Raw genomic sequence first — 1153433 nt, 5'->3', positions numbered from 1 at the left:
ACCTTGATAAAATATTTGGCCATCTTGCCCAGCCCTAGGATGATATGAAAATTGATTTACACACTTGTTTTACATACTGTCTGTTACTGGACACTGCAACATAAATAATATAAAACTCTCACTTTCGGTACAAACACCAGTCCCATGTACATGAGCAGCCAGAAAATATCATCTAAGCATTTATAAGCTTTAAACTGCTCACATGTATCAAGACATGATGTTAACTAGATAGTTGACAGTGTCATAATACTTCAGGTCATGCTGCAGCACTGCAGATGGATCGTGTAAACCAGCCTTGTTGAGTTTTTGTTAACATCTAGTATTACTTGAGATTTATAAGTCAGATAGATAAAGGAAGATCACCATCAACCACAGGTGTGTCACTGTTTCAATTTTGCAATTTTTTTGACCAGCTGGCATTATGGCATTTTGGCACTGGCATTATGGGAACAGTGACGTAGGTCGAAATCCTCAATAGCCTAGTGTTGTTCCCTGTGCCGCTTGGGATAGGCTTCAGACCTCTCTGCAACCCTGACCAGGATTGAGTCTTTTGCACATTGATGGATCCGAGATCCCAAAGTTTGACACCCAATTCCCCCTCATGACATTGTACCATAATATAAATCTGAGTCAAGGTACTGCACCCTACACCAGTACCAAACAAGCACTATCACTGAGCCCAGGTCTTAGAGCTCAGCCGTACCGTGAGAATGGAAACAAAACCACTCTCCGGTCTCCATTAGGGCTGGTATTCTGCCCATTGTGTGTCCAGCACAGATTGAAACGCTCCAACTCCTCACCGCACACGATGAGCAAACACAGTGAAGAGAACGCCAAGACTGGAGTACACGTCTGTCATAAATTAGGTGTTAAATGGTGCTCGAAACAAATGGTTATAATAGCGTAACTAGGCAAGCTGGGTCCTGTGTTTGGAAGGGTATTGCCTTTCAGCTCTGGCTCGTTATCTCTGTGTGACTGCATACAGACAGGAACCCTGCCACTGTGGCCTTGGATCCATGGGCTGGCAAGCTACTCTTGGGTGACAACCTTGGAGCTTTGGCATGGATGCTATGAAGGGCAGTCGGTGCATGGGGTTGTTGCTCCTCCTCTCCCGGGATTCCCTACACTTTGATCTTCTCAGCATTCCTGCTTAGTATAGACTAATCCCCAGATCAACCAGTGTTAACCATTAACTACAATGACTATGATAAGCACCAGTATGCCGCAGGATTAGCAAATGGCTTGAGCAAAGGGCGGAATACCTGGTGCACTTGCTCCCAACACATCGAGCGGAATGACAAGCACAAGGGCACATTTGACCGGGAAGCCCGTTGTGTCAAGCACTGAATCGCAATTTGTTTCCGCCAGTAACAGAACCTACCCTGCATATCAATTACCGTTCCACCACTAGCTCTCCTCACACCTGTGAAGGCATTCAGCATAACTGCCTCCTGGATCCCTTCCTGCTCACCTTGCTGATTTATGTACTTGGCCCTGTGACAGTGTTCTGAGATGGCGATGCTTTTCTCGCAGCAGACACTTAGCTTGATGTCTTTCCTTTATTTTAATTGCCCCGTCCTGCTCTTAGCGCCAGACGAGAATGTCTAATGTAAAAACACTATGAGATAAATAAATGGATTTTGGAAGGCCAGAAAACTCTACCCGCCCACAATCCCCATTCTTCCTCTGAGAGAGAAGGAGAAACAGCGGAGGGGGGGGTGGGGGGTGTAACTGATTCTCACCTATCCGGTACGGCCCATTTGCCGTAGCCTGGTGGTTTCCCCCTGAACAGAGACAAGCTTGCACACCCCCATCCCAGTAATGGAGGAAGCGGATAACTGCTAAGCACTCCGGGTCACGGACAGTTTCCCACCCAAATGGCATGCGAGGTTTTGACAATGCTTAAGGTTGCTGTTCGACATCAAAGGGGACCCAGTGCAGGCATCCACTCACCCAGCAGGTGGCTCAGGATGACTTTCAGTCTGAGCGCAGTCTGTCACCATTGTTTATATGCATATTTACCCACAGACATCACAGCAGAAGTATAGGGGTCAAAGCAACCAATCACCTTTGTCTAAACTTTCCAACGGTCACGTCCACAACAGTACAAGAACCACAGTGACCAATCACCACTGTTTAGACTTGCCTACAGCCATCTCTGCAACAGTATATCTGCTAAGACGACCAATCACTATTGTTTATATTTTGCCCCAGCAATAGTATATAGATCAAGGCTACTAATCAACAGTATTTACATTCATCCACATTCATCTCCACAGCAGCAGTAGCATATGGACTGAGGCTACAAATTAAGCCAGTTGGATATCCGAGAGCAATGCCTTATGCTTGCTGTTCAGGCCTGAGGCACGCCAATGGTGCGCCGTCAGAAGGCAGGGATAACTGCACACGGCGTCTTTCTTAACACACTCCACCCGATGACAATGTGTTTAAATGATCGGTTTGAATTCTCCCTCAGCTCTCCGCTCCCACTGTCCCGGCTTGAGTCGGAAAAGGTCTGCTTAAGCTGATTGATGGGGACGCAGTAAAAAGTGAATGCTAAAATGGTATCCGACAACCACGCAAGGGCCACTCAATTTGTTCTGTCTGCACCTCGACCTTGCTGGCCGGCTTTGCAGAGCCAGACCTTGGTGTCATCATTACAAAATTCACCTACTTGGGCTCTACTCCCTCTACACCCCATATTTCTTTTTGTGTGTTTCATTCGCCACTTTTTCGTCCCACCCACCATTCACCAATGGCTCTTCTGCATATCCTCCATATACTCTCGTCGTATCCCTGTGCCGTGACTCCAGTTCTCCCTCCTGTCAGGCAATGGAGTAACCTGAGCTTGCAAGTTTCAGCAAGTTTCCCCGAGCAATAACTTAACCCTGGCTCCCGACCACCAGCCCAAGATTAACGTCCATCAAGACTTCATTCGGAGAAGACGGGGGCAGTTCTCTGTTCAGATCTCCCCTGTTGCTTCTGTCTTCCTGTGTAACTAGACCGTTCGTCCAGCTGGGCTTCAACCGGGAGGAGTTTCAGATGCTGAGGTTCCAGCTCAGCATCACCCAGAGGCTGAACCTCAATCTCAGAGCACTTCTCACATTCTACATCACATGGAGCCCGTCTATACCTCACTCCCCCACTTGTTGTGTCTCGTTCTACAAGTGTGGAAACGTCTGTTTCATTTCAGCAACCACCACCACCACCGCCCCCCCCTTCCAGAGTTGCAAAGTAACTCGATCTTTGAAATTTCTCTAGATTTCCTGAATAACCAAATCCCCCCCCCCGCCACCACCACCTCATCTCAGCCCCCGCAGTGTGTGAAGATTAATGTCCAGGAAGGAGTCAGCCAAGCTTTGTCATCAATTATGAGAAGAGGGGTATTAAAGGGCAGTAGGAGGTATCTGAGCACCGGCCTGGCATTCTATCACTTGGGCCTCCACCGCCATGCCGCCAGCAGCTGACCTGGCCCATCACCAAAGCCTTTGCCGCTAATGCACACAAACACATGCGACTTTGATTGGCTGTACTCCAGTTGAGACCCCTGCGATTGGGCTGCAGGTACTATCTGCTCCAGCAACACCCTATGTGGGAGAAGGGGTGTCACACTGCGCTGCCCGGGCTGTCTGCACGTCGCCCAGCTAGTATCTTCTCGAATCCGCCTTCCCCGGTTTCATGCGGCTTCTCACATCCTACGCCAGCCTTTTATTCGCCGACCATCAGCTGGGAAACTGGCCTCAGATGCACAGAGGCAGCAGTGAAGCTTGGCCCATTTGCAGGTTTTGTTTTGTTAGCGTCAGCAATTGTTAGAAACCCATTTCAATCACAAGAATAGCACCACTCTATCCCTGGGAACTGCCTTGTCATATTGGGGTTCATATGGGCAGTCAATGATTCCGAGGCTCTCATTCTCAGTAGGAAATGCATGCCACAAACTGGAGTCCCGTGTAAGAGTCCCCACCTTGAATATGGGGTGTAGAGGGAGGAGAGCCGTATCTGACATAGATAAAAATGCCCTGCCGTTGAAATTTCCACACACCATAATACTCAGCATGATTTTCACTAGCTAACATTCTGCACACACCTCGCCCAAGACCTAAATGACCTAAGAGAGGAAATGGTTACTCCTTGCATAAAGCCACTCAATCCAAAATCTCGAGATACAAAGGCACCCCTCCCCCCTCCCCGCCCCCAAAAATACTTCATGCATTTTGGTCTGGGCTCTTCCATAGTGGTTGACATTTCCCCTCCCAGTAAATCCCAGCTAAGTTCAGGCACTTGCATAGTCAGGTTTGGACATTATCTGTTATTGATATTCAGACCCCCTTTAACTGCAGGGGGAGGGCTCATGAGATAATTGCTTGATGGAGCATGGAATAAGAGGGCAGGTGATAATCCGGTGCGATTAAAATGGGGGTGTTTTCATTGGCAGGCATTACCGGGTGGGGCATTGTAAGTAACCCCAGGGGTACATAATCAGGGCTTTGGCAGCATGCACTTTCAAGAGGGCATAGCCTCTTAGCATTCCTGGACCTCCATACCACCATGCCAGTCTTGCCCAACTCACAGATCCCTCATTCACTGGGGAATCTGCTGATATGTCGAAGAAGTCAAAACTTCTCCAACAGGAGATGGACAAGCCTGTTCCACACAAATGCTGCTCATATGTTCCAGGGCGGGCACAAGTGCATGCTCAACAGTTTGCGCTTGCACACGGTTCACAAGGCGTTAAGGAAGCACTCCGAAGGAGGTACACAAAACTACCATGCTGCAAAGTTCTGGGCCCCAAGCCAAGGGTGAATTGATCAGATGACCTCTGTGGTCTGCCGTGTGAACATGAGCTCCCTGGCCTTCTCGTTACCAAGCGCTGGCAGGGCTGCACTCCCTCCCACCCCCACCCTGCTCACGCTATACTCCAGGGTGCCCTTCTCCCACTGTCTCGCACCTTCTTTAGGGATTACTCCCTGGCCTCTTCCTGCTAGAAGAGTAGGAGCTCGCCAGCATTCCTTGGCTGGGGTGAGCTGATGTTAGAGGTAGGGCTAAAGACTGGGATCTGATTAAGGGGGGGGAGGTGTGAGCAAAGCTGGAGGGCTGGGGTATGGGTGAGGCAGTGGGGGGGGGGGGGAGGGGAGCGTCAACACATAGAGAAGCGGAGCCCAAGGAAGCTACTCAACACTTGGGAGGGCCGCTTTCCTGTGCTGGGCCGTGGAGAGCACGGGCACCATGGCGACGGAGCATAAACAAACAGGTCCCATGGTGAAACCGGAGAGGCGCGCCCGCGCTGCGCCAGATGTTTCCAGACTCCACCAGTCGCGGGCGGGTTTCACATGCTCCAGAAGGCCCGAGGTCTGCAGGTCTCCTGGCTCGTAGCTGTCCGCACGCCGCACCCCCCCCCCCCCCCCGCTCCAGCCGCCCGTGTCGTCCGATTTAGCGCGTGTCTGGTTCTGTTTGTCTTATTGTCATAAAATGATTTCTCACATTACTAGAACGCACATCTTTGAAAGGCCCCTTTAATGGCCAGATCGGGTTCCTCCAGCGAGTGGAGCGACACCATGAGCTGCCAAGGCATCCGGGCGCCAGTGGCCAAGGCTTCTGCGTGGATTTTTATGTCTTATTTTGGCAGTGTCATGGTTCTCTTTTTTAGGTGTGGATGCATCACTGGGAACAGAAGCAGAAGTACTCTAAAGTCCCGCAGTCAGTTTTAAAATCTATTTTCAGATAGATCTTAATGATTAATGGGACTTAAAAAAAAAAAAAAAAAAAAAAACCTTTTTGAAATAAAAATGATCTGAGGCATTAATGTGTGCAGTGGCAGTCCAGTGCTCATAACCTCCATGTGGCGTTTGTCAGTGGGAGTAGCTGTATTTATTCATGAAATTCTCCTCCCTAACCCCAGTCAGTCAGTTTAATTGGACACACCTTTTCTTTTTTTTAAGAATATGCTGGCATAAGTTGTTCAAACAACAAACCAGATTCTTTTACAAGAAGGCAAATATTTTACAAATCAGGTATTTATTTAGAAGGGAGCCTCTGCCAAGTGTGATGATATTTGCATGATTGAAAAGCCTGTTTCTGACTCTGTCCTGGGGCTTTCAAGTCGGGCCATATTTAAGTAAATATGGAAAACTGCCCCAGCTTTAAATCGCAAACACGTGAGCAGTCCGCTGCGAAAATCACACTCCCGGCAAAGCCCCCGCGAACAGAATATAAATGGGATCCTTAATTAATGACGACTGGCACTTGCGGTCGACTTTTTTGGTTGATCTCAATTAGGGGGAGTCCAGGAAACGGTGAAAAATTATCTCGGGAAAAGAGTTTGACTTGCTGGTAGGTACAGGGTGTGCACCGGCTTTTTCAGAAATAAAATGTACGCTGGTAGATCTGATTACACTCTGCGGTGATTTTCCTCCCATTTAGGGCTCAGCTAACTGCAAACAATCTGTCTGAGTGCGGAAATCAGATCCAGAACTCGGGAAAAGTTCAGAAAAAGGCCCTTGGAACACCGTCGCAATCAGTCAGTGGCGGAAACAAATTCTAGGTTTCGCAAAACATTAGAGCGGAATGGTGGAAAAAAATGAGCCAGATAGCCTGTAGTTACGAAAGAAAATTACTGGACTGTTTGGGTTAACTAATAAAAGTAATTAAATACAATACATACATATGATAAAACATTGATAATAAAATATTGCTAAAAACTCAAAATCACAATCATTGTAGCTTCTCAGGTACACATGAGTGACAGAAGTGTAATTTAATGTCCTTTATTAACACTCCTACCTCTGTACAGGTGTGACAGTGAGTTACTGTATGAGAATAAGCAGGTTGTTTGATCATAATTGAATTAAACTTAAGCATAAGCAAGATAGCGTCAAAATAATAAAAGTAAACACATCATGAAGCTGCTTTAAAATTGTACATTTTCAAGTGTATTTAATAACGTTTACTCCAAGAAGGATTCATTAATCCTCTTTGGGCTCCACTTGCCTTGAGAGTGGCAAATCTTTTAAGAAAAATAGCTATAAAATAAGAAAGTAGTATGTAAATAGGAGAATGAGGTTGCACCACAAGACCTCACGGCGCGCTAACTTGCGAGCGTTAACTGGAGATGTCTTCAGCCATCAGGGCTAACACGCGGTCTGTCCGGGGGATGTTAATTAGTGGGCTGCAGCACAAGGTGCGGCTTGGTACGAGATTCTGAAAAAATGTATGCCATGTTCGGTAAAAAAAGAAAGAGACGGCGCTGTCATTAACTTTGGGATAAAGGACGCGAGACGTTAATTAAAGCGCCTCTGACAGGCTTTGCACAGCGTCCGCGCATCGGTGACAGGAAGCTAACAGACGGGTGTGGGTCATGCTGTGTGAGCTCTATTTCTGGGTGGAGAAACATCCTTGCCGTTTTAATTGGTGGGGGGGGAGGGGACAGAGATAAGGTGCCCCCCCCCCCCATATGAAGCTGTGCTTTCAGATAAGAACTGAAAGTTTGCGGTCTGGTGCCACACGTGATCGTCTTGTCACGGAGCAGTACACACACGCACACACATGCATAATTCTGAAGGAACATCCCTGCCACACTCACATATACATACAATCCTGAAGTGACATCACGCTCATATGAAAAGGACCACCGCACACACATGCACACGCACTGGTGAACGCACCTGGAGGCACGCACACACGCGCCGAGACGAATGGACAAACGCATGTTGCTGAAGATGGGCCGGGCTGGACCCCTGCCATAAGTAGGTAATGAGCTCTCCCCGGGCCTGCGGTGCCTTCGTCGCCGCCAAATTCCTCCATCATCCAGACCTGGTTCAACGGTGCCCCCCCCCCCCCCCCCATCACTACACCCCAATTCATGATTCAGCTTAGGGTGACCAAACCTTGCCAGGTCTGGGCTAACACAGCTCAGGATGTCTCCTGGCAAAACACCCATTGACTTTATTCATTAAATTTCGCCGCTCCTCCCTCCCTGACCTGGAGATCTGAACAAGAAACAGGCACCACGGGGCCAGTGGATTTCCAAAGACTGCCCCCCACCCCCCAAAAAAAAAAAAGAAAACCTCAGAAAAATACAAAAAATCTGCAGATCCCAAATCTCGCCAGGCGACGGTCACCCGCGGTGATGGCGGCGTGAACCAGGTGCCTCCGTTTCCTCTTTGTCATGCTCATGTGGAATCAATAAGTGATGCCAGGGCAGCCTGATACCATGGCTGACAACGGGCAGAGTTCTGGAAGTGAGAGTGGGAGAGAGGTAAGCTGCACAGTAATGCTGCAAGAAGCAAACCCAAAAAATGGTTGTGTCATCTGTTCATCACGCAAACACATCTGCAGGAATCGACCCATTTCTGAATGCATGTCAAAGGGCGTGATACTGAAAGATGATCATGATTTGCCATAAATAGTACAATGGATGACGTACAGCCTGTCCCACAAAGGCTTCATCCCGCTGTGAGTTATTTAACATCGGCAGGAATTAAAATGCGAAACCGGAAAATATATTAAATGTGAAATGAATAAATAAACTGCCAGCATCGACTGAAACGACAGACCTTAAATTGCTCCGAATTGCCGCTAATGAGTAATGAATCTTTTCCATTGCCGCCATTTGGAAATAAACAGGCAGCTGTTGTTAATTACATGTATTTTCAATAATGAATATTCCGGAAATGCAACAATTAAGCATGGGCTTTCATTATAGCCCCACCCTTTGAAAAAAAAAGTACAATTTAACGATTCACGTTCATGAGCTCACATCGTGGAAACCCGGGGGTGGGTGGGTAGACCTTGCGATCAGCCTGGAGAAACTGAACCAAGCCCAACTTGACTACAAAAAGCACGGCGGCAGTGATGGGAGCCCTCCCCGCCAAAATGCAATTACCGTATGCCCAGGGTCCACAAGGCGAGGCCAGGCTGATTGCCTAATTATTATTTTTACTTTAATATTTGGCACCGGTAAAAACAAATAGCTACACAGAGTCAGGGAAGGCGGAGGAGAAGGAGGGTGAGTCTTTCTGAACGAGTCCAGGCCTTTGTAAGAAAGAAAATGCAGTCCCAGAACACCTGAACGCAATTCCTCAGATTGGCGAGGATGAAAGCAGCACGCCTCCATGCCAGCGGAAAGCCGATCTCCCGGCAGCTGGTTCGCCCATTTCTCAGGTCAGAAATTCTATCCATCTGCCGCCCGCCTTCCCCCGTCATGAGCTCAGGGGCCCTGCCGCGACCCGCGCCCACACCGTCCAATCCAGGGCCGAGGCCGGGGAGGGAGGGGGCGGGCTCTGTCTGTCTGATCTTGACCGGAGAGGCAGAAGTCGATAAATAACGGGAACGCAGAGCGATTCTTGCTCTCTTAAGTGCACTTGCCTGACTGGTCTTCTGGCTCTTAAGCTGCCTCCTCCAGCGAGGGATTTTAAACCCAAACGCCCCCCATGTCTGACACCACCAGCACCCCTCCCCTTAACCCCCCCCCCCCCAAGCCCTGAACACAACCAAGACCGAGAGTTGTCTGTGCTAAGCTACTGCGCCTCTTCAAAGCCCGGTCTGTTTGTTCCTCCGCTGCCGGAGGAAATAGCCAAGCAGCCTGAGAGAGCTGTCAGGACGGCGGCCCGACCGGCTGCTTCTCAACACCAGCACTGACAGCATCGCAGCCCGTTTACAAAGCTGTAGCTGAATGGTACAAAGAACAAGAACCTTACTTTCGGCACCACAGCTATATGGGCTATTAAGTACAGTATGTGAATACTGGGCCAAGCAATATCACTCCATATACATATTTGTATTTAGTGGTTCTATCATTATCAGAATATTTATTTGATTACTTTAACGTTCAGATTTACAAAATGATGATAAAAATTGGGTCTCTGCTTATCCTCTTGGCTTCTTGAGTTATGTGACCTTTTCTCACCTCGAGGGCTGTCCATTTTTGCCCTCCTGCTGGGAACCAAACTCACAAACAGCTCCATACCACAGTTTTGCACTGGAGCAGGGAGGTCTTGAGGACAACCCAGTGGACCAAAAGCGTGTTAAACCTGTCAACTTGAAGCTTGTAGGATGGATTTGGGACAGATGTTCTACCCACCCAAGTCGGGGCTACAATCCTCAGACAAGTTCCATCCCTGTGGGACCCTCACATTTGAATATCTCTGCGCTTAGCATACAAAGAGTGACTATGCCTCTAGCTTATCTAGCTTTAAATAGGCATTCTGTCCCCGTGAAGTCACAACAGGCCACTTAAACGAGCCAAGTGATCCGACAGCCATTCCTCTAGGAAGGAGGGTGGTGCGCAAGGTGTTTGGGCAACTGTCCATGGCAGTAAAGTGGAGATGCGACCTGTGGGAACAGTGAACCGACACGGGGCTTTCGAACTAAAACAAACAATCAAGTAGCATTGTCAGGAACCCCTCCTGCTGGCTGGTAATATCTCGATAGTGTTTTTCGGCATTCCTTGGGGGGTGGGGGGGCATTGAAGAGGTCATGCCCTCTCTCAGGGTGTCTGAAGCAGCATGACGATCTGGTCCACATTAGGGTTTACTCACGCTGGAGCAGACGGTGCAGTTTTACACCCTTATAAATTACCAGCATAATTATGGCATGTTCACACGCACATCCCAAGGAGGGCAGACTGAGCCCCCACATGAATATTCAAAACAGTCCCCCGTTAGATCGTATACCCTCGGAGCTACATGTGTGCACCTTACAAACAGCATCCAGTCCTCTGCCAAGCACATCGCAGATCGAGAGTGGCTCCAGTGAAACACCACACCCCAAGTTCTCGCGTTTCTCCCGAAATAACCAAGCGACCCCATTTGGACTTAACCACAGGCACGGATGATGATGGACCTTTGATCTCAGTGGTGGGAAGAGCTCCGATCACGCCGCAGTCCTCCGGCTACGTAAATCATAGTGTTTTTAGTTGCCATCACTCACAGGGTTTACCCCCCCACCCCACCCCACCCCACCCCACCCTTTACCTGAAACTGTGACCAAGGAACGGCATGACGTAATGCAACACGAGAGTGCTGACATATGGAATTTGCATTTCCGTGAAGGCATCTTGATGGTTCCTGGCTTGTCCAGTTAGGAACCCAGCAGGACGAACATACTGCCTGATAGTTGTGGCTACAACTGAGCCACTTCTCTGGCAGTCATTACCTCCCCCATTTTTGCAGATTTATCACCTAGTATTGACTACAGAATCCTTACCAATTCATTATCTTAGAGGGAGATGCTGCAATGTCCCCCAGCCACACATCAGGTCCTACGCTGCTCCTGGGCCTCTGTTTCAGGCTCCAAAGTACAGTTGATTATTCCAGTCAATGTAAGATATGCATTACAGATCATGGTCAGGGCCCTAATAAATCACAAGACCCTCTGAGGTCATCGCAGAAGCCAGCCTCACTGCAGGGCCACTGCTCTCAGGAGCTCAGTAGAACAAAGACTCTTTTATGTCCATTACAGGTGAAGCAGCCCAGCTTCACCTAAACATCCTACTGGTTCATTTCAACAGCTGACTATCATTTCCCGCTTCCTGATTTACTCATTAACGTGTAACAGAGGCCCTGCTTCTTCAAAGAAAAAGAACGATTCACATTGATGTCCAGACGCGACGGGAGGAGCACACATCCCCTTTGCTCTTTTGCCGTGAAGTTCAGTCAACATTTGGAAACCCGTGGTGGGGAGTGGGCCCCCCTTCTTACCCCCGGCAACGATGTGCAATTGCACCTCTTCAAAGAGGTGCTGCCGGACTCCTAACCAGTCTGCGGTTGCTGGTGGCTTGCAGGAGTTTCACCTACACATGCATTATTAACAGCATGGGGGGGCGGCATTGTGCGTCTCCGAGAGGCATGTTTACGCCTGTTTGTACGCAAACACAGGAGGCTCCCTTGGCCGGGTGTGGGACTCAACGCAAGGCCCTCACAGCTGCTTGGGGGGCAGGGTTCGGCTGCCCCATCTGCCTAGCAGTTCCTTGTGGGGGATGGGGGGTGGGTGTTGGCAGCTCCCCTACTGTAACAATCAGTAGGGGGGCATGATTACTCTACCATGAGACTGTGGTACCAGAATGTTCTACTGCAAAGGGCTTCTGTTTACCAAGTTGACAAAGACAAGAGGGAGAGTGCTAGTAGAAGGGAGCGGAAAGACACACAAACCTTTGTCATGTATAACTGCTGCTTTTATCCAGCCTCTCAAGATACCAAAAATGGTTTATTGCTTAGTTGCAGTTCGGTTCCCAGCGTTGGTACAGCTGGCGTGGGATATGCCAGCCATAAGGGTCATGGGTCAGACGGAGACGCCATCCTCCCGTAGGGAGAACCGCCAAATTTACAACTGAAATCTTACAAGATCGTCCCTAAGCGCTCGTCTCCCCCCAGCCCTTTCAGCATCACCTCAATATTCTTTCACTCCTGATGCCTCTCGCGCTCAGATTTTCTGCTTTTCTGGTCTTTTTCAGTTTTCTGGGGCGTCAGCACCTGCTAGGAGGCAATAAAGGGGACAATCGCTTTGGACTGGGAGCACTGGGCAGGGCCTGTGGAGCTTTGAAGGGGGGGGCGGCGGGTATGTAAACATCTTGTCTGTCCGGACAAGGCGTTCTGACAGGTCCCGGGTAGTCAAACGGCAATTGTTGCCTCTCTCACATCTCAGGGAAAGTCATGGCTGAGCGGCTTCACCCGTGGCTCTCTGGGTAATGGTAGCCTTTTGAGGTTATCAAATCGCTCCTGGATAAAATTCAATAAGAGAAACTGCTTTGAATCAAGGCGCTGGAATGCCGCCAGCTGTGTTACAATACAATGCATCTACAGAGAGAAAGAGAGAGAGAGCTATAGAGAGAGGGGCGAAAAAAAGGCATGGGGGGGGGGAGGTTGGTTTTGGACTTATTCTTCAGCATCTAACCCACTTCCAAGGGTGTCCTGCATTTTCTCTACACTATGTGAAGACGGCCACGTGCTCCTTGACCTTTGGAGAATAGTACTGTGGCAGATATTAAAACTAATATTGCAGGGTTTATAAGGGATGAAAACTAAAGCCGATCCTCTTTAATGTCCACTCAATCTTTTCTATTACCTATTTTTAACTTTTTTTTTTTATACAGACCTTTGGGACAAAAGAGAGGGGAGGGGGGGTAAGTGGGGTGTAGCATGGGTTTGTTGTCACTGGAGGTGGCAATCCCCCGTTTTTTATTTAACGAGTGTTATATCCTCACGCTGCCTGGGCTTCCTCTTTCACGAAAGGCGCCTTTAAAAGGAGCGAGTGAAGAGCATGAGGAACTTATTACTGTCTGGCTGATTGAATTCCTTCCTCTGGATCCATGCGACGTTACTCCTGCTGCCCAGGTTCGTCGCCGCTTTGTTGTGCAGATGTGAGGTTCACCAGCATGGGTCCAGCAACTGAAAGTACTTACCCCTGAACCGACGCGACCGGATCGCTGTGCAGTGCTGGACAGCTGCACTGCCCCAGGGGACCCGACACGTGGTCGAAGTGTGTGAGGTCACAGGACTTTCAGACCCTTCTGTCAGAGGCCCTTGTGGCATGGAGTTTGTTCCATTACAAAAGGAATGACTGGTTGATCTTAGCTTAACTGGTCTAGATTCAGAAGGCTCCAAATTAACCCGCTGCATGGGTTAACTACCTGCCACAGCCTCAAACACTGAGATTTTTGTGTGATATATTCCACATCTTTCAGGGTTTTCATAATAAGCAGTCTGCTCATGTTCATCCATGTGATCTGGTATAAGCGCGCAAGCGTCCGGTTCTGATCCAGTTCAATGTGTCTGTGAGTCCAGAATCTTCATGGAAAACCCTCCAGGCTCCAACAGCAGCCAGGGAGCAGGTCCGGTAGGACGAGCACGTCTCAGTGGCCGACAGCTGATTCTCCTCCAAGGTGGTGTCACCACAGGAGGTCAGCGTGCGGAAACACAAGCCGCCCGCCGGGTCGCCGGGCTCGTTTGCCCTCAGACGTGTTGCTGATGAAAAACACCCGCTGAGGACTAGACAAGCTGCAGCGGGTTCAAATCCCCAGTCCTCTCAAAGGCTCTGACGGCTCAAAAGAAACGCACAGGAAACTGTGTTTGTGCAAAGACCTAGAACAACACGGCACCGCAAAGCAGTCCCATGGAAACACGGGCTCCCGGAAGCAGACACTCCAGTAAGGTGACAGGAACCGACTAAATTTTTATGGCTCTTTCCAAAGCAAATCCCCCTCCAGCCCCAAGCTGCTCTCACCATCTCATCTTCGTACATCAACATTGTATTCCTCTCCTGAATGGTCCCACATAAAAAGCTATAAAAAAAAAAAAAAAAGCTCAACTGAGTCCTCATCTAATGCTAACAATGGATATGTATCTCCTTCAATTTGCTGGCAACTTGATCTGTCATCTTTCATGTCGGGCTTCTTTGGGTGGGCTACATCAGCGTGGATTTTTACGTTTCTGGGGGGTGACACAAATACCCACTCACACAACGCAGGGGGAGGAAAAACGCCCTTTTAAAGCAAGTGTCAGCAGGGGGTTATGTTTAAAAGAGTCTCTTTTAAGTCCCCCGACGTTTTCGTACCACTGACATTCTCATTTTACCTTATACCCTGCCGGGTCGCTTGACGGAGCTGAACATGACACAAGAGATATTTCTGCGAGAATGAGCACCAGCGGGGAGAGGCAGGGTTCGGTAACGATGAGCGATCCTAATTGGAATGTAACAGGACCCAGCGAGTGACATGATTTTCACAGTTAGATCCCTGGATCCTGCTCCACCCCAGACAGGACGTTCTCAAAACGTTCTCGATTTTTAAAAATAAGCTCACTCCAAGCCACTTGTCTGTACGTCCTCCTAATTATGCTACCCTGTGCTTTATAAGCGCCAATGATGACCGAGTGAAAGTAAAGCCGCTGGTCCTGCCTCTCATTTCAGGCATACAGAAATGTCTCTTTACTCCTGCCGTTACTCGACACCGTTTATCGAGCTTGATAGTCGGACAAATTGGGGCCCGTCGTGAATCGATGCAAACAGCCTGTTACGGAAATGAATGACTCATTCAGCAAAAGCAAAAACGGTTCTGCGCATTTGTCTTCATCCGTGAGACAGACGGTGTGTGCATTCATCACGGTTAACGCAATGGCAGATCCGGACTCTACATTTACTTCACGGATTTAGTAAGCACTTGCTACAATCCCACAGAACCACTTAAAAGGTAACATACTTGAATAAAGATGTTTTTCTTTTATTCAGCTCTGCACATTCTGCTTTAAAGAAATCTGGCATAGTCAGACTCTCCTGGGTTTGCGTGAGTAAATCGGGACACATGGCGCTGCATTGGTGGATGGATGGGAGGGGATATGGAGTAGAGGGGTAGACTGAGCTCGCCCACCCATCTGTGGGGCAGGTGCAGGCCAGCAAGGCCATGGCGGGACAGCTCAGGCTCAAAGGAAGCCAACAGCCCCCCCCATGCGCCCGCCAGAAGTCAGAGGTAAGCAGTGACTCGCTGTCGCCCCCTACGGTGCCCAGCCGGTAGTTCCTGCTATCTGCGTTCCAGTGACGTGCCTCAGTGGTCAAGCTGACCAGGCCAGACTGCCTCTTATCTGCATGTTATTTGTCTCTCCCATTTACTGAGATTTCCTCGCCGCTGTATCAGTTGCCTGACAGAGTTTAAATAGGACAGATTGATGGCTTCCCTTAGCATTTTTTGGAGATTCAGTACGAGCTGAAAAAGATGAGAAAAATTACATAAAGGATGATCAATGACCGCCAGCAGCAGGTGTGGCGGAATCTCAGTCTCAGGGGCACTGCAAGAGCTAAGTGAAACTTTCTGGCTTGATTGCAAAAAGAATCAGTTCAGCAGGAGTCCTGCCTCACACACTCCCCTAACAGACCGTGGACACGTGACGCCCCTCAGAGATAACGACAGTCCGTCTGCCTGTTCCCAGGCCCCACCATCGATCCCTGTGTCACCGCCTGATTGTTAGCCATGGGCTAGCTGGCCTTGTCTGCTCCCACAGCTGAGACAAATCCCCAGAATCTGAGAAAAACAACACTGCTGAGAACAGGGATTGGAGGGATAACAGGTCTCTGTCGCCTGCACCGGCCCGTTCCTGTCCTTGTCCTCGACCCTGTCCCCTTTGGCTGGTCTGGAGCTGCAACAGGACCACCTCTCAGGAATGTTTACCCAAACCGCCCCTTTAAAACTTTAACTGGTAGCTGCAGAGCACTGAAACACCCACGGGAGCAGCGCTAAGGTAAACACAGAGGGGAAGCTATGGATCCATGGCGTTCCGAAGTCACCCCCCCTGCCCTCGCCTCCTGTGACAAGGGCAGAGGAAGCATGCCTGCCGGAGTGAGAGAGGAGCGACTGCAGGGGAGGCCAGGGGAAGGGGGGGGTGCGGTATCGAGTTCCTGGCGACCTCTCCTCATTTGACAGAAACAGCTTGGCCCTGACGAGGTCGGTGCCACCGGTGCCCGCCTTTGTGAAGCGGTGCGTCACGGACGCCGTGCAGCCATCCTGACAGGCTGGCATGAGGCCGCTGTCGGGGGTAGAGTGCGGTGGGGGGGGGGGGATTGACCGCATTCTGCCGGGGTGTCAATTAGGCAGCAGGAACAGGGGTCACACCTGCAGGTGTCTCGCGGGGTGATAAATGATGTTTCTTTAACTTCAGGAGCTGTCATTTCGAGCCCCGCTGGCTGCGTCCTTTTTGAAGTATAATAAAGTCCTTTCAGCAGGCGGGGGTGGCGGGGGGGGGGGTGATGCTCGATACCACGGTTGCCAAAAACACCAAAATACCTCCCAATTAGTTAATGATACATTCCGTTTCAGCTAGATGTAACAGGATTTAACGGGCTATCATTAGAGACTTGGCCTCTTCTACAAACTGTGCCCCCCCCCACTGGTTTTATTACACAGACCATGGCCCACCCACCCCCCACCCTGCTGCCCACCTGGAACACTAACTCACCATCAGGTGGGGAAACTGAAGCAAAGTCCTTTGGAGAGATGTACTTGTAGACTGGCAGGATCGCGATGCAGTGCAGTGCAGTGGAGCGCCTGCACACGGATCGCATTTCAGCTGCTGAAGCCGCATGCACGCATGGTGTAGGTCAGCATGGCTGCAGGAGGTGTGGTGGTTAAGAACATGGACTCAGAATCCAAAGGCTTCCAGTTGAAATCCAAGTAGCACTATTAACGAAGTGCTGAATCACCACATTAAAATATACAGCTATATAAAGACATAGATTCACTAACTGTATGCTGCATGGATAAGGAAGTAAATCCAAGCATCTTCCACCTGCTTATCCTGGTTAGGATCACGGGAGCCTGGAACTCGCCGTGGTCAGCATAGAGCACCAAGCTGGGATAGATGATGGATGGGGTGCCAGTCAGGCAAGAAAATGCAGTGATTGAAGAGCAATTTTGCAAAATTCAGTCCATTGGATACATTTTTGAGGAAATTTCTATGGACTGAGTTTTGGAAATTAAAAGTTTTTCGTCGGATTACATGAGGACTGAGTGACTTTTGGTTCCCAATACCATAAAGAAGCGTGAACTTACTGGTCTCATCTCAAAATGAGAAAAAAACGGGCTGAACTTGCTCCTAAATTGTCAGGTTTAATGAGATCCAAGTGTCATCCAGTTAATTTTATTAGCATAAATGTTATTCTTTCTTACGAGAGGCTTCTATCGAGAGCGACTTGTAAAAATTACAACTTCGCCTTTTACAGCTAAGGGCTGTGGCTTGAGGCCCACAAACACCAGGCTGTAGCTAAGCTCATAACCCACCACCTAGACTGCAGAGGCAAATGAGACTCAGAATGTGCTGCCCGTGCCATTTGTACACGAGGTGGAAATCGCTGAGGATGGAGAATGTAAAGAATTGGGGGGGGGGGGGGGGGTGTTGCCTTGACTCCAGCTCCCGGGGGGGGTGTACAGTGCAGCACCTGTGGCAGATCACATGACCTCAGCAGCAGGACGACCCCGCGACAGCTGGACAGATGGCTGTGCACCCGCCCACATCTCAGATCCGGCAGATCACGCTCTCCTATTCCAAGGCTGCACTCCTCCAAAGGTGCTTTTTCCACGTCTGGATCCCAAGTCGACCACCGCGGTTTGTCTGCTCCGCACGCCGGCAAACCCATGAGGCTCAGCACTCTGCTTCAGGCTAGTGGCGGCCGACCCGGATTGCAGCTGCGTCCGGTTCTGGCCGACCCGCTCCCAGCCCCGGCGGTGCTGACGGTGCTCTATTCCTCTGGCGGGCTGCCACGTGCTCTGTGTTACAGCCGCCCAGGGGAAACTCGAGGCCCCTGGACCGGCTCACAGGAGCAAGCGCCGAGAGATCAAACGCGCTCTCTCTCTTGGCTCGAGTTAGCCGCATGCTAATTCCTATCTCCTACGCAACAGCACCGAGAGCAAATTTATCGGAGCCTTTCCAGCTCGCAGGGGATGGGGCCCAGTCAATTGGGCAGGGACATCCCAGGCTGGAGAGGCCGGCCCAGTACTCGAGAAGCGAAAAAAAGCAACAAACGTATCACTATGTCCTCCACATTTTCACCCATGCTGGTAAACTGTGATACCAGGGCTAGGATGTCTACAAATGCTCAGACAATCAATCCTTGTGTTGTGACAGAGCTTTCAGCCCACAGTTAGCACCAGCGATGTAACTAGATGTAGACACAATCGTGGTGGTACAGTGCTTGCAGGTTTCTGGTAAAACCCGCAAGAAACTCTGGAACCAAACAAATTTGATGAAAGTCCTTCAAAATTTGGAAAACATTCAATTATAGCATCATTTATCGTATTTACCTTTTTGGTCAAATTTATATTCCAAGAAACCACCTTTGCAGCCATGTTCAAGCAATTAGAGTATTCTGGTTACACAACTCCAGAGTTCCAGATTTCGCTGAGAGCTTGGAGGAGAATGCGTGTTCTCCAGAGCCCCAAGCATCCACGCACAGCCCTGACACACAGGCGGAAACTCAGCAGTGGAGACGAATCCATATCTCCCTCTAATTGCTCATCAGCAAAAAAACATTTGTTGTTCCACATAATATATGGGCGTCGACTCTATGTTGGCTCTGTCACAGAGAGGACAAAGGGTTCATATTCACCCTCCTCTGGTACTTACTGCCACAGATACTCTGCCAAGAGCCATCCGCTTCCACAAGGTCAACGGGGACAAAGGAAACACACGTGTAAACACTGGTAACCTCCACAAAGCCCCTATTAAATAGATACATGTGTAGGAAATGGCTGACAACAGGAGTGGGGGATGGAAGCGAGGGGGTCAGGTCCCTCCCTTGAGCGCCGAATATCTTGTATGTCTGATTACATCGAGGCAGAAGGGTCAGCATGTGAATGTGTCAGAGTGTGATCATACCCACATTCATGGTGCAACGTTTACACATGTGTGTGCGTGAAGAATTCAGTGACACGTGGTACAGCTACCAGACTGTGGTGACGGCCTGGAGGACACGCGGCTTCCGATATAACACCTCTGGCCGGGCCCCCCCCTGACTGACGGATGGCAAAAAGGCTAGGATATGGTTTTATCCTCCACAACTGTGGGCAGGCAGGCAGGAAGGAACCCCCCCCCCCCACAAAGAAAAAAAAAACTTGCTGGCAACGATGGGGTCATTTCCAACTCACTCCCATGCATAAAAAAAAAAATCAGGTGTTCTTGGATTCGGCCATATTAACGAAGTAAGCAAAGTAAAGGAACCTCAACGCAACAGGGGTTGAGACGCACAGACAGCAAAGACGTCTGCATTAAGGCAGTGAGCAAAACTGCTCTGGCAGTGTCTATGAACCTGGGACTCCGGATGCTTCTTCCCAGTCTCTATATGGAACAAAAAAAAAAAAAAAACACAGAACTACGTGTGTGTGAGAGACAGAAAGAGAAAATATAATCACCTTAGAAGAATGCAGTGGGTTTGCAGACCACAGTGGCTATACCTGGCTCACTAATGTTTGCACACACCTCTGGTGGAAGCCATGGTTACCGCAGCCCCCCCCCCCATAAAGATTCACTAAAAATTACCCGTGCTGACTGCCCCCCGTTGGAAGGGGCATGGGTTCAACTCAACTCCTCAACAGCAGATCGCCCTTAGGGCGTAGTAGTTAAAGAACTGGTCTAGCAACAGTCTCATTGATACAACCCATCAGAAGCACCTAGGAAAGATGGTCAGATTCAACTGTCTTGTTGAGTCTAACAAAACTATTTACTCTGCTCCCCAACCTCACTGTTTGTTCCCTGAGATTTAGTACAAAATGGCAGCTGATCATCCCACAATTGGCCCCGAAGCAGGCTGGGAACTAAAGCTTCCATTTTATTGAAGGGTTTAAAGCTCACAATCCATTCTCTTCCTTCAGTATGTTTTTAGATTTTTGAACCCGCTGTCACAAGTGTCACATTCGTTTTAACCCGTATTGAAAATGGGCTCCGGCTGACCCAGCCCTCCGTCTTCTACACATTGTGATGGTCCAGAGTTTGGTAGAAAATGGAGGCCAATCATCCTACAATCAGCGGTGAAGGAGGCTGAGAGCACCAGCATCTGTTTGTTTTATTGAGGGGTTTAAAGAGCGTGATCCATTCTCTCTTTCTGACATCTTTTTAAGAATATTCTCCCAAATTGGTGAGGGACACAAAGCACAATGGATGGAACCAAAACAGATATTTTAAGCAGTGTTATCTGCAATTGTATTCAATTTTATGCTAATTACGTTTCCTGATGGATATCACCACTTTGCTAAACCCCTCAGGGGCTTTCAGGAACCATTACAGACTATTTACCAAAGTGCTATCAAAGTAAGTGGTGCCTTGCTCAAACCGCCTGATACAGGCCACAATTTCACAATCGCACTATGGGCAAGAAGGCACATTGTTTCATGTGTGTTACAGCTCTATGGTACTTTCAAACCGATTACTGCGGTCATAATCACTGTTATCATGGTTGTCTCCTCGGTGTGATAAGAGTGATTATCAGGACAAGCGAGTGCTTATCTGCTTTGATCTCTCAGTGGGAAAACAACATTAGCCTAGCTTCTGCCCGTAGCGGCTTCCTAGACAGCAGAAGGTGGAGCTGTCATTTGCTGCCATCTAGTGGAACGATCAAGAACAGACAACTAAAAAAAAAAGAAAAGGACTGCAAAAACATTCATGTTTCCAAATATTTTTCAGATATTTTGATTTACTACTATTTACAGTCTATATAAAACAAACAAAAAACCTCACAATTATAGTGTTTGATCTTCTACTCCTTTGAATGGCAACACGATGGCACCATCCTGTCCCAGTTGGTGTACTAGCAGAAGGCGAAAGACGGTGAAGCGTAAAGGTGTGGCGAGTGTTAATCCTCCCCTAGGGAGGACGGGCTGTCAGAGAGAAAGCTGGGTCCTCCTGGTTACCTCAACGACACCAGTAACTTTACGGACCGTCGCCGCTTTCCACGTAAAACCGAGAGGGAGAGACGGCGCGAGCGGGAACCTCTCAAACGGTCAGCTGTCGGGGATTCAGATGCTCCGTCTTCCCACTCTTTCACACCCTTCAGTTAATCCCAAAAAGGGAAATTGAGCATGCTAACACCACCAGCCTTACAAGACTTCCTCACCACGCAGATGAACGCGTGACATTGTACGATAAATGCTCCATGTAATCACGGTAAAAACCCGGGGTGCGTGACTGACATATTTAGGACGCGTGTGATTAGTGGGAGCTGCTAGCACGCGAGAAACGCTCGCTCCCCGGCTGGTGAAGAAGGGTGCCTACTGTGACAGCGGCAACAGCCAGACCCGGAAACTTGTCAAAACAGGAGATCTTCCGCCCATTCACATCTTCCTGCCAGCTGTTGGCAGCACCCCCACTTCACCCCTAGCAAAAGCAGAGCCAGAGTGATCCTGACCCCAAACCAACACCACACCCCCCCCCACCTCTATCCCAGACCAGAAATCCCCTCCGTGGTCTTTAAATGGGTTATCAAAACAGTGTACATAAATGTACTCCAGGAAGGTGGGGGGGGGGATGGGTGCTGATATTAAAACCAAGATTCATCTTTTGAGGGTGGGGGACAAAAGAGCATTTGAGGCCTTTGGCTGCAAAGCATCAACATTCCTTGGAAAATATATAGGCAGACAGCTGTGTTGCCCCCTGCCCCCACCCACTAGTGAATACACCACTGTCTGACAAATTATGGGAAGGCTGTAATCCATTACACACCTCCCTCGCGTCTTAACACTCTCAGGGGAAGGTGGTGTCTTAGGCTGTAAAGTCTGGGGGGTGCTTCCTGTGCGTGATTAAAATGCGCCAGCTAAGTCACATATCCCCCCCCCCATTTTTTTTGTCCAACGCCTCCCCATTCCCCCCCCCCAATCTGTGCTCCCGGGTTGCGAACAGGGCCTGACACTTCATACACAAGCCCTCACACCCCTTCACAACTCCTGACTAAACCCTCAAAACAAACCCCCTCCCATCTCTACAGCCAGTTGGGGGGGGGGGGCTCTTATCTTGATGAATCTATCCATTTGTTAGACAAGGTGAATGCAAGGTGGCGCACGGACACGGAGCAAACCACCTCAGGGGTTGTCCCCATGCAGGCAAACTTCTCCCCAAACTTATATGCCTGCCAGCTCTACTTGGGAAACTGATTTGGGGGGGGGAGTGCAGGGGCAGACAGAGGGGTGGTCTGGATGGAGGCAAGGTACCCCCCTACCCTTACCCCATTCTTTGTCATAGGCATGCACACAGCGCCGGTCACCGGTCACAAATGCATGGGCGGAGAACGCAGAGATCCTGGGACTCTAGGGCTCCTTAACTGGGTCACCCAAGGCAGACGCCCGTCTACAAGCAAAGAGCCCTGGGACACACTAGGGCTCCCTCGCACCAACCAGCCACAAAATGAGAAAAATGCGCCTTGGAAACAAAATTTTAGATATATATAAACACACACACATACATACACAAATATCAGAGAGCGAGCAAGAAGCTATAAAATCCAGGCCACGGATCTGGACGCACTCTGCCGTTTGGCCGCGACGCTTGGCAATAACTTACCGCATCAGAGACCCTGCCAGAGACCGCCATTAATCTTCCCCAGCCCGGGGTCAGAAAAAACAGTAATATTTTGCCGGTCCCAGCCTCAGCTAGGGAATTCTCGCATTCTAATCGGGGAAAAGGCATATTGTTCACTTTGGCTCCGGATGGGGGACATTTAATAGGCCACGGGCAATATAAAGCAACTGTTACAACTCCGGAGCAGACCCCTTCTGTCCCCCCCCCCAACCGAAATGATAACGCCCGCTAGCTAAGGTGTCTGCATGAAGGACAAATTAGCGACCTCTACGCCATGAACCCAGCCGAGTCCAGCTTCAGCCGGTTGTTAGCCACACGCTAACCAATACTGCCACAACAGCCACAGGACAGGAGGCTCCAGGAGGTGCAGTCTGGGGGATGAGAGCTCCTGGGATGTACAGGAGGCTCCAGGAGGTGCAGTCTAGGGGATGAGAGCTCCTGGGATGTACAGGAGGCTCCAGGAGGTGCAGTCTGGGGGATGTGAGCTCCTGGGATGTACAGGAGGCTCCAGCAGGTGCAGTCTGGGGGATGAGAGCTCCTGGGATGTACAGGAGGCTCCAGGAGGTGCAGTCTGGGGGATGAGAGCTCCTGGGATGTACAGGAGGCTCCAGGAGGTGCAGTCTGGGGGATGAGAGCTCCTGGGATGTACAGGAGGCTCCAGGAGGTGCAGTCTGGGGGATGAGAGCTCCTGGGATGTACAGGAGGTGCAGTCTGGGGGATGAGAGCTCCTGGGATGTACAGGAGGTGCAGTCTGGGGGATGAGAGCTCCTGCTATCCCAGCATTCAGCGAGAGTGTGAAGAGTCAGCCCCAGTCACGCTGCGGCAGAGAGGAGGATTTCCCAAAGTATGCCTGGACTTTACCTGTTTATAGGAATGGGACATTCTGAATGCCGTCTTGGACAAAGGCAACATTACCTATTTGTTGTGGGACTCCTGCGAGTTTGTAGCGGTCACCAGAATTGCCGCAGGCGACACCCCCTGCCATATTCCATCAGCCTCAACAAAATCCACCAAGCTGGCCTCAGGACAAGCTATTTCAGGCAGGTTTCTTTACCGTCTGCCAGGCCACAGCGTTGCTCGAGTCCCGTTCGCATACTTGAATCTGAAGCACCCAAAAGCTTAGTGACCTCATCCGAATCTCTCATACCCATCAGCTCGCACCCACCCACATATGAAAGTGAGGCTTCACCCCCACCACTTCCCATTTCCTCCTCTGAAAAGTCTTCAAAGCCGCTGACCAACATCCACCACCACCCTATGACGTGCCTGAGAAGAGCAGGGGGGAGGGGGTCTGCACGATGGACATGCTACATCAACACCATCCGGACCCCAGGCTCAAAGCGGAGCCTTAAGATCACATGCCGGGATTTTCAACCACAGCACTTCGAACACACAAGAGAAAACAATTAATTGGAGGCTGCCGGAGAAGCCGCACGTTAATTAATATAATTAGCCAGTATCTCAATTGACAGGAGCGTGCAAAAGCTGGGAATGAAGGCAGTGATGTGCAAGAGATTGATGAGTAATTAGACCCCCCAGCACTGCCCACAATAGCCAGGCTGCTCTGGAGCAATATTTTAATTAGTCCCTCCCATTCCCTTGCTTGGCACAGGCCTAAATCCCCCTCGCAAACACATCTGGAGTCATCCAGCTGCAGGTTTTGTGTAAAAGGAAACGCTGATATCTGCGATACTCCTTAAGGTTCAGATATTACAGTCCGACAGCGTTGGGCAGACCCTCCCTCCACTGAGATCCGCAGCCAAAGACCCCAATGCCTGCAGACGGAGTAACGCTACGGTCGCTAGACGGCTCCCGGATACTCGCAGTGGGGGACCTGATTTGTCTGCGGTGACAGCGGGTGGCCTAGTTAGCAGGTGATCGACTGGAAGGGAAGGCTCGGGTCTTCCCAGTCCTCCCATAATCGGTGACAAGACCAGCGGAAAGCAGGAGCACAGAGCTCATGCAACGTGCCACTTTGCATACAAGAGGAAAAGGCGAAACATTTGCAAAAGACCCGTTACAAGATACCGCTGGCGGCCCGAGCTGACAGATACCTCCATGTTTCCTGCGAAACGCTGACGAGCATGTGACCAGCACCAGGAGACAGACCAAACACACCACACTCAAACACAAGCCCACCTCCTCAGGCAGGAGAAACATCAGGTAAAAACAAAATGAAGATGAGGAGCAAAGAACTTAGTGTAATGCTTCAATAAAAATCAAAGTCCAAAAAGAATGAACATTTTAATCATTTCATTACTCGACACCAACACTGATGCACAACAAACGTCCAATAACCAGATGTTCTCCTTTTAAAATCTCCATGATGCTCCGATCGTAACTTTGCGGCGCATGTCACCCCCGACATCCGCAGACGAGCACCCCCTCGGTGACGCCCGCCCAGTCACGACGTCCGCTCCGCCCCCTCACTTCCGGCTCGGCTCCTTGCGCTCCTTCGCCTGGGAGCCTCCCGGCGTGGCGTTGGCCTTTTCCTGTCCCGGCTCCCACAGCGCGCTGCGCATAAACCTGGATGCCGCCGCTTTGTCCAGACGGGCCGCCGTCTTCCTGTCCGCGATCTCGCGCACCTTGTTCATGTACGTCCGGATTCTCTCCTGTGCGACAGGGACGGGTTAGAATCCACCTCGGCCACCAGTTACGTCAGGCAACCCTTTCCCAGGATGCTCTGCTTTTAAGCTGGTGAGACAGCACCTGCTGTATGTAAATATATGAGGTTTATCCCACCCCATCATGCCACCCCCCCCCCAAGTCCCAGGAGGCCAATTTTAAGCAGCTTAAATGAAAGCTTGCAGATGTAGTTACACAACAGGCCAGCGCTTCAAGGAAAATATCAACCTTACTTAGAAAAACAGACTTTTAAAACGACAAAACAAGAGGGAGGGCACATGGGAATTCTGGGAAAAAAGAAAGGGTTAGATAAGTGTGCTTACAGACAATAGTTTCCAGTTCACTTTCTGAGAGCATAATTGCACATATCAAAAAGGAATGCTGAAAGGAGAATTATTAAGGCATAAATTACAAAACAGTACTCTGGAGTAGACACATCCTTGTCTCCAGGGCCAAAAAAGCTTTTATCTCAGAGTTTTGAAAGCTCAGATGGAGGGGGGAGGAGAAATTAACTCAAGGCATCAGCCCCCATTTTTTCCGCCAGTCTCCTTCTTGGCACTGAAGAAGCACTTGATCCTCCACAAATCCCACTCTGTCATTCAACGATACGTATTAATCTTATGTGAAAGCAAAAATTACGGCAGAGTCCTTTTAATGTGGCCAATGCACAGCTGTCCTTCATTCCTAACTAATTGTTAGCACAGCTCTATTACTTGAGAAGCAGAGGACTTCAATGGTGGGGGAGATGACTGCGGGTGAACTGTCTGATGGAGTTTAAAAGATAAATTTAAAGACAGCTTGTGTCACATCAGAGAATGTTTCATTAAATATCAATTAAGTAACTATTTACTTACATAAATTTCAACCATAGTACGGTGTTGAAACAATATTGCGCATTAAAGAAATATCCCTTTAATAGAGTTTAAAGGTCACCCAAAGCGGCTCAGTGATTGGACTGTCAGGGACACTTACCGCTCACCTTGCTTTTGCACTGAGTGTTAATGTGGATGTGGATTTTTTTCCACTTCTGTGATGTAGCCAGTTGTATGTCAGCAGATGAGTTAACTCTAAACGCAAACATTCCTGCACACACACACAGGACCACCACAGAGACTAGACGTGTGTGCGCGCAAATTCAAAATGACAAAACCGTAACCATTACACAACGAGCATCCAGTTGCCTATTTATGGTTTACTTTTTCCAAGTGTGACTGTCAGAAGCAGTGTTCTGATGTTATTTACACAATGAATGACTTTAATGAAGAAAAATGTAACAAAGAATGGCAACAGAAGCAGTGAACCCAGTATCACTGTCAGATTGTTTGCTGAAGCAAGAAGCAGAATGAGCTGAAATCAGCAGCAGTTAAAAACAGCATGTGTGAATTGTCAGATGAAGAATGTTTAAAATGTATTGCCTTTATAGAATAAATATGTGGTTAAATCCAAGCAAAAAAAGTAACTGAAGTACTCACCAACTCTTGCTTGACTCCATGCTCCTTTGGGTTTACACCTTGTGTAACCAAGTATGCTGCCATGGGGAAAAATAGCAGGTAAAGCTATAGTACACACTAGCACAGGGTTTCCCACTAGCACAGGGTCCACATTTTTGCTCCCTCCCAGCTCCCGGTAGAGAGCAAAAATGTGGACTGTCTGGGAGGGAGCAAAAACATGGACCAGGTTGGGAAACACTACACTAGCATGTCAGGAAAACCCCCTACCTTATAAATATGTAGCAACATTCACATTATAAATTTTTTTTTCCCCTCAAAATCCAATTTGAAAACAAATAGGTTGCTAACAGAAAACACTTCATTGCACAACCCACTATCCAGGGACTTATTTTGGTAGGAGAACCTATGGCAGGGTAATTGTTCACCTCAGGCTACATTAACTAATTACTATGCACTTGAAAGTTACGCACATTATCCCCCACGGAGAGGGCAGTGCCAATCATATTTTAAGATTAACAACGCTGCACTTACTCCAATATAACGAATTTAGGGCATAAGCAGACATCAGGTCCAGCTTGGCTTGTTCAAGGGGATCCAGCTGGAAGAAAGAAAAAAACAATATAAGATGAGCATAAGTCCTAACCACGGTTTGCTGGAGACTGTTCAATCTTTCTTTGTAAAGACACACGCAATACCCAGATTTGCTTTTGAAACGTTACACCAAGGCCACGTCTTGCACTGAGACATGGTCGTTTTTGCTGCATCCTCAGGTAAAACTCGTAGCGGTCTTACTTTTTGAACGAGCTCATTTTTCGACACAGACACCATGGTCTTCACCATGTTGTGCAGGGAGTCCACAGAGGAGTCGAACTCCGTCAGATACTCTTCGATCTCGGCTGGGTATTCCTCGGCGGGTACATCTTCATCTGCCATTTCCTGTAGTTACGTCGATGAAAGTTATCCAGCCGTTGCTTAAAACCCTTAACCCCACTGATCTCCGACAGAGTATGTGGCAAGCTAGCTTATAATATCAGTACCATTGACTAACTAGTTGCATTGTAATTATAGCATAGTCGGGTGTTCCTACTAGAAGCTTCAATCACAGTTCCATCATTTCCTTTTACGACCACTAACCACGTTCGTACACACAGGAAAAACACAAAAAGGAAATACTTATAAACGTACACACACCTGCACCCAAACACGTTTTATAAGTTTACTTCCTCGCGTGACGAAATTCCCGGAAACGGAAGCAGAAATATGCAATCTGGGAAATGTAGTTTTACAGCTGACAGCTATATTTTACTGTCATTATGAATGTCAGTTTTAACACTGAACACCAACAATAGTGCGTATAATCAGTTAAAATTAGATCCATTGCTGTCGTTATCCGTATATATTTTAATAATTTCTGTGTGCTTTAAATATTTTGTTTTGTTAAATTATCTTGTTTCTATAGTGACAGCGTCGTGGGGTTGAACCTAGGTACAAAAATCAGAGAAGTTTACCACTTTCGTGCGGAAACTTCTGTGGTCCGTCTGGATCGTAAAATAATACTATGGACAACTGTGATTTGGAGAAGATCACAATTTCAGTCGGAACATTAGAACCCCCTTTCCAACCATCTATCACGCGATACAAAGTTACTGTCCCGAGTAATATTAACCAAGTGACACTGAACCTACAAACCAGTGACTGTGGCGCCTCGTACAGAATCGTGAGTACTATCCCCTCGTTATCTAGGCACAGGTATTTGGTTCAAGCCTCTGCAAACCCCATATTTCCTTTTCAGCGTTTTGGAAATGGCTCAAATGTATTAAAAGTAGATGATGGAATGAATCAGGTGGATATAGAGGTAGTCGCTGAAGATGGTACATCGCAGATTTACAGCATAGAAGTGATAAAGCTGTCGGCCAGCACAGCGAAACTGGAGGACCTAATAGTGTCGCCGGACACAAAGCTGCAGCCTACATTTTCCGCAAACATGTATGAATATTCATGTAAGTCTGCTATGTAATCAGCATTTCAATACGCCGCCGCACTTCAAACGGCGTGCTGTAATGCAATTAGTAAATTCATTTTCTTAGGTATGGCTAATTTCGATTGCGACGCAATAACTATTCTGCCAAAAATACCGGATGAAAACATGCGAGTTTCGGTCAACGGGACTGATATGCCAGGACTCATCCACTTAGCAGTAGGTGACACTCGGATTGAGACCAAGGTTTGCTCGGCAGATGGCACCAAATCCCAAGTAAGAGATCACAATTCTACCAAATTTTGTTAAAACAATCAACTGAAAATATTTGCTGTTCTTTTTTCTTGTGTCATTTTCAAAGCAAACGAGGCTATTATTTTTTTTTTTGAAATCACATTGAGTAGGTTTGCTGTGCTTGCAGAAAGATACTGCTTGCAAGTGCATCATCTCTTGCAGGTTTACACAGTACTGGTGACACGGAGGGAAATTCCCTTGGCTTTTACGTTTAATGACGTGAAGGACCGGTTGGAATATGAATGTCCCGTTTCTCTAACAGCCTTTTACCGTCCTGTTTCAATCAGTCCCAGGTGAGGTGACACCTTTAATGCTGCCTGCTTACTGCTACCCAAGCCCACAATGATGACTTATCTGTGCGGCTTATGTGATCCCTTCCACAGCGAGCCTAAGCATATCTTCTCTTCACCATACATTGACATGCTCACCCGGAGGTCAAAGGTGAACCCTCTGAATGAGCTTCCCCTGACGGAAAGCTGGCGGGCACCAGAACTTGATCTGGACAAGAGAATGTCAGCTGCTCTAGTCCAGTGTCCCTTCCACTATCGTGGTAGGTTCTGGTCAGCAAACCCTGAAACGTACCCACAAACCCCCAGTGTACCCACTTCGCATATCCTCTTCCAGGTGACTTGGTTGGCCGTTTACAGATTTGCACAACCCGCAAGCAACATTGTTTCCTTTTCCAGGTCTCGAAGTAGAGCGGTGTGCACGACAGAGCTTTTTATGTTTACTCCTGCTATTTGTTTATAAAATTTATTTGAGGTCAAGTGGGTTGTTCAGGGACTCACCTGCACTGTTGCTCCTGGGATGCACTAATCAGACATCCAGCACTAAGCGCTGCTGCTCCAGGATGCAGACACACTAATCACAAGATAAATTGTAACTCTAATTAAGCAAGCGGGGTCTGACAGAGACAGAAGGTGTTTCTGTCCAACAGTCTGTTTGTGTGTGCCTCTTCTGCCTCTGAGGCATCCGCGCAGTCCATTAGTGCACAGGGAGTGACCTTGCCTCTACCCCTTGGGAAGGATGTGAGAGTCTGCTGAGGTTGTCCGAAGCTGGGTCACATGCCAAAGGATGTCCGTGCAGGCCGCCCCAAAAGCTGGACCCAAAGGTCAGTGTGGAAGCCTCAAACGGAAGCTCAGGTTGCAGGTCACGTGTCCGTCATGTGAATATGCGTGATTGTCCTTGCAGGAAGTCACTGGGACAGAGTGGTATAAGAAGCACTTTGCATTCTCCAATAAACTGGAAATCGAGACGAAACACACCTTGGAGGTAGAAGCTGTGCTATGTTTGCCTGTATCTATACTGTCAAGTGATTTGTTACAGTCAGTTTTGCATCGATAAAAGTACACAAAGAATGAAATATTTAACTATTTAGACGTGCTTTGGAACCTGTATTACTGTATTGAGATTAAGGTGCACAATATGACTCAAAAACACTAATTAAAACAACACACCTAGTCTTATAAGCATAGTCTTCATTTGACTAACTTTTTCTGCAAATCAAATATGGTACGGTCCCCAAGGAACTGCTCAAGAAAGACTAGATCAATGAACAGAGAGCTCGCTCTTTCCCCCCGAGATGCGAAGCTGGGAGATGCGTCTCCAGACGGCGATAGGGGGAGACGACGTCGGCGAGCTGTGCCGTCACGCTGATGCTCAGCTCAGACTCTACCGAGAGAGGCTTCCTGAGGCAGGTTTGTGAGACCTCTCCATGGAACTATCCAGCTATGATTAGAGAAGCTTCCGGGTTAGCCCTCTGCTACAGACAGCATAGTCAGACCAGAAAAAAACACACTAAACATGTAGTCACTTGGAATTTTCATTCATCTGCTTCCGCAATCAGAATGAATGGTTGTGGAACCTCACTGAAAGGTGATAATGAAACTGGACCCACTGTTCTGTTGCTGCGAAGGTAAAGCTCAAGTAAAAGACAACATAACCTCAGGCAAGATTTAGGCAGAAAGGAGTTATCTGGGGAAATCTGGGCAGGACATAGAGTTGTACAACTTGGTGATGTTCTTGGCTTGGCTGCTCGCACGAGCCCCCTTGTCCAGTGGCGTCCCAAAGCTCATATGTCTCCTACACTCTCCGTGCGGCACCAGCTACTGTTGAGCTCCCCATGTGGATCTGTGATACTCTGGCCCAGAGACTGCAGTGAAGCCCAAAAAGCCCCAAAAAACAACATGTCTGCCCACACTTAAAAAAAAAAAGAACCACTGGAGAGATCGATACGGGCTCCGGCGGTTCAGGTATTTGAAAGCTGCCCTCTGACCGGAAGCACCCACACGCTCTTCTCCGCTTTCTATAAAAGCCAGACGGGTCCGGGGTCCGCCCACGTAGGCACTTCCTCATGCAGAAATGGACCTGCTTTGAATTTAATCCTGTTGCTGTGAGCCCTTATCTGGGAAGTTATGCACTGAGCAATTATTTAATAGGAAACTATAACTATGAAGTTGGAAGCAGTGATGCTCATGGATGCTATAGGTTTGACATCTATCCATCCATCCATCCATCCATCCATCTTCCCTAAACACTTATCCAGTATTGGGTCACAGGGATCCTATCCCAGTAGACAGAGGGAACAAAGCAGGGGAATACCCCAGATAGGGTGGCAGTCCATCACAAATCACATAAAACACACACATGCACTCATACAAACAATCTCCAAGTGTAGGTAACTTTAGAGATGGAGTACCCAGAGGAAAGTATAAGGAGCATGCACTGATCCTCCTTACCCAGAGGAAACCTGTCATTATATTGTCTATCTTTTGTCTGACTTTCTAGAAACATCTGTTTTAATTGCACTTAAGTATAAGACACTTTGTAACTGATAACTGAGGAACACTAGGAGTAAACTGAGAGGCCCTCAGCATGGCTGCTGTTTGGCAGTACGGGCTCTGCGTGTGAACCCAGGTCACCTGATCCGGTACGAGGACGGCCGGGTCCTGCTGGACTGCCTGGAGCGGGCGGCCGTCCACTACGCTTCGGCTATAAGGCTCAAGCCTCGCGACCCCAAGCTGCACCTCCTGCTGGGCCGGGTGCTGGAGCAGCTGCACTACGCCGCCGAGATGCACGGCCTCAGCCGGCAGGTTAGACTTCAGGAACAACCCCACCCTCTGCATCCAGGCCCATAGGAGGGGTGGGGGGACAGGCTTTCAGAGCTGTTGCAACTGGGATCCAGTCTGGATAGAGGGGGTGAGACAATGACCCCTGGGCAGCAGTAAAGGCAGCATGCCAACTGTCCATGACCCGCAGTCGGGTTGGTGACCGCATCTTGTCCCCGGGCCTGGATTCCCGGCTTTCCCTCTGCTTTTGTGCTTTGCCTCTTATTGTCTGCTTGGTTCTGAAGGGATCCAGACTCCCACTGGCGGGAACCAAACTAGCATTTTCCCCACATCCGCTCCAAAGCTGAGGAAGCCCCCCATGCAACCTTTCCACAAACTTCCCAGTCTGGAAAAACATCCCCCTGACCCTCCCACCCCAAGGGGCCTGATGCTGCCTGTGCAGTAAATGTGGTAATTTATGCCTGTCTGATCCCTATGATGTTGTACTTGGTACGGTCTGCTTCTCTAGCAGGCTGAAGAAGATGCCCAGGACCTGGATGGCGCCCAGGTGGCAGGGAAGGACGATGAGGTCCTGGCCATCTGCAAGCTCCACGGCTTCTCCAGCCGGCCCACCCTGGAGGAGCAGCTGAAAGCCCTGGACACAGAGTACCGGCAACTGAGGGAGCAGGGCCTGCCGACCAAAGCCGATTACATCCAGACCCTTTTCATCTGGCTGTCAAAGAGAGCAGGAAAGGTGCCCCCCCCCCCCCCGCCGGCTCGGTGCCTCTGAGGTTTCAAAGGGTCCCGGGTGATGACCTTCAGAAAGCAGAGCTCTCAGATGTGGGCCGACCGCCTGTGTGGCAGCTTGGCTGGTCCATGGGGCTGTGCTGCTCACTGGTCCTTCTCAATGAAGTAACAAATAACACAAATCTAACATAAAACCATGACTTTTCAAACCCACTTCTAGATTAGTTCCTCACATTTGCATTATTCAGAAATTTGATTACTTTTAAGAAAAAACACCTGCAATTTTTTTTTTTAACAAGAGTTTGTTAATTACGCTGGCCAGCAAAGAATTTGTCACAGAATGACTAAGCGTTGTTTGTTATGTGCTTTCTACGATTTCAGAGATACACTCAGAATTATGCTGTCACCCATAGTCTTTGAGTGATATCATTTGTAGCTTATATCGATAGTACATAATTCCTTATTAAGAATGTATGGGTATATTAAAGTTTAATTAATTAATTTATTTACTTATTTTATTTTTGTTTGTGAACAAGGGTCACAAAGTACTGTAAGCCAGAGTTTACAGGCTGTAACATGTTGACATGTTGAGAGAGGATCTTGTTCCCTCTATGATATGGAAAGACGGTACCAAGTGGAACTCGCTGTGCCTGCTGACTTCTGCTGGACCCTTAAGAGGGATGTTCCTGAGGCCAAGTACAGCAGGAAATCATAATATATACCATAAGTGTGTGTGTGTGTATATATATATATATATATATAGCGTAATGTTTAATTGTGTGTAAAGGTAAATTCTGATCAGATACTTGAATTCAGCACAAAAATACATCTATTTTTCTTTGTGTGACAAAAAGAAAGAGAAAGCACGTGTTGACCAGTATTAGTGGATATAGGATTTAGCACAGGAGCCCCTTACTGTACCAATGCTCCTCACTGCTGCATAAGCAGCTACAATCAGTAGCCTGACTGCGTGCTGCTGCCCCAGGGAGCCGGAGCCGGAGCCGGCAGCCTGGGTGCGGAGAGCCCTCTGCAGCAGGCCCTGCTGAAGTTCCTGGATGCCTGGTCCCTGAGCCCTGATGACTGGGAGCTCAACCTGCACGCGGGGCGCCTGCTGCTACTACAGGGTCATGCCCGCGAGGCGCTGCAGCATCTCCGTACAGGCCTGGCCCTGCGGCCCTCGCACGCCCCCCTCAGGTACCCCCCTCAGCACACACCTGTGACCTCTCTGCCCTTGGCTACCTTGCTCCTATTGTTTGCTCATGTATGATGGCACTGAGGAGACAGTTAAACACCTTAGCCATCTGCACAGCTGGCTATGTCAGCTGAATGACTTTACAGTACTTAGCTCAAGGGTATAACGGCAAGGAATCTCCGGTGACATGAATCTGTTTATAAATTCATGTTTTTGGCTACTATCTTGCATGTTTGGATCGTTCATGGTTCTGCTGTATACTTTATAATTCTGGAGCGTGTTGCCGGAACTCTGTGCCTCTGATCTTGATAGGTTCTACACAGGACTGGCTATGCTAGAGCAAGACAGGGATCCAGAGAGCAAGGTAGAGGCAGCACTGTATCTCCAGCAAGGCCTGGAGCATTTCATCACCCTGAGCTGCAACCCAGATGGCCTGACCAGGTAGGTGAGGGGGGGGGGAGGGTTTGCTGTGATCAGCCTACTTTAAAGCCCAAGCAACCATGACAGAAATTAGTGTGCATGCAGTTCATCAAATACGATTAAAAATTGTGAAGTTATGGAGCAGGACTATTCTTAGAATCATCAGGTTTTTTTTCCCCCACCCACCAGTGCTGACAAGCAGGACACAGCGGACCTGCTGTCCCTAAGAAACACACAGTTCCTCCAAGGCTGCTTCAGTCTGGGAACGTTGCTGAGGGACTGTAAACATCCTGGGAATGCCATGAGCCCAGATCAGGTCTTTCACGCGTAAGTGTCTCCAAAAGTGTCGCCTGCCAGCATTTATGGTGCATTCTAAGTAACGGTGAGAACCTCACACACATTTAGCACGTTTAAATCGAGAGAGACCGCATTGAGTGTCAGGAAAAATGATCAGTCATGGACTCGGTTAAAAGGTTTGCCACCTTCTTTGACATAACTCTTCCGGCACTCGGTCCTCTTTCCTGGAGCACGGCGGTTTTGGCTGCACGCGGCCTGTGTGGGTGCATGTGTCGGGGAGAGGTGGCGCGGCAGATGGACTGGGTCCTGCTAGACGCCCACTTCGCCCTGCTCCAGGCCCTCATTCAGGCCCAGGTTCCTGGCAGGGAGGCCTGGGTGGCCAGGAGGTGCCAGGCCCTGAATTCCCTTATTCGGCTCACCACCATCGCCCCCTGCAGGGAACTCCTCGACTTGCAGGAGAAGGTGACTTTTACGCTCTTACTCCACACCCTCTGCCTTTATGATTCAGGGACATTGGTATCGTGCCTTAAGAACAAACCCTGAAAAATATGGATAGATGGAAAAGATAGATTTTTTAATATAAAATACTGAATAATCAGAAAGTGGATGTTTTAGAGCATTTACATAAAGATCTGGATTTTTCTCTATGCCTTATCTTATTGGCCAGGTGTGCCAGATTGGAGTGGTGGCCACGCCCCGCAGCAGCCACGCCCTCTGCCTGCTCGGTCAAGTTCAGCTGGCCCAGTACGACCATGAGCCAGACTCAGGGATCGTGCGGAGCTCCCTGGCTGACTGCCTCCTCAGCTTCCAGGCCAGCATCGAGCTGGAGGACACCATCCAGTCTGGACCCACACCCAGGCAGCTGGCCGGTGAGCAGGGAGAATCCCCTGCATCTTCCCAGCCCTGAGAGCTACAAGCTCCTGCTTAAACTTCTGGCATTGCCTTGCAGTGGCGAGTAATATCGCTGTAGAGAAACGTGTCTCTGGATACTTCAGATTGTAGCAACAAAAAAAATCTCCCATCCCAAAATGCAGCTTGTGGTGACATCCATCCATCTTTCAACTGCTTATCCTGACCAGGGTTCCAGGCATCAAAGGGCCCAATGCAATGTTGCACCTCAGACAGGATGCCAGTCTGACGCATTAATTAATGCATCCAAAAATGGTACACTGCATTCATCTGCTTCAAGTTGATTTGTATGGATTTTTTATTCCTTTTCTCCTTCAGGTCAGAAGTGGTGGCAGGATCATCAGGCCAAAAAGGAGATGGAGAAGTCTGCCAATCAGACAGCCCCTCCACTAGGGGGCACTCACCATGGCTCAGGAGCGAGAATTGCTGGAGAGGGGTTCAGCTGTGCCAGGATGCTAGGCAGAGGGTGTGCTACAGCCCCTACACCCAGCCAAAGAACTGGAAAACCTGCTTCCCTGTCAGCCAAACCTACCCCACCTGTGGCAAGGTGCTGTGAGTTTGCCTTATAAGGCGACTTCATCATGGCCTTAGTTGAACCCTGCTTTGCCCCAGAAGGTTGCATAGTAAATAATAACATGGACTTTCAAGTCCAAGGGTAGTTGTAGCAACCTTGAGCACAACCGTTGACCTGAGACACTACAGTAAATCATGGGTAAAACTTGGCACTCTGCCCAGCTCTGCCATACAACAAAGCTAGGCCCACTTTCTTTACTGACTCGGAAGTGTGTAAATGGGTATTACACTTCATGTTTATCAAATTAATCTACAAAGTAACTGCACTACAGCGGTATCATTTGTTTTTTTATTGTTGTCCAGCAGAGGGTGCACTGGAGCCAAGCGAAAGTGCGCAAAGACACTTTGCAAAACAACCTCAAAATCCAAGCCTGCTTCCATGGCTCCCAAATCAGCCTGCCAGTCATCTGAGGAGAAGCTGCAGCCTCGAGGTTAATGATGGTACCATAATGACAAATCATTTATTGACCATTGGCCATTTAAGTACAAATGCAGGTGCTTTGGAATTCGTCTCGTCGCCTGCCCACCTTGCTGTCCATAGCTTGGGGGTCACAGCACAGGGTCAGCCAACGTGCGGCGGGGAGCTGGGGGTTAAGGGCCTTGCTTAAGGGCCCACAGACATGTGACCGCTGAGCCAATCAGCACCCTCAACCACCCCCCACCTCTATCAGGATGAGGGTCTGCAAGACATAAACTTGTGCACCTAAGTTAGTGAAAAGCTGTGTTAAAAGTATTGGTGGACATTTCAGATCCAGAAGATAAAAATCCAAAGCAGGATTTTGTTTCAACCAACTAGGTGATTACTCTGTGACTTGTGACTCTTTATACTCAACTTCTTGGACCTGAAATGTCCACCTCTGGTCATAACTCAAGCTTCTGAGTAAGGCACCACCTCAGCACTGACTTGTAAACATCTTTGTCCCCATCTCTGTGTCAGCTCCAAAGGCTGGCCAGCTTGCACTGGATCACATTAGTAGTGGAGATAACATGATGCGCAACTGCTGGTCCCATGTCCCACGCCTAGGCCTGGCTCGGGCCCTGTCCCGCCTACCCAGCACCAGAGAGAAGGCATGCGCTCTCTACCAAGAGGTCATCGCCGTGGCACCAGAGGCCAGTGTAACACGCTCGAGGAAATGTTTTGTTCCATTTCAGGGCGTTGTTTGCCCTAAATAGAGAGTAGCGGGCAACTGTCACACTGACCTTCCACTGCAGGTCCACGATGCTTACATCGAGCTTGCCGATTTGCTGGTTAAGTCTGACCCCCTGGCTGCTGTGGATGTTTATTGCAAGTTCCCGCTCAGGCCCGTCAGTGAGCAGAACTTCGACGATGCCTTTATAAGGGGAGAAATCGTCCGCATCCTCATGAAGGAGGAGCAGTTTGACCACCCGCAGCTGGGCCCCAATCTAATCGCCTACGGGAAGGTCATGGGACTTGGTATGTATTCCCCCTGAGAAGCAGAACAAAGTCCCTCAAATGATCATCAGATATGTCCAAGTCAACATAATTAACATTTATTGAGCCGTTACTAACAATCATTAACTATGCGCTACTGGTCAAAAGTTTGGACACGCCAAGCCGCCTACAAAGCAGAGTGATTGTGTCACATCACATGACCTGGCCGCCTGACCTAAATACAGCAGAAATGGTTTTGGAGGAGTTTGACCAGAGAGTGAAGGAAAAGCAGCCAATGAGGGCTCAGCATATGTGGGACCTCCTCAAGGGCAGCTGGAAAAGCATCACAGGAGGCCAACTCATGGAACTGGCATGGCGGAACAAGCAGCGTCAGCCAGTCACTGGAGCAATTGGGGTTAAGGGCCTCGCTTGGGGGCCTAATGGTGGCATCACTCTGCCAACCATGGGAATTTGAACCAGCAACCTTCTGAGATCCAATCCACAGAGTTGCCCCCTCAATAAATATTTTTTAATACTTTTTTTGATCAGTGCATAATTCCATATATATTGTTTTATAGCTGTGATATCTATGATTATTCTAAAATGATGAGAAAAGTACAAATAAACCTTTCTATGGGTAGGTGTGTCCAACCTTTTGACAAGTGCAGTACATCCTGCATGTCTAATATCCACCTTTCATTTCTATAGGTGGTCTGGAAAAATACATTGATATTCTTGAAGGGAAATTCAAAACAAATCTCTTGAAGACTGTGTATGCTGGAGTCCACGATAAATCAGTTGAAGATAAAGATCTGCAGGACTTTTTCAGTTTTAAATGCTGGATATAACCTGTTTTTCCCCTTAAGGGCAAACTCATTTTTTTTTAAAGATGTGTGTGTGAATTTAATAATGTAATTACATCCTATCATGCTGGCATTTGAAAATTTATACATTTCTGAAATGCATGTTTTTAGAATAATTTTCTCTCTGTACCAAAGAACATTCTTTTAAATAACCTTGTTCTGTTGCCTGAATACTTGGAAAGTTACATATCAGGCTTCTGGATATTTCCACGTATGGATGTCATTAAAACTGAAGTTTGTTAGAACTGCTACTCCATTGAACTATCTTGTATCAGATGGTTATTCGACCAAAATTCAAGTCAGCAGAAAGAAGTTATGCAGGGTAAATTTATAAAAATAAAACTGGAGTTAGAGTGAAAACAAAACAAAGAGGGCAAATCTTGCTCTATTCCTTAGAACGAGAGGCTTCTGAACAGGGGACACCTTCAGCAGGTCAGGCCCCCTGAGGACACGGCCGCAGAACGAGGTGCCCTTCACACGCGGTTGAGTTTGGTGACGATGAGGACGCGGACGGCCTGGTCGAAGGCCGAGCAGACGCACAAGCCCTGCTTGTCGGGACTCCAGTCCAGGCTGGCGATGGGTTGTGTGGACAAGGTGATGTTCTGCAGCAGGTTCAGTGTGCCGGCCACCCCCATGTCCACATCCTCGGCATCCTTCCTGCTCCTCTGAGCTGGATACTCGCTGGACAAGAATCAGAAGGACCACTGAATGACATGGAACCCCATCCGTCTCGCACCTGCACTTCAAGCCATATATGGTGGACAAGGTCAACTAAGATGCAGGTCACAAGCCTCATGCTCAGGCTCTGGCTACCCAGCTGCAGCAGAAGACACCATATAAGAAAAATAAATGAACTTACTACTTCCACAGATGTAGGTTTCCTGCTCCACCTGTGGTCATGAAGACGTCTCTGTTTTGTGGCAAGTGTCTCACCTGCCAAACTGTGGACTTGTGGGCCTGAAGAAGGACAAGATTTGCTGTCAGGAACTCAGTTCCAGCCACTGGCTTTTAAACAGTTTACTACAGGCATTGCCCATTTATAAATTTGTGGCATATCCTAGCATACAGTGGCATGCAAAAGTTCAGGCACCTCTGGTCAAAATTTGTTAGTATGAATAGCTAAGATGACCTGATTTTCAAAAGGGATAGAGTTAAAGATGCATTTCTGTAATATTTTGAGCAATATTACGTTTTATTTCCATCTGTTAGTTTCAAAATATCAAAAAAAGTAGAAGGGCCCAAAGCAAAAGTGATCGCTGTTTGTATCCAACTGAGAGCCTTCCAGCTGTCTGGGGATTTTCGCCCAGTCCTCCTTGCAGAAAGCCACCATGGGAGATTCTTGGGCCGTCTTGCACGCTCTGCTCTTCTGAGGTCTACCCACAGATCTTTGATGATGTTTAGGTCCAGCGACTGAAGGCCATGCCAAAACGTTCAGCCTGCACCTCTTGAGGTGGCCCGTCGTGCATTTTGATGGTGTGATGTTTGCTTCTAGAATTTGCTGGTATTTAATTGAATTCATTCTTCCCTCTAGCAGTGAAATGTTCTCCGTGCCCCTGTCTGCAACACAAGCCCAAAGCATGATCGATCCACCCCCGGGCGTAACAGTTGGAGAGACGTTCTTTTCATTTCTCCAAACATACCTTTGTGCTTTGTGGCCAAAAAGTTCTATTTTAACTACCTCAGTCCACAGGACTGGTTTCCAAAAAATCAGGCTTGACCTTCCATGAAGGTCATATTTGGCAGGTGTTGTTACACAGAACAGTGCACCACTGCTCCAGAATCTGCTAAATCTTCCTGAACGTCTGTTTCAGTCAAGTGGAAATCCTGAGCTGCCTTTCTAGCAACCCTAAGAGAAATTCTCTTAGTCCTTCAGTCCTCAACTTGACCTCCACTGTTCCTGTTAACTGCCATTAAATCACCGACTGAGAAAACAGCTACCTGAAAATACTCTGCTATCTTCTTATAGTCTTCTCCAGCTTTGTGGGAATCGTTTTTTTTTTTTCATTTTCAGAGTGCTAGGCATCTGCTTAGAGGAGCCCATGTTTGCTGGTTGTTGGGAGACGGTTTGAGGAGTCAGAGTACTTATAAAGCTTTGAAATTCGCATCGCCTGGCCTTTCCTAACAATGATTATGAACAAGCCATGGCCCTAACAAGCTAATTAAGGTCTGAGACCTTGGTAAAAGTTATGAGAGCTCAGATCTCTTGGGTGCCCAGATTTTTGGTTCCTTCCTTTTTCCCCCCCACTCTAAAATGATAAAACAAAAATAAGACTTGGATCTTGTCGAAAAGTAATTTTGACCAGGGTTCCCAAACTTCTGCATGAAAAGCATTAGAAAGAAGAAAAGTCAGGATATAATTAGCCTAGTGTTGTACATGTCATGCTTAAACATGCTTCATATGAGTCACACACACACAGCATATCTTCTGAAGTTCTCACCACGATGGAAAAAAACTGCAAACAAATTTATGCTGCAGTCTTTGCCTCGAATGAGTGCAAGGCCTGGTCAAACAGCCAAAAACAGGATAAACACCATTCAGGGGGTGTCCCCAGAATCTGCAAAGGCTGACTCTGATGATTATACATCCACAAAATAAGCGCAGAAGAGGAGCTGCCTTTCCCTACAGTGCACATGGCCATGAACTCAGCTTTGCCAAACGGCCTCACTCCATGACTCAAACAAGGCCGCTGAGAACTCTCTTAAAAGGGAGCTTTGTGGGGGTTATGAAATGATGAAAACAGCCTTTGATGCACATCCCAGGCATAAACGTCATATTAAAAAGGATGCTAGTAGATCAGCACGCTTCACTTAGCTGGAATCAGTTCAGGTTCACAAAACCCAGGCTGTGTGGATGGAGCTGTAACAGACACCTGTAACAAAATGCCCATTTCAGGGCCACGGGGTGGAGGCCGGGCTGTTTCCACGGTTACCTTTTCTGAAACCGATGCGAAGCCTTTGGTCGGGTGCTGGGTTCGCATGTCGAATACGTGAAAGTTGCCCTCCAGCGATGTAGCCACCAGTTTGTTCATGCTGATGTCTTTCCGGTCAAACTCCACGCAGCATACCTACAGAGCAAATAAACATCACAAAAAAACTAACATGAGCCACGGAACAAAGTGCCCTTACTTTAAAAAATTTAAAGCAGGTTAATATTTATCATCTCGGAAAGATGTGCATTAAGATAGTTCAGATATTTAAGAGCTTGAGCATTTATTATACTAAACAAAAGCATCCGATGCTGGGTCTCGGAGGAACCAGAAGAGCAGACGACAGAGGAACACCCTGGATGGTGAGCCGGTTTCTCACCCACACATAGTATGGGTGATTTTAAAGAACTCGCCCATCTGTAAGGAACCAGGGTACTCAAAGGACACAATGCACCATACAGGAAGAACATGCAAATTCTACACACACAGCAGAAGCAGGATTCAAACCCCCAACAACGGAGGTGGGTAGAAACGGTTCTTAAACGTCACACTGACCGTACACCTCAAACGACATCCATACAAAACTAAAAATCAAACACGTCGACGCAATCAGCCGCATATTTAACGCCACCACCATATTCTCTCTGTCATGCCACGTCCCTAGAGGGTGCAGAATGTTTTCGATGCAGCAGACCCACGTAGAGAGCGCAAATAAACGGATTGGGGCAAGTGAGTGAGTCACTTTAATAATGGATATGGCTGCTCTTAAAATGGAAGGTGCTCTCGTTATTAACACCCACTGTTGGTTTAATGCTAGCAATGGCAGACAGGGAAACCAACAATTTACAGTCACGCTTACATGCTAACGAAAAACACACATTCCATGCGAACATTACACGGTTATGACATTTACCTTTAACACAAACATAAAATACACATATTAATTATATACACTATTGAAGAATGCTTGTGGTGCAGGGTACAGCATGCTGGCAACTGCAAAATCTGTCCTGCTGACCAACCTCGCGGTGTCACATTTATGTCAGCCAATCGTGGACAGTGGGCGGGATCAGAGCAAACGTAAATGTTCACCTCAGGGACCATGCACAGGTGGTGTGCCGAAATGGTGATCACCGCGGCGATTACATGTCATACAGTGCCATATTACTAACATGATTCTGGGAGTTTTGTCTAAAAGTATACAGCCTCCTATAGACTGACTATGCACTAGGCACTGTGTGGTACACAATCAGAACCGCTTACCCCATTTTTAATGTTCTTTTCCCATCGCAGGGACATGTTTCGGAGATCAAAGAGCTTGATATCTCCATTGTCATAGCCAGCACACACACACCGGTCCTGATCATTGAAGGCGTGGCCTGGACGAGAGGTAGAAAGGAGATCAATGTGTGACTCGGCTTAGAGTAAGTTACAGATCTCACCGTGCAAACTTACACTATATATTCATCTGCATACCAAAAGCCACCGTCCAGCAGTCTCTCCTGGCTTCCCCCTCGACTGGCTCCATGTTAGCAACAGGCAAATCCTTTTGCCTGGGGTCCCAAACCTTTACTGTCCCTGAAAAGTACAAAATGAGGGGCAAAAAAGCAGAAACCGATGAGCACATCTTGGTTGGACACCTTAGTAAAACTTTGCATGTCGAATCCATTATATTCACCGTCTCTGCTTCCTGTCACAATCTCAGGGGCTCCGTCTCCAATTCCCAAACCTCCCACGCCATCAATGCAGTTCACGATCTCCTTGTGCGCCTTCACAGAGTACACTGGGACGTCAGGTACTTCCAAGTTCCTGTAGATATTTATATTTGCATAACTTGGTCACATGACATCACGTATACAAGAGATATTAGTTAAAATAAATCACGACTGTCCGATTTTTCTACAGCTACTTTCCAAGGAAAGGTAGCTAAATAAACAGAAAACATAATAGATTTCACCGACCATATGTGGAGGTTCCCGTCAAAGTCTCCCGTAGCTATGTGTCTTTGCTGCAGTGAAGTAGCACCAAAAGTCCCACATTTTATAGGCTTGGCTTTTTCAATCTGTAACGAAGAAAAATGACGAATTACAAACGATGTTTAAGCCACAGCAAGTAGCAACACTTTGCTGTCTTAGAGGTGGACAGTGACATTTACATGCTTTTCAGTTTGTAGCACATTGACACTGTAACAGATGCATACATTTAAAGAAGGGGACGTTTGTTGCCATGGTTACCAATTACTTTTGAGATTTCTGGAATAGTTAGGTCCGTAGTTAACCAAACGTTGTCTAAATTAGGCATTATTACCTCCTTAACGAGATGCACCTCTCCACGTTCAACTTCATAAATCTGCATCACTCCCGTTCCTCTGGCGAAGTTGCCCATGCAAACGAACTTGGCGCTGCATGGGATCCATTTGCTGTCAAACACTGTATAATTCAGGCTTTTGTGAATGTGTGAGATAATCTGAGGCTTTTCAGAAGGTGTGGACATTTTCATAAACGCGAACACGACAGGTGTAGCTAAATATCGAAACAAACACTTGTGAACCCAGTGCAGACTTTAATTCTATTCGAGCCCTAACAGCATTCAGAAGGATAGTTGTGGAAACTGCGGCTTTCATTGCATCCAAAACACATTTGAAGGACCCCGATCGCTATGAGGCTGTTTAGTGAGATGCCTGATTTTTTTTTCCAGAGAGAGGTTGACAGTTCTACTGTACCGTTATTACTAAATAATTATTTTATGTCTAAAATAACTGTAGTCGTTTTAGTTGTAATAATATATTTTTCTGTAACTATATATTTTTATGATTTCCAGAAAAGAACATTTGTAACAAGGGTCCTCAGTGACGGTTGGTTGTTTGAGTGCTCTGGTAGGTTGAAGCGCCTCGGCATGGTGTGTGATAAGTAGTGGGAGTATTTTGTGTGAGGGCTTTTTAAAAATAAGATTTCCTTGCATGTATAACAAGTTTCTTCGAGAGGTGTTATGTGGAGCAGTGCACTATCAAAAAAAGTAATATCTGCGCGTAACACGTATGTGTGTCATAGGGCTTTTCAACATTTACACCTTGTATGTTTAAACTGCGCGCAGTTGTGTTTATTTCCAGGTTTGGGGGTACCTGGCTTGTGTAACCGAATTATTGCATATTAGTAATCGAATCCTGTGTTTTATTTCCGTGTAACTGCACCGTCATATAACCACTTATTCTGTGAAAACGCTGGGATTCCCGTGTAACTGTCCCTACAACCCTACGAGGACAATCGTGAGTGAGTTACGCATGACGCTTTATCACTTCAGTATTGTAGTAGAAGGGACGGATGGCCTTAACGTTTTCATTAGCTGCAAATTAACTCATACCTACCATTGACTTATAGACAACGGGCTGCTTCTCACACAGGAAGGCAGCATAGTTGGTCGTCTGTAACGGGTATTTTAAATGTGTGGTTGCATATGCTTTTTTTAAATAAAGCATACTTGGGAATTATGAGTTTTAAGAATAAGGGGTGAGGATAGGAAAAAAATGCACTTGGCTAATAATCAGGATGCATAGGTCGTCAGCTGTTTGATTACAAGGTGAAACAATATAATTAAGGTGAGAATTCTATCTGTATAGTATTAACTGAATTATCTTTCCAGGAGTAGGTACATGTTGATAGGTAAGATGCCATAATTGTGTGCCGTAACAACTAAGGATGTGTGGATCGATACTGAAGTATCAAATTCTTTCTATCTGAAGGTTTCATTGTAAGAATCAATTCTATATATATTATAACATTTTTACCCAGTAATTTGAATGTTTAAATTGTTTTAGAGATCAGGACGTGAACTTCTACCAGACTAGGCTGCCTATGAGGGGGGAAGGGGAAGACTAAGGGGTCCACACACTAATGATTAGAGAAGCTGAATGATCACCCCCCACACATGGAAAAGCATGGTACGTTAGCCATTTACTCCCATATCGTGGGAAAGCCCATTGCGCAGCATATCGTCATGGCAGTTCTCTGGGTCTAATGATTACCGACTCAGAAACAAGAATATTTAAGGAATGTTTGAGCCTGGGGAGATCGTAGCGGCTTGATCTCAACGTACATCTCAAACCCAATGAGGAAATGGTCTGGAGAGGTGTAACCCAATTGGCCAGACATGCCGGAATATACGTCTCGTTAAATTACATACCTGTCAGTTCTGGCAAGAAGTTTGTACTAGTGTGCAGTGGTGATGTGAAGCCTGCATTATCTAATTATGGGGAACTATACATGCTGTTAAAATTCAAACAGCAATCGAATAAAAGTTTCCATGGAAATACAATGTAATCTTTAGATGCAATTTTATGACACCTTGAAGCTGTAAACGAATGGACCGATAGACATCCTTCCTTTGTGATGCCCGCTTTTGTGGTTAAAAAAAAAAAAGTCCTCAGTTTCAAAGTGCTGTTTGAAAGTTTATTTTTTTCCATTTTCATACAGTATGAAGTTTCCAATATTTCCCACAGCACAGGATGCAGCATGCAGAAAAATAATAAAAAAAGCAAAGGGAAAAAAAATTGACCTTGAACCATCATTTTCCTTATCACAAAGTAAATACTCATTCCTCCGGAGAGACGGAACAGTCGCGTTAAAAGTCTTACAGCATTAGCCACACAGAAGGGAAAGTGCAAAACCGTGTTTATAACATACTTCTGTACAAAAAGAATATTTATATATATATATATATTTTTAAAAATCACAACTGGTTTCCCCTTGAAGCAGAGCAGGTGGCTGTCGGAGCCATGCCTGACCCGAAGCTTTGGTGGAATATAAGTGACACGTCATTCCCAAGGATTTTAAAAAACTCCCATGTAGTGAAGCATCCTCAGCAATCGCGGTCGATCTCACGTTAGCATTCACCAGAGTTTGGCAACATCTATATCATACTGTGATTCTGTATAATGTTAACATTTACATCTCATATGTAAACAAGAGGAACGTCTCAGAAAATGGATCTACATGCATGGGGAAGGGGAGGGAGGGGTGGGGCAAAAAAAAATATCATGCAAGCACATTGAGAGCCGGTGGGGGAGCAGCGTGCAAAACCTTTCTGAAAGACATCCTGAAAGGGAACGACTTGCAGTGAGACACCTGCTGGGATGAGCTCCCAGCCCAGCTGAAGCAGGGTTCACGCTGAGATGAGCTTCAAGAATATATTTTTAAACCACTTTAAGTCCCAATGTAACCCTTCACCCTGCCCCCCCTCCTCCTCAGTTTTCTCTCAAAGCACAAAAAAGATGCGGTGGGGAGGGAGCGATAAGCTTTTTTTTTTTTTTTTTTTAATTTCAAAAATGCACACCCTCATGAAATGTAATCCATTGAGTATTTATCACTCTGACACATTAACGAGGAGTTAAATCTTAACTTCGAGAGTAAAATTTATGAGGAAAGAAAACAACCGTTAATGGGGGCACTGTGTAACAAAGACATGGAGAGGGGAAATCTGGTTGAAAGCAAAAGCAATCCCTGTTTAAAACCAAAAAAGACAACAAATATGGAATCCCTCATTTGCCTAATATACATATATTTGTTAAGGAAAAAAAAGAACAAAGCCTGCACTAGTTCATCATTGTAACACACTATTAAGCAAGATGCAATTCTCGCCTATATTTACAAAAGATTATAAACTATCTGCGTTTTCAGAACTTTTGGAGCACATTCGAATGCAGTAGCTTGATTTTACCTTAACCGCTGTTTAAAAGGTAATAAAATACAAAAATACGTTAAAACGTTACAGCCGTTTCCAATAGAAATGTTTCATTAGCTGTGATGTAATCTTTTTAAATTTCCTGGAAGTAGGGAGGTGATGTGATGGACGCCGTTCACAAAAGTTACCGCAATAAAACGAAGCCCGGACGCTGACGTAAACTGCAGTTCTGCTTGCAATAGACACGTTCACCTTGGCATCTATCTCTATGCTCACTACTACAACTCAGAAAGCAAGACAAGGAATAGAGATTAGCTCCCCAACAATACAAATATACAAACATGGTTGAATCAAGCAATCCCTCACCATACAAAAAAAACCCAACAAAAACAAGCATTATATTTCTGGTATTCTGTGTGTTCATTCTTTTCTTTTTCTTGGAAGCGAAATGTTCAAAATAAACCAGACTTATAGTGTGTGAAACAGAGACAAGGGGAGAAAAAAAAATTAATATATATGGGATAGAGATTGCATCGATCACACAGTGCTTCATGTTCTCTAACCAGTTCTCCCAAAATTAATATGATGGTAAATGACCAGAACTTAATCTAGCTCATTATGTTAATAGGTTCTGCTTGGCACATCAAACCCTACTGTTATGTTGTGAAGAAATCAAGTATATTTAAATCGCAACACAGTTCACTACACTGTTTCCCCCAACAGAGCTATAGATACACCTCCTTGTTAAAAAATAAACAAGACCAAAATAAATATTAAAAAAAAAACAAAATAAAAACAAGCCAGCCCTATCTTCCTCTATCGCCTGCGATGCTCTTTTCCATAAACAATCTTTTAGCCGTTTAAAGTGCTACACTGAGTTACAAAGAGAAACAAAGTTCAATAACACTTTAGAGTTGGCTTGATGAGGCTTGTTCTGGGTGGGTGGGGGGGGGGGGGGGATAAAGGAAGAGTGAAAAAGGTGGCTTCACAGAGAAAAAAAAATACTTCCATTGAAATACACAGAGAGCATCGCCGGGGGCATCTGGGAGCAAATCTTCAGGGGTGGAGAGGAGAGGGCGCCGGTGGATCCATCACACATCCACCACCATCTTTTTGTGTATGTCTAGTCCTCCCACCACCTGCCGGGGCGGACGAAAGGGACACGCACCGTAAAACAGACGTCGTGCACAGATGGGCGTACACCCACATGCTCGGCAGGCAAAAACAATGCGGACGGAGACCCGCATCACGTGATGTTTTTAACATCCTCTCACCATTTAATGGGACCATACAGCTAGGTGCGCAGCTGCTGCAAAGAATGCACCGGAATGACCTTGAGATGTGTTGGCAATGCTGACAACACCCCGCCCCGCCGCCCCATCCTGGCACAGTTTTGGATGCCATGACTCAGACTGCAAGCTCAGCATCCACGTAGCTGCATTTTAATCTGGCTGGGGGTGCATCTTCAGCACTGGCATCATAATGAAAGGAAGCCTATATGTGGGATTAACCTGCAGAATATCACCTTGAGGAGCACGACGGCAACTCGGCCCAAAGACACGCCGTTCTGGGTCTTAAGAAAGGCCGTTCTCAGAGAACGGGGGCAAAGATGGCCGCCGGCTGTTCCAGAAACTGCCAGAGAGGACGACAGCCTCATTTTTCATCACCCACGTTCGTTCACTCACCGCGCAGAACTCCTCGAAGGATATTCTCCCATCGCCGTCCTTGTCTGCATTGATGATGGTTTTGTCGACTATCTGCTGCAGCTGGGTGTCCTTCAGGTTGTTGCCCACCATCATCTTCAGGACCTGGAAGAGCTCGCCGTTGGAGATGTAGCCGTCCTTGTCCATGTCGTAGATGCGGAAGGCGACTGGAGGGTTGAGCAAGAGAGTTGGGGATCACTAACTGAAGAAAACATCAACCAAAGGGAAAGATCTACCAATTGCAGATGTACATATAAGAAACGGCACAGTGGGGAAAAAAATACAGAGCAGATGAGCACCATATTTTATAATTATGCAGAATATAGTTATAATTTCAAATTAAAATAAAAAAAAAAACCTTCAACCTTCCAAAACATATTAATGTTAACAGAATATACTCACATCGCAGCTTCTGTTCCTTGTCACCTTTGACACTAAATTGTGAGACTCCCTCTATAAACTCTACAGGATAGAAGAGATGCATTCAGATGACATTTTATGGGAAATACTTAGCAGGAAAACAGGTCGATTTTAGACTAATCGGATAAGATTCTCTTTCAGTCCACCAACATGTTTGATTGTGCAAAGCAGCGTATTGGGAGGACATGGAACATGATCAGTGCCTAGATGTGACACCCCCAGAGATTGAAATGCCTCTGCCCATTAGGCCAGAATAAAGAACAAGAAACTTGGGAAGAGGGTTTGAGTAGTATTTGAAGTAGCGAAGAACAGTACTAAAAATAATGAATAAATAATTAATTGTCCAACTTGAGCAGCTGTGCGACACGCAAGCAGAGAGGCTAGTTCACCGAGAGCGATGCTTTTGTCCAGCTGGACCTGCCTGGTGTTATGTTACAAGGGCAAGTAAACCAGAGTTGGTCACCGCTATGGTGAGGCCAAAGTCCCAAACCCCTATAGCGGCTGCTAACTGTCAAGTGCGGAATGTGACTGACGTTCTGGAAAAGCTGCACTTCGCTTACGGATGTTTCAGGACAGGCCTGTTTACGTAGGGCATTTCTGTAAAACGTCACCGCTGATGTCACCGCTCGGTGTGTGGTGGCCAGTTGACAGAGATGCTCACTAACACACAGGTCAAGGCAACCAAAACGCGAATGCATTGGAAATCTAAACCAATCTATGTGTCCTGTGAGCGGACGCCATACATATTACATACATAACATGATATATGAGCCCAAATCAGTCCAGTACAGTAAAATAACTCATAATAATTACCTAGGGCTACAAGAACATGACAAAGCGGTAACTCACCTTTGAAGTCGACTTCCCCGTTTCCATCAGTGTCGAATATGTCGATGACTCTCTGCACCAGAGGATTCTGCTGTAACTCCGGCAGCGACATGAACTCTTCAACGCTCAGGGAGCCCGAGTTATCGAGGTCGAGTTTCTTAAACCTCTTCCCTAGTCTCTTAATCTCGTCAGCATCAACTGAAAGGGGGGGAGGGGGGGGGTGGGAGAGGACAAGTCAGGATGAACGGATTCACGTGGGAGGGGGTATGGTCTCAGCTCAGGCACAAAAAAGTCCACCCCCTGCACCTGATGACCGTGTAACTGCAGGGCTTGGATGTGGGGGGGAAAGAAAGAAATAGAAAAAATACCGACACACAGACTGAAATGTGGTAAAATGAGAGTAAATCCTGCCCGCAAACTTACGTCTGGTGACCACTGCCGTTGCTGATGGCGGGAAGCCGCGGGTTGCCTCAGACGGGAGCTTATCCAGCGTCCTCCGCGCGCTGGCCATAGCGGTTCCGAGCCGCGGCTCTCCGGCGCAACTGTACTGCCGAGCCATAGGGCAGTGCGCCGTGTTGCTAAACCCCGAGCTTACTCACTGCGTCACGTGACCAGCCGCGGCTCCGCCTCCGTCCGCGCTAATCAGTTTGGCAGAATGATAAATTAATCTTTACATGGGCCCGCCAGCGAGCGAAGGGGGAGGGGGGCAAGGCAGAACAAGCGGCTGTTCCGTGCCGGGTCGCGGATGGCCGGGTGCGCGTGCGGGGAGCCGCAGGGCTCGTCTGCCTGCTGCCTTTGTGGTGCCGCGGTAACTCACCGCGTCCCTCTGACTAACCGGGAACAAAAGGACATGCGTGGTGGACAAGTAGCAGGTATCTGCTCTGGAGGGGTGGGGGGGGGGGCACTCATCGCTAGAGATCTGGATATTTTTATGAACACAGAAACACATTACGGTTGCATAACTCATCTTTTTATGCAGGGAAAAAAACACCATGAAAATGACAGGACTATGGAAGATACATGGATATATCTGTATGGTCAACAGCAGGGACTAGACTTGTTTAGCTACTTTTGGCTCACCTTCCTAATCCTGGGCTCTTTTATTCAATAACAAGCACAACTCATCTGAAAATCGGTACATTTGCTGTACTCCCACCTTCTGCCAGAGGATAAATGAAGGCCATATTGAGGAAATATGGGCAAGTAGCTGTAGAAATATACACAAATTGAAATTCAAAGATTTGAGGGACCTTGTGAGAACTAAAACAGAACCTTACAGCATTTCAAAAAAGTAACTCCAGTGCATAGTGTTTTTTTTTTTTTCATTATTACTTGCAATTAGGGAATAGGCAACATTCACTGGTTGTTATATCACAGTTCTGCCACTAGGTGTGGCACTGGCCATACGAGCAGTGGCTGCAGTCGCTCTTTATATTAACTGCCCTTATAACGACGCCATGACCTGCGCAGTAACCTGGCAGGAGCCTCTGCGACCGGCTGGGTTTTCCTGGAAAGCCTGGCGCCATGTGAACAGGGCATCTTATCCTGACTGTAAACAAACGCTCCCAGGTCCGAGGAACTTCCTGCTGGGGCCCTCCGACGCTGCCTGTGGGTTTCCCTGGAGACCGCAGTGCGCCGTGCGAGGGTAATCTGAACTGAGCGGCTTTGCCAGCCTCCCCCAGCTGAACACGGACAGTGAGGCGCCGTCAACTGAACCCGGCCCTGATGTGACTTAACATTTTATCATCAGTCAAGCACAAGCTGACGCACTGAGCGGTTTCACGCACCAATTCAATGAAACCTACTTAAAACCATACAAAAATCAGTACTACACTTCAACACATATTTGCATCCAACATGTCGGTCTGTTACACATTTTACTTAAGTTTCTATATTAAAACTCATTGTAATATTGCACATTTAGCAGGAGAAACGTGTTCTGTCACTGCTACAACGTGCAGAGTGTCTTAAAACGTCGAGTCAGTGCCGTATTTTTCCAACGCCACCTCGCTCGCGGGATGCTGGGGAGCCCCCACGCCGTTAAACAACAGACTTTAGCAAGACAGAGAGCTGATAATCGCTGCCCCATGCCAGCTAGCTTAAAAATCCAGGCAGCGGCCGTAACAAATGGATTCAGCCTACGAATCCGCCACAATCATACCTCCCAGAAACAGAGAGGCGGCTCATTTTGCATAATGGTCTTGGCCGACGGGTCGCGAGAAGCTTCGATTATCTCTGTGTGACAGCAGTCTGGCAGCAAGGGGGAGGGCCACAACACCATTATACCGCTCGCCACCCCCGCTAAAGGGTGCCTGTCGCTTTAAGAGAGAGCACGTCTCGCAGGCTGTTGCCCACCACAAGGTGGCAGTGGCACAGCCCTAGCGCATTGCAACATCACCCACGCACTTCCATTAGCGCTAGCGGGATGCGTATTAAGCCTGATGTGTGTGTGTACGTGCTTGGTGGGGGAGAAAAGGGACTGCAGGCTGTATTTATATTTATAGCCAAGAGACTGGAGATCCCCTGTGCCGTGCCCCCACCCTCCCCGGGAAACCCCTAGCAACATGGAAACCCGGCGAACAGGCAGGGTTATTTCTGGGTGGCCAAAGACACCTAGAGTCAGACAAGCCGGACAGCGAATGAGCGGTGATCCCCGGTTGGCCGCTGACCCACGACAGCAAGGCGCGGCTAAGTTACCGACGGTTACCAACAACCGGTACCATGATTCACAAGCACGCCCTTCGCCCTCCCTGTGTGTGGCCGCTTCGGCATTTTTTTAAACCCGAATCACTTGATTGCGAATGAAATAAGGTATCAATTATTGATTGGCCAACCAGCTCCCACGATCAATAAGTAACAAGCCTTGAAAAACAGAACAGAAAAAGAAAAAACAAAAACAGATATATCAGTTTTCAGGGGTGTGTGTGCGACACCTGTGTGACTGCTAGATTGGGGTAGCGAGCCGTGTTTCCGAGCGGGTCTACATCACAGATGGCTGGCCAGGTGCCAAAAACAAAGCTCCTCCCATCCCAATGGGGCATTAACTGACCAATCAACTGTCACATAGGGGCGGGAAACTAACAGCGACTTAAATGGCCCTCTCCGTTTGTGGGGCCGTCCCTGTCCTGGTATTTGGTTATCACTGTGTATGAACGCAATATTAGATATGAAACGCACAGGCGTATTTACACGTGTGGCTCTGTGGCTGGAAGGATGTACGCAAGATGCTGGAATTGTAGAACCAGGCAAGGCGGCAGGCCTGGTATGAAAGCTCAACACAGGCACTGCGGCAGTCAGCTATAATAGACAGTTAGACAGATGATGCACTTTATTGATCCCTAGGGAGAAGTTCACTATGAGTAGTAACTCATTATAATGCAGAACGTGGGTATAAATGAGGAGCAAAGCTTAGTGGATGTAGGCATCTATCACAGCGAAAGGGAAGTTGGTCCACTGGCTAAGTAGGCTAATGCTAAGGAGTACCAGTGCAAACAACTGAGTGTACTGGTGCTTTCAGTCTCTGCCTGAAGAAGAGCATCATGGGTCTAACAATCAGTGTGACTAAATCGGGGAAGGAGATCACAAGCCAACATGGGAGAAAAGAACAGGGGCACATTTACTGTACTTACATTTCACAACCACCCCCCTCCTACCCCCACCCCCATACTTACACACACACCATCACTCCCCCATTTAAGGAGGAAACAAACGAACAACAAACAAGCAGTGCAGATAAAAGGATGCAGGTCGCCACGCTATTGGCCTGTTAGTGACATGTGACCCAGGCCAGGCGACCACCGCGATGCTATGCAGCCATCTTGACTCACTCCTAATTAAGTATCGGGAATGCAAGACAACGACACCCTGGCAACGGGATTCAGCATCACACAGGAGCCAAGACCACGATATCGACAGGCACATCCTACAGCAGCTATGTCGCTCAGGATTTATTACTGCCGACTATTTATACTTTTTTATTCTTTAAAGAAACATTATGGTATCTGCCAGTAGGGAGATGAGAGAAGCGAAATGCCAGATACTCACAGTGCGAGCACATTTCCAGAGGATAACTGGCTTCATTTCCCTGCGGAGGAAAAAAGAAGAGAAAAAAGAAAATTGGTTGAGGACTTATTTTTGCATTCATGAGGAACACAGGTTAGCCAAAACAACAACAAACGAAATCTGTCAACGGATCGTGAGACGCAGGCCTCCAATGTTAAGACAGAAATATCGATTTCAGGGCAAACTGATTTAGAAGAAAACCTTGATAGTAGGACAAATTGGGGGACACACGGAGAGAGAAGCTCTGCTGGGAGGGCGCGGAGGGTGGGGCTCGTGTCAGCGGCCATAGAAGGAGATGTGCCGTGCAAACTGGGCGAGGGGCGGGTTTAGAGAGCATGCCACCGGCGCCGCACTTCGACATCCCGCGAGTGCTCCTCCAAGTCTCATCGCTGGTTAATTATGCAAGAAAAGGACAAAATGCACAGGGAGGTGGGGAATCGGAGGGGGAGGGTTGGATGAGGCCTGGATCTTTCCAGCATCAGTAAATCTAGGGCAGCCGCACCGGGACAGGCAGGCCTGAGATCTGAAGGCAGCACAGGCCCACCAGTGAACAGCAGAGTGGCTAGGGCAAGGCCAACTACGGTGCCACACGTGGGCCAGAAAGCAGGCAAACGAAAAGAGAAAAGAAAAATAAGCAAGAAAAGTGTGCCAGGTATACGGCAGCGGCTAGATGGCTAGAATACATGTAACTGTGTGCAACCCCCCACACCTCGAGGACAATGCTGGGAGGGGCTTCAGCTGGTCTTCTCTTTTCCCTCCTGGCTTTACACCCCCCCCCCCCCAAGGTGTATGGCAGCCACTGAGAGCAGAACAAGAGGGATTACAGGATGGACATTTTAAAGGGCGGAGGGGGCACTGATTGTGGGAGCCCGCACATCCCCCAGCCACAGGATGGTAGACAGCACCCTGACACCCATGGAGTTGCATTACATGCACCCCCCCCCCCCCCCCACCTTTCATTCAGGAAAGCCGCTCTAACCTTTGAAATGCACAACTTACACGTCATTTCGTTTCATTCCAATACAGATAGAATGGGGCAGGGATCCTCGAAGCAGGCAGACAGTCTGCCACTCACCGTGCACACATATCTCCATCACACTGTCCTGTCCGCTAGCAAGAGAGTCAATGTACAGGCCGTGGGAAACGCCGCAGATGGCACACAGCCAACCCGGCGGGAGCCGACCACGCCTGGGAGCTGCTGTGGCAACGTGCTCACAAGCACAAGGCCCAAAGGGAGTGGATGCATTACTAAGACACACTCCGGCATGGTGGCCTGACCCGCAAATGTTGGCGGATAAAGGTTCTGGAGCTGTACCTTTGAATTTATTGCAGAAACATGTTAGACTACAAGACATTTTGTATTAAGCCATCCTTCTATAATTCCTCCATCCATCTTTCTTCCAACTGTGTATCCTGGTCAATAACACTTATAAGAACACCACCAGCGCCATAGTTCTGAGCCTGCAGAACATCTCATTTCCTGGGTGAGTCCACCAGCTGTCCACAGATAACATGCTCAGGTGCCCCCTCATAGCACAGAGAGAGAGGCTGCCCTGACAAATCATGGCAGTACCATCACAAGGTCTTCTGGGTACCAGAACACCAACTTCCTCTTAATCGCCTCAACCACCGTTCTTGGACTTTTAAGACCTAAAGAGTTATTTTCTGTGACATTCTCAACTGGCTCGGGCCTGACGCTCAGGTATGTGAAACCGCGCCTTACCGTGTCATTGCGTATTCGGCACTCTGGGCCCCAACGCCTTGTCCCGGCCCACGCCACGGCCTGTTCCAACTCGCCGCAGCCCGGCAGACATCATAAAGTTGAAAAAAAGTCAGGCAAGGGGAAAAAAAAAAAAAAAAAGCCAGGCCTTGAAGAGGGGGTCAACTTCCCAGAGAGACGTGCTTGGTGGCTCAGACACCACAGGCTGTGTGACTAGGACCAAGACCACAACGCTTGAATTAACTCAGACGGGAAGCCAAACATTTTTTTTAGGATGTTGATGTCAGATGCCCCCTCCATATTAATCACGAGTGTGGGGCTTAGGCATTAAAGCACATGGTCCTTCCCACTTTGCATTTGCCAGGGCTTTGCGTAGCACCTGGTCCTTCAAGATGCAAAGAGTATGACATCACTTTTCAGTCACCAGGCTTCCTTCAAGGTGTGAAATGACGGGTATATCCCAAGCCATGTTGTCATATGGACTGAAACTTAAAGAGACAGTACAGCTGAGTAGTAAGAGGTCATAAGGGGCATATGTATCAGCCGTAATAATGTCATCAGATACAACTAGAGTCATGGTGATTGGGGAAAGAGCCATCCAAAAAAAGCACCAAAAGATGTAGAATTCTTGAAAGTGTAGATACTGATGACATTAACAATTTTCAAGATTCGAAATGAAATCTGTTTTCAATCAGCCCTTCCTATCCTATCTTAGAGGCATCAAGTGCTCGTACCCTAAGCAAAGCACCATGTCTTCAACCCATCTTAAGACCACTTATGCAATACCTGGTTGGGAGCAATCTGGAATCCATCCCAGAAAGCACTGGTACAAGGCAGGGAATCACCCAGAAGGGGGTGCCAATCCAGCACAGGGCCACAGTCAGACTCCATGGGAAATGTAAAGACGCCACTTTGCATAACTGCATGTTTTTGGCCGGCATGAGGAAAACGAGAACATGCCCCAAATAAAACATAGTAGAGATGGGATTCAAACCCCTAACCCTGTCAATGTGAGGTCATGCTGCCGATAGTGAACTGTGCAAAGGTTCTGACAACCCCCAAGAACTACTCCTTTCCTGATTCAACATAACATTAGCCAAAAAACACAAAAGCCTTGTTTTGTGGTACCACTTATGGCCCTAGCAACAGTAACCAGAATGCAACAGGGTCACCATACTCCTGCTCTCATGGAGATGAAGAGACATCCCCCACCTAAATCAAAGGCTACTTCTAAGAGACTAGACTTTGGAGAAAACGTGTAAGAGTGGATTGTGGAAACCATAGGAAGGAATGGAACCCGCAACCCAGAGATATATTAGAATGATTGTTTGTGGAGTATTACTATGATTTTCATCAGAAGCTTTAATCCAGAGCATTTCTGGATTTGCTCTTTTTTTGGATTTTATTTGCAATCACAGAGCTGGATCATTATTGAAGCAATTCAGGTTAAGTACTCAAATCAAGGGTTCCCATAGTTCTCTTGGTCTGCTTCTTCGCTGGTCCCACCTGCTACCTTCACACTGCAGGATGGCTCCATACCACATTCAGTTAGATTCTCCAAAGGTCAAAGGTCAGGACTTGAAAAACACCACGTGACCCAGGCAGAAAGTTGGCTACAGGGGGGCGCCGCGCGCAGGACAATGGCCGCATACGTGTGGAGCCAGCAGATGGACAGGAATAACCCCTTACCCGGTGAATGGGTTCGAGGGGACATCCATGCTAGGAGTGCCCTAGTGTGCTTAACCCCGGTTAGATCCCTCCTGCCACTGCTTAGCATTTGTCATCAGAGGCGTTAAGCTTCTAGCTCATCTCATTTCGGCAGACGTACACCTTGGACGGCCGCTTGGGTTGGGGTGTCAGCTTGATTTATAAAAAGCAAGAAATCCTTCCTAGATTAGCCAACGTGTGGACTGTCACGCTTTTCGTTTAATTTTAACTCCCTGCAAAAGCCAATAATCAAAAAGGGGACAGGAACAAGCCTGCCACTAGAGCTAACTCGGGACCTGGGCCCGTTGCCGGGGGCCGACTGGCAGCAGTGGTTGTGATGACTGCTGCTCATTCAGGATTAGGATGCACAATGAAGACTTAGAAGGGACGCTTGCCTAAGATTCATTTACGCTTTCTCAGTCAGGTTGGGTTTATGGTTGGCGTTTGACCTACATTAAGACTGTAAACATGCGTCACAGTACCACTGCCACTTTCATCAGATTCTCCTAAGTTTCTGGGTGTGGTCTACTCTCAACTCCCGATACGCCCCTTTCTGACGTGTGCATTTTGGTTCTTGGGAGACCTCACAGGATTATCCTTAGACAGCTTGACCTCGACGTGTGACCGTCCCCTGGATTGTTATAGCTTCTTTGTATAGTTTGTTGCCCTGTTTGCTCACAACTCTTATAATGACAGATTGCCAAGACAACAAAAGACCTCTGACAAGCACTATGAGCCACGCATAGATCCTTGGGTAAATTTAATCCACAGAGATAGCAAATAACAGCAGCAAAAGGGGCAGAGGGTTCAGGATTAGCACGTTGCTAACTTAGATCAAATCTGCAACAGTGAAGTGGGGCCCACAAATGTAAGTTCGAAGTGCAATTCATTTTTAAGGTAAAGCGCTTGGGCTGGACCATTCTGGCAGGGTAGGGGTGAACTTTAATGGAGTAGTGAAAGCAAAATTACAACCACAATGGCACAGCAGAGTCAAAAACCAAAGACGGTCGTCAAGATGAGGGGTAACTCCAGATGTAAATAAACTGTGTGCGGTAGGTAGAAGCGAGGTTTGGACAAGGTGGGGGGGGGGGGGGAGTGTTCAAGCATTCTGCGGCACTTGTGAATAATTCATCCATCATTCAGAATCAATTAGACCCTGTTGAATAAAACATGCTTTGTACAACAGAGACTGTGGCGTTGAACTGAACAGCTGCCCGCCCAACGTCTTCACGGTGCACCGTGGCAGAAAGCAAGGGCAAACCTTGGACTCCTTCGCTCGCTTTCCCACTTTTTCTGGAAGATATGTTCTTCGGGGGGGGGGGGGGGGGAACGCATCTGTGTGCCTGCCTTGCTGCTTCCAAGTTCTGAGGAACCGACCCATGTTGGACGACCTTTATCTTTGGCCCCAGAGGTCTGGAAGTTAATTTTTGGCTGGTCAAGGCTGGACTTGGGGAAAAAACAGCTAAATGGCAGCTGATCGCATTCCTTTTCCAGAGTACCACAGGCGCAGCAACTGGTGCGTTTGCATGATTTTTATTTGTGGGTGCATGCGTGAGTGTCTCCATCCTTACACTCAGGTATGAGCGTTCCTGTATAAAGCTGGGCTTAGTAAATAAGCCACAACTTTCATAGTCATTTACATTATCTGATTCTGCGAGAATATTGGGACAAGTGACTAAACATTAAATTGGCATTCATTGGGACAGTATGGTAACATGGTGAATGCTTCGAATCACCCCAGGCTTTGTGTGTGTGCAGTTTTCACGTTCTCCCCATGTCTGTCTGCGCTCTCTCTTGGTAGTCTGGTTACGTCCCATGATTTAAATGGATATGTGGCTATAAATTGCCCCAAGATTCTCTGGCATCCAGGGTGTACCCTGAAGTTTATGGAACACCCTCCAAGTCCACCATGACCTTGAACTGGGGAAAAAAAATCCGGAAGGTGGACAGATGTATAGATGATTAAGGTGGTGTGAAAGTACATCAAGTGTCCCACTATATATATTTCTATAATATGTTTTTAAATTATGATGAAAAAAGTATTTTCCCATGTTGTATTTTAAATCACGCATCATGCAAACAAATGCTTTTCTGATATAACTGGAGCTAGAAATTCGTGGTTGCATCTGTACAGCTTCTAAAAGGTTCATGAAGCTGACATGAATCTCAAGAATCGTCTCAGCAATGAATCCACATAATGCATTCTGATAGACCAAGAGGCACCAAACCCTGTATGTGTGAGACTTTTCTGTTATAACCATTATGACCAAGCAATTTAAATTATTCAATATTTTCCTTTTTTGACAATCAGTCTGAGAAACACTACAATGCTGCTGCAATTTATAAAATAATGCAAGGGGGTAGGTGACACAGATAATTAAACCAGAGCAATGAACAAAATCCACCACATGAATGGTTGACCAGTACTAGAATCCTTGGAATTTAACACACATTCCTTGTTTGCATGGAATTGCTCGTTCTAACTGTAACATTTACTCTGTCCTCCTTAATAGATCTAAGACATATGAGAAAGAGGTATGTTACAATAAATACTCATTTTTAACACACACTGGTTTTTGACTGGGCCCTGAAATGTAATACTTATTACATTAAAAAAAAACTTATATATGGATACAGTACAATGCAGTTTGACCGAATTTTAAAGAGATGAACAAACTATGCTTTCTTAAAACAATATCAATTGAACTGTTACTTACACGAGCATAGTGTCCTGTTTTAGCCCTACTAAACGATCACAGAGTAAAGAAACTTGACATTGCAATGAACCAGTTTTGAAATTTAGAGTGCCTGAAAGACAGACTTTTAAATGGTTCAATTTTGGTCTAAAATTGATCTAACAAATACTAGGGCATCAGTGGAATGAGAGGGACTTCACACCAGACAAAACAGGCCGTAGGCCCAAAAATCACCACCTTTCAAATTGGGTGCATCTGAAGAAACTGATCAAGCAGCCATCTGAGATTTCACAGTTCTGGCAGATCAGCTTGAAGGCCAGGCCAGGAGGCTGTCAGGCGAGACGCTGGACCAAGCCCACAAGATCAGGTTCCGTCAAATCCGTTTTCCAGCTACTCATCACTAACGTAACACACCAGTTTTTCTGCTGCATGCCTGGTCTACTGGAATTTCATAGTTTACTGTAAGTGGGGCTGAATCTCCACACATCACTTCCGCATGTCTCCTGAGATAAGCTCTAGATCTGGAACGTTCCTGAAGGTGCTGGCTGAGCTGGAGCAGAATCAGCATAATAAACCACAATGATGCTGCTTCGAACAAAAAAAGGTGTTGGACCAGCCAGGGACAAAAGGCACATCACTGCAACTTGCCAAACTTCCAAGGTAAGATCAGAGTCCACTAAACTGAAGACCTGAGTTCCTGCAATGTTAAGGACCAGCATGACAGTCACAGCCGACTCATGGAGACACCTGCTCAGGGAAAACACCTGCAGCGACCTCGTGGATTACGATTCTGGAGTACCAGTGTCAAGGAGCCTGTACATCAAGTGTGGCACTGACCCAGGGAACACAGTCCAATCACTACAACAGAGACAATTGCCAGGCAACAAGATTAACCCTTTGAGACTCAACTGCCCAGCTCAGAGAATTGACCGACTCCAAGGGATTACAGCACCATCTCTACCAATTTTTTTCAGCAATGATCACAACCAAACAAATTGCAGATTGATGTCTTCCATGCACTGCCTTAATCGAAGTACAAATTAATTTCGAAACAGCTTCGGAACAGCAGCGAATTCAGTTTAAACTGTGGGATTTCATTTCAATAATACTAGCCAACTACCCCGAAAGGCAAAGTGTAAAATTCAAGAGGATTATACACAAAAATATTAAAATAATCTCAGTAGGGTAAATATCCCGTCTAACCCAGTTCCTACATTTTATTTAACCCTCATATGCACACAGTTGCAACCTTCTCTATAACTATTAAAGTCACTAAATAGCAAACCACAGGCACCGAATCAATGCCTACTTGAATGTTAGGCTTCTATTTCCTGGTAACATACTCAATACTGCGGAGTACATGGAAGGTAGACAGAATGATACTGAACAGGGTTCTGAAGAGACATCATTTAATAAAGAGGTTGTGTTAGTGTAATTAAGGCACTACTGCAATCCATTCTACAATCACTGTAATTCACCTGATGCTATTGTCCAGCCAAGCCAACCTACCCTTAACTATCCCTAGCAGAGTGGCCTGGAAATGGCTTTGAATCCCGAGCTAAAACATACTTTAGACTATAGGGACACATTTAGATTTTTTTATGAGGAAAATGACCCGTTCCCAGCCTGAAAATCAGGAATGCCTGTTTAGAAAAGTTAGAGATTATGAAGATAATGATGGGGAAGGTGGGTTGCAGTTTTCATGTTCTTCCTTCCAATAAGAGAATTTCGAAATCTCAAGTTACCTCATCACTGGATTCTCATCACTGGAATCAAAACAGATGGATGGTTTGCAGTAAGCAGCTTAATTTAGACGTTTTGGGAGACTGATGTGACGCATATTACTGTACAAAAAACTAAAATTAAAATTGAGATTACTGTGTCAGGGTCCTAAAGTAATGGTTTTAGAGAATAGTTACAATGTTTTGTAAAAATCTGGTTGCCTAGAAGACAGCTGCTAATCTGGAAGGAAAACAGAGTCGCTGAAAAACTCAATTTAAATCAGGAAAATGGTTAAAACCATCCAAGAATCAACAGGCGGAATATGTCTGTCATTAATTCCTTCTCAATGTTTTTGGAGTGAGTTCTGCTTATTTCTGGTTATCTGCCCACTAAACACTATATATTCAAAATGAGGCAAGCTGGACAGACGATGACTACAAACATGCAGTACCTGCCAAAGGTCTGGACACACTATGCTATGTTATTCAAGTTATAGTAAAAGGCCTCGTGGTAATGATGTAATACATATCAAATACTTCAAGATCAAGAGAAGTGTTCCACATATCAAAATTTTCTGGACTCAAAATAGCCCCCTTTTGCCCCGATGACATCATTGCAGACTCTTGCCGTTCTTTCAACCAGCTTCCAGATGTAGCCACCTGGAATGCTTCTCCAGTCCTGAAGGAGTTTCCACAAGTTCTGACCACAAGTTGGCTACCTTGCTCTTATTCTTCGATCCAACTCATCCCAAACCAGCTCTACAGGATTTAAGATGGGGGGGATTGGGGGGCCAGGTCATCTGTCACAGGACTCCATCTCTGTCCTTGTTCACAAGATAATACAGTACTTACATAACCTCAAGATGTGCCTGGTGTCTAGTGGAAAAACAAGTGATTATAAAGTAGGTGTGTCCAGACTTTTGACTGGTTCCATATGTACGTGTAAAGAAAGTGCTTATTTTATTCATGTACTGAATGTGCTGAATGTTATTTTTTATCATTTGTGTTGTTGTGGGGAATTGGCTGTGATGCACATGGGAAGGGTGTGGTTGTAAGCCTGAGCACAAGGTTTATGTCTTCGAGAGATTCTGAGAACTGGGGGACAAATGAGTAACAATTCAAACACTGACAGCAGAGTTTGGCATGGGGTGTTGTTATATCAGCAAGAGGGTCAGAAATTGTGACAGTGAAAGTTGGGGGAGTGAGGGGCTATAGGCCAGAATGGATATTGATAACTTAAAATATTAAGTTAAACAAAATAATACGGATAATGGTAATTATGGAGACAGGGTGCTTGTATAACATACTGGCCAAATGGCCGCGCGTTATGCTCGGTTCTCCACCGCCACTGATGCTCGAATCCCCGCAGCTTTAAGCTACCTTTGCGCCTCATCGCTAAAACAAACGGCACACGACCAGATTAAATATATTATGCGCTAATTTAACTTAAATTACATGCATGCAACTAGCGTGGTTATCCGAGAATATGACGTGAGATTAGAGGAACCCTGAATGCCAAAAAAGAACATAAGGAAATGCAGAGAATCGTTTGACAACCGGATAAAGACAGAAATAAGTAAATAGGCGGCATATATGAAAATAAGGATTAAAGATGCATTATTTACTGCGAAATGAATCGCACCCAGTGTGACGAGTCCGCCGCCGAACAGGTTGGCTTCACCTGCTCGTGCTCGACACGGTGACACTCGATTAATTTTCCCTAAACATTGGGGACATAATGGTGGCAGGAAGCTGCATTTAAAACAGGAAAAACAAATTACACAGCCCTCACTCCACTCTGATATAATGCAATATTAAAAATTCAGATGATTTAGGGCTGGCGCGACTCTAATAGCACTGTGCACGTAATCGCCCTACAGTAAGTGTCGCTTTGGAGCAAACAGCTCAACATTCAACAGCAATCCCGGAGCAATATTACAATATCACTTTGGAAAATCACTCCCACAATCCTCAAAGTATGGATAAACGTTACACAAACTGGGGATTTTTCCAGTCGAAAACCCTTATAGGGATAGAGTAGGCGTTAATGAAGATACGTTGCTCGACCGAAATGCAGACGCTCGTTTCCAAGATTAAACCAGCCGTCAGTTTCTCATCTGAAAAGATCGGGCTGTTTATACGGAACACGGAGTTACGAGGCGGCAGCACAACTACAGCCGTAATCAGGTGCTTATAAAAAAAAAGGGTAAATGGGCCAAGTCGAGAAGTCGCGGAGGTATTAAAATGATCAGGAAACCTGCCCGGTTGCAGGATTTCATTTCACCAATGCAATAACCAGTACCGATGTCTAATAAATATATGATGGGGGGGAACCTTAATCTGCGGCGTTACGTATATTAGCTGGTATGTGGTGCCGCAGATATTGCATTTACAGAGGCGTGTCCGCCGATAACTGGCCCAGGCTGGTAATAATAGCAGCGACAGTCTTACCATTTTGCCGGCTGGTGGCTGAAACGCTCCTTCCCGTAGAGGCGATGCGAGGGGGTTTGCGCGACAGGAGGGGGAGCGGACCGAGCGGTGAGCCTGCGCAACAGCGTGCTTTTTATTTTTATTATTACTATTTTGCAAGGAGGCACCTGTTCTTATAACACACTATCCTGTATGCTTTCTGGTGTTCCTCTGCAGCGGTTTCGGGAGACCCAAAAGAGAGGGGGATGAACAGCGAAGGAGGACTCTGTCGGTGCTCGGAGAAAGAGGCTGAAGGAAGAAAAGGGGTGGAGGAGGGGGAGGTGCAACAGTACAGCACATCCGGGAACCTGCGCCTTTTCCTTTTTTCTAGGTTACAGCTTATGCATAAGGATAATTTTCTTTACATATATTATATACACTCTGCGTTATCCTTTACGTAATATTGATTAGGATGCACCAGATTTTTTTATCCTTATATTTCTGTATTTCCCCATTCCATTGATTTTCATCTTTCCTTCCAATAGGCATGATGAAGCCAAAAAGCGTAGATTGATTACCCTGAACTGCAGGCATATAGACCGTTTTATTTAAAAAGTTCTAAGACATAGTTGTGTTAATTTGTCTGTATGAAATCAGAAGGAGAGAAACTACCCAAACTATACCTATATATCAAATGAACATTATCTAGCAGCTGAGGTGACATTTCCTCGTCTTTGTTTTAACTTTTTTTCATAAAAAATTATATATTGTGGAAGTTTCTCGTTATCAGTTACGTCAACAAATATCAGTATTGCATTAATAGAACACTGTTATTACGCAAAGGCACCGGCCGGTATCCAGTTGTGTCGATTGAACAATGGAGGGCGCTATTTTCACTTTACTCTGAATAATGTACTGAACGACGTAGCTCTGTATGATATTAATTCACTATGATGAATTCTTTGCCATTTTATTTTTCAACTGCAGTCATTTTCGCCGTGAGTGTGCCCCCCGCCCCAGACACGCCGTCACTATTAATAAATTTAAGATGCTTTTAGCACCGCAGTAACAATCATTGCTGCAGTTTCTTGAAATGCATAAATTATATTAATAAGTTAATATAAATAAGCAAATAATTATAAATTAATAACTGGAAGTACCATGACAGATATGAAATGTGCTGCCTGTTAACCTTAAACTTGGCCGAAACAATTTCCATATAAATTTAATTGCACTTAACCCGATCTACCTGCTTTACAAGCTCACGATAGACTTTCAGCGTACATAAGAAAATCTACTGAAAGCACATAGAAGTGTTTTCCTACACCATGCAACACGATCGTTAAATGCATTAAATGCCGATCTCCGCCCTTTGGTTAGCTGTGAATCATGTAACGGTCACAGGCCAGGTAACCGTAGCTACAGACTTTATATATAGAGCCTTCTACATATATGGGCCCGATACTGTGCTATATTCTCCTGGCGTGGTTTAAAAATGCTTTTAGGTCAGATGCGATGCATCTCAGATGAGACTCAAAGTTCACTCGAACACGTTTGCACATAACGCATGAACACATGCAAGATCCTACTTAGTCAATTTCCTTTTCATGACATAGGGACTCCTTCCCGATTAGGTGACCTTGAATTATAAATAATTTGACAAAGATAAAAGGGCTTTAGGGGGGGGGGGGGGAATGCGAGTTTGCGCACCTGTAAATGGACAATCTGCAGTGAAACCAGGGGCACAGTTAGAGATTAATGGGTATGATGGCTCAGGCTTTATTAGGGGAGGCTGATGGCAAACTATTCATGACTTCAGCTAGTAAATACACATTTACTTGAGGGGGCTAAAAAGCATTTTAGGGTGGCTAACCTCCCCGCTAAAATAGGTCTAATGATGCCCATGAGTAAAACCATCACCCTGTGTGGCAACAAAGACATTTTGCGGCAAATTGCACCACATCCCATGGCAACCTGAGCAACTGTTACCTAAAATGTTGTCTACTGGCATACAGGACAGGCTGACTTATGCTCTACCATGACTGATGTCCCCCCCCCCCCCACACACACACACACTTTTCAGAGAGAATAGGTTAATGTAGACTAGCACTGGGGGGACAAGGCACCTCGAAAGGCCAGGCATTCGTGGGGGAGGGAGTGTCCCATTTGCCCACCTCTTATCTGAGCCGCTGTAACCTTTCATGGCCTCCTAAATAAAGCATGTGACCACAGGGGTTGTCAGTACGATTTGATTAACAGCTGTCTGTTGCAGGAGAGGGGGCGGTCACATGACATGGTGTTGACCTGCTCATGTGTGAATCCACTTATCTGTAGTGTGCTTATATCTCCGGTGCATGGGTGACTATGGATTCATAACATGTGTAACAGCTAACACGCATTTAATCAGCAACAGGCACGTCTGTGAGATGCACCATTAAAAAAAATGGTTCCCATTTCTTTGAAAATATTTCTTTTACAGTTTCATGAAATCACATTCATTGTATATCAGTGTATTGGAATATAATTAAGCAATTAAATTTATATGTACATGGATCAGGCGTAACATTAAAGCCACTGACAGGTGTAGTGAATGACTTTGATTATCCCGTTACAGTGGCCCCTGTCAAGGGCGGCATTATATATTTGGCAAGTGAACAGTCACTTCTTGAAGTTGATGTGTTGAGAGCAGGAAAATGGGCAAGTGTAAGGATCTGAGCAACTTTAACAAGGACTAAATTGTCATGATTATAAGACTGGGTCAGAGCATCTCCAAACCTGAAGATCTTGTGGGGAGTTCCAGGTATGCAGTGCCCAGTACCTACCAATAGTGGTGAATGGAAGGCCAACCAATGAACCAGCAATGATGTCATGGGCACCCGAGACTCATTGATCCCACAGGAGAGCTACTGTAGCACAAATTCCTGAAAAGTTAATGCTGGCTATAATAGAAAGGTGTCAGAACACACAGTGCATCATAGCTTGGTGCGTATAGAGGCTGCGTAGCCGCAGACCAATCAGAGTGCCCATGCCGATTCCTGTCTATTGCCAAAGGCGTCTACAATGGGCATGTGAGCATCAGAATTGGACCATGGAGGAATGGAAGAAGGTGTCCTGGTCTGATGACCCACGTTTTCTGTTACATCATGTGGACGGCTGGGTGCGTGTGCATCATTTACCAGGGGAAGAGATGGAACCAGGGTGCACTATGGGAAGAAGGCAAGCCAGAGGAGGCAGTGTGATGCTCTGGGTGATGTTCTGCTGGGAAACCTGGGTCCTGGCCTTCATATGGATGTTACTTTGACACGTACCACACCATAAACACTGTTGAAGACCAGGAACACCCCTTTATGGCAACGGTATTCCATGATGGCTGCTTTCAGCAGGACAATACGCCCTGCCACAGTGCAAAACGAGTTCAGGAATGGCTTAAGGACATTGAAAAAGTGTTCAAGATAATGACTTGGCCTTCAAATTCCCTAGATCTCGATCCAATTGAGCATCTGTGGGATGTGCTGGACAAACAAGTCCAGTCCACGGAGGCCCCACCTCGCAACCTAGAGGACTTCAAGGATCTGCTGCCAACATCTTGGTGGAAGATGCCACAGGACACCTTCAGAGGTCTTGTGGAGTCCATGCCTCGGTGGGTCAGAGCTGTTTTGGTGGTGAAGGGGCACCTACACCATACTAGGCAGGTGGTTGTAACGTTATGGTTGATCGGTGTATATTGAATAGCTGAGATTGAAGAAAATCTGAGTTATTGTAATCCTCAAGATAAACCTTTAAGCTGTGAATGAAGGAATTCCTACTTAGGCTATTCACCATAGAACTGACACCCAAAGCTGGAAAAAAAATTTAATTGGGAGAGCCAGCCTCCAAGTATTAAGTAAATAGTCACAATTTAGTATATACTATAAATAAGTGTCCAAAAAGATGTTTAAAAATAGTGAACCAAAGAATATTTGCTGGAAAGCTACAAAGCAGAGTGCTGTGTAAACATGAGTTTATCTTAAGGGTAGGACCTGTTTATATTGAGGAACTGAGATGCATTTAAATTGTTGGTCGCCGACACAGCGCCACCTACCGTGAAAAACGAGTAATATATATTTAAAAATGTTACTTCAGTCAGATCCATTACATAATATTAGGTGTTATCCTGTATTTTTAATATATCAAAATAAGACATGAATTATGGCAAACACACAGAAGGTGAGATAGCATGAACACTCTTGTGAAGAATTTAATGAACAAAAAGACAGCAAGAGAATCAAATAGCCTGTTTTATTGAACTGAGTTGTTTGCAGTTATGCTTTGCCAGCATTTTCACATCTTGTCTCTGATGAGTTTTTCGTTGCCTTTCAAAACTGTCTAATAATTTAATAAGTATGAATAATTTCACTACAAAAAAAAAATCACAACTACAATACACATTGGCTGTTACCCTGTTAATATCAGTATATATTTTTGTGATATAGGTCTGGAAACAATTCACAACAGAGCAACACTAATTGAGTAAAAGCTGCCAGGCTGCCATCCTGTGACCCCAAAGTATCATTAATAAATAAGTCACCTAACAAAAGAACTTGTCTGACACTTTCTTTTTTGTCTGCCGCAGCTTCCATTCTGCTTCTGCTGTTCGTAAGCAGATAAAGGAGGATAATATTTCATAAGAATAATAAATAATCATACACAAAGTTTACAGAACACAAGTACTGAACCACTGAGCGGAAAAAAACTAAAACACAGTGTCCACTCACACAACAGGTCAACTGATAAACGTCCCCAGTCGGTTAGCTGTGAACTCAGCTCTGCCAAAGACAGGAGACAGGCGATAACTTTATTGGTTCCACGTGTGCACCGTTGGATAAGGCTTCATGCTGGCGTGTGCTGGCGTTTCCGCTGGGGTTCAGATGCTGGTGGTACCCTTGCCGAGCGTGGCTTGGTCGGGTACCCACCCTCATACAAACATCTCCTTGTTGATCCACATCAAACTGCGGGTTTCGTTGGGCTTGCACTCGTACTCTATGTTAGAGAAGCTGTTTCCCCATTGGCAGTGGTCCCGCTTGTGGTAATTGTAGTACTTGACCTGCCACACGGTCTCAAACGTGCCCGCCTCCGGGAACTAATACAGGACAAGACAGACAGAGACATACAAAGTCAGTCGGTGACCTGCACAATTTGTCAGCCACTGCAACGAAATATAAACATTCCGATCTGATGCGTATAGATCCAACTCAGTTACTCATTCGGCTATAACAGTTAAAAGAAATCCTGATCTTAAGTATAACCAATTCAGTTGTGACCAAAATAACTGAAATGATCTCTGGCCAAGCAATATTTCATTAGGGTTCTGTTAACAATTAAATGCCTAAACTACCTTAAAATAATTAAATTGACCAGAGAACAAAAAAAAATCATAATAAAAACGTGTAAAAACATCTAAGGCTATTCTGTAAAATACAATATTGACGTGAGAATGTTTGCAAAGCGCTTTACAGGTGTATTTAAATCGCTTTTATTATCACACGACTAAACTGCCTCATTTTAATGTGCACACGTAGTAATGTTCAAATGTCACCTCATCTTAAAATAGGGGAAACTTTACAATAAAGCGCTCGCTTTATTTTTGGTGAGCTAAGTATGATTTCATACGGACGAATGATTTCTGCCAGATACCGATCGTACAAATATACTGATTGTGACACTAATTGCGATCAATATTTCTCCCTCGGAGCTGGTATTCGGGGTGTGGGTAGGGTAAAACACGCCAGCTCCTTTTCACGCCGCTCATTACACATATGAATATATGAAAATTCAATCAGCACACTTCGGCAATTACGTCCTCGGATGCAGATGGGTATTACCTGTATGCTGACCTGGACAGGCTGCCTCTCCCCGCTTTTGGTGTGCGTCACTCCCTCGGTGTCATAGGTCCCGTTATAAACCACCGACTGGGGGTCTTTGGACTGCTGCTCCAGAGGGAAACTTATCCCGCCTATGCTCATGGTGCTGCAAAAGCACAATGCAAAACCAGCGTTTGACATTGGCATTGATTTCCAGCTGGTCTGCATCTCAAAGGGTTCAACACGCACGGTTCATGAAACATGTCTACGCAAAAAAATGTAAATTAAAAAAAAATCCATGAATTAAAGCGTCAGTATTTCCGCCATGATATGGGACTATATTTTTTTACTTTACCGTTCGGTGTAAAGATAATATTTAACTCAAAATGTGAAAATGAGGTCATCGCCGGCCTAAATGACGGATTTATCACCTGCTGTGGATTTGGAAAGCTATGCCCAGGATCAATCTGCGCCTCCTGTCATGCATTCGCGATATAAATGACAGACTCACACCGATGAATAGGTATCACAGTCGATCATTAAATTAAAAACAGTGCTTTTACCATCTTGGCCGGTTCTTATGCACGAGATGGCTTTGGTTGAGAGAAAATACGGGAATCGCGATTAGTTTTTTCCCCGGGGGGTGGGCTGACAGAACACACCCTTTTCTTTATTACCGTATATTTTACACGTCAGACCAAAGTCCACGAACGCTCCGATTAACCCAGATCCGTGAACATGCATATATCAGGATTAGGCCTATTATATTAGGAAAACAAATTGCACAATCCTGATAAATCTAGGACTGGATGCATGTTACGGGCCTTGAGAATATTAGATTACGGTGGATGTGGAGGGCAGTGAATGAACATGATGCGGCTGCAAGTCATCAGAATAAACGGATAAATGTTGTGTGTGCAACATTAACGAAGCGTGCATGAGCAGAGCCGATAGCCGATTCACGGGTCCGATCGCGATGTGACTTACGTTGCCTCCACGGCCCCAGGCTTCACCACCACCTCGATTTTGTACTTTGATCCAGTTAGCAGCTTGATCGTCCTGTTCTGTCCGAATCTCGACCCGTCCACTTTAAAAAACACCGGCCCGTCGTTGGGCTGTATTTTAAGGGCGACGGCGATTCTGATCAGCTGCGGAATGTCGCCCATTATTGCCCGCGATAGGACCGCTGCTCGGCCGAATGTCTTTCCGAGGAGACGCCAAAAGGAGGGGCAAGCTGAGGATTCCTAGCGGCAATACTGGCTAGATAGGTACAATATTATGACGTACCCCTTCTAGGCAAAAAAACGTGGAAAAACATTGCCGGCGGATGTTCATAATAAAATTTTACATCTCCCTCGCCATAATCCTTCCCCTGACAAAGAGATAATCCCTGCAATGCTCCTGTAGTCATTAACTACAGACACGTGGGCTGTTTAAGGTGCGACACTATTCCCTTGGTTGTATTGCAATCCCATATTCTTTTCCAGTTTCTCATATATACCTATGTTTATTGATTTCCCACACATACGTCGTTAGACTGTATAACATTTCGTTCATGGCATGTTTTCTCTTTTAAGTTTATGGCAATATAGGAACATATAAATTTCACATTTGTGGTGTTGCTTAGGCCTGATACAATTCAGGTTAAGAAGTTTATGTCATCATCTACTAATTAGATTTTTGAAGAATCGTTTTTCAGGACCTCAGTTCTGCAGGGTCGAATTGATTACTGAATTTGACTGGTTTTCTCTGTCCTTAGTGCTGAAAGCGAAGCGCTTTATGTTCGCATACTGAGGCAGGCAGTGCACGTTATAGGCGTTGTATTTAGCTGAATGTCTTTATACTGAAAAAAAAAACAATTTAGGGGAGGTAGAGAGCTTGAACTTTTGTATTTTTATGAGTATTTTTGTCATATAAAAGTCTTCTAAACTAATGGGAAACAATTATGTGAAATCTACATTTATACTTAAACTCTTTTTTAGATCTACTTGGTGTACAGTTATAAATCTTTGGTAATTATATACTGGAATTTAAAGTATGTATTATTTTCTATTGCAATGTATTTGAAAGCGTTAAATACAGAAAAATAATACTACCAGCAGAGGGCAGCCTATGTACTTATTTCACCACAGTATTGAGTACTGATGCTTATTCTTGACTATACTATTCATCCACTCTCTTAACCGCTGAATTCATTGTCTTGAGCTTTTCCCAGAAAGGATGTGGCATGAATCAGGGCACAATGGATGGCATTTCAGCCCATCGCAGGACACGCTGTAACATGCTCCATCATACACTGTGGGCCGTTTAGAGACACCTAACAGTAATGTTTTTGGGCTGCGTGATGAGGGATGTGTAAACAGGGAGAATATGCAAACTCCACAGACCCCAGGAATGCAAACCACCGGCCTGGAGGAGTGAGGTTGCAGTGCTATCCTTTTGTGCCACATGAGTTAAAAAAAAAAAAAAAACAGTGCCCACCAATAGGGCTACGTTCTGGTTTGCATGCATATATTTCTCATGTAGCAGCCACTTAGTGTGAAGGGAAGTGGTGAATGCATATGAACTTCAACCATGAAATAATAGAACCAAACCTACCAAAGCAGAAAAACTCTTTGTGCCAGGATATCATGCCTTTTCCTGCATGCACCCAGGAGATAAGCTATTGCATATAAACACCAGCTTACTCAGCACAACCCATGTCAGTTTGTGGCTCTTTGATAAGGTTCCCATTCTCTAGCATCCCAGTGCTATATAATCTATCTATCTTCCTATCTTATTTCCCCACAGTCATCAAAGCTACTATGACCAACGTACATCAATGTGCATTATTCCTCATATAAAGAGATGGTTAGTAGAACTGTACTACTTCTGAGTAAACGTAGGGACTAAAGCAAGCAGAGTCCAACACACTTGCGGAGGGTACGCCCACGAGACTTCGGCATGCTGCAGAATCACAAAGACGGCAGCTCCAGCCTCAGATGGCCGTTACTTTCACTTTCCCCTGTGTAGACGTTCAAAGCTGTGCGATCTTCGACAAACATGCAAAGAAGTTTGATTTTTCGTAAAACATGCGCAATAGTAGTAGCTGGCCTACTGTAATATCTCAGGGAGCGTAGAGTATTTGCTAGGAAAGGGTGTGATGATGCTATCATCAAAAAGCAGTCAGAGGTATTACTGAAGATGAACAGTGCAGAAGTTTATTTGACCTAAAGGTTAGTAACCAGAAACATGTGTCCTTGAGCTTTTGCTCCTAAAGGAGTAGCTCAGAATTCTACAGCAACATTTCATATGACATAGTTGTTAGTCATTGTGACACTGTGTAGGAAGCATAAAAAAACCGTAAAGGGAGCCCTTTGGTTGGCAAGCAGAGAGGGGAGGAAGTAGCAGAAACCTCACTGACTTCGGCACGACGAGTCCAGCTGCAGAATCTTCCTCCTTCTGAGGCAGCCCACCCTCCCTGTTCTGCCGAGAGCTGGTCCCCCAAGCTCTGCACTTCGAGATCAATGGAGCCTGAGCAGATTAGAGAAGGCTACCTCGTCAAAAAGGTACGAGCGGTATGAGTGGAGACAAGACAGCGGCAGGCCAGATGGGGAAATGATGGACAGTCCATCTCCGTAACAGAAAAGGCAATGGGGAAGAAGTCCGTATCGGGGCATAGTCAAGTAACATCATTTGGCCATTGTTGTGAATGTAAAATCTGTAAAGTAATAGTACAAAGCAAATATAGACAGTTTTAAGGTAAAGTTGGACTTAAAATATAGTTGTATTAATAGATCATTAATAACAAAGTTCTTACGTGCGTGGTGTGACATGCAACTCCTTGAAAATTTAACTGAAAGTAAAATATGATTTGGAACAGTTATTTTATAATGCAATTGAAATGAGCACTTAAATCCGTGTTGATGTCGGTTTTTGGTTATTTCTATTGAATAAGAGTGAGGAGTAGCAAAACAAACACAGGAGGTGATGCATTTATAAGACATTCACCAATAACCCACATCTGTTTAGGACAGAAGGGTGATGTACAGTATTGGTCAGAAACTTTCTTGTACTCATAACTGCAGGTACCCAATGGGCACTTGAATCAGTGTGTTACCTTACAGCCACTCATTGCCAAGCTAAAAATATGTATAACCGGAATGGTAACACTTTGCTTGTGATGGACCAAACAAAGTAGTGTTATGTTCTTACTTATGTATTAAATAATCCCAAAGGCCTACTAAGTTTTAGTTACATACTGATCTGTTCATTTATCATTTATGAATCGTAATGCCTCTTCTATCTCAAGCAATTACTATATTTGTTACTATACTGGTTAAAGTTGTAAACCTGTGTGAATGACTGAAGGAACTAATGAAGGAACAAGTCGTGGATAACATAAGGGAAAGGAAATACTGATCTCAGGTTTGATCATCATTAATGATGGCAGCTCTCTTATATCTGAAGTAGCAACTACATTTGCTATATTTCATTTGTACTTCAGTAGTAACTGAGTACCTACTAAGTATTTGTGCCCTGATAGGTAAACTCTTAATCTGGATGCCACATAGATTAACACATTAGGAAGTTTGTGTTCCATGTGATTCTTCTAATTAGATTATATTAGATAAACTTTATTGGACCCAGGGGGAAATTCTTGGTATTGCACAGCCAATTGCACTGCACGAGTATTGTGTTACATAAAAATTGTCTTCCGTGAGGCTGCGTGTGGCACTTTTGCGACTGGTGTTCTTGAACAAGTCTAGTCAACCGACCCTGACGCAAACGAACCACGGTGGTTTCAGTGGGAGTCTGTCGAACTGCACTATTTGCGTCACCATCCACTGACCTGACCCAGTCAAACACGCCAGCTTCACACTCATGGAAAACATATGTGGACCTTTAAACTGTGCGACACCTCCCACACGGACCAACACCCGCCCTCTGGTCACCAAAAACGAAAAAATATATAAGGGCGGGGACAAAACTGGTCTATATATATATTTCTGTCACAAAGACATGATCTTGTGACCACATCACTGGCAGTTCCTCTGGCTAAATTTAAAAGCTCAACAGCGTAGTTGCAAAATAATTCAATGTGCTGGATTTGCAAACTGAAAAAAAAGCAACAGGAATTATGAAATAGCATTCCAGCAGGAGCAAAACAAGACTATGCTGTCATCCTCCCAGTTTTTGTTGGGCATATTTAGCAACATATAAAATATTTTTGCCTGTCATGCTTTAAAAGTTGGGCTGAATTCTCTGAAACTGGTAAGTGAATTCTACATGCTGTCTACTTATTGTAGGTAGACATTGTATTAATTAATTGCCTGACGAAATTCTCCCACAAGAGAAGAGTGCAGAAACATTTTATTGTTCTGAGGAACTACAAACTGCAAAACAGGTTAAACTGTTTAAACTTTTAATGAGAACCAACCAGACTAGAACATAAGAACATAATAAATTTACAAACAAGAGGCAGCCATTCAGCCCATCAAGCTGACTGATATCTCTGGCTAGGGTTGGTTGGATGATTCAATTTGCATTAAGCATATGACAAATCACAAACGAACCGGATCAAACTGGAGTGTGGTCATAGCAAGCAGGACGTGGCTGTTAAGTTGTTGCTTCCCCTTGTTCCATCCCCCAAAGTCATAAAACGTGCTTTTCCTATGGTGTAGGTAAAAGTGTTATTATTATTATTAGTATTATTATGTGATCAAAATTTATTAAAGGAAAAACACAATAATGGGAAAAAAATGTACTTTTACAAAACTGACTAGCCAGAAGTAATTTTGATGCTGCTTCACTTGATTGTCAGTTGAGTACATCACTGCCCATTATTGGGAAAGCTGTATTGCGTCGATATTGTGGTGTCTCAGTAGTTAGTGAAGTGTGTTTGTAATTCAAAGATTGCAGGGTTGAATCCCCGACCAGCAAGGCACCACTGAGATACCCTGAGCAAGGTACCGCCCCCAAGCACTGCTCCCCGGGCGCTGAATTAGCTGCCCCCTGCTATGTCACATTGTCACATATGGGTTAAATACAGGCGACGTGTTTTGTTGTGGTGTGTCACCACTGACCACTGATCACCTAATTCTAAAAAAATAAATTAAAATAATAATAATAATCTGATGGTCAGAATAATTTGCTTATTGTTTTATTCAGTCACAGGAGGCCACACTGAACTCTGGGGGGCTCCAGTGGCCTGCAGGCTGCACATTGAAGACCACTGTCCTAGTTCATCTGAATAGTCTATTATGTCAGAAAGAGTAACCTGGGGATGTTGCTTTGAATGAAAGAGGTTTCAAAGCATGTGAGCACTGTGATGTCATACTGAACAGCAGATTTTATCAGTGGTGTCATTCACAGGAAACACAGGGAGGTGACCATACCTGTCCGTCTTTATTTTCTACACTAAGATTTGGCGCCTCTTTGTGTATATTGATGTGTGAGTGCATTGGCTGAGTTAATGAGTATGTGGCTCAGTGGGCTAATCCTCTGTGCCTGGCATTGGAAGGTTACTGGTTTGGGCCAAACCCCAGCAGAATAATCTGTGGACCCTTGAGCGAGGCCCTTAACCCCCAGCTCCATGGGTGCCACTACAGGTGACTGCCCCTCACAGCCAAGCTTACTGTCACCTACGTGTGTGTCATGGAGAGCAAGATGGAGTAGGTGAAAAGAGAATTTCCCCATGGGAATCAATGACGTACCATTATTATCTTTATAACACTGAAAGGCAGCTCTTACCCATATTGCTTGTCTTTCCACAACTGATCCTGCCTCAGGGAACAGTGCTGAACTCCTGGAAGGTGGTATGGGTGGTGCTTTCAGAAGATGGACTGGAATTCTACAAGAAGAAGACGGATCGCAGTCCCAAGGGTATGATCCCCCTGAATGGTGCAACGCTCATGTGCCCATGTCAGGACTTCAGCAAGAGGATGGTACGTGCCAGATACCAGGATGCCCCCCTTCACTCAGAACTTATATGCTGCCTCCTAGTCTTGACTTACGATTCTAGTTGGTTACATTGAAGGTCTACTGATGATCAGACAATGCAAATATTTCATAATATTAAGTGATAAGTAATGATAACCAAAACACTTGTTTAAAAACATTACAAAGGGCAGTGATGCAGAGTCTCCAATACACTATCGACTTGATGTCGATTTATGTAGCTTTGTTTGGGTTTCATTTTGTCTCTCCTTCATACAGCTGGTATTTAAGGTCAGTTCCGCAAAAAAACAGGATCACTTCTTCCAAGCCTCCCATTTGGAAGATAGAGAATTCTGGGTCAAGGATATCAAGAGGGCCATCAATTGTTTGAATGGGGGAAAGAAGTTTGCCAGGAAGTCGACGCGGAAGTCCATAAAATTGCCGGAAACGGTCAACCTGAGGTATAAGCCGGCTAGCTGAAAGCCTGCGGTGATGGAGAATGGGCAGGCTGAGAAATGCCTCTCTCTTAAGGCTGCAGTCCCCTCCTCCAGCTGCTTCCACCCAACATCATCTCATTACGCAGTATCCCAATTGCTGAAGAGTGCACACCTGTTCCTTCTTACCCTACAGTCAGCTGTACACCCAGATGAGAGACCAGGAGACTGGAATCAAAGAGCTGAAACTCGAAAAGGAGAATAAAATATTTAATTATTGCTTCACAGGTACAAATACAAATTTCTTATACCATGATCTAATAACACCCTAATACATAATTTACACTTACCACCAATCATCCATTCATCTTCTTTACTGCATATCCGGTATGAGACACGTTTAGTCATAAATGAATAAAACATAAATAAACAAAAGATGCATTTCAGTGGTGAGGTTAAACGGGGGGTCAGTTCTCTTGTCTGTGAAGTGTCACCTTCCTCTATCTGACATGACTACCCATCATCCCTTGGCAGGAAACTCGGTCATCGACTGGCTAATTTACAATGAGAAGGTTAGAAACCGACAGGAGGGACTGATGCTGGCCACAGGCCTGCTTACTGAGGGTTTCCTACAAGCAGCTGGGGATATATCCAAGGAGGGCGCTGAGGGCACAGCAGAATCCTCCTTGTTGGACCAGTCCGATGCCTTTTACTACTTTGTGAGTAGCTCCGCCTACTGTGGGGGTAATGTTTAACACTGACTTTGTGACATGGAGTGACAATCACAGAACCCATATAACAACAATCCCTGCACTTTGGGGTCATTCCTGCAAGATCAGACTATTATATATTAACAATTTACATTAGTATATTCCTCTCGTTTCAAGATGATATTTCCAAAAAATTCTTAAACTGCTGTGAAAAACATTGCAGTCGATGATATTAATCAACAAAAAATAAAATTGCCTATGGCTCCCATGCTTTTTATCAGGATGTTCAGTGTGTCATAGAGATGTTCCACAAAGAATCCTGTAAAGAAATAGGGATAGTAAATGTAAGCTGGGAATCGTCCAATAATGTTCACATAACCAGAAAAATTTTACATAAGCCCATTCAACAATAAGGGAACGATGTAGAATATTCGAAAAATATTAGAAAATTCTTCTGAATATGCTGAAGCAATTTATTCTAAAAAAGAAGGAAAGAATAAAAATTAAACCTGATAGCAGTTAGACGGGTTAATAAAGGGGACTGATTCTTCAGCTGAGTAAAGACAGCAGAAGACATCATACCTATACATGAATGCGAGTATGTATCTCAAAATGGTTCTTTTACTTAAGAAGAGACACATTTGTGGTTTAATGGCAGGCTGACAGCGGCTTCTTCTGCGAGGGGTATTCAAGCGATGAGGACGCCATTGTGAAAGAGCAGTTCAGAGGAAACATCATCAAACAAGGCTGTTTGGTGAAGCAGGTACGACCCTGTCGGACCAACACAAACTTAAGTAGCCATCTTGGGTATGAAGGATTTACCAGTACAGCCTTCTTGGGTTATAGGAGTATATTAAGTTATGTTTAATTAACAGACAAGATCATCTGAATGCAAAAGACATCTTCATATGAATGGAACCATTTGTAAATATTCAGATAGTTCTCTTGCATCCCATGTTTAGTTTTTGAGTCTGGTGGCCAAAGAGGAAATGAAAGAGCTTCACACAGGTCCTTATAAAGACATGGCCGCACTCAGCAGTTCTGGGCTTGTCTGTTACTCCCTCTAGGGCCATCGAAGGAAGAACTGGAAGGTGCGAAAATTTGTCCTCCGAGACGACCCCGCGTACCTCCATTACTATGACCCCACAAAGGTACACCTGTCCAACTTTTTGGATGACATTTGGCCACGATGACAGCAGACACTGCACTTTTCCATGGGCAAAATAATGACTTTGCCAAATGGCTAATGGTTTGACAAAGTCATTATCTGTCCAGCATCAGTGGCTGGGTATGTTTAAGTTGAAATTCCATGTTGCCTTGCCAAAATATGCTCTAAATATATTTTTCTGCAAACATCAAATATTGCTGTAAAATATAGCTAGAAATGGAAAAAAAAACAATATATCCATTCCTAACTGAAATTAACTATCTAATGTAGTTTGCTTTTTAAAATTTGATTTTATCTTTTCATTTTAAAGTATTTCAGACATTGTCCACTGCTTCCTTGATTCTTTTGTGAATATAACCTCAAAAAAGTTAATTCTCTTTAGCAGTTTAATAGGTCTGTGTGTGTCTAGTAGCAAAAGCCATTATTCTCGGAAGCTTTTTTACGGGATACTAATATGGAAGCCTAAGGTAAAACACAGATGATGGCATCATTTCTTGTCTGGAGAACAGACATGATGCTCCCTCCCCCCACCCCCGCACACTCGCCAAATTTTAATGCCAAGATTTCAAACTAACATGGTATGCCCCAAAAAAACGCAGACCGCTACTACAAACCATCGATAATTCCTTGCCCTCCTGCATTCTTTATTTTACAAACATCTGAAACACTTTACTTTAGGGGGCACAGATGCTTAGTATTAACTCAGTTCCTACTGAAATACAAATCATGAATGAATTTAGTAGCTACTTGAAATAAAAGATGCGTCATAATTCATTAATGAACATTTGACATCAGTATCACACGTGTTACTCATCACTTGCTTCTTCAACAGTTCCTTCATTAAGTAACATGAGGTTTGCAGACCTAACAAATACAGTAACTGTTTCAGATAAAAGATGCATCATTATTCATTAATGATGAATGAACAGATCAGTATGTAACTAAACCTTAGTAGGCCTTTGTGGTTAATTAATACACAAGTAAGAGCAAAACCACTGCTTTATTTGTGCCCCCACTAGTGAAGCGTTTCCCAAAAATCTAACTTTAAGTTAAAGGCAAGAGGTCAATCTCAGGAGTAGGACCTTGTGAGGTTTATGTAATTTATGCCCCATGTCTGTCCTCCCCCCCCCCCCCACCAGGGTGATGAGGACCCACTGGGCTCCGTCCACTTGCGTGGGTCTGTGGTTACGGCCGTGGAGCACATTCCGGAGGGTAAGATGCTCCGCAGTGATTCCCAAGACTCGCCGCTATGGGAAAATGCTACATTAACCCACCACCCCCCCCCTCCCCCCCACAGCTAAGAAGTATGACATAGAGGGGAACCTTTTTGAGATCATCACATCAGACGAAAAGCATTACTTCCTGCAAGCTGCCTCAACAGAGGAACGCAAGGAGTGGATCAACAGCATTCAGATTGTGGCCAAGTCCGGAAAATAGTGTCAGGGGCAGGACTGGGGTGTCATACGTGTCTGAAACCAATTAGACAGCTTAACCTACTAAGTCAGAAGAACTGGGCGATAAGGCACTGTCAAAAAAACAGAAATACTAACAGCCTCACTCTTTATTATTATTTTCACGAAAATGCTTTTGTTTTCGTCATTTATGAAGCTGATGTAAGAGATTACATCTTTACTTCCAGTTGAGTACAAGCACTGTGTCGGTTTTCATGATTAAAGAGTATGTTTTTGTGGTAGAGTTGCCTTATTTCAGTGACAACAGCAACACTTTTTTGGACCAAGATGTGAGCAGGAAATAAGAAAAAAAAGGGTGTGATTGTGGTGGGAAATCCTTCGGAACTCTTCGCGTTTTTGAGACAATCGTTATTGATTCCGTGCCACATAAAGACATTTTGCAGTCTTAGCTCAGTAGACTAGCAGACACAGAGAAGCTCACATTTGCACGTCGAGACAATTAACTTATTTTGTTGTTGTTTCTTTTCTTTATTTAATCTTTTGAGCTGTTTTTGTTAAGTAACCACTCGACTGGCGTGTGGCTGTTTGGTGACCACAGGGTCTGAATGCAGTTGCCAGATAGCAGCGCGGTCTCTGTCATTATCTGCTCTTGAGGATTCGCCATCAGGCCAGTTTTCACATTTACAATCATTTTATTTTCCACTGACAGCAGCCTTATTAGGCTCGAGTTGAATTCTAAATAACCATCTTTAAGCATTAGTAATCGTATCAATGAAGCAGGAAATAACTGAACGGGTAAATCCCTAAGATGAACAAAAGTCAGTGTAATTAGTTTATTATACACCGAAGGGTCGTACATAGCGTTGTCTGGTTATGCTCAATGGACATAGCTTGAGAAATCTTGTGGGGAAAAAGAAGTAAAAAAAAATAGCAACCAGCTTGTTTCCTGTCACTGACACATATTGCGTACCCCCCCCCCCACCCCCGCCCTGCTGCCACCACCCTAAACAGAAGCTTGAGAAATTCCCCTTGCTGCAACCGTATGTGACAAGCTTTTCTCCTTTCTGTTTACACTGTAAGTTTAATTTCCCTTCCCTGTCTCGACCGGCAATTGTCACTCCTACATAGGCCCCTTAACAATGAACGGGCAACACCGAGGAAGCGGTTCTCACTGAATTGCTATTTCACTTTCACAAAGGAAAACATGGCTGCAACTTATGGACCAAACCATTTCCTTTGGCAAATAGGGCTTACTTAGTTACTCAAGAACCAGAAAACCCAAGGCGGAGCTGACACCTTATAAAGTTACATCGCAAGAGTCAGTTGAATTCAAAAAGAAGCAAGTGTTTTTAGAAGCATAACAACTTCTCAGGTGCTGGTTGATTATATGTCTTGTGTTTTTACAGCAATATCAACACCATTGAATGACATGCTTGTCTCAAAAGTTTCTTTTACATGTGGTTTTTACCACAAGGTGTCGCTGTTACACAAATTTGAAACCACCCTTTCTGAAGAAGTAATTGACTGTTTAGAGAGTTGTCTGCAGCATGCGTTAAAAATCCGGAGGACCCCCATGAAAACTTTTGCTAAATTTTGCCGACGGGAGGGAGGAGGAGCCCCCCATGATAGATGTTGCTGGCCCACGTGTACCTACCTATCACCCCACCAGGAAAATGCCAGGTGTGCCAGATGCCCAGTCCAGCCCTGGCGCTTGTCCCAGGAAGCACAGGGCATAACGCACGATGGGACAGTCACCTACCCAGTCCCATACTCTGGGCAATTTAGAGACACCAGTATCCTCAAACTGCAAGTCTTTTTTACTTCAAGACTTCAAGACCTTTTATTGTAATTGTACAGTTGCCTGGACAACGAAATTAGCTGGCAAGACCACGAAGATGCAAGAAAAGTGACAGTGTCAGTACAAGATATAAGAACAATATAAAAACATAATATACACAATGTATAAGTGCAAGAGACATTAGTGGGGGGGGGGGGATATGCAAGGGTATCATAAATATATGGTAGGAAACGCAAATAAACATGACTCACAAGAAGGGTGACCACTGGCATGGCACTATAAAGGAGGACTACGTCTTAAAAAGGAGGGCGCCCATGAAAGGTTTTTGAGCAGGGTGGGGGGGGGGGGGGGATTATGTCGTGCACATACCATGGAAGCCGTGAACCATATATCTATCGGGATAATTATCTCGTTATCGCGATAGAAAGGCATAAGAAATACTTCCAAGCGCAGCAGTTCCTGACGTCTATAGTATGTGTGTACAGGTGTTTCACGCTTAAGGGTGGAAGACAGTGGCACTAGTTGTTTACAGGGAGGTGGGTTAGGGGGATGGAAAGATGACGACAAGAGGACAGAAGGCATCTGGACAGGATGATGGAAAACCAGCTCAAGGGAGTAACTTTGGTTTTAACACTGGGGGGAGTGGAGGTCTCCATCCATTTAGGGGGAGACATGATTATTGGGGGGGTTGTATTGGCCGGTTTTGATTATTGGGGGGTTAAAGCCACCCCCCTGTAATTTATGCCCATGGTCCAGCCACAATGTAGATGTATAAAGTTAAAGTAGGCATTTATGGTTTTATGTAACCTCGCACATTCCCGATCATTAAAGTGTTTGCAGCAAACCCTTTTAAACAAATTCTATCCAACATGCATGAAAATGTTCATATGTGAATAATTCCTCTTTCCTGGAATTTGGAGCAAAATTCTGTTGCCTCGCATCGCCTGATTGGCAGATGCAAGCTGGCCAATCAGGCCACCTGGAGCAGAGAGCATGTTGCTTGGAGGTCCATTGTTTTTGGTGTGAATAGAATGACCGGCTGAGTCAGATGATAAGGCTTACAAAGGATTTTTTGATGACGGCATCATTGCTATTCCTATTCTGAGGACACCGACTCTCATTTCTGCATTTCACCATTCACAGCCATTTTAATCCATTGCAGTGTTCAGGACCTGAAGGGCACATGGGAAAACAAAGCCATGGCCAGACAAGCAGCGTCTGTCTTCCAGGCATTAGCTGCGCGCAGCCTTACTCAGGAGGCATATATTATACTGCTGTGCAGGACTGTGAACATGCAGGTGGAAATCAGAGATAAAGGAGCTATGATGAAGGAAAAGAGACCAGGTTTTGGTCATTTCAGTCCATCATAAACGCTAGCTGGTGAGGGGGGCTCGTTTTGGACTATAGTTCCAGGCCTCATACTTGGTTGCTACAATTTTTGCTTACCCTTCCAGCTTGAAATATAAGCAGATTGGGATCAATTCTTCTGTTTCAAATGATACACCACAAGGGACTAATGTGCAGTTATTCTGATTTTGATATACTCATTGATCAGACACCACCTATCCATGCTCCAATTTCATACTTGCCCCTATGATGTCCTTGAAGGCTGGGCTCAGTCTTCCTTTTCAGGGGCTCTAGGTGCAGTTTTACTTTATACTCTGCCTATGGCTACAGTTGACCTTGGATGAACCTGTTTCTGTGGCTGAGAATATCTGGAATCTTTGAGTCATTGTTGGCTTTGATTACTTCAACTTCAGCCACTTGCTGCCTAATGTGTGTGGAATTGAGAACCATTGAGGTTGGAGTTGTAGTTGCCGTGAGGCGAGTTCTTCAAAGTTAGACCTAAGAGCAGGATTCTTAAAACCCATAAACGAGTAAGTCAAGTAGGGTGACTTTCAAAAATGAAAGTTACCAAAGAAATGAAAGAAGATCAGATTGGTAAGAAAGAGGAATCAAACTGGCAAACAAAACTAAAATATCATGAGACAGTTGATAGCATTCACAAGGAACTGAGCAGGTATAAAAAAGAACATGGATTTGAAACTACAGCTGTAAGAGTGAGGAACTGTTCTTTTGCACGTTTTCTTTGGAATCTACAAGACAGCTGTGAGTATTCATGATCTTCTGGTTTGCCACAATCAAGTTGAGGGGTTTGCCACCAGCAAGTCAGAACGACAGTGACAAGAACAGCGTGTACTACTCTTCCTGTTCTACATGAGTGGTTAGGATGGAAGACTACAGGAGAAGTGGAATTTAAATGTATATCCCTGTAAAAAATCAGATGGCCCAGGTTGAGCCTGAAGATATCATTGATCCATGACGTGCATCACAAGCTAGAGAGGTCTCTTGTAGCCTGTATTTAGTTTTACTCTGGGCTGTTTGGCAGATTTAAGCCTTGTCTGGGAACCTAGAGTGATCAAGCAAGGCAAAGAGGTAAGTGAACCAGGACAGGAGACGTGCATTTCATGGAAGGCCACAACTACCTTATATGGCCATTAATAAAACAAAAGCTTGACATTCAGCACTTTATCGTTATGGAAAGGTGCTGCTGCTGTCTGGTACAGGTCACTACTCGTACATTGTTGCCCAGCAACCAAAGAACACAATGACTTCAGTGGTAATTTGGCGCAACCTCCTCCTAAGGAGAGCACTCTACCCATGGAGAAGGAACTAACTGTCTTGAGGAATAGTCCTTTCTAATGATGTTTCTGCTTGATGCCAATTCCACAATGGTTGTTCTGGTACCGGAACTCCTGCAAGCAGCACTCTTCAAGGGAATTGGCAAGCCCACCTGATGGGTGGATTCGGCTTTGCTCAGAGTGGGAGTGACAGGAGTGATACAGGACTATAAAGAATGTCACACAAAGGTAGCCAAAAGGAGTGCCCAGGTTCGCGAAAGATAAAGACAAATGACTGAAGGAAATAATTCATTAACTGAGATATTCCTGAATAAACCATAAAAGCAAACATTCAATGAGAATAGAAAACAGAGGACGAACACAGACAAGCCACTCCAAAAGCCATACCACTGTTCAACTCTCAAGAACTACCTGATTCCTGCTATGTTAGATTAAGACAAAGCATGTGGTAACAAACAATGGGCACTTGGAAAATGAATGTAACAAGCCACAAGTAAGGTCAGTGGAACAATGATCATGAGTCATAATCCTATATAATTTTCTAAAGGGATGTTAAATCTTTTGGAGGACTTAAACAATTCCCTCTGGTCCCCTCTAGTGGCCATCCTGAGTATTCCTTTCATAGAGCGATGAACGCAGCTCATAAAATTCAGCTTCAATCTTAGAATGTCTTGCAAAGACATTTTTGTTACACTGCGAAAAAAATAGCCGATATTAAGTTTTCCAGCTGTAATGTGTTTTGACAAAAGCAAGCGAAGCAGTTTTTAATCACTGATTCTTGTTGTCCAATACACGGACAATGATGTACACCAATATGTTTTTTTCAATTCAAGCCTTTTCATTATTTGTGTTTAATCTTCTTATTAGCTACTAAAATAGGCTATTTCAGCAGTAACGAGATGTTGGTTCAGCACTTACAGTGATTGGAAACTTGCACACCCCTTGTCTTTCCAGATTTGTGAAATTGTAATTAATTTTTGAATGTTGGCATGTGCACTTCACATTCACTTAAAGTCAGGTGCCCTGATCAGAATGTCCATTCATAACACAAAGGGTGTAACAACTGTTAAAAAACTCCAAAACAACATGAGACAGAGACATCTAGTAAAGTTTGCTTTTAACAGTTGACTGTATGGGATCCCTGTTGGATTTTCAGATTATGTATTTCCACATATAATTATTCCTAGTTATACTCTGTACATTCAGTGTGCATTGGAATAAATAAATGGACTAATAACTCTAAAACTAAATAAGACACGTCAAATATATTGTGCTCTAAGCACTTCATTATGGGACCATACACAACATTAAATGGTCATTTATTGCACAATGGAAATAATCAAAGTATATCTTCAGAAGCACAATGTTGTGAGCACAGTATATTTATCTTGTACAAACGAGATAATTATCTTGTGCAAACTTGTATACACAATATGATTATCTTGTGCGAACAAGATAATATCTTGTGAAATCAAGATAAAACAATACAATTTTTCTGGACTTCACGAGCATGGGCAGGCACCATTTCAAAACCACACACAAGACATGAAAAATGCATAAGCACAAATATTAATGTTCTTGAAGCTTTATATCACTATTATACATTCAAACATGTCCAGCCTACCTTGTTACTGCCTCTAAGATGTGAGTTGTGAATGTCTAGATGTGACAGTCATTGATGATGTATAGAGTCATTGGTAGAAGATGAGAATGATGAGGGATGGGGGAGGGGATTAAGAGATATTATCTAATGGAAGAATCCAGTGCCAGTGGTCAGATAACAATGACTGCAAATTTAATGACATGCTGGTCACAGTCATTGTAGACGCCGGGTTGGGGCCATTCTGGAATGCATTGGTCAATTCCAATCCAAATCAGGAAATGGAGCTGGAGTTGGAATTTAAATCTCCTTGAAATTCTAATTCAAAGTTCCATTTCCTGATTTGGATTGGAATTGATCAATGCATTCCGGAATGGCCCCAACTCTGATAGGCATGTTATTGGACAACTGAAAAAGCAATTTATATTGTACATATTTACAAAATACTGGATAGACACCTAAACCGAGTCTCATGCCACTGATTAAAATCATCATGTAATAATTCTCGGAGTCATTCTGAGACATTATAATACATTTAATTTAATATCACAATATGAACGTTAATTTTTCTGCCCATTATTGCTACTTCTAGTTAGTGAGCACCGTTCACTCTGGCCAGAGTGAACAACACTCACATTTACATGCATTAGTTGCAAACTGATTCATTCAATTCACCGAAAAAAAGATTGTGTTCAATGAACGGTGCTGAATTAGCAACATTCATCCTCAGAGTGTTCTCCATGGCTGCCGTATTTCAGCATGCTAATTCGCTAACCACAATGAAAGCCTACTAAATTATAGCAGAAGTCAAATACAGTGCTAATCTCACCATGTTTTGACAGAGCCTCGGGTTTCAGTCAATGATGTTTTGCAGATTTCCATGACATATAGACCCAGTAATAGCACTAACTACACATTCCACATCTCAGACCTATTAGTCATTTTATTTGGATCCTTGAAGAGTTCTTTAAATTTATTTTTGTGTCAAATAAGTAATATTGGGGCCTAGTTCTTTGTGGTATCCAAACTTTGATTTGATGGAAAGATAAAACAAAAACATGCTTATTTTTCCCAAGAAAAACACTATTTCTTTTTACGTCATACAAATAAAAGTCGGATTGCAGAAAGAGAAATGTATTTTTTTATTGTCCTGTCCTCTGATCTGATCCCTCTTTCCGAACCAGTGATTAGAGGCTTGGTGGAGTGTGCATAGAGGGTGGACCAGGTCAAGAGAGAATACCCATGAAGCGCTACGGCTTTGTTCTGAAATGGCGGGTTTTTGACATGAAGTGCTCTTGACTTTGTATGGGGTCTGTATGAGTTCTCCACTGATTATCTTTCCATTCTGAAAGTGTCTGCCCCCCTGCAACGTCTCACAATTAGGATCCCAGCAAAGTTTCCCCTGGAGCTGAAAGCAGATAAGGTCCACGGGATTGTGAGTCAACCAGCCGCCCACTACTGGCCAAGTCAGCAGACCCAAGGGGTATCGCATGTTAGCCAGGCTGTTTTCCAGCCAGCTCCTCCCATTAGGCCTCCAGCATGGATGAATCTCCACATTATTTAAGCGAAATTGCTGCTCAGACGAGGCCCGCTTTTGCTAAGCCTTTCATTTAACATTGATCCCCGTCGAGGAAATGGGATTTGTGCAATTAACGTTTGTCTCTGTCAATTAGATTCTAAGCTGTTGCTTAAAGCTACAAAAGGACATTCTATTCTTACAAACATCAATTTTATTTGACAATTTCTGTATACACTGTGAAGCATGCTTCAATGCTTCAGTCATGTGTAATAAATGATAAATCCATGTGTGTTCCTACTATTTCATTTTGTATTTGTTTATCTCCTCACGGTTTTCCAGAGGTAATTAATTTGAGGAGACCTACTCTATATTTCATACCACTGCTTCCCAATCTGGGCCTCGGGCCCCCACAGCAGGTCTAGGTTTTTGCTCCCTCCAAGCTCCCTGTCAGACAGTCCACATTTTTGCTCAGTTTTTCAAAAACGGTCTGTGGGTCCCCAAGGACCGGATTGGGAAACACTGTTTTATAGAAATATACCCCATGTCAGTGGGTCTCCAACCTGTTTTTTTACAGTGAAAGCTACTTTTACAAAGAAAACAATCTGGGGAGCTACTGAGGTGAGATAGGGGGGTGGGTAGGGGGTTCGTGATCGCGACCGACTGGATGGCGACCACTGCGTTCTGTGAACATATGCATATAATTCAGCGCTAGAGTTAGTGTTAAACATCGTTGTTGCCATTTTTACTGCTGACTTGCAAAATCTTTTCTTTTGCAACAGGTAGATAAAAAACAGGCAGGCCGAGTGATGTCAGCGAAACATTTGCATTCTAACTACTGGACAGCACTACAAGCTGCAGCCCTGCAAAGACAATGTCCAGAAATATCAGCTGGAGGAAGCATTGATGCATAAACCTAAAAGAGGATAATGAATTGAATATTAGCAATTGTTTAAAATAAGCATGTACCCCATCCTAGTTTTGCACAGGATAGCAACAGAACTAAACTAATGCGTTGATTTAAATACAGCCACCCTCACAAAAAGACTGTACTTGCTTTCGACCAATGACAGGGCTGTGAGCAAAGCTATGAAACTACCACATTCACGACTCTCAAACTAAAGTGAATGCTTTCTCTGACCTTCACTTTTCTTTGCATCGAGCAGGCTCTCTGAGAGGGAGGGGCGGAGCCGCAGGACTCGGGCAGGAATGACACGGAAGCTGGTGATGTTGCTTAAACTACATCTGCTTCTCTCACTGCTACCGGGTCTCCCAGCTGGCCGGCTGAAGCCTGTTTATCCACCCGGACAGGGCTGCTCGGCTGCTTGCGGCTGTTTGGCTCCTCCGGTCCAGCTCCCGGTAAAACTAAAGCTCTTGGAGGTTTCGGTGGAACTGAGGACGGAAAGGTGCCATCGGGAATGAAAGCCTGCAGGTAAAACAGGCCTTCAGATACCAGGAGAAACAAACCTGATTCCCAGCATCTGCTATTTAAATAAATGTAAATGTAATATATTTAAACCTAAAATGAGTGTCTTTCCAGTTTTTAATTACACTTTCATTGGTTGTCAGGCTTCTGTTTTTAGAGCTATTTGCCGAACAAATTTTCAATTTAGATTTTACTTCTGTTTTAAGAGCAGTGTCATAAACTGATTAAAAATGCCGTTGGTATACGCAGTGACGTGAAAGAGCCCTATGTTGAGGCTGTTTTATTGGATCTTTGTACCACAGATACAGGCCTGGCTATAGTTTATTTTTGTCCTTGATATCTCAGATGTGGTTTTGACTTAAAATTCAAACTTTTAGATGTAGTTTCTCCTCATGTCACCTACCTGCTTTTGACCTCTCATGGTCCCTTTTGTTTTGTGTTTGAGTTCCCTGTTTGTCAGTAAGCTGCACTGTGGATCATCCCTCCAACACGCCCCACCACGATGTGTGCACACACACACACACACACACACACACACACACACACCATATCTAAATACTCTGCCCGGCCAAAAAAAAGTCACCATTTGAATTTTTCGTTGGACCGCCCTTAGCTTTGATTATGGCGCACATTTGTCATGGCATTGCTTCCACAAGCTTATGCAACATCTCACCCTTTATTTCCATCAATATTTGCATTCATTCCTCACCGTGATCCTGTATTAACAAGTGAGTTGAACCGCTCCATAAAGCCTCCTTCAGCACATCCCAAAGACCTTCAACGAGGTTAAGGTCACAACTCTGTGGTGACCAAGTCATGCGTGAAAATGATTCCTCATGCTCCCTGAACCACTCTGACAATTTGAACCCAAGGAATCTTGGCATTCTTGTCCTGGAATATGCCCATGCCAACAGAGAAGAAAAAAATCCATTGATGATGGATGGAGGTGTAACCTGGCCATTCAGTAGATTCAGGTACTCAGCTGACTTCACTTTATTGGTGCATAACGTTGATGAGCTGTAATAATGATCCAGTCATTGGCTCTTAAGTATTTGCTGATATAGATTCAAATGGTGATTCTTTTTTTGGCCGGGCAGTGTATATACAGTATGTTGCTATTCTGCCTAACTATATCGAGATATGGATTTTGATCCATATTACCCTCCTTGAGAATCTGGGGGCAGTCTGTCAGGTTTGTTCTGGCGCTGGCACTGAAATTAAAAAAATCGCGATGCACTGACATCAGCCAGGGAAATCAGTATTGGACGTGACTTATGCACTTTGATTTCTTGCAAGAATGTGGTATAGTTAAAGGCAGGGTGTCTGGGGAGGAGGGGGGGGGGGGGGGAATAGAATTCACCGGAACACCCAGGAGTAACAAAGTAATAACATATTTAAAACAGATGTGTTTACCTATCTTAATAACCTGTAAATGGGTGACATTCTCAGCAAAGTGAATTTCACGAGCAGGAGAATGGCCTGGCCAGAATCATTCCTTTCGCTCCCCCTGATGTATAAAAGCAATAAAATACATTTACGCTTCCAGAGACTAATGTGGGACATTGAGGTAGAAGTTCTCTGCTGGCCAAAGGAAGATGAACAGCCGTGTGACACCATACATTTACAGATGGAGCTAGCCAACATGTAGATGTAGCTGACATTTTCTGCCGCGAAGATAAATTCTGGTGTCGGACTTTGTGGCTTTAATACTGGGCTAACGCGATGGTTGTAGCGGGTGTGTTTATGATCTGATTTCCCAAGTCAATTTTCTGCTGCCCGACTTTGTTGCTGTTGGCTTTAGCATATTAAAGTCACCATGCGCTGTTTACAGGGTCAACCTGCCACCGGCGGTGCTGTGAATGTAAATCATCCATGATTAACCCTGTGCTTGTAAATCCTTCATCATGGGACCAGGAAGGAGAATTCAGGCGGGGCTTCTCAGATGCGGTGGAGATCGTTACTCTTGAATATGTCTATACAGAATCATAACTCAACAGAGGTACAATTCTCACATTGTTTGGTCTGGTACCAGGGAAACAAATTCAGTGAGTGAAGCTAAGCAGCTGTCTCTTAAGAGAGTTAGGCCTTTAGTGAAGGCCTAACTCTTTCTTTCATTGTTTGCATTTTAAAGCTGTTCTTATGGGGAACAGTATGGATAACACCTACTGTAGGAGTTACACGTCTAGGAAAGTATTTGAGATTAAGGCTGATTGTAACATCAGTTGTCATGCACCCCATCCTTAGTGTTCCTTAACTGCTCTATGCTTTCTTTGGGATAGGCTCTAGGTTCACTTCTATCCTGTACTGGGGCCTGTCTATCATGATGCTGGTTTTTTTGGGTTAGTAAGATAACTTGATGGATTTAAGGTAGTCCGGGGTAAATATATTATTTTTAAATCCTTTTGAACTGGGGTACCCTAAATCCGCTTCTTTCTAGCTAACCAACAAATCTTGCTTCGTGATACAGGGCCTTGGGTAAGTGTTTGTGGAAGATGCATGTATGGACGGACATGTGTAAGAGGATTGCATTATCCTTGGGTTTGGTGCATTTAAGGTATTTACCAGGGTGCCTCTTTGTGGGGTATTGAACCGGCCAGCCAACAGAAACACATGTAGCTGACAAGATGGATCAACGTTCCACGACAATGACGCGAGTGCCCTGGGCAGCAGCAAAGTGTATTTATGGAGACTGATTAGGGGACATTGAGACAGAGACCTGCCTGCGGATTGGATGTTCTGAGGAGAACGTCCTGTGGGATTAATATGTATGTTTTGCATTTGTTTCTGTAGCAGATAATTTTATTCAAAGTGACATAAAAGTCACTGCATGCATTAAACAGAGGGCATCAGCGCAGAATCAATGAGTGGAGTGAGAGTTGGCTCTGTGCTATAGCCTCCTGAGACCCCACCCCTTCATTTATGTCCATTGTAGTGGACATTTTGTTTTTGCATCTATCTTTTCACTGATGTTGGGAAACGTATTTATTCCTGTTGTGCACTAAAGAGGACATGCTGTGAAATTAAAAATAAAAATAAATTTGAAAAAATCCAAATTGTAAGATGTCTTATTTCCTCCAAAGACAAATAACCTAAAATTGAAGGACACTTTTTTCCTTGGGTCTCAGGAGGCTAGTGTGGCTCAAAGTTCTCATAGAAAATGCAAGAGGGTTTTTGATACGGTTAAGAGCGATTGGTAGGCTGGTCAGGCAGCGTTTGCAGCAAGCAGTGAGGGTTTTGCACCGGGTCAGACACTTATCACTCAATCATGAGCATGAATCTGATACAGTTGCAGTGCGTCGGCACTGAGAAGAGCACATTTCTGAGACGGTTGCCCAATGCCCAGCTGCCACTGGGAACAGACTGGGGTAAAATGACAAGCCGCTTAGGTGGGAGTTACAGGCTGTTTTAGTGAAGGTGGACACGGTGCACAGTAAATCAGCAGGAGAGCAGCAGTCCCTGATGCAGCATAAACACTTTAACGGCACCCGAGCTGAACGAAGGCCTGCAGAGTCCTCCCGGTCTCACAAAGCTTAGCACCTTAAGGGAACCCTAATAACCAGATTTTCCAGAGGATTTCTGGACATGAGAAGAAAAGTCTCTGAAAGGAAAAACAAAAAGCCCAATTAAATAGACAGAAATTGATTTTTTTAAATGAAACACTGCCTAGCTACTGTACTTACTATACTGTAATTTGCTCTGTTAGTGAAAATTATATATCTGCACATACAGTATATATCATGTGATATAAAACATAACTTCTTTTTTATGGCTAATGTAAATCCTGCTCTGGTGATTTTTTGAGGTAAGGAGTGCATATTTGTAAGACTACGAGGTGATAGATAAAATAGATAAAAACTGGGATTGTAATCACAGCTTCAGCTTTATATCTTTTGCTTTATTTCTGCTTTCCTGTTATATTGAAAAATGCTGTAAATATCAAAATGCCAACTTGCAGAATATAAAATGGGATTAATGGTCTGTTAATTTGGCATGAAACGGTTTAGTGGGAAATGTGTGAAAATGGTGGCAATTGATGAAAATATAAACTTAAATATTTTATTGGTACAATTTATTTATTAGCAGTGTCACCATTTATGCATAATAGTTTATTGTAACTGCTTAAAAATGTTTATTCAATTTAATTTACAGGCAAACCATCCAGGGCAGAGCCTGTCATAGCCAGCTGAAAGCAATATCCAGCCAACGGGGCTATTTGTACTGGATCATTAGCAGGAATAAAGTCAAATGTTCAAATCTATAAAGATGAAAAGACTTTGGTCCACATATATTTCTTTTTTAATTAATGAAAATATAACGTTAAACAAAAATGAAGTGGATTTATTGATTTCTGCATTCATTTAAAAAAAAAAAAAAAGGAAATTGAAAATGTAACAAGTCTGTAATTGTAGCTTTCATGGGACATAAAAAATGGGCATTAAAATGGCCCTTCTTGACATGGTAGAGTTCGGATTTAGCCCATGATTCTTCCTCGAATTGACTTATGCTTACAAGACCCCGAATAACCCCTTAGGTACAACTTTGGCGCAAATGCATTTCACGCCTTAAGACCGGATGCGAATGTCATGCTTGGTCACATGATCACCAACGGATGGTGCACACCGAGATACAAGAACGTACCGTGAGCTTCCCCATTTGCACAAGCTGAAATAAACATGCAAAATCATTTAAGTTAGGCTACCCATGTACCCCAAGATACACTTCCCTCCGAGGCGGGTGAGTCCATGCGATGTCTTTCAATCAGCCTCAGAATTCAAAAGAAGAAGCATACATACAAAGTACCACTAATGAGACCATGCTCACTGGAAGGGGAACTTCTATCAAGCACCTGGCACAACAAAAGGAAAAAATCTCTTCAAAAGATAGCATTGTCAGTTTGAATATACCTCAATCAACTCTTCACTAAGGAATGTTTGGTCTTATCTATGGACTGACAAATGGCGCCCCCTTGTGGATAGTATTGTCATAGTACTTGGACCATAACAATCTCCAGAGCAGCTGCAGGCAAGATCAGCTGGACTGCGTGATGCTGAAGAGGATGTACCTTGGCGGTTTTGGTTATTTTCGTTCTAAGACTTGCGTTGCACTGCAAGGGCCAGTGTCCGGATTTCATAAAAGCAGGTTTTAAATCTGACAGTAATATACGGGGATGTATCTATGAATGCTTTGAAATGTAATTTAGCAGTTAAATCTCGCGTTAAATCAACAACCAGTCTGTCGCGAAAAGTTACATCGCGTTCCCTAGAATCTGACATAGCTCACAATAGTTTTACGATCTTACATGGTAGATCACTTACGGCAAGGTGGAAGAATTCACTCTTCCAGTTTTGAAACGGTACCAGTCTCCAGTTCCCCAAATCCACATGTGCATTGACTTTGAAATTTATCTCGCGAGTAGACGCAGATGTGTGACGCGTGGCTACGACTGTCCGCACGCTTGGGCTCACTGTCAGGTGATCCTCACTGTAACTGCTTGTGCGTGTATGAGGCCGTTGGGTGGTATTGGGCACAATGTACCCTACTTGTTACAGCTGGCTGACCTGCAGGTGTTCAATCATATCTAACTGTATCTGAATATCGGAAGGTGTGGCTCTGTGGGTCACGTGACGTGCACTTGGTTTATGAGCGGAAAGTTTTGTGGAAGCTGAAGAGGGCTGCAGGAAAAGGCCCCCATGATAAATAAGCACGCACGATACGTTTGTAAAGAATTTTATTGGTGCAAAGTACTATTACAAAGGTGCTCAGATTGTAGAATAGTGCGATTTGGAAATAAAACATTCTGAATTGTAATAGTTACTCTGATCAATCGTCTCACCTCTATCAAAGAGCACATCATATGGAATTAATTGAAGACTAAACTTAAACATTGGTTTCAGTTGTTAGGCTGCAAATAATGGCTTGATGTCATTATGTTCTAATTATTAGTGTATTATTTATATACTATTACTATAAAGTTCCAACCAGTTGCTAAGCTTTGCACTAGCCTTGAGTTTCCAGTGTTGAGTTAAATGGTGTTAAATTGAGACTTAAATGGTGGTTTTTGGAGAAATTGCCGCCTGGCACATGGTGATAAAGATTAAGCCCTGTGGGGAAACGGGGCCGTACCTCTGGATGAATCGTTCTCAGTGCACATTTCTGCTGGGGGCCTGTTTCTCCTCTATCTAGGAGGTGTTTAACAGGGCTGTGCAGGGGGGCTGGGGTGTTTGAGCACCGGCCCCTTCCCCCTGAATGAATGACAGTGCGACTTCTTTGATGCCCAAGTGCCCCCCGCCCCCACCTGATCATGTACCAAGCCCCCCCCCCCCCCCCCCATATTCTACTGTTTGAGCACCTGCCTGAAAGGTCTGCACACATCACTGGTGATAAAGGCCAGATTTGCAAATTAAACTGATCTGACTAAATATCAATGGTCTTTTTTTTTTTTTACAACATTTGCACTTATTGCTTTTTTATGCAATACAAAAGCAGTTCATTGCATTGTTTTAATATTCATTTAACAGGATAAGGAAGCTTACATTTTCAGTCATGGTTAAGTTCAATTCACATATCATTGTTTTGGGATATAGGCCTAACCTTTTCATTAATTAATGAGAGGTTTCAGGTTTTTTATTTTCTTTTATTTTCTTTTTGAGCAGTTGTTCAGTTTAGATAAAATTTCGGATGCTAATAATTATGAGGGCTAGACTGGAGAGTTCAGCTCAGTCGACAACGGATGTACAGGCAAAAACATGAAGCCATTCAAACGCAGACTGATGACACTGATGCAGATTTATAAAAGACTTGGAAAAAAGGCTCCATAATTGCAAGCGAAACTGTAGGTTTACGTGCCTTTTCTTAGCTGTCGTCACTCGTAACTGTCATTTAAAGTGTGTAATCCCAGACGTTGGGGTGATTTACAACATCTATTTCTTACGCTCTCAAATTCTGTCACGTTGTACAATTGACCTCATCGCCTGCGGCTTTGAATCCTGGTATTTTTTTTTTTTTTACTAGCCTGATAGTAAATGAAGCATGTTACCCTTTTATGGCCGACCTTTTACAGAACAAACACTGCGAATTTATTTTGCCCGGCTTGTCCATGAACCGCAGAAGTCACTAAACTGATAACTGCAGGTAGCCGTGAAGGTAGGCCTTCCTACAGCAAATCAACAGGGTGTCACTGATAGCTGATCCCCGGACCAGTTCTGGGGTAGATCCTTTGACAGCTCTACAAATCACTATCCTTGTGAGACTTAATATTTCTATTGTAGTGCTCAATGATTCTGGCCAAAACTGATTTGCATCAAGGTTCCTGCTTGTTTATCTGCATGTGACTACAGTTTGAAATGAATGAGTAGGCCATTTTTTATATACTTCCATGCTACAACCCTATACTGCATAAGTAGCTTTAGCAGAATAGCATGCTCGTTCTTGCTGCTACAGCCACGTTCCACGAATTGATGGGTGGATCAGTGCTTCTCACAGTAACAATTAAGGAGAAGGCAGTGATGACACTGATTAAATGAATCTTAATAAGCAGTCATTAATGTAAATTCTGCGCTCACTCACACTTGAATGGGTCCATCCTTGCCTCTGCTGAAAGATTTCTTGAGAGGCAAGTTTTGAAGGTTCTTGAATGAGTGAATGAGACATGACAACATTGCCGTACAGTGATGGCAAGTGTGTAAGTTAGCTCTAATTTTTTTTTAGCCCTGGATGGTGAGAGACTGGAGTGGACAATAACCAGTCACGGCCTGCAAAAATGATCGTACATGAATAAAGAGAGTAAAAAGCATGAATAGAGCCTAAAAGATGTCAAACTATGGCAGCTAAGGGAAGGATGACACACACCCAGACAAAATATAGATGACAGAGTTGCACTGAGTTACAAAACAAGGGTTGAATTGGATATGACAGGTCAAAAGCCGCATGCATGTTGATGTACATGGGCTCCTACTGAGTCACTTTAAGAGAGCTATGGATAACAGCAATCCTACCCATAATCCTCTCCGACCAGGTTGGGCTTTGCCATTGCCTGGGGCCCAGCAAGCCCCTCGAGGTTTTCAAGGAAGTTTCGGTACAGCCGTTTGCCACTCGTCTCGTCACCTACACAACACGTGCGAAGCTCATTCTGAAGTCTTTTGAAGCACTTAAGTGGAACCCTTTGAAGCTGACGTGCCAAGGCACCTGTCAGGAGCTATTTGAATCTGAATCTGAGGTCGAATGCTTCAAGTGCTATACGCTGTAACTATGCTGCTTTCCAGCTGCTATGCTCACTGCCTCCAGGTCATAACTTGCATAAATTGCAAGGTCAAGTGTCAGATTCCTGCATCACAACAGTATGTGTGTATTGTGATTTTGCTTTGAATTGCAAATGCATTCCGCTAATAGCTACACAAACACTGCTGGGTTGCAAAGGTCACATAATACTTTCCAGGGTATAAATGTCTGTCAGATATGATCACAGTTGTGTGCTGCCATTGCTAATTCAATTCCATAGATATTGGCTATCTGCTTCTGAGAGCGTGCTGAATTATATTTTTATTGGTTTATTTACAGCAGGAAATGCAGTGAAAGGAAAAGTCCATATTAGTGCCTGGATGGTTTTTGTGGGTCTCTGTGGACTTGTGATCTTTCTCCATCTTATAACTTTTGTTGCGCTTGGCATCTGTCCATTCTGAATTGACTCTCTGGACACTCCCTGGGTCACGATGGTCCGTGTTATGAAATTTCAACTTTACGATGGGCATAAATATGATGTTCAACACTTTATTATAGAATAGGCTTTGTGTTAATGATTTTGCCCAACTGTTGATATTTTTATCATATTTTTGCCTTATGATATTTTTGCCTTAAGATTTAGGTTTGTCGGAATGTATCCCCATCGTAACCTGGGAAGCGACTGTATTGTATTTTCTGTATGATACACTGAGATGAAACATCAATCCCACTGGTCATACTGCAAAAGAAAAAGTGCTACATAGAGTGTAAAGATGTAAGACATATAAACAAATCATATTAAGCCATGGAAATTACATAAGAAGAAGAAATACAGTTAAATTTATGAATTGGAGAGAGAGATTATTCCAATGGGTATTGAATTGAAAGAACATGAATGTGCAATGAACATAGAAAATAAATTTTAGTTTTAGTGTCATGAGACCGGTCCAGAGAGGGGGAAAGTCTTTTTCATGGTATATTAGTACATGGACAACCTTGAAATTGGTCGGCAGCATTATTTCAAATAATTCAATTGCTAAGGAGATGGAGAAAGTAATATCCAGAGCATAAAAGCCCAGGCAAGAGGCACCATGACATGAGATGGTTTGGAAAGAGAGGATTAGTAGAGAGAAATGGTACTGGAGACCTTTGCGACATAACCAGTATTTAAGCTGATGAAGTGTGACATAGAGAAGCGGATTCTCTGTGGTGTTTCCCAATCCAGTTTTGTCTAACAATTTCTGGGCCATCCAGGGCCTTACGTTGTATTTAAATAGCAGATACTATTTCCATTTTTTTTTTATAATGCAGGATCAGATGGTTCCTGGAGTAATCAGGGGTTAAGGGCCTTGCTGAAGGGCCCAACAGCAAAATCACACTACTGGGTATGGGATTTGAACCCACGACCTTCCAAACAGAGGTATAGTACGCTAACCCACTGACTCACTACTTTAGTGAGTTATTGCAATCATCAGGTAGGTAAAGGTAGACTTTTAAATGCAATATCTTTGGTTAGTCAATACACGTTACACTTGAGTGAATGAAGAGTGCATGGTGTTCGGAACACAGATTTCTAGCAGTTAGCCACCAGTCTGCTTCCACAAACAGCACATGCGACATGTGGCTTTCTTTTTGCATCATTGTGCCCTTTTCCATGTCGTTAGCACACTTAAGGCCTGCGGTAGGGGAAATGGACCATTTAAGGGTCTGGGAGAGTAGTGGGTAATGATTCCCCCTCTAGATGCCCAGCAGTGTGGCACCAGCAGCAAAAAGATGGCTCATCTTGTTTTCCAACATAGCGTGTGGCACATTTAAACGGAATAACAGCTGTTTCCACTGTGGGACATCAGCATTCCAGCACTGTGGGACAAATACTGATGAGAAGGACTCCCATTTAGTGCCTCAGCAAACAGTACTATGAAACATTAAAATATTTATAGCATTTTAGCTAATGATTCACCTCCAGCCTGTTCATTCCCAGATCAGAATACTGGCACAGTTTATAAATAAATATTGCACTTCATATATGTAGCGGTGGGGGGGGAGGGTCTCACTGCATTATGTTACTGAGGTTGGAACAGTCTGTGATGTATCCAGCCAATCGAGAGACAGCCAGAGGTCTAGCTACATTGCTGAGATTTGCTGTGATGAAAATCTACAGCTGGATCACATGGGTTTTTGCAGGCAAGACCATCTGGTTGGTGTGAAGAATGATTCCCAGTGGGGGGAAACAAAACAAACTACATGATGTGCATGAGTGCTGAAATATCAAATTAAATAGCTTAGGCAGATAAAGCTAAGAAGATGGTGTTAGAGCACCACTGTAGCAATCAGCGGGCATCTATTGGGCCACTAGGGGTCCTGAGAGCAGGCATATGTGCAGACACCTTGGGTCCTTAGGATAGTTGCTGCTGCGTTGAGATGTTGTGGTGCTTGGGCAGTGCATCCCTGGGAAGGGAAAATTGGTAAATATCCGGAGATTGTGACTCTTGAAGGTCATAAGGTCGTCATGCAAGGGTTACGGGGAATGTGTCAGGGTCCGTGGCTGTCTAGCCCTGCCCCTGTGTGCCCTTTTCCTGTTATGGTCGGCAGTTCCTGCTGTCCACCTTGTTTGGTGTTTCCCTTCCTTAATGTCACAGCTGTTGTGTGACTTAGCGGGCTGAGTGTGCGGCTTTGGTGGCTGAAATCTCTTTAGTTGTGGGTCCAAGGCCAGCCTCAAGTTTTGCCATTTTGTCTCAGTTTATACCTGCTTTGGTGGTTCTCTGTCTTTGTTTTTGTTCTTGTGTTTGGTTTGCCCTGCTTCTTCCTTGACTTATTGCGTTCTACTTATATGTTGGGTACCTGCCCCTTTTCCAGTGTTAGCATCATCTGTTTATTTGAATTGATTAGTGTTCTTAGTCTTTGTGATTGTTAGAATTCCCTGGTTCTGTGTTCATTAGTATACTGTAAGTTCCTCCACATGTTGCTTGTTGTCTTGCATCTCCTATGATTCGTTAATTGTCTCAGTGGTTCCCACCAACCCTGTGTCATGTCTCATTAGTTTTGTATATTAGCGTGTGTCCTCTTTCTGTTCTTTGCTGAGTCATTGTGCTTCTGTTACCATGTGGTGCTACTCTGCCCATTTACCTCGTTCTGGTCCCTGTGTTGCTTGTAGGTCTATTTATGGTTCTGTTAGTTGTGTTTTACCCTGTTTAGTTTCGGACCCCTCGTTTGGTGTTTTTCCTCAGTGTGTTTTAGTTGTATTCAATAAAGCCCTGTTGTTTCGGAGCTGCTCTATGGATTGTCGCCTTCGTTTCCTTGCCTTCGTCTTTTTTTCCGTTTTCCTGCAGTGCAGTCAGCAGTCCCCACGGCTCAGCATGCTTTGTGACACTGGAAGAAGATTGAGGCCATTCTGAATGCCTCCAAGCCTTTCAAGGTTAATGGTCATGGAAGATCTTTAGTTTGCATTGGGTCTGGTACCCTGTCAATGATTCCAGCTATATGTCCCCAGCTGCAGGATTCAACAGATGTTCTTTTGGAGCCTTTGGGCTTCGAAGATGGACACCTTCCAGAAAGTCTGCTTATGTCCCCTACTGTTGATTCTGCAAAGACAGGTCTTCTGTATACCCCTGTTGTTAATGTCAGTAGCTCTGATCTATGGCTTCCCCTGCGCCATGCAATTGGTACCCAGCAAGCAGTGGTAGCGGCTTCAGCGGGAGCAGCCACACCTATTTCTGATGATCCTTCTTCGGAGGATCGTCTGGCGTATGTGTCCACGCAAGAAACAACCTTGGGTACTGGGGTTTCTAATTGCATCATACCTGACCTTGACGGGCTGACAGAACAGCAAGTTTTACCAACCAAGGGTCTTTTTTTCCAAGGAAAAACAGTGTCTGCCAGAGGAGAAGGAGATTTGGGTTGCGCCAATTTAATTACTCATGAGATTCCATTACTGGATGAAGTTGCAGTGCAACAGCCCTATCGATAGAGCCATCCCTCGCAACGGTGAAGGTGCTCTTGAATAGTTAGGTTATTAGAGAAATCCGTAGCTCTTACTCTTCTTACAGATTTGGTGACCAAGAAAGCCTTCGACTTTGTGTGGATTGTCGACAGTTAAATTGCACGACCTGATGTAATGTGTTTCCTCTTCCCAGAATAAGAGTCCTTGGATCAGAACAGTGGTGCGAACAGTGCTCAAGATCCATGCGTACTGGGGCACGTTGCAGGCCACCCACCCAAAGGAGATCCTGGCCATTGATTTCATGGTCTTGGAACCTGCAAATGACGGTCAAAGAAGTCTTTTAATTCTTACTGACATTTTCACCAAGTATATCTAAGCTATTCCTACCGAAGATCAATGAGCATGTATTCATATTGATTCTGAGCAGGGCTGAAACTTTGAAAATATGATGATTCGGCAGATTTCAAGATTTATGGCATTCAGAAGCACAGAACCACACCTTACTATCCCTAGTGGAATGGGTAGTGTGAACGATTCAACTGTACTCTGCACGACAAATCGCAAACGTTGCTGTTGGCTGGAAAGAGACACTGGCCATGCCACTTGCCCCAAGCTGACCTTTGCATATAACACAACCCCTCACCGGACTACTGGGCAGACTCCTTGTTTGCCTGCTTGTTTACTGGAGGAATCATGCACTAAGTTGGAATAAAATTCATGACTACTGGAACTGTTTACTGGGTAGCTCAAAGTCCATAAGGAACTTCTCTGTAGTTTCTGCCTATGAAGATGGTCCAGTTCGACAGGTACCCCAGTCTGGTTTGAGGGCAATTCCAGAAGGGCAACAGAATGGGATGGGGAGAGCCACCCCCGTGGCACGTAGGAAAGACCCACCAAGTTCCCTAGTCGCTGAAAAGGACATGTCAGGAGATCCAGGGGTCCTGTGTTTTGAGGAGAAGCCCCAAGTCACTGACGGCTGCTATCGCTACGGAAGTGGAGGTGCACATTTTGAGTGCCATGCAGTGTAAGAAAGGTAAGAAAATTAACATTGTTTCTGTATAGCAGAGAAAAACAAAAACAAAGTCACAACTCTAAAACTTTAACACGTTCCAAGTAAGGCAGTGCGAGAGAATGTCAATATTTGAAGATTACTGTTGTTGTCCAGGTGGAAAATTTTAGTGTACTAACCTGTCTATATTTATTGTGGCCTTTCCCCTTAATATTTGTTAACTGTCATCCTTTTTGAGTTCTTACCATTTCCCAGTACTCCACTGGGAAGTGAGTGGGGGAAAAAACATAATTTTTGCTATGTTTTTGTTGAAAATAATGATGTTTACACACAAGTCACATTTCCAAAGCACTTAGCCTGGTTTATGAGGATCATAGTAATTCAGTAATCTCATAGGGTGCTGGGCAGGGGATCATAGGGTGCTGGGCAGGGGACACCCCTATGGGCAGGGGACACCCCTATGGGCAGGGGACACCCCTGTAAAGGTGTCAGCTCATCACAGGACACACACCTGGCCAGTTTAGCATCTACAATTCACAGAAACTCACACAAGCACAGGGAGAACATAGAAACTCCACCCAGACAAGATTTTAGGTATAAATTCTGGCACTGAGAGGTATGAGTGTTAAACACTGCACTACTGATCAGCTACAATACCACACTGCTCAACTCAATAGTGATTTACCAAATCAGAACATTATTACTGAGAGTCGTCTCGCTTCCATTCCTTTCACATGGAGACAGTCCCATGAAAAATCCAACCTAATAACGGACCGTACAGTAAATTCCTATAATGATTTTTATGACTAAACTGACAGTCTAGGTTAGTTGCTAAACCAGCAGAATGGAACACTACACTGGTATTTCATAGAATGTTTAAAAACTGTAATATGTTTGTAAGTACAATGGGAAAAGTTTATCACACAAACCACGTAATGAGAGCACAACTGGAGCCCAGTGCATGGAAAAAGAACCAAACCAGCATGCAGATACAAAGCAAGAGAGACAGAGAGCAGTCTGAAAGAATGTTTTAGAATGTTTTTCTTGTGAAAGTAACCAAAACCTTTTAATCCACAGATATACTTGAAAGAAGGTAATGTTCTGTGACAGTATTCAGGAAAATGCTGTTGTGGGTTATATTTTTATGCGGTTATTTTGTATATTTGCTCTCAGTTTTAGTCATGTTCTGCTGAGTTTAAATAAATCCTTTCCCCCCCCCCCCCCAATCGTTTTAATTTTGTGAAATATTATTTTCTAGAAAAGACATTTGAAGTGATGGTATTAATGACACTTGACCAAAGTTGGGGTATTTTATTATTGCTTATTTATTTTTAAGTATTATTTGAATTATTTGAAAAGTATGTTTGTATTTTGCACAAAATTCACTAGTCACTGCATTGTTCAGTCATGCTTAGTGTTCTTTTATGACAATTATTATTATTGTCTAGTCAGGTTTTGTGTTTTTTTTCTTTAATATTGTGAAAGGTGATTTCTCTTAAAACGACATTTGGATGTATATTAATACAAGATTGGATCTGTATGCATTATTTATTTTTAAACAAGACACTACTGGCGTTTTCTACTGTGGAAATAAATTCATATATAAACATATCACAGTACTTTATCTGTGGAATCTCACATTTTTCACAATAACTTTTAAACTTTTAAGTGCTTTTAGTTTTCCATTCTTAATAATGGGGAGGAAGCACAGAAGCCGTGAAGTCAGGGAAAAAGGGATTTATTTGGAGAAAATCACCAAACACAGAACAAATGCATGAACAAACGTCAATGACCGGACAGGGGTAAGACAGACTTGGAAGCACTAAATACTAGAATCAATTAACAACAACTAGACACAGCTGAGAACACTGGGATTCCACACGAGGTAACAAGGGGGCGTGGCACACAGGGGGATCGGACGAGCAGGTTGTGACAGATGGTCTATCTTTTATATAAAAAGGTCTAAAAAGGATGAGCATTTTGACATGCAATTGTGCAGTGCAGTACTGTTTGTTTAGAAACTGGTAATATTTAGTAGACTGGTGTGGGTTAAGGTCAAGGGAGCCCGAATATTATTCACAAATTTTCATATTTGGCAGGATCTTCCGCCCCTAACCCTTGTGAATGTGAAGGGGTTACTGTATATTTATTTGATTTTATCCAAAGCAACACATAATTTCCAACCATATATACACCTGGATTACTGAGAAGATATTTATACTTACCAAACAAATACCTTGAGCATTACTGTTTGAACCTTTTGTCTTCCTTAATTATTAAGAAAAAATTCAAGAATCCAGCAATATCCCAAAGAAAATAAATACAATTTTGCAAAAATGAATAAATGATGGCATTGACATTTTCCAAGGGAACATTTTCTAAATCACAATTGTAGAGCATCCACAGAGAGTGCCAGTACACAGAGACCTTTGGGGCCAGAACGAGCGATTGTGGGCTGTCTTCCCATGGAGAGCTCTGAGTAAGTGCCACAAGACTGAGTGAAGCAAATGACTGTCCGTGAGCTTGTGTGCCATTTGAGGGACAGCATTTTGCTGGATTCGCTTAGAAGCCAAGGGCTTGAAATTGTACATGGGGGGGGAATCGAATCTATTATATTGAAATGGCAACTGAATCTAAGTAACTGTCATTATCCAGGCTGTGCAATTGCTTCCATCATCTGGCTATTGTCCTCAAGTATTCTTGAGCATGCAGTAAGAGAATACATTCAGCTTTTATTGGCAGTGCAAAATTTCTGCATCTTATGTAGTTGCCTTGCAACACTGATTCGGCCCGGAGAGGAGGAAGCAATCAGAGAAGGAACGAGAAACCACGAGAACTGCTAGAACATTCTTGGCGGGTCTGAGCGCTGCTAGTCGTAACATCGTATTTCACTCTGGAGCAGCTGACATTCACCAGTGAAATGTGAAATCCAGGCTTCCTTATCAAAGAGCTAGGAAGGTTCACCCAGAGGGTATATAGCGATAGCTACTGTGAGCAGGAGGTCAGGAACTGTGTACCACCTAGATAAGTCTCCTCAGTTCGCAAGGTATGGAAAGCATAGAGATGACCGCCATACCGTTTCAGGGCCATGTTCACATTTTCCGCTTCACAGATTAGCAGCGGTGTAACCAGATTATCGTGTGGGCAGACGTGCACCGGACCACTGCAAGGACCATGTGTCCAAGCCAAGGAGATGAGGGACAGAAGCAAATGCTAGTGGTGAGTGAAAATGGGAGGAGGGACTCAATTGGGAAGGGGCTTGTTTGTTTGTATTGCAGCCCAGCACAGATGCAATATGGGAAGACTGGACTCCATTTCAAAATTCTCAAGTTCTCAGGTAAAGCTTTGGCAAAATGTGCTTGGTAGTATGTCACACCTGAAGGGCTGACTTTAAACAGCCATAACAATGAATCAATAACTCAAAAAACTCTGAACACTGCTGCTAATGCTGATATGTATGCATGTATGTACATATATGTATGTGTGTGTGTGTGTGTATGTGTGTGAGAGAGAGAGAGAGAGAGACACTTTTTTTTTTGAAAAAAGACTCCTGAGCCGCTCCAGCTTCCTCCTTCCTGCTCCTAATGCTGTGAAGAGGATGTTCATGCACCACTGCTCTTACGCTGAGCCAGTTTGGTCCCAAGAGAGGAGTCTTTAATTGCCAGGCAACAGTCTCGTGACATCAGATGCTGAAACGGAGATAGAGCACTTAATAGGGAAACCTGGCTGTTCATGTTTAGTGTCTCGCTACGAGGGCGCTGTTTGCTCGTTTTGTTTTCGTCGCTTGTTTTGGGTTTGTGTTCCTTTGGGGGTGGGTTAGTGGGGGTGAGGGCAAGAAGAACCTGGTTCAGGGCCTGAGTGAGATTCACCATTCCTGCTCAGAAACCGGCAACGCGAAGGTTTTATGAAGTTTTTTTTTTTTTTTGCGACTAACAACAGAAGTAGAAAAATAAAATCAGTAGCAAAAAATAGGACAGAGCCTCCCTGTAAGATGCTGGAAATCTCAGTCAAAATGACAATAACAATATTTCACACAAAAACAAGTTTTTGCATCAGAAAAGAGGAAATAACAAAACTGTTTCAAAATACCAATATATATATATGATACAAAACGACAAAAATTAAGATATCGCTCATAAACCTGAGACATCTCTCATTTCATAAACATTTGCATAATTTTGTATTGTCTGTGGTCTCTGGAAGCCTAGGGATTTCAAAATGAAGCAGCCCATCTTCTGAGTCGGATAAGTATTCACGGCCTGTCATCACAGTTTAGCTTTCTGGGGAGACACGTGCCCCTAGTTTCTGCTCAATTCCCGGAGAGCAGCATGAAGCTCCTCCCGACAGTTTAAATGGGCTTCGTTAATAATTGCCTGTTGTTTGCAGAACGAGTGTGTCAGAGTGAAACGGCTTTTCCTAATTCATCTGTATTTAGGCCAAGCGAAAACATACCAGCCAATCAGCATAAGCGATCAAGCAGGAGCCTGAGGTCTGTGCTTTAAGTGGAGGACGGAGCTGGGAAAAATGTGGCGATGAGGCAACTGCCAATCCACTCATTCCTCTCAGATCCTGCTCCTGTTTCCCCTTCTGGGCACATTTACATTTTATATATTTAGCACTTACTTTTATTTGAAGGGGCCACATTTTTTTGTAGGTTGTTCCCTGGCACAATTTTATATTAGGGGCCTCGCTCAGGGACCCAACAGTGAAATGACTCTGCTGACTCTGGGATTTAAAATGACAACCTTCCAATCAGAAGCACAGCATCCTGCACTGCCGGGTCAACTACCCCCCCCCCCCTCCCGTACCCCGTACATGTTTAAAAATGCTGGCTTAGAAACACCTTGTGCATTTACTGGCATCTCTTGTTCAAAGAAATGGTTGCATTTGATTGAGGTTGGAAGGCAGATCCAGAGGGGGGCAGGGGGGGGGGGGAGACGGCCTGCATTTGTCAGTCGATGTGAATGAGACACACGGCCTGCCGGCTTGGTGCTGGCGGCTCACGGCTTCCTCCCGCTCACTCCGCTCGCGTTCCAGCAACATCCCAAAGAGGGCGAACAAAACCAGCATGCTCCCTATAGGCAAAGAAACATAAAAGAAGTGCTTCATTTCTCACCGGCATCCCAGTGCTAAAAGCCAACGGCTATTGAAATTGTGTATCTGGTAGTACACACAGAGGCAAAAAAAAAAAATAATCTATTTCAAAGGTACCATTAAACACACAGAAATTACAGCATAGTTGCATTGATGCAACTATGCTGTAAGGAGCTGTGCAGTTCTTGTACAAAGTTGTTGTATCCCAAACTCACTCCTGAACAACCGTAATGCAGCCCTACAGTAAGTCTAACATCCATTTCTTTGAAAGAAAAGAGGGGGAATGGATTTTATTCAGTTTTGTTGAATGGCATGCCCACACACGGCAATGTGAAAATGCAAACTGAGATCAGTCAAACAGAAATATTTTTGGAGATTGCTGAAACATCGCAGGAACTCGCAGACGACACGTAAGCCAAATAAAAAATACTGAAAAACATTCAGATCACATAAAATATTAGGAATACATATAGGTTATTGTAAGTGCACACTATGTTTTTAATATTGACGGCCTTGGTTTGGATACGCCGCACATCTTCGTCCCGGTAACCAGCCTCACTCACCTTAACTGCCTTTGTCACCATGGACTCTTGCATTTCTTGCAGTAACTTTTAAAATTTTCTGCAATGTTAGTTTGACATTTTTAATAATGAGTAAAAACGTAGTGCTCCCATTGCATACAATAGTAACTTTGTACATACGGGGGCATAATTTAGATAGTCTGGGTTCATAGGAAATGGCTAAGAAGTTTGACATGCAAACTGTACAGTACAGTGATCGGTGATAATCAGACTTTTTACATTATCATTCAGGCTAGCAGACTGTTATAGGTTGAGGTTAGTGGGGGGCCAAGTACTATTCATGAATTTTCATATTTTTGGGAGTCTTCTGCCCCAACCTTCGGGACTGTGAAGGGGTGACTGTATAACTCATGCTTTCTGAACTAAGCAGACTCCAGGCCTAAACGGCCATAGACTCTGTTGTGACGGCAAATCACTGGCCTCCAGGACACAGGGTATGATAGATTGCTTACAAGGCAGATGAGTAGTACCTTTTTGCATTGCAATTGGTCATGAATTGCACCTTAAGACATATTTAGGCCTGGACCAGCCCTTCCAGGGATGATGTCATTCCTGTTTCCACCACCTTTGTCTCCTTAGTGTCCACTGCGTTATTTGTCGTGTGCTAATCCCTGGCATTCACTCGTATCACATAGCTTTCCAGTATCACCAGTCATGAAGAAATTAAACCCTGTGTTTTACTTGTTCTAGTTGTAAAACAACATGCTTTTTCTCCTCCTCAGACCTACTGTAAATACAACCGCTCCTCTTTTAGCGACTAAATTCCTATGACTAGGTCATTAAGCAAAATGGCCGCTAACTGAAAGTCAGGGTAGCCTATGTATGACCTTGACTGCATTTACAACTTTATTTCAGCCTTCCATACTCAATTTCTTTTATCCTTCATTATATGCACATTTTTTTATCAACATTTTATACATTCTACTTCAAAATTTTCTCTTTCCCTGGCATATGTTGTCAAGTATACGAATTTTGGTTGTAAATCCACACATGGGTCGGAAATTTTTTTATTACCATCGTATTTGTAAATGGTCGCTAACTGAGGTAGTCACTAAACTTTGGAGGGGTTGTAGCACTAAAAGATTTAGTACTAATGTATCTTTTCCCAAAGTTTGTCCTTGAAAACATGACATCTGCTAATGGGTCCTGAAAGGGTCCATATTGGAGCTTTTTTGGTGCCTTTGGGCCGAGGATCTTTATCGATCTTGGCATCAATTATTAGCCCTGTTGAGTCGCAGTCATTCAGTGATGATGTGTCCTTTGTATGGTCCATATAATGCATTAATGATTATTTAGGCAATTCATTTATTACTATAAGCAGTAGCTGTAATTGTAGCCATGGTCTGCAGTATGGGGGGGCACCCGGGTAACTTTTGGAGCATCATTAAGAAGCCGGCGGTAAACAATAATGAAAAATTACCTACAAATAATTTGATGCAAACTGATAAAGCTGAGCTAATATAAGCCTAAATTACATCCACGTTTTTTTTAAAACAAATGTATGATTTTCAGGTAAGGCGAGCAATGCTGATGACTCACTGAGTGCTTCGATTTGCTACAGTATCTGTCAATCAGCTGTATCTTTAGACATCGGCAGTGTAAATTGCCAAATCCCCACGTGCATTGCGAGCCTAAAAAGTGTATTATGAGGTGAGCAGGGTTGCGAAAGTGCAGGAAGAAAATGAGGCGGAAGGTTATATCCGAGTTTTGAAAAGCAAACAGACAAGTGGGGATGAATATATGTCCCCCCCTACCCCCCACTGATTCATATGTGTTCCCAGATTGCAGAAGTAGCAGCAGTAGTACATATATATATATTATTTGAATGGAGTCTCAGTTATTCAGTTTGATTGTTTAATGATCCAGACGCAGGTTTGGTTGTAACTCAGTGTACAGTTTTCTTTCCCGTCACAATCCCATTGCTCATTACTAATCTCTTTTGGACTTGGAGGTGGTAACAATGTGAACAATATGGTTGAGCTGTATTTTTTGGGTTTGCTGGCAGGTACACGGTGCCTCTTACTTCTGGACTGAACCTTCACCCCCATAAATGGGAAACTACAGGAGGAAACGCCGTCATCACCTTTAGCCAAAGATGAAACTATCGGAAGAAAGGACACATCAAAGGGCACTGCAGTAGGACACAATTGCAGTAAATCATAATTTTTCTACTGAGGGATAATAAAATCACAAGAGTACTTCAACATAAATGTGTTTCCATAACTATGAATGCCTTCTCAGAAGTCTTTGATTTTTAATGATTAAAATTTCTATTTTGAGCATTGTGAATTGTGATATAGCGTACAGCAAGTCTTTCATAAAAGGGGGCAGGAATATTTCGACATAGTCATGGGCAGAAATGCATGTTTACAACAGGAATAACTGCATTTAGCGAAAGATCATCTTGCTGAGCAGCCAAATGCTCATGTGATTGATGCTTCAGGATTGTTCCAGAACAGCAACCGGATCCCAGGACAGCATGTCCCCAAGAAGCACCGCAAGCCTGAAGATCTGCAAGGCCCAAACTCTGAACCAGCCTACCACACTGCATGTGCCACAGATTTACTCCCACAAAGCCATTTTCTCTCTAGATGAAGGGATTTGCCACCTGTATTGTTTTATTGTTGAAAAGAACTGCAGAATTTCAGGATATCACCGTCGTGTAACTCAGTGCAACACTAAAACACCAAACTAATGAATATTGCTTCCCTCATCAGCCACACTCCATTTTAATTTTCCATGACTAATTGCTACTAATCTCAGCCATCAGTTTTGAAGTACACCCCTCCCCAGATTACTCTATACCACATTGAACAGGCAGGTAAGTGAAGGGGGGAGTCGTCAGTCGTAATGCATCTCTGAAATCGTAGCAGGAAAGGGGCCTTTTGGAAATAGATCGAAAGTAAGTGTTGCATAAAACAGCCTAACAAGTACTACTAAAATCTGAAAAGGATAATACCTCAACGGAAATACAAGACATAACCTGAGGAAATAGAGTTAAAACCTGTTATTTTCCTTAAATGCCCCCAGAAAGGAAAAACACATGTAGGCCTCACATTAACCACAACATAAAGTTGAGAATGACCATTAAATAGCCAAGTGTGCTCATTAATAAAACTAAAGAGCAACTTAGCTTCATTGTAAAGAGACACCAGCTGCTGACAAAACTCTATAAAAGCCTCAGAGTTCCCATCTTTGGGAACAAAATTAGATTATACTTTTAACTACTTTTAAAACTGAAATGGTTCCATCTTTATTCTAGGACTGTCGGAATGGGAGCATAGCTTATAATTGGTGCCACCACTGGAAAAAATATGTGGGAAATAAAATAAGCCATTGAACGGATTGTGGAAAAATGTAATGAGTTGCTAAGAAACTGTTTAGATATGACATATATCACAAAAAAGTCTTTCATGATCATTTATCAGCTTCTTTCACATTCTCAGCAAAATTAGAGCTTTGTTCTACTTTTGTATTATGTGGGTATTATATGTTATTTTTTGACAGGAGCAGTTACATTGAAATATTACAGGGTTACATTATATCTTTTCACTGTTTATATAACAGTGTTAATTTATTGCGGTTCAATAGGCCCATTGCTGCTGCTGGTTTGCGTCATAGATGCAAATATGCAAAAATCACAAAAATTAGGCCATGAAATTACATCTGCTTAAGTCAAGTTAAACTCCCAGACCACCATCACAAGCTGATAAAAGTATGTTAGAAATACTTAAACCAGACAATCTTATATTTAAAATAATAATACAAATAAGCAAAAGAAATGACATAGGATATATTTTAACACACAGTAACCCCTTCATACTTGTGAGGGTCAGGGGTGCAAGATCCTCGAGAATGTGAAAATTTGCAAGTAATATTTCTGCATCCCTAACCTTAACTGATAACAGTCTGCTACCGTCAAATTGCTTTGTGATTTCCTTACTATACCTTTTAATATGGGATAGAAACCATCTAAATTATGTCCCTGAATGTGCAAAGTAACTAAAGTATTATACGCACTGGAAGGCTACCTTTCAGACCCAGTATTAAAAATGCAAAACTAGCAGCGCTGAAAAGTTTAAAGGTTACGGCGAGAAATTGTGAACCTCCACAGTCACAATTACAGCTAAGAAGTGAGTGAGACCGGTTACTGAGACAAGGATGTGCAGCATACCCAAGCCAAGACTTTATATATTAATAAATAATATGCACTACACTAACAAATAGTATGTATCACTAAAACATATATATGATTTTATGTGACCCGAATCATTTTCAGTATTGTTTTTGGCCAGTTTCTGCGTTATTTCAGCAAGCTCCAAAAATATTCATGTTTAATTGTGCATGGCCAACTTTCATATAACCAAAACTGCGAATGTCAAGCTTGTGAATGTGAAATGGTTACTGTATTGCATGTATTGCATATTCTATATGTTTACTTGATACCCCATGACCCTTTCTAGGATAAGCAAGTGCAATATGAATGGTTGGATGTTTTTTGATGTATAAAGCTGTGTACTGTGTTGAGCGTAATCTGTTTTGGATACACTGTTGCATACCATGTCTGCACATTGTGTGCATAGAGGGAAAAGCCACTTGCGGAAACATCCGCATGGTTAATGTACAGCCAGACTAGGCACTACCAAGATTAATTTGACAGTTTCAGCAACTGTAACCAAGGCACATAAATATCCAGTAATCTGGCAACACGTCATCTATTCCACTGGAATAAATTAAAAGGAGCGAAGCGTGACATTCGCTGCCGAGGGATAGATGGCCTGAAGTCAGAAATAGGAAATATTTGGAAATTTGAGAAGTTCCAGCATATCAGCCCCCAAAAGTGCCAATTCTCCAGTAGAATTTACCCAGTCCTCCAGCAACCTGGCAGAACACCACGGGCAGGTCTGCAGATTACTAATCAATATTTCTGTATTTTTTAAACGCAAGCGTTATTGTGTATTTTCCTTTTGCTACTATTTCACTGCTGTATCAGAATGCTATGATGAATTTAAGTTTTTATTTACAGAAAATACAGACGCTCCTCTACTTACGAATGAGATACGTTCTGAACGGCCGTTCCTAACTTGAAATGTTCGTAAGTCGTTATTCGACATCATTTTAAGGATATACGCGAGTACAAAGAACTAGGATGCTGGGAGTACGTACGCTACGTTGCGCGGCGGGAGTAGCGGCCAAAAGTCGTACTACCCAGAATTGGTGCGCAGAAAAAAAAAATGATGTTGCGGACAGGAAACGAGAGCCCAATGAACACAATTTGTACTTACAGTGCTCTTCGTTCGTATATCTGAAAGTTCGTAAATTGACAGTTCGTAAGTAGAGGAGCGTCTGTAATGACATGAGCTGTGAGGTGACAAACAAATTCATCTCCTTCTTAGGACCCTAACCCACATTAAAATTATTATAGCAAATCTTTTTGCTTCACAAAACTTTTCAAAAATCGAAATGTTTGTCATCAATCAAAATACAAAAACAACAGTATGGCAAAGCGTGCCTGATGGTTTCTGGCAAGCAGAATAAATCCTTTCACACATGCACACCATCCAAAAGCCATAGTTTACAGCAGTGTTTCCCAACCCAGTCCTCGGGGAACCCCAGACAGTCCACATTTTTGCTCCCTCCCAACACACCTGTACCCAGTATTCTGTGTTCTTGTTTGTTTGATGGTCCGGTTCAGGCAGCAAAAATGTGGACTGTCTGGGGTTTCCCGAGGACTGGGTTGGGAAACACTGGTTTACAGTACATATCATTGCTGACCTTCAATCCTACATTGGGTTTCTGCAGTGTGGCTTTGATCATCACTGACCTGAGCTGGACAGATATCAGGAAAGAATAAAAGGCGTCATTATTGTCAGATGTCAGATAACTCAAGTTTAAAGGTCGAAATGACAGTAAAATGACAGTTTAATCTTAGGTTGGACTAACCAAGCCCAAATTCTAATGAGTTACATCAGATTCAGTCATCTTGGTGGTGAAAATTACACTTTGTGAGACCACTGCAGTAATCCCACAGTAGAAATCCGAATGTGCTGGCATAGTACTAATTAATGACGCACTGGAATTCAGATCCTGACACATCTGTTGAAGTTCTTAAGGCAACTACAGCTCTTCCTGCAAAGATGGACCTCGGCATGTCAGGGAGATCGCTTTGCTAATTTGAGGACAAGGTGTACGTCAAGGTCTGCGATTCCCAAAGATCCTCATTAGTGCACATTAGAAAGCACAACTGTCACGGTATCTTAGGATGGCCCCTATCCAGGGTGAGTATTGCAGGTAAACCATTCAGAGAAGGTAGTTTCAAGGAACATTGCATGCAAGGTAAGAGCACACAGCGCTTGTGTACATTCAGTACAGACGAAACCATTCAGTACATGACGAGTCTTTTCCCATTTCGAGATGTAATGAGTCTCGCCTGTGTTTCTCCTCTAAACCATATTTTCCATCCAAAATATGAAATCGCTACAAGATGTCCATCTCCTTGATGATCAAAACATTTTTTTTAAGAACTGGGCAACATACAATGGACATCTGGAGGTATGTGTCTAAAATATGTTTAATGTTACATTGTTAGATACATGTGATTTTCATGACAATTTGTATTTCAATATTTTGATGCTACTCTTAAGTTTTTAAAAATACTACTTTGCATTTCTTAAGTCCATTACGAGACACCATGATTATGCACCATCATTTTCTGAAATGTAAAGCTAAAGACTTACTTTAAAGCTTTTGCTTTGCTTTTTTACAGTCACTGTAAATACATCCTATCTATAATTTGTCCATTTCTGACATAAACAATGATCCCGACGTTACATGAGAAATCATTTTAATACTGGAACATTCAACAGCAAATGCTAAATGAAGACCAGCTGGAGAGCAAACCAGAGTAGTGTACCAAAATTCTACTGTCATGCTTATTTTAACTTGCTAAGTGCTACAAATTTAAATACCTTTCTCTGACAACCTCCCTCCAATCAGAATGACCGGTGGGGAAATAAGTTTGAGTTTCAATTACTTGAAACAAACACATGGAAATATATTTAAAATGAATTGTAAGAAGTCACACAGAGCAAACATCACAAGCTAACTCCAGTTACGCAGAAAGGCTAACACAATTACCTAAGTACGCATAAGTGACAGGTAACCATTAGCAGCAGACCACTAATATTATAAATTATTTGAATCACCCTCAGTGTGTGTAATGAGATCAGCTCATTCAACATTATTACCCTACCAATTTTTTTCTAGTCCAACAGTACATTTTCACAGAGAAAATTCCGTATATAATTCACTAGAGAAATCATGAAGAATAAAACTGTTTTTCTTGTATTGTTGTTCTTATGACAGAAACGCCCACTGACTGTAATGAACAGAGATGGCTGCTTGTTTCTGCTATCCACATAAACAATAAATATGCACAGTACTCAAAATACATTGCAGCTGTTTTATTTCCAGACTCAACATATTGTCAACATATTGAACGATAAAACACATGAAGCACAACTACATCTACTGAGAAAACACAAAAGACTTTGCAATTTTTAGAGAAAAGTATAAACTGAAGCATTAACTCTCCTTTGTTTTTACACCGCCGTCAACACTACACCTGCTGCAGGGCCATCTACTCCAAACAGAGACCGTGTGCAGTTAAGGAGTTAAGGTGCTCCACCTCTTTGCAAATACAAGATGACCGCTTTTTGTTCCGCCCGCTGTCCTTTTCTATGTTCTGTTTCATAGTCGCTACCATGGTGACAGAGCTTTCCACTTGCATCCGTCTATTTGAATGTGTCCAGTCTGACATTGGAATGAAGTCTTCAGTCCTACTTCAGGCGAATGCAGTCGATCTCTGTCACTGGCATGGAGGAGGTCCGGAGGTCCGTGTCCTCGGCAGTCTTGCCGGGCACGTAGGTGGACCTCCATCGAAGCAGCACGATCCTCCTCAAGTGCTTGACTGTGTTGTTCCTGACACTGACAAAGCAGAGGGTGTTGATCATGCCGTTGCTCATGGCGATGCATTCGATGATGTAGAACGCCACCAGGGAGTTCTTCTCCCGCGAGATGACCGTGGGGTAGAAGTCACGCAGGATTGCAAAGCCGTAGTACGGGGCCCAGCAGAGGATGTAGGCCGTCAAGATGCCTATCAGCACCACGACGGTCTTCCGGCGCCCCCGCAACCGCCTCCGGATCTGCTCTGTCTGATAGCCCGGCACGGTCTTGAACCACAGCTCCTGGGAGATTCGCAAGTAGCAGAGCGTCATGGTCAGCACGGGGCCTACGAACTCCACGCCAAAGATGAACAGGAAGTAGGAGCGGTAATATAGCTGCTTGTCCACAGGCCAGATCTGGGCGCAGAACACCTTGCTGGTCTGGGAGGAACCGTGCGGGTATGTGGTCTCTGAGGCAAAGTAGGCAGAGGGGATGGAGATGAGGACTGGGACGATCCACACGCCTACAATCAGGCAATAGGCCGTCTGGTGCTTCATTCGCGGCCTCAGGGGATGGACGATGGCCATATACCTGAGCATTGAAACAAGTGCATCACGTTCACTACCTAACACTGCTTGAGCACTGCTAGTAAATCACATAGCTTGTGAATGATTCTGATAACTTATCTGAGATATATAACTAGGGTTTTTGTTCCCTATTTACCTGTTGACAGCAATTTCAGTAGTGACCCAATTAAATTCCATTTCCTCACTCATCTCTTCATGTTTTTCTTTGCATTAAAGGGAATAATCCGATCAGAAGGTGTTCATTGTAAATTCACCAGATCTCTCCAACTCATTGAAGCACAGGAAAAAAAAATTTAAAATTAAAAAGATTTTATCTAACCGTACTGAGCACCCAGTAAAATACAAAGAGTTTTTATTACAGAAATTTTGGACAGTTAGATGAGAAGGTGTCAACTTGCTCCATTGTTCTACTCCGTAGTAATATTTGATTATTGTGTATCAATGGTTACAGTTATTGGCAAAATGATTCTAAAATCACTTGGAAACGTCTTCCAGTTGGCACTCGTATTCCAACCAGTCAAAACAGTTATCTATTAATAGATAATATACATGTATATTGCAATTAAGCAAAATATTGTAAAATATCGTAATAGAATCCATATGGAAGAAGTTATTGATTTTATAGACACCAGTTTAACGATTATTGTTATTTTATAGTTTTAAAACTTTTGCATTTTAAGTCAGGAAAATTCATCGTCTCTCCAGGAGTGTAAGTCCTTCCTCACTTAAGCAGTGAGCAGTTATTAATTCCTAAGTTTTCAATACAATTTTATTGCATTTGAACCAAAATATTCACATTTATTTTTCACATCAAAGGTGCACAGAATTTATAAAGGAAATGTTATAATCGCCCTGTTGAAATTAAAACGTTTTCACATATGGTCCAAGAATACCTACTACAATGTGATTTAAACAAGAATTTTAAAACCTTTGAAGAATCTGGGCAGGTACCCTTTATCTCCCATGAATGCAGTACAAAGTGAGTCCTCCATAAATGTTTGTGCGCTTTCAAGCACATCATAAAAATATTATCCTCAAGTACAAGCTGTATGTTGTTAGAGATACCCACGAGGCACTACCTAGCTAAAGTAATTTGAAAATGAGACCACAGATGATTAAAGATCAAATGACTTGTGGTTTCCATAAATGACCTACATTTTTTCACGTGTTTCGCTTTAGCCGTCAGTTTTATAAGCACTTCACTCTTTTACTGAGGTTTCAGGCGCTCGGAATTAAGACGAATATGTTTATTTGGATCGAGAAGTGCGAGCTGTTCTTTCCTTTGTATAAATCAAAAGTTGCAGAGAGTCACCCATCAGCATCCTTAATGTTGCTGGAAGGTGTTGAGCATGACTCACCTGTCCACTGCAATGGCCAGCAGGGCGTTGGTGGACACATACAGGGAGACCGTTTGGAGGTAGCTGACGGAGGCGCAAAGCAGGAGCCCATGGTCCCAGGAGAGCTGCTTCACCACGTAGTAGTCCACCAGGAAGGGGCAGCAGACCACGGCCACTAGGAAGTCTGACACAGCCAGGTTGGCGATCAAGAGGTTGGTGAGGTTTCTCAGCTTCTTATACCGCGCCAGGGTGGCGATAAACAGGAAGTTGCCCACGCCGCAGACCAGCATGATGGAGACGAGCACCACACCGATGACGATGGTGGCTACGAAGAAGGCGCAGCCCTGTGTGGTGTCGGGGATCTCATCCTCCGGCACCCCGTAGTCCATGTTGTAGCTGTCCGTGAAGGGATCGGCCAGGAATCCCGGCAGATAGCCATTTGTGCCTGTGTGCGCTGTCGACAGCTGACTCCCGTTGGACTCGCCCATAGCTGGGACTCTTGCACTTTGTACCTCTGCTCACTTGTCCCTTCTCCGGGGTCTTAGATATTCCTACAGGCAAAGGAATCACAGGTTAGTGATCATAGTGCTGCTTGTTGGAGAACGAGGACGGGGACTTGGTGTCACTGCCTGTTTATTTCTTGTGAGCATCTATGGAACATACAGCTCAGTTTGCAAGACTGGGTCTGCTTGAAGGACACCCCTCTCTATATTGAACTCATAACACGGAAAATAAAATCTGTTTAATTTATTTACTGCAATTCCAGCTCATTCAATTCAACGACAATCTGCACAACCTTTCCCTACAAAAGCAAATGTTTGCATTTGTTTTGTCTTATGTCTTAATATTGTCTTGTTCATATGTCTTGGATATATTAAATCCATGTATTACTTTTTCTTTTGCACCAGCCAAGAACAATATTTCATTTCAGTGAATGACCTGTGTATCATATAGCTGAAGATGACAATATTGAATTTGGAGGAACAAACAAAGTTTGGATTCTTAAAGGAGGCATTGGGTACTCCTATTGAGTATGCAAGGTACATCCTAAAAATGTAACGCTAGCATCTGCGGAGAACACAAAAGATGACGTTTCCACTAGGACTAGGGGATACTTCAGTCTGAGACCTGATTAATGAGCCCTGATAGGCACGCGGTCTTAATTTAATGTGGCTGTTGCTCTAGGGTCTTACGAGGTCAGTGGTGAGTTTGTATCTCTTGCAGATGCCTTCTAGTGGAGGCCACCGTTAAATTAATGAGCTATAATAAATATTTATTTAAATTTAAATACCCTTATTTTATGAGGCAACCTTAGGGAGAAGGTGAGATGATACAATGTAATACAGTCATCATTAATACTGTATCAATTACAGTTTAATTCCCGAGATATTTTAAAGGTCAGTGTTGTTCACACACATTATTCGTCCCATTATTTAGCCATCAAGCTACCTTACATGAGAATAAATACGCTCGTGTGTTCGTGTTAGTGCTTTTCGTTCACGAAAACGTGGAACAGCAACTGTGCGTAAAAAAAGATTCTCCGTTTTCTGTTGTCATACGACGTCAGTAAAGATCTCAAGAAACCGAAGACTTATTTTAAAACACCCCAAAAATATAGCATTGCATACAAAATGTGATTACGCGCCAAGCACACGGCAGTTCTTCTCCATATGAAGGATAAAACTCTGTTCCTAATGTACTTAAAACTTTCTGAATAAAGCACCTCCCCTTCAAATAGCTTTTTCCGTGATCTGAATCCAGCAAAACTAATTGCCGTTAAGCAGAAGGAACCGGATTTGTTGGTGTAAGGCTTGATGGTCCATATTGTAGGAACAATAATCTACTGGTTACTGAACGGAATCATAATTCCTGTCTCTGTCGATACAATCTCAGTATTTAATTACAGTATTTATTTTTTTTCCACTGAGCCTGTTTACAGAGATATACAATTTTGGCCAAAAAAGCAACATGCAAATGTTTTGCTAGAAAAATTATCATGCATAAAATAACTATGTAAGGATTTGTAATTGACAGTTCTTATTGTTCATTATGCAAAAGTGACACGCTTACGTAATAATCATGCTTAATAATTCAGACGTCATTTGAAGGTATCTGTTAGGTGATTTAAGTCAATTAGTCAATTAAACAAGTGGAACAGACTATACAACATTTAAAACTAGAATTCACAATAGAGGCAGCAAGGCTAAAGACTTTATACCGACAGCACCATCCATGAACAATGTTGATAAGAATACAACGATTATACAACTCAACTAACCCAGAACAAACAGCACTTACCGGTAGTTATGAAATGCCATTTATTGTCATGAATGCCGCCTTTTCCCAGTCATGCGGCGCACACCCTTAGCAAAGAGCGCACTATGCTTCAGCGCTATGAAGCTGAGCGGTACGGCTCGGCAATGCGGCTCAGCGGTCAGGAGACCCTCCCTGTACTGAGCGCTGCGCCGGTGTTCCGTGGCACTCAAGGCAATTACGTCCGCAATTTAAAATCCCAATTTCTGACGCGGATTCTCCGTTCGCCTAACGCTTCTTTGTTGATACACAAAATGTATGCATTTAAACGCGCAAATTACCAAGCGCAGAAAGTCTACTGTTGCAGTAACCGTTTAAACCACTACGCGAATTTCACTTAAAGTTACATTATTTTGAAGAAAGCCCCTTTTTTATCGTGTTTGCATGTTTGTTGGGTCTGTGAAGGTTGAATAATTCTGGTTTGTTTTTGCGCCCTTATGAAATATTTATGACATCGGCTTTTACTATATAGTGTTTACTATGGAAGAGATGAACCAGAATATTTAATTGACAAGTGAGTCATGCTTACTTGCGACGCTCACCTCTGGAGGAGCGCCTGCTTGGGGAGATGCCACGGCAAGCTCTTCATCGCGTAGTCAGGCAGGATTGTTTGGGTGAATGACAGCTCTCTGGTCTCTTGGTTACCATGTTGCATTCTCCTCTGAAACAACCCGTTACGGCACAATTTTACAATTATTCCAATCAATTTTGGATTCACACACTTATTTTTGGTGTATCTTTGCGATTACTTGGAATTTCATCAGAAACAATTAACATGACAAAAACATTAAAATACCTGTAATATAACACGACCAGTGGCACTTTTTTAAAAAAACACTGAATACGTAAAGGGATGTCAGTCTGGCGGCTCCGATTGTGGCACTGTGACCTCACAGCTACAGGGTCGTGCCCCCGCCCCAGCCCTGTGTTTACACAGGTCAGCTGAGGTCAGGTGGGGGTGCATGCGCTAGTACAGCCCGTTGCCATGCCCACCACATAACGAAATACCTTGAGATCCTGGCTGCCCCCCCCCCCCTTCCCCCAGGCCGACATGTGGTCCAGTCCCACCCTCCGGAAATGCCTGTCTATCTGCTGCAGGTAGGTCTTACGTGGGCGTCCCCTTGGCCTGGTCCAGCTGCTCGGGTCCTCAGCCATTAGGATCCTGCGAGCCGGTTCACCCTCAGGGAAACGCGCCTCATGGCTGTAGTGCCGTAACTGACGCTCCCTCACAATGCAGGTAATGTGCCTCATTCAGGACTCCCTGAGCAACCACTTGTTGAACACAAAGGCAAACCAGCGATACTCAAGGATTCTCCAAAGAGACACAGTACCAAAGGAGTCCAGTCTTTGTCTCAGCTCACTGGATATTATCCATATCTCACAGCCATACAGCAAGACAGGAAGCACCAGGAGTCTAAAGACTTACAAAGATTGCCACAAACCCCTTTCCAGCGACCTCATGACCCCTACAATCCGTCTACAGACTTCTTAGAAGAGTCACTACAGACTTGAATGTCACTGCCGAGGTAAGTGAACCTCTGGACATGGTTGACATTCTCTCTGCAGACAGACACAGCAATGATGGCCGCGCCTAAGAAGTCATTGAAGGCCTGGATCTTGATTGTCATCCAGGATAGTCACAGTTGTCCCCATTTTCACACTTTTCGAATTTTCACACTGGTTTCTTCTGGGTTTACGGGTTTCCTCATAAGAACATAAGAACACAAGAAATTTACAAACGAGAGGAGGCCATTCGGCCCATCAAGCTCGTTTGGGGAGAACTTAAGTAATAGCTCAGAGTTGTTAAAATCTTATCTAGCTCTGATTTGAAGGAACCCAGGGTTTTAGCTTCCGCTACACTAGCAGGAAGACTATTCCATACTCTAACTACACTCTGTGTAAAGAAGTGCTTCCTCAAATTTGTTTTAAAATGTTCTCCCGCTAATTTCCACTTATGGCCACGAGTTCTAGTATTTAGACTAATATTGAAATAGTCATTTGGCTGAACAGCATCCAGACCCGTTAGAATCTTATAGACCTGAATGCAGTCCAAAATATGCAATGTTTGTCTCCAAATGATGCTGTCTGTGCCCCGCCCCCTCCCTTGTGACCTTCCTGGGACAGACTCTAGATTCACTGTGACTGTAAACTATAGAAAATGGATAGACAGTCCAATAGTAACATGGGAAAACATGCACTGTGTGTTACTTTCCATCTGCTCCCGTTATGTACCAGTAAGCTGTGGCTTTTCTGGGTCCACGCTCTAAAAGTCACTTCAGGGTTTCCCATCCTTCCAGTAGTGACCGTTTACAACCAGTAAGGGGCCCCAACCTTGAGTGGGGGGGCGGGGGGCTATGCAAGCACATAGTGGTGGTAAATACCGCTGCTGGGTACATGTGTCCCACCTAGATCTCATATCGATTAAATGCAGCCCATTTCACTCACAGCTGGTGTGCTAAGCTCCACAACAAGGAAAACTTGTATTCAGCTTAAACTCTCATGTGAATTTAAACCCGGAGCACTTTGCTGGTTGGCTGGTGATGGACAATGACCCTGCACTGACTGGAAGCTCTCAGGATTGATTTGGCAAGGTGCCCGTAAAAGTGACTGAAAACAACAAAGAAATTTCACCCACATGGCTTAAAAGACAGTCTGGGTGCCAGTAGAAATGTAAGGTACTTAAGCTGTTGGATGTATTTTCCGGTTTTGGTTTAATACTCTACCCTACTGATGTGATATTACCATCAGTGGAAAATAGAAGGAAATTGAAGGATGGAAATTGCTGTTTTTAAAAGCATAAAACAAACAAAAAATAAAAGAAAAAATGAAATATCACCTTTTGTGAATGCAAACACAAAGGCAGCAGATGCTCGGCCCATGGGCCCTCTGTCCTTCTCCTTAGATTCACAGAGCCAGTGCCCACAGTAATCCCAGCCAGGGGCATCCTGCAAACCACATTTGTGTGTATGCACCTTTTCAAAACCACACATGAGTCGAAAAAAATGCTGTAATAACCAGCAGACCCAGGCAATGCAGATGCAGGATGCAGGCGAAACAGCTTCAATTAACCAGCAGCGCTCTTTATTAACAGTTCTTAAGTGGACCGAGCAAGAGCAATAACCACCACTGCTCCCAACCCCCAATGCCCACTGGGCTGGCCTTCCCAACTACTCCAACAACACACGGTGGGCCCACACACGCACCACTATTTACAACACATAACATGGAACACTATACACAACATCACAATACGCACGCTAACAGTACAATGCATGACAAACACACTGAACTATTTATGTTATTTACAAGGCTGGCACCAGTCCCAGCCTGGCGCACTGCCTGATGGGTACTGCCAGCACTGCAATTCTCACACAGATATTAATGTTTTTGAAACTTTATGTAACTATTATATGCAAAAGTTAGATGAAGTAAGCAGTGTTACATTTAGTTAGATGACTAGTTAGTTAATGTTCTAAATACATGACAGGGAGATGGAAGAGGCTGTTGTGTTTGTGGCTAGCTAGCAAATACTGAGACAGTATAATTTGTACGGGCTAAACTACAAACTTAGCTGATCTGCCGTCTACGTTGATGGCTAATGTTAACTAACTATTTATCCATCCATCCATTTTCTGAAACCACTTGTCCCATTCAGGGTCGCAGGAGCTCTGGAGGGTATCCTGGGGGCTACAGTCGCAAGGCAAAGAACAACTCAGGATGAGCCGCCAAACCATCACTGGTTAGCTAACTAACATTAACATAAGTTCAAAACGCAGCTTCACAGTATGTTTGTGCTCACACATTGATTACATAGCTACCCAGGCAGAAATGTGCATGTTATATTTTGACAGTTTTAAGCTAATGTAGCACATGTATGTGGGACAACAGCAGAAAGTAGCACAATTACTTGGCTAGCTATTATAAACAGCTTAATTACTGCTGCTAAGAAGTGAGTAGTGAATGTCACAATCATTGATGATGTGTAGAGGGATAGGGGAGAGGATTTAGAGATGTGATCTGATGGAGGAAGTTAACTCTTTGGCCAGGTTTCACTGCAAGTTTAACGACGTGTTATTCACAGTCAATGTAGGCACATTATAGATTGACTGAATAATTTTATACGCTACATTTTTACGGAATATTGGGTAGACATGTGCCGATTGGCACATCGCCTCTGATCTCAACCATCCGCCTCAGGAAGCCGCAATCACAGCGGGAGGCTGCGCTTGCACAGGCCGGAGGGGAGTACTGCTGCAGCCGGGATGAATATCCCAAACGCTATAGCTCATTCCATGCCTGCAACTCATCCCCCAGGTTTACTGATACATGCTTAAATAAAGACGGAGGCCCTGACAGTGAACTCTGTCAACACATGTTAGACAAGCAAGGGCTGCACACTCTGTGACGCAATCTTATGTATCGCGTGGTACTTCTGTGATAGTAAGAAAACACCCACAGTGTCCTGCATCAGCAATTTCTGGCAGATTGAATTTACCAACAATTTACCAATTGATGATTAATTTTACCCAATGATTAGTCTTTTGGGAGTTCCACTAAGTATGTTTTTGAGCGTACAAATGAGTGGAAATGGAAATTAATACAGTGCTTGTTTTTTTTTTTTACAGGATATAAATCTGAGGTGCTCACTCCTCCAAACGAAACTACAGACCACATTACTTTTCATTCATTCATTATCACTGACAAATCTGCTAGATAAATGTATTAATTATATTTTGTAAATAATGTTGTGTCCTGCTGGAATTCTGAGTGGAGTGACTACTGGGACCAGGGGTGCTGTAAATGGGGGGATGTTAAGATGATTCCGAGGGTCCCATGAGTGTCTGGTTGCGAGCCCAGTATGATACTGTATACTTTTATGGGGCCCAAAACCTCTAGTGATGCCCCCAACTGGTGCACAATATGGACCAGCATGATGGCTACATTGAGTTCTATACAACATCCCTATGATCCCAGTAAGTTCTTAGCTTTTTATTATATTATTTAAAGATGAGATACATTCAATGGCTGAAGCTATTAACATTCTTCATGTTGCTTTGAAAGTCTGTATGTTTGGCGCTTGAACTCTCCAGTGATTCCAGACCGATCTGGCATGATGTTGTCGATGTGCATGCAGAGAGAGCACACAGCAGGAACTGTACCTGCAGACTCATACCTGCAGATGTATTCACGTCCACCATATATGCACGGCCTAACGCTGCACACCAGCGTTCGTGACATCCAGATGATTTGACAGATTATCACATACAGAGCACCTCTGAGACTTAAACTATTTTAAAAAAATACATGTTTTATTGTTAGGCTAACTGAAGCTCACAGCATATTGGTTAGAAATTGTCTCAGACTGGAGAAGAAGACAGACTGCTAAATTACTTTACTGACCTTCTGTGTCTCAGTATGTATTCAATGAGTATCAATCAATGGATATTAAGCAAGAATAAAGTACACAAAACTCACGGAGAGCTTCAAAGGCAGTAAATTGAAAAGCTATATAGCACTATGTGTTATTGGGTGTAGAAAGGGTTAATGCCACATTAGGGGATTTATATGTAATGTGTTTCTTAACCCTCTCCATATAAAACATTTTTTAAAAATCCAGGGTTTTGAAGCTGTTTTTGTTCCTTTTCCTGCACATTTAAACTGTATTTCAATAATTGCCAAATCTTTTGCTGAAAACAGTGGCATTCTGCAATTTGTCTCTCATGAGGGTTTTTTTTCTCAAGGGTTTGTCAGTCAGGTATTTCTGGATCATATCAAAACTGTATTGGGGCTATTTACATGGTTTGTGAGCATGCCGGGAAATATTAATAGGTTCCACTATGCAGAGCCATCTCACTGGTACTACACTGCCCCCCCACAATGGTCAGCCGTCTCAGCAACCTCCACGCCCAGTTCCCATCTCAATTCTGAAAGAAGTCCCAGTGATCTGGTGGCAGCTGCAGGTGTGCCAGCTCTCGACCTCTGGCGTGGCTTAGAAGTCCAGGAGGCTGTCAGGTGTAGGCACTGCAAGCTCCCCCAGGTGCCAACCCTTCCCCTTACGCAGCTTAGAGGGAACCTGCTGCCCCTTCTGCTCCCCAGATTGGGTGGCCTCAAGCATTCACTCCAGGTCCCAATGGTACTGGCCATTCTGCTTCTCCAGCTCACAGTGGTCCTAAGTCTGCTGGGCCTTCAGAGCAAGCCATGCCCCCTCGTGGCTGAGCAGCACAGCCTCTGCGGTCTCAGCAGCCTTGGCCTCCTGCTCCAGGCAGCTCCAGGGTGTGCTGTTTCTTTTCCATGTCTTCCCACAGTTGCCCCTTATCCTAGTCCTGCTCACAGCACTCTTGGGCAATGTGGGCCTCTAAGATACGACACACCTCCTCATGGCTGAGCAGTTCTGCTTCCGCAGACAGGGCCCGTTGCCTCTGGCTGTCGCCCTCTTGCTCCCCGCTGGCCAGCTCACCACGCCGCTGCTCCAACTCGCACCACTCCTGTCACACCTGAGCCAGCCAAGCCTCCCGGCTACAACATGCCTCCTCCCGACCAAACAGAACCTGCGCCTGCTGGGAGGGAACACCATTAGTATTTACAATGACACAACACAGGGGCTATTTATATGGCCTGTGAACATGCTGGGCAATATACAGCAGAGCCATCTCACCGGCACTACAGTCCACTTTTATAGGTTTTTCCATCACTTTTCTTTGCATCCTTTATGTTAATAGTAACGCTAAGCATGTAGCAGTTATGCCTGTTTGGTTGACTGAGTGTAACTGATATAGTAATAGGTCTTGTATGACTGACTGTCCTTTACCTTTGGTGGAGTCATGGGTGATTTGAATTAGAGCAACCCGGTGCCAGTATTCTTTGAGTTTGCTTGAATACAAGTTTTACTACAATCAAACCTGCATCAAATAGTTGTTTGTGGCTCCTTTGCCAGCCATGGGGTTCAGTGCATCGGCTGTGTTCTTCTTCAAGATTGAGCATACGGTTTACTGACGGTACCTCAGAATGGGATTTCAACAGCAATGCAGTGAAAATGATACACTTTAGATAACATTTTCTTAGCCTTTTTATTGTCCACTAAATTTACCATTTGGTGGATTGATGGTTATTTTCTTTGGAAATGTTCTTCGATGGAGTGAGACGCTGCTGGGCAGCTATATAAGCAGAAGGGCTCAACGTGTGGAGCTGACAGGACCCTAATCTCTCCCAGCCAATGCATTTATCGTCTGGTGATTGATGGTGGAGGAGATGCAGCTCTGAGCCCAGCGTTGGGAGATTTTCACTCCAATATTCCAGCCTATTCCAGCACAAGCAAGGTGGAGCCAAGCCAGAGAAACGGGATTCTACACTCACTGCAGTAGCTTCCAGATAGTAAAGGATGAACAAAAATAAAAAGTTCATAACACTTTATTTAAAGCAGTCATCATAATGCATTACACATACCTTCATAGTGCATTATAATGCATTTTCAAAGCATTATAAACATAGCTATAAATATTTATAAAAAGGCATAAGACATTATAGCCACCCATAATGCATTACAATGGTCAGTATAAGTCATATGCCTTTTTATAAATTGCTATAGCCCTGTGTATAATATTTTATGAATACATTATAATGCATTAGAATGGTATCTATAATGCATTATGATGACTGAGGGTGCTTTACGTAAAGTGTCCAAAGTTCTGCCGTCAGTGTGATGTTTACTCTGTTTTAAAACATTCCCCAGAAAAAAATCAATGAAAGAAACAGACACATATAGCAGCCATGTCTTATTTACAAGACTTTCCTCACTTTTCGAAACATTCTATCTATCTTCCACCTATTGAATGTGCAAGACATCACAAAAAACAATTATGTAACATGCATCTGATACAGTAATAACAGTGATACTATTTCTAGTTTATTACAGTTGTAGTATGATGACAGGAAAGTCAGGATAATAGTTTCATTTAAAATTATTGTAAAGTAATAATGCAGAAATACTTAAATACTTGTTCATTTTCACCAGTACAAACCTTTCATTTCAACAGTTAGTATAAATATAATTATGCGCAAACTTTTGAGTGTTTGGCCTCTGTTTAAGATTTATAGTAAACTACATTAAAACCTTCAGAGCATAGCTAGCAGATAAATATATAACCCTTTGGCAGGTGGCTTCTCCTGTTTTCTGTATTCCTAAGACTGAGTCACACATTGATGGAAGATTGCCATCTTCGTAGGGGCTCTTTAATAGGTTGGGAGTCATCCGTGAGTCTAATCCTGCGCTGGAATTAAAGCCTGGCTTGGTGTGATAATCCTTGATTACTGCCATTTTGCACGAACTCACCTACTTGTTCTGTACTGCTGCTCTCAACTTGAATTGTCATGTTGTTCTGGCCGCAATCTCATTTTTAATTTTGGCGTGAAAAGCTGCTTATCTGTATATTAGCGTGACTGCAGATGCAGCTGAAAGTAAAGCCCTTCAGCTGCTTAGGTCATGAAGATGGCACTGCTGTTCATCTTGCTCCATGATTCTGTCCATTTTTGGTGAGGAGGAAAATTGAGAAAGCAAGCTCATACCCCCGTTTACCCCTCAAGCCTCTGTAATGACACCTCCTTCCCAAAGGACCTGATAAACGTTCAATATGATGCAGCTGACCTTTCTGGGACCCTTATGAGACGAGCGTTTCGAAAGAGTCTCTGCACTGGTCATAATTAACAAAGCTCACACGAATCCATCCGTCACTCGCGAATGACTGTCACCAAGGAGTGTCACTGCCATTTTAATGTCGTGATTACTTTTTAATTAATGATATATGCAAATACTTTATGTCACTTTTCTTAGAGATCACAGCTTTCTGATTTTATGCCTGGTTTCACAAAAATCATTTCAGGGCATTCCTCAATGCACTTACACGCTCGAATTTAAGATGCCCTTGTGTTCTACATCGGAGGCTGCTTTGACAAATTGGATGTTAGCCTGTGTAATTCAATTTCCTTTACGCTCATCTGTCCTGTTGATGAAAATGTCTGCTGTTCCATTTCTTTTTCTTAACCACAGTGTTTCTAAAGAATAATGGTCAACGTAAGAGAGTGAGCGTGGGCAGTTGGGATGGCTTATTTGTTCGGTGAGGACTGTTAACACGCCCAGCATCAGAAGTAGGTAAGGGGTGTAAACTTCAAAGAGGTGCTATTCTTTATTTAACTGTGCATTTGATCGACCAATGAGTTTGCCTCTTACAGAATGACCAATGATCTTGCCTCTTACAGAACAAAGGCCTGCATACAATTTGTTTTCATATCTTCGTTGGGATTCAAAATGAATATACTTTTGAAATTAGTTTTTTTGCACCAAACCAGTAGTATTTGTGTAGTTCTTAATTTATTGAGATCACAAAAGCGTAGGAATCTGGACATCCTTTTCATGCCCCCTATTTTTATATGAAAGTGTTTCCCTTAGGTTATGTGCAAATGTAGCAAAAACATTTTCATGGTTCTTCACTGTAAATGTGAATGGGCCTTTGATAGGCAAGCATTAAAGAAAAAGAAGAGAGATGTAAAATTGGAGGGTGTTTCAGTCTGCAGATAGAAGTGCTGTGCAGACCGCCAAAGGCGCGTTTGAAAGAGGAGAGGAGCCAGCAGAGCACGATTGACTGAGACCGAAAATGGCGAAACGTTTCCTGTCATTTTCTGTAGCTGGATGAACAGCACAGCTGGAATCCACAATTGAGTCATTCATCTATCAATCCATCTATCATCTAACCATTTACCCTTATTTGGGTCGAAGGAGGCCTGGAGCTTATCTCATGTGACACAGGGCACAGGGTTTGGGTGCACGCTGTCCAGGACGTGGTAGGAAATAACAATTTGAACAGTCATGCTTCTCTCTCTCCTTTGATCTTTCTTCTGGCTTCAAAATTGGAACTGATTCTGAGGACAGGTCTTACCTTGCTGAGGTGGTCAGGGGTGGGGGGGGGGGACACATAGCATAAATCACTGCAGCTGTTGCTGATATTCACACTTATTTCTGTACCTGGGGGGTGGGAGGGGACACATAGCATAAATTGTGATGCAGTGGACGGAATGTGTGGTGTGATTGGACACCGCACAGCAGTTCACCCTATCAAGAGCCAATTAAACTATATTTACAGACTCATACAAGACACATCCGCACCTTGAAAGCATGTGATCTGCTCTACACTTACTATGTATTTGTACTGTAGGCCTCAGTTCCACCTCGCTACATGTTCTACTCCATCTGTGTATCCATCTTATATTTGCTAATCTTGAACAGGAATGTTCTTGACAGTGCACAAGACATGCTTCCTATTGGAGTGGTAATTAACAGAAAAGCAATTAGAGCAGCAGTGCTCTTTTAATTAGAATCTGGACGGGGCCTGATTATCCTGCCGTACTACAAACATGTGCGCCGTAATTTGGAAAACAGCCAAGGCATCGGAAATAAGCAGTCCGTCAACAAACAAGGTTGTTGGGGATTCGACACCCCTGACGCCGGTATGTGATGGGATGAGCCGCTGGAGGGCTCCGGTCAGAGAGCACTGAGTCGCCAGACAGAGTTTAGAACTTTACTACTGAGCAGATTCGATCCCACATACAAATGCAGCATTCAAGTTACAGGATTGCAACTTAGACTGATCTGAAGACAGAATTATCTATAATAGACAAACAGAATAAAGACATTGAGGCGCATGACACTATTACAACAATACATTCAGCACTGAAGCACAAATCACTATAATTATAAATAAACATCACCTACACGAACAGCCCGTATCTATCAACTTATACAACATTAACAGACCCGTTCATTAGGATATCGGCGTATCTAACATTAAATGTGTCTAACCGGCGAACGCAGCCGGGTTATATTTACTCGCCAAGCGAACTCGCGGCAAGCGATTATACAACTTTATAATCTCCGCTAACCCATATAAACACCGCATAGGCGATCGTGTAACACTCATATAATTTGAACATTAAGTGCTTACTTCAGCAGTGACTTCTGCTTCAGCTCGACGCTGCAGGGAGAAAGAAAGAAAAATGGCAATCCACTTTACCCGACAGCCTCCGGTCTACCCAGCAACCTCCCGTTTTACCCGACAACCTCTAAATTAATGCGTACTGCAACAGAGGTCCCGTACGAAACAACACAGCCATCCGAACAAAAGTCCCAAATTGAAAGAATTCACAACAGCCGCCCCCACATTTGAGCAGCAAATGTGCAATCAGGGAATTCTTCCAGTGTCATCATCAAGGTTCTCCAAGACTGGAAGAGGTATTAGGCGTGCAACGGGCCTGGTGTACACTTTGCCCTTCACCAGGACTTCAGCCGTTCTCACACAGCCATCTTGACTGGCTACTGCCCTGGTGACCTTACCAATGGGCCAATGAGCCCTAGGCTGTTGCGGGTCGACGATTAGGACCGCGGAGCCCTCAGTCAGGTTAGCTGATGGCCTATGCCACTTCTGGCGGGTCTGAAGTGTGGGCAGGTAGTTCCGTGTGAACTGAACCCAAAACTGATCTGTAAGGGTTTGACAGTGGCGCCATCGCCGCCGCCCCATGACCGCCGGTGAATAAGCTACCTGAGGTAAGGTAGCATCCCGCCGCCCCATGAGAAGGATGTTAGGTGTGATGGGGTCAGGATCGGCCACGTCAGCTGATACATACCCTAAGGGTTTCGAGTTCATGATCCCCTCCACCTCCGTGAGGACCGTATAGAGGACATCTTCTGGGATGGTCTGATGTCCTATCGCCACCCGAAGGGCACTCTTGATAGAACGCACCTCTCTCTCCCACACACCTCCGAAGTGTGGAGCGTTAGGTGGGTTGAACTTGAACTGGATCTGATAGTCCGTCAGCTGTGTCTGCAGATGCGGTGCCATGACCGCGAAAGCTTCACGCAACTCACGCTCCGCTCCCCGGAAGTTGGTACCACAGTCTGACAGTATCTCTTTCGGTCGTCCTCGCCGGGCTATGAAGCGACGAAGAGCAAGCAGGAACGCATCCGCATCCATGGAGCTAAGAAGCTCAACATGTACTGCTCGAGTTGTAAGGCATTTGAAGATTATGGCCCAGCGCTTCTCCGTCCTCCTGCCCATCCTAACCAGGTAAGGTCCAAAACAATCCACACCTGTCGAATAGAAGGGAGGACAGAGGAGTCTGAGACGCTCTGGGGGCAGATCTGCCATCTGTGGAATCTTAGGCTGGGCTCTCCATCTCTGACAGGAAGGGCAGTTGTGCTGATGATGTCTTACTGCCTGACGTCCCCGGAGGATCCAGTACTGCCTTCTCATTTCTGCGTACACGCGCTCTGTACCAGGATGCAGGAGTCGCTCGTCAAAGTCTTGAATGAGTAGCTTTGTAGCTGGATGTTGTGGATCCAGGACAATGGGATGGATCTCTTCCTGGTCTGAATTCTGCATCCTCCGCAATCTCCCCCCGACTCGGATAACATCCAGTGAAGAATCCCATTCTGGGGCCAGACTGACTAGCCGACTATGGCTTGGTAATGCTTTGTGCGCTCTGAGAACTGCGACCTCTTCTGGGAAGCTCTGAGCTTGACATCCACTCAGTACTAAAGCTTCTACTTCACGATAATCGATGGGTTGACTACCTACAGTCTCAGTCGTATCCCCTTGATATGCCTGTCGGGTAGCTTTCACCAATTCCTTCCATGAACTGAATTGGGTAGCATCAGGGAGGACCCTGGTTGATTTAGTTGCAGCTAGTCCGCAGAATACAACGCCTTTGAGTTCGGTTGTGTTGTCGGGAGACAGACGCTTCGGCTTGCTTGGCCAGAGGTCGGCAGTCTGCTTGAGAAACGCGGGCCCTTGGCTCCAACGGCTGGGTTCTGCCAGGGTAAGAAGAGACTTACCCCTCGTTATGTCGTCGGCGGGGTTGTTCAGGGTATCAACATACCGCCAGGCATGCCTGTCAGTTAACTCCTGAATCTCTGACACACGCGTACCCACAAATACCTTGAATCTGCAGGAGTCTGATTGGAGCCACTCCAAGACCGTGGTGGAGTCGGACCACAATGTTGTCTGCATGATGGTAAGGCTCAGCTCGTGCTGTATGAGTTTCGCCAGCTGAGCTCCGGCCAGCGCAGCACAGAGCTCTAGTCGTGGCATAGACTGTTGTCTCTTGGGGGCTACCCGAGACCGAGCCATCACGAAGGAAGTATGGATGGTGCCAGCAGTATTCACTCTCAGGTAGGCGACCGCTCCATATGCTCTTTCCGATGCATCACAGAACACATGGAGGTCGTAGTTGTGATTGCCATCAGAAGAGTCAGGTGAGTAGCAGCGGGGTATTATTACCTTGTCGAGGTTCCTCAGTTCGTTCTCCCACTTGGCCCATGCCTGTTGGAGGACTGCAGGTAAGTTAGGATCGTCCCAGTCTCGCTTCTGAGACCACAATTGCTGGATGAGTACTTTAGCCCGCGTCGTGTAGGGCACAATGAACCCCAGGGGGTCGTACTGGCTGGCAAGTACCTGATAGGCTGTCCGCATCGTCAGCGCTGGGTGTTCAATGGGCCGGTGATGGTAACCTAGGGAATCAGCCGCACAGTTCCATCTTAGGCCTAAGGTGGGCTCCATGGGGTCTGATCGGTTCTGACAAAGCCACTGTTCTGTTGCTGGGGACCTTGCTTCAGCTGGTAGGTGGGCCACCACTGTCGACTGATTACTTGCCCATTGTCTGAGATTGAATCCTCCTCCAGCCAGTAGAGCACGCAGTTGGTCCACTCTCTGTTTTGCAGCAGATATGCTGGGAAAACTCTCAAGACAGTTATCCACATAAAAGCTCCGTTGTATTGACTGCAGAGTTTCAGGGAAGTCTTCTTGGTGTACACGAGTATGCTGCTGCAGAGCAAAGATGGCGCAGCAAGGACTGCTCGTAGTACCGAAAGGCAGTACCTGCCACTCATACACGTCTGGAGGATTGATGCAACGCATGTCCCTCCAGATAAATCGAAGTAACGGTCGGTCCTCTGGCAGAAGGTGGACCTGATGAAACATGGAGCGGATATCTCCACTCACTGCGACCGGGTATTGTCTGAACCGCAGGAGAACACCCAGCAGTGATGGGCCTAATGCTGGACCAGGTAGGAGTTGCTCATTGAGTGAGGTGCCCTGGTACCTGAATGAACAATTGAAGACCAGTCGTGGTTTGCTATTGTGGAACACCAGGTGATGTGGAAGGTACCATGCCTTGGCTGATCGGGCCTGCTCGTCGGGTGGAATTGCAGTGATGCATCCTTCTCGAGCCAGCCTTTCAATCTCCGCTGAGTAAACCTTAGCCTTCTCTGGATCTGTCCTGAGCCTTCTCTCAGTGCTCCTCAAATTCGGCATGACTGATTGTATAGAACCATCTAGCTGGGGGGCGCCCTTCCTCCAGAGGAGGGGCGTGGCATAGTGACAAACCCCCTCGACGCTGATTATCCGGGTTTTCGCCTCCAGAAGGTCTAAGGCCTCCTGGTCTTCACGGGACCGGATGGCTAACTTCTCGTTCCTGAACGGCAGAACATCGAGTTGCCAGAGTTTCTCGACATTCCGAAAGAGGAGATCATCTGAGTTCGTGACAGAGATGAAAAGACACTGCGGGGTGGAAACGTGCTCAGTGCTGTATCCCTCGGCACCTTGTAGTGCCCACCCAAGGACAGTGTGGATTGCCACTGGGCCGCCTTTAGTTCCCCCACGCACTGGCTCAGTAGCTGTGATTAGCTGGACGTGATCTGATCCGATTAGTACCAATGGCTGTACATTGGAAAAGGACTGTAGGGGGATGCCCCGTAGGTGTGGGTGACGTTTCTGGAGCTTATGAACTGGGTAGGTCTGCTCAACTAAGTCCAGACCTGAAGCAGTAAAAGCTCCCCGGATCATGTAGCGCTGACGTGGATTACCTTTCGGGGAGATCTCAAAGTTGACCTTCAGGCCCCGGAGGTGCGTGACATCGGACCGCACAGTGCGAAGGGCAAGCGTCTCACCTTCGCCATCTAGCTGAAGCTGATGTATGGCCTTAGGCAGGATCATAGATCGCTGGGCTCCATCATCTAGAATAGCGAAGGCCTCCATAGACCTGGTTTCACCGTGCAGCAGAACCGGAACTATTTTCAGGAGCACCTTGCCTGATCCAGTATCAGGGGTTAAGTAGATTCTACTCTCTGTAGCTCCAGATAAGGAGGACGTCGACCGACTCTGAGCTGCGCCATGTAGAACCTGGAGATGTAGGCCACCGCAATCGCTGCAGGGTTTCTTAAGATTACATGACTCGGGCGAGTGTAAACGAGCACATTTCCAACATCGCCGTCCCTCGTTAATCCACCTTGCCAGCTCCGTGGCAGACCTCCCTCTAATGCTGTTGCATCGGCTGATAAAGTGTTCGTTGCTGTCACAGAAGAGACAGTGTACCTTGGGAGGTTTCTTGATTGCGGGTGATACAGGCTTCCCATACACTATAGGTTTGGCTTGCTCCGTCTCATGGTAAACAGCTACGCTCGGATTCCGGCCTCTAGCTGATATATGTTCCTTCCCACGATCTGGTGGTCTCTCGCGCTGATAGCGCTGTACCAGCCTACTGGACAGCCGTTGCTGTTGAGCCTTAACCTGGAGCCAGCTCGCAAGGTCTTGAAGGTTGTAGGGGTTGAGACTGGCAGTATTAAGCTTCCCCTGGAGCTGCAGGAATTCTATAAAGCCATCTCTGTAGTACTTAGGTAGCTTGCTGAGCAGACGATCGACGTGTGAACAGCAGTTGAGCTCCATACCTCGTGGGCCCTCCAAGGAGAAGAGCATGCTGACTAGAAGGTGGACTTTCAGAGCAAAGTTCTGGAAGCTATTAGCATCGTTTGGTTTCACATCCGGGGCTGTTAAGATGGCCGCTATTTCACTCTGAGCTAGTTGATGTGGTTGTCCGTATTGGAATTGGAGGGCTTGCATAGCTGCTGAGTATGGTAAGGGATGATGGCGGCAAGATTGCCCGATCATCTGGGCTTCAGGCAGTTTGAGGTGTTCAAGAAGAATGTGATATTTATACTTCTCGGTAAGCTCTGGGTGTGGCTCTAAAAGGTTATCTAGTGCTAACTTCAGATTGGCAAACTCTCTCTCGCTATCTGTCATGAAGTCAGGAATCCTAGGTTTTGGTGGGCCATAGGATGGCCGATAGGTGGGGTTAGCCAGGCAGGGTGGAGCAGCTAGAGGCGGTCCACCCACGGCTGAGGCTGAGAATGGATGTAGAGGGACCACAGGAAGGCGAGGTAGGGAGTGACAGCCTATGGGGGCGTGATACACCGATGGTGGCAATGAGTAGCTCGGTTTAGCTGAATAATTTTCAGGCACGATGGCAGGGCGGAGAGCACTGAGAGGAGTCACTGGGTGATATGGCGTCCCACCCAGGTAAGGTGCTGCTACTTCGCGTGGTAGCAGGGGTTCAGGTTCAGTGATCTGTCGATGAAATGGTTCTGGGGTAGCTGGTCCAGATGAAATAGTTGAAGAAGGGGTGCTTGGACATTTTGCGTTAGCTGTTCTTGATGGTGAGCTTGTTCGACACTGATGCATTACCCCTGCTGTAGATGGGGGTTCCCCAATCTCTGTTTCCTTCGACTGCCTTGCGGGGGAGCTTGCAGTGTTCTGCCTGCTAATCTGATAGGTCACATGGTCAGGGGGAGTGACTAGTGTTTCTTGGTTTGGTGCAGCTGTGAGAGCCTCTGCTCCCTGGTGCTCCCTTTCACCCTCTTCTTCCATAAGGAAGGAGGAGATGTGCTCCAGAAGCGCCTGGCGACGACGCTGCCGTTTCTCGCATTGCGATATCTTGTTGGTGAGATGCGCGATCTCCGCTGCCTGTTCCCTTTCACCGTGGGATATAGATTCAATGAACCGACGTAGTGGGATTACGTTTTGGAATTCGTCTGAATTCAGACTGTGTGAGGTTGCGCGTCCACTCTGAATGGAGGTTGCGTCTGCTTGACATACGTCTTCAGCGAACGCGGCTCCCCTATGTCCCTCAGTTGCTGTCTCGGCTAGGTGACGAGGGGCTGACCGCTGATGACTGTGGTCAAGGATGTAGTCTCCCAGATGAGTGGGTGTGCGATGATGCCTCACGGGGCGCTCTGAAACCTCAGGAGGAGGGTGACGGTTTGCTCTGTCCGTGAACGACATGTTCTCCAGAAGCCTATCGCATCCGGCTCGAAGGACCGCTGTGTTGGGGATTCGACACCCCTGACGCCGGTATGTGATGGGATGAGCCGCTGGAGGGCTCCGGTCAGAGAGCACTGAGTCGCCAGACAGAGTTTAGAACTTTACTACTGAGCAGATTCGATCCCACATACAAATGCAGCATTCAAGTTACAGGATTGCAACTTAGACTGATCTGAAGACAGAATTATCTATAATAGACAAACAGAATAAAGACATTGAGGCGCATGACACTATTACAACAATACATTCAGCACTGAAGCACAAATCACTATAATTATAAATAAACATCACCTACACGAACAGCCCGTATCTATCAACTTATACAACATTAACAGACCCGTTCATTAGGATATCGGCGTATCTAACATTAAATGTGTCTAACCGGCGAACGCAGCCGGGTTATATTTACTCGCCAAGCGAACTCGCGGCAAGCGATTATACAACTTTATAATCTCCGCTAACCCATATAAACACCGCATAGGCGATCGTGTAACACTCATATAATTTGAACATTAAGTGCTTACTTCAGCAGTGACTTCTGCTTCAGCTCGACGCTGCAGGGAGAAAGAAAGAAAAATGGCAATCCACTTTACCCGACAGCCTCCGGTCTACCCAGCAACCTCCCGTTTTACCCGACAACCTCTAAATTAATGCGTACTGCAACAGAGGTCCCGTACGAAACAACACAGCCATCCGAACAAAAGTCCCAAATTGAAAGAATTCACAACAAAGGTGCTTACCAATGGGATACTTGAAAACAATACCTTTTGCTCACTTAACTGGGGATGCAATGACAGGGTGATTTCGTGCTTTTGAACTCTGGTGGCTTTTAAATGATGCTTTCCGACTCTTTGAGCCTAACCTCCTCGTGTCCTGTGAGGACTCAGGAATCACAGCTGATTTTCAAAGTAGCACAATCACTCAACTAGTGCTTTTGAAAAATGCCGTGCGTTTTATTTTGAGTTCATGCTCATTCAAAACACAGACAAAAACAAACCTCTTCTTCCCTTGCTTGACCAATCCAATGAACAGCCTTCCACTCATGTGGAAGACATAGACAGGTCACCTGACCATAACTCTGCCTGCTGATTACCGAGTAGAGAAATGACACAGCAGGCCTGAAAAATGCCTGTGGGTCTTACAATCACATAACAATCTCTATGCTTTCTGCCACGGGTTTGCTGAAAGGCATGTAGTGTGAGTAGAACCCCATTTCTCCAGTGTCTATAGCACTCACTGTGATTTCAAAAGTACTGTTTTCATCCCTTTGTGGGCGTAATTATGACGTGCTTGACATTCTATTATGTAGCTTTCGCCGTTCAGATTGAACTGACTCAATAGGTGCCAGGAACATATTTTTTTTTGTACAGCATTGAGAACAACGCAGGTCCAAGAAGAGTCAGGTTGCTCTAGCAGACGATCTTCTGTGATGTTGTTGGACAACGGTAAAAAAAAATTAAATATTGTGTCGTTCATTTTTCGGAGATGTCACATGGGAGATTAAGAATAAGAATACCAGAGCCCCCCCCCCCACTCTAACCCCACCAGCTCAGGGCCAAACACAATATATAATGCAGAAAAGGCGCTGAGTGGACACTTTTGGCCTGGCTGTACTTTATTGATTTTCGCAGCGTCATCTACCACAGAGTTTCTGTGCCCTTGGCCACAATGAGCAGCTGGACTCTGGAAAGTCCGAGCGGGCCAACTGGGGCATTGTAAAAGGGGGGGGTGGGATATTTGTTGGCGGGGGGTGCGGCGAGCAGCGCTCAGTGTGGCCCGCAACAGCGCAGGACGAACACCCTGGCTATCAGGCTCTAAGAGCACTGGGGAGACACCAAGCAAGATGTACATGACCAGCTACCGACGCAAAGTGTGTAAGGAACAGTATGAGCGCTCTGACGTCTTTGAAGACCCAGAAGATCCCCAGGTTCTACTTCCGGAACATTCCAGGGGCCCAGGTCTGGCAGGCATCCCCGTCCAAGGCATGGAGAACCTGCAGGGACTGAATGAGCGTTTCGCCAGATACATCGGGCGGGCGCGCATGCTGGAGCAGCGCAACACCGTCTTCCGCAAGCAGCTGGAGATGCTGCAGCACATGGAGGAGGTGTCGGGCCTGGGGGAGGCCTTCAGCGAGCAGATCAGCCTGCACCGGCAACGCCTCCGTGAGCTGTTCTCCGAGCGAGCCAGGCTGGACCGGGAGAGGGACGAGGCCGAACGCAAGCTGGATGACTTCAGCAACAGGTGAGCAGTAGCGGGTTTAGATGCTCAGTTTAGCTATGGTTATGGGATAGTTCATCTTTGTGCAGTCTGAGGCCAAACATAGATCATGCTTTGTCATGCAGCTCCCTTATAAAGCAGACATCCTCGATTCCCTGTGGTAATTGCAGAATGTTGCTCTGGCTTTTCCCCCATCCATGCTGTCCGGATAAGTGCTTGGTTGTACAGAATAATATATGTAACCAGATATTACAAATACATCACAGGTTTTTGGCAGAGGTGGGGCTGTGTTACTCAGCAAGCTAAAATCTGCTTGAAGAACTCTGACAGGAGGAACCTATGAATACAGGGTGACTTACCATGTTTCACCACACATCCATCTGGTTTTACTCTGTGCCCCCCCCCCCCCCCCCCACCACCACCCAGGTACAGAAATGAGTGTGAATGCCAACAACACCAACGGGGCGTCCTTGAGCACCTCAACAAGGTAAGACTGGAGACATCTTTGAACAGATTTCGGTGTGATGGGGCTGCTGTCACGGCAGTCTGCCACGGCAGTCTGTCACGGCAGTCGCTCATCATGGGCAGGTGGTCACTGAGTCTGAGTGTCATCGAGGCCTGGCTGTGACTGGGGCCACCTGTCAGTGGGGGTAATGCAAGGCTGGACAGTCACCCTAGCAGTCTGTCACCGGGCCGGACATCTGGGCAAAGTAATAGAGGCAGTGGTGACTGGGGGTGGTTCTCCGCAGGCCAACCTGTCACCCAGACACAGAGAGATGAAGAGGGGGCTTCTTCAAACATTAAATGAATAGATGTACTTTCTGCAGGAGTGACAGAAAGACAGATTTGAAACTGAAATTAAGTGAAGAAATCGGCTTCAGTGCGGAGACAGATTTGCAGGATCATCAAAGACCTGCGGGGCAGATGAAGAGCCGACACACCTGTGGCATCGCCAATCTCTGACTCCGCGCCTGAAGCACCTTTGTGTTGATCCCCCCCCCCTCCCTCCCAGGAGGCTGACGCAGCTCTCTTGGGGAACCTTGAGTACCAGGTACAATCCCAGTTCCTGCAGGACGACATTAACTCAACCAGAGACAGAAACAAAAAGGTAAGATGTCAGTCAGAAATGTCCCCTTTCTGGCCTTGCAGATACGACACATCATTGATGTTTATGACTGTTGTCATAATGTGTCATTCAGTTCCAAAAACCGAATGACACATTATGACAACAGTCATAAACATCAATAATGTGTCATTAATGTGCATGAGATGTGTCATGTCATTCTTACGTCATTCTTATGACGGTTACATGTCACCCATATGTAGACTGCTTCATGTAAAGTGTTGCCCTCCAAACTAGTCACGCCCACCCTAAAAGGGAGTGTAACCAGTAGCTATATTCAGCTTGTGCCAAGGGTTTGTAAAATGGATCATTTAAGACAAGTTTTATCACTCAAAGCAACAATAGACTGCAGTGGCATTTATTTAATTAAGGAGTTTAATCAATGAAAGTGAATTGTTTTGAATGGCTCTCGAGCCATATAAACACCAATGACTATTTTTATCATGTCTGTTTTCAACTAAATATAAATATAAGATTACCTTATTGCTAAATTTTATTACATTTCTGCGCAGTACCGGTCAACCCATTTATAACATAGGAGGCCACCATCTTCTGGGGGGGGGGGGCTTGTTAACTTAGCGAGCCAGTGCTCTCCTTTCCCCTCGTGCTGGGGGGATGGTGAAGCTTGTCTGAAGGTCTCCACATGGGCTCCGACCAGCACCGTTACTGCATTCAGATTGAGTCCCTATATCAGGTGTCAACCGTAAGGACTCTCATGGAACATTCCAGCATAGTGGCAGAGAGACAGAGCGCCACATGGTTATAAAATGGCCCCGGCTTGCCAGCGCCCATGGGGGAACGTTCCACAAGTGCCTGTGTTTCACACAGCCAACAAAAAACTTTGAGGGAACTATGCTGAAATGGAATTGGACGTGACCCTGCATTGTGGCATTTCAAAGGAGCACAATGCAGACTCTCCATTACAAAACCAATTTGTCAGACAGGGGGGGAAGAACTCATGAACCCAGAGAGGGTATTAAAAGGAACGAATCAGAAACAAACCATACCAATCATTGCTCTGTGCCCCATGCAACAGAAAGGGTACTAAAATGCTTAATAACATACTTAGGAAAAGCATGGAACGTTTTCTGCTGGTCAACAAATTGCTGAACATCGTAGTTTTATAGGGTTTCTGCTTTATATTAACACCCATTACTTGCTCAAGTCACGAATGGCTGAACTGTTAACTACACTGAATATAATTGCCCAACAGGGTATGAAATTGATTGCATTTTTGAACAATATTTTAAAAGTCTGACAACACATGACTGGCTTGTCAATAGCAGTACAGTATGTGAATCAATCAGGTAGGGATTTTATGCAAATCAATGATATTTGGAAAAACTGCAAAGATTAGACCAAATAAGAGGACCCTTACACATGATGCCACATTTTAATTGACCCAGTGGTTGATTGATCCATTTTCTTTGACCCTACAGAACCTGGCAGAGATCCAGACTTATGTAAAAATTCTAAACCAGATCACCCAGGTGCCCCAGCAATTACACAGTGATTCCCAGAAGCCGTCTGAGGTGAGGCGTCCCTTATGCCTCGACACAAAACTACCCTGCATTTCGTCTGACACGATAGAGAAGGATTTGGGCAGCCCGGACAAGTATTTCCAAAAATACTCCCATGTAGGCCATTATACTTGTCAGTGGTCAAATTTACTTGGTTATTTAACAGCAAATTCGCCCTCAATTCAATTGCAAAAATGGCAGAAAGAGGTTCTTCTAACAGCACACATGCTGCTTTGGTGCTTCTATTTATCTTCCAGTGCCAGATATTATCACAGAAACAACTGTTTGCAAGTGAAACGCCACCCACAGAACCACCGACTCAGTGTTGTGGTCGTTTTTGGCCTGTTAATCGCTGAGTGAGGCTATACTGTAACTGGTGCACATATGAGACCTGGGGTTGGACCCCTTTCCTCTGTGTGGTCTTTCCGGTCCTGGAGCAGGAGCGGCCATTTGGCCAGAGCTGCGTTCCCTCGCTGCAGAGTCAGCTAGATGAGTACAAGACTGCCCTCTGCCAGCTGGAACCTGAGAAGCAATGGCTGCAGGATGAGGTGCGTAGCCACGGCAACCAGAACTGAATCGCTCCCTGCTGCCCCCTATAGGCACACATTCACGCAATTGTCATCCACCTGTAATTCCAGGAAGTGCTCATTCCTAATAGTGTTTAAAATATATGTTTTACATGTACGGTGGGTGCCGATTTTCAAACTAATCCTTAACATCGATATATTTTCAGTTTCTTTCAGCTCACCTACTCCTAGGTTGTGGAATAGGAAATAACCAATAAAATAGCCTTATCAAAATATTCTGCAAACTGTTGGTACTTTAGTTTAATGGCAGGATATGAAGTCCTTGAAATGGGCCATTGACTGCACCAGTCTTGATTTTTGTTTACATACTGAGCACAGTCAGTTGGTAGTAAGACTTGAGTTATCGTCATAAAAGGGGCACCCAGTGCTGCCCAGACGAGACGCTCGTTTCCTTTTCAGACTTCAGCGCTTGAGCAGGCGGTGAAGACCACGCAGGAGAGCTACGACGAGGAGATCCGGCTGTTTGGCGAGCGGATCGAGGCGTTACGGAAAGAGATCGAGGAGGCCGAGCGCTCACTGGAGAAGTACACCAATAAGTGCCGCCACCTGGCCATGTACCAGACGTCCCTGGAGAACAAACTGGAATGCTACAGGACAATCATCGAGAATGAAGACACAAGGTACCAGCACCTTCCAGGAACATGATTTAGCTATGGATTTTCTTCATATCATTTCTTTAAACTAATTAAATAAATAGTCATGTTATATTTAGGGATCAACTTACCTTTCGTATCAGGAAGTCAATGTAAATCAGTTAGTTACTAATGGGTAACTGTGACTGTGTAGCCACCCATTATGGAAGTTAACCTGTCCTGGTAGTCAGATCATTTTCTGGGACTAGCCACTAGATGGCAGTGTTTCCCTACAACTGGGGTTGTATACGTTTGAGACAGTACAAACAGGGATGAGGAAATTTTATGCAGAATTTTCTTTAGCCTGGTAGGGCTGCTGAACATCAGTGAGGCATACAAAGACACTGGGACAGTGCATGGTGCAAGAGATTGCCCACGAATCACTTTACTCCATTGCTTGTAGGCTGAATTCAGTGATTGTTGAGACCCCCATCGCCCTGCTCAGAGGTGAGGGAACAATTATTGGTTCTGTATGTGCCCCCGCAGGCTTAAAACCTTGAATAAACCTTTTGGCAATGGGCACAAGTAACTCTAACCAGCTAAATACTAAAGTCAGAAAGCAGTAAAAACAAAAAACATGTTTTGACAAGAAGGTGACATTGTTAGTATAGTGCCATCACCCCCATCAGCTTCATTCACTCTACTGACACCTATATTCCTGTATTGATCAAGTTGATATCTTACATTTTTACCTATTTATGCAGCAGGATACAGCCAATGTGAGTGTAATTTGTTACATTTCATCACCCTGTCACCTCCAACTTGTGAGTGCCTTCAGAAATGGGGCTGTCTGCAGATACGCATCCGTTACCTTGTAAATAAAAGTAATTCTGAAGTTTTGTTTTATGCCATCCGTGCATTTAATTTTGGAATATGGTCAGTCTGCACAGAACATGGTGTCTGACTGTAATTATCTGTCCACATTAAGTTTTACACTTCGAAGAGGATTTTTTTTTGTATATTTTTGTACTTGAAATTGTATATATATTCTTTCTGTGTCATGCCTTTAGTTTTTCAGCTTTATACTGGTTGTTTAATTTCCTTTATAGAATATCTCTTTCCATCACATACTGGCCTGACCTCATTGTAGTTTATTAAACATGGGCCACGATTTTTCTTTTGGATATGAGACATTGTGTTGTCCTCTCTTTGCAGACATCACTCAGGCTGTGCAGGACATCACCAATGTCAAACCTCGCCAGAAGAACCTGGCCAAGAAAGTGCTGAAGATGCAGGAAATCAGCCCCAAGAACGTGAGGAACAGCGAAGTAGAGGAGAAGGCTGGAGTGGAGCTGGAGGATGTGGCAGAAGACAGCGAGGAACGAGTCACGGGTGTGGGACAGCCGTTCATGTCCCCGACTGAGGATGTCCCCGATGGAACCCAGATCAGCAAGGCCATCGACACACTGTGCAACATCATTCAGGAGCGCATGCATCAGCACAGAAGGCAGGAGCCAATCGCCGACTTCTACACCAAGGGCCACTACGTGCTGGTTTCAGGAGAGTCCAGCTACATGGATCCAAGATTTTGTTCCTCCTCCTCGTCCGGGGGACACGTGTTTGTCACCATCTGTGATGGCAGAATGTTCCCTAACCACAGGGAGAAGACACCCATCCCCATTCCTGCCCCCGTGTCCCCGACCTGCCCCGAGGATGGAGAGAAAGTTCAGGGTAGTGCCAGGCGGCAGAGTGACCATGAGGACAATGGCGTGGAGACCAATGAGAAAGGGGACCTTGGAGAAAAGTACAGTACAGGGGCTCCCAGCCAAGACCAAAGCACCCCAGGAACAAGACCCCAGATAAGAGTAGCTGCCACAGGGGGCATGACACCACTGAGACCTGGAACACCCCTCCATCTGTCCCATCCATGAGCTACGAAAAGGTGGAGGTGGTTGAGTCTGTGGAGAAGATCTCCAGGGACAACAAAGTTAGTGATTACGAGGAGACGGCCACCATCGTGGAGACCACCATGGAGAAGACCAGCAAGAAGAAGCCCACGGGCTAGTCGCCTTGAACCTCCCAACTGGCAGAGTCCTGCTGCTTTTGTACGCCGTGCCTTTAATGTTTGAAAACTTGGGAGAGAGAGTTCCCACAGAAACAAACCATTAAAATAAGAACGCGCAGAACCTGAAGCGTTGAAAGTGAATGCGAGCCAAGTAAGGGCTGCTCTCGGGGATGTTAACTCATCGGGGTCCCTGCCTCCCCCCAAAGTAATCGCACAACTATTGATTTTGCATATATAGTTTTTAATATCACTTCAATTGGCTGCCAGCTATTGCCCTGTCTAAACATATGTACGCTAATTGATTTCCTAATAAAACAATCATCCTTCAGAGAACGCCTGGTCCTTTTCTACCCAATGCCTAAGCGTAAAAATAAACTCATCAGTATATATGTTGTATTTGTCATTTAATTTACATGTGGATTGTTTGGGAATTCTCTCTTTTATAGATTAGTTCTAACGCCTTTTTAATGCTAAACATTTTGCATTACATAATGATAAAAGATACACATAAAAACAAGAAAAATGTTTTTTTTTTTCCACACAAAGTGATTTTCATAGGTGCTAAGATGCATTATTCATCAGTGCCGTGGAGAATTCCTGGATGTGAATGGATGTAGGCCACATTTTTGAAATCAGATGTCCACGCACGAATCACAGACTCAGATGTTCGATCTTCTGGGTAACACAGTGAGGGCTGTTCTTAGAGGATGTAGGAAAAAAACTCACAGATACCTGTTTCAAAAATACTGCTGTAAAAATCTAAGGAGGTGCCTTTTTCCCAGTCTGTATTTCATATGCTTCAAACATTGTTAGCAATGAAATACTGGTGGATCTTTCCTTCACTTCCTGCTGTAGGAGGATCTTATTTGCTCGATAGTTAGTGAAGGGATCTTTACAGGAGACAAACCATAGCCAGGATTGGACAGAGACAGCAGGACAGACGAGCGCAGCCAATCAGGACTCTGGTCACAGTGGTGGGTGTGACACACAGCTGATCTGTACCAATCGGGTGCAGAATACTCGTAAACAAATACAGCCCATTTCTAAGTAAGAAATGTAGGCAGCTCTGTATGCAGAACAACACATGATCAGTTAAATATTTGTGAGTCTGAAAAATGTCAACAATAAAAAAATAATTTTTAAGGTAAATAATCAATCGCCAGAGTCACCGGTCTGGTGCTTCTTCCAAAAATGAAATTAGAAATCTAAATAATTTGGTAATTAACAATGTGATGTCAAGCCTGTTTCAATTGGTCAAGTGCTTTAGCAAAAAAAAAAAAAAAAAACCTCAGTACATTTATTCTTTTATACGTAGAAGGAAATAAATATTTTAAAATACTCTCGGAGACCACAGGCGGCAAAACTGATGACACATTCCTTTCCATTTTTTTATATAAACAACATTTGTCACAAAAATATAATGGAAAGAAACTGCTCTGTTTGCAAGATATTAAACTTTAAGTCGAATCACACAGAAAATCATTTACAGTCACAAACTGTACAGTGGGGACTTCATTTCAGAAGAACCAGGGTAGCTAATACATACAACATAATATAGTATATATATTCTACATATATATAAGGCAAAGTGTAAAAAAAAAAAAAACAGAAAACAGAAGTATTTTCTCCCTTTATAACAGATCGTTTGGAAATGACACATTGTTTTAATCTGGTTACAGGAAACATTCATGGAAGGAGAGCTAATTAACACAGAAAAGAGCTCAAAGTTGCAGGCTTTGGGGGTGGGATTAGAGTGGGTGGGGTTTTGTAGAGGCGGGGCTGGATTGTGATTGGATAGGAAGGGAAGAGGCGGGGCAACATGCAAATTGCTAGTTTTTACTCAGCAGGCTTTTGAGGCTCTTCTCCACTGCCTCGTCCAGTTCTTCCTCTAGTTCCTCCTTTTTGGACATGGCCAGTTTGGACTGGTAGTCGCGGACGATCTGATCGATGTAGGGCGCGCTCTGCGTCCCATGCAGCATCAGAGTCCACTCCTTCAGGACGCCCCTCTGGGGGACCTCGCCCTGGAAGCCTACCTCCAGCAGCCAGGTCCCCCGGGGGTCCTCGCCCCAGGTGTGGGTAGTCATGAAGGGCCACTTGTCGAAGCCCACCTTGGTGTCGTCGTCACGGGGCCTCCGGCTCAGCAGGATGGACTTGGTGCCCATGGGCGAGGTCATGTTGATGTTGAGGTCACCGCGCCTGCTGGCATTCACCGTCACCACGGCCTGCACGTGTTCCAGGTAGCGGACGAAGTTGTCCTTCCCCTGGCAGGCGTCGGTGTCGATGGCCAACAGGAGCTTGCTGCTGGAGTGGAACGAGCTGCAGGAGGATGGGGAAAGAGGACCGTCACACCGTCGCGTCACGACATCACGGCTTCCCGCTCGTCACCTCAGCCTCCCGCTCAGATAGTCTAAACAGACTCGGAAACTGCAAACAGCGACAGTTTGCACAAACTGCTGTATCTATCACGTAGTTTTCACTCCTCTCCGTTGCGTATCTCATGTCTTGTATTTACTTTCTGTTTCGTTGTGCCCTGTTAGTTGTCTATTGTCATGGCGTCCCCAGTAGCAACAAGCTGTGCCAACAGAAATTTCCACCCCACCAGACTGGATGTGTTTGAGATGAAATTTTACAGGACAATATTGCAACTGGCGAGGAAAAAAAAAAACAAACGAAAAAATACGTAACGACCGGGGAAAACAACAGATAGCGAGTGGGAAACTGGGATTGTTTGGACACTTATGTGGAATGAGAGGCGACAGACTGGAAGATGACAAAAAGGAAGTGAGGATGACCAGCGAGGAGGTGGAAATATGATATTATGGGATGGTGTGACAGACATACAGAGAGCAGTGAGGTTAGCGCAGAAAAAGGCTTATGGAGGAAGCTGAAAGCGGGATGTTAGCAAAAACATCCTCGACGGTTCCCTCTGTGGACTATACAGGTACACAGATAGAGCCGTGCAGGAACAAAGATTCTGATTCTGATGTATGATAATGTAGATGTCACATTATATGCGAAAGGAACATCTTTATCGCTTTGAATATGTTGCTACGTTTTTGCCCATTGCGCAGAGGGCAATCTGCTTATATCCTTTTTATTATAAAGCCAGCAAGATGGAAGGAAAAGGCCAACTAACTTTCTACCCCTTGGTCGATTCATCATTTTACACTTTCTGAGGCCTGACAGGACAGGCAGGCTCTGGGTAATCCCACACCATAACTGTAAAGTAAAGCCAGAGTACAGTCACAGTAAAGTCAGAATAAATGTGCCTCTAGTGTTTCCCAATCCAATCATTTAGGACCCCAGACAGTCCACATTTTTGCTCACTTCCAGCACGCAGCCAATCTACAACGTTGACTACTGGTATATGAGTGTTGGAAGGTGGGAGGGAGCAAAAATGTGGTCTGAGGACTGTAATGGGAAACAGGGATGCAGGCCTGTTTGTTACGTTGTGCAGCCAAGGAACAGGCGAACCCCGTAATGCAGGAGACAGGTTTATTCGGAAAGCCGGGTACAATCAGAGCCAAAGGGAGAATCCAAACGGGTAGTCGTAAAACGGGCCGATGTCGATAACCAGGAGAGTCAGTCCTACACGGAGAGACGGGACGGGGAAATGACGAAGGAAGCGGGGTTGGATCGTCAGGGCAGAAGGGCAGGTCGGACGGGATCGGGCAGGTCGAAGAGGGACGAGAAGCAGGCAGGGTAGATGAAACAGCAGGGCAGGACACAGCAGGTAGGATGAACAGGGGAAACAAGAGACGGTCAAAACGCTTAGTAAGGCACATTCAAAAAAATGGCAACAATACCTCGCAACTTCCAGGAAGTTGCGATTGGCTTAAGTAGGTAACGGATCGTCCTGCTGATTAAGCGGCGATTGTCTACCATTGTGTCGCCCTGCCCCTGTGGGCGTGACACAGTTTGTGGTTCTTCGGGTATTAAATGTACTGTCGAATTTTCCCTGGAGCTGTCAGAGTAAACACCAGTAATGTCATCTTTAATGAGTGAGCCAGCAATGTGCAGCATTACCATCCGATAGATACAGTGGCAAAAGGTGTTTGCTGGGCAAAAATAATTACAAGACCCTGAAATATGAGACTGGATGCCTGGCGCTAGTCCTTTAGCAGTAAGAACAGGACAATTTCATGCCAATTTCTTATATCTAACACAATTTTTTCTTCAAAAGCAATGTAATTCTCATCGGTGTCTCTTTGGCTCTGTCGAGGCAGACTCATGAGTATTTTATGATCACAGGAGAATTCCATTTGAATAGCTAAAACTGACGTTTTTATTGCCATAATTTGTTTTATTTTTTTTCCTACTTGGGCAGAGGATCTTATATTCGGCCTTGAAGGCAGAACAATTTGTGACCCGGAAAAAATGCATTAAAAAAAAAAAGAAAAGGCAAAATGGAACGTTGGGGTGCAGCAAAATGGGAGGGAATTTTACAAATGCATGTAATTAGCGGGAATTGCGGAAACCCCCCGTGAGCAGTTTAGCCAAGTCCATGACGTCAGGCCCGGTGCCGGTGCCGGTGCCCGTCTCTTCACCCTGCCACAACATCACGTGGCGTCAGAAACACGGCCGAGCTGTAGAATTAACGAGAGGAATCGCAAGTGCCATCCCTGTACGCCTGTTTCTGTGGAAAATGTCACGGGATCGCCGTGTACCGGGGCTGTCAGAGAGACGGGCACGTCTGATGATTCTGGCATCAAAAAACCGGCAGGGGTGGGGTGGGGTGTAGTGAGGGGGGGGGGGGGGCGATCTGCGGTGCGCGGAAATTCAATTCTCACACAGATGGCGTCTCAACCGGCAGCTTCAGCGATACGGCCTTGGCGTTCCTTGAAAGTAATTAAGGCACTCGGTCATAAACCAGCCCAGTAATTGATCTTCGGTGAATAGGGTTGTTCGTGGTGGGCGGATGGTGCGGGGTGGGGGGGGGGGGGGGTGATAATGATTAAAAAAAAAAAATACAAACACCTACTGAGACCATAAATCATCAGAGGTAATACTGGGGAGTTCTGACCCAGAGCTGGGGACAAAAAGGAGCCACGTCACACGGACTGATGGCTTTTTTTAGCGAGCGAGGTTGTCTGCCTAAGCGATGAGAAGCAGCCCCCCCCGCCCACATCCCCTCCCCCCAACACGTGGGCTGTAATTACGGCCCCACTGCAGAAGGATGTGACCTATATTGGAGCATCACTGTAAATGGCCATGAAAGCCAGAGAGACATTCTGTGCTGCTGTCCATCTACAGCCATCTGTGGAAGTGAGAAAAGTGCCGCATTATGTAATTTACGTGTCTATACACTCACACACAAATATACACACCTACACACACGCGCGCACAGATCTACCCATTTTCAGGGCCGCAAAAGTGGGATCTATCTGATGATGCCTGGTTAAGCTGTGGGCATGGGACTGGCAGGGAACAGGCATCGAACTCCAACAGGCAGCCTGCCCTCTACAGGCAGAAGGTGGAATCGTGTTTCTCAAGAGCAACACAGACACCGTTGGTGACTGAACCCAGAAGTCAGGGTCGCGTTAAAGGTTGCGCGCTGTACTCGACTATGACGCCGTGCGGCGTGACGACGTTGACGAGCACTAATGTCGAGCTCCCGGACAGTGTGACTGGAGAGCCGATTCGCCCAGTTCCACAGACATGAGGTCAGAGGCTGCCATTGGAGGGTTCCGGTTAGGCTTTGTGTCTGCGGCGATGGCTTCCCCTCTCTGCAGTGCAATCTCTGGCAGATCTGTTTGCATCGCGACATTGCAGATGAAAGTGCAGCTATTTTATGTGAATACAACCCAAAGAATCGGCCAGACTGTGAAGCGGATATGTGAGCTGGGTAAGTCAGAAGCAATTATCCTGAAAACGAGAATCTCCACATCTCCTGCCTGCCGCGATGCCCAGGGGGGCCTCGGGAGAAAAACAAGCCTGTTTCCTGTCTTTTTCTTTTGATATCTTAGCTATTTTGGGGGGGAAAAAACACCCCAGGACCACCTTGCAGTAAGCAGGGTTAGACCTGAGTGGTGCCCAACACGTCTGGCCTTCTTAGGATCTGGTGGTGGGTCCCTCTCCGAGTACCTAGTTAATTCCCATTGTTGCCTGCAGTTTTTCCGGCACCCCCTGCCTCATTCCTGCACCGCTCGCAGTTATGTAAGTGGGCACAGGGAACGGCGCGCGGTCAGTGGGGGTTTTCACACCGCTGAGCTCACTGCTTCTCTGCCACTCGCTCGGTCTAATTGACATTGTTGCTATGGTACAGTACGCCCAGAAGCATAAGGAGGGCACTAATTATAGCCAAACCGAACAGCTACACACTGGCTTCGCAGACCAAGCGTGACTCCAGCAAGTCGAGGTTACATCCAGACTGTCAAAGCCAGGTTCTCCCTGAGCAGAACAGGTTGTCCCTGAACTGAATTATTATAACCTTTGCGGCAGGGTGCTGGCAAATCTAACACAATGCAGAAATATATATGTTACATTATAGTGGCCTGTTATACCAGTAAATCTTGGAATTGGTTTTATAGAAGCATTTACAGTAAATCAATTTTGTGTAGACTGTCTATACAAACCATACATGAATCACAATACAGCTTGTATTGTACAGTAATATGGAAATAATGAACATAAAAATGGATTTGTAAGGCGGTTGTTTTTTTGGGTCTCCACCAGGGGGCGCTCCCTCTTACTTACTGTGTCTCCTGCACAGATCCGGCTACACAGTGAAAGCGCTCTGGCACTGTCTTCCACTCCTGGGCCATCTTGACCATGCCGCCTGCATCCAGCACGCCGTAGCCAAAGAGGTGGTTGAACTCCAAGCCCACGCCGTTGCGACGCCACTGGTGCACTTCGTCGTGCAGCTGGTTCCGCTTGGAAGTGAGCACTGTCAGGTGCTGCAGGTCCCTCCACGTCAGGGCAGGGCTGCATGGGCCGCAGACCGGGAGTCAGGCGCCTGGAGGAGTCTATCTGCCCGGCACACGCTCCGGCTCCCTCCGTAACAGATCCCCGATCGGCGTGCCCACCCCGAGTCCCGGTGCCGTCCAAACAAATTTGTCAAATAACCAAATGTTTACAAAATGCTCTGCCGGCTGCCTCCAGCTTCCCATCAGTTAACTGGCACAATCAGGTTGATATTTTGCAACAGCACTGCAGTAAATGTGGAGGACACACTTATTAATGCCCTGTTATGTAGTACGAAAGTATGAACAGCCATATTAAGGGATGATTGAACAGATTAAACTATAGGGATGGAGACCTAGAAGACACATGGCAGTTCGGATAATGAGCCTAAGACCAATTTCACCATAAACCCGGCAGGTTAAACGGTGACTGGAAATCAGTTACTAAAGGCTAAACTCTCCTCACTGCCTGGCCCAACCACGACTAACGCAGAGCCCATCTATTCTACTCGGACTAAATTAAGTCTTCATTAAGAAGTCAGAATGCGGCGATACATCTGGCATTTCAATAGTTAAACTGTGAGCGATGGAATTGTCTGGGGGGGGGGGGGGGGGGGATCAATATCGCCACAATGGGGAGAAGCCTTGAGAAAAACCAGATGAGGGGCATCTATAACGCAAATAAATAGGGTTTGGGGAAATTGAAGCACCTGCCTTGTGTCAAGCAGGTAAATAATGGCGGCTCTTCCCTCAGATCATCCGCAAATGATGCTATTGGGTCTCGGCCCCATCTCTCCGATGGTCCTTCTGGAAAAATCCACAGCTGGATCCGCTGGCTCGCGGGCGAGAGGAAGCTGGCGAACCGCTGTTTACTTTGTGTCGTTCTTCCCCCTCTGACCCCTCCCGGCCCTAACATAATTATTCCTCGCTAACCAAACAGTGGGTACTTCACAGAGCATCCCATGCCCCCCCCCCCCCCCCCCCAAACATCCTCCCACCACGCTTTTCACAACGACACACGGCGCTGGGCGGGGGAACTGAGCTGAAAAAAGCAGCCGATGGAGCCGCATCCGGGGGGGCCGGGGGGGTTTACCACCTGCGACGCCTCTGGCCCTGTTTCTCAGAGCCTTCATCACACAGTGACACGTGACTCTTCTTCTTCGCCAAGGATTCCATTCTTATGTGGACGGCGTTTTCCATGAATCGTATCAGCGATCTTTTAAAGGTCACTGACAGCGCAATCTAATCTTTAAACAGCCCGCTGGGGAGAGAAAACAAACGCTAACGACGCATAATCATTTGCATTGTTACTAAACCTCAACACAAACTGAAATTTCACCACTGCGCTGATGTTTCTAGGCTATCCACGCAATGCCCCTTCTGCTTCTTAGTAAATTAGCATTTCTCCCCGGCGTAAATAAAACAACCAGCAAAAAGGGTGCGTCTGCGGCTGTTCCGTTTTCAGATCGCCGTCCGAGAATCACATTCAGTCGGTGGTGACAATGTGCTTTTTCGTGTGTGTAATTCCAGAACCCGTTCGTTGAGACTAACGATCGTGTCACACACGCGGTAACAAGGTAAAGATAGCGGGCAAATGCAGACCACAATCTGCTCGTTGATGGAACACACAGTCACTTTCAATGTCCTCTCCACTCTAATCCTTCTGCCAGTTTTTAAATAACGATGCAAATCCCCCACACGTGCTACAGAACATTTAAATCATAGCAACAAAACGAATTTCACATGCGTAACATATTAAAAACATAATTAACTGTCCGGCCTGAAAGCCTAACATTATAACATGTCAGCCTCTATTCTGGGTCATATTTTAATATATATCGTTATTATTAGTATTATTATTATGATTATTATTAGGTGTTGTCAATTTGATGTTAACTTCTGCTGACCACATGGACCTTATTCCCAAAGGCATATCCATTGCTATGAAATTATGTATCATATGTAATTATACATTGTGTATTTATGTGTGCTAAAATAGTGAACCCGAAAACAAACAAGTATATACAATTGAGATTTAGCGCAATCCTTCTCCAGAAAAGAGCCTTTCATAAATGAGAATGTTATGCGCGTTCATATTTCTTTGAGGATCTTGCAGTTAAGGCTATAATTAGCAAGAGTAATGAGAATTAGCATAACATGTAGATGTTGCCATTAACACACTAAATCTGGGGGTGGCAGTGCTCCTACTGCTGGTCCACCTCCCCCCAACATTTCTGCCACCCTTTCCACCCCCTCTTCATGTGCTAGAAAATCTTCGGAGTATCCCTGTTTCCACACCTGAGCTCCTCATCACCAGATAACTACATGGCCAAAACTACGAGGACGCCAATTTTAATTAGATTAAGTGGCTAGATAAGCCACACCCATTCCTGAGACAGGTGTATAACTACAGTCATGTAATCTCCTGCAACAATCATTGCAGAACGCATGGTTTCACAGGAGAGGTTCCACTTGGCATCATCGTAGGAAGCCATCTTTCCAACAAGCTGGTTCGACACATTTCAGCCCCGCTAGAGCCGCTCTAGCCAACTGTAAGTGACGAGATCGTGAAGGTCGCAACGTCTGGAAGCAAGTTCAGCCACGCAAGCTTACAGACAGAGAGCTGATAACCCAACATCAATACCCAACCTGAATGGCAGCAAACCCCGGCAGCAACCTTCCGGAATGCTTTCCCAGAGGAGTAGAAGCTACTACAGCAGTAATGGGCCCATCGACTCCATATTATGGACAAACTGGTATCACCTAATTCTGGCCATATAGGCTACAGTTTCCCAATCCCTGGTACTGGTTGTGATCAGTAGTCCACTGGGTGACAGAACATAATGGTGGGTCAACTTTGTGTAGTCAACTCCATGAACATCAAAAGACTGGGAAGCCCTAACATCGTGTGCTATGGACTTAAACCGTGATGCCCCTCCCCTCACTAGACCTATTAAAAACAGGTCAGCATATAAGGGCGCCAGTCACGTGTTCCTCGTGTGCACCAGGTACATACTTGGCCTCCAGAGCCAGGGCGAAGACGCCGGCTGCTTCGGGAGCCGCGGCCGAGGTCCCCGAGTGACGGAGCGTGCAGTTCCCGTACAGATCCGTCGTGGCCTGCAAGAGAGACACCAAGGGTCTTACCAACCATCAAAGGGAAAAACACAAGGCACGCATAGAACCGGAGCCTGCAAAAAACCTAAAACAGCCGTCCTGTTTATTTAACTTTTATAAAATCTTGCCCTTGCCATTGGAGGGAGCTTAAAGGGTGGCCAACCGATTATTCTGTCTGCTCGTGTGCTGGCCCTCCTGAAGATTACCTCCTTTATGTTGAGCAAGCTAGATGTGACCTCCATTGAGAGCCACCACCGGCAAGTCATGACAGCAGTTCCAGTCATTTTGGGGGAGCAATGGGTAAATTTGAAACATTTGGAAAAACACGGCAATCGTCAAAGTGAAAAGGGAAAGGTCTGTCTGGTGATACTGACGGTGTTTTTCGTGAGTCATTTCATTCAGGGAAAAATTCAGCAGAACAGAAAAGGCGGTACCTGGCCATTTGTCCAGCACGTTAAGGCTGGACATGAAGCAGATCCAAGTCTTTGTTGATCTATTCATTGCAATTACTGTCATTTAGGGTGACCTAGAAACCAACAGATCCCCTTTGTTTACTGTGTCTTAAAGAAACACTGCACACTTAAAAGAAAAACTCCGGGATTTTCCACTTTGTACTACCAAAAAATCTGGAACTCCAGCAAGCCAAAATAACGTCTTATTTTACTAAAAAATAAGTGAATGAAATGACAAGTACAATGGAATGGAATATAATTGTAAAGTTATTATCATTATGCTATGAATAGCTAATTGCCATGTTTCTTCATTAAGTGTTTTTCAAAAGTTTTCAGCGAACAAGCATGTTCTGTCCCAAACTTGTGGACAGTACGGATCTGTCTGTCATGGTACACCTCTCGCCCCAGGAACAGTCCTGACATTTATGCACTGGACTTATTCCATTTAACTGGCCTAAACAGGCCGAATACCTTGATCAAATACTGTCCTAATCTTTGATTATTATAGTTAAAACTTGTGCTTCTGTTCACAAACATCATTTGCTATGTTTTTGAAAACATTTCACCACTGCCTCTAGAGGAAAAAAAATAAAATCTGAACAAGCTGTTGATGATCTAGTAGTAGGTCATCAGAACTATTAGGTACCTACAAGGCCATTAAACATCAGGTGGACCCAAAAATATCCTTCGGTCTTGCAATTCTTAGAAGTACTTGAAGAATATTGTGTTTAGTTTATAAAAGCCGGTATATTATTTTGCGCAGCCTGCTTTCGGGGACGGGAGGGAAGAACGTGGGCCAAAATATACTCTGCATTCTCGGGGGCATTCAAAGAATGCTGGCAGGATGTAGGGACAATTAGCAGCACATCCTTCAGGCATCCCTTTTCCGGGAGAGACAGGGAGGTTTCAGCTGAGTAGTCCCAATGCGTGTTCACGTATGTGTGTCTCATGCAATGACGTCCAGATCACCCATTAAAATGGGGAATTTCTTCGTATCTTACTATTTATTTTTGGATTACGCTTAAGTACTAATATTTGTATTGTACAACAGTTACATCCGTGTCTATCTATAGGGCGGAGTGTAGCTCAGTGGTTCAGGACACTGTACTTTGGTTGAAATCCAATGGCCGGCACAGTGATTTCACCGCTGGGCCCTTGAGCAAGGTCTGTAACCCGCAACTACTCCAGGGGCTGGCTTACCCTGTGTTCTCAATCATACATCGCTTTGGAAGCATCTGCATCAGCAGAAGCTTTTGACAAAAGCGACGTACAAGTGAAAAAATCTTTGGAGGCAGAGGGCTGGGTCAGCCCGGCTTACGTCCTTGCAGAAGAGTTAAGGGCCTCGATAATGCACCCAGCAGTGATGTGATTACCCTACCCGCCCCAGGATTTGAACTCACAAACAATCACCATCAGGCAGACAGAGAGCCCCAACAGGGAATCAGGGGAATTCAATAGTGGAGCTCGCATGAAATCTGTGAAATACATGCTGTTATTTCAGAGCCCCTCCTGAAACTCCATCCGATCTAAAACACGACCAGCGTGACAGAAAGGAGTTACTTTTCTCCAGTCAATGCTGCAATCAGTGCAAAAATATGGAGCTCGAAAGGAAACTGGGGCTGCCGTTCCGATTTACATTTCTCCAAAGCGTTCCCGCTCATGCAACAATGGAGATCTGTGCTCATCTTCTTGGCTAAAACATCACTTGAATAACAGAAAACTGTAAGTAAATGCAGTTTCAAAGAAAAAATAAGATTCTTGGAAAAACTGACTTCGTAAGTACTGTTTCTGATGTGCAAAAACAAAATCAAGTTGATTGAGAGAACTTTGATAGTAATGTGAAACTTAGATCCAGTATTGATGTTTCCCTGACCATTTGGGCAGGTGTATTACTCAGAGGTGGACAGTTCAGGTCCAGAAAGCAAAAATCCATACCAGGATCTTGTTTCAACCAACCAGTGGAGAATAAAGAGTCACAGTGACAGAGTACTCAAATGATTGGTTGAAGCAAAATCTTGGTATGGATTTTTAATTTATGGACCGGAACAATCCGCCTCTGTCTTTGCTGTAGACTGCGTGTCATCGTCTGCACTCACCACTCCCGCCTCTGGGTTCCTCTTCCTGCCGTTGCTGAATGTGGATGCTAGGGTGGAGGAGCAGCTTTCGTCATACAGCGCCGTGCGCCCGTCGTTGATGGCCGAGTTGATGGAGATGGTCCACATGCTGGAGGCGTAGCCATCACAGTTGCAGTCGTCGTAGCTGCCGCCGTCGCCTGACGCCCAGACGAAGATGCTGCCCTTTCCCCCGCGACCCTGGCAAAGCGCCCATGTCAAGACAGTATGGTCACAGGTAGGTGGACTTATGAGAACCAGACACCTGCAGCTCTCTCAGCAATGGTCACCGTCTCTGTCTGAAACATCTCCGTTTAATCTTGGCCAAACATTGTTAAGTACCAGTCAAAAGTTTGGACACACCCCTAAGGACACTTCGAGGCTATGTAAATGCTGCATTACAGTGCTGGTTCTAGCTGGCATGGCGCCCTAGGTGAACCCCCCCTTCAGCCCCTGCCCCCCCCTCCCCAAACAAAAATTGTGTTTATCTTATGAGATGTTAAATACTACTCTTGGTTGTGCAAAATTTGGTATGCATAACTTCATTGCCTTGAGGCCTTTTACTATAAGGTGAGTAGCACAGCTAAGAGAGACACATGCATTAAAAGCAGGTGTGTCCAAACTTTTGACAGGCACTGTACATTCAGAGCTGAGCAGGTAAACCCTTCCTGGCTGGATATCATGCCCATGTCGATTAAAAACATTACACATCATTTTCAATGACTTTGGACATTATAAACAACATTATATTATATTCTCCCCATGAAAAACCATGTGACCATGAAAAAAAGAATTTTCACATTTACCTATTTTGTCCTTTCAGAAGGCAAGACTCCTAAAGCTAATCAACACTTATTATTGATATTTTGAACCTGTGTGAACACAGGAAAAGTGGCTCATTCATTTAAGACGTTTTTCCGGATCATGGCTGAAATCTAAGCAGAGTCATTTGCCCACGGAGACCGGAAGCCTTTCATTTTGAGGCACCAGTTTTCCTGGCATCGTCTTGCTCTGGGCAAGGAGACTAGGATGGTTGTAAAAATGCAGCTCTGTGAACCTAACAGACGCCCGGGAGTCTCTGGGCTACGGGTCGCCAATGTAGTTTTGCTCCTCGAACAAGCAGCTATGTCTCCCAGATGATAACTGGAGGTTCGTCTGCACAGGACAGTAGGATTATGAATCTTCAGTCCTGTCATCTGCTTCCTAGTTGGCAGGCATGTTTGCAAAAGCCTTGGGGTGATACAGAAGTGGTGCTGAGAGAGAGAGACCAGGGCTATGAGCCAAAAAAAGTAACCGAGTGATTCGATGTGATAAAATCACATCAGCCTATTTTTTCCATGACATACTGAACACCTTTCTTTGGCTAAATTCTCCTTCGACAGGGATGTTGTTCCCCTTTCCTTCAAACAATAGTGAATAAGGTAATATGTTGCAAGCAACAGCTACCACATCTACCTATATTAGCACAATGCATCAGTGAAGGAAATCTCAAACAAAACAGCTTCTGCTGAAGGGGAGCCGCTGTAGCCTTGGCTCATTCTTCAGCAGAGCTCTTGCCAAGGCCGAATCTCAGCTGTGCTTTGAACCACTTTCAAACACCCCCCCCCCCATCCATAAGCTGATGATAAGCTCCTAACCCACAATAATGCTTTTCTCTTCAATCTCCTCTCCCTTGTACCGTAGGGCTCTTCGCTCCATAACCACGTCTATTCATCTGACAGGCGGACAAAGCTGATGGTCAGTTTTCAAAGACAAATTGGCGTTGAGGCTAAAACTGACAATTAAGGGTAATTTTATTCCTGCGACCCATGCATTAATTACTTTAATAATACACCATGCTGGGCATTTTTCAGTGGGGTGTAATTATGCAAAATTAATTGACTAGCCTCCCAAAATTCACATTTTTTAATACCTGTGCATTTTTTATGGGTTATAATCCTTGTCTTATAAGCAGCATCCCAGAGTAAAGCCAATGACACAAATCCTTAAAGGCCAGGCAGTACAATATCTTTCTGAGTCTGTTTCTTCCTGTGTGATACACTCACCAGAAGCTTTTTTAACAAAATAATGTATAGATTAAACGCGACAACATGGTCACTGCGAATAAGAACTGAAAGCCAATTACAGGCCAATTATGGACCAGCATAGGCTGCAGCAGGTGTTTGTCTCTCTGACACTGATGTAATAGGCCAAGGAAGGGAAAAACCGTAAACTGAATTATTATAAATGAAACAACCTTGAGTGAAAGGGAAACTAAATTATGCATAGAAGAAGAATTCAGCTCAGATTAGATTTTAGTAAACATGCCTTAGAAACGAGATTTGACTGGTAAGATAGACTTCTTTGGCAGTCATCTGCTTAATGGCGGGTGGAAGGTGAAAACACCAACATCACACAAGGTCCCGTCGATACCTTGTTGACGCCATCTGCCATAGCCTGGAGAGTCAGCTCGCGGGGGCCGTCCACCGTCTTGCCGTCATCGGTGGGGCCCCAGCTGGCACTGTAGATGTCAATAACCTGAGGCATGTGGCTAATGGATGATGCCTCAATGATGTCAGTCATGAATGGCTGGTCCAGCATCCGGATGCCTGATCAAGAGGAAAGGATGAGAGGGTTTATTATCAAAGAAACAGATATGAAAACCCAGATCTAAGTTCAAGACTACGAGTCCAGGATTAGATCCTTTCAGTAAGACCACAGAACAGCAAGTGGTTCCATCACTGCTTCCAAAAGAGTTGATTCAGGGTGTATGGTACCAGTCAAAGGTGTGGGAACACTTACTGAAAAACATTTGTTTTTCAACAAGGTAAGTACCCTAAGCGCACCTCGAGGTTATGTAAGTACTGCATGGGCGTCGCCGCCATTAAATCTGAGGGGGACACATTTCATAATTATTCGTCTGGACCCCCCCACATTTAATATAAAATATTAGTTCACCCAGTGCTGTTTCTATTGCTTCGCGAAAGAATCCATTCCACTTGATGGATATGAGAATACACATACCACTGAAACACCACTCCGGGTTTTGCAGGAAATGGCATCTAAATTCATTAAAAAATTTCTAGGGGAGGGTTCCCAAACCCCCCGCCAGTGTGCCCCCCCCCCCACATTCAAAATCCTTCTGACGTCCCTGAAGTACTGTATTATCTGATATGGTTCCCACTTGATCAAAACCCTGGCTGGACCAAAGAGCAAGAGCAAAGTAGTATATACTTCTGGCCGGAACTTTCCTTTAGGACTGTCGAAAAAAACTTTCCTGGTGGCTACATCTGGAAGCAGGTTGATAAAATGCCAAGAGTCTGCAATGCTGTCACTGAAGCAAAAGGGGGCTCTTTTGGAGAGCCTAAAGTTTAAGAAAATTTTGAGATTTTGAAAACTTTGCTTGGTATTTGCAAAATACCTCAAGGCATTTTACTATGTTAGATAACAGCTAAAATAGAGACAGATGCATTAAAAGCAGGCGTGTCCAGACTTTTGACTGGTACTGTAACTAAAACCAGTTAAAAGTCCAACCAGAGCCTTAGCTCAGCTTCTAAGTTACAGTGAGAGAGTACCAGGAAATAATAAAAATAAACTAAAGGATAATTTATTGATCTCAGTGGAGAAAATTCTCTTTACACCTCCCCCAACTTACTCTCTGCACATGACAGCAAGCTTGCCAGGGAAGGGCAGCCACCTGCAGGGGCAACCTGGGATGAAGGGCCATGCTCAAGGACCCACAGAAAGGCTGAGGCAAGCCTTGAACCAGCAACCTTTGGATCACAGGTACAGAGGCCTGACTCTCTGAGCCACACACTGCGCCCCAAGATTTCAGCTAAATCCCTGGGCAGCATTAGCAGGCAACAGCTGAGGCCTCTTTGGACAGTTGCCAATCCAGGACTCAGGCACTTTAATGCCCACAATAAGCAAAGTCTCTATTCTCACCCACCTTGTATACTGCTTTTGTGTGTATTAGTGCTATGCCCCTTTTCCAAGGAAATCCTAGAGGAAAGTGCTGCGGAGAGCACTGCAGAAATTGAGTTGTCACTTCTTTTTTTTATCATAATTGCAGAATCTGGGGCCAAAGCCAGCAGGCGTAATAACTGCGGTATTGTCTCCTGCGCTGTTGAGGTAATGCTCTAACACCTGGGTGTACCACTGCCTGCGTTATTTACTTATAACACATAAAAGGTGGTGTGACCGTGCAGTGTAAGTAACCACGCTGGGGGAGCGGGGCTGCGGAATCGCAGGGCGGGCTGCGGTAGCCGCATGAGCCAAGATTACCTGCGACCTTGGAGTTGTATGCCACACCCACGCCACAGATGTTGTTGTTGGCTGCCGCAGAGACCTCACCAGCACACCTGGTTCCATGGCTGCAAGTCACAGATGGATACGCCAAAATGTCAGAACAGGAGATGCAACAACCCTTCTGCATGCATTTGATGCGCGCGTTGATGCGGGGGCAGGCCCTAGCCTCTTCCCTCGATCTAGCAGGTGCTTTCGCCGGCCTGGCACTTAGGGCCTCTATCGATCTGCCGTCTTGCCAAAATATCTGAGTCGCCCATTTTGCCAGGCCCCCTCGGAGCTGCGACGCCGGCTTGGGCCAAGAATAGAGAAATCGCCAGGAGCTGCGGCTGTAACTTCCCCTGCCGTTCGGATCTAATTAAGCAGAGGGTGATTGATTTATCTGCAGATGCGGTTAGCTAACATGCTAAAACAAAAGCACAATGGAGCGGGCCGAATCAACCGAATCAACCGTGACCACAGACGGTATGCTATTTATAAACAATCAGCTGATTAGCTCATTCCCCACACACACACCTGCACACACACACACGCTCGAATGCTGAGCCAGACCCACTATTAATCAGCCTCAAATCGCTCTCCTGGGGGTTCTGGAGGCATAAAGGCATGGGTCACGAGAGGGGGGGTTCAAAGCCTCGGCCCTGGGCTGCCTTTGAGCATCAGTTCCTTCTTTTACCGTGTGCTAACTTGATCGTGTTTCAGGTGCCAGAAGGTCACAAACTGTAGAGCGTGGCAGGTTCTGCTGTGGCACCAGACAACTGGCGGTCGACGCCCGCCATGACGTGGTCATCGTGTGCCAGTCTTCATGGCAATGGTGAAGCTAACATGACTACCACTAGCCAAGAACACGAGATGAAGCAACCAATCATAATAGGGTTTTCAAGAGGGGGGGCGGGATTGCTCTACTCCAAAAACAGGTAGCACAGTCCTTGATTGTGTCCTTACTTAATCATGCCTTAATTTTAAAGTGATCCACCTTGTTTGTTTAGTACTACCTGGGACCCCAGCCTCACCCCCATTCCAGAGACTGCTGGATGTAGCAGTTCAGGTGCTGAGAGCCCTGAGGCAGATCTCCACAGCGCTACGTGGACAGAAAGGCAAACACGAGGCTCTGAGCGGCTCCCCTCTAAGGTTCGTCACGAATGCTACGCTACACTAGATGCCAGACAGCAGGGATACGTAAGGGAATAGGTGGTCTGGCACAGGACGGGTATCGCTGACCTTTTTCTGGGTACCTTCTAACGACCTGCCAACAGCCACGGCACGCACACCCGACCTTTACCTGTTAAACCAGTCATCCGTGTAGCGGGGGTAGGGATAGGGGTCATTGCTGCTAAAGTCATAGCTGGCCTCGGCATTCTGAAAGGAGAAGGGCCATAAAAGGAGAGTTACGGGACAAAATCTGCAAAAATAAAACATAAAAATAACTATGTGGAAACACATAAAGTCCTCAAAGAAAGCTCAGCTGTCACAGCCGAAGCGGCAGATCAACAAATCGAGGAGTCAGTGGCTGAGAGCAAATTCATCTCCCCCAACTGGGCCCAGGTCTGCCTCGTAAATGAGCTGGCAACTGCCCGGAGGATTTAGCATAGTGCCCGGGACGTCCATTTTTTAAGGTATGTCATTTCAGTCAGCGCTGGAATTGAAATTGGACAAATGGGGAAAACGGATGCGGGGGGGGCTTTAAAAGCCTGTCGGCCGAACCATCGATTAGCTGAAGCATAACGAGGCAATGGCTCGCAGAGAGTTCGGGCTTGGCATGCAACCTCCGACTGCTTATGCAATTCGCCCGTAATCTCTGGTGATAGCCTCAGCCTGTTGCGGTATATGATGTGCCCAGTCGGCTTGCTGCGGTGACCTGTACTGAGCTACACATACATGTACATAGCGTGTTTCGTGTCACTCAGCATCTGCTTTGATACCTTTGGCACCTCTGTGGTTGTGCACATTGATTCTGGCTCCATCAGACCAAACAGACCACTGGTGCAGAAAACACAATAGTTAACTTGTGTGGCAAGGTGCTGATAAGTGACTGACGCATGGGTGTTTTATGACCACCAGCTAGCATTTGAATTAGCCATCTTACTGCCCATCTGATGCTCTCTGGGAAATATGCACAAAAGCATATTGGATCGGTGTCCTATAGAAAACCAAATGAGGTCATGAACAACCGAGTTCGCTTGGCTCCTGCAGAAACCATTGCTTAAGAGACAGGGGCTTTGTTTTCAGGAAACGGCCTTCAGGAGAAAGTGATTACAGAAAATATAAGCTGAACAACAATCCCTTGAATGTTCGTGCCAAAACTCACTATATTTTGAACCCAGAAAAGTAAATTCCACACTGGAATTTACGCTAAGATCCTGTTTGGAATTGATCCTGTTTACGGATTCATGCAGAACTGGAATTTACACTAAGATCCTCTTTGGAATTGACCCTGTTCACGGATTCATGCATAAATCAAGGTCCTCTCAGTTCTATTTGCCTGGCAAACAGGTTCCACAGATCAGGTGTGTGAGGACTGTGGTTCTCTCCTCGCAGGTGTCCGGTTCATTTCACGATATCCTGGAAATACCCCAGATAAGGTGGGGGGGAGACGCTTTGCTGGCAGGCCGACTAAAAATACCAGGCACTGTCCACGGGGACAGCAGAGCCACAGAGCCACCTTTCAGGAGTGCCAGGTGTGGGTACAAGAGGCGCCGTACAAAGAGGGCCTGTCGACCGCAGGGATACAGCCACTTCACAGAAACGTCGCAGGCAAATCTGACATTTTGAAAAGGGGTACATCTAAGGAAATGTCGAGCGGGCTGCGGGCTTCGTCTGGAAAATTGCCTGCAAGGTTTTCTCCGTGTCTGAGCTGCCATCCGAGCCTCAGACAAAGACCCTCCCTCCCCCAACCACACCTCTAATTCTTTTATTAATTAAAAAATATGAAAACCAAGGAGTCTGTAACTGCAGTGCAGCGAGCAAGTGGACATCAGAACAGGAACGACGAATAGCAATTAGCAAATTCAGTTACGGATTTTAATGGTGAACCGTGCCAAGAATATAGGAGAAAACTGTTTATCGTGAGCGGGCTCATTCTTAAAGACAAAACAAATCACAACATTAAAAATTAATGAATACAATGTAAAATGTAAGAAAAAAAAATTATTTGTTCAATTAATTAACTGAATTACCCTCACACTCTGTGTAACGTATGAGTAAATAATGAGTCCTAAGATGTGTAATATTCTCTTTCAAACCATACTTGCCTTTATACTGCATGCTGTTTGATAAGTTTAATGAGCCCCAGGTCACAAAATCTTTTCATGTTATTCTGAACAAATTCAGATATTCCATAAAAAAGCCTTCATCCAGATGTTTTGGGGCCTAGTTTTCAGTCAAACAAAGGAACTTCTCACATCAGGTCATCAGGTCTGCCTCAGGAAGAGATGCATTATTTATTGGTGGTGGGGGTGGGGGGGATGCTACAATCTTCTCCAGCATCGCATTATATTTTCATGAGTCTGCATAAGACACGAGCCCCGTGGTGAAGTGACGTCGGTGGGTTGCCACGGTAACATGATGGAGAACGGGACTCCTGTTTCCTCCCCCAGTATAAAGACACTGTTTCGGAGGCATGTGGTGGCAGGTTGTGCTGCCTTGCCAGCATTCGCCATGATACACAGCCCCTGGCCGGCATCCATCAGTCTCCTGCCCCCTCCCCACTGACTCAAGCAAAATCAGTAACAAAATAGCCGCTAATCAGTTAATAACTGAGGGACATTTCTTCTTTTCTCATGCTGCTTCTCATCGAATTTTCTCTAATTCTCACAGAGAACAGCTCTTGGGTGACAGCCTTTAAGTGTGTCTCGTAAATGCTTGGTGACTGTTTAGTCTGAAGCGACCCAGGATACACAGACATATGCATACAGTACGACGCTCAAACACGTGGCGACATGTCAACGCAAGAGCACCATTAAAATATCGGAATAATGCACCATCGAGAAAAGACACCCTATTGAATCCTCCCTGCAATGCTTTGTTTTGTTGCGGCAGAAATGTGAGCCTAGCTAAAGTTATTTTTGTCTCCGTTTTCATCTCATGCTGCCTTGTGTCACATCTGAAACCCTCAGCGGCTGAAGGACACATGAAGGGCACCCTCCCTAGTTATTTTTCGAGATTAAAAGGCATGTCGGAGTGTTCTGGGGGAAACGAGTGCTGATCTCAGGCTGTGCTCTGGTTCGAGGCTCTCTCCTCTGCCTTCCTCTCCCTTCTCTGCTGTAACATCTCCTGGCTCGAAAAGTCCACTCAGACAAATTCGGCGAGGCCTCTTTGCGCCTCTGCCAAGGCACATCCCACTCCCATCGCAGCAGGGGATCTCGTTCCCTCATCAGATCTCAGGCTGTGAGCTGTGTCTCCATGCAAAGCATGGGCAGCATCTCTGTTTGGGCACAAAAGCAAAAAATGCACATGCACGCAGCTTGTTTGTGGTTTTTTTTAGATGCTACAATGTCCGTTTGACGCGAACCCTCGTATTTTCGCATCATCGTCCGAGATCAAGGGCCTCGTTTGGCGCCTACAGGCCGGCCGGCTGAGCGCCTTAATCACCGGCATGCTTGGCGGAGTCTCTCGTCTCATCTTCGGAATTTCGAGCTGGGAGCCGCAGTCATGTGAGTGATTCCTCCCGACAAGCCCAGCTGGGCCGCAGCCAGAAGCTCAGAACACAGCAAAAGCTGGCAGCTGGGCGGCCGCCGGACCCCATAACCGCCCGTGAACACATGAGTGCGTTGGTTCCCAAGGTATGACGGCAAAACGAAGGACGGAATGCAAGCTTCCAAAACAGGCCATACGGCTTACTTACATAATTCAAGGCAAGATCCGGGTGCAAGTAGTCAATACCTGTGGGGGGGGGGGGGGGGGGGACACACAGAGGCATCTGCTATTGTTATTGCCTGTATATTGCACTTCTGTCCTGTATACTATACAAAGACATTCACATTTTGTCATTCATAATTAATTAGTTATGTTTCAGGATTTCTGTTAATCCTGAATAAACGATCATGCTAGTTTATGAAAATCATGTATTTTTCCTATTTGTTATTAACCCAATAAATATTAAAGCCTGTATTAATTAATGCACTAATACATGTTAACTCTCTTGTTGATTTTGCAAGAACAAGGCTCTGTTTAGTCGCACGGTGCATTATTCTAAGCCCATTGTTTAAACACAATGCGAGCGCAGCCGCAGCCCTCGCAGCAACACGCGCATCTCAAGCTCATAGCATCTGCAGCACGAACAGGCCGCCCACCGTCGTCCATGATGGCGATGGTGACTCCTTTCCCGGTGTATCCCAGCTGCCAGGCTTCCGCCACGTTGAGATCCAGTCCCGGGGTGCCGTCCGCCTGGCCCGTGTTTATCTAATCAGTCACACAATATGGGGGCGTCATGTGGGGGCGGGTGCAAATCAGCCCCAAGGGCCCAAAACACAAATGTCACCATTACAAATGTTCGCCTTGTCAGTCCAGTGGGGGGCGCACTTAGAATGACAAGTTAAATAAAAGCATGTCTTGTAAATAAAAAGTTGTGATCGACTACACAGCAAGGTGCACGAGAAAATGTTTTAAAACAAAAAAAGAGGGTGACCTTTGTGGCACAGACTATTAAAGCGGCACATCAAATAAAAACGAATTAAAATGAATTACAATTATTATAATTATACCCACAACAACAATGGCCTGAAATTAAAATCAAAAACTTACCAGATACCACTGCTTTGTGAACAAGGGGTCGTTTATGTTGACATCGATGTTATTGATGTCTCTGTAGCCTCGCTTCGTCCGGCCAAATCCCTCCTGCGGAAACACTTGCATCACCTGGAGGAGGACACCAGAAAAAGGAAATAACAGTCAGCCAACATGGAAAAATAAAATATTCTAAAAACATCAAGAAAAATCACTTTATATACAAAGCTTGTACAGAATAAACCTTGTGAACCCCCCGCATTGTCTGTCATATTTTATTGATAATTTTGACAAATCCAGGGACTTTGCAATTCAATGATGCAGAGCATCAGCCAGTGAACCAGCTTTTTGATCCAATTCACAAGGTCTGCTGGAGATTTGCTCTCTTTCGAAAATATGGAAACGTATACTATTCCAAACATCTCACGGCAAGAACAACTCGCTTCCCATGTAATCCATCTTCCCCTGCCGCTGTTCTGCTGATGGCCGTGCATAAATCACACGCCCTTCCCAATGCCTCAGCAATTCCTCCACCAGGCCCCAGCTGTGCTTTCACACGGCTTGGCAGCTGCTCCCTCACATGTTCCTGGGTACCTCCTCTTTCTCCACCAAGGAGTCTGCTCCTCACCTTCACCCAACATTTAGGAACTACACAGGAGCCTCATTTAAACCTGGCTTCTGTGGACAAGATTTATCATTTAGTCTAAAGATTCACAAACCTTGACTAATAAAATAAAGAGGACGTCATTTTGGATACCTAAGATTTAGTATTAAAATACAGCAGATGCAGAAGATTTGAATTTAGAATTCAAGGCCATCGGAGGTACAATCCAATGCTTTCTTGTGAGGTATAGATACCATAAATGTATAAATTCTTCCTAAATGTAATTACTGCAGAACAAAAACAAGTTCAATTGTGTTGTTTTGAAGGCCGATAAAAAATTATAACCATGTTTTTTTTTTGTGATTATTACATTGTGGGGACCAGATTTCCCCACAATGTGATAAAAACCTGTAACTTTTTATCAACCTTCAAAAGCTTAGTCACCTGACTTTTTCATTACGGTTATACGTATCATATTACTCCTAATTCAGTCTAAGAACATACAGGTAGTAAAGAGTATCATCAGTTCAAAGACACGTCCGATGAGTGCACACGACTATTTTCCATATGGGCCATTATTCAATCGACACTAATTTCTGAGATACGGTTGACCTTAATCTTCGGTGTCAAACAGGTGGAGAGGTACCGGGGAGCATGACTGCCTGTCGCAGAGCTCTCCCCAGGCTATCCATCATGAACCACCATCCTGGATGCCTGAGAGCGTCTGGCCCTGTGCCTCAGTGCCATGGAAGCTTTAGAAGACCAACACAAAATGTCAGTGTATCCAAGGCCAAAGCCAACCTCAACCATGTCGAACAGAAATTGTGACAACGCACCCAAAAATATCTTGATCACACTTATAGTCAAAGGCCATTTATTCCAAGAGTTCAACTTCTAAAAGGCGGCAGATTTACTTGTTCCACAAACCACAGGCTTCCGAAGGACATTTCCTGAGCTAGTTAAGAGTATCGCTGAAATTCCTTCCATTCTTAAATGAGACTGAATAAATGGTCAGAAAACTAGCATTAGCATGACAGCTACAAGATATCCTGTCTGGGATAAAAATTGGTTCCACCACTCTCTCCTGGATTCCTCATAAAGCCCACGTGGGAGGAGCAGTTCAGTCACGGATTGATATAATGTTACTCACTTTGACAAGTCAATCGCATGGTGGGATAATTCTACAGCACTCACTGGATGCCTGTTAGCATGTCGTTACTTGATATGTATTACTGTTGTGCCGACTCCAGCTGTAGCAGCTCTATTAAGTGTAAGTAACGTGAATCTTGCTTTTATGCTATCATCAAACCAGCCTGGATAAGAAAATTGCTAACAAAATTGATCATAATAAAGCCAACAGTTTCCTAACATTCTCCGAGAGGCATCTGGCCATCTGTAAATAGTTATTTTAAAACCACATCTGTCTAAGTATCTAGATGTGTTCCAGCTGAGAGCCAGGGCTCTGCATCGTACAAGACCGGAAAGCTACACTGGCATAATAGTAGCCGAGACTTAACATCAAGGATGGCAGACAAGCAGCTAAGGTAACAAACCAACTCTGCAGAGGGTACACAAATACAGGGAAATATAGTAGGTGCAGCAGTAGCATGTAACCAACCAGTAGCATGCGGTCTTGGTGACAATGACACAACGTGCAATCAAAAAAACTGTTTTGTGCTGACTTTGTAAATAGGATGTTCTCAAATCATCCTAACTCCATCCATGTAATCCTAGTCAGGACTTGTGCCTAATAAAAGTAAATCTACACAACCAACTAAGTGTCAGTGTTCAAGAGATATGAGTCTGGAAGCATGACGTTCTGCGTGGCTCGTCTGACACCATGAAATGGAGTCTCCCTCGACTGGTGTGTGAGTGTCACGGTAAATGCACATCAGCTGTTGTTGAGTGATGGATTCGTCCTATTGGACGGCACACATTTACTGAAACGGGGTTTAGAACCGATACAGAAAGCTGAGCTACCATTGCAGGCAAAACATGTCCATGTCCTCTTCTAGCTAAATGGCATTCTTGGTCTTGGATTCTCAAACTTCTGCACGGTCATGGCACCTGTCGCCTACAGCGCCACCTATGGTCAGATGGTTACCCTCAAAGTTCTGGTGAAGAGCAAAATGCTCCTTATGCTAACTGGTGCTAATCACCACATAGCACTGTACTTATTCCGCTATGCAAGGCTAGCTATAGGCTTGGAGGACAGTCAGTTGGTGGAACACCCATCCTGCCCCCCCGAAACATATAGCCATGTGTTCGGATAGAGAGAATAGAGTCTAATCAACCATGAAATAAATGTACGTAAGAGTGAACTTAAAAAACAAAAATTAAATCTGTCACTTGAGTCTTTCAAGCTTTTTGGCTTAAAAGAACATAAGTGAAAGGTCAGGTTTTCTCTCTGTCAGAGCATCTATATGGGGCAACAACGTACCCCTCCCAAAACTGAGTTTATCATTACAATCAGAGATGATTCATTCTGGATGTGTGTCTTTGAGGTAAGCCGGAATAAACACAGAAAGACCTGGGTTACAAAACACATTTGATTTACACTTGATAGAGATCACCGATTAAGCACACCTCACTCAAGGCCAACAATACGAGTTGGTGACTATACAATGGGGGCGAAAAAACCCCACAAACACCCCCCCCAAACCTCCTTCTTTCTCTACGCCCGAATGTTTGGATTATTTACAGCAGCCTGTGGTGTCAGCCAGTTCAAAAGGCAAGAAAATCATCGCGACCCGACAGAGTTTTCTCTTGGGAGCGGTAGATGATGATGATGATGATGATGATGCTACTGAAAAGTGCAGTACTCTCCCCTGTTTCTGCAAAGACCTTATTGCTTTTGTTGTTCCGTGATGCCAAAATAAAAGAGGCTCAAATTATCCCTGAACCATAAAAAGGAAGCTCACAAGCCCAAATAAAGACACATGAAAAATAGTTTTCATTACTGTCGCAACTATATATCGAAAACATTTCAAACGGTAGCAACACTGGGCCTGACTTCACTGCTCCCACAGTCCCACCAGAAACATCCATGACCTATAACTGGGGACCCGTCATGGAGCTCATTTTAGCTCGTCCCACGGGATTCAGTAACTCCGGATAGTCACAAACATTTCCGAGTAAATCTGAAGGCACTGCGCAGCCGCTGGGTCTGTAACAACCCTGATTCCGTCTCTGTGGCATTCCTGCGTCCATGTTAAAGATCTCTGTTACCCTTTGAAGCTAATGGATGTTTCATTCAACAGCTGAAAGGACAGAGAAGACAGATCATGTCTATGTGGAGATAAGAGCAAACAAGTGCAAGCAGCTCTAGATAAACAAAGCAGGCCTCTCCGTATGAATATTACTCAGCAGTGGAAGTAAATGGGAATTTAATCAATACTCTCTGTAACTCCACTAAATGCTGTTTTGGAAATGGGGTGCTGAAGGACAAAAACCATTTCTTACTTCTTCTTAACCTGACTGGTAAAAGCTCACTCCTGGCAATCAGGTAGCAGAAGTAACAGCACACTGTGTGACGGACTAGCGAGTGCTGGATTATTTCACTCACATATAATGAGAAGTTTAATTAGGTATGCTGCTCTGTTTACATACATAATAAACTGTGATAATAACAATATGTGATTGTGTGTGTGTGTGTGTGTGTGTATGTGTGTGTGCCCTTAGATGTACTGGCACCCAATCCAGGGTGGCCCCCCCTGCCCTGTGCTCCAAACTGTCTGGAATAGACTGCTTCCCTTCCCCCATCCTTGTACTGGATGGATCGATGGAGCTCATTGGAGTTTTACTTACAGAAAAATGTTCTGAGAGCAAAAGGAAAAATGATTGGTTCAGAGGAAGGAGGAGGAGGGTCCCAGCAACTAGAGGAGGCAAGACCAAGACATCTGATTGGTTGGTCCCATCTCCTCTAGTTGCTTGGAACCACCTCCTGTACAATCTGATTGGTTATCTCTCTGAACCAATCATTTTTCCTTCTGCCATTTTTGTGTAAGTAAAACTCCCATGGGCATGGATGGATGGATGATAACCATAAACATATATATATATGTATGAAGGCAGCTTTTTAAATAGCCAAACACCTAAACAAAACTAAGTGAATAATTTTTACAAAGCACATCCAGACAAATGAACGTTTTTCTTCATCTAAATGGACTCCCCTGCATAAATCTCCTGCATAAATCTTAAAAATAGACTCTTCAATGCGCGACACGTATCAAATTCACTGCAACCAAAACCATAACAACGAAAGCGTGATAAAAACAAGGCAGAGAGCTGCACTCCATTCGACTCGTGTGGCAGGTCAGGGAGAGGCCGTGTCAGATCAATAACTGCCAAGGTACATATGGCCATATCAGATTATTCATTAAACACGGGCAGCCGACACTTTCCTCTGCCAGACCCCCTCTTGTTTATTTTGCTTTATATCCATTAAACATATTAGCACTGAAAAGTGGATTACATTTATTTTCATTAACGCCATGCTAGTGGCGAACTTGGGCTGCAGGAGGCTTGCAGCACAAGTGCTTCTGCCTGTACTCGATCCAGCTCTCAAAGGGCCTAGCTGGTCGAAAGGAGATGGATGCTGGATGCTTCCATTATGCCCATATAAACAAACAGACTTCTCTCTTTTAATAGCGCGAGGGAATAAAATCAAAATTTTCAACAACGTGTCAAAAGTTACAATTCATATGTGAATGTGATATCCACTGATAGACAATAAAATTCTTTAGCTCTGTAGGTTACTGGTACTGATGGCGATAGTTTTTTATAATTGACACAGACCTGCTGGTATTAGATGAAGTGAATTGTATTGCAATTTTTATTGTGTGTTCTTTCTGTGAAAATAAAACTTAAGAAACATCCATTTGAGAAATAGTGAAAACGGGCTTATAAATAATTTGATTTCATTGTGAGCACAGATTTGAACAAATAAAGATTATTTATGCCAATAATCGCAATGTGATTTCCCATCTGCCCGAGTATGCTTGTTGACTCTAATATCAAAATTCAATGGCAAATTTAATAAATATTGAACTATGGGTTGAGTGTATTCATCCCGAGAACCCATTCCTTAAAACATTTCTTAAAGGAAAACACACTGAATTCCGCAGCAGAAACTACACACATATTCATGTCCTCCTGGAGTTTATTTTTTTTAAATAATAAAGAACAATAGAACATTTTCAAATCACTCAAAGCAACAAAACCTTCGACAGTTTAAGAAAACGTAATAATAAAAAGCCAGAATTTAAACAGCCATGTCAAACATACAGACTTGCCACAACAAACTCACACATTTTAACCTTAATTTATCATGTGCTTCCAAAAGTGGTGAAGACAGAGACGTCTCAAATTAGCCATTGTCTTCCCCCTGACTACATATCAGTCCGTTTCTATGGAAACCGAAGTGTGAGCGTAGAGGCTTACCCTGTGGTCCTTCTCCAACTGATGCTGGAGCCGGAGGCTACGTCGTCTCCTGACCTGGGCTGTGTCCCGTGGATAGAAGTGGTACAGTCCCTCACCAAAGGACACCTGTGACAAGGACAGCGCGTGGGACATGTTAACGGCGTCTTACACTAACGTGGCACAGAGGCAGCGCAGCAATTCATAGTCAGCAAGAATAAATCACAGGGCTTTTTTACGCAGATCAAACATCTCCTCACCTTGCTGCAGAAAGGGGTGCAGGGTCTCGATTCATAGTATAAAATGCAAAAATCTCATGTCACGTTGATGCAAATGTATGGCCCATTTACAAGAAGCGGTGACATATTATAATTTCATTGTGATGCCATTAGATTATTCATCTGGGGCCCTTAGCTACTGGATGCTTTACATCAGTTATAACTGAAATATGACACAGGAAGGAAAGGGTCGATATGGTGCTTGGTTATTTTAAAAATTAAGGTGCCAACATAATGCAAAACAGGAGCTTCTGAGACTAAAAAACTATCAGTTAAATGATCTATTCCACCATTATATTCTGAATGCACACAATTCCAGAAAACATTTTGGATTTCCTGTCAGTTGTTCAAGACATCCCACCTCCACCGTATCTCCGCCTCTCTTTCCAGTTTATGAAGCCTCCTCACTATAGTCTCCTAAATTATTTTAAGAAATAGGTTCTTCAATAGGTTGAAACACTGGGACAGTAAATCGTGCAAGGATGGGGCTTTTCGCTTTGGTAGGTGAAAGAGTGGAAGGATGTGCACTAGTTATAGTGGAAGTCTAGAAAAAACATTTTGAGAGAGGCAAACATGAAATGACAGAAAGCTATGCATTTAGCGGGTATTAGCAGGCAACGAACAAGAAAGGAAAACGGCTGGAAGATTCTGAATTTTGCACCAGCTGTAGAGAATGAGGGCAACCAGACTAGCTCAAGCTCCATCTGTAATCACCGTTTGAAACTCTCCGTTTAGACCGTTACACTTCAGTGGATGAAACAATTCATTGCATCCATTACAAATGTTTTGACATCTAACAGTTCAGGTTTGTCAAACAGATTGTTTCCACATCCACTGACTAATAGGTCTTCATGGGTTAGGGGCAGGTAGAGGAATAGTGTTTCACGCACATTTCGTCATGCCTGAGCTGTTAGATAAATGCATTTTATCTACCATTTTTTAAATTTATACTAAATCATTGGCTTCGCCAGTAGCCTTAGACTAGCTCATGTGCATAGCAAACACGTTTAATCACAATGTTGACTCTTCCGCCAGGACGACGGAGTAAGCAACAGAATTGTTTTTATAAATTGCAGCGATAGGAAACGATCCCCCTTCCAGATTGTCGACCTGAGCTTCAAAGAGGGAATTAAGGAAACCCATGAAATGTGGGCATTATCACAAAAGGTCGCAACACCCTACGTACTGTTAGACGGTGTTTATTAGCTGGTTAGTTGAAAAACAAACCAAACGTTATTTATAATATGCACCTCAACAAAAAGCATTACATAATAATGCCAATAATAACAACATCAACAACTAAAGCAGTAAAAAGTATAATTGTTGTTGTTATTATTATTATTATTACTTTTATTATTACTGTATATTAAAGGTATTTCTGTTTCTTCCTGCATGGCAGATGCTTTGAGCTCCCTTGCACTGTAACTTTCCCCTGGGATTCCTATCACCTTCTTTGAACAGACGGTTGCTTTTCTCCACAGGACAGATACTGCGCGACCCCTCTTGTTTGCAGGACAATTCGGTCACGAGCCTAACTTGCAGATACGTTTCGTTAGAAGCCTTTTTTTTTTGGACAGGAACACTGTACAGCCTGCGGTAATGTGGGCGACTATGCCAGCCTAATTAAACCAATATCACTTTACTTCTCAACATGAGTACTGGGTTTGTGTCTAAGTCAGAATTACTCCATATTAATATATTTATTGATAATGCTTTTCAAAATTGGCAATGACGTCATTGATAAAAGCCTTAGGAAACCTTAATATATATTTCCAACCTGGACAAATTTATTAAATAATTCATAAATTGCCAATGATGATTTATTGACACAGAGCAGGTTACTCTGGTGTAATATAAGTTCCACGTAAAAACGGTAAACGCAAATAGAACAGGATCTACAAAAGCAGACAAGAGTACATATTGTTCATATGAGGGGGACCAAATTTAAAATGTAACAAATATTGCAAGTATTTATGTACCGTATGTTTGAATTTTGGATAATAGTAGGGATTTGTAGTATATTAACTGTATTATTAAAGCTAATAAAATTAGTTATTTTTAGACCAAATGCATCTTTATAAAGTACTTGCCCTGTGAGAATCAGTCCGCGCAAAACGGAGCATCCGCAACGTTGTCATTGCAAATAACAACATGTCAGTTTACTCATTTGATTTGTTCGAGTTGCTGCTAGTACTGTGCCTACCTTTCGTGCACCGTCGAACCCGTGTTCCGCGGCAAGTTGGTGGGCTTCATCTTCTGACCCCCCCTGCAACTGAACCAAGAAATGCTCCGTAATAATCCCTTCGTCTGCGGCTCGCGCTAAAACAACAAGCGCGTGGAGTACTAAAAGCACGAGCGACGTCCCATCCTTGGCAGGTCCCAGCATCGTGCCGCGGTTTGTGTCAAGAGTGGTAATGCAAGTTAATTTTGCGAACGGGATGCCTATGTTTACGAATTCACTTGAATAGACGGATTTCGGGACACATCTCAGCAGGGATCGAAGCCGGAGTGAAGTTGTACCGTTATGTCAGCTCAGTGCTGTGCGTATAGCAAGGGAACAGGGCTTGTTTGGTATCAAATCTGCATTTCAGCCACCCTTTCATCTATAATTTAGCACGTTCCTGTTGGTCTTCGTGTGACGTTCCGCTTTACACTGCCCAATAAGCTGTGGCGGGTGTGGCCGCACGGCATCCCCCCCCCCAACTCCACAAATCCCCCGGTTCAACCTAACCCGTCATATACAGATAGATCCTCCACTTGCAGATGCCGCGCCGAGAGTAGTTTCAGCACCCTGGAGAATTCCTCCATTTCCCGTCAACTGCCTTACTGGTTCGGCGGACGTATAGCGGGAATAAATAATGTTTACAAAACACCATGTGGAAAACCAAGCAGCAATTATTGGTGTGTTGCTTCAGTAATCAGAAATTAAACGAGATATACGATGGTTCCTTCGATCTTATTCTGTTGTCTGGGTAGACATGTTTTAAAAACCTAGAAAATGCAGAAATAACACAAATATCTGTAGTAAAATAATCTAACAAATGCAAAGTTAATGCACAAAAATAACAACAATAATAGTTATTATTATGGTATGGGTGGTATTATTATTATTGTAATTATTATTATAGATAATTATGTTATTGTTATTGCTGCATTACATATATTATGGTTGCACAGATGGTTTGTCAACCTTCTGGGCACAACTATGAATCATTAATATGAGCAAAGCTCAGGTATAGAGTTAAAAGGATGTGAGGAGGCGGTTTATCAGTCACAGTGGGGATCGCCTCCGGTCTATTTGCCAGTGTTCCCTCACTCTACCCAGCACACCACATACTGTATGCCCAGTGAACGTCACCATAGATGTGGCTGTGGCTGGTGCTGGTCGGTGCCTGGGCAGTGCCTGCTACCGGATGCGGAGCTGCAGGTTGTCAATGTTCGAATTAAAAAATAGCAGCCGTACATGAAGGGAAGCTCTACTTTCACAGTGCAGCTCCTGGATTCCTTCCTGGAGCAGTCGTGACTACAACTACACTGCACTTTTGGGGTTATCACAAACACAGATTGCACAATGATGGTTAGTGATCTCAAAGCTGGTGCACCTGATCCTCAGGTAGGACAGTACCCGCACACTTAACGATCCATAAACAGGGAGCTGTCACAAAGCACTGTCCTACGTTTAGGGACCTTAAAGACAAATGTAGGGCATTACCTTCTGCGTGACCCTTTTAAACTAGGGTGCAGACCGGGAATTTGTACCAGTGACAGCTACAATTGTAGCCCGAAACGCTACGCCCACACAGGCTGGATCTGAGACAGCATGCAGCCAGCTGCAGCGCGCCTGGGGATGGCCTCATCCACGAGCTGCGCTGCTGTCGCTTATGCAAATGAAAAATGCGCCGCACGCTCAGTCACTGCTCATCTGAGCGTGGAGTGGAAAACGGGGGCTACGCGGGGAAAAGCGGCCACTTTTTATGCCCGGCTCTGCTCTCTGACAATGCAACAGTTCCCCATTGCTCCCTTTTCAGGCACACAATTTGCAGAACTAATGTACACTCACTGGCCACTTTATTAGGTACACCTTGCTAGTACCGGGTTGGACCCCCCTTTTGCCTTCAGATCTGCCTTAATTCTTTGTGGCATAGATTCAACAAGGTGCTTGAAATATTCCTCAGAGACATTGGTCCATGTTGACATGATAGCATCACGCAGTTGCTGCAGATTTGTCAGTTGTGTCTTTATGATGTGAATCTCCGGGATTGATTACAACCCATAGATGCTATTTGGGATGGAAAACTGATGATCGTGGAGGCCATTCGAGTGCAGTGAACTCAGTGTCATGTTTAGAAAACCAGAGAAAACCAGCCTGAGATGATATGAGCTTTGTGACACGGTTACGTTATCCTGCTGGAAGGAGCCATTAGAAGCTGGGTACACTGTGGCCATAAAGGGACGGATACAGTCAGCAACAATGCTCAGGTAGGCTGTGGCATTTAAACGATGTTCAGTTGGTGCTAAGGGGCCAAAGCGTGCTAAGTAGAGATCCCCCGCACCTGCAGCCTGAATTGTTGATACCAGGCAGGATGAATCCATGCTTTCAGGTTTTTTATGCCAAAGTCTGACCCTACCATCTGAATGCCGCAGGAGAAATCGAGACTAATGTGACCAGGCAGACAATTTTCCATTGTCGAATTTTGCTGAGCTGTGCCCACCGTCGGCCCAGTCTTCCTGTTCTTAGCTGACAGGAGTGGCACCAGGGGTGGTCTTCTGCTGCTGTAGCCCATCTGCTTCAATGTAACAACGCGTTGCGCATTCAGAGACTCTCTTTTGCATACCTCAGTTGTATCGAGTAGTTATTTGACTGTCTATCAGCTTGAAGCAGTCTGGCCATTCTTCTCTGACCTCTGCCATCAACGAGGCATTTTCACCTTTCGCCCCTCAGTGGATGTTTTCTCTTTTTCAGCCCATTCTCTGTAAACCCTAGAGATGGTTGTGCGTGAAAATCTCAATAGATCAACAGTTTCTGAAATGCTTACGCTAGCACATCTGCCACCAGCAACCGTGCCACGATTAAAGTCACTTAAATCACGTCCCTTCCCATTCTGGTGTTTCATGTGAACAATAAGTGAAGGTCTTGGCCTGTATCTGCATGATTTTATACTTTGTGCTGCTGACATATGCTTGGCTGATGAAAAAACAGTTGCACAGGTGTACCTAATACAGTGGCCAGTGAAAATACAATAGCGATTGCATTCGGCCTGTATGCGTTTGATTCTTCCATTGTATTGCTTATCTTTTCCTTCAGTCAAACCAAGAATCTGATTTTGTTCATGAACAAACAAAAATGCACATAAATAATGTTATTCCGTCAAGCTGTCTGTCTCAGCCAAAGTTCACTGTAATTGTAAAATAACTGCTGGGATAGAACAGCCCGGTAAACAGAGAGGAAGATTTGGACCTGCTACACAATTTCAAATGACCTGTGAAATTAAATTTTCCTGGACTGCAAAGGTTTGGAGACCACGAGAGGTGCAGTGTTAGACCGCTCTTACTACATGCACAAATGATATGTGTCATATTGAGTAATTTCTTTTTTCCCCTCATATGAAAAAGAGGAAATTGCTGGTGGTGGAAAATCATGTTGCCCTGCGCTGGAATCTCATTATAGCTAGTTATTTATAATTCATATATACAACAAAATGTATAACTTTTAGGATTGGTAGCTATAGAAACCTCAGGAAAGTATTTAGGTAAAAAAACAGTCTGAAAGTTATAGAAGACGTTAATTTGTATTCTGAGATTTTTGGACATGCCTAGCACAAAAATATAATAAGCATATCTTTTGTATGGTTGTTATGTTCCCAGGAACATATGATGCATCTTTTGATATTAGGAAGCAGAAATGTGTTTTCATTCCTGCCTGATAGTCTGTTACACAGTAAGCAGTCAAGATTTATAGCTGCCCTCTAATCAAGCTGTGACTTGACCGCCATTTTTCTGAAATTAAATTTTCCTGTTTCTAAATTATTTGTGCTCATTTCATTGATCTTTTGCAGGGAATAAGATGAAATAAGTCCTAGTGCTGGACTCAATAAAACCACTCGAGTCCTGTGTTAGTCTGCGTTGTTTTCATTCATAAATGACCCAGTGAAGACTCACAGATTAAATCGCATTTTGTCTGATGCAGCTGTGGCACGTTTTGTTTGTACACCGGAGTCAGTATGAGTCTGAAAGTTAATTATTAAACCAAATATTGAATATGGTGCAAAATCTGAATGTAGGATTATGTGGGTTAACTGATTCAATGTTATCCATCTAGGCATCATTAGTGCATCGGCAATGAATGGTGGCAGTGAAAATGGTGTAATATAAACAATCACAAAGGGGGTGGAATGATTCAGAGGTACCATTAGTTTTTGTGATACCAGGACATGAACAAACTAATGGTTCCAACGTAGTGTTGTAAATATGGTAGGTCATGTGTATCTGTTCATTGTACAGTACCAGTGTTCACTTTGATGTGTCTGACTATATACAAATATGCTAACTGCATATTTGTATATTTACAGAACAAGAATCTTCATCTTTCCTTTGCTTGCATCTGTTGTATTTGTGAAATGTTGCCTTGCATCTGGAGAAGATTGTATCTGAGGAAAGCGTGTTGAGGGAGACAAGCTGGGATTGGCAGTGTCCAGTCAGTGACTGAGGTCATAGGGTAAACGCATCTCAATTACGCTACTTGGGGCAAAGCTCTCCAGGATGAGCAGGCAGTCGAGCCTTAGCGTTTCCTCTCCACCCAGGCCTGTCAGTCGATATGAAGGAGTCGTCCATCAATCCTCCGAGCCATGACGCCACGCTGGACTGGACGTCTCCCACTCCCAACTCACACGCAAGCTCCATCCCACAGAAACCTTCATACTGGGAACCCTGTGCTGATCCATTGTACAACAAAAGTTGACTTGTCATATTACATACAGTATGTCATATTTCCACAATAAATCCAGCTTTCGTTTCCGCACGCACTGCCATAAAAGAGTGTGTGGAATTTCATTAGAATGGATAGACAGGATTTTATTTAAAAAAATACTCATGATTAGTTAATGCCAGAGGAATGCCTGATTTTACAACTAATGAAGTTCAGCTAATGAGCCCCATGGGGGCTGTATCTTTATCTTCTGCTCTAACTGGCTTTACATTTTTATTAAATTGCTCTACTGCTGACCTTTTTCCAGTGTGACTCACAGAGCAGGACTGTGTATCAGCTAAAACCAACCTGTTAAAGTATTCCAGTGTAATTACAGTCCCCTGTAACCATAATCTTCCATAACCAGTCTGGCTCCTAAACCATTGCTCCACCTGCTGGCCGCCGATGGCTTCTTTGACCTTCTTCTGTGGGGCCACGAATCATTCTGTCTTGTACATAATGCCCTTCTCCTGGCACTAGCTGAACCCTGCCATCAAAGCTCAGAAGCACAGAAACCCATCTGCCAGGGTCTGTACCTTGACGGCCTTAAAGGTCCGAGTCCACTTCTCTAGGATTTATGACGTGAAACGTGTGAATCACCCAGAGGTTGCCAGTTGAAAGCTTTACCGTGTTACAAAACAAATGTCTCACTGGGAAACATATACGATGGGGTGCCTTTTTTTTATTGAGATCCACTAAAGTAAACAAAGGACATCTCTCCTTTCATCTACTGTACAATAGCTGCTCCGGAGTGGAAAATCCATCAGCGGGCTCAGCGTCCATTAGCAATCGCAATGCATTCATCCTTGACAAGGCTGGCAATATCCCCCTCTGTAATGAGTAGTTGACCTATTAGATCTATACAAACCAAAATGATTGTAAACACAGAGCAAACTATAAATTCATCAAGATTCTCATTCTTCTTTTTAATGAAAAAGATATTGATAATGAAATCTCAGGTCCTGTCATAGTCCTATATGATACATTTAAATAGCAAAAAAAATAACAATGCTTTTTTTACAACATCAATTTTGAATCCTGTGTTTGGTAATTTGTTGCCAGAAAACATGCACAAACAGACATAAATGAGATCATTTCCTGTGCAGTGTATCACTTTGTTGCGGTGCTTTGACTGTGGCTCAGGGTGTGTAGAGTCCCTCCGTATCACCCCTGTCTTCACTGTTTTGAGCTTGAGGGGTATTCAAAACGAGACTTCTTGCACTGAGGAAGATTCAACAATTGGTTTTCCGTTGCCTGGGAAACAAGTATACCCTAAAAATAAAACATCGTTCGGGCCCAACGATAAAGTGGGATCTTCCATTCAGCTAAACAAAGAGCAAACAATCTAGAGGGACTTCTCTCTCCCTCTAAGCTCCTGGAGCTCAGACTGGGAGGCTCTCTCGTTTCTCCAACTGGTGACAACTCCTCAGGCACTGCCCTTACTGCCCCGGGCGAGCAGGTAATAACAGCCATCGCATCAGTATCGATTGCAGTGGTGGATCCTTCTGATCCGGCTCTCCGGTGCCGCCACAGGCAAGTCCGGGTTTTGTTTTCATTATAAACATTGACACACAAGCACACAGCGCAATACCTGAATTTATCGACTCAGGAGACCGTAAGAGGCTTTGGATGAATCCATCCACCTTCTCATCTGGCTGGTGTCTGTCTTTCCTGTGTTATTGTCCTTATGTGCCTCTGAGGGTCCAGCATCTCCCCTGATGAGCCATAAGGAGCTCCGGCAGGCATGCTTTCCCTCTTCAAAGAGAAAGCCCACCATCATAGATAGCCATTCCCTCCAGCAGATTTTCAAGGACCTTAGAACCGTCATTCTACCAGCTAGGGAACTCAAGACCCCAACTGTGTCAATATCAGGGACGGGGGATTGATCAATTCCAATTCATATCAGGAAATAGAACTGGAGTTGGAATTTAAATCTCCCTGAAATTTGAATTCAATTCTAATTCGGATCCCCATAGTTTTTTTTTACCAATCCCAACTCCGGTTCCATTTCCAGATTTGGATTGGAATTGATCAATGCATTCCAGAATGGCCCCAACTCCTGGTTCATAAGATACTAAGCCTTCTCACAAACATAGGACCAGGGAGGCCCAAGTTAACGCATGCTCTGGTGCACAGGGAACGCCTTTTGTTTTCCGTGTAGCCACCAAATGGTGCATAGACTTTGTTAAACAAACTGGGGTACAAATAATTCCCGCAAGAACTGCACGGAAAACCCAAAATCTTCCTCTATGCCAACTGTCGGGGATCCCATGAGTGAAATTAGTCACGGTGGTTTAATGTGGAAATAAAACAGGATTACCGCCAGCTAGGAGTCTCATGGTCGTTGAACAGTGTGATGTGAGCTGCAAAGCGTGCAGTCGGCACGCTGGGTGGATGTGGGTTCGGAGGCCCCTGTCGCTCCTTTCCTGGACATAACTCTCGCCTTCGCATTTATGTGGCATCATCCACGTTCCTGGTAAGATGGGAGCCTGGAGTATGTTAACAAAGACTTTCAGCACGCCTGTTGTTCCTGACTGATGTCCCTGATTATCCTGAGTGGATTCATTGTGCTTTAAGCGAAGCTAGGACCTGTGGAATAACTGAACTCTCATTCCCATGTATTTAAAAAAAAAAGCCTAGGAAAAGTGCCTATTACGTTTTGGCCTATCGGGTTAGGGTTAGGGTTAGGGTTAGGCTAATGTCTTTGACCGCGGAATGCCACAGTGATTCCGTTGCACTGCGCCGTAACCGTGGAGTCTTTCACGGGGCAGTTTGGCACCTTGCGTGCCCAGTTAAGTCACCCATCAAATGTCAAAAAGGGGCCACAATGTGGGGTGCAGAGCAACACGTTGGCAAGAGCCGGATCTGACAAATAATTGCTCGGATGATATGTGGCTCTTTACGTCCCACGCCAAAAGTTGGTCATTGAATATTCGCCCCAATTCAGGCCAGGTGCCCCTTCACCAGCCTGTCAGACTCTGTTCCTCCCCAAGCCTCAAATTATCTCATCAGGGTGAGAGTGGCTGACTGGATATTTTCCACATCCTCCTTTTCACAATAAAGCTCCATTGTCCTCCAGGGGGTGGGATCTGTTACAGATCACAGTGCAAACTAAACTGAAAGCCTCATGTCATCTCCATGAAGTTCATGGTGAAGATCTGCTTCACCCCCCAGCCCCTCAAACCCGGCTCCCGTTATTCCTTTCACAAACACACTGCAAATGAAATGTAAACTCGGGGCACTCAACAAATAAGTAGAATTCCTGCAAGACCATTAACATTCCGGAATCGGAATCTGTCAGGCTGTAATCTGCATTATTGAAGATCCTTCGGGATGAGCGAGCATCCTCGTGACACGATCTTGCCATTGTTATTCCATTCATGCCATAGAAGGGAAGTTTAAGGCAAATCAAACACAGACTGCAGGAAAGGGCATTTTTACATTTAGATAGGGCTGCACAATACATCCTTTTAGTATTGTCATTGCGATGTGTGCATGCGCAATAATCACGTCGCAGGACATGCAATGTAAAGACCAGGCAAATTAAATTGAACACATCATGCTACGACTTTTTTTTGGTACGAAAGGAAAACTTGCACAGCTCTCATTTTCCATGATTAATCTACAAGAGACGTCTATCTGATATAATTTACTCCAATTTCAGGGTTTTTTGATGCACAGACTTTATTGTTAGCGAGTTAGGCCTGCACGATCAGCGATATTAATATCAACATTGCATATTATGCACATACACTTGTCACTTTGCAAGGGCCATAAAAGTCAGTTGGGTTGACACTATCAGTAACTTACACTAAAGCATTTTCACTCGGTTATAGAAAACAACACTTAACATGTTTTGCAATTTTAATTATTGTTCATATTCAAGATTATCTAGTACATGTTACAAAATTAACCTGAAGTTTTCCACTGAGGCTTTTGCATTGAGCTCTGCATGCCCTCTCTAAACCAATCATAATCACTTTCATCCTTGTTGTCATACTCACTGATAGATAGTGTGGTGAGTTTGCGAGACATTTAACTAAAATGACTGAGGAGGAGAAAAGTAACTGTCACTGTTTTTTGCTTGCTAGCACTCATGGCAATACCGCCATCTTATTTGTTGGACTCAGTTGTTTTATAAATATTGCAAAATTTCAAATATCACAATGTGAATTTTTTCCATTATTGTGGCCATTTATAGAAAGTAGCTTACAGTGGAGGAAAGATTGCAGTTTTATTTTTTAATACACACTCCCTGGCATTCAAACCTACAACCTCTGTGGTTTTAGCGTAACACTCTACATGTTGAGCAATGGGGGAGTGTTCAGTCAGGCTGCCTCCACCTACTCTATCCAGAGGCACATCGACACAGTCCAGGGCTCCTGGGCTATTTGAGTCATCAGAGTCCCCCCTACTATTTTCAGCTGTAGCTATCGACCAGGGAGGGGAGGGGGGCTGTTAGAGTTTTATTGAACAAGGTCGGTTGAGGCTTTATTCCAGGTAAGCCCATGCATTCAGGCACCCTTGACTGCATCCGGTTTCCGCCGGATTGCTCTTTGTGCACCACCAGGCTTGAGGCAGAATGATCTGATGTCAGCACCAAAGGGGGCTGGGAAAGACAGACATGGACGGCAGATGGAAGAGCAGCAGAAGATCTGTCTGACAAAGACAAATTATAGGTGACAGATGTGTTGAATATGAGATTATGGGTCCTTCATGTCATCTTGACTGGTGACAAGTCTTCTTTCTGCTATGCTACCAAGCCTCTCTCCATAAAATTGCGACTGTTTACCAGTATCGTCCTGGTCTATCGGCTTCCAGCGGTGGCTCTTAATGGGCTCCCCACTGATCCTTCCACCCTGCATCCAGCTGACACTTCCCTCTGTCTCATCTGGTCTGGTGAGCTGGACTGGGTCACCAGCTGATAGGCCAAAAGGAGCGGCTGGTGTTTCGTGGCTTGCGTTGGAAGCCCAGTCAGATTCGAGAACAGAATTACGCAATCAGAAGACAGAATGTTCTATGGTTCTATAGAATGGCCGTATGGTCCTCATTCAACACTCCTAACTGTGTGTGTGGAGGGTCGGAACCATCGACTTCTTTCACCTACTGAACCACAGAAACACATGGCCACAGAGACGTACCGGCTTTTTCCCATCTCCTGTTATTAAATTAAGGAACTACACTCTGAATATTGTGAATTATGTCTCTGCTTAATTGAAAGCTGCACCTTGATATCACCCCATGTCACTTTGAATAATGACAGTCGGCCATCAAAGTAACTGCGGTCAGTAAATCAATTAATTCCTATTTAGCTGTCACACGTCCATTGATTTAAGGGAGACTTCCTTGCTTGTTTATTTACCATGAAAGAACCTGTAAAAGGTTATTAATTTTTCAATTTGCATCTCTTGTGTTTCACCTGTATTCAAACTGGAATTCTTGACACAGATAAACTGGAAACCTGACCTTGGAGTGTGTGAGATGTTGTCTTTAGTGTGTAAGATTCTGATAGGCTGCCCCATTGTCTTGTCCAGTCTGTATCTCGTCTTAATCCCTGTGTTTCCTGATAATGGGCACAGGATCGCCTTAACACTGACTGGATGAGAAGCTGTTTAAAATAATTGGATTCCTGTTCACTGGCAGCTAATCCAAGCACGGAACAGGACAGTAAAATATCAGTGTGCAAACATGCGACTCTAACAGATGACAAAGCAGTGACCCTAAGCTGTATACCTCTGTAATTCATGTGGCGTAACCGAATAGCGCCATATGACAAGATGTTAAAAGAAGCACCGACTCACACACTTGGTTTTTAAAATTAGGCGCAGATTTTAAAATGTCACATTAGCAAATTCAAGACGTGTGACTAATACCACCCGTGATTCAGGGGATTTTGCAGTCGTGACTTGGGAGGGGGCTGTCACCCCCCCCCAAAAACACCAGCTTTTGCCAGAGGGCAACAGAGAAGCAGCAGATCATGACCTAACTTCATTACCAGAGACACCAGCAAGACCAGTTAATTCCGTAATCCAATTCCAATGGTGCCTCCAGTGATGATTTTTATAAGCGTCTCACAGACGTGATGCTGCTAATAATTTTATGAATATTAAAGAAGTGTAATTTTCCTAATGTATTTAGTTCACATCAAATAACACAGCATTAGTATTGTTTTATTAATATTGCATCAGATATTGCTAGTAATATTTTATAATAAATAATATTTTTATTTTTTATAATTCATTCTCTTCTTGGTGAGGCAGACTGGGAGGCAAGTGACATGTTCTTCTAGAAGGTGATGGGAGGTAAAAATAAAAAAATGGCGTCTTATTCCCCCCCTCTGCAGTACCAGTGTCCTTTAAAGGCCTTGTGCTTTGGAAGCAAGGCATCATGGGATAGGTCCTTGAACGGACATTTAAATGTAAAGATAAACAACAGGCAGAATCCGTTGTTAAGAACAGCAACATCAGGGGTGGTGTCTGCTTTTCTCTTGGCGTCTGAGAGCTTCATGAAATGCAGAGGCGAGAATGTCTCCCTTCTGTCTGGGTGCAGAGGATGGACCAGGTGGCCGGTTCTGGAGGGCAGCCACAGAAGGTCTGCGTCCGACCGCGTGTACCTGCCCCACCAGCACTCACTCCACCAACCTTTAAAAGGAAAAAGCCCAGAAACTGAAGAAGGTCAGGGGGTCTGAAGCAGCACAATAAACAAAAAACCTGCATCCAGTTCCCAGTGAGTCCTTCAATAATTCACCTTGAAATAATATTGAAATAATGCAGATACTGAGCTCTCTCAATAACAATAACGACATTTTGAATTTGAGATACAATATCTTTGTGCGCCTCTGAGGTGCAGACCATCGACCACCCATTAAAACTGGGGAATTTAAACAGAATGGCACAAGAAATGGTTAATGCAGTTTACCCAAAAATAACAGTGAACCCCAACACTGACAACACCCAGATCCTGAAATGTAGTTACTGGTCATGGTCTTTGAAAGCCTGTGCTAGGAAGGAGTGAGGAACAGGTGACAAGTTTTCAATTCTGCAAAAAGAGAGAAATTCAGCTTGTATTAGCAGCAGGCACTTTGTTAGATGCCCTCCTCCTTCAGCTGACCGGTTCTATGGACCCCACAGTGCAGTTGCAACCTTTTTGGGTGGCTACCCACAGCTTCTCAGAAAGGGGGGTCCTTTGGAAGCTTCCTGGCAGCTGACCCTCTGCAAGACAAGTTTTGCCTTTTGCCTCCTTGTGGATCAGGTGCACAGAGCACACCTGAGCCTGCTTCACAGTCTATTAACCACTGCTGTTGGCTACCTAAATGAAAACAGCACTCGAAACTAAGTGTTGTAAAGGGGGTAATGTTGCTGAAGGAGACCTAAAAGATGCTCGGTGTCAGATAAACATGCTCGCTCGGGCCGGGCTGGAGACCGGTGCTTTTCCACTTTAAAATCACATTACCACTAATGCTAACAGGGGCAACGCCTGATCTTCCGGGCTGCCACTCACCCCCTCATGGGGAGGGTGGCATACAAGCCGGCGCTGGGAGCAGAGTCCATTAAAAAAGCAAACAGTCTTTTGTCGAAAAGGGCAAAAGGGCGAGCCTGGTTTTCCAACCCCCCCCCCCAATGCGGTGAGCCTGTGAATCAATCAGAAGCCCCCTTCAGAGATACACATCCAGTAGACTTGCTGGAGAACCCTGAACTGGAGGTACACAGTGAACATGGGTGTTACGGCTGGGAGAACGAGGTGGGTTGGAGGGGGGGGGGGTAACACATAGTGTTGCTGGTTAAATGAGGCAAAAATGCTTGACGTTTCGGGGGGGGGGCTTGAAACTCCGGACTTGTAGCCACCTACTGATAAGCAATCGGCAGCCGCAATCTCTGGGATGATCCGGCACATCCGCGGCAGCCCGTCTTCTGCTCCATCTGCGCCGAGGTGTGAGCACAGCCCCATGCGGGCGGGCGGGCGGACTCAGCCGGTGCCGGAACAGAGTCTCGCCAGGAGAGGACGCTGTATCTCAAACAACGTATCATTGATCTTCCAACTATAGAGCAAGGAAAATGAACCGATATTGATTTCAACAGCAGCAGACGGTAGGGGCCCTTTCGCCCCCCCCACCTCCCCGAGGGCTCTGAACGATCTGCTGGACTATAAACCCATGCATCAGAGAAAACCTGCTGCCATAGCACACAACATCGCACTACATTAATATCTAGATCAGGGAGCCGCGACGCGAGAGCTCCGATGTTGGAGGAACAGCTCGGTTGTCAAGTTAGATCTCCACTCAAAAGCTAATTACGCTCTCCTTTGTTTACGAGACAGATGGATGTTTGCCTGGCAAATCTAGACCTTTATTTTTCAATGGCTGTGTCCATTCTTACATCTGGCCCCGCGAGCACTTTACAATGGTCTCGAACAATGGCCTTGAAAAAAAACAGGAACAACCTTTAAAGGTCTGAGTCGCTAGCAGTTGGTGTTTTTCCACTACCTGGCATTAATGGATTAATGGCCGTCTCCAATTTGCCACAGTGTAACGGCGTGAAAATTGAACTCGGTCACGTCCTTTGTGGCCAGTGACGCTCAGGGGCCCCCGGCAGCTTCCTCGCGGGTGGGTGTGAAGCCTAGATGCCGCGGATCGCCGCGGATCGCGGGCCGATCAGCCAGGCCGACTCCAACGCTGCACGTCACCTTGATTTCATGTTTCCGTTCCGTGACCAGCAGCAGCAGCAGCAGCAGCAGCGTGAGCATCGCATGTGACGTCGCCGTGCGTCGCATTACGGGATGCAGTCACTGTCGGGAAAGGAGCATTTTGCACAATGATGCAGTTTCCTAAAAGGATTAATTTTTGCGAATAACCATTAGGGCACTAAGTCATATTAAAGAGAAACATTCCTCAAAAAAGCACCAAAATAGTAGGAGGAGCAGAGTCAGTTGAAATAGATACAAATATGTATCTGACACAAATAATGTTTGTACGCTTTTCACAGCATTATTAACAAATTTAATATTTGTTATATTTTGTTAAATATTGGTAGAGGGAGGCCAGTCCATCCAAGTGGGGAACATGACCAGCGGGACGAGGGGGATTCGGTTCTCTAACAAGCCCAGAAACAATTGTCATTCTTAATTAAAGCAATGAGCGGAGCTAAGCATTGATGGCCCAAAAATGCTTTAAAGGGAATTCAATGACACCCCAATGTAGCCATGCGTTAGGAATTATTACTGAGGGGCAATAAACCAGCCGGCAGCTGATCTAGGCGGTGCTTTCCGATACTGAACCAGCCATGTGCTGGTATGCACTGTTCAATCAATAAAGACCCCATTAAGGTTAACAAAGCTCAGCAATCCATGTCTCACAGATTGACTCCAATTGCCCTCAGATCCACCATATTGTTGTGCGAAAGGAAGAACTTTCTTTGTTTTTCTTCTTTTTTTTTGAGTTTGGCTCCAAGCAAGAAGCGCTTCTCTATACCCCAAGCTAATTTTTTTGGGGGTGGAACCAAAAAACAAACAAGAATGAATCTACTAAACAATGAAAGAATCATATAAACTCCACAAAAAAGTCACACATCTTATTGTTAAAAGTCACAAAGATTCCACACCCATCTGTAGAAAGATGGGAGGGGTTGTGTGGCTGAGCACGCAAGGCCTTCATGCCAGTCATCAGAAGGTCACCAGTTCAAATCCTGGGGCCACCTAACCAATTGAGCCCTTGAACAAGGCCCTTAACCTGCGGTTACTCCAGGAGTGTTGGATAAATGGAAAATCCTGTGGCAGAACCACAAATCTCATTCTCACCTGTTTTTGCATGTATGCCTCAATAAGGAGAGCAAGATGGGAGAAGCATCCCAATGAACCTGCACTTGTGCCAACAGCAAGCAAATAGTCATTTCATTTTTCTCAGTCAAGGGAAGTAGATCTTCCAGTGACTTCTCCCAGTGTGTCAGGAGAAAGTCCCGCCTTCCCCGTCACCTCCTCAGTGCCTGAGAGACGGTGACGTGGAAAGACAATGCGGGTAATGAGGCGCTGTTATCTGCATGGTTAGCGGGGAAACAGCGGAAAAGTGCCACGATAAGGCCAATAATATGGTGTGCGTCATTTCAAAGGTATGAAAATTAGACATTCAAATGAGGTTTTTTGTGTGTGTAGGTGGGGAGGGGGGTGTCAACTAAGACATATCCATGGCTCACAGAGGAAAATCTCAATAAAACAGCCGGTAAATAAAAAACCAAGGAAATGAAAGAGTCTGTGGGATTATCTACATTTTATCACTTTCTAGAAAATATTGACAACATTTATGAAATGAAGTTTAATTTATTTGCCAAAAAAGTAAAGCAAGTTACTTTTATTTTAAGAGGTTGTGACTATGAATATAAAACAGTTAAAGCTCAGATTAAAAATAAATGTATTAAAATTTAGAAACTATTTTAGTGGAAGAGAAAGAGGGTGGAGTAACCACAAAATGATCAAATAGCCTTTGTTTTGCTGTGACTGCTTGACAAGTAGGAGTACAAATGGGATGTCACATGCTCACACAGCCACAGGAACGGGATATGACACGTCTGCGCAGGAACAGGATATCACTCGCCCGCACAGCCACAGGAACAGGATGTCACATGCCCATACAGCCACAGGAACGGGATATCACACGCCCGCGCAGCCACAGGAACGGGATATCACACACCCGCGCAGCCACAGGAACGGGATATCACACGCCTGCACAGCCACAGGAACGGAATATCACATGTTCACACAGCCACAGGAACGGGATATCATACGCCTGCGCAGCCACAGGAATGGGATATCACTCGCCCGCACAGCCACAGGAACAGGATGTCACATGCCCACACAGCCACAGGAACGGGATATGACATGTCTGCGCAGGCAAAGGAACTAGATATCACTCATCCACACAGCCACAGGAACAGGATGTCACATGCCCACACAGCCACAGGAACGGGATATGACATGCCTGCGCAGCCAAAGGAACGGGATATCACATGTTCGCACAGCCACAGAAACGGGATATCACATGCCCGCGCAGCCACAGGAACAGGATATGACACACCTGCACAGCCACAGGAACGGGATATCACACGCCTGCACAGCCACATGAGTCACACATCATTTAATTGTCTTACTTAGCCATGTTCTTTGTGCAATGGATAATTGGTTGCCAAGATGAAGGCGTCACACCAAGGTAACTGGTCTGAAAGACACAGATGGCAAAATGGTGTCTCCGACAACGCCAGGTGACTGCCAGCCACAACATTCATAATTCTTATCCGGAAAGATCGGTTTGGACATGAGACCTTTTCCAACAAGTGATGTCAAAAAAGAGGAACTCGCCTGGGTCATCTCAGCCTTGGACGAGACAGCTGTGACTAACAGCTATCGTTTGTGACTGTCAGGCGTTCGTCGCGGTTGTAGAGACGGCTCCACCTTCCCAGGCTGCCTTGTAGAGCTTCATCGTACGACGCGAAGGGCTTCCAGATGCTCCTAAAAGGATGCGTTGGCTTCATTTATCCATATTCATGGCTGATTGCTCATTATATTTCCACTGCAGTCACTGAATGCCATATACAAGTTGGCAGCAATGACCAGCTTGTGAGGTCTTTTGGAATCCCGGTGTGACTCTGCCATTAATATACTATTATATGACCAAGATTCAAGTGAAGCTTTATGAATTTCAGTCTGGTGATAAATCAATAAAATGCATTTACACAATTATTAAAGCCACACAGAAAACATGAATTTTATTAACACAAATACAGTCCTCTGGACAGATACTAGCACTGTATACATTTGTTGCAGATGCTTCTTCCATTCATGTTCACACCTTGAGGTCGGTTTCAAAGAAGTCTTTCAGGTGTAGAGGTTGAGTTAAGACTTGCCATGTTTGATGTTTTTTGAAGCCAGACTTGCCATGTTTGATGTTTTTTGAAGCCACCGCTTATAATTTGTTGTGTTCACAGTTGATCCTGAGTACATTACATTAGTAAAATTACAGTGTATATTTTTTATTTATGTTTCATTTAAAAAAAAAAAAAAAAAACCTGCAACACAGTGGTTTTACACTGTAAAATAATTTGTACTTCTCATCATACAGATTGTGGGTTTCCTGAGAGAGGTCACAGTATTTGATGATAACTATATCGTTAAATTCTGTAATCCCAATGGCCTGAGGATGTCTCCATCTTACTTGTATCTGCTGATTTTATCTGCCTGGGAAAAGGTGAAAAAGTACTTATTATATCAGCAGAGCCAACTGCAGCCCATTCTTTTTAACCTCAATCAAAAGAAGAGCTCTGCACTCTTTTGAGTCTAATCCAGTAAAATTGTTTAGACGAGTAAGCCCGTCTATTAAGTATAATCAATGAATATGAATTAGTCACATATAACCCGTCTCACATTTTCCATTTCAGGTTTCATTCTCAAATACAAATAAACCTTTTTTTCGGGAAAATAAATGGTTGAAAATGATCCGGACGGAGGCAGTGATTTGGGAATTAACGCCTGTGGTGGAGGAGCGCTGTCTTTGCAGAGGGTAGGGGAGTCCCAGACGGACGCGGATGGCTGACCGGCAGCCGGGAGAGGTGCTGGCAGGGGACCCGGGGAACATCCAGCTGAACGGGGGGGGGGGGGGGGGGTGAAAGAGTGAGCTGCGTCAGCCTCGCTACATGGGGGAATCATTCGACCTATTTTTTAAAACCTCAGATAGAACAAGGAGCATAGCATGAACACCCTGCACGCAAGAAAACCCACTTAGATTCATATAATCGTCAAGCTGAAGATGAAGGTGATGGCAGATGAATAATGGTCATGACACTGACTCCTGAAGGCTCCGTGAGGAATTCTGATGACCCCCCCCGTGCCCACACTGGATATTTATTCCAGTACTTTCTGACAAGCGCACGGCCGGCTTAATACGTCAAACGAAGCATCAATCATATGGACTTTGTGACCTCAGCGCTGAGCTCTTCAATATCTCATTGCTACCCATCTGTGACGCACTATCTACCGCCGATCGGTCAGTCCGAGGTTAAATTATTCACGTGTGCCCTGTGTGGAGGGTTATTTTTTTTATTTTTCCCCGGCAGCTGCTCCGATAATTTCCACACTTCATTTATGTAGGTGCGTTACGGGAGACAGATAAAACCCTCTTTCCTACCGTCTAATCCACGCGATTCTCCGGATTCATTACTTCATGAGGATGCAACTTGTTGTCCTCTTGGCCTGACTATAATAATATCATTGATATCTGTTTTCTCAGCCTTGGACGGTATTGATCGTGTCCAGGATTATCAGTAGGTATCAAATTAAATTTATCCCCTTTTCCGTCAGCAAGGCACATTTTCTCAAAAAAAGAAAAGAAAGAAAAGCTTTTCCTGACGATTTTGGAAAACAAAAGTACAGTTTTCCAGTATGGCAAAGGCCAAAAACCATGGATACTCTGGAAACTTTGGAAGGTCCAGCACTTTTTAGGGGCCCAGGGGGGAACTTATGGTGTTATTTTGTCATGGGTCACATAATTTGTAGGTACTCCCCTGGGGGTGGGGGGACAGGCTAAGAGGCTAATCTTTTTTAGCACAGGCTAATCTTTTTTAGCACAGGCTAATCTTTTTTAGCACCTTCGGGTGAGTAGTTTTGAGGGGCAGGTGGTCATTTGGGAGGGCAGCACCTCCCCCCCGAGTCATTGGGCCGGCACTGGCAGTAACACTAAAACACCCTCTTTCATGTCACTGTGGGATAAGAGCCCCCACTGACGCATGGCGGGCTGCGACACGGGGCCAATTGACTGCAACGTGGCTTGCCTCTGGGCTGTCGCATCCCCCGGAGCGTGTTTAGCCTGACGTGTGGTGCCTATAAATATCGCACAGCCAATGGTGAAAAGATTAGGCGTGAACGAGAGAGGCCCCGATCGAGCGTAACAGGTGAGGAGCAAAGCAGGTTGTTTTGCGTTTTAAAGTGAAGGCGGGTGACAGGCTAACAACACCAACGTCACATGTCGGCAGACGGCCGCAGGAAGCTCAGTTAGAGTCGGTGGGGGGGTTAATGGCACAGAAAGGACACCCGTACTGACTCGTAAGCAACTCACGTTGCTCACTTACGCAAACCGGGAGACTGGGGAACGAGCAGCAGGAGGCCCCTCACATGCAACAAATGCTGCGTCATTTAGCTGAAAGCTAAACTAAGGTGGGGTGAAAACAAACAGGCGGTTGAATAGACGGCCTGGCATGGGGATGCCCAGCACTGAGGACCCAGGGGATACCAATGAGTAAAAGGTGCCACACGGGTTCTCCATCCTCTGTCATATGATTTGCCCTTCGCTGCTGGTTCAAATGACTCATGGGGGCATGTCATTAACATCCTGGTCAAGCACGTAAAAGGCGATATGGGAAACCTGGGGGTGCGCAAATAAGGTACCAGGAAATGAGACACTCCTGTCCCCTCGAGCCTAGCAAATACTCCAGCTGTTTAGAGAAATGATTAGTAGCACTGCAAGCTAATTATATGACCTGTAGCCTGTAGTTCTCAGTGTTATTATAATCATTCCTAGAATATATGACACACGGCGTCTCACTCCATAGGCCAGGCCAGCCTACGAGGTCTGCATTTCAGCAGGAGACAAGTACCCATGCACTCTGCACTGGGCTGACAACACACAAAGTTTTGCGTAAGAAGTCCCTTTCTGTACAGGGAGCAGGGGTTTACCTCCCTATCTTCCTGCCCGACCAGGTTCAGACCATTCCAGGTTCAGACCATTGGTAACCATGGCGGTAACCATGGCGGTGAAACAGCACTGGGAACTGGAATTGAGGGGGTTTATTCAGGTGTGACACGGCTCTTTTGTATGGAAACAGTTCTGTGGCATAAAAAATACTGTGGAAAAAATTGGGTCCCGCTGTTTGGAAATAGGAGTCCAAATAAGGTCTTCATTAGGCCATTGTGCATTGATTATAATGGTATCTATCATTGTTCGGTCAATGAGAAAAGCTGTGCAGTGATTCAACTCAGATACTCCTCAATGCAATAAACACCTCAGTTCGCTCCTTTTCTATAACGACTCACATAAAAGCAAACCATTTATTACAAATAATAATAATTATAACAAGCATGTAAAATAGAGAAAATCACAGCACATTGAATGTTTTTCCCAGAAAGCCAGAATTCAAGTAGCAGCTTAAAAAAAAAAATGCATGTTTAATAGGGGATAATCATATGTATCGGATATTTTAAGTTTGTGAAAATAACAAAGGCAAATTAATTGCTGTAATTTAAGAGCTTGTGTTAATTAGCAGCAATTTTTGTCTCGGTCTTCTGCAAGGACATCCATTCTCCCAGATCGTTAAATTCAGTAGAAGGTGATAGTTTCTCAGATCTGCCTGTGCGCCTCTGCTTAACTAACCTCAATAAGGTGGGAAAACAGGCAGTAATTTTCCAAACGAGGGGAGCTTAAGTGGAACACATGGCGATGATCCTCACCACTAAAGGACCCTACAGTGAGGCTGGGAGAAGACAGAACCAACTCCGCCGCTAGGCAACACGCCCCCCCTCGGTCATTCTATTTCCCAGCATGCCATGGGGGCTCATGGAATTTATTCTTTTGCTCATCTACCATGAGGGGAAAAAAGCTGTGTGTTCCCCAGGAAATCAATGGGGGGGCGGGGGGCAGGGTTTAATCTGCTATCTCTGCTGAAAAGCCCTCTTTAGCGTACCATACCTCCATTCCTCCGTCTGCCATTGGATCAGGCTTTGCAGCGCATCGATCCGTTCATCCAAGGAGCAGCGGACTCTGCGGAAAGAGAACGGCTGCCGTGGGCCTTCGGCTGGGAGACTGCCCCTGTAACCGGAAGGCTGTGGGCTCAGATCCAGGGGGTGGGGCTTCGCTCTCGGTACCTGTGAGGCAATCAGCCAAAATGTCCAGCTCTAAAATTAGCAACTGCTAGACAAAAGCTGTGGCCCCATGCTGAATTAAAGAGACTAATTTAATAATGACAAACCAAGTCCAACGACACTTCGATACATTCAGAAAACATCCCTGAGAGCAATTCCGGTTAAATAAATTGCCCAGAAATATGAAAATGGCAGCTGTCATTCCCAGCTCTGCGGCCTGTTAGCCCCAAAGCCCGTTCCCTAAACATTATGGCTATGGTTGACCCTGCTTGTGGCCTACATGGTCCTCATCAGTTGGAGAATAAAGAGCTCTCCATTCCTGAGTAAACATCTCCCACAACAAATCAAGTGCTGGCCTTGTTTGCCGGTGGGGTGTGATGAACTGTCCCCAGTGATCAAACACTCCGCCGGCTCCGTGCTTTTCTTCCAGAAACTGTCTGCTACGCCCAGGTTACTATATCAGCAGACGAAGACAAGGTTGGATTTTTCATAGTGGATTTTTTTCTTTTTTTTCAAATGCAGCTTCAGATGCACATACTGCAGGACAATGGGCACATGCAAATATGAAAGGGTACATACTTTATCAGGAAACATAAACCAGAAATATATTTGCATTACAAGAGAACAAAAGTAGTCAATGGGACTGTCTTTCAGGCAAATTTAATTTGCATACCATGAACACCAATAAAATCTCAAACCCCAAAACACCTCCTGACAAACCAATAGGATTATCACTCTACCATGATAATGTGGCAACCAAACTTACGTTTGACAGGAGGGTCTATGTACACGGGTTGGTCTACAGTGCTGACAGGGAGGGCAAATGCTGCACCTTGAAACGTCCAAACCATGGATCCTCTGGTCACCCGACCAAGGTCACCCGCGTGTCTGGCTTTGTGTTCGCTGTTCCACGCCGCCGTTTCACAGAATCGCACCCTGGACTCCAGCTTCTGCGTGGCCTCCCTACATGACGTCCCCAAACAGATGCTCTCACCTTTGGCGTCTTTCCCCCTTAATCGGCCGCACCCCTCCCTGAAGCACCTGCGTCTTTGCCACCCGTGCCACCCTGTCCATTCGGTGACATATCCCTTGGGATTTATTGTATTTATAAATAAATTAACACAAGCGGTATAACGAGTATGAAGCCCACACCGTCTTCCAGTTATAAGACCAAGGTCGGATTTTTCCTTCACCCTTTGTACTGGTGCTGAATCACTCAAGGGGAATTAAAAATATGAATCGTGTTTCTTTTCCCTTGCATTTCATGTTCATCAGAAAACAGTCTCCTTATACGAGTAACAGGCCCAACACTGCTCCCAGTAATGATAGCGGTAATGTCAGAAGGTCAGTCATTTTTTAATTACAATAATCCAAATATGTCACATATTATCCCATACCACATAAAAAATAGATTAAATTTAAACTTTATTATTTTATTATTCAACGCATTAGAGGAACTTTTGAAAATGTATTAATATAAAATATAAATATGAAATCAGTTTTGTTCTGTAGATCTATTTTTTTTCTGTATGCTGTGGAAAGGCATCATTTGGACACACTGTACATTCTTAAAATGAGTACAGTGCAACACTGTGGAAAAACACCCCCCCCTCCCCACACACACACACACACACACACACCCATCCACCACACAGCTGGTGCCCACAGAGGTCTGCCCATCACTCTGTGTCAGTCATGCACACAGAGCAGCCCTGCCAGTAGCCATGGAAACCCCTCTCAGGGATGGTGGCGCCCTATTGGTGCGCCATGGAGACCGAATCCAGGCCCGTCTGAGGGCTTTGGGGGGGGGGGGGTCTCACTGTAACAGACTGTGTGGGTAACGAGCTCCGAAGCACACAGCCGCCCGCAGAGCCCAAACTTACTCACGGACACGAAGGCCGTGCAGCCGGCCTTGTCATCTTTTGTCTGAGAACACCTGCTTTTCACTAGGAAAAAGGTACAAACACCACAGACAAAAAAAATTACAGTCAGTGAGAGTGACATTAATCATGTGAGAAAAATTACCACGGCTGCAAAAAATATTCAGCGTAATTATCCAGCTCTGTTCCAAAGGGGACACAAGCACTCGCGACACTCCAAAACTATTCACTTAAAGCTTGCCGACGCTCCTCATTAGCACATTCTTACATGCTGCATGTCTTGTTGAGCCTACCAGATATTTGGACGGGAACTGTCTGGCAGTGCAGCAGGCACTCGGAGTTTTCTGGTCGACACACTGTTCTAGTAAAGGTGTCACCAAAACATAGAAATCGACATCCCAGAAAACACGAGCCCCAACATGTGCAGCAGTGTTAATTTAATGTCCTGTGGGCAGAAAATGTAGCCTACTCTGATGTTACTTAATGCATGTCTCCCTCTCACACTGTTCTCTGGAAATGATGAGAATCGCTGTCACTTTAACATACCCTCCTATATTTTCTGCCCATAGACTGTACTTCGCTCATGCTGTAATTATTCAAAAAAGCGGAATATGTTTAAACTTACTTTAATTAATTAATTTTAACACAAAATTAATTTTTAAACTTTCTAAATTATTTCCTATTCATGGGTGTCACAGACAAGATATCTTGGAAAGATTATTCTCATAAACCAATTGCATTAATTGTCTTGAAAAACAGCATAGGGGGTTGCTGAACAATGCTGCCCTCCAGTGGTACATTTTAGTAATTTTATAAGGCCACTTCGATTAAACAGAAATGATTACGCGGTTTGTTTTTGAGGAGCGTTGCGGCGGCGCAGCAGCGGCTGCCGTTTTGCGTCCCGCTTCTGGAACCAGGCTTTCAGTCGCCCACCCTGACCCTGTGTGTGCAGTTTGCATGTTCACTCCGTATCATTGTGGAGGTTCTGTTGGGCGCTGTGGTTTCCCCACCATCCAAATACATACTGTAGCGAATCGGCACCACCACATGGTCTGTGCGCCCCGCATTGGGTTGCGTCCCCATCCTGGGTTATTCCCTGCCTTGCACCCATAACCTCTGGGATGGGCTCCGGACCCCCCATGATCCTGCATAGGACAAGAAAACAGATAGTTTACATCTGAATCAGGAAAAACACCAAAAGGAAATGTGACACCCCCAAAAATGTCAGATTTTCTTGACATTGGGAATATAAAAATGAAAAAAAAAAAAGTTTTCTTTTCGACCTAGTTTTAACAGTGAATCTTCTGGAAGGTTTAAAGCAAAACTGCCAAACATTTCACTCCTCATTTTTAAAATTTTATAATGAATGCATATCTGACTATAAATTAATTAAGAAATTGGGTGAGAGAACAAGGGAACACCATCCAACCGTGACCTGCAGTATTTTCTCAGAGTATCCCCATAATCTGCTGGTCCTCTATACAGCTAGTTCCAACCTGACTTCCTTTCATGGAGAGGAAGCCACCCTCCTCAATTCACAACCTCCCCTAAAGTCATCTCCATGTGCTTGTCTCTCCCACCTCCCCCTTCCCTGAAGGTTCTCTTAAATGGCAGCCATATGCAAAAGCAGCTGAAAAAGTAGGGTGAAGCCTAACATTTTCCCATAATCCTCAGTACCAGTTTTTTCACGGTATGCAACCAGCTGGTCAGCTGACTTTGGCTCCAAAGCCCCTCTACCCGCAAGCCATGTTGTCATCTGTTACCTCCGTCCAAATGCCAGTTTCTGCATAGTGGTGTGGAAAACGTCATACCATGCTGAGTTTTGTCCTCAAGGGAGGATCAACCTCTACTTATTCCCGGAACAAGTTGTATTCAAACACGATCACTGGGACAGTGCGAATGGTTTTAAGGTCAAGACAGACACACATTCCCGCTGCATGGACATTGAATGTTCAGTGAAGACCAGTAACTAAATGAATCATTGCAGATGATCACCCCCATCTGTCATACTTGTTCCTGCGTATCAGCCAAAATAATATTTCTGTGTCTTTAGCACCTGCTTTGTTTTTGTATACGCATTGTAGATACAACATACTAACCACAAAGTAAGGATGGTAATGACCTAATTGACCTTACAGAAACACCATTTTTAGTTATTTTCTGCTTTTTGTCAAAACATCCTTCTCATTTCTTTCTTTTTTTTTGTCTTGTCCAGGTGTCTGCATGCTTAAAACTAGGGAGAATAAAAGTGAAACAATCGCTGACGTCTGTGTTGAAAATATCAGTATGCTCGACGCACTTTCCACAAAAGCAAGAAAACAGGGAAGCGTCGGCGATGCGACTTTGGTGCTAATTAAAGTAGATAAACGATACGGATGATAACAGCACATATTGCGTCAGACCAATTAAGATGGCAGCCTTGGCGAGGTCGTCTGTCACGAAACCTGTACGAAGCCGGCACCTTTAAATTGATTTGGCAAGGAAAGACGATGAAGGAGAATAAGGAAGACAACGGTCGGGGCGAGGACGTGCAAAGTGACGGCCTTGATGCAGCCCCGCGGAGAGAGCGTGACGTCGGAAAGGAAATGCGGCTTAATGCATGCAGATGCATGTGCTTCGGACCCCCGGTCCATGAATCACACTACAGCGCCGCTGATGCTGGTAATCAAGCCTCATATTACCCTACTAGCATGCGCCCGCACGTTTCTGATCATTAACCGATATCCAGCTGCCTTCGTGTCCCCGTACTTTAATAAAAGCTGGATTATATCAGAGCCACTGTGGGCTTCATGGTTCCTTTTGCTCGGGAGAATTGTGGTACCTGTTTTTTTTTATTACGGCTTTGTGTTGGAGTGCCGCTTGGATCGAACAGGAAATTTGTGCCTTGGATAGCTTCTCATCTTCTGAAACCCTCAGAATGCATTTTTATACTCATTTCTGCAGAATTGTGTTGACTCATGTCCTCCAGACCGACCAGATGTTAGCAATTCTTTAATAATTGGTGCAATTAGTAAATCAGAGCACAGTGTTTCCCAAAGGACTGACTCCAGCAGATTATATATATATTGCAAACTCCAGCCTGGCTCTTCCCTGCTTCTCATTGATGCAGGGCTTCTTCCTTGCTTTATAGGACTTCAGGCCTGCCTCTAGGATACTAATATGAACTGTCCTAGCAGTGCACTTCTCACCACTTAATGTTTCCCATTCCTTTTGAAGGTCACCTGATGACATCTTCCGATTCATGAGAAACTGTCGGATAAGTTGATGATCATCTCCGGCATTAGAAAGTCACTGCTGCCCTTTACCTGGCTGGTTTTTGGTCATTGACAGTGTCTCCCGTTTCACCTTGTTCTTGCGTACTGTTGTCTTAGACACTTTGAGCTTGGAAGTAACCTGCCGTGTAGCTTACTGCCAGGATTAAACCAGGATTAAACCAGGATTTAAAAATGCAGACTTTTTCTTTAAATATGGAGTGGTCTCGTATTTTTTTCCAGAGTAGTATGTACTCAGTAAATAATTTGCAAGCCTAAAAATATGCAATTAATTATTTTCCCTCATTCTATACAGAAAGGGAGCCTATGACTGCGATACAGCCCCTAACCCTAAGTCGCTATACAGTATATTAACAAGGTGCTGTAATTGATTTCAGATAATGTCTCACCATGAACTCACATGAAAGACCTTCATCATCCAACAGGGTGAAGCTCCTCACCACAGCAACACAACAAGAGCTGAAAGAGTCAGACAGCCAACCATGAATACAGAAAAGGGTTTGGAAAGAGATTCGCTCTCAGGTATGTGGGCGGCAGCCGGCAATGTAAGGAACCTCAAAGTGCACCTCGGCGGCTCTCGACCGTCACGAACCGTGTGTCACTTTGCAGATACGGTTCCCTACGGATTCATATCCGGCATCATCATACAAAAGTCTTGCCTGTTCACCTTTGCATATTCATGAAGGTGTACTGCCACCATTAACTCCCCCCCCCTCCGAGACTGCCACTACCATTGTCTCAAGGTTAAACTGTGCCGCTCCCCTCGGGGGCAGCTGGAACATTTGCATAGCTCAGCAGTTCGGCCACCTCAACACCCGACAGACCAGGAGTTGTGTGACCAGTGTGAACCTACAGTGCTTCAGGCCAGCCTCTATCATTTTATAGCACCCATGAATAGCAATTCCTCCAATACATATCACAGGCCTATAAAATATCCCCCTATTCCATTTTTTCCCAGTATTTTGCCTATTAAATAAAAAATATCACTAACATTCAACTTATCTTACTCAAAATAATAAATAAGCTAGATATATATTGGCTTACTTTACCTTATTATTTGAGTGTTATTGCAGGTTTGACACTTGGAAAATAAACACGCTATTTGTTTAAAACTGCATGTTGCACCAATACTTCTATAGGGGGCAGGGGGAACATGCGCTCGCCTAGGTAATTACCTCCTCCTGCAGCTATTCCACTCCATCTTACACCCACGGCGACGGCTGCAACCCCAACAGAAATTAATCAACACCAAAACAAAGTGACAATGGCACACAATCTCTGACGAGCAAACAAAGCTGGAGCCTCATCAGTCTCCCCCTGCAGTCCATTGTAACGTGGCATTTCAGAAAGGTTGCCGGCTGAATACCGTCTTAGCAATTTCCTCGAACCGGATTATCTTAAGGTAGGTATAAATTATAAATTAGGTATAAATTATACTGAGAGACTGTGTTTTATTTGCATCTGGAGCTCTTGTGGTGGTGTGTGGCCATGACTAACTGGGGAATTCAGTGCGGGTGAAAGTACAGGAAGTAGATCTTTCACAAAACGTGTAATGACTGTACATAGGGCTGTGGGGTTTGAAATTGGCAGACTGCTAGGTTCTTCAGTCATTTCAACATGATTTGGCAAAACAAATAGCACAGAATGAACAAGAGTGGAGTCGACCCCCGACTGCTGCTTTGGACGTTGCGAATGAATCATAAATAATGGAATAACAGTTTTACCTTCATTGACCAGGCAACACGAGGCCTGGATCTGGTTCAGTTGTTAATCCTCAACCCTGGAGACGTCCATCATAGAACTTTACCTTGGGCCAAACCCAAACCCCTGAAGCCATTTCCCACCCTAAAGGGGTCATGTATGCAAGCAACAAAAGGTGTCTGACGGGGAGTCAAACTCCACTACCTTCCCAGCAAGACATCTATAACTCTTATTGTCTTCGCAGAGTCAAAAGTGTGCTCACACCCTGCATGCAAGCAAATGGTGTTCACACCCTCAACACCATTTGTTTGAACTGTCATCATCCAGTAGAAGGTACAGGGCAGTCACAGCAGAACACTACCGGAACAATCTTTACTCCAGTGTGGTAACCAGGCTGAACTGGGCACTGAAGGACTTTCAACCCCACCACCATATACTATTTATCCAATGTACTTTGCACATATTTATTGATTTCCATTTATTCATTGACTGTTCTGTATTTTGTACATATTGTTAAATGTCACATGTCTTGTTCTGCCCATTCTTGTGTTTTGTTTTCTGCACTCGGGAATCTGCCGCCTCAGTCTTGTTGTGCTGTCATGTACAATGATTAAAAAAAAAATTGAATCTTGAATTTTTAGTCTTGAGAGTGACAGCAGGTAACGGTTAGGGTACAGTAATGTAGTCCGCTGGCTGTCGATGATGCTGTTCTCTGTATATACCATATCATCCATGCCCTGTTGCACCTGATGTGAGACAGAAAAGAGACTTCAATGCCTCAGATTAGACCCACCACCCCTCCGCCCCCTCACCCCCATCTCCTTTGAGAATTTACCAAGTACGATTCACAACCGAACAAGAGCTAAACTCCATAGCAACCACTCAGCTTCCTCCAAGGTTGGGGAGAGAGAGAGAGAGATAGAGAGAGAGAGAGAGAGAGAGAGAGAGAGAGAGAGAGAGCATGCGCGTGTGGGGAAAACCTATTTCAATTTCAATGGACCAACTCGAAGGACACCTTTTCCAACAAGCCAGGCTAGATTGTGCTAAAGAGAGCACATCGTGTAACAATCTTTACATTATCAACAATGGTGCCCCTGTCATTCTGAGCATAGTATGCTGCTGTAAGCAGATCCATTCCCGGGGGTGGGAAGAGGGAGGGGGCAGGAGATACATGTCAGACCAAGGAACTCATTTCTTTTCTTTTTTTTTTGGAAAGCAGTGGGTTTACTGCTGTTTTTGCCAGAATTGTATTTTACTCTGTGAGATTTCCAGAACTGGCACAACCGTAATGCTATAAAATGATGCACTTTAGGTAATTGCATCAGCATGAATGATAGCCAACGTGTCTAATGAACAGACAAAATCATATCTACACCGCAGTTTGGAGCTATTGCGAGACACAGTTATTTAGTCACAGATTTGAATTTGTTATTGTATGGACTGAACTATTTATTAGTTAGGTAACAGGAGGTAAAAAGACATTAGAACACTCGCTTGAAGTTTTCAATTTACATCTCTGGTTATAATGAAATGGTACTTTAACTGAACGACATTCTTCTCGGAGCGCAGCTCTTCTCTAGCGTTATTTTATCGCCCTCTACTGGACAATCAGTGGTCATACCACTTTCTCACCCATTGCATCTGAATAACCTAAACATGATAATTAAGGAACAGAATATGGGAGAAGAATAGAACAACATAACAGTATAACAAACTCAGATTGTCATTTTAGATTTTTCTATTTACAGACAATGGATGGATGGATGTGTCCTCAGCCAATAATTTCCCAGTACTTTATTGCTTCCTTTTTATACTGTTATTGTTTATGATTGAACCCAATACCCAGGGGTGCTGCTAGAGATTTTGGGCCCTCAGTTCAGACCAATCTACTTATGTTTGAACATTTATGGGGCCCCAGTCATTCAGGGGCCCCTGGAATCACCCTAACTTCCCTCCCTTCCTTTATGGGGCCCAGGTCATTCAGGGACCCTTGGAATCGTCCTACACCCCCCCCCCCTTCCTTTATGGGGCCCCTGCCTATATCTCCATCTTGTACCAGGCTTCCAGAGAAACTAGTTTCATTTCATTACCTTGTCTTTTACAAGCCATATGTAAATCTAATTTTATCTCGTTTCCTGTTAATGTGATGTTTCATCCTTGGCCAGTAGGGGGCAGCCTGTGGTTCAGTGAGCTAAGCCTCTGTGCCTGTAATTGGAAGGTCGGCGGTTGAAGCCCAGCCCCAGCAGAATTGTCCCATGTCTGTGAGCCCTTGAGCGAGGCCCTTAACCCCGAGCTCATTGGGCGCCGCTACAGGTGGCTGCCCCTCACTCCCAAGCTTGCTGGCACCTACATGCGTGTCTGTGTGTCATGAGAAACAAGATGGGGGAGGCGGAAAGAGAATTACCCCAAAAGGGGTTAGTTACGTATTATCATCATTATTAATAATAAGAGTGCTAATGGATGATTGGACATTGCGGAACTCCATAATTTAATTATATTTCTAACAGTCGAAATATAAAAACATAAAAATGATAGTATGATTGTTCGGTTTGCTTTTTTTTGTCTACCCACTTTTCTTTATTTAATTCAAATCTACCGTACAACATTTCCAAATGGGCAACACATTTTATTGGAGAAAAAAACAGTCACGCTATATATTTATATGAATGCGGGATATATATCAAAGCAAGACGAGATGCATGTCGGAGACAGACGCCTGGTTTCAGGTTTCTCCTTCTTTTGAGCACTTCCCCTTTCCCAAGGCAGATTAAAGGAAATACAAGAGGAGAAGGAATACAATATGAATGTAAGGCAGTTTCTCGTTACTTCCTCCTTTGAGATTCAAATACAGTAGAAGTCAACACCCTGTGAAGAAAGAAACATTTGAATGAACAAAGGGGATGTTCCATCCATCCAGCCATCCACATTCCTTAATAACATGTGCACAGTAATTAAAACGAACTGGTGTTTGTCATGGTTTCTTTTATCTCTCATTCCAAAAGCTTCTGCACTGGAAGCCTACCTGAGTGGGAAGCTCGACCTCTGCCTTCTCAAACACATGCATCTCTTTCACCAGGTTGCTGGGGAAGTAGCCGACAATTCCCATCTGCTCCACATACCTGTCACTGTAGACCTGCCACACATTGGGGAGAGTCTCCTTCAGAGGTACGCCAGGGGAACTAATAGAAAACAGAACCGGCGCTGACAGTTCCTTGAGCCGGAAGCAACTACACTGGCCTGGCCCCAGTACAACCACAATAGTCACAATGGGGACCTACCCTGCACCAACAACCCCCTCATGGCCAAAATGTAAAATTGCTTCCAGCTGCAACAGAACAAGACTGATCAAAGTATCACTGTTGGTTACTGAAGGGATTCAGGGTGTGTCTGTTTGCGTTCAGCGTCGCAGGCAGCTGGAAAATGTCTGGACATGAATCCTACCCTAGATTGCTGTAAGCTAACAGGTAAATCAGTTCAAGGAAGGGGTTTTGCAGGGTTGTCTGCTACTCCCTGATTTCTGCAAGCTAGATTTCCAAATTATCCATACAGAGATGTAGTTAAGAGGCCTTTATAATGACTAAAGACCCCCAACATTACATGATAAAATATAGTTACATACACTTCCAGACCAGAAGACACCTGCACCCTCTTCTGCCACCAGCTTGGAATAGACATACACTGTTTGACCCTGCCTGAGGTTGATGAACCTGCAATCCGGAGCAATGAAGTCCTCGATGACCCTCGCCACGGATATAGTACCTGAGAGCCAGAATTAAGACAAGATCTTAATGACAAGCGAGGACCCAGAATGATACAGAGAACTCACAGATCGATGGTATTTTCATGTTTGTCTCCACGACCACTTACGCGAGCATTCCTCATCCACGCAGAGCTTGGCGTCAGCCAGCTTATCCATAGCGAAGGCGAAGGAGAGCCGGCACACAGCGCACAGCGTGAGCAGCACAATCGCGAGGCGGCTCAGTTGGGCCATTCTGGCGGAACTAAGTGGGTGAGACGGATGGTCATGAAACTCTTTGTCAAAGTCCTCAGTCTTACTACAAAAATGGGTGAAATATAGGCAACAAAACCAACCCCCTTTCCAATGAAGACACACCCCCCACATTCCAGGCTGCTACTTTCATAAGTCAGGCTGTCCGCTCCACATTAAAACCCCACCTATGTTTTGGATCCCACACTGTTCTCCTCCACATTTTCCTGACACCACATAAATCAGTGGCAGTCCTTTTACGAGGCAAGGATTCCGCACCCCTTGTCAGTTCATTGGCGGGATTGAAAAACAACTTTCTGATGGTTCTATACATTTAGGCCTCTGGAATAATGTCGCGCGTCTCATTACAGCAAACCACAAAAACTTCAGTCTGTTACTTTCACAATCTCCACAAGTTATTCTAAGTCCATCCTGTCTGTAAGGGCATCATGAGCTTGCAAAACCTAATGACATGATCACCGATGTACAGAACAGCAAAGAAATGGCAGGTTCCCTTTTTGCATAAGAATAGAAGACGAGTAACGGAAGCAAAAATGCTTGCAAAGTCTCCAGATGTTTCTCTGCACGATATTTGCGTGGTAATGTGCTGGTACAGCATTAATAAATGACATAATGAGCTTAAGAGCCGATAAAAGTTGCCAGAACAGAACCTGGGGACTATGGAAGAGAGCCGAGATGCAATTAAAAGGAACGTCAAACAAAACGGGAATTAAAAAAGTCAAAAGAAGCTTAATATGTACACGGCCAATTTGTACCGTTCATATGCTTTAATGAATCACTGAACTATCAAGACAAAAACCCACATTTAAGCAAAAAAAAGTGTGAGGATAACAGGGACACATTAAAAAGAAAATATATATTCTAGGTGTATTGCAGGCATATTTGCCGGAGCTGAACAGGCATGCCGATTCTTGTTGGTTAGAGTCTGGCATTTCCACTATCCCACTGAAGTTATGTATCAGCAAAAACAGTAGATGTTACATAAGGATCAGTCCCATGTTAGAATGGCATTACATGGCAACAAATCATATATATAAAAAAAGTCCTTTATTTGAGTTTTGAACAACATGTTCAAAAAGCCCCACTCTATTCAAAACACAAATTCACTTTTTCTAGAAAAGAAAAAAAAAATAGATATAAAATAGAAATCTGCTTCCACAGTCCATGGAGTAGCATCCAGCCAGACTTCGGGCTACTTCTTGGCGTAGGTGATCTTCATTGCACAGGTGGAAGTGATGCGGAAGCCCTGGAGGGCATCCCTGGCTGTGCCAGCCTGCCCTTCAGTCTCAAATTCCACAAAGGCGATGTCATGCCTTCCTGGCACTAGTCGTACCTCTTTGAAACCAGGGAACCTGGGCACAGAACGGCTTGTTTAAACACCAGTAAACTAAGGCTTTTGCCTGTATGAAATACAAATTTAACACTTAATTTTAAAAAGATTGCCTTTAATACATTTTAAATAGTGTTGTCTTCCTAGGCTAGAGACAGTTTATATTTTTGATTACTATAGGTTAACAAGAGTTATAGCTAGAACATATATTTTAAAAACACAATCCACTAGGTAATGAACCATTACTGGCAATCCTGGTGGACGGAGGTTTCTACTTACTGGTTGAACAGCATTGAGAGCATCATCTCATTTGTTTCTTCAGGGAGGTTATTGAGGAACAAAATGTAGTTAGGTGGATTATCGGGAACCTGAAATAAGGAAGAGGGTGGTTTACAGTAAAGTACCATGAACAGTCACTTTACAGGTTAGAAAAACAGATCAGCTTCCTCAAATCGGTACAAAACATATCAAGCATGCATATCAGCACTATTTTCCACTCATAAAACAGATTATTTCCGGATACCCTAGCGACACAGACCTTCTAGATTTGTTACTTCTGATGTACACAAATGAGCTACTGGCATTTAGTGTTTCAGACACCAACCTGCTGGGATGGGGCTGCATTCGCCTGTGGGTTAGCAGATCCCTACAAGAAACAAAACAGACAGATTAATAAATAAATAAATTCAATAATCCCACTTTGGTGATGTGTTCTGCTGGACAGGCCCAAAATGAAAAACATCCGAGTCTTGTTCCAACTGAATAAATGCATTCCCTTTCCATATATGTTGCACCAAGATATCACCAAAGATGACTTTAATCGCAATAGCAGACATTTATTTACCGATGCAGGTTTCTTGGCTGCATTCAGCGCCTGTTCTTGTGTCTTTTTCTTCTTGTCTTTCTTCTTCTCTTTCTCACCAAATGTGCCACGCGTTTTTGAAATAATTTCTGAATCTGTCTTTGCATACTGGATCCGCTGCACAGAGATGTGAACACATGAGAACGTGACCATTTACCTATAAAAATGAATCAACTCTCTGAATGGTCTAATTCAGGGTTATTCAAATCACGGTCATCGAGGCCAGAGCACTGCCGGTTTTCCAGCCTTCCTTTACCTGTCAGTCAGGTGTGAAGCCCCTGACCAATCAGAATCAGTCATTATTAAACTAACTACCTGGGAAAACTGAAAACAAGGCCTGGATTTGGAATCGAGGTCCAGATTTGAAGAACCCTGGTCTAGTTTATATGAGTTTGCTGCAAACAGCAAAGTCAAGTGCGAAAAGTTGTTCTATGTTCCCTTTTCTTTTCCCTTTTTCTCCTTTCTCTTGCTTTTTTATCACTTATTCTTGTGGTATCTCTGTCCTGTATATGCCTTCTGACATTGACAGAATGACAATAAAAATATAACCACAAAAAAAAAGAATCAACGGGAAATAAAATGAAAATCACAGCGTACCATGGGTTTGTTGTAGAAGGGGAAGCCCTGCAGCTGCCGAAGAGCATTGGTGGCAGCAGTCAGCTCTTTGAAAACCACGAATGCTTGTCCTCTCATCTTCATGGTCTTAAGCGCTACAATGTCGAGGATTTGCCCAAACTGGGAGAACAACGCATAAAGCGACCTCTTCAACTCTGTAACAAGATCATCCAAAAATAACCCATTAATGACCCATTAGTGTGTCATTCATTCATTCCACACAGCCACTTGTCTGATATTGGGTTGCGGGGTACGGAGCCTGTCCCAGAAGCAGTGGGTGCAAGGCAGGTAATAACCCTGGACAGGGGCCAACCCACTGCAGGGAACACACCATTCTAACCCACAGAGTGTCTGGCAATTCAGATTCTCCTTAGCTTGTTTTTGAACTGTTGGGGCGGGGGATGCAGAGAACCCCGAGGAAACCCCACAAGAACCCGGGGAGAACATGCAAACTCCACACACACAGAGCCGAGCTGGATACTCGAACCCTTGACTCCGCGAGGTGACTGTTTAACATGGCGCTGCTGTGACACTCCTAAGAGCGTCATAATTATAAAAACAATTCCGCGGTCTCCGACAATGAACTGACAGGATATTAATTATATACTGATAAGGTATGAAGACTATGGCAAGTGTGATTAATCACTGACCGATTTTAGGGGGGGAAAAGGCACAAAGAACCATTAGAAAAGTTATAGCGCGTACCTTCTTTCTTAATTTTATCGTTTACATTATTTATGTAGATGGTGTGATTGGGCCGTATATCCATGATTGGTGTTCTGGATCCTCCTTCTGTAAAAAGTAAAGCACTTTAATCAACTAGCATAATCATGTTACTTAACACATACATGAATGCTGAATGGTGCTATTTGAAAATTGAGAAACTGAACAAACCACGTCACTATAGTTAACATTATAGATTAACAAATAAGAATACTTTTTGATTGTTTATTTTTAATAAAACAACAGCTAACAAAACACTAACACGTGAATGCTCAAATACGGTACATAGAAAATGACAATGAGCGTAGGTTAATTTAGCGGGCAAAATAAAAAGATAGGCAAATGGCTAAACATGAAACAAATAAAACAAACAATACAACTGGAACTACATACTCGCATTGCTTAAATAAACCTAACGTAATACAAGAAAAAGAAACATTATTAAACAAGAAAAAACTCACGCCGCTGTGTTTGAACGTAGCACCACAATCAGGAAACTCACGCCTAAGCGCACTTCCTGTGTGCAACACGAATAGTTGCTAATAAATACGAAAGCCGTTATAATCAGTTCCTGTTCCTACCTAATTTCGTGCACAACCAAACGTGGACATTATCTTATATAATTCATTTTCAATGAATTCCATTATTTATTTGAAATTATCCAGTGGAAAATGTTATTATATCAGTGAAAATACAAGTTCTGTGTTATTTATTTGTCTTTATACTCAGAAATAAATGGTATAATAATGGAATCCTGTTTTCTGTAATTTAGTAAATTTTATTCTTTATTCTTTATACAGATACACTAATTCCAAGATATGTTTATTATCACAGCGCCACACACCCTCATTATCTGCAATGAAACAGGCATTATTCCCAAACGCGTTTCTGCGCCGGTGCTGTTTGTCCTTCCCGCGAGCGAGAACCGGCTTTGTATTTTGCCTGATGACGATGCTCGGCGAAGTTTGTCACCCCTTTGCGGGAAAAGTAATCAAGTATAGTTAGCTAGTAAAGCCTTAACGCGATGGGAAGTGAGCTACGATCAACGACAGATAGACTCCTCGCTTCAGTTTATCAGTAGAGGGAAAGACAGACATCACGCCAAACCTGTTCTGCCAGCGGCGAAAGGGGCTTTAACAGATCCGTGTTGACGGGGCAGTGCTCCGGGATTTCGGGCTGTTTGGGAAGCCGCTGCGTGAAGCAGGTGACGCTGACAGGACCTCAGGGATGTGCAATGGCATCGGTGCGGGTCGCCGTCCGCGTCAGGCCCATGAACAGACGGTAGGTTGTGTCCCGGACTGATCAGTGCCAGTTTCAACGATTGTATGCGATCATCTTTATGAAGTTTGCCGTTAGGCGATAGGTCGGTAGCTAATGGAGCAGCTAATAACAGAGTCAAGCATGTATGCCCTGTGATGGTAAACAGACAAAACCACGATCGACACCTTGCGCCTGTTAAATGAAGCACCAAACCCCCAAACTTGTAATAAAACAGTCACTGTCCCACGTACCGATTTCATCATTGCCGTATTTATGCCATACATTTTGAGTGCTGCAATAGGTAGTTGTCATTCCTTTATAATATTACTTTGGCGATAATTAGCTGCCGTGTGTATAATTATTTTGGGTAATAGAATTTTTTCATCTTAAAAGACATGGTCAGCTTGCATTAGTTGACGATTGCCGATATTAATGCATCATTCAAGTAACCAGGACTAATCCGGTTGTTCATAGTTGTTGACAGTTTAGCAGGACTGACTGAACAAAGTAAAGAGCAGGAAAGGGGTAAATCTATGCTGAGGTGATTTTATTTAGGAGTTAAAGCACCTGGTTCTGTTTTTTCTCTGCCAGACTGTACAGTGTTGCAGATACAGGGGAGATTTAGTTGGGAATGCGGTCTTCAGAATTTCACCTTATTGTACCCCTTGAAGTCTTTGGGCTACTCTCTGTTGTGCAAACATGTTCCGATCTGGGATCACATACTGTAGCCTCTGGAGCTGAGAATGGCAGTCCCAGGAAGTGCAGCCGATGATCGCATTCGGCCACGTGATTCTGTGATTCATGTGATTCTCCTTTTGGCAAAAAGAACAATTACAGTGTTACTGGAAGCAACCTGTTTGTCTATTTGGTTTGGGGAAACAGCTCTTTAACATATTAAACAGTGTTATATGTTCCCCATCTTCTGGCTGATCTTGCCTCTTTTGTGACACCGCTGTGACATGCAGGGAGACGGACTGCGTTAAGTGACGTGGTCAGTTTGGGGGCTCCTCTTTAAGGCACGCTAGGTCCCCTCGGTATGCAGGTTTAATGTCTCAATGTTCAGTGAAATCAAAGTACAGAACAACTAAACAATAGAAAATAAAAATCAAGAAATCATTTAGTTTACAAAGTTTTATTTACATTTTTAATAAAACACTGACACTCGGATTTTCTTTGCAATTTTTCTAAGTGAAAGCCTTACGCTTCTAATGGTTATAATGTTCTGTCTCATTTAATTTGTTAATTGCTGTTTTCACGCCATTCATAACACATCTTCCTGCAGTGCAGTATTGTCCAAGAACTGCTTCATAGTTTGTAGTAACACAACATTACTTTAATATAGACAGAGGGTCTGGAAGTTTTCAACAGAAGTTAGGACACGTGCAAATTCTGTGCTTCAACTTGCAAGGCTTTGTTTACTTTAATAGCTACAGAACAGCTGTAAGTTGCTAACCTATCACGTGCCCCTGAAAAAGGCCCTATTTACAATGCTCCTTTCAGTTTTTGCTTATTTAAACTTTTTTTTAACCTCTGATAGTTTACTGCTTACCTCGTCATTTCCGGTCATTTGTTGGATTGAAACTGGTTAAATTCGAAGAAAAAATGTGGCGCTCTAAAACCTTTGACCGGTAATGCATAAGGTGGCACGTTGAGGGGCTTTCGGGATGATGGGGAAATCGCAGCAGTTACAGTTTCACTTAATATCCCTGAAGTTACACTCTGCTTGGTGAAGAGCCTTTTTCGAGCTTCATGACTTAATTTGGTAGATTAGGTGAAAGGAAATCAAAAGAAAAAAAATCAAAACAAATGCATGTTAAGGTCATTTTGCATCCTTCATGACAGTACTAATTGACTTTGCACCTCTGTACAGAAAACAAATTGTAAATCTGGTCATTACTATTTAATTCTTCCTAAAGTTCTCTTGGTTTCTGTTTTATGACTATTGTCTTTTTAGTGAACTGTAAAGATCCTTTTGCACACACAGGAAAAACAGTCTGTGCTTTAATTGTGGTACATACAAGTAAATAATTAAAATCACAGGAGGTAAAAGTTATCTGCAAGTTTGTTCTTTGTTCTGTTCAATTTACTAGAATCTAATGCCAGTATCAGATGCAACTCAAATTATTTATTGTGAGAAGTAGTTGATTCGTACCCGTTATTTCAAAAGAGACAGACTGTTTTTCAGTACTGGATTTCAGGATCCATCCATCCATCCATCGTCCAACCCGATGCTGGCCAAAATAAATCATAGCGCACGATATGCAAGAATGTAGCGCTTACAGCTTCTGGAGTAGCTTGGCATGCAGGGTGTCCCCTGCCTTGGGCCCTGCGCTGGCCAGCTTAGGCTCCCGTTTCCGCAATGACCCTCTACTGGATGATCTATTGGACGACAGATGGCTGGATGGACCTTCTGTGGATCTGATGTTTCCATCTTTGCAATGTGCTGTGAAGTACCTTCTCTCCCTTTATTCTACTGGCAGCATGGTAGCTGAGGGCCTCTCTGATGTTATAATGCTTTTTCTTTTTGTATGTCTCTCTGTCTTACAGGGAAAAGGATTTATCTGCCAAAGTCATCATTCACATGGAGGGGAACAAGACGTCTGTAACCAACATAAAGGTGAGATTCTGCTGACGAGTTATGCCCACATCCGGGAGTCATAAGGGCCTCGAGGCCCTTGGAAATTGACTCGTTTCCGCACATATTCCCGCCCCGGGAGGCCAGATGTCCCTTGTCCTGCTACATCACCGGTTATCTCCTTCCACAGATTCCCGAAGGCATGTCAGGCGATTCCGTACGGGAACGGGTCAAGACCTTCACGTATGACTTCTCCTATGATTCCGGTGACGGAAGAAGTGCTACCTTTGTGTCTCAGGAGAAGGTACAAGCATAGACTTTCTTAGCTTTTGATGCCTCCTGATATGACACTTTAAATAACGGAGGCATTTAAAATCGGCTAACTAGCCTGATAAAGGTGTGTGCACAGTTGGCATGTACCGTAATCCCTGTGTTTATGTAGGTTTCCACTAACTTTCTTCCCACAGTCCGACAACATGCTGATCAGGTGACTGTAAAGCGCCCTTTGTGATTGTGGTTGTTTGTGTCTGTTTGTGCATGTGACTGGCTTGCTTTCTGTGTTGTCTCTATGGGCTGTGAATCACTTCCGCCCTAAATTATGCAGATTAATGATTATTATATATATCTCTTAATCTCTTTATCTTGAAAATCAAGTTTGACTGTTTCCCCCTAATGAAGCTCGAGTTTGCGTGCTTGTGGTTTCAAAGTCTGGAACATTCCTTCAGAGCTGGGTGTAGAGAGAGTTGGTTGGTTAGGGTTGTCTGGAATCAGATTATACTTTAAGCTACAGCCTTGTCCCAGATTAAGCTGAATGTTTCGTTCCAGGCTGACACATGTTACTGGGTCAGGTGAAAAGGGTTACTTGTTGTTTTGGTCTAATTTAGGGATCGGCTTATTACTGGTAAAAATATGCCAGAATGAGTGCTATTTCCTTGTTAAGCCATGTTTAGTGAGTATTTTTTTCTCTGCAGGTTATTCTCATGAAGAAGCAGAACTGCAGTATTTTCAATTTATTAGGTGAAAGATGTAATTTGTTGGTTTTCATTCCTAGGGCACCACCTAGTGGGCAGTGGTGGGTTGACCCTTCACAATATTCTTTTCCCTTAGTACAGGGAGTTTTGCTGAGCCCTGACAGAAAAGCATAATGAATATGACGACTGTTTCCATCAGAGTGTGTCAGTAGCTCATCACTGGTTGAGATTAGCAGTCGAGTAACATTTGGCAGGGTTTCTTTTTGTGCAGATTTAATCTTTGCCCTTTCTTTTAATGTAGCTGATACAGCAGTTTTGGTTTATTGGTAGTGTATTGTGTAGCAGAGTTGGGAGTTTGAATCCCATCTTTGTTTCTTGTGTGTGGACTTTGCATGTTCTGCTTGTGTGTTCTTTTTTTTGTGCTAGGTGCTCTGCTTGTTTCCCACAGTCGAAAGACAGACAGACAGGCAGACTAATTGGTGACTCTAAATTGCAGTGTGATTGTGTATGTGAATTTGTATATAACCCGCAAAGGACTGGAATGGTGTTTTCCTGCATCATACTGCATGGGAAAGACTCAGGATAACAGCGGGTTGATACTGTGTGAGTCTCCAGCTTGTTTCCCGGGGGGCCCACTACTCGAGAGTTGATTGCGAGAGTTGATCACCAAGCGGTTTCCACAATTAGCAGATTAATGCATTAATCGCAGGTTCAGACAATCGCCCAGCTTATGCAGTCCGAGCTCTCAATAGCACCGTGTGCTCTGCTGCTAAAACTGCGAACTACAAACTTCCAAATATGCCCCAATTATAAGGCTTACACCTTATTACTGGATACAAATAGTATTGGAAAGTTGCCTGCTTCCTTCTCTCTGCTGTTGAAAATATGATATTAAATAGTTTTTTAAAATAATAGATCAATATGGCTTTGAAACTTCATGACATAACAAAACATTAGGTTCAAGACCAAATAATTTTTTTTACCCTAATAACAAAAAGTAAAGATAATAGCTACATAACTGTTTTCTGTTTTATTTTGTTTGTTTGTTTGTTTGTTTATTTGCAAAGATGTGGATGCATTTACTGAACTTTCAGCAAAACAGATTTTACATTCTGGTTCTGAAGTACGATTGAACAATATTAAGTGCTATAATGTTAAAGGCCTGAGTGTGAATAAAATGAGTTTTAACTTTATTTTTATTTATTTTTTTTTACATTTTTTCCCCCCAGTGTTTTTCTGGATCATGGCTTTAGCGTGTCTTATACAGTATAAAAAAAATAAGCTTCCACTGCTGCAACATTAGTAACTGGTTATTATAACTGCCAGTCGGCTGTTTCCTAATGTGCAGTGATTTCAGGGGATTCACTGTAAATGTTTAATTATCTGTCATAGCAAAGGGGATCCGCATTATTCAATTATTCAATATTAAGCCGTCCCTGTAAGAATATTTGGTATGTTCAGCAGACTGTCACCTAAGACCCAGACAGCTGCAGTATTATTTTTCCGGATGAAAAATCACAGCTTGTGAGAAAGACCAGAGCCCTTCCTGAAAACCAGAGAAAGGTTTCTGTCAGCTTTTGCCGAGCTGCTGTTGGAGGGGTTCGTTGAGGCCTGGCGTGTCTGGTGTCTGTTCAGTAGATGTGTGACGTGTGAGGCCTTCTGATGTGGATCATATCAGCAATTCTCCTGAGGAATGGTGGTATTTTTATGCAGTTATTAAAAGTCACGGGTCCGTAGACAGATAACCAAGCTGTCAGTTGCATGAGATGAAGAATAATATATGTGTTCTTTTGCTCGCTTTCTCACTGTTGATTAAAGGGATGTTTTTTCTTTTCTTTTCTTAACTTGGACATTGGCTTTGATTAAAAGGAGACTCTCCAGGCAATGCGACTGTCCTGAAGCATCAGATTTATGGTGTCTGTTAAATATCTCTGCGCTAATTGACGATCCGAGCTCTGCTTCCCGTCACGAGGGTGAGGGGAGTGGGAGATTTGATCTCTGTTTGGGGATGAGTCGGGAGGGGTCGGTACTTCCCTGGGAAGCGTATCCGCACGGGGATGGCCGGCTGTCACCGATGTTCGCCCACGTTTCCCCCAGGGAACATCAGGAAACCTGCTCTGCTTTCATCTCCCTCCGCAAAGAGGAAGCGATGCACACTCCTGCAAAAGGATAGACGCGGGTCGCCTTTAAATTGGGCCTTTAAAAGACGATGTGAGAAGGAGAAATGGCTGCCGCTCGCTTAAAATGGTACGACGGCTGCTTAAGGTCGACGCCGACGCCCTAGTTCTTTTTAAGAGCCCTGCTTGCCTCCCCTGGCAGAGTCTGGAAGGTAGATGCCAGGTGGAAGTTTCCGGACATCTGTCAGTACCCACGGTGCTTGCCGGCCCTTTAATCCCTCCCCAAGGCCGAGTCCGCAGAAGGATAAATGAAAGCAAACTCTGAATCTCATCACAATATCGATGCATAACGGCTTCTGGCACGCAGTGGTGGGCTAGTGCCATGTGAATGTCATTAGTATTAAGTGGCTGTTTTTTTTAATGACATGTTTACTTAACATATACCGTAATCCAGAGCACCAAGTCACATAGACAGTTTTACGCTTTCTTAATGTACGCCGGGGTTTCTGGGAAAGCCGCAGATGAAGTTCAGAAGCATCCGTGCGCCGTCATTTCTGGGTTTTCATTATGTAATTGATGGGCCCGTGTTCCCCCGTATCATTGACTCTTTGCTGCATGGTCCCTCCTGCCTGATATGGGTGATAAAGGGGAGCAGAGGTGAGTCATGTGACGCAGTTTGCCAGCTGTTGAATTTGCAGCAGACAGGCGCGTTGGAGGTGACGCCGCCACTTTAAATGATGTGTGTTTAATCACATTAGGACGGCTGTAGGTGCCCTGTAGCTGCCGACTGGGTTGTCTGCAGCCTCCTTCTCCTCACTGCCTGGACTATCGTATACTGTCCACCTCAATGTTTGTTCATCTGGTGATGGCACTGTCGACGCTTCCACCAAAGCCAGGGGGCGCTCTTGAGTTTAGCCCAAGAATTTGTTCACAGGCCTACTGTCTATGAAATTACTTGATGTTATTGCTAAGGGACAGAGGCAACCCAGTCTCCTGCTGCTCTTGATTTTCTCCTGGTCTGGGGGTTTCCCAGTCTCACCCTGATTGGCTCTTGTGTCACTGCAGGTCTTCAAGGACTTGGGTTCCGATGTCCTCAAGGCTGCTTTCGAGGGTTACAATGCCTGCATTTTCGCCTATGGTCAGACAGGCTCTGGGAAGTCCTACACCATGATGGGAAACCCGGTAGGATCCCTGAGGCTCCTTCTCCGCTTTGCTTTCTCTGACTGATGCCATCAGCACCATAAGTTTGGTCCGGCCCACCACTGCAGCTGTCATTGGGTCAATGTAATAAATAATCAGTTAAACACATTCACACCTCAAAACTGTAATATCAGAAAATTGTTATAAGACATGGAAAATGTGTGTATGCTCGCAGTGTGTAAAAGAGAAAACATGCATTTTAGTGAGCGAAATAATCGCCAATCTCAAGATTTTTATTTGGTGTGTAGCAAATGCTATGATTAGCATGCAGGGGCTAATAGTATATTTAAAGAAACAGTACTGTTTTAAGGTACTAAGGTATCAATCAATCGCTTAACTAATTATCAAAATAGTTTTTTTAAAAATCAATTAGATATTGATTAGCCACACTAGGTAGGGTAGTGGTCGAGTCAAAAAAAAATACATGGATGTACTGAATGGTTGCCTCAAATCCTGGAGTGAGTTTCGAAATGGTTACGTTAACACCCTTTAACAGGCATAATATCATAGTTTTATATGCAACACGAAGATCATGTAAACATCTCCATTGACGGCAAAGAATTTTGCATAGCACTGCATATAGTAACTCATATAGCTTCCCAACGATAAGATCTGCTCAGAGGCTGACTTTCATTATGCATTTTGGAGGGGGAAAATCTTCACAGGTCTCAAGATTTTTATTTGGTGTATAGCTAATGTCATTGTTAGTATACAGGAGCTAATTGTTTATTAGAAGAAACATTATTGTTTAATATGGCAACCCATATAACCTGTCAACCAGCTGAGAGACTGACCTTCACTGTGCTCAAAGTCTCCTCTCCTCTGTGTGTGACCAGGATGGGCAGAGATGCAGTGATAATGTTGCATGAAGAGACCTGCGGGCGCAGCGGCTAGCCACTGTACGCCGAGCAGCGGGAGGAAGGGGAGCTAACAGACTTAATAAACACATTTCCGCTAATCGCAGATTGTTCTGCGGTCTCACATTTCCCGGCCCACGCGCAGGAAACGCGAGCGGCTGTTAATTACATTTCCACGACTCCGCGTGCCGCCATCCTCGCAAGGTCACTTTGGGGAACCTTGTTGACATGCGTGATAATCGTATCTCCAGCTTTAATATTCATGGTCCGCTGCCGAAATCCGCGATCGCCGAGAATGTTTATGGAAGCCGCGGTAACTTTAGAAGTCGCCACACCTGTTCTCATGAAGGTGGCGTACACGCGCAGGGTCTTATACAGGCACCGGGCCTTTAAAACCCGACTCGCGGCTCAGCTTCTCTCACATGACATCAGGTGGGTTTCTCTTGGCTTGGTCTTCAGTAGCGACTTTGTCAGGCTGCCACTTTTTACGACGTTGATCTAGTCCTATTTCCAGCTGTAAAGATGTCGCGATGCTCGCTTGGGCTTTTATTGCGACATTTGCGAGAAGCACAGTATGCTTAAACTGCCCGTCACGGCGTCCCCCCCCCCCCCCCCCGTGAAACAGAGCGATTAGCGCAGCCTCTGTCAGTGTATTTCTGTCAAGAGGCCGAGGGGATGGCAGGAAGTGCAGTGATGTTAAGCTGGTGAGGAAAGGTGGCAGGTGAGTGTGTCTCTCCATCTCTCCAGGGTGACGTGGGCCTCATCCCCCGGATCTGCGAGGGCTTGTTCAGCCGCATCTCCGACATGAGCCGCTGGGACGAGGCCTCCTTCCGCACCGAGGTCAGGTAAGGGACAGACTCTGCTCCCATAATGGGTGTAGTGGAGCTGCACAGCCTGGTGGGGGCACCAGTTGGGTGGAGTGAGTTGGTTGGTGGTGGTGCAGGGCGAAGAGGGGCGACCTCACAGTGTTATGACAGTACACAGCGCGTGTGTAGTCCTGACTTCGTACATCTTCTGTCTCTGAAAAAGTGAGCCATTTTCTGTCGATGAGGTCATTTTTTTTCTCAAAAATAGCCCTCGAGATGTCATTAATTGCGCAGGTAGCCCGGTTCCTTCTGGCTGTGAGGTTGATCAGTGTTGTACACTGCACTACCTGTCCTGGATTGATCTTTTTATTCATGCACTTTATACGGCACCAGGGCCTTTGTGGGGAGGGGCGAGAGGATTTTTGAGATAAAGTTCTCTGTTCGGTGCCGGAGATCCATAATCTCAGGTACTCAGCGGGACCCCTGGAAGCTAGGCTTGGTTGTTAATTATCCCGCTCGTCAGGCAGGAAGTGTCTGTCCGCCCGGGGGGGGCCGGCCTCATTTAGGAGCCGTCTAATGAGTTATAAACGCTTTGGAAGGTCGGCGCCAAAGCCAGCACGGGCCGCTCGAGGTCACCGGTGGGTGAGGGCCAAGCCAGACTGGCATCACCGGCAGGGGGGGGGGGGGGGGGGATGGGTTATGCGAGCATTACTGATGATGGAGGGGGGGTACTGAACGCCATATTACCTACACAGAGAGACGTCCGTTTTCTGGACTCTGTGAGCTAGGAGTCATTGCGTGGTGTCCTGAAAAGTCCCGATGATTAGTGCTGTCTGCACCATTAATGTTTCCACCTCGCATATTACTCGCCCCCCCCCCCCCCCCCCCATGTTCTCTATCATGTAAGCGGACATTAAGGCGGCCACGGGGAGCATTAGCCCTCCATTTGCACTTGTGTTCATTATTTCGTTTGTCAAAGACACAGCGAATTAGGGATCCGCTCTAGGATCACATCAGCAACTGAATGCAATTAATCAGCGTCGCGTCCGGCGCTAATAGCTGGTGACTCTGTGGTAGCTGCTTCATTAAAAAATTTCCATGGAATGTTTTTGAAAGGCTACTTCTAATCTCTATGCCGATATGCAAATATGACGAGAATAGTCCCATGTCTGATGCGCTTGTGAGCCGTTTCCTGCTCTGTGATTGGTTAGTTTTGATGTTGACATGTATCTTGGTGCATTTGTCGCTCTGCAAAGCTTCAGGAACTTTGTATTTATTTTCCCGTTGCCGCGCTTTGGTCCATGCCATTCAGCGTTTGACGGGCACATATTTTTTTGTTGAGATTTTGAACCATGGGATTTGCGGCAATGAACAACACCCGTTTTCTTTTTTTAGTTTTGAAGGTGTTCTCTGTCCTCAGCTACTTGGAGATCTACAACGAGCGGGTTCGGGACCTTCTGCGGAGGAAGTCCACCAAGACGTTCAACCTGCGGGTTAGAGAGCATCCCAAGGATGGCCCCTACGTGGAAGGTAAGCTGGCTGGGTGACCCATGATGCCGAGGGGCTGGCTGTCCTTCACCGTGCCTGATATCAGGTGTGACATTCCTCAGATCCTGCGTTTGGGAATGATTTCTGGTTTCACCCAGTCATTCCAGTGAGCCACAATAACCTGCCATTTACATTGATTTTGCAGATACTTTTATGCAAAGCAACATACATGTGTGAAAGCAGGGTCACATCAGCCAATCTCTGGAGCAACTGAGGATAAGGGCCCATTCTGTGCAACATGGGATTGGAACTAGTGACCTTCCGATTACAAATACAGGATCTTAACCCACTGAGCCACATGCTGCCCTGGTTTAGGGTTTAATCTTACTATTTTGGTGGGCAACTTCGAGAGAGGTGGCACTTCACGCTAAAGAAGCTATGATGGTGCTTGAGGTGTTCGTCACCTCTTATCGAAAGGGCAAGAGGCATAAATTTAGCTGTAAGGGGCATTTTTACCATCACTTTCTGTGTACATTGCCGCCCTCCCCCCCCCCACCTCAGACCTATCGAAACACCTGGTGCAGAACTACGGTGACGTGGAGGATCTGATGGAGGCCGGCAACATCAACCGCACCACGGCGAGCACGGGCATGAATGACGTCAGCAGCCGCTCGCACGCCATCTTCACCATCAACTTCACGCAGGCAAGCGTGGTGATCCGGGGCGCTGCTCTCGCGGGACATGGCCTTACAGCCCCCTGCAGTGAACCCCTCTTATGTTCTCGTGGGTGTCTCGCGGGGGTGCACAACGACTTTCTCCTCATTGACAAATATAATAAAATAGCAAAACGGTGTGAGTCATATTTTGACTTGCTGAACATCATTTAAAGAAAATACGCTTCAGTAAATGTACTCGCCGTTACTTTAAAGCCGCGTTTTTTAAGTGTGTGGAACTGAAATGCTCCTCATTAGCAGATTTGTTAGTGATGTTTACCCTGAGCTCAGACACACCATTATGGTCATCCCAGAATGCTATCTGCTTTTTTTCCCGGTTTGTCTTAAACCCGATGCCTTTATTGACACATGGCTTTTTCCGTTAGGAAACCTGTCTGCATTGTGCACTTCTAAATCAATTATTCAATTAATGAATCAATTAAGTAATCAGTTGAAGGGCGGTGCAGCTCTTTTTACAGTCGCCTTGTGCGATGAATGAACTTTCCCCTTGTCTGTGGCGACCCCGGTTCGATCGTTCCTCGCTGTTCGTCCGCAGGCTAAGTTCGACGCGGAGATGCCCTGCGAGACCGTGAGCAAGATCCACCTGGTGGACCTGGCGGGCAGCGAGCGGGCAGACGCCACAGGGGCCACTGGTGTCAGACTGAAGGAGGGCGGCAACATCAACAAGTCCTTGGTCACTCTAGGCAATGTCATCTCGGCGCTGGGTGAGGACGCTGCGCGTCATGTGACCTGGGACTGTTGGCTCAGCAGTACTTACCACAGAAAGACATATGGCCTTCATGCAAATTGGTCATATATACTGCTTGTTAGAGCTAAGTACCATGGAGAATAAACTTATGAAAGCTTTTATTTGCGATTAATGGAAAAAAATTAAACGAACAACAGTCATTAATCAGACATGGGATTTTAGGGCATCCTTGTAGGATATATTATGTGTTTATAAATATTCAAAGGGGATGTTTTTTTTTTCTTTTAGAAGATGCTTAGGCTTGAAAACACCGCAGCCAGGGTGTCTTTGCCAGGCTTGAGTAACGTTCGCTCTCCTCTCCTGCCTCCAAGCTGACCTTTCTCAGGACAGCAGTGGGGGCTCCTGTGGCAAGAAGAAGCAGGTGTTTGTGCCGTACAGAGATTCTGTGCTGACGTGGCTGTTGAAGGACAGCCTGGGTGGGAACTCCAAGACCATAATGATTGCCAGTGAGTCTCCCTGGGTCAGAAGCCTGAGATCTCGCCCTGAGGGAGATCTCGTCCTCAGAAAGATCTCGTCCTCAGAAAGATCTCGTCCTCAGAAAGATCTCGTCCTCAGAAAGATCTCGTCCTAAGAGAGATCTTGTTTTAATTCTCACACAGTACCAACTACTTTATCAGAGATCCCTAGGCAGCTCCAGTCATTTTATTGTATCTGGACTAGTGTCTAAATATTAAAGAGCTTCTGCAGTTGCATCACATTATGGCTTCTTTTTTTAAAATCTATTTAAGGGCTTCATGAAGGACTTTAATCTTTGTTAATGACTTAGAACTGAAATGTAGCTTCACTTCTGCTGTCACTGCCATCTTGTTGCCCGACAGCCATCTCGCCCGCCGACGTGAACTACGGCGAGACACTAAGCACGCTCCGCTACGCGAACCGGGCCAAGAATATCATCAACAAGCCCACGATCAACGAGGACAGCAACGTGAAGCTGATCCGTGAGCTGAGGGCGGAGATCGCCCGTCTGAAGGCACTACTCGCCCAGGGCAACCAGGTCAGCCCCCGGCCCCCGTCGCCGCTGGGCAGTGCAGGTCAGGCCGCAGGGGTCCTGCTCTCTCTTTTGATGTTTTCCGTGGTGCTACCTACCGCCTCTCACCTTCTCAGATTGCGCTGCTGGACTCGCCCACGGCCCTCAGCATGGAGGAGAAGCTTCATCAGAACGAGGCCAGAGTAAGCCCATCATTGTTTCTTGCCCCCAAATGTGTGGCGGTCCCAAAGCTGCTTCTTCACCCAGAAATCCCCGAGCTACCTCTATCCATGCCCCGTCCCACTGATCCCTGTAATGTGCTTCACCTGATGGTTCAGTGAAGACCACCTATCTTCCTTGGGGTGGGTGGTTCGTGCCATCAGCGTCTAGCCAATCTGATATTGATCCCTTCAATGTCTTCCAGGTCATTGAACTGACCAAGGAATGGACGAACAAATGGAATGAAACCCAGAACATACTGAAGGTAAGTCGACATTCCAAACCTGCCGGGGAATACCTACTTATCCAGTGGGATTCCCTGTTAGGCCTTCTTGCAGCCGCGAGCCTGGTCCTTTTAACACACACCACTCTGTGCCAGTGTTATATTTTGGGGCCATATGGGAGTGTCTGTTGGGTCGCTTCCTCTCCTCCGTCATGTGACAGGGGTGTGTGGTGGGAGCCTGCCTGAATGGGGGCCTCCTCCACCCCAGTGTGCCATTATGAAGTGATGCTGCTCCTCAGCCAGTTTTAATAAACTTGTATTTCTTTTTCTTTCGGCTGTTTGCACATGGCAGTATTTTTTGGTGACACTGGCTTAGCAACTATAGCATCATAGGTTACTAGGCAACCATCCTCGCACATGCCAGTCAGTGGCGATCAGCACGCAAAGTGGGCGGGGCTTAAGGAGCGTTTGTCTCGCCGGTGACCTCTGCAGGCGAGGCCGGGCGCCCCCATCCACTTCTCACCGACAGAGCAGAGAGTGTCCAGCGAGGGGGGCTTCGGACATTAGCATGCAGCCCCCGTTCTGGTTGCCCTCGACGCCGCGGCCCTCCACACCCCTGGCTTCGCCCGTGGGGAGTCGCTCAGAGCTGCAGAAGGCTCTCACCCCCCCTCCCCACCAGCCCGCGTTGGGGTGACAACAAACAAACCTGACAGATGGCCCGGCGCTGCTTCAGAGTTCGGCATCCGTTCCACCCTGAACTGGGCCCCGAAATGGCACCTGTGTTATATATATATATATATATATATATTTTATTTAGCTGGCACCTTGTATGTTGTCGAGGGTGTTTATTATTTTTTTTCCACATCCAGACGTCGAGGGACCAATTTGTTGTTGGCCCCAGATATTTCCAGGAACCCAGACAGCACTGCGCTGTCTCCTGCATTCTAATTGGTCGCCTTTGTATAGACTGGAGTTTCCGAGAGGCTTACCGCTTCCATTGTGACTTTTTTGGCATGCCTGGCAGATTTATTCTTGCTAAATAATGAGCGTTTTAGCAGGCTTTTAATTGATTTTGATTTATTTTTTTAACTGATCGTTTTCCAAATCCATCTCGCCAACGAGCTGGAGAAGGGAGCCAGATTAACGTAGCTTCTGTGGTGACGCTGATCTCCGGACAGTCCAGCTCATTTGCCTCCCGCACCCCACGCCATCCGGAATGTTCTGCTCCCCATCAGAAGAGAGGGTGCATTCTAGCCCCACATGGGATAGTCTCTCAGGAAAATAGCTGGAATATATTGGCAGGGTTGTGTAGAATGTAAATCGGAGACAGATGTGAGGGTTTTGGTCTCTGTGGCCGGCCGGCAGCTGATGAAAGGAAAAAATGTCTTGGAGCTCCTTGACACGTTTTTCGAGACTGTCGCCAAAACTTTGAGTTCGGGTGGTTTGGGACCCGGCACATTTGTGTCATGGCTGCAGATGGTGCCATTGCCTAGGGGTCAAACGGTCAGAGCTGCCAGTGGGACCCGCCATAGGCCTGACCCTCAGCAGCAGCAGCGGTAGAGATCGTTCGGCCTTGTCCTGCATCCGACTCCTTGCAGTTCACCCGCACGGCCACTAGGTGCCTCTGCAGAACCACCGAAGATGCTTGCCGGGGAGCCCCATTGTGGGATGCAGACGGAACGAGTCCGTCCGGCGTCTCCGTCACATTTTTCAGTTATTTACAGCGGAATTGCAACCAACAGCCATTAAACCAATTTAATGATCCTGAAGTCTATATCTGACAGTGTGAACAGAGTGAGAGGAGTGGAATCAGATCAGAGGGACGAGTGCGAGCCCTCCCCATATGGCGGATCGCTGCTTATTCCTCTGAAGTTTACTGTACTGTTTGTCAGAGCGGGATCCAGGCATCATTAGGAGGCTGACGGGGAAGCGGTCCGTGGTCGTGCTTAAACGCTCTCCTGGCGTGAGGGGGCAGATATTAATGCACATCGCGTCTGCGTGTGTTCTGTAAAATGTATTTTTAAATTTTATTATCAGGTGAAATGTTTTGGATAATGTGTGTCTGTGTGCGTACTGTGAGATAAAGCCGGTGGGGGGGGGGGGGAGGGGGGGGGACAGCCATCGCTGTCGCCTTCCTAATGGTCGGTTTGTTGGATGAGTCCCGTGGCGAAGGTATGGGGAGTCCCAGGAGTCCTGTCAGGGGGCCGCGCTGGTTTGGCAGTTAAAGGGGGTCTCCGTTTCTCCTCCCATCCCATCCCAGGAAACCCCCATCCCCCACCCACCACACCCCCACAGCAGCCGTCCAGGATTCCCAACACCCTGGCAGTGTAGTTTGGTTGCTGGTGGGTCGTGCTTTTTTTTTTTTTTGCTGTCTGCAAAGCCCTCTTTGCTACGGGGTCGGGGGGGCATCTTCGCCTCTGGTTTCAAGCGTTGCTTAAGAAGCAGAGCCGTAGCGGTTGGCAGGCGCATAGGGGACTGGGCCTTCGCCAGCAGCCGCGGCCATTGTTCGGCGCTAATGGGAAAACAACCCAACAAGTTGTCCTACACGCTATCGGCAAGAGGGCCCCCACTGGCAGAGACTGGGGGGGGGGGGGGGTGTGCCGGCTGGACGGCGGGACCTGTTCATCGTTGAGTTTGCATGCAGGAACACCGTCGAGGTTACTTATTGTGTTAGCGTTGAGCCTCAGTATCACGGGAAGCTAATCGCCAGATGATTAGAGTAAAGAAATGGCGGCCAGATCAGGAGTAGCTGCTCGGAAAATTACCCAAGATAAGAGCGTTTGCCAGTGAAATTGAGGAGAGCGGCAGGGAGTCCTTGTTGAAGAAGTCTTTGATGGACTCTGCAGGAATGCCGAACTGTGCCGGTGTATTAGTTCCAGTGTACTTCTGCATCCAGAAGGGTTTAAATGGGTAGCTGCTAATATCGGCCAAGGGGTTAGGAGGTGGTGCTTAGAAAGCAAGCAGGAGGGTGTCCAGCGACTGCCTGATTAAAAAGAGGCCCAACTCTCACTCAACGGGCACAACATTGGCCACCTGTCTGATCCTGAAGTTTGAAATGCACAGGGGAGGCTCTGTATATATTACAGATGTGAGGCCCTGGTTTGGACTTTCATCATGAAGAACCAGCCATCATCTCTTTTGCCTCTGCCATCCTTTGGGGGTGGGGATGCTCAGGTTTAGCAGGAAGATGTTTCTCTCCCCGCTTCCCTGCCCGGAGGCACAGATATGGGCTTTGCATTCATTTCATGTAGCCTTATCTGCAAAACCATTTTCCCCGCCGTGGGAAATAGTTTAAGATGATTAGGGAAAATAATGGCCGATGACTTAGACGTGCCACAGAGGCAATGCGCTGTGGCTCTTAGACCGAAACAACACAGCTGCTCTCGATAAGTCTGCATAGAAGAAACGGGGGAGCGATAGAAAAGAAAAATCAGGCTGCATCAGACTTTTATTTAGCCTTAATTTTAATTTGTACGTATGACATCCATCGCTGGTGTGCTGTTTACACAATTTCTGAATGTCTGGATGCATATTTAGATGACCCGCTAAAAGACGCTCTGCCTGATTGGTCAGGCTGAAGGGTGGGCCGAGGTCATGGGGTGGGATTAGCCCTCGGGGCAAAACAAATGGGACGGCCACCAGGGGTCAGTGGTAGCAAAGTAGTCAAGCTCGTGGGCACAGAAAGCTGCCCGTAGGTTAAATTCCTTTGATGAAGATCTTCACCAGAATTGCATCAAATTGCTTCAAGATCATTTTCAGTATGAAAGCTTTGGTTTAAAAAGTTATAATGTGCTTAAAGTCTTCCTCTGTCTCTGCTGGTGCTGCTGCTGACTCCCCCTGCTGTGAGAGGGACTCCTCTGGATCAGTACGCCCCCCTTTGGATTAGCTCGCCCAGGGACAGCCTCCCTCTGAAATCCACGTGGCGAAGCTTTAGCCGCAGCGCCAGGACCGGCTGATCGGAAGACAAACGTGGGCCGCAGCTTTTGTCGGAGGCTGGAGCTTTTCATGTGTAAACAGAGTTTTAATTTAGCATCCGAGGCGACGGGGAAGAAATATGAAATGCAAAGTGATGTGGCTGTGGTCCCCCCCATGTATAATTCACACTAAAACATGGCGTAATCTAGAAATGTGCGTACGCACAAAAAAATTCAGATGCCTAAAAGTCTGCGTAAATAAAGTTCTGTGCACTTTCCATTTATAAATCCAAATCAACGTGAAATTTAGCGCACATGCATGAGTCTACAACCCCACCCCCGACTCCCCCCAGAATTACGCCTATTTGAATATGCAAATCAATATAAATAATCTCTTCTGTTCGGTGTTTTCTTAAAAGACAGTGGTAAAAGCACAGGGAAAGAAAGAATAATTCTAGCGAATGCAAATGGAGGTGCTGCTCAGTAAAGTGGAGGCAAGGAAAAATATACTATTTGGTGGCTAAAGCAGTGGAAGAAGCAACAAAAGAAAATTGATTGAGTGGCACAGTGTGGCACTGAAAAGTTAAAGTTCAGAAAATCACACAGTGCCTGAAATAAAAAAAGAAGTGGTCAGATATTAAAGTCGACGTGAAAAGGCGAGTCGCAGCCCACTGTCACAGTGTCCACACTGCAGGAGGTGGCGGAATTGCGGGGTTCACACAGTGAGCGGCAAGTTGCTGCAGTTTTTGGGGATACAGTATTAACTGGCATTTTGCCAGAGGGTGAAGATGAGTTATTTTCCACTTAATATTATCAATAGTCGTTTAAATAAGCTGCATGTTAAGACAAACAAGCAGGCAGCAGATGCGATATTACAGTTTATTCTGCTTCAGACAATATTAGGAAAGCTCTCCCTGTGCCGGGGATGCGACTCCAGGCGATGCTGGTGCCCCAGTGCCGGGGACGCGACTGCAGGCAATGATGGTGCTTCTCTGCCTAGCACATCTTCTGGTGCTGGCTGCGCCACACTCACTTTATAGCAATGCGCGTGCTGTCGATCGCTCCGATCACCTTTGGAAAAGCGAACGTTACTGCGAATCGCACTCTGATGTTTGTTTGTTCAACCACACTTTAAGGAAATCTCCTATATCTGGATGACAAGCAGATAATACCTTCCCATACAGCATGATGTGACCAGAGGTGGCAATTTCAGGTCCAGAAAGTAAATATCCAGACCATGATTTACTTTCAACCAACCAGTTGAGTACTCTGTGACTGTGACTCTTTATGGTCAACTGGTTGGTTGAAAGTAAATCATGGTCTGGATTTTAACTTTCTGGACCTGAAATTGCCACCTCTGGAAGTGACTCAGTGATGGCTCAGAAATACCCGATCTGTCTGCCAATTTATGTTGTAAAGTTCCTGCCAGCCCCAGTTCAGCACACAGCTCCAAAAGGATAGCTCTTTGAAATCAAAATCGACTTAGAAGCCAGTCATCATCATGGGACAAGAAATCGGTATGACCTCTAAACAGAATCTCTTCTAATTCAAGCATTTGCGATGTCTTCTAACAACACTAAAGCAGTCACAGTAGCTGGAATAGTTTGGCCATTCTATTGCTACAGATTGATTACAGTCAAGGGCCTTATTTTTGTTAACGATATGCGTATTTGATAAAGTCGTCATGGATGCGAATATAAAAACGAAAGGAAACCACACAGGGACAGTATCACTGCTCTGATGCTGGATGCCGCCCGTTTACAAAACCAAGCAGGAACGTGCGTACGCATGATCTGAGACTGGTGTGGAAAAATCTCAACGTGAGCGTAGAAACGGGCGTACGCAACATTTTTGTGCGTATGTAACCTTTATATATGAGGCCCTGCGAGCGTATGTGATGTGGTAGCAGGTGGGGGGGGGGGGGGGTGGCTTTTTGGGAGACGCCATTGACTTGATTGCCCCTAATAATAATGTTTTTCTGCACACATTCTTCTCTCTTTTTCGGAGTGGAGTTACTCTCAGGAATGTGGTGTCCTTGTGTATCCAAAGGACGTTGTATTGCATGAACTGACTTGGTTTCCTGAATTGGTTTCACCCTGTAATGTCACCAGAATGAAGGAGAGCAGAGACTCATCAATATCTCCTGACCTCTGTGTCAGCCCTTGCTTGAGTCTGACAAGTGAGACATTTGTGTTCTTAAAGCGTCCAGTACTGTGATGTGTACATCAGTGGACACAGTCCCCCTCCCCAGTCTGTTATTCACTCTAAATTAAATATGAGCAGTGGTGTATGAAATTATTAAACTTAGGCAGAATTCCTCTTTAACCACTGATGTGGTTCGGAGCAGTCATCAATTACTGACCAGAGGTTTGCACATACGTGTCCGGCCCTGTGGGGGGCGTAGTAAAGACAGTGCCTTAGGGAGTGAATGGAAGCAGCTGTTCACTTGTTGAAACCCTTCAAAATATTGCCAGCTTTACTCAACCATAATGCACTGTTTCTTGAAACAGTCACATTTTAACCCAAAATGCAGTGCAGTGTGCCACTGTTAAGTGTGTGCCTGTTAGGATCTTCAGTCTTCAGCTTGGATACTTGGATGCTGGCACGGTCGGCTCACATTCTTGGCAGTTGCCCAGCGGCCGTTGTTGGAGGCTAACTGTTGTGTTTTCTAGCTAGCAGGCAGTCTCCTGCAACACATGTTTCCCGTGGAATCTTGCTTAGGAGGTTGGTGTGGCTGCGGCAGACTTCCCCGGGTATCGCCCCCTTGTGGTGACATTTCGATCTGACGCTTCCGAAGCGGTGCAACGCTGAACACATCCTAGGGCCTGAGGCTTAAGGAAAAGGTGTGACTGTGGAGATGCCTGTCTGGCCGTCTGCCTGTCCATGCCAACGTCTGCTGTGACTTGAAAGGTGTCTCTGAGAAGCCAAGCTGATTTGATGTTGCTAACATCTGGATTAGAAAGCAAAGACCCGCAGTCGACGGCCGTGGAAGATGCCGTTGTTTTGATGTTACCTGCAGATGTGTTAGAATCGGTGTCAAAACCGCAGACGGCGGGTTTTAACGTCAGCACCGTGACCCTAAGCGAGAGCGTCAGCAGAGCTGACAGGGTAAAGCGTTAGGTTTGTTTATCCAAAGACTGTCTGTATTTATTTATATCTGTAGGCCTGTTATAATGAAACCATATCTAGTCACCTATAAAGAAACAAAAAAAGGAACCTGCAATTTTATTTTGCTGGTACGTTTTTAGACATCGAGGGGAATCACTTTCCTCTGCCCGTCGATGTTCGTATCCAGCGCCATGCCAACATTTGATGGGCAGCTTCATGCCATCGAGCTGCCTTGCGTGGGCCGTACGATCGCATTCTTCTCTTCTTGTGTTCCTCATGAAGATGATTGCTGTCCAAAGGCTTCATCCATGTTGTTTAAATAACCAATAGCTGCGATGGCGATAAAATAACGTTTTTTATTTCATAATTTGAAAGTGCGTCATATCTGTGTTATGCAATAATGTTAAAAAAAAAAACAGAACTAAAAGCATTTTACTCTTATCTGGTTGTTTTGTGAGTTGGTTTGTTATTGCTGGAGCTTAATAGGTGTGGAGAAAAAATCTGAATGTGATGTTTTTTTTTTTTGTTTTTTTTTTAAAGTTGCTGTTGATTTTGCACCAATTTTAGAGGCTTGTCATCTGCGTCTTGGCTTCCAGACCCTGGTGGGTGGGAAGAGTCGGAGAGTCACTGAGGACCAGGTTGCTGTATCAGCGGAGAGGTGTTAATGTGGTGTTAGCTGTTCCTGTTAGAAACACACTCCCTTGGCTGCCTCCACGCAGCCAGAGTTCTGGGCCATGCAGGCAAACCAGAATATTAAAAAAAAAATCACCTGTTAAGAAATGCAATGGTAGCCTTCCTGTCTAGCATTCACAACATTTAGAGCCTGTTATTTTAAATGTATTTTTAAGTTAATGAATGTGTTTCTCTTCCTTGTAGTTTTAAGGTGATTGTTGCTGGATTGACTGTAAGGGACAGGTGATGTTGTGTGGGATGTAGGGTGGTCAGACCTCCCCTGGTCTCTTTCGTCTGTCCCGGAGCCCGAGATCTGAGGCTCATCTCTGGTCCCTGCTTGTCACCACTTTGTCACGTTCCCTGTCATTACTTCTGACCAGGTTCTCTCGTTATCTGCACGCTGCCTTTCCTATGTGACCTGGAGGTGATGCAAGTGTGTTTTATCACGATGGTGCACTGGGAGTGTCTGGTGGTTTCAAAGCTCGATCCCAACTCCATTAATCAACACTCTGTGTTTGCACTGCCTTATTTCGATGTGCTTAGACCCCTCATTGTGAAATCTGGGTACCTGTTAATTAATTGAGGTACCAATTCCCTTAGTCAGTATTTAAAATAGAACATTGGCGATTTTTTTTCCCACAGACTTCGAATTGCCTTTCTGATGAGTGTAATGAGATCGATAGTGGATTCCAGCAAGTCAGCTGAAGATAATTACCTTTTTTGTGAGTTTTCTGCTTTATACAGGGTTTTCTTAATTGTGTGTAACCAGAAGGGTTATTTCATAGATTTGTAGGAGTGTGAGTGTGAAGGTGTCTCCATGCGTGAATAGTGGCTTTCAAAAGCCTTTAATAGCGGCGGTCGTTAAGGGTTGTCGTTCTCACATTGGTTCCTTTTAGCGGAGCGAGGAGTATGTAGCCTTCTTGACGTAGCACTGAAGTTTCCGGACGATCTTCAGGACTCCGTCATCTCGGCAGTTCTGCTTTAATTAGCCCGCTGCGGACATCCGCGGCGGCCCCCGCTGTTTTTAATTACCGTTTCGCCTCTGTTCTGCTTCATCCACCGTTGCCCCTGATGCATCATTGTCACTTCGTATACGTGTGACCTCTTGGTGGTCGGCGAAGGAAAGGACGATCCCTAGAGTGGTCATTTCATCTATTTTTTTTTCCTCTGGCGGCTTCATGTGGTGCTGCAAGCGGACGGGGACCTCGATCTTTTCTCGCCTGCCTTCCTCAGAAAGTCCATGTTGCCCCGCCTACCTTCCCTGGGTTTGCGGACGCTGATGCTTCGCATCGTATTTGAGATCTGGGTCTCGTTACATTCATTGTCAACGGAAACGTTTTCAGTTTATCTATGCAATTAGCTCACTAGGCCCCCGAGTTCCATCCTTACACTTGGTTCAACCCAAGGACAGTTTGGAGGTACAGCAGATGAGAGTGCTCTAAACTCTGTGCTGTTTCCTTGGCTAATCGTGTCCAAATCTGACAAAAAAAATGGCAACAAAATCAAAATAATGCGTCTTGATTCTGAGATACTGGCGTGCAGCAGTCGTGCTCCAAACGCCGCATTAAAGGGGTAGGTCACCCCAAAACTGAAAAAGATGTTTAAAAGGGCTTTAGTGCTGCCTGTCCATCTAGGTTGTTTTGTGTAGAGTTGCCTAGTTTTGGAGATGTTGCCTATAGAAATGTTTTGGAAAATCTCAGCAAAATTCAGCAGAACAACCGTGATGGATAGTTAGGCCTAAAGCCACTCTTGGGGTGAACTGCCCCTTTAACGCTTAATGAATAGCCAGTTTCTGCAGCCGAGGTTTGACTCGTTAATGATGCATCCAGCATGTGCGTGACAGGAAGTGAGTACAGTGAGTGTCGCGATGGTGACTAATTTGAAACGTCATTGGAATACAGACCAAAGCTTAATCCCTTGGACTCTGAGATATCTCAGAAGGGGTTGATCATTTGGGGGGGCGGTTTCTCCAAACTTGATAATTGAATCTGGTCGGACTTTGACTGACTTCCTACATGTTGTTTAACTCCTTGGCACCTCTTTCTCTGCTGTTCTGTCCCTATTGAAACATAGGGACAGACATTCGTATCGCTACATGGTGAGTCTCTCTCGCAGTCCTCCGCTAGTTTCACTTACTTTTCTGATAAATTGTGATACGACTGATGATGCTAATTAGAGAGCTTGTCAGATCCGGCCCACGTGAGCCATGTTTCCTGCAGATGTAATTAAAAGCCCTCCCCCCCATCTCCCTTAGCCAAGTACAGGCATCGGCTGAGGATGGCTGTCCTGGCCGATGCGAAAAGGCCAGCTGGGCTCTGCTTGATCGTCAATCAGTTTATGATCCTGCGCCGCTGGAAAAAGTGCTCCTGACAACTAAGGTTATTGACCGAAAACAACGGCGATGGATGAAGATTTGGCGTCTTGTTCTTAACCTTGAGTTCAAAGCAAGTGGGCTCTGAATTTGGAAACTGGAAGCCATCTGCTAGTTCAACATGGTGGAAGTATTTTAATAAGTATTTTCCTGTGGATGGGGTAGATGTATTAATCATTATACAAGTATATATAACCTGTATATATAATATATCATATGCAGGGGCGACTTTAACCATGAATACTAAGTGGGCATCAGTAGTGATGATGGATTTAAACGGGATGGAAAGCTTTGATATTCGTCAAGAGCAAAGTTTGCCAGCTGATCTTGGAAAAGAGGAGCAGGGAGGCTTGATCTCCCTTTCCGTGGTGCGTCTCCTCGTGAGTGTGCGCGTGCACGTGCCCTCGGAACGTCGATAGTTCGTAAAACAAACGGTGTGGCATAAAAGTGACACGCCACATTAATCTGGGACTGTGCCGATCTGCCGCTAATGAAGTCTTTGAAGGATTCCTTTAATTAGACACGGGATCGCAGTCAGTGTCTCTCAGTCAGAGTCTGCGGGGGGTGGGTTGGGTGTATGGGGGGGGGGGGGGGGGGTTGGGGGACTTTGCTTCTTTTAACTTTGAAAGGAAGGGTTTGGTGGAAGTAGAAGCATCATTCATCGGATTCGCCAAATCCGGTGTCAACCTGCGAGACAAGAAGAGAGAGAAGGAACAAGTCAGAGAGAGAGAGAGACAGGGAGAGAGAGAGAGACAGACAGGGAGAGAGAGAGAGAGAGAGAGAGAGAGAGACAGACAGGGAGAGAGAGAGACAGAGAGACAGACCGACAGACCCACCGACCCTCTTCCATCCACAATATTGACTTTTCTCCGGTATATTTTCCCTTAGCCATGGGAGGTCTGGGGAAATACTTAATACTCCATAGAAATGTGATGCAAGTGTCCTGTGGCTTAATGCGGAGAGATATGCTTGAGGAGTCGGCCGCACACGTTGCTGGGGTAATTTAATTGGGGCAGCGGAGGAGGAGCAGAGCGGGAAAGGCAGAGCCCCTCCCCAGCATCGCTGCTTTAAAATAGGCCGATTAGCGTTGATGCTATTCCCTTTCCCGTAATCCCATCTCCGTCTGGGGGGTGTTTCCTTTGCCCCCTTCCCATCTGCACCCCCTCCCCGGCCACATCTGCATCCTACCCTTGCCCCCAATAACCCGTCCTTTGGCCATTTTCCTGCCCTCAGGTTCTCTTTCTTGGGGTTTTGGAAACCTGTTTTCAGCAGCCCAAACGGCCTTAAATTTGTTTTTTTTTTAACTTCAGATATTCCCTGTCTACATCCTGTCTGGGGTGTACCCCACCTTGTGCCTCGAGAAGGCTGCAGGCCCATCTGTGACCCTGACTGGTTTAAGTCTTTTGAATATGGATGGATGGATAGATTGATGGACATGTCTTGCTTATTTACTTACATTTACCAAGCATGTGCATAGGGGGTTTGGGGGGCAAACTGGCCTGGACTGAATTGCGTTTCAGACTTTTATGCGGCCAATACCATGTAGAACTGCGAGTCTCACTCCTCAAAGGAGCCTTTTCTTATGCTCTGCTAAGGACTTATTGCTTTGTGATGATTAATGGAGAAAAAGAAACGTATAAAAACAGTCCCGCGGGCAGATGGCCTCCGGTGGCTTTGTCAGGGGCTGCAGACCTGTGTGTGGAGCGTGTGACTTTAATGGGACTTGTGATTAACTGGCGCACTCGTGCCGCACGGCCCAGATACCTTACCTGGGGCGGCTTTTTAGGCTGAGAATTCCACAAAGGTGTCAGGGAAGCACCCAGAGGCCCAGCACTCGCAGATCTGGGGCTCAGGCATGTGATTTAGGATATTTGCCCTCTGGAATTTATTAAAGAACACTCTTGTGTGTTTCGCGAGGCCATGCTGACGGTCTATGCTGGGGTGGACCATGGGGGGGTGGGGGGGAGTCCCTCGGCCATTTTGTTTCCCGTCAAGGCAGGCCTCCTAATTCCTGACATACTTGTTATGGGAGATGTGTATTAAGGACACACTAATCCCAGAGTGCGTGAGTTGCCAGCCTCTCGCGGCGGCTTGATGGACTACCCAGAGCCTCGGGGGCACAGCCACATGCCGGTTATGGTGGCAGTTAACGATTCAAGGCACGTTATGTCCTGGGGCTGTGTGTGTGTAAGGAAATCCAAGATGGCCACTGCTCATTAGCCTTAACTAGGCAGCCCCCGAAACCATTATAGGGACCTCGCTGGTGTCCTTTGTGGCCTTTGAAGGGTGTAAATAATCTGCTAATCATTCCTCTGCTTTTCTGGTCACAGAATTATGAAGATTAAAAATGAAAAAACACATATAGGGCCCTAAGTACCTATTTACCTTTCGCATTTTCCACCTGCCCATTGATTCTTAGTGCAATGTTTATATTATGGTAATATTTTTGGTGTAATCGGCCGTTTTATAAAATCTTGGCCTGCCGGGCAGAATTATCTCCTCGTGTACAGATCACAGAGCCTCAAATCCCGTATATTATTTGCGTCTTTGACATCCAGCATTTGTGTACACGAAATGCCGCTTTTCGGGGGAACGCGGTGGCAGCGGCTGCAGCGCATTGGGCGCTATTCAGGCGCGCTGTCATGTTTTATTGCAGGTTGCGTGTTTGTTTGCACAAAGCACGCTTGCTCTTTGGCAGGCAGACAAACGGCGAATGGAGCGAGGGAGCCGACCGCATTGTTTTTGTTATAGCAGATGCTATTATCCGCCATGTCAAAGGACGTTGAATAAATGATGAGTTCTGAATTATTTCTCTAATTTATTGTTGCTCAGTTGTGAAACACAAGCGCGGTAGACATATAGCAAGCAATGCATGTCCTTTCTGTTAGGTTCTGTGTTCTGTTTCAGTGGTTTTTAGCCCGGTATTGCTGGACCGCTCAGGAGCATGGGAGGTGCCGTACATTTACAGTCCAAAAAGTGTTCAATCCATCCATCCATCCATCAGTCAGTTTTCCAAATATCCAATACGTGCACTCTATGATTCTGAAGAGTACCCCAGGAAGCACTGGGCAGAAGGCAGGGTTTGCCCTATATGGGCAAACGAAGAAATGTTATTGAGCATATGCTGAATGCTGTGCTATTTCAGGACCTTCAGACCTTCAGATTCAGGACCTTCTGGTCTATACGGGCAGGTTTTCTTTGGGTGCCTTCATCAGAAACTGTAAATGACTCCTTCCCAGATCTCTTGTACGTTACCTGCATGTCAACCAAAAAAAATGTTATTTGCTGCTGTTTCTGGTCATAGAGGAGACTGCAGACATTCACCTCGATATCTGTGGAGTTTGCCTGGGTTAAGCATGTTCCATGGAGTAGGGCTCCGCTCGACATGAGCATGGTACAGACCCTGGAGATCCGCGTGGTGGTAAATCCAGAATCGGCTTATTTGGTGGAATACATTCACACACTGGGAATCTGTCCGTGGTCAGTTGTCACATAAACATACAGTAAAAACAAGACCCAAAGATCCCAAGTAGGGAAAAGATCCCACTTGGAGTCCAAGGCTGACTGGCTGCCCAAGGAGGGGAAAGTAAAATTGTGCCATGTCTCCTGGCCAGTGATTTGGCAGCGCAGACCCTGACTGTGGATGATCGTGCAGGATTAAATAAACCTGTAATGAGCAGGCTGGAATGAGGTCGTTCCCCCCTCCGCTGACAGGTGCTTTAGTCCTCGTAAACCATGGCTCCGGTTCTTTGTCTTTGTTCCCACTCTTCTGTGAGTGGCGGACAAATCAGAGCGGGTGGCTGCTTGATGCATCCACCACTCTTGCGTGTCGAGCTACAGAGAAGTTGACAGACGCAACAAATACTCAACTCCGAGGAGACAAACGATACACACGACGGTACCCAGCACAGGCACAGATTTGATCCTGGGTGCCGCTGTTACTTACAAGTCAATGTGAGAGTGGAACATTAGGCCGGATGAGTGGTTCACTGGTTCAACACCTAGAAAACACCTCTGAGGAGAGTCTCCCAAGACTCCAGAGTGTTCCCGTTTCAGGGGGTACCGTCCTGATCTTCAGCTTCCCCTGTAGACTGTAGATTTTCAGCTTCCACCTTAGACTCGTATTAGTCACCGCGGGACAGTACTACTGGTTCTCGGCCCTGCGGGGTAGGCGGTACATATTTTATTGAGGAACTTCCTTGGGGCAATAGGAAGCAGCAAGTAAATATGATGATAAACATGGGATATGGTGGGGGCTGTTTCAGGGGCCCGGAAAGGAATCGATGGTCTGGGATTATGGAGCCTAAACGAAACAGAACACATCGCTTTATACATGTTGTTTTTTTTGGTGAATAAAGGACAGGTGGAATGAATCAGCATATGACCCAGGTCACATGACCTTCTCTCCACAAATAGCAGAAAACAGAAATAGGTTACTGTTTTATGCATCCAATGACAAGCAGCTGGTTCACAGTTGTCCTCAAAGCCATGAATGAAATGGTTCTCCTATGATTTTGCTATAAAAAGTGTTTCATGTTAGCATTTACCTTCACAGAAAACATTATATGTGTGTTAGCATCTCACGCTGTGGGTTTTTTGTCTTTTGTAGGAGGAGACCCTTGCTTTAAGGAAGGAGGGGATCGGGGTGGTCCTGGACTCTGAATTGCCTCACTTAATTGGCATTGATGATGACCTTCTCAGTACTGGAATCATCCTGTATCATCTGAAGGTGAGCAGGAGAGAGACTGTTCTCTCTTTTTTTTGAGGAAAGTGTGGTAACAGTGTTTTATTAATGTGAATGTAAAAATATGCGGCCAAGAATCATATCAGATGTGGTGCATCAGAAGGAGTTTCTGTGATTTTCTCTGGCTGGGGAAGACTTTGTTTGGTCTGGGCCTATAATGTACCTTTTTGTTTGTCCCTTTAGGAAGGAAGGACCTACGTTGGCCGTGAAGATGCCACGACTGAGCAGGACATTGGTGAGGGCAAGATATATATTGATCCCCCCCCCAAAGTCCCATTCATATAACTTTACTAGAACATACTGTTAAGTCCTGCTATTTCTCTCTGAACTCTGAAGTTTCCATATCTAATCATCTCTGGATGCTTGGCCAGTTTACACTCTCATGCTCTTCTTTTTCTCTGCCAGTTCTTCACGGCCTGGACCTGGAGAGCGAACATTGCGTCTTCGAGAACCTCAGCGGCACCGTGACCCTGGTCCCGCTGGATGGAGCCCAGTGTTCCGTTAATGGGGTGCAGGTTGTAGAACCCTGCCAGCTGAACCAAGGTGATCAAACCCCCCCTCCACCATGTGTCTGTGCACCCTCCGCACCATCACCGTGTATATTGCAGGTCTTCCAGCCTTTTGGCCCCACACATCTGGACTTTAACCGTATGCCGATCCAGTGGGATGCTCGTCGGCATGAGATAATGTGCCAAAAAAGCTTCAAACAAGAACCGGCAGCCAGATATGAGGAACTTCAGCCAATTTGTGTGTCGGGCATTCGAACCCGCCCCCCCCCCCCCCCCCCCCCCCATTTTTTTGACTTAACGTTGATCACAGCGGAAGAAAACAGTCCGTTCCCTGCAGGGTCACGTGTGCCTGTTGATAAATCACATTAACAGATTGCCCCTCATGCCCACGCGTACACACCTCTCCCCCCCCCCAGAGAGATACTCCCTGTATACGATCTTGAAGGATTGGAGTGGTCTGGAGTATCCTCGAATCCGTCTCCGCTAGTCGACGTCCGCTGGGGCGGGAGGCGGGCGAGGAGAAGCGGCTCGGCCATGTGGTTAATTGTCAGATAGAGCCGATAGCAGCCTGGAGTTCAGGTGGGAAGAGGATTAACCTTTTATAAAGGGGGGGGGCTGAAACTTTGGATATCCTGGGAGAATGGCATCGTGTCTGCTGGCCGCATAATCTATTCTCTGCAGGTCCCCGCGAGATAAAGAGTGGGAGGGGTGGGAATCAGAAAGTCAAGCCGTGCCAGGTTGCTTTATAACAATTTCAATTTAGCCAATATCCCATTTAGATGGCGGCGCCGCCACTGTGCCCAGCAGCCATTTCTCACCCCGGCTGCGGAAATCCATCACGTCCCCGGCTCGGCCTGCTTTGTCACTCCCGCGAAGTCATTAACGGCACTGGGATTGAAGTAATATGTGCATGGGAGAGGAAGTGGGTACTGAAAGGGATTCTGGGTACAGGTTGAATCCAAATGTATATTTTTTCACGTTTTGCGGTCAGCTAGTTTGTTCGACTTACAGTGGCGCAGTACTTTGTTTCACTTTCCGTTAAAATAGTCAGTCCAGGTAAAAGCGTTTAATACAGCTTATGCAGTTAACAGCTAGCTATACCTGTGCTTTGAGGTCCGATGGGGTTTTGGTGAGTTTTAAAACAGTCATATATTCATGCTAGCTGAGAGTATTCCCAGCTTCATGGCAGGTGCGCGATCGGCCGCGTGTCTCAATGCCATACATCTGTAATTGGCTCGCCGGATTTGTTCTGACAGGTGCTGTCATATTACTGGGGCGGACCAACATGTTCCGGTTTAATCACCCCACGGAGGCTGCCGAGCTCCGGGAGAAGAGGAAGGTATGGCCATCGCCGCTGGCTCTGCACCCAGATCTGGCTTCTTAGCCCCCGTTAACTGTGCGCCCCCAAAGCCATCTGTGGAGAAGGGATCCCAAGGGTGCTGGGTGCGACTTTCCGATGACGTGCGATTTTTCTCAGAGGAAATACGGCTTATTTGATTGGATTGATTTGCCTCAAAACCTTTCTTAAAATATCATTTTTGTTTGTTTTTGTTGTCTTATTTTTGGAAGAGCAGAAGATTTGTTTTTCAGTGAGGAGCGTTCTTCCTCATGTGAGGGCTGGGAAGCTGTCAGGCCTCAGAGTTTTGTTTTATGAGCCGGTAGCCAGATGCTGTTAGTTTTGCAGGTAATTAGATACCTGCAGGGGGTCCCTGCATATTTAGGAGGCTTCCTCGCTGCCTGTTCTCTCCTGTCACCTTCAGACCGGCCTTTTCCTTGATGGTGGCGTGACTCGGCACTTTGTCTGTCTGGTGAGATGTGGAGCGATTCTTCTGGAAAGGCTTTTATCCTGAGGAGCTTACAGTTTTTATCAGGGACATGTGTGAAATGAACATTACTATGTGAAAAATAGAGAAATGCCTTCAAGACCATTTCTCTGTAATGTTGTCATTAATGTTAATTAGGCTGCATTTTTACACACACAATACACGTGCATATATGTGTATGTATGGTTTATGTACATAGACGCACACTCACGTGTGTGTGTGTGTGTGTGAGTATCATTTCTCCTGGTTCTTCTTCTAATTATCTTTTCAGCCTTTTCTGCTTTAATAGATATGACAGTCTTGCCATAAACTAAGATGACGTAAGATATGATGAACTTGATTGATCATGGGGGAAATTCTGCGTACAACAGCACGGTACATAAAGTGCAAAACATAGTACAAGTACAGCACACGGTGTGAAATGCCAGACAGCAGCGGCGACTGTCATTTGGGGTAAAGCCATTTAAATTCCACACATGTTCAGTGGTGGCCTTTCTCCCCCCCCCCCCCCCCATGTAATAAATGCAGTTATCTGTATTAAGTGTGTCTGGGGAAGGCCATGATACTTTCTCTTCATTTCCTGGACACATGACTGGGCTCGGTTTTGAAGCAAGGCCTCATTTCGCTGCCAGCTGTCTGCCGAAAGGTCACACGTGCGTCATTGTCGTTCATGCCGACTGAAAACACCTCCGGCATGCGAAATTGTCTCGAGTCGGCCTTCCGGCGTCTTGTAGGAGGCAGTGAAATTTGATTCGTGGGCCCTCGTCACACTCTGTCCCTCATGCCTCTGGTCTGAAATGGGACATTTGTCACCCGTGATCCGGCGATTTTCACCGATGGCTCCATCCTGTCGCGTGAAGGTCCCCTGTCTCGCTTGCTGTTTCAGAGCGGGCTCCTGTCCACTCTCAGCCTGTCCATGACGGACCTCTCCAAGTCCTGCGAGAACCTGTCAGCGGTCATGCTCTACAACCCGGGGTAAGTGAGGCAGGCACCCTGTGCTTCAACGTGCATGGCCCCGCCTATTCCCAAGCAGCCCCTCCGCACTCGCTGTGCTCTGGCCCCGCCCCTACCCCTCCACCTGGCTGCCCAAGCCCCTCCCACTTCCCCCCACTGCAAACCCTGAGTTTGGTCTCTCAGCGCTCCTTCCTCTTTCATCTTCCTCACAGCCTTGACACTGTGAAAAATGACCATTTTATTTTAGCTGTAAGTTCTGCATATACATGCATACATCGCCAAGTTATGATGTGGTGAGGTGACATTTGTACTTGTATATATTATAGAAGCTTTCTTTGATATGACTCTGTCCGTGTGTGTGTGTGTGTGTGTGTGTGTGTGTGTGTGTGTGTGTGCGTGCGTGCGTGCGTGTGTGTGTCTGTGTGTGCGCGTGTGCTTGAGAGGAAAAACCAGAGGCAAGTGAGCCTGTCACGTTGAGTTTATCGAGGCTGGCTTCATGTGCTTTAGGTAATTCTGATTCCTGCCACTCCTCACACAAGGCTCCGTGCATCAGGGGACAGGAATAGATTGGAAGTCTTAATTCAAAGCACCGGCGAGCATCCGATCGAACAACCTTCTCTGCCGAAAGCCTCCTTTCTGTACACCGGCCTTGATTTAAGGCTGCAGCTGCCGGACAACCTTGAGAGTGGCGCGTGGTCACGCGTATCTGTCAACCTGCAGTGGACCGGGGCGGGGGGGAATAAACACCGACGGGGCGATGTGGAGAAGTGCGGGCCGAGAAACCCCGATAAAATAATAAGTTTCAGCCACAGATCCTGGTCGGGATTCTCACCCTCTAGTGTTTACGGCTCTGACCTGACCTGACCCTTGGGTGTGTATGCTCATGCTGTGTGAGACTCAAATGATAACAGTCGCTTTGTCTTGCTTTGATTGAACATATTTTTACGGAGCATCTGATTCTTGGTTGTTTGCTGTTCAGCTGTGTTTGGCTTTCCATCTCCTGAATCACTTTTGTGTGATTTCTTTTGAATGTTTTATTTGTGACTTTACTATGTTTTCTGTTTATTTTTTATTACTATTTTTTTTATCTGAATTTCTAACTGTTCTAGCAGCTTGTTGGCAGCTGCTACTGGTAAACAGATTATTAATAAACAATAAAACCAATTATAATAATTAGTTCAGGGCAGTATTTCCTCCAGAGTCTACGAGGCTACTGCACTGCACATTCTATTAGTGCTTTAATTTTGAGCCGAAAGTCCCGAAAGTAATAAACGGGGTAACAGAGCGTGCCGGCTTACGAGGCGAGTGTGTAAACAGTGCACATCTCCTCGCTTTTACTGAGCGCTTGAAAGCTGTGCGAATTGGCCAATCAGACTCGACGGTATTAAGCTTGCCTGGTGTTAATACTGAGGGGGGGTCACATCTCTGACTGGAAATGTCTGCCTCCTATTTGTAGTCCTTCCTCCGGGCCAGTAGGAGGAGCACTAATATGAGCAGCACAGTGTTAGCGAGCGACTCCCCAAACAAAGCGTACTGACACAGCGCTGGCCACCTGATTTCCTCCCCTAGGGCCTTGACACCTCTGCAACCATCCTGTTAATTCTGTAATAATTCCTTTGACCTCAGCAGAGCTTATGGCCTTTCAGCATCTGTAATTCCAAATGTCTGGGATAAAATGCGGGATGATTTTGCACCTAAGTGCCTGGAAGTTCTGGACACCCTGTGGGAGTCGATGGAGACTGTGCCAGGACCCCATTTCCGAGCCTGGCCTCCTTCGGTGTCTCAGTAATCGCCTCACCAGGATCTAGATCGGCACCTCCTTCAGGTGTGCGTGGGAGGCCTTGTCCTTCTCCCTGGAGTCCCACTAGAGCTTCTTCTTCATGAAACTTTCATGAGAAGATATAATATATATATATTCCCCACTCCTCCTGTCCTCCTCCTGTCCAGAATTTACATTTTCAACAGCTATGTCTGTTCGCCTGACGTGCCAAAAGAAATCGCGTTCCCCCGCTTAACCGTCATCGGAATCGTCGGAATAAATAACAGGACTGATGCATTCCAGCTAATCTGGTTCAGCTCACTCCGCTCTGCCGACGGGAGCGTTTCATAGGATCGGGCCCTCTCTGCATATATTGATTTAATTATGGTAATCTTTTAACTGTCAGAAATCCTGCTAAGTGCTGCCAATCAGATTGAAGCAGGGGGTCGGCTTCGGTGCGAGACACTTAAAAAACAAATAGCAAAATAAAGGCCGGAGCAGATAGTCCGGGCACATATCAGATGACCCGTCAAATGGTAAGTTAACCGACATGCTCCTCGGAACAAAAGACCCCAACGAGATTAGAGTGAGGTCAGCCCCGCATTCCCAGCGGAGATCGGTTAAACCTCAGGACAGGTTCCCATTTCAGTCCGAAATACAATTTCTGGATTGGGGGGTGTCTGCAAAACTGCCCTCTTCCCGGAAAAGGAGAGCGGGAGAAACAAATGTATGAGAAAAACGTACGAGAAGCTGCACAAGATTAATATCCCCCTGGGGGGGGGGGGGGGGGGGAATGGAGGCAGATAGCTGGGCAAGTGAGTGATTCATCTTTGGTCAGGTACTGATAATGCCTTATCCTGTCCTACCATTTACCTTTTTTTTTTTTGGTGACAAATTGTTAATAAATTGGCTTTTCTTTTCAATTTAAAACAATTTTCCTACTGTTTTATTTTTTTTTTCTGTGGTGTGCTGATTGTGGCCGGCTGGGTGCCGGTCATTTTGCCCTGGTGTTCGCCGTCACCGGATGCACTGAGGTTTCCCACAGGCCTTGGGGACCTCTAGAGCAGATTGAGTTTTTATGGGGTCAGACTGGGCTCACCTTTTTTAATTGTGCATTTTTCTTTCACCCCGGGGTTCGGCATAAATCGCGGCTCCGTGTTTACAAGTGAGCTAGAGAAAGTAATATAAACTCGGACAGCGCTATATATTTTAAAAATTTAATTTTTAACATAAAAAAAGTTTTTGCCCACAGGAGGTTAAACTTGTTAAAAAGGTTAAACTTTTTTTTTTATTATTATTATTTGAGAGGTATTCTGGTACAATCCAGTGCAAGGTTAATGGCGTATCCAAGCAAAGATTTATTAGACTTTTGAGATTAATGTGATGACCTGGTGTGGTATAATTTCACTGGAAATGGACCTGAGTGTGTAGAAGCAATGCTGGCTGTCAACCTTCTGCTTAACTTGTGGGACCTGGAGGTTTGCTAATTTTGGACATATCCTGCGAACGGCATCTCCCGGGGCTGAAACACAGTGGGTTTTAAATTCTGCGAATGTTCTGTGAAATTTTGTTGACAGAATGGAGACCTAATTGAGACCCGAGTGAGGGAGAGGTTAGTTTGTCTTGTATTTCTAGAGACGAACCTGGCAGTCTGCTTTTAGTTAAGTGAGACGTTGTAGGCCGCATGTCGGACTGTTTATTTAACTTCCCGAAATGATCCTGGGTAATTGCTTCTGCCTCCGGAGCACAGCTGCGGTGCAGTTTCCTGAAGACCCCAGGATCTCTGTCAATGAGGACGTTGGTTGTGGGACAGGCTCTCAATAAGCTCGTGGGCGTGGCTCCCACAATTAAAGCCTGATGTTAATGTGCCTTTTGCCCTATTGAGCTGTGAGGTAGGCCTGATAATTACAAAGCCATTTAATAAACAGTAATTATGGGCAAAATAGTTGCTTGTAAGGCCATCTGGGCTTCCGTACCACAGCTTACCCATAATTGATGGCTGTCACAAGCAGGACTTGATTTTGTCGAAATTGAAAACCTTGTTGCCTTAATGGGCCAACATTCATTTATTGGATGCAAGGTCTCAGGAGTCTGGAGCCTAATCCTGGATGCTACGGGTGCGGGTTTACCCACAAAAGCATGCCGAACCCATCGCAGGGCACTCGCATCATTCAAACACGCAGTCGCATCTACAGGCATCTCTCTAACAGGCCCCGTTGCAGTTTCTTATGTGTGCACTTGGTGGTGCTTCTGTAGATGATGTTACCTTATGGCAGTATCTCAGCAAAGCCTACTGCCGTGATCTGTGTTATCTGCTGTATCTTTTTTTTTGGGGGGGGGGGGGGGCTGGCTGGCTGTAGGGGGGGGCAGGATGGAGGTGACCCCCTACTGCGCATACGCGATGGCTAACTGGGTGTCTCTGCTCTCTCCGGGCCTGCGGCGGCAGACTCTTCGGCGTAAAGGGGCCCGTCTGTCTCAGGTAGAGCGTCCCCACCATGCTAATGCAGCTGCCGCTTTGCGCCGCATGCTAACCCGCCATTGACTCTGTCGTGCCTTTCTGTGTTTGCCTGTATTTCATCGCCTTCCCTCTTACTGCAATCCTTATTTCTCCTTAACCTCCATCATAGCCAGCTAAAAAAAGAATGCGGCTGATGGCAAGGATTGATAAGTGGCTTGAGAGTGGTTGCACGACCCCCCCCCCCCCCTGTTTTATTTGTCAGCTTGGGCCTTTGTGGTCAGCATGCGCTCAACACCCATTGTCGACATGGGGTCGGTTCTGCCTGACTGACGACATGCCTCTCGACCGTCCACAGGCTAGAATTCGAAAGGCAGCAGCGCGAGGAGCTGGAGAAACTAGAGAATAAACGGTATGTCAAAGAAAGGCTGTTCTTCCTGAGATGACCTGCAGGGGGCGCTCTTGAGCGATCACCTTGCTTGTTTAGCCTGATATGTTATCTTCCTAACGTTTCACATTCTCTCCGATGGCCAGGCGTTTGATTAAGGAGATGGAGGAGAAGCAGAGGTGCGAGAAGGCGGAGCTGGAGCGCATTCAGCAGGAGGTGGAGTCCCAGCGCAAGGAGTCGGAGCAGGTGCAGCTGCGCATCCGCTGGCAGGAGGAGAGCCTGATGCGCCGCAGTCGCGACATCGAGAGCCGGCTGCGCGACCTCCTGGCCGAGAAGGAGCGCTTCGAGGAGGAGCGTCTGAGCCGTGCCCAGGAGGAGCAGGACCGGCTGCATGAGGCCCATTGCAAGGAGCGTGCCGAGAAGACCGAGATCTTCCGTGAGCTGGAGAAGCTGCGGCGGGAGCGTGACGAGCAGGCCATGCGAATGGAGGCGGAGAAGCGGCGGCTGGAGGAACAGGAGCTAGAACAGCGCCGCCTGGTGGGCCGGCTGGAGGAGCAGCTACGTGAGAAGCAGGAGAGCATGGGTCTCTTGCGCATGGATGATGTGCAGAGGGCCGAGGACGAGCGTGCTGTCCTGGAGGGCATTAGGGGTGCCCTGCTGGAGGCCAAGGAGGCGCGGCCTGACGGCAATGAGGAGCACCCAGAGGTGCGGATTGCCAAGGCCCGCTACGTGGACTTCAAGGTGGCGCAGCTGGCACAGCTGGAGCGGCTGCGGGCTGGGCTCCTGCGGCAAAAGGAGCGTCTGGAGACGGACGTGCAGAGCGAGCGGAAGGCCCTGGGTGTGCTCCTTCACGCCCATGAGGAGCACCAACGGCAGGAGGCAGGCGCCCAGGACGTGGCCAGGCTGGCGCAGGAAAAGGAGCGCATCTCGCAGGCGGATCAGTGGCTCCGCTACAAGGAGCGGCAGCTGGAGCGCCTGTCACAGACGCGACTACCTGCTTTAGAGGAGGAGCGCCGCTCCGTGGCGGAGATCTTGGAGCGGGGCCCTCCGGGCCTGGACAACGCCCTCTACCAGGTGGAGAAGGAGCTGGAGGAGAAGGAGGAGCAGCTGTCGCTCTACCTGGCCAGTGCAGACCAGCTGCAGCAGCTGCGGGAGACCTACGAGTTCACGGCCAACGTGGCCCGACAGGAGGAGAAGGTGCGCCGCAAGGAGAAGGAGATCCTGGAGTGCCGCGAGAAGCAGCAGCGCGAGGCCCTGCAGGAGGCGGTGGCACGCCTCGAGAGACGGCACTCCGCCCTGCAGCTCAGCTCCACGTTGGAGCTGGAGCTGGAGGAACAGAAGCGCAAGCTCTCCGGCCTGGACCTTTCCCACAGCCAGGCGGGGCTTCAGGCCAGCTTGGAGGCGGAGCACAGGACCATAGAGCTGGACAGGGAGAGGTGGGTCTACGTCATTGGATGAGTGGAAACTGTCCAGACCCTGGGGGGACCGTGTAAAAACTCACATCTGAAAAGGCAGCAGAAAAATGTGTATTTACATTTACATTTAGATATTTAGCTGATGCTTTCATCCAAAGTGAGGCAAATAGCACATTACAAACATGCTGTTGAGGAGTCAGTGAGGCATAAGTGCAGCTAGGCTGAGTTTCCAGTGAAAGCCCAGGTACAGCTAGGCTGAGCTTCCAGTGAAAGCCCAGGTACAGCTAGACTGAGCTTCCAGTGAAAGCCCAGGTACAGCTAGACTGAGCTTCCAGTGAAAGCCCAGGTACGGCTAGGATGAGCTTCCAGTGAAAGCCCAGGTACGGCTAGGCTGAGCTTCCAGTGAAAGCCCAGGTACGGCTAGGCTGAGCTTCCAGTGAAAGCCCAGGTACGGCTAGGCTGAGCTTCCAGTGAAAGCCCAGGTACGGCTAGGCTGAGCTTCCAGTGAAAGCCCAGGTACGGCTAGGCTGAGCTTCCAGTGAAAGCCCAGGGACGGCTAGGCTGAGCTTCCAGTGAAAGCCCAGGTACGAGTGTAAGCAGGATTGGAGCAGGAGCGACACAACAACAGGTAACAAAGCAAGAACCTAATAAGACTATTTAAGGACCAGAAGTGCAACATAAGAACATTCAGGTAACGTAAAAAAGCATGAGGCTCATAGAGGACTTTGTATTGTACCATTTGATCTCCGGCTTCAGTGTTTCCCAACCCGGTCCTCGTTTTTGCTCCCTGCCAGACGTTCCACGTTTTTTAAAAAATGTGGACTACCTGGCGGTCCCCGAGGCCCGGGTTGGGAAACACCACTCTAGCAGTCTGCGTTTCTCCACAGATCATTCGGTCTTCAGTCTAGGTCTTCAGGCTTGCCAATGGCATATTCACTGTGGTGATGATGGAGTTTGTGCTTGCTGCTGCTATTGGTTGCTGCTCTGGAAGCTTTCACGGCACTCCATATTCACACGTTTAACAGCTGAACATGCGCTAGTGCAGCAGAGGTTAACGGGCTTCCCCAAGGCGGTGCGAGTAAAGGCCGCAACGGCGTCGCACCTGAACCGTGTGATTTCCTGAACCGCTTGGCCTCACCGTGTGCATTAAGTAACGCTCAGAGCTGATTTGCTGCTTAGTCAAGGGCCTGTTTATTTGTTTGTTTTTTTTTTTGGCCAGCTCTCCCTTGGGCCAGCTGCAGAGTCGACGACCCGGTGCCCCATGTTGTCGGGGGGGGGGGGGGGGGGGGAATGCTAATTAACTTTACGGTTATCGACTTTCCTCAGGTATCCGCTGACTTAATGCGGCGTAACTCGAGAAAATCGGCGGGAAGAATCATTTCCTCTGAGTTCCAATTTAGCTGAACGTACAAGTATGAAATTTCGGCAGTGCGAGGTTTTGCCTAATTTACCTTGTCGGCTTCTAATTGGAATACAGTTTAAATTGAGCTCCCTGTAGAGTTTGAGTTTTTTCTCCTTTCTCCTTCATCCTTTATTGCCCGAACAGGCAGAGGAAATCACTCCGCGCGGAGAGAATAGCCGCTAAGGCACAGGTCGCCGTTGCATGTCTGTTTCGACGGGCCAATGCTGCCTAATCGATTGTGACCGATTGTGAATATGGGTCCGCAGAGATCGGTCTCTCAGAATCGAATCCCGTCCACTACACCAGAAGGTGGGGGTTCAGATGACACCAACTCCCCCGGCTGGTCATTTCGCACACGACTGCCCGTTTGAAAAGGAGTTCAGCCCCCTCCTTCCACTATCCCCCCCCCCCCCCCCCATTGCTCACCATCTTTTTTTTGTTCTCTCTCATTTCTCATTTTTTCATTTTCCCTGCTGGATTTCCTCTCTCACTCTCCCCTCTCCCTCTTGCCCTCCTCTTCTTTTGGTCTTTCTGCCCCCCCCCCTCCCCCCCCCAAGGCTAGAGAGAGAGATCCAGCAGCTAAAGCAGAGGATCCGGGAGAGCGAGGGCAGCCCGCGGAGCCGGCACAGCAGCGGGGACGAGAAGGCTGGCCTGGGCACATCCCCGGTCAGCCCCGGGAGACCTGGCATGCTGCCCATCGCCGACGACAGGTGGGCGGCCGGACGCGGACGGGGGGGTGAAGCCTGGAGGGGGGGCCCCCTTTTCTGCCCAGACCCCAAACTATTTGAAAATCCATAAACCCGCCAACATACACATTCGGTTTAATTTCACAGCTACTTGGGAGCCTCTGATCTCGCAGAGATATTTCACTATTTGAGTCTAATAGATGGTTTTGGGAGGAAAAGCATTTAACAGCCAGCAAACAGCAAGAAAGTCTCCAGTGTCAGCCCATGCCAAATAATTAAAATTGCCTTTCAAATGAGAGGATAGAGCCTTCCGGTGTACATTTGAATACAAACCTAATTGCTTTGCTTTGCTCTTCTCCTCTGTAAATATCATTAAAAAGAAATGTGCTTTTTTGTTTTTTTTTTCCCTTCCCTTCCTACTTCTAACGCGGTAATAGAATTACAAATGTATGGTGGTGTTTTCCTTGTGGTTTGATGGCTGTCCCTCTTCTGTGGGCAGGATCAGCGCATACATCGAGGAGGAGGTACAGAGGAGGCTGCACAAGATGAATCTCTTCAATGGTGGGGCCGGCATCGAGCTCTCGCTCCCCTGCGAAGCCCTGAAGGTGTGTCTGCCCGCCGGCTTCGGTGTCGCCGTACCTTTAAGGTCCAGCCCAAGGCCAGGAAGGACCCGTGAAGATTTGATCCAGTTATAAAGCGGGTCTCCAATGGCTCTGGAGGGGACGGGTTTGCAGGCATAAAAGAAAGCGGAGTGGATCGCACCTCGGTTAAGCAGGCCGTCCTTGGAGGGAAGAGCAGCACTGCCGAGTTTAATCACACGGGGGCATAATTCATTCTCTTTCAGCTGATCATGCAGAACATTGGGTTCCTGGGAGCCAGAAATTAAACTGAGGGTTGAAATAGAAAGTAGTTTGTGGCTTTTTCTGGGTTATGCTGCCCGCTTGTGTGTTACATGAATAATAATCGTAGTCAGGTCAGCACCACCTACCATTGTCCCAACGACCCGCTAGGTCGTCCATTCTAGCCTCAGGAAATGTAATTGCAGAATGTGGGGAGCGTTTAATGGCGTGAACTGTGTTTCTGTATCTGTGACCCTTCTCTCCCTCAACCACCAGCCCCCCCTTTTGGGCGCAAAGTTGTTTGAGTTTGCCAGGTTGTCAATATAATGCCCTGTCTCTCGGACTGTACCATAATAATGGGGGGGTAGGTTGCCAGGGAAAGTGACCCTTCTCCTGTTCTGCAGGGGGGACAGGCATCTAATAGTGAGTGTAGAGAGACAGACGAGGTAAGTAGGAGGGGGGATCTGGTCTTGGGGGGCGCAGGCTTATAAAGCATGGATCACAACTGCATGTGCTGCCTACCCCCGGCCCGGATGGAAGGTCTCGCTCATCCTGGGGCTGCGCTTGTCGCAATGTGCATAACAGCCCAGTTTGCCCTCCCCTGCCCTGGTTAGAGAAGGAGCAGCCAATCAGGTGGCTGTTAGTAATGGCTGCTTTGCGTTGATCCGGCCTGGAGTTTATGGCCCAATGTGATTTGTTGGTGGTTATTGTTATCATTTTGATTGCTGGGCTAAGAGTACCCCTCTCTTTCCCTCTCTCCCCCTTTTTCTCCCTTTCTCTCTCTCTCTCTCTCTCTCTCTCTCCCCCCCCCGCCCCACATACAGGAAGAGGAGAAACCTCAAAACGGGATTGATCTGCGTAAGCTGAAGTATGAGGTAAGCTCTGTAGCTGATGGGCTTTCCCCCCCCCAGAGGAAGAGGTGTGGTGGGTGAAGGAAGTATTAATTATTGGTGATGATGAGGCAGTGCAGTCTAAACCTCCCAGTCCTGCCTGCACTGAATCTCCGCATGCCTCAATCTGGGGCCAGTATCATGCACGTTCCACAGTTTTGTCCCTCCACCCAATCACATGTCTATCCAGAGTTACTTGTGGTGTTTTTCATTAATATTTTCCTGGAGAGCTACAATACTGAAAGGTACAACAGCTGAGTTCTTCCTGGTGAAGTGGCAGGTTCCTGGCCCGTGTCGTTCACCTACGGTTGTTACCCTCCTCCGACCTTCACACAGACCTCAGCTCATATGGGTCACCCTCCTCCCTTACCAGTCCCCTGAACAAAGCCAGGGTCTTTTATTAGAGTGAACTCTAGCAGTAAAACCCTCACCTCCCCCCCCCCCCAGCCTTTGCATCACCACAGGTAGCAGAGGCTGTAGACTGCATCCAAGCTGGCTGGGGTTATGCTGGTTGACTCCAAACTGTTTAATGTCAATGCTTATCGCCATTTACCAAGTAACAGTCTGGTATGGGAGACTCTGATAACAAGGAGCATTAAATCCTTACAGCCCCCCCCCCCCCCCCCCCCTGCAGGGAGCAGGACTCTGGCGTGAATAATAAGAGTCGCTGACGTGTAACCCATAATCCATCACCGTAATCACAAATGCTGAGGTTTGTTTGTATACACCAGATTTCATTAAAAAAATAAATTAAGGGAAAGGGTGAGGGTCAGGTACTAGCAGGATAGATGGATGATCCTGGCTCCGTTCCACACTTCATTTTGGCCCCATCCATCCACCCCGTGGGCTTTATAGGCATGTCCTCCCAAAAGCGCGTTCTGATTGGTTACCTCGCAGCTTTGCAATGCCCTTCGACATTCTGTTTATTTTCATTTTATTCGTAGAAGTGTGTCGTGTTCCGCAATCACGAGGCAATCACGGACAGGCAGATTTTAAGGGTGTAATTGTTGTGTGTTTCTTATCTTGTTTGTTCTAGTTTCTCAAAATTAGTAACTGCATGGAAAGCCCTAGAAAAACAGATGTTATAATACTTATTTTTTTATGTTGTTCAGCTTCTCCCTCTTCTTGTCTGTGATCTATAGCAGCTTTTTTTTCGAGGAAAAAAAAAAGAAATCGAAGGCATGGAAATTTAGGCATGCTGGGTGCAAACAGATGATGATGTAGTGGTGTAAATTAAATCGCTCTTATTTTTTTTATGGCCGCTGTTTATAGGATGATTTTTTTTTCCCTTTCCAGAAACACTTTCCTTAATGGCCATTTTGCAGCTGTAAAATACTGGTCTCATGGAAAGTACGTAATTATGAGAAAATGTGAAGGAATTTCAGTAAAAGAAACAGTAAAAGGGTAAAATGGCCTAAAACTTGGTTGCCGGTAACTTTTTTACCAAAAAAATAAAAGAAACTCTGCAAAATAAGTTACACAGTGGTGATTAAATTAGGCAAATTTCTTGCGGAGTGAAATGTTAGAAAAGCGGTTACAGAAGTCGCCTCTCACCTTTTTGTCAGCTAGAGACGGAGTCCGAGGCTCGGCGGGGACGTCAAAGGGAGTGATTTATGGCTTCTCCTTCGGGAGGCCCGATAAGCGGGACGGATGTCGCTCGCTCGCCCCTGACTGTCATCGGCTAGGTTCTCGGGGGACCAAACTCTCGGAGGGGGGACCTGAAGTTGTCCCCTGCGTCAAGGGTCTTGTCGTTTTCTGCAAACCATGGTCGGCTGCTTTGAAGTGATACGCGGCCAAGCGTTGAAAACACAAAATAATCTTGCTGGAGCGTTGCCCAGAATTCACAGTACGTCCCTCTGGTATCCACGCGCAAGCAGAAGTAGCCATATTTTGCGCTAATGCCCAGTTATTGAATTGCATTTTTATTTCCTTGCGTAGGTAATCCTTAAAAGGCTGCGTCTTTCTAAACATCAACGGGGGGGGGGGGGGGGGGGGAGTTAAATTGGATACAATTTTATCCTTTTATCTCCTCTTCAAGCATTAATTTCCCCCTTCTGAAATTATTTCCTCTTCAGTTAATCTCTGTCTCGATTTGTATTCCTTAAACTTGTCCTCAAATATTGTGTGATTCTCATAACCGTAGTGGACGGTTAAAGAAAAGAATTATCGCTTCAAAGTATCTAAATTCTGATCCATATAATGATGATTGCTGAAGAATTATACATAAATAATAAATACTGGTTAAGTCATGTCCACTCCCCCCCCCCCCCCGACAAACTCCATCCATCCATTTTTCTACACAGAGAAGACCTGAATGTTTGCCACACCCTAGCTTCCTGCATCCTCTCGAACTGGAGCCTGCTCTGTTTCTGGACTGTAATATGGGACAGAGCTCTGAAGAACGAGGAGAGAAGTGGCACTTTAAGGAGCCTTGTTGTCTGGAGGACTGTGACAAGGGAGAGGGTCACATTGGCAGAGACTGGGGATCTACAGTGCAATTCCATGCTGACCAGGAAGGTGCAGATTTTGCTCCTCATAAATCAAGGAAGTGCAGGGCGGTGGGGAAGCGGAGAGAGGGAACACGCCCGGATGGCTCTTGTCAGATTGGGGGTGGGTCTGGGGATGATGGCGCTGAGATGCCAGCTAACAAGGGCCCCCACGTCTGCAGTGGCTCCCATCCCGGACCTGGGGGGACCTTATTAGATCGGGCCTCCATCTCACTCGTCTTTCAGCCCACGGAGGAGCCGTGAATTTGACAATGCCCTCTAGGGCCAGCGCTCGACCTGGAATCCACTCGCAGAGAACCCGTCGAAGGAGGGAATACATATGCAGTCGCATCTCCATTGTGAGATCCGCTGCAAAGGACCAATGAGTTGCCTTCTAAAGCCTGACCTGCGCCCCAGAATCTCACGGCAGGCTGTTATGACCTGCCGACCTTGGCAAGTAGATTGTCCTGGATGTTGAAAGACGCCGCAGATTGTCTGGAGAGTCCTCGCAGGGTCTTCCGACAGGCCAGACTTCCAACAAGGAAGCAGCTGGCTCAACCAAATGTGCTCCGCTATCAAGGAGCTACTGTTGATACATCGCATACAGCTTGGAGTGACCTTCAAACCAGACGATTGCGAGAGGGGCGGTTCTGCAGATGTACCCACTCTTTCCCCTTCCCTTGTTGTGGAGTCGGCCTTGACTCTCTCAGGGGAGACTGGGTCCTTGCAGAGCTCTGCAGTTAAATATCAAAGGGATGGCATTCAGGTGTTTTGCCGGAGGCTTGTGGAGTTTCCTGAAGACCTGCAGCAGCTGCAGTCCCTCTCTCTCTTGCTGGACTCTGTGATACCTCAAGAGGTATTCTCCTCCCATAAGGCACTCTATGTGTTCTGGCTCATGGATAGCAATAGTTTACATTCTTCCCCACAGCCTGCCCTCTTACAATTTGTTTGAATGTATTTTGTATGTGTTGACTTACGGTAGTCGTAGCAACCGATCACCTTTGACCAGATTTCACCAGCTACCCTTGCAACAGCTTAACGAGATCAATGTGGGCTTTGCCGGCCAGAGCGCCCAGTTCTCGGACTCCACAGAGGATGGAGTCAAGATACATGGACCATCCCTTCTCCAGGAGGACCTGCTGCAGCTGTCTTTAGACCTCCTATTGGATGACGGGTGTCGCCTCAGCTGCCAATTGAAAAATAACTTGGCCGACCTTGTCTACCTTATCCATGGCAACATGGGTCAAGACCAGCCCTACCATGCTGACATTCAGCTACTCTTATACACCAGCGTGAGTACATTGGTGACCCTCTGCTCATGCCCAAATGCTCTCTGCCAGTTTATTCACACAAAGACACTTGTGGGTCTGGTCCAGGAGGTGCCCCAGTGCCCCAGCATGCCCGCATCAAGGGGATTACCGTTCGCCGGCACTCGGATGTCCGTTGCTTGACCGCCAAGGATGCACCTGACAGACTGGACATTATCTTTTCCCGGGGAAAAGATAGACGCAGGAGTCACCCTGAGCTGCGGGTCCAGCAGGAATCCTGCTTGGCAGTTGTCCCGTTTCCCCAGGTTGTAATTCATCCCTTCAGTCTGAAGTGTGGAAATTAACTTTCGCCTGTGCTGCTGAGGCCCAGCTTCTTCATTTATAACTCAAATGTCTGATCAAAGAACTCAGTACCTCGTAATTAATACCAACTAAAAAAATAGGGGGTTGAGACTGAGCACAGATTTCTTAAATTATAATGTAATAAAGAGTATATCTATAAATATATTTGGTCAAGCTACCTATGTTTATTGAAATCATAGTAGTCCCGCAGTTATGGATTTCCTCCTTTTATCTTCTGTTTTCAGGCTTTTAAAAAATGATTTGATCATTTATTCAATGTTGTGTGGATCTGTTTCCATTGTTTTGGTAACTGGGTGTAATGTAATGGTCAGTTCTCACCTAACCTTTTCTTATCTGTTTAATTTTGAATACATGCCTTGTTCACATTGTCGACGAATTAGGAGGAGCTGCGTTGTCTCGCTCCCCGGAGCCTGATTTTTGCCAGTAGGAGAGGAGTTCGTGCACCATCCTCTGTCTGATTAGGCTCTAGCAGAGATTCCCCAGCTGGACTTCTCTGTTTGTGTTTGTCTTCTCTCCAGAGAAGATCAGGCCCGAAACGCTGGTTCCGAATCGCTTTGTTTTGTTAACATTGGAGTGGAGATCACTTAGTTAATAGTCTTTCTATTTAAAAAAGAACAGCCATTACATCAAAATGGTTGTGCTGTGACATAAGGAATGAGTATAACGTAGCATAACGAGACAGTGTCTTACTGTTTTTATTTCGTACTACTATATAGCAAGAGTAAAGTAAACTAAACTGGGACAATCATGACATGGCTTTATTCTGTAGGTAAAATAATTTCCAGGTCTTTACCCTTAAATACGGTTTTGTGACTGCTGTTGGCTTTAAGCATTTTTGCTTGGCTTTTTATCATCTACTTCATTTGAGCTATTTGACAGAATGGTAACTTTTGGTTTCTTTGTATGAAACCGTAGTGAAGCATAACCTCAGTTTGCTTTTCCAGACTTGCTTACATACGTCTCTTGTTGCATCATCAGAATAACTGAATTTGGCAGGAAAACTGGGTTATTTAATTATATTTTAAATTTTTTTTAACATTGATTTGGGGTTTATCTCAAAAGCAACAGAATGGTTTATTCGGATTTTCCCATTAAAATTCAGCTGATAAATGTCTATTAACATATGATAATTATCAACGGAGGCTTATCAAGCATTGATGTAGCACGTCACATGCACAGTCTTGATTCTGTAAAAAGTGTGGCTTTATCTCATGAAATCCCTGACTGCAATATTACCTGGAGCAAACAGCCTGATGCCACTGAGACTGTGATTTGATCTGACAGCAGACGTTGTGCTTTGGAAATTAAACTCATGGGACAGTTTGAATATTTTGACCATGACGGGACACGGTTGGAATAATGACAGCAATGTTTGATGCGTATGGATGAGCGATCACAGTCCGTGTCTTGCGTGTCACGGATGCTGCATACAGTAAGACAAATCTAATCAATTTTTCTGCTAGAGAAATTTGATGCAGTGGCTGTACTTGTTTAATCCCTCTCAGCGTTTCCCGGAGCTCCACAGGATGCTCTGGCCAAGGCTTTCCACTTTAGATGCGGAATCGCGGGCTTCCAACCGTCGGCCTGACGTTCTGATCAAAGCTGCATCCGGCCGCCGATGTCCGCCGACACGTTCATGTTTAATGCATATGCTGTTTGGATTCGGGGGTGGGGGGGGTTGGTGTCAGACACATCGGTTCCCAGGGTGTCAGTGAGTTCATGCTCTCTGGTCTTTTACGTAGGTTGGATGTCTAACTTATTATACTTAATAACAATAATAATAATAGGTACCGTCAGGTGAACACTGACTCCTGGTGACCATATAGATGGAATTATAGAATATTCTGTCTTTCTGGACCAGCAGGCTTCAGAATGGCACGTCCATTATGACGATTGACCCCCACCCACCTGGATTTTCTTCCTCTTTTACCCTTAACAGCTCTCCAAACCTAACGGCCCAGTGCAGTAAGACTGCATCAGTCTAGTCATTTAAACTAAAAGTGAAAGTTCAAGAACTTTCTCATTCTTCTCAAATTTAATGGTTACCACCGGCTTATGTGGCAGTAGAGACCTTACTAGGGATTTTCAAAACAAGCAACTCTGAAAAATACGCTCAATATTCCTGGTCCCTGATGGACAAGTAGAGTCTATTTATACATAAACTGCCATTGTTTGAATAACCTTGGGTAGTTTTCGGGAAACACTGGTCGATTGCAGTGTTTACCCTCTTTGCCGTATTTGTGTATGTTTGCATCTCCTAAGCATCTGTGTACTTGCTGCATGTTTCTCCTATATAGCGCCTCATTTCCCGCTCTCTCGGACCCTGCCGAGTGGATATGAAGAACCCGGTGAAGATCAGCATTCCTCGCTATGTTCTGCGCGGTCAAGGCAAAGACGAGCACTACGAGTTCGAGGTCAAGGTGAGTGGCTTCTCAAAGCTCTCCCATCATCAAGGAAAAAGACCCACACACACTTGATGCACGTTACCGGATCTCTGCCATCTTTATTTCATATGAATTCTCATTGCTGATGAGCATCAGGAGGTGGGTAGACCTGCAGTCGAGAGGCAAAGTGCTCAAGGCCGGTTCAGACCTCTAGGCCTGTCCAGAATGAGTGCCTCTGTCCAGCGCTGAAATCACAGGGTTCCATACCATGCGGTCAGTTCCCGCTGCTCTGTGAGGTGTGAGGGAGAGCGCTCCTCTGAATGGAGCTGAGGTACCTTTCTGAGAAATCAAATTATTTTATCTCCGGAAAAAGCCCCCACTGTGTAAAAGGTTCCCTTCTCTTTCCAATATACTTTCCTGGGTTGACGACATTTAATTAGCGTTTGTGTCACCGGCTGTGAATCTTGTCATCTCAGGCAGTTGAATTAAAAAAAGATGAGAAGTCATAATTTAATGCCGTCATTTTCAAAAGCGCGGCCGGCACAGATGTGTAGCCTAGAGATTGGATTTATGTTTTAATTCTTCTTCTTTTTTTGTCACTCCGCTTCTGGAGTTCAAAAATGATATCACGGCTAATATAGTACAAATATTTCCACTGATTATTTAACGGTGCTTAATTCGGAGATGGGCAGGGAAAGGAGACCCATTCCCCCGGCTCTTGGCCGATAACGGCACCATAATTAAAAACACACACTTTTGATTTATCCGGGCTTGTGAAGCACATCCTCCCCCCCCCACCCCCCCCCCTTCTCACAGGCACGGACCACGCGATGCACATGTTTTATTTTTAATGGGGGAAATGTTCCTTTTCGTATTGTTAAACACACTCCTGCACGTTCAGCCTGCACAGTTTAAATGTCTGCCTCATTAACCAGATGCGGCTCTTTTTATATATATATATATATATATATATATATATATAGGTGTCACAGGTCAACGTTTCCACCTCCCTGTGGGGCTCAGGTACCCTGTTTCGGGCGGGTGTTTGGTTTGTAGGAGCTCAGTCTGGCTTTCATCGCTTATTTTTGTACAGAAATCCAGCACCCATATACCAAGGACACAAAGCACATTGAAAGGAAGTCTCTTTTTGGAAAGGGTTTATACGTATTCATAAAATAACGCTGAATAGTCTCCCCATACATGCTGTTTCACGGTTATATGTATTCGCCCTTTCATATAGGGTAAAAGTTAAGAAAGTAACTTTTCCTTTGTCTTTTTATGAGGATGAAGTCCTGTATTAGCTGGTTTGTTGATGTCTGTTTTTGTTGCATAATCTCCTCTTTAACATGCATTTGGTCTCATCCATGCATTCTGTTTGTGTTCATTTTCAAACTGCCACTTCCGGGCGGCCTTGGAACACAGAGGCGGTTTGCCGAAAAGAGGCTGCCAGTCAGCCTGTATCCTGTTCCCCTGCTCTAATAGATCACAGTCCTGGACGAGACGTGGGCGGTGTTCAGGAGATACAGCCGCTTCCGCGAAATGCACAAGACCCTGAAGATGAAATATCCTGAGGTGAGCCTTTAGATTCTACGTGCCTGTTATTGCTGCGGTTTATTTGTTTGATATCCGTATTCGGTGCGCGCTTTGTTTTGGTCCAATTTTTCCAGCCGTTGCTCCAGTCGTGCTTTCAACCATTTTAGCCGTTTGCCCCTAGTGGTTTGTATGTAGGCCAATCGCATATCCATTTTCTTGGAATTCACTTCTAATCTTGTAAATGGAAAAGCAGTTTTCCCAGGTCAGGTTTCGATATCCTCAGGCCCATTACTGTTACTGTTATTCCATTTTACCAGAGGTGGAAAGTTCAGATCCATAAAGTACAAATCCAGACCAAGTATTTGTTTCAACCAACCAGTTGAGTATAAGGAGCCACAGTCAGTCTGGCTGATTGAAACAAAACCTTGGTCTGGATTTGTTCTTTATGGACCTGAACTCTCCACCTCTACATTTCACTAATGTTATTACTGTACTGTAATTTAGACATTTTTATCCAAAGCCATATACATTTTTCTGAGAAAGCAGAGTCAGACAGTCCTTGGAACATTTGGGGGTTAAGGGTCTTGGTCAGGGGTCATACAGTAAAATCGCTGTTCCGACACTGGGATTTGAACCAGCAACCTCCTGATTACAGGCATGGCATCCTAACCCAGTGAGCCACACAGTGTCCTTTATCCTGTAATATAACTGGCCTTTGAAATCCCTCCAGCCTGACTTCAGATGGTTTCCTATGTATTTTAAATGTGACGACGACATTATTCCCCCAAGTTGGCTGAGCTGTGCCACCGGAACGTGGACCGATTAAGGGAGAAACAGTGAGGATGCTTATAATGGTCTCTCGTCACTTTAATGTCACCAGGCCAACTAGGGTCACACGCTCTGCCAGGCCTCGGCTTACCAGGGACCCCAGAAGCACAGAAACAGCACCGCAGGTCGAGAAGATAATTAGCCTTTTCACAGGAACTTTTTTGCACATTCTCTAATCCTCTTGAGTGATCTTCTTCCTGGTCCCCTTTATCACCCAGACTTCTGTGCGGAGCGGGAAGATAACGAACCGGAGTATGTAATGGGTCCTCTGCCAATCATTATCCGACATGTTTACAGCATCTCCATCTGCTGCCGTTAATAAGCTCGTATTACTCCTTGCCCAAGCTCCTGCGAACTGCCCCGCTCGCTCCCATCTTGCTGGCGTATTCGCTGTCGATACGGGAGGTTAAATGGGAGATATTACACCTACAGGAACTTTCATGGCATCCCATTCTAAATCCATAGGCATTAATATGGAGCTGGTCCCCCCTTTGCAGCTATAACAGCTGCCACTCTTCTGGGAAGGCTTTCCAGAAAATTTTGTCTGTGGGAATTTTTGCCCAGAAGAGCATTTGTGAGGCGCTGATGTTGGACGTGAAGGCTTGGCTCACAGTCTGCATTCCATTTCATCCCAATGGTGTCCAGTGCGGTTGAGGCTTAGGGTTCTGTGTGGGCCAGTCAAGTTCTTCCACACCCAACTCCCACAGCCATGTCTTTGTGCACTGGGGCACAGTCATACTGGAACTGGAAAGGACCTTCCCCAAACTGTTCCCACAAAGTTGGAAGCTTAGAATTGTCCAAAATGTCTTGCTATGCTGAAGCGTTAAGATTTCCCTTCACTGGAATTAAGGGGTCTAGCTAAACTCCTGCAAAATAACCCCATACCATTATTCCTCCTCCACCAAACTACAGTTGGCACAATGCAGTCAGGCAGGTAACATTCTCCTGGCATTTGTCAAACCCAGACTCGTCCATTAGACTGTCTGACAGAGAAGTGAGATTCATCACTCCACAGAACACATTTCCACCACTCCAAAGTCCAGAGGTGGCGCTTTACGCCACTGCATCTAAGGCTTTGTGCTTGGTGATGTGAGGCTTGCATACAGCTGCTCGGCCATGGAAGCATATTGCAGGAATCTCCTGGTGCACAAGTTTGTAAATTATATTATCTATAGTAAAATTTAATAATAAATATATCAATTGTGAGGCAGGTGAATGCATGGATACAATTTTTTTGCTTGAGAAAATTAAATATTTCGAGAAGAGAAAAATGATTCTTGAAAAGCAAGTGTTCTTGCCTCGTTCTCCTTAATTATAGCATGATGCGCATATCCACAACATAATTTCTGTGCGGTTAAATCTTTGGCCTGCCTTTCTAACAACAAAAGGAATAGATTTTGTTAATTGTTTGGCTGCAGTGTTTCCAAGCTAATTTTTGAAGCCCATTATGCTCAGAACAAAGGCATGAATCCTTATTAGTTAAGGTTGAGGGTTTAAGTTTTATTTTTAGCTCATTATATGCTAAACAAAATAAATGCGATAAACCCTCGGTGTAAAATAACGTAACTGTTAATTCGCGAAAAGCTGCAATTCAGTCATTTATCTTTTGCTTATGTTTAGCGGTTATGGAAACAACATGGTGTGAAACACATGGAGTCCTTTGGGCTGTAAACTCGAGAAGACAGTATTTTCCAAAAAAAAATTCAAATCATTTAGCAGTTGTAAGTACGGGTATCAAAAAAAATTCTAGAATCTTCCAGATGATTTTTGACTTGGGGAGTAATAGTATAAACCAGGGTTCTTCAAATCTGGACCTCGATTCCAAATCCAGGCCTTGTTTTCAGTTCTCCCAGGTAGTTAGTTTAATAATGACTGATTCTGATTGGTCGTGCTCGGACCTCGAGCACCGTAATTTGAATAACCCTGGTGTAAACCCTTGGATTTATTCTCTCTGGCATCACTGCTCACTCTGCCATGGTTTCATGACGTACCAGAACAGGACTAACATCATGGTTGCATGATTGGAACAGATGGTACTGTAGTAGCCCTGCACCTCAGCTCTTCTAAGGTGTGCTGTCATCGACATTAGTTGTTTTGGTTTGACAGCTTACGCCAGGGCAACCAATGTCATCTTGGTTTGGTTACATTCTGAGGCTTTTATTAACTTATTTATTTTGGGGAGGGAAAAGGTATGACTGACAGAATGGGCCCACCCCCGAATGGGATGTGAGCATCTCCAGCTCAATAGGAAGAGTTGCGATTAAGCTGTTTGATGTCCACAGGTGGGCTATCAGGCTCTGAGGTTCTCCTCAAACTTCTCACGAATGATGTTGCCCTTTACAGCCCTTCTGAGGTTCTTCTCAGGTGCTGTTATCTTGCATTATTAATCGCCAGAGAAACAAATTCTAAATCCCCCGTGCAAATAAGCAGATAGTGAAGGATGATCGTTTAGGGATCCGGTCTCTGTCATGGAAAATAGATGAAACGTTCCCCCATTTCTCTGTCTTTAATCCTTCTTGTGTATGTCTGTGTGTGTATGTGTGTATTAGTGTGTCTGTGTGCATCAACCATTTATGTTGATTTTCTTGCTTTTCTTATTTCTTTATTTTTTTTTGTCTTGGGCCTTGTGGCAAGGACATATTTTGAAGGAAAAAGCACGGCGTGTGAAAATGGGCCCTTCAAAGTGCCGTAGCGCCTTCCAATTCATTTTGCTCGAAACTGGCAATGTCGTCCGTCTCCTTTTTTTTTTAACTTCCCAATTTTCTCCTCTGTTATTTCCCTTTAATGAAAGCCGGCCCGTGCCAGCAGAAGCCGTTTTTATCGGATCCTCTGATGGAATTTGTCCTGGGCCCTGCCTCAAAGGGGACTCGCACAATGGACCCCCAATGTCACTCATAGAAGCCTGTTCTGCTGTGTCTCAGTTCCCTTCACAGAGAAAATTTATCATATTAAAATATAATTAACAGACAAAACCGTCCTTCCCTTTTCACGAAAGAAGCAGCTCATCAAGATTTTTGTTCAAGGTTGACAGGCCTTAGAAAATCCAATTTTACTACCTGCCCTTAGTGGTTTTCCAATTAACACAAAAACAAGGTATTTACATGTTAAGATTTACATGACCTGAAACTGGTCTAGATGGACCAGATGGACAAGCAATTAAACCCCCCGCCCCTAAAAGGGAAATAAGGGTGGTCGATGTGTTTTCAGGTACCGGCAGGACTGAATGGTCTCAGGGGAACGGCAGTCTACTTTCGGGTAATTATTCTGCAGAGGCGGCTATGATAAAGTTGTTTTGTCTAAGAGGTTGTCTTGTGGGAGTGGTGGTTGTAGATGATGGAACGGCACCCAGTAAGTTTTCATTTCTTCTGATCAGCTCTCTTCGCCCTCTAAGAGGAGTTCGAGTCACCTGTAGCACCGAGCCTGGTTCATTAGGGGGCAGTGTTGTGGCTGTTGGCGAAGGCCAACCTCAGATCCTGTGGAACTGTCACATGTGCTCATATTGTCCTCACAAGTTTCCTTTCAATCCTCATGCGTGAACCAGAAAATTCTTAGCCGACAGCAAATACAGTAGCTGAATTTGAAACTGCAGACAAATACTAAATAATTTTGGAGTTATTTTTTTCTTTTTGCCCCTCAACATTGATGTCTTTTTTCCTGTTTACTTACATTGTAATACTCCTACTAACTTGAAAGAACGGCTTAATCCTCCTGAAAGCGCCTCAAACATCTTCCTGCTTCCCTGTTCTGTGTGGGTGCACCTTTTGTGTGCCTTTGTCTGGCCCGCAATGAAGAAACTCTGATGAAAGGCACGACAGTATTTAATTTTCGTCTCCATTTACTTATTAAAAACAAGCACTAATTAGAGCATCTTAGCTTAAAGCAGCTTGTGTTTGTTTCCTAGTTTTTTTTTCCCCTGTTCTCAACCAGTGAGTAATTGAAGGTAAGTAGATAAAAGGCTTTAGTAAGTAAACATTGTGCTTCAAAAAATAATGAACTTTGGAGGAGGGACAATGGGTGAATGCATCACTATATTGAAAAATATTGCAAATGTGACAGGGTACCTTGAATGGGTTGGGTCAGCCAAAAAGCATAGCGTCAAGATGAACGCAGAAGCTCTTCTGGCTTAATGAAAACATATTCTACACACTGTTGGCGTCAATTTAGGCAACCTGCCCCTTGTTTGATGTTAGACACCTACGGGTCGTGGTCTTTGATGGCGTCGAGGCTACTTCGTTTTCAGGGGACACACTAGGTGTCGCTCTTGTGGACAACAGTCGTCTACCGGACGTTCTGGAAAACCAGGCAAGAGTGACAAGAAAAGGCCTCCAGAGATGGAGACATCTCTGCACAAGTTTGTAAATTATATTTTCCTTTCACTTGAATCCTGGCTTGCCGTTTTTCCCACCTCCATTTGATCCTTTTTAGCTAAGACCGCAGGATTCGGAGGTAACAAAATCCGGCCTCCTCAAGTGTCTTGCCGCGTATCGCCGCACTTCTTACGGTAAGATCGGCCACTCAAGTTAATTAGTGCAGCTTTCTGCCTGGAAGCACGGCCGTATTTTGCCCTGTAACTGACTATCATGCTCATTCACGCTCTTTTATCCACGGAATGGTTCTTTTTATCCCAGCTAAATTGAAAACGGTTTTATTTAGATATTATTTATAATCCATCTGCCTGCTCGGCCGCGACAGCAGTGCGGAGGGTCTCGTACCCCTTCCAGTGCCTGGGAACATTCACCGACTGACAAAGGATACTGGTCACGATAGGTCTGTTGGTGACACACGAGCTGATAAGCAGAGGTACTGGAACATACTTTATGGAACTGGTGCCACCTGGAACTACATGAACGTGATCCAATGGAAGAAAGTTTTTCTTGACTGTCCTACCCCCCCCTCACCCCCCCCAGCAGCACCACTACCGCCCAACTCCCTCCGGCTTTAATATGACAGCATTAATCACACCGCCAAAGCTAAGTGTTACTTCAGGCGACGCAGTGTTATAAATTGCACAGGAAAATGCATAATTAGCTCGCAACAGATTTCTTTTACAGCTTTGCTCCTCCGAGTCACGCGGCTTTTCTTAGGGTTGCCGCATAATGAGAGCGTCTTCTCACAAATGGCACGCGAGTAACGGGGTCATCGCTACTTTTAAAGTCAAACCAGTCCCAACTAGCTGTCGTCTTGAGCCGGCCCCCATCGCCGGCCCCCATCGCCGGCCCCCATCCCCGGCCCCGTGCTTTGAAGGACGTCCCTTTTTCTTGAACCCGGTCAGCAGCCAGTTCTTTTTCTTACTGTGCCTGTGCTTCCCAGACTCTCTGACACGCGCTGCAGTGTGTTGCAGCTCAGTCATATGCTCTGCTTGGCTGCCTCCGTAGGGGTCGACGTGCTTTGATCTTCGATCTTAACTTTGATTTTGCCTGCAGTCGCAGATGATGCTTTATTCGCCATTTGTACAAGTATCAGTACAGATGCATTCGAATTCTTCCCTTCATATATGTTTTCCTGCTATCCTATACATACACATGCACATTTAGGTTCAAGCACAAGGTCAGCTATTTGTCCGGTGTCCTTGGAGCATTTTGGGGGATTAAGGACCTCGTCCAAGGCCCCTTGGCAATGTGATTATTCTGCTGTGGATGGGATTCAAACCGGTAACCTTCTGGTCACATGCACAGAGGCTGAACCCATTGAGCCACACGGCGCCCCCTGCAGGATTGCCATCCACTTGCATTACAGTAAGTTTGTAGGACTGAGGTCTAACATTGACGCTGGAGACCCCGAAAATTCTGTCGGCTGCCAGCCCGAGTTTTAGCGTGGTCCACTTTTCCAGTCGTCCACAGAGGAGAACAGCTGCAGCCAGAAGTAGAAAGAGGAGAGAGTGCTGCCCTTTCATTTGGAATCGTCCCAGAATGATGATGATGATGATGATGACGGTGGTGGTGGTGGTGATGATGATGATGATGATGATGGTGTTGATGTGCTGAGTTCTGATGCCCTTTTCCCCAGGTGCCATAGCACCCACTGTGTCTGAACCAAACACAAAGTGAATGGGAGATATCATCAATTTTTTTTTTTTTTTCCTGCTATGCATAATGCACATCTGTGCGAGCCGTTCATGAAATTCATAAAACCTCGAGGCGCTGCGCTTTGGGAATGTACGTCTTTGGCTTCCTGTCACGCCGCTCACTAGGGGGCGTGGCTCCTCTCACTCCACAGACATCCCTCCCCCCAGGTGACCTTTTGTGCCCTGTCTGCTGGGTCACATGACAGGCTGCGATAGCTGCGGCGTCGTCTGCGGGGAATCTCTCACGCCAAAACATGTTAAAATCGGGGCTCACTGATAAGCGGAGAGTGTGTCCGATTCGTTTTATCGTGAACTGATGCTCCCTCGCCCAAGAGATTGAGTTCCTTTCCTCTCATCAGAATCCTTATCAAGTTGCGACTGAATGAATTCGACACGTGTATTGTGTCAGAGAATATATATTTAGAAGTGAGTCGCTTCCTTTTGGAAAAGACCATCTCCCCCAAAAAAAAAAAAAAAAAATACACAATACCATGTTTTTGTCAACGCCTTTTTTTTTTATATATGGGTATGTTTCAGGTTTGGATTACTTCAGCAGGAGTGAGGAATATTTTACTGTCATCCTATATCCTGATGCCAAATTGTCCAGATTAGGCCAATCGGGTACGTCACAGTCAACAGCTGCTCATTTTCTATTGGCCAGAGGGATCGCCAATAGGCCAGCATCCTCTGTGTTCTACTTGGCCAACGAGTGAAGCATTGAGTGGTAGAAATGGTAGCACTCATAGGGCTTCTCCATACTAACCCCCTGGGCTTCCATGGTAGCTAGCGACAGTCGAGTTAGGACAGCGTAAGGAACCTGCGAGACGTACCTGGGGAACAGTACCTACGCGCTTAATGGCCCATCTGAGCCGTGCACTAATCTTCGGGGGGGAGTTACCCCAGCCACCAAGGAGGGTGCTCCTTTCCTCCCCTCTTCCTTTCTGGAGACAGTTATGCTAATCCAAGGTGATAGGCTTCCTCACTCTGTTTACTATACCTCTGCTTTGTCCTCTGGGGGTTCTCCTCCAATTACTCAGGCTGCTTTCCCCTGCAGGGTGTTTCGAGCGGCGCCCCCTTTCCTCTCTCCCCGGATATGCAGGTCCTCGCCTGGGGCTGCGCGGTTAGCGGTGAACCCCGGTTAGCATCGCGCGCTCGCCGTCCCGCCGGATCAGTTCGTCCCACTTTTCCGCGATGTGTTTACGACGCACGACTGTCGGCGTGTTGCGAAACGTATCAATGATTGGCGGTAAAAAACTAATGGAAAAATATGTCAGGTAGTTTTTGGTGGGGCCAGAGCGTCAGTGTCGCTGTTCTCTGAAGGCGCCCCACACAGGTGGAACATGGTGGTGCACCATCAGTCTGGACTGACAGTGCTGTATGTCTGTGGCCCATTTAACCCAGAGCTAGGGGCACCCCCCCCCCCCCCACAACCCCCTGCTGCTTACACTTACTGCTGTCTTTTGTACCCTGCCTCTCCCCTACTTGTTATCCAGTTATGAGGTCCACCCCCCCCCCCCCACACCCCCAGCTCTTTCTGATTCTTCCTTCACCCTTAACACAGATTTTTTTTTGCTGTTCTCTCCTGTCCCCCCTGCAGCTGAGCTCCCTGGAGTTCCCACCGAAGAAGTTGTTCGGAAACCGGGATGAAAGAGTGGTCGCCGAGCGGAGGAGTCACCTGGAGGTATGTTCTGGAAGTGCGGTTTTGCCGGAGGCGGGGCTCTTCGTCCTGGGTAAGGCCTCTTGAGCCGCCTGTCTGGCTCGCTGTCTGCCTCTAATCCTCCATCACATCTTGACACTGTGCCTGCCTTCAAAAAAGTCCTTCCATAGCCTTTACAGCTGCCATTCGCCATCTGTTTACGTACTCGTTCGTTTGCCCCTTCGTCTGCACGTTTGCCTGCTTCCTCACACGCAGTGTAGCCTCGTTCAGGGGTCTTGGCTGTCCACGCGAAAAATCTCCACAATCAATTACTTTTCAAACTGGCGGCACGGGAGATGCAGCACATGGCTCGTGGGGGGATCACGCTGGCGTAATACGGTGACGTGCAGCCATCTGCGGCTGATCAGGCGGATTCGTGGTTCCTGTGACGTTCGGAGATCTCTGTGCTGCACCCCCGTAGGGATGTGTAACACTGGGAGAGGAGAGGAATCCATGTGTCTTTTACTCCATTCATCTTTTGTTTCAATTCCTCTTTTGGTTAGTTGGTTTTGATTGCAGCCCCCACTTTGCAACTGTTTTGCAACTTGACAACTGTTGCTGTGGGACACGGGTGCTCTGGGTCAATTCACCACGCCTGCAGGTCCGGTCCAGTCCGGTCCAATCTGGTTTTTTGGGCTGCTAAGCCCTGCCACGACCCTGCCCCCCCCCCCCCCCGGCTGCTCATGTGGCATATGGACCTGGCTGGCTATATCAGCCCAATCTGCCCAATTAAAGCGCTGGGTTCCCAGAAACCCCCCTCCCCCAGACCTCACAGTCGCCACTTCATTTTGCCCACAATGCCGAGCTCTAAACAGCAGGAAGTGATGACCAGCGTGCTGTTGACTGTGTCTAGTCTCACTCTCGGCGGCGCTGAGAAACTGTAGCATCTCCTGGTTTCAGAAAGGGCCTGACATGGCTACGGTCTCTGTGTGATGTGGCACTGGAGGTTGGGTGTGTGTTATGCATCTGCCGGTAGATGTGTGTGCACACAGTGATACGTGTCTGGGTGACTGGCAGTGGACAGGTAAGTGTGAGCGCTAATCTGCCTCCCTGTCTCTGTTCAGTAGGGGTCCCGGCGTCAGCTTGCCTGGGAGCACCTAGTGTACAAAGAGATTTGGATCAATGTCCGCGAGGTTGTGGGGGGGAGGATGCATTCTTGGGGGACTTGGGAACTGGCTCGTGTGTCATCGTCGTGAGGGTGGAGCGCATCCAGCAGAATGCCCCCCCCCCCCCACCACGACTGATCAATTGCTTTGCAGGCCTCAGGTGCTGGGGGAAAGGTTTGCATTCTAGCGAAGCCCCTTTCTGTGCTTCTTTAAGATAAATGTCAATGCAGTAGGGATTTCCGCGTTGGTCTTTGTGTTCCACAGTCCCCTCTTAGACCCTGAACACGTTTGCCATTTGCAAATGGATACGTCAGCTAGGAGTGTGAAGAAGCCAGCGGTTGATTAAACATTTTCCAGTTTCAGTGTACTTCAATGAGAAGGCCGTTGCTCCCCATCGTGTGTTTAAGAACAACAGAACATACGCAGTGACTCATTGCTGTAGTTACCTCCACAGCTAGAGGAAATGGCACGAGGGGGGGGCAGGCCAAAATCCACCACCTGGTTTTGTGATGTTAATTAAAATGTCTGACTATCTCTGACTCGTGAGAACAAAGGCAGTGAGGAACTTTCCACAAACTTTCCATGTGAAATCGCATACTTACACAGTACGTACTAAGCCTAGCACTCGACCGTACTGCAGTACGTACAGTATGTATGTACGTTTCAGACTTCCGTCGCTGTCTTGCATATTGCCTGACCCAGATATTTACCAATGACATGGCATTATTTTCCACTTAAATTTGTACAGAAATGGCGCTTCCTCCTCGATCTTGACACAAATTTCTGGCAGGCAATGTCCTTCTTTGCCGCTGCAGCGGCCTTCTGGGATAGTGTAGCGTCTATAGGTGGCACATTTCGGAATTTCGCAGAATGTAGTATATCAGCCAGCGACCATTCTCCTACTGTCATCCATACTGAAGGAAAAATGACCCTGTGACGGCTGAGGAGGGGGGCCAGTCCCAAAATTTTGTTTCCCTCCTGGTGGATATTTTCTTCTCTGCCCACATTTACCTTGTTTCTTCCTAACGATGTGTCTTGCTTAGAGAAAGATTGAGCTGTGGGCTGGATCCCCGTCACAGCAGAGCCCCCCCGGCTCCCCTCACCTCATTCTCCCTCTCCTGCCATTCTCTGGCAATCTATCATCCCTCTGGCATCAGCCTCAGCAAAGGGACGACACGTCCCGTCTCGGGGAAGGCGACAGGGTAGCTCGTCGGGGAGACTGAGACGGGCGGGCGGGTGTCGAGTCTCGTCAACTCACCCGGTTTCACCCCCCTCTGCCCACAACCCAGGGGGAGGATGGTGCGGGGGGTGCGAATCAGCATTCATCATTCACAGCCAGGACGACGTGTTGCGTGCCGGCTGGTGGAAAGATTTAATTGGCTTCGCTCTCTTTCGGTTCCCCTCACCCAGGCACATCTCTCCGTCCGTCATCCTGCGGAGGCCCATCCGAGAGCCTGGGGAGACAGATTAGAGGAGCGTGCCGTGTACCGCTGGCAGCCCCTGGAGTGACGTACGGATAGGAGCTGCCATGGGGGGGGGGCTCGATGGGAATTCAGCACACTTATGCGCATTTCAATATCGGCTAATAGTACGGGACAGCCGTAGATATTAGGACAAATGGTACCGTGCCAGGTGGAGGCAGCCGGATGATGGATGTTTATGGCGGACGAAAGAGGACGTAAACAGCCCTGCGGAACCTCAGGCAGCCGGGCGTTTGGCGAGAAACGGGAGCCGGCGGACAGCTGGGAGCGCTGCAGACATCCTCAGCTTCCGCTCACGTATCCGCTTAATCAGAGCCTAGGAAATTATACTTTTAGCAGATACTCAGATATGTAAATGCTGCTGTGTTTACGCTTTTCCCTTACCGTTCAGAAGCACGCTAAGCCGTCTACGCGGCAGAGCTTTAAAGTGGTGGTTTGCAGATAAAAAAAATAAATAAATAAAAATCTCGATTGAAATTGGAATAATAACAGAATAATGCTTGTTTGAAAACCCACATCAGTGGAACGGTAATCCTTCGTAAATTAAACAGCAAACAAATACAGAGTGTTATGAAGCTGACGGCACAGAAAAGCAGCTTTCGGAATGTCCTGCCAGGGTGCGGGTGGTAAATCGATGGCCCTTCGATACAATCTGCATCTGTCTATCTTTCTGTCTATCTACCTTTCCCGCCATCTATCTATCGTCTCACCGGTCGACTCAGTCAATCTGGCTGTCAGGTTCTTACAGGGGGTGTCTGACCTTTGATAGGCAGTATTTGAACCCCCACCCTTTTCCATTAGGTTGTTGGCAGGTCTGTTGACCTCTGCTACCCCCCCCTTAAACTTTGCTTTTCAAGGTTCCAACCCGGCCCTTGGTCTGTAGATGCCGAGAGTCGCATTAGACGAACCGCTCGGAGATTGTAACGATTCCCGTCTTCCTCTTCTGATCTTTAGCGCCTCTCCAGGCTCCTGCACTTGACAGTGATGCTAAATTAATCACACAAATTAATTAATTGCAGCTGTGGTGATTATGCACCTGGAAATCGAAACGGCGGCCCTCGCTTCCTCGCGTCATTACTTTCTGTGGCTTGGGGGTGTCCGGACATTAATTAATGCAGGGTTCTGGTTCCCCATTAGTTCCTTTAGGGGCCTTGACCCGTGGTACTGGGACCTCATGGGTGGCACTTGTGGGAGGAGCCTGAGTGGAAATGTCAGGAATAATGCAGGCTGTCCACAATGTGCCGATGGCCGAAGAGCCCTGTGTTCCCAGTCTTCCTCATCCTCCTTCCTCATCATCTTCCACACCCTCCTGACTGCAGGAACCCAGATGCCCACGCTCTGTGCTGCAGGAGAGCTCGGTGACGAGTTCCGTCACGGAAACCCGACTCGCATTAATTTCAGGCAGCGGGAGCGCAGGATGCAGGGTAATGAGGCTCGCTGAGCGGCAGCCTCGACCCTTCATCTTCTGTTTACGCATTAATAAATGCGTTTATGCTAGAAGCTGCACCATGGGGTGCGCTTCTCTGCAGCGTGAGTCCGTGAAGCCTCGTCCATAGAGTGCTGGCTTGTCTGCGTCCCTCGGAGGAAGTCTGTCTCCTATGGGCCTGAGGGAAACAGACAGTTACCATTAATTCCAATCATTTCCCACAAGCCAGGAGGCACCGTAAGATGATGAAAACATGGCAAACACAGGGACTCTACGGCTTGCATATTAGCGAAGGATCTATGCTTATGAACCCAAAATTTCTACACCCATGGGGGTCACCTGATGTTGTATACGCACCCCGGGACTTCAGTTACAGTTGTATTTAATTTTGCTCTAGCCTACTTTTTGTTAATGGTAAATAATGAGAAGACTGTAATGACATTAGCTTTTTAAGATCTGTATAAACACATCTGTTGAGCACCAAAAATGATGATAACAGTTGATGGACTCTCATTGTCACCAGGCTAATTTGAATACTAAATATGAGGAGCCGCAGTCCATTATTTTTGTAGATTTTTACCAGATTATTTAAATTTCCTGGCAGCATTTATTACGATTATTCCCCAGTGCATCGCTTGCCCTTTTTGTCACAATTTGCATAATTTACAATACATTTTTACCCAGCACACACCCCCCCCCCCCCACCCCAAAGACATTCAGCAGCAGATTAGTTTTAGAAATTATGCAGCTGGCTTTCAGGACGCAACAAAAAAAAAACAGTCCTCCTTGTATAGTTGCTCATTTGAATTGGCACTCGGAGTTACAAATAAGCAGGATTTATAGATTTTCTTTTTAAACTGCACGCCTCGGTGACCTTCATGCTAAACGCCATTCACTCCCAGGTTCTGTAAACATCTTGGCATTAGCATGTGAAACCATGAATCGTAAATGAATTGGTATCCCTCCGTCTTTCTCGGGGGGGACTGAGATCCCCCTCCGATTGGCTCCCTGAGGGGACTGCAACCCTGTGCAAGACGGGATGGTGACGTCACCCCCGGGACACTAGCTTTGATATCACGGGCCTGTATGCTATCCATTGCTGAGCGTGACAGGAAGTCGCTTTGCACACGGCTCCTCTTATTGCCGGCTGGTGTACAATAAAGCTGCATTCGCACGAGGTGGAGGCTGCCTGCGAGGTACAGGGGGGTGAGATTGCAGTGGAATTACATTACAGCATCTTCTTATGAAACAATTACTCATGTAAATATGTAAATGTGATGCAGCTATTCCCATGAACAATAATCCGCCAATTATGAAAGTAGCCCAGATTGGAGGGGGTCGTAAGCAGTGGTACCTTTATGAAATATGATAAATAATTTTGTCTGGGAAATTAAGGTGCAGATTGGAACTTTTAGGGACCCCTCCCAGCATGCTCTGCTTCGATGGGAGACATTTATTTGCCTTCTGAGCCAGCAAGTTCAGTTTAATTGGCTGGTGCAGGCAATGCCTCCCCCCCCCCAGCCCTTAAATCAAATGGGAGGAGGGGTGTTGAAAAGCTTGACAAACTCATTTATAAACCTCTATAAACCATAAAGATGTTTTTGGGCTCCTTTGAAATATTTATCAAAACAATCACTTGGATTGGTCCTCATTTGTCTTTTTTAATATATATCCCCTAATTCAGTCACTTCCGTGCCTCCTTCCTCCTCCCATAAATAATATATCTATCTCTTGTGTGATTTTGGTTCACTACCCATTTATGGTGAACTTACATATTCATTGGCATGTGGTACTACTGTTCTCTAGTGGGAGAGATTCAATAGTTCCTCAATAGTTCCCATCCTCAGAATTTGAGTTGAGTATTGAAGGTGGTTGACCTTGTTTTTCCCATCCGCAGAGGTACCTGAAGAACTTCTTCCAGGTGATGCTGGACTCGAGGGACTCCCCGCTGCACGCAGAGCGCTCCGGCTTCCGGCTGTCTAAGCACGCCATCTGCGAGTTCTCCCCATTCTTCAGGAAGGGCGTGTTCGACTACAGCAGCCATGGTACAGGCTGAGGGCAGGGCGGTGGACTTTCAGGAGAGTGTTTCTGCACAGCCTTGCTCAGATTACCGCAGCTCGACACTTAGGAGTCCGGATCATACGCCTGAAACCAGGTTCCGTGCTGATCCGGAACTGTTCCGAGTATTTTCACAGAGAGAACGGGCAGCCGACACCCTCCCAAGAAAACAGACAAATAAAGCATTATCCTGTTAAATCTTCTTGATGCATTATGTCCACCACTGTACATTGGGCTGCGGTTTTTTCTACAGTGTTTCGCTGTAGCTGACGGGGGCGTCTTTGAGCTGTTTTTTTCATCGCTCTCTCGCTTCCCTTTCTCCATGGCAAGGTCCCTGCCTCTGGGTTTGGTCAGACGCAACCAACCTCAGAAACAAAGGCGAAAGTTTAGCCTCCCGCCTCCTGGCAGCGCCTCAGGGCTGCTGTCTTTTGAATTTCCATGGGCCAATAAATTAATAACAAAATGAGCCTGAAACTGGTAATTGAGTTTTGAAGGCATCCAAGAGGAACCGGCCATAGTCTGCAAAGCAACTGCAGTAGAACTTTCTACCCAAGTTAATCATCCGTAGTTTTCAATTATGCCTCACCCTTCTGTGAGTCTGCGTGCGGTTTCAAGTATCTGGCTGGGGTATAGCGCATTCAAACAACATCCATGGCAGCATTTTTCATTTGGGTCTCGTCCTCCATGGCCTTGTGCCGCCTGGATTCAGTAGTATGCCTTGGATCTCATCTTCTTCTGCCCGTTGCTGCGGCAACCACCCGCAAAGGTGACGGCAGAATGGTGAAAAGGCAGAGGCTGTCGGATACTCTTCGGGCCATTAAGCTTAGCGTTAAATCAGCGGCGCACTGTTTTGAGGAACAGGTGTGCCATAACCTCTGTTGACCCCTCCCCCATTAAACATTGAACGTGAAGGTGGGCCGGGACATTTACTGTCTTTATTTCAGTTAAATAAAGATAAATCTCCAGGGTATGACAAGCAGGGGAGCAGGAAAAGGGTGCCTCAGTTTTATGGGAGATGTGAAAATCCAGAAAATTCAGATACCGGATCTCCGTGCGCTATTGAAGCTGCACCTCATTGTGAAGTTCGCCACAAAGACTCTTTGTACTCCGGGCTGCTAAAGGCTTCCTATATGATTCCCGGGCAACAATGTTTCTGTCAGTCTCTGCGATTTGTTTAGAATAGATTAGCATATTCATGCCGAGTGCCACATACCGAAACAATGCATTAAAGCGCTACCAAGGCATCTATTAATTTCCAGTAAAAGCCGCACGACTTTCAAGAATTGTTAATTTTTCATTTTCCTTCATTGCACATTCAGTTTAGGCCGAATGTTCAAAAATAAACACAGAAATGGAATCTTTTCGGAAGAAACACTAATAAACAGAAGAAGCTCTTTATCTGCCCCATTTAAATATTTTAGGGTGATAATTAACATTTAAAAAGAGCATTATAAGAGCAAATTTAAATGTTTCATTTGGCTTATCTGGTCCCAGGTGATGGGTGGATTCATAATATAATGTCCCGCAAACTAAAAGCTTTGACATATTTCAAAATGGGATATGAAAAAGGTGGAATTAAATGTGTCCGGAAAGACAAAATGCCACCTCTCTGTGCTCCATGGTACCGTCACGGCACAGCTCAGCTGTGGCATTTAAACCCTCAGGGTTTTTGTCACTGGTGGGCGGAGCTTTCTGCGGTTTGTCGAAGGTCAGCTGGCTTCCTTCAGAGCACGCCTTTAGGAGATGCAGTTCCTGATGATGACTTACAGGAGTGACGGTTCTGGCAGAGATCTGTTGCGCACTGGAAAATCTCCTTGCCTTGAGCATGAGGCTTCCTCCCCACGCGGCGTCCAACTCCTGCTCAGGTCCATTTTGCAACCGAAGTCTTCCAGCGTAGGAACGCTAACAGAAGACACGCTGTGTCTCCTCAGGGACTCGGGTCCCCAAGCCTGGCCCATTCACTGTGTAGAACTGCCCACTACTTAATACTCACTACTAATTAATGACCGACCTCAAACTGCACTCCAGCTTACCTATCCTGCCTTCTGGTTAATGATATTGGCCAACTTCCTGATTATCTCTTGCAAGCCATAGAAAACAGAATGTATCTATGTAACCACATTGTTAGCAAACAGCAAAATGGTTGTATTTACATATAAACACACGTGTAATGAATGTCACGAAGGGAATGTAAATCAGACATTCAAATCGACATTTCCTCTATTGTGTGTTGCCATGTATTTATTTGCATCCCAACAAGACGAAGAAGCCCACCATTTTGTCCTTGTGACAATCAGACTTTTCACTACTATATGATTGTTCATCGTGTTTTGATGTCTCAGAGCGACTCTGAGCTGGATTACGACGTTAAGCTGGTCTGTCTGTGGATGACTAATGTATGTGATGCAGGAAATTGTTCAGATCTTGTTTTGGGAGAAATATTGCAGTTTGTTTTGAGAGTCTTTGTTTCATGTATATTCTTCATGTACAAAGACCAGTCCAAGCTGATTTTGATTTTTAGTCACACTGGCTAAATAAATTGCTCACTTTGACATGCTGTAGTGTTGCTTGTGTTCTTGTGTTGTTGTCTTCTCATTTTTCTCATTTCTCCTATCGCTCATGTATCATGAAGCTCATAGTAGTTTATTTTATTGGAGTAGCATTTGATTCACTCATTGACCACTAGTAGTGTCCAAATTCAAGGGCTGCAGCCTTCATAGGACAAGGTCTAGGAAGGCACAGTCTTTGCAAGCTGCATTCTTCAAAGGTTGAACTGAAAGCGTTGACAAATGGGATGGGATGGCCATCACCGGCTGTTTCCAGCCTTACCCTTGAGTCAAGCTAGGACACACCCACTTCTCCTCTGCACAGTGAATCTTGGGGTATGTCTCCAAGTCTTGACTTGTCGGAAGGATGCATTTCTAGACCGCATTTGAAGGAGCCTTCTAAACGGGACAGCCTTGTCATGCCACTGCAATGCATTTGGTCTTCGAATGCAACCCCCAAATTTGGAAGCAACCACTGCACCTTTGCACCTGGACTGTTGAAATCTGTGCTTTTCCCCAGTTTACAGTCAGTCAGCGCTACTATCATGAGAATGATGGCCAGCTTTCACCTGGGCTATTTGAAACGATAGTGTTTGCAGCCCACAGAGTGATACTTAAGCCTACGGTATGTAGGAATCAAATAGCTCAGGAGCAGGTGAGTATAAGATCTGGGTGCAGTGAGAGAATCCATCTCGTTTGACCATTAGGGACTCTATTACTAGAGAAGACCCAGCTCCAGGCCAAAGACCAGCTGACTGACATGATAATTCATTATAGTCCTTTATAAAAATGTTATAAAGGATATGAGTGTGTCAACAGCAGCAGGAACCATGTCAAAATTGATGGTGACTTTGGGAAAAGGCAAAGAAGGACAGGGAGACCAGTGCTGGTAAAAACTCTATTATTTCTACATCATGCTGTTTGCACATCCAAGCTCAACAGCCCGATTGCTTCCATTTTTGTAAATCAAAATTGTTCACAGTTACTTATTTTTCATTTCCAGCATTCATCCAGTGCTTACCAATGAGTGATGGGTGTTGTTGCAGTTTGGAGATGTACAGATATCACAGTGTGGGCAGTTTTCACATATCAGTTATTGTAAGCCTTGTATCTTGGAGGGATGTTTTGCAGAATTTCAGTGTACATTGAAAATACTCGGATGGATGAATTTTGTGTTATTGTGACATTTGTGACAGATTTTTGTATTTAAGCAAGAGATAGAGGAAATAGGGTTTAGTGATTGGAGCCTGTAGATGTCAGTGCTCTGCCTGTCATGAGCAGCTTGGGAGAAGGTAATATCCTTACATATTTTGTAGGCCAACAGTGTGACAGTGATAATGAAGCTGAGAAGATGCTGGGCTGGTCTCCAAACTGATTCTACCCGAGTGCTACCAGTGAGGCCATTTGCATTAAACCGCTTGCCCACTTGAGCTTTTTGGATGCACGTTCTTGATAGCTTTTCAGTCTGATTCGGTTACCATGGTTTCCCTGAGAAAAAAACTTTGTTCAGGGCAGCTGTTCTGTGCACAACCTGCGACTTCCTGTATATGTATGTAGTCTGCCAGAGTTTGGGCATTTCACCTACCCACAATAAATCACAATTAAATGTCGTGCTCAGCCCAAGGATATGCAGCTGTAATTGCAAAGGGTTTTAGATCTGCCGCACCAGCGAAATGTCTATTTGGAATGAGCCACATTCCAATCACATAGGTTGGCAAGCTTAATACGGCTTTTTTCAATGAAACAAAGGTGAGATGTGTTTTAAAGTAACGTTTAAATTACGGCTCGGGACAGCCGGTAAATGTTCTGTGACGGACCTTGTCTCTGGGCAATGAATATGCAGTAGGGGATCTATGGATCATTATTAGTTGGCAACAGATGAAAACCTGCGGTGCCTTTTATAAGAGATGGACGCTGCATCCTCAATTTGCACTTCACTTGATTAATAATTAGTGTGCAGTGCTCACTTTTGGGGTTAACGCTGCTAATGCAGTCCTGCGTTGATTTGAGATTCATCCAAGAGGCTGTTGGCATGAATTTAACAAGGATTTACTGCCCAAAGGACTGTACTGTGCTTTGGTGTCTGTTGTGGCATTAAACTTCGCTAATTGTTCACTTGTTCTGGGAAAACTTTTTTTTTTAACATTCAGTCTGACAGCATCCTATCTTCCGGCTCAATGAAGCTATGAATGAAAACAAAATTTTCTCTGGTTATTTTATTGTGCTTAATCTTTTTTTTTTTCTCTCACCACCTATTCTGTTCTCATCGCTTTGTAGACCTGAATATTTTAACTCAGTTAATTCAGCAGGCCTTGCTGGAGATGACATCACCATCCTCGTGGGATCTGAACTGGCACACTTCAGGTTCGATTTTCACAGGCTTCAACACCATGCAGCCGCCAGCCCCCCCTCCCTCCCCCTCAGAAATCTGGGCTACTCTAATGAAGAAAAAGTGCTGAAAGTAGAGTCATTCTTAATGGACCAGGTGTAACTTCAAAGCAGCTCAGCGTGAAACAGCCATTAGGGAAGCAGGCTTTAGTGAGGGACTTGGGCTCCTGCACAGAAGAAGCCATCAGTCATCCATCTTCCAACCTCTTAACCTGGTCAGCGTTGCAGGGATGAAGCCGTCAGAATCTGATCATTCTCATAAGCACAGCTTCTCCTGAAGGCAACTAAGTCCCAAGCCTCTATTTTAAACGGACTATCCAAATTTTGAACCAATTTCAAAGATTAGGATTCCACACCCAAAAATGAATAATTATAATTTCGATTACAGATCTATGCTTATCTCAGTGCTTATCTTGTGATTTTTTTTTATCATAATGTTAAGAGGCATTCATTTGTATGAATGCAGAGTTCAAAGACTGTTTCCAATAGTAGGGGCAATCAAATGTTACCTGATTAGTACATTTTTATTTTTTTTCCTAGTTCAAATAATCACACCATGCCATACAAACCCAGCATTCTGGATAAGTTCAGTTTGTAGCTTTGAAGTGTGTCTGTAAAGTGAAGCATACATGTTGAATTCATCCAAGTGTGTCTATTTGGTTTGGCTGCAGTACTGTTATTAGGGAAAAGTGATATTTAAATGATTTCTAAAATGTTTTCTGTTGAAATGGGTGTTATGGTCACAATGATTGCTGTTATGATTCAGGAGATTGGGAACATTGTCCATATACCCTCAAACAAATTAGGTCCACTGCATCATCTGTGCTGTTAAAATTTTGCTTTGCAAAATGAAACAGAAATGCATGCAGTTTAATTGCTTTTGCCCTATCTTTCTACTTCAGATCTTTGTGCTCTTGATTTTTCAAGTTGTAAATGGGAGATTATATTCAAAGTCTGCAAACTGGAAAGTCCGTTTCTATCACTCATTTCAATAGCTCCCCTGTCTTTGAACTGATGGCAGATAATGAATGTCATCACTTTTCATCCCAATTAAGTGTTTATCGCAGCCAAGTTCACCTATAGTGGTTCCTTTGCTTATGAGAGTTGATGAATTTTCATGAAAGGCAAACTCTACCCCAGTTAAAGGGGGAAATATATAATACCCAGAGATGGGAATTAGGCTCTGAAGCTGGAATTAATTTCTCCAATTTGTTTAGCTTGTCAAAAATGTTGGTCACTTGAGTAAGTTGAGCCTCTGGGCAATTTTTAACCCACTGAGAGGAAGACATTCTCATACAAAAACAGACATTAACATAGCTTTGAAAAAGGTTTTATTGAAATTCCATACATCCAACACTGGAATAGCTGTTCCTTGTACATTTATGAAAATTGACTTAGAGTGAGGAGTTTAATAAATAAGATTTTTGTTTGTTTTTACAGCAGATATTAGTCGGTTTTTATATCTTAGCATATTATTTTTATATTATGTCAACTCCTATCAAACTTCAATTTATAATACATTTGCATGTGTTTTATTGAAGCTTAGTGTGTTTTTCTGTCCAAATGGAATCGATAAATTCTTTTTGAAATCCAATGTATTTTAACAATGCAGCTTTGTGTTGCTTAGCAAACACAAAGCCCTCGACAGGAGCTGTAGTAAGTCATGTAGGAATCAATTACCATTCTGGGTTTGGAGCTCGTCTTAAATGAAACTTGCTGAGATTATAACTAACAGCAAAACAATGGAGCAGAGGGACATGCTGTGACCTTATTAATGGGATATTCTAACTATTGTTTAGTTGTGGACATTAATTGTATATTTCATTGCGATGTTAGTGCTCCAAAATCAAAGTGATGTAACCCTTTAAATTTCATACAGCATTTCTGCCGTAACAAATGGTTTCATTTCATATACTTTTGGTCTCCAACCTCTCAAAACAGAAATAACTATTAAAGACACTAAATCAAATATACCTCACCAGTGTTTATTTTTGCAATTGTTTATAGCATTGCGCTTCAGCCTAAATAGTCTTTCTGGCAACTTACTAGTGAAAATCCCACATAAACATAAGCAAGTTGTTCAGTAATTGAAACATACACATTACACATATGTGGCCTGCTGAGCCCAGTATTAAAGCTTGTATCTGAAAATCAGAAATGTTTTGAAACTATATAATTTGTTGCTCTATCTATCTATCTGAATGAATTTCATCAGTATGTTGAGACTCCCTTCCCGTGGTGCCTCCCAGGTTAACTACAACCCAGAATGATCTGGAAGGTTAATCTCATGCCCTGTATGTCTCCTGAAAAGACCAATCGTCGTTTGGTGCATAGCTTTCCATCAATAGCAAAAACTTGTAGGAACTATTTTCTTCTACCGAACTCCACACCAATCGTATCACTGCGTACTCGTATCTTCGGCGCAGTGATACGATTGGTGTGTGGCGTTCGGTAAAAGAAATTTGATGAAAGTATTTCGTACGTCAAACTGCTTACTCCAAAGTCTGTGGATTATCTCCAATAACAGTTTCATAATTCCTGGTAAGAGACGCTGCTGTTGAATTTTTTAAATGTATATATTTGGCTCTTAATCACCACAGAAAGAATGCCATTCACTTCCATTATTTTTGAGAGAAGCCCGACATTTCTACGGCCGTTATCTCCAAAAATAGGCAACTCCCAACAGAACAACCTAGATGGATAAACGGGCGCCCCTCTAAAACATCTTTTTCAGTTTTAGGGGTGAACTGCCCCTTTAATATCTTTAATTGTGTAGATGAAGGTAGGGGCATATATCCCCTATTATATTTTTGTAAGATTAATTAGCTAACGGCTGCCTTGGGTTAAGAGCTTAGGTTCACGTTTATTTGAACTTGATCCGCGCACGGATACTTACGGGGGGGCGAGATGGTAAGTAGATAAGTAGATGGTAAGTAGGTCGTCAGATCAATGCGCGCGACCTTGGCGTCGTAGGCCCCGCCGACCGGAAGTGTCCTACTTCTCTCACACATCAATTTTAACGTTTCGTCAAATTTCACATCCAGTTGAGAGCATCTCGGTAATGACAACTGTGGGGAAAACAATCATAAACTCGTCTATAATTTTCTGCTTGCATTTGAACGAATGTATCAAAAGTTGGTCTAATAAAGTGGCGTAAAAATACAAAAGTCCGCATCGCCGACGTACCTACCCTGTAAGCTAGCTCGGTGTATCAGGCCAATTCTCCAGTTTTAATTAACCTTGCACATGGTTGGCGATAACTTCCGTTCTTAATTACAGTTTTTACACGCTGCAGGCAACAAGTTGGCTATATATTTTTCCTTAAACGCTCATTCGGCGCTATTTAGGTTATTCGCCATGACTTTTTAAATAAGAAAATACTATAAACAATTCCTCTTAATCTAAAATTCCATTTGTCATTTTAATGATTTTCTTCCTTCCCTTATGTGCGATAATGTATTAGAGTCAAACGCAATTATAGCAACCCACTGGCTAGATTTTTTTTAATTATTATTATTTCCAGAAAAATGGATGTGTTGGTCTTGCTAATCAAAATCCACTTAGCAGTGAACGGGAATGACCCATACTTTGTCTCAAGTACAAGTGTAAACATGAGAACCTAGCAAATGGATAAACAGTTCATTACGGTTCAATTAAGATCGGAAGAAGAAGATGGGTTTATTTCCTGCCTGTTCTCGCTTGCCTCCTTTAATCAAATAACAGGGGCAAGGAATTGGCCAACAAAAGAAAAACGCCCGTATGTGGTAATATTTGTCAGGTCATTCTTATTGTTTTAATTTCATAAACTGAAACTGTATCCAGAATGAATTAATCAGAGTCAATATTTTAACTTGATATATCTTGAAAGCATATACACATTTCCCGCATTTCATCATGTGACTCCGTTAACAATGTGTTGTTTTGTGTGTATATGTGTTTAAAATGCATAATGATCTTGAACCTTTCTATAGTTAAGTAAATCTTTGTGTAGTTGTAGAATTGCTTGTATGTCAATGCCAGTGACAGTTAAGAATTTTCTGTTCATTTTTTATTGAACGTCCAAAATATGCTAGAATAACCTCTTTTGTAATCTGCACACATTTCATTCTAAATTGGTGTTTATATATAGGTAATAAGTATCTGTGCACATGGATTATTTTTGCATACACAAGGAATATGGATTAGTTGTAGACTTGTTCAATTTCTATATGTTCCTATCCCTGAATGCACTTCAGTGCACTTACTGAAGCTACTCTGTGTTATTACACATTATCTAGATAAAAAATGCTGGAAATTACCAAAAAATCGTAAATTAGACTGCCTTCTAATGTTAGAATGCTCTGTCCTTTTACTGTGCATAAAAAACTCTTTGTTTTGTTCACATTGACTTTCAGGAGGCAAGGGTGATTTGACAAATATGAATAAGGCCATAAAATTGGGTGACACTAAGGAGATGAACTACTTTTCTTTTCCAAATTTTCTGGCAGTCAGCTGAAAGCCCTCTATAACTTGCCTGCCATTTGGTTACCATTGCCTTGTGAGAGAAGCTTGACAGATTCAGGAGCTGAAGCACTGGGGACATACGTCTGAGCTCTCTGAAGTTTACCACAAATGTCGGTAGAGAATCTGCCATATTTTCAGAATATGGGAGCTTTTTGGTTTTTGTTTGTAATTCTGTTAAGGTCATGCTGATTGTAATTCAGAAATGTGGTCGTCGAATGATGCTTGTTAAAGTGTAATGCTTTGCTTTCTAATACCCTTCATAAAACCATTTTAATGCAACATGCTAAAGAAATGTTTGCCTGAGAGTTACCGGTGGTCATCACAATCTGATGTACATGAGTCTCTGAACACTGATATTTAGGTGTGTGAACACGACTGGATTTTGGTCTTCAGAGAAATTTGCGCACTTATCCAAGCTTTAAATTATCCAGACATTTTCTTTCCAGGGCTAATTTCAGAATAAATTAGTGGTGTTGTAAATTCTCTCTCTTTTTAGCAAAGGCCCAAAAATGACCCGTAACTACCAAAAATTTTATTTTGAATTTTAAAAGAATAATAAGGCCCCCATAATGGAGCTTGGAAACTTGGCAGTGCAGTCAGTCCCAGATCCACTGGAGGCCCCTGACCTCATAGCTCAGGAATGCACCTGATTGTTTCCCATAGTAGGTGTGACTTTATAAGGCAAACTGATCTCTTCATTCCGTCAGGAGCAAAGATTGTTGCAAGCTGAGGGGAGTTTTTTGTGTTTTTGTCTTTTTTGCACAGCTGCCAGACTCCTACTGGGTTTCCAGGAGAACATACATGCCATCCTCTGACACAAACCAGCATAACACTGTTTAATATGGTAGATGTGGGTTGACTGGCTCATCTACTAAACAAGAATTAAAAATGACAAATTTCTGTTTTTAATAATAAAAATGAAAGCACTCTTGGTAGGGGATTAGATCCTACTGAGGCTATCGCAACATTCCTCTTATAAAGCTTAGTGGCAGAATCTCATGTCCAGTCAGTAATCTGCACTTGGCTGTTGATAGCAGACATCTGTTGTGACACGTGAAGGCTTCTATATAACTCTGTAATTAACATATATGTGACCATTAACATGCAATAGTCACAGAAAAAGCTAAACCTGTCACAGTTGATCAAACCTAGTTCTACCAATCCTGGGTGAACAATAGGTTTTATAGCGCCTTAAGAAATCAAAAGAACCACAAATGTTCATAGTTGTGTCAGCTTGCTGTTGATAAAGATTATCCTCCAATGCTGTCATGCCTAAATGGTAGTCATATAAATTTCTCGAGTCCCCAGCTGTCTTCCAATATCCATCCATCCAACCATTTTTGTTATTCAGCACTGCCTCCTGCAGGCACCTTGAAATTCCAGATATTGGACCCATTGCGCTGGCAATTCAGCCTTCAAGATGAAGCATGTACATATTTAAGTGCTTGTGCTTTACTGCAAAGCAACATGGTGTTGAAATGTAGATGTTACAATTATATGAAGTGTTTTAATGTTGAAATGTTCCTTGAGTTCAAGTTCCCTATTTTAATAATTCTTGCTGCGCAGTCTGCAATAAAGTAGATTAAATCGTTTTTTTTCCTCCTTGTATGATTTGATGTGTTCAAATGGTTGTAAAGGGGCAATTCTGTCCGCTGAACTGAAATGACATCATCGGAAGAGATTGGCCTCACATGGTTGGAGGGTCCTTGCGCCTTCCGACATCAGTGCTAATTTAGCAGGAGAGTTGCCAACTGCAGCAGCGCTTTGTGGGCGAAACATCGAGCAGAAAAGCCAAGATGAATAAGTACAAACCTTGAATGACATTCTTAAAAGCTTACATACTTTAGTAGCTTTTTTTGGTGGAGGCAGCGGATGGCATAGCTGTTAAGATACTCAAAGTTGCAGGTTCTGGAATCGGGCTGAAATTGCTATGATAGCATTGAGCAAGGTACCTGAGGAGTCACTGTCACAAAGTAACACATTTTTGGAAGATGAAGGTTACACAGGTTCTCAGGGTTGATAAATGAAGGAGCAATGTCATGTCTTTTTTGTCCTCCATCTTCCACTCATTTGCCATAACCTGCTGACTTGATCAGAATTTTAGGCTACATTTTCCGGGAGGGCAGTTGGGCTGCCAGTGTGCATATTTGTTGTTGGCTTATGTCTTAATATGGATAGATGCTTTTGGTATAGATGCAATCAGAAAAGTTTTTTTTTCGCCTGTATTTCTGTATATCTCTGATTGTCATCTGCCATTTTCCCAAAAATGTATTCCGTATGTGAATATTTTAAACATAATTTTTTATGACACAGAGTAAGACTCAGAATGTATTCCTTCAAAACCTTTAATTCCACATAATTCCTCCAATTCATCCATCCTGTTTGTTTCATTCGGTCAGTATTTCTGTGGTGTACCTGTGGGGAGATGTACAGGAAGAACGTCTTCCCTCTCATGTTGGGAAGAAAGGTCACCCTAAAAATGCATGAGACAAACAGGCTTAGTTAAAAATTTATAACAACCAGAACCATGACCTGGTGACATCTGGTCATCCGTTTTTCTTGCATTTTTTTGAGTCACCCCTGCTGGGAGTATTGTCTGTGTCAGGCAGCTAGGTGCTTGGTCCCTTTGCCCACATGGGAGAAAGAATGCTTGTCTGTTGTTGTTTTTGTTGTTGATATTATTATTCAACAGATGGTGTGTTAAATGTTTGGAAGTATAGAGGATAGATTTTCAGCAGAAGTTTCATACATGTCTCATACATCGCCCCCGGGGATTTCGCTGGTGGGGGCTGAATCGCTGCTGCTACCACAGAACATTCTGGCCTTTTTGATAGTGCTGCCATGCTAAATACTGATGGCATTTCCAAAACGCCAACAACTACAAATCGCTTGGTCAATTTCGTTGCGCCAAACCCTCTGTGGGTTTTGGTCCATGTGTCTATGATCCATCCTCATGTGTCTCTCTGTTTACTGTAAATATAATAAGAACATATGGTAACTTGTTAGCTTTTCTCTCACGTTGTGACTTTAGCCTGTACATTTGGCATAAGTTTTGAGATCTAGAACCTGTTCTGTCATGTTTTAATACTTCTGCTAGTGTTTTTTTATTCATAGGTGCTGTGCGTTTAGGCAGCATGTAAATGGTACTGTGAATACTTTTTCATCTCACTCCTGTGCAAAGTCAGTAGGTTTTAAGATATTTAAAATTGTTTGAAATGTTGGATTAATCTGCAGTTTACAGGAAAAAATAGCGCCGCTTTTTTGTGCTAAATATAAACATACCGTAGTATTAACTGTATAGGCTGGATGTCACTGCAGGGCCAGGAATGCACAGGCACACAGCTGTACTGTATGGGCAGTTCTCAGACAGCAGTTAGGCTAAGTGCTTGTCTTCGGTACTGGTGGATGCTGGAGGACAGACGCGGGGAGGGCAGGCAAACTACAAATATGGCGTCACATCAAAGTCAAAACACACGCGTAGATATGCCACTCGCGAGTGCAAAAGTGAAACTCGCAGGCACAGGACGAAGAGCTGCGTGTGTGTTCCTCATAATATCACCTTCTCTAATGTATTTTTCTCCTCCTGACGTCGTGGTTGCGCTCGCGCGCAAAGCGCATTTCTTTCGGCCGCTGTCTGCACCCAAGGCAAATTTCTACGCTCGCATTCTGCCGGGGGGAGGTTCTGACAGTTTGGGGGTGGAGTCATGTCGTTTCTGACAGCGAACGCTATTGGCGGATCAAGTATGGTTTATCTATGTTATAAGTATAATTTCACCGATTCTGATTGCCCCCTTGCCAGTTTCCCCATCAATATAAAACAGATACAGTTACAGAATGCAGTGACACACGTTATCGAGATGCTGAGGCAGGCATTAGCTTCGGCATCTCCATACGGTAAAGTAACGTTATCATGTGTTACGAGTTTCCATACACCATACATAATTTCTACACCTTGTCATGCAACCACTTACGTTGAGTATTACTAAGGTAGTTGTAGCATTTTGTATTGAAGCTTTCAGTAGCTGTTTGGACGTTGTGGGTTAGTTAAACTATTCTGTTCTATAGTACTTAAATCTGCAATGTAATGCCCCTTTGGGAATTGACTTACAAAAAATATCTTCACATGGGGACACACTGAGTTGTCTCCAAGGTGTCAGGTATTATAAACTAGTTCCAGATAAAGACTTTCGTGTAATGTTTTTAGTACTGACTTTATCCCTCACCCCCCTGTTTAATTGAAACAGAAGTAATTATAAATTCAATTGTTAGGAGACAAGTAACTGAAATTTATACACCTATACAAGCTGTGAACACAAGATTAACTAAGTGATCTGTAACATTGCTCTCAGCACTGCAAAAAAATGCTCTATGATTTGTTCTTATGTATGTGTACTGCGCTTTGCGCGTGAGCACAACCCCGACGTTGGGAGGAGAAAAATACATTATAGAAGGTGATATTATGATGAACACACATGCATTGTCCTGTGCTCGTGAGTTTCACTTTTGCATTCGCAAGAGGCATATTTACGCGTGTGAGTTTTGACTCACGCCAGATACAAATACGCACAGGGAGGAGGTGGGGTTCATACCCCCTGACTCTGCAGCTGTGAGGCAGCAGTCTATTACCATTTAATTTAATATGGAGCCTCATTTTAGACAATGTACCATGTACAGTTGTGGCCAAAAGTTTTGAGAAAGACACAAGTATTAGTTTTCACAAAGTTTGCTGCTTCAGTGTTTGTAGATCTTTTTTGTCAGATGTTCCTATGGTATACTGAAGTATAATTACAAGCATTTCATAAGTGTCAAAGGCTTCTTTTGACAGTTACATTAAGTTTATGCAAAGAGTCAATATTTGCAGTGTTGGCCCTTCTTTTACAAGACCTCTGCAATTTGCCCTGGCATGCTGTAAATCAACTTCTGAGCCAAATCCTGACTGATGGCAGCCCATTCTTGCATAATCAATGCTTGGAGTTTGTCAGAATTTGTGGGTTTTTGTTTGTCCACCCACCTCTTGAGGATTGACCACGAGTTCTCAATGGGATTAAGGTCTGGGGGGGACCCAAAATGTCGATGTTTTATTCCCTGAGCCCCTTAATCATTAATGTTTTATTCCCTGAGCCCCTTATGGCACGGTGCTCCATCATGCTGGAAAAGGCATTGTTCTTCACCAAACTGTTCTTGGATGGTTGGGAGATGTTGCTCTCGGAGGATGTTTTGGTACCATTCTTTATTCATGGTTGTGTTCTTAGGTAGAATTGTGAGTGAGAAGCAAACCCACACATGAATGGTCTCAGGATACTTTACTGTTGGCATGACACAGGACTGATGGTAGCGCACACCTTTTCTACTCCGGACAATCTTTTTTCCGGATGCCCCAAACAATTGGAAAGGGGATTCATCAGAGGAAATGACTTTACCCCAGTCCTCTATAGTCCAATCACAGTACCTTTTGCAGAAAATCAGTCTGTCCCTGATGCTTTTCTTGGAGAGAAGTGGCTTCTTTGCGGCCCTTCTTGACACCACGCCATTCTCCAAAATTCTTCACCTCACTGTGCATGCAGATGCACTCATACCTGCCTGCTGCCATTCTTGAGCCAGTTCTGCACTGGTGGTGCCCTGATCCCACAGCTGAATCAACTTTCTGAGATGGTCCTGGCACTTGCTGGACTTTCTTGGGCGCCCTGAAGCCTTCTTCACAACAATTGAACCTCTCTCCTTGAAGTTCTTGATGATCTGTTAAATAGTTCGGTGCAGTCTTACTAGCAGCAATATCCTTGCCTATGAAGCCCTTTTTGTGCAAAGCAATGATGACTGCATGTGTATCCTTGCAGGTAACCATGGTTAACAGAGGAAGAACAATGATTACAAGAACCACCCTCCTTTTAAAGCATCCAGTCTGCTATTTTAACTCAGTCAGCCAGAGTGATCTCCAGCCTTGTCCTTGTCAACACTCTCACCTGTGTTAATGAGGGAATCACTGAAATTATGTCAGCAGGTCCTTTTGTGGCAGGACTGAAATGCAGTGGAAATGTGTTTTAGGGATCATGTTCATTTTCATGGCAAAGAGGGACTGCAATTAATTGCAATTCGTCTGATCGCTCTTCATGACATTCTGGAGTATATGCAGATTGACACTGCATAAACACTGAGGCAGCAGACTTTGTGAAAAGCAATACGTGTGTCATTCTCAAAGTTTTTGGCCACAGCTGCAGTAATGTTATGTCACCGTTACCCATCTGTGCATGTTTCTATTTCCAGGAAGTAAAAGTGATTAATTTACTGTACTTTCTACTATAATTAACATCTGATATGGTTGAATGGTGGTAGAAATCGCCTTTATGGATATGAATCACGTCACCAATGATTTGCACTTGTTAAAATGGGGGTATGAACACCAGGCCAGTGATGGCACCTGTGCTCAGGACCCCCCCTACAAATGAGACAGTTTAAATCTAGTAACAAATGAGTAGATTCTTCAGGGTGCTCAGGCCAAGCCACACCGCTCATTCATATCAGTCATTACTTTGGCAGAGGTGGGTGTATGTTAGGGCGAGCTAATGAAGACATGCAAAGGCACAGCGTCCACCTGTCATCCTGACTCTTCTCGAGGGGTGGGGGCAGAATTCTGTGTTAGAGCTGGCAGACTGTAATGTGGGTGCCAGGGAGTGGGCCGGGATTGTCATTTATTTTCTCTCAGCAGCGGTTTTGACCTTTCCCAGTTGCGCTCTTCTGTTAACTTACAATCATCCCCGGTGCTTGCTGGGCCAGACCTTTTCCCTTCCAACCCACTACTTCCAGCTGCATTTTAACAATGAAAATCTGGTGTAAAATATAACGCAATGGGGCTGGTGGCATGCCACACAGTTTAAAAAAATATATTTTTATTATTTTGAAACCTGTGTTGTTGTTGTGTTAAAACAGTAAACTTAGCTGAATTAGTAATGTGATTGGCTTCCAGTGGGATATCTCCTTTATTCATTAGTTTAAGCTTGTGTTTTGCCTTTTGTCAAGAATCTTAGTAACAATATACAGAAATGCACTGAGTTTTCTTCTAAACTTGTAGGCGGTGGGGGTGTCTGAATTTAGCAATATTCAAAAACCTCCATGAAAACAAATTTCAGCCTGAAATTTTATTACGGCTGACGTATCCTTGCATAGCTGCTGGGAATTGTATTATGTGCACTGTGAATGGGAAAACGTGTCACGTGTGATTTTTGCAGTGGAAGATTGAAATTTTGTGCTTTGCAGAATGTCAGTATTCTTTGTGTCACTTGCTTGCTCATTGTACTCCCAGTTGTCTGCTACTACTTTATTGAAATATTTTGAGCTTTGCTACATTTCAGTATTTACATTTAACAAGACAGGCTATCTCCATCCTTTTCTGGCATCTAAACCTCAGATTTCCCATGAATCTTTAGTGTGGGTATGAAAAGTGTTAAAGTAGGGGATAATGGTGAACTTCTCACTGGGAACAGTGAATCTGTGAAGTACAGACCATGGTCCAAATGCCAGGAAGAAAACTTCAGAGATGTAAGACCTATTATGAATTCCTCCAACCATATATGAGAATGTATGAAATTTTCCAGGTTTAATGTAATCCTCCTTCAATCAGTTTAATAAGTATGCTCTCCAAGCGATTAGAGTGTTTCTTACCTTGGGGCAGGGGATTAGAAATTTCCGGATACTAAGCTCAGTCAGTCCTGGTCTCATTTGTGCAAATTCCAAACTATTTCCTACCTACATAAAATTGTGTTTTCACAGGATTATATGCAGTTTATACAGCATTGCAGTCAATAGAACAAAAACACACTGAATGTCTTTGCTATGGATCATCATAATGTAGTTTTTTTTTTGCTGCATAAAATACCTCAATATTTCTGCCTGGTGAACATTTCCAGGTTTACCTACTTGGTCTCGGGAATGTTAACCGGTCCAACAGCACTATGTTGTACTATAATAAGATTTGTATTGAAGACATTCGTTCATCTGTGAGTTGACATATGTGTGTGCGTGCGCATATATGAATATTTGATCATGGCGGTGTGGTGTCTGCCCGTGGGGTGGATGACATGTCTTGGGAAGTTTTCTGAAGACAGAGGGGGTGCAGTGGAACTGGAAAGCGCTCCTACTGTACTCCTGTGTTCCTTTTTGTTGGCGAGTTCTTAAATATAGCCCAGGGGGCATATTGTGTAGTGTACTTAATGTGCTATCATTCAAGGCTGAAGCACGGATGGGCTGAGTAAAGGGTCAGATCTGCATATTTATACACACGGTTAGGTTCACAGTGACATGGTAGAAGGGCTGAGTGCTTTAGATTTAGAGCAGAGGTTAGGTTTGGAGTGCAGCTCAGCTGAGGATATGATGTAATTAGAGATTGACTTTGGTGGTTTGTCTAAAATGTTAGAATGGTCTGAGGTTAGCGTAGTGGAATGTCACACAAAGTAAGGGTTAGATGGGTTATGTGTGATTGTCTGAAGGTTTTTGTTAAATTGTGTTTATAGATAAACCTCTTGGGACTCAATAGTACCTTGCAAAAGAAATGTCTCTAAAGGCACTCAATCAGGTGAAGTTCTTGCCCTGTGTCATTAGAGCACATATTAATGCTGAGCTATTTCATTTGCTAATTTAGCCCAGAACTCCTGTACTGATTAAATGTAATTTGTTGTATTCCTCTGGAGAGAATAAGGGCTTTGGCAAGGGCATCTCACTTACCTCTAAGGGCAATTGCCTAAGATACGCTTTATATTAGCTCTCGTGTTCCTATTGGTCTCAGAGTAACAGATGTGAAGCAATCTGACAGAGTACCAGTCAGAAGTTTCAGTATTTTTGCTCTGGACTAGGTTTTTTTTTTTCCTTGACTTCTCATTATTAGACAAAAAGCACTTTGCAAAATACAAAAAAGACAAAACGTATATTTCAGCAGTGTCCAAGAAAGTAGGAAATTCTCTTAATTTTGAATTCTTCAAAATAGGCAGAATATGCCCTGATAAGAGCTTCAGTTTATGGGTTTCATCGGGAAATTGCTTGACAGTGATGCAGTGCTTCTGTAGCACTTTCCAGTGATGCAGTGCTTCTGTAGCACTTTCCAGTGATGCAGGGTTCTTGTGGTTTCCTTTGCTTTGACTCATCCGTTCATTTTCTCCCATTCAAATGCTGTGGACTGACTTCCACTATTATTGATAGACGACTGGATGCCCTTTCAGATCTGCCAGCTGGGGGGGGGGGGGGGGGGAGGAATCTGTCATGCAGCCAGTCGTGCTTTGGTCTGGATGCAGCCAGCAGCTGGTGACCACTGGTACAAACTGATGTACAATGCTTCACTAATGGTATGTTGTCTTTACCATCTTTGACATGTTAGCGAAGGGTGCTGCTTTCCTGTGTGGGCAGCAGATATTTACAGGCGTGGCGCTGTGCTTTACAGTGACTTAGGAAACACAAGAATAACTTGGCATTGACTTGGACATGTGCTGCATCACCTTTTATGTATCAATCATCCAGTATGTCTGCACGTTGCATTATGGAAACAATCAATCCAATAACATGCGTCATGCTCTGGTGCTTTCAAGATGACAACGCTTCTGAATCAGAATCAGCAAATCAATGAAGCATTTCATTTTTCTTACATAATGGAAATCACATATGACCTTCTGTCATTGCATGTCTTTGCACAGTCCTTAAACTGGTGCAGACAGCCAGTCACACTTGGTTTGTTTTACAGTTTCAGGGGGAACTGAGACCCTGGTGTGGGAAGCTGGAGCATTCTGTACCCACAGAACCCGAACCACACCTAAAAATTCTCATGAGTCTTGGAAAGTGGTACTTTCTCTTGAAATACAACATATGACAGTCAATCTCCTGGCTAATTCATTCTGGTTCAGTTTTCTCTGACCTGTGACAAAATCAAAGGGATTTAACTCTGCAATCCGCAACATATTTTTTTAAATGCTTTTCCCACAATGTGAAGTGTCCTGCTTCCTTGGTAATCGCTTTGTCTCCTGCAGTCCAGAGTGTAGGCCAGGCCTGATTCCATTAACTTCCCATCTTCAATTCAGTGTTTCAATAATTAGGGGTCACCAACCTCTGATACCCTGGGCAGCTCCCTATGGAGCTTATAGTGTTCAAGAGAGGAATCGGATCAGAAATCATTTATCATGGAAGCCCTTCCCCATAATGTAGGCCCTTGAGCACTGATATCCAAGAAAGTAATTACAGTGACTGTATGGAGTCACTTTGCAAAACATACCTGATTTTGTTATCCTGTTTCGATTTCGATTTGTCACAGAGATGGTGAGGTATAGTTTCGACCTTTGGTGAACTACTGGCAATAGTGAAGGTTTAAGATTTAAATTGTAAATATATCAATATATGCTTTAAGCACATTTGTGTTTTTGGGACTAAGGCAATAAGAAAAAAAACATGGGGGGGAAAAAGCTGACGTTTCGTATCGCAGGTTACTGAGGGACATCTCCTCTCCAGTGAAGGCACCTTGATGAGCTGCTGCAGTATTCATAATGGGGACATCAATCCATCAGCAGCCGTCAGCAGCAGAGCAAGTATCAGTCGGATCAGAAATTCATTGATATCAGATTCTGAATTCTTTGATTTCTCTTTTTTCTCCCTTCATTGTTGCGTGCGCATTTGTCAGGATGGAACTGACAGAAACGTGTTAGTTTAAGCAAAATTTGATGTGATTTACTTGGCATACATGCTTCTCCAAATCCTTGCGCAAGGTGCGTGTGTGTTTTTCTGGATTTACCCCTTTGGCATGGTGGCTGGCTGAGATGACTGTAAAGGGCTGAGATGACTGTAAAGCTTGTATAATGAATTCAGTCTGTTGTTTCCAGGTCCTTGTTTTTCAGTCCAATTAATATGAGCAGCACGTGGGGCCACGTTTGGTTCATTACTGTTATGAATTGAACATAGAAGTAATTGCTTCTGAGGTCTAGTTTTGTTGTTGTCATTTATTAGCTAACCAGCTTATTGTTGGCTGCGAAGCCTCTTAATTGCTGTAAAGCATAGTATTGTTAGCAGACGCGATAAAACGGTTACATCCAGATGAATGTTGGTGATATCCTTGAACGAGGAAAAAGAACAAAGGATAAAATCAAAAGGGAATCAAAGAAGGCTGTTAGTTTTGTAAAAAAAAGAAAGGCATGGGCTTGTGAGAATATTAAGGTGCACTGATGTGGATTCCATAGGTTGATTACAATCGCCGGGAAAAGTAAATGGATTACAGGTGTCAACCTTACTAGCCAAGCAGTAGTGGACAAGTCACATATACGAAAATGCTTCATTATACAGATGCTTGTGTCAAGATGGGGTGATGAAAGAAATAATAGAATGTAAAGTGTTTTTTAGGCCAGTTGTCATTACCTGTTTTTATCTGTGTTTAATTAAATGACTGAAAGGCAAATTGACCTCACTAAAATCACCAGTGTGAGGTGACTTAGCACAAAGTTCCAGCTGTACGTGTGTCCGAGTCATGTAGCGACTACCCATTTAACCCAAGATTAAATGAGTTTTTAAAATGTTCCTGCCAGTGATTGATCTAAGTATTACAGATTTTTCTATGGTCTCAATTCAACATCTCTCATCAAAAATTCAGTCTGCTGATGAATGCTGTTCCATTTTTAATGAGTTATCTGCAGCTGTTGCCATGGCTGAAGTATCGCACGTCCCGCAGTTTGGAACCCTTGCACTGTGTAAACTTAATGCAGGCCTGAGATGTGTGTTCAGTTGACCACAGGCTGGATTTCAAGTCTAGTTTAATGAGTATGTGCTGTAGGATGTAGCATGTATGGTGGAAAGTGACATGTTTCCAACAAACGCATTCATTTGAGAGGAGGCTGATTTATTGTGAAAACAAGCAAACTGTGTGCTTGTTAAGGACCTAAGGGCCCCGATGCCTGTTACACAGACCCCAACTGGCGTGTACAGTGATGATCAAAAAGTGGCGGTAACATTGACAACACTTTTTAAGGATAAGAAAAAATATTACTGGTAAACTATGAAAAGCCCTTGTGGGGATTATTAATGTTAGTATATCAGCAATTCAGTATGTTCAGTGGATCAAGAGGTTTGAAATAATGCAGAAATCAAACGCTCGTCATACATTTTTGTTTATTGTTCCCTCAGTTCATGGAGGTAAACAAACACTTAATACTTATATGAATACTTACAGGTTACTTCTCTGAGTGCCTTTGTAGCGGTTGCTAAATTAAGTCTTCAACAGTTTGCCCATCTCCAGTGCTTCACTCAATATTGTAAAAGCCTAACTGCACTGCATTGTATTAACTCTAACTTAGTGGGTTTGTTGTGGGAAGTGAGTAACGGATGTCCTGATACTCCCAACTCCTCCCCCCCCCCACGTTTCAGTGTGTATGTGAAAAGCGTATAAGGGAGCAAGAAGAGAGATGCATCATCGCCCCCCCCCCACTCCCCCATCCCCCAAACTAACTAAATGTCTATTCTGTTTACCTACCTCTTCTTGCTTTTTTTCCTTGAGAAAACCCAAGTAAGCTTATTCTATAAGAGCTTTATAAGAGTGTGTGCTAAATGACAGTGTAATGTAGGCTGTTAGTGCCGTTAACCAGCTGAAATCAGGCTTCCCGGGTGAGTCACCAAGGCCTTGGATTACATGATTGATTGGATAGATGTGTTTTTAACCGTGGCGGTACAGATTTTGGTATGGCAGGCTGTCATAGGTTATATATTATTACATATATTACCAGTGGAAACCACTGTACTTGTAATTATTCTCTGAAGTTAACACTCAGGAAAATATGCAATATATTCAGAGTGATATGGTGTCTTAGTGTTGTACTGGATGTCCTTGAAATGGCCTCCTGTGTACAGTATTTGTCAGGCAGGCATGTCTTTGTACATAACATCCATTGTCATGGAAATAAATATTATTTAAGTCTCAGGTGTGTTAGTTTTTGTAGAACAGCACTGTGGTCAAAAAAGATTGTAGGCAAATACTCTTGTTGAATTAAAGCCAAATTCCATATTGAGAGAGAAATGGTTCAGAATGTAGTCTAAAGTTAATCAAAGATTAGACAAGTTCCTCATTTGTTTTCTAGGCAAATAATTGCAAGTATATTTGTGTAATTAGGCAAAATGTTTCTGGAAGGACTAAATCTGAATTTCATCAACTGAATTTCATCCCTTTTGTTATTGGTTACTCATTTAAAGGGCATTGTCCGGCTCACCTCGCCATTAAAGAACACTTTCATGTATGTCAGGTGCCCGTGCAAAACAACATAATAGATTGATGTGTATTTGGCCACTTGCTAAATCCTTTATTGTAAATTGGAGAATTGGCTTTTCCCATTCAGTGTAACAAACAATTATTAATCAATCAGAGAACTTGCTCCTTTCGAGGCTGGAAGGTTTTCTTTTTTTTACTGGAGTTAAACCTAAAGTTTTTGTATACTAAAAGTTTTGTGTTAAGTATCTTTCATTTGGAAATCTTCTACTTTGAAATGTGCCCCAATGACCTCCTGGAGACTTTAAGCCAGTCCTAGTTTCAAAGCAAAGGGGGAGAGTGACCACTCGCATCTAAAATGAAGAGCTGAAACAGTAAGATTCTCAAATGGTGAGAAAAAAATCCGGATGTTTGAAATTTTAAGATGGTTGAAAAGCACTAATCTAAAATTTCTGAACTTTCATGTACATGTACATTTTTAAATTCTTGAAAAACAGAAAGCTTTTTAAATCTACCTATTTCATGAACTTTTGAATGTTTGGTAAAATATGTCATCTGAGTTTCTAACTTGATTCTGTACAATTAGTTTATCTGTATTGTGCGGTGTGTAGATAGTGCCCTATAACCTAATGGTGTGTGATCTTTGTTTCTTCAACTATGACACAATAAGGGCAAAAAAGGGGAGCAGGGGTTAGGGTTGGAGGTAGTGTTAGGTTTACTTTTTAGCATTGAACTTTTAGTACTTGTTTTGAAAGTATTACAGGTGCATTACATTACTGTGTACTGCATACATATATCTACTATATACATCTGAGCAAACTTTTACCTTAATATGGAAGTGGTAAATCTAGTCAGTCACCAGTCACGATATAATATCTTACTTCCTTGTAAATATGATACAAGGCAGAAGAGATTGTATTGTATACTGAGTCACATATTTGTTTTTATTTTCTGGTACACACACCTGTATCAGTCCGCATATATTTTAAAGGCATCCTCAGGCAAGCCCTGATAACAGGACTGCTTAGATCCCAACCAGGTACGTGTGACCTGCCTTCCTTGTCTTTCTTAAAGCAAGGCTGGCCATGAATGACCATATCCTTTACTGCCAGCCTTTTACATCGAGAGCGCTACTTTCAATGGGAATCTCTCTTGTTAAATGCACTAGCCCAGCTGAAGTGTTGAACTGGACTCGATTGAATTAACAGCAGTAATTTAGCAAAATCTCTGGAAAGCAAGGCTCTCTTTAGTGTATATAATGATCCAATATTCTGCATGTATGTTATTTATAAGACCATTACCCAAGGCGTTGTACTTCAACTCTCTCTGTACCTCGTGATTTTTAATTTTTTTGTGTCAACAATGTTGCAAACTATGGGGCTGTATTTCTATCATGCAGTAATGGATGGAGAACAAAGAGTTTGAAAACCAGTACAAAAACGGTGCAGGTTTTTTCAAGGTTTTAACGGCCACAGTGTGCTTTTGTTGAAATGAGTCACATATGTAAAACACACAAGCTGAAGGCAGAGAAATGGATTCCGCATACATTAGAGAATCCCTGATTTTTCCATAATGAAAATTGTACAGAATAGATGTTATTCAGGCATTGATTAAACGTTTATTTTTTGTCATTGTTTAGCAAAGCAAACATCAAAGTATGAAGGCATTTCATTGAGTAAAATATGACATGGCACAGATGAAAGGAACTAATTGATTTCTGTTGGAAAAAAAAGTACTTAGGGGAAAAAACTTCCCATTGTGTTCCTTATAAATTAGAAAGGAAAGGAAACACAGGCATCAGCCACCACATTATGTACTAACAAATACAACTTGTATGCAGAACAATGCACCACTAAATATTTGCATTTACACCTTCACTTTTTTCTGTATGGTCATGTATGCCAAACAAGGCAGATCCTTTAAATGCTAAGAGAGAAAGTCAGAGGACAAAGTGAGTTTTATGTTTTGGAAGTTTAAAGCAAAGCTGCCATGCACAGAAAATTGCCAAAATAATTGAATCTCCTCACACAGATAGGCAACTAAACTCAATTGTCTTTTCAAATTAATGAACTCTTTCTTTTAATAAGCCCCACTAAACACACCACAGGTATGTGGATCAAAACTAATTGATGTGGTTAAGGGAGATGATGCTGAATTGTGACGCTTTGCCATTTGGTCGCTGGCTTTTCAAATGTGTTCTCAAGACTTATGAAAAATGCTGAAGCCGCGAAGTGCTGGATTTGTAGCAGTGTCGATGCATCAAAAGGAATTAGTGATTTTACTTTTATTTTCCTGGGCTTCTGCGACGTTTTCAAGCTCAGTCTCAAGTACAAAACGCAGGATTAACCTACAGAATAACCACATTTCTGGTGCCTTTAGAAAACAAAGCTGCACTGCCCTGTAGTGTTTGAATTGCTGGGGGGGGGGGGTGTCTTATGTAGCAGGAAACTGGAATGAGGATGGTTGGTGAGTTTCAGCTTTCAGACATTGCAGACCAAAGGACCATTAATGTTAGGCCTCAGTTACCAGCTCCCAGATGGGTAGGTATGCTTTGCCCCCAGGGCGCCCCATCAGCTCAGGGCGGAACCTTACCTACCAGCTATCACTGCCAATTCACACACTCGTCACCTTGAGAAATCTTTTGATATGTTTTCCCCATTTCATTTTTGAATATATTTTATAATTTGCTTTTTAATATATATATATTTTTATACATTTCTATATATTTCATATATAGTTCTATGAAAGAAAGCGATTAGTAAAAAATCAAAAGCGTAAAAGTTAATGAACTTTGTTCTACTCTTCCTAGAACATCTAGTTCTCCCAGTGGACAATGTCAGTGTGATGGTGCCTTTGCACAGTCTTGCTGTCTTCCCATGATGAGGCTGATTGTCTCTTCACTCCTCATGGGTCTGTGGGGGGATGAAGAAGACAAAATGTTTTGACCATGGAAGGAGTATCAGAAGTGCAAGTGACTCCCCTATGGAATTTAATTATTTCTATTTCTTCTACAGTGGATGGAAGAGGAGCCTCTGACAAGGTGTTAAGTGGGAATGTGAGGAATTTGATAATCCAGTGTTTCAGTAATTTATTCATGTGTGCTTGTGAATGTTGTAATGCATTATGTTACTACTATGCACACAAAAGGGGAGTCTGATACACTGAAAACTTCAGACAAGGCTACCACTGCCGTGTTTCCGCTTACAGGGTTTACAAAACGCCATTGGAGCTTTATATCATGGCTTAATGTCAAATGCTGGTTCTAGCACTCTATGGCTAGATGTATAAGGAGTATGTTTGACAGTCAAGAGACACACCCAGGGTTTAAAGTGCACGAGTAGCCTTGACGAGATCCCCAGGGCCTGCCTGTGTGTTTTTGTGCTTTCTTGTGCTCTCTCACCTTTGGACTGATTTCTGTCAGGCTGCATTACTTCAGATTCTTCAGATTCCTCACCCTGAGTACTTGGTTCAGCTGGAGGACCTGAGAATGGAGAAAAGGGCCACAAAAGTCTGACTGCAGTGTCAGTGTCTGTCTGGCACTCTGCCAGGTAATGGACTTCATTTGGTCTCTGGGCCCTGAGGTATCATGAGAGCTTTAAGAGTGCATTATGCAATACACATTTCTTTATATTTTATAACTTGGTTATTGACATACAGTACTGTGCAGAAGTCTTAGGCAGTCAGAAAACTCGATGTTTAAATGATCTTAATGTTGGTGTAAAACTCTGATGTTTGTCAAAGTATGCCAGCCATTTCAAAACCATCCAGTATACCCATGTTATGCTGAATCGACCAGAACCCCACCTTGTTTGGCTAATCAACATCTCATTGACTTTTTAAACTAATTTAATTAATTAAGTGATCTGGTTGTGAAATGTGACGAATACATGGAATGTCTGAGGTGCCCCTGAGGAGAGGTTTGGAAGCCAAAGCGGTGTTCATCTAGCCATCCAACGTATCAGTACCTTTTTGGAGAACATGACATATGTTAATTTGCATACGCTCTAATGATAAATTGTGCACTTGCTACCCAGATAAATAGCTTTAAACATTCCTTTTGACTGCCTAAGACTTTTGCACAAGACTATTTTGTTGAACATAAATGGGCACTTCATGATGCGGTTGTTAGGTGGCAGGTAGGATGGGGTCTGGGGTAAAGGGGACCACGGCAAATCATTATCTGACATGCTTTATAAATATGCTTAGTAACAAGTTACTAATGCAGTCACTCAGAAAATGTACTTCAAAGGTTTCACGTGGAAGACTTAGGTGGGTCCCTGCGTTCATCTTGTAAAAATATGTAAAGCTGTTTAAGAGAAGAGGTGAGGTGTTTTAACACTGCATTACTGCAGAGAAAGTACAAGGCGGCAGTACATGTACTACTGTTTGCATGGTGTTACTCATAGCACAGGGGACACTGGTTATTACATGACCGTACAGAGTAGTTCCTGCAGACACACACTGGAAGTAGCAGCTTCGCTGCACAAAGACAAGTCATAAGTGCATGAGTCTAACAAGGAGACTATATGACTGAGGCTTCAGCCATTCCGCTACCTCCTGTCTCCTGCCCCACACAGGAACCGCTGCTGACAGCACAATCCCTGCTCTTAGCGCAGTGACTGCTTAATCCATCACACAGGGCCTTGGAGTTACTGTTCTGTCAGAGAACATGCCTGTCTTGGCTATTCACCATGGCGACCCATCCATGGGAAACACAGGGCCGCCGTGCAGGTATACCGTGCAGTTCCAGCTACCCTCCTGTGCCTCTTCTCTGCCCGAAAAGCTGGCCTTTCGGCCACGTTTCACCCGTCATCTGAAGCCCTCATTATTGCACATGTATGATACAATATCGATATATCGCCCAGCCCTAGTCACCAACGCCCTTGTCACTGCTTGGATGTGTCATTCATCTGCACCACAGTTCCCAGTCACACAGGCTCTACCTATTGCTGAACTTCCTTGGCCTTCATAAGCAAGAAAGCACAAAACAACTCATTCTTGTATGTCCAAGCAACTGCTGTATATCCCAGTTGCCACTGACCCACCAGCATACAAACCCAATTACGTGTCTTCTCTCCTGTTTTCCTCCAGCCATCTCATTATTTAACTCCTCCAGGCCAGCTCGACCCTACCAGTCCACATAACATGAGCAGCCAGGGTGTGCAGATGCCTCTCCTGCACCACCTGGGCATGTGTGTTGTTCCTTCCAGCCACGCCTTCACCTAGCGTACTGATATAATACCAAGGCTTCCAACTCCAGCCCTTTTTGGTAATGCACTGCCATCTAAAGTAAAGACTTAAATCATCCATCCATCCATCATCTAGCTGCTTGTCCCAAGCTTCTGAAATCACATTTTTCCTTTACTTTTAGATAACGGCAGGTTGGTTTGTCAATCGATAAAAAATAAACGGTGTGAAAACAAACCTAAACTAGACTCTTTTGAATTAAGCATTCTGTACATTCACCTTTGGCAGTTAACAGATGTCCAACAGCTAGCCTCATCTTTATATTCACATATTTAGAATAGAAAATATATTTAATTATAGAGCTGCATCATCTCCTCACCTTTAAAAGCACTGGTGTCTTCACCCTGAGCAGCTGCTTGACCATGGTGGGCCCCCCCCTCATCTGCTGGAGCTGCAACATGTCACAAATCGTCAGTCTTGGCTTCCTTGCTGATGTAGGGTCTTTACTGATTGTGGATTAGGCTTCTCTGCTGCGATACAGACCCCTGCGGCCCATCACCCAGAGGCACTACTCCATAATTTTACAGGAATCAAAAGTGAGGGAGCTTTACAGGCTGCCAGTGCTGAAAACACCTAAAAAAACTAACTTTTACCTCTCATTTTTCCAGTTCTGAAATGCATTAAAAGCAGCCTGCAAGGTGTGTTTGCCAGATAAAATGATCAGTCCAGTTTCCTGCATGAGCATGTCAGCATTACATTTTTCATTTAGATTTGCTTGACATGTATTCTCATGGTAATATGACATTGATAAGAGGCACCGTATTTCTAACCTTACATATGGTGACATGGCTCTTTCGAAGTATATCTAAACAAATTTTAAGTTACCCCAGCAACAGTACACCACCTGGCATCTGAAACAATAACCCTAGGATAACAATTAATTAAAACCCCTCATTATGCCAACACAGCCGCAACGGCTCAAGACATAATGTCTTGGCCATATGGTGTTTGGACTATATGGTCAGGGCATTGAGAAGACTTCCTCAATGCCACCAGCACGGTCTGGAAACACAGCACTGTCTCTAACTCCAGTCAGTAATCTGAGACGACCAGAAACTAATGATGAAATTCCCACCACTTGTTGCTAGATATTCAGTTTCTGCCTGAAGAACCAAAACGAATACAAGGAGGAAAAGAAAAGAATCACACAAAATCAGTCTGAGGTCGTCTTCAGTCTGCAACATGTTACTCTGTATTGCGCTGAATGTTTTATCAGCATCATTTTTATACTCTTATCTCTTTTATTCATACTCTTCAGCAGCCTAAAGCAAACTCACTGATAAAGAATACCTTTCTAGGCTTGCTGGTCTTAAAAATTAAACACAAATACAGCTTTTAAAAATTATTTTGATTAAGGCAGGAAAAATAATGCAAAATAAAATTCCCAGTTCTCAAAAGGTCTTTACATTCTACATGATTACTATGCAAAAACATGGAAATTTGGCATCGTTTGGACTTAATATGGAAATGTGCTTTATTAATCTCGCATTAATTTTCAGATCTGAAACTTCCTGCCAAAAATGACCCTGTAATTATTTTCCTAATATGTGTTTTGTTTTTACCCTTCATTTGCAAGTTAATTTCTCCTCTTTGACTGATATCATTTCCTACATTTAAATGACGTTTTTTTCCTCATTGCTGAGAGAGGACTTCACTAAGTACTGAAGCATGTGATTCTCAACAGAAAACTGGGGCCTAAGTGGCTCCCTGCTGGACAGTTACCCTTTCAATCAGCAGCATCTCCATCATCAGAGACTGCATTCAGTCCCACTGACATTTGAGAAACAGCCAAATGTAATGCGCTTTCCTGGTAGAAACAAACAGTATTGGAATTGTAACAATCGTGAAACAAGTTTGGCTAATGACAATCTTGGAGGGGGAGGGCGTCTCCCAGTGGACAGTAGGTGAAGTCAACCAGGTGTGACGGCTCCTGATTATGGCCCAAGAAACCCCGTTATCTCCGCTTGATATTGCAACAGTGAGGAAATGGAACCAGCCAAGTTAAATTTCTAAAAGTTATTGTCCATCACAACCCACCCTGCCCCCCCCCTGGAAGATACAGTTTTTTTACCTTATTAATTTTGGCAAATCGAGGCCTCAGCCAGCCACGTAAACAAGGCAGGGAATTTGGAGGTTTTTTTAAAGAATGATATACTTGGGCTCAGAACCTTGTTAACTGGCTTGGGGTCAGCACTTGAATGTTTAAATTTGATGTTTAATAGTAACGTTAGACATCAGAAAGCAATACTATAGTTTGACAGTAAAGTCTTCTGCACCCTTCAGAAAGCTTTCTAATTGAGAAGTAATAGTAGGACCCCAGCCCTTTTTGTTTCTACACTGCTATTCTAATACCAGCACCACAAAGCTGAGGTGTTGAGGTGGACTGGCACTGCCCTGTTCTTTATGTCCCCGCGTACTCGGGCAGTAGACTGGCTGGAATGACGGGATATCAAACAAGCAGAAAGCGCGACAGGAGGCCAGCAGCCTGGCTGGAGATCCACCCCGCGGAGGTAGGCAGTGTTACTCCTCAGCCGCAGGCAAAGGCCTGCATGATGCTTCTCAAACTCTGACAGTCATTAAGGCATAACATTCACGCATTAGCAGGTCTGAAAGGAAAACACCAAGTCTTCAACATGGAGGTGCTGCAGACGGCAGCATGTTCAGGGCAAAGCTTCTGTGCGATTATTCTGTTGTTTGTCCCCCTTTGCATTATGGGTACTGGAATACATGTGTTACCTGTGCGCATGGTTCCCTGACTAAAAGTGGCCCCGATATGTGATGGAATGAGAGTTTACCATGAGCCTCCCCAGTCCCACCCCCAACCCCCTGCAGCAATCTCATTCAGGATCACGCTGAAGTTTTATAATGGCCTCGCAGCATGGGCGTCATCCTCTACTCATTTCAACCTTGCACTGAGCGATAGCGAAAACCTGGGAAGCCGGCTCCCATCTCAGGCATGCCAGCAGGGAAGCGCAGCCAGCACAGGGTTTGTTTATATTCAGACAGGCAGAGAATTACACACCCCCACCAACCTGACCCTCCTCACACGTGCCAGGAGATACTTATGTACATTTACCAGACAACAAAAAACGCATTGGAGATGCATAATACTGGACAGAAGCTTCATCTGCCTAACAATGGTGGGAGGAAGAGGGAAATGGGAATCAGAGTGGAAGATGTCTGCGTATGGAGAACATTGTGAGAGTGAGCTACCAGCATGGATTGGCTTGCACTACGGAGCTGGTTAAGTGTGGGATTTGTTAAATTATTTCTAGAACATTACATTTTCTATTTTTACTCTATTTCAAGTCTACATTATCACTTCTTACCACGGTGCTTTTATAGTTTTACAATGTGGTACCCCAGCCTTCCCACATAGTTTTCATATACGTGTTTTTGTCTGTGTCCCCCCCCCCCCCCCGGAAAGCAGACTCGCCACACATTAGTGCCACAGACAGCCGGACAAGCTGGTCATATGGAGAGTAGCGATGTCACAGTCCACTCATACTTTCCCACCTGTCTACATCTACACTCCCTCAAACAAAAGGTGTTTGCCTGCTTTCTGCAGTGCATGGTTGCCCTTTTACAAGCCTCACTAGTAGAAGGATGTATCAACCACAAACTCATTTTGGATTCCCATTTTTCTGTAATCTGTAATAATAGCAAATATACTGTCAGCGAATATGATGATGATTATGGTTTGAAGGAAGTATCTTTCCACAAAGGAGAAAAGAAAATTCATACAAATGGGAAAGACAGGATGTGACTGCTGATTGACACAGTAATCGGATTTGGATTGCATACAACACACACGTGAACCAATCTAACTTAGCAAGTGCACAGTCAATTTCAGAGATATTAAAACCACAGCTGGTTGCAAATCAACGGAACAGAGACGGACCCTTCCTGAAGCCTTGTGATTCATTTGTACATATTTATTTCATCAGTAATGCCTTGGACTGTGTTACTGAATTACTGCTATAACCATTAAAGAAGTTCTTTTTGGATATGGATTACTTTACTTTCCAGTTTCTTCTATTTTACTCCCTCCCTTTAGCATTGTATTTACGATAATGAATATGGGGTTAAATGCCTGCCAGGTAATAAGGCTGGCATCTAAAGCAGTCTGTGTCACATGTCTTCAGTCTCACACCTCATTAAAACATGTCCCTACTGAGATGATGACTGTTATCCTGCTATTGTCTGTCTGCTCAGTGACAATTTTTCATTTACATTGCAGTCCGTGATAAAGCACTACAAATATCTGTGGCATCTTAATAGAAATGTAATAGTCTGGCGTACCCCTTGCAGGCTTGAAGAAGGGTATTAAGGGGCAGGAAGGTTAAGAAAGGTAACTGGCACGTGGCAGGGTGTATTGATTTGGTAAGATAGCATATTATCAATCATATTAGCATAAAAGCATAACAACACTGACTCTTCACATAAAAACCTGTTTTTCTGGAGGCTATGATGGTGGTTAGCTTACATATTGGCCTGACACGGCAGTGTATATTTCAAGCATGGCAGGTCTCAAAACAAGAGGTATGGGAACTGTGAAGAGATACAGCCGGGTGGGATCCGTCTCCGAGACCATTATGCCTCATTTAGGAACTCTGTGCTGCCCCTACTGACGTGATGCAATATTAATTACCCACATGGCAGTTCCCTAACATACAAAATCTCCTTCATGTTATGTAAACAAAACACCTGATGCTTTAAATAAATAGATTTGAAATAAAATATAAATTATGCTGTTAAAATACCATTAGCTAATTTGACTAACTGCACACACTATTTCTTAGCCAAACGGTTGACAGGATCATTTGGCCCATTAAAACACAGCAACAGCTGTTCTACAGTTCAGCTGACAGCCGGAACCTGTTTCTGGAACCTTTTTAAAATGTGACCCAGTTTACTCTCCCCTCAGTTTCAAAATGACCAATGAATTTCCTCCTTCCTTTTTAAAGTGTAAATAAACTAAATTCAACCACACAGACTCATCCCATCCCACTGTCATCAGAGATCCAGCCTTCATTGGGCATCACATTTCCACAGTGCAGGTGAATATGGAGGAAAGCGGAGAACCTCTAACTCTGTACCCAATCATCAACCTAACAGATGCGAGGGATAAGTAGTTTTCTAGCGCTCAGAATTCCTGTTGGCTGACTGCAAACAGTCCCTGGCTGTCACTTTCAGTAAAGAAAGACATCAGCTTTGAGAGATGTCTGTCTGCTCAACAGAAACACGGTTTAAAAATTGTTTCTTTTAAAACCTGGACAATAGAAGAGCCCTCCCCTTTCATGTGTAAATGGGACGGGACCGGGCCTGACCGAAAAGACTAATGACGTGTTAAATTTGGAAAGCAAACCATTTTCATATGTAAATGCTCCAAAGTTTGTAGCTCTGGAGAGCAAGAAGCTGTGCCTTAGTGGGCCTCAGTGCAAAACACTCGATTGTGAATGGAGTTTTTATTGCAGCGAGATAATGTGGTGTCTTGTGACCTAAACCAATTAAAACATACCGAACTGTGACCTCTTCAGCATAAAGGAGTGCCGGTTTGGGTCCACCCCAACCAGTGCCAACATGCACTTGAAATGAAAGGCAGAAGTTCTCATAAATATTCTGCCCTTGGAAGATGGAGGGGGTCCTAGAGACTAAGTGGTATTGTACCACGCCATTGATTTGCCTAACCTTACAAGCCTCGCTTTACAAATCGTACATTGAAATGGCTCAGGCTTCTGTAGTGATCCCCAGCCTTGTCTGAATGGGCTTGAGGTAATTAAACGGGGGGGTGGGAGATATGCTTGATGCGATGGGAAAAACAGTGGACTCTTTGAAGGGGTGAAAAGAGAAACTCAAACCATCTGGTAATGGTGGGCTTAGTAAAGGCACAATGAGGCAGACAGGCTTTGGTGGGAGTGGGGGGAGCCAGACAAAGGTACAGAATGCATTTAATTGGCTGGTCAAAGAGAGCCATCCACATGTGGAGGGCAGAGCAGGAACGTCGCCCCCCACTGCCAAACAGCTGCACCTGAATAGCAGATTGTGACCCATTCGCAAAACGGCCTCTGAAAGTGTTTTCATTTCAGCGCATACAAGCCTTGCCAGACACTTCCCTGAACACCTGGTTTTCATCTTGCCGACTATTCACACCCGATTTTACATGCCTTGCCTTTTGTTGTGAACTTTCCTTAAAACTTGATTTATGCTAAAGCCACAGAGACCTCTCACCTATGATGTGATGTTCTTGACGTGTTAAACAGGAACCTGTTAAAACCGTATGGAACCTCCTTGCTTAAAAAAGGCAGAACTATTAAAATTCACTAACGAATTCTCAATTAAGGTTGGCCTTGAAAATGTTACAAGCCTTGAGGAGAAAAAAAATCACAAAATCCACTAAATTTCCTTAAAGAGGAGATCTGGCAGACCCGCTCTCATGCCTCAGTGTCACATATGAAGAGGTTGGGTTTGCATTAAAAAACCCAGAAGACAACTAGACACACAGGAAATTGTACAGATGAAAGGCCGCAAAGACCCAAGCTGATCAACTAAATAAGTACGATACCATATGAAGCGGTGAGCAGAAACTCAGAAAGGAGACACCAGCTAACTTGACCTAAATACCTTCCGAACCCACTTGTCAGTGGAAACCCAGTCTCTTCCCTTCACTTGCTGAAATACTCTGCAGAATTCTCAGCTTCTTTTGCAAGAAAAAACATCTAATAATTTGCAGTACATTTTGGCTAACGCATGCATCAAATCTGCAGCACTGTTTAGTCCTGGGTTACAGCCAGCATTCAGGTGACAGTATCAGTAAACACCCACCATCGGAGGAAAAAATGGGAGCACAATCTGGGGAAACTAGGACAGGTGACTTGATTATACTTCTAAAACAAGACGTCACATTGTCGGGTGGCAGTTACCATATCAGCCCTTCATATAACCCTGCGCTCTGTGTTGTAAATTTGAATAGTATTGTATGTGTTTTGTCCTATAAATACAAAGTGAAATATTTTAGTGGTCTGTTTCTATACAGTAACAACACTTGCAGGCAATGCTTGCTTACAATGGGAAGAATTGAATTCAGCGGATAAGCTAAAACCCAAGCTAACTGGTTAACATCGGCTAACCCCGGCCAATTAAACCAAGCCATTCCATGCTACCTTTCTGTATTACCTTTAATAAAAAGTGCGGTATAAGTGGTAGTGATACGACAAGGTTATACAAACTTTCTTCCAGATACCTCTAACCGTAGTAGTACTTTATCTTTAATTAATGAATTTTTGAATGAATTAATTTCAAATCAGCATGATAGTACTGATGCTGACTAATTTATTTCTGCCCCTGGTCAAATGAGAGGACTGGAGTTTTTGATTAGGTACTTACCGTCACTGTCGCTGACAGGCTTTTGGGAGTCACCACTGCTCTCTCCTTCTGCAGTAAGGTAGGGGACAAAATGTTACATTTTATACTATAGACATGTAAGCATATGTAGCCACCATCACACATTCTCATTGGTTGGGCTGGTGCTACAATGCATAATGAAGATGAGCACATTCTTGGCTGTACACCTTGGCAGGTCTGTCCCATGCCAAATAACTGGTGAGAAGCACTTCAGTATTTCTTCAGCAAACCAAAGGAGCATGTCTTTCTGCCTTCCCCATGGAAGAACAACCCTTTAAGACAAAGACCCCCCCTCTACAATAAAGGTGTGCCCTGTCACTGCTGACTGGTCACCTCTTATCTTCTGCTATGCTGCCGTCTTGAAGCCATCACACAATGTAAAAGGAGCAAAAGGCACAAAGATGCTGATCAAAAGAGAACCTTCAAAGCCATGTTGAAAGTATCCCTTCCGGCTTGCTGCAGGCCCGTCCGCAAAATTTCCCTTTGATGCCAGAAAATGCCGGGCAAAGCATGACCCAATAACTGAAAGCAAGCCTTTTGGTTCCTGCAGTGGTGTAGAACTGCCGTCCAGGTGCCGTCCAGTTTTTGACTGACTATATGGATACGATTATTGAATGTTCAGTTTTCATCCAGGTAAAAACCACTTACTCCACACACGTCAAAGACCCAAAACCACAAGTGTTTTTATGGTTGTGTGAATCCAGCCTACTGATAGCCACACAGTTTTACTTCTACTGGGACCTAAAACAGAATAAAAAACAGCTCAATGCACTGGGCACAAAGTGCATCAAGGACTGGCAGATGCGCCAAACCCAGGGCAACTGGTTAATTGTGTTCAGGCGGCACTAAACCACAGGCCATTTCTGCAGAGTTCTAAGAAATTACCTTCACATCAGAGGTGTCCCATTGTGCACAACAGACATGCTGAATGTAGCACAAAATAGTCAATTAGCGACGTCCAGCAGCCCCATGTCAGTCACAGGGAACGGGCAAGTCTCTGGCTAATGGGGTGGGGTGGCATCAACACAAATGACAAATACTAGGACAGGGCTTGAAATGAGAGAGTCCAGAACTTTCCTACAATCAATCTATTCCTTTATACCTCCAACACTTCTATCCAGCTACTGAACCAAATGTAAAAGGCAGTGCGGGGGAGAAGGTGTTTACCCACTGATGGGTCCTGTAAGCAGAGGAGGAGTGTAACAATTTTGCAATTCTGACCATAAATAGTTGACAGACAGACCCACCCCCCCGTGAGCTCAATACAGACAAGTAAGCAAGTAAGTAAATGAAGAAGCTGTGAAATGAAATGAAAACATGGTTTGCCGATGAAATGAAAACATGGTTTGCCATTCTAAAAGTTCAAGTGAAGTTAAGCATCTGCGAAGTGAGTCCACAGGGTGCTGTGCCCCCCCAGGCCAGATCACATCAAACTGGCTATTTTATTTTTTTCCCTCTGCTCAAACAAATAATATTACAGTGAAATGGCTTTTGTTGAGTAGCATACACATTATAACCACTATAGAAATGACTGTTCTCATGCATAGCCATTTATGGAATTAATTTTAAAGTGAAGTCAAATTTGCAATATACTCCAAGCAGAACTTCACAGCACAAAAGCCATGATTAATGATGAAATTAAATTCCCAAAAGTGGTATGCCAGTCTCATTCATTTAGCAAGATTTGTCATATATCCAAGTTCTGCTATGCTAATCCGTTGCAGTATCAACAACCTTCAAAAGAGCAGTAGGACTTTATGGAAGTTGCTCCCTGAGGGGGAACATGTTACATATAGAATCTCGGTGTTAAAATCTCCTTGGCTAACTATGGGATGCAGCGGCCTCTTTCAAAGACAAATGTTCTATTAACCAACTGTGTGACAGGTTAACACAGTTACTATTTGTTCTTCTGCTTGTGATGTATAAATAAAGCACACCCAGAAACTCAGTCTGAGCAAAGACTGAGAGATGAAAGCACAGAATACAAAGGACTCCATATTGTACGTCTGTTACTGTCTCTCTTTGTGAATGACTAAAGATCTGATCACATGCTGTTCTCAGTGCACTCTTGCCTGTGGCTCTTCCCATAGACCGGGCCCCTCTCCACAGACCTAGGATGTTGGACTGCAGGCTGACAGGCAGAAACCCTTTCCAAATTCTTTAAATATACAATGTTCAGTAAATTAGTGATGAATTTTAGATCTGCAATATTTCATATTTCATTGTCATGGTTAATCATGTATGTACTACAATTAAGTTAAAGGCATTTCTATTTCTGCTTTGCTGTCTTCAATAAATATGGAATATTGCACAGTTACTGCTCTGAGGAACCTTTATAAACGGTTTAAAGTTTCACAGAATAATTGCATTATATGGAACTGCAGTTTGGCCTTTGTTCCAATGGAATAATAGTGCATTGTAATGTCATATTTTGGCTCATATTCAAATCAATTATTTAACATACTAAAAGACATCAATAGTTGCGAAATACTTTTAAGATTACTCACTAAATGTAAGGATAATGTTTATTAAAGTAATGTTTCACATGAAGCAGATTTCTTTATCATGTTCTGGACTTCAGTTCTGTGAAATAAAGAAGCCAGTCTTCATTAATTCAGTTTGGGGCTTTTTTTTTTTTTTTTTACCTGCAGAGGAAATTCAATATCGATTTCATGCAAGAAGAATTCTCATAGAATGAAGGGGAAAAACAATTTCCATTTGCAAACCTGGATTTATTTATGTGTTGCTTAAGGCGAGACTTTGCTGTAATTTATTAAGGGCTCACAAGGATATTGACCCGATTGGTGAAAAGTGTCAGGTCCATGTCGATAAAATAAAGGTCACGGTGCAGTCATGACAGAGAAATTGAGCAGCAGAACACCTTTTTGGAAGAGGGAGAACGTGTTTAATGGTTTGTTAATGGAAACTGAGCATGGTGTGTCCATAGACGCTCATACTTCATCAACAGCATCTCTATTTCTGTTAATTCATTCATTTTTATATCCAATGATTCATTCATTTTTATATCCAAATGCTAACGTGCATAATTAGGGCAGGGTTCAATGCTGCCTCCTACTGGCCGGTGTTTCTGCACTATAACATGCATTGTTAGGAGAAGTGTCTATAGATGTGCATGTGGCCAGGGATCCTCCCATCTTTGTGTGTGTGTGTGTGTGTGTGTGTGTGTGTGTTTATTAAAGGCCCTCCAGGCCCTAGCAGAATGACCTGTATCCCTCATACCTGTATCTGTGTCCAGACTCCTCACCACCTGTGCTGCGGCCATTTCTGCTGATGGGCATTTAGACCCATCTGCGCTTGGGCTGCTTTGGCTCTCTGTTGTCATGGCGGCTTGGACTAAAAGCACAGATAAATAAATAATGATTTAAATAAATAAACAGACACGTATCAATAGACCATTTCATGTAACAAACCATTTTATTCATTATTAATCCCTTTCGTGGCCTCTTGCTTTTTGTTACACTTTCTTCCATTTCTTTTAGTGGGGTGAGAACTAGCAAGTCTAACTTCCAAGTATTACCTTTATAAATGGAAGCTTTAAGACCTTTCTTGCCTTCTTTTTTTTCTCACCATGCAGCAGAGAGCTCCGTCTGCAGACGGTGTAATCTGTCTTGGAGTTACACCAGCTGAGTCTCTGTTCTCAGCTCTAACACCCTGACTCTGCCAACATATGCTGCAGTCTTTGTTTAGTGCCATGCGTTCTGCAAATCCATTCACTTTGGTGTCACACTGCCAATTACTGATAACAGGAAAAAAGGGGGGAGTTCGTTATCTTTTCTTCCTCTGCCTTGGTACACTCGTGTCATTCCTTGCCCTTCTTTATTTTTAAAGGGAAACACACCATTTGTGGGGATAAAGCTATACTTGTATGACCTTTCCATTGTAAAAGGGACCTGGAAGGTTCAGGAGAAACCTATGGTTGTAATTGAGCTGAAATGTAATTAAATGCTATTCAGGCAATTGGACATATAAACATATGAAGTCTTGCGGTTCCAATTCTTCTAATGGCCCATTTAATTAAAGCTGCATTTTTTTAGGCCAGGGGGTGAGTTTAGTACAGCCTGACAATACCCCAGGGGGATTATTCCTCATTAAGGGCATGGTTGGTGAGTCTGAGCCCAGCTGGGGGGCAATGACTGCTGTAAACAGAGGACCATGCCAACGGGGCTGTCCAACCCAGAAGCCTTTCAGTGAGTGGAAGTAGCGTTTGCTAAGTGGGTTTACCTGCAGTATCTGCAGCACAGTCCATACCCTCCTCTTTGAGTTGCCCCCCCATTGGGTACTTCTCCTCCGACTTGCCTGGAGGTAGAGAGAACATGTGCACCGATTGTTCTGAAGTGAAACGAGTGGATATTACAGTACAGCGAGATTATGCTGATGTCTTTCTAATGAAACACAATGGGTCCGCAGGCAGTTTATCTGAGCCTGTCCAAACCTTCAGATGCATACCAAGGTACATATATGGACAGGTGTCCATGCAAAATTGTTTCCAGGGTTGGTCTAAATGCTTATTATACAAGCTGTTTTTATTTGCATTCATAACTTCAAAGGGAGCTTTTTAGCTTTTAATTCCATTTTCATTAGTACAAAAAAACAGACCTCAAAGACCATGGCTTCCAGTCAAATATGCTTGGAATCAGGAAAAACCAGGCAGCTGTAAGCTAAAAACTCCCAGTTCCTGGCCATCGTTACCCAGTCTCCTGCCAAAGCAGGGTATTCTGGGTACAGAGACCATATCAGTATGTGCTAAGGATTAGGCCTTTCACTGTGGGATGGATTGCTTTGGTAAACTGGAGGGACACGTCTTGCTGTCATGCCACTGGGCACTCTGCTAGCCTGCAACCCTACGCTATGCAATCTCATTTCACATTCTCCCATTTTATGAGATCACAGCATTCTTTTGAGTGGTTTATCATTGTTCAGGGAGGCTCTTGGAAATGTACAGTCTTCCTGCAAAACCCCATTCAGCACGACATAATCAGACTACAAGGAAACCTGGCAGCACCATTGCAGGCTTCTCATGGCTGCAGGTTTCTTTACCTGCTCTCGGGTCTTTTTGGGATCAAAGGTTCTTTCAACATAAAACACCTTCATTTTGAAGCCAGGAGAAATGTGGGCAACTAGAGTAATAAGTAGAGAAAACATTCATAAAGAAAGATATTTGCCAATACTCTTGTAACTTAAATCTGGCAAGGCTTTGCTCCACAGCTGAACTTGGGAATGTAGAGAAAATCACATCAAGCTTTAATCTTTCTGTGTTTGTGGGCAAACTGTGTGGCGGGTTGGACCTGAATCCACATCCACAGTAGTTCTGTGATCAGCTCCATTTGACATGGACACATCCTATATCAAAATCAATGCCAAAGTCGGATGTAAACTATTGATTTTGTGACAAAAGGTGCTGATAAAATGCAGGACTGACTCCCTCACATCCATCATACTTGTCAGGATCAATCATTAAATTAGTGGCATTGGTTATTCACTGATTGGGGTGCAGCGAGAGGGAGGGAGAGTGGATTGAGGCTTGGGTAGCCTTCAGGAATCATAAAGCAGAAATATGGTGCACAACAACATGTAGCAGATGTCAAGAAACTATACATAATGCAAGCTGTAGTTAATACCATCGTAAACCTGACTCAGTGCAGGGAGAAACAGTTACCTGAGGTCATGTCTTTGTCTTTCACATCCTTATTATCCATGCTATACTCTGGACTCTTCTCTTGTTCATCTGAAGGAAAAATGACAACAGGATATAATGTCTGTCACTAGACATTATTATAGTCCTTTAGATGTTGATTGGCACGATATACTGTTATGCCTAGCTATTAAACTGGTACCGCTTATTTAACAAAAAAAATGTACAGACGCTCCTCTACTTACAAACTTTCAACTTACGAAGTTTCAGACATGTGAACGAAGAGGACTGCAAGTCCAAATGTTATTTCTTAGGCTCCCGTTTCCTGTCCGCAACATATATACAGTATATCCTCCTGAGACCCCACCCATTCATTTATGTCCATTGTAGTGGACATTTTGTTTTTGCATCTTTTCACTCATGTAAGGAAACGTATTTATTCATGTTGTACACTAAAGAGGACATGCTGTGAAATTAAAAATAAAAATAAATTTGAAAAAATCTAAATTGTATGATGTCTTATTTCCTCCAAAGACAAATAACCTAAAATTGAAGGACACTTTTTCCTCGGGTCTCAGGAGGATTTATTTTTTTTCCCCTGAGCGCCAATTCCAGGTAGTACGACTTCTGGCCGCTACTCCCGCCGCGCAGCAGCGTAGCGTGCGTACTCCCAGCATCCTAGTTCTTGGTACTTGCGTATACCCTTAAAATTATGCTGAATAACGACTTATGGACATTTCAAGGGACGTAACCCACTCGTAAGTAGAGGAGCGTCTGCATATGGTTGTTTGTGTGTGACTTAAGAGAGTCGACGCTGATGAAATGTTTGTTTTAGAAAACATACATTGCGATGCACAGAAGGCCAGCTTGTAACATTTTGGGCTCTTTCTACATATTAAAATCAGTCAGTGGGGGAGGGGCGGAGTTTAAAAAAAAAAAACATTGAGAACAACTGAGAAGCATTTCAAAGTGGGTGAATGAGCTTGGTAGTAAGCATATGTAAATGAGCATGTATGCTCCCTAATTGCTTTCGCGTTCCCAGGGAGAATCACTTAACACGCCGACCTGCCAGCTCTTCACCCTTTCTGTCTGCCTTTGGCTACCAGCGTGTCCTTGACATGCCACATCAATAGGTTGTATTTGCAGAGGTCAAAGGACAGAGACTGTGTCATTATGGGATCGGGGGCTTTCTGTGTGCAGGCAGACAGCAGACATCGTTGACATGCCTGCATGGCTGTTTGTGTTTCCTCATCACCAGGGGCCATGTTGCCACGCTTTAGCCAAACATAAGGCTAGAGACTTCCAGAACTGTTTTGGACAGACCGGCTGGCTGATTTGACAGAGGATTTTTTAGTTTCATTTGCCATGCTGTGGAGCTTTTTAACGAGATGTTTTCCTATATTGTTAATATGACAGACTACGACTCGCACCACGGATGTGAAAAGTTCATTGTGCCTCTTTACTGCCAGCGTGCGCCGTGACACAAAGGAGAGGGACGTGCCCTGAATCATACCGTAAGCCTGACTCGACATCTCTACGTCCCCATCAAAGGTGCTGTCAGCGCATTCTTTGAGCAAGAAAACAACATGGTGCAGAAGGAAATATCACATTTTCATAAGACATCTCAATGCACAATAAACATAAAGCAGTTTCAATATTTCAGGAAACTATCTGCAATTATACACATCCATCATTATACATTCGTCTGCTTATCCAATACACATACAACATATAAAATAATACAGATGTTATGGTACAGGCAGCTTTTTGTCAAAAATATAACAATGTTTCTGTATAGGGCTCATACACAGGATAAGGAGATGCTATTTTATAATCATGATACGAACATTTTGCTTTTAAACTACAAAGACAGTAAGGGACACAATCTTTTTTCAGATCATGGAAAATTACCCTCCTTCCAGGATAACATGAAAAACAAATGTCTCATGGAGATGAGAAATTTTTCTGAATCCAAAATGAGAACAGCGCTACCTGTCTGGCTCTCCATCTGAATATCTTCAACCTCTCCTTTCTCCTGCTCCCTCTCTGGAAAAAAACACACATTAAACAAAACTATCCGGGATATCAGACGGCAAGTGCCACCCTGAGGGCCTAATTCCGGCCGTCCCGGGCTCATGAACTGGTGCGAATCCGAGCCAGTCAGAGGAAATACATAGAATGGAACAGGTGCAACAGTGTAGCAGTCTGTGAAGATCAGCCGTCCCTTTTTGGCAGCTCCAAAAAGTGCCAGTGCTTAACTCCGTGGGGTGATGACCTGACCATCTACACCACTATACACTGCTTACCTTTGAGTCACAATGGCCACCAGAAGCTTATTCCAATTAATTCAGGGCATTAACACACTTACCTGTATAACAATCATCACTGTGCAACATGACCTTTTTAAGCCGTCAGGAAGGAATAATTCACTGCATAAATGTACTTTCACTTGCACTACATGTCAAGAGAGACTTTATAAGGGGGCTACCTCAGTGTCTCCCAAGCAAGGTTGCCATTTAGTATCTTGTATTTGAGGTGAGTAAGAGCTTTTTCCAAATCAGTTAGCCCAGATGGATATAAGCACATGGCTAAAGCTAATCCTTTACATGCTCTTGGAGTGATTGATTTCTCTAATTTTGCTTAAAGGTTATGATTTCAAGAGGCAACTTTTCTCCTTAATATAATGGGCAATCACTTAGAGTCTCTCAACTACGCATCCACTACGTCTTCGAGGTGAGCTGACACGCACAAAATCCGGCCGGCATCACAGGCATGGGCGGCAGACTCCGTCCGAAACCATTTATTTTCCACTCCGCAGAACAGAACGTGCCTCTTTGATCCTGCTCGTCTGTGAGATTATAATGGCCAATTGGATTACAGCTTGCTCAAGGCCTCCCTCAGGCCTGGGCAAAGGACAGAAAGAACAGCCTTATTCATCTGTTTGTGTTATCAGAAAGAAGGGACATTAGAACAGGATGTATAAGCCTCTTCTTAGCAGTGAAAGGGGAAATTGAAAACACATTTGCCTGGTCGTGAGTAGTAAAAACATTTCAATTTAAAGTTTAAAAGCTAGACTGAAACACTTGTCCACTTTCCGCACCGATGTCAGATCGATGTGAATTATAAGTGACCATGAGTACTTTAAGCAGCATTTTATGGAAACAAACCTATTCAGATGTCAGAAATAGATATGTAAAGAATTGCATTTCAGTTTGTCCTCTTTTTGAAAAGAGCATCCAATTCATAAAAATGAGTCTGAGGAATTACCCTACACTAGAAGTCATACTGCGATATGCATTCCTTTATTCGTGTTGAGTGTCGAGCACTGCAGTTTTGTTGGTGTCTGAATATCCCTGTAAAATGATAGGATGAGAGGGTAAGTACCATTTTTAAAACAGATTATTGTTTTATCAGAACACTGTCATAACTTTTTCCCCCACAATGGGCCAAAACTGTTATTGAATGTGAGTGTATGCCAGACAAAGAGAGAAGCCATCATTTTAAAACCACAGCAGCAGACACCATTACACTCCACATCCTTCGATATGAGTGAAGAGCTCATGAATTTACAGCCAGAAGGTGGCGCCAACGTAACAGGGTTTTCACAGCAAGCTCTCTAATTAACCATACTTACGGACTGATGCACTCCAGGTCACACAGAAACTATAGCTGTTCCGGTCATCGCAGGTATTGGGTTTGTTTAAGTCCTGCATAGCTCCTTTCCAAAAAGGCATCTAGCTATAACAAGCATCATTTTACCCGTTAAGTCAGAAACTACACAAAACAATTCCAGCCAGCTACCCGAGGCTTCCCAGCACGCTCACCCCCCGCGCATGCCAATGAGCAAACCTCGCGTTGCCACCCCTCACTCCCCACCCACGCTGATGAACTAACCCCCCCCCTTCACAGCCACCTCCTGCCAGTCTGTATTCACTCATCATTTCACGTCGGGCCAGCCGGCTGGAGCAGAACTTCTGAAAGATGTATGAGACGTTTGTGGAATAAAAGCGGCTCCCCCGGCGAGGGGACCAACAGCTGTCGCTCAGGGCCGCTGTGCGCGGGACAGCGGGTGTGCGTCGCCCAGGACACCGCTGATCTGGGAGAGACAGCCCTTTGATTCCCAGCATGGCCCACAGCTGGCTGCGTTCGTGGATCCGCACGGCCCTTCCTCTCCTTCCACCCTCTCTCTCTCACACACACTTCCTCTCCTTCTCTCTATCAGCCCCATTTTGCCTTCAGTCTGTCTTGCTCAGTCACTTGATGATAATAATAACAAAATCGGCATGAAACTCTCTTTGACTCGTTGGTTCCACGTTAAAACCAAGCAGAAATAAGGAAGGTGCACACTGCCGTCGCCTTCACCTGCTGTGCTATTTTAAGGATTCCCTGTCAGACCAAATTTCATTGGCTCATGCTCGCACTTCTGTTGTTTTGTTTCTGTTTTTCCTTCCCGATCCCCAGCTTCTCCGGGATTTCGCACAGGTTACATCACTGGGTGGCGCGTGGGCACACCGGCGGGAAACCCGGGGGCCATCCTCGGAGTGGGACCCCCCCTGCCCTGCTCCAGAGCCACAGCCCACTGGTTCAGAGACACGCCGTGCTGGTTCACTGGTTCAAATGGGCTTCTCTGTTTTGCAGACACCGGGGATTCGGCAGCTGAATAGATTGCTACAGGTAAGATAAATGCATGTGCCTATAGGCCAGGCACTGCTCCTAAGCTCGGCACACTGCGGCACCCGACACACTGTAGATCACAGTCTCACACTGCACTGCATTAATATGGCTACGATCCCACCAGGGCTAAGTGAAGAGAGATAATGGGATTCTTTATCTGTATGAATTTTACCTTAGGGGAGGGGAAAAAAACAAGGAAACTTAAACACACAAAAGCAATTTTCCCTTGATTAGTACCGTTCCTGCGCAAGCTTTGATCACACTGCAAATCAGGACAGCACTGTAACCTTACACCACAAGCAATACAGATACGACGAGGTGGGAGAGGGGCTGCCGACTGTAAGCGGACCCATGTAGAGCGCACGGCACCCCTCCCCCTTGCTGACATATGGACTGCTTTGCGAGACTTTCCATCAGTCTTGGGGTCAGCGTGCTCGACCTGGCCCACAGGGGCAGGGGCCAGATGGCGGCTCATTTAGTCCCACCTGCACACGGACGGTCGTGGCCCCTTTAAGGGGGCTCCGTCTGGCGCCTGCATGCCCTGCATAGGCAGCAGGGCTAACGGGCTGTCCAGGACTGCTCTGAGAAGCAGGGCCCCCACCAGGCCTGCTGTATGAGGCAGGGCCATCGTCAGGCCAGCTTTCTGAGGCAGGGCCCCCACCAGGCCTGCTGTATGAGGCAGGGCCATCGTCAGGCCAGCTTTCTGAGGCAGGGCCTCCGCCATATAGATATATATATAAATATATAGATATAGATATATACATGAAGTGCTGCCAATTCAGAAAGCAAAGCCTCCAAGCACAGGTTTGAAAGTCATAGGTTTCCAGTCACTGGTAAATGATGGCTTTGCATTTGCTAGCCGCCACCTCTGTCAGACTTATTGGGACTGGGACGGGCGACTGTGCAAAGATGGGCACCGGGCTTCATGGCGGGTCCCTGCCTTTGAAACCGCCTCCCATTCCTTTTCTTATAAGCTCCACTTAATCTTGTGGTTGGAGGGAACGCTGTCAGTTCTGTGCACACGTATACAGAGCTGTGGCTATATTCACCCGCAGAGGCTTGTGTGAGAGGCTGAGCATACATACCCATTTGGATTTTCTGAGCTAGCCAGGGTTCTTTTGTGTGCGGATTAACCATCGGCCTGGAAGCCACACACACACACACACACACACACACACACACACACACACACCCCACACACACACACACACTCAATCGATTCACAAAGCATATTGAATCATATCTAGAAAAGTGAATTACGTGCCTTGAAACCTCATTCAGAGATGCATTTCTGTTTAGTTCACTTGCAGGAAATGCATTTTCTCCATCAGACTTCCTGCGCTATCTGTTCCCGTCTTTCCAGGCAGCGCTGTGATGGAGTGTATGTTAATGTCTGAGGGCTATTTCCCAGACGGCCTGTGGAACTTAAAAATGCCCCCCCCACAACCTTAAAGCCCAAAAGACAAATGGCAGGTGTGCGATGTTAATCGGCGGGTTTCACCTCCTGCACTGGAATCTAATTATCTTTGGTCCATCTTATTGGAGCACCGGCATAATTGTTCCAGCATTACACATCAGAAGGGGCTGAAATTGCAGAATGGCTATTTAATGGGCTCTCAGACAAGTGGAGCTCAGGCGAATTGTAGGAATCCGTGCTCCGCTGGTCCCCGTCTCAAGCCACCCCCCGTCTCAAGCCACCCCCCACCAATGGAGGCCTGCATTGAGCTTTTGAGGGTGCAGATGGAACACAGACACAAGCAACTTCTCACCTTCTACATTCTCTTCATCACTTCCTTGTTTCTTGTTTTTGTACTTCTTAGATGGAGGTGTGTCCATTTTACCTGCCACACGAAAGGTACTAAAGTTAAAGGTCTTTAATGAAGAAAGGTTGGGAAGATTAGGAAGCTGTTATTCCACACAGTGAATGTCCCGCAATAGAGACTAGGGGCATTTTTCCACCGCACCAGGTACCATACTTTTGGCAGGCTATTTGCATAACCAGTCGACAAAGTACCTAAGTACCAAAGACGTACCCCAGGTCAACCATCTCCCATAAAACTGACAAGAGGTGCAATTTTATATAAACTCATATCTACATAAAACCTGGACAGTAACCTGGACTTTGAAAGGATTTAAAAAAAAAAACTGACACACTAATCTTGTAGCCAAACACAAGGTGCTGTATACTTGTGACCAAAAAGTAGGTGTTTTTAAAATGAACAATTATTATTTTCATCAAATTTATGATAAACTACCACCCATGTTAAATATGCAACATGCAGTAGGAAAGCAATTTGTAATTGATATTTCTTCACTTACAAATTACAATATTAATCTAATCAGATTGTTTCTGTATTTTTCAGTATGGATGGCTCTTTTTATTATAAGCACTGTGAATAATAATGCATATTTTGCTCTGTTATTAATTTGCAGCTAATGCAGAAAAAGAGCAAATGGTCCTTTTCTGAAATAACTAAAATGTCTCTGAATTTAATCTCTGATGAAATTCTATGACCTGTGACATTAGAATCCACTTTGATGAAGACAGTGAGCTGGTTTAAATTTATTTTAGTCTTTAAACATTTTAAGCAAGTTTTATTTTCCATAAAGCTTCACAGAGCTCTATTGAGTTCATCTGTATTCTTGGAAATAAAGAACAGAGAAGGTGTGGAATGTATCATTAACCATAAAAAAATTCATAAAAGCTTAATGGCATGCATCTGTGTTCCTGGAAAACAGGAGAAGAGTCACAGCAAGAATGAAAGATAAATACACCTCTGGTTATTTGCTGAAGCCAGCAGCTTTAACTGCAGATGGACCGGGCATTTTGGAAACAGTCCATCAATTGTCCCAGCATGACAATAAGGTGCACTATTGTCTTACTGCACCTGGGTCAGCTGTGATAGGGAGGATGAGCCATAGGCTGCTATAAGGAGATAAAGCCACTTAGATGGTCTAGGTGCAGTCAGAAATAGGATTTCCCTCTATGCTCTTCAAAATTACAGCTATTTTTGCTTCCAAACAAAAGCCCCTTGATTAAAGAAGTCTTTGAAGTGTGTCTTCATATGCCTGTTTGAAGTTCAGAATCAGGTATATATTAAAGTCTTTGTGTGCTTATTACATATATTACTAATTCTGTTTATATATGCACATGCTCTTTAATGTTGGCAGACTGCTGGCATTTGCAGAAAGGTGAGGGCAGAACACCCTGATCATCACTCACCTTCATCCACTGCTCCCTCCTCATCTACGTCCTCGTGCTTGTCTGCCAGGAGATAAAAACAAGATGGCCAGTTACTGCTCGCCTACGATAAGACCTTGGGCGCTTGTCAAGCTGACCTGTTGTCCATTGGCCATCAGATAGACAGTGGATTTGGGCGGAACAGCATAATGTCTGGATTTACTGCGTCCTGAGTAGTGGCAGATCCCTAAAGAAGGCTGATCGCTATGTTCCGTCTGGAATATTACAGTAACATAAGCTTCCAGGAAATTGAATGCAGAGGTGGTTGCTCCCATCATGGAAGAGAATGACAGCTCTGCGGCTTCCCTTACGTCCTGCGCCTAGCGCAACAATGCGCAGATGCAGGAGAGCCTGCGCAGCTGACTGAACAGAACCGTGTGACACAGGGTTTTTTGAGTCGGACAGGAGTTATGAAGAGAACAACGCATCAGGAATCCTTCTGCATAGATAAATGTGGAAGATGGATGGATGAATGGAGGTAAAACATTGCCAATACAAACGGCTCACTGCAGGGATGCTTGGGTCAGACATAAAGAGGGATTTAGAACCTGGATTAATGTCTAAACAAAAGCAACAGTACAGAACAAGGCAACAGTGCAAACGTCTCTTGACTCTTCCTGCCCAGACGGGCCACGTGGTGCCCCCCTCCACTGACATCATTTACATGTACACTTATTTTATTTAGCAGAAGCTTTTGTCTAAATGTGACGTACACCTGAGCTAAACATACCTGCTGTAAAGGGGTCAAGTGCCACTCAAGTGAATGGCCAGCTACAAGTGTAAGTAGTATTGGAACAAGAGCTATGTTATCTTCGAAACAAGAAAGTCTAACATTTGGAGAGGTATTAGACTAGCAGAGGAACAGATGGGTCTCTCTGGAGGTGTTTCTTGAAGGCAGAGAGGGAATCTGATGACCAGATTTAATGAGGCAGCTCAATCCACCTCGCAAGAGCACAGCCTAGAGTGACACTCCTCACGTGGTGGAAGGAGCTCCGAGCGGTGAGATGGGACATAGGTCTTAAGGAGCCGACGCATCTGCACTGCAGTCTGGGGCTTCTATCCATCCATTTTCCGTAACCGCTTGTCCTATTCAAGGTCACAGAGGATCCTGAGCTTATCCCGACGGCTGCGGGCAAAAGGATGGAGCCCCAGGATGGCTGATCAGCAATGTTACAGATGCAAGTCACATGGGGGAGCCCAGTCACATGGGGGAGCCCAGTCACATGGGGGAGCCCAGTCACATGGTGGGGCCCAGTCACATGGGGGAGCCCAGTCACATGGGGGAGCCCAGTCACATGGTGGGGCCCAGTCACATGGTGGGGCCCAGTCACATGGGGGAGCCCAGTCACATGGGGGAGCCCAGTCACATGGTGGGGCCCAGTCACATGGGGGAGCCCAGTGACATGGGGGAGCCTAGTCACATGGGGGAGCCCAGTGACATGGGGGAGCCCAGTCCCAGCAGCTCACGCCGGCGTCCCCGAGCCACACACCAGGCTCATCACCCACGGGGAGTCTTCCTCAGCACCAGTCCATTAGCTGCCCTCTCTTAGCTGTTCTTGACATTTTGAGGAATTACTGATGATTATGGAGGTCTGTAAGCATGAGACATTCTTCACCCATTAGTCACAGTCTGGCAGTCCTGCCGCATATGAAATAAAATCTTCTGTTTTCACAAAGCATTTAAAATTTCGACACAAGTTATTTCAGTTCCTTTTGGGGAAACCGTGTTCTTTTTTTTTTTGGTAAAATAACAGGAATTAATTAGATTCAATTTTATTCTTGACTTTATTCTTGTTTTGGCACAGAAGGCAAGGTACAGCAGTGCAGAGTGTAAGTGTAACCCGCACTGAGCGTCATGCAAAGTGGAGTTTGAAGAACGGGAATTGGAGGAGCAGACGGTGGGCTAAGGCATGCGCAGGCCCGGGGCCATCCGGCAGAAGGATGAGAGAAGTCACTGGCAGCCCCAAGCACCAGTTTGAGTCGAATGCATGTGGAAATGCTTGCCTCAGCACCCTTTAATGTCCATCCTGCCATTTGTGCCGCCGTGCAGGAGAGTTTACCTCTGATGAAGTGCTGTTGTCATCTATTCCGCAAAAGTCGCGCCACCAGAAACTCCCAGCGGGAAAGAGAAGGCAACGTGCTTTACACATTAAAATAAATCTATGCAGCAAGGTGATACGAGCCGCTGGATGGGACTTGAGTGAAACTAGGAAGTCTCTTCGTGTGTTGGACGATGTGAACATCACGCAAAGCACCATAAAAACAAAGCCTTATTGCGCTGTTAACCCCTCGAGCCAGACGCACATTTCTGCACGTGTTTATGAATAGCAAACATTAAAGAGGAATCAGTTGGAAGCTTTGCCGAGTCCTTGTTCTTAACACAAAAACCTACCTTACTCTGCCCGTCAAAGGTCCTCATCAGCCCTGCCAGCTCAGGAAGTTAGTGGCCCAACAATCAGTAACCAAGTAAGAGGACGACCACCTGATATACCGCATATCTTACATAGTTCAAAACAGACAGACCTACTTAATGTTTTAACTGATAAATTGCGCTGATATAGAATATATAATGAAATATATCATTTGTTATCTTATTCAGCATTTATGTGTTTAAGCCAAGTCATACTGGTTATGAGCTCGTGGAATTAAGATGGAGAAAAGTAGACAAAAAAGCATAAGGCTTAACACAGAACATGTCCGTCTCCCAAAAACGTTATAAAACTTTATTAATCCTGATGTCCCGACAGACTGAATAACGTCTTGGCTTAATTAATTTCCCTTCCTACCGGGGCTCTTGGTGTCCTTACAGGTGTCTGAATAGCCATGATGACTCATAATAAACACAGCTAAGCAAATTACTACCTTTAAACATCACAATGAGTAATGCCAGTAGGGACAGGGAAAATCCCACAGCAAAGGCCTTTCTCATTCAAAGCGGAAAGCGGCATTTGAGCCCCGCGTAATATAGGAGACATGGGTAACCCATTGAGCCCAGAACAAACGAGCGGAAATGCAGCCCGCTAACATCCAGATCTCTCTACCTGCATGTATCTTGCCACGCATATGGGCTTCGTCACAAGTCATAGCGACACGTTGCTGCGAACAGTACCGACCGACGGCAGGCTAATCCTGCTTAACCAAAGCCATTCCTCCTGGACGGGAACCGGAGCGGTGATGTTTCGACACTGCAAACTGTGAAGTGCCAGTCAGAGAAATTTCACGAGGTATGTATCATTAAAAGCCGATCTCAAGAGTGCTGCAACGTCTAATGAATCCCCAGTGTTCTCTTTTTAAAGACATGTTGCTGGAGGAGGATTTTACGACTGCTACATGGCGGCAATGAAGGCTTCGCTGCTGCTAAATGGAGTCGACAGGTTCATAAATCTGGCAGTATGTTTAAAGGCTTCACTTCTCTCGTTGAGCCCTTATCCATATTGACAAAGCAGGCTGTGTATGAACCTTCTTGGAGTCCTGTCACGTGTCCCCTGCATTCAGATCCATGCAGCCCACCCCCACCCCTGGGTGGGGGGAGCATGCACTCCTCTGTCTATAATTCTCACAGCATGAGGGGTGGAACGAGTGGAGGGAAAACAGGAAATGCTACATGCAAATACCCTGTTTGACATTGGCCCGATGGAGTCTGTCCTGTGCATATGCCCCCCCCCAGCCCCCCGTCACCTCAGCCTGAAATGTTACATTAACAGTAGAGACTAAGTAATTAAAACAGAGAAATTGAGCATAATTACATCTGTGTAATGTGTAGAAACATTTAGCTTTGAGGCATTCGGTTCCCTATAAGGAAACCAGCAAAAGATACGCAAACAACTGTCTCTGAAATGAATGTCTGCTATATGTACTGCAAGCATACAATAGGAAGAAGAAAATTATGGAAATTAACCAACCCAAGGAATTTCACGGGAACGAGAACCAATTATAATTATTACATATATTAATAACTGACAGCACATGTTTTTGTCATTCTTCAGTTAGATACTCATACAATAATTCGAAGTCACAACCAGAGAAAAGCTAGAGAAACATTATAGCATTTAATAACGAATTTAGAGGCAGTTATAGAAGTTAAAATGTACATGGCCTATAAGTTATATCCTCAGATGCAGTCTTCTATATTTTGCTTTGACATTCCAGCTTAGAGCGCAATTCATTGGTTTCTAATACTATATTTGAGGATATAAGTGAAATTACAGCTAACTCCACCAAGAGATGTTTTTCCACCATACAGAATAATCTCAGGCTGAGACTTTCACACCACAGCTTGGGAGAGAAACACTGCATCTATAGAAAGGTCCAAAATGCCAAGAATGAACAATGAAATAACTCAGGGCCTTTTTGTAACCAAGCGAATTCGGGTGTACTTTTGAGGTCTGTGAAATGTATTGAAAATCCCACTTCAAACATAGGAGGCCGATGGACCAATCAAGTCCTGTTACTGGCCAGCATTTACAGTGTGAGTCATGACCAGAACACAGACATATTCTGAAGGTGACTAGACAGTTTCCCATAAGTCCAACGACTGGCCAAAGGCAAAAAAAAAGAACGACTGCTATCAAATGGTACAAGTAATTATTCCACAGTTCATTTGAGAGAAAAAAAAAAGAATTTTGTTGAATCCACAAAATCAGGATCCTTATCTGAATAGTTTCAGGAGAATATTCAATGTGCCAAACCTGTACACGTTCTCTTTTATTTTATAGCTTTTTTTTATAGATGAAAACAAACAAAAACCTATAAAACCTGCAGCAGCCCATGAAATGATTTCTTATTTTTTATATATGCAATAAACTGCCTCATGGTCACAATGACTACAGTGAAGGGCCAGGGGGCATGCAGGACGCAGATTATGAGCAAACGGCAAAGGCAGAAGTTAAACTCTGTCACACAGCTTTAGAGCTGGGTGCAGAATCTCTACAAGCATGTCTTTGCACCTGGATGTGAGAATGCTACCTTCCCAGCAAATGACCATCCAGGCCCTTTCGTATATTTACAGTTTTCAAAGCCTGGGAGAATCTGAGATGAATAGCCTTGACCTGATAGGTCAAAAAGCAAATTTAACTTCTGTAATAAAAACAAGGCATGGCGCAGCAGCAGCGCAAATGTCGCTAGCTCTCGCTAGCCTTGGTAGCCTTGTAATGTCGCACCCTCGAGACTACGCCTGCAACAACACTTGTACCACACACTGCCTGGGATGATCTAGAACTTTTGATTAATGTTTTAATGCCACAAAAGAAACTAACAACTATAAAATATTTGCTCCTCTGCAACGGATGTAATGGTAAACTGCACATGTAGGTAAATATTAGAAATGACTGTGAAAATAGGGCCAACAGAAGCTCTTCTAACAGCACAGGCACAGAACAAAATAGTGGCACAAACAATTTGTTGGCAGTGCACAGAGGCCTGCAAACCGAGGCCTGCAACATAATTAGAGGTCTTACAGTCAGGACCATCCTTTACTAAGACAGCGGGCCGACAGGGGCTGGGGGCAGGTGGAGAGATAAAATAGTCCCACATGGGAAAAGAAGGTTCAACAGTTTGTTATCCACTGCGGCGCGATGTTAAGTGAATGCAGTGCCCTACCAGCATTGGTAGTAATACCTCCTTTCCAGGTCTGGTCCCTATTACCACTTTGTCAGGAGACGTTGCCCCCACCAATGCATTACAATTAAGTTCAGTTCTTCCACACTTGAACTTGTTAGAGCAGGAATATCACTGAGAAAGTGATTACCACTGCCGTTTCCAAAGATAGTTACTTCAGAAGGCTGGTAGTTGACTTCAATATATAACAAAACAACATTATATATGCAAACTCTTCCATCTTCCACATCTACGGTTACTACCATTCTCAAAGTACTGCAATCATCAATCATCAGCACTAATCCTCTGCATTTTTTGGTGACCTCATTACAGTATTCTCCCAGTCTTCACAAACCGCTGTTTTCCAGGTGATGTGTTCACTGAAACATTGCCAGACTCTATCTGGTATTTCGATACATTTGTGTTGGGGTCAGTGGTGTAACTGATTTTTTTTTTCTAGCCATGAATGTATAGTTCTTCTCACCTCTTACTTAATGGAGGACCTTCACTTAACACCTTTCCTAGCTGGTAGCTCTGCCAACGTGGATGCCTTTCTTGAGAGGAGCTAAATGAACCGCAGACAGCTGTTTAAGCCCCATCCAGGCTGGCATGACAGGTACAGACTCAGCAGTTAGCAGCTGAAACAAGCCTCCAACCTTCATTTTGGGGTCAGACTGCAGCAACTCTGAAACTGATGAGAGTGCCTTCTCACAGTGAACGGGCAGTCCCTCCTTAACCTTAAATCTATCACACCCTGGAAGATGAGCAGCCAATCAGCATTGCTCAAGCGTCAGGCTGAGAAACAGCAGAAAGCAAGTACCTTTTGAGAAGAAACGAGTCATCTTTTCTTTGTAGATCTTGAAGTCGGTCTCCAGGAAGACACAGAAAATGACGCGATCGATCTGTGAACACACAAGAGAGATCCCCGCATCATGACAGTTGCATCATCAGATAACAAATAATTTAGTTAACACCTCATTATTTGTGGCTAAATTGGATTGAGGTTGCTCAACTCAGCTTATTCTTTAATTTTCACAATAGACATTCAATGTTAGTTTAATACAAGTAGTAACTGAATGAGTGGTATTAGGGCAGATCATTATGCTGTAAAGGAAAAAAGTAGTGCTTCAGACATGATATCACTTAACATGCATGTGAGAAGCTAAACCTGAGCCCATGTAAGTACATTACAGGGTACGTGGGGCAGTCTGGGTCACAAGAACCTCACCATCCTCCTTAATAATTTTATGACTTGTGGTTTCTCTGGCCCGGTCTAATTTAATTGTCCTATTTCCTGCTTGTTAGGGGAAGATTCCTTTTAATTATACCATGTCAGGTGCTGGATGAGGGCCATTACAAATGAGACTCAATGGTATCTTTGAAAACCTAGGAGCAGGCGAATTAAGAAGGTCAAAGGGACAGCTCAAAGAGGAGTATTGATACAACTGGAAAGTCTGTGCTTTCAGCTGCCATTAGGATGGAGTCCTGGTGGTGACGTCCAATGTTTGTTTTCTCCTTCCAGGGAATAACAAACATACTAAAACTTAATCTAATAATTGGGCACAGTGATGATTTCCTCACTTAGGACCACCCAAAACACGCTCACTTCACTTAAACTCACTCCTATGGACATTGTAGTATCACAACGTCACACAACATTCTTTTTTAAGCTGTAGGGTGTTAAAGTCAGCAATATTTTTTAGATCCTTTGTTGCCACCATAATACCCCAATAATATGATAACCAGTGAAATGGGTATTAAGTGAGACTGAGTCATCTGTGCTTCTGAAGGAATATCCAGCAGTTTGATCTGAATGTGAAGGGGGTGCTCTCTCTTTTCCTCGCTTGAGATTATTCTTACTCATGTGTTAGTATCCTTCCCTCTCTATAGCCCTAGGCATACGCGCCCAAACCACACAGGGGATGATATTTTACTCAGCGGGACGAAAGAAAATTGCCCCCCGTATATTGCAATTTCACGAAACAGGCAAGTGATGCCCACCTCCACAATCTGCAATAGAAGTTATGCACTTGCAGACAAAAGCACAACCTTTGAAAATGGCCACTGCATGGCTGATTAGCACATACACACATTTAAATCTAACACAGAATCTCTGGTGGGTAAACAGACAAACCTTGTCAGGGTTTCTGCAGTTTAGCCTGGCTGAGTTTGTCCCCCGTTTCCCAAGGCTTTTATCCAAAACATGTGGCATCTCTCACTGCTGTAATAATACTACATATTCTATATAAGGGGCCACATGAAGGACCCCCACCACTGGGAGAATGCATAAACTTTGGATCCACTGAGAGATGAGAGAAGTATGAAATTCAAGTCCTGCTTTGGTAGATTTTCATATGGGGGACGGGGGGGGGGGGGGGTGGGCGGGTGGTTTTGTGTCCATCACAGAATAGCCACTTCCCTCCAACCCAGCAGAAAGGGGGGGGGGGGGTCACTGTGGGGCTCAGCTTCTCAGGAGATGACATTGTGACATGTGTCTGGGCCTACCAGAAGCAAGGCAGAAACTTCCTGTCTGCAGGAGGGTGGAGTTCATAACGGCGTGGATGTTTTAAAGAGGCCCATAAATATGACAGGCGGGAAATGGGCACACATCTGTGGCTCATTGCGAATTCCATTGTGGGCCTGTGCACCGATACGTCTGGCAAAAGCTCAACACTAGCAGCGCAGCAAAGCTGGAGAGAGAGACCGGCCATCTGTGTTACTACAGGCAGCGTGAATCGTAACCCTTAATCAGTGCAAATCTGGTGGATGCCTTGCCATTAGAATAGTGCTTTTAGCAGAAATATCTAAAGAGTTTTGTTGACATTGATTCCATGCCTCATGCCTCCCAAGCTTTCACTCCCACTAAATGGCCCCATACATTTGTTTTACTGCTGTTAAGTAGAGCATGTTTATATTATCTACATGTAGAATATACATTCCCATATTTCTTCAAAATGTAATGTTGTCTATAGTGATAAATAAACAGTGAATCGGAGAGATTTGTGTGCTCCCCTCCACCAGTGAGACAAATGGTACCTCCGCCCACACTTATAAACAAATCGATGGGCTGGCGCTGCTCGGTGGTGGGTCCGAGCACCAGTGTTACTCTCCTGTGATGAATGGATGTTGAGCTGATCCTGACCCTCCTCTTAAATCCATGATATAAGTGCAGCAGCCCACTCTAGAAACCTCAAACACTCCCAGGAGCTCCAAAGGCTAAACCTGTCTTCTGACCCATACAAATGTCACTGGACAGAGACAACGGCAATTTCCTGCTCACAGAGCAGACCTCAGATTCTTCTTGCAAGGATTCGTAGGGAAAGCAGACAGAAACTGTCAAGCCAGGAGCTACTTAAGCGCAGTTATGCTTGGAGTGAGAAAGTGCACACAGTGGAGTAGCCTTTAATGTTACACACAAGCTATGGACGGACACGTACTGATGCGGCACACTTACTGCCCCCGCAGCCCTCACCGGGGGCAGGATCTTCCAGAGCAGCTGCTCGCGTCCATTTGATGCTGCTGCCACTATGGCCATATTGTGTGCGCGCAATTCGGCGAGGAGCTCACGGAAAACGGGCAAAGAGACTTCGTTCCTCATGTTAATTATCATGCTTATTTGCATATTAAATATTTACGCTCGGGGATGTAACTGTTCGGTGCTGTGTTTCACGTTCATTTTCTCTCTCATTAAACATCCCACCTCAGACATTAATTACTATAATGGCATGCAGCTGTCCTGTATTCCTGTGTTTATTCTCATCTGGAGATTTCAATGTGAGGCCATTCTGATATTTTTTCCACAGAAATGGAATAACCTCACAGGCGCCTCATCCCTGTCAGTTTTGAAGATTTCTCTAACATCACAGTGCTGTAAACATCCTATAGAATGTCCAACTTGGGGCATGGAACCATTGCCTTGAATAAATTTTTTAAAAAATTACTATGACTATAATTATTGCTGCATGTGTCATCTGGCTTTTATGTTCGAATAAGTGCAATGAATGGGGTTATTTTCTTGGACATTACTACAGCATCACATAGTCTCCAAAGGCTCAGGAGAACGGCAGATGTCGGTTATCATGCCGATGGTGAGGAACCGTGTGTGATGACTGTGCGTTTTATGAGAGCCAAGGTTGGGGAAGTTAATGGAAGAATAATTAGAAAGCTGGAATCGCTGTGTGTTGGGCATCATGGTCATTACTCATCCCTGATTGGAGGGGATGGTGCCAAAGAGAAGGTGCTAGACTGCGGGGTCTTTCAGCACAGGCGGGTGGGGTCAAAGGGAACCAGAGGGACAGGAGGCGGCAGAGGCTGCACAGTGATGAAAGCTAGGCATGCGATTGAGAGTTCACTCTGTGGCTCGCTGGGGTTCATTTAAAACAGAGTTGACCGCCATGAGGCACAAAACACTGGTTTTCAGCAGCTCTGTAAGCCTGCAGCAAGATACATGGCTGTTACAGCAGACAAACAAGTGAGCCCAAAGTGCAAGCAGACTCCGTTTTCCTTATTTTTTTGACTTGGTTGAGAAGACGGTGAAGCGGGACCCCAGAAAGCGTGTCCTGTTAATCTGAGAGCGGTTTGGCACAGTAACCCACGGCCGCATATGCGACATGATTGCATCTTGAACCCAAATTATCGGCAGAGTGCTCACCAGCCGGAGAAGGGGAGCATCCACAATGAACAGAGAGGTCTGGTAACAGATGATCCATCATCACTGGGCACCCAAGCTTGTAATTACATTCAGGGCACTGCCAGAACTCTGACACAGTGGAGCCACGCACACACACACAGGATTGTAATTATATCTTTGTGGGGACTCTCCATTCATTTCTATGGGGAAAGCTTTAATCCCAACATCGCAACCTTATCCACTACCCAGACCAAACCTTAACCATAAGTAACCAAACAAAATACGAGACTTTTGTGGTCCCCACAATGTAAAAAAAAAAACAACAGGATTTTATGACATTGTGGGGTACATTTGGTCCTCAATATGTAATGTAAACATAATCCATTCACACACACAATCACGCAACGTCTGACACATTACCATGAATCAGAAAAATATTACAATACGCTGCATTTGCACACGTCTGATTGCTTTTATGGGTCTGTCAACCGTAGATAGTCCAATGAGGACACACTCCAGAAAGATGCCATTTCACTTACTGCCTAAATGAAAATGCAGGACAAAGGCAAAATTGTGTTAAAAAAAAAATCTGATCGGTGTTATGAACGAAACGCTTGAAAATGTAAATGATCACACAATGGAAAGTAGGAATAAGCCAGCAGAGAATGGATTTTTTTAATGTATGTTATCCTGAGTGAGCTTTAAAAATACATAATGCAGAGAATGCAGCATTATATAGGAAAATAAAACAGAAGATGACCCAGAAAGATTAGCAGTTAATTTGATAAAAAGTATTCACTATAGAGCTCATTTAAAATTCATGCCAAGCACTGCAGCTGTAATAAAGGGCACATGAACTCCAGTCTGATGTGCTTTCAGAGACCATCAGGCCTAAATAAAAGAGAAAGCCTGCATTCTCCCAGGCGCTCAGCAAAGGCGAGGCAGAGCAACGGTGCCTGCAGGGCCCCCGCCGAGAGTCAGGCGGCCCTTTTCCAGCTCTGATTATGGCGTAATTACACACACCTGAGCCTGCACCACATGAGCGGAGAGTAATTAAAAGGCCCCGAACGTGGGGGGGGCACAGAACTCATGGGGAGCGGGGGAGAGGGATGACACGCCTAGCAGAGGTGCGTGAGGCACTGCTGACGGCGAGGACACCGACTGGAGGAGGACGGCATACAAACGGGAGCTGATTCTTCAGAGGGCACCAATGTGATGCCCCAAGCGCCGCAATAATGGATTGGCTTAAATGGAAGAGACAGCACTAAATTTATCCTACATGCATCTCCATGTGTTCTTGTGCTTCGTCTTTGTGGCCTGTCCGCACTTTATGTTGCACAGTACATAGCATGTGAAGTATATCATCTAGTCCAGGGGTCTCCAACTCCGGTCCTGGAGAGCTACCGTCCAGCAGGTTTTCTATCATACCCGGCTTCTGATGAGCCACACCTGTTCTCAGGTAAATACCAGGAGCAGGTGTGGCTCATCAGAAGCCAAGAGGGACAGAAAACCTACTGGATAGTAGCTCTCCAGGACCGGAGTTGGAGACCCCTGATCTAGTCAATATGCAAATGTTAGTACGTCATAGTATATTGTTCAGCAAATGTGTAAATGTAACACCCTGAGGCTCAGGGAGACTATATTTCATCCCGGATGTAAACATGCATATTGATGGACTGAGAACAAAGATCTCTTGAATGGTGAATCACGCCAGCTCATTGCTAACAATTAGGGCCGATAAGATTCACCGATTCGCATCAGTGCACCGGCATAAAAGCTCAGGATGCGATTGCTTTGATTAAAAACCAGATACAATTTGGGATGAACTCGGGATGCATCTAGAATTTCTAGCATCTTTGTATACATCGGAAAAATCTAATTAGGTAAAATATCATTTTTAGTGGAGACCCTATGCCTTTATTATTTAGAAATGTGACAAATTATTTGACCAATAATTTTATATTTATACTGAATCCCTCTCTCTAAACTGTTTCTGAAGCATGCTCTCCCATCTCAGTTTTTCAGCAGTGGAGAACCTATCTGTACTATCACACTGAATTGCACAGTGTCGCATTCTTTTGAATCGCACTGTATCGTGCTGAACCACTGGCAAGATTTCGGGATGTGTAAAGCATTGACCCCAGTAACGGAGATGCACAGCTGGAGATGTCCAGCTGACAATACACCAGTGGTATGGGAGTGTCACTGGCTGTCCTAAGTACTGGCCAATCAGCTGGCCAACACTGCAACAACACCATTATGTTGGTTTTTGTGTTACAAGCATAAAAACAATATATGTTGCTGCATTTCATAAGCTTTGTACTGGACTCTACTATATTTTCTATGAGTAATAAAAGTCCCACCTGTAACATTCTTGTAATGATGAGGACCCGGGGAATAAATTATGCAACAGTAAGTCTTGCACTTCTGTACACTGTAATGGTTTTAAAACATTTTTTTTCAGAGCTGTGGATAATGGTGTCTGGCCATTAAATAATTACAATAATTGCCTGTAAGTTTATAATAATCCCTTTAGGAGGATTAGCATAAAGAACAGAAAATACACAGCCCCCTCCCCGACCACCACCACCAGCAGAGCGAAGACACATTAATGGAAGAATATTACATGCCCATATAAAATTACACTCAATGCTGATAGTTTTAGGGATGAGATGCTGACTGTCGATTTCAGTCTGATGGGATTTTTAACCAAGCACTGGGAATCACAAATGCAGCTGGTGCATCTGACTGCTGGTCAAGCTTCTGTTTTACAGTCCAAACAGAAAATCCATCGATTTGAGAATTAAGGAGAGAATGTTTTAAAATGGCGGTTCCTCGAGAGGATAATAATGTACTGCATAAGGAAGCATCATTCATACCAAGCAAAGTAAGCATTCAATAGATAAATATTTAATATTTATTCATATCGATTGGACTTTGTCGTCTCACCAATGGACCATTACTCCATTTCTAATTATTAAAAATTTATATCACTACAACAACACAGAAAGATCACTCCTTAATTCCATTTCAAATGCTAATATCCTGAGTAAATGGATTCATTAATCTCCGCCGTTAAATTAGCAAAGGCTTAAAACACTATTCTTGCCGGTGAGTATGTTGTGAAACCGGTCCCTACATCAGGGTGTGGCCTTCTGCTGTTGCATATCACATAACTGCACTTCTGTCCAGAGGCCACATCTGAGAAGGAAAAGATGCTTTGTGACAGGGACTGGATGGAGACACACGCCTGTAATCAGGAACATCGTGCCTCGTGAAAGCGAGGTGCCCAAGCGACAGCAAGCCCTTCATCATTTCAAAGTCCACCTAACAAAAGCTCACCACTTAGAACAAAAATACTTTAATCTGGAAATCAAAAGGTGGCCAGGAAACATTCTGGAAGCCATTCCTGTGCTCTGCAGTACTACAAAGCATGGAAGACTAAAAGCCTTCATTCTTTCATGGTTCAGCCATAAGAAGGATCACTTAATATTGAGAAGTACGATTCTAGAGACGCTTGTGTATATATTTCTATGCTACAGATGCCCTAATTCAAACATCGCTGAAGAATCTGTGACATTATTATGTAAACTAATGACGTATGTCTCAAGATGCCAGCTTGTATGTTGAATGTTATCAGTTCAGGTCCCTAAATGCACCTGCAGATACTGATACTACCTTACATAAGGTATATATATTGACAAGTTTTTTTATATATATATATATATATATATATATATATATATATATATATATATATATATATATATATATATATATATATAAACTTGTCAATACAAGTCATTTTGACAAGATACTCTATGTGTTAAGAAGATATTCAGAAGTAATGTTTCTGCTTGACGCTTTACCCTGAAAGAAATTACAGTCAAACTCGTGAGCGGACTTGGCAGAAAAGGCCAAATCTACAGGGAGCAGTTGCACTCCTAAAAGCAATGTAAAAAGTTGTGTTTACAATATGTATGCGAGCAGACTGCAAACCATTCAGCTGTTCTCTGCAAATTAAACGGTCCAATCCTGCAGTTGGGCAAATTAAATGCTACCCAATTATCCATGACAACGCTAAAACGAGCAGATAAGGACTAATACTTCTGTCACAAGCGTACAATACAGCCATGAGTTGTCAAAGTTGTTTGTTTTGTAGCCTACATGACTTTAACTACTCGGTTCAGCTGACGACCCTTCCATTATTCTAGCCAATTAATATAGAAAATGTGTTTGTCTGTCAAGGCTTATAGCTGTCCAAGTTTATTCCTGGCACAAGCTTTACTTATACTGCAAGCTTTTATCTTCAGTTTCAAGGCCATTAACATTTTTTACGGCTCTGTCGTAAAAATGTGATTCAGCTTAATAAAATCTCACATCTTAAACTCCTCATATGTATCTTTTTAAAACCCCCGTCGACTGACTCAAATAAAGTGCACTGCACCTTTAAGAAGACCGGTCAAACTTTTACAAGGTATGCAAAGTTGCTTGAATAATTGGGTGAGTAGAGGAGGAAAAAATCCGGAACATTTAGTATGTGTCCAAATGCCACAACACAACAGTGGGCCTCTCAGGATTCCTTGAAAGCTCCATTTGCAGTGCAATCAGTATGTAAATGTCAACCACAACAGAACGTCTTTCTGAAGAGCCACGGAGGAGCATGGGCCACTGCCGGAGTAAGCACTCAACAACTTATTTTAATTGACAATAATGGAAGGACAGCCTTCCCAGACTAACCCCCAGCTGCGGGGAGCTTTGATGAGGTGCAGGATCTGAAAGAGAATGAAATAAATTAAAAGGAAAACCCTTTCAGATGCATGTTAGGGACACAATGCTGTTTATGAATCACGGAGCTGAGTAAATTGTCAGCTAATGCTGCCGGCCAGGTAATTACAGTGATGAAAGGTTTTCCAATGAATTGCGTCTATGGGGAGAGGAGAGGATGGAGAAAAGGAGTTCATTACCCCCAAAAAAACAAGAAAATAAATAAATTAAAAAGGGGCAACTGCGGCCGGGATAAAATGCTGACGCCAAGCTGATGTGCTTAATGGCATTTTTCAGAAATGCGTTCATTTCAAGGCGTGAGGCTTTGCTAGGAGCTGATTTAATTCTGCCATCCCACTATATTGCAGGGGGCTGACAAACACAAAGAAACTCCGGAAGGAAGGTATAGATGTCACACCAGAATCTACTGCGACACGTTTAAGCTTTTTTCCCATAATACCGTGCAGGTATCTGGACCACTCCATTTCAGCCCTATGGGACATGCGTCCATATGTGTGGGAAGGCAGTGAAGAAACCCCTGTTTTAAGCCCCCTACTGCATAGACTGTGAGACACAGAGCAGCAGGGGTGGGCGGGGATATCTGTTTGCACTGGGTTTTAGATCTAATTTTAAGGTGCCTTATGGTGGAACATGCATGTGATGAACAATGAGTTATACATGACAGTGTGGTAAGTACTGTGGAACACAGAACGTATTCACTATCGCTTTAACAGCAATCAGACTTTCTGGAACTGGAGAAGTCATACTTTTGGTATGCAGTCACACCAATATGAGGCACACTGGTTAACCACAAACACAAAGAGGCTTCCGGTTCTCTTTCAGGACACAGAATGACTTCTATGAGTAGGAGTGAGAAAGGCAGAAAGGGAAAAATCTTGCCTATTGTTTCAACCAGCTTTTTTTTTTTAAACAGCATGTTCCAAACATAAATTTCAACTGTTCGAAATAGTCATTATAGTATTAATAAAAATTTTATACTAAGCCAGAATTTCCCCCTGGGAACTATAAAGTTAATCTTAATCTTATGTAAAATCTTAATCTTATGTAAAATCTTAATCTTATGTAAAATTTCAGAGTTGCTTATCGCAGGGTGGAAATGAGTGACGTGAGATGATAGACAATAATACAGCAACAAATGAGTCTGCGATGGTATCAAGTTTCAGCTCCTCTGCCCCTCAGAATTCCTCTGCAAATCACTGCAGGAGCAACATGGGAGGCAGAGTCGGTGACAGCTGAGAAACATATTGAGTGACGTGGGCTCCCATATGCCCGATTTCCCACGATTCTGACAGAAAAGCCCGTCAGGTAGCCATTGCGATTGCCGCTCTCCCTCACCGTCACCCTTCCCCCTGGATGCCCGGCCGGATGCCCCAGAGAGGCGACTTTAAGTTGCAGTCATCATTTGGGAGTGCTAAGGCACTGCATCCTGGGCACTGGGCTGTCCCGCCTGCTGCCGGCTCTGTGCGCACAGGAGGTAAACTCAGCACAGCGTCGAGCCCCCCTCCCCATGTCACAGCCAGGAAGGACGATGGACGCCGAGGGCTGCAAACACAACACTGTGGCTTTGGGATGGGGAAGCACAGTATTTGCCGTTTAATTCCATTGGCTGTAACAGACCGGATTGGGTGGATGTGTATTACAACACAACGGAGAGAAGGAGCGCTGGAGGAGCAGCCAAACAAGCCTGCTGCTCAGTTGAGGGTCACTGCAACTCACTGCCTCACGTGCAGCTGCAGTGAACCAGTGAATTACAGGATGTCAGGAACTAATGGGGCTGGGGGGTCCTGAGGCCAAAAAACAGATGTCATCACCGCATGAAGCAGCTTCTCTAACCTAAGCATAAAGCTAAATCGTTTTGTTTTTTTTTTCTTTCAGATCCTACTCCATTTTCCTTTTACATAGATCAGTGGCCCTTTTTACATTAATCCATTTTAACTGTCAGCATTTGCAAAACTATAAATCTGTTTTAACAAATGGAGAGAGCCAATGATTAATATCAGTGTTTTTTGGGTAAGCTGAAACACCACAACACACAAAACCAGAGGAGTGAGGGTCACATGGGAATAATCAGCATGTTATACCCCGATCATGTGACTGTCCCACCCACTACACTCCCCAGGCCACTCCCCTCAACCCCAAGCTGCACATTCTAATGCAGATACTGAAAAAAAGCATCTCTGCCACATACTTCATATTTCTCTGCCTGCTGTAACATCCCAGCCTCCTGCTGGCTCACCTTCCCCTTGGACTCCTCCCTTGAGCAGTTCAGGGCACTGCAGTGAGAGGAGTTTGAGGGTCAGCTGAGTTGTAACACATTCCTCTTGTCCCAAATCCCTTCATTGACTGCCCACTAAGTAGCATTAAATGTCAAGTTGAATAACTGGTGTGCTTGTACTCACACACTCCAGACCGTGCTTATCTCTGTAGCGCTGTGGGTCTGAGTGATCCCGCTTTGTCTGTGCATTCTCAAAGAGTTCTCTGCGACAGACCCAAGGATTCGGCCAAGACTCCCTCCAAACCCAATGACTTCTGGCAGGAATCGCTCACAAAATCACGGGGCAAATGTTCCTCCTCTTACTACCTCCCTGCATTTCCGCCAGTTTCCACATGTGGGTTACAGCATAAACTGAAGAGAAATCTGTTCGATATCAGCACTTTTGAAGGACAGCCAGTTATATGTAGATCCTGCTACATGCCAAACAAACTCCCAATCAAGGGGATACAGATTATACATTTAAACATAGTTATCAAGAAAATGTTCTATTCTTCCCTCACCTATAAATGTTTAGATCCAACTGTAGGGGGACACTGCTAGGGTGCCCCCAAGATCTGGTGGTTGGACCATAAGATTTATATTTTCATACAACAGGCACAACAACCTCGGCTGAAAAATAACAGAAAAGTAATGGAAGTAGTAAAACTTTAAATATGAATTATGCTCGTCTGTTTTGACTTCTTTCGTCCATTAAAACTAGGGAGGATGCACACATGATAAAGTTGTAAAATGTTGAGTAACGAGAGGCAGAAAATGGACTTTGGTGCTTCTCTGATGCCTCTCAAACTGGGCTGGGGGCATTTAAAGATCACAGGCCAGGCCTTCAGGACAGCGTTTCCTCCTTCACATCTGAATCGTCCTCAGAAGGCATCTGCCTTCCCACAGCTAGAGCCGAGATCTGAAGGCAAGGGGCAGGAAGGACAGCCTCGGGCGATTTCTGTTAAGTTTCCGGTAAGGCGTGGATTTGTCTATTAAAAATAGAATAATCCAGGTCAAAGGATTATTTCTGCGGAAAGGAAAAGCGTCCCGGAAGAGGATCCCCCACACCACTGACATATCACACAACGCTGCGGAGAAATCAAACTTACAGCAACCCAGGGATTTATGCTGAATATTTCACCTTAAAAATGCAAGAACAACTACAACAACCACCAAGTTTCTTGCACATAAAAGCAATATCTCAGAGCCTCCTCATGCTGTTTCTGCTCAATGTAAAGCTCGGTCACGAGTCATTTCCCTAAGCTGAGGGTAAAGCTGAAATATGTGTTGTGCCGCGGAACAGCTCCTACAGTTCTTGAATATTAAAGCATTACTTTGCCCTGAGTAGAACCAGCTCAAATGAAGGAGGGGCTCCATCTCTCTAGCGGAGCCTGTCTCAAGGCCAAGCGTGGATGGGAGTGACGGATGCGAGCAGATAAATTGAGGGGACCCCTGAAAGCGGGCCAAGCCTCAAGAACACAAGGAGAAGGAGCTGGCTCTTCTGAGCGCATGGCATTTTAATGCGACTCGCTTGTTCCTGCTCCCAGTTTACTGCGGCAGAGATCTGCATATGCTCTATAATATCTCAACTTAGCTCCTGGCTTCTGCCAGACAGCTAATAATACACTGGAATCATAGGACCGCGTTGTGCCCCCGGGGTCGTGGCCCGGCCCCACAATGCGGATTATTTCCCTGAATCTTACGAGATTTACTCAAACATGCAATTTCTTCCATACAGTTTAATTTGGAGGGAAGGGGAGGGGAGGGGGCAACAGAAAACTCATTAAACTGCATTCAACTCGCACGCATCCTTTGGTAAATCTATTACGCGCTGGTTTTTATGAGGGTGCATAAGCGCCAACTGGAGGCAAACACGACGCCATCTGAAATAATAACTGTTATTATATCTGCAGTCTCGTCAGTCCAATGGCGGAAATAATTGGGACTTAAAGTCTTAAAATGTAAGCGATTTGCAAAAAGTTGCCCATGTTCCCTGAGGAATCTGCAGACAGATTTAGTGGGAAGAGCAGCTGTGTAGGTACTGTATTCACACCCTCTTCCACTGGCTTATCTAATGCAGGCGCCGTATTCAGGCCGCGCCTCAGCATTTAGAGTCTGATGAGAGATATGCATCACATTTCATTTTCTGGCTTGCAGAAAGGTCACTTAATTTCCAAAAGCTTGACTGTCTTTCATACGAGAAGGGCCGTTGCAGCTTCACCCAGCCGGCAGGATCCTTGCCAGGAGATTTTAAACTTCGCCAGACCCTTTTTATCCACGGTGCACATGCCAAGTGAAAAAGAACATTTTATGTGCCATATAGGAGATTTTAGTATTAACCATATTAAAGGTCTCTCCTGACAATTGGGTTCCTAGAACAAAGACCTAATGTAACCGTTATGAAGTTCATCTTGCAGAGTAACATAGCAGCGGCACCCAGTGGGGCAGTTTTAGATGGAGAGCAGGAAGGCAGTGATTTGATCTTCTGAAAAGTAGATCTTTATTACTGTCAGCGCCATCACCCTGTGTCCTTTCTCCAGACACTGTTTGCCTTGTAGAGCCCCCAAGGCAAAGGCACAAAGACAGATGAAGAACACGATATTCAGTCCAATTACCATGGAAATTCACTCGTAGTGCTTGTAAGCCGTTTAACAGAGGGTCACAAATCAAACGGAATTCTGGAGGGTACACCAGAGCTGCCCATGTTTTTGCTTTTTCTCAGTTCACATGACCATCTAGTGCATCCAATCAATGAAGGAATATATAAACTGTTCGTATAGAAATTGCCAGCTTGATTCAATTGTTTTGTTGGTATAAAATGAGGGTTTTTGACCATAACATACGAGTACATGCTGAGTTCTCTACCAGGACAGAGGGCATTTCTACAATAACATGTCCCTGAACTTGCTGTTCACTTCGCCACTGATAGCTAAGCCGCTAGAATTGCTGAAAGAGCTTCCAGAAGTTTCTGCAGTGCACTTTCTGTCATCGGGGCATGCTACAGTTTTGCACACACTCATGTGTCTTTAATTCCCTGGAGCAAAGCATCCAGAAACACCCAGCTATCTAATGGTGAAAAATGGAGGACCTCCCCCTCAGTCACACACCATATCCCCAGGCGAGACCGCTTTGGGCAGGCCCGTCACTTCCCACCCCATGGGTTCTGGGGGGGGGGGGGGGGGGGGGGAGGCTGAAAGTGGTGGTGGTTCAGGGGCCTTTTTCAGAGCAGAGCCATTTTCCTTCTGAATCCCTAACACCCTTCATACCTATCGATGGACTAATCTGCAAACTTCAGCTGCTAACCAATATTCCTGCTGGAGCGATTTGTGTGGCCCGGAAATGGCAGCGAGACGAGCGATGGTGATAAGTGAGGCAGACAAACAGGGAGTGCCATACAGAATGAGGCATGATAAGACGGGAGAGGAGCACACAAAGCATAACCCATACAGCACACAACAGACACCCGCAGTTCAGCTCCTTTTAAGAAGTAAAACTCATGAGCATATTTTTACTTCCACAGGCACACCTGAGAACAAACACGTCGCCTCAATTTACTGCACTAAGGCTTTTGCAGCCTTGCATGCAAAAAGAGGCTGTTGCTGAAACGAAACCTCTCTCTCAGATCCAGATTTTCCCAGATCGTCGCATTACTGGTTGCAGCGTTGAGGACACAGTTTGTCGGCAGTAAACCTGATTTAGCCACCGGTTTTCTTCAGACATCACGGCTTCCTGTTCATTCGAAGAAGTCACCCTTGCGTGGATGACTGTATTCACCTTTGACATATTCTGGCCCAAAACGCCATGGCTGGAATGACTGGTGGAAAATGGAAAAACAGAGAATTTCCATTTTCAACTTGGCTGAATAGAGTTGTGTTGTATCTAAGCAAGGGATCCCGCAGAGTGAAGCCTACACACACCTACACGTTTTGCATTACCTTGCCGCTTTGCATGCTGGGAGTGTCCCAAGACCCAGCTTTCCATAGCTCAAATCTGAACACGAGCTGCCTAAGTAACTTCTTCCCTGCACTTTGCTTCCCAGCATGCACCTTGTCTTATGATCGCCCCCTCAAAAATCCATCATAGCTGGGCGTTGAAAGCTCATCAATGCACATCTGGTGCCCCCAATGATCCGGCCAATCAGAAGGAATTTCCAGGGTCCCACTACCAAGAGCAGGGGCTATAAACAGGGGTGCTACTAGAAATTTTGGGCCCCATTAAAGCTTAGCACTCTGGACCCCCACTCTAGACCAATCCAATTATGATTCAGATCTTTTTGGGTATCTGTCACTCTTGGAATCATCCCAACCCCCCCCCCCACCCCCGCCCTTTACGACACCCAATTAGTATGACTAATTAATGATGGGGTAAAACAGAGCTTTAAGCAGCTGTTTATGTGCACCATCACAGGACAGCTTAATAAAGTTTATCGGAGTTTCGGTATGCCACAAAGATGATGAAATGCTAGCTTTTTCTGTACTGCATTTGTTAAAACTACGGTAAACAGGGTCATCCGCTATTTTCAAAGTGATTCATGTACTCAGGGTGTTAATTAACGTTCCTAATAAATACACAGTCTTAAAGGAGTGTCGTGAGACTAATTACAGCAGCTTCGGAGAGCGGGCCCAGCAAGGCGTCCCTACACGGGGGGACAGGAAGAGAAACGCTAGAGCACACATGCGGCAGAGCGTGGACGAATGGAAATATGTGGAAATCCACAGAGGGAAAACCACAGACTTACTCAATACCTTGAGTATCCATAAGTGGGACCCATGTTCATATATCAGTGGTGATATAATTTAGTGCAATTTATCTTTACCTGGCAATTTGCCAGTGAAAACAGTGTCTGGGTGTCTGAGGAGAGTGGAAGAACAACAGGGTGGTAGCTCAGGTTCAGGATAGCCTTCTGCCAAACTGTCCCTGAGCTGATGATCATCCCCAGGACCAAAACACAGGCTCAGGCACAACACACTGATCTCAAAGTACTTCCCGTCAGCCATATTGATGTATGTTCGATCAAGATCTACTGTATACATTCAAAGGGCGTATTTATATCAGTTCACATTGCCTTTATAACATACCCTTATCCCTTTGACTATGTGCTACTAGAAACAATTACACCACGTTAAACTCTATGTATGCATGCATACCTGGCTAATAAAACTGATCACTTGGTACAAACAGTGTATGACTTAAAAACACATGGACACACACACACACACACGTTGCTCTACCTATCTAAATGGGGACCGTCCTTTCCTTTCTATGGGAAAAACCCTAATCCCAATCATGACACCCTTAACCCCTACCCATCCCTAACCTTAACCATAAGTAACCAACCCAAATACAAGATTTGACATTTTTAGTTTTTTGACTGCAGTCACACACAGTCCCCACAGCATCAAAACAACAGGTTTGTATCACATTTAAGAGTAATATGTACATAAACCCCCCCCCCCACACACACACACACACTTACACAGCCAAAGGCACACATAACAGTCATAACAAAAAAGCAAAAAAGACGACAGTACAGGTGGAACAGCACTCAACAGGGAGGGGGAAAATGCCGTTTGATCCCCTTCACTTCTGGAAATGTATTCTTTCATTACACTTCTGAGATGTGGTGATTTGACCTTTCAGAATCACTTTAAAGGCTGGATATTTAGACCTCCGTGGCTTGTTGGAGCACTCCAAGAAAAACATCCAAGAATTAGCTTATTTTTCCCTGCAGAAAAATAAACCGCACAGCTATTGTTGAAAGGGCCAGAATAATGTGTATTTACATCTGAAATTCATGCCTATTTCAGCCTTTAGTTTTACATCTCCTCACCTCCTTTCAAGGTCTAAATATTTCTCTTTAACCTTGGGGCCTCCTAGCATTATGTACTCCCCACTGGATCAAAACATTTAGCTGAATCAGTCATTTGAAAAAAGACAAAACAGCCGTTAATCACATAGTGGCAAAGCTCTGAATACATGGCTAATAGCATTAAATTAAAGTACGGATGTCCTGAGGTAGGGCACGGGCAGGTGACCAGCCCATTAATTCACTTCACCAGTGGCTTAACACCAAATACCTGAGACCTGGTTCTGTTTGAAGGCCCAGGCCCTGAACCCAAACCCCCATTTCAGGACCAACACCCATTTTCCTTCTCCGTGTTGCTGTTGTGTTGAAGCCAAAAGGGGCTGTCATTTATCATCACTCTTCTCCAATGTCTGGTCAAAATATCTGCCTTTCCAGTCGCTCCTTCCTCCCATCCGCACTGTTCCTTACATCATCCCACCTGGCATCTGTAGTTTGTCATGCGTCCTTGGGATGTTAGAGAAAATATATCTATACCCACAGGAATCACCAAGACAGCAAGAATTCAGCCTGAGAATATTACCAGAAAGCAACCCATAAAGGATCCATATCCTAAAATCATTGGTATGCATAAGTACTTACTCAGGATAGGGTCACCGTAAGCCTTAGAGCCTCTCCCCAAAAACAGAGGGTGTATTGAAGGGGAAGGATGTGAGTCTGCAGGGCACACACTTACAATCAAACGATTCAATTCGCAGGGCACGATTCAATAGGATTCAAACACCAATCCTGATCGTGTGAAGCCGCAGCGCTCACTACAGAACCACCATGTTGTGCATTATTCGCACCACAAAAACTATTATACCCAAAATTTCTGTTCTCCCTCAGGTCAAATATTTGCCCTTCCTGTCTGATATTTAGCTTCTGTATCACCCTCAGGATTTCAAGAAAAAAAATCTTTTCACTAGTGCTAATAAAATCCCTCCCTCTGTCTCATGCCGACAAGTGTCGAAAATTAAAAAACACTAATTACACCAGGTAGAGGCAGACCCATTTGCTGGGTAATTCTTCCTCACAATTAACTTTGGTGCAGGTCTAGGGAGATGTGTATTCAGGCCCCTATGTTTCATTCTCGGGGGCCATGGGTCATGCCAGGGCTGATGTAACCAGGGCCCCAGGCACAACAATCTCAAGGCTTCTACTGACAGCCTACGCAGTCCTGCTGCACTCAGAGCCCCATAGACCCTGCTCTTAGATGACTTCTGGGTCCTGCTTGTAATGGCTTGGTTTTTTGGGAGAAGATGATCACGGCTGTAAGTCATCATCCTGTGGTGTGTGCCCGAAGGTGAAGATAGTACGGCACGAAAAAACGCAAGTGTACCACAGAGTAAATGCGAGCTGCTTGGATGTGAAAGGTCTCCACTGCGACGCGGCAAGCTGTCTGCTACACTCACGCCCCCTTCCACCATGTGTCATTTATCAGACGACGGCGAGACGTGGGCTTGTCTGCGTTCCCCTGCTCTCCACCTCGCTTTTATCTCAGCATGCAGCAAACCTGCAACTGTTTACACGAACGAATGATCGCTCAGTTGGCAATACAGACATATTTTGCTTTCATTCATCTATCTCCTCTGGCAATCTTGCGCAAATATATTTTTGATGGGATAACAATGCCAATTCCACAAAAAAAATAAAGCTTCTGGAAATATTAATACACGGCAGCTGGATATCACAGAATGACGACTATCTCCAACTCAGACATCGCTAACTTCAACCTAACTTCCGAGTTTCCACCGGATTAGACAGAACCGAGCTGAGAACAAACCAAAAATGGCTCTGCTCCTCTATTCCCCTCCTTCGTGGCCCGATTTCTGGCCCACGGTCAGACTCCACGGCCGGCAACATCCGCCTCGTCTACCTGAAGACCTTCAAAGCACGACGCGCACTTCCTCTGGGTGCTCTCTGCCAAACCATCTGCTTCCTTTACACATGGCAGGTCACGCGCTGTCGTGCAGCAGGGCCGGGGCAGATTAAAAACGCAGCATGGGGCCCGTTGTTGGCAAACAGGAATCGGCATGCTTCGATCTTTCCCTGCAATGTTCAGTCGCCGTGCTCAGTCACAGTTGATGGATGACACGCCTCAAACTATCGCAGTTTAAACTGCTGTACTGAGCGAAGACAGCGTCTAACAGCTGACCCAATTGGGAGCCCATCTGCTCATCTTTTGACCCAAATTGCACCCCCTGGACCGCGCTCTGCTACGGAGTCCTAATGGCATTTCATGCTGCCGAAACGGCCACCTCCGGGTGTCTCGCAAACCTGTGCCCAGCACCCTGCCAGCCGGATGCTTCTCCTCCATTCAGGAGCCCCCACCACCCTTTCACCATTTCTCCCTCCCCCACCCCCTACTCCGCCCATGGCATCATTCTGAATGAGCGATGCCAGACCACGACAACAGAATCGGAAGGCGTGCGGTGGGGTCAGAGGCAGGTGGGGGGAGATGCCTCTGGACCAGCTTTCCTTCCACCCCTTTTTCTTCCCACCTGTCAGACTAAACACGTCCCTCCTTGATCTTTCAGAGCTGCACAGGACTTCAGCCTATCACGCTCCATCCAGATATTTTCCAGCCACTTATCCAGCTGTTTATAGTAAGCTAGATAACGCAGCGCCGTTTCAGGGATCCTGCAGAGAATACATTAAGCTACTCGTGACATAAAAAAAAATTCAAACAAAAGGAATGCAGAAAAGCAATGAAGGCTGAATTAGTCAAAACACATACACATGCGTTGGTCTCTGCTTTAAAGTAAGCCAAATATTTGGGAATCCCGTTTGGGATCCCAGCAGACCCCATCATGGTGTATCTTCCCACACCCACTGGTAGGTGCACACATTTCTGAGAGCCTATGATCCCTTCAGGATTTTAATTAGACACTGGATAAACATTGATACAGCGCCTTTATGGGAGAGAAGCATAGCCACTCTCATTTTAATTACATGGTTTATGATCAAATTAAGCGCAGACCCACTTTAATGGCAAATGAGGAAAACGTGTGGTGACCACGCCCCCCACAGACGGTGAGGGGCGAGCTCGCGTTGCCCTTTCTCCGCGGAAACGGTAAAAAGCGTTTCAGGCGTCTGGTGGCCGCGGCAAACCCTCATCGCCAGCCGCGCTCCGAGACGGATCGCTGGGCTACATCTGAAAAGAATTTGCCAGCCGCTCTACTGATGTCATGGACACAGTCGCTAAAACATCCAGGGTTACGGCGTGTGCAAAAAATCAGCGGCCTGCCAGCTGTCAGGAGACATTTACTGTGGTCCCCGGGGCACCGTGGAGGAAAAAACAAGGGTTCGGAAACCATATGAAAATGATGACGAAACTGATTGTGTGAAGGACTCAGAAACAAGGATTAAGGTTCAAGCTCCACATGTGTGCAAGACTTCAGGCAGGGCAACTTAGCAGGCAATTAAAATCCCTTAAAAACCTTATAAAAATGCCATCACATCACAGCTTTTGCTTAACCTCTTCCAGAACGAGCTGACGGGATCGCCCCCAGTCTGCATAAAAGTCGAAATCGACACAAAATCCACCGAAAATCCACGAAATCCACCCAGTTTATTCTGATTTATTTCTTTATGACCCACAGCTCTTAGTTTGACCCTAGTCTAATCAGTTTTGGCAGGTAACCATACAGAAGTGCTTAAGCCTACGATCTTTTCTTTATTTTGCCCAGACGGATGAGATAAACAGGTACATTTTTTAATTCCTGAGACATATTGCTTTAAAACTTAGCCCTGGCATATTTCGACTCTTTAATACTTTCCTTAATGCTGAAAAAGGTATTAATAAAGCATATCTTTAAATTCATCAGAGTGCAGGAGGACAGGATTTCTAGCCCAGGACGGCCCCCGATCTGCGACTCTCACCAGACCCCTAACACGACACCAGGGACCTTATTAAGAGATGTTCTCATGTTTTACTGGAGCTGGAGATTGCTGCACTGCGCTAAGAGGTGTCTTGCCGTCCGGTGACACTGGACGCCTTGACCGCAGTGGCTGGGCGCCGTGCTGAGTACCTGGAGACAATCCTGTTCTGGAGATCAGAGACCAAGAGATGGCGCTCCTCCAGGACATACCGGCGACTGTCAGTTTATCAGAAAGAACTATGACTTATTTTCACATTTATCACAAGGTGGACATAGAGTTCACCTGACTTCTGGGCATCCAAGGCAGACAAAGGTGACACGTGTGAATTTAAATCTGTTGCGATCAGCAGGGTTGACACTGCCGAGGATGAGAGAGAGGCAAAGTTTAACAGAAAAGCATCATTTATGCTTTAGATCTGCTGAAGGACACGGGGACAAGGCAGCAGGCAGTCAAAGGGACACCCAACCGGATGGACACCACGGGCTATGGCTCACTGACGGAAAACTAAGAAAAATGACAGGCCCCTGCCCCCCAACACCGGGACAGCTGTCTTTAAGGGAGAATCACTGTCAAAAGGCACCTGTAAAAAGAAAAGGAAACAAATGAAACAGAACGAACGCAGCTGGCCTGTCATGTGTTTCCACTCACGCAGCGGCGCCCTGTAGGGGCTCTCTGAGTGGCGCTGTTAGTTAGCGCTCCAGTGCAAATAAATCCCGCCTGTTTCACGTGGCTCATTCGGTGGGCGGTGGGAAGGGGGTTCAATCAGGCTCCATCAACTGGCATGAATTAGAAGTGAGGATGAGGGGACAGGGGAGAACTTTGTCTCTATTCTTTTCGCCGGCGTTCACAGCCAGAGTTTAGCAGGGAATCCATAACAGACAAGCACCCATGTGGTGAAGAAAATCCCAACATGCTCCCCTCCACATTTAACCACCTGCTATTTTACACTTTAAAGCCATATTTCCACCTGTCTCATAATTATTATGATCCCCCTTTTAACTGTAAACCGCAAATAAATATATGCATTACTAAAATTTTCTTGGAAATTACTTTTTTCCCCCCCACTGTGTTCTTATAAATCTGATACAAAGTACAGAAATTAGCACCCATGCAATTTTGCTATGCGATTTAAAATGTCAAAAATGGCTAGATGACAAAGTCACAAAGACCAGTGTGTCCGGCCTCCATGTATTTACAGATTTAGAATCAATAGGTGGACTTAATCACCCAAAGCTCTTCAGTTATCTGAAACAGAAAAATAACGTGCTTAGCTTCACAGATTAAGTCTGAGTGCCAACTCTGGCAATATTTCTCCTTTGCTGTTTGGGGACACACTTTTACTTTGCAATAGACTTTAATGCTTTAAATATTCTCTTTAATATATTCCATAATTCCAGCACTTATAATTACCTTAAAAGCCTACAAATAAAGCAGAGGATGTGCAGCTTGTGGAGAAAAACAATTTTACAAGGTGAAATTCTGCAGAAAAGGCGGACGGATATACAGTAACTGAAGATTTGAGACGCCATTAAAGTATGTTCTCATTAAACTAGGTGCTTAACAACTTGTCAGGAAAAAAGCCCAGTAGGATTTTTGACTACCCAGAAAAATAAGTGTAAGTTTAATTATGAATACTCCCATTTTCTGAGCCAACACAGGCATCGGTCTCACTGGTATGCTTATACGCAGAAGACAATTACAAACTCATTCGCTTCCTCTAACCAACTGCCTTCAATATTTCATTAACATCAAAGGCCACAATTTCTGATAGACGTCTGAAGGTAGATAAGTATGACGTCCCTAATTGCCTGCAGCTTAGCGGAGTAAATGCAGTGGAAAATAACAAGACCATTTGATCTTGAAGGTCAGAGGCGACTGCAAGAACAACCAAAAAAGGAAAACAGCCCCACTCCAAATAAATAAATAAATAGAAACCATGCATGGCATCTAAATCATGCCACACAAAGACCTTTAGAATAAAACAGCTAAACAAGTTGACAAACACCTGAACACACTGCTTGGTTACACGTTACCCCGATTTATTATTCTGTATGTCACATATTTACAGAAAACTTATTCATCATTACCTGTATCCCTTGCGTGGGTGACTGTCTATGTGTGCACGCACACAACTTCAAAGGCTGATTCCAGACTTTGAATAATTGCTGACACGAATTGTCCTAGACCTAGAATCTAAAGCCAAATACAATGATTATGCTTCTTTTACCCTAAACATTTTAAATTCAATAAATCCCTTATACTGATTAAATAACAGGAAAGGCCAGAGGCTTAAATAACTTTGTTTCCCTTCTGCAGAGGCCCTAATATCATATTTCCAAATTTCAGAGTTTTTTTTTAAGTAATCTCATCCCTTCCAGGAGCAAATCTACGTTTCACCCAGATTTGTGCGCCACGGGCTGACTGCGCTAACACGCGCCACATGGGTCTTGGCTGTAGAGGAAAGACACATCATGGCAAGAAAAAAATGCATTTGCATCAGTTATCTTGCAGATCAATTTCACACTGTTATTTACCAAAAGAACACATTAAAAATCAATTCACGGATAAGATTGTTATCCTCAAGATAAATATACACTATTCATGAAATTACCGAACAACTTCTGATGGCTGAAGATACTGGCGTACTTAGGAAATCGATATCCTTGTACATGGCTACACAGTTTACAATTCTAAGCTCTACCAGCTCCTCGGATAGAGAGAAAAATTATAATAAAAAAATATATATCCCTGTCACGCCACACAAACACGTCCCAATTACACACTGTTTCAAAATCCATCTAGAATATAATCTTTTTTGCATGGTTATATCCACACAACACACTATCAGTATACTGTAAAAATTAACTGCTGAGCAGCTTTATGAAAGGATTGCAGTAAAACACTGCGCTGGAGTCAACAAAATTATATTTGCTGGGGAGGGCATTAACAGGCAGCGCAAATCAAAAATGCGAACGCATTCGGCATTGCTCGCTGCACGCCATAGGAAGAAGCGGCACGCGAGCAGGCAGACTCGGAAATGATTCCGTCACGCTGCGCTGGCTGCTAAATCGCAGGGCACGTTAAATGGGGCTCGCCGCGGGTCGCCCTCTCCGTGTCTGCCGGCTCGCTCTCCTCTCTGACGACACGCGAAGGGAGCGCAGCGAGAAAGCGCTAATTAGCAGCAAAACGCGGGGGACGCGCTCCGCCAAGAGTGCCGGCTGATGCGGCAGCGGCTGCATCCCTCCCAGGCAGGCAGGCAGCAAGCTGCGCGGGTAAACCGATCCCCCTTCCCGGCGATGGTGACGATCAGGGGAGCCGGATGCGATTCGGTCGATAAAATGCCAAAACGTCCGGATAAATGAGGGAAAATGAAACAGCATCCGCATCTGCTGCACTCCTCCTTACCAACTCTGCCCCTGTCATGAAAATTTGTGTCTTGGACAACTGTAACAACTTTCCCCCTCCATTTTTACTGTCAACTCGGCTGTTTTGCCTTCAGCTTGATGGCAGGTTCCTTGCTTAACCCACGTTAACCTCTGACTCGGCCGTGACCGCATCCTTCCAGAAGCAGAACATCGCAGGCGCTGGTGCAATTCTAATTTCACTTGCAATCTGCCAGCCCTTTATGTCTGATGGGTCATTATCATTGTTTAACATCCTGCTTTGCATATCGTCTCTCATTAATTCATCCCAAATCCCAGAGTAATGCTATAAATACTATTCCCAGAGCTGTTTTCACTGTTTAAAGTTGCAGAATTCTAACGTGGGGCTGTAGCAGTCTAAGCACAGGTCAGAGGCATGATCAAAGACAAAATTTGATAAACTAGTCAGCGGGGCGGTTTATTTCAGCAGTATAGTGGCCAAGTTTAACCACTGTTTTACAACACAAAGCTACAAATGTCACTGATAAGCTCTGCCAGGACGCTGCCATGCCAGACAATGACTGAAACAGCTAGTAGTTTAGGTGCCATTCTCCCTTGGAGTCTCGCTGCTGGCGTTTCCAGCCTTTCCCATCAGTGTTTCGGTAGCGGGCAGCACCAGCAGTCGGTCCGTTTTAAAGTGGACCCGCCCTCCGGCTCGGCGTTCGGCAGACACTGCAGAGATCAGAGCCCAGACACGGGACTTCCTTTAACACATTGTGGTATATGGAGCCCAAGACCATGCTGCATTTCATGAAGGTTAACTTACATTATTGATAGCACTTTATTACTTAAAGATGTATTTCCTGGGGGAAGGTACATTTGATCCGTGTCCCCCCCCCCCCCCCCCTTTCCCCCAACTCTGTTTCCAGGACAACAATGAGAGCGGCTACATGGCGCGTGCACACTCCCGCTCTGCCGGGGGGGAGGGGCGTGCCGCTTCTCTTCCCAGTTCTCGTGCGTTTGCTGCGCTGGTACTAAATCACACGGCTGTTAGAAACAGCAGATTTGTGAAACAGGGTTTGGTTAAGGTGCAATTCGGGGATGAAATGTCTGTCTAATGCTCTCCCAATTGCTAACATCTGCAGCTGTTCTACAGACATAGGGTTTGTTATTATAGAACAGTAGGTGGGAGGACCTGACAGTAAATGGCTACTCTGATATTCAATCTCGGAGGCAGACACGAAACTCAGAGAAAGTAATACAGGCTCAGTATGAATCTTATTCCCCTTCAAACTGACATCTATTTGCAAAGAAATAAATACGACAGGTATTAAGGTGTTTGCACTGTGATAATCCATCCGAGGAACTCCACAGTACACTGAAGACATATGGTGCCTTGAGCTTGTAGAATTCATAGTGTGTTCTGTTTATTTGTCATCGCCGATACTTTCTGTTCCTTCTATTTTCGGCCTGCGTCACATTTTCAACGTCCGTTTGGTCTCAGCGTGTGATTCCAGATGAAAAGAAAGCCTGTCACAGTCTGTGCCGGCCGTTTACAAGCAGAAACAGCTCATCAACTGAAAGTTAGGAGTTAGAGCCAGGAATTACACCTCTCGATGCCAACCATCATCAGAAGCAGGCAAGATCTACGGATGAGGTCCGCATGTCAAGCTGTACACAAGTGGATGCAGAAACCTTCTATGAAAACCACACCGAATGGCTGGGTCCTGAAGATTAGAGATTCCCAGGGCAGATAGCACTGATCTATCCACGAACGTATTTAAAGGGCCGAGAGTTTCAATCTTCAACCAGAGAATCTAGTTCCGCAAGGAGAGGTGAAGATGGGAACCTTAAAAGACAGGGCAGCTGGTATGCGTGAGGGCTCTTAGCATGGCGCATCTGTGGCGATCACATGGACAGCAAGGACCGCATGCATGCATCACACATCGCACATATCTTAACCTCCCTTTGCAGAATCGACGGTTCCGTATGCCTTTTTTTTTTTCTTCGAGCTACATCAATCTGAACTCAGCTGAAGGGGAAGCATTCATTTGCCTGGCTCAGGTGGAAAGGCAGCGCTGAGACTGCCCACACGGAGTCGGCTGCCAGAGTTTCACGTGGGGGGGGGGGGGGGGGGGGCGGCGGGCGGCTCCAGCAGATGGGGCATGTGATGGAAAAGCAGAAAGCAGCTTCAGTTACATCCTGCTAAAGAAATCCAGAGATCTGCCAAAGCACTCCACGACCTCCTGCTCTCCATGCAGGAAATCTGCACACGATCGGCTTTCATCTTCCACGTCTTAAACTCGTTTTGCTCACCATTTATTCATTTGCAAATTTTTCTGTAATTCTTGTTTTTTGGAATATTAGTGATGTACCAAAATAATATATTCCTCTGACATTTAAATTATCAAGCTTAACATCATGTCCTTCGGCAAAAGAAAAACTGATCCATAAACATGATGTTCATTCAGATTTACTTATCCGTGTACCCAGTGGAAAGTTACAGTGGACCAATCACCAGCAGTACAGGGCACAAGGCAGGGGACAACCTGAACAGGATGCCAGTCCATCACAAATCACTTGGAGACAGAAATTTATCTAATTGGGTGTTTTTTTCTAGGAGGAAATTTGCCTGAACTGCACACACAAAGAGGCAGGAACTAAAAGCCGGCCGCCATTCCTGAAGCTGTGGGGCTGCAGCCATACTCAGTGAGCCACATAAAGTAACACCCCGCTCACCCATAACTGCTATTTATGTACCGTCTTTCCCCAGCTGAAAACATAACCCTTACGTTTGAACTGCATCACTTGTTACGAACCTGTGGCAGGTGGGCATGGCGGGGCACTGTGAAAGCAAGCTGCTCCAGTAATTGGTGAGGCTGATTAATGACCCCCCCCTCCCCCAACTCCACCCCCAGGGTTAAGGGCAGCACATTTACAGCAGGACTGTGCATCAATCCTCAGCTAGGAGCCACTGTGGGCACTCGCCACGATGTGGGTGGCGTTGGTATGCCAAGAACAGAGATGCCATGTGTACCCTGTTCACACCTCTGTGTGCTCTCCCCCTCCACACACACGCACACACACACGAGAACAAGCTGTGACTAAAGAAATGAAGTAACAAAATCTACGGCAGCTAGTTTTCTTTTTAAAAATCCTTTTAATATGCATCTGAACTAATAATCATACCGACTGCAAAATGTCTGGATTTTTTGCTCTGCGTATGTTCTGGGAAACATGCTGAGAAGTCTCCACGTTTTTTTTTCTTTGTTTTTTTATATATGTATATAACCACATGCTCCAAAAGTTGCTGAATTAGTGCATGCAGCCATCTGTGCCAACTGTCTGACCTTCATAGCAATTAAGCTAGAATCGTGTGTATTCAAAATTCAAAGCCGTTTATCGGCTGCTTTTCACAAGATTCACACTAATATAATCGACGCTTTTAGAACCTAAAAGAGCAATGTTAAGAATTCTTTTTCCACCTCTCTACAGTAACAAACCTGAAGTGACCCTGACATTGAAACCCAAGAAAACGCTATCAATCCATAAACGTTAAGAAGCTTTTGTAGTCCTAGTATAAATGACTTAATTTAAAAAATAATCCTACAGGAACTAGATAATCACACATTTACAAACTGCCACAGTTTTTAAAGAACAAGTATAATTAGCTAGATTAACAGAACTACCTTTTTCTCCTTAAATATACCAGGTGATATATTCCATTAATAAATTAGATAAAGAATATTCTCCAAATGGTTTCTGATATACACAGTACTGTACACGTTGGTCTAGTTTTGTAGCCATAGTCACAAGACAGAAATGATTCACAATCAGTACCCGAAACAGAGTCACCAGATTGTGACAGATGATCCTGGGTGACATTGTAACGGTCACCAAAAGTACATTACGATCTCATTGGGTATAACTATTAATATTTGAGAGGAGGATTAATACATTTCTGGGCAGTGGTTAGCATCTAAGCCATGTGGATGATACTTTGATTAATGATTTTACGGAAGGAACCAGAGAGGGAAATGTATGGCTATTACTCTGGTATTACATGAACATTGATATGAACATTCATTTCTGTTTCAGTAGGTTCTGGAACAGATGGATAAAAGCACTGTGCTTATTTTTCTATTCAGCCATTTTCTCTGAGGGAATACGACACAGATGAAAAGGACTGTCTATGGTAATGCCTGGCTTGGAGAACATTCTGTGCAGATGAATGAAAACAGGGGGCCCAGTATGCGACCGCTAAGCTGAAACCAGTTTGACCTCCCAATTTGGACTTTGGCTCTACATAGGCAAAGCTGCCCATCGACAGATACAGACACAATTCACAAAGCACATTAAGATCCAAGGGCACGGAGAAAGACGGCCCCCCCCTAAGCCCAAAACAAAGACCTTCTCTGTTGCCCACTGATGAATAACCTTCAGCCAGGAACTGCATTGTATTGACCATTTGTAGGAATACATCCTGTTTAGGCTCATTTTCCCCAGTATGCCTGTCTTCGGCATTGAAGATCCCTTTAAAAGCTGTCATGCCTTTAAAAATGCATACATTAAAGACAATGGATCGCCATTATTTAATTTTCATCTTTAGAATGGCCGTATATCAGGTGGCCCGACTTTCCCACTGTCTCTGCCCCGTTTCCAGTTGAGCGAGGCAGGTGCCATAGACCCGGCAGCTCGGCACGGTACCTGGAGCATGGTGACACCAGGATCCGCTCTCCCGCGGGGCAGGCCCAGGCCGTCACAAAGGCCCATCCCGCTGGGACTCACGCCTGAGTGCTGATGGTGAATTAGGCCACTATGCTTCGCGTGACACAGACTGCACACTGGGGACGACAGGCCTCAGACCACTAAGAGCACTAGATGCAGAGCCCTGCTACACGCTTCCATTGTATTATGGTCTGTCTAAGGCTGTCCAATGCCAACCATAATGACACGCTTCATTAAATGCAACCCTGTAAGAGATCTCCTCGTCTAAACCTGCGGCAGCCAATATGACTCAGGTTTTATGAGATGTGTCATCTGTATAAGTATGCCCCCATCATAACAATGTCATACTATACAGAAATGTCCACTATAAATTCATACTATACATGATTGGGAATGCAGAAGAGAGGTTTAGCGTATTATAGACCAGTACACAATTCATGCACGGCAGGTATATTGAGAGAAGTCAAAAAAAAAATACCTCTGTATGTAGTATTTGTCATGGGCCTCCTTGTCTAAAACATTAATGCTACAGTATAATTGTGCAAACTGAGGTGTGCAATGTGCGACTTCCGGAAAAGTACACAGGTAATTTCTGAAGTCCTTCCAAAACTTTGTAGAAGCAGAACCGATTCCCCTTTACAGCACCAGGTGCCTTAATGCGGTACTGTGTTGAAAATGAGGAAATTTTGAGTGGAAATATCCCTTTGCCGCAAAGCAGGCACTGGAACGGACACTGTCAGAGTGGCCAAATCACATTTTTGCATGCTCAACATTTATTTACCACCACAAATAAAAGGAAATGGAGCAGTCTGCTCTGACCTTGGTCGGGCTGCCTGGCATCACGTACTCCTTGGTCTCCGTCAATAACGGGCCGATGGACGCCCTCCGGAACCGGCTGCAGATCCAGCCCCGGCCTCGCCATGGACTGCTGAGACCCATCAATCACATCAGCATCTAATTCATCCCACCGCACACTGATCGACTCTCATTTGTTACTGCCGACCTTGACGCTGTGAAATGTTCTTACCGTCATCTCTTTCTGTTCCCATTTGTATAGCAGGTTCATTTTTTTCCCCACAAGCCCAGCAGCTGTGCGGTAACTCTTCCTCGCCACCATTTCATTACCCAAGCACAACTTTTCGTGGCAAAGGCGACGTACAGATACGCATCTCGTGCGTCAATCGTTAATTACGCCTTGCCGCTGTGTGCCGACGCTGATGCCACCATGGGCATCAGTTTGAGGTGTTTGGGGGGAGATTCAGAAAGCTAAGATTTCTTTAAGGTGGTTTTTCGCTGCACCTCTGCAGAGGCAATGGGCTCCTGGAAGGAAGGTAACGGCTGCTTTGTGGTACATCTGAAGCCTCTGAGCCGAGGCTCCATGTCGGGAATGCTAGTGCTGAACGAGATCATACCACTGTGAGCAGGCCCAGGGGGGCACAGGCAACACAAGCAACAACAAATCATTGACTGCTACTAGGAACGCTACTCACTTCAGAAACACAGCAGTACCTGCAGACCTTGCTTTTTATTATTTATTAAGTTATTAGTAGGAAGCTGTCTAAGGGCTCATCCTCGACTGCCGCTTCTTGCCAAGATAATAGTCTTTATGTTCCCGTTCGGGTGGAAGTTGCCGCCTTTCACCTAAAGGCATGCTATCTACATTAACAGGGTGCTCGAGATGGGGTGGCTTTCATCGCTCTGTTATACTAATGGCATGATGATGAAGCTTACCTTGCAGAGCAATCGACCCCGTATTGAGCAGTGCAGTGTCTCTACACTGCTACACATTAAGCACTCCAGCAATGAACAGGACCGACTGCCCAGAAAAGTGGCAAACAGGTTCTCTATAATCGATTAAAGTTCTTCCATGAAGTCACCTCGCATAATTGACAAAATGATTAGGTGTCCGAAAAGCATGCTTAAATGAGATCTTTAAACATCCTTACACACTCAGAAAAGCACCAGAATGTCTCATCTGCAATTCTGAATCAGCATTCATTCCATCTGTCATTTAAAGGCAAGATTTCATATTCTTCCGAGTTATGTGCTGAGTAATAAACTTACGGAGCAGTTCACCAAGCTTGCATATGTATGACATTTTAATTAAAATTGTGTGAAATGGGTTGTACTGTTCTGAGACTTTATCATTAGCTCTAGCCTGTTAAGGCAGAGAGCGTCTCCAGAGCTCTTGGTAAGAAGAAAGCTATGGGTTCGACCTTAGAGTAAAGCATAACAACACTAGCGACTGCTACCCCACCTGATGAAATGGTCAGGGAAGCACTACCAGCAGCGTCGAGAAGAATATCAAACATACTATTAATCACAATTACAGTGCAGTCAAGCAGAAGGCAAGGACTCCACCATGCTTCCTGCAGCTCTAGTTCTGATAGAACTAAATTGTGGAGAGCAGAAGAATCTAATGTGCGTGCGGCCATTTGCAAATCGGCCGGCTCACTCAAGCTTACGCCTGTGACTGCCAACACTCAACCGGTTAATCCCTCCAATTTCAACAGCTGGTCCAAGCCTGGGATTTAATTAGTGATTCAATTATGTATTTCGCACCTGTCAGCTGTTACCACCAATCGCACCACCATTTAAGAGGGAAAAAGAATATCGGAAATACAAATACAAGAGCAGATTCAATACTCGTCTTATTAAATAGGGTCTGGGTTCTCTAAAGACTGTTACATTTTACTTCCAGTGAGGGCAGTTAGGGCACTGAAGGCACAAAGACAGCTCAAGTGTGTGTGTCAACAACCGGCTGAATGTGACACGTCACAGATGCCGGTGGTGACACTTTCTGACCTTCTTCAAGAAGTCTATCCCCCATTTGGCAATCTAACAGGGAATCCTGTGAGGCATTATTGTTTTGAATGGCTTCATATATACTGATATCCTGGAATAGATGATTCTAAATTGGCAGTTATTACTTGTACCCCATTCTTACCAACAACTGTTTACCTGCAGTAATTCTTTAAGAATTCTGGTGTTGACAAAGGTTACGAATTACATACACATTGAAAAGAATATGCAATCTTACATGCACGCAAAGCTGTGTATATGTACTTGTTGCCGTATACTACAAAACAGCTCACCTTGCTCAAGGGTAGGGCACCCAGCAGGAATCCATAACCCTAATCCTAACCCTAACCCTAACCCACAATTCAGGGCTCAGACTAACACTTGAAATCCTGCCCTTGCAAGACTGTCCAGTACAGATCCAGAAGTCTTGGACGTAGCATCTACCGACTGAGGAAAGTTATTCACTGTGACCAATTCCAGCACCATCCGACTTTTAATAACCCACTAGGTTATCCATGCATTGCCTTCACTGATAATTGAAAAATTTGAAGTTCAGCACTGAGATTGATTGCTCAGGATCAGACACGGAGCAGCACTGCGTTCTACAGGACAGACACGAGACAAACAGACCATGCAAAATGAGCCGTAACGTTACCCGCATTGTAACAATTCAAGTTAAAGCATGGGAATGATATCAAAGACATGGAACTGAACAAGGGGGTTTGACAATTTACCATCATTCGTAGTTATTGATTTTTTTTTTATTCAGATGACTATGGATACAAAGTCAAAGTGGCCAAGGCAATTTTCAGCAGTTAGCGCTTTCGATTCGCTCATGCAGAGTACAACACATCCAATAATCTGAAAAAGAGGACTGGGAAAAGAAAGAGAATATGAGTGGAGTTACATGATCAACAGAAGGCTAATTAGGTTTAGTGCCTCCTTCAACTCCTAAAATTCCCCCAAATTGAAAATCCCGCACCTCCTATAAAGCACGCTTGGTTATGTTGCTCCAGAGGCGGCAGCTATATTACTCAGGTAATGAAGCGGAAAGGCTGTACCGGCCTCTCTGCCAGAGGAAGACGGCAGCAAAGACATGCCAGCTCTGGTTACTGCAGATGCCCTGCTATATGCAACTGAGAGGGGATACCTCTACTCCCAGGAGCGAATGTGGGATGAAAGACAAGTGATAGGGATGCAAAGCAGTCCGTGCAACAGCTCCAGCACCTGACACACTCCCCCACAACAGGCCTCATTGGAAATTCATAACTGCATCACCCGCATCCAGGGTGAGGACCATTTTTTTTATTTTCACTTAAAATGATGAAAAATGATCACACTTGACATAAATGAACACAAATATCAATGTATATTACTTGTGTTTGCACCTTTTGCTCAGACTGTTTATCATTTTGTTATGTGGTCCACCTAGACCTGTCTATGCTTGTTGTTGATTTCTGCTCCATACATAGTTTTTATGCTGAACAGCAGCAGTACAAGGCCCTACACAGATTACAGTGCATCCATCCTGCCTGGTATCCATCTCTCGTGCAGAAGATTCTCATCTCAAACACACTGCAGTCCACCCAGGGTTTCGCCAAGACCAGAAAACTACAACAACGATGATATCAGCAACTCACACACAAGTACTTCAGTCAAACTTCCGCAAAGCTGTAACTGATTAACTGTACTGTTGCTCTGCTTTCCAGGAAGCATAACTCACAATGTCTAACAGATATGGGCCACAATGTCAGTTGACTAATGCAAATTTGATGCAATGCAAATTAATGTTTGAATCAACTGGACCACAAAATTAAACGCAAGCGTGTAGCCCCCTAGTTCCCTCCCCCATCTTGATCACGATAAACTTTAGCAGTGCTAATGGTGACCAGAATCGCCTACATTTATTGGTTCTGAATGTCAGTTCGCAAAACTAGTAGCATACGTATAACAAGGAAACAAAAGTTTTCCACAAAACATCAAAATCGTCTAAGGGTCAAATAAAAAAATCTATTTCCTACTTTTGTAGTGTTGTTATATGATGAGTTTCACTTTTTGAGCCAGGCTTTTTCAAATATTAAATCTCTGAAGGTAGATAAAGAAGCTGGATGTAGGTGTTCAACCTGACAAAGTTCACTACATCTGCAATGCTCATCTTAAGCTCCTGATGACCTATAAACATTGCTCTAAGCCTAATCTCTTTTGAGGAAAGTTCGGCTATGCGGTTTGCAGTTAATAATACTTTCAGGCATTAAGCTTTGGAAAGGGAAAGGGGCTTAGCAGTCTCCTATTTTTTTGTGCATGTGCATATCAATGCGATTTAATGATACATCGATTTCCTGTGGCACTGCAATGAACGGCTTGGTAGTTGGGTCCTGGCCTCCGACTTCAATACTCATCAGCTGTGTCTAGGGCAACTTCGATGTGGCAATAAGCGAAACATTACGCAATATCCATCTGTGCACATTTATCAAAAACAGCACCTTTCAACAAGCTACCAACGCTAATACGAATTCAGAGTGTTCTCTAACAGGCAACATTTTAGAATATAATTATTTTTGTTGTTCTTCAAGATGAATCCGGGGGCATGTAACAGAGGTACAGATTCAGATTTGACGGCTTGCTGACTGTCACGACTCCTCCACCCTTCTCGAAATGGAACACTGTGTTCAGTAATTTATTTCACCTGCTGCCACATCCGCACAGCACACACACCACCATCATATGAAAGTGACTTCAAGGAGCATTAGCTATGCTTACGGCCTTGCTGCTGGGCCCATGAGAGGGGAAGAAGAGACTTAGTTTACATATTGTACACTGTCTCCAGAAGCCTGACATTTTAAAGTTAATCCAGCAGATGTTGCATCCGGTTCAGCAGACTGGTTCTTCACAGCTCATTTTCATTAGGGAGGTGATGGTCTTCCTGTGTACAGAGCCACCATGACAAATGTTAAGCAAACTGCGGGTGTGTGGCCGAAGTTGGGGTTTTTAACGCAATTAGCAGTCAGGGTCCTTCTACAGTCCCGAAAGATGATGAAAGACCTCGGATGAGCAGGCTGTTTGTATAACCCCCTCTCCACCCCACCAGCATTGGCGTGTGATCAAACAGAAATATCTGAGGCAAAAACAAACTAAAGAAACTGGTGACCTGCGTCATGAACAAGACACCTTCAGGAGATGCAGTTTACGGAACCAGACTGAAGCAGCGCAGGTTTTGTCCTCCCCAAGACCTGGGTCTGGAACAGGCTTTGAAACACAAATGAGAACTCAGCTCTCTCACACAGCTACCAAGAGGCTGGAGAACAACAGAACTGACTGATCACTCCATACCGGTGCTGTCTACCTGCACTAAGGCATCAACAAACATCTCTGCATGTGCATTAATAAACCTCTGATTGGCTTATTCAACTGCACATTAAATGGAGAAAAAGTCATTTATGCCAAGTGTAACTTCTGTTTTACTAGCTTAATAGAGTAATTGACATAAGAGGAATGCCATTCAGCCCATCAAAGCCTAATCCAATCCCATTAGGAAGGGAAAGCCCTCATATTCAAGGGACTACAGTTATTATTTGTGTATTAATCTCAAGTAGAACTTTTTCTCCCCCAAAATGTTATTTTAAAAAGCACACCCTTGTCTCAGAAATCCCAAACAATAATTTCTTCTTTCCAGTGACAGGACAGAATAAAAATAAAGGATCTTCAGAGAGACAGATTCAATTTGTTATAATATCTTTGAATAGATTTGTATACATAAACATTAAACAGCTGTATATTGCATGTTTTATATGCAGTTTATATTATTAATTTGAAACAATTTCCTTTCTAACCTGCTCATCACACATGCTGTGTTTTAAAGCACCTTCTTTCAAAAAAGGGTTCTGTGTATTTGTTCCCGGCAGGAGAAGAGCTTCCATTTATCCTCCTTTATTTGCCTTTTATTTCTAAGTACTGATATATTCAGGCTCTCTGGCCGATGCAGAGCTCCAAACAAACAGATTAGGAAACCCTCTCTGCAGAGAAACAGATAAGACAGGGGAGGAGAACATGGAGGTTTGTGCTGAACTGTGGGCCGACTGCAGCACCGGCTATGTGCTCCTCCTCCTCCTCCTCCTCCCCCCCAAGTGAGCCACTAGACCGTGGCACCTCACTGGGGATCAGCACAACTAATCAAAATCAGCAGCGGCTAAAATCAGCCGGCACAAACAGTGATGCAAAGAAGCGGAGCGGACAGAGCGCGCTGGGGTGGAAGCGGGCCGAACAGCAGGTGGCGCTGTGGTGAGCGGGATTCACACATCCTGCTGTCCTGCTGAAGGCCTGAAGGCTGCTCCAACGCAAAGCATACAGGCAAGTGCTGAAGGTGAGTAGATGAAATAGGAACACAAACCAAAATGAAACGTTTCATGTTCGGGACTTACTGGTTTTACCAGTACACGCCTGTCTATAGGGAATAATTCGGTATATTGGAATTCTCAGCAAGCCTCTGTCCTTTACAAATGTGTGAGGAAAGAGAGGAAAGCTGGAATATAAGACCTTCTGCAGAAACTCACTATGACAGTATAATAATAATAAGGAAAATGGCATTTCCCCCCTACCTTGCACTTAATTACAGCCTCACCGTGGGAGTTAAACTCACATGTGTCATCTTCAACTTGCCACCACCCAGAACATGCCCCCCCCCCCCCCAATCCCCTCCAACCCTGAAATTCACGCAGACCTGACAAGGGGGAATGAACGAGATGCTCACCTTTGACCCATCTCCTTATCTTAAGACTGAAGCAGCTTGCAGTTCGCTCAGTCAGCCATAATGAAACGACAGATTAAATGGCGAATGCATTAAATCATTAAATACAGGAACACAAGGAACATAAACACAGAAAATGATACAGTCTGGAAAACTGAAACTTGTCAGCATGAGGCACATTGATACACTTAGTCTAACATCTTTGAATGAGGAAAAAAATCTCTTGTAATCAAAATTCATTCTGAGCTTTGATTACTGATCTGTATCACTGAAAAAATCAACATTACAATATCCAATTAAAAAAAAAACCACATTACCATATACTGTTACTGCCAGTGTTCTCTCCTAATCATAATTATTGCAGGACACAGTAATGAATGTTTTAGAAATATAAGCTACTGTATACCCTTAAGCAATTCACGATTTTGTGATTGCAGTGCTTGGCTCTTTAATACAATGTTGTCCTAAAAACCTTAAATTTAAAGCCATTAGAAAAACCAAACACTCTTGTTTAGAATAGACAGCAGAGGACCTGAAGTGGAGCAAACAAAGACTAAATTCATATGAAATCTAGCAGCAAGCTATTACAGAGCAACACACATAAGATTAATGAATTGCTGATCTAATGAAATGGCCCTTTTACCTGATGCCTTCTGATAGATGCTAGAAGTATGTGATGAGTCATAGGACTTTGTTCCCACGAGCCGCTACATTAGCAAGCTCCACTAAGAGGTTTGCTTTTTTAAATCACATAAGGACAATCTAATTGTGAGGTCAGTGTGTTCTGAGCCGGTTTCTGAGGTTCAGCAAGGGCTTCTGCTTGAATCGGAACAAATCTGACGGTGACTCTGCATAACGGCGTCACCCCGCATATGAAATAGCCCACGTGTGACACGTGGTATAAGAGGAGGCCCTCAGATTGCTATGTGAGGTCCGGCTTACTGACGTTTGGCTGCTTCCGCACTGTATACTGACAGGGAAACATGTTACGGCATGGGAAACGGTCCCAAAATGGCCCTCCAGCCCGTTTAACAGAACGCCAGCCGTAGGTATTACTGCCTGTACACCTCGATTTAACACATGCACTAGCTCCTTAAAGAACTTCAATAAATAAATAAATGTACAATTCCCCACCCAACTCCCCCACCCCCCACACACGCACTGCCAGTTCCGCCGAGCGCCATGTGACCCCCATTGGCCCCACATCACGTCAGCCCCGGCCCGGCACCTGAGAGGCTATTAGCCAGAGATATGCTGTCTGACAGTGCTAAGTGGATCTGCGAGCCCATTGCCACTGGGCAGCCGGGCTCTCCGCGTGCCGCCAGATCCCTGGCCGCTGCCCCCTGCTCAGACAACCGTGGCCTCTGAACTTTCCCTCTGTCAGTCTCCCCTCAGGCAGGAGGGACGGGGGGGCTGGAAGTGGCTACCAGAAAGCCACACAGGTCCAGCACAGCCTGTGCTGTTCACAGTCTGCTTACCTCCTAAGGTAAAGTGTTGGAGTCACAGACTCAGTTTTGCTTAATTAAATAATCGGACTCCATCCACATGGCATTTCATGTCCAAACCCAGCTGTACAAAAAATTCAGTTAAATCCTCAAGATTATGTTTCTGATGCGAAAGAAAACAATGGTTAAGAACACATTAGCCTTCAGATAGGGATTTGTTCTCTGAACACACATCTACAGGTACAGTACATATTCAAACAAAAAAAAAAAAAGCAGACAGACAAGTTTTGGGCAAACATGCCAGGCTATTAGATACACATCAAAGCCAAAATGAGATGCATGCTCCCACAAGGTAAACTACAAGAATGTCCTGCCTGTAGGGACGCTGATATAGGCGTGCGTGAAACATCAGCACGGGATCGTAACGTGACGGTCCTGACTACATAATGGCTCTACTGTCACCCATTGATACAAAGAGCAGGCTCAGAGACATCCCACCTAAATTACTGGTGCAGACTAATATGGTCCCCCTTATACTTTGGCTGATAAACACAGTATTCTGTCTGCAAATGCGTTGAATGAGCGACATTACAGGGCCTTTGTGGTTACACTGCACCTAATACGGCTGTAATGAAAGCCCACGTCTGAGACCTCCGCAGGATCCGTGGCACAATATTCCATCTGCATTTCCCCTGATTTGCATCTAGATTGCTTTAATTATTAGTGAGAGACTACTTTTTTGATGACAATTTGTCAATAGTGGGAGAGAAAATGATGATAAAAGGCCGAGGCACCTGGTTATCGCAGCATCCTAACAACGTCGCAGGAGAATATTGACTCTTGTCATGAGCTCATCACACAGATTGGAAAGAACACGTCCATGTTTCAAGATACAGAACTTAAATCACAGCTGAAACTTATTTTGAAAAAACATTAATGATAATGATACCAATCAAATGGTTATTCTGTTCAGTATATTGAGGGGGCTTGGAACCTAAACCAGGCCGCATAAGGCATAAGGCTAAGGTACACCCTTGATGGGATTCCTGTCTATTGCAGGACACACACACACACACACCCACCCTATGGGCAGTTCAGAGATACCAGTTAGCCTAACTGTGGGGGGGATACCAGAGCAAGCATAAGAAACCTGTGACTCACGGGGAAAACATACAAACTGTACACACACAGAGCAGAGGTGTCATTCGAACCCCTGTCCCTGGGGGTGCCCGTCGGGTCACCATGCTGCCTTAGCCAGCATGAGCTAATTCCCAATATGCTTCAAAAATAAATATCCCCATTCTTGCCTTTACCAGCCGAGAGCTGAGAGTGAGGGTTACAGTCCTGCCTAGCTAGTCTCAAAACACGAAGCGTGTGGAAACTGAATGATGCCGCTGCAAAATATGAAGCAGGATGCTTAATGCAATCTTGTGAAGTTTCTGTCTGACCCTGTCTAGGCAAGGTCAGGTGGAAATAATGGCCAGCGAACATCCATGCTCATGCTCGCGCGCCGTCTCCTCGCTCCTCAGCTTCTCTTTGCTTTGTTTAAGGTCACGTCTGTCACAAAATGCTGTCATTTTCCCCCCAGAAGCCCTGGGAATTTTATACTGCCAGTAATCATGGGGGAACCACAGCTACACCTTCACAAATAATAACAAACACACTGACAGGTGAGCTATTTTCCCCCTAACAGACTTTGACTGCCTGAGCTGTAATGGAGATGGTGGTAATGATGATGATGATGATGACGATGATGAAGAAAGACACCTTGTCTGCCAGGGGTACTAGGGGTAAAAGAAAAATACACTGCACTTCCAAAACCTGCATCCATGTCAAGATTTTTACTCAGACTCAGCGCACTGGCAGAGGAACATACCTGACTAGAGCTTGTCTACACACAACCACGTGGTTTTAAACGAAGGCTGATGAGCAACACTGAGTCATATAAGGCTTATGTGTTAAACCGAGGCACTTTGAAAAGCTCACAAGCAAATGTGTGCTCATACAAGACCAATATTCCATGACATCAGTGACAAACACAAAGCCACAAAAACAGAGGATCAAGACTTATGGATTCCAACAGTGAGAGAACCTCATAACAAAGTCCCCGACTTTTATAGAACAAAATACTAATGCCATACATGCAAGGAGCCCTGCTTTTCTTCAGATGTCATTTGCTTCTTGTGCAGGAGGTTCATATAAACACTGCATCATATGTCTTGCATCGGAGGAGGAAAGCTACAACAAAGCCGAAGCAAGCGTCACGGGAGAGGCCAAGGAGCGGACCGCTTAGGATAGCCTTTCAAATCAGGCAGCTGCACTGGAGACCAGCCCAGCAGCCGGAGGACGTCACACAAGCACATGGACAGAAGTGCTAAGGTACAAACTTACACAGCTGCCATGAAGCGATCAACCTAAGCTTGTATTGCAAAGAACAGACCATCATAAAGTTTATTTTTTGACAGATCTGCCACACAGTGCTGCCACTCGTCCAGGTAAAAGAAAAAAAAAAACACCTGTGGTTTAATTGGACACCATTCCCCGCTGTCTTAATGAGCCATGCTTCCAGCTCCACGATTGCCCATTCTTACAAGTTCTGCATCTTGCTTATACAATTAATTAAATGCGTCTGTGATTTCAAAGTGCTGTAAGTCATGTTTCAAACAAGAATCATTTCAATGACCTTATAATGAGACTTTGGCCATTTAAATCAGTATTTCCCAATCCAGTCCTAGGGGACCTGCAGACAAGTCTATGTTTTTGCTCCCTAGCTAGCCAGGAGGGAGCAAAAATGTGGACTGTCTGCAGGCCCCCAGGCCCACCTTGGGAAACACTGATTTACTGAGTTGCTCCTTTGGCTTTCAGGGAACCTGAAGTAAAATATACCACCTGCTAAATGACATTGCACATGTTGAAGGTTTGCATCCCAGGAGAAGAATTTGATCTCATAAAAAACTTTAATATTTGTATGAAGTTCCAAAGAGGTTATTAGATTAAAAGATTAGAAGGCCTTTATTGTCATTGTAAAAATGACACCGAAATTATGAAAGCAAAGAGCAGCTGCACCCATGCACACTGCCATCAAATATTTGAGTAAGGCAACACATTTTGACATCTAGGGAAAGATGTCAGTGAAATCAGCTCAAATTCTCTCTAGAATTTTGCATGCAATAGAGCTAAATGTCATATGAGTGAGTGAAACACAACTAAGTCACCTGAACAAAAATTTCCAGTGACATACTTTCACGGGAGTTTTTTTGTTCATCACATCATATTATGATTTGACTAGTAACTTGAACAGATCGGTACACTTTATACAAATATGAATTTAAGCACCCAGATACAACGGTCTGCATGAACAATGATAAAAAGGAAATTCTGTGTAAATACAATTATGAGAGGAATGCACTGGCATGTTATCCAGCAAGAATCACACTGATCTGCATTATACTTCCAACTCTCTATAGATATACTGGATGTTTATAATCTATCATAGACTAATCTGAGCTGAGCAAATTCAATTTAAACATTTAAATGTGACAGATAAACAACACCTATGCCGTCTTTTTGTCAGTGGTGCCCGATTATTCCATTAAATTTTAAAATGTTAAAGGTCATAATTTTTCCGCCTTGGCACTAGTTATACACTGCTGTCCCACTTATTATAATCAATATTCGACATAGACAATCCAACAGGAATCAGAATACAGAATCCTCTACTTACGAACTTTCAACTTACGAACTTTCAGAGATACGAACGAAGACGACTGTAAATTGTGTTTGGTGGGCTCCCGTTTCCTGTCCGCAACATTTTTTTTTTTTTATGCACGCCAATTCCGCTTAGTATGACTTCTGGCCGCTACCCCCCATGCAGCAGCGTAGCGTGCGTACTCCCAGCATCCTAGTTCTTTGTACTTGCGTATACCCTTAGAATGATGTTGAATAACGACTTACGAACATTTCATATACTGTTTATCACAAGATCTCACACATCCAGCCTCCTCATGATCTCCTCGTACCGCCGTATGATCTCCCCGCACCACTGCATGATCTCCCCATACCACTGCATGATCTCCCTGCGCCTCCATATAATCTCCCCATGCCTCCACATGATCTCCCCCCGCCTCCGGATAATCTCCCCCCACCACTGCATGATCTCCCCCTGCCTCCGCATGATCTCCCCGCACCACTGCATGATCTCCCCCTGCCTCCGCATGATCTCCCCCCACCACTGCATGATCTCCCTGCACCACTGCATGATCTCCCTGTGCCATGTGGGTTTCCTCTGGGAATTCCTGCCTTTCTCCGATGCAGTCAGGCTAACTGGCTTCGTTAAACTGTCCTTTGTGTGTGTATGTATAAAATATTACAAGTAAACAAATGAAAGAATGGCCTTTATCACAACGTGGAAAAAAATAACTTAGGTGTAAAATTTATGAATTGAATAAACCATTAGAAGGTTATAAGGAAGTTAAAACGAATAGGCAGATGGCATAACTTGCAATCAATGTCAATCAATAATAATATTATTATATGCCATCCCCAGACTCAACTAATTTTTTTCAGGTGACAATATCTCTAGATGGGATTTGACTTTTAAGGAACTTGGTTTTTTTTTTCTTCTTCAAGTCCAAACAGCATACTGGAAAAATGCCTTTAATAACCTCAGGAGGCGACGGTCCCGCAGAAATGACAAATGGCACATACAGCAGGCCATCGGCACCTGCTGCAAGGATCCAGGCCTTTAGGCAGCATACAGGATACGGTATGGGGGGGGCAGAGGAGCAGGCACTAGGAAATGCCAAACATGGACAGCTAATAAGCACGAGAGTCAGGTACCATTCGGGTTCTTCACACATCAACCCTCCGCAAGAAGCAGGAGTATGACAGGGCATTAACAAGTACACACATCCCAGAAAAGCTGTGAAAACCAAGCAAACTACAATTGAAAATGAGGGACTGTTTGTGAAAGTTAGGCTTAGAATGATAGCTTATCTAACAGGGTCACGGTTACAGCCCAAGGGTTACAAGGTTTGGCTAAACGGATAATCCTCGGGTAAAGCGTCAGTTTACCACCGGGTTGCACTGCATTGCAAAGTGACATTTCATAGACTTTCTCTATGCCGACATCATACCTTCTGGTGCGAAAGCAGGGCACTTGTTTCAATGCCTTGATTTTTAGAAAACATTTTTTTTTTTTAGCTATAATCCTCCTCAGGCTTCTGAACTCTCTGGAAAGATGACGTAAATGCCAGGGGCAAAAATGTTGAAGCTGATGGGCTCTCTGCTGGACGGCCTGGCTTTCTTTGTGTGCTTTCATATCTCTCCTCAGCTTTGGTCCAACGAGCCAGACCTTGCGACTGGATGCCGAGGATGAAAACGAATCCCCCATGTGAGGACGGGCAGCCGTCCCAGGGGACTTAAATGTCATCTTAAACACTTCTGCCACAAGCCCAACCTCTGGCCTCTTAGGGATTTTGAATTTCTTTCTTCTCCACCACACAAAGGAATATGATACATCCCTGGCAACACAGCACTGCATGAGGTGTTACAGTGGGGATGGTTTGTGTTTGATCCTACAGGGAAGACCCCAGTCCTAAATGCATGTGTCAGCAAAAGCCACAAGTCAGATAAACTTCAATCTAACCTCCTGCATCCATGCAATTAGCACTAAATTCACGCCAGGTGAGATGAAACCAGCTTTGAATTGATTTTATTCCCCCTTAATCAAAATCAATACTTGCCTGAGGAACGCGATAATGTACAGTCCGCCCATACCTTACACGCATGTATATCGAACAGCTGGGCCGTGATGCAGAAACACATATATTGCTTTTGATATTACAGGATATCCTTCTCCAGCAACATCCATCTACACATGCAATTCTTATCCTTCTATATTTCCCAGATAACATCTCATCACAAGCGCCATGCAGTATGACAGGCTGCATTTGTCAAGTCGCACCTTCCTGCATATCGAAGTCTTTTCGGGTCTCAATAAAGGGCTGTGGGAGAATCTTATCTGGTGCTTCAATGTGCACAAGTCAAAGCAAGAGGCGCCGCAGATTTAAAGGGCATAATCAGTATCTCATATTGCAGCTAAATGTGGCGAGTCAAAAACAAGCGGGGCGACGCGATCAAGCAGCTACCCTGCATCGATATCAGCCGAGCGCAGCCTTGATAAAGCAGACCAATCCCATCACCAGATGCACTTAGGCTACAGGAGCACGTCTGGCGTTATTTTATAGGCTGAGTGCCTTCTGCATGTATGAGCAAAGCCACTGACAGCACGTACCAAAATGCCTAAGTGTATAGGTGAATAGCTGGCTTCTCTGAAGATCTTTGGATTCTCTCTTAGTCCAAACAAGGCAAGGGATTCTTGTTAAAAATTGGTTTTAAATGCAATAGTTTGCCAAAAATTTCCATAAGGAACCATGAAAGCAGAAGAAAATGAACCTCTTCTACCTTCATAGATGAGCATCACTCACTCTCAGAACTTCATAAGCCTGAGGACACGCGGTACCTGCAGGACACGAGGCTCAGATTTATACGGCTGCCACTGTTCCCTCGCTTAAGTCCGACTGGGATGTATCACTTCCCACAACAAATTAAGTGAAGGTGATCCTTTTTAGGGGACATATCTAAACCACAAGCCTTATTTATTTAAAAATGATATAGTGAAACTAAGGAAACGCACTTTGTCACAAGTGTGTTGTGGACACTGCTTCCTTTTCCAGGAGTGGACACAGCACTGTAAGATACCTCAGTAACAGGCCAACGCCCAGCTGTCTGGTATATAAGCCTCAAATCAAACATCAGCTGTCAGAGTCTCGTTCTCTGACGACACGAAGCCATCTGACATATCGTATGGTGAGAATAACAAACTGCAACATGACATATTTTTAAGCATATCATTCAAACACTGCGTGTATAGACAACAAGAAATACAGAAAACGCAACATGACACATTGCACTGAAGTCTTGTTTGACACACAAACAGCACTGAGTAATTTCAAGTTTTCCCTCCTTGTGATATGTTACGCTAATAAAGATGCTACAATGCGGAGACTGGACCTTCTACTTCCTAAGTAAATCTCAATAGACTAGGGCGTCCCTGCGGCCTAACTGCTTTTATGTTCTTATTAGAAGAAAACGTCCAGCAATAGCATCACTAAGTGCCTAAACAACTACACAATGTAAATGAAAAGTGTCCTTCTTGTAAATAAAGTTTTACTAAAACATCATCGTAAAGACTTTTAATGGGCGTGTTACATTAAACTCTCTATTTTCTGGGGCTTATGCATGAAAGTAACTGGATTTAACAAAAAAAAATGCAAAACCATCATATTTTTAGTGGCTCATTTTTTGTTCACTGTAGAAAAATCCTATAAATAAAGCATGAAGCACTTAAAAATAGGGAAATATATATATATATAAGATATTCAAGGCATAGTGTTTATGCTGTGGGAACAGCGCCATACTGAACATACAATATTAATCGGCAGGAGACTGCTGGACGATATGAGGGGCTTTGCTATCGATCGGCTTGGCGGACGCCTTTATCTGAAGCAAATTACCCAGCTTGCACTTTCACCCCTCCTTACAGCTAAATATTTCACTAAAGCAAATCAGCTTTGTTTTCCATCCAAGCTGTACGAATTCCATAAGTCTGAATCCCCGAGTTCTGCTGACATTTTGCTTCTGAACTTCTGCTGCATGCGAGTTTGTTTCACATCTTCAGCTGGGGGACCAACATGTACACTTCAGCCGATGAACTCTTGTGTTATTCCAGACTTCCCAAGGTGAAACATGGGAGGCAACTAAGATTTCAAAGCGTTTCCTTCCAACAACTGCAATAGCTGGCCTCGTATCACCAGCCTTCCTCCTAGCATGCCGTGTGACAACAACCTCCGTCTAATCTCAGGAAAGGACTCAGAGAGGCTGCAGATGTCTTCCTGGCACCTGTGCTTGGAGATGTTACATGATAAGATGAGATTTTGGTGAGGGGGGGGGCAACAGTGAAGGCTGCTAAGCAGAGACAGTGTGGGGTGTCAAAATGTCACCATGTAACCACACACTCTTAGGAAAACAAAATAAAAGAAAAATGCCCTTAGTCCTACTGATTAATAGCTGGAGTGTGTCAGATGTTTATAACCCATTCAAATAACTAATGTTTCCAAGTTATTTTTAAGTGCTGTTAACATCCAGGTCGTTTAAAAGATCTCTGGCCTCTTTAAACACATGATTGGCTCAGTGAGCCGTACAAAACAGCCATGATTTTCACTGCTGTTCCTTTAAACGGGTGAAAAACCCAGTTGTCTGTCAAAGCGCACTCCCAACAAGGACGGAGGCAACACTAATAAACATACAGAAAAAAGCAGAGTCACGAACAAAGAGAACACTGTCTGCGGAGGCATCCCATGGCAATCACAAAGGGAGCCTGTTCAGTCGCTAAAGCCTATTCCTGTCACAGTCTCCCCTTTGCATGACAAAATGGCAGAAGCGCAGCACTGAGTGAGAGATCAGCCCTACGTGGGTCTGATAAATGCTATGGGCAACCGGGTCAGAGAGGGTCCGGTGCCAGCGAAGTCCCACATGCCCCCACAAATTGATGGCACCATGTACAGGGGGTTCCAGAGGTGGAGGGAGGTCAGATTCGGCCTGGAGAAAACACTGGCCCGCTGTTGCCATTCAGACGGAAACCGCGAGAAAAGTGCAAATAATACCTGACAGGTTAATTCCCCAAATCTGTCGTTTCGCATTGGTTTGCACGTGGGTTGGATGAAAACGTGCGCCGCCGATCGTGGATTCACCAGGGAAAGCTGTGTGATGCCTCATGGTTGAGTTGAAAACAAGGTCAAGGAGAAAAAGGGCACCTTGACGGAAGAGGAACACCCCGCTGCCCCTGTGGCTCCCCCGCCGCCCCTGTGGCTCCCCCGCAGCCAGCCACCTGCTGTCTCCTGTCCAGCCCCTGGACAAGGCTGTGCTATCGCCCCCCCCCCCTGATTCTCTTGGCCACATCCCCTGTGACAAAAGGCCGTTGGGTGCATGTTTTCGGACACGGTTCGGTGTAAAAGCGAGATGATAAATTACAAACCTCAAGCAGGGGCCAGTCATACGTCATGCCGCAAAGTTACGATCAACATTCAGAAATGCAAACAGTCTCAGGCGAAATGAGGACAGTATCACCCCCCTCCCGAAATCCACAGGGTGCACTTTCACAATATAAATACGCTTTTCACCTCAAGCTGCAACAACAAGGATAAAGGAAGCTGCAGCTGGGGCGGGGGCGGGGGCGGGGGTGGGGTTGGAGGGTTCACTCTTTCAAACTACCCCACAAATACCTCATAAATTATTTTAGTTTGTAACCTCTGATCAATTTTGCATTTGTGTGCCTCAGTTTTCCTTATTTCTATCTAATTAATAATAACATGGGATTTTCTCCGGGACAGATTTTCTACAGTCCCATAATTCACAGCCTCATCATCTTAATTCATCCAGAGTATTGGTATTGTCACGGATGATCTCAGAATCATTTGTGCCTGTACTGTGGAAACCGATCACACCCAGTTAATCTTTGGATCAGTTTTGGTCCAGCTGACATTCAGTTAAGACTGCAATGTCAAAGAGAAACCAGCGAAAATCCAATGTACAAGAAGTCTTTTCAGTAAAGTGTGTATATGTGTTTCTGAATGGTTGTACAAAACAAGAAAGATACAGAGCCAGGCTGGGATATGAAATGGTTTTCTTTAAACAATAGCTGTCAAAACAGCTAGGACATTCCTTTCTATGAAAATCCACTCTGAAGTGTCAAGACTGCCTGATGGATTGACACCTCAGAAGGCGGGGCAGCAAAGCCTTATACGGAGACAACGGCATTGTAGAGGAAGCCAGGGCTGAATTAGATTAACAATCAGCTCCAGAGCAGTGAAACACATCCAGACCAAACACAGGAAAGCTCTTCATCCTATTTCTTCTTCTATTTCATCCTGATACTACAAAGTTGGGGGAAAGAAATGTTGCAGAACTACTTCAAGTACTCTGGCTGACTAGAGCCTATTGATAAGAGGACACGCCGGACACCTTCTCATCCTGTGCCTGCTGTTCTGTAGCTCTTAACATCCTCTTTAATCACGTTTGCTTTCCTCGGATACAATGACTTCCCCGAATGCATCAATCTCAATGAGGAGAAGCTCGCCTGCAGCTCGCCAGGCAGGAAGCCGCGTGGGATATATGGGTAGCGCATTAGCATCCACGCTGTGTGGCGAAGCCCTACTCTTCACGGGGATGGCCTACCTGTCAATCACTGCCACAGAGCTTGAAGAGTCTGCCATTAAGGCTACGGTATGGATTATGGCGCCGGGGGCAGGTGGGGCAGGTAGAGCAGGTGCAGGACAAGCCCATGTTGTGCCGCTCCAGACTCCACGAAAAGGAAGCCCAGATACTACAGCCCAAAGCAGCTGACTGGCATGGAAGGGGGATTCTAAACAACGAACCAAGTCTTGTGTGAGGCAGACTGTACGAACTATCAGACCGTAAAACTGGAAAAACAAGCTCCAGGACGACATCTGCAGCTGTACCCTTGATTAAGGAATTGCGCTTGTTTCAGCAAATATCACAGCTGTGTAAACTGGTGAAATTTTCAGGCAAAGAGTGATATTAGCAAAAGACGCCAGTGCATATAGGGAGTCATTTAATACGTCCCATAGCCAGGCTTCCTCTGAAAATGATTTTACTGCTGCTCACATGCCGTTCAGATGGCAGATTTTGAGAAATTAGGCTCTGCGGGGTCTCGGCTCTGCGGGGTCTCGGCTCCGCAGCGGTCTTACTGAAGCTCTCTCCCCACCAACGGTGACGCCTCACTTTACACAGGCACGTCACAGCAGAGATGCGAATACGCTACTTAAAAACCCCCAGATCCAGTGCGTTTTGTCAGAAGGCGCCAGTGGCGACTCGTACCCTCGGCGAAATTAAAAAGCTGAGCTGGGGCCGGGGCGAGCCCTTCGCAGAAAAGTGGTAGAAAGCGCAGTGCAGCTTGGCCGGTTTAACACTCGAGCTGCTCCCATTTTTACTGTGCACACACCAAGCAGCTCAGAGGGGGCCTCTGCCAAAGGCAGGCCGACTGGGACGACCACAGAGACGGAGTTACACGCTCTCTTCCGCCCGCAATGACTGGAAAGGCCGCGGCAGATTAAATAAGCACAGCGAGGAAGGCATGCCTCTCTCTCTTACACCCCGCCGCATCAAAGGCAAGCTAATGATCCCCCCACTCACTCAGGCACAGTGGGAGTCCTCCTGACCCGGAGCTCGAGAGCAGTGTTAGTCAGACTGAATTAGGTCCGTGGTGACTGCCGGGCTTGGAGCAGGAGGGGTACACTTTTTAACAAAGCTTTGTTAGTCCACACATCATTGACCTTTGGAGCTCACGCTGAATGCTAATGACAGAGGAGCAGTGGTAAACAGGCAGCGAGTCTCTCAGCACTCTCCAAACTCTGGGAGTCAGGGAGAGGCCCACAGCATCCAGGTCCTGCTAGCATCTCACACGAGGAGCTGGCAAGTGTAAGACTGAAGGTCTTAGCAGAGCAGCTGCAGTTAGCTGGCTACTAGACTCTGCCCTGCCACTGCAGATCAATGGGGGGCCGTGGGAGAAAACTGACGGGAGGTTCACACCGGGAGAGGGTAGGACTCCTGGTACAGACTGAGTCAGAGTGCTGAGGCCAAGCAATGAGTCCCAGTAAGCTGCTTTCAGGGCATTTGGGATTTCAGACGATTTCAGACAAGGCTATACTCAAAGCAAACATGGCAGCTGCCCAGATGCACACTATCCATCTGCCAAGCACCTTCATAACTGCCAAATTAGTAGTGCAAAATGTTAGTTAGTTAATAGTGAGTAATGTTTATTAGTTATCAGTGTGTAAGGTCATTGAAATGTTTCACTTTCTCAGAATGATACCAGCAAAAGGTCATTAACAGGAAGACCAAAATACTTTGTCACTATGACTACTTTAGAGGTCTGGCTAGACATAACTCGTTATGTACAGCATGCATAAGACAACGCGGCCACATACCTGTTACCAGCCACATCCAACACGCATGGCTTCTCAGAGAGGATTTCGTTCTCACCTACCGAGGTCGACGATGCCGTGAAAATTATTTTTTTTTGCGTGGAGAAGAGACTATAATCCAGCGAGGTCAACAAGCTGATCGGCGCTGATCCAACCTCATTTTCAAAAGGTTAATAATGCGGGCTACAATAACGTAAAAATCCAAACTATTTACGATAATATGGATGTCTTCTAGACAAATTCAAATAAGATCTATTTTTATATCATCCCAGTCACCGAGATACACAACAGTGCCTGAATAATGATGGTCCAGTTTTACTGGTAAGAATTGCTGACGAAGTCTGCTTTGAGGCACAGGGTTTACGGCTTAATCCATATTAATATGAGAATCTCAAGGAAAAAAAAAACGCAAAGTGGTTATTACATTTTTCATAATCTCCATGTTCCTGCAAGCCATAGATAGTGCACATAATTAATACCCCTGATAAATGGCCAAATGACGGACGGGCCCTCTGCTCTGAGTTTTTATATCTTTTTTTTTTTTTTTTTTTTATTTCTTTTCAGTTTCGTCCTTTTGTTTTAAATGAGCTTATGCGAGAGCAGTAGCACGACAGCCATCTTCCTGATAATGGGTTTGAGCATCTCAGAGTGGGAAAGTCCAGAGGCATTTTGCTTGAGAGTAGTGGCAATATGACATAGTGGGTCCACACGTCTACCACTGTCTCACCTCCTGTCTAAACTTGGACCCTCTTTCGCTCTGGTTTTATCACAGAACACCAGCCAGCCCACCGATTAGACGCTGCCTAATTAATTAGCAGGCAGCTACAGATAGTTTGGTGCCACATAATTCCCCCAAATCCCCACGAATAAAAATATATTTGGTAGACAGAAGGCAGCGGGAACGGCATTCAGATTTTTTTTTTTTTTAATCTATAGCAAAGACCTGTCCACACATCTTCTCATATCTTGTGAAGGCATATGGAAATACAAAACAACTAAAAAAAACCCACCAAAAATAGACTAAAAAAAATCCAGTAACGCATGGCAAAGAGTTTTCTCCAAACATTGCTTGCTTTAAATAAAGGAGAAGACTTTAATCGAGGAACTATGAGGCTTGCCTTTGTGGTTGTTGCCATTAGGAAGGAGATACTTCAGGCAACAGGAAGGTTGACAAGGTAATCTCAATCATGTGTTTCTCCTCAGACTTAAAAGCTGCTGGTCAGAAACCCTTAGAAGTTTATTTGTTTAAAGTTAGCTCAGCACGCTTTGCTGGAGTATTTCCTGGTGAGATGTATTTAATTCAAACCTATTGTGGACAGAACTCTTGTAAGATTTACATCTTTGACTTATTGATAGAGGAGGGAGGACAGTAAAGTCAACACTATCACTTCAAGAAACAGTATAAGGAGAGATGTTTTCACAAGGAGATGAGGATCAATCTGTTTTTTCTTCGGAGCAGACAGCCTATCATCCCATTGAGTTTTTTTTTTTTTTGAAGCGATTCCACTGACAAGTTACACTACTTACATAACTGTTATGTCGCAACATGGTTGCAAACCCCTCACTGAGACACTGACCTGTCGCTTCAGTCACATACTCCGGTGTTTATGATTCCTTGGTGGTCTGAGCATTTTATTATTGATACTTGAAATAAATATTTCATTTCTCTTATTCACAGTCAGCCTGTCAGGCATGCACAACATATCTAGCTCCAGTTTAGGGCTACAGGTATTTTATGAATAAGGTATTTAAATTATTTATGGACGATTTAGCTGTTGTGTCATTGTTACACTTAAAAAACAAATGAATGTTGATGTTGTGTAATGGTGGATGAACATTCAGTGGCCAGGCAAAACTGCTTCACAATACAAACAGCCTGCTTCTCCAAGCAATAAATTGTGGGGCTGCAGCCAAATATACTATTTCACATGAAGACAGGATCAAAAGGTTCACTTGCTGTGCAGCTAAGCACTGAATGGCTAAGATGTGTGATCTAAGTGATTTGAAACGTGGTGTGGATTGCTGCTGCTTGACGTGGCAGCTCCTGCATCACAGAAACGGCTTCACTCCTGAGATTTTCATGTACGTTACAGTGCCTACTGTTTACAAGGATGTAGTGATAAACAAACAAACATACAGGTATAGGTCCGCAGCAGTTCTTTTGCTGAAAAACCTGTGCTAATGAGAGAGTTCAGAGGATGATGGCCGCAGGTGCAAAAATAACACATGTGCAGAAATCATCTTTGAGTGTACAACTCGTCAACCTGTGATGTAGCTCTGGAGAAAGAAGGGGTCTTACCCGCTACTACATAGGAGGAACTAATATAGTGGCGACTGAGTGTACAACCTACCATTTTAAATTGATAAAACTGCACTGTGCCATTTTGTTTTTGTGCTTTGTGTTCTTTTATTCCAAGAGCAACAACCGCACAACAATAATATCAATAATTTGAAGTTTACTGATATCAAGACCAGGATGCTTGATTGCCAGTGTCTGATGGTACCATGCTCCGCTCCTCTCCAGTCTCCTTGATCATACTGGCAAGCGCACTGTGAGCGTTTAGTCATGCCTAGAGCTTCAGGTCAACTTTGTCTGCCTGATGATCATCCTCAGTTCATTTCATTCATAGGATGAACACTATCGGAAGAAAAATATCAGATTTTTCTGTTGCTTGCAAAGTTTTTACCATGAGATACGGTGGGTCTCCAGCTGCTCCCAGAGGAATCTGCTATTCAAGCAGCCAGTTTCACTTTCTCCGTTTTTCGGGATGATGAACATTAGTTATTTTGGCCACGTAGGCATTTTCTGCACTCCCGGGAGCTGTCAGCATGTGCTTATGATCTACTTGCTCACTTATTGCATGTTGCGTGGCCGAAGCTACAAACCCTACTGCCATTTTTAATCTATCATAAATCAGAGGAAACCGGTGCAAGCGTTAGCAATTTATAAGCATAATAAAGCGGGGGCTGCAAAGCACGGAATTCAGCATTCAAATAAACAAATATTACAGGCCATTGCCAAAATCATTACTCATTCTCATTATACAAAAAATAACGTGTTTCAGTATTTCAAGAACAGAAAAAAATGCACTAAAATTAAAGGAATGCATGCATAGATCCTAGTGAAATAAAAACAACCAGCTTCTATAGTTCCGGACACCCTTAAATAACAGTGTCCCTTCCCCCATCTGAACAGGGCACTGCTTATTACAAACCTCCAATTTGTTTGATGTATTCAAACTCAGCACCGAATCTGGCCTGTCGGAGTTGGTTCGAAACACTTTATTAAAACGTCCCTGAACCACAAACAGATCCTGTGGCCGTTAAATAAACTGTCACGCTGAGTTTTTCATCAATAGATTAAACCTGCACAAGCCCAAATTAAACAAAATTAGATGTGAAGTGGAAAAAACAGACAGGATGAAGGAAAGGTTTCCCAGGGAGGAGCGATACGTCAATAACATACTGGAGGTGGAATGACTTCTTAATCTAATTCTTTCCATAAAGGAAATTCCCGTGTATGAGGTTATTCATACCAAGTCATAACCAAAGCTGCAATTCCTTTATCCCACAGCTACATGCAGACAAAAAAGAAACAATTTGTGCACTTCGATGGCGTTGGATAACAAAGGTGGCGAATGAACGGAAGGTAAATTCCACCAAGTCCTTATAGACGCCTTTTTTTTATAAACGATGTCCACGCTGGGTGCTGGGAATTTTCTGGTCAGCTTAAATCATACCAGGCTATAGCATGCTGGCTCAGGAGACAGCGGATCCATAAATCAATCACAGCCACCTCGGCACACTGGGCATGGATGTTCTTTGTTTTTTTAGTTTTAAATCTAACAATAGCCACCAGATCTCTGCCACCTTAGACTGCCTTTGTCTGCGCTCAGTGCGATGGCACATATCACAGAAACGCAGGTTAAGAAAAAGGGGGCGGATGCATGGGAGGGGCTTGGCGGGAGCTGACACCTGTCACGGGAAAGCTCGCGACGCCCCCACTTCACCGCGTGCCCCCCCCAATAAAACAGCCCTATGTCAGATCCTCCGCCAGGCCATTGTGTGCTATGATTTATCACGCTCGCACCTGAATAGCACAATGGAACAATATCACCTCCGCAGCGGCTCGCTTATCGAGCCCATGAAATGACTTGTCTGCTGGGGACGCCGGCTACGGCGGGCCTTTGGGGCTCTTTGTCAGCGCGCCGCGAGGCTGCCATGGAGGGAGAACTCGGAGCAATTTATTCACACTGAATTGCATTACATGGGTCGCATAAATAGCCTTTACACTCCCCAGAACGCAGAGCGATAAGGGAGTTATTACAAACTTGTGTGACGTATAAGAACTCAGTATCATTCTGCCCAATCTATCCATTCATTCTTCGAAGCGCCTGCCTCACTCAAAACTTTTTTCTGAGAAAGGGGGTAATAAGACAGAATCTGTTGGACTAGATGTACCTATGACTGCATGTTCCACTAGAAATATAATGATGTATTACTTTTACCCATCAAATTAGTTCTTTTTGAGCTTTTTCATGAGACATGAGGAGCACATGGACTTCACAATAAAATGAGGCAAGTGATGCTAACCTTTTCAGGCAATAAACCATTACTTCTGACACTCCAGTGGAGTTCAGGAAGTCCATGGCCTTTGGGCAGTGAGTGGACTCCTATGAAAATCACACATGGTAGGCATGACCTCCACACCCCTCGTGACAGCCAAACATTAACTCTCCTTTGGGGACTCATTCTCTTGACATTTGCCACTATTCTGCTTTCAAACACATGCTACAGGGCTTAGGGCTTGACCCTTTCTTCTCAGCGCACTGTTTAAGTGGAAACCTCAACATGAGAAGCTTCCTACCTCATTACATTATATACACAGCTCAGCCGTGGGACGGTGAACATCAGTCATCCCTCACAGATGTGGCTGTGATCACCGCTGGCCGCTGTAACGCGTATGAAAGGAGAAAGTGCAGAAGGGCCACAAGCTTTACCTACTGCCACGTGCCAGCTTTAGTGTCGGTCACATTTTGCAAGAACTGTCCCTAGTCTCACAGTATTTTTAAAAATATATACTTTTACAATTCTTTTAAATTATTTAATATATATATATATATATATATATATATATATATATATATATATATATATATATATATATATATATATATATATATATTAGAGCTGTCAAAATTAACGGGTTAACGCGGATTAATCTGATAAAAAATAATTTACGCAATTAACCCATCTGCAGCACAGACTGACTCAAAATCCCTGAAATGTCTCTGTCAACCCATTTTGGGCAGTTTTGGTCCATTCCATTTGCCCTGGGAACTCGTATTCCGAGTCGAATTCCGAGTTTTGAAGCCGGAAGAGACTACATGCGCGCTCCTGTTTCTCGGAGACCCGAGAGATATCTCAGAGCAGCACAGAGGATCCCGAGTTCAGAACTTACTGTCCAACTTATCTGTGGACGTGTTGCCACGGAGTTTTATACGTGAAGCACCGCGCGTAATGTGTTATCAACTGATATTGCTAACAATGGCAATTAACCGGGCTAGAATTGGATTTCATGATTAGTCGGAGTATTTGTCGGATATACGGTAGCTTGGGCTAATTGTAAGTGAACAAAGATAAAGATCATTTAAACTGAGGTACCTTAAATATGACAAGTTGTGCGGCTAAGCAAAAAATCTTGCTTTTTGATATGGGTCCATGGTATTGCACTTCTGTGGCAGATGTAATGCATCCGACTCGTGTTCAAGATGTTCAATAAACATGTTAAGTGAATATATATTCCTAGCTTATATCCCAATCACGATACCCTTAACCTCTACCCATCCCTAACCTTAACCATAAGTAACCAACCCAAATACAAGATTTTTGGCATTTTTACTTTTTTGATTGCATTCACAGATTTTTTATAAAACTGAGGTTTTCCAAATGGGGACCTCAAAAGAATTTCAGGTTTTAGTACACTTTGGGGACAATTTGGTCCTCAAATCTGATCTGTGCAAACCCACACACACACACATACATGCATGTTGGGTACACATTGCTTTATGGGGAATGCTCATTCATTTCTCTGGGGAAAATGCTAACGCTAACTATGACAACCTTAACCCCCACCCAGCCCTAACCATAACCATAAGTAACCAAGCAAAATATTTTTTCATTTTTAGTTTTTTCATTGCGGTCACAGATTTGTATTAAATTGACGGGTATTCATAACGTTGTGGGGACATTGTGTCCCCATAAGGTAAGGTTTACCTGCTCACACGCACACACACACGCAATCTCTCATTGGTAAACACAGCCCTGGGCCTCCTTCAGCTTCAGCGGCTTACAGTGCTGGACAGCCATCACACTGCTCTGTGTCAGCCTTTCTAAAGCACACCGTCGGTCAGTTCTCACACAGTAAATTACCTCCCAGTCTCATGTGGCCACCCAGCCTCTTTCTGCCGTGACAAGGAAACCATCTGCATCCAGCAAGATCAGGGAGTTACAACATTAAACCTTCGCAAGAATAATGTCGTTTAATTCTGTTTAAGTTATATTACAACAACTATTAAAACAAATGCGAAGCAGACAGCTGATAGTGAATCCTGAAGATCAATATTACTTCTGATACAACAAATCCACAGCTGCCTGCAGACACTCCCATCACTTCAGAGGTGGGGCTGAAGCTGAAGCTGACACTGCATGTCAGATAAATGGCACTTTAATTAAGGCTAAAGTAACAATGTACCTAATTAATGAAGCAGTGCATGTCACAGGCCACCTCAGTCAAGTCAGGTCTTTCAGATATAAACACTTTTAAACACTCAGTTACACCTTTAATTGCGTGGAGCTTCTTTTCGGAATGATGACAGCCAGCATGGAGATGGGGCGATGTGTGCGATTCCCAAAACTCCGAAAGAATTTTGAACACCCCGATTCACTTTGTTTTAACGAGCTGAACAGCAGATCGCCATCCTCTAACAAGCACCCTGGGAATAACTGTCTTCTCAGCCTTGATCATGTCCAGAAATGACTTTCATTTGATGGGGGTTTCGAAAACAAACATTCTAAATGCCAGCTATTTATTTTTCTAATCTCTCCTTCATGAATAGGTTGTCACAGTAGAGTCCCCAAGGTTGCTACATAATATCCTGGCCTATCAGGTAAACAGATAAGAGAGCGTGTCTAATTAAATCATGCATTGCACTGCTTCTTTTGCACAGTCAAAGGTGCAAAAAGAAAATGAAAAGCAAGCAGAGATATCTATTATGATTCAAGCAATTCAGCTAATGGCATTTTAAACCTTTGAGAGGGTATTGCCCATGCCCTGCTATGACACTGCATAGCCAATGGAAGGCTAACACAAGTGCCACACATGCTCTCCGGCTTTCAGAATACAGGGTTACCATTAGGTTTTAGGTCAAAGTGATGGCCCCCTCTGCGATGTCTCCCCTTCCCGCACTGACACTGGCTTTCTACCTCGATCGCTCTCAGTTCATTCCGCTCATCTCCATCGTCTGACTGACCTTGTGACAGCACCGCGAGCCTCCGCCATCAGAAGAGGCGTTTCGTTTGTTTAGTGGGTTGAAAGGGTGAATCTATCAAATGTCCAACAAGCTGGGTCAGCTTCTGGGGGCTGACAGATGACGACCTTCACATTACCCAGAAAAGCCAACACTCCAGGTTAATATCACTCTTGATATTACTGCCTGCTAGCTTTCGACAAATAGTGCCACTCAGTGAAAAACAACATGAAAGTGCCTTGATAAAAATGTGCTGTAAGTGGTCACAACTCAAGCCTTCATTTCAGCATCGTTAAACGGAACGTAACAAACGCAAGACAAACAAATGGTGGGTTCTCCGCAGAACATTAAATATAAAGGATGATGGAATATGATTTTGGAGCTCATGCTGTAGCAGATTAACAAAGTAAAGAGAAGCAACAATGTTACAAAATGTTGGCTGGTCACATGTAGATTAATGCTAACAGAGTCCAGACCCACAATGACCTAACTCTGTGTTACAGAATCTCATGTTCTGTACCAGAAGACAAATAGAAGCAGGAAACACAACGCGAGAGCCTGAGCGAGAGTGTCCACCCACACCAGGAGACCCCACTCTTTAGGAGACACACCTTATCGCAGCTCAATTCCTGGCCTAGGGGCCCAGTGCATCCCCATGTCTTAAAGCGCCTGTGGTCGATTAATCACAGCCGCCTGACTTCCTGCCCCATGACACTGCCTGCATGGCCTCCCATAACCGACGTGCAAAAAGACTGAACTTCTGCACTCTGAAAGTTTCTCAGCTGTCCACTGAGGAAAATGAAAAATAACCATGCAGCATTTAGAAAGTCTGGTAATCTACTGTTTTATCTTCTGGAAAAAACCTTTTAAAGTAATTCAACTATAATTATTTGACACATATATATCATAATGATTCAAATGAAGGAGAGCCTTTCAGCCAAACTTACTGAATCAGACATCTGAGTGTCACTAGAATTCTACTAGTTCTTGAGATAATCTAATGACTGTACCTTTGCTATACTGCTAAGAAGCTTATTCCAAACCCCTATTACCCTTTGTGTAAAGAAATCTTTCCTTTGCTCCGATCTAAACAGGTCACTGTAACCAGTTTCCATCTGCAGTCATTGGGGTCGACCTTGTCTAGATTGTCCACAGGTGACTCTCAGCCCCCATTATTCCCGGAGCTCTCTGCTGAACTTGCTCTAAAACTTAAAATTTCTTTCATGGTTTGGTGCGTAAAGCTGTACACAGGAATGGCGCTACGACTAATGCAACTGTGTGCCTCTCCATAACTTCCCATGCCCAGGTGTTGTCAATACGCTTTCTTATAGTTGTGTGATCTCTAGCATACAGAGAACATTCCAGAATCCTGCAAACTTCCAGTTGGACTCATAAGCAGCACCTCTTCTCTCCCCTTTCTCACTCCTGCTCGCCCACACATGCGTACGAGCAAAGCACTTCCACCTACCTCAGTGTTCTTCTTTAGCCAGGTCTTGACAGTGCTGAGGGCAATTTCAGCTGCAGGCTCATTCGGAAATCCTGGACACAAAATACATAAACATCAGAAACTGACACTGAGGCAAACTGGAGCATGTGATGCTGATGAAACAAGAATGTGGTTTCTGGTCATTTACTGGAAGTGCATGCAAATGTGCTGACAAAGATTTTTATGGGACAAGACCTCTTACTGAGCTAACAATTAAAATATACCTGTAAATATCCTTCAGCGGCATTCCTGACAGAATTTTTATTTGACATAACTGCATTCAATCATTGGCAAAGTTCACTTCGAACTTCAACCTTAATAAGTTGGTCTTGGCAACTAATTTCAAAAAGTAATAAGTTCCGACAACCAATAAAGAAATAAATCTTGCAAAACTAAAATGTAGTTCGCTTGATCGTAAGAAATATATCCTCAGCACTGTCCAACAGTTTATAGAAAATGGCAGAGAAACCACGACCCTGGATATTATGCATGGATCACAGCATCACACTCAGCTCTGCATCACATCCTTTTTTGGTAACAGATCTGCGATTTACAGATCCAGCTACATGAATATACTATCATTTGCGCAGTGTATTCCGTACCAAACCACCATGTAGTGCATAATAAAAAGGTAAAGACGCATTGAGCGGGTATGAGGCGGGAGCTGTGCCACTAAATGCTGTATTAATCACTAGAGCCACGCTGAACAGAGGCGGGAAGGGCAGCCTCTGTGTTAACACAACATATCGATTGGGAATAAATCCATATCGGCTGGATGCATTTTCAATAAGGCTTCCGAGGAATGGCCACGCAAAGACCCGGTTCAGCGTTAACAACAAGATGTTTTCTCCAAGTCAGTACTCAGGAGCTGGGAGATGGAAGAACTTAGGCTTTTGCACTTCGTAAAAGTGCTGATGTCAGGCCCTAGGGCCTCTCCAATCTCCTGACACCACCTCTCAACACAATCCAATTTATTGACACAAGGGGGGCTCAGATTATATTACAGCGACTCTCTCACGCCCCTCCCCCATTCCCTCCGCACCCAATAGCCTTTGATTCTTTTTTTCCCCCACCTCTGCATTTGTCTTAAAGTACTCCCTTCCTCTGTCAGCTTTCCATATCCCATGTGTGTCAGACCCTCAAGCGTCAGGTAGTGGCTGCCCAGATTCGGAAAATCTTGGCTCTGGGAGGGAACAGAACTCTGGAGAGGCCTGGATCAGGGGAGTGTGTTCTCCAACAGTAAGCCAAGACCTCCAAGGGCATGTCAATGACCCAGTATCAGTGCACGACACTTACTGGGAATACTTGCCTGTCCAGTTTAGAATATTCTAATCAAATTTCAAGATCTTTTTAAAATGTGAATTAAGGAAATACACTGTCTCCATCAAAGTATTTTTGAAAATCAGGGTCACAAGAATTTTTCTATCATACTCAAAATAAATCTATACTTTCACGTGTAGTACGTCCAATGAGATTCAGGCACAGAAGAACAGAAGATTAATTCAGCAAAATTCAAAATATATTTCCATGCCCTCTGCTTGTCAGCCTCCCGTGGTCCCCATTCTGCAGTCCTACTCCATTCTGTTCTGTAGAGGCAGTCGACGATCACAATGTGCGGCTTATACGTGAGCAGCAGGGGGGTGGGACATCCCTGGGGAGCGAGGGCTGTTATCTGCCCGCTGTCACTGATAAAATGTGCCTATGACTGCACCTCCGGCTTCTATCATGGTGGAATTCAAAGACACAACTGGGCAGAGGCGGCAGACAGAAAGCCGTGGTCATGCATCACGGCACCGACAGAAAGTCAAAGGCAACAGAAAACCTGGCTGACGGCAAGTGGCCAGAATAAATACATAAGTAACAAATAATTCCGTTAGCAAAAGCTGGGCAGTTCCATCTGCCTTGAGGGGGAGCTCCGCTGCAGTAAAAAGCAGCAAATCTCCTACGTTGAACTAGCCTTAATCATAAAGGATAGGGCAATTCTGGCCAAAAGTAGCGAGCGGACTGCTCTGCGTACAATTAATCTGTTTAGTGTACAATTTGTACAAATGCAGTATTGATTTACCTTCACAGGCATTAATCATGCCAGGCTCGACTACAAAGGTCTGGACCGGATCCGGACAGGAGCATGTAACGCTCTGCACTGCTGCCGACACTGGAGCGCAAAGCTCTGCCTGGTCTTTCCTCGGTGACTCTTGCTGACCCGTGGGCACGCAGCTTGCCAAGTGGCCCCAAAGGGTCCGGCTGGCTGCAGCGACCACTATTTTAAGACAGTATCACTAGAATGTTGTTTCGCCATGTCACAGGTGTAAGTGCAGCGAAGCTTAAAGCCAGGCCTTCACTTTGCAACAGGAAAATTCATTCTGACATGTAATTTACAGAGGAAGGCAAATCATAACATACCAATTAATATATATATTATTTAAAAAAAAAACAATAAAAGTGGTTATTTTAAAATTTACTGAAAAATATTAAATGAAACCCTTTGGATATTTTAATGTTTTATGGTCTCCTATATTGTGGAAATGGATTATTCTTTGAAAACCAGGCGTGGTGAGACACTGAGCTGTAACTTGCATGGTTCCATATCTTCTTTTCTTCCTATTAACAGCTTCCAAGTTCTGCCTTAGCCCCATGAGAGGGAATGTCTTTACACAGACAGAGGAAATTAAAAAAAAAAAAAAAAGTTTAGGCTTCAAACTTTCAAAGAATCTTCAAAGAAAAGTGGAGAAATCCGCTGTCACTTTCACTCCATATGCAGCCTGGGTTCACCGAAACCCAATCTGTCAAGCGGCACGGTTCTGGAGCTGGCCGCCGGGCCTAACGCAGCGATCGGGCTGCCTCACGGGCCCCTTCCCATTTTATCCTATGCTGGGAATACCGCGGGCCCAGGAAGATTTGTCTTAGCGAGGCGCGGTGATGGGATTTCGGCACGGCAGAGCCACTGATGAGCACCCAGGTGACGGTGTGTTATTTCTGCTGCCAGCCCGGCACTCCATCACGGGACGGGTTCGCAGCAGAGAGCGCAGCACGCCGCGTCACCCTGACCCCCTCCCTGCTGCGCCGGCTGCTGCACCCAGGGGGCAGCACTTTGTGGGAGTCAAGGGCAAAACTGCCTTTGGCTGCAGGGCCTGGCAGACATGGAAACTGGGCCAGCAGGGTTTGCAATTAAATAAAAAAAAAGAGTTAAAAGAGGTGGATTTTATATGTCTAATTATTATTTTTAATTAATTTTTTAAACTCATTTTTTATCATTGTAATGGCTCACCAGGAAAATGTGACCCATAAGCCCAGAAATTAATTGTGTAATAAACTTCAATCGTCCTCAGTGATGCATTCTGGGAAAAATGAAGTATTCTCTCGAACCAGGGGTGAGACAGCCGGGGTTTCAGATGGTCAGTCCTGCTTTCCATTCCCCCACCACCCTGGAACTTTCTGAGACTGATGCCAGAGGACTGCTGGCGGGTGTGTGCTAGAGGAGGCTCTGAGTGTCCGGGAGGCCACGTTGTGGGCGGGGGAGGGGTTAGTCAGACAACAGGCTGGGGACAACCTCTGTGTGTGTGTGTGTGTGTGTGTGTGTATGGCCGCCTCTTCGGGAGCAAGCGGTTGTGTGAAGGAGAGTTTCTTGCCGGGGTCGCTTCCATTCAACCCGGCCTTCTTTCCGGCCTGAGAGGAGCGGCGTGCGTGCGGGCGGGTGGGTGGCCAGGTCGGGCCACGCCACGCTCCGTTTCTCTCTTCCGGCCGTTAGACAGCCTCAGGCGGTCCATCGGTTCCCATGGCGCCCACACAATGACCTTGGCAGCCTTCCAGAAAGGGCGGCACACACCTGTCCTACATGGGTAGATTCGCTGTTCAATTTTTTCTCCTTTAGACGCAGTGCTCGCTTGAGCGAAAAAAAAGATATTATATATATATATATATATATATAAAATATATTTTCTATGACCTTGTTTTAAATAGCCTATTCCATGTATATAAAAACAGATACAAAAGAGCTTTTGTTATGTATATCCAGCACAAAAATATACTCAAGCAATAGCTAAAAGAATATTTTCTGCCATTTTCACTGATGTGAATAATGAACATTATTTAGCACTCTGGGGGTCTGCGGTACATCCTGAAGATACGGTCTGAAAAAAAAATTACATCAGAGACTTACAAGTGATTCAAGCCAAACTCTTGTTTATTTTAAACCGACGTAGGCAAAAGAAGGAAAAAAAAAATGTAAATCCAGATATATGTAGACAGGAGTTTGTAGCGTGTTATGATATCATACTGGAAATACAATTGTCATGCAGAGCTGAGGCTGCACAGAGAGATGATGCCTCCCTTACTTCACATAGCAACATTTCTAGAACATCTCCCAACACCCGTTCTGAGCCGAACGCCTTCTTAAGAGCTGCGTGTTGTTTGCTGCTCCTGCTCAGTGGGAGGGCGACCTCTGACCTGCGAGCAGGACCCGCAGTCATTACCTGCTGACGAGGCCCCCAGCACACGACGCCTCGCGTTAGCAGAAAACACTTCAGGACTCAGAAGACTCCACGCCATGCGGCAGGGACACAGCGACAATATGCTTGCTCATTATCTCCACCGCGGCTGACAGCCCTGATTAGAAAGGGACCTCTGAGCGTAATGAAGGTTTATTAAATGAATCTGCTGGCTACCAGTAAATTACGTCCCTGACGAGAGGCAGGGTTCGCAGGCTGCACTGTACAGACAAAAGTGATGCAGTCACAGACAGTGAATTTAACAAGCACAATACACAAGGGTTGTGCTAAGAGTTTTTTTTTGTTGTTGTTGTCATTGTCATTATGTGAGGTGAAGCACAGAGCTTTTTTTCATTGCTACATTTTGTTTATCTGTTGCTCACCTGCATAATAATCCACCTTTTGTTACATTCTCAATAAAGCAAAATCAAAGTGCGCTATTCAAAACAAAATATATAAAAAATAAGTGAAAACACGGATTCATGAGCTGAGAGATGTGAATTATTAAACGGGACAGAACTCAGATTCTTTGTTTCAGAATCACAAATCGAATTTTCTCTCTTATTTTAGGCGGTGAGAACAGGAGACGCATATGAACGAGAGGAGTGAGAAGCAGAGCTCGTCTTGGAAGACAGCAAAAGGTGTCTCCTCCTTGGAAGGAATAATCCGCTTGAACCCGGGTCGCGTGGCGTTGATTGATGGGCTACAAGCGGGGCACTTAATAACCTTTATCATGTCGTCCGACCTCGTGGCCCACAGTGGACGGCAGTTTGTTTATGGGTGGTAGCGCCAACACGCTAACCGTGCAGAAATTCCGCGGCGCTAATGGACTAGTCTGAGGGATTGGACTGTCAGCCGGCACCGAGGCCTCATTTTTCTCCATGGCAGCCCCAGGTTACCCTTTCCGCGCCCTGCCCCCAACTCTCCGATAATTTGTCAGTGATGACTGAGCCCTTGTGAAATTGAGGAGAAAAAGCGACTTTCAATTAATGTTATTTATTCTGAGATACTTATGTCATTCTCATTTTCTATTCATCAGATGTCATTAGCTGCTTAATCTTCGATAAAAAAGTAGGCGTGTTTTCGCGTGTTACAGTACGTCTTACCAGTGATGGAAAGGCAGCCGTGTAAGGTGACTTTAGTGTCAGTAAGATAGTTGATTATACTCTAAGAGCAATTTTTGTAAAAAAAAAAAAAAAAATTATTTCATGACTCAGTAATAATGACATACTAAAGATGCTACTGTAGCTCCTGTAACATGTGGATCTTGCAAATAAATAAATAAAGTCCCTGGCATGTGGACCAGTCACATGAGACGCCAGAACGCTATACTGTTACTGACCGACCACGTCACAGAATCAAAGACTCATAGATTCTTGGGTCTTACAAACAGGGTACGGCTGGGGGACCCTGTCGTTTCTCTTTTGTCACTATATCACAGGGATGGTATAAAAAGTGTGATTCATTCATAAGCAGCTGTAAATAACCCTCCGAACTGACACTGAATAGATAAGGAAAATACTGACAATTTAGCACATAAATTCCACTTTGCAAAAAGTAAAGAAATGGTTTAAGGGAAAGAAAAATATTATTATTAATAATGCTTCCTGTATAAGGTAAACACAAAGTTCTTTGTGTTATTCGTAACTACTAAAATCCACTGGGGGGGGGGGGGATTGACACATAAAAACATACTGCTATCCATCCATCCATCCATCCATCCATAATCAAAAACTATGCAATATATTGCACATATCTCCATGCTGTAACAAAGCTCTCAGCTCTCAGGTGTTTCAGTAGAAAACTGGATGTAGATCATTCTTATGGATGGTGCAAAGGGTCAGAGGGCCCTCTGAGGATAGCTGCTAACACCAGGATAACAAAGATCAAGTGGCAAATCTATCATGTATATTAGTTACGATGTTTAGTTTTAGCCTAAACATAATATGCAAAGTAACAAAACTTGCAAGAAGTTAAGTAAGCTTTGGACTACAGCAAGTTCTGCATGTTCTGTAGGGAATGCGTGGATTATTTTTTGATAATGAAGCAGTTTTATTTTTATATCTCTACTGTTACTGTGTAAGATGTCATATGAAATATGTATGTCAAAGCTGAAGAGGTACAGGAAATGAAAACTGCTTACCGTAAATACCAGTGGATATACAGGGGAAGGCCTGCAAAGACAAAGCACAGTCAGTTTATCATTGCGCATCTTTTATCGAACAATTTCCAGGAAGATTATAGCAAGACTGACCCATAGTACCCAACACTCAATAATAAGTCAGCCCACGGCGATATCCAGTGCGAATAAACTTTCAATAAGGGACCAAACTTACTCTTCTCAAAAGCTGGCAAACTAAACTGTATTTACTCTTCTATACACCTGTCTCGTTTTCATTTCCTGCCAATATCGAGGCTTAAAACCCACTATAATATATTAAATCTAGAAAGTTTTCAGAGACTGGGAATTCACAGATGCACATGGAGTCCTGTGGTGTTTGCAAACACTGGCCACTTGCCCTGTATTGGCAGTAAAATGAGAGCCAATTCTACTGACGCTGTGCCATTTTCCAGTGTTTTTATTTACTCATTTAACTCTGAAGTTACATAAAAATGCAAAACAGTTGGATGTAGAAACTGGAAACAGAATTTAGGGATCACATTCTATTAACACAAATTCTGATGTCATGCAATGAGGGGAAATCAAGGACATCAAGACCTAAAGTACAGTAAACATTTCAGATCACGTAAGATATTAACATATTGAAGAACAAATTGTTTCCAAGCATCTAGATGTAATTAATGTGATTTTTAACTTTAATTGCATGCAGAGAAATCATGCTCAGTCAGTAGATAATCTACTATATGCTACTGTAGCATCATTACTTTTGTCAGCCCTAGAAAGCCAGGAATGCGGGATGCTTCACAGTGAGTGAACAAGAGGGGTCGTCAGTGTGGGATACAGATAATTTTCTCATATTTCTGTGCATCATTAGCAATGCTCGTCCCCATAGCTTGCCCTACATACGGAAAATGGAAGACTGTGCCCTTTTTGTTCCCTGCAGGCCACCGTACAGATGCTGGGTCAGTTATGTAGCAGTGCAGTGGATGACATGGTGCCCAGCTCTTAGATGGAGTGTGTGAAATGAACAGAACTGCATCTGACCCAAGCCAGCTCTGTGTGCGTCTGTTCAGGTTGCCTTGCCAGTGATGCCCATTCCCCTAAGTGAACGTTTAACTGCCACCATAGACTAACAGCAGGGGACGATCTGCTCCGCACCACAGCCTATATGATTTCCAATTCTCCAATTATCATTTAACAGAGGCCATGGGATTTGCTTACCATGATTAAGCAAATATGAGCAGCTGGTGGTTTAGCTCTTACAGGCCGATTAAATCTGGCTTGCAATTGGCAAATTGTGTGAATAATACTATTAATGTCCTAATGTGGTCACAGTAAAGGCTTCAGATTTTAAATGTGTGCTGACATAATGAAAATTTCTTATTTGCACATGGTTATTAAACTGGAGGAAATTACATACACACTTGGTGTCATGTTTGCAGGAAAACTTAAATATGTGGCTTATTAACCAAGAATAATTAATGATATTTTATAAAGTAACACATTAAAGGAAGTAGGGTGATGATACATTTACAGCCAGTTTGCAGCAACATGACAGCACATCTGGAGCATGTTTACCAATGACTAAAGTTAAACACTACAATGATACGAGTTCAGTCAGAAACAGAGTAACACCCTTTGCAATGGTTTGGTTTATATCTACAACGATGGATTAAGTTTGTTTCAGTCACTCAACCTGAAAAACACATTTAATTATATGAAGACATTAACGTGTCTATAGTATATTATTCGCCGACACTGACACTATTGATAAGGTGACACGTACAGCCATAAATAACACACGGAAGCTGCAGTACGGATGGATAAATAGAGTAATTAAGACCAGGAGATTTATCCAATCACAAACTGCTACACAGTGCCCATTTGGGGAGGGGCAGCTGCATGCACACTTTGGTTACCCAGTAAGCTTTGACTCTCCCTTTGCAGGCAAGGAAGAGCCCCAAACAGGCAAAATGTAACCCCTCATTTTTAGATCCATTCTGGACCAAAAGCAATTATGACACCCACCGTCGCTCTCTGGTTCCCAGAAAACCACCACTGCCACTTCATCTCTGTTTCTTGTTTCACATCTTGATACAAATTACCCACATTGCTGGATTCCCTGACCTCTACCAGGGAAAATATTTTTTTTAATTCCCACTTTATTCGCAGTGTATGACTGACCCCTGGACTGCTTTATGGTAGAATGCTGGCAAGCAACACCAAGCCAGCTTTGAAAATAACTGTCTGGAGTCATCTTATATCTGTCAGGAGAGTTAATCGAACTTTGGGTCCCCCCCCCCCGCCTTTTAATCAAGAATGGCCAGCGCACACCATGATTCCTGTCATGTTTTTGCTTAGGAATCAGGAAGGAAGCAGGCAAATGGCCACTAATTTGAGTCACATGACTCTAGTGGGTGGTGACCCCTAAATAGAGTGTTTGGATGAGGAGGTGTGTCCAGGGGAGGGGGAGAGTCAGGTGACTTGGGCAGACGGGCTGTCACACCTTCCCTCTTTCCTGTATTAGGTATAAATTGGTGTGTTCTGTTATTTTGGCCTTAGTAAAGCAATCTGGAGGAAACCCCAAAAACACGTGACCACCCACATCCAGGAAAAATCTCACCCCCGTTTGCTTTTCCTCTCAGTCCCGGCGAAAAAATACTGTGTGTGCCACCTGCCCCGTCCCAATTAAACCATTTCCCCTGAAAAGCATGCAGTTTCCCCCCCACAGAGACCCCATTTGCTGACCACTGTCATGCAGTTGTCTGAAGCCCCAACCAGTGAGTGTTTCACATACTGATTCAAACGACTGTATCAGGACAAACTCACAATGTCTGCTATAGCTAAGCGATCCACTTTACCAAAACCAAAACGCTGTTTCTGGTGCACAATGTGGCATCGTCTCTGCTAAGCCTGGTACTTTGACAGGAAACGCGGAGAGACTGGCAGTCCTGCCTAATACTTAGCATGTTGTAATGCAATAGGGGATAAAACAAAAAGATAAATTGCTCACAGTTGATATTTAACAGCATCTTTTCAAGATTAAATGGTTATCAAACACTTCAATTTATTATGCGTATTGCTATTTCAATCTCATAGCTAGTCACATTATTCAAATACTCCTGTTCCACCTAAATATTAACTCATTTTTTCTTTACCACGGCAAGCAACTTCCCCCTTGGGTTTAATGCTTCAAACTAACTTAATAAACAGCGATGATAAATCATTCCTGTTACTCTTTCTTTTCCTGAAAACGAGGCACGTCTGCTTGATTTCCATTGATCATTAAGAGACATGTCCCCAAACTGTCTTTCAGGGAAACAACATTTCCACACAAAATCTTCAAATAAAAAACAGCCATTTTATCCTGGAAAGTGAATGATACATCTTGATGAGAAAGTCATGAGACTGAGTTTAACAGACCAAAGATGCAGATGTCATAAGAACACACCTTGCTTGGCTGAATGCGGTAGGGGGGTCATGGACCCAACAGCACACAGCCATGTGAAAGTTTCTGCCCTCTCTGAGCCCAGTCACCCATCCGCTAGCAGACCTAAGAACAGAGTCACATGCTCGCCTGTGTCTTTCGAATTCCACAAAGGAAACGTCTACGGTAATCGTTTCAGAAATCATTGCAAAGCACATCTGAGATTCCTTCCTCGCCTTTCAGCCCCTCTGTTCTCTTTACTCCTAAATTTTCTCAGAAAGCTGTCAAGGTTAATATATCAAGTGCCGACTGTTTTCAATCTGTTAGCGAAATTTTGACCTTTCCGGCTGTATGTTCTGGGAAGAAAACAAATAACATTGCATGACCTGCAAAACAGACAGGCGGATAGAGCTTACCATAAAAAAAAAATTAAGAAATAAACGAAGGAAACCCCAGATTGCTGTTGTGTAGGCAGCCAGCTCAATCTCAACCCCCTGATACACAAATAAATATTTTTCTATTTTTTTCCCCCTGACTTTCAGTTGGCCCACAGATCACTGCAGTGAAGCCTGCCTTTGGAAATCGATATGTGAAATGAAAATACAGTTTTGTACAGAATGACTCTGTAAATTATGACCAGAAGGATCTTCATGGCAATGGCCATTCAAGCCGCTCTACAACAGACACTATTCATGCCGAGTATCGATTAAATGACAGAGACCCCAGAGAGCTGTGTGGGAGGTGAAAAACGAAGAAAACAAAAAAAAAAAAAAAACAGGGAGAAACTGAACTAAGGAAGAGGATGAAAAATGAAGTGAAATAAATCGGTTATTAAATAATCAAAAGCCTAAAAATGAGATAAAAGGTCCTATATTGTCAGTTTACATGTAATAGAGAACAGCCATTTTAAACCTCAGACAGAAGGCCAGCAACAAAATATGTTACCCTTGTAGTTTACTGAGCCAGGAGAAAGCCTTTGTGTTACACCGCCAACGATAGTGTCATTCGGAAGCCCAAATCCTCCTGGCGGCTCAATTTTTTAGTTAATTGTTCATTGCAAATTTACCGCCTTCATTCAACGCATTGGCCCTAAACCCATTAGCGAGACGTAATTCCAGTTTAACCACTGCTACCCTTGGCATGTCAGTCGCTCGCCAGCTTAATGCCACCGAGCGCCTTCCTCTTCCGACAGTAAAATAAATGAGTTACCGGCAACACATAAAAGCCTTTTTTTGTCTTTTCTTACAAAAGCCCAAGTCATTTTCCCCCAGACTTAGTATGTGAAATCTATTATCTGTTGTAATTTATTCAAGTGCAAAAATAAATGACACAGTAATCTGTAGTTAAAGCAAGCTTCAGCCCCCTCAGCTTCCTGGTATAATTAAAAGCGGCTGCCCGTGTTACTGATACACGCAGCACAGTCATGCCGTCTTCAACTGCAGCATCTTTCCAGACTTAAACATTCAAAACATGCAAATTCATCCTCTAGGAGAGACCATGTCCCTAAATACCCTGGAAGAAGAAAAAAATGAATAAAATAACATTGCTGTGTTAGGTGCCCTGCGATGGACAGGCCCCCCATGGAGGGCGTGACCTTCCTTGTGTCCTATGCTGCCTGGGATAGGCTCCAGCCTACCCCAACACACACACACACACACACACAGACACACACAGACACACACGCACACACTCCCCATCATCCCCCATGGCCCTGACTAGGAGACCAGCTAGAAAAAGGACTGTAAACAATCAACACGCCTATTCTGAAATAGAAAAGTGACATATTTGATCATATGTTATAGAGAGGAGGCAGTTTAAAAAAAATAAAATAAAAATAAAAATAAAAAAATGGCATACCAGCATTTACATCTGTGGCCCACACACATCTATCACATGTCCACCTTTGCACGCACACAAAAACCGAACATGCTGCCATCCTGAATCCGTCTGTACGTCCAAGGAGCTGTGAGTGATGGCTTTTACGGGAGCACCGTCTCTTTTCCGTCTCTTTTATCCTGTCAAGCGAATCCATAAATATAGGGAAATAAATAAGTGATGGAACTTAAATGCTCCACCCTATTAACCAGCCAGCCATTCATCAATAACTGAGAACTATAGGTGAACCCATGTTTCAGAAAAAAGACTCTTCACAGAACAGGCACCGTTGTGGGCTCAGTTTTACACTAAATGTTAAAGTGACTTTTGATTGGGCCAGGCCCGGGGTATGCATAAGCTCACCAGCTCCAACTGTCTCTTTAAAATGACTGACAACACATCCAGCCTCTTAGGAAAGAGAGTATCGTGTCATGCTATCCTGTAAGGATGTGGTCCAATTAACCAGTGACGGATCACTGCTTTTAGTTTCACTTTCAGTTACCATCACAGTATCTCTGGTAACACATACAAAACTGTAAACAAATCCAACTGATATATCCCATGCCCAAATTCTATATGTGCACACTCCAGTCTACACTCCAACCATAGGCATGTTTCGGCAACGCAAAACTATGTGTCTTTGTAAGCCAAGAATGATGAAACCAGTACAGTAAGCAGCACAACATGTGCAGCTAAATTCTGCCTGACACAGTTGTGTCACTGCAAATGCCATCATGTGATCAACCTATTTAACACCAAGAGTGTATATTTACAACAAGGCCATTGCTAATTAACAGCTGACACCATCCACTGCAGCCCTGACTTACGACTTAATATTTTGGTGTTATTTCTGATCCATTGGCTAATTAAAAGGGACTCGCTTGTCCTTCATGATCCTTTGACATGCATCCTGTTCCTATTTGTGTATTTTCCATCTCCTTGTGGTGCATTCGAAAATTAGGCTATGGGGAATTGATTTTGTTAGTGTTGCTCTCTGCTAATCAATCACATTCGAACCTGCACATTCCGCCTTTTAAGTAGAGCACCGTGTCCTTCGCTAAATTTCGTGGGAGTTTTTAGCACAAGCAGGCCGACTTCCGAAGGGATCCTTGCCTGACAAAAGCAGTACATGTGGCTGCAAAACGACAGCTCGAAAAAGAGTTATAGCTACTGTCGTAACTATATCAAAACTGAAACGGCATGATAAAGCGGTTACCGAGTCCACCTGAAGGGCACCGAGGTAAATTTGACAAATTTCCCATGCTGCACGTCAGATGTACCTTTTTGGACGTGCTGGTGTCCACCTGCTCTTTATAATTTGTTACCTGCTGACAACCTCAAGATGCCTCCACCAGTACTGCTGCTGCCTCACCATGGTGACCGTCGGCTGACGGGCCCCAGGCAGGGCAGGCTGACAGTGGAAAGCGCTCCCGCAACCGCAGCAGTGTCACCGTGACTGCTGTTATCCCGCAGCCCCAAAAGCCCTCAACAGCATCTCAGTCAGCAGGCGAGCGCCATTCTGACAGCTCTGCACGCGGCGGACGGCCCGGGATCCTGACCTGCCAGTTCGCAGAGTCGAGCTGCTAATGGAACCAGACTCTTATAAATCACACCAGTGGGAAAAGACCTTGTGCAAATGAGGCCAAAGGCATGATGACTACATCAGGTGGTACAATCATGGCTGCATTTCCTCTGGTGCTCAGGATGCATTCATGGTTTCCCCGGGATGTAGCTCGTGTTCTGGTGCAGGGTGATCACGGCTGGGGTTGCGAGTTTGAGTCCTGGTCATGGGGGTTTCCATGGATTCTCCAGCTACGTCCAAAGGTTTGAAAACATACACCTCATACACCGAAGACTTTAAACCTCCCTTAAAAAAACACTTTCTGTGGAAAATGTTATGAAACTTTAATATTAAAAAGGTTATTAAATATTGATTGAAAAAAGTCACACTGTATGAGACCATTTCACAGGAAAATAAAGAGTGGCGGTAATTTAATTTCATTATAAGGTAGGTCATCTTAGCATAACCTTAGCGGTATTAATGAGCAGGGTGTCCTTCATCACTACACACCACTTGATCAGAGAAAGAGCCACCTGCACAATTCACAAGTGGAGTATAATTCCGTGTCAGACCTACGTGTCAAAGGAACTTGATACATTAACACTCTGCACAAATGACACACTGTGGAAGATTGGTTAACAAGCCCAATTGTGAGTCATTTAAAAAAGATATATTACCCTCATGAAACTGATGTTTCAGTATTCTAGACTGTGAACTGTGACTGATTGTTTTTTTATTTGCAGTGAGTGATTCTTATGCTTATAAGCTGTTTCTATGGAGTTGAATTGTATAAACGGATAAGAGAAGAAAAAAAACATTGATACTGGATAAAAAAATAATAATAATTAAAACAAGACTCAGATTATTTGGCTTTCCGGTATGAATCATACATTAATTCTAGACCCTGCAAGTATATTTTTCTAAGATATATATGTCTAAAATATATTTATATACACCATTTGCCTTTGGCTGAAAAATAAATTAGTCAATTTAAATAATTTATCATCAAAAGTAAATATGCTTATGGTGTTTACAGCGATTGCCTGATTTATTAATTCTGTTCGATGGGGTAGGAGGGGGGCAAAGACATTTTCCCCTCACACCTGAGCTTCATGAAATGTAAATTGAGCAGGAGAGCGTATAATCACACCGCCATGAGCAAGCGTAAATTTCCCAGCTTAAAATAACCAGTCACTGGCAGCCACGTCTACGTGACTGCCACCCTCGCCCGAGTGAGATCCTGGAGCGATACCTCGATCAGGTGATCCGACGGAAGCCGAGGAGGCATCGGCAGCGCCCACGATGTCACCTGCGGGCAAGTGACAACGCGGCACCTTGACGACTGCTGATAAGACTGACAAGTCACGCACCCCGGGGCTTTGGGCAGAGAGCCTCCTTGGGGAGAAGTCAGCTGGGCTGGGGAGCCCACACCCAGAGCCAGCTCCTGGAACTAAATGGCCTTTTAACAGCATAACGCAAAATCTAAACGAGAGAACTGAGGTGTTCTTGAAAAAAAAGCATAAACCTTCAGCCAACATGGGCCCTGCTGACTCTACATTACAATTTAATCAATGAGACAACACAACAGATCAAAACTACAACAAAACAGATCACACCGACATCACCTATATATAGACAAGCATAACAGTCTGAAGCAAATCTCAAGGCTACTAAAAGCTATTGTGTACAATCTGTTATTCTCCAGTGAACACAAAGAGTCCCATTTTGATTTTCCTTATGACAATAGATTGTATATTATAGGCAGAAATCAGCTGAGGTATGTTATTGAGAAGAATTGGATTTGGAGGTAGGCTTATTAAATCTTAGTTTCCTTTGGGGAAATTGCCAGATTTGGGATAGTTGTTCCACATGGCAGGACAATTTGCCCACTGTGAGGGTTGACCCCTCAGTCATCTCTGGAAGTAATCAAATAATGTGTATGTGCAGTGTGGGGGAGGGGGGAGGTGTCACAGCTAAGTTTAAGAAGAATGTGGGCTCATAAGTAAATCAAAGGAAATGTGTAAAAAGACGGTAATTTCCTGATCTGGCCTTATGGATCGGAGACTGTTTTGACTGGTGATTAGGTGTGATTAAGGCAGTTGTGGCTAGAGGGAGACAGCAGAGAGCTTTCAAGGGAAAAATCACTGGCTGGATCCAAACAATGGGAAAATGAAAAGGTGACATCTGGGAATCTATAAAAGACAGCTTGTCTCTCATCGGAAATAAGGCAACAATCAGCAGAGGTGAAACTGCTAGCATTACTTATTTATGCACTGGTTACTATTTATTTAAAAGAATCAAATCATACTAGACAAAGGTTTCCCCAAAATACTACCATCATAATTTCTTTTTCATTAATTCAGCTGTCATCCACTCTTTTCCCCTATTTAAGATGCATTTCTCATTGACTGGTTAATGTTATAGTATTTTCGTCCTCTGTAATTCAAAAGGGAATCAGTTGATTTTGTCTTTTTATGCAAAGTTGCATTGTGAAATTTGCAGTCGCTTATGTCAAAATGAAACTATATTGTGTCTTCTGGTTGCCTTCATCAGGTATTAATTTGTGAATGTGTGCACACCTCCCCACTGTTTAACCCAGTAACAAACACCCTCTTTGACATCATAATGATTAAAGACGCAAAAGAGTAATTTCTCTCACTTAAGTACCGTACCATTGAGTAAAGGAGTATTCACTTGCTGTCTTTTAAAATATAAACGAATAGGAAGTTTAGGGGAAGCCAGGAGCCCTAACACTTTGATAAAGCATTTTTTAAGGTAGTAAATAAAAGCACTTATACACATACACAGCACATACCTTTGTATACGTGCAGGGGAAGGGGGGTCAGGGCGAACGGGAGGGGGCAATAAAAATGTTGTTGAATGCAAAATAGATAATTGACCGGCAGCTGTTCCAATGGCCCCGATTAACAGGTAATGGCAGGTTTTAAAGCCAAGCGGCTAAATTTAATTATGCACGGCACACAAAGCACTGTATCTTCGGCCGCCATCATTGTGCAGGAATGGCTTTGTGTTTGTATTTTCGGGAAAGCATGACACATGAATATAATGAAGAAAAAATTCTACTCAGCAGGCAAGATTCCTCCTTTGCCAATGACACTCTGCAGAGCATCGACACACTAAGACACAGCAGAATACAAACTGCAAAATCACACTTTAGGTATGTTTAAAATAAACAGTCTGGTCTATTTGTGCATTATAAACAAAGACTGTAAAAAGATTTCAGTGAAAATGGGCACCGTTTTACTTTCTCTTTCATACAGTACATACCAGCTATGATATGATGTTTATTGCATTGGCAAAGCACATTTCAGTACGTGTCACATGACCCCTCCTTGTGCAAAGTGGTGTGGCATGTGTTCGGTTGGGAGCTAAGAGTGCTAATTGTGAAAGTTTGAGACAGTTCAGAAAAGTTTGGTAAAATAAAATTAACAATCCATTTGTTCTCTTTTTCCAAAACTTTAACCAGTGGTGGAGGTAACACACCCAAGAAGCTGGGATTTGCATAGCGGCGATACAACAATGTGGTCAAAAAAAATGAGACCGGCATGAATGACTCCCCGAGTTCCACCACCACAATTTTGAAATGAACTATATCGATTTCTCCATGTTAGTAGGATGAAGCCTTTTCTGCGAATGCTTAGTAATGCGTTTATCTGGCAGTCCCACGAGACAAAGCTTCATGTTGACAGTCTGAGTAATGGATCAGTTCTCATGCTATCTGCTTCACAATCTAGCCTTTATAATAAAATGTCCAAATCAATTTCTTTAAAGCCTTGAACTTTACATTGATTAAGATCTCGACTCTGACACGTGGGTAATGGTCTTATTAAATGTTTTATTGTATTTATCATGAGAGGTATGACATTATAAATTGAAAAAGGCGTCTGGTTCAGGCTTTTGTGTTCTGCCGTTACAGAACGGAATGGAAATCTTAAAATCAGTCAGAAGAAAGTAAATGCACATTACATAAAAGAAGAATGCGATATCCTTCAGGTAAGGTGATGTTCAGAAACATACTCGTATTTGTTACAGAATTTTAAAAAGCTAACTGATGCAAATATGAATGACATGGCTATACCTGTCTTTACCAATTACATATTTACAATATAGGTAATATAGGACATCTGTATTACAAAGCGAATGACATTCATTACCTCTTCAAACAAACATATGTAATAAAACACAAATATATATACATACGCACATACATATATACACACACTAAGGATTTCTCTAAAAATTAGAATCAAACATCAGTTTTGTTGAGTACTATGTAACATTTATAAAATGTCATCTTATGATTGAGGTAATTTTAGACAAATCTGGACAAACTAGTCAACCCTATACAGTGTCATGTACTGTATGTTACAGTTATAAACAGATACTGATAGCAGGGATTAATAATAAAAGTCACCTAAAGAATAACAGGGGGCTGCTGTTGACGTCACTCACATCATGCATTTACAAACGGCTTCCATTTGGCTGCTGTGCGTTTGTCCTCTAAGCATGAAAAACAGGTATCAAGCACGGTGGATTCCCCTCTCTTAGGGACATTTTGTCATACATTATCCTCTGTAAGGTAACAGGAACGTTTTAGTGGTTAATCTAAATGAAGTGTTAAATAATAATGTGATGCTTTTTTTCCCCCAAATGACACAGCTTTCATTTCCATCTATATATCAAACCTAATAGCATATTTTATCAAGTGGGAGACAGAAGCCTAAGCATATTCCACACTGACATTGGGGTCTCTTTCAACCTTACCAAAAAAGCTCTTCTTCCTCCCCGACAAAGAATAAGGGAACCAATTAGATGTTTTTCCCCCTTCTTTCAAGACAAGTCCTTCAAAAGTTCAAAGGCTAGAAATCGAAGTAGGTTCAAAGGCAGGCTAAAATCTAAATCATCAAGTGCTTGAATAATGCAAATATCAAAAAGAAGAAACTTGCAATACATTTTTCTTTACACAAGAAACCTTCGGAATGCCTTTGTGCAATCTTATCCAAAAGCAATAATTTATCTGTCTGGGTGCTGTGGCATCACAAAGGAAAAAGCAGAGATAGTCCACGGTCACTCTCCATACGGCTTGAAAATACCTAAAATCGTTATGCAAATTCTAGGGGTGGAGATGGGGGAAGGCAATTCCAGTCTATCTTAATTTACGCTCATTATGATATACACCCTAAGCAGAGATAATGATTCCGGCTCCCTTTCGACACAGAATCCGTGAACGTAAACAGACTGCGAAAATAACTTGCAATAGAGTAGCCTGGACTCCATCTCTGCCTCATTAAAATTTTAATGAAATGGCATCATTATGTAGGTGTTCTTTTTGTTCCCCACGAGGCTCCGTTTGTATAGATACATGACGATTGCTAGGTGACTCGAGACCACCATAAATACATGCCATTACATGCCATGGGAAAAGGCCCCGGAGCACACATGCATTCACACACACAACACAACGAGAACAACAAACAGACTCAACTCGGTAAAATCACAAATAAGCACACATGGTTTAGGTCAAAGCCGGAAAGAAAACAAGGATTAAAAGGTGTCGCTGGCCCTTGGAAAGTCGACAAGGAAGATGCATATTAGCTGTGAGGCACTGGGATATACGGGGAAGGGCAATGAAAGGAGATCAATGTTAAAAGGAGAACGGCTTTGATAAATAACTTGCGTGGGCTGCAGGATCTATCTTTGGCCTGAAGCCCTGTGACACTGCAGGACAGAGACTCTCAACTGCCACGGGGGTGGGGGTAGTGGGGGGTGCCTCTCTCAGGAGGCATGACGCTTGTCCCACATACAGTACAGTACAAGGCCCAGCAGGGGGCGGATCAGAGACATCCACCCCTGGCTGTCTAGTCCTCAGTCTGCCTTCTACTTCCATTTCACCACATAAGATTACATTATTTCTGTATGCCTTTGTGTTTCTCACACTTATAAGATGTGACTGGTGCCATGGCAGCCCTACTGCAAGACCCTACCGTCTGACGGGGCAAAATCCCGCCTCCATGCCACAGTGCATCGACATTTCACAGTGGTAACTATTTACAGCAATGGAGCCTAGCTGAGAAACAGGGCCATTACCGAAAAGAAGGCTTTCAAAATCAGAATTATATACGCGAGTAGCTTTGCAAGGGCGACACGTACAGTATAAAGGTGATTAAGACAGTAGCTTCCACAGAAAATCTGAAGCTTTTAATAGAAGGTTCCCGTTGACTTTTAATATCTCACGGTGTTTAATTAAGGCCTTCATTTTATCTTTGTTATAAAAGTGGACTTATATGTTCCTAAATTAATCAAATTCAAAACAGCGAATGGAGAACTATCCGTATATGAGTGATTAACTGATTTAATGACATTAAAATCCAAAAGTCAAGGGAAAGTTTCATAAATGAATCAGTCTCTCTGGAAATAGTATTTTTTATCTCTTTACAGTTTACAGCGATCCAATAATGAGCATATGCTATTCAAAATTATTTTATACATGACAAAAGGAGTATTCATTGTGTAAAATATAAGTAACCCCTAATTATGGCAAACGCAGTCTGCTCTGCTGGAACAACCAAGTAACTGCTTTTTGTTTTCCAATTTTCACACCAATACGATGCTTTGTTGACTCAACTGAAGAAGCAGCATGGGATAAGGCTGGTATCGTAAAAGTGACACACTGAACAGAGACTGCAGGGAAGACAGGCCGGGTCGGGGAAGCGCTTGCATGGTCCCTGCCTCCTGGATGCCGTCCGGACGGGTCACTCGCAGATTGATGGTTGTCGTTTTTGCACATCCAGCAGAAGTCTATTTAAACTCCCAAGGTGATGCAAGGGGACGCAGAAGTGAAAAATAAATGCCAGAACGACTGGTGTAACAAACAGGGAAGCATGTGGAGAGAGTGAGGAAGAATGCATGGGTGAGGTACGAGTGCCTGTTCCAGTAAATCCCACTTCATTTCGCCGCCTTCGTGTACAAACATGAGGCTCCCTTTCAGAAGAAGGCTAACTGCTGTCCCACCTGACAACATAAACACATAAATCTATGACTGCCCCAGGGCCCCTGGTGGCATTAATTCACTGTAGTAGGATTATGGGTCAGCACCAGAGTAATAATAGCATTAATATGGGTGACCATTCCAATTACTCAGGGCAATTTCTGTGCATGTAATACGACAATCTGAACAGCGTCACAGTTCCTGCTATAACTCTTAAATCCCTCCGTGTGGTCATGTTTTTGGTTAATTAACATGGCTGAGCTTGCACGGGCAGATTAGTGGAATGACGTTACATTTTTTTTTTATTATGTAGAAAACGACTGATCTGCGAGCTTGATTTAAATAAGTGGTGGGTGAGCCAACAAAATCCCTTGTCCTCCGCTACAGAAAATGGCTGATCATCCAATGCAATTATCTCCATTATTTTAGCAGTTGTTTAGCTCTGGTGTTCTAACTTAGCACAAGGGCTATCTTAACCATTAGTGAGAACACTCGATGCCACAAAACAGGAACGAGGGTCCCAAAAGCATCTTAGCAAAAATATCATCAGGTGGTGCTTCCTTCATGAATATTAATGAGCCTTCTCCTGACATCACACGTTTCAGAAAGCAAGGTTCCAGTGTGGCTACTTTGTGGGTCTACCTGCACCATGTGAGTACGAGGGGACGTAATCCGAAACTAAGAGTATCTTTAAGGAGGATCCCAAAAATCGATCATAACTGATTCTGATGTTACAGATCGATGCAGTTGAATCGCCACCTTAATAACAGATTCATCACAATGCATCTTTATAACTCTTTAAGTTAATTACCTGTATAACCAAGTCTGTTCCACAAAAATCTGGTACAGTACGAAATAGGAGCCATCAGCGGTCCAGATTTCAGCTGCAGTGCGCCTTCCCATATAAAGACTATCTTGTCAGCACCACTGTTTGGACAATTCCTCATACTGCATTGAGGGTGAAAACCTAACATGGTAACCAAGCACATCAATGACCAGGGGCCTGTTTCACAAAGCAGGATTTCTTGCTTCACCAGATACCTTGTCGGAGTTAAGGCACCCCAGTTTAAATGGACTTTATCTTCTTTCACTGCGTTTAGTCTAGACTACCTTCAACTGACCAGTTATCCAACTACTGTACAGTATGTAAGATATACTGCTAGGTGAAGCAGGCCCCAGGTAAACAGGAGTCTACGTAAGAGCAAGGGAGCTGTTTAGCTGAGGAAACTCTGTGGAACTACTGAAGGTGCCCCATATTGTTGAGGCAGAACAGCACAATTAGAAATAAGAAGCATTCCATAGAGTAACCCATGCTATTATGAGTACTATTGGCTGATTGCCTCATTTGCATACACTATTATGTTTACCACCTGCATTTTTCCCCCTGGACAGCAGCGACGCAGGGTCCAATTGTGTCATGATATCAACATCTACAAAGGATGACAAAGGCTCCTTATTGCTCATTGTGCATGAAATAAATGGCATTTACCAGGCGGGTCTCAGAGCCCATGAAAGTTTCAGCTGTGAGGATTCGGCTTTGATTGACTTCCTCCTCTCGTCTGCTTTAAGCACTGTCAGGCTGAAATACTGCTTGTTGCTGTAGTTGACGGTCTTACAAACTAGCCTTCTATATTTCAAAAGGTTTTGAAAGGAAAATTAATTTCAAAACAGAAATGCTGGAAGTTACTGGAAAGACATGTGCTTTTAGGCACTTAATTTGAGAGGCTTTCATATAAGACATAAAACAGCTATATGACAGCTGATATAAACATTAACTTTCATGAGTTTACTAGAAATTCTGCAGCATTTGTGGATGCTTATCCCACCTGACATCACCCACTATGTCAAATGATTCAGCTTTCGCCTGTTTTAGGAGTGACGCCTGTCATTCCAGGGGTGAAGACGACACATTGCAGTAAAATAAGCTCTTTTTCTGTCACTGGCAATTTTATTTCCATATTTACTTATTTAGTTGATTTTTCCTAAATGGCATTTGTTTTATTAAGATGTCAATTGGCAATTAAGATGTCAATTTGTATCAACTGACACAAATAGTGCTCCTCATTATGTCAAAATTAAAGTATGACTCACAGCTAGTTAAATATGTGTGCAGCTTATGAGAGGCAGAAATTGTAAATATTCAGGAAAGCAAATGTCACTGCAGATTGTAATAAATTCTCTGCAGTCTTCAGAATCACAACAGTTCTTCTAAATGTTTTATCATCCATTATCGACCATAACTGGAGTGATTCTTTAGCACAAAAATAAACTTTCATACCACCCAAGAGTCAATGAAGTTCACTGAAATCCCACCCACCCCAGTTTATCTCCCCTCCCCTTCTCCGCCCCCTTGTTTGCACTCTGGCAGGGAAGGGAGCTATTATTGACACATGAATGCACTTACAGAAAAGACCGGCTTCCCTTTATTTAATAATAATAACAGCAACAATAATAATAACAATAATAGAAATAACAACAATAAAACAATAAATAATAATAATAATAATAATGGCACTTTATTGATCCCTTGTGGGGAAATTCTCGTTTCACCTACCCCATCCTGCTCTCCATGACACACAGACACATACGTACGTGACAGCGAGCTTGGCAGTGAGGGGCAGCCACTGGCCCTGGCGCTCATGGAGTTTGGGGTTAAGGGCCTCGCTCAAGGGCCCACAGACGTGACTATTCTGCTGAGGGTGAGCTTGAACTAGGGACTTTCTGACCACAAGCATAGAGGCTTAGCCTGCTGAGCCACAAGCTGCATTGTATTTTAATCACATTCTAATTCTCAATGCTGAGAATATATGCACAAATTTCTCCGCAAAATTTATGATTATGTTGGATTCACAGGAAATAATATCTAAAGAGCATTGTTTACTAACTGATCTCCTGAATACTCACTTGTTGACCTCATGTAAGACTGTATTCCAGTTATAAATAATGTCATTCTGTTGCAATGAACGCAGCAATGGAGCATTAATTGGAATAAATGGTATAAATGTCATTTTGACACTGGAAGTGCCGCTCTGCACTGCCAGAACTGCTTGTGTCATTTGACAGCTGTGTAATTTTAAATATGGTGAGATGTGACTTCCATGTCAAAAGTGACATAATAAACCATCGAAAGCTGGTGGAAATGTTCTGGAACGGTAAAGGGAGCTTAAGTCAGCCATGTGCATATTAGTGGCTGTGCGGCTTATACCGTTATACTGTTAGCCCTCTAGAATGCTGGGAAAACATCCAGCTATGAAAACAGGCAAAATTTTAAGTCACTCTGGGGGAGGAAAAAAAGGGTTGGCTCGACAATTCTAAAACAAAAACAGAGGATAGGGTCATCATCTTTTTGGGAAGATGAATGGAGAAAGCAGTGGGCCAGGTGAAGCACAGGTCTAGAGGAGGCGTGTAACGCTGCTATATTTGCTTATGTAAATAAGGGCAGCCTGGGCCACTGCTGCCGACTGCGTTAAAGCAGGACAGAGACACACATGCAGACGCGCTGTAGGCGTGACGGGGTCTCGGTGATTATAATTGGACCGCGTGGTTGAGTCAGGGGGGGTGCAGGCACTCTCATATCCCCCTGCGTGTCCCCATTCTCACACCTGAAAGAAAGCCTCATAAATATGCATCTCTGTTCTCCCTCTTCTGAGTTTAACGATCCAGGGCCGCCCCTAAAGCCCCTCCTGGAGGAGACGCCCAGCATCTGCGATCCCTTTCAGGAAACCCTTTTGTTCGACACGAGGTCTGCCGGCAGAGGCTGATGGGACAATGCGGGCAAGCTCCTGACATTTCCAAGCGTCCACCAAGCCCCCCACCTCTACGTAGAGTGCCCGGGGACCGCCGTGTGCCACTCACAGGGGATTCATCAGCAGTGTCTTTCAGACAGGTACCAATCCCAACTACACCTTCACGCTCTCTCTTTTCGCCGATAATCCAGGGCATGCGAGCACTGACATCACATGGCCATGGAGTAATCTGTAACTCCAGGAGCTGAAGGACAGGAAATCGCTCCCCCCACCCCATTCCCTCCTCCATCCAAAAGCAGCCATAATTAAATCGACTAACCAAGTGTACCTTGTTAGGACCCAGCTAAAGCTGTGCTCATGGGCCAAGTTGATGGTCACTCTCACAAATGCAGGCCTGAGAATGACAACAGTCCCCACCCCTTAGCACCGTACATGACCAAAGCATACATCTCCATTGCCAGAAGAGATTCAGAACTCCCAAAGTGACCGACTCGATGCTGACCTTTGCAACAGTGGTTAAAGGGTTAGAAGAAACTAACTCAGTCCTCCTTTTTCCTGACAACCATCTGGGTTGATCCTGAAGTTCAACTGACACCAACACTCCAAACCAAGCAGCTGCAAAAGTTTGTTTTTTTGTTGTATTCAGTTTTCAATTACAGTCGTCCCTCGTTTATCGCGGTTAATCCGTTCCAGACTCTACCGCGTTAAATGAATTTCCGCGAAGTAGGATTCTTTATTTCTTTATTATTCGGCTGCACCTGGCGTTGAAGGATTTGCGGGGGTGCTCGAATACATAGGCCTACAGTCCATACGTACAGTAATTTTAATTTTAATTGTAATACAGAGGTGTATAATTGACTCAGACAACCGAGCGCGCGCTGTATCATTTTCACTGTCTATCAACTTTTTAATGAATAAATGTATTTGAAAAAACTGCGATAGAGTGAAGCCGTGAAAGTCGAGGCGCAAAATGGCGACGGACGGCTGTATCCATTAAGAGTCTTGTGGCAGGAAGGATAGCAAAGAGGTTCAAGGATTAGGTCTCCAAATCTAATAGAAAACATGCTTTGAGTTTTTAAGGTTTTGTGGAAAATACTGCTTTTTACTATAAGGTCCTTATATTAATATTTAGCAATGAACAGGACAGGCGTGTATAGAAAATGGATGTATGGATGGTACTTGGTATGGACCTTATTGGCAGCAGTGGTGCATTAAAGCCGACAGAAACCTGCGTTTCTCTCAAATGTGCACTGAGGCATATCTAACTTCAGTGTCCCTCAAGACCCGAACACGACAGTCACAGGGTGACTTGAAATATGCTTCTTGGAAACTTTCACGGCACAAGCAATTAAGAGCATTTGGTGATTATAGGCTGTCAGGTACTGCCATTACCTCACCAAATAAGTACTGAATTTAACAACAGAAAGAATTAAAGTGTCAAGACAGGTGTAAATCTAAGTTAGAAACAGATGTAAAAAAAGCTTTGTTCCTTTCATAACAGTGTTCTGGCACCCAGCAGAGGAGGACACGACTGCATCTGCTTAGCAATCTGAGCACTGTCCTCAGCAAAGCACAAGACCACCAACACAGAGTTGAAATATTTAAAATATTGAAAGGAATAACCGAAGAGGACATGGTGACGTCCAGAAAATTCCAGACCTTATGGCGCAGTGTGGAAAAAGTGTTTGATGGGCACGTTCTTCAAGAAATACAAGAACAATGACTACTGTAGATCTATTCAATGGTAACAAATACCTGCATTATGTAAAAACCCATAGCTATGTGACTGTCAGCAGACTAGTCATTTTAATTGACTCCAAAGTAAAACAAAAGAAACAGAAAAAAACGATGGTATAAAGAGCACTAAACGTTTGCAAATTCTTCAGGAATGGTTGGTTATGAGAACAGTCTCCCTGGGCATATAACAGGAACAACACCATATTCACTTGACTGAAATTTGTATTACCGCCAAGCACAATTAATGTCAGCTCCATCTTCTTTATGAGTTGGTGATTGCTGGGGCTCTCTGGATCAGAAGGGGACAAACACGTTTCACAGGCTCGCTGGAATTCCAAAATGGGCTTAGGGATCTCGTTATCAGGGGCTAGGCACAGGTGCAGCTTCAAATGAGAAACGGCGAGAAGAATAAAGGAATTACAAGCTCACTTCACAGCTGAGAATATGACACAAGGTCACAGTCAATAATTTTTGCGCCACAGTATGATTGGCTGCATGGCCGAAAGCGGGCGGAGCAAACTGGCAGGTGCCAGGGGAATCACAAAGTGCTTTCAACAAATCGGGGGACTTCGGCGGTGGTCCAGTCCACGTCCGCTTCTGAGTGGTGCCTGGAGTGACCACATACATCCACATACATCCCTGGGGTGTTGAGTGACACTGTCTCTCAAAAATCTAAGTACATCTGTGAACTGCCTGATCCAATACAGGGCAGCACACATTCTATAAATGTTCACATGTAGTTCAGATTTATTTTATATAAAGTACAAATAAGCCTCACAACATTATAGACACTGTATGTTCTCTGCTAATGAATGTTGTAATTAGTTTCTACTGTAATGTGAATTTCAAGTATTGAGGCCCTAGGATTTTCTTTTTATCTTCATGAATATTGATCACATATTAATTAGCTTCTAAATTTACCAACTGCCTTTCTAATTGCAGTGCTTATTTTGCATGGCAGCCAACACATATGGTAATGTGCTGTAAAAATGTCCTGTTTTCATTTTACACCACTGCACTGTGCAGTTGTGCCTTGCAGTGTGAGTCAGGAGAAAGGCATTCCTGTAACAGCCACAGGAGGAGGAGTGGGAGAGACAAAATACAGTAAAGCGTCGCCTTTACAGGTTATCCTGAACAGCAGCCTCTGTCCAGAGTGAATAGTGCGACTGTGTTGTTTGATTGCAAACTCTTAGTATTGCAGTATGATTTGTCTCTTCTCAACACAATAATATTGCCCCTCATATATCCTTAATGAATTTAATGCCAACCTAGTGAACTATTACCTATACCAAGGTTATTCAAATCACGGTCCTCAAGGTCCAAGCACTGCTGGTTTTCCAGTCTTCCTTTACCTGTCAGTCAGGTGTACAGCCTCTGACCAATCAGAATCAGTAATTATTAAACTAACTACCTGGGAGAACTGAAAATAAGACCTGGATTTGGAGTCGAGGTCCAGATTTGGAGAACCCTGACCTATACTGTAGCTAACAACAGAGGATTGTCTTGAATCTGTTTCATGCAAGTTCCTAGTGTTGCTCAAAATAAGCCATTCACCTTCAGACAAACAAGAAAAGGGCTTTAGACTAACCAATAACACAATAATATCCAACCTTCAACAGGCAGAAATTCTTTGACAAGGTAAACAAAGCATGAACCCTTTGTGCCCAAGAATGATTTTTTTTAGGTATTTATTTCAGAATGATGGACCAGCTTCCAGGAAATTTCCAAAGGGTACATCTGAGAAAGAGCCAACTCTCACAATCAGCCGCTACAGCAGGGTTATTCAACTCACGGTCCTCGAGGTCCGAGCACTGCTGGTTTTCCAGCCTTCCTTTACCTGTCAGTCAGGTGTGAAGCCTCTGACCAATCAGAATCAGTCATTATTAAACAACTACCTGGGAGAACTGAAAACACGACCTGGATTTGGAATCGAGGTCCAGAGTTGAAGAACCCTGCGCTACAGCATCACTGACGATGCCCATGACGATCACAACAAGGACTCTCTATAAAGCATCCGAGCGGGTCTGCAAAGAACCTGGTCACAGCGAAGCTGAGCTAAAATTAGCCTACTAGCACACAGCTCGCATCTGCGGCCTGGGTCTCTTTGCTAACAGCAGAACGAAACTCGCCTGGCATGCGAGCTGACCTCAGAAACCTTTCAGCTCCATTACGGTACATAATGAAGGCATTTGGAAGTTGAAAGCTTCGCCGTTGGGAGTACGGCACGTGGAACGCCATGCCGATTTCCCTTAAAATGCGTGAAGGGCTTTGTTTGCACAAGGCTTGGAGTACAACACCACCCCCCTTGCCATGGCCAATACAGTGTTAGAAATCCCTTGGTAATCTTTTTTACATTACATCCAAATCTAGCTGACATCTGCTGACAGGTTAGTAGACCGACATAAACACAGATTCATGTGCGCAGAAACACACCTTACGATGCCCAAAGTCCTGCACATCTTTTGCCTATATCTCACGCCACCTGCCACACTGTTTTTATTGACATGCTTGTGGATGAGTTTTGCAATATTTTAAGTTATTCAAAAATAATGAATTTTGCATCAGCCTAGGATGTGTCACAGGTATAAAAATAAAACTGAATTAAAATTTCAATATGAAATCAGTTAATATTTTGTGCTGCACTCTGAGCTACTCCCATAAAGACCTAGATAATGATGTCATGCTTGATTAAATCAAACAAGAAATTATAATTGTTATTAAGCTCATACTATTAGCAAAAACAATTATAGGAAGCAGCAAAGTGATGGAAAAAAATTATAAGAGTTCACCTCTGAGCTGATCTCAGGTTGGAGCAAAAGTCGCTAACGATGATTCAGCATTAAACTCTCCTACAAGAAGGCAGGAAGGACTTAAATGCCGAACGGTCAGATGCTGAGCTGAGCTCTTCTCGCTGTGAGCTGACATTAATAGCTGCTTTACCACAGAGGAGGGACAGTGTGCAGGACACAAAGCTGGTGATGCATCCGATTCCCTCCCCATCTAGTTTTATTACAGTTTTATTTCACATGTAGGGTTATGGGTTTATCTGAATGTGTTTCTGTGGCATGTAAATTGCACTGGTTGTATGTAGTGCATTTGTTAAACTGTCTGTTTTAGTGATTACTAAGCCCCATCTAAAAAGTCCATGCATTTTATGAATCAATAAAACATGTGACTTTACAACCCATACAGTTATATCATTATACTAAACATCTGTTCAGTGGATGCTTTCCATTTAAAGGGAACCACACAGCTTCCAGTTACATTCTGATTCATTCCTGATATGCGTATTTATACAGCTGACCAAGTTTGATATTCAAGCCAACAACAGCAAGACCTGTTCTGGGATTTGCGCTTGCAGCAGAACCTTAACCACTACTCCATCTTCTGGCTCTTTTGGGACTGGGACTCTTTGTGTATATGAATTTGCCATTTATGAAAGTTGATACAGCTTATCGCACACTGCAGTCTGATTTTCTATTATTCTCTTGACAGAATTTATTTAGTGCAGAGACGACGTGCAGTCAAGTGAATTCCAGTATGGCAGAGAGCAGTAGAACAGAGGGAAAATGGGAAAACACCGGGCCTTTTCCACACGGACCAGAACATAGTTCTCCCACGCATGTTTCACACCCAGTCTCAGCGCTCAATACCTGAGGTCTCCTGACATCAATGAAACCAAGGTCATCATGTAACAACCTGAAGCACGCACTTAAGTCATAAATTTACTCCTGAAAATAATTACTCAAGGACTTAATAATGACTTCATGCTAACATGCCACATCATTTTTAATTACCTCTAAAAAAAAATATATGGAGGTGAAAGGAAAATGGCACCTCAAGGACCAGCAGTCAATTAAGTGGAGACTACTGCTTGGAACAGGCTCTCAAATCAATGTTTGTCATTTCCAGAAAGAAAAATATAACTATCACAGGAGTAATGGATGTGCATGACTGTAAGTGCATAAGGAGGCTAAACTGAAATTAAAGCTTTAAACACGTGTGTAAATAGATACGGAAACGACTCCATCAGTGCCATATCAGGTTGTGAACATCTGCAGCACCAAGCCGAGCCCACACCATCAAGAGAGCCAGTCTGGGAGGGGGGTCAGCTAGCTGCTGTTTCCACAGCACTCCAGGAATCTGCGCTGGAGGCTCGGTCATTAATTATGACACAGACAACGAGATGTAGATTGGTCTTCAAGACGTGTGTGGATGCCCAAGTCAGTTTCCATGCGAGCGTCTCTGAGGAAATCTGAAGGCAGGGGTAGGTACTACTGGGGCCAACTACTTCCAAAAGGCTAAGAAGAAACAGCAAGTAAAAATTCACCTTTTTAGTTATTCATTTATGTATTAGCCTGGCAAGGTGGCTCACTGGGCGGTGCAGCTCTCGGGCGAAGGCTCCGAATCCCACCTTCGCCCAATGTGTGGAGAGATGTTCTCTCTCTGGGTTGTGTGGGTTTTCCTCCAGCAATCCGAATACATGCAGTAAGGCTACCTGGTATATCTAAACTTCCCATAGTGTGTAAGTATGCGCCCTGCGATGGATTGGCATCCCATCCTGGGTGTATCCCAGCCGGGGAGCGTCCCGCTCTACCTAGAATGACGCCTCATGCTGTATGTGGCAGACAAACAGCACCGCTACACATGATCGTTGGCGACCTGTTCTGGCAGACGGACTGGCAGTCTCACTCTGTTCATCAAATCGAGCATTGATATCACTGTCTCGCCAGGAATGGAGAGGGCTCTGCGATGGGCATTGTGGGCTGAGCGTGCGAGAGACAGCTTTCGTTTGCCGTAACCTTGAGATGTAATCATGGCACCGGAAATGGGCCGCGGGGCGGAACAGGCCCCTGATTAGAGAATTACGCAGGGATGTGTTAACATGCCTTACCTCCCAACGAGCAGCTTCTCCGGCAAATGTTCATTTTTCACACTGATAGTCTTACAGCACACTCATGTAGTAATGAGGAATTTAACCAACAATATGTGGAGAGTGAATACGGAGTGTAAAATAATGACCAAGCTGGGAGCAGATCTCATCAGCCTCAAACAGGTTGCTGAGGAAAAAAAAAAAAAAAAAACATAAGCTGTTCCTGGCTGGCCACTCTCTGAATAATTGGCTGGAAAAGATACAACCGTCAGAGATGGCAGCTAGTCCTGGCATCTGTAATTATACGCGATTAATAATCATCCGTCTCTAATGAAATTAAATGACGCTCGTTTACAACCTGCACAAGGTGTTTTGTGTAAACGGAAAGCCATCCCCACCCCACCTCGACGCACCAGAAACTCACAGCAGCAGGAAATACAGGAAACAATGAACTACTTGTGAAGGCGAGATGAGAAAGTCCCCCCCCCCCCAGAGAGTAAGGATGCTTCTGCGCGGTTGAGAGGAGCCCCAGCATGACTTCGGCATCACGGATTATAAGATACCACCTGGCTAAACACGTTCAGAGTCTATTAGAAGATAAAGCACAAACTTTTCTAATGGAATTATTAAACATGAAATTTTAAATATTGCCCGTTCAATAGGGATAACATGCAGGAAGTGAATTTCCAAACCAAATGAACCCATTTGCTGAATTTAAAATTCATTGAAGTTCCATAAATAATAAATACTCTTAACAAGATGATTGTCCTTAAAAAAATGATAGCTGATCCAGTCTAAGGGAGCACTGGTTACATGAAAACATGTTTCATAAAGCATTAACAGACAATGGATTCATATCCACGTAAATGCCAGAGACTTCGCTGCATGAGGTACAGACAACAATGGAGCTCCATTCTTCTCCAGAACCCTGTCCCTCATCCCCTCACTCCCAAGATCACCAGTGCCACAAAGTGGTGGGTCAAAATTCAGCACAGCAACGCTAAGCCCCCAACCCAGCTGTCACCCACCCTAAATAAATAATATGCTGCTAATTGTATCGAGCAGTTGCAATTACCTGGCTGTTATTGAATATGATTAACATTTTATTTCTTTACAGCATAGGGAAATTTAATACTGGAGCAGTTTCCGCTGTGACTCATTTCGTGCGCCTGTGCCGTGTGCCGTGTGCATGCAGCACATTACTCTCACACTGGGGATAGAGCTAACAAACATACCAGTTAATGCACCCAAAATGGCAACCACAGGCTGGCACCATCACCTGAGTCTGATTCACCTTTCCAGTATTCAGTATTCTGGGCCTTTGCACACCCAGGGTATTGCGAAAGGGGTTAAATCATCAGGACAGAACAGAGATGCTCTTAGGTGAGATATCTTGTAAAATAAACTTCAATCAATACTCTCGTAATATTACGGGTATACATTTTAGAGGATTTTTTACTTCCAACTTCAAACAGGTCAAGTGAAATACCTGAAAGATATGTAGGGTGTTTTTGGATGAAAGCAATGCGTTATCAGCCATCCCTAGATCATCAGGCAAAACTTTGCCGAACTGATATTGTCATTTCAAAACACAGAGCCCTCAAAAACATTCTTCAGGCAGCCTAAGCTGTTTATCGCAGAGCTCTCCTGTAAAGGTGGAAAGGCATTCATTACGAATTGGTGTCTGGCTTGGCTGAACTAATATCTTTTCTGTTCTGGTCTTGGACAAGATGTGAACAGAATATAAAATGAAAAGGTCACAGATGTATCCAGTTTATTATACAGGCAACTGAAAAAGTAAAATATCCACTGCCACACAGATGATGAGATTTTAAAAAGTGGAGATAATTAATCACAGAGTTGCAGATATTAATGCTCAGTCCACCCAGGTCATTTTGCTTTCAATGGGTAGGATCCTGCCAGTTGCAATGCTTGGGTAACTGCATCTGCTCACACCAACAAGCAGATTTTAAGCAGCTCTCCCTAGTCTCCAGGTCCCTATTTATTCGACCAATACTTAGAGCAGTAATTGGATCTTTAGGCACCATGTCCCCTCACTAGCTTTGCATTATGGTGAAAAAACAGAAACCCTGGTCCCTCCAGAACAAGAGAAAAGCTCTTGCCAAGATGATCCTGCATAGTTTATCTATTGGGCTCCACCTCTCGTGTCTGCTCACTGCTGCGTCACAGCCTGAAAGGCTGCAGGCCAGCATTAGGCTAAAATCTGCACACCCTGCGGATAAAAAGGCCTTATGTTGGAAAGAAGAAGTGTGGCCTTTCGTCACATGACACCAATTTCCATCTACAAACTGAGAACACGAGAAAACCCTGTTAATAGTTTTGAAAAATGCAACATAACAAAATAGAATGGAATAGGAAAAGACCCCATCAAACAGAAACTGCCAATTTGCTTTGTTCACGACCATTAACAGTGGGTAGAGAAAAGAAGGCCGCAACATCCATAATGATGCGTCTTTCATATTGCCCAACAAAGCATGAACTGAGAATGCGGAGATAATTCAGACAAGCACCTTGCTCAGGGGCATCGAAGTAAACAATGCCAAACAGTCAGTTTAATTTAATAATTCAGTACGTAAATTATGATAAGCGCAATGCAAATAATACTTTAAAATCTGTAAAGTGCATATTTATTCATCAGCAATAAAAAAAAATTACAAGCAGTATACTGTTAACACAGCTATGCACAGTAAATGATGACAACCTGTGACAGAGGAACCAACAGCCAAAAAACAGATCGTCCTGGCTCTCGACACAGCTTTTGGCAGGCGAATGACGCGGGGTGTCCTACAAGCGTGTCTGAGACATGACGCAGCACTCCCTGGCAGCGTGGCAATCACGTGTGATTTATAATGAAACACCCAAATGACAGCACTGTCCGGCACTGTCTGTGGAAAAACTCCCCGCTGGACACATCTTGCTCGTTAATTAACGGTAATGATGTAAACACAATCTCAGCCCGAGGAATCCTACTGCCATGAGAAATCAATCTGCTCGAACAATCACTGTGGAAGCATGCAACAAGTGCATGTCCTCTGCCGACGTAACAAAGTAACACTAATGATGTTATTAACAGCAACAACAGACAGATGAGATTTACTGTTATAGTTGTTGCATTAAAACTTTTAAGCAGCTGCTGTTAATTCGTTCTGAATAAAAGATGCCGAGTGACAATTAAAGGGCAAGAATAAAACACGTCAATATAACATATCCCAAGATGAATCATCTTCCATAGGTCTACAGTGAGAACATCAAATGGATATAATGTGATTGTGTGTGACCCATGACACATGGAACCTGGCATCTCACACTAGCAGAGTGGCGCTAGGTGTGGCTTTTGTGTGCCGTCTTGTAAAGTATTGCCTGTTGGGCCCTTTCTGTAGCTTTAACCTCTTCATTCTCAGCTGGACAGGCCAGATATTCACAAACTAAATCTACTTGTTGTAAACAACAGCTCAGACTAACTGTGCACATCAGCAGCAATCAAATGACCACAGAGACACTTCAAAAATCCGCATCTGAAACGAGGACTTTCTGTCTCCTGCTGGTTTGGAGTTGTGGCGGCAGAAACCTGGAAATGCATTGGCTCAATTGCATACACGACTTTCAGTGCTTGATTTTTCCTTTACAGAAGATATGGCAGTTCAGAAAGGCTTATTTTGTACTCTGTACTTAAATATATGAATATAACAATCAAAATTCCTTTTAACTTAAATTCTTAACTTCATTTCATTATTCAAAACGAGGAAATTAGCCACTACTCTGAGAAGTGGTACCGTTTCCTCTCACAGAGAAAACTTTCACACTTATTGGTGTTCATTTGCTAAAATTCTGTATTCACCACATTTTATTAATAAGCATCTAACCGCCTCCCCAGAAGACAGGCAATTTCAAGGTTGGGCTGCAAGGCAAACACATTATTCACACACTGAGGCACAGGGCCATTTCCTGTACCACCCCCAGGAACTGCAACTGCCCCTGCTCCCTGCCCCCCCACCCCCCATGACTTAATTATAAATCACTGTAAAGGAATCTGCATATTTCCACAAAGGGCACAGTTGCAATAACAAGCACAACACTGTTGTAATTTGATTGAATAAAAAGGAGCCAATCATGACTAATTATCACAGACAAAAAGTCACCCTGAAGAGTTTGGCTGGAATATTTCTTTGCTTTTCACTTACCCCCCCATCCCACCCCCACCACTCATTTTTTATTCTGTAATAGTCAGTTCAAGTCAATAGTTCAAGTGCTGAGAACTGAATTTAAAAGGAAGCCATCTACTAGTGCCCCCCCTCCCCAAAAGGTCAGTGCAAATCTCTAGCCATGGGGAAAGCGATACTTTTGTTGTAGAATGTTCTCCATTTTCCAGGCAGGTTTAATTGATGCACATCCATGTCAGGAAGGGCTTGGTTCAGTTGGCCCGGCTAAGCCTGTCATTGGATAAATCAACAGCTTTCAGCAGACGCTTGTCTACAGCTTCTATAGCTGGTGCCACAGAGAAAAACTGACATAATTAAAATTCACTTGCCTCAACCCATTTCCAACCCAATGGCTCATTTCCGTAAGGAAAAAAAGGAGAGAGAGAGAGAGAAACTTGAGAGGAATTCACAAACGAGTGTGGGACATTGGGAGATCTTATTAACGGCTACACCTGTACCAGTTCACCAACACTCCTCCATCTCACTGGTGCTGTGGCTTTAAGTGGGCCCAAATGTCACGCTTTACATACGCTAATATTTCACACGACAAATAAATTTGAACGTAGTTCATGGAAATGTCAAGAGGTGCGAAACCAACATCCTAATTTACTGCCTTACATTTCTGTTTCTTCAAAAAAATTTAAAAATAACTGAGTGGATAATTAGTGTCTTTTCCTTATTACTTGGTAAAAAGTGGCACATCGCCGCATTCCTAATTGAAGTTAATTGACCACTGGTGCCCATGTTCCAAATCAAACAAACAAGAACGGCGAGAGTGGCGAGGTGACCTTTCAAAAGCATTAGACTAATTAACCTTTGGGGTGTACTCGCAGGCACCTGAAAGTGGGCCACAGACAGAGCTTTGCAAGGCCTCTGTGATAAAAGGCACAAGCACACCATTTATCGGGAGGCCAGAACTGGCCATGATGAGAAGGGGAAACTGGAGCACCTTCACCACTGCAGAGAAAACCAACAAACACACATACAGACTCAAAAATGTATTCAGAAAACAGAGAACATAAAACTCAATTAATTACACATATAATCACGGAGCAATGCTGCAGATACTGAAGGTTCTACAAAAACGCCCATTATAATGGACACCATGGTTATCCTCTCTACAATTGTCCAATCTCCGAGTAGCAAGCCACATCACAAAACACCTCAAAATCTGGGTGCATGTTTATCAGTCACATCTATTTCAGGCATTTTTTACAGCCTTTTTGTGAGTAAGCCTGAAACTCCACTGAGAATCAAAAAAGTTTAGACTTGGAGCTTGAAATTAATGAAGCAGGGAAGTGATGTTACTGAAAAGCAACCCTATGGCTAACAAAATAAGGCAGGCAAAACGATTTAATGACACAGTTCGGAAAAGGTGCCACTAGAAAGGCTGTTTGTCTTTGTGTACAAGGGGCAAGTTATCGGTGTTAAGACAAAAGAAAAAAAAAAAACTGGAACTGAGAGGTTAACCAGTACAGTGCATGACCAGTCCAGCTGCCTGCTACCCTGTATCATTCCCAGGATTCACAATCCAGAACCAGCCTCATGCTGGACACGGCAGACTAATACCAGTCTACAAGACTCAACTGAGCCACAAGCATCCAATTTAGCAACCAAACAGCAGTGTCCTTTTAACTGTGGCCACTTCCAAGAAGCATGCGAGAAAACACAATTATTCTCTTTTTCATGCATGACTTTGAATCTCCTATATTCTTATTCTTCTGTATGAATGCATGATAGTATTAATGCTGAAGCTTCCCCTTAGGCCAACATGAATAAATATCAGCAAATTGAAAACTGGCAAATAATGCATAAAAGAATAAGACTAAGGAAAGGCATATTACAAATCTCATAAAAAAATATTTGCTTGTAAAATGTTCAGAAGCCAAACCTTTTTCAGTCAACATATTTATGCTCATTTTCTGTAATCTTTGTAATTAAAGTGGGGATGCATACATATTAAAATAAAGGCATTATGTTTTTTCGCAGCCGTTAAATTAATGAATTTGCGCCTCTCACTTTCAGGGCCACAAATTAATGAGCAAGAAAAATGGCAAAAAAAGTGTGTGAAGTGTTAAGCATATAAATGTAAATTAATTAGTCACATGGGAAATTAACAATCTTTACAAAACAGAGGCTAAAAGCAGCCATGTCATAAAATTTTCGCACAGCAGTGTTTAAACACATAAATAATGATGCAGTGCAAAGCATATAACAAGTGTGTTAAACTGCTGACAGACTTTTCAGCTGCATTTAGTATTCGTTATTACGATTTCTTAAATGCTAAATTACCATATTAAAACATCTCCTGACAACTCAAATTCAATTATGTACAAGAACACATATCTTTGCTCTGCCTCTAACTGTATATTGTTATGTTTTGTTATTGTTTTATCTGTACAACGAGAGCTAGACCATGACAATTTAAAAACAGACCTTCAAATACCCAGAAAGAAAATCTCCTTTTCCCAAAAAACAATTTTGCTTTCTGAATGCGCACAGCTGAACACACCAAAAGTCTTTTATCAAGGATTGTTTTATCCTGCCACTCTATAGTGAACAGGCTTAAATTTAAACGGAAGTACAGTACTTTTTCGCTGTACTTTTTGGTGTCTTATGTCCATGTCTCAGTATGTGACGTTTAAATTGTCAGATTGTCAGTGTTTAAATGTCATTCAGATTCATATTTATGTTTTATTTATCTGTTTTTTCTTGCACTGTGACAAACAAGATTGTAATTTCATCTCAGCGTATGACCCATGGATCACACAGCTGAAGATGACAATAACAGTACTCTGAAGTGCGGGGCTGCAGAGCAGAGTAAGATTACGGTACTTCAAGATACTTGCTCACCTTTTAATCATCAACTAGCACCATCCTTGACTATATCCAACAGCAGCATTATGTGCATAGAAACATCTATTTCAGGGTTTCCACATGTGACTTGCAGTGTATGACTGACCTTCACAGGCGATGATCTGCATGGAGACGAGGCTGGCCACAGGCCGACAGGCCCTTCGTCCTTCCTCGTGGCCGCTATGCTATTGAGTATTAGCACCCAACTAACTATATGGTATTAAAATGGCAAGTAAACGTTAAAAGGCACAATGTCTCCTGGATGGCATTGGGTCGTTTTGCACTTGAGCAGCACAGTCACTTCTGGTTAAACGAATAATCTGTTAGGACCTCCTGCCTGTCAGACGTAGTCACCTTTTCAGCAAATGGGTTTCAGACTCTGAATGTCAGCAGCATGACTAATGAGCGGTCAGCTGCACGTGTTTCGCGGCTCAAATTGGGAGGCCCACGTCTCTTATTGCGCTCATCCGCCGCAACTCCCTCTGTGCTAATGAGTCCAGAGGCAGAGGTGATAACCCACAAACCTGTGCCTCCTGCCTATTTGCTCCAGCTGGACACTGGGTCCCGGCAGGCCGCAGGAGGATGCTCTGAGGGTATTCTAAGTGTCAGCTAGACAGACTTCTCTGAAGAAACAAGAACAAACAACCAGCATGGACACTCAGGGTTCATGCAAGCCGCTGTGGAGGACATAGAGGTTCAGATCATGCACAGTGAATCCTAAAATGCTATGTTTCCATTTCTTTCACCCCTCGTGAGAACTGTTTCCTGCTTCTACCTGAACAAACTGACAAAAAAATAAATAAGAAGAAAAACAGCATCCCTTAAAATCTAATTGGCTAGGTCAACAATGGGTGCAAGGAAGTAAATGATGTTGATGCCTGTTTGCAAGACAAATTTCTACGTCCAGACAGAAGAGCTTGATTCAGCAACAAAACAAAGCCAGCCCAGATTCAGACTTCAGTTCAAAGCCAGATGGGCCCAGCTTCACCATGCATACAGTCCTGACATCATATCCCTCATATGTGGGAGAACAAAGCCAGGCTTTCAACCAGCCAATTAGATAAAGCCTGCTTTGGAGATGCATCAACAGCACTGTCTTGCTGTGAATGCATGAATCCATGAATTACTGTTTTCATACAATTTCTTCATTGGTGAATAATACTTGGGCACCCCTAACCTCAACCCATAACAGTCTGTTAGTCTGAATGAAAACATAAAAAACAGCACTGTACTGCAAATTTTGCATGTAAAATTACTGTACTTCATTTCCTAGAGACCTTTTTATATAATGTACAAACATCGAAAATATGTATAAAGTTACTACTGCATGCAGAGGCGTATGAGTAGTAACTACTAAAAATGTAATAGTAACGGCACTGAAAAATTTAAATTTTTATTGCTTCAAAGGAATTTGACATAGCGATTACTTGGAGAATGTATACAGTATAAGCTTAAGGAACTATGACACATGCACATGTAGCACATACTGTTCAAGTAGTGATTCCCATTTAATTGCATCAGTTACTAATAGAAAAAAAAATAGGCGATAATATCTTTGATAAATAGATAAATGTCAAACTGGAACCACAATGGAGACTTGAGACTTGACTCAGACTTCAATCTTGTGACTCGTGATCATCTCTGGTTTGGGTTTCATGCCTATACATGCATGGCCTGGTGGCTCATCTTCACCGATTGCACATTTCTTCAGTAACAGCAGAGTGTGAAGGCTGAATTAGCAGAGCAATAGCCCAGCTGTTCATAAAATATTGCAATGCACACAACATAATCAGAGACATGTCAAAGTTCAAAAGAGGGCAAATTGTTGGTGCGTGTGTCACTGGCACATCAGTGACCAGGACAGCAAGTCTTTGTATCGAGAGCCACTGTATCCATGGTAGTGTGAGCATACCACCACGAAGGACGGACCACATCCAACAGGAGTAACCGTAGATACAAGAGGAAGCTGTCTGAATGGGATGTCCGGACACTAACCCGGATTGTATCTAAAAAACATAAAACCACAGCTGCCCAACTCACTGCAGAATTACATTACACCTCGAATCTCCTGTTTCCACCAAAACTGTTCATCAGGAGCTCCACAGGCTCAATATTTACAATCAGGCTGCTATAGCCAAACCTTTGGTCACTAGTGCCAATGCCAAACATCAGTTTCAATGGGGCCAGCAGTGCAAATCTTGGCTATGGGCAATGTGAAACATGTATTGTTCTCTGATGAGTCCACCTTCACTGGAAAAGAGGCTTACCACCCAGACTATTTTGTACCCAGACTGCAGCACAGGGATCAATCAGTGATAGTTTGAGCTGTAATATGATGGCACTTCCTAGGCCCACTACATGTTCTAGATAGGAGTGCCACTGCCAAGGACCACCCAACCATTCTGGAGGACCATCTTCACCCAGTGGTTCAAACCTTGTACCCTGAAGATGGTGTCATGTATCAGAATGACATTGTGCCAATACACACAGCAAGACTGGGGACAGAGTGGTTTGGTGAACATGAAGGTGAAGCTGAACATCTGCCATGACCTGCACAGTCAGCAGATCTGCACATTATTGAGCTACTTTGGGGTGTTTTGGAGGAGCGAGTCAGGAAACACTTTCCTCACCCAGCATCACATTGCGACCTGGCCACTGTTCTGCATGAGGAATGGCTCAGAATCCCTCTGGCCGCTGTGCAGGAGATGTTGACTCCTGTCTGTTATTCCCAAGACAAATTGATGCTGTATTCGCCACTAATGGAGGCCCTACACATTAATAAATTACTGCGGTCTAAAACCAGACGTTTCAGCTTCACTGTCCAATCACCGTACAATTATGCGCAGTACATAATACTTAAGAAAATAATCACCTGTTACTGGTTTATGTATTTACTATACTCTACTTTTTATCATAATTTAAGAATATATCCTACTTTCTACTTTGCAACAGGACACTGTAATACTCAGACTTCAGCCTAGGCACAACTTTAGCATAGTCACAACTCTGTTTTTAGCATTGTATCATATACACTGTAATTACTGTCCATCTCAGTCAACACTTTTATGATGCTAGCCTCATCATGCAATTTCTATCAGGAACTCCAAGCAGCAAGCTGAGCAGCTCGTAAATGTGTTGTTTGTAATGAATTTGTACTTCTGCCTATGTTTATTTTTAAAGAATCCTTGTCAATGTCAGTATCACAGACTTGTTTATTACTCCCCTGCTAACCCGGGATTAAACTTCCTAAAACCATAGTTGCTAACAACATTGGCAACTTACATAGTCAGAACCAACTGAACTGTGAAATGAGAGCTTTTGGGAAACATATTCCTGAGTAGGTCATACCTTTTTAGCCTACTAGTAATAAATAACCTTACATCAATGGCTGTCAGTATATGTTTTTTTCCTCGCCAGGTGCACTTATGCACTCATACCCCCCGAGAGAGAAGATATCTGTTGCAGGGAGTGCAGGTCCAGTGGGCTTGAAAGTGGGCTGTGTGTGTTAAGTTTCGGGGTACAGTTAAGACGGTGACGAAACAGTCGAGGATTTTTGTATCGGCCAGTTTTACCACCTTCTTTTACATATGCGGGATTGATATTTGAAAGTGAGAACAAAGAAAGTGTTTGAGATTCAGAGTGTCTGTTCCATGTACCGATCCTCTTTATTCAGCTATGCGGAGGTAAAGTCAGATTTTCATTCTATGGCACCTTTAAAGATATAGTATGTACTTATGCAAACAAATAATTAGAAAAATGTATCACTAATATTTAAATATTGTGCAATTTTGTACGATCCAAATAATTTTCTGTATTACTTTTGGCTTATGTGTTGTCTACAAGTATCCAAGATCTTTCAGCAAGCTCCAAAAATATTCCCATTTCATTGTGCACGACAAACTGCAAATGTTGAATTTGTGAAGGGTTTAGTATGGTGCTGATGCAGTGGGCCTTTTTAATCCTATGTCTCTGTTAGCAAAACAATGGCAAAATCGAACATGTTAATTTAATGACATCATAACTGCAACACAGGAAAACATGGAAAAATATTTGCCTGAAAATCACCCAAGGAAAGCTTGCACCTTTAATTGCAGTAAGTTTGGGTCTGTTGAGGTTGCAGATATGGTTATCTGAGACTCACTGTATGATATGCTTATCTGAATATGGTTCAGATATGGTTATTTGCATCTCATCATAATTAACAGTATCTTTGCAAGCCTTCCAATTAATAGCAAATTACATAGATTGCTATGATTTTAACCTTCCCTCAATGACATTGCTCTTATTAGAAAGTATAGAATATCAGTATTTACAATATGATCATGTTATTTTAAGCACCTTTCTCAAAACAAATTGGTGTTATATTCAAATATTTATGACCTTTGCAAACACATGATTAAGTGTAAACCAAAAAAGCAAATGAATTTTAAGTGCAGAGAAGCAAGCTGGATCAAAGGATTTGTAATCCTATCATTTTGCACCATTCATCATCCGGCCAAGTGCTTTCAAGATTTCTTCTGTAGGCAATTTGCGGTTTCCACAATTGATCCCCAAGTTCACTAGTGTGTTATGGCTACAAAATACTGTTGCTGATGCCTGAATATGAAGAAGATGACCGCTAAGTACAGCTTACAACCACAACACTAAATTGACAGCTACCCGCTGAAATGTTAGTCCACGTCTACAAACAATTATTCAAAATGAGAGTCATTTTAAATGCTCCTCTAAACTGCAGTATCTTAAAGAAAGTCACTCAACTGCCTATTGAAGCAAGGGGTCAAAGCTCAAAACTGATGAGGCAATAAGACCATATCTCATCCACAGCACATTCCGATGAGACATATGTCATCTTTAAACAATCACTGCATTTCTTACGTTAATAATACTCAATCACATTCAATATTTAACAACACGACGAGAAAACAGTCCAAAACTGGAATGACAATTATATTTTGGAAAAAATATTTATTTCTTCACCGTCTGAGGATATATTATGAGCTTGAAGATGAAATATGATGCAAGACACAATGAGCTCCAGATGGCCGTATCCTCATTGATGTGGACGGATGTTACGCTACACATGTCACTGTCCTAAAGGGAACCAGATCAGCCTTGCATGACTAACATGGTCAGGGATACCGGCACCCTAAGCTCACAAAGTAACCCCTTTGTCCTTTAAACTTTAACTGGCGTCTGGCTGGAGAGAAAGTCAATGAGGTGGATATGATGATCTTACACAGCCTGTGGACACCTCAAGGAAAAATACCCCGTATAACCCCTAAACTCTCCATCCCAGCTCATGCCAAAAAGTGTCCCACTCCCCAGCTTAAAAAAAAACCCATCCCATCCAGAGGAGATGGGAAACCAAATCAACATTCATTGTTATGATCACATATTGCTGTGACCGCAGCTCATAAATAAGGGGGTAATTGAGAATTTCAGACCCCTGCTTCTCCAGTGCAGGGGTTTAACTCATCAGGCTCATTGCCGCAGACTTTGTTTGATGTCTCTGACAGTGATGCATTGCATTCTATACTCTCTCGTCAGCGGAGGGAGGCTGCAGGACATTAAGTTTGCCGACCAGTCCAAGTGATTCCAAATGGTCCATCAACGGAGGCCCTCTCTGTGTGTCATGGTTTCTGAAATGAGAGCAATCAATACATCCAGGCTCAAATGAATGCAGACAGTCAGCTGGAACTGCCAAGCACCACGGTGATCGTAGCTGGCATTGCTGTTCAGTGACAAATACGAGTCAAGACTCGAGTCACCTTCCTCCAGAGCCTCCCAACGGAGCATAACAAATTAAAAACAAATAAATGAGGATTTCCAAGGCCGTTGTTGGAAATTGCATCCTCTGTTATACTCCCATGAAGGCACCGCTGGCTCCCGGGATTGTTCTGCCTTACGGCAGACCCACAAACCATTCACTTCAACAGTCATCCCACTTCATGATGTCTGTTTGGCATCGGATCCATAAACTACAGCACGGACTGGACTGGGCCTAGCGAAAAGTCATTACGGCCGACCTTCCCTTCTCCCTGTCCTAGAGGATCCATGGTCACACTATCTCGGCAACAAACATCCTGGGTTTCAACACAGCCTTGGGGAAAAAAATAGTAGAGTGTCCCACACTTAGCAATGAGTTAACCGTCGCTGCTTTTCAAAGTGCTCCGTGCTGAGTTCTGAAGTTCAATGAATCGTTTCTTGGCTTGGGGCTTCTCGTCATTTTTCATCTGAAGCCCATCCATCAGCTTAGTCCTCTCTGGGCTTTGGTTTCACCTTGTCTCTGCTTTGTTTGGTTTTCCCACTTTCGCAAACTGAGCTCTCTTTTCACAGGCTTTGAAATGTCACGACCTCACTTTAGAAGGGATATTTAAAGTGATGTAACAAGACGTCCGTGTTATGAAACCCGGGCTGCCTGAAAATCCAACAGTGGCTCACCGGACCACTAGATGTCAACCGAGACACTGCAGTCAGGTAAATCTCAGGAAGAACAGCGATGAAAAAGCAGCTGAAGTCTACTGAGCAACGTGGCCTCTTCCATGAGGTCAGAAGGAAGCGCAAAACCGAGAAATCCTCAGCTGGCTATTAAATAAACAACAATATAAAGAGATGGTGACTATGTAGCGCTGAAAGATAAAACCTTGGACAATTTGCAAGTAAAATTGTAATTTAATTGAAGTTTAAGAAGCAGCCAAAACAAACAGTGTAAACACCTTGGCAGCTATTTAATCTATTAGTCTATTTGAATATAGAACTTCTGTCACTGTAGGGCCCTGAAATGGAACAATCAGAGAGACCAATATGTTTAACCAGATGACAAAACGACAGAGCTAAATTTTTCAGATTTACATTTTAAGGTCTAACAGAGTTCTGCATGCATCTATAAGCATTATTCATGTTGATTTTATCAGCCTTGAGCTCAAATGAACAGTGCAAGACGTATACACATTTCTTTTTTTATTTTATAGAGCTGGCCCAGTCTTCAAAGAATAGATATTAGTTGGTCGTACTGGTTATATTTTAATATGCTATTCTCATATTTGTTTTGTGTTTACAGTTTTTGACGCACATCCCATTTCAGTGCCTGTGAAAGCTATTATAAAGCTGTCTGTTCATGTTTGAAAATACAGCCCGTCTACACACCAACCAAAAAGCTACCCTACACAGCATACCCCTCCCCCCTCCCCCTTCATCTTTACACATGTCAATGCCTAGCTATGCAGAACACAAAGCTGCTGCTATCCAGCCAGCTCAGCGCTAATCTGTCTAGGAGAGCCTGGAAGATGGCGTTCGGTACGTTGCACGCAATGGCAAGAGGGATGCCTGCCACGTCTGTCGAGGAACAGACACCCTGGAGACGTTTTTGTCTCATTCCAGGTTCTAGAGAAGCCGTCCTTTCAAAGGGGGAGGGGGGAACGACACGGGCATTCTAAATAGCAAAAACGCACTGTCAGATGTCATCTGCTGGGGTCTAGTCAATCACAGATCAGCACTGTTTTCTCAGAAGAATTGCTGAATCTGTAGCAGCTGTAAAAATAAACGCTACGGCAATCGGCTGTGGAGTAAAAACAAAATCTGATTCTATAAATATGGCAATTATTAAATAAATAAATGAAAAGCCTAACTGGATAAATCACTAAAATGTGTCTGAAATATATTAATAAAACACTAGTTGAAGAATTAGAAAGAAAAACATAAATGTTTATATAACTTTCTTATTTGCACAGCTTTGTTCACTGCATACTGTATGAACTTTACATTTTACCACAAATCCTTACAGTGAATATATAACCTGTTGTGGCATTTTATACATTTATTACTGCAATTTATAATTGTTGATTTAGTAGACATTTTGTATCAAACATGACTTATAAGTGTAATTCAACTGGTTGCCATGCCATACTATCTTCAAAATGACATCCTACTTAACCATCACCCACCTATATTTCCATTCAATGATTTGTCCCATTTCCTGATTAATAGCCAGGTGGAAAGCAAAGGTTCTTCATTTAAACTCCTTTGCATTGACATCTTCTAGGAAACATATTTTCTTTTTATTAAATTTAAGTCTCTTTGATAACTTTCTGCACACAGCAGTATGAGGTATGTTTACTCTCAGTTCGCAATGAACTTTGAATGTCAAAATATTTGGTCCTGAATTGGGTAGATTTAAACAGATTTTTAAGTAAAGCTTTACCAAAACCACTTGACTCTTTAGCGAACATTGTAGCTACGTGCTTTGATTGCATCCCTGCTAAATTAAACTGAAATGCAGAAAAGGAAAAGAGATGTGCCAGGAGAGCAAACAAAGTAAATACTGTTTTTAAAGCAGAATTCACTAATTAGAGCCTTGATATAGATTTCACAAACTGCATACAATGTATTTTCAAAAATTGCCAATGGGAAAATGTACATTTAAAAAGTAGCCTTGGCTTTTAATAAAATGACAATTTTGACATTTAAGCTCATTTACCCAATAAAATCTAATAATCTATCTTAATATTAATAATAATATTAGCTGACTATCTATATTTTTGCTTTTCAAAAAGACTTCAATGCATTTATAGCTGTAATTCTGTGTGATAGGTCATTTGGCTGTCGTATAGCCTTCAGAAATTTACTAAAACGTCTGTGATTTTAATCAATAAACAAATGATGCATATTCTAGTATTTGCTCATACATTAGGAAAAAGGATTCTGAAAATTCTAGAACTGCTGTATAGAGATTAAATTCACTTAAAGCTAATGGTACATATACACTATGCATCACTGCCTGGATTGTGAAGGATGGGAAAAGACACAATAATGTGATACAAAAAAGAAACTAAGTTGTTCTAACGGCGGGTCTGAGGAAGAATGAAGATAGGTATTGTGTAAACTTTGAACCAGAATGTGTTCCCCACTGAGTTTCAAATACTTGAGAATATATTTAATCTTCGCTGCAAGGTAACCACTATTTTCTGTCAGAAAAGTTTTACCAGTGGGATGTTATCTCAGATATCATCCAGGTAAATTGCGTACTGCTTTAATTTGCTTCCTGAATGATTGCAGTGTCCGAGTACAGGGTTGGAGGGGTCAACACCATAAATCTGTGACACGTCTAGCCTGTAAGCACCTATGGTCTATGATCAAATCCACTAAGGGCATGCATCTCAGGCCTGGAAGCCTACTGCAGTATCTGGAGAAATCCCCCAAGACAACTGAGCTGAGGAGCATCATGTTATCAGCAGTGCAGTAGACCGACTGGTACCTAAACTTCGATACAAATATGGCGTACAGTGAAGAAACTGTGTGGCCAAGATGGTTGCAGAAAGAAAGATCTACTGGTTTATCACAGCGCCGGCTGCACAAAAACCAGAAGCCTCCTCCTGATGCCCAATGTTATTGTACATTGCAGATGTGCTGCAGAGTTCAAAGATGCAACAAACTTACTGCAGCCTCTTTCCCTCAAGAAAGTACATCAAAAGATAACAACAGGCTGGCAACTAATTAGGGGTGCCAAACAGTCCAACAGACTTAGAAGGAAAAGTCACTCGTATCAGCACTGTCAGATCACCCTGGATCTGAGTATTACCCAGTAACATCCCCGATAAGGTCTGTGCTTCTTTTGTTATAGGAGAATAGCAAGATATGTTTGATTTGGTTCACACAAAGGTTTTGCTTTGATCTTCAACAGGTTGTCAAATGGTTACTGTTTCTCCATCAGTAGGCATATTGAAAAACTAAAACCAAAAAATAAGATTTGACAGAGAAACGGAGATTGCTCCAAGGTCTTAAAATGCTGTGTGATTTTTTTTTTTCTTCATATTTTGCAGACAAGGCACAGAATGACATGATTCAGATATGAGATGTAATGCCAACAACAGAATGTGACTAAGAGGGAAAAAAGTGTTGGGGAAGGAAAGGGAAAAAGAAAGAATAAAAAAAGAAGTAAAAAAGCTACATGCCCTGTCAGAGAGAAGTTGATCAATGACCTGCTGATAAGTCTATAAATGATCTATCATCGGACCATAGCAGACCTAGCAGCATCTCCCATATAGTACAGCCATCTTGGAACCTTTTCCAAAACAGTATCATGACTCAAAACACAGCAGAACCACAAAAAGGCTCTTAACTGTCAACCAAGCCCTATAGTGGAAGTCCGGCTTCGTCGAAGCGACCCAACATCCCATTAATTTGGGTATAAACAAACATCTGCCCTTCTAATGACTGCGCAACGATGGCAGTGAGGTGCAGAGAGAGAGAACCCCGGCCACAGCCAATGAGAGGCGCCTTCCCAGGCGGGGTTAATATCTCTGTTGCAATGTGTCACTGGAGCCATCGACACCACAGATGGGCCGGCCGTACTTACCACAGATCTCAAGTCGTATTCCTTGACCAGCGCCAGTGAGTTCTGGTAGCACTGCGACAGCAGCTCTTTCTGGGCCTTTCCGACGTAGCCTCTGGCCACTGGGCCCACGGTATGGATAACATCTGTTGGGAAAGGCAGAAGAAAAGAAATGTCATACAGGCACTTCTCAAACAAATTTATCCGAACCACTATACAGTAAATGGGCTTTGACTTTTTTCAGTGCATGTCTCTATGAAGGTCATAGGAACACTGCATGATCATAATGGATGGTCCTTTAACAAGTACTTTGGCAAACCTGTTTAATATCTCAGGCACAAAACCTACAGGCACACAGGTACACCACTCAAGTACAGCATTCACGCAGCCATTCAGTTCACGCACACACACACACACACACACACGCACACGCACGCACGCAGATTAGGTATCTATATCTATATCTTTGTGGAGACTCTCCATTCATTTCTATAGGCATAACCCTAATCCGAACAATGACAACCCAGCCATAACGTTAACCATAAGTAACCAAACAAAATAAAGAGATTTTTGGCACTTTTAGTTTTTTGATTACAGTCACATATTTTTTATAAAACTGACTGATAAAATGTCCCAACAAGCGCAAAATAAGGGTTTTATCACATTGTGGGGACATTTGCTACAAATACATACTTAATAATATTAAATATAACACCACCTCCCCACACACACACACACACACACTGCATGTGCAGCCTCAAATCCCCGTCAAGCTCACTTATACAGTTTAATGTCAGAAGTTAGAAACCTGTAAATATCGTTAGTAAAGGGAACAGCATTTGGTTCCACGTGGTTAATTCTGTTCCATAAAAGAACCGGATTACGACCACAGCCTGCATGCTGTCAGTGAAGGGAAAAAACACATTACTTTTCAGTCCTCTAATATTATTCATAAAGGCCCTCTTTCCAAAATGGTTGCACCTGAAAAATAATAGATAATTCTGCTGAATCCTTTTTATATTGCTATTACCTCGTAATGCACTGGGAATCTGAATTTTTCATTATAATTTTATTTTATTTTAACAAATAGTTTACAATAGTAGAGACTTCCAGCTCAGAGAAAGAAATATTATCAAGGAAAACAAACAAGATTTGTGTTTGTTATGACAATGGGGACGCTTTTAATAACCCTATTGCCCAAAATGAACACATTAGTCCTGTTAATGAAATGGTAACCCTGATAGAAAATCAATTACAACATTATTTTATCATATCTGCTCAAGAATTCATATCTCCCATTCAGCTCTCGCTCGCCTTGCATAGTAATGCGACCGCCTGCCAATCACAGCTCTCCTTGTCTGAGCTGGCCAGACTGAAGAATGCGATGCTCTTTAATTGAATCATAAGTGCGATGACAAGAAAATAAGAGAATGTGAGGATGGGTTTGACAGAAAAATAATGCAACTATCTGACACAGTTTCTCCAGGCTGTGTATGGGCGTAGCTCTGGTATGATAATGACAAAGATTATTTATTGCACACAGCTCCGTCCACTGATGCATACTGTCAGTCCTGTTAAAGTGCTGCACCGCTGCTGACACCTCAGTTCATTTGCCAGCATCTGTTTGGCATGTCTGACGATGTAGTTCTCATGCATCGCGCAACACACTATTGCTGCATCAAAACTGACCAATGCTTTTTCGCTGTGGCCCTGAGCATTGTCGCGAAGAGTAAGAAACAGACACTCAGACTTTACCAGGTGGATTAAGCAAAGAAGCACTTGTGTTAATTAGGGATCAATAAAATAAAGCAGTATGTTTGCAATACTTGTAATTGCAGCAGTTTTATTATTAGCAAAAAAGCAATTGCACCGATAAGTGTAAAAGCAGTTAAAACAACAGAAATAAAAGAATATCACGCAGCATCAGAAAGACAGACAGGGTGTGGATTATAGCTCTGTTTTCTCCAGGAAGAGAGTGTGCGAGAGCCTGGACCCAAGGCTCTGGGCCGGGCCCCATGCAGCCACGCACACATTATGAACATGAGCAGCTGCGGACTCGCTTTAGAGGAGGGTGCATTTTTCAGCTGCTCAGCTGGTGGCAAAAGCTTCACTACAGCAACCAGTTAATGACCCTTCGGGTCCATCTGGCTCCTGCAGAGCGCAGTCTGTACAGAGGCCGTCAGATCACATGACTCTCCCTGCGTCTGATTTGCAAACTCAGCCCCTGGGACACAATCTGCCATCCGTTCTCCAGTGGGATTAAATTAGGATGTTTATTTATGATTAAGTTAGACAGGAAAAAAATGGATTAATGATAAATGGATCAGAGAAACAAAATCAATATACCTTGTAATTATTTAGTTTCGGTATAAAGTTACTGACCAGTAAATATACGCTGTTATGATACAACAAAATTACTCTAGTTCAGCTATAGTCCTGTACATCAAAAGTACATCAGTAAATGCTAATGCATGCAAGTAATACAAAGAGCATGTTGCTCTCATACAGAGGTTTATATCTGCCAAAAAGCTGTTATTTTTCCTTTGGAAGTCAAAAGCTGACATCCATTTGACACATTATTCCAGGAGTTCTGCAGTTAGTATCTGAATACAACCTTAAGTAACATCTTTGCTACAGGACATGCATGTGAATTGTGATATAACATACATTCAGAATGACTGTCTTTTTAAAGTTTTCAAATTCAATTTTATTTTACACCAGTTCAACCCTGAAAGTCTACATATAAAGAAAAAAAACAATATTATGACAAGCTCAATGATTATAACATTAAAGTTCTTTTTCTTTGTCAACAAACTGTTTCTACAAATTTTGAATAGGTGTTATCTGCAATCCAAATGGATATTAAACATCTTATTTGTTTTGAAAAAGGTTTATAATATTTTAGGAATGTTACACATTAGTTATTACAATTCACTTTGCTTTACAATGTATGAAAGATAAACCCATGATTCAAAATGAAGTAACTTTCTACATTATAAAACATGAACCATTTCTTAATTTGTCAAGCAATGAGGACATAGACACCTCCAACTCTTTTTCATGTCCCTCAAACTATACCAGAACAATTTTTTCAGTATAGCAGGGAGCATTATCTTGCTGAAAGAGGCCATGAAGGGATGTATATAGTCTGAAACAAAGTTTAGGTAGGTGGTACGTGTCAAAATAACACGCACATGAATGCTAGGACCCAGTGTTTATGAGCAGAACACTGCCCAGAGCGTCACACTGCCTCCGCCGACTCGTCCCATAGCACATCCTGCTGCCATCTCTTCCCAGGTAAATGACACACAGGCACCCGGCCATCCACATGATGCAACAGCTCTGACTCAGTCACCTAACCATCATGATTTAGCCCTTGTCAAAGTCGCTCAGACCCATCTACTTGCCCATTTTTCTTGAATCCAACACATCAGCTTCAAGTTGTGACTGTTCACTTGCCTAATATATAATGGCACCAATGACACGTGCCATTGTAACTAGATAATCAATGCCATTCACTTCACCTGTCAGTGGTTTTAATGTTAAGACTGATCAGTGTATAAAGCAGCCGTAAAGCTTCCTGTAAACAACTTAACAGAGGACAATTAAAATTATTCTTCAGACTAAAGTTTGAAGTTTTTGTCCTTGTAACATGTTGGCTGCCAAGTAAACGGTGTTTCCAAACGAATATAAGGTTGTTCTAGTGCTCCACCTGATGCTGGGAGTTATTGGGTCGCTGATTCATTGGACTGCAATCTTTACCCAGAAAAACTGTATTATAAGCATCCCACAATGTGGCAATAATGGGCCATCTGTTAAAATGTTTGTCATGTATTATTCATGGTGAACAGTACAAGTAGAGGAGCGCCATGCCAATTTATCCCTGGACCTGAACCAAGCAGAGCCACTGGTAAATACAAGCTACTCACACCCAGTTGCCCCTAAAGTTCCTTGTTGTGATTTCAATACCTCCATGGCAATAAATATTTAATCACCTTGTTTATTTGAAATATGTGAAAGTAAGAGCAGCACTGCTTATTCGATAGACTTCCATAACACATACATGCTAAAGTCAAGGACAGTTTGTACTGGCATGTCATACAATAGGGGACTTAATACATAATCAAATAATCTAAACAAAACACTTTTTTGATACTGGGTTTGTGTACAATCGATGTCTTGTGACTGCAGAACATGAACGGCAAACCTCCTACTTTATTAGTTTATTTTCTTGCTATATTCAATTTAAAATGGTGCTTCCTAATTACCAGTCTTAAACACAGTAATTCAGACATTTAGATTAAAATATTGGTTTACAACGAACAGATCTCCTTTACTACACTTCCATGCCCTTGTTCAGTGCTCGTCAAGCTCAGGGTAGGGGGTTAGCAAGCGGAACGTTTGAAGGACATTACAAACCTTGAGAGAATGATCCCCTTCCATTTGTAATGGTTTCAGTAGAGGCACTGAGGCAGTCTGCTAAACTCCACACCTCATTTATCTACCTTCACACTTAGGGGAGATCATAACATGCAAGCAAGGGCTGCATGCCTTAGCTACTATGGGATACCTTAAGCCATCAGGTCACTCTGCATTAGCAAGAGAAAAATCAGATATAAAAAGGTCTTCACTTATGCTCGTAATCACCGTGTTGCACTGTTTACATTTGTTGTACTGTGTGTAATGATCAGCTGACACTTCTCATCAAGAAGTTTTTATCCAGTGACTGATCACTCTGTTTGCACATAATGTGAGATAAGTAAAAAACAAATGACTGGATTCTGCTACAAGAGAATGAACGTGCTGGCAGTGGCTGTTTCTAGTCTGTTCCTTTTCCCAGATGCACAGATGTTGCCCTAAATTTCAACATGTCTGGGAGGGGCCTCCTAGTCTGAAGTCACACCACAATAACCTGAAGCTCGACCTCTCCCTGTCGGAACTCGCCTTCATTCCCGCCAGACAATCAGTCCCACCTTGACTTTCCAACCCCAGTAAATGATACACTTGTCTCTGCCGCAGGGACTGCCAACAAACCTAGATGTCGCTCTTGTATCACCTTGTCCTGCCACAAAGCCCAGTTATCATGAGAGAAGGTTCTTCCTTCACCCCCATCTCAGAGCTAATGGCTTCAGGTTTCTCTTACATGAACTAACGTCGTATTGCTTTTATATGAATGTTACGAAATCCCTTCAACTGATTTTTTTTTAAAAAAAGAGCAACTGCTTAAGTATCTGCAAAATGTTATCAGTTAGTCAGCATTGGTGCCAGCCTGCTCTACTCATCAACAAGAAAGCATCCATTAGCCCCCAGCACACTGAATCACCTCTCCAGAACTTGCCCGTTCAGTAGCGTCACCCCTCTCACTGACACAAGCTCCCAGCATCTGGCATAATCGCTGAATCACTTCCCCTATTTTGGTGCTGCTACAGTAAGTGCCGCTTTTCCAAACCTTAGTTATCCGAATCAAGCCTACATTTCAGAAAAAATCGTTAACTATCTGGCTGTGCTAAGTAACTTGAATACTACCAATAATCTTATTAATTTACGTAGGATATTACATATTTGCCATTTTGGAAATATAATGCTCTTGCAGGGTACATGAGGCAAAACTGAGTTCCCAATACATAAGGGAAATTATAAACGAGAAAATGTTTACTTCAAGATGATTAGCAAATGCTAACTCATAACAGTACAGCTTGTGACTCTGCATGCTTTAATAAACAATATGTTTGTGCACATTGGGTTTCCAATTCAATCTGAAATACCCAAGAGTTTGTCATGTTTCGTAATTATTGAGCAATATTCTCTCACATTCCATCCATTTCTGAAGCAGGAAATCAAATCGATTTCCTCTTTCCTAGCATCTGATTGTAAGCATACAATGGCAAGTTCATCTCTTACCACAAGTCCACCCAGGGGACACGGCACAACTCAAAGTGGGATGAGTCAACTCATATGCAGGCATTTTCTACAGTATAATTAAGTCACTATTTGCAATTGTTCTTGGAGTAATGTTTGAATACAACACAGACTTAGACAAAATAACTAGCTAGCAAAGGTAAAAATATAAATAAATCCAACATAATGGAATTACCAAGTGAGTCAAATTTAAAAGGGAGCTCTCATCAGTCAGAATTCCTAATACTTGCTCATGAACCATAGTGTTTAAGGACATATGTCATCAAAATGTTATGCCGTATCATGACATAATTTCATACCATTAAGCACTGTGATTCATTTCAGCTGGCCTTAAAGGTTTCAAACACAATTTCAATGGGTACATTCATCATGCTGCAGTGTCAACAGACAAGCAAGAACTCCTTACATCAAATGGCAATAAAATAGGTCATCATTTAAAGCTGTGCTTGGAGTCAATAAGAGAAACTATGACCCAAAACAAGATTAGTGAAGAGCATCGGTCTGTGAGATCGACATTCCACTTTCCTGGCCACGGCTGAAAGGCGAACAGCAGCCAGATTGCTTAGCAAGAATTGAAAAATGAGAACAAGTATACTCAAGATTCTCAGCAACACCATAAGTACTTCTGATTTGGCCTTGTTAAAGCCGTAGTTTTTACTAAGGCACTACATTTGAAAACTATTCTGAGCCTTGTTAATGCTGGCCGAGGATTCCTGAAAGCAATACGTTCACATGGCCGGATTGCGGTACAGCTTTAAATAGAGGATTGATTACCATTTTTAGGTTAACTGCTCATTGATTCCCACCCTGAGATGTAACCATATGATTTGATAATAGACCAAATGAGGGGAGGGCCATTAAAAAATATGCTGGTAAACAGTTCAATGAAATCAATAAAAAAAAAAATCTTCATATTGTTTTAGGGACATAAACTGCCAAAGTCAAGAGCCCAATGTGAGAACAGTTCTAGGAAGGTGAGTATAAATTCCCATCCATGCCATCAATAAAAGACCAACAATGTTCAAACCTAGTAACCATCTTAAAATGCTTATGTATCACTTAAAAAAAAAGGTTAAATGACAATAAATTAACCACAGATATCTTTGCCTTGGCAAAGTGCTAGCTCTAGGCTGCTATATTTATCATAAATAAATATCCATATCTGGCTATTCTTCTTTGCAGCAATTCATATTCAAAGCATTTTGTTGTATCTTCAGTCTTCAGCATCAATAGCAAGTGCATACAGTACATGAAAGCAGAAAATAAAATTTGCTAAAGATCATTGATCATCTTGGTACAGTTCTCTCTTCCTTTGAAGCCTCCTTTATATTTTTTCCCCTTCCTGTCATTAAAGTTATGCTTGCATAAAATTCTGTCAATACTCAATAAAAACAATATACACACCTTTTTCTGATTTAATAGCTTATGGTAATATAGAACATACTTTTGTGAGGCTCCACGATTATTTTTCCTAAAATTAGGTCATATAAAAAAGCCAACTGGATATTAATTACAAAAATGAATAATGTATAAGTTGAAGTGATTTTTTTTGGTTCCTATCACCACTTGTTTTATATGCTGTTAAAATGACATACGCTAAAATACAGTAGATATGTTAAATACTAGTTAAGTAAGGAAAAACAAGGTTACTGCCTTGAATGTGTCATTTTTCATTAACCTGAATCATCTGAAATAATTAGGATTTGTAATATAATCATTTATAACATCATCAATGCTAGTTGGTTTTTTAAGTGACGACAGGGATCAGAAGTCCTGACACCCTATTGATTACTTATGATTTCCCACAAGCAAGCAAGGATGCCCTTGGACTCTGAGCATTATCAAACCTGTGGTGCAAAACGTATGTTTATCTATATAATTAATACATAGTTACAGTATATATACACACTTAAATGTCCTTAGAACCACATTTTCCATGTACAGTTTCCTTTAAGATCACTTTATATTTCTCAGCTTTTATGGGCCTGAATTATCCTGATAAGTCTTAATAAAATATTCTCACATTTGTGCTCATCATGTCTATATTTTGATGCCGGTTCTTGTTGACTTCTCAGTGGTATTTTGGGCCATCTATGCTCTGCTAGTACTGATCCTAATTTGCCCTCAGAAGACAACTGTTAATTGTGTCCCAAAGCACTGATTATGATAGGGTTTGACTTGAAGCTGTGTTTGGTTTAATTCATCTCAAGCCATGACACTTTTTAACTGGTTTTATGGGATATTTGATCCATACGTAACCATTTCATGTGTAGTCAGGAAACAGGCATGACGTGCTGCTTGTAAGCTTTACCAATCAATTGTTTATGTAAACTGTAATTAAGCAAATTAGTAGACATGGAGAAGCATGTACTGGGCATACACAAGCACAGAAAACACAGCGACAACATGGCCTCCTTCCATTAGAGGTCACACTTTTTCTTGACCTCTGGCAGTTTGGGCGCACAGTCGGGGAAAGGATCAGGTACTGACTACTGACACACCTGCACAGCCTATGATATAGTTTGTTTTTATCAGTCACCATATGGGAATGCATGTAGAGGAAGAGGGCTAAAAGAAAAAAAAAAAAGCCCTACTCCCCCACATTGTTTTTCTCGATTCCAGGCAGGGTGTACGGTCAATGGTCAGTTCTCGCTCACTTACAGGGAGCATATTAATTCAGCCTTGTCCAGCATACCTCTCATTAAAGTGTCACTGGGTGCAGAAGTAAATGACTGGGGGAAGATGGATAGACATACCGTAGATGTGCAGCTTGGCAGGTTGAGAGGTAGGTTCATATACTCAAGTGCTTCTGGGACTGTCTTTGACTCTGATATCATTACTTCGCTCTGAAAGTCTCACTGAGAAGCGCCTTCTCTTTTTCACTTTGACAGCTATTCTGTACATCTGGTTGATGGAAGAACTAGTCTAGTCACTGTAATAGCATGAACTTGTCATGCACATTCTGCAAAGAGCAGCAGAACTCCTCGCCTAATCGCAGTGCCTGTGAGAGGCCATCATACATTCATGTTCACACCTGGAGCTCCAGATGCAGTTCTTCTTACAAAAATCCACAGATATCCATCTATCCTTCTATCCATCTTCGAAATGATTATCCAATACGGAGCTGTGGAGAGCCTGGACCCTATCCCAGGATGCACAGGGCACAGTGCAAAAGACCACCTTGGATGGGATGCACTATAGATATATTAGATCATAAAGAAAGGTCTTGGGAACGTGATGTACAGCCCATGTCATGTGATGAAATGGAACAGGGAGATCAGGTGGATAGAGGAAATAGCTATGGCCAAATTGATTTCTCAGCCTTCACATCTTCATGTGGATGCTGACACAGCTTAGTGCATATAAGACAGGTGATCCTGCTGTAATGAGCTTATCTAAAAGCAAAGCAAAATCAGAGACAGTAAACTGCTGACATTATTAAGATGGTTACAAGCTCCATGTTAACAAAGGACTGAAAACACTGCAATGATGTCAATTTGCCTGTGGTCAACATTACATTTTAAAGAATGGGTGTGTAAACATTTTAAGTAAGAGAAAAGTCCTCAGTCATAGGGAATCATCAATGACTCTGTTCTTTGTCACAAAGTCGACAAGCGTCAAGCAAAATTAGTCATGATGTTACTGCCCATCTGTGGGATTTCCCTCCCCACTGAAAAGCATGCTGATAGGAATCTGCACCTAATAATATTGCCGGTACCAGCCTGAACCAGTCAAGCAGCTATCATGCCATAAGCTTGGTTTCAGCCTGATTAATACCATCTGATAAGGTATCTCATAATTTCATTCCTCTCATAAAATCTTTCATGAACCAAGATCTTCACATAGTGATAAGTGTTAATACTGGCAACACCAACCACCAAATACATACACACACAACTTTCCCAGAACAGAAGTTTGTTGGTTTGTGTTTATTGAGACTTGGGCCTACTATACAACCTTCTTTTGACATCATCAATCCAGTGTTCAGCCTATAACTTTAACATTTCCATGAGTACAATACTCATACGAATATACAATGGCATACGGAATGCTTTACCATCGAGTATGGATATACAGCAGTAACCCCACTGCCCTCCAAAGACACCCCCAGCCTCACAAACATACACCTATCCTGCCTTATATGAATTGATATTAGAGGGGAAAAAAAGCACAACAGGCATTTGATTCAAAGCTATGGTTGCAGACAAACAGTTCCCCAAGACTGTCAGGAATCCTGGCTTGCAAAGAGTGTTGGTAGCAAACTACCAGCTCAATCATCTTGAATAATGTATGGTTTCACATCCAAATGAAGCAGCCAAGGGCACTTACAAGGCGGAACAAGTACAGGGAAGATGTATGCAGGTGGTGAATATGCATGTGATACCGCAACTGCTTTGCTGAATTGTCTTATATGGCCACACAGTGTCAGAATTGTTTTGAATATCCACAACGGTTAAGAAGAATAACTGGCAATTTAAAATTGCTTGGTCGAGTGGGTCTTCAAAATGGCACTAGCGCTGAATTATATTCCTTGGTAGGCATAAACATCCTCCGAGGTGGGAAATATAGAAGGATAAAACATTCGGTGGAGGAAGAAAACTAGCCTACACATTCAGGCAAGGTTGACGATGGTGTGCCGGGTTACTGTAACACATGTATTTTATTTTATTTTCTTCCCCTGGAGAACTGTATCTTCCTCCGAACTTAGAAACGAGAATGGGCAACTAACTTATATGACTTAACACCTGTAAGCAAACCACACCAGGTGAAAAGGACCTGGCAACAGGATGATGTGATCCTGTGTAGGGCTCCGACTTCTCCCCATGTCACTGCCCAGGTCCTCCCCAGCCCATGTCTGCATCCGTATTGCACCTGATAGCTGATATACATGAATAATTTGTGCCAAGCCCTGCCGGTTTGATTGGCATGAGACTGGTGACGCATGACAGGCCATGTGATAATGGAGACGAACCAGTGCAATCACTAAAGGGATAGATAGAGAGCGAGCTTGAAAATAGTGACCATTCACATCTGTTCTGAGGGCAGAGACCCTTCAAGCAGAGGCAGGCCGGTAACAGACAGCGGTTGCGTAGCTACAGGCAAGTCTGCTGACATTTTGCTTGGGCTACATTTTTGGGCAGGGGAAAAAAAACCAACCCAAATCATCCCCATTACCATATCTGCTTTGAGCACTGCTGGCTCCGTAGCACAGAGATAAAGACTAGTTCCTTTTCAAATCTGCACTGATTGGAAAGACCATGAAACATCACCTTCAGAAACTGCCCTGGGTTCTGCTCAGCAATATGACAGACATAAGCCAGGGCCTAGAGTGAGGAATGACAAAGAGTAACAGGGAGATAAGCTCTTTAAACAATCCCTCCAATCTACAATAGCACCCTCCTGACTGTCCAGAATTTTGTGAATATCTTATTCTTGCCATACATGCACATAACACACAGAATGACGTACACATCATTCGTTACTATAGAGGCATGACAACAAACTGTAAAGCAAGTTTATTTTTCCAGTTAAAACTATGATTCTCTGATAATTTTGCATGGTCAAAGAAGGGGTTCGTGTAAGGACCTCCCTGCTCACTCAGATTAGTGCTTCTATGCTGTTTACAGTACGACAGACCCTAATACTGACAAAATTGATCGAGGAGAGATTAAATGTATACAGACACCAACCACGCACTGCCATCCCTATAGACAGACAGGGAAATGCGAATATTTGATACGGCACATTTAGGAGCAATAGGGCTTCAGTAGAACAAGATGACAAAATCTACAAAAGGCATTGAGGGCAACAGAGAAAAAAGGAAGAAATACGAAAAAAGACTTCAAAGGATATTGCAACATATATCCTGACAGCCATGAAATGTGTTGAGTAAATGGTGGCTTTAACACGTTGGGAGACAAGTAACAGATATGGGTGCATGTGATAAGGCCCACAAAAAAACCACATTGAGAAATATACTGAGATCAGTATCACATTGTAGCCACTGCTAATTCACCTACCGCTTCTAAATATACTAAGCCAAAAACCAAAATACATTCTGATTGCTATGAAATTAAAACTAAATGAGTCATACCATCATAACAAGCACCATTCAAATACTACTAGTGCTACAAGTTACACTGCTCTATCGCTGATAAAACCACTACATCTTCAACAAAAGAATCACCACATGAGAAGAGCTACAATTATTACAACGATGAGAACTAATACCTTAGCTATGTTGAACTGGCAACGTCAATTAAAAGACAACTCAATACAGCACTGAATATTTTCATTAGATATAATTGTCAAATCCCAAGACCAGCAGTTGGGAGATGGATAGACATATGGATGATTGTGAAATTCCATATAAGGATATTGGAAACCAATCTTAATAACATATTTAAATATGAATGAAAATGTGACTTTGAACTTCAGTTCTTCCAAGTGGATCTACAAAAGGAAGTTAGCCTGAATTAAAAGGAGGCTTTACAATTGTTTTACTATCCACTATGTAGATGTTATGTACATGAACAGAATGGTTAAACAAAAAGATAATCAATCACTCCGCTCATCACAAAGTTAGATTTTGACAGCCGATGATCAATTATCTCTTGGCTACGAGCCGCGTTTTGCATCCTATTAAAAATGAATGCTACAGTATAGCTGATGCTTATGTTGTCTGTTAGCCTGTTGAGGCTTCATGAGGAACCCCACTCACCATACCCAGACAATCCATCACCACTGAGAGATTAACACCCTTTGCATCGCTTCCCTTTTACAGGGTATATTACAGACGGGCTAAAGAGAAAAATAAGTGATGTTTGGGTGATGAATTGGAGAAATGCAATTAGGTCCATTAGAATTCACAGGAGTCGGCAGACAATAATCAAACAGCTTTCAAGCTGCCCATCGCAATTATCTTCACACTTAAGAATCAACAAAGCACATAATGACTTACAGTCCATTAAGGAATTCTGGAGAAATTTAATTTTAATGCAGGTTGCGTGGATTAGCTGGACACTGGGTAACAGTAAACTGCACCTTTGTATATAAATCTACTTAACAGACTTGACCTGTGGCAGCTGAGAATAAAGCACTAGGGCTTTTCAGCCCTTTGTAATCCCTGTTATTTAACTAAGTATATTTCCCAAAAGAACTATAAAGAAAGAGTTTGTTAAGGTCATCCTATTGAAGTTGACTTCTTAGGTCTTACCAGAACTTGTTAATCACTGTGGTTGAAGATGTTACCCTAACAGATCAGATGTTATCCTAAATCCAAGATTGGACTAAGGCCCTGTGATTAGACTGCAAGCGCTTTCAGTCATGAATTAAAGGGGCTGAGGCAATGCTGAAAGATACCATTTCATGGTGCTTGGCAGACAGATTTTGTGGGATATAATCACAGGCTTCGTTTAATCACAATTAATAACCCACATGTTGTAAGTGAGTCTCAAATTTCAATTTGCCTCCTCTGTGTTTCATGGAGAAGAGCTACTCAGTGATTATTTATTTTTTTATTTTACCCACCATGGTCCACAACTTAACAATTGTCCATGTCACAGAGATAACATTAGTGATTGCTCCTAAACTGTAGAGCACTTCATGAAGAAAATATCTTAATACTGTCTAGAACATAATAATATGGGACACATTGTGAGTAGCACTGCCCCAAAACTGTGGAACTATATTTCTGATTTGTGAAGCCTGAAGGAAACTATAGGAAAATAAGGAAACTAAATACCAAGGTAGTACTGTAGTACTGCAATACTGTAAACTGATACTATGTATCCCTTACTAGCCAAAAATGTAAGATATATGAATGCTACAGGTTTTGGGAAGATCAGTATTTTGACTGAGGAAAAATTTTAATTTTAAATACATACATGGTACACTACAGATGCATACAATGGGCTCCATTTTCTGCTGTACTATGTCTGGCATAAAGTAGCAGCAATGTTCTTCCTGTGCAGTTTGTGTCCTCTGAGTACTCTGACAAGTATACAAGGCAAAAAATTGACAGCACCAGTGAGATCTAATCAACATATCTACTGGTATCTTGCTTCAACCATCAGCACCAGGGATGACGGAAACGTGTGAGAAATCACAGGTACGTTTGCACTTCTCAATCATTCCTTACAAGCAGATAGGAGGAGGGGGGGCCTTGCCATTACACAGCTGACTTTAAAGGTTCAGCAATCTGCCACATATAACAAATTTATAATTTGCACCTGCACTGGCGTTATGAAAGCAAGCGGTAATATTTTTTTTTCCAAATCTCAGTGTTGGCAAAAATAAAATTTGAGGTAGAAACAGTTAAGACCAACCCACCTTTATGCATTCTGTTGGTATTTAAATTGCAGTTTTTTCCCCAGTCGTCACCTTTAAAACCCTTTACAATTCCTAATGACGGAAGGTTCACTAAGGTGAATATGTGAACATGAATAGAGTCTGGGGAGCACCATAGGAAGTCTGACAAGGTCTGCGGAAATGTCCGTTTCTTCTCAGTGGTTTACAATCCACAGGGTCTCTGCTATAATACTAACAGCAGGACTGCTAACCTGAAATTGATCGGAACTTTTTCTTCACGCCCCTATGCAGACATAAAAACATGTACATTTAGTGACAAGGTCGCTATTAATTATGTCAAAATTTATGTCTCCTCTTTCCCTCAATATGTTCATATTACATTCGGTTCCCAATCTAGAGCATCATGTCTACTCCCAAGTTTATCTCAGAAGCAGGTGTTCCACAAATGAGTAAGCAAGTAGAGATCATAGCCGAAGCAGGGTCTGCCTTCGGAAATCAAAGCCACACCAACACAAGTGAGAGTCAGTTTGGCCCCACCCTTTTTGATCCAAATAAATATATAATGAAGCATAAGGAAACAATCCATAAGCTAAATGAAATAAGACCAAAATATACTGCAGGGATGTTGAGAAGAAAAGCAATTTCAGTGAGTGATACTTTTACTGAAATGCTTTCCATACCCTAACATAAAGAAATCAATCCATACAGTCACAGAACCATGAGGCTTAGGTGGACAATTTGTTACAAAGCCGGTTGTTGATTAACTGGTTTAATGCAGTAAACTCTAGGATGACTACCTCTGCTACCAGTGTTCTATGTCAGTGTGCACAGGACCAAGGACAAAAGCATGATCTAATGAGAACTATCCAAATATAATGAAGACATCATCATACACGCACTTTCATCATGCTGTACAGAATCCCCAATTTAAAGTATTCAGAACCCCCATTTAGTATCCCATTTATTGCAGATTGCGAATGCACACATTTTATAATCAATACAATCAGTCGCATTTGACCACCACACAAGTTTCCGCATTTTTAGCAGTGGCTCCCGGATATATTGTCGAGTTACACACATTTCCTTGCATCCCCTCCCCTGAGCTCTCTCATAGTGCATAGTTAGTTTCCTCTTTGCCTGACTGCTTTGTTTGCAAAGACACTCTCGATTTAGATAGTGTTTAGTTGGCACAATGTACCCAGTACTTCATGATGATGGAGTAGACTGCTCTGAAAAGCAATATTTAGAAAACTCCATATTTTTGTATCATTCTGATCTGCAATTTTCTTTATTATATATCTGTCTTAAAAGTCTCTGTGGTTTTTATTTCATGATAGTCTTTGCAAGAAACCTAAAGGCTCATCCGGAAATCTCCAAGACCTATTTTTTATTTTAATTTTCATTCTATAGTCCCAATTTGATTTTTTCCGCATATTATCTTGTTATTTCATCTTACTGAAGTTAAACATATGCACCAAATTCATGTTGTGAATAATAAAATATCAAGACTGCAAGCTTAAAGGTAGCTGTAAGCAAAATCTGCATAATCAGTTTGTGTATGTACAGACCCAGATATGTTATGAGCTGTTATATGTTATATGAACTGTCTCTCTACTAGCGTTTCTGGACCAAAAAAAATTTAATTCAGGCCCGATAGTAATTTAATATCACAGCTATTAAAACACATACTCGGTTCATCAAATCATGCATGTGCTTATGCATGCTAGTGCATATCTGGATGGTATAGAAGCACAAGAGGTCATTAATTTGCAACCAAAGACAGTGACACCAATGGGAAATGTAAACGGATAATTTGTCACAAATTCCTTCACAAATTCTGAAAGTTCCATGACTAATTGAGGAAAATAAAATGATAAGCAATTACATCTTTCAATATAACTGGCATTATATGCAGAAAATCAACCAGAACTGAAGAATATAAAAAAGGTCACTAAGTGCACAACTATTTATTTTTATTAAAAGCATTCATGTAAAGTTTTTTTTTTTTTTTTTTTTACCAGTCAATCACTGCCTCAAATGAAAGCCCTTCAAAACATTTCCCCTTTACTTTGAAAAACTTTGTACCACAGATGTTTACATTGCTACCATAGATATTTATAGCCCAAACTGAATTATGACCACTGAACGAAGGGGAACCAGAGGTGGCTGTGCACCCAAAAATGATATTTGTGTCCCTCTGAAACAATAAAAAATTGGACGCTTTGAGGTTTCTAAAATAATTAATAACAATAATCCTTGAATTTTAAAAACAACTCCATGAATGTGCTTCCTACATTTTAGAGACACATATTGCTAACCATAAAATTAAACTGTTAAAGTGTTGCCATGTCCCACCCCGTGTCCGCGGTGACTGGGAATGCAGCCAGACCATGAGCTGCATTGTGCCAAAACAATTACAGTTATATAGTTTAGACTATCCCTGCGGATGGCAGTTACAGGTCTTACACTGGTCTGACAATCATCATAAACATCAGACGAACGCAAGTTTTCCCAGGCTAGTCAGAAAGTATTTCACCGTGGACTAGTCTTAGTCTCTACACTGCTTTCTCGCAGTTTTTTTATCACTAGATAATGTCCCTGTACATGCTTAAATTAGGACTGCCACCCAAATGTCTGATGCCGTGCCATTGTTTCTGGCTTAATACCAAGGTAAGCATAATAAATAACAAATGTCATGAACACTTGACAGCCCAGATTGTTAGAATGTTCGTTAAATGCATAAGACACCGGAACTTTACATTTCTTTACCAGACACTTGTGTCTGAAGTGTGGCAGATAATACATCAATGTGGGTACATAGACATACATGGAAATATCAACACATCCATCTTCCAGCCTATTGTGCTTGTGTCATAGAATCTCATGTCGAAATGTGCAAGGTATAATGGCCACGCTACATTGAAGGTGATGTCAGTAGCTATTATATTGATCCTACTACTCCCTTGTGCATTACTGGGTCAATTCACGCTGCCATCTAGTGGGTAATATGAGTATTCTACTTCAATTGGCGCACAGGAGAAATACTTCACTTTCTCTCTCCAAATACATACAATGCTACGTGACTGGATAATTCTGATCCAGGATAATAAGATTTTCTACTAAAAGAATTTCAGCTGTGATCCAATGTCATGACATGAAATAAAAACAAACATAAATAAATAATAAATAACAACAATAATAATACTACTACTAATAATAACAATAATTGAACAATTACTGCTCACTGGCATAATGACCAAGTAAAATCAAAGTAAAACATAAAAATTAAAACACAATCCAGGGTTATTTGTTCTAATTATATAGAAAGTATATAAAGTACTTCCAAAGTATAAAAAATATACATTAAACAGTGGCTATATATATATTAAACTTTTAATCAAAATGGGTACATAGCAAGTGAGAAGGTATGTTTGGAATAGGGTTAAGGCATGGAAACAGGAGGATATTAAGAATCACACACTCCTCTGGATGTCCCTTGTATAAAAGCTTTTTTAATCATTCGTTGCCGCTGTTAAACTTGATCTACCAAGCGGTGATATAATTAAGTGTCAGCACTTGTAAAAACAAACGACATGCAACTCCCCTGCACAGGAGACCAGCCAGTTGTGCTTCTCTGATAATTCGGTTTATGGCCGAGCGATAATGGAATTCAAGATTATCGGCTGCAAGGCTCGATATTTTACCAACTGCTGTCAGGCCTCCAGAACTGTAATTGTGAAATGATCTTCTAGAAACCACAGCACAGTGAGAAGGCAGACCACCTACCAATGATATGCCAGAGTGCAGCGGGTGGACACTCTACTTTCAGTTTCGAAGAGCAAGCCCTCTCCTGGGGCACCTTGCTGCTCTCACTTTAGTTATGAAAGATAAAATGAAACACTGCACCTCTGCTTGGATGACTGAGCCAATAAAATACTGGTTGCCATGGTGACAGAGACTGCCGAGTGATTCCCGTGTTTATAGGGCCTGAAGTCTGGGAGAGGCTTTTAGCCAGTGCCAAATTCATTTTTTGAATGCCAATAGCTTTAATTTGGACACAGTTGTTAGTACATTAATTTCAAATTCTTTCGAAGGGATTATACTCTACTCAATAATTATTTATGCACTTAACTCACGGAAGCGTTACCAAGAGTGAATGCAAATTGGAGAAAAGTTTCCACATAAACAGCTGTTTCGCAGAAAGGGATAAATGGATGCAGCATTTATTTATTTCCTTTGCTGTCTTGGTGGAGTTTAAAAAACGACTCCATACATCACACAGCAATATCCCTAAGAGTGGATAAAAACAACGTGTGTTTTGTATAGTACGCACATGCAGTACGCTTTTTGATCAGTATCATGGTCACATCCTTATACGTCAGCAGCACTCCTAAACAAAGACCGTTCCAGCAGCAGGAGAAACACCACACTGGTGTTTTCATTCAGCTCTTTGCTTCGACCCTGAGCTGATTTGCAAATTGTTTAAGTGGAAACAGAGAGCTTGGAGTGATGAGTATTTCACACGCTTTTCTGTCTCATTTATGACGGCGCTTTGCCCATTTCTAAGGCCACAATACGGTAGGCAAACAACCAGTGCTGAGCACCTCATTTTCAACACGCAGCATGATCTTATGCCGCATGGGTACCCCATAATAAAACCTGCATTGACATTATAAACAAAAAAGACAGTAATATCAACCTATTTTCAACAGAACTTGCTCAAAACTGTTCTTTGCCTTTGTAGATCTTAAAAATAAATTATTGTAGATCACTTATTTACATTTTACGAAAAAACAGACTTTAAACGTATTATCTAATGAAAAATTGCCCTGAAAATAATAATATTGCACATAATCCAGGCATAAAAAGCTGAAAGGAAAAATCTGCAACTTGGCTCAGAATTGCATGCCAAAAATATTAACTGCTGCATTACAACTGTCATGGGCTCTAAGCTTCAATTTACCCATCATCCTCTAGTGACCTAGGTATGTGTGTTTTCTTCTATGAAATGGAGAGTTCGCATATTCAGTTCTTCGCTTGTCATATACTGTCGCATTTGGACATTTTTTGGTTCAAAGGCGAGGTGTTACATCTGAAACATTTTTGACACAACTGCTGTAGCCACTAATGCCTGTGGCACAAACATCAGTAAGCAGGTCAGAAGCAGGAAGATTCCAGGTAGACTTGTTAAGCTACTGAATTATGTACATTTTAATGGCGACGTTTCAAAGCGCACAGCTTCGTTTACGCACTGTCAGGTGTCCCAGCCTCATTCAGCTTTGATTTCATTTCCATTTCCCCCCTCAAATGTCAAGTAGCTCCTCTCCAAGGGATAAAAAGCACCACTTACCGCTCTGCCGTTTTAAACATTCCTTTTTTTCCCCCCTGATTTCATGCGCTCATTGTGTTAAGTGTCAGGAACAGGGAGGGTGGGGCACAGACGTCCACTAGCCAAGATTGCTCTCTCAGGTGAGCAGACTAAATATGGCACAGATGCTGGCTCCAGACTCCCTTCCCAAGTGCTGGAATATGAAATCAGACAGAGCTGGAAGAGCTGCATCTGAAGGCATCAGTGCTCTCCACTGTAGGACCACTACTGGCATCTGTGTGCAAGTATGTGTCTGCACATGTGTGCTCACATGCACTCTGCATACGGGACGCATACCTGCATCTGACTCTGAGTTCACCTTGATCTGAGTATGGGGGGGGGAGGAAAGAGTCAAGAGGGACAAGATATCTGACAGTCTCCAAATATTCTAATGCATATGAACGCTCTCATGGCGGTAATGACTGCAAAACAAATGGAAATAAAGTTGCCCTTGAATTGCACGGCCTTTTAGAAATACAAATAAATCAAATAAATAAGATACCCAGAAATCGATTAACAGAAGGAGAGATCTCCAGACAAGCGCTAGAAGTATGATCTCATAATACCACAGATTACAGTGATCCCTGGTAGATATCAATTCAGAAACTTCCAATTTCAGCGGGCGAGTGTTCCCAGCTCGACTCAAACTGACATTCCCATTATCCTATGTAAACAGACAGAAACAAGGGCTGTCTTTGTGGGGGATTAGATGGGGGTGTATGAGGGGCCTGGCTTTGCTGGGCTCCAGCTTGTTTAGCAACAGGGCATCCCGAGGGGTGGGAACTAATGAGAGAAAACAAAGCAGCTGCCTGCTCTTTTAATCCGGCAGTACATTTGAAAGGCACTGCTGTCGTTCCCCTCGCGTCATTAAGCCACACCACCGCCCCTACCGCCGATCGCATCCGTCGTGTACAAATGCAGCGCTCCATGCCCGGTTAGAACCCCACAGGTGACCACAGGTGATCCAGCCCAGCTCCTGTCCTCAAAGCCCAGAGCCTGGGCAGAGAGTGCCCCAGCCGCATCTTGGGTTTTCCACTAAGCTTGAAAAGGCTGTGACATTTCCAGGAGAATGAGCACACAGGTGAGGAGGAGAGGGGCAGCATTAGTGATGCTGTTACTCAACCTACGCAGTCAAGCCATGTCCACGCCAAGGCTTTAATGTCACTCAGCCAGGTTTAAAGCGCTGTACCCAGGGCGCCTGAATCTCCTCTGCTTTAATGAGCTGCCCCTTTTCACAGGCAGCTGCTGCACTCGCTCCACGCCAGCTGAAGTCGGCCCAGGGTGTGCCGCTCTCCCATCATGCTGCGCCGCGCCACGCCACGCCACGCCACGCCACGCCACGCCACGCCACGCCACGCCAGCTGCCCGACACCACGTCGCGTGCCGATAGGCCTCATATCCGCTGTGCCGTGGCAGGAGGCACAACCAGGGGAAAAGAAAAGTAGCAGGACTGAAGGACTGTGAAGCAGTCCATGCATTTCAATATACTGAGGACAGGAAAGGGCACCTGCCGAGTTCATGTTTCATTCATCTACCTTTATGGATTTGCAAACGCATTCAGACACTTGACAGACTTTGCGGTTTTGCTTTATCTCCCCTTTCAGGAAATATTAACATAGAGACACAAAAACAGACAAAGCTTACTCAATGCTCTTTAGGAGCAGTTATTTTCACACATACGGAGAAGCTGAGCTCTGGTGACATGGTGACACAATGTCATAAATCATAGTAAGCGTTAACAGGATACACTGAATACAGAGAAAAGATAGACAAACAGCATTAAATGAAGTGTTACGTACACTTATATAAATACACATACACACGTTTACATATGCGAGTCACACTGGCCCCAAGACAAAGGAACCTATAATTATTTGAAAAACGGAAGGTAAAAATTGGAAGAAAACCAGCTGCAGGGTGGATGCAGTCAACATCACAGCAATGAGCCTTTGGGAAACGTGAAGACCCAGACAGGAGACGGGACGTTCTGGAAAAAACGACATCGACCTGACAGCATCTGACAATAACAGATGCTGAAGAATGACCTGAGGATCGCAAATAAAAAACGGCAAAAACAAAATTGCGGCGTTGCAAGCCATAGATGAAGAATGCTTCAGTCACCGCTGCTCATAAACGACCAAGCCATTTATCACATCTGGAGAAATCATTACTCCCGATGGGTTGCCAGGGAAGCTGCCACTCCATACTTTCCAGGCCTGACATCTGCTTGACATTCGAGTAATAATGTACATTAGAACCCCTCTTTAATGGCACTAACATAAATGTGAAGCAGGAAGCAAAAGATCAAACCAATAGTCTTACCAAAAACATCCACAAGCAGTCTGAGAATATTATGTGACACAATCAAATACCCCTGGACACATAAATGGTGCTATTTTCCGAATCACTGCATCTAGGGAATTAAGAGCAATTTAACAAACCGAAACTCCCATTATTTTTCATTTCTTCATTTATTTGTAATTGCCGCTCTAAGTTTTCTGCCCTCGTGATAGCCGCGTTAGAGAAGACCAACCAAGCAGTGCAATTACTGTCCATGATGAAGGTAAATTGAATACTGCCAAGTGGATTGATTTTCTCCCCAATTTCCCATGAGAGGGTAGGCGTTGTGTGTTTAGTCGAGAAACATGCCCATTATGAAGTATAGGTTTCTGACCTACAACATGAGACATGGTATACAGCCACTTTGCTGGGGATCTCGGAATTGGTTTTCGATGAGAACACAGCCAATGGACAGTCTCTCGATATAAGCTGACAGGCACAGCTGGTCTGCAGTGGGGTGGCGTGCCTCATCCTGGGCACTAATGAGAAATACAGTAAGTTTCATTTGATTTTCCCCATCAGAGGCTTAGAAACCATCAAGATTAATCAGATCCCTCCCCAATACCGCTGCTTTTGTTCTCCTTCATAATCACTGTGATTAGTCGCATCTTTGCCTGCCTATGATCTACAAGGCCATGTTTAAATATGCACACCAACAAACACAAACATCCACATGGTCTAGAAAGGGGGCAGAGTGGGGGCTGCAGCTCAGACTTTAGTCTAGCAACCAACAGTAGTTCTGCATAACATGGTTGAGTATTCATAAAATACTGCCAGAATCAATAATTCACTATAATACAAAGCTATTAATTTAACTGATTATTAAATTCAGAAATGTATTGCTCCTCTTGTGCTGGTGTACCCAATAGGTAAATATAATTATATAATAATAAGACAAAAGACAGCAGAGAAGATGATATATTTTTCCAAAAAAAAGATTTACGGATTGTTCCTACTCTACTTCCATCGCCATCACCATGGCATCTGAGACCCCATGGTGAGGCGACGTTATGGCGCTGCACCAGCATGGAGCGACTTTCCAGTGTAAGAGGCCATGCTGGGTTCCATCAGCCACCCGGTGTTGGTCGCCACAAAGAGGTCAAGAAGCACAAATCTTTCTTTTTTTCCAAAGATACTGGGGTCTGTTGAGTCTAATAAAATGCACTTCTGACTGCCATATGCTATTAACATGATTTTCTGAGAATTATTACAGGATGGACATCGATAGAAACTGCACATACAACTTACTGTAGATTTGGAGACATAAGGAAGATGAGACCAGAAGTTAATCAAGTTAATGAGCAAATGCAGACACACATAAACACACGCACACACAGCACTCTTTACATCTATTTAATATACCATTATAATGCAACCCGAGGGGGACCTGCTGCTGTCTGGACCGCAAGGACAGTCGCCGTGAACATGTAACGGCCCCATTAAAAAGCCTTCCAAAGGCAGAGGGTGCACTGGCATGAGACATCGGCACAGCGTTGGGTACAGGGACAATTATGAACCATTTCAATTAAGACGCCCACGCGGTTTGTCAGGACGAGATGTGCTGTAACAGGTGAAAAGATCAAGTGCAGCTCATTTCAGGAACTCATGCCATGCTGTTGCAGTATTAAATTAATGGCTCCAGCGGAAATTATCACACTTTATTACAAAACATTCTGAATCCCTTAAAGGTGTACTGCATTCCTGGGCATCTTCAGTGACAAATCGTGGTGGGTGACTGTAGCCATGATTCTGCTAAGCTCTTTCATTCATGGGATTAGTTTGTGATCTTTTATTTAGGATTTGGTATCTATTGTGACACACTCAGCCGAATTCAGAGCTGAAACAGTCATCCGGCTGGTTTATAAGAATCTAAGTTACGGAGAATCAGTTATACTTGCTATGGTTTAAACTAATTACTTAGAGACAAGACGACTCAGAAGTTTATGAAACTGGAGGAACATCCCCATAATTAATATGAAGATATTCTAGCACATTCTTTATTTCCAATCTAAGCAGACAATAAATTTCCAGGCTGCATAATTGCCAGTTACGAAGGCTTAATGCAATCACCAATGCCTGTGCCATTGTATATTAAACATAAATAAAAATACATTTTAAATTAGTAGATGTTGATGCAAGTACTTAAGACTTTTGTTTGCATTGATTATATGGTAAGAGAATCTCAGATGAGGGGAAGATATTTTTTGCTTGTCTACAAAATGTTTGGTATGCATTTTGTAAACTGTGGTCTACAGTGAGTGGCGGGTGTATGCTTGCCCCACAATGAACTGAAGGAATTGGACATGCATCTGGAAGAAAATCTGAAGTGATAAAAAAAAAAACACAACATGGAGCTCAGAATGTGCCAAGAGTCCATGAGAAATTATCTCCGAATCCAGGGAGACTTACAGGGAAAACGTAGCATTTTCCTTCAGACAAGTTCACACTCGCTCATGGCGAAACCCTGAATCTGATGATCTTACGCATTGTGACAGGCATTTTTTTTTTCAAATTTATTGCGCAGTGGTCGTGATCTGACAAAACAGGCTGCTCATCGCATGCAATTTGGGCAGGGCTGGGGAGTGGGGACAGACCCCTAACACTTGATACATTCAGTGGCAGTAAAGGGAGCTTGTCACGCTAATTATGACAAATGCATTCACAGCTTTAAGGCACAAATTACATAAACCATAAAAATGAAAATAGCGGCAGGCCAGCCACATGCATGAATCTGCTCCTGCACAGATTATGGCAGCATGCACCACTACTGCCTTCAACAGAGCATACACCACCTCCCTTTCTTGCTCAGAATTTTCGGTGATAAGATTCGACTAAGCTTCATTATCAACTAACTGAACATTTCAAAGCGGGCAAACATGTTTTTGCCAACAGGTCATCAATATGGTCAAAATTAAATACTGTACTTCTGCAGGAGTGTGGGAAGTGAACCTGTTTTGTCTTAATGAAATTGCAAACAATCAATCCTTAATTTTCTGAATATTGTTGTAGCATTTGTGCAAATACAATATATCTCTGTGTATCTGACTATTGAAGATCAACCTCAGACGGCAGGACCAGACGTTTAGCTTCTTTCTGATCAGTTTCTGGACATTATTAGTTTAGAACTTTTTGGGCTTTCAGTTTTCATACAGCAGCACTCCTATGGGGCAATTCAGAGAAAGGCATTTGCAGTGAATGGAAATATGTCCATGGCTTTCTCAACTGACAAAAAAAATAATTCAGCCACTTTTTCCCAAGCAAAGAAATTTGACATCTCCAATTCATGTACAGCATATGTACAAACTCATAATTTTTCAGGACTGTTTTATAAACAAAGAGCACAGGCCTTATGTATAACCGTTCACTGCCTATGTGAGGTTTTAATTAATTAATGGCTGTTAAATTCAATCACAGACCATAACTACATTAAAGAACAAAATCAGTCAGTACACAGGAATATTTCCCTAGTTTTAGCAAATTACTGTAAGTTTGAATACTAAAAGATTTCTCGGGCTATTATGTTATTTATGAAGAATCTAATGCATATTTCTCATCTGTGGGAAAAAAACATATTGATGCCATGCATTGTGCAGCATTTTTGGAGTTTTTTGGTGTTGAAAAGAGATCTGTTGTAGTATTATTATTATTATTATTATTATTAATAGTAGTAGTAGTAGTAACTGCAATCAAAATAAGTGACACGACCATCATGTGGGACATGCCAGCACTGACCGACTGAACCAGATTTAGTGGTGCAATTCAAAAAAGAGAAGCAAGGCCTACTGATCAATGTAGCGATCCCAGATGACAACATCGTGCTCAAAGATACGGAAGAACTAGGCAGGCAAATATAAAGACCTGGAGATCAAGATCTGCAGGATGTGAGCTGCCTTGGACAGTAGTCGGAGCCGATTAAGTCGGAGCCCTTTGCACTACCCAGAAAGGAATCGCCAAGAACCTTTGAGAACTACCTGGCCACCACACAGCCCAAAAAGTACAGAAGATTGGGAAATGCTTATTATTACTATTATTATTATTATTGCTCAATAAATGGCATTTCCTGCCTCTCTTCTCAAAGGTCACTATCAATAATACACAGTCAAACAAACAATAGGCTATTTTCGATCGCAGAAAGTTGTGAGTACCTAATTATAAATAAAAGTAATCTTGTCCCAGGCGATGCTGTATAGGGAAACTCAACCTGCTTTTCCATAATGTCTGTGATGCCCCAGGCATAAGAATAGCAACAAAAACAACAAAAAGAATTGACATTGTTTTTTTTTTTGAGCTATGAGCTCCTCACATTAATTGCACTCTCCTGTGTACAGCAGGTCAACTTACCAACCCCAATCAGTAGGAAACTGTCACTCAAATTACTACTTAATTGACTGTCATCCAAGTTTAATTATATATCTAATCAAACACAAAGTATGGAGATGCAGCTTTGTGCCACTAAACTAGAGTGGGGGCCTGTTGTTCCATTAACATTCTGATTATTAAATTAAACACTATACAAAAGTGATGGAATAGGGTAAGACAAAACAAAACAACACAGAGTCCACATTTTGTCACAGCCTTCATGGTCATATATTTCAGCTCACAGAACCCGTAAAGGTCATCTTATTTAGAAAGCCATACTGTGAGTGAGCAATTAATAGGCATTCTCTTGTCAGAAGCGACTTTTGCACCTCGTCAGCGCAGAGAGAACTTAATCGAATCTGAATGCTGAAGGAATGATTTAAAAGTCCATTAGGGGAACTGGTGTATCACATGAGGGTTGCGGATTCTCATGCCTCACAGGCAAACAGTTTGGTAAATGTTGCTGACCTTGATAAACTGCACTTCAAACACTAAGACTTAAAAGCACGCCACAGCAGTCTGGCTTGAGCTAATGTGCTAACTGCCAAAATAGGTGCTGAATAGGTAGGAGACCCAATACACATGAATGCTGATCCAGTTTGCGAATACACACACTCACAGATACTGAAATAATACCCTACTGGACAAACACACCCACATTTGGACACTTAACTGTTTGAATGTGATGTGTGGAAACTGCAGAGCCTCCAGCACAGGAAGTCAGCCCTGAGGGTACAGCCCCAGAACACTCAAAAGCCCAAATGACGTCCGCCTGTGGCAGTAGGGCGTGCGGCACACGCCCCTGCTTCCCTGTCCGTCTGATGCTTCGCCCTCGTCAGGCACAAACACGCCGACCAGTTACTGTCACGAGTGACAGCGTGCCGACGTGGAGCTAAGACCTAAACAGACTGAGGTTACCAGCAGCCTGCCCAGGCGTTCTCAGGCAGGACGGCATCACTGCTAGCTGATGGTTAGCAGATAGCACTTCTGGAAAAGCCTGAGGGTGCAGCACCTGTCTGAGGAGCGTCATGTGACCCATGGTGCTTTGCATTTTTTCCCCGGCGTTATGCACCCCCCCCCCCCCCGAGCTGTAAGTCACACCATACTAACTTGGTGTGAGCGGCTGTGGGGGAAAAAGGTGCCCCCCCCCCGATTTCATTCTGCTGGGAAAGGGCTGCGACGTGTGACCCCACTGGAGTAATGGATGGAGGAATGCAAGGTCACATGGGGCACTTCGGGCTCGACGGCAACATTAGGGCCCACGTATTTATCACATGTGGGCCATTAGGACTGCACAGGAAATCGACAGTGGGCATATGGCCACTTTATTAACCCTGACAGTGATACCGCAAGGGAATGCTTTTAATGGATTATACAGTACAACTTCTGGATTAAAGGGTGAAAAAAAACTGCAGAGATATGTGAATAGATTATATACACACATACACAGTACACACACAAAAGATTTTATATTATATGTTAATATACTCATATACATAAATAGTGGAATAGGCACACATGTATGTATGTATATGAATATGTATCTTCAGTCAAGCTACATCATGGTCTACCATCCATCTTACAAAGCAATAAAATTATATTACTTGTTACAGTAAGAATAATTTAAGAAGCACTGTTTTTTCAGTAACTAATCATAATTCATTATTTGTTCATCATTTTGAAATAATTTACAAAGTAGAGTGACCTGTAAAGAGCATAATGTCAGCAAGATGTCAGACATAAAATTACACGACAAATAAATGGGGCACCATGAGGTCCCAGGGAGGTTAAAGTCTAAAATTAAACAAGATGTCAGGTACAAGGAATCTTTCCTGGATGAATAATTGTTAGTAGTTTAATATGCAGAGGGCTGTGATGGTCACGAACATCAGATAAGCAAAGCAAACACAAAGTAATAGACTGCAACCATGTCTTTCAACATGCTGGTATTAAATTGAGAGGAATAACAAGTGTTGTCAGATGCTGAGTCCTCCTAAGGCTCTGACTAACTGGGGACATTTCCTTGCGCTAAACACACACAGGTGGGTCCAAAGGTCAAAAAGACAGGGCTTAAAAGCCAGATAGAATCAATTATCTTTGCGTCACACAAAAACATTCACAAGAGTTTTAGATTCAGTTAGCCTTTACCATCCCTTAATAAAGTCACAAGAGCTTCAGTTAGCCTTTACCATCCCTTAATAAAGTCACAAGAGCTTCAGTTAGCCTTTACCATCCCTTAATAAAGTCACAAGAGCTTCAGCTGGCCTTTACCATCCCTTAATAAAGTCACAAGAGCTTCAGCTGGCCTTTACCATCCCTTAATAAAGTCACAAGAGCTTCAGCTGGCCTTTACCATCCCTTAATAAAGTCACAATAGCTTCAGCTGGTCTTTACCATCCCTTAATGTCACAATAGCTTCAGCTAGTCTTTACCATCCCTTAATGTCACATGAACTTCAGCTAGTCTTTACTATTGATTAATAAAGTCACAATAGTTTCAACTGATCTTTACCATTCATTAATAATGTCACAAGAGCTTCAGTTGGTCTGTATCATCTATTAATCCATTAATAGTCACAAGAGTTTCCGTCCCTTAATAAAGTCAAAAGTGTTTCACAAACTTCAGCTGCTTCACACACTCTTAATATCATTACAAGTACTTTTTCCCCATTGTAACTCTCACCATCAATCCCATGTGGAACATTTCTGGGATTCTGGAATGGGTCATGACTCAGCAAACTGTGGTTTCCAAAAACAAAAGTTGTACAAGCCGGCACTTAAACAAAATATATCTTATCAGGCTGAAAAGTGACTTGTGTTAAGTACATTAGACATATCTGAGCATTCAATATAGAAGATTAGAGGTGAGTCTATTTCTAAGCGCGAGAACAAGCACATGGCATTGTGGGGCTATTTGTTTATGCACCACCTGAAACACTCAACTCTCCAATGTACCTCAAGGAATGGCAGCGAGCACAAACAGCCTGGAAGCTTTCGCCAACCTCGGCAGCCTGCCATCCATGACCGCTTGACCTTTAAAGTTCAAGCTCACCCATCTGTATTCAGGCTTCCTAATGCTAGATTAGAGAGCAGAGGAAGCAGCCTTTCTATTCTTTTGTCAGGACAAAAACATTTTAAGTATACTTTTTAAAGTCATGCATAGCTTTTCATACAGGTGCAGCTTATATTAGTGGCACCTTATCTTAATTGCAAAAAAAAGCAGATTTATTATTCATGCAACATAATGGTGTCATATGCTGAATAAAACTGAATATATTATGTTCTTCACCCTGATGGCCTCATAGATTTCTCTGAATTGAGGTACCAATTAAGTGCTTTAATTGTTAATGTAAACAGATAATAAGCAAATATCTGGATAACAGTATTTTGACAGACTAGAGCAGAGGTCGGCAACCTTTTTAAAGCAAAGAACCATTTTTTCCTAAATATCTGAACCAAGATTTACAATGAGCCGCAATGGGTAGAGAAGGGGGTTTGAGATACGATTTTTTTAATGTGATAGGGGCACATATGCATTTAACACAAAAACTTACAAAGTTTTTTTTTTTACAAAAAAATAAAGAAAACCAGTTTCGGGGGGCATCTCAGTTTTAAATCACTCGGACGCGTAACAGCGCAAAGGTGACTAATATTACAACATTGTTCAGTTCTGTAGCGATAGTCTTCACCCTCATCCCTTCTTTCGTTCGGCTCTGCAGTCGTCTGCCCTTCACTCTCCTTCACTACTGCTGTGCTGACGAGCAGTGCAAATGTAGTCACAACTCATCAGCTGGCTATTATATGTAAATCGGAGAAAATATAATAATTTTTACGAAGATCTGGGAAGGCGTGGTGACGATTTACTACAAAAAAGTATATGAAAGAATTAGGAATCCCAATAAATGTTGAAGCGTACATCCAGTCTCAGGTGCTTAAGAAAACTCCGGAAAGCATGCCATTTAACCAGAGAAGTAATCTCGTTTTAGTGAATGACTTTGAGGAAGATGTAAATTATGCAGTTAAGAAGCGGACTGCCTCATTCACATATAGCTAAAGAAATATCTAAATGAAAAATAATATTAACCCATATATTATACTTTTGTAAAGATAAATTATTCATCATAATTATGTTAAGACATAAAAATGTGAATGCGGCTATCATTCTGAGAAGAGCCACAGTCACATGGTCAAAGAGCCGTATGAGGCTCGTGAGCCTCATGTTGCCGACTCCTGGACTAGAGAGAGGCAGAGAGATTTCACCCAGACTCCTGGCACGACGTTCCTTGTGACTAACTTTTACCTGTCTCATCTCCACTCGTGCAAGAAAGATATATTAAGGGGGCAAAGCTTCCATTCTTTCTTTCTTTTTTCTTTCTCCATTATAGAATTCTCATGCTTGGAGTCATCTCGGTGCTACAGTTTTAGGATTTAAGTTCAGAGCTCAGACAGACACTTTGGGGCAGAGATCAAAGCGAGGCAGACTTTGATGCGCTGGAACAAAAGTGTACAGGAACCACCGCTGTGCTCCGAAAAACCAAACTCAGGCACGGCACATTTAAAGCGAGCGTTTCAGAAACCGTGCTGCTTACACGAGGAGGGGGCGCACAGTCAGATCACAGCAGCGTGGCAGATGGTACCGTTTGCAGAATGGCCTGCTCCAGTACAAAGGCCATTTCACACCAAGTCTGATTTTTTCCGCATTAAAAAAAAATGAATGACATCATTCTGAAACAAACAACCATATTTCAATGAAGGCTTTCATACCAAGTCCGACACTCAAATTGTCATTATCCGTATTTTTTATTTTGATTTCGGCAGTTTTCAGATGCATTAAAAACGAATGACCGATAGTGTGTCAGTTTTTACATGCGATCAGTTTTTTTTAAATAGGAATAAAACACTTCACGTGGTTTGCAACACTAGCCTACAGTGACAAGCAATATTACTGATTTCCTTCTTTTCGATCTGATTTCAATTGAATCCAAGGTTGGTATTGCAGACACTGATCCCAATATTCAGTGCTGGCCCAAGCCTGACGGTAAATAAAAATTGTGAAGCCAAAGGGTGAGTTTTTCTAGCAGATCAATCATTTGATTTTCCTATAGTGTCTGGGCAACTTCCTCTTTCTCCCAGCTTATGGAGAGCCCAACCCAATAGTAGTTCATATTCTGCTCCTTATAATAATGTAAATATTTAAATTACAACATTAAAAAAGTTATTTTAAAATTAGAATTGATTCTCCAAATGAAAACACTGAAAACACTCAATGAGTTGCAAAAATTCCACATCATGTTTGTACGAATGTTTTTGAGCTGTCAAATTTGCATCTAAATGATTCTCAAATTGCATTTTTTTTCGTGTCATGTTCAGTGTGAAACAACCTTAAGTCCTCACTGGAAGGACAGACAATGCAGCAACCAGGGAAGCTCACAGCAGTCACAAGAACAGTTCCTGATTGAGAACATGTAGGTAACCCATGCAAAGCATTATAAGCAGTGCAATGACCCATCCAATGTAATGGAACAGCAGCAAGTTTGCACCATGTGAAATGGTCCAAGAGAGATCATTTCTGCCAGCATCAGCTAGCTGGGCAAACATAAACAGGCACCCATACATAATGTTTCTGCTGCAGAAAGAATATGAGTTATAACCATAAAATGGTCATGGGCCTCATTCTGTGGCAAGGCACTATCTGGGTAACATTGGGCTGGGGTTCAGGTGATTGGCCCCCGTAAACCCTCATACTGTGAAGGGGCGGAGCACTAGCTGGGTAACATTGGGCTGGGGTTCAGGTGATTGGCCCCCGTAAACCCTCATACTGTGAAGGGGCAGAGCACTACTGTAGCTGGCTAGCAGTGGGCTGGGGTTCAGGTGATTGGCCCCCGTAAACCCTCGTACTGTGAAGGGGCGGAGCACTAGCTGGCTAGCAGTGGACTGGGGTTCAGGTGATTGGCCCCCGTAAACCCTCATACTGTGAAGGGGCGGAGCACTAGCTGGGTAACATTGGGCTGGGGTTCAGGTGATTGGCCCCCGTAAACCCTCATACTGTGAAGGGGCAGAGCACTACTGTAGCTGGCTAGCAGTGGGCTGGGGTTCAGGTGATTGGCCCCCGTAAACCCTCATACTGTGAAGGGGCGGAGCACTAGCTGGCTAGCAGTGGGCTGGGGTTCAGGTGATTGGCTGTATTTTGACTCTGAGTGGCCCAAGAGCCTCTTAAATCCTTCTCACCAGATAACACCACACACTACAGTTACGCTTTGGTTCATCTCCCTGGCAGCGTAACATGATAAGAATAGAAAATTAAACGTCATTTTTAAAGTCTGATTGTTTTTCATTCTATATTGCATTTTAGTTCATGATCATATGGCAGTATGGCAGTTTCAGCCAAACTTATTGTGCTTTTTTAAAAACTCTCACATTATCTGAAATGTTTTGAACTCCAAAACAAATGAGCTTTGTCTCCATAGAAACAGAAATTAATAGAAAAAAGAAATTAGGCACAACATAAAATTGCATGTTGACACCCATCAAGATGTGACTACCTTTAATTTATAAACACTGCAAAATAATTGAATGCGTAATATCCTAAATAAACAAGTTTTATAATGAAAATGAATATAAAAAAGAAACCACCCACTTGCAAACATTTTTTCATGTTATTCATGTTAATGAAGCTCAACTGCTTCAAACTGTTACAGGCATTTACACAAAAGACGGCAAAGCAGTAAATCAGTTCCAATGTGGTGTATTTGTTTCTGTACTGCACATCCAGTTTTTAGCCTGCCAACATGGGCAACAAATACTACTTCTAAGATCTTCCACCAGGTTAACATGCACATTGACTCCCATTTCTCAGACTGCATCCCAAAAATACAACATCTTATGTTGTAATTGGCCCAAAACACGTCACCTCTAACCTATCTATGATTTGCCTCATTTTAATGGATAAGGGTCCAATAAGCTGTTTTGGGTGTGGCGGTCATGTACTTTAAGTTACTCATTCTGTGTGTTATGCTGCTTAGAATAAATAAGATGTTAAGGGTGTCTTCTATATGGTTACTAAAGATACAAAAAAAAGCAAAGGAAAAAAGGCAGGGAGGAAATCTAGAGGGAGCTGCAAGTCAGAGGACAAAGGAGGACAACAAAAAAGGTTGCTGTATCCACATTTTGTACATCAGATGACATATAAAATATTTTGCCAGCCCACACAGGCCAAGTTCAGGAAGACAGACTCCCAGGTAGGTCCCTCTACAGTAGCAGGGCTTCACAGAGTGCAGAAATAAAGTGTGTCCCTAGCGCTCATCGCCGCGTCACAATGCCAGATTGCCGGAAGCGACAATGACACCCGACCATGCAAGGCCGGGAGCTGTGGCACAGTCAACTGAATGAAGTCCATTTGTGGGAGGGGCCTCCACAGGTGGTCCAACCACATTTGCTGTGGGCGTGATCTGTCAAGGGCCTGTGAGATGGTCAAAGGCGGGGGGGGGGGGGGGGGGGTGTATGTCACGGTTCTCAGCCAGATTCCCACTGAAGAGAGGGTAAGCGTGGTGATTAGTACGAGAAAACAGAAAAAGATTCTCCCATGTGAGCTTCTCCATTCTGTTAAGCGCAAAACAACTGTGGGAATCTTAGACAGACAGACAGGCAGGTAGACAGGCTAGTATGTGCCTGTTAAATCATTTTGACCAATTCATTTTGTTTACCCTCATCATATGAAAGTTGTCCTTCACTCCTCTTTAAAACACTGATGATCGCATGCCCTTTTAGTGTTTCACTGTACTGATGGCTTTTGATAGCTCACTGAGTGCCCAGCAGGAAGCGATAATGATTAATCATAGTAAATAATGTGGCACTGATCAAAACCCACACTTTCCTTTTGTACATTAGCAGGTTTGCTCTTGCTGAGAACTTCACGTTGCTTAATTAAACAGGACTGGTGCTCCAGATTGGGAAAAAAAAACAGCAAAACAACCTCAGTGGAGCAGAATGGAGTGAATCTATCAGTAAATTAAATAATCTGCAATCCGCTAAAATGACCACTTCTCACACAGTGTCCACCTAACCTAATCCAGTCTTCCTAACCTAATCCAGTCTTCCTAACCTAATCCAGAAAACCCAGTGAGAAAAAGTTCCATTACAGTACCAATTACACGCAGGCCATTTACATCCACTTCTGAAACTTCAGCAGCAGTAAAAGAAAAGAAAATAAAAGGTGTCAGAACAGGATGTACCAGAGGAGTAGAAAACAACCATGGATGCCCACTACACTCCCAGGGTAGCCGCAAATCAAGAGTAAAAACAGCACAGGGATTGTTCTCAAAGCAGTTTTCCCATTAAATCTCCATCTGACACGACCCCCTAAAACAAGAACCTTCAAGTACATAGTGTTTTATTTCATTTAGTGTTACAGTTAACAAATTTCTAAGCCTTAATTTTAGATATATGCTGTAAACGTGTTTTGGAATGGCACTGACATCATTCAGAGATTTTAAGATGTAATATTTTAATAATAATATTTTAAAAGCAACCATTACCAGTGAAATGGAGCTAATCCAAATATTTTGCTAACAAAGTGCTTTGGTACTTCGTCGAAGCATCCAAATGCTTCAGTATTTGGATAAGTAACTGTAGTTTACTCAAAGGAGCGAAGATTTATTATGAGTAATAAACTGTTCGTTTTATTCCTCCCACATCGTCCCAAACATCTAAGTGGGGCAGTCTGCCGAGGTAGGATACTACGGTAAGGAACAGGTGGCCAGGCACATTGGTACGGAGCCAGCGTCATCAGCGTACCTCGTTTCCACCCCTACGCCATGCTGTTTTATGTGCGGTAATGACACACCATGTCAATATGAGGCCTTCTATGTTAGTCCGCTTGCCCTCAGCTCAACCTTCCTACACTTGTGCCCGGCAGTCGCGCAATAAACAGCACCTGGAGATCTCTGGCCTTCTATTCCACGCTTAGATGGATATGGTGGAAGCGCTGCTGAGAAATTCTCGACTCCTTCTCGGGGCGTTTGTGGCGTCCCCCACTGCGCCTGTTTTAATAGCTTCTATCAACACTTGCTGGGCGTTATTTAGCACTAGCGCCAAGGTGAAACGCAAAGGTGTATGCAAACACTTCCCCGACCCCCTTTAATCAAAAAAAAAAACCACAGATTTACATTTGCGAGAATCTCCTGTCTTTAGCAGTTACATGGGAAGAGCACTGCTGTGCTGGAGCCCCATCTTTGCTGGCTCTCGCTCCCCACACAGCAGGAACAGGGTAGGTGCAGATGAAAGGATCCGACACCAAACGAGTGAGAGGACACTCTCGTGACAAGCGGCCCACGCATCCTACTGTTACTCACATCTGGATGTTTACAAACAACCATCAGCCAATGAAGGTATGGCAGTGCGTTGCAGATGACCTGCTTGTCTCATACAACGAATGCTACCTGAATACTTAGGAAACTATTTCAGCACTCATTGCTCTCTCCTGTGCTGAGGCAGGTGCACAAAGCTACACTTCTGATGTCACTTCTGAACCCCATGTCATGATGAATACTAACATTTCAGTTGGTTAGACCTTCATTTAGCATAGTGTGGATGAACGGGTCTAATTAGACGGAAAAAAAAAGAAGCTAATCACACAACAGGCAGTTGTCAAATAATAATGGCTGCTGACAGCAATATGTATAATGGATGGAAAGAATAAAGACAAAGCTTTGGCACATAATGTATGCAGGACGAGATGTCACATAAACAGGGTGATAATTCGGCAGATGACATTTCCTTTGCCTGAGAAGCAAATATCATCCTGATGAAAGGGCAGGGATTTAGCCCATCACAGTCAATAACAGGTACATGTAAAAAGCCACTGAAAACTGAAAAGTATCTTCATTTTCAACTAGGCCTTTTTGAGACTTTACTAGTCTTTAGTTTCGTCAGTATTTGTCAGAACCAGGTAATATACCATAGAAAACACAAAAGATTTCTAAAATCATGGATGATATGAACAGAGCTAATTTATCTTTGTTCTCTTCATTTGAAATGACCTATGCAAGACCTTGAAATTAATTATAAAAATAAAAAAACAATCTTGCTTCATACATGGAAGTCAAATGCTGAACTTTGTCTTGTAGGTCCTGTATCTTAGCAACTGAGCAATACAGCGGAAAGGAAGCCGTGACAGCAGCAGTTGCTAGGGAACTGCTTGGGGGGGCTGCCATTCATGAATGATGCTCCATAGAGTAACGTCTAAAGCTGAAGGTTTGATGAAGAACTTGCCGATATTCCACCTGGCACACGGCACCATGAGTCACATCCAACATGGATTGAGAACTGGAAATATTAGTGTACTAAGGCCAGCAAAAAAAGAATCTCACAAGTATTCTAGATAGAACAATATTTGCATATAACTGGAAGCTCAATAATCCAAAGGTGAAAAGAACAGAATAGAAGAAATGGGATGAAAAGAAGTATGCCTTGAAGCTAAATCTATTAGCGGGTCCTCTGTAGAGTGGCAGAGAGCTGACGTGCACTGCCAGGTATGGGACACAAAGGACACTGCGGCTGGAGTTCAAAGGTCCCCTGTGGAAATGCTTCAGGGAGGTCTGACACCCCCATGATGAGCGGAGCCCTGGAAAGCGGGACGGGGCTGTCTGGATATAGAGACGAAAACTCTGGAGGTCATCGGAACACAAAGACTAACGGTTCACGGCTGCTGCACAGAGACACTTCAAAGACTCCATTTTGGACAGTTTCCTTGATTTTCCCCAATTGATTTTTCTGAGTTGCATGTATACAGCCAAACTTACAGTGACTGAAAATACACAGTTAAGCAAACATTTCTGCCCTATCAAATCTCACATCCAAAACCAGCATTGCCTTAAACACCACAGCTTAATTCTAAATACTCATGCAGAGTTCAACAAAAAATATCCCCCCCCCCCCCAGACCTCTTAGGGGCTCTGTATACTACAGCTGAATCAAAATCTGGAGAGATTTGTACATGTGAAATGGGTTCTGCATATTTGTGGGTCACTTGCCGTCTATTTGTGGATCGCATTGCATTTATGACTTCACTCCTTTTTATTTGCAGATTTTTGTCCAATTCCTACCGCAGCTGACCGGAAGAAAAAAGAATCCATGATTACGAGGTGCAGCTGTGAAATACTGTATCTATTGTTATCGGGATATGAGATGACTTATACCGAGATATGAGATGACTTATATCGGGATCTGACATGACTTATATCGGGATATTAGATGACTTATACCGAGATATGAGATGACTTATATCGGGATATGACATGACTTATACCGGGATATGAGATGACTTATACCGGGATACGAGATGACTTATACCGGGATACGAGATGACTTATACCGGGATATGAGATGACTTATACCGGGATATGAGATTTTGGTCATATCACACAGCACTACTACACACCATGACCCTGAGAAGGCTAAGGTGAAAAGCACTACACTGTCAACATTGTAATCGGAAATGTAATAGTAACGTAATATAATAATACACATATGCATGACGGACTGTCCTTTCAAGGACAGACTCGGACCACCAAAACCCAACCTGAACAAGGGAACCTTAGAGGAATGACAGGCGCTGAAAATATTTTATTCAGGCATGATCAGTTTTGAAAAAGCGGAGCCAAACGTAAGGTTCATCTCCGTTTCGTAAATCAGTTAAAGCGGCAAGGCTGACGCGGCCCGTCTCGTGCAAACTCATCTGTAGGATTCATTGGACAAACAGAGCTGAAAATGTGGCTGGCTGTGCCAAGGTGCCGTGCTCCCGGGCAGGCACCATCAGTCACGCTCTCCGGCAGGTTGCTTTTTATACTTGTGGCGGAGGAGTCTGATTTTAATTAGCGCCGGTCACATAATTCATATTAATGTGCTAGACAGAGCTGTGAAGCCATTTGTGTTCAGATCCAGCACCACATATGTTCAAAATATGCCTACCTAAAAAAAAGAAAGAAGACTATTTGAGAGGCAAATCTGCAGATGAATAAAAAGGTACAAGTCACACAGAATCTGTTTTCATTGAGGCTCTGTTTTATTTTTCTTATTTTGACATCCCTCTCTCAGCCTGCTGGTTACAGACAATACCTGCTGGAAGAAGGATAGATTACCCCTGAGATGGGGCTTTCAAACCAGAACGAGGTTTTACACCGGAAACGTCACCCCCCGACGTTCTGTCGAGCGTGCTACAGTGTCATAACCTTGACGTCTCACTGACTAGGCTGTGGGGGGCATTACAATAAATGCAGTTAGCAATCCAAACGACATAATGGAACGAGAAGCTACCACATCAGGGAGCATGCTGGAGTGGGCGGTGCACAGAGCAGGCCGGTCTGGGAGTCCTTGAAGAGATTAAGGTTAACTTCACCGGTAAAGGATGGCTTTAGCTATGGCTGACAGCAGATAGAATTGAAGCCCACATCTCATCAGGAATACCGTGGTGGTTTTTTTCTCTCTCTCTATCTCTCCTGCAGCTCCCCCTCACAAAGCCAGACTCCTGGGGATTCCTGGGAAATTACAGCCCAGCCCTAGAGTGATCCCCCAAGATGATCGCCCTGGACATATCGCCCTGGAAATAAATATATAATAGGAGTGTATAGGCAATTTGGAACACCTAGAATATTCTATCCAAATAACTCCGTAAAAGACAGCTTCAAGATGATTGATTTCTCACCAGTGAAAGACATTTTTCACACTGTGTTAACCGCCAAGGCAGACATGCTACAATGCTGCCATTCCTGAAATTGAACTGAATAGAATCGAGGCCCTATAGGCCAAAACCTCTCACCAACAACTTTTAGAACAAGGGGTTAATAAAGAGAAATCTCTCTGGTCAGTCAGTGGCCTTTCCATCCCATTTTATTTCGAAAACACAACAAAAGGAGAGTGAAGTATCCATCTTATTGCCAATCACATGAATTTAGCAACATTATGCAGCTAAGCCCTACATAATACCCCTAAACCTAACAAATATAGTGTCATGTCTGAAATCTAATTTTGAGTGGTATGCAACCTGCTAAAGGTCCCTTGGAGCCACATCCACAAATGGACACGTCCATCAGCCAATCGCTGGAGTTTATAGCATTACAACTTGGACACTGCGCCCCCTGAAGTTCCTGGAATTTAGCAATATTGAATTCTTTTTGTAGTAATTCTCAATTTTAGCATCTGTTCCCTTGCACTAAGCCAAATCATTTTTAGACTATACAGATGCAATTACTTTTCTCTGCTACCTAAGTGTTTGGTGACAAGGAGCACGGTGACAGGAGAACAACATTGTGGGAGGCCCAGAGGCAAACAGGAAGGGCACCTTGTATCTGCTCTCTTGTATAGTGGAGGGACAGGTCACAGCGGCAAGCGCACAGCAAAGCCAGCAGGCCACCTCCCAGCATATCAGCACCTTTCAGACATTATGGTTCTCTGGGCCTCTGCAGACCACAGGGTGAGTAATTAGGGGTCTGATCATTAGGGGAGAGGCTGGTGACCACACAGAAAGAAAACAAGTGTGGCCAGACTCCATTACAGTGACAAAGAAACATCCATATGGACAACACCAGGGTTTACTATGGTGATTGATCTTGCTGAAACTGTGGAAAACAAAAGGCGTCAGACTATATAAAAGCGATGACCCAATAGCCACCAGCCCCAAGCCAATAATTAGCCCTTAAGTCACTAACAACAGCTGATCACTATTACTTTAATAGACTTCCCATTACACGCGCACGCACACAAACACCTTTTCTGCCCATAAGGGCTCATTATGAGTCAATAGCTCATGTATTCGTCTTTGGTCCAGAAGGAAGAGCAACAAAGGGATTTTTCTCTGAGTTTACCATAAATGAGGCTAACATGATTCAGCCGGACATACAGTCTGACCTCAAATGTGACCCACGATAATGTAAGATGCATACAAATGAGTAGCCTACTCAGCTTGCTTGTGTACGTTATACACAGAGATGCAATTCTCTTGGTGAAGTTTTAAAAAAAAAGCTTTTACTCGTGATTATTTCACTCTAATCTGGAGCCTGTTTGCAGTATTATACCCCTTACGATGTTACATTCCCTTCAGTTCTTTTCAGCTCGTGTAATTTGCAAAGGCTATTTGACTAAACATATACCAGCTTCAAGATCGTAATTAAAGGGAACCAATTTGACATGTTTTTACAGCATCCGGTTTGCATGCACGTTTTCCTCCATTAAGACTCTACTGGGAAAATTGGAATTTTTCTATGGTTCCGATGGACTTATAAAAAGTACTTAGTATTCCTATCCCACTCCATACAAGTTAATTTGCCGATGTTATAAACAGGTAGATGTTGCAGACAAACACTGAAATAACAGGCCAATAACACACACCAAATGCAAAGTTGCATATATAAACACCTTTCAATTCCCAGTTTACAATTAAAGTAAACTGGAAGGACATAATCCGACCCTGGCAGTATAAATTACTACATACTCCCCTCAGACATGTTTCCTGTCATTATGAGATGATGTTGAGGATAACAATTTTAGCAAAGCAAGATGCTAAGATATAACAAAAAAATTTTGACAATACTGACACAGAAAAAGGTCACAGGGCCTGTGAAAGACTTGACAAATGGCAAGCTACACAGTTACACAACCTACACAGGCCTAAAAAGGCTTTCAACTTTCCATCTACCATTAATATACCTCCAAGTATTATTATTATAACTATGGGTCACAGGTGAATAACAATTGTGGAAGTTTAAAGCAAATAGTGAAAAAGTTCTCACAATAAAATTATCATAGCATACAGAGTTGACATATATACAGACATCCACGTATATGTACATATATATATATATATATATATATATAGCACGTATGCATACATATCCATCCATGTTCCAACAGCCTAAAAATAAACCTACACAGACAAACACTGTACAACCCACCCACTCTAATGAAATGTACACTATAAAACTGGGTTCCCCAATTATTTAAGGGCCAAATTTTATCAAGGTTGGTCCTGATATTGTTCAGGGGGAGTGATGGGAGGGGGGGTGGATGTCGATGAGATGACGAAATTTGCCTATTTGGGAGTTCTGCTATATACAGGGATGGACATAACTGGTACACAAGTACACATTCACCTTTAAAAACGATACGTGTAACAACCGATTGTGGTAACAGTGTCAATGCGTACTTATTTTAAGTGCATTTGTGCTGATATGAAGACAAAATATGATGCATTTTAATCTTCATTTGCGGTATACAGGTTAAAATGCAAGGTATTTTCTTGCCATATCAGTGCAAATGCACCTAAAATAAGTACGCATTTGCAAACAATCGATTGCTGCACGTATCGCTTTTAAAGGTGAATGTGTACTTGCGTACCAGTTATGTCCATCCCTGGCTATAAAGCTCAGCATGCATCCAGGTTTGGCAATGCCGTTTTACGCTCGGCTGTTTGTGGCTTTGCTGTGGTTCGTCTTTTGAGCACTAACCTTTGGAAAGCTCATTTGGGGAGCACGTCAGGGCCAAGCGAAAAACTCCCCTCGTAATCGTACTTTGCCGTCTGTTCACGGCCATTGGGGATACCAACCCTCCCCCAACCACCATTTGTCTTTACCCCTTTCCTGAGTAACATCCCGATGTTGCCAATTAAACCCATCTTTTATCTGTGCTTGGAAGTACTGATTACTACCAGCAAGGTTAAATGGCAGGTACTGACAGGCACAGACCATATACTGCACTATAATGTTTATCCATCAAGTAAACTGCAACCCTGGGCAGACATGGCTTTCCTGCATACCTCCCAGAGCCTAATAAGGTTTCAGCAGCCATGATGTCCCTCCCCAAAGTATCTGAAGCTTTTTGTAGAGCAGATGGTCTGTGTCTGAGTAAGAATATACACAGAAGGCTAGCTCTCTTCTCTGTGCTCCGCTTTCACATCAAGCTATAGCGAACCGTGGCTGCGTCATTAGATGGAAGTAATGGGACCAAAAACAGCCATGCTGCCCAACACCTCCTGCATTGCTCTTTCAGCCCGTGGACTAAATGTCATTTACCAGGAAAGACCTAAAGAATGAGTGCTACTCCAGGTATATCAAAGTAAGAGGGACAGCAACAACAAAACAGAGAGAGAAAGAGAGGAAGCACTCCACACAGCATGAAAATACCTGCTTATCTTTTAAATTCCCTTGCCGATACTACAGGCACAGAGATAGCTGCTGTTGCTGCCAATTTGTAATTGTAGTGGAATAACAATGTACTATATTGGGTTGTATGGTGACAAGGGTGCAATAAAATTACAGTGGCATTTGGAGAAAAAAGCCTCAGCCAAGCAGAGTCTCTATTATAGCTGAATAATGCACATTAATACCAGCCCGGACATGCCGAAAACTAAATGTCAAAACTCATTTTAATGCCCATTCCTCAGTTAAATTATGCCGGCTATTAGGCTGCAACATGTGACAAGTGCAACTTTAGAAGTCTGTGCTAATTAGTGGTAACAGCAATAATAAATGATAATAAATATAATAATTAATTTGTATGATGACTGTATTACAGGGATTTCTCAATACTTACATGAAACAGAAGAGAATGCATAACAAATGTGCCAAGTAAAAGCTAAATTATTAACAGCAGGGCATGTTCACTAGGGCGAGTGTTTACTTCAGAAAACCTTTATTATATCGACAGGGCAACAAGTCGGACTTTGGCTTCTGCGAGAGCTTTGAGGACCATCAGGGGTCCATTCAAGATTCACATTTATGAAATTAACTCTGCCAATTGTGGCAGCTGGCAGAGATGAATGGGGTTTCATTTTAGCGTATTAGTGCGGACACACACAAGTGACGGCAGGCGTAAATGCGTGCCGTCGCCCTGAGAGAGACAGAGCGTCTTTGTGTGTTTCGGAGCTCAGTACCGGTGTTTGGGCTACAGTCAGCCGACTGTGAAAAATATTTTCAAAGAAACTTACCAAGTCTGGTGAGAGAACCCAGCTTTGTCATCTGATAATACCCCTTTCACGGCCCGTACTGTCTGAAGCTCAGGACTAAATATCAGTCTTCTGCTATACTAAAAGAATATCTGGTTTCATCCCTTAAAGTTTGACATTTAAACAGAAAGTAGATTGTTAGTGGGTATCATACATTAATATCCTGCACGACCATTAACATGTTCTAGCAAGCTGGGAGGAAGAAAATAGGCTGGAGATGACACACTGTTAATGTTATGCTAATTCAGAGGAGCTAGATGATAGACACAGAAAATTGCAAGCCAATCTCCTGCCTGTCAATTAGTTATAAGCTTTTAATATAATTTTTCTTCCCCTCTAAATCTACAATTATCTTTTGTGGCACAACCTTGGAAAACGAAATAGCAACCATCAAGCTTTAACGTTTTCTGCCATTGCTTCCACATTGCATAACCGAGAACCTACTTTAAATCCATTTCTGTGAACACACCCTGAAAAGCAAAAAAAAATAAAAAATAAAAATTCTTTTTAAGCCTTTTATGACTTTCAGCAGAATACAGTTAGTTGGTTTTAACGACCAGACTTTGGTTATGATGGACGAATGAAGAGATCACTTAACCCGCCCTGCGTCCGTAACATGTGGGGAGGCCATGTGAAAAGGATATTCATTCACTGGGCCTTATTACTTGTCACATAAAACTGGGTTATGCATTCACATTTACATCTATTTATTTGGCAGAGCAAAGCGACACACAAGTGAGGCAGATAATATATAACAAGCATACAGCTGTCAAGAAGTCAACTAAGCACAATGGCTGCTAGGCTGAGCCTCCAGTGATTGACCAGAAACAAGTGCAGAATAATGGTGGGGAAACGAGCTACACAAACCCTTTTTAAAACTTCATGTCAAAAATGTTACACACACAAATATCACCTGGGAGGGAATCTTGTAAGAAATTGAGTCTAAAGGCAATAAGAATGCAAGGGAGGGTCTTGTGGTGCGGAGCCATGCCTCCTTTGGTCTGCCCTCAGATCATGCGCCCAGACCCCTCCTGCCCTGTATAATACTCTCCCGAGCCCCTCTCACCATTTCCAGGATCCACAAGGCCACTTGAGCTGAAACCAAAATGGCTGCCCCCCTGTTCGTGTTCCACCCGACAGTTTTGTTGAACCCATCTCCATTCCAGTAACCAAACAAAATCCCAGTTCCATTCTCACATCCCTCTGCTGCATCCCTCTTACATCCCTCCGACTGCTTATCCTAAGCAGGACCCGGGATGCTGATAGAGGAGGTGGAATCACATCCTCCATCCTTCCATTGGAGCTAGAAGCCAGGGGTACAAGACAGGGAATAACCCAGGATGGGGCACCAACCTGCCACGGTGGGATATAACCTTTACGTTTACAATTCTGAGAAATAACTTTTCTCCTTACTATACATTTACAATGATATAGTATTTCATGTTAAATAAAAAACAGAGAGATAAGCAAATATAATCTTCCAGTTATTTTACAACCTCTACCAGTGGGCAAAAGAAATATTCCAAACTTTAATATTAAAACAAATCTAATGCTAACAATTTAGAGTATGCAGGACTTTTTGATGTATTATGGATTTTGCATATATTGTGCTGACGTTTTGTATAACATATATATTCTGTGTGTATATAATTCACACATTAATATTTTACATAATATTTTTGTTGTACAGTACATCGACCGTTTCAGCTTCTAGTCGATAATAAGTTATTGTGAAATTGCAGAAACCATTTCAAGAACTTCAATCACTTGCATACATTTTTTATAAGAAAATAACTCTCGCCATGTAAAGGGACAATTACTACAGACAACGACTTAATACCAGGGCGCCAGCACAAACAGCAATCATCAGCTGTAACACTCCAAAACAGACAGCTCTGAATGGTCTGTGGAGAGTTCCTCTTTAAGTCATCGCTGATTTAGAGCACTTTTTAAATGGACAAACTGTGGTTCCTGGCTTTCAGAGGCTGGATGCTGCATAGTGGGTGGAGGGACAACTGTTTTCTTTCAGCTGTGCACAACTGGCTGCAATCTTCCTCAGACCGCCTCCAGAATCTCTCCCTTGGGTTAAAATGGTCCCACTGGTCCGGCAGCCGCCATGCACACAAGTATACACACGTTCACCCCAGTGAACCCGAAGGGGCCAAAGCAGAATTCCTCGACATTCATATCTCAATGGATCCATCATACCCACCCGTAGCTTATCTAAAAGGCATTTACTTAAAACAAATGCGGTTAATTGTAACTGTGGCTAGTACAAAGGGCACGTCGGCCTGCTGCTCGCGCTTCACATGTTTATGTTACTGGACATGAGATTCGTTTGAGAGGATATTTCACCACCAGGGGCGGGAATTTATGTTGGCTGGAAATCCAAAAAGAGAAGAATCCAAAAACCATTTCACCTGGACGCATACAGAGGACCATCCAATGGCTCCTGGAGCACAGCCACGTTTGGTTTGAATGTTGAGAGCAGCCAAACCAAAAATACACAACACATAAGACTATTTACATCAGTCTAATGCAGAAACAGACTACAGCAAGAGGGCTTAGAATAAGCTTTCACACTCCTTCCCTATCAAACCTATGCAAACTAGAAAAGTAACATATTTTCCAGTATTTTCTGTTTCGTAACATCTTGCCTTCTGAAAACAAACAGAAAAACGAAAAAAAAAAACCGAGGTGCAAGAATCACAGACACAAATTAACCACTATGCACTGTACAAAATAAGAGCAATAAGTTTAACTTCAAATTTCAGCAGGGTGACACCTTTTGCGTAATCATTCAGAGGTGTGAAAAACAAGACGTGAACTGTTTTCTCTTTCACATTTGCTGATTACTTCCAACATCTACCCAACTCAAGATGCAAATCCACAGCAAAATTCGAGCCCACAGCCCCAGAAACTCTGCTGTGGCCATTACACAGCATTTAATCGCAAAAGAAATTCTAAGCTATCTGATCTGCATTTAACAAGCAAATAATGTGCCTGAGAGGGATATAAATGGGAATGAAGTGTAAAGCAGCCAATCGTTAATGGAGTCTATTCTTCACTTTATAACCATTACAGGGGGGCACAGTGCGTCGCCATTGGTTGGGCTGGCCTACATCCCCCAGCACCAAAACAAGCAAAGGGTAATTTCAATCTTTTATCAATGTTTAAAAAAAGGGGAGTATGTAGCACAGTGCCAATGCAGACTGACTCATCAAGATGGCGGCCTGCCAATCTTCCTTGCTATGAAGCCCTGTAAACATCATTGAAGCATCAGATCCCGTAAAGCATATTTAAAAAGTAATCTGGAAAGTTTACAGGATTCGTATTATCACTACTAAAAGTATCCTGCTCCCTTCGGTCCAGTAAACAGGCCTGCCCTCACTGGCACGCCTCCATGTTTGAAAGGGGCTTCGCGTTTAATTGTGGTGCACGGCCCCGAATGCTCTGCTCACTGCTGAGGGCAAACGGGTCTCACTCATCCCAGAATGCTCTGCTCACTGCTGAGGGCAAACGGGTCTCTCTCAGCCCAGAATGCTCTGCTCACTGCTGAGGGCAAACGGGTCTCTCTCAGCCCAGAATCCTCCTTCCCGGGATCGGCAGTTAAGTCAGCAGTTCTTTCATTGCATGTTTAACTTTTATTTATTCATTTTGCTACTATCTGATGACTCTCCACTCGCAGTAGTCGGCTACCGTTTATTGAAAAGGAAGGTAGCAAAGAACGACAATGTTCATCTCGCTCCTCATTCTCATTCCTCTTTTTCCCGCTTTTCTAATTCAGTCACCTAATCAAATTGGGGAGAAAATAGCTTTAGTTGGTGAATATTACACAGACAGAGCATTCATCATTGTCAATGAGCACCAATGGATGTACGTGCCTGGACGAGAGCTGTTCCTAGAAAAATGGACGCTCCTACGGTGAGTTGACGGGGGAAGCGTGTTCGGTTACAGGCCACGCTGTCATTTGCGGGATGTTTACCTTATGTAAATGTCACCTGAATTAATCCAGCACTCGCCGCATTTCCACGGGACTGAATAATTGATGAAGGCTGCCTGTTTTAAAGAATTTCTTAAGCCCGCGAGGTGGTGGCTGCAATACTGAATTAAAAATCCAAGTCAGAGCTGAGTGAAGACCTAGATATTCAAATTATACTGAGGTAATCTGACAGGCTGGTGTTAAGTCATTACTGCAGTGGGTCTTCCATTTATTATTTGGCTTAAAGAAGTTTTTAAATAAAAATGAGATAAGAAAAATAAAACATTTGACAAGTTAAGGCATCGGTCAAAAACAGTGAAGGCCAGCAGGATTTTTGGGTCTTTTGACCAAGCCCAACATCTAATTCACCATCGATTATTCATACACAAATTTCTCCCTGCTCCCAGGCCTATCAGACGACACCCACAATCCACAAGCATCCACGGCACCTCCCTCCTCCCGCACCCCTCCACGTGTGTTACTTGCTGTCGCATTAATGGAAGAGGAGACTTGAGAGAGGGTGCATTCCAAAGATACCCAGAAAACCACAGAGAGCTTGGCTAATCATTTAGATAAACAGCGCACCCCCACTGACTAACGCAAACCAGAAGCAACACACCCCAGCACAGAGTCTGTGAGGTCATGGCTGCATGCTGAGATGAATATTGGGCTGTTTATATTGGGATCCCATAAAAGAGCTTATAACCTCCAGTCTTATTTCGTTTGGGGATAAAATCATTACAGAGCGTTTAGTATGGCAAACACTGATGTCCATTAAATCCCACAATCTGCCGGCCTTTAAGTTTAAATAGCACTGCGGTTTTCTATTAAGAATACATGTGAGAAGTACTTCAGCAGCTACATACAGGGTTTAACATCCCCTTCCAAGATAAAACTTTTTTCACAAAGAACAAAACACAGACATATCTCAGGCAGCTGTCTGACATATGGCCGTTAAAGCCAAAAATAAACAAGCGACCCTTGATAGCCCGTGCAGGTATGTGTGTGTTTGTGCTTGTTGGCGAGGGTAGAGACTGATGCAGTAATTTCTCAGTGAGGCGACTGACATGAGCCTTTCACTGAAATCTGTCTCAGTCCTGGGGCTGAAACACGGTCGGTCTGTTTACATATACGTATAATTTAACTGTGTAGCCCGTTCCTACATCCTGTGTAATGTGATCCTCACATCCTCCTGTCAATCCCGCCTCGACACGCGAACGTGACTGCGAGCCAGGCCACTTCCGCCTCTGCATTACAGCGAGGGCATTGACTTGACTCCAACTGCTTCCTTGAGCCATGCGAACATCTAACAGCCGTTTCTGCTGGTTCCACTGCCTGCCCGCCTTTGCGATTGTCAGCAGACATGAAATAATGTGCAGTGAATGGGAGCCAGGCAACATGGAAGACTGTGACATTGGGATACAAGACGACAAACACAAGGCAGGGAAACCAAAAACATAAGAACCTTCGGGAAAAAAAAATCTGCCACCCACAAACATCTGCAGTCTCTTGGTTTATTGGTCTTGTTAATCCATTTCCCAGAGAAATATTTATTCAGACAAGCAGTGCCAAAAAAAAACACCACAGACATAAAATATATAGGTGAAATTAAGAATTTATGTCATGGATTATTGCATGTATTAGGTCATTCCATTTTTAGGGCAAAAAAAGTTCCAATCAGCGATTAGATAAAATGTGGCAGTCGCATATAGCTTCTTTTGATTTAAAGCACATCTGCTTTACCTCCCATTTCCAGAGACGGTAATATGACTTTAATATCTGTAACGATAAATTGGGGGTAGGATGCCGGGGAGATTCACTGGCTCTCCGCACTGCGCCAGGAGCTGTGCCAGGACGCGGAGAGCAGACGCCTGCAGTGGGGCTCAGTGTTTATCATAGAGCGCGGCGTGACACGGGACTCAGAGCCGTGGGCGGCCTCGGCGAGGAGGAACAGCGGGACGGCGTGAAGCGAGGTCGCGCACCTCCCCACTCTGTTCGCAGCAGAGGGAAAATGTCAGAGCCTGTTAGAGCCCCAGGTGGTCAGAGCAGGCTGCCCTAGGCAACGCTGAGAGTGGGAGAGAGAGCAGGGCATCACTCCCTCCGCATGAAAGGGCCGCTATTTGCGAGGAAGTAACCCAGACGTCTTTAGAATGGTCATTTCTCATGCTCAGTCCGTGACTTACACAAAACTATATTTTCACAAATTCCACCTTGATGTTATCTTTCGAATTCAAGTGCACGCTTCAGCAGAGAGAGAAAAAAAAGATGGAATCCTACAAAATGTTCCTGATAAATCTCATGGCTATTGATGAGTTTCTAAAACACACAAACATCTCTGGCAACCAAGAATACTTAAGATCAGCAATCAGCACATGCACAATCAGTTATGGTTCTCATTATTACTATTCTTTAGATTCTTAATAAAATTATTGTGGTTCTTTGAGGATCAATCTGTTAGTTGTGGCTGGAGTAATTTTCTTAATGGATATATATTTTAAAAGAGGCTGAAGAAAAGAGTGACAAAATGCCTCAAATTGCTCTCAGGTGCTATTTAAAAACCATAACTGAGAAGGAGAGCAATTATACCTGTCTATTAAAATGGCTTGGCTCCTGTGAAAGTGTAATAATTAACTGAGAAATTCTACTGGACGTACTTTTTTCATTTACATCTGAAGTAATATTTTCATCTGCCCAAAAACCTCGTCCTGGCTAAATGCAGATGGTGTTACATGCAACCCTGAAAGGGTGACCATTTAGGGACCTGAAGCAGTTAAGCATTAATGACTCATACAGTGTCTTCATTGACAGGCTCCCATTTGGATCTGCATATTTTCATTCCTTGACCCCCATTTAGTTCTTTTCTAGCTTGCAGGCCACCAAAAATGGCTCCAGAGCGAGCAAAGGCCTGTAATGGAGTAAGATCTGGGCAGACATCCTGTTTCGCCCTTCCACCCAGATCGCGTCCGCACTCCTCAGCAGGCGCTCACTGATACCCGCCTTCAGGAAAACCTTTAAAGAAAAACACCGCCCCACCCACCAACCACAAATTATAACCCTTCACATCTGATTTCGGAGCTCGTTTTTTTTTTTTATTATTATTATTATTATTATTTTTTACTGTGAGCAGCAAACGTGAGGCGTAATAACATTTTTCAGCAGAGATGAAAAGGGGAAAGCAGGACATGATGCGCTTAGTTTAATAACTAAGCCGCACGATTCCAAAAAGACATTTCGCTCCAGAGGGAAACTTTTCGGATAATTTTACAAATCCCTCGTGTCACCAGTGAAACACATGTCGTTTCAGCTACTGTCAGTTACAGTACTGGTGCTGTTACTAGTATCCGTCTCGAAAAAAAATATAGTGGCGAGCACTGTGCTTTATTCTTCTGCATGGCTGAATCGCTCCAAAAACAACAGCGTGGCCCTGCTTGTCATTCTCACAGAAAATCAAACCATAAATGGTCATGGAAGAGGAGACTCACTCCGGCTCAGTGAGCTGACATGCAAGACAGCGCAGAAGAGAGAGAATCACTGGCAGTGACTCTGCTGAATCCACAGCAGGCAGGGAGTCTCAGCAACCCAGCACATCAGAGTCTCTAATCCCAGCGTTTGCGCCTGTAGGGGAGCCTCTTCCATGGTTATCCGAAAGTAGTGAAGTCCTCAGGGAAAGAGAACGTGTGGAATACCTCAAGGTCAAGCTGAGGTTGGCCTTCTCCCACCATGCTGAGACCAATACAGAATGTTCACCATAAGCTACCCTGCAGTTATACCAAGGGAAAAAATACACTGCTGCTTTCCGATTGTGACAGATAAAAAAAATATATGCTGAATTTGACAGGAGACAGTAATAAATAATAATAATAACAATAATAATAATAATAGCTTACAGTGGACAACTGGCAATAACCAGGTGACAATATTCCCATCTCTGAGATAACAATGGCTGAGCATAATGGGCAGGAAAGAAAGACGGCTCAATTTATTCATTTAAACTCTCATAGTTGGCATTTCGCTGAAGGATTTAGATTGGCGTCTTTGAATCCAGCAAAGTGCACTAATAAAAAGAAATCAAATGACACGAGGGGAAAATCAACATGAAAAGCAAATTAAAAGGAAGAAATCAGACCAGGACTCAGAGGAACAAGGCATTTCCTCAAAAGCAGACACAGAGAATGATGCAGGTTCAGCAAAGAGAAATGTGGTTGTGACAAGGAAGTAACTGATTTATTTGATAAAGACTAAACTAAAATTATGCTTTCCTCACAATAGGCATGATAAGGTAAGGAATACAGAAAAAATATGGTCAAAAATTAATTGATTTTATTAGAATAATAGTAGTTGTAAAACAGTAATTGTTAGAAAAATATGAGTTAATTTTTCTGAGATTGCCTGCATAATCTGATGTTAACAAAATGCTATATCTGTTGCAGCTCTATCTAATATATAACTGCACTGAAACACCACAGGGACCAGCTGCAAAACATGGCCTCACTCTCTCAGGCACTGGGACCGGATCGAATAGCATCCAGTGCTGGAAGCTGCATGATGGCTGGACCACTCCCACACTGCAGCGCCCGAGTTTTATGCACAAAGAAAATTCCACCTGTGACGATTTTGCAGAAGGTCCTCACAGTCAGCCATGCTTTCATGTCTGTTTATGCATAATATTAAATATAAGCTTCCCACACCGTTCACCACATAAACACCCAGCTGTATGACTGTTCTCCTTTGTTCTGAAAATAAAACTGCTCATAAGATGGGCATCTCTCAGATATATACAGCCCTTGTCAGCTGTCAGGACAAAGTGAAGGGGGGCACAAACCCTCGGACAGTGACAATTCCCAGCTTGCCTGCCCATTCCCATTCCCAGCACCTCAGAACAGGTGATCAGGTTTTCCATCAAACCTGCTCTTCTACCGCCAGTTAGAGAAAGAGTCACAGGAGAAGGTCCTGTAATGTCTGGGCCTCATATTGACAGGGGAAGGAAAGGAAAAGTTCACAAAAATAAATAAATAAGCAATGATATAATGATAATGAGAGCAGTGGCCAGCTGGGACCCATTTCAGAAAAACCCAGTTGTTGTAGCATGCATGTTGGACAAAAATAACAATGGGAACCAGATGAAAAAGATCCACCAGGGAAAAAATGTCCCTCAAATTCCCCACTTCCCACAAAACATCCCTAATTAGTGACAAGACTGCTTCCCAGGAGCCAATGAGGAATCCTTACATTTGGATATTTTGGCATGGTATGGCAACAAATGTGCTGGATTAGGATGTGCTCAGAGAGAGAGACAGGGTTCGTCACAGACCCAAGGCTGAGGTCCGCTGGACGGGAGCCACGCCACAGGCTTTTCATTATTTCATTTGTGGATTTATTTGACTTGGAGCCACCCCTAATCTCGAGGTCAGCACTCCGCTAAGTCTACCTGTTGGGGCAATAAACAGAATGAAGTCACTTCACAGACTTGGGGAATTCCTGTCTACAGTTTCCCCAAACAGTCTGGAGACTCCTGTCTAAAACAGCTTTTCTTTGAAAACTTGGTATGATTTAATAGCATTAAGGTCCCCCCCCCCCCTAGATTTCCTTCTGTGCCGTTTCTCCCCCTCCTCCCCTACTACTAGTCATCATAAACCGCCACCAAAATCCCAAGCGTGAGGGCAGAGCAGTGAAATGAAGAATAAAGCAATCATATTTCCTGATTAAAACTATAATGCAGTCGGCTCCCCTTCGCCTGCTGCCTAGATTATTAATGCATGGATGGTATTATGTTCCCATTAGAAAGGGAGAGGGCAACCTGATCACTTCGACAGACATGGAGAACCTCCTCCCAGCTGCTCCGGGGCGTGGAGTGGCCATTGGCGTCTGACCACGCCAGCGTTGTCTTCACATCCGACAGAACCTGCCGGCGCTGCTGCCAAATGCCCCCATTAGCATTCTGCGCGGATGCTATCGGCAAAGCCGCCAAACACCCCCGTTTCTGTGCATCTCGGTATTAGCCAGCCACGACCCCACCATCCTCAGGAGAACATCTGAGGAGCAGTAAACACTTTGCACTGTCTGCATCACTAATTAAATGTCAGCATTTTATAATAACAACAATACAAATGCACACCATGGGTTTTGGGGGGGGTGGGGGTGGTCACTTTGTTATGGATTAAAGTTAATCCAGGCAGCAATTAGCGCGCTGGCCGAAGATATTGAAGCTTGCTGAAGATGAGCTGGCCAGGGGGCTCTCCTTTATGGGCATGGGAGATTGATGCCAGACTTCAGCTCATTTCTATACAGCTCATCAAGCACATATGCACATTGATGCAACAGCGTCTCACAGGAAGTTGTGGGATCCCTTAACCCGCCAGCGTCCTAATTATATTAATTTAATGGCGCGACAGACGCCAGCTACAGCTATAAGCCATAATGACGCAGAGGGTCACCAGCGCTCAGAGCTATTCTCAGCATGCTTCCCCAGTGAGCTGTGGGAAGGACATGACTGCGGTCTGGGTGCACTGCGGTTGCCCAGTGGGTCACTGCCAGCCAGGATGGCCAGTCGTCCCGGAGAAGGTCTCGTTTCCTCTCTCTCCCCCTGAGCGCCGGCCACCAGCCCTCACTGGCAAAGCAGTGAGACCTACTCGCCGAGCATGCAGGAAAAGCATTAAACCGCTAGTTCCTTTGCTCTCCCCATCTGTTGGTCTTGGCTTGTATGCCTGAACTGGTGCCACAATCTGGGCCTCCATTTGCAAACAAGCCTGCACCGTTGCCAGTCCACTTTTCATATATGCTTCTTTTTTTTTACGGCACAGTTATTACACTTCTCAAAGCCTGTAGCCAAAGGAGAAGTGCAAAGCTTGGATTTCAGTGCTGGTAATGAGATGTCATTCTCACACTAGATAGGAGACTGAACCACCAGGACCAAAATCTTCAAGAGCCTAACTTTCTCTGACTATTTACAGGGATTTTTTTTTTTAAAAAGGAAAAAAACGAATGCTGCACATCCTGCAGTCCCCTGGCTGCAGCTTTGACAGTAGTCAGTGACATCAACAGTGGATATTGAGCCTTGTTCTGGTACAGTACATACAAAATGCAGCCTGATTCACAAAGGCAGCTTGCAGCACACAGTCTCACAAAATGAGGGGAGAACACAAGAAGCCGCTGGCTGAGGAAGCAGAGGAAGAAGCTGAGGGGACATGAAGATGCACCGTATATACAGCATGAGAGACATCATGTTGGACAGGCACGCATTGTATATCGGTTATGCTTGTAAAGCTTACCCGTAATTCAGCAATGCTTTGTGAGATAATCGATTTCAAGGTGAAGGCAGTGGTCAGGATTTTTGGAAGATTTATGGAGATATCGTTCAAAGAATATGGAGAAGCTTTAAGGCTGATGCAACTAAGAAGTGCTAACTTTTTTTTTTTACAGCATCCTAAAAGAGAGACAGTTATGCAGGTGTGACATCAATCAATCAGCGGGCGCACAGTAAGGAGCCTAGCAACCGCTGAGCTACACACACACACATCCCCAAACAGAGAGCCATGGGTATTGTGATGCGATCATTGGCTATTTACATATCACACCTCTCAGAAACAAAAGGGGTGTCGTACGATTCCAGGAATCGGAGACAAAATGAAAGACAGTCACTCGCTGTGAGGAAGGAAGGACATTCAGAGCAGCGTGATGCTCCGTTCGCTGATTGTCCCGTCGAACGCCTGCGATAAAGAGGCCCTCAAACAATCCTTCACCACCAGCACAAATGACATGTAATTACTGCCTGAAGTCTGCCTCCTCCTCTGCTGCTCCTCGGGATTCGCTCTCCTCACCGGCCGAGTACGAGCGCGGTCGGCTCGACAAAAGGAAGGAAAAGGTGAGATTATGAGAGGAAGTGGAAGAAAAGCCCAGCTTGCCATACTGACTGGCCAAAGGGGGGTGAGACTTGGAAAGGCCTGGATAAAAGTTCACAGACATGCGAACAAGGCCAGAGGCTTAGTTCAAAAAGCCATCACTGAAATCGATGTCCATGATTCGGAGACCTGCTGTGGGATGAAATAAAACAGTTGAGGGTCTCAGATTTTCACTGATAGAAAAATCCATGATGCCATTAGCACAGTTAGCATTAATCAGTAAAATATACAGATTAAAACTTGGATTAGATTATGCATCCAAATGCAAAAAGACGACCTGTAGCCTATACTCCTGATTAGTTTCACATGGAGACAGTACTATCATTATCTGCACTGGAGGAATGCAGTGACATGGGAGATGGCCAATCACAGCTGTGTTTCATCCACAAAGATTTTTTTTTAAGAATTTGCTCCAACTCGTGCCAGAGTTTATATATCATTCAGGTGATGTCCAGACATTAGCAGTTTGTGAGAATTGATATCCCCTCCATGAGTATGTCATAGAACAGTGTAGAACTTGTGTTTGGTAAATCAGAGCACAAGGGATCACACAGACACCTGTGAGCTTTCACACAGTTTTTTTTTTTTTTGCAAATTTAGCTGGCCAAAAATTCCGACAGACCTCAATCTCAGGGGGGTATTTGATGTTCATTTCAAAAAGTCTCCAAAGCTTCTCAGACAAAATCTTATACAAGTGGAAATATGGATACTCTGGACAGCAACACGGCAGTAAATCACCTGTGTCACACTGCCATAAAATAAAGACAAAGGAGGAAAAGATACTTTAATAGGGTGTAGGGATATTTGCGGAAGCCTGGAATTCAGATGCACTGTGGCCCACTGCATTATTTGTCCCCAGCCGTTCCCCATAAACAGAGAGAGCACGACTTCAAGGCTCTGCTGGGTGACAGGGAGGAATGATTAGCAGTGTGTGGCGGGGCGCTGAGTCGGCAGGATGTGCAGCTAGGGTTTGCCACACAGCAGCCTGTCCCTTCGGAAAATTGACAACAGATGCCTCAGGCAGGAAAAACAAATCCCAAAATGAAGGACCATTTGATACAACTCAGCGTCTGGCTGCCTCGATCCAGTCCATAAACGGCCACTGAGATAAGCGCTAAATGGAACACAGATGGAAAAATAATAATCAATTGTGCCACTAATTTTCTGCAGCTTCCTGTTGGCCGTAAATCAGTCTCTGTTTGACAACACGAGGGATTTTGCTCAAAGAAGATAGTTTCAGCTTGGAAACAGTTCTATGACAGTATGAGCGTGCCAAAGATCTTCCTATAAAACAGAATAAGTCAAAGACAGAATTCATCTATTAACTAAACAAATGACAGCATGAAGCAGATTTCTGCTTGGGTTACTGCCAGAAACCAATTGACAAGTAAACACAATGTGCCTTTGTAATGTGTAAGTAGCCTGTAGCCCCAAGTTAATATTTATTTCCAGTCTGCTGGACAGTTTGCAGTTAGAGAGAATTAAGAGTTCACCGCAAAAATATATTTTATCTGTTGTAGGTCCTGTTAAATCAATTAAGACTCAAAGCAATACTTGCAGCGGAACTGCTGATACGGAAAAAGAGGACAAGGGAGTTTATCAGAAATAGTCTTTAATATAAATGTGGATGAAACTGATAATGCCAATTGATTATGTGGCCCATTTACTTTCATTTCTCGCATAGATAAAGACTCAGACAGACGCACTCCATTTTGGACCAGGGGTAGTTAGTGTCTGCGTCACACTGCTTGCGTCAGACAGAAACAGTGCATGAATTCTGCTTTGTTCTGTAACTCAATATCCCCAGCAAACAGAGCCTGGCTGGTGTCTGACATAGAGACGGGGGCCAAGGAAGCATGGGTCACATCACAGACACATAAACTGTGTGGAGAGCAAGTCTGCAACTTGTCTTGGCCCCGGGAGCCATACAACAAGGAACTGTCAGATTTGCAGGCCGACTTTTAGAAAAAAAAAACATACTGTACAAGTCTGCATTTTTCATTTCATACTTTACATGTATCCATAAGACATGTAAAAACACAGACGTGTCCCATAAGCCCAAATGACATTCATATGACATGACTTAATAAATGTACATGGGTCCTACAAGTGACCCCAACAGAAGCATATGGAGGCCAATATAGATTGGCCCTTCATCTGCACAGTATGGAGTGGTTGGGTGAGTGGCTGAGCAAGCATACGGGCAGCTGAATGGGTTTCAATGCCAAATAGCATGTGTTTGTTTTACAAGCTTTCAGGTCTGAATAAGCAAATGGCAGCAGCAGCAAATCCGCTGTAAGGTTTGATGTTAGGGAGAATGCGGCATTTTATTTTTTTTTTTCTGTTGTGGAAATATCTGTCAACTTCATGATGCACAACAAATGAAATATGCATCAATACATATCCATATTTCATTTAATTTCGAGTAACAACATATGCTTTAAGGGCAACCCACACAAACACAGAAGTGGTGTGCTGACAATGCTACCCGCTAAACCATCAGTGATATGTGTGTGGGAAGAAGAAGAAAAAAACTGCCAAGATTAATTGGACATCGCAGGAAAGCTACTGATAGCAATTTAATCATGAATCACATACCAGGTCACATACTCCTCAAGGGATGATACATCTTACAAAACACAAGCATAAAAGTAACCGGGAAAAAAAAACTACTTCAAAAACAGGCTGAGATTTATTAAATGAGAACCACCATTAAGGGAAAATTAATCAAAACCATTTTGGTAATTAACAGAGACAGAGGTACTGTGACATGCACAGTCTTGGAGGTGCCATTTAATACAATACATTTACACCTGTCTAAACCTTATGATGATAATCTTGTCTACCTGAACTTCAGTCGAATTATTGTTAATAATGAGCTGGATCTTGATTCTAATTTCAGACACTATCCCAAGTATGTGTGGAACCTAAATCCACCTGCTGTAGCATGTAATGTTCTGCTTGTTTCCCTGACAGATTCTCTCTATTAGAAAACTGAAGCACAGTTGGGTTCCTCAAAAAAACGGAAACATTGTACATATGGATGCAAACAATAAATGCTGGTACTGTATGTCTCATTTCTAGCTGGTGTCCAAAACTCACGCTGGGACACAAACCCAAGAATGCTATCATGAGTTAAGCACAAGGAAATAAATTCCTCCAAGATGGAGAGAGATGGAGAGAGATGGAGAGAAACTGTCCTTCTGGGACTCCATGCAAAACCTTACATTACAGCATTGACTACAGTCATATGAAGATGATTATAATTACTTGTATGCATTTATTACCGAAATGTTAAAGTGAATTATCCTTTTTTTCCCAATTAATACATTCTAATAATTGAGGTACTTGTCCAGAAACTACGGTATTGCCACAAGATCACAAGAGAACAGCAGAGTTGATGTCCAGAATTCCACTGTTACCAATTAAAACCACCCCGTGACTCCTTCCTGAAGGCTAATGTGAATGTCGAAAAGTAACTGCAGACTCCACGGTCTGATTTCCAAAGTGGGGAGAAGAATATCTACCGGCCAGGTCTTGCTTTAAAACACTTGCGATGTCCCGCTCACCTAAACCAGCTTCATTAAGCCTTCTTGCACTCTACAGGCCAGATCGTTTACTCATTCCGGTGCTGGGGTTTTCTGCTTTAGCCCAAGTCATTCACACATGTGGGCAGGCCCATCCATCAACAAGCCCCTAGTCTGCCCTCGCTAATCTCATTGGAAATTCCAGAGTCTTGCCCCGACACAGCTAGGTACATCTGAATCATTTAAGAGCGTTCTTGAGGTTCACCCATCCATGGTATCTTACTTTGTAACTGCTGCCACTGAAAACAGGTGCATACATGCATGCCTAAGTGTATCTTTACTACGTGTCAAATACAAGTTGATCTCCTCTGAGTGCATTCCGTTCACATATTCCAAACAAAAATAAACCATTGGAAATATTGACAAATTCAACATATACTATTTGTGCAAGGATAAAACAATTTGAGATGCGGTCCAATGTCACGTTATCCAGTATAGTCATCATCAGCCATCAACTGTATCCAGTGATGAAGAACAACAACAACAACATCCCATTGAAATAACATTTACACGTAAATGTAGTAGCTATTATCCAAATCTTGGGTGAATTTAATAACGTAAAGTATCCATAACAAAAAAGCATGCCTGAATTCAATTAATAAAACTAACATGCATATGCGTGTTCACTAAAGTGTTATGAATGGGAGCCTTGCAAACATATACACAAAGAGCCCAATAGGATATCGCTAATGGTTTCCATTCAGCCAGTAAAGGAATGCATTAAGCAAACAAGCAGGAATTAGGGTTTCCACATTTCAGCAAAAAAAACGAGATTTACTTGTCCATATTGATTTCCAAATCCCTTCTCAGTAGAGCAAAAGGAAAAGAAGCCGAAGTAAAAACTATGTAAAACAAGAAATCTTAACTCTCAACAGGAGATGCGAGCCGCCTCTAGGGCAGGATGATTGTTTGGGTAAGCTCTGTTTCATGCCAAGCTTGTCAGAATTGTACTAAAAGAACAAAAGCTGTAGGAGGCTGTCTATGTTTGGTCGGGGTTGGGGGGGGGTCCCCTCTGGGTTGAATCACAACTAATGGTCTGCGGAGCAATGGGGCAAAGAGCCTATAGGTTCCCCCCCAACCATACTGGGGTTTAATGTGAAAGTGTCACCTCACCAAAGAATGTCCCAAAGTCAAAGCCATTAGGACACATGCAATCCCAGGTTAACAAAAAATGTAACTTCTATTCACTTGCATGGCCACATGACCTCTCTCAACAAGGAGTACCTTTCATTCACGCATTCATCTATTTCTGCATAAAAAGTATTACTACTGTTACTGCTGGTAAGAAGACATTATTAACTAAAGCAACTAAGTAACTCTTTTTGGCTGGATATTTCACCATTTATGACATTCCCAACTCATACAGGATGCATGGTGTTGTACATATGCCATGTAGAATAAATCTATAAATCACTGATCGGTATATGACATCAGATTGTCATCATGTCAGAAAACAGTATCTGCTGATGACATAAGAGACATAAAATCTGTAATGCAGTAAAAGCCAACAGCCACATAGTGACTGCTGCATACGAATTCATCAGGGCGCTTGCTGTTTACCCACGATTTCTTTCAGCTTTGGAATGATTTGCTTATGACTGAGGCAGTTGTCTCAGTGACAAAAACCTGACTTTCAGTGCAGCTTATTTAATCTCAGAGATAACCCCAGACTCCCAATTCACTCTCAGAATTGCAGAGTTGTCGACCAGCTACGGTTCAGTTCGAAAAGCCAAAATGCTTTAAGTGGGGAGGTTTGTGTTTTGCTCACTCTGATACCGGGAGCTTAATGCCAATGCCCGATGTCCTAGGCAGGCATTTTGTCCAATAAAAAATATACAGCACTTAAGATAATCTCCGCACTTATGCATTAAAAAGGCACTTTATAATGCGGATACACTCAATCAGACATCACGAATTCTACATTTTCCTTCAGATTCACCAGGATAATCGGAGGCCTTTCATCTTCTGTGGCAAAACTGTCAGATACAAGATGCACGGTGCATTCCCGTGTCTTCCGTGGCAGCGGAAGTCGACATCACAGCAGCACCCGATCCTCCCCCCCCCCTTTATTTTCCCACAAATTCTTACTCTATGCCATGTCAAAAAAATGACATTCGATACATATGAGAGACCTGAAAAGGGAACATGATGTTTTGCAGTTGAGTGGTTCAGACTTAACCAAAAACACTGTCTTGTTCACAGATGTGAAGGAGCGGAGAAATAATGACTGACTCGTATATTGCAGGTGCATGACTGCATTCTGGAAATAGGACGCTGTATAGGAACAGAATCTCAGGTGGGGATTCCAAAGACAACATCGAGAATTCAAACTATAGCCATCTGCCGGGTTTCAGTCCCACCGTGCAGAGGCATGGCAACTGCCAGAGCTGAAGGCTACGAAAGACTGATCCCCCTGAAAGATCCATCCTCCGATCAGCTCTGGTGAAAGACAGCAGCTTGGGAGACGCCACACTGTAATCAGCTCCCTTACTCTATCATCAGCCCTGCACGTTCAAGTCAGCCTTGTGGATGGATATGAGGCACACCTGCAGGAGCAATCACGGTGACTGCAGACCTGAGCTACGCTCCAGAGTTACGCAAGGGATGTTAATTTCGATTTAGAGAATGGCGCACCCCGCTATGCTGCATCGTGACTGCATAAATAAACAAAATCATTTGCCCATTACATACATAATAATCAGCCATAACTTCCCTGAGGCTCTAGGTGAGCATCTCCATGATAGACAAATGACTGAGATACATTTTAGGCTTGCATGTTTATTTTTACACAGAGGGAAATAAAAGTCATTGAGGCTTCCAGCAGCCTGATTGGGGAGCCTGAGCAGGACTGGTAAACGAATTGCTGGAATACGCCTTCACCCCACAAGTCTGTCTCCCACCTATCATCTCCAGAAAGTAATTTGTTGCCTGTAGACATCTCCAGGCTTCTCTGTAGAGCCCTGAAGCACTTCACTTGCTTTACATTCAATCCACATTGATATTCAACTGGTCAGGCTACAAGCAACGACATAACCAGCGGTCTTCTATTCAGAGTTGCAAAGCACACTGGGATATTTCCTCTGTTTTTGTAATCCCACCTTCATGCTGTTATCAAACTAACACTGGAGCATAACTGCCCACTCTCCAAAGCTGTAGACTGTTAAGGAATCTATTGTCAAATACCTAAGACACATCAACAAGTACCCAGTGAACAGAATATGTGACTGAAAATTTAAGTTACTTTAGAATGGCACCAATCCTACTGGAACAAGGAATAGTTGGAAATCATACATGAAATCAATTTAACAGCCTTTTAACTGCTCAGGAGCTTTAATTAATTAAGCCCTCAAATCCATTTAATTGTGTTGATCACAAAACTGGTTCTGGAGACATAATGAACACATTAATGGTAATTAATATGAAATCAAACTATTATACCCTTGTTTGTCTGAGCAATGCTACAAGGAACATATTAAAGATTCATAATAAACGACTTCAGGGCTAAAATCTGGACCTTTTTTGTTTTTATGTAAGTATGAAATATATAAATTTTACAATTTCATTTTTTCCTCTCGTTTCAAAACACAGACACTGTAACATAAGTAACTGACCATGGCAATATTTTTTTTTCAGAAACATGAAGCCTGTATGTCAAAAGTCCAACTGTCTGACAGAAAATAAAACATTTTAAGAACATCATACTTTATGTCATATTCAACCACACAAACTGCTGCAAATGACAGTATTTGTTTAAAATCTTTAATACAGTAGTTTTAAACAACGGCGTACCTCAGGCCCAAATTTGGCAGCACTGTTGACATATGCAGGCACTTTACAGGGCCATGTTCAAACACTGAAGTTCAGGCAGTTCTAAAAAAAGAACAAGGTCTTATTCATTCTTGATTAAAAACTTTCTGGGCCCTTCCAGAAGGCTGACCGTGAAAGATGAGCTCAACTGCAATCTGTTTTAAGGGACGGCAGGCCAAAAAACAGATAGTTTGCTAGCAGGCAAGGCTGATAGCACAAAATATGTGTGGCTGGCTGGAAGACTCATTCTCCAAGATCGTCTCAAACCATTAACACTACACAGAAGAGGCTCATCGCTGACTCTTCTGCTCTCACCACTTGGGGGGAAAAATGGAAAAGCAATTCCTAGGCTAAATTCAACAATCACAATATCAGTCAAAAAAAATCCTGGGCCATCCAGGTGAGCCTCAGCAATGTGTTTCAAAATTTCCTTGGTATTTCAGGTATCTTAGATGGGGCATAATGCATAAAATTCGAGTAGCAGAGACGGGTTCAAGTCAGATATCGGGGGGGGGGGGGGGGGGGGGGGGTCTTTTAATAACAATTTAATAACAATCACAGAGGAATAACCCACTACTTTAAGGTTTTCTTGTCTGAAGCATGCACATAGCAAATATATTGCTCTTAAAAATAAAGGCTAAGCACCCATCATCCTTAATGGCGTAAGGGGTACCATGAGATGGGTGAGGGAAACAGGAAATTAGGACGACATCAGAGCCAACCTGTACAGCTAAGACGGATCATCACATTGATGGCGAGCTGCTAATTATGATGTAATTTTCTGCTGGAGGACCAGGTACAGTGCCATACTTCTCTCAACGAAAACAGTCAGATGTAGAACAAACACATTCTCAGAATAAAAAAAAAGCCTGGTAAAAACCAGCATGCTCTGCATTACACATGAAGCAAACTTTCAAAGGGCATGGTGCATGGCAGAAGAATGACAGCACTCTTCCATGTGAAATGATTCTTTATTTTACTGTGGGATTTAAACTGGCAACCTTGCGACCATAAGCACAGCATCCAGACCCGCTGGGCCACAGGTGGCACCCACGCTGCCACATGTCCACCCCAAAGTCCGTCCCGCTCATGATCCTACTGGGGAACAGCACCTGAGGATTCCCCAGACAATAACAGAGCAAAGAGAATAACAAACAACCATCGCTTTCTGGTTGACACTTTCCATTCTGCCCACTTAAAGTGGCTGAACACAATCAATTTTCTGTAGGATTTGTACATTTAGAATCTTATGAAAGAGAACAAAAAAAAATGGAAAGAAGGGGGCGTAAGAATTTTTGCTGTCATAAAGTGACAGGAAGGATAAATTTAAGCCATCAAGAGATCTTCCAAAAAAATGGGGACATTGTCAGCTGAGAAGGCTGAGTGCCAAATGCTCACTAAATCCTGACACACAGGCACTGTCAAGCTGTCCATAAGAATACTGAGTTGAGATTCCCTCGACAGCGTTTTGAAGCACAATGGTTTACCAGTAATAGACATGGCAATATCTATTACGATGAAGCCCTGTTCTAATTGAAAAACTGCAGGAAATGAGCATACAGTAGGAAGATAGAAGGAATCTTGCCATGTCCTTGTAAACAAACTAAAACATGCCTGCATAGGTTTTGCTCATAGCCGTTGATACATTCATATATTGTACAATTCAATATGTCTTATTAAAATAGTTTTAGAATCCAGAAAATAGTTTAGGAGTTTTTCAAATGCGGCAAAGCAAACAAATGTCAATGTTTCCTGATAGTTCAAATGCTCCAAAAACATTCTATTTCTGTTTGATATGTTTCCTGCTAAACCTGCCACAGCTTAATCTTCAATCTTTCACACATATATGACTAAAAACAAAAATAGCTGTAAATGCAAACTAATTAGCTAAAGTGTGAGACCTATTTTGTTATAACACACCCATGACACTGGGTGGCAGGAGGCACCACAGAGAAGACTGAGCAAAGGGCATACACATCAACGTGTACCTCCGCCCATTAGTAACCCTTCCCATTACTATTTCAAGTGGTTATGAGAGACAGAAGATTTTACAAAAATGTGTGTGTCAGTGAAGCCAGGGTCTTCCACCTTTCATTACAGGACCAGATGAAGGATTGTTTCATGTCAATGACCTAGTCAAAATTCAGCACAAGTATACAATAGCATAAAACAGTTTCCTCATATCTAAACATAAACACACATTTAAAATAATGAATATATACATGAATGCAAATTTTTCTTAAAATGAATTACTCAAAGGAGTGAAAAAATAAAGGAAACTGTCTTTTAGTTTTCAGTAAGGAAGCACTCTTTCAAAAGATGAATCTTATAATTACAGGCCTTCTGTGGCAAGTCATTGGGAAACAATCAGACAAAAAATAAACAAAAACAAAACACAGCAATTATACCACTGAGAGAAGAAGCACTGAGCGTTTTGTTCTCTTGGTAACTGATACCTGTCCAAATACCACAGCAGATGGTGCCACGCCAATGGAAATGATTATTGCTGCCACTTGTGGATGGTGAGATTCAGTGTGTTCTGATTGGATGAGACAAAGGTCTAAAAAGCTTGTCTACAAATTCAAAACAGGTTAGTCCTAAACTCTGATGGATTCCCCCAACCCCTCCGGGGGCTGAGAGTCCGACAGATTCGGAAATTCTTGCATCTGTTTACCATTTATAGTCATTTATACAGAGAACAGTTTATCGAAACTTTGGGGCTGCATCAAATGGCATTCTTTATAGGAGATATATAGCGTTTCAGCCTGATCATCAGCTTCTGTCAACATTGGTCTAGCCCGTGGCTTTAGAGCGTTTTTGAAGTTCCCCAGCTCATGCAAGGCCAGGAACATTCACAGCATTATTTCCACAGCGCTCTTAAGAAGGCAGATAAACCAGCAATTAAAAAAAATAGACAGAAGAAAAAAGCACAGAGTATTTGTGGCTGCAATTTCTCATGCTCTGGGACAGCTTTGTGTCACTCAAGAATACGTCTGTTAAACTGCAAACGTCTTTTGCATTTTGGGACGGTGATACCGACAAAAAAACGGCTCTTTCCCTCCTAACGAACAGGCAGAGTAGGTCGGCATCCAGTGCGCCCACAGGAATCCCAATTGCACACCACCGCATTCAGCCCCTCCACAGTAATATGCTACAAGTGAAACTCACTCTCAGAGAATCACATGCACTGACTTCACCTTCCAGCACCAGTGTACGCCGAAGCACTTCCCTAGGGTGTGTCTGCGTGTGAGATTTGCATTCCAGTTAATGAGGCTGCTAGCTGAGCTCACATGAACCTGCATAAACGGACGAGTGATGGTTATTCGGGGCGGGGGGGGGGGGGGGGGGGGGGGGGTGTATCAGCCTCTGGATATAATTGTAAGTAAAGGTAGTAAATGGCACATCTGCGGTACGGTTTACTTGATGCTCATGACTTAATCAGAGATGGCAGGTGACAAAATGAGCTGCAAACATGAGCTTGAAAGCTGTATCTAGCTGGAGAGCATCATGAACAACAGGAAGCCCTTCATGTTGAAACATGCAAAAAAAAAAGTGATATTCTAGGATAGAAGACAAACAAGCTAATAATCGCATAGGACGCAAGCTGAATTGGGCTGAAAATCACCACCGGCATTAACACAATGAGCCATGCAGGCATCCATTTTGACTATAGCAGATAAACAGGCTCAGGAACCAAAAAAGGAGGGGGAAAAAAATCTATTTCAGTGCTTAAGCAACTGGGAAATCCTGCTTACTGAGACTTTGTTTTATTAATGGCAGCACTGGAAAAAAAAGAGAGAGGAAGATAAAAGCAGTGTTCAGTGCAGCTGTGAAGAGCGTCATTGCTTCCATCCCATAGCAACAGAGTACGAGTCCTCATGTGCTTCACTCAAGTCCCTCTGCTAGGTGCCCTCTCTAATCCCTCCTTCACCCAGGATCTTATTGCATGGCGTTCCGTCCAATTGAATGCACAATTATCGGGCCCTCTCTGCGGCTGGCTCTCCCCATTCTCTGCCTGTCTGAAACATGTGCCTTCATAGGCAGGCTTATAAAAGAACACTCCCATTACAAGAGGCGCCCTGCCGTTTGACGAGGCGGGTCACGGGGAGACCGCTGAAGTGTATTTACTTTTAATCAGAATTCAAACGAGAAGGAGCCCACATGTGAATAATTGATAGCACAGGCAGTGCGCTGGGAGAGAGCCGGGATAGGACCCCATCGCCACCGGCTCCTACACAAGGGCAGTGTTCACATTTGCATACCTTTTTCACACATCCTTAGAGCGAAGTGCTGTGAGGAGAAAAAGGTGCCCGCCAGGCCGGATACAGCAGACGGGGAAGGGCCAGCTGGGAAATTACACCACTTTAATGCATACAACATTAATGCAGGGATTTCGTTTCAATCCAAACACAGAGAGCTTATGTTTAGAAGTATATTTACATTGTATAATTAGCGGTATGAAACAGACTGGTGAATGATGATAACATGTGACATGAAGTCCGGCAATCCTAAAGTGTAACTATAAATTACACACATGCACTGGTAACTGTGTTGTTCAGCACACACCGGCTTAATTTCTCCAGCCCTTCAGCCAACATGGAACCCAACTGAAACGTACAGGAAAAAAAACAACCACAATCAATAATCCACTGAAATGGCAACATTTTAACAGAACGACTACAAGTAACACAATGGTTAGTAAACAACAGCACTGTGGGTCAGTGCAGGAATTTACTGGCAATTAATGACCAAAAATCTAGAGAGCTCATACTAAATGAGGTGCACGTACTACATACATAGGCATGTAATGAGAGGCAGAATCAAACACTATACAGTCTATAAAAGTAGATGTGTGTGTGTGTGAGAGAGAGATGAGAAAATCAGGGTGGATTTTCAGTGTAGTGATTATTTTAGCAGTTTTTTAGCCCCAGCCCAGCCTCCCAGATGGGTCCTGTATGGGTTTAGCATATTTTAATTTCAACACTCTCTCTACACCTAACTGCCAGGCTGCATTTCCTGCACGGCTGGCTGATGGGTGCCCCGCTGCACACAGGGGCCGGGTAAAGCCTAGAACGACACAGAACCCCCACCCCCCCCAACCACACACACACATTCACAGACACTGGAAAGAGGGCAGTTTGGAGACTTTAAAGAATAAAGGCTGGGGGAGGCCGGGCCACAGAAAACAGATTTCGTGAAAAATCGCAGTGTCCATTGCACTGCGCAGACAACGAGCATCTCTAGTTTCATAAAATGAGTCAATATCTCTGCACTGATGGGAAACTGTCATCTCCAAAGACTGCTGCAGTCAGATGATTGACTGAATATTTCTAATAAACTAAGAGACTGAGCTATCAGATTATCGACAGATATACAGCGTGTAACAGAATGTAATGGAACTCATAATAAAATCACCACGGGAGTTTGCTATTCAAAAAAGCAGTGACACAGAACAACTGGGCCTGCATAGGCCAAGCAAGAATAATCATTAATGAGTGGCACACATAGTGGGAAAAATAGAAACATAAATGAGAGCACTACTCAAGTCATTATTATCACTAGAGACAATTACAGAACTTTTTTTCTAGGGTGACAAGGGGGGGGGGGGGATGAGAGGGGGGGGTCAGGGGAGGGGTGGTCCCGAGTGGATCATGGATTGTTATTTTCAATTATGATTGTGTTTCCAGGGTATGCCTTGGAGCAAGGGGAATCCAAACTGGGACATTAGCTCAACATATGCATGTATAACAATGAGAGATAATCAGGTGAAATATAAATTTAAGGCTTGGCTTCTGTGTGTATAGAACAAAAAAGCAGCAGCTGATAAGGTCTTAATGCATTTGTAACAGCATGGGCGCCTGAAATACCCAGTACTTCTGTAACTGACCATATCTGATTATTACATTCTACCATTAGCACCCCTGATATTCCCCCATTTTTTGAGTTTGACATAAAGGGATCTTTATTACTGTTCAGCCTGACCAGAGGACAATAGGGAAGCATTAAAGTACTGATTTCTTTCCTTCACTCCTCTCATAATGCTTCAATAGGGCCCGCATCTTTGATATTCACAATTAGGCCACTGTATTGGTCCATCTTAGAATACAGGAAAGAAGGCTACTTGGGGGCTTGGTATCACAAAAAAGGTACTGAGCTGGCCCTCTGTCCATGTCTCAAAATGCATTGGCAAGAGCAATGCTGCAGCTGTCTCCAGTCCAACTGTCGAGTCCTACAACCCCTCACAGCCCTATGGCGAGAGCCCCACAGTCAGGAACAGCCAATGACAGCACAATCAAATAACAGAACATCCAGCACATGCGCTGGCGTCCTCTTGCAATGGTCAGCAAGTGTGACCCCATCCTCCATTCTTCATTTCAGGTCTCTGAGTTTCTTTAGAGGGACCATTCATCTTAGGATAGATACGGCTCTGTTCTACACTGTCAGCACTTTGGGATCCAACACTCTGGATGCATCTTCATACTGCACTAGGAGGCTATTAATTTGGATGTGACAGTTCATACGAACCGTGCCAGCTACCTGTAATTAAAGCCATCTGCTGATTTCAAGAAGGGTTCTCAGGATACCTCCTCCTCAAAATCATGAAAAGTATTCAGTGATGATGCGAACCCTAAACTATTTCAGTGAATCAATTAATTAATTGATTTAAAAGTCCAAAACAATTATCAAAACATTTCTAATATAATAAGCAGACACCTCTTCATATCAATGTAATGGATAACCCATACATCCATAGGCCTGAAATCTAACTTTAACAAGTTGCTCTTTCTGCCAGCAACTGCGAGAGCTGCTAACCAACATCTGTGATTGATCAGCAGAGCCAGGGGAAAAGCAGCTGAGCAAGCAGTGGAGGCTGTCCTCCAGTTGCAGGGAACCCCAGTGGGGCCACTGTGAAACACCCTGCTAGCTACTCTGGAATGGATGTATGATTTATGTACTGTATGTTTGGCCCTTTACTGAATCCCCTCTATTCTTATCAGGGTTAAGACCAGCAGCTACCTGGCTTTCTTGCCGTCTCAGTGTTTTGCTGTTTGGCGATATCATTCTACATGGGAAACTCATTTTCTGAAGCAGAAGCCAAGTCTCACATGGAGAATCCAAAACCCTGTAATTCTCAGCAGTATAATTAAACATGATTATATGTACAGAGCAGCATAATATGCGACTGATTTTGGTTTCGCTACTGATGGAAACATAACTTTCTGTGTTCTTGTGAAACGGAGAAGTATCAAAAAGGCAGCTTGGTTGTACTTCAGCCCCAGAGTGTCATATCTCATTAGCAGTTGTGGTCTCCTGTCCCTTCTGTAATCAAAATTAAAGCAATTAAAGACTCACAAAAAGGCTTGGTGATGGAATACAATCCCATGAGCAGAATAGATTAAAACACAGCCAAACAACATTACAGACGGATGGAAGACGGATGGTTGGACTGATAGATGGATGGAATTTACAGGCACACTATAAATATTATCCTAGTAATGGGACTTCAGTCTTGTACCCAGAACCTGCACTGAGTGGCTCTGTCAACCCCAGACCCCCAAATGGGAAGCTTCATTACAACATTGCAGGCATCGTATCAAGAACTGTCGCCATCTAGTGTTCATGCTGGGCCGCTGAGGCGATTGCATGATAATGTATTTTGCTTAGATCCACGTGAGCTAAGTTTTCATTAACCACCTAGAGACGCATTGGACTGAAAGGAGCACAAAGCATCACCGAAAATGGGAATACGCTCATTACCCATCAGTGCAACTGCATGGTTCCAATAGATTAGAGCCCATAAAACTGCATGAGATGTAGTTCATACATGGGTGGAAACAGGACACGCCATTAAAACTACTATGGTTATCACTTGAGGTGGTCATTCAACCAGAAAGCATCAAGTCAGGCAGATTTACAGCTTCAGCAGAAGTCCTCTGAAAATTGCCTTTAGAAGTTTTTCTTAAAAAAAGGTTGTTTTTTTTTCATCCAGCAAGTGACACAAGAAAACCAAGAAGGTGATAAGCTGGTAATTTTTCTGAACAGCTGGCATTGCGATTTAGTGGGTGAATTATTGGTCAGCTTGTATTAGCTAAACCCATGTCCTTACAAAACGGTAATAAAACAAAATCATTCTGTTTGTCAGTGGGCTCTAATTCCCACTGGCAAAACTGTCAACTGAAATCAAGGAATTGTGCTTTTAAAATTATCAAATGTTCCAGAATATACAAGCCCAAAATGTCATCCATTCATACTGATCACATCCAGCACAGTGGAAAATAATTTAATTAGCATTTTTCACACAAAAAAAAATCCACTTGCTTCCTATCGGTCACTTGCTATGTGTCAATCATCAGAAATCAGCTCCTATCTTAACACGCTGCCACCTACCTAACTGGCTTATCATCCTTGTCCTCCTGGTCACCCTGGGACCAAAGGAGCAAGTGAAAATGAGGGAAACCATATGCTGAGCCATTTGTGTGACTGCAAGAGCATTCCGTTGGCTTCTTTGCTACTGACCTAGCACTTTCTTGAATTTGAGAAGGGCGAGGCTTCTCCGTACGTGAAGAGAGGACACACCTTCACATAAAAAGCCACAAAGCGGACTCTCAGTAAGGCTGCCCCTCAGATACCTTCTCATAACTAAGCCTTACACAACCGTCATTCAAGGGGAGCACCTAAAATTGATTAACTTACCAGTTCCCAGAAATCCCAGTTTTAAATATTACATATAGGCTAAAATCTCCCATAAATTCTACAGAGCAACTCCTGCATACTGTTTATAGTTACAAAAGAGCAGCATATAAAAACAGGAATTGAAATGAGGAACAAGAAACAGACCCTTAGGGTCCAAGACTGAATGATTTACATTCAAATGTAGCACATCGTTTCTGGGGACGGAGGCTGTCTTCGTTTCAAACTGTGCCATTGCTGGAACCCAAATGCATTTGCCTACCAGCTGAAAAAGCATACTGCCATTCCTTAACAGCATTAAAGAACAACCTCTACAATAAAAGTGACACGCTGGCTTCGATACACATGTGCCTTGAACACCTTTAAATCTCTCTGATGCCTTAAAGCACCAAGCTATACTTGTCATATTACCAACACACCTTTGAGGGATGATATGCATGAGAATTATTAGGTTATGTTCAGCATCGTCTACTGGGTCCTGCCTCTTGCACCACCTGGCTCTACTTTAACAATCCACCTTATGAGGTTCGTGGTTTTCTGGATCTAAAATTCTATATGTGTCTTCTTTCAGAGTGAACTTTCACGCCACACTAGAACAGGGCAAAAGCTTAACTCTATACAAATGTCAGAGGAAGCGAGGGGATAAATTGCTTCCATTTGCAGAGATTTTAATGATACTCTGATGATTCTGACATAATTGACGCCTGTTTATCAAGGGGAGTTGTCTGGTGATGACTGCACTGCTAATTTACATATCACAAGTTATGCCTCCTTTCATTTGAATGAAGCTGTTATTCAGAGCCTAGTTCCACCCAGATACATAAAAACACTTTTTCTACATCGAATCCAGCATGAGCTCCACATGTAGATAACAGGATGATAAGTTGTAACTGAAGCTGCACAATTCCCTCTTTGCCAGCGAGCACTGGGGTTACAGCCTCTATATTTCAATGTTTCAGTATATAACATACTTTAACGAATAGGGAAAACAGTACGTGTATCAGGGAATGTGATTTAAGTCCCCACATTCAAACTGCAATGCTCAGACTGCGGCAGCTTGCATTAATTTTTTTTTAATTAACACTTATAGCCAAGAATAACAATAGATTCCTGTGCCAAGACAGCAATATTTGTGCCCACATACTTGTATGCCAGGATAAACATTAAAATAAACAGATGCCTTGCATATCAGAATTATAAATAATGCTAGAAATAAAAATGCTAAATATGCAGCTTTGTCCATTTCAGTGCCCTTTTTGCTTAGTGTTGTACAATAGTATTGCTACTATGGAAGAGTGCTGCAATTCTGGTGAAGCATTCTGGGGCTGACTGTACACAAACAGCGGTATAAACACGTCATCCTGCAGTGTGAGACTAATGTGCATGATCAAAATGAATAATGGAGAATGCTAAAGAATGCTAATGCTAGAAAGTTATTAAGTGCGGAATTCTCCCAATGCAGAGTAAACTAAACGCTGCTTGACGTATGGTGATGTAAAGCCTTTTTAAACTCAGCCCCCCCTGTGGCACACACCGCTCGCCGAACAGCTAAACCGGCCTCAATTAGGAACATTACTGTGCATGAATGTTACATGGGATGCGTCTATAAGTAAGGTCCTTGACAACAACGGTTGGGCATAAATAAGTAAGGCCCAGCCCCAGCTCAAAGGAGCGGTATCAGAAGAGGTCCTTCACCATTAGCACGCTCTTCTTAAACCATCAACACCTCCCTTTCTGTAGGACAGATCAAAGCACCGCAAAAAAAAAAAAAAAACATTAAGGCTACTCAGACAGAGGAACTGCCTTTTTCGCCAAAGTAAGTGGTAAAAACTGCGAATGTAAACATGTGGCTGCTGGAGATATCAGAAAGCCTTGAGTCGCTCTGCACTCCACTCTTCCACACGCACACTTATCTGTAGTGTTAAAAGGATTCGTGTTGTCGTCTTCTGCTTCACGGCCTACTACTTACACACAAAACAGGCATACTTGAGCCGACCAGAAACAACCCTTGCCCTCTAACTTTATATCATGCCCCCCTTGAATAACACATAGGTTTAAAAAAGGAAAGGTTCAGTTATGTAATCACAAAGACTTTGATTGGAATGCTTTGATGAAAATCAAATGCAGACAAATTGCCTGCTCCATTACTTGCAGGAGTGTAAAAGTTAACACCATCATTCCACCATTACTGTATATGGCATTTTTGTGCAACCACCAAAAACAAGAGTTATATATTATTTTAGAATTTCGCTATGTTTAGAAGCACTCCCTGAAAGAGCGTAATGTGACAAATTTTCCTTTTCTAAAATGATCACTGTGGATTTCTTGATTGCTTTAATTCTTTAATAATAAAAAAAACTTTTAAATCTGTTAACCTGCCTGTAAGAAAACCAAAAAGCACATTAAACTAGAGCCACAAGAAAACCTACCGTATACAATTACAAAATTCCTAAAGCTGTGGGAAAGTTCACAGGAATCCCAAACCTTGAGTAAAGGAACCTTGAAACGGGTCAGTAAAACCATTATCTTTGTTCTGACAATGGAAGGATATTGATTAATGTAACTGCTAAAAACACAACAGCAGGTTTGGGCTTGTATGCGGCAATTAATTAGCCTCAAAAATGCTGTCACACCAGAACTTTTCCTCATCCCAGAATACGTACAGCAATTATACCAGAAGGGCAAGGAGAGAATTCTTATTGTTATTATCATACCATAATAATCCAAGAGTAATATAAAAAAAAAAAAAGTAAATATCAAAATATTACACAGCCATTCATATTCAGGTATTTCCTATTGGTAAGACAGCTGGGAATGAATTCCAATAAAAACTTCAGACGTGACCGATTGCTTTACAGTTATCTGGTGTGTGAAGATGAAAATGTATGTTACATGAAGCAAAAAACATTTTCATCATTATTAATTATTAGTAGCAGCAGCAGCAGCAACAAGTATTACTCCTATGCTAAGATCCCATTGTTTCAACATCAAAACAAAACACAGAGAGAGGCCGATGGTTCCCTCTGAATCAGCAGCTGAATATTCCATAAGGGTCAGTAACTTCATTCTTTGTCCGTTTAAAAGCCTTTCAGAGAGACACCTCTTTGTTGTACAAACCTGATTGTTTAACCCTGCTTACTATTTTAGACTGATTCAGACTGGTTCTATACATGAATCAGATAAAAAGCAAAAGCTCACTTCTTGCTCTCTGCTGAAGGTAAACGTGGTGATACAAGTAGCAATGTGTAGTAAAAATGAAGCCAAAAAAATTAACTGATTAAAATGGTTCAAATGTTTCTCTCATCCCAGAAGCCGTCAGATATGCGTCCAATGTCTTTGTAAACCATGAGAACAGATTCAAATGAATACTTTGTGCAATTACACCTTCTGTTTTCACTAAAGATATGAAAATTAAATGGCCTGCCCAATACAGTAAAGACTATGGTAATTTACAGGTAAATAATATTTAAAACATGAAAAGGCAGGCATTAGCCTTAATGGTATGGCAATAGAAATCTCGATATAATGTAGCTTACATAATGTATCCTTTAAAAGTAGGGATAACCGGCCATGGAAGATGCATTAATTGAATGGAACATTTCTCCCCATCATTGCAGAGATGTTTCATATCCTTCCTGAATGTTCTTCTGGAAATAATAGCGAGCAGCCTCTCGAAAGATTACACAAACAGCTACAGGCCTGCCTAAGCTGGTAATGACGATCTAGTGGTGTATCAGTATGGATTCCTCTCTCTCTGTATAATGGCTGTGTACTCAGCCGTCGTAGTGCTGAGGAAGAGTCTGTGAGCCCCCATAGTCACACAGCTGACCTACTTAGATCCCCATTTCATTCGGTCTCAATGCTCCCTCTAAAATGAGAATAAAAATATTCCTTTCTCAATCTTCTCTATAAATGAGGATAAAAGCACAAACACAGGAATGATATAATCCAGTGCATTTCCCATTTGAATGTATTAATCTTGAAGCTAAATGAATTCATAATGAATAAAAATGCATACACAAAAACACAAATAAACAGCACCGGCAAATTCTACTGAGAGCGCGGCTCAGTAGGCTGCAGCTCCATAGCTACTGTTTGCTGAAAAGACATATGTTACCATAAATACCTGTCAACGATCCTACCATAAGGTCAAATCCACCAATGCTGAGGGTACCTGCTTAGTGCCCACTGAGGCCCGACCCTCCCCGATCCACATTCGCTGCATACATCTCCGTCACATTAATTATTAACGTGACTCAAATTAAATCAGATCACAAACTATGATCAATGATGGAATTTTAATTACTGGTAATAAGTGACCATCTGCCTGGTAGCCAAGGGGAACAATACGTCCCCAATAGAACAGTATTTAAATTTTAAAGAGCGATATAAAATGCGGTGCTTAATGAATGGGCACATTAAGGTTGTCCACCGGCACGGTAATTGTGACCCGTGGACGCGCCCCTGCCCCAGATGTGTCTGGTGGGTCCATGGCTCCGTCTTCCGGCGCTGTACCGCACCTGCCGCCCCCCCCCCCCCCAAAAAAAGCTCAGGACAACCCAGACAGCTCATTATCGGGCCTGTCTCCAGGAGGCGCTTCCGTCAGCCTGACAAGAGCCCCTGGGCGGCTCCTGCCTGCGCATGGAGCCGCCTCCTCTCCTGCCGGCCCAGAGCTCCGTGGAGACCAGCCCCGGTGAGGGGGCTGCCGCCTTTACCAGGAAGCGAAGACGCTCTAATCCAAGAAAGCCCAAGGAGCTAGTCAAACACGGAGGAAAACGACAAAAACAAAAACGAATTGCGGGAAGCCCTCAACCCATTAAAAACCTAATGAGGAACAAGTTCTGCCGCTTTCGCTGCTCTGCTGTTTTCTCTCTTTCCTTGTCTTCTTGTCTTTCTCTTCCAGTTCTTTCCTCTGCTTCTCATTACAGTGTGACAGAAGGTTTATCCATCTTCCCGAACAAAGTCTTTGGACTCCTCACCCAAATGTGTTCAGAGACTAAGTCATTGCATCAGGTGGCTGGAAGATAAAGGAGAAATATGAGGGGAAGAAACTGCTCTGAAGGCTTTGAAAAGCTAATAGTCCCAGAGCGAAACCATCACAGGCGTCAAGCTTGTTATGTGCAGTAGAACTGTCTGGGTGGGGACTCCATAGTGTGTCCAAAAAGGGCCTTTCGATCTGGTCTGAGCCAGCTCATCTCCCCAGTCAGTTCCAGCATCAACCTTGGTCTTTCTTCACTCACAAACCGCAGGGAACTTCTCACTTTCTCACGCTAGAAGACCTGCACCATGTGCTTTAGCATGCACCATCATTGAAAGGTACCACAGACGGCTTAGGAAGCAGTGGGTTTGGCAGGGGCTGCATGGCTTAGAAGCTGAGCCTCCAGGGCTCAGGATGAGGAGACCGCAGCGATGTGTGACTGATGTTGATGTAAGCCCTCCATCCCGCTGTGCCTCCTTTTCCTCTGTGGGCACATGGTTGCCTGAAGCTCCACATTGACCAGGTGGCATGGATGGAGACATAGGTCACAGTGATAATCTCTGTATTTCAACATGCCACAGCCAGCGGGTAGCCTTCCCTGAATGCCACTCAGAGGCTGGGAGGAGCATGAGGAATTGGCACGTTCGAAAAGCGGGGAGATCACATGTCTATGCTGACTCAGGCAGAGCATAGCAAGGCACCAGAGGCTTTTGGGAGCTAACAGCAGCCTGTCTCGGCCGCCTGAACCCAATTTTCCAGGGTAATGCAGAAAAAGCAAGGGCTCATCTTGAGCGATGCACCCATGTTGTCTTGGTGCTCCAAAGCAGCTACACAGGGCAGAAGCACTAAGGCAGTGCGATGCAGTTCAGTGACATGCACTCTATAGCAACTCTAATGACAATGCCTGCGGTACTATGCCACTGCACACAAACGAGGGAACCTACTTAAAAAAAATTAGCTTATTAGAACGACTCATTTTTAATGCAAGTTGTGCAAGTGGCACTTATTGTACACACTGACAATCTGTCAGGAACATGATTCAGCAGGACATTAAACATTGGTCTTGCATGGTTTTCATTATATATTTAGGTCTGGGCATCATAAACATTTATCAATACATATATTAGTTTATTTCACTAAATTGATGAACCCCGTACAAAAACGGCTGGAAAGAAAAAAAAATACATAAATTATTGTCTAACCTTAAAAGTTATTGCCCAGCACAGAAAATTCTTTAAACTTTAAAAAGTCCAAGAAATGGAGAGTCCAACTAAAGCTAAGATCGACGTAACATCATTAACAAAACCCTACAGTAAGCTCATACTTGACATGATGCATAAATCAAGCCTTCTTTCATCAAGATATATTTACGGTCTCCACTGCATGAGAACTCGGGAGCATCAAATGCTGTGATTGCTTTCCAAAACGCTGCTCTCTCCAGTCACATTCCAATACATTTTATATTAAGGAACTGGATATCGTACCAAAGTGAAAATCTTCCACTCTGTGTTAGCATAAGCAGCGTAAAGCGACAAATAAAGAGAGCTGCAATTATATTCTAAGAAAAATGAATATGTAATATTCAGGGAGAATGATCCATGTTTGCCCCGAGAGCCCTCTCTCTACATTATAACTCTCTGCTATCCCTCTAATCAAAGCTAATCATCTTTGTACCATATCATATAAATGCTGGTTAGAGTGCACTGACTGTAGATCTGGGATACCTGTGCATCAGCAGGCCTCATTCATCTTGCTGCTTAACATACGCTTAACAAAGGTGCGTTTGTTCCTTGTGCTCCACACTACGGAAATGATGACTTCTAGCAGCACACGATATATAAGCCAGGAGAATGAACAGACGACTTAACCAGACTGGTTCCATGCTGAATTGTTAACATGCTCAGTTTCTGCAACTTAACACTAACCACAAGAAAATATGTCTCAAAGTTATTTCTTTCTAAAAATTGCAGTGACCTTCCATAGCATCTTGGCATTATACTGAACACACTTCCCAAATTCATTGTACCCCATCTTAACAGTCCTTGTGTAGATCTGCAAACACACACATTGTAGGAATTCTTTATCTTTAGAGTTGATGAACATCACAATTGCTTATGAAAAACAGTTGCATGTCTGTTCTTGGGGATGAATAGAGCAAAAGGTGTAATTCAAAAAACAGCAACTGCAGTGCTTTCAACGTTTCTCAGTTCCCAGGGCCTGACAGAGGCCTCACTCTCGTCTCACACCTGCAGCAGTGCACCTAACACTTCAGCTGACCCAGAGTCAGCCAAATGCTCAGACACATGATTAAAGCTGGAATTCGGCACCATTCCTGCGAAAACCACTGTAGGCCAGAGACTGGCCTTGCAAACACTCGTCTTGCAAAAGCCAGAACCAGCCACTTTATCAGCCCATTCTAACTACCTGGAAGCTGAAGCCATATAAAGCCTTTGGGTAAAGGAACATTACTTGGCACACCGGCCCACACTTATGAAGCCCTTGCAACAATCTAACATTCAAATTTCTTTTTATGCGTTAACATTTTAAATTTGTTTCCATTTATTACTGTAAATCAACACAGAGTAGGACACAAGGTTGAATTTGAGTATGATCTGTGGCACTCCAGGCAGACTGGTTTGGTAGCTATAGGGCAGCCACAGCAGATCTTCATAGATAGTGGATTATCCAACCCTTAGTGGTGGGACCGTGAGGCTCGCAGAAAACAAAAAAGCAATATCTCTATGACAAGAGGTGTTCAGTAGAGACATTGTGCGTGTTGCTGCTTTTTCGAAGGAGCTTTGAAGATTTCATGCTGAGACGACTCTTGTTGACAGGATAGATTCCACGGCAGCATCCGACACCTGAACGTTTCTGCAGTCCATTACGGGGCTTCAAAGATGTTCAATGGCATGGCTCCTGACCTCTGCAAGCGGATTTGTCTCCTTCACTGTATAAAGTTACTGTCATTCACATAAAACAGCACCTTATCCAACTGTGACACCTCTAAACTGTCCCACTGAGACACCACAGACAGCTGGACAGAAGAGTCAATGTACTATACCAGTGTTTCTCAACCCAGCCCTCAGGGACCCCCAGACGGTCCATATATTTGCTCCCTCCCAGGTCCCTGACAGACAGTTTGAGAAACACTGCACTACACATCATTTCCCTACGCAGCCCTGCTAAAGTGGCATGTAAAGAACAAAACTGGCCAGTGCGGCAATCAGGTGCACTGCACATGAATGAGTGAGGCAGTGAAGCAGTGTGGTATAAGGCAGGAGCAGGAGAACCTGCAGATATTTTAAGACATGCAGTTGGACCAAAGAATTTAGAAGTGCATTACTGTATATACAAAGCACACTCATGACTCAGTCACTTTACGTAACATTACAGCACGGCAGAAAAGCATATTTACCGTTTGACATTTAAATTCGAAAAAAGCTGAATCACTTAGTCATACAAATACTTGAAATAATGCCCATATGAATTAAAACAAGGATAAATGGCATTATTATTATACTTGCTACTATGTGAATAACAATGTTATAAATGCAAACGAATACAAAAGAAAGAAGAAAGGGGGAAATTAAACAGTTTGTCTTTCTTTGGACTTAGATTAGAAGGGGGCGGTTTAAGGGCTGTACTTGCAGGAGGCCACGTGAGGTATGGCTTCAATATAAAGGTGTTTATGAAGATGTCCGTCATTGCTTCACAATAACATTTCACACAGACTTCCAGGGTAAGAGTAAGACTCAACGAATATTAAGGCACAGATCTTGGAAAGTAACTTAAAAGTTTAAACAGCGTGTCAAACATAAAAAAATAAGTACTTTGGTAAGAGAATTAACAAAAAGATTAAGCACACATTGGGATTTATATTAATAATTAACTCTGTAGGAATCCTAAATATTGTGTTGCAATTCTTTTGCGTACAACTAAATAATAAAAGACAAAATAAAAGGATAAATTTAATGACAGTGTGCCCTACATGTACATTATACACAGAGTGTTGTATAACAATACTTACATTTGCAGCAGCACTACAGTATATATATATACACACACACACACACACACACACACACACACACACACACACACACACGTGACTTGTGTAGACATGTGCAAAAGAACTAATGACATCCATGTTAAAAATAAACTTCATTGCCTGCGGATGGATTTACCTGGTCACATAAAAGGATAAAAGAGGATGGAACAGAATCACTCCCAAAGGAATTCTCATTGGCAGTTGGTGCACATAGCCACTCAATGCATCCCGCACACAGCCTAACTTGTCAGGGAAAGAAAAATCGCATAATCAGTTTTAGTCTTCCACAGTGGCTGGGGTTTGACAGCAACACGGCAAGCAGCTTCTGGTAAAGCCCCAGGATACAGAGGCTGACCGCCAGGGTGTCATAACTTTACATCAGCCACGGACCGATGAAGAGAATCTAAATTCACATGCATCCTCCAGGAATGGCATCACAGTGAGATCGAGCCCAGATGATCGCCTCAGAAGTCCATATTGTGCCAAAGAATAAAAATAGGATTACATAAAAAGTGGTACAATAAAACTAGGGAAGCAGGATAGGATGATGCATGAAAACTCAAGCAAAAAGTAGCTAAGAACAGAGGTTTGATATGGTGAAAAACAGGCACTGAGCCATTTCAGTAGTAATGTAGATTAGAGGTGGATTTTAACAAAACATTGGGAATTTGATCAAATTAGATTACAAAATCACGCACCTGTTCTAACAAGGAGCATTAGCAGGAAAGACTGACACAAAAACCTTGACAACTCCCTCTTGTTCAAAGCTAGCATACACAACAAGGATCAAGGCCACAGAAACAAGCCTATCATGCTTCGGGGAATACATTTAAATGCTGAATATAAATATAACCTTGGCCTTCTTCTTCACTCAGTTAAAAGAATATAAACAACATAAGTGCGTAAACAACATATCACATCAATCCTTTTGCCAAAACAGAGCTCACTTTTAATTCTTTTTGAAAACCTTTGCAATTAAGAGTCTAGGCGAGGAAACTGAAAAATTAAAAGGGCATTCGAGAACAAATGAATGGTGAATATGTATTGAACGACAGATGAAAAAGGGGTTTTCATGTACAGGCCGAGACCAACCTGATGATGGCCAGTGTTATGGGCTGAAGGCTATTGTGCAGCCTTGCAACACTGTCACCTGGGCGCCCAACATGTCCATATCAAACCGAAGCAAACAGTGACACTGCTTTTATTTATACTTTATTAAATGGAATATCTCTTACGTAAAACAATCCCATCCAAGATGTTCTGGTCTGTTCACATTTGTTTTTAGGGATCTAAAACTCTGCAATGCAAGTTTTGCCAGACTTTTCCAACAAAATTAGGACTGTTAGAATACCTACAGTATACATATTTTAGTCAATCACAGAAATGACCATTACCTTGTTTTATGTGTTAAATGGCTACACATTTGTCACTGGGAACAGTGGGTCCAGTTTAAAGCTGTAAAAAAGGGGTTTAGGAACCCTGGGCCTTTGGGGCTGAGGCACTAGGAGAATCTCCTTGGCCTAATAAGGAAACCAAGCATGAGTACTGGCTGGAGGCCTTTGAAAACCAAACAGAGGAGAGCACATAATTAAGCACACAATCTAAGTCCCTGAGACGATGACCTGAGGCCACAGAAGTGTTGATGTCATAGCTTTGGGATCACCTAGCCTGAGTCTCAGTGGCTCTCCTTGGAGAAGGGAGCAAGGAGCAGCCGTCACACAGCAAGACCCCTATCGGCAGGGGCCAAGAGCTTCGCATGCAATGGAAAGCAGGCCAAGGTCATTGCTGTAGACCATTAAAAAACTGAAAAAATTTCACAAAAGAAAACAAATGTAGGTTTAAAGAGAGTTCCCCCACATGACAGGACAGCTTTGAAAAAGAAACCGTTTGTGAGTCACTTCAGCCCCTTAAGACTAACAAATGCTGGACCATGTGGGGGAAAAAGCCTTAAAGAATAATATACTGCAGAAATTTTTCAAGATCCAAAATACACAAAAGACCATCATACAGAAATATCAGGGTTCAAATAAAACTATTAGAATTTGAGGTATCACTCTACAATAAGGTTCCCTTTTGCCTTGTAAATGGTAGTAACTCATTAATAAAGACAAAACAGTGTTATAACTTGTTTAAAACAGTCTATTAACAATTTAGAAAGTCTTACAACTTAATTAATAACCAGATTATAAACCATTCATAAACCCTTTATATGGGTAGCCTTATTGTAAAGTGGCACCGAATATGAATCACATTCCAGCAAACTGCAAACTGACATCATAGGTATGCTTCCTGGTTTTCAGAGTGCTGTTTTATCTAAAGCTTACTTTTGTTTACATCTTTGGTATTCAAACTCATCATTTGTTCATGTCTTGATATTTTAATAGGATCCAGTGCCAGGAAGTCCCTGGTGTACACTAGGAGCAGCATCTCGGATGCAGGGCCCAGCACAGAGCAGCAGTACAGCCTTGGAGTAAAAGTAGCTCTAAAACAAAAGCCCTGAGGGGAAAATTATGTCTATATATACACAAATGTACACACACAAATTAAAAACATACAGAATAGCCAATGGCTGCTGTCAAGGGCATCTCCTTCACTTGTCCCACACATGTACAGCCAGGTGCATCCACCTGATATGAGAGGGCGGGGGGAGGGGAGGGGGCACTTCAATTAACAAAAGGTTGCAGCATTACTCATCTGTCATAGTCCCCTGATCTTGACCACTGCCCCCTTTTTGGCTCCGTCAGCTGCGTACATGTCACAGCGTTTCAGAGTGCAGAGGAGCCGGGATTGTCCCCATGCACTCGCAGCCTTCTCTCAGGCCTAATTCCGAACCACTGACCCCCCACCCCCGACCACTAACAGAAGGGCAAACCATTCCCCAAAATGTGGGAGGGCTAATTTGAAATGACGCCATGGTAACAAGTGAGCTTCCATAAAAATAGGGGGGAAAAAAAATTAGATGTATCTCTTTCCACTGGCAATGATGATGATATTTAGAATTCTGTCTTTAAAAAGCCAGCCAAGTGAAGGCACACAAAAGGCACAGAGCACGGGGTAATTAACATTCATTTCAAATACAAATATCAAAAGGAAAACTGTCAGAACAGGTTCCATTTACTGCTCAGGAAAAAAGGGTGCATGCTGGCAATGTCTGACAAGCCTGCTAAGCGCCTTTCCATCCCAGAGAATGGTAAGCTGTCTGGGCAACGGATCCTCTCCACCACACTCTCCCATAGGGCTGAGATAATGTCATTCATCCTCCTCAGAGTCAGTGATTTGTTTCTCACAGCTGGGCAGAATGTCTTACTTGTATAGGTTAATTCCAGGCTTTAAGGTTTAAAGCCTGAAAACATTTCACTTCACTTATTACCTCTTTCTAAAAAACATTACCACTTATTACAATACTAATAATAACAGTATGACCATGTCATATTTATCTACAGTACGTAACAGATGTTGTTCTCTAGAGCAAGTAATATAACTGTGGTACTGTAAAGGGTACCTAGAGTGTAGTACAGGATAATTAAAATACAAATTACAAAAAAGTGCAAGTGCAACAAATACCATTAATTCCAAAATTAATAAAAAATTCAAGTAATAATCAGAGGAGAATAATTAAACCAAACACACACTGGTTTCAAGAAAAGGGCTGAGTCTCCGTAAGGACGCTGATTTTTATTTTGTTAACCTGAGCCGGGCAAAAGTCTACACTGTTCATACAGGCCGAGACAGAAATGGGGCATTGGGAAATGAAGACAGAGCTCTCACGCGGATGGGGGCGGTCGTGGATGAGGTCCGAGACAAAAGCCATCAGACACCTACTGCAGAAGGGTAGCAGACAAGGCAGCCAGGCCAGAAGAGAGGCAGAGTACGGTATGGAAAGGAAGGAGGGCATGTTCTGAAGTAACAGAGAAGGGAATCTAACAGGTGGGAGAATGGTAAGTACATGAGTTTTGTCTGTAGACTGGTGATGCTAAATTAGGACAAACTGAATATCCTGGGCAAATAACATCTATTCAAGCCTTCCAACAATGTGGAAAGTTCTCTACCAGACTAAAATTATACACATCACTGACTGATATTAGACTTTCCATTATGTAGAAAAATGGTAAAACAACCATCTTTTGAGATGGAGGACCAAAACCAAAAGGAAAATTCAGCAGAGATCAGTAAGGGGGGAGGGGGGGGGGGAATTATGTCACCTGTTTGAAAGAATGAAGATATATTTCTCAATGCGTCAGTCTAGTTTATCACGAAGAGAAAATCCGAGCATTTAACCTGCCATGACGTTTGATCTGATGCACAACTGCGGTTCTGTGGCGTGGGTGCATATCTTACTTATAAAATCAAGTGATCAATCAGAGCGCTGCACTGGCATTTTCCCCTCTCCCTCTGTCTGTCGCTGGGACACAAATTCTCTATGGGACACTGAAATGAAATGCTGGCACCAGAGGACAATGCAAAGGGCTGGGCTGGATGAAGCCATCAAGTGGAGCATTAGCTGGTCCAGACGTCATGGTGATGGATGACAAATACAGCAATGGCTGTTTGGGGAATCAGCTATTGATCCTGCTACATACAGTATAACACAAGGCTCAAAAGAAAGAAAGTTAATTTTCAGACAGATATTTCAGAGTCTAGAGGTTTTACATCCCTGACCAAAGGGGAAAAAAATAAATAAAAAAATCTTTGTCTCCTCCTAGCTGACGAATACATTCTGGTTTAATGCAACACATTAATTCAGGTTATTCCATCCATTTATTTTAAGGAAAATGAGGGACCAGATTATTTGAATATCAAAGCATTTTTCAAGATCAAAAACTGATGTTCTTCATTCGCTTTTCATTGTACCAGCAAACAAAGAGATGCCACTGCCATGACTGACATGCCAATTAATTCGCAGCACTTTAATCGTGAGGTAGAGCCCCACGTCTCTAATCAGGGCAGCACAGACAACACAAACATGAGACGAATTAAAAAAGGTTCCCCACATCACCCTAACCCCTCTGCCATCAGGGCCGCTGTCACAACACCACCACTAAGAACAGAATACACAGAGCAGGAGATACAAAAACAGGATCAGCACCCTTAGAACAAAACAAAGCGCTGTTAATTCAGCAATATTGACAATCAGCCACACCATTCTATTGTAGAAGGAACAGGACCAAAGACATCATGGAAGAATAGAATAGACATCATGTTTACAATAAAGATGAATACATGACACAGGACACACACACACACACACACCAGAAGTGCTGCATGATCCATACACTTCTACATAATAGTGCAGTTTCGTTTTCCCCCCAAAACACCTAAACTGTAAGTGAATATATAAATTAATAAATATATGATCAATAAAAAGAACTGCAAATTAACAGATGAAGCATTTACTGATTCAGTACTGATTTAGCTGTTACGGATTCTCAAAAAAGAAGCAAAATTTCAAAATTCAACTCAAGAACACAGATGCAAAATTAACTGTACTGCACACTACAGGGACCCTGTAAGCCAGAGATGATCAGGCATAACACAGGAAAAAAACTGCTAAACTTAAAAAAAATAAATAAAAAATTTTAAAACACCCCCTGCTGACACTTCTTCTATTTATTTTTAAGTGTGTACACACACATACATACACACAATTTTGTTGGAAAAAACAACTGGCACATTGGCAACACAGAACTGTCAACAAAACGATTTCCCACATTTCATTAAGGCAGCTACTTAAAAAAAATTAAATAAAGGAAACTGACGCCAATCCACTCAATGGGACTTTCTGATCATGAACAAAAGGCAGCCTGAATGCATTTACTCCATGACAGTGCCGAAACAACAGAGCTCCTGTACCGGCCCTAATTGGGCTTAACAGAAACAATGACATTTTCAGCCCTATAAGCAGTATCTCATCCGATGTGCTGCTACAGAAAAACAATAAATGGAGAAGCGTGGCCCACAGTAAAGTCTGAATGCAGAAATATGTGTTTATCCCATTTGTTCTGTCTCTGAAGGATGAGGAGCCTGCAAGGAGTTTGCTGTCCCCTTAGTGGTATAGATGGTGCACTAATTTTGTTTATTTTTTTAAATGTATTTTTTCTTATTTTTGTTTTAATTGTCTGAAAAAATGTGGATCATGATCATTTTTAGAGGCCGCTAATTATCATGCTTTGATGTCTTGCATTAATAGAGAAGCGGGAGGGTTGCACAGACTATGTGTCTGTCAGCCATCCTCCTCCAGAGTCCCTGACAGTGGGGGCCTTGAGTCAGGACATCAGCTGCAGCATGAGCTGAAAATAACAACAGAAGCTCAATTAATATTATACCAGCCATGATCTAACAGGCTGTGGGGAATATTAGCATTGGCTCGCTGTGGGAAGAGCAGAGCTACCGTCAATACTCACTTCACAGACAGGTGACTCCAATAACGCAGGGGAGGGAATAGAATAAAGATCAGATAAAACGAGGTGAGAGCCTGTGAGCGTATGTGCCTGCCAATCTGCCTCCACAGAGGTTTGCCCACCTCTTCCTACATACAGGACGTGACAACGGCAGGGAAGCAGAAAGAGGTCGCTATTCCACGGCTGCTGCTCATGGCCGCCGATGGGCAGTCAGCAGGACGCAGACTTGGGGGGGGGGGGGGGGGGGGGGCGATGCTGCACAATGGGCCCTTTTTCCAGTCTGTGGGCAAATGCTTCAGACAGCTACCAGTTTGACCTTGCACCCCGCCGGGGAATTGGGCGGGGGCCGTTTGGCTCGCTGGCTCCCCAAAGATTCGGCACCATCGTGAGTTGCTAAAGTGATACATACTCTTACCGTGCAGAATGACGAATAATGACATTTGTGACCAAATAATAACAGGCACCTCTCCCCAGGATGGTACAAAAAAGGAAATTACACGGGTGTGAAATTGTATATTAAAAACAATCTGAGTCATGAAAGGTTTCTTCAGGTTCCATAAATGCCTCAATATCACAAAGGGTCTAAACCTCAAAACAAAACAGATATTATACATAGACAGTGATGGGGAATACATTTACACCACTGTATTCCTTTTCATACTTCTTCTCTATCAAACAATGTTTAGACTTCAGACAGGCGGGAAACTTTAGAGGAGAATGGTTATTACTATATAGTGTTTCTCCCACTTAAAATGCTAATTAACCTTCCTTTGAAGTGGCCCTATTTGCATTACAAACAGCATTTTATGATTTCTCAAAATCGAACGCTCAGTTGCTGTACCCCTGTCTTCCATGCAGGCATGTGATTGAGGTATACATTAGTACTGCCTATATTGCAATGTCGTGAACAGAACCCCACAGTCATTCTGGCTGGTCAGATTTAAATGGAAGCGACGCATTCGCCCTGCCCAGGCATAGTTCACCATCTTTCGGGTACTATCGCAACGGCACTTGTCTCATTGACTTTCAGCTTGGGGTCCTCATGGAGACTCCTCCCCCTTCTCTCTCCAAAATAAAAGAAAAGAAGAATCAATGATCAACCAAGCCTATAGCCTCTAAAAAACTGCTTAATCTCACAGTTCTCTTCTTTTCCTCTGACCCTAGATCAGAGGAACACTCTTCTGTATAGTCATTTGGGACTGAATCATCCTAAGCAAGCATGACCTGACTATTCAGCCACAACCAGTTATGGCTCTGGAACAAAAGACTTGCAAATTTGATGACATGTATGGTAAGGTACAATCACACAATAACTGTTAAACTATTTATAAATGCTGCATGTTGTCTTTCCCAAATGCCACTCTTTGTAATAGTGATACATGACAACTAATAGGCGGTATGACTTTTTAGAAAAGGAACCATTTGTCATCTGAATTAAAAGGTTTGTAATGAATGAAAGCATGTAATAAAGTGGCCCTGTGGTTCCAAATATCACAACACTTGTCCATTATATCAAACAGAGCCTGTCTCAGGGTAACCACAGTAAATAAAGTGAAATCCGGATTAACCGGTATTTGGAATGCTTTGCCAGAAATATTCATCCAGGTGGCCAATAGCAAGATGTTAATACATAGATATACGAGTTAAATAGTAGAAATTCAACAAATAAAAAGATTAAATCCATGCTGTGGAACACACTAGCCTGGAGAATTATTTACCTTTATTTTTTGGTGATTATTTTTCCATGCTTGGTAGGTCAATTCCCTTTCAATGATTCAAGACACACTATTTTGATCAGAGATCTAACAAGTATTCATCTCTGGCTTTTTTAAATTTTTAAGGCTCTGTGCTCCCGGGCAATGGGCTTTTCAGATGTACAGAAAAGATTCTTAACCTCTTGAACCAGCCTCACAGAGCCTTACTGTCAAATATGAACTCAGACATGTAATGAATCATTGACCGTGTCACCATCCATGGCGATGACCCTGTAAAATTTCTTCTGTATATGGATGGGAGCAGGGAGATTCCCTATGCTGTCACACTGTGAAACACTATGTAAACACAGCACAAGGCAAGAGCATATAAGGAGGCCACATATGACATTTATCCATCAATGAGTTCAGCTGAAAACAGGCTGGCTGGATGGTTTTTTGTGAAAAAAAAAACTTGGTTTCTGCTATATGCACACGAAGAAGAAACAAGTCAAGTTTTTGTCCCTGCTCAGTATCTGGGACGATATTAGCAGACAGCACACTGAATGGGAGGGTTATAATGTTGCATTGCTTAATTTTCTAAAGAAGCACTGTCACACAGTAGATGAGATGTTTCATCTGGAGCAACAATGTCACACTATGAAAATTTAACTTGTAAATATCCATCAATGGATGCATTACAGATTGGTCAGAACTTACTGAAATCTATTTGTAGATTATTTACACTACTCAATCCAAATAAACTCATATGTCTCATACAGGTTTATGTATGAGATTTCCTAATGTTTAGGCAGGACATTGCTAGTGAATCAATTCAGGTTCAGAAATGTTACTTAATTGGGGGGGGGGGGGGGCAGACCATCTACAATCTGCATTTATCTTGGTCTAGTCCCTTGATCACTGCACCACCTACTGTTCCATTTGAAAAATTATGCTATAGTACAAACTGTCCACATATAGCTGCCAGAAGACAGAAGCCCCTCATCCTTTGATTGCCTGGGGCAGCCATTGACTCTCGTTACAAAACAGCACATCAGTACAGCACTGTCAATCAATACTGTTACAGTAACACAAACATTCTCATGGCCCTCGGCTAATGATAACTAACGAATCCCCAGGCTACTGACATACCAGCAAGCAGACTGTGGGAACACAGGAAGACACAAACAAATAACAGAGCACTGACGTCTGCTTTACATAAACATAAAAATCCAATAGCAGGTTATATATGACTATCATTAACCCATAAGATTTATACTGCAAAAATTTTAGCACATGCCAAAGGTTTTTTTTTTTTTTTTTTTTAAATTAGGACAAAAAGAACATAAAATTTTAATTCGTAATCAGTTATTTACACGTTATAAGATAAGCACCCCGAACAACTTCTGACCCAGAATAATTGTACAAAAAACAGTAAAAATGATAAGTTCTTTATCAAGTAACTGCACTGCTTATTTCAGAATTATTGTTAGGTTGCATTCTGAATTGTTCCCAATTGAATGCTTAAATCCACAATTAATCATGCTGCTTGTTTACCATATTGAGAGTAATTCTTGTTCACTTCTCATGACTATGTGGTTCACTGAGGGATAGAAGGGGCCTGCCCGTGACAGGATGAGGGCTTGGAGATTTACAATCCTCTGCGTGTCTCCATGCTACATTTCTTATTCCCAAAAGACAATAACTGTTTTATCATCATTTTAAATTGAGGCCTTTGTTTCGAACAGCAAAGAGAGGCAGCATAATCGAAAAGTAAACTGTCCGCTGAGTAAAGTCTTCACGCAATGCTACAGTGTGGCACAGTAGCAAAGGTGCGGCAAGGGAAACAGAACGGCTGCTGAACAGTCTGAGAAGGAACTGCATCAAAACATCACCGTTTCCCCACTCGCGTCGTCTTCGCTTTACTATCCAGATTCCACGTGGATGTTCCAGGTGACCTTTTTAAAAAGGCATCTCTGATTGCAGTTTTAGAGCTGAATTTTATGTAATCAGGAGTGTATAGATTTAACCTCCCTGCAAGAATGTTAATCACTTTCCAAGAGAGATTCATCAGAAAATCAGAAGTTAAAGACATTTCACACTAAATTATGAAAGCTGAGAATGCTGATAAAACAGTACACTACTGATACAGTGACAATTTGGAAACTGTTAAATTTTAGCTGACAGTTTTAACTAAATGCTGTCTTTTTAATGCTTGAATAATAAAAAGAAGATATTTTATGTGATATACCCTGTAATTAGGCAAACATAAAAAAACTAAACAATGCAGCACAAGTGATTCATGGCAATGCTCTGACTTTTTGACCAGACTGTAATGTGTGAAATTGTGTCGACTGTAAACAGACAAAAGATTGGGCGCATCAATATTCATACAACATACCAAATTACTACGAGATTTATTATACTACGGCTGCCCGTGCACTTCTTGATGAGGGAGATTCCTGTAGAGCTAGAATATGCCATCTGTCTACCTTTGCTTTTCTGATTATTACTTAACACATTCCCAAGCTCGGCCTCTCAGAAAAGCACTTAGTCACTCAGCAGTGGACAAAGAGGCAGTGTAAGGTGGCCATCCTTTCAAAAAGATTCCAAGAGACGGATAACGGCAATGTGGAAGAAAAAATAAGGGACATTCTTTCATTTCATTTAATGACAGTTTCTTAGACGACCCCACAGCCCCTTTCATTACATTACTGTGAAACACTGATAACAGTAACAATTAAAAACCGGTTCCCATTTACACAGAAATCACTTCCCTGTACAAAGCCTCGTAAGAGCTGGAGCTGCACGACTGAAACGATATGATATGGCAAAGTGTGGAGAATAATTACTCACTTATGGTTTATTCCAATCTTTTTCACTTCATCAGCTTTTATTGGTCTAAAGGGACACATAGAAATGTCTAGAGGTGTCAAATGTCAGCTTTCTGAAAACTGCCTCTCCTCGACCCCCCCCCCAATGCACCACTCTCGCCCCCCCAACCAGCACACTCTGACTGTTGCTAATGTAAAACAATACATAATTTCTAAAACATACTTCACTTTAAAAAAAAAAAGCATAAGCGGGGTAAATGATCCTGACTTTGCAGTAGGGCACTTTGTTTGATCCTTGGAAAGATTAAAATTTCATGGGGAAAAAAGACAAACATTTATAGATAAATACATGAACAGATTCCAAAAAGCCAGCACAGGCATGTAGGCAATTTCCAGTGCATTAAGTGACTTACTGCTCTGGATACCTCACAGAAGAATTCTGGCTGTGGAAACTGGTAATTTCCCCAGTCAAGACATGGCAGTCAATGATAATCCCCTGTTTTGGTGTGTTTATATGCTTGAAGCACAACCCTAAATTCTAATGAGCGGTGCATGTTATTGTATATGTGAGTCTGCAGGCAAGCTGCCCATGTAACTCTGCTCTCCCTCACCTACTTCTTTGGTCTTACCTTGTATCTCAGGTCTGTCTCCCTTATTAATTTCTGAAAAGCAAGATCTAAAGTGGAAGCCTCTCCTAAACTCCCTGCATGCAGGGAACATAAAACAGCCAGTGTGGTGCATGTAGTATGTTTTTTCAGAGAACCAGCCTCCACCTGAAGCCCTGCTGTAATTCGTTAGCTTTTATTTAAAAGAAAGGGCCTGCGCACGTCTACCTGCCCTTTCTCCTCCGCTGGTAATTGTGGTTTTCGCCATGGCCTTTCTATCAGACACTGTTCATTAGGATACGGTTGTTAGAGCTGAGCAGGCCATACTGCTGGAGGGCAGGCCCTAATTAATTGCTGAGGCCATATAGAAAAACCAGCATCAAAATACAAAACAGCTCCTGGCGAAAACATCGGCAAATGATGTCCTGCATTACACCTTCTGCCCTCAGACTTTAACAATTCAAAGTTGCAGTTCAGTCATGGTGAAATGTGAGATGCATGTGTTATTTGCCATGTCTCATTTTCTGCTGCATACAAACACTCAAACACTGACTTACAGGACAATTCAAATAAGAACATAAGAACATAAGAACATAAGAAATTTACAAACGAGAGGAGGCCATTCGGCCCATCAAGCTCGTTTGGGGAGAACTTAGCTAATATCTCAGAGTTGTTAAAATCTTATCTAGCTATATGCACACGAAGAAGAAACAAGTCAAGTTTTTGTCAATCAGCACCAATATCCTCTAGTATAAAGCATTATTTATTGCCAGGTTTCCTTACTGGCAAGCATAATATATCGCAATAAACAGCACAGCTTAGAATAAGCAATTGTCTGCTGTGTGACAAATTGTAAACATAGATCTAGGTGACAACTACTATGTCCTCCTTCCTGGGGAATGACATCATCCTATCAGTCATCTTGGGTGCCCAGTCTGTCTCTGTAACTGGCAAATATGACCATCAGTTCAACTATACATCCCTTCAAGGTGCCACTAGAACGGCGATGGTTTGAGAGAGTGTAATTCTATAGGCTTTCCTGATAAGCAAATCTTCTAATCAGGTTTCATCAAGACTTCTCTCAGCAAGACAGCTGACATCAGGGTGCAATTAAAAAAAAATAAAAAATCAAGTGAACCACAAAATAGTTGTTTGAACAACTTATTTAAAAAATTACAATGACATTCACAAATATCAAGAACAACAAAAAGAGAATCAGAGTAATTTTAAAGGTTACATTTACTCCATTAACTAAAACAGAACATCTACAATGGTAATGTTCCTATAGGCACTAACCTAGTGAGGTACCAGACAACTACTACTGTAAGTGCTTATTCCGCAAATTTTAAAGAACTTTTTTTTTTTTTTTTTTTTTAAAAAAAGCTCATTAAATGTACGGTTTTCACAAAAAGGATTGAACATCAAGAGAATGTACGCAAATGAGTCAAACACACTTTAAACTGTCCTTGTCTGGTACACAGGAGTAATCTTCAGTCACACACACGAGCTATGGCATGTGTTGCATTCCAATGCTGCAGAATTCAGGATTATAATGCAATGAACTTTCCAAGCAGTACAATGTTTGTCTTAGAATTAGAAAGAAATCTGGTGTAAATGCTGGTTTTAAAATTGGTATGACGCGTACCAGATTATATAAATGCCAAATAAAACCAGCTGAAAGGGAGCTGTCACGTTGCACTCAGTTTAACGTTCTGAATTGCAAGTTAACAAGTAGTAACTGTGACACAAAGCTCTCGTTTTCTGGTAGTCCATGCATTAATGGCATTGTATAATAGAACCACAATGCTGCCACAGCCCCGTGGATCCTGTATGCTGAGTGGACACACAATCATCAACATAAGGAAGTATGTGTCAATATTACTGTGTCGTTGCAATATTTAATGATAACACTAATCACTTTCTATATAATCATGGTCATGTTCTCAGCATGCAGTTATAACTTCTGTAACTAATTAAGAAATATGCCACGATTTTTAATCAAAAGTGGCATCACTCCCAGTAGTCTTGTAACATTAGCTTCAAATATAACACAACGTCATTTTGAAGGACACTCTGGTCTATTTTACTATAAAACAGCATAGTTCACAGGGCCATGAAATCCCAGTGATTTGTCAGATATCTTCTCTCTTCTTATTCAAGTTGTACAAGGGCTCTGTTTTAAACACCAGGTTGGCATATAACCTACAGCATACCCTATATTAACATCACAAGTACCTTGTTGCCAAGTCGACATAAGAAACTTCCCTCCCACTTGGTCGATAATGTCAAGAATATCGTCTGGTAGCCTGGAATTAATGGGGGGGGGAAAACTGATTTTGCATTTTCCTCCTTTCTCCAATTTACATAGAACTGATTCCTCAATGTAGGTCTATAGAATAACATATTATTTGTGTTGGAGCTGAGGGGTGGATGAAACATGCATTTTAATGGCTTTCAGGGTTGCTCCTTGAAAAAATTCAAGTAATATGAAAAATAAGATTTCCTTTGTGTCTCATCCCCAGATAGTATCTACAGTAGTGGAAAATGATATACATATACATATTGAACAGAATTAAAATGAACAAGCTAATTTTGAGACAACTGTGAATATTATTACTTTATTAGCAATATGTCTTTAAAAAAGCCAATTTATGGTGGAAGATAGTTCACTGTTCCCATTGCAGGGAACACTTAAATACTTTATTGTGCACATTAAAGACATGCTTCAAGTTCAGTACAATGCCATTAAAGTTCTGTTTCAACTCACTAAATCTGACCCTCAGTTAGTCTCGGTTGTGAGGATCAGAAACACAGGATTAGCACATTTCATTTCAAAGTTCCATCTAATGTTTTCTGAAGAATATGGGCTAAACCTCCTGAAAATGTATGGGATAAAGGCTCAAACATGACATTTGGCTCATGGACCAATAGGCCCTCAAGGGCAAACTGACCAAAAGCCAGTGTTCCACAAAAAAAAAAAAGATCAATTGTGGGGAAAAAAGGGTTTTCTTACCTTCATTTTCACTTTCTTTTATCATTCTTACAAGACAGGGAGAGCAACTCTTTTGTAGATAAAAAGATAAAAGGAGTCATCAGCTGACAGGACAGAATGTGATCCTGGCAGAATCATTTACAGCATGTCCACCCTCACCGTGATAAGCTTCAGGCAAAGTGACGGTGAGCAGTGGCCCAATGACAGCCAGCTTCACCTCAGCTCAGCTGTAACACCCTGAGGACCACAGCCCTACGGTTCCCCTCCCAGCTGACAAAAGTCAGCAGCTGGGACCAAGCTTCCAAATGCAAACGGAAATGAGTGAAAGCATGCATCCCTGTGGTTGCGTGAAGGTACACAAGGTAACAGACAGCAGAGAAACACAGACCCGGATGGATATTTGCTCTATTGATCACAGAGATGAAAATATTGATTTGCCACGCTAAGAAACAAGATTAACAGCATAAACAACATCCATACACAATGCCAGTGTATTTTATTTAACAAAACCAGAGTATGAAATGAGCATTAAACAATGACTGAAATATTGTTCATTTCCCTTTAAACAAGATTTTAAAGAGGGATATTGTGTCATAGCATATTAGGATTGATTTATGGGGGTGTGGGTGGAGGAAACAGCATAATACATTAACTTAACCTCTGTAATGCACATACTAAAGGCAGTAAAAAAAAAAAAAAAAAAAATGGCTCAATATGAGCAGCCACAGGGGAGACCTTGGAAACAATCCTTCTGCGATGAAGTAAGCACCCTTTGACGGATGCAGGCTGAGGGGCGGGACAGTGAGGGGCGGGGCATCCCATCCATCAGGTTTCCTCCGAAAACCTCTAGCAGGCCAGCAACATGGTGCCAGGAAAAAGGAGTGGTCAGCGAGGATCCAGCATTCCTGGCAGTCGGAAATCCATCACCTTGACAATAGAACTACAGCAACCATCCATGAAGGCAAGCATAGTGAAAACCTCCACACCATCCATAATGATCTCCTGGCCCCCATTCCCCCACATCTAATGAAAGAGAGACATTTTCCATTTAGACATCCCTAAGCACGAGTGTCTGAATATTAATATTTGGCCAGAAATCTATGTCAGGAGAAGTAAGAATAGTGCACTCCTTGTCTCCAGCTTCAAAGCTGGGATTGTACGCTGCTCTTACTGGCCGCTGAAGTCCCGGTGGGACAACCAATCATTCTTTTACAGTACAACGAGCAGTTCAGAACCAACACAGATATTTCCAAGGCCAAATCATGCAGAGTACGAAACCTTCCAAGATATAGGCCAGAGGCATATAGTCTAATAGCCAAAAATGTTCCATACTGTTTTTTTAAAGAAAACGTATCCTCGTACTCCGCTGCTAAGTGGCTCATTTTATATGTGGTATTAACTATTAACGTTACAGCTTAAACAGAAAAAAAGCAGTCATCTTTGTGAGGTATCATCATTCCCATTCCATTCCGAACCGTTCTTTAACGCTGTACAATTTGGCACAGGACAATTTGTTTATACTGGGAAAGGGCACAGAACTGCAGCACTACTCTACTATGACAGCTGAGCTCTTCATTGTCCGGGTGAAGTCCTAACCCCTCAGGGGAAGGGGGCGGAACATGAGAATCAAGCAGAAAACAAATCGCTGCTACAACACCCCAGACACTCGTCAATCTTCAAGCAGGCAAAAAGAACAGGAACCTGCATTTGAGTCCACTAGTGCTGCCTCAACACATCCAGGAAAGCCATCATTTACACCACACAAGTGTGCATTATGAGTAATAGCTCCAGGCCCCTGCATGAATGTCTCACTCACAGCTTGAGTGCACTGTGGCGTTTGTACACCTAACATACCTGTCATTCACAGAGATCCCGCAGCCTGCTGGGAGAACACTCCATGCTGTTTGCATAGAACAATGTGGTTCAATTATCTACTCGGCTCCAAAAGTATTGATAAATGTCAAAACAAACTGGTTGCAACAGACTACGGAACAGATGGCAAAGTGTACTTTATCGTGACACGTAGAATAAGAGTGCGACTGCTATTATGCACCTTTTCAATGCATTCTGTACACGGAAAAAACATGATTATATTAAATGTGTTTCACGTTACATCTAAAAGGTCCAAAATAAGCCTAACAAGTAGTGGAGGGAGAACGTCCCCCCCCCCCCCCCAATAACCAAAACAGCAAAAGGACAAGCTCTGCAATAAATATTGATCTGGGGATGCCAGTAGGGAAATAAGGCTTTTTCTGTAGGCTCTAGGTTGTAAGTAACCCCAACTGTGTAGGATGAAAAGCTGCCAGCTGTAACACGAATGAAATATGTCAACGAGAAAGATACTAAAGAAGAGGCCAGAGGAAGTGGTGTTAAAAACAGGGGTGATTGATGTGTAAGGGAAGAAGGGAGAAGGCACATGCAGAGCAGGGAGCGACTTCTAACTGTCCTTCTTAAACTGATGCGTGCAATCGTGTACCTTAGTTAGAATGTGTTCATACAACAGGTGTGTATATACCAGCTATGAAGAAAGTAACCATTACACATTTTATGGGGACAGAGGGAGCTTGTGAGAAAGGAGACAGAAAGATCAATAGCAACTGATCACTACGCTATAATATCACAAACTTAAACAGCTTAATGCTGCTCAAAAGGCCTCAGGGAAGAGGAACTTTCAGTTCAAATTGGCACAGGAAAATAATAGGCAATTGTACTAAGATGACTCCTCTTTCACACTACGTGTATTTCTAAATTCTGTTGGATTGCTTGTCGTTTTTTTAAGGTCCAAAATTCTGTGAAATTACCACATCTCTCTGAATTCCAGTACTGAGCCATCTCTCAGTCACTTACCAAAAGAACATTTTTGCTTTTCCCTTCAATATAACTGGCCCCATGGGTATGTCCTTCGAGTCTCGAGTTCAGATAAACCCATATTTTAAAATAAATACTTTATTAACAATGCATTAAAGGATAAAAAGGGGGGGGGGGGGGTCCAGGTGTCAGAGAGAGCAGTATTCAGAAGAACAATACATGAAACCAGAAAGTACCCTGTATCTGTTTATCACTGTGCTGTAACTGATGCTTGAACTATAAAGTAATTAAGTTTAACTAACACAATTAAAGTTACAGTCACTCCATCCAGAACTGGATTTAGCTTGCAGGCGCTGCTGGAGGATGCGCTTAAAACCAACACAATTAAGCACGAAAGTTTTATTGCAAAGAATCCTCTTGCATCAGACTTGCATTAGAAATGAAAGCATGACTGCTTGGCAGCCTCATAAATAAAACACGCTGGCAGAGAGCAGTTGTGTTTCCTTGCGTCAGAGAAAAAGAGCAACGGACAGACTGCTGCTCTCTGTGGGACGCTCTTATCCCTGGAGGGTGAAGTCACACCATCCATTTCTTTGGTCAGCATCCATACAATACCTGAATATCTATGCACAACTTACCCTACCCCCACCCCCAAAATTGAATTTGGTGGCAGGGCTAGTACATCTGAGGGCAAATACGTCACCTTAGACAGATAACGTGTGCAATCTTTCCTCATTACAACAAAGCATTCCTTGCGACCTAACAGGGGTCAGCTCCAATTATAATCATAGGCAGATAAGCCTCGCAGCATGCTTCCATGTGCCATTTCAAAGAAAAGCAATTTACTGCAAATTCAGTGCCTCGCAGTTTGGATAATTTGTGGCATGAAAACAGGACTGCCAAAAATACCAACGTTCTTTGGTTGGGCTAAATTACAGAACACGTGAAACTGGAGTGCCACTTGCAAGTATAAAACCTGACACCAAGTAGTATACCGTGACTTAATGTGACTTCGCTAATATAACAGTTTCCAGGGTTGCCAGACTGAAAAGACTACAACAGTACTAGCAAGGAAGAAGAAAAAAGAAGATGAAAACCATTTTCTGTGCTTCTGCCCCAGAGGGATGGAACATTGTAAGAGTATGTGTTACCTTTAAAGTCTCCCTGTGTGGCTGGAATGATAATGCTTCATGTTGTGTTGCTCGGAATGCGATACTGTAGCCAGTGAAGCACCGCTCCTCTCTTCTCCCAGACTTAATCCCCCCATCAAAATAAAACAGATTTCCAGCTGCATATCTGTATTCATATCTTTGTGGGGACTCTCCATTAATTTCTACGAGAAAAACCCTAATCCCAACAATGACAACCTTAACCCCAATGCAGCCCTAACCTTAACCATGAGTAACCACACAGAATACAAGACCTTTTCCAGTAACAAAACCAGTACAGTTGTCACTGAGGCAACTAAAATATTGCAAATATTAGGGCAATGGGAGAGAAAGTATACAGCTGACATTAAAATTTAAACCAATATACGAGTAGCGTAGCTTTTCTCCAGAAGATTATTATGCGCAGCAATGTCATGCAGGTGCACCAGACATGCTTGAATATAAAATAAATCCGGGCAACGACGTAGCAAGTTGCTGCCTACCAGTGACACATGGTACATCTGCCTTACATAAAAGGTCATAGCAGACATACATCCTGACTCCGCCATGTGGAGTCATTTACTCCCAATTAGCCAGGGCGTGCTGTGAGACAGTCAGGGGCTCGTTTGCCTGCAGATGGTCATACCCAACTGGCCTATGAAACACAGAGCTGCTGCAAAACAGCTACCCTCTCTCATCACCTGATATTTGAGAGGAAATAGATCTAATAAAGTGAATAGAGCAGCTTTTAACGCTACGCCAAGGGAACATAACATTCCAAATTAGCCTTGTCGCTAATCTCTCAGTTTCTCTTTCTAGCCAGTGCATAAAAAATAAAAAATATACATCACATTTCAGTTTTGTAACTGTCTTCCAAAGAAAAAAAAGAATGCTTGTGAAAAATAATTTTATATTAAAATAATATGCATATAACTGAAGAAAGCACCTTAGCAAAAATAATCGTTAAAAGTAGGATGTTAAAGCAGCCCTTCGGTGCTGTTTAAATTTAGGTTTTTTTTTTTTTTTAAACATACTGACCGTCAGCTAACAGTCAAGTAAGAGCTCATCACAGAAAATAACATTCACAGTGGTTGCAACATAATCTGGCTGCTTGAACCTGGGTATGCCTGTCGGCTGGTTGGCAAAGAAAGCAGTTTGCCGTTCTTGGTTCAGTCTAACAGCCATTTCTAGTGATAGGAAAATGAGAAGCACCCTTTTTCTGAAGTCAAAAAACATTGTGCATGAATACTTCCTGAGCACATCACAGTTCTTAAAAGCAATTAGATAAAGCTCTCTGCATGTCGGCCAGACCAACAGACAAATCCCATCGAACCCTTGTAGCAGAAGGCTCTGTTACTAGCAAAGCTGTTACAGTGACTGAACACTTTACCACCGGTGACGAAGACCAAGCTGACTGTCCAATGAGACTGGAAACTCTATAAAATGTTCTTAACCAAGCATTCCAGTTCCGAAGGGCTCAGTGGCAGAAAAAAAAATCATAATGGTGAGCTGCTGAAAGTAGAAAAATATCAGCCTTCATATTGTTGCTATTTGATCGTAGCATTAGAGTAAAGTGACAGTTTAAAACCCAGATTCTAAATGAATAATAATAATAATAATAATAATTGTAATCTGAAATGAAATGAAAGGATTCATAGCCACTGTCTACAAAAGGAAAAGGTTATTCAAATAAAATCCTACTAAATTACCACAGGTCCCCAAAACTATTAAGACAACAATACATGTAAATCTGTTCCCTAATTTTTCAGGAAAACGTCCTTCATATGCTCTTAATGTTTTCAGTTATGGTTTTCATAGTTATTCTTGACTATTTATTACTGTAGTAATTATTAAGTGCAATTTAGCTGGTAATAAGAACAGCTTGGAGTGGTCCAGTGCCCACATACTTTGATTTCTCTTTTGTAATTACAACCTGCAGGAATGTCTCACTTAAAGCATATTCAGGACTTAATGATAAATAAACTTAACTGCATGAAGAAAACAGGTTTACTTCTTTATTCATTGGTGGTTTAATTAAGACATTGACATCAGTAGCCTTAAAGTCCATTGCTGTATCTTTGTAAAAACTAATTATGTGGTTTCAATGTGCATTTAGTCTTATGTAAAACATAGAAGCACAATGGTTTGAATCTGTGAATTTTTTTTTTCTTTTACATTTACAGCATTAAAAATAACAAGCCTATTGCACTGACAGTGAAAAATTAGCTTTAACAAGGACATAAATTGCAGAATTGTTCAGCGATTAAATACCAGTGAGAAAATTATTCAGTTTTCCCATCTATGCTGCAGTATACTGTATAGTATCAACAGACAAGCTAAAGCAGGACAGGATGAGCCGTGTACATAGAAATTGTTCTTCAGAAGTTGTAAACACCTGAATCCTAATTTCAGATTAATATGTAATGAACCAATCCTTGCTTTAAATCCATCTTGCAGGCTTGCCTCAATTACAAAACCACTTCCACATATTTTCATTGTCAGAACTACCATTCTGTCTCTGTTGCAGGATAAAAGCCACAAGTTATACTGTGAGTTTTAAAGATTTCAGTGATAGACTATTTTGTACTGTTCAGTTTTGACAAAGAACTGATGGAGATCTATGCAATCCAGGTCTTTACTAACAAAGATGATCCAGAATGCAATTTTACAAATATTCAGACAATAGGGCTCTTAGAAAAATGCAAGAACACTTACACTAATTCCACAAATCATCTCTCTCTGCCAAAGAAGCATCACACTCCAAAAAATTTTCATGCTTTCAGCCCTAGTACTGGAGCAACCAAACTTCACCGCAATAATTCCTGCCGATAAAAGCACCATTTGATTTGTCAAACAGACTCACAGCCAACGTAGAGAATGAATGCTTGTACTGCATGTAGGACATACAGCAATAAAATCACATCTCTCCACTCCTACCAATAAAACATCAGTATTGTTCTAATAAGAAATTTAAAGTTAGAAGAAAAATCAACAAAATTGTTCAGGATGACATCTCTGAGTTAAAACATCACGAACTGAACCAGGGCCAAAGTTACATGCAAAGAAGCACAGCCGCATAATCAAGTCAACGTCAAAGCAAGAACTCACAATTCTAAGACAAGACAATTGTTTGTTAGTGCCTTGGTTGCGCAACTTGGACATCTTTCCTACACAAAGAAGCCCTGACTTATGTCGAGAGTCAAGACCGATAACATCTTGTCATTAGCTCTGAATATCTGAATTTGATGCTCTGAGGTTAAAGAAGCACATAATTAGTACAGAGTTAATGACAGACTGCAGACCTATTTCGAAATAATGAGGTCACACTATAAAGAGTTCAGATTCATGGGCCACAAACTATTGAGCGCCATTTAGTTTGTGACGGATCTATAAAACGAGGTTGTAAAAAATAAGTCTAGACTTAGCTACACCTGGAGTGTTTTTTCTTTTCTTTCAAACAAACCATTGCCTTATAGTATTTGGGTTCTTCAGCAATCTCGCCATATATTTTATGCTTCATATTTAAAAACAAAACATTAAAGTAAGAATACTTTTTTTTTTAAAGGATAAATTTCATTCATGTTTCTAATACCCACATACCCTTTGTTTGTATGTCGCTCTACATTTATTTTCCAAAATCTGTTGTTCAATAGAAAAACATTACATAAACAGCAAAATGAATAAGTGGTCCAGTCCGTCACTGCGGTCTTAATGATGCTGAACCAGCTGTAAGGCCAAGCAGTGAAACAGCATATGCTGGCAGGATAGATACAGAGGATATCCACTTTATTTCCCTCTGAATGTCACAGTGATAAAAGATAAATTCACTTGAGTGCTGCATGTAGCAGTGTTGATGTGGACAGAAATCAATTAGCCTAACAAACTTATCGATTTATAAAGCAAGCAATGAAAAGCTTCATTTATCAGTGTGATAGCTTACTTAGCAACATACAGGTCTTCATTACCTTCATACGGACATAACCTTCACACAGAATTTCCTGAAAATGGTAGGAAAGGCTTTACCTGACTGAGCTAACCAATGAGGGAGAATTCTCCATTTGGGATGCAATGAATAGTTACAAAAGGTTATTTTCCTGTGTTGTTTTGTGCTAACCCACGGTTTCACACTGAAGATAATGCACGTTGTCTCAGTCAAAGTCGTCCAATCATATTTTCATATTAAAATTACATTTTACAAGTAAACTGTGTTGCTGTTCATTCAAAATGGACTGTTCAAACATAAATAGCGATATTACCCAATTTTGGAGACATTTTTAATTGTGAGAGATTGCACAGTTTTCCATTTCAAAGACTGCACAGTTGGGAAGCTCCGGAACTAACAGTGAAACACTCTCTGATAACAAACATCAAGCATTTTGCAGTTTCATTTGGATACATAAATCATACAGTACAAGCAAATTTGAATTCAACTTGCATAACAGCTTAACTCACTGAATCTCAACCAATTTATAACAAGCTCTTGAATCTTTTCGGAATAATGTGGTGACATTTATTTCCTAAACATAAAATTATTAAATAAATAAATCACTATTAATAAAAATATTACATAAATATATCAATATATAATTATATTATATAATGTATATGTGTGAGCGCCCACGTGCGTGTGCACACACCCAGATACAGACACACTAATACAAAGACACACACACATATTAATTTCTTTGTGGGGAGTGTCCATTCACTTCTATGGGCAAAACCCAAATCCCAACAATGACAACCATAACCCCTATCTAGCAACAACCTTAAATAGAAGTAGGCAAACAAATTACACGACTTTTGACATTTTTAGTTTTTTGATTGCAGTGACAAATTTTTATAAAATTGAGTTTTTCCTTGTGGGGACTGAAAAAATGGTCCCCACAATGCTACAATAACAGGTTATCACCACATTGTAGGGACATTTCGTCCCGACAATGTAATATGTACACTTTAGGTGTTCCAGCATTTATACTACAGTACACTATTTTTAGAGTGGAATGCAAAAAGACGGCAATATATAAACTAGGGCTGGGCAATATGACCTCAAATCAACATCACGATTAATGGAACATTTTACCTTGATTACGATTAATGAGCGATTATTTTGGGGTTTTTTTGCCCTCAAATTTCATTTACAGGGATTGTACTGTAAATATGCTCAACTATTATAGCTGGGATATTTTTTCTAATGAAAAACTGCATATCTATGATTTTTAAATAACACAGAGATTAACCATTTCGAGCCACTGAAATCAAAGCACGAATCGCACATAACATCTTATGAAAAAGGTCACATTTTAGTTTTAATGTAAAAAGCAAGTTCCCTTAAAAAATAGAAAATAAATAGTAAATTTCTTGCAAACAAAATAAACCACTTATAGTAATTATGTCTGGGTGAATTTGATCAATATAAGCACATGGTCATTATAACTGATGTTTTTTCTTTTTATGTCTCAGGCAGATTACCATCTAATTGACATATGAAAGTGAATATGAAAGTTCAAACAAGGAGCTAATGAATGCAAGCGTGTCCATTTACATCGATCCAGGTTTTATATAAAAAGTAAGTCTAACCCACTTCTTTGCCGTTACAGCTATTTGGTACACCCACCTCCTCCCCTTGTCGCCCACCCAGATCTGTCAGCTTCAAAGTCGATGGAACTGACGACCAAGAGACGGGCTTCGCCAAATCATTGTTCACAAACTCATTTGAATTGTTTCATCAAATAAACACTTGTGTCGAAACTATCTATCGAGGTCTCCTTGTCAACTGTCAACAGAGGTCAACTGTTATTTACTACACAAACATAACGTAATAAAATGGACAATGTTGCTATTTACTGAATTTTCAAAACAGTACAGCTGTTTCAAAAACTTTTCAAATTACAGTACTGTACAAATTACACTGAACTGTGTGTAACTTAAATATGCTATAATACGGTACAGTACTGTCCATAAAAAAATGTTTATTGTAGTTTTGCTACTGCACCTCCTTGGCTCGTTTTTGGCAGTTTATCATGAACTTCTCATTGAGAGAAAATTACTTTATTTTTCCCGTCATGTACATATGCAGGCATGCAGCTTTAGCCTGAGTAGGCAAAGTAGGCAAGTAAAAAAATTAAAAATAAAAAATTACTGTAGTGTTAATCTTTATCATACAGTATGTTATGTATAAAAAGACCCAAAATGACTGGACTATTTGACTACTATAAGCAAATTATCCAAACAGTATTGTACAGGAATGATTCTGTCCCAAGCTTTTGGATCCATATAAGTGGTTTCCACTGTACTTCAAATATTGCTAATGTTGAAACTGATTGGTGGTATCACCTTCAGTAGCAGAAACTTTTTCCACAGTGTTTACATTTGACTTCTTTTTGTTCGGTGCCATCTTCTATATAGCCACAATGTGTCCAAACAACAGACACAGCATTTTCTTTGGTACAAGCTACTCGCATTGCTCAGTCGGCTCAGTGTTCGAGGTCTCCTCCATGTTGCTTCCATGTCGCAGACTGGGCGGGGCGGAGTCACGTGACAACACATGCGGTAGTATGTTTTTAAGCGAATAGTACTTAAACACACATAGGGGAAAGTATTAACAGATTTTTAAAAAACCAAAGTAACAGATATGGGCAACATTACATTGATTAGAGGTTCTGAATGTCGGTTTTGGTTAATTTTTGATTAACTGCTCAGCCCTAATACAAGCAAACAATTTTATGAGAATCCACATTGCACAGTTTGAATAATGAGGGGTAAACAATCCTTTAGTCTGCATCACCATTCAGTGTAGCTTTAGTCAAGGGCATAGGATCCTACGGGGGATATGTAACCCCCAATATTTAATTTGGCTTTATTCGAATTTTTTAGTTGTGCCTGCAGATTCCCAAACTCTCTCCTATGCCTGGAAAAGGAATGAAAAGGCTAACAGCATAACAGTAGGGCATTCATTACTGCATTATTATCAATACATTATACAGTGCAAATAGATCCTCATATATTAAATTTGCAAAACTATGTATGTATGTATGTATGTATGTATGTATGTATATGATAAACAAGTAACACAAAAACTATTATACAAATGTTTTCCTCACTAGGCAAATAAATTGTCTTCACTTTTTATTATCCTGCATTCAGGTATAGGATCCTGGGTCAATGAATGAAACAATGATTAGCAAACACTTATAATCGCAAAAAAAAAAGAGCACTCAGATATCAAAAAACCAAATTACTCCCGGTCATGGGAAGTAGAGCACAAAATAAATTTAAATCACAAAATAACTGGAAATGCACAAATTGTACTATTTCATTCAAACATAAAGGGTTATATCCCACATTTTATAAAATCCTTACATGACTAGAAGATGATAAATTAAAAAAAAAATGGCAAGAACTAACACAAAATGCAAACTGCGCCTGTTGATGCATCACTTAATTGCTTCTTGAAATAACAGGGGAGGAAATCTCACCAACGAGTGATTTTTATGCAAAATATACTACCAGGAAGCACAGAAACACCACAGCACAGGTGAAAGACTGCACCTCTTACCCTGTTTGCACTACGCTGTTCAGAAGACATCAGACATGCTTTTAATGAATATGTACCTACTGTGCATGCAAAAAAAATGTGGAATATAAAAGAAAATGGACGTTGGCAGCAGATCCTTTAAGTCCTGTAAGTTGCGAGGTTATGCCTCCATTGGATTGAACGTCTTAGTCTAGCACATCCCCCAGATGTTTCATTGGAATGACATCTGGGGAATTTGGAGGCCAAGTTAACACCATCAACTCTTTTTCATGTTCCTCAAACCATTCCTGAACAATTTTTGCAGTGTGGCAGGGTGCATTATCCTGCAGAAAGAGGCTACTGCCATCACGGAATACTGTTGCCATGAATGGGTTTAGTTGGTCTGCATGTTTAGGTAGGTGGTACCTGTCAAAGCAACATCCACATGAATGCCAGGACCCAAGGTTTCCAGGCAGAACAACACCCAGAGCATCACACTGCCTCCACCAGCCCAATTCTTTCCATTGCATTATAGTGCCATCTCTTGCCTAGATAAACGGTGCACACACAAGCGGCCGTCCACATTCTGCAACAGAAAACGGGACTCATCAGACCAGGCCACTTCCTTCCATTGCTCCATGGTCCAGTTCTGACGTTCACATGCCCATTGTGAGCACTTTCGGTAGACAGGGGTCAGCATAGGCACTCTGACCAGTGTGCGGATACACAGCCCCATATATACAAAGTAAGCTGTGATGTCCTGTGTGTTCTGACACTATCATACCCAGCATTAACTTTTTCGGCAATGCTACAGTAGCTCTCCTGTGGGGTCAGACCAGATGGACTAGCTTCCACTCCCCACGTGCATCAATGAGTCTTGGGCACTCATGACCCCATCACAGGTTTACCAGTTGGCATCCCTTGGACCACTATTGCTAAGTACTGAACACTGCATACCAGGACATCCCACAAAACCTGCTGTTTTGGAGATGCTCTGACCCAGTCATCTAGCCATCACAATTTGGCCCTTGTCAGCGTCGCTCAGACACAGTTGCCCATTTTTCTTGCTTCCAATACATTAGCTTCAAGAGGTGACTGTTCACATGCCTACCTAATATATAACGGCACCCTTGACAGGGGCCACTGTAATGAGATAATCAATGTTATTCATTTCACTTGTCAGTGGTTTTACTGTTATGGCTGATCAAAGTACACATACACAAATAATTTAACATTTACTCACAAAAAATAAGCAAAGACTGCAAAAGGAATCTGCTTCAGAAAAGAGGAAGAGGAAATAGGATAGTTTTCATAGAAGCATTTTTCTCAGGTCAAAACAACAGAATAGAACAAAATTTGTTTTGCCTGTTTTAGTTAACACCTGCCGTCAGTGCATTGCTCAAATAATTTATTACAAAATCCCTCCTAACATAACATTTTATACATTGCATCACATTAGAAATAAAAATAATAATGAGGGGGGGAAGTAAAATAACCTTGAGGCTAAAAAGTAATTTATAAAAGGCCACAGCTTAATTTTAGTGCAAAATAAAAGACCTTTCCCTCCTTGTAATTAATGGCAGAAAAGCAATGTGTAATCAAGATTAACCATGGAAACATACCTTAATTTGGCATTTAGGTATATTAAGAAGCAGCTCGATGAATAACACAATTTGTTTTAAAAATGTGAGTAAGTATTCAAATTTCACACAAAACCAGAACAGTTTATCCAACATTTTGATGAATAACATAATGGAAAATGTGCAATGTGGAAAAAAACATTTCTGGTGTTTGATACATTTGCACAAGGTATTATTATTTACGTGATTAGTGAAAACATTGCCCGAGACAGGTGTTCATGTATGTGCAGTTATGGCAAATGTGATCAGGTCATTTTCAACCCTTGTCTGTACTGGTGTACTTTATCATTTAATGATGAAGTAAACAACATCTAATATGCAGAGGTTCACGACAAGTCTAGGTTAACCAAACACTTCCCAGAAGGCCAGTTATGGTCGCTCTTTGAAAAAACCTAGATCTGCAATTTGATTCGTCAAAGAACATAGCATAGACATGCCCCATCATGCAGTATTCCTTTAATCTTCTCCTGATACAGGTTAAAAATTATGCTGGCCAGGACACTCAAAGTCAGAATTCGCTAATGATTTAAGGTTCTTAACTGCTGTCCATACATGGCATTCCTCCTCACTGAGCAGAAGAAAAAGTCAGATAAAAAAAAAAACTATGTATAATACCCACACACATGCATATATGCATATATGAAAACTTGTGTTTATTTCATTACAGAGCACCAATATGCATTAGTCATATAATAAGGGTGTTTTATGTATTGATGTGTGTGTGTGTGTGTGTGTGGGGGGGGGGGGGGGGGGTGGGGTGGTTAATACTATTTGCTTAGGAATCCCAATTCTGCTGCCTAATTCTTACTCCTGTCCCTTTGGCTGTTTGAAGTTAAATTGCACAGAAGAATCTCTTTTAATGAATATAATTGATAAACAAAGCATCAAAAGGCCCTGGAATTATGCCTCAAAGGGAGTAAAGACACACAGCTTAACCCCCCCCCACCCCCACCCCAAACAACCGCTTGCTTTTCCACTTTAAAAGCTCGCCACCCACCGACAATCGAACAGCTCAGCCACCCACCGACAATCGAACAGCTCAGCCGCCTCAAAACAAAAGGCAGCTCCTTCGATTTGCATAACGCTGAGACGCTCCTTGATCCGCGTCCTGAGCTGGAACATCAAAGGAAGCGAGGACTCATTCTAGAAGCTTCACTGAGACACAGCACACAGCTAAGAGGATGGCAAGACAAAAGACATTTTTAAAAAAGCCTACACAGAAAACACATAACTTACAGAGAAAAGATACAGATTTTAAATTGGCTGTGTGTCACCGGAAGTCCTGGTGAATGAAGACCACTTCGATTCTCATCTGTCTTCTGGTGCAAAGCTATAATGAGCATAGCAACAACCAGATAACGTCTTATCTTTATCTGTCCTTAACGGCTAATGTAAAACTACCTATTAAAGTAAATGCATGATTCACTTTATGCTGAACACTCGCCAGTCACCATCAATTTTATATTATTTTAGTCATCAAGAAATGTGTAATATAAGCTTATGATCAGTTGCAGACACAGGGACAAGCTGCTATGCATCTGTAAAAATACCTCTTAATGAAACACATACGTGCCCCATTGTGAAAGGAAGTTTGTGTAAGTTGGAATTTTTTTCTAAACATAACCACTCAAAGAGCAATACAGATTCCTATCGTTGTCTGCTTATCATTTAAGCTGTCCTGCCTTACACTCCATTACAATCATACAAATTACATGTCAGAAATGTAATGTACTGAAAGCTTACTCAAATATATTCGCATAGCCATAAATATGGAAGTCTATTGACCACATGCCAAAGTGCTATGAGATGGAAATGCATCCAGATGCTATACAGACTGCTCTTTATTAAAAACCTGCGAAAGGAGTTAAATACGATGGAGCTGACAGGACGGTGGTGGTTCTCATCTCCAACAGTGACAACACTGCATACAGAGAGAGAAGGTCAGAGCTCTGACACACTAGTGCCAGGAAAACTGCCTCACCCTCAACAACGCGAAGATCAAGGAGCTGATAGTGGTCTTCAGGAAGCAGGGAGGAACACATGCACCCATCTCCATCAACAGGACCACCATGGAGAGGGACATCATTTTTAAGCTCCTCGGTGTGCATATCACAGAGGAATTCAAATGGACAGCGCAAACCACCAAGGCAGTGAAGGTACAGCAGCATCTCTTCTACCTCAGGGACCCCTGCATCATCAGAACATTTTACAGATGCAGTATTGAGAGTCTCCTAACCGGACGCATCACTGTCTGGTATGGAGGCTGCACCGCTCTCAAGTGCAAAGCACTGCAGAAGGTGGTGCGTTCTGCCCAACAGGTCATCAGAAGGGACCTACCACCCCTGCAGGCCACCTACACCAGGCGGAGCCGGAGGAAAGCTGCTAAAATCATCAGGAACCCCAGCCACCCCGGGCACGCTCTGCTCGCCCCGCTACTGCCCCCTGCAGGCCACCTACACCAGGCGGAGCCGGGGGAAAGCCGCTAAAATCATCAGGAACCCCAGCCACCTTGGGCACACTCTGCTCACCCCGCTACTGCCCCCTGCAGGCCACCTACACCAGGCGGAGCCGCGGGACAAGCCGCTAAAATCATCAGGGACCCCAGCCACCCTCAGAACATCTCACTCTCAATTGAACTAGCAGAAGACTTTTTGCAGTACTAAACCATGTTGTCATTGCACCTACAGTCTGCCTAGTTGTTCTTTGGTGTATTGCACTTTTTACGTCCTTGTATTGCATTGTATTGTATTGTGTATTGCATTGATTTTTGTTTGTGCATATGTATAGCACTTACTGTTTTATGTAAAGTTTGTATTTGGTGTATTGCACTACGAATGGGGAACTCCAGACCCAAGACCGTTGCTCTCTAGTTCACTTATAATCAATCAAAGTGATTTGATTTGCAGAAAAAAAGTATAAAAAACTTTAGAGAAAATGCACAATCCAAGACATTCCAACAATGCTTTCTCAGCAACAAGTGAAGTAAGAATAATAATATTGTAATTACAATGTACTTAAGGGAAAATCATTTTTAAAATAACAGGTGTCATATATTAATAATAATGTACATCTCCCAGAGATACGGTATAACAAAGAGGGGTGCCATTATCCGTAATTGTTACTGCTGAATTCCTTAATGATCCCTCTTGAGTAGGACTTGCTTCAGAAGAGATCAAGCATGACTACTGATGTTCATGTCATTACAGGTGATTTCAAAAATGGCCCTGAAATAGAAACGACAGCAAAGAGAACTGAACTGAGAATCCCTATTGCGATAAAACAGCCTTGAGGAACAGTAAGCTCCATTGTGCAGCTGTTTGTGTATCAGAGTGCACATGTTCTTAAATGTGAGGGCTTTGTCACATATCTCATCTGAAGCAAACGGCAAAATGCTAGAACCAGGAGTCTGTCACTACCTGTGGCTGTCAGATCAGCTTAGATACATTATCAGCTCTGTCTGCTTGAAGCCTACTTAAAATTTTCTGGTTATTATGGGCTGCCCACCCTCCACACCCCCCACATCTGTAACAATACAGCAACAGGCAGGTTTGCACATGGACGATTATCAAATACGCAAGTAATGAATGAAATAAACCACCCATTTGCAATTAGTCATTGACTCCTCAGCTTTTTGACAGGCAAAACACAGTAACTGAGGAGTGATCGTACACCTCCAGGGCAAAGAGACACACTTCTAAAAGCAGACGATTCTCAAAAATACATCCCCGTTACATATCTGTAGTCAGTGAGGGAGGCAGATTATCATTAGGAGGCAGAAAGGGACAATCCCACTGGAGCCAAAGTGAACTGTGATGGGAAACTGCAAAGGCATTTGCCTGCCAGGGACGGGTACGGGTCGCGGCTGTAAAAAAGACACATAGACACGTAAAATTGAAAAAAAAAAAATAGAGCAACAACCCAAAACACAAATTACTAAATAAGTGCATGCATTTGCATATTAATATTTTTATGGTGCAGAAAATTGTATAAGTACCATACAAAAGAAATGATGCTACATTGATGATTAAAAATAAAATGAACTTGATGACTTATGATGAGAAATGTGCACTTCCAAGCAACTCCAACATAAAGCAATGAAGTTCGACTTTAACCTTCAAGACACTTCAAAAGTTCCCCCTCTCTGGTTTCACAGGGACCAAAGCATGCATGCACAGTCATGATCATGGAATCAGTTACCTATCCATTAATAGCAAGTTGACTTCCATTGCAATACAACGAACAGGTTCTGATTACAAGAGAAGCACTTAAAAAGATAATCACCTCACTGAAGCACTTTGGCCTGAGTGTTCCAAAGATGGCTCTGTATAATTGTATTATCGGGTTTTATTTGTTTTCATTAATTTCATCTTGAATGGCTGATTTACCTTGACCGAAATGTTATGTAATAAAAAATATACATTAATATTTGCATGTTGAATTAGAAGAAAAACAAACCTTAGCTGTTTCATCCATCAAAGTGCACACAAGGCATCCGTTTCAAAACCATAATGAATGACTTAATAGGCACGCGCACACAATCACACACACACACACACACACACGCCACTGCATTCTGGATTGTTCTCTATTCATTTCTCAAACCTGTGTGTCTGAAGACTGTATGCCATGCCAGGGAGGGATATGAGAGAACATAAAGGTGATCTGGGAGGGAGCCAGCAGGAAAAGCCCTTCTTTGAACAGAAAATCACCTTCCCCACCCAGATGTTGCATGTTATTTTGGCACCATGTTCCCATAACCGTGTTGACAAACAGCTGCATTTGTATAGTACATTTTTCTGATTGTTAAGCATGAACCACACACACACAATCATTACAAAGAACCCAGAAACACTCATAAAAGGTTTGTAAATTATTAATTTCAGAGACTGCCAATCACTGTGAAAAATTTGCATAAATAAATACCAGCACACACACAGTTTATAGAAAGTCCTTTCCTAAGACCGAACTATAACCAAACACAAAGTGAATCAATCAGACTTAAATGACATGGAGTTCTTTACATAAATCAATATAAAGCTTCTCTAAACTAAAACACTCTCTTCAATTTTCCCTGCAACAAGGGATTTCATTTTGATGCAAACAATCTCATGTCAGTGTATCTGCCTGATACTGATACTAAATTAATCCATCTTTAAACTCAATTAAAGTTTCTTCTTAATTAATTAGTGGGTTGGTTTCTTAAGAAGGAATAGACTTCATTGGATTCTGCAGAACAAAAACCATCATTATGTTTAAAAGCATTTCATTTTTATTTTTTATCTTGTATAGCAAGAAACACCAACTTTGTGTGCCTTGTTTGTACCATCTAAATATGGCTGATTATTCATATTTTGGAACCTGAGCATAGGTCATTTAGTAGAGGTACCATATGGGCTCGAACATAAGATGACCCCGATTATAAGACGGCCCCTACTTTTTGGCAACTATCTTGAGAAAAAAGTTTTTGGAATACCAAATCTTACCTTTATAAAGAAAAACCATTTTATTTTACAACAACATATAATAAGTTAACCAGCAACCACAGCATAAAAAGCAACCATAAGCAACTGGATTATAATAATATTATGTATAATAATACTGTGTGTATAAAACAGCAAACATTAAAAAAAACATTGTATTATTGGGGGGGTATTTAATAGCCTTATCTCACTTATTATTATTATTTACATCCACTAGTTCACTTTGTTCTTTACAGTTCCTTGTGAGGAAAACATACAAACTCCACAATCCTTGAAAGCTCAGAATGTTTTCGATGCAGCAGATCCACATGAAGAGGGTAAAAAAATGTATCGCGGAGAAAGGTTGAGCCATATTAATAAATGATATGACAGCTCTTTTTAAATGAATGCCACTGTCGTTATTAACAGCCACTGTCGGTTTAATACTAGCAGCAGCACAGCCAGGGAAGCCGACAATTTACACGACACTCAGGGCTACACACTAAACACACATTGCCAGAGCTGCCAACTCTACCGCATCTGCCGTAACATTCACGCTTTCAGACTCTCATGCCCATACAAGAAATCTCACGACAAATCTGTATTACAGTAAGTCAAAACACTCGTTACCAATATCTGGTACCATCCCTATTTTGTCTAAACCCCAAATACCACTTTCTCAAAGATATTTTGTCTGAGAAAAAAATGCTGTCTTACATTCGGGTCAACATGGTATTGCAAAATGAAGGATTTACACTTCTTACTTTTTGGCATTAATCACCAGGCATATGAAAATTCATTTCTGTCCAAAAAGGCCATGCTGTTCTGGGTGAAATCTGAATGTAGCTGTGATTTTCAGTGAAGTAAAAATGTTAACTTGTTGCTTGGTCGATTTTGAAGCATGCTTTTATTCTGCCTATGAAAGTCAGAGCAAGTATATCATACCTCATATCTTCCTCCTAGCAAAAGTTTATCCCATAAAATGCCCCTCTATGGGTGAAAGTTCAGAGGGCAAAGAGCATCAGTTTAATCACAAAATATTTCACTTGCTTGTAACTGACAAGAAATGAACCACTAAAACGTGTGGTCCCATAAAGATCTCAGGCAAGTCGTATATTTGAAGATGAGCTGCATTGTTTCTCACGGTGCTTTTTTGACCTTGCATTGACACTCAGCAAGAAACCACAAGGTATAGAGGTAGCTAAAGGATCTCGACCAAACAAAAAGCTCTCTGGGTGGCAGGTGTGGATTCAAATTCAAGTGACATCACTTTTTCTCCACTGGAGAACAATGAGTGTCTGGAATCTTAGTCTGGGACTTTCTGGAACCTTAAGGGAAGCGGGTATGTGTGTGGAGCCATGGATTATGTGCTTCTAATTGGCTGAGCAAACTTGCTATAGCTTCCGCCACAATCATAACACCTCATCAAGGCCAAGCAATGGTTTTAATAGACTACTGGCTTTTACATGTTCCACCTGGTCTATAAGGCACCTCACAAAGCAGAAGTGAAGCATGAGAGAATTGCATCTCTCTAGGGGGTAATGGCCCCCATATATGAAGTACATACTGGGTACACAGAAAGTCCGGGGGCTGTGGAATAAGGAGACTGCTGAGATGAAAAGGACTTAACTGCTAACACAAACATTAGCAGTGCATAAAAGAATCAACCTTTGTTGAGACTTGAGGCAAGTACATCGATAAGCTGAAACAGGCATTGACAAAGAGAACATTTTAGTTTCATCAGATACCTTCACTCAAAGTAATTAGCTGCTCTCATTAGAACTACACTGTAAACCCGGAACAGCCATAAAAAATAGCCCAGATGAACTGAAAACCCTGACCCAGGCACATATAGGACATTACCATTTTAGTGTAACAGCTTGTTCCCTCTAGAATAGAGGCAAAACTCAGGAGAGATGTAGAAGTCTACAGCATGTGGTTGGATTATGATTGAATTCCAGATTCGGTTATTCAGAGCTGACAGCGAAATCGTAATTTTAATTAGATGAATCAACCCCAGCAATGTATGTCATTGCTAATGATTTGGGAGGTATGGGTCACAGTCTGTCTGATTTTCTTTCTCTTTCTGATTTGTCCTTGATTCTGCTTGATATTTCATTACGTTTTCAGAAATTGTGTTTTATGACTTCATTTAAATTTCCAAAAGATCGGTTTCAAAGACTTGAAAATGGAAATTTTCTTAAAACAGGGGTCTGGAGCTTTTAATAATTGGCAGCTATGTTCATTCTTGGAAGCCAGTAATGAACAGAAATGAAATGCGAAACATTACCTTTCATTCGAATAAATTGTTTTAAATGTCCATGAAAATTGATAGGCAGCCAATGCCCATTTCACAGCACATTTGGCTTACCCCAAATTAAATACTGTTAAACATAAAACTATGAACTTTTTATTATTATTTTTTTTATTCAATCACATTAATCTTTATACCGAAGGCAGCCCTGATGGCTCACCTATGCCAGAATGCCCATGCCCATTTTGCAATAGAGTGATGTGAGGCTGTGGTTCTGTGCTGTGCAGTTCAGCTGGATGGTACAGCAACAATAAAGCGCTATAAGAAGACACCCTTAAACAAGGATCATTTACCCACCAATGTCCAATCACACACAAAAATGGAAAGAAAAAGAAAAAATCTGGCCTACCCATAGCGACAGCTACTTTCCAATTCCTCTTTTCCCAGACCATACCTAACTGTTGAAGTGCCACTAGCCATTCTTCATCGTTCTACAATAAACTATGAAGAATAACTGCAGTAAGGTAGCAAATGGCTTTCCACCTCAGTTTTGCACAGAATATCATCTATACTCATAACATACATCCGAAAGCTAGCAGTAACAGGCAGACCAGCACGGTGTCAGTCATAATCACAGGCCCTTCACATGATCAATAAAACACGGAGATATCGGCACCTTGAGACTATGGCGAATGTGCCAGTATGTGCCAATTTTAATGCCAATTACCATAAAGTACTGCACAGATTAGGAAAAGAAATAATGTAACAGCTGATTGATGTTACAGTTGTTCAGACACAATCCATTTTGCAAGGTGCCAGACTGTGCACATGCATTCCCTGGATGTCCCACGAATGGGCCACCTCGGAAAAAGTGGGTGAGTTGCATACTTTCAAGTTCGAGACACTTATTTAGACTTCTGGCTGACTTGATGAGATCCGTCATGATAAAGGCGTGTGAGCAACCACAAGGCCAAAAAATAGATACAAGAATAAACCACATGTTAAACCCAAGAGTTCATGCAACGCATTATGGGGGAACAGGAGAGAATAGCATGTGTCTGCCAGAAGGGTTACTGTGGCCATTCCTTCACCTGCCCCAGGAGAACCACATGCCATGCATTCCAGGCTTCCTGTATTTAATCTCTGCGGAGAGCTTCCATAAAGGAAACAAAAAGGGGGGAGGTCTGGACTGTAACTGAAACACCCCAGTGTTCAAAAGGGCACTTTTTGTTTTCATCCTCCACAGGCCCCTGTGGATGGAGTCACCGCCTCACCCACAACGACTCACGACGGAGGAGCCTTCTGAATGTGTGAGGTCCAGGAGGAGGGTGGTGTTGGGTATCATCACTGTGGATTTGCACCCAGCCTTCTGCAACAGCTGCTGCTGGCCAAGTATGGGAGGCATAAATCCCCGAGAGCAGGCTGGCCAGACAGCAGCCAAAACCAGCAGCTGCACCAAGCGCTGCGCTGTCTGGAGGCCGCAGGCCGCAGCACTAAACAACGGCGTCAGGTTCACGTGTTCATCGTCACGAGGGCACAGAGTTACATTCCTGACATGTTGATTGGCAGAACGTGGAGCTTAAACCTTCTCTCTCCGTCATCCACCGTTGGCGACCTGCACAGACACACACGCCATCTACTCTCAGCAACATGCGCTCACACACACACACACACACACACACCTGTGCATTTCTCAAAAGCTATCTTTGTAATGTGCTAAAAGGCTCTAGGGACTTCCTCCCCTTTCAAAGAATGAGGTCTTTTCATACCTACAAGCCCCCCCCCCCCCCCCCCTTAAAACCACCACATGTAATCACCCCCACCCCCTTGTGTTTTCATGTAGTGTTTTTTTGTTTAAATTTGGTGTCACGTTCCATTCATTGGAATGTGCAGTCAATAAATAACACAGCACTATGCTCTGAAGAGCAGGGGCGGTGATTGTGCCTGACTGGGCTGAACGGCCTGCTGTGCTTGCCGGACTGGCAAGAGGCAGCAACACCAGCAACCAAGCTGAACTACTTTGCCCCCAAACTTCTCTCCATGCTGCCAACAAACTGGCTTAGGCCTCAACAACACCTCTGAGCAATGTAAAGTGTAATCATTTTGTTGTTGTGGTTTGTTGTCATAGAGCCTTGTTAGCCCGAAAGGCCGATATCTCGGCTGTAGCTGGAGCAGAGACGCAGGACTGGATTACCCATTCTGGGTTCATCCTTAGCAGTGCCTGGTGCTCGAGGAGGTACAGAGGGGTGACGGAATCGGGAGGAAATTCACTAAAAATAATTGGAAGGTCAGGTTAATAATGGCCACTTCGGCAAACGCGGGCTCTTAATTGGCGCCAAGGCCATTTGTGGGGTTTTCGAGGTAAAGTGCAAGAGCATTCATTAGCTCTTTCCACACAGAACCCAGGACCTCACAATGGAAGACGTACATTGTTAAGAGTCACACAGACTCCTACCGTAATAACCCCTTTTATCCCTTATAGAGGCATGCGCTGCACTATAATGAGGCATCGAAAGATACTGTCACATCATCTCCTCAGCCAACTGGTGCAGCTAGAAATGACAGGAAGAGGGAGCGAGCGGCTGCAAAAATATACATATGCAAGTACACAATGTGCTGAGCACATGCTACAGGCAAGCAGGTCATTATCATATAGAAAATGCAACCCACCATGGAGAACAAAGACAGTATATTTACTCTTTTGCCTTCAGTTTCGGTCTGTAGCTTCTGTTACAGCAATGCCAGTTGTTTACCTTTGCACTGTGCCCCTGTTCTCTCCTATGGTGTGTCACAGCACTACAGTAAACTAATACCCACAGCACACCAGAAATAAACCACAGATACCAAAGTTGCAAAGCTAAAGTGACAGGATGGGGGAAATTTCTCCCAAAATTTTCTACATCCATCCGACTGGCCTAAATCTCACTTGCATGCAGCATTACCAGATTATGGAAGAACAGCAAAGCCATAACGTAACAAGGCCGCTACGCCAGAAAGAAGCCTGTCAACTGCATGAGGACTCCCCTCATCAGCAGGAGAACATGATCCTTCCTGATAGCGGCCATGCCATCTGGGGAAACAGGTGACGCTAATGAAGGACAGCTACATGTCCCTGGGCACAGTTACAGACAGCATTCCTATTGTGTAACACAGCCCCTCTACTGCCACTATCCCCAAGAGGGATCAGGGCACAAATCATGTTCCATCAGCGTCAGGGTGGTCCGGACCTGCCGTCTGCTTTGATGCGATCCCGGCAGCCACCATACACTGGGGATTAAATGTGGGTGGGTGTGTGTGGGGCCAGGACTCGCAGAACAGGACACAACCCACCACCCTTACAAATAATCTACAAATTGCACCTTAATACACATTTATGCCAGATTCAACACAAAAAAGAAATTAAATGTAAAACAGAATAGCCTGTTTGGTAACGAATTCTAGAAGGATAACCGAAAATTGGCCAGAACAATTACTTCACAGCTAACTGATGGGTTTTGATGGGCATGAAGTCATTCAGTTCTAATTGACTTCTAAATTATTAATTTGAGGCTACAAAAAAAAAAAGAGGCAAGTCTGAGTTGTGGAATACAAACACCAAGGATGCAACTTGGGAACTTGAACAGATTTCTGATGGTTTATTTTTTCCCCCTTTCCTGTCCCTCTTTTGCTTTATTCAAATTTGTCCAGCCAGAGTTTTATTAAAGTGTCCCATGCAAGATCCTTAGCACTGGAGGGTCACACAAGGTTAATTAGTCCATTACATTCCCCTTAGAAAGCTGCCATGGGATATTAATGAAGCAATCCAAAGGAAGGCACCACTCGCCAGACGATACCCCACAGTGCCCTCGCGCCCCAGCTCTGCTGGGAGGCTTTTTGATTGAGGGTGGTGAGGGATTCCACAACACCTTCAAAGAGCCCGACAGCATATAGCTGATGCCATGACAAGACAAGAATGGAAAGTTAAGTCAAAACGACGTGATGCTGGATAATTTGTACAATGAAGCCACAAAAACGGAGGGAAAAAAACAGGAGGCAGGAGTGAGAGAAGTTAACCTGAAACAATGTTGGAATCTAATGACTTTTTTGTTCTCTTATCATGTGGTATTCTGCATGCTCTCCCACACTTGACAACAGTGTGCACTGCCTCGTTAAAGCCAGTTAATTAGCAGTCACACCCGAACCGCACATAATGGGCAATCCGCTGCTGTGCGATGTCTGCGACACACGATGCCCAATATAACTTCAAATTAACAGCACCTCTGTTAGATTGTTTTTTCCACACGTAATGTCTTGTTATTGGTTCCATTAAAAGAATGATGATCTGACGCCATCTATTTTGCTGGCCAGACAGGGTGCTGCATTTAAATGTGGCAGAACCAACAAAATGCTAGCCACACTGTTATAAATAACAATAAGTGCATCTCAAATCAATTTACAGCCATGGCAAGTTATCTTAGGAAAATGTCAAAAAATGTCAGCCAAAGACTGTTTCTGAATTAAAGACATGTGCCTCTGGCTTTTAATTTTGAATGCTTGATGATTCACATTAAAATGGAAATATTTTCACATTTCTCCTTCACAAAAAAGCAGAGGCTGTCATTTTCACTTCTGAAGGGGTTAACATTCCCAAAGTGTGCCCCTGTGGTAATACATAAATGGTATTTAGCACCACACTGTTTGTCTCCGGTGACAGCACTATGAGTGCGTCCTTCGAGGCAGGTATCTTGTGAATTAATCTGCAGTGTCCTTGCAAGTCCAAGACCTACATGTGAGGTCACAGCGATTATGAGAGATGTATAATGTACTGAACCCGTACTGGAGGCCCACCTACTTCCATATATAGTCAGCAACCCACAGCTACATTTATATTTATCGGAATGTCAAAGATAATTATATATAGATCTAAGAAAAAATACAGTACTTTGAAAGTCTGCGGGCGAACATTTTACAAACTTCTGGATTTCAATTTGCAATCAGGGAAAATTCCTGTAGCGGAAAACAATTCTGAAATCACTGTCGTTAAGTATGCCAAGAGACTCAGGAGGGGAATTTTGCAGACGTCACACCCTGGCCCATTTAAGGGCGAACACAGAGAGCTGGCGCACTCGCTTGCCCCAGGTGTTTGGCAGGGCTCTTCCGCCAAGCCGTCATCATTAAGAAATGTTTCTTTCAAGCGGTTTCCCTAGTGCAGCCTTTTGATCATCCTGGAAGTCCTGTGTCCCCCTGCAGACAACCTCTGCTAGCAAACTGTAATAAAGCATTTCACAGGTGTCATATAGCACTCTGCAAAGTGCGCTTCCATTAGAATAGCACGTCAAAAGAATGACCGGCTCCTCTTCATCTTCACGGGCATGACGAAGAACAATGCTCTTAACTGTCATTTAACCTCTAACTTTATCCTGCATTTAATGTTGAGATGAACAACGTGTGCCTACGTTGCAGAGCTCTCCACAGACCGGCAGACCACCAGCTGTTTTGTATGTATTGCACCGCGGTGATCAAATTTCCATCTGCTTCTAGCTGTTAATTGAACAAAATCGATGACGATCCCTTGGGTGACAATGAAGTTACACAGGAGGAAATGGTAAAAATAACGGATCGTATAAAGGAAATGGGCAGCGCAGATGCCTGCCTCCGTGCTCAACCATGGGGCTGTGTCACCCCCCACCAGTCTGACAGCGTCGTCTGCTACACTCACATCAGAGCTGTTCCAAAGCCACCACACCGCTGCATGTAAAACACAGGATTAATAACTTCTGTGTAATGAGAAAAAAGCTCCAGTTAAGAACGTGGCCTCAAGGAATTACAATCATTTTCACCCAATTACTTATTATTGTGAATGGCTCAATATGCATGTACTGTATTATGAATGCAACAATATAATCTATTCGGTAATACATACAGCAGTTAATTCCCCTTTGAAGAAGCTTATAGTATTTACAGCACAATGTATCCAGGCATAAGCAGACACTAACAAATGCAGCGATGGCTGTTGGCTTGTATTTTGTTAAAAGTGAGGCTTTTCCGGTATCCAGCTCTTGCCTTTATCCCACGGCAGCCGTCCCTGTCACTGCGGATACCGGCATATTTATGCGAGGTATTAGGTACTCCTGCTCCTCCACTCAGACACTTGCGCGGCTAAGTGGGGCCCTGCGTGTCATGGATGAATTATGCATGCTAGAGTGCCGCGCCAGAGTGCTTGGAGCACTTGAGCAATCATAGCAGAGACGATTGAAAAGACAATACCCATCCAGGTCGATTATCAGGCCGCGGGAAGGGCTGATGCAATCCCTACTCCACTACCCAGCACCTTCTCCTGGCTGTCATGAATGGGGGGCGGAGGGGTAGATACTAAGAAATCCACCACAGCCCCTCAACCTTGATGGCTCATATTTCCAACCAAATTTACACGAGTGCCAGCAACAATCATGAGGTGCGTCTATCGGGGAACGACGGTAATGCTCAAGGAGTTTCCCCATCATGACCTGGAAAGCTGAGGGTGTGGGACAGACATGAGGACAAAGAAACACGAACCACCATTAATGCCTGGCTGCTGAAAGGTGTCTCTACATCCCACCTTTTCATCAGTGCTGCCCCAACATTATTCATGACTTTAGCTGAAGCAATTCATTTTTTTTTCCCTCCTTCTCTCCCCCACATTCATAAATCTAAAAAGGCACCACGGGCTCCTGAAGAGCTTATAATGTTTACTGGTCACCTCCCAAAACAAAAGTTCAAGATTAGCAGTGTAAAAACGGTCTGCCCAAGATAAACTTTGTGCATATCAAAAATGTACTATAATTCATTGCCTCCTGAAAATAGGTGGATGCAATGAGGACATCTGGCCAGGCTAACATCATATACCAATTTTAGCTGTTTGATTTCTATTTATTCCGTGTTTCTTTTCCCTTCATGTCAAACAGCACTTCCTGACCTAAATACTACAGAAGGAATCGTAAATGCAGCATTTAATCACTCAGCACTTTGCTGATAAGTCCACAAATATGCATATTTTGTGGACCCCATTAAAAACGGACTACTGCTAAAGAGGCATTTTTCCTCCCACATCTGCATTCTGGGCCCTTATGCTCGGATGGTTTAGACGGGATGGCAGATCGGCAGTCCCCACACCACATGCCTGTAACACCAGATACGTCCCTGAGCTGCCATCAGTGCGATCCTTGTGATACAGACGTAACACATCCACAAGTCAGGCTTTGTCACGGTGTGTGACTGGAGATCCATCAATCCGAGGCTCTGCCAGAGATCATCAGCTCTGCTTGTGCTACACTCCGGATAACATCTGCGTGCATCGTTGCGTGCTGCAAAAGACTACTTCCTTTGCACGATTGTGGGAGCGACATCTCATCATTGCCACAGTCCACTGAATGTGCCATATCCTGCGGTATCCAAGGAACAGTGAAAGTACTGACTAATAATATCCAGGAACATTAAAGGAGATTCTCTGGCACTGTATTGTGGCTGCAGGGTGGTATGCTGATATTCTGAAGAGCATATTTAGGCCTACAGCATTTCAGCCCAAAGCCAGGGTTACGACACTGATTATTTGCAAGGATCATCTGCAGCTCATCTTTTTAAGCAGAAGGGGCTAATCTCTAAGACTATTTGATTTCTTGCAGTGTGATTAGACTTGTGCTCAGTATGTATAAACACAGGAGAGAGAGACATACGCTACCAGTCAAAAGTTTTTGCACAAACTGAGATTTTCTACAAAGAACCTTTATTGGCAAGAAAATGTCATATCTTTGATTCATCAAAGCAACCTCCTTTAGCAATTATAACAGCAGATAAAACTGAAGGCATTTCTTTCTACAAGGAACATTGAATACTGCTCTTTTTCATGGGATGAAACACTTAACTAGTGCATTTAAAGTTAAAGGACAGTCTAGAATTTGACTATGCCATCACCATGCAACCAGGTAATAGGGTGTCAGACATGCACTGTTACATACTATTCCCACGTTATAAAGGAAACTTGTTTTATTTTACTTTATTGGATTATTTTCATTTATAGTTGTTCACTCGATTTTACAATGCTTAACAAAAATTAAAAATCTGCAGTTTATGAAATAAATTGAAAAGTGGTGTGCAAATCCTGTGGTGTGCAAAAACCTTTGACTGGTAGTGTACATTTTAAATAAATTAAAATTGCGAGTCACATCAAATTACCCTTTAAACTATTATCAAAAGGTTTGTACAAAGTTTCTTATAATTTTTTTCTTATAAATGTTTTCTCTGCATTTAACCCATATGTGACAATGTGACATAGCAGGGGGCAGCTAATTCAGCGCCCGGGGAGCAGTGCTTGGGGGCGGTACCTTGCTCAGGGTACCTCAGTGGTGCCTTGCTGGTCGGGGATTCGAACCTGCAATATTTGAATTATAAGTGCGCTTCCCTAACCATTAAGCCACCACTGCCCACTTTATAAGTCCAAAAAATGGCAGTCACTAAGTTAAATCCTTTCTGATTTGCTTTAAGGTATATCTGTAAAAGGCTTAACCACTACACCATCTACAGGCAGAAAAAGGAACACTCCTTGCATCCTTTCACCCAACCATTGGCATATCTAGTGTGGGGTCCTTTAGCGAGGCATGCCCTTGCACTATGGGGGGAAAGCGGAGTACCAGTTGGTAAATGCAAACTCCACACACAGCAGAGGTAACATTTGAATCTGCAAACCTGGGGCTGGGAGACAACAGTGTTAAGCAGATTTGACATTTTTTAGTCTGCTCTCTGTACCTTTAAATTGCTTTAGTCTAATTCCGACTTCCTATCAGAGACGGCTTTTTCTCTCAAATCACGTGACACACAATATATATACCCAGGGAAGGTGGTGTAAATGCGGGATGATTACTGGGGAGAGTGAAAATGATTTGGTTATTTGTTGAAATGGACAATGTGGTCTTGTGGTGCCTCTCTCTCGGTGTGAATGCTGGCGATGCACTGCCCATTACACTTTATTGGGAGCCATATGTGCTTTTATTAGACAGTTAATAGTGTTTAAGGACAGGAGTGACAGTAGAAAATCAGCAGCATTATGCAGGGTACTAAACCTGAAATGACTCATGGGAACGACGGCGAGATGCATCACAGCATTGGGACGCCACATCAGGAAACTATGGCCATATTTGCTTTTGGTGTGAAACAGGTTGATTAAGGTTTCTTTATTATATATATACACTCACCTAAAGGATTATTAGGAACACCATACTAATACGGTGTTTGACCCCCTTTCGCCTTCAGAACTGCCTTAATTCTACGTGGCATTGATTCAACAAGGTGCTGAAAGCATACTTTAGAAATGTTGGCCCATATTGATAGGATAGCATCTTGCAGTTGATGGAGATTTGTGGGATGCACATCCAGGGCACGAAGCTCCCGTTCCACCACATCCCAAAGATGCTCTATTGGGTTGAGATCTGGTGACTGTGGGGGCCATTTTAGTACAGTGAACTCATTGTCATGTTCAAGAAACCAATTTGAAATGATTCGAGCTTTGTGACATGGTGCATTATCCTGCTGGAAGTAGCCATCAGAGGATGGGTACATGGTGGTCATAAAGGGATGGACATGGTCAGAAACAATGCTCAGGTAGGCCGTGGCATTTAAACGATGCCCAATTGGCACTAAGGGGCCTAAAGTGTGCCAAGAAAACATCCCCCACACCATTACACCAGCACCACCAGCCTGCACAGTGGTAACAAGGCATGATGGATCCATGTTCTCATTCTGTTTACGCCAAATTCTGACTCTACCATTTGAATGTCTCAACAGAAATCGAGACTCATCAGACCAGGCAACATTTTTCCAGTCTTCAACTGTCCAATTTTGGTGAGCTCGTGCAAATTGTAGCCTCTTTTTCCTATTTGTAGTGGAGATGAGTGGTACCCAGTGGGGTCTTCTGCTGTTGTAGCCCATCCGCCTCAAGGTTGTGCGTGTTGTGGCTTCACAAATGCTTTGCTGCATACCTCGGTTGTAACGAGTGGTTATTTCAGTCAAAGTTGCTCTTCTATCAGCTTGAATCAGTCGGCCCATTCTCCTCTGACCTCTAGCATCAACAAGACATTTTCGCCCACAGGACTGCCACATACTGGATGTTTTTCCCTTTGCACACCATTCTTTGTAAACCCTAGAAATGGTTGTGCGTGAAAATCCCAGTAACTGAGCAGATTGTGAAATACTCAGACCAGCCCGTCTGGCACCAACAACCATGCCACGCTCAAAATTGCTTAAATCACCTTTCTTTCCCATTCTGACATTCAGTTTGGAGTTCAGGAGATTGTCTTGACCAGGACCACACCCCAAAATGCATTGAAGCAGCTGCCATATGATTGGTTGATTAGATAATTGCATTAATGAGAAATTGAACAGGTGTTCCTAATAATCCTTTAGGTGAGTGTATATATATATATATATATATATATATATATATATATATATATATATATATATATATATATATATATATATGTAACCGTATTGATAATATGTACTGAACTGGAGCTGGTGTACCGATATACTGCATAATGTATTGCAAGTTAATTCTATAGAGAATTAACAAAAGCTCAATTCCAGTGTTAAATGTAATAATTAAACCCAAAACCTGAATCTAAAACCGGCATCCACTTTCTAAATACCTTTTTCCCCACATTTTTTTAAGAAAAAATGTAAAGGCAATGTGATAATAAAGTAAACAACACTTCACAGAAGCGTCACAACACTTTTCTCCATCCACCTGAAATAACAGGACACAGCACAGAGTGCCTATGGGTTAAAGTAAATCAATCAATAAATCTAAAATAAACTATTGACAAGTGTCTGAGCATGGAAGGCCACAGACCAAGATTACCATCGGTCAAGGTCCTTGAGCTCAGGACTAAAATGTGTCACCCGTGTAGTTTGCTGCCCTCCTATCCTACGGATCTCAGTGCACTGCAGCACTGCTCACTCACCAATCTGCAATGAGGTAAGATATTTAAACAATATTAAATCTTCCACTGAGAACACAGGCGGCCATCCTGCCAGGTTCGCCAAATCGAATGGGAGGATGATGTATCGCCCACATCTGTTGCTCGATGCGATGAGCCGAGGCCAGTGATGCAAGGCCTGAATGTTAAATGAACTTGTTTTGTCAATCGGCGTAAATCCATCTCGCTAAAGGTATCAGCTCCTCCTTCTGGCACCCAAATTTAGATTAGGACAAGCCCTTTATCTAAACAAAAATGCTTGTTGTTTTTCCAATTAGATTATATATATATATTTCAAAAATTATTGTATTTAGTCTTTGCATTTGTTGTATTAAGTTAGTGTACAGCACTAACTGCCATTCACGGAGGCCCGAGGGCATCCCTTCCGTAACACTGACCAGTGTCACCTAAGGTCACCAGTGATATGACGATGTGGAACTCTCCACTCTGGAAAGAGGGTGCACAGGGGTGGGAACAGTTGGAAAAGCTGGGCCGTGGGAACAAGAAAGCAATTCTGACACCTTCAAAGAAAGCCCAGCCCCCCCCCCCCCCCCGCCAAAGTAAGCCTGCGGTATGTTTCTTACTTTGCTGTGACCTTCCCATACACCCTCCTGATATATTACTGCTTTTCAGGGTCACACCGACACTCTGCTATAACGTTACCACCACTCGGACGGCACATTTCCAGCACCAGTAATTTTCACCAATACTGGACAGGTTTTATTTATTTAGTGTTTTTTTTTCCTTTTGCACTTAACTGCTGCTATTTATAAACTAGCTGACCTTCCCTGCCCATCAGCCCCACTCACTCCGGAAGTCCTTTCTCCCAGTATCTTCCATGATAGATGACCACTCTCCACCATCCTGACAGGCAGGCAGCTGATGCCACATAATTACAGCATCACCGTTTAGGCAAAATGACTAAATTACGCGGCCTTCCAGAGGCCAGGCAAAGAGACAGCCCAGCGGGTCTAGGAAACACAAACAGCCCTGAGAAGGGGGTGCGAAAACAGCTTGGGTTTTTAAAACCCACACTTGTCAATAATGCCTTGTTTTTAACCCCCCCGTCTCACTTGAAGCGATTAGATCGGCTTTGCAGAAATAACTCTTGATTACTTACTAGCAGACAATGCTCCCGCTCTCTAGATGCAGCATATTACACAACAAAAGCTTTTTTAAAAAATAATTCCCACTGGACTTTGTAAAAGAAATGTAGTGAGTTTTACTCCCCAAACACTATTATTCACCATAAGAGGCATGTTGTATTCATGCACTTCATGCGATGACATTCATTCCATGCCTACTATTGTCGCAACGTCACATTGGCACTAGATGAAAAAACACAAATAATATGCAAATTTTATCAAAACTCCAAAAGATATGGAAGTCAAAACAAAAACTTCCAACTTCCTTATTTAAAGCTGACCTTAAAGTTGACAAAAATTTGTTTTGTAGGGTCACTCCCCAATATCGGTTTTGATGTTTTGGATACATTTTTGTGAACAAAATTTTTCCCCAAATAAAGAAAGAAGCTGTACGCACACGGACAGGAATCTCCGTGCACTGACAGTAACTCTGACTGAACCAGTCAACAGGTAGAATGATTCATGTAACTTGCAGCCGAACGACTGCTTTGCTCTCTGGCTGTTCAGGACTCTGCGGACCACTTTTTTCATGCCCTTTCTTCCCACATTTGCTGCCAGGCCATTCTCATTTCCCAGCATTCCTCACACACCTGTAAGCTATTCAGGTGATTAATGACGCTCCCTGGAGTAAAGATGTGGCAGTGTCCATATCTGCTTTATCGGAGCTGCCCTTAACATTATTTATGCATGAGTTGGACTGGAGTCTTACACAGGGCTCAAACGCACTTATTAAAAGTCGTGCAACTTTACCATTAGTTTAGTAAATGGTGAATGTGTGCAAAGCTACACACCTTCAACAAAAAAAGCATACAGGCACACTCTGGTCTGTAATTCCCCAGCATAATTACTTTATTAATAAAAAAGATGTTGTTCAAATAGAAGTTCAATTAACTATTCACAAGCTATGAGAGTCAGACATTCGTGCCACATAAAAGACAAAAGAGATATTGTACGGCTATGAGCGACATGTTTCTTTGAGGGGGGAAAAGCAGCGTGATATATTGCTCTTTCGGCAGAGTGACGTTTATAGAGTGCTGGGTAACTGTTCACAGTCCACCATTCATTACTGCTGAGTTTTGGGGGGTTTTATTCTTCCTTTTTTGTAGTGACGGGCCCCCCAGGCAGGCCACAGGGATACAGATTGTTATCATCATATGCTAATGTCCAGATGAGTCACATGAAATACAGCAAGCAGATTCATATTTCCCTGCTGCAACAATGTAACTGCATGTAAGGCTGGTTACTTTAACCCATCATTTCATTTTTTTTTGTGCTCTCAGCAAATGAAATTCAATGTAAAGGATTAAAAAAAAAATTAGAATAAAAAAAGCACTGGCCTAATGCCATCTGGACCTCAGTGGCTACAGCCCTGAGTTCCTCTTACTGTGGGCAAGCTGGTGTCTTGGATGAGGAAAGGCAGCTTCAGTTCCTAATGGTCCAGTATATATTTTTAAAATCTGCTTGATAATGCTTTTCAGAAAGGAGACTACTGCCACCAGTTGTAAGCAGGAATGCTTATGCTGCAATAAAGCAGTGAGAGAAATATGGTGAACATACGAACCGTAAATCCACTGCATATAAATGTCCTACACAACAAGGCTACCGTAAGTAAGGAGTATAAAGGTCTCCCGTCCCTTTGAGACTGTTCCCTTTCACTGGCCCAGTAAAGTCCACTTTATAACCACCTTCTCATGTGTCTCTCGTTTGCGAAATATGCCTTTCACTCCATTCAAACACCTAAACCCAGTTTTACACATAGAATACAGCCACTGGTCCCACTTCAGGAACATTAGTTTTGTTTTTTTTTTTGCTGTAATTTTGCTTTCCATAAAAATGTAAGCCTGCAGTTCAGCCACAAAAACGTACTTGAGCTGATGAACACTGATGGTCTTTACAGAAGGTTGTTTGCTTTCGACTTTCTGATGATCGGTAGGTCTACAGCCCAAATTGCCTAAATTATCCAAAAGAATGATGTTCATCATTTTTTTTTTTTTGAACGGAGGGTAATTTCATCAGAGCTATGCATCTACACTAATAGAGGGTACTTTGCAGTGATTAATTTTTATTTGCCAAACAGAGTAAAACTAACAGACGGCACAGTCTCTCAGATTAAATAGGGCATGTGAAAGATTTTTCACGTGATCATTAGTGGGAATGTATCAAATATTAATGACCGGTATTATTCCGACACATATTCTGTAAATATGAGGCCCTCACATCTGGCAGTAAGAAGCCATGTCGTCCTTCAGAGCAGACAGGTAGGCAGCCCTGAGTACATGCCACACTGACTATTTTCTTTCACGGATGACAGGCCGTCCACTTGCAGCAGAGTAAGTGCCTCTTGTTCACAGATTAGCAACTGTGTGACGTGATTTGAAAGCAGAAGAACGTGTAACAACTCTCGACAGAAAATGAGCTGGCTGTATCCTGACGACGGAATATTAAAAAGGGATTTAGAAGATGGGTGTTTGAGTTTTGAAAAACAAGAAAAATTCTATTGTTTTCAAGTTTGACATTCTATTGCAACATGGGAATTTATAAACAATTTCACAATACAGAATAAAAGTACATTCTTTGCAGACATGCAGTAAACTGTACAACTGTAATCATACTCAAACTTCATATCTGACAACAAACAAAGAAAGCCTATGATTTTAGGAGATGGCTAAATAAATAAATAAATAAATGGACTTCGTGATAAACTCCACTTCCCTTCTGGGCAAACCATAAACTTACCTACTGCTTCGTTAACATCATCATGACAAATACTATTCTGAAGCACTAAAGATGAAGGTGAAGTTAAATGTTAAATGACAGACATATTCAAATTAATTAACCATGTAATAAAGTTATGGTCTTATCCAACATTTGATTTTACATCAAATAGATTTCCTCTCCCCACTGAAATGCAAGCCTTAAAAGCACAGAATGTGCTGTATTTTCATACCTATCAAGTCCCATCAGTTGATCTATTACCACAAACTCAATTATTCATTCCACAATGACTGCACTTTAAGCACAAGCAAAACGGGAAAAAAATCCCATTAAAATACAAACTGTTTCGCTATGACATTTCAATTTACGGTGACTTTCCCCATCTCTACGGAATTTGTTTTTATGAATAAAACAATTTGCCATATTGAATTCTACATGTGGCAGAAAAATGGGAAAGCTTCAAATCATTTCCTAACCATGTGCCAATATGGAGATGGAAGTGAGTATACAGTACACAGGGCTGATGGGTGAAAGTGTGTGTGTGTTTCAGTGTATTTCTGTATGAGAAGCTACCATGGCTCAGCTTTGATAACAGACAGCCCTGCAGCACCTGCTCTTCCTCCCCACAGAAGGGCAGCACTGGGGTGAGGGCTTAAGGACATTGACTTGTAAGCAGAATGTTGTCCATGCTGATCCCAAGAGGCTCCCCTCTGCAGGACCACAGGGCAGGTATGTGAACTACTTCATGAAAAGCCAGCCAGCAGTAGTGGTTAAAGTGCACAGCCAACACAGGCCATGTTGCTTACTGTGAAATTAAGACCAGAATAAAATGTTAAACCCCAACCAACCACATGAACAACCATTGCTCATTAAGCAGTGGTGAAATATGCATGTAGAATTTTAGGTGTTTAGATTAGTGAAATAAAGAAAATTAAAAATAATGGATTTGATGATTAATATAATGTGGTCAGTAAGATTAATTATGTAAATCTCAGCGGACTATGAAGTTGAGATTAAATATTCATAAAATGTGATCCTTTTCAGCAAAGCAGATCGCAAAAACAACAAACAGGCCAGAGATCTCATTACAGGGTTAAGAATCAAATGCCCTACAAGGAGAATGCGACCGGAAGTCATCGCTCGAATTATATATGGCTGCCCTTTCCATACCTAATGGCAATGCAGAGTGCTGACTGAGATGTAGTAGTGCATATTAAAATGTAACCTGTTCATGCCAAGTGGGACTAATAGAGATGAAAGTTACCACTTGCTTGCATTGAGCTTCTTCTTACCTTTCACTAAATAGATTGTGAACCTTGACATAAATGAGCTGCACTTTTACAAGTACCCAGTGACACCTTGGTTTTAATAATTAAGGGTTGAGAGGAATTATTAATAAATTATAGCAATTATCCTTCTCTATATGCTGGCTAAGGGCCTATTTTGCTCATTATTGGACTTCAAAGGCCCTGTGTGATGTGGGACTGGAGGTTCTAAGTCACTTAAAACAAAGACCTGATTCACAGCCTGCTTGCAAAACAGATCTTCAACCCAAGTGTTGGTCTTGGCAGCAGCCAATGCAGGCTTCATATACTGTATAACGCGAGCAATACCCACCCTGTACATCCATGTGCACCAACAAAATGATCATTCATATTACTGTACGATAAAATCACAATTTCACACAATAAATAAACCGCTGATCAGAAAAAGGTAGAGTAGCTGCCAGCATTCAGTTTCTCCATAACTTAATGAAACATCCCCAGAAACCCAAAACACATAATAGGAACTGTAACCTAATAGTATTGCAAAAAACTGAATAGTATTTTATCTGCAGGACATTACCATTGTTTATTTCATCTGGCAAATTCTAACAACTGTAAATCATCCAATCGGTTGCTTGGCATTTTAAGGCTAAACAGAACAGAAATAAGGAAATAAGGTCTAAGGACTGACATTCTGCCTGCATTGTGCATGAAACGGACCTTAACAGTCCTAAGTTTCACAAGCACACCAAGACTTAACAAGAAATTCTTTAAATAAGTACCTAATGCTGGCCGACTTCAGTTTGCACAAAATCAGAAATGAAGTGTTGCTTCAGCTAATGAAGAAGCTGCAGAAAGCGGTATAATGAAGGAGATGATAAAGAGGAAAAACAAAATATCTGAGTCTCAATGTCATGCAGAGCTGGTGACTGGCATAATGCCACTGGCTAGAGGCCACGGTGTGCCACAGACCTATCTGATTAAGCTCAGGACTCACAGGAGACACTAATCAATCAAAGGACACACACACAGTGTAATTTAGTGACACTAGTTCATGTACAGGAAGAATCCAGAGTACCCACAGAACACCTACTCGGTGAGCCTAAACCTTTGTGTTGCAGAAAGTACGCGATATCAATATCACAGTCGCTGAATGGAATATCTACCATATGGTAAATTTTCCACAGGTCAGAAGCTGCACAGAATTTCACACAAAAGCAGCAAGTTGGGCATATCGTCACCGTGTTTGTTACGCCTCCCCCTCATGCCTCGCATTAGCCATTCCATCCATCTATCCATCCATCCATCCATCTTCAGTAACTGCTTGTCCTATTCAGGGTCGCAGGGGGTCCGCAACCTATCCCAGAGGCTATTGGTGCAAGGCAGGGAACCGCCCAAGGTGAGGTGCTGACCCAACACGGAGCACACTCACACATCATTCACTCACACATGCACACCTAAGGGCAATTTGGTAACTCCAGTTACTTAATAATGCTTTTCATCACATGGGGAGAACATGCAAACTGAACACACATGGAGTGCCAACCACTGCACTGCCCCACCCCCGCCTCAGCCATTCCTCACTCAATAGTAATCTCTCACATGTAGGTCTACCTGTACACCAACATTACTTTCACCTTGAACACTGCAGCCCCCCTCTAACACACAAACAACCCAGGACAGGGGAAGCAAAGAAGAACAGGATCAAACGGCACAGGTGCTCAAGCTCATCAGCTGGTAATGATTAACGTAAGAAGGGGCACTAAGCCAAGGCACCGGTGGCCAACACCGGTATTGATTAACCAATGAGACTGGCACTTGAAGCAGCCAATAGGGGGTAACGGAAGTGAGAGCGGCGTCCTCGACCAGGTCAACCACCAACAAATCAGGCCGTACTAAACAATCCCTGCCTGTTTGTTTTCACTGACCTTGGGCAACCTAAGAAGCAGATTTTTTTTGTTTACTTGCTCCCGAATAAATGAAAAAATCTCTAAAATGTCTAAAGAATTAATGCTGACTTTTATATTATTCTGTATTGCCTTGTGTTTGTTTTACACTCCTGACCAAATTAATGTGGGGGTAGGTCTTCTCATGTTAATTTTATAAAGTGGTTGGAATATTATAATTTATTATCCAATATTGTATCGTGAATTTTTATAAGATGAGAAAATAATTTTTGATTTAGACTGTTACTGAGTAGTAAAATAGAAAAAATATGCATAAAGACTGATACACAATTTCATTGTAAAAGATTGTTAATGCATAAGCTGATCTTGTGCCAATCAACATTTTCCCAGAATACTTAGAGTCTGAAGAGAAGATATATTAAATTATGGGGTGTACACTGAAATATTAGGATAAAGGCTATTGTTTTGTAAGAATAGCATACATCACATCCCCCAAACCCAAACCAAACATTTATAATAGCACTTCAAAATCTTTAAATGTCGCAAGGTTTTACAAGTAAAATGGGAAGCTTTCTTAATTTAATCTGCTTCATGCATATGTACAAATGCATGGTATTAAACAGGCTAAATTGAAACATAAGCCAATTTAAATTTAAATGATTAATATTTAAGCAGCGACGGATTATTTTCTAAAATGCTGGATAATGGAAATCACAATTTCTTGTTTTAATTATTAAGAGCTGAGTGGAAATTATTAATAAATGATAGCAATTACCAATTGCTATAATAGAAACTAAATAGAACTGTATCTGTTATTCAAACAAAGATCTGTGACACTTTCATGCAACTGACATTATGTCTGGTGGGAGGCTACATTTTACAGGAGCTGTACAGACACTAGAGGACTGTAATGTTAAGTAATAATAATAATAATAATAATTGATAGTTTATTGATCCCCATGGGGAAATTCTCTTTACGCCTCCCCCAACTTGCTCTTTGTAGGCAGAGTAAGCTGGCTGCGAAGGGCAGCTACCTGTTACGGCACCCAGGAAGTTGGGGGTTAAGGGTCTTGCTCAAGGACTCACAGACATGCCAATGCTGGGTTTGAACTGGCGACTTTCTGATCACAGGCACACAGGCTTAGCCCAATGAGTTATGTGCTGCCCCCTAAAGTAACTAAAGGGAACAGTAATCAAAAATACTGTTTTGTAAAGGTTCATTATTCTATAAATGATGAGAATCCACTTCAGAGCAGTCAGAGCACCTTTGCCCAAAAATATAGGGGCTGCTAAGATCCGTGGGCAACAGCAGCCTTCCTCCCCCTTAATTTGCACAGTGGGTAAAAGGTGGTCATATAAACCCCATGAATGCAATGGGATTTTTGCCTTATGTCTCCTCCAAGGAATTAAAATTTTGAAAGCTTTGAAAGGAGTCAATAACTTTATCTTTAATAGCCATTAATCCTTTTCAAATAAAGAAAACAGTCATTAAATGTGAGTGAGGACAGAGTATGTCATAACTTTTCAAGTGAATTTTAGGGAATTGCGAGTGGCCTGTGGTGGCTTGGGATGGCATGTGGTGGCTTGGGATGGCATGTGGAGATAAAAAATAAATAAATAAATAAATAAAACATGCAGGCTTGGGGATTCAGGCTCTACCAAATGCTGGATGAAACATCTCATCCACTGTGTCTGGGCAGGCAGGTCATTTCTGATAAAGGAGGCTGGTTGCCCTGGTTCAACACTTTCTTTCTGATAAAAAAAATACAGATCTACACATATATAAGTGAGTGTGTTAAAATGACATGCAGGTAAAGGTGTCAAATGAGTGGAACAGCCAGCAAGGAAAGCACTTTTGAGAAAAGGCAGTGCTGGATCAGGGCCTCAGGCAAAAATCTATTTCTGAACAGTTCTTTTCAGTAAGTGTTTGCCTACTTTGAGAATCGTATACATTTTTCAGTGATGGATTGGGGAAAAGTGCCGTTGCTTTCTGGCAAATTAAGAAAGCAAGAATGTCCACTTTGGAAAATTCTGAGTCTGCCAAGGCATTATCAGTAAACGAACCATCTGTCACCTTCTCTATCCTCTGGCACTTGAAATAAATAAATACAATGATGCAGACGAAGAAAAACATTGTCACAGGAGCACACTGCCCATATATCTTAATACTGATCTATATGTACACACTGCTGAAGCAAAATTTATTTGATCCTAAGATAAAATTATCAAGTTATATTCCCACATATATAACCATGGCAACAATGGATTCAAACTGGTCTGTTTGTCTGGTTTTATCTTACTGCTGGAGGCTACACATTTTGTATTTTGAACCATCTGCACAAATACACCAAACACAGCTTGTAAGATCGTATAAATGCAAACAGCACCATTTATATGCTTGATTTTGGAGGAAAAGATTTTTACCAACTATGCGGATTCCTATTAAATTCTCCTGTCATTACCATACTTGCATTATTATAACTTACCTCCAACTTTAACACACTATTTAAAATATTTATATGCATATTATGAGTTAATTTTATTACATCTAATACGAAGCACTTCTATTATACTAGTGAAACTTATCATTAACCGAAATGGAACTGATTAGCTTATTTTAAAAATATAATATATCTTACCACAATAAAAACAACAACTTACACTGATTGCTTAGTTTCCAAAAGCACCAAAGAGGGACAAAATACCCCACTGGATATATAAGAGAGAGAGTTGAGAAAAACCATCCCCCTTCCTGCAGCTGAGGGAGTTTTACTTTCATGTTAAATTTTAAATACGCACTCTCTACAGATCCTGGCAGGAGATGTATTAAAATATGTATGCGTTAGTTTCAAATCCAGATCCGGCACACCCAGAGTACAAACCTTTCTACAGCTTAGTTTAAAGTCCATATAACTGGAGTAATGTGGACAGATGAGTGTGTACCACAGCACAAACACAATGACACCAAACGAATTCTCATCAAGGTCATTGTTATTCTTCCATGGTATAATCTTATGAATTTGTGAAAATTCTGAATTAAGAGACAGACACATTGTTGGCACTATCGGGGGGAAAAGGAGGTATATTGATTTAATTAAAAAAAAAATTTTTTTGTTAAAAAATCCATGGCAAAATTTCTTCAACATCTTACAATAGTGATCACGTTCGAAAGTGGCCAACAGCAATAAACAACAATTACCTGTGCATTCCTTGAATTCACATTGTTCTAACATACAATGAAAGATACCGTTAACTGAATTCGCATTGTTCTCACACATAATCAGAGATACTGTTAACTGTTAAGATACTGTCACTCACACAATACCTCTGATTTGGTACAATGTAAAAAAAAATAATAATCTGCATGTGATTCAAAAGAAAGCCGAAAGCAAACAAAACCAGAATTAAGGAGGGAGGTGGGGGGTGGGGGGGGGGAATGCAGCATAAAAAAACAAGAGACAACAGCCCACGGCCCATAATTCCCTGGGGTTTGGGGCGCAAAGGCGACTCCTTGATAATGAAAAAAGGAGGTGAGACTAAAAATGAATAGAAACTGTCAATAGTTATACAAAACCACATCCATTTCACAGCACAAAAAAGCATGCTCACGCCTAGTCTACAGCAAGATAGATTGGCAAAAGCATGTCATATTTCTTTTACAGATTACCTTTTTCTATTAAAGTAGCAGCAAAACCGTCGTCTCTTTTAGGGATGGAAGTGATGCATAACGGAATCATTTTACAGTTTAGATAAGACATGAATGTCAGGTGAGGGGAAAAAAACATGAAATACATTTTAAACAGTTAAAAACCTTTTTCTCTGAACGTCATTAAATAATGTAATGAAAGTAAGAACTTCTGAGCTGTCTTGAAATAATTACAACCAGCATGCTCCAAAGCAGTGAACATCAGCAGTGAATCACAACTGCCCAGATGCCATGTTTGGCTGTGCAAAAACAGAGGACCTCATAACCAACGTTGCTGGCTGAAAGCACAGAACCACAGTCTGCTAATGCTAGTACTTTACTGCAAGAATTCAGGCTACAAATAGCATATAACCATGAGTTCCATCAAATATTACTTATCACAAATATAGAATAGACACATTTCAAGAAACTACACTATTTTCAGAGTGATAAGTTTTAAGATACTCAAGATCAGCAGGTCAACATCTGCACTGGAATTACTTTAACATTACATACAGACGAACACATATAACCATTTAGCATATTGCAACAGTACGAGCAAAATCATTTCACCTCTCTCATTCATCTAAGTGGTTTGTCAGCCTAATAATCATTTCCTGTTCATCTGAGACTTGCAGTTACTACAAACAACTGTTGCCAAGAGTCTAGAACAACATTTTGAATGCAGTACCCATATCACAGCAATCTGTACAAGAAGAATCAAGGCTTCCTCAGATAAAAAGTCCTAGCAGAATTACACTACCACAGAATCCTGACAGCACACTGCTGACTGGTTTGACTGAACAGTATCGGATGTATGCGTGTTTTAGATGCCAATGTCTCATTTAAGGGTGATTAAGGCTGCTGTTTGTTCAGCTTTGACTAGGATGGCAATTGCAGCAAATCTCCGGAGTGACAAGGATATTAAGAATAATTGCTTCTGTCCGACTGCAGCCCCCCCCCCCCGCCCCCCCAGCTGTATCCACAATCACTTACCCTCTAAGGAACTCATACCTACGCTTGCATACATGACACATGGACAGAAACATGCCTATTTAGCATGTTCTTCATACTCACACTTTGCTGGGAGGTCATAGCCACCGGTGATCTTGGCATTGCCCGTTTCACAACCATTCAGTGTATGACACTCGTCATACAGGCAGGGTCCAGCGGCTTTGTGTATGCAGCCATCCACTGGAAGAGAAGAGAGGCTGGTCAGTCCACTATTAGGCAGGGATGGGTGGATGGATAGACAGACAGATGGAGCAATCGATATAGACAGACAGACAGACAGACAGATAGATTTTTACAGCGATAACTTTCGGCTGAAACATTAGTGAAGGCACCACTTTTTGTCGAATGTGCCATGAAGCAGCACTGACACAAAAAAATTCTTCAAAAAACAGAATATAATATAAAGTGCAAAATAAAAACAGGGGGCCTCTCAATCGCCTAACAGTTAAAGAAATATAAGAGTAATTTTTCAATCATAGAAATGCTGAACAGATGTTTCCCATTTTCATTTATCAAGTTTAAGATCATTATACTTCTGAATTACCATAAGTGGCTTATGTGTCACATTACTGTGTTAAGTCCACCCCACCCCCCCACACGGCACCTTTTCTGACCACTAACCTGAAAGACCTTTGCAGTCTGAAAATTTCAGAGACTGCTGGGTAAACATCTCACAGACATTTCCTACTATTCTCCATTAACAGAAAATGTATTTTACATGAAATTGCAATTCCGCCAAATTATGATTTCTTAATTCTCATCTTCTAATTCACTAATAAACATCCAAAATCAATCATAACATTGTTATCTACAGTAAATGTTGAAAACTCCTAAACATACTGCATATAGTAACAGAGGTTATTCAGTTGGAAACATTCCAAAAAAAAAAAAGAAAGAAAAAAAACAACATATCGACCCCCCACCTGCATCGGACTTTTTTTTTTAAGCCAGGATATTCGTAACGATGACCCATCGTGCACAACGAAACAGAGGGGTAGGACTCTAAATGATCTGTCTCCAAAAGCGGACACCCCGTGAAGAGTCATATATAAAAGGTCCATGAAATATCGCAGGTTCTGTTTTTATATGTTTAGCAGAAAGCTAACTTGCCTGTGAACCTGAAACAGATCCATCTGGAAAAATGACAGAACTGCACACAAACTTCATTTCTCAATGAAAACCGTTTTTCAATACACCCCCCCTCCCCCCACACACACACACAATATAATTTAAAAATTGTCTGGTTTCTCTATTTTTCAAAAAAAAAAACTAGAAATACAATGAACAGATTTGATTTGAGATGATGATCTTATACAAAATATCATACAAAAGGAAAGCTTTACTTGTCTAGTGAGAGAATCAAGGGCACATTTATTGACATATTTGCAACTGACCTATTATTACGGTAAGAATTACTTTACAATTAAGAATTTGGGCTCTCATACAGTGATTAAATGTTATTCTGTTAAAGCCCTGAGCTTTTCATAAATTTGAAAGGATTGTCTAGTATTTCACAAGGCAGGGTTTCCAGCTTCATTCAGTCAAGTACAGCAGCTGGATCCTAAATTTTCCTCTGCTAAAAGTTCATGTCTATCAATCAACTTTAATGAACTGAAGGACAGAAAGTTGAGAGAGACTGATTCCAATACTCCCTTGAAAAGGTATCTAGCAATTTTCAAAAGGAACCTTTTTTCTAAGGACATTTCTGCACCTTTATAAGCAAATGCAGATAATCTTTCAGCCATTTTATCATCACCAATGTATTACTTTATAATCTACAGTATGTGTTTCACATTCTTAGTGAATTTGTGTACACGGAACTGACAACTGACAAAACAAATGCATCCGATTGATGACGCTATCCTGATACTGTGAGTTGTGATTTAAGTGGCCTCTCTTGCAGTGAGAAGTTGGGTGGTTGACAAACTCCTGTGAGAACACAACAGAAAGCTACAAAAATTAGCATGTAACATTAAAAACAGTGGTACTGCATACAGAAATAAAACGCAAAGGGAAAATCTGGCCAGCATTCAAATAAGGGACAATAACCAGACTTCAAAACAAAACATTCAAACACTACAAATCAGAAAAGGTGGCAGTATAAACAAGAGGCTGCAACATCTGAACAGCATAAATACTGTCTGTATTGCATAGGATAGTGAATTCCAGCCACTTTCATGTATTTCCGTGCAGGATTAATAACTGCCACTGCAGTTAAACTATTTTTCAACTACAGCAGTACATCCAAAAACTTTAGGAAGCCAAGTGTATGGGTCACCACCACAACTGGCACTGTAAAAGCTGAATTTTAGGGTCACCACCACAACTGCCACTGTAAAAGCTGAATTTTAGGGTCACCACCACAACTGGCACTGTAAAAGCTGAATTTTAGGGTCACCACCACAACTGCCACTGTAAAAGCTGAATTTTAGGATCACCACCACAACTGCCACTGTAAAAGCTGAATTTTAGGGTCACCACCACAACTGCCACTGTAAAAGCTGAATTTTAGGGTCACCACCACAACTGCCACTGTAAAAGCTGATTTTTAGGGTCACCACCACAACTGCCACTGTAAAAGCTGAATTTTAGGGTTCCAGATGGGGAAAATTTCAACCATTTAAATAAGTTATAAAAGATGAGTTTAGAATCAGGAAAGATTAAAACATAAATATGATTACATTAGCCAGTATGTGATAAACATGAGTGGTTATTAACATCAATATTATACCATATATTTTCCTTGAGTCGCCTCACAGGCTCTACTTTACAGGAGGGCTCTTGTACTGGGTCTACAGAAGTAGGGATGTATCTAGGCCATCTGTCATCCCTGTGTTCCTTTTTCTCTCAACAAACCCATTTCAAGACAAAACCAGGCAAGGTTATCCATCCAGGCAAAGGGGTGTTTTTTCCTCCTCACCCACTCAGAAATAAAAATGAAAGCTTGGTGTTTTTTTAAAAAAAAAAAAAAAAAAAACATTTTTCATCCTGACTTTTTATCAGAGATGAAATCACTGTTACTTGTCCTGTCCCCTTTTAAGTTGAGGAGATGGTGAAGTCCATCCACCGGATTCATAATTTCAAATTACATTTGTGACCCTGTGTGATAAAATACTTACGAAGAAACCTATTTATTAAAAATCAAAAGGCATCCATTCTGTCAATGTCACCTGAAGGCAAGTGTTTCACTGTGGATGAGATTAAGGATTAAGACAACCTGCAAGATTAAGTCGGATCATGGATTTTAGAAAGCAGGAGAAAACAATACTGTAATAGACTAATACTCAAAATACCCCTGGATATGGGGAAGTTTCTAACATATCAGGTTTCCAGCCATACCTGAAACCTCAACACGAAAAGGCATTCATACAGTACTCAGATGGTAACTGCCATTACCTGAAGAATACAGGACATTTATCATAAAAACGGTCAAATAACTCAAGTTCAAATGATAAGATAAAATGGCAACAAGGTCCACCTACAATTTTTTGCTCAATAAAGTCATGATCACACACAATTATATTGTAAAATACTACAGCACGTTGACAACAGGTATACAGTACATGTGGTCTTAATATAATTGCTGAATACGTTAAGTTGGGTTTTTTTAATTATTATATTTTGTCAATACTGCCTGAAAGAATCTTTGCAGATCAAAAATAAATCAATGACGTAAGTAAGTCCCAGAGTGACCCAGATGCAATCTTGGCATCAATTTATTTTCTAATATAACTGGGATTTCAAAGTAATTCCCAAATGATTCTGGAGTTAAAGACCTCAGTGCGATTACACAGAAATGGGCTGTTGTCTTCATTAACTAAGTGTGGCATTTACAGTCACCTCTGTGGAGAAAGATGCTGCATTACTATGCAGATCATCGGCCTCGTCCCATGAAATCAGTCTTGCCTAAAAGTCCATGCATTTCCAAGCAGAGTCTCGTTTATTTCCCACCTTCAATATAACATGGCACTCGGGATTTAACACGGACCCGCAATCGGAAAGGAACACCTGAAAAAAGCATGGGTGATTAGGCACATACATAATTAAAGTGGCACCCAACTGAAGCATTCACATTGTGTGCTTCCCGTCAGACCCCACATTCGGAGACCTCTGACTCTTTTCTCTATTACAGTCATTTACATTTTAATGACTTTTTTGTTTTTGTTTTTTTAAATACTTTGAAGCAGTTAAGGAGGAAGACTTGTCACCAGGCAGAAAAATACCATGAGGGCACTGTGGTATCTCAACCGAGCACTGGTAAACCTTAAGGACTCCAAACTGGTTGGGAGAGAAAGTGAAATGTCAGAGTCAATATAAACTTTACATGTGTGTGTTAATCTTTCCAAGGAGTGGGAATGCAAAATTCTATATATACCACATCCGTACATTATTTACACAAAAACTAAATATATTTTTGTCAATATTTGTCTGTCGTAATAACTGAAATCCTGCAGATGCAGAAGTAGCATAGGGAGGGTCAGTCGCATGTAATAAATCGACCTGGGAAGCAGTGCCTGCCAGGCAAATAAATAATGTATATGCAAAACATGACACCAACGGAGTTACAATGCTGGAGATTACAGCCAACAGGCTTTCCCACAGCACTGGCTTCTCATCGATGACTCGCTTTCACAGCCTGCAACGCCTTTTGCCATCGCAACATAATTCTTGGGGAAAAATATCCTTTTCTGTTGCTTTGCACAAAAGTGAAATTTCATCCAATGTTTACAGCTCTCAGGTAATTTATCTACCCCTTTTGGGGGGGGGGGGGTGGTTTAAAGACTTGGGGAAAACATATTAGAAAAAGCCTCTGCTAAGCGATATACAGATGGTCATGCTAACTGGAATATCTTAAGTCACCTTCAAACCACTGCACCACCTGGGCCTTTTAAAGGGAAGTTTCCCTTCCAGTCAACATGTCAGAGCATCTGCTCCCGTCTGACTTTTCTCACCCCGGTGAAATGAATCTGTTAATCCCTCATCCATCTAAAGCTGCCTTCTCAAGCCCAGACATACACATGCGTACAAACACAAATGCACTGACCCAACCCCCATTTCAGGGGCTATGTGGGATAGTTTTATTCATCTTCACCCAACATTTCATCTTGAGAAGACATCCTGGTACTTCTCCCTGAAGCCTGCTCTCCTCCAGTGAGGACATCTTTGGCCTCTCCATCTATGGGGGAGTGTGAGCGGGGGGTACTCTCAGACCCTCAGGCTCTGCCTAGACCAAGGCAGCATGCAGTTTCCAATGCCCTAGTAAAGCTTACCATCGTTCTTTTCCAGCTAAAGCACTCCTTGATAACTTTTCCACCAGCTCTTCTCAACATTATTCACAAGGCAAAGTGCCTCTTGGCTTCACAAAGCTAATAACCAGGAATCTTTCAGGCTAAAGTTCTTTGTTCTGCATTTATTTCATACCATATTTTGTAGAAATACTGTTAGAAGTAATTTTTCCCTCCTAATTGGTTTCTGACACTCGGTACTTTTTCTAGTTTAGAAATCAAGCTTAAAATAAATAAATAAGACCAACTGGGACCAAAGGCTGAAAGCTTAAATTAAGGCAGGAGCAGGGGGACCCTTAGAACTGGACAGAGCGAAAAAGCTGCAGAAGTCTTTTGTGACCTGCAAAAGCCGCTTCGTGACAAACACTCACGTTTTGGCTCAGGGACTATTATTTTCAAAAAGATGTTTATGTAGAGAGGACAGTGTCTGTATTATCCAACGATGTTTTTATTTTAATGGGGGGAAAAAACAGAAGTTTTTATTGATCAAATCTTAGTCATTAGAGGGAAAAAAATTATTCAACAGTCAATTTCACCAACTTTGCAGTTCTCGACATAGCTAGCTTTATAGCCAACAAATTTCACTAATAGGGCTAATGATTTACATTAATCCGTAATCAATCTGCTGCCAATCACATTCCTGGGTCATCGAATCTTAGCCATTAGGCAGATTCCAGCTGCTGATCTGCCATAAGATGGAAGAGATCTTATATCACTTGAATGATGTTAGGAACTGATGAAGATGAAGCACAGCCGGAACTCCTGTGTATACTCCAACATGACAGCAATAATTATTATGCAGGACTCTAATCCCATTGCTAACGAAGGATTAAAACAATTAGCTGTGGATGTGTCAGTCAAAAAGGATGATTCAGCTGATCAAGAATTCTGCTGCAAGGCTCCTTATTGCACCATTATTTAGACATTAAGTGGTACAAAGTGAGGCTCAAAAATATACTAATGACTTTATAAATTTGTGAAACAGCATCCATGGAAATGTCCTTGCTTAATAGCCATGTGTTTAGCGGTAAACCTGGAGCAGCAGGCAGAGCTGCCAGTACTTAGAAAACAAAGGACATTCAAAGCAAAGACCTGGCTAGATACCTTATATGTAATAAACATGTTTAATGAATTAGCAATACCTATTCGAACCTAAAATCAAGATTTTGTTTGAAAATACCAAAAAACTTGGTCTGGGGAAAATCACCTTTTTTGTGGCAATAATGATTGATTTAAAAAATAAAAAAAAAAAACACACACACATGCTGATAGCAGAATTTGGAATAGAGGTCAGACTACGGCAGGTACTTTTGCTTAAAAAGCTGAATTGCAAAACTGGAAAATAAAAATACCATTCTGCTGATTTTTTTTTTATTTCCATTACTATCATTTTTGTTTTCCACATTATTCCATGCTAGTGAATAAGTCAGGTGTCAAAGCAAAGCCTTCATTGTCAGTGATCCCACAAAGTACTGCTGCCCTCGTATGCCAACCTATCTGACCCTGCAGATGCATCAGCTTCAAATGTGAATGTAGGACTATGTTAATTATTCTGCCTAATTTAACACTGAATGGCATTTAAGTAGCAAAGATCTTTAAATTGCCAGGTTAAAAGTGCAGAAGATCTCAGCGGGAAGTTCAGATCTCAGTCTCCATTGACACCTATTAGTGTCTGCAAAGCATACATTTGTATTCTGGTGTCAATTGCCTGTGTCAGCCAATTCAATGACCTGAGCGTTAAGAGATCATACACTGCATGGTCAACATTTCCTCACACACCACCTACAGGACTAGAAAAATTATTGATTATTGATAAAGCTAACTGAGCTTTACCACTTTTCACAAAAAAATCTGTTTTTTCACTGTCCACATTTTCATCAGATCCATGCACATCTCAAAATTAATTCTGGCAGTAAGAAAATATGGCTTTATTTTGAAAGAATGAGGGGAAGACACTAAATTCTGAAGTGGAATCAAGCAAAATTCAACTCCTCAAAGCCATTCTTTTAATACTTGCTATGCAACAAACCAGCAGCCTCTTACTCTCATTTCTTATTATTACGATTTGTCTATAATGTACATTTTATACACTGCACAAAAATGTACCCTCTGATCCATATCTAAAATCATTATCTACTCAAAAACTATTTTTCCCCACATACAAGCTTAAAAACTTTGAAGAATCTCTGCTTTCAAAGAAAACACTGTTCCCGGCGCAATAAAAAAAAAGAGCCTCCTACAGGTCAGGTTACTATAGTGTCATCTGGACTTGCAATTGTGTTCATAAAGTATGACAGCTGAGGACGGGCTGGAGCCGGACCCTTGTGGTGCCAGATGCCTGGTGACACGGCAGTTGCACCCCTCCCCCGGGCTTTGTTATTGGGGCGTCCCAAACTGAGGCTCCTGCCTCCTGCCGTTGGGGACCAGCCCACATTCTCCAAATTCTGCCCACCTTGTCGCACTCACATATCCAGCTCCTCCGTTAATCAGGTTCCCTGGCACCGTCATGGTCTGTGCCAGCTGACCTGGCCTCCCAGGCTTCAAGAGGCTGCTCTCCTCGCTTTCTCTCATGCACATTATCTCTTGTTGCTGTCTCACTCATTGCATGCTCTAGAACAGGGTGTCAGGTGATGAAGTGCATGAACCTACAGAGCTTCCCCCCGTCCCCAAAACACAGCTGCACATGGGGCCAGGCTCTCTGGCCCGACTGCTGGCTTTCCACTGTTCTCAGAAACGCAGTGGCCACACATCCCTGTCTGCCCACATCACACTCATTCCTCACCTTCCACTTCTCATACAGCTTCGTCTTATCCATCTTCTTCCCCTGGATATGGTTATTATTGACTTGGCTCTGAGGTTACATTTCTTTTGGCACACAGAGACTACATTCCACAGCACTCCCTCAGCTCATATAAGGCATAAAAATACACTTCAAAACGTTTGTGTATTTTATATAATATGTATTATAGTTTAATCGTTAAAATTGTGTTTTGTAACTAAATTTGAGTAGGAAAATAGAGTATAAAAAGTCATTAACTGTATTCTGTCATAGTTAATCTCCAAAACAGCTCTCACTCTTGGTGTTCATCAACTGAAGAACGTATTGCTATCAGTCTTTATAAACTTTATTGAGAAACACAAATATAAATTGTTTCCATAAACATTTGTCAGCAAGCATCTGTCAGAAGAAACAAATGCAGGTAGTATAACGCACAGAAGGCTAACACAACAATGCAACTCAAAGGTTTATAGCCCAAATTCTAAATACTTTCAAAGTTTGACATCACACATTTACATACCAATTCAAAGGAGAAATGTAACACAATAATCATCTCATGCAAATTTGAAAAGAGCCTAATTAAGGATCAGTGACTGCAAGAACTACATTTATTCAAAGGAACAAAGGCCAATAACATAAATGGCTATTTTAAATTACTGCTTTCAAAGATGATAGCTCCAGAAAACTCTAACCTGGCAGCCCTATCACAAATGACCCACACAAGTTGAACTTCAGCCCCTCTAGTCTCAAAGGAGTATGGGGCACAAACAAGCCTTCAAAGGACAGCCAAGGCAAAGGTGAGGCAAAGGACATAAGACCATTGTTGAACATCGATGATTTATGAAACAACAATAATAAAACCACCAATTAAATGCATATTACCAGGGCCTACGACCATAATGGAGACTGTCAGTCTGACACAGAGGGAAGAAGTGGGGGAGGATGCAGATTTAGGGGGGGGGTGTGTGAAATAATGGCACTTTCAGTCTGACCTTTCTCCCGGAGCCGTAATTGCAGAATTAAGAAAAACATAAGCTTGAAAAGCTAAAGGCCACTGTTTCAATGCAAGCAGAGCAGGCAGTGGTGTGCAGGCTTGCAATGAGGTGAAATCAATGTGGCCCTTTGGTAAATGCCTTAATACTTTCGCTCAGCCATACGCAGATAAGTCAATTTCCCGCCAGCTTTAAATGACCAATACAACCTCTGTCACTGATGACCTCCCCTCTGAAGACCTTCCCTCCAACTATGTACTGAACACACTCAGCTTTCTTTGGATCCTGTCCATATGCAGCTTGCCTCTGCCTTCCTTTAGTCACATGATACTGGGGAGCTATCAAGCTTTAGCATTATACATACACTGTACATAATGCAAACTATTAACTGACTCCTAGTTCAGATTATTTTGAGATGAACAGCCATGTTAACAATCACTATCGGTAAGTACCTGTGTGTACTGGCGGAGGCAGCGCAGGCTGTGAATACAGTATCTAACCTATCGCAGGAAAACGTTGGGCCTTACTTCTTGCCGTGGTTCTGTCAGCTGAGAGAAAAATGCTTCTATTTGATCTTAATCCGGTTAAGTGATGTGTAGTATTGCTATCCCAAATTTGTTGTCCTTAATTTCTGTTTCAAACGGAAAACAAAACAGACTTCATGTGAAAACATAGATTGTTACATACATCATTGTCATACTTGCTGTTCAGAACGTGCCAGCCACTACAATTTCCAGTAACTGTAAATTAAGACTGAAACCACTTTCTCCTCAAGTACTATTTCATTAAGGGGTACTTCAAAGTCCGGCATTGGTAGCTAATGCACTGGTCGTGATAGCGGCTGAAACTTAGCTTTTGTAATTGGTTTTGCTCTTCGATTTTGCATCTTGTTTCCAGTAAAGTAAATATGAGAAAATGCAATGAAAGGGTAAATATTAGATTACAATTTGCTAAGCACTGTGGGACAGCAGGGGCGTGCAGCCCAGGCATACTGGAAACTCCCCAGAAAAATGACAGGCCAAAATAGATCTATTTCAGAAAATAGCCTGGATTCTTAGACATGGTAGATTCCATCATTCTAATGCTCTCTGGCCCCTTGTCTCCACAATCACCAGCACCTCCACCTGGCAATACAAACAGGAAGCTAGTTTTGAAGTGGGCTTCATGGAGGTTTGTATTGAATTTCCTTTAAAATACATAAAACCACTGTAAATTTGTCTTTAAAGAAGTAAGTTGCCTATAAAAAAATAACCCTTAAGGTTCCAATACAAATTCAGTCTATGAATTATTTTTTCCAACAAAAAATGTTTGGGCAGTAATACAGAACTCTGGATAACTATTTGTTATTTTATTTTTAACTGTGTGTGTGCATGTGTGTGTGTGTTCCTTTCGTCAGTCAAGAATGAAAAACTTCTTTTTATATCCTGAATGAAAGTAGGTTTCATACAAGAATACTAGAAACCACAGGAATAACCAGACTTCAGAATGATTTTTTATCCTCTGCATCTTTTCCTTTATCTATCCAGTCTCTGAGCCACATTTTAGTCTTTAAATCAAAGTGTTTAACCATAAAGTACAGTGACTAATCATGTCAACCTCCCGACTTGAAAAACCACTTTGCCAACAACAAGAAAAATAAAACTGGATCACCACAGAGATCCAGCAAACTTAATACCTTATCTTGTTTTTTCTTCCTTTTTAAGGCTTTGACAGTACTCATTTTGGCAGATCTAGTTTTGGGTTATTTGTTTCATGAATTATGTTTCATAATAGAAAGTTGTCTTCAGCGTCATTGATTTTTTGGCTAATCAAGTGCAGTTTCATGTCATTCAATATTAAACACAAGCATTGAATGAATATGAGAGATTCTCTGTACAGTCACTGGCCCACTGTCCCAAATGTGCTGTTTGGCTAAACCATAGGAAGGCATTTGAAAATAATGTCTAATAGTTAAAAAGTCTGTTATTTTATCAATGTACTTACATGCTTGTTTAACTGGTTTTATACGGAAAAATCCGTTGTTTCTTATGGCACAAAATTGTTACCATGTCAACTAACAGATGGGTACGTGACACTGGCAGTAAATGAGCATCATGTCATCATTTTCCTCATGAAAAAAAGCCTGAAAAGAAGAACCATAAATGAAACCTCATTATATTTTGTAGTAGTTAGTTGCATTATAAGAAGTCTTGTGAAAATGTACTATAATGAGTATTAGACCAGTAAGGGTCTATAGTATCGTCTCCTTGGTATAATCACAGTCTGATTCTCCTTATCCCTCTGAAGCTAACAGCCATTTAACAACAAACGCCTGGAATGGAGGCATCAGAAACCACTAAAACACCAGGAATACAATATGGTCATGCTTTTCCAAAGATCTGTACAAAATCAGCTGACAGATTAAGGTATTGCTTTTTGAAGCACCAGTAGATGTAGAGCCTACAACAAATTTAATAAACGTGAGAATTAAGACATGATACTGCACTATAGCAAAACATGCAGATATAGGTAATACTGCATGATGGCACATTCATAATTGATCCACCAAAATACTGTAATTGGGAGATGCTCTCCTGGCTTGAAACTAACTTGCTTGAATAGTGGGCAGTGGTGAGACCATGACAACATGTTGTTTTATTTATAAGGAACACAGACTGCCAAAACACAGACAGGTCTTTTCACATTACAGTGTTACATGTAACATAACACAAGTGGGCCTCTACGATGTATGAGATTCCAATACTGAAGAAACAGGAAAAATGGCATACACGGGTAAACTAAAAACTGAGGTGAAAGATAAGCAGAACCATTCTCCCACCTTAACTAGTTTACTGCTTTACTATGTTTTGTCCCTCGAATTTGGGGGCCTGTTTCAGTAGCAAAAACAGCAAATGTAAAAGATGAAAGAGCTGAAGGCATTTTGTGTTTTTTCTTTATGGGAAAACGGCATGAAGAGCTGATCCCAGGCAACCTTGAACTTCATCCACCCTGTGGAGATAGATTCATTCCCTGGTAATGGATCTTGCTGGGGAGCTGTGATCCAGAACAACCAGATAGACAGAAACAAAATATTCTATATATGAAATAATTGTTTTCACCAGGGAAACTGAAGCATTTCCTATAATGTACACCCCAACAAATAAGCAATAAACAAACATATGAAGATAAAAGAAGAGGAGGAAAAAAAAACAGGTGACTGCTCATCTTCAGGTGCGTTTAGCAAACAATGGTAATTTCTCAAAGCTGTTTCAGTATCTATAAGAAGTTATCAACAGAGATTAAATGTTGCCACATGTAGTAGGATTCATAGCTCTCAGTGATATGACCTGCACCAGAGCACCTGCAGTGCCTCAGCTGGCTACAAACTCCACAGCTCGTCCTCTTCTCAAAACATCATGTGAAGCCTCCCACTGTGCTTTGCTCTCATTAACATATGCAAACAGGAGGATACAGTGAGGTGCAACCAGCCTTTGCAAATGACAGTATAGTGGGAAATCAATCACTGATTTATCGGAGGAGGCTCCCAGCAACTTTCCTGTGGTCTTAAAACCTCATTATCAATTAATCCCCAAAACGTCAGCGTGGGGAAGATTAACCGTTAACAGCTGTCCACGGAAACACCTTCCGCGTGCCCAGCTGTGGAACACAAATCAAGATGCCACGGCATGCGGCGCCAGCCAAGAGCTGGATTTTCTCTGTGAGCTTTCAGCAGAAGTCACAGAAACTGGGGCAAAGTAACCCTTGCTGACAAACGCTCGCCCTCTGTAAAAGGCTGCCTTTCCTTGTTTTACTGAGGATCCTCACAGCAAAAAAAAAAAAACCTGAAGAATGATTCATTTACTATTCACGATATTATAAGAAGTATATGTAAATATAATGAAGATAATGAGAGATTCTAATTTAAAAAATGCATTTCAGTACATTCGGGGAAAAAAATTATTATAAGGCAAACTGAAGTATTACTCCAATGTTCCCATTTTTCTGGGGACACCTTAAATACAGCTTTATATTTTTTAAAGCATAGATTGCAAGCATATGGATCAAAGCTTATCTGCAACAACACTCTCTGGCCTTCAAGCCCCTTCAGTTGAACACATTTTAAAGACCAATTTTGATATGGTGGCACCATATCACCATATCTGTAAAAATTATTTCTTAAAGGGAAAATGTCTCTTTAATTCCCTGATCTCTACCTGATCTCTAATGAGTATTAATAAAATGTGTACCTACATTACCACAGGTGTAGTAGACCTCACCAATATTAAGCCTAAAATTATCATATATTATAACAATGGCAAGCCCATTTTCAGAACACATTAAATAACAATAACAATAATAATAATAATAATAAATCATCGTCATCATGCAGTAGTTACTTTGTAATTATTTGCCTTTATAAGAGGCTTTACGTCTCCAAAATAATTACTTTTAACTCAAATCAATATGAATCAAAGCAATATATACATTTTATTGGTAACACAGAACTATAACAGTCTTTTTAAGAGAAATAATGTTTATAAAACAAATTTTTATGGAGAAATATCAAATTTCTACAAAGTCATAAAAGTGTCAAAAGCCTCCAGATAACACAGCTATGAAGTCCAAAGATAAAACTTTGTGAATCTAAAACTGGTTCTTCACTGTGTATCTTTGAATACCTTTGTTAAAGTATCCTCTTCAGTTTTCCCCTGTACCAGAAGCCATCAAAAAAACCAACAACAAAGCTGTCATTTGGCATTCTCTTGCATTCTAGCATAGACTCTCATGAGAATTGCCCTGCATGGAGATGATGTGCCTCTGCATCACTGGCTGGGTTTAACCTCCATGCATCACTGATGGCTTGATTAAAAGCAGCATTTGGAGGCAGATTAAAGACCAAGAAAACCTTCTTAAATTTAAACTAATTTAGAGGTAACAAAATATGGGTATTATTAAAGCAAACTGTGAACATGCAAAACATATTTCAGGGTTTTACAATGAAATTAATTTGGCATAAGGGGCAATTATTCCCAAGTTTAAAAAAAAAAAAACTCAAACATATTGCCAATGCGAAAAATGTCACCCTTCCAAGCGAACTGCTGCCAAATCTTTGGTAGAATGCTGCTTTAAAAAGGTCTTTGTTGAGGTTTTGATTTGTTGGTGTAATATTTGAATAAACTTATCTAAAATCATTTTATAAAAGATATATGACTTCCTTCTGGAAGAAAAATAAAACGTAAAATACCTAGATGTGGCAACAAGCTCCAAACAGAAAGCCCAACTCATTCCCTGTTCTTTACAACACGACAGTGTCCCAACTTCGCCATACTGATATCATTACTGAAGTGCAAGGATTAGCATGGGAAGATCTTTAATAATTATACTGGCTTGATCCCAGTTCATTCCTGCTGGCCCTTCTAATTAAAAAGATCATTTTTCTCCCGAGATGGCAAGCTTTAACATACTTACAGGATGATTATCAAAGCGTTTTTTTTTCTTTTTTTTTCAGCCCAAGAGAAAGATCTGCTTGAAATAAAATAAAAACTTGAGACATCACTTCCTCAAGTATAAAACACGACATTTAATTCAGTTTCGAATAGGTAAGTAAAGCAAGATTGACAAAATAATTCATTCATATCTGGAGAAATAAAATTCATGGAATGATTGTGTTCTGCTAGAAGATAGGCATGAAAGTAATGACGATTCCTGCCAGTGTCGGGGCTGAGTGACAGATGGTTATGACATCATGAGTAGGACGACTGGCTGCCCTGTTTCCAACCCTGCAGCTAAAGACTTACTCATCATTTAGAAATCCCTTCTATGGAGGCTAACCAAGTAATCATACAGGACCCCCAGCAGAAAATGAATATCCAAATTAATATTATGACTCAACAATTACAGCACAAAGCATATCTTTTTTTTCTAGTCAGTTCTCTACATTGCCTAAGCACAGAAATCTGGGTAACACAACTAAATTTTTATTTTAAAAATGTACATAATTAAAAACTTCAGCATGATTAGCTAAATTTACCGTACCGAAATGAAAGCCATGTATAGCAGCTGCACCATTTTCCATCTCATTATGGATATAGCTTCATTAGCTCTCTTTATGAAGCACAGCTTCTCTTGGTGCCTGCATAACCTTCTGGTTTATGGAAGTTCAGAAGTGTATATTCACCCAAATTAAGGTGGCCTAAAATTTGGCTACGAGACATGAGGTTCTTTAGAATATTTAAAACGAAATGGAAACAATCCAAAGTGTTTAAAACAGAGGAGACAAACCCTTCTTCAATTTGCAGTCATAAATTTAAACAAGGTTAGTTCAAAAGAATGTCCACAAAAGTAAACTAAGGTGTCTTGCATATTCCTTACAATTGTATGCAATAACAAACTCTATTCCGATGCAGATTTGTAAATTAAGCAACAAAGTCAGGGGCTTTCAATTCACCGCCAGCTTTGAATGTTGATAGCATGATAACTAAGAAAAAAAATACATATTTCTGTAATTTTCCATTTCTCTGGTGGATGATAAGCCTTTGAATTGTATGTCACGCATCAACTCCATTTCACTTTTGTTCAGCACTTACATTTGACATTGATGTTTACAATGAGCCAAAAATAATAGCACTTGAAAAGTTACAATCTTTCTTTTAAAAAGTCAGAGCCATAATCCCTCACAGCTCTTCCTTCCTGGAGCATTTTACGAGCTTGCTGCAAATTTCTCTTACTTCATCTCGTGGACAGTAGCTGAACCACCCAGTTCCCACATTAAGAATACCCACAATAACAAAGTTTTTGTTCCCCATTCATTGCCTACCCCTTCCCTACCTTTCTACCTAGATTTCTCTGATTGCATGAATTTATTCATGATGTTATTTGATGCAGAACTTGACCTTTCTTCCCTTGGATAGCTCATTTTGAACAAGCTTGTCTCATACGTCAATATGAAATATACATGTTCCTGTGAATGTGCGCATGACCGAAAGGTTTCTGAAACCATTTCCAAATAATTATGTAGTTCTGCTTTTGCCTATTTATTTTTATCTGACTCATGATAATATTGAGACACAGTCAGATGGGTATATCAATTGATCAACTGACATCACAATATTAATGACCTGCAGACTGAACTGTGAGACAGTAAATATAGCTCGGACTATGACATTAAGTGGAAAATTCACCTCTTGTTATAAGTCAATCTGCAATTCATATTAATGAACAGGGAGGCGCACCGCGCCCTTCCAGACTACTCCGAAATGCTCTTCTCAGGAGCCATTTATCTTTGTCAAGAAGAATTACCACGTCCCACTTCAGCTGGGCACTTCCAGATAACACCAGTCATTTCAGCAAGTCACGACTAAGCCATGGGAAAACACAAAATGCAATGCTGTCAGCACAACAAAAAAACAAGAGTACAAGTGTCAATCAGAAAAAAAGCACAGAAAAGTGTGCATCCTATAAACTGTAATAAGCACAAGCAGATAAATTACTGAGTCAGTTGCAGTGTATTAGCCTAATTTTTTTTCATTAAAATAAACATTTAATGAAATGTTTCAGAAAGATTTCTATATTTCTCTACACTGAGAGCAGCAAGCAATACATCGTTAAGAATTTAAGACAAGACAACCATCTGAATACCTATTTAATAAATATATATTTTCTAAAGGGATTTGTCTCAGATAAAGACAGCGTAAATAAGTTTTCAAAAGAAATTTAAAAGGCTAAAAACTAGTTTAAGTTAATTAAAATCCCCAGGGAAGGGGGGCATGGGCAATTATCCCAGTTCTGATACTGAAAACCTTCTATTTAAGTATTTGCAAAAGCAGAGCATCTGTACTTTTCCTTAAAGAAACAGAAACCTTATCCAGGAAAGGCCACATCCAGTGAGGCATGTTACTGGCTGCAGAAACACTGAAAAGGTATTTATTAGAGTATTGACATTAGAGGCATTAAGGGATCCCAACTTTGCTCTCCTCATGCTACTCTGCACATACAAAATAATACAGAAATTAGACTATAGGAGCTTTGAAATCCTTACAAAAACAAAAGAAAAACAAGAAAGAATTACAGACACTCCTCACTTGACAACCAAGTTCCGTTCCTATGACCGGATCGTTTAAATAAATTGGTCAATAAGTGAGGAGCCACCGCTTACCAATATTTCAAGCACACTGTACTGGTAGTCATTCTGTTCCTTTTCCACGCTAACATTTTGTACTATGGGGTGCACAATAAAGTACAAATTTAAAGATGAAAATACGTAGTCTTGGAGATTCCGAATGCTGGTGTAGGGAATACTGCCCGACTGCGGGAATGAGACTGAGACTGAGAAAGGATGATGCAAGATGAGATGCTTGACACTGGTACCATGACCAAAATTCTCATACAGCATAGAACACCGACTGGCTGGAGAGCTGGTCGTGAGTTTGGAAAGTTGTTAAGTGAGGAGTATCTGTATTGGTAAACTGCAAAAATCAGAAACATAATAATCATAGTGAGAGAAATGTATCTTAACCAGTCTAATACTTCCTAACACTGACAGGATAAGCATCAGAAAGATGGAAGGACGGATGGGTGGACATTAACAACATATTAAATATGGCAGCCACTGCAACAGGGAGAGAAACGATGCCTACAATGGCCGGACAAACACTAGTCTGTTCACTGACAACTTGACAATTGTAGGCACAATTTCAGGCTCCTCACAATAGCACACTTAAAATACCGTAACTCATAGCTGTGGCCTTTGTTCAGCACAATCCACCCTCCATCTGCTAATCAGCCACATGTTGCCAGCCATTTCCAACCACCATTGTGAGAGAGCCCTAAAGACAGGTTATTAGGGGGAAATTTGCTTTCTGGTGTGTGGTAAGGAACAAGCTTGGGATAAACAGCAGCCCAGCCAGCATGCAGCTAAGCTGCTCTGTCCCATCACCCTTTTTAGGCTGCGCCCTAGGGGTACAATGGATCTGCTGGTGTATGACAAACCTCTCCTGTGCATGTGTGCATTTGTGCGTGCATGTGTGTACACATACAAACAAAAAACCCACTGAGACACACAAAACCAAAAAAAAAAAACAACACACAAATGCCAATGCAAAAAGACGAACAGACACCCAAACACAAACTCCTACCAATATCAAAACCATATCATCTAATTCTTGCAACTGTATATTCACTGGCTCAGAAAATGGTAAATGTTGCCGTTAAAAGAAGAAAACATTTTCTCAATATTCAGCTGAGGTCAATTCATACACATTTGATTCCTTTGGGGGAAAAAAGTTTTCAATCAAAATATAAAAATTAAACCTAAACGGAATGATGGAAAAACAAACTTTTCAAGATGCTGAATTTGACTTGATCTTAAAGTTGAGTAGTTAATATTCATAACTGTCAATTTTTGGACAAGAACAAAGGATTAAAACACACAGATTTTTACAAACTGGCTGTCAAAGTATATATTTTACCTTTTTCATTTCATTTCCTTTCAGGTTCTGATACTAATTTAAAAGTAATATGGCATTGATGAGCTATAGCATCCAGGTCAGAGATCACAGGTGCTGAGGGAGAGATTAAATTTAAACAGCATGTGCTGGGGGAAGCTCAGGATCCAACACTGTGTCACAGAACCGCAGACTGATCGACAAATGAGATACTTTCAATTTGACACGCTCTGTCCCCTATGTGCTTTCTGCCTTATTCACAGCTCTGTTGGCGAGTTCAGGAGTGGGAGGTGATACCCACTCGCTGTGGGCTGTGCTAAAAGGTGGCCAGGCCGTGCTACAGAGGAGGTGATTCTTCTAATGCTAACGCTGCCCCACAACCAACTGCATTGGGCCACTAATATTCCATACATGCGTGATTTAAGCGCCTTCATCCTTTCAGCCAATACAATATACCTATTGCAGATTCACCCAATCAGCTGGCTGGCAGAAGACTGAATTTCTGGAAGCAATACCATTGTTAATGCCTGGCTTCCTGTTTTTGAAATCAGATATTGGCTTGTCTGAGGGTCTTCTGCCAGGTGAAAAGTTGTAAATGCCTTTCATTCCCACACTGGACACAATCAGGGGTCAATTCAACTTCCTTTTTCAAGGTTTCACTCCTGTGTGCTTCAGACAGGACAACAGTGTCATAAAAACACACATATTACACATGCATACATTTGCACACACTGTGCGGCATGTTAAATACATGTGAAAACTTGTTTCCTAACAAATAAGGGAAAAAAAAAAAAGTATAAAGTCTCAGCAATATTATATAACCTGATGGATGAATGCATTCTTCATGACACAAGAGTCACCCAATGGCATTTCTCCAAATGGCACTAAAAACAATCAAATCTCATGATGTATAGCATGACGAGACTATATTGTCATCAAGCATAAATCAAAATAATTGAATTTCAACCTAAGTTAATATGAGAATAGAGAATAAGCTTATGTACTGAAATTTTTAAATTATTAAGACTCCTCAATTGTCTGAAGCATCGAGGTGTTTTGAATGACTGTCTTAACTTTCTTCCTTATTACCACAATTACACTTACTGAGGTACTTAAAATCATTTTCATTAAAACAGCACAAAGTCACTAATTGTACCTACAAAGTCAGCTTAAGATCAAAAGTTTCAGGCTGACTTAGCAAGTGTTAATAGGATAAGAGCTTAAATGGCACACGGTGGGAGTACTCGGCTTTCAAGGAACTGAGACATCTAAAGACAGTCACCCATCAAGAGCTCAGACAGGACATGGCCTGACAGTAGGCACTCCACATCGTAGCCCTTTCCCTGGGTTTAGTACTAGCAAATATAAAGGACAAAAAAAGAAAGGGGGAATACAGGAAATGAAAAACAAAGTCCACCGGCTGAGTGAAACGGTAACACACCATTAGTGCCAGAGGCCTGAGGGCTGTTTACCATTTATGTCTGTTCACCTCTACTGTGACCTCGCAAAGTCACAGAGTTATACTTTTTATAACTATGACTCAGGAATACGTACCAACAAACACAATTAAATACTTTCTAAAATAAATATACAAAAGTCATGTACGAAGAATGGGTATTAAGTCTGCCTTTCATCATTCACGCAATAATCTTGACTTGTGCATTATGCGGTTATCAAGTGGAGAAAAATAAGCATTTCCTTCTGATAATAATTCTATGTCTTAAATAAAAGAGCTTCTTCAGGCTCAGTTGTGCTCCTGAGACTGCAAATCTTTTGCCATCAAGTAAAGTGTTTGTTCAGATGTAAAGAGAAAAGCAGTGCTTTCCATTCCCCTTTCCATGATTTGATACGGAACAGATGTGTTGACTCCTGAGTTCCTGACCCGAGCTACAGCCTGACTCTGTCCACAGCCATATGCAATGAATGGCACAGCATCACATGGGCAAATGCGATCAATGGTAGAGCATCACACAGCCATACACGATCTACTGCACAGCATCACGCAGCCATACACGATCTACTGCACAGCATCACGCAGCCATACACGATCTACTGCACAGCATCACACAGCCATACACGATCTACTGCACAGCATCACGCAGCCATACACGATCTACTGCACAGCATCACGCAGCCATACACGATCTACTGCACAGCATCACGCAGCCATACACGATCTACTGCACAGCATCACGCAGCCATACACGATCTACTGCACAGCATCACGCAGCCATACACGATCTACTGCACAGCATCACGCAGCCATACACGATCTACTGCACAGCATCACGCAGCCATACACGATCTACTGCACAGCATCACATGGCCATGCATGATCAACGGTACAGCGAAACAAATATGAATGATAGTTTGGTTTTTAGCATTTTTGCTTTATAGTCCCTACCCCAAATTGAAAAGGAGAAACACCCGTAAATAAGTCCAGGTCATTTCCCCATATTACACTGCTCTATTTTTAAACTAAGCTGGCTATCCCACAAGGTGATACTTCATGTCACTCATTAATAATGATTATCATTCATTTTGGCTACACTGGGTAAATGTTTTGTAAGCCTTCAAAACAAGGCAAAGTAGGCACTTATTTCCGGTAACAAAGCTTTTGCTGAGTGCAGGTAAACTAAACATGATGCATTAAATAGGGTATATATAATCACTAGGTCAAATGACAAAGACAAGACAAGAAAGTGAGTTATTACAATTAAAAATTAATGTTACAAGTAAAATCTGGTAATATGGTCAAAAAAAAGTGGTTCTATACACACTACAAATGCACAAAGTCTCTCTCTTGTCAGCTTATTTCTTAATGGGCTGGACAAAGAAAAATGACAAAATATCACACTCGTGTTTGACTTCATGCTGGAAAATAATTGCCTATAAGAACTGAGGAGTCATAAATGTTCTGCAACAAAAACTTTTAGGAAACTTCATGTACAGCACCAAAGAAATAGTAATGAGCATATTACTTCCGCTTCTACTTATTTAATTTTACAGTTGTTTGCAGCCCTGACTTCCCATTCTTCTAGCTGTATAGTAGACGCCTAATAATGACTTACTCAAAGGAAAATATGCGAATGACAAACTGAAGCCATAAACAATCGGGTTTACACTGGGGTACATAAGATGAAAACTTGAAATAAAATCTAAATTTTGACATACAAAATTCTACCATGCAACATTTTGTGTACAAAGGGTTGTGTTCATGACAATCAAACACTGTCATATAATCATTCATCAAAAAAGCATTAATCATTGCAGTTACAATAGCACAGTGCTATAAGTCTAATCATTTCTGATCCTGTGAGGATGACCATATTTAATAGGGTGCAGGCAGACATGCTGCTTTTTCATACTTTTCTTGAGAGTCCTGCAGAGAACACTGCATAGAATACTTATGCTTCAAAGGACTGAAAGTAAGGGGTATAACGCAAGTATTCTGAAGGAGTCTGTCACCATCATCATCATCATTATTATTATTTTACAGGTACTAAAAACAAAGGGTTAAAATGCTCAGCCTTTCGAAACTGAAAAGGCTCTTCGATCACCTTTCAAACTCATGTGATCCCATTAGTCCCCAAGTTAACAGCTTAGAAAAAAAATAAAAAATAAAAATAAACTTAGGAAACACATCCAATCATAAATGAATACTGGACCAGCCCCCCATTTCGCATTACTTTCAGAGCCAGCAGTACCAAGTACAATGCTATTAAGACGTCTGAAAGCATGAAATCACTCCACTTCGGCCCAGTTTTGTAGAGGCAGATAAAACGTGCAAGAATGCCCTTGTAGGATCAACTCCCATTGAAAATTCCACATCTGCAGTGAAAGGCAGGTCAGGGACCCAGAGTTTGCACCCGTCCATCCCAGAATGCAACGGCTGTCAGAACGCCTTAAAGAATAAATTACAAATTAGGTTCGATGGCCAACTGGGTAATGCAGGCAAAGAGTAATCCCTGACCCCTTCCTATGAATTGCTCTCTACTGAGAAGAAGAATATCCATTATATTAACACATTAACTGCAGCAGGTTAAACAGTACTTCTGTCTTACATTATTGAAATGTTTTTAAAAACAGGTTGCATATAAGAAAACCGAGAGCGGGACACAGTCGTCAATCCTCTGTTGGAAGGCACATCTATTTCTCATTATACACAAAACCAATCAAGTCAAATGATGCGTCACCCCACTGTATAGGTGCCCTAACCCTCCACATGTGAGTAAAAGGTATCAGCTATACGCCCTGGGGTGGAAACGGGGGATCTACCGTGTCTGTCTTGGTCTGTGGCTCCGAACTGGGCCTGACCTAGGCTTCACACAGCAGGGTGCTGGAGGAAGCCTCTGGCTTTTGACCTAGGAGCACACCCCCATGTCTGAGGGAGACATCGCAAGCCAGCTGCAACATCTATCTTGTCAGTTAAGATTCCAAGGGGTGAAAAACAATCTTCTTGTTGGCAAATGGATGGCACACCTTTTCACCTCTAGGGGCAAGAGTTCAGCGGCTGCTTAGGGCAAGATGGTTGTAGCCTGACTGCCAAGATGGCAGAGAATGGGTGTAGTGGCACATCACAAAAAGCCCCAGACAGGGCCAGACAGCAAGCTCTCCCACCATAAAAAACCTCCATCCCCAGGTCAAGAGGTAACCCAGAATCCACTGCACAAACCCCGGGGTCAACAACTCTGACACTGTCCAGCTATTCTCCATAGGCGACCCTAACACACATCACTCACAGTACTTCACTGGCATGGCAAGCAAATACAAAATGTTGGTTTTGGTTAAGACAGACAAGCAGTGCTTAACAAATAAAAAAATAATAAAATAAAATAATAATAATAATAATTTCCCAAGGGTTACCCCTAAGTGTGGGTATGAAAGCTTTCTACAAAGCTGAATATAAAATAAGCCATAGTACAATTTCCTTGAAAGGCCACTGTTAAGCTATGCAGAAACATCATGCTGAAAAATTCTGCCACATCATAAACAGTTCTACGTGAGTAGCACATAAGCAAATTGCTTCTTATAGTATAAACATGTCTTTATCTGTAATCTGTGAGCTACATGCTCCATGCACCTTGAGCCAACAGCACACAGCAATCAAAGCAGCGTACAACACTTGTTTCTAGCTCATTTCCCCCAGAGGAGTTCCTTGGGTACTGCATTTCACACCTGTGCTGCTGACATGGAGAGACATTCTGCAGTGAAATGTTGCATAGCCATATTAAGTTTTTTCTTTGTTAATTGCTATGTATAGTTGTCTAGCTGACTGGGTTGCTCCTGCTCCAAAACTGCTTACACTCGTACCTGGGCATTCACTAGAAGCTCAGCCAAGCTGTATTTATGGCTAGTTGACTCAACAGCACAAATGTTTACAATGTGCTATTTGCCTCACTGGACATCACTATGGAATAAGTATCTGCTGACTGTGTTAAATGTGAATATAATAGAAATTAAATACTAAATACATCAATATTCCCATCTGAGTTGAAAAGAAGTCTGATGTTAGAACAGGATGCTTTCAACATTAAATTTTGAATAGTTATTGAAGTATTCAGATATTCAGTGGGACACACTTCAAACAGGTCGATCTCCAGGCCCTAGGTCTAGCCTAAGTTACTGTCTGATTCGGAGTTGGACTACTTACTTTAGAAAAGTGGCTTCTGTTACATTAGGCTCGCTTGAATTATAAATGATTGTCGAAATACAATAAATGGTTGTTTTCTTCTTGGCCAACACACACACGCACTGTACATACGTACTCCTGCAAATTAATATCTCAGTACTCATCTATTTCTCTCAACAAATGCAAGGCTCAGATCTAGACTGTGATGATATCTTGCATGGATTCACTACCTTGAGCTTGGAGAGTTCACGTAAAACAGATTTAATTTTAGATCTTTTCAGAACATAGATTTTTTGTACAGGGGCAGTCAATAAGCAGGTACCCTGGATACAGAAGAATTCCCAGCTCTGAGAAGTTGTCTTACAACTGGCAAGGAGACATCATGCATTGTATGAGGAATACAATTCTCATTAATATGCTCTACTCCTCTTGATTGAATTTAACAAACCCACGAGTGAGGTACAAACTGCCTGAGCAGGCTTTTGGTCACACAGACAGGCAGCTTAATTACATAAATAAAAACATGCGACCTCAGATCTGCCTTAAAAATCTGATCTTTCAGAAGCGCCAATTTTCGACACAATGTCTCATTACCACCAATTTTGGCACCGTTCCTGCAGTTCAAATGCACATGCACAAGTTCTGCAAAACAGACACAAAAGAGGCTAGAGGGGACGGCAGCTGCAGCGCACGTAACTCCATTTATCGTCCCCCTTGGCTTTGAGTATTTATCGTGCTCCCTTCATTTAATGGCTCGTGACAGCGGTGCTATATTAAACTGGGCTTTCAGCTGACACAGAGCGGTACTAACATTACCTTAAGGATAAGGTAGGACCAATTCAGCTCGCATCCTGTTATAATTTCACCAGTGCAAAAGAGAAATTACAGAGGAGGACGGATCCCAAACAGCACACTGGGGTGTGAAACAGAGGACCAGGATATTTTAATCGACTCAAATGTTTGCTGCTTTGGTGCATATAAAACTAGAGAAGATGGTATATTAAACAACGGTGGAAAACAAGTTAGACAACTACTTAGTTGCGGAGAGCAGCTTTAGTGTGCATATGTGAACTGCCCCAGCTTCCCACAGTGCACCAACTTAATTCTAATTCATGTCTAGTGTTAGAATTCAGTAAAATCCATGACAAACTGTCCCTTCACAATATCTCAGAAATGCCCTTGACAGATCAGAGTTACAATGCTTTACATTTGCTCAGAATCCACTAGCTTATAACTGGCCCATTAATTATCTAAATTATTAGATATCGCATTGATGGAACTTTGTGTGACTACAGGCAGTCTCGAGGTTAACAATATCTGACTTACGGACATCCCGTACTTACGAACTGACTACCATAAAGTTTATTATATTAAAAATTTGGGTTAAAGACAATCGTTCACAATAGCAAAAGCGTGCACTACTTTGCCACACTCCTGAAAACATTGTGTGGCTTCAGCAGTTTGTTAGCTCAAGGAATAGCACAGTATCGTATGTCATTACTTTTATTATTACTGCATGATTGTTATATACCATATTAATATTATTTTTGACTTGCCTACAAATTCGACTTAAAGACAAACTTAGGGAACAGATCTCCATCGTAACCTTTGGACTTTCTGTATTTGTTCCCCTGTGTTTCAACCTCACTAATTAAATGTCCCAGCATATTGTTCCACTGTATTACACAGCAATCTTACTGTATGACCTGCACTTCTGAAAAGGGGAAGCTTGTTACTATGACAGTATCTCTAAAAGACACATTTTTTAATGTTTCCCACTCGACTGATAAAGCTATTACATTTTAGCTGGACAAAGCAACTAGTGTGTCCTCAGCTCTGATGAAACTTTAGTGTATTTGTTGATATATTTGGAGTATTCAGATATGGGTTCATATTCTTGGAAATGTTAAAACAGATGCTTTTTTTCCAATTTGAAAATAATACAGCCATATTTTATATATTAATTCTTTCCTACGTAAGGCAGAAGGGCAGGGGTACACCCTGGGCAGGATACATGCAAACAGTCGTATAACACAGGTAGAATATGCAAACTCCACAGACAAAGAATGCATGAGTAAAGAGATCTGAACCTTGGACCCTAGAGGTAAGAGGCAGCAGTGCTACCCAATGAGCCAGCATGCAAGAACAAAGTTGGTGAAACAAATCATATTTTCTTTGCAACTATGCTACGTGCACCAGCAAAAAGACAACATGAATTCATTTTTGCATAGCTATATTTCCCTACCACACCTGCAAAGAAACATGTCGATTTTTATCACTTATAATTTCATCTCAGAGCCAAGAACACTGGGTAAAAAGTACTCTCCGGGGACACTGAAACCAGATTAAAGCTCATTAGGCTGACAGCAGTGAACACAATCTCAAAGATCATAAGGATTTCTGCAGTGACCCATAGGCTTGTCAGAGAGAATGCTTTCAGACAGCCTTTATCTATATTTGAAAAGGAGTAAAAGGGCACATTTGGTGAAGAATTGCCCCACTGAAAAGCAACAAATTGCCATGTCAGCCACTGTTCCCCTTTGCCACGTTAATACTGGACCTTTTGCCCTAAACAGCCTTATTAATGTAAAGGCTAGTGAGAGGAATTTAGCCCCTGAACAGGAAACCTCTTACTCACAATGCAAATGCTGATTTTTTTTTTTTTTTGGGGGGGGGGGCATGTTTACAACACTTGATCATAACCAATCAAAAAAAAAACCTAGCCATTTTGCAGGTGGTGAAATATCTACAAGAAATTCACGTATAATTTCTTTAATGGTGTTAGTGTTAGACACTGCACTTTTCTGTACAATTACGTAAAATATCTGTCCAATACAGAAAAACACTACACTGTACAAAAACCAAACCAGAACATAATCCATAATTTTAAAAGGTGAATTTACAGAGGATATTGTAAGATGAAACTTTATTGATCCCAGAGGAAATTGTTATACAAACAGAACATTCAAAAAGAAAAACACGTCTATTCAAATAGAGTCACAGACAAAACAGTATGCATAGACAGAAAGCTTTTAGTTTTACACAGTACAACAAGCAGAACAACCATTCATTTATAATGACTAAAGCTGGGCATATGAGGATAAGGCTCTCATTACACACATTATTCATTCAGGGCAAGCAACACAAACATTTAAAAAACTCAGGTTCATTAATAAGTCATCAAACTGTTTTCTGACTGGTTGTGTCAAGCTTCTTCTTCTTCTTTAATCATAGAGAATTCAACAAAAAGATTTCAGATCCTAATGGCAAAATTATCAGTCAAAGAAAGTTATTCCACCTCCTCAGAGGCTTGAAATAACTCAAGGCATCTATTTCTTTCAGGCCCTTCATGCCGCAATTGCCCCAAGCAAAGAAATGACCTTGCGAGTGTGGCTCACAAAGACAATTACAAAACCTGACCATTTTTAATTCAAACCATTTTTCATGCAAAGTATCCTTTCATACCCCTTTAATGTATCCTACTACAAGAGACTGGTCCTTGTAATTACGTGTCTTCTACTACCAAAAAGAAGAGACAGACTGTAGAAGTGGCCAGTAGATAACCATCCATACTCCTGTACACTGCTTTTTATATCACTATAAAACATGCACTCGCACAAGTGTCATCACTGGTGGCCAATTGTTATCCAATATAGGTCACAAGGTTTATCTTCATTTTCACTTGAGTCAGTTCTAAAATATATGCTTCGGTGTTCCCTGTTCCAAGACACAGCACACAGGATCATTCTCCCTATTTTTACTTGAGTGCCAAATCCATTGACCATCTCACCATGTCATTGAACACTAATAAAAGTTAGTGAAAAGACCATTTGTTTTCATTGATGTCTTCCACAGAACTTTCTAATTCTGCAATCCTGAGCATTTTGCACCTTTGATAGACTTCCGATTTTGGAAAATGAACCCAAACTAAATATTGCTACAGAAGAACGCAAACTTGTTAATGATTTATTTTTGAAAATACACTGTATTTGATGTTCACTCAATAGTTTCAAATATTGTAGCCAGTTCCTGTTTTTCATTTCTACATACCAGTAGGTTATAAATCTACAATTCTTATTATTTACCATTGAAACCCCATCCCTTTTATCTAATTTCTCAGAAAAATGCAATGACAAATAAGGCCAAATTGCGGTTACAGGGTTACAGGTTATGATACTGACAATCATCAATTAGAAGATATACTGTCTACTTACACCATGATGCGTTTTGCAAAAGTTATTATCTTTAATTTTTTTAAAGAAACGTTTATATTGCATTCATGGTGACAGTTTCTATACAGATGATGTGATAACTGACCACTTCATTAAGGTGATTTTTCTGGGGAGCCTTCAGAACTGCACTAAGTGACTAATCTAGCTTGGGTGATTAGTTCCTTTGTTCCTCAAGTCTAGATTGACAACAAGATTAACAACCTTTGTGTCATGCTTCAGTAAATGTGAAAAACCTCATACAAAATTTCCTTTGACAGCCTGTAAGTTGTTTGCTTCCTGTCAATGCAGCACAGTAGCATTCTGTGCACCTACACACGCAACGGCAAAGTTTAGAACCACAGAAATAAGTACGAAAACACTGGCTAAACAAAAAGCTATTTACCATCATGTTATTTTTGCTAAATTTCTGAGTGAATCCATATTTGTTCTTGAAACTTACAGTCCCCTGACAGAACATTTTTAGCCAAGATGCACTGACTACTGTATTTTTTTTCCCAAGTTTTCATTTTTGTTAACCTTGTATAAAACAAAGACTCACAAATAATTTACCGGCTTAGTGTTCAAATGAGCCAGGTGTGACACAGGAGTGCAAGTACACTGTCAACACTGTGTAGCTTTTAAATACTGATAGCTAACCTGCTAGCACAAAAGAGCTTGATCACCATAGCCACGATCCAGCACCATGCTAAAGGTAAACTCACATGTTTATTTGCCGGTAGTACGTTGACTCTCTTACAGCTATACGCACTCTGAGCCCTTCTGCCATGACAAGAAAGCGGTATACTGGAAAGCGTTTCTCAACACAAAAAAATCAATGTAATATGGCCCTGTGGACAAATTTATAGCAACTACACTTCACTGAGGAACTTTAAGACTGCCAGGCTACTAAATGATATGTTCTGTGTTCTTCCTGTACTACTCTGAGCATCATTAAGATGGGGGCCAGTACAAAATGAACAGCAGCGGTCTGAAGGGAGGTAAGTACTACGGCAAATTGTCCACAGTGGTAGCAGGGGCACTGAGGTGGGGTAGTGAATGGGTTACAGTGTTGCAATATAGCGAAGCTTCAGATCACCGTTGATAGACATTTCACAAAGAGGTGTTATCAGACTCCTCAAGGCTTAGCAAACAGAACAAAAAGCTACAGGGAGGTTTAAAATTCACCTAAGGCCCATAGGTATACTGCCTGCCAACACAGTCACCCTCACATCATCAGTAAGTAAAACTTTTTTGGAAGATTATACGTCAATCAGCCATAACATTAAAACCACTGACAGGTGAAGTGAATAACACTGATTAGCTCTTTACAATGTGACTCGTCATATTTATATTTTACCTTACACTTTAGGCAAGGGAACAGTCAGTTCTTGAAGGTGATGAGTTGGAAGCAGGAAAAAATAATGAGCGAGTGTAAGGATCTGAGCCACTTTGAAAAGGGCCTGATTGTGATGACTAGATAACTAGGCCAGAACATCTCCAAAATTCTAGGTCTTGTGGGATGTTCCTGATATGTAGTGGTCATCACCCATCAAGAGGTCCGAGAATGGCTCACTGATGCGTGTGGGAAGTGAAGGTTAGCTCGTCTGGTCCGAAAGTGTCAGAACACACAGAGAATCGCAGCTTGCTGCATATGGGGCTGTGGAGCCATAGACAGGTCAGAGTGGCCATGCTGACCCCGTCCACCACCGAAAGCACCTACAATGGGCACGTGAGCATCAGAACTGGGCCATGGGGCAATGGAAGAAAGTGACCTGGTCAATGTAATGAGTCACATTTTCTGTTACATCATATGGACAGTGAGGTACATTTACCTGGGGAAGAAATGGCACAAGAATGCACTACTGGAAGAAAGCAAGCCAATAGACGCAGTGTGATGGGCAATGTTCTGCTAGGAATCCTTGGGTCCTGCCATTTATATGCATGTTATTTTGACACATAGCACCTACCTAAACTTTGTTGCAGACTATATACATCCCTTCATGGCCTCTTTTAGCAGGATAATGCTCCCTGCCACACTGCAAAAAAATTGTTCTGGTATAGTTTGAGGAACATGAAAAAGAGCTCAAGGTGTTGATTTGACCTCCAGACTCCCTAGATCTCAATCCAATCGAGCATCCAATCCATCGAGATCCCATCTTGCAACTTACGGGACTTAAAGGATCTGCTCCTGCCGACTTGGTGGCAGATACCACAGGACACCTTCAGAGGTAGAGATGCACCGATCCAGACCTTTTAGACGGATCGCGTATCGGCCATATGTGACTACACATCCGATACTTACATATTCCATTTTTGGCAGTTTGTAAAAAGATAGCTATTATTTCTTGTTAAATCAATTTGTACAATCAATCACAAGACAACTATTTCCTATTTTAGATGTGTTTTTTGTCATGTGCATACCCTTTGCAGTACGAGTAGCGTAAGAATATCAGATAAGAAGAGGGTGACAACCGGGAAATATTTTACGCATTTGCCACTTGCGTATCCTCATTTGGAAGATATTTAAATTGCAACTGCAAATGCCTCAAAAATGCTTAAAACAAGATGTGCAAACGAGGGGAAACAGTGTGTTATGTCTGTTTCTAATAGCCTAATTAAAGATCTATTGGCATACATTTTTCCTTATGTATTAACTACGGTAACAATATTAATATATAAATTATAAATATACAAAGTATTTATTATATTAAAATATTAAAGTTAAAAGCTCTACTGATGTTTTATACGTTATCCGTTATCTGTTTCATGGAGGATAGATGCAGCTTTGACTTGTCCTGCCCAGCACCATAGCGAATAAATGTTTTGTTTCATCTCACATCTCATTTGATACAATGCATGTTTTTCTATGTTCCTAAAACAATTGTTCCACCTAATGAGGTTCCTACTGCTGCTGTACCTAACATGAAGTACAACAGTTAGCCGGAAGGTCAAATTCCACAGTTTCCCCCAAAAGGAACAAACCATATATTTGATTAAGAGGTAGAAAAGACTAGACAACAAATGGGTATAGCTTAACTAAGTGCAACTGTGTGCACTGTCCTGGAAAACACATCAATAGTATTATATTAAGTCATTTGGGTTAAAAACGGGTGCCAAACGAATGAATAGAAAAGGGTTTTGAAGTGGCCTTCGGGAATGTGATGCAGGTTTTGGAGAAAGCAGACAAAATGTCTCTCCGAAGCAGGCTTGAGCAGCAGCCGAAGGTTGCTCTGCATAAACGCTGAGGTCGGACCGGGGGAGACTCAAATAGGAGCTATCAATGACCAGCACAGCACCGCGCTGTTTCCTGGCATCCCACAGCACTGAGCCCGATCCCGAAACAGCACCCCCTTAGGCAGGGTTTAAGAGAGGCCAGGTGTGAAGCCGCTGGAACCCCAGTCTGGAAATCGAGTCCAGTCGGTGTTCATGCTGGCAAGAGTAAAAACCCCAACCCAAAAACAACAGTTGGATCAAAGCACCCCCCCCCCCCCACACACCTGTAATCACAATTCCGGTGTGGCCCTGGTGAGATGTGCCACGCCAATGATCCTGGTATCCTGCGGCAGGAGGCTAACATGCCTCACTCATTTGTCCAGCGTGTTCTTGGGCTCATGGGAAGATAAAACCGAAAAACAATGATCTGGCCTGCGGATGGCATGTCAGTGATGTTCCACAGTACACTGCTTTATAAAAGGAGCACGTTCCCCACTGTGTGTCCATATCAAGTAGACTTAGAGGTCTTGACAAACAACTGTTCGCAGCTTCAGTGTAAAGAAAACTTGCAACATTTTGATGGTCTCTCAGGGGAATGTACATAACTGTACACAGTCACATGACCCTGAGAACCTGAGAGTGGACAAGAGCTGAACTGCAGAGTTGTCCTCATACCATAATATTTTCTGATGGTAAATGTCCAAAGTAATACTCATGTTTTTTTGTTTTTTTTTTTTATTAAGGATGTTTCAAGTTCTGTTTCTTTAATCATAATCCCAGATGATTATATTTTGATCACTCCATGCTAGACAGAAAACTTAAATTGCCTAATTTAAGGTATTGTAACTGCACGTACAGTAACAAAAGTAACTGTGCCACAAGATGTACAGCACTGTAACTATGAAACAAATCACAGAATGTTTAATTTGACTTGCTTTCTTTTGTTTTAGAAGCACACTTTAAAGGAAAATCAATAATCACGTCCCGTATCAGGAGATAACAGCACAATACAATAGGCTTACTATCCGTGTTGGCTTACAGAAACTGGCCACAATTTATCATGTATGCCGCTACGACATTATAGTCCCAACCTGGCACAAGGTTGCCTGAGGCTGAACAAAGTTAGACCAGGTTGGATTGCATTTTTTTTCTCATTATAAGAAAAAATAAAATAGGATGTTTTTTTGTTTTTTGTTTTTTTTAAATCACTCATTTATTTCAAGTTACCTACAGTAGATAGCAGCCCAGAAAAGTTAGATAATGGAAATAAATCTGACTCTGTTATCCTGTGCTTAACTTAAATGAAAAGCATTAATTTTATTTTACAAATGTATTTGTTTGCATATACAGAAATAAAACCAAATCATTTTAGACGGAATAATCTAGGTCACACTAGACAAAACACAGTTGAAATATAAATGACTGGCCTAGCAAAAATAGTATTCTGTTGCTATGCTTTAACACCAATCTTTTGAGAACCACCATTCTGAAATGGAAAATTCATAAACTGTGTCTTTCCGAACATTCTTCAATAACTCTTGTTGACTTCCGGACAAAACAGTGTTTATCCAATCATAAAATGCAATGTCAAAAGGTGATCGCTGATAGTTCCTGAACACAGTAGAAAATATGGTAATTGGCAAACCAAACCAAACCATTGTCCAGCATGAGAAGTGAATCCATGAGTCCAAGCTACAGAAGCGAGGCATTCCATTTACCAAGAGACGTAGAACAAAGATGAATGAAAATACACAAACTATTCCAATAACAATTCAACAAAAGTATCTGGAAGCTGATAGTTAACAATATGTATTAACACAGTGCTGTTGGGTTTGTGGAGGTGGCGCTGCAACACGGACACATTCCTCTGTCTAGTTTAATTTTTGCTGCCCCCATCTCCCTCCTCCTACCATAAAATCCTACAGAAGCGTTAAGAATTCAGCCTGCACATTGCCGTTAAAGCATGGCAGCGATAATGAAGTGTCTGGCAAAGAGGATTAAGGCGCGTGGTTTGAAGTGATCCCCCCCCACCCCCACGGTTTAAGTACTGACTGCCGTGGGAAGGAGAGCACAACTCCGCTGCTCTCCCACGGGACATCAGAGCTGCTGTCAGTCGCAAGCTGCTGCTTTCTCAGTCACTCGCCCCACCGTCACACCTTTCACGAGGACAGGGGGGGGCACAGAGGGCTGCCCTCCACACACTTTGACAGCTACAACTAACACTGCCAGTAAACAGAATCTAAAGGGGATTCTGCACACTAACGAGGCTCTGATTTGAATCTTTAATTTATTTCTTTGGACCTCAGAAACATGCTCATGCCTAGAGCAAAAACCTTCCCAAAAGGAAAATGGAATTGAACTGTGCGGAATAAAAAAGGACAATCGCCCTGCCCTTAGAATATTTTTGTCGCTCCACTCTGGCATGGCCACCCTACTTACAGCTGACTGCCCCCTGAGCGATGCGAAACTTCCAAGAGCTGGTAGCTAGGCTGCTAAACGTTTATGTATTTGTTTATTAAATTTTACCTTTATTTTACCAGGAAGTCCCATTGATTAAAATCTCTTTTACAAGAGGGACCTGGCCAAGGTGGTAAAGCAAGATTTATTTCTAAAATAAAAACCAATATTCAGTTCAAGCTTCCTGACTAATTTAGTTATATGTACATTAAATAAAAGCTTGTCATCTATCCATATACCCAGATGTATGAGGGCACCTTACCATCAGACATGACAATCCTAACTTCATCAAGCAGTTTTGCACGACTATGAATATTGTTTTCTGAGCATTGAAAACCAATTTAAAATTCAGCAGAATAGTCTGTATTCATTTTAATTTAACACACTGAGAAATCCATATTAACAGTATTTGGAGAATCATTCCTGGAGATTATTATGGTTCTAACTAAATGAAAAACGAAGTCTATAATTCTTCTAAAGAAAACAAGAGTTGTACTTTTTTATACATTCATTTAGCCCTGAAGGTCACTCCTTGTTTGTTTGTAGGGGATACCATCTTCCACTGTTCTTATTTTCTCTAGACACTTGCTTGCAGTCCAGTGTTACGTGTGCTAATACATCAGCTTCTGCAAACATACTGCAAAGGTGCAACAGAGAAATCTGTTGTATTTAAAACAGAAAAAGCAAAACTGGATTTTTTTCCAGGGGTCAGGGGTCTTTAGATTAAACTAGATGAAAGACTAACATTTTAAACACACTACTGACTCATCTGTAATTACGCATTTTAGTAGTTTATGCAAACTTATGTGTGGTTTTCCAACCGTTAATGAATAAATGCATCTTAAACCCACATTTCACATCTCCCTGTCTAATGTTCTATAAAGCTACTTTTATACATTTTACATTACACATATTGCAACTGTTACCATGCAAGACGACTAATTTTTCAAAAATTAAATTAAAAGATGTTTTTTAAAGACTTAATACTTAACATAAAACATAATTGTGTTTTCATAGGAAATGTACACCCAGGGACAACATCGGCGTCTACCTTAATGAATGCTAAATCACTACCATCATTTATCATGAGCAGCATCACATGATCATGACTCTTCGTCTAAATAGGTTCTACAACACGCACTGCATTGCCCATAAATGATCAAATGATGCAAATAACTACTTAATAGCAGACACACTGTTAGCATTAGCAGCCACCTTGATTTAAGAGCAGTGGCGCAAAAAGAATAATTCATTACCTGATAGATGGAACATGGATAAATAAGAAGCTTAGGATTGCCAGCAGGGATGTAAAAGGCCATGTGAAAATGGATATAAAGGGCCATGTGTCTTGAACCACCCATGGAGCCACTATTTCCTAGTGCTTATCAGAGTTATTTAAAAATATGTAATTTCTGCTAGCTGCAGATATGAAAAAATGACTTCATTCAGCCATAGTATATGTACTGTACTTGGGGGAAAAAAATTCAAATGTCTCTGCGTTTTCTGTCTTACTGACAATTCATATAGACTGGGACGTCTAATTAGGCACCGTGACTCCTTAAACTGTCCTATAACGAGGCCCTTGGTCCAGAATGGTGTGGAACGCGTCAATATGACATCGGATTTGCCTTTGTAAGATACTGACGATCCGCGGCACATATTTGTGCACTCTACATCCAAGGTTTACCAATGAAATGAAGCTCAATGGAGCTTTTTTTGGGGGGGGGGGGGGGTGGGGCGGTAACACTATGGCTCAACTTCTGAGCGCAAAGATGATTGTGGCAACTGTTGGTGGTCCCACAGACTGCACTATCAATCACTTTTAGTCATAAGAAAACAGAATGATTGGTTCAAGCTGCTGGCACCTTGCAGTTATAGACCTGAGATACTGTATACTAGCAATAAAACTGCCATCTGCAAAATGTTAGAAGACCCATAAATCAATATATGGCAAATAATCACAAATTGTTTGTACAACTGTTAAAATGATCTGATTCCAGGACTAGCGCAAACAGTTTCTAAAAAGGAGTTCCCACATCCTTATTTCCTTTTGAAAAACAAAATAATTCAATAATTAATAAAACCATGGGTAAAAGCAAAACAGAGAACCCAAATCTGAGACAGTTCTTGTCCACAGATCCACTGCTGCTACGGGCATGGAGAAGAGTGACCAGATAATCCATGTCAGGGAGGACACTCTGAGCTAGGACAAGATTTGTAAAAAGCACCGAGTTCTTGCTGTGTGCTAGTTGGTCAGACTCCTATAACCATGCATGTACCACTATTGTTAATGTGAATCAGCTGAATGAGTCTTTAACCCTTAGAACCCGTCAAATGCAAAATGCGTTGATTTTTGCACCCATTCATCTCAAGCTCATAACTTTGGATAGGTATACTGCCCAGAAAATAATCACTTATCTTTGCAATGCGATACAGTCCTCCAAGTTGCAATGCTGTGTGCTAACATATACCAGAGTAATCCTGTACACAATGAGGCATGTATTTTAAACATTTTTCAACGAGAACGAACCCTAATAATCTATAAAATATCATTCACATTTGATGGAAAAAGGGCATATTCACTTCCGCGATGAACCACGTCAACCATGTCAAGCTCCATCAAAACAGTTGAAATAGACGTGCCCATCGTGTAATTGGTACACCTCCTACATGTAAGCACAATGATGTGCCACAGCGTTGGTTTGTTCTTTGAGGCTAAAACGGCAACTAAATGTTTCCTTCTCAAATTTCACTTTACCAATCATAGCATATATAGGCAGAAAAACTATAGCGATAAACATTCAGCAAAAATCTAAAACCACCTGTTTTGTCTTGTTTATTCAGTGGATCATAAACTAATCAATGCATTTCTATTTCAATTTCTCTTAGATGTTAAAAAGCAAAATAAAAAATGTATAAAAATATAAAACCATGTATTGCTGTATATCAGATTTCAACAAGTTACCAAATGTATGCAAAAATCAAACATATTCATTTCCACCTGGCACTAACCATGTATTCCTTCACAATACTAAACCATAGAAAGGTCCCCAATGAAAACTCTGCGCTCCCACGTCATAGAGACTCTAATCTCAACATTTATAAGATTATATTTGTGATTCCTGCAAATTTTTATATTAGTTGAAACTGAAAATGGAGAAATTTAAATAGGGGGATTAGCTTTTCCCCATAAGGAGGATGTACATTTACACATCAAATGATGACATATCTGAGTAGCCCATAATGTCCTGAAAACAAAACTATTAAGCATATATGTAGCTAACTCACGTACACACAGTGTAATAAGCCTAAAACCAAAGGGATAGAATGGACAGTGTTCAAGGGGTTAAATCAAGGAAACAAACCAGTCAAAGAACAAAAAGAACTAAACTATTTAGACAAGCACGGGAGCCGTTCAGTTTTAAAGAAGTTTGTAAAACCTGAAACAGCTCAAAGTGTCCTCCCTGACATGGATTATGTGGTCATCTTAGCATATAGCATAAAGCATAAAGCGTAGATCTAGTGGTTGCAGCTGTTGACAATCTGATCTGCTCTGATCTGAAATCAGAGATGGAAAATAACACATACCTGTATGAAAATGCTAATAAGAAATAAAGAATTTGAACATGGCTAAGCTTTTGCCAGATTAAACTTCAACCATGGAGCAGTCTACCAGCCAATAGCTACACTATCTGGCAAAAAAAGTGGTTTGAATCCAACAACAGAACAAGGAAGACAAAAACAGTGACTTCATTGGATTAGTAGTCGTGCCAGACCAAGGTGGATTCATTTGGGGTTTTTTTGTGTGTAGAGAACCTGCTTTTCTGAACTGATGAAATCCCACAACTTGATAGTCAACAACTGGCTTTGGTTAAGCTTGATTGATTATTGGGCCTTCCTGAATACAAAACAAACTTCAACAATGAATACTTCAACAGAGATAAAAACAAATAGAAAAAAAATTTGGCAGGAGCCAACATGACTATGACTGAGGCATCAAAACATGGCAGCGGTTAAGCTAACAAACCACGTGGAATGACTTGATAAACCCCTCACCCGCCCTTAAATTCACCTCGTCAACAGTCAGGGGGGAATTCAGGCAAGGCAAGCAAAGAAAGCAAGGAAAATATAAAACGCAAAAACCAAACACAACATTCTGGCATTAAAAAAAGAATACTGTAAAAAAAAAAAAAAAAAAAAAAAAAAAGTACCATTTTAAATATTGATAACCATGGACAGCAAACATCCACAATATCAGCAATTGTGTAAAATACAACACACCATCCTCTTATATAAGCATAAGAAAAACACCATTAGATATTTCATTCAGCAATTATGGATTCACAATTATGGCAGATGAGTAGTGCACAGAATCGCAAAAAGGCAAAGGAAAATTGTTCAGGTCACTGGATTGTTTCAACTTAAAAATTATAACTTGTAACCAGTGGTTATGCCATTAAGTTCAACTGCGAAATGGTCCTTTTAAAATCTTTCAAGGGGCTCAATCAACACAGTCATCTACACTACAGGCAATGCAGGCAACACCATGGACCATACCATTCCTCCTCTCTAACATCGTATAAAAGGAAAAACAGCAATAATGTGGGGCAAATGCGCATTGTCTGCTTGGAAAAATGTACCTACTAACTAAGCAGATATCTTTCTGCAACAAATAAACCAAAATTACAGGCCACCAGCAAAGCCTGGATAATTGCAGAACAATAAAACCGCAATACATGTATATGACTGTAATCCATAAAGTGTCATTTATCAACAAGTGGGTTTGCAGCACAAAAAAAGCAATTAAGTCACTGCTGGTTTCACAAGTGTGCGCCCAAGCATCCTCTAGATTTGTCTGAGAAGTAAACGAGCATTCAGAAAATTATTCCGCCTCAATGCCCACAGACGTCATTTGAAATACATTCTTTGTTAATTGCTTTGGCAATTTGTGTGCATCACTTAGAAAAGTCAAGACCCCTGCCAGATTATATGCCTTAAACCATAAGGCACAAAAAGCCAATGGAGGAAGAGATGGCTGCAGAACAACAATAATAACAGTAATAATTGCTAAATTATAATTACTAAAATACACATTATTTACAGTGAGTCATCAAAGCACCACATTTAGAAAAACTGAACTCATTTCTGAATAGGTCAAATGAACTTCTGAATGATGATAAAGTAATCTGTGGTTTGGTTGGGGGGGGGGGGATTCTGTGTCTCGGCTATGGTTAGAACAGCATTTCCTTTCTCTAGCACAATCTAGGTACAAACAGACATTTAAAGGGCCTTATACATCCAATCTTAAATATCATCAAGTTGCATATAATTATGTGGCTGTTTGAACAGGGTCATTTAAAGTTGCAACTCATCAAATGAGCTGTCTCTGCCAATACAGAAGCTCTTGTACTTACGATTGAGATATGTTCTGAATGGCCGTTCGTAACTTGAAATGTTCGCAAGTCGTTATTCAACACCATTTTAAGGATATATGCAAGTACAAAGAACGAAAATGCTGGGAGTACGTACGCTACTCTGCTGTGCGGCGGGAGTAGCAGCTAGAAGTCGTACTACCCAGAATTGGCGCTCAGAAAAAAATTCTTAAATGATGTAGCAGACAGGAAAGGGGAACCCAAGGAACACAATTTGAACATACAGTCCTCTTCGTTCGTATGTCTGAAAGTTCATAAGTTGAAAGTTTGTAAGTAGAGGAGTGTCTGTATATCCTAGACCTACTGACCATGTTGTTGCCATTTCTTTATTCCGTTGATTGTTACTTTCTAATTGGATGTAGGACTGAACTGTATTTACACCCAGAGGTTACTATCCTTTTTCGGTCAGCATTTGCAAGATACAAAATCAGCTGTACAACAGAAACATAGAAATAGATATTGATATAGATCTGACCCAAGAAAGTCATAATCTGAAAGAATATCCTGGTACCTCTGAGGCAGATGTTTTTCTTGGCAAAAAAAAAAAGACAATGCCAAAACTTGACATACATTGCTCACTTCAACTGTTCAACTGCACACTGCAAACAATCTGAAAATAACACACTGGAATATAGCTTGAATACTACACAAACAATGTATTCTGTGGTTTTGTCTTGGGAACTGAGCGCGGTGAAAAATGCCATAGGGAGAATACGTTGCTGTAAACCACATCAATTTTCTAATTAAGATAACTTTTTTCCGGCATACCAAAGGAAACCACTTGACCACGCCTTCCCAAAGAAGAAATCCACTTGTGTGTACTGTGCTAAAATTTACAAAAAAGAAAAGAGCAGTCAGCAGGCGCCTTCAATTGACCAGAAACTTCTAAGCCTTGCCCAACAGCAAAAACACACGTCAGAATAAAAATATCACTTGAGAGTAATCAGAAAGGAGTGAAATACATTATTGTTACATTTTTGTAGCAATGAAGAATAATGCTTTTCATGCTAATCTGTGGCCCGACCAAACCATGTAAAGTTTAATTAACTCCAATTTAACAAACAGGTGTCTGGAAAAATATGCCTTTGATACAGACCAGCACAGTTCATAAGGTGTAGTGGCATCAATGATCTTATTTATTTGAAGAAAGACAGAACACACTGAGAAAGCAAAATACAGTGTGAGAAACTGGAATGTTTCAAGGGGAGCGTACAAAAAAACGAGGATGACAGGATCAATGCTCAAAAGCATGTATAGATAACATAATAGTCTCTATGTCATCAGAAAAAAAAAAATGTTAATCATCTAAAGAACTGAAGAATCGAAGACGGATTATATAGAAATGACAGGAAATGTATGGAAAGGCAAACAGGAAACTAGACAAAAAAAATTCACCAACTAACTGCTTTTATGTGGTCTGCTCCAAGATACTGTAGTCCCTCTACAGATTCAAATTAATTTCCCCGCTGATAAATCCAATTAAAATCTGTCGAGTCAATACATTTCCCTTAAAAAAACAGAAGTATTTGCATGAGACTGTAGTATCTTGGGGCAGAAATGACACCCCCTTCGGCAAAGTTTACTAGGCTAAGTTTACTTTCCTCCAAAGCTGAAACATTAATCAGCATTTCACACGAGCCTTTAACATGATATGTTAAAAACTAAACTGTATTACTATAATTCATAGAAAGTTGATTTTAGTGTTCATTTGATATTTTTTCTCTCATTGATTCATTTTATCCAACTACTATACCAAATGCAATCTGCACTAATAGCAGGGAGAAAAAAATACGGAAATATAAGAAATTAGAATATCAACTCACTGGCCGAATTGATTGTAATTTTTCTCTGTAATAACGGTTAAAAATGACAATATTCATCTTTACACCTCAATCTGATATATGAATATACACCACTAATGAGGAGTTAAAACAGCTTCACAATCCATGCTTAAAGAAAATATGTAAACAAGGCACCACTTGCACCATTATGGTGGTAGCAGGGGAAACACACACTTCAGTAGTGCTCACAATACTCATTTTACTGAACCAGAAACAGAAGTAATTATGACAGAAAAAACAAACAATTATATAGTGGAACGCTGCAAAACTATTAAGATAAGAAAAAAAGTAAATACTATATACTCGATATGCAGAAAGGAATCGGAGAAAAAAAGTTTCGTGTTGGACCTTAAATAGTCCAAATATGTGAAAACCACTGAAAATGGAAATAGATCTGCTGTAACCACCCCCCCACCCACCCACTCACCTCATACAGGGGCCTGCTGACCCCTGATCTCACTTAAATCCGACTGAGCAGAGCAAGTGATCAAGCTCTGCTTTCACAGATAACGATCTGGTTGGCAGGACTCGTTGATACAATGGCTCGAGTTCTGAAGCCTTAACCAAGCATTAGATCAGATAAGATACACTAGGGACCGTCGATTAGATATGGATAGTGTTTCAGCTCCCATTTATAGAACTGCTAATTGTCTGCTTGGACTGCAAAGCATGAGCTCACAGATGGCTCTGCCCATGCAGAGAAATCCTCAGTGACACAAGAAATTTCAATAGTACAGACTGGGGGGAAAAAATGACCTCGTTCAATCCTTTTAAAATTCCTTGATCCCATTTTGTGCATGTCTGGATCAAAATTCTTCATTTAATTGGTTTGATTTTTTTCCCCTCCCCCTTTTGCCCAGGGCTGCATGGAATGATTACACCAATCATGTCATAGTATGTGCAAAGTGGATCTTTGGGGTTAGGAGTGTGTCACTGTCTGGTTGCGCTTCTCAGGATATGGTTGGTCACCTTTTGCTCACATGATGGAAATGCTCCCTGTCAGCACACTAAAGTAATAGCCGTGTCTCACTGACTGGGCCGCACACAGTTTATCCTTACAGCTGTATTTATAGTTATTCAAACTGAGGTGCTTGGGGCTACATAATCCCATCAGTCGGCTGTCATGAAAAATGGATAAATCAGAGAAATGTGATAAACTTAGTTATGAAGGGAACAACACAGAAAGAATAGGGGTCCTTATTTTCATCAATATACATTCCACGAAATTCAACTAATAAGATGAAATGCTATGTAAAACATCCATAAATATATTATGAAACTTACCTCCTCCACCACCCAGAAGAGTAGAGTTTGCTGCGGGGAAAACAGAAAGAAGAGGATGAGCACTTATTGACTTTGTAACTGCTTATATTCCTTTGTATATCAACAAGCAAATAACCTTTAGAATAAATAAAACTATTCAGAAATATAGCTTTCTGAAAACTTGGTTTCACAGGTTCTGTAGTATTCAGCGTTAATTGCTGCATCTGCAGGAACCTATGGGGCACTAAACGTTGGGGAAAGGATGCAAAGCCAGGACAGTAAAGCCAGACACTCTGTTACGTTCATTGTATGACATGAGAGCAGGGTATGAAGGTTTGACAGTAGCCTACAGGTAACCAATTTGGTATTCAGGCTCCAAGGATCACTTGCATGAGCTGGAGAAGTTCTTGGACATCTAAACAGCATGTAATCTGCATGTAATTACTGTCTTTTAATTATATGCACAGTAAGAAGTTAATCGTATCCCAGCCGTTTTCTTTGTTTGCAACAAGGTAGCAAATGCACAAAAATATCTGCTCCCGTTCATGAGTGGGAGAATAACTCCTGACATCTACACTGTAAATTCACCAGCGCATCACAACCTCAAAGACAGTCTAAATGATTCCCGAAGATCTCATTAAACACAGCACATTGTAAGTCAGCTCTTCATTACCTGCACAAGCTTTCCCCTATAGGACAAAGAATTGTCTGGAATTCAAATCTGACCATTACTTGGAGTTACTGCAAAGGAGACATGTATTTTTCCCTTGGTTCATGAACAGACCACTGTAAATGGTAATTAACAAGAAATATTCTACCAGACTATTCCTATAAATGACTGCCAATCATCATTCCTGTAAAAAACAAAGCATAAACTTTAGCCTAACTTTGCCTAAAAAGTTACAAAACTCATACTCAAAGTTTTTATCAGACACAGTACACGGCCATTAAAATAACAATCCCGTTCAAATACTACATACAAACAATACAACTGTACAAAAATATGAGGGGCAGCATGGTGGTGCGGTGGTTAGCACTGTTGTCTCACACCACTAGGACTTGGTTTTCGAGTCTTCACCAGGGTTCCATGTGCGTTCCATGTTCTCCCTGTGTTGTTGTGGGGTTTCCTCCAGGTACTCCGGTTTCCCCCCACAGTCCAAAATCATGCTGAAGATAATTGGAGTGACTAAATTGCCCATATGTATGTGTGTGTGTGTGTGTGGGCGCCCTGCAATGGGTTAGCACTGCATCCTGGGTTGTGCCCTGCCTTGAACCCTCAGCCTCTGGGATAGGCTCCAGACCCCCCGCGACCCTGAATAGGATAAGCAGTTTCAGAAAATGGATGGATGGGAAAATGTAAGATAAAAAAAAAAATCACCTTCACACCCCTCCTAAAAAGTCATTTTCATGCAGTCCATTATTAAAGAATATGGAGTGACCAGTGCCATTTAAAATGTTCAGTGAGGATGCACATTATATGACCTCATGATAAATGTCTCAATTCTTTAAAACAATCCACACTGTAACTGCAATTCAGCTCAAGAGGATCAGCCCGTGCTGAACATAGGCGAGCATCTTGTAGAGACTTGCATATCAAGACAACATTTCAATCACCAGTCTAAGAATAGTTATTTAATCAAGGACTGATGTACATAATATCAAAGACCAGAGTTATTCTTCACTATGGTGATGGAATGCCCATGTCCTGAGTGGTCGCCCAGTTCCTCTGGAATTAAAAGCAGTGAGGTCTAATTACCTGACATTATGGAAATGCACTACAGAGTTGCGGTTAATTTATTCCACTCTCCACAGCAGATAATCGGAGAATAAAAGCCTTGGAGGATAATCAATTTGACACCATTATAATATCTGCAAAGATGTAGAGAGTCCAGAATGGATGAGAGCAGACAGTCCCTTATTGCTGAACTTTATGCAAGAGCATGGCGATGAGGAACGAGCAGGAAACTATAAACTATTCATTTAATCTCAGCAGGGTCTTCTGAAGAAAATGTGCATTGCACATTACATGCTGCATCTTCTGCAAGCTAATCAATTCTTTTATGGACATATATCAGACTGAAAGTGTATTATATACCGGTGCAACTTCAAACACCATTCATTACAATTCACCGTTCATTCTTGTCTCCTGAACGCAGTGCTTACCTATCCAGAGTGAAAACAAAATGGTGTACAAGAAGCCTGGAAGCACAATAAATCCCAACTAGAAATGGAATTTGCTTTTCCCACTGAGTGGGGGCTGTACGCAGTGGGGCAAATAACCTGAGCCACAGATTTTCTCACAGGCAGGTTGGTGTCCATGAATGTATTCCTGTGCACTTCTGCCACAATAAACCCAGTGAGCTAAGTCTGGTCGGCCTTTAGCCACTCAAGGACACATCTTCATCTGTGAAGCCCTGGGCATGCATGACCTTCCTTAGAGAGAACTTTCCTGGGAAAGAAAAATGAGGAGATGCAAATTTCGTTTCTTCCCCTTGTTAAAATGCACTACACTCTGGGGCCTGTACTTTAACATATCATGGCACTGATGGGCACATTTCTGCCAGAGACTCTATATAGGGTCGACAACAGTAATTCAGACTCAAGCTGCTACAAAGCAACCCGGTCAAATAGCAGACTGGGTCATTTGCACCACTGTTTTGGCTACTGCAGGCACTAGCATATCAGATGCATTCAGAGGGATTTCCATTGACACATTTTTAAAGCATAAGCACATCTGGCAGTGGAAAACAACAACAACACCTTTCAAATCCTGCCATTTTTTCCCAGTTCTAAAATCTCAGCCAAAACAGAAATACAGAAAATTCATTACACTACACTAGGTAACATCAGCTCTGTCTACAAAAAACTCTGAAATTAAAACAACAAATCATTGTTTTCAGTCCCATTTTATTTTTTTAAGGCCAACAATACTTCACATCTACACACATACAAGGGGATGGCTCACAGGAAACCACACTCATCCATGACATGTGTGCACAGGAGGTTGAACACAGACCACATCCTTTGTCATGCAACTCATTTCCCTCACAGCAGAGCACATGGGTCAAAACCAGAGATGTACCAGAACACATTGAAGCCCATGTACACGAAGACTATTGGCACTATTCCACTGGCATACAGGAACCGATGTGTACCTGAGCCGTACTGCAAAGAAAGACTAGTTACAGTGTGGTTCCAGCTCGCACCGGTTTTCCCCTGTAGCAGAGTTGGCTGAGTAAAGGAGATGCTGGGATGGAGAGCAACAGTGACATAAAACCAAAGAGGTGCTTTTTCACCGTTCACACGGTGTACGTCATGATTTAATATGCACTAATTTCCACTAACATGCCTGTGAGAATCGCTGTCTTATATTAGCATCAAACTCTAGCTGAATTAGCATTCACTTGAGTGTTCTGTAGTACTTTCAGTAGGTTCCGAGTTATCGGGAAAGCAGGGCCATGTCAGCATGGGTTCAGCCCGGTTCTTGGTGCCATATGTCATTAGCTTCAAAACAGAGAAGAATGGAGTCTACTGAGATAAGCACTCTTGTGGTATCTGGTAGAACAGGCTCCCTTTGTTTATCCTTTGAGGTGCGACTGTTGGAAACTAGGTGGCAGAAACAGAGGAAGACCAGTAAATCGCCACCTCATTATTCCCAAGGCTCTCAGAAAGACAGTGAGTCATTAGTAAGCGTCACCCGACAACATTAAGCTGTGGCCCCTCACGCCTGCTTTTACAGATGCTGCTGGTTACCCCATTTCCTGTTGCCCCTTTGAACTTGCCGGACACCATAATGTGAAGCCGTTGCCTCAGCCTGCCCCGGGGCTGGCTATCATTGGAGACACACAGAGGGGACTACTGTGTTGTACTGAGACAAAGTAACAGGAAAGTTTTTTTTAATATATATATATATATATATATATATATATATATATATATATATATATATAAATAAACACAGCCTTTTTGCATTAATGTTTTCTTTTTTATATAAGATTGCTATATAAAACAGCTCTATCAGCTTCCCCCAGCTATATAGAAGATAAAGACAGTTTGCATTTCAGTTCATTGTATTCGTCATACTGTAATCGCTGACTGAAGACTAAATCAAAACTGAAAGTGGTATTCAAATGAGCAACCCAAATTAAGCAAAGGTCAGGAACAGGCATGTGGGCACTGGAGCACCCAGGGAGATCGTTCAAAGTCCACACACACAGAGGGTTATTCCTGCTAGAGCCTCCATGGCATAAAACAGGAAGACATTTTGATATGCATTTAGGATTCCTCATATTAGAACTGCAGCTCTGATTTCAGCTTGACCTCAGTGTTATGAATTCCACTGTCCACAAGCTTAGTAAACTGAAAACAATCTTCAAAGCCATGCTGTAAACAAGTCCTATGCCTTGTCCTATGCATAGAGCCCACTAACAAGCTTTGGCATTTGTAAAACAGCTTTATAATCTGTATACTATAAATCACAATTTAAAAATGCCATCATTTACCAAAAACTACCAAATCAGATGCAGATTGTATGAGACATGCAGTAAAACGTCCTTTCATTCAAATCCAGAACTATCGATAAAACACCCTGGCTGTGGGCTGACCGGACAGAGCCCCTTTGCAGGTAACTGCAATGCCTATTCACACTGATCCATGCAAAGATGTACTCAGAAACGATGGCCAGGCACAGACATTAAAAATACATGTAGCTTCTCTGTGAAAAGCCACAACCAAAGACGGTGTCTCCTTTGCTATTCGTCATGGCCTAGAAGCGCTCATGGGAGAGCTCATTGTGAAGACAGCCAGAGTGATCACCCCCCCACAACCACCATTCATAGCTACTTTCATGCTGTAGCAGGGTTCTGGGTCAAAAAGCATCACTGTCCCAGCCACGATGTGCTATTGCAGCGTCTCATTTGGTACTGAGCTAGTCTCCATCTTGCTGAGAGAACGGTTCATGGGTCATCACCTTCTCTGGAGCACTTCCTTACTCACCCATGTAAACAGCTACATATACAGTGTTTTATTGTGGGGGACAGAAAATAGGAGAAATAATTTAATAAAATGCAAACGTCAGGATAACCTGGTGCAATAAAATGGTACAGTCGAACTTCGTTACAATGTACCTCGGGGGACATTAAGAATTTGTACGTTATAACCATAGTACGTTGTAACCAAGTCCCTCAAAATGAATGATAGAACACAATTTGAATTGTGCGCGCGCTCGGAAGATGAGGCTGTACGTTGTAATGAAGGTCAGTTTGCCTATTTTCCTCTGAAAATCATACGTTATATTGAAGTATACGCTGTAAAGGTGTAAGTTCTAAGCGATACCGGCAAATGGAATAATGCATTACGCGAATTCGGGACATTGAAATTTGAACGTTGCATTGGTGTAAACGTTATAAACGGGGTACGTTGTACCGAGGTTCGACTGTATATTAGGGATCACACTGCCTATATGCAAGAATGGAGGACCCAAGTATGGAGGTGTGTTATACCAAGTCCCTGCCCCATGATAACAAAGCAGAAAAACCAAACAAACTTGGGTGATGCCCCAGTTTTTTTGTCTATAACAGACACCTGACCTTAAAGTTAAAGAGCTGCCCATGTATACAGTATCTGGTTTGCATACGTTCCTTTTATACAACAATGTCAGCACAGATCAGATTACATTAAATTACCACCTGAAATATAAGGAATACACATTGTTTTAAAAATGCGTATATTTATTAATCATTCTATTCTTCAATTAAATTTAAATACCGTGCTTTGGTCACTGCTGCCCCTACAATAATTCCAGAGAGAGTAACTGAGGGGACACGTACACAAAATCCTGAAGATGGTTAATTTTCAATGCTGAAAACTATTTCAAATTTTCCATAAACCAAACCACACTAATTACAAAGCAAACAGGTCTGAAAAAAATTAACTTTCTTTGTTGAAAGGATGAGGGAGTTTAACATCTTATGCAAAACCCTGACAAAAAATTATTCCAATGCTTAAGGTATTTAATTACAGTATACGAAAATATCTTTACTGTTGTGACTGTAATATGAAGGACACAGTGCTTTTCAAGGTTCCGCCTATGAGCACCTGGAAGAAAACATGCTGATTTTTTCATCATGATTACCTGCTAAATATTCTGAACTGGCAGCATTTTCATCTTTCCTGCCATGTAGAACACTAAAGTCCTTCCAACAGCTGAGTAAACAACAAAGGAACCAATAAAACAAGCAAAGCACAATCACTATTGGTGTTCTGTGGTTCTAACATTCTGTCTAATTAGATTCTACATAAGTCTTCAATGGGAGATGAGTTGAGACCTGCCTGACCACAGACTTGTATGCTTACACTCATATTATTGTTATTATAGTTATTGCCACATGATTAAATCTTCTTCCAACAACAAATTGTCCACAGTCCACTGCCTTGGCAAGTTACCTGACAGACAAGGAGGGCCTTAACTGTACTATACTTAACATAAAAGGGAATATCATTTTTTGTTTGAATAACAATACATTGAACTGGACATCTTCCACTGCTGTGTGTGTCTTGCATTAAATTGCTTTCCTTTCAAAAAAAAAAAAGAAGTGGTGATGCTAAACAGCAGAGAGAATGGGGGGCTGACTAGTGGACCAGACAGTTGTCATCCTTTTGACTGTTAGCACAAGGAACGATAGAATTGCTGGTAATTAAATCTCACCCTAACATTTAATAGGAATGTGGCATAAATCGTAGATACTGTTCCCAAAAAGTGATATATAATGTGAATGTAGTACTTCGACATTATTAAAGCACTCTCCTATGAATGTAAAATAAATACATTGATATTGCACACATTATTTCCCATATTTCCCTCTCCACTACGCAGGTGCATGTGATGGTTAAAACATGTGCTTTTCCACCTCTTACACACATACAGCTTTGTATTTTCCCTTGATGCAGTAATTTTTACATAAGCTAATAGGAGAATTCAGCCACTGCAAGGCACCCTTTCATGAACCAGGTTTTTCTCCATGACCCTGGGGCACCATCACAGAAAATCACCACTGATGGACTTTCTAGGCTAAAGCATGGCCAGTTTAACATCAGCTGACATTTCTGGAGTGCCGAAAACCTCACTCCTGGATGCCAAATAGAAGGCTCTCCCCAATCATGTTGCCAGTTGCATTAAAACTTGTTTTACTTTGGTTACACTAAAAAACAGATGGCTCATCATTAGCCAACAAATAATGGTGCAATTCCTGTTGAATTATGCAGCCTAGCACAGCATATCTATTTTGATTTTAAGTTATTCAAGGGCCTTCTGGGATATTCACAATTTTAGAGAAGGAATTTTAATTTCCTTTAACAGGTACAGGTTAACACATATACACAATGACCTTTACCTGTCAGGCATATACAGAGAAAGAAGGTGAATCTTATTCAAAACCAAACCAAATTAAACCAAATTCGGTAGTGCTGCAGCATTAGAACAAGCCCAAAGAGGGGATGGGGGAGAGCTGGGGGTTAAGGTGGATACACAGAGCACTGTCATGGGGGACAGGCAGCACAGGTGTTTTGCGGCTCAGTCAGATAACTCCCCAAAGCCAGAGGCATCCACATGAAGCAAGTCTGGCTGGTCTTGTTAGCCCACCATTCAGCCTGAACATTATCATAAGCCTGCCTGGCATGACAGAGACTGTCACTGATATCAATATACTGCAGTATTCCTCACAAACGACCTTATCATACCTACAAAGAAACTAGTTAATACTCGGCATTTGGTGACTTTGCATTTTTTGCAAATGAAGAAGCACAAAGTCATTTTTGCATAGTTCAACCAAAGAAATAAAAGCAAACAATTTTAAAAGAAAAATTAACACCATAAATAAATAATTTCACACAGAATACAACATGCTTTGAAGGAAATTTACATGACACAGGAACATGCAACTAATACAGATGAATTGTTAATAGTCTCCATGGAACTTCAGGACATATACATTTCCATCAATACTTTCTGAACTTCTGATAAACAGTATCCCTGTTGTCGTTTTGTCTCACGTGCTTTAATTTAGTCTAATCTATAGCAAATAACTGAAAAGGAAAAAAGGTAGCCTGCTCAGAAGAAAACTTTAGCCTCTGTTGTTGAAAATATAGCTAAATTACATTTTGCAATTACAATAATGATCAGGTATTTATAGTTAGAGGACAATTCAGAATTACATAAAAATGTGGCTATTTTGCAAACATTCTTAATGAAATGCGCGCACACACACACACACACACACACACACACACACACACACACACAAGGACCGTCCATTCATTTCTATGGGAAAAATTGTAATCACAACAATGACAACCTTAATACCTACGCAGCCCTAACCTTAACCAAAACTAACCAAACAAAGACTTAGTCCCCACAATGTAATATATACACACCCACCCACACACACATGACCATTACACCTACATGAACTTTTATGGCATCCCATTCTAAATCCACAAGCATCAATATGGAGTTGGTCCCCCCGTTGCAGCTATAACAGCAACAACTCTTCTGGGAAGGCTTTCCATAAGATTTTGGAGTGTGCCTGTGGGAATTCTTGTCCATTCATCAAGAAGACCACTGATGTTGGACATGAAGGCCTCGCTCATAATCTCCATTCTAGCTCATCCCAAAGATGTTCGATGGGGTGAAGGTCAGGTTTCTGAGTGGGCTAGTGAAGTTCTTCCACACCAAACTCAACCAAACCATGTCTTTATAGAACTTGCTTTGTGCACTGGGGTACAGTCATGCTGGAACAGGAAAGGACTTTCCCTAAACTGTTCCCACAAAGTTGGAAGCATAGAATTGTCCAAAATGCCTTGATATGCTGAAGCATTAAGAGTTCCCTTCACTGTAAGGCACCTAGCCCAACCCCTGCAAAACAACCCCATACCATCATCCTTCCTCCACCAGCCTTTACAGTTGGCACAACATAGTAAGTTTAAATGTAAGGAATTAAGGAAATGTTGTCCTGTCATCCACCAAACCAAGACTAGGCCATCAGACTGCCAGACAGAGAGCGTGATTAGTCACTCCACAGAACTTGTGTCCACTGTTCTAGGGTCCAGTGGCAGCGTGCTTCACGCCACTCCATCAGACACTTGGCATCACACTTGGTGATGTGAGGCTTGCATGCAGCTGCTCAGCCATGGAAGCCCTTTCAATGAAGCTGCCATCGCACAGTTTTTGTGCTGGGGATAATGCCAGAGAAAGTTTGGAAGTCCACTGTTATTGAGTCAACAGAGCATCAGCGATTTTTTACGCACTATGTACCTCAGTACTCAGCGACCCTGCTATAGAATATCTAGCGGGGAAGAAATTTCACAAACCGACTTATTGCAAAGGTGGCATCCTATGACAGTACCATGCATGAATTCACTTGGAAATGGAAAGAAATCTACCTCAGGATTTGCCATATACTCGAGATAATGACACATACTGGGCAAGCAGTTAAGGGGAAAATAAACAGTTTTAGTTTTGTTCATCCTGTGTATAGCCACTTAAACTTTTGGCATCTGTATATAAGCACAATGTACTGATGCAGACTTGACTGCACCTGAGTATGTCTTTCATAGCAAAGTGCACCACAGTGATGCCTAGTTTCTTTTTTACCCTTTTCATTCTTTTTCCTCCTATGGAATATGAGAGGAAGGCATCAGAAAGTTGAGTTAAATGAAAACAAAGCCCAGCAAAAAAGGATGCACGATGTACAAGGTATTCTGCTTCAACTGCTTTTTAAAATCTGAACAGCATGAAGTTGCCTAAGGACAAACAATATACAATTTGGAAGGTGATGAGCATATTTTACCCTGGCCACATAGCTCATTGATCCCACAAATTCCTGTGAAATAAATGATTTTTGCAGTACAAGGAACAAAATTATGCACATTTTCATTTCATTGCCAACTGAACTGAATATTTGTCATATTCTGAACTTAATAAAATATGAACGAGAAATTCAAATTCAAGATCCCCTCATCATCTTGCAAAAACCTGCACATGAAGTGCTGTGTCATGTGGAATTACTGCCTGGTGCAAATATTTGTATTGGTCAAAAGCAGGGGTCTCCAACTCGGGTCCTGGAGAGCTACTAACCAGTAGGTTTTCTGTCCCACTTGGCTTCTGATGAGCCACACCTGCTCCTGGTATTTACCTGAGAACAGGTGTGGCTCATCAGAAGCCGGGTATGATAGAAAACCTACTGGACGTTAGGTCTCCAGGACCGGAGTTGGAGACCCCTGGTCATCAGGTCAGACAATTGCTGAGGTGTGACCTTGTGAGTTTGTGACCTAAGTATCCTGCAGCTGGTACATACATATGACCCCTTCTCTGTGCTGCGTGGCTATAATTTTCTGACTACTTTTCCCAGATTTCCCAACATAAACCTATCAGGGGCGGACACATTCTGGTACTTTCCAAAGAGCAAATATTGCTTAAAATATACATTATTAATAAAAAGAGGTAAGTCACTGGGTGTCAGTGAAGGCTGGAAGGGCATGTAAAGAAAAAAAAAACTAGAGAAATTATGATTAGCAAAGTCACTAGACAAATTATATTGTCTTGAAAAGGAAGCCTGTAGTTGCAACTCTGACACAGTTCCACTTATCTAATTCACATAATACTGCTTTATACTCCTTTTGTTAGTAAATAAAAGTAAATAAAAAGCCAAACAGTCCAAGAGTCCCAAGCACCCCCCCCCCCACACACACACACACACCGCTTCTCTTCTGCAAATATCCAAACGTACAGAAGAGACTCAAGCTGTTTAACTAAAAGCCAAGCATGTATGGCCAAAACAAATCCCCCTGCTAGCATTGCACAAAAGCCACTGAGAGCAGACCCACAAGCTAAGACAAACAGATAGAAGGGAATTACAGCAGGCCCTTCCCTTGAACCCATTCTGACAATGAAGATTGGCTTTAAACGCTTGCAGTGTTTTGTTTATCTCTGTCCAAATACACCTTTACACAATCAGTGGTTAAAAGAAAAAATCAGATCTGCTGGCCCCTTTTTGATAGCTGGCATGTTATAGTAGAAATAGTAGAAACAGCCTTTAGAGTTAACTGCTAAAATGATTTAGTAGAACACATTGACAGATTTAGAAATCAGGTGCCTTATTCTGGCCTTGACTGTGTTTAGCTGAGGCAGGTTCGGGAAAAATGGCACATTACACCATTAAGGCAACACTCACATCAATCTTCTTGCTACACCAGTGCCAAAAAGATTTGACTATACCCCTACTGTGGCGTGCAAGCAAAATTTTCCTTTATTTACAGAATGAGTACCTACACATTGATAATACATCACTTACACCAGGCACTTTTCTGCATTCTTTTAATTGTGCTGAAGCTGGACCGTTTGCTTCCCTAAATAATACTGTTCATAATAACTGCAGGCTAATTTCTAATCTTCCTTTTATGAGTATAACTTTAGAAAAAGTTGTTTACCTTCAGACTGCTGAATTCTTTAAAAAATGTTTTGCGTTTTGAGGTTTGAGAATCCACCATAGTATAGAGCAGGGGCGACGTAAAGGGGGGAAGTTAGGATGATTTCAAAGGCCCATGAGTGACAGGGGCCCTAAAAAATTTTGAAACATAATTGGATTGGTCTAGGGTGGGGGCCAATATGATATGCTTCATAGGGCCCAAAATCTCCAGTGGTGGCCCTCGTACAGAGACAACATTATAAAAGGTATAGCTGATGATCTTTGGCGCAACACAGATGCAAACAAGGTCTCCATTATAGTTCTGTTGCATCTTAGTGCTGCGTTTGACACTATTGATTATCAAATTTTACCACATTGCCTAAAAGCTTTGGTATCCAGTTGTATGCATCAGTCGAACCTAGTGTTGTAAATGAATGGATGTACAACAACTTCCTAAAACAATGAGGGGGAAAAAAAGCATAAGTAACTGGCATGGAGCCCTGGATGCTAAGGGATAAACTAAAGTGAAGGCTTGACGGTATGACATCACAGACAAAACCTGAGGCTAAAAATCTGGGTGTAATATTTGATTGTGAACTAAGTTTTAAAAGCCACATTCAGTACATTACAAAGACCGTATTTTATCATCTGAGGATCAAAGCAAAGATTAGTGTTTTTTAATCATTTAATGATGCTGAAAATATTATTATTGCTGCCTTAACTATTGGGATTCCTTTCTTTACGGGTCTTCCGAAAAGTACACTACAACGTCACAAGTAATTCTGAATGCTGCTGCCAGAATATTAACATGAGCTTAGAAAACGGATTATATTACACCAATCCTGAATATCCTCCACTACCTACCAGTGTCTTTTAGAATAGATTTTAAGATCCTTTTACTTAATTATAAAGCATTAATTGGACTAGCATTTTCATACATTACTGACCTGAAGTTTTATACTCCCTCTAGAATTTGGTGATCTACCACTTCTGGACGTGTGTATTCAGAGAATGAAATATGAACACAGTGGTGAGGGCAGATTTTAGCCATTATGCTCCAAAAATATGGAACACGCTACCAGAAGACATTAGAGATGCTGTGGCAGTTTTAAAAAGTTACTGATTGGCTTTTTAATATGTGCATAGCATTTAATTATATTTAACTTTATTTTCCTGCTGTCTTTTATCATTGTTGCACGATTTCTTTGTGTTCTTTTATGACCTATGTTATTTATCTCTCGTTACCTCACTGTTGATATATCCATAATATATGGCATTAATAATTTTCAGTTTTCACTAGCTTATACATTTATATATCCCTTTTGACCTTGTCATTACTTATTTTTATATCATATATTGGATTCATAATTACTTATTTATTCTATTTTTATTTTGATTTATTAATTGAGCTACCAATCATATGTTAGTCCAATAACTGAAGCACTATGAGCCAAATTTCATGTATGAAGAGTTCTATATAAATAATGATTGGTGGTGTTATTATTATGGTGCAGCAACACTGACCATCAATAACAGATCATTCTCCGCAAAGTGAAATTGGTGTCTTTTTTCCCTTTAGTTCTTATTTTAATCCCATAGGTGAAACACTTTGAACCACATTTCCTGTAAGAAAAGTGCTGTATAAATAAAGACTATCATCATCATCATCATCATCATCGTACAGAGACACCAGAAAAAATCCAAGATCTTTCTCCCCAATGTGGAATTGGTGCTTTGAGCAACATATGGAGACAAAAAGTAGGCACAACTCAAATGACACATTTCTTCCTTCTTCTGGGAATATACATTACTACTCTTAACTAGCCTTTGATATATGTCCCTTGCAGAAAAGTGTCAAAGAATTTTCACCTTACCACTTCATTACTGAAATGCGGAAGCAATATTTCACAAATAATGATGCTTTGAATGGAATCCGAACGGGTGATCAAACAGAGTGGCATAGTACAATAGCCCACCACAGTTTGCTGCTTCCCTACCACACCTATTTTCCACTAGTAGTGGGTATGGATTGTGGAGCAAAACTTTTTTGTGCAGAGTAGCAAATGGATACTTTCTCATAAAAATATACTGACATGCACCTGTAGGAAAAAGTGTACAGCTGAACAGCTGAAGCTCCCACACGGGAAGCACGCATGTTTGTTTAGATCACCGTTTAAGAGTAAAGAAGCCTTCGGTAAATATACAGGCAGTTTACTCCCAACCCGATACCACTAGTCAACAAATAAACATTTAAAAAGCAAGGTTGAAGAAAACGTTATTGCTAGTTATTGCTATGTAATTCAAAGTTTTTTTTTTACAAATCAGATATGCACAATTTGCCAATGTAAATGATTCAACATGCAAAGTATCACCATAATATAAAATTTATGAGGGTTAATTGTGGCAGTTTTATAGGAAGGATAAAGGACCGCAATATTAATTTCACATCAAAGCCTTGTCAGTTGGGAGTGCCACTTTCCCTACTGCAGCCTACAGTATTTCCTAGGAGCATTGCCTTTGAATTGCTATGCCAGCTTTTCTGTTTAAGCGACATAACAAGGATCAGTCAAGTGTTGGACTTGACAAGAATAGCTAAGGAATAAAGCACAATACAATCTGAAGATGGTGGGATTAAACAGTGCATAGACAGGTACAGTCAGACTGGGATATTTCAGTGTGTGAAGACTGATTTTCAGGTACATAGGCTCTGTTTAAAAAATCCGTCAGGGCCATACCACAATCAAAGGTACAGTGTACATTTTAGCTCTTTACATATGTACTATTTTCCAGCAGTTGAGAAATAAAGCAAAGCATTCTAATATTCTCTTTCCAAGAAACCCTTTTAACAAAGGATTGTTTGAACTGTCAAAGCTCATTAAAGCAATGATTTTGTCATTCTACTGGCAAGATGGACATGTATTGGACCACATTTCTCAAAATGTGGCTCTGAGAGATGAGGATCTCATTTGTCAGGACAATTTGGTGACTTTCTGTTTCTTTACAAGCACACAACTTGAAAGCTGAAAAAAAGTGAAAGGTAATGTCAGAAATTAACAATGGGCATGATGACTAGTAATACAATTAAATGCTTGAGAAAGTATAGGGAAGCTTTATTAAGTTAACCCTTAGTGGAAGTTTTTAACCATGCAAGATATCACAATAAACAGACTATTTTTCTGAAAATTAGAATACAGCTACGATGAGCCAATTATTTAAAAGCACAACTTGGTGAATGCATTTTATAATTACAATAAGTAATTTCTGACTTATGACAAGGCTAAAAGCATTTATTTGTAACACAGCGCAATGCCATGCATTAGAAACACTCACAAAGCATTTCGATAAATTTAATTGGCTCAGATTAATGCCACCACTGCACTGTACTTTATATTAAAAGGGATAAAAGTTACCACATAAAGGCATGCATAAACACACACCCGATCCTTGCAAGTTCTCCCAGTAAGAATCTGACAATGTGAAAGAATCCCAAAAGGTCAGAACCTTGCATGCCATACCTTACAAAGACTCCAGGTGCACTTTGATAAAAGCAAGATCTTAGTGAGTAAATGAAAATGGGGGTTCCGTTTCCATTTCGTGTGCTCTCTTATGGTTGAGGCATGAGGTAATAGTACTGGTCTTCTGTCCGAACGCGACTGAGTATAATAAAATCAATTTCATATGCTACATCTTGAATTACATTCTGAAGTAAATTAGAACTTTATGCAAACTATCATGCCACCAGGTTCTTAATCACTGTTTTGTGAAATATAATTAGCAGACAGGATAAATAAGGCTCTAGTTCATCTAAGCAACCAACATAACAGGGGCTCCCACAGTTCCTCGTGTTGTTTGGTACTTCATGGTATGTGTTAAGAAGGACCAAAGAAAACGAAACAGCTAAAAACGAAAATATCCTGCAGGCGGAGGGCAGGAAATCTGAGCACGCAGGTAGTCTTGGAATGACCCCTGACAGGCCTCAGTGCTTTACAGGAAATGGATCATTCTTAAATTTTCTAACCCTCCGGTCATCATTTTAGTAGCCATAATATTTTTAAATGGAGAGGAACCGCTTCTAATATTGCAGTTGAAGTCCAAATGACATGCTGCTGAGGGCAGGTGACCCAGTGCTACTTTGAATTACAGTCAACTAGCCATCTTATATTTCTGAACAACACTAGATATGTGCTTTTATCAAGAATTATAGAAAATATACTTCTTTTTTTCATACTATTCCATTTGCTCAGGTAGCTCAGAAATTCTCTCTAACCACCATCACCTCCCCCCCACCCCCTGCCCCAACTCCCCTTCTTTCATAAAGGAAACCTATTCATTCTTCAATTTGACCAAATCAAGTCTAAATCAAGTAACAGCCTCACGTCAATCCTGGCTGGCACTCAGGTTGCAGATACCCAATCTCAGACCAGGTCTCCTGGGCATATTTAACTCTTATATAAATACAGGAATTGTCTCCTGAAAATATATAATATATACGATATGTCACTGCTGTCCAGACGTCAGCGATATGCTGCTGCAAGCCAGTCTAGACATTAGACACTCAGCCCCGAAACACACGCCCCCCTCTCCCATTAGACCCTTTTTTGAACAGAGGACAGAAGCTGTTTAAAAGGAAAACATACATAAATCATCTTATGCAGCATCATGAAGAATTGGAGCAGACTGAACTCTTACAGATACTAATACTCCTGAAATAAATAGATTCTAGTTAAATAGGGGACACTCGAGCAGCTGCAGAGGATCACATAAACGTGTTGAACCCAAGACACTGCGTAGGATTTATCTGCCAAGACAAAGGTTTAAGATCCACCATGTGATATGGCCACATGATATGTGCTCTCCAGCAGATGCACACACAGGTGGCAGTGTATATTTCGGGGGGCATTCTCCTATTTGCCTGCACACTAACCACTAGCGCACTAATATATAAAGTATGCATATATAAATACAGCATATATACAAGCATGTAATTCTCACAGACATTTTACCTATGGTCATTCTCAGCTGGGTACCTCAGTTAGCAGCCCATCCCCTGTTGACTCATGGATTTCACCCTCACTCCATTACAAAGTCATGGGTTACAATGGCCCAAACCCTAAAGTGCTTAAATTACAGTGTTCATGTGAATGAGAAGAAAAATCATTTAAATGGACCCAAAAAATCTTGAATATTACGGCCCAAAACCTTTTCTACCTCAAAGAATAAACAGAAATAATGACAAATGCAAATAAGTTTATTCAAGGTTAGGGAAGGTTAAAGTAAAATGGAGTCACTGTAAAAAAGTCTGTCTTTTAGTATCTAAAGTCATAGCAAATGCGTTAGAATGAAGGGGTCACCTATTGTGAAAAAGACTTGTAAAATTCCATACCGTAATATGGAGAACAGTGGCGCAATCACTTTTATTATAATACAGAGTCAATTAATAACCCATATAATAAAGATTACATTATAATTTTATGTCGTGGGTATTTTGCATCTTCTCATGATTTCATTTTGTTGATATCGCTCAACAAATCTAAGTTAAATTACAACTATATCCATATATTTTCTATTTCCAAACTATATCCAAATGGTCATGGTAAATAAAAAGGCATCATCAAAAAAGAACTGACCTGCCTTGGTCAATTAATTAGCAGAGGGGCACCGATTCGCATTGTTACTTGCAATCTTTGTAAAAACTAGTGCTGTCAAACAATAAAAATTTTTAATCAGATTAAATCACAGGGTTTCTGTGGATTAATTTCGATTAATCATGATTAAATATCATTCATTTTTAATCTATTTTAATCGCATTTCATTTTTCATGAGCAAACAGACTCACGAAAAAAGGGAATATATGTGCACTTAACATGTTTATTGAACATCTTGAACACGAGTTGGATGCATTCCATCTGCCACAGAAGCACAATACCATGGACCCAAATCAAAAAGCAAGATTTTTTGCTTAGCCGGACAACTTGTCGGATTTAAAGTACCTCAGTTTAAATGGTCTTTATCTTCATTCACTTACAATTAGCCCGAACTACCGTAAAACCGACAAATAGTCCAAATAATCATGAAATCCAATTCTAGCCCGGTTAATTGCCATTGTTAGCAATATCAGTTAACACATTACGCGCGGTGATTTATGTATAAAACTCCGTAGCAACACGTCCACAGATAAGTTGGACGGTATAGTGTGTGTGACCGATTTAATGAGCCACAAATGAGAAGTAGTGCTTAAACAGTATAAAACTACAACTTTCCCTTCTGTTGATAAAGGGCGCAGCCATCTCGGATTCTGAACTCGGGATCCTCTGTGCTGCTCCGAGATATTTCTCAGATCTCCGAGAAACGGGAGCGCGCATGTCGTCACTTCCGGCTTCAAAACTCCGGAATCCGACTCGGAATACGAGTTCTGAGGGCAAATGGAACGCACCAAAACTGCCCAAAATGGGTTGACAGAGACATTCAACCCATTTCAGGGATTTTGAGTCATTCTGCGCTGCAGGTGGGTTAATTGCATTAAAAAGAAATTATCAGATTAATCATGATGATGGATTACTCTGTGTTAACCCGTTAATTTTGACAGCCCTAGTAAAAACCAAAGTTTTGAGAGGTGGAAGCAGCATTTAGTGGAAAATCCAACTAAACAAAGTGCATGCAATTGTGCGAGACAATGCAAGTGACATGAAAAAAAAGCAATGAATGATTTTGGGAGTTGCTAGCTTGGCCTGTTTTGCACACTTGCTACAGTGTGTCATACAGGATGGGGTGTTATCGCAAGTGTAAAGGACGGTGTTGCCAGTGGTAGAAAAATTCTGGGCCATTTTAAGCATTCGCCACTTGTGTATCCTTAATTGGAAGATATTCAAATTGAACTGCAAAATGCCTCAAATGCTTAAAACAAGATTTACAAACGAGGTGGAACAGTACATTTTGAATGTTACAAGTAGCCTAATCAAAGCTTTTTTGGCATAGATTTTTATTTGTATTTATAAGTAAAAAAAAAAAAATTATATATAAAGTATAAACATTTATATATATTATATTAAAATATTAAAGTAAAAAGAGCCCTTGTATTGGAATCTGTGTCGGTATCAGCAGATCAGAACTGAAAAAATGTGTATCGGCTCATCCCTATTAATTAGTGCACTTGATCATCTAGTGCCCCACACATTAACATTCTGATGAGCTAGGCTTTCCACATGCAGAAAGGAAAGGAACATTTCAGAGAAACCAATGGGGACACAGCAAACTAGATCTTGCTCTGTTTCACGCTGTTTGTTTCACTATCAGATTTCAGAAAGCATGAACAGTACATGTTCTGACAAAGCTGCCCACCCAGCAACACCAAGTGGCTACTTTTCCCGTGATAAGAATAATAATTTGGGGTGAAGTCTACACACAACCACCATTCTGTCCCACCCAGGGCCATTGGGTGAGGGAGGGGCATTCACTGGAACACCTATAATCCCTCTGAACCTTTAAACAGCAACCTCTCTGGATAGATGAGCAGTTCCCTCTGAGGACACCTTACTTTGTGGATGGCAGAACTGTGGAAAATGGCCCTGACTTATTTATGTCCAGATTTCACGCAAGATTTCTTGGGAGACTGAATCGCTGGGGACCACACTGTGTGAATGCTAAGACAAAGCGTGGGCATGTGCTAGTGAAAGACCAGACCAGGTGTGCAACCAGACAAGATTACATCAACAAATGACATATACCAAGAGACACAACTGCATGACACATGCATTGCAACTTGTTAAATTTCACATCGCTTAGATATATGCACTTTAATTCTGTATAACAGTTATAAAATACACAAAGCACTATCAATAAAAAAAATTTAAAGTCTCAGGCAATATGAGAAAAATACCATATGGTTTGGCAAAATTTGTAGAGCAGAACACCGAAGAATTTTATGCCAACAAACCCCCAGGTAACAATTTACTAGCTCATCAGTTTTTCCATCACTTTTTGAAAGTTGTACGAAACTTCAGCCTGAATAAGATCAATTGTGATCATAATGCTTCCCTCAGTAGCAGGATTCCACCATGTAAATGTAACAGTAAACAACGCATATGGCAGGGGGGAGGAGCTAATGGGCAGCCATGTGCACATGGCAGAACACGGCTACTAATACCTATAATCAAAGAGGCTGAACGCAGCACCTGCACAGGTTGCACAATTACTTGCATGTGCAGCAACATTTGTTATTTCCATTTGCAATACATCATTACAGGGTATTATTGGTGTAACGACAGAGTCAGACTCAAGAGGCATGACAATAATAAATGGAGACCTTGCTGATCATGGGCTAACAACAACTATAAAGCCTGTATTTCTGAAGCACATAAGATTTGAAGAGACAAACTGCTAAGTCCTGCTCGCATGGAGTGGAGTTCTTTGGAGTAATAACTTTGTATAAATGAGTCATGAAAAATGTGCTTTTGGGAGTGTGTGTGTGTGTGTTTTGTTTCCTTTAACTTAGTAGCATTTCAGGGTCATAATCTCACACTCCTTTGTACTTTGTGAATTAAAGGTCTTATCCACAGTGGTCAGAAGATAACTACTAAACGTAATGTGAAACAGCAAAATTTGTAAAATAGAGTTACTGTGGTTTATTTTGCATTTCCCATCATTTTGCAGTCTGGAGTGGGATTTAAAAATAAGCAAACCAAAAACAAAACTGAAGTGGCCACTGATGGGTCAGAGCAGAAGAAAGCTCCACTCGACAGCTGTCCTAATGGAAAGCCCTATTAACAGTGTCCATGTTTTGCTCAACCAATTTTCATTCCACATGAAAAGGCTCTCAAAACAGATGCTTCAATGGAGCTTGCCAGAAGTTCCCAGACATCGAGACTTTTCCTGTGATCATTTTTTATATTTTTACTGTGTGTGCACGTGTATGTGTGTGTGGATTATGATTATATTGCATTGTGGGGACCAAATGTCCCCCACAATGTGATAAAAACCTGTTATTGTGATGTGGGGCCCATTTTTCAAGTCCCCACAGAGATCTGTGGATATGCAATCAAAAAAAGATTTAAAAAAAAAAAAAAAGCAAGAGAATTGTTTGGTTGCTTATGGTTAGGGCTGGGTAGGGATTAAGGTAGTCATGTTGGGATTACAGTTCTCCATAGAAATGAACTGAGAGTCCCCATAAAGATATAATTATAAACCTGTGTGTGTGTAAGAAATTTAAAAAGGCATTAGGGTAAATTCTTCATAATGCCTTCATAACTGAAGCACTTGCCACAAAGACTTCATGTGAATTTACTGTGATACATATTGTGATATTTATAAAAACAAAAAGGAATTGAAAATTAACCCAAAATAAACTACAGCCAATTACAACTTATCTGCCAACAGTGTCTGACAAATAAATTGGCGGTGTTGCCACGAGTTATGCCAACACAAAACAGTGCTGACAAATCATTTGTTTTTCCTAAATATTGTCTGTATGGAATCTAAAATATTTCCATACAATGGAAGGTGAATACCCTTCAGTGACCAGTTTGCTTTTCTCCTCCCCACTCATTTTTTTGTAAAATTTCTCACAAATGCGCCACACTGTCTATGTGGGAATCCAACAGCAAAGATGAAAATGATTACGATTGGCTTGGAGAGTGCATGCAAAGCTTTTGCAAAAGCAGCAGTATGCTTTACACTGATTTTTGTAGCCATCATTAAATGAATCATTATAATTGCAAAGCTTGCTTTCCTATGACAAAGTTTACATGTTTTAGAGAAAATTATTGATGACCTCCATTCAAGAATTTTGTCATGAAGATGCCACGCAAGCCTAAGCTCAACCCAGCTGACTACTACAGTCCTTGCAATGCGACAACTGCATGTGCCTATCATGCAATGTCAATACTAACATTTCATATCATGCAGGCCTAGACACACACACACACACACACACACACACACACACACACACACACACACACACACACACACACAGAGTATGTGCATGTGTGTCTGGGTGTGAGACGCAATAAAGACGCACAACATTTACCGCAGTGGATTGTATCAATGAGACCGTTTACCTTAAAGCTACAAAATTTTTAAGTCAAAAAGGACACTTCATACAAATATGCAGCATCTGTCTGGCTTGGAAACACAAATGGTAATACTTAGAAACTATAATGTTTAAATGCCCTTTATTAATTACCAAGCTCATCTGATATCCTGAAGACAGAGAGGTATGTAGTTGGGTCAACCTATGCATAAAGTCAATGGCTGAAAGACAGATCTAATCTCACTTTGTCTCTAGAACAATGGTCTTTACTCACTGTCCAGTCACCACTATCGCAAAATAAGCATAACAATGTCCCAGAGAATGGTATTAATTGCACATGAAATCTGCAACCAAAACCGAACTGGCACTGTACATAGAAGCTTGCACGCACTAACCTGTGTGCAAGACAAAAGTTTGAGTAGACACAGTGAGATTATGATGAAAAAGAGTAAATAGACAACTCACTAACACAAGGGCTCACAGCAGATAAGGTTTGCCCAGAATCAGCAGGAATGCCTCTAAGACAAGATGCTAAAATTTGAAAGTTTAGAAAGCCTGAATTTAGCCTTACGCAGAGCAATCTGGAGGTTGATGGGGTGGGATGCCAGAATGTATCAGTGAGCTGAATCAACATTACTTATACTGTAGCAGTATTTCCAAACCGAGTCATCAGGGACCTCCAGATAGCCACATTTAATCTCCCTCCCAACTCCTGAGACCAAAAACATGGACTGCCTTCGGGACCCAGAGGACCAAATTGGGAAATTCTGCTCCATATACAGTACAGGAAAGGTGGCACTCAGAGAACTATTTAGCTCCCAGTGAATCGTCAGGGTGAAAACACTCTGCAGGAGGTGCATAGTGATATGTCCTCTTCTTGATTACGATCCATAGGCCTGGCATGAATTAGATTTTCGTTGCAATAACAAAAAGAAAACCTCCCAGCAAATTATTGTTCCTGTTAGATGAGCACAGAGTTCAAAAATTTCCTTTGATTAACATTTAAAAGTTACAGACTTGATTTAGCTTCGACTGGTCCAACCCCCACATTGCCCATAGTTCTACTGCACTCCTTCATGGATTGAATGGAGAAGCCTTTTTAAAAACCATTAAGTGTGAAGTCCTATTACCATATAATAGGACGTGGGGCTCAGAGTGCTACGCAATATGCATGGCGTGTGACATGTCGCCTAGCAACACCTCCCCGGGACCTTTTCAGTCGAATTAATTTTATTAAAATGAATGAGGAAGAATACAGAAATTTGCAATGTTAACATTATCAGAGAACATATACATTTGCTTATTCAAACTATGAACACTTCAACAAATAAACCACTGTTCCTCACTAGAATGTGCCACGATTCCGAGTTCTTTTAAGGTCAATGGTCATTTTAAGTACTTGTAATATTTTTGCTGCATTTATGTCTATGAGAATGCAATTCTCAATAACATACAAAACATACCATATCTTTTTAAATATATGCCACTCATTTTACCTAAAAATTTTAACGAACTCCAGTCAATTTATTTAAATGTCATACAGGTCGGCACTAAAACTGCAACTACAAAAAAAAAACATATTAATAACTATTAATCTTCACATAAATGTGAAACAGTTCATTTCAAACAATACTATGGCTCTCACAGAAATGTCAACAGTTTTTTGTATGCACACACATGCTTAACCTGGTGATGAATGTGTCACAAAAACACTTTAGTGGCTTATTGGTTAATAAGCAGGAAGTCACAATTAGCTTGCATTAAAAGCACACACCTCTGCCATGCTCAGAGGGTAAGAGACAAAGGGCCAGCTTACGTAATAACCAACAGCTCTGTGGCAACAACTAAGGGGAACATTATGCTTGTTCTCAGAGGAAGTATATTTTTAAAAAGTAACTCACTCTCATGTTCTAGACTGCTGAAGTGCTAATATCCATGTCACCAGAGTTCTTTTACTTAGTAAAACATCATGATCTTTTACATAGTGAACATCATGATCTTCAATTTGTATTATTTAGTTTTTCAGAAGCTTATCACTAATACGCATACACTAGAGGTTGCTTCTTCTTCTACCAAGTCATAATACCACAGGGAAATAAAAGAGAGTGCAAGAATGCAATAAAATGGGGGGGTGATTCCTGCCTACAAAATATTCATATCACTCATAAAAGACAGATAGAGAAGCACTCAGTCTCCAAGACACTATTGTAAATAGGTTATTCCCACAAACCACAGGCACTGCAACAAAGCTCATCTGACTGTCGATTACAAGAGGCAAATTGCACAGGACACATGTCAAAACAGGTGCAAGGCAAAGCACAAACAAGGGGTTTACTGGTCAATAAAAGCTCCACAGTAACTGGAGTTTTGAATTTAAGGCTATATGGTAATTCAGATTAGACTCTACTCAAATACCATAAAAGTTATATTGTGTGAAGCAGGTTTGACCTCCTTGTTGCAAACCCAGGGAATAATTCAGCTGATTAATAACCAGGTACTAGATGCTTGTAGTAACTAAGGTGGAAAAATCTCATGTGCTCCAAAAGCATAAATGATGCAACTACAGGCCAAAGACAATAAAAGGTTAATTCCTAAACTAACCAAAAAGCAGACACGATCGGAGGCACTTACAAATTACAGTAAAAGTCAGGTGGTTTTCTGTTCCAATTTCAGGATATTTTATTGGTGTACTGTGTACTTTTTATATTTTTTTACGCTACGTTTGCACTATGTGTACCGTTTTTGCAACATGCGTGTTTTGGTATTATATGCGCGTCTGTCTGTCCTATATACATCAGAATTTCCTCCTGGATCACTAAAGTTCTCATTCTTAAAAAATGTTAAAAACTTGTTTGAAAAATTCATGCACCTAAACAAAAAGTGTTGGTCAGGTGGCTCAACTTTATCCAGAGGCCTCACCAGAACAATAAATCAGTAAACAAAAATTCTCCAAGCGCTGGAGACTTTAAGGTAAGAAAGATATCACCACAGAATGGGCATGACTGCCCATTGACCAATGTATCATCATCAGAATCTCACAAAAGTGCTAATCAATCCACACTCCATCCCCCGAGCAACTGCCAGATCTGGTTACCATTCCAGACGGACATTCAGATAGGGGGTCATCTAGGCATACTGAAATTCTATCACCTGCGTGGAATCAATGGATGTGAGAGAAGTTACTGTGGTGGGCTGCAGCAGATGGCAGCTGGAGAGATTCGGGCAGCAGCTCTTGCACGATCTCCAAGCAGATTCGTCTATTTGCTTTCTTCCCGCTTTGCTTAAATGAGCAATTACAGTCGCACAGCCCATTTCACCATGGGGCTTGCAAAGACGAAAGATGCACCTGCTGAAGTTTACACAGACAAATAGCTTTTAAGATCACCATTGCAATTCAGAGGAGCTAATTAGCAAACCTGGGTTGTTTTAGCGATCTCTGTGAAATGCTATCTGTTTCTAACAGCTAAAGCAATAACAATGCATCCCAAATAGGATCTTACCCTAATCACAGCTAAACAGCTCTTTCCATTACAATTCAAATGCAAGTAATATTTTTTCCAAGGTATGCCACACCCTATCAAACCTAGAGCCTCCTGCAGCCCAGGCCACAGGTTAACTATAACCACTTATTTGCAAGAGTCAGTAAATTCCGTAAATAGCAATGCTGTCCATTTTATTACCTTATATTTGTGTAAAAGAATATACAAATTTCAATTAGATGGTAATCTGCCAGAGACAAAGAAAAAAATCTGTTATAATGATAATCTGCTAATAGTGATTAATTTCCTCCAAACAGACGTGATCACCTTAAGCAGTTTTCACTGTAATTTATTTTGTTTGCAAGAAATGCAAACTATTTATTTTCTACTTTTTTAGGGAACTTGCTTTTCACATTAAAACTAAAATATGACCTTTTTCATAAGATGTTTTCATTTCAAGCAATTTGTGCTTGAGTTTGTGTTCTTCGAAATATTCAATAAATAACCATAAATGGTTCATCTGTGTGCATGTTCTTCGATTATTTTAAAATCATAAATATATACAGTCTTTCATTAGAAAAAAATATTGTTGAGCATATTTACAAATACAAACCTTGTCAGTGAAATGAGGGCAAAAAACAAAGAAAAATTATCGTTCATTTATCGTAATCAAGGTAAAATGTTCTATTAATCGTGATATTGATTTGAGATCATACCGCCCAACCCTATTCATCCCGCATTTTTCATTTGATTTCTTTGTGTTTATGGAGTGGTCAGAGGAATGCTTTCAGTCTCTCAACTGTCTGACAGACAACTTCACCAAATAAATACAAACATAATCATGCTGGAAATTGTCATACCAAAAAGACCATTACCAACATCAATACCATTGCTGCCAAAACCAACAGGAGGACCACAAGTACAAGCTTATTGTCACTACCAACCACACAAGCTGCTACTCCAACCTGAGGACTTGTAAACATATCTAGTATTAGGATGGTTGTATTAGTTCAACCAGTCTAAATAGTTAGCTGTTACAGACCATTTCTGATTGCAAGAAACATTTACAATGCTTCTGATATCATTACTCCTACATAAATTGTAACCTTCTGGTGTCTGAATGTTTCCCAGCCACACCATGAGCATCCAGGCAATTAGGCATCTGGTCCTGTGTTGTATAGGATAGCTCTGGAGGTTCAGTAGAGAATTTGGAACTAAGACAAGCAGAGAACAGGCCCAGGTGCTAAACATGTAGGGCAGAGGGTTAACTGGTCAAAAACATGAAGGTGTAGAATGAAAAGCTATAACAGATTTACTGAAGTACCAAAGACAGCAAAGACTGACTTTTGATCATTGATGAGACTATAACAGCACCCAGGCAACACATACGTTTGCCAGGGTACTGCATAAAATAATAAAATCCATTGAAAGGAAAAGGAACTCATACCCGTTGTGATACTTTTGCCCCATGCCCACAAAGATTGAGAGAATATTCATTAGCGGAATAATACACTCCAATTAGAAAAGGTGGGAAAATACTGGCAGGTGTGATTTGCACCTGCTCTCCAAAAATCCCTCTTCTCCACACTCAACCAATTAAACTCAATGGCTATATGATGTAACGTCCTGCTGCCTAATCTCTAGTCCCACTGAGAAACCGGACTAGAAGTTCTGAAGTTGAATTGACCCCTCAACTCATAATAATCTGTAATAATTAATCACATCTGGATAAAATTCATCAAAAAATTTGAGAGGCCTATTGAATTTACATAGAAAGGTATTATTAAAAGTACCCACAATCTTCCAACAACTGGACACACATATTGTCTTCCACATGCATTAGAAAACAACTGCTTGCACACTCCATGGACATGAATGCCAATGAACACAATCAGAAAAAAGGAGCTTTTACATAAAAATATCTGCTGCAAACACAGCTGAGGGCTCCTGCTCTCTTCTCAGTAATCTGACAATGTTGTATCAGTTGCTAGCCCTTGTCTGAGCAATAAACAGAGCCAAGATAAACATAGATGTTAACCGAGGGCTAAGTCAACAGTCAGACACATTGTTATACCAGACATCTCCAGCCACAAATACAGGTATCGTTTTCAGATGGTGTCTACCAACCACTCCAGATCATTATCAAACATTCCCAGAGGGACCTTTTATATATAAAAAGGGGCGGAGTGATTGTGCCAAGATATGCAGCCATGTCAGGAATTTAAATGATTTGTTTGTGCTTCCTGCACGTGTACAGACGCACACACACACACACAAACACACATATCACATGAATTAGGTACTTTCATTCTTACCCCTCCGAGTGTGACGTGTGCATGTTTTCCACCTGTCCAGACACATGCAATTACCTGAACTGTTTTTAAACATTGCTCAGAACATATCATTGTGTGTGTGTGTGTGTGTGTGTGTGAGCGGGTTTACCTATCCTTATGGGGACACAATGTCCCCATAACGTGATAAATATCCGTTTTTTTTCCCTTATGGGGACCGGTTTCCTGGTCCCCATAAGGGAAAACTCTATTTTATAAAAATCGGTGACTGCTATGAAAAAACTAAAAATGTTATATTTTGTATTTTGTTTGGTTACATATGGTTATGGTTAGGGCAGGGTAGGGGTTAAGGTTGTCATAGTTAGCATTAGCATTTTTCCCATTGAAATGAATGAGCGGTCCCCATAAGGATATGTTTCATGCAATGATGACATGTAAGATAGCATTTTTCCATGCAAGTTCATCCTAATTTTTGAAAAAATTATTTCTATTAAGAGACATCCAGCATTTATTAACCCCACTGACTTGCACAGCATTAAAATAAAGAAAATGAAAAATATACATAAATTTTTTCCAGTGGCCAAGAATAAGAAGCTCCTTTGGTTCAGTGTGAAGGACTGACCTTTATACAAATGAGGATGTCTAGAGAGGGCCTACCACAGTGGCAAACACACTGGTTGTGCAGCAGTGGCCACTCAATGCTGATGTTTTTCACAGACGGCGTGCAGCCCCTTGACATTAAATTTGCATTTTAAATCACAGTCCTTTTCACAGTGGAGCCGTGAAGGCACCGGGGACTCCCAGGACCTGAGACAAGCTCAGCTTTATTGTTTTACTTCCCCTGTATCCTTCTTGCTTCCAAAAGTGGATCCATTAAAAATAGTTTGAGACGTCAGTCACCTACAGCTGACAAAAACCGTGGGATGGGAAAGTCTGTCCCTAGGGGGTCACTGGGTTTCTCACGCAGTGCAATAAACCACTTGCTTTCCACAGAAGAGAAGGGCGAATGGACAGAGGTCCTCAAGGACACAGCAAACGGCCAAAGACACTCCTTGCTAAAGAGTACCATACTAGACTCACAATAGTACCTGTGTCAGAACACACAACACAACGGATTCGTCCAGGGAAAGCAAGGACAACAAACCAACAAGTAAAGGTACAAAACTGAGCTCCTGGATAAAACTGAATTGGACACAGGCACCCTAGCGAATGAGCTTCCTGATGTGGATAAAGCCGGATGAGACAGACCAAGCCACTATCACAATTTATCTGACTGTGGCTGAAACACCCATACTAGGTAATTATCCTACAAAAATAGTGACCTTTCAAGGCAAGTACTACCTAGCAAACAGCAAGAGCAGAACTAATATCAGATGACAGTCCCACACAATTCTGAAAAATAAAAGTAAATATTAATCTAGAAGACAGAATTAGCTTCTTTGTCACAATTGTAACAAAATGCAAAAATGATATAACATGTCATATTTCACCTTACTGATACTCTAGGGAAATACCCAGAATGGTACTTGTTAGCTGATGACAGCAAAGATAAAGACCATTTACTCTGTTTTCTACAAATCCTCTCACAATCACTCATAATCAAGCTGCCAAAGGAACAATACCCTTAATGACAAAAGCAGTATGACGTAACCCGCATTAATGTGGAGGTGGTGAACATCAAGAGCCTTTAACTTAAAAAGTTGTAAATATCTGTCGTGCTAAACTGCAAACAGCAAATGCACCTCATGTAGTCATCACTTTATTTCCTCTGTACACAGTCATCAGTCTTTAAATGCAAGAAGCTAGCATAATTCTGTTTTAAACTGAAATCATTGGCACAGATCAGTACAAAGAGGCACTCAGAGACGATATGTCAAAGTAGAAAGATGTTGACAATTTTAAAATGCTAAAAAATGATTCCTGCTATATCATAAGCTAAGAGGAGCACAGTGCTTTTTCTGGCATACTCTAAGCAGGGGGGAAAGGATAAATGAAGCAGAGTACGATTTAAGTGGCAAAAGCACCCAGAACTGAAAAAAATACTGAAAAACGTCAATTGCGTGGAGGCAAAATGCCAGTTTTCTCCCAGGGAAAATAATCTTCTGAATCTCATCAGCTCATCTTAAATAAGAGTCATGACATGCAGAAAACTAGCAAAGGATTCTGCTCAGCCACAAGGAGTTTACCACAAAATAAATAAATAAATATATATATGCGCGCACACACACACACACACACACACACACACAAACACAAATTAATTTTTGCTGTATGTGATTTAAAAATTAGTAATATGCCAACTCCTTTCTATTACACAAGGCCCATGTTTACTCAAAATCATTTCAATTCATAAGAAATCGGCCTCGGGACACAGAAGAAAGTAGCACAAACTTCATCACTTGCAAATAAACAAACAAATAATGCTTCAGAAACCATGGATGATATTCATCCATGACTGCATGTGGATTAGAGGTTCAGGACAGACTCATAACCCGATGCATGCCAGCTCAAGGCCTAGAAAGGCATTGCTTCACTACTCTTGAATCAAGTGCTCACAAAGATGAAACATACCAAAGCAACTACAGAAATGTCCAAATCATAACCCTGCAGCTCCCTGTTCTGAATGGTTCAATCTTATGGTCGAAGCTGCAGCTTACATGTGTGGATTAACTTTTGTCTGATGAGCATTAACCCCTAAGTTCAAATGAAGCAAGAGGCATGAGTTCTACCACTGGAAAATGCAAGTTTCAGTTAAAAAATATGCATTATTAGATTATCAAGTTATGATAATAAACTGGGAAACATTCAAAGATATTCATACACATTAATGACACATTACACAGTAACCTACAAATTAAACTTTTTTATAATGTATGTAGCTTTTATGACAAAGAAATCAAGTACTCAATCAATACTCAACTCTGCAACTGATCACAGGAAATTCCTCATACTGGACCTGTAATTGCATTGCATGGGTTACCAGTGAGGCTGTACCTCAATTAAAGTTTCACACTTTGGCATTATTTTTACACATTTAATAATGAGTCCAAAACATAGTAACTTACCAAGTACTTACAGGGGCATAATTTAGATGGTTTGTATATTATATGAAAAGGTCTCAAGAGGAAATGACAATGCAATTTGACATGCAAAGTGTACAGTCATGGATGGAAATTATGGGGGATGGGGCTTATAACCACTCCAATAAGCAAAATCGTCCAATACTGGACCCCCTTAAATCGGCGGAGACTTCAACCCCGAAATGCTCAACCAAAAGTTATGCCCTTGTTTGTTCAGAAATTGGTAATGAACAGACTAATGCTATCGTTCAAACTAGCAGAATGTTATGGGTTGAGGTTAGGGGTGACCAAGTATTATTCATGAATTTTCACATTCATGTGGATCTTCCACTCCTAACCCTTTGGCAGCATGAGAATGCTGAGAGAAGAAAAAAGCAAAACTGCAGATTGGAACGTATGTACAGCTAGTGCTGATTTTTCTTGTCTTCAAACACAGTAAAAATGTATACAAACTAGATGTATTCAGATTTGTATTCTTTCTAAAGTTTGGTTAATTACTACTTAAAAGTTTTCTATGCTCCATTGTATATTTTGTACTGGAGACATATGTATACTTTTTGACTAGAAATAGTTGGGGTATACAGTGATTTTTTTTACGGTTGATTTTTTATATATATTTAATTTGGCAAAAGATTGCACTTTAAGTAATATTTGTTCATTTATGTGAAAGCTTACTGAAGCTACTGAACAAAACTAAGAAGCAGACTTCCTGTTTTTTTCCTGTAGCATGCTGCCGTAGGTTTTGTTTGAGCAACATGACCATTATATTTTCCAGTTCTTAGCAAATTCAAACAATGCCCCTACAGCACTAACTGCAGAGAGTTTGTAATGTTAACTGAAATTTATTTATACAAAATGTCTCATTTAATGCTTAGTAGTTGATAAAGGGGGAAAAAAATTTGATCTGTATCGGTATCAGCAGACACTCAAAATTTTAGTATCAGGACTGGATCAGTAAAAAGAAATATTATGCCATTTCTATTGAATATCCAAGGCTTTGTATGTTGATCTCATTCCTTTATTCCATATCTTGCCATGATATGGCCAGTGGGCAGTCTTAGCATTTAATCTGATGAGCAGACATTGTTCCCTGGTCATTAATCCCTGGGGGTTCTTATGGGGGGTCCTCACAGTTGACACAGCAGTTCCACCCCAACATCCCCACATTCAAACACTAATGAGCAGCACAAGAAAGGATTCAGAAAAACAAGCAGGCAAAACAATAGGAAGGGAGAAAAACAGCCAAGGAGGCTTTTATTGTGTGTGCGAGTTGCCGTTGTCTTCACCAAACAGCAACACAAATGACTGCTGACCAGCACCTCTCATCGTGCCCTCACTGGACCCTTTGTAGCCACTGCTATTGGCTTTTTTAAATACACTTTGTATGGGTCCCTGGAGCCTCCTGTGCTGTGTACTCAAAACCCCATCCCACCAGAAGGGGTTAATGCTCAACAGCTGTCATCTGCATTACAAAGGGTGGCCCACTGACATACAGAGCCTGGAAGAGGGGAGCGAGAAGGAAGGGGGGGGGAATAACACTCCGTCACCAGTTTGTTACAAACCCCCAACCCAATGCCCCTCTGATTTGCATGATGCTACAACAAGCAGCTTTAAATGGAAAAAAAAAAAACTACTCTGCCTTACCATATTGGCCAACATATTCACTAGCACCCAGACACAGCTGGTCCTCACCCAGGGACGACACACACAGACCAACTTTGACAAGACAGAACAGCAGGTAGCACAGGCTCCACCTCCATTTTACCACAAAACTGAATGGATATGGAAATTAAACAGAAGGTAACTGAAGAAAAACAAAATAAGAACAAAAAACCACTTGAAAGAGAACACAGGCGCTTCAGCTTCAACCAATGATATAAGACTGTAAGAGATATAGTGTATTCCAGACAAATACATTAGGACAGCTAAATGAGTGACAAATAACACACACAAAAATTCTAAAATACACAAAAAATTGCCTTCCATCACACTCAACTCCCTTGGCTCAACACATACACAAACAGGCGTACACACTTGCAGAACTAGTACAGGAATTAAAAGGCTGAGAGAGGATCTCCTGTTCATTATACCTGAAATATTCTAATGGCTGCTGCGAACCATGCTTCAGGGGTTGGGCTTATTGAAATACTTTAAATCTGGGAGGTCAACAGCGAACTGCAGTTGAAGGACATATTATTATTTACAAAGTACAGATACAAGAGTCAAAAACAATCAAAATGAACACCACAAAAAGTAAACAAATACCAACATTATGAGAATTTTTTTTAACACTACGTCAATAACTTTGTTACTTTGTATCACATAAGGAAACAAAATTCAAAGGCATTACTGGTAATACACTGGTTGAGGGCACCATTCTGACAACCTCACAGAATGCAAAAAACCTGCACAAAACAAGGGAGTAAAAAAATACTTGGTTACCACTTAACCAAATCAAGTGGCTTAATAAACTTAGCTACGCTCTCCCTCCTCTTACACTTTAGTGTTGGAGGGGAATCAAAAGCCTTCAAAGGCATGTCTGTTGTGAAAACACACTGAGATAGGTGAGATAATATAAATTGCATCCTTGGGAAAGACAAGTACCAGCCACAAACAACAGATGATCTGCCTAGCAGACCTCTCTATTCGTGAGATAACAGAAACCGGACCCCCTCCAAGAGCCCCTTTGTAAGGGGGGAATCGTGGCACGATGACAGACAGTCAAACAGGTTAGGGTCAGGAGAGGAAGCTGCCACGGGGTCAGAGACAGGGGCCCAAAAGCACCCCTTTGGGAAAAGTGGGTTTGGGTGATGTCAGGGAGCATTACAGGGACACCTCCTTCTTCACTGCAGTAAGAAAAAAAAATTCTGTTGTCTGGAAGCTTTAGACTTTTCAGATTAAAAGTAGGTCTGAAGCATTTTTCTTAAGATAACACTCATAGTGTGCAGAATCCCTCACTTTAATCAAAATGTCAAGAGCACTAAGTAACAGTAAGGCCCACTTATTACACAATAACCATGTGTTAAAAGTTAGGAAAAAAGAAATATGGAGGATAATGAATCTATGCTTGGCACAAAATTCCAAATACCTTTAGCTATATAGTTCACAGTTGTAAAAACACCTCACAGAATTACAAATCACTGAAGGCAAAGTATGCCCACATAGCCCATGCTAATCATTGCTTTAAGTCTGTATCCACAATCAAAGGTCACAAAGGCTCCATATAAGTAGCCTATTTTTGAGCAGCCACACAAGCAGAAAGGCCTCATTTCCCCCCATCATACAAGACAATGAGTATTCAAGGAACAGTCGAGGTCAACACTATCCTTATCTTCAACTATGAGACTCTCAGTCTGGAGGGAGGGAGAGAGAGAGAGAGAGTGTGTGAGTGAGTGAGTGAGTGAGTGTGTGAGTGAGTGAGTGAGTGAGTGAGTGAGTGTGCGCGTGTGTGTGTGTGTGTGTGTGTGCGCGTGTGTGTGTAAATAGGAGATTAAAACCTTGACGCAATTAAGAACCGATTACTGAGGTATGCCTTGGGAAGAGGCAGTGGAATGGATTTTACCTGATGTCAACACATGAATAGTAAAGAGTGGACGGGGTCCTTTGGAGTAGTGCCTACTCTATGTGGGGTAGGGACAGTAAATGCATGGGTCAAATTTTAGTTTTCTAGGGTAACTTTCCTAGTTACAAAAACATAATCCAAATTAAATTCAAATTCTTGTACAGAAACATGCAACAGGGCAATACAGCAGTATGGTTGTGACTGAATGAGAAGCCCTTGGGTGAGAAAGGGAAAAATCAGATCGCTCTCTCTCCTTGTGCTTAACAAGACAGGAGCCTGTGCAGTAAGCACACCGCTAAAGCTTGTCGCAATCATCTTTCTTGCTTTCACTCCCTCTAGTGTCCAGAATTCACATTGCCTTTCTCACTCAATATTACTGAGAGAACAAGTAAGAAAGGGAGAGAGAGAGTGGGAGAGAGATTCTGAGAGGAAAGCAGCAAGGAAGAGGGGCGGGAGAGCTGCACAAGCCCCACCCACAAATGACATCAGCGCTGTACTGAGGGAGAGCTAGAGGCAGACTCAACTTCACATTTGTACCAGGCTGCAATCTGCTCTGGTCTCCGCTTCTGTTTCAGAGCTAGAAGAGTGTGAGGACACACACGCAGACACATACATTCACGCAGACACAAACATTATTACAGATATTACTACTGCTACAGAATACCATATTTGCTCTCCCAACCTGAGGTTTCTGGTTTGAGATCTGTTCCTCCTGGAGTTTGAAGACTGCAAATTCCTTGCATTGGATTTATTTCTTGGCTGCCTAATTAGTAAGAAGGATTATTTTTCTCTCATTTTTTGGTTCTTGATTAGCAGGTAAGTGTGTTTTGTTTTGGTTTTCTTTATATCTTTTAAAGCTGCTTAATTTTTCTGATTGCCTTTCTCCTTTTCCCTCACTGCTTGATATATCTATTTTTTCTGTTATTTCCACAATAGAGGAATAAAAAATACACATATGAGCAGATTCATTTTGAAATTGAAAGCATCTTTTCTTTCTATTCACACTACTGATACACATTTTTTTTTTCCTTAAGACAAGAGGTTTTTGCACCGGTATTGTATCAATAATAGATCCTGAGATAGAAACCCAGATGCATTCTTTCAGATCACTCACAGTAAAACTGAAAGGGAATAATAACAAAACCAAAATAATTATTCCAAATAACTTTTTTGTTTGTAACTGAAGGCTTGCTGATGGAGGAGGAGTAGCTCTAGTGAGACAGACATATCTGTGGGTTGTGAGAAATTTCACAGGAGAGTAGCAGTGGTCACTCATTCTTGGAAACTGGGGTGCTAACAGTCCAATTGTTCAACATGCCTAGGCCTCCCTCTCCCTCTCTGAGGGAAAGATCAAAATCAATGGCCTCTCTGCACCCAGCTGCTCCAGAGCACAGACACATTAGCGAGCAAGGTGCCCGCTCCGCATTTTACAGGGACTTGTAAAGTCCCTGCTGTCTCCACTTCGCTCTCCGTTTATCCAGCACCATTGCTGTGCTCATGTTCATGGCAACAACTGCCACTACCCTGCCTCACAAGGTCAGCTTTCAGGCAGCTTTTCAAACTCGTGTTCAGTACTCAAACAGCAGGCAACATGAATCTACAAAGCTGAAGTGCTTAATGTTTGTTTTCTTCCCTCCATTTTAATGGGGCATAGGTAGTGCAGGCTGAATGAGTACAAATCCAGTATCTCAGGATATATTTGTACTAAGATGTATAAATTAGTTCTGAACTCCAGATGTCGAGGTCAGGGATGGACACTGCATGCGAGTGAAATGAGGATGATCAGGAAGGTTGCATCTGCTATTTGAAAAAGTCTGCACTATAAGCAACATGCACATCGAGTGACCCTCAGCCATGAAAAGAGAACAAAACATTACCCTCTTTTATTCCTAAAAACCCACAAAACAACAAAACACATAAGTCGGCATTCTTTCTTTCAACTGCTCAGAGCTCACAGAGCACAAGGAGCTGCATTTTCAGTGCGGGCACGCAGCAGTGCACGTTAACGAGAGACACACGACTCATAGATGCTGTTCTTACTTACGGCGGCCAGGCAATTCAGAAACTAGTTCAGACGAGGATAATCACTGTAACATTAAGGCTCATCAATAATGACTAGCAGGGGTAATGTAATGAAACATTGTCATTAGCAGCTCTCAAAGCATACATTCTGTTTAAGACCTGTCACACAAATGAACTCCAACAAAAAGCTTCTTTCAATTTAAACATGGTTCTCAAAGGTTCACAGCGTCTGTCTATGCTGTAGCCCAATGGTACAAATCTTGCTATTTCAGTAAGAAACCAGCAGCGAAAACACAGGCTTAAATAAAAACACCCCCCGCTATCTGATAGAGGAGATTAGATCAGTTTATACTCGTATATAAAATGGATCTGCCTGTTATACCTCTAAGCTTATAAGCACCACGCCGTACTCATCAAGCAGACACGCACTCTGGCACAGGACCCTTGCACTAATTGGATTTTAGGATTTCTAATAATAATAATGCTCAAAAGAATTTTTTTTAAATCTCACTATATTGACAGAAAATCACAACTTGTCCCCCCTTTGCTGATCTTACTCAAGACATTAGTGTATTGAACTAGGGAAAAATTGTTTATATAATAAATGGGGCAAGATCAGACTGCATTTTGAGTTGTACGTGGGGGGAAAAATAGTCAAATTAGCCCAATCATTGATAATTAGCAAGTGCAATAAGAACCATCTGTATAGACTCCTAACAGGACTACCATTAACAAAACAAAAATAATTGCAATGCCTCAAATATTTTATTATTTTGTTAATTAGTATGAATTACGTAATTTGAATACATGGAGATTATAATTATAAAATAACGGTTCCTTGCTGGAGGACTTACTTATTTACTGGAGGAACACAATGACCATTTAATGTGGCATCTATGCAGCGCATAACAGGAATCCTCATTGTGTTTAGTGTCAGATGCCCAAGGCATACGATCTCACTGGTCAATTTTATTCAGTGGTTAAACATTAAAAGGATGACTCGTTTATGGCCTCTAGAGAGGGCTTTGTCACTCTTTCTATGGCAGATAAAAATAGTCATGTTTAATTCCTCTATCATGTTTAGTGGTTCTTGTTTTTCAAAAAGAGAAAATGAAAGAAAATTATACTTGTCAAGTCCTGAAACAGTTATTTGATTTATTTGGGAAAATCAGGTCTCAAGTATGCTACAAAAAGACAAAAACAGATTTAAGTTTAACAAAAATACAATAATAATAAAAAAAAAATTACAGAATGAGAAGAGCATCAAGATCTTTTTTGTGTGATATTCCACCCCTTCACTGCTCTTCATACAGCCTATGTGTACTCACTGGGAAGCAAACTAAGATAGTCAGTGGCTAATTAAGGTCTAACGTGATGCCTTCTAGCATCCGGCGGCTGATCGGCCTTGGGTTTTCAGGATAGACGGAATTTCCTACAATCCCTACCACCTCCAAGTGGGGAAAGACTGAGTTACCAGAACAATTCCCTAACAGCATGCTGCCTACATTCAGGAAAGAAAACCATCAGGAGAGGTCATTCACCACACACCACAGATAGAGCAAGCAGGGAGTTACGCCGTTTTCAGTGCGCAAGAAAAATCTAACAAAAACACACTTCATTTATTTATTTTGGATAAATGGACAAATCAATCCCTTTAACATCATTTGCTTTCAAACATTTACAAGTGAAGACCTGGGAATGAGGCACAATAAAAGAAACTATTTAATTAAATATCTCATCTAATTCTTAAGAGCAGATCCTTTTTCTAGGGCCACTACAGTAGTGGTTTGCTCCCTGCAAGACCTAGAAATAAAAGGCGTCAACTGAAGTTGCCCATAAATCTATATGAATCTATTATTCATAAGATAAATCTGTTACGTTCATATTTCAGCCACAGGCTAATGAAAGGCAGGAAGGATTGTTGGTTGCTAGAGGAGAGTGAGAACTGATAGAGAAAGTCAAACTAACTCTAACCAAGTAAAGAACCCAACTAGCAAATTCACAGCTGAGTAAAAGCTTTAAAAAGATTAAGAGTTGGTATCAGTGACAAAAACAGTAGTTTGCACTCCCATTGTTCAAAATCCTTTTCCTATCTGGATTTGCCAAGCTTTATACTATGGCACCCCCTTAAGAAAATTCTTACTTTAGTACCGCTGCACAATTATTCAGCAAAGTAGTTTAAATACAGCTTGCTGTGGTGATTAAATGCAGAAAATATTTAATATTTTTTCCACGTTGTCATTTTAGAAGCTACTTTATAACTTTGCTTTACAAATTCATACGAATTGGAGAACTAGGTAACTTCACAATGCTTTAAACCCAGATATAGTTTTCTTTTGTGTGTCTGTATTTGTGTATGTGTGTGTAAAAAAAGAAGTTATTTCATGTAATTAAAAAAAAAAAAAAAAAAACATCTTTCTACTGCGAAGCTGGTTTAATCGATACAGAGTGCTTCAGGGTTCCTTTTACATTGTTAAATGTTAAAAAATAAATAAATATTAAAAATGAAATATTTCCATTTGAAATTCTCTCCACATTTCTGAGGAATCCAATATACATTGGTACATACAAAGCATACAGCTCACACACCTACCATAGTGCCTCTTTGTAACAGTCCTGCAAAAGTTCTAACAGACCCTTGATGGGCGTGTGTGTATATTTTTAAATAGGGATGCTCAATTTAGCTTTACTGCTTGCTATAAATGGAGCAGAAGCTGGCACGGCTATAAGTTTCTAATGCAAACAGTAAAATAATTCCAGCAGCTGTTACCCCAGAAAGGTCAGGGGGGGAAACACAGTTTTGCCAGTGAAGAACAGATACAAAAAAAAAAAAGTTTATTAGCTATATTAAAAACAACAGACACACACATGCACTCTTCATTCTCCCCAAGTTCTCTTGTAGCAGATTGCAAGGCCCTCTTTTTGCCCACGGGAGAACAATAGGCCTGGGGCACTTGGGGGTGAAATCTGATGAGCGCAGAAAGAAAAGCTACCCGTTCACTGAGGCCTGTTAGAAAGGCGTCCGGCTCAGCCCCCCGAAAACCAGCACATACCTCCCCCATATTGAGGGAAGGTGTAGAGTAGCTTTATAAGAATAAGTAAGGCTATTTTTTTTCCTCTCACTTTTCAGAATGAAAACAGTATATTCGTAATGCAAAGTGCTTAAAGAGTGATACGCGCATGACAGACTTTAACAGAAGGCATTTTGGGCTTGCAGCACTTGAAAAACAGCCCAGTTCATCCTGCACTGTTCAGGTGATGAGTGTTAAGGGCACATCACCTTAAAAGCCAGCTTCTGACATCCCTACCCTGAAGCATTTTTGAATAGGTTCAGAATGCAGAATGGAATCCTGAAGGAATCCAGTTCTACTTCAGAGAAAAAAAGGCAGTGGGCAAACTGGGCTGAGGGGATAGATGGGGTAGTTTGAAGCATTAGTTACTGTTGGCCCGGCTTGTCCATCAGGAAGGACAGAAGTCAATGTGGAAATTTTAATTGCATTTTTGAAAAGCATTTTAACATCTTGCTGCGTTTCCCTGTTGCCATGGCAAGGGGAAGTCAAGCGTCACAACAGATTAATTAGCCAGGTCTCCCCCCCCCAGTTTCTCCAGGTTCAGCTATACTGCTAGTCTACAGCTTTCAATTAAAAGATTCATTCAACAACACTCCAGTCTATGATGATGCATAGGCACGCATTAATGCTGGGATCAACACAGAATGAGAAGCTGGCAGTCTAGAAAATAAATTATTCAAAATGAATTATGTGTAGAAAAACGACTCTCCCGAATTCCCATCGGATTTTTTGATTGCCGCTGCTCATTTGTCTCATGTTGCTTTACTGCACTGAATAACAAAGCAGCCACTCCCCGTTCGATTTCAGATTTTTCGCTGAAATGTAGTTTTGATGATTTTTGAACTGAAATGTAATGAACATTTTAAATGTAGAATCATAAAGTCTGTTAAATACCTCAAATATTTGTCTATGTATTTATTGAGCTGAAAGGCCCCTCATGAACAATTTTTTTTTACCCTCAGCTGATCTCCACACATCATCATACTTTTATTATGTGACGTGCCTGTGATCTTGAGAGATGACGGCAGAAGTCACTTTCATTGTTCTCCTAATTCCTCAAATCAGTACAGGTCACACCTGTTGTTTCTGCTTGGACTCTAATCTACAAATACATTATTAGGCATGGACTGGTATTCAGATACAGCAGAAGACTTTTTTTGCACGGTGTATTCTTAGACCATATACTAGGTACTGTAATCAAGTTACAGATCTCCCAATTTCTTAATCTTACCGCTGTCAATAGCTATAGCCGCTTCATCGGCTGCATGGTCCTCTGCTACCATACATGTTCCACCAAGTAATTTTAATCAGTCAGAGTACAGTGGAATTTTCACACTGGGCAACGTAACCACATTTCAGGAGTAATTTTACTGGGTAAAGAATATTGAAAAATATTTAGTATTTGTCCTGCATAAAAGTCGGACACAGCTTGCATTTTATAATCCACAAAAGTGAGAGTAAAACCTGAAGGTGGCCAAGGTGGCAGTAGCAGAATTCATAAAAATGTGATATGAGCCTGGTATAGATCCCCATGTACATTTTCAGCCATTGCCAGGTTTATAATTCATGAGAGCATGAAGGCACCCTTGGCCTTCTCCTGTCTGTTCATCAGCAACATTGAGAGGACCTTGCCTGGAGAAAGGACTAGCAGGGAGATGCCCCAATAGGATTTTGGATTCTTTCAGAACTTTCTCTTCCACCCCTCCCCATTTTATTTGCACCCCAATCCAAACCTTTCCAAAATCACCGAATGCAAGCTCAACAGACAACTGAGCAAGACAGGAGAAACCCACCCACGGCCAATGTGTCTGGGCCCAGATCACTGTAGCTTTTGATATGCATATCTTTCTTTGCATGCAAAGAAATTCTTTGCTGCCATCACCATTGGGGAAAAAAAAAGAGAGGAGGCAGGACAATGCGCACAATGATGACTGCACGGTTGAAGAACGGAAAAAAAAGGTTTTTATAAAAATGCACAACAGTCTGACTAATCCAGGTCCCACAAACAGTGTCCACTATCAAAGGGAGTCAGACAGGGCCCTTTGTATTTGGGTAATTTGGGCAAAAGAAAATAGATCCTTTGGTACATAGAGCCACAGTAAGCCTTTGGAGCAAAAAAGAAAAAAACTCCCATATACTAATATTAAAATCTAAAATTTCAACATCAATTTTGTATGCACTTCTGTCTTGCCCAGACTTTGCAATCTAATTTTTTTTCTTTAGATTTTAAATAGATGCTGCTGGAGCATTACTGGCCAAAACAAGCACAGGTCCTTTTATCCCTGCATTAAGTAACGCAGTGCCATTTTTAAATGTCTTTGCGAAATACTGATAAAACCCCTGACAGAATGGCTGAATTTCACCAAAACACATAGTGAAATGGCGGCTGTTTATGGGGTGTACATTGCCTGAATTAGAACCTACACTGTTTTCCATGGGGCAAGCTGGTTTCTTTTATTATACAAAAAAAAAAGCAGTGGAAAGGTCCAGATTCTTGTTTTTTTCTTTCTCCAAGACGCTTGGCAATTACTGGACAGCGAAAGGTGCAGCAGAAAGCACTCTGGACAATTCCATGTAACTCTTCCTGGGCCCATCCCAGCATACTACTCAGGCAGACCCACAACACATTTTCATTTTCCACCCACATTCACCATGCTGCCTCTCTCCCATCCAATCCGATTTGGATTTAAAGTTAAAATTTAAATCTAAAACAGGCAAGCATATCAGCCTCTCTTAGTTGACCTCCATTCTCTTTTAGAGCCTTTGGCCAAAGCAAACAGTCAGAATAACAGCATGGAGACATTAAACACACTCAGCAGACTCAAACCTCATGTTCAGAAACATGTCAGCAATTTGAGTTTGGGAATTTTATTTATATATTTTGGGTCTGCCAAGAAAGAAAAAAAACACCACAATGGTACCAGTCCGTGAAGTACATCATGCATGAGAAAACAGTGTCCCTGAATCTTTACAATCTATGGTTATCTTAACTTAGCAGTTGCAGTATTTACATATTAATGATGTATATTCATTGCCTTTCGTATAGTGCGCTATGTAATGCACTCAATTTCAGTTATATCTTAATATTGCCATATGACTCATTTTGCCAATATTTTCTTTTCTTTCTAGAATTTGGGGACACAGACAGCGTGGTGGAATTTTCCAGCTCAACATATTGGTGGACACTAATGTCAGACCTGAGGACTTCAGAAGCTAGCTGTCAAAGGCACTGCCAGAAGAAGTCCCCTTCATTCCCCGTGCTCCATGCTGGATAAATGGTTCTTGGGAACACTAACAGGATAACTGTGACTGGAGGCAAAAAGGGGAACGGTACAGTGTCTACTGGTTCCCTAAAGTGCAACCCATCCAAAGAGGACCATATAGATCCTGTGGTAGATTCTGGAAATCCGGCAGAAGCCAGACACACTGCTTAAGACTCAGCAGCATGAAGTGTCTCCTTGGGAGGAGGCTAAAACTGCTGTCTCCATTCTCTTCCCAACGCCAAGCCTCTTAGAGATACAAAAGGGTCCAGTTTGGGTCAGACCTGCGAGTCCCACAAAACAAAACGGATTCTACACTGCTAGGGTTCTTCTGGTACTCAAGTGGTATTTTTGTATGGGTGGCTAAAATCACAGAGCTGGATTTTTTGCATGCATTTTTGCCATGGTGAAACCTTTGAAGGCATGAACACTGGAGACCTGGGGACAAGCCAGGAGGAAGGCAGCACAAGCAAGGATTGGTTAGACAAACGCTGCCCAGCCAGGACGTAGCCCAGCAGCTTCCAGATCATTCTGATAACCTCTTTCTGGAAAAGGAGAAAAAATCTCAGAGACCTCATTGGTATCTTATTGGATACCTGAGGCTGGTAGAGGATCCACCTGTTCTTCCACATCAGGTATCACAAATTCTTATAAATTTGTTATTTTCTGCTTCAGTGAACAAATGCAATTTGCTATAAGACGTGGTGAAAGAAGGGCTACAACCTCAATACATAATCAAAATTATACCTTTTGTAATATTTTAGTTTCACACTAGGTCAGTCATACACACATAGCATTTATCAAATTCCAAAAATGGGAAAAATTAAGTATTTAGCTTTAGTAAACGTGTTTTTAACGAGGGGAGAAAAAAAAAAAACAACTTACTGCATATTACTAGTTTAGCTGCCATTTTGAAATACATAGCTTTAGTTAGGTTTTCATAAACATACTAAGCCTACTTCAGAAAGCTACTTAACTTACACTAACCAAGAGCTCCAGGTCATACTTTAAAACAGCTCCGTTTTTGTGTGGTGACTACCTGGGTTTTAGTTTGGTGTCTGTGGGGGTTTCTGTCATCACTAAACGTATATGGTGTTGATAGCATAAATTACTGCCAGTACCCCTACCCATTTAGTTAAAAATGCAGAGGTTCTTTTTAAATGCTACTCCTCTGATCTTTATTTTTGGAGCAATAGTAGCTTTTTTCCCTCCTCTTCCTTAAGAAAGGAAGTACAAATCGAGCGCTAAGGGATTAATCTCAAACATCAAAAGTAGACATGTGAATCCAGGAGAAAAGAAATCATTTCACAAGGGCAAAAGACAAGACTGGTTGTACAACATTTAATCAACAAGGCTTGACTTTGTTCACCCCAAAGTCTGCTGTTAAAAGCTACACTGAAAGGCAACCTCCATACAAGCAAGCTCACTGAGAAATCTGTAAAACAACCAAAGCTGGCTATTATGTTACACAAATTGAGTACTAAAACAGGGCCTCAATTCAGAGGAACTCCAAAGTTTAAGAATGTGTCTTATCTATTTACAAGGCTGAATAGAACCCTATAGTCACTTAAGGTACTTTTTATCATACATTTTGTAGGAATGTTTTGATACTATAATCTTTGGAAAGGATAACAACAACATCACAGTTATGACACATTTCTTTGTTCTGAGACTCTCAGGGTTAATTTTTTTCCATCAACAATCAAAACAGTTTCTGTTAAATTGTTGCCCATTTAAAATTTCATGCATTTACTGAACATTATAAAACCAATTCATATGAAAAAATATTAGGCAGTCATCGGCATATATTTCACACGCACACACGCACGAACGCACGCACGCACACACACGAGATAAAAATTAGAAATATAGCCTAACAATCAGCACAACCAAAAGTCTTATATTATGTAAATACCAAATACCATGTTCATTTTTATGGAATACTAGCTTTCATAACCTGTTCTGATGGTTCTTCCAACCCTTTCTCTACAGAGATTTCTGAGAGAATCCTCCTATTCAGGATGATGTACAAGACCTTCCTCCGCTTCTTCACCAGAACATGGCTACTCCTTGGTTTGAGCTCCATTACTGCTTCTTGTCCTTCTTCGTGTCGCTGTGATGGGACCTTTATCTACTGTAATGATCGGAACCTAAACTCCATCCCAACAGGCATCCCACGAGATGCCACTGTCCTCTATCTGCAAAACAACCGCATTCACAGTTCTGGAATTCCTGCAGAGTTGCGGAACCTCATCCGTGTGGAAAAGATCTACCTTTACTGTAATAACTTGGATGAATTCCCTACCAACCTGCCTGTAAGTGTTAAAGAACTGCACCTGCAAGAAAACAATGTTAGGACTATAACCCATGCCTCACTAGCACAGATTCCCAACATTGAGGAGCTGCACCTGGATGACAACTCCGTATCAGCTGTCAGCATTGAGGAGGGAGCCTTTCGTGATAGCAACCATCTTCGATTGTTGTTCTTGTCTCGCAATCACCTAAGCACTATACCGTCTGGATTGCCTATGACCATTGAGGAGTTGAGGTTTGATGACAATCGAATTTCCTCCATCTCAGAGCAATCGCTGCAGGACCTTATAAACCTGAAGCGACTAATTCTTGATGGGAACTTACTAAACAACAATGGCATAGGCCAAATGGCTTTTGTGAATCTTGTCAATCTGACTGAACTGTCACTGGTACGCAACTCCCTCACTGCCCCACCTGCCAACCTGCCAGGCAACAGCTTAGAGAAGCTACAACTACAGGATAACCACATTAACCGTGTGCCTGTGGGGGCCTTTGCCTTTCTACGGCAGCTGTACCGCCTTGACCTGTCTGGAAACAACCTAAGTAGCTTGCCGATGGGTGTCTTTGAAGATTTGGACAATCTCACCCAACTGCTGCTGCGAAACAACCCCTGGTACTGTGGCTGTCATATGAAATGGGTACGGGATTGGTTGCGGTCGCTACCCTCAAAGGTCAGTGTACGAGGTTTGATGTGTCAGGGCCCTGATAAAGTCAAAGGAATGGCTCTTAAGGACTTATCCACAGAGCTGTTTGACTGCACAGGCACTGATGTCCCCCCCACATTTGATACAAGCACAGTTTCAAACACACTGCCCCCATCAAGAGGTCAATGGCCTCCTTTCATTACCAAAAGGCCAATAGTTAAGGGGCCCGATCTCAGCAAGCATTATCGGAGCACTACGCCATCAGGCAGGAAACTCATCACCATAAATGTTAAGTCCAGCAGTGCAGAGACTGTTCATATTTCCTGGAAGGTGTCACAGCCAATGACTGCATTACGTCTCAGCTGGCTGAAGCTGGGACATAGTCCTGCCTATGGGTCCATCACAGAGACCATCGTTCAAGGAGAAAAGACTGAGTATTTGCTGACAGCCCTTGAGCCGGATTCCTCTTATCGGATATGCTTGGTTCCCATGGAAACCAGTAACAGTTACCTGTCAGATGAAACGCCTGTCTGTATAGAGACTGAAACCGGATCTCTAAAAGCATATAACCCGACCACCACCCTCAACAGAGAGCAAGAGAAGGAGCCCTACAAAAACTCCAACCTGCCTCTGGCTGCTATTATTGGTGGAGCTGTTGCTCTTTTGGCTATCATCATGTTGGCACTCGTGTGCTGGTACGTTCATAGAAACGGGTCACTCTTCTCCAGGAACTGCACATACAACAAGGGCCGCCGAAGAAAGGACGACTATGCAGAGGCAGGGACAAAGAAGGACAACTCTATCCTGGAGATCAGAGAAACCTCTTTTCAGATGATACCAATAAATCACGGACATATGTCCAAGGAGGAGTTTGTGATACACACTATTTTCCCACCTAATGGCATAAGTCTATATAAGGCTCCACACAATGAAAACAGCAGCAGCAACAGAAGCTATAGAGACAGTGGAATTCCAGATTCAGACCATTCCCATTCATGATAGTGAATACGTATCAGACATTTTATTATAAATACATGACTTGAAAACTGATTGGTCTTTTGCAAAACACTGGATTAAAAAAGACTGAAGAAGCAATGTTCTGTACATTCGCCATATAATTTATATTTAAGAACTTTTTATTAAGAAAAAGTTTTAAAATTGCAGGCCATCACTGAGTCATCGGTGTATGTTGTCATCAACTGCAATTCTATATTTTAGAAATTTGTAGTAATTTGTACTGTATTTTCCTTGTTTTAGGTTTCAGACCAATTAAAACTTTGTGCTCTACTGAAATATGATGACTTGTCAACTGTGAAAGTGGATTTTCATTACTGTGTTGAACAATCAAGATTTAAAGAGACATTAAAACCTTGTAGTATAAGCACAGGTAATTTTTCACTTTGTTATTGAGACTGTCAAAAAATGAGGGGAAAAGACAAGTGTCATGAGAAGGTAGATCATGGTAGATTTAACCACCAACAAAAAAGTAGATGTTGTCAATTCTTCTCTAGGACAGAAGGACGACGGCACAGACGCTGAATGTTTGGGGTTTTTCTTTGGAATTTGAATTGAGAGTTCAAAGAATTGTTACGCTTTATTTCTGCTTTATTTGACTTGCAGAAATCGATTTCACATTCATTTGCAAAGCAGAAATGCCAGTGAGTAGCGAGTGTAAGACCATGTACTTGTGCGAAAGGGTAGCCTTTGGGATTACAGCACAGAGCAAATTAAGCACATTGATCATTAAAAGGACAAGTTATTACTAATGAGGTATGGCTGACACAGAAGAAGCTCAGTGTTAGTATTGGTGACTTCATCAAGGAGAAACTAAAATACAATATCCTATAGTGCAGTGTACCATATGTCATTGTGAACGTTGCCCTATAGATATTATAATAATCTGGGCAGAAAAAAGTTACAGTAAAAACAACATTTTGGCTTTTGAATAGTGTCAGCTTTTCTATTATTACTGTTATTATTTTCTATTATTTTTCAATTCAAGCCACTTTTTGTTGCCACAATTTAAGACTATTGTTCTTTACAACCGAAACCAAAGTGCATTGTACGCCCTTTGGCCAGTCTTGTATGTGCCTTGATCAAATGCTTATCGTATTTAGCTTTTTAAGAAAACCAGTGACTTTTTCATACACACTTGAATATGATAAAATATTGGTCATATTGCAGAATAAAAAAGTGGGAAAAAAATAATCAAACCCTGTGGTGTTTCTTACCCTCGCCTTATTTAACCTTCATAGACAATTCCATTTCCCCAGCATTACAAATCTTGCGAACGGCTGGTTTGAGAAACACATTCCCCTTCCTCTGTGAAGTGAGAATCCTTGCCAATAAAGTTTTGTTATGACTGGACAAGATACCATTTGCATTCACAGGGCAGCTAGATTAGCACATTGAAGAATCGCAGGATTCAGTTTGATATACCTCCCAGGCACCAGTAGAAGATACAGCTAATGACTAGACACCATGCAGGATATGGCACAGGCCCTATTGGGCCTGTCAAAATGGCAGCCTGCTGTAAAAAAAAATAATAATAAAAAAACTACAAACTCTCACTCTAAAATTAGCTTACGCCTCATGACTGGAGGAAAAAACAACACACTTGATAATTTTCATTTATGCTGCATGCAAAGACAGTCTGAACTTTAATTACATGTTAAATGAATGATGTGTCATCTCCAAATATTAACAGACAGTACTCAGCATTTTGTTATGTATTATAGAACTTCTGGGCACACACAGTCACCCACAGTTACGAACTATAAACCAAAGAGCCATGATACACTATATAGGTTTTAATGTAATTTTCAAAGCAAAAAAATATAAAGATGAATACTAAATCAACTTACATGAAAGAACTGTCAAAGCACAAATGTTAGTATACAGTATAAAATAAAATTGAGTTTGGGGAAGACAACAAATAAACAAATATGCACATCCACCACAGCACTATATGCATCTCTGACTTGCTCTGTTGTGTCTCAGACAAAGGAAAGATTAAAAGACTGCGTTGCCTCTAATCGTTTACTGTTTTTTTGTGCTGTAAAATGGGGGTCCCCACTCACATCAAGCATATCATGTCTATGGATGAGATCACTGCAATTTCATTAAGGACACCACAGCCTGCCTCTTAACTTCTACATTTACTTGTATACTTCCATTATTGATGGACTTTTGGATTTAAGCGTATCACTCTGAGGTACCCTCAGTGACACAAGCATTTTTCCATTTAAAAAAACTAGAAAAAACAGCATTCTATTATTTGTTCACTAATGCAGGATGATCAGTAATCAGAGTCCCTAAATAAAGGAGATTGTGTTCATCCATCATTCATCAGCATATTGAGCTTGAATACATCAGTCAACCAATTCACTGCAGGATGCTGATCTTATATAATTATATAGGACTGACATTGAAACTTCTCAGGACCTTCTCAGTATCTCATCACATGCTCCCATACACCTTTGCAACTCAAAATTATATTTTACGCCTATTTATAAATTAAGTACCCTCCAGACATCTTGCCATACCGATATAGCTGTCTTTTTAGCATATTCCTCAGGAGTAAAACAAAAATATGTTGCATCATCCCTTAAAACATTCAGTACTGTCAGTGCTGTGTTCATATTTGAAACTCCAGAAATTTGAAAGAGCACAGGCAAGTACTCCGAACGCCAGTTTGAGACCCAAATCCTTTGAAGGCAACTCCATGAAAGCGATCAAAAGCCCTTATGGCTTCTGTATGGTGCATGGGTCACACGATAAAACTATCAAATCAATTAAAAAAAAAAAAAAAAAAAAAAAAAAAAAAGAGGGTGGCAGTTTTCAAAGGCAAAAAATAAATGGAAAACATTTACACTCTGTGTTAAACCAGAGTACACCACACAATCTCTCACACACACACACACACACACACACACACACACACACACACACAATATAATTGCTTATCTACAGACCATTTTTAATCAAAAGCATACATGAGATCTATACACAGTTCTCCTCAGTTTACGTTGCAAAGAGTTCTATAATTTAACAGTATTCATGTTGATGGGTAACACTGCGTTTTAATAACCTGCTTTAGAGACAAAATGTTATTCCATTTTTCCCTGACCTATTTCTTTTGGTATATGTGGTAATAATAGAAACTAATTAAAGGCATGATGTTTTCAATTACCAAAATAATAGCGTGCCATTTAACATACCCGGATAGCTCAGTTGCTTCAATTACCTGATTTGGATGAAAACTATTAGCAAAGATGCTGGTTCATAATGGGATAATTGTTTAAGAATGACAGAGGAAAATAATAATTTAAACAGAGTACTGTTTTATGACAATGAAATTAAAATTACATTTCTAGTAATAAAAATATTAGAAATCAAATTTCTAATAAAACCAAAATTTAAGGATTTGATGGAAGTTCTTCATACTCCCAATTGTCCTTCTTCATGTCAATTCTTATGGAAACTAACAACATAAACAGGTAAGGTGACTATTTGCACATCACTGTTCTATCTTTTCCTTAAAAGAAAAAGAAACCCTAATGAGGCTGTTTTTGGTCTCTTGCATCCTGTTCAAGACATCTTGCACATCAAAGCATCTCATTTATGTCTTATGAATGCTAAGCAGAACTGAGGTCAGAAACAAACCAAGCTCAGGGTTCTCGAGTGCCTTTTCTAACCAGGCAGCCCCAGTACCATGACAAAAGCATCAGCAGAAAGCCTAAAGTGACAAACCAGCACTAGGGGTGGTCGATATGACCTAAAATTAACATCATGGTATTTTTCACTTTTTGGATGGTGACGGTATTATATCATTGTATTTCTTTTTTCCAGGTTTTTGGAAAAGTAGCATGTCCTGTTCTTTTATGCAGCTGAATTTTAAAAAGATATTTTATACGTACACTTTAATTGCTATTACAGTGGGTGCGGGTGGTCTTACTTTGAAAATATATAAAAAGTGACATGCAATGTTTTCTCATATTCATTACATAATTGTCAGAGTAACAATGCAAAGTGAATGATAAGCCATTTCAGCCGAAAACTGAGCATTTTACAGTTCATTTCAAATAAAATACAGGGTTGCTTAGTCGCTAATTTTAAAGTTTATAATGGAATAATTGAGATTTGCCATAAGATTTTCTGTGTGTGCCTGAGAGTGAAAGCGTGTGATGCCAGATGCATGAGTTGGGAACCCTGAAAATTTATTGTTTTTTATTTCACTTGAGTTGATTTGTATAAAAAATAACTTTACTTTATACAGTTCTTAAAAAAATTTCGACAAACATGAAAAGACCAATAAACTATATACATTTATCTAACATTTTATAAAAAAAAAAAAAATTCAAAAATTTTCAGCTGTACGATTTCAAGTCAGAGCAGCCACTATGATAGATATTACGACTTTTTCGTTGAGGGTGTTAGATTCGCTGCTGTTATTAACACTAATAGCGCATTAGCACAAACAAAAGGGCTACATATGCCAAAGTACGTCTTGCTTGGAGGTTAAAGGAGTTTGATGTTCATTGGTATGGGAAACAGGCGGTTCTAGAGTAGTTGTGCTGGGTAGTTGTGCCTTTTACCACACACCTTGAATGAAGGCAGGGGCACATATATATGCTGATTTAGTGAATATGTTTTACTTTTTAATTTGCTACCATATATATATGCAACCAGGTTATTATTGTTTAATGTGTATAATTACACAAAATTTGTTTGAAATCTGTCTGAATTTGTTAATGAGCTATCAGGACATTGTGTCAGAGTATATTTCACAGAATATTTAACAGATAAACTGGTTACATATAGTATACAAGAACAAATATTCATATTACAACTGAAGTTTGGAAGAAAATAAAATGCTTTATTTTTATTAATAGGCTGTTGAATAAAGGGCTCTTGACTTCTCTCTGTGTTAATGGTATAGTGCAAATCCATATCGTAGCGCACAATCACAGCGGTGTGCCACCCACCCCTAACCAACGCCACACGAGTAGCACTCTACCTGCTTCCCCATTAAAGCTACCTCTTAGACCAGGGGTGGCCAATCTTATCCGCAAAGGGCCGGTGTGTATGCAGGTTTTTGGAATAACCTGTAGGTCAGCTGTTCAAACCCAGGTGTGAGGACTCTTCAGCCAATCAGTCCTCTAATTAGTAATCTAATTAGGGAGTTGCAGCGAAAACCCGCATACACACCGGCCCTTTGCGGATAAGATTGGCCACCCCTGTCTTAGACTTTACTCCACACCAACCACAGCCACATTGCAGGAAGCCACCACCATTAGGGGGGGGAAAAAAAAAAAGTAAAACCACAAGAAAAGTGACGTGTACCTATATATGAGAGATATGAGAGAGAGAGGTCTGAGAACAGATTAATGCACATATACGATTGAATGGCAAGTGGTGTGTATGTAGGTGCTTTCTCACTGCAGGAAGCTTTTTCAGGATCCAGGAACTTAAAACTCAGCCTGATGGTAGTTCTCTGAGGTGATTCCTGAACTGTTTTTTTTTTTTTTTTTTTTTTAGTTCCTACCCCAGAGTAGGCATTTCATTCAACTACTGGGTGGGGCAAATAGTGATGAACTATGTTGACTGGTTGACCACAAGCACCGTAACCTATATAACACCTATAGGAAAGGCACAATACCTATAGCAAAGGCATAATTCAAGAACCAAAAATAACTTAACTTCAAAAATCTAAATTTTGTTAGAAACAATCCAGAAGGAATTCCAGTGCTTCAACTTGCATATTAAAAGACTGATCTTGTGGCTCCTTGACCACTTCTAGCTTTTACTAAGCATATTGCAAGATTTAGATTTAAAATTTTCTTCTTCTCCTAGATGTGGGAAAAATATTTGATATTAGGGGTTTAAAAATTCTTTTATGTATTGATTATTATGGTGGCATCGATCTGTAATGTCAGAATCAGTTATCTGCACTGGCACACAAATTTCTAAAACGTACAATGGGAAGGGAAGGCTCATTAACATTCATAAAGGAAGTACCTCCTGGTGATCATTGAGCTATGGTGATGTTCTTTGCACTACTCACTCCTGTTTTGTAGGGTAAAACGCTCCCTATAACGATCAAGATAATGTTTGTGCTACAATGCTTTTGGAAAATGTCCCTCTCTTGCAGTGCAAAAAGGTGGTTCTTTTTGCTAGCTAGAGAGCAATGGTCAAGACTCTGAGGTAGCCAACTAGCTAGCAAAAAAGTAATGTTAGCCTTAGAGATGAACATTGTTCCAATGTGTCAATATTAACTGATATTTAAATTTTATCAGAAGTCAAAAGTCAGCAGCACCAGAGCCTAAGACATGTACTAAAATAATGGAGATGATTGCATTGAAAGAACAGCCATCATCAGTAGTGGAGGATGAGGGGTTTCGTCGGCTCATCCAATACTTATAAGAGGTCTCGAAGTATCGGCCCATGGCATGGTTATAATTTATTATTAAATCTGGCCCGTAGCTCGATCTTTCATTTTCAATCAGAAGTCATTCTGCTAAATCTTCGCTGGCAAGCTTTGCAAGTTTCACTACTGACAACCAAACTGAAGATTAAAATCGAATCTTTCCCTAAATAACTCTTTCATATGCATTGAATTGTTCCCTAAATAATTATTGTAATCAAATTTGTTACATTGTACACCATTATTTTATATATTACAATAATTAGAAAAATAATAATAAAATGTATAGGCCTACTAAGAGTCATGCAGGAGTAGTCTTAGCATCTGGGCAAAAAACAGGCAAAGTACTAACTAGTAAGCACTAACTAGTAACCAAATAAAAACTACATAGCCACCACCAATCAAACAATTCTGGCCCATCCGAAAGGGGCTCTATTGCCATTGTAAGAATGTACAATCCACACACCTGTGGTTGTTAGGCTGATGTAAGACACACACACACACACACACAGACTTAAGAAAACAATTTTGTGTGGTTTCAGTCAAATACATCACACAAATGGCAGCACACCTGACTGCCTCCAACTGCTAACATTAATGCATGTCAGTCGTTAAGTCATTTTAATGATTTTTTTAAAAGGTGATACATCTCACAATGGCTTTTTCTGAATAAACACATTGTGCTCCCAAGAACTTAATCGACCCTCTACACCATTTGATGAGGAAGTCTGATCCTGGAATAGTTATTTCATTCATTACAAAGGCCCTTTGCATTACCATGTATCGATTTGCTAAAGAGGCTGTTGACTCTTGGGAGTGGAAGAGCAGAACAGAAGGGTGGTTCCAGCTTCTCACCCATCCCTGCAGCTATCCTCAATATTAATTATCGCCTTAGATAGATCTGCTGAAGTCAGCTACACAATGCTGCACTTAACAGCATATGCGAATCAAGACAGCACAGAACTTCAAGCTGTGACAGCACCAGCAGCACTAGAATCATTCAGCTCAGTAACATGTGAAATCACATGACCATCTCTATTATTACTGCAGAAACCTTTAAGATGCATCAAAAAATTGCCCTGTGTCATTTTTGACTAAGAAATCTCCCCCCCCCCCTAAAACCACAAAAGCTGGCCTAAAAGCAGGACATTCAGATTTCAATACAATTTAAATTTAATTGTGCCTGAAAGTTCATTTTTCTTTAATGTACGTTTACAGGAAAGCATTTTCATGACTTTGCAGTAGTTGCATAGTCTAGATTTCATATAACAAATCCAATTATAAGTTTTAACAAATGAATAAATAAGACACATCTATCCTGAAAATGCCTTCTTGGAGATTCAGACTCAGTCTTAGTGTCACCATCTTTCCCCACAGTACTATGTCACATAAGTTTTTGTAGCAGATCTCTTCACCTTCATTTTGGCAAACATGCCGGCACGCCCCTTGGGGGCGACAAACACGTCTGCGAATCTGGCTAGCTCGGATGACGCTCTCCTTCAGCAGCATTGACTGCTTTCATTACTGTAAATACGCCCTGTCACAATTCATCAGGACTCTGCCAGACCCGTGAAAGCACTTTAGGGCATTCTCACCACCCCCTTTCCAACTCAAGTGGCTCTGTCACCTGAGAGCAATGTCACAGCACTAGAGTAAAGGTACCTGAAGTGTACAAGTATGGACAGCCAGGGACAGGCAGACATGGGGGAGATAGTGAAAGCAATCCTCACATCCCCTGTGATTTTTTTTGACCTTGGAGAAACAGTCCGATGGACTACAGAAAGTTTTTAAACAAAAGACCAAGGTGTAATTTTTAATTTCATGGAACTTTAGGAATGAGGGAATGGAGCAGAAAAAAAATCCCTGTTGGAGGGGAATCCACCAAAGCAATTTCAATCCAATGATCCTCTCCAGAGTCAAAAGACATAAGCCACTCTAATCCTGCTCTCTCAGCTGCTTAAGACCTGCCTCTAGCTGCTGGGACCCAGAGGACAAGTGCTTCAAAGACTTTGCGAGGACCGTGCCTGGTGACACTGCTCTTCGAAGAGGTTTTAAAACTGACAGCTGCTTGTTTACCACTAGGGAAGATTCCTTCTCTATGTTCTTAGCCAAAAAAAAAAAACATTAAAAATACATATAATGGGAGACACTGGGAAACTATATTGGCAGCTCAGAAAATAAATGCTATGGTGGCCCCCATGTGCAACACAGGAGAAAACATCAAATGGCAATAACTAGCTCATCGGGTGTCAGTTTTGACCGTTCACAGCACCTGTGACTCTAAAACTGAAGACCAGTCTCCATTTCACCTGAGAAACAATATGGTGAGAAAAGGTGCAGAACTGGGTCCAGCTGCACTTCACAGTCAGCATCACTGACCTTTCAAACACAAGGAAAAGAAAAACAGAAACAAAAAAGTCTGAAAAAAGCAGTGGTGGATAAGGAATATGACAGAGATAGAATAAAGCCAGCCGTGGCATTGGGGGAAAATACTGAACTGACAGGTTAATAAATTTTACTAATCTCCGGCTTACGTTCTGGAAGCTTCGCAAAATCCTTGAGAAGAACGCAAGTCATCTAGACACTGTGATGACTGTCGTAATTGAATTTGTACTAGTTTATGCCAGTGTATAAATATTGTAGACCGCAGTCTCTTTAACACAAGGATAAACAGACCCCATCAAACACGGCTCTGAGCTACATTGATTCCTGTACTGCTGCCGGAGGGACAGCCGTAATTAGATTTCTGACACCCATTTCCCAAGTTGTTTTCAAAATCACTCCCCAAACTGAGCTCACACATAGAATGTGCCTTCCCTGGAGAAATTAATCCGCAGCCAATATGCTGTAAAAACCCAAACTGCATACTGGGAAAAAACAGCATGATTAAAAAAAAAAAAAAAAACAATTACAGGATTTTAAGAACACCTAGTAAATTTATGGGTCTAGCAAACATTCAAGGTTCTATCATTTTAATCCACAATGACATTAGTGGCATGGAGGTGATAACAAAACATCTCTGATCGACTTACATGATATGTTCTAAATGAGTTTTCTGCTGACAATACACTCTGCAATTAAGTTTTTTCCCCATATCTTTCCAAGACAAATGTCTTTGTAATGATGCTATGCTTCTTTTTAATGTATATCACCAGAGACTGTGGCTTATTCTCCATATTTTTAAATACTCAGTCAGTGTATTAGAGGCAGTTGGGAAAAAAAACAAGTTGATTGTTTTGCTTTCATCACACTACTCTGGATGTCCACTAGAATATTAGTTTCTCCCCGAATCAAGTTTAGAACTCTGGTATGGTCAAAGTTTGATTGTTTAAAGACACACAACTGTTTGTTGATTAAACAGAAGTTATTTTCTTGCTTGCTTAAAAATCAGTAGTCTCACACAATTGGGAAAAGGGACAGCAAGCCTTCAGTCCTTTCTAATTATTTCCCCCACTTAAATATGTAGACTTTCATTTATAACCCCAGAAGTAGTTTTCAAAGAAGTCTGTGGGAAATGATGGTAGGCCAATAATTCATTTGCTGTTAATAAGCAGGATTATAAGCAAGGAGGAAAAGTCTTAGGTGATGTGGATAATTGAATGCATGGTGTTGGTTGTGGTGTCTTGTTAACGAAGCATGCGTACAACTAGAGTTGATACAGTATGAAAATTTAATATTACGATCATAGTGACCAAAATGATCACATTATCAGTATTATCTCTGTATTGTCAAAAGTTGCTGAAAATGTTCAAAAAGTACCAGTTCACAAACTGAAATAATTTCACCAGGTTTTATACTGAAAACCATAAACCCACATTTCAAAATCAAACTAAAACAAGGCAATATTCATGATGGGAATAAATCAAAATACCCTAATGCAAAGATACTTCATTTCCCAGTTAGGCTTGGGGGGGGGGGGGGGAGAATAGAAATTGTTCTGTCCATGCGATGCAGGTCAAATGTTCATTGTTTCATTGGCAAAAGAGAGAATTTATTTAAATTGTGTCCATATGGCAGATGGTCACTGATCCTGGAAAAAACAGCTTAACCTGCTGTATGTGATTCCTTACAAGCAGATATTTATGCACTGTTTATTTTCAGAAATTAGTTAAGAGGGTTAAACAACCACACAGCTCTAAAAAAAGCTTAGAATGTCTGCCATTATCCTCAACATGAACACACCATGGATGCATCAGGAAGGTTTTTTCGTGGTATTGTCAGGGGTAACATGTTCAATTTATTTTAATGAGTGGGACATCTTACTTCCCCATAGATGTTTTAAAGACAGTACCTATCTTCAGTCGTCTTCTCTTAATATTGGACCATTAATCATCAATTATTTTGGCCAATTTATTCTTCTGCATATATTTAGCAGTGACATATTTCCATGCGTTGGGAAATATGCAAATATTCTAACTTATAAACTGACACCAGTGTGCTGTCACTGACGTCATAATTCCAAATCACAATCCTTCAAAACACAATTAATTTTACAGAAAGTGAAACCATAAAGAATCTTACTGAAACAAAAATTCATGGACTTATGACTAAACAATAATGATTTTAAGATGAAGCATTAGTATATACTTTATAAGATAAATACCCCTATAATGCAGCCATTATTAATCATTTATGCAAATGTGGTATAACAGCAGTAAGTAACAGAAAACATACTTTAAGGATACTTGAAAAGGCAAACGGCCTTCAGATGAAAAATCTAATGGGCTGCAAGAATAAACACAGGCCTCCAATACTGCCAAACTGAGTCCTGCACTTCCCCATAATTTTTGGAGTCTACGGAGCACATAAAGGCAGTGATCAACACAGCCACATGGTGCTCCAAGCCACTTTGCGCTTGGGAAAAAAGGTAGAATCACAACATTAAGTCCCACCTACTCAGAATGCAGATAGAAAGCAGCTTGAGGCAACACCACAGGCACACAGAAATTAATACAAAATGTGGGGATCAAAGGATGAGGGTTTTACTGCTTATTTTCAAAAATTAAAAATGGAAAAAAAAACAGACATCTAAAAACGGTTCAGGAGAATCCACAATCAGTGAAAGTGCACCCATATCATGCTCCTATGAGCAACACTGGAGGCTGAAACCGTCTTGCACAGACACCTGTACATTTCCATACCCTGACAATTAAAGATGGGGGGAAAAAATCATTATACTGATGTAAAGAAAGAAGTTGAGTAAAAAGGTTGTAATGGGGTGTGTTGAATCAAGTGGTGACTTCTTTGAGATCTTGAAATGTGCTATATAAATAAAATGTAATATTATGAAAAACGTTTTTGGCTTTTGGCTGGCTCATTGACCATCTAATCCGTAGCCACACTAATACGTGAGAATGATGGGAGCACAAGAAATGCGATCTGGCCCCGTTACACTTCCCCGTGTCAACCTCCTTAGTCTAAAGCTTTCAAGCAAAGTTGAAAGATAAAACTGGCATGCTGAATAAAACACACAACAAATACAAGAGACAATGCACAAACAACAGGATGAAAAGAACAAAAGGCAAAGCCAGGCAAAACTGATAAGCCAATATGATCATCTGAATGAATTCCCCATGTCCTGATCTAAAATACCTATGAATAAAATTACAATGGAGCAGAAAAAACTACTCCTTTTTCCGTTTTCCACATTATCAGTCATCTGAATGACAAAACGAGCTTACACAATGAATGTCACGGTTGATACAGAAAGACAATGCCCAAATAAAATATTAATTTTATTCATCTAACAAAGAAAGTCATTACATGCACAGTGAACAAAACACACTCTTATTCCCCCCCCAAAAAAAAATAATGTCAGACATTATCAGGACACATTCTTGTTCAGATTTGCACATGCTACAAAGAGAATACTGTACTGTGCAAATCATTAGTGTTTCTGACCACAGGATCAACACCCAGAGCATGCATCCCTGACTTTCCAGCCTATCCATGGGTTTAATATTGTATACTGGGGTATGTGCATTATACAACTTAAGAACCTATGACCTTTAACCAATTTTTAGTCCTTAGTTTCTTACAAACATTCGAGGTAATAGTACAGCGTTCACAGAAAATTGCATGTTTACTGATTTCAACAATTAAGGTCAGACAAGATCGCTCCTTTGCCTTTAAGATTAGTCAAACAATTGGACTTCATTGCAATTAGAAGTGAAGCATCAAGTCATATCCAAAGACAATTTATTTTTACACAAGGAGAACAGGATTTTCCAAATGATGCTTTAAAGTGGTGGTCTACAGCACTTGTGGAAATCTCTCTCAAAATCTAATCAGTTTTAGTTCCGTACCCATACAAGGCATGTGCAAAATTTGAAAAAGATCAGTTAAATGGTTTTTGAGTTATACCAAAGTGTCTACAGTGGTAGTGGACAGATGCCAAAAACCCAATGTATTTATGAAAGTCGGTGAATACAACTATTGTCCAGATTGTGGTATTGGATTTTAAAAATACATAAAATCAATAATGTTTTTGTGAATGTGTGATTGGGCATTGGATTAAAAATGCCACTCTTGACTAAAAGAATAAGAAATATCATAAATAATAGGTTAAATAGGCTTTCTTCATACTATGAACCTACTTTCAATGGCTTCATGATGGCAAACGCTCAACTTCCTGCCAGCTCAGAAACGGACCATTTTTTAATTAGTGAGATGCATGCAACAGTGTCATTATGCGCAGGGGATCAGGATACTACTTTGGCTGAATGAATGACTCTTTTGTCTCCTTAAGGAGAGATGTATTCATCATGTGTCACTTTGCAGCAGACAGACTGGAATAACTGAAAACATATATAATTCACTTACTGCCAGAAGCAGAGAAAGACGAAAATACACTTCCAACCAAATAAGAACAACATAGAAACATATTTTCAAAATGATGTTAATATAAAGGTGAATACTCAGGCACATTTGTTCAAATTAGGCTGGTCTTTTCAGCTTCAAAATTACTTGTTAAAATGCTGTACTCTTAAATGACCTCTTGTGCAATTTGACAACTTTATACCATTTCCTGCTATCCAGTAAAGAGAAAATACACTATGGATGAATAAAGGGAGGGCTTTCATTACAGGGCCCAGCAAAAGTATTTAATTTGCTAAATGTTGAAACAAGATTCAAATGAAGGCAAATGTGCCTCCAAACTGCCGAATGAAATGAGTCATTTTACTCAACTCGAATTAAGTGTAATGTACCTGGCAGAGCCATCACCTCGCCTTGCTCCATTTCAGCCTCAGTGTCTCATTAGGTACTACTACCATATCGCTGCTGAACTTAATGCTATGGGCTCACCATGAAATGAGGAGCACGCAGAGACCAGTGACACAGCCCATAAAAGTGCTGATCTTAATTAACATCAAAAATCTACTAACTTTATAGAAAAAGTACTTTTTTTTCTTTAAATCAATCCTTTCATTCCCCACAACTGAGCTATGCAAAACTGTAGTGTGCGTATTTATGCTACATTTGGGGGAGAAGACTAGCTGTAGCACAGTGGCTAGAGCACCAACTGTTCTGTAAAACCAACCTAGGGGCCGAGGGCCAGCCATTAGTGGATAACAACCAAGCAAGGAGCATGACGCATCACACAGTATCTTTTGAAACCAGGACCAGGAAGTATGGTTGAGGTCAAGCCTCACAGAGGATCAGCTTTGCCCGCATAATTCTTGGTGGGCAGGCTGATGAATGTCGAACAAGCAACTTTTGTTCATTGTTTACATTCTTTGAGGATCTGAACAGGATATATTACACAGCGTATTTTGGGCCATCTGGGGCGTCTGCGACAAAGCCAGGCCAGAATGCGAGAGGACCCCCATTCAGCCTACAGCCAAAGTGCTCAGATTAATGGCTGCCTAATGGAATCAGGCATCTCTGGAGGTCTGACCTTGTAGATTCCCAGTCTACCAAGAACCCTAGGATGACTAATGAGGATGATGAAGTTTTTGTTTAATGCATCACAGGTGCTTATTCTGGGAGAAAAAGCTGCAGGTACAATAAACTGTGTCAAATAATAGCCTGGTCAGTCACAAGAGGCAATAAACCATGTAGCAGCTACACATAGATACACACACACACACACACACACACACACACACACACACACACACACACACACACACACACACACACACACACACACACACACACACACACACACACACACACACACACACACACACAACTTTGGGGAGGGGGTAAGAACACATATATGCAGGATGAGGAGGTTGATTTGCTTTTCACATTCTCCCACATACTTTCAGACAGTGAAATTACACAGCCTGCACTGCACTTCAGAGGGAGCTCAAGATGATTTGCGATAAGACACAGATTCTGAAGACTCCAAAAAGCACCACAGAATTCTTGACTATCTATCAACACAGATTATGAGTGCCTACAGGAATGTTCCTGTCCAAAGTTTGAAGACTTGAAGCTGTTTAACAGGCAAAAAAGGTTCTGCTCCCTGCTGACACATGTACCAATGAGTAAGGCAACATTACCCATTTGCCTCCTTTACATGTCTTTTGTGGCCTAATTACACAGCCATTGAACAGATAAATTTAAGGTTTTGGCATATATTTGCACCTATGTATACTTTAGAAAGCACTTTACTTGCTTCTTTTTGTTTTTATTAAGGTTCTTAAAATGCATATGTTTTATTAGCTTCTATGTGTAAAATAAATATCAAAATGAATGTATTCTATAAGAGAAAAAGAATAATTGGGAATAATAATTTTAACTGAAATTTGCTATACCATCACATCAGAAAAACGGTGGTATGAATTTAGTACCAGAGATTGGTTTGTATCCAATATCACCAGATTCAAAAGATTACAGACATGAAGACAGCTCTGAACAGTCAAAGTGACATCTGTCTGCATTGATCTCATGCGCTTCAAAGCATTCAAACCAATCAATCAGTCCTGCTGTGGGTCAAACCAGCCAGTTTCCCCTCCACATTCCATTAAGCACATTTGTTTTATTGTGTGTAAAAAAAAAAATTTAAATAAAAAAAAAAAATCAAAAATCAAACGTAAATTCTGGGCTCAGTGTAGAGCTTTGTTATAGTAAGTAGGGAAATTAGAAATTCAGATGTTAGAAATGTGTCATTGCACAACTGTCACACCATGAACGTGACGTATATGCATTTTATACATAATTTTTACTTTATAATACAGATATAATTTGTCATGTGGACAATTATAGCTGGAAATTTTCCACATAACAGTTGACTGTCTGGTTCTCCAGAGTCATTATCTGATTCTCCATTTGAGAGTCATTTGCTACTAAAATATAATTCAAATATTTTATTTAATTGTTGGCAATAAAAGCAAATGACATGGGTGTTCTTATACAGGCAGGCATGTGATTAGTTCCAAGACTGCACACGTGCCAACTGCACTCCTGTAGGGATAGGATGTGCATGAATGGGTTCTTCCAGTAAGTGTGTGGAGGCTCCACTATTCTTATCTGGTAGACATGGGATCCCATGAGGGAGGGAGCAGGAAAGCTGCGGTTTCAAAGGCCATAGCTCACATAGAGCTTTTGAAACTGTATTCCCCTGTGTACAAAACACTTTTAGTCATTTGTGTGTTCAGAATCAGCCTTTACTTTATTCTAAATTCCCCTGCAATGTATTCGGTCCATATGCCTGTATCAGCAAAGTCCAAAAAGAAACAGAAGCAGCAAAAACTGTGTCGTTCCTTGTTTCGTCTAGAAAGTGTTCCCAAAAGAACTCAGAGAAGACAATTATTGAAGAGCACACAATTTATAGTGTTCCACTAGTAAAATAGTTATGGTTGAATATTCTGCCAATCAGCTCCCAGCCATATTTCTTTAAGCTTTTTTATCCCCCCAGTCTTCCAGGTAATACATATGGTTTTAGAACAGGTTCACTATCGCCACTGGAGAGCCAATGTGAGCCAATAACTCAAAAACTGATCTTTTTTAACACTTTGCACAGACATTGCATGTCTGAGGAACTAAAAGTGATTACATTTTGAGACGGTTCACCCCAAAACTGATGCAGCGTCACATAGTGATAGCTAATTGGCAATTTGTTGTAAGATTGAAGATCTGGATCTCAAAAGCAGAGCATTACACTAACAACCAACAGCTCGGTGGTTCAGATCCCATGAAGTACACATAACTGTACCTTTTGGGTGTACCGTAAGCCTTTTTGGATGAAAGCATCACTGGCAGGCAATGGACACAGTGCAATCATTAATAACCATGTAAAGAAAAACACACATATGAAAGTTACATGGTGTGCATTGTTCCCCACAGCTTAATGCTTAAAGCACACTTAACTGGATAAGTCTGTATCGTTTAGGTTTATACTTATTAGTATGTTAATTCTATGTTTTGTACTTTAAACTGACCATACAGTCATTATCAGTAACGCTGTTTCAAAAAATCTTTTCCCACCCTGGTCTCTTGGTGGCTCAGTACAAATATAACATTGAAAAGGCTGTTAATAAAATACTGTAAAGAATGATTCTGTGTTGCCTTTTTTTGGTGAGGGTCACAAGTATTTGAATATATTCAAATGAATTGTGTGACATTTGAAATTCGTTCAAACTCTATTTTTGAAAAAAAGTGACAGCCCTAATGTGGAGTCTTAGCCACAAAGCTAACAGAAGCGATAAGGCAGACAGAGATAATCACAGAGATCCAGGATGTTAATGTCACTGCTGGTCGTCTTTATCCGGTAATTGACCTTTATCTGGTCCAAATGAGAAAGAATGCTGATTCAGACTCGATATTTGAGAATTTCAACACCCTTTTTTCCCCTTTACCATCTTATTCCAGTTTCCAGCATGTTCTTTTTTATTTGAGAGTGTGCTTTCAATATTCGAATAAGCCTCTATTGTGTTTATCTTAAATTGGATTCCTAGGCATGGTCCCATGGGGATGGATAAGGACTACTGAAAGCATGTAAATTTTTATTCTAACGTGATAGAATTAAATTAATAAAATTAAAGCAAGTTCTCCGACACTTCACCACAAATGATTCCACAAAGCAGGTCCGAAACACACAAGGTGGCTGATTTGATTCAGTATTTCATTTAAGGATAAAGGTGCTTCACTTTGATTCTGCAGGTGAAGTTCCCGCCCCCCCCCCCCAAAAAAAGGTAGTTAGAGGTAGGCTGCTTGAAATTTTTTAAAATGCATGAATTAACCACTGAATAAATGCCTGGCTTTTATTTGAATTCTGTTAAATTAGCAAAGTCTGACTCATCCAGCGAAACAAAACTTCATCCATACATGGAGGAAAGCTGATTAATGTTGAAGCAGGGCTTTGATAAGACCCCAAGGACGTGTTTTATCTTTCAGGAGCAACACACGCCGCTCAGGAGCCATTCAGGAATTCAGAGGGCTAGCATTGTCTGCAAAGCACTCATGAACCACTTCCTTTTTTTTTTTTAGCAGTGAAAGATGCTATGCAAAACTGCATAAAACCACAACAAACAACCAAAGCAGATACATAGAGGGGAGTTAAACACACTAAAAAGGAGAGACACTTATCTGTAAAGACAACTTGCATGCCTTAGTCCAGGGGTGGCCAATCTTATCCGCAAAGGGCCAGTGTGTATGCGGGTTTTCGCTGCAACTCCCTAATTAGATCACTAATTAGAGAACTGATTGGCTGAAGAGTCCTCACACCTGGGTTTGAACTGCTGACTTACAGGTTATCCCAAAAACCTGCATACACACCAGCCCTTTGCGGATAAGATTGGCCACCCCTGCCTTAGTCCAAAAGAAACAGGAGTGCACAGTTATATTCAGCAGAATAAAATTAATAAGGCTATCCTGAGTTAGAAGGAATCACCCTTAACCCCCTGAGGGCAACAGCGATGCCAGGGCTAGGTGCTGGAAGGCATTTTTCTGGGAAGTAAACAAACAGCTAGTAAATTTCCATTCCGGCGCTCTCCAGACCCCAAGTGCTGACTAAGCCTGCAGACTCAGCAGCCCTATTACCAAAGTATCACTTGGCCACTGGGCTGTGTGTGAAAAAGGGTTCTTCGAATCCTTAAGATTGTGCAGCTCTGTGACACCACGTTTACCTGACTAAGCATGTAACAATAGGAATTTCAGTTTCACCTCTAATCACGTTGGTTAAATCAAGCAAGACAAGCCGATGAATTAAATTCCAACAAGGAGGTCAACACAAATTTTGACAAGGCTTTAACCGTGCAGGTATGTCAAAGCTGCGCAGCTATGTGGGGATTGGTACAAGTTTGAGTGGAGAAATTTTGTTACCAAGTTTTAAAAACAAACTTAATGTACTTGTATTGTTTTGTACATATTGAGATTACTCAAATATTCATCGTACTGACATGCAATCCTGTGCTTTTTATAATTATCAACCACACATGCACATTGTATATATCATACGGTATGTGTCTATTGTTTCATCTCAATCATCTATGTATACACTCTATGTATGAGAGTCATCAACAACCAGAGACAAATGTGGCACAACCTATTTGTATGAACATAACTTGGCCAAAAAATTCAATTCAGATTGTCATTCTGAATGCTGCATGATGTAAACTTTACGAAAAGGAAAATCCACCCACTTATACGTAAAGATATGTAAAGAAATAAATCGTCAAATTTCACTCCAGAGAAACTGAATTGTAACACTAAGTCTATGAGGAACACATGCAAAACTGTGCAAAATATTCTGGTATGGTCTGAAAGGAAGTGGGGGGAGGAATCATACTACTCACTCCATGTTGCACTCTTTCAGGCACTGCAGTGAAGACGTACACTACACAGAAAAAAGTACTGGGATACCTGGACATTACACCTACAGGAACATTTATGACATCCCATTCTAAACCCATAGGCATCAATACGGGGTTGATGTAATGGCCCCTTTTGCAGCTGCCACTCTTCTCAGAAGGCTTTCTACAAGTTCATGGAATGTGTCTGTGGGAATTTTTGCCTATATATAAATAAGGGCATTTGTAAGGTCAGGCCCTGATATTGGACATGACGGCCTGGTTTGCAATCTCTGTTCTCGTTCATCCCAAAGATGTCCGATGGGGTTGAGGTTCAGGGCTCTGTGTGGGCCAGTCAAGTTCTTCCACACCAAACTCACCCAACAATGTCTTCATGGACTTGCTTTGTGTACTGGAGCAGTCACGCTTGAACTGGAAAGTGGGAACAGTTTGGGGAAGGCCCTAAGTTGGAAGCATAGAAATGTCCAAAATGTCTTGGTATGCTGAAGTATTAAGATATCCTTTCACTGAAACTAAGGGGTCTAGCCCAATCCCTGCTAAATAACCCCATACCATTATTCCTCCTCCACCAAACTTTACAGCTGGCACAATGCAGTCAGGCAGGTAACATTCTCCTAGCATCCACCAAACCCAGACTAGGTCATCAGACTGCCAGACAGAGAAGCATGATTCATCACACCACAGAACACATTTCCACTGCTTCAGAGTCCAGTGGTCGCTTGACATTGCGCTTGGTGATGTGGCTTGCATGCAGCTGTCCAGCCATGGAAGCCCACTCCATGAAGCTCCCGGTGCACATTTTTTGTGCTGGGGTTATAAATACCAGAGAAAGTTTAGAACTCTCCAGTTATTGAGTCAACTTTTACGCACTATGTGACTCAGCACTCGACGACCTTGCTGTTAATTTACATGGTCTGCTACTTTGTGGCAGAGTTTCAGCTTTCCTAAACATTTTCACTTTGCAATAATACCACTTACACTTGACTGTGGAATATCTAGCAGGGGAAAAAAAAAATCACAAAATTGACTTATTTCAGAGGTGGCATCCTATGACATTACCACGCTTGAATTCACAGAACTTTTCCATTCTTTCATAAGTGTTTGTAAACCTGACTGCATGGCTAAATGCTTGATTTTATACACAATTTTGGCAAAGGGTCTGAATGAAATACCTGAATTAAATGGCTGAGAGGTGCATTCCAATAATTTCTATTTAGTGAGCATTTGGAAATTAGTCTACACAGACCCTTCATTATATACTTAGACTTAGCTTTTCACTCTCTGCAGTGGTCAGGGACTAATCACATTCAACGGCTGGCTCAGAAGCCACAGCATGTTGCCCCATTATCATTCATCTGTAAGAGCACCTCATTGGCACAGTAGTTAACAGACAATTTTAAGGCTAGAGATTTGAGAGAGAATTTAGCCTAGTAAGCAGTTGGAATGCAGATCAATCAAAGCAGCAAAAAATAAAAAAAATGAAGAGATTGTTGGAGAGGAAAGCTCTTCAACTGTGACCTCGCCTGGATGGAGACTAAAACATTATTTATATTCACAGAGGCTTTACTCAATGTAAACTATATATATTTAATATGTTATATCAAAACTTTAGCGTGACAAAAACTGAATTTTATTAAAAAAAAAAGTTTTAAATCAAGGGCAAGATTTAGGCCTATGCAGAGTTAAGTTGAATACGAAATTTAATTACAACATTATGCAATTATGCTTCCCATAAATGATCACAATCTCTATTTAATGATCTTGTAAAGGAACCTCCACAAAAAAAAAAAAAAAAAAAGTCAACCAGGGACAGCCCTGCAACAAGTGGCCAATAATGCCACCCAAGCTACAGGTCAGATAGGGCCAGCACATGAGACTATAGAAGTAGTTGGTCGGGTTTGATCTTGCACAGGTGCTGCAGCACAAGGAAACCCCAAACCCAAAACTGTTTCAACAAGACAGGACTCCCATACATTATCATCTTGATAAATAATATACTAGAAGTCCTTTAGCTCATGGAGGTGGAGAGAGAGTACTGAGCAATATGGGCAGGTGGAAACTGGAAAGGACAACCAATCCAAACTCTTGATAAGGACAATTTATCAGTGACACTTCAAAAATGAGCAGCATCATTTGGGGAATCAAACACATCACACACACACACACACACACACACACACACACACACACACACACACACACACACACACACACACACACACACACACACACACACACACACAGTAGCCTGCTAAATTTGAATTGGGCTTTATTCACCCCCCAATAAGTAGACCTTTGTTTACAAAGTACTAATAAACATCGAACTCTCTCTTACACCTTTGTTAGAAATACAGATATAGTGGGTTTCTCTTAAATTTTCTTCACAACCCCTCAGTTATGACTTCATAAACGCATTAAAAACACGAACTTGAAGTCAGAAGCTATGTGGTTGTTATGTGGTTGTCATGTTCCGCCCCTTCCAAGTACACTCCTTATCCATTATACTGCACCCAGACTGGTATTTAAATTCAAACTCACTTCGTTTTTCAAAACAAGAAACTTGGCACAGTCCCTTTTTTATCCTTAACCCTCTCTCAGTCTATGTCACTATAAGTTCTCCCTCTGCAGAACAAACTCAGAAAAGCATGAATGCTGAAGTTTTTTCCACACGTTGGAATCACCAAACTCACATATTTGCATTTGTCTGCAGAGGTATCATGGTAACTATACCAGGTTTGTCTGAGGAAAAACGTGCAGAAATGGCCCATACGAAAGGGGCTATTATGAGGCTACTATTACACCATTTTGAACACATCTGGAGAATAGATTTGTTTTAGAACAATGGCGAAATATGACAAAATTAGGTGTGCATTCAACATTCAAAATGTACACATGCACGTCAGCCTGGAAACACAAATGAGACATCTCCGCTGAGAGTTTCATGTTCCCTTCATTGTACCTTTTACATAATGCACCTTTGATTTCTGCCTCTTATTACGCCTTGACATAAAATATAGAAGAACCTTAATGTAAGTAACAGCTGCTGTGGGCATTGGGCAGGGTTATTTAGAAGAAAAAAAAAAGTGTTTTTTGTGGAATGTGCATTATTGTTGTTATAACAATTCTGAGAAGTGTGTGAACCCTTTGGAACTATCTACATTTTTGAATGAATGGCTGTTAAAAAGGTGATCAAGTCAAAATAAAGTAAGTTAATGTAACATTTTTTTCTATGTGAACCCTTGTATTTACAAATAAACTCAAAACGTTTCTGTATCTGAGACCTGTGCAGCAGTCAGGCTCATTCCTCTCTACAAAATGGTTTTAGTTAACCACACACAAAACTTGGTCTGGCTGTTGTCAATCAATCAAGATCAATGTCATTTTTGTTGCTAATTCCCACCAATAAGTAAAGCTTTTAAAATAAATACTAAACAAGAATACGTAACAAAATAAGTAATAGGAACCGCAATCATTTCCCTAACTCCTGCTGTCATGTTGCTCCAATTTACTGGTAGTTTGTTTATCAACAAAGTTTCTTTTAGGGGGAAGTAACAGATGTCAGGTGAACCCCTAGTAACCTTTAACAGCAGCATCTCTCTCTGTCTGCAGGAGTCAGATATTCACCCAAGAACCCCTGCTGAGGGCACATATGAGCTCATCTCCCCACTATTATCCCTGTGGGGATAATCCCCATAAGGCTGTCGCTCCCTGCCTGGTCCTCGATGATGCAGTCCACTGGGCTCTAGGGCTCTGACTGGCTATGTCCCTGGAACTCTGAAGGCTCCCACACAAAAGAGGGCAGAGGAAGAGACCCCCCCCGTCCCAACCACCCACGCACAAATTCCGTGTCCTTCCCCTTGGTCACACCTCAAAAAGCAAAGCAGAGCAGGCACGTCTCAGGATTCCCTCTCAATATCTGTGGGATTAGACAGAGCCCCCATCTGTGAGCTGTTCTGCCAGGCCACTGAACCTTACTCTGGCTAATTCAAGTAATTTTAAATGGAGGAACCCATTGTAAATCCCTGCACAAGGAAAACAATTATATGTACTAAACTTTAATCCTTTATGAGCTCATCCATGAGCAGTCTCTGCATGACAAAACCAAAGAAAAATGAATGCTTGTCACCATTCTTTGAAAAGGAAAAAAATAGATAAATAAATCACAAGGGATGCCTGAGCAGACCAAAAGCTCAAGTAACATTATAAAATCACCTGGATCATGTCTCTATGATATCCAGTAACTATACATAATAAAAAGATACAATTCTGTTTTTTAAGAACACTTCTAAAAAGTACACTTTACCACATTATAGTCTGCCAATAGTGTGCCATTTGATGTGTCTCTTTGCTGCAATATTTAAAAAAGGAAAGGGGAGCATAACATCACCAAGGCCTGCAATCCAAAAGAACTCTTTAGGACCAATTAAAAAAAGAAATAGGACGAACTAAATAAGCATGACTGTATATGATGGAATATGGTGCTTTAGCTCCCAAGAGAATTAAAGTGATGTGAGAAGCTTTCATACTAATTTCTTATTGCTCAAAATTGGACTGTATCATTGGAAACTGTTGCTTACTTGCCAAAATCACAATAAACGCACTATAAATGCCCTGGCAGCATTCAGTAGACAGAAGAGCTAACTTGGTATAAAAAAAAAATCACGCTGAGTCGACCAAAGAAATTGTTTTATTTCTTTACAAAAAGAAAATTCGCTGTGAAACCAGTATGTGAGATCAAAACAGAGTGCTAATCATCACAAACATTTACAACATGTATAGCATTCAATATATGTATACGGACAAATCCAGACTTAGAAAAACAAATATCTGAGATACATAAAGTTTACGGAAGCACTAACACAAAAAAGTGACACAGGCCTGCAAGTTAATTTACAATTTATCTTTTCAGTTACGTAATATGTATTCCTTAGTATGTATTACTACCATACGTTTTGGCTTAGGGAGGTAAATCTTACTGAAATTTGACTTCCATAAGGGTTTGTTGAATGTCTTTGTGTGTACACACACACACACACACACACACACACATCCCATTTGAAGGTTGGCACAAATATTTCAGTCTTATGGAATAATAATAAAAATGTGTGATAAAGATATCTAGTGACCATCTAACATACAGAAATATATAGTCATATTCCACTTACAGAGGAGCAAATACTTCCAGCAGTAGCACTACTGCTAAAGCAATTCAGTGTCACCTGCTACTGCAGGAAGTGGTCTGGCCATTTGTAGATCACATACAGTATTGTTTGGGGTAGCCGTAGGGCCTTTGTTTAAAAGGAAGCCAGCAAAAAGGGAACATTTTGAAACCCAAGTATTACTGGGCAAACATGGCATTCCATGGAGTAGACATCCTATTGTTTTGTCTCTAGGGCTGCATTCAGATCAAGGGTGGTGAACTAAATTTGTCTTTAATAGATGTCTGTTACATTTTGGTGATAAATGTTACGTTTATCATTTATGACACCGGAGACGCAAAAATGCTATACTAGGCTACCTAACTCAAAAACAAACTGTGTCTTGTTTTTTCTTTTTGAAGGCACAAAAATGCATAAACAGTGGCAAAACCGTAGTTCTATTTGTGCTTGCATCATCATCATTATGATGAAGAAAGAGACAATAAAAGCACTAAAGTGAAAAAAAGTGTGTTCCTTGTGTTAAACAGCAACCTAAAAATGTAATAAAAAAGGATCTCAAGGGTAGAGAGAAGTACCCTTTGAGTCATTAATAGAATTCAGTGGGGGAGGGAATCAAAATTGCTGCTTATTCCAGAATAAGATTGTACTTAGTGTGGAAAACCTAGACCATATTTCAATGCACATCTCACACCCTGATTTGAAAACCAGGCAAAGGATATTCTCACAGTGTATATTTATTTATAGATCAATGGAGACGTCATTCATTTGGCCATAAACTGAAATGTTAGACCTAGACATTGGAGCGAAAGCAATTTTAAATATAACCAGCATCTACTATACTTTTTCCTTCTCCTACTAAAACCACAGCCACCTATACTAAGATCCTGACCTAAATCTGTGAAATGCCATGAAGTGGGGATTTTTGGTAGTGGCGGTGATGGGGAGGAGGCGGGGGGAGGGGGGGGGGGGTCTCATCCAACTGTCAATGGCATATTTATCATATAAGCATGAAGCTTGCAACAGAGTTTGAGGCCAGCAGTGCCAGAGACCATTTTCAATGACTATGATTTGACTCATTCACACAAAATTCTTCATATTATTCAAAACGATAAATAAAAATAATCAAATGTTAAACTTAGTTACAAAGAAGAGTTCTTGTACTAGAAAGGCTGAAACTGTGAGGTGGCAGCGGAGTCTGTCTGCAGGAAAAGCCGTGAGATTGCGGGGAACATTTCACTGCAGTACATTACTGCTTATTTCCTTAATGTTCCTGCATCAGCCCTGTCATGTGCTTCAAGTCTCAATCATCATGGTGATTATTTTCTTTTACTAGCAATCACCATTCAAAGGGTGGACTTGGACTCCCCAGTGCGATACCTCAAGGTTATCAGGGCTCCAGCTTCCAGCAAGACTTGTGAATATACAGGCAGGATGACAGAAATGCACAACTAAACATGCATGTCCATGGAAGGAATGCATTTTAGCCTGTAACTCAAACCATACGATCACTGTAATATTTGAAAAACAGACCTACTATATAGTAAGGTGTCTATCATTTCCCCAAGGTTCTCACTGTGAATGGCAGAAAGAGTCAGATTGCATATTTATACCCAGAACAACCTCAGTCTAGCACTAGGCTACTTAAATTTTATTCTGGTGAATGCAGCTGGGAAATAAAGTAAACTTTATTGATCCTATGGAGAAATTACTGTGGAGAGCACAGCAAGGCATGTAAAGTATAGACAAACAAACATATAATGCATAACTGGACAAAATGCAAGACATAGTACAGACAAGTAACATCCAAAAAAAAAAAGTACACAATACACAAATAAAAGATACTGAAGAAGTATATTCAGGAAATTCAGGAATTTTTACTAGATTTGTACACTTTTATCCAGATTTTTAGTATTGCAAAGATGGAGTGATTCCTGATGTGATACATCATGGGGAAGTACTGTACTATCTGACGGCAGCAGGTAGGAAGGATCCTCAGTAGTGCTTCTTTAGCACACTCTGGTGAATGAGCCAGTAACCAAAACAGGGCTCCAGAAAAAAAAGAAAAAGGAAAACTTTAGGAGCCATTGGCTTCCAAACTCAAAATATTTAGGTGCCAAATGCTTTTCTTAAGAGTCATAATCTCCATCACATCTCAAATGTGAAATAAATAAAAAATACTGACCTGGTACATTTCATCTCCAGTCTACCTCACTTTTCATGCCTTAATATTTTTTTTTCCTCGGATTGTGAGAGGCAGTCACCATTGGCAACTGAAATGAAAACACTAGTCATGAAATTAAAAATCTAGTTGAATTGGTGACCATTTTAGTTGCCATCTGGAGCCCAGAAAAGGTACTCCAAAACATAGCCCCCGGAGAGGATAGGCCAAATTGTTCATAACGTTGTCCAATTTTGCCAACACCCTAATCTCAAACTGCATCAGAAGTTAATCGTAATTATGCACTAGAATAGCAAGTATCCTTTTCTAATAAAGGTAAAGAGAAAAGGGGAAATAAAGAAAGTAAGACGTTGCTGTACCAATCAACGAAGAAAACTCCAGAGGCCATTATCCAAAAGAGGGTAAAGTCAGCAATGATCTAGGAACCATGTAGAGAGTTGGGGCCTAATCCTGCACAGCAGTGTACAATTAGGGCTATTCCATCTCTCCCCACACAAATATATCCATCCATCCACTCTCCATACCCACCTGTCCCATGCAGGGTCACGGTGATTTGGCATGGAATTACACAGAAGGGGCACCAACTGTTTGCATGGGTACATGTGTGCGTACGCTCCCTACAGACACAGAGCTATGGACAGTTTGGCAACTCCAATTCACCTTGACATTTTTGGATTGTGAAGAGAAACCGAAGGAAACCCCACCACATGCAACCTCCACACACAGAGCTCTGGCAGAGATTCGAACACTGGTCCAACCACTGCAACACCATGCTGCCTCTACAACGACAGTAGGAGGTTCAAAGAGTTCCAACCATAAAAGATGCCAACTGGCAACCTGGTGGCATCATTCCAATGACTCCACACAAAAACATATTTATGCAAAATCAATACAGACAACATGGAAAGCAGGTTCCTCCCTCTCCTTTCACAGAAGTGCCAGGAGCCCCACCTCTGCCTTTATACAAAGTAGCTTGACCTTTCTACCCTAACACTCCACATTTGCTCTCCTGATGGCCACTCAAAAATAATAGAACACATAACACTAGACAAAAAAAAAAAAGTTTGAGAGAAAATATTTTAAAAGGAAGCCTTCTTAGGATCTACATCAGCAGAGGCCCCAGGAATAAAAATGCGATAAAATGCTTGACACTCAGGGAATATGCAATTCCCACTTCATACATTATCAATGGGAATTCATAGCTTTAAAGGCAAATGTTAGGGATTATTTTTTAATATCCAAACACCAACAAAAGAGTGTTGCATAGTATTTATTTAAGATCTTTTTTGCTGGCTTATCAGTAATCTTTTTGATCCTTTGCTGAAAGATCAGGGTGATGTCTTTTCAAGCATTATGGTTGGTGTCAGTTACCCACTTTGCATTCATCTTCCCCCACATAACCTCGTCATGCTATAAGAAATGTGCCTTTGTCTCCCATTACAAATATACGGTATGTTACTCTTACTGATCGCTAACCAGCACTTCTTAAACAAAATGATAAAAGCTCCTGCTAAGTTTATGGTTCCGCTCTGGGAATTTTCTAAAGGTGCACCAGGCAAACATCCTTGGTCTCCCTCATACTGAAAGGCCGCATACACAGGAAAAACAATATTGTTTTACATAAAAGAACTACATTAATGTTTCTTATTTAATCCTGTTGAACCTTTGCCCATTTACAAAACTGTTTTACATTATATTCAGCAGCACGTAATTTGGTTTAGTCTCATTCAATGCTCCTGATTCTCCAGAATCTAGGTAGAGTCTTTGCCCACATCCCTCAGCCCGACCACATCTTTCATGATACTTCAAGCCAAAAGACATTCCGTCAGCCTGATATGGAGAATGTTGCTGTGATTTTATTCTTTCTTCCAAGCCCTTTATGGTAAACACCACAACCTTAAACTCTCAGCCGTGGAAGACAATGAAAATGATGGGGATATTATTTTGTGATACCTATTTTGTGCAGTTTATTCACTCCAGCTTTAGGTCCTCAGTGCTCCTTATCCGACTGCAGTGAAGTGTTTGAGTGTCTGCTCAAACCAAACAAGCTCCATCAGACAGGAGAGAGATAATTCCTGGGTCTGTTCTGTTTCCCGGAATACTCTGCAGGTTATGACACCTTTGGGAAACACTAAGATAACTCATTTGTAACAGTATGCAAGGGAGAAGAATTCTACAAAACAAAATTAATCTGGTTTTGTGGTGTCACTGTATTGATGGCCTTTGTTCCTTGTATAAGATTGTTACTGCTATGCCTTCTACTTCCTCTAATCCCTAACTTTCCATTCGCTCACTATTTTTTCTTTGAGGAAAACTCAATTTATGCTCTGGCTAGGTTTTCTGAGCCTAAGGGTGGATCTTTCCAGCACCGCAAATCATTTCCATGACAACCTACAGGAGAAACACATCCTTCAGTAACACTGAAATAGCACAAAGTGGAACAGCTCTATGTTCCCATTCAGGAAAAATATCACTATGACTCAAATGGGAATAAGATTATTACATCCATTACCAGAACTAACCACTGGACTAACTATTTTTTATTAAAAAAAAAAAAAAAAAAAAAACTGCCCTTAATCCCAAAAAAAGATTTACAGATTGAAACCAACCAAATACCTGCACAAAAATTGACCACTGGTTAGATGACCTTGCAACACTGATGTCAACAAAACAGATAAAAGTACGATAAATCTTTATGCTGCAGTATCTCAGACATTTTCCATTTGACTTGAATGAAGAATCACTCGTTACATGTCAGTGTTGAGAGGTCCATAATTATCAAAGCAGGGCATTGAATATAGCAAGTATATTCTAAATTGCAGCACTGTTGGATAAGTTATAAAAAGGCGTCAACAAAACAAAAGTCCTGGAATTTGACTTCTTACTTCCATGGCACTATATAAAAAAAAGCCTAGTAAATCAGACTGATTTTTTTACAATTACTGGATAAAACTGCAAAGCTTGCTAAGTTTCATGTCCAATGACTGAAGAAAAATGTTTTAGCACAACTATATTGATGGTTTGAAAGCAGCAAACTATCGCTGTCCTTGCGAAATGACAATTGCATGTACATGAAATGCCATGTCAATATTAACATCACATACCATTCCACCATTTTTTCATCCTCTCTGTAACTCTTGTTCTGGATACTTCTATTTATTACAGAAATAAATGGCAATAAGAAAACTGAATAATAATGTAACCAATATAAAACTACCCCAGAGGCAAAATCAACAGCTTACACACTGAAGTTCTAACATTTGAGTCTGTCTTCAAACTAATAAAAAAAAATACAGATAACTAATAACCCCATATACTCCCCTTTTTATTAATTCTACATTGATTTTGGGATTAAGTGTGTAAATACTTACAACTGTCAAATTTAATATAAGGTGTTATTCGTGAAAGAAAATGAATTAGCTGATTAGTCAATATGCGATGAATTAGTTGATTTTTCAGCCCAAATATATCTATATTAGGGCTGCACGATATCACATTGCAATTATATAGTAAGTATATGACGAATTTATACAGATTACTAAATATTAGGCATCACAATATGCCTCATTAATATTTTAGGTGTAGTACTAATCTGCTTACTCAATTGTGAGTGTATTTAAACATCCATCTTTGAGCTCAGAGATGGGTATTCCTCAGCTACATCACAAGGAACCACATGTAAACAAAGAAAACTAAAACAACACCCCATGCAATATTTAATCTGCTTTATTCAGGAAACCCCCTGCATTCTACCGTTGGAAATCTCACCAGTTTGTAACTGGGCAACAGAATCATTCTGCCAAAACGCCAAAAGGGTAATGCTCAAATGCCCACAAAAACAAGGTTGCCCACTCATGATCCTGTTTTCTCTTTTGCATGGTGTGTCACCCTGTTTATATAACCTTGCCTTATCTGACACCCATGTTTGCATGTGGTTCTAAGATTCTCTGCTAGCAAAAGTGCGAAAATCGCCAAAAGAACAAAGTGGCATATTTCATATGTGGTGTAATGGAGGAAACAGTGCAGACAGTGAGGTGGGGTGGGAAAGTCTCTAGTCTTCAGCCTACAGTGCAGGAGGACTTCAGTAATATTAAATAACAAATCTGATCAGTCTTACCTGGCTAAAACCACTACAGTACAAAATGTCAAATACATCACAATGCAAGCATTTTTTAAAAGCCACAATTAGCACCAGATACCTCTAATATACGGTCACTTGAGTTATCTATTCATCAGTTTTTCAATCAACATTTCAAAAGACAATTTAGATGGCTGTTCAAAGCATGAAACTATAAAACAAATTCAAACAAGTTATTAGAAAATGTCTCTCTATTAGTGTAAAGCCATAGTTGATACAAAGGATCTTTTAAAAACCAGCTAACCCTGTAATGAAAAGCAGTGAAGATGCATCAGCTCCATGAGTCAATATGGTCTTCACAGGCCATTAGCCAATCTAAGTAGAATTCTCTGGAATAGGGAGGCAGTGCAATTCACAAACTTATCATAAGCTTCTCAGACACCACTCAGGAGAAAGAAAGAATAGTGGAATAAATGGAATCCTTTATTGTAAAAGTCCATTTAAGGAGGTCTAAAATAGCCTTTTTATACTTGCAGTGAACAGAATTTCATTTCTTTTAATTTTGTCTGTTGAAGCAGAGAGACTACAGTTTAAATATATATATATATATATATATATATATAAAGAAACTTAGCAGTAAATGTCTTTTGGAAATTACCATTATCACAAAATAAATATGCAAAAAAATGCAAAAAGTATAAGGAATGGTAAAAGGTGCCCACAAGTGTGCCATTAAAAATAAAAAAAAAATAAAAAACATTTACATACATAACATACACAAAGGCCCCTATGGGGAAAAACTGAGTCTAATTCCAAAAGCAATGCAAATCACCATGGATAAAATAAATAATATTTGAGGCAATCATATGTTCACTTCATGTAATTCAGTCATAATGGTATCAGTCTGTCAAAAGTAGTTACTGGTAAGCTACGTTGTATAGTAAGTTATGAAAGTCACCCTTGATGTAACACTACTCAGTAGTGCCATTAAAAGCAGACTATATTAATTCCAGTGGCGTGATAATACATCCAACATTCCATATTACAAGCATGGACAGAACCAGTAGTTTAGTGCTAGGATTTGGTTTTGATCCTTCTTTTAGACTCCAACCTGCAGAAAAGAACCAAGGTGTAGATGATCTCACATAAAACTGTGCTTTTCGCTGCAGCTAATGAATGAAAAATGATATATGGTTTTTAAGGAGCAGTGGGGTGATATGCTGCGTTACACACACACACACACACACACACACACACACACACACACACACACACACACACACACACACACACACACACACACACACACACACACACACACACATACATACATACATACATACATACATACAGTACACACATACACACATTGTTACAACTACATTTCTAATAAATTTCCATTCCAACTAGTTACTGCTGAATTTGTGACATCCTCTATAAAGCTAAGACAGCTACTAAACCTATAATGGCTTGCCATAGAAGAGTGACCTAAAGTATGTCCAGCCTTCTGTCAGTTGGTACAAGGTTACATGTCCTACAATACCGTTAAAAAAAAAAAAAAAAAAAAAAAAAAAAAAAAAAAAAAAAAGCTGATCAGGAATTATGTCATTCAGATGTCAGTGTCAATCTTTCATTTCATGTAAAACTCACAATAAAAGGGTGTTACTTTAAAAATCAATGCAAATCAAATCAGTGGAGTAGACACGGAGAGGGCAAAGAATCTGAAAGTTGGGGACATTTCATTAGTTTCAAATAAAAGTGGAAAGAGCACTGCTATGGTTTTTAAGGAGCAGTGGGGCTATATGCTGCGTTTCAACATCCAGACAAAACAAGGAATAAAACGTTTTTCCCCTTAACATACATCAAATGAGCTGAAATTAAACCAATTTTGACATGTTGTACAGAACCATTTTCAGAGAGGAAAGAATGAATGAATGAATAAAAAGAGGGGTTCTTAGAAACATTGTTAAATTTCTAATAGTTACCTTTCTAAATTAACATTTTTCAAAATGCAAATGTATGCAAGTTCCTCCATCTCTGCTCTTTCTTTCACACTCTGGGTAGATAATACCGGTCTAATTAAAATTCGCAGAACATTTGTTTAATTTACCTGGCACAGACCTCTCATCAGCAACCTTTCGGTTCCCTGCATGGATTCATACAGCCAGCATTGCCTACATTAGATTTCAGGCATGCTACATCTAGAATGATTCAGTACAATGTGTGTTCCATAACCATGCTAGTTTTCAGGTTTATAAAAAAAGTGGTATAGGGGTCAAGTGCAACATTGTTTTAAAAAGTAGACTAACATGATATTTTGTTTCTGATAACATGGCAGAGTCTCACCAGTTACATTTTTGTAAGTAAGCAAGCAAACAAAACAAGACAGACAGACAGACCGACAGACAGCACATGAAAGCAAGCAATCATGGACACAAAACTACACATCAAAAAAGCTGAGCACCAAGTGATTAGCTGTTCTTTATCCAGGTCTACCTTTTCTTCTTCTCTTCGATTAAAAAATTAATTTCTCAGTCTCAAAAGTTTAATCTGATCAGATTCTATTTTAGACTGAGAAGATGCACAGAGGAGCTGCATTGCACAAAGACTCCTACCCCACTTTTCTTCAGACTCAAACCCAGAAAAAGCACATCTACACCCATCTGAGCAGACCTCCTCTGGTTCTAGCACCCAATGACCTCTCAGGAGCTGCACCCCACCTCCAGTGGTCCCCTCCCTCTGGAAATGGCCCAGTGCACACACATTCACTTTTCTTGCATAAGGAAAAGAACACCCCAGAGTAGTCTCTTTGTTTACTACAGCTTGAAGAGATAGTTGCAATGACTCTGGCTGGACATACAACCAGCTAAAACACAAAGACTGGTGCGAACAAAACCTCTCCGTAATGCTGAATGGAAAAACTGGTATAACGCTGTTATACTAAAATGTTGTGTTCTGACAGGACACTTTAAAAAAAAAAAAAAAAAAAAAACAGCTTATTAAATGAAAGGTTATGAAACCTTTCAGGAGGCCACAATGGCATAAAGCAAAGAAGAAATTACCATTAATTTATACTGGGAAAAAAATCCACTACACTATACAAAAAATGCTACTGGCACCACAGTCAGTGAGCGTGCCACACAGTGGATCTGCAGGCAGACCCTTCTCTCTTTGGTTGACAGCTCACAGCAACACCACCAACTTATTTGACACACACTATCAGTAGATAAGATAATTTGGTCACAGTATTTTCAGGTAAATTTCATCTGCTTTTTTGTTTTATACATATCACAATATTAATCGCATCTAGACATTTCACGCAAAATAGCCTAAATGCTTAATTACGCCCAGTTTTACACCAAGCATAGAACCCTTACAAGCTCGGATACCTTAGGACACACCTTGCCAATGGATGCGCAAAATGAGTTGAGAAAGCACAGATGCTCACAAACACAGTTCAAAGCTGTGGCAACTTGATGCTGAGATGTTGAGTGCTTCCCAGGGAAGGAGCTTGGCAGTGTCACTCTCGCCACTCATACAGAGCTGGTGTGCTCCCTAACACCTCAATGCAAAACGACACTGAATGCTATTTTTTCTTTTTGCAAAAATCCTCTAAATTTCTTTAGATTAGGGAAAACAAGTATTAATGTAAGTCTTTGTCAAAAGTGGAGAGGTGTAAAGCAAACTTTCAGAAAGCAAGGGATACCTGTATTGCACATAAATGTTTACTATATGTTATGTGCAATAAATATTCTGTTAAACAAAAGTCTAAAATAATCTCTGGATCTCAGTTTTTGGCTAGGTCTGTGAAATTATTCAGAAAATGTTATTTCTGAGGTGGTTTTAGGTTGTCAGGTTGAGTAGTCGTTCATCCTTCAAATACATTATGTATCTCCCCACCCATCTCAAAAAGTAGGTTGGTACAGTCATTGCGCACATAAATTCCCAATGGAATGGTCCGGACTTGTCCATTTAAGATTTTGGTATTGTATGCATACAGGTCAATAAAAAAAATGACATTGAATCCTTTTTTCCAGTTTATTCTCATTGAGCGCCCCCTGTCTTTGCTGTCGTGCAACACTTAATCCATTAAACATCAACATGTTTACAAAACCATATTAAACCAGAATCAATCCGTATAAGCTCATAAGTTATGCACCACTTTAAAAACTTCCTCTTCATTGCTCTGTACAAATGAATGCAGAAGTAATAACAATGGCAATCCTTGACATCATGCAAGGAAGGCTCCACAGTTCTGGGGAGACACAAAAAGGATTACAGAAAAGTCACTTCTTAAGCCAATGCTGGGTGATTCAACCAGAGTAGTAATAAGGAGTCACCAGGCCCCATCTGGATAGAGAAGCGCTCAGGCTGAGTTTATAACACACACCAAAGAAAGTTAGCCCTCCATGTCATGCTTGATTGAGAGGCTGAAATTCACCCATTCTCCAGGGCTAATGAAAGCAACTCCCACCCTCCCCCTGCCACTGTATAGTGAGCTTCCAAGTTTCACGTGGGCAGTCATATTCATTATAGAGGTGCTGAAGCCCCTACAGATCCTGCCGTGCACAAAGGAAAGGAGGCAGTCCACTGTAGAGATGGGTTATCTGCAATTTCATTCCATTATCCTCCTGTCCCCAGCAGCCATAGGGGCACCTTGCTTTCATCCTGATTTGTTCTACCTCACTCTTGCAGCATGCTGCAGCTGTCTTTCCACCAGGCCAAAAAAAAAATCAATTCACGAGTACAAACTAGTGTTAAGGGCTGAGGGATATACTTTCATTATGCTTCACAAACACCAAAACATTCACAAATGTATAATTTAAGAAAAGAAAAGAAAAAAAAAAAAAAAAAAAAAAAAAGTGTTTTATTGATCGAAGAGAGTGACAGCATGATGTCATAAATAGCTAACAGCAATGTTACTCAGCCACTGAAATCTTTAAGAAAACGGGAACACAAGAAAAAAAGGGATTTGACTGATTTATGGATTGAGGAATCAAAAATTACAAATACAATCTATGCAAGGTGTGTCTGACTGGTGTTCCAAAAAGCAAGCCCAGCCTGGCTATCCCAGAGCATCTTGATTTCAGTTGAAGCCAATGACTGCACCTTATGTAACTTGGCCTCTATTACTGACCAAATTAAATATTTAGCTTACAGGAAAACAGCAAGTGCTGATATGGGAGAAAGGGACTGGACTGTACAGCAGGAAGTGCAGGGCTGCTTTTGGCATTATACAGCATTCATCACTTCTCATGTATACCAAGAATAAAGAACATTTCTACATAAAAACAGCTTTGAAATATTATTTTCCACACACTGAATAGGGGCACACTGTGAAGATAACAATAGAAGCAATCATGGATTGGGTTAATTAACTGAAAGACATGAAAATTTAATGAACACTTTGCAAGGCCGCACAAAAAAAGTGCACAGACAGAAATACGTGAAAAGCGGTCTAATGCTGATTAAGGCACAAAACACAAAAGCTATCGATAAAGACAACCAAGAACCACAGCTCAGAGTTTGAGAGAGCCACATTAGTTCTGACTCAAGGGAAAAGCAAAAAATTACCTCATAAGTCACAGGCCTCAATTTGTACAAAGACCGTAATGTTCAGCAAGCAGTAGTATCGCTGGGCAGATTTCGACAAATTACTGTGCTGACATGTGCTCAAACAGCAGTACAGGAAAGGGAAGCAGGGCATGGTCCACTGTCTGCATGCTGACCCATCAGCCAGAGGTAAAGTCACACCCAAGATTCCTCCTCCAATCTAGACATTTTTACCATGGCATTGTCTTTACGAGCTTTGATCCATTATTATTTGATGTAGGGAAGCACAGAACTTCTCTCAGCCACTCGTGTGGAAAACGATCCTTCCTGCTTGTTCAGCAGGGAGGCTGTGATGAGGTGCTGCCCTGCTACCTCCCCCTTCCTCACTAGTGGTGTCCAAGGCCTTCAGCACAGATCCCTGGCCAATAAAGTCAATTCACGCTTTTCCCCTTCCACCCATCACATCCAAAATAAACACAGACAGCCAGCCTGATCCAGCAGAGCTGGTTGGGGGGGTCTGAGGGCATGCGCTGCTTGTCTCTCATTTGAAAGTTTCTTGTTTCTTGTTGTGTGTGTGCGTGCGTGTGTTGAACTACTGATTCACATCTGTCTAGGACAAGTATTTAGCAGCTATACAGCTGGATCAAACAAATTTCAGAACACGTATGAAATGGGCTTGTCTCCTAAAATGCTAAACAGTCGTTTTGAATGGTTAGCCAACACTTATTTAAACCAATTTATAACTACCTTCAAATGCACAACAGTTTAACATTAGAAGATTGAGTATTACATGCAAAAGAAAAGCAAAGGGCTCTCTCGTTAGTTCACAACCTATTGGTTACAACTCTAGGTCTTTGACCACTAGGACCCATTCTACTTTTAATAAGAGGGAAAATGACTTACGTGAGAGATTTAATATATCTATTTGTTAGCTCTGATGTTCAGAATCGCTCATATTCCCCATTCTGGGCTTCTGCCAAATATCCACAACACAGAAGTCTCAAAAACAATTAACACCGTTCTCATTATACATCTAGCATTTGACAATTCTTTAAGCAATCTTCTGCCATAAGTCTGTCAAAGGATAAAGATGTGTACGGAGTAAACAAGAAGAACTTAAAGCTGGTGAATGAGGTAGGTCATTGGAAGCACAGTAGATGAAGCTGAAAAGGTTCCCTGTCACAGTGCAACAACCAAGTTTGGCCAACATCCCTGACACTACAATGGAAGACATTACATTGGTTTGAAACTGGCAAAGCCCCCAGAAACACCTCCATTTCCACTCAAAATCTACAACAAGAAGCTAACAACTATATTTAAATAAATAGCTTAATATAGCTAACAGCTATGCTTCAACATATCCCTATACTTTTCCACAGTGTCCCATACCCAATAGCAGAGTACTGAGACTGGTGCAAAATGAGAACAAAAATTAGCAATGTCTAACATTCTAGCAAATAATATCCAATTTCCACTAGGGGGCATGATGCACTACTGAGCAACTACTTGCCTGCCTACAGCATAGTAGGAATTCCAGGGCATCATACATAAAGAATCAGGGGGAATTTCAGCATTCCAGTGAGACAGGGAATCAGCTCTTCGACAGGAAAAAGTTAGTGCTTCATGGTTTCTGAAGCATTTTTTGAAATTTTGCATGTGACACTAAAGATCATTTCTAAAGGCCTTGTCCCAGCATGGTTGAGCATTCTTGAATCCTGAGACTGGACAAATAGAGGCTGCTTCATTTGCATTTATTTTCTTCATGCCCCCCAATGAATCATTACCCTAGCAATTCCACCTAATTAACTAACAAGGAACCACCGAAATGGACACCCATCCATCTTTCCATTGTAAAATCATAACACAATCAGAGGTTGATGTTAGTTAACAGGGTTTTCGAAGTAATTAAAATCATTAGATAAGTATTATAAGAACCAGGCATGCCTAGCAAAAGGGATCCGGGGATCCGGCACGAGGGATCCAGACAAGCAGAGAAATCCAAAAAAAGTCCTAATCATGTTTGGAGACTTTAAACTGATCTCAACCTGTAAAGCAAGAAATGTATGTATGGCTGCAGTTAGTGAGAACACTCTCCAGGTTTATACAGGAAAAAGGTACGTTTAAAGTCTAGGACTCTGCTACATCCCACTCAGGAGGCAATGATTTCACATAACAAACCAATCAGATTAGAAAGTATTCAAAGATGTACAAGGAAATCTTAGCTCAGCTTACGTTGCTGTTGCAAGTTGAAAGAAAAACTACCAGAAATCAGCGTAAGCAAGATAAAAAATTTCCAAACCATAATATTCATTTTTTTAAAATGAGCTATGAAAAATCAATTTCACCCACTCATCTATTTTTCCACAATTCCAAAATTCAAAACCAATACAGTACAAACAATGTAGCAGCAATTAAATACACCAAAACTACATAAATTTTCCCTAAATCAAGTAAACCAAACAATCCATTTAAAATTTAAATTTTTACATTAAGGATAGAAATGTGCATTTTGTGTTTTGTGCATTTTGCCGTCTACACTCTGTTGCAACTAAATTTTACAATCACAGTTTGCACTCGCTGTCAAAAAAATAAATAATTTCCGGGATATTGTATATCATTTATGGGAGTCAGGGAGCCACTATCAATATGCAGGAGACTCCTGGAACTTTCAGGAGAGGTAGGATGTCTTGTTGACAATGTGCACATTACTATTTGCATGAGCTAAGACGTAAAACACATGATAATACTAAACCTGTTTGATTTTATAGGAACATCAAGATGCTAGACAGACTGACTTAAGACAGCTATTTTGACCACCTTACGCTTAACGATTGAGATGATGGGAGCGTGCTACAACTCCAGCAAAACTTTGATGATTTTGTCTGACAATGGAAATTTTCTGCGACAGTGAAATCGCTTGAAAAATTGTTAGGTGTTAATGGAGTTGGATAATGCAGGCATTGCAATTCAAGAGAATATGCATTTCAAAATAGAAAAGAAGATTACAGCTCATAACATGAAGCAGGATGGCTTTTAATATTAACATTAGCAAACTAGCTAGCTAGTCCAACTAACTTACAGAGATTAGTCCTCTTAATCCAGTGAGCCAACGTGCTTCCTCTTCAGATGCTCGAGCACAGATGATGTACTCCCATGTCAGCGAAGGTCAGCTATACAAATTGTGCAACTGACAAACCTTTTTTTTCGGCACTATATGTGAAATGCTCCTACACTTTGCGTTTTTTTTGTTTTTGAAGCTACCATCACGCTTTGGTTAACTTCTCTCTAGTGAACGGTAACAGATTTCGAGTTAGCGTGAGGATTAGAAATGATGATGTCACCAACTAATCGCCTATTAAATTAGTTAGTAAATTAGTAAGTAATATGATAATCAGATTTAGTTGACCAAGTCAATCAATTGTTGCACCTCTAGTGACAAATCATACATAAAATTCTGTATTCAGCATAAATATATACACAACAGCCAGATTCTCCGATACTCTGATACTCGTTTCTACATGGCAAGGTGAGCCAGCTGTGGCCATCTTTGACTATTTCAACAATAAATAAATATAACAGCATGGTCTCACAATCCTTTCATGTTCAGCTAAATATACTGACTTACAACAGGACTCAGCAATCAACACAGAGGGGACATGGTAAATGGACCCCAATACTTGGACAGGGAGCTGTGCTTTTAGGCTACAGCACAGATCTATCAAAGGGAGCAATGACAGACAGCACCAAACAGATTTCACTCAATCTACTCTATACCGGCCTCGACCAGTTCACACTCATCCAGACCCTAACCAGCCAAGGGACTTTCAGAGTGTCTTGCTCCAGGGCTCCCATCTCCTGCTGCTCCTACTCTAAAGCCTGGAACACACCAAGTCAATTTTCGGCCAACGGAAGCTGACCGGCTGTCAGTGAGTCAGCAACTGCCTGTCGCACCAGTATGCAGCACAGTTGGACATGGCTGCTCCCCATTGGCACCATTTTAGCTGATTGAGCATGCCGAATCGGCATTGCAGCTTGTTGGTGAAACTGAGCTCTTTGATTGGGCTGTATGACAACAAATCACCTCTAATAATGCTGGTGCAGGAGTCAAACATTCATCAGTCTTGGTTGGTGGTAGTTTTTGCTGTTGGCTTGGTGTATACCCAGCTTAAAACAGGGGACACAAAACCCTTGAGGGACCAAGAGGTGTATTTTGATGAGGGACAATGACTACTCTTACATGTTCTGCAAATTGGGCCACTATGAGCATCAAAATAGACCCAAACTGTTTTTAGTCATAATAGGTACCATGCCATTTGGGAGTTGTAAAATGTAACCCCTGATTTTGTAATGCAGTAATTACAGCACAAATAATTGACCACATTGTGCCTGGGAAATAAACAGTTTAGTGTATGTTGTTATCATAAAGCCAGGCTTTCACAATTTATCTGCTTGAGAATTTCATATACTATTCTGTAAGATAATATGGCTGTAAATGTACCACTTAAGGGAAAAAAGATGGATGCATTTTCTTTGGCTGACATGGAAAAAACACCATGTGCCAAAATGATATAATAATAGTAACTTTTTTAAAGTTAACCTATCATGGTCAATAAAAAAAAAAGAAAAGAAAAAAGAAAAGAAAAAAGACACCTTTATGCTGCTCCCCTAAAAATAATTTCACGCAACTACCAATTTGCTAAATAGTGGGCTTTCGGGGGGGGGGGGGGGTGTCAGATTGCTATGAAGACAGTTAAAATTACATGACAGCCCTGAGGAACAGCTCCTAGAAAAGTCCTTAAAGAGACATTTCTGATAAGAGGGGCAATCTTCTGAGAGCAAGCATATGTAGCAGAAAGAGTAAGACCACTCCAGAAGCATTCTGGAACCTCCAATGACAAAGTTTGTGACAGCATTGTAAAATGGTAGATGGGTGAATCCATAGAAAAATAGTTGCTAATTAGGCAGTCCTAATGTGAAGTTTAATCTAGGATGTTTTTGCATCTCCCATGCTAGTTTAGCATGAAGGTCCCAGTTACTATTGTACAGTAAGAAAGTGATACATGAAAGTGGCCAGAAGCTACGAAAAGTTCCCAACCGAGATGGCCCAGGAACTCTGAACCAGTTACTAGGTTCATGAATTTTGGTGGGGAAATGCCACATGAAGCAATGGCAAAGCAGAACATCGTGAAGCATAATCTATGCTGGGACAGATGCACTGATGGAACAGCCGGCGACCACCTCACGTTTACCTTTGTAAATTTATCATTTGATGTTTGTGTCTTAAAAAAACACCATTTAACAAATGATTTTTTTCCCTCTTAGGCACTACTTCACTTTGTGACTTTTTCCTTCATTTGTCACTCACTAACTTTTCCACTAGTGCGCCTAAAATTTTCAGAAAGGAACACCAGTGCTACTAGGGGAAAAAGTTAGTCTGAAGAGCCCTGTCATTGTCCTCCTTCACGACAACCTTTTGCCCCCCACCATCTTGCCAATTGCCCATCCCACTCCTATCACTATTCTCAATGGATGTCCCCCATTCACTGTATATTCCCTCACATTACACCCACTCCCAACCCTTGAGCCACTGTGACCACCTCAGACAGAAGTAATCAGAGTGCCTCTCACCTGCAATGTAGCACATGGATGACTGAAGAAAGCCCAAGAGCAGCAATATGTTTTGAAGTCCCATGGGGAGGAAAACAGACTAAGCAACCCAACAAAGGTGGGCTGGACATTTCAGCAGAGCTCATATGCCACACACAACCAAAACCCTCCTCATACCTTCCTATGAAGACACCAGCTCATTCCAGTTATTTTCTATACAATTCTGATACAAGAGCACTTTTTACTTTAACATTTTAAAACACAATATATAAATATTTATACTTTATATTATTAATATTTTTTTAACTAGTAAACACAAATAAAACGTGCCAAAAAAAGCTTTAGCTAGGCTACTGGTGACATACACTTACAGACTGTTCCACCTCGTTTGTACATCTCGTTTTAAAGTGTTTATGAGGCATTTGCAGTTCAGTTTGAATATCATCCAAGAGAACACGCAAGGGGTGAATGCTTATAATGTCCCACAATATTCCTCCCACTGGAGTCACTTGCACTACGATAGCAGCCCCTCATGTATCACAACCTGTAGGGAGTGCGCTAAACAGCTAAGCTAGCTTGGCTATTGCTTTTTCCCAAATAACTCATATTGCATGCACTTTGTTTAGCAGGATTTTCCATCTGTCAAAATTTTGATTTTACAAACACTGCAAATAGCTGTGCTACTAGCTGTTAAAGGGTAAATTTCCTTCGGGATTAATATGCATGCATGCATGCATCTATGCATCCACCCATCTATATACTTCCATATCGTCACCCTCTTATCTGATGCTCTTACTCTTCGCAGTACGCGGAGTGTATGTGCATGACGTCACAGCAGGCGCAAGTCACTGTGCTCACAGTTAGCAGCGTTAACGTTCAGCTTGAATGCTGCAAAAAAACACATCTAGAATGGGAAATAGCTGTCGTGTGATTGATCGTACAAATAGATTTAACAAGAAATACGAGTTCTCTTTAGAGACAGCCAAAAACTAAATAACTAAAGTATCGGACGTGGATCGGTCACGTATGGCTGATACCTGATCTGTCACATACTGTAGGTCTGGATTGGCACCGATATCGATTCAAATATTAGATCGGTGCATCCCTCGAAAATATACAGCTCTGGGGGGGGAAAAAAGACCGTTATTATATTTTAAATCTGTATTTTTAAATCTGATTTAACCCTGATTTTGCTGGCAGGCGGCTACACTGTGAGGACGCTGCTTCCAGGCTCAAAGTTTATAATACAGCAGTACACAAGAACAAGGTGAAGCCAGAGACACAGGTAATAACCAAAAACCAGCCAGGTAGAGGGCAGAATGCCAGAGATGACTGTCAACCTTCTAAAAGAATGGAAAACATTAGGTGGTGTGAAGTGCACTGCTAGGACAAGTTTGTATCAGGCTCCCAGAAGCAGGACTGAAGACCCATAAAGCAAGGAAGAAGCCCTTAATCAATGACAAGCAAGGATGACCCAGGCTGGAGCTTGCAAATAAAGTATATTTTACAAAGACACATACCCATAAATTGAGAAATGAGTGAAACTGAAAAATTTGCTGTGGACTTAATTTTCTTCCCTAGAGTTATATACTTGTTTATGTACATAGTACAAGCATAAGTTAAGTAGAACAGATCATGGATTTTAAAATTCTTCAGTTCTGAGAGATCATGTTTACTTGTTTTAAACTTGGGCTAAGGTTAAATTTTCAGACTTTCTATAACTTAAGTTTGACAAACTGACAGGCATACAAACTAGTACACGTTATTGGTGTCCATTTAAATTTTTGACCATATAAAATTCTTCATCAGCTAATATTGTTGGTCATCACAATTTTTATGACCTCTATCAGAGACAAAATGTTCATTTTGGTTCAGCCTGATCACAGAGTTTGCTACTAGATCCTCAACAGGGGCTGGATGGGGCAGAGGAAGACAAAAAAAATTAATTAAATTAGCGATTTTATAGAATCATCCTGAAACACCTCCAGTCCACAACTTTTACACAGACTGCAGCACATATTTCAACACTTGAAAAACATCACAAGTAAACCATTCCAATCTTTTTTTTTTCCCATAGGTAAAGTACTGACTACTGTATGGGAATGTATGTGTCATTTATTTTGCAAGCTGAATTGGATTAACACAGCAATCAGGCAGGGTGAAAAAAAGAATCAATGGGTGATGAAACTGAATGAAATACCAAAATGGTGGGTTGCACTAAAATCAATTCTCCATTCCCCAACATTTAGAGCACTAAGAGTTCAGAGTTATGGTTACCTACATTTGTTTACTAAGGCTTAGAAGTGAAACAAAAAAAATAAAATAAATAAAACACAACACACATGGCTTTCTAGGTGGTTTGTCATAATTTCCCAGTACCTCATGTTACTCATGGGCGACATCCTGCTAGAATGAAAACATAACGCCTGAATACAGATTTTACATGCACTCCCACAGCACTTTGCAGTATCCCACCCAAAATGCTACTTGATTCCACAAGGCTTTGGGATGTCCACAGCAACCATAATTTGGCAAGAAACCTCTGGATTTATTAAAAGCATTAAATAGGAACATACCTGCCACATATAACAAGCCGATAAAGCAATGATCTAGTCAGCAGGCCTACAAAAAAAAAAAAAAAAAAACTTATTTGTCCATTTCATCATGCTAATGGCAGGAGTCGTTATATTTTGCCACAGGCCAACAACTTTGAACTAATGTTATTTGTTTAAGGTCACCTCCTTAAATCAGGTTAAGGCCAGTCTTCTATGGCTGTACCGTAAAACATCTTGAACACTAGTCTCACTCCTTTCCACCCCTTGTCAATCCACTCAAACATGGTCCCACTTCCATCCAGTGCTGTTCATTTCAGCATGTCTAGATAATTATCTTTGTAATAATTCTGTCTGTCCAACTATGCCATATCCACCATTTACAATTGCAAATAAACTTAGTGGACAGGTTATCAAGGCATATCCATGGCTGGAAGGGCATCCAGAATGGGATGGCAAGAGGTGACATCCTTTCCTGCCATAGAGGTTGTCCATTCTTTCACCTCATTTGAGGGGGACTTTCAAGCACATATCTGAAATATTCGATACTGAGCAGCAGGGATAAGAATGAACACCTTTGAATCTGAAACCATGGTACTCCGTCAGAAAAGAATTGATTGCTCCTGTCACATGAGGGAGAGAGTGCGCCCATAGTGAAGGGGTTTAACTACCTTGGCTACATGTGACGTTAAGAATGAAAGCAAGTCATTTCGGTGGCAGCAGTTCTGTGGGTATTGAGCAGATACATAGAAGTGGGAGCCATGTCGTCAGACAAGGCTCTTGGTTTACAGATCAAAGTCCCTATTCACACCCAAATGAGCTTTAGATAATGACCAAACAAGGCTGTGAGCACAAGCAACCAGTATGAGGTTTCCCCACCATAGCATACCAGACCTTTCATGACAGTGGTGGTCGGCAAAAAGAAAGGACCTTAACAGAAGGATGCTCTTCCTTCAGATTGAGAAGAGGTACCGGAGGCAGTTAAGGCACCTCATTAGTGTGCTTATGAATAAGGGAGCTTGTCCCAAGCACATTTTACTTTGAGAACCTGGAGCAGACCCAGGACATGTCGGCAAGGATGATATCTCCCATCTGGCATGGAAATATCTGGGATCCCAAAACAAGAGTCTGTGGCCTTTTGAAGAGGTCTGGTCTGACATTCTTGGTATGCCAACTATGGCCAGGACAGGTAACATGAAGTGGATTCGGAGCAATTAATGTCCATGAGCAAATAAGCTTTGCATGGACCAAAATGTGTTAACGCAGTTAAAGTACAAGAACTAGACAATTTTTAGAAAATTAATTTAATGGACCCTTTTATAAAGAGGAGATTCATAAAAATGACCTGTTGGACATTAAGTATTTAAGAGAACAAAAGAACTACTTCAGATTTAGAGTGTAATTGGTTATCACTGGAGCTACACACCGATTAGAACCAGTATATACCCAGGTGGCTGAAACTAAGAGACAGGCCCAGCATGTTTCACTGTAGAATAAGCATACTTCTCTCTATATATCATGAAACCCTAGCAGAGATGTCAACATCAGAACCTACCTATGGGTAAATGTAGTTGACAGGTCCATACCTCCTAATGATGGGGAAGAAATTGCACAATCTACTGACTGATAAAATTGCTAGAATCTTTGATGTGTGTGAATTCGCATAAGAGATATGACAGCAGACTTATTTGCCTGTGTATGATTTTTCAAACATAAAATTTCCAATGAGAGAGCAATAAATAAAGATAGATAAAATAAACAAAATATAAGTACATAAAACCCACAGCTGAATAAATAAAAATTCAACAACATTTAAAAAATCCTGTGAGTAATGTATGGTCAAAGACCACAGAGTCAAATCTGAATTCAAAGGGTACCTTGTTAAAAGCTAACTAATCAGTACAATTCTGGCCAGCCAACATCATAGTCTGACCTGCAGTTTGATAGTAACTACCATCTACGGTGGACTTCTGAGCTTAAATATTCTCTTGTGACCACAGCAATGAAAAACATTGCTAAACTAAACAAACTATTTGCAAAAAATATTCTGCAGTCAAGCAGGTAAGATAAGATATTTAGTACTTAGGACTGAAACAGATAAACCTTGGTAAGCCACAGAATTTCATTTCTTCTACATATTTATCATTAAAGTTTAAAAGGATCACACAGACTTATACAAACCCTCCTGTGTTTGTTTACTTGTAATAAGTGTTGGCTGAGCATTATCATCAGGGATGGACAACTGGTAAGCATGTACGCATTCACATTTAATACGTACAATTGATTGTGGTAACAGTGTCAATGCATACTTATTTTATGTGCATTTGCGTTGATATGAAAACAATATAATGCATTTTAAATCTTTATATGCCAACAATACTTCATTTGCGGTATACAGGTATAAATGCAAGGTATTTTCTTGTCGCAGCAGGGGAAATGCACCTAAAATAAGTACGCATTCGCACTTTTACGAACAATCGATTGTCACTCGTATTATTTTTAAAGGTGAATGTATGCTTGCGTACCAGTTATGCTGATCCCTGATTGTTATAGCAGCACACTTGTTCAGACAAGGCATCCTGCAAGAATTCTGATTCTGCTGACCTAACACTTTTTCTAAACCTTTCACTTGTTCAAGCTCTAGGTGTACATCATCTACAGTACGAGATATTTAGAGAATTTAATGGAAAAAAAGGCCACAAATTAACTGGTGTTAAAAGAACGCCAGGCTCCAGATGCCCCTGCAATCCTGACCAGAATAAGCAGTTAGGAGATGGATGGGTGAAGGCCATTGAGCCTTAAGATGCAGGAATGTGCCAACATGGCAAAAGGTTCAGAGAAAGACATGGAGACCTCATGTGTCTTGGCAGTACAAAATCCATTGTGGGGTTTCAGAATGAACCCAAACTGCAAAGTATATCCTTGAGTGGGCAGAACAAGGCCCCCAAACAGAAAAATGCAGTAACTGGGAGAAAATGGTACCTAGTCAACCTGGAAGTGTTAGAACTGTATAAAACATAAAAAAAAATCAGGGGGAGAGCTGATCTTTAACCTTAAAGGTTTTGGCAAGGAAGGGGGTGGGGGGGGAGGAGGAAGAAAAAAAAGAAAAAAAAAAAAAACTGCACTACCACTTTGTGTCCATGGATTGCTAGTGCCATCTAGTGGTGGTTCTGTTCAATAACAACATTCAGCTAAATATTTTTAGATGAAGCCCAGGCAAAAAAATGAATGGTCCTTTACTCAGTTTTATGAGAACACAAAAGAATTATTAAATAACAGAATATCAACATACTGCAGTGTGTGAAAACTAGATCTGAATCATTGCATCTCTCCTACATGATCGTTTTAAATGACAGGGGTCTTCATTTTGTATTTTGCTGGTGAAGTCTCTCCAAGGGGCAATCCTATGATACCCAAAGCACAAACTGAAAGCTGCTCCCATGATCATTAGGATGTCAGGTTTCCATACAGAAAAAAGGGGAATCTCAAGAGCAGATGGTGTAACATCTTATACATCTGCTTCCTAAATGCCTCCAGGAGGCCATTCCTTGAAAATATCCTGGTATACATGAGCCCCTACACTAAGGAACATAAAAACACAAACCACACATGCTGTTCACACATAACACACGATGCAACTCATTTTCATTTGCAGATGACTAAGGACAGCGGCCTTAAGACATTGCTGTAGCAGTAATCACAGGTCATACAGACAGGCAGAAGGACAATTTCTATGACGAAATGCTGCTTGTTCTAGGCAAAAAAAAAAAAAAAGGACTAATTTCCACCTTAGAGTGTTTTATTACCCTCCTTACACTAAAAATATGGAGATTGAGAGTGTGTGTGTGTTGATATTGATGATATTGTGCCAGTTGAGTAGAGAGATTAAGATTATTCGATGCTGTCTCATACTCAAACTTAATTTGAACAAGAGAATACTCAGAAATGAACTATTGCTTGAAAATCATGGTCCGAACCACGGATTTGGAAATTGTTACACTATGAATTACACTAAAAGAATGGGAGAGAATGAAAACCAGAAGGGAGACAACCTAAATTTAAATTATTTTTAAGATTCACTCTGTAAAATGACAGCTGAAGCTTTTGGATGCATTAAATTTTCTATGCTACCACCTAGTTCGGCACAATAACATGCTACCCATCTTCATTTTCGTTAAACAGCAGCATGACACAAAACTGATTCCAGTACTAGCACTCGCCAAGCCCAGTGCGACCATCTCAGACTGGCTGAGTGTTTCAGGATTAGTGTTTCAGTCCCTAAGCAACAAACTGCATCCTATAAAATGTATACAATGAAATGAGAAAACAAGATGTCCAAAATCCAGGAGAAAGAACAAAACATTTCACTGCTCACTAAAAAATCTCTTCCGACCACATTTTCTCAGTGTTACCATGGTGAGTCCAATGGAGGCTCTCTGACCTCTGACCCCATGCAAACTAAGCAGATGAGATGAGATCACCAATGGCTCAAACAACGGACCAAGCGGCAGCCTGATGTAAGGAAGCAAGTCCCCGCGCAGCCCAAGAAGATGATATAATGGTCAAGATCATGGGATACATTATGCTCTCCAACTCCAGGCTGCTCCTGAAAAGTAGCCTGGTCTTATAGCATCAATGGAGCTTACCCATCTTGCTGATACTAAGCCTAAAATTCAGAGTCATTTTATACACTAAAATCTTCACATATGCAGAGGTACACCCACACAGACCACACAGAGAAATTGGGACAGCTTTGTACACAGGACTACAGGATTTGTTTACATGCCACGTCAATCTCTGTAGAAAAAGTTTTGGCATTCTGCCTAAGGGAGCCACAGTGTGTGCTGGTTTGTGCTTGATTGTTATTTTAAGAACAGGATTTAAGTTCACCTGGGGCTCTACTTGTACGTAAGTTGCAAACAGAAAGATAACCAAAAAAACCAAGAGATACTATGACTATGCTCCTCTGAAGCCCAAAAAGAGAACAGATGCCAAAGCAAAATGACAAAGCCTGCAAGGCAAGATAGAGACTTATCGATTACCAACAATCATTTAAGCATATTCTCAAATGTGTCAGACCTAAAACGGAACAAAAACACAGTTTCTCAAAAGCACTTTGCTTCAGGCAAGTGCTTTGCAGAAAGGGAGAATGGTTTAAAAAACGGGAAAGGCAGGGCCTTAGCACATTCAGATAGGCTGCCTAGTATGAGACAGGTATCCTTAATACAGCTTAACTCCTGCAAGGGTTTTCTTGGGTGAAAAATCTGATCATTTTTATGAAACATTGATAATTTACTCTGAATGTTGTCATTACACCAATGTACCAGATATATTCTCAATTACACACATTATACTTCAACTGTTAAATCAAATACCATGAATCATCGTTTTTTTCCTGTAACATAGAATTCCACAGCCATTACAACTGAAGTCACCACTGCAATTAAATGACAAGATAATAAAAAGAGAACTATCTAGTACATTTATATCCATTATATGCACACAAAGATCAACTATACTGCTGACAGGAACTCAAAAAGCAATCAGGTCCATCAGTCCATCAAAAACAAAAGCCAAACCACTTCACCTACTTTCGGAAAAAGATATTGGTTAATCCCATGATAAAAAAAATGAATAAGAATAATACTATATAATAATACTATAGTAATAGTACTACTATAGTACTTAGTTGTAGTAGTAGTAGCAACAGTAATAGTAGCACTAATAGTAAAATATGCTTCAAAATTCCAAATTGGGGGGAGGGGGTGAAAGTGTACAAGATCCAAATTAACCATTCACAGGTCATCTGTGCTGTCATTACAACATAGGGCTTCAAGTCAAGTTATAGAATGAAAATATCTTCAAGCCAGTCAGATGGAATACAAGGAACTTTATAGCGCACACCACACATTGTAAATGTGATCTTGTAAAACTTCTTATATGCTAGGAAGAGTTATTCTATGCTACTATGGTCATTGAACCTACATCCCTGCGTAATTAATTTAAAATGATTTCTGCTTTAAATAACCTCCATTAGAATAATTTGTCAGCTTATTTAACATTGCCCAGAATTTTCATAAATTGTTTAAGGAGCTGTATGATCTAAATGTTACACATTTAGAAAATAAGCTCTAAAACCCCCAAAAAACATACAAGGATAAGTACCGAATCCAAATAGAATTCTTAATTTGTTTTAAGCCCTTTGATACTATACGTTGTCATGGCTCAGAATTTGATTTGAGGCATGCATTTTCCAATGGGAAAAACTGGCAAATCCTACTGATAAATCAAATATCTAAAACAGACCAGATTAGTTATCAGAAAAATGCCTGATAATATCTGTCCTGTTTAGTGGGCTTAACAGAGTTGTCCGCTTCCCACCACCTGTCCATTAGCAGGTCTTGGCATGGGTCTGAAACGAGGGGGAGTAATCGCCCCTGTTACCACACGTTCAAGTTCACAAGAGAGTGTGGGCCTCCAGTCTGAAACGAACCAGTAGAACCTGTTAAAGTGCAGAGATCAGCCAGCACAAAATGAACCTCACTAGCCAGACATTTATCAATTCTTGTGTTTGATGAGCCCCTTTTCTGACTTAAGACAATTAGGATTAAGGATAACACAATATAGAGGGGGTTATTCCTGTAAATGACCGCTGCTGGAAACAGGATTAACATGAAAGCTGGAATAATTTTGACACTGTGTTTTAATCACTATGCTCTTCCTGTCTCCAGGTAAACATCCCTTGTTCTGCCACTACAATATATGCTATGAGTTTAACATGAAATTGACACACTCTCTAAATAGATTTACTGCAATTTGAAATCCGTTAATCTTTAGAAGAACCTATTCTTTCACAAATGTTCAGAACTTATATTAAATTCAATTTAAAATCAATAACACTGCATTTCAAATAAAATTGTTAAATCACATGCAACATGAAACAATGTACAATACAAGGACAAAAGTACTGGGACACCTGGCCATTATACTCACAGAAACATCTGAGACATCCCAATCTAAATATCGAACTGGTTCCCCCTTTGCAGATATAACAGCTGCCACTCTTCTGAAAAGGCTTTCCACAAGTTTATGGAGTGCATCTGTGGGGATTTCTGCTTATTCATCCGGAAGAGCATTTGTGAGGTCAGGCACTGATGTTGGACATGAAGGCCTGGTTTGCAATCTCTGTTCTCGTTCATCCCAAAGGTGTCCAATGGGGTTGAGGTTCAGGGCTCTGTGTGGGCCAGTCAAGTTCTTCCACAGCAAACTCACCAAACAATGTCTACATTGGAACTAAGGGGTCTAGCTAAACCCCTGCAAAATAACCCCATACCATTATTCCTCCTCCACCAAACTTTACAGCTGGTACAATGCAGTCAGGCAGGTAACATTCTCCTAGCATCCACCAAACCCAGACTAGGCCATCAGACTGCCAGACAGAGAAGCATGATTCATCACACCACTATAATACTTTATGTGGTCTGCCACTCCATGACTGACCTTGTTGTTCCTAAACACTTCCACATTGCAATAATACCACTTAGTTGACCATGGAATATCTAACAAGGAAGAAATTTCACAAACTGACTTATTGCAAAGGTGGCATCCTATGACAGAACCTCACTTGAATTCACCGAGCTCATCAGAACAAGCCATTCTTTCAGAAACGTTTGTAAACCTGACTGCATGACTAGGTGCTTCATTTTATACACACCTGTGGCAATGGGTCTGAATGAAACACCTGAATTCAATGATTGAAAAGTGTGTCCCAATGCATGTCCATATAGTGTACCTTTATATGTTTATGTAGAATCAAGCATTTTGTCAGTCTAGTCAATCTTCCTGCAAATTTTTGTGTTTAGATAGTTAAAACAAATACAGTGGTAAAAGTTCATTTTGCATCCCATCTTTAAGTCGTTCTTTTTCTTCCCCTCTGGTAAACTCGGAAAGAGCCAGCAATAGGAATTTACATTTGAACATCCATCCATCTTTATTCTGTTTTTCCTGGTGTGGGTCACAGCATATCTGAACACATATGTACTTAGCTTTCCAGAGCCTTTGCTGGCAAAACATCCACTCAGATTAAAATGTGTAAATTTCCCATATGTCGGTGTTAGTCGGAAGAGTTTAATTTGAAGATTTGGATATCATTACTACCACCTTGAATGCTTGGTGCGTTACTGAAAGAGTTTCGGGAGCGAGTTATAAACTGAATCCCTCCACACCCCCATGGCATAATTTTACTTTTTAGCCTGGTAGACAGCGATTTGAACATCCTCCATGGAGAGATAAAGGGATTTTTACATTTAGGGACATGTTCAATGGCTGTGGTCTTTGTACATTTTCTGATGTAAAAGACAGATTTGTTCTTCCTGCCATATCATATTTCCTGTACCTCAGACTTAGCTCAGCCATGAAGGCCTATGGGGTTCCCTAGGAAAGTCCACTTTCACACCCAATGATGGAATGGTTTGAGCCCCCAACCCACAAACGACATACCGTGTCATGCATCTTATAGGTAATGCAAGACAAATCCAGTTCCTCACTTCCAATAACATCAAAATGGAAGCGAGAACTGAAGTAGCTTGGAATAATGTACAGACTAATCTGCATAAGACCTTGAACAATCTAGCTCATCTTTGAATTCATTTTAAATGTATACACAGGGCAGATGCCAGACAATATCCCAGATAAAATGTGTAAGGTTGCCAACTCCTATTGCAACATATGCAATATTGATGCCATCATGTATAAATGGTTTAACCTGGCTTCTAAAATGGTGAGACAATAGTTACAGTTTTATTATGAGTTTATGATGAAAAATCTAATGCAGTGATGGAATAAATCTAAAACAGCTACTATCCGAGTTTGGAACGACAGTATTGACTCTTAAAGATCTGTTCTTGGATTTAAAAGATGCCCTCCATAATCCACTCTAGGTTTTCTTACTTACAATATCCCCATGTAGTGTGAACTTTCATTGCTATCCTAAAGCAATGCTGTTGCTTGATGATCACAAAAAAAGTGTAAGTATCTGTTTTTACACTAGAGGGCAGGCAAGCCCAACATTATTTCACAATAGATTGATGCGAAGTGTTTGACAGCTTGCAAGTGAGCTGATTCACTTGGGGAAAGTAGTACATAAGTTAGACTGTAATACATATTCATAAAACATTTACGTAAGATCCTTGAATACAAATTCAGAAGAAAAGTAAAACTTACAATAAGTGCCATTACTAACATAAAGGGTTCCAAGCCAGTTCTCAAAGAAACACTTTGAAATGACTGCACAGATTCACAATCACCAATCAGACACTGAGGAAAAGTCTGAGGAAAAATTTGCAGCAAAGCAATTCTCACAAGCACGTTTTAAATTTGTGGAGAGGATTTAAAACCACCCCGATCTGAAACCCAGAGCCCTAAAACAGGATACACTTCATGCATCTGTGAAGAAATGGTCCTTAAGACAGCAAATCCATAGCAACAGGGTACACGTCACCACCAGATGTTTCGAGATACAGTACTTGAAGCACTAACCCCAAGAACCTCATCAAGGAAGATATCATTTAGATATGCTCCAATTGATCAGCAGCTGAATTTCAGACTTAATTACTTGAATTCAATTCAACTTTGACCGATCTCAAATACCGATATTGTGGATGATGTACAATGTGCATTAATGACTTATAATGTGTGCATGAAGTTTCAAACACAGCAGCAGCACTGTGTCATCTCCAGTCTGGCAGTTTTACCAGATAGCAAATCATTCATCTTTAATAGAGATTTGCAACATATGTGCAAAAGAAGTTGCTCACGGAGGATCCAAACACCACAAACCTCATTAGACCTTTGTGTCTTCACTGAGAAGAGTAACATGAGAAATACTGTACACTGTAAGTGTCCAAGTTTATCCGTGTGCTCTGTGTAGAGTAGAGAGAGGGGTTGTTCAGTGCAGCTGCACAAATTTTGGATAACAGGAATATGCTCTTTCCAAAAATGCAGAGATGGAATTTTTTTAAAGAAAAATAAGCATCTTCCTTTCTTGTAAAATGTGTGATTTTACCCTGTGATTGGCGAGCGGTATCACCAGATTCTGATTCCACTGATCAGCCGCAAAAGCCCTGATCAGAGCATCCCTAGCATCGTTGAAAAACTAGCATGTCGCTGCCTATCTCTACCAGGCTTATCACACAAGTTCCAGATTATTCACTCATAAAAACCTAGCTTTAATTTTATTTAAAGCAAACAGTGCAAATGTAAACTTACAAGGCAAAGCTTATCTGCCATCATCTCCCAGGCTACATATAATTCCAGCAATTGTATCCCACATTTCCTTCAGGAAATTCTGCAATGAAGAACCATTTCCAACACATACATGAATAGCTTTTTTTCCCCTTCTTTCTCAAATGAGACTTACCAGCATTCACTATGGCATCAACTTCAAGGACGGTGATATCGCCTTTATAGAGAGAGACTTTGTCACTCAGCAAGTTTGACTGTAAATCCTGTTCCACTGATTCCTCTTTACCTGGAGAAGCAGAATATTAACCATAAATATTACATGCACACAAAACACAACAATATAAAATTTAAAAATTAGCTACAGGTAGGCTTGGGACATTTTATACAATACTGGCTTAGCCAAAAGGAAACAAAGCATGTTTCAAACCCATGATAATATCCAGATTTTATAAAAACATGCTAAATTCTGGCTAGCGATTGTGTACACTTCCTGTGATAGTGTGAGCTGGCACTACCATAGCATTGTCTGGGCTGGGGCCACACAACCTGGCAGCAACTTTGTTGTGAGAATTTGTTGATGCACCAGAGAGAAACACAAGAGCTGGCTTGGCAGGTGGCTTTCTGGCAGGACTGCTTTGGCGGACTGAAGTGTTCATATCACACCTCACAGGCAGCTAATATGTAGGTATTCATATTAAAAGGACTACATTAGTTGTATGAAAACTCATTAAAGAGGAAATGCTGATCTCCTACAAACCAAATTGCCACATAGAACAAGAAGTCACACGCAATATGCACACACCTCAGAATGAAAGTGATGTGTCATGGGCTGAAAACAATATAGGTCAAGCTGCGGAAAGAAGAATCATGAAACCAAAATGATACTGGCAAAGGTCAAAAATATTTGATTCTTATTTGAATGTATCTCTGGCTTGACAAAAATTGTTCAAGAGGTTTTTGTTCCCCCAAAAGCTGGCTTTCAAAAATCATCCAACAATCTGTCAACGCCTGGACTGTTTTTAAAAGAACACATTGTACAATAAAAAAAAAAAAAAAAAAAAAAAAGTTAAATCAGCAAATTGTTTTAAATAAATATATTACCACTTGGTTTTATATAATGCTATGGGCCAATACATTTTAAGTGGTTTGCAGAATATTACGACTCTCACAACTGTCATATCACTCAGTAGTGCCAAAACACACACAGTCTAATGACACATGCATAGCAGAACAGAAAATTGCAGAGAGATGTATATGAGCCACATGCTCATTACATCAGAGGAAACACAGAAGTGGCCATTTAAATATAAAATGAAGAAGATTCCCTCAGTGGATTATATATAATTACAGTTCACATGGTTTGTGCTTTTATGCGTGTTCATGTTTTTGAGTCTACTTTAGATGTTTCAATGTTTAAAAAAATAAAATATAGTGCACACCACTCCAGCTGGAATAATTCAACACCAAATATACCGAAAGGTGAAGCTTGATCATCGCTGTTGAGTTTTACAGGACAAGCTGCTTCACCCTTGAACAAACAGACCAACATCAGGCACATCAGACTTTGACTGATTGCTCAATCCTCAGCTCATGTCTGAAGGGCATCTTCCGAGAAGGATCCTGCAACGTCTACATATCTGATTCAAGGCAAAGCCTTGATGTACAACATCAGAGTGAGAAGCAGGACACGACAGGGATTCCTTTGAACTTACATATTCCAGGTGACAGAGTGATCATTATGCATGTGCCATTAGCAGCAGCCATTCATATCAAAACACAGTCTCAGTCTCATAAAAGGTCATTGACTAACCCATTAACCTATAACAAGACTATCATGAACTACTGAAAGCATGTGCATACAATGCAAACACATTATACAGCTTTAAAAGTTATAATGCATTATATCTTTGATCTCAATAACAAGCAATATTTTTATGGCCAAAGATTTAAGAGACCTATAAAATACCTGCCTTGTTGTAAACATGCGAGTTTAGGTTGTAACGTTGAACAGAATCCTAGAATGCAAAGCTAAAATCAAAACATTGTTAGCTTCTTACAGAGAAAGACATAGGATAAAAAAAATATTGTAATCTGCAGTACATGTTATGTTTTATTGAAGGCTTACGCCATAAAATCTTAACTTTCATGTTAAGTGCACTTTCAGTAGTTGTCAGGCTTCTGCTTCTAGACCATTTCCCAAATAGGCTTTAGATTTTAAATTGATCCCGTGGTCAGAAGTAAATTCTGTCAAGCCACCTATTAAGTATCTGCGATGTGCATGTAGTATATGCCAAGGTGTGCCATTAAATAAGTAATCTTATAACATCCTGCTACAATGCCTGCTTGTCTTTTTTCCATTTGTGCATCTAGCCTTTTAGAAAGAACTGAAATTCCACTTGCACACTGGATATAAGAAGTCTGCACACCCCTGCCAAAATGTCAGGTTTTTGAGATAAAAAAAAAAAAAGTGGGAAAAAAATTAAACCAAGACAAATCACATCAGAACTTACTCCACCTTTATTCCAAAACTGCAGCCTATACAAAGAAAGTGGAAAAAACAGAACTGTTTAGCGAAAAAAGGAAGTCACACAAAAACCTGTTTGCGTTTTTAGTTGCATTAGTAGTGTTTGAGCGCTCTTCCTTGCAAAAATTTTCCAGACCTGTCAAATTGCGAGGGCATCTCCTATGCACAGGTCACCCCACAGATTTTCAGCTGGATTGAGAGCTGGGCTGGGCTGGGCCATTTCAGAACATTGACCCTCTCTTAGTAAAGGCGTTGTTTTGTTGATTTAGATGTATGCTTGGTGTTATGCTGAAAGGTGAAATTCCTATTCATCATCAGCTTCCTAGCAGATGCTTGAAGGTTTTGTGCCAAAATAGACTTATAATTGGAGCTATTCATTATTGCATCCAACTTGACTTAAGCCCTAGTTCCAGCAGAAGAAAAGCAGCACCAAAGCACAATGCAGTCCCCACCATGCTTCACTGTAGGTGTGGTGTTCTTTTGATAATATGCCAAGTTGTTTTTGCGTCAAACATGTCTTTTGGAATTATAGTCAAAAAGTTCAACCTTGGTCTCAGACCATAGCACATTTTTCCACATGGTTGTAGGAGACTGGATATACCTCACTGCAAGGTTCAGCTGGGGCTGGATGTTTCTCTTTGTTAGAAAAGGCTTGTGTCTTACTAACCTACCCTACAACCCAGACACATGAAGAATACAAGAGACTAACACATGTAAGGAACACCCAGTACTTTCCAGGAAATCTTGCAGCTCCTTTAATGTTGCTGTAGGCCTCTTGGTGGCTTCCCTGACCAGCTTATTTCTTCTTATCTGACCATAGTTACTTGCAAGGAGTATTTTTCTTGGAAATTAATAATCTGCATATCACAAGTTAAAGCTTTAAATTGATAGTAAAATATTTGTTATAAGCAAATGTATTTGTTTTTGTGTAGAACAATTGACATCTAAACTTTTGTGATCTTAAAATGTTTCACAAAATAGCTAAAAAAAACACAAAACCAGGTAAACTGTTTTTATAGCTTTATAGCAGGTAACCCACAATAAACAATCAATTTGTATTATAAGATGTATGTTTTTGCTCAGTTTTTGTCTTTTTCATCTCCATAACTGTTGCCCTGGGTTTCATGAAATACTTCAGTTATCCCAGAGGCAAAAATTTAAGTCTGTCTTCCAACTAATTCTGGTGACATTAGTTTCCTCTAATTATTAAAATTAGCTTGTGAGAATGACCTATATACTCCACTTTGTCTTAACTCTACAATAATTTAGTGATTAAACGTGTAAATATTTCTGATTGTAAGTTTAACTGTCAGGTATGACTAATCACAGAAAACTGTGCCTTTATTTTTTTTATTTTGTTTCCCCCCCCAAACAAAAACTGCTCCACAAAGGTCAAATTAACTTGGTTGTTGAAAATGTTTCTGGGGATTGTTCCTCCACGGACATGTCATACAAGGTGAGTTTAACGTATCCATCCCACACTGTAAAGATTCTCCAAACTACAGACTTGTTTCTCATTAGTGTTTTTCATTACCTATCACGCATCATTACTGGAAGAAGGGAAGGTAAGAAGCTGGGGTGGCCAATATGGGCAAAGTGTCATATCACAGTATATTTGGTTATAATCATGATCCATGATATGTCTGTAGTAATGTTAATTATCCATTTAGAAAATATAGGAATCGATGAATAATGATATGGAAATCAAATTCCCCAGCTGTGTATCTGACTTAAACAAAAACAGATTAGACTGTTTTTCTTCTCTCCACTGTTCATACTGAAAGCCAAATTACCCTCTGTATGGGGGTCTCAGTCAGAATTTTGGTGGCAAGAACACAGGAAACTGGGGGGGTGCTTAGAGAGCCTATGACTTTTTTACCTATATTGTGTAAGCCAATGATAAAGCTTATAGAAGAGGAGGATAGTTCAGGTCCTCTGTATATTCTGACTTTCACTGGTTATACTCAACTGCTCAGAGGAAACAAAAGCTTGGTCTGGATTTTTACTTTCAGGACATGAACTATCCACTTTCAGCCTGTAGGCCATTTCTCTTACAGACACCAAAGAACCTAAATGCATCATACAAACATAGTTCTATGGATTTGCATTAATTGTTACCGAGGACCGCAATAGCTGTGATTAATATTTATAATGCCAGGAAATGTACTTTAGCTGACCACAGCAAGTACTTATCTTAAGCCTGTGTGACCAATATGACTTTATTCAAACCACACAGAACTAGTCTGTATGAAGTAACTCCATTAAAAAGAAAGTCTTTGATTGGGACACACTTTACCTTTACTCCTCTCATGCTTTGTCCAAGTGAGAATGTCCTCCAGAGGCACATGGCTGCCTTTATACTCCTTGCGTCTTTCTTCCAGTCCCAGATCTAGTAATCGTGCTGCAGAATTATTTAGATGGAAACACAGAAATAAAGGCTATGTTAATGCTTACAGTTTCCATAATACTTAAACCAGACACAACATAAAAGCGACCCTAGAACCTAAAGATTTTAGCACAGAATTACAAGTCCTCCACTTTCAGCAAGAAAAGGACAATGTGAATAGGGACATGACAGGGATTTCTGCTATGAGACTTTTAAAAAAAAAAAAAAAAAAATCAGCCAGAGGCAGATTAAAAAGTCCTTCACTATTTTTTTTTTGCTGATACCACAATCTATATGATTTACATATTTAAATCCTACCCATTTATAACACTGGCTATTTACAGTACCTCAGGTTACAATAATGTTAATATGTTTTTCAAGGGTACATGAGCAGATGGTCACCGTCTCCTCCAGCACCATGATAAAAGTATTAGCCAACGAATAATTCAGCGTGATGACTCCTTGTGAAAAAGTATGCGCTTTAAAAACATCTATATGCAGATATCCACCTCATATAGCACCAGTTATTAAATTAAAATATGACACATTGCTGTGTAGCTGAGTTACGAAAGTCCAATCTTGCCAGGATAAATCATTACACTACAGAACTGATAAAGTAGTTAAAGCGCAAAGAAAATAAAACACAACTTAACGATTACATTCAAGTCAAGCATCTAGTTTCAAATTTAAGATGTTTATTGTATTAAATATCCAAGTTTACTAAATTCAATATTTTTTTATTCTATTTGCTATTCCTTTATTTTACTTTACTCGTTTTACTTACTAAAATAAATTAATAAGAATGAGAGCAACTCAAAATGAAAGAGAACCTAAACCCAAACATGCAGTAGCTATTTAACCTGTTTTCAACATTCAAGTTTTACATTGTAATGCTCCAAGTCACCTCTAGGTGTCATCAGATACTCTTATTCTGGGACAACTACGATGTGGCCAGTTTAGGCTGGTGCAACGCGAGTTTCCCGATTTTCTCAATGTGCTAAGGCAATTATTAGAATTCTGCTGAAATATGCAACAAACTAAACCATATGCTCATCTGTTAGATAGGGGGCACAATTACAATTACATCTCGTGACTAAAGGCTAAAACGGTCTAGCGAATATAGCTGTCCATTTGTAAAAATAAATTATTCTTGATAAAAGGCACATTTTACACTAAAGACATCAATAGTATTGATAAAGAAAACAGAGTTGCTAAATTTTAGGTTTAACCATCAATACGCTACTTCCTATTTAATGTGCTTATTTGTTTATATAACAAACTAACGTCGTCACCATGAAACAAGTAGAGGCAATTAATTTTAAAAAATATTTAGTTAAATGTAAACGGTGGGTCAATTAGTAATTCTAGTAGTGTGGCGGAGTAACATAATTGGTGAAACGTGATCCATAGGCTTCAAATTCGGCCTATTTGAATAAAAGGTAAATAACGGTTAATACGACCTCGACTATTTTCACACAGAGTTTATAAATTTTACTTCCACTGCACTCACCTAACACCAAATGGGTTGTTTTATAAAGTACTCCCTGAAAGGTTTAGAGTGTGCCGAAGGACGAGCAGTACACTTAAAAGCCGGTTCTGCCAAAACGGAGAGCTGCCCACACATAAGGGCCACCGAGCTCACCCGACAGACGCGGCGCGAGGACACGCTCAGGTCGCTCACGAGGAAACCGCGCCTGCAGCACGTGGTACGGCTGGTAGTGATATTCCTACCACAATCACTGAGAGCAGTTTGGTGTCATTTCCCCAAGCAGTTAACGGTCATTTAGCCACAGTTATGTACATTCTGGAGGGCATGGCAATAACTTTTGTTAAAGCCAACCCTGAAAACGTGTTACTTCGAGAATCACTTCACCAACTTCCTAATGAAATTACAGCTATAAACGGTTATGTTCATGTGAACGGACTTTCATTTTTGTATGACGGAGGAGACACAGCAGACCTCTGGTTAAAGTAACTCAGTCAAATGTACCAAAATAAAAGGTAAAGGTATGTCTTTAAAAGTACATCACTGGAACTTTTTTGGTTTGCATTTTCAGCCTCTGGTCAAAGCTTCTTTACAAATGCTGGAAGACAGTTGTGTAAAATTCAAGCATGTGCTGAAATCATGGAGTAGGAGTCTTAATACAAATAAGTCCGTGTTGCTCTTATGGATGAGATGTTTCATAATTTGAGTCTCATGAGAGGCTGAAAAACTTTTTGCCATTATGATGACAACTTAGAGGCCCAGAAAGAGCCTGTCATGCTTAAGTCTCTTTGCTAGTGTGCAGAAATTCTGTGCAGTATTATTTACATGCAGACGTCTCTTCACACTCCTTGAAACAAAGTATTGCTACTCTTTGCCGTTATTTTATCTGCATTTGTTCAGTCACTGGCCAAAAAGTGACAAGCATGCGATCTGTGCTGAGCTCCAACTCACTATGGGGTCACCACCAGCACAGGAGGGACACCAAGTTCCCCACATCGCCCCACTCCCCCCAGCCAACAGGAAGCATGCCACCATCTGTGCCACCACAGCCACAGCCATTGGCCAGGGATGGACGCTAAGCTGTAATTATCCACTGGAAGCCACAGCTGGGGCTGGGAGATACTCAACATGAAAATCCCAGCCTCTTTTGCAACAGGTGTAGAAAGTTGTCGATGGCAGGGATTATGTTATTATTCTAGTTTGATACGCAATTCAAAGAAAAACAAGGATGTAAATTAGCTAGAATTTGGAATGCATGCATTGCAATGCTTAGTGTGCTCCTTCATATTCCATACGGCAAATTCCAAGAGCGTTATACTGTCAAATCTACAGCTTTTTGTGGACACATCGTGGAGCACCAGCTCAGCAAGATGAGCAAGAGATGGAACAAGTAAGAGAAGGGGGAAAAGAAAAATCGATGTCTGGACTATATCCAAATATAGACACAAACACAGAGCCTGTTGCATTACAGCTGCATCAGCAGCAAAGATGTGCAGAAGCAGAAGAATTTCTCTGCCTTATGGTATTGTTGCAATTAATTTAACATGATTTTTTTAAGCACACGTGCAACTTTTTGGGTTATTAGACCATTTCCCAGGCTAGGGAGCTGTAGTACATTCGTACTCCAGACTACAGAAATGCAATTATACTTTGGCCAACTGACCTGTGCTATGGGCACCTTATACAAATGTTAAATCAAGAACAGAAGGTTAACTACTGTTAATATCCAGCTATAAAAATATTCATAATTCTATACATTTACAGGATGCATGCAAGTTACTTTTCCTAAGTACATTGATAAATAAATGAGTCAGGCCAAAACACCAAAAACCAAGGCTACCATGCTTGTAGAAAACATTAACATGAGATATACACATCTATATATCACGATACTGAATTAATCTGGTTTGCAGAGGATACATTTGGCTAAGAGGCACGAACTACTTTCAGTACAAATGAAATAATTTGGAGACTGACTTAAGTTAATAGATGCCTTGGCTTAGCAAAACTTGGCCCAATGAAAAAGCTAAACTTCTGACAAGTATTCAACAGGTTTGTTCGTCTAATCATCATTATCTGAAACACCTGTTTTGGGTAGATTTTTTTAGTTAACACAAATAAACAGCCGTACTACTATGAAACAATAAAAAGTAAATTTACAAAAAGGGGTTGGGTAAGTCACTTTATAGTTTATATATATGTGTGTGTGGCACCACTGCATGAACATTTGCAGACTTTGCTAGTTTTCTTTTGAAGCCATTAAGAATTCCTCACTTTTGCGCATATATCATGAATCATCCTTTACAATCTGCAGCTCACGGTATTTGCCCTAATGGCACCTGACAGCGTTACACCACAAACCAGTCAATATCCCCCCCTCCCCCAGTGGATACCATTGTCATTCTAACAGGTGAACTTGGGCAAAATCTTACGTGGCCTAGACCGCTATAGTACTGTTTGAAATCGAACAGCTGAATGAAATTAAGCGAATCAGTGTGGGTCGTCTACGTGCTGTAAATGGCTTCAGTGCGTGGTAACTCTGTTTTTTGGCAGCCTTTGGTTGCTACTATTCTGGAAGCAGATTGAGGCATACCGCTTTTGCATCGGTATCTGTACATTATGCAGCTAGTGTACTTTCCGGATACATAGCTTTTGCATAAGAGCACGACCAAGTCTGCTTAAATTGCATTAAGTGTACCAACGCTGCGGCTATTTGCGGAGGACACTCAAATTTAGGGACCTATACATTGATACAATGTAATGACAGTGTAAATACTCCTCACCCATACACCAAAACGCTTACCTTTCTCAGCACTCCAGTCCTTTTTCTTTTTGCTCATGTTGCCGTGATGGTTGGGCTTCAAGGTATTGTTTTTTGAGTGTATCAACCCCAGGCTCACTGCGAGTGTGTTCGGAAACTCGGAGAAAGTGAAACAGCTCCTGGACGAAATGTCTCACCTGAGAAGCTGTCAAAATATACTAGGCACCAAGACCAGTCAGTCTAGCTTGATTTGTTCGTGCATCACACCCCGCGTTCTGCGCTTGGTGATTGGTCATTAAAGACCAGGAAGTAAAACATGATTGGTGTTTCTTATATTGCAATCAAACTGCAGGCACGCGGTTCGTGATATATGGTAGGTTGAGCGCAGTGGTGGCTGTCCTAAGCGTGTGGGGTGGTAGTGTAGCAACTGAACTTGAGATTAGGGGGTGCTGTAGGAAGAAGCCGGCAATTCCAGGATATGGAATGCGTTGCTCCAGATAGCTAACGTTATTTTATGGTGCTTATGTCCGTTTTTAAGGGTAAATGAAAACGGGGTATGAATTTGGTTTTTGTGTAATCATTTATGCTCTCTAGTTCTTTTGGGGCAATAATAAACATATTTCTAAGGCATGTGAGATATGAAGGGAGTGAATTTAAGCTCCAAATGCAGGCGTAATTTCAGTGTTTTCGTCTGGAAGGTGCATCTAACCTACCCATTTGCTGTGCCCAGAAGTGCGTGAGAGTCGATTTAGTTGAAGTGAAACCTAAATGTACCCATACCCACCCCACCCAACAAGTAGTCACTAATGTGACTGCTTCCATTAAAATTACTACGTTATTTGGTAAACAGCGGTAATTTACATAATTAACCACAAAGAAAACACAGCACCGCAAGCGTTTTTTTTCCATGCAGTAAATGTAACTAAACTAAAAAAGCTAGATAATACAATGACATTTAGCATAAATTAAATATAGAGAAAATAAACACTGTGGTTAACCAAATACTGTCCTCAACTACGCAAAGGACTTAATTTTTTGTTCTTAAAAGTGATTGTTTATCACTGTATATCAATGTTTTCATTTTGTTTGTAGATGTTCACAAACAACGGGCAGTTCACAAGCAACTGTTATAGTTAACTAAATTAACCTCATTCACATCATTCATATGTGATTTAAAAATAATGCATTCACTGTTGCATCAACTAAATTGAAAAATGAAATTCAGACTTTGAAAAGGCTTTATTATACAGATTTAAAAATGTGCACCTACTGTACCTGCATCAAAGTATTGATTGCTTGTGACTAAACTTGTATTTTTTTCCAATTCTTCATAATTTGGCAATTAAAACTGTATCCCATTGCTGTGAGATGATACATTTCATGCTGCAAATCTCAAGTGATCTCCCACTCAAAATATATCATGCATATGCAGAAACAGATAAGTCCAACAGCATGGCAATATCTGGCAGTATAATACACATTTACACACGTTTCATATTTTCAAAATTACAAATCAGTTGTTAGGAGTTAATTTAGTTGCATTTTCTGATGCAGATATATACAATCACACTATGATTTTAGTGATTTTTGCTATTATACATCTATCTATCTATCTATCTATCTAATGTTGTTTGTTTGAGCTATAGTTTTGCACATAAAGCTCTATCCATACAATTTTAAGTCTTCTAAAGAAACTTTGCATCAACTAAAGAAGTTATGTGGAATTAAAAGTAACAGTATATTCAAAGAAGCTTCTAGTCACTATATATTTCTTGTATGTATCTATTGAAAAATTGCAATTGAGTTGGTGTTGGCATTGTGCCTTAATGATTAGCATTGTAGCCTTACACCTTTCACTTTATATGGGTGTGGAGCTTTTCAACTGATTTCCTCTATTCCAGCTTTTTCTTTTAGTCCAATGACATGCAGTTAGGAGGATTGGGGACGTTTGTGTACCCTGCCATGGACTGCCATCCTGTCCAGAGTGCCCCTCTCCTCACACCCGGGGCTTCCTGGATAGACTCCAAGCCCACTGTGGCCTCATATTGGATAAGCAGCTTTGGAAGATGGATAGTTATTCAGGAACACGTGACTCATGAACATTTTCTCGCTGGTTCAAATCCCAGAAGGGGAACTTGTGCACTTGATTAGGTAACAGAATGCAACACAAGCGTCTGACAAATGAATAACGTCAATATGATGCTATGTAAATAAGTAAGTCTGTGACTTTGGCAGATACCACACATTTCATTTCTACAATCCAGGGTGTAATGGCTGTGCTCCAAACCCATTTGAATTTATCTTGTATCATCAAGGTGTGATGTATGCTAGGTCTTAAACTCCATACTTTGTGCCTAAGGAACTGAATATTATTGCGCAAATATTGCTTGTCATCATAATCACACAAGTGCCAATAAAGGTGTAGCCAAAAAAATGTGAATGTCCTTTTTACTTTCACTTTGTTCCTGCCGCATATTTCAAGAGCATAACCTTGTATTGCTTCTTTCAATGCATACCTTCAAGATCTCATGTGTTTTCACAATTTCGAAATTATAATTTAGGCCAAAACAGAGAACAGATTTCAGCATAAACTTTTCATAAACGGCCCTGGAACGCAGCGTGCTTTGACCAGGCCCCGTCTGGCATCCATTTGATGTTGCTAGTGCATTTACATCAATGCATCAGCATACCTGCAACGCTATCAGGACCACCGTCTCTCATGTTGAACTGCCTTTAAAAAATACGCATAGAGCACTGTGTATTGTTTACTATTTTAGAATTCATTTTAAAGGCTGCAAAAATAGTCTGCATACATAGAAATGAAACAACAGTTCAATGTTCTATAATATAACCTGATACAGTCCTTTTTTAAACCTGTACTACAAAGTCAACATCCGTCAACAAGCATTCTTATAGATTTATAAGTAGTGATAAAAAAAAAAGAGGTCAAGTGTTCATTCACCAGTTTATAAGATTTTTTCCCCCCCCAGAATTCTATGCTTTCTCTGGGTGCATTTTGGTCTGAATGGTCAACACATTTGGCTGTCATCTGGTGTGCCGGGGAATTATCCAGTCCCATCTGCTCCCAAATCCATGAATGTCAAATTCTGTCGGCAGCCTGCAGAATTCCAGCCTCTCCATTTCAAATGAAAGGTGTAGGGCACCATGACCGAGGACATTTAGTGTATGAAAAGTAATGCAGTGCTTATTATTACTATTATTATTTTTTGCGAGAAGCTTTGGCAACTCTGGGTAGTGTTGGCTTATTTTTGGGAAGGTGGGGGTGCTACGCGAGTGACTCAGCAGGCACGTTGCATCCGTGCAGAGAACAGGATGACCGCTGCATTCTGGAGCGCAGAGCAAAGGAAGAGGCCAGAATTGCACGAGGGCTCAACGGGGTGTGTCACAATGTGAACGAACACACTCAATATGGGGCAGTGTATCACAGCAGGTGCCATGGAGGTTAAGGTTTTAAAGCAGGACTTGTGAAATGTAAAAAGTATCGTGTCGAGTTTCAAACAGAGTGTTGCTGTTCGACAGCAAGCTACTTAGCCCAAATTACTTTGGTAATAATGTCAAGCTGTGTAAAATAGCAAGCTGAAAATAATCATAGTAACAGTCTTACTAACAACTCTGCAGCACTTGAGAAAGGCAGGGGAGAGTTGCCGGACTTATCACAGGCTTTGTGAGCATGACAATGCTGGAATAACCCCAGAGTGTAACGTATGATTTTTGCTGGTACATGAAATTGGCATCTGAGGTCAGATCTGTCACTTGGCAATAATACAAATAGATATATCTTGGATAGGACTGGAGTTTTTTTTGGGATGGGCTTCCTATTTATATTCTCTCCTTTGAACTGACAATCGATGGCTGGCAACGGAGGAAGAAGAATGTCTACAGGAGTTTGCTGTTCCTCTTCCGAGAGCAGGAATCTGGACTAAATAAATATGCACAGGCAAGTGCCCTCAGCAAGTATTCATTCACCTGCATAAAAGCAGGCAAATCTGTACCAACCAGTTAAAAATGGATGCTCTCCAGTTGCAGGAGAAATGTAGAATAAACAGTGTCAATACGGTAAGCGAGATTCTGCCTTTTACATGCTCGTGGATGGAAGCCAGCCGTTTGCCAGATCTTACAGTTTGATATTCCGCATTTTCACGGGCAGTGGCACTCAAAATTAAATCCTAATTAAGGAGATGGGTCTATCTCATGCACCTTGTTAATACCTTTTGCAATCCAAAATATTATTCAGTTGGAAAAGTGGGACCAGTTGGATTTCCTCACTGAATAACACTGCTTGATAGTGTGGGTGGGGGGGGTTCACTCAGGACCAGTGTGTTTCAGCTCAAACTACTCTTGTCATACTTACCCTCCACTGACAGCTAAATTAGCAGTGACAGTTTCTGACAGTCACACTGTCCAAAATGAGACCTGTGTTTCTGACTATTTTAGTGTTTCCCGAGGCATCTTTTGGCTATTGGTGAAGGAATACTGCAGATTACTCAGGAAAGGAACCTGACCGTCGACTGGTGCAAGTGTTTTAATGTTCATATTCTGTCTTAAAAATGTACACGATAAAAATCCCTAATACAGATTAGTAATTAAGTGCCCCTGCTGGAAAGAGATTTACAGTAAAGGGAGTTTGCGTAAAAGCTTTAGTAATATCTCCCTAGATGATTCAGTACAATGCAGTATAAATTATGCATGTGCAAACTGCTTGACTTTGAATCAGGGACATAATGATTATTGTTTACTCAAAGAATAAGAAAGATTTCTTCTTCACAACAGTAAGTATACCAAACCAGTCTTTCACCGTTCCTTTGGTTTGTCCATGGAAGGGGACTGATTGATCTTTCCAAGGTCACCAAACGAGATGTTAGCTGAGCCTCTTCTTGCTGGTTTTGCCTAATAAAAGGAAGCAAAATGGCTCCTATTTAGGCTTGTATGTAATGTTCTACAATGGCACCCCCCATCACCATTTAAAGACACAATTATTGTTATATACTCCACATTCAATCAAAAATGTTTCTGCAGTACATTAAGATCATCAAGGTCAGGTCACTTAGTTGGCACTGTAATATGCTTCTGTCTCTCCACGATTAGAGAGGGACATTATAAGATTACCCTGAACATATGTTGAACATACCTGTGATTCATGAGGCTTCCAGCCAATCATGAACAAGATCTCAAAAGTAGCTGGCACCGAGCCGTCATCACAGCCATACATTTCTATGGGAATTACAAAGTTGCACTTTTGTACTGTCCATTTCAGTGGATATAGTAGGTGTTAGATATTGAAATATTACTACTCAACACATTTCACCATTAGCCTGCCTATCATTTGACATAAGTCGTTAACTAGATACTAGGGCTGAATGATATCACATCGTAATTATTTGAAATATTTCTATATCAAATCCGTGTAACAAAAAATTTGATTAAATTTGCCCGAAATAAACTATAGCCAAAGAAAACTTTTATCACCCAGATAAAATATTTATCAGATAATCTCGTGTTGTTGCCAGAAGTTGTGTCACCAAGGACCAATCAGTGCTAACAACTGTAGAGTGATTACAGGGCTTTAGATTAGAGGCGCAAAAATTCGTCCGGATGCCGGCTTTTCGGTACTATGCCCACAATATGATAAGCAGATTAGTAGTACACCTATATTATTAACGAGAGGCGCTCTGTGACACTCACAAGTTAGTCATTTGTATAAATATGGCGTATTTAACTGCTTAACCGAAACATAAGGTTTACTGCGCATGCGCACATATCATGATTATATTGCGATGTGATATTGTGCAGTCCTACAAGAATTAACACTACATTACAGCAGTTCTCTCAAGCTTTATAACATTAGCCTGAAGGTGATTCTTATTTTTACCTTTATAGATAGCAGCAGTGGCTAATATAGTATCTCTGTGCAACATGGACTTCCTGTTCCAAGCACAGTTACTTTCACCCATTGCTGAAAAACACAAATACCTTGCAATTTTTATCACAGAATACACAGACACACAGATTTAAAAGCTGAGAGTTGACTGGAATTCCTAAAGATGGTCTCATTTCCATTTGTGTCACCCACTGAATTTACCTTGTAGGTCACTCATAACTTCAAAGACTCCTGGATAATGAATGTGAATGTCGTCGATGTCCTGAAAGGGGGGAAACTGACTTTAAATTTCTTGAAATGAAATTTACATCAAGCTATAACCATAAAAAGTCTACCACAACGTTAACGGTTGACCCATCGGGATACAGTACTTCACCACTTTACAGCTGGTTTAAAGAGAATCCTTTGGATTACATTTAGCCACACATTATAATGTATCTTACATATTGAGTATAATAATAAAATCTATGCAAATTTATGGATTTCAATAGTATCTGCCAACTCAGTTTGCTGACAATTGACAACTTGCAAGAAACATCAAAATATCACCCACATCACTTAGCCCACTAAATGCATACATGCTTCTTAAAGAAAAATTTGCCAACCAATGTAAACAACTTCACTTTAGGTATTTACATATTAACATAGTATTTATATATTAATAGACTATTTACTCCTACGTCACAAAGTAAAGCTTCAAATTAGTGTAATGTAAGGTATTTGTAGCAAGACCTACACCATGGTAAAAATGATAAGAGGTAATGGGAGGAATTCCTGAAGAAGCCCTCTGGTGTCCAGAGTCGTACCACAGTTAGCATGTTGAATCCAACTTGACCAAGGATGTTTCCCAGGTCAGTGACTGCAGTGTATGGGGACACGTGAGGAGAAAAACCTCCTTCCCTCTCGATCTCGGCCAACTGCAGGGAACAGCGCAGTTCATACAGGGTCTCTCCACCAACCATGGCCCCAATGAACACCCCATCAGGCTTCAGGACGTGGAAGATCTGCCAAACAGACAAATTCAGACACCCCTTGAATTCAATTGGCTGAAATACGCTGTTAGTTGGCAGGAATGCCGTCTGCTGATCCCCTTTCCATTGCTTCCTTGATACACAGAGTGAAATAGCCAAAATGTTATATTTCACACAAGATTTAAATTTATGTTTTTTGTATTCAAGGCTGGTGAGGTATTTAAAATGCAAGATTTACCTGACGCAAAGCTCCAGGAAGATCATTAATCCAGTGTAAGCTAGAAATGGAAACCAGAAAGAACATTTTTTATTTACCTGCCCCGTGGAATAATCTTTCTCGGTCAGCACTTTGCAAACTAATGTCAGAAAATGTAGAAAATGACCCAGGGTACAGTGCTGGGCACATTTCCATGTTGCTACTGCACCAGGATCAGGTTAATGACACATCCAATCTGAAATTGTTCACAGAAATGGAAAACTAATCTGTGGTCTGTCAATGTTTTGGCACCCCAGGGTTTATGACAGATTGTTTGGCCTGTAATCCTGCCTTTCGTTTTCTGCTTGACAGAGGTTGTGTGTCTAAAAACAATCAGGGTGTCAGAATGTAATAAAGACCAAAAGATCTTCAGATCTTTGGGAGGAAAGAATAGAAAAAAAGAGAGGAAAATAGTATTTTTTTGGTTAACTAAATGTGTGGTTCATTGATACGCAAATCTTTGTTTTGCACGATGATGATCCTTTGAAATGCATGACTGTCACCACAAATATACAACACTACGCTGTAGCAGGACTTCCCAGAGTGATGGAACAAGAGCTACATACTACAGTGGCTTCCCTCATCATAGAACAACAACTTTGGTTGGGTCTTCTGTTCCTCTAAAGCAGTGTTTCTCAGAGCAGTCCTTGAAGACCCCAGACGGTCCACGTTTTTGCTCTCTCCCAATTCCCTGAGAGTCGGGAGGGAACAAAAACGTGGACTGTCTGGAGGTCCCCGAGGACTGGTTTGAGAAACACTGCCCTGGAGTGAATAAATAAAACAGGAAGCAATGCTTAATAACAGGACTGTTTATATGAAAGTCTCTGATTCCCCAGGTCTGTCCTTCAAACTGAAGCAATCTGGCCTAGGTCCTTGCTGACATAGATAAGAGAAAAATTCATAAGGGCTACCAGCTCAAACGCTTGACCAGCCAGTCAATCATACCTCTTGATCAATATGGGGATTAATTATCTAAGCAAATCTTTGTAACCTTTGTAATCCCTGCTGAAAATACAAACTCGACTAGCCTAAGATGGTTAGGATGGTTGACCAACTTATGATAGTTGACCAGTTTAAGGTATCTTTTCACATGATAGTCATACCAGCTTTTCATGGTCATTCTAAACTGGTTTAGCAGGCTGGCCACACCAGCATAACCAGCTGGTGACTCACTCAGCTAAACCATTAAGGAGCAGCATGAACTAAGACATGACCATCAAACAAACTACCAGCATAGGCTGGTTTTTATCTGTTTTTTTTTCAGCAGGGATACTTCAATCGTTTTGAATCGAAAACAACAAAATTTGCATTTGAAAACAACAAAAATAAAACACAGTACAGTGATGCCAGTGTCAAAGTGATTAAAAAGGAAAAGGTGTCAGCACATGAACCTTAAACTGCTCATCACTAAATCAAACGTGTTCTCTCTGAAGGGCAGAAACTCCTCATCTGCCAGGATACATTGCACAGGAATGTCACTCTGCCTCCTCCGTTTCTGGAGAAGAAACAAGAGCAAATTTAGGCTGATTGTTCTAAACCACAAACACAGAAACCCCACGTTCATGCAGCTACTCACAAAAATATCAGTTTCTTATGATTTTGAAATGTGGAATGAGAGTTGTTACTAACTGCTAGATATTACTGATTTATAATGTGCCACTTGCTATTAATGAAATACTGGCTATAAGACATTAACTATATAGTAAAGTTAAATAAAAATGTCAAACTTGGACACTATGCTCTTCCAGGCATCATCATTTTTAAAAAATCATATGGTATGAGTATTTTACAGTGGAGCAAAACAGAAATCAGCTGTAACATATAAATAATCTAACTACAGGCGACTGCTGGAGAATGCCTTTGAGCTCTTAAATCTGATAGATATGCCCCTCAAGCCGCACAACATCTACGATAAATAATCAACCCCTTGTGGCACCTGCCATAAATCGCAGTCATGACAAATTTGCAATGTGTCTCCACCTTCTGGCAGGTTTTACCGGTATCAAACTCACCAAAGTGCTCTCTGAGACGTCTGTCAAAAAGAGCCTCTCAACTACATCCTGAAGGATGAATCACAACACAAATGATACAATTTGTTATTTGCTATACATTACAACCAGAGAGTGAGAGAGAGAGAATTAACATTGCAAAAACAACTATTTGTGAGCCTGATTCTTTATAAGGTTTACGTTCCTAATAAAATGTAATAACGAGAAAAAAAATCAGCTGCCTTACTGTATTAAAGCCAAAACTGTGTATGCATGTAATTGAATCCAACAAAAACAGTACACGTGTCAAACAGATCTACTGCAATTTCCAGCTATTGTCTCTTTGTAAGCATTTGGTCAGTAATAGGCAGCTGAACCGATTTGTTTTTGGTCTGTCCAAGGAATCAGCAGAGTAAGACCCCGGTCTCCTTCAGAGTAGTGGGGCAGAAAGCTCCATCACCAGATGGTCAGCCATTGGAGATCCTCAGCCCTTTTCAGCCTGGACAGATCCAACACTCCATCTGTACCTGCCGATGCCAAAACCCCAGTCCATGGGCAGTCTTGGAGCCCTGCTGCAGGCATGAAATCTTGCCGGCACGACTGACTGCCTCATAGTCTACCCCAGCAATGCACACCAATTACCATCAATGCGTGCCGGAAATCGATCAGAGCAGTCGCTGCCTCCAACTCACTGGCTGTACTTTCAATGAACCTCTTGACCACTCGACATACGAGCCAAAGGACAGGCTCAGTGCCGAAATGTGCAAAGCGACAACTCTGATTTATGCAACCATTTTTGTAGTGGTGTGTAGCTCAGCACGATGGGGCACTATGCTTGTGGCCAGAAGGTTGTCGGTTCAAATACTGTGGTCAGCAGAGTGACTTGGCCATTGGGCCCCTCCCTGTCTGACCCTGCTTTCTCAAAAAGAATGTGCATCATTTTGGATAAAAGCACTTGCTAAATAAATACATTTATAATGAAAAAGTAACTTTTCAATTACCTGCAATTGTAGAATTTCCTTAGAGAAACATGTATGCATATTGAAACCGATTACTGATTTATAGTACCAGTCCAAAAAAATTTTAAGCACATCTGCAAGTCTTCTGTAGTATTCATGTTTTTTTCCTCCCCCAGTTACCAAATACTATAGCACATTTTGTGCAAGTTAATACAAATGACAGAAACTGAATAATTGTGAATCATTAATTTTTAATAGGCTACAGTAATTAAGAGACAATCACAACTGCAAATGAGCAATGGGAATCCCTAAACACAGACGCATCCGTTACGATATGATTATAATAATTACTGTTTCTGCAGATTTTCCTGATGGGGAGCAGGCCTACCTTGCTCAAGTGCTCAGCAATGTGACTTCGTCCGCAGCCGAAATCCAAAGCCAAAGGAAACGTTCTGCAATCGTGCACCAGGAGCAAGTTATTTAAATTTTTATTATGATCCAAAAGAGCTGATAAATTCTATCTGTACAATCTTATTTTAAGTCTTACCTTGCAATATCATACACCCGGTCTGCGACTCTGCTGCCAACCTGGACCGAGAAGGCAAAAATGTCTTTCAGGTTTCATTGTCATATGCTTCCAGTTTGTATGTATGTGCATTATTCAGTACCACTTTCACTTAAGTCAAAATGTGCGTTCAGCAGCTCTGCATGTCACATGTACAGATTAAGTTTCAAAGCCAAAAAGCACCGAATTTTTGCGAGATCGACTGCTCCTGCAGTAAAGGTATCAGGTTTATCAGAGGGTCAGCCAGAAATATTCACGCTACCTCGTTTTTGAGGTACTCGTATTTATCTGGGTCTTCCAAGGAGGCAGCCCACTGCTTCTGTTTCCGTTTCATGTTTCTATCAAACACATTCATAGCACCGCCAATCTTATCGGACATTTGCCGGTTATTCGGTAATTTTATTGAGCATGGTGTTTGTGATGATGCATAAAAACGCGACAGGTCTATCCTAGCATCCCTGTGACTGACGGTAGCAGTCGTCCCCCGTGGTTCGGTGACATGTGGCGAGGCTCTGCGTCTTCTCAGAAAACATCGACAAAAACTACAAGTACCAAAAAGGACGCGGCTACTTAAAACGTTATTCATACTTTTCAGCTGATAAATCACCGGTAACCTGTAGCCTTTAAATGATTACTCTCTAAGAACAACGGAATCGCTTACATATCCCCAACTACAGTAGGTTAAGCGCTTCGCCCTTGCCCCCGACAGTACGTGACGTATTCGAGTTAAAACCTGGAACTGGACTGAACAACGGGATTTTACATAATCTTCTTCAAATTAAAATAATAATAAATGGCAGTAAACTCAAAGCGTTGCTCCAACATAATATATCCTGAACTTAATCTTTGTGTGATATTACATCTGTATTTTCCTTCCAGTTGTTTAATGTACTGTTGTTTTTAATCTGCAGCCTTTTTGAGCCAATCTGCAAGCCGTAGACTGAGGAGGGCGGAAGTAAGTGCATGACGGGAGAAAAAAAACACGTGTGTCGGGAAGTTTATATCGGAGTGTGCGAAAGGAAGCCTGACAGTAGTGTTTTGGTAAGAATTTGTGAAATATAACGATTCACGAATATGTATCCCCTTGCGTTTTTGTGTTTTCTTAAAATCTAAGATTAACTGGCGTTCTGATAGCAACCACCGATTCACCTGTGATTAAAGCGTGGCTCACAAGCTGCGGCGACACTTGTAAGAATGTTCATCTTAGAAATAAGCTTAGCTGTCTTCTGTGAAAAGGTTTTTTTACGTAGTGTAAATTTTGCTTTACTTAATGAAAGGTTTACACATTTTGGTGGCTGCCAAAGGACTGCATAAAACGGCTATAGCAGAAAGTTGCACTTTGTGCGAAGTGACGCATCTATATAATGTATATTTATAGCTTTCAAGTATTTGATATTGCAGACTTTCCCATGATTTTTTTTCTTTACGAGTAAAATTAATTACATTTACTTCATTCTTCCCTTCAAGCTTAAGTCATCGTCATAACATAAATTACATAAATAATTGTTCTCGGTCTGGAATAAATGACAGTAATTGATATTTTCAGTTTTTTTATTAATCCAGAGAGTTAAATACGTTAGAAGACGCACTTTTTTCCCTCTCTCTCCCTCTCTCTCTCTCTTTTTCTTTTTAAGAAGAAGCAAGTTGGTACTTTAATTGGTACTACTGGGGCGGGTCTGGGGGTGCCGGGGAACCAGTTTGAGAAACACCACCATACACCATCGCACTCATATATTGTATTGTTACGTTGACTGCTTTGTATTGTTACTTTCAGCTGCCATAATCTTTAAATACATAATATGTTTTATCTATCAGCTGATGTATTTAGCCAAAACGTTTGCAAAATTTCAGATACAGTCATTTGTGGGTAGGAGTGAACATGAATTTCTTGATGTATTGGCCAGATGGCTCATTCAGAGAGACCTGGTTGCCTGGTTATGATTTGAAAAACTCACCTTTTACCTTGCAGTTTCTCTCTGGGTGTATCCCTGAAGACTCAACCATGACTTCCAAGAAAGCTCGGGACAGTGATGACCGCTTCCTTCGCGTGAAGAAAGACCCCCGCTTCTGGGAAATGCCAGAGAGGGAGCGCAAAATAAAGATCGACAAGAGGTTCCAGTCTATGTTTCACGACAAACGCTTCAAGTTGAAGTACACTGTGGACAAGCGTGGCCGACCATTCAACCACTCATCGTCAGAGGACCTGAAGCGTTTCTATGAGCTAACAGACTCTGAACAGTCTGATGACCAGGACGAGCAGGTGGACGAGAAGCAGAAAAAAAAGAAGCAGAAGTCTAAAGTCAAAGCGGGTCCTGAAGAAAAAACCCAGGCTGGGGAACCACTGGAGGATCTGCAAGAGAAAACAGCCCTGGAGACAAGTAGAAAACCTCTAAAACCGAAGAGGACTCTGGAGAGGTCTAGCAAGCCTATGGCAGCTCAGAGTGTTAAGGGAGTGACAAAGTATGAACAAGGTGAGATATTAACTTATTTTAATTGTATTTATACTTCTTGGCATGTTACCTTTTAAAGTCAACATGTTATTAATAGTTTCCTATTTCACAGAAAAGATTATACAGGCCTATATTGCATAATCTTGTTCATTTGGTTTTGTTTTGTTTGGAAGGTCAAAAAATGCAGGCAGAGGAAGAAAAGGAAATGTGTGTTCAGGGTGATGAAGAACTTTTGGATTCTGGGGCTGATCTCTCTGAGCAATATGAGACGGACGAGGAAGGGGACGAGGAAGGGGATGAGGAAGGAGAGAGTGCCAGTGACTCCGAGGAAGAATCAGAGGAGGACAGCGACAGTGGGCCTGACTTAGCAAGGGGGAAGGGCAACATCGAAACAAGCTCAGATGAAGATGAGGAAGATGAGATAAATGAATTGCTGCGCCGTGAAGAAGAAGAGATCCAGCATGACTGGGGTGAAATGTGGAAAGACGCCCCTCGAAATGATGACGTGAGTAGCTCAGCTTCATTGACTCGTGTCATAAGTGCAGTGCTTCTTGAACTTCCCTTTGTAGCATTATAAAGAGAACCTGCCCATGGCCTGAGAATGGGAATGCTGTTTTTGTGTGTGTGCTTTCCTTTCCAATGACAGTGTCTTCTGATCTTCAGTTCAAGTGAAGATTTTTCATATTTGAAGTTAGTTGCTATTAAATTGTTTCATATTTCTAGCAAGTCTGGGACTCATTTGCTTATTCCACATGAAAGGTGTCTGTGCAGTCCCCAAACTGTAACCCGAGTGAAACCTTACATTACTCAGTATGCTTGTTTCAGTCGTCAGCTGATTCATTTTTTCTGGTTGTAACAAATCCAGTGTAGGGTGCTGTCACAGCAAGTCATAGATCTTAGATGTTATAACAAGAAAAACTGACGGGACAAAGCTGTTGAAAGCACATGTGTCGTCTGCAACAGGTCACCCAGAGACTCGCTGTGTGCAACATCGATTGGGACAGACTTAAGGCGAAAGATTTGCTGGCATTGTTCAACTCTTTCAAGCCCAAAGGAGGGGTTGTGCTGTCTGTTAAGGTATGGCGTGAACTCTTATTGACCTTAATCTTTTCAGACTATGCTTCTATGGAGTTCAGATATACAAAAATGGGCAAATGTGGGGGAAAGCGTGTGCCTCAACAGGTTAGGACTCAGATCGGAAGGTTGCTAGTGCATATCCTGGACTATGGCAGAGTGATCCCACAGCAAGTCTGTAAATGTGAATTGTGGGAATATCTGTATCGTCGCTTTTTAAATTGATTCCTCATTGTCGTTTTGTCATTTAGATCTACCCCTCAGAGTTTGGGAAGGAACGGTTGAAGCTAGAACAGGCCCAAGGACCAATGGAGCTGGTTGCATTGCCAGAGGATCCGGAGTTGGACACAGAGGAAGAAAGGTAGATACTAGAACCCACTTTGATTAATGTAGATCTGGCTTTTTGATGTCTATGCTTTGCTCCATCTAGTTTTGATTTTTATGAACACCAGATGGCGATATTTTGTCATGGTACATGGCATAAGCATTATTGAAGTTCTGTCCATTAACATCCTCAGCTTTTTTTTTTTAATTGAAATGCTTTATTAGAACTTATTGCCTTTTCATTGAAAAGGAACCAAGTGCACATTGGTGCAATATGTGGCTTTGTGACCCAATTTATGAGACACTGTCAACTTATAAAATTTTTTCTTGATTTGTTTTTCATTTGTGACAGAAGTTTAGATTTTCCCAGCTTTATTGGCAGCGAAATTGTGTTTTGGAATTGGTTGTATTGGCGAAAAAAACAGTTCCTGCATAGATCTCAGTAATGAGGGTTAAAGACCCAACACACAAAAAAAACTCAACCCAAGGAAAACTGCAAAATAAAGGGGGGAGAGACTTTTAATCATGGCTGTCCTGGCTGATGTAGCAGTGTTACCTCCGGCAGCCTCTGTCCAAGGCAAAGCCGGCGGCCTTTCAGAAGCTGGTGCCCTAGGCGGCTGCCTATGACGCCTATAGGATTGATCGACCCTGGCCGCACCTGAATGATTCTGCAATTGTTTTTCTCCCGTGTCTTCCTGCAGGATTTACCGGGAGAAGATGAGGGACTACCAGTTTAAGCGTATGCGGTATTACTATGCTGTCGTCGAGTGCGACAGCACAGAAACAGCTGGCAAGATCTATGACGAGTGTGATGGCTATGAATATGAGAGTAGTAGCTCCATGCTGGATCTCCGGTGAGCGAGCTGCCCTGCGTTTACTAACAGAACTGATTCTTAATATCCGTCATTGTTATTTCAATATACCACCAAAAGGTGGCACTAATATTGACTTAATATTAGTAATTAAAGTGGCACTAATATAATTAACTGGCCAATGTTGTTTAATTATTAAATTGTTGTTTACTTAACTGCTTGACTAAATTTGAATTATAACTAAGCCTTTCTGGTTCAGTATCTTACTCAAGCATAATACAGTAGTAATAATCAATACTTTATTGATCTCCTTGGGGAAATTGTCTTTACGCCTCCCTCAACTTGCTCTTTGTAGAGTAAGCTGTCCGCGAAGGGCAGCCACCTGTTGGGGCACCCAGGGAGCTGGGGGTTGAGGGTCTTGTTGGGGCGCCCAGGGAGCTGGGGGTTGAGGGTCTTGTTGGGGCGCCCAGGGAGCTGGGGGTTGAGGGTCTTGTTGGGGCGCCTAGGGAGCTGGGGGTTGAGGGTCTTGTTGGGGCGCCCAGGGAGCTGGGGGTTGAGGGTCTTGTTGGGGCGCCCAGGGAGCTGGGGGTTGAGGGTCTTGTTGGGGCGCCCAGGGAGCTGGGGGTTGAGGGTCTTGTTGGGGCGCCCAGGGAGCTGGGGGTTGAGGGTCTTGTTGGGGCGCCCAGGGAGCTGGGGGTTATGGGCCTTGTTGGGGCGCCCAGGGAGCTGGGGGTTATGGGCCTTGTTGGGGCGCCCAGGGAGCTGGGGGTTGAGGGTCTTGTTGGGGCGCCCAGGGAGCTGGGGGTTATGGGCCTTGTTGGGGCGCCCAGGGAGCTGGGGGTTGAGGGTCTTGTTGGGGCGCCCAGGGAGCTGGGGGTTATGGGCCTTGCTCTAGGACCCGCAGACGTGCTGAACCGGCGACCTTGTGATTACAAACACACAGGCTTAGCCCACTGAGCCACACGCTGCCCCCCCAAAAAAACATACACAGTCTGGCAGCATAATCACAGTGCTACCTACTTCTAGCATGTTGTGACGTTTTATTTTTTTTTATGGTTTAACTGAGAGAGCAGGTGTGGTGATATAAATGTTCTTGGCTGTATTTTACTGCAGTAAAGTGCAGTACTGCTAGGTGAGGCCATACAAACAACACAGTGTGCCTCCATACGGTAATCAGTGTAGAATGTGCATGTGTTCAAACATGCAGACCAACAGCTAGAATGCCGGTATTGAAGGAGCGGTACCCATCCAGCCCAGCCCCTTCGCCTTCAGCCCTCTTCTGGATGGACCGGGGAGGCACCGGTGTCCAGCCTTCGCTCAGCTTGGGTCAGCTTTCATGAACATGGCTGTCGTATTTGGCTTTGCGTCCCTTGCGGTGGTGTGTGGCGACATGGCGTTTATTTTCTCATAATCAGCCCTGCCGCTGAATTTCCCCCGTTGCCGGCGGCGAGTGTCGGTACGCCCTCCTTCACGCCTGCTGGCAGCCGCAGTTTAAGGCGTTTCTGCTGGAGGGGCCGACGTCCAAGTTGGCCGGGCCGTCGATCGGCACGACCGCTGGCATCCGAGGCCCGGGCAAAAAACCTGGCCTCTGCATCTACCACCGGAAGGCCGGGCGGCTTGGCTCGGCTCGCAGAGAGCCTTCCTCTTCACGGTAGAGCTGCGGCACAGCTTCGCGGATTCGCCACTGGGTCTCTCCCCCGTGTGAGCGGGGGAGGGGCAGCCGCAGAGCTGTCGTCAAGTTGGCATTGGGGTACAAGTAGAGTGTAACACTTGAGTTGCAGGCCTCTATTTGAAGGCTGTTTAATTCTAACTCAGAGTTATTTAGCTTGGCTTAGGGTCTTGGTACGTGTATGCCGGAATGTGCAAGAAGCACCTTCTGCACATTTGGAGAACTCGAAAATGTTTCGGTTTATTTGGACAAATTAAACGAAAACCAGCGTAATGGTGCCACGTGCGTCGTCGCCATGTATGATGAATGTTTCCCGTAGTCGTGTTACAAAAGGACATGCATCTTATCGCTTAATGGAATCGTGGAATCATGGTCTGGATTATGGAGAAGGGAGCCTACTTCTCTCATCCGTTTCTCTTGATATATTTCATTTAAAATATAAAAGAGTAATTAAGCATGTTGCCCTTTTTGGTGCAAACAAACCTGCAAAACAAACCGAGTCCGGAATTATAGTGAAGGCAAACCGTTTTGAGGACTCTTCCATCAACGTGCCACTGCCTGGATCGTTGGGATCCCATTGGTTATATTTCTACATGGTTCCCAGTTTTTCCATTACGTCACGAGTAGCTGAAATGTGTAAATTGGTGGACTACAAATCTTTCTGTCCGATTAACAATTCCCTCACTGTTTAGACATAGTGCCCCGATTGTTATGGTTCCTCTATTTTTCAAACAGGTTTATTCCAGACGACCTCACCTTTGATGAGCCGCCAAAAGATGTTGCCACAGATGTGGACTTGGCTGCCTACAACCCCAAATATTTCACCTCAACTGCGATGGCAACATCAAAGGTAGGATGAGGCATGGCGAACCTTCAGCGCCCAAACAAAAGACCTTCTATAAATTAAAGCGGTAATTGAGCCGTAACTCTGCGAGACTGCGGAAGGTCATGTCTCGCTGCTCTCCATGACAGCCTTAATGGGACCTACTTCTGCACGTTAAGACGGCTTGGCTGGCAGCGCCGTAATTTTGTTTCTCTGACCTTGTTCACCTCACAGAAGAAGGGTCAGGGCTCTTTAGCCATTGAGAGAAGCCAAAGAGTTGATCAGTCATAGACGAGCCTGATGCTACACATGGACAAAGTAGTTGATGCTTTGGTCTTGTCTGTGCAATATGTATGTATGCATGTATATATGTTACGTGCATATGTATGTATACATATGTATATGTGTATGTGTGTCTATAACATACACATACATCTGTATGGCTGTGGTATGTATGCATGCAAATAGGTGAATATATTTTATTTCTATGGTTTGTATGTTGGGTGTGTGATTGATTCAGAAAGGCTGGACTGTTGAATGGATGCTTTTTCTAGTTGTGTACTTTAATTAATCTTTACTTCAACCCAACTCAACTAGAGACAAAAAATGGCAATTCATGGTAGTTAAGGTGTGACATGGCATACAAATACAAATATACATGTGTGTGTTTGCACTCAAGGTGGAAATGACCTGGGATGAAACGGACCATGAGCGGGTCACCACTCTAAACAGGAAGTTCAAGAAGGATGAGATTCTGGACATGGACTTCCAGGCATACCTGGCCTCCTCCAGTGAAGACGATGATGAGAAGGAGGACGAAGATCTAGAAGGTCTTTACCAGATTGTGTATCTATTGGAACTTGCAGTAGTTAACAGTTGGATTTAGTTCCATTTTTAACTTTCCAGAGAGATCATAAGAACATTGTTGTTGTCACTGTGCTGCAGGCGATGAAGACCACGGAGTGGAGAAGATAGCCAAGAAACCCCACAAGAATGACGCAGAGCAGATTGCAAAGTACCGGGAGCTGCTGAAGGACATTCAGCACAAGGACGTGAAGCTGGAGGACAAAGCCATGGAGATGGAGGTCACTTGGGTCCCAGGTATTACGCTGTTTCCAGTCGGAAAATTAGGCATGCCGAGCTGCGTGTCTTTCGAGAAAAGTCTTTTAGAATTTTCCCCTTTCAAGTGAAAAATATGCATTTAAATGAAAATATTCTGGGTCATTTCCGCTGGTCATGCAGAAAAACTGTAATGTGGCCAATGCAATTTCCAGAAGATTCCAGTAAGAGAGCTGACACCGAGGTGGGGGGTGATAAGTATTCACACTTTAATTGCACGCTTTATGCTCGTCTCGTAGTGGGCAGTTGAATGGCAAGTCCGGGGCTCGCAGTCAGAATTTCAGTCCAAAGTAACCACCATTGGTTGATTAGTAGCCAGAATGAAGTGACTGTATCTGTGTGTGTTTACTCTTTCTGTGGTCTGGGACTGCCTGCAGTCAGGCAGCCATAACTAGGGCTTTGGAACTGCTGAAATTCCAATCATGAATGATTGTTTGGTTTGGTATGAATTTGAGGATGTTTACCTCCAGTGAGAATGTGTTGAAAACCCCGTGGTTGGAGACCTCAGGAAATCTGGCACACCTCACGTGTGGGAATAGTACTGGCTGACGTAAAGCAGGCTATATTATCCTCGTCTTTGACGTGGCTTTTTTCTTTGTGTTACCTGGATACTTTTGCATAGGGGGAATGTAGAGATGTCAGACGCAAATGTTGTTTGAAAGGGTGGAAAATGTTTCATTATGTGCGCTAGGCAACACTATTATGGCAAAATAACCCCCCGACAGTCATACCTTTTCATCAATTATCTAGTGAAGTTACAATAAGCACGAACAGGCTTCAGTTATTATTTTTTTTCTAGCTATTGCAATTACACAGATCACTTTGGCTTCTCCTTAAGCACTTAATGGATAGCTATTTTTGCAAAGCATAGTGAATGTGGTTTGGGGGAAGAGTGCAAAGTACTGTTTAAGCGTTGCATGAGCTGTATTGCACTTCTTAAGGACTGACCCTTTCTCCATGAATGGCTTTCATTCAGCTTTTTATCCATATTGCTTTTTCCCCCCGAAGAGCATTAAGAGTTCAAATGTAGAGGGTTTCCTATGATTGCTGTCGGACGACCTCTGTGCTTGAAAAACGAAGGCAGGTGTATCGTGATGTCTTCAACCTTGTATGTCATTCCCGTAGTGGCCTGTAGAGGGCAGGAATTATTCCTGAATAGAGACTGCTGGTAAAGATGCAGTGTTACTTTATTAAAAATAAACAGTGGTCTGATAAAGTATCACATCTGGTGAGTTAGTTCTGAATTGATTATTAGGTCTCACCAGATTGGTATCAACTCCTAGCAACCGTATAAGGAATTTTTCCAGAATGTTCTGTCTTAGAGATGTTGCATGACCTGTTCTGCTTTTACGGTCAACTTTTCCGAGCGTTATGGTCTTTTTCCAATGGCCGCCGACTCTAAATTCCAGTACCTGTAATTCCAAGAACTGCCGGACTGGAGTTTTGAGAGCATTTTCCTCCTGAAACCACACAAGCAGGTAATTTAATACCACGGTTTGCTTTGTTGCGAATGGTGAGGAGGTGGTGAAAATCGCACCTGGAGGTCAAGTGCATGTTAGAGATTTTGAGAGCGTGAACGCAAACTTTTGTGTTGGGTTAGTATTGTGGGGGGGGGGGGGTGGGGGGGGAGGTGGTGTCAGATGCCTTTCATCCAAATCGACCATCTGAAGCGCCGTTAAGTCCATGTCCAAGTAATTACATAACGGAACACAGGCACTCTCCAGAAACGCGGCCGCATGCGAACCAGAGGCAGCACAGGCTGCAAGCAGATGTTTGTTAGAAAGCATCACTCTCAGGCCTCAGCCTGTCAGAGGCAGACTGGGATAAACCTGGGACCTCATTTATTATTTCCTTGTCCCCAGTGCTGACTGCTGTTGAGACCTACACAGGGTCTTCTAAACAGGCCACTGAGTGTCAATCCATTCAGCTCCCTGGATCTCCGTCTTTACTCCTGCAGGTCCTGATTCGAGCTGCCTTGTGTGACAGATGTGCCTGGTCCACAGCACAAAACAAAGGCACAAATGCTCAAAACTGTTCTTTTCCCTAGATGTGTTTGTAGTTTTTTTCCCAATACACAAATACACAATACATCAGCAAAACCAGGCCACCAATAAACAAACAGCCTTGATCTGTATTGGCCGTGGTTGTAGTTTTTTTTGGAGGACAGCAAAGTGGTGAAAAATAATAATTTGATGTTCTGCAGTTGCCTTCCATTGGCAATCCTTAAGCATGTTTTTTTCTATTTTAAAAATTTAATTTGTACAACATAACTAATGAAAAGAAGAAAAATTGGATAAAATACCTAGTTACCAAGAAGCCAATGGGCATTAGACTATGGTAAATGAGCTCAATCTCCGATGCTAAGTATAATTTAGATTTACTGGTTTATACTGCAAAGGTGGGCAGTCTTATCCTCAATGCTGGTTTTTGGGATAACCCAAAAGCGTGAGGACTCTTCAGCCAATCAGTCCTCTAATTAGTAATCTAATTAGGGAGTTGCAGCAAAAACCCATATACCCAACAGAACAGCCCTTTCTGGATAAGATTGCCTACCCCGTTATACTGGATAATTGTGCCTTTTAGAGACATGTTTTGCAAGTTCATATTTGAGCCGACAAAATGCAGAGGCCACTCGGAACAGAAACCATTCCTCAAAAAAGCAGTTGTTCCAGCTTTTTCGCGACATTTTAATGCTGACGTCGATGATTCTGGCTTCTTCTGTGGAGCCGTGCCATTTTGTCAGCTGCGGTTGTGCAGCTGCTGGGAACAGAATGGTCCGCGTACTGGAATCTGGTGGATCTGCCACGGCACTGGGGAGGATAATATTCCTTACTGGAAATAGCGCTGAGTTATTTAATGCTTTGGCCCCAAGTTTCACACTCTGCGAGGTTTTTATGCACACACAGACACCCAAAGAAGCGCAGGCACAAAGCCAGAACCCCAGCGGACTCGCACACCCCACGCAGAGGGATCATCACGCCGGGCCGGGCTGTGCAGTCCAGCCGCCTTCCACATGTCACAAAGAGACACTTCCAGCTGCCTCAAATTGCTTCAGCATTGGTGGTGTTGACTCTGCTGGATGGATGCAGATGAATGAGATCAGAAGGCTTAATTGTTTGTGGTCCTTATCACTGGGTCCTGGATTCTGCCATAATGGAAGAATTGCTGGTAACACTTTACTTAAAGCACTCATGTATAATGCATTATAGATACCTTCATAGTGCATTATAATGCATTGATGAAGTATTATACACAAAGCTATAACTTTATAAAAAGGCATAACATTATAGACATGTTTATTATTCATTATGCATGAATGCTCTATGAAGCTATCATGTAAAATGACTGTAAATACTGTCATAATGCATTATAATAGTTTATACTGACCTCAGTCTCTACATGAAATGCATTATAGCTCAGAGCTTCATAGAGTATTCATAATGAATTATAAAAATTGCTATAATGTGTTATGCCTTTTTATAAAGAGTTTTGGCCGTGTTTGTAAAACTTAATGAATTATTTTGATGGCATATATAATGCATTATAATGAGTGCTTTAAGTAATGGGCTTCCGAATTGTTTCATGTTCCTCTAAGCAAGATGGATAGCAATAAACACCCTGCTAACATCAGCTTCCCCCGGCACCTGTATGGCATTCTTACATTGTGTAAACGTCATTTTTGTTTTTTTTTCCCCCCTTTTCTCCCCATCGCTGTAGGTCTGAAGGACACGACAGAGCAACTGGTGAAAAAGAAACTGGAGAGTAAGGTCCAGCTGACCCCATGGGAAGAATTCCTGCAGAAGAAGAAGGAGAAGAAGAAACAAAAGAAGGCGGAACGCAAGCAGGTTGCGGATCCGTTCGGCTCTGCAGGATTCTTGTTTTTTTTTTTAATAGAAAGCAATATAATATGTTATAAAGGGGCTCCATGTTTACAAGCCACCTACTCTTTCCTATTGCATCATCCATTATGTTGCTGCGGCTTGTTAAACGTAGAGCTATTTGGCATTGCGTTGCCTAATGGTATCGCTACATGTGTGGTATGATCGCTCTTCGTTCGAGTGGAAAGCTTTAATGTATTCTGGGCCAGAAAGCCCTGCTTCCTTTGGTTGGACCTGAGACACAAGTGCAGTTGTTTTAATACCAAAAGATCTTTTGAACAAGCTTCTCGAATCGTGAGAAGGTGAACGGGTTCATCACGCTCTCCCCCATAAAAAGTTCGCGCACGCGAGCGCGGAGCGGAGTGGAGCTTTCGTACCGAACCTCAGGAGGAGGTGGCCTGTGAAACTGTGAGGTGCCTATAAAGTCCATGTCTCTGAACACAGAACCTGCAGTCATGCAAAAAAAAAAAAAATACCCTGCCCAGCCCCCCGGCAGCAATGTTATCTCACCCGCCGTGCACTTACTGTCCGCCTTGGGGCCTTCTTTCATCAGGGTCAATGTCGGCCAAAATAAATATCATTATTCGGAGTATGTGATTAAAGACAAATACACTTGTTTTAGCCCAAAAACATAACTTTGATCATGGCGCTAGCTTATGTGGACTGTTTGTTGGAGGGAGCCATGGATAAACTGAGGAGTACGTGTTCTACACGTTTACCCTACTCGCCGTTTTCGATATTGTTGTAGCATTTGTGCACTGCAGCAGAATTTCACACTATCACAAATATAGCAGATTATTGGCATATTGTTAGCATATTACAATATATCTTATTAGCATATAGCTAGATACTGTTTCATTCTACCTAAAATGTGCTGTTGGTGTATTGTAATAATATTGAGTACAAGCAACAGGGCTTCTTAATGTTTTATTTGTATGTCTTTTTATTAATACAGGCTGCCCCTCAGTCTGACCTAAGTGATGATGACCTACCACCTGACGTTGACCTCAGTGATCCGTACTTCACTGAAGAACTTGGAATATCAGGTTTTTTTTTTGTTTGTCATTTTCACCTGTTCTAGTCTCTGACCAATGAGACAGTGAGTAAATCACAAACATAGTGGGGAGGGAAGGAAATTAACAATATTACTGTTTTCTATTTTTATATAAACACCAGCACGGACTTGCTGTCCCTCAAATTAGTTTTTAAATATTCTGATTTCATTTTTGGCAGTGACTTCTGAAGGTTCCCTTTGATCTAAACAATCAAGTAGAAAATGTGCGACTTTGCGTTGTTTAAGTGAGCAGAATGGAAGAATGATAAATGAAAGACGGCTTCTCCATACACAAAGCTCTCGGTGTGCCTGCAGATGACCTCAGAATAATGATTTCTAAGAATCATTTGACATACAGCTTGGAGTCCAAAGAAAATGGATCGAGGGCAGAATGTATTGTAAACAGTCTGAAAGAACGTAATAAACCTTGCATTTGGTGCGAGGTCACGGGCAGCGACGGCCGAACTGAAGAGGCGTCGGGAGCCGTAATGTAAAGCAGAACGTGATCGCCCTCATCCACTTCATTTTTTTTTCTTTTAAACTATACTTGTCGGTGTCCCTTGATCCCAGGGTCTGAACTGAAAACAAAGTCCAAGAAGATGAAAAAATCTAAGGAGGAAGAGAGGACACCGGAAGAAGAGGCTGAGCTAGAAAGGCAAAAGGTCAGTTTGACAGGGTACATGTGTTGGGTCATCAACATGCCACTTTCCCTTAATGTCACACCCATTTGATCTCTTGTTATTGTTAATTTTACTCTTATGGTTACTAGGCAATGAGGTACCTGTCAGCAGAGTTTAGAAAATGTGGTGTTCACTGGATAGTTATTTATTTTATATATGTTTTGCCAGTGTTAGGCAGGGATTGGCAGATTACTCCCTTAAGCACAAAAAGACCTGATGACTCATTAATCAAAATGGCCGTTTATATAAGAGAACTAAGCATGTGTTGTTTTTGAGGTTTAATGAGCTGTTGAAAGACGACTCGCATGAAACTTGAAGAAAAACACCCCTGTCAGCAGTAGAGTGGTCCATTCCAGATTCATTTTATTAAGACGTGGCTCTTTTGGGATTTACACCGGAGGGGTGTGAGTGTGTGAAACGTCTCTCGATGCACTCGTCTCTTGCCAGGCGGAGATGGCGCTGCTGATGGATGATGAGGACGAGGAAGACGCGAAGCGCAAACACTTCAACTACGACAAGATCGTGGAGCAGCAGAACCTGAGCAAGAAGAAGAAGAAGAGGCTGCAGAAGCGGAATGAGCTGCAGGAGGAGGATGACTTTGAGGTCGGCCCCCCTTGCTATCTTCCTCATGGCATCTTTACCTTTGAGCCACGCCCCCAAACCAGATGCTTTGGCCCATAACATTCACACTGCCCTACATGGGCCATCTACATCTCTAGGGCGTATACCTGAGTATGGATTCTATACCTTTAAGGAATACTTTCTGACCTCTATGGCCAAAATCTGGCAGTCTCACCCATTGTGTCGTCCAAGTTGCCCCACACAAAAACTGTTACTCATTGAAAATGGTTATTCTTAAAAGTATAGCTGGCGATTTTATGTTTGCTCTAAATTTTTGGATATGAAGATGGCAGTCATTTAGAAAAAGCTTTTTCCCCTGGGGCATGGAATACTGAGCATTTAATACACAGTAAAGCTCGCGGTTTTGTAACGACGGGTCGTATGTACTGTTGTAATCCTTGAAACGGTTTAATTCACGGAGATGTGAAGCCAGCCATTTGCAGTAAATAAAAGAGCCCAGCTAATTTTTGTGCTAAATGCTGCCAGATGTAGTGTGTTAGATATCATCTCTCTCCTGGTGTAATGATTTGGAAACAGATAATAACATGAAATTGACCAAAGGCCTAGAGCCTAGGTGACTTGTCCTCACAGGGTCCTAAATCCTAAGCTTACTTCATTGGTATCTCATAGTGCATCATACTTGTACTGTTGTGTATCATTTTATTGATGCAGGCCTTCAATGCGATCACTGCTTTCACCAAAACAGAATCCCTGCTTATTCTCTCATTGCTTGTTTTGTTACAGGTTGATGTAAAAGATCCTCGCTTCCAGGCCATGTTTACCTCACACTTGTATAACCTGGACCCCTCGGATCCAGGCTACAAGAAGACCAAGGCCACCCAGAGGATCTTAGAGGAGAAGCAGCGGCGACGAGAGGTGCAACAGCAGGAGGACGTCGTGAAGAGGAGGCAACAGGAGACGGAACAGGAAGTCGGTGGCAGGCAGCAGCCAGCTGGGCCAAAGAAGGCCATGGACCCTGGGCTGTCCATGCTCATCAAGTCCATCAAAAACAAAACAGAACAGTTTCAGGCCAGAAAAAAGCAAAAGACAAAGTAAGGTCAACATGAAATATAGGTGGGCAGACTGGAACAGATTAGTGGCCTGAAAGCTTATCGCATTGAGTAGTTTGTATAATTAACTCTTAAACAGAATCATCAAGAATTTTCTTGTCAGAAATCCACCCGAACGGATTATCTCATTAAAACCGTCGGATTAATAATGCGGCGTGTGGAGTTGCATCTGTCTGTCCCAGAATGTCCAGGAAGTTCAGCCCGTTTTGAAGTGCATTCCCCAGTGGAATGCACTGGTATTAATGGCTCCTTTCAAGCTTCCGGCATGAACCACTGATGGAAGAAGACTTTTATGTTGTACAAAGGAGCCTCTCATGTCCTTGTTTTGACTTTGGAATGATAAGAAAAGTAACCGAACTTAAATCTCGTCCTTCCATTCGGTGAAACACTGGCTGAGGGGAACACAATCCTTTTTCGCGAGTGACCCTGACCGTGGCTGAAGCGGAGGGAAGAAATTCCATGAGGCCAGTTGAGTGAAATATGATCCCATTTGTTCAAGATCCCATGGATAGTTCCTTTTTTAAAATTCTGATAATCCGCATGAAGTGTTCCCTGTGTCGTGTGCTTTTAATTTAGTTTTTTGTGAAGTCCTCCTTGATTCCTAGAGCATGCTTGTGTCATGAGTCATATAGGGGTTCAGAGATTTTTAGATGTGCTTGTTTATTAAACAGCTGTAACTAGCATGGTTCACTGTAAAACTGTGTCGTCAATGGGTCATCTCACAAATTAATTCCTTTTGACTGAACAAAGTCATCATAATGGTTTTCCATCATCCGCGTTAATTCATGGATCTCCCCAGTTAAACTTGGTCTCTAATTCTGTATTCCTGGAGAACAGGGCCCGTATTCACAAAGCATCTTAAGGCTAAAAGTAGCTCCTAACTTGCCGATTTAAGAGAAACTCCTAAAAATAATGGGCGTGTCGGTCCTAAATGCAGGACTCCTGAGTTCTTTTGACTAAGAATAATTCACAAAGCCCCTTATCAATAAACGTAGCACTAGGAGAACTAAAAGTAGTCGAGAGGACTCCTAAGTCACTAAGACCAATTCACAAACAACCGCAAAATGGCTGCTTTCAATCCACGTCGCAATGTCTTGGAAACATTAAACAAACACTGAATTGCTTAAAGGATACCGCCTCAGTCAGGAGGGAATAATGATTGTTGTGGAGCTTGTGAGGGATGCAATAACATCTCCAACAAACCGAAGCAGCCCAATCATACACAGTGGAAACTGCTTATAGTGATCACGTCTGGGTGAAATTGATCACTATAAGCAGATGATCATTATAACCAATTTTTTTTCTTTATGTCTCAACCATATGACCATCCAATTGACATTTGTATATTCATTACATGTATATAAGGTAAAACGGACGGCCTCACTATGTACTGCATTTTATTGACGTTCAATACACAGCTGTTTGAAATGCTTTTCAAATTACTGAACTGTGTATAATTGAAATATGCTATAATACAATAAAATATTCCTCACTGTAGGTTCGCTGCTGCATCTCGTTGGCATATTTCACCTCATTTTTCAGTCTATCTTAAGCTTTGTCGAGTCTATATCTTATTGAGAGAAAATGACTTTCTTATTCCCGTCATGTTTTCTGTGCATGCAGCATTAGCCTCAGGTAGCTAGCCAGAAGCAGACAGGTTACCGCAATCGTAAGGCGTAAAAAAGCCGCAAAGTAGGGTGATCAAAGTAAAGGAAAAAAAAACATACCGTAGTTCTAATTTTCTCCATATGGTGTCATGTTTAAAAAGACCAATAATAAACACTGTACTTGATTACTATAAGCAAATTATTTAAACAGTATTTGTACAAGAATGATTCTGTCCCATAATTGGTTGATCACTATAAACATGGCCACTATAAGTGGTTTCCACTGTATTTGTGTTTATGGGATGTGGCACATACATTTTCACCAGCACCAAACCCCGTGCTTACCGCAGGCAAGTCGTGCGTGAGAACTGAGAGTCTTACTCTTACCTTAGGAGTTGGCTCTCTTCCTAACTAAAAGTTGCTCTCAGCCACTTTGTGAATAGGTTTCAGGAAAAAAAAAAACTTTTAGTGTGATTTAGAAGTACTCTTAGTGGAAAGACACAAAGATTTGTGAATATAGGCCCAGGACTCCTTTCCCTATATATAAGTTTATAAGCATAAGTTCATATGTAATTTGTGAGCAGTTGGAAGTATTTATTTTACTGGTAGATGAATGTAAAATTCTCATGTGCAACAGGGACACACTAAGCCAAAATGCTGTTATTACTTGTCACTTTTCATTCACGCTATGGTTTCAAATATTTTTCCTTAAAAGCATCATGACACCATTTGTGTTATAATGGTGAAAACGTGATTTGAGATTCACAATGTCTTACTAGGCGGGTGCCAATGAATTATATTTGAGAGTTAACTAAGATCAAGCTGAATGTAGTCTGACCTTGGACCTCATTTGGGTGGGAGAGGTAGGTGGGCACGGCGTGCTGTGTTTACTCTGACAACATCATATTGTAGGTTGTGGATGCTTGGGACATTTCAGGTGAAAGCCCTCAGGAACCAAACTGAATTTCTGTGTTGACCGTGGAAAAGAAGATCCTGTTTCGGCTTTGTGGTCCGACAGAATCTGTTCCAGTTTATTTCTGCTGGTGTCTCCATCAAAACATCTGTTGAGGATAATGTTTAGATAATCCAGGAGAGTGGAATCCTGACCAGTGCTTGCACTCAGTAGTGTCTGTGTGTCATCTAGACCATTTCAAGTAACGCCCGTACTAAAATGTTGCTGCGTGAGGCTCCAGAAGGGGCTCTAGCGGTGTTACAGTGTCCTTGGTAAAGCACCATATCTACACACGCAGAGTTTCCATTTCCAAATTCATTTTAAGTTTCTTTGGTTAAAGACAATGAAATGATAATAGATTTAACAGGCTCGCATAGGGCGTACAGCAGTCATGCCCAATTTAAAACCAATGAAAGAGTAAATATCTGAGGTGACTTCATTCAGATCTATCGGAATAAGGAAATTATTTTACTTGGTTATTTTTTAAAGCAATTATTTGTGAAGTGTGTGGTGAAATATTCCAGTAAAAGTACGTCCTTGTATTCCTACCAAATGTATTAAATGAAATTAACCCATGCATCACCCTCGTCATCGGCCGTGACAGGAGAAGGTTAGTGGAACTGCTTCATACTCGCTCGATTAATATCAGCATTGCATATACTAGTTCGTGAAAGAAGCCCAGATTGTTTGCGTGGCATAACCATATGTTAAAGGGGGACGACAGATGTCTGTAAACTTGAATTTCCCTTCAAAGGCAAGTATTTAGCTGCTATATTCCCAATATGGAGACACTGTCTCTCATGAAGTACAGATGGTGGTCTGATGGTCAAATACGCTTATCATACATTCTTTATACACTTTGCAATTCGTTGGCTTCAAAACAAACGCTGCCTTTTTGCACAAACCAATTTCTGACTACAAGCTTCTCTTTCTCGCCCGTATTTACGGGTCATACAGGAGATCCAGGTGAAATTTACGAAAATTAAAACCACATACTTGTACAACAGCGAATAAAGTATTCTTTATTCAAAAAAAGTATTATGTAGACATTTATTAATTTCTGAAAGATAACCGGAATCTAATCCACACCCCACCCAGGTTAGTCAAGTAGGATTTTTTTGTCATATCCACATACAGTGGCACGAGATGAGGTTCCCCCAGGACCACGGTGAATGGAACTAAGGCAGGGCAAAAACACAGGACGGTACAAAACAGCGGGACTGTACGTAATGATTTACATGTATAGTGCTCTGAAAGTTCTATGTACGTTATATATATTATTCTAAAAATTCCACATACAAAGAATATTAGTGATGACAATAACGATCTACTACGGTTCGTGATTCGCGATCACTTCACTTCACTGCACTCACGCGCTCCAGCTGCCAGGGAAGCGTACGCGCATGCGTCACGTGACGCCGCTTTGCCAATGAACTAGGAAGTGATTTGCTCGGTGGCGTGTCGGACTGCACGGCGAAATGCCGAGATGAATGCGATGCGGCTCGTTTTCAAAGACCAGCGCCAAAAATAATAATCTAGCATCGATTGCAGCAAATTAGACAGCCGTCCGCTCGCACTGTCGAAAGGAGCCTATTTAACATGTGCAATCTGAACGTCTTTGACTCTGAATGTTTCCACGCAGCTCGCTAGTTAGCTAACGTTAGAAGTTTCCCCCCCATTCAGAAAAGCTTGCTAGCAAACTCTTGCAATTCAATCGACGGTGTCAACTTCTTGGAGTACAAACGGCATTATGTGTCTTTTTAACCATCTAACGTAGTAATAGCATTTTTGGATATTCTACACGTAAGGTTTAATTGTTGCCGTATTGAGTTAATTTAGCCGGCTGGTTAGCTAGCCGCATATCAAGCTAATTGCTAAATTCAGTTTACTTTGTGCTGATCACAAATAAATTTTAAGAACTGATGCATAGTAACAACTTAGGAACTTTCATAGAAATTTGTACAATTTCTAAACTCTCTGCGTCGCTTTGACTGAAAGCGAATGGACATGAAATTTACCAGCGTCTATATGCTTCTGGTGATTAGTAAGAGATGACTGTCTTGACTTCTCGGTATTCAAATCCAGAATTTTGAATTCAGTCACCATGTAAATGCCCTTAAAATACTTAATACATTCTGAATGACCCCGTACTGTTGTTATCGTACCTTCCCACACATTAGTCAGCATCAACGGCTCTCTTTACCTGCCACCGGCTTGCTTATTGTTTTCATCCCCATTCTCCGTGTTTTCAGCGCTCTGTCTCCTGCTATGATGCCTGTCCTTTGAGTGGCGGCCAGGGCATGATGCCTCCTGAGTCGGGCTGGGGTCATGGACAAAATAATCCAAGAAGCCGAGGTGCGGCTGCCCTCTACTTTCCTGCGAATCTCCGGCGGCTCGGCAGATACACCGAAGGACCAGCCACGGGACAGGAAGACAATGGGGTTTGTGCTGGTGCATGCAGGTTTGTTTTGACCAGTGCAATGACAGCCTGCTACAAAACCCATAACGACTGTCTATGCTTTTAACTCCTAGGATGTAAATAAGGGATACAGCTCTTTATGGTGTACTTGGGATCTTAATTGATGCATTTTAATTTTCTGTATTGGACTACTCCATTATTTATAAATGAATTGTCAGATTTTGTTCAGCCATTGTTTAACGAGGTTTGGCCTTTGCAGTCTGTAGTTATGACATAAGCTTCAGTTTCCCTCATTGAGCCATTATAGAGTGTCCAAGCCCATTCTGAACCAAAGTTTGCTTGCTTATAACTCAAGCCCTTTGTTGCAATACTTTTATTGATTGTGCCATACTTCATATGCCAAGGCATATTACTTTGTTTGAACTAACTAATGTCTGAGAACAATGCACCCTATGTGTCATAGGCAACTCAGCATTATTGTTGCTTATACTTCTTGTTTATTTCAGGCGCTGGTTACCACTCGGAGTCCAAAGCCAAGGAGTATAAGCATGTCTGTAAAAAAGCCTGCCAGAGGGTGAGTTTGCACCAGAGTACTCCTGTATGTTAAAAAGCAAGTAAAACTCTGCAGTGCAGTACCAGTGAGTATTGCGCAGAAAGAATGACTTTGTTATCCTGTGTTTTCTGTGTATTGGCAGTCCCTCTTGCCACAAGAAAAGTTCAAAATATGAAAAAAAACAGGGAAAGAACCTTTCTCCCCGTCTGTAATCAAAGCTGTTGCGGTATATCGTTTTATTTACAGGAATAAATCAAGAATGGCCAAAAGCATGCCAGAGAATGTAAGTCATGTGTGGATAGCAAAGCTACGTCATGCTAGAGGCTGTCTGGGTACAGCCAGACCTCAGGATAAAATTTATAGCCCAGTATCTCTTAAGGTGTTTTTCTCCACTTTTTTTTTTGTGTGAGATAGTACGTCTTAATTTAAAGGGCTGCTACATCATGTTATTGCCTCAAGACCACACGCTCACCTATATCTAAGTGTATTGCTGTTCCAATTGTTGTGCTGAAGTGTTCACTTTGATATATTTCTACTTTGACGAAAATGTTGCCAGTGTAAGTTGAATCCCATGGCCACATGGGGTAGTGGTGTCTGAGTTTTTTTTTTTTTGGTGCTAGAGGTCAGTGTTGAGCAGTGACCCTCATTATGTGCTTTGGACGTGTCTCTCAGGCTGTGGAGAAGCTGAACGCTGGTGCCCCAGCAGTGGAGGCTGTCACTGCGGCACTGGTGGAGTTGGAGGTGCGCTCCCACGTCACACCTTCCTGTTCTCTGGAACAGCGTTTCCCAACCCGGTGCCCAGACAGTCCACGATTTTGCTCCCTTCCAGCTCTCAGTAGGATGCTAAGACAGAGAAGAAAAATGTAGGCTGTTTGGCAGGGAATTGAGAGGGTGCAAAAAACATGGACTGTTTGGGGCTCCCTGTGGGCCATGTTGGGAAATGCTACACTACAGTACCTATGGAGTGTTACTCTTCTCAGGGTGCAATAAATCTGACTGTGTGATTGGCTGGGGGCGCGCAGTCATTTTAATGGCATCGTTCACAGAAACGCAAGCATGGCCCCGACACAGTGAGTCTAGCTCCTTTGTGAATGTTATCCAGCTGCTGGATGGAGAGCGAAGGGAAACAGCTGGAGGAATCCAGTGCCAAAAAAAGTCCGACAGGTGTCTTAAAAGTGGTTTGAACTTCACAGGATTCTCCTTTCACCAACGCGGGCATGGGCTCCAACCTGAACCTGTCAGGGGAGATTGAATGTGACGCCAGCATCATGGATGGAAAATCCTTGCAGTATGGGGCAGTGGGTGCCCTCAGTGGTAAGGTTTCTAAGCTAGTGAGTTTGTTCGTCACTGGTGTTATGTTTGTCCCTGGTTGTGCCTGTTCAATGGCGTGAGCTTCTGCATGATAAATCCCTTGCATTGCTTTCCCCTGGGTTGAATGGAGGGTCCTCTCAATCCTCCTTTCTTTTCAGTGTTCTGGCAGTTGTCTTTGGCTCTTGTAAAAATGGCCCCTTTGGTTGCCCATGCCGTTTCCATTATGCTGTACCCCACTGTGGGCTTCGCCCTGGGTGTGCTTTGGATTATGACAGGCGTAAGCCACAAAAAAAAAAAAAAAAAAAAAAACAGTCCGTTCAGACTCCAAGAGAATGTCACTTTGTGGAGTCTATTCCTCCGGAATGGGCAACTGGAGATGTTTTGCAAGAGTATTGAACCGTTCTTCCATAAGTAAGCCCTGGAAGGCCTCAAAGCTTAAAGAGCATTTGCATCCTACTGAAAGAGAATTGCCAAGGCACGTCGTCTACTCAAAAAGGCAGCAATCAGAGAACAGGAAGTGTTTACCGTCATAGCCAGAGCTGATAAGACTGCAGTGCTTTGCTCTAACAGTTAAACCATAAAATTGTTACATGGCAAAGAAATTCTTCTTGGCGCAAATTTATAATGCTCCCTGTCCATGCATTTCACATAAGGTTTTTGCTAGGAGGCAATTGAGAGTGAAGCCCTGTTCCAAGTATTTCCTTCTTTATTTCCTTCCTGTATACGTCTGCTTATATGTGTACGCTTGCATCCATGCGTGTGTAGATTTCAAGAGGCCAATTGCGGCTGCGTTTCTGGAACGCGCAGTAAACTCTCCGATCTACAGCCGAGAAATCCTGCGCATCGCACTTCATTAAATTGATCTCCAAAAAGACAGTCATCAGTATTTAAGAACAAGCTACTGTATCAGTTTATTAAACTAAAAACACAAGTGAAGAAAGAATTCAAGAATACTGTGTAATCCTTAGGACAGACAATCATCTTCAAATAGAGTAAACAATTACTGAATTACCATTTGCATTTCAGATGAATCCTTCCCCGTTGCGATTATGAACATGCCATGGTTGTCTAGATGGGAGCCGTATAGTTTCACCCTGTACTTCAGACATGTTGCCATGTAGTAAAATAACAGGTTTGAGCCCCCACCCCCTCGCCCGAATTATATTTGCTATCAGTTAGGCCAGGGGTGGCCAGTCTTATCCGCAAAGGGCCGGTGTGTATGCAGGTTTTTGGGGTAACCTTTAGGTCAGCTGTTCAAACCCAGGTGTGAGGACTCATCAGCCAATCAGTCCTCTAATTAGTAATCTAATTAGGGAGTTGCAGCGAAAACCCGCAGACACACCGGCCCTTTGCGGATAAGATTGGCCACCCCTGAGTTACGGGTAGCAAACATAAGTTTAAAACCCCCTTGCTGGACACACAAATGTACTTCTGGCTCTGGGCCTGCTGTCCTTTGGGATCCTATTGCCTTGCTGACTGAGGGCTTTGCTTGTGGACCCCGGCGATGGCTTTTGAACACAAGCTTGTTGTTCCCATTGGGTTCAGTTATCAGAGTGACAGTGGGAGTTGGAGACCTTGTCACAGAACACCGGATGTCTCAGCGAGAATTCACCGTAAATACATTCTCATTTTGTACTGATGTTCAGTCACCCTTCGGTGATCGATGTTAATGTGGGACACCGGTTACTCTGCCCAAAATAGAAAGTCTATTGGCTGCATAAGTGCCTTTTCAGTTCAACTCGCCACTTCTTTCCTTGTTTAATTGATTTCTTTTGCAGTCAGTATATCCCATTTGGGGTTACTGACACCTGTTGCTCTTGTTTATCTGTCCCGCCAGACATTAAGAATCCAGTGTTGGTGGCGAGCAGACTGCTGAGCGAAGCCCTCAAAGGAAAACTGTCTGCGGGTCGTGTTCCTCCATGGTAGGTCCTCCAGTCAGCAGTGGCACCTCTGCCACCTGCCCCCAAGGGAGCACCACCTTTGATGGGTTGCCCAGGCCTACAGTGGAGAGGCTCTGTTTTGACAGCATGTTCTTCAGATTAGGGTTTCCTTAGGAATCTGCGAAACTTAATATATCAGCTATTGCGTTCCTTCCCCTTGGAATATGGAATGTGTGAAATAGTGTTTTCTTTGAATTTGCTGAATTTAGTTCTTTTTAAACATGGGAGGACCATCACAGATGCAGAAGAAACAAGAAACAGGGCCCCTTTCTTCTCTTCAGGAATAGCGTTCGGCCAAAATCCGCATGATTCTGGCTGGCAGTCGCTCGTCATTTCCCAGAAAGCACCTGGATTTATTTTATCGATTCATTGCTTGCCGAGCGCTCTTGCTCCGAATGATTTTTAAACGGTTATGCATTTCTGTATTTCTGCATAAGTGCTTTTTAATTGTTGTATATCGAGACCTTTGTAGACTATTCAGTGAATTAGTGTGACTCTCCCAGTCCTTTATTTGGAACCACTGGAATGTTAAAGGCAAATGTTGTTTTGTCTGTCGGCTGTGCTTGTTACCTCACAGCGGTCATAATCACGCCCTCAGTAACATGCTCGGTTGGTTCTTCTGTCTCAGCTTTTTGGTGGGGCGAGGAGCCTATCACTGGGCACTGAGCCATGGGATACCATCCTGTCCTTCGGACAAAATGGCCACGAGTGAGTATTTCGCCCTCGTTGAGTCCTCAGAATGACCCTCCTCTCCGCTGATGCTCTTGCCAATGGACTTATGTAGGCCAGAAAAATGATGTTGATAAGGTGCACAGAGAACCAGCAGGGAACCATCTGAAGGTGCTGCTGACACTCAGATCCCTGGTGATGCCACAAGTGCAGCGCTCTTTCTCTCTCTCTCTCTCTCTGTCTTAAAAATCCAATAAACGGCACCACTGGAGTTGGCATGTGATATGTTTATTCTATTTATAGAGTGTTTGCACGCAATGCAGCCAGATATGTGTTAATATGAAGTCTCGCTATGTGGTACTGCAGAGCTGGAATGCTTTGTTCTGTCCATTTGTACAGCTGGGTCTCTCAGTTTTACCTTCATTCCCCCCCTCATCATATCAGAGCATTTCTGCGTGCACCTTGCTAACCGGTGCTATAGCGAGCTTAAGACGTTTCGATCCAATTCCTTAATCACATGATTAAGGGTTTCTTTTAACATCCTTACTGTACTAATGAGTTGCACATATCAAATACACACATGCTGACTGTGACTGATTTCCTTGCATATTTAGTTCTTCAGAAAAACACTTGGGCCCATTTCCCTTCCTGAACTGAGCAGCTACAATTCAGCAGTTATTTTATAAAAACTTCACATTGCATCTACAGCCGTGGAAAAAATTGAGACCACAGCGCCACTTTTTGTTTCACTCATTTCCCAATTTATGGGTGTGCGTCTGTGAATAATATATATTTTTCTGCAAACTGCAGCCTGGTTCTTCCCTGCTTCTCATTAATGAAGGGCTTCTTCCTTGCTTTATGGGACCCTCAGTCCTGCTTCTCAGAGCCTGATACGAACTGTCCTAGCAGTGCACCTCACACTTGCACTTAATGATTCCCATTCCTTTTGAAAGTCACTTGACGTCATATAAGTTAATGGTCATGTTTGGCATTAGAAAGTCACTTCTGCGCTTTACCTGGCTGGTTTCTGGTGCTTCCCAGAGAGTCTCCTGCTTCACCTTGTTCTTGTGTGCTGCTGTCTTAGAAATTTTGAACCTGAAAGAAAACTGTTGCTCAGCATAGCCTTCTGCCAGCAGAACCACAATTAAACCATAATTTAAAAATACAGATTTGTTTAAAAATATAGAGTGGTCTCAATTTTTTCCACGGCTTTATATCTCAGTTTTAAATTCATTTATCATCTCCATCATAATTCCACAACAGATTTACTACTTGTGAATTCAAGTGTTTTTGATCATGAAAGCTGTATGATGGATTTAAAGCTGAACCCTTCAGTGCTGATTTATTGTCCTCTGAATACATTCTGTAAATATGAAGCTATTTTTCATTTTTGAGTCATGTTCCTGAATGTTCGGATCACGTAGGTTATTTTAGTAGTGTATTAGTGAATCTGAGTGACTCACTTTTATAACACCAGACAACCTGCTCGTCTGACGATACTTTTCCTCATTGAGACAAAGCGCACTGTGCTTTTTAATAGGAGCTCGCTGCATTCCATTTTCTGTTCTGTAAACGTCTTTATAGCACTTGTGTTTCATAATTACACTTAATAGTTTTGACGCATGCAAAGCAAATTGTTTTGCAAGTGGTGATATTCTTCCTGATTGTCCCTTTAACAAAATGTGTGTGTAATCCATTGCCATGAATCTTGAGCCAAAAGCACATTTTTTTTTTTTTTATGTTGAATTGTTTGTTGGATCCTAAACTGTTCTGGATTAGGAACCTCATTTCTGTTTACTGCCACGTGCGCTGCATACTCTCATCTTTGATCGCTGGTAGTCAGGGCAACCGTTCTTGGCTAGTCTGCGGAGCGGGCATTGGATCGAGCCCTGGGTTTTCGTTCCCCTGCCGCCAGCGTCCGAATGCCTGGGATGCATCATCTGATGGCGCGGTGCGGATTTAGCGGGCTCTGATGGCTGATGGCTCCGTGCCTGCGGGCTTGTTGTCACCACCCCCTGGACAGGACTGGAACAGCTTGGCGTTTCTGATGGTTTGCAGGCGAAAATGAAACTTGGAGCCAGTTTTTGCACCAATGCTAAAAAGCTTATATGAGGTGGAAGAAAACACTGAGATCTTAAGGTTTTCAAGTCCTAGGAGAAGAACATCTTTAAAACCCAGGTCCCAAGTACAGAAGTACTTAGATTCATGAATCGCTTGAGTAAAAATTCAGCAATCTTATTGGAATATGTCCGTTTCTTTGGTTTGTTGCGCAAACAATGTGAATCTGACACATTGTAGCAAAACCCAAACATTCTCAGGTATTTCCCATTCTCATTTTTTCCCCCCTTTGAAAAATAATCAGATTTTGCGATTTTGAGATGTTCCTGTCTTTCTCCCCCCTCCCGTATGTGTGTAGAGTTCAGTTTGTCCGCCTACAAGAGGAACAGGCGGAAAATAGAGCTGGCGGAGAAGGTGGAGTCTGACTACGTGCAGGCGAAGAAGAGAAGACAATCAAGTGAGAACGTGAGTGGCCTCCGTCACTGCCAGGAAGGAAGTGATTGATTAGGAATTCGGCACAGGTCTTAATTCGGCATTCCTTATGCCGTCAGAGAGGGAAAATTTAACCAGTCATTCTGGGGCTTCCCATCTTAGTATTTAAATTGCTGCGCTAGATTATCTGTACACAGAATTTAATAGGGACAGAGCGTCTGTAAGCAGGCGATGAGGGCTTCTGGTAAATGCAGATTTGAATGTGAAATCCAGAGAGGTGGGTTCTGTTCTTCCTGAGGTGTGTTTCCTTTGAAGCTGCGGGGCCTGACTTAGACTTCAAAGCAAGTAGCGATTGCTCCTTATCAGTCTGAAGACGGCGCTCTTAGCTGACACCTAATGTTCGACAGCCTGGATGAATGTCCTGCGCTCACCTATGGCGCTTTTCCATTGGCATACAGGAATCGACCTGTACCGTGAAGAGAGAGCAGTCACAGTGCAGTCCCGGCTCGCTTCGATTTTCCCCTGCAGAACAGTCGGCTCAGTATCGGCGTGGCTGGGTTAGAGAGCGACAGTGAAGGAAAACCAAGCAGGCGCTTGTTTGCTGTTCACACAGTGTACGTCGTGATTTGTTATATGCTAATTTCCGCTAGCACGTCTGTGAGAATCTTATGTTAGCATCAGACTGTAGTGGATTTAGCATTACTTTGCGAAAATTTGCATTATGAATCTATTCCGTTCAGTCTCCATATAAAATATGTCCCTTTCACCTTCATATAATCCGAGCACATGGACACAGATTACTGGTTCTGTCTCGTCCCCATGTATTTCGACCAATCAGATAGCTGATGCAGCCAAACTCGGGTTGGTCACGCTTTCGCCCCTGCTAGTAAGCAGTGTCAGCACAGGTATGGGTCGGGTACGACTCGGTTGCTGGTGGCAGTGGAAAAGCACCATTAGCCATTAATGTGGTGCAGGTATGTCCATTTCTGTGCAGCGTCTGTGCACAGGTTTCCAGCGTCTGTGGAAACCTTTCATCCCTGCTGCCGGCATTCGGGGTTGGGGGGTTGTTTTAGAGGCTTCAATTACTGCATAACTACTGCAGATTTCAATAACCCATAATTGCCAAAAGGGGGGGGGGGAACATGGATTAAGCAGCTATGTAAACAAAGGATTAACTCTTGTGGTCTGCTGCTGTTTGGATTGGCCTTGTCTGTGACAGAGGAGGGAGGAACAACAAATTGTGGCACTGCGGGATCTTCCTGGCCTCAGAGTCCCGCTGTGGCCCCCAAGCCGCATGGTGCTGTCATCACGCCCTTTGACCCTCATGACTGCTTACATGCATAGCTGAAGCTGTGGGTCACCGCCACCCTTGCCTTAGAGAGGAAAGGCTGGCATCGGCATCCAATCAGAGAGAAGAAAGGAATCCTCAGCCAATCGGAATAGCAGCCTTAGAAATTGGCAGTGGGGAGCTGTCCGTATGTCTAGTGTAATTAAAAAGTTACATTTACATCATGTGCCTTGAATTCCAGGTAGGTCAGTTTCAAACGGCGTTTTTTTCTGTGGGCGTCGTAAGCAAACGTAAAATAATATATTTGAAATGGGATGATTTTCTTCTTGCATTTTAAGGCCTGCAACAATATAACAATGAAAGGTTTTTACTAAGAGTATTAACTAAACCCCTTCACAAAGGGAGAGAAGCTCTTGTTTCAGATAGCATGGTTTGTGTCAAAGCCGTCCACATCTGCTGCATTTTATAGGTCACAGTTCGTTTGCTCTTTGTGATATTTCATAGCGTTGATCTTTTTCCTGTCCTCTTTGGATCTTTTTCTCCTCTAATGATGGAAGCGGGATGGGGCATTTGGAAAGTCGCGCGTACACACACACACACACACACACACACACACACACACGCACACACACACACGCACGCACACATACGCACACACACACACACAGGAGTTGTAAAAGTTGTTTTCTGCTCATTAGCGTGGGGCCGCTGCTGTTTCCATCTCACCCTTTTTCAGCGTCTTTGAAAAGCCCGGTTGTGGTTTCTGTCACAATCGCGAATCCCCGGCGGAGGAGATGCTCGCTCTCTCTTCCTGCCGGAAAGGCTTTGTGTCCTGGACCTCCCTGTTTGCTGTGGGATTCTCTGGTGAAGGTGGGAAAAAATCCCAATCTATGGCTCTCACATCCGGGGAATAAAATGGTATGATGTCCTCCCTGAATAGTGCCGTGAGTGTCCATCTTCTTCGGTCTGTCTTTTCGCTCTGCCTGCTTCCCATCTTGAAATTATTATGTAAATTCTTCTGTGTAGCGTAGTTAATCATGTTTACCCCCTTTTTTTTGGTTAGAAATTGGCGCGTGCGGGTGTGAGAGGTGTATTTTGACTTCAAAAGCGCCGGCTTTGGGAGGATGTGGGCCCTGTTTGACTGAACTGGGGTAGAGGTACGAGGTGGAAGTACGAGGTGCGGGGTGGAGGTACGAGGTGGAAGTACGAGGTGCGGGGTGGAGGTACGAGGTGGAGGTGTGCCTGGCCCTCTCAGGTTTACCTTTATTCCACATTGCTGTGTGGTCCGTCTGCGTGAAAAGGAACCGCACAAGCAAACGTTTTAATAAATTAACTGGTGGGGGCGGCGGGGGGGAGGGGTCACTGACGGGTTATTAGGCATAAATCTTGGAGATTAAATCATAATAGAAGCCTAGGCAAAGTTCAGCCAGTTCTGTTATTTGACTGGAAAGACAAACATTTGGCTTGCTTGGCCGTGTCTGTCCTCCACATTGCATTGATATTACAGGATGTGGGGGGGGGCTGCTTTTGCTGGGATGAGGGTGGATGGGGTGGGGGGGTGCCTCGTCTGTGAATGGGGGGGGGGGGATAAAGCAGCGGTTCCTTGAAAAACAATTTAAATTGCTCCAGCTTCCATTTTTATCGAGGGGAACGTCTTCAGAGGGCAGAGGAAAGGAAAGCTTCCACGAGGCCGCGACTTAATCCTGTTTTCCTTAGTTTGCTACCCTTAGTTTTGTCTGCTATTAAGTGGATATTAATTAAAAAGGAAAGAAAATGGAAGTTTTAATTGCTCTGGCGTTTATGGAGGCCTGTAATGATGTTGGCTAGAAGTACTTAACCAATGTCATTTTTTGCACCATTCCTGTCATTATCTGGTGCGATTTGCATCCAGGAACAAATTTCTTCCCATTGTGTGCTGTGCCCTGTCTTCCTGGCCTCCTTAAATTCGGTTGGTCTCTAACAGGCGTGACTTTTAAAAATGTCTTAGTTATTTACTCTAATTGCTTACCCTGTTTAGTTGCATGTCTCAATTAAAAAAAAAGAAGAAAAAATCTCATTTTTATTTTCAGTGTGTAAAACTTTGGACTGCATTTTATGTAGAAAGTTGCTATGTAAAAAAAGATGATTTATTATTATTATTATTATTATTATTGTTATTATTTATTTTGGATCCCAGCTGACTGCTTGTTGTACTTCTTTGTAGTCTTGATCTTGTGGGGTTATCCTCCTTTTGGATGTGCTGATCTGCACCCATAACCCTCATGGTTATTATGGATCCAGGGCCTTTTTAAGAACAGCATTTCCTCAAGGTGCACTCGTCCCGCCCCTTCCCTGCTGAGTAGCCAATCAGGCGGTAGCTCCTGTCAGCAGTGAAGCATCCCAGTCGTGCGTGTGCATTTGCACGTTCCCGGCTAAAAGGTTATCCTCAGACTGAGTCTCCCTTTCTGTAGGGCCTCCCGTTAGCTCCAAAGAGATGGAAATGAAGCCCTTTCAAGGAGCCCAATCCTTTGTTTTCCAGTTTGTATTTTTTCATTAAAAAGACCGCCGTTGCCCCTATGATGTGGTGATTACGACTGGCCGGGTTTTGATTTCTATTTTTTTTTGCAATATAAATTACTTTTTTGACCTTCAGACCTTTTTTTTTCCAAGGCACACAAACAATAATGTTTTGCCGATGTTTTTTTTTTTTTGTCTTCCCAAAAGTAACACTTGCTCAGTTTTGGTGCGGGGATGCTTTCTGCTAACAGATTTTAAAGTCCTGTTTATTATTAAACAACAGCAGCAATAATAATAATAGTTCTTATTAATGCTGTCAGCAATGTGCAGGAGGGTGGAATGGAACAACTGAAGTGCCAGAAATCGCAGTGCATGATCAGGAGAATTCCTCTGCTTCTGAGGAGGAAGTAATTTGGAATTTGAAATGGAATTTTGGGGACCAGTTTTCTTTAAGATGAGATCCGTATGAGGCTAAAAGATGACGGCATGACCTTGGGCCTCTTCCAGCACCGAAAACACCCATCTATCAATACCGGACCTGGCGTCCTGTTGCAAGCTGTAGACCTACTTCTGCTGACAGCCTGTCCTATCGATCCCTCAGCAGGAGAATGGCTCTGGGTCTCTGGACACGGTGGGGGCTGTCGTGGTGGACCAGGAAGGCAACGTGGCGGCGGCAGTATCGAGCGGAGGCCTTGCCATGAAGCATCCGGGTAGAGTTGGCCAGGTAGGGCCCCTCCCATCTTCAGATCACCCTTCACACGCGGCATGAAGCCCCTGCTCGAAGCTAGGAAGGCCCTCTGACTTTCCACCAAGACTCCCTTGACATTCCTGTTTAACATCATCCTGCTTGTATGATTCACCGGTTCCCACACCAGCATGGAATGGCATGAGTAGTAACCGCGGTGATGTTCTCTGGACTTGTGTGTCTTTAGGCAGCTCATTACGGGTGTGGCTGCTGGGCCGAGAACGCCTGCAACTTGAATCCGTACTCGACAGCTGTGAGTACCTCAGGTATCGCTACGCCGCCCGCCGTCTTCTCAAGAGTGTTACCTTTCTGAGGCCAGTATGCATGTGTGTGGTTGTTTCTCTGTGCCTGCATGTGTTCCCCAGGTACTGGCGTTTGAGTGCCTGTGTTACTCTTGTGTCCCAGGTCAGACTTCTTTATTCAATGAAGTGTTGAGCCATGACCCCTTGTAGACCAGCTGTATCCTCTTACCAGCTTCCTCGACTTTCCATGCATTGACCCGCTGGAAATCACTTTCTTCCAGGATTTCCTTCCTCACTTATTCTTGGTGCGATGGTCTGAGAGGAGAACTTTTGAACCGTTGTCTTGGAACGTCGACTATCTGCCTAGCTACTTACGATACTTGACCAGCCCGCTTTGGGCGACATGGTTCATTTTGAACGGAGGTGTGAGTGACTGTGGAAAAGGAGGTTGACTTTGGATCGAATTGCCCTGCGGTTTCGGGTGTGAGGAAGGGCGATTTATTAAAATACATAAACAAGAGTGAAGTCAACCCGAGCAGTTCCCTGCAGCCCATGATTCATGTTTAGAGTGAATCAGGAATTAGACCCGGCCGCAAGGGCTACTCTGGTAGCATAGCTTCCCCTCGCTCTGTGAGCCACGTATGATTCAGTTTGAGTCAGAGGCTTTTTGGTTTTCCGCACTGCATAGTATCAGTAGTACTCATAGCAGGTAGTCACTCTGCACAAATAAATTGAAATCGTCTTCTTTGGGGCAGTCTGAATGTGGGTCTTTTTAATGCATTTCTGCTTAGAGCTTTGCATCAAAGCTGCGGGACCTTAGGGATTTCGTTGTGTGACTGTCTAGTTGCAGGTTAATCCCCTTTTCTAATCCACCTGTCTTTTAATGTCAGCTGGATGCGTTGCGTCATAGTCAATAATTCATCCGCTCAGCTGGAACACATCTAAAACATCCCTTTTCTTCATCTTTCACCGGTCAGCGTAGCATTAACTGATTAATGCCTGCCCTACAGATGCTGAGACAGTTGTAATTGAGTAGAAAACACATCTCTGGTCTTTTCTTTGGCCCCGTTTCAGTTGCCGGCGCCCCCGCTGAAGAACTGGCAGAGGTACAGAGTGTAATGCTTTGAGTTAAAGCCTGTTTATGTGGAGAAAGTTCAGCACGCGAAACGCAGGCCCTTTTCCCTGGGCTCCTCGAAAATAGCCTACAACAGCCGTAATAAAGCGTAGACTGGATCAGACGATTTATGCTGCAGCGCCGGAGTGTGTGTTATTTTCTCTGAGAGCCTTTTTTTCCCCCTCTGTTGTGCCATGTTATTCTGTGCTGCTTTTATGGGGCTGCATTTACATGACGGTGAGAAGAGCCACTCTGGGATTCAGTCTCATGGAGGCCATAGACTCTCATTAGGTTACGCAGGGAAAGGTTAAAGATCAGAGGTGAGCCGTATATCCCAAAGCACTTTTACACGAGGGAAGCATCTCTCAGGTCGTGAGTCCTGCCTTCCAGGCCCTTTGCCCATTATTTAACTTAACTCAGTTGCCATTTTCTATTTCAGTCTGGTGTGGCGTTCATCCAAGCTTTAACTGGCTTCATCTAAGTAGAGATGGTGGGATGTCACTGTGTATAGTGTTTGCCCTACCTTCTGGGTGTGAGGGATGCATAAATTTCCGATCCTGGTCCAAGATGGTTACAGGTTAGTTGTGTGTGGTAGCCAGCAACCCAGCAGTAGATGAGGATCCATGATAGATTGAATTTTTGGAGCGCCATCCTCTTCTAGCTGCCGAACTGTTTTCGAGCAGCAATTATGGATTGCAAAAACAAAAACCGCACTTTTGTAAGAGCAGCCCAGTCGTAAGGAGCTCGCATATCCAAAGACATGAGAGGAACCCCAATCTGTAGCCACGTCTTGGTGGGGGCCATGTTTTTCAAAACTAAATGAGATTTTCTGCTTTCTTCTCGATTCTTGCCCCCAGGCTTCCCTTCCTTTGACTTTGTCTTGTACGCTAATGCGGCCTGTCACAGGAATTAGACGTCCACCCCGTTCTGACCACGTTTGCTCCGACCAACAAAGGGTTGGCGTGTACAGTCCATTTGTTTGTGTTGCGTGTGTGTGTGTGTGAGAGAGAGAGAGAGCGTGCCTGCATGTCTAAGCTTCAAAAGACGACAGCTTAAAAGCCCTCGGGAGGACAGCCCTATATCGGGCCGCCATGCCATTGTTGTCACCATCTAAAAACACATGGCTCTGCAGAGACGTCACGTTATCCCAGCCTTTGACATGATGCAGAAATCGGCAGTATGGCGTTTCATTATTTCTCTGTTTTACCCAACGAGGAATCCTGATGCCCCTCGGCATGGAAAGCCCCGAGCTGGGAATCTCTTGTGCATCTCTGCAAACACTTTCCCCCATATGGGCCTGGTAAAACCCAGAAGCCATTCAGTAGCCCTCTAGTTGATGGTAGGCTTACCCATAATCCTCCTGTGCTAAATGTATTGACCATCACCAATGGAAGAATGTGCATATCGCGGGGGCGGGAGAGACAGTGAGGGCCTTGCCTGGAAAGACTGAGTGTGATTTTTTTTTTATGGAACTTAGAGGCTTTTACAGCCAAGGAATGGGATGGAAGGAGGGACAACAGTGTCTGCCTGTTTGGCTGTTATCACATTGTGTTAGTGCACCTCCACCCCCTTTGGGGTAAAAGGGCAGTTCTGTCTGATAACCCAAGGTGCACAGGGGCACCGGAGGGCAGGTAGGGTCTTTGGTGCGAGCCCTGTGATGGCGTGGCACTCCTGGGCCGGATCACTCACAGGCCCCCGTCAGCAGGCCTGGTCCTGGTTAGAGGTGTCCGCGGCCTGTGATTTGTGGCCCTGAGTCACAGCAGTGATGCGTTGTTTACCCTCTGCCTCAGTGGCTCGTCCCTGCCGTCTCCTTGGCTCAGGCAGGAGGCAGCTGAGGGGGGGGGGGGGGGTCTCCATCAGGCACGCTTATTAATTACCGGCTAACTGGAGACTGCCTCTTTTGGTTTTGGTTTTAATTTCAATTTCCCAGCATGGAGATATTTGTATGCGCTAAAAACAAAATTGGAATATCTCCCCCCCCCCACCAGAATATATTTTGTCACAAACTGTCCCCCCCCCCCCCTCCCCAGTTCACCACCAGCCTTTTCTTTCATGTTCTGTAAAATTGGAAACGTGTGCAGAGGGGGGATATGAATGTGTGTTCCTCTGGGCACCTGCTTTTAATTTCCGAACTTAAAAGGCATCCTCATCAAAAGGAGTTCTGACACTCCGGGCTTGGGCCCTGCTAACACCCCCCACCCACACCCCTGTCACATGTGGCGCTCCATCGTAAGACCCAGCCTTCTGCAGCCTTGTTTCGCTCTGGTTCCGCTGGGCACAGTACTCGGGTTGTCTCTCTTTCTCTCTCTTTCATCTGCCAGTTCCTACGTGATAAAACGGATTTTGACGATGGGGGACCTTAAGAAAATGTCATTAGTTTTTCAAAGATTCCCCATGTTATCTGACGGATCTATAAATTTAGAGAAGAGGCTGATTTTGATACTTTCTCTGCAAAATTTTGTCCTCTTCTAGTAATGCCTGGTCAGGACTGTAGGGATTAAGGATTCTTCTCAGAAAGGCTAATACATAAGGTAGTATATCCCCAGACTGACATGCCAGCCCAGCCCATGAAATGGAACTCTTTTTTTTCTTCATTTGCCATTTACAGGTGTTTCTTTTCAATGCGCTTTCCCTTGAAACACACATACAGGTAAGCAGGGTCTTCTCGGGGGTTTAGGGGCCCCAAGACGCATCGCGGGCCCGATCACGAGCGCTACCCTGCCCAAGCGGAGTTCTGAGTCACCGGATCACCTGGACGGTGTGGTTTGTAGATCGTGGGAGGAAGGCAGAGCAGCAGAAGCAATGTGATTAAGTGCCTCAGTCAGTCCCATAACTGAGGGGTGTCCACGCGTAGCTGCATGGGTCGGGGGGGGGGTGAGCGCTTCACCCGTGCCGTAGGGGCCCGCCAGTTTGGCGGGTTTGGGCGCCGGGCCCCTGTGGCCGTCCGGGTCGGCGGCCCAGACGCCCCTGAGGTTGACAGACTTACATAGTGTGGTTTTGCTGGCTTGGTAACTATACAGCGACAGCAATCCGGGACCTGACCGCTCTGCATGTATATATTTTTAAAATAACCCCCGAGCTGCAGTGGGTGCCTTTATTTATGCTACACTCTACTGTTTTCGTCTCGGGGGACAGTGAAAATACCATTGGCTTCATGCCCCACGAGCGATTTTAAAATGTACTCTGAGGATGCATTTCTCGTCCTCTATTTGCGGCATGCAGATCGGCGCTGAGTGTATTTCGGATTCGCTCTCGTAGGTCCGGCATCAGACGCTGGGAAGCTGCACGTCTGGTTTGAGCGTCCTTTGTTTTGTTTTTTTTTAGACTTATGCGGTTAGATTGCATCTCTGCTCTGGACACAGATATGCCCTGGAATTCCTCGATCGGTCTTAGGAGCGTGCCTTTCACAATTGCAGCGTCCCTTCGCCCACATGAGGAAGGGTATTACGGAGCAGGATTGTGCAAGGCGAATGGTGATACCACACAATCTTCACCACCAATCAGGCGGCAAAGGGAGTCTCTGCCACATGTCATGTCTATACTATATTTCTATCTCCCACATTTTATATTATATTGATTATTTTTCATTTGCATTACGACCAATAACCAACGACCTGAGACCAATGAGAACACAATTTTCCAGCTCAGTGTAACTCCATGTGTCACATATCTGAAGCTGATGATAAGATATTTTGACTCTCCCACATGCACCCAACCTCACTAGTGAACTCCTGCCTAACCCCACGGTTGAAGCGGGATGTCACTCGTGCCCCCAGCAAGTCCTCCCAGTGGGGGCCTGGTAACCATTACTCCAGACCCCGCGCTCTTAAGAGACTCTCTTCTTGCTGTGAAGAGACCGTATCGGCAAATGTTCTCCCCGAGTTTCAAACGCTGACTCGTGGCTTCGCTGACTCCTCGTGGGACGCTGGTGTTGGGCCCAGCTCATGCCACTTTGGTAGATTTGTATGGTGACACATACTCTACCAGGTTAAAGGGGACAGACATGAAGACTAAATATGCCCCTTAGTCATTCTTGTTTTGTACAGATTTTTAAGACACTCCCCCTTTTAAATTTATGAAATGCATTCATTGGTATTTTCTTCCATTGATAAATGCTGAGTACTCTAAAGCAGAAAAGAACTACGCAAACTTAAAAACAGATATGCATTTGCGATTTCAGTAACGCCTTTAATTAATCCTTGGTACTTAATAATTCTGTCCTTATTTTGGAGCACAATAAAGTGTATGTGAATGTTTTTTATTTTTATAGCTGCTGTATATAGATTTAATCGGTTAAGGCGTGTGTTTGGGTGCATTGTGCAGCGAGGGCCTTCTGACTGTGGTGGGGGAAATGGGCCGTCACAAATGCTCCTTAGCGAAGAGCTTTAACGCCATGTTTGCGGTGCAGTCGTGACGCAGACGGCCAGGACCAGCAGGTCGGCCCCTGCGGTGAACGCTAACAGCAGCTGGCCATGAATCATAGGCCACCTCCCGCCATTACGCCCCAGGAACGCCAAGACATCTCCCAAGACTTTTCACACCCTTCAAGGGGGATTTGGCCAAATCCCATTTGTGTAGAGGCTGCGACAAGGAGCGTCGCGTGAGCACTTTTGTGCGTGTGTGTGCGCGTATACAAGTCTTTGTGGGGACTCACGACTTATTTCTATGGGCATAACCCTAATCGCAAGTATGACAACCTTATCCCTACCCAGCCATAACCTTAACCATAAGTAACCAAACAAAATATAAGACTTCTGGCATTTTTCATTATTTTGACTGCAGTCAAAATTTTTATAAAATTGAGTTTTCCCTTGTAGGGTCCAGAAAATGGTAATGTAACATATCACACACACGTCTGTCTGTCTGTCAGTCAGCCTGCTGTACTTTTCCCATCCCACTCTCGATGGCAATAGTACTTGAGTGAAAGCCGTTGCTTTTCCCCAAACACCGCAGCACAGACTCTGATCCCTCAGAGTAGTTGGAGTGTTTGTTTTGTCTTACGTTCTGGGCTCACGGAGACTTCCTCTCACAGCATGGTCTGCGTTAGGAAAGCCTTCGACCATGCTCTCCTCCTTCTGGGGTGCTGATTATTGTCATATTTGGCTGCCCTGACTTGTGCAAACTATTTTTAGGTGTGTTGTCTTTTTTAGTCCATCTTATGTGTTTTTCTTTTCGTCCGTCTTTTCGGAGTTGCGTATGTGGTTGAGCAGGTTAGGGATCTCTTTGGAAGGTCATGGGTTCAAATCTCACAGCTGGCAGGGTAATCATATCACCACTGGGCCCCTGAGCAAGACCCCTTAAACTGATGCCCCTATTTACTCCAGGGATGCTGGCTGACACTGCTCTCTGATTGGTCAAGAGTGTCTGCTGAATAAATATATGTAAAATATTAACATTTGTGCTTGCCTGCTTCCTTGCATGCATGTGTTTGCGTGTGTTTGGTCTTATAAGATGTTGAGCATGTCTCTTTGAGGGATAATGACTGTGCTGCTGACTCCTGGAGACATACTGGCTGACTGCTGCTCTGGGGTGGGGGGGTCCGGCCTGTCTGTCGCCCTGCAGGCTGTGGGGAACATCTCATCCGCACCATGCTGGCCCGGGAGTGCTCGGCGTCTGTCCAGTCAGAGGACGCCCACCAGTCGCTACTGGACACTATGCAAAACAAGTTCATTAGTGAGTATCACACCCGCCAGTCCCTATGGGTTTGTTAGTGAGTATCACTCCTCCCAGTCCCTATAGGTTTGTTAGTGAGTATCACTCCTCCCAGTCCCTATAGGTTTGTTAGTGAGTATCACTCCTGCCAGTCCCTATAGGTTTATTAGTGAGAACCACACCCACCAGTCCCTATAGGTTTGTTAGTGAGTATCACTCCTGCCAGTCCCTATAGGTTTGTTAGTGAGTATCACTCCTGCCAGTGAGTCCCACACCCACCAGTCCCAGCGGAACACTATGCAAATCAAGTTTGAGTACCATGCATACTCTATCCTCTGCTTTCTTTGACGGTCACTGCAGTGTGGTTCAAGCATTGTGGGTCGGGGTGGGGGACGGTTAACCAGCTCGGTTGCTAGGAGTCACGAAATCGGCAAAGCTACTGGCCTCAAGTTGCGGAATGCCTCTTTACGCTCCAGTGGGGTCTGCGAATATGGCCCCGGTGTTTGTTTTTAACAGCCTCAGGCATTGCCAAACAGAGTAAATATTCTGTTGACAGTTTATTTAAATCGGACCCCTCAGAAGTGGTCAGCGTTTCGGATAGCCCACTCTGTTGGCATGGCGATCCCAGGCCAATGAAAGCAAGTGACCGTTTACGCTGAAAGGAAGACGGGAATAAATGACCCTGTGGGCTGTATGTGGGAAGAGTTTGGATCTCTTATTGTTTTGGGCCTTTTATTGCCCTTGGTTTGCTTTAACACAGACAGACATTGTGGCCGGGACACTGGACAAGCTTTTGATTTTCAATCCGCTGCTAAGTATCCAGTTTTTCGGTTTTGACCATGTGCATGCATGCACATCCTCGAAAAACATTTTATGACAGTGAAACAACAAGTGCAAAGTGCAGCTTTACCTGATCGCTTAGTCATGTTTGCTACACAATTGGAACGTATCCCAGAATTGGAATGTTTTTGTGGAATTCGACTGGCTGCGTTTATTGGGGAATATTTCGCACGACCAAGATGGAGAATCATTTGCAGTCGTGTGGATTCTGAGGAAAGGGAAAGTCTGTGGTGGCTTTGGCGGAACGAGCACTTAAGTCTCGACACGCTAGGCGGTTGGCGTGCAGATTGGGGCGGGGGATGACAGGAAATAACAAACTTGTTCTTTCAGTATTTGTTTCATCTCTCGCCTAAATCGGCAGCTATATGCCGGAGCTGCATTAAAGATTTTTATCTCAATAATTATTCACCAACAAACCACATGCTTTCATCACTGCTGCCTTCAGCTGACCTCCGGCTTCATGACTTCCTCTCGTGACCAAACCTTTTCTGTCTCTTCTATGGAAAAGATCCCAGTCTGTTCATTCTTCCCCCCTCTTACCAAGCTGTCAAAAATATATGTGTGTCATTTTGAAGGTTTCCTACAAATATTTACTTCATCAAGGAAACCTACGTCTGCCGTAATTGATAATTACTAAAAATGTCAAAATCCGATTGTTGAACTCGGACCGGTGCGAATGACATGGAATTTGTTCCTCATTTCCTTGCTGAAATAAAGGCTATAGAGGCAATAATTGTTAGCAGTTGTTTAGCTTGGAAGGAAACATAAGGATAGTGTATAGGTTACACAGCACATTAAGTTCTTCATAAAAGTAGAAATTTGGCTGGAGTGATTCAATGTTTTGGCACTGTGGACTATGACATAGGGGAGAGTTTGACATTGGGGGGAGGGACACACACAACATAATTTTATATATGACAATCTTTGTATTGGTGGGATAAGTTATACATTGAGGGTACACACCACCATCCCCAGTTCCTCTGGCTGTGGACATGGTGGTGGCCATCACAGGTTGTGGCCCTGTATGTGGGTAAGGAGACCAGAAGGTTGTTGGTTCAAATATCAGATGAACTGAAACGCCCTAAACTTTAAAAAAGTTACACACCCAAAAAATTGCACTACACAAAACTTATCAGCCAGAGGGGTGAGAGTATTATCAGGTGTGAGCCAAATGAGTTACTTCACTAAAAGTGTAAAAATCTCAAGATAGTAGACTTCTGCATCACACTTCTGCAAAATACTGATAGTAATATTAATTACTCAAACAGTGCATGTATTTCCCTGGTTATGAAGAAGTGGGCAACATTTCTGAGTAATTGATATTGTGTAAAAATATTCCCATGAAGCTTTGATGATCATTGGTGGAAATTCGGTGTCTGGTTGGCTGATTTTTTTTAAGTTGATATTAATTTGCAAATTGTTTCTAAAGCAGATCATCTTCTACATTAATTGGCCACAAAACCAAGTGACAGTATCAAGCTCTTGGGTTCCTGCTGTGTTCTGCCAGGCTCACCGTTTCTGGCCAGTGAAGACTGTGTCCTGGGGGGCGTCATCGTCTTGAGATGCTGCAGATGTGCAGATGCCCCGCCCTCCACGGATCTCCGGGCTCTGCTAGGTAAGAGGGGCCCCTTCCTGACCCAAGAACCAGAGGCAGCACTTTGGCTCACCTGCTGTTCACCGGTCCTTGTTGAAGAGTAGCAGAACTCTTGGTGTTTGGGAACCTGCTGTAATGGTGACATCGCCCCCTAGAGGCGAGGAAAGAAGTCCGTATGTTTCCGATTGACTTGGGGGGCTAAGTTTTTAATTTGGCAAGCTAATGTGTCTCACCGGGGGGTTGTGCAGGCTCTGCTTACTGGCGATGTGGCTTCGATCTCGGTGTGGGGTGAAATCCATTATGTAATGTCCTGCGTTTGTGAGCACAGGCACCAAGTTTCATCACAGCACGCATCTGTGAGTAGGTCCAGGGCCCAGGGCTTTCACACCAGGCCTGTAAATGTCGATACTCCCATGGGGGTCGTCTGTACCAATTATTTTGTGAGTCTCCCAGCCTGAAGCATTGCCGACGTTTGGTGGTGAGTCACTAGGTCAGTGTTTTTTCACCTCGTTTTAATTTCTTGGCTGTTTCAGATTAGACTTTTGGTCGGTTATCTACGAAGCAGTACAAATGGTTGCCTTATTATTAAGATGGAGGCTGGTTGTGGATAGCTTTCAGAAGATCATGTGCAAGGTGTTGGTCATGGGAAGTATTCTTCTGACGGAGTATCTCAGCATGCTCACTGAAATATATCATGCACAGCTTTTTAATTAAATTTTTTGCCCCTCAAAACGAGAGTTGTAACACTCCTAACAAACACCCTCTGTCCCAATCACTTTTTTTTTTGTCACAATTGCCATTTTTTGGGAAGTATATGAGCAAGATGTGTATTTCCACAGGTGGAAATGTGGTCATGTATCTGTCACCTTGACTGATTTCTACAGCTTCGGAGTTTAGGTCCTGGAAGGTCTCCTTACCTAAAAGAAGAACTAGTTTTGAACAGTTGAAGAAACTATTTTGAACTTCAGGGTTGAACTCCTTTGTTTCTTTAGTAACCAATAGAAATGTTTTCCTGACACACCACCTCCACGTCCTTCCAGTACCCAGGATTACCAGTAATGTTCTGTCTGTGTTCCCTTCCGCTTTGGCAGTGGAGTTCCTGTGGAGCCACACAACAGAGAGCATGTGTGTGGGGTATATGTCAGCCCAGGACGGCAAGGCCAAGGTGAGTCCTTCGCGAGAACCTGGAATAGCACTGCTCTGTCTGTCCAGTGTGTAGAACAGATGGGTGCGTCATAAGAACATAAGAACTATACAAACGAAAGGAGGCCATTCGGCCCATCGAGCTCACTTGGGGAGAACTTGACTAATAGCTCAGAGTTGTTAAAATCTCATCTAGCTCTGATTTAAAGGAACCCAAGGATTCAGCTTGCAGTACGTTATCAGGAAGACTATTCCATACTCTGACTACAGTGCTTCCTTAAATCCAGTTTGAAATGTTCTCCTGTCTGTGTATTTAAGTATTTAAGGTCCTGTGGATGGGGTGTGCTGCTTCACCCCTGTTCATGGGGGGCGCTGCTTCACCCCTGTTCATGGGGGGTGCTGCTTCACCCCTGATCATGGGGGGTGCTGCTTCACCCCTGTGTGGAAAGAGACCAACCAGGAGAACAGAGCTTCCATCATAGGGGTGTGTGACTGTACTGCTAATCACTGTAGCTTTGAATATTTTCCCTACAAAGTTTTCATGTCATTAAAATGCCAAAGTGAAAAGGTACCTAATAAACAGGAAATAGTCATGCAACGTCTGGCACAATGTTTACATTCAAAATGGGAAGTTTATTCCTCCAAAGATAGCTAAAGGCAACGTCAATTACGCCATGCTTTTCCTAATTAAGGCTCATTTAGATATTCTTATATGAAGACATTTTGTGTGTGTTTTACTCAGGCCCTGTGGTTTGAGTCATAGACTAGCTGCAGGCCTTGTTGAAAGTTGTTTTACATCAAATTTTCCAGAATTTACAACAGTTTATTAGAAAAATATGACAGGAGAAACAAATTAGTTCTTTGGAAAAGTATGTGGTAGTGTGTAAAGAAGAAAAAAGGAAAAGTTGTAAAAATGTACTACGTGCAGCCCAACATAACTGGAAAAGTGAACAAAAAAAAATTGAACTAGTGCCAGTCCTGCGCTTGACGTTCTTTAATATTCCTTGTGAACATGTTTCGACACTCGTTCACACGCACGGATTGAAATTCAGGCATGAACAGTCTGTGTGCATGGGACACAGAATTCCCAGCGACCGGTAAAACAACATCTCCGTGAGAGGAAGCACAATTTTGCCACTTCCAATATTTTAGCTCCCTCATCTATTTGATATACCAGGAGGCCTCGGTGAGGCGTAAGTACATTTTTCCATTTCTTCTTCATCTATTATTATTATTAGGAGTCGTGCCCAACAGACAGTGGATGCCTCACTCCACTGTAAAACTAATAAATCCCATCATATTGAAGACCAAACACTACAGAAAGTTTTTACGGGCTTATTTTGGGGCTTAATGCATTGTAACATCCCCCAAGCAGCGAGAGGCAGGGTTAGTCCACAAGGCCCCTGAAGCGTTGAGGTTGTGTTGAGGCGAAGGACTCTGCGTAATAGAGCATCCATGAAGAGCCAAGCTATTACCGTAACACGCATGTATTTGCACACCATAATATGTATGTATTTTCAGCTATGATTAATCAAAAGATACATTTTTCTTAGATGAATTCATGTGGAAAAATAAGGGTCTTCAGCCATTTTCCAGACATGGCTGCCTTGGGCACTGGTTGCCGTTTATTCCAGCGTTAAGCATGGTGGCTTTTCTCCATAGAGGAGGTAGAGGTGCCGCTGCCTGACTGCTGCCCGCTCCTCTCTCCCTTGCGCCACCTGGTGTCGGCCCTAGGTAGACACCGCGGGTGTGACCACAGGGGAGAGGCGCGGCCGCCTGCCTTCCCAGCGTGGGCTGCCTCGGGACATCTGCCTCGCATTGTCTGCGCCTCCACCAGCCAGGTGGGCGCAGCTGCTGCTCCCGCGCAGCTTTGAAAGCTGCCTTTGACTGTCCTTCAAGGGGGCTTACCATCCCACCCCCGCCTGACCCGCCGCGAGCCCCACGGCCGCATATGCTTTCCAGAGCGGACCCCGATCAGGCAGTAACCGTCAGAGCTAGATGGGCCAGACTGAAGGAAAACCGCCGCAGTCCAAATGTCCTGCACGCTCTCGTCTGGAAAGGGATTGGCACGTTGCTCATGTATTCTCCGTGTTGTCTCTTTGATTTATGTGTTTTTGTTTTCTTTATACGACTGTGTTTTCCCGTATTATAATAGTCGTCTTTTTCCTTTCTTCTGCCTGCCTGCCATCGCCTGCCATGCTTCTCTTCCCCTGTATTTAGGGGGGTGTGAAGACCTAAGATTCATTGTCCTCCGTCTTGTGGGTTGCGTGACGGACTGCTGAGGCCTCGTCAAAAATACTCAAAGGCCACGTGCATCTTCTTTCCTTTCATCCGCTGGACTTGGTCCCCTCGTTCTGGGAGCTCGCGCCACGACCATCCGGGTCGTCCTAGAGGAGTGACTGTGTGTCTCTGAACTAGTGGCAAGGCACCTGGAGGTCAATGCGTAGCTTCCTCACCTGCGGGAGGCGCTCATCTCATTTCAGATAAAGACCCGAAACAGCGGCAGAATTGTGGGCCGTCCGCGGTGGGTGATTGTGGCCCTAAACACGCTAATGCTTGGTCACAGAAGCATGCGGCCCTCTCTCCCTGAACAGGGTCATTCCTGGGACATTCCTTTCATTCCCACCCTGGCTGAATCGCACGTGTTCGCCCGAAGATTTGCCCCCTCCCTTTTGACATGATAACAGGCGAGATTTTCTGTATGAGCAGCTGCTGGCAATCATTTCGGCCTCTAGGTGGCGAGAGCATTAAATATACCTAGCTAATTCAGCGGCCATTGTTGCCTTAGTGGAAAGTGAAAAGTGACGATCTGTGACCAAAATTACCAGCTTTATCTACCCCCAATGTTTTTATTGAGTGTGAGGTCGACGACTGAGGCTGAGTGGAAGTTAACCTCATAAATTTGTTGTATGGCTCTTTTTGCCAGAGCCGGAATTATGAGACCAATTAATTGCCTGCGCTGCTGAATGTAACCTCTCCTGGCAGCATTCATTAGTGGGTTCAGCCCACCCCGTCCACTTGTTCCACAAGGCTTTGGTTTTCAGTGCGTCATCCAGTGCCGGAGGGCCCGGTTGCTTGGCTCGAGTGAGTCAGAATTCCCGAGGCGGGTCTGGAGGTCACTCGGTGCTGCTAGCCTCTTTGGGCCTTGTCCTTGTGGAGATGCATGCATGCGTTCAGATAAAACCACCGTGCAACAAAGCGTAAGGCTACTGCATTCCTGTCCTCGAACCTCAGCTGGGCTGCATTTCTTAAAGGGACGGCGTGTTTAAGATCAAGTCGGCTGTCACTCAAATCTGGTGGATATGTATTCCTTTCACGGGGGGGTACTGCCCTGCTCTTTCTCAGCTTTGCCCTCTCCAACTTGCTTCTTGCCTTTCGGCCAGATGTGACGTTTAACCGCACGCTTCTCCATGGGCGATTAAGAGCATGAAACGGGATCAAACAGCACAGGGACTGAGAGAGAGGTGGGGGGGGGGGGCTCGGGGCGAGAGAAGTGCCGCTGTCAAAACGGGCCCAGTCAGCCCTTGTAAATCGCTGTCTTTCCAAAATGAAAGTGGAGACCTTCGGGTCCGAAGCACTCGCTCACCTGGACGCGTAATTGGGCACTTGCCCAGATGTGAGGTGTGGAGTTGTTTTACAGCTTTTTCGGGAGGATCAAACATGGCCGCCCTGCGGTTGCGTTTCGTTATGACATTAGGGCTTATAATGATATCTGCGGAGCCCCTTCGCCCCTAAAATTCCGACCTATAAATTAAATGTAGAGTATTGCGGCTGTCTGGCTGCTATCGCCGGCCCATTTGTAACCCAAGAGGCAGGGCTGATTGGTCCCGGTCACACACGCACAGCCCGCCTTCGTCTCCGAAGCGTTGGTGCATTCCGGAGGTATTAAGACGGCAGCCTCAGCCTGCAGCTTGCAAAGCTGCTGGTGTCACTGCTCTGGATGCCTTTTGCTGATTGAGCTGTAGAGGATTCAACCCAACCAGCCCCCCCCACCCCCCAAATGGTCAAGCGCGCATGTTCGCAAGCCAGAACAGTGACTTTGCTATTTACTTCTGAAATCTGCTCTGCGATCTGACATGACATGGGACGCATTTTCCTTTTTGGTTATTTTCTGTGGAATACTATTGTATTGTAATAGATGGATCTGGGGAACATTAACTCAGCAGAATCCAAGAGATGTCTGTGACCTGCCCGGGTCGGACGTCTGCCAGACTGTGCTCGCAGCAGGTCATGTGACCACACGTGTCCCCCTCTTTTGTGGGAGTTTTGGAGCCCAGGCAGGTCCGGGTCCAGGTGGCATTGCAGGGTGTCTCCATGGGCTGGGGCACGTGCCAGCGTCCGGCGAGGCCGCTTACCTCAGCCTGCTCCGTTTTTACGGCTCTCCCTCCCGTGCTCCTGCCCGCTTTGTTTTCTCCTTGGCTGTAATTCGGCCCTTAATTTCAGCCCCAAGGAGAGAAATTCTATATTTGAAAGGGGGGCAGCTGGTCGGCTGGAATCTTGGCCCAAAAGAGCAGCTGCCAAAGCTGCCCACCCCCCCCCCCCCCCTCCCAAGCGCTTACACCTAGACACTGTGATCATGGGCCAGACCATAAAACCCCGAGAGATCAGGTACATAGCAAAGATGAAAACCTGGATTAGGCTCTTCATCACCTCCTCATACGTTAAATGCACATGCGCACACCCCCCCCCCAACCCCCCCCCCCCCCCCCCCTCGCTGGCGGGCTGATTGCTTTCCCGAATGGCTGTGCTTGAGGGTGGAGCAGACAGCAACGCCCTGGGCAGGCCGCACTTTATGCACCTTGTCCTTTTGTGAATATGAGTGAAGTAGATTTACAGCATTTGTGTGGAGGCCAAAGGGCTTCTGCCTCCCAGTTTAACCCACTGCAGTCCAGTGTAGGGAGTAGGGATGGCGAAAACTAAAAAATTTCTTGACCGACCACCGAGCCTCAGTAGCCGGTTGAAACCGGTTAACCGATTAGTTTAAAATATGGTACGCTATTTGAAATAACAGCCATTTCGAGCCGCGCCTGCAATTTCGCAACTCTGTCGCATCTCTCTGCCGCTCTGCCTCCCGCACACACACACACACACTGCCACTCACGTCACTTTTTTAAAATCCCCTACAGCGCGAAACATGAGTCCCGCAAACGCGGCGCCGAAGAGCTTGTTGTATGTAATCGTAGGACAAATGGCTCCTTAGTTTCAAATGGTTTGGGTACAAGGTGATCGCTTTGAAAATAAAGGCGTTTGTCTAGGTTAGAAGCTCATTTGAAACATTGCCACGGCTCATTTAAGAAAATGACAGCTCCGAAGAGACGCCGCTTTAGTTGAGGTAGTGCTAACCATAATAAAGAAAGATGATGATCATCATCACCTTATCGGTTAACACTGAAATGTAGATGTAATGTATTTCCACATCTAAGCCCATCTTATGCGGAATGTTGCCTAATAGACTGCAACATGATAAAACCAATGGATAAAACAGGCACCTTCAGAATGCGTAAAAGACGCACCGGCCAAGGCAGGTCTAACTCACTGTGTGCCTTCTAATAACGGACAGGACAACTCTGTTGTATAATTAATATTATTTTTTTATTTTTCAAAAAGACAAGTGTCAACTTCTGTTAAGGGCAACATCTCCTAAACCATAACAGACAAAAACCTACAGCTATTCTTAAGAATAACATTAAATAAACGAAAAATTATTAGAATCTATGAATGAGAATACTGTAGCCAACAAACAGCTCACAGACAGGTGTTAAGGGTGCTAATTATTAAAACATAACACAACGATTTGGCCATTAGTTATTCTTGGAAAATAAATTAACGAAAAACAAGTTAAAGTTAAATTTCGCAAACCTTGTGAGCGCGCGAACCCAAACGCTGTGACCTCGCGCCAAATGTTTTTATTGGTTTATTAAGTACAAACAGGCGAGTTATGAAAAATTGAGTGTGAGGGATAATTTGTTCACTTAACACAAAAAGATGAGGAATGAGATGGCTAACTGTAGTAGCGTATAGTGAACTGTCTATAATAGCCTAATTTAGATATCACTTTTTTTTTTAACCGACTACCGACAACTTTGACCGGTTAACGTTGATACGGTCAACCACCGGTCAAACGGTCATCGGTTAACATCCCTAGTAGGGAGCCAGTATGGAGTGAGCTCACAGCCCATGTGGATTATTCACACGTACTCTGCTGGATTAATGGTTAAAGTTCTCTGAGGCTCTGCGGGCTTTTCCTTGTGGCTCAGCAGGGTGGGACACTGTGCCTCTGACCGGAAGGTCGTTACTTCCAATCCTAGGGTTGGCAGTGATACAACTGTTGAGCCCCTGATCAAGGCCCTTAACCCTCAGTTGCTCCAGGGATTGTCTGACCCTGCTTTCAATACTGTGTCGCCTTGGATAAAATTGTCTGCTTAATACAAACGTAGCAGTAATTTTCCTGAGGCTTTTCTGGCTTTACTGTATTAGGTCTGTTTCTGTATGTGTTTGAGATGTGGGAGGATGGGGTCTTAACTGCTGGGTGGGATGAATGTATTCTTGACCAGGAGAGGGCGTAATGGTTAGAACGTTGGGATTGGCCAGCGCTCGCAGTCACGTGATGCTCATGGTGGGCCGCAGGGCAGTTGGCCCAATAGGCGCTGGGCATCTGCCTGTCTGCAGGGTGACTAATAGTTTTTACGGCACATTATGTTTTCTTTCGCTCACTGTGTAGCAGAAGGGCAATGGCTACCAGCGAGTATATTGTAAAACCACAGCAGAAGCGGTAACACTGTCATGGGGCTATTTATATCTATCTCAGCGCTGTGGCACAAATGTAGTGGTTTTCTGCTCTTAAACACATATCTGCATAAGAATTTTTATAATAATTTTTTAATGGGCAAAGCAGTAAAGTTGGAGGGAAAATTCATTTGCATTAAATCGTAATGCAGACCGGCGCTCAGAAAAAAGTTGTGAGGGAGATGAGATGAACTGGCTGAGATGATAACCGACCTCCCTATTGGTATGCGGGGGCTGTGGAAGGGGCTGTGGATGCCATTCCTGTCAGTCATGTCCCTCATTCCTCTGTCCTGTACTCAAAGCGGGAGACTTGCTTGGCTATTACGCTCTGATTGAGCTGTTTTGCTTGACGTTGCCAAGGAGGAGTCATGTGACAGATCACATGACTGATCGCATGACTGATCACGACTGATCACATGACTGATCACGACTGATCACATGACAGAACTTTGCTATTGGAATTGTTTTGGATGGAGAAGCAGTTTTGCTGATAAAATAATGTATTAGATTAAGTTGCCTGAAGTGGAAAACATAAATAAATCAGGTAGCTACATTTAAGGTTCTTAAAGGCAGCGATTTAAGCTTTTAATAAGGTTTTTTGTTGGCTGCTTTATAAAATCGACTCCGCCCATGTCGGTTGGTTGACGAAATCGCAGCCCATGCGTAACTTGAGTCGTATTTTTGCGGATGAAGAAGTAAAGTTGGAAAGACTAAATGGACTGTCGCATCTTCTAAAAGCCCCGTGCCCGGCCTGCCGTGAGCTTGCCTTAAAAATAGAACGCACGTGTCCCGTGCCACCTGTTACTCATCAGTTGTGTACCGATTTGAACCCAGTTTGTTGTTGTTGGCAGCAGCCTCAGACTTGGACAAACGGCCTCGGGCCATTTTTCAGGCCTGGATCTGGAGTAACGGGGTGGACACTCACATGCCGGTGTCCGTCTGCATTTCGATTTCTCCTCCCGCTTGTTTTGACTGTCGTCTTTTGAAGAAGTAAATTAAATCATGGACATTCTTACACGCCCCCCCCCCCCCCATCCCTTTACATTCCCCGCCTCTTCTGCATGTGTTCCACTGAGGAAAGTTCACGAAGTTCGTTCTTGCAAGTTTGTCATGTGCCAGGTTCTTCATGCCGCTCTGCGGTTATGCGTGTGCATCATTTCACACCATTCAATTTGTCTTTTTTTTTTTTTTTTAATTTTTACAACACAGTCAAATGAAATGGTTTGAGGCACAGAGGTTTAGGTGTAACTGAGTTTTGTTGCTGGGGTTGGCGGGTTAGGCCTCTGTGCCTGTAACCATAAGGTCACTGGTCCGTCCTTGGTAAAATAGTCCCATGTCCACTGAGCCCTTAAACGAGGTCCTTAACTCCCCAAAATGCTCCAGGTGTGCTGGATTACTGACTGACCCCGTGGTCGAAGCCCAGGCTTTGCTCTCAGTATTTTGTGTGTGTGTCTCAAAGAGCAAGATGGGATGTAAGAAGAAGCATTCCAGTGTATCAGTACTTGTACAATACTTATATATATATATGTACTTATATATGCTAATAAATCTTTGAACGGGATTGTCTTCCCCTACAGACGCACATCTCGCGGTTGCCTCCCGGAGCCGTAGCCGGCCAGTCGCTGGCCATCGAGGGAGGAGTTTGTCGCCTGGGAAACCCGACGGACTGATGTCGCCCAGCTTGTCCTGCAGCGATACCTCTGCCGCCCCCCCAGGATGCTGGGGTGGGGGGGGGGGTGCAAATGCATGCTGTGGGCTATAGATCCTGCATCCCTGCTAGTAACAGCCCTAGCTTTGCGCTGCCTCTTCCCGTTGACCACGCCCCTACCCCCGCCCCCTAACCCATGCTTCTGATTGAGGTCTTTACTTTGCTTACCCATCATACACCTCTGCACATGCTTTCCTATATAAGCTAAACATGGTCTTCGAACAGGGTGGACATAGATTTATTTTTATTTTGTAATTCCATGTCATTTTATGTATCACATTTTTTGTATTTTGTTTGTTGCAAAGGTCTTTGTAAATATTGGACGTTGATCCACGAGTGGCCTTGACAGTAAGGTCTGTTGGTTTGCTTTTGAATGAGAGCTTTTTAAGGCCAGGGTCAATACGTATGATTATACTTTTTTACATATTCAAAATAAGATGCACGTTGTAATTTCAGAGTCCTTAGAAGGGAGTGGTTCTGTGTATGTATGTAGACGTGTGTGTGTGTGTGTGTGTGTGTGTGTGTGTGTGTGTGTGTGTGTGTGTGTGTATATATATAATGCACAAATGTAGGAAATACCATTTAAAAGATTATAGTAATTATCCCTGCCACCTTTTCGTAGTTAAGCTATCAATCAATGTGAAGTTTAAAATACTGTAAAGGGAGGTTTTACGCATCTTAGCTGCATACAGACATTGGCTTTTTACAGGCATTTCTTCTATTTTCAGGTTGTCTCGGTCGCTCGAGTGGCAATCTGCATTTGCGTGTGGGGGGAGGGGGTAGCTGGGAGTGGGGGCATTAAGCAAGCACTTTGGTTCACTGCTCAGGCAGTAGCTTGGTCATCTCAGCACTGTTCACGAAATGACTGTTACCAACTTGACAGAGGACACAAGTATATATTTGTATTGCTAAAATCATAGGCCTGTATTTTATAATGAGGAAGACTATACAAAATTTAAAAAAAACAAAAAACTAGATATTTATGAATATCAACCGGTGCTGTTATCCATGTATTTGCAATGTAAACGGGACGTGAGCCTACAGATGCCATAGCCAATACCTCTGGGATACCTGTCAAGTATATATATATATATATATATTTTAAGGAAAATGTTTAAAATGTTTCAGAATGTTTTATGCTGTGTCTCAGTGTGATAAATCGGCTTTTTTTCCCTTTTTCATTTTGCTGCTTAATGCACTATTACTTGAAATTGATGTTTGACAGCAACAGAAGGTTATTTCAGATGCAAGGTTTATACTAATCTCACTCTAGTGCTGAATAAAATTTACAAATGCCTTTCAGTCTGGTATAGATTTTTGCTGTTTTTCCCCCTTTTTTAAATTCTACTGTATTTCTTAGTTGTAATATTACACTTCTGCTATATGTAATCCCAGCACACTTGAACCAGACAATCGAGGAATCAAAAACCCTAAATACCCAGTACAGGTGTGTTAGGGGCAGCTGGGGAGCAGAAATGTGGACTGTGCAGCAGATTGGGAATCACTGCACTGCACTGCACTTAATTGGGAATCACTGCACTGGGGTACTTAATAGAGAACCAACTAGTGTATATTCATAATGCATTTATACCTCTTTATTGCCTGATTATAACTTAGATGGAGGTAGTCTGCCCCCCCCCCCCCCCCCCCCCCCCACCTCCTTTCCCTCAATTTGTAGCCAATAGGGACAGCCGAACAAAAACATGACCCCGTGTGGCGGCTGAGTTTGCCCGTGGATCCCTTTGCATCCACACATCGTATGATCCTAACTCTGGCTTGCTGGAGATATATAGTATAGAATCTCATTGCGTGTTGCACGATAACTCTGGACCAAAAATAGGTGCCTCTAGAGAAGCTGTTCTGGGTGAGAATACAAGTGATTTAGACTGTCATCAAATTCCACATAATAAACAGCCTTTTTTTAACATTATAAACTGTGTTCATAGACGGAGAACAATGTGAGCAACCCGGATCCTCAGGTTTGGCAGTTACATTTTTACATGCCGCATTTGCATTCATGCCGTTTGTCATTCAGTCCCGGTAGTGTGTGTGTTTGCATGTATTTATAAAGTCCCAGGATATATTACCTAGGAAAGTTTTTAGCTTTTCTTCCTGGCAATATCTTAAGTCAGAGTTTTCTTTCAACCTGTGGCTAGACAAAAATGTATATATGTTTTTATCACGTTATTTTCATGTCTCCTGGCAACCTCATTTTTACTACAGGTCCTAATTTAAAATGCATTCAGTCTCGTTTCTAGTTGTGCTTTAATGATCCGAGCTAATGACTGTCTAAGGTTAATGCTTTATTTAACAATTGTGGCAATGCCACCCACTGAGGTCCAAGTTTGGCCACCTGCTGACCCTGGTACGCTGCCATGTATGTGTCTCTGAGGAATGTGCAATAGAGATGTTTGCGGAGATAAATATATTCATCTGCTGGGATGTCACCCCTGCCGAATCGTCACGAACGGATGGCATCCCAAGCGGTTCTGTTCATGGGTCACGTTACTTCCTGATGCTCAAGAAAATGATGGACGGGAATGGAGGTGAGCATCGAAATACCTACCAGGATGGATATCTGTACTGGGTTAGTGTCCACACTAAATCATAGTCATGACTCCTGTTGACCTTCCAGCTCTTCTCCATCCCTTCCATGCCAACACAGTGTTGGATCAATGCCCGTTTCCTGCAGTAGATCACATTGAACCTGCTTACCTAACTGAACTTGTATATTTGACCCAACCAGAAGTGATGGGCAATAGCTAGTCGGTTGCTTTGCTTTTTTCTTCCTCTTTTTGCGCACTTGTGCGGTATGTTTGCTTATATATAAAGTGCTCCAGGCTACTATTGGGAAAGGTAGCTCTATGAAATGAATATGGAGAAGGTTCCAGTTCAAGGTGCATCAAACGGTTCACCGCCCAGCCTGGCCCTAAATGTGAACCAGACCGTAGCGTGGCGAGGGTGGAGCCGGGGGGGTTGCGGGATATCAAAGGCAGTGGCCCTTGCCTGCTTGTCGCCTTGGCCTCGGATGCCGGACGCTCCTGTCAGAGTAAATCACGGTGGCGCATCTTTCGATCTTTCCACCCACATCTCATTCCTACGCTCTTCACACAAGGACATTTCAAACTGGAAATAGACTGACCGCTTCCCTATGTGGGACCCCATCATACTCTCCTTCATATGCTCTTCTGCCCCAGATGCAAGGCTGAGAAACCCCCACCCCCCATAAAAGAAAAGCCAGTCCCAGTCCATCTCGGTGTGCTGCTGCCCTCAGTCTCGGCCGCAGCCGTTGATGACAGCCTTCTTTAAAACCCCAGTCTGCCCACTCGACCCCATGTAGCTGGGCTGATATGAACAAAGCATCTACTGGTGCTTGCAGGGGTGGCCGTTTCTCATCTTCGACAATTTGCCGACGACAAGAACGTTCCTCAAAAATCTTTTCAAGGTTCAATCCACATTCCCGGTGGAGGCTGGGCAGTGAAAGTCCGCGAGTGAGAGGAGTCTCATTGAAGCGTTTACGTTTCCAGCAAATCGTGAGGATCCGGGCCAACAAGGCCGCCTTGATGCGTTGAGCCATTTGGGTCATGTGAGGGGTCATCGAGGGTCTTGGCCCAAGAGGAGAGCGGGGGGGAGGCAGTGCAGACGTGAAAGCGCACGGCTCAGCCCCTGGAGCTCACCAGCATGACACCACAGAGGTCAGGCCGTGGCCCCCTGTCCTTTCAAGTACTTGACAGGTACTTGACCCTGTTTGTTCAGCTGTGCTCCCTCCACTCCACTCACCTACCCCAACCCCTCCCCCCACCACCCCCACCCTGTCTGCCCAGCAGTCAAGAGCACGCCCCGGGTCAGCTCCTCCAGATTAGAAGACGCCGAGCGGCCTTTTAATTACGCCTCCTGTGCAGCGAGGAGCGCGCGCTTCTGCGGGCAGACACTTCCTGAAAATGTGCTTCACCACCCATAACGTGGCTAAAAACAGCCATGCCACATCTGCGCCGTGCCGGAGGACGGAGGTCCTACCCGCCGTCGCCGTCCGTGGTGATATGCGCACCGGCGAGGCACGCTGGGTTACCCCACTGCTCTCGTCTTATGTGCCTCACGCCCTGTTTCCTGGGTGAGGCTCGATGGCTCTACAAGCCGTGCTGCACGAGTGATTAGAGGATGGCGGATGGATTATTATGGGTATTATCTTGACCATTGAATTTTATTGTAAATTCTGAGTATATGCATGTGTCTTTGCATCTGAGGCCTACTTTGGTGGCTTTCATTCGTTTGTTTGTTTGCTTAATTATTTTTTATTTATTGCAGGTTAAGGTTTCAGGAAGGGCTCTCCTGAGGTGTCCAAGAAGGTGCCTGACCCGAGTCGGGTCAGTAAAGACACAAGCAGTATAAATTCCTCGTGTAAAAACTGCCGGTTACGTGACTTGTACCTTCCTTTTGAAGAGCGAGTCCTCCGATGTGGACCACATGATTAGATACAGATCAGTAGCGTACGTTTCCCTCACAGGAAGGTGTAATTTTAGCCACAACACAGAGGTACTTTAAAAGAGTTTGGGAATAGACACTTGATGAGGGTTCACTGGTTTGCAAGCTCTCTGCAGCCCCCTCCCCTTACTGTTGTGGTTGGCCTAGCCTGTTAAACATACTGTTTGGATTTTGTGTTCCAGTGTGGATTGTGCTTGTAAGTCATACAAAATTTAGGGTTTTTTTTTTTTTTTTGGTATAGTTTTTATTTTTTGTATGAGCTTAAGATGTATAGCATCAATCAGTCCTTTGGTGTTGATGTGGCAACCATTGTCCAACTCCCCCCCACCCCACCCCACCCCACCCCACCCCCCCCCCCAACAGAGGGAAAGCTCTGTGAATATGACTGTAGATGTCTTTGCATTGTTTTAACTGCTGTAAGTGTGTAGGGCTAGATCCCACGCTTATATGGGGAAAACTAACATTTAATTTGGAGTCTCTCTGTATTAGATAAAGTAGGTGACACCTGCTTCATCTGTGGTGGAAATCTTCAAGGTCAGTAGCCAAGTCATGTGCGTTATCTTCATATTGCTTGTTAACGACGTTCTGGTTTCATAGATCACCATTTTCCTGCACCTTTTTATTTATCCATTCCCATAAAATGCCTCAAGACCAGAAGCAGACCGTAGTCTTTTATGCGGAGGAGAGAAAGCGCAGAAATCTGCACGTACAAATGCTGGGAGATGGAGGATTTGAGCCACATTTGGGAGGAAGATTAAAACGGAAAAGGAGACAGAGTAATTATTTCAACGTCTCCGCAAGGCAGGAACTAATGGGAACCTAGTGCGGTGGGTTCAGCTGTTGGAAAAAGTTTAATTGCTGCCAATGCTTTTTGTCAGAAATAATGCTTTGTGACAGTGCAATAAAACACAAGGAAAGGAGCCTAATAGCAGGTGAATTTTACCCAAAAAAGAAGTGGAAAGTGGCATAAATTTGAAAGTAAAAAAATCCAATAAAATACTAGAAATGAGAGAATGCAGGCCCTTGGTCATGGGCCACAAATACTTGTTAAATAATTAAAATGAACTTTAATGAGAACTTATAGTTGTTTTTATTAAAACTTTCATCTCAGAAGTCTTTCAGTATGCATCACCTACTTCAAACATTAACCACATAATTATACCCAATGTACGGGACATAGCTACAACTTAATAAATACTTTACAAAAATAGTGAAGGTTTTTTTGTACATCCAGAAAGGAAGGGAAATATAAGGGGTGATAATAAAAATACAACTGTAGATGATTTGTAAAAACTTGGCGCTAAATAGACAAACTTTTCAATGGGAACCTTAATAATATACCCAAAGCGATAGTGGGAAGAGCCAGACCCTCCGGATACAGGAAGGGCCTCTGCCCATGGTTTCTACATCCCTGTAAATAATCCCCTTTCGCAGACGGTCGTCACTAACCATCCCTTTTGAGAAGAACAAAACGAATGGCTTGTGCTTTTATGACAGAGAAGGTGTTGGCTCACTTTCCCTTGAGACGCGTCTCGCTTCCGTCAGTGCCGGCTGACGCCGAGACCCCCGCACTGTCCTTGGTTTCTGTTCAGTAGCTGCGTTGTCCGTCTTCCTTTTTAGGCCCTTCTGAGCATGCCAAGCAAGAAAGCTGCTTTTCTAAGAAGTCCACCAGAAGAATTTTTAATATCCTTCACTTTGGTGCAACCGAAATGTTTTGCATCTATCTGCTAACGACTCCCATCGAATCCCCTTGACTGAAATATCAGACATGCCATTTACAAAAAAAAGAAAAATACTTGGATTACAGCTTTAAATAGCTTCGAATGCTATACGATTTTACATGAAGGACCCAATTGCTATCCGTGTTGCCGTTGCCATGGCGAACAGAATGGGCCCCTTGCTCTCGAGAAGAATTTAAATGAGATGGGAGGAGATAAAGGGGTCCGTTGGGCCTGTGTCACAGTACCCTGCTCCTGGCCACGCCGGGTAAGCGTGTGGGGCCCACCCAACTCAATGGAAGTTCTTGCAATGGCCGGGCTGCACCCTCTGCAAGCTCTGAAGATCTCTTTTCTTTTCTTTGAGTCTTTCAACCTCTGTCATGCCCACCCGCTGACCCTTTTGTGCTGCTTTCCCGTTGGATTCAGAACTCCCTGGCCTCCTCGAACTGCCTGTAGTAGTCTTCATCCAGCGGGTTGTCGTCACACCGTTGGCCATTGTTGGGTGGTCGGGCTTGGTTATAGCGACTCCAGTCGCCCTTGCAGATGATCCAGGGCAGGATGTCGACCTTGTAGTGCAGGTCGGCGGAGAACTCCGTGCTGATGAGGTTGGGAGTGCCGGCACCCTTACCGCGTGTGATGAGCTTCATTGTGTCATCATAGCAGCAGTGCTGTGCAGCCAGCGTGGTGGACTCCAGGGTGAGCGAGGACCGAATGCAGTAGCGTGCCGTCGGCTTGTAGATCTCCAGCTTCTCCTTGGGACTGCTGGCATCCTTCCAGCGGAAGTCCTTCCTGGTGGTAGCGTCGTGGATGCTGGCCGTGCCATAGGCCACCTCGGTCGGGTAGGAGCACGGGCAGCTGGGCAGGTCGTTGGCCACCTTCAGCATGTACTTCTTCAGGAATTCACTCTTGCAGTTCATCCATCTCTCGCAGCTGTCCGTGTCTGGAAGGCATTGGGTCGCAGTTAAAGACGGGGCCCTCTCAGGCTGTAGTGTAAGTGCAACAATAAGGGGTGCTTTATCTGAGGGGTGAAGGGTTGTCCCCCCTCCACCCTCCCATGGTGGACTGTGATTGGGAACAGAAGGCTGGAAGACTAGTGGCAACCGCCCCCCCCCCCCTGCCTCCCATACCCCGCCCTGCGGCCTTTCATCCACACGCTGGAATGCTAAGAGGGCCCATGGAATTACTCTGTGTTCTGAGCTAGCGCACGATGCTTTCCAAGTCAGCTGTCCGCATGAAAGATGAGACCAGATGATAGGAAGTTCCGGGAGGGGGGGGGGGCAAAAGCCAAGTGTGGGTGCCTTACCGACACCGAAGAGCTCCGTGGCGTTGAACTCGTCGGTCCCAGCCAGCAGACTAACTTCCGTGGCGGCTGTCTTGAAGGCGTCCTCGATCCCTGCGACAGCAAAGACAGCCTCGAAGATGTCCAGGGATACAGTAACATTCATTCACCTCACCTATGCCTCATTTGTGTTGCTCTAGTCCTTTCCACAACCTGATGGCCTTTTGCCAAATCTGCCTTCTTGATTTTACCCTTTTTTGTTAAATCCCATCTGCTCAAAGTAGTGATAATACTATGGGGAGAAGGGGCTACCATTGCAGGAATAATTACAGTTGAGCACAATAATTAGTTGGGCCTGAATTGTTCCAGTAAAATTTGTATCAATAAAAATGTAGAAAGTCACTTTGAATAAAAGCATCCAAATAAGCAATAAAATAAATATGTTAGCCCTCATCTCAGTCACAGGCAGGTGCATCTGGGTAATGAGGCCCTAGCAGTGAGTGGGGTTTCCTTAGCAGTGAGTGGGGTTTCCTAGGCGGTGAGTGGGGTTTCCTAGGCGGTAAGTGGGGTTTCCTTAGCAGTGAGTGGGGTTTCCTAGGCGGTAAGTGGGGTTTCCTAGGCGGTGAGTGGGGTATCCTTAGCGGTGAGTGGGGTTTCCTAGGCGGCGAGTGGGGTTTCCCTCCCATAACCAACCTGGGCAGCTTGGCGCATCACAGGTGCGGGACTCCGTAGCCGTGCAGGCGTAACCACACGACCTGGTGCGCTTCTGGTTCCCATTCCCACAGGTGACGCTGCACAGCGACCAGGCGCTCCAGTCTCCCTCCCCATCCATGTAATCTGGGCCGGAGAGAGCCGGGGGAAGGGGGAGGGGGTGGATGAGCGGAGAGTCTGCAGGATGCCAACAATTCCGTGGCCGTGCTGATTGGCTCCACATGTTGCTGGTACCTGGAGCCCAGGCCAGCTGCCAACTAGCGAAGTCATTAGCGTGCCTCTCTAAATGGCTTTCACACATGTGAGACAGTGCGGGGGTCTGGCCTGGACAACTCCTCTGGCTCTGACCCTGGAGCCGGCGTGAACACACACATACACACACACACACCACACACACACAGATTCTGCCCACGCTGCTGTCAAGTTTCTCTTGGGAAACGGGTGACAATTTGCCTGCGCTTGCTCCCGGCCGGAGAGCCGTAACGCAGCCAAGGTCGAGTCCCATATTCTAATGTGCCCCCCCTCACCCAGGTCTAGGGCAGCTGCAAGTATTTAGCCATAAACCTGCGGTGGGAGAGGGCCAGCTGTTACAGCCGGCTCCAATCCTGCTAAACCAGTGAACATTTCCTCGTAAAGGAGCCACTGGGTGCTTGTGCAAGACACACCGCCGGGGAGCGAACGGAGGGCGCCGTAAACCACCGAGGGACACGCCCACCAGCGCCGGTACCCTGGGTCAGCCTGAAGGGTGACGATAGTGGGGATTCGGGGCAAGGCGAGTTTATAGAAGTGATTATAGGCAGTGGAAGGTAGTTATATCAAGTGCTGCAGGAGCTGCCTGGATGGGCTGTGTTTGCTTCACCGTTGCTGTCGTTTTGCTTATAATCTTTAACGCTACGCCTTGAAAAATCCTGGCAAGCTTGGGGATGTGGCGGGGTTAATGACAGCATGCTACTTCAGAAGGCTACTGGCTCGCGAATGTATTTTAACATTCCCGTCAGTGATCAGGCAATTACACGTTAATCACGGCTGTGTGTATATGTAAGTCCCTTAACGCTGGCTGCAGCGTGTCGGTAGCGTTGGAGGTCACGGGCCAAGTCTTGCCCCACATCTGCCCCAGATAGTCATCATTACCCTGGGGCTGAGGGCCAGATATCCAGCACTGATTCGCCAGCTAATGACAAATTACAGCCTGAGCACTGAGAGTAAATCCAGGAAATGAGCAGAAGAGGAAACGAGGTGCCCCGTATGAGGCTCCCTGTAACTGTGCTGCGCTGGCTCAGGCTCAAGAGCCTCGATAACCCCCAAGCCGTGTTCAGTTATGGACCCGCATCGACCGTGTCCAGGCACCCTGCTAACCGCAGTCAGAATGAGTAATGCACAATCAGGCCTTGATAAGGCGTCATTGCTGAGCCTGAAGTTGGCTTTAATCACTGCCGCATTGTGCCTCGATAACCGGGGTTGGTGGGGCACGGTCCGGGGGCCCTCGAGTTGGGATCACATCCCATATGCAGGGCCGGTAAACAGGGACGGAACACTTCCCACATCAGCCGTTTTGTTGGCACGTCAGGGCATCAAAAGGATGAGTACTACACAAAGCTGGCATTCATTTACAAAACCCACATTTATATAGTCATGTAGCCCAGTTCTCCCACCCTGGCGCGCTGGGAACGATGGACAGGTGCCAGGCATCCCACTGCTAAGCTGTGTGACGGGGCGCAAGCTCTGAGGTAAAGAGAAACACCTGCATAGCAACCACAGCTACATAAACCTTAGATACGATACAGCTCATTTCAGAATGTTGGCATGCTGTCTAGTCGTTTTTTGCACCGTTTTTATGAGCATATTGTCTAGTTTTTGCACCATCTGTACTGTTTTGCCCTGTCCCGCATTGCTTTTTGCAATAGTCCTTCGACTGTCGTAATCGGACGCGCTTTAACAAGCAGGCTTTCTGATGCACCTGTTGCATATGACCAGCACAGATGCTGTATCTTTTGCTGAATGTTTACTGGTGCTGAAATGGACGCTCACCATACTCCGCGTGCGCCTTGCCAGCCCCGCCGCGGCGCTCCCAGTCCCTCAGCGGCTTCAGGAAGTTGCTGTCATCAGTATCGCCGTTGTATGGGTAGTCCTGCTCTCCGGGTCTGTGGCCGGGGGCCGAGGCTGAGTGCTGCCACCAGTTCCTCCAGTTGGGTGTGGCCCAGCCCGCTCTGCTCTCCTTGCGAAGATCCTTCTCCGGCTCTGGGACCTCCAGCCCATCCACCACCTCGATCGTCACCTGGGGACCAGCGGTGGGCCATTGAGTGAATCTCCCAGCCGGCAATCAAAATCCCTGCATTCTAGTGATGCTCTTTTAAATCTCTGTGAAATGTCAATTAGGTGATTGCTGGAGACCAGAAGACTCTGATTTATGCTGTCAAGATCCCGCATGACATCATGAACAACCAAGCTGTGCTTGATATTCAGGGTTGGGTCAGACCAAGCCAAAGACACCAGAAGCGTGTCTCTGAGATTACTGCTCTGGCTCAGAGATCGGCCCAGTCACTAGCCACCTCCTTCACGTTAACCCTGAGCTTCTCAAACTCCACTGCTCCCAGCCCCACATCAAAGATACCCTGTCGTCTGGCAAATCTATAGTTATAAGCCTCAACTTGAAACACTGATATTTATCATCTTTTCTCACGTCTCAGATACAATTCCGTTTTAATCCCGTCAGAAACGGAGCCGTGATTCATAGACGGAAGGGAATCTCAACGGGGAAGGAGCTGGAAAACTTTAAAAATGGCGGGGCCGCGATTCCAGAGTGACGGGTGTTCTTATTTCTCGTCCCATAATGCACTGCCACAGGTCACATGTCACAAAGACCTTCCATCCAGCGGCTGCTGCTGAAAGACGGCTGGCTTTTTAGCTGCCTTTCAACGGCCTCCAGTGGGAATTGTTAGGAGACCACAAATGACATTGGCAGTGCGTAGATGCTGTCAAGACTGGTTAGCTTCGAATTTGTATTAAACCGCAATGTACTCAGCAGTTTACATATATATTTATCATATATCAGGCAAAAAGGCCAGACCACTTTTCAAAGTATCAGCCAAGACTTCCTAGCATATAATCCTTCCTTTAATACTGTTTATTTTATCTCTCTAATAATCCGAGATGAATGTTTTTGTTTTTACATCTCTTCAGTCCGACCCCTTTCCCAAGCTTGGTTTGGATCCAAAGCTAAACTTGCACAGGTCAGTAACTGGATGGGAGCTGCCGTCAGACCGGTGTTTACGTTGCATTTCCTATCCGTGCTTTGTGCATCAAACGCACTTATTATCCGAAAACCCCCATGGTTCATTTATTCATGGGAGGCGGTGGGAGGGGTGGGGGGGCCTGGTCCCTTTCATTCGAGTGCTTCCTGTCTATGTGTGCGTGTTTTTATGTGTGTCTCTAAAAGCCGGCCCGCTGAAAAGGGTTAGCGGTGCGCAACAGGTCGTTGTGCCTCTTCCTGTTTGAGGAGCATCTGGTCTGTGTGCTTGGCTGGCCACCTCTTTCATTCACACACACACACACACACAGATTTATAATTATATCTTTGTGGGGACTCTCCATTCATTTCCACGAGGAAAACTCTAATCCCACCTGAAACATGATCCCCACAACACATATTACAAATGTCATACATTGGACGATTAAATAAGTAACTGGAGCAACAATTAAATAGAGTTCTGCAATGTCCACAATTTTGGCCAGTAGTGTAGGCAGTAGTACAGCACAGACAAGTACAAATAAATATAGAAACATGGATAGACATAGAAATACATAATATACAATGAAATATGGTGTGGTACCATACAATGCCGATCAATTAAACAATAATATTCTTCCACCGCTAATAGTATCAGCCCTTCTGCATCCATTTCTGGGTCTGGCCTACCTGAATGTTGGGGTTCTGTCCATTGATGTCTGTGTTGGACAGGTCAGGGAAATTGTGGAGGTCAAAGAGGAATGCTCCGGGTCCATCCCTTTGCAAAGTGCTGCCTGAGCCATGGTGCTGGGCTTGTTGGCGGGCAGACGGAGCGGAGCGGCGCTCTCCATGGGCCAGCCAGGTCAAGGAGCTGCTCTCGTCATGGTTTCTGCTCTGGAAGAACAGACCAAATCCGGTCAAACACTTTTCAGGTCATGCAGCGACCGTAAAATCCCGTGATGGGGATCTGTCTTGTTTTCGGCAGCCGTCAGGAGAAATTAAGTTCCTCAGGGGTGGGGAGGCGACAGAAAAACCTTGAATCTTGCCCCCACTATCTAATACTTTCAGCCTGTCAGCAATCAGTATCCTAAGAAAAAAAAAAAGTAACGGACTGTGATGCAATATCTGGCCTCCTTAAAATCTTCAACATCATTGGTGGAGATGAATCCTGATGACCCTTCTCCCCGGGCCACAAAGCAAGGGCTCAGAAGGTGGCAAGATTCCAAGGACAATGGATTGTGGGTCATCAAGGAGTCCTAAAACGCAAAGCCTGATGGGCTGGGCAAGCCGGGCTGGAGGGGGCTATCAGTGCTTTTCTGTCACCATGCCCCCCCACCTGTTGACTCGAGTGCCTCCAAAAGTCTGAGATAAGGAGCATGACGCCTGTTTAATTATATCTTAAAAGGCTCTCCGTGCTGGTCGTTTACACCTTAAGGATGGGCCGTGACGAGCAGCTGTGCTCCATTAAAGGCTTTCCGTCTGATATCCTGTTTGTCGGAGAGGCTGAAGATGTTTAATGACAATTGGCGGAGTGTTGACGTGACGTCCTCGGCTGACAGTGATATACGGTGCAGTCTGTGTGGGGGCCACAGAGGATTCCCCCCAAGGCCCCCTAAGTCATGTGTTCCCCATCACACACATGCACAGAAGGAGCAATTACTTCCAACTGTACAGACAGCTTTAAGCACCCAGTAATCTTCTATACTTGTATGGTAGACAATGAGATCAAAGGGGAGTCATCAATCTTGTTATTTTTCCTCTGTCTGTCTGGTGTGTTTTTCTGACTGCAATGAGGGATCGGGAGTGTGGCAGCCCGATATGTCAACTGTGTGGTGGCCCCACCCACGCAGTAAAGCGGCCTGGCCTAGGGGGGGCGCTATTCTGCAATGAGATTGTATGTTTGTGTCCGGTTGCATATGCATGTGTGCGAGTCATCACGTGTCTGTGTGACCTGCATGCACGCACAGGACATGTGGGCCATACATGTGGAAACCTGTCTCCCATATGTGCTAGAATTATGACGTACATCCGGAGTTGCTCAGTGCCGTTACAGCGGGGCGTTATTTTGATTTACATCTGCTATCAAAATCCCATCCCCTATTTTACACATAAACCGTACGGCAAAGACAGCCATCTCACTACATCTATAAACAACCAGGCTGCGTGTTTGTATGTATTTATATATTCACATAATACAAAAATACATTCCTTTGAAAGGTTCGTCTAACCAGCTGGAGACCAGACGAGGCTCCCTCTTAAGATAGCCAATTAGACAGAGCACATCAAAGCTCATAAACAAAGTCATAAAATGTTAAAGGGTGTGTGTGGGGGGGGGGGGGGGGGACCGATTTAGCTATGAAAGAAATTGAAAGATTAGATGATGTAATCCTCTTGGACCCGAGACCTGTGACCACAGAGAGCCCCTATTTAATCGCTGCGGATGGAGAGACAGGAAGTGGTGGACCGAGGCATGGAATGTCTCCTAACATCCTTCCCATCTTTCACCAGATAGGGTTCATACTCCGATAACCCCCCTATAATCAAAGTACATGCTTGCTGAGCCCCTCCACCCCACCCCAGAAGCCTTTGGGCCCTGTAATTAAATCCCGGCAAAGCACACCCCCTCCACGCTCGCGCAAAAAGCTACCAAGGAGGAGGAAATTATCATCATCCGCAACTGAAATGTTTTCAATGTAAACAAAACTAAAACTAACATTTCTTGCTTGTACATTTATTTATAAGGAAAGTTTGTGTCGATGTTTGAAAAGAAGGGAAAGTGGAATGACGTGGCTTTTGTGTGGACGGGCTAGTGTGGCCTGGGAGATAGGGTTTCCAGTGCGCGCTAACCGATACCGCAAGCGCACAGTGCTTCACCGCAATGGGATTACTGAGCCTCAAAGGCGCAGCTCTGCACTGTGAAAGAGGCCCGGTCACTTGCCAGCGTGGTGTCACGGTCAGGCTGCTGCGATACCCCCTTGGATGCCTCTGGATGCTTTTCCCTGTTTTTTTTCCCACATTGACCGAGGGGGAGCTATCACGATACAGGTCCTTTATCCTAACCCCCCTCCCGGGCTTTAAATTACCTTTGGGTTCAAGGATGCAACCATAGCCTTCCTGGGGGTTGTTTGATCTTTTCATGCTCAGTTTGAACTCATCGTTCACACTCTTTGTCTCTTGGATAAATATTAAGGCGAGTGGTCAGCTTTTAAGGTCGGTGCAGTGACAGCTTCCATAAACATCTAAATGTACTTACATCTGTTTCATCGTTTCCAGCTGGTAGGAGCCCTGCCACATGTGCCCCCTCCCTCCATGCCCATCTTCTCCGTCCGCCTACCCCCTTCCTAAATTCCATGAAAAGCCACCCTCTCCCGTCAGATCTGAGAATCGTAAACCGTGCTTCAACAAACCTATAAAAATGACCCTTTTTGACTGGATACCATTTCTATGGAAGGCTGCAGGTCCTTGAAAGCCAGGTCTCCAGGAATACATCTCAGTTGCCTGGGTTGATACTCTTCAGTCAGGTTTCCTCACTCCTGTGTTCCGTGGCCCCAGAGTCACTCCTGAGACAATTTCTCCGGAACCTTGAATTTATCGCTGCAGCAATATGACCCATCGGCACAGGTCTTCAAAGTGAGCCGATCAGGTAATATGGAGCCCTGGTAAAAGTCTCTACCCAAGTCAACCGTAAAAAAAAATCTGACTTTTAAGACTTTAATGTACTGCTGAGTTTTAACCATGTGGCGACTACTGTATCACACATTGACGCAGGTAAAAAACGGGACATTTGAGACCGGTTACAACTTTCGGTAACAAAAATCCAAAGTGTTTTCTATATTTTACTGGCAGTTTGAAAAAAAAAACTGGGGAGGGGTGGGAAAGGTGACACAGCTGGGGGTGCAAAGCAATTTCACTTAACTCTTTTGTTATTGCACTTTTCTTTCCCATGTAAATGCACCGTCTTTGGGCAAAAGACCCACCCCAGGGAATCCCGTCCATTATGCAAATAGGTACAGCAGGCGGGCACAATTAATCCTCCAATGAAATGTCAGCTTTCATAGCTTCAACTGTAGTGCTGACAGGAAAAGGCTAATAATTGGATTACTTTCCATCTTTTGCTTCCTCACTTGCTCCTCGGCAGCTATGACATTTACAAAGAGACAAAAGTCAAGCTTAAGAGAATTATGTTTAAATGCCTGTATAAATTCGATGTAATGCGTCTGACTCTCAGTTAGAACAGGCAGCTGCGTCGGGGGGTTGGGGGCAGTTGTTAAATGATTAAAGCCATTTTTACAGTTGGCCGTCACCTGATTATGCCACTGAGATCTCCCTCACTGCCTTTAAACGGGAAGATCAAAGGAGATGCGACTGTCTTCCGTTCATCATGTACCACTGGGCATCCCAGGAAGTTAGTTCTAAAAACATGAATGGAAGCCCCCCCCCCCCCCCCCCCCCCAACTCCATTCCACCCCCTTCACTCGCTCACTTCCCTTTTTACAGGGGTTGATTAAAGGAGCATGACTTTCGGATGGGAGGGGGGGCTCAGGAAATAAATGCTGATGATATTGTGCCTCGCGCTTTTGAATCTGACATTCCGGTGGAAAGGCAGCCTTCTGCTTTCATCTCCCTCGCACCCCCAAACTTAATTTGTTACCAAAAAACAAAAACCAACGTTACGGTTCTCTGCATTTCTCAGCCACAGGTCTGGTTTCTATCAGATTCCACACTAACATCAAGGAAAATCAGCTGCTGACCAACAGCTGAAGGCTCCTAGCCTGTTTTCTTTAAAAACCCTTTTGTTGCTCAGTTATAATTTACTCATTGCCCTTGTTTTAGAAACGCTGTACTATGCAATAGGGGGAAAAAAAGCCTTCAATGCAAAGTTGAGTTGCCCATGTTAAATGTCTTCTGTGCTTATTGCGTGTAACCCAGTTATCGTGTGATAGCGTGTGTTGATACCGTCCCCGACTCCTATAAAACACCACGTCTGCTTGTTGCCACCGGAGACAAGCTGGCACACTGACACAGGAATGTCCAGCGGGGCACAGCAGGTTGCCCTCTTGGGTTGCCCGTCTAACTGGAGTTGGTGTGGCTTTGACCCTCATGTAAACTACTCTTCACACACCAGGCAGCCCGCAGTTCCCCTCTGGCACAGAACAGAAACAGGGACCCGGAGAAGATCTATTGGTCTCTGGGTGTTTATTGGGATCTCAGTCTGAGAAGGTGAAAGTGACCATCTCTTGTCACTTAAAAAAGAAGCTCCATACTAAATCAGAGCTATTCCGCAGATTAGCCTTTAGGGTTACTAATTGAGATCCTGGTTCAACTCCTGTCTGGCCTGTTTGTTGGTTTGACATCCTCTTGGGCTCCACACACCAAGGATCACCTTAAAGGCTCATTGGACTGCCAACACTGTCCAGAGAAATGTCTCAGCGCACACTGTGCAGCAACCCACGGCCATGCTTACAAGTGCCACATGAGAGGCAAAGAGCTGAAACGTGTGTTCATCATTTAGTTAATCCCCCCCCCCCCCAAAAAAAAAAAACTGCGTATAACTCGAATGTTAATCAACGCCACATGGAGTAGGATCGGAAGATCTCTCCACTGCGGAATATCACAGAATATTTACACTCGCGTCCCATGACACATAATGGCACCTCATGGAAGACAAATGCTTCCACTAAAACCCCAAACGTGGAATGAAAAAAATAATCTGGGAGGCAGCAGCCAAGCAAAAAAAAAAATGAGTTATGCTTAGCAAAATGAAGCAGTAAATAGTCCCTGTAATTGGCATATACAGATGTATCATCTGGGTTTCTGAAAAGAGACAGAACTGCCCGATTGACACAAACAGGAAGTGATTCTGCACCCGTGCATTGTCTGTTCGGCACGCAACATTCAGCGTTATATGAAAACAACCCATTATTGCGCATAAACTGTCATCTATCACTGCATGGCTTGTCACCAGCTGCCAGTGACTCTTTAAAGTCTGACTAAAAATACTTGAAAAGGTGGTCAGAAGGGTTTTTTAACAAGCTGGCGAGACCCTGTCGATTCCCAAGGCCCCCCTCTCTCGGGCTCTGGATGGGGGGGCTCCCAGAGCTGTCACGCTGCTGTTGTGGGCACAACGGCATGGCTGTTTTTAGCGTGGCTGTCTGTCTGAGGCCACCGCAGCCAGCTCCACGTCCTCTCTCTCTGGCCTCCAGTGTGTGCCGGGACCAGCTGCGGCTCCGAGGGCCTGTAATTTCAGAACTAGGCGGCCGGAGGATATCAGTTTTTAGGGCAGCTGTTACCGGCCCATCGCTTCTGCGTGTAGCCGGGCGGGTCCCAGGCAGAGCAAGGCGGCGTCATGGTTCTGCCCAAATGATGGGGTCCGTCCAAGCCCACGTCTCTCCACGGTACCGGGATAAACTGATTTATCACTCCAAGCGTGAAGCAAAACCGGCCCAGCATTCCAGCTTGGCACATATAGGCCAAATTGAATCTATTTTATATTTTCCGCAGACGTAAAATGAAATGAATCTGAATTATTATGAAAAGGATGCCTCGGTGCCACACCTGAGAGAATTACGCCTATTACCTCCTGCCCATATCCACATGGGAACAGATCAGATCACTCTGGGTGCTGTGAATGAATTGGGTGGGAGGTGGAGTGGTGACAGATGTGTGTTTGCGTATATGGGGGGGGAGGGGAAATTTGGGGACATATTTTGGGGGGGGGGGGGGGGAAACATTTCTCATGAGGAAATTTTCAGTAAGTCAGGAAGCATATCTGCTTGTTTACTGATACTACTATTTGATCTGGTGTATTTGGTGGTCAGTGTGCATGTTTGGCAGATAAGTGGAAAATTCTTACAGCCATTGCATGGATTTTGGACCTGTGGTGTTGTGCACTCTCCCAAAACCCCCTCGCCTTGCTACAAACGCTCAACACAACATCAACCTATACCCCAGGGCAGGGGCGTTGCTAGAGATTTTGGGCCCCATGAAAGCATATCATATTAGGCCCCCCAGTCCAAACCAATCCAGTTATTTTCCTAATATTTTAGGGCCCCTGTCACTCAGGGGCCCTTGGAATCGTCCTAGCTTTCCTCCCCCTTACGGCGCCCCTGCCCCAGGGCCAGAGGTAACTTAAGAGTCCTAGTGACAGTACTGAATCCTGAACAGATAAGGGTGACTTGGTGATGACAGGATCAAGAAGTGGAACAATGGCTCTGCTGATCTCTCTCCCCCCCCCCACACACACATATTAACATTTATATGAGAGAACTATTCCCACACAGACACACACACACTCTACCATTCAGCTCCCTTCAAAAAATAACCAGTTCACACTAAATAATTTAATTGAATGACTGGTGAAGTAATTCTATAATACTAATTTACTATGCAGGATTAGAGCATCAGTTCAGTTGTTGGTGAATTTAGTTTTAACAAAACACCACCCAAATTTTAAGTAGAGCCAGTGCCTCACAACAGGTGCCCAACTGATGAGAACAAGACTGCCTCCTGCATTATCCCGAAGAGGTTGTCTTTGACATATGGTCATTTGAATTTTCAAGATAATTTCATTTATTGTCATTGCCTAATCACACCTTACGCCCCAAGTGAGCTAGGTAACAACAGCGATAGTTTCACTAAGTTTATATAGTATTAGAAACAGTAATAATAGCGCCCCTTGCGGCAGCCTTGAGATCGGCGCTATCCAAATGTACACGCACCTACCGCTTATTGATGTACTTGGATGGCTCCATATTATCATCTTTACGGGAAGGATTTTAATTCCTGCGCCCCAAGGATACGAAATTCCGTGCGCACACGCCCGTGCTCCTTCGTAGAGTACAGTACCTTTTTTTATCGAGCTCTGCAGGCAACGTCTCCTGCATATGTTTCCCCTTCATATAGACCGCAATTGAATTTGAGACATTTCCTCCACATCAAGTAATACTCTTAAACTGCCGCTTTGGTACACTGCGGCGTCCCATTTGTTTAATAGCGCATTCTTCGCTAACCTAATGTACTTGGCAGGGAAACGTAATTTTTTGGTTTACCTCGACCTTTTGTTAATAGCCTAATTCGAAAGATCATGAACATCTGCAGAATATTCCACTGCAAATCAGCAGGCTGTTTTTATAGTGACAACATAACAGTAATAGGTGGGTTAGAAATATGAAGAATAACATATATAGGCCTAGCCTACTAAAACCATTCTTGTGACTTCCTTTGTGACGCTTTTCATTGCCAACTGACTTATTCCGGACCATTTTTTACGTCAGATTACATTTTACTTGGAATTCTTCATTTCGTCCTTCTTTGTAGTAAATAAAAATGCAAACTTAACATAATTCAGCCATGTGCAAACACCAGACGCATTCCAACAGAAAAGTGTCCGGAAACATAATAATAATAATAATAATAATAATAATAATAATAATAATAATAATAATCTGTATTATTAAAAAGTAATACTTTTCTTTATGATTCCCACGTATATATTTTAACCAGCAGACATAATTGATTAATTAAAACCAAGTGAAAAGCATCCAAAGAATGGAACAAATATTGTTTTGCAGCACTGTGAAAGTTACTTGACAGACACGCTGTAGTAAGACTGGGAGAGCAGCTTAAACCAAAAACCTACCTCCACAGGCAGCTCATTTTGGTCGTTGCTTGAAGTCGCGTTCCCTTGCTGCAATGGACTGCTCCGTAACACCGTAATATGTAAAGTTAAAAGTAGCAGTCCCAACAGCAGCAATAACTCTGCCGCCAAGCGAACCATCCTTTTCAGACGACCGGTTTTTGGACCCTGCGGTGTAGCAGGGGATGCACCGCCGCCTCCTCCCGCTGCAGAGCCTCCGTTCTCCGGATCCGCCGCGGACGAGGGGCCGCAACACCACTGCGGAGCCACCTCGGGATTCAGAATTACAAATTAAGGGGAAAAAGGGGGAATAAAGTGACAAAAATATTCTTTTTGCACTTTGAAACTCCGAACCCCCTGATCCCTGATTTTGATTGATTGGAAATGAGCTTAATTCAATTAAACATTCGCTCAAGTATTCAATATAATATTGCCTTTTTATTCCACCTATTAGCCTATTTCGTATAATCTAGTTGTGTTAAAAGTTCCAGCATAGTTATTCAGTCCTTTGATATTCCGGCATCTGAAAAAGTTTGAATAAACTGACTGAAAACGAATAGCCTTAACCCAATTGATTAATGTTGATCGTAAAAATGAGATTACTCCGAGGCTCTTGGGAGCCGTTTGCTTTTACATGTAAACCTGCAGAGCAGCGACGACGTTAAAATTATATGTGCAATACACGATGTAATAAGGGGGTTTCAGCACGCCGTTAATTTTGTAGGTGCCGCCGTTCGTGCGAGTCCAGGTGAAGATTCGCATCAGCTCAGACACGCAGATCCCCGGGTCCCCTCTTGTCCACTTTATGTCCTGTGCACATCCTCCTTTGCCTGTCAAAATGCCTTTTCATCAGAATCGTGCCTTAACCGTATGCTTTTCATTTTTGTTGAATTTCAGTCCTTAATGCGGGACTCATTATAATGTTTGCTTGTTCCCCCTCTGCCTATAGATATTCATAAAGTAAAGAAATACACCTCCAGCATTTGTAATCTCCTATGTATCCTGTTAGGCAACTTTATAAAATGCTTGGGAATTTTTAAATCGTTAATTCCGTCCAGTTCTTACAACAGTGATGGTCTCATGACGTCCAGATCGATGTTTCCGAGTAAGATGATTAGGCGTGAAAAGCATCCATCCTGGCGCGGACGACTTGCGAAGTTGTCTTTCCGCCCAACTTTACCTTGCAGTTGCAGGGAGTCCGCGGCCGCGTGTAAGTCAGAGTCTCCTCTCACTCGCACGTTGTTTGTATATGACTCCGTCCTGAAATGTTTTTATACTCCTCTCTGCTGGTTTGCTGTCAGATCCCCCTCCCTCCTATCTTTAACCCTTCACCGGCCTTCAAACAGCCTCTCCAGCCCAGCCAGTAACCCGAGTCGGATTAGCGGAGCGCATTGAAATACTTCTCAATTAAAATGTATTATAACACAAAGCAAACACAACACAGTGCAAGTAAAAAATAATAGTGATAATCGTAATTAGTTTTTCGCACTTGGGTAATTCTCGGAAGTTTTATATTGGCCTTCTTTCTAGTTTCAATAATATTTATTGGCTTGAGGATATATTTGGTTGGCTATACAAATTAGACAAAATGCAAACTGACGGGATGAACTAAATTTGGGTTTTTGTTCACTTGGTAGCAATACCACCTGTTATTTTTCTTTTTTGTATAGACTACTTCATAGAATCTATGGAAGAAGTAAAGAGTAACACAAACACCTTAACGCGGTCCGTGAGGCGTGTTACTTTGAAAAAGGGCTGGTTGATAAGCTCTCCCCTAGGGACTCCTGCCGCACTGCGCTGCCGGAGCCTAGCCAGAGATGCGCGCATTTTAAAGAGTCGCATCTCCTTTGCATGTGTAGATGTTCGCTGTTGTTCTACAGACGCGCTTTTTCTCGGCACCCCGCCTAAGCAAATGGCTGGCCAAGCCCGATCACCTTTTATGAAAGGTCGTGTTTATTGTGAGCTTCAAAGGGCCACATCCCAGCCTCGTGTTATATACACTGTTGGGATTGACTTCCATTGAAACCACTTCACAGCTCACACTTTAAAACAAATGGCCGTTTCTTTTCGGCTGACAGATTCTCACCTTTGTGAGTATTGTCGAGCGCTTAAAGATTAATGGCGTTTTAAATTGTAGTGTTGCTGATTTTCTCAGCTGACATTTAGCAATAGTTAACCAAAACAAACAAACAAAAAAGACCCAAACGCCCTTGATCCTCAGTATCTCCGAGAATTTCCCTACGTTAGCTCAGTTAAAAGCCAGGTGGAGATACGGCACTTTTACAGATGATTTAAATGGATTGACGCATCGCTAATTGAATTCTGTAGCACATAAACCGGCAGAGGAGTATCGCTTCTGATCAGTGGCTTGGGCGACAGAAGAGCTGCACCCTTGTGGTCGGGTACGTGTCTGGGACTGGAAACCAGTGTCCGCAAGGTATCTTACAGATTCCCCTGCGACCCTTCTTGGAATGGACATTGCTTATAAACCAGGATTTCTTTTTTTTATGAATCCAGCGAAGGCTGCTTTCGGTGGGCATGTGTCCAGTAGCGGAGATCTTTCCCTTAACGGGGACACGTGGCTCTTGAGGCCGGAGCAGGGGCGTCGCTGTGCGGAGCCTTTTCGTTCGGTTCCCGAAGGTGCGCTGACAGCTCCGCTCCGCTATTTTCTTGCGGGGGACACTGGCTCGTTGCGTCTCTCCCCGACCACAAATTGATCCTCGTGAAAGGATTCTGGCACGTAGCGTAATTAAAATAAGCTGCTTCGACGGCCAATTATAGCCTCAGAAACTGACGAAAACTTTTTTTCTTTGTTTGTTCGAATTTGCGGGCGGCCGAATCGCGCGTTTCCACTGCCGACACTCACACCAGGGGCGACTCTGGGATTTCTTTAGGTCTTTAGCCAAATTACTAATTACTTTAAATCGTGTCCCCCCCTTTTATAAATCTATAGCGACTCAAACGTCAACCAGTTAGAAATACACATACATTGAAACACTCAGGTCAGTGACCGTCCAGCTGGCCTTTGCGGCTGAGCCTTTGCCGCAATCTGTGTATCCATGTGAAGCTGAGCTAGAGGTTATCGCTCTGTTTTACACCGCACACCTGTGCCAAACACGCTAAGCCGCCGCTGTGCCCTCTCCACCTACGAGCAGAAATGTCAAACAGCATCCATAGCTCTAAAAAGACACTTCAAAGCACCTCTGGGGGTTGCCCTTCCTCCTGCCTAACCCCCTGCCCCCATCCCTGCCACATACACACATATGTACCCCCGCCTTCTACCATGGCAGGGACATGCCATTCCAATCAGTGCATGATCCGCACAGGCGTGCAGTTCAAAAGAGCGGGAGGGTGGCTGACCGGATCACATGCGGGGCTCCCCTCGGCCGCCTATCCGCGCAGTCGGGCAGATGTTTCCTGCAGCCGCGAGCCGTCTCTCCTATTATCGACCCCTTTACGGGGATTTGGGGCGGGGGGATGGGAATGTGGCCTGACATCTGTGTAGCAGACCCCCGTGCACCCATTTGACAAAGCCGGGCCCAGTGGATCAGCAGTGGGTCACAAGAATATCAGCCTCATGCGGCTGTAGCAAGATTCGACCAGAAATCAGACAGAACCAGGCCTGCTGGATTATTCATGTGACCCAACTGCCTCACTTTGGTTGTTGTGGACACTCTTGTCGCCACTGTAGTCTGACCCACATGCGACTGTTGATCTGGGGTTGGTGTGGAAGGTTGGGTGTGGGGGGGGGGGGCTTTTGCTGTTGCTGCAGTCGTCGCGGCTGCTGTTCTGCCTGATAAACAACAGTTTTGTGACCCAGTGGCAGGTTCTGGCTGAGGTGTGTCTTTTAATCTGGCCCGGGGTGCAAAGGTCCACCATCGAGCAGGCAACTGATGTTCCAAGAGGGGTAGGTGGGGGGGAGGGGGGGGGGGGGGTTGGGAGTGAAGCAGGGAATGGAGACAGTGAAACAACACGACGTGTTTATTTTCTCTCTTTCCTACTGCCTGTATCACGGGCTGATCAGCATGGAATGTTGGGGGGAATAAATCCACAAATCCTCCACACCGCCCCGTTCAAAGCTGAGAGGAGCTTCAAATCACACCTCGGGGAGCTTTCCTAGACAAAAGCAAAACAGCATCCAGTGCTGACATGGTGACTGTTGCGGAGGCCACTGGCAACGTCAGCCACCCTGGGGGGGTCACAGGGCCCACGTTCCTCCCTTCAGAGGGGCACCCCCATTTGGGCAGGAAGCGGGTCTTGTGATCTCATTAGCCGCTCGCCTTGGTCAGCTGATAGGTGCCGCATCTTGCTGGGAAGTGGCGCGTTGGGTAACAGCTCTCACCCTCGGACGCCTCACCAGGCAGATCAAAGGGCCACTTGGGTTGCACAGCCCCCCCACCCACAGGTGTGATTTATCCAGGGGCATAACTAGAAATTCTGCCCCCCGACAAAATGTCACCTTGGGCCCAGCAACTGGTGTATTGACGATTATTTCTTCTATTAAGGGGCTCTTATAAAATGCTGGACCCCTGAATCTGCTGAGGTATCCAAGCCCCTCTGACACCCCCCTAGATTCACCCCTTATGGGTCTCCATCAGGGAGACTCCATTGGCTTCCTTGCTGCCACCCTATTGGCCGTTTGCATGACCACGGCGGGCAGGGTGTCGCTTTTCTCCAGCTGTGGACCCTAGCAGAGCTGCTTCTGGGTCCGTCGCGGAGATCCGCTCGGCCCCGTCTTCTGCAAAAGTAAATCCAAAACAAATCTCACCCGTAATGGTCCCTCTCACTTTCAGGGTTTGTCAGACCTACTGAAAGGCAGTAGTTTACGAGTCATTATCATACCAGACCAAATTCGTATCCCTACGGAGACATGCGCTACAGCTGAGTAAATACGACATTGCATAAAATCAGTGCCTGCATGTGTAGTTGGCTCCAGCCTTGTTAAATGCCATTACCAAGGTGTCTGTGTGGTGGAAAATGTACATAAATATAGTGTCTGTTTAAAAAAATAATAAAAAAATGAAGACTAGGAACAGAACGTGTCAGGCATTGAAGTATTTATTAGCTGCCTAAATTCCTTTCGGTATTAATCTGATGATTATCACCTCCAGCCCATCGCTAATTGCCGGTTTAGGTTAACGTTGACGTCTACAGCACCTAGCCCAGATTCTTCACTCCTGGGGAAGTCAGACGCATGTAAAAGCGTAACAGGCATTTATGACTGAGTGGCAGAGGGGGGGGGGATTGCCGGAGAGCAAGCTGCGACTTCTGCTCTGTGTTGTGCAAGACGCTTTCAATTTAATTGCGCGTCAGAGAGGCAATTGCTGCCTGTTCTGTTATTTATGGGGGCGGCCGGCGGCCGGCTTGGTGCTGCGGTGAAACGCAAACAGAGGATGTCACAGTTAGGGTGGTGGGATTTTAGGCCACCTACTCTGCTGGTTAGTGACGGCGACTACACTGTCAGCTGCTTTGAGGCGCTATGATGCTAAATAAGGTGACGGGAATTAAATCAAATCACACAGGGCTCATTGAGGAATGGATGTTTTTAACCAACGAGTTTCTTTTTTGTTTTTTTAATCCCGTTGCACGATGAAAAAAAAGGAAGAGAAATAAGTTGATATAATATTTATTTACATAGCAGAAGAATAATGTGATTGTAAGGCATCATGTGCTGTTTTCCTGAGTGTCTCCAAAATGGTCCAAGGCAACATCACCCAAACCTGAACTGAAATTCAGGACCTGCAGGTAGAAATCTGTAAATTGTTTAGCGTGCACCTCAAGTGAGATCAGATGTAATTCTCTGTAATCCGCCTTGACCAGATCCCTATCTGCCGACGGTCCACAATTAAATGCAGTCTCACCCCTCCCACATCCCCCCCACGCACGCACTTTTTCAGCTCAAGTTACGACGCGGTACATGACGGTGGTCTTGATCATAAGGAGAGGAAACCCTCCAATAAAAACAATTATAATTTTTTAAAAAAATCTCTGCTTCAAGGGTTTTGTAATCAGCAATTGGCGGACGGGTCAAGCATTTGATTTGATCCAGGTCAGCTGTGAGGCACGCTGGGCTTTAAACAGGTCTTTCATGCAGTGCTTTGATCTTGCTCACAAACCATTTCTCCCATTCTCTTTGGCCCCCATAGAGCAGATCTGAATGCAGGAATTAAAGAAGAGACATTGAAATAGCTGTAATGTGCTGTGTAAAATGTGCATGTTTTTGTTTCGTGACTTGGGGCATCTGGCCGCGGACGTAAACGCCACAGGAGATGGTGATCCGCCTCTGTCCGTGAGCGTGGGGCTGGCTGGCAGTCACATGGGTCACACAGGGGGGACGTGCCCGCACTGGTTTGCCATCAGCTGTCCAGTTCGTCGATGTACCTGCGACGGGAGAACTTGATGCCCAGGTAGTCGCCTAACTCATCCAGAGCGTGTAGCACCTTGGGGACAGACAGGTATGGTCACTGTGCTGGTACGGGGGAGTTCATGCTAACACAGGCCAACAGGCCTGGGAGGAAGAAATAATAATAATGACTATTAAATGCTCTTTCCGCCGACTCCATCCTGCTCCCCATGACATGACATGACATTCCGCTGAGCCTGGGGTTGAACTGGTGACCCTCTGATCACAGGCTTAGCCCGCTGAGCCACATAAAGGTGTAGAATAACGGCGGTCTCACCTTGTCCAGCATTTCCCGCGTGTGGGAGGAGGAGACGCAGAAGCGGGCGCGTGCCTCTGTGATGGGCGTAGCTGGGAAGCCTACCACCACCACGCCGATCTTGCGCTCCAGCATAGCGCGGGAGAAGGCCCTGCAGACACAGCACCCGCCTCAGCTCAGGGTATCCCCTCATGTTACATCATCACCCCTGTGCTGGGGACTCCCAAACAGTTAACGTCGTACGATAAAACGCACTGAGCGGTGCTGGCGGATCGATCAGTTTAACCATTTCCACGTTTTTCAAATGCGTAGAGAACACGCAAATATGAAGGATCATAAAATATATAGTTTATTTTATGGAAATTAACCAAAACCCACCCCCCCCCCAAAAAAAAACCCCACCGTTCCTCGGTCCATTGGAATACTGCTCATGGACCGGGTTGGGGACCCCTACCCTATGACACTTGCCATTCCCATCTGGTGCTTCTGCCATTTTTTCCCTGATGGACTGTTCCATCTGGCTACAGGGGGATTCTGATACGGGACACTAAGAGGAATAACATCCCCCCCATGTTAAAAAGCCCCACTCTTACATCAAACACTTTGTTTTTAACGCCACAACAGGACGACATCCAAGCATGCCACCTAGTTGGGCCTTGCACCTGTCCGCCCCCCCCAATCAGGCCCAGTTCCATGTCCAGCCCCACGGTTGCCCCCCCACCACAAAATCCATCCCCGATGTGATGACTACAGAGTGCTTGTGGTTAGAAAACCAGGATGGGGGAGAAAGTGGAATGCCTGGTGTTTGTATAGGACATGTCTGATTGGCTAGTGGGGCCCCCCAGCACTATCACAGCTTTCCATGGGAGGCTGGAGGGGGGAGCCCAGGAAACAGGCATCCAAGCCGACAGAGCTGAACACAGCAGAAAAAAACCCAGGAAATTAGAGCGCCTCTCACTGGAAAATTTCTTCATTGCAGGCACTGCCTCTGTTTCCCTGATTAAACCGTATATTGAATGCAATAAATCAAAGATAAGGATAGATAATTATCCTTTGCAGATATGGAAGGCGTACCTCCTGACTGGGGGGGGAGGGGTGCAGGCAGCGTGTGTATCTGGCTCTGAGCCGATCGGGCCTCCGTGAACGTTGCTCTCCTGCTCTCCAGAGTATAGCCTTACGCCTGTCTCAGCACTTTCCACACATTCTGCGGTATTTTTAGTTTGGCCAGGGGCGTGTGGTGGGGGGGGGGGTCGGCGGGCACGCGTCGGCCAAGCGGACCGGACGTTAGCTGGCGTGTCCCAACACCCCGACGGGACCAGGCCAGCTGTGCCCTCAGCTCTCACCGGGGGACGATTCTAGGGTCTTTAAAGGTAGAGGCATAAGGGGGGGCCATGATTCATACAGAGGGGGGCTTATCATTAGCCAATGGTTCGTTTTGAATCATTGAGTGACAGGGGAGAGGGTACTTCTGGGGCCAATCAGATTTCAATGCGGGTCAGTGCCCCTCCGTTGCCCCGCCCCTATATATACCCCTGACCCTCACCTGGTTAGATGCTGTTAATGAAAGGCTGGTACTGCCCCCATACCAGTCGATAAGTCGGAACTCAGGTCTTGGCAGTTCCCCCCCGCCCCCCCCACGACAAAGCGATACTGCCATTAGCTATGATCACCCGACTTACCCGACTTTCCCCGGCATGTAGACCAGCAGTGGCACCACGGGGGAGTCGCGAGACCCATAGATGATGAATCCCATCTCCTGCAGCCGGCGCCGGAAGTACCTGGTGTTCTCTCCCAGCTGACGGAGCCTCTCGATACCTGGGGGAGAGGCAGGGCTGTGAGTGGAAAAGTGGGGGGGAGGGCAGAAAGCAAGCAAGCGAGGATCCGCGGTGTAAGCATGTAGCCACGTAGCTAAATAACGAAATTCGCCGGCTACCGATCAGGCACTTAGGTACTTAGCGATATCACTCGCTCGACTGGAAATCCCCTCTCCCCCCCAGATCAGCGTAATATGCCATGGTGGACACCTACACCACTGTAACCGCGAACTGCAACTCGGCGTGGATACGGTGAGCAGCCAGCGACTGGACGAGCAGGTCAGCTGTGTCCAGGTAAGTGGAAAGTGAACAATAAGAGCATAGTTTTTGCTGCCCCCCCCCCCCCAGCCTGAGCCAGACCTGCAGCTCAGATTTCAGCGTCAGTCGCGCTGCAAAGTGGTGACACGCCCAACGAATGCGGCTCCTACTTTTCCTTGCGAATCCATACTGTGAGTGTAAATGCATCAGGCCCTTCAGTTCATATAAAAGGGCTGCAAAAACACTTGTGTATGGCTCATCAAAAAGGCGTGTTTTTTTTTTTTTTTTTTTTTAATTTACCCCCAGCAAAGAGGGTGCAGAGATAGATGGAGCATATGAGAGATGCTCTGGAAGTAGCTGTGACGCATGAGAGATTAAAACACTTTTTTTTTCCCTTCCTGCAGGCCCTAAATCTTCTGTCAGTTCAAGTCACGAGAAGCTTCAAACGGCATCTGTCCATTAACGCAAACCAGAGCGGGTCTTCGGCGTTCAAAGCCCGCGGATGGCATGACAGGGGCCCCTCTGAAGTGCAGGGGGGCTGTGGTGCACACATGGGACTCCCACAGCACCCAGTCAGGGTGGCAGCCCCCAACTCCCCCCCCACCCCGCTATGCGGTCTATCAATGAGAAAGTCTTTGATTTGGGCGCATATGACTGTCTTTTAATAAATTTTTTTTTTTGAACATGTCTTAATTAACCGGACATCTTTTTTTTGTGGAGTGGGAAATGGGAGTTATTTTTTTTTGGTGGGGGTGGGGGCTGTGTGGTTTATTTAAAATTCTCCTGCATCTGAGCTCCGCTGGACATTCAGAATGAAAGTGCCACCAGATGCGCTGATTCTTTGCATCGGTTCTGTATTTATTGCGCCGGACATTTCACCTGCCGGCTGGGATGCTGTCATGGTCTGGCGTTCTTTGGCTATTGCTAAAATCCAGAGCAAGTTTGGGTTTTCAATACATTTGAAAGCTTGATGCTTTACTGGAAGTACTGTGACTAGTTGTGCTAGAGCAGAGGTTAAGATTGCCGCTTTCAATCTGAAAAATTGAGGGTCAACCCCCACCCCCACCCCTCAGGGTCTCTCACGATAAAGTTTGCCATTAACAATCGGTTCAATTCAGGACACAGCATTTTATTTTCGTGGCAAAGTCTAGGACTAGTATAAGCGAGTTCACATATAGGCCCTTTAGTTAAATATCTGCGAAGGGGGGGGGGGGTTTACAGCGAGTGCTTGGTGTCACATGCAGAGGAAGCGCTCCACTTGGCTTCTCAGAATGACACCCAGTGGGTCCACTTATGGTTCCATGGCTGGTGGGGGGGGCGTCCCATAACCGGAGACATGGGGCCAGGACTTTGCCCCTTTGGCAGTGCTCCAGTGTTCCAGGGAAAGCTGGGGAAGTCCACCTGCCTCCAGCCCCCCCCCCCCTCCCTACCAGGCAGGTGCAGGGGTGAGAGCTGCCAGGCCTCAGACCGCCCTTGGGGTTCAGGGCTTTAATGGGGGAAGGATGGGGGGGGGGGGGGGGCTAGGAAATGACCTCACCTCCCACGTCCCAGACTGTTTCCCAGGAGTTAGAGAGGCACAGCTAATGGGTCTATAAGCCTCATTATCATGTACGGATCCGTTAGCAAATTCGGCTTCATGCTTTTCCCGACCGGACCCCCAGAGCCTCGCCTGGATCTGAGGCCGGATCGCGGCGCTAGATGATGCCAGGAGGGCGGGCGGCCAGCGCCGCCCCCCCCCCGGCACCGGAGGCCCTTGGATACTGGGCAGTATTTCCCTCTGATTACCTGGGAACACACTGACAGCTATTTCAACAGCCTTACGCAGAAACACGCAAAGGCCCTAAACGCAGCACCAAAAAAAGACACACCTATCACATTATGGAGGGAGAAAACAGCCCTGGGCAGTCAGTCAGTTACTGTGAAATCAAAACAAAGCAGGAAAGTTATTTAAAAAACTACTGATCAACAACTACAGACTAAGGTGGAGTTTAAATCACATGTTTTTGGGTTTATTTTACACGCGCATTGTTCCACTGCCAGGTTGTTAAATTATTTTTCATGGGATAAGGGATGGGGAGGGCTGCAGACAGCAGTCATTTCCTGGTTTTTCTTGCTGTTTCAGACACGCTCTACCTCCTGCTAGCTGAAAAACAAACTCTCCCGCCTGCCCCGTCTCCGCTTACCAAAGTCACTCTGCCTGAATCTCTGACCATCACCTCTGACCCTGCCTGCGTACACAGGACGGGGGAATATGGACCCACCCGCCACAGTGGGGGTTATGGGAGATTGGAGAGAACGCAGTTCCACCAAGACCTTCCGAAAACTCCCCAGCGGTTTCTCCACGGGAGACCACTAATTCTCAGGCCAGGTGGGGGGCAACAGAGGGGGCATAATTCATACATAGCCTTATCATTAGCCAATGATATGTTTTGAATCAGTGAGTGACAGGGGAGGGGGCCAATCAGCTTTCAGCTGGCATCAGTGCCCTTGTGATCCCGCCCCTGTACACAGCCCAGCTTGTGACACAGTTTTTAAATCTATTGTATTTTAATACCCAGCAGTTTGCGGTTGCCCCAGTCTGGATTAAACAGCTTTACGTTAATCCGACTCGTCGTGGGCCAGCTGGATTTTTCAGCATTGATTTTGTACATCAGGCAAATGCTTATCGCTGTTGCCTCCAAAATCCTTAAACATCTGGACTGCAAATAAACAAATACTTTCTCCCAAATGGGGTCTTGGTAATCTTCTCAGATATGCAGAGCATGGTCAGAATAATACGTCCCTGCGCTGAGATTTATGTCGCGTGGCTGACCCCCTGGTTCCCACATACCAAATAAAATAAAATGCTACATGATTCATGTATGATGTGACAGAGTAATTTCCACTAGTGTTCAGACTGGAGTCCTTCGCTCATGTAGAGTCTGGTTAAGCCACGACGGCTTTCTGAGGACACAGTCCTGGTGCGCGGCGTTAAGCACACGCTAAGCCGTGAGTTACTGTGCTGGGGGGGGTCACATGGGTCGCAGGCCTCCTCTGCAGCATGCGAAACTGATTGACCGCATCACTGCAGGTCGTACTTGCCGGCAGTCGTGCATGGAGCTACTTCGCAGATGATCAGCTGGCAATAGCCAGCATGTTTTTGAGGGATTTATGTCTTGCTCACCCACTGTGGTTCCGTCCTGTCCCATAATGCACTTCATCGCCCTGATGATCTGCCTGGCCACGGGTGGGGACATGGCAGAGGCATAGACCGCGCTGTGGGAGTACGTCCGTAGGTAGTCCACCAGCTCCTGTGAAGAGCGACATGGAAAAGATGAAGAAAGACAAGAAAAGGCTGGATGAAATCTGAAGCACTCCAGAATCGGCTTCTTTGTGGAAAGTGCAATAGTCCATAACCACCACTAGAGGGGAGTATTTAGCCCAGCAAACGCACAATCGAAACGTCTTCCACCACCACTCATCTACAGGCTTAACGCCGTCATTTACAGTAAGCTTCAAATGGGCTGTAATTTTCACTGGAGCACGGAGCTTTAACAGAAGCACAGCGAATTTACAGTTAAAGCTGAGTTTGTTGTTTCATTTGAAGGTGTTTGGGCTGGTTGAGTTGGCCTGTCACGTACCCAGCTTAGTCCGGTGCTGGACCTACAGTAATCCTGTGTCTCACGGCCATGTGGTAGATGGGGGGGCACCATCAAGGCCACGTCAGACACATGTTCACAGGCCTGTTCTCACACTCTTTGTCTGTGAACCGCAGCTATTGGTCAGGCCAGCTGGGAGCCCTGAATCTGCTCAAGATGTACAGCTCTGGGGTTTTGAAGTGGGGGTGAAGTCCCAAGTGGCCAGGCATCTGCACCTACTTAGGGCCCACAGTTGGTTTCCTATGGGGGGGGCATGAGTCTCTGCGATTTCAGAGATAAGAGGGCTACCGAAACATGCCCCCCCCCTCCATACGCCCACACCCTGGAGCATGCCAAGATGAAGGCATCACACCACAGGTCCGGCTACCCCCACCCTATTGTTCTGTCCTGCTGTTGCATGGTCAGCCCCCCCCCCCCCTCCAAAATGGAAACGTACAATCAACCCCTCATCACGGAATGGGATTTTCAATATGTGCTATGAAATGAAGAGCAGGGGGAGGGGGGATGGAAGAGAATGGTGGGGTGGGGGGGGGGGGGGGCACAGTGCATTAGCCTAAATAAAGTGCACACATGGGAGTTCAAAGTCCCCCCCCATTATTTTCCAAAGGGTTGAGTTGAATGATTTGATTATGTTTTATTGACCTCGTTACATCTTAGTTATTGAATTAATGTACTTATTTTGGTGAGCATAAAAAAGAAATCACCACAATTCACTGGTTTCTGAAAACATCTGCTGATGCCTTTGAAGACCTACGTAAATCCGTTTAAAAAAATGGAAAGAGGGGTTCTGGGATTTCATCTAAGCAACAAATAACTAAAATCAAAGCCCTTCCCCTCCACCCCTTTACCCCCTCTCTCAGTTTACCATCCACAGCTGTCAGTTAGGGCAACATGGTTATGCCCTATTCATCACCACTGGCGTTGCACGGCATCGTGGGATATCTATAGGGGTTTGTTGGGGATTGGAGGAAGGATGGGATTTGTAGTTCCGGGAATGAGAATGGTGGGCAGAGTAATGGACCTCAACAGCAGCTTCACTTGCATTGTGGCATCATCAGTCTCGGCCAGTTTCCGCCAATCCGGGCCTCAGTGACCCACAGTCGGTCTATGTTTTTGGTCTCTCTCAGCTCCCTGTAGCAAAAACGTGGACTGTCTGTGGGAACCTGAGGACCAGACTGGGAAACACTGGACTCATCATCAACACCTGACCATCACTCCTTAAATATGAAGAGTGAAGACCAGTTTGGTGTGGAATAAATATTGATAAGATTTTGGTCACAATAATAAGGGGAGGATCATAGAGACTCAGCCTGTCAAAGCTAGCTGGAGGCCTACCTTTTTTCCTGCGATGTAGCCGCCCGCGGCTCCAAAGCTCTTGGTGAAGGTGCCCATCATGACGTCGACGTCGGACGGGTCCACGCCAAAGTGCTCGGTGACCCCGCGGCCCGTTGGGCCCACGGCTCCGATGCTGTGGGCCTCATCCAGGTACAGGTAGGCCTTGTACTTCTTCTTGAGGGCCACGATCTCTGCCAGGCGTACGATGGAGCCCTCCATGCTGAGGGAGGTGGCGTGGGGGTGGATATTTGTGGCAGGTGGGAGGGGGGGGGATGAAAATACACACAGTTCCATCAGACCTCAGAGCTGAGGTTTCATCTACATCAGCTTTTATTTCCCCTGATCTTCAAAGGCCCAACAGACGGTCCCGTCCTCCCTGGGCTTTTGCTGCTTTAGCCCGCCGAGAAGCAGGCAGCCCGTGCCGATAGCCGCTTAGGTTTGCAGAGACAGACCTGCTAGACCTGATCCTGTAGCAGGCGGAATGACACAAGTAAGACTCTCTCTGTCAGTAATTTGGACTTCAAAGGAGACAAACCAATCTCTCATCCTCAAAGCCTTCCCCGTTATCAAGCCCTTTTGATGTACCGGCAATAGTTGCATGGAACACAATTTTTCGACATCAAGCCCCCCCCCCACCACCCCCCAGACAGACCTCCCCAAGCGACCCTGCCAGCTTCTGGTGATCTCCTTGATCCAGATAACACGGGCGTGGATTTGCAAAGGGCACAGCTTCTAAACGACACTTTAAAGGAACCAGAATTTGCGGTAACTGAAATGCAGAGAGCGAACTAGTCACTCTGTGAAACTAATAATCAAGTGGAGTGTGCAGGTTTCTGGTTAAAACACCCAAGCTCCATTATAGTCTGTCACAGAGATGACTTCATGTGTACGATTCTGGGCCATTTTAGCCAATATCTCTGCGGAGACGCGTGGAACATTAGTCTGACGAAATGGGAAAGTAAAATGGCCACAAGGGGGAGCACCTGCTCTCTCCAGAGAATGTTTTGGAAACAATATTAGGGAATGCAATCTTAGATGTGCATATATCCAGAGATCATCCCAATACACAACACAGCAGGGAGAATTCTGCTTTATATAAGTGACCAATCAAAATACAAGACTTTTGGCATTTTTAGTTTTTTGATTGCAGACACAGATTTTTATAAAATCAAGTTTTCCCCTTGTGGGAACAGAAAAAAATGGTCCCCACAATGTAATATGTACATGATCTACACACACACATAATTATATATTGTGTATGTAGGTATGTATGCATATATGTATGTATATGTGTGTGTGCATGTGCATATATATGTATATATACACTAATTGAGAAGCACATAAAACAGCATAAGCTCCTAGCGTGGGCTGAGGGAAAGGGGTGGGACAGCATGTATTTGGCATTAGTCATGGGGGGTGGGGGTGGGATCTTAGCTGTACCTGTAGACTCCTTCTACTACGATGAGGATCTTCTTCCAGGGCCGGTGGGTGCGTGACTGTCCATTGGTGACAGCCTCCTTCAGCATCTTCTCCAGACTCTGCATGTCTGACCACAAGGACACACACACAGAGGAGAGGAGGTCAGCTCAAGTGCCCCCCCCCTTGATGTTCCACCTAAACCTGCTTCCAAGCGGAAGATCCCAGCATGGTCTCCCAAGCGTTTACTGCCCCCGTATGCGATCGAGGTTGATGCCAAGCTGAAATAACAGTGGTAAACAACATGGCACTTGTGAGTCTGCCGGTGGTGACGGCACCTTCGCTCCCCCCTCCCTCGTCAGAACCAGGATCTGTAAACAGCAACCGTATGCTCACATGGAGTTTGGCACCCAGTGGAATCCGGTGATATATCTATAGATCTGAGCAATCAAGATTTGCATGCGTGTTCCAACACGAATAAAAGGTGGGTGGGAGAGAAAATTCTCTCTCAAAATATGCTGCAAACTAAAGGTATCCAAAATAACCTTAAGCCATGAATCGGCATGCTCATTCAAACCCTTCCTAACATCAATTGTTGCTACCAGGAACACAGGACTAGATATTTAAATGCCGTTACACAACACGTCTGCAGGTGGTGCTGTTGAACAACTGTTTTCTGTTCCAATACCATGCTGGAAGAAATGACGTATTAGCTAGTGACACTCACAGATATAAACTTAGTAGCTTGGTTTAAGTACCTTGCTGAAGTGTACAATGAGAGAACCTGATCCAAAATTAGTACTGTACCAGCCTGATCAGGAAAAAAAATCTAACAGCAGAAATTTTGAAAGGTTATTTGCATAAATCATGACCTTACCGTCAGATTTGAGGGGGGACGACGACGACAACATAAAGACATGCGCATTTTCATTTTCAGCAGAATTTTCGTGAGAACTTCATGCGATTGCTGGGTACCTGGTTTTCATAAGGTCCTGAGAAATAAGGAAGCCTATCTCTATGTGTGCCATTCTCAATAAGGCGGTTGACGGGAGACGCTGTGCAGAGTCTGGACCGTAATGCCGAACAAATGGACAGGGGACTGAGACAAGGGAAGCAGAACTGGAATGCACATTTACGTGCCCTCAGCTTGTAATTCCCCACACTTTTTTTTTTTTAAAGGCATCTGCTAAATGAATAAACCCAAGGGACCCTGCAGAAGGACAGCTAAATACATACCAAAGCGGGAAAAAAAAAGCACGAAAAACTTCAGAATCTGCCTTAAATCGTCGAGCTGCTATATCCCAGGATTAACAACAAATGCGGAAAACACAACAAACCGTGTAAATGATAATGTTTGTCCACTTTGGCTCCTGGCTCTGTATTCATCTAGCAATGAAGAAGTCCAACGCTGCGAGAAAGCTGGCTGGGACGGAGAACATTTTAAGCCGGAGCTTAGTGCTTATCTGAGGTGAGAAGATACCATGGTGTTTGAGGAGTCGAACCACAGTCTGAAATGTCTCCAGTCCCAGAGGGGAAATGCTGGAGCAGCATTCGGTGGAGTAAGTGCATCTGCTCGCACAATAACAACCTTCTCAGGTAGGACAGATCTGCATTAAAACTGACAGGGGGTGCGGGAATAAGAGGTGATTCCTTTTCATTTACAGGTGACAATCGACAGGATCTATTTCAGCATGGAGCCAGTTAAGGATGTAAAAGGCTTTCGGACGCAGATGTGTTCAGAATGCTGGGCTGGGTGGGGAGGGGGTGCAGTGAGAGATGTCAAGCAGGAAAATAATTTCTCAAACCAGCCCCCCCCCCACCAACCCCCAACTGCTGGCGAAGAACCAAGCCCATCTGATCTGAAACTACACAAACAAGCAGGACCAGCTCACGAACAAACTGCGGCTTGGAAAGATGGCAGCACTATATGGGTTTCTGAGGTGGGGCACTTTCCAGTGCTGTGACGTTGCGCCTGGTGATGTTCTTGACAGGGACATTGTTGGATGGATTTGCTCATGTCCTGCTCAAGGTGAGGGCGTCGCCCCAGCGCAGAGCAGAAAGCTGTCAGTGAATTCCGGGCGGGTTGGACCACTGGATCCTCGAGCAAGGTGCTCGAGGTCGAATCACTATAAGACGAGTACCGGAAACCAAGCCAGTCCCTCGAAATGATCGACTGTTCTGTGTCACCACACTCTGTGTGGCCTAGTTCATGGCCTGCAGGACTAGCTGAAAGGCTCCTCGACTGCACTGGTTTGTGAAATTAGTGGGGAGGGGCCTTAATTTGTCTTCCTTTTGCAGCACTATATCGGGCCCATGAGTTGCTGCCCCCGATGCCCGCGGCACCGTCTCCCCTCTCTGTCTTCGGTGACGTGTTTATCATCTCGGGCACTGCAGCTGCTCTAAGATTGTGACACGCGCAGACTTTAATCAGATGGAGCTCAATTACGCTGTAATTAAACCCAAATCATATCATATCCATCATTAAATCAGGCAGCGGGTTCAGTCTGGATGGCTTCCCTCTTATCTGGATGTTGTATTCCAGTGATGGACTTGACAGTGTTAAATTTAACTCCTCGCAGGGGGGGTCAGCTGACACGCTGTGGGTTTTCTGTTTTATACTATAACCGATTGTACACTGTGCAGGCAAACGCGGACCGGCACACACCTCCCCCAATACACAAACAAATCCCCTTTGTGGCGACTTCTCACTTGGAAACACTTGTCAGTGTCTAGCCTCAGTCAAAGAGGAAATCCGAAAAAATAAGTTGGGTCACATTTTGCTGGCTAACATAAAGAAGCCCACAAAGATGGTGAAATGTGCCGAGGAGATATTTTTGGAATATCATCCATAGTTTGTGTCACTTAGATTTGCACCACTGTCATGTCAAACCTCCGGGTTTGAATCCCACTCTGCGCCTGTGGAGTTTGTATGTTGCTCCTGTGTTGTGCAAGGTGTACCCCGGCCCTGCATCCTTTGCTGCCTGAGACAGGCTCCAGACACCCCGCATGACAAGGAGGTGGTATGGAGGGGGTATGGAGGTGGTATGGAGGGGGTATGGAGAGGGTATGGAGGTGGTATGGAGGTCGTATGCCTATGCCAAACAGGTCAAAGCAGGCGTCCATGGGCACTGATGTTTGCTCATTCTGGGGCATCCCTAGATGTTCCGAAGCCAGCGGGAAGATACAACCCTTTCAGCAAGTCCCGGGTCTTTCCCCGGGGCGCCTGCCCAGTGGGGCGTGCCCAGAACAGCGTGCTTGGGAGCCATCCAAGTGCCACCCTTATAAAAGGCCCAAACCCCCTCAGCTGACTCCTCTTGAGGGTCCTCCAGGTCTCAGAGCTCCTCATCCTGTCTTGAAGAGTGATTCCAGCAGTGCTGTCCAATATCCAGTATAAACTCTTACTGCATTCATCCGGGATCCAAACATGCGTACTCCTGCAGCGCCTCCCACAGTAAATGCTGGGAAATGCGGTCATATGCTTTCTCCAGTGCCCGTTATAAATATGCACTGCTACCCTTAACTTTTCTAGACATTAGCTGTAGGGGCTGTATGTCTGAACGCAAATGTCCGAGTCGTGCCGGACATCAAACGGACTTTTCCCTGCTTGTGCCCTAGTACAATATCCGGGTAATTTCTCACTGACCCCCATGTGTGTATGCAGAAGGAAATTGTCTGTTTAAAACTTCCCCACCCCCACGTCTCGCTTCCCCCACCAGAGGCATCAAACGGTTAGTCAAAACATCTCTGGGGCACCCAAAAGTCGTTCTACATGACCTTTCCACACTCCTCCCAAAATCCTGCTCTGCAACTGCCTTAGCTGTAGATATTCTGGCCTCAAGTCAGGTGACACAACTACAATGTCGATCATTGACTTTTGGCGATCTGGTACAATGTACACTTATGAACATCCCTCTATTCAAACATGGCCTTTGTTAAAGAAATTCCACGGCTTACACTGAAGCCCAACAGCAGGTCCTCTCTCAGGTTTAGATGTGCAAGGCCGTTCTTTCCAATGACACACCTCAAAGTTTGTCCATCATTTTCCACGTGAAAATTGAATTCCAGTAGGACAACACAGTCCGCAGGCAGTACTCTTTTAAGCACCTCACAGACGTTCTCTAAGAAGGTTGGGTATTCCAAACTTTTGTTCGATATTCAGCCACAGACAACAGACAGATTTTTCCTCTCTGCAACTTGTCCGTCGGGAAAAACTCGCACAGCCCTCAGCCTTGACTATCCCCACACATGCCACCTGGAACTCCAGAGTAGAACAGCTCCCGATGAACAGCTCTAGTCCCAAGGCCCACGCTAAACTTTGGGGTAAATCCGACCATATATAGCTGACACCTTACTGACACTAGATAAGGCCCCATCCCAGCCAGAGGTGTAATGCTCCATGTCTCCAAAGCCAGTTAGCTAACACCCACTGCCAAGGTCTAATCCAGCTGGGTCCTTGCTGCCCATGCCTGCCTACCAAATGGCACGACACCTGACCCTCACCTTTCACCTTGCTGGTGGGGAGACTACAAAGTGGTCCATGTAGCTTGGGCTGCCACAAGGCATTAGCGGACTGGGCTATTTAGGACCCCAGACAAGGCTGGCCTGGTCCAGCATGTAGCCATTCCGGCAGCAGCACAATCAGGTTAGATGGATGACCTGGCTAACGAACACCGACCCCAGACCCTCATAGCTCCGTGGATCGTTACGGCATGTGAAACGCCGTGCTAAGGTCAAAATTGTTGCAGGGGCCGCCAGAAGACACGTATTTAGACGATGGATGTATATTTGTTCAGGTATTACCTCCCAGAAAGAAAACAAAGCTGACCCATAAACCAGGGGTGTGTTCAGGGGCGGGGCCACATGGGTACTAGTCCCAGCTGAATGCTGATTGGCTCCTGGGGTGCTGCCTCCCTGTCACTCACCAATTCAAAACTTCTCATTGGATAACGATCAGGTTGGCCCTTTTGTATTAATTATGCCCCCCCTTTTATGCCCACCACCTTAAAAAAAAATGCTAGAATTGCCCAATATACACACACCCTGTGCAGCGGCCTACTCACTGTTGTGCTTGAAAACGCGGATTGTGGCCCCCGACAGCCTGGACCCCAGTATGAGGGAAGTGTGGTTCAGCTCGTCACTCAGGATCAGACAGCCCTAGAACGACAGAGGCGGGGAACAGCAGCATCAAAGACTCCGTGCGGTCACGACCAGAGGGGTCGCTCCACGCCTGCCCGCAGCTGCTGTTGTTCGTGTGTTTACGGCCCACTGTGAGGGTCAGAACTCAGAACTCTGGGGGCTCGGACCACATCCCCACCAGCAAGGGGCTGTACTGCAGTCTCTGGTCCCTACTGATGTCACAGTGCATTATATATGACAGGCTGCAGCCCATGGGGGAGTTCAACATGCAGACCCTCGATGTGTGGCGTGCCTTTCGTCGGGAGATGAGACCCCGGTCTGCGGCGAGGTGACCCTTCATTAGCTGCACCCACTGTAGCCTAGGATTTATCCTCTGGCCACTGGCTGACCCCCCCCCCCCCCCCCCCCTATGCTCTGTCTAGTCCCATTACCTCCCATAACAGATGCTGTAAGTGTGATAGGTAAAGTCAACAGTGCACAGTTCGGGAAGAGAGCAGCAGGGAAAACATCGGTCACCAGCAGTCCTGCTCCCCACTCTCCGAAGAAAAATGAATATTTTAATGTAAAGTACATACACTTAATTACTATTGACGCCATGACGCTCTGTCAAAATTCTACGGCAGAGCCAACAGAGCCAAACCCGCAGGATCTACCTTCAGCGATCGATGTCAGAAAAAAGAAAAACAGGACACGAGACCATCAACTTATCCGGCAGTGCCTCATAAATCGGAGGATGACCTCAAGTGACCTTCAAAACGAAGGCCAAACATTAATTGGTTTGAAGTGCATTGCTAGGATAATTCATAACAGGCTCCTAGAAGCAGGACTGAAGACCCGTAAAGCAAGGAAGAAGCCCTTCATCAACGAGAAGCAAGGAAGACCCGGGCTGGAGTTTGCAAAAAAATGCATATTTTACACAGACACATACCCGTAAATTGAGAGATGAGTGGAATCGAAAAATTTGTTGTGAACTCTTAATTTTTTCCACAGCTGCACGTATCAAAGCACAGCTGTAAAGAGGAAAAACCTTGAAATGACTTTAATAAAATCTCACCTTGCTCACTAATGCTGGGATGTTCATGGAGTTGGTGGCAAAGCCCATTCCGAAGCTCACTGCGGACTCGGTCCCAAGGAACATGGCCACGAGCTCCTCCAGTTCCTGGTGGATGTCCATGTTACCTGCAGTGGCGGGAAGCAGAGCCGATCACACGTAGCAGCTACAGGGTAACCACAGGGTTAGTTCAGGGTGGAAATCCCTGTGCGATGAATCCAGGGACTGGTTCTGTTGTGTCTGAATTACTACCCAAAGGAGCTCATGTACTGTCAATGTCCAATGAAAACCACATATCTCCAAAAATCCATTATTTCAGAAGCGTCAAAAAAACCCAACGCATTTTCTCAGAAACTACTTTACAAAATAAACCTAAAACAACATAAGATCCTTAGTACCACATACAGAAACCTTTACACAGCCTCCAATGAACGGTGTAATGTTTTTAATTAACTTACGTGGATTGTTGTCAGCGAGGCAAATGTGACACAGAGTCATCTGGCTGTATATTCACACTTAACAATCATGATAGCTAGCTATCAACATTAAGTTAGCGAAATAATCCATACAAACGACCAACATACTTTAATTAGTACCAACAGAAATACTACTTAAATAAAACATCTTTTCGTTGGTCAAATACATGTCAATTGCTATCAGTAGACAGAAGATAATGAACACACTCCTTCTACAGTAAAAACCCAAAAAGTGTACATATGCGATTTTCATTGCATAATGACGATATACTCAGTTGCCACTTTTTTAAGATACGCTTTTGTTAGTGCAAACAGGCAGCGCCTACAAACAGCTCCTGCACCTGAGTTTAAACACCGCAGTGACAGGTCAAGAGGCTCCCTTACTTCACGGCTAAGCACTGAACATGATTTCAAATGCTGGGACCAGACTTGGTGGTTCCAGCATCTCAGAAACAGCCGCCCTCGTGGGATTTTCATGCACTACAGTGTCTACCGTTTACTGCGAACGTGTAATGAGTGAAAGAGACCCAGTCAAAAACATGTCGTAGATGAAACAGGTCAGGGGAGAACGGCCAGACTCACTAAGGTTGGCAGAAAGGCCGAATGCACAACTCAGCAATCCTTAAGGTGGTTCTGGAGACTAAAGGGGGCCCTATCTGGTACCACACAGAAGCACTTAATAAAACAGAGATAGAGTGCATGAGTGCGGATGGGTTATAAGCAGTGCCAGTTAAAACCGATGCAGTGGTTCCCCCCACCCCCTTCAAACTACCACTGGTGCCCCCCCAATGTAGTGCAAATCATCGGAGACAAACTGGTCAGCGCCCCCTCCGAAGGTAGAACTCTGGGAGGGGGGTCCGTGTCAAGGGTTAAGCAGTACTGGATATCAGCTTTAAAGCTGAAAGTTGAGTACTTCGTTTTGTTTTGGGGAGGGGGGGGGGGTAGAAATGCCTCCTAAACAAATAAAAAATGTAAAGGGGCTTGATGGCATTCTCACACGTGTTCCAAAGCTTCACGCTTCAACTGCACTTTTGGTTGCATTCTATGGTGTTTACAAACACGGCACGCGATGTTCCTCCTCCCAGTTAAAGTTAAGCATTCCCCAGTACCGATTACTACTTTCCAGCCAGTGCACCAGTATGATCTACACATGCCCCAGACGATAATGGGACACTGCGTTTACAAACCGTCACCATGACATCAGCAGCAGTGAGTATCACTGCAGTCACTACGGCTTCATTTTACTTAAATGCTGCACTGAATTATTTATTTCCCTAATTGAGGTCGTTCGGCAATCTTTCTTTTTCTCAATGCCACTGATGTGGTTGTTGGCAGTTTTTTTTTTTTTTTTAAACTCCTGCGTCAGCATGCAGACAGGAATCCCCTGCATTACTGCACTAAGCACGGCTTGACACACGTCAATGAGCAACATTTTCATCTTTACGGCTGCGGTTACTTTTGACAGGTACACCACCCCTAGAACCCCCCCAGGGAAGACGTGGTTAATTGACCGGAGTGAATCAGCATTTCATTATTTCCTGAACCAAGTTTAATCTGATCCGGTTTTTTTTTTTTCCTTTCCTTCTATTTTCTCCCTAAAACCAAAAGCGATAGCAAGTAAACATAGAGATCACTGCAGGTCTGCTTGCTCCAGCTAATAAGACACCAAATGAAAAGACATAAGTTTGGGGTAACCGTGGTATTAGTTAACTGTATTACACTGAAATTTTCAGCACAGAATAAGGACACTATTTCACTCAGGAATAAGGTGCTCGGTCGAAATCAGTCGATCCACCAAGAACAAAGCAAAACTAGTGCCGATGACCCCAGATTTCCAGATGATAGAGCATCACGGGTTTGCAGAAACTGACAAAAAGGAGAAACTCATAAAATTAGAGGAAGCAGAGAAAACGTCCTTTAACCGCTAAAACTTAAAACTGCAAGCAAGTGTAACACAGTGTTAAAGATGGAAATGAACCCAGCGGCAGCTAAATCTGAGAAAGGTCCCCACTATTCACTTCCTTAAAGGATTCACCCAACACGTCAAAGTAAAGATGGAGGCTCAAGGTGGCTATAAGGAAGTGGAACGGCTGCACGCGGGACTGGGACGGCAACAGGAAAGCGACAGGTGAACCTTCACAGAGTAAACAAAACGCGTGTCTCTTACTGCCAGCTAGGAGCTTAAAACAGCCCCAAACGCCAGCTAAAGATTGACTTTTCTCTCCATTTTAGTTTGCTGAATAACTCTCTATAATTAAAAACTCATGAGGAACGATCAGTCCAGACTCAATCACAAAAGGCAAATCAAATCTGATGGACAGTACACTTGCCTATTCTCAGTCAAGATTTCGGTGCCAAGACGACCATTGTGGTACGACATTAAAGAGCACACGATTCTTCATATATTTACTGGTCAGTTAAACATTACTGTTCTTCTTTATCTTGTTCAGTTGGGTAATCATTACTTGAGGGGGGGAGGGGGGGAATTGCTACATAATGACTTCATCTCTGTGAATGACTGACACAACGGGCTCTCCACACAGAGACACACCCAGGACAAGCTGGGCCAATTCTGTTAAAGGTCACTACCCTTATTCCGGCCTTGCCTGACTGAACTCTCAGAGGCGGGCTACAATAACGAGGCGGTGAAAGCACACACGCAAACGTGCAAGGCGCGGCACACGTCGAGCCGCGGGGAGTTTCTGAATTCACCCTTTAAATTCCTGCTCCGGCTCCATAAATAATTGTGGCTTAATAAGGTCCCAGGAGAGGTGGATCCGTGGCGTGTCATTCCTCTTTTCCTGCTGAACTGCAGGAAAAACACTACATGGCAAATGGGAAGTAAAGCTGTCTGGAATAAATTAATAGAAAAACAGTGAGACAAATAAATGAAACAGGTAGATCTGTCCTTTCATATTTGTGTGACTAACGAATCCGTTTCTCGATCTGTCCGGAACTTCACCTGCGCCTCTGAAGCAATTTCATGCACGTTCTGTGCCTACCGCAAGGCAAGAAATCTGGCTTGTGCATTTGATATCAGCTCGAGGCTAAAGAGGAACCTCATCCCTGGGGCTCGTCCCAACTCCGAACGTTCTAACGAGACGAGCATGACCGTCAGAAACATTATTTCGCATTAACGAATTCCGTTTGAGTTCGGGATGAGCACGCGCTGAGCACTGCCTGATGGGGATGCCCTGTTTTCGCCACACGTTTCTAATTCCCGAACGGGCCGTCTGTCGTCACATGTTCTGGAGCGTCGATTAGAACGGCACTGAGTGCAACTGCCACAAAGACTCGGGAACAAATGCAGAGTCGAGGCTTGCCTGCTTCTGCCAGCGACACATATCCTAGCTGGTCTGAATTAATATCGCATCTTCTGGGAGGAAAATAAGCGCCACTCAGCCTCCGACCGAACTTTCTTGGACCCAAGTGGGTTACAGAAACCCTCCCCCTACATGATTCTCTGATTTGTAGGCATGAAATTCCGATGTATGTTTTTAAGCAGGCAGAGACGGAGTCTTATATCAAAAGGCTCTGGGCCATTAATAGCTGGTTTCTAGCTCTTGCTCAACTTTCCCATCAGCATTGTCACTGAGGAGAGATGACAGTCTGTACTCAACACTGGCTCGATGCAAACCATCTGTAACGTCGTCTTGTGATAGTGCCTGCAAGGGAGTACTGGCTAGGATGCTACTGGATACTCCAGGGTGAGTAGTGCGGTGACTGGTGTGTGAAAGGTGTCAGATTCATGCTCTTCTTCCCAGAATAGCATATTCTCATATTCTTCTGCATTTTCTTTTTGCAATCTCTCATCGTCAGACTGCTCTTTACCCGATACCTGTGCAGCCGACTCTTAGGGAATCCAGCTGAGAGTTTAAGCTACATAACGTAGAGGTGTTTGCAGTGCGCGAAGACATTACTGACCATATTTTCCTATCTTATTACGAATGGTAGGAATTAGAAAAAAAAAAGGTAAGATGTACTATTTCTTTCTGAAAAAAATCCAGATATTATAATGCATTTGCACTGAGGCACGGAACTTGGCATGGTACGATTTCTGGAACAAGCATGTTAGATCAAAAGGGTCAGATTTAGCTAGCTGCGAAGGCCCGGGCTGGCAGAGCCTATGAAACTCTGCTAACGTAAGATGCTAATTTGAGCTTTCAAATACTTCTAAAGTACTTTGGATGGGGAAAAAGATACACTGATCAGGACAGCTGGGCACTCACCCATTTCCTGACGGGTGCTGCAGACCCCAAGCCCATAATCCATAGTGGTCTCTGCCACCGTTTTCAGGAAGTCGGCGTTGTTCTCTGCAAAGCCCAAATAGTTGTAGGAACCCATGTTGATGACACCATGTATCGTTTTTCCGGTAAGCCTGCAAAGTACGCAAATTTAGGGAGTTGGGGACCACATCGCAGCACTTCCGAATTTCATTCACCAAACGCCCCACAGGGAAATGCTGTCTGCTCTATAAAAGATGTGTGGATTTGGCCCTAAAATGTTACCTGAAGGTCCAGTTATAGTCATCCGTGACCCTCTCCATCAGATCGAATTCTGGGCCTGGCAGGCTGCATATGGGACGGTTCCAGTTGTCCCGAACCCTCATGTACAGGTTCCGTGTGTAGAAGTTTTCAAAGTCTTGATAAAGAGGAACAAAGTCCTGTACACAGATCAATAATAAATGCCTTTTAATTATCATAAAAATCTGTTAGCATACAATAATGCTAACAGGCCCAATAATGCACGGTAAGCTGTAGCATGCAGACACAAACCAGAGTCAATTAGCCAAAAATATTTTTGTGATACATCGAGCGGCTCTCTCCAACTTGGTTTCAAAAAGGCACCATTGCTCCCAGTTCACATTAAGCACATTTTGTAACCATTTTATGGGTCTACTTCTGGATTGTTTGCAGGATGATTGCACTCTGATAAATGCGCCAGTCTGACCTCAGTTACAAGATATCGAAGAAAAAATAACAACCTAAACAGTTTGAGAGCTTGGGTAATTGAAGTACAGCGAAAGGGTACTGTGTTTTGCATTGTTCCACAAGGGCAAGTTCCAAAGGAGATTTTTTTCCCCCAATTCTATTTAAAGTAGATCTAATATCCCTTTAATCTGTATCTTTTTTGCATTATAATTAGTTGCAAGTCTATTCTGTTTCCAACATAAGCCTCCCACCTTGAATGCAACCCGAAGAGACAGTCTCAAAGAAGTGTTTGCAGGATCAGGAGAAATCAGTCAGTCAGCCCAACACAACAATCTGAAATCCACTGGGTATTAATTACGTCTGCACCCTGTTTACCCTGGTTTTTCTGTTTTTTTTTCCCCCCCTCAAACGGCTTTCATCTCAAGCACTAAGGCAGATCGAACCAGTGCCTCTGAGAGACAACCATTTGAATACCTGAAGTGATTTTGCTCCCCCCCCCCCCCCCAAAACATAATTGACAAAGATGGTTTTACTTCGCGAAATCCGCCAGGGAGATGGGCTACCCAGTGGGCCGACTTATCCAGCTGACCTTCTGCTCTTCCCTTTCTTGGGCAACGTGACATTTCTCGAGGCCGACTGCTCTCATGAAGTCCCGAAGATAGCCGAAGAGGGTCACGATTCCGAACCCCAGGTATGTGAAGACAGCGACGTACATTGGGGGCTGTTCAAAGCCCTCAGTGACCCTCGATCTGTGGTGGACTCCATTTGATATTCCATTCTCCTAAAGTAAATAAATAAACACATTAATAAGTGAACTACTATTTCATTTAACCATGACCACTAATCATCACATGTAGAATGGCACTAGCACACGTTCTTGCCAATTCCCCTGCAGTTTACATTTATTTATCAAAAACTTTTATCCGAATTGATGTATAAGTGAAGAGCTGACAGTGTCTGTGGAGCAATTAGTAAAGTTATAGCCTCCTGTGCTTTAGGGCCCAAGGGTGACGTCAATGCCTGTCAATGAACTGGTGACCTTGTAATCAGAGGCACAGAACCATAACCCACACACAGTCAGGTGGCAGAAAGTGGAATCGGTAGGGTTCTAGATTCATGTGCAAAGGGGTTCAAATATGACATTAAAGGATAGTCAACTGGCATGTTGTTTCAGCTCACAGCTGGCTAAATTTCACTTGCACAGCATCCATTGTTGAAATATCTTCTCCATGATCTGAAGGGTTCATTCCTGAACGATGATGCTCCGCTTCCCGTGGAACTGATAGGTGACAGTTAACAGGTGATTTCAGCAGCACGGGATGTTTATCCTACATTACTATCAAGCCACGGTACAGCTGTTTCTAAGTAATAATGGGGGTGGAATCCTAAGTGCAAAAATGAGACTCAAATTCCTGTAGAACAGGTATCGACTGGCAGAACATGTCACACCATATTCATACGCATGATGCTGCCAATCTGTTTGTTTTTATCTGTCTTTGACTTCTATCTATCCATTGCTGCTGTCAGAAAAACCTAACATCTGTTTGGCTCTGTATGCCTACTAAATGTGCAAAATTCTTTTTGTGACTAAAATAGCAAGTGCTGATATACGGAAAATAAAATTAAAAAATAAAACTTCGGACTAATTTCCTCGCACAGCTTAAATGTTAATCGAGAATTTAATACGATTTTTGTGCCGCCACACAACCCTACTGTCCAGAGTCATTACACAGATTTACTACATATATTATTATCATTTACGCTATTAAAAACTCCCCGCTAGCATGACATTTTCTGCTCACGTGTGATACACCAAAAACGAATTTCCTCTTCCCGGTTTTAAAGGCAGAAGAGTAACTCAATGCATTTGGCCCCTTTACGTCACACTTCACACCTGCAAATCTTTATATACAGTACGTGGAGTAAACTACATAGTTTAGTACATAGACAAGAGCAGACGAAACTGATAATTTCGCTTTCGGACTGGCAGTAACATTGATAAATGGGAACAAGGATGTATGTGTGTTTCTTGCAGAGACGCGCCTTTTGCGGGGTTAACAGATAGCATTTTCCTCATAGTTGCAACGCAATCTGGACACTGGGCTCGTACTTTGATGATAAGATCCACGGCGGAGGCGCAGCGGCTTCCAGCGTATCGCCCCGAGGTAGCCGGCGAGCTGGGTTACCTTCGGTTCAGCAGGATGCCGGAATAAAGGGGGGGGGGGTGTAACTCCAGTCGCGGAGCCTCGCGTACGGGCAGACCAACCCTTCTGACTAAATCATCGCGCGCACTAAGTTAATTATACAGCACATTTAATTATTTTCGCTGCGGATAATGTGTCTCCAGCTCGCGTCTTTACATTTTAATCGCACACTTAACTCCGTGATAGTCACACTGTCGTGTAATTGCACAAACGTAACATCCCCGTGCATGTAAAATGATAGGCAATTAGTTCCCTATCACCGGATCTTCCTAACAGACTTGTTTTTACTCCAAAATATATGAAATGAGATTACCTGACAGCTCCTGTGGAATCCATTTTTCGAAGTGGTACTTTTCGAGTGGTCCTGGCTTGTTTGAAATGTTAGGCTCCCGTTACGAGGAAGATCAGCCATTCTTGCCATGCCTCTTCAAGGTGTGTACTGAGCTAAATACAGGAAGTTTTTGTTCTCCACGCTGTACCCTATGTATGAAACCGGTTGGTTAGGGTAATAATGGTGGAGGCAACTTCCTTATCTGAAGTTTCCCATTGTCCCAGGAAGTCGGACAGAGCCGGCGATCGGTTTATTTATTTTATAGGAACCGACTTCGATCGATTCGAATCGGTCCGCCTATTACGTTTATTTATAGTGGCTTGTTTGTCGATCTCCAAAAGCATAACCTTTGCTCCGTGCACTTTGGCGAAGTCGACAACAATCTGGCTATCCCATTAAGTAAGATGTTATTTCCATCAATTATTAACTCTTTAAGAAGTGCGGCTTATGCTGCTTAACAGTTAACGATTTAATTCGGGTACCTTTGGTGATTTGATCGCGTAGAAGCAGGAGTGCGCGCCTAGGAATACATGTCTGATCCGTCCATGTGCACCTGCATCTGCAGAAAGTTTCACTTCTGTGCACGAGCGAGGTTAAACCAGCCTCCACTGATTCAGGAACAGTATCACGGGCAAGCACATATATAGTCAGATCTCTGTCTTACTGGGCAAGATGAATACTAAAATGACACCGTCGTGTCACTGGTGGGTAATAGAGGCTGGGGCTGAAACGAATGGTGGCAGCAGCATGTATAGTGGGCATGGAACAAGTGTTCCTTAAGTGTCCCTAAAACGACGATTGAAATCACACGCCAGTTCTGTCAGAGATTTAGCCCCTTACACCTCGTCCCCGGTCCTGCGGTGGGTTGGCACTGCATCACCGTGTCCCCCCACCACGACGGTGCAGCCGCCCCCCTCCTTGCGGCCTGTCAGCCGTCAAACCTGCTGCTACCGGCTTTAGCTATTTTAAATAATTAGCATAACCTGTTTTTGTTAACTTGTCCGGGGTTTTATTGTCCAGTCTGGATAAATGTAATTTTGGCAGCTAAGCTTTTACATTATTAAAATGATCTTTGACATGATAATTATTTTAAAATTCTTAACTTTGTAAACAAAATGGCTGCTAACCATGCCCAAATCGTTCCCTCACTGTACTTTGTTTTACATGAACAGCTTTAATTTGAGAATGTGTGCAAGTGTAGCAGGGCCTTATGGGGTGGAAACCTAAAACTGGCAGCATTTTATCTATAGGGGGCGGTACAACATGTAAAAATGTTTATTTCTGAAACCACTTGATAGATCCAGTTGAAATTTTGTCTATGCCAGCATGTTCAGTACTGAAATCTAAATCATCCTTGGACTGTGATTTTTTTTTGTGACTTTACTGGATTTGACAGCCCATGCTTCATATAAAGAGAAATACTACATTAGTTAAGTATCTGAATGTGTGGAATGAAAAAAAAAAAGTGTGTTTCCTAGGCAAGATTGTTCAAGATGTAGTTCATGTTGATTATTGACAGGTTTAGCAGGAGTGAGTTTCTCCGGCATTATCGTGGGGGAAGCAGTCATTTAAAAAATGCCATGTTGTTTCCTCACTGCAACACCTCTGAGCCAAAATGCAACTGCAGGAGATCTCCAGTTTAAAAGGATTTTTAAAAGACTGGATGCAGGGGTGTTCGTGCTGAAGTAAACAGCGTTACCATAAGTGGATTTACTTTCTGAGCTCAGTGAAAGGGAAGAGGTGAAAAGCAAGGCAATACTGAGGATCCCCACTGGGAAAACGGGCATTACAGTCTTATCTTATTTTCCATACTGAGCAATATGAAAGCCAGTAGTTACAAATATATTAAGTGAATCCCAGATTCCAGTGTGAAAGCGGAGTCTCTAGGAGTTATATTTTTATAGCACTTTGTAGCAAAACAACAATAAAGTAATAAAGACTGATGATAAAGTCTCACTTTAAAGTGCTGTGTTAGCATTCAGTGTCCCTTCCCTTCCAGCAAGTTGTGTGGCTACTCTTGCACAATGTCACAGCTCTGATGGACGGATGGATGCCATTTTGGGAATGGTTCAGGGTTCATCCTTCTTGTGAGAGAGGTGAACTTCTTTTTATTTTGAGAAGCTATCGTCAGACAGTCCCTGGAGATATCTGCGGCTAAGGGCGTTGCTTAGGGACCCAATGGTGAAATCACTATGCTCACCCAGGGATTCAAACCTGCAACATTCTGATCACACACTGCCCCCGTGTTTGGTTCAGTGCTGCTCCTGCTCATTGTCTGGAAATGAGCTGCTTAAGTATATTCAGACACTCACTTGTAGCTGTCGTTTTAGATGGAGAGTCAACAGCTCCTTGTTTCCCAGCTTGTCGTCTGACTTGCCGACAGAGGTTAAGCGGCACCTTGCAGCCAGGTGTCCTCAGTGTCAGCGGTAGTGACGTCACTGCTGTGATTTGAATCGGGATTGCCCAATTAAATATGTGGCAACTCGGCCAGTGCAGACCTGTTAGAAACCACACAGTTGTTTTTGCTTTCCAACATTGGTTGGTGTGCCTACTGGAAAAGAACAATGCAGAAGGCTTTGCATGTATAGGATTTGGTGGAGCCAAACAGGAATGGCGTACTGTAGTGTTAAGTAGTGGGTGTATGCTGGCTTAAGGTGGACCAGCAGAGATTTAACAGCGTAGAGTTGGAGGCAAGTAATATCATTTGATGAAGAAAGACCTTAATATTATCCTAGCTGTTTTGGCCATTTTATTCAAGACAATAGCCAGTTGATGCTAACTGGTTTATAGAGTTATGCGTATTGTTGCAAAGTTTTTTCTGGGAATTGAAGGGTGATTCTCACGTCGTAAATATGACTCGCATACAGAACATTCCACAATGATCCATACACTTTGGCCGCACGACACAACTATTTGGTTTGAACATGATTCTGCTTTGCCCTCATCAAACGCCGTAATGAAATAAGTTGGGCAGATCACAGCAGCATGCTGGCATGTGTCCCGTGTGTTTTAGCCCTTATTATTTACTGCAAATTTAGGACTCAAATGACCCTTGCATGGCTGTGCTTGATTGGTTCGGTGTGGAAGAACGCTGCCCCCGCAGGACAGTGGATGTCATCACCAATCACTTTGGAGCTGACTTACCAGGAAGCTTTGTGATCTTTAATTACCCGAAACCCCCCATTGGACAGTGTCCAGCTTTCTGCGTTGCCACGCAATGCTAGCAGTGCTAGGCACAGCTGTCTTTGTTAATTAGAGGCAGCCCTTGTTTGCGTCTCCAGAAACTGGGCCCTCACCCTCCTGTATCAAGAGGGGGTGGTTGCTGGGTACACCAGGGGGCACCATGGCCTGATCTGGGGACAGCTGTGGAGTGTAGCCCTAGCCCAGATCTGTCACCCTTTATTAGCCACATTAGTGGAGAACATTAGCATTACCGCTTTCATTCTCTTGCTCATCTTCCCATTTATTTTGTTGAGAAGAGACAGTCACTGCAGCATGTGTCAGAATTAATGAAAAATGTTAATGCTTCATGGTGCCCAAGTCATCCTGCTGTGCCAGTTTTTTATTTTGAGATTCTTTTTATTAAATGACTTTTTCCAATTAATTTTCTATGGTTTTATTGCATAAAAACCAAATCGATGAGTTAATCTTCCCCAAACGGCCTCTTAGGTGTTCCGTGTTGTGTTCTTAACAAGAAGACAGTCATTATTGACTCAATTTGTTCAATCTGCTCTCGGCTTGCATTGTTGAGAAAGTGTTGGGAGAAGCTTGTAAACCTTAAAAAAAATCTCATAAGTGCTGAAACTGAGTGATAGTTACTGATATGGAGCTAAAGTAGTCATTCTCCAGGACACTGGAATGCTGTTGAGGGCACAAGATTTGTGAGTTAAATGTGAGTATTGCTCATTACAGAGAACCAACATATACACAGCCCCAATAGCCTTTAATTTAAATTCTGTTAAAATATAATGGATCTTTAGAAGGCTTTATAAGCATCGCACATTTTTTGCGAATGATTTAAACCTCATTCCACAGCCATGTTCTACAGATTCACTTGGCGACACTTACATCACTTTAATAAATGGAAAATAATTACTTTTCGTGTCTGACCTTTCATTCCAAACCATTTTTCTTTGAGTGTTTCGAGGTGGTATCACTGTATCCTGGATACAGTCTATCTTTCGAACTAATTAGATTCAATGATTCGTGTTTCAATTAACCGGGAGATCAATAAGCAAGATGAAAGGCTGCGCTTGGAACAATCTGCAGGGAAATTGACATGTGGTTGGGCACAGTGGGGGGGCGGGGGGGGGTTTATTTGGCACCTTTGTTTGTGCCTTCATCTGCATGTCATGTGCGCGGCTTGTCTTGAAGCTTTAAAACGCCCTTGTTATCATGTCATTTTGGTTTTTTTTTGTGTGCAGTTGGTAGTTATGGGTACACTTTTTAAATAAATAAATATTATGGATATTTAAATAAATATTGCATCATTGGTTGTTCAATTAACTATAAAACATTGGTACATGTTTGGCCTGTACACTCCTTTACACCTGATGAATGTATAAATATTTTGATTATGGTTTAGAATTATTAGTTTTTTTAAAAAAAATCCCATTTGTTGCCTCTGTAGCGTGCAAAGTATGGTAATAACAATTCTGAAATTACTAAAATTCTAGTAATGAAAAATACTACATTAACAAGCAATCGATTATTCATGTAGGCAGTTTAGTCTTGGGCACATACATCACACAAACCAGCATATACTCTAATAAAGAGAAAGAATTGCCCCTCCACCTAGTGGCAGTGATTGAAACTGCTTCTGAAGTATGCAGTGATTCAGAGTTACTTTATCAGTCCACTATGATAAAGTAAAGGAGTAAAGGAGCGACTATCAGTCTTTCACTTTAGTGGAGTATGTGCTGGTTTGTGTACCGTGTTACCAATCCTATAGCCAGACAGTCAAGTGCCTAATTAATCCCATTTAATTAATTAATTGTTCTAACAATGGTTCGGAAACGCTTAAAGGTACCTTCATTAACGTCAAGCTACGGAGGATGAGGACTGGGAGTGTCAAATATATTTCTGGGGGGGGGGGCTTTCAGCCCCCATGCCTGGTGCTCGTGGGTGAGGCTCTGTCATTTGGCAGATGAAGGGACAGCGCCAGCATCCTGCTATATTTAACTTTGCCTTTGGGGGCATTAAGTCACATCATTTGTTCATCAGTAACGATTGGCCTAATTTTCTTAGCTACCTCTGTAAGCCGAAAAAGTGTAGGAAAGGATATATTTCATTTGCAACGTCAACGATGAATACGCTTTTTGCAGGTAGCATGCACACTGTATTGCTTCTTGTAGGCTTCTGTACTTCCTTGTCTGGCACACACTTACGCACAAACAACAATTAATACTCACCAGTTTACCTAACTTCCCCATGTGTGATCCTGCAGTGCTAACTGCTAAGCTACCATTGCGCTTCCTTGTGCTATGGTGCATTATGGGTAGCACTGTTGCATCATATGTCTATGGCTCGGGGTTTAAGTCCCGCAAAAACATCCACTCCGGTATAATATAATAATAATGTAGCATTAATTAATGTGTCAAGGGGAACAGTCTCAAAAACCATGACAGCATATACTAACAGGACAGAGAGTGTATGTCTTAATTGCTATTGGTCGCTATGTGATGGCTGTGTGTCTTTAACAGATTCTTGAACGATGCTAAAAGCTCAAGTTAATCTGACCCCATATTCATATCCAACTCTTTCTGTATGTCATTTAGCGCTGTGCACTTTATCGAGTGATTCTTATATTTTTTATAATTTTTTTGATTTATTCTATTTTATATCTTTTTCGAAGAGTGAGCGAGCAAAGTAAGAATTTCATTACATGGTTCTAATGTGTACATGTTTTTTACTGTGTATATGACAATAAACTTCTTGACTTGACTTGACTCTTTATTGCTATTGGTCGCGATAGCTGCGTTTCTTCATTTCTATTGGTCGCGATAGCTGCGTATCTTCATTTCTATCGGTCGCGATAGCAGACTTTACTGTTGCGTAATCAGTGGAAGCCGGCACGATGCTGGCTACACACGGCACATTCCACAGCTTCCTTCCTTTGAACGATTACATTAAATGTACTTTTAACAAGCTTTATATATACAAACATGGACATCACACCTTGCAGTGCTCAAGTCGGGGGCAAGTTTTTAATCTCGCAATGAGGATTAGAGCCAGAGAGGAGCTAATGAAGACTGGAAGGAAAAATACGGCAACGAACTTGCCCTGTTCAGCAGCACCTGCTAAGAAGCAGATATGCTAACGATATTAGATATCTTTTGAAGGCCCATTATTACACGATGTGGTCAGCCGCTGATTATTCCCTGACATATAGGCCACAATCTGGCAGTTAATTGTTGCTCAGCCTCTCATCTGTAATTCCCCAGGGTCTGTAAATAGCGAAGAGTCGCCTGTTTGCCTGCATCAAGCTCTCGCTCATTTAGGCCCATTTGTTCCAAAGCTGAAGACTTTGTGTTCCTTGATGCACTCCCACCTCCCGAGAGGAGGGTGTGTTCGGCCACCCCCTTGCTGGAAATCTGTCTCTTTTGGCAGAGGGCCCTTTCCATTGGTTACTTCGGGTAAGTCTGCTAATGGGGGGGGGGGAGGGGATTCTGCAGTAGACTGAAGGTTAGGTTGGCCAGAAGGAGTGTGCAAACATACCGATGGGAGAGGGTGGACCTACCGCACCCCCAGGTCCAAAAGGGCTTATGGAGAGTGTTGTTGTAATAGTAGTGTCCGTCTTCATGTGAATGGATCATGCAGTCACGTCAGCTGCTGCCAGTCGACCAATAGGGCACAGAGCCAGGATAACAGTTCGCTCAAGCATGGAAGCATTTCGCAATGGGGGTGGTTTAGGAAACAGGACTTGTCAGCAAGTGCAGAGAGACCCGATCCGAACAAGTTGTCCCCTTGATGCACTGCACAGTCATTCCCAGTAGAGGGTGCTCACGAGGCCTGCAACGTGCCCTACTTTTTAACCTCGTACCTCTCTCGCCTACATACCAAAATTAAACTATTTAAAATTCAGGTTCTGGCCCTCTCCACCTTCCATAACCATGTTGCCAAAAAAGGTAAATTACTGGCATGTTCCTCAAGGGCAAAGCATAATTTTTTTTCATTAGGTATAATCATCAAATGATTATTACAGCTTTTGGTCCAGAGGGCAGTCAGTGCTAGATCTGAGCAGCCTCTTTGCGACTTTTTCGATTTCCCTCTCCTGGAAAGTTTTTGCAGTAGATGACAAGTTTCAGAACCGGTCATCTAAGGTCTCAACCAAACTATCACACTTCCCAGGAGGGAGATCATGCAACGATGAGAGAGAAAAAAACAAATGCTGCTGTGTGTTAAATATTTTAGCATTTATTACTGTAAAGCAGCCAGTGGTTAATCATAAGAAGCAACCCTCAACCCACCAGCGATACAAAGAGCTGGGACTCTGTGGCACAGCCCCCCCCTAGGTGGGAGGCTGGGAGCAACTGGAGGAGGCCAACAGTTGCCTGGAGACAGGAAGGCGAGGTCCTGTCCCAGTGGCACCTCGTGCGTCAGCAGTTGGCAAAGGTCTGAGCTGTGATGGTCCTTAGCAGGACTGAGCATCCTGTAAAATTAGTTTAGCACAGGTCATCAAAAGGCTACAGTGTAGGAAATAATAGAAGGTTTTTCTCTCTGCCGTATCCTGAATGCACAAAGCCGCTCGCCTTGACAATAATAGAGAATCAAGTGCCAGTTGCGAACCTGACAGCTGATCACCTCCTGGGGGCCTCCAGGCTTTTCTCTTCTTTTATGCTTTTAAGCCCTTTAGCCTTAGAATTTGTTAATAAGCATCAATCACCATCGAAGTCTCTATGGTGCGATTTGGAGCATCTCGCTGCTGAGCTGCTCGACAAGCGACGGATGCAAGCAACAGTAGACTTTTTAAAGACTCTGAATAAATCTTGTTATTTGTTTGTTTTTCGTAGTGAATGCCTTCCATGCGCGCCCAGGGTGAAGATGTCTACTGCGGGTTGTGGGAGTCGAGCTGCCTTTTCCCTCTTGTCGATGGCTGGCTGAAGAGCGAGGCCCCATCTCCTGGCCTTTCATCTACCCTCCTGTTCTCTCCTCTCCCCGTCAGTACAGCATGCTTTGAGAGGGACTTTAATGCTCGATTTCACGCGGGTCCTTTGCAAGCAAGGGGCTCTGCATCTCTCCTTCTCCAGCGGGGATGACAGCCAGCGATGTACCCAGAAATTCTGGGCCCCCAGACAAAATGCAGCCTTAGGCCTCTCACCCAATTTTACTTATAATTTTAACTATCCAAGGGCCCCTGTAAAATTCTGGGCCCCCTGAATTTGCTAGGGTATTCTTGGTCCTATGGTATGGATTCCCAACCATTAATAACACAGGGGGTTTTATGGGGGGGTTGGTTAATCTCCGAAATTAAACAATATATTTAACCTTTTTTACGACCCCTCATGTTCAAGTGTTCTGTTTGCATCTGAAAAAAATGGTGGTTAAACTTAAGACGTTGTTGATCGATGCGCAGACAACCCCGTCCTGCGGCCGTGAAGTATTTGCACTACGTAAACTGGTTCGTGGAAATCAAAAGGTTGGCAACCCTAAATATATGGTGCCTCCGACAGCAGGTTTCGACATGCTGGCCCGTCCATAAGGGTGGAAAAAGGGGAAGACATTCAGTGTACCTGACAGTAGGGGGAGCCCATGAGTGTGTGAGTGTGGGTAATGGTAGCTTTGGTCTGCAGAAAGTGTGAGTGGGTTACAGGGTTCCCAGCCACGTCTTTGTGTGGCCCTGTCTACACGCCAAGGTGCCGTTCATTGGAGTATTTACACAGTAAGATCTATTGCGACGTGTAATATCCTTCACTTATGATATATAATTATCACGACAGTAACACAATAGGCAGACAGTTGCCGGTGCGACATGTGGCGATAATTGCTGTGGCAGACGCGGTTGTGGTATTACAGTATGGCTTTAATAAAAGCAGCATTTGTAATGGTAATGAATTTACTTCAGGAGGAGAAATGGAGCATCTGATTCGCATTGCATCCAATGCCGGAGTGATGGCTTCCTGATTGCTCATTAGACAACCATCCTGTAGAGTGAAGACTGAATATTTGATCAAGTGCAGCTGTTTCTCCGGGGACCAACCGAGCCCTCGGAGGCACCGCCGGCTTCTCGGGGGGGGGGGGGGCACTACACAAAACCACTGTGTGGCAGGCAGGCGTGGTAATGGCTTGACCCCTCGTGGTGTGTCTTCATGACAGAGTCATTAGGGCATTTATCCATTATCCGGAGAATTTAAAGTGGTGGCAGCAAACCTTGTGGTTCGACTGTGAGAAATTGTACTTTCGGTAATTTCCTGGCGCTCGGAGCGAGAGATCAGTGCGAGTAAGCTGAGCGAGGAGCGCGGCGCAGTCGGAGGGTCCTTTCCGGGAGCACGAGGGGCTCAGTGGAGGCAGGATGCTGAAGCGAAGGCTTAGCCGGAAGCCGTTAGCTTAAGGCAGACAAATGAGCCGCGCTGGCGCCGGGTTCGGGGAGCGCAGCAATATTGCCCGTCTCCGCTCAGCTTTCCCCCAAAAGCAGGCGTGAATTCTCTCATTATACCTTCCCACATCTTTTTTTTTTCTTGCCCTTTTATTAAAAAAGAACTGGGGATTTGGGGATGGGGGGGGGAGGGGAGAGGAAAAACAAGAGTAAAAAAATAGTGGTAGAACGGGAAGCGCAGGTGATTTTCTCGTTTAATTTAACCTTGAAGAGATGAATGTTGTCATGCCTCTGACTCGAACCTCGCCCCCCTCACCCCCCCTGGATGTGAGGAAGTAGCAGCGAGAGGATAGAAATGCAGTCCAAGCTCTGCTCGTGGTTTTTGGGGCTTTTTTGCAATTTTGATAAAAGGCCTTGGCTCTCAAGCTACCATAGTAAGGCCAGCAGACTCCGGCGGCGGGAAAAGGCACGACGCAAGATCTGGGCACGGCCCCAGCCAGGGTTAAGGAGCTTCTCAGATTTATTAGGAATATATATTTTTATGGTTGATTGAGAAGCTTCTTGGAGAAATGGGACTGGCCTCTGATCGCCGGATGGACATCAGGTTGGATGCCAGGGCCGTCGGGTTGGGTGGCTGGATTCAGTTGGCACGGCTGGCAGGGCCTGGGGAGGGGGGGAGGGGGGGTGGTGGCTTCAGAACGGCACGTTCCTCGGTGGGACTCCAGTGCTGTTTGCTGCTTCATGAAGCAGTAGTCCGATTTGGCAGTAGTCTGAGCGATCGCTTGACCCGTGCGCTGCCATAGACTGGCCTCATTAATATGTATCCTCATTAACATATAGCCTCATTAATATGTATCATCATTAACATATATCCTCATTAATATGAATCCTCATTCATTTTTATCCACGTGCATCTATCTACCCAGGCGTGAGTTCATTTCACAGAGTGGTGTCCAGTACTTTGATATCAAGAGGAAACGGGGCCCTCGATTGGACTCTGGGGGACCTCAGAGATGGAGATTGGGTTGGGGGGGGGGGGGGTGCTAAGCCCTATGATCACTGGGAAACCAAAGCCTCTATGTGATGAATTATAACGAGCCGAAGAAGTGTGATGAGCACAGTGTCAACAGAGTAAAACAGCAGTCAGTTTTCTTTTACCTTCCAATTGCATCAGAACTTTCCGATCGTGGCTCTCACCCAAGCGGCAGCTGGCGCCTTCTGAGAAGCGACAGCAGCCGTCAGCCTCGAAAACAAATGCCAACGTACCTTTTGTCACGGTACCACTTCGGCCACATTAACCGCATCGCCGCTGCTCCGCAGGCCAGAAGACCCTAATTAATTTGCATGCATGCCCGTGATCGTCGCAATTTGAGATGTAGATGTGCCTCTGGTGCATTTTGCACGATATCATTTGAAAAAAAAAAGAAAAAAAGGAAGATGGCACAGATTTTATGGTTACATTATTTATTTATTTATTTTTTAATAATTCATTTTGGATTTTTCAGGGTAAAATTTTTTATCTAGTTTATAGAAATTCAGGAAATGCTCCCTTCATGACGGGTCAATTCTCAATGAGCTTCACCTCCTCTTGAGACGTGAACTCACAACCTCCTGGTCACAATGTCGGCCGCTTACCCAAATGCCAGCTGCCCTCGCTGTCAAAATATGTGCATTTCTTAAGTGCTAGGTTTTACACAACAGGCTACATGCACGGCGACGGAGGCCAGGCCTTCCCAGTCGGCTTCGCGGGTCACCCTGCCGTTTGCCAGGTCTGCGAGCAGCTCTTGGCCGCCTCCCGTGATGCATGCGGCTTCCAACCTCGTTTGCCGTCTGCCTCATCCCTGAAAACAAACAGCCCAGAAGAGGAAGAGGCTTCTCAGCAGGAAGAGGGTTTGGTAAGCTTCCCTCCTCCATGCTGCCAGCTTTTACAAGAGTGTCGACTAAACAGACCTCAAGAGCATCAAATGACGCATTTTGAACAGTGTCAGAATGTGCGTGGACCATTTTTGCATCTACCAACGATTGTCTATTATGTATGGTTACCCTTTAATGACATGCAATCAGACTCGGTTTTTGAAGTGCAACCAAGGATGATGTATTGATATTTTTTCATTTCTGTCCTGGTTTTTTCATTCTGATTTGATTGGTACAAACTTAGCCACTTGATTATCTTTGTGTACTTGGTACCTCTCTCTATAGCACCCCCTCCCCTGCCACTATCTTTGCCCTGGGAAGAAGGCCAACTTGGAAAGACAAAGTCCCCCCCCCCCAAAGTGAAAAGCCTGGCATAATGAACACCTTGTTTGAACCACTCAGCGCAAGATGGAACTGAACGCCGGGTGAAGCTGAAAATGTGTTATAATAAGCACTGAACAGCCGTACTTCTGAAGATAAGGCTGCAGTCTCACGGGAACAAAGGCAAGGGGAGGAAGAGCTGAAAATGACTGACAGAAGTTTGAGAGAGATGTCCCTGGGTCCCGAAAATTCACAGCACAGAATCTGTTAGCGCTAAAATCCTGGCCTTTTACAAAGTGTCAGCAATGGACTCCAGAAAGAAAGACCATATGGGACAGTTACTGCAGGCCCCTGGTCTGTCATCCAGAGGACACTGGGGCGCGATCCATCAATCCCAGATGCCAACGGGTCACAACCTCACGGATTCCCGTCGGAGCACTAAACTGGAAACCAGCACAGACAGCTGACCGGCTCTGGATGCCGTCCTGCTAGTGACCGTGGGGAGTTGGGGTCGCCTGGGGCGGGGTATATTGGCCTGCTGGCAGCCTTGTGTGATTCATGTCCCTCTGTGGGAGGGGGGGGGTGTTTGATAAGTAAAATGAGGTGAAAGAAAGTGCTCCTAGCTATGTCCTCCAATGAAGAAGTGCGGCAAAGATTATTAAGGACAACACAGGAGACGAGAATGAAGCAGGAGACAGGGATGAATCGATATGGATGGACTGCAGTCATTTAGAGGTGAAGGCAGAGGAGGACTTTTTAATAGCTACACAGGTGAAGAGAGTAGAATTACGCTGATTATATGCCAGTCCCTCTGTGTGAGGGATGATGGATTCAACTCCTGCCTTCATCAGAGCGCTGTATGGGCAGGTTGTGACGACGTCATCCTCCAACCTGGGCTACCTGGCTGTCCTTACAAATCTAGTTTGCTTTTCCCATCTGGTAGCAACAGTAGGGTGCTTTGTAGGACCGGGTGCTGAGAAACATTCCAGCCAATAAAAGATTCCCCAGAGAACGCGGACATATTGAGTTTATAAATTACAAGCCCGTTTCAGGTGGAAATTAGCCAAAGAATACCTCCTTTAGTTTGCTTTAATGGATATATTAATGTCCTGGGCTGGTCCGTACTAGTGCATTGCTGTGGGACTCCTGCTGAGCCACGTTACTGTATTGAACCTCTGCTACAGGTAATAAAGCTTCTCATTGCTGTTTACAGGCAACTGTCTGTGGGATAAATACACTGGAGCTGCGAGGGTCCAGTAGAAGATGAAGATTTTCGCACAATTTGAATTATTGCTGCAAATACAAATAATTCTGAGCATATATATATATATATATGTACGTATGTATGTATGTGTATAGTTTTTCTTTAAATATGCCACTTCTGTCCTTTATCAATGCCGTCTACCTCTGTGGCTATTTGCACATCCCTTCCCGTTGCACCCCCTTCACATTGCATATTTGTTGTTTCACTCCCCATGTCTTTCGTCTTGCACAGCTTTGTGTCTTATTGCACTGCTGATTTGTCCTGTATTAAACTGCTGATTTGTCCTGTATTGCACTGCTGATTCATCTTTATTGCACTGCTGATTTGTCCTGTATTAAACTGCTGATTTGTCCTGTATTGCACTGCTGATTCATCTTGTATTTGCACTGCTGATTTGTCCTGTATTAAACTGCTGATTTGTCCTGCATTGCACTGCTGTTGTCCTCCCATGCATCTGCCCCCCGTAACTGGCGCAAGAATTTCACTGTGTTCCTCAAAATACATGAGATAATAATAACTATAAACTTTAACTGCTGCCTTTCATATCACCATTTAAAATCCTAGAAAAAAAATAACAATCAAAAAATGAATAAAATGAAACGGCAGTATTATTTATTCACCTTAGCGTGAGCTGCAGTCTCCGGGCCCCAACAGGTGTGTAATTGGCCTTGTGCTGAGCCAGAGAGTGTCGTTGTTGCCTGCTCAGTACCAGGGAGACCCCCCCCCCCCTCTACTCGAACCCACCGGAGAGCCACCCCAAGCACAGTGCTTATTACGCTCTCCTTAATACATCACACGAGCGGGGAGAGCAAAAGCAGCAGCTAGCTGCGCTTCAGACATCCCTGCCATGGATAATTAGAGGCAAGGAAACCCCCCCCACCTCCACCCCCACGTATACGTGCAGGTAGCCCGTCAAATTCTCCCTTGTGAAATGTGTTCACGGCAGCGCGATCGCTGAGCTCTGTTATGCTATCAGAAGTGTGAAGGTTTTCATTTCTATTATTTTAATTCAAAAATGTCCACCGTATAGGGTTCCTGCTATTTTGTTCCCTTTATTTTGTTTTAAAGGTGTCTTATAAAAAAAAGAACGCAGGTGTTTTACAAAAAAATGAATGTGTGTGTATATATCTGACAGATCGATAGATAGATAGATAGATAGATAGATAGATAGAATTACTTCTTATATGACTTTTGAATGCTGTCTGACCAGGAGTGACACATGAATCTGAGCTTTCTGGAATATTCCATGCTTACACCTTATCTATGGATTGTTTGTATAAGGTTATACGCACTGAGCCTCTGGATCGATGGGGCTACTCATTTTAGCTGACTGAGTGAATCAGGCCATAGAGCCCCTAACACTACGTTGTAGTTAATGCTTTTTTTCCACGCCAGAGATGTGTCCGCTTTGCGTTTGAGGTGTGGTGCTCTCTCGCTGCTGTGGGAGAGGTTAAGATGGGGGGGGGGGCACCTGTTTTGCGGGTGGACAAAGCAGGCCCCCGTACTGGGAGGTCACCTCTATGGTGTTTCATGAGGAAATCAGACGTGGCCCCTGTCAACTCAGGTCACTCTTGCGGGGGGTCCGTGGTGCAGAGGGAGGAGACCCACATTCTCTGCCACGGCCAGGCGGGATTAATTAATGTCATCAGAATCTGCCAACAGGGCGATGAAAGAGGTTCGCCGGCCAAGGGACGGAACGACTGCGATCTATCTTTAGAGCGCGCCGCTTCAAATTCTCACAGTTCCAGTCTGGCTGAATGTGCGGAGGAGAGATATTGTCTTTCAGTGCTTTCATACTCTGAGCATTGAACAATCCCCATTTATAATATAAAATTTTATAAAAGCAGGCCGGTGAGAATTTGGGTGTGTGCGCATGTGTTTACGTAGTGACAGTGGAACCTGAAAAGAGATAATGTTAATTTCTTTTATATACGTTTGTGTGTGTGTGTTAAAAAAAAAGTGCGTCTAGTTATTTGACTTGATTTAGAATTCAGATCCAGCCTAGAGCTCGGGGACTGTTATGATACCGACATACTGAACAGATGCTGGACCGTGGAAAAAAAAAAATAGTTGATTTTGAATAACATTAATTTATAACTCTCCCACCAGCTGTCACCCACAAACGCTCGTTCGCCACCCCGTGCCCACTCTGGCAGCCCCAGCCCCCTCCTTGCCGGCCGCGGCTGCAGCCAAACCAAAAGGGGAAATTTACAGTTTCGCTTACGTGAGCGCTGGCTGTTATTTACGCGGGGAACACAAGGCCACACCCCCTGATGCACTGAAAATTCATTTGGCGATAGGGTGACAATGTGCTATTTATAGCCACTGGTTTTGCCCTTTTGCTAACTGTTCATTTAACCTATTTTGATGCCGTTTATTTTTTAAAATCTGCTTTATTTATTGTGTTTTCAGGACTGACCTTGTGAAACACCTTGTCTCCAGAGCCAAATTAATTCTGCATTTGGTCAAGCCTGAAAAGTCTTTATTTTCCTGATGTGAGTATGTTTGTGCGTGTGTCAGAATGATGTGTCCTTTTTTTCATTACCCTGTATACTTCCGTTTTCAAGATTAGTGGTTAGCCCACCGTTTTGTGAAGACATTTCAATCCCTTCTTGCACACACGTACTGCAATGCCCATCACTAAATGAATTGCGCTGCGACGAAGTGTTTTAGTTACATAATTCTTAGGCTAGCTTTACAAACGTCTTCTTAGAGGGCATGTTGAGGAAACAGCTCTGGCTAGTGTAATTTCCCTGTGTCTTAAGATAATTCGGGAAAAGGGGAAAACTATTGATAATGCATTAAGCTGATTAATTGGACTCGGTTCTGGTGGCCAACTGGAGTCATTTTAATCAACTGTGGGGTGTGTGTGTGTGGGGGTGGGTGAAGCTTCCTGAGGTTTCCTCTGTGGCGCAGGGCACCCTGGCTTCCTGTCATTGCCCCGCCCATTAGACTGGCTCTTAAAGCAATATGTATGTTTTGTTTTTTTTAATTTACAGATAAATGATTTATGACGGGCTTGGGGCAGTAGCTTTGGGAAGCTATACCCTTCACCCGAAATCCCTTTGGTTGCTCCAGCCTCTACATAAAACAGTCCAAAGTGATTACCAGGACAGCTGCTGGGACGATGCTGGGATTCCTACCTATTTTGTGGGCCTGACCTTTGGAAATATCAGAGATTAAAGCTTTAATTATTGATGACGGCTGGTGGCGTTGGCGGTGGATCAGCTTCCTGAATTGTCACCTGTGACCTTTTTATGCAAAAATGCAGGGAGTCCGGACAATGTTTACTTGCAGGGCGCATCTCAGGGAGAATTAAAAACAATGTGGCGTTAATTTGGTGGCATGAAAGATGGCCGGGGTGACATCGTCCGCAGTGACATGCCGGTGACTCCTGCCCCATGGCCATCTGCCCTGTTTTTATACGGCTTGGTGTTCCTCAATATGCAAAATCGCACGCACAGTAATAATTGATGTGCACTCCCCCCCCCCCCTAGCTGGGCCATTTATATTGTAAAGGTGCCTCTCGCTTGTCAGCAGTGCCGGTGTTGTACTTAATTTAGTGGAAGATGCATTGTTGCGACTGTCTCCCTATCGTTACTCCCTAATTACATCGCATGGAAATACTGAACTCATTTCTGTAGCATTTGTCCAGTGGATGCGACGGTCAATAAAGGTTGTGAGCAAAGCCAATCTGTCAACTGCCTCCTGGACCAGTAAGGACTTATGTCTTCTGTGGCGTTGACTTCCTTCACGAGAGCTTGCCTTTTAGCAGAGGCTAAGATTGCTTGTACTGCTGCTTTAGGTAATACGTCAGTGCAGATGCTGCAGTTTATCATGGCCCAGCTGCTCTTGCAGATACTGCAGCTGCTGCTGCAAATGCAATTAAAGCCTGGTCACGCAGGTAATGCTGCTTCTTTCAGCAGCCTCGGTGAGTTCGGTCCTGCTGCTCTCCTAGTGGGCAGCTACATCGCTGTGCATGCAGGCTGTTCCCCCCTCTTCCTGCAGGGGCAGGTGAAGGTCCTGGGATGGATGATGCCCCCCCCATGCAGCTTTGGCCAGCCGCTGACCCTGACATGTGCCAGATGGAGGGCCCGGTCAGGAAAACCGTGCCACCAGAGGTCATGACCTCATTGTGGAGGAGGAGCCAAATATGCAGGATGAAAGCAGCACGAGCACAAAGGCTTAAGAGCTGGTGATCGGTGCGGAAAACTGCAAGGCATTCTGCGTGGACGAGGGGCATTGGGAACGGGAAGGGGATCAGCTCGTCCTTCAGATCTACTGGCTGACAGAGCCATGCCCAGTAAAGGTTACGGAGACCCCGAAGATTCACATGGAGGGGAAATTCATTTTCTCAAATGGCACATTCCGTGAATGCCCTTGTCATTCGTCAGTGAAAACGGAACAGACGCCCTTGTGATTTATTGGCACCCCCTGTAATGTCATTTTTTTAAAAATCCCTGGAGCCCCATTAACGAAACCCTTTATAACCATTTGAACGCCAAAACCTGAATGACAGGTTTATCCATTCAAAAAAAAAAAAAACCTTTCAGTTGAACGAATTACACTTCCATTGATATGCAGATTAATTTTTGCATCCAACAGCCTTTACATCAAATGTCATGTGGTAAAATACAATAGTGTAGGTAAACATTAATTAAACCAATAAAACGCCCAGTTTCAAACAATACATGCTTATCAAAAGAAGTAAATTAGATTCCACAGGGACACTGAGGAGAATAACATGACATTTCCGGTGGGCTGCGGAAAGCTGAGAACGCTACCGGCTTAATTATTCTGCAGGCTGCAGAATAAATAAAAATTGCATATCCCTTTCGTAATGAGAGTGATGGCGGTGGTGGACGGACTGCACGGTTCCTGGTGACGGTGGCTTCTGGAGACATTAGCTTCTGCGGAGCCTGACAATTTTGTGTCACTGAACACACGTCAACTGTGCATAATCTGCTGCCACCTGCCCCCCAGAAACATTGAGGATCGACCTCGAACACTGCAGTCTTCCTTTAGCTTTCAGAATTTATCGTGGGACACCATCTTCAGCTACATAGAAACCATAACGTCTGTATCCACTGGCTGATCTGAAGGCTGTAATCACAGGTCCTAGGTCTGTGTTTTATTTCGTTGACTTATTTTCGAGAAGGCAGGGTTTGCTGGCAGTTTTGGGCGTTCCAGGTCCAGAAGCTACAAATCCAGACCAAGATTTTGTTTCTTCCAACCACAGAGTACTCAACTGGTTCTTAGAAACAAAACCTCAGTCTCGATATGTAGCTTCTGGACCTGAAATAACCAGCACTGTTAGGTAGTACCAGGAGCAATCAGGAGTTAAGGGTCTCGCTCGGGTGCCAAACAGTCGACCCCAGAATTTGGGCTGGCAACCTTTTGATCACAGACACCCCCATCCTGACGTGCTGAGCCACACTGCAGGTGTCGGTGACTTGTCTGTGCTGTGTGCTGGCTCCTCCAGAGACTGGGCGCCCTACAGCCTTTGCTGAAACGTCCCAGAAAATGACCGGGTGTGCCATTTAAAGTCAGCAAGCGATAAATAATAATAATAATAATAATAAACGACTTAGCATGTGGTGAGTGATGGACCAAGACAGCCATGAATGATGGGGAGAGGCTCGGCAGGAAGGGAAATCCCAGGCCATCGGCATACATCCTGGCTGATTGGGGAAGGACGGAAATCCGTCACTGCCGCCCAGGCACGTGTCACGCTGGCTGAGGGAATGTGAACATCACATGTCTCTCCCGAAGCCATCTGCATGGCCATCCGACCTTGTGCTACAATTTTTTCCATATATTTTTTTTCTTGCTTACCCTTTTCTTTAATCCTCAGAAGTCAGCGGCAGATGGTTTCTTGGCCGCCTGAACGAACACCTTGATTTGTAAACATCTGTCTGAGGGCTTTGGGGATGCCGTGTGTCCCGCTCCCAGCACAAGAGGCCATTTTTAGCATTAATATCATAAACTGCAGCAGATGAACCAGGAGATGGAGAATATGCTGTTAGCTTTATTAAGCAGTGCAGCCCCCCAGGCTTGAATACTTGTATTTTGGTGACACGTGCTTTTGCATTTTTCACATGAAATTACTTAACGGTGTGGTGCAGCACAGGTAGCCGAATGACTCACTCTTTTGCACTGTAGCCACATGCTTGCAGTGCTGAGGTTTTTCATGACGTCTTTGGCTCTGTGTATGTAGGTAGGCCTTCCCTGTATTCCTGTCGCCCACCAAAGGTCTGTAGGTTGAACATCTAGTGCACGTCACTGTGAGGATCGTCCTTGTGGATTCCAGACCTCGTCTCTCTCTGCCTCTAAGGACCTGCTGGTGCTCAGTGACCTCAGTGACTTATCCAGCCAGGTGTGTCAGTTGCTTTCACAGTGGTCTTGCTGCCCCCCCCCCCACCAGTATAAACCCGTACACTGCAAATGAAGGATTCCTGTTTACAAACAGTGTCAGTCTCCAGAGATGGATAGTTCAGATTCAGAAAGTAAGAATCCAAAACAAAGTTTTGTTTCAACCAACCTGTTGAGAATAAAGAGCCACAGTCACAGAGTCCTGAACTGAACTGGTTGGTTGAGACCAGATTTTGGCCTGGATTTTTACTTTCTGGACCTGAACTTTCCACCTCTGTCATTTTCCTGATGGGCAAAAAACACTTGAGGATTTTTTTGCCCCTGTCTCAGCAAGAAAAGAAAATGAGCTTTGCAATGTTACTGATTAAAAGAACCAGAAACTAAAGTAAGATTTTGCTTTCTGAGGACCATAAAGTGACTCAATTTAATGGGAGGCTTCTGTCTTTTTTGGCTTTTTTGCTGGGAGAATACAGATGTTATTGGGAACAAGCTACCCAGACTTCTTTGTCCTGCGTCAAATTGGAAAAAGATAGTTATGGAAAATTTGAAGACGGGAGGAGATGAAAGCTTGATTATCCAACCAATTTAGGCATATGCCTTTTGTGTCTACAGAAGATCAGGCCTCTCTCTCTCTCTCTGTCTCTCTCTCTCCGCTTGTATACCAGTCTTAATGCCTCACTGACAGGCTGTCCCGCCATCGAATGCTGCTTAATGTCTCTGCAGTCCACCGTCCGCCAGGCTTCTGAAGACAGAAGATTCACCAAATAAGAAGCAAGCCTTTGCCAGCAGACGGGGAGCTGAGCGTGGGAAATTAGCGTTTTGATTTTCCGTGCCATTCAAGCTTTTGTCTCTGAATGTCAGGAGCATAACAGGCTGCCTTTGTGTTTTTATGTATGTTATGTTGCTTAATTGAGTAATCAGGGGGTTGGGTGTGGAGGGGGGGGGGGCACTGAAGCCTCACGCTTCAGGGGCCATGTCCTCGGTTCCTGCCCCAGGGTCTGTGTGTGTGTGACGGTGCATCTAAATTGCCCTGTGAGTGTGTGTGATGGACTGGCATCCCTTTCAAGATATCTCATTTTACAAGGGCAGGGACAATTTTAGGATTTTTAATGTGGGGGGGGGGGGGGGCAGAAGAGGGGGCCATGATACAAAGGAGTCAACCTTATCATTAGCCAATGATATATTTTGAATTAGTGAGTGACAGAGAATGGGTCACTCCGGAGACCAATCAGCTTTGAGTTGGGGCTGGTGTCCCTGTGGTCCCGCCCCTTTATGCACCCCATACCTGGGACAGACTCCAGACCCTGTCCTGGTAGAAGCAGTTATAGAAGATGGATGGATGGGCGTTACTTAATTGCTCTGAGACTAATCTATCAAGTGATTGGTTTGTAGGTATAATCATAATGTCCAGCCAGTAGCTCCGAGGGCCAGACATTATGGGCTGTGTCATCCAGATATATATATACACTTTTCTCAGCCAGTGAGACTTCTTGTTAGAAAAAAAAGGAGTAGTAACATTTTCTTCTCGTCGTTGGACTGTAAAGAAGCAGGAAAACAGAGGAAAGAGAGAGCGAAGCCGGATGTGTTGTCAGTGTCCCGCTGTGAATTTAAAGTGATGTTTCATGGGCACCCGCACATGGCCCTCTCCCGGCGCTCCCGCTCGCCCGGCGGACGCTCTTCCATCTGCCGGAACACGTTTGATCCTCCAGAAAGACGGGTGGGGGTCCGTTTCCAGCCTGGCTGACGTGGTGTCGGTAACAATCTCCTGTCACATGGCTCTTCCTTATTCTGGGTGCAGATCAAGGCTGAGGAAAAGCAACGCAGACTAGTAAACAAAGAATAAAACACAATTTCAGACAGACATTAAGCCGACGGACATCTTTCAGGATGTCTCATTAGATATCTTCATGTGCAGCAGACGTGACCTGAATGGAGACAGACTTGTTAGTTTCATTTAGATTTCCAGACTGTACAATTTTCCTTCACATACCTGCCAGGCTTGTTTTCGTCCTTTTAATCAGTCCATCGTATTCGCTTACGTCTTCTTCCCAACACTCTGATTCTATACCTCCACAGTGTCTTCTGTTTACCGGCTCTCCCTGCCGTGTATTTTATTTTATTTATTAGTTTGTTTTATTAATATTATGTTAAAAATTACAGGGTGGTGCTGAAAAGGCCTGGACAGCAGAAAAATGAAAGATACGGTGAAGTGAAAAGTGTTTGGGGGAAACGTGACTGATAATTATTTTATTAAATTTTTTAGCAGATACTTACCAAAGTGACATAGAACTGAAAAAGCAGGTCCCTGCAGCCACTCTGAGCCAAACACCACACTTGTACTTATATTGAATGTAGCACAACATACTAATAGTCAGGTTGCCTTTCTACCTACTGTTAGTGAAGTTCATAGATTGACGTGTGACAACACACCCTCACTGGTTGGGACACAAGAAACCCCATATCTAGGTGTTTTTGGCTCCTGTCAAGCTGCAACATATTGTTTTTAGTGCTTTTATCCAAAGGAGTGTGCGTTATTTATTTATTTATTTATAGACAGTAGGGTCACACAGTCTCTGGAGCCATTGGCTTAAGAGCTTTGCTTAACAACCCAAAGGTGGGATCGCTCTGCTGACTTTGGGATTTGATCCCATGTCCTTCTACTCCCAGGCACAGCAGTCTAACCTTCCGAGGCACACACCAGAACCCATGAATTTCTCTACTAGCCCACTTATCCCAGATTGTATCGACTGTGGCGAATATCTCTTTACTCCTGAATTTTTTAATTCATCTTTTTTTTTCCTAACGACGTTGCTTTTCTGTACATTTGTGTTTTTGTTCCCCCTTCTCTCTCCCACCACCCCTTCCACTCGCTCGTCATGGCATTGAGGTATCACTGCAGGCTCTTTCTTCTCTGGCTTGTGGCTCAGACTCTGCGCCGACGAGAGGCTGTGGGGATGTTCCCCAAGAGTGTGATCGGGCATGCGCCGTGGATGGATGAAATCGTCCTTGTTAGGAAAACGAGCTGATGCCAATCGCAAAGCGTCACGAATGGCTTCGTCGGCCACTCGATGACACCACGGTCATCCGGTCATTGCGGGGGGGCCGATTTCCTCTCTGTCCAGGCCTCTCTAGCGTCATCCGCTCCAAATCAGCGACTCTTATCTTCCCCCCGGCTCACTCCACAACCTCGCACGCCCACGCCTGATTGCACTAATTGATCGTTTGCGAGGTCGACGCGGAAGCACCGTTTATGCTGCACTACTGCTTCACTACAAATTGAAAATTAGTCTGAGGATGTCAAAGCGAAAATTAACTCACAGCAGATAAATAAATGCAGCATGATTAAAAAAAAAAAAAAAACGCCTGTTATTAACTTTATATAAGCTTTAATCACCCACATTATGTGTAGGGAAATTGGAGGCAGGAAACAGACAGAACTGGATTGCTGCCAGACAATCTACATGTCCGAGGAAACTAATCTAGGCTCTATTCTGTTCTGACAGCTAAAAGCAGGAATTTGACATGCAGCCCAAGATTCTGACAAAATTACCTCTCTAATTTCATTGGCTGGCAGCATGTCAAATATAGTTCCATATTCTAAATAGAGGTCTGACATGAGAGGCCACGTTTTCCCTCCCTGATCTCTTTAGTCCCCCTTCAGTTGTTGGGAAATATAAGTGGGATTGAGAAAAAAAAATCTTGAAAGCTTAAAAAAAATAAAATAAATAAAAATAAAAAATAGAATCTATCGGCTGGGAGTCACCGGCAAGATGAAGAGACTCGGAAGCCAAGTGTGCAGTTTGACTCCTACAGTGTCTTTCGTTCTGCTGAATTTATTTCAGTTTTAAATTCTATGAAAATATATTCTTTAATGTAATACTCTTTATTTTTATTGTTCATGTTTTGATCAACCAAAATGTTTTTCTTAGGTGTATTATGTAAATACAGTATATAGGTTTGTTTTTTTCCAGTTAATTTCTTAGTTAATTAAATAAAAATTGGTATTTAATGCCTTTAATCCATCAAAATGGTAAAATTTGTGTACAAATCGTGATTCATGGAAAGAAATTACAGTGCCAAGCAAAATTATTGAACCCTTCGTTGAAAATTGCAGTGAACAAACAACATTAAGCCAACCTGAAGGTTCTGGAGCAAGTCTGCCATGAAGAATGGGCGAAAGTCACCCCTGAACTGTTAAGTACTTACCCCAAAATACTCCTATTTCTGCAAGGTGACTATATCCAATTTCTAATGTGCAGGTGCTGAATACTTATGCAAGCAACATTTTTCAGTTTTTGATTTTCTTTAAAGGATTTGCGGACAAATAATTAATATTGACTTTGCAATTTTATGGTGACAATGACTTTGCAGTAAAAAATTATCACTTGTAATTCATGCAAATTTTAAGGGTGGTTCAATACTGTATGGGTAAGTCATGGAGATGAGCGTGGCGAGTGTGTAAATTCTCTGTGTGGTCTTTTCGTTGGATTGCATTCACTTTGCTGGATATTTGTGCTGGATGTTAGAGCGCCGCTAATCTCGGGATAATTCAGATCAGCTCCGTTTCCCACGTGTGACTGGAGGCCCCCACCCCCCTCCCCCACGGTAAGGTCGTCATGCAGAGCTGCACTGGTCTTGCCTGCTGGGCAGCAAACTGGCTGCGACGCCTTGAACCAAAGAAGCCACTGGGTAAGCCGATTTCACCCACCGGACCCCCGCTGAGTGTTGTTGGTGGGTGAGTGGGATCATGGCGGCTTTCAGTGACTGACAGACAGGCTGCAGTTGGCAGGCAGAAGCAGCCCAGTCTCCTGGCAGAAAATGGGGCCGGGAAATTCATTTGGACACGTGCTTTAGCCCATTGTTCCAATCCAACAATAAGCGGCCTGCAAATGAGCAATGTAATTAACCAAACTTAAGAGATTCTGAAGAGCAAAAGTAATTCGCCGAAGTGTGCCTGCATCAAATCATTGTTCCAGATTGCCTCGCCTCCCCGAGACTGTTTGGGAATGTAGAATGTCTCAGAGTACTTAATTGCTATAATTAATTAGTTTGTTAATTAATTCTGTGGCCCAAGCATTTACAACCTCAAATGGTAATGAAGTGAAGTAGTTCTAATTTCTTATTCCTGGTCTGCTGTGGGAAACCATCAAATAAAATCTTTCCAAAAGCAAAAGTTAACCCATCAAGCTGGTGCCAGTGAGTGTGGAGATAATGAGCTGGGGGATGGGGGGGTTCAGACAGAGCCCCTCCCTTGAAGAAGGATGACCAGAGGGACGCCGGGCCCAATGAAGAGGCGACTAGACTGCTATGAGGTTCCTCTTTTATTATTTATTCCCCCCATGCTGTAACCAAATTGTTTTGATGTTTGCTCATTTAATTCAAAGGCTGGCTGGGTCTTTTTTTTAAATAAAAACCATGGGAAAGGAAAAAAGAAGATGAATTAAAAAATTCAGGAGTAAAGAGATATTCGCCACAGGAAGCCCTCATCTGAACCTCCTCCAGTGACCGCCCAGGGCTCTCCAGCCCTGCCAAGAGGGGTGTCAGATGAGTGGGCCCCTGCCATGCCCCTCTCCATGGTGCTGAACTAAATTTGCAGCTTGTGGGGGGGTCGGGGGGTGGGGTAGGTACAGAGCTTCATCCCTGTAGAAGGTGGAGTTTGAACCTGCCTGGTCTTGGCCTGAACTGCTACTCCTTCCCGGCTCCGACACACCTTTGACCAGGTAAAGGGTGTCTCAGAGCTGAGAGTGAGAGCATCTTCTGGACCACCTTGTAGTCTCCTGGAAGGTCACGAGAAGGTCATGAGAACTTGGCTGCAGGAGAATTACAATATGCAGCCCCCACCCAACACGCGCATAGGGTCTTCCCTGATTCTTCTGGGAGGGATGGGAGGATGCAGAGGAGCGCCTCACTGGCCCGCGGCAATTCCTCACTGGCCCGCGGTAATCCCTCACTGGCCCGCGGTAATCCCTCACTGCCGCCAGCCACTGTTCTGGCATCTTGTGCATTAACATCTTGCTGAGGTGTTCTGGGAGCAGGCTGCTGACACATCAAAGACGGCGGACAAATCCGCCTCCGCCAGCCGCTGAGATACGCAGTCTGCATGGGTCTGGACATCCCGTCAAACATCCTAGGAGACCTCAGCGAAGCCTTTGTGGGGGGGGGGGGGGGGGGTGGAGCTGGGTGGTTGGAGGACTGAACCGGGGGGGCATTCAGTGGCTGATTATGCTAAAGGCTGATCGGTGTGCTGAAAAGGCAAAGAAGTGATGGAGATCTCAAAACACTCATCATGTGACTGGTACGTTCCATCACGGGGGAACAGGAAGGGTCGCTGGCTGATTATGCTAAAGGCTAATCGATGTGCTGAAAAGGCAAAGGAGTGATGGAGACCTCCAAGCACATATCATGTAACTGGCATGTTCCATCACAGGGGAGTGTGGGGGGGTGTTGGTGGCTGATTATGCTAAAGGCTAATTGGTGTGCTGAATAGGCAAAGGAGTAATGGTAACCTCAAAGCACACATCATGTGATTGGCACGTTCCATCCCAGAGGAACAGGGGGGTGGGGTCGTTGGCTCATTATGCTAAAGGCTAATCGGTGTGCTGAAAAGGCAAAGGAGTGATGGACCTCCATGCACACATCATGTGACTGACACATTCCATCAAAGTACAATGGTGGGGGGGCTGCAATGTCTGCATAGGCACCATAGTTATGGACCAGACTGCATTTGCCCTGGCCAGCTAGAGGTCAAGACAGGGCCCAGAAAGAAGGGAGGTCAGTATTAAAGTTAATTGTGTCCCATGTTCAATCACTGGCCTGGTATTTCCTGACTGCTGAGACGTCTCAGTGGGATCCCAACACGCAGCGGCCAGCCTGCTCCCCACCAAAGCCCTTGATTAAGATGTAACAGATACCCCTCTGATCACTGTGGGTGGGGGCTATCTGAACTACAAACCCATTCTGCCCCCCCCCCCCCTCCACCACAACCCAGTCTGCCTGCCCGGTTCCCTTAAACCGCTATAGACTTTTTAAAAATCATCGCAGGTTTTTACATTTACCTCCTGCGTTTTGTCCAAAGGGTTCAGTAATGATAAATTTAATTATTGCTGCGAGCGATGCAGCGACGACAACATTTATTCCTGAGTTGAACATTAATTTGTGCTTCCATGGGACTTGGGTCTTTATTTATTTTTTTATTAGTAGGCGGAGACCTTGAGGCATGAGGCCAAGGTGTAAAATGAAATGAAAGCTTATCAGATAAGCGACGTGTACTTTCAGAGATACCGCGCTGTATCAAACACCTTGTATTACAGTGACAATGGAACCACAATTGTACCTATGATAGATGATATGGTACGGGCGTGCCTTTGTTATCATGTTTCACGAATCCCGCCCTGCTGTAATAGTTGTTTGGGCTGCTCTTTGGGGCCAGACCTTCTACCCCAAAACACGTACCTCTCCGTCATTACATCATGGCACTCCGGGCAAAGCCTGCAGCAAAGATTTGTAGGCATAGACACCTGGGGTCAGAGTATTTCACTGAGTCGGGCCCTGGAATTTCATTGGATCCCCCAGTGGCTGGAATGAAGACGGGCGTGGGAGGAATTGGGACTAGCTTAGAGCCGATTGACAGCTGACTAACAGATACTCAAGAGTAAGGAATTTAGGCACGGATTTAAGCTTTTTATTTGTGCTGCTTGAATTGCAAATATAAAACAATAAAAAAAAAAAACTGCCTTCAGTTCAGCGGGAGAGGGGGGGGGTAAGCCCCTTTTGCGAGTCGGCATTCGGTGTTCTAAGGAACTGCCTGGCAACCAGTTCGGTCTTAAGAGGCCAGGATGCTGCAAGAGGAGAGCATCTGAGGGACCCAGGGACATTGTCGGAGCAGAAGGGACCGCCGAGACAGAATTTAAAGGGGCAGGCCGGCCTTGTTTGCATTGCTTTGTACTTCCGGCCCGCGCCTGTTGAAGAAGAGTCATAAAGTCTAGGGTGGCTTGGGACTGTGCCGTCTAATCTTCAGCCTGCAAAGTGCTTGTCTGCCACCGGCAAAGTCAAGGCGCCAGATCTTGGCTGGATATTTCAATGGGGTGAAAAATATCCCCCCCCCCCCCAAAATCCCTGGCTCCTTGAGACAGGGTGCCGTCTCACAGCCCCCGCTCCACCAACGAGTCTCCTTCTTGGCTTCCTTTTTTTGGATTTCGGCACGTATGTGTGTGCCGATAGCTGGTATGGGCCGACTGTTGGATCAAGCCGTTCTCCCAACGTGCCAGTAAGCCTGGAAAAGTCTGGGGTAGCTTCTGTTCCTCGGCAACGGGTGCGGTGAACGTCGATCTCCGGCCGGGCCTCTTCTTCCCATCCACCGGACTGGAGTTGCGAGCGGCTCGGTTGCTAGGATACGCTGGCACGGTCATAAAACAACCCCAACCGGGTTGTGCACCTCCAGCTTTTAATCAATCCGTCTTTGTGGACAAAACAATATGTCATCTCTGGCCTTTGTGGCAGTGGGAGGGCATAGGAGGAAAAGAGGCAGCCGAGGCAGATAATTGGCTACTCCTCCTTTGTGGCGCCCTTTATTAAGCACATTATTGGTCAAATCATTTTAATTATAAAATAATGAATATAATTACAGGCTCACTGTTTCCTGGGTTCCTGGTGTGATTCTTAATTTAAAATGCTTCTAAGTCTCTAATTACGATGGGAGCTGGCTTGCGTGTGGCACATTTCGGTGCATTTTATGGCTGTCTGTACAATCAGTCTGCTGTGTGATTTTAATTTTGATGCTTGATTTCCTGCCTGTTTCCTCTGCAACTGTGCCCACCCTGGTGGTGTGGGGAGCGTTTCTCTGGCCACCAATCATCTGTTTCTCAATCTGCTTCTCCGTTTGAGCACCTGAAGCATCGTGTCGAGCGGTGTGGTCCCTGCGAGGCTCGTGCCACGTCGAGGTTCCGGAACATGCTATTGATAGACCAAAACCCAACCCCCCGCATGGCAGAACTTCTTGAAATGTCTCCTCATCTTCATTTATTCTCAGCTTTTCTCCTTTAGCCAATAGACAGGAGGATGGTAAATCGTATAATGCAATAAACCATCCCCATTTCAGTTTAGCTCAACAGATCATTGCTCAGATTTACGGCACCACAATTAATTAAGTTATTAAGCAAGCGGGAGCCAATCTGTGAAAACATTTGTGGCTGTAAATGGTAAAGCAGCTGGAATCAGCTGCTTGTTGTTGTGCTGCTCAAGGCACTAAGACAGAACTAAATACATATGCAGGATGTCAAAATCATTACAATTTCAAAACACTTAGTCATATATATGTGTGTATTTATGGTATATCGATATGGTATAGACATTAATTAATTAATTAATTAATAGACCGTAGTATATACAACATAAATATATATATATATACTTATCCCATACATAGTACATATACAGATTTATAATGTATGTGTAACACAGAGAATACACACACACACACACACACACACACACGTGGACAAAATTGTTGGTATCCTTCAGTCAATGAAAGAAAAACTCACAATGGTCACAGAAATAACTTTAATCTGACAAAAGTGACAATAAATAAAAATTCTATGAAATTTTTAATTATGCTTCAACAGAATAATAAAAAAAAATAAACTCATGGAACAGGCCTGGACAAAAATTATATATATATATATATGTGACAATTTAAATGATCTTGACAGCCTGTATTTGTAAATAAATACATATACACACAGAGACACAGAGACATACACACACACACTACTACATACATAGTACATATACGGATTTATCATATATGTGCATATATACTACACACTTATACATATGTACTGTAAAGTGACCCCTGTCTCTGGCAGTTCGTCAGCCTTCTCCATAACTCTCTCTAGACTGATGCTAATTACAGTATGTGGCTCCCAGTAGATTCAGGCACTGCGCATTTCCGTAAACAGCAGGGGTGACACCAAAGTGACCAAGCGTATTCACACTCTGTCGCTTACTTTAACGATCAGTTAAATATATATATATGCGCGAGGTTGTATAATGTATCTGTATGAGGAGCAGAGAGAGAGAGATAGAGAAAGGAAGCAATTTAACAGAAAATCTTAGTCCCATGTCGCTAAGGCTAAACGAGAAATAAAATTTATGTGGAGGCCGCAGCAGATCAATGAGCGGCGTTTAGACAGCTGGGAGGAAACTTTACAAGGCAATGGGGCCGTATTGTCTCTCCTGACGCTCCTCCACCCTCCAGCCGGCTCTAAAGCGACTTCCTGACCAGCAGCCCCTGCCAGCACATGCTAATTAGCCTGGTGAAGCTTTTGAAACAGCATCACCGTTATACGTTTCTCTAATCTGTTTTTCTATGATGTGTGAAATAGCTCTGGGATTTATATAGTATATACTTGTTTGTTCCTCCTCTATAGACGCTAATGCATTATTATATGATGCGGTGCATGGCGGGGGGGTGCGGTGGGGGGTTGCATGTTTTTATGGCCAAAGCCATTTTGGGTTTACATCCATGGGGTTTCTCTTCCTGCCCACAGCACTGGGATTTGTCATAAATCTTGCATCAGCATATTAAGAAGAACACTGGTGGGAAAGTATTGATTTCTTCTCCTCCCTCCCAGAGTCTCTCAAAGCCTCTTTGGCAGCGCTTTTGCGAGGCATTGCTGTAGTTAAAATCTTCCCTTCCTGGGAATTGGAAAAATCTCCCTGCTGCTTCGCTCGGCCGACTGGCGCATCAAAGGTCGGCGTGCGGATGGCGGTGCAGCGCACGCTTCCCGTCCGTCGGCCTCTCTCGCGTATCAGAGACGGACACTTACGTCTTCGCCGATAGCTGTGGGGCGGCCTGCCAAGGCAGCCGCACCCTTCGTAGCTCTCGGTCATGGATCCAGCCCTTTTTAGTCACTCCTGGATTGCTAGAGTTTTCTCTGGTACCGCTAATGGGTTTAACTGTCCCAACACTGCGACTCACCACTGCAACTGCAACTGAACGTCGAACCACGGGTCGCTGTCGCTGGAACATGAAGCGTCTGGGGAAACCCGTTTTCTCTCTCTTCCCACCTCCTGAAAGGTTCTTGGCACCTAACTGGAGGAGGGGGAGGGGGAGGGGGAGATGTGTGATGCACAGGTGGCAAGGTGCAGAGGTGCAAGCTGGGGCCATTAATTCATGTCACCTTGGAAGCTTGGTAACCACGGTGAAGGTAGGTTGCCGTGGAAGCGATGCGGCATGGGACCGTGGGTCCCATTATAGAGATGCTGACACATTCCACGCCGTGCCTGCCATCTCTCATAACCGGCCTGGGCTTCAGTTTCTTGTCCGCCAAGCCAGACTGGGCTGTATAGACTTCTGCTGGTGTTCATGCTTTGAAACATAAGCCTTCATAGGTGTGGCATCTGCTCAGCAAACCCAGCAGAGATACAATATCTCCCCCAGTATTCCTTCCGTAAATTCTCACGTGGACAGCAATCTCATATAATACCATCTGGAGCCTTTTTTGTATTCTCCCCCCCCCCCCCCCAGTCTGTGCCCCCAAAGCAGCGTTGACGAATAGCTTTACAGACGAGCACCATAACCCAGATATGGTCATCTTTATGTAAGCGTTATGTAACTCCTATAGACAGGAAGGCACGTGCAGAATACACCTGTCCTTGTGCGGCTTCCTCAGGATCCGTCCCAGTCTGTGGTGTCTCACCAGGCCAACAGCTAAACCCGCTGTGAAAGCCGCTAAGTGGATGTTTCCTACGTCGGTTCCTCCCTCCAACAAGCAGAGATTTGTGCCGTTTCTTGAAAGCCTCATTAAACCCAGGGGAACGCCGGTATGTTTTTGCTAGAGGCAGTATGATGGACATTAAGTTCTCCCCACTGAAGTCTGGGCCCTCCTGCTCTCCTTGATGAAAACCTCCTCCTGCCCAATTTGAGTCTCTCCTTACTAACACCATGTCACCATGCAGACCTTGCCTAGGAACCACCTTTATTGCTCTTCATTGCACAACTCCTGCTCTCACCTGACTCTCACTGCAACCACGGCAACAAATGTGATTCTTAAACCCTCCCCCAACCCTGTTTGCTTCTTCCCTTGGTCAGGGGTAGGAACCCCACTTGATCAGGACGTTTTATTTATTGTGTTCTCCAGTACTTTTACTGGTATCTGAATGGTACTGTGACCTGGCTTGTCAGGGACTATATACTGCTATTCTGCATCCAATCTCACCCATAACTACGATCTGCAAACCCCCTCACTTCGTAATTATTCAAATACACTGTATTTATATATGTACAGAACTCTCATTCTTCTCTTTTGCAGTCACAGTTACTGTATATATACATTATTTTTACCACACCATGTATGCATTTTCATTATTTATTTATCAGATATGTATACATTATACAGCTATTTCAGGCACTTTTGCACTTTTTTCAGATTAAATGCCAAACTTCATTTCATTGTCCGAGAACTTGTACTGTGCAAAATCACAATGAATTTTAATCTAATCTAATCTAATCTAATCTAATCTAATCTAATCTAATCTAATCTAATCCCACATTTTAAGAAGTCTATTAACGGTCAGGATTGAGAAGGTGCTCTGGCATCCCGGATTTGCTCCTGCAGTCCCTTCTGGTGGCTGCTGCTAACCCACAAAGAATTGTGATTCAGGTCACTGTAGTGCTGCAGTGCCAAGCTACAGTGGGGTTACATTGTGAAGTCCCTGAAACGTACAGGCACTGCAGTCTCCTAGCGCAAACTCTGACAGAAACCGCAGATGCAGTGCAAAAAAACTTTCCTTCTCAACTCTGTCCCACCTTCATGCGCAGACCTGTAATGAAACGCAAATTAGAACCGTTCCAAAATGTTCACGCTTATTTGGAAGCCACTGGGGTGTTACCTTAAAAGCTTTATCTCCGTGAGGCGAAAAGGACTTTACAGGATCTGCCAAGCATTTTCTGGCTGCACCAGGATTTAGCAGCCATATTTAAACATCAGAAGAGTGTCACTCACTACAGCATGTCGACCTCCTCATTTTTTCTCCCGTATTACTTTCCAGTTTTGTCATAATCTGTAACATATTTAGAGCCGTCCCCTCAAACATATAAACAAACTGGAAATTTTGCAAAGAAATTCCCAGTAGGCCCTGATATTCACGTAACATGACTGAAAAAAATGCAACAAAAACGGTACATGTTGGAACAACGCTGGAATTTGCGGAGAGTATTTAGACATGATTAAAATGATCTGTTTATAAATGCAGAGATGGGCCTCCTTTGCAAAGCATTAAGATGACAATCTTCGGGGTGATGTAAGTGGCATATTTATTTGGATGCTCTGCCATTTAGGGACATTCAATTAATCCTGAATTCTCTTCAAAGGTTATCTCTTCTGCAGTAATGTCAATTTTTAAAATGTCAAGCGGAGCCCAAAAAAAAAAAATAAAAAATTATTTTTTGACGGAAAAAAAAATCCTCATTCGGTATTTTAGCATTTCTTGGATAAGGGGAGAGTTGGATTGTTTCATTTTAAATGTAATTGTGCAACGCAAAGCCAGGAAAAAATAAAAAGAGAGGAAAGACTGGAAATCTCATTACATTTGCTAACGCTACTGCTGACAAGCCGCGCGATGGAACTGCGCTTTGAAAATAAAAAAATTGTAATTATGTGGTGTGAATATAGTATAGTCCCGCAAAACGAAAAAATCCACGTTGGACTCCCAGTGGTTTAAATTAACTGTATTCACGTCTGCCCCCCCCCCCCCCCCCCCCCCCCCATTAAGGGTTAGAACCAGGAGCCCCCTGTGACAGGGATTACAGTAAAAGTTCAGCCTACTTTCTGAGTTGAGCTATCTTTAAAAATAACCTTGAGGAATGGGGCCTGGGGTTGGGCGGGGGTGCCGCCACAGTTGTTTTGAGTTTCTTTTAAAATAGAAACACTTCCCCCCCCCCCACCCCGCCTGAGACATGATGTTCCTGTGCCCAGGATGGGGAGGAAGCAGCCTGTCATCCAGCCCGCCGCCACCGCCCTCAATGACGCCCACAGGTAGCGGCACCACACGCCATTTGGATTGCGAAGTTTTGTTGAGGTGTTACCTCACAATCTTACATCTTTAGCAGATGCTGTTATCCAAAGACACCTTACAACTGAGGAGGCAGGGTCAGGCGGCCGCTGGAGTGACTGGGGGTTAGGGACCCGGCTGAGGCGCCCAATGGTGACATCACCCTGCCATGTTTGGGATTTAAACCCATGACCTTCTGGTCACAGGTGCAGCAGCCTAAGCTGCTGATCCACAGACCACCGCTATCTACCATTCCGAAAATCATATGGGCGGAAAATAGGAATCCAGCTGACAAAATAAGCAGGACGACGGGGGCCTGGAGCAGTGGCAGGCGAGCCCCCAGGGTTTCGCTCGTATGTTCGCCCTCCTGTTTCCCAGCATGTCCTCACGCGTGCTGGCAAACCGCAGTGCCGCCCCCCCCCCTTCCCAAGTCATCCTTCATCTTTGCAGCCTCAGCTGTTGTCGATTTTGTTTTTCTCTGCTGATGTTCCAGTTCACGGTGAGTAAGAGATTTTATACGTGAGCCTCTCTGCTGCCGCTTCTTCGTCACCCAGTTCTCAAACATTCCTCCTCTAAGGTACAACGATGAGGCCCTTTGGACCCTCAGCTTGCCACTGCTTTTCCTTTTGAGTTTTTTAAGCCGATGTTTTCATACATTTTGGGAAAGTGGGGTCAGATGCCCCCTGGAGCTGTTGGGGGTTAAGGGACTTTCTCAGGAGCCCAATGATGAAATCTCACTGCCGTCCCCGGGAACCAGCAACCTTCTGATCACAGGAACAGCATCCCAGCCGTCCTGCTCCTAGCTCACTACTGTGAACTGGAGCATCGGTAGAGAAACTTACAACCTTATGTTATAACCTTCAGGTTATAATATTCACCGCTTTTGAGATTTAAATTAGGTTGATGCATTGATGTGTGAGAAAGGGAATTCTGGGTACTGTGATTATATGGGACTGGTCTGTGTCTGAGACAGGGTGAGACTGTGTGTGCGTCTTCATTAAAGTGTGTGCCCCCACCTTGCCCCCCCCAGAGTTCAGTGCTCTTGTCAAATGCAGCCCTGATACCAAACCCCCTCCTCACTGCTGTTTGCGACAGCCCAACCTGTCACCATAGGCCATAGTTCTCCACCGTCTTCATGTCTTTCCAGACAGGGACTCGGTCTCCATCTTCCACTGCTGTGTTTAACATCTTTATTTTCATATGGCAAACAATTAGCTGTGATATCCTATTCGGTCTTTTGAAATAGCAAACCGTGACTGAGAGGGAAAACCAGGGGAAGCCGGCAATTAGCGGGGAGGTGGATGCAGAGGGGGGGCTAGTTGGTGTTTTTGACTGGGGGAGTATACACTGACTGTCTTATATAAAGAAATCATACACTAATAGAAACAAAGAATATCATCAAGCTACCGTGGTATTGGTAATTAATCTCACTTTGGCCGTTTTATTCAGGAGCCGAATGTGTGATGCAGGAGTCAAAAACAATTCACCCCTCTGTCTATTTTATGGCGCGCTCCACTTAGCCTGCCGCAGACCCATTCATTAGGCGCGAAAAGGTCGCCTCTTTTTTACTTTTCATTTCATCCAAACTGACGTCCACTTGATGCCTAGAATTCATTCGATTTCACCTGAGGTCGCAAAGAACATGCGAGGACTTCTGTTTCATTTAGTCATTACATTTGTTTGTTTGTTTGTATGTTTGTTTGTTTATTTATCTCGCCGGGCATCTTGTGCCCCAACAAGAATGACAAGGACTTAATAGGGGACATCTGTCTTCTCTGGAAATCCTTGAACCCTCTGCTCTCCTATTAACCTCACCTGCCCTTGCAGAAACTCTCGGAATACCAGCACATGTGGAGCTGAGCTATTGCTAGTCTTTGCAGGTGGAGAGAGCTGGATTCTCCATGTTAGTGATGCACTGTGGACGAAGCTGAATACTTCCTGTATTGGCGGACATGCAGACAGACCTCGGGCATCATTAGACATGGGGGAACAACTGCCCTCCCTAAAACGGGTTTATGGACAGGCAATTCTCTTAGCTTGGGTTCCTCTGCAGGGGTTCTGCTCTGAATCTGTGTTTGCTGAGCCCCCGGCTTGTTCTGGAAGGGCCCCGTGCTTGCTGAGCCTGGCCACAACGTCCCACAGTGTGCCGGAACGTTCTGCTTGGCGTGAACACCTAACTTGAAAGATGCCGCAAAGCAGCGCCTTAAAATGCACATATAAATCACTCTGAACCACAATAACTGCAACGTCGATGTCGAAGGTCTAACTTCTAATGGACCGATTCCTCAATATTCCATTAACCATTTATGTGTTTATGTGTTTACATAAACAAAATTAAGGAAGAAAAAAAACATTTTGCATTAAAAGAAACAAATCATGAGGTTACCCCTTTGTGAGGTAAAAATAATAACAATAAATCTGCAGCCTTAAAAATGAATTGCATTCATGAATACAATATTTACAATATCTATATGTACATGTCATTTCCACATATTAATTGAAATATCTCTTTTTGCAGCCTGTGGTTGAGTTTGGATCAGCATTGATGCCACATTCTGAGTTTGGAAGCTTTTTTTTTAATATCAATGCATTTAGTTGAAATATGTCAGGAGGCACTTTATGATCTTGCGTGAACTTTCACTTCGTAGCTCCTCATACGCCGTCACGGTCATGTGACTGCAAGGCTCCTCCCGGGGTGGATGGGTGGTGCCCCCCCCCGGCATGCTGAGGATGTCCCCCATGTATACAAGGCTCAGGTCTTGGGAGACGGATCCTTCCGACTGAGAACAATCAAGGAAGCTGTTTGTGGCCCTGGAGCAGCCATTTCTTCCTCCCCTCCCCCACGCTGAGTTTGTGCGTGAGCGGACCCCCATGATTATCAGGCGGATGGAGACGGAGGAGGTCTGCTCAGAAGGCCAAGAAAGAAGGGAAATCACAGCGGGGTTGCAGGTGGGGGTGTGGGAGACACTGAACTTGAACCTTCACACATGAAGACTTGGACTTCGCTATTGTTCACAGGGTTAACGAATAAATGAGCGACAATTCAGCGGCTCTCCAAAGTAACCTTCTCGCTGCCCTTGTGAAAAGGCGCGGGACAATGGGAGCCGTTCTGTTCGAAGGAGCTCAATAGAGACCTTTAATTCGATCTGGGTGTGTAACGGAACGTAAAAAGGCTTTTACAGTTAGCCAGCTCGCAACAGGAGCTGCGGCAAATTAACTCACGAGAACCACTTTGTCAGAAACTTAAAGAAAAGGCACAGATTTTGCCGGAGCTGGAGTCCTTCCTGTAGCTGCTCCATGTTTCCTCGGAGAAGCGATGGCGATGCCAATGCAAGTTATTATTATCTTCGAGTAGTACTTTTTTTATTCTAGACATATAATAAGAAAAATCCATCCAGGTGATTGACGCATTCCCTTGATATGACTGCCGATTTGAAGGGGCACCGCTGATTTCCGCACCTAATGCTACATAATGGGTCCTATCCAAACTAAATGCTGCCCCCCACATAACTCTGTATAAACTTTAATGCTAATACTTCGTATGACTTTGCATTGGCTGATTGTGGGCTGTATACTGCTATGACTAACATTATTAGATAAACATTGCATTGTCATCATGGGCCCCTTTGTCAGAACATAAATGCAAAAACGCTGCACCCCGTACCAGTAACCATGCATGCATACATGTATACATATTCATAATGTATGGTTCTGTTGTGCAGGAGGATGGAAAGAAGTTCTAGGTTCCACATTTGTATGCTAATGTTTTTGTGTTTGTATTGGTGGGAGGTAGATGTGCTATCTATCTATCTATCTATCTATCTATCTATCTATCTATCTATCTATCTATCTATCTATCTCAGCCGTAACTAAAGCTCTTCTTGGGAAAATCTGCTCCAGATTCCGAGTTTTTCAATCGTGAACATCATCAAACTATTCGCTTAGCATTACTTTTCCCCATAGAAAACCTTTCAGACAGCTGGCCTCAGTGTGAAGATCCCTGCTGGCCTGACGGTGAAGCACGAAACCATGCTTCACGCGAAATTCTGCCGAGAATAAGTAAAAACCACTTCCAGTTTGAATAGACTATGATCACTATCTGCATCCATTTTCACACCTTCGACCTAATTTCATTTTTTTCCTCCCCCCCCCCCTTTTTAAAGCTGTCTGGAGATTTCTTCATTTTCACAGGTGTTGAGGGTGCAATGGCGGCATGAAATCGCTCGCGCGTCGTGCAGGAACTTTTCTTCAACGGCCCCGTGAATTCGTGCTCCCAATTTCATGGCAAGCTATGGTGACAATGAACCTTATTGACATTTCAATTACGAACTCATGTCCTCCGTGTCGATGGAAAAATACTCCACGTGTACTAGAAACTTGGTAACATATCTCCTCCCTGAAAACGGGTGATCCGATGGAACCATCCCAAGGTGCCGTGAGCCATGCCAGATGACAATCAATATGCATATCAGCTCAGCCTCTGTGTTCATTACTTTGTATTAGTTGTTCTGGAGTGAAAAATGGGCCGATTTCTCAACACAAACGTTAATGAAACAAGTGCAGTGATCCCAAACATCAGCAGCATCAGATCCCCGCGTGACGGCGAGTAAACGGAATTGCGTGCGGACGGCCTTCCTTGGATGAGCTTCAAAGGAAATCATCAGGAAAACCGTGTCACTGTTTGATGCCCTGGAACCGGATGCCGATGTTACAACGGTGTTGCGTTTGCGGATTCAAAACTGCGGGGGTGTCCTTGGTATCTTTATGACATCACTTTGTTGCCTTAGGGGTATGGGCGCATGATCTGCAAATACAAAAAAAACAGGGGCCAATCACACAGCTCAGTTATATGAATTTGAATATGAATCTGTCCGTTACTTAACTTAAATTGCGCTTTTTCTTAGTGTAAATCAGGATCCATGGACTGATAGCTGTAGGCTCTCAATGGGCCATGACTCCAGGCCACTTTCCTCTCAGGAACCTTGTTAGAATCACAAAGGAGACAAATGGGAACCAGCACAGGGGTTATATATGTATCATGATAACTTCTTTGTACATATATATATATATATATATATATATATATATATATATATGAAATAAGCCTTAATATGAGGCTTAAAGTGAACTAATCAGGGGCAGGTTTGTTTCTGCAGTTACTATGTGTCCTGGAGTGTATGAATGTTTGTGGCCAACAGGGGGTCTGCAAGGCTTAGTGGCCCCATGCAAATGCATGGTTTGGGTGGTGGTGAACATCGCCACTGGAACTAGTCTATATCAGTCACATAGCGGGAAAGACATTAGCTAATGTCAAACGCCTCACTCTCTTGAAGTGTTGCAGGGGATGAGATAGATGGGGCAGCTAACATTTATTATATTCTAATTGTTCTGGGATTTAAAACCTATGAGAAAATCTTGTAGTTTTTAATGAAATGTGGCTTGAACCTAATACAAAATAGCTAACATAACAGTACGAAAATGATGCAGGCTTAGATTAAGAATTAAGCATGCCAATGGTTTTAAGGCTTTTAACTTTATTTGGTATGTGAATGCTTAAAGGTGCACGGTATACTAAGACGCCCTTCCCTGTGGGAGTTATACAGTGTGCATAAGTAACTGAGGTGGAACAATGAACAGGTTTTAAGGTACCGTAGTGGCTAAAGACTTAGCATTAGCTGATGATATGGATATGTAGTAAAAAGGAGACTCGTCTCTCAGCCGGCACTGCTGGCGGTAATCAGGTTATCGTCTTAGAGCAGGTGCTGGCTTCACTCCAGCAGCAGGTCACCGGATCCATCCTCGGACTCATCTCCAGGTCTCTGTATTCCGAGCACCTCCGGAAGAACTGCCAGAAGACAAATCCACTTGGCAGGTCTTGTCCCAAACCCGGAAAGGGCAGCTTCGAGCACGCGAGTGGAATAGAGGATCGCTTTGGCTTGCCTCAGCGTTCTGCCTGTGTCTCCCCCCCACCCCCACATCCACTGCTGCTCTCTGAAGTCCATCGGCCAAATGAACACGACACACCTGTCGTCTTTCATACCTTTGCACTCATCCAGACGCCTGGAAAGGTGACCTAACCATCCACATCCTGTGCGACTTCATTCTGCAGCAGGACAGGAAGGACATCACGGGGGTGGGTGGGGGGGGGGGGCGGGGGGAGCGGGGGCGTGCTTTTATTCGACATGCAGACACGCACATGGGCATCATGGCTGCCTTCCAGTGCTTGGAACTTGACATCATTAAATCACAGTCCCCAATGAAGTGAGATTGGAAGAATGACAGGGAAACGGAAAACACTGGTTCAATATGCTCCCTCCCAATACATCACGTCTATTTATCAGGGCTTTTATCTAAAGTGACGTATTACTGAGCAAGCAGGGTCAACCGGTCCCTGGAGCAATTGTGGGATTAGGGCCTTGCTCAAGGGCCCAGTGGTGGAATCACTAACTCTGGTCCAGTGACCTTCTGATCATGGGTACGGCATACCGACCCACACCAAAAATTATGGAATGATACTTTATGTGCCATTTGCTCAAGTACAAGCTTTGATACTGAAGTTTGGGCCATTTATCCAGCTTCCCCAGGAACATTAAAGGCCTCTACGGTCCATCAGACATGTGAGTATTCTGCCGAGGAGGGGATTCAAGCCAGCAACCTTCCGATCAAGGGCATAGACCTAACCTGCTGGGCCACGTACTGCCCCCCAACTACGAAACACACAGCAGCTAGGGTATTGTGAATCCCAGACCATGGACTCAGTAGAGTACGATCTCAACCACACCGATAGCTTTAATGGGAGCAACCTGGACCCTCAATCAGCTGTCAATAAGCTTCAAGAGCACAATTCGTTTAGGTAGTTTGCTAACAGGTTTTCGCTTCCTGTCTGTGGGAGAAGGGGACCGAGCCACCTGCGGTTGGCGGGTGCATGGATCGAGGGCCGCTTAGCAGCAGGTGAACCCCCGCAGAAAACGTCCCCCCATCCCGTGCAGCTCCTGTGTTTCCTGCTTGCTGCTGAGCACCATCTGCCATCTCTGCCCGGTGTATCTTCGGATGTGAGCGAACCTCGCCGGGTGCCCAGGCTCGCCACGGAGAGCGACGTGGAAAACAGAAGCGTGGACGTATCGACGGGGCCCCTCCATCCTGCTTCGGACGTGGTCTTTGGCACCGGTGCCCGCCGCTGATCCGTCTTTGGGTCTTAACCCACCACATGGCACATGAGGCCACAACATGCCTGCATTCTGTAGCTTACAATGAGCTCTCATCCGCGTGCCGTGGCAACAGATACCACGGCAACGGACAGGCTGAAAAAGACACCGCTTCCTCTTGTGCTTCGCTTCCCCCATGCCACTGAAATGCAATGAATTAAGGGAGGTCAAACATAAGATAGGAGGGGTCAAAGGTCACGTGTGTGTATCACACAGCATCTGTTAAAAAGGAGATCCCAAGGACGGGACCGCGTCTCCACTATGGCCTTTCCAGTCAAGGGGACCTGTGTGGGGGCTTGTTTTCCCACATGTTGGTGAGTCTGTGGGGATGGGGAGGGGCTGTAAAAAGATGTGTGGGTTGAACGATGCACCCCACGCCTCTGTGGGATCTATCAGGGATGAATCAAAGGCTGAAAATGAGCCCAATTGTTCAAAGAGGATCATTATTTTGAAAGGAGAGTCACAGAGGAAGCCCAGTGACCAGCTCTGCACCAGTACTGCCATGGCACTCGGGTGGGGAGATCTCCGGCATTAAAGGAACGCAATCTCAGATAAGAAGGTGAAAAGGCCGACTTTGATGTGACAAGATTTTCTACTTAAAAAAAGAGTCTCTCACATTATGCAGGTTCGTTGACCTCTGTTGCAAAGGGGTTCTGCTTTTTTAAGTGTCTCTGTTATGTCCTGCTCCAGCCATAGAAGGTGTCGATCTGGTTCTGATTAACCTGCAGAACGGCCTTCAGGAGTTTAATGTTTTGTCAGCTTCACCGCAATCGAACCTCCAGTTGCGTTGGAATCACACTGGCAAGTGAGAAGCTTGACATATGGATGGGTAAGTGGGTGTTGGTTTCGGAGGTGTAGTGTGGGGATTAATTGTACTGTATGGAGGAACCAAGATGATGTGCCAGTTGAATCCACCAATATCTGTATGAAAAAAATTGTTATGTTTGAAGACAGGTACAGGTATGTACAGGTAAAGCTACAGGTAACCATGTGTTCTGGCAGAGAACAACATATTACACATTAAAACATATTAAAATACTGAGATCATTTAAAATAAAATAAAATAATGCTCAATGTTATCTTGGCAGACGACAGGATAATAGAGAAACTGGAACATAAATGACCCAGCATCCTCTTCCAGATACAGAGAATTTTAAAAAAAGGCAGTGTTGAAAACAGGACCTCTTTGCAAGGGATTGTGGGTAAGGATTTCGTAACTGAGGCCGTAATCGATATGTGCGTCCAGGGTGGGCCAGTGATATGTGAGAGAAGATCAGTCCGGGCCTCTCGTCGCTCCCTGAGCTTCTGGGTAAAAAACTCAGCGAGAAGTGTCATGACAGGTCCCATTGTAGACTGTGATTCCAGAGTGGGGGTGACTGCTCTGGGGTGGGGGTGGTTATTGGATTGGTTAGTATGTTGTGACACGAAATATGTGCTTATCTCCTTCAGCAACCAGTGATCTGTCTGTGCCCCAACTCTGCACGTGCGCATGCACACACACACAGACACGCACACACACACACACACACACACACACACACACACACACACACACACACAGACACACAGAAACATGCCTGGCTTGGTGCCAACTGCCTCTCCAAACCCAGCAATGACACAATGACTATATCAGTTGCAGACCCCCCTCCTGCCCCCCCCCCCCATGTACTGCACAACCTGCTTCTGGGGTGGGGGGGGCTAGGAGATCCATTGTGCTCCTGAATGCTCCTTAGACAGGCCAGCTGTGAAACCTGGCTCACTGATCTGATCCCTGTTTATATAGGAAGGGGGAAGGACAGGAAAAAGGAGCCCTATTGAGAGAGCCCCCGCTCCGCCATGAATGGTAATGTCTCCCGGAGTCGCGGTGAATGCCTCAGAGAATCTTCCATTTCAGGCTACTTCCTGTACGGCTCGTGGAAAAGGAGGAGAGACAAAAAACCACACGGAAAAGGGAACGATTTCCAATTCACGCTCACCTGGGCTTTTGTGTTTGGGAAAGGGGCTCCGTCGATGTGCCAACCCGTGCCACAAGGACGCCGGTCATGCCTGACTTTTCACCCGCAACATTTCCTTCCTGTTCATCGGTTCCCTTCCTACTCGAGATTCGCTTCACGATTCCCGTGTCGCCTGTCGCCAAGACGAATCGGGCCTCCGCTTTTCCCTGTGGCACTAATTTTAATCAGGTGGGGGGAAAGGTAGAATTGGCATGGATGCTTTTCTGAAAGGCAGGACCAACAGATATTTTCTTTTGCACAACCTAAATATACGTCCCTTTCAACCCACACGTCTATTACTGGGTAAACTGGGCAGACAGATGTCATTTCTAAGGTTTGTTTTGCGGGCCGTCTCAGGCTGTTTTTATTTTATTTGTGGAAATGCGAATGAATGACCCTGTCTGCGCAAACTGAATTACTACATCAGTTGGACGTCTCTTCAGGAGAATCGCTGGGCCACAGGTTCGATTGGATGAGTGTATCTAGGAAACGGTCTCTGAGCGTTTAATGGGACCGTCTCTCCATCTCTGTCTCTGTGTCAGCATCCCACCCTGGGTCCCCTTAAAACGACGCCGACAGCCGATGCGAGAATCCCCGGAAGCGACCACAGCTTCTGAGATATTAATCGGAGCGTCCGCTGTCCTCCGGGGGGACCAGCCCGTGGAGACGCGCTTTTACGGAAAGCTGAGCCGGTCTCCCAAAAGGGCGACATTTTCTTATTTTGCTGTGTGCCCCAAAGCTCCGACTTCAAATCATCGGTGTATCAATTTTTAACAGCAAAAAAAAAAATAAAAAAAATCAATATTTAATCTTGGTTTGCTTGTTCGCAACTGAGTGCTCGCTTAGAGCCTAGGCGGGTTTGAGGGGGAGCACAGAGCGAGTCTATGAGGTGCCCAGCAGGTGCCCAGTGGGTGGCCTTACCACCTCGGAAACACACAGTCATCTGATGAAAACAAAAAACACAAGAATAGCAAATTAAAGATGTTATAAAGCGCATACAGGCATCACGTTATGGGGAACAACGATATGAATCACCCTCTGATCCCTGACATCTGCCTCGCGTGACGTACCCGTGCACGCCAGGCTCAAGACAGCCTGGCGTCAATTTTCCGTTCTGGAGACGACTCTCCCTCCCCTCCGTATGCTTTTCTCAGCCTTCCCAGACACGTCCACCATGGGGTCCCGGGGAACCGGGGGCCAATCCTATTAGCCCCATATGGACAGAGAGAGCGAGAGCGATAAGCAGGGCTGGTTGCTTGGCAGGGCGAGATGGGCCGTTATTGGCTCAGGCGTGAGGCTCAAAGCGGGGCCCAGCGCTGGCCTGGGCCATTTGCGTGATTTCAGGGGGGAATTAGACTCAGCAAAGAGGTGCGTTTAGGGGCTGAATGAGCCATGAAAAGGTTGGGAAGCCCCCCCAGTATTCATCAGCACACTGAGGAAATGAAATACACAAGGAACTATTATTTCTTTTCTTTCAATAACCTGTGTGGGCAGTTATTTATTAATTTCTTTCTTTGAAAGCTATAGCCATGCATTAAAGTGCGATTGAAATGTTGCACGTGGTTGGACTGCAGAGCGGATTCACATCTCGCTGTACCTTCTTCTAGGGGGGGATGTGGTCAGCATGGCACATATATGTTTGGGGGACAGAGACAGGCATTCCTCCCCTTCATACCCCGAAATGTAATTTATTCACATCTGCTTTGCGTGTCATCTCACAGGAAACCTGGTGTGGTAAATCCCCTGCTTTCAGACCCTGTCCAACTGGGAGAAGCCCAGGGCATGAAAATGTGACATCCCATGCATGGCTAAACCCAAACGGTACACTGGGGGGTGTCCGTCCTGGGGAATCTGTTGGGGTTTAGAGTTAATCACATGCTAAAGCCACATCCATCTCCCTGCCCCCGCCCATCACCTCAAAGAAACAAAAACACTGTCTTCTTGAAAGTTTGTTTTTCCTCCATATGTTTCTCTTCCAGTAATTACGTGGCCCCAGAGTGCCGTCTGAACTGCGGTCGGTAAATGGAGGGCACTTTTCTGCTTTGAAGTGAGGTGACATTTACGCCTGGAATTGCCAAATCGAAGGCAAGCAACAAAGAACCCGTCTGAAGACCTGGATTCTCTACTGACGGAGTTCTGCCAAGTCCACTCATCCCTTGCTAAATATCTTCTTAGTTTACGTAAGGAATTTTGACCCCCCTCACCCACCCCCCCCTCCACATTTCACTCTCACACACCCTGTGCCCGGGTGAAACTCCAGAATTTTCTCCAAGCTGGGTGCCCTGTCACAGCCATAAACGCTGTGATGTATGAATCCTCTCAAACGATGTTCTGCATGCATGAGATGGAAATATGGCTTCTGATGGAGGCCTGCCAGGCGGCTACGTAGGAAAGGCCTAATACCACTGTAATTCCCTGTTATCACCCGTGAATAAATAGCATGCAAAACACACCCTGCTTCTGAATTGTTACATGTTCTCAGGGTATAATGTGCAAATTAAATACGAAGCGAGTAACAATTTCTTCCTCCCTCCTCTCACTCTCTGTCTCTCTCTCATTCCTCCCCCTCCCCCATGCCTGCACAGATTTTGTTGCTGGCTGTCATGAGGTTATGGTATCAGAATAATTGTGATATACCCAGTCCTGCAGTTCTGTGATGTATAACAGACCTGCAACTCTGCTCATCTCATGGTATAAACTGCTCAGAACTATGGAGCAGACTGTAACTTTTCTTTTTTCGTCTACATAAAATTGGAGCAGCGTGTCCCTTGGCACTGTGATTATAGACGGTGTGTATCATAGAAAGGCTGACAGAAAAATGCCTGTGATAGATTTTTTAAAAGCCATTAGCAATCGTCATGAAAAAAAATTGCACCTTAATGGATGGAAAAAGGCAGCTTTGAGCTCTGTAGGACCGTTCTCTCTTGCTAGTGGCCTGATAACCTGGCCCCAGATGATGTCCTGCTCCCTGCTGCCACCTGTAATTAATACTGGAGCTTCTGGATGATATCACTGCCCAGAGAGGCCTTCCCTCCTTACCCTTGTTGGGCTGTTTGAGAGTGTCTGTACCTGGCTTGAGTGTTAAAGCCCAGTTCAGATAAAGCAGGGCTGGGCTGACCAGGAGCTGCTCATTGGAGGTTATGCTCTGAGGTAAGAGAAACCATCTCAGGAAAAAGCTGGTCATATGATTTAAGTAGGATTTAGTGATGCAATTGTGCCATCCATGAGGTCTGTGATTGGTCAGTCTACCCGTCGCACCTGTCGATGGAAGTGTGATTAACCAATCACTAAAGACCTTCCAGCAGCAACATTATCATAGTTTCAGACATCATGTCCAGACAGCCATCGACTGCCCGCATGTGCTCCCAGATGCAGCTGCCAGATAATTGTGGGTGGGGGATATGTGGGAAGGGGGGGGGGCGATCAGCGTCGCCATCCATCACGATGTGGACCTGCAAGATGGCAGACTCCTTGTGTTTGGAGGAGAAACGACAGCACGTCCCACACGTACACAATGAGGCAGCGGATGGAGAGACGGGCCACAAACAAAGAAAAGGAAGGTGGACTTCCAAGCAACACGACAGATTAACAAAGCAGTGTATTAACCTTCAGGTATGTTTGACTGTTGAGAAAATGAATTCAACTTTTGTTGCTGGAAAATCGATGCGTGGGGCCAGCGTTGCTGGTGCCCTGTCCTGCAAATCTCCTGTAGGTTCTAGAAGTGCTGTATTGAATATCTGAATGACCTACCGGGCCTGTTTAAATGTCATTTATGTAATGCATCGGACTACGTTGAGGTCCATTCCTGAAAGTGCTTACTGAGTCACAGGTCCACTGTGTGTGTGTGTGTGTGTATATATATTTATATAAAAACAGGTGCACTGCTTCAGGTAAAGCGGGACATTTTTGAAGCTCTGCCTTCCCAGGGTTCAGTGCGTTGAGCCACACAGCGGAGGGTTGGCCAATGATGCTTGCCATTGTGCTCCTGGATCTGGTAGATTTAATTCCATAGTTAGACACTTACTGGAGCTATACAAGACCGGGCCACAGATTTTGGTACTTGAGGTAACCGTTGAGTATGTCTCAACCCTACTCCATCTCAACCAATCAGCCTTTTTGATCTCTTCTCCGCATAGCGGTTGCCAGCTGCTACATGCTCCCATCCACCAATCCCAGCAGCTTTTCAGTTGATTGGATGAGGAACTATGTAGACCCACACCACCCTCCTTTCCTGATTAAAGATTCACCCCCTTAGGTTAACTGAGCTCAGACCCCCCCCCACTAAAACACCAAGATGGTCTTCTTTAAACCCACATACTGGTCCTGCTGTATTTCATTAGCTGAGGCAAGCAAAACTACTAAAATTGCTTTATGAAATTCTGAATTTGAATCTACACATGCTTCCCTATAGCCATCTCAGGCGAGGCCTTCAGTTAAACAAATGAAAGCGCAAAGTAAACACAACTAATAATTTCATGCACTTAACCACTTTGGGCATTTGCATCATCAGAGCTTTTCCAAAGACATCTTTATGCTCCTACAATCCATTTAAATGTTGCGCTCCTTCTATGAATGCGGATCTAGTTGACAGCACCTTTATTTTTCACTTTTGCTATTTCTAATAGATGCATTCTAATGTCATCATAGTCCTGAAACAGATCTGTCTGATTCAGCCTCAATTTAATTTCCTTGCCCCTTTGTTGGAGGAGTGAAATCGAATTTTGAGCTATTGTTCGTCGTGATAAATGAGGGAATCCGAGACCTTTTGTGCCGTCTCCAGAAACTGCTGCAGTACATGACAGCCATTAAGTTCCGAGGGAATGACTCAAACAACCAAGCCTTGTATCTTTGAGTTTATCAAGGGGAACGTAGCCATCGAACGAGTGGGCTTTCATCTGAACTTAGGTTATCGGTCATCTTTGTCCATTTTAGCACTCTCCAGAACCTTCTGTGTAACCAAGACATTGTCCGGTGCCGCCCCCCTGTCTGAGGCACTGAGATAGCTAAGGCTGTTTGCCAGTTTATGGGGTTCAGGACAGACTCGCAAAACTGCAATGTCACCCCAGAGTAGGAAGTCACAGCCAGTGGTTTATGCGAAACGGCGTAATAACCTCACAGCACTGATACTGCAGCACATAAGGCTTTCTGTGCATATTAGTTATGCTAAGGGGGTAAATGGGAAAGGATTTCATTCACCAAGGTGGGGGTTCCACCAGACCCCACTCTTCACTAGGCTTTTTTCAGCAGTTACCAGCCTCACTTGTACATGCCTCTTACTTGCCTGTGGACACCTGCCTCCCTCCATTAAATATTCAAACTGGCATATATATAAAGAAGGAGCAGAACAGGGAGCTATTAGGTGTCTGGCTGCAATTTCACATCCGCATTTCACATTCCCAGCAGTGCCCTGACATATGGCTACCCCCCCCTTCTTTTTTTTTTGCAATTTGCTCTTCAGCTCATAACTGAAATCATAAACCCTTCCTCTAAGCCCTGGCAGACAGAGTCAGAGGTAAGACGGCAGAATTTACCGAGTCAGATGGGGGCGGATTTAGAGAGGCAGGTGACGGTCTGAGAGCCGCATTCGTTTGGGGGCCGTGGAGTCAGGGCTCAGCTGTTTCCAAAGCCGCCCCCCATCCCAGTATTAATGTGGACAGCTAGACCCATTTACTGCCATGCAATTAAGTTAAACCCTGTCTGATTGGCTCATTGTGTGGCCCTGCTTCGCTCAGTCACTCTGCTACCTTCTCTGCCTCTACGCCTCCGAGAACCACGGGGGCATCTGATGACACACACACACACACACACACGCACACATACAGACCTATAGTCATACCTTTGTGGGGACCGTCCATTCATTTCTATGGGCAAAACCCAAATCTCAACAATGACAACCTTACCCTGGTAGGGCCCATAAGTAACCAAACAAAATACAAGTCCTTTGGCATTTCTGAGCATTCGCTGTTCTTTGCCGCTCAGTGGCCTTGTGGGATAGCGTAGCGTCCATCGGTTGCACAGAATGTAGTATGTCTTCCGGCTACCGTTCGCCTACTGTCTTATCCATCCTGAGGATTCAGATATACTGTTTACTTTGCATACTGTATTTCACCTACTACATAGCAAGCAAGTATGCAGTTTCAGGCTCCGTCTCTGGTTTCCTGCCAGAGCAGCATGGATGAACACTGCAAAAGATCTTCTCAGTTAGCCGTCCAGTTCTCCATTCCAGCATGCTATCTTCATGACAAATCACCAGTTTTCAGGTCATGAGACCTTGTTTGCACCATTCTTCACATTCACTCTGTGGATGTGCGGTTTGCTTTAAGGTGTTCAGGTAGGATTATGGAATTTTCGCGTTCTTGGATGCATCAGTCATTTTTCTCATATTTTCAATGTGAAATTCCGGCTGCATTGTCCACTAGGAGCTCTGAGACATCCATGCAACAATGGCAACAGATTATGTTCCTTTCTGGTTTTCATATAAGATGCAAGGGCACCTGAAACCCCGCCCCAAAGGATATCATTTTGGATTTGCTGGGGCTGCTGTTACTTCATAGGTTTCAGATTTAACTACAGAGAGGATTTCTTGGTGGTAAGATATGGAAGCACAGTGTGGTTTTGACGTGTTTTACCAGCAAAATCCCAGCGCTGGTCTAAACTAGTGTGAAGTGAAGCTGAATTACGCAAAAGAGAAACAATAGACATTGAATCTGCCCCCATGTTATCTGCTGTTCAGCCCTTCCTGGCTTCACAAACACACTATTCACCACCTCTGTCTTCCAGACTGGACAAGGACTCCATTACCTGAGGGTTTAAATCCACTCTGTGGGATGAGTCTGTCAGCTGAGCCGGCGCTTTGCCAAGTTGCAGAAATGAAGATGCAGCCAATAATACTCAGCCAGGGAAAAAAAACAATATTTTGTTACAAAATAACCCCAACAATGAAAAGCCATCCATCCATCTCACATAATCAATCATCCAGCACATGGATGCAGTGATGCTGGGCCATCTCCCAGGAAGCGAGGGAGAGGACACCCTGGCAGGATGCCAGTCCATAGCAGGGCATCCATGTATGTATCCATCTGTATCATTGTGGGGACCATGCATTCATTTCCATGGGAAAAAGCCTAAATCCAACATTGTCAACCTTACCCTCTACCCTAACATTAACCATGTTACTTAAGTTACCACACAAAATACAAGACTTTTGGCATTTTTAGTTTTTTTCAATTCATGTGTTTTTTATACGAATGAGTTTTCCCTTGTGGGGACCGAAAAAAATGTCCCCACAAGGTCAAAGTTTTTTGTCACATTTAATATAACAGGGTTTTTCCACATTTTTTCTGCATTTAACACAGACACACAACTAACCAAACGTCATGCTTTTGGACTGCTGGAGTAAACTAGGGGCGAAAAAAACTCCCATCTCTAGTGGTGTGTGGTGACAAGGATTCAAAGGCTTTATTGTCATTTATACAAGTACAATGCAATGCATCATCCTTCAGAGTTCACACAGTGATAGAGAGGAGAGGAGCATATACACACACACAGGTTCAGCACATTGCCACACCCACTACACAACGAACCACCTCAGGGATGAGAACCTGAATGTAGACATGGTGGGGGGGGGGGGGGGGGGGGATGAGCACCACACTTGCCCGAATTGACCAGCGTGAGTTTTTTTCCAGTGGCCAATCAATCCTGCCACCCCCAATTTTTCCCTGACTGATGGGGACCTGGATGTAGGTTAACATCATATCCAGAACAAAACAATTGCAGGTCAAGGGCCCAGTGGAGTAGATCCACTGCCAGCATTCATGGGATTTGAACCAGCAACCTTTTGATTACTACCACAAAGCCACCACTCCAGCCTCTTATATAGAACGATAAATACCATCAAATACCAAACAGTGAGGACAAATACATGATTTAAAGTATACATACAATATACAATTTAATTCCATATACAAAATACATACATTATACAATAACATACAATGTACAGTATACAGTGCTATCTAATGAACCACGGTGCCTCAAAAACTTTAAATCCAAGCAATTCTAATGTATCGTTTGACATTCATGGACTGAAAATGGCGTTTTGGGTACTTTTCTGGTGCTTTCATCACGTTCAATTGTTTGTGTGATGTTTTCAACGGAGGCTCCACATGGAATCTACATGATTCGCATGTCAGGGAAGCAATTGTGGAGACAGGCCTCCTCATCTGGCACCCTGCCGTGTCCGTGTGACGTGCCCCCACCCCCTTTCCTGCCTGTCAGTTTAAGCTTTTTTTTTTTTTTGAAGTTTTGACAAATCTGACCTGCAGGGGGCGTGCCAGTGATACTAATGCTAATCACCCACATTAGACACACCCTGGATCTCCAGAGGCAGCTGCCTCCTTGTCTGCAGGTATCCTCATTCCATTGTCGTCAGGAGTAATGGATCCGTTTGCTCAGCGGGCGGTAAGCACGGGCTTGACGTGTGCAAGGCGTGTAAAAGGCGTGAGAGAGACAGCTCACAGCGTGTGCCATGCTGGGCCTCCACGGTGACACCATTACAATGGAGGGGGGGGGGAGGAACATATGTAGGGATAGTGGATTTCCTCCCGACCTTTAAGTGACAAGATGAGAGTAAGGGTGCTGCTTCAAGGGTAAATCGTTATGGTTGACACTAACGTATTATTCTGTTTGTCAGTCAAGGAGTTGGCAGGACCAACAAAAGTGCAGCGTGTGACCTTGTGAGGTGACCTTCCCATGTGATGAGGCTCAGGTCTTATTTAAATGATGTATTAATTCAGCAGTGCTGTTAATTTCAGAGGTGAAGTCACAGCGGAAAACTGATTGGCCCCTTCAGTGCCCCTTCCCCTGTCACTCAATGATTCAAAAAATATCATTGGCTAATGAAAAGGTTAGCCCCTTTGTATGAATTATAATAAAATCCTAAAATCACCCCTTGTTCAGTGGGTGGTACGCCCCAGCTTTGTGGATGTGTGTAGAGTTAGCATTTTCTGCCTGGGTTTACATGCATCGCCACTGGATGCTTAGTTTTCCTCCCATAATCCCATGCAGTTTTCAGTGGATCGGTGTCTCTAAATTGCCCTTGGTGTGTGATTGCGTGTGCCTGCCCCAGTAACGGCCCGGCACTCCTGTCCGTGGTGGCCCCCGCCTCGCGCCCTATGATTCACGGCGTCCCCCGCCTCGCCCCACGCAGTGCCTGGGATAGGCTCCAGGGCTCCCGCAGCCCTCTGCCGGACGAGCGTTTATCGGAAATGGAGCGACGATTGAATGGTATTAATGTGGGGAGATTAACGGCAGTTTGAATCAATGGACCGAAAATTGGCGTATATTTTTCCATCAGGCCTCTGGGAAGAAAAAAAAAAAAGAAAAAAAAGGCAATCCCCGTCGGAAAAGACGATCTTTTTTCCCTGTGGATGAAAAGGATGAAAGGGCAAATGTAGCGTTTCAAAGACAGCGGAGGACAGGATGCCAGTCCACTACAAATGAGGACAGAGGCAGAGAGGCAGGCCATGAGGATGCCACGTCTCTCACTCTCAAAATGTGTGATGGTCCAGTGGCATGACATAGAATGTAAGAAATCTTTGACTTCTTAAAGAACGGTTGCTTCGCCACTCAATCTTAAAACATTTTTAAAGCTTGCTGCCCAAGGTACTAATTCATCTCAGTGACAGCCTGATCCAACCAGACCCTAAAGAGCCCCACATCCAACCTCCCTTAACCGAAATGACCTCTGGTATTTTGTTCCAGCGTTGCTGTTTGAGTTCATACTGTTTTAAAAGGATTTTTTTTAATCACACTGATTGATTGTGTAGTTCCAGGACTGTTTAAACTCAGTTTAAAAAGTACTTCTTTAGTAGAAGACTGTTTTTAGTGACATTTTGTACTCTCGGTTGTATTTGGCATTTATAATTTTAGATTGTTTTATAAGCGAGTGCATCTGACATGCTGTGAGCAACATCTGTGGACCAAAAAAAAACAGCATTTAAGCAAAAATTGAACAAAATTGTGCTAAATTGTGTGAGATTATGCCAATTGTGGGCGATTTATATTTTTCACATCTCTGAGAAAAACATCAATGGCTTGTATAACACCCACCTTTTAGCAGAGCTGATTGCTGCAGTGCCGGGACAATGAGGCAGTTTAAACAGATATGCAGAAGTGATGAATTAAAAATGGCACATAATTCAGGCCGCCACCTCAACCTCGACCTCCCCTGCCCATTAACTCACAGGCGCGCGGCAAACGGCTGGATCCATTAATACCTCCAGCACCTGTTTCACCGGTCAGTCAATTTATAGTAGTCTGGACAATGCTGGCAAGACCACAAAAGCCAGACACAAAGTGCTTTAATGCTTTGGTGTGTGAGACAGAGAGAGAGAGAGAGAGAGAGAGAGAGAGATCTGATTGTTTATGCTAAAAGTGGGTGCCCACAACCAAAATCAATCCATTCCTCTACCATAATCTTACAAACAAACCAACAAACAAATTTATTTTTGCCCCCAGTGAGTAAGCCATAGGCGACAGTGGCAAGGAAAAACTCCTTAGAAGGAAGAAACCTTGCGAGGGACTCATCCTCCAGAGAGTCAAATAGGAGAGATGGCTGAGTGCTGAGTCATACTGTCCAAATCATAAAATTTGAGACACAACTGGGGAGCAGGAGGGAGATGACAAGTCGGTGCCGACGCTCCCTCCAATCGCCAGGCAACCAGAAGGCAGGCAGCGGGTCACACATGGAAGATGACACAGACAGAACGGCGAGCTGGATGCAGGGACGTCATTGGTAGTGGCGACATCACATGTAGCAGGGTGTGCTGGACATCTTGATAGACTGAGGTCTCCAGGCAGCACCCCCCAGGAGGAGTAGGGGAAATAAAATGTGCCATTAGTCAAAATAGGGGAGACTATAGACAGTGCTAACAGTTAGGTGAGTGCAGAATGAAGTGCAATGCTCTGGCAGGTATGGCTATGGCAGCTTAAGTAGGAGGGAGAGGCAGGTGGGAATGCAGGCATGGGGAGTCCCTGAAATGTCAGCACTCCAATCCCACAAGCGATTGTGAAGCTAGAGTGACAGCACTGTCAATTCAGTTTATCCAAAGCCAGTGACACCGATCCCCACCCAGCTCTACACCTCACACTATAGGTCTGACTGGGAGTGAGGAGCTAGAGCTAGAGCTAGAGCTAGAGCTAGTGTCCCTATAAGCTAAACTAAACAGGTGTGTTTTTAGTCTAGATTTGAATATTGAGCGTGAGCCTGAAACCCGTACATCCGGTGGAAGATCATTCCACAGTTGAGGAGCTCTATAGGAGAAAGCTCTGCAGCCTGTCGTAGCTCTTTCTACCCTGGGTACTAACAGATTCCCTGCGCCTTGAGAACAAAGAAAGCGAGGAGGGTTATATAAGGCCAGCAGACTGCTAAGGTATTCTGCTGCAAGGCCATTCAGTGCTTTATAGGTTAATAGCAATATTTTATAGTCAATCCGCCACCACAGTGAAGCTGTCATTGAGTCTCTTTCCACATTTTAAGTTGGCATCTGTGCCACCTGTACTAGGTACAAACCTGGTATTGCTACAGAACTGTTTCAGCTGGTAGGATGGAAAGACCACACATCTCTGTATATCCATCCATCCATCCATCAATCCATCCATCCATCCATCCATAACCGTTTATCTTATATGGGATTACAGAGCCTGGAACCTGTCCGAAGGTAACTTTAGATATCTTTGAAAGGATTCCAGCCCATGGCAGGGTGCCTAGTGTTACAGTATTGACTGATGAGGGTTACCATGACCACCAACAAAAGACTGGATAATTGAGTAAACACACACTTCATAACATCAGAACATCTGATTACCTTCTGTGGTCTGCATCCCACTTAGTCCGATCTGTGTTTGCAGGCCGATCTCTCCCATCTGCCCAGATCCAGGGTGATCAGGCCCTCATTGGACGTGATGAAGTTCTGCTCAAAAAGAACTTTCTGGAGAAACCTGCCTGACGAAGGGCTTTGCCCTTCAAAAAAAGAAAGTGCTTTGCTCAGACTTCCCCCTTCTCTCCTATATTTGCGAACAACTACGGTTTTGATCAAGGGTGTCGTGAGGGCACCGTTTGACAGGAGTATGAAAGCACACTGGAGGGAAAAAAATCAGTTGAATTTCCATAATGCGTTACGCGCAAAAGAATCCCCTCAGGTCCGACACGGGGAAGTGTGAATGCTACCGTAAGCTTAGGGTAAAATATGCTGACGTTACACCCATCCCACTCCCTCAAAAAAAGGAGCTTAGAATCTCATCTGACTGCTGAAAAAAAATACAATAACTGGGTTTAGTTGATAGAATCGAGGCTTAATTCAGTTCCTGAAGGACACTGGTCGCTGGATTCTGGACCATGCAATGCCTGGGATTTTGTTCCGGTGGATGAATGCTTAGAGACACGATTTACACCTTGCCCCGCAGGCCGGATTGCTCGGCTGTGCCAGGCATGACCTGGCCCATCTTGCCACCAAACTGGCTGCAGTAATAACCCAGGCTTATATGGTGGTCCAGCACTGCCCGCCCGCCTGCTGTGAAGAGGTGAATAGAGAAACCATCTGTCTCGATTCAATCGCACCCCTGTCTCTCACCTCTGGAGCAACCCCCACGCACCGCGAGTCTGGGTCTCATTTTACCGGGGCCTGGGTCTGTGTAGGCAGTAGGGTTTAGTGGGGTCGCACAGAGCTTTCTGTCCTTCCTGCTCCCTTTCCTAATGCGCAACCTATGTGACCTGTTGCCGTATTCACATTTGGTTAATCATGACCCTGGGGTCTTGCTGTGTCTCCCAAGAAACACACATAGTAGTGGACAGTATGTGACTCAGCAAGTTAAGCCACTGAGTCTCTATTGAGAAAGTCACCAGTTCAAATCCCATCCAAGCCAAAATCGCCAGATTCTGTTGGGCCCTTGAGCAAGGCTGGATGGACCACTGACCCTGTGCTCAGACCCCAGGCTTTGCTCTCATCTCTATATATAGTACACATGACAAACTGCATTCCAATGAACTTGTACAAATGGCAAATTAAGATTCATTTCAGGAATGCCTTTCACTGAACATCAGGCAATTGTGCTGGTCCTCAAAACTCTAATGACATAGTTTATTAAGTTGAATTTACTCCCAATCATCACAGAATAACTTTCCCTAGAGATCCTTATGTCTCATCAAATAACCACAGAACACAGGCATATGGAACAGGCATTTAAAAACATACGGAACACTTCAATGGCAGGAGAAAAGGAGAACAATCATAGCTACTGTATGATGAATCACAATTGTGTATCTCCTTGCCTGGTAATAATCACTTGTTTCCAATCGCAATACTTCAACATGGGAATAGCTTAACAGGTAGACAAACATGTAAATGAGAAACAGGTCATAATTACTATATTGTTAATAATAAGAATTTTGTGGTCGTCTGTGTCACGCCCCGCTCCGTCCGATCCTAATGTGTGCCACGCCCACCTCGATACCTCCTGTTTCTCCCTGATTGTTCTCACCTGTTGCCTGTTCCGTTTGCCTAGTCTTGTCCATATTAATCCGCATCTCCCACTGTTTCCCAGATCGGTCATTGACGTTCGTCTGTGTGCTTTCCCCGGTCCTGTTTCCCCGATTAAACCCCGTTATTTTTGACTTCCTGGCTCCTATCCCCTGCTTCCCTGCTCGCCTTCGTACCGTGACGTAACAGTCTGTGTTTTTCAGTTGTTCTACGCTTTGTTTCCTCCCCACAGTGTGGACAGGTCTGACTTTACGGACAATTCTGCCTGCTTACGAAGACTTCATTTTATAATGATTTTAATACAGATTCCAAATGGCATGGAACCCACACACATACACACACGTGACCTTGTTCCATTCGAAGGTGAAGTGGGAGACACACAGGCCATTATCCTGTTTCGCTGTCACTCGGGTTTCTCAGAAAAGCGGACAGCGCAGAAAGCCTTAGAAACACAGTGAGGCTGGTGATCGATGGTGTGAATAGTACATTTAATCAGAAGATCAGGAGCCACAGAGATATAATGGGGAGGAATAATTGATTATCATGAATCGGGCGCTGGCAGCTGGAAGCAAAAGTCGTGAGGTAGGTGTGGAACGGAGGGACGATGTTTTCAATCATTAAGGCCCAAACTTTACAGTTGTACTTTGCCAACAAGCAGATTTCTGTGCCTGAAGGTGATACCTGTCTCATATCTCAGTGCAGGTTTCTCCCAGTGTGGCATTTTTTGTGGCTGAGAGCTCAAAAATGAAATGCATTGCTGTTGTGGATATGTTAATTTGGGATTTCACCAATAAGTCATCTTGATTCTGCAGTGTAGTTGACACTCTTAATGAAGGCATGGTTTACTTAGCATCCAGTCGACACTAAACGAAATTTTGCAAAAACGTTTGCCCTGAAGGGGTGACACAACGGCTATGTGGGGGTACCAACGTCAAACAAGTGCTGGACAATTCCCCTCCCAAACCTCAAAGACGTGACAGGCAGAGTGGGCACCCTTGCCTGCCCATGGTGTGTGAGCGACGGACTGGCATCCTGTCACCACCCCCGGCTTTGTGCCCCACAACAGTAACAGGACAACAGGACCCCCCCCCCCCCCGCGCCTGACAAAATTCACTGCTGGCAAACCCACCTCACACCCGCCACGGAAACTCAGTCCCACTCTGACCCTGGCTGTCCTGGATAAATGGAGAGATATGCCAGTGAAATTTAAATACATGATTATCATCCTGCCTCCTCGTTATGTGAAAAAAGGTCGTGGTAAAGGTGACCAGCAGGTGGCGCAGTGTTTTGGACTCTTGTCCCGAAGGTGTCATTTCTCGTAACAAGCTGGTCAAACATTATTGAAAGGGCGTAACAAAAGCTGGGACCTGCTTGAGAACTCCAGGAAATAGGACTTTTTTTCTTCACATCATTACAGTTCTATCAATTTATACAGCTGGGTATTTTATTGGAGCCATTCATATTCTACGCCTTACTCAAGGGTTAGTGAATCATGGCCCCCTCTGGCATTGCTATAAAATTATGATCTAGATGCTGCAACTGGCAAGTTACAAGCTATGGATCTTGTAGGCAGTTTATTATACATGCGGTTTTTGAATTAAAAAATATTTTTGATATCTTTCATTGATTTGGTTCACTTATGGACCTCAAAATGCATTTCAAAATAGTCATTCAATTTAATTAGGATAAAATCAGCAATTTGGTTATTTAATTATTCAAGGGCATTGAACCATCAAGTAATCTACTTAAAATAATTAATGATCGTAATTTGCACTGTATAATTAAAGGTCTAAAAAACTTTTGTAAAAAGGTTTTTTTCTTATATACAAGACAGATGCACACCCCCCTCCAAAAAAGAGAAATGTCAGGATGAATCATAGTCAGGAACCGTAATTAATTAAGCCCCAGGGCTGGGTTTCGGAAGCACTGAGCTAAGCGAATAGATGTTTTCGGTGGAGCAGTCCCAGGTCTGCCTTCAAGAGCGCTAATAAAAAGAGATTTCAGGAAATCTGCTGAAGACACAGTTATCTGGCCTGGTATTGTCAGGATGTCACTATCTATTTTCTGCTTCTACTCAGTACCTTGCATCGGGGGGGGCAGAATTTCGCTCGCGATATCAAAAACTCGTGCGCTTCACGCGGACGTGCAGCCGAGGACGCTGGAAGTGCAGAAGGACGCGGGCGGCGGCGGTGCGAGCGCAGAAATCAAAAGCACCGCCGCAGAAAGAAAGATCCTGGTACAAGGTGCGCTTGTCAATGTGTTTAAATCTCCAGGGGTTCCGCCAGTCTAATAGAATGGTTCAGAGCAGTGTTGTTGCATGAAACGCGCACGGTTGGCCGGGTTGGGGCCAGACATCTCTTTTTTTTTCAACGTGGAATTGATGTTATGCCACGCTCGGCTGATCGTGAAGATTAATTTTGTTTAGATTTGCTGTTTTAGTGGTCTTCGCCCGCTCTGCGATGTCAGGATGAATTAATTTTAAATAAGTAACTTTTCAGATCCGATATACTGCCCATTAGGTTCTAATTCAGATGAAGGCAGCTTAGCGGTGAATGATGAAAGTAGCGCTCTTACGTGTCTGCGATGGCATCCCGGCCCTGTGTTTTGCTCCCTGCCATTGATCGTGAGCGGAACAGAAAGTACCGTAACCCCTGAATAACCGTGCAAAAGCGTGTAAAACTTAGTCGCAAAGATTACGCAGGTTGTCCTGTGCTTTGGGGGCTTTTGTTCTGGCTTCACGGTAATTAAAGGAATGCTGTGGATTCAGTCCATAATGTTTGCACATTATTATCCTGCCTGTCCCAAGCCACCTTGTTATAGTGTGCACGACGGGCGCTGTGCTTGTCCGTAACTTTCTGCAGGAATTTTATCAATCGATACGGAATGGAAATAAGACACGAAACTGTATTTTCATGGTTTTTATTTCATTCTCTGGCAGATCAAAAGTTTTGTACTCCAAACAAAATTTTAAAGTTGGTCAACTGGTTTAAAACGTAGCCTTCAGTAACTATAATAATCAGGTGAACAGAGTCACTGGGTGCAAACAGCAAAAGGATTCATTGCATGTTTTCATAGTTTGATTGGTTCTATAGTGACTTTTGATTCAAGCTGTCATAGCTTTCCAGAGTGTTTTGGTTGTTCTCTAAACCGTAATTCTGAAAATGTCAACTGGTTTGCCTTAAATTAAGAAAGTGCAGCATGCCAATGGTGATGGGTTGTACCTCATTAACCCAAGGCGACGGTTGAGGATTAAAACGGTGCTGCACTTTATACCTTCCACATTTACTGTCAGCTGCTGATAGGCTGGCCTTGCTCTTGGTTAGCCCGGCGCTAAATGAGCGCTAGCGTGAAGAACCGAGGGACTTACCTCACGTCTGTAAGGCCTTCCATTTCACGAGCAGAGGTGTGGACGTTCACACTTGACATCGCATTAGACTCCACGTTTTCTGTCATGGCTTGACTGACAATTACAAGTAGCGGCCCTGACATTGAAGAACATTCCGGCTGATGGGGTGGTAGGAACTGAAGAGATGGGTTGGGAGGTCTACAAAATGAGGTCCTACAAATGGCTAATGGATATTCAATTGCTCATGTGAGGCAGGATATTTCAAATTTAACAGCCACCTTCTTAATAATGAGTCACTCAGACTGACAGTTTTGTTACATACCTAGGTCCAAACTACAGGCTACAGCTAAGCTATTCTCATCGGACCACAGTTTAGATAAAGTAAACGTGTTATCACAAAATATATCTAGGCACAAGTGATGCTGAAAAAATTCTGTTCCTCCTTTCTTGCCGCTTAATTTATGTTACGGTCCTGCTCACCCAGTACAAGATATTGACTTACGACAGATTTGTGATTTAACTTAAACATCACTCCATACTTCGAGATGCTTGTAAAATTAACTCAAGAAAAATAGTGTGGATTCTTTTTTCCCCATAAGGAGCATTTGGCTGCTAGCTTAGGATCATGTCTCAAAAATTAACACCCCTGCTATCAACTGAGAGACAAATAAGTAAGACTATCATCCAGAGGACTGCAAGCTTCCCCCCCTTAAGGGAGAGAGCCACTCCTTTGTTAAACAATGCATGAGAAGCTGAACAGCAAAACAAAACATGACTGAGTCGATTTGTAACCAGGCCTCTAGATGTCTTGTAGTCCTGGAAATCGTAAGGGCAGAGAACACATGCGTATGTGTGGGTACATCAAGGACTGTTTTGCACTGCTGAGACAAAAAATGACTTTTGTGTTTTCCCTATTTGAGCCACTAAAATCACTGACTCTCTAGTTCGGGCATCACATGACATGCAGGAGAAAGGGTACCGCGGACGGCTAGTCTGTCGACTCTTGCCAAAGTCACGTCTCCACTTGAATGGCGTGCGATTAATGAGGCCGTTTGATGGAACCGGCTGTACCGTCTAAAACTTTCAAATGATCGCTCTCAGCAGAGCCTGGACCTGATTTCCGCTTAAGGATAAGGGGCTGCTCTGACTGAGGAATCAGCACGTCACAGCTTAAACTCTACAGCCATAAATTTACATGCATTCCTCCTCTTTCGGATTAATTTCCACTATTAAAGCGAAAGAACGAAATGACCTCTGAAAAGCGACTGGTGTGTCTGCTGTTTGTTTTTTCCAGCTTTCGTTTTGTTCACATTTTTACGACTAAATTTGAGGCTGCAATGATTTCCACTGAAGTGGTTAACATAACATTTTTTGTTTGGATGATTCGACTAAATGGGCAACACAATGAGCTTAGCTGAGCTGGAATAGAAAGTACAGCCCCTTCCAGTCAAATCGTTACCCCAGCATATTATACATACATAAAATCCAAACATAAAAAAAGACTAAATAGTGCTTAAAGCCTAGTTTTGCCTGTGAATAGAAGCCAGTTTTGCAGGCTTGACATTGCTGCACTCCAGGCCACGTACATTGTCCCTGGAAACTGCAAATTGCTTCCCTGCCACTTTTATCCACCTCCGACTCCCGTTTAACGAGAAACCGGCTCCTTGCACAAAAGCAGAGCAGTGGAGGCTCCCTGTCCCAGGGGAGCAGCGCTGACAGGCCGCAATGAATCCAGCGGTCGGCCCATGGGGACGCACGCCGTCTCCCTCCAACACAGTACTATCAGCGAAGCGTCCTGGTCACAAACAGCGGGAGGGAGGGGCAATTCATCACCAGAGTCGTACCAGGGTGTAAACAGTTGGCCGGACTGCAGAGGGAGTAAATGAGACAGAACAAACGGATTAATTATCGGATGTCCGGGTTGCAAGAATATTGAGTCACGATCCACCCGCCCTCCCCTAAATGAACACCATTACAAAGGCAATTATAGGACCTGCTTTTATTTTGCTTCTGAGACAGGCACACACGTTCACAAGTCTCCCGGCACCTCCTATAGAATGGCCGTGGAGCATTTACACACGGCGCCCCCTTTAGGAAACACTGCTCCATCTCACCTTTGAATAAAGACACGAAGCAGTCCACTGGAGGTCCGACGAGAAATAATAGGTGTGAACTTACAGTCCATGTAAATTTATTTTTTTTTAACCTCAGTATACATTGATATGATTGCTTCAGCGGGACTTTAGAGCTAACGGAATTAGCACGGTACAGTAGTGTACAACATATTCACTCTGCAGCTGGCAAAATACTGCACATTAAATAAGTCATTAACAAACTGTAGTTATGTGTTTATCCACAGTCTCATATTCTCAGAGCAGCAGCTCATTGGACAGTTCCTCGTCTGACTACAGCATTTGACACTTTTCTTTTTCCCCCACCCCCCAAAAGGAAAAAAGAAAATCTCACGTACATATATAATATCCACAGTTAGGTCTAAAGATTCACTACAGCCTTTTTTTTAGTGCATTTAACAGGCAATAAGTGTGGAAAAAGCTGGCAGAAGCTTTGAGGACACAGGACAACAGCCAAAACAAGCAGCGTATTCGGTCTAAGAAAGGTCACCTTAGTCCACACTTCAGCAAGGAGGAATGGGCCCACAGGCTCGAAGGTCAATGATGGCCGTGGAGCTGAAGACCAGCCTTCACCGTGGCCACGACGGCTTCAAAATAATGCTTAACATGCCTGGTTCAAGCAGGCTTTCACCGTTACAGTGCAATTTTCTAGCCCATGGAAGCTTTGTGAATTTATAGGTGCCCTACTCCTGGCTCTATTTAAGGATATACAACACAGAATGTTCCAGAAACCTGCTCTTCAGTTCATAAGAACTGAGTCAACCCATGTCCCATTTTTATCCTTCCTAATTTTCCCCATTATGCCCCAAAAAATGAGATATTGAACAACTTTGGGACAAAAATGCCATATATCTTCCATTTAACAGACAGTAATTTTATTATAAATAGCTATAGTTTTAATGCTTTTAGTATCCCATTTATAAACGGGCAGATGTTTCAAGCCATGCTTTGTGATTTATTTATAATTTTTTTTACTAAAACATGTAATTCTTAAAGACTATGGATGGTCATAAATATGCCATAAATCTGTCAGATCATTAGTTAAATGAAACACGGAGGGGCACTCAGATTAACATTAAATATACACACCTACAAATAGGTCTCAATGGACCTGAACTAATTGTGTCGCTACTTAAAGTTGTTCTGGGGTGAGAATGGCCTTCATCACTCCCTAAATGTTAGTGCCTCTTAACAGTGTCATTATAAATAGACAACAAAAGTTAATTTGGTAGAGAAGCATCTAATTAGTGTGTAATATGACACATGTTGAGCCTGAAACATCTAGCACAACCAAAGGAAGCCCTGGAGGCCACTGGTGTATTTTGACCTCCAGTACACCTGGGGGCACTCTCACCTTTTCACTAGACCAGTTCTGCGTGATATTGCCAAGAGGCATTTTCATTTAAACACCTCAGGTGTCAAAGGAAGAGACTGAACTAAGAAGATGGGAATTGAATGGAATAGAGTTTCATAGTTTATATAGAAGTGAAATGGTAAGATAATTTGTTTTTTTTAATGTGTTTCAGTGTTTTTGTCTGACATTAATGTACTGTTTGTTTGCCATCAGACTTATGAACTCATCAGTGACTGTTCATCCACTACAGGGCCAACACTCATTCTTAGGACTCACACACTTACACCTAAAGATTCCCAGGGCTGTGGTGTATCCTTGCGTTTAGTGTTACATGTTAGGAGAACCTGCATATATCGCTACCCCAGACATATGCCCACCAAGGCCCACATGTGTCACAGGTGCACGGAAAACTGAGCAACGCACAGCGCGGTAATTAGGATCGTTTCTCCATGCTCAGTTTGACAGACACGGTAAAACGGAAGTGTGACGGCGGTTGTGCGCTAAACGGGATCAGGTGAGCAGGAACACAGCTCTGGAGCGGCACCGAAACCGAATGGAGGACAGCAGAGACTCAGGCATAAAAGATGAGTTCTGGGATCTGTCCGCCTTGAACGCCCGTCCCATTGGTGCTCTCCGAGGAACATTGGAACTGGAAGGTCACCTTCCCACACTGGACTTCCGTCATACCCTCCTGGCCGAAATAGCTAAGCTCATTGCCGTCCAGGATGACACTGGCTGTGTAGAATGTGTCTGGCTCAATCTGCACCGGATACTCGAACCACACAGGGAAGGTGTTGCTGGAGCCATCTGAGAAATACTTGCTCAGGTTCTGACCCAGTACAACTCCCTGGCGCTTGAGTTCGATCTTGGCACTGTACTCCGCTGACCCGCAGCTGGAGCCGTAGAGACCGAAGCCAGCGATGAAGATGCGTTTGTCGACTGCAAACTGGATGCTGTCACAGCGTCCACGGTAACGCCATTGGTTGCTCCGGTAGGCACAGGACTGGAAGCGGTGGCAGCGTTGAGGCACCAGACCTGTCCTGGGCTGGCTGACGAACTGCAGGTCTGGCTTCTTGGCTGCCGTGTACCAGAGGAAAATGTCATTGGTCTCAGTGAGGGTGAGTACGCCAGACTGGGCGGCACCGTTGGCAAAGTCGTCCAGGGCCATGGTGGGAATGCGAATCAGGTAGACGGCCTTGCCCAGGACTTTGCGTTTGTTGTCGATGGAGAGCGCCAGCTCCTGCCGTTGGCATTCAGCCTCGGCCCAATTCATTGCCGCCTCAAATACCACCATCTCCTTGGCGTTGAGGGTCTCCCTCTCGAGGATGCTCTCCAGTGTCTTGCAGTCAATATCGCAGAAGCCCTCGGACTTGAGTGCCAGCTCAGCTTGTGCATCGATGACTTCCCAACAGCGTTGTGTCAGGTCAGGCTCCTCGAACAGGCAGCTTTGCGACAGCAGCACACACGCGTTCTTGGCGCTTAGGCTAGTCTCCAGGAAGTTGACGCAAGCCCGCGCCAAGTGGGGCACGATGTATTTCTTGGCCGCGTATAGGGTGGCCAGGACTGTGTCGGCACTCAGGTCGATCTCATCGCAGTAGATGTACCTACGGAAGAGGAACACAGACCACAAACAGATCTCAGTCATCTAACATCCCTGGTACCAGTGACTTTCTTAGCTACCTAAATGTCAATACATATTTTAGCCCTCGTAGGTTTGCCTCAATTTCATCCCTGGGAGTTATGAGACACCAGATCATGAAAACAAAAACATACTAAACAGCTCTTCTTGTGCTTATTTAAAGACCACCCCGCAGCAGGGTATGCACAGATGTAACACCAGTAAAACCATCAATGTAAAGTGAAAAAAATAAGTTAAAGCTGAGGAAAAAAATTAACATATTAAAGCAGAGCATTAAACTGGCTGTAAAAGATAAACAAAATTAAATTAAATTACAGATATTCAAATTATTTCATGTAAATAAATATTTTTTCAATTACCATATGAATATGCTAATCTTCTGAAAGGTTACAACATGCAAACCTCTTTGGCGACCTCTGGAACAGGATCACGAGATGCCATTTAGGGATGAATTACACAAGTGCAACCCTCCCTGGGGACATTATTTAGCAGAGAGAGGGCTTCCACCCACAAGCACACGGGACTGGGACCTCTTCAACCGCCACCGTTACCCCCTTTCCATCTTTGTCTCCGCGTCATCATGCACGGTGCGTCTGACATCCCGGATCCCGGACAAAAACGGGGGAAAAAAATCCCAAAGTGGTTTTCACAGCAGAACAGAAAGCCCTCTGTTTGTTAACTCTGAGTGTGCTCACATGTTCCTCCCACTCACTGGCCCTTGTTTCCACAAAGACCATGGGAAATCAGAAGAGCTTCAAAGCTGCCCCCGCCCATCACTACTAAAGGGCATGGGGCTCTCAGAAAGGCTCCTGAGCTCTCACGACAAAGAAGGCTCTCAATAATAATAATAATAATAATAATAATAAATGGGAAAAATGAATAATTTTCCCCATCCGCATCAGAAAAGTGCCATGTTTTATTTTGTCACATAATGGAGATGCATAAATTCTTGAAAGGCCTGAATTCTGATGTGTGTCATGCAGTACATTTTCAGACTGAACTGATGTGGCATTTTGGGGAAAAAACATGAACTATAACAACATTAACTATAGGGTGGAAATTGATAGCTGTACTTTCCAGAAAAGGTATTACTGAGATGGAGAGTGCAGTGGATTTAAAAGATCCACCTCAGTTCATGCTGCATTTAGACAACAATGAAATACAAGCAGATATTGTTTGGGGGGGGGTGGGCGGGGGCTGAAAGAGTCATCAGTTAAATGAGAGCTTTACTTCAGCAAGGCGAGAAAGGCAGCCGGCTCCACGTCGGGGATCCGGATCTCATCGTCGCCTTCGGCCAGCTCCCCGTAAAACATGGCATGGAACACGGAGCTACCCACGGCCAGAACGTACTGCGTGGGAGAGAGAGAGAGGAAAAGAGAGGGAAACCGCTAATGAGTGGGTCACATGACAAGGGAGGGCATGGACTTTTTTTTTTTAAGCCCTGATGTTTTAGTGCATGCAGCAGTCACACAGTCACTTGCACGAAGACGTGGCTGGGGAACAATTACAATGAACGCCCCCCTCTCCCCCCCTCAAAACCAAAGGCACCATTATCCACGCTCACACACTCATGAGCCCCCCCTACTGTCTGCACCCCGAAAGTCTCTTCCTTTCTTCCCCACCCCTTACAGACGGCCCTGGTCATGAGCCTCACTGATTGTGCGCAGTCGCTCATTTCTAGCTTCTCTTGCCCAGGCCACAACTTCCCCATATTGCTGCTTTTCACTCTTCTAACGCCACACTGGACACGCATACAGCCCATTGCTATGGGGGGGGGGGAGCAGCTCAGCACCATATTTGCAGGAGATGTTAAACTGTTGTTTAGCCGAGGCTATATCAGTTCTGTGTGTTTGGCCTGCCATGCATCTGAGCTAAATCCGGCGTTTCCTCCTGCGGTTTTACTAAATCTGGTCGTTACTTCCATCCCACTTCCAAAGGGCCTGCCGGAGCGCACCTAGTGCAAGCACAGCTGGTATAATTATTGTTGTAACCGTCGCCCAGGGGAACGAGGCGCTGCGGCTGTTTCCGGGTGTCACGGTTTAGCTGGACTAAAATAGTAGATTTTAAAAAACTTGGGCAGAGATGAATTTTTTTCCCCCTACAGTCTGCACCTCGAAACTGAAAAGAGCAGACGACTGATTAGTGAATGTGATGAAAAGTTCAGCCTTTCATTGACCATGTCTTTGAACATTCATGAAGGCGGCAGGTCGTTACCCAGCCGAGGATATGGTGACTGAGATAAACTCAAGATGCATATTTATTTAGCAAATGCTCTCATCCAAGGCGACATGCAGTCGAGAGATCGGGGTCAAGCGGTACCAGGGGCGACTGGGGGTTAAGGGCTCTGCTTAGGGGCCCAGATCACTCTGCTGACCCGGGGATTTAAACCGACGACCTTCTGATGACTGACAGTGTGTCCTAACCTGCTGAGATACAAACTGCAGCACCAGTAAGAGCAGTATGAACCTGAACAGCCAAAAATAAAAATATTAAAACAGCAAACAAGATGCAAGGTGAGTCAGCTGCTGAAGTACTCTGTTTTTTTTGGGGGGAGGGGAGGGGGGGGGGGCGCAAGTATGTTTTTTTTCTTTCTCTGCATTGTACACACAATAAGTCCCGAATGCTGCGGTCTGCTCCATATCACAAAACTACAACAGGAAATAAGCTGCAAATAAACGCATGCTTGCTTCAGAATGCCAGCCAAAAAATCATTGGGAATGTCCCAACCACACCACGTCCGTGCCTTAAAATTTAAATAGGAAACTAATGTTTTCCGGAAATGCACTGAGTGGGATGGAAGAAAATAGAAAAATCGGCATTCCATCCATGGGGTAGCGTTCCGAACCAGGGATGAGCATCAGCGGATATCAGCCAGCAGATGACAGGCAGATTCCGGGCTTCAGGTTACAGTCTGCAGCCCTGGTGGTGAGTGGGTTATGGCAGATTGGATAAGAATTGAACTCCCCTGCTGTGAATGGGTTCAGCCTTAAATTTGATGTTATCCTTTTTATACCAAAGCTTATCAATCACTTGTGACGCTCACAGGGATCCCTACACTCCCTTCATGAGTTCATACCAAAGCATAGTTATGACAAATATAAGGGGATTCTGTACCGCTGCAGACCAGTAGATGGCACAGTAGTTAACGGTAAAACAAAAACCCAAACAGGGAAGCTGTTTCTCTAGTTCTCAACGAGGTACTGAAACTGAATTTTGTCAATAAATATATAACCGTATAAAACACACCTTTAAGGGCTCTGAACACAACAGCGTCCTGTGATCAGCGCAAGACTCAACAGGTGAGTGGAGCCCCTCTCGTTGTCCCGATCGCCACGGCAACGTAACCCATGCCGGAAACAGGCGAGATTCAGCACTGCACCAAAGTCACGAAGACCCCAATGCTGAGATCGCAGCGGGGAAGTTGGGGGTCCCAGGGGGGATGTGGCACAGCCCGTGCTGTCAGCATTCGCTTCGACCCCCCCCCCCCCCATTCATCCCCAAGCTCCGTTTCCTCGCATAACTGAGAAAAACTACCACAAGATGGAAACGTGCAGGATTTGATTAGCATTACGTGCAGTAATGAGGCAGATAATTTATACAGCAATGCACAGGGCACCCAGCAATGAGATATTTATTCTGCCCCCCCCCCCCCGCCTATAAACGTGATTCATCCTCAGCCGTCTCCACTCACCCTGTGCCCAGGCAGTCTCTGCGTCCCCCCGGTGGGGCCCACCACGAAGTGCACGTCTGCCATCAGCTCATTGTTGAACATCACGGCATTCCTGCAAACGAAGAGCAAAAGGGGCGAGTCAGGTCAGGGGGCCTGGGGACCGTGTGGGGGGGTGTTCAGCGGCTCCCCAAACACCACAACATCCCTGGCACAGACGGAAACGTCCACATGCCCAGGAAGCCTGCAAATCTGTGCGGGGGCCAAGGCAAGAAACTTCTAAGCAGAAATTAAAATATTTGGAATTTTCCCCCTCTTCTACAAACTATAATTTAAGTTTCTCTCCCACTCAAATTTAAAATACAGGTTTAAAATACAGGACAAAATCAAGGACATAAAACAGCAGATGCAGGGTTTAAAACTAGCGCACCTTTGGCCTGTTTGCCAAACATGAAATCAGCCCATCGGACAAACAGTAGTAGGCCTTGAGTGGATCCTTGATTAACTTTCAACTTTCCTTCCCTGCTTCACTGTCTATCCCCCCCCTAGGAATCATCCTGCCCTTGCTGAGGTAAAAACAGCAAGCACCATATATCAAAGCAAACGTGCATACACAAAATGCGACGTACTGCAAGCTAAAACCCTAGGTCTTAATAGTACAAGGAAATGCTGCATCTGAAATGTGACTGCTGTTAGACTGCGGGACAGTCTTGAGGATGGTAAACATGCGGCCACAGTGTGGGGGCCCTTTCGGTAAACACACCCGCTGTGACAGGAAAGGGCTTTCCCCTCGCCTTGTGTCTCCTGCACCGTGGAGCCCCCTTCCGCATCCCCTGCGACGCTGCAACGTGTCATCGGGTGTCTGCCCTCCCCGCCCCCACAACGCTGCAATTTGCAGGACGCCGGGGGCAGCATATGCAGGAGCGTCCCCGGTGCAGAAATGTCCCGTCTGCCGGACACCCGCTGAGATGCATGTCCCTCCCCCCACCCCACCTAAAAGCAGAACAGCATCCTTCAAAGCTGCAGCATCCTGTGCTGTCAAGCCAAGACAAACGCATGTGAGCGTTTCTGAGCCCAGAGCCTGGTGCATCATCCTTCTGAAGGTCAACAGCAGGAAGAGCGCATGTTCCCCCGAAACGACGCCACCGCGCCAAAACGTGGCCATCTGCTCAGGCACCGCATGCACTTTAGCCGCTCTCGAACTTTGCGGGGGGTTCTGGGTGATCCTCTACCACCACACAACACCCCCCCCGCAAGTCCCCGGACCTGCACGGGTTCGAGCCCCGTCCTCGCCTTGACCTACCTCTCCCTTATGGTTGGGTAGAGTCCCTGCCAGTTGCAGTTCTGAATTGTGTTGTTGTTGTTCAGATTCTGCTGCTGATACTGCTGGACAGTGGTGCCCGAGGTCGCCTTTTTGGCAGGGAAGATCTCCGCTGCCATCTTCTTCTTCTTTTTGGTTTTTAGGGTGATGATCTCATAACAGACTGGGGGCAACTTGGAGTTCGTGGGGCTGCCCTTTTTGGCCCCTTTGCTCGACCTACTCTTCACCGACTCTGGAAGCATCAAGAAAAAAGTCAGACATTTCATGTTCCTCCCCTTGGCATCGACCATGAGTCTTGTTTACCTGCCGAGCAGTGGAGGGACGTGCAGAGAGGGCATTTAAAAAAGGCAAGAGAGAAGGGAGGGGGGGGGGGGGGGGGGGGGATAAAGAACTCTCGGAAGGGCTAACAGGGCAGCAGCAGGGAGCAGAGCCGAGCGTGGGGATCGAATCCTCTTTGGTGTCACCTTTTCCAATGCAAATCAGCTTCTCTGTCCCCACCTTTCCCTCCTCCCGCCAGCGGAATGCCTGGCGTCCGGCAAAAAAAGCCCTTTACTCTTATTTAAGTTTTATCCGGAGCAGCAGAGTCCCACCAACTCCCCATTATCATCAGTTGTAGAAATGAATCGATGGCTCGCTCCGTCTTCGGCTTCCCCCTCCCCTCCGCCTGTCCGGGCTGCCTGTCCTCTCTCCCACTCGCTGACAGACTGGAGATTTAGTGCCGCTGCAGTGGGGCTGGCTCGCCTCACTTCAGTGCAAGCTCACGGATCCCTGGGCTCCCTGCCGGAGACGCCTGCCACGCCAGTCTGCACTCAGGCTGTTTTGCTGACTACAGGAGTTGAATGGATGAGCGGAGTACAAATTGTAACCTCCCCCTGCAGACGGAGCCAGGCAGCCTCCCATGCAGAGCCAATCAGAGTGTGCGGGGCCTCTGATTGGCTGCAGCGCTGCTGCGCAACACCTACTAGAATATGCAAACCCAGTCAATTAAAGTAACAGCATCAACACCTTACATTTAACTGTGATTGACTAGAAACCCTTTTCCAGTATAGCACAGACTAATCTACATTTATTAACACAAACACACACAGGCAGACACAAATCAATATTCACATGAAGCTTTTTTTACCGGCAAATTAAAGTGTCAGAAAATATACTCTACAATTATTACATCCTCATAAGATGACGTTAATATTACAGTTTACCACGCATCTGCTCTATATATGGCTCTCATTACAGTGCGAAAACGTCCCCTTTATATTATTATTTAACGGCAATCATAATAAATAACGATTCGCCTTAAAAAAAGCTGCTTTATGCGTTTTATTTCCACAGAGTATTACTGATCCCTCCCATGCTCACAGACATGCCTCTTGTCATCACCTACTGTTTGAATGTAATTTAATTTTTAATTAATGAAATGCTGTTTACAGGTTGCCAGAGTACTTGGTGAGGCTAATGAAAAGCACACAGGCCCTGTGGACGGGAGACAGCAGTTCATACAGCCTCCACTCAGCTCAACAGCCCCGCAAAATTCTCCCCAAGAAAGAGCAATGACGACGGCCCACTCGCCAAACGAGAATTAAAACCACGCAGGGATTATGTATGCAAAATAATCCATACATATACACCGATATCCAGAACAACATTTATCTTCCACCATATAAGACCAACTTCCGAATATTAAGATAAAAATAATATGAATACAAACATGCCACATTACTTATGACTTCAAAATCGATGTCTGCTTTTAAAAGTGTTTAAATGAACTACATATAACTTCGCTAAAGGAACACTTCATTAAGGTTCGATGCTGCTTTAAATATTTTAAAGGGTAAGTTATGTATACAGAAAGCATATTTTTATCACCGGATGAGCTGAGAGATCAATTACATACAATCAATTTCGAAAAAGGGGTGTCTTTATGTTTTCTTTCTCTGAACTGCTTTTCTTTCTCTATACATTTGTCTTTCTCCAAACTGCTTATATACCGTACTGCATGTACATCGTCACTGTTAAAGGTTGAGTAAGCATTGCTTTAGGCATATTCGTCGTTCTCGCAGTTAAAGACATAAGTGGTCGTGTATTGGAGAAAACGATCTCGACAGAACACCGGTATATGCTGAAATGGCCCTTTCTGCGCTTAGTATTTTATATTTAATCCATCCCAGCAGTTAAAATCGGATCGCAGCCTTGGCTGGTTTAAAGCCGAGCAAGTTACCTGCGATTATTTACATAACACACAGCTGCGTAGGTTTACAAAACGATCGGTATATTTCTGCAAAAAGAGTTAACGAGGATGATGAATATACAAGGGAAACGAGTAACAGTGCTCAATAGCATATTCTGCTGGGGTAAGAAAAGTGGTTACACGATAAACGTTTACATGTAGTTGTGCATACATACGAAATGATGCATCTAATAAGGACCCAGTTATTCACCGATTAATTTCAATGACTTAGGAAAACGGAGAAGATATATACAAGTGAGAACCCAGCGACTACAGGAGAGAAGTCCACAGTATGACGTCTGTCTACATTTACAAATACCCACTGAAACGTTTAGTCTGTTATCCCGTTAAAATACCCTCATATGGACTATGCTTATTCCATGTGTGAGGATTTTTCCCACAAACAAAATCTGAATGGTAAACACCGCGTTGAAAATTACAGGTAGGCTATGGAGTAGGGATTCTCTAACCTTAAATTTTAATCTAAATGCAGAAGAGCGACACATGCACCTTAAACGCAGCAAATAGGGTAAGCCTTCAAACGCCGATCCGATATGTATTACAGGGTGTAAGCGTTTTCTTAAGGACAGACGTACCGGAAGCATGTCATTTAAATGGCAAGTAGTATCAAAAGACAGTCTTGTTTAAGATAATGCAAATGAGTCCAAAATCAAGCCAATAATAACAGAAAGGGATTTTGATTTTGTATTTCTTCACGGCAAATAGTAAATGGGACGACTTAACCCAAATATGTTTCCAGGAGCGACGAACAAAGTTGGTGGTTAAGTTTATTAAAAAGCAGGAGCGCAAAACGGTCCTTTAAGGCTTGGAAACGCGCCTTATAACGCAATTCAATGGGCTTCTTTCTTCTGTACAAGACGGATTAAATTTGAACCCCTCTTGAAAATTAGCAAAATCATATTATACGAATAATGAAACAGCAGGATTATATAAACCCTACATGTAGACGCATGTTTTACATTGGGAATGACGTATTTAATACCGTTTAATTTAAATAACGGCGTTTCAATTTAGACTAGTTAAATATGCAGTACTTTGTAAATTGACACCTGAAGCAAAAGTTCACAAACAGAAGCATTACTGTTATCCACCGAGCCGCGAAATTTAATCCAGTGTATTTGAATATTACGCGTATATCCCCGAGTTTCTGCAGGGACCTCGCGACATCCATTACTGCAATTAATGGCGCCACGTGGGACTTTCAGGATCTGGACGCTCACAGCCGCGATAATTACCCTGTATTCTGTTGTGACTTTGACTATTGTCAGTCCATGACTATACCGAACGCGCCACCCACTGAAACCGTTTAATAAGGTATTTCAATTAATTAAAGACAATAAATAATATGCGCGGTAATTCCAGCAACTGTTAAAAACTCTTTTTTTTCTCTCTTTACCTTTTTGTTACATGCTCAAATTGCATTTTTGCCGCTGCTGGTCCCTACCATACCATTCCTACTGTAACAGGAAGCAGCAGTATGAGACAGGATCTAAAAGCCAAAATACATAAATATATAGACCCAAACACAAACGAGTGGCCACTTTTGGTTTTATTATACTGTAAACTGTTATTAACTTGGTCTTACCCATAAAGAAAACTTATCTCCCCAACCAATGTAAGCTGTCAGCAGTAGCTTACAGGAAATATCTGTTGGGCATTCGTTTCCACGAAACAGATGGCGAAGGATCAGCCTCTGCTTCCAAACAGTGTGGACCAAGGACACGGCGCCACACGTTCGTGATTTATTGCCGCAAAGACGAGCGAGCCAAACTCCGGCGATGACATTGGCTCCTTTTCGCTCACTGTGATTTTTTTGGAGCTGGATGTTGCATCGCTTTGAGGTTGAAGATCTGTTCTGCAGATTCGACCATCAGCTCTGCCTCACAGGGCATCACTCCCGTTACAACGAGTCTTTGTGGATTATGACAGCTCCACATAGGTCTTCAGCACTCCTGGTTTTTCCACACTCTAATAAGTAATGAGTATGTTTACTTCTTATTTTAGCATGAATCCATTAGAGGGGTAGACCCACACAAGACCTGTGAAATGTCAAAAAGAAATGCCTGTCGGGGCCAGAGAATGAGAGATGACAGGCAGGTGATAAGTCTACTTGGTGCCACTGAGCGACAAGCGTGCCAGCAGATGGGTTTGCCCGAGCCGCGCCCCACCGGATAAGATCAGTGCTGCGTTTTTGACAGCGCTTTGGCAGAGAGGAGTCAGGAAACCGAAAGGTGCTGTCACCGTTCGTGGGCTCGTAAAGCTGTTTACGCGTCAGGCCGACGGCGGAAAAACGAGCGGCAACCAATGCTAGAGGTGACGGTTGTCATATAGCCCAATCAGAGAGCGCCGTTTCACCAATTAACTTCGACGTCGATCCAGCAAGCTCAGTTGGCCAAAATGGTGCCAACGAGGACCAACTGTGTCAGACTGTCTCGCACACACCGGCGTGACGGGCAATTCCTGACTCTCATGGACAGCTTCCGATGGGCCGAAAATTGACTTGGTGTGTTCCAGGTTTATGCATAAGGCCATAGTGTCCATGGTAGTAAAGCTGTCAACTTGTCCTCATTGGGCTGTTTTTGAGTCTTTCTGCTGCACCTTCAAATGTCCTGAGTTTCCTCTAATATCGACCCTCCCCTGCAGATTCCGGCTCACTCCGCATTTCAGCTCTCTGAATTCTTCCCCTGCACTGGATAAGGAGTCAAAACACACTGGAGGCCAAGCCTGGGATTTCGCAGAATGAGGGGAAATAGAAGGAACCCTCAGTTATGCATGTAAGAGAGCCATGCTGTATATATTTGCTATAATGTCTTAAAATAAATATATATATATATATATATATATATATATATATATATATATATATATATATATATATATATATTTTTTTTTTTTTTTAAAGGACTAACTAGCCCTGATAGTTACATACTGGTTTGTTACAAATCAGTGCTGATTCTCTTTTCAAAAGGTATTAAGAGCTTCATAAAAGACCCATGAGGTTTTATTATCATTATTATTTTTTCTGGGGGTGGGGGCATGTCAATTTTCCATTAGTGGACAGTTTGCTAGGAACCATCTCTGAAGATTAGCCTCTTTCACCATTACCTGGTAATCGTAACTAGTATCAACGATACACTGCCACTCTCCAGTATAGCATACCTTTTTGCTCTCATTATTTGTTAAATTGTTCTTGGTAAACTTATCCATTATCGATACTATCCTTTTCGAAGGGATTCTCACAAAAGCTGAAATATTTACGTTGCTAAAAATCTCTCTTTTTCCCGTGTCAGTTTAGAAGATGACAATTGGTGAATGAGGCCTGTACAACAAGACAGAGGAAAAGAGCCGTGGAAAAGAGGTCATGGAAAACAGTGAAATATTTATATGCCCAAAGACGATGATCTCATGTTTATTTCCATATATTTTAATGTTTGCAGAGGCACACTTTTGGTAGGTTTTGTGCATTTATTGACATACATATTTGACCTTTAATAACACAGGAAGCCCACGGGACATTTTTACAAATTAATATCCACGTTAATATTTCATAGACTGTAATAATAATGTATGTCAAGTTATTTTGCATACTTTTGAAATATCAGTCCTCTTTCTAATGATTTGTTTTCAATTGTCATGGCAGAACAATGTGGATTTTTGAGAAACTTCAATTGAGAATGATAAATATCAGCGATTAACATTTCAAAATGTATAGTGTATGTTTCTTGAAAACAGGGTTTAACATATAAACATCTGTGAAATGTTCATAATACATGCTATTATTGTGTAGTATTTTAAGTATTGGTACCTCTCATTGGAGAGATTGACATTTTTTACTGGATGTAATCTGTACTGATTTGCACTGTTGCTCATATTTAAATCTGTTGTATTTTACAATTGTTTTCCTTAATTTACATTCTATGTTTTTTTTAATGAATGTATGGACCAAGACTGTCAAGACAAACTCCCAGTACATGCAGGTGTTCCTGGTCAATAAAGTGAATTCTGATTCTGAATAACAGGAGTTAACACAGGCACTTGATGGTAGCAGAGTACCCCCCCCCCCCCAAACCATATTTAAGACAACAGCTCTCGCGTGTTGTTAGCGTAGCCGGATAAGAAGACGCCAGTGAAACTCAGTAACATACATTTGATTGGTAAAGCAGACAATTGAATCTTGAAGATACCACAGCTGTACCATTGGCCTGGTATTGGCGTGGTATGTAGACACCCCCTGTCTCTCTCTCTCTCTCGGCCAACCCACAGTGGCATCTCCACCCCGCTGGGAAATGCACACCGCGACGGCTGGCACCGGCGGAGCAGAATCTACCGCGGTAAAGACTGACTCTCAGGCTCTGATTATGCCTAGCAGACTGTATCCAATCTTCCCTACTCTTTTTGCTCCTATCATGGAGCGGACCACCCGACAGATGTGGGGAATCGCATAATAGCAAGGATCGAGCTCAAGTCTGCCGTGCGACACTGGTTTCGGGGGGTGGAAAGAGCCGACACCTTCAGGGACAAATGGAAACGCAGATGCATCAAACCTTTAGAGAAGCTTCTCTAGCAGATGTTAGTCTGGATCTCAACCACTGTCCCAGACCACAAGGGGTCCACTTGGGTGTCGCAGGGAACTTTGGCCAACCCCTGCCCTGGCGTGCAGAACCATGTGATCCATCTCTCACTGCCACCCCCTGCTCCGCCATGAGGACGCTTGTGGGATTACACTCAGCGTGGCATCACCGTGAGAACAGGTGGCTTCGGACGCCCACATCCTTGTGTCCCAGGGGTGCCATTAATTACATTAATGAGGAGGGCCAATGTCAGGCCGTTTTGGGGGGGGAGGGGTGTTATTGTTGGATGTGCAGCAGTTGATCCACTCCCAGTGACCCCGAGCCGTGATTGATGCTGTGCCCATTGAGGCGGCTTGCCAGACATCCGCCGTATCGGTGATGCAACACCAGCATTTCTTGAAGCAAAAGGATTAATTGCTTATGAGGAATGAGACGTTCTATGGGGGGGGGGGGGCACCGACTGTGGCACCAACACCCACAAACGTACCACGAGCGGAACCATGTTGTCCACTATACCTGGCTTGACCGGAACTTTCCATTTGGAGTGGATTAGTCACTGTGAGGTTCACGGTTACAAATCCAATATTTACATTCATTGATTTATTTGCACTATTTATTCATTGCAAAGTCCTGGCTTCGGAATTTCATTACAGGTTCTGCTGAAGAGGCGATGAAGAGAAAACACAGAAAACACAGCTAAGTCGCACTCAACGCAGCAGGGAACCCCCCCCCCCCCCGTTTTCCGAGGGGGCGGGGCTACAGCCCACAGAGGAGCCCATCACTGGGGCAGAGCAGGGTCGAGGGGCCCAAATGGTGCTCTCTGTTACACCTGTCTAGTTTGGAGTAGTGGCTCCGTGTCAGTGTATATGTCCACACTCCTTAGCAGGCCACTCAGAGCTTAGGAAATGAATTTCAGCATCGGGCAGCTGAATTGGTAAAGGAAGCGGTTTGGCACTTTTCATTTTAACACCTTGGGCTGATTCCCCGAGTCTCCAGATAGACATGAAAATAGCAGCTAATCGCGCAGCAAATCCACAGCCCCTCGTTGAATAACGGCAGCACTCCCAAACAGTCGTCTCCCTTCCGGCATTCCACTTCCTTCCCCAGGGCCATAAAATACAGTCACCGGCCCTCCCATCTCGGCCGGATCGATATTCCGGCCGGAAAGGGGAAATGAAGGCGTTTCGTTTTACATGTAAGGCCGTGTTCTGCGAGACCAGCCCCTACACCACCAGGCTCGTTCCCTGCAGCAGATCCGTGTCCCGCAGCCCCTGACCCCTGCACACCCTCGTGGGGGATCGTACAAGCGGATCCGCCATCCGTGCGGTTTTGGAGATGCTTCCTCTGGAGCCAGCGGGAGCAAAATGGGGTAGCTTTTGCTTAAAGAGCGACTCCCCCCCCCCTCCGCATACTGCACACTCACCGTCTCCTACTTACTCCCTCCCCTTCATTAAGCTCTCTCAGGAACCCTCTCTTCCATCCATAATCCCTGTTGTTTTCTGCAGAGCGTTTCGAGTGCTTCTGTGCGCAATGAGCTCCAATCTCTGAAACACACACCTCCATTAGGGGCCCAAAATGCACAGCACTCTCTCTGTGAGTACCACTGTTGTTCTTCCTAAAGCCCCCTCCCCATACACACACATCAGCGATACCTCATAAGTAATGAAAGAGTGTACACGTCCAGTCACAGTGGTGACCTCATAAGCGCCCCGTCTTTTGTGTTGAACTGACTTATGGGTAATGACAGAGATGAGGGTGAGAAGGTGTGGTGAGAGGTATGGGGGGGGGGGAGGGGGGAATTCACAGCACATCAGCAGCATCGTGCCACTTCCCGCGCAAATTCATTGCTGAGTGTGATGGAACAGCCCCCCACCCCCACACCCCCTCACCCCCCTAAATCAACACCTCTCCAAGGTGAGAACCTTTCGTCAGTCCCGTCTGTTTCGGCCCCTGGAGCTTTGGCTCATACTTATTTACTGGCAGGTGGGGGTGGGGAGGGCGGGGCGTGAATGGAGACCTACGTGCGAAGAAGGAGCCACAATTACTGCACGTGCCGAGAAAGTGGGAAATGGGCGGTGAAATCTCACCGGCCGGCGGTGCGACACTCCTGCCGGCTTCTAAAGGAAAACAAAGACGAGCATGAAAGCAGAGAATAGGCCTTCATTCCCAACTGCCGCCTTCAACACCATTTTATGCACAAATTAGCCCTAAAGTGGAGTCACACTGATTAAGAATATATAGCTTTTGAGGAATAATTTTTGCTTTTGGGGGTAATTCGGATGCAAGGCGTTAGCAGGAATTTCGTAATCAGCTAAAATAAAACAAGCTTATTCTGCTGTGCAGCTGGGAACCTAGAATTGCCAGCTTTATAAAAAAGCAATAAATACATGATTAACTTTTACTCATACATTTTATATTCTTTTCTGATATTATTTTTAATACCTGATTCGAAATAATACAATTTTGTGTAGAAAACGGACTGTTTCTCCAAGCTAATTTCATATCTAATCCCTGGTTCCACTGTTGTTTGCTGTTCATTCTGAGGGGACATTTGAGATTTGTATGTCTTTGTAAGACACAGGAATTTCACAGGAGCATATTGGCCCGATCTGACCTTTCCTGGTATGAGGGGCTGGCCGCAATATGTGGGGGCTATAAGCCTGATAATGATCCATTAGCATGAGCAAACACTTTGTGGGATGGGGGGGGCCCTTCTGCCTCTGCACATGCTCAGAACAGCTCACTCCACTTGAGGATTAGCCAAAGGTAGATAAAAGACTGTTTAAGCGCTTGACCTTTGAACACTGGCTGACACTCTGTGTTACTGCTGCTAATGTAATGATTCATAGGGGGCGGGGTGGGGTACAGCTACTTCCAGGGGGACGTGCAGAGATTATCAACTACAAAATGTTCACGGGCTTGAAAACTGTGCATTCTGGAGATGGTGGCCGATTTTATATATTGTATCGCTATTAATAGTATATGATGTACTTGCTTATTAATTTAAAGGTTGTGTTATGTGATGGGTACAAAGCCTGTAAGGTATATAAAAGAGCTGTTAACGTACACCAGCCACTATTGCGTGGGACAAGCCAAATGTTTGGGAGGGCTGGCGCGGTAACGAGCAGTCTACAGTTTCAGAGAGTGATGTGATCGCTGACTGGCCGCGGAGCGCGGCCGATAATTGGGCTTTGGAAGCCTCTTCACATCACCCCAGGAAGCCTCGTTTTCTACGCAAAGTGCTCTCTTGTCTGTGATGGCAGGCACTTATGGTCCGTTTTTGTTTTCAAAGTCTGGCCCGAACGGTGTCAATGAGGCCTCGGCTCTGGGGATATGCACTGGAAAATCGTGTTTGCGTATAAATGAAGATGGGATAAAACGGCAAAGGCTGGCATGTGTCAATGCAATGATGTCTGTATCACGGGCACCTATAGGGGCGGGACTACAGAGGTTATGGCCACAGCTGAATGCTGATTGGCCCCAGGAGTGCTCCTTCCCCTGTCACTCACCAATTCAAAACATATCATTGGCTAATAAGTCTGGTCCCTTGTATGATTATGGTCCCTTAAAAAATCTGACATTCGCCCCTGGTATTAATGGACTCTGATGTTCCTTACCTGAGTCTCTTTTTGTGAAAGCAGAAGCTCCGGAAACTGGGTGCAACGTGTTCAGTGTGTTTGGTGGGAACCGGAGCACCGTGTGTCCGATCGGCTAGAAATGCACCCCAGCAGTTCATGGAGCCTGTGCCGAAAGTTTTGGGAATGTGGGTTCCTGGGTGAAGGAAGCCTTTGAGTTCGTCGGGAATGTAGGGCATAGGGTTACAATTAGCACTCAGTGGAAGCAGTTGGAAGGACCTCAGAAAAAGCCCACAAAACAAAAATACCAGCCACGGCCCAATTTGTGCAAAGAGCCTCACAGCATGAAATGCGCTGTTAAAGGTCGGTGGCCTGCAGCTTCCACTGCAAATGTAAAAGCAACCTATAAGTGTGTAATCTATAAGCGGAGGACACAATTCCTCCTCATGTACCAATTATTCTTGGTGCTAGGGCCAATTGGAAATTTCATAAATTCTTAATCTGGTCTTTTTGTCATTCGCATAAGCCTTAGGCCCTCAATCTTTCTTAGCACAATTAATTTTAATAAACTTCTCAGATAGGTCATAAGCCAGTGATGAATTATGGAATTTCTTCCCCGTCATTTAAAGTCTTTGTGTTCCTCTATTTTAAGGAAATACAATCACAAGTAAGGAGTGAAATTTGCTGACGTGGTGTCGGAAATGTCGTCAGTTCCACATAGGCTGGCTAATTAAAGTTTTCTTATTATTTTTCTTTGACTTATTCCAACAGTGATCCAAATGGTGCTGGCTTTGTAGGCCTCGGATCGCATCGTCTGTCTGTTTATGTGGACCTGCACCTCTCTGAAGGGACAACTGCCTCCTTTTGATGGGAACAGGGCAACTTCCTGTCGGCTGAAATATTCAGCGGTTCATTGGACAGTCATTAAGCACTGGCACCAGGGATACACTTCCTTGTTTGGCAGGTGGACCAGACAGGCAGGTAATTCACCATCACATTAACAGAGGAGTCTGGTCAGAAACAGGGACATGTGTTGTGTTCCATTTGTACTCGGAAGTTAGATATTCTGTTTTCCCAGTCAGAAATTTCAACTGGCAACTCCCCCCAAAGTCAGAATTCCGACGGAGAATTCAAGATGGCTGCCCCCTTTATGAACAGAAGTGAAAGCTGTAGTTATCCATCCATCCATCCATCCATCCATCCATCCATCCATCATCTTCCGCTTGTCCGGGGTTCGGGTCGCGGGGGTAGCAGCTTCAGTAGAGGCACCCAGGCCTCCCTCTCCCCAGCTAACCCCACCAGCTCCTCGGGGGGGACACCGAGGCGTTCCCAGGCCAGCCGAGAGACATAATCCCTCCAGCGAGTCCTGGGCCTGCCCCGGGGCCTCCTCCCTGTAGGACAGGCACGGAAAACCTCTCCGGGTAGCCGCCCAGGAGGCATCCGCACCAGATGTCCAAACCACCTCAACTGGCTCCTTTTGACGTGAAGAAGCAGCGGTTCTACTCCGAGGCCCTCCCGGATATCCGAACTTCTCACCCTATCCCTAAGGGAGAGCCCAGACACCCTGCGGAGAAACCTCATTTTGGCCGCTTGTATTCGCGATCTCGTTCTTTCGGTCATTACCCATAGCTCATGACCATAGCTGTAGTTATATACTGTTTATTAGCACTTGTGTTGTATTTGTGTTTCCTTAAATTGGTCGTACACACAGTATTGTGGAACCACTATCTGTGGCCATGTTGCTGTGGTTTGTCTATGCACAAAGTACCACATAATGCCTCGTTATCAACTGATATTGCTAATAATGGCTAAAAATGAATCTAGTCAGAACTGGGGCCTATTTCATAAAGCGGGATTTCTTGCTTAGCCAGATAACTTGTTGGATTTAAGGTAGTCCGGGCTAACTGTAAGTGAACGAAGATAAAGGGCATTTAAAATGAGGTACCTTAAATCCAACAAGCTGTCTGACTAAGTAAGAAAACAGGTGTTTTGAAACAGGTCCCCGGTATTGATAAATGAGTTGTTGTGCTGCAACGTGGTTAACTTGGGTATGACGTCATTCCCAGCTCCGACTTCTGACATCCAGTGTAAATGGGGTTGTCACTCAGCAGGGGGGAACGGAAACAAGATTGTCATACTGGTCCTTATCTCTGGATGGTCACACTCACTGGTGTCCTCCTCTGGGATCCGTATAAACACACATGCTTGCAGGACCCCTCCCCCACAACCACCCCCAGGTAAACCACCGTAATCCTTGTAGTTCTGGCATGCGAGACTGTCACTGGGAAGACAGATGTTTAATTAGCACGGAGGCTGCCTGTGTGAGCATGACTGTTACGCCACCCTCATAAATGTTTCCCAAAGAAAAGCAGGGGAAGATGCTTCTTCCTAATAAAAGTCTGTCAGCACTGAGGCTCAGGTTCCTTTCTCTTTTGTAGAGTGCATATGAAGGCAGTAACATCCTTGTTCTGGCACCTGTGGCGGCCAGGGGGTGCCCCATGCAGGGGGGACATGCTCGCGGACGGAGGACAAACAGCCGGCATAGGTTCCGGTAAAAAAAGCTCTTTTTAGGCGCGGACATCAGTATGCTCGGTTGGGCGGAAAGGACACAGGTCTGGCAGGAGATTCAGGAGCATCTGAGCCAGTTTTACCTGGTTCCGCAACAACTTCTACCCTGAGGCTGTCTGGGCACTAAATACCCTGCTGCCTAATTTACCCCCCTACCCTCTCTTGAGAAATACTCCCCCCCAACTGGCACTGGTTACTTTAGTCTATTATTTTTCCTCTTCTTATTCAATTCACTATATTTATTCACCACTTTACCACTTTATAGTCCTGTATTATTTATTGTTTACATACACATTACATACACATTACATACACATTACATGCACATTACATACACATTACATACACATTGACTGTGACCAAATTCAGGGGTTGCATCCTTCTAAGGCTGCATTCAAAGACCAAATGAGTCACAGCAGTGTGACAAGGCTCCTCCAAAAGCCGTCTAGGAATACATCCTCCTTTGGCCGAGGTGCGAAGGATCCACCCATCGGATCCTTCACAGCCCATCATTTTAATTTTCCACCTCACAACATGCAGACTCAGTAAAGTTAATTATAAAAATCAGGGTAGAAATGGGCTGGATTTCCTGGAAAAAGCAGACGGACTTTGGGCTTAGCGTCTGGCTGGGGAGCCTGAGAACCCACCGCTGGAGAACCGGGTAATTAATGGGGAAATAAAACGGGTCACCAGAAGAAAGGAGCGAGCACGTCCATCCAGCTCGTTTATAATGAGGGGCAGAGCTCTGGCGACGGTGCTGGAGTCATTATCTGGGTCCCTTATGGGGGGGGGGGGGGAGCAGGTACAACTGCCTGTGCATTCTGAGACCGGTAAGTAAGCATACGGAGGGTGAGGAGTCACAATGCTTTGAAGTGTTTCTTCAGTGGCCTGATGTAACGTTCTGGCTGTATGTTGAAACATGACACGTCTAAAATTGTTACCTATATCTGGACAGCGTGAATTTCATTTTATTTTTTACATTTTTATTTACCATGCGTTTTTATCCAAACCAATGCACATATTAAGGGCCTTGCTCAATGCTGCAGAGTCTGGGATTAGAGCTGGTGACCTTCCAGTGCACTGCATCCTAACAAGGAGGACACTGTCCCTCCTCTGCTGGCCGGAGGTGGACTAGAGGCGGACTTGCAGTCCTTAACCACCCATGTGACCATTCTCAGCTGATCATGTGTTTACATGGCTGACTCCCCCCCCCGCCCAGGAAAAAGCACATATAATGAGCTCTCCTACTCCTACTGATTCAGCCCATACACATTCATTTAAAAGATTGTACAGGCAGCCCCATTCCTGGGTATAATTCAACATGGCATCATCCGGGAGTCATGCTGTACGTCACGTCCTGGAGACGGTTGCGTTTATCTGTGTAAGATCTGCTCTGATTTCTGCCTGACTGGCTGAAGGTGGCGGATACAAACTTGAGCAGAGAGATTTCTACTGTAATAAAGCTCCAAAACTCATTCTCGTAACATATTCAGCTCTAGCGACAGAAAGGTTGGGGGGGGGGGGGGGGGGGCGGTGACACATGACACACGGGTGACACATGACATGTTTCTTGGCATGTGTCGGCGTGGAAACGCTTGTGTTTACCCAAAGCTAACAGCAATATTAAAATAGATAAAGGAGTCCTACACAGAGGCTCCAGGTGAGCGTTAGAAGGTATGGTGAGCTTTATTCTCACCTCATCCTGCTCCCAGCCACCCCACGTTGAATAATTACACACCCATGTGGCCGCTGTTTCTGCCGAAGCGGTGAACAGACTCTTTCATTCCCAGGAAAAGTGATGCAGGGTAACACTTTTACCTGAGGGGGCACAAATAATGTAGTGCTGTGTTATAAAGTATGCATTAATTAAGCACAAACTCAATCTTAGTTACATACTGATCTCATGTTCTTTCATCATTAATCAGCCATGACAGCTTTTATCCCAAGCAGTAACCACATTTGTTACTACATCTTTTAGTTTGTTACATCTTTGTGAAATACTGGAGGAACTACTGAAGGAACAAGTATTGAATAACACAAGTTCATCATTAATGAATTGTGCATCTTATTTAAAGTAGCTTTTATATTTGTTCATGAGTTGTACTTAAGTAGTAACTGAGTATCTAGTAAGTAGTAACTGAGTACCTACTAAATATCACTGTATGCAGCCTCCCCTTTCGCTGTTCTGCCATGCCATGTCATTTCTCTGCCATCACACGTGGCCTTCGGATTGGCATGTGATCATGCGTTTTGTTTTTTTTGTTGCACGTGGAGGAGAGAAACAGTAGTGGCATCTTATCTCTGGAGTGGGCAGGGCAGGAAAGGTGATGGCGGCCCGTCTGCAAATAATTACCCTCCGAAAACCGCGATAGGGGGGTTCCTCACACTTTCAAGCTGTCAAAAAGCAGTGTAGCATCGTTCCCACCTCCCCCCCCCCCCCCCCTTTCCCAGCCTGCCATGTCTCTGCAGTTCCTCACGCAACTCATTTGAAAAGAGAATAAAAAGATCTGATAGCCGTTCAGGCCAGACGGGAATGACATTTAGAGCTGATGGGAAACCTGAAAGAATGAATTTTCACCACTCCCCTCTCTGGCTTTGCGCACCCTTGCTTTTTCTCTGCCCCTTTGGCCTTTAAGATATAGCCCCCCCTCCCCCCCACCTAGGACTGACACAGATATTCATAGCCTTGTGAAGCACGCTTTGCCTATTTTTCATACTGCCTGGTTGCCCCCACCCACACCCAACCCCAGAGAAATAAATTCTGTTGGTATAAAGGTACAAGGATGAAAAGCTGCTTGAACCCAGAGGTTACCCCCCCCTCAACTCCCTTGGCGTTTACTTTTAAGACATGAGCTGATGAAATAATGAGATTGGGGATGGGGGCCAAGGATTGCAACGTCATATTCCTCCCCTCTCAAAATCTCCCTTTCTTTTGTCCTCATCTGCCGTGTGTTTAGAATTCCATCCAGTGACTGCAGAATTTCACAAGGCTGAACATTCCATTTCAATAGACCTTTTTTTATTGACTCAAAGTAATCCCTGCCTTTCTCGGAGATATCTTTCCAGTGGCGCAAGATTAGGAATACATCTATGGAGCCTGCTTCTGGTCCAACTCCGATTAACCCCCATTTAAATTCCAGTCCAAGTGTCATAATTGGTTATTTGAGAAGCATCTTATAAATAATAAAATGCAGCCATCCCCCATCCTCCCATCTTATTAATATACAAATATTTCTTCAATCAACTGTCACAGAAGATGACAACACTGGCATTTTGGAAGGATGGCTCTTCTTGTCTCCATACCTGTTCTAGGCAATATCTCCCTTTCGAGGTCTCTGTGGTACATACCTAAAGAATAAAAAGGCTCATCAAGAGTCTGACAATCAATCCCACACACAGGGGGCACCGTACCAAGCATGAAAGCTATGACACACAGCCCTTTGTCCAGTCAATGACCGCTTTCCTCAATCGATGGGATTCAAAAGGAGCTGTTTAGGTAAGAGCTCAATAAATTACTTACTGGAGGTAATCCACCAACTTCTGAGTGCCAAAATGGGTACAACAACATGAAACAGACACCCCCCCCATGCCAGCCTTCCTGGGTCAACCCTAATATAACACTGAAGAATCTGATTACCTTTCCAAATAAGAGGCTTACCTCTTTTCCCCAGGGAATGGCAAAGCTGGCTGCAATTTCTGGATGGAAATGTGGTGATAAACTCAATCATGGAACGAGGACAATCAAAGCAGCACATTATTTCTATTTGGGAAAAGGATGGGGGGGCTCGTGGCCAACGTCTCTGCCCAGCATGTTTAACACAGAGTTGACCTTCAAGAACGAGATGGAACCTTTGATACAGCTCAACAAAATTTGCATGGTTCTGTATTTAAAGCCAAAAGCACTTCACAAATCAGCGTAAAATGTTCAGAACACTCCTTAGCAACAGGTCGAGAAAAGGATGATGTAAATTTTCGTTACGTGGTTTGATATCGTTGTCCATTGGCTCATGTGCTTCTTTTAATGGACATTGGAAAGTCATGGACATACAATAATTCTCTTCCACAGCTTAAATCCTTATTTATTTCCCCCTGAGTTGCATGCAGTCACATTTGTTAGTTTGCATGGAGTACGTCTTCACATCTCCCCACAGAAGTCAAAGTACCCCCCCCCCCCACCCCGTTCGTCGGGGAAGCCATGAACAAATGCTTGCCCAGCGATGCTAAAACAAGCAGCATAGAATAAACGATAAGCCCCTCGTCTTCACCGACCTCCCAAGCTCCCCTCTTCTGAATCTGGCTGATGCCATTCATCTCTCCATGGCAGCTACATTCCTCCCACTGAGTTGTGAGTCTCTGAGCACACTTGAGATTTACCACACGTGTAGAGAGTCATTATCCTCAGGGGAATCTCGCTACTTCCCATATACATACAGTATATTTTTATCTTTACATCAGAGTGCATTAAATGGTCATGAAAAATAAACATAGAATTGATTTGACTGCTTGAGTTATTGGTCCTCTCTCTGTCCCCAGCATAAAAAGCAATGCCTCTGAACTGGTACACAGGGCTCATTTCTCTGTGAGGATTATCTAAAGGGACTCATTAAAAAAGCCCAGAATCTACTTGAAGTCGTTCGGAGAAGATGGGGTTGCCTAGAGGTTGAGTCGATGATTGATGACCGCTGCGTTTGTGGGTTAGTGAATTTGTGAGTTTTTCACGCAAAGGAACGGTCCGCCCTGAAAGGCTGGTTTGGGTGTTAGATCCAGTAGGAGGGTAATATATAAACAACATACACAGCATCCACACAAACAACTAGCTGGTATAATTATAACTTTTAAATTGGGTCATGCCATTCAGCACGATGTTTTGTGTTATACAACATATCCTCATTGACTATTCTCAGTAATTCAAGGTTGTTAAGGTTTCACATGGACCATAAAAAAACGGTAATGATGCTTTTGGGAATCAAAGGTTTGCATCTATCTCCTTGTTTTGACGGTGGTCCACGCCATACAACACTTTAAGAGCAATACCAGCACTGGGCTTCAGTTAGTGTTTCATCCTTTTTGACGTCGACTGGCTACTGCAGAGCCGAAGATAAATGTGTGTCTATTCCTGCTTTTTCTATTTTTTGCAGACTGATCTTGTCTGCTAGTCTAACATCCCACCCCCTGGAATCCTGCTCGATCCAAGGCAATGAGACAGGAACTCTGCGGGGAGGACAGGCCGGGATGTACCTCAGCTAGGCGACACCATGAATCTAAATAGCGGAAGGTGACCACTTCTCTGCCAGCGTGGGGCTGCTCATGCTTTTGTTAGGGGTTTGACAAGTACGGTAAAAAGCAGATGTAAAGTGGTAAAGAGGAACAGTAAAAGTTGTTAGGAGATATATCAGGTGGGTGTTTTAAATGTTAAAATCCAGCAGCTGGAAAAGGTCAGGGGTAGATAACGTTCCAGGCAGACACAGATACAGCTGTCAGACCTCAGCAGATTGGAAGGTTGGTGCGATTTCTCAGCCCTGCTTCCGGCTTCTGTCTGGAGCTCGGTGTCAGTCATTTAAACCCCCAGGACTGAGTTGGGGCACATGGGCTTATCCAACAAGCCAGACTTCTGGGTCAATAGAATGCAGCATCCAGTGGATTTTTTTAAATTAGCGGCCCTCCCGGACCTCCCATGGCCGGCAACGGAGGAAGAAATGCAAAGAAGGAGAACGGTGGTAACTCCCCTTCGTCACACCTCAAATGTGGACGGATGGTATGAAATGGGAGCGAGAGGGAGCAGTTAGGAGTGACGCACTCAGGCAGGTACCTCAGGTAGGTCAACCCACCAGGAGGTGAATTTGCTGATGGCCAACCTACACGACCGTCAAGGTAGCATGTTAACAGCACAGCAGAAGAAAATAATGTTTCCAGAAGAAGCTGTTGGACACCTCTGATGGTAACAACACCAAAATCAGACCCATCCATATGGGATAATATAAGACGAATTACCACATTATGTCAGTTATTTCTCATGTAAAAAATGTAAGTTCAGATGATGCCTGTAGTGAAATACGTGCAGTTGCCAAAAATTGCTCGATTGAGGTTTTGTGTATGCAAACAAGCGGCCGAAGCATAATTATCGCACACATCCGTGTCAAAAAGCTAAAAGCTCCTAAATCAAAGGAAAGCTGGGGCTATGGAGGCAAAATAGCTTCTGTGAGTATAATTTAATCCATCTGTGCTCCATTTCGGAGATCAAAACGCTAAATGCATTTCATATTACGTTGGTTTTACTTTCTTTATCTCCTTCCATCTACACCATTGCTGGCAGTATTATCCCTAAGAGGAGGGGATGATCCTCCGTTTTTCTCTGAAAGATGTAGCCACGTGACTATTAATGTATTATGACTAGAGACCATAAGGGGTTTCCCAGTAAAAAGAAGCTCTTTTACACGTGACTAGAATGATGCCAGAGCTGTAATATATTCAAGGCCTCCACTATAGCCTTTGTGCTTGAGATTATTTCAGTTATTTGCTTTCGTAATAGATTGGAATTGGTAGAATGTCATGTTTAGGTTCTTAATAGCCAAAGTATGAGTCACTGGAATGGTGCAAGAAAGGGTTTGGGATTAACTCAGAATTTGAATCAGTACACGGGACTTGTTAGTTACGGACAAACAAATACAGCTAACTGGGTAAATCCATTTCACTGGCGGGGCTCTGTGCTGATCCCTGGTACTGGTGCTGCTTTGGGTCATGAGCTAATACGGGTGGAAGTAGCACATGCCAAGACTCTCGTGGTGCTTTGGCACGGTCATAGATTATGCGATATTCATAACAACTTAAGAACGATAATGTTGATAAAGATTAGCAGAACAAAACGGGTCGAAAAACCTGTCAAGACTGAACCGTCACTATGTCGCCAAACGATTGAGATTATTGAATATGGATTATTCCTTTGAGGAAGCAAGGCCCTACGTTTTCTTTTCCTCTTATCTTGCGCATGACTGGGGGCCCGATTATCTGAGGGGGCAGCGTGAATGGGGGCCCCGAGCAGGAGCCGTGCCACGGAAGCTCTCGTTGGCCGTATAATGTCACATGGTGCTGGTTATTGCCCGACGCGTTCAAAAGGTTAGCGGCACGTCTGAGGAAAAGCCTCAACCCATAAAAAATTCATGGGGAGTGTTTAAGACTCGTGACCTATATTCGGCTTACAAATAAATAAATGGTGGGGGGGGGGGGGGATGAAAAATCCCATGAAATGGGGACACAGTGGAAGTTAATAATAATACAGAATTTAAATCTCCCACTCAAAGAGTAATGGATTCTGATCCTGCTTTTTTTGCACTCTCTCTTAAAGCCCCCACAGCCCGCCGACCCCCCAGAAGATTATAGTCCATGACTGCCTTTGTGTGCCGCCTGTGAGGTGGGGGCCGTGAGCCGTGCTGGGCCTGCCATATTACCGTCTGCCTAAATCCCTTTCCGTGGGGGGGCTGCTCCACGAACCAGCAGCTCGGACATGAATAAAAGTCTCGACATGGAAGCCTTCTGGGTCTCACCGGTGAGGTCGACCCTACAGGAAACGCCGGCCTTTGAATAAGAAAAACAGAAAATGACAAGGAGAGGAGAAGGAAGAAGCAGAACATCAGGGAGAGACACGATGGTGGCACTAGGTGTTAGGAATGGGGAGGCTTCAGAAGCCGATCCCAAGAGCGTTCCCTGAGCATGCTGTTTTTTTAAAGGGCAAAAGCTTGTTCAGGCAAAAGCAGAAGGCTTTTAAATCTCCCCATTGAATTATTATTTATGTCTTTATTTTACAGGCTTTCACAGAATGGGCTTTTTACACGGATGGATGCAGTTTAACGTTCATTTCCGCTGAGGTTAAAACTGCCCCGCATTTCCCGGATCCCTCGTGTGATCTAGGAAAACGACGGGTATAATCACACACATGTGCCCGGGGGGGGGGTAGGGGGCACCAACCTCACGAGAAGCAGGGTGCTGCAAGTGCATGAAGAAACACCAGTGAGATGGGCTTTTGCAAGCCTTCAGCTGGGCTCCCCCCCCCCCCCCCGGAGACGGGTTCAATCGTCAAAGCCGGCATTCAGCCGCTTCGCTCTCCTCCACCGGTTTTAGGATGAGGGGAGCCGACCTGGCAGGGAAGTACCTCAGCAGAAGAAAAATCCATGGAGGGATGACTCACCGGAAAAGTCTGCCAGCGAGGGCCGTTTGTCACAATTTAATTCTGCATGACTGGCAGCAAATTCATGCAGTCAAATCCATATTTTAAGTCTATATATATATATACACACACACACGCATAAATATATACATAGAATAAAATATTTATCGTATTTAACAGGCTGTGATTAAACTGTGATTCTCTGATACTGTGGCGTTTGGGAAGGAGACTCGTTACTTCCCCGACCCTAATTGGCGATCTTCAGGATCTGAATGATCTGCGTCCTTTTCCAGGCCGGCAAGGCTGTTAGAGCACCTTACAGGGCGGCTGCAGGATGCAGAAAGTCAGCTGAGGCTCACATCATGCACGCAGGATTGTAGCCAATGCATCTGCATCTCGTGTGTGTCTGAGTAACCGAAACGTACTCCATGTTAGTATGTGTGCCAGTTACCCCTCTTTCATCCACCGACATGCCGACGGAGGAATGTGCATAACAGGAGAAGGGGGCGGGTCTGATACCACCAGGGGGGTAGGAACTGCCATCGAAAATATTAAGTTGTGTCAAACTCTTCTCCACCGCTGGGTAGCGCAGAACCTCGCTTAGGATCTGAACCCGCATCCTTTCCAGAAGGAGCGAATTACAAGCTAGTAGTTCCAGCAGAAGCGCGGAGAACGGCCGTCTCCGACAAGCGAAAACGTGGCCGGCCACGATGGCTTCTGATCACATCGACGGAGGCTGTTAGTCAGGAGCAGAGCTCACGCACGCCTACGTGCATGGAGTGAACACCACCGTGGCATGTGCTCTACTTCAGTGCTGGTCCAACTCGCATCATCAATGAAATACTGCTGGTGAACCAGCTTCACGTGCGCGGCTATGCTATAGATGGCCACTGAACAAGGAAGCTTTTAGAGATAAAATTCCCTTTTAACTCATCTGCCATTTTCATTTCAAAATATAGATAGAAAGTGCAATACGGATATTGTGTGAATGGAGCTTTTAACTTATTTCATGGGTATTCCGTTGCCTGCAGGTCCACTTTGCCCTGTACCCATAATGCCGTGTAAAATATCTTTATCTTATAACTTTCACCTCATATGTCTTTGCACATATGTTGCATAAAGAAACCAAATGATTAATAATTAATTATAATTTAAAGAAATAATTGATGTGGCCTGATGTGTTGTCCTTTCCCCTGAGCCTGGCTGGACCCCCCCTGATTCCTAGTGTTGTCTGTTTCCCATCCCTGTCTCCCCGAGTCTGAAAGGCATGCCAGTTCCCCAGGGAGACGCAGCTGTCTGGTGCTCTTGATGTGCTCGTGGGGGGGCTGGTTGGGAGTTTGGTGGTGGGGGGGGTGTTTTTATGCACCCTGCACAATTTGCTCTCTGTTTACAGCACTGCCTGTCTGCATCAGCGTGCCGACGTCGGAGTGACATCAACGAGAGGCCGGGGATCTTTGCGTGTCAAGGCGGACCAGGATTTCCACTCAGTTTTTGAAACATTTTCTGTCAGCTTCAACTTTACATTTTCAGCCACAGCCCCCATCCCCGCAATGCTGCCCCTCCCTCCCACCCCTCTCACACACCAAGGGAAAATGCACCAGGTCTGAGTGTGTCTTGATGCTTGGACAGCAATACTTTAGATTTTAAGATAAGAGGTGACCTGGATCCCATATGGGGTTTTTCCTTGCCTTGTCTGCTCCAGGTTTACTGTAGTGGGCATGTGGATGGATGGATGGATGGATGGATGGATGGAAAAAGTGAAATTGAAATAAAGGATGGTAACAATCTTTGTAAACCATGATTAAGAGATTGTGATACCTTTTTTTTTGCTTTTTATTGCATGCATCTAACATAACATCAATGTCACATTGAAATGTGTATTTCATTATGGTGAATGCTTTCCCATGTGTAACTACAGTCTGATTTTGTTCCTTGCTTTTTGGATCCAGATATAGAACATATCACTGTTTCTTTTTGTATTTCTTGCCATCCGAAGTTATTTTGTCTCCATTTTAATCCCCGTTTATAAAGTAGGACGTATCCCTGGCTAATCGGTTTCTGCTCATTAATGCAGTGCTCTGTTTGAAGGCTTGGCTGATATACTACTGCTGCTTAGTACGGCCCATCTGCAAGGGGCAACTCAGATGAATAATGGAGTAAACAAACAGTCACTCATGGAGGTTTATCCCATATTCACTGAGAAAGATTATGTTTGGTGAGGTTTCAATCCAGGGAAGAGCTTCTACCTCAGTATGGGGAGACAGATAATCAGGCAGGGTCGTGCTTGAGCCCTATTCCTTGACCTCAGCACCCAAGAAGGGGGCTGCAGACTGCTGCAGGACCCCTAGAGAGCTGCACGGAGGGGTGTGTACATACGTATGCGTCACACTCCAGGGGAACCGGGACCCCACCGAGCAGGAGCGAGGGATGCCTCGGCAATGCCAGAGAATTGGGTCACGGACCTGATGTTCCCTCTCGCTTTCCACAGAGATGAAAAGTGTAGCGTCTGAGATTCGGGTTGCCCAGTTACGTTAATTTGCATTTCGGGAAAAAAAAGCATGCATTCGGCTGATGTATTTTGGGATCGGTTAATAAGTGTTATGAGACGTTGTTGACTCTTTCGTTATCATAAACAAGTCTTCACCCTCATTCTGTTAAAATAAAGTATGGCAGAGTCTTTCATGCAACCAAAACCCCCAAAGACAACAGTCTTGCAAATATGAATCCCAGGCTCTATTTAACACTAATTATCATTTGGGAAATATGCATAGCATATACATATATTAAAATCAAAACAGAAATCAGAAGAGTTGTGATATTGAAAACAAACGACACTCTGGATACAAAGACTGAAAAACCAAGGAAGGTGGAAAAAAAAATAAAAATAATAATAATAAAAAAAATATATATATATATATATAATATTTATACATGACTTATTTTTTGGGACAAGCACTGTTTGCATGCCCTTCTCAGTGACTGTTAGGTCCTAAAAATCCACAATTTCAGGGCTGGATTCTCCACCTCTCTGTTCTGGGAGAGTTGAGTACTCTTGGGCTAACAAGAGACAAGTCCCAGCTGTGGACTTGCATTTTATTTCCAGATTCTTTTTAAGGAGAGTTAAAAAGGTATAACTCATTGGAGCAACTGCTTTAATCAGGGGTATACATGGGGGGCTGGGGGGCTGGAAGCTGATTGGCCCCCGGAGTACCCTCCCATGTGTCACTCACCAAGTCAAAATATATTACAAATACAACACAATGACACTTTATACTGTAGATCCTTCATGGGGAAATTCTCTTTTCACCTACCCCATCCTGCTCTCCATGACACACAGACACATACGTAGGTGACAGCGAGCTTGGCAGTGAGGGGCAGCCACTGGCCCTGGCGCTCAGGGAGTTGGGGGTTAAGGGCCTCGCTTAAGGGCCCACAGATGTGACTATTCTGCTGAGGTTGGGCTCGAACCAGCACCCTTCTGATCACAGGCACAGAGGATTAAGCCACTGATCATTATTAACTGGTGATAAGGTTGACACCTCTGTATGAATCATGGCCCTGATTTGTGCCACCTTAAAAAAAATCCTAGAATCTCCACTGGGAGGCAAGATGACCTTTGTGACATCACATGAAGTAAAAAACCAACACAGATGCTTTGTGGTTCAGGCTCACGTCACCGTCCTATCAGTGACTTTGTGAGGACCATGTCACATGACTCAATACGCGTCGAGTTCCCTGGCACTGCATTCTCCGTCATGCAGCTGATGCAGACCTGATGCGTCGTTCTCTGTCAGAGTGGCTGGGCTACAGGTCACATGCTAATGTATCCAGGGGTTTGCAGCCTATGCTACGGCCCCAGCAGTAACAGCATCAGCAAACATTGCTTAAGTGTGGGAACTTGGGCTAACAGCCAGGCAGTAACATTGCTGGAGTCTCCTAACATTTTGCAGAGAGTAATAATATGTTCCCCAAAGGAATCTATACTTCAATGACTAAATATGAAGAGGGGCATTAAATGAGCATTGTGTGAAATGTGCATCAGACAGAACGTGACATAAAGGAAAAATGTTTTATATATGTTCGTGTTACACTGAAATGAAGTAGTAACTGTATTTGTGAGAAGTATTGACCTTGATACCTTTAGCGCCATCTAGTGGAAATGTGACGTAGTACAATATTAACTCTTCTGCAAGGTGGTGGTACATCAGGAGCATCCATCTATCCACCCATCCATCCATCTATCTATCTTCACCTGATCAGTGAACAAATGGTTTGATAATATCATGTCCTTTACATGTGACAAACACCCAGCCAACATGCAGTGCCATCAATTCAACTGAACCCTCAGAAAACAACTAAAATCCATCCATCCACCCATCCATCCATCCATCCATCCATCCATCCATCTTCTGTACCTGTCTGCCTTATGCAGGGCTTGGGGGGTCAGGAGCCTATCCTGGAAACTACGGGATGGAAATAACCCAGCCTGAGCCACCAACACATTACTGGGTGCAATCATCATTCAAACACTACAATTATACAGAAAGTACAATAAAATGTGGCCAGCAGGTGGCATAGTGTTTAATGAAATGCATTTGAAAAATGGGCCCTGCCATTGATCCTTGGTTAGAGTGGGATTCCCGTCTGCAAGATCCTCAAATGTTGTACAGCAGCGTGCAATTAATTCAAAGATTACTCACTGCCAAGGATGGTCTGTGCGCTGCGTCTGGAAAATCTGCATCCTGAAAGTGCTTATTACGCAACACAGCGGCCAGACCAATGCGGGATTCTTTCATCTTTCCACATCCTGCATTCCTGAGCTGAGGGTAGGAGGGATTGGGACTGTTTGGAAATCAGAATGATGAACTACACGGCACGCATTTACGCATGCGAAACGCAAAGTCGGATTTACCTCCCGCTTCAGATGAGGGATGTTTGCAAGCAGGTCAGGCAGTTTCAACGGACCCATTAAACATTCATGCTGCTTCTGTTGGGGAGGGGGAAAATACGCTGTCACTGAAGTTAATAGCCTATCACTGCCGAGAGAGTGTGAGCATATTGTGTCATAAAACAGCGAACAGTCACTGCGAGCAGTGCTCCTTGTAACAATAATTGATGTACGAACGTCTGACATTTGTCACCCGTCGGAAAGGCCGCCGCCAGCAGCGGACAGAGAAAATGAACCATTTTATTCTTTTTTCCCCCTGAGCTCATTTTTTTCCACAGAATTAACAGGGTCAATGTCACAGTATATGCCTTAGTGACGTAAATTAAGGTGTGAAGGTGCGGTGACACCAGACTCACTACCTACCCAGGCTTCCTACAAGAGAGGAGACCTCCGAGCCAGTTATGTTATGACACCAAGTTGAGGGGCAGAGCGGCTCAGCGGGCTCACCGGATGGTCACTGGGCTGAATCCCATCTCTCTTGGACCCTTGAAAAAGACCTGCAACTCATCAAAATGCCTCAGAGGAGCTGGATAAACGACTTGACCCTGCACTCAGGCCTCAAGCTTCACTCTTATCTGTATATATATATATATATATATATGCACAGGGCTGCAGCTGGAGATTTTGGACCCCATATCATATTGGGACCCTGACCCAGACCAATCCAACTATGCTAAATTTCCTCCTCTTTATGACACCTCTTTGTTTGTATGTCTCAAAGGAGAGCGGGATAGAATATGTGAAAAGAAGCCTTCCATTGTAACTATACTTGTGTAAATGGCAAACAAAGCATTGCATTCATTACCAAAACAGCTCACATGGATTACAGTTTTGATAAACAGTCTGTTTATCCCTTAATTTATTTCCTTTCAGTTACTGGTCCCCCCCCCCACCTCAGATGGGCTCCCGCTCCACCCACCCCTGTACCACCATCTTGAGAAAGGCATTTGAGATCCACCCCTCTCAAAATTAAATTTTTTTTGCTTCTTAGTTTTACACCTCCCGGCGATATCTGTCATTGGACATTATCCAATCTTTGGAGCCATATTTCATGATGTAATGTTGGTAAACTAAGCCATTAATTATGCAGTGCAGGGGGCGTTAACACTTCTGAGGGTTTTGGGGATCTGTGTCGCTCATCAGGGTGGGGCCCAGAGTCCGGCCTGCATCGGTGTGCCCAGCGACGCGTCGTCCATTATCCCGCCTAAGTGATCCCGTAAATGGTCTTTCGGTTACACATGTGACTCACCAGGCCGCTGCTTGCTGAGACTTGGCTCAGTGGCCGTAACTTCAGCCTCTGTTTCCGCAGGCAAAGGTGCGGGGCGTCGGCAGGCGATGTCAATTCCCCACAGGCGGTCGCCGGGGCGCAACGAGGGCGATTCATCATCCGTGTTCCCCGTGAACAATCTCTCTCCACATAAAATCTAGGGAGCCCACTTGGGAGAACACACGGTGTTCTGCTTAAGCCCTAATATTAGTGTTTTTGGAAACATTTTGACACAGTTAAAAGTCATCCATATTTATATACGTATATTTTTACTAAACCAACTTTTCGATTTTTGGGTTTTGTTCCCTTTTTGTTATTTACCGTAGGTGTGGTGATCAAGGATAATGTTGGTTAATTAACGATCGATATACATATATAGCACATTAGCAGTTTTTGACAGTAGTGTAATTCCTGATGGCACCAGTGGATGGCAGTAGCATCATAGTTTTTGATGGCAGACAGTCCTTTCTCCCAGAAAAAGTATACAGAAAGAGACACAAGGAATCAGAAGCATCATCACTAATTGGCATGAGGTCAAATCACAAATACCCACGGGGCTTTCACAAGTATTTACTGCCTCTACTTAGTGCAAGATTTACAGATTTAACAGGCTTAGGACGCCTCTGCCTCATTCATCCCTGCAGCCACTTAAGCCCAGGAGAATGAAATCGGAAGCTATGGGGATTTCTTCAACGCTTTCTCTCCAGAACGCGACACGGAGACTTAAGGAGGTCAAAAGGCTTCGAGTGGATGAGGAGCCAGGATGGGGACGGGACATGGTGCAGATGGTCTGGGCCAAACTAGAGGAAGGATTTGGGTGGTCAGTGTGATCTTGGAACAGCTTGTCTCGCTCCTGGCCCAGCTCCTCAGCACGTTCTCCAACATCTCCTCACCAAACAGATGAGAGTTTGGGGTTAACAACAGAACAGGCAGGCATAGTTTTCTCACAGTAAATTGCTGGGCAGCATTAATGCCACAGTTATGTTTTGCTTGTTGTTGTTAATTCCTCCGAGATGAATGCCTGGTAGATAGGAGTGCCGTAAGTGCAGGTATTTTGTGGGATTGCTCTCAGGTTTGATCTTACCGTTCGGTGTGTGGGAAACTTGCTACCTCTCTGCAATGTTCAGACACCGCACTTTCAGGAGAACGTGGCCTGACTTGCTCATAAACTCATCTGGGTCTCACCAGTATTCTGTGTTTGACAGGCAATATCCATAAAAACTATTAAAACTATGGGCCTGACATCCCTGGAATATCTCACACAACCACTTTATCCAAGTAAAATTCGTCATATATCTTAGTAGAAAGGCTGACTAATTGAGGTGGATGCCATTGTTGACTCACACCTCCAGAGCTGGGGGGTTTCAATTGCTGCAATGGACTTGCATCCTGTCCAGGGTGCCCCCAAGCCTAATGCCATACTTTCCATAGGACAGGCTTCCGCCCCGCACAATCAGGATAAGTGGTTTGGTGATAGATAGATAGATGACTCTAAATGAAATGGAAGAGACATATGTTATACAAAAGTTATGGGTCTAGAGTGAAACAATCTACAGAGATCATGGCCGTAATGCAGTGATGAAGGAGTGTCAATGTCTCTCTTGCATTTTAAACACTTCTAGACAGAAATTCAGTCACCATATGTTGCCAGTATCTATAGATGCCAATTACAAGCTTTTACGCCCCTCAATCGCATTCCTTCGTCCTGATCTTCTCCGTGGAAGTGCTGCTTCAAATGGGGCCCGCATTAACCAGTCATTAACCAGTCACCTAACCAGCAACAATTTTGAAACTCGCTAGAGTGTCATTCTCAGAGGAGTTCAATATTGTTTCAGATTAATAGGTAATAATAATAATAATAATAGTAATAATAATAATTATTAATACACTACATGACAATAATACTTATGCAGTAATAGTACAAGTAACCACATATAGTACTGTACTGTACCTTGAACAAATGACCCGCTGAAGCTATGCAATGTTTTCACAAGCGTTAGAAAGTAGTGCATTTGTTATTATGTTATAACCTCAAAATTTTTAATACAATAGGCTTTATGGCAGTCCATTCGTAAGTATGAGTTGTCTGCAAGTCAGACATTCTTAACCTGTATTGTCTCCAAGGTTTAAAAGATGTTGGATAAAAATTCTTGGGACGATTTTAGACGTGGACAAACGTTATCGGCCTCTTTGGGTGTTAATACCCCAGTGTAGCTTTAAGTGGAGGCCTGTAAGCAGTAAAAAGTGTCCAGCAGTGGTGAGGAGCACCCAGGGGTCCATGCCAGGCCTGGTCTCCTTATCTCATCGTTGGGTGGACAGATACAGGGACCCCTAAGATACAACAGATGTGTAGGTATATAGGGTGAAACACAGCTCCAGAGAAGAAGGGGATTATGGTGGTTTTTACCTCAGTTATGTCTGTTAACCATTAGACTGTTTGCACTTTGGTTTGGTTTTTCTTCGGAGCTTTGTGGAACTGATTTGGACTAGCACAGACCATTAATGTCTGACAAAAGAGAATTAGGATGTTAAAGCTGGCTTTGATATCTTGCAACATGAAGGTACATCTGCAATATCAAATCTACGGCTGAGTTTTGCTGTTGTACTCTTGTGCAAAGAAAGCTGTGTTGTTGCCATCCTGGAATTTGAACAGGCGCATACATCTGCAATCATGCAATATGCATGATGTGTTTATTACTGCTTAATATTCACCACAAAAAAGCTGCGGAGACTTTGGGTATCGAGGTACCGAAGAAACCATGACCCGCAGCTCAGGTGTCGGTGTCACCTGGTTGAAGAACACAATGAGTCCTTGGTGGAAGCTAGGCCTTCTTCTGGGGACAGTGACTCATCTCGCACCCTGCATAAGAGCTAATGGGATAGGATCACGTCTCCAGAGGTATCCCTGTCTCTGGCAAGGTCTGCAGAAAGACACGGCCATGCACTGAGCGTGCCCAGAAGCGGGTGGCCTGGGGTCACGTCCCGCTGCGTCACAGAGGTGAACATCCCTCATCCCGACGTCAGCTCACGACAGCAGCCCGACTCCCCACTTCTCAATGCGGTCTGACTGAGCTGGATTCTCGGCCGCTCTGGCAAACTGGGAGTGGAAAATAAAGGACAGCTATGACTTAAAAACCATGCTATTTCCTGAGGGACGTCTTTGTTCCCCGATCAGATTACTGCATAATTTCCAAAAATGAAGGCCGAAGAGAATAGCCCATTGAGACGGCGATGAATTGTTCCAGTTGAAGGCTCTTCAGAGGGAGAGAAATTATGCACTCAGGCTCTGAGACAGAATCTGATGACCCCTTTTTTCAAGTGATGGTGCTGCTGTCCAGATGGGCCAGATCCTGACCCGACATGGGCAAGGCACCACTTAGATGGTTGACCGCAGATCTCCTTGACATATAAAAGCTGTAGTTGCCCTGGGGCTTGTCAGAAACCAACGTTTGAGAACTTTAGCACACCATCAATTATGACAATAATTTTATTGTGACTCCTCTGTCTCAGACTAAATTGCAGTTCTTTCAGGTTGATAAACAAGAAATTGGGCAGTTTACTTGTGTTTCAACATGATTTGTTTATCATTTCTATGACCATCTTCATTGCAGATTCTTGGATCTACTGACTTAAAAAGAAATACAAACCAATTTGTAGTGGTTGAAGTAAAAAAAAGATCACTAAGTATGATCTACTAAAATCAAAGAAAACTATCCATCTGATTTTTTGAATTAGTGGGAAATTTGAAAAAATTCTAATAGTTTATCCCCTTAAGAATCAGTGAAAAATGACACTAATGGATCCACTTACATCCTCTACAGGTGCACCAGTGCAGACTGGTTAGTAATAATGGCAACTACAACCCAGTTCTGTACATTTCAAAACCCAGTGGATCCTCGGTACCTTACATAGTACCAGTAGCCACGGTAACACAGAATGGTTCTGGCGAGCAGCAGTCACATAATCCAAGGAAAACTGGTTCTTGATCTGTTGGTTGAAGATGCATTTTACCCAGTGAAAGATAAGAGAATAGTTTGGGTTTTTGGGTTCTGCCAAAGTGCTAGGATGAATGTATAGCAGCAGTACACTGTCTCCTCACAGCAGAGGCGGACATTTCAGGTCCAGAAAGTAAAAATCCAGACCAGGATTTTGTTTCATCCAACCAGCTGAGCATCCAGAGTCACAGTCATATAGTACTCAAGTGGTTGGTTGAAACAAAATCCTGGTCTGGATTTTTACTTTCTGGACCAGAAATGTCCACCTCTGCCCCACAGCGATAGGAAATCGGTGTGAATAGGGCTGATGGGACAGGACGGGATCAGGGAAGGATGATATGCTCCTCATCTGTACTGTCCATCACCCAGCTCACCTCCAGCAGCCTGGAAACAGGAGAGGGACAGGCTATGGCGGTTTCCTAGCCCCCCCCCCCCAGCGCATACCCGCTATCTGCATGCCGGGGGGCCACTGGCACATCGCAAATCCCCTGCATGACAAAACACTTCCCTGCAACAGCTGTGCCATAATGGAGACGCCTAAACTGCTGGGGAAAGCGGGGGGGGGGCGCATAAAGCCTTCAAAAACAACATAAAAATGTCATCGACACAAATAAGACATCGTACACTGTGAATTGTGCGATAAGCTTCCCTTTTATAGTTTTTACCCAGATCGAAATGGTAGGGCAGTATTTTTTCTCACTCACTGTGGAAACAGCAGGGGAATTGGGGTTAGACCCCGCTACCAGAAAATTGTTTTCTACTGTGTCTCAAAGGCCTGTCGCCTGTAAACAAAAGTCACCTTCAACAGCTCTCTGTGATGTCATCAGCGTGGTAGAATGCGGGGATGTGGCATCACCGCCCAGCACGCCCGCGATCTCACGGCCTGACCAACGCGGCCCCGGCATCACCGCCCAGCACGCCCGCGATCTCACGGCCTGACCAACGCGGCCCCGGCATCACCGCCCAGCACGCCCGCGATCTCACGGCCTGACCAACGCGGCCCCGGCATCACCGCCCAGCACGCCCGCGATCTCACGGCCTGACCAACGCGGCCCCGGCATCACCGCCCAGCACGCCCGCGATCTCACGGCCTGACCAACGCGGCCCCGGCATCACCGCCCAGCACGCCCGCGATCTCACGGCCTGACCAACGCGGCCCCGGCATCACCGCCCAGCACGCCCGCGATCTCACGGCCTGACCAACGCGGCCCCGGCATCACTGCCCAGCACGCCCGCGATCTCACGGCCTGACCAAATATTGTCCCTGTCCTTCTCTAATCTGCCCCAAGTTTACTTCCCAGAAACAAGTTTAACATTTCAGTCTTTTCACTTTATGTTCCGTTATGCCGACTGGTTTCCATGGCAACATGATGAATCCATGTGGGGGGGGGGGGGGGTGAAAAAAAATTGATGCAAAACATAATAGAAAGTGTAGTGGGAGACTTCAAAGGCTTCGCCTTGCCGCTGAAGTGGAAAGTCCACAGAAACACAAGGACTCTCAAATGTGTGGGTGCTTGTTTTCAGGAGAGTCGCCCCTCCCACCCCCCGCCTGGAAGAGGGGTCAGATTCGTGATGTGCCTTTCTAGAACCCTCGGGGCCACCTCAAAGCATGTCCCTTTGGACCTCACAGCATTTGGTGGCGTGACAATGTAATTACACCAATATCGGATGGCCATGTCCAAGGCAACGGTGCTGTGAGCACGTATGTAGCATTGCAATGCTTAGAGGGACGAGTTCGAGTTTAAGGCTGGAGGCTTAGCTCAGGTCACGCACAGCGACGTCAGAAGCAGAGACTGTTTTCCACGCAAGTATTAAATGGGCAAGCCGATGCATGTGGCTCTCAGGTACCTGCACCATGTTTGATGTCAGTCTCTCACCTGTTGCTGGGCTGGAGATACTAATTCTCTGTCTGGGCCGCCACCTGCTGCCCGGTAAAGCTGTTCTCCCCAGCCGGGCTCTGCTGCTCCTGCGATTGGCCTCCTGAGGCCAAAATCCATATCTGGAACTGCAGTACAGAGGGATCTGATTTTTTCCGGACGCAACCAGCAGCACTCTGAGCCCCCAACCTGGCAACCCCAACCCGCAAGCAGAGGGTTTTACCTGTGCTTAAAGTGCAAAACACAGCAGAGCGTGAAGCAGGGGGAGGTGGCTGCAAGGGTTTATATGTAAATAAGATGACAGCAGCAGCATAAAGGGGTAGAAGAAAAATAGCAACTTATTAAGTTAACATAGTTAACATAACCATTAAAATAATTGTTATAATAACTATTATAACAAGTTAACAAAACAAGTATATAATAGCATAATAATAAGTGAAAACGACCAGTGACAGTGTGGGGGGGAGCAAACCCCTCAATCAGAGAGGGGGGGCGAGTGAGAGAGCTTCACCAAGCATAGGTGATTTGTGTTTGTCCTGTTCAGGAAGGGAGGGGGAGAACATTAAATTAACGCCTCACTATCAAAGCTACGTAAAAATGTGCTGAACCGCATAAAAATGTATTACTGGTCTAGCTAGTTGTTCCCTCATGCAGGTCATGACTGGAAGTCTGCACGCGCTTCCAAACAGTAAGATGAAAGAGAACGGGGATGCCCGTAATTCTTCTATAGCACTGGGAGGGGGGGGGATTATGAGCAAAAAATACACGAAAAAATGAAAATGATGATGCATATGCAGCCTTTTGTTTATATTCCATCCCAGTTGGAAGTTTGCCTCCCACCAAAGAATTTTACTTCTTACAGGTCATTTGCTCTTGGACGACGCTGACGGGTCCGTCTGTCTGGGAGTGGTGAGGGGGGGCTGGATTGTAACCGACGTATGAAAACACTTGGCCACACAGGATGGGGTTGTACATGGGGCAAGAATACACGCAACGACAAATGGGGGCAGGGGGGCGGAGAAGTCACTGAGCATGTGCAAGCTGGGTAACTGCTGAGCGACGTGAGAGGGGGAGGATTGTAATCAATAGTGAAAAGGAGGTCGACCCCAATTTTCAGAGCGTGCTCACAAAGACAGTCACTCTCAGCCAACGTTATGTCATGCAGACGAATGTTTCCGGGCCTGGGTGATGTCACATGTGCTGACCAAGCTGCATTGTTCCCACGTCAAAGCTGGGACCAGGCAAAGGATTTGACCTGGTTCAGAACAAGCTGTGGCCGCCGGCCGTCCTGCTTTTTAATCTTCATGAAATAGAACGGAATAGGGCTGCACGCCAGGAACAGAACCTCCAGGTCTCCTAACCCACATGACAGCGAGGGAACCAAAGCTGGAGTCGAGCTAAATCACCAGCATCTTTGTGCTCTGCTGGCCAGCTAGTGATGGGGGGGGGGGGGCTGGTGCCCAGGGCTTAACAGCTCACCTCAAGACAGCTGAAGAATGAGAGGGAGGGAAGGGAGAACATTCCAGAAAGTTCTTCTCAAGTGGTGTCCCACAAGCCCCCACGATGTGAATGTCCAAAAAAACACCACACAGCACTCTGCCATCGACTGCATTGCACATGCTCCACAGTCCTGAGGAATTTTGGCAATTATGAAATATTTTCTTATTTCCTGTAATCAGGCTCTGGAAGTGCTGCAGGCTCATACACATAGTCCTTCAATGGTCAGGCTGCCCCCCCCCCCACAACCCACCCCACACCAAACATCTGGACCTGGTACGTATGTCATGCTTAGAGCCTTAGAGTGTTTCCACCCTCACAAAGCTGCCTTACAGCATTACAGCTTCAGCATAATTACAGGTAGTCCTGCATCCCCCCATGCTTTTACATCCACTCAGGCTGGTTCGATGTAGATATTAATGGGGGCCAGATATCTATGTCCATAGGACATGTCTACTATAGGCCATAGGCTTCCCATTACAGAGACACATAAGATCTATATTTTCCACTAAAACCTTCAATGACGGAGCAAGTGTTAGAGATGTAGATGACCTCCATGTGCAAGCCACAAAGCTGTCACCCTCCCACACAGTACAGATCACTCTCCTCACACGTGACCTAGAAAGGACAGGATCGTCCTGTGATTTTGCAGTGACTGCGCCACCAGCAGATCATACTTGTCTACCGCCAGACTCTCCCACTAAATCTCGACAGCTAAATCACTGCAGCAGGAAGCACTTAAGGCCCAATATCCATAATATGTCTCTTATTTGAGGAACTATACGTGCGGAGGAGGCTTGCTGGTGTGGATAGACACCGGATGAGACTGGAGCTGGATGTCGCTATGTACCTACAACACTGATGAACAGCAGGGGGCGTCGTGGTTAAATGTAACCACTGATGGCCTTGGTGCACTAAACAGTCTCCTGAAAATACTCAGCAGGATGTTCACCTGCGTTGTGCACTGAGTTTCCTGAGGTGGGCTCCAAGCCAAGTCTGGAATCCAACATTAAATAAGAAGATGGATGGATGGCCAAGAGTGAGGGAAGAAGGGAGCGGGAGATTGACAGACGCATTGGTGAAGCGCCAGCAGTAACGCGGACGCTGTACCATTCTGTTGTGGTGAAGAGGGAGCTGAGCTGGAAGGCGAACCTCTCAATTTACCAGTTGATCTACATTCCTACCCTCACCTGTGGTCATGAACTTTGGGTAATGGCCAAAAGAATGAGATCATGGATACAAGCAGCAGAAATGAGTTTCTTCCGCAGGGTGTCTGGACTCAGCATTAGAGACAGGGTGAGGAGCTCGGACATTCGGAAGGGACTCAAGGTAGAGCCACTGCTCCTCCGCTTCGAAAAGAGCCAGTTGAGGTGGTTCGGGCATCTATCTAGGATGCCTCCTGGACGGCTCCCTGGGGAGGTGTTTGGGGCACGTCCAACTGGGAGGATGCCCCGGGGCAGACCTTGGACACACTGGAGAGATTATATCTCTCGGCTGGCATGGGGACGCCTTGGTATTCCCCGGAGGATCTGGAGGAGGTAGCTGGGGGAGGGAGGTCTGGGCATCCCTGCTTAGACTGCTGCCCCCATGACCCAACCCCAGATAAATGGCAGAAAATGGATGGATGGATGGATGGATAGAATTAATGGAGGGATGGGTGACTAGGTATGCTAAACCTTTTTCATTCAGGGTAGCACCTGACATCAAGTATAGGGCACAACATCTCCTGTCCCAGTGATGATTCATCCTTCTCTGCACACAGAAGAGCTTTCCTTCCTCAAACTGCCTTTCTTACACAGTGCAATGGGTCTTCAGTTTCTCCATCATGGCCTAGGACCTCTGGAACTGTACCAGTGGAGCACAGTGTAAACCCTCAACTCTGCTTTGGTAAATAGGGTGAAAAGGACATGTGATTTCGCACACTCCAGCTGTACCACCTGTCCACTCAAGTGGATGAGGTGGATCTCCTCTTTAAAGATTTCCCCGTCCAGCTTCATCTTCTCCAGAAAGTGCAACTCCACCCTCCTATGTGAAAACCAAACCTAGACAGCCGGGAGAGCTTTGATACAGGGAAGCTTGCAGCTCAAATACTGCCAATGGCTCAGACATCACTCAGTTAGACATCAGAAGGAATGTAACACCAGCTTAACTCGCACAAAAGATTTAGCTGCTACAGTCGAAAGTAACCTCTTACCAACTTGTGTTTTCTTGTTTGAGAAACACGTCCCTGCAGGTATAAATACTTTTCAAGGTTAACAGATTGTCACAGTGTTCTGCTCATCATGCTGTCAAAAGCACATGTACATACATAAATAATACAAAGCATGTCCAGTTGGTCATGACCTCTGTAAGACAAACGTAAACAAGTCACCGACCTCCATCAGAGCGGAGGCATACAAGAGTCATGAAGAAATTGTTCTGCTTTGTGTGCTGAAATAGCCTACCCAGAAGATAAATGGACAATTAACTACTGATGAATGTCCCCCGTTTGGTCAATGTTATCAATGCTAAAGAGCTCTCAGCGCCATAAAAAAAAAAAGCCAGATAATTAATCAAAAACTGGGAGACTGTAACTGAACACTGAGAAGTACTGGGAGACGAAATGGCATCGAAAGGATTTCCTCGCCGGTGAAGTGGCTGCTGAGCTATCGAGGGAGATCTATGTTCTCACGGAGAGATGCAGCTAACAGGCTAGGACAGCAGCTAAAATAGGCCAAACGCTTGTGTTCCTGTTCTCGATAAGGCAGACAAATGGCTACAATGACAACAGTTTCCAGTTCTGGTTGGTAGGTGCTGCGGTACGGACAGTGTAGGGAAGCCAGTGACAGAATAATAAAACCAGCTGATTTATTTACTGTAGGTCCTTTATTTCCTGTCAAATAGAGCTCGCTTAAACGTCAGCTGTTGTTGTTTCCACAATAGGCTGGTTTATCCAACAAAAAACATTATGAAAGAGGCTATAAACATGATTAATATCCTCCATATTTCATGTGTGCAGACTTGCATTGTATAAACCTTCTATAGTCTCAACTGTATGAACTTGAGAAACAAGATTTTTTCGCCCCTTTCGAACAAGATTAAACACAGTGTACAAAGTATGAATTCTGAGCTCTTATTCAGGCACTCCCACAATATCAGGTTATTTGGCAAAGAAGAGGACTGAACAAATGCCAAGAGTTAACAGTCATTACCCTAACAAGCCCCGGAGCCGGTGATAACACCAGGAAAAAATATTTTATGCGCAGCAGATGTGTAGAGGTTTTGGAATAGGATTTATTAGTTATCACCCTTAAACCGAACTATTTAAATAATGTTTATCCAGTATGTGGTGATCCAGCAAGTACAGATGTATAAATGAGAAGACAAGTAAAATGGTCATTGACACACGTCACCTTGAAAATACATCACAATGACCACCTCTGAGGTAAGCTCCTGTTTTTGCTGGCCTCAAGGTGACAGAGCTGGTCTTGTAAGACTTGGATACTCAGTTGGGTCTCCTGACATCTGCTTTTAGTGTGTCCCATCTGCTTCTCCAGCTCAGCCAGGCCCTGGTCCTGAGCTGGAGATATGTTTTCCATGTTCTTCAGCTCAGAGTAGAAAGAGACTAGGCTTTGGTGAAGCTCCTGGACCTGGGGAGTAGGGATGGATTCAGTGATAGTCAGTTGCAAAACAGGGAAGGCTAGGCTAGGGTTGATGACCTTATGGAGTAACTGGTGAAACTGGTTAAAGAACTAGAGGAACTGAAGGTACATTTAAATGGAGATACCTCATTCTTTGACTACATTAGTAAAGGCTTCAACACAGTAACATGGCAACACAGCAACTTCCATACATAATCTCTCAGTTTTATTTTAATAGATCAGCACGATCACACCTGCTGAACAATGTCCTGTAGTGATTCCACCTGTTGGGTCAGCTCATGGATCCTGTCTGCATCACTTTGGGAACTGGACAACAAAGCTTGCTGGGTCAGCTGTGGAGTCTCAGCATTCCCAGGCTTATCCTGGGGGCAGAGGTAATGGGTTACTCCCTCAGAAGACGGGCTCTCAATAAACCTGGATCTTTAAATTGAATCACAGGCAAATGAATGATATGCAAGTAACCAAGCAGAACCTGTTCTGACGAGTTGAGCTACTTTGTCGAGTTAATCGATAGCCCTAACCCTAACCCCTAAAACCTAACCCTAAACCTAACCCCTAAAACCTAACCCTATTCCTAAGACGGTGGAACTGCACATGCGCAGAAAGGCTCGATAGCACGTCTCGATAGGTAGCATTGGTCAACAGAACAAAACCAAACATCCTATTATACTTTATTTCAATGTGGGTGGGTAATGCAACAACAGTAAGGCTGTTTCCACCTCATGTGCATGATTCTAAGTGGGACAGATGCTGACAGCATGCGAGATGAGGCGGAATAAGAGTTGGTCAACCTCAAATCATCACTTAAAAATAATTTTCATTTACAGATCCAGCCGCTTAAAATTTCCCCACTTTCCATGACAGGTCCTTGACAGGACCTTGACTGGCTCTTGGCTGGTCCTTGACTGTAATGAGATCCCCCACGATGATGTAATGAAAAAGGGGGCCGGCATGATCCACCCCTCAACTCTCTGTGTGTAAAGTACTTGCAATGATCTATCCATCCACCAGGGAGAGCAGTAATCTGAAGTGACTTACCTGAAATCAGGTAAGATACCTGAATCAGGTATTGTAACTCCACTGCAAAAAATGAAAATCTAAGCAAGTACAATTTCCCTATATTTAAACAAAATTCCAATTTCATTAATAAACTTACTACACTGCAATAAATGGCCTGTGAAATTTAGAAATAGTTTCTGTTGTGAGGCAAAGATGGCCTAAAACTGTCAAAATGTGTTTTTAGTCAGTTTATTGATGAAATTACAATTTTATTTTACTTCCCTCTTTGGAGATGAGGCGGTCCCAAGATATGTCCAATACAATAATTACAGGCCTAAACAAAGTATTAAGACTGATATTGTCAAGCAATGAGAGGTATATGAAAATTAATCAGATTTGAAGCCCATTAAGCTTGTTTGGCACAAGATGAAAGATTTCATGCGCAAGGAGGCCAAGCCAGGTACAAAGCAGCAGCATGTCCAAGAGTTATTTTGGGAGAAGAGAGTGACCCAAGATGTGTGTGACAGACTAATTACAGGTCTAAACAAAGTAATAAGGTTGACTGTGGAGAATAAAGGTGTGTTCTTTCTTTCTGTCTGGCTAACAGCCGGATAGGCTGCTGGTGGCTGCATATCCACGGGGGGGGGGGGGTGATGTGTGAATGTGTCATTAACTTCTCTGCTTGGCCACAATGAAACAATGAGACAGATGAGACAGATGTTTGAAGCGGTCAAGGTGAGGTTATTTTTTTAACCTAAGAAACACTGCTTTCAGATCATAAGAACATAAGAACTATACAAACGAGAGGAGGCCATTCGGCCCATCAAGCTCGCTTAGGGAGAACTTAACTAATAGCTCAGAGTTGTTAAAATCTTATCTAGCTCTGATTTAAAGGAACTCAAGGATTCAGCTTGCACTATGTTATCAGGAAGACTATTCCATATTCTGACTATCAAGCCAGTCGGTTAAATAAACACTACTAAACAGTCATTACACACTACCAGTCAAAACTGTTGTTGGCATGTAAATTAGAAACCAGAAGACTATAGTGGAAAAAAAGTATGATCGTCTACCAAAAACATTTATACACTGTATAGTCATGACTGACATGCTGAGGCTGGGTTTGAACCAGTGACCTGGGGAACACAAGCACACAGGCTTAGCCCACTGAGCCACACAGGGACCCTGAAAGTGCAAATGTTTTTTGCATGAAAGTTCACCATAGCAAATACCCTGAGCAAGGAACTGCCCACAAGCACAAGAAAAGTGGTGGGGCTGGGGGCTGGGGGCTGGGGGCTGGGGGTGGGGGGTCAACTGAATGTGTGAAAGTCATTAACATCTCTTTTGACTGGTAGTATGTGTGTGTTTGTGTGTGGGTTTGCATAGATCACATTTGAGGACCAAATTGCCCCCAAAGTGTAGTAAAACCTGAAATTTTCCTACTTTTGGGGACATTTTTTGAGGTCCCTATTTGGATAAACACTTTTAAAGCCTCTGATCACAAATTTTTCTGAACACATACAAATCGAATTTCAATGAAAAAGTTGGCCAAAATTTCACATCTGTTCACGACTATACGCTCGGGTGGTGAACAAAAGCACTGGCAAAGTCTTGCATTTCTGAAAAGTTTCAATACGCAGAAAAAGACTAGTCACATTAGAGTGCTATTTCGTGAAGTCTGGTCCACCATCTAAACGGCTAAATAGAAATAGAAGAAATCACAAGACAGAAAACACTTTAACATCCCTCCATCACAGAGCCGGACTCGCCATCAAAACTGTAAGCTCCTCTAAACCCAGCTTATTGTACCTTGATACCTTGTACGTTGCTTTGGATAAGTCTGCTAAATGCTTTAAATGTAAATATAAATATTGTACAGTGTAAAGCCATGTAGCAGAAATGACTTGGGGTCAGTAATCCAGGAGACATGGAGGTGTACAGTAAATATCCATTGTCTTCCCAACATCAGTCACTGAATGGTATTAAAAAAGCACTGGAGAGTTCAAAGCATACAATTCTCACAGTCTATCAGCACCACCAACATTCAGATGTAAATGAGCTTCAGATGTAAATGCATGCTGGCTGACCAGATCACCCCCCCTGGAAAGAAAATATCCCTATTCCCTTTTATTGTCCTTGGTGATTTTAACAGAGTGAATCTACACCAGGAACTTCCTAAATACAGACAGCATATCGACTGCCCCACCAGGGACAACATCACACTGGACCACTGTTACACCATTTTAAAAGATGCCTATCGCTCTGTCCCCCGGGCAGCTTTAGGACATTCTGGTCACTGTATGGTCCATCTTATTCCAATTTACAGGCAACAGCTTAAACGTGCCAAGCCTGTAGTCAAAACTGTGAAGAAGTGGACCAATGCAGCAAAGCAGAAACTGCAGGACTGTTTTGACTGCACTAATTGGACTGTCTTTGAAGCTGCATCTGATAATCTGGATGAGCTGACAGACACTGTGACATCATACATCAGTTTTTGTGAAGATGTGTGTGTCCCGACCAAGACCTTCTGCACATACAACAACAATAAACCATGGTTCACTCCCAAACTGCAACATCTTCACCAGGCTAAGGAGGATGCCTACAGAAGTGGTGACAGGGCCCTGTACAGGCAGGCCAGGAACACGCTGACCAGTGAGATCAAAGTGGCAAAAAGAAGCTACTCTGAGAAGCTGAAAGAACGGTTCTCAGCCAATGACCCTGCATCAGTGTGGAGAGGCCTGCGAGATATCACCAGCAACAGACGACCCCTACCCCCCGCTGAAGCAAACAAAGACCTGGCAGATGAGCTGAACAACTTCTACTGCAGGTTTGAGATAAACAGATTCACACCCCCCATCCACCCCACTCCAGAGACAATAACCCCCATCACACCTCGTACCCCCCTATCCTCCCCCCTGGAACTCAGAATACACAAAGCGGAAGTGAGCCGGCTGTTCCAGAAACAGAAAACCAAGAAGGCCCCGGGACCAGACGGTGTATCCCCCTCCTGCCTCAAAACCTGTGCTTATCAGCTGGCTCCCATCTTCACCCGCATCTTCAATAGATTCCTGGAGCTGTGTGTAGTTCCCTCGTGCTTCAAACGCTCCACCATTATCACGGTCCCCAAAAAACCCACCATTACAGGACTGAATGACTACAGACCTGTCGCCTTGACGTCTGTGGTCATGAAATCCTTTGAACGCCTGGTTTTAGCCCATCTAAAGGACATTACAGGACACCAGCTGTACCCCCTGCAGTTTGCCTATCGGGCAAACAGGTCGGTGGATGATGCAGTGAATATGGGGCTGCATTATATCCTGCAACATCTGGTCCGTCCAGGAACTTATGCCAGGATCCGATTTGTGGACTTTAGTTCGGCTAAACGAGCATAGATTTTAACGAGCAGTTAAAATCATTTCAGATCCGTCACATCCTGGACACAATCTTCTCCAGCTACCCCCCTCTGGCAGGCGCTACAGATCTGTTTACAAAAACTGTTTACACTCTACCTCGCACCTTAAAATTGCACAGTGTTACTCACCTGTGTATATTTATAATATTTATAATTTTTCACATTTGTATTGTATTTGTATTGTATTGTACTGTATTTGTACAGTATTTCTTGTATACGGTATTTTGTTTTTATAGTGTCACTTATTGTAGAGCTGGGTGATATGGCCTAAAAATAAAATCTCAGATCTTTTCACAAAAAATCTGATTTCCGATTTTAATCGATTCTCCCCTCCCCTACTCAAAATCAAACTACTTTATTTAGCTTTTTTTACTTTAGACCACACCTTTAGGAGCAGTGTGTGGCTCAGTGGGCTAAGCTGTGTGCTTGTAATCAGAAGGTCACTGGTTCAAGCCCAGCCTCAGTATGTCTGCAGCTCCTTGAGCAAGGCCCCAACAGGTGGCCTTCACAGACAACTTATTCTTCAAAGATCAAGTTGAGGGAGGCATAAACACAATTTCCCCACGGGGATCAATAAAGTGTCAGTTATTATTGTGAACACTTTTAGAAAGGTTTCTCTATAGCTTATTTTAAAACTGGCAACAACACAATACACCCTCAAACTTATAAATAAAAGTAATAAGTAATATTGTAATAACAATAGAAAAAAAACACATAATTTTATCATGTCAGCTTAGTATTAAGTAAATACTTTATGCCATTGGGTTTGACATATTATATTACAATTACAATTACAAATTACAGAAGTAGCAACACCTTTCTTTGGGCACGTGCCATCTTTTCCCCTGTCATTGCCATGTTGTTAGTGAATCTGCTACAGTGTTAATTTACCCGTGAGGAATGGTGCATCGCATTAGTTCCGCATTTGGCGCTTGTGTGTAAAAAAAGTAATAAAATCGATTTCATGAAAACATATCGTCCTGAACTGTAAATTCGAATTAATCAATTAAATTGATTTATCGCCCAGCTCTAACTTATTGTTTGTGTATGAGAGAGTATCAAACTGTGGGAAACTAATTCCTTGTGTGCCCCAGCACACTTGGCGAATAAAAGCTGATTCTGATTCTGATTGCTGCAGCAGGTGAGACCTATGACCTACAAATTCTTTAATCAATCAACAGTTACAGTATCAACAATCAATGGCTGGACAGTTGATACAGGGACAATGATCACAACACACATCAGAACAGCCTTCCCAAAGCCAACAAACTGAACCCTATTGAAAATTTGTGGACTATGCTTAAAATAAAGCACTTTAAAACAAATCAATATACTGTAGGACCAAAGTGCTGTACAAAGGATAAATAAGAATAGACAATAAACAAACCAATAAAGCATATTAAAATAAAATAAGTAAATAAAATAAATTAAAACAAAAATGAGCTTTTTTAATTCATAGCAAAGACCATTCAATCATTTAACCCTGTAAAAAGAAAAGTAAAGTTTTTGTAAAGACAGCGCCATCTAATGGTATCACCCTGCAAGTGAATGAATGGGCGGGTTTATAGTCAAATATAGGCCCACCCCTAGAAGAAGGGGGGCTCTACCTTTCGGATGGTAATTGGAAGGAACTTGGCTGGGATTTGGCTGCCAGCCAGACTGGAGGGGAAATTTTAAGTGGCTGGATCTGTATTTATTTTCACAGCAAATAAACCATAGCTGCATTTTTTACCAGCAGGGGCTTTTGATCATCGGAACTGACCCTCCAACCATATACTTCAAAGAACTAGGAGACTGCAGGTAGCATGAGACTCAAGTGGACCACACAGCGGTAAGAAACTTTCCAGCACACTGGCCATTGTTTTTGTTTACATTAGGTACTTCTAGTCAATGTGCCATGACATTCACTAAAACTCATTATTTGCTTCAGCTGTGGATTTTGCACCTACGACTAGAGCCAACCTAAAACAAAGACAACTAGGATACACAAAATGTGTCGTTTAAGTGTTGATTTTTCTGGGGCAAATGTGAAACGAAGATGGAGCTGTGCTGTGCATCGGGATGACTTACGACTTGCGAAATCTGCACTTCTGCAGCGAACCTGATGTCTGGATGCTTGGGGATTAACTCCAGTGAATAGAGATGAATCCCAGAAAGCCTCCCCCCAAGCAAATGTTAGGGAGAATGCGGGTAATGCATGGAAACATGTATATGAAGATGGCAAGTTTTCCTAAGAGGCATCAAGCCTGCATGAAAATGAAGGACAAGAGTAATCATACCTTCTTATAAAGCTGTAACTCTGGCATTCTTTTCTCTGATCCAGGCAGATCTCCAATCTTCTGGTCCACCAAGAAAGCATCTGAAAGCTCTTAAAAGACAAAGAGGGTTTCCCGTTATTCCCAATTGCTCCCTCCAGCAAAGAAGGGATGTGGATCAGGCGGAAGCTAAAGGCACATCTTCCCAAAAGGCCCATCACCTTCCACATTCCTCAGGCCAAATAGCCCCCGGTCCTCGGTCACCCCCAGGATGTCCAAGCAGGAGCCCATGACCTTGCTGACTGTTGTCTCTCTGTGTGTCCTCAGGTGGACCATTTGGCCCAGAGCTGAAAATAAGCATTCAGAACAGGTTTAAGGAGGAGCCCCACAGTATGATAAGACCCTTACCTTGTAGACACATGACTGCTCCTAAATCACTCCTTAGCTGATAGTTTGGTAGCTGTGCTTCTGAAATTAAAATTATTACTACATTTAGCAGATGCTTTTATACAAAACTACATATATTTTTTGAGAAAGCTGGAGCAGATATGGTTAAGGGCCTCACTCAGGGGCCCAACAGTGACATCATTCTGCAGACCCTGGGATTTCACCCAGCAATCTTTCGATCACGGCATCCCAACCTGCTAGTCACAAACCCTACAACTATTAGCTGTTTTTTTTAAAAAATAATACCTTATATTGCACCAGTAAAGATGAAGCATATTGCTTGACCTCCTGTACTGGTAGCTACACCTTTGATGTATGTACTGCAAAGACAAATTATATACCTCTCGTTTTTATCCTTGACACCCATTCCTCTGTATCACTGAAGAGTCTTGATGACCTTTTCTGGAGCCCTCATTCACAGGGAACCCCATCAGATAAATTATATAAATGTCCAAATGACCAAAACAAACAAACTGAATTCTCCTGACCATTTATGCTCAGCTCCACCAGATGAGAATTCCTCTGCCTGTTTAAATTTTGTCCCTTGACTCTGTGGGAAAATGAAACATGGAAAACTTAAATCAAACAAACATTACGCAAAGGTTTAAACATGTATTATCCTGCTCTTTGCATGTATTTAATATTGTTTTTGATAGAACTTTCTCAAATACTTTGTGTCACCTGAAAGTAAATGGATGACCGTCACTGAGGTGGCTTCCATAAGGGGAAAACATTTCTTTGCTCATGGAGGCCAAAGCTGCCGTGAACTTCTCCACATTGTGGGGGCCATAGAGATCTGTGTGCGGCAGAAAGCATAAATCTTTTCCATTCACGTCATTTAACAGCAACCCTTAAGGAGACCCATAACCGGAGCACAAAAAAGGGCAAGAATGTTCGGTTCTAATCCGTAGTCAAATCTAAATGATGAATAGTGTGAAATTCCGAGAACCGGCTCTGGGTGCCCATGTTCTCTTCCTGTTACCCAACAGCGAGTCCACAGTCTGCGTGATGGCATCCGAGGGGTGGAGCTCTTGGTAAACCGCCGAGAGCAGCCGTTCCCGGTCTTCCAGAGTCGACACATGAATACGGTCGAGAAGATCCTGGTCAATAGCGGTGATGTGACATCCATGCAGATGCGCTCCTGAGGAATGCAACATCTACAAATATCTGTATCTTAAATGTTAAAACAGAAGGAGAGCAATATGAAGTACAAGATTCAAACAAACATTTGCTAGAGAATATGGGAGTGTTGTTGATTGCCTAAGCTACACAGAAAGGCTAAGGGTAGGCCAAGGATATTGTAAAGGAAACTCAAATGATTTTATTTTTGTGTAGCACCCCTCTGAAAATAGTTGCCCCAAAGTACTTAACAAAGAGCAACAATATAACAATTTGTTTTAAATCTAATGAAAAACAGCATCATATACAGACAGCTGTTAATGCTATAAAATTTTAACGGTCTATGTGGAAAAAAGCCAGAGAACAACATATCGCAGGAAACAAAAATTCATGGATAGTTATAGGAGAAAATAAACCATTGGGGGTGCAATTCCAAATGGCTGTTCAACCCCCCCAGGGATTCAAGTTTAAAAAATATGCATAGAAGTTAGTGTAGGGAGTTCAGAGAGGCAAGCATTCGAAAACAAGGTAGGTAGATGAACAGCCCTGCCAGAATCTATGCTAATATTTCCGCTAGCAAATATTCAGGTTTCTGCGTGACTCTACACACAGCCCAGATCTGTCACACACCTTCAGCACCTGTGAGTACTGCTCTCCGCTCCCGTGTTTCGATGCCTGCGGCCCCGAGATGGAATGCTATCTGCCATCAGTGAGAACCATCACTGACACATTAGCACGCCAAGGGATGGCCAAGAGCCACTTTACCTCTAATAAAGGGCTGACAATGGTGCAGGCCGAGGTTGGCAAACCACTGGCACACCTCGTCCGTGTCAAGCTCTGCCAGCGCCTTGGCGCAGCGCCTTCCGGTGTCCTAGAAAGTTTGTCCATGCATGTTATGGGTCTACACTGAGCTCAAATGCATCATTCATCAGTCATCTTAAACACAATCACTACAGTGTTCCATTTCTTTGGTGTTTCTGTTTTGATACATCATTTCAGCAATGCTAACAATAATTCTAGTCTGTCTGGAAGCCCGCACAGAAATTACATTTCTGGAATACAGACCCAGAATAATTTTGACATGTAAAAGTATCCTTATTATTTTTATTGTCCTCTTGTGGATGCAGTTCTGGCAGAGAGGCTGTCTTACCTCTCTTGGGTAATTCCCATTCTGGTCTTTGGGCTGAGAGACGAATGACGCTGAAACAAAAAAAAATTCTGACATTGTCAAAACAGCTGAGACCTTGCCCGAAAAAGACATAACAGATCTTGGGGAAGTTTACTGCACTAGGTGGCGCTAGTGAGCCATTTGGATTTTGCGGAAGCTAGGTCTGTGTCTGGGTTATCGGGGCAGGGGAGGGTCAGCAGGGAGGATCTGGTGGGGTTAGGTTCACGTCTCCAGCTGTCTATGGATGGGTGCAATGGGACCCCCCAAGCAACAAGAAGCTCATAAATAAGCAGCATAGACACGACTGAAACAACTGGCCTCCCACCAGAGCTGGGGACCCGAACTGAGAGGGGGCCAAGCACCATGAGCCGAACCTTAACAGTGCTGCACTGTTGGCTGCTGGATTTTTTTTGCCCTGTGTTGCTCTCTCGCCTCCGGTCAGCCAAGCACTCAGAGGATTAAACAATAAACACGAGGCCTCGGAAGTGGGAGGAAAATGTCAAGTCTAAGGTCGAAGGTCTCTTTCCCACAGTACTCCACAGGTTTCAGCTCCCGCTAAGCTGGCTGACCTTTGACCTTAGTGGTCAGGAAGACCCATCTTTACCTCGGCTGTGGTGTGACATTTAAAATAGTCCTGCAGGTGGTGTGACAGTTAAGAAACTGAATTTAAGGCCAAATGGTACATTTACAGTACATATGCTGTTTAACCCCTTAGGAACAGCACTTATTATTTAAAAAAAAACATTTTCATAAGTGGATAACCTTTACATTTGCATGATATGTACTGATAAAAGTATAATCTAAGCAACTATTTAGCCAAGGGTAGTAGTAGTGCTATAACATATTGGCCTAGTTGAGATAAAGCAATTAAAATATCAGGTACCTTCTGTAGAAATAGATAAGAAACAGTTCTGTCATTGCAGCAGGCTCCATTAGCCAAGTTAAGGAGCAACAAATTCTCTTACCAACAGTTATTCGTCGTTGTCTTGGTGATTCATGGCTGATCCTCTCCTTGCTTATAGAGTGGAAGGTGTGACTTCTGGATACAGAATTTCCTAAAGTGCAAGTCCTAATTGCTGACATCTGCGACACACCGAGAAAAAAACACATCTGTCTTGGGTATCGGCAACAAGAAATGAGTCCTGACAAGAAACTCTAGTCATCAATGGCTGGTTAGGACCTTGGTATGTATCGCAAGGAAGTTGGGTCAACCTAACCCTAAGCTCATCCTCACTTTCATTGGAAGTATTTCACAAGGCCAGTCGGCGTGTTTATACATGATCCCAGTAAAGGTTGCAGTTTCCCCAGTGTCCCAAGGAGCGAGGTTAAAGGTCAAATCACAGCTCAAGTGACCTTCCCACTTACCCGTAGGTGTGAATGAGCATCTGTCATCTTGGAGCTGACTGGCAGGAGGCAGAGTTGGGCTTTCAGTACCTCATGGCTGCTTACGTCTTTGTTGGTCAAGTCATCTGAATGGGGTTCCGGGTGGGGGGTCGGGGGGAGAAATCAGTCTGTGGTAGAGTGTGGTGGGAACTTGTGTCTCTACTGCCACGACTCTGGAGCTGACATGAAGCCCATGAAGACTCTTAATGAAGGGGTCACTGAGCTCCGCTCTGGGAAACATAAGCCTCCAGCTGCCCCCCAGCATCAGTTTGGACCTTGAGCTATCATGGGAAAATATTCAATCTAAACTATGTGTCCGATGGCCTAATCTGGAGGTGCTGGGAGTTTATGAAGTATGGCGCATTTTATTCATTTTATTCGGGAAAAAAAAACATTCCGCCTGAACTCTGTATATCGGTTTAATATGCCCTTAAAAATTCAACAGTACGACATGTGCGATGAAAGCATCTCTCCCAAGACTTGGTTTGCTGGCCTTTCCCATACTTAGGTCATTCAAATACGACACCCAAGAATGTCCCAGACCCAGTAGGTGGTGCTAGACTCTGCGAACACTGCTCTGGATATTTGCTGGACTGGGACAAAACTGGCAACAGCACAGTGTAGTGATCAGAATGTGTTTCCCACACAAAACGTATCAAACATTCTCCTGGAGATCAAGGTGGATATCGTTGCTCAGTATATGTTGGGCTTTTCAGGTTCAGTGCTGAGAGTATCAGTTATTCTCTATATCTATATCTGTGAAGCAGGTTAAAGTGAGTAATTACCATGGCGTGTGAAGGTGGGAGATGGCGTCCCATCCCAAGTAAACAAGGCTCTTACTGAAACGCTGGGTAGAGCTCTAAAACTCGTAAACCATGACAACCCAGCATGCAGTTCAACCTAAAGAACTACATCAAGGAATGTCAGAGTCATTGCGGTGTGCACGTACATACGCTCAGAAGTGGGGAGCGAGGGAAAGGAGCAGGGAAAAAAAAACAAAACAAAAGGCAGCTTTCAGCTTGTTTGCTAAACAGAATTTCGCATCACTAATGCAGCACATGGTTTGCATTTTCGGGGCCCGGTTTCTGAAAGGCTCGTTTGACATCATGAGGAATCCATCGAGTCAGGATCAGATAAGGTTTAATTTGTTTAACCGTGTCAGCTGTGCAAAGAGAGAAAAGAGAACGTCCGTGATGGAAGAGGGGCACCGACTGGGCCTTCAATACCCTAGTGCAGCCATTCGGTTTGTGAGGGACGTCTGCCAGACAGGCCCAGCCGCACCCAACAGACCCCCCGCACGCTCACTGGATGAACGATACCTCACGTACATCATAATTCCTGTGCTATTCTGATTTCCAGGGGGGGGGTCACATGGAGTCCCGCTTCTCTAAACACTGGTTAAATCATGGCCACATGTTCATCATGCAACAAGACCGCAAGCTTCATAGCGCATCACTCCGGACCCTTACAGCTGATTATGTTATTGCACTGGGTGCAATGCCATCTGCTCAGATAGAAGCTCTGAGCCAAAGGTCCGTTCAGAACCTGGCAAGCATGGCCTGGCATTTTTGACGCTCCAGGGATATGGCTCGGAATCCCAATTTATTATCTTTGCTCGCCACGGTGGTTTCCTGAGTGTAATTCCAGATAGCGATTGGGGATTCCATTGTGAAGGTTACGTCCATAGATAACATAACGCCTGTTCCGCATCGTCCAGTAGTGTTTCCCGTGTTTTATGATGCAAAATTCCATCTATTTTCTACGAATAGCACTGCATTTACTACTTGAAATTGTATAAATAGATTAATTAATTGCTTTTTTTTATATCCTTCCGTTGTGGCTCAGTGAGTTATGGCGTTGCCTCAGTTCCTTCAGCATTGGGAATTCCTGCACTCACCGAGGGTGTGAAATTTGCATGATCTTCCAAAGCTGTGCAGGTTTCCATAACGCGAATCAGTGTCTCTTAATCACCTGTCGTGATCGCCTGTCCTGAAATGGACTGAGAAAATAACCTGGGCACCCTCTCAATCATGCACCTTGAGGTAGGCACCAAGGCCACAGTGACCCTGTACTAGACAAACAAATGGATTATGTCCTTCTCATTCATTTCTTTAGTTCTAGACAGAAAGAAACACGTGGATTATAGGGTTAATATGCACAGGTGTCTCTCTATAAGGCCATGTATGGATATGAATTTACTGCCTCTGGAACTCGAGCCCAGGACATTGGCTGCAGATAACCTTTTTGTCTAAACCAGCTGGCCCAAAAAACACACAACTTTTCCAAGTGTGGACCTGAGTCATTTTTCCCTGCCACCGAAAGAGACGGGGACCAGGAAAAGTGTCTGGGAAACAAGAAAGACTTGGCAAGGACACCTGCTCTGCTGTAGTCGTGCCCAGGAGACTGGGAGTTTTTTTTTTTTTGCCGGGGTGGGGGGGGTCCATTCTCCCTGACAGCATGAGAAAACTGGCCGGTGGTGACAGGCACAGGCCTATGATTGATTATGTAGTGAGATCCTGCATACGAGGTGCCCGCCCAAAACAATCAGCCCCTGATCTTTGTAAACACAAGCGATGAAAGTAAAAAAAAGCTCCAAACATGGATTTTCATCCACATAGACTAAAACAACGTGCATACTGATTTTGCTCAGCGTGCAAGACCTATGAAGGATACCATTACATGGAGGTATTCCAAAAGTCTTACTGTGAAAGAGACCTTGGAAGTATTTAAGGAGCTATATGACTTAGAAAATAATCATTGGTTATATGCCTCTTGAAATGAGAAAATAAGCTAAGAATTAGCCAGAATTTCTCATGACTTGCTCTGGCCTGGATTAACCATAGGGGCACTTGGGCACATGCCAGGGGCACCACGTCCTTGGGGGGCATCAAGTAGAGCGACCCCCCATGAGCCCCCCCCCCCCCACTCCCGGTCCCATTCATGAATGTCTTTTAACAAGTTAATGCATTTGAATATCTAATATATATAATACCATCGTATATTGTTCTTTTAATAAGGCACTCACTAAAAGGCCTATGTAATGTTTTCCCTATGTTGCATTTCTGAATTTCATGTCCTACCAATCAGCTTTTCTTGATACCATGTGTGCTATTGCCCAGGGGCATTAAATGCTCTTAATCCGGCCCTGGACCTGCATATGAAAGAAAAATACCAACGCATCTGTCATCCGCCGGCACACAAAAAGATACAATGACTGCCAGTGTTTTACAGAGATCCATTCCAGGAGCATCTACACTGGATGACATTGGTGAGAATTGTCAAGCATTTAAACACGTCAATAATGTGGCTGGGCTCGTCATTCCAGGATCACTCTGGAGCCTTGCGGGGACATTCTTTTGGTGGCTATCCAGGCTCAATGCATTTTCCTTACAGTGGTCGTCTAGCACATGATATATGGGGAAATCATTCTCCCAGGGTTGACAGACTTATGCCAAGTGACTTGTGTTTTGTAACACGGTCTCAAAGCCTTTCCCCTCATTTTCTTCCTATTTGCCCACCCTCTTGACCTTACTCTTCTTAAATTGACAGGTACAACATTGTGTTTACATACAAACATTTAAGTTTTCTGTTATGCAACACATCTGATTCCAACATATGCCAGTTCCATGACTAAACATGTTCAAAACAGATGTGCAGTAATCATTTACAGGAATGATTGCATACAGGAAAATAGTCAATATATATATACTGTATATATATATATATATATATATATATATACACAATATGTATACAGTATGCACTACACATGCTTATATATATGAATGTGCTTTCCTTTTTGTATATCTGTAAGACATACAAGATGCATTTGGCCTTAAGATATGCAGTTATTTATCAGACATAGTTGAACAGAAACTTACCCAAATCCTGCTCTGTAAACTTTAACAGGTTAATTCCTGCATTGAAGCTCACTGTGAAAAAGATGTATAAAAAAATGCCTGTCATCAGAAATACTCACACACATCAGATCAAAGCAACACACAATTGAGAATTCACATGTTCAACATGTGACACCTTTTCTGCCAGGACCGCAAATCACATGACCTGAAAAGGGGAGGGGCTTACGCTTCCTGGGGTACTGAGGCAGAAGAGCCACCTTGAAGGCACTGTGCTGGAAGAAATGCAAATTTGGCCTCTCTGCAGCTTCCTCATTGGATGAGGTATCATCCCTGCTGATGTTTGCTCCATCCACCATAATGGCTGCTGATGGAGACCCCCTAAACTCTCCACCCTCTGCACCTTCCACGTCCTGCATACTCTCCAATGCCTCCTTGTCCATCACCTTCTCCTCTTCCTCCTCATGACTCTCCCGGTCTCTCTCGCCCAGGCCTCCTGCATAGTCTATGCACTCTCTGCCCAACGAGGGCGATTCCCCCGAATTGAGATCAAAGAATTGATCATTGATGTCAGCCGAAGGCGTCGGAGGGATGAGGTTGATGACGGGTTGTAGAAGGAAAGCTCCAGGCCCCCACCCAAGTGGCCCCTCATCCAGCACTGCCTCCTCTGCCACTTCCTCCTTTACTTCATTGCCCTTCTCACTGGCCACATTGCTCTGACATTGCTGAAGGACCATGGAGGACCGGGGTTCCACCTTCCTCTTCATCCAGGCCCCACAGCGGGGAGACACCGAGCTTCCCGAGCGGCCCGGCGGCCCCCCCTCTTCGACGCCGCCCTCTTCCTCCTCCAGGATGAAGCTGGGATTGTCTGATCCCAGGTCCTCCACAATGATCTGCACGTTCTCTTTGGACCTGGATCCCAACACGCTGGCTGCAGTGGGATGGGGGTTCTTCTCAGAGGGCTGATGGTGGGCACAGCACAACAGGCCACGCAGAAGGTTCCCACTGCACCCCCAAGGTCGTCGCCGACGTAAGTGCTGTCCGTCTAATTCTTTGGTCATGGTTGACCACCTACTCTTCATTTATGGATTGTTTCACTTCGTCCAGGTCTTGGTGGTCAACATACACTGACGTGAGTCTGACAAGCCCCCGGTCTGCTGCCAAATAAACGGCCACACAAGACACTCCAGTCCTATTCGGGTCTTCTGATTAGACACAAACCCCTCAACCAAACATCATCAGCTAAACTGGTTGCTTAGCAGTAAAGAGAAAGAAAAAAAAAATAATCGCAGGCTCCGAGTCAGGTGAATACTTGAAACATGGACAGGTTTCGTTTAATGTCTTTCATATGCAAAACTGATCTCTTTTTTAATTCGCTGATCTCCAGGATCATATTTCAAGCAACAGCAGAGAAACACCGATAACGGGGAACCCTGAAACTAACAGTAGCAGCAACAAATTAGCCCAGGGAGAAATTCTTTATATATAAATTTGTATTCTGTTTCGAGATTCATTCTTTTAAGTAATTTTGCTCTATGTATTTGAAGGTGGTATAAGAATTACGTCATGTTTCCATGTTGCCTAATTGGCACAAGTAACAGTGGATAATTAAACAGTAACGACTGATATTGCCTGAAAGTATTTAGGATTGTACAATACGGATGGGAGAAAACAATCTTTTGCTCTGTTGTCGGAGCGGTCTTGACAGGCATGCAGCAACCTTAGGCTATGAGGAATTCACCCCACTAAATAAACATCTGGGCTGTAGCAACTTATATCTACAGATGGTGCAACAACATGCATCACAAATCCAGACACACTGGAGTAATGTGGAGTGCAAATGCAACAGAAAGGCATGAAATCTGTAAACAACTGGACACTTCCTCGAGGACAGAGGGTGGAAGTCTGTTCTTGGCCTTAACATAGTGTGCATCTGTTTCACATGGACAGTAAAAAAAAAAAAAGGAAATTGATAAAAGGTCTCCATAACTGTTATCGGAAATTTGGTATTTTCACATGGGGCCCTAAATAGCAAGTACAGCATAAGCCAGGTTTAATATATCCTGTCCACGACGTGCCAGATGTGGGGGATGTGCGCGCTAATGCTAACGTAGCCCATCACTGGCCCATCAAGACTGGGAATGCTAGCACTAATGCTAATAGCTAACAGCTAGCGCTGTTAAATGCCGATGGCATTCAGGGACTTGTTTGTGTGTGTTGGGGGCAGGGGGATGCTAATGTGATTTGCAGCCCAACTCGATCCCATCATGACCAGGAAATGAGAGCTCTAAACCCAGTAGCTCTGGCCCTGTTGATAGCTGCAGGAGAGCCATGATTATGGGATGCACACAAATCCTCACACCTGCAATTACCTTCACTTCACACGGTTATGCAGGTAGCCAAGCCAACTGATCACAAACACTCTTGATTTTGCTGCTGTTAACCTCTTTGCTGAAGCATGGGATAAGCTTTGGAAAGTGGTTGGGCTCAGGATTGTTAGACACAAAGCCTTCAGTCCCTGGCTACAAGCAAGCTTTGTTACGCCACTAGGAATCTCTAAAGCAGACCTTATAGCTAAAAACTATGCTGCAAATTGTTTACAAGCTCAGCCAATGACTATATGATTTGCAGGGATTTACCCAATTAAAGGGCTTGTTTTTTTCCCCTTGCGGCTATTCAGGTCGGTACCTGGTTCAATGCCTCCTGAGAATCGGGCCTGGCTGCCGTCCCACCGCTCGGACGCTGATGGCCGTTTTTGTCACATTTAAATTCATCTGGAAAAACGACAAGAAAAATGTACCCAAATGGCTCAGTGGGTGATCCTGGCGGATTGTTAAACTCGCTAATGAATCCAGCAGGGTCTGAAATTCGGATACGGTTGTGAGGCTCTTTGAGTCCCATGAGAACCATCAGCTAGTACTTATTTATTAAGATATATGCCACTACACTTAAGTGTCAAATGCAAAAAAAAAAAAAAAAAAAACAAACCAGCCAAGCATAGAGAAATGGGAGTGGAGATGATACCGGATAACACAAAACGCAAAGGAGCAGAACAGAAAATGGGAAATGTAAGTGGCAGAAGCCCGCTGCAGTGGCAGTGCCAGTGTGAGCGATTTCAGCCGGCACTCAGGGAGAAGCGTGGCAGTGTTCCCGGGACGTCACCAGTGGCAGCTCTCCGTGGAACATGCCGGCTCACCTGCTGATACACGACGGCAGCCTTCTTCACCGCGGAGGTGCTCCAGCTGCGGGTACGAGACCGATGGGTCATGGGAGACCCACAATATGGGTTTTCCCAACAGCCAGCTTTCTGTCAGATAAATTGCAGTTATGAGGCGGCGGCCATTTTCCATGCAATTCTACCTTTTTGGATCAGTGTGTGTCTCTCTACCTGTAACTTTGCCAGTGGTGGGATTCGAATTAGCAACCCAATATCATGCCATTCAGTATTTATTGCAGGAATAACTGCTGCTAGGCCTGTTTCTGCAAGTATGTCTGATACTATCCTTTAGTTTAAGCAGAGTACTGGTTCTAAAAGGTACCATTCATGATTTCATATATGGGGTTATGACAGCCACCCGCACTCTAACTGTAAAATTACCATAGAGATTGGCAGACCCAGGCGTCGCCACGACAGCATCGAGACGAGACAGCTTCAATTGATTTGGGGCCTGTAGTATTTTCAGCCCTTAACAGGACTGCACACAAACAGCAAGCACCACTCTGACACACTGGGCGCCCCTAGGCGACTGCCTATTCTGGCCTTGATAGAAGTGAACGTGACTCCCCAGGAGCGTAAAACATGAACTCAAAGGAAGAACCCAACCTGGATCTGTATATTCATCCCTGCTTTAAATGACATTGCCAGGGACGGGATAGTGCCTGCGGCCCTGGCGAATATCAGGGCCCCGTCCCGCCACAGAAAGGCTCGTTAAGTCGGCAACATCAGAGTCTCCATGCTAATGTCAGCCTACAGCCCCCAGATAAGCTAATCCACCTCTAGATAGCCTTGCACCCCTTAACATCTCCTTAGGCCTGGTCTGAGAACCGCCACTGGGAACGACATGTTCTCTGGACTCAGTTAACTGCATCTACTGCCCTACGCATCCTTCTGAGCAAACAGATTCAGAAGTGTCCTGGAGGCCCACCGAGGGAGGGGTGTGGTGGGGGGGGGGGGGGGGGGGTGCAGTGCTTCAGACTCCAGCAGGATATGCCTGAGCAGCTCCTTCTGCATTAATGATAACTGCTGTTAAGTACAGCTGACTTCCAGGGCTGTCCAGACCTATCTGTTTACATTCTGTGGTAAAACAGCAACCTTTTAAACATCATAAAAAAATGCTAATCTATGACAGATGGTGTGGCATTGTTAATCTCAGTCTAGATGATTATTTATGTCTTAGGAGACCTTTATCAAAACAAGACAAATCCTTCATAAGTATTAATTTACCCTACTATTTATATTTCACGGAAGAAAAAACTACTTTAAAATATCTTTCCAGAGAATCTGACAACATGATGTACTTCCATTTGTCTCCACTGGGTGTCACTGGTGAGCTAGTGCTTCACGGCATCATGCAGGAGTGTTTTCGGATTTCGGGCATCGCATTTCTTAGAAAGCTACAAGCAGAACCACACAAGTGCTCTGGATTTGCAGCTTGTAGAAAGTGGGCTTCTATGAAATCTTGATCTGATTACTGCAGGAATATCAGTTTCAATATAATCCTTTAACACAAAATTTAAATATATGCTTACTCAAGCGGTGAAAATCCCCACTGGGAGTTTTGACAAAGATTAGGTTTGGACATCTGATGCCCTTCATTCCTCGTTCCTTTACAAACTACAATCTTACATGCTTTCCCTTGAGTGGGGACAGCCCCCCCCAAGCCATCTAAATATGTCCTTCAAGGTTTCTGCAATAGAGGTAGCCCATTAAACAGACCATACATGTATATGTTGATGATAATATCAGGGATAAAGGTTGTCGTAGCTGTGTTTGGTACAGGATGTGATCTTAGCAGGGGGCGTGGTTCATTGAGACCAGACCATAAGTGGTGGATCTTTGATGAACAAACACTGGACAGCCTCACTTCTGCAGCTGGGTCAGGCTGTAAGGTGTGTTCTCATCACTCTGTGTATGTGTGTGTGTATGTGTATGTTTGTGTGTGCTTGCCACTAGAGGGCGCTTCTGAAGTTCTGCCTGTGGTTCCAGATGCCAAGCCAAGAGGCCAAGCTCTCCAAAAAGGAGAAAAGGAGGGCTGCGGTGCAAGGAGACTTAAGTAAGCATTTCGCAGTTTGAAACATATTGAACATTTCCTGCGACGGCCGTGTTTCCTGCGGCAAGCCCGAGCTTAGGGTCTCCACAGGTACACAGAAGACCTTGCTAACCTTGCACTTCCTTCCATGAATTTCACGGCACCCCCTTGCCCCCCCCCCCACCCCCCGGCCAGAAAACTGCCTCGGCCTGGCTTGCGGCCTAATTCTGCAGATGACCCCAGGTTTCACTTCTGTTGGATGATGAAAAGAGGGGATGGTGTAGTTTAAAAAAAAAAGTGCAATTCCTTCAGGCGATGTGAGAGAGGTCAACATCACAGCCGGGGCAATTCAGCCAGCCAACAGCCTGTGTCTGGCCATGCGTCACAGATAAATTACTGCCCCATCCCAACTGAGAAGACTGAGATCGACCTCTTGACCTCCCTCGAACCTCTGACACATGCCTAATTGGTAATGCTGAGTACACAGAGGGGCTCTGGGAACTTAATTACACATTATAACTTCTCATACTTATTAAGTAATGTTAGCCATTAATGTTTAAAGTGGGGGGGGGGGGCACGTATTAACCTTTTGGTTATTTATCTTCTTATAGACAAGTAATTGGAGAATGTGCCACAGTCAGTAACCGATTATCATTAACCAAATAAATGACTTACCCCACCCCCCCCTCCCCCCCGCCCCACAACAACAACCTCCTCTATCCCTACCACTACCAAAAACAAGAGTTTGCATCCTATTATTGGGAAATGAAGGATGCGTTTCAGGGTCTGGTACTTTGTCTTCCGATCAGGCCGATTCAGAACAGCTCCTTTCACGGCACGTCAATTCCTGCGCTCCGTGAAAGACATATAAATAATACAATCATAGGATAACCACTAAAATCAACCAGCCACAGAAGCAGATAATGACAGCAAATCAGGAATATTACACTGGCCATTTCCTTTGGAGTGTGGTGAGGAGATGGGAGTTTTAACGTGCGTGACCATCCACAGATCCATACACCATTGATTTCATTATAGTCCCATGGACCTCCATTTGCATCATGTGGTCAAGTCACGGAAAACTAAACAAACCCAGACAAACATTTGCAGGTCCCCCTGGTGCCCGACACACTATATCTTGGGAAAAGTGGTTCAGCGGAGGAATGAGGCCGGTGACCTTTGCTCTTACAGGGACCCTTTCCTTCCAAGCACTGTCGCCTCTCTTCCTAATCAATTACCTCTGGCGGTCAGGAGACCACCAAAGATTAGCAGCCCAGGAAAAGAAAAGTTCCGCCCACTGCTTTGATCAAAATATTATTTTAAGAGCAGGAGACATGGAATTCGGCCCTCAGTTTTATAAGTAACCAATCATCTGGGAAGATTTTTTTTCACAGAGCGAGGGAAGATGATTGGCTCTGGAAGGGTAATTGGTTTTTGTTTCCAGGATTCCAAGGCTGCAGTCATGCTTTCCTAGGTTATCAACGAGGTGCCTCAAATAGGGTTCAGTGTCTTCATAAGCTGAGGAACAGGGTCTGCAAGACCGGCTGCATGGAGAGTGCATCCCATCCTGTCTGGGCATGGAGTGAGGCTGGGGAAGGATCCGGGAGAAGCCTCTTCCATTACAGTGATGGCGGTACAGCAGGAGCAGACTGCCAGGCTTCCAGACCCAAGAAGGAACTGCACACATCCTGCTGTGGCACCTGCAGGGTAGAAAGGTGCTTTACCCAAACACTCTACTAATAATCTAATCAACTAATTAGAGGACTTCCTGTTTTATTTATGGAGGTCCTTCAGAGGCCCAGCCATAAAGGAGAGGATTCAAGCTATTTTGGGCAACGATTTTGCCTGATAAGTACGAGGGGAAAAAACTGCAGATAAGGTCTAGAATTAAAAATGTGCCATGAGATGACGATGTGGGGGGGGGGAGGCAGGTTTCCTGTGCGAGCGTCTGCCCCCCACAGAAGCTGGTTGGCCTACTTTCGCACACGCTCGGAGTCACAGTCGTGTCCAGGAAGCAGACGCGCTGAAAGCGCAGTAGCTACACACAAACAAGCTTTTTTTCCCAGCTCCCTTTGAAGTTGGGGAATAAGTTACTGGACTTTTTTTTTTTTTTTAATGAGCAACTGCGCCATTCCCACGCCCAGCCTGGCTAAAACTCAACCAAACCGTTTGTCTTAAAAGGGCTTTCTCAGCTTGTGGGACCTGAACAGGGAGTACGGCGCAGCCGAAAAAGACACTTCGGGTTAATTTGATGACTTAAGCTCTCGGCTACCCATGTTTATCCGTTTATAGAGTTTTAAAAAGAATTTTAAAAAAAGGAAAAGCCAGCCCTAGTCACCAACATCAGTGCTGTGTGGCCTTTAATTCACCCAGTTTGGTGGACTTTCTATGAGGAACGCGAGCACAGAGTCGGTCACGAAGGAGGCGAGAGGAATGGGGGGGCCCATTTACAATGGGTGGGTTCAGCGGCTTTCGGCTGCATCTAGGCCCTCGGTCCCCTGACGCACGTTAATGACGGCATTACAAGTACTGCTACAGACCGACGACTTGAGGCTGAGGGATGAAAAAATGCAACTTTCCTTGTTGGTGGTATCTTGGGCAATTTTGGCGCCTGCCGCTTGAAAGGTTTCCCATGGGAACCTTGTTCAGTGCCGACCAAAGCGGCTCGATGCGGATTCTGGGTTAGCAGTGACTTTTTTTTTTAAGCTTTGAGTTCAAGTCTTACAAACATCTTAAAATGCATCTCTCAACCATAGCCGGATAAAAATAGAAGAGCGGTTCTGATGTCGAAACTTAAAGAGATACAGAAGGGGATGCAGATGAAGAGAGAGACAATTGATATGGTCCTTCTTTGATATTTAAACTGACAGAGCTCGTTAGTACTCATTATGTGCCCAAAAGGGGCGTGCCAAGATATGGAAATGCAAAGGCGATTTGTCAACATTTTTGATTGACACTGCATTTGCAGGCCCCAACCTCTGCATCTGCCTGTAAATGTGGCAAAGAACCAACCAGATCTCATAAATCATGCATTCCTTCATGGAGCACGTGCCAGGCAGGTGCCTGTTTGTAGTGTCTCACAGCCTTTCCAGCTGAAATGCCAGATTCGGGACACAGAAGACCTGGCATCACATGCAGGATGTCCCCTGTCCTCTCTGCGACCCTACATAGGAGCAGCAGTTAGGAGAAAATACCCATGGATGTATGTCGCAGAAAATGTCACACTGTCAGATGATGCAAGGTCTAGCTGGCCAACAAAAGAATGACCAAATAAACAATTTCATGGAACAAAAAGCAGTTCTGCTCAAGTTCCAGCAACACCTCCGTGAGAATCTGCACGATGAATGTCTTCATTACCTGTGTTGCTTTGATCTGTGTTAATGAATATTGTTTACATCTTTGGGTCTTGAAAAGCGGCATGAAGCTAGTGTATTATTATTATTATTTATATTATTATTATTATTATTATTATTATTAAAGAGCTCAGGAAAGACAGAATTGCAGGGAGTGCTGTATCTGCATTGAGCGTGTAATTGCACCAGTTACCTTCCCATCTGCAGTTATTGTCCAGACAGGCACTGCCTCAAACTCCCAGACCGCAGTTACCGACAGTAGGGCCTATTACTCATGGCAGACGTCTCTGCAACTCTAAGGCCATCCAGTGGACATGGCAGTGAGAATGTGTAATGTGCCTATCTGTAGCCGTACGGCATTGATCCAGTGGACATGGCAGTGAGAATGTGTAATGTGCCTGTCCGTAGCCGTACGGCATTGATCCAGTGGACATGGCAGTGAGAATGTGTAATGTGCCTGTCCGTAGCCGTACGGCATTGAGCTGGACTGGGGCATTCAACATAGTTGGGGGGAGGTGTTTAAACCCCCCCCCCCCCCAGGCATTGCAGGGTATTAGAACTGTCACAAAGGGGTTTAAATGCGTGGCCGTCAGACCCGCTGGCATGCAAACAATGCGGCAGTCCCTTAAAAGGCCCTTAATGATGCCCCGCGATGGGGCCCCATTCAGATCTGGGCAAATGAATTGTTACAAGCCGTGAAAGGGCAGATTACGACTGAACAATGGACGTCAAACGTGGCAAGGAGCATGCCGGGTGACAGGCAGACCCTCGGTGGATCACGGGCAGCTGGCGGATCTGGATGGTCCCTTTCTAAAGGGGCGGAGGGACAGGGGACAGCCCCCATTGTTCCTCGGTCCCAATCCCAGAGTCACTAAAGTCTCATCTGCAGGCATAGCTCACATAACCGCTTTGATGCAGTCCCCCAGCACGGGGAATTACAGCGATTTAATAGAGTGTGCTGGACAATCAGTGGCTCGTATTGATCTGTGGGAGCAAGGGCAGATGGGGAGGAATAGTGTGAGGTCAAGGCAGGAGAATAGAATGTTAATCAGGGTCGGCCCTACGGTATCCACCCCGTGGAGACGTGACACAGCCTACCTCAAACCCAAAGTTATTTAAGACTCAGTTCCCCCATTCATGCAGGTTCTGGTGTCCAGATGGTTACAATCTGTAAGGACTTTTCAGGACCATGACTATTATGTTGGCATCTATTGTTCTTGTCAAATTCGCCATACATACATGAGCCTGTCGATCGGACGTCGGCATTGTGTGCGCAGTGGGTGGGGGGCGATGGCCCACATGTCAACAGCTCTTGGGCTTTGTGGACACAAAAAGTGAAAGGAGCCCATGAATTGGAATAAGGAGACGGAGGAAATTCTGCTCCCCTGGGGGGAGGCAGTTTTCTCTGGTGATCAGGGGTGAGTAGTTCAGGTCCAGAGAGTAAAAGTCCAGACCAAGATGATTTCAACCAATCAGTTGAATACTCTGTGACTGTGACTCTTTATGTCCATGGTCACCTACCTTACAAAGGGACTTTCAAACACTGGGTTTCTATGATTATCTGCCTGTCACCCGGGCTGTCCTGGCTGCTCCAGAAGTCTTGAGTCCCCTGCAGCAGTGCCGCCGTCACCCTGTTTTTGTGGACCGGGTCAAAAGCAGAGGACCACCTGTAGACCACCCATGCATCACCGAGAGCTGCTGCAGCTACAGCAGTCTGCCATACATGAGCCACCAAACTGCAAATGCTAGGACTTGAGAGCACACCCACCCCCAAGTGCCATGTGGCTGATCAGCCGGAAAATGCATAACGGCCTGCCGTTTGTTACCCGGGCAACCTCTGAGTGACCTCAGCTATTCCACACAACAGCGTCGCTACAATGATGAGGCTGGCATCCAAATACGGGGTTATCGTCTCTTAACGTGCCCCCACTCGAACGTCAAGGGGTCCGGCTAATTGGACGTTACGACAGCCTCAAAGGAGTCTTGTGAAACCCGCACGGTGATTCACACCCAAGTTGGAGCAGAGCACAGCGATTATGGCATCATGAAGGGTGGTGCCACTATTGGCCGGCTCAGCTCTGGAGGCTGGGCCTCGTGTGATGACATCGTAGATCAGTCGGTTTTGGGGTGTGGAGCAGCTCGAGAGCTGATGCAAGACGAAGGCCGCCCGCCCACCTGAGGGATATGGTAACCGTGGCGATGAAAGTGCCAATCACCGTCATGGGAATACTGTGGGCAAAAGGGAAGCCCATCCTGTTCACTACTGCCTGTGAGGTAGATGCCTAGATATATAACGCTAAAATTCAGGTCATTTCAGGTCCTGCTTGGCTCCGAACTGCAAGTTCCAACTATGGAAGAGAACAGAAAAGTGATACTTCATTCATTCCCGTGGAGAAATAGTCTTTTCATCTCTCTTGCTCTTCATGAGACACACAGACACATATATAAGACAGGGTCAGCTGGCATAAAGCAATTGGGGCAACTGGGGGTTAAGGGCCTTGCTTCTGGGCCCAACAGCGGCACGACTCAACCTTTCCCAGTGCGGGATCCAGTAATCAGCAAATAAACCAAGCCAGGACTTTGAGGAACAAAGGACAAAGCCAGCGGCCAGGCCGGACCAGCACTGAAAGAGACTAATGCGCGGTCTGGCCCGGCTGGTCTGGCAAGGCTTGCATGGGAACTGCTCCTGCGGAGCTGGGCACCACAAAAACCCCTGGCCATCGCAAATTGCCAACTCAAGGCAGAATGTGCGCGTCTATCACTGGATAAGCAGCAGCCTTAATTGCGGCCTGGACGATACACCTGCAGTGAATGTCTTTGAGTCCATTCCCATTACGCCCACACAAACACACACACACACACACACACACACCAAACCTCTCAATGCCCAAGAGACTTCCTCTTACAGTGGAGAAAACACTGTATGAGGAAACTTAAACCTCAGTAAGTGCTCAATTAGCAGGGGGGGGGGGGGGGGTCAAAAGCAGCCAATTTCCTGGACTGAATGTGCTATAAAAGGCTATCCAAATGTCCAGGAATCCACTTGACCGTCTTGGAGTTATTTATGCCCAGACTGTAATCAAATAGCCAGACGATACAGAGCGTGCAGTTATTTCTGTGCCACGTCGACCCGGAAACCACTTCCCGTCCTGCATTGTCTCCACTCCATGTATAAAACCTGTTTTGATCCCCAGATGCAGACCTGGGGCACGGAGGTGTTTTTTTTCAGAACTAGATGCCGAAAAGTGAGGACTGCCCCCCAGCATGAATTTAGTCCACCGGAGTAATGAGATACCCCAGTCAAAGCCCTGTGAATGCACACCTCAAGAACCATCAGCAACATCACTGCCATTTCAACACACATTCAGGGTTCATAACATCTTTTCGTTAGTGGTTGGACCAATTCTGAGGAATATAATTGTATGGCATAATAGAAACACATCCAAAATATGAATGATCTAACTCCTATATTGCTTTAAATTGCTGACAGGAGTAGGACCTTGACCAGGTAGGCACCAGGACCCAGGGGAAGGATGGTGAGAGAGTTACGAGAGCTCTTGTGATCCATTTCCGCTTCCTGTAGAGGTGTTTCCAGTGCATACTTGGCATGGACCACCGCAGAGCGCCGGACACGCGTGTCACTGGAGGTCACCAGCTCGCCTTGACCTGGGCCGTAACACGATAGCCCTGATTCTTCCTTCAAACACACCGCCCCGAAACATCTGCCATCATCTCCACGCCCACACTGCCAAATACTGAAACATGTTAGGAACCAGCTGTTTATGCTTCCCCTGCTCCCCCAGCTGGTCCCAGCTCGTGTTCGTGCTGCGGGGCAAGGTGTCTCACATTCAGCTCCCGGATCCAGTTGCACCAGAACCGGCCGAGGGTCATCGGGCTGGCCAGTCCATGGTGTGCTCTTGCCTGGACCTGCACATTGCTAACTTGGGCTGGGGCTTCCATGAAATGGCCAGATCACTGGTATGACCCCCCCCCCAGAAGATTTCCAAATGGCGATCCATGGTGGCTTGAGATTACGTCATGGAAGAGCTACTCCTGGAGAACACAGATCACTCCGATCACTAGGCATTCCAGGAGGCTTGATAGTGCATCATTAACTACCCACAATAGACATGTCCAAACAGAGATGCAAAATACCCCCATGGACTGCATCCCCTCCCTGACATTTATAGACAGAGAATTATAATTCTGTTCTGATGCCCAGTTGCAACATGCAGTGAGTGGGTCATGGGGGAGGAATTAGCGTGGGATCTGAAACCAGTCTCTGCATCACACGTAAAGGTGATGCAAGGTGCTGATATCATCCCTCTCTGTTCCAGCCCTGCTTTTCTCTGCTGTGATTTGCTGAAACAAGAAGCTAATATGAAGAGCAACTTTCCAAATCTCACCCAGCAGATTTTTTTTTTGCCATTTTTGAGATGACATTTTTTGAGCTGTTTTTGAGATGAGTCAAGCTTCTTCATGATGTCACCGCATCGGGAACCAAAACTCACTCAGTCCTCAAGTAATCAAACGAAGCACCTTCATTAAAATTCTAAAACTCATAGCAATCTTCTCAAAACGTGCCCTGTGGACTGAGTGAGTTTTGTAAATTTGCTCTTCATCCGGAGTTACAATTTGAGCACTAATTAATTGATGCATTTATTAAAATTGCAGGATAAATAGTTGAAAGAATTGGTGAAAACACCTGCAGCTGCCAAGACAGCACTAATACAGTTAAGCTGAATCCATTGGGTCACCTGTTTAGTACCGTTTTCCACGAGAATCTTCATGAAAAACCCAACAGAAGACGGGTATCAAACATCAGACAGCAGTGACTCGGCTTTTCAAAGTGCCACAGCCCCTGTCACACAACAGGACTCTACAGTGACAGCTGACAACTGTGGGGGCAGTAAATTCACCACCCGCAGCCCAGAAAAGGGATCGATTCTCCATGTGGCTGCGAGTTGCAGAAAATCCCTGACATCCACAGCCCTGTATCATTGTCCTGGCAGTCAGACAGGAAGTTTTTACTGTGTATCCCTGAAGGCAGGGGGCCAGTGTGCAGGGCAGACATATCTTTGTGCTTGTGTGCCGTACAACAAAGGGTGAAGAAAACCCACCCCCCACTCAACTGTCAGTCCAATTAGCTGCCGGAGATCAAACACCTTTGGCTTTTCGTTTTTTTTTCCCCTTTACTCCCCTGCTTCCTTTGGCTTACCATTACGCGTAACCCCCCCAAGACTGGTGCCTGAGGGCGTTTTACATGCGGCGCTGCATTTAGACACATGTCACGTGCATGGGCAGCCAGACTCAAACCTGCAACGTCAACGCTAATCCTTCCTGCGCATTTATAGCCTGAGCCTGATCCAAGGCAGGAAATCCCTTCCGATGCGACTAGATAATATCCCTGCCTCTGGGCAGAACTCGCATTTACTCTCTTTGTCCTGATGTCAGGTCACGGGGCTCCCGTGCGTGGAGACTCGGGGATAGGGCGTCGGTCTGTCTCTTCACGCATTCCCGTGCAGACAGCGTCACGTTTTGGACTCAGAAAACGTCCCCTGCTATTGAGTCTTCCCTTCGTCACGCTTCCAAAGGCCCCGTTCCAGGTTGAGGCTGGGAGAAAAAAAATTGAGCTGACAGCAGCAGGCCAAAAAGGCAATGTAAACAGAGGAATGCTGTTTACAACACGTGGCGTTCTGATGCACACGTAAACGACTGGGAGTGGAGCAGGCGACACCAACATGGCCGCCCGGTGAGGCTGGTACCGGAAGCGGAGCAGGCGACACCAACATGGCCGCCCGGTGAGGCTGGTACCGGAAGCGGAGCAGGCGACACCAACATGGCCGCCTGGTGAGACTGGCACCGGAAGCGGAGCAGGCGACACCAACATGGCCGCCCGGTGAGGCTAGCACCGGGGCCACAGCTGTGTGAGCACTGCTGGGTGTACAGGAACACAATTCATTATCACTCGTAAATTATGGTGACTCTTAATTTTTTATTTTTTTTTCCTCGTCATTGTGGTGTGCAAATGGGACTCTTCCCCTCTGGATTTCTGGCTCCAGCTGTGGTCACTGGATGGGATATTTGTCGTAGCTTCCACCCTGCAGTATCTAAGCAGTGCAGAAAATAGTCAGCTAAAAGAGAGAAAAAAGAGAACACAGATGAGGGCGGATTAATGCATATAGCCTAGGCCTGCGGCAAACAAAAGTGCCCTGTCCCCCCCGCCTCGGGAAAAATGAAATGGTTAGATAAATCGCCAGGTAATGCTTTACATTAACTGCACCTTCGTAATGCCTTTATAATGCATTCATAGAATATTCAGTGCACCTTCATAATTCATTCATAGAACATTCATAAGAAGCATGCAAGTACACCTTAACACCCTAACATACCTTAACAGCTCTAATATACATTAATAACAAACATTATATGATAACAACAAATGTTATAATTGTATAATATTTGTTATTAATGTATATAAAAGTTGTTATGGAATATTAGGATGTTACGGTTCATGCTGCTTATGAATGTTCTATGAATGTATAATCAATCCATTATGAATGCACACTGAATTTTCTATGAATGCATTATGAAGGTGCAGTTAATGTAAAGCGTTACCAAACAGTGACACCCGAGGGCCCATGGCGATGTCAACCTAGAGCCCCCAAAACCCGTTGATCCGCCCCCGAACACAGAAATGGCTTCTCGTGTAAACACAGGCACGTGTCCGTGCCGCAATTCTCCATGAAAGCTGCGAGAAACAATCATTTCTGAACCAAGTATGGAGAAGATCGCATTCTGATTATTTCGCTACATGAGTGTCATTTCCTGTTGTGTTCGATGGAAGAGATGGGGACAAAGGGACAGGGGATGAGGTCACCTCAGAAATGCATGGTGGGCGGTGAGTGGCTCAGCGTGTTCAGCCTCTGTGCCTCTGATCAGAAGGTCAGCAGTATAAATCCCATACTTGATGGAATAGTCACTTCTCTGTTAGGCCCTCAACTCTCTGAAATCCTTCAGGGGTGGTGGGAAAAATGGCTGAAGCGGTGCTTGACCCCCCAAGCTTTGCTCTCCACTGCATTCGTGCGTCTCAAAGGTGCAGAAGATGGGGTATGTAAAGACGAGCATTCCAATGTACTCATACAAATGGAAAATAAAGCATCAATTCAGAGATGCAGATATATCTATCTGTTCCTCCACAGCCTCCTCTCGCCACGTCATCTTATAATATGACATGCAGGACTCCACGCAACAAAGGTCAGGCCCAATCCTCTTTCCACTGGATTTGCATTGCCACCGTAAGGCGGATTCGCCCGACCGACGCAGGGGAACTCGTTCATCGCTAATCACTCCACGCACTAGAACCACGATCTAGGTCTCACCTGCAATAAAAAGACGAAGATCTAGGTCAGTACTGTCGATAATCACATTAACTTTTCTTGCCCCCTTGGGAAATTTATCCTACAGTTTTCATATCCTTAGGGAATGAGCTCAGATGAATCAGCAGTACTCATCATAACTATGATATTCCGATTAACCCTCACACGTCCGGTTCTTTAATCCGCCTGCAGAACTCCTGTGTACGGAAATTTTGGGAAACACAAAACCCCAAGCGGGATTTTTCCATGAGGCTACTACACCTCCCTCCAATCACTCTCTCCCACTGAGCCATCTAACATCACAAGCACCAGGACCAGAACTCAGTGGAACAACAGAAGAATCTTATTATAGAATAAAGATCTGCCTTGTAGGTTAATCTCAGGGCTCGTGCCACATCGGTTTGACCTAAATGCCTTCATAATCACGAGGGGCACACGTTTCCTTCAGCAAGTGTCACTACAATATTTATTTGTTTTAATTTAATCTTTAAAGACAGTGCATTGACCATGATTATAAAACTCATTCCTTTCTGGGCCAAAATGACATTAATCTGGTCTGAGTTTATATAGAGGATGTACTGTAAACAGAACATATATAAGCAAATATAAAGTCTCAAGGGAAATCTTAGTTTAGCTGGAATTTCCATATCATGTGAAAAATAACCACACATTTGTACTCGGGTGGGAGCAGATTCAGTTTATCGTTAAAAGATGTCAAACGTGAGATGAGCGTGAGGGATTTATGGGCTGCAAGGGCTGACTAGATGGTGACCGTTCAAGGAGGACATACCCATACACAAGCACAATGCCATGCACACAAGACACACATGCAGATGTGCAAATGCATGCATGCATGCATGCACCAATAGGCCCTTCCTGGTGATCTCTGCAAGGATATTCCTCATCCCAGGCACAGGAACGCGAAGTGTTAACAATGATCACTTCCAATGTATTCCAGAAAAATTCCACTGATACTGACTTTTTTTTTAAGGCTGCAGTAAATTAGTAGAGGGAACAGAGTAAGGAAAAAATGAAAAACTTCTGTCAGACTGACGAAAGAATTCTGGGTGGGGAAGAAAAGCCTGCAGTAGACTTGCAATGCTGAGTCAATGGCCGTGCCAAATATCCTGGTCTGTTTTTATTCCCTCGAGGTATAATCCAAAAAGAAGATTATCTTTTTTTTGCATTCATTGCTGAAAAAAAATAATGGTTTCAGGAGAAACATTTTTCAATGCGCTTGCCTGCATGTTGGACCATGAAAGTAAAGGTCATTTTGAAGGTCAACACTTGGCTGCAGAGTGCATGGACAGTAGGGAACAGTAACTCGTCTTGCTTTAGCTAAACAGCAGCATAAATAAACAGCAACACAGACGGGGGAAGAAACACTTAGACACGGGAGCTACGAACGCTCCCTGTATTATTTAATGTCATTTGTTAGCAGCTAATGAATTTGTTTTCCTTACCCACAGCTGGTTTTATGAAGATGGAAAAAAGTACTACTGGGAGACAGAAGACACCGATCAACAAACAACGCAGCGTTCAGGGGCCCACGCGGGGAGTTCCTCCGCATCCACCGCGACAAACAAGCAACGGCAACGCACCAGTGTCTAACGACAAATCCAGAGTTAGCCAGATTTTTTTTCACATGTTATTATCATTAAAGAGTAGCTGTTGTTTTTACATTTAACTTTTCACATTAAAAATAAGAATAAAAAAAAAAAAACTCTTTTCAGCATAAAATGAAACATTAAGTCAACAGGCACATGGGTGATTGTCCATTTACCCACAACCCTCCACTCTGGAACGAAAATCAGATAGATACATGATGAATACTTAGTAGAATACATCCCAAACTGACCTTTCTGAGCTATCCGTCCATTCCTTCAGCTTCCACACACTTATCTAGGACCTATTGGTTTTGGATTATATAAACTCACTAGTAAAATTTATTGCTTGAAGCTGTCTTTTACCTTCCTCAAGAGAAGCATGGGGTATCTGATTTTTAACTTATACTTCAATGCATTTTTTTTTTTACTATCTTCAGTATTTCTTCTACGGTTGTTCTGGAGCAGTAAACAGCAGTAAAACTGAGATTGGAAAACGGAAAATGAATTAAATGTTAGACGACAGACCAGTGGTGGTCAGCAGAAGAAACTGTTGACATTTTAGTTCAGGATGTACTGGAATAATTGGAGCGGTTTCCTCAGGACTCTAAATAATACTTTTTAAAGATCGAACTGGGGCTTCTGTGACGTTTTCTGAACATGAGCATGAACAAAATGTCTTTGTTTTCAGTTAATCTTGTTCTTTCTAAAGACACAGCCATGTGTGCTGAAATAGCTCTGCTGGGAGACTGTTAGGCTGAAGACCTAAAGGACCCGGGTTCGATTCTGGGTTTCAGCAACTTTGCAGGCTGTTTCCTAAGGGTTCCACACACGCGCATTATATTTCACTGCGAGTTGCACCGGTATTCATGTGCCTGCGACAAATAAAAGCTTGAAACAGAAAAACAGGAGATCTCAGTACAATTTTCCCTTTCCTCTGGGGGATATGAAGTTCAGCCCTGGATGAAGATTAAACCAGGCCCACGGGCTAACATGATATAACGTTTCAGCACGAACCAATTCACACGCTCTCAGACACGGCGCTCCCGACTGAGAAGCAATGCTGATTGACAGAGAGTGAGGTCAAAGGTGACTCGTCTCCCCATTTGCTCGCTGAAGGGCTTGCGCATTCGTGAAAGTCTCTAAAGCCATCCAGGTCTCATTTCCGTCACTCTGTCATCCTGTCGGACAGCGATGAGGGCCAATAAGTGCTAGATGAAGGGTGGAATCCAACAGATTCCCTGCGAACTCAGATGGACGATAAGATCTTAATGCCAACCCACTTTATTAGGGCCACATTATTAAACCATGCATGCCATGAACACACATCTGTCATGTTTCCATAGCAACACTTTTCAGATCAACTACATGCAAAAAATAAAATTGCAACCAGCAGTGTTGCATCAATACAGAAGAATCATAATCCTCTGTAATCCTGAATTCATCTGTTTTGATAACTGATTAGCGGTCTAGATTACGTACTTCTTTGCAGGCAAGTTCAGCTGGGGTCATAACTTTCAGGCAAAAGCAGTAATCTTCTCAAACTGTTAAATAAACCATCGGAACTGCACAGTGTATCATTTTCGCAGACTCAGCCATTGGCGACTTACACGAGTCTTACTTTGACACCTTAACTTCCATTCTCACAGCTCAAGTGTCGCACAGGAGGTCCACACTTGGGTCTAAAGCCAGCAACATTTCGGTCACACGGTCAGTTCCTTAGATCTAGGGCCACCTATTGCGCTGACACAATTGCTTCAATGGGAGATGACACCTTGTCAGAAAAACCACCAGTAGAACCTTTGACAGGCCTCCAAGTCCTCGTGTACAAAGTGCCTCAGGGGCCATTAAGGTATATAATCACGGCAGCGCGAGTGTATTACGGTGTATAGAGTGCCTGTCACCTGAGGGTCAGGTTTGTGTTTGACAGCAGAGGTGAACAGGTGATATAAAGCAGTCCTTTTCACTATTCGTGTTTCCCAGTCCTCTGTCCAAGCAGGACAAAGCCATTCATTCACACTGATGTCACATTCACCCATATGGTACATACTTTCTATTTAAACATTTCTCCATAGCAACCGACAGGCCAATCAAGACCTAAGAAGAGTTAATGAACATAATAGCCGACCCTCGATTTTGCAGGAGACATAACACAATGCGTGCAATACAGTGGCACCCGGAAATGTAACTTAGCAGGAAAGGTAACACAAACCTAGCATCATTCGTGTTAATTAGAGCAGTGAGCGCCTGAGGCAGACAGAAGACCAGGGTTCCCAGCCTGTCATCACAGCACAAAGCTACACGCCTTAACCGGCGACCTCCTCAGAACCGAGGGGCAAGACGCCGGCTTTGTCCACTGCGAGCCAGGAGACGGCGACTGGGAAATGTTGGAACCTCCTGGCACTATACGTCTAGACAGGAAAGTAACATTATGAGCATTTGTACTAGGGGGAGATTAGGGCATAAGCAACATGGAGATGGGCCATTCGATGTACAGATAGCTTAATTATTTTAGAACACGACCTCATGCTCCCATTTACACCCGGGTCCATGAAACGGGCAACCATGCGGAATACCAAAAATACGGCAACAACTATACAACAACAAAAAAACTGTCTAATAATGCATCAAGACTCTTTGCATGCCATGGTTTTGGTAATGGGAACAGAAAAGTCTTGTGAAGCCTCCCTCTAAAGCAGATTGCTGGAGGGCATATGGAGCTATGGAATCACTTCTTCTATCAGAGCATGTCACAGCCCAGGCATAAAAAAAAATCCCACACATCCAGGGACGTAGGAAAAGTAGGTCATCGTTCGGTCGATAAAAAATCAGCTATTGTTGATGCCCTGTGGGATTCGTTTGGGTTTTGAAAACACAACAAACGCTGGTGTCAAACGTGATGCCATCTGGGAGGAATTGGGGGGGAATCTCCACCCAGTTGCTACCGATTCACACGTCTGATCTGGATAGATTCTTTCAGGCCGGCAAGAGACCCTCGGTGGATCCGCTTTGATCAGCCACACCAGTCAATCAACAACAGACTGGGACGCAAAAGGCTGGCCGCTTCCCCGAAGGCAGCAGACCAGCATGTTACCTCATCTTTAAATATGAAATATCGTAACATGGCTATTTACAATGGTAGTAATCCTATCGCCCAAAGCTACAATGCCAGCCATTGTTCTCAAACCTGGAAGGAACATTCGGAGAGTATCACTCCAAAATGGCCACTTCGTTCGATTCAATTCGAGAGTTTTTTTTTTATAACTTCCTGTCCTATTGGTCGCTGGGCACGTGTAGTTCCTGTGTGTTTGTACATTTAATGCTTCTGTGACCTGTCTCCATTTCGAGGCGTTCTGTTCCGTTCTCTAATCAAGATCGGGACCCAGAGCAAAGAGTGCTCCTCACGGCTGTTGAAATCATTACGATCAGAAGAAGTAAAATAATCACCTTAGACATCAGGAAACAGAGAGATTTCACAATAGGAACACAATCTAAGCTCATAAAATTAACACTGCATTTCTGAAGGTACAAAACGGAAAAAAAGATAAACACAGAATCCACTCCAACCTCAATGTTATAGTCAAACTGGGTCACACTCTTAAATGGCCCGAATATGACCCAGATTAAACATACAGGTATTTGGGCTCATGCCCAGGGGCACCACATCAAGCAGAGAGACCCGCCCCCCTCATAAGCCCCCCCCCCCCCGTTCCATTCATGAATGTCTTTAAACGAGTCAATGTGATTTAATATCTAATATATGTCATATGATTGTATACTTTTCTTTTGTCACGGAAAGGCCTATGTAACGTTTTCCCAGTGTTAGATACATCCGTGAGCCACCAATCAGCTTTGCTTATCTCTGATGTGACAATATTTGGGCTGTCAATCTATCTATCTATGTTTACAGTATTCCTGACAGTGTCTTCCTATATGTCATAGTCTAGTTCGTTTGTTGCTATTGCAAACCTTGACCAAGGTAACTATGCAAATCCCAGTGTACTTGTACTTCTGAACCTGTGCAAATGGCATAAAATGCTCCAATTCAGCTCAATAAGGTTTAAATGAAAATGACCGGTCACCCCAGAGCAGGGTGTTGTAACAGCAGTCCTGTGGCCTACCATCACTTCTGCTGGCTGTCAGAAGAGGATGGCAGACGTCAAGGAGGTAGCAGATGTCAGCTCGCACCATTCAAGCACTAGGGCACAGCGAAAGGCTAGAGAAGGTTAGAGAAGGTCTCGGATAAAGGGCAACAAGGAACAGAATCAGGTAAACAAGCCACACAAGAAGCACAACTAAGGTTACCTAGAACCAGGTAAAGCAGTCAAACACTTCTTAGCACAATTTGATGCCATAAGCTGTGGCTAAAATGTGAGAAAACATGGGCCTGTTGTAATATTAAGTGCTTATTACAAATTATAGTGTCATAAATATGGAGAAAAAAAACCCAGAAGTCACGTTACAGACCGACATTCACAGCCAAGTCACAACATGCACTAGGGGACACATTATACGGGAATTCCCAAGACCCACACATGCGGTTTAACACCACAAACACCATTAGTGAAGAGAAGAATGAATATTCACGTGTGTGAATGCGACAGGCTGCATGCATGTGACGCGATTGCAGCCGTCCAGCTGTACATGTAGCTTTTAATCAGTTCGCTGCGGGGATTTTCTTTTTCTTTCATTGTTCAATCTTCCCATAACGATTCCTGTGTTGCACTGACAGAAAGCTGATGTTCTTCATTTTTAGGGGTGGCTATAAACAGAAGCGACCAACTTTAGTGTCCTGGTTTAAGGTTTCAAAACAGAGTGGAGGGAGGAAATGAGAAAATGGGCTGCGATCGATGAACACGGTGGCTTTAAAGGGTGTTTTATTGAGGGGCGGGTGATGTTCCGCTTGTGTCTCAGTGGCTTGCAGGAGACATCGCATTTCCAGCATGTCATGACACCAGTGCAGCTCTGATGGACTCCATCATACTCCGAAAGCACAAGGCGACATTGTTTCCCCCTCTGCCTGTAATGAGTAACTTGCTATTTATTTTAGCACTGCGAACATTCAGTGAATTCCCATGTGAAATCTGTAATTGCCAGTCCCCCCCCCCCCATCCATGAAGTCACCGGTGGTTTTGACACTTTCTGTGTGTGTTTGGTTCAACAAATTCCTTCCTTTTATACTCCGTTGTTATAGAGAGAGAGCCTTTAAGCCTTTTAATCCAGATAACTTGCCCATCCTACTTTTACTGACTACAATTATGGCTACTAGAGCCATCTAATAAAGATACTAATATAGACTCTTTATAAGGGCAGTCAATCTATTTCCCAGAACAATAAAGATGAACGGCTTAGTTTGACATGCTTCTTGACTGAATACTTCAGTGTGAGGATTCAGATGAGAAGATGTCACCATCAATCCCAAACTCCAAAATCACAAGTCTACTCAACCATTAATATAGTACGTACTTTATGTATGCATGACACAGCATTCAAACACTCGGCCATACTGCAGTTGCCATCTTGCCTGTTGCCTGGCCTGGATGTTTACTAATGACATCACTTGACCCCCCACAAAATTTTTAAAACCATAAACGAAAAAAATACTGCCATCTTGACAAAAATTTCTGAGCATGTGACGTTCTTCGCTTCTGCTTGCAGCTCCAGTTGCCTGTAGAATAGCACAGCATCCATCAGTTGCACGCTTCAGAATTTCACGGAATGAAGTATGTGATCTGGGTACGGTTCGCCTACTGTCTCATCCATACTGAGCATTTGGACATACTGCTCACTTTGCATACTGTATTTTGCCTACTACATAGGAAACAAGTATGGAAATTTGGGGGCACCCTATAACACAGGGTGAAACGGCTTACTTAAATCATCAACAGCATGCTGATGTCAACCTAGACCCCCCAGATAAGTAAACAGTACAAACCTGGAGCCACTTGATGGACATGCGATGCCCTTCCATTCCGCTATGAGGTTCCTGTGGGATCAAACGGATCACCGCATGCTTTTCTTGTTGCTAGCTGGGAATGAGGAAAGTTACCAAAAAATGCAGAGGAGTGGAATTAGGGAAGATTGCTCCAATGCCAGCCCTTGAGGATGGGAGTGTGTGAAGGGAATGTGTGTACTGTGCGGATTTGATAGGCTGCCCGTCCATTTTTATTTACTATTCCTTCATCGGCCCTCTTTTCCACTGCCAGAGAGAGTCGGCCCAAATGGTCATGGAGTTTGGCTAAGAAAGGAGGGGAAAAAAAACAGCAACAACAACATTGCCTCGAGCAAGAATGCCATTCTTATTCCTAGTTGTTTATTTCCTCTTTATTATTTAATTCTTTCGCCATGGCGATCGTGAGAGCAGACATAAAAGACACCAGTTCTGCATAATGGATCTCAGTGTGTGTTTTTAAGGGCCAAAAAATGAAATGAAAGACTTTGGCCTCGTCAGCTGTCAAGCTGTCGTCACGCAGAAGCACGCTTGTCACTCCTCGCCACGTAGGGGGCAGTAGAAGGTCTAACGGCACCGCAGTCGAAGCGACCCACCAGTGCAGGCGTGCTGCGGCTGGTGCGGATTGCGAGGTTTGCAGTTTGGCCGGAGCGGTACCGGAGCGGTCCCCTCTGGAAAGACCCTGGGTGGTCTTGACGAGTCTCAGGCAGGGTGGGGTGAACACAACTGGGGTGGCGAGCCAGCAGCTTGTTAGAAAAAGCCGGCTCGTGGCTCGGGGGTGCTGAGTTGGGGCACAGGCGCGGGGGGGGGCACATCCGCTCTGCATTTCATCCATCCACACCCATGGCCCGTGGAATCATTGTTGGCAGGGCACGTGTTAATAAATAGGCCTCAGGCTTGGGAGGGCAGACAGTCTCCACTCTCTCTCTGAGTAATGTCTGCCTCTCATTCACTACAGTGGCCCACGGGGGGTTGGGGAAGAAAACTCAAAAACACACACACAAAAAAAAAAAACCCAAAGACATGGTGTTCAGTGTGCCAGGGATGACATCACAGCTGGTTCTGGGCCTGCGAGAGTCTGCTGACGGCTTGGGGCCCCCCCCTCGACGATCCCTCTTCTCCAGCATCTTCCCTGTCAGTGGTTACATCCCAAAGTTGACGTGTCGCCTCCAATTCTGATGGATATATATATTTTTTGGGAATAATGCCACATGGCAGGGCTGGCCTCGCTTTACGCCTTCGGCCCGAGTGAGCGGCAGGCTCGGCAATGCATTGTTGGGTTTTATCGAGAGTTATGAGTCATTCTTCCACGATGCCCCGGGGCTCTTCTGCAGGCCGTCTACGCTGAGATGGTGACATTTTTTCTCAAGTTCTTATGTTTCTCGCCTGAAACTTTTTTCTGAACACCAGGGAGTGATTTGATCCATAGCCAAAAAGGTGTTAAAAAAAAAAACCCTCCCAAAACTGTTTCTGTGTTTAGGAAATTATCTGCGTGCTTTTTTTGTGTTTTCAAGAATGGATTAAGTCCAAAAACATCTAACCAGAGTCTGCACAACAAAGACTGCATCCATCATGCAGAGTGTACAGAAAAAGTATTTTGTTACAAGCTCTGCAGATGTTGACGGCACTGGCAATCAATTAGCATGATTCGTTATGGTTTCCAGCAGGCTGAGTCTTAATTAGTAAAGCCTATATTAACAGTGTATGTAATTGGATCTTCTAGTTCTTAACAAATCACAATAATTCCTTCTAAACAGTATGTATCACAGTTGACATTTCATCTCCTTACAGAATCACAATTTCCAGCATCACAGAGTACAGAATATTCACAGGGCTGTGCTAGCATTAGCATGGTAATTAGCATGTGCTAGCATCAGCATGGTAATTAGCATGTGCTACATCAGCATGGTAATTAGCATGTGCTAGCATCAGCATGGTAATTCACATATGCTAGCGTTAGCATGGTAATTATCCATCACTGCATTGTTTCTGCATTAATGGGAATTCCTTAGGTCGAAAGTCAGCCAGTGAGCAACTTCCAGGATGGCGTGAGTCAATGTGACGCTGTGGTTGAGTAATCCTAGCTTAAACGGGTCTGTGAAAATTTGAATACACTCATTGTATGACAAGTGTAACCCGTCAAGACTTTTTGTGACAGGTCCCTTGAATGGATTCTGCATAACATGTAGTTTGATTGACTGACACTAGAGACTGAGTACTTGTTGGGGGGGGGTTACGAGGCCCGGGAATGGGATCTCTCTTTTCCCACGCCGGATGACGGAGCGGCCCGACGTCTGGGGACAGAGGGGGATTGCCCTGTTGTCCCGACGCCAACGATGGTCAGGAAACACTGGCCGCTCTCTCTTCATCTTTTTTTCTTCGACCTCCTCCCGTTCGTCTCCAGGGCCGAGAGGGGAACAGAGGAGGTCTTCAGGACGCTCCTCGGAAAGGCGTGGACACGTACGGGCTGAAAGGGGCGTATTGTGAGGTCACATTCTTCCCACTGCAGGCGGGAAGCCGGCAGTGCTGCCCCTGTGAATCGTACCCTTTGTGGTTGCCGTCGGCGACGAGGGCCCGGCCTGGATGTGGGCCTCACTGGGACCTTATCTTCTGCTGCCTGGAGTGTCCAGCCAAGCAATGGGCCCTTTGGTAGCCAAGCCTGTTTGATTGCATGATCCATCCATAAATGTGAAACTGCTTCATTACCATATGTTGTTACTTAAGAGACGGGTAGCAGCCAAAAACGCGCTGTGTTTTTCCACACACACCCGTCTTCCTGTCTGTTCACTTCCTTCCCTCGGATTTACCCAGAGATCTTTGTGGTGGGTCTTGGAGTTCAGGCAATATTAGGTTGCACCTCTTAAAACATGTCAGGCTTTGTGGTAACAAATTAAGAAATGGAAAAATGGTGAAATGCAACGTTTTTACTGATCCTTTCTCTTGTGTCCAGACTGTTTGTGAAGATGGAGAGTGGCGACGAGGGAGAAAGGGGAATTTAAAAAAAAAAAAGCCATCTAGGTGAATCCATCACATTCAATGAACGAATGGGGAATTTTCATCTGTTTGGATTTATTTAGCGTGGAGCATTTGCTGGCCCAGCAAACCAGTGGTCAGTTTTTTTAGAGAAGTATTATGCACAATATATTAAAATTCAGGATCCATCCCACCAGCTGGATTAACAAAAAAATATGTATATGAGAGTATTGAGAATTTCCAAAGCCTTTCTGAATCAGCCTGAAGAAGTTTTCCAAAAGCAAAAAAATCCTGAAACACATCTCATGGGTTCACTGGAAACATACCTTCACGTCTCATGTTTTCAGACTGTAATCGCTCTCGTTTTAGCTGAACTTCAGCCGTTAGTCCACACCAGAGATTTAATCTGCAAAGTGGGTCAAGACGATAGAATCTGTTTATAGCAGTATTTGGTGCAGAGAAAAATGCGTTTGTCATTTTTAGCCGAAAAGATGAAACAAATCGACAGTGAAACATAAGCCCTTGGGCCATTTTAAAAAGCATATTTTTATACTTATAATTGAGGATGAAGAGAGGATCCCACAAAGTGTTGAACTCCACCATCAAGATTGAGAAAAAAAACACACACTCAAACTGCAGTACAATCACAACACACCCAGAAAAATACTGGGTACTTATAAACAACACTACACACGTGGGCGAGAAAGTGCATATTCTTGCAAGAGATGAGGTCATCTCAGAGAGACAGGAAAAAGCATTGGCAAGCAGCCTCATGTCAGTCGTCTGAAAACCACGAGAACCTTAAAAAAAGTAAAGTGAACTGAACACCAGGCATCCATCTTGGGCATCATTAATGCTTTTGACACGCCAGGAGTCTCCATATCTGTGTCCGCTCTGGGTTTGTCATCAGCTGGACAGGCCGAGCTGACCCAAGGGCATGAGTCACACTCCGCAGCCTGCTTTCCCAGAGGACTGGGCATGAATCCCGGGTTCGGGCAGCGCCAGCCTTGAAAGGGCATTTCCAACCCCCCCCTTCCCCCCAAACACACACCTGAGGAAGGCCAAAACCAGGCAAGCAAACAAAAAGCAAGGAAGAAAAAGAAGATGATAGAGGAAGAGAAACTAAGAGAGAGAGAGAGAAAAAAATCAAAGGGCAAACCCCCCAAGTTGCTTGAGGGACAATGGGCTCAGTTTTTTTAAAGAAATTACATCCAGGTGCTGCATTCCTAAAGAGGAGGGTGCTTTGCATGCTGGGAAGGCACAGTCAGGGGTCATGGTTCATAATATGAGCTGTACATGACAATTTGTCACCTAGGGGGCGCCCTGTATCAGACCTGCAGGACCGTCTGCTACCGGTGACCATCATCAAGGCTTCTCCTCACTGGCGCTGTGCCCAAAGTGTCCACACGCTCCATCAGCTCAGCCTCTTGGATTTCTTTTCATGCTCTGTTCTGGATCCATGGCGCAGAAACAACATGGATGTGGGCACCATCCTGTCCTGAGAAGACCTCCCATCACCAGTGCCTAGCAGGACATCTCACACTCCAAACAGCGGTCCTCACTGGAGTATCCAACTCTGACTTATCCGGGTACGACTAAAACAGGAAAGCAGAAAGAGGAGGGGAAGGAAAGTATGGTCATCAGAGGTGCCAAGGAATTTTTCAAGACAGTCATCACCGGATGATTCTGAGGAAGAAAGAGGGAATTAATGAAAAGGAAGGAAATGAAGGAATTATTCAGACTAAAACCCTGTTCAGAGCTTTGTGTGACGCAAATCCAGAATTCCTGAAGCAGCATTTATGTTTGGAGGACTTAAACATTTACCAGAACACAAGAAAATCAGCACAGACAGCAGTATTACTAGGGGTAACGCGTGGCTCAGTGAGTTAGGATGCCGTGATCTATTCAAATCCCAGGGTCAGCAGAGTGATGTCATCATTTGGTCCCTGAGCAAGGACCCCAACCCCCAACTGCTCTAAAGACTGTCTGACCCAGTTTTCTCCAAAAAAAAAAATGGTTCTTTTCATGAAAGCATCTGCTAAATAAATAATGCACATGAAATATACATCCAAAATGCACCTCCACAATCAGTGTTGCTCTGTCCTGCAGGGAAGGTGTCAGTCCAGGGGTCACGTGGGATAGTTGTCCGACTGGGGGGAAGTGAGTCAGACCACAGCTCATCGAAGCTCACCCGACACAACCCTGACAAAACAGCGGAGAGTCCCCCCCCCCCCCACCCGTGAAAGCCAAGGGTCGCCTTTGTTGTGGTTCCAGTTCATTCGCAGCGAGGCCTCTCCACCTTTCAGGCAGAAAACTCCCGCCCGTCTTAACCGGAAAACTGTCGTCATCACGCCCACATGAGAGAACATAAATGTTTATGGAGCAGAGAAAAAGCTATCTAAGTGGGTTTCCCCACACCCCCCCCCCCTTGTCGATGGCAGGTCTGTCCCGGCACAGGACTCCAAACGCCAAGACACGCATCTGAGGGAAGGGAAATCAAGTCGGTGCAGATTCTCGCCATTCATCCAAGACGGGGCAGCAGGAGGGGCTCTCAACAGATTTCTGGGTGGAAAGAGGACCTTGGGGAGGGTAATGGCGCCCCATCCGGACTGCCCACCGCCGGCCCAGACGACGGCACCTGCGAGAAGTTCACTCACTTACCGCGGTCGCAGACCAGGGAAGGGCTCTTTGGTCTCTATCCAACCGGAAAATCTGCTCACCCAGATCTGAGTAGCAGCACTTGTGGGCTTTCCTAGCGAGCAAATGGGCCGGGCCGTAGAGGGCCCTGAAATTCTCACAAAAGACATGAGCAATGAGGCCTGTGGGCCCACGACCGAGCAGAGAAGGGGCAAAAAAAAAAGCTTTTTAAAAGGCTTTCACTCTTAAAACCAGCTGACTGTACAATTAAGGCTTAAGGATTTGGGGATTGAAAGCCCCCAGGAAGTTAAATGTCTTTAATATCCACCCTTTGCGGACACCCACTAAGAATCTGAATCCGCAATAAAAGAGTGAAAAACGGATCTAAGCCTCGTACCCAAGATTTTTCAAAAGGTCTGGTGCCATTGTGGAAAAACGTAATGGTAAAGGTAATTCTATCAGGCCTGTTGTACAGGCACTCCGTATAAAACACACACTTTCAGGAACACCCTGTACCCAGAGGAACCGCTCACAAACTGGGGGGAATATGCAAAACCCCCCCACTGAGCCAACGGCGGGAGTCAAATACACACCTAGGAGCGGAACGACTACAGTGCTGACCACTGCACCACCAGGCTGACTCCAGGAAGAAACAGGAACCCTCCAGCGGCATTGTTCTTTAATGATTTGTACCTTTAACTCCCAACAGAGCATTCCTCCAGCCCCAAGCCTCAGTCTTTATTTATCCCCGGTCGCTGAGCTAACGTGCCGTCGTTCTGCAAACCTTTGCAGGTCTCGGCCGCTGATCGGCTCTCACGGAGATTAAAGGACTTCCGCAAACACGGCTATTTTTCCTGGGAATGAGAAAGCCGTAAACGTGTTAATTCGAGCTGAAGAAGCCCACAGATGGTCCCCCCCCCCCCCCACCGGAAACTGAAATCCACTCGCTGGCTCAAGGTGAGATGCAGTCATTAGTAATCCGATATGCACTTACTAACACAGCCTTCGCGGGTCAAGAGCCTTAAGCTGCGGGGCTTAGCAGTTCACCGTCATCAGGCTAATTTAGCTTATTACAATAAACAAACTGAGCACAGAGTGTGGGTCGGGCCCCCTACCCCTGCGAATGTATATTAAGGTATTCAAACTTGCCTTGTCAAGAACTGGCAGCAAGATCGGCATCTAATGAAATGTCATACAGCCACTGGGAGGGGTAAGAAACTCACTGGCTGGCGGGACTTGGCCAGTGACCACCTGCGTGACGCGGTAACAGACCTCGTCCTGCGGGAATGCAGCTAGAATTAAGATACGAATGCCAGGCTAAGAAGAGCCAGTCAGGGCTGCCTCCGAACACTCGAATAAAACCACGTGTACAAACGGCGACTGATGTTAGAGATGAATATGAAAAGCAGAGGGAAAAAAAGTCACGCAAACACGAACTTGGTGCCAAACTCATAAATGTTACCCTGAAATGTTTAAATTCGACGCGTGTTAAAAAATTATCATGATTCTGAATGTTGGTAGATGAAGATAAAGACAAACTAGCTAACCAATCAAGCTATGGCATAAGTGGTTTAAAGGATTCATGCTGAATGGGCAGAAATGGGGGAAAACGTCTTTTGTAAACTGTAGTTTAAATAATGTGTTTTCATTATTTTCATTAAAATCAGCCAAATCTCACTCCTGCTTAGAAATATATCCCTTTTCTTGTTCCAGAACAGCATCATGAGAGCAAGTCAATAATGGTGGGGGGGGTGGGTTGGGTGGGGGGGACAGAGACTGTGAGAGTAGAGAGCAGGTCAAAGCACGCCCTGAGGTAAATTCCCAGGGGAAAGCGAGGAAGATGGGTACTTCACAGGCACGGATGGGATGTGACTGCAGATTCGGGCACGCCCCCAAAGGAGACGGCCGCTTGTGAGTAACACCCCGCCATGCCCGCGAATCTCAAGGCTGCAAGCAGGCCGTCTGAAAATGCGAGCAGGCCGGCCGAAGGGCGAAAGTCTGAAACAGCTCGCGGGACACAGGGAGAGAGCGCATGCTTGGAGCAGAATGGGAGAGCCATACGGGCATCTGCCAGGAAAGTGCGGGCACCCAGGCGGGGGCAGGCGGGGGCAGGCGGGGGCAGGCCGGTAAACCGACGGCACTGTCAGACAGGCCGACCACACAATATTCCATTAGTCGCGTTTGAAGGGTGTGCGCTTCGGTATGTGCCGTTGCCATGGCGATGCAGCCAACTCGAATCGTAGTGAATTGTGCTGTGGAGAGGGGGGGGGGCAGTACCGGTCTTTGAAATCCCCTTCAAATATTCTTTTAGCAGTGGGCGTCCATAGTCACGGTCCTGCCAAACGAAACGCGGCCCGCGACGTGGGGGGGGGGGGGGGTTCGCCGGGCCCTTTGAAATTCGAGAGCACCTGCATCTGGCGACTGGCGGGAAAAGGCCGGGAGAGCAGCGGGACCGCGGGGCTCTGATCATGTGCTTACCGCTCCTGCCCCTGCCTCTAGGCCAACACGCGGCCGCGGGATACCTGGATCACAAAGCGGGGCGACGGGTCATGATTCATTTGCTTTGTCGGGAATTTGACTGCGCCACCTGCTGGATTCCCCAAAGTCCTGCAAGACATGCGAGTCTAATTAGGTCGCCATTGGAGATGGTGGAGATGACCGGTCCTCCTCAGCATCCTGTTCCTGATGCATAAGTGAGGCATTTATAGTGTTTTTCCTGTAGATGGACGGGTGTGGGGGGTCTTTCTTTGTTGTGTGTTGACTTCAGTGAAAACTCAAGCCGGGTGCAGACAGTCTGCCATTTGCTGAGTCACGACTCAGGAGCGCCAGTGCAGCTCCAGGAGGATATGTGTGGTCACATGACTAGACTCACAGTCACCAAAGGGGCGGGACCTTCCCAGAACCCCCTCAGCACATCACCGATCATCCCACAAATGGTGCCTACAGCAGCCGTGGGGTTTCATCGCCCACTGCCAGGTTGGGTTGGGTTATGTCAGTTTTGTACAAGCCGTGTTGGTTTCTCCTTAAAGCACAAGCAGAAAGATGCTGGTGGGAATTTGCACTGAGCACTCCAGAAAGCACCCCTTCCAAGGAGTCCACATTGGGCCGCCGAGAGGGAGTTCACCTACTTGAACAGGTCCGTGTCAGCAGATTTCCGGAAGGTTCAGTGTCCTTCTTGCCATAGTGTAAATCCATGCAGCTTCTCCAGGTGCAATAACAACTGAGGAAGAGGGGGGGGGGGGTGGGAAGGTGTTTCACAAATCAGGAAAACAGTCCAGGCTAAATTCCTGTGGTAAATCCTGTGGACATTAAGAGTACACAAGAGTACAAGATAGTTCTCTGATATTAGTAAAAGTTACTATCATTATTTTCTTCTTCGCTGCCGTGGCTTTTTAAATTGGACGTATTTGGTATGACCTTTGTGAGATTCTCCAAATGTACAGAGCATTTTGAGCACAAGCTGGGGGTAGGGGGGGGGGGGGGGGGTGGTGCAGGTGGCATAATCCTTGTTGCCTTGCAGCTGCCGAGGGTGTTTTCCAGAAACAAGGCTTTCACCTGGCATGTAATAAACCCTTTTAATGGCTTTTAAAGACTTAGCCGACGGGGAATCAAAGTTCATTACAGGCTGAGAGCCGCCCCCACGCAGCGCCATGGGATCCGATCGCCAGGGGTCCGGAGGCCAGTACCGCGCGACAGAAACAGCGACCCAGTTCGCCGGCTCGGCCCACCCACGGGAGGCGGCGTACAAGGCCTGAAAGGCAGAGAGCGGGCAGCCCTGTCATTACACTGCCGGGGTTCAAAAACACCGGCATTAACAAACCAGCCTTACGCTAATTAGCGCTTAGCAGGCACTGAAACCATTGCAGTCTCACACATTCATGTGCCTTGATGTTTTCACAGAATTGATACAGGTCAAGCACCTATGGTACAACAGCCGAGCCCCCTCTGGACTTGGCCATAAATCCAGCGCTTTTACTCGATGATCCAAAGACAAATGAACTTCCCAAGTCAAGGTGTGCGGATTCTGTGTGGCATGATGATCTGAAATCACATGACTCAGGGCATAATGCTGGGGAGAGATTAACCTCTGGTTCACTCAATGCCTCGCTATTGTTAAAATGGTAGCAAAGATGACACCAGGAAACTCAATCCCAAATTCAATGCATTTACGTAAAAAATTCATGGGCTTACAAAACACCATCCTCGACTTTTCAGACTGCTCAGCTCCTCTGCTGCCGCCATGAGAACCCGAAGGGGACTAACGGCGGCCTTGGCACCATCTGTATAATATGGCTCTCGTTATCTTCAGTAGCCTCCAGGCGATGCATATCATTCCTGACGTCTGCCTGGATCAGGCCCTCGACGACGACGGCGATTTTCCAGACGTCTCGTTCGCAGGCGCTGCTATTATGGCGGCTTCCTCTGCTCACTGACAGCGATCGCCGTCTGCTAATTAGACCTACAGAGAAGACATTAATAACGAGGAGCGTAATGCTAACCACCGGCTAATCACAGAATCGCCTCTGCCTGCCTTTGCATCTGTGTGATCCTTAATCTCTTCAAAGAGGGAAGGGGAACTCTAGTTTTGCTTCACATGTGTCCCGTCTTGCCAGGGCCCATCTGCGGGACTCACTGGGAGACACATAAGATAACTCTGTGTAGTATTAGATTAATTCCCCTTCCTCTTTGGCCTACAAAAGTACCAAGGCCCCTTGTTTGGGAACACTTCAAAAGGTCTCGCCTGTGAGACCTCCAGACTTTACAGCAGAAGGATAAATGCCCTCAAACTCCTTAGAAAATGGATTACCAGAAATGTAGCCACCATCAGCTTGGTGTCTGCCTCTGCCCAGCCTCTGTCTTCCACGGGTGAAGAACACCTTCTGATTGGAGATCTGGATCACCTTCTCATTCAAGATAGAAGCCCTACCTTCAGGCTACCCGAGCAGAAGCCATTTCCTTCCAGTTCCCATTCCATTCTTTTGTTTTCTACGCCTTAAAGCTTAAAGGTATCTAATCAGTGGTGCTCCACCTAATCTCCAAAGCAGATAATCTCACTGGGAACCGCTGCTGCCAGGGAAGTTTCTACACTTGTTCTTTCCACCAACATGACATGGGGTTAGGCTGCAAAATCTGCACACAAGTTCAGATGGATTTCAAGCTGCATCCAATAAGTTTCTGTTTGACCTTGGAATTTCAACAGCAGGTAGAGGAGAGACTAGTAAGGAACCTTGGGTTTCCTGGGAAACCATTACAGGAATTCTGAGTTGGAGTCTCCTGAGATTGAGATTCCAGCAGCTGACAGGCTCACGTAATCCAGGAGAAATCACCTCTTCTAGAGATTCAAATTGTCACCCGGGAAGGCCGGATTTACAGGCATGCAATTAAGCTAATTACGGAATGAACATGACACCTATAAACTATATGCCAAAGAATACTTACAATTTTGCAAGGTTTATGACAATATAAAATAATTATATCATACTGACATCATGGAGTTTTTATTTCTGATTTAGGGAGCAGGCATGTACAGGCACATAAACACCAAACGGAGATCCTCTTCCCACTGATAATTTCCCCTGGGAATAAATACCTAAGTACGGAATACAGGACCATCTTCCTGGCCCCATCTCAAGCCTCCGGCATCGAAACTAAGAACAGGAGTCCGAAACGTTCTGTTGCTATTTTCAGTCGCGCACCAGTTCCTTTGACTGCTCACAATTAAAAGCGACGACCGAATGCATTGTTATTTTATACTAAAATAATATAATAAGCTGCCCCTGCATCCCTCATGCTACAAAGCTACCATAGCCGTAGCATGATGAAATGCTTCGTTTCAAAGGAAGCCACTCCCTTTCGTGGAGTTCCCGAGCGAACGTGAGTTAAACTTTTCACCACGAGAATGGCTTCCACATAAAGAGGCATCAGAAATTAATAAAAGCAATAAAATCTTCCATAAAGCAAATTTAAGAAGAAGCCTCCAAATGGTTCTACTTACAAAGTAAGAAAGGAAAGAAGGAAGACAATGAGTACAAAGTGTGTTTAATTAATTAATTAGAAGCAGGGATCCTGGAAGTGGGCCACTTCAATGGCAAGGTATAAACCACTGGTAACGGATGGTCCCGAGTCTGGGAGCCCCACACGAGCTGCGCTCGAGCTCCTCAGACAGCCCTCTGATCTGAGCTTGCCGTCCCCTTGGCACCGGTGCCTCGCTAATCCCACACTGGCATGCGTTCCAGCCAGCGGCGGCTGCAAACCCGCAAGTCGCGGCGCAGAGGGAGAGGCGACGTTAAAAAAAAAAAAAAAAAACGGGTCTTAATCTGAAAAGGAACCTATATTTATACCAAGATGTGGAATTTGGCCAAAAACCATCCCTTCGGAGCGAGGGGAGCTGTTTCCCTTTTCACCAGAGCTCGCCAGGAGCTCCATGGAGGTGAGAGCTTTCCAAACGTCGGAACCCAGAACTTTCTGGCAGGTCTACAGACGAAGCCGCAGAAGCAGAGGCTTTCGGCTCCAGCAGAGGTGTGGATCACCCACAAGAGGACTGGACAAAAATGTTATTTTGGTTGGCAGTCTGCAGCCACGGCGAACTCGCCAAAACCATTGGAAAGTCATGGCGCTCATTTGGCAAAAGCCGGGAGACCTTTCCTTATTTAAAACATCTTATGAATTTTGAACAGCGCCGGGCCCCGCCCTCTCGCTCACACAGCCAAAGCTGCTCCACACACGGTTCTGACGGAACCTGTTCTTCTCTGATACACCTTGAAAAATAACACTATTGCCATTTCCCGAGACTGCATATAACTGAGAACAACCTCACTTTTGCAAGATTTTCTCAATTTCTTTATTTTTGATGGATCTTGTCTTGGATGTGAGATTTAGCAGCATTTTTTAGTGTTTTCTTGCAGTGCTTCTATGGAGTTTGAATAAATAAACAGTATTGTCACAGGACCCATGTACAATTTTTTTGCACAAAGGTCATTTATAGAGGGAGATGTCCACTAGCAATACTGTTCCGCAGCCTCGGCCAACAGCGAAACCCACCTGAGCAAATAATGTACGATACTCCCTGCCTGAAGATGTGAGATTACCACTGTCGAGCAACTCCTGCGGCCCCACAGGATTCAGCTTGAAGCTCAGACAGGAATCACACCCCAGCTGTCTTCGTGTCTCCTCTCGCTGTTTTCTAGATGAGGCAGAAGTCTAGGAGCATTGACATGTTATCCTCATACGGAGCTACAGGAAGCAGTCTGTTCTTAGATGACCAGAGGTTAAAGTTCAAATCTCAGAGTGAACCCGGGACAGATAGAGGAATTCGCTATTTGGCCTGTCCTTTGAGGTGTTTAACCAGGAAAAAAAACACTGCAGAAGTCCTTCATGCAGTTTCTCTAAGCTGCAAAAAATGCTAACAAAGGCTTGCTAGTCGTACACAGCAATCAGATGAGTCGACGTTGACCTCACTTGATTGACAGCTGGACCTCAGACTCACCATCACATAACCTGTAGGAGGGGAGTAAATTTCAAATGACATAACATTTATAAAACAGCATTTATAACAAGAATAATAACTATATTGGTGGCCCCAGTATTGGGCAGGTTTGGCTGGTTTCTCAGTTGCACTCGAAATCACTGTGGATTAGTGGTTAGGGTAGAAAGCTCAGGAGCCATGAGGGTGGCTATCAAATCCGGCGCTGGGTCGTTTTTCCTGAACAAGCCACTCCAGCTAATATTATAACATTTTTTTCCAATGCCACTCAAGTCTGGCCTGCAGACACTCCCAAATCATGCAACAGCTCTCAGTAAATTTTTAACGACGCGCCCCATGCCTTTCTAGAGAAAATAGACTCAGGGTGACGCACGGAACACAATAATATTTACATGTAGCGTCCATTGGTTCAGCCGGGCTGCCTGCCATCTTGGGTCAGGAGCCTTTTGATGGTTGCGGTGTGGCAGGCCACAATCGGGGCCATAAACGTGGAATAGGACTCGCATAACAGTTTGGGAAACTTTTCCCCACCGGCATTCAGCGCCCCGCGGTCTCCCAGTGCCATTACCGCTACGGCACTGGACAAGACGCCCAAGATGGGAAAGGTCCTACCCTGGGCACCGGGGGCTCCACCTCCCTACTTAACACCCAACTCCTCCCTCCCATATGGCTTCGATAATACCCACACCGTCGAAGGAAGCGTGCTAAACAATCTAAACACTGACAGCGGGAGAGTTAAATGGAAGGCCCCGGAATCTTTTGAACCTCTGGTAGGATATAAGCGTTCTAAACACAACCAGCTGTACAAAGTTCAGGGAAGAAATAAAAAAGGCTTTGCCTGAGCCCACTGAGGATGATAATAGCTGGACAGCACTCAACAATCAAAGGCTGGGGGGGAAAAAGATGAAAAAGGAGACGGCACACTTTCCTCGCTGGCTAAAGGGATCTCCGCGTCGAAGCACCGATCTCAGAATATTCAACTCATAAGGCCTCCATTGGCCACTGACGGAGGAAGAAGGGCATTTTCTGCACATATAATTAAATTCAATTAAAATTGGCCATTCAAGCCTGGGGGTGGGGAGGGGGGGGGGTCTTTGAATTAAAATCTTTAACCAAAGCTGCCAAACGAGATGAGGTGAGGGCTAGAGAGGTGCTGTTCAGGGAATAAGATGAATTGCAAACTAGGGATGGGTGGTTTTATACTCTGAGGGACCTGAATCACCCTGAAATGGGAGAAGCTAAGAGAACAACAGATATGAGGGATCAATGTTCCTCTGTGGATTTACACAGATGGGGCATCTTATCTATGGTGTTACACCCCTGATTAAAGCCTTATCTCCATCGGCATTCTGTGTTCCTTTCTCATGCATATATGAACGATGATGGCATTCTGCTCTCGCCACATGTGGGGGCCAAGAAACAGCAGAGAAGATCGGTGACAGGATCTCATAGTAATTTCTTCTGCAAGCCCAGTTTCCCTATTTCTCCATGGCACCCTTGTTGAACACATGTGAAAGTTAGCTTACGGTTGCCGTTCCCATGGGGGCCCGTTGGCTGCCCTAAATTCTGTTGAAATGCAGGGCCCGATCGGCAAAAATTCCTAGAGTTAATTTGACAAGGAGACTGCCATCAACGCCAAGGCCTGATTTCCACCAAATCTCTCCTACAGTATCTCTTGTTTTTTTTTTTTTTTGGCATGGAAGAAGATTCATGGCTGTTTTATAAGTCTTGTCCAAAGTACATGTGAGTCGTGACTGACTTTCGTAGCTGAGCACTATGGAGATGAGGACGCTTCCACCACGATCGTCAATTATTCTCACAGTCGCTTGGCTAAAATTAGCACACTGACGATTTCACCATTTATAGGAAACATGAGGATAAAAAGGCATTTGCAGCTAGCTAAGAAAACAGCGAAAACACGGGAAAGAATCTTAATGCAGAGCCAAATAAAGCCATCAGCTGAGATAAGAGATATTAACATTTGCAGTCTATTTATCAACCTGTGTCAGGTTCCATACCGGCGGGTCCAGTCTGGATGGCTTGCTCCGTGCCAGGGAACAACAGGCTCCAGTTGGGTCTTGTCTGTCGAACTGAATACACCGTTTATCTCAACATGGCTGAAACAGACAACGGTATGCATTTTCACCAGGGTGAGAGGAGAACCTTTCCAGATATGGGAAAATCAAAGACATTTAAATCCCAAACGTTCCCCGTTGGGCTTCCCTGGGGTTATGGGTGAAGACCTTCTTGTCTTAAAAGCCCAGAGGCCATCTGTTTCTTTCATGTTCAGTGTACTGATTGGAAAGGACCGGCACAGGGGATTATGGGTAAAGGAGAGGTTTTGAGCAGTCACAAGGTGACCCATGTAGACAGATCAGTCACTAGGTAAAAAAATAGAAAAAAAGTCTTCATGGAGGGGGTGATGTTCAGGTAATACAAAAAACTGAAGAATGGACCAAGTTACGATAAGTTCTAGCAGTGTACCCATAAAGTTTTGCTGCAGTATAATAACATCTACATAATTAGATAAAAGGAGAGAAACACACTGTTGCTGAAGCCTGTGGCCTGTGATGATAGGTGCTTGTTTTCATTAGTATGGATTTATGCTGATAAGCAGACAGCTTGGTTGAGTTCAATAAGCATTTGAGAGGTTTTGAGAGTGATGTTTTCCAAACGAGACATAATTTTATATAGATGCATATGCTGAAATTATGCGGAAATGACTACTTTAATGGTAAAATGACAAAGGCATCTGCTTTAAGAGTATTCCATGCTATCATTGAATTGATGTTTTTTATTAAGCATTAATCGCATTTCTAAGGCCTTGTTATTCTTAACCATACTTTCATTTGAATAGTTTGATTGACATTTTGGAGAGATTTGAGACTTTCGGTCAGCTAAGATTAGTCATTACCGAGGCCCTGGCTTCAGGAAAATCAATCAATTATGTTTTGTTATGATTGCTGGTTGCCAGCAGTTTAACAGGATCAGTCCCACTTCATGGGAGGCTGGTTCTGGGGCACCAGAGCGAGTCCCATCTGACGGATTCCTCGTCACATATCCTCAACTTATCTCCCTTTTTCGGAGGAAGGGCATAAACGAAGAAGCGTTTTGATGGGAGGAAGCGCGGTGCACAGGATATATACTAACATTGCCGAAAAACTTCCGGAACAAAAAGAAGAAAAGCCCAGAAGCCATTTCTTCCCTCCGGAACAGACTGATGGGAATTTGCCGCTTTGCAGAAATCCATAACGCATAATTGCCCCGGATACCCCTGTTTTTCTTTTGTTTTTTTTTTCTGGGCAGAATGTGTGGAATGCTAAGCATACTTTTCCTCCCAAAAACCAGACCAGCGAGTGGACCAGTGCAAGCTTGTGGGAAACGACTGACTGAGCTCAGAGGCACACTGGCTATCCTCTCACTACCATGCATCTGTCACACTATTCAGCTCACAGTCTGCTCCCTGTTTTTTTCCCCTTCTTGTCCTTAAAGGACCAAGACACAAGAAACCCAGAGGAGAACAAGCACACACAAGACAGCAATCACAGAAGGGGACACAATTCAGTCCCAATTGTTCATTCTGAATTTTTTTTTTAACAGCAAAAGCTATAAGAATTCAACCTATTGTAAGTCCACTCTTGCTTTTCCGAAATCCCACCTACCATCATGTACAGCTTGGGTTTCTTTGTTCTGATCGAAGCTGGTCACCAAATAGCTTCCATTTGTGTCCTTGTCTTCTCGAATCCATCCTAACATTAAATCACCTCTCAAAGCTGAGCTTCACTTTCCCCCTCCGGAATCTGTTAAGCTCCATCGCTTTCATCCACCTCCATCGCTCTGCGGCCACTCTAAATGTTTTCGGGACTTCTAACCTCGGCACTCGTTCTTCTGAAATTCGTATTATTGGAGGTTGAGAGTTTGAGTACAAGCACGAAGGATCTAGATTGAGCAAGATGTTGAAAGGGGAATGAAAAGATATTAGATGTGAAAGGTAAAAGGTGCTATGAGGTCCCATGCATGTCTTTAAAAAGAAATTCATTTTGAAATATTAGCTTCCTGCCAAAAATGTTTAAAATGTGTTTGAATGCATATTTTGCTGGTGGAAATATCTTCTGTTTGGGGGGGAAAAAGAACAAAGCTGTCAGGAACCATTGAGGTGTACACCTTGGATCCATCCTGGGCCAATATCAAGTCATCCTTAGCCTGCTCCACTATGTCCATATGATGGCTGATTTAAGGGGGTCGAAAGTGGCTTGGCCTGGACCTTGCCTGGGTGTATGACGCTAGATTCCATTAGCCATTGCAGACCCTCTGTGCATGTTTCCAAACCTTTCCGTTTCTGTGACGACGACACGGCAGGCTCTCCCCGATCACCTGTTATTATCTGTCTTGTTAAATGTTTACTGTTGACCATCCAGATGTTCCCCCACGGAGCCCCAAGTTAGGTGTGCTCTTTGTTGCTGTAATTACAGGCTGTAAGTGGTGAAGTTCCCTGTAACAGCTATTATGAAGGAGGGGGTAGATCGTTACCAGCCCCCACCTCTTCTTCGCTATAATTAGTAGTACCTATTAGAATGCGGTGTGGTGAGATGGTGCAAATCTGGTCCCGTTGGGGGGGGGTGGCGGCTTTTATCGTTCGTGTCTGGGAAAGGGTATAGAAAGCAATTTAAGTTGTGGATGTCTGATTTTCTGCTCCTCATCAAACTGGAACAAGATGCTTATTTTTTAGGGGACCCCCCCAGCCTCTGCCCCCCTGCCGGAGAGCCCAAAGGAAATAAGGGCTAAACAAGTAGGAAAAATCATTAATCACAGGGTTTTCAAGGAGATCCCCTATCTTGCATTTTCAATCCACAGATTCCTGATCCGTCTCTTCATACCTTACGCTCCTTAGTGAGGACCCAAATCACACTCAGATTTCAGCTTGTCAGTAGTAAACAGAATGACAAGTCATGCCCAGTAAATGCCAACATTATTGCCTTCACACTGCCCCACCCCATGGTAGGAGGCGTGACACTCAAAGTGTACATTTCTCCTCACGTGTGATCCATGTCGGCTTTCTTCATCCCATACTGCCAGCACCAGACGTAATTAAGCATTTCATTCTCCCGGTGCATTCTGGCAGGGAGGGTAAGCAAGCCGCTCTGAGGGAGAGGAACCTGACGTTGGCTACAGAAAGCAGAAAGGCTGCGCTGACATCATGGCGACGGACTGAGAACATGAGGAACCATGTTTTGCAAGTGGCTCCTTGACAAAAAGAAGCTCAGTGTGATGGCACCCCAAACAAACACCCCCAGCGGAAAACCACAGGTATGCCCGTCGCCCACACGGGCTACACCCAATGCTCTCACCTCCTGCACCAGCAGCTGTGGGATAATGTGCCAGAGAGACTCACCGATGGTATGCGTGTGGTTTGCCAATGGGAACGTCGGGCATCATAAATTATCCCACATTTCCCCTCAGCTGGGAATGCTGGGACAATGGATCAACAATGGACTGCCTAAATAACAGATACCACACCCTTCTGGAAACAGGACTATCTGCCTAAAACGTAAGACAGAATGGACTGGAACCTTCCAAGATCAGGTTCTAGAACCTGACACAAATGCCCTGAACAATAATGAATTCCATTCAGATAGTACTAGTCTAATATTAAAGGTTGATGTGTTCTGCATAGACGTATTTGTAATTGCGCCACTCCTTGTGAGGGGACAACATTTAGTACAAGGGTACTGGGGGGTGAAAAGGCAGCACCCAATCATGGAAAAGCTGTGCTACTTTATTCCCATGGCTGTGACAACCGACCACAAAAATATGCTTGTTAAATCTCAGCCTTGCTGGGACTTTCCCTGCTCTCAGGTCACGCTGCCACACGATGGCACCTGTAAGGCCTCGCCAAATGCCCGGGTACGGCGACCAGGCGTGGGCTAGGGGCCTGTCGCTCACATGATGCCTGGTGCTCAGGATGTGATCTCAGTGCCTCTACGGGTCTGGAATATGCAGGTCAAGAGCGGATAGAGAGCCTAAATTCTTGACGATGACTCCCACTCTCTGCATGTTGTCTTGGTTAAACAGAGGAGCACTTTCAGCAATAGACTGAGACTGCGCTGCTCCAAGGAGCAATATAAGGTCATTCTTACCTACTGCTATTAGACTCTACCACGACCAGCCCTATGGCAAGCAGGGACGACCAACTATCTGAATGGCACATTGATAGACCATCCATTCCAAACCATTGTGCAATGCTATTTATTTCTGAGCCATTAGTATGGAATTCTGTGCAATACTTTCCCTGACATTTGTCCCACTCTTATGGTTAACTGTCATCTATTATTTATTGTCTAGATAATTATTTATTGTCTAAATGTCTTTTAACACTCTGAATGAATTGTGCAACTATAAACCTTCAATTTTCTTTCGGAATAATAAAGTATCTGTCTGTCTGTCTACCCATCCATCCATCCATCCCTGTGACATAACCAAGATCCATTAACACAGCATTTAGGCCCAACCTCCCTCTACTGCTACAGTAAACCACACCAGGGTGAGGCAGAGGGCCAGATGCCCTTCCAAGCCGGACAGTGCGGCCCAAGCCAGTGTGGGCCAAAGGCAGCCTACTTCCGGTTTAACTAACTTCTCGGTCATGTTTGACGTTCATCTGGCAGGTCGGAAGATGGTACAAATCCTGTGGGGAGTTATTTAAATCCATCCATTTAAAAGGAAAGGAAATACAAAAACCAAATCTGGGCTTTTTTTTGGACAGATATTTCGCTTTTTAACAAAAAAAATCAAATCCACAAGACGTCAGTCTCGGCAGTTCCATGAGGCTGAGCTCAGAGCAAAATGTCCTTCCTTAAAGCCACCGGCCTGTATTACAGCAGTTTCAACATTTCAAAGAAAAGCAGTTCATTTTTATGGGTTTATGTTTCATCTCTCCTGGAGGAGGTAAAGCAGTTAAATCCCCTCCAACCTCTGACAAAACTGCAGTGCACTGCCTGCTCCTCGTCACGCCAGGCAATAACGTCACCAGCTGGATCCTCAGTCCCGCCCGGGGCCAGTTAATGCCAATTTTGCACATGTTTTACACCTATTCTCAGGATATGGTTGCTTCTTAAATACCTCATTCAATCAATTGCGACTGTGCCAAAGCAAAAAAAGGAGGAGACGTGATTACGGGAAACCACGTTAGCGAGGATGGCTTCAGGAGAAAGTGATGTGGCGCACGGAACGGACCTCGCCCCGTCTTGAGGGCCAGCGGGATCTGTGCAGGTCGGCATGGAAACGGGGGGTAGCGTCGCAGTGTCGCCGTGGTAACGGCACGCTGGTCACACGGCAGGTTTAATGCTTCCTTTCATTACACGGGAGCCGCTACAAGTAACTCCCGTCCCGAATAACAGATTGTGTCAGGACAAGTAACTCAGTGATCTCACCCCCCCCCCCCCTCCATTTCTTCTTTGTGTTTTTCCTCTTTTCCTCCGCCTTGCGATTTCAGCTCGGCAGAGAGAGAGGGGACAAAAAAAAAAGGGTGTTCCCTGGAATCTGGTAACAAGGAGCATTAAAAAGCGTCACACTCATGTTTCTGTCCATTGCTCGCCACAGCGAGCCAGCCCCTCCCCCTCATCCCCCCCGCCCCCAAAATGTCCCAGTCTCTTGACACAGATATCAAATTCTAGGGGTATAATACAATGGAAAAACATCGGCTGATTTTATGTTAGGGGAGAGGCTTATTTCACTTTCGCGCACCTTTAAAAACATCACACACACACACACACGTACAAAAACACCTGACACACAATCTTAATACGAAAAATAATAATAATAAATGTTACCTTTCACCAAAAGACACAGATTCCTACCACATGTATGTTGTTTTATACTATTAGTAAGTGCATAACATATTTTGGTCTGTAGTTTGTTTGAAGTGGGCCATTCCGTGGGGGGGTCATTATTAAGAAGCTGGATATGTGACAAAAAAGGACTCAGTACCCCAAGGTCTTCTCCCAGGTTGGGTAACTTTTATATATTTAGAGAAAACTTACCTAATGCAAGAATAATGCAAACCTGTAACTACTGCTCCATTTACACATGTGAGCACAGTTCTAATTGGCTGAAAGCTGCTTTCCCGTGGGTTGGAATCAATCGTTTGTGAATAGACAATTAGCCGCAGGGTGAACAGGCACACACACACACACACCCATGTTTGTATTCTTATCTTTGTGGGGACTGTCCATTCATTTCTATGGGAAAAACCCTAATACCAACAATACCAACAAACCCTATAACCCAATAATAAGCCCTAACCTTATCCTTCAGTAACCAAACATTTTTCATTTTTTGATTGCATTCACAGATTTTTATAAAAATTGAGTTTCCCCTTGTGGGGACCGAAAAAGGACACACGCACGCACACATGTGTCAGAGGCAGGCCTGCTTTTGGATGCGTGTAGCGGCCTGCTGCTAAAGCGTGGGCCGGGTCTGGGGGGGGTTCGGGGGGTTAGGGTGCCCACATCCCAGCCCCCGCCCCCGAAAGCACACGGTTTTGCACTCAGGGTTGTTGTTTTTGACTCCACGCCCAGGCGCGTGGCCCCCTCCGCTGCCTTGCGAAGCTGCAGTCGACCTCCTTGCTCCCAAACCCCTCCCCCATCTGACCAGCTCCCGGGGCGGCTTCTGATTTCACCCTTCACCCCATCATACCGCCCCCCCCCCCACCCAAATTTCCAGAATTTTGAACCTTAATGGCCTGCCAGTGTGCAAACGGAGCCCTTGTTCTAGGTTGCTGGGAAACTTTGCAGTTTGAAGCGTCCATCATCACCGTCCCTCGGGGGGTCATCATTGGGGATTCTGATTGGGCAATTCACTTTGGTATGATCCGCCTTAAACACTGGCCACTCCCTCTCTTCCATCCAGCCGAGTAAAATCAGAACGAGAAGGTCGAACCTTAAGCCAGAACGCCGCAATATTTGTGAGTCAAAAGCATTGATTCGCCAAAATTGAATCTAACTCAACTATAACACTCGGTATACCAACCTCCGTCACTGTCATATCTCGTCATAACTTCATACCTTTCATTTGAAAAACGTGTTATTTTTTCTTTGTAAGGTTTGCCGTGGTTGAGCTCACCGATGCCAGAATCAGCCATCTGTTCCTGGATGTGATCTAAAAACCTGCCAAATGACTCAGGGTGGAGGCTGCAGAGCACATTTTAACGTGGCACTCTCAATTAGGCAGAGTAACAGAATGTCGTAATGAAAGAGTCTCATTAATTATGCAGAACCCTGAGGGAAGTGGAACATGACAGGGCGGCGGTAACCTTTGACACCTCGTGTCCTCCAATCACGGCTCGCCCCTCCCGGCTGTTCGCGTTAGGAGACCGCCGCAGATGTTGGTCTCCTTGCTTGGGGGCAATTGGGACTCATTTATAATGGGGAGCTCAATCAGGAGAATGAGATGGGAATGGAGACCAAGAAGGTGTCAATGCCAGAGGGTGCAAGTCAGGAATTACCTCCCAACCCATGCCGCCCTCCCCACCTTGGAACTCCTGTAGCTCCCAAAGCTCTAAAGCTCCTCTTCCACAGCAGGGTTGAGGACCGCAGGGATAACAGCACCTCCATACTTTAGGCCTTTTTGGGTCCAACGCCAAAATACCTTTTGAGGTCCCTTCCAGTTCAAACAGTGGAACGGTGGATTTAACTGGGCGATTTAAGGGTGATCTTGGAGAAAAGATGGGGCATCCCCTTATCCTACGAGGACCGGAGTTCACCCGGGTCTAGCTTAGCATAGGCACCTCAGATCTCTTCTCTAAATTTCCTGTTCGTCTGTCAGAGTGGTTTTCACACTTGAGCAGTTTCCATGCAGTTTGTGGATGTTTTTCCCTAGACTTTCACTTATCCTTTTCGTTTCTGGATGGAAAACAGCACAGTTAGTGGAATCTGGTCGCCCACGCAGCCTCTTCTTGGACACTTGACTTCAATTAGAGATTTTCTTTCTTGTTGCGGCCTGTCTGGGCCTTCCTTGTCTTCCCCTCCCTCTCTCTTTTTTTTGCCCTTTATTTTCAGCACACTCTTGTCTTCTTGCTCTTTCTGCCCCTTCCCAACAGTCAGGAAGTCCAAAGATGGGCACTGGCCAACCAAGACACAACCCCCCAAGCAACCCTCCCCCCCCCGCCGCCGCCACCGTCTTTGCCAGTTTGCTCAGTCATGTCACGGAGGAATCTTTCAGAAATGAGATCCAAGTGTGATTTGTGGGAGATCTGGGCACAAGCCATTGTGTCTGCAAGGATGGGGCAGGGGGGACAAGGGGGGAGACGGAGACGAGGACTCTATTCCTGACGCCAGCCCGCACTAAGAGGGTCTGCGGAATGGAATGATGTGAGCATACGTCTTCATTATAAAACAAAAACAAGAACAAAAAACTGAGATGTTGGAGCTTGAAACGCTAATGCAAACCAGCTCGAGTCATAAAACAATTCTGTGGAGTCATTATTGCAAACATTTGTAGAAAAACAGGCAACTTAATTGTTTCCTGAATAACGTAGGACTCAGTGTCTCTGGTTGTAGTGTGGGAGGGGCGGGGGGGGCAAAACCGTCAGACTGCCTATTCCCAGGGACTGCTTAGTCCCATCATGCATATCTATCAAGTTGGGAGGGGGGGGGTGCGTTATTAGCATTCTGCTGATTGGCTGTCGATGGGTGTGTTTCCCAAAACCCGCCATAATGACAGATACAATGCATTCATGCCCAACCCAGCCAGCTTATAATTACACACACACAGAAACACAGACGCTAATTATTGTAATTAAAACATTCCACAATCTTCTATGCAAAGTCCCCTCCCCCAGTTAAATGAGAGACAAACCCATTGTACAAATTGTAGAAGCTTGGGATCCTTACCAAGCAAGACCACAATGTTCTCAGCCTGTATCATAACCATAGAAAAAAGTCATACAAGTCATGCCGAGATCCAGCTACTCGTCGAGAAGCTCTTTGGAAGGTCATCTGTGGCCACTGTTATCAAAGGGGGCAGCGTGGAGGGGGGGGGACGGGGGGTATCAAACAACAGTCATACAAAACCGCCGTCTGCCACCACGAGGGGAGGTGTCTGTGACAGCGAGCCCCCAGACACACAATATCGTTTAAAGCTAACAGCTGCTTACTCAGCAAACAGCTTCTAAAGCTTCGTAGCTCCCTAATTCGTTATTATCTCGCTGCCGATCAAATAGCCGTCTTTACGAAACAGCAGTGCTTTGTAATTATCGGTCAGAAGAGGCGGCCTGTCTTTCATGGTTGTGTGTATGTCTCCAGTGCCGCTTCCTTCTTAGCGCTCTGTACTGTGGCTGCTAACTACAGGGGCCTTAAGGACGTCTGGCACAAAACAAAATAACATCGCAAACTGTACGCATTTCGAAAGGAAGACATGGGCCATTTTTGAATGTTGGTCCATATCTTTATATTACAGGCGCAAAACCGGCCAGCTGTCCACTGTTTCTGTCAGTCCGCTGAACACAGCGATCACAGCTGAGACCCAGAAATATCCATCTCATCCACACATGCTGGTTTGCTTGGAAACAGTTTTTTTTGTGTATTAGATAATGAGTTTGGCAAGGGGTTAAGGGGGCGTGGCCACTGAAAAAACAAACAAAAAAAATAAACACCGTGAAATTGTTCAGAGATCCCTGCTGTCCTAATTATCTTCAAGAGCCAAATGGCACCTCGTTTACAGAGACCAAGCGTAGCTTAGATGCAGAAGATGCGGCACATTCTGGTGGATGGGAACATGTCCTCCACCAGTCATACTGCAGAAAAACATCAACACCATCACATTCTTATAAAGGCATTGATAAAAGTTTAAAGACTTTGGGTTGAACTTCCAATTAATGGCTAATTTGATCCAGGTCTAATATGTGTGGTCAATTGGCCATTGAAGTTATTCTAGGATTTTGATATCAATAGGGAAATAAGCATTAACCAATGAGCTGAAACGTCACCCTGCATCTCCTTCAAGTCTCTAGAATATATATTTTAGGGGGAAGAATGGATGGATGGATGGATAGATGGATGGAATCCCCAGATAATAATAATAATAATAATAATAATAAATTAAATTTATAATGCACTTTACATTTTACAAAGAAGATCTCAAAGTGCATACAGACAGTGAGAGAATATCACAATAAAAACAATAGTAAAAGAGAAGAGAAAGATCAACCATGTTTCAGGAAACCACAGAGGGACTGCAAGAAACGGCGGAACTCGATGACCCACCCAATGAAGGAGCACAGTGATGATTCCTGATACTTGGTGGCAAGGGGAAGATTTGGGGTGGGGGCCGGGCGGGGAGGGAGCAGCTGCATGGAAGTCAAACCCTCATATGCAGAGGGAGGGGCAGATGGCACACACCCACTCCCCCCCCCCCCCCCATCACCAATAACAGTGATGACATTTCTGTGGGAGATCCAGGGAGGGCTCTGAAAGTTTGGAGACGTGATGTGTCTGAGCTGTTGGGGTAACGAGTTCCACCATCTGCACCCACACAAAGCCAAATTCACATGCACACCAACCGCATCTGTGCCTGCCGCATTCTTTATTCTGATTTATTTTATTGTGCATGTGTGTAAAATGACTTGGGGGGAGGGGGAGGGGGTATGTGTTTATCCCAGATGAATTCCACCAATGTGAAACTGAGCTGTCCGAATAAACCTCTTCTTTAACCCGAACTTCGGGGCATATGACCAAGAGAGCTGCCAGCAAGCATGAAAGTGCCGGAACGTGCCGGAACCGTGCATACATCTGCCGGACACGTGAATGCAGCGGAACACCAGAGGTTGTCACGTTCTTCATGATCTGAGTGCGGTTTGGGCTCAAAGACAAACAAATATGCTATACAGGCATGTGAAAACAAAATCCATAACTCCTGAATAAATGAAAACACAGGCAGCTATAAACAGCCGCAGCGTACAAGGCATCTGTATGTCTTCTATAAGTAGAAGATAAATGCTGAGATTGCATTTAGAACCCCCACTGAAAAATATCACAGCCATGCTCTCAGTGAAGCCATTTTCATCTACCCAACATGAAAGGTCAATTAAATAAATTTTTTTTGCAATATCTTAGATCCAATTTGTTGGTGCTCCATCCTGGGTTATTCCCTGCCTTGCACCTCTAGTTTCCAGGATAGGCTGCGGACCCCTGTGATCCTGTGTAGGGACAAGCAGGATGGATGGATGGATGGATGGATGGATGAACTTGTGCTGAGTGCAGGTACAGAACCAAGAGGTGAAATGCATGCAGGCTGTTTGGATCTGGGACTGTGGGGAGCAGAGCCGGGTCAGAACCAATTGGGACCAGTGCTGTCTCTGCCAGCCATGGTTACTGACATTTCGGGGGGGGGGGGGGGACGGTGGAGCCAAGGGCCCAGCAGCTCAGGGCTGGAGGTGTCCTTGGATTTCTCCAGAGCAGATGCGTCAGGATGTGCCTGCCAGGGTCATTGAGGACCCCCCCTCCACCACACTGTTCTCACCCCTGGGTTATGTGACCTTCTCAGAGATGAGCCAGTCAGGTGGAACGTGGCTCCAACCCCCAATCCTCCCACCTAACCCCAACCCATCTGCACCCAACACAGATTTATCATTTACCCACAAAGTAAAACAATCCAGAAGACAGACACAGCAGCCCTGAGCGGCAGGGGAGGATACGACCCCCCCACCAAGGCCAAGCTCCAAAGGAGGAGTATCCATCAAAGTTTAACAGGATAACCGGGGACGCCCCCCACCCCCATCCCACAAACACACACACACACACACAGACGGACAAAATGCTGAAGGAAAGCGAAAGGACAAGCCTGGCTGCGATTAGCAGGTGAGCTCAGGAGACTCCCCCCCCCGCCAGCCTGACACGTTTCCTTGGAAACGGCACTCCACTTTCATCACACGCCGCTAATGCTCCACTAAGCCGGCTGTGTAAACTCACAGTATGAAAGAATTACCATGATCGGCCCGGCAATTAAGTCCGCTCGTGTGCGGCTTCATGGGGAACCGGGCCAAGGCGTCTCTGCCAGCGACGCCAAGTCCGTTTCATTTTCGAAGTGTCTCTTTTTGTCCAGGCCTGTGCAGGAAGGAATGTGGTGCAAAGTGTTGTAACATCTATTCCCGTTAACTTTTCGCACGGCCCTCAGATGCCTGGGACCCAGTTGTCCGCCTGCCGCTTACGGAACCAAATCTAGGCGGCGCTGTTGCACGTCGTCCATTAATCATCCCCCAGGCTAGAAATAATCCCTCCATCAAGTCACACCAAAGCCCCATGGCTAGCATTTTACCACCCGAGGCGTCTCCTTATCCAAAATGCTAATTTACCCAGAATGCCAGCTCTGACCCACTTGGGATAGACAGCGTGGTGAGATCACGGCCTTTTCAGTTGGCCGACCCAAGAGTCAATCCACAGTAGCATATGGACACGTGTCCAGTGCAGGTGACGTCAAAGACGACACACCACTGGTGAAGCCTGACCCACTTTTCCAGAACTTTCCTTCCCTGTGGCTACCTATCCACCCCCCCTCCCACCCTGACAACCTGGGTGCGTTTTACAGAGGGAGCGGAGAGCCATTTTGCCGCGTGCAGGAATATATACAGTGAGGTTGTGAAATGAGATACAGAGTGGCTTCCAAGGACTGCGATTCTGTTTAAAACGAAAAGCCCTCTTACCATCCCCCAGGGGTTTATGGGAGCAGCGCGGCACCGTCAGACTCACAGCGATGGGCTTTTCGGGTTTTTATATGCGAGCACTGAGAGGCACAGACTCCGGGCTGTCATTCTCACTTCCTGTGCGGCATGCATGACGAGCCTCGCCGTGAAACGCAATACCACAAGGGCGCATATCACGCAGGGCCCTCGCAGGAGATGCAGCGGGCCGTTGCAGCTGTGCAGAGGTCCTGTGCTGCCTCCAACAAAAATACACAAGTAGAGCGACAGCCTTCTCAGTAAACATTTTTAACTACTCTGGGTCACTTCTTTGTGTGATAACCAAGCAGACATAGTGTTACGTTAGATTTATATAGCGACACTTTTATCCAAAGGGCTGTGTAACTCAGGGTCACACAGTCCATAGCAGTTAGGAGTTAGGGATCCAGCTCTGGGATTCGAACCGGCGACCTCCTGATCACAAGCCCCATATCCTGAGCCACTGAGACATACACTACCCAGCCATTGAATATTCACTAATCCAGGACTCAGTCACAACATGCCTGTCCCTCATCCTAGGAAGCACGGGGCAGGAAAAGGACAGAATCAGGGCAGGATGCCAGTCTATCACAGGGCACAGCAACCCTCCCTCACACATGGGCAATCTAAAGAAACCACTTCACTGCATGTTTGCATATTGCCAAAAGAAACCAGGTACTTGGATGAAATGCACACAGGGAACACAAGTAAACTCCACATGCACACATGCACACACACACCGCAGCAGAAACTGATCCCACAACACCGGAAGTGTGAGGCCACAGTACTAACCACTAACCCCTTAGAGATACCAAAGAAGGCAACATTTCACCTCAGCAAACAAATTCACAAACTTAAGCATGATATTTGCTCATTTCTAGACAGCGTCTTAGATCATGATAATCTCCAGCTGTCCTCTGGATTGTCAGCCAAGATGTGGGTTCAGCAAGATAATGCATGAAAAAGGGGTGGGGGCTTGTTCTTAATGCTTTATTCTGTCATATTTAGGACAACAACCATTAATCAGCGGTTGTGTGAGCATGCCTGTTTTCAGGCAGTTAAGATAAAGACTCTTACTGCCATTCAGCCCTAACAGAGGCAGTAGGTTCCCTCTGTGACCCCTCATTGATTAACGAGGACCACTGGACGCTGTGGGCCAAAATCATCTGGGGGGGGACAGCAGGGAGAACCCACCTGTCTTCTACAGGCTGGTCCTCATGTGGGACAATGACAGGCATGTTGACAGCTACATACACTCAAGCATCTCCAAAGGCTTTAATTTAGGGTTTGTCTAAACCACTGTTATCTCTACATTAGGTAAACATGATTTGGTCCATAATGGACAGCCACAGGGATTCAAACACCGGCCAGAAAAAATTAAGGAGGGGGAACCCTCCCTGGTCGGAAATTACCGGGGGCTGTCAACACTTTTTGTAATGGTCAAGGACCAGGCCTTGTGGTTGGGAATCCCTGGTTTAATCCATCCATCTATTGAGTTTACATAATCACTTATGCAGTGCTGGGCTGCACTGGGCCTGGAACCCATCCCAGGAAACACAGGGCACTAAGCAGGGCACACACCGGACGGCAGGGCGCATACCCATGCACACACAGGCACACAACGGGCAATTTAGAGACACCAGTCCAGCCGCACGTTTTTGGATTGTATGAAGAAACCACAGTCCGCACTGGAGAGGACCACAAAAAGAGGGAGAACATGCAGATTCCACACGCCGAGATGAGGTAGAAACCAAACCCACAAACCCTGGAGGTGTGAGACCACCGTGCCAACCCCCCCTCCCCCAGAACCATTTTACAGATAAATTATATGTTGCTGCCTGGAATTTGTCAGGAAGTTGTGGTTTAACTGGTCAGGTTTGAGTTTGTGCCCTTATTTTATACAGAAACACCACACCATTAACCCTTTCAGTACAGTGCTTTGAGGAATCGGCAAAAGTCTTTGTCTGCTTTTGGGGGGGGGGGGGGGGAGGCAATTAGCATCCGGCCAATCAGCATCCACAGCCAATGGGCAATAAGAGTTTGACACAGAGGAACAAGAGGTGGTTGATCCTTTTTAAAAGTCCGAAAATAAACATTCCCTTCCCTTTCAGAATTACATCCAACCTCAGTCCAGTCTAGAGTTACAAGACACCATTATCTGTCTGTATGCCAGACAAATATTCGCAGGTATTTAAGGGCAACTCTCCTCAACATTCGCTTACAATTTAGCAAAAGATGGGGTCATAATTTATGCAGAAGTGCCAACTATCATTATCCAATTACCTGTTTTGAATCAGTAAGTGACAGGGGAGGGGGCACGTCATGGGCCAATCAGCTTTTAGGGCCACATTGTGGCCCCGTCCATATATAACCCTGCGAAGAGAAGTACCCTCACAGGATCTGAGATCACAGCTGCTTCACAGTGGATACCCTCACCCCCTGAGGACAAGCAGGGTTTCCTCCTCATTTCCAGATGAACAGGGGCTGTCAGTCAGGCTTGTAATCAGTGTTTTACTTTTTCAGCTTCAACCAAAGAAAGACTATCAAAATACCAGCTATTTCCTGGACCCAACTCAGTGACGCTTGAAATCAAGTATCCTACTGGTTGCTACAGCGATGCTCCACTCACCTGAGGGACGATTGCAGCATACAGTAGCTCTTTCCTCGTCCAGCATATGAAAAACTGCTTAGTCGCCATAACAAGGAAGGAACTGCACAACTGCACAAACAAAGCGATAAGAGCGATGACAGTGATACCTACGGGGTCTCCCAAGCTTTACACCAAAATCACCAGCACCATCCCTACTCAGATACAGTGCACTAAACCTTAGTTCCTTTCCCAAAAAAAGGCTGTTCAGATAATTTGAAGAAACATATGCTAACGACGTCATTAAACGGCATCTCTCCAGCTGATATGTGGGGCCCTGCTAGCGAGTAAAGCACTGGCAGAAACACTGGGCACCACCGTGTGCCAGGGAGACGTTTGTTTTCTGACTTGCTGACGCCTTACGATTTTCACCTTTAAGCTACTGCACTGCAGCCTGGCAGTGGATCGAACCATTAGTTGTGGGGGGGGGGCTTGTACAACCCTATATCATTTGTTTTTTTTGTTTTTTTTTTAACAAGTTCTTAAACAGTATAAATAAGCTTCAGCCTCAGAGCCTTGGTTTCTGGCAGGAGAAGCAGATGTGGGGCTTGGAGCATTTAATTAACGTCCATAAAACGAAGGTGGAAAAAAAAAAGGTGTGACCTCCTGACCTCCATCGCCTCCGTCGTCCACACCCTCGAGCGGAGCTTCCAGCGGGAGCCCAGAGTGAGGCCTCTGTGGCCGCAGCTGGAGAGAGACAACTGGCCAAATTTGACAGAGTTCCCAGACAAACTGCTGGTCTGAGGGGTGATTCGAGGGAAGGGGCTTCTCCTTTTGGCCATGCAGAAAAGCCAGGAGGACAGCTGAAGCATTCTAGGTCAATGCCTGGCTGAAGCCAACCCTCTACGTTATCTGCCGCACCTCAAATTAGCCTCAGCACACCTACAAACCAAGCCTGAAGACACCTATGCCTGTCTTCCCTAAAACGCTTCATTAACACCTAATAACCAGCTTAGTAAGATATCTCTGTGTATTTATGATGTCAGCAAGCGCAACACAGAGTCCAGAAACTGAAACTTTAAGCAGGATTCAGGTCTAAATTGTTTCCAGAGTGCGAGACATTCCTTTGCGAATTCCCTTGAAGCTGCTGTACTGGAAGAGGCTGATTCGCTCCCTGTGTTATTTAAGAGAGGATGAGATCATTTTACATTGTGGTGGTTAAACATTGAAATGGACACAGATAGCGCAGATGGCCGCCCTGAGTGACCGTAGACCATCAGCTCATAAATAATGGAAACAGAATCAGAATGGAAAGGGGGGGGTTTGGCGTCCGCCGTGAGCATGCTTGACAGGACAGCGAGAGCTCGCCTAGGATCAGTTCTGACACCACGTTCAAATGCATACACAGGCGAAAGTCCCAGCAAAGCAGGATAAACGCTATATTTTAGCCATCGCTAACCCTTTCAGATTTCAGGAACAATGGAGTTGTTGTCTCCTGCATCCAACACCCAATGAAAATAATGCTTTCCATCTCCTGCATGCCCCAAAAATTCAGAGCCTCTTGCAAATATGCCATACCTTGCTTTATTACAGTGGATTTATATGCCTTGGCTCTAATGGGAGCCCAGTTGTCTGATTTTTGTTTGAAGGGAGTTAACTGAGAAAAAGATATGATTAGAGTTCCATTTTTTGTGACCACATTAAAATAATAACATGTAGATGTGTCAACAAACGTCTTGCCACTGGATTTTGTCTACCTGCCCTTGTAATTCATAGACACAGAACTGGAACTCAAAAACATCACTTCAAAGGTCACAAACAAGGAAAATTAACTGCTTAGCTTGTCTGATCACCAATCTAAAACACATTTTAAAAAGAAAATCCATCTGTGTGCCATAACCAAACCAGGTCACAACAAGCCTGAGTTTAATATAGTGTTGGGGACTCCCTGAACGGGATGCAAGCTCATTACTGGGCACGCTATCTCCCATTATCAGAGACTCCAGTTTACCTAAGCCAGGAGTCTTTTGAGTCTGAGAAAAAAAAGAATTCCCAAAGGAATCCACACCACACATGCAAGGCCAGAGCAGGAATCAAACCCACAACCTGGGACTTGTAAGGCTCAGTGTTACAGTAATAAGCAGGGGAGCAGATTAACACACAGGCTATAGCCTAAGGTTGCCTCGGGAAAAATGCGACAGTTAATCAAGACCTGGCTGTCCATACTGATGTCAACCAAGGACTCCCAGATAAGTTAATCCGCTCCTGGCTATAGGTATATAAAATTCTCAGTTTATCCAGTAGTTTAAATATGCAGCCCAGATCCCAGTTAACACAAAGAGCAGCTTTGAAAATATACACACTAACATGCTCACACACACTGGAAAGTACAAATATGAGAGGTCCAGGGTGCCCTCTACACGCTCGCTGGCTCCCTAGAGGTCCAAGGTTCCCTCTACTCGCTCACTGGCTCCCTAGAGGTCCAGGGTGCCCTCTACTCGCTCGCTGGCTCCCTAGAGGTCCAGGGTGCCCTCTACACGCTCGCTGGCTCACTAGAGGTCCAGGGTGCCCTCTACTCGCTCGCTGGCTCCCTAGAGGTCCAGGGTGCCCTCTACTCGCTCGCTGGCTCCCTAGAGGTCCAGGGTGCCCTCTACTCGCTCGCTGGCTCCCTAGAGGTCCAGGGTGCCCTCTACTCGCTCGCTCGCTCCCTAGAGGTCCAGGGTGTCCTCTACTCGCTCGCTGGCTCCCTAGAGGTCCAGGGTGCCCTCTACTCGCTCGCTCGCTCCCTAGAGGTCCAGGGTGCCCTCTACTCGCTCGCTCGCTCCCTAGAGGTCCAGGGTGCCCTCTACTCGCTCACTGGCTCCCTAGAGGTCCAGGGTGCCCTCTACTCGCTCGCTCGCTCCCTAGCCTTGGTGCAGCTTTCAGCCAGAGACGGCTCAGGTTCCAGAGGGCGAGACATGAAAGCAGCCGTGCCTGACGGACAAGGCCCAGGGATGCGGCCCGCAGCTCGACGTGAGGACAGTTTAGCTCTGATGGGAAACTCAGATCAAAGGCTAGAGCTGCATAATTGCACATTCCGCCACAAACAGCGGGGCTATTTGATGGGCAGCCAGGCCTCGAAGGCCCAGGGACGTAGGGCTGCGCTCGGGGCCACCAGTCTGCTTCCCTCCCATCCAGTCCCTCCCTCTGGCCTGAACTTGGAACGCAGGTTGGGGGGAGTGGGGGGGAGCCCAAAACCACTTTTTGAGTGGGGTCCCAGAAACAACCAATCCACACCTGAATGTAGAACCCTGTGAAACTGGAGTTAATCCTCAGGTTAAGGAAGCATTCTGAGGCTATTACTTACCACGAATTGCTTCTGTAATTACCCATAATCCATTGTGACAAACTGACATTAATTCAATAGCTAGCACTGTTAACACAGGATCACAGCCCCTACCACCACTCCAAGCATTCTGCAGCTTCTGAAGAAGATCCAGACTGGCCCTATCAACCGTATAACCTGGGGAGGATGGATTTCCACAGACGTTAACCTGGGGAGACAATAGCTTGCATGCCATAGAAACAGCTATGCCATTTCCTCCCCTTTCAAGGTCAGTCATCCAAATGTAAAATTTCTTAGCCAATAAATCTTCATTGGTACCCTCATACGGTAGGTATGGGACTTTTAAAAATAGCAGGCGTTTTCTGGCACCCCTATCAGGGAACCTGTAAGAGCTGTAAATAATCTATTGAAGTCTCCGTTTTTTCAGAGTTTTCAGAAGGCACAGCCCTTTAAATGAAGAATTTGGATATAAAAGCATATTGCTTTCTCTCCGGCTTGCCAAGACCTGTCCGAGGCTGTTAACACACATTCAGACCCCCATTGTCTACCCAACATCCCCTTTCAGACTGCCAACGGTCGGTTCCCTGCAAAGAATACGCTTTGTCTGTGTTACTGTTCAGTCTGCTACACAGCTCAGGTGACCCACACCAGCAAAGTACGGTCCACTTCGAAAGCACATGCAGTGCATTGTGGGTAGTGTCCTTATTCGTGAACCTGTTTATCTATTTGCACATTTGTATTCTGTTTATACCTTTTGTGTTCTGCAATTCTCACTTGATTACATGCTTAATTGAAGAGCAAATATCCAAAACTCAGTCCATGTTTTTTTTTTTTTTTTTTAGATGACCTAAAGTCAGATTTCCTCATCATATGATGGAATGCTGGGAATCAAAACTCACCCCATCCTCATGTAACCCAATGAACAACTTTCGTGGAATTTCCAAAACACACTAAGTCCACAGAAGTGTTATCACAAGCGTATCCTGAGGGCCGAGTGAGTTCTCGTCATTGCTCATACTTTTCGTACTTTAGCGCACAAGAATTAATGTACTAGTGTTGGTACACGATCCAGTGAAGTGGCATTTCACTGGGGCCAGAGAAAACGGTTCACATGTTTCATCAAGACGCTCGATGGCCTTCCTACACATTTGCAATGGCAGCCGTGACAGCTTGCCTGGTTTAATGTTGCGTCTAGACTTTAATAAGTGGTTGCATTTTCCTGGACGAACACCCCAGACTCCCCCCCCCTCTGTGTCACCTCCCAAAGCATGTCCAACACTAGCTGCAAAGTAATAAAATAAATACATGCTTGGGGTTAGCGAGCCTTCTTCAAATAAACTCCCCACTAATGAGAGAATGTGTGGAGAATGGAAAATCGATGTCGAAAACCGCCTAAAAAAAGAAACGGCCGGCCCAGAATTATCCCCGACACGGTGGGCGTGCGTGTGAGCGTGCGTGCGCATTAATAACTTTTCACGGTGCCGAGATCCCTGACAGCTCTTCGTGGATCTCTTGGAGAGGCACGTACACCAGCCACAGTCTACGTTTAACGCCTCCCCGAGCCACAGAGGAGAGCGAGAGGGACGCCCCGAGCGCTGAGGAGTTTGTTCCTGTCACTGTCAGCACATGTGAGATCAAGGAGCGTCTTCAGAGAGGGATTCAGGCTGGGCACCGGAGCGGCGGTGGTTTAGTCCGCGGTTGACATTCAATACGAACTATTTCGTCTTCAGCGCATGAGTGGCCTCGCTGGCGATTTCACACCCTCGCCCATCCGCACAGCAGGATGCACACTGACGTTCACTCAGAATATAGATCAAGGATACAGCATTTCTTCCGGTTGAGCATTAAGGGGGTTTGGTGTCCTCGCGTTACCGTGAGGTTCGGTTTCTCTATGTTCACATGCCTCTTTGCTGCAGCAATGGATGCAGCCTATAATAGTTTACCAGTGGTTCAGTCATAGGTGCTTTCAAGCATTCACAGGACAGTACCGGTCAAAGCCCATGTGATCTCCTATGCAAGCTTCACTGCCCCATACAAGGCAAAGTGAAATCGGCTGGCTAAATCAACACCTCCTCAGAAGATGGTGCCCTAGGCAAAACCTCTGTTGCTTGATGGGTCGCCCAGCATTGGCCTCAGACCATTGATATAGCTGTACCACAATCCATGATGAAAAAACAGAAGGAGATAGTTGAGATGCAGTTTGACAGTCACAAGCCACAATCGCTCATTCTCCGCCTGCCTCTTACCCCATCTCACCATCTCAACATGGAGATAAACTGCCCAGATAACAATGAATAAGAGCCTCCGGTAGGTGGCTGGAAATGCCCCCTCTCCCCTTTTTGTGGTGACCCCTGTGGGAACCGTGAGGTCGGCCCCCGTCTCCGTCACTCTCAATGGGACAATTGTTCAACGGCCAACATTTTGCTATGAAGGAAACTCATGAAACCAATCATCTGAGGCAACTAAGATTTCCATTGTTCGCACATCAATATGTGTCAAGAGAGTGGTGATATTATTCCAAAGGTTGGAGAGGTTCCATGCATAAACGGACGGGATACGGCCAAAAATCACCAAAAAATGAGTCACTGAGCAATGGAAAAACAATACCTAGAGGTCACAAGACTCCAAGAGAGCATATCAGCTTGAGAAAGTAAGGAGGTTTCTGTCCTGAGCTTAAGAATCATTCAGATATGAATTGCAAAGACAAACATCACATAGATGTTCATATTCGTGAAACACTACAATGACATTGATAGGGATATTTCTTATTTGTTTATTTACCTCTTCAAAAGACAGGCGATGGGATTTGCCACATCACTGGCATGCTATAGGAGGAGAGAGAGGGAAAGATGGAGACCTTTTGCCCAAAAGTCTATGAAATGGGTAACAGATTGTCTGCTGACGGCATTTTGACAGACTCACGGGCCGCATTTCACCAAGTAAATGGATCGCGGCGGAGATCAAACAGCAAGGCAGGGGGCTGGCGTTAATCAGGGAGTGACTGACGGAGGGACACCAGCCTAGGCTGGGCTGTTAGCCTCCAGGGTTGTTAGCGGTTGCCGATGTTGGCTCCCTAGCCCCCCCCCCAGAACATTCCTCGAATGAAACCTTGGGAGAAGCTACGTTGGCTTGAAGCCAGGCGGCTTCGGGTTTCCTGTTTGCCCTCTCGGTTTAAGCAAACCTAAGAAATGTTCCATCTGCCACGCTGTGTTTGCCCCCACCCCCCCCCCCATGCTTGGAATCTCTGCACACCAATAAAATGCAGTCCCTGCCACTATTAACTCACTGGTACAAACACGGCCCTCGTGTCTCAATCCAAGCAGGATGTTCACCATGGCCAGTAATCGCCGTTTATTTCCACGCTGACTTATTTGCTTCAGCTCAAATCGATTAATCAAAACAGCAGCTACAAAGCTACTAACAAATATCCTGAATAACTGTGGTGTAGCCTTGTCTTTTATTGAGAATTTTACTATGAGACTCTTTTATCCATAAAAATGCATCCCCCATAAACGACACAGCGTCTTCGTTAAAAACTGATGGACAGTGACATCACTACTGCGGATTTTATTTGATTAGCTAATGAACACAGGCAGGTGATCGGCCATCAGACAGTACCACTAAACAAGATGTGGAGCAGTGGAATTCCCACCCCCTTAAATCAGGCTGTGAGCACAAACTTGAATGGTAGCACCCCACACATAAATCCAGATGCTTAAGCTCGTCCAGGAAGGAATCGGAAATATGGGAAATGTACGCTGATCATGTGATGTCTGCTTTGATTGGGGTATGCAAAGCCCAGGGAAGGAAGAGATCTCTGGGAATGAATGCACAGATGTGCAGGGATTATTTCCTACTCTGTGTGTGTGTGTGAGACGTGAGTTTGGGGAGGGGAACTGGAGGGTGGGGGGGCGCCAGCAGCATGAATCAGCTGAAACGGCTCAAGACTGAATGAGGTCTCACGTGCATCTCGTTTATCACCTGCTTCTCTGTATAATCTCATCGTTTTGTTTCGCTTCGAAGTGAGAAGAGGCCTCGTTTCAATGGGGAAGGCCGCAGCAGCAGCCCAAATTCAGGGAAGAACCGGTTTCTCAGCACGCTGTGGACGGCCAACGCCTTTGAGCCTCAAGGTCGCCCCACGGAGAGCCCATCAAGGCCGGCCCAGGACACCAAGAGCAGCTGGGGGATGTTAGCCAGTGGCCATGGCCCCCGGGGTCAAGCCTGGGGTGTAAATCAGTAAGGGCCATTTGGAGGAGGAAGTTGGCAACCACATCAGCCTGCTCTCCCTTTGGGACTGGAACTAGTAACCTCCTGGGTCTGCCTCCTTCAGCCACACGTAGGGAAAAGCTTCGAGGCCCTAAGGCTTATGGAAGGGAATCCATTCTACATTTTCATTATTTTTTTAAGAGCCTCTTCCAATACTAGCTCTCATTCTCTGTGTTCATCATAAAAAATATTCAACAACTTGAAAAAGGAGGGGAAGAAAAAGATGACAGGAGATCTGAGCAGCCTGTTGTTTCGTACAAATCTGACGCGCAGAGGTGAACAGATGGCACCAGCGACGGAAATTAATCTGATTACAGGGCTCGCTGCGAAAGGGCCGGGCGCAATTCCTCACATGCAGACACGGGAAACGCGACGGGTATCAGAAACGGTGCCGTCCCAACTGGGAATAAAAAACCAAAATGGACTAATCGTGGTGTTTATATATGCCATATAAGGTTTCATATAGGTTAAATAATGGGTTACTTAATTTCAGGTGTGAAAAGGGTACCCAATCACCCAAGGCATCTATAAGATACAGCCTCCAATCTCTCCCCCCCCCACACACACACACACACAAACACACTCCTCTTTGTAAGGAGACCTCCCATCACCTCTCATTTTAATGAAATTAAGTATTGCTGGTAATTATTTTACAAAGAGAAAAGGTTTTGAGGCGATTTCTCACGCCGGCAGTTGTTTCGAGTCGTTATCGCGAGGAGAAACCTTTGGGGAGGATATCTACTCCAGTGTTCCCCTCGGAAAAACAAACCGAAACCCGTATACAAAAAGACAGGAACATCAAACATGCATAGAACACACCTTCACACCCACTACACACATGCTGCACCACACTCCCCCAAATTTAATCCTTTTCTACATTTCTGTTTGGTCAGAGAGGTTGAATTGAGGGTAACAAAGATCCACCCCCCCACAACAACCATCCCACCCCCATTCCCACCCCCGCTGCTCATGCACGCTTCCTTTTACATCCATTAGGCAACCTGTAGTGCTAGTTAGGTCCTCACACGCCATGCCGCTGAAATTACAGAATTACAAGGTGCTGTAGGCTGTGGAGGGGAAGGTGTGAAAACAGGAGCGAGCTTCTATAAGGGCACAGCAAACACCTCAGTCACCTTGAAAAACTCCTTGCTCCAGGAAAGGATTCACCTCGGCGTTTCTTCTTTTCAAATTCTCGGATGGATATGCCTTTCAGCAGCGTAACAGCTATCGCTCGGCACAAATATGAGAACGAGATATGAAATATTATCTGGGGTTTGCCAGCACATGAAAAGTGCTGCGTGTGCTCGGGGAATGAGCGGGCAGCCACACTGACCTTGTGGGGGAAAGGCGTGAGCAAATGGTACTCTGCCGATATTAACCATCCCTCTAGCTACACCAGTGTTACTCCAAGATGGTCCATGTTTTTGCTCCTACTAGAAGCTGGGAGGGAGCAAATATGTGGACCATCTGAGGGACCCCAAAGACCGGTGTGAGAAACACTGATCTAGACCACTATGAGTCCTATTGTATCAGATGGTTATGGCTTCCTAACATTTCTGGCAACCACAGCAACCTGAGCCGTCCAGGTAAAACAGGTTTATACGTCATTTCTCGTAATGCGGCAGGAACTCTCTTCGCTAGTCGCATTGCATCCGCGCAGTGCAAATGCAGAGATCGCAAAACTCCTGCATGTCAAATCCCTTCACCTGTGACTGCATATGGCAAAACGTTCAAGCCCTATGTTGGGTCCCCGGCTCAACAGATTTTACCATCATGGCCTCTGACCTGTGGACAGATTTTACCATTCCCACCCCCGCTCGCCCACTCTGCATTTGTGAAATTTGTCAGATTTTCCTAATTGTAAATAAAAAAAAGTAATTGAACATCACCTCCTGAAAGCTAAACAATTATTTCGGTATCAGTAACGAGGGTCACTGACCACAGATGCAGTTTTTTATTTTTTTACCCTTAACCGACTATAATGCCCTTATTGCAGTTCGGGCAGAGGTGAGTAATTCAGGTCCAGTGAGTAAAAGTCCAGACCAAGAGTTTGTTTCAACCAACCAGCTGAGTACTATGTGACTGAGACTATTTATGCTCAACTGGTTGGTTGAACAAAATCTCGGCCTGGACTTTTACTCTCTGGACCTGAACTACCCACCTCTGGGTTCGGGGTTCTTGTCTTCATCATCAGGGGTGCGGAGTAAAAGCCCTCAACGTTTTTCTGGAATCTCTGACCTCCCCCCCGACCCCCCTCCATTTTTTGCAACACTGCCCCCTGGAAACAAGGGGCTGTCCTCAGATCCATCCACGCTGTGCAACACATAAACACAAATACGTGCCCAGAAACACAGACGTGCACAAAGAGTCTGAAGATGCAAGCTTGCCAATCGTTTTCACTGGCTGCCTGTCGACAACTTGATTAAATCCACTCAATAAGGGGATGAATTAGGTACACTGGGGGGCGAAATCGTGATGCCACAGGGGGCGCCTGGCACCAGGAAGTGGGCCAATCCCCCCGAGGTTGGGGCCCCAAGTCTCCCGACGGCTCCCGGCTGTCCTCACCACATCCACCCGCGGCCCCTTGAGGCGAGGACTGCCGTCGTTTCCTCTTTCTCCAATTTCTCGATTTATGGTCACTTTGAACCTGACAGCAGTACATTTGATTTTATAGGCTACTTTTATGGTAAATAAGCTCATTATCACTGACGTCATGGGCTTTAAAGTGATCCATCATTCCCCGTTTTGCGTTCTCCTCTGTTGGGATTGGTGATTTAATGAGAACATTTCAGAGGCACAGTGGACGCCCCGTACCCTGGCGACTGGAAACCCCCCCCCCCCCCCCCCCGACCTGCTGACAATCCCTCCACCTAAAACCCCCAGAAGATGAGCAGTGGAGCACCAGCTGACCTTCACAGCACAGCCCCCCCCCGCCCCCCCCAGGAGGCACCGCACAGCTGATCCAGACACGGGCATGTAGGTACGCCGAATGCACCCTTCCTCATTTATACCGACCCCACCCTCGTGTCCAGGCCAGCTATCGCTCAGCCCACCGCCCCAAAGATACACAAGAGGGGGGAGGCTCCTGCAGAGCCTATTTATAAACACCAGTGCGAGCGGAGGCGGCAATGTGCCGGACCGTGGCAGCAAAGGTCACAGGGCAAACAAAACCACAAGCAGCGGCATTTGAAGGCCCCTCATTTTGGGATCCGATCTGTGCTCATTAGTGAACGAGGAGAGAGAAGAACATTATGGAAGCCTTGGAGTACAGCCAGACATCCATCCCACCTGAAGTAACAAGACACTTTCCAGACTATTTCATGCTTTTTTTTCCTGCAGGCGATATCACTTGAAATACAACATAAAAAGGTCTTCAGTCACACCACGTGATTATTAGTCATACTTGTAAACACTAATACTTAGTGTTGGGGAAGTTACTCACAAAAGTAATCAATTACAGACAGAGGTGGAAAGTACAGGTCCAGAAATTACAAATTTGTTTCAAATTTGTAGGATTTGTTTCAACCAAACAGTTGAGTACTGTGACACTGTATTCAACTGTTTGGTTGAAAAACCTTGGTCTGGATTTGTACTTTCTGGACCTGTATTTTCCGCCTCTGTCTGTAATGGAATACTTTTGTGAGTAACTTCCCCAACACTGCTAATACTGAACGGGAAATGTCCACCGTGTCCAAGCTAGCTGTGTCTCCTCGGGCTGGCAATGTCTTCACTTATCAGGGGTGTAAGACATTACCTAAGAGACCAGAGAAAATCAGCCAAGTTCACAACTGACCACCCCGACAGAATAAATCAGAAATGTCAGCTGGAACAATGGCACGTCTCTGAAGCCGAATGGGGCCCAGTAACGACGCTCAGAAAGCCGGAATCAGCTGTGTAAATAGCAGAACCTCCCAAAGGCAAGTGTGTGTGTGTGTGGGGGGCGCTGTCAAAACTTGGCAAACAAACCAGTGCGTTCTACCTTTCACTGCTGGGAGGACTCCCCTTTTCTTCCTGATAAACCCCCCCCCCCACAAATCTGTTACGATTCAAACCATTTCCTACAAGGTGTATGACGGTCGACCTTTTGGGGAGGGGGGGTAATCTTGCAACACACACTACGCCAACATCAGCCACCGGGAGAACGCCTTTTCCCCAGGATGGGCTGGGGCGATTCTAGGACCATTATTTTTTTAGGATGAGGGGCGTAAGAGGGGCCATAATTCATACAGCAGGACCAACATTATCATTAGCCAATGATAGGTCTTGAATCAGTGAGTGACAGGGAACAGGGCAATCTGAGGGCCAATCAGCTTTCAGCTGGGGCCAGTTCCCATATGTATGTGTGTATGGGATACAGGGGAAGGAAAGATGTCACCTCCTGTCATTTCACCTGAACAGAACGAGCTTCTCCGCCCCAAAATTGAACAATTAAAGGGACAAACGGCACAGAAATGATTCGCTTTCAGCCAGTCAGACACCCTAACCCTGCCGTGCCACCACAGCCTGCTTGTTTACCGCTTCCCTGCTTGTTGCCCCTCTCTGGTGTCATGACATAATTACACATGAAATATGTTTCCAGAGGGCAGCAGATCGCCGCCACCTGACTGCGCCCCCCCCCCGCTTTGATCTCACCAGCAAGCTGATACGTTTTCCCCTCTTTCCATTTCTTTATTCCCTCCTCCTCTCCTTCTCACGCATGCAAACAATCCATTTTCTCCGGAGCGTGTTCATCTCTGAGCGTTGAGTCATAGACAGAAAAAAAAAGGGATGAGGATGAGGCACCAGGGCAATTTGTCTCAACTTTGCCAGAACCCATGGCGAGGGGGGTGGGGGGGGGGGGGAGGTATCCAGCTATGGGCTGAGGAAAAGGGAGCATGGTGGGGGTGCGTGGGACAACACAGGATAAGGGGTCCAGCAGTCAGCACGAGATAACCAGCTACGGAGAGAAGCTCTCGGCACTGCGAGCACAGAGCAAAGCACCTCCACTCTTACGTGGCATCCTGGCACGTGCGGGCAGATCGGGGGCCACGGGTGTCCCTGCCCTAGTGACGTCACTCCCAGTCCTGACACCCACACCAACCAGCAGCAGCATAGAATTGCCTGTCATGCAAATATCGGCTTAATGTCGCCTGGTCCTCACCCACCATAGACAGACGTCAACACAGCACCAGGCCTGGAACGATCTGGAATAGATGTGCACCTACTGGTAGCTAAGGCCAGGTGACTCGAGACAAATAAGGTCTGGATGTCCTGGAGACGTCCTGGACACAGAAAAAAGAACAGAAAAAAAAAAAACATGAAATTCTGTCAGGGCTTTGGTAACACTACCATGTTATCATGCATAATTACCATTATTAACATTCTTCACTGAAAGAAGGTGACTTTTTCCTTGCTGCTGGGAAGAAAACTCAGGTTTCGACAATGACACTACTGGGTGTCCTTCAACTACTCCCAACCCCTCCCGCCCCCTGCAGAGGGCACCCCGCAGGGCAGGTGGGAATATACCCTCATAAAGAGGTGCCCCCCCCCCCCACACTGGGTAGGGTGAATCCAGGCAGACACCCTTGGGGAAGACCCAGCATCTGGCCAGACCTTTCCCAGGCAGGCCGCACCGTGGGCGGGCCTTCCAGCGCGGCTCATAGAGTGCTTGCAAACTGGCCATCTGAGAGCCGGCATTTCCACTGGGCTCAGATCCTCATCCAGCCGGGATTTTCCAAGCGAGTGGCTCCGGAACAGAGTGGGAGTCTCTCCGGCGTCCCAGCGCATGTGGAAATGCGCGAGGCTCCACATTTCCGCGTCCCGCTCGCCCGCCAAAAGCGGAGATCACAGCGTCTCCTTCGGCCAATCGGTTCACACAGACGACAGAGGGGTAAGAGGGCAAGGCACAGACGTTTGGCGGTCTCTCCCCAACACCAACTATGTGGCAAACCACCATGTGAAATAGTCTTATTGAAGGATGAAACAAGCTTAAAGGAACCTCAGCCTTTAAAATGCTCATCATGACCATAACTTCCTCTGAGCGTGGCCAAATTCGGGAGGTCCGGAAGACCCAGCCAGGGCCAGCGAAGCCAATCCCAGCCAACAGGTCACATCCCGAACCAAGGGCTTCTAGCACATTCCCCCCCACCGTTCTGCCCAATTCCTAAAAACTAGCTACTCCCATCTGATTTCAGAGGTTACTGGGGATATTTCCCATAATTCCCATAATTCCCTCAGAGCCAATTAAGCTGACGCCCAGGCGAATGCAGGTAGGATGTGGCGGGATGGACAGCGTGGAGTGACTGAGTAGCAGGTGAGTAACACTTCTGCACACCTCATAACGTTAGTGCCCGGGGAGGGGGGGGGGGGGGGGCAGCCAGTCGACCTTGGACCCCCAGAAGTTTTATTTCTCCTTACTTGGGGGGTTTTGGTTTCTCTCCTCTGCTGTCTTCTGGCTTTCTTTCTTTAATTTCTTTCCTCCCATTTTCCCGTTCTGTATTACTCTCTCTAACGATGTTTAATGTATTACAACACATCCATGTAAAGCGCCTTGGGACGACTGTTTTGAAAGGCGCTATATAAAAATAAATCAAATTGAAAGGGCCATTGTGTACGCAGGCTTTCGCTGCAACTACCTAATTAGAGGACTGATTGGTTCAAGAGTCCTCACACCTGGGTTTGAACAGCTGACCTAAGGGTTATCCCAAAGACCTGCATACACAATATGCTAGTCAATGGGGGATTTTAAGACATTTTTGATACCCGCCAACTCATAATTCTGTTAACCTAGATCGTGAAGAGCTCATCTCGTTTCCCACTGCAATTTATCCTTAATCTTTTGTTGTTTTTCCTTTATTGAAGGCAAATGTTTACATTTGCACCATATATCACATCCAGGCTGTTTTTAACAAAACGCTACTCGATACTACCAACCAAAGCCAGGACCAGTCCCAGTACATCATGGCATGACGACCATGTGACCAATGGATTGGGTACAGAATGAACCCATCCAGGACAGTATCCGATTTCACCTGCAGGAAACCCTCCTTATCAATACCAAGATCATACTGGTTTGTCACGAAACGACCTCTGCCATCCCAGTCTTTCCAGGTTAATATTCCTCACCTTATTCAACATTCTGATAGAGATCTAAAGCAGGTCTGCCCTCACCATGGGATGGTTCATGGGTGTGTCTCCTCCAGAGCCCTGCTTTGAAAGCACTCTTTACAGTCAGGTTCCTGATAGCACCACTACTGCCAAATTATCCATCCATCCATTTTCTGTAACTGCTCATCCTATTCAGGATCATGGGGGGTCCGGAGCCCATCCCAGAGGCTATGGGTGCAAGGCAGGGAACAACCCAGGATGTGGCGCCAACCCATCGCAGGGCACACTTACGCACCATTCACTCACACATGCGAGAGATTTTAACACACCTATGAGCAATTTGCTAACTCAAGTTAGCGCTAAGCACTGAGCTTCCATCATCATCATCATTTACGAGGCCTGGCTCTGTACAGGGGCCTCTGAATAGATGGGGGGGGGGGGGGTGCAAATTTTCCAGCTACACCCCTGACTGGGACACCAAGTCCATTCCTGTAACAAAGTCAGGGCTGCATCCAGCAGCCAATGCGATCTCAGGGTCGTCGTAGCCTGATGTGACCCTCGCACAGGTCCATGAGACAGATTCAATAGGAGTAGTGCTCCTGACATTTACTGATAGTGCTGGAGAATGACTAGGATCCACCATGGAAATGCATTATAACCACATAAATATCACCATTCTCAGCATGCAATTATATATTACCTTGTAATTAAACAAGTAACTCCTGCTAACTAATGTAATTTATTTTCATAAATAAGATCATTATTTATAGCCTTTAAATGAATGCTCTGTGGGAATTTACTTAAAGGAGGAGCCTGTTTAACGGGGCAGGAAGGGGAGTCCATGATGGATTGGTGAGGTTACAAACTGGGAGCCCGGAAGCTTTAGGTGCACCTCTGTTTGGCAGAAGCTGGGCCGTCACTCCGGGCAGAGGAGCTTAAACCGGGGGAAAAGTGATGGATCTTGGCAAAACCAAGATGGGCAATCTGCCACCTCTGTGAAACTGGGGGAAGTTAAACTGGCAGTGAAGCTTGACCAAGGCACCACCAGTATAACATGGGTGCCAAACCTCCTGCTCCAAAGGTACAGGAGGGCAGATGCACTGGAGCACTAGCATGTGAATTTGACACACTAAGGCTCCCATCACACGTGCACACCACATGACCACATGCACACCACATGACCACATGCACACCACATGACCACATGTGTGTGCACTAGCATCCCATCTAGGCTGTTTCTTGGCACTGGCTCCAGGTGGACTGTGACACTGCACTCAATAAGTGGTTATAAAAAATATACTCATTTATATATTCATTACATATATAAATATATCCACATTCATAACAGTCCAAGACCGCTACCACCATTTAAACACAGTTCACTGACTGCTATTGCATTTATTAATATGAGCTTTACGTCACCCCTAAAGACTTGGACCTCGAGCAGCCATTATGTCTGTTGCCCCCCCCAGCCACACTCAATCTCCCAGTGATGTCAGCTTCCTACTGGACTCAACCACATTGGTGTCCAATTAAGGGGCATGCATATTTCAGGCCTATAAATCAAGCCTGTTTATTTTCACTGAGCACCACCATTTTTTTGAAGGAAATACTTTTTCCCCCCACAAGTGGACACAAAGTAAACATTTTCTTTGAAAGGCTGAGCTTTGGTCCGCGTCCCAGACTCAGAGTGACGGGTTCGCCAACCTGGCCACTAATCTCCGTCCTTGCACTCACCATAAAAACCTCGTCCCATCCGAGGAAGGTTGGGGGTGGGGAGGGGGAGTTTGGGGTCTTACACTAATTAAAATTTATTGCATGCAGAGGGGCCCAAGGTTTTCGTAGCTTAATAATGAAAAATGGGAACCAAAGTCGTCACCGACTGTCCCCAGTTGCCCTGAGACACACCTCAATCCTAACAGGAATTGCACTGCTTACGGCTTCTCAGGTTAGGAGACATATTTATGCAAATAAGTAATGAAGTAAGTCTTTCTCATTTGTCATTTTTGACACGACCATAACATGTCCGTCTGTTTGCCTCTCTCTGTCACTCACTCACCAATGGCTTTAGGAGAAACTTTGATATTGGAGGGACAGAACTTATTGAATATAAGTTCTATTTAATGGGGAGATGAATTAAGCCAAATGAAATACTTGGGGTACATGTCCCCACTAGTTCCTATACCTCTGCTTAGGGCATTTTCCATATTTCACCTTGGGGGTGGGGGAGCATTCCATTAGCAGTGGCACAGGGGCAACCACAACGATAACAAATTGATGCTGACGCTAAATTTTTTTACATTAAATATTACGCCGTATTTTGGGCATAAATTGCATACATATGCCAATAAACTGTAGCTTTCATCAACTCATTGACAAAATTGGTCGTAATTCTTTGGTCTGGGACGGGATCCACAGATCTCACTGGGTGCTGTACTAATCCAGGGTGGGGGTACAGTCTGATGGATAGAAGACAACCGCCCCAGAACTTCGTTCTGCGTTTCCCGGCCTGATTCCCACCCAGAAAGAGGCGACACCACCTCGATCAGAAGAGCGTACATGGCAATCCAACCCCCATCCCACGCCAGCCGAATGGAGGGATGTGGCAAGGGCAAACCCATTTGGGAGACTCTGCTCGGCTTAAGGTGGACGAACACATCTAGTGCAATATTTATCAACCCAGTCCACAGGGATCCCCAGACAGTCCACATTTTTGCTCCTTCCAAACTCCCAACACAACCAAGTATCCAGTGTTTTCTATTTGGTTCATTTGTAATAGCTTGGGTCAGGCATGCAGGGAGCTGGGATGGAGCAAAACATGGACTGTCTGGGGACCCCGAAGACTGGGTTGAGAAACAGTCTAGGGCTTGGGCGCGAACCGAAACAAATGAGGTGAAAATGATCTGAATACTGATCAGGCAGCTGGCTGATGCTGGAAGACAGTTAGAATGACATGGCCAACGAGAGGAGTCAGCTTCCCTAGCAGACGTGCCAAAGACCTGCTCCATAGCATAAAAGGGACCAATACCTTCAAATCAATGAGGTAATACAAATGCGCAGAACCACACTGAGTGGCGAGCGAGGTCTCAGTTATGGGTGTCGGGACAGGCCAGTGCATTTCTGTTTACTTCGCGACAAGGGGGAAGGTCTGGAGCGGATTAATTCAAAGCGACGGCAGCATTTGGAAACAATCAATCGGAGTGTCATGGAAAAACCACGACGTCATGAGCTGCATGGGATTCAGACACCCTGCCAGTGTCAATATTTTCGCTGAGGCATTTGCAGAGCTTCTCGCTACGCCGTGACACGGCACGGGCCTTCACACGGTGTGGACCCCCCCCTCAGCCCCCACCACCATGATGCCCCCCAGCCGCTTTCATCAGGGGATGGTAAGTCTCCCACATGGCCGCGAGGAAGCTGCCCTCACCCGGGAGAAACCACATAGTATAAAAATAGAACCCCCCCCCCCTCCACCACCACTAACCCCCGCCCCCCCCCCCCCAGCCAGCCTCATTTTACACGTTGTAAATTTCGCGGCCGACTTTAAGCATGCTTGGGAACTGCTGCCCCCCTGGGTCCCACCGCACTGTCACCTTTGCTGATGTCATCGTGTCACCAAGGCCAGCCTCAGCTGCCTAAAGGCTATTGGACAGGGGGGGGGGGGGGGGTAGAAAAACAGATACGTCGAGGGCCATGTGACGGGGAGGGGGGATAATTTTAGCCAGAGAGTTCATGGGGGGGGGGGGGGGTTTGTTTGACATTTCGTGGCCTATTTCACACACAGATGCCCCGCCGGGGGGGGGACCTCAGTGGAAGACACTTTCCATCTCTGTTACAGTCAGGTAAACAGAGACCCCTGATCACCAGGGCTTACTTTAGGGAGAAAATATCCCCCCCCCCCCACTCGATTTGCAAGGGTACAGTCAGGACCATCCATTAAATTAACACTAGTGAGCACATGCAGAAGTCCCGCCCACCCAGAGGTAAATGCAGACTTATCATTGGCTGTGGCATAGAGAAAAGGCAAATAGGATGGTAGGAGAGCCAGGGAGACACGTCATTTCAAAGGCGGGGGCCAATAGCTGGCCTTGGGTGCTGCTGATCTCGTCTCAGGCCGTTTCGCCGCAGGCTTGGCGAAGATAGCGCTCTCTGTTGCCGATTCTCCCTCCGGCAGCCTGCGCGTGTGTGTGCGTGCGTGTGTGTATGTGCACGTGCGCGTGCGTGCGTGTGTGTGTGCAGAAAGCAGCAGAGACTGGCGGTTTCCCACACTGCTCCCCTAAACATAACCCTTTACACCCAGTGTACACAGACAGCGCTTATCTTGATGAACGGAGCCTATTCCCATGGATGGGCGCTCATCTCCTGGGACATAGCGTGTCATTTCTGTCTTCCCCCACCCACCCACATGCCCGCTCTTATTAACTTCAAATTTTTTCCAAAACCTTCTGAAACGGCTCGCTGAATGTGGGAAGAGGAAAAGAGCCGCGTGCTCAGGCGGGCAAGAGGGCACTGCTGCCCGCCGAAACCACAAACGGCGAAGGTCGCGTGGGGCCAGAAGGGAAGGATGCTGACCGGGGAGCTCGGGAATGCACCGCGAACGACGAGACGCGGTCGGGAGCTGCGGATATTCCCAGCTCATGTCCGCCAGGGGAATTTAAACGGCAGTTTTCACTTGTAGCACCCGCGAGAAACTGCAAGAACCAGATGCCAAGAGAGTCATGCCAGACAACAAAACAGAAAAAGAGATTAATTATTACAAGCTTTAGTGAAATCCAGAAAGAAAACAATCAATGGGGCTTATTTAATCATGAGAAGACGACACACACTAAGGGAAGGTTCAGAGGAAGCAGGCCTAATTAATCAAAGTGAATATAAAACAAAACTTGATATAAAATAAATAAATAAATAAAAAGTTTACAGGAAATAATGGCCGGCATGCTTGATATTTTGACAGGTGACTTCAGGAGTGACAGTAACCTCAAAGGGGGTGTCTATGATTGGGTCGCACCCCCGTGTCCCACTGGCATATGATCCTGTGACACCTCCTTTGCTCGCATTTCCACTGCGGGGCCTGGTGCCGGAAGACTAACCGAGGGCTGAAGCGGGCCACACGGCGATGCCGTTCACGGCCGATTTGGCTCAACACGGAAGCCGTGGGCTTAGATTTCGATCCCTGCGAGCCGGAGCTCTCCCCTCGCCCTCGAAGACCAACATCCAAGGTAGAGTGAGACCCGTCTCACGCAGCTGGATGGGCTCTGGGCCGGCAAGGCCTGGGTGGCCGTAGGGCCCCACCATGCCCTAATGAGTAATGTTTCCACTGCCATCTTACAGTGGCTGGGCTCAGAGAAAAGAAAAAAAAAAAAAACAAAACTTCTCAAAAAGCAGGCTTTTGCTGGCTAAGCATGCCTCAGTATTCAAATCCTCTGGGTCCTTTGCTGTATGCCGGCAGGTCCGAGAAAAGAGAACGATGGCCCCCCCCCCCCCACAGCTGGGTGGTCAGTCTCCTAAAAACACCCTCTAGGCCTGAACCGTCAGACGGAACCAACGCAAACCGATTTCCCCCAAATCGTGCTGCTGTAACGCACTGAAGCAGGCAGCGTCATGCAGGCTTAACACACACGTTTGCATTTCCCTCTCTTACACACACACACCCTCCAAAGTCCCTTCCTGCAATGGTCAACAGTTGTTTAAACTTGTAATAGAACAATTAGATTACTCACATGTTTCACAGGGCTAAAAATAAACGTTGGGAATTGCCGGAAGCCTGGCTCATGGGAATGGGCCGTTTTCGCGATATTTATCGAAGACTCTGGGAAGTGCCGTGGAATAAAGTCTAGTAATAAAGATCTGCTCCTCCTCGCAGATGCACCCCCGCCCCACCAATCACTTTGAGGTAGATAGTTGCTTCCCATTGGTGTTTCCGAGCCACCCCCCCCGCTCAAATTCTCCAGTATCACCCCATTAGTAGTATGTCACCATTTCTGTGAGAGATTTTAAATCTAAAACGCCATTAAGCGTCATCTTTGCTATGACAGTTATTTAGTGTCTTGACCCTGAAGGCGAGCGTTTGCCCTCTTCCCCGCCAATGGCAGCCAAACCAATTTCCTGTCTGGAGGGATAGAAGTTCACTTCTTATCGTTGAATAACACAAATAAAGCAACTTTGGGACGAGGCAGAAACTCGTGTCACGGACAGCCATCTAAAAACAGTGACCCCAGGGACCAGAGAAGACTAGACAAAAAAAAATCTCTCCCCTCCCCCCCCAAAAAAAAAGCCACCCTCCAAACCGCAGGCCCACACTGGCTGTCTTTTCTCAGAAGGGCTCCGCTGACCGCCAGGCTGGGAGAGCGAATCGCGCCGCAAGGATGACCAAGAAACCATTTCCTGTCGTCATGAGCACATCTTACAGGCAGAGACCTGCCAGGGACAGGGTGGGGGAGGGGGGCACGCGAACTCCCCACCGCCTGAAACCGAGCAGCCAGGCACAGAACCTTTGATCAGCCCACGCAAGAGCAGCCCGAGTCCCCAGCCTCGCCTATGAGAACCGGAAGAGCGGGCTAGACCCGGGCGAGAGGCAGGCATGGGGGAGAGGCAGGCATGGGGGAGGGCTGCAGGTCGTTAAGGGACACAATCAGTTCCGCCACATTCCTGCGATGGGGGACAGATCGCCCCCCCCCCCACCGACTCTGAGGCGGACAGTGATGCGTGTCAGCGAGCAGGCGGGTGGACGTAGCAACTGGATTGGAGCGCGACACTGACTACAAACAAAGAGACGTCAATCTCGCACGCCGCCATTGTGAGCTTTATTCTTTGTGATGTTCCTCATGTTTGGGGTGGGGGGCAAGTGGGGAGACATGGGGGGGCTGCAGATTCTACTACAGGGGGAATCCCCATTCCAGTTATCCCCACAAAGGGCACCCACCAGTCACCCATTGACTATGACCATAATCACATTATCACACCATATATAATGAGATTGCACACAGCCCATCACTACCGCCCCCCCCAAAAATACTGCCCTAGCTCTCAGCATTAGATGTCCTTTGTGAGCAGGGCTGGGAAGCCTGCAGTTCACAATGCATGAGCGAAAATCACACATTCACGGGCCCTTCCGTTCACTTCCTGGGTCCTAGATGACATTTTCTTTCCATTTGTTTTTTCGAAAGTTGTTTCCACCCCCCTTTGTTGTTTGAGTGTCGCTGCCAGGATGTTACCGGATGCGCGATGCAGCACTCGCTGCCTTACGGCACGAAAACAGAGGCGGGCAGATTTAGCCTGAATTCACCACAAGCCCACCGCCGTCTGGGCCCCTTCTACATCACGCTTCACATGCTAATCTGCTGACAACAGAGCAGAGTACAGACGCAGCTCCCCTTACGATGGCTTGACTTATGATATTCCGAACTTTACAATGGCACAATAGTGATGCACTTTTAGTAGTCAACTGATCCGTTCCCAGGCTAGTAATATATCGCATGATACTTTCTACTGATGTAGGTTAATGCAGCCGGTCTCTGCAGCGATCGCAAGCATAAATATCTCCTACGGCATTTAACAGCATATCGTACAGCAGCGGTGCCCAGTCCTATAGGCCCAGATCCCTGCACATTTTTGGGTTTCCCTGCGTTTAACACACATGATTCAACTACTTGTGCAAATAACCACACAGCTCTTGAGCTGAATCATTTATGGTGGAACAGAGAAAGAACTAAGCTACACAGGGCTCCGGCCCCCCAGGACTGGAGTTGGGCACCCCTGTCATACAGTGTTTTTTTAATCCTGTTTATGCAAGAAAGGTTTCAATTAATGGCATTTAGTAATTATGCACACAGTAATTATTTACGGACTCAGTGACAATAGTTATTTATCCTGTCTATAAACTGATCTGCCATTGGTGGACAGCTCACAGGAGAGAGATATTCATTTTTGAAGTATTATGATGCATTTTCATTAATTGGTCCATTGACTTCATTTAGCTTTTGTTTCTTTGCTGCGATTTCCTCTGTTGTGTCTCTCCCTGACCCTGCGCAGCTGCGCACAAAGCGTTAAAACCCTTTACACTAAACAGTGAGCACATCCAAAAACCTCTTTGCACGTAGCTCGATATTTAATAACTATGGCTGGAACCCAACTGCTGCTGCACCTTAAGGATCTCGCTGCTCTTTGGTTAGTGGTTCACCAAAGGTTCTCCACACGAGCCACATGCATGTGGAGCAGCAGCCCAGCCCAGAATAGGAGGCAAGGGCCCAAGAGATCTGAGAATTCAGCAGGGATCACCTGAGGCTGCAGAGGTTAGCCTTTTGGTTTGGCGGCTCTACGTTACCGTTCCTGGTGGACGGTGGCTGATGGGGTAACATCACCCCCGCCGGAATCCTTCAGGGGCAGATAGGCCTTCGGCCTGCCGTTGCAGGGGCTTTTCCCTACTCCGTTCTCCTCAGTCTACAACCAGGCAACACGTCTGGAAAGGGATCAGCCCCCCCAGCTGTACAGAAAACCTACAAACCATCTGCACACCTTCATAGCAGCTAATAAACCAAACAATTAACTGCTCCACTGCTCAGACAACTAATACATAGCGATGAAGACCAGCCCAGCCTTTTATTTGTTAGCTATAATAATGGCAATAAAACAAACGCTCTTCTCCATGGTAAGTGACGCTTAGTGGTCACGCTACAGAGAAAGCAATCGGTCTCCCTTGATGGTAAATTGCTGCTTTGGGAACAATCGTTTAAAACCTATAAGAAACTGAGTTGCATATGAACTCTGACGGGTAAATAAACAGATAGGGGGTGGTTTTAATACCTAAGAGTACAGCTGAAAGACAGAGGCCATGAGCCATACCTCAGGTGGGGGGGGGGGGGCAGACAAATCAAACATTTGCATTGGATGGATGCTGTGCTCCCATGTAAACACTCTCTGATAGAAACAGCCGTCCTGCTTCCTGGGCAATAAAAAGAAATGGCTGGGCGCTGATACGGCCCCCACCTGATGGGAGAGGGATCTGGAGGCCGGTCAGGGTGGGACAATAAACACTTTGGTGAATAAATCCTTTATCATGTGTTAGAGTCGGATTTTTGGGCATGGCCTTCACCAGAGATTGGCTGGGGGCAGACAGAAAGAACAGAGCGAAGGACTGGGGGTCTGAAGTAAAGGAAGCCCCCCCCCCCCCACACACACACACACACAGAGGTTTGTATTCATACCTTCTTGGGGACCATGCATTTATTTCTATGGGGAAGAACCTTAAAACCAACAACGACAACCCTAACCCCTACCCAGCATAAATAACCAAACAATACAAGACAAGACTTTTGGCATTTTTAGATTTTTTGTTTGCAGTCACAGATTTTTATAAAATTCAATTTCCCCTTAAGGGGACTGGAAAAATGGTCCTCACAATGTTTTTTTGAAAAAAAAAAACCCACACACACAAAATCTCAACCCTGGTCAGTTTGACTGGCCACTTCTGGCAAATTCTGAAAGGCTGTGTAATTTCACGTCTACTGGACGCCTTGCCTGACCACCCTTTCCCCCCCCTACCCCGAGGTTGAAAAATCTTTCCTCAATTAACCCTAATTACACAGAGGACAGACATTCGAGCGCAGAGTGTAACGCGAGACGCCTCTGGTCAAAAGCAGGACGAGAGCAGACAGTGAGTCCGGAAAGCCTTTCAAGTACGACTCCTGTGGGTAGGAATCGCTGAGCTGGCGAGTGCCGTCAAAAAACCTTGACTTTGCCCTGAATCGCATCGCCAGTTCACCCAGAGAGAGCTTCATCCCTGTTCTCCAGTTAGCCCTACAGTAAACATCACCACTAACATAAACAAAGCTTTTATTCACATAAAAATGCTCCGTTTAAGAATGTATGTAACGCAGCAAAAAATATGCCCAAATAAACGTTAATTCATCACCCACAGGTTTCAAATTCACCGGTCAGTCACAGCTCTGTGTGAATCCTGTGCACTTCACTCTGCAGCCTGGATGCAAAGTTTATCCTTAATGGCAGCACCTGTAGAACTTTTGTGTTACTTTCCGCTAAAACAGTTAACGGACCCAGCAGAAGTGTGTAAAAACCGAGTCCAGCCACTTAGCACCCTCCTTCCAACAAACGGCACCAACAGATAACTGGAAACTGCTGTAAATACCGCGACTGGAAAATATTTAGGTGAGCGGCAAAGTCTTTGCTGCGAAACAATGGCAGACATTTAACTGTGCTCCCGGTGACCGCAGTCAAAGGCCTTGTCATCACAGAGCAAACAGTAACTGATGTCCTGCCAAGGGCCAAGTTATACGTCATATCCATCTTTTTTGGAGAGATGGGGGGGGGGGGGGACGCTCAGATCCAGTCAGGAGATAAGACACAAACTTTCACTGCTGCTCACAGTCAGGGTGACCAGTGACAAAGAGGCTTATTTATGCGATTCTTTCTGAAGCAGCATCTACTGGAAGAGACAGCCAATCAGCAAAAAAACAGGAGGGAAACATACAACCAATCCCAATTAAGCCAGGCAGGGGCCTGTATCACAAAGCAGGATTTCTTGCTTAGCCGGATAACTTGTCAGATTTAAGGCAGTCTGGCCTAAACGCAAGTGACTAAAAAAAGGCAATTTAAACCGGGGTACCTTAAATCTGACAAGTTATCCAGCTAAACAAACTTCGTGATACAGGCCCCTGCAAGTGTCCGAGTAACTGAAAGAAATATTTACAAAGCAGGACCAAGAAAATCATTTTGAAAAGACTGCGGCAACCACCACCTTGGACCTGTATTGGACAGTGGATGGATGGATGGATGGATGGATGAGGTCCTTTCGAAGGGCAGGTCAGACATTGTACATACAAAAAAAACCACACACACACACACACACAACCAGAGCCGGACATAGTGCCGGGCTCATTTAATCAATGAGCAACTGGCATGCAGAGTTCAGATACCAAAGGAAGGTTTTAAGATTACACTTTGATCTGATAAGCCCCTGCCAAGAACTCACCACAAAGGTTATATTTTTCACCAAATTAAAAATGAATAAATATTTGGGATCAGTTCAGATGAGCCATTTGAGTGCAGAGTGTAGCAGTGTAGAACCGCAAGTTGAATGGGCAGATGAGTGTAAATGACACAGCCAATGAGAACGGCAGAGAGAATTAACATGCAGTACCCAGACAAGAAATGTTGGTGCGCTGGCATGTCCGACGGAGCAACGGTGTTCTGAGCGTCCCATTGGACGTGACCACCAGGGGGCAGTACAGAGGATGGGGTAAATGCCACGGAAATATCCCGTCAAACGTTTGACCACAGCACACTTATTTGTGAAAAAAAACAAATACAACTAATTGCATATTCACCGGTAATAAACCTCAAAAAAATGATGCTAATGAAAATTTATAGAATACTAATTTATGCACAGACTGTAAAAAGTGGCATAAACCTGCTTCCGTACTTCAATACCACTGGGCCGCTTATTTAATTTTTTTTAAATATGTAAAGTCACAGTACATAGATTTTAATGTGTAAGAAAGTTAAGTATGTACATTGGTTGCACACAATAAATTGTTTTCATGTTTGACAACATGAATCTTTAATTAGAATTTTACTTTGGACAAACGATTTTATTATGCAATTTAAACCCAAAGATATCATGATTTAAACGTGTTCATAGGAGAAACATAAAATAATGAGTTAGGATATACGAACTGCATATTTGCAAATTCAACTTTTGCCCTTTTCAGTGTATACTATATCGACAACTGTAGGTCTTCAAAGCAAAGCCTGGAGCTTTGAACGCTGTGTGACAGGCACCGCATGTCGATTTCAAACCTGGGGATTAAATGGTATTCAAGAACTTGTGCTAGAAATATAAGATGATCGAGATTTTCCTTCTTTTTGGTCCCTTGTTGATAAGGTAGAAAATAAAGGGAAGCTTTATTTTCACATCCCCTAATCATTTGGGGTATTCTCTGTCTGCGAAACCGAAAAACGAAACCCCCACCCCTTCCACCTCTCCCCCGAGACCTTCTTTCATTTAAAGCGAATTCCGACCAATTATTACAGCAACACTCTCAAGCGCCCGTGGAGAAGTGCAGCTGCCCTAATTTGATAATAAGGACGGCCGGCTTTGTTCCTGGGGGTCTCTATTTCATGGTGAATACGGCTCCCTTTTTCCCCCCCACTTCCTTTCAAACTCACATCAGGGACAACGAGTGACCCTTGAAAGAGACCAACTAAGATAAATGGACCGTTCGCTCCGAGCCCTTCTGCCACTTTTCAGTTTCAATTTGTAGCATTTATTTAACTGAAGTTGTCCTCACCACCTGGCGGCTCAAAACTAAGAAAAGTAGTGCTTGCTGCACTTCCTTGGCGAAATAGAGATGTTTATTTAGGGCGGCTGAGAAATGCCTATATATTTGACGAGCTGATAATCTGAGTAAATCCTATTCTTTTCTTAAAGCAATACAAACAGTCCCCTTGCCAACAAAAGTCTCGCCGGACACCGAAGTCTTGTAGTAAAATTACACATTAAATAAAACTAAAACAAAACAAAAAAATCCATGTCTAGCAAGTACTTAAGAGTCACATTTATACACAAGCAATAGGCCTAATTAATCAATTTTTAAGAGTGCAGAAATGCACATACCTTTTGGTTTGTGTGAATAATTTTTAGTGCTCTTTGACAACCACGGGGTCCGGGGAAGACTTCGTTTTAAAGTATTATAGGCTAATTATTGCAGTTCACATATGAATATACCAGCAAATACCGTCAGAACCAAAGATTTATAAATCACGTATACGTGCAAGTAATTACATTTAATCAGTGTTGGTATCTCTAATCAGTGCATCCGTGTCATTTACTCGTACACATATATATCTAATTACTTGGCACGTCGTATCCAAATATTAAATCATATCTGTGAAACACCAATGGCTTAAATGTAATATGCTAATAATTGGTTTATGTCAATGTTTTATTACTTGGACTGTAGAGCCTAATCAAACCTTTACATATTTTTGTCCCTGATAGTATTACTGTCACATATTGTTTGCGATTATTAAACTGCATTGCATGTACTGGGGAAGAACCTAGTGCAGTTGTATATTAAATAGTCTTATGGAAGAAACATGTTTAACTTGTCAAAAGTATTTAAACCCTTTTGCCAAAGAATTTACCCTAAAGCGGATAAGTGGAAAACACACACGTATGTTAACGGTCACGGGGCAAGACGCCCGGGATAGAGTCCACAATAATGAATCATAATGAACGTTTCAGGCGCATTCACAATTTCACGGTCTTCCGTTCTCGACAAGCTCGTCCAGTGTCCGCACTGCAAGGCAAGGGGATTCTGGGGGCGGGGCTTTGACGCAGCGCCGCCTCTGCTCATGAATATTAACACGACGCGCGCGTTACCGCCCCCAGCTCCCTGAACTTGCTGTATAGATGGAACAGCCAGTCGCTCGCAGAAGGTGCTTTCTTAGAGCGTCTCTATTATTGTTTCGCAGCTGATTAGGAAAGAACAATAAAAAACAGTGGTGATAATTGCACCCGCAAATAATAATACAACCACGAGAAAAGGAGGCAGGGTACTTTGGGTACTTTGCATTTGAAATCTCTGATCTTTTCAAGAAGTATTTTTCTCCACCCGTGCATGTTCAGATCGGAGGAGTATATTAGAGCCGTGAGTCGGCCAGACTTCTAGTTACAAAGCGAGCGGCAGAACCAAAAAGGAGGCATGATTTTAAGACGGAGTTCGGTTTTTGCTACTTTTTCCGTTCATGCATTTTTGCTTTGCCTATGGACACAGGTAGCTATGTGGATATTTTTAATACGAATGATCTCTTGTGTAAAAAAAAAAAATAGGATCCTTACGTGTTTTTTGGTCTCATACTGGAGAACATCAGATGAAAATGAGTAATTTATAACGCAGACTGTACCTGATTGGTGCCATTGTTTGTTTTTTTGTACGGTGGTGTCTAATTTTTAATAATTTAAGTGCGAAGAAAATGTTGATAGTTTTCCATTGATCCACCGGAAAGCCTTTTCCTAAGGACAGTTCTCAGCATTGCTGGCCAGTTATTAGTCACAGCTTATACCAGGTGTTTTATTCAAGTTTGCAACTGAGATTTTTTACCTTGTTTTGTCGCTTGTCACTGTTAATTGCTTTTCTTTATAACAGGTGTCGGACGCATCAGGGCACTTCGAGTTGCAGATCCTGTCCATGCAGAACGTGAACGGGAAGCTGCTGAGCGGGCGGTGCTGTGGCGGCGTTAGGAGTGCATCGGATCAGAGGTGCACCAGGGACGAGTGTGACACGTACTTTAAAGTGTGCCTCAAGGAATACCAGTCCAGGGTTGTGACGGCCGGGCCTTGCAGCTTCGGTACTGGATCTACGCCTGTCATCGGAGGGAATACATTTTCTTTGAAGAACACAATGAGGAAAGAGAAATCTAGGATTGTATTGCCTTTCAGTTTTGCGTGGCCGGTAAGTGGGATGTCTTACGTATAGTCCACACGCATTTGAAGCTCTGTTGAAATTTCTGTGTGTTTTACACGATAATGGAATTTTAACAGACACACATGTGAGTCCACGTGGTGGTTCATGCCGAGTTGTTCATAAGCATCTGACCATCCGAGGGTTTGGAAGCGGCTTTTCAATGTCATGTGGTTAAATGTGCTAAACAAATTTGCAAGCTAGATCCTCTCAGCTTGATGTCCACGTCGCTGTCAAGCTGTTTCTGCGCTCTTTTGGCAAGAAGTTGTTACAGAAGTCCGGGGAGCAAGTCATGAACCACTTTCACGATCGCTGCCTTACCGTATAATAGCCTGTATATTTTTATATCCGCGCCAGTCATTGCAATCACAAGTAGGGTTTTGCATGTCCATTATACATTTATCCCCGTCCTTGGCATACAAAGCTCCGTAGCCAAATGTCACATAATACTGCAAATATTTTCTTTTCTTCTTGAACACTTGTGCGACATAAGCAAAAGCATTTGATTGAGCCACTCTCATTCCTCGCTGTTTAGATGCCATTTTCTTGATGATTTTTTTCCCCGGGTTCGTAACTGTTAATATTGTCAGACGAGTACGAGCTGGTGTTGTCTCAGACTTTGCGATGGTGTGTAGTATTTCAGAGCCGAGGAACGGGCAGAGAATGAGGGTCAAGTAACTGGCGGGCTCGGCCAAATGCCACAGCGGCCAGCGGCCAGATCCGTGTCTCCCAGCACCGCATTATGAACATTCTATCTAGATTTATCCCGTTTGTAACTCCATGCATTATCCAGCCTTGCAGTATTGGTAGTTTATTAAATGGGATATTTTTCTTTGTTTTCAACACAGTAGTCTTGACGGTCTTTTTTGAATTTTCTGTGCTGGGGCCGTGCGAAGTTTATCTCGCAAGAATAAAGCGTTAGGGTGTATGTATGCCCGCAATAATAAACGGGTATTTATGCTGCAGCTTAAATGCCGAGCACTAAGTTTTTAAAGGGGGTGCATAAAACAATCTGGAGAAGTTTACACAATTCACCTGCCGAGGACGGGTAACGTTACACGAAGGAAACTATGTACTTGCCTAAGAAAGTGTTGAATATTTAGTGATCATCACTGTTAATGCCTTGAAATGCTCTTTATTTTAAGCGTGCAGACGGTAACAAACACGCAGGATTTCAAACAAGGTTTTAAAGGGAGGTTGGGTTTTGGAGCAGGGCTGAGGTTAATGTTTTACGATATTTCTGCAGGCTTGACCCCGATCTGCCTGGCAATCCGTTTGCCAGTGAAATTGTATTCGGGGATGTTTTCTTTTGCTCCCTATCAAAGGTATCAGACACTGAGGGAGTTGTTTCAAAACGACCGTAATGGAGGCAATAAAACACCTGGCTTATCTGCTCGCTGTAGTTAACATACAGTGCCGCCGAGAATCGCACAAACGTGCACTTTGAATCTATAACTTTCTGTCCGATTAGACGGCAAAAAAGTCAGCAAAACACAGCCCTGAACTCGCAGCTGGCCCCAATCCTTGTTCTGTCCTTACATTAAGCTTAACCACACGGCCGCAGCCGTGAAGTAAAAATAGACTATTGAATTTGTCATGTCACAACTTTATGTCGGTGTCAAACTCATTTGTAATGTTATATACGTACTTAGACCCCCACATACGCCTACCCCCGCTTTTCAACCGCAAAAGTTCCCATGGTTTATGAATTTCTAATATTGTGGTTTAAATTAAAGGTCCCTATTATATTTATTGAAAGGCTGCACTTAAACAGGCATTTATGTTCAGGATTATTAATTAATTTACCATTGCAGCCATCGAAGGGATTAACTGATGAAAAGCAAGATTCCTGGCAGTGGTGTCATGTTATTCAAAGACTGTATGTATCCCTAGTAACTAGTTTTAAAATTATTTAATTACCCACCACCACCGCCACCATCACCACCGCAGATTTGCGCCAAGAGTTGTTCGTCAAAAGGACAAGGTTAATCAGATGCTGTCATCTCGCATACTTAACTTTTAATGCGTTTCCCATGCAGACATTTCAGCGCAAAGCCCGCCGCTAAAAGTGTGCCGTTCCGAAAGCGAAAGCAGCCGCTCTCACTGGGAGACGGCAGCTGGACTAATTTTGACGGTTCAGAAGAGCACTTTCCAGGAAGCAGTGAAAGTTTTCCTCTGCCATATTAGATTCGGGCGCTTGGGCTCGCCTCGTTCTTTACGCATTTGGAGATACCAGTCAGTAAATGGGATAATACGATAAGAGCCTATTTGCTGTGTAATGACCTAGCAGAAGGATAGAATACACCTGAAATGAACGTTTCTGAGTGGGTTTTTGGGTGCTAGTTGGCATCCTGGATGAAAAGTGGAATGTTGCTGGGAGACACTGGCAGTGTCCTGACAGTGAGACCTTGGGTCACTGTTTAGTGAGACATGCAACAGTGCAATGACGTTAGAGCTTTTATGTGAGATATTTATACATGTATATATGTAAATATATACTCATGTAGAGGTTGGGTGTATGTACACTCATTAGCTGTGTCATTAAACTTGTGATGCTTCAGTCCAATATGTTAGTGATCAGCATCAAATGGTCTTTGTAAATGATTTTGCCTGATGAGACGTTTTGATCTCATTGTAGGTTATGCAAATACACCTTTGCAGTTATTCCTGTTTCAGGGTTGGGAACTTTATGCCACTGTGGCCTGGGTATCACCCAAAGGATTCTGGGTAAAGTGTATCCCCCCCGCATTGCACTGCAGGAAAGATGATTGACTGTTGAGGCAGGCGTGTGGTTGGGTATCGGTTCATCAAAGGTCACAGCAACCCTCTCAGTCCTGCTGGGATCTCCAGGCAGAAAGCCTTCTTGTTCAAGCACGGTCTTTGTGAAGGAGCACGCCTGACCGGACCTGAGGCATTCCTCTCTCCCTGAGCTGGTCTCCCGTAGCACCTATTGTGTCTCTTGGGGCAGGTAGATGTTACGAGGTGAGGGGTCCATTACAATGCCAATTCCTGCACGGATAAACCGCCCCCCTCCCCCTTGTGGTGTTGCCCAGCAGCACGTGTGAGCTGGGGAGGGGGGCTGGGGGGTTCGGGGTAGGTATTGGCTCTGTGCTGCCAGATTTTTTGAAAGCGGCCACCCAGACTGGGGCACCATTAACCAGGAACAAAGGCAAGCCCAGACCGGCTGAGGCCAGGATTATGGTGCATAATGAGGCTGTCCAACAATAATGCCTGAGCAGACAGGGTGACAGGAAGTGGCAGTGGACTCAGCAGAAATGGACTCAGAGGCAAACTGATCCTACTCCACTCAGGCCCAGGTTGTGTGTTAGGGTCACAGTCTCCCCAGTTAGCTGCACAGACCAGTGCTTCTCCAGTGTCCTCTGTTAAACTGGAGTGAGCGGGTGATGGACAGTCAGGGAACAGGCCTTAAGCAGTGACAGTGACATGTTGGTTCCTTGTGACAGCCTGGGATGTTTGCAGTTAAGCCCAAATTGAAACAGGAAAGAGGTTGTTATGGAACAAGCTTAATTGTTTTTCTGTGTGGAGTTTCAAAAAGCAAATTTGTTGCTGCTGCAGACTTGACTGGAAGGACATCCTACCTCTAGCTTGACACGCTGGGGTTCATTCTGGCCGACACAGATGTTCTGGATTTAAGTGGGCAGTCTGAGATCTTTAGTTAACAAAATCAATTTGGGGGGGATATTCTACTTCCCCCCCAGGGCCTGAGATGAGTGAAGTGATCATAAATAGAGTTTTACGCACTTTGCCACAAGACTCCTGGGGTTTACTGAGATGGGGGCATCTTAGTGGTCCGCCGGGGGCAGGCAGATGAGTGTCCAGAGGTCTGCTATCATGACAGCCCCCCCCCCACCCCCCAGCCTCTTTGGGAAGTCTGAGACAGACATAAGTATGAGCTGGCTGCTCTAATCTCTTCCCAGTTTTCCACAGACGCCTCGCGGCAAATGGGGCTGTACCTCCCGTTCCTCTGAAGGCAAAGGTCACTCAGCCCTTCCTGTTAGAGATCAGGTATTCAGGTGAATGGAGCCTCATTGGGGGAGGGGCCTTTAAGGGCCTTTCTGTGCTGCTGTGCTGTAATAATACTGTACGTCTCGCTTGCATTTTATGAAGACAGAAAGAATGCGTGTAAAAATGCCTGTTTACTGTGGGCACCCCGTTAGGGGTTATAAGACAAAAGTGCACATGTTAAAAAACATGGCCTGTCTCCTGTTCTGGTGGGGGGTGGGAGGGCATTCTCCAGAGTTCACTGGGAGCGGCAGAAGCCATTGTTAGCCCCCGTTAGAGATGCTCAGGCTTGGTTTGGCAAACGTTCAAACAACTGACGGCTTCAGCAGAAGCCTGGGAAAAGTGAATCTGGCAGGTGAAAGGTCATCGTCACTGATAACCAGATCGTGAATTATGGGGTGAGATTAATTGGATCAAGCCGCAAGCTCAGCCCTAACATTGCCTGTTTGAGAGGCAAGAATAAAGAAACGCTCGGTGAGACGCGGCATGAGCCGACCCGGGGGAGGGGGAGAGCGCCAGCCGTCCCTCCCCAGGTGTGGGACATGCGGGCTGCCTCTCCGGACACAGGCCCTCGCTGCCGGCTGTGTTCGGGCTTGCCCAACGAGCTCGCTCTCATTTGCGCTTTCCCACAGTTACCGGTGCGGGGAAACCACACCGTCCTCACGGGAGTCAGGGTTGTGTCCGGGCTGCTTTCCAGCTCAGGAAGTGGGGGCCGGGAAGATGTGCAGGAGAGGCATTAACGCCGGCAGGGGGAGACGCAATGACAGCTGGGATTTGTTTATCTTTTCCAAAACTTTATCGTACTGGAGAAGCAAAGATAGGTACGTTGGAGGTTTTCCCTCTAAGGATTCCCAATTCCTGGTATTTGACAGTTGGGAGTGATTTGGGTCTCTTGGATAATTTTAACCAGAGACCTGGGATCAGGATCAGGATCAGGCAGGATCCTCGCCACGGTCACATGTGGCTCCTCCGCTGCGTATTCTGGAGAATTCCACCGCTAGTGGGGTCAGCGTAAAATGTGACGAGTAGGTGGGCCGAAATTGCCCAGGGCAGAGCTCGACACACACCAAAAGCACGACCCCCCCCCCCCCTCTACCCGTCACCTGATACTGGTGAGAGCCTCGGCGGCCTGAGGAGGGACAAAGCGTTTCTAAGAGGACAGGAGATAAAGAGCGCCCCCAGTGGCCTGACCTATCATGGCACTCACAACATAGCACATGAATGCATATGTTTTTACTCATTTAGCAAATGCTTTTATACAAAGCAATGTGCTTTTTTTGTTTTGTTTTGAGAAAGCAGGACCAGACAGTCCCTGAGGGTGAAGCACCTTGCTCAAGGGCCCAACGGTGAAATTATTTGGTGAAATCATTTGTTTTCACACACCTACACACGGTCACATTCCTCACACACAAAGACACATGCACATGCTCACAGCTGCATTAGCCAGAGAGCTAATTAATGATTCTCAATCCCGTTCCGATATAACTGACAAACAGACTGACAGCGAAGAAAACATTTTGACGTTGTTTTTTAATTGTGCCCATGGCTTTTGTTTCTCAGAATTCACTCTCCAGGGACATTTCCTTAAAGATCTCCTCCCCCGACAATGTGCCAAAATCGATAGTCGTGGTGCGCGCTGCCAAAAAATCAGGCGTTATCAAACCTTTCGACTTTCCTTGGCACCCGAGCGCGGGGAGGTGAGCAGGGGTGTGTGAAGATAGGAATCCTGGAGGCCCAAAACAATAACAGGAGTTACCTTCATGGCAAACACCTGCTCTGCTGCCTGCTGGGAGGGGACTCCTGTCTGTGACTCCAGTTCGGGACTCCTGTCTGGGACTCCAGTTCGGGACTCCTGTCTGGGACTCCAGTTCGGGACTCCTGTTAAGGACTCCTGTCTGGGACTCCCATTTTGAATTCCTGTTCGGCACTCCTATTTGGTATTCTTGTCTGGGACTCTTGTCCGGGAATCCTGTCTGTTCGGGATTCCGGTCTGAGACTCCTGTCTGGGACTCTTGTCCGGGAATCCTGTCTGTTCGGGATTCCGGTCTGAGACTCCTGTCTGGGACTCCTGTTCCTGGCGGTTCCTGAATGAAGCACTGCCATTGTGGGTTAGGCTGAGTGATGTGCTGAAATTGACCTGGAATGGAGGGAGGCAATGATGGCAAATGAAGGAAGGAATGATGGAATGAAGTAAAATCCAAAATATGTAGTTTTTTGCTTTTCAGTTGTTCCAAAGGATCTAAGACGTCGTTTTCAGTTTTAGCGCTGTTACGTCACTGTGTCTGGCAATGTTTAATATCTTCATAAAGATTTTTATCTTTTGTTTCTGATAAGACGCGTCTTAAAGGTGTCATGGAGATGTACGGTTTACCGTACACAGCAACATGTTTCCCCCGGCAACAACACAGCGATTTATGTAGAATTAGCTGTCATCTGAGGCACGCAAAATTCACCTGGGAGCGTCTGACATGGAAATTTTGCAACAGATATAGTCCTACTGCATATGACAGTGATTGAAGCTGTTTACTAAGATCTTTTACTTTGATCTTGGACTCATCCCAGGATCCAGTGGCCTCAGTGCCAATAATCAGGGAGGCAGAGTAATCAGTTTAATGGTGTAAATCTTCCGGGCCTGAGTGATCCTCTTCACTGCGCAGCTCTGTGAACTTGTGTATCTCCACCGCCTGATTAACCGATTGCTCCTGTGTTTCCTGTCTTCCTCAGAGGGCCTACACATTGATTTTGGAAGCCCTGGACTGGACTAACAGCAGTAGTGGAAGCAGTAAGTATCACTACACCCCCCCCCCCCCCAAGACTGTGGCTGATTCCGGGTAACGGGGACACCTCTTCTCCACACAGAGATTTAGTGTGTAAGGCTGGTCAGAGGGGTGCAGTGGGCAGACGGACATTTTTTGTGTAACATAGAACCAAATCGACTACAGGAACTGATATGTGGGTCCCAGAGGTGTTGGGGGGGGGGGGGAAGCTGAGATTGGCATACTGAGCCTTTCAGGTCAAAGATAGAAATGGAAAATGGAAGTTCACCCCACTCCCCCCCCCCCCCCCCGGGTTGGAGGCCAGAGCATGCTGCTCTAAAGATCTCAGAGCATGCTGATAGACTGACAGGTGCTCCTGACAGAGAGAGAGTAAGCAGGGTGCAGGCGGATCAGGGATTGGGGGACATGGGGGGCGTGGGGGGGGGGCATATGGGGTCGTATACCTATGAAAATGTTTTTATATACTTGATGACTAATAGCAGGTGAGGTTGGGGGGGGTCACGCGATGGGGTTACCTGATCCGTGAAGCGCGGTTATGCGTGTGAATAGGACCCAGTCTGTACCCACACGCACACACAGACTCATGTCCGGGTCTGTCGCCAGGATAAAGATCCGTGCCTAGACAGACCTGCGGGCGGGATGTGGGACCTGTAGGGCGGGGACTGGCGAGATGGGGGCAGGGATGGGGGCAGGGCGGGCCGGAGCGAGTTCAGCAGGCAGTGTGCCTATGACACCCTTTCAAGACAGGCCATTAGGCACATGGCGTCAAAACTGGCAGCGTGCAGTGAACCCCCACCCCCCCAGGCCTGGCTTGTAAAGAACACCCCTCCCAGCCCCCCACCACCAACACTGCAGCAGGGAAAAGCCACATCACGGATTCTGATGTAGATATAGAAAACAATTGTGCAGTCTGGGTTACGGCGAGGTCAAAGGTCGTTCCTTTCAGCTCGTTCTCGCTTCCTGTCTGTAAAGATAAGCGTACCACGGATTGGTCAAATATTGACTCTGATTTTTTTCCCCTCCTTTAACCCTCTGTTGCACGGTTAAGGGAGACAAAGTCGATCTAAAGCCGCAGTGAGGGCTGTCCGGCGGGGAGATGGAAGCCCAGAGTCCGCCATACTTTGTTTACCTAGAGTGGCGAAACGGGGTGGCTCCATGGCTCCTCCTACTGGCATGATGCCAGCGTGACGCCGACACGGCGTTGCGAAACATTTGCATCGCAGCCCGACCGCCGTGCCCTGCAGGCCTTACTCTGACCGGATCTGTCGCTCGCAGAGTCAGTCTTTTTAGCAGACGACCCCTAACCCGCTCTGCCGATTTCCTGAGATTTCACAGCAAGGCCTGGAATATTCCGTCTGTTAAACAGCACGCCTCAAGCCCACGGTTGGTCAGGTGCCCGCGGCGGCAGGTCATATGAGCTCGCAACATTGCCCCAGCCACACACCGCAGCCCAACAGCGAAATGCCGCAGAGGACCTCGGCATTCCTGACTAACGTGAAACATCATTATCTCCCTGTGTTTCTCTCCACCCCCCAGACCTGGCTGCATGAGGCTCCTTCCTCTCTTCTCTATCTTCACGCCTGCCAGCAGGGGTGGGACCACAGGGGCACTGGTCCCAGCTGAAAGCTGATTGGCCCCCTCCCCTGTCACTCATCAATTCAAACCATATTATTGGCTAATGATGAGTTTGCCTCCTCTGTATGAATTATAGAATTGTCCCTGATTGTGAAGAGTTTAGATTTTGGGGTGGGGTAGGGGGGCGGGTGTAACAACGCATTGAGAGTATAAGGTCCCGAAGGAGAGCCAGGCATCATAGTCCTTCTAGGCCTGTCCTGTCACTTACCCTAAGGGGCTCCAGGAAGGCCCTTGCCTGGGTGTGATACAGAGGGGAGGGGCAGCTTATTATGAACATTGGTACTGCTGGTGTGGCTGCTGAAGGTGGGAGGGGAGCCTGGCAGCCAATGGGACCAAATATCCACCATCCGTAACCCATGCTGACTGTGTTCAACAGTGCTGGGACACAGGAGGCGGGGTTTATTAGATTCAAACATTCTACGATTGGGCATATGCTAGTTAATTGGCGTCCAGGTAACCCAATGAGACCCTTAGCCTCAGACGTTGCCATCTCCCCTCTGATTGCTCAGGTTCCGAGGTCATCGAGAGGACGTCCATCTCAGGCATGATCAACCCCAGCCCAGACTGGCAGACCCTGAAGCACAATGGGCCCGTGGCCCAGTTCGAGTACCAGATCCGGGTCGCCTGCGATGAGCACTACTACGGATTCGGCTGCAACAAGTTCTGTCGGCCGCGGGACGAGTTCTTCGGGCATTACACCTGTGACAACAACGGCAACAAGACCTGCCTGGAGGGCTGGTCCGGACCCGAGTGCAACAAAGGTGTGGAGCTTAACAGTGCACCTTGCTTGGAAGCTGTGCTGTAGGAGTTAATTTATGATTTAGGGAGCAGGTGGAAGGGATGCAAGGCATTCAAGTACTGCCCGGGTGACCTCTGACCCCATTGTGACATCATGGCCCAACATGTTTTCTGCATATCGGTGGTCTCTGTCATGGGTGCTCATTGTCTGGAGCCTAACTGGTGGATTTGGGGCAGCAGAACAGCACCAGGCCCGACCACACCATAGCAGACAGTTACTGCACATATAAATTTAGGACTTCTTACCATTCCAGCGGGAGGGAAGAAGTCTGCCAAGGGGGTGGAGGTGCAGGGGGGGTGGGCGCTCGGGGCCGGTTGGTGGCACACTGATGCTGAGTGTCTCCCTCTCTCCTCTGCTCCCCGTCTCTCTCCTTCGCTCTGCTCTCTCCCCTCCTCCCTGTCTCTCTCCTTCTTTCCTTCTCCCACTCTAGCGATCTGTCGACAGGGCTGCAGTGCGGAGCACGGGTCCTGCAAAGTACCGGGAGGCTGTACGTAAGTGACACGTCTGGACCAGCACTGGGGAAGGGGGCTGGGATCATGGGCTTTGTATGAATTTGGGCCATAGATTTAACGCGCGTGGAGGAGCCCGGTCAGGCGTACCTACTCTCAGGCGTAACCAGCACCATGCGGGACTCCGAAGTGTCCGAATCTGAGCGTCTCTGCATTACTGTACACGGCAAACCAGAGCGACAAATGGGACGGACACAGACATATTTGAAAGCAAGATTAGCGTGCCCCTTTGCTCCAGCTCGCCAAAACCCCAGGGTGCTGAGAGCTTAATGGCGTGGACGGAATCCTGTCAGAAGACATTGACAGACCCTCCATTTCCCTGCATGGCTTTGATGTTACTCCCATGCAAGAAACAATAGAAACCAGAACACCCCCCCACCCTGCCCCAGGGTGTAGCCGCCTTCCCCGGATCTGGCCTCAGAGCCAATTAGCACGCAGTCTGGAGTCACAGCTGGGCCAAGGCGCTCACTGGACTGTGTCCTGCAGTTACGGGTGGGCCGAGGCACTCACTGGACTGTGTCCTGCAGTTACGGCTGGGCCGAGGCGCTCACTGGACTGTGTTCTGCAGTCACGGCTGGGCCGAGGCGCTCACTGGACTGTGTTCTGCAGTCACGGCTGGGCCGAGGCGCTCACTGGACAGTGTCCTGCAGTTACGGCTGGGCCGAGGCGCTCACTGGACTGTGTTCTGCTGCACTTGCAGCCCGATGGGGCTGGTTTTATCTGAGCTTCGTGTTTAACTCTATCTGTACTTGATGTGCTGTGTTTGGCCTGAGATGTGTATCAAGGGGGTGTTGGGGTGGGCCTGCTCCCCGCTCCCCCCCCCCCCCCCCCGTGGCACAGATTTGGACAGACAGCTTTCCCTTTTTTGCTTTGACCCCCACACGGACTCTGGTCTGGGATGAGAGCTTGATGGCGCCTTGGAAGGCATGGGGAGGGCGGGGGGGGGGGGGGGGGCAGAGTGGAGGACAGCTCTCTCACAGGAGCCCCCCCCCTTATTATTGGCAAGCAAACATTTGCTTTTGTCTTTTTACATTTCAGAGACTGATACTGATAAAAATGTTTGGTCCTTGTTGGAGGGGGGTGTGGGTTCATGTGACCAGAAAGTGTGCAGCCCTCCACTTCAGTCACAATCCTAGAATCACCACTTCTCTGCTGTGCTAAAGTTTTCCCATCGAGCGCTTTTTTTAGGCAAATCCCCCCCCCCGACCCCCAAACCGCAGCCTTTGGTGTCTTTGGCGTAAGGCAGGCCTGCTATCTCATTACTCTGCGTTTTAAGGGCTGCAGCTATCAGTGGGAGATTTTTTAATGCATTTTATTGTGGTCTGGAAGTTGTCAGCAGTCAGGGCTAAGGGGTGCTCCTCTTTCCAAGCCGGGGGGGCTGAAGCGGGAGAAGGAAATCTTGTAGGATTTGGGGGAGCAAAATTAAAAAATTACAAAACAAGACGAAACAAAAAAAAACACAAACTGGCAGGAGTACACTGCCCCCATCCCCACTCACTGGACAGCTCCGCTGGGGCCCCTGGGGCTCCTTGGGGGGGGGCAGGCTGGCCGTGCCGTGTCGTGTCAGGAGAGCACTGAGCTGCACGCAAACGTCAGCTCCACTGGAATCGCTCACTTCTTGTTTTGTGGTTTAACACTCTAGTTTTTCACTCCGTTTTTTTTTTTTACGTTATTGTCGCTCTTCCACGTCGCTCAAATTCCAACAGGGATCGTTTTCTTTGTCAAAAAAAAATTCTGCATCGTCGTTGTAGTATCCAGGTTTGCCTTCTCTTAACAAAAAGAAGGGGAGGAATGGGGGGAGGGGGGAATAAGGGGGACTCGAACCCCCCCAGGAAAGCTGAGCGTGTCTCGCCCGCAGGTGCCTGTATGGCTGGCAAGGGCAGCACTGCGACAGGTGCATCCCGCACCCAGGCTGCGTCTACGGCGGCTGCGTGGAGCCCTGGCAGTGCCTCTGTGACACCAACTGGGGCGGCCAGCTGTGCGACAAAGGTGGGCTTCCTTACCCCCCCCCCCCCCCCCCATGCGTCAGTGTCACACATCCAGCACGTCTTCCCCATCCTAGCCACACTGGTTCCAAATTCCAGAAACCGTACTGTGTTTACCCTTGCTGAATTTAATTCCTACCCTTCACCCCCCCCCCCCCCCCACCAGATCTGAATTACTGCGGCACCCACCAGCCTTGTCTGAATGGGGGCACGTGCAGCAACACGGGGCCGGACAAGTACCAGTGCTCCTGTCGCGAAGGCTACTCCGGGGTCAACTGTGATAAGGGTACGTACCTCCGCCTGGGGGGCACTGCTGCATCCTATTTGCCCCCCCCCAGTTGCGAGACTATAGGTGTGTGTGCATGTGCTGCCCTCCCAGAGCATCTGTACACCCTATATTTCACACCTTTAACATCTGTGCAACATTTTACAGAATCGTACCATTTAAATCACATCCCAACTGTCCACTTATTGAGTGTTCATGTTAATAAAATGCGTGTTAATAGTCGAACCCGGTTTATGATGCTCACTGAGGCAGGCAAGACCCCCGCTGTAAGAGAGCGTATTGGCCAGGCGGAGTCGTCCCCGTGAGACGAGGACCTCATTGAGAACCGCTCTAAAGTCACTAACTCACCTGATGGTCACTGACTCACCACTGACACGTGGAATTCCCTATAAAAGGGGCGACCCCCATGTGACACACTAAGCGGCAGGAGCGTGCAGAGGATGTGACCCTCCCCTCCGCCAGTAACATACCCTGGGGCCAGTTGATGGCCTGTCACAGGAATGCAGATGATGCATGGGAATTCCTGCAGGAAAATGAGAAGATGGGATATGTATCCTGGGGGGGGGGTATTTATTACCCCCCTACCACCTACTCTGTTGCTTAGGTTACCTTGGCATGAGATTTTTTTTTTCTTGTTCACACAAGTTCACCAGTGCTGAGGTCGGGGGGGGGGGTTCCTGCTAGGTGTAGGACTGAAGGCATGATCCTGATCTCCTTGTACTCCCCCCCGCACACACATACAGCGGAGCACGCCTGTCTGTCCAGCCCCTGTGCCAACAGCGGGACCTGCCAGGAGACCAGCTCCGGGTTCGAGTGCCAGTGCACACCTGGTTGGAAAGGTGCCACCTGCACCATTGGTAAGAGCCCATCTACCAAATACTGTAATTAATTAAATTACCAGTAATTACATAACTCGCCATTTGAATTTCTTTTTCCTCGAAACCTCAGTTCCTTCACCGCCACGCCCCCTGCTGTCGAGTTAACTGGAATACTTTGGCTCCTCCTTTCAGATGTGGATGAGTGCGATCCAAACCCTTGCAGTCATGGCGGCACCTGTCAGGACCTGGTCAACGGGTTCAAGTGTACCTGCCCTCCGCAGTGGACCGGGAAGACCTGTCGGATTGGTGAGCTCCCCCCTCCCCTCCCCTCGTCAGCTCCAGTCAGCCAGAATGCTGCGTCAGGAGGGGGGGGAGGGGGGGCAGGAAGTGGGCCTCACCTCAGGAGAGGTTCCGGAGGGGGAAAGCAGGAACCCCTCCTCACTCAGCAGACCCACAGCAGTGCTGTAGCGGGGAGGCCCTGGATCTGACCCCCGCCCACCCACACACACACACACACACACACACACACACACACACACTGAAATCTCCTAACCCAGGAACCTGCACCCTCACACGCTCCCCCCTGCCGCCCCTGTAGCTCATGGCTGTGGAAGTCTTTGTGTAGTCAGGGCCACTAGAGGCCAGTTTGTGGCTGCGAGGTGTTTCCATCTCTCCTTCTGTGTGCGTTCACCCCAAAGGGCTCGCTTTCCCCCCGAGAAACAGCCCCCACGCTCAAGCCGTCCCTCGGGTCCTTCCTATCCTCCGCTAACATCTGCCCCCGTGTTTCCTCCACCCCCCACCCCCACCCGCAAAAAGACGCCAACGAATGCGAAAACCGGCCCTGTGTCAACGCCAACTCCTGCCGCAACCTGATTGGAGGATACTTCTGCGAGTGCATCCCCGGCTGGGCGGGACAGAACTGTGACACCAGTGAGTGCAGCCATGACTCTGGGAATTTTGGTGGGGGTGGGGGGGGGGGGGGGGGTGTTCAGATTACGATCCAGCCGCAGCATTGAGCCAAGAAGCAGATATTTTCTGAGAGGGAGTAGGCTGTCTGGAATGGAAATACGCGTCTTTATCACAAGCCTTTGGTCCATTTTGATGTGGGGGGGGGTCAGCTTCTGATAAACACTGGTTCTAACAATCGTGTGAATTTGCCTGGGCTGCGAGGACCCGCTTTTCTTTTCCAACCCATGGCAGGTTTTGGGGGGGGGGGGGGGGGCTTTATCTAAAGGGAAAGTGCAGCAGGAAATTGGACAAAGGCTGTATGGGGGTAGCTTGGTAGACAGAGTCGATTTCAGAGGTGTATCCTGGGCGTGCAGGTTGGGAGGGGGCCTGTGTTGTGACTCATATGAATTGTCCCATGCTTTGCAGACATTGATGACTGTCAGGGACAATGTCAGAACGGGGGATCCTGCAAGGTAAGTGTGCATGAGATCGCTGCGCCAATCGCTAGCCCCCCCCCCTACCAGCACCCCCCCCCCTACCAGCCCTGCACCATCTTAGCCCTGCCCCTCCTGAATCCATCGTTAATGAGCAATTTCAAAATAGCAAACACAAACATATCTTACATGATCTAATGAGTGTGAAGCAGAGATTTTACCCCCCTCCCGTCCCATTAGAAGCCTGTATAAATGAGAAACGAGCAGGCATGGAAAAAATGGGCAAGGGGGGGGGGGGGCTTAACTGCAAGGGATGAAGTCACAACAATACAGTCCTGTCCTGGGCTCCTGCCAGGAAAATCTTTGCTAATTATTTTGCAGTCGCGCCCTTTTTTTTCACCCCCCCCCCGACCTTTCAGTATCCTGACGTCACGCGGCAGCATTCACCCCCCTCCCCTGCAGTCCCGCACCCTCCCATCCGTCGTCTTGTCCCCCCCCCCAGGACCTGGTTAATGGCTACCGCTGCATCTGTCCAGCGGGCTACACCGGGGAGCACTGCGAGGTGGACATTGACGAGTGCGCCAGCGCCCCCTGCCTCAACGGCGGCCGTTGCCGGGACGACGTCGGCGGCTTCCAGTGCCTCTGCCCAGCTGGCTTCTCTGGCAACCTGTGCCTGGTGAGACCCGCTCAAATCCGCTCTCTGTCGCCCCCTACAGGACCACCCATTTCCATGTTCCGCGTCTATCTGCTCTGAATCGTCCCGTTCTTCCCCAGCTTGATATAGATTACTGCGAGCCAAACCCCTGCCAGAGCGGCGCTCAGTGCTTCAACCTCGCCTCGGATTACTTCTGCAAGTGCCCCGAGGACTACGAGGGCAAGAACTGCTCCCATCTGAAGGACCACTGTCGTACCACGTCCTGCCAGGGTGAGGCGTTCTTCCTGCATCTCTGTAGCCCAATTTGTGCACCCCCTCCCCAGCCACTCTGGGGGCTCGTTAGCAGCGGCATTCGTTTCATGTCCCCCCCCCCCCACCCCCCAGCCTAAAGCCCGCGCAGTGTGTGTTCCCCTGATTAATCACTGCGGTTTTTCCTTCACTGCGCTGCTCTGCAGTGGCCAGAGGTCAAAGTGGCCACAGAGCCACAGATCGTGCCAGGGCCGCCCTCTGCTTGGCGGGGGCCATGCCCCCCCCCCCACCTTCTCCAACAATTACACAAGAAGAAAAACCTATTGTAGGCTCATTTTTTTAAATAAGAAAATCATTAAAAGTGCAGTAGAAGAATTTAGGCAAACTACAGACGGCTGGAGGTCACATCCCATATTCGGCCACCACTGCTTGACATATATTAGGTTCTGCAGATGTCCACTTGTCTCACCTGCGCCGTAACACTGCCCCTGCCTCCCCCTCCCCCCAGTGATTGACAGCTGCACGGTTGCAGTGCCCTCCAACAGCACCCCGGATGGGGTGCGCTACATCTCCTCCAACGTGTGCGGCCCCCACGGCCGCTGCCGCAGCCAGCCTGGGGGCCAGTTCAGCTGCGAGTGCCAGGAGGGCTTCACTGGCACCTACTGCCATGAGAGTAAGGATCTAAGGGTCGGGGGAAATCTCTGTTGTACCTTTGGATAATTTTGTTTTGTTGAACCTTTAAACTTGCCACTACGTGGTTACACCCAAGCAGGGTGCTGACTCACCTTATTGCCTCAGTGGCGTAAGAGAAGCATGTCGTTTTTCATAGGAGTAAAGGAAGCACTTTTCTGGGAGGGGGAACCCGTACATATCTGGGCATGCATCCAGCCCCCGTCACATCTATCTCACCCCCCCTCCCCCCTTCTGTCTGCAGACATCAACGACTGCGAGAGCAACCCGTGTCGCAATGGGGGCACGTGCATCGACAAGGTCAGTGGCTACCAGTGCATCTGCAGCGACGGCTGGGAGGGCCGCCAGTGCGAGATCAGTGAGTGTTTCCCAACCAATCGAACGCAGTGGGGGGCAGAGCCTAAATGCAAACAACCAATCACCATCATTTGTTTACCGCCACCCTATCAGATATCGACGACTGCCGAGTGAAGCCGTGTCACAACAGGGGGACGTGCAGGGACCTGGTGAACGACTTCTACTGCGAGTGCAGAAACGGCTGGAAAGGGAAGACCTGTCACTCACGTGAGTGCCACAGTGCGTGTGTGTGTACATGGAGGTGTACGCTGCAGGCCGGTCATGTGACCGTCATGTGACTTACACCCCCCTTTCAGGTGAAAGTCAGTGTGATGCAGCAACCTGCAAGAACGGGGGAACCTGCAACGACGAGGGCGACACCTTCAAGTGCATATGTGCTCCCGGCTGGGAGGGCACCTCGTGTAACTCAGGTGAGACCCCCGGATGAACTGGGGGGGGGGGGAGTGTCCTTTTACATGTGGGGGGAGATGTTATTGATGGATTCTGCACTGCTCTGCAGCCACCAACAGCAGCTGCCTCCCCAGCCCCTGTGAGAACGGGGCCACCTGCATCGTCAATGGCGACGCCTTCACCTGTGTCTGCAAGGAGGGCTGGGAGGGGCCCACCTGCACCCAGAGTGAGTGTCACTTCCCCCCCCCACCCCATCAGGTTTTAGGTAACGGGGCAGGAGTGGGAATGGGAGACGACGCCATCGGAGCAGAACCTCTCATGCCCTCAGGCTCTCGCCTCCTGGCGTCAATCCGAAGCTGATCTGGAGAGAAAATAATAATAAAAAAATATGAAAATAAAAATCAGAAAAGTGAAAACAGCTGTTGAGCCCTCACCCCCCCCCCCCCCCCAGCTCGGCATTCCTAACCTCAGCAGAAAACAAGGCCCGTTCTCCCGCTTCCCGGTACTGAGGTCGCATTTCTCCCCAGCGCCGCGCGTCTCAGGACACACGCTGGCAGCATTTCCCCGGGTCGCACCTGCATGCGTCGGGGCGCGGCAGCCTGTGCAGTCAAGCTCCGACACGCTGCCGTCTTGCTTTCTGACCTCCTTACATGCGTTTATGTGTTTAGCCTAGAACAATAATAATAATGAAATATTTTCCATCTTGCAGATACCAATGACTGCAATCCACACCCTTGGTAAGTCCCTTTAAAGTTCTTCGACAGAGATGAGCTCTAGTAAACAACTCCCTTCAAACCCCGGTACCGTTTCCACAGCTACAACAATGGAACCTGTGTGGACGGGGACAACTGGTACCGCTGCGAGTGCAGCCCTGGCTTCGCTGGCCCAGACTGCCGCATAAGTGAGCATCCCGCCCCTCGAATGCACTGCACCCACTGGCTGTTAGTCAGAGCTTAAGGGAAGCACTGATTTCAGACCCCCCCCCCACACCACCTTACACTCCTCAGCTGAGAAAACAGCTTTTCGAAATGTCTCACGCTACTTCACTCCAGTTTCCTTCAGGATCTGAAAAACTAAACGAACTAACTGATTAATTAACGAAGTCTAACTTTGGGCATGGGGGCCCCCTGTTGCCCGTCATTAGAAACACACAGTTTTTTTTTTTCTCCTCACTGCTTGACATTCGGTTTCAATGAGAAACAATACAAGTATAACTCGTTAGGTGCTCACTCTCTGTCCCATGAACGGGGCACTGGGGGTGGGGCGGGGGGGGGGGTTGTATGCATATGCCTGACGGTGGATTTTTTTTCTGCTTTCGTCCAGATATCAATGAGTGCCAGTCATCACCCTGCGCCTACGGCTCCACCTGCGTGGATGAGATAAACAGCTTTCGCTGCCTGTGCCCGGCCAGCAGGGCGGGGCCCACGTGCCAGGAGGGTAAGGTGGCAGTCGTCGTGTGGCGCATGAGGGGACCAGCCGGGCACCTGGGGCCCCAGCAGGAAAATCCCACTAATTCGGAAAAGGGTGGCGGGCTGTAAATTTCCCGAGAGGAGACTGGGTTTGCCAGCGGCATCACAGATACCCCCCTCTTTGTTGCAGTCACTGGCCAGCACTGCGTCATTGGTAGCCGAGCGATACCCGACGGGACCAGGTGGGATGAGGACTGCAACATCTGCCAGTGTCACAACGGCAAGGTCACCTGCACTAAGGTGTGTACCCCGCCCCCCCAGTCCGCTCCTAAGCACATCCGACACTCCGATGTCTGAGGCTCCCCCCTGTGGCCAACAGATGTGGTGCGGCCCCAAGTCGTGTCAGGTGAATGGGAAAGGCCCGGGGGAGTGCAGCCCTGGTCAGACCTGCCTGCCCATTAAGGAGGACCACTGCTTTGTGAAGCCGTGTCCCGGGCAGGGGGAGTGCTGGCCCACAGACGGGCTGCCCCTCCAGGCCCAATGCCACGCCGGAACCTCCCTCCTGGAGACCAGCTGCAACTACATCACCTTCACTTTCAACAAGGAGAACATGCCGCAGGTGAGCGTTGTTCGCGCCGTCAAAAGACTCTGATCCGCTTCGCATTTGCCCCCACCCCGAAGAATTCCTGAGCAATTATCCAAAGCACTTAGCCCAAAACAATGCAATACATCAAACCTTACGTGAAGTTAACCTGAGTTCAAACTGTAAACTTTATACCAACCAATGAAAATGTTCCCTCCCTCTATTGTGAGAGTGGACAGTGACTGATTTGCTTGCTTGTGGCTCTTCTCTGTAGGGGTGTATACAGGGGGGCGGGGCCACCAGCCCCAGCTGGAAGCTGATTGGCCCCCAGAACCCCCTTAACGTCACTCACCAACTCAAAACATAACACTGGCCAATGATATGGACGGCCTCTCTGGAATGCCTCCCACCTTAAAAAATCCTGAACGCGCTCCTGCGTCTCTTGAAGCAGTAAAAAAAAACTCGAAAAGCGTGGAGATCCTATGGATTCTGGAATCTTCCACTGACATGTTCTCTTCCGTCTCCCAGGGCGTAACTGTGGGGCACATCTGCGGGGGGCTGCGGCGCCTCTATGTGGCAAGGAACTTCTCGGCAGACCATGCGGTGTTCATCACGTGCAAGCCGTCCCTGAGTGCCAGCAATGAGATCCACGTAGCCATAGTGTGTACCCCCCCCCCCCCCACGTAGCCATAGTGTGTACCCCCCACCCCCGCGCCCCCGCGCGCGTGCCGATCCCAATACTGCAGCCGGATCGGCCCTCTTTAATGCGCCGCCTTCTGTCTCAGTCCACAGATGAGCGCAGATCAGACACGTTTTCCGTGAAGGCGATCACCGACAATATCATCGACCTGGTCAGCAAGCGCAGCGGAAACAGTACCATTGTGGCGGCCATAGCTGGGGTGCGAGTACAGCAACGGCCCCCCCTGATCAAAACCGGTGAGGCTGCATATTCACAGGGGGATGTGTATGTGTGGGGGTGGTGGCTGCGCGAGAGGCATGAGCTGGCATGAAGGGGGTGGGATCTTTGGACCCCAGTCTCCACATAGAGCTGTCATCTCCAGAACTGTGAGTGTCAGGTACCATGGAAAATTCCAGCATGGGTGTCTGGGACGGAGGGGGTGGGGCGCAGTTGGGGGGTGGGGGTCCTACTCCCAACTCCTTGTGAAAACCACACAATTAAATGAGTTGTACTTGTACTGGGGTCAAATTTATGGTTGTCTGTGTCTCTGTAATACTGAGGATTGTTTTTTTTTTTTGCCGGTGCCAAGAGCTGATTGGCTTAGGAGCATCCCCCTAACCCCCCCCCCCCCCCCATATCACACATTAGCGCTCCCTCTGTTATTTTTGGGAATCACTTCCGTCTTTGTCCCGTATAGAAAAAACGTGCTCATGCCGTGACTTGACTGCTGAGGATGCGGTACAGGAGCCTGGGGGGGGGGGCTGTAAGTGGGAATCGGGGCTCGCTTTGCGATCCATGGGAGCGATTCCGACACGATTATTTTCCTGCTTCACAACCGGGTGTGGACCCTTAGAGACTGTAACAGGCTTTTTACAGGAGCCCGGCGGCGGTGGGGGGGGGGGGGTTTTGTGGGCCCCCCCACCCATAGCGCAGTCAGACCCCATAACGCGCCTTTCTGACACACCGTCACCGATAATCCATAACAAAAGCCTGTCCAGCACGGTGAAGAATCATTCCTTCATTTGTGTGATAACTTCTGCATTGTTATGGAAGCCAGTTACTTGACTGTAGACAGACATACAGAGAGACATAAAGATAGAATCAATCTCCAAAGTAAGATTAAGGAAATTTAAGATGGTATCTATTTCAGTTTTTATTAGACTTTTTGTTATTTTTAATCAACGTCGGGCATCTTTCTTCAACCCCCCCCCCCCCCCCCCGCTCAGACTACCTGGTCCCGCTGCTGAGCTCAGTGTTCATCGTGATTTGGATCCTGGCCCTGGTGGTGGCGTTCCTCTGGTGCTTGCGGCGGCAGCGGCAGAAGCAGGGCAGCCACGGCGGCCCGGCAGGGACGGCGCCGGCCGAGGGCGGAGCCACCAACAACGTGCGCGAGCAGCTCAACCAGATCAAGAACCCCATCGAGAAGCACGTGGCACCCGGCGCCAAGGACTACGGCGGCAAAAACACCATCATCGCCAAAATCAGGACACAGAACACGGAGGCCGAGGAGGAGGAGATGGAGAAGCACCTGCAACGGGCTCGATTTGCCAAGCAGCCCGTCTACACGCTCGTCGACAGGGAGGACAAGGCCACGCCCACCAAGAACCCAAACTGGACAAACAAACAGGACAACAGAAACTTGGAAACGGCACACAGTCTGAACCGAATGGAATATATTGTATAGCAGAAATGTGGGGTTGCCATGCAACCGGGTGGGGTTGGGGTGGGCGGGGGGCGGGGCTATGAGTTCGTAGTCCTTAAACTGTTGTCATATTTTGACTCAAAGGTTATTATTTACATAGAATCCCTATGTTAATTTAAGTCTCGACAAGTTGACTCACACTGGCAGTGTCTGTGGTTAACTGGGGAGAACCAGGTGCTGCATGTCACACCTATGCAGAACTAGATCCAGAAGCCCTGCGTATTAAACACCACCACCCCCCCTCCTCCCCGGACGCCTGGACGGTAATCGTGGGCTCCGTCCGAGGATTTCCTTAAATCACAATCCAAAAGTTTGCAAAAATGGTCTTAAGTATTATTATTTTTTAAGAATACAACACACAAAAGCAGCAAACAGGGCAGTTGGATCGCGGTGGTTTTTGAGGCAACTAGTTCTGTATTTGAAAGTGCCTTTGCAGCTCCGTACCACAACGATGTCAAAAAGAAAAGTTTTATTATTTATTATTTTTATTTTTAATTCTTGGGGAGGGCTGGGTCGATGTCAGCGGTCGCTGTCAAAATGAAGAATTTAAAGTGTCAATTTAGAACACTGTATAGATATGTACATTTTTTTAATTAATCATTGTGTATATTTGATTTATTAACTTAATAATCAGGAGCCTTAAGACGCCATTCCCTTTCTATTTAAACGTATCGTCTAGATTTGAAGGTTTTGACGACTTTCTATATTTTTGGTGACAATTGTTCCGTGTTTCATAAATGCCAAAATCTGAAGTGCTCTAGAAAGAATAGTTTATTTTTTAACAATAGATTGGGCATTTTTGTGCCTATAAAAAAAAGAATGTTTTGTACAAATGTCAGGCGTAACGAGTTCAGAAGTATCCTTTTCTGCCAGGACATCTTTAATTAAGGCGCGCTAGAAAAGGGGGGGGGGGGGGGAGGTGGGTGCATATCGTCTTGCTGCTTAGTTTTTTGCCAAACATGGGGGGCTACCGTAATGGTTATAAGGACAAAAATGAGAGCAAAGGCTTTATAATGACCAGAGGATAACGACAAATTTGCCTATGTAGTATGTGATAAAAAAAAAACAAAACGAACCTTTGGGACAAATCTCTCAATGTATACATGCTATGATTTAGCATAGCGTGAGAAGCTAGCCTCTGAATACTTGAACGGTAGGAAGGCATCAGGGAAGCTGCAGAAAGGGGGACGCAAAGGCCCCACCTCCAATAACAGGAGTTTGTGCTTTTGCTGTCCGCAGTTTTCCGTTTTTTCGAGGCTTTGAAAAGCATGTTCATTTTCGTTATCCCTGGAGAGTGTACTTTGGACTTCGCCGTCAGACTTGAGGACAGACTTTTGAGGTGTTGTACCTGGCAATTTTTTAAAAAGTTGTATTTATTAAATATTTTGTATGAAAAGAGGTGGAAAGTTTCTTTGAAGTGACCCTGTTTTTCATGCTTGAGGTGGACGGACAGACAACCGGGGGCCACATACAAAGGCGTCACTCTCATTGGGGACCCGAGTCGTTCCTTCCCCGCTGAAGATTATGCAAGCATGTGGGGATGTTTAGAAGCGACACGCAGGGAGGGGGGAATATGCATGGGAGCGGCCAATCGTCTTCACAGACACAGGGTGTGAGGTCATCGTAGGCAATCTTGTGGGGAGTCACATGAGAGTGGGCTTCTGACCCCCCCTCGTCCCTCCACCCACAAGGAGAGAATCTGCGTAAAGGACAGGGCCTCATCCGAGACACAGGGCCAGCAGGAACGAGACGAGAAGTACGGACACGTCCTCCACATGCACCGAATGCCACACTGGAGAATCTCAAAGCGCGGGTGAATATATTGGATTCTTCTCCGGATTAGAGGAATCCGACAGCTCGGTTAAGCATTCTGTGGCCTGTTGCTCGTTTCTCGTTACGGGCAGAAGCAGACGTGAGTCGCCCCCATCCAGCCGTAACAGGACAGAGCAGACTGCTGGGGGCGGGGCAGCCTACTGTTGCATTTCGTTAGGCAAAATTTGCTTGAAATCCTGATGACTGCAGCACATTAAACTGAGCATTCTATGAATAAATGGGCTCCAGATATCAGTCTTTAAATCCACGTCCAGAAAATGCCAGTTCCCTGTTCTATAAAGCGGGACCATATAATGCACAGGCAGAACCGGCTCCGCTTTAGCTGGAGAAAATGGAGAAGCGGTACTCTGTGGTCCGGAAACCTGCACTTGGACAATACAAAACTAAACATGCAAAATAATCATCCTGCTCTCCCAGTGTTCACTGCGAAAATGTCAGCTGCTGCGTATATTTTCATGAAGTTCTAAAAGGGCAGATGAATGCAATAAAGGGCCGCACATTCGCCACCGCTATCTGCAGCAGACGGGGCTGATGGGTAATCAGACTCATTTCAGTGGTGCAACATGGCCGAATCTGAGCTGAACTGAAGCTGCTTTTATAAATCACAGGGAGACCCACATGGAAGATAGAAAAACAGCTTTATTAAAACCATGAATGTTTTTTTTTTATATATATAAAAGAAGCATCAAACTGGGTCTGGAACATACAGGACTCTGCATTCGCTAACCATCAGGCCCATTGGATGATGGGGGGGGGTGGTCCTCCCCGCTGGTTCTGGGTGGTCCCCATGGCACAGGCGAGGCCCGGTTCTTGGCACCGGGGAATAGCAGACCCTCCCCTCCATCCCCCATAAATAACACACTCCCCGGATCTTAAACAAGTTTTGTGCCCATTTCTACATTAAAGGATTTTTATTAAAACTGCTCATATTTACAAACGCCCAGTCCCTTTCGTTTGCCTAAATTGCCATGACGACCGTTGGGAAACGAATACTGCGATTCTGGTCGTGGTGAGAGAAGCCTTGGAGAGGAGCTTGGAGCCGCAGGGGGGCATCCCAAAGCCGGCGAGTCTAAGCTGGGACGTTCTGACAAAGCCCAGACGTGCGGGAGCCTCTGTCAGAGCCGACGGGGGCCTCGGCTCCAGCCCGTCTGAAATATGGGCAATGGTATACGCATAAACAAACCCTCATGCACCCCCCTCCCCCCACCCCATTTTGCTTCGTATGCTCCCAGACTTCCGCGTGTTTTTAAAAACCCGACCGAACTTGGCTCAATAAGGCCCGTTTCAGGAAAACCACACAGCAAAAATGATTCAGACATCAGGAATCGCTGTGTATACGCGCTCGCCGGACACGTGCCAACGCGACGTGTTCATTAAATCACACGCACCATTATGGCATGGGGGGGTCTCGCTTTCCACTCAGGCGCCCCCCCACCCTCAGGCCCTCTTCAGCCGTCTCAGTCGTGACTTTCTGGGCACATTCTCCTCTCGTTCCGTCTCTGCAGGCCCGGAGCTGACAGGCGGACAAGGGGGGGGGCCAGCCCGGCCTGAAGGGCCTTTAGCATCCGCGACGGGGCAGTCCCGGCCCGTCAGCCCCGCGTCGACTTCCGCGAGGAGCACCCCCGAGTCCGATTCCCCCGAGGTCAGGAGAACTGGTTCTGCCGCGCTGTCAGCTGATCCGGCCGCTTGGTACAGCCCAGGTTCCTGCGGACGCGTCGCCATGGAGACCGGCGCGAGGGACTCGGGGAAACGCGTTTCGTTCTTTGCCTCACTAGGGGAGTCTGAAGCCCATCCGAGGCACATTCTCTTGGCACCGTCTCCATCTCTCCGAGAACTGTGCCCGCCCCTCTCCCGTTTCTCTGGGCCATGCCCCGCCTGCGGTGGAGCTGAGTCACACCTCGAGGGGATGCCGGCGAGGCCGAGGGCCGCTGTGGGGGGGCTGACTGTTCTCGGGCTGCCCGCCTCTCCGCGCTCCATGGAGGGAAGCCGAGGAGTGCCGTGAACTCGATTGTCCTCCCAGCCCGGCGCCTGAACCCCGAGCCGGCCGTCTCCAGCGAGCGCCGGCGGGACACAGCCTTCCGACCCCGTCGTCATAGCAGCAGCAGGGGGCGGCAGCATCGGCGGCGGCTCTCCTCCAGGGTCCCGGTGTCCCTGGATTCGGGCAAACGCCTGCTTGACGCTGCCAGATAACGGGACAAGTATGAGGGTGGGGTGTGGAGCCCCCCCCCGCAGTTCACACGGAACGTGGCGCGGCGTGCTGCACTCACATCTTTTGAAGGGCGTTCCTCTTTGTTATCGCAGCGCTGTCGGATGGGTTTTCAGTTTCGTGGGCCCCGTGAAAATACTCTGACCTGCTCTGCCCATGGGCCGCCATCTTGAAAAGACAAACAGCGGATGGTGTGAGCGAGACAGAGAGAAAGAAAGAGTTCCCTCTGGAAACCCATGGTCCAAAAACAGTGCGACCGCCAGATCACATGAATATGACACCACAGGATGAATTATAATGCCGTTCAACCCATTATCGACTCTTGTACTTCAAATCTTTCAATTCACCTTTAATTTTATTTCCCAGGTGCTGAGGGTCTGGCCCAACACACTGCAGTCACGATAATCATTAATGTTCTAGGCTGTAGTTGCAAATACTTTATCACACTGCTAATCAAAACAAGGAACAAAAAAGGGGGCCACGTTTGCCAAAGTACCCACGATTCTCACAAAGGGCTGGGCAGCGAAGACTGAGCGAGGACTGATTCCTAAAGATAGAGGCACTTTCATTGCATCCCAAAAACGTGACCCACCTTTCAGACAAGTGGAAAGCGCCAAGAAGGCTGACAGAACCTGGACATACAGTGAGCGGCATGAAACTGCGGAATGGCCGGCCACCCATGGGTAACTAATTAATGAGCGTGATGTGTGCTCTGTGACACTGTTCCCAGTGTGTCTCTTGGTTCTCACAGAGCGCCGTGGATACAGAGTGGACCGGAGACAGCGGCAGCTCAGCAGGAGGGCCGCTTGTTCCGGAGTGAGCCGATCCGGATAGCCGACAGAACCGGCCCCGGGGAGAATGAACCAAGATTATCGTGTTCATTGCAGTTTGGGGACAGCGGATGATGGGAATCAACAAGCATTAGGAACATTCCGGACCCTTTGCTCGCTTTATTAAACCCTTGTGCCGAACGTGGTGGCTCTGGGCCCCGTGGCTCCGGATGGCTTCCAGAAATCAGCACGCTGAACTTTCCCTTCTTGTTAGTTTTTTTTGGGTTTTGCTTCCCGGTTCCCAGAGACGTCTCACAAAAACAGGTGGTTGTAGACATGATTTTATGACCCCTCTCTCGCTCCCTCTCTCTCTCATCCCATCCTCCCCCCCTCCCTCCGCTGCACATCATAGGGCAAACCTATGAGCCGTCAGCTACTTATTCCTTACACATCGTCGGGGGATTTTATTTTAAAATAAAAAAGTGAAGGTCCTGCGCCTGAGCAGCACAGAGGACTCCTGTCGCCAGTTGGGAACAGGGTGTAGGTAGGAAAGGGTTAACAAAGGGTTAATAAATGGCGTTTGCACTGGGAACCCGAGGGCAGGGGGAGAAAAACAGCGAAAATCCATGCCAGTGCAGGAACACGGAGGTGAACCCATGGACACAAGAAGGGCCACCACAGCCACCACATGTACCTGAGCAAAAGGGGGCGTGGCACACAAACCGCCTCCCACATGGGAATGAGAGCGGCTGATCCAGCACACGGTCCAGAACCAGAACCCCGACTGCAGCACCCGGCTCCCAAGAGACAGTGCCGGGCAACATCGACACGGTGCGACGTCCAAGACCCAAAAAAGGGCAAAGGAAAAATTAAAAAAAACACTGTGAGAAGGAAGGTATGGCGACCGCTTTCCTTGCCACCACGCCCTGGGAGCGAGGAGAAGTTTATTTTGAAAGCTGAACAATTAACGTGGGGAGTATGAGTCAGACTCAGAGGACTGTGGGAAATGAAGAAACTGCAAGAGGCGAGAGCAGAGATACAAACACCGCAAAACAAGGAAACAGCTAAGGGAAAAAGAGAAGCCAGGCCATTTAAAAAAAGAAAAAGGCGGCAATTTACTTGAGAGCCTCACAGGGCACAGGACGGCCGTCCATATGGACTGTTATATAGTCACATTAAGCTGTGTAAACAAAGGGCCGAGGTCAGCTTACGCCCGGTACGTACACAGAGGTCACCTCTTCAACGGTACATAGAAATAAAAAGAAACAAAACAGAGGCACAATGTCCACCCAGAGCACGGTGGGGGTTGGGTTTGTCCCGTTTCAGTCAGGCGGAATTTCAGAAACAGGGGACACAAATGTCAGACCCCTGTTTGTCACCGCCCCACTGCCAGTGGTGGGACTCCAGTGACGTGCCTGATTTTACAGTGAGCCAGGGGCCCTGTCTGGAGAAGGCTGATGTTGCTGGTGAAAATGTTCTGTGAATGTTCTCATAACGTTTGTGAAAAATCGTCGGGACAGTAAATCTTGTAGATCCTGTCCTACTTCAAAATAGAAGCCTGTTACAAAAACAGTTGTTTTCCTATAGACGCCTGCAGCTTAAGGAACCAACTGTATGTTCCAGACCCAGGACAGGTTCTAATGGGGGAAACAGGATCATCACTAAGCTGGGTTACCAGGCAACACCCCCCGAGGGCAACCAGGGACAGCTGAAGGTCATTTACGGCCTGTCGATTTCCCCCGAGACTTGGCTTTGGGCTGGGTTTCTCAGTCTTGTCCACGTCAAAAACCAGTCAGTGGCACCAATACTTCCTGACTGTTTTCACACCCTGCGGGCACATCCGCCCGTATCGCTTCTGGCTGCCTGCAGCCCCGAGTGTTTGTTTTGCCACGTCAGACCAGACACCCACGGGTTGGCGCCAGTGGAGCCCAAATCCTACCTTAAGACCTCATCATGTATGGCATCCTTAACCCTTCTGACATCTCAAGGAGAAACGGTTCATTTGGAAGTACGTGGGCAAATGCAAGGGGCAGTGTTTGGCACTGCCACCAGAGGCCTAGGCCTGAGCCGGGAGGACATGGGATCACCTCCCCCACCTCGCTTGATAAGCAAGACGTTACAGAAAGTAAAAGTGGCCCTTTTCCTCTGCCTACATTATCTGTTATTTTCCTGATGTTTTCACAGGGGATCTGTTGATCACCTCATCTCCTGGAGGCAGCCTGGAATATTTCTGCACTTGAAACTTGCATGTTAATATATAATGTAAATAATGATAATTAAAAAAATCCCCTTTCCCTGGAGCTCGGGGTCCGGATGTGACTAAGGCTTCTGCCAGCTGTGAGGAAGGACGACTTAGGAGCGGGAGCGACAGGATCGCGACGCGTATTTACTGCAAACAGCGGGTAATGGTGTTAAGATGGCCCCCATGTTTCCCGGGCCACTGAACTAGGGAGCGCTGCTGAGAAAGATGCCCATCTGTGCTGTGGACGAAGCAGGACTGCAGGACACATTAGCAAGCTCTGCCAACCAAGAACACAGCTGTGCACGATGCGTTAAAACATGAAAGGGACAGATCCCCCAGCCACCATGTCCCCCCCTCCCCTGTTCCTGCTCCCTCTCCCCTAATAAGTCGTGGAGCCCTCAGACAAATTAGAACAAAACGAATGAGGTGAGCAAATAATTGTTCAGTCATGCGAAGGCCTCGGGTCTGGTGGCCTACCCCATCAAACCACCAGCATTCACCCACAATCCCTCCCCCCATCCTGACCGCGTCCATCCCCTCACCCATCCTTGCTGTCCCCAAGACAGGGAAACCACATCCCGAGAAGAATAAAGTGGGTGCGTGGGGGGGGGGGGGGGGGGGGGAGTTAAAAGTCCCCTCAGCTGGAAAAATCAGTTACACAATCTGAACTTTTCACTACCGACTACAGCGTGCTAAAAATATTACAATTGTCGCTTTCATTGAAGGCCAAAAGAATGAAAGAAAGGAAAAAAGCAAGGAAACTAAAAAAACAACAGAAAAAGCAGAGCAGTAAGAAGGAGCAGGGTGATCGCTGGACAGGCATGGCAGATGCCCTTGATGTCTGTGCCAAGGTGAGTAGGGGGGTGTCTCCTTGTCTCATCTGGTGCACAGACGAGTTCCTAGGGACTCAAGTTCCTGAGTTCCTGCCGGGTGGGGGTCAGGGAACCAGCACTGGGGAAACTGAGGGTGTGGAACCCATGACCCCATGGTATACCCCATTCTGAATGTATCCACCCCCGGGTCCTGGAACCCAGAGGTTCCCCCCATCCCCCCCGTATATAACAGGGCAAAAACATTTCAACAAATGATAGGGCATTTACAAAAAACGTGAAAATTCATCATTATGAGGCTGAAGCCTCAGTTAGTCTGTCAGTCCCCTTCTCATATGACTCACGCTGACAGCCACGGTAAATTAAAAGGACGGCCTGACGCAGGTATGCTTGTACGTTTTAAGCCGAGCCCTTAGCAACATTTTAAATAAATAAAACTACATTTCTTTAAAAGAAAAGCATCTCACCCCAGACAGGTTCCCGTCTGCACCAAGCTCCGGTTCCTGGTCTTCCCGGACACTGGCACAGACGACAAAGCGCTCAGGAAACACGCGCAAATCTGGGTAGGGGGTGGGGGCGGGGGGAGTGAAAGGGAGCCAAAACTTTAATCAGCATGGTGTCCAAACCATAATTAGAGCCGGCCGCTATGACTGGTGCATTTTAGCGGAAAGCTCTCCACAGCAAGATGTCTATTTTGATTCTGCAGTAGAGCCAAAAAAGAAAAAAAAGTTTTAATAAATGGCGTTTGCGTGTTATTGCTCACACGTGTGTGAACAGCTCAGCAACCTCGCCTCTTTATGGGACGGTCCTCCTAAAAATGGCCCCCAGGGCAGCACGCTAATAGCCAGGAAAGAGTCCCGGGTTTAATGGTAGAAGTCTGGGCAAGGTCTCCCTCGTGTCAAATGTTGACGCCGGAGTACGGCAGTCGCCAATCAGTCAGGCGCTGGATGTAACGGGACCCAGAGCAAAAACAAACCACATTTTATAACGTATTCCTGTTTATTCAAGTCCAGCTCCAGAAAATTACCATGAAAGTCGGAACGCAAACCAAGCTATTAGTCAGCTGATTTTTTTTTTTTTTAACTCATAATAGGGCAGTCTTTGGAACAGGCCTCAATTATTTATTTTTTGGAGGTTTCTCTCTCTTTTTTTTTTACTGAAACTTGTTAACCTATTATTTTTAAAGGAGCAGCGTGTGATATTCAAAAACACACATGGACGGGTTCCGGACTCCTGAATGGAAGGTGACACTACAATGTATGTGGAGTAAATAAGCTGAGGACCAGTGCTGCTTGACCCCCCTCCCTGAAGAGGGCCTGCATGCCCTGTACTGACGACCCTCCATTCACTTTAAGTGGGCCTGGACCTTCCGGAATGTTCTTTTATGACATGGGACAATGAGGACAGTTCCAAAGCAATGTATGGTGACCTTTTTAGTCATGGAAAGGTGCAGTATTTTAGTGGGAAAGGGTTGCATTATATTTCACATTTAGCAGAGACTTTTGGGACATACTGTACAATTGAGAGAGCAGGGGTCAGACAGTGCTCAAGGCCCCAACACTCAGCCGGCCAGGGGATTTGACCAGACGACCTTCTGATCACAGGCATGGTGTTTTAAGCCGCTGAGCTGCACAATGCCCTGATGCACTGCTTTAGTTAATTCGGTAAAAACATTTGTACACACAAGAAATGTGGAAATTGGTCTCTTTAGACAAAATAATAATCATTGTGAATTATGAATAATGATAAGCATAACAGCGGCCATGATAATGAGCAGCGGCAAGAATAGTAACTTCAGAAGGGCCTGAAGATAGTAGCAGAGTTTTGTTGTCATCTTGGGATGTGGGGGGCCCAGGTGGGGGCCTGGGTGGAAGTCTGGGAAGCACCAACACAACGCGGGGGGGGGGGTCCGCTGGCTTTCTCAGAGACCTTCAGTTTTCTATTCTTCATTTATACTGTATAGACAGGGGCCTCAAAACAGGGAGCCATTCTGTTGCAGTCGACATCCAGACCCCCTAACAATCTGACCCCAGCTCATTCTCAATCCCCACCAAGAGTATAACCCCCCACTCACATACCTCCGTAGCGCTGGCTGATGATGCACCTCAGGTTGACATGCCGCTTCGCGGAGTACACCGCCAGGCGCAATCGCTCCCCTGTCAGAACACCAACAGAGGGATGAGGGCCCCCACGGAGGGGGGGGGATGCATGCAGCACGGAAACAGGAAATCTCAGCAACGCTACACTGAGTGAAACAACAAACAGGATCTGCGCCGCTCCGAGCCAGCATCACCGCAGGTGTGTCTTCTAGGAACGTTCCGGAAATCATCCTGGTCACATTCAGCTCAGCAGTGACGGGGAAGAAAAAGTAGATGTGATACTTTAAACCCAAATTACCGGCTAAGATAAGGGCCTTAATGGGAGTCTGAGTCGGGAACAGCTGGACTCGTCAACAAATGTCAAAGCAATTTTCATATTAAGAGATTTCATTGAAATATTCACATGGGCTCTACTCTGGATAAGAACATTCAGAAGATTAGAATATACTGTGAAGCTGGATGGAAAAAAATAAACCAAACAGAGTCTGATATGCATTTAGAGCTTTAGGTCTGACTTATTTCATACTGGTGGAGCATGTGATCCGAGGTCCCTGCCTCAGGACGTTCTTGCTGGTGGGACGTTTAGATTACAGGCATACCAGAGATTCTGCTTGTTCTCACAGTCCCCTTTGGGGGTTTCTTGAGTGGTCCCAAGTCCCTCAAGAATCACTATCAGGTTTGGAAGCATTATTATTGGGGGGAGGGGGGGCAAACCCATGACTAGTCCTTCCCAAAGACTATACCTCACACCGTCCAGTTCATCTGAAAGCTGCTTCATCCATCATCTCCGGCAGGCAGGCTGACCCAGGGATTCTTTCCCCATCGACGCATAATGAGAATGGACTCAGGGATATGATCAGCACCCACGCAACATGGGGTATGACCTCCAAATGAAGACCAGAATGAAGACCCCCAGACACCACAGACCAAGGGAATTAATCATTCTCTTGCAGCAAACCCAACGGGGTGACATCTAAAATTTGTCTAAAGAATAAACCAATAGATTGGCTTGATAGACTTTCCTGCTTTGTCCTCTGGAAGGACTAGAAGAGATCAAAGTCTACCCATCGACAGGCTAATACTGTATGCGGCAGAAGAAACGATGTGGGAAATAATGTACTGGGTGACACAGATGCGCCATTGTTTCCAGGATTCTCCAGCCCCCTTTTGAAATGCAGAATTCAGATACAAATATAGCCCATGTTTAAGCTGTGCTTGCTTAAATCAGGATAGCAAGCCCCCCAAGTCAGCCCGAGGACCAAACCTGCACCTCATTTTCCTCTGCTAAGTTCCATTCCGCCTCCCCATTGTGCAGAAGAGGAAATTATCCAGTCAGGTTTTCATTTAGGGACCGGCAGGAAAAGAGGACGGTCAAGGCGAACTTTGTCATCGTCATCATCTAGGGAACATAGTTACCGGACTGGTTTGGCCTTATGAACAACAGGACAGCTTGAGCTCACGAACTTCATTTCTATGTTCTTTGGAAAGTCCCCGAGACTCCATCAACGCCGGCGCCAAATCCAAGCCCTGTTTGACCACGGCATGTTAGCAAACTCTCCGGCCAAAATGGTTTCACGTCTAGTGCCCACAGGCAGGAAGTGAACAGGTTGCTGTTTGGTGGCTGTTGCCTTGACTACTTGATACAATTCCTCCTGAACAAGCCAAGAACTCATCGAAGACAAGCAAGAGTATGAAACGTAGGCGGCAGCGTGGTGTATAGACTGTTTGACGATGCTTGTCCCCAGCCCGCACCCGACAGACATGCGAATCACAGATGGCTCTCTCTCCCATGCAAGCCAAAGTCATTTTACTACAAAGTGAACAGCAGGCCGATTGTAAACTGCTTCAAAAAGAAAGGCCGCTGATATTTGCCACGTAATGACACCCAATTAAGGTCTAAAACCCACAAAACCGCCTCAGGTAGACAGTTAAAGCCTTTTGGCGATGGCTTGACTGCCCCGTAATCCCCCCGCAATCTTTCACCATGTTTGTCAAGGCTGAACCTTCAGCCGCTGACTCCCTTATTCTGTCATCGGATCCGTAGTGTACAAAAGGTCAGAGAAAGAGCAGGACATGCATCTTCAGTACTTGTGTTTTTGACCAGCCAAAAAAAAACTTATATGCCAAACAAGCCAATGGCAACAGGAAAGGGCTTTCAGCCATGGAACTTCAGTCGCTACCAAGAATCTATATTGAAACTGTAAATGCCTTTTCTATGGCACAGAGCACACGCTACCTTTAGGGGAACAGTGCTGCTGGGCCAACAGAGCTGATAGACCAGACCAGGCCTTCTCCCCTTCCTCGCTTCTCAGGTATCACCATGTGACAGGAAGTAGCTGCCCAAACTAAACCATAGGTGTTAGGAGGAGGGATCAGAGACACACTGCATAGGAAAGGGAATCCTCAACGCTAACCAATATTCCTATGCAGGTTAAAAAAACAAAAAAAGAAGATGCTTTGTAGGTGAATGACGTGGTGAATTTTTGGTACACATTACCCATTTAAAGTAAAAGTAAACAGCCGAAAGAGAAAAATGCGTCGCTTATCAAACATTATGCCTACGGATGCCAAGGGTCCCACTCTGTACTCACCATATTTTTACCCATTTCTGGAAGCAGCTGCTCTCAGGCACTCGAAACTTGTGTGTTATTTAGGGGCTCAGATTTAGTCCGTTGCATGCAAAGCACGTCTTCCGCAAAGTGCAGAAGCATTTGTGTGTCCTCCCCGGTGGCCTGGCTGTGCCAATTCCCAGGACAAGGCCGTGCGAGATGTCTGGAGCTGGGAGCTGGGAGCTGAGAACACCCAGCCCACACATAACAGAAGGCATCAGCTGTTGTTCAAACCTTAAAAGTCCGGCACAGTTATGGAGTTGGTTTTGGCCCCGAGCCCAGGCCCCGTCACTGAAAGCTGCACGATTCCGCTTCACAGAACGTTCACCGAGCCATCTTTTGTTGCTCGACACACACTAGACCGTGCAAAAATGGATTGGGCACCGCTCGGGACACGATTTCCGGGAGAGAGACCTTTGGAGCTTTTGACTTTGAATGAAAATGTTCCGTACATCAGGCCAGGGGAATGGGTGGGTTGATCTGGCACGCAGACCGACGCTGTTGCAACAACGCACTGTAAACAAGACCATGTGATAGGTCTGTGCACCCCGCCTGTGGGAAAACGAGAAGCAACCGGCATAATTGTTGACAATTACAATACATAGACCAACACCCGATATGCATTTTTCTGTCCTTGGAAGACTTCCTGTGATTAATCGACCTCGCCGTCTTAAGGAATGACATTGAGTCTTGCTAGCGGCGGCCAATCTGCCACAACATGCGCCTCTGTCCTTGGCTGCGGCGGGGCAGCGCACAGACGCAATCGCGCAGACGCAATCGCGCACAGCAGCAACGGCTCACTTTTGACCCTCTGTGTGAAAATATGCGTGGAGGAGTCTAGAAAATGAGGGGAAAGTCAATATGACCCCGAAAGAGGTCAAGAAATTTGTGTCAAAAAAAAAAAATTAATTACCAGGGGTAGACGAACATCGGCTTATCCCCAACCGGCAGGCTCCAAACTTTTGTTGAAAGGTCAGACTCTCTAACTCTCACTTCTCAAGGTATTTTTAATAAACTACAGAATAAGATGGAGATTGTATATGATCAGATAGATAGACAGACGGACAAATAGATCACTTTTGCCCAAGTATAGGTTATTTATATGAAGGCTCGACCATGAGCATAATAGAAGCAGGTCTTTATGTGGCTGTGGCAGGGACCGGTCCCAAACAGCGTGTTTAACGCCAAGCCACATGTTTGTTGAGACCTCTTCTGAAAGACAGGTGGAAATGGAGCCTCCTCATCGTGCCAGGCCGAGCGGCCCTCACGGGATTCCTGCTGTCCTACGTCTGCGCCCGGGAACACTGCCGGCCCATCCGGGCTTTGATGTCGACAAAGGCATCTCCATCCTTTCTTCTTCCCCACCCCGGGGATGGGCAGGGGCAGGACCAGGCAGCCACATGTGAGGAGCGGACAGACTTCCCTGGAAGAAAGCTGCGGCGCAGTTGTAGCTTTAACTTCGGGTGCCGCTTCATCGCTCCGCCGTGTCCACATGTAACAATATTTGCTCAAGAGTGCTCGATGCAACAAGTGGTCGACCTCTGCGCTACGGTTACGGAATGTGCCAGCGTGGTACCACGGTCCAGCTGATGTGCTCGATTTGGGATAGGTCACGGAAGGAATGAGGTCTTGATACACAGGGGCGGGTGGGGTTTAGCCCAGCCCAGACGAGATGTGTAGAACAAACGGCAGTCAACCTGCAGGTACAAGCAGATCTGGAGGTCTTCCATGTCTTAGCGAAAGCAGGCTGAGTGCCAATGAAGCTAGAATCCAGCAAAGAGGATGAAGTTCTGTGCAAACTACACGACATCGCGGCAGAGTAACTCTGCACACATCGATTAAACCCTGGGGTTTAACTTACCAAGGAGACAAAGGCTCCCAACAGGAGCTGATTCATCCAAACTGCTGGAACTCTACAAATACACACGACAAAATAAACAAAATTGAAACATAAAAACATATCAAGCTTCCAGTACTTGGCCTACAGGTTAAACATGGTACATGATTTAAAATATAAACTTGAAAACAAGTCTGTTATTATATGTTTTTCATGTATGGTACCTAGATACTGGAACAATTCTACCCCCGAGTAATTACTGGTTGTTGTACTAATAACTGTCAATGCCCCCAGCACTTACAACATGAAAAACTTGCTCTTAAAGCATTGAGGGGTACCGCATATTTAGTGTTGCTCTTTCTTATGCAACGGGAGAGTTTTTTTTGGCTACCTGACATCTGGAAAATGATTATGGATGTTAAGCTGATAAAAATGTTATTGCACTAAGCAAGTGGAAGGTCACTCTCAGTGCTTATGTATGAAGGAGACATGAAATGTAACATGATCTATCCACAACAAATTCAGATAAGGGGGATTAACCTTGCTGTTTACGAAAGAGCAGTGTCCATTACAGCGCCAAAAACTGGTGAGCTTCCCCAAATTCATAGCATTTCACTGTGATAATTGCTTGAAGCACCATGTAAGACAGTTGTTAGCAGGCTAAAGGGTCACGGTCAAGAATTTCTCTTGGGAGCAATAAAGTATATCTCATCTTATCTTATCTCAAACAGGAGCCCACGCATGTGAAAAGAAGACAAATAACGTTTTCTGCTATCTGACGGGGCCACGCACAAAGACCGAGTGCCCTGGAGATCCTGCCTATTGCAGGGAACCTTGAAAATCCTACCTGGCGCATATCCATGTGACAGAACCCTGTGGCACCAAAACATAACCACCCTGAACCAACACAAATAAGAGTTATGGCCTTCAGACATTAGTTCTCCCAAAAAAAAGGGACATAGACCATTTGGATCTTGCGAAACAATTTACTCATTTCTACTGTAAGTGTTTGGTCAACTAAAATAGTTTCCCTGAATTCATGGAACCATATGATGCATCCCTGACCAGATTGTGGTGAGCAAAGCAGTCACATGAGCAAGTTAGTACTTACGTTATTTTCTTTTTTCCAGCGCTAATTACACATAAAGAGTGCAGTATGACAGTGGCGGTTGATGTTGTGGTTGTGTCCTTATAACCCATAACCGGGCCTGTTACAGCCATACATTCGGCCCATATCGTCCATCTTCACGGTTCTCGCCAAGGAGAGCCGCATCTGAGCGACAGTACGGGAAGCAGTTTGGGGAACAGCAGATACAGCAGCTGTGGAGCAGCTGGGAGCTGGGTGTGCGTGGAGTGTGACCACATGCAAAAGAGCAGGAAGGGGGATCCGGGAACGAAGCGTTAGGCTTACGCTGCCAACTGTAGGATAGCGGATGCCGGGGGGAGTGAGAAAATTCAAAACCTATTGGGCTCCACCCCCTTGTTTGCCTCTCAATCGGTCCTCTGTCTTGTCAAGCCCAAGGAGGCCTCTGTTGTCACACTGGTGGGCGGAGTCACCTGCAGCCACACCCTCAACAGCAATAGCAGCTGAGGGGAAGAGGCCCAGCCAGCGCTAATCAAACGTAACAGGCGGAGATGCGAAAGACCAGGAAGGGACAGAAAATCAATGCCAGCAGAGCACATTAAAATGCAGTGGGACCATCCTGTCAGGGGAGTTTCCCTTCTGCATTTCACACACACTATTCCAAGTGCTTTGAACTTCAGGTCAAACGAGGTGCTGCTTCCAGCACCGATAATGAATTTTAAATGTTCAGTTGGGTCCAACGAAGCAGCTGCAATGGGAAAACAGATCTCGTCCGTCAACGGAGACACTGACACTTGAACGTTTTTCATGTCGTACCTGGATTCTTCCACCACGTGAAAACAGGTCTAGCACTATGTGTTTTTCATGCATGGTTCCTAGATGGCAGAAGCTACCCACCAAGATCCAGATCTGCATAATCCTTCACGGTTAAAAAACACCTACGAACCCAACTCTTCTGGGAAGACATCAACGGTCCTCATCATAACAGTAACTCCCCTGACTCTGCTTTGTTGACTGTTCCACAGTAATGGCTTCACGTGGCACTAATAGCTGCTTTGCTGTATTCAGCTCTTAGGACTTTCTTAGTGTCACTTGAATAGCTATTGTAATATTAGGCCGTTCTGTATTTTGTGTGATTCTCATTCCCACTGGAATTTGCATTACACTGGAAGCTCAATCTACCAGCACTTGCAAGTTAGTCCCTTGACAGTTGCATGCTTGTGATGTATTGTGTGCCTCACTTGCATGTCACTTTGGACATGCTAAATATCCATATATATAATAATCATATATATCCATATAAATATCCATAAATGCATTTATTCATCCCCTCAGCCAGTGCCCACCCCCGAACACCCGCTCAGCCAAGACAGGACAGACTGTGGGTAAAGCTCATTTACAGTTCTCTCCAAAATGCAAGTAAATTGAGGTGCAGTAAGCTAATTATAAATTCCTAAGTAACTCGCCATGTGAAACAGAGGGGGGGGGGGAGTAAAAATTGAAGGCCAGCCCCCGCAGCTGAGAACGAAGTCCTGGCTAGGATTTACATTAGCTGTATAAATAGCCCATTGCAGCAGCCATGCACATCTGCTCAGGCGTCGCGGGGGGGGGGGGGGCTACGGTAAAAAGTGGCCCGCGGATGGTTTTAGGTGGCGACAGCTGGAAGGATAGCGGGACTCTCAGCTGCACGGGGCCCCTCTCTGACCTCCGAGGGTTATCGGTGACCTTCGAACTTAATATCCACCAAAGCTCCCCCCCCCCCCCCAAGTCTGGTTTTTATGGCTCCATAACAGAAGCAGAAGAGAGAGCCGCCGCTCGTAAGATTTAAAACAACAACTTTATAGGTTGTTTAAAGCGCTCAACATGTGCCCCTTAACGGAGAGCGAAGTAGATTCTGCAGGCAGCTATAACTCTTAACTGCTTAAGGAACCTGCCCCCCCCCCCAAAACAGAAAAAAAAAACATCTGACCAACAAGACTGATGATTTTCGTGTATGAAGAACATATATCTGGAGTTAAAGAATGAACTCACAGATGGAGTTATGATGTCATAATGTCGAACACAATTAAGGTCATAAAAACCATCATACAGCTACATGGTTAACCAACAACATCCAGTAAAGACAGAGAGAACTTCCAACAGGCACAAAAGCAGGGGTTAAAGTTAATGATGGACCAGTGTACAGTTTCTGTACACAAACAGGTGCGTTTACCGTACAGGACCTCTTGCAGACTGAAAAAGTAACTGGGAAATTTAGATTACCCTGTATGGCCTATAAAGTTACTCAAAAGATGAAGGGATCTGTTTGAACATGATGGGGGGGTGTTTTGTGGGGGAGGGGAACAGGCCCCGTGTCTTTGTAACAGACACACGTGCAGGGTCACAGCCTCGCTTTCATGTGGGCATGGTGTGGTCACATGCGGCCTGTTAACAACCATCCTTTAACTGGGCCGTAAAGTGGCTTCCGAACAGGATTCCTTTGCTGTAGAGGTCGATTCTCCAGCAGGTCCCGGGTGAGCTTGGGGGGACAGGGTAGGTCTGGGGCCTGGCCAGGCCTTACAGTACGCCGGTAAATTAGCAGTACAGTCAGGACCGCAGACGCGATGGCTGCTTTGAGATAGTGAAATGGCACTAGATCACCTGCCCCCCCCCCACATCCCTCTGGAATTTCATGTGTCCATCAGCAGTCTTGTCCGTGTTTCAGAGAGCCTTCGGGGGGGGGGGGGGGGGGGAGAGATGAGACAATATTTTGGAGCAGTCTCAACCTAGCCTGGGGGTGGGAGTCAAAGACTGTGGGCGTGGGGGGGGGGGGGGGGGGGGGGAACGGGGGGGGGGTGTTTGCAGATACCCAGAGTGCCACAGCATCAAAGGACTGGATTCCAGCAAGGTGACCTGAGAAGCCAGGTGCCCCACCCGCACACCCCCCCCCCACCAACGCAGGCGGCTCCCAGCAGTCTGTGCACGCTGAGAGCGTCCGGCTCGGTGCACCGTAAATCACCCAGGCCCCCATCGCCATCGGGACCGCAAGCATCAACTCTACACTGCCGCCAGCCCATCCCAAGCTAGGGTTTCACCCCCCCCCCCCCACAAACCAGGGCATAAAATGACATTTACTGAAGCTGCTGAGAACCCCCCCCCCCATCCACACCCCATGCTGATCCAGAGAGAGAAGCAGCTGTGGCCATCAGGTAGCCCGGGTGTGGCAGCGTGAGGAGGGTTCAGAGTGATCGACTGCCCTGTAGTCCCTCCCCGGCCATCCTCCCCACGTAGCAGCTCAGCGGCGTCTGCTTGCACGCTACTGGGTACTGGGTACCCTGTCCACACGGGTCTCCAACGCAGGCCGATCATTCAGACACAGAGTCCAGGCCCAGACGAGCTGACACACCTTAGCTTTGCGGCTACCCAATCCAGACTTATCCCTTGCTAGATCTGAGCAAAGATACAAGCACGCATACCCAGAGGCGTGACAGGAACCAAAGATATGGACACATACACAGATACACACGCAGGGCCTGCAACAAATCAGTTGCCACCGTCTGTGCCTCGCGGGGGTTTATGAGAGAGGGAGCGCAAGGTGCTCTGACCAATGAAATCGAGGGGGCGGGGCCAGGCCCAGGTCTTCTCCAACAGGACGAGGCTCATCACACCTCTGGTTTAGAGTTCTGAGGACTCCAGTTGTTTCTCCCCCTTGCCTTCTAACATTCTGACGGCAACCAGTGATTCAGAGAACTCACACCCCAGCACACACCCTGCAGGTGTCGAAATCTCAGGCTGACATACCAGCAGTGGTAATGCAAAGTCCTCAGAGCTACACACGCCTCACTTACCCTCCGCTGTGTCAACAACACGTCCCAACTCCTCCAAGAACAACTCAAAAAAATGTACCTATCAATAAAACTTATACATCAAGTATATACACTTTGAAGATACTGCCTATGCTACCAAACATCACTTACAATCAGTAACTGTAAGCAGGCGGTGGGTGGTATAGTAGTGAAGAACTCAGAAAGGGACAAAAACTGAGCAGTAATCCCAGAAGGGAAATCAGCAGTTGTACCCATAGACTGGATGCTTCACTGCCCCAGTGAAAACACGTAGCTGTATAAACTGCCAGGGTTTTAAAAATGTTTGGACCAGTGTTTCCCAACCCGGTCCTTGGGGACCCCCAGAGGGTTTAAATTTCTGCCCCCTCCCAGCTCCCGGAGCCAAAACGTGGATGATCCGGGGTCCCCGAGGACTAGTTTGGGAAACGCTAAAAAAGCAAATGGTGCTGCATTGCGGGGCCCATTTCGAGGGACGGGGGAGCTGCTTCACCTTCGATACTAAGTGGATTTGCAGGGGTTAGCTCCCGCCGCGCCTTCGGTGGCCCCTTGTGATGCCTGGCCCCCAGGATCCGCTGCTCCACAGCACCCTGGATCAGAGCGCTGACTTCCTGGAGAGAAAAACACGGGAATCATCCCCATCCTCTTTTGTTTTGCATTTAATCCCCTTAAAAGGACCCTCCACTGCATATTTTTTTCATTTACAGATATAGTCAAAAGAGATGTGGTATAGTACTGTGACATGTATCTTTTTACCATGCTCTACTATTTTACACCACTGTGAGTCAGGAAGTGTTACCCCCCCCTTTCAGGGGTCTGGGGCCAGAGACTGTGCCTAAATGGAACACAGCAGTCCGAAGAGAGTCCAGGACGAGGCCGGGGGGAGGGGGAGCGCTCTTTGTTTCTCTGCCACAATGGATGAGCGGATGTGGAAGCATCACCAGACCTGGAGTCTCGCCGTTTGAAGTCCAAGCCCCCCCCCCACCCCGAATTACTGTACCTCCTTGTGCCTGTCAGCCCACCAGCTGGGGTCCCGCACTGCTCCTGGGGCCAGAAGCTGAACATCCACTAGCACGGCATAGTTCCCACACTGCAAGACAAAGGGACGGGTGGATTTGAAAAGGGGGGGGGGGGAGGTTACTGGCCGGTAAAAAGAAAATGACAGGGAAGCAGTGAGTCAAAGCAAGACATCACCTTGCAATCCAAACACTCCCTAAACCCCCCCCCCCCAAAAAAAAAAATCCTAAAAACGTTAATTGGGACTAAAAATGGCCGCCTTATCCTTTGTGTCATTTTGCTCCGACCGTGTGCCTGACTAACTGGGGCAGACAGCAGCCAGAGGAGTGCGGACTGCATGCTGGGAGACATTTGAGCCCCTTCCCCCCCCCGCAGCCTGCTCCTAAGGAGCCATGATACGGCATCACTTCCAATCATTCAGAAGAGGTTGGGGAGCCAGGAACGCCACAGTTACTTAGGTTACTGTCAAGTCTCTGCAACCGCCTCGATTGTGTAACGCACCCTGGAATAAATCAGCTCACCGTAGAAAGGGAGTAGACTCCTCTCGTGTAAACCTTCCCTCATGGGCAAGGCCGTGCAAAGACCACCGGCTAAGCAGGAGATGCTTATATAAAGTTTTAAAGGTGCCCTCTACAGGCCGACAAGAGAACTACAATGGCCGGAACATGTCGGAACATGGGTCTCTCTCCAGCCACACATGCAGGAAGGAAAGAGCACCAGGCAAGCAACAGGCCCATTTCCCAGCAGGCATGAGCGGCGGACACGGCTGACATGGCTGACACGAGAAGATTAATTAAACAAGCACGCTCTGAGGAGTGTCCACAGTTCAACATTGTGATTTGGCAATACCCAACTGGGGCCGTTGCCTGCATGCCCCCCCATCCCCCCACACAGTATTAACGGCCCCTTCTCTACCCTCTGAAGGTAACGCCACTCAGAGGACTACTCCTGGCCGAAATGACCTCTCTTTCCTTTTGTCAACCATCATCCTGGGGCGCTGAGTTCAGGATGACTAACAACCAAAAACAACACCTTCATCTATTGTAGGCGGATGGTGGGATTTCCCTTTCGAAGTAAACTTCTCCAAAACAGTCATTTGCTCCCCTTCCCGAGTGGAACATGTCACGCTGATGCCAAAAAATCACTTTAATAATGGAGAGAGAAAGCCAAAATGTTACTATGGGAACCTTAACAGTCTCAGCACTTTCTTAACTTTTCTATGTATTATCACTTATCTTTTTTAATAGACTATTCTGTAAACAAAAATGCAAGCTGAACTCTGGTGGAGGTGGAATTTGGCCTAGACAGATTCCTTCAAGGGGAAATAATGTGGAGGGCGCCCCCTTGTGCCAATCATGAACCTTCTGACACAATTGTATCACTTTGGGCCTGTGGGTCAAGTCTTAGACGGATCCTTTTGTGTTCTAAATGGACCTTGAATTTGGATACCTTAAGAGAACAGGCAGAGAGAATGTTGTTTTGCTTAAAGCCGCTTCATCCTCCACAAACACTGTAGTTGAGCATCACACGTTTCAGCCCAATAACATGAAAGGAGACTGTGACTTGAGTATAAAACATTCCTTATAACTGTTATGCTTTTTTTGCTCTGTTTATATGAAGCAAAAAATGAGGCAAATTCGGTGAAATCGACTCGGAACATCCCCGAACCAAGGTGGCAGACTGCCGGCTGAATCCTCTCTCCTCACGCCTTTGTCCACTGGCGGTCCAGCCCTGCGTGGTGGTCTCAGAGCAGCGCTTCTGCCGATCGCGGAGCCTTTAGGAGCGGAGGCCCATTCCGCTCCTGTCAATCACCGGGTGAGGAGGAAACGTGGCCCCAGCGAGACACTCATGCCCTGAGCTCCTACAAAAATCTCGGTGTCCCGTTTTGGATATCTGGAATATTTCATTACAGCTGAAGACAGGAATGTTCTCACTCGTTTAGTCAGGCTTGAAAGTCCCACATTTAAGATTTGAACAAGGGGGGGGGATGCTTGTGAAATTGCCTAAAAAAGAATGTATGTTATCAACGTGGGATGTTTAGACTGAAACTAAGGTTCCTCCACTGCCAGTGGCCAGACGCCACCTGCTGATCTCAATGGACAGACTGACGACAGCCAATGAGGTGTGCGGCATGACATTGGAAGGGGATTGTGGGAAATTGCCCCTTTTTGGGAGGGACGCCATAGTCCGTGCCGCCCCAACCTCCACTGAAATTGTACACAGACTCCATGTGTGTCGCAAGAGGGCATCTTCACAAAAAACAGCACAGCCTTACACAAGAGCGAACCGTAACTGAGTCAGAGTCTGCACACTTCCACTTCATTCTCTGGAAAAATCCTAAATGACCTCAAAAACACTTTAACAAAGGCGTCAGCTTGAGGGAGGGAGGTGACCCACTTCTGACATTCCAAAAAAGCCTCTTTCTCGCAAACCCCCACCTACACATTTTTTTTGCAGTGCAGGTGAAGTTCACTCCATTCCCACCCGCTCTCAGAAATTAGCTGGCCACATCCCACTAACAGCAAATGTATTTCAATTCTGTTATAGCACACCGAATGAGAATGAAGGCCGCTTCCCAAGGCCCAGGGGATGGAAGAGCAGGTCCAAGGTCACCTGCTGCCAGACGGGAACATGACCCTTTGCCAGGTTACACTTCCTCCACAGACATGCATCTTCCTCTCAGTGCCAATTCCATGTAAGGGGACCGGCCGGCTAGAGCAGAATCATTTAGTCCTAAAACTTTCCAACATCACCCCGTCTCCCTGCACCACCCGACACTTAGCTCTTGCATGTAACCAATCGACACCATCATGCAAAATGGTGGAAGGCTTACATGTGAAAACAAAAACAGCAAATGCAATGGCGAGCAGGGTCACGCCAAAGGGGCGGGGGGTGTCCATCATTACCCCACGCTTGAACGGTGACGTAAGTGTGTGTGGGGGGGGGGGGGGGTGGCTCATCTTACTCCGTGGCTCCTGCCAGGGGGTACAGGTCTGGTCTACATCACGGCCAGTTCCCAAGTGAGAACTCCCAAACCCTTCCCGGACTGGCCCACAAGCCCGTGCAGGCTGCCATGACGGTCGCTAGGCAACCACCTCCAAGCCTGCCTTTTCCATCACTATCTACAGTGTGGGGGTTTTGGGGTGGGGGTGGGGTGCTCAGGGTCCTAAACTCCAGCTCCAAGAATGACATTATCCAGCTGCTGCTGTTTATACTGGGAGGAAGACACCACCCCGCCCCGCCCCATAAAAGCTCCCTCGACTCCCAGCACGTTGCTTGATGCAGTGGTGCCAGCACTGGAGAGACCTGGACTGCTGGTCCAGTTGCCTTTTCCCAACTAATATGGCCTTAGCTGAGGCGAGTGGGTGACGCTGTTTACGGCGCTCTGGCATACACACGTACACACACACACACACACACGCACGCACGCACACACACCAAAGGCCAGCTTCGGGAGTTCCCGAGTTTCTGGCATGCCTGGGTGCTGTTTGTCAGACGGTAAACGGCCCCGGAGTGAAATTCCCACTGCAAGAGCAGACAGGAACAGCCGCAGGGGGCCTTCGATCGGCGCCCAGCCAAAGCGGCACCTCTTTCCGGGATTAGAACCAGTGACCTTCTGGTCACAAACGTACCCACACAATGACTCCTCCCCAACACCCTCTAGCAGAATGAAGAATTAACACGGGCCTTTCTTCACCACCCCAATGTCTTCAGCGCAGGAGATGCACGAGTGTAAAGTGCAGGCGAGAAACCCCCCCCCCCCCCCATAACTGCAATGGAGAGAGTCTCAGCTTTCTGCTTCATTCTGCACATCTGATGTGCATTACACTTGGCATTCTACCAGAGCGAAGGGCGTCCATGGAATGGGGCTCACCGTCCAGACAGCGCCTGATTCAGGCTGGGGGGCGGGGATGGATTGGCAGTCGGGCTCTCAATATACGGTAAGTGACCCCGAGTTCACATCCAATGCAATATGACCTCTGGGATAAAAATGTTAATTGGGTTATAATGAAAAGGCACTCCGGTGATTCAGCCGTACGGGCACAAGGATGCCTTGCAAATCATATTAGCTAAAGCACAACATTGGCTGTTCGCCCCCATGCATCCCTCTGCAAGATTTCCTGATTTTCTGCAAAAAAACAACAACACTGGCTTCCTTGGCAAGGTTAACCACACTCCACCTCTGGGAGATTTGCCACCAGACTCATTTATTTATTCGCAGAGGTGCCAAGAAGTAAAAATAACAGCCCTGCATTTGGTGCTTGATTGTATTTTATGGATGAGAATCTTAGGAGAGCTTTATAGAAAGCAAAATTTTAAACTGAAAAAAGGGAGTGGGGGTTATCAACAAATATTCATCCACACTGGCACAACAAGCTCCGACGAGGTTTTCTGCATTACACAAATAGTTTCTGCAAGTCACACAAACTGACTTTATTTCATTAACTTTGTGGGTGCAGTGGTAAACTTGCTGAAAGGGCCAAAAACAACATTGCGCCAACAATGACACCTACTGGACATATGTAATGTTACAGCCCTTCAAGACCATTTGAAAACAAAAGGTACAATAAAAATACACGCATTTATCAGCACAAAAACAAGTTTCTGCATTCTCACAACATACCTTGACTACAAACTTGCTGACTGACATTCTGGGGATGACCTTGAAAACAAGAAATGAAGCAAATTATTTATAAAAATAAAGAAAGAAAAATTTTACTACATGCATCTTAGCCGGTGGTTAACGATCTATATGACAGAAAATTTAGATTTAGATTTATCAAAATAAATCAATTACAATGAGCACAGAAAAAAAAAAATCTGTAAATTAGGCTTCTCTCCCAAAACACTTTTCCATTCTGCCATACTTCTACTCTTGGTTTTTGTTTTTCCAAATAAAGTGATGTAATCGCAATAATGTTAATTTCAGCGCTGTTAAACAAACTAAAGCACGATGACCTTATATCCACCCATGGCCTTTTATAGTAACTTAAGCGCTAACCTTATAAAATGTCTATTGCTGATCATAATAAAGTGCGCAGTATGCCCCTACACCAGTGAAACCTAAGTATGCGGTGAAAGACCCTGGATTAAACAAATAAGCGGTATGTTGCTGAGCTCGGCAAGTGCGGTCACATAAACATACATAAGGCATCACGACATAACGGCAAGAAAACCATGTGCGACTGGAGGAGTGAACATACACGGGAAGAGGGGAAGGCAAATCGGGGAAATCTAGTACAATATTAAGATTTATTGAGACCAGGATTTGTTTTCATATGGTAATTTGGTATCCTACAGGATATAAGCCCTTTTGGGAGAAAAAAGACAGTCCTCGCAGCGGTGTCAGAGTGTAATATGAAGACATGGTAGGGAAAAAAACCTCAGAAGTACTCAGCTACCTGGGTCTATGAGCATTGTACATCACCCCGGATTGTAATTCGCCTGAACGATAGTACAGGAATAAAACAGATCAAACGAACAAGCCATCTTGTTACGACAAAGTTACCACCATATACTAATACACATGCAGATATAGACACATATATCATTATCAGTGAAGCCAAAAGATGATTATAACATATTTAAGTAGATCCCATCTCAAGCCGACAAATAATGTCGACTTTCATAAAGCTTCAAACGAAAACAAATAAGATGAAAATTATCCCATTATTCAACCTACCAGTTTCACCCGCCGTATGATTTGAATGTTTATTACGTGTTTGAAGGACCCCAACTTAATAGCTGCCCTGGTGGAAGCCGGACAAAATTGGCAAAATTTCTTACTATCGTACACATAAAAATAAAGAGCTTTTATAATTTCCAGTAAAAAGAAATAGTGATTGAATGGAAAGGAATATAGTCAAAATAACAATATATGTTTTGTTCATAGTAAATAGTTTTATATTTAGACCGATTACAAAGGCGCTTTAAAAGGAAAGGTTTGGTTGTACTAAAAAAAAGGACCCATGATGGCTGCCGCTTGAAGGTGATGCATGTATTTTACGACTGTTGCAAGACTTATTTGCAGTTTTTTTTTTGTATTTGTCATAGTTTGCAGACTTATCTAGTGTTTAATTTAGGAACATTAAGAGATTTGCGTACAAATCAACTTAAATGGCAAGATGAGGTTGCCACATCTTCAGTGAATCTTGATTAATTTTGAAAAATCACTTTTTTTGTTAACAGACATTCGGTTCCGTTATTTACTGTGGAACATTTGCAGTACATAGTGCTCGGTTAGTAATTGTACTCATACGTTCACGTATAGTTGGTTTTGGTTCTCCTGCTGATATGGGTCTGACAAGTATTTGGAAACAGTACAGAGTTCTCATTGTAATGGGCACGAGCCTTGGACTCATCCACTGGGGCTGGTACACTTTGAAGTCTCACCCACTACTACGGAGGAAAGAAGAAGAGTACATCCCAGAACCCGGAATAGTGTCCTACGTGGCCCCCGACGTGCCCTCCAAGAGAAATTAGTTCGTATGCGGTATTGAGGTATGTCCTGTTTGCTTTATATGTATACTTATGTAGTATCTTAGTAGCAGCAGCAGTCAGTCGTGTTTATCCATATTATTTCATATTAAGGTCATTTCTTAAATTTAGGGCGTTCGGTTTCCGTTCTTCAAATAATTTTGCACAAGGACGTGACCTTGAAAGGGTGAAGTATCTGAATTCAGCACCCCCGCATGAAATGTATGATATGATCTTCTGTATCACACCTATGCAGTTGAATGAAATAGAACTTTGGACAATTGCTTTAATACTTTTCATGTTATCTCAGCACTGACACCTGTCTGACTGACCACTCATCGTAACGGCGCAGTCATGAAGAAGCCAAGCTGGCTGCGGAAGAACTGGCTCTGGGTTGCGGGTGCAGCCTTCGTCGGCATCCACTTTGGCACGTGGCTCATGCAGCAGGCGATGAAAAGCTCAGCTCGTTCGGAGAAAGTGATACAAAAGAGGAGCTTGGATGAGTGATTCGATGGACTGCAAATAAGCCGTCTTTTCTTTGTCCCTTGGGAACATTCTGTTTTAAACACGGACTTTCATTAGATTGTGTATTCTCTGTGAGCCTGATGGACATTATCCCTGCATTTTTAATGACATTGTGGCTTCAGTGATATCCGGCTTCAGTCGTGCTTTGCATCTGGAGGACAATGTCGCGCCTGTCTCAGAAGCAGCCCTCCATCTGCACAGCTGTTCCTCTGACAGACCCCGACGTCTCCCAGAAGCTGGCCCTGCTGCGGCAGGTCCTCACGTCCTGCTTCGGCCCCTGGGGCAGACTGAAGCAGGTCCACAATAACGTGGGGGGGGGCATAATGACCACCTCCACTTCGTCGGTGCTGCTAAAGGCCATCCAAGTTTCCCACCCCCTGCTGAAGCTTCTGGTTGCGAGCATCCTCAACCACACCTCCCGCTTCGGCGACGGTGGCTTATTTGCCGGGATCCTGAGCCTGTGTCTCCTGGAAAACGCCCTGCGGTTGGGCGTGGACCAGGCTGTGGCAGTGGGCGTGTACAATAGGCTGCTGGGCCTCTGTGATGCCTACCTGGTCCGGGACGACTGTGGCTGCAAGATCAGGGTGGACTTCAGCAGCACCCAGACCCTGCTGACTTTGGCCCATGGGCTGCTGGCAAGTAAGCCGGCCTGCGCCCTGACCCCCGCCGAGGTCAAGCACGTGGCCCTGCAGGTCACGCGGGCATTCCTGCTGACTGTCCCGTGTGGCACCCGGGGACGGGACCGTCTGGGGGCTGCCGTGGTGGTACCTGTGGAGGGACAGCCCCCCTGGGCCTCGGCTGCCCTGGGGGGGCTGCTTGTGGACATGCCGGAGTCTCTGCACCCTGCCGATTTGGAGCTTCAGGGTGGCACGCTGATCCGGCTGGCCCTGTTTAGCGTGTCGCTGGCGGGAGACCTTCCGGAGGCTGGAGACGGGCCTCTGGAGCTGCATGGAGAGACGTGCCTGGAGGAGGCAGTGCTGGAGCAGCTCCTGAGGCTGGCCGACCAGCTGGTCTCCGACGGGGTGCAGCTCTTGGCCTGCCAGAAGGTGGTGCACCCTGTGCTGCAGCACTACCTGAGGGTGCGTGGGGTCATCGTAGTGGAGAGGCTGGGGCTCGCCATCATGGAGCCTCTCGTCCAGATGACAGGTGTGCGCTAAACCAGACATGCTTAATTCCACTAATTATTGTTGTTGAGCTAATAGAGATGTGACCCACCTGTTCTTATAGTAATCACTGGATCCCAAGCCATTCCTGGCGCACCTGCAGCCAATCCATACATTTAATTCCTCTGTGTCACACTGGATTTTTAACCCAGATTTCCTGTCAGTCCTCATTTTTGCTCCTTCCGAGCTACTAGCCAATCAAGAATGCCAAATACCTAGTACGGGTATGTTAGAAGCTGGGAGGAAGCGAAAATGTGGACGGTCGGTGGGTCCGTGAGGACTGGGATGATAAACATTGGATTAACGTAATCAGACTGTCTGAGTAATAGAGCTGATGTATGGGATGGCTAGATTGATTTTAATTTTTAGGAACTAATGAAGGATTTGCTAATTTGTTGGTTGTAATGTTCAGTAAAACATCTGCGCTGGAAATCCACTTGTTGAACTTCTGGTTCTGGTTTGCGTGTTGGTCCCGCGTTGCTGCCGCAGATGCACAGCCGCTGGCCACCTTCCAGGCCCCTGTCCCTGGCGTCTCCTACGGGCAGCTGGGGGGCCTTAGCCTGCACCAGTGCGGCTCCAGAGCGATGCTGCACCTGCTCCCGGCCGGAGAGCCGGCGACATGCACCCTGGTGCTCTGCCACCGGAACCAAACGGCACTCGCTGAACTCAAGGTGGGCTGCCAGAACCACGGTGGAACGTCGTCATATTTGAAGTGGTGGGGCTTAGTGGCACAGTGACACTGCATGAAAGCCACAGGTTCAGTTTTTGTCTTTGGACTGAATTTGTGGTCAGGATAACAGCATAATCTTTTGAGTTGTATTTTAATGCCCTTTAGTGACCCAATTTCCACCACTTTTCTAGCTTCTCTGTATAATATAGATGTCACGCTGCGCCATGTCACATGATTATGATGTCACATGATTATGATGTCACATGATTATGATGTCATTATCCTCCTCCAGGTGTCGTGTGAGAGGGCGGGGCAGGTGCTGAGGCTGATGCTGAAGGAGCCCTTTGCGCTGCTGGGAGGGGGCTGCACCGAGACGCACCTGGCGGCTTTTGTCAGGCACGAGGTGGGCAGCCCGTCCTGTTTAGCGTGGACCCAGTTTGGCTTGAATGGCGGATGAGTGAGATGAAGTGGGAGATTAAGCTAATCGCTGTAGCATCTCTGTAAGGAGCAAGTCAAAATGACAGCAAGTGCCCTGGAGTCCAGCAAGGCCTTTTCTGGCATTAGCCGGTGGAATACTTTGACCTTTGACCTCCTTGCTTCGCAGAGCAGCAGCGACGTCACAGAAGCCGTGCGTGAACTGGGCTGCTCTCGCCACGACTACATGCGGGTGGTGGGTGCGTTTTGCCACTCTCTGGAGAGTGTGGCCCGGGCACTTGGGCAAGATGGTGGAGTGACCCTGACTGATCTATGCCATGCCCACTGCTGGGGCATACCGGCTGCTCCGCCTGCTGATGTGCCGTGGGTGGAGCTGGTGCGCTCTTGTGGGTGTGGTTTAATGAGTGGCCACTCGGGCCTGGAATGGAACCTCATTGGCACAGAGTACCCTTCGTTTTCTCCAGCACTCAATCTGGGCACAGAGTCTCTGCCATGTGTACTGGACTCATTCTTTGCCAAGGCCAATGCCCTGCATGTTGCCGTGGAGAGTGCAAATCTCATACTAGATCTGAAGTATGTCATTCAAGACAGAAATTAGCAGGGTTGTCGATCTCTGTACAATTTACTGGTCTGAGCTCCGTGATTGTAACCTGATTCTCAATAAATATGAAGCAAATTAAGTTTTGACTGTTGCTGTAATCCCAGATTCATTGTTATAAATGAGCACAAGGTGGCAGCATTGCATCTGCCTGAACGTTGACTGCCTATAAGCCTATCCTAGCAGCTGGAAAATAAAACCAACAATTTATGCGGGCCTATGAGAAACGCACAGAATTGATAACGCTGCTTTTTAAAATGAACAGCACTGGCTTAAGTGTCCTAATAGTAATTTGACACTTTTGTTTGATTTAATGAACTGGAATTGGGCTTTGGAAAACTGCAGTAGAAGTAGTGAGTACAGCTTGCCACTTTTATACACCGTTTATGAAATCACTGGCGATGATATTGTGACGGATTAATGGGGAATATTTCCTAATCGCCAGGGAACGATGTATTGTTTGGGACACGCTAATAGTGGTGTCAATTATTAATATTTGATGAATAATGATTAATTTTATTGTTCCCCACATATGAAGTGTTAATTTACTTTATTTAGTTAATTGTAGGTAAAGTCAATACTTGATTAGGGTGTTAAGTTTATTACTAAGCTCCAGGCCTTATTAATAGGGTGGCGTCCTTCTCTAGAGGAGATTTCTTTAAGTGAGTCTGATTTGCGGACATTACGTGCTTCGTGGTGGAGCTGCGGCTCAGTGCCCAGCCTTGCGGCCTCACTTATCTCTCATCCCAGTCTGGCAAAGTCGCACAGCGGTGAAATGCTGGTGAGCACGGGGTGACGCCCTTGCACGCTGACGCCCTTGCACACTGACCCCTTGGGGAAATCCTGAGGGAGCTAGAACTCTGTTTGTGCTGAAAGCATTTTTTTCCATTTTATTCATAAGTATTTACATCACTGGTTAAACTCTGTCATCCTTTGCTGAAACCGACTGTAAAATGTACAAAACCATATGTAAAATATGTTCAATGAAATGTTGGGAAAATACCGAGGTTACATACATATTCTTGCTTTAATTACATAAATGTGGCTGATGCTGTTTAGAGTTTGAACCGTCCTTGCAGATCTTTGGCCTTAACTTTCACGTCTTGATTTTTCTGGGTAAACAATGGCTCATGTTTACATCAGCAGCCCCAGCAGACTTACTGTAGTGCAGGGTTCTTCAAATCTGGACCTCGAGTCTAAATCCAGGCCGTGTTTTCAGTTCTCCCAGGTAGTTAGTTTAATAATTACTGATTCTGATTGGCCAGAGGCGTCACACCTGACTGACAGGTAAAGGAAGGCTGGAAAACCAGCAGTGCTCGGACCTCAAGGACCGTGATTTGAATAACCCCACTGTAGTGGATGTGCTCTACCAGCGTTCGCTCTCCACCACTTGGTGGCGCCTAAATAAATACGTTCTAATGACGCATACATTTTATTTCGTTTTCAATCATTTTGTTATTTTGAATACATCAGGGAGATATCAACAATAAAGCTAAAAGAGAGGTTGTCACATTGTCATTATGCAGGCGGTGTCGATAGAGCACATGTTGAAATGGGAAGAGAGCCAATAGAGCAAGACGTTGATGTGGCAACCTGTAATATTTACAGAAAGCCTGACCCTGCTGACTGTGAAGGAAAAGTACAATTCAAGGAAACCTGAACACTGAAGCTGAAAATTTTGCCCTGGACTCAGAGAGCAAAGCTTCATCCACTACTGCGTGTAGATTCCTCAGACTTGGCAACATAGCTTGTGTAGTTGAGCTTCAAAATCGTGACGATTCTGTCCCTGCGTCACCCGCCGCTTTGTCCTTAGGGCGCCCCGTGAGCTGTGCACGTCCCCCGCTTCACGCCCTCAGTAGATGAAAGGTATCAGAGCTTTTCTGGATTTGGGGTAATTTTTGAATTGTTTCAAGTAGAACCTGACGGGAAACACATGGAGAAGTTATTGTCATAACAAAAGGCCATCGGTATGCAGAGTTTTCATTAAACTGCCTTTTTATGAGGTAATGTAGCTGATTGATGTATACACAGCTGTGGATAGCATTACAACATTTCACCAGCGAAGTGGCTTTAGAAATTCCCCAGTTTACTATTTTTTTTATTTGTTTCAACATCGAATCTCATCGTGTTTTTTTTTTTAATGTACGGCTGTATGTGGACAGGGACATATCAGATATCTATGAAGGGTTTTATGGCATCCTTACAGTATTTTACTGTACACTCTGTACATCCACACTGTTAGGCACTTGTCCAATTCATTCTTCAGCCATTGTTCTGGTGGACTAGCGTTATTCTGTAGGCAGGTTTTCAGTCTAATTGACCACTTATGGACATTACATAAATCCTATTTATGCAAATTCTTTGTAGCCCTCCAGGACCACCGCGGACTAACCACTAGTATATGGTCAAATAGCGCCCCCTAAGGGGTCAACTTGTACCTGTGATGGTGGCAGGCTCTTGGTCCAATGGAGCACATGGTGAAAAAAGCGAAAGCAAACGCGGGCATAGTCCAGGTTGCCACAGCGTAGCCTATCCACTCCAAGATCTCCCCAAAGAAATTGGCCCCTGAGACGTATTCAAACAGGCCCCCTGATATATAAACCAGAAAGAGGAAATCTGTGACTGGTCAACCAGAAACATCAATCCCTCACCCACCCTTACAACCTTGAATCAACCACCCACTCTGGACACTGATTTTGAGATTATCAGAAAAACTAGTGACAGCATCCTTTAGCAAAGTCAGCAAAAAATGCCCACGATGTTTAACATCTGCATTACAATGCCTATAAAGAATGCAGCCACCCTGAAAGATTAGTAAAGAAATCCAGCAACACAGATGGAATCAAGACATTTCCTAGTTTAGTAATTTGTTATATATAGTACTACCCTACCGTTTGGAATCTTGTAGGTGACTTCTCCTGGTTTTCTTAATTTTCGCAGAATATGATCACTGTGAATATTAATGGCCATTCCCACAAAGAATATTATCAGTCCTAGGAAAAGCAGAGAGAAAACAGCACCCTTGTTCCATAGAAAAATGCTTTCGGTTTTGGTTTTGCACAGTAATATTCTCCAGAAAATCACAGTCACAGCTGGGAAATATTACAAATTGAACAAGCAGGGTATTTTAGGCATAAAGGCCTTTCCTATGTTGTCATACTTAAGAATAGTTCATATAGTTTTTACTTACACAAAAACATTCTGAGGGAAGAATGAAAAATGATTGGTTCAGAGAGATAACCAGATTATAGAGGAGGTGGGTCCAAGCAGCTAAAGGAGGTGGCACAAACCAATCTGAAATATTGGTCCCACCTCCTCTACAATATCATTGATTATCTTTCTGAACCAATCACATTTTATTCTGCCCTCATAACATTTTTGTGTGAGTAAAACTCCCATGAGCAAGTAAATATGGCTTGCCATACTTCAGGTATAAGTAACCTGCAACTGGACACTTTTGCCAGTTCATACAGCTAGACTAGAGTCAATCAGGTTAAGCACATAACTCAGAGGTTTGACAACTCTGCTTGTCCATATTCTTAGCCACTGGGACTTGAACATGAAACATTCTGGTTGCAAGTCAAATTTTAGCTTCTCAAACTACCTGAAATCCTGAATGTGTATTTATGTTGAATGGTGCACTGATGAGATTCAAGTACAAAAGGGGGCATAACCAATACCCTTGACCACCATACTACATACTGGCTTCACATACCAGTCCATAAGCGAACATCTGCCCACCAGTTTTCTTCATATTCTGCACAGTGTAGCATGTTGTACCCCTGGAAGAAGCCATTGATAGAGCAGAAGATCATGGCGGAGATCATGATCTGAAGAGGGGTGGGTCGGCCCTTGTTCAGCAGGGAGTATATGAAGGTCCTGCAGGAAATATGAGGAAGCAATTTTAAAGCTCCTTGCACCACTCTTGCTTAATGAAGCCTTAGTGGGCTTTTAATGGGCACAGATGTGAGATGATGAAAGGAAAAGCTTTCCTTGGATAACCAAAAGCATTAAGTGTTATCAGCTGACGTTTCGTATGACTAATTTCTCCACATCAGCTGATAAGTCACTTTACTTCATTCCTGTCTGCCAGTGCAACCACATAATCTGAAGGATACTGAAGTCTTAGGAGAGGTTTCAGTTGAGAAACTGAAACCTGCGTCCCTCTGGCAAGGGGGTAGAAACTCTCCATGCTGGTCTTGCAAAGAAACCAACAGAGTGTCATCAGATGCAGGTATGAGCCTCACAGCACTGTGGGGGGCAAATTGGCGGGTTCCGCACCGCATCTCCAGGATTTTGGCAGAAAAATGACACGTGGGAAAAAAAACACTGCAGAAAAGGCACTGATGGAAGTTAAAATCCACTTCGACGTGCATCGGGATGAGGAATGTTATTACAAACAGATGCTTGTAAAAGAGCAAGTAACGCATACTGACCTGCATCAAAGAATGTCTGTCACGAGGTGACAAAGACAGATAAGAATGAAAGACACATTTAAGCTAGATAAACCGGCAAAACGGCTGACACTCATTCATGCACTGTCCTTATCTCCTATGGACTGCTCCTGCAGCATTTTTCAGCTACATCTCATAGCTTCTGTTGAGTTTTAATATTTTATCCTTTGGACCTTCAATGGAGTATCATCGGCCCTTACAGCCGTCTCAGAACCTAGCTACCTGCAGTTTTACAGGCATGTTAATAGCATCTCTCATCATGATATCTCTGTATACATGTAAAGCACCTTTCTACCAAACTATGGTGCTATGGGCTTTACCAGCATAGCCACTGAGATACACTCTTCAGCGACACACAATTTAAATGCAAAAGACGAATTACGGACGCAAATCATTCTCCGCTGAAATTGCAGTCACAATCCTGTACCATAGCAAGCATTCATGGCTACATCATTGTAACAGACCCATAGAGCTCTTGTAGGACATTCTCATGCTCACTCTTCTGGGTTCCAGCCCTCATCAAATATATTCAGAAGTACCTTTGGAAGTAGTGCAAGCAGAAGGTGGACAGCAGCAGGTTCCGGCCCACGATAGAGACTTCATCCGCAGTGTAGAGCAAGACCATCGGCACCAGGAAGGAAGGCAGCTCCTGAAGGAACCACGCCACTTTGGCAGGAACCATCAGGGCTGGTTTAGAGGTGTCCAAATATCGGCCATAAGGAGTCTCTATCTTCCTCTGCCTGTTGAAGTAGGTCACCGAGGCTAAGATTAAGCCCCAGCTGCACCAGTACACCACGTCCTGCTGACACGACATGCTCCTCAACTAATTGTCTTCTTCCACTCTGGGACGACTATCTCTCCATCTGCAAGCAGCTCAAGCCCCTCCCACAGTGAGGTCTGGCTCCGTAGCAAGAGGCACAATACTGAACGTGTAATCAGAGAAGTCTATGGGATTCGGGATTCCACAGCTCTTACACTTCACAGAATTTGGGAGAAAAACAATACATGTATACGCATAAGTTATAGAAAACTTTTGTGACTCAGCTTTGTCTATCAGAACAATTGCAGCTGCAATTGGCTTTTATTAACAAAATAATAATATCCTCTGAGTACACAACTGAAAATTGCTAATAAGTGCATCTTGCCTTTGACCAGGCAAAATGTTCTTGTAAAAATATTTGATTTATGAGACAAGGCTGACAATAAGAGCTCATAATTTTGCACATCAGCCATAATAGCACATAAAAAAAACTAGTGGATGATCTACATTCCTGTGTTGCATTACATGAACAGTGTAAATATTACCCTACAGCCAGGTCTTAGTTGTGAGCATATTGCTGGAGAACTACATGTATTTGTTCTCCATTAGCACGGTATAAATAAAAGCATTCATGTTGTTTTTCCTGGTGGTAAATTTACTCATGTTATCCATTCCAGGGTCTTACTGGAAGTCAAAGTACTGCAAGCTTCCCATTTATGTGTGCCAAAATCAGCTGGTTCTTATTATATAAAAACGCCTCAGGAGAGTGGTTTCCTGCAGGATATTCCCTCACAATATTCTTTTTGTGAGGAAATGAGATGGAATTTTATAGTCAACAGTCTACAGAAACAAAGCTCAGCTGCAACTGAGCTCAGCAGGCAGGGAGGAACCAGGCCACCAATCACAACTTTCGCCTGTGGCTGGGCAAATGCCAACCAATCACAGATTTTAAAAACATTTTACTATATACATAAGGAGGAAGCCAATTTCTTAAAGACTTTTTGGGCTCTTATACCCAATCACCCCAGCTCTCCAGTGCCCCACCCTCAAAATATCCTGGACCTAGGCCCAGTCTAAAATAGCATTTCGTAATACATACCCCACCGTCATGACTTAAGTTACCCTGCTGCCTTAATGAAAATGAGCAAAAAAGGTGCCTGAAAAAAATACTGCGTATGAGTTATATTAGATAGATCCAGGTGTGGATCGATGCTTTGGGGCCATTTTGCTTTTTGAAATCCACGCACTCTTGTTAAGATCAATAGCACAAAGAATTGCCATGACAACCACACACGGCTCTGGATTTAATTAAGAGATCACAGCACAGTTCATCTCTCATTTCTCAGTTTGTGGGTCTGTGTCTGTAAACAATATATATATTTTTTTTTGCAAACAGCGGCCTGGTTCTTTTATGTTTTTTGGACTTTTTTTCTTACTTTTTGGGACTTTGGTCTTGCTTCTAGGAACCCGAAGTTGTCCTAGCAGTGCATTTCACAGAACTTAATGTTTCCTATTCTTTTTGAAAGACACTTGAGGTCATCCTCGAATCATGAGAAACTGTCGGAAAAGTTGACGTCATCTCTGGCATTACAAAGTCGCTTCAGCCGTCTGTCTGGCTGGTTTCTGAACATTCCCAATGTCTCTGATGTCTTAGAAATTCTGAGCCTGGAAGTAACCTGCCATGTAGCAGAACCAGGATTAAAGCAGGATTTAGAAACGCAGATTTAAAAACATATATATGGTCTTGTAATGTTCCCCAGAGATAACTGCTTATCCTGGGCAGGATTTTGGAAATGACATTCATCTGGAATCACTTCATGTAGCAGTTGCACCTGAAACTGCCTTATGCTGCCGCCCCCCCTCCCCCACCATTCATCCACTGTAAATAAAACCCACTGCAAAGACCTAATTGAAGTTTTCACTGCTTTGTACATACAGGCAGTGTGTGTGAATCCCCATGTGCCCTGCAATGGCTCTGCAGCCTGTCCAGGATGTGGCCTTTACTGCCTATTGAAAGTTCAATGGATGAATTTGCACAGTATTTAGCTCACTTTCATCCAAGGCATTAATAACTCGGGATGCATCTGTACTTTAAACAATCCCTTGACATGGTTGTATCAAAACCACATGGGAAGAACTTAGTACAAATTCTTTCAGTGTAGCCAACAGCCAGTCCATCCAGAGCCCAAAATGTACAACTTCTGAGAGACTGAAGACAAATGCAATTTGGCCGAAGGACAGCAACCCAGAGACAGGCAAAGGAGGGGAACCGTCCTGCGGAGCCTCCTCTGCAGTCAGGATCTCGCAAGCAAGCAGTTGTGGCAGGTTGCATTTCTCATGTGACTCATGTGAGCAGCAGCTTGGGAACTTGGGAGTCTAGTATTATTCCTTAAAGTTTCACATTGGTGCAAGGAGCAAACCTACTGTTGCATTGTGCAGTGAGGTACTCACCAAAATAAGCAAATAATGTCAATGTTATCAACACTGCAACCCAAGATAAATGGATGACACACTCTCGGTATCTCCTATTGGTCATGTTTCTGCAGAAGCTGATATGGAATGACTACATCCCCAGAAGGGGAATACAAATAACTTAATCATGATGCACTCTCAAAATATACTCACTGCATAGCACTGCAGTAGTTTTGACAATTGATCCATCTTTATACTAAGCCATTCCATTAATCAGTTACCCATGGGGGGGGGGCGCTACAAAAAGTCTCCATCGATAGAAACTGTCTCACTGCTATGAACTCAACTGCCTCCAGAGGTATTTTACATTTAATTTGCATGCAAGAAAATCTCTGTGAACCTTTTATTTGACCAATCCCTCACTGGTGTCCAAGGTCTCAGATACTTTAAAGTGGAGAAGCTCTTAAATGCCTTAGCTGCCTCACCCATTAAAGGATTTCCGTAGATTATAGTAGCTAAGGGTTCTACATTTATACCTTGTCATACCAGAACTACTCTGTGTGTAGTCCCGCTGGGGGTTTATGCATCAAAACCCCAAACCACAAATATTTACCCTTCTCATATGCAGATGTTTCCAGAGTAGTGAAAAGAGCCAGCAATCAATCCCCCCAGTACCCGGCTGAAAGATACACTTGCAATCATTTATAATATTGGAAATAACCATCATATTACACTGGAGGAATAACTAATCTAAAGTAGGGCAAAAAAAAACTAACAGTACTAGAAAAACTAGTCTTGCAAAACCAGGGAGTCGATGTTGTGGTTAGAATATAACAAATATCAGCAAGATAACACAGCAGTTATATGCTAGAACATGAGATGCTTGGTTTAAGCATCAAGACAGGGCAAGCTCTTTAAGCCAAACTGCAGGTAATATATCAAGCTGCAACAATATGGAGAAAATTAAACACTTTTGTAGGAATGAAGACAACCCAAGCTTTGAAGAAAGATGGTTTCCACCTGCTAAAGTTGTTTCACACATTAATAGCTGAAGTGACTAAACGCAGACAAACTGACTTCAAGAACAAGAATGTAACAGTTTAGATGGCATGCAGGAATTTCAGCTTTCCAGTTTGTCAACAGAAGACACAACAAAGAGACACAAGACCAAAGAAGTATTTTCAGAGTTTTACTGTTTTTTCCCCATTTTTCTTATTGTAGTGAGCAGGGTAAACAAAAAGGCTGAATCAGCTGAACCTGAGTTAATAAGACTCCACCTTGGAGCACTTCAGAAACGTTTGTTGTCGACAGTAACAAACCGGAGGTTCTTGACTTCAAGCACAGACTACGTTGTTCAACTAGCAAAAAAAAAAAAAAAACTAATAAAAAAATACTAAGAAGCACAAGGGGCCCCCAGCAGGATGTGCAGTGCGAAATCCCAGTCTGCACCACATCAAAGTCGCTGATGCAGTCCCTCTCCGGTCAGATGCGTCTTCAAAACATTGGACAAGAGAGCGTACTGGATTTAAAAAAAAACAACTCAGATGGTCAGACGTCACAGAGGAGTGAGATGATTGGTGGTGGTACAGTTACCGGTTCACCACCAACGAGGAAACCAGTGGGACATACAACGATGATTGAAGGCACAAATGCACTATCCTTTAAATTTCACAATTGATTTTCTTCATTCTGATTGATGCTGGCTGCCCACCAATAGAAAGCTGAACCGACAGCGTCAAACACTGGCATCCAAGGGGATCGATCCAGAGGTTGATCTTGGTTAGAGGAAACCCAGCATGCAGTGAACCTTGCAGTCACAGCCCCATCTCAGTGCATGGAACCAATAACGCTCTGCATTTTCTTGGTTAAATTCACACAATTACATAACACAAAACTAAAATTGTGGTGCCTGCTCTGGTCCAAAAGAACCACCTTTCTAACATATAAAATGATCTTGTGGGAGCTTTACTTAACGTTCTGAGGGCAGAATGAAAAATGATTGCTTCAGAGAGACAACCAATCAGATTGTAGAGGAGGTGGGTCCAAGCAACTAGTGGAGACGGGACCCAAGATTAGTTGGCCCTCCTCTTCTAGTGGCTTGGACCCACATCCTCTACAATCTGATTGGTTATGTTTTTGAACAATCATTTTTTGTTCTGCCCTAAGAACATTTTTGTACAAGTAAAACCCCCATGAACCTGCAATGATGGCCTTGGTATGTCGATAAAGTGCCTGCTTAGTGAACACCAGCACACTCTGCAGTTCTGGAGGACTAATGACGGGCACCACAAATAAATGAAAAAGGGAGAGGACTAAAGAGGCTAAGATTGATGCCATTGCTAATAATAGTTAGATGTCGAAGAACATTATTGTAAACAAGAAAAATGGTGAGGAATTGAAAATAAAAATGGGCTAAAAAGACAAGTCAAAAAATGTTCTTTTTTGGTATATGGAATATACAGCACAGCGTTATAGGGCTTTTCCCTGAACAGCCCGTAACAGCCATAATAAGTCTATATGGTACGATTTTGGCTACCTACACTGCACTTCTTGGCTTATAAAAGGATATAACGTTAGTAAATAATGTTGTTTTCTTCTTTCCAGATCCAATCCATTTGAAGAACGTCCTGTACCATCACCACAAATGATCTTCCACCTATTTTCAAAGCACAGTTCTGCAGAGTGCAAACATATACAAGTTGTACTCGCCCCCCTCCCCTTTTGAATTTGTCTGGCATGTTCCTACAAGGCTCCCCCATCCCCATGTTTCACTCTACTCCAGCATAAAGAGAGAAACACACACACACACACACACACACACATTATGATAATGCATATCATAATGGCAGATTTAACCAACAGGATGAAGGCTCATTCCAAGGGGGGGCCAAATTCCTCAGACAAGCCTCACATGGCTAGAAATTCCCATGCTGGACAAGTACTCCCTGGAAAAGTGGGGAGTCATTTTTTTTTTTTTTGAAGGAGGGGGATGAGGTTGGGTAACAGGGCAACATGGAGTGAAGAGATAGGGGCCCCCCCTCCCCCTCAGTGGACGATCAAGGCCCCCGCCGCGTAACTGACAGAGCTGTCTTGCCAGTTCCTGCACTGGCTGGATTGTGCGTAGTTCAGGAAGGAGAAGCTCATATCTGTGCCGTTCTTCCGCAGCTCAGTCACAGCCTGCAGCGCAAAACACACGCCAGCATTAAACCCCTGGGAGAGCACAGGAAGCAAAGGGCGGGTCAATGCATCCAGCTGCTGGGCCACAGCTACCCTGGACTGGAAGCCCCAGCCTGGTAATTTCCACCATTATGACAGGAAATCCTGGATTACATAAATGAGGGCGGGGGGGACATGATTCAAATTAGTCAGGGGTTTTTCAGTCAGGCAGTGGATTATACCAGAGGTACTGAGGTTTGCTGCATTTACTCCAGCTCATTTACTCACGTCCCCTTCAAACACAGTTCTACGTGGGAACTGTAACCATTAGAGATCAAATCAAAATCAAAAGCTGCCTGGTAGACTTTGTCATGTCTACAAAATACTCACTGGCCTATAGTCAAAAGTGGTGGTCAACTGTTACAATGCATTTACATTTTATTTATTTGACACACGCTTTTACACATTTCTAAAGAAGCCAGCTCCGACAGTCCCTGGGAGTTAAGTACTTTGCTCAGGGACCCGATGATGGCAGCACTATGCTGACCCTGGGATTTGAACCAACGACCTCCCTACGACAGGCAAAGCATCCTAACCCGCCTCAAACCATCCCCCATAATAAGGCCTTCAGCAGATCTGAAACCAGAACCCCAGATGTAGGAGCCAGTACCTTATCCACTGCACCACGTGTGGCCCCCCCTCCCAAACTCTTCTTTCTTGATAGCCAAAGAGTAAGGCCCTTGAGGCAGGGGCCCGAATGCTGACACGCAGCGCGCCGGGGCCACACTTACGTTTAGCAGAACTCCGATGGGGTGACGGCCACAGATGGTGTTGTGGTACTTCTTTAAATAGTTACTAAAAGATATAGGGTCCAGTTGCTCTATGATGCCCATACCCTTGGAAAGAGGAGGAAGACACACCTTTAAAAAAAGACTGTCAAGAACTCCCAATACAGCGGAGAGTCCTCCTTTGCTCTATTCTCTCTCATTGGATATGGGACACCAATATAACCTTTTTATTATTACAGTGGTACCTCAGTTCTCGAACTCATTAGAACTCAAATTTCTTAAAAGTCAAACCAACCAGTTTGAAAAAAAATGACCTAGAGCTCGATCTGAATCTCAGAAGTCAAACCGTGAACTTTTATGCGCGGGGAAATGAGTCGCGCGGGGAAATGAGTCGCGCGGGGAAATGAGTCGCGCGGGGAAATGAGTCGCGCGGGGAAATGAGTCGCGCGGGGAAATGAGTCGCGCGGGGAAATGAGTCTCTCAGCAGAAACAAAGTGTAATGCTTCAGTCTGAGCCTCGCATTCCCTGTGATAGCATTGTGCATGTTTACACTAGCTGAATACATATAGACAGTAAAAATACATTTAGACAATGATAGACAGTAACAGTAATTATTATTATATAATAAAATACATTTAAAAATAAAGATTTCTTATTCATTATTTTACTATTAATAATAAACCATTAATACGTTTAATTATAATAATATTGTCGTGCCGAGCGGGGACGGAACGGAGACAAAGGCGCAGACGTCAGGGTATCGGGGAATACGGGGTTTAATTACAGGTAAGGCAGGCAAAACGCAGACGGACAATACAATGACCGGACTGGGGAAACAAACTGAAACACGGACGAAATACAGAGGACTAATGACGAGAACCAGAAACAGCTGATCACACGGGGATTCCACACGGGGTTAACGAGGGGGCGTGGCACACGGAAGGAACAGACGATCGGGGGCAGGACACATTGTTTGGATACATTTATTTTCTTACTTTACAAATTACTGTTTTGATAAATGTGCCTAGATGTGTTTAGTACAGTATATGCTCTTCTTGTTTTATCCAGTTCATTTTGTGTTTAAATGCTTTAAAAAAAAAAAAAAAAAACATATTTAGGTGTAATTTTTTGGGGCTGGGAACCAATTAATTGGTTTTCCATTATTTCTTATGGGGAAAATTCGATCACAACTCGAACTTTTTAGGATTCGATCCGGAGTTCTGAACGGAATAAATTCAAGTTCTGAGGTACCACTGTATTTAAATAATCAACAACTAGAAGTCATTGTTCGTACAGGAAATAACTCTTTAAATTGGGGGGCGGGGGGGTTGAACAAGAAGTGATATCAACTGATGAGAAATCAATATGTAAACAAAACTGTTAATCCGGATGGTTGCTCCCCCCATGATAGAGGACTGGCATAGCCAGTATTGGGGGCTGTATCGGAAAGCTGGGTGTTTCAGTTAGCAAGAAAGCTTGTCGAATTTAAGGCACCCCAGTTAAAATGGACTTTATCTTTATTCACTGACATTTACTCCAGAGAAATTATCAACAAATTTCATTTAGTGATACACATCCCTGTCTCAAGGTTTTTAGCAAAACATCCCCCAAAAAAAGCATCCCCCCCCACCACCACCCTGGGCCCATCCACCAGCATCCAGGTGTATCACATGCACGCTGACTTTCAGTGTTTAAGATTCCTGGAGTAAGCTGAGCGTATCCTTAATGTCCAACCTCCCCCAAAGACTATCTAAGAGGAGAACAAGGGATGGCAGAGATCTCATCTGAGAAATTCCCACCATCACTACAGAATGCATTAAAAAAAAAAATGATTTGTATTGCGATATTCACTCAAATGGATCACTGGAGAATAATGTATTCAGTCACACCTGAAAAGACAAACAGCCAACCAGGTGTGTCAACAGTCTTACCATTTTATCAAGATGCTCGATGGATCTGTATATTTCTCCCTGAGTTTCGTCATAATATGTGTAACGGAATCGCTGCCCTTTAGGAAGAGAGATGCGTTTAAATCCGATTGCTCCTGAAATGTCTCGCAGTGATCATGTGCCCCAACAAGCCATTCACAGTGTACTGTATGGGTCAACTGAACCCATTCATGGAAATGATACTGTCTCACATAACAGAGTAAATATGAAGCGAAGCTCGTTTCAGCGATGCTATACTGAACACAGAATTAGATTAGAGAGAGCTCTCAAATAAGCCACATTCTCATGTTGGAAGTAATGAATTTTGTTATTTTTACATGGTAATACTTCCGCTCATCTTGAAATTATTTAAAAATAAATAAATAAATAAATTGCAGGGGTGTCCCTAGGGCTGTTTTTAGGCTGTGTTATTTTTCTCTTTCATTTTGGCCATTTTCCGTCAAACCCTCCCCTTTCATAAATCTCTAGTGACATCCCTGGATGTCACATCTTATCCAAGCGTTGATTATTATCATTTCCACTTCACCAGCCCGTCAGAACAGACAGCAGGTGGCAACGTGTGATAACAGGTATTTAATCACCCGACAGAATCATACCGAGCAGCAGCACCAGACGCCCGGACCAACTCACCCCAGTGGCAGAAGTCAGACGAGATCACAAACAGGTTTGCTGGGTCCACCAGGTATTTACTGAGGATCTTGCCATATTCCTGTTCTTTGGACTCGCTCAGGGCACCAACCAGCACTGGGACAATGGAAAACTCATCTTTATGGCTGGGAACAAAAAATGGGGGGGAGGGGGGGGGGGAATATATAACCAAGTAGTCACACCCACTCAGCAGGGAACCTGACCTGAATCTGTTCTGAATAAATATAAAGGAAACATCAAATCAGCAAGGCTATGGTGAGAAACCACAAATAAAATGGATGCATCAGCAGTGCATGTTAGTCAACCCTGAGTGGCTCACAGCACTGAGGCTGAAGCAGCCAATCAGGGACAGGCTCTTGGGCAACTTGCTAATGAGGTGGCCTCATAGCCCCACCCCTGTGCACGGCTGTTATGCCACGTGAGCCTGCCCTTGGCACACTAGAATGCCAACATGCCAACAGAGGGCGTAGCGGTTAAGGACCTTGGAATTCCCCACAACTTAAAACAATTTAAACTGTCTTGGGAAATATAAGAGCGTAAATGAACTGTATCTGACTGAAATCAAAGCGATTTAAAGAAGGCAGCGTTTATAAATGATGTTCACCCATCAACACCAATCAGCTGCAAGGCACAGAGAGACTGAGCAACGCTGTTTGACTTGGTAAGAGGACACGTGCAGTTCAAATTCTGCACGAGCTGGAGGTGAGGAGCTTAAATATTACTAACGTGGGAAAAAAAAAAGGTAACAACAGAATACAACAGGCCAGAGAGACTTACAACTAAAATAGCCCAGTGCCACATCAACATTAAGATGCTGTTTGCAGATATTCTTGTACTAAGATTAAGGGAACAATGGCACAGTCTGTTAGCACATAATACCAACCAGAGAGAATAGGAAGCCGTCCTTGGCACAGAAACTGCTGAATTCTTGGCACCCCCTGTACTTCTGTACTGACAATCTGGCAAAGGAACCTGCAGTGCATTCAATCATTTCAGTGACTTTCTGACATGACTAGTCTGCAGTGGGCTTACATCCTATAAGGAGTGGACCCCTGCCTTATGCCCTGTAGCCTGTGGGATAGATTCCAGCCTCCCCCCCCCCCCCCATGCCAAGCACCCGATACAGGATCACCACTACAGAGGCTGGCTGGCTGGAACACGCTATCACGCTACCTGGCCCCCACCATAGCCGATGACCTCATAGCATCTGTGCCAAGACCACATGACCGGCCAAGACACGCCCTGCAGCTGCTTGGTTCTGGCATCTCTCACATGCACACATCTCAAAATGTGAAACTCGCCAGTGGGCACTTAGTGACAGAATGACAGACAAAGGCACTAAGGACCAGGATCAGGAACAGGGTAGCGGCTTCTAAGCCCTGGCTGTTTGGTCGTCTTCCTCAAATGCCCGAGACAAAAACAAAAAACAAACAAGCTGTAAAAGGGTAAAATTACTGTCACTTTGAACAAAAAGTGCCAGCCAAGTGAGGAAATAATAATCTTTTAAAAAAAATCAAAGAAAAAAAAAAACAAGGATTGTCAGCGTGTTAATAAGCAATTCTAATCCTTTCAGCGAGACACAGCTGTGAAAATGGCTGTTAGGAAGCAGTGTTGTGTTTTGAAATGCATGACCTGCCTCCCAGCACCCCAGCACCACCACCCCCCGCGAGATGGTACCTCTCCATGGCTTTGGCGGTGAATGGGAGCTGCATCTCAATGCTGTGCTCTTCCTCATCTGTCGGCAGAGTCATCCTCTCGAACATGCCCGTTTTCCAGAGGTCAGCATAAACTACAAGTGGAGGGATGGTTCATTTAAAAACAAACGTTGCTAATGTTTCCCATTTCCTGCTAGAATGAGGAGGCCAGTCTGAAGGCAGCGGGCAGACATTGGCCGTTTCATCGCCTCGGTAACGCCCGAGTCGTCATGGCTCCCCTACGATCCCCATGCCTCTCAGAGCCTTCAGCTTGCATTTGTCGAACAACACAACCGAGGCTGAAATCAGCCAGTCCCAGTGAAAAGTTTGGACACGCCAAGCTGCCTACAAAGGAGAGTGATGTCACATCACATGACCTGACCACCTGACCTAAACACAGGAGAAATGGTTTTGGAGGAGTCTGACCAGAGAGAGAGAGAAGGAAAAGCAGCCAATGACTGCTCAGCATACGTGGGACCTCCTTCAGGATAGGTGGAAAAGCATCCCAGGAGGCCACCTCATGAAACTGGCGTAAAGGTGAAAGTAGGGTCAGCCAGTCCCTGGAGCAATTGGGGTTAAGGGCCTTGCTCAAGGGCACAATGGGGGGGGGGATCTCTCCGCTCTCTATGGGATTTGAACTAACAACCTTCTGAGTCTCAACCAACAGAGCTGCCCGCCAAAACAATTTTTCTTTATAATACTTGGTCAGTGCATAAGGCATATGTTATTTTATAGTTTTGATGTCTTTATTCTAAAATGTAGAGAATAATACCAATACACCTTTCTATCTGTAGGTGTGTACAAACTTTTAACTGGTACTGCAGACCGACAGGTTTAGGTAGGACTGTGAAGTGAGGCGTGGGGCTCTTACTCTTCTGGTCAATTCTCAGGTCATACAGAGGCGTTCTGTAGACCTCAGCGGGCGACAGGGCACAGCGGGACAGGGGCACATGGTGGGAGGGACCCAAGATGAAAACCCTCCGGCTGCGGGGGAACCAGAGACTCAGCTCATAGGCACACATACACGCTTCCGGAATAATCCAAAACTGCAGATGCCACAATGCCATGTGGCTGGGCTGACGAGGCATCGCACACCATGCCAGTCGTAAGCCCCGCCCAAAGATGCTGACATCAGTGGTTCCGCTTTATCTGCTCTTGGTCTCAGTCGAGATGGGTAAATAAAACTTTCCCTGAATCACCAATTTTAGACCTTGTCTCCCACAGGGCAGATGGCGTGGCACCCAAGCACTATTCCTTACCTTGAGCCAAACATTTAATTTTGCACTTTTTTTTTTTTTTTACCCATAATGCACTCATCTACCCAACAATATGATAAAGCAGCAAAGCTCAGAGCTAACGGACTTGCAATCTGGCACTCACGTGACCGTGGGATCCACCTGCTTGTAGGCATGTGCAGCACACGCTCCGCAGTAGGTGTACCCAGCATGCCTGTGAAGACGGAGGACATGGCCTGAGAGACTCTACCTGCCTCACACTGACTCCCATAGCATGGTGGGGATGGGGGTTGCAGGGGCACTGGCTCTGGCTGAAAGCTAATTCACCCTTGCAGGGCACCAGCCAATCACATCATCGGCTATCGACAAGGCTGGCCCCTCTTAAGAAACCCCGGAATCATCCCTATCATAGCATTAGAACACAAGTAGCATATTGCGTACCAATGACCATTAAAATGTTAGCGAAGATGACAGAAGATGATCCAGTTGCATGCAGGTAGTGCCTTTCCAGCTACAGGAAGACGGGCAAGACCTTCCGCATGACTTACGGCGCTATGACGGCCCGAGCTGGCCGCAGAGTGGACTGCGCCTGCGACAGCCATCCCTCCAACTGCGCATTCAGCTGGGCTCCTGCAGGGAGAAGGAGAAAAAAAGACAGACAGATAGATATTATTCCTGTTATCTTGCTGGCCTTTTCAGAAGCCAGGGAAAACGAAGATCCCGACTATCTACATCTACAAGTATTTACAACCCGGCACTGGACAAATCACAATGGGGAACAAGGGAAAGCGCAGGGAAATTTATAAGGCTGATCAGCTACAGAAACCAAAGCCGATATGCAGATGTAGGTCCAACTTTATTGTCACTGAGAAGTACAGATACATGACAACAAAACGGAGTTGACATCTAACAAGTGTAGAAAAAAAATGCAACACGTGTACACAAGACCAACCAACAACAGCAACAGCTAAGCTATTCAAATATAAAATGTAATGTGAATATACAAGTATAAATAGGTAACAGAAATGAGTACAGCATACAAAGTATATAAAGCGTAATTTGTGAATTTGCCACTGGGAGGCACTACCCCCCCCCCCCTCCCCCCACAGAAAGCTGCCATTGTGCTGTTAACTCATTCTCACATCCAGGTTCCACATCCCTCCCTCCTCCCTACTAGCAAGGGAATATGAATTAAGCAGTTGGCATTTATCTGGTCTGGGAGGGGAGATACTGTGCGTGTGAATTTCTTAAAATAGCACGCAGAAGAATTTCATTAGCAACTAAAGCATAGATCCAACTCGGGCGACACAGATGATGTAGCTGCCAAACGCATAAACAAACAAACAGCCATGCATCAGTGGAAACCACATGACTAAATCAGCGGGGGAGATGTCTCTCACACCTTTCAGCAAAGCATGTGCTGCAACACTTAATATTTGCCCCCCCGACGCACAGAGAAATCCACACGGCAGGGCGAAGCCTGGCAAGCTTCTGAAGAGGTGCAATTTACAAATGGCTAATATTAATGCTTCCAGAAGCAGGTGAGGGTAGGAATCATCACAAGCCAATCAATCACTGCCGAGTTTAGCCCAAATCACGAAGTGCTGGACAAGATGGTGAATGGAGACTTAAGAGAATCCCACCCAAGGAGGGGGGGGGGGGGGGGGTTGAGATATTGGTTTCCACCATTGGCAGAGAAGTCTCCAATGCAATTCTTTTGACCAGTTACCCGGTAAAGACTACGGTGATGCTGGGCTGCATGTTGAGAGGCATGGTCAATAGCCAGATTTCCCATGTCACAAGAACAAAAAAAGACCCCTGATGCAAAGTGAAAAAAGCACCGTCCACATTGCTGTGCCACACAAAGAATCCTTAAGAACCCTTAAGTCACCTAAGATGTCAACGGAACCATACTAAACATCACCTCTGCTGCAACACACGACCCGAAAGCCATCGATTCCAGGCAGGAGGAGCTTGCAAAAATAACAGAGCAGAACATTCGGTAAGCTCACACCGAGCTTACTAATAATCACTCAGGGCCGGGGGGGAGGGGGGTCACATTACCTGCCTCAGTCACCCTATTTAATTCTTTGGCCTTGAGTGTCTTGGGGTACAAAACTCCAGCTCCGCACTGTACTGATAACTGCTTGGGAACCATTTTAAGCGCTTGACTGCAGCAGGAAGGTGCCTTTGGGAAGGAGGCGGAGCAAACGCTAATCCAGCAAAGCACAAGGGCCCACAAGGGCCCACATGTCTCCCACGGCCCACACAGGTCAGGACAGAAAAAAAAACACACTCCCAGAGCCAGGCCAAAGACCCATCAATCAAGGCTGGCAAAAGGCAGGAAGCTCAACTCGCCCTTCCACAACGCTGCCCCCACCCCTCCCCACCCCACACATACCCCCACTTGGCTAATCACTTAACTGTCATGAAGAGTCATGGAAGCACGGAGCCAAAAGGGTTTAAATCTGCACCTTATCTTCTATATTCAAACGATGAACGAAATAAGTAAAGTACTTTGACTGAAGCCACACAGCAAACGCCTACATTCACATGCATACAGATCGGGTCTTTTTTTTTTCTGGCCTGACGGACGTTATTGTCTTAATTACATTCTGCTACCAGCTGAACTACGTCTATGTCCAATACCCATCAGTACATTTATATCTCGGAAAGTCCATCTTGAGAAATTAAATTGAAACCGCAGATACTGGAACATGGGCTCGAAAGTATGAGACTAACTATTTGAAGTATCTTTCATGGAAAAAGAATAATCAGTGGATCCAAAAATCAGTGTCAAAAATAAGACCGCAGAAGGATGGTAATGTATTACAAACCACGCGTAGACACGCATTTCCGCCGCTGTCCTTTTAATTACATATGAGTTTGTCTTGATCTGGGTAAAAACCTCATCATGCGTCGCAGTTGCACTCGCAGATCTGTTAGAAATAATTGAAGCATGCAGGCAAGCAGTCGGACTTGGCCGCATCTGCACCGACATGCAGGTGACTCTCTCCGGGCAGGGTCACACCTACCTTCTCAGCAACCTGAAACCCCTCAGATGCATGCTAAAGCTTTTCTTTTTTTGTCTCCGAAAGGGACAAAAGACCAGGCAAGCTGCGGATGGAGTAAGCTGTGCGGCCATTTCCGTGCCGAGAAGCCCGCTAGCCTGGCGGCTACAAAGCAGCCGTTTCCCTGTTACCGACCGAGTGACAACGCATCGGCCAGTGCCGAGAAAGTTCGACTAGTTACCTAGTTAGTTCTTCTCCAAGCTACGGAAGGTGATTCGGTTGTGGGGAGCGAAAGCCGGCGACATTACCGCGGTCGACCCAGGCCCCAGCATAGCGGAAAACCGGGCAGCCACATCTCTTCTATTTGAGACGGGCGATTTCTATGGACCTGACGGTGGATTAAAGTACCGGATAAGCCCAAACATAGCGGCTTAGAAGCGCAAAACACATTCATTAATGCATCCCCCTGATTCTTAGGTCGATTGACTTCCACCTAATTGAACAAATGCTAAGAAAACATCTGGCGAAACGTGTCATACTGACTACTGGAAGTTTGAACAGAGTTTATTTAATGCCCGATCTGGGCACGGTTTGGTTATATACCAACAACTAACGGGAGGGATCGGTTAACGCACGGATAACCACCTAGGAAAACTAAGCAACCCCACACAAGTCTCTCCTCCCCGGGGAGAGGTTGCACTGTTAGCATTAGCAAACGGCAGCAGCCAGGCAGGATCTCCAGCGTCTTTAGCTAGGACGCAAGAAAGAATAAACAGCCACGATTAGAAGATAAATCTAAAATCTTAACTGCCAAAACAGTACATAAAGTTTTCCCAGGTTTATTAGATACCATCTACACGTGCGAAACGTTTAAGAAACTTAACAGCATCAGGGAGAGAAATCATACACGTTTGCAGCCAATCTCGTCCCCCCTTCCCGTCCTTTGCTGATGCTACAACGCCAGCTGATCGCCACCCATGAGATGTCAAGTCTACTTTTCCAGACCGTGGCCCGAAAAAAAACCCAAATCTGTGCCCCGTTGTCCCCGGGTCTACCTGAGGCGGTGTACCAGCTGCCGGCGTGACTTGCTTCTCTGTACACCACTCGGTTCGACATCTTAGTGCCCGAGCCACCTATCTTGGTCAGTTAACAGCACGGAGAGAAGCACAAAAATATAAAGGCAGCCAACCAGCAACGGACAAATTTGGGGGTTGTTATCAGAGGGGGGCCAAGAAGAAAGTGAAGGATTAATTCAAAATACAGTGTTTGCAGGTTTTCGTGGGATGCACAAAGAAAACGGAAATATCCGAAGTCAAAACAAAAGATTGTCTGGAGCTCAGCTAGACAAGAACAAAAGCCTAGGACAGCATGAATTTAATGATACAAGAGTACTGTTCGCCGGTAACTGGTTTGGCATAAGTCGGCTACCGTGCCTGTGCAGTGACAAGTTAGTTTTCATTGGCTGAAAATGTGTAGGACTCTTCCTATTCGTCGTGCGATGAAGGCAGGTAACGAGGTTTACGTGGAGTGGCTACGGGAACATAGTAATAAACCCTATTGGCTGATTTTGTCACCATGGTCACAGGGAAGATCAAGGAGAAAGGTTACCGTGGTGACGTCAGGTTAATGAAAGGAAAAAAAAAATCAATGATAAAGTGTTAATATTTATTCCTGATGAACAAATATAGCAGGTATTGATATTCGTTTGGAATATAACACTTTTCTTTACAGTTTTTTTACAGAATCATTTTTAAATTGCAATTTTGTGAAAACGTGTCACTGATTTAAAGCTATCGCTCTGTTGGATTAATTTCAGTTCCCACGCTATATTTAAGGCCTATATATTTATAGACCTTGAGAGGTACATGTGAGTTAAATACCGTTATAATGAATGCAAAACTTTTGGCTTCGCTTAGAGCTTGTATGGGAATCATGTACAGTGGGTATTTAGACAATCTAATATTCAATAAGATTTTGCGACACTGTAATATATTTACGCAATGAACAGACATTAGAAATATTCAAATAATCCTGAGAACATGACTATCGCCATGTTACTATGGCAATAATGAAACGTTTCTCGGTAAATGTTAACTTCTCTTAATCCAACTCGTTTTATAGAAGTTTCCAATCTCCCTTATATAAAAGGGGTTTTCCGCTGTCACGTGATTGCCTTCGCGATCAGCTGATGCGCTACTTCCTGCTTTCTTTAAACGAAGTGAAAGCGCTGCTCGCCAGTATCCAACTGGACGGTACATTTCTTGCTCTTTCCTTATCGATGTCAAGCTGCAGTCCGCAGTGGCAGGTTGGCACATTTTTAAATACGCTTTATTGCCACAATTTAAACATAGAAATCAGCTTTCACTTAGTCCGAATAATGAAGTAGTTAGCTAAAGTGTTGGTGTACGTCACATGAGCAAATGTAGATTATATTTCGGTCCTGGTAGCTAATGTACCCATGTTTATCTTGTCAGTTTGTAATGTACTTTACTGGAAATTGTATTGTATTGTAGTAAAAAACAAAACGATCTCGAAAATAATATTTTATACATAACATGGATCATTTGTATGCCGCTAGGCGTGGATATATTTTTTATAGATCTTAATGATTTCCCACTATTTATAACTACATAGCGACATAAGGCATACATATATCATTTGTTTAGTATGAAATTATCGAAACTGCTCCATTTCGTGAACGTACAGTATTTAGGTGTGTAATGAAATAATTTCTTGCCTGGTCTCCGTTCTTTCCTTTAAGCTGTAAGTTGTGGTCTTCGTGAACCATCTATTCATGAATACCTCGGATAGCGAAGAGGAGTTTTATAATGAGAGAACAGCCTTGGTCACTACTGACAGTCCAACCATGGCAACATACACTCAAGACTCTGAACTTCCAGGACCAGTTGTCACAGAAAACAAAACAGTATGTGTTTCCCCTGTGGATGGCTCAGTGTGATATTTTTTGAGGAAGAATTGGTTTGTTCTTGTTGTAACTGCCTGGTACTCTGTTTCACTGTCTGCCAGGGTGCCTCAGCAAGACTTGCCCGAGGAGCGAGGGAAGGGGAATCTGCAGCAGACAGTGAGGATGAGGAACTGACCCTCAAATATGGAGCCAAGCATGTAATCATGCTCTTTGTGCCTGTGACACTGTGCATGGTGGTCGTCGTGGCAACAATAAAGTCAGTCAGCTTCTACACCGAGAAGAATGGCCAGCAATTGTATGTAGCTTTGTTTTTTTTTTAATCCATAAAATGAATATGCCAGAAAACATGTTCTCGCTGGGTCGTTTTGAATAGGAAGAATGATTTGTTTGTGGTTTACGTTGGCAGGATATACACCCCTTTCACTGAAGATACACCATCAGTAGGCCAGCGACTCCTCAATTCCGTCTTAAACACCATCATCATGATCAGCGTCATCGTGGTGATGACCATCTTCCTCGTCGTGCTTTATAAGTACCGCTGTTACAAGGTCAGACCTCGTGAAGTCATTTTACGCAGCTGCCATATTTAACATAAAGCAAACAGAGTTAACCTTAGTTCTGGCTAATCATAGTTGACATTTTCTGGCACTTCATGCTGCATTGCTGGCTCAATAGTATAGATATTGCTAAATGACATTAAATTTAGGATGATATCTATATATACATGTATATACTCACTAGAGTCTTTTTATTTTTGCTGTAGTTCATTCATGGGTGGCTGATTCTTTCATCCCTGATGTTACTGTTCTGGTTTAGCTTCATGTACCTGGGGTGAGCCTTTTATTCTGATCCTGATAATACAGAATTGCGATTATGTAGGAAAATATGTCATTGTCCATTTTTTTTGTCTGTGCAAACCTTGGTTGGAGTTGCTAACTTTTCTGTTTATTCTAAATAAATTATTCTAAACCGCCGACTTAAACGTGCCCTTCCCCGATCGCCACACTCTGCAGGGAGGTGTTTAAGACCTACAATGTGGCGATGGACTATCCCACATTGGTCATGATCATTTGGAACTTCGGAGCGGTGGGGATGATCTGCATTCACTGGAAGGGTCCGCTGCAGCTTCAGCAGGCCTACCTCATTGTCATCAGCGCCCTGATGGCCCTTGTCTTCATCAAGTACCTGCCCGAGTGGTCAGCCTGGGTCATTTTGGGGGCCATCTCCATCTATGGTAAAAAAGGCCGTCCTTGCATCGTTTGAAATTCCTCAATGCAGTGTTTCCCAATCTGGTCCTCGGGGACCCACAAACTCATGTTTTTGCTCCCTTCAAGCTTCCTACCAGACGGTCCATGTTTTTGCTCCCTTCCAGCTCCTGTTAGGGTGAACATGGATAGGCAAGTTTATTAATATGGCACAATTGAAACGCAGTTCAATGTGATTTACAAAGGCAGAAGGATACGTTTAATTAAAAGACATTAAAATCACTTTTAAAAGACAAATAATAGGAGTAATAATAATAATATTACAAAAAAAAAAAAACCTAAAAGCCAGACAAACATTTAGTTAACCGAAAAGAATTTATATTGTAGTGGCAGAGAATGACTAAACTGATTTAATTTTTTGAAAAGCTGCAGCAGTGATTTAACAAATGATTTAAGCGAAGACCTTCTGGACTGTGTGGACTTTCTGGCAAGGAGCTGAGAGGGAGCAAAAACGTGGACTGACTCTGGCCCCCCGGGAACTGGACTGGGAAACACTGCCTTAAGGCACTACTGCCAGAAATAGAAAAAGATTTTATTTAAATTTTTTTTGCAGTTGGGATCACTATGGTAGCTTATCCATCCCATCATTCGTACACAATCAGCAACTGCTTGTCTAACCTGGGATACAGTGAGCTTGTGAATCCCCGGAAAGCATAAGGGCTACACTCTGGCTGAGACAATTTTTGTACTACAGATCCCCTAATTGCATTTGCCTACTGTTATAGCTTAGTCTGAATGCTCTGTATGAGGGCTAGGATATGAAACAGGAGGTGATGCAAAGATTCTTGCTTTTGGCAGACCTGATCGCAGTACTGAGTCCCAAAGGACCTCTCAGGATGCTGGTGGAGACGGCCCAGGAGCGCAATGAGCCCATCTTCCCTGCCCTCATATACTCCTGTGAGTTTGATCCCCCCCCCCCCCCCCCACCACCTGGGACCAGCAGCGTTACTGTCTCCCACTTCACTGGCAACACATCTAAGTAATCGCATCACTAAATCTGCACTCATTGACACCCAATGTAGAAGAAGGTTCTCTGCTCTAGAAATGGATTCACTGCCGGGGTCCTGTTTTTAAGTTTTGTGGAATGGTTTGAACATCATGCCGAAACCAGTAGCTGTGAAGCTCACATGCCAGCTCTTTTGCCCTCCAGCTGCCATGATCTGGATGGTTGGCATGGCCAGACCGTCATCTGAGCAGAGGGATCAGGATACAGGTCAGAGAGCACTTTTCATTCCTGGTGATTTACTGACGTGCTTTTATAACATCTGCTTGAAGTTCCTTTGATGCTGTGATGAAAGGTTAGTGTGCCTGTTTCTTATGTTTGATATATGCACAGATGCATGTACAGTAAAACCGGTCTAAGTCGACACTCGCGGGACCAGCTTTAAAAGTGACGACTTAGGTGTATCTCGTCAATGCTCTAAGTCGACACTTCGGCGACTTATGTCTATCTCGCCGTTTTGCCGACACCATACCTCTACTACACCACACTATACACGCGAGACTTAAGACCAGGGAGCGACTAGTGCGATAGGTGGGGATTCCCCGTTTCTACATCGCCGTGGTGACAAGCAGGCGGCGGGAATGCAGCAATTGGGGTGTCGACTTACAGGTAGGAAAATCCATTCATTTGTGTTGTTCGGGATTTAGGTGACGACTAAGGGAATTTGACGACTTACAAGCGGCGATTTACACAAGGAATTTTAAAGGAAACATTATTAGGAAAAATCGGGACTTTTGCTTGAGCGTCGACTTCTGCACATTGACGAGTTACAAGCCGGCGACTTAGACCAGTTTTACTGTATATATAGTTCAACTGCTAATTCAGTGAAGGGTTATGGTAAGTCTGGGCACAAGTCTATCTTAGGGCACACACACTATGTGAGACACCTAACCCGAACAGGAAACCACCACACACTCACAGAGATGTGATGCAACAGCATCCACTGAGCCAGCATGCTTCCCTGTCACTGAGTGACTGCCTTAATATCTCAGTAATATTTAATTAGTATTTTTATACGTAGACCACTGAGAGTGCAAATCCCCGGTTTCCCATACGTCCCCTGCAAAGAGGCCACATTTGCTCACTTCAGGCATCTCTGGAGGTTAGTCCGGTGGAACCCATTCTCTGGGTCTCCCAGCTGAATGTGCCGTCTTTGTCCACCTCAGACGAGGAGGCGCACCAGAACAACGCAGAGAGCCTGGAGAGGAGCCAGGAGGAGCCCGAGGACCAGGCGTTTGTGGGAAGGAGCAGAGCCTATTCTGCCGAGGAGGAGCAGGAGGAGGAACGTAAGTAGCTGAGACACAGACCCTAGTTTGCCAAAGAACTGCCAGCCGTCGTCTTATGTGCAAAGCCATGTGACCTCTGGATAGCAACTAAGCATCCATATTTCGTGTTCTATTATAATTATGCTCCATATTTTAAGGGATTATTTTGGTTTGATAAATACTGAAGAGTCTTCTTAGCTTCATTGAGGGCCTGTTTTCTCTTTTCCGCAGGGGGGGTAAAATTAGGCCTGGGAGACTTTATCTTCTACAGCGTGCTGGTGGGGAAAGCAGCCGCCACTGGGGGAGACTGGAACACCACCCTGGCCTGCTTCGTGGCCATTCTCATCGTAAGCGGCTAATGCCCGTCTCAATCCCATAATGCCCTGCTTTGCTTACAGTTGGCAGGAATGTGAAGTCAACACAGTCCGTACTGGGCAAGTAGAAAATGAACTGTTAGGTTAGAGCAGAGTTCTTCAACTCTGGACCTCGATTCCAAATCCAGGCCATGTTTTCAGTTCTCCCAGGTAGTTGTTTAATCATTACTGATTCTGATTGGTCAGAGGCTTCACACCTGACTGACAGGTAAAGGAAGGCTGGAAAACCAGCAGTGCTCGGACCTCGAGGACCGTGAATTGAATAACCCTGGGTTAGAGGTTAAGCTCCACTTTTTAAGAACTGTTTCTCTCCCTCTTCCTAGGGACTTTGTCTCACCCTTCTTCTGCTGGCCATCTTCAAAAAGGCCCTACCAGCCCTCCCCATCTCCATCACCTTTGGCCTGGTATTTTACTTCTCCACTGACAATTTGGTCCGGCCATTCATGGACAGCTTAGCCGCTCATCAGTTCTACATCTGACTGCTTCCAACAAGGAGCACGATGGTCACTGACATGACATACAACGCACAGTTTGATTTTGTTAATAGCTGTACATTAGTGTGTGTGCGCGTGTGTGTTTTGTAACCCTATTACAATGTTTTTTTTTTTTTGTATAAAAATCAATATTATATCAGTACTTTAGGACTTAATTGTAAGCCCGAACTGCATTGGATATTTTAGTGTGTGAATGAAGTAAATTGTATAATTGCAATGCCTCAAATTCTTTTTTTTTTTCATTTTACAAACAATTCATGACACCCAAATCTTCTAAATCGTAATAAAGGACTGTATCTCGGTAAAGGAATGTATGCAACAGAGAACCAGTACAACAGAAACCACAACTTTCAGAAGAAAGTTTGCTGTGTGAAAGTTGACTGAGCTGAAGTGTACTGGTCTTTTTTCACAGGTTTCATTTTAAAAGTTTAAAACTATTTATATTGAAACACATATCCAAATATGTTAGTAGGTAACTTTACTTGTTACAAATGACAGTTGTTCTTGAGTGGATTGTGACATGTACTGTATCAAGCCATCTGCAATAAACAGGTTAAAGTACATTTTTCCCTTCCTTCAAGGATTATTGTTTACAACTTTGTTGCAAGCCAGTCATCTAAATAAGAGCCAAGAAAGATCTAAATTCTGATAAATTAATGTACAGCCAACAGCAGAGCCATATAGGGCAATTCCAGCAAAACTCAGTAACTTCATGTGGTTTATCCTGTTTACTGCAGTAAAAATTGTGCTTGAAGCTCACATAGTTTTTGAACAGTTTACATTAATATGATTCAATATTTAGTCACAACACAGGACAGCTGGTTCACGATTACTGTACAGTTGTATTAGCAGGTGACATACTGTCTAGGAGAGAATCTTGCATGGCTTATTCTATACCAGTCTGCAAGTGGTAGTTTAATGCATTTCCAAGCTAATCTGGGGATCTTTTCACCAAGAACTGAGTCAATTAAGGATTAGTCCACTACAAAGGGTAATGGGGTTGGATCTCTTTAAAATGTGAATGTCATGACAAAGAAGTTTTGTTTTCAAACTTAAAGCACAATTGACAAACAGATAATTAGGAATTCATGCATATGTGATGCTGATACTTGATCAGACATGCTAATCTGCAACCATCTTAATTATGTATTCTTTAAATAGGAATAACTATGCACCTTGAATACATAAGAATTATCTAAGTAACTTTGAGGCAGGACTCATCTTTAAAATGAACCCCTGTGACAGTGTAGGAATATGAAATACCACACTGGTGAATACAAGTATTCCTACAATCAGCAGACTCATTTTGAAAATAATGTGTTTCAGTGTGGACAAGTCTATATAACAGGCACACTTATATAATATTCCAGTTACACACTGTTAAGTGGCAGAATGCTTCTTTTTAATTTACATTTCACTGCATGCATTATAAAACCGTAATTAGCAGTACCACAGCCGCAGTGGTTCATTAATAAAAAACGGCCACAGAGTACGTCTTCAGCTGCCTCCCCATGTGTTAATTTCGATCCTCAAACTGTGACTTGTTCTTGAGAAGATGTGCTGCTAAAAATTCAATAGGATTTTGAGGTCTGCAAAACAAAGTGACAAATCAGTGATATTTAAAAAATATTTTATCACTGGCACTGAACAAATCAAACACAACAGCTGCAAACTGAGTATTTAAATCCACCTCCTTCCCACACCTTTGACTTCTATAACCTACCTCTCTTTGGCCAGCACTGAAAGACTCTGTAGGAGAATCGGAACAACCGTCTGATCTAAATATGCTCGTGTTGGTAGGGCTTGCAGATCCACCTTCTGTTTGGCAAGTTTATCCATGCTGGCCTTCTCGTTTTCAGCTATTCTCTGAAGACAGAATAGTAAATTGCGTTAAGACACTGACATTGTTTAGGTAGATCTCACTATAGGTCACAGAATCTCATGATATTTGGGACGTTCAATACCTTAACGTTTTCAGAAAGACCATATTCAGCATGCGGATTTTCTGCAACCTTTAAAGAAACGAAATATGCCAGTTGGTTTAAAACAGCCGTTCAAAAAATTAAGTAGCGGGCGACTTAAACTCACTGGTGCCTGTCCTTCTGTGACTTGTTCCATATCGTTGTGATCTTGGGAGAGAAACAATTCCATATTACTTCAGCTTTAAAGCTTACGCATTGATTTAGCTCTATGCAACTACGTTACATTACTATCATAGTAACCATACTGAAAAAAATTATTTTGTTTTTGCTATATTACATTTTACGTTAACAATACTACAGTTGAGTAGTACGACCAACGACAAAAATGCCATGCTAGTGTTAGCAATTAGGAAATCCTCGTAAATTTTAAGATTAACTATCAATAAAAATATATACACCGTTAAAACTGAGCCGTGCAGCTGAACACTTATACGTATAAAACTACAAAAACAACGCGGAATGTTTTTTCCCTTTAAAGGTTTCTTAGGCAAAATATCAGTGACCTTATGAATTAACATCAAAGTAATTTAGCGCTATAGGAAACAACATGCATTCAGACGATACGATACGATCACGCATCCGCTCGCACTCACTGAAACAATTCATAGAATAAAGGGAAGCACAATACCATCCGCCATCACTGCTGTTGATTTCTCCGTTCCGAAAGCGGAGAAGCGCGGGGAAGCAACCAATTACAGCGCGGGACAAGCGTGTCTCCCATTGGTTCCTCCATGAAACCGGAACTACTTTGTATGACTTTTTAAGGGCGTTGATTGGGCGCTTCAAAGAGAACTTGTCAAATTGATACATAGTTAACAACAAATGTACAAGATACGAATCAGTACACAAGGATATAACAAAAAGCAATTAATAAAAAGGACACAACCAGGCACGTGGGCAGCATCCAAATGAAATGCAATAAGCGATGAAGGGAAGAATTCTATGCAACATGCTTTCAAACAAATGATCGGATTGACAACCTCTTTTATATTTATATAATATTTGTATTCATATTTTCGTCCATTGTGATTTCAGCTAACATTTCCTAAATTCTCTTGCAGGTTTGCGTCCTGCGATTTGCCGTGCCTGGCGTACTTCCTACAACAAACATCCAGACCTGGAACTACATGTCTGCGCACGCGCAGGACGCCGTTACTTGCTCTGTGGAATATCCACCTCTTACTATTTAGTTGTCATATTCCTGCGGGTTATGTTATGTTATGTGATCCCAAATCAGACAGGTGAATTATATCGCATAGAAAAAGCCAAATAACAGAATACTGCTCAGCCGACGTTATGTTAGTTAGTACCCCTAGGATCGGTTACATTTTTCGTGTGCGGTGCTGAGCCTGATAGCCCTGCTCCTGCTACCACTGCTCCGAACTCTGAAGCTTCGTTTTGTTTTGTTATCGAGCTATGGCTGCTGAAGTTAAAAATCCGATGGACATCGGTGATCATGAGTCCGGGGACAGCAGCTCAGATCGCATCCGAAACTGTCACAAGCAGGCATTTGAGTACATATCTCTGGCCCTGAAGATTGACGAAGATGACAAAGGTAAGACAACAGGGCAGTTTTAACAACACGGCGCTGCTTTTTTTTCCGGGTTGTTGCCTCGTAAATTGGGATGGTCACCTGTGTCACCTAAATCACAGCTAGATCCCTGACGTTATTTCACGGTCCTGATTCTGTGGTTTAATATATTTGGCGATGTATTGCCTCACCGCCTTGAGGATTTCCATGTTGTTTTATTTATATGAAACTAAGATAATGAATCTTATTACTTAATACAGTCCAGATACATTTTTTCCTTGATTTCAGACGGTGTTAAGTTTAAGTACTACTCGATTGTCAGACACCAGGGTCAGGCTTGGTGTGAAGTTAGCAAATAAAACATTTGTTTCCCAGTGCAATTTCAGGATGCTCAGAGGGTCATTAATGACCCACAGTAAAACTGATCACAGCTAGAGTGGTAAATGGCACAAACAAATGCTTTCTGACAGATAGCCGTATCTGTTATGCCAACCACTGGGTAAAGCCAGTATCTCTCATTTTCCTGTTTGCCTCTGCATTGGTGATTCCAGGTCAGAAAGAGCAGGCTGTCAAGTGGTACCAGAAGGGCATTTTGGAGCTGCAGAAAGGAATAGCAATTAAGATCACTGGGGAAGGTAATCTGCTCATCATATTCCCCAAAATATTTATTTAAAAATAATACTTTTAATTACTGATTTAGGTTCCCCAAAGTGTTCATGCCCATTTTCAGAGAATTTGTTAATAATCACTGATGAAATCATGTTCTCCTATTGTAACATATCAACATAATTAGTTCACATTATCCAGTCTGTCTCACTGCATCCATTTTTAGTAGCACTTGTTTGCATTTGACCCCTTCCTGTATTTTTGTCTGCTCCTGCTCCTGTTTTACCTGTGTTTTGTTTTACCTGTGTTAGGTGAGCACCGTGACCGGATTAGGCGTATCCAAGACAAAATGACCACAAATCTCTCAATGGCCAAGGAGCGGTTGCAGCTTTTAGGTACGATAATAGCAGTTATGGTCTATTTTTATTTACAGAGTTTCAGGTTTTTTTCCCTAAATACAATTTTGTTGATTTCAAGCAGGATTTCATAATAACTTGTAAAATCTTGCATTGGTGTTGAAGTTTCTGGAGGTTAAATACACAAGGTGCATATTTAACACACTGTGCTCTCTTGAATGAATATTTATAAATGAATGTTTAATTTTCTGTAGAGAGTCGACTGGCTTCCAGGAAAACCATTTTGCCAGCCCGGCCCAGCCTTCCCATGCCTCAGTCAAAGCCAGTCCCTGGAAGTTCCAGAATTGCTGGTGGGCCGTCCTCTTCCCAGCCTAGCCGGCCAGTAGCTCGCGTGTGTAGTGCCAAGGTAAACTCATAGTTATCTCTGAAAGCTACCATCCTCAGCTCCAGTAGAGGTCTTGACTTGCAACCCCCTCCATCTCGTTCTAAAGGGCCCAGTCAGAGCTGGAAATCAACCCAACAGTAAGCCGGCAGCTCCCACACCAGCCAAGAAGAGAACCATGAAGAACTTCAAGAATGTGGACAGCAGGCTGGCCAACCTCATCCTCAATGAGATTGTGGACAGGTGGGAGACGCCGAAATGCACTGTTAGCGACTTGGTGGCAATTTTACCGTTATAGATTTGGAGAAACAAACGTACAATATCAGGTGAATCAGTTGGAGTGTAACTACTGGATTGTGACGATGATAACAGGGAAGTGTGTGTGCGCGTTTGCCTGTGTGTGCATGTGTGTGTGTGCGCGCGCGTGTGTGTGTAGCCAGGTATATATTGTGACACCGCACATAGTGCTACCATAGCCGATGGCCATAAGGGAGGTACCCCCTAGGCTCGACATGGTATCCATCCAGAAAGCCTGAGGGCGCTCTATCCTCCATATTAGCTCTGCACTAGAATGTAACTTCCCCTTTAAGAGTTTACCTGATATAACCAGGTGACTAATTAGGGGAAGGGAGGTGGTGGTTTGGAAAGTAATAGGGAAGAGGGTCAGGAGAGGAGGCTGAAAGAAAGGTGCAAGAGAGAACTAGTTTTCCGCGTCTCTTGTTTAAAGTCCTTTCATTTGTAGTGAATGTATTGTCTTTGTCCGCAAAGAAGATCGTCCGCGTTTGTCTTCCCTGTTTGTGGATTAACCCCATTGAACTGGTTGAACACCCACGTCACCTTAAGTACCAGGATTACACCATCAACCGACTTTTCCGTCATCCCCTACTCCATCGCCTTCATGGTAAGACTGTTCCGTTTGCCAGCTCCCCATCATCGGAATCGCCATTAAAAGACTGATCAGTTCTGTTGGACTTAATATATGTACATTCATTGCTCGGACTGTGTGTTTGTTTGTGTCACCTTTTATGTAGTTAGGGAACATGCATGTATATTAAACACTTGTTGGGGTACGGAAAGTTTTGTCCCGTGTATTGTGGAGGCGAAGGTGTCTGCTCGATTTTAAATGTGTTACTGAAATCGTGCAGTGAACGCCGCGACCGCTACAGAGTGGTGGCCCGTACGGGGAGACTTTCAGGAGTATATGTATTGTTCCCATGTGATCTAGTGTTTGTGAAATGTTATACCGCGTGTGTTGGTTATTGTCTTAATTTACCGTTTCTTTATATTTTGTATTGGTTTATTCACTTCATTGTTTTCGTTTTAATGCGTGTTGTCGAATGTTGATTGCGTTGTATTAGTTATTTGTGTTTCTGTATTTGTGTAGTCCGTGTGATACGCGTTTGTGTTTGGTAAACGATAAAACGATTTAAATGTATTAGGGTTGCCGCGGTGAGGGTACCATGGCTGATACGAGCGTACAGGGTAAACGGAATGGTGCTGAGGCGTCTCTTACTGCGGTGCCTCCTACTGTTACTATTCGCTCTGTTCCCCTAGGGGAGGTTACTCCGTTAACCGACCTTCTTGGTAGTCCCCTAGGGGAGGTTACTCAGTTAACCGACCTTCTTGGTAGTATGTATATCTCGGAGGTGAAGGAGGGAGAGGGTGAAGAAGAGGTACAGATGGAGGAACAATTAGGAGGGATGCAACAGGCCTTGGAAATGGCTAACAGCAGGATGGCTGATTTGGAGCAGGATCTTGTGGAGCTGCGTGAAGCACAACAACAAGCTATAGAGAGGGAAATTACCTTAAGGGAGTTCCTCATAGATCGGATGAAAGCGAATGAAGAGCGTGTACAACAACAACTAGCTACCTTAGAAAAGGCGGTAGTGGAGTGTTTGAAAAGGAGGGATGAGCAGTGGAAGAAGGAGCTAAGCCGTGTCCGTCTTACTAGTACACCCAGTCGGGTCTTGGGAAACCGAGATAGCTCTCAGGCTGAGGGCCTTTCTACTATCCACCCCCGCAGCACGTACCTTCCTATTAAGCCTCAGTTCCCTGAGTACAACCCAGGCAAGGGGGACGCCCTCGCTTTTATTGAGGCGTGCGAGGAGTTTTTATCTCTCCATAATCTGTCTGATTCGGAGGTGCTGGCCCTGTTGTATACAGTTCTGCAGGGTTCTGCCCGCAATTGGTGGAAGGCTGAAAGGTCTGCCATAAAGACATGGCAAGAATTCAAAGCTGCTTTTTTGAGCGCTTTTTTATCTTCGGGTTTCCAGGCAGAGTTGGAAGAACAGTTGCGAGCCAGGGTTCAAGGACCCCAAGAAAGTATCAGGGACTTTGCCTATGACTATCGTGCTCTCTGCCTAAAGTGGAAGCCTGAGGTGACTGAGGAGGAGGTGGTACAGAAGATTCTGGATCATGCCAATCCCCAAGTGACTGTAATCATGCGAGGGGCAGTGGAGACGGTAGCTGATATCGTAAGGGTAGGGACTCTCATAGAAAAAGACCGCGCCAGTCAACGGGACTATTGGGCCCGGGTGCAAGGGAGCAAAGAGGCACGACCCGGCCCTAAGAAAAGGGGGGCTATGGGGTCTGAGGCCAAGAACTCTCCGCCCGACCCGGTGTTGCACATAGCTCCTCCAGCACTTATGGCTATTGAAGTCGTGGTGGGGAAAAGGAAAGGTCCAGCCCTTTTGGATACTGGTTCCACTTTCTCTCTTATCAGTTATTCAACCTATAAGGTTTTACGGCCATCCTCAGGGAGACTTACTCAAGCACCTGCCCAGCAGTTTGCCCTGGCGGATGGGGCGCAAAAACCTGCCCTCGGCTGTATTTTGCTACACCTCAAGGTGGCAGCTCATTCACTCAGTATTTCATTTTATGTATTAGCGGATGAAGATTTGGCGTGGCCTATGCTTTTGGGATTGGATTTTATGGCCAAGAGTCGTATCCGACTGGACTGGGCTCGGGGTCGCTACAGTTTACCCCCCTATCATCAGCCCCTAGTTTTCCTGAATAGGATCATAGGGAAGGGGGGTTTTGAGGAGAACACTGAGCCAGTCACCCTTTATGTTCCGGTGGAGCTCCTGGAAGGTTTGCGGAGTGGTCGTGCTGTAGATCTTAGCCTTCCCTCCTCAGTGGGAAGCAGGCCTTTAGTTGGAGCTTCGTGCCCCTCTCCATCATGCCAGGAACTGCCTAAGGGGATACAGGAGTTCCCCAGGGTGGGCCAGTTGTTAGGAGAGTTCCCTTCCCTGAAGTCAGCAGTCCTAGGCTATACCTCTCTTTGCCGCCACTCCCTCACCCTAACTGACAGTAGACCGGTACACAGCCGCCCTTACAGGGTTTCGCCTCTAAAACAGAAGATCATGGCCGACCAAGTCAAGAAGATGTTGGAGGAGGGGATCATCGAACCTTCTACATCGGCGTGGGCTGCTCCTGTGGTTTTAGTTCCTAAACCAGATGGGTCCATGAGATTTTGTGTGGACTTCCGCCAGCTAAATAGCAGGACTGTGTTTGATGCCTATCCCATGCCTCTGATCCATGAGATTTTAGAGTCTTTTAAGGGGGCTAGTGTTTTTACCACCCTGGATTTGCAGTCAGGATATTGGCAGATCGCAATGGAGCCCGGCCAGAAGGAATTGACTGCCTTCACTACCCCTCAGGGATTATTTCAGTTTCGTGTTTTACCCTTTGGCTTGAAGAACGCTGCAGCCACCTTCCAACGGCTTATGGAGAGGGTTCTAGCGGATCTGAGGGGCCATTGTTGTTTTGTCTACATTGATGACGTGATTATATACTCCCCAGACTCTACCCAACATCAACTTGACCTTCGGAAGGTATTCCAAAGGCTTGAAGAGGCCAGCCTCACTCTCAACCTGAAGAAGTGTGTCTTTTTCAAATCTTCCTTAAGGTTTTTAGGGCACATAGTTTCAGGTCAGGGGGTTACTGCTGACCCAGAAAAGACAAAGGCCATTCTAGAGTACCCCATCCCCAAGAACCTGAAAGAGTTGCAGAGGTTTCTGGGGCTAGTGGGGTGGTACCACAAGCTTGTTCCCCATTTTGCTGACCGGGCAGCGCCACTGTATAGACTGTTGAAGAAGAGAGCAGTTTGGGCATGGGATGACATTTGCCACAACAGCTTCCAAGACCTGAAGAATTCGATGGTACATCCTCCTGTCCTAGGCCATCCAGACACAGCCAAGCCTTTCCGACTCCACACCGATGCGAGTGAGATGGGGTTGGGGGCGGTTTTAACCCAGGACCAAGGGGAGCGTGAAGTACCCCTCGCATTTGCTTCAAGACTTTTAACCGGAGCCGAGAGGAATTACTCTGTCTCAGAGAAAGAGTGCCTCGCGGTAGTGTGGGCGGTCGAGCGCTGGCGCCATTTTTTGGAGGGAGTGTCGTTTGAGGTCGTTACAGACCATGCCGCTCTCACTTGGGCTTTTAATAACCCAAAGAACTCCTCTAGGCTAACTCGCTGGACCCTCCGGTTACAACCCTTTGAGTTCCGAATCATCTACAGAAAGGGATGTTTGAACATTGTGCCTGACACCTTGTCCAGAGTATTTCCTGTAGGGGCATCGGTCTCGCTTATGTCATCGTTACGGAAACCACAGATGGAACTACCTATGTCCCTACCTGAGATAGGGGCAGCCCAACTAACTGACCCCTGGATCCAGGAGGTTCGGAAGGAAGTAAGGCCGCTAGGGGAGCTGAGAGATCCATCCAGGATAGCCTTTGTGGATCAAAATGGGATCATCTACCGACGCGTGCCGAAGGGGGATCAAGGCTTTAATTACCAACTGGTGGTCCCAGAGGTACTGCGTCTCCCAGTCCAACACCACTACCATGATAATCCCTTAGGGGGCCATCTTGGTCGTCTGAAGACCTTGCTGAGGATTATAGAAGTGGCCTGGTGGCCCACTGTCCGTCAAGACACTTGGACGTATGTCCGAAACTGCCACACCTGCCAAAGGTATAAACCTTCCAACAAGCCTCCTGCAGGACTCTTACAATCTACACCTATCACAGAGCCTGGCGAGATGTTAGGTGTAGATTTGATGGGCCCCTTCCCTAGAAGTGGCCGAGGGAACTCCATTCTTTTAGTAGTGGTGGACTACTTCACAAAGTGGGTGGAGCTGTTTCCCCTCAGGACCAGCACGGCGCCTAAAATCGCTGACGTTTTGGTGAAGGAGATTTTTACCAGGTGGGGAACGCCCAAGTTTCTTGTTTCAGACCGGGGCAGTCAGTTCACCAGCCAGATTTTTAGAGAGGTCTGCAAGACATGGGGGGTGCTCAACAAATTCACCACCAGTTATCACCCCCAGACTAACCTGACCGAAAGGGTCAATCGCACCCTGAAAAGTATGATTGCCTCATTCGTAGAGGAAGAACATCGGAACTGGGACACTTGGCTAGCAGAGTTTCGCTTTGCTATTAACTCGGCAGTCCAAGAATCCACAGGACACTCTCCTGCTCAACTAGCACTGGGCCGGTCTCTTAAGGGCCCTTTTGACCGGCTCATCCATGTTGCATCCTCCCCAGGGTCGAAACGTTATTCCCTCCTGGAGCGTCAAGACCAACTCAAGGACATGGTGAGAAAGAACGTCGCAAAGGCACAAGAGAAACAGGGAAGGACGTACAACCGAGGACGTGCCAACCCTGTGTACCATCCCAAACAATCTGTTTGGATTAGGACTCACCCTCTCTCCGACGCCGCCCGAGGTTACTCTGCCAAGTTGGCTCCTCGGTGGGCTGGACCCGCTGAAATAGTCAAAAAGCTAGGCCCGGTTAACTATCGAGTGCGAAAAGGGGAGAGAACCGACACAATAAATGTGGTGGACATAAAGCCGTTTTACGGTCCTTCCCCTTGTGACCCAGCTGGAGGGGGGGGTATATGTGACACCGCACATAGTGCTACCATAGCCGATGGCCATAAGGGAGGTACCCCCTAGGCTCGACATGGTATCCATCCAGAAAGCCTGAGGGCGCTCTATCCTCCATATTAGCTCTGCACTAGAATGTAACTTCCCCTTTAAGAGTTTACCTGATATAACCAGGTGACTAATTAGGGGAAGGGAGGTGGTGGTTTGGAAAGTAATAGGGAAGAGGGTCAGGAGAGGAGGCTGAAAGAAAGGTGCAAGAGAGAACTAGTTTTCCGCGTCTCTTGTTTAAAGTCCTTTCATTTGTAGTGAATGTATTGTCTTTGTCCGCAAAGAAGATCGTCCGCGTTTGTCTTCCCTGTTTGTGGATTAACCCCATTGAACTGGTTGAACACCCACGTCACCTTAAGTACCAGGATTACACCATCAACCGACTTTTCCGTCATCCCCTACTCCATCGCCTTCATGGTAAGACTGTTCCGTTTGCCAGCTCCCCATCATCGGAATCGCCATTAAAAGACTGATCAGTTCTGTTGGACTTAATATATGTACATTCATTGCTCGGACTGTGTGTTTGTTTGTGTCACCTTTTATGTAGTTAGGGAACATGCATGTATATTAAACACTTGTTGGGGTACGGAAAGTTTTGTCCCGTGTATTGTGGAGGCGAAGGTGTCTGCTCGATTTTAAATGTGTTACTGAAATCGTGCAGTGAACGCCGCGACCGCTACAATATTATGTTGTGGGGACCAAATGTTCCCACAATGTGAAAAAAAAATTTTCTGGTCCCCAGAAGGAAAAACTGTGACTGCAATCAAAAAAGTAAAAATGCAAAAAACCTTTTGTTTTGTTTGATTACTTATGGTTAGGGGTTAAGCTTGTCATTGTTGGGATTAGGATTTGTCCATAGAAATTAATGGATGGTCCCCACAAAGTGTACAAACATGTGCGTGTGTGTGTTTTAGTGGGTCAAGTGTGCATTTTGAGGACGTCGCTGGACAGGAACTTGCCAAGCAAGCGCTACAGGAGATTGTTATTCTCCCTGCCCTGCGACCAGAGGTCAGCTCCCGAATAAGGAGAATTGCATTTAAAATTTACCAAGGAAAATGTAAAAATAACTATACGTTGATGTTATTTTTGTCAACCTCACTGTGGTGGTGTCCCCCCAGCTGTTCACTGGCCTAAGGGCCCCAGCACGGGGCCTGCTTCTGTTCGGCCCCCCTGGGAATGGCAAGACAATGCTGGTGAGTTGAAGAGGTTGAAGACTCGGGGGGGATGCATGATGGTTGTCACCCTATTAAAATGATCTTGAGCTTCCCCTCTAGGTCATTGTGTTTCACAGCAATTTATAGAATTATAGTGAAACTTTCTTTTAAGGGGTTATCAATGCATAGGGTTTATTATTAAGTTTAGTCTGGGTCTGTTAAGTTTACGGTTTATTAAACACACAAGGAAGGCATCACAGCGCCTGTCTTTAATAAAAACACTAATTTAGATAAGATATATGCATCTTACTATCTAGCACATCAGCTACATGTTTAACATCCATTTATAGGGGATCTAATAATACAGGTTGATTAAGTGTGTTTAATGAGCTCGTATTAACAAATTCACTGTGTTCCATTTATCAACCACGATTAGGCTAAGGCTGTTGCCATGGAATCCAATGCAACCTTTTTCAATATAAGTGCTGCGAGCCTCACTTCTAAATATGTAAGTGGATTAAACAAATGACAACATTCTCTCCATAAAATGCAGTATTTTATTGATTAGAGAAGACAGCTTTCCAATTGGCCGGTACCTTGCAGGTTGGTGAAGGAGAGAAGCTAGTCCGGGCGCTCTTCTCTGTCGCCAGGGAACTGCAGCCTTCCATCATCTTCATCGGTAAGGCGTACGTTCGGCATGGTACTCGTGCCGTTTGTCAGGTGTATACAGCAGACACTGACAGCCTGCCCCCTGCTGGCCGCCTCTCCTTCCTGCTCAGATGAAATCGACAGCCTGCTGTGTGAGAGGAGGGAAGGGGAGAACGATGCCAGCCGACGACTGAAGACCGAGTTCCTGATTGAGTTTGATGGGGTGAGATCGCCAGTTTTTTGGGGGGGGGGGGGTGTCGACGGTGTGTAGGTGCTTCCCTGTCACTGAACCTAGATAGCATTAGGGTCTCAAGCTCCCAAAGCACAAAATTCATTTTTTTTATTTTGCAAAATGTTATTGTGCTGTCATCTTGAGGGTAAAACGACTGCCTTTCAGGTGTTGATTTTGAAATAGCCTTTACCGTCCTTGGATGATTGTGCTGACTGAATTAGCGGTGCCATCCATGCCCGTTCAGGTCCAGTCAGGAGCCGAGGACAGGGTGCTGGTGATGGGCGCCACCAACAGGCCCCAGGAGCTGGACGAGGCTGTTCTCCGGTACTCGCCCCCCCCCCCCCCCCAAGTCACCCCCCAATGAGATCACCAGGCACCCAGCTGGGGATTTTTTTTTTCTATTTATCATTTTATGTCACTTTTGGTGACTAGATACTCTTTGACCGCTTATGTATGACACAATCTTGTAATTAGCATATATAAATAGTAATAGTACAATAATGGCAGTACAGTAAAATCCCGTTATAGTGGACTCGCTTATAACGGAATATCGTCTATAACGGACGAGGTCCACTGGTCCCGGCCGTGCGCCTTTAAGAACATGCAGAAATATCATCGGATATAGCGGACTTGCATATAACGGAATTTCGCTTATAACGAACAAACAATTTGGTCCCCAGGGCCACTTTTAGCTGTAGTTTTGTTCGGCTATAACGGACATGAAGGCTCCGCCTATAAGGTCGCGTGGCGGGATTATTAATAGTCACGCATCTGTTCAGGTAAAGTTGGACTACTACATGTACAATATAATAATCTGTACCACAAGTGTGTCTGCTGGGGTGTGGCATGAGTAAATGGTGTCCTGTAGTTGTGTTCTGGGCATACAGCAACTCTGGATATAACGGACTCTGGACTGTTTTGCCAGGTCCCTTGAAGTCTGTTATAAGGGGATTTTACTGTAGTACCAAATGCAGAATCCTTCCTACTGAATGACATCAGCAACCTGACAGGCTCCGCGTTTGTTTACCCCCAAAATCTCCTGTCTCTGCAGACGCTTCGCAAAAAGGGTGTATGTGGCGCTACCCACAGAAGAGGTGCGTTTCATCCTGTCCATCCCTCGTCTATTCATGCCTGGTTGGGAAGCTCATTCTGAAAATCGTTTCGATGACGTCATTGATATTGACATGGCTTCTCCTTTAAGACTCGCTTCAGACTGCTGAAGAATCTGCTCACGAAGCAGGGGAGCCCCCTCAACCAGAATGAGCTGACGCAGCTCGCCAGGCAAGCCCCCGCTTTGCAAACGTGCCGTTCGGCAGCTACGGCGCCCCCCCCCCCAGCATCACCCCCTTTGTACTGTAGCATTTGTAATATTCCATTTTAACTGCCCCACCAGGGATGCTAAATGTTGGCTTACCGGGAATGAGGGTTTATAAGGGTTTTTATCGTGCAGAATGACAGAAGGCTACTCAGGAAGTGACCTGACCGCTCTGGCTAAGGACGCAGCTCTTGGGCCAATCAGGGGTGAGTTTGGCAGCTCGTCAGACAAAAACAGATCGTCTCAGTTGCTTGTCTTGCACCGTGGCACCCCGATGTTGTTCTTTACCCCCATTCCTGACCCTGCATACATACATTATGTGACCATTATGTACCATTTTGCCCAATCATTTTTCGACAGAACTCCATCCGGAACAAGTAAAAAACATGGCAGCCAATGAGGTAAGATCCTAATACCTGGGACAGACTGAAAACATGAATATTCAGTGACAGGGTGTCATGTACTTAGAAAAATGCATTAAATAAAAGAGTAGCATCACTTTTTTGTGGTATCCATCTTGTATTTCTGAATACTTTTGTATTATTGTATTACTTGCTCTAACGATGTTTAATGTATCACACCCATGTAAAGCACCTTGGGACGATTCTGTTATGAAAGACACTATATAAAAATAAATTGAAATTGAATTGAATATTTGGTAGTACCCCTCCTGGAGCCGACACCTTATCGTGGTGGAGGGGTTTGCGTGTTCCAGTGATCCCAGGAGCTAAGTTGCCCGGGGCTTTATGCCCCTGGTAGGGTCACCCAAGGCAAACAGGTCCGGGGTGAGGAACCAGACGAAGTTCGGCTCAAAAGACCCCATATGATGGAAAAAATTATGGAAACACGTTTTCCCTTGCCCGGACGCGGGTCACCGGGGCCCCCCCCTGGAGCCAGGCCTGGGGTTGGGGCCCGATGGCGAGCGCCTGGTGGCCAGGCCTATACCCATGGGGCCTGGTCGGGCACAGCCCGAACAAGGCACGTGGGTCCCCCTTCCAATGGGCTCACCACCCGTAGGAAGGGCCATAGGGGTCGGGTGCATTGCGAGCTGGGCAGTGGCCAAAGGCGGGGACCTTGGCGGTCCGATCCTCGGCTGCAGAAGCTAGCTCTTGGGACATGGAATGTCACCTCTCTGATGGGGAAGGAGCCTGAGCTGGTGCGCGAGGTTGTGAAATTCCGGCTAGATATAGTCGGGCTCACCTCGACGCACGGCTTGGGCTCTGGAACCAGTCTCCTTGAAGGGGGTTGGACCCTTTTCCACTCTGGAGTTGCCTGCGGGGAGAGGCGCCGAGCGGGGGTGGGCATACTTATTGCCCCCTGGCTGGGCGCCTGTACATTGGGGTTTACCGCGGTGGACAAGAGGGTAGCCTCCCTTCGCCTTCGGGTGGGGGGACGGGTTCTGACTGTTGTTTGCGCTTATGCGCCGAGCGGCAGTTCAGAGTACCCACCCTTTTTAGAGTCTCTGGAAGGGGTGTTGGAGAGCATTCCTTCTGGGGACTCTCTTGTTCTGCTAGGGGACTTCAATGCTCTCGTGGGCAATGACAGTGAGACCTGGAGTGGCGTGATTGGGAGGAACGGCCCCCCCGATCTGAACCCGAGTGGTGTTCTGTTGTTGGACTTCTGTGCTCGTCACGGATTGTCCATAATGAACACCATGTTCAGGCATAAGGGTGTTCATATGTGCACTTGGCACCAGGACACCCTAGGCCGCAGTTCGATGATCGACTTTGTAGTCGTGTCGTCGGACTTGCGGCCGCATGTCTTGGACACTCGGGTGAAGAGAGGGGCGGAGCTGTCAACTGATCACTACCTGGTGGTGGGTTGGCTCCGCTGGTGGGGGAGGAAGCCGGCCAGGCCTGGCAGGCCCAAGCGTATAGTGAGGGTCTGCTGGGAACGTCTGGCTGAATCCCCTGTAAGGAGGAGTTTCAACTCCTACCTCCGGCAGAACTTTTCCCATGTCCCGGGGGAGGCGGGGGACATTGAGTCCGAATGGGCCATGTTCCGTGCCTCCATTGTGGAGGCGGCTGACCGGAGCTGTGGCCGTAAGGTAGTCGGTGCCTGTCGCGGCGGCAATCCGCGAACCCGCTGGTGGACACCAGTGGTGAGGGATGCCGTCAAGCTGAAGAAGGAGTCCTATCGGGCCTATTTAGCCTGTGGGACTCCAGAGGCAGCTGACGGGTACCGGCAGGCCAAGCGGGATGCGGCTTCGGCGGTCGCTGAGGCAAAAACTCGGGTTTGGGAGGAGTTCGGTGAGGCCATGGAAAACGACATCCGGACGGCTTCGAGGCGATTCTGGTCCGCCATCCGGCGGCTCCGGGTGGGAAAGCGGTGCAACATCAACACTGTTTATGGTGGGGATGGGGTGCTGCTGACCTCAACCCGGGACGTTTTGGGTCGGTGGAAGGAATACTTCGAAGACCTCCTCAATCCCACCGACACGCCTTCCGATGTGGAAGCAGAGTATGAGGACTTGGGTGTGGACTCCCCTATCTCGGGGGCGGAGGTCGCTGAGGTGGTTAAAAAGCTCCTCGGTGGCCGAGCCCCGGGGGTGGATGAGATCCGCCCAGAGTTCCTGAAGGCTCTGGATGCTGTAGGGCTGTCTTGGTTGACACGCATCTGCAGCATCGCGTGGACATCGGGGGCAGTGCCTCTGGACTGGCAGACCGGGGTGGTGGTCCCCCTCTTCAAGAAGGGGGACCAGAGGGTGTGCTCCAACTATAGGGGGATCACACTCCTCAGCCTCCCTGGTAAGGTCTATTCGGGGGTTCTGGAGAGGAGGGTCCGCCGGATTGTCGAACCTCGGATTCAGGAGGAGCAGTGTGGTTTTCGCCCCGGCCGTGGAACAGTGGACCAGCTCTATACTCTCCGCAGGGTTCTGGAGGGTTCATGGGAGTTTGCCCAACCAGTCTACATGTGTTTTGTGGACTTGGAGAAGGCATTCGACCGTGTCCCTCGGGGAGTCCTGTGGGGGGTGCTCCGGGAGTATGGGGTGCCGGGCTTCCTTTTAAGGGCTGTTCGGTCCCTGTATGACCGGTGCCAGAGTCTGGTCCGCATGAGCGGCAATAAGTCGGACTTGTTTCCGGTGAGGGTTGGACTCCGTCAGGGCTGTCCTTTGTCACCGATTCTGTTCATAACTTTTATGGACAGAATTTCTAGGCGCAGCCAGGGCGTTGAGGGTGTCCGGTTTGGTGACCTCAGGATTAGGTCTCTGCTTTTTGCAGATGATGTGGTCCTGTTGGCTTCATCAGACCGTGACCTTCGGCTCTCGCTGGGACAGTTCGCAGCCGAGTGTGAAGCGGCTGGGATGAGAATCAGCACCTCCAAATCCGAGACCATGGTCCTCAGCCGGAAAAGGGTAGAATGCTCTCTCCGGGTCGGGGATGGGATCCTTCCCCAAGTGGAGGAGTTTAAGTATCTCGGGGTCTTGTTCACGAGTGGGGGGACGATGGAGCGGGAGGTCGACAGGCGGATCGGTGCGGCGTCCGCAGTGATGCGGGCGCTGCATCGGTCTGTCATGGTGAAGAAGGAGCTGAGCCAAAAGGCGAAGCTCTCGATTTACCAGTCGATCTACGTTCCTACCCTCACCTATGGTCACGAGCTGTGGGTAGTGACCGAAAGAACGAGATCGCGAGTGCAAGCGGCCGAAATGAGTTTCCTCCGCAGGGTGGCTGGGCTCTCCCTTAGAGATAGGGTGAGGAGCTCGGTCATTCGGGAGGGACTCAGAGTAGAGCCGCTGCTCCTCCGCATTGAGAGGAGTCAGATGAGGTGGCTCGGGCATCTGATTAGGATGCCTCCTGGGCGCCTCCCTGGTGAGGTGTTCCGGGCATGTCCCACTGGGAGGAGGCCCCGGGGAAGACCCAGGACACGCTGGAGGGACTATTTCTCTCGGCTGGCCTGGGAACGCCTCGGGATCCCCCCAGAGGAGCTGGATGAAGTGGCCGGGGAGAGGGAAGTCTGGGTTTCCCTGCTGAGACTGCTGCCCCCGCGACCCGACCTCGGATAAGCGGGAGGAAATGGATGGATGGATGGATATTTGGTAGTATAGTAGTTAATGCATTTGTGCTGCTGTGGACTGGGATTTTTTTCATTTTGTTCCATCTCTCATTTGTGTCCTTGCACAGATGCGAAACATCACATTCCGTGACTTTGTGGATTCGCTGAAGAAGATCAAGCACAGCGTCAGCCCACAGACCCTTGACATGTACAAGCGCTGGAACAAGGAGTACGGGGACACCACTGCTGTGTGAAACACCGCCCTCTCCTGGCTCGGAGGTGAAAGACGGCCAGGAACAAGGGAGGAGACAATGAAATGGGAGCAATCTGTCTTTGGAGCTTGAAGGAATCTGAGCATTAACCCAGTAACCAAGCAATACAAAAGGATACCTCTCTGTGCCTTGCGACTGTCCTGAAGATGACCAGAGACCATATTTAAATATAGTAAATATTTAAATTTAAATTCTGTGAAAACAACTTTAAATAACTTAAAAAAAAAACATTAGACTGAGAGCGGCAGCGTTTGATGTCAGAAGCACACATTTAACACTCAGCCATAAACATACGTGTGCCTTAAGAGTGAAGAGGACCTTTTTCCCCAAAAAGATTTTCTTACGGGGATGATGGCTGACTGTTTTTCCGTGAACTTTTAATACTCACCAGAAGGAAGCTTTCGAATGGCTTGGGAGGTGTTTCTTGTCTACGACTAAAACAGCAGCTCCACTCCAATTTTTCTAATTCCTGTCGTGGCTCAATAAGGCTTTTTACTGCTAAAGGAAACGCGGTTTTATAGGAGTCCTTCTCCCAGATTCCGGAACATCAGCGTTACCATCTTTCCCCCATTTTTTTTTTCAATGTTGTGCTGCTTTACGGATTTGTTATGTATTTTTCATTTTTGTTTATAAAATTTCATTTGCTGGATAACTCAAGGTTTGGGGGGAACAAAAAACAGAGCTGTGTTTATTTTGATTTGTTTTAAGGTTATTCTAGGGTATACATTAGGGTTTGTATATCATTATGGTTTGTCACAGCATGCCTAAAAAGAACATTCTCTTAGAATGTGTAATTAAAAGAAGGCCTTGAGTATATGATTTTGATTAACAATGAATAAGGAGTGTGTCAAAGTGTTTTTTTTCATGGGGTGACAATATAATAAAACAAAAACAAAAAGTAATTTAAGAATGCTGTAAAATAAATGCACAATTGCATAACCCCATTAAGTCTAATATAATCCTGATGAATTTCATTTCTGTATGTTTACCTACATTAAACAAAATGAACGTGCAGTAGCGCATGTCCTCAGGAAGGGGGCATCATGCCCCTGTGTTTCTCAGCCACAAACTTCTGTCCTGCTTTGGTTTGAATCTGGAAGCGTGGCATTAAAAATGGGAGTGATGTGGCTTGTTGCTCCTGATTAAGGTCCATAGGCTGCTGGTTAACTGCCTCATGAAGAGGAACTGGTAACATTCTGGACTGCCACCTGGACGATTGTATAGCAAACGCTGGTCGCTGATCTTCCTTAGGATATGAGTTCGGCTGGTATCACTGAGCTGCAGCCGGTGTTCCTCCGGCCGACGTCTCACAGCCTATGGAATATTGAGAATAATAATTTCTCATAAGCCACAGAAATTGAAATTTGTAGCTAAAGATTTCTAAGCAAATAAATTGTTTAATGACATGTTTGTCTTCTCCTGCGTCAATACTGTCTTGACTTTTTTCGTTTTGCAGGGCTTCTCATTTTGCTTTGATGATCGTTTGACAGGTTCCCATTTGCTCCGTGATTGGACTCCATTGCAGCCCGCTGACAGGTAGATATTTTGCCCAATGGCATGATAGATCATCGATATAGCAGCCCATTTAATAATGTTTCAATACACAGAGACCACATGACCACCCCTGGCTTCCTGACGCTGCATCGGATTGTACCAGATCTTTAGCGTGACCTTGTCTCCAGACTATGGTCCATGCACTAGTGGTTTTCTCCCAGTGACTGTTGTGGGCACCATTTCCCAGGGGTTAAATGGGCATAGAGGTCTTACTCAGTGTTTGGCTGTGGTCAGCCTCCTATCTTCATGAATTGGGGAAATATCACCTCCTTCCTTTTCCCGCAGGATATCAGCAATACCTGCAGTCTCAGCCAGTTCAATAGGAGTCGACTTGTGTCTCCTGTTCGTTATTTATTTCTAAGCCGTGCTGTGATAGGGTGTGTTTGAGGTTCTTTAAAATGGGTCAGAAATGGACGCTTGAGACGGGGCCGGCAGTAGTGAAAAGGGGACTTTAAAAGGCAAGGCAGGAGATGGGGTGGGGGGGGATGTTGGGGGGCAGGATGGAAAAATAAGATGACCGAAAGCCGTGAGGCGGGAAAAGGGAAGAAACAAAAACGGTCTATAACCCTCAATTACGTTTAAGAGAGACGCTTCATTCCAGACACTGTATTTTGCATCTTGGGTGTCCAGCCAGGAGCCCTCAATTCCCCAAAAGGAAATAATGAAAAATTCCAGGAATTCCAGGGACTGAAAAGTAACAATATAATCTACCTCTGTTCACCAGTCCTACACGATAGTGGTGAATCTCAGCCCAGCATGATGCTTTGATGGGGAGAGAGATCATCAAGGGGGTTGAGCTATAATACTCACTCTGCTCTGAATTAATGGATGGTCACGGGGGAGGGTATTGGCCCCCCAGCTTTCTGACCTCTTAGCTTCTCCCAATGTAGAAATTAATTTAGTACAAGCTAAGTATGTGCAATTAGTGTCTGTTCCTCCGTCAAACAGTTCCCCTGCCTGAGGTATCCAGCCCACAACGGCCTCTACTAATTAGCTGAGAATCAATGGTGCCCACAAAGCCTCGATACCTCGCTCCTCCATCCGTATCTCGAGAGCAGCTCCAAAGCGATCACTTGGAATGTGGCTCTGTGGAGTTTCCTCCCTGCTAAGAGAGCAGTTTGCGGTATAATTACATCTGACCTGCACTCACTCAAAATGGGGCGTAATTAAGTGAAATTACTGTGTTTTTTTCATAATGTGGGGAATCCATTGGATAGGGGAGGGGGGCACTTGCACGCCATCACAAGCAGTTTGCCCTTCAGGGTCAACTGTCCGCAGGGCGATTAGTAATAAATAAAAGCGCCATTTTTTTGTAGGTGTTAATAATTGCACAACTGTGAAAATATATTGCTTACTGAAATAATGCTTTTAATTACATGGCTTAATGTGGCAGAATGGAAACCCAAAGATCCAGTCACCCTCTTTGGGACCCATGGCATTCATTTCCCTCGCTGGCATGGATCCTCCCCCGACAAGTGCTTAGGTCTGTCTCACTTTTCACCTGATGGATGTTGGGTTACATCCTAGAATGGGCCCTACTGTGTATACCTTGATTTAAGTATACAAATGGATAAAATAAATAAATGAATAAAAGGATATAGTGAGCAACCACAAATTATGATTTGCCGTCAATGTTTATATATCAATAAAAATATTGAGCCAATAAGCAGGAAGTTAATGATCAGAGCCGAAGACATGATTGGCTAATATTTAAACTACATGCTGTTTATTGAGTCATCCTACAGATGGATGCTTGTCAAACCAAAGCCTGCGGCCGCTCCATTAGAGCTGAAATGACAGCAATCCTCCCTGCGTGTTTGGGCCTGGTTTGTGCCCGAACATGTGCCCCCCACCCTCCCGAAGGCATAGGGTCTCCCAAGCAGGTGAATTGCCATGGGGATTGAGACACTGATGGAGCCCCAAGTGCATGATGTACCAGACAGCACAAAGGGGTCAAACGGTTGTTTCAAACAAGCCGCCATTTTATGTTTTATGTGTATTCAACCTTAGACATGCTTTCTGGGAATATCTCTAGACATATCTCTACTCCGACACATTCTTACATTGCTAGTTAGTTAATCAGAGTCGCTCACTCACTACTGGAAACCATTAGAAGGTCGGGTCAGCAGTTTTTTACTTGCAGACATGCTTAGGTTGGTTTGTATGAAAACAGCATGCTCTTGGGATTTTAAGGACTGATGCAATGCACTCTTATAGTCTGAGAGGACATGCAAGTGTTGAACCGTCAGTGTGTTTCCCTCCAAATGATCTCTGATGAGTCAGGGGTCATAGACCCTTAACCCCACCAGCCTCCATGGCCTGAACCAAGGCCGCATTCCTCTTTTCAGATATCAGGACGAGACAGGCAAGTCCAGGCGAGGTGGCGGAGAATAACAGGCGTGGAAACCAAGGTGGCCAGCCAAAGCAACATCATCACGTTCCTGGTGTTTATTCTGCATGTTAATATCTGCAGAGCGCAACCTCTGACCTTTGACCTGTAACCAGGAGAATACAATTCAATAGCACTGAGATGACTCTGTTGCTTTATTCTTGCCTAGTAAGTGAATTTTTCCACTGAATTTGTTCCAGCAACATTATTACTTTAATAACAATGTAATAATCTTGTGCTTGAACCCATAACATGCCAGCGAACAGGGACACCAGTAATTGCTCTAAAAGCCCTCTTCATATCCGCTGACAAAAAGCTATAGAACAAAACCAAATTCCATGAAGCCCCAGCAGGGTTCCCCTGTTCCAATCCCTGAGGTCATCAAGCAGGGATCAGTGCTCATTGGTTGCATATTGTTCACTAGCCATAACCTGAATGTCAAAACTGAGACGTAACGAAGTGGGCGCCAAACACCTCCAGCGCTGCCGATCATAGGCTGACCTGTTCAGGATTCATTTTCATAAATCAATCCAACCCAAACAACCAAGCTGAACTTACCGGAAGCGCATAGGCAAGTTCAACTTAGATTTCAGAATTTAGGAGTTCATATTTTCTTTCCATGCTGAATTTAACCATTTCCTTTGAGGATGTCAGTTTCTGATCAGCCACATGGTGTCGCTCTCCTAGAAACTCCCCTCAGCTCTTTGTTCCCCTAATTTGCAGAAGAAGCATGGTGCTGACTGACCCCTGCTGCACCATGTACTAAGTCATCATCATGTAGAGTCTCAGCAAGCTCTTGGGTCATGACTATTTCTTCACCGCACTCCCTGGAGGAATAGCCAGTCCTCCCACTTAGCTTTACATCCCGAAGACGTCTTGCGTTAAATCCCGATTGTTTCAGGCACAGTAATTTGCAAACCCCCTGAACAAGTTCTGCTGATTTTGTATTCCTACCTTCTCCTGGCCTGTCCAGCTTCCTACCCAAAAGATTAAGTGCCTGTTTGCTCCAGCTAGGGCTCATTAACTCCAGGAGGTTCACAGACTGACAAATGTATTGCAATCTATTTACTTTTGTTTAATCAGCCTTTTAAGATGTACATCCCGTTTCAGCCACATGCACCTGAGGATCCAGGAGGTACTGAAAGCTGACCCCCCTTTGGATGAAAAAAGTCCCTTAATGACCTTCCAGAAACTGGCTCTTGCTGGTTAGATTGCCCACATTCCAACTCTCACCTTTGCTCTTTTCGAGACCCTGCTGTTGCCCACTTGGATGCAGGAACAAGGGACAACACTTCTGCAAACCAAATCCTTCCTGGGTCTCCTCCAAAACCATGACATTGACGCTCTTGGCCGGGACCTTAACCGAATCTGCCATCCACTCTGGGCTGACCAGACGGACCCCTCATTATCCAACAAGCAGAAACATCGACCCGCAAGGCACCGCTACCACTGCTTTTCCCTTTTCTGTTTGCCCCCCCCATCCCGGTAAACCCTGCATTATGTGGCCCATAAGTATAGTCCATTGAAAGAGAAGCATCTATGAAACTTAAACATAGATTTAAGGACGTCAGCGACCTGGAAAACAGGAAGACGCTCATAACACTGTAGAAAGCGTGTGACCTGGAGGAGCCTGTTCTTAAAGCAGATGCCCATTTACCGAGCGCTAACTACAGGCATTAACAGCTCCGCAGAGTCATTCGCGGTGTGTAATCAACAGCATTTCCAATCCCGCCTGCTACACGGTGTCTTTATACTGCTGCCAGCATAGCAACCGCTAGCACAAGCCAAGCGATCAAAGGGTCTGATAGAAGCAGAGAATGTAAATAGATGCCAGTTGCTTGCTGAGCAAATTCGCCTCACAATGGAGGCAGTGGGTATTACCTGTTGCAAAAGTGGCTTGATTCACATTATGCAGTGTTTGTTAATGCCGTGGCTCTGGCGGAGGAGACCACTGCTTTCCAATTTTTTGCTCCTGGTTACATTGACTTATCAAGGAGCACACAAGGTGAAGAGAAGTTTATGGAAAATCGATGGTTGTTATTGCTATAGTAAAAATTTTTTTTTGCTATTGCGGGTGGTTTGGTGACTCCCAGGGTGGTACAGTGTCCTCGGACCTCCAAGGTTGATGGTTGAAATCTGGTCTCTGTGCTATGCTTGTAGCTTGTATGTTCTACACATGGCGTGTGTTTCCTCCCACAGTCCGAAGTCCTGCAATTAGGCTAACGGGTGTCTCTGCATTACCTGTAGTCCGTGTGCCCCGTGAGGGACTGGCATCCCATGCTGCCTGCGATGGGCCCCAGCAGCACAACTTTACACTCTAGTGAATCCTGGAGTCTCTGCTACATACAATGAGGCCACAGAGTTACCGGCATGACCCCATTGGCTGTGATAAGTGTGTCAACAAGCCCCGTCCCCTGGATGGAATCGACCTCTGAATTAGAGGCTGAGGCTTACATTTGCATCTCTTTGTTGCTTTAATATTCCAGATTTCATCACCAAATTATTAAGAGAGGCATGCAAACAGCGTGGGCGGAGTCAGACATGAGAGGAACTCCTCAACCATTTGACATATCAGAGCCAAGATAACTCAGAAAAGGGCACAGAAGGTTCAAAACAAATGCCAGCCTGAACTGTTCTCTATGGAAGCTGGTAACAATTTTACAGTTTGAAATTCTGTTTAGTTGTACAGGCTTAGAACTTAGGTAGCACTAAGGCTCCAGGCTGGATGTAGGAGTATGTATGTATGCATCTTGCGGTGAACGGGCATCCCACCCAGGGTGTATCTCATCCTTACTGCCTGTTTTGGGAGGCTCCACTGCAAACCGGACCAGTGTGTATGTATGGATGGATGGATGGATGGATGGATGGGGGGCTTAGGAGGTGAAATGTTACTGTATAGGTCACCTTTACAGATGTATCGATTAAGGCCCTAAATCCCAGCATGTAAGCGAGGAAGGATGAGGAAATGGTGAGGGTGGGAGTGATCGGTTGATAGGGGAGGCTTGTGAGTGAACTTACCTCCTGTAACATACCAGAAGGAAGCCCTCCTAGCTCCCTCAGAGCATCATAGTAGGGGGCACCATACAGCTCAGGGGGTGCCCTGTTTGCCCCCAACCTAAATCAGCCCTAAAGAGCCTGCTGAACCAGTCACTGAGCCCGCAGTGTCCTCAGGAGACCCTGCCTTCATACGAGCTGAGAGATGCATAGATAAGATGATCAGCTGGAACGTAAGCATGGCGAGAGCAGGCTGGTTGACTGGCGGAGGGCAGGCCAGGGCATCCACTGACATTCTACAGTGTGTGTGAAGGCTCCACACACAAACAGGCCAAGAGAGACCTTGTAACAGAATTCTTTCTCCCTTTTTGAGGCATTCACTTGAATGTCCACTTTCTCATTTCCTTGTGCAAATCATGTCAGTATTTAGCATGAGTGAAGGAATAATATAAATTTAGCAAAACAAGATTTCATTATTAAAAATGTCAGTCTACCTTCCTTTGGGACATAAATTTAGGCTCTCATAAATGAGTTTTACTCTATGTAAGTTCCCAGTTTAAATAAACTTTGGGCTTTAGAAGGATATTCCTGTATAAATGTTTAAATATATCTGTTGCCAGCAGCCTTTAGCGATGGTTAATAACTGCCCCTCAGTCTTACAGTGTGACAGCTCTGTTTTCATTTCATCAAGTCAAACAGGAAAGAGAGCTCCTTCTGTGACCTAACAGTGATGCATTTACCGCCGTATTTTCATCACAGGTAATCATGGTGTATGGACACCAAGGGCATTCCCACCTTACGAAGGATAATGCCAAGAAGGAACCATCTCTACAAATGGAAAAAGAAAATGAAAATGAATGTTTATTTCTTGCATTCATAGAGCAGGTCTTGCCTAGTGGAAGTTCTGCTATATGATTCCATGCTGGATATGAATCCAGGGCTGGATCAGTGCAGTTTCAGTGTATTTTCTTTAGAAGAGCTGCAGAACTTACATCTGGAGCTTCTTCCATCAGAATTGGAGCTCTGTAAAACTGACCAGCCTTTGATCCTGGTCAGATACAACCTGAACACAAACTTCAGAACCCTCACTTCAGATGAAATACAAAAGAGGAGCAAGAATACAGGAAATGGAAGACAGAACTGGAGGGCTTGAGCTCTGGAAAGAAGGAGACCTGAAGCTATATCTGGAAAGTTCCGAAACATCAGGTTTTTAGCCTGAGGTACAACTTCCTCCAAGTTTTAAGTGAATAAAGCAGCAGTCTTTTCTCCCCTCCTTCCAAAAATATGACGATTTACCTGTAAATTGCTCCATCACTTCACTTTCATTCAGGTCCACCTCCAACATCCTGAAGCACCAAACTCAACAAGGGTGAGGGAAGGTAATGAGCGCTTGTGGGGGGTTTTGGGACACCTATCTCATCACTGGGGACACATTTCTTCAATCACCAGGACCAGGAAGCAAATAATTAGCCATTATCAACCTCCAATCAACATTAATTTAGCAGACAGTTTTACCTAACGTGACGTGCAATTGAAAACAGGATCAGTCAGTTCCTCGGGTAACTCAGATTAAGGATCCAACAGAGAAATCCCCCTGAGATCTCGGGATTTGAACTGGTGACACTCTGATGACAGGTACGGGTTCTTGTCCACCCGCATTATAAAGTCATTCCCAAGGTACAATGATTATATTTTCCTACAGCAGCCCATATTACGAATGGAGGCTGTAGGAGAGCAGCACAGAAGGGCCCTGTTTTATTGCCAGGTGCCTCCATTCTGAAATCCGGGAAGTGTTGGGGGGGGGGGTTGGGTAAGGCATATTTTCTCAGTTTCTAAAGTGTTTATTATTAAAGGGATTCTGTTTTGCTTCTGCCGGCCCACCACGTGTCTTTCGGCGAGACACGCCAGTGCCGCTGCTCCACGCGTATGACCGGTATGACCGCCCCCCCCCCCCCCCAGAGAGAGACGCAGGCGTCAGCAGCTCTGTAGGGGCCCTCGACGCATGAAAAACGCAGTAGATCTGTTTTTGTGACGGTAGCAGGAATAATTGTTTCGAGGGATGCCGACAGGCCAGGCTTCACCGTCACCCTCCATCCCCTCGATCGCCTTCATGTGGCAACTTGACAGGAACAGCACCCGGGTATTGACCGATGTTGGTGAGCAAACCTCGGGTTGCGGGTTTGGGCTTGGGGCCAGGGCAGAGGCTGGGCCAGGCCCAGATTGGGGTCAGGGGATCAGGTCCACAGAACAGGCTCTCACAGCGTCGCCAGCACACAACTGCAGCCTGATGTGGGGG

General features: G+C 44.2%; 32 protein-coding genes and 2 long non-coding RNA genes across 59 annotated transcripts; 16 read left to right on the top strand and 18 right to left on the bottom strand.

The window, feature by feature from the left end:
• Window positions 1-25264: 25264 nt before the first annotated feature.
• Window positions 25265-28389, bottom strand: c1d (C1D nuclear receptor corepressor). Its single transcript, XM_023842773.2, has 5 exons — window positions 28307-28389; window positions 27908-28051; window positions 27647-27713; window positions 27137-27192; window positions 25265-25651 (listed from the first exon to the last, which is right to left on the bottom strand). Exons 2-5 carry the CDS (start codon window positions 28046-28048, stop codon window positions 25466-25468), a joined length of 450 nt encoding a protein of 149 aa, XP_023698541.2. The 5' UTR covers window positions 28049-28051; window positions 28307-28389; the 3' UTR covers window positions 25265-25465.
• On the top strand, window positions 28377-38813 carry LOC111859753 (uncharacterized). Its single transcript, XM_023842725.2, has 20 exons — window positions 28377-28832; window positions 28908-29115; window positions 29203-29369; window positions 29550-29680; window positions 29771-29937; window positions 30413-30498; window positions 30579-30659; window positions 30970-31084; window positions 32304-32479; window positions 32964-33188; window positions 34167-34375; window positions 34686-34814; window positions 34983-35120; window positions 35321-35552; window positions 35758-35959; window positions 36318-36546; window positions 36879-37003; window positions 37510-37682; window positions 37785-38007; window positions 38674-38813. The coding sequence occupies exons 1-20, from the start codon at window positions 28674-28676 to the stop codon at window positions 38811-38813; spliced, it is 3315 nt and encodes a 1104-aa protein (XP_023698493.2). The 5' UTR covers window positions 28377-28673.
• Window positions 38069-44416, bottom strand: dnaaf10 (dynein axonemal assembly factor 10). Its single transcript, XM_023842735.2, has 8 exons — window positions 44063-44416; window positions 43717-43817; window positions 43434-43564; window positions 43232-43333; window positions 43019-43134; window positions 41759-41893; window positions 39688-39785; window positions 38069-39509 (listed from the first exon to the last, which is right to left on the bottom strand). Exons 1-8 carry the CDS (start codon window positions 44252-44254, stop codon window positions 39302-39304), a joined length of 1083 nt encoding a protein of 360 aa, XP_023698503.1. The 5' UTR covers window positions 44255-44416; the 3' UTR covers window positions 38069-39301.
• A 1762-nt stretch (window positions 44417-46178) lies between these two features.
• LOC111859769 (calcineurin subunit B type 1) lies at window positions 46179-65033 on the bottom strand. Of its 2 annotated transcripts, none has more exons than XM_023842758.2 (6): window positions 64740-65033; window positions 54427-54466; window positions 50404-50580; window positions 49537-49596; window positions 49117-49301; window positions 46179-48570 (listed from the first exon to the last, which is right to left on the bottom strand). In XM_023842758.2, the coding sequence occupies exons 1-6, from the start codon at window positions 64740-64742 to the stop codon at window positions 48523-48525; spliced, it is 513 nt and encodes a 170-aa protein (XP_023698526.1). In that variant the 5' UTR covers window positions 64743-65033; the 3' UTR covers window positions 46179-48522. The 2 variants fall into 2 exon arrangements, with proteins under 2 accessions (XP_023698526.1, XP_072565610.1); XM_072709509.1 differs by lacking the exon at window positions 64740-65033 and adding an exon at window positions 56168-56297.
• Window positions 65034-68956: 3923 nt separating this feature from the next.
• Window positions 68957-71953, bottom strand: cnrip1b (cannabinoid receptor interacting protein 1b). Its single transcript, XM_023840201.2, has 3 exons — window positions 71525-71953; window positions 70559-70703; window positions 68957-69816 (listed from the first exon to the last, which is right to left on the bottom strand). The coding sequence occupies exons 1-3, from the start codon at window positions 71701-71703 to the stop codon at window positions 69652-69654; spliced, it is 489 nt and encodes a 162-aa protein (XP_023695969.1). The 5' UTR covers window positions 71704-71953; the 3' UTR covers window positions 68957-69651.
• Window positions 71954-73897: 1944 nt separating this feature from the next.
• Window positions 73898-81460, top strand: plek (pleckstrin). The gene is made up of 9 exons (XM_023839507.2): window positions 73898-74085; window positions 77308-77463; window positions 77735-77916; window positions 78086-78177; window positions 78424-78608; window positions 79258-79362; window positions 79667-79750; window positions 80907-80979; window positions 81065-81460. Exons 1-9 carry the CDS (start codon window positions 74044-74046, stop codon window positions 81202-81204), a joined length of 1059 nt encoding a protein of 352 aa, XP_023695275.2. The 5' UTR covers window positions 73898-74043; the 3' UTR covers window positions 81205-81460.
• Window positions 81461-106281: 24821 nt separating this feature from the next.
• Window positions 106282-111291, top strand: LOC140588353 (uncharacterized). The gene is made up of 2 exons (XR_011989707.1): window positions 106282-106546; window positions 111008-111291. It is a non-coding gene; the product is annotated as an uncharacterized lncRNA (long non-coding RNA).
• Window positions 111292-116450: 5159 nt separating this feature from the next.
• prokr1b (prokineticin receptor 1b) lies at window positions 116451-121339 on the bottom strand. The gene is made up of 3 exons (XM_023842411.2): window positions 121169-121339; window positions 118892-119421; window positions 116451-117537 (listed from the first exon to the last, which is right to left on the bottom strand). The coding sequence occupies exons 2-3, from the start codon at window positions 119356-119358 to the stop codon at window positions 116841-116843; spliced, it is 1164 nt and encodes a 387-aa protein (XP_023698179.2). The 5' UTR covers window positions 119359-119421; window positions 121169-121339; the 3' UTR covers window positions 116451-116840.
• An 18882-nt stretch (window positions 121340-140221) lies between these two features.
• LOC111859402 (filensin) lies at window positions 140222-146789 on the top strand. The gene is given in 9 exon segments (XM_023842026.2): window positions 140222-140619; window positions 141022-141082; window positions 141608-141703; window positions 143158-143250; window positions 143676-143786; window positions 144225-144445; window positions 144861-144927; window positions 145588-146317; window positions 146320-146789. Coding segments are annotated over 9 exon segments (1920 nt in total). The 3' UTR covers window positions 146463-146789.
• Window positions 146790-147836: 1047 nt separating this feature from the next.
• On the bottom strand, window positions 147837-177991 carry pcsk2 (proprotein convertase subtilisin/kexin type 2). The gene is made up of 12 exons (XM_023842015.2): window positions 177553-177991; window positions 175096-175200; window positions 169068-169181; window positions 168617-168725; window positions 168169-168206; window positions 164608-164684; window positions 163305-163393; window positions 161454-161629; window positions 159027-159242; window positions 156381-156481; window positions 153159-153386; window positions 147837-148778 (listed from the first exon to the last, which is right to left on the bottom strand). Exons 1-12 carry the CDS (start codon window positions 177733-177735, stop codon window positions 148292-148294), a joined length of 1923 nt encoding a protein of 640 aa, XP_023697783.1. The 5' UTR covers window positions 177736-177991; the 3' UTR covers window positions 147837-148291.
• A 29671-nt stretch (window positions 177992-207662) lies between these two features.
• LOC111859719 (otoraplin) lies at window positions 207663-209122 on the bottom strand. The gene is made up of 4 exons (XM_023842680.2): window positions 208925-209122; window positions 208677-208816; window positions 208080-208190; window positions 207663-207922 (listed from the first exon to the last, which is right to left on the bottom strand). Exons 1-4 carry the CDS (start codon window positions 209046-209048, stop codon window positions 207899-207901), a joined length of 399 nt encoding a protein of 132 aa, XP_023698448.1. The 5' UTR covers window positions 209049-209122; the 3' UTR covers window positions 207663-207898.
• Window positions 209123-209795: 673 nt separating this feature from the next.
• snrpb2 (small nuclear ribonucleoprotein polypeptide B2) lies at window positions 209796-213153 on the bottom strand. Its single transcript, XM_023842663.2, has 7 exons — window positions 213058-213153; window positions 212579-212665; window positions 211856-212028; window positions 211241-211375; window positions 211001-211042; window positions 210676-210764; window positions 209796-210418 (listed from the first exon to the last, which is right to left on the bottom strand). The coding sequence occupies exons 2-7, from the start codon at window positions 212640-212642 to the stop codon at window positions 210259-210261; spliced, it is 663 nt and encodes a 220-aa protein (XP_023698431.1). The 5' UTR covers window positions 212643-212665; window positions 213058-213153; the 3' UTR covers window positions 209796-210258.
• A 334-nt stretch (window positions 213154-213487) lies between these two features.
• On the top strand, window positions 213488-279935 carry kif16ba (kinesin family member 16Ba). 7 transcript variants are annotated; one of them, XM_072709503.1, is made up of 28 exons: window positions 213489-213877; window positions 216404-216473; window positions 216622-216735; window positions 220585-220701; window positions 222324-222421; window positions 223803-223912; window positions 224432-224574; window positions 225140-225308; window positions 225664-225798; window positions 226171-226346; window positions 226457-226522; window positions 226744-226803; window positions 241436-241555; window positions 241754-241805; window positions 241976-242113; window positions 243336-243418; window positions 244789-244877; window positions 249062-249094; window positions 249429-249482; window positions 249605-250894; window positions 252833-252985; window positions 253467-253566; window positions 254205-254246; window positions 254625-254675; window positions 261105-261227; window positions 262674-262763; window positions 271214-271297; window positions 277223-279935. In XM_072709503.1, the coding sequence occupies exons 1-28, from the start codon at window positions 213831-213833 to the stop codon at window positions 277379-277381; spliced, it is 3966 nt and encodes a 1321-aa protein (XP_072565604.1). In that variant the 5' UTR covers window positions 213489-213830; the 3' UTR covers window positions 277382-279935. The 7 variants fall into 7 exon arrangements, with proteins under 7 accessions (XP_072565609.1, XP_072565604.1, XP_072565603.1 ...); XM_072709502.1 differs by having other exon boundaries at window positions 253461-253566; XM_072709504.1 differs by lacking the exon at window positions 249062-249094 and having other exon boundaries at window positions 253461-253566.
• Window positions 279936-284743: 4808 nt separating this feature from the next.
• LOC140588169 (uncharacterized) lies at window positions 284744-307041 on the top strand. Its single transcript, XR_011989457.1, has 4 exons — window positions 284744-284858; window positions 303452-303578; window positions 304608-304761; window positions 305122-307041. It is a non-coding gene; the product is annotated as an uncharacterized lncRNA (long non-coding RNA).
• macrod2 (mono-ADP ribosylhydrolase 2) lies at window positions 301626-730696 on the bottom strand. 2 transcript variants are annotated; one of them, XM_072709500.1, is made up of 20 exons: window positions 730482-730696; window positions 726103-726207; window positions 721458-721568; window positions 620536-620565; window positions 578051-578167; window positions 439672-439793; window positions 398035-398065; window positions 391387-391457; window positions 332665-332746; window positions 326232-326273; window positions 324778-324849; window positions 320327-320380; window positions 319848-319901; window positions 318359-318427; window positions 316924-316998; window positions 315922-316035; window positions 312664-312711; window positions 305597-305668; window positions 303431-303511; window positions 301626-302942 (listed from the first exon to the last, which is right to left on the bottom strand). In XM_072709500.1, exons 1-20 carry the CDS (start codon window positions 730516-730518, stop codon window positions 302935-302937), a joined length of 1395 nt encoding a protein of 464 aa, XP_072565601.1. In that variant the 5' UTR covers window positions 730519-730696; the 3' UTR covers window positions 301626-302934. The 2 variants fall into 2 exon arrangements, with proteins under 2 accessions (XP_072565601.1, XP_072565602.1); XM_072709501.1 differs by lacking the exon at window positions 305597-305668.
• On the top strand, window positions 654946-667930 carry flrt3 (fibronectin leucine rich transmembrane 3). Its single transcript, XM_023796200.2, has 3 exons — window positions 654946-655231; window positions 662638-663403; window positions 664761-667930. Exon 3 carries the CDS (start codon window positions 664790-664792, stop codon window positions 666722-666724), a length of 1935 nt encoding a protein of 644 aa, XP_023651968.1. The 5' UTR covers window positions 654946-655231; window positions 662638-663403; window positions 664761-664789; the 3' UTR covers window positions 666725-667930.
• Window positions 730697-734967: 4271 nt separating the features above from the next.
• Window positions 734968-742012, bottom strand: ndufaf5 (NADH:ubiquinone oxidoreductase complex assembly factor 5). Of its 3 annotated transcripts, none has more exons than XM_023796329.2 (11): window positions 741340-742007; window positions 741060-741100; window positions 740901-740964; window positions 739578-739625; window positions 738957-739060; window positions 737548-737587; window positions 737145-737342; window positions 736540-736600; window positions 736330-736413; window positions 735589-735671; window positions 734968-735347 (listed from the first exon to the last, which is right to left on the bottom strand). In XM_023796329.2, the coding sequence occupies exons 1-11, from the start codon at window positions 741661-741663 to the stop codon at window positions 735252-735254; spliced, it is 1143 nt and encodes a 380-aa protein (XP_023652097.2). In that variant the 5' UTR covers window positions 741664-742007; the 3' UTR covers window positions 734968-735251. The 3 variants fall into 3 exon arrangements, 2 of the variants coding, with proteins under 2 accessions (XP_023652097.2, XP_023652098.1); XM_023796330.2 differs by having other exon boundaries at window positions 741739-741839; XR_011989456.1 differs by lacking the exons at window positions 734968-735347; window positions 735589-735671 and having other exon boundaries at window positions 736339-736413; window positions 737075-737342; window positions 741340-742012.
• Window positions 742013-742031: 19 nt separating this feature from the next.
• On the top strand, window positions 742032-758148 carry esf1 (ESF1, nucleolar pre-rRNA processing protein, homolog (S. cerevisiae)). Of its 2 annotated transcripts, none has more exons than XM_023796326.2 (14): window positions 742032-742118; window positions 743047-743548; window positions 743701-744032; window positions 744491-744604; window positions 744853-744962; window positions 745627-745779; window positions 748142-748256; window positions 748909-749059; window positions 749175-749330; window positions 753066-753193; window positions 754182-754272; window positions 754851-754942; window positions 755408-755563; window positions 756326-758148. In XM_023796326.2, the coding sequence occupies exons 1-14, from the start codon at window positions 742041-742043 to the stop codon at window positions 756635-756637; spliced, it is 2490 nt and encodes an 829-aa protein (XP_023652094.2). In that variant the 5' UTR covers window positions 742032-742040; the 3' UTR covers window positions 756638-758148. The 2 variants fall into 2 exon arrangements, with proteins under 2 accessions (XP_023652094.2, XP_023652095.2); XM_023796327.2 differs by lacking the exon at window positions 742032-742118 and adding an exon at window positions 742125-742265.
• A 2266-nt stretch (window positions 758149-760414) lies between these two features.
• tasp1 (taspase, threonine aspartase, 1) lies at window positions 760415-793497 on the top strand. 6 transcript variants are annotated; one of them, XM_072709498.1, is made up of 14 exons: window positions 760415-760432; window positions 761463-761671; window positions 762136-762203; window positions 762855-762923; window positions 763376-763496; window positions 765331-765415; window positions 766062-766141; window positions 768519-768625; window positions 772978-773100; window positions 773309-773387; window positions 780040-780150; window positions 782477-782584; window positions 783655-783728; window positions 792070-793497. In XM_072709498.1, exons 2-14 carry the CDS (start codon window positions 761539-761541, stop codon window positions 792160-792162), a joined length of 1251 nt encoding a protein of 416 aa, XP_072565599.1. In that variant the 5' UTR covers window positions 760415-760432; window positions 761463-761538; the 3' UTR covers window positions 792163-793497. The 6 variants fall into 6 exon arrangements, 5 of the variants coding, with proteins under 5 accessions (XP_072565599.1, XP_072565600.1, XP_023652070.1 ...); XM_072709499.1 differs by lacking the exon at window positions 760415-760432 and adding an exon at window positions 760628-761013 and having other exon boundaries at window positions 772981-773100; XM_023796302.2 differs by lacking the exon at window positions 760415-760432 and adding an exon at window positions 760631-761013.
• A 4251-nt stretch (window positions 793498-797748) lies between these two features.
• ism1 (isthmin 1) lies at window positions 797749-813494 on the bottom strand. The gene is made up of 6 exons (XM_023796267.2): window positions 812255-813494; window positions 804307-804510; window positions 802419-802665; window positions 800373-800516; window positions 799704-799793; window positions 797749-799340 (listed from the first exon to the last, which is right to left on the bottom strand). The coding sequence occupies exons 1-6, from the start codon at window positions 812390-812392 to the stop codon at window positions 798823-798825; spliced, it is 1341 nt and encodes a 446-aa protein (XP_023652035.1). The 5' UTR covers window positions 812393-813494; the 3' UTR covers window positions 797749-798822.
• Window positions 813495-817861: 4367 nt separating this feature from the next.
• sptlc3 (serine palmitoyltransferase, long chain base subunit 3) lies at window positions 817862-842121 on the bottom strand. 2 transcript variants are annotated; one of them, XM_023796265.2, is made up of 13 exons: window positions 841983-842121; window positions 841483-841649; window positions 839555-839746; window positions 838543-838697; window positions 838264-838412; window positions 833562-833686; window positions 832432-832525; window positions 827396-827501; window positions 825956-826175; window positions 824146-824272; window positions 820590-820725; window positions 818932-819061; window positions 817862-818691 (listed from the first exon to the last, which is right to left on the bottom strand). In XM_023796265.2, the coding sequence occupies exons 2-13, from the start codon at window positions 841588-841590 to the stop codon at window positions 818608-818610; spliced, it is 1626 nt and encodes a 541-aa protein (XP_023652033.1). In that variant the 5' UTR covers window positions 841591-841649; window positions 841983-842121; the 3' UTR covers window positions 817862-818607. The 2 variants fall into 2 exon arrangements, with proteins under 2 accessions (XP_023652033.1, XP_023652034.1); XM_023796266.2 differs by lacking the exon at window positions 841983-842121 and having other exon boundaries at window positions 839499-839746; window positions 841483-841973.
• Window positions 842122-903025: 60904 nt separating this feature from the next.
• On the bottom strand, window positions 903026-914593 carry btbd3b (BTB (POZ) domain containing 3b). 4 transcript variants are annotated; one of them, XM_023796212.2, is made up of 5 exons: window positions 914484-914593; window positions 911137-911386; window positions 909858-909948; window positions 907397-907515; window positions 903026-906131 (listed from the first exon to the last, which is right to left on the bottom strand). In XM_023796212.2, the coding sequence occupies exons 2-5, from the start codon at window positions 911271-911273 to the stop codon at window positions 905099-905101; spliced, it is 1380 nt and encodes a 459-aa protein (XP_023651980.1). In that variant the 5' UTR covers window positions 911274-911386; window positions 914484-914593; the 3' UTR covers window positions 903026-905098. The 4 variants fall into 4 exon arrangements, with proteins under 4 accessions (XP_023651980.1, XP_023651981.1, XP_023651979.1 ...); XM_023796213.2 differs by lacking the exon at window positions 914484-914593 and adding an exon at window positions 913852-913867; XM_023796211.2 differs by lacking the exon at window positions 914484-914593 and adding an exon at window positions 911619-912511.
• Window positions 914594-948729: 34136 nt separating this feature from the next.
• On the bottom strand, window positions 948730-965590 carry LOC111835717 (uncharacterized). Its single transcript, XM_023796300.2, has 13 exons — window positions 964372-965590; window positions 964167-964217; window positions 960268-960371; window positions 959868-959985; window positions 958885-958934; window positions 958500-958605; window positions 957598-957756; window positions 957297-957411; window positions 957104-957165; window positions 956390-956515; window positions 956193-956281; window positions 949736-949864; window positions 948730-949490 (listed from the first exon to the last, which is right to left on the bottom strand). The coding sequence occupies exons 1-13, from the start codon at window positions 965222-965224 to the stop codon at window positions 949266-949268; spliced, it is 2187 nt and encodes a 728-aa protein (XP_023652068.2). The 5' UTR covers window positions 965225-965590; the 3' UTR covers window positions 948730-949265.
• On the top strand, window positions 951817-954434 carry LOC140588168 (uncharacterized). The gene is made up of 2 exons (XM_072709497.1): window positions 951817-953328; window positions 953428-954434. Exons 1-2 carry the CDS (start codon window positions 952556-952558, stop codon window positions 953891-953893), a joined length of 1239 nt encoding a protein of 412 aa, XP_072565598.1. The 5' UTR covers window positions 951817-952555; the 3' UTR covers window positions 953894-954434.
• An 80585-nt stretch (window positions 965591-1046175) lies between the features above and the next one.
• jag1b (jagged canonical Notch ligand 1b) lies at window positions 1046176-1069545 on the top strand. Its single transcript, XM_072709490.1, has 26 exons — window positions 1046176-1046534; window positions 1046907-1047212; window positions 1053969-1054026; window positions 1056166-1056417; window positions 1056886-1056946; window positions 1058823-1058953; window positions 1059116-1059235; window positions 1059979-1060092; window positions 1060246-1060359; window positions 1060870-1060983; window positions 1061428-1061474; window positions 1061938-1062111; window positions 1062210-1062360; window positions 1062848-1063012; window positions 1063274-1063387; window positions 1063480-1063593; window positions 1063683-1063796; window positions 1063886-1064002; window positions 1064486-1064513; window positions 1064592-1064677; window positions 1065100-1065213; window positions 1065376-1065485; window positions 1065565-1065804; window positions 1066297-1066428; window positions 1066554-1066704; window positions 1067674-1069545. The coding sequence occupies exons 1-26, from the start codon at window positions 1046463-1046465 to the stop codon at window positions 1068129-1068131; spliced, it is 3657 nt and encodes a 1218-aa protein (XP_072565591.1). The 5' UTR covers window positions 1046176-1046462; the 3' UTR covers window positions 1068132-1069545.
• A 1058-nt stretch (window positions 1069546-1070603) lies between these two features.
• On the bottom strand, window positions 1070604-1094251 carry slx4ip (SLX4 interacting protein). Of its 2 annotated transcripts, none has more exons than XM_023796279.2 (8): window positions 1094181-1094251; window positions 1093122-1093160; window positions 1088481-1088570; window positions 1087974-1088091; window positions 1078109-1078186; window positions 1076498-1076589; window positions 1072250-1072356; window positions 1070604-1072161 (listed from the first exon to the last, which is right to left on the bottom strand). In XM_023796279.2, exons 2-8 carry the CDS (start codon window positions 1093146-1093148, stop codon window positions 1071420-1071422), a joined length of 1254 nt encoding a protein of 417 aa, XP_023652047.2. In that variant the 5' UTR covers window positions 1093149-1093160; window positions 1094181-1094251; the 3' UTR covers window positions 1070604-1071419. The 2 variants fall into 2 exon arrangements, with proteins under 2 accessions (XP_023652047.2, XP_072565595.1); XM_072709494.1 differs by lacking the exon at window positions 1094181-1094251 and adding an exon at window positions 1093900-1094165.
• A 204-nt stretch (window positions 1094252-1094455) lies between these two features.
• Window positions 1094456-1094980, top strand: LOC140588166 (uncharacterized). The gene has a single exon (XM_072709495.1). The coding sequence runs from the start codon at window positions 1094792-1094794 to the stop codon at window positions 1094978-1094980; it is 189 nt and encodes a 62-aa protein (XP_072565596.1). The 5' UTR covers window positions 1094456-1094791.
• A 348-nt stretch (window positions 1094981-1095328) lies between these two features.
• LOC140588167 (uncharacterized) lies at window positions 1095329-1095483 on the top strand. The gene has a single exon (XM_072709496.1). The coding sequence runs from the start codon at window positions 1095329-1095331 to the stop codon at window positions 1095479-1095481; it is 153 nt and encodes a 50-aa protein (XP_072565597.1). The 3' UTR covers window positions 1095482-1095483.
• A 177-nt stretch (window positions 1095484-1095660) lies between these two features.
• mkks (MKKS centrosomal shuttling protein) lies at window positions 1095661-1098447 on the top strand. The gene is made up of 4 exons (XM_023796276.2): window positions 1095661-1096645; window positions 1097152-1097333; window positions 1097625-1097735; window positions 1097937-1098447. The coding sequence occupies exons 1-4, from the start codon at window positions 1095661-1095663 to the stop codon at window positions 1098363-1098365; spliced, it is 1707 nt and encodes a 568-aa protein (XP_023652044.2). The 3' UTR covers window positions 1098366-1098447.
• A 1337-nt stretch (window positions 1098448-1099784) lies between these two features.
• Window positions 1099785-1107024, bottom strand: LOC111835705 (3-oxo-5-alpha-steroid 4-dehydrogenase 2-like). Its single transcript, XM_023796284.2, has 5 exons — window positions 1103359-1107024; window positions 1102081-1102244; window positions 1101257-1101358; window positions 1100804-1100954; window positions 1099785-1100284 (listed from the first exon to the last, which is right to left on the bottom strand). Exons 1-5 carry the CDS (start codon window positions 1103631-1103633, stop codon window positions 1100218-1100220), a joined length of 759 nt encoding a protein of 252 aa, XP_023652052.1. The 5' UTR covers window positions 1103634-1107024; the 3' UTR covers window positions 1099785-1100217.
• A 143-nt stretch (window positions 1107025-1107167) lies between these two features.
• On the bottom strand, window positions 1107168-1119909 carry memo1 (mediator of cell motility 1). Of its 2 annotated transcripts, none has more exons than XM_023796282.2 (9): window positions 1119528-1119909; window positions 1116010-1116091; window positions 1115607-1115675; window positions 1115098-1115210; window positions 1114210-1114321; window positions 1112515-1112657; window positions 1111867-1111943; window positions 1109939-1110043; window positions 1107168-1109168 (listed from the first exon to the last, which is right to left on the bottom strand). In XM_023796282.2, the coding sequence occupies exons 1-9, from the start codon at window positions 1119586-1119588 to the stop codon at window positions 1109037-1109039; spliced, it is 894 nt and encodes a 297-aa protein (XP_023652050.1). In that variant the 5' UTR covers window positions 1119589-1119909; the 3' UTR covers window positions 1107168-1109036. The 2 variants fall into 2 exon arrangements, with proteins under 2 accessions (XP_023652050.1, XP_023652048.1); XM_023796280.2 differs by lacking the exon at window positions 1119528-1119909 and adding an exon at window positions 1117526-1117761.
• Window positions 1119910-1120620: 711 nt separating this feature from the next.
• On the top strand, window positions 1120621-1126362 carry psen2 (presenilin 2). Of its 2 annotated transcripts, none has more exons than XM_023796277.2 (11): window positions 1120621-1120777; window positions 1121234-1121398; window positions 1121500-1121693; window positions 1121805-1121946; window positions 1122162-1122229; window positions 1122412-1122632; window positions 1123462-1123560; window positions 1123814-1123876; window positions 1124833-1124952; window positions 1125163-1125278; window positions 1125629-1126362. In XM_023796277.2, the coding sequence occupies exons 2-11, from the start codon at window positions 1121267-1121269 to the stop codon at window positions 1125782-1125784; spliced, it is 1311 nt and encodes a 436-aa protein (XP_023652045.1). In that variant the 5' UTR covers window positions 1120621-1120777; window positions 1121234-1121266; the 3' UTR covers window positions 1125785-1126362. The 2 variants fall into 2 exon arrangements, with proteins under 2 accessions (XP_023652045.1, XP_023652046.1); XM_023796278.2 differs by having other exon boundaries at window positions 1120644-1120724.
• Window positions 1126363-1127179: 817 nt separating this feature from the next.
• dpy30 (dpy-30 histone methyltransferase complex regulatory subunit) lies at window positions 1127180-1128502 on the bottom strand. Its single transcript, XM_023796286.2, has 5 exons — window positions 1128410-1128502; window positions 1127888-1127928; window positions 1127764-1127811; window positions 1127523-1127665; window positions 1127180-1127388 (listed from the first exon to the last, which is right to left on the bottom strand). Exons 1-5 carry the CDS (start codon window positions 1128417-1128419, stop codon window positions 1127316-1127318), a joined length of 315 nt encoding a protein of 104 aa, XP_023652054.1. The 5' UTR covers window positions 1128420-1128502; the 3' UTR covers window positions 1127180-1127315.
• Window positions 1128503-1128548: 46 nt separating this feature from the next.
• Window positions 1128549-1145606, top strand: spast (spastin). Of its 3 annotated transcripts, XM_072709491.1 has the most exons (18): window positions 1128549-1128670; window positions 1128843-1129022; window positions 1129196-1129336; window positions 1129864-1129947; window positions 1130230-1130313; window positions 1130529-1130680; window positions 1130766-1130899; window positions 1137501-1137594; window positions 1137705-1137779; window positions 1138177-1138248; window positions 1138344-1138419; window positions 1138520-1138611; window positions 1138865-1138944; window positions 1139672-1139714; window positions 1139822-1139901; window positions 1140071-1140141; window positions 1140296-1140336; window positions 1144057-1145606. In XM_072709491.1, exons 1-18 carry the CDS (start codon window positions 1128604-1128606, stop codon window positions 1144180-1144182), a joined length of 1692 nt encoding a protein of 563 aa, XP_072565592.1. In that variant the 5' UTR covers window positions 1128549-1128603; the 3' UTR covers window positions 1144183-1145606. The 3 variants fall into 3 exon arrangements, with proteins under 3 accessions (XP_072565592.1, XP_072565593.1, XP_072565594.1); XM_072709492.1 differs by having other exon boundaries at window positions 1128554-1129022; XM_072709493.1 differs by having other exon boundaries at window positions 1128554-1129336.
• Window positions 1145607-1153433: the final 7827 nt, after the last annotated feature.

The sequence above is a fragment of the Paramormyrops kingsleyae genome, chromosome 3, assembly GCF_048594095.1.
Source record: "Paramormyrops kingsleyae isolate MSU_618 chromosome 3, PKINGS_0.4, whole genome shotgun sequence".
NCBI classification, from domain to species: Eukaryota; Metazoa; Chordata; class Actinopteri; order Osteoglossiformes; family Mormyridae; genus Paramormyrops; species Paramormyrops kingsleyae.
This window is presented reverse-complemented; position numbering and strand designations above follow the sequence as displayed.

Bases quoted from the DNA above. Each gene is read 5' to 3' on its own strand.
- macrod2 (XM_072709500.1), bottom strand. From the start codon at position 730,518: ATGAGCAAAAAGAAAAAGGACTGGAGTGCTGAGAAAG. The intron at 324,850-326,231 runs GTGAGTGATGAT...TTCGTGTGGCAG, and splicing joins GGAGGGAGCAGTGGATGAAG to GTAAAATGGACACACCTCCA. The intron at 305,669-312,663 runs GTAAGTACCTAA...GACATGTTGCAG, and splicing joins GCCTGTCAGCGACAGTGACG to CTCCAGCAGATGAGGGGGGG.
- LOC140588166 (XM_072709495.1), top strand. From the start codon at position 1,094,792: ATGGGTCTGACAAGTATTTGGAAACAGTACAGAGTTCTCATTGTAATG.
- pcsk2 (XM_023842015.2), bottom strand. From the start codon at position 177,735: ATGCTGGGACCTGCCAAGGATGGGACGTCGCTCGTGCTTTTAGTACTC. The intron at 163,394-164,607 runs GTAAAGGTCGGG...TGTGACTTGCAG, and splicing joins ACGGATGACTGGTTTAACAG to CCATGGAACCAGGTGTGCTG. The intron at 161,630-163,304 runs GTAATCTTGGCT...CCTCTTGATCAG, and splicing joins ATACAACTCCAAGGTCGCAG to GCATCCGGATGCTGGACCAG.
- ndufaf5 (XM_023796329.2), bottom strand. From the start codon at position 741,663: ATGAATAACGTTTTAAGTAGCCGCGTCCTTTTTGGTACTTGTAGTTTT. The intron at 741,101-741,339 runs GTAGCGTGAATA...TTCTCGGTCCAG, and splicing joins ACGAGTACCTCAAAAACGAG to GTTGGCAGCAGAGTCGCAGA. The intron at 737,588-738,956 runs GTTCATGTGCTG...TTCCATTTCTAG, and splicing joins TTAGTGATGAGCAGTTTAAG to CTTACACTGGATTAATGATC.
- tasp1 (XM_072709498.1), top strand. From the start codon at position 761,539: ATGGACAAAATAATCCAAGAAGCCGAGGTGCGGCTGCCCTCTACTTTC. The intron at 761,672-762,135 runs GTTTGTTTTGAC...TGTTTATTTCAG, and splicing joins GTTTGTGCTGGTGCATGCAG to GCGCTGGTTACCACTCGGAG. The intron at 782,585-783,654 runs GTAAGAGGGGCC...CCGCTTTGGCAG, and splicing joins GGATCTCCGGGCTCTGCTAG to TGGAGTTCCTGTGGAGCCAC.
- LOC140588168 (XM_072709497.1), top strand. From the start codon at position 952,556: ATGAGCTTCAGATGTAAATGCATGCTGGCTGACCAGATCACCCCCCCT. The intron at 953,329-953,427 runs GTTTGAGATAAA...CCTGGAACTCAG, and splicing joins CTGAACAACTTCTACTGCAG to AATACACAAAGCGGAAGTGA.
- LOC111859719 (XM_023842680.2), bottom strand. From the start codon at position 209,048: ATGGCCCAACTGAGCCGCCTCGCGATTGTGCTGCTCACGCTGTGCGCT. The intron at 208,817-208,924 runs GTAAGTGGTCGT...TCTGGCTCTCAG, and splicing joins CGTGGATGAGGAATGCTCGC to GTACTATATCCGTGGCGAGG. The intron at 207,923-208,079 runs GTAGGCTTCCAG...CTTTCTTCACAG, and splicing joins AGGTCGAGCTTCCCACTCAG to GGTGTTGACTTCTACTGTAT.
- btbd3b (XM_023796210.2), bottom strand. From the start codon at position 911,444: ATGGTCGATGCCAAGGGGAGGAACATGAAATGTCTGACTTTTTTCTTG. The intron at 909,949-911,136 runs GTAGGTCAAGGC...CTTCGTTTGCAG, and splicing joins TACCCAACCATAAGGGAGAG to GAATGCCGTGATGTTCAACA. The intron at 906,132-907,396 runs GTAAAGCTCTCA...CCTCTTCCGTAG, and splicing joins GCCTTTCTCGCCTTGCTGAA to GTACATCTACTGCGATGAGA.
- esf1 (XM_023796326.2), top strand. From the start codon at position 742,041: ATGACGGGAGAAAAAAAACACGTGTGTCGGGAAGTTTATATCGGAGTG. The intron at 744,605-744,852 runs GTATGGCGTGAA...TTTGTCATTTAG, and splicing joins GGGTTGTGCTGTCTGTTAAG to ATCTACCCCTCAGAGTTTGG. The intron at 754,273-754,850 runs GTTTTTTTTTTG...CCTTGATCCCAG, and splicing joins TGAAGAACTTGGAATATCAG to GGTCTGAACTGAAAACAAAG.
- cnrip1b (XM_023840201.2), bottom strand. From the start codon at position 71,703: ATGGGCGACATTCCGCAGCTGATCAGAATCGCCGTCGCCCTTAAAATA. The intron at 70,704-71,524 runs GTAAGTCACATC...GTGCTTTTGCAG, and splicing joins CCTGGGGCCGTGGAGGCAAC to CACCATGAGCATAGGCGGGA. The intron at 69,817-70,558 runs GTAATACCCATC...GTCCTGTATTAG, and splicing joins CTGTCCAGGTCAGCATACAG to TTCCCGGAGGCGGGCACGTT.
- plek (XM_023839507.2), top strand. From the start codon at position 74,044: ATGGAGCCTGAGCAGATTAGAGAAGGCTACCTCGTCAAAAAG. The intron at 74,086-77,307 runs GTACGAGCGGTA...ATCCTGCCTCAG, and splicing joins AAGGCTACCTCGTCAAAAAG to GGAACAGTGCTGAACTCCTG. The intron at 79,363-79,666 runs GTACGACCCTGT...TACTCCCTCTAG, and splicing joins AAGGCTGTTTGGTGAAGCAG to GGCCATCGAAGGAAGAACTG.
- jag1b (XM_072709490.1), top strand. From the start codon at position 1,046,463: ATGATTTTAAGACGGAGTTCGGTTTTTGCTACTTTTTCCGTTCATGCA. The intron at 1,060,984-1,061,427 runs GTGAGTGCAGCC...CATGCTTTGCAG, and splicing joins GGGACAGAACTGTGACACCA to ACATTGATGACTGTCAGGGA. The intron at 1,063,594-1,063,682 runs GTGAGTGCCACA...CCCCCCTTTCAG, and splicing joins AGGGAAGACCTGTCACTCAC to GTGAAAGTCAGTGTGATGCA.
- c1d (XM_023842773.2), bottom strand. From the start codon at position 28,048: ATGGCAGATGAAGATGTACCCGCCGAGGAATACCCAGCCGAGATCGAA. The intron at 27,714-27,907 runs GTAAGACCGCTA...TCTTTCTTCCAG, and splicing joins AAAATGAGCTCGTTCAAAAA to CTGGATCCCCTTGAACAAGC. The intron at 25,652-27,136 runs GTGAGTACTTCA...CCTGTCGCACAG, and splicing joins ATGGAGTCAAGCAAGAGTTG to GAGAGAATCCGGACGTACAT.
- LOC111835717 (XM_023796300.2), bottom strand. From the start codon at position 965,224: ATGAAGAGTAGGTGGTCAACCATGACCAAAGAATTAGACGGACAGCAC. The intron at 958,935-959,867 runs GTAAGAGAATTT...TTTTTGTTTCAG, and splicing joins ACAACGACGAATAACTGTTG to CGTCATTCGTCTCTCAGCCC. The intron at 949,865-956,192 runs GTATGATTACTC...CTCTGCCCCCAG, and splicing joins AGTTACAGCTTTATAAGAAG to GATAAGCCTGGGAATGCTGA.
- memo1 (XM_023796280.2), bottom strand. From the start codon at position 1,117,619: ATGGTTCCCAAGCAGTTATCAGTACAGTGCGGAGCTGGAGTTTTGTAC. The intron at 1,116,092-1,117,525 runs GTAATGTGACCC...TTCTCCCTGCAG, and splicing joins AAATAGGGTGACTGAGGCAG to GAGCCCAGCTGAATGCGCAG. The intron at 1,110,044-1,111,866 runs GTAAGACTGTTG...CCTCTTTCCAAG, and splicing joins TCGAGCATCTTGATAAAATG to GGTATGGGCATCATAGAGCA.
- prokr1b (XM_023842411.2), bottom strand. From the start codon at position 119,358: ATGGGCGAGTCCAACGGGAGTCAGCTGTCGACAGCGCACACAGGCACA. The intron at 117,538-118,891 runs GTGAGTCATGCT...TTCAATGCTCAG, and splicing joins CTGGCCATTGCAGTGGACAG to GTATATGGCCATCGTCCATC.
- psen2 (XM_023796277.2), top strand. From the start codon at position 1,121,267: ATGAATACCTCGGATAGCGAAGAGGAGTTTTATAATGAGAGAACAGCC. The intron at 1,122,633-1,123,461 runs GTAAAAAAGGCC...TGCTTTTGGCAG, and splicing joins GGGGGCCATCTCCATCTATG to ACCTGATCGCAGTACTGAGT. The intron at 1,123,561-1,123,813 runs GTGAGTTTGATC...TTTGCCCTCCAG, and splicing joins CCCTGCCCTCATATACTCCT to CTGCCATGATCTGGATGGTT.
- dpy30 (XM_023796286.2), bottom strand. The intron at 1,127,812-1,127,887 runs GTGAGTTTAAGT...GTTTCTTTAAAG, and splicing joins TCACAGAAGGACAGGCACCA to GTTGCAGAAAATCCGCATGC. The intron at 1,127,389-1,127,522 runs GTAGGTTATAGA...TTTGTTTTGCAG, and splicing joins TCAGTGCTGGCCAAAGAGAG to ACCTCAAAATCCTATTGAAT.
- LOC111835705 (XM_023796284.2), bottom strand. From the start codon at position 1,103,633: ATGTCGTGTCAGCAGGACGTGGTGTACTGGTGCAGCTGGGGCTTAATC. The intron at 1,100,955-1,101,256 runs GTAGGGTAGTAC...TTTATATATCAG, and splicing joins CACCTACAAGATTCCAAACG to GGGGCCTGTTTGAATACGTC. The intron at 1,100,285-1,100,803 runs GTACAAGTTGAC...GTTTCCCGTCAG, and splicing joins AGAGCCTGCCACCATCACAG to GTTCTACTTGAAACAATTCA.
- ism1 (XM_023796267.2), bottom strand. From the start codon at position 812,392: ATGGTTCGCTTGGCGGCAGAGTTATTGCTGCTGTTGGGACTGCTACTT. The intron at 804,511-812,254 runs GTAGGTTTTTGG...CTGTTCTTCCAG, and splicing joins AAAATGAGCTGCCTGTGGAG to AGCAGAAACCATGACGAGAG. The intron at 802,666-804,306 runs GTAGGCCAGACC...GCTGGTCCCCAG, and splicing joins GACAGAACCCCAACATTCAG to GTGACGATCGAGGTGGTGGA.
- LOC111859753 (XM_023842725.2), top strand. From the start codon at position 28,674: ATGGACAACTGTGATTTGGAGAAGATCACAATTTCAGTCGGAACATTA. The intron at 29,116-29,202 runs GTAAGTCTGCTA...TCATTTTCTTAG, and splicing joins AAACATGTATGAATATTCAT to GTATGGCTAATTTCGATTGC. The intron at 37,004-37,509 runs GTTAATGATGGT...TCTCTGTGTCAG, and splicing joins GGAGAAGCTGCAGCCTCGAG to CTCCAAAGGCTGGCCAGCTT.
- LOC111859769 (XM_023842758.2), bottom strand. The intron at 49,302-49,536 runs GTGAGTATATTC...TCAACCCTCCAG, and splicing joins CAAGGAACAGAAGCTGCGAT to TCGCCTTCCGCATCTACGAC. The intron at 48,571-49,116 runs GTGAGTGAACGA...CCGCCCCGGCAG, and splicing joins CCTTCGAGGAGTTCTGCGCG to GTGGTGGGAGGACTAGACAT.
- slx4ip (XM_023796279.2), bottom strand. From the start codon at position 1,093,148: ATGTCAGTCAGCAAGTTTGTAGTCAAG. The intron at 1,088,092-1,088,480 runs GTACAGTAATTC...TTTTCTCTCCAG, and splicing joins GGGCTGACAGGCACAAGGAG to GAAGTCAGCGCTCTGATCCA. The intron at 1,072,162-1,072,249 runs GTGAGTGCAGCA...GTTATCTGGCAG, and splicing joins AGGAACGCCCTTCAAAAGAT to CGTCAAGCAGGCGTTTGCCC.
- dnaaf10 (XM_023842735.2), bottom strand. From the start codon at position 44,254: ATGAAAATGTCCACACCTTCTGAAAAGCCTCAGATTATCTCACACATT. The intron at 43,565-43,716 runs GTCGGTGAAATC...AAATATCTACAG, and splicing joins GACGGGAACCTCCACATATG to GAACTTGGAAGTACCTGACG. The intron at 39,510-39,687 runs GTAAGTTCATTT...ATTCTTGTCCAG, and splicing joins AACCTACATCTGTGGAAGTA to CGAGTATCCAGCTCAGAGGA.
- spast (XM_072709491.1), top strand. From the start codon at position 1,128,604: ATGTACAAGATACGAATCAGTACACAAGGATATAACAAAAAGCAATTA. The intron at 1,130,900-1,137,500 runs GTGGGAGACGCC...TGTGTGTTTTAG, and splicing joins CTCAATGAGATTGTGGACAG to TGGGTCAAGTGTGCATTTTG. The intron at 1,140,337-1,144,056 runs GTAAGATCCTAA...GTCCTTGCACAG, and splicing joins AAAACATGGCAGCCAATGAG to ATGCGAAACATCACATTCCG.
- kif16ba (XM_072709502.1), top strand. From the start codon at position 213,831: ATGGCATCGGTGCGGGTCGCCGTCCGCGTCAGGCCCATGAACAGACG. The intron at 224,575-225,139 runs GCAAGCGTGGTG...GTTCGTCCGCAG, and splicing joins TCACCATCAACTTCACGCAG to GCTAAGTTCGACGCGGAGAT. The intron at 225,799-226,170 runs GTGAGTCTCCCT...GTTGCCCGACAG, and splicing joins CAAGACCATAATGATTGCCA to CCATCTCGCCCGCCGACGTG.
- sptlc3 (XM_023796265.2), bottom strand. From the start codon at position 841,590: ATGGCAAGAATGGCTGATCTTCCTCGTAACGGGAGCCTAACATTTCAA. The intron at 838,413-838,542 runs GTAACATTTTAG...CGTACTTTGCAG, and splicing joins GACTATAACTGGACCTTCAG to GCTTACCGGAAAAACGATAC. The intron at 833,687-838,263 runs GTGAGTGCCCAG...CCGCCACTGCAG, and splicing joins CAGCACCCGTCAGGAAATGG to GTAACATGGACATCCACCAG.
- LOC140588167 (XM_072709496.1), top strand. From the start codon at position 1,095,329: ATGAAGAAGCCAAGCTGGCTGCGGAAGAACTGGCTCTGGGTTGCGGGT.
- mkks (XM_023796276.2), top strand. From the start codon at position 1,095,661: ATGTCGCGCCTGTCTCAGAAGCAGCCCTCCATCTGCACAGCTGTTCCT. The intron at 1,097,334-1,097,624 runs GTGGGCTGCCAG...ATCCTCCTCCAG, and splicing joins CGGCACTCGCTGAACTCAAG to GTGTCGTGTGAGAGGGCGGG. The intron at 1,097,736-1,097,936 runs GTGGGCAGCCCG...CTTGCTTCGCAG, and splicing joins CGGCTTTTGTCAGGCACGAG to AGCAGCAGCGACGTCACAGA.
- flrt3 (XM_023796200.2), top strand. From the start codon at position 664,790: ATGATGTACAAGACCTTCCTCCGCTTCTTCACCAGAACATGGCTACTC.
- snrpb2 (XM_023842663.2), bottom strand. From the start codon at position 212,642: ATGGATATACGGCCCAATCACACCATCTACATAAATAATGTAAACGAT. The intron at 212,029-212,578 runs GTACGCGCTATA...ATCTTGTTACAG, and splicing joins CGATAAAATTAAGAAAGAAG to AGTTGAAGAGGTCGCTTTAT. The intron at 211,376-211,855 runs GTACGCTGTGAT...ATCTCTGTGCAG, and splicing joins CCTTCTACAACAAACCCATG to CGGATCCAGTATGCAAAGAC.